Raw genomic sequence first — 938,703 nt, forward strand, 5'->3', positions numbered from 1 at the left:
TTCCTGCCTCACCTTACCTCTGAGGAGCAGGGCCCATGGGTGAGCCCTGGCTTTGAACCAGCAGATGTCAGTAACTGCGACAATAAGATGATGGGTAAGGTGCCCCCTGAGCCAAGAGAAAGGATCCTGGAGGAGGGGCAGGGACGTCCAGGGGGAGGCCTGGTGGTGTCAACTAGCGTGGCTTCGGGGGGGGGGGGCCATAGCTTCTCAGCTACTATTGTGGCTTCAAATGGGAGGTGGGAAGTGGTAGGAGCTCCGGTTGGCGGGATGCGGGGGGGGGGGGCAGGGTCACAGAGGACCTGGTGGCTGCGTGGAGCTGGGACACCAGGCTGAGGGGTGCCTGGTCAGATGTGCATTGTTGAAACCTAATAGCTGGATGGAGCCTGGACGTGCTGCAGACTGTTGGAACACTATCGCGATATTCCAGTTAGAAGTGAGGCGCTGGGCTAGAGCAGTGGTGACGTTGAAGAGGAGGGGGTTGGATTTGAGAGGTTCCACAGGCAGAGTTGAGGGCAGCCGTGGAAAGCTAGAATGCCTGGGTGGCTGTGGAGCCTGCCCTTGTTCAGGATGGAGCACAGGAGGAGGTGCAGACAGGGCAGGAGGGCAGAAGAGCAGAAGGTTAATTTGGGACATTTTGAGCTTGTACCTAAGGGACACCCAAGAGGCAATACACAGCAGGTCTGAAGCTGGGGGGAGGTGTGTGTGTGGGAGGTTACATTCCTGTTCAAGTCAGAGAAATGCTGGATACAGACAGAACTTCAGGAGCACTGTGTATGGAGGAAGATGCTCCTCAAAGGAGATCTAGACCACTCCCCAGCCCCACCACCTTGCAAGCTCCAGCCACCTTGCAAACGCTGCCTCAGTTGCTCCTGACACCTGAATCAATGTGGTTCTGAATTTTCTGGAACCTTCCCTGTGGAAGCCAGGCTGAGCTCTGTAGAAGTGAGATGTAGCCCTCTCCTCCTCAAGTGTCACCCGCCCCCCCTGTTCTTGGAAGCATACTGGTGTCTCATGTTCTCGGGACAGTTTTGATGTTTGTGACCTGTGGCTCATCTCTCTGAACTGTAGCCGTGAAACGGGAGGGCAGTGTGGGCTGGGAGAGAACGTGGCCCAGGGAGACCGCCTCTCCTTGTCCCTGAATCTGCCTCTGGAAGAAGTTCTCATTCGGGTGGCTCCCATGTTTGGGGCCCGCCCCATGCCTCTTCCAGGGTGCCTAGCAACCTCCAGCAGGTCTTGGCTGCTCATAGAAGCCAACAGCTGGTTTGATACACCCTGAGCCTTGTTACCTCAAATCTGCTCTTGGGGAAGTGGATTCACTCTGAGGAATGGGCGGTTTCTCAGCCTGTATGACCGCAGGTCAGACCCTGGTTATGGGAAGTGGAAGCGGTGACTGCCTCCCTGGGACAGTGTCTCCTGTGAGCTGCATCTCCAAACTTGATTTCCATACCCTCCACCGCATGAAGGGCGTTGGCTCCTCAGAGGTGACTGAAAGGCACCACTTAGATGTTCACTCCACAGACTCAGCAGACAGCTTTCTTACTGCCTGAAGGAGTGTAAGGTGACTGGGGTCCTCCTGTGCTGGAAAATGTAGCAGCAGGGACCCCTGGGTTCTCCCTGCCTGGTCCTGTTCTGGGGCCCACAGTGCAGATGGCTTCAGCCTGCAGAGAAGACTTTATTTTTGGTCAGTCTGTGGAGAAGAGTAATGCCTTTTGGGACCACGAGGTTTTGAAGTATGAATGTGGTGACATCTGGAAGGGGTATGGGTGGCAGATGGTCTCAAGCCACCCAGGCTGCCTTGGGTCTCTGTAGCCCAGCCTTGGGGCCCAGGCCTGCGTCTCCATTCACTCTGTTCCACCTGCATGTTGACACTGAGGCCCATGTCCACCCACTGCTGCCTTTTCTGGCCTCTTGGTCCACCACTCAGCATGGGCGATCACGCGCACGTGCGGGCTCACAGTAAGCTGCCTCCGCCCACCGCCAGCGCGGTGTGCACACCCAGAGGCACGCTGTCCCTTTTAAGGGCGTTTTCCAGTTGAGCTGTGTCTGCCAAGCGGCCTGGAAGTCTTTCTCTGAATGGGTTCAGAATGAATCATGTGGAACATCCCCTGACCTCAGTTTTGAGCCCATCCTCCCCTCTGGACGTGCCTTCGCCTCCCGCTCTTAGCAGCAGGTGCCCATCTTACGCCCCTGCTGCCGTCTGTCACAAGTGGTTAGTGCCGCCCGTAGTGGGAGGTTAGGAAGGCTTTGCAGGTTCGGTTCGGTTCGGTTCGGGTTGAGCCTTGAGGTCTTCTGCCCATGGCTGCTTCTCTGCACGTTCCCGACATCAGTATTAACTCCAGCTTACCTTTAGCACCATTTCCTCTCCCTCTGGTTTCAGGCAGGTCTGGAATTGCCTCCAAATGTGGTTTTCAGGGGGTCAGGTTTCTCATCTCTCCAGGGCTTCCCCCAGCCCACCCTGAGTCTGGACGAAGACCTCAGTGCCCCATGAGGCCTCGCTCCCCTGATCCCAGTTAGGAACCCTAGTGGCCCCCGCCTGTGCCGCTGGTGGCGGGGGAGAGGGCGGAGAGTGTGCGAGCCCCTGTTCTCAGCTGAGCTTAGGTTCCCACTTGTCAAGCTGAGAACCGCTTTGTTCTAGGAGCCCTTTGGTTAAGTCAAGGGCAGAATCCAATTACACCATTTTATGTAAATTGACCGGAATTACGATCCACCTAGATGCTGATTTTCTCATCGAGCCATAGCTAGTGGTTCTCTTTGCACGTGAAGATGATTCTGATCCTGTCTGCCATTACCTTGAACTTCTTTCTAAAGTCATGTTTATTTTGCACATTTTCACTGTGGGAAAATACTTCATAATCTGGCCATCCAGAGGGTAAGGGCCATGGGAGGGAAGGTGAAGAAAACCAGTCTGCTTCTAGGCTGGTTTTGGACCAGCGGTAGGAGTCCATCTGAGCTCCAGCAAGAGAGTTGCTGCGGGCAAAGGTGGATGCAGCTGTGGTCACCTACCTCTTGAGAGTCTGGGGCTCAGGGAGCCCTCCTTTGGTGCTGGGTGACCAGTATGTGCCTGGTGTCACACCCAGTGTGACAAAGAGGGGGAAGGGCTCCTCTCCTTCCTCCTACATAGGACACGGCTTGGCTTTAGTGCTTTGGGGAATTCGTAGACCAGAGTAACTTTGTGTTTAGAGGCGGCGGAGACCAGCAGGAGATGGGGTCATGGGGGTACCCTGGAGGGGTGGTAAGAGGCTCTGAAGGCAGGGGCCCAGGTCGGAGCACTCTCCATGGACAGCACCCAGAAAGGGCTGTTTAAGGATCACATGCAAAGTCCCCAACCCAACCCTACTTCTGAAGTTGCCTCGACATAGAGGGAGGAGGTGAGGTGACCTGAGCTGAAGGTCACGCTAAACCCATCTGGTATCCTTGGGGGAAGGGCAAACACACATGTTATCTCAGGGACCTTTCATGAACAACTAATTTCTTAGACATTGGTGAGACTGTAGCATTAAAATGGATTACATTTTGACCACTAGGAGGCTCAGAGATTAAGGTCCAAATCTAAAGACAACAGGCTCTTGCAATTTTCCATTTGCTACAATATTGTAAAATAATTGGCCTCCAATTAAAATAAATTAAAAAAATAAAAAATTTTCCATTTGTGCATCAAGCCCTGCTTTCATTTTATTTGACTTTGTTTTCTCTTCTCGATCCTTTATTATTTTCTTCTTGTTATGTACATCTCTTAAAATTAGTCAAATCCTATTTTAGGATGAAGTGACCCAATAAATTAATAAATTATATTAATTGAACCATGAGACATAAAAAAAAAAAAACTCATCTTGGGTTCTTCTGGCATCTTCCTGGCTACTTCTGGCATCCTCCTGGCTACATCAAAAGGATGGAGCAAAGGAGGAGAGGGGAAAACCAATGAGCTCGTCAGGGTGGATTGGGGCCTGAGTTCTCACATCCCTCGTGTTGGACGGGCATCTTCCTTTCACTGGTCACTATGGCTCTTTGGACGTGAGTAGCTGTAGCCACCCAGGAGTCATTGCCTTTTGTCCGTAACAGGTGGCTCCTTGGTCTGCTGGTCTTCACACGTCTACTATGTCCTCCGGCGTCTCTGTGCTGGGGAATCTGACGTATTGGGGACCTAAATAATCACAAGGTTGATGAAGGATAAGAAGAAAGGAAGGTGTTCCCATAGGGCTGAATCTTACCTAACTCTTATGTGTTTCCGAGTTCAGCACCGGAGCTGACACACTCCACACTTGAGAAGGAAGGGAGAGCTGGAGGGTCTTTCCGGGGATTCTTCCCCCTCCTTCCTGCACCCACTCCCTTCCTGGTCACATTCAGAAGACGTAGCTCAAGGTTGGGGATTCCTGTATAAACGTTTACTCTTTCATCCTGGTTGGATGGGGTATAAGCAATGCTTTGCCTTTTAGACTCTGTTATCCATGAATTCTGATTGTGAATTAGAGATCGGGGAGGAGTGATACCTCAGAGTTGGACACGACTTTGATCAGAATCCACAGGAAACCGTTCCTTCCTATAGGAGTCAGAATCTCAAGTGTGGGTTTAGTAGTGGTTGGAATGCACTGATGTTCTGTACATCTTGGGACAAAGATGAGATCTGGGAGAACGTGAGTCATTATTCCAGCTCTTATTTACATGTTTTCACAGAACTTCTTTCGAGCAGTTGCTCAAACAGTGACCAGAGACATAAGGCTGGGTTTCCTGGAGACAGGACAGAGACCGCAGACACTCCTCATTCCCTTGCTGTTGGCAGGGCCTTGAGGTCAGTTACAAATGTTGGGGTCCTCTAAGGCTGACCAGCCAGTCCAGGCAGGGACAGGAACTCCTTATTCATTTATCTGACCCCTGGCCAGGGTCAGCACAATGGAGGACGTAATACCTGAAGAGAAACGCTACCCGAGGGGATGCCTATGGACTGGGCTGGCCCTCTGTGGACCCCATGTCTACTGGCTCCTGGGTGCTCCTGTTGCCCAAAGGTCTGGGCTGGACCAGGAATCTGACTGGCAGGCACCTCGTCTCCAGTTAGACAGTAGGAATCACCAAGTGAGGTCTGGGCATCCTTGGGGTTGAGGTCTGAAGAGTGGACATGTTGGATCTGATGGTTACAGGGCTCAGAGAGCTCAAGGTCAAAGGCAGAACTGAGAACAGAGAGGGAGCAAATGGGGAAGGCTGGTGAGTACCTGGGGAGGGCAGAGAGAGAGAAAGGGACAGGAGCAAAGGGGGAGGTGGGAGAGGAAGCAGCCAAGATTGGGGAGAGGAAGGTTAAGAGTAGAAACGGGTTGGGTGGCCCGTGAGTGAGGGGGCAGGCAGAGCTGAAGAAGGGGGAGCAGGAGTTGGAGCAGGTGGAGGGGGAAGGAAGTGCAGAAACAGGAGCCGGTTTCTTCATGGTTCCCAAGTTAGAAATGGAGGGCTGGGCTTCTTGGGTCAGTAAGCTGTATCCTCCCATGTTTCATCCTCCTGCGATCCAGACTCCATGGTAACTGAGATCAAGCATTCTTGTCTGCACTGTCCGCTATGGTAGCTGCAAGCTAGCTACACGTGCTGTTGAGTCCTCCCAATGTGGCTAGTCTGAACTGAGAAGCACTGGGATGTATAATATATATACACCAGATTTGGAGTCCTTATATGAAAAAAATGCAAACTATCAGTAATTTTTATTTTGGTTACATCTTGATAATATTTAGGATATACTGGGTTAAATAAAATATATTATTAAGATTAATTTCACCTGTTTCTTTTTCCTTTTATAATAATATGGCTACTAGAAAAATTGAAAATGCTCACACAGCTTGCGTTATATTTCCTTTTTTTTTCCACTCTGTTGTTGGACATTTATTTCCAGGTTTTGGCTACTGCGGCTTACACTGTAAACATTCTTACGTGTCTTTTTGTGGACATAAGCCGATCACTTCTTCTGGGGGTGTATTCAACAGTGAAACTGCTGGACCGTAAATATACTGACTTAGCTTTAGGAAATCCTGCCCGTTAGTTTTCCGAAATGGTTGTTCCAGTTTATACTTCTATCATTACAGTGTGGACACCCCGCTTTGTCCATGTCTTCACCAGTACTTGACATTGTGGTGTTTTTAAAAAACGTTTAAGTCATTTTTGTGGGGGTTTGAGTGGCATCTCATCCTGTGTAGGTTTTTTGTGTGTGTGTGGCCGGCCACTTGGCTTGCAATATCTCAGTTCAGCAACCGGGGATCGAATTCGTGCCCTAGCAGTGAAAGCGCCATGTCCTAACCGCTGGAATACCAGGGAAGTCCCTCATGGTGGTTTTCTTAAAAAAATTATTTATTTTTCATTGGAGGATAATTGCTCTACAATATTGTGTTGTAAGATCTTTCTGTGTTGTTGGGTGTTGTCATTGTAGACATGCCTGATCCGGCTAAGTCTGCTCCTGCCCCTAAAAAGGGCTCTAAAAAAGCTGTGACCAAGGCCCAGAAGAAGGACGGCAAGAAGCGCAAGTGCAGCCGCAAGGAGAGCTACTCCGTGTACATGTACAAGGTGCTGAAGCAAGTCCACCTGGACACCGGCATCTCGTCCAAGGTCATGGGAATCAAGAACTCCTTCGTCAACGACATTTTCTAGCGCGTCGCTGGCGAGGCATTGCGCCTGGCACATTACAACAAGCGCTCGACTATCACATCCAGGGAGATCCAGACCGCCGTGCGCTTGCTGCTACCTGGGGAGCTGGCCAAGCACGCCGTGTCTGAGGGGACTAAGGCTGTCACCAAGTATACCAGCTCCAATAAATATAATATGCCTAGCCGCTGTTAACGGAGAAGGCAATGGCACCCCACTCCAGTACTCTTGCCTGGAAAATCCCATGGACGGAGGGCCTGGTGGGCTGTAGTCCATGGGGTCGCTAAGAGTCAGACACGACTGAGCGACTTCACTTTCACTTTTCACTTATTGTGTTGGTTTCTGCCATCTATCAACATGAATCAGCCATAGGTATGTTCCCTCCTTCTTGAACCTCCTTCCCACCTTCCACTCATCCCCCCGCCTAAGGTGGCATGGTTATAGGCCCTTTGGACTGGAAAAGAACCCTGAAAGCTTCATCTGATAGGTGAGGAGATTAAATCCCCGAGGCTCGTTCACGGTCACCAGGCAAATGCAGCACTTGGACTGGGAGCCCGGTCTGTGGATCCCTGTCACTGCGGGGCCTTCTCCATGAGGTCAAGCTGCTCAGACACAGCCAGGCCTGCGCACAGGCACGAGCCATCCCCAGGTGTCACGTGAGAAGCACGCGAGGCATACCTGTTGCCTGCCACCTGCCCCATCAACCTCTTTTACAAGCCCAGGGCCTTAAGTGGCTCCATTATCGCTCTTGTCAGGAAGGTCGCTGAATGACGGACTGTGTGCCCTGGCTGAAAGCAAGCCTGACCTCCTCAGTATGCTGTCACTGAGCATAGCTGAGTCCGGGAACCAGGAGTTCTGAAGCTGGAATAGTTTGAAGGAGAGAAGTCAAAGTCACATCTCAGGCTGCAGAATCTGTTCAGAGTTTATCCCATTGAAACCTACTCATGTGAAGAGTTCAAGGGAAGTTATGCCCATTTTCCAGGTAAGGAAACTAAGGCTTAGAATGGGAACTTGTCCAGAAGTCCCTGATCCGATGAATAAAGATAAGAATAGAGATATGTTTCAAGCAGGCTTCCTGACCCTGCCTTAGTGCAGCCAACAGCCAGGTGGCTGGAGTTCAGAGGACGGCACTGCTGGACACCTTTCCCGTGCTCTTGGCCCTAGTGAAGATAAAGACTCTTGGGACTTCCAGTAGGGACTTTCCAGTGTTGATTGGCTCTTGGTCTCTGCCGGATTCTAGGGTGTGGAGGGTAGATTTCACTGACTACCAAAGACACACAGGCAGAGTTCCCATCCTGTCTGGCCTGTGGACTGAGTTGGAGCCAAAGTCCATGCAATGCTGCCCATCCTAGAGCGCTGACTAACCTGACTCGGTTCTCTTGTTCTTCAGCCTCTGCTGTGTGGGCTTCCAAGGGGGCTACTGCTCCACACCCTCTCCTGGACCTCCTCTTGCTGTCCACAGAATGAGAAATAACCATAGCTGAATCTCTGAGACTGAAGTGCTGGGGTCAGGACCGTCTGTCCCAGACCACCTCACATCGCTGATTTTATTGACCAACCTCTCATATGCCCTGGGCGGCTGCTGTTTCCTTGAGTGGACCTCTTCAGACTCCTGCCCTCCCCACATCCCGTCCATCTAGCCCTTTAGAAATCCTGCTCCGCACTGGCCTAGAGCCTCCATCTCTTCACCTAACCCTTGCTGCACTGCCGACCTTGTGGAAGCCTGCCTTTCATGGAGGACTCTGCCTCCGCAGCCCTTTCAGACAGGCTGCTCACCTGCTCGCAGCCCCAGTTCCTCTTGGCAGGGGGCTGCAGTCCTCTTTGCTGCTGCCTCCAGATCATCGCTTCTGTTCCTTCTTTATAAAGAGGAGTCTGTGCTCAGTCCTGTCCGACTCTTTACGGCCTTGTGGACTGCAGCCCACCAGGCTCCTCTGCCCATGGGATTCACCAGGCACGAATACTGGAGCGGGTTGCCATGCCTTTCTCCAAGGAATCTTCCCGACCCAGGGATCAAACCCAGGTCTCTTGCAACTCCTGCACTGGCAGGCAGATTCTTTACCACTAGCACAACCTAGAAAGCTCTTGTGTGTATAACCATTTCCCCCTTATGCACGTGACCATTTTCCCCTTATGCACGTGACCAATCACTAAAAGCTAATACCTGTAAAAGATCAGATCTGTTCAGTAGCTGAGGGCCAGGCCCTGGGTTGAGAACGGTAGGTGATGTAGGAGATCATGTTGTTATCATGCCAAATTCACAACTTGCCTTGGGTCACACACAAAGCTAGGTAAGTGGGAAAGCCCAGAGTCTAAATCCAGTAGTTTGGCTCAAGAGCCTGTACTCTTTTAAAATAAAACAAACAAACAAACAAAAAACTTTGTTTTTTGGCCTCACCTTGTGGCAGGTGGGATCTTAGTTGCCCCACCAGGGATCGCACCCATGCCCTCTGCCTTGGCAGCCTGGAGTCTTAACCACTGGACTGCCAGGGAAGTCCCACGGGCTTGCGGTCCTAACCCTGAGGTCCTTTAATCTCATTCATCTGTGTGACCCAGTAGCCTCTCCCTGCCTGTGCCAGCCCCACCACCTGGACATACTCCTGCAGTTACTGAAGACTCCTTCCCCCGGCTGGCATCTTCCTCTGCACCCCAACTCTTGCCATCACCCTGGGTGACCCAGACATCCCCAGGAAGGCCATGCGGGCCTTGACTTCATGGGTGCCTCCTCCACTCCAGCTCAGTCACATTTGTCCTTGAACCCACCACCTCTGATGTCATCAATCTGACTATCAGTTTACTAAACTCTCTCCTGAGTTCCAGTTGAGCATAACACATTGCTTGGCCTCTCCTCTGGGCCAGTTTCCTCAGCTTGCTCCCCAGCCTTCCACCCATTTCATTTTCGTCCCAGGAAAGAGTATTGTCATCTGTCCAGTGGCTCAGGCCAGACATCCTAAGAGTCACCCTTGAATCTTCTCTCTCCTTTGCCTGTGTAACCTCAGTCCTCAAGTCCTGTGGGTAAATCTCCAAAAGAGATCTGGATGCACCCATTTCTCTCCATCCCATGGTTACTGCCCTCATCGTAGCTAGCATCACCCCGGCCTGGCCAACTACAGCTGCCTCCTGACTGGTATTCCCTCTTCTGCTCTTAGTGTTCTTCAACGCAAGCTCCAGAAGCTGCGTGTTTTTTCCTTACAATGTAAACCAGGTCACGTGATCCTGCTTCCCATTGCAGGTGTGTGGTTTGCCGTACCCCGTCCCACAGTGCTCCTCCTGCTTTCTCATACCTTAGCCGCTTTGGCCTCCCTTCTGTTCCTGCAGCAGGCAAGCCCTTTCCAACCTGTGTGCCTGCAGTCTCCACTTGTTGGATTTCTTTTCCCTGTATTCATCATGTGATTTCTAATTCCCACTCATCTTTCAGGTCTCAAAGAAGATCACAGAAAGGCAGTCCCTAACTCCTACCCCACATTTCCTCATGACCCTCATCCAAGTCTGTTGTTACATGTTTATTTCTCAGCGTCCGTGGCGGACACTGGGTTGCCTCCCCTTCCTGAAAGTACTGCAATTTTTGTTTAGATAACTAGTGCCTCCCATGAAGCCCACATACATCCAGGCTTCCCCAACTCCTACTTCCAGACTCAAGCCTGCTCTCTTCAAAGGTAATCCCATTTTCCATCAAGGAACACAATCAGCTAATCAGTGATGACATTCCCATGAGGCCAGGGAATGAATGGATGATCAGAAATGGATGATCCAATTTGTGGCAGTGAGATGAAATAGCAGGTTGCTGGGGGTGGGTAGAAAATTCATTTCTGAACTTTACTACCTTGGGTCCAGGCTACCTGGAGACACAGCCACACACACAGCCTAGCTGAAGGGACCCAAAAGAAATGGAGCTGCAGATGTTGGCTAAGCCGACCACAACTCAGCCGCCAGACTGTGACGGGAGCCAATAGTTTTTCTTGCGAAGTTAGTTTTGAGCAGGGTTTTCTCTTCCTCGCAGCTGAGAGAAATACACCTAAGGGCCTTTGGTCCCTAGTACTTTCTTTCCTTGATCCATCACCTCCTTGTTTTCATATTCTTTTCTACCCAGCTTAAGTGCTGTAAGTTTAGAATTTCAACTTACCCACAGCCTTGCATTTCTTCCTACTATCTTCTGTTGCCTCTGCTTGGCATCACCTCGGTTATCTAAGAATCCACTAGTGCAACCTCTTTATTACCTGCGTTCATGCCATTGACTTTCGCTGGAAGAAACTAAAAAATTATCAGAAAGATAGGTACCGTAATAGATTCATGGTCAATTAGGTCCTAAACAATTGTTCAACACTCATGCTATGAGGTTGTTCTTGGCAGCAGTATGATGATAAAACATTTTATAGTCAAAACATCCAATAAAGGGGAATGTGATACACATTATAGTAAGAGCAGGCAACAGAAAACCAAGCAGCCATTTACAATGTGAAGAAAAATACGCATACACAATGCATATAAAAGTGCCCACAATAGATTGTTAGCTGATAAGAGTAATATTACAAAAGTGTGGGCATGAAACCTGGTGAAGGATCTACAGAAAACTGTTCCCATGGTAATATCCAGGTGCTGGAATTAATAGATTTTTATGGTATTCTTTTGTGCTTTTTATGTAATATTCAGTGTTAATTTGTCATAGAACTTAAAATTATTTACAGGTTTTTGATCATCCAGATCAAAGATGATCTAGACTCCTTGCCAGGCTTCTAAAGTCCACTGTGCACTTCTTTTTGTTCTTAGACTGCTTCCCACTACAGGTGTATAGACGGGGTACTGCCACAGCTAATTTGAAATAGTTCTTTACCAATATTATATATTGTTAAGTTCATTCATTTCATCTGTTTTTCAATTTAGGAAATTTATTTTTTCCTAGTGTGAATTTGGGGACATTTCCTTCTTTTTCTATTCTCTGGAATAATTTAGGGCTTCACTTATGGCTCAGCTGGTAAAGAATCTGCCTGCAATGTGGGAGACCTGGCTTTGATCCCTAGGTTGAGAAGATCCCTGGAGAAGGCAAAGGCTACCCATTCCAGTATTCTGGCCTGGAGAATTCCATGGACTGTCCATGGGGTCGCAAAGAGTTGGACACCACTGATTTATATAAGGTTATTATGATTATCTATTCTTTGAAGATTTGGTGAAATTCCTCTGTAAAACAGTGTAGACTTGATATTTTTCTCCTGACTTTTTCTTTTGGGAAGTTTCTAACAGTTAATTTAAGATGCTGATAATGACATTGTCTAACTTAATCCACAGTCTTCGAGTGTTTCCTTGCTTTCTGTCATGATAAGATGTCTCAGCCTAGCTTGTGCTTAACTTGCCCCAGATGTGGAATCAATAACTTCTCAAAGCAGCCCTGGTTCCTTTGAGTGAAGCATGGTATTTAGAAACCAAGAGGTGGATGTTTAGTGTGCTCATTGCTACTTGAGTGTCATTGCTTTTGGACAGAGACAGGAAGCATATTCCTAGCCACTTCCTTCTCCAGGGGATCTTCCCCAACCCAAGGCCTGAACCCTTCTATGTCTCAGGCATTAGCAGGTGCCTTCTTTACCATCGAGACACCTGGGAAGCCCAGGAAATATACATGTATTTTCAATTTCATGAATTCATGTTAATATTTCCAATTCAAATTTTTTTATTATACAATTAAAAAAAACATTTAAAATTTTATTTATGTTTACTTTTTGGTTGCACTGGATCTTTGTTGCTGTGTGCGAGCTTTCTCTAGTTGCAGCGAGCAGGGGCTACTCTTTGTTGTGGTGTGTGGGCTTCTCACTGGGGTGTGGGCTTCTCATTGTGGTGTGGGCTTCTCACTGGGGTGTGGGCTTCTCACTGGGGTGTGGGCTTCTCACTGGGGTGGCTTCTTTTGTTGCGAGCACAGGCTCTAGGGTGTGTGGGCTTCCGTCCTTGCAGCACATGGGCTCAGTAGTGTGGCTCTCCAGCTTAGCTGCTACATGGCATGCGGAATCCTCCCAGACCAGGGATTGAAATTGTGTCCCCTGTATTGGCAAGCAGATTCCCATCCGCTGTGCTACCAGTTAAGTCCTACTATACAATTTTTATTAACCTATTTTATTACATATTTATATCTGTTTTACACATAACATCTTGGCATTAATTAACATTAGCATATCGTTTGCTTTATCATAAAAATACAGAAAATTATTTCAACATTCCAATACCAGTATTACTATTAACAATAAACAAAGTAACATTTTAAGATTCCTTTGCAGTCTTTCTTATGCTTAGAATAAAAATATCAACTGCATCAGAGTTCTGTGTTCAAAAGTGACTTTAAAATAGTTATTTTCTCTATGTGGTTGTGTTACCATTTTGAGAAACTATTAGGTCATTTGTTGCTATTTGTATTCAAGTTAAGGATTTTAAAAACTTTTGAATATTTGAGCTATAAGTTTACTTGGTATAAAAATTTGAAACTCTATAAAGGGCAATGTACAGAAGGCTTCTGCTTCTACTCCCACCATTCTCCATAAGGTAATAAGGGTTAATCCTTTCTGCCTTTTTTGGCAAGGAAAGAAAATGTATATATAAATTATTTGCCCTTTTTCTTTTATAAAAAAGGCTTTTTTTTTTTTTGCTATGGAGAAAATTAAGTATATACAAAAGTAGAAAATGCAGTTAATATTCAGTTTCAATAATGCTAAACTCATGACTGTTCTTGCTTTGTGTACACTGTGGGCTTCCCAGGCGGCGCTAGTGGTAAAGAACCTGCTTGCCAATGAAGGAGCTATAAGAGATGTGGACTGCATCCCTGGGTCGGGAAGATCCCCTGGAGAAGGGCACGACAGCCCACTCTAATATTCTTGCCTAGAGAATCCACAGGGTTGCAAAGAGTCAGACACGACTGAAGCAACTTAGCCTACGTGCACTCCAAAGGTCACTTGGAAGCAAATCCCAAATGTCATATCATTTCATTCATAAATATTTCTGTATATAGCTCCAAAGGATGATAATGCCTTTGACAATAAACATATCCACAATACTCTTATCACAGCTATAATTTAAAAATTATTTATTAATATCGTAACATATTCAGCTAGCGTTCACGTTTCATATGTTGTCTCAAAAATTTTAAGAATAATTTGTCAGAATCAGAATTTAGATAAGGTCAGTATATTGCAACTAGGTTTAGGATTAGATCACTTTTTCTGAGGAGTTTTTCAGACTCTATATATTGCTAGAGATGCCTAACAGTATACAGAGTCTGGACGTTTCTCTGTCATCTGTATCATCTGTAAACTGGTGTTTAGCTCTGGAGTTTGGAACAGATTCAGATTTAACTTTTGTGATTTTCTAGGAAAATCCCATGGATGGAGGAGCCTAGTGGGCTGCAGTCCATGGGGTCGCTAAGAGTTGGACACGACTGAGCGGCTTCACTTTCACTTTTCACTTTCATGCATTGGAGAAGGAAATGGCAACCAACTCCAATGTTCTTACCTGGAGAATCCCAGGGACGGGGGAGCCTGGTGGGCTGCCGTCTCTGGGGTCGCACAGAGTCGGACACGACTGAAGCGACTTAGCAGCAGCAGCAGCAGGCAAGAATACTTCTCAAGTGGAGTTAAGAAGACAGATAATGTCTAATTGCCTTACTTTTTGTGATATTAGCCATTATTGATGATCATTGCCAGGGTTTATTTTAATAGGGGTTTCAAAATAGTGATACTTAAATTCTATTTTTCTTCATTTTTTATAAAGAGAAACTTCCCCTCCTTAACTATGGGTTTACGCTGAAACACATTTTACACAAGAAAAGCAGGATAAATGCTTGGATTTATTCCCCTGGCATTTACTGGTTATTAAAATAATGAGTTGGCCCTTTAGTATTTTTTATAGGTGACCAATAAGTTTTAAAAAATGTTATTATGAACTCATGGATTCAAACACATTTACTATGCTTCCATTCATTGCCTTTATTGTTCTGTTATCATTGTTATTATTATTGATGTTCAGATTGCCCCAGATTTGTCCAGGGAAGGCTTTTGAAGTTGACTCTTGAATTCCCTTGACATGATACAAGTAGTCTTGGGTAGCTTTCTTGTTTTGGGGAGGATAAGATTTTCCATGTTCATTTTGTACATTTTCTGCCCCAGACCTGAAATCAGCTATCTCTCCAAAAAGCCTTTATTCCCTTTACTATAAAATAGTTTGGAGAAGGCAATGGCACCCCACTCCAGTACTCTTGCCTGGAAAATCCCATGGACAGAGGAGCCTGGTAGGCTGCAGTCCATGGGGTTGCGAAGAGTTGGACATGACTGAGCGACTTCACTTTCACTTTTCACTTTCATGCATTGGAGAAGGAAATGGCAACCTACTCCAGTGTTCTTGCCTGGAGAATCCCAGGGACGGCGGAGCCTGGTGGGCTGCTGTCTGTGGGGTCTCACAGAGTTGGACACGACTGAAGTGACTTAGTAATAGTAGTAGTAGAAAATATTTAGAGACCATAATCTGGAGGTTAGCATGCTCATTACAATTGGATTGTTCCTTGTTTCTAGGCCTTTTCAGTAGATAGAACTAGGAATACCTACATACACACATATATTTTAAAGATAAAATACATCATGAGATCATCGTGATATTTCCAATTCAGGGCTGATAGGTTTTACTTACCCTCATCTATCTTACGGAGAAGGCAATGGCAACCCACTCCAGTGTTCTTGCCTGGAGAATCCCAGGGACAGGGGAGCCTGGTGGGCTGCCGTCTGTGGGGTTGCACAGAGTCGGACATGACTGAAGCGACTTAGCAGCAGCAGTAGCAGCATCTATCTTAAACATGAATCTCCTTTCTTCCCTGAGAAAAATCCCAGTTTCCAGTAATACTAACAAAAATATTCATATACTTTCCCCCATAATACACAAAACAATACCAAAATAAAATACCAACATTATTAACATCAATGTGATTTCTGAAACAGTTAATTTTTTGCAGGTCTTTTTGTCTTTAGTTCTATCCTGCTAGGGATGTAGAGTTAATTTACTATATTTATAAAATCATCTGAAATAGTTCCTCTCTGGGGATCATTTCAACTCTGTAAGAAGGTGTGTTTATTTCATTTTGCTTTCAGTTTGTTAATTTAGTCTCCTTCTTCATATTTTATAATTTTATTTATTTATTTGTTTTTGACTCTGCTGGGTCTTCGTTGCTGCATGGGCCTCTAGTTGCAGTGCGCAGGCTTATCACTGCAGTGGCTTGTCTTGGTTCGAAACGCAGGCTCTAGGGAGTGAGGGCTTCCGTAGTTCAGCTCCCAGGCTCTAGAGCACAGGCTCAGTAGTTGCTGTGCACAGGCTTAGCTGTTCCGCAGGCACCGTGGCATGTGGGATATCTTTCTGGATCAGAGGTTGAACCCATGTCTCTTGTGTTGGCAGGTGGATTCTTTACCACTGAACCAGCAGGGAAGCCCTCTGGTCCTCTTCTTCCTATACAAAGAGTACCGAAATATACATTCGTCTGCCCTCAGTCTTCTTCGTGTAATATTTTATCTTGGGAGTGATTTCATGTAGCTCTTGACTAGCTTCCTCATTGTTTTCACTGTTGTATTATGCTTCATTGCGTGGATGTACCCTGGCTCACGCACTAGTGCCCTGCTGATAAACACTGAAATGGTTTCTAGTCTTCTGCTTTTATAAACAGTGCTGCTGTGAGTAAACTTGTGGATGTGTGGGTCTGTCTTTGAGGAGTGTATCTTCGGAAAAAAATTCCTACAAGTGGGATTGCTGGGTCAGAGCGTACATTATTATGAAATGTCGTTACGCACTGTCAAATTCTCCTCCCTAAGAGGTGGCCCAGCCACGTGCTGGAGAGTCTCCTGCACATCTTTGTAAGCACACGGCGTTATGCAGCTTTTACATGTTTGCAGATCTAACAGGTGAGAAACCATATCTCTGAGGAGTGAAACTGAGCATCTTTTCATATATTTGACAGCTTTGCTTATCTCTCTTTTCACTGTTTTTGACTATTTGCTTATGGTACTTTTAGTCTTTTTTTTTCTCAGTTATGAGGGATATGTGCATGAAGGTGTCACACCTGCTTTAAAAAGAACTATATTCTCTAATATTGGGCTGCACAATTTGACACATGTTTATTACTAACTCAGGTCCCTGGACTCTTTAATCAGTAGAACTTGATAAGAGGCCAGATTGGGAATCCAGGCAAGGCTTTACTGGGACTCATGTTGCAGTAGGAGGGAATGCAAACAAGTGAGAGGTTCCTTGCCCTAAGCAGCGTGAGTTGGTTCCTTACCTGTGCTTAGGGGAGGCGCAGATCAGTGGACCAGGCTGGGAGGGGGCTTAGTGGTCCTCCCGCGCCCTTGCTGGCGCTGCGTGTGGGGATCACGGGGAGTGCTCTGCTTTTGCTCCCAGCTCTCAGAAGTGGCAGCTGGTTTGTGACATTTTTGTATCTTTTTTGTAGTTTTGTTTTGTACTTGTTTTTCATAATTTGCCCCAACTGAGCGTGTGTGCAGTTATTTTTAGTCCTTTGTAGTTTCTTTCTATTCTGTTGTTCAAGAAGGCTTTGTTTGGGTGTAAGTGCTTCAGTAAAAGGTCCCAGGTGCCTGTCTCCTATTCACAAAAACTTCCTTATGGATTTTTTGTTTAGGTCTTTTACAAGCTTCCTTTTTTGTTACCTTGATCTATTGTGTTCTGAGAGTGATGAGTTAGAGCTCCTGTTGTTGGCGTGTTTCTGCTTCTCTTTGCATGTCTTAGTTACAACAACAACAAACCGAAGTGTCTGCTTCTTTGGTGAGTAGTTAATATCTGCTACATCTTCATTGTGAACTGTGTCCTTTAGCGTCATGAAGTGTCCTCGTCTCGTTTAATGCCTTCGGGCCTACGTTCAGTTGGCAGATACCAGATGCTGGTCCCTGGCTTCTTGCTCGCACTAGCTTGTTGTCCCTCCACCCATTCTTTTGCTATAATTGTAGATGACCATTCTTTCTTTTGAAAGACTAACGGCTGTAGCAGCTAGGTTTCCTTACGTTAGCCTCAAACCATGCCTCAGGTAATGCTGTGTCCTGAGCTCAGGGTGCCCATATCTGGCCCCAGAGTGTGGGTGTCGGAGCTCCCCCTCCCCGACTAAATGTACAAATGCCTTGGAGCATGCCGAAGCTATGCTTCTTCGTTTTTAGCTATTTTGCGTCACTTTGCTGCGGGTGTCTTTCTTGTGACAGCCCAGGACTGAGCTTTCCTTTGTGAGCTAATCTGAAGGTCTTCTTTTACAGGCAAATTAAACCTATTAAACATTTCATAATGTGAGGGCTATGCTTGTTTTCAGATCTGTCATATTGTTTTAAGCTGTATTTACTTCGTGTATTTGTCACATTTACTGATTTTTCACAATGAGATATTTTGGGTACTTTAAAAATACATGTATTGCTATTCAGCAACATATTTCTTATTTTGCTAAATTTTAATTTTGCCGATTTCCTTTACGCCAATGTATGTATGCAGTGTCCTTAGTCCTCTTTTTCTCTTCTTTCATCTTTGCTATTTTATCAACTTTGTATCAGTGGTTCTCAGTACAGGAAGTGTGTGTGTGTGTGTGTGTGTGTGTATGAGAGAGAGAGAGTGTGTGTGTGTCAGTTTTGCTTCCCAGAGGACACCTGGCGATGTCTGGAAACATTTTTGGTTGTTTCACAGCTTGGGGAGGGGAGTCATAAGCATCTAGTGGGTAGAGACCTGGGTCATTGCTAGGCATTGTATATTGCACAGGACAGCCAAGTCCTACAACAAAAAAGCATTCTGCCTAAAATGTCAGTATTTCCGAGTCTGAGAAATCCCTCTTTATATACCATCATTTGACTCCCACCTGTTATCCATGTTGTATTCAATGAGTTCATTGAACTTTCCCCTTCTCTCCCCTTTCGCTATAGGTTAAAAACTTTTAGTTCTAGAAAATTTTCTTAGAGTGTAATTATAAATATCATTTCTGTTCCATTTATTTATATTTCCTCCTTCAGGGATTCAGTACACATAAACTAGTTTGTCTTCTTACTTATCCCTTTATTTTTAATTTTAGTTTTTAAATTTAATCTTTATTTTCTATTGAAGTATAGTTGATTTACAATGTTGTGTTACTTCTGGGTGTATAGCAAAGCGAATCAGTTATGCAAATACATATACCTATTCTTTCTCAGATTCTTTTCCCATATAGGCGATTAAAGAATATTGAGGAGAGTTCCCTGTGCTATAAATAGGTCCTTGTTGATTATCTATTTTATATATAGTAGTGTGTATATGTTAACCCCAAACTCCTAATTTATCCCATCTCCTTTTCATTGATTTCTATCTTCTGAAGTGCTTTAAGTTCCTTTCTGTACCCTTCTCCTTTTCATTGATTTCTATCTTCTGAAGTGCTTTAAGTTCCTTTCTGTGTGCCTTTATTACACTGTCCTTCTGTGTCTATCATCCCTCGACGCTTTGCAACTTGGGCTTAATTTTTTAATGGCCTTTTCCCCATTTTATTTCTTTCTGTTACATGTCCATTTGTATTTCAAGTTTTTGAACTTATTTGTGTTGCACTGTAATATTTGCAATTGTCTGTTTAATTATATTTAATCAATATTGGAGTTTTCTTCCTACAACACAAGAGACGGCTCTACCCATGAACATCACCAGATGGTCAAAACTGAAATCAGATTGATTATATTCTTTGCAGCCAAAGATGGAGAAGCTCTATACAGTCAGCAAAAACAAGACCAGGAGCTAACTGTGGCTCAGACCATGAACTTTTTACTACAAAATTCAGACTTAAATTGAAGAAAGTAGGAAAAACCACTAGACCATTTATCTATGACCTAAATCAAATCCCTTATGATTATACAGTGGAAGTGAAAAATAGATTCAAGGGATTAGATCTGATAGACAGAGTGCCTGAAGCTCTATGGACAGAGGTTCATGACACTGTACAGGAGGCAGTGATTGAAACCATCCCTAGGAAAAAGAAATGTGAAAAGGCAAAATGGTTGTCTGAGGAGGGCTTACAAATAGCTGAGAAAAGAAGAGAATCGGAGAAAAGAAGAGAAGCAAAAGGCAAAGGAGAAAAGGAAAGATCTGCCCATCTGAATGCAGAGTTCCAAAGAATAGCAAGGAAGATAAAGCCTTCCTCAGTTATCAGTGCAAAGAAATAGAGGAAAACAATAGGATGGGAAAAACTAGAGATCCTCTCAAGAAAATTAGAGATACCAAGGGAACATCTCATGCAAAGATGGGCACAGTAAAGGACAGAAACAGTATGGACCTAACAGAAGCAGAAGATATTAAGAAGAGGTGGCAAGAATACATAGAAGAACTATACAAAAAAGATCTTCATGACCCAGATAATCATGATAGTGTGATCACTCACCTAGAACCAGACATCCTGGAGTGTGAAGTCAAGTGGGCCTTAGGAAGCATCACTACGAACAAAGCTAGTGGAGGTGATGGAATGCTAAATGAGCTATTTCAAATCCTAAAAGATGATGCAGTGAAAGTGCTGCACTCAATATGCCAGCAAAGTTGGAAAACTCAGCAGTGGTCACAGGGTTGGAAAAGGTCAGTTTTTGTTTCAATCCCAAAGAAAGGCAATGCCAAAGAATGCTCAAACTACTGCACAATTGTACTCATCTCACATGCTAGCAAAGTAATGCTCAGAATTCTCCAAGTGAGGCTTCAATAGTACATGAACCAAGGACTTCCAGATGTTCACGCTGGATTTATAAAAGGCAGAGAAACCAGAGATTAAATTGCCAACATCTACTGGATCATAGAATAAACAAGAGAATTCCAGAAAAACATCGACTTCTGCTTTATTGATCATGCCAAAGCCTTTGTGTGGATCACAACAAACTGTGGAAAATTCTTAAAGAGATGGGAATACCAGACCACCTGACCTGCCTCCTGAGAAATCTGTATGCAGGTCAAGAAGCAACAGTTAGAACTGGGCATGGAACAACAGACTGGTTCCAAATAAGGAAAGGAGTACGTCAAGGCTGTGTATTGTCACCTTGCTTATTTAACTTATTTGCAGAGTACATCATGCAAAATGCTGGGCTGGATGAAGCACAAGCTGGAATCAAGACTGCTTGGAGAAATATCAGTAACCTCAGATATGCAGATGACACCACCCTTATGGCAGAAAGTGAAGAGGAACTAAAGAGCCTCTTGTTCAAAGTGAAAGAAGAGAGTGAAAAAGCTGGCTTAAAATTCAACATTCAAAAAATGAAGATCATGGCATCTGGTCCCATCACTTCATGGCAAATAGATGGGGAAACAATGGAAACAGTGACAGACTTTATTTTCTTGGGCTCCAAAATCACTGCAGTTGGTGACTGCAGCCATGAAATTTATTATTTTTTTATTTTTTATTTTTTTTCTATCAAAAATATAAACCAGATATTTTTACTTAAGAATATTTCACCCAGTTTCATGGACCTTCCCCTTTCCCTCTTTGTTGACTGCTTGCTTTGCCCATGCGTTCGTTACCTACAGTTGAAAGGCAAATGTATTATCTCAGGGAGCTTCTGAGGCTGAAGCACTGGGGAGTGGTTGGGGGGCAGGTGGTATTCAGACCCGGGGTCTCTTCTGAATCAAGCTGTGGGGCAGGGGCTGCAGTCACCTGGTGGCTTGAGTAGGTGAGGATCTGGCTCTTGGCAAGAGGCTGTGGTTTCATGTCAGGTGGGCTCCTCAATGACAGGACAGCTGACTTTCCCCGGAAGTAAGTGGAGGGAGGGAGAGAGGCAGCGAGACTGTATTGGGTACTTATATTCTATATTGTAGAATAAATTACCCTCAAACTGCAAGCGACAGTCATTTTCTCACACTGCCTGTGGACCAGCAATCTGGGCAAGGCTTAGCTGGGGCTTCAGGCTCTGGGTCTCTAAAAAGGCTGCCATCGAGGTGTCATCTGGAGCTCATTTAAGATTGTTTTTTAGCAGTTTGTGATGAACCTTGTTGTGAGATAACACAAAAATACAGAACACTTCACAGATTTGTGTGCCATCTTCATACGGGGGCCATGCTAATCTCTGTTGCCATTCCAGTTTTAGGAGATGTGCTGCCGAAGTGAGCAGAGTCTGAGATTCTTAAGTCTCGCCTGGGTGATGCTCTTCCCACACACCCCTGTGGGTGTCAGTAGGACTCAGTTCCTCAGGCTGTTGGACTCAGGGCCTCAATTCTTCACTGGCTCTTGGCCGGAGGTCTCCCTCAGCTCCTTGTTACGAGGGCTTTTTGGGTGGGCAGTGTCCTTCATTAGAGCAAGCGAGCAAGAAGGCAAGAGAGTGTGCAGGCCAGATGGAAGCCACGGTCCTTGGTTTCTCATCCCTTTTGCCATATCCTGTTCCTTAGATTTGAGTCACTTGGTCCAGCCTACACTCCAGGAAAGGAGTTGTACACCAGGGCATGAATCCCAGGAGGTGGCAGGGATCCCAGGGCCATCTTAGGAAGCTACATGCCACAGCAACTAAAATCCAGACTGTTGTGCCTTTTCATAACCCAACCAACAAATGACATTTCATCATTTCTGCTGTATTTTAACTGGTCGCACAGACCAGCCCTACTACAATATGGGAGAAGACTACACAGGTGGTGAATTCCAGGGGGTAGAGGTAAGTGGGGGCCATCTTAGAGGCTGCCATCACAGCCCAACCAGAAGAATTTCTCCTCTTCATCCTGCACGGAGGCCGCAGAGGCTGGCTCATGTAGACACATCAACAGGCTCTCTGTCTTTTGGGTGGATGTAGCCAGTGGGGAGCACTGGCAGGGATGGGATGAGCTCGGGTACTTCCTGCTCCAGCTCCCTCATGGCAGGCTGGCTGCGCCTTCACCTGAAGGCCACAGACTGTCATCTGAACTGTCCTTCATGCACTGAGTGTCATCTGATCCATAAAATTGGATGCACACAGAGATATGCCAAAGAACAAACTGAAGTTTGTCAGTGCTCACAAGGGAATGAAGGAATTCAGTGAATGGCCTTGCTCTTCTCTCAGCCATGAAATTTAAAGATACTTGCTCCTTGGAAGAAAAGCTATGACAAACCTAGACAGCGTATTAAAAACCAGAGACATTACTTTGCCAACAAAGGTCCTTCTAGTCAAAGCTATGGTTTTCCCAGTAGTCAGGTATGGATGTGAGAGTTGGATGATAAAGCTAAGAACTGAAGAATTGATGCCTTTGAGATGTGGTGTTGGAGAAGACACTTGAGAGTCCCTTGGACTGCAAGGAGATCCAACCAGTCCATCCTAAAGGAAATCAGTCCAGAATATTCATTTGAAGGACTGATGCAGAAGCTGAAACTCCAGTACTTTGGCCAACCGATGCGAAGAGCTGACTCACTGGAAAAGACCTTTATGCTGGGAAAGACTGAAAGCCGGAGAAGAAGGGGATGACAGAGAATAAGATGGCTGGATGGCATCACTGACTCAATGGACATGAGTTTGAGCAAGCTCCGGGAGTTGGTGATGGACAGGGAAGCCTGGTATGCTACAGTCCATGGGGAGGCAAAGAATCTGACATGACTGAGCAACTGCACTGAACTGAATTTTGGAATTTAAAAAATTATTTTATTTATTTTCGGTTTTGCTGGGTCTTTGTTATGGTGTGTGGGCTTCTTATTGAGGTGGCTTATTTTGTTGGGAAGCAGTCTCCAGGGTGCTCAGGTAGTTACAGCACATGGACTCACAGGCCGTAGAGTGTGGGCTGAGTAATTGTGGCTCACCGGCTCAGCTGCCCCTTGACATGTGGAATCTTTCTGGACCAGTGATTGAGCTCGTATCCCCTATATTGGCAGACAGAGTCTTAACCATTTGACCATCAGGGAAGTCCCTGGAATGTGTGTTAAAGAAGATTCTTCTTTGTTTTTCAGGGGAGTATTTTCATGAACTAAAATATTTTCCTACTTATTTTGTTTTGTTCTTGTAGAAGCATTGTACACACGTTAGGTGTCCCTTTTCTGTTCATGATAAAATTAGCATATAGGGTTTTTCTAGACCAGGAATAACAGGTGATCTTATTGGAGAGAGGGATGGAGTGATTTGGGGTCTTGGTTCAATGGCACGCTCTTGTTCAGAGTTAGGTGATCTTATAGGAAGAGCATAGCTTGTCTCACAGGCATTGTCCCTTTACATCCTCAGGCTTATGAAATCCTGTCCACGCATGGTGTTTGGAAGTGTTCCTCATCCTAAAGCGTGTTTAGAAATTGTCTGCAATTTATCTAAGATAAATCCATGCTGGGTGAATGTGTACTTGAAACTTAGATGTAATACTTGCTCCTTTGCTCGCCCAGTTCCTAATCCAGCAGTTACCTGTGTGTTACAACAGTCCAATTCCTGACCCTGAGCCCCAGCCAAGCTACCCCACATCCCTGACGGGAGGGCTGGTTCCCTGTGGCCGGAAGATAAAAACAAGGCATTACATTCCAGATGAAATGCCATTTTTCAGACTGGGAAAGTTCATGTAAGTCAGGTTGCTGAGGTGACTGGGGGATGAAGGGAGCCAGGATAGTGGGCATTGGGAACTGAAGGTAGTCTGGATGTATTTTCCATGAAAATGGTGATGTGTAATACAGTAAACCCACTGCATACAAGTGCATTCTAAGAGCACGTTCGTAAGTTCAATTTGTTATGTCCAACAAAGCTAACCTAGCTACCCAACAATCACCTATATAGTACTGCACTGTAGTATGTTTATAATGCTTTTCACACAAATAACACATAAAAAACTAACAAACAGAAAAATAAAGCAAACGTTTTAAATCTTACAGTACATTAGAACTGCTGGAATATGGGGGCACGTTTGTATCTTCGGACGTTCGAAACATGAAGGTTCCATATGTGGGGGGCTTACTGTATGCATTTAGAGAAGGAGACTCCTAGTTTTGACTAGCCTTTACTTTCTTTCCTCACATCTCTTTGGGTGCCTTTTGCTCCTGGATGACCCTCCTGATTTGGCCTTTCTCTGCTACAGATTCCTGCTGCCTAAGCCACCTGCCTGTCTAAAGGACTGTGGTCCTTAGACCCTGGCCTCCTCAGTCCAGACTAAGCCCCATCCCTGAAGGGGAGCAGATTCTTTGTCCCCAGGATCCTGTCCTGAGCTGACCTGGGCATCACTATAATTAAAAACATTATTATTTATGTCACTGTTTATGTATGTGTATATATATATATATATATATATATATATAAAGGCAGTTTATGGAGCAGGAGAAAGTATTCGCAAATCATGTATCTGATAAGGGATTAATATCCAGAATATATAAAGAGTTACTACAACTCACCATCAAGGAGATGTGAGGAGATATACATATATGTATATATTTATATATACACATACACACACATTTTCTTTATCCATCAATGGGCACTTATTTTCATACCTTGGCTATTGTGAATAATACTGAAATTCATGGGAGTAAAGGTATCTTTTTGAGACAGTGATTTCATTTTCTTTGGACATACAGAAATGGAATTTTTGGATGATATGGTAGTTCAATTTTTAATTTTCTGAGGAAGTTCCACACTCTTTTCCATAGGGGCTGCACTGTTTTACATCTCACTAACAGAGCACAAGGATCCCAATTTCTCTACATTCTTACCAACACTTATTTTCTCTTTTTTCTTTTTGATAGTAATGCTAATGGCTGTGAGGTGGCTCTCACTGTGGCTCTGATTTGCATTTCCCTAATGATTAGTGATGCTGAACATCTTTTCATGTGCATATTGGCCATTTTACATCTTCTTTGGAAAAATGTCTGTCAGCTCATTTGTGTGTTAGTCACTCAGTCGTCTCCGACTCTTTGTGACCCCACGGACGGTAGCCTACTGGGATCCTCTGTTCATGGAATTCTCCAGGCAAGAATACTGGGGTGGGTTGCCATTCTATTCTCTAGATCTGCCTGGACCAGGGATTGAACCCAGGTCTCCGGCATTGCAGGCAGATTCTTTACCACCTGAGCCACCACGGAAGCCCCTGTCCAGTCATTTGCCCACTTTCAAATCAGGTTATTTGTTTTTGTTGTTGAGTTGTAGTAACTCTTTATATATTCTGGATATTAATCCCTTATCAGATACATGATTTGCAAATACTTTCTCCTGCTCCATAAATTGCCTTTATATTCTGCTGTGTCCTTTGATGTTCAGAAGTTTTAAATTTTTATGAAGTCCAATTCATCTGTTTTAGGTTGTTGCCTGTGGTTGTTTTTTGGCCATACCCTGCAGCTTGTGGGATCTCAGTTCCTAGACCAGGGATTGAACCTGGACCAAAACAGTGAAAGCCTGGCATCCCAATCACTAGGCCACCAGGGAACGCCCTTAAAATCTGTTGCCTGTACTTTTGGTGTCATATCCAATAAATCATTGCCAAGTCCAATGTCACAAAGCTTTCCCATGTTTTCTTGTAAATATCATATAGTTTTAGGTTTTACATTTAGGTATTTGATCTATTTTGGTTTAATTTTTTGCATATGGTGCCTCCACACTCACTTGTTCTGGATGTTCCCAACATATACCAGAGGCAACGCAAAGTCATTTAAGAAAGAGATTTCCATATTTTTCCCTCTTGGCTTTTAGTTTCACATATGTCTTTCCTCTCCTTCCCAAACACTTGCCCCTAAGCCATGAAAAAGTCCATAAAAATGTAAGAAAACCAATGCAAAAATTTATATTTTATTTGAATTCAAAAAATTTAAAATTGCTTTCAAATTCAGGAAAGTACCATAATGCAGGACCCCAGGGGGAAGCCTCATATACAGAGACAGATAAATTAAATGTATATACTGCAGACAAGCCAAGAAGATGTGTAGATTACATATTTACAGCACTTGATGTTTTCTGAAAACCGTATTTATACATTTTTATTACATTTACAAAAAAGGCTTCCACTACCATTTACCTACAATAATGAAAAAAAATTTACACCTTTTTTTTTCTTTCTTTTTTGGTACTGTACAAACTTTGTATAATAAAAATATATCTCTGTACAAAAGATTTTTTTTGTTTGTTTTTGTTTTACTTTTTTTTTTTTAACCTCATGGGATGGTGGTGGGTACATGGTGTGAATGGCGGGCGAAGGGCCGAGTCTGCCCTGGTTGCTTCCAAGCCTCTGGAGGTGGAGAAAAAATGCCAGAGGTGGAAAAGGGAATGCAGAGCAGAGTGCTGGGCGCCCCACCAGCACATGCTCCGTGGGCATCTCCTGGGGCTTCACAAGGGGAGGGGCGGAGGCAGGGCTGGAGGAGGAGTCCACTGGTTGGTTTCCCAGGAGTGTAAGAAGGGGGGAGGGAGCAGCCAAAGAGCTTCCTGCATTTGCTTCTAGAGAAAGAGAGAGGTGAGCGTATGGGGGTGTGTGTCTGAACTGGTCCTCTCTGGCCAAGCCCAGGGATGCTGTGATCCAAGAGCAGGTGCGGGCATCTGGGCTCCTGCCTTTGCCAGTTGTAGTCGCATCTTCAGCCCATTTACACGTGAGTCAGATCTCAGGGTTCTGACTCAGACTCTGCTTACAAGCCAGGCGTCCCTCCTATATGTTTCTGTCGTTCCTGGGTTCGGTCTGTGATCTGAACTTCTGAGGCCAGCAGGTCACACATGCACAGGGGCTTGAGCCCATGGGGTCCTTGCCGAGGACAGAGAAAGTGACTCTTAAGTGCCGCAGTTTGATTCCCAAACTCATTAGCTTCTCAGCAATACTTAAATATAATTCATCAATGACCCAAGCACGAGGAAACTCAAAGTAAATCAAACCTGCTTGCAAGGAGCTGGAGACGATGTGCCTCATTCACTCCATTCTTCTGATTTAGGAGCTTCTAGGGCTTCTGTCTGCTATGATGAGGGGCTGTAGGGAGCCAAGGGGCCAGCACCAGCTCCAGGAAGCCTGGGGTACCATCCTTGCCCTGATGCTGCCAAGACGGAGAGGATGGAATCCAGAGAGGACACACAGAGCCCCTGTCGGCCCACTGGCCCGGGCCACAGTTCCACTTGGAGATTCACCCACTCTTACCCCCGGGAGACCTGGGTTTCTGGCAGCTGGTATAGTGGACTTTGGAACCAGACGCACACTTACTAACCGTGTGGCTCACATCTCTTCACGTTCTGCCTTCTCATCCATCCAGAGTACTGTTTCCTACCCTCCCTGGTCACTGTACAGTCTAGAAACGATCTGCCTAAAGTGTCAGGCGCAGAGGATAAACTTGGTCCCTGGAAGCCATTATTTTTGAACCCTGGGCTAGGTCTGCTCTCCTGTCCCTTCCAGCACCAATCTGATGCCTGCAGACTTGCTGTCCCTGTGTGGGCTACGCTTGTTTCTCTTCTCTTTGTCAGTTACCAGCCAGACTTGACCTGGGGCTTCTGGCCGGCTTCCTGCCCTTACCTTCCCGTGACAAGCCCTACTTCTTCACCGTTGCCTTTGACCTAGGAGGACTTTTGAATTCACTGGGTTTAGAACTCAATAAAATTATGTTAAGAAAAAAAATACAAGAAACTGATTTCCAGACGATTTCTTCAGATCGTTTTCTGCCCTGGGGGTAATCCTTGCTGTCTTTCTGCAGTTGGTCTCCGGGTACCGACCGCCAGAGGATGCTAACATCTCCAGTGCATCGTCTTTCCTCTTCTCTGTGTTTGTGGGGGGAGCAGGGGCATCTTTCACACACAATTCACTTTTTGAAGCTTCTGTGGTCTCTTCCGTAGGACTCACATATAGGAGAGGGGTCTGTGTGCGTTCAGGCCCTACACACACGTACACACCCACAACATCCTTTGCTCTTTTCAATCCACAACTTCCTTCCTCCCGCGGTGGCCCTTCTTCCTTTAGGGCCCCCAGTCAGGGCAGAGTGGGCGTCCTCTCCAGGGTGGCAGGGGCAGATGGCGGCAGGGCGAGGGCCCAAGTCCCAGTGGTAGCAGACACGGGCAGAGAGACAGACGGAGATGGGCACTGGGCACTGTGCCAGGGGAGCTTACTTCCTGTCCCCTGGAGAACTGCGTGCAAACACGTGGCACCAGAGTTTGCAAAACAAGAGGGGCAGCGGGTGGGGGATGGCAGCAGAAAAAAGGCGGGAGGAGAGAGGCAAAGCAGAGAAGGAACAAAGGGGAGAGAAGGAAAACAATTAGTTGCCTTGATCTTTACCTTTGATTTTTAATCTTCCTGAACTGAGGGTGGGGATACAGGTAGGAAATGTACACAGAAGACTATGTATCTTCCTAATGTCACATTTTCCCCAGGCAGGGCCGACTTACCTGTCAGCCACAGGATCCCCTGTGCCTATGGGGCTACTACTCTTTTAGGGGCCCAGGAAGATGGTTTTAACTTCTTTCAAAATCAGAAGGAAAGAAGTAAATATAATAATAATGGCCATGTAATAATAAATTTATGGGCTTCCCTGATGTTTCAGATAGTAAAGTGTCTGCCTGCAATGTGGAAGACCTGGGTTCAATCCCTGGGTTGGGAAGATCCCCTGGAGAAGGGAACAGCTACCCACTCCAGTATTCTGGCCTGGAGAATTCCATGGACTGTATAGTCCATGAGTTTTCAAAGAGTTGGATATGACTGAACAACTTTCACTTCACTTATATATTCTGAAAATAATTTTTATTTCTTTATGTATAAGTTATCTTAATACCTACACTTTTTTTTTTTTTTTTAATACCTACACTTTTAAGCTTAGGCTTAAGCAACAGAAATGATCTAGAGGAAAAAAGTGGACCCAGAGAGGGATGGGGAGGGTCGAGGGCAGCTGGCAGAGAGCTTAAGGCAGGGAGGTTTGAGGGCGGCAGCCCTGACTGCGTGTGTGGTCTGGGCCTCTGGCTGAAGTGCTGAAAATCCTCAGGGAGCTGGTGTGAGGAGGCAGTCAGGGCGGGGTGGAGACTTCACAATCCCTCTCACTAGTCTAGCTGCCCTGGCATTTCCCAGCCCTGCCAGTCCTGTCAGCCTACACCCTTGCCCACGGTGCCTGCCCCCTCCAGGGACGGCCCATCGCAAATGCTGACGCAGATGGGGGCCTGGAAGGCAGAGCTGTCCCTGGCCTAGGCTCTGCTTGATGACCCCTGTGCCCTGTTGGAACCCCACCTCTCTGGAGCCCTGGGACGCTTCTCTCCAGAGCTGGGTGTGCTAAGGTTGGGGAGGCACCTGAGAGAGGGCCCGGCCTCCCAGAAAGCAATGTCTGCGGAAGACAACATGGCACACCTCATGGGGGCCCTTCCTGCAGGTTCTCAGCCCCCAGAGGAAGGGATATCAGTGAGAAGGGACACAGCGGGGAAAGAAGACACCTTCCAGATTCATCAGCTCCTCCTGGTCACACGTCTGTGTGTGTATGTGTGTGTGAGAAACAGCGTCCAGTGGACCCTTAGGAGCCTCCATGTGTGTGTCCTCCCCTCTGTCTATGTAACGGAGGCCCATCTGTCTTGCTTAATGCCAAATATGGTGTCGATCTGTCTATGATGTTCTAGGTGATGTAACTGTATATGCCAACCTGCCTAGGCTCGGGTCCAGCTGCTTGGTCAAACACCAGTCTAGCTGTTGCACTGAAGGAATTTTTTTTAGATATGATTAACATTTAAATCAGTAGACTTGGAATAAAACAGATTACCCTCCATAATCTAGGTGGGCCTCACCAATTAGTTGAAGGCCTTAAGAGAAAGGACTGTGGTCTCCTTTGAGAAGAAGGAATTCTGCCTCCAGACTGCCTTTCTCAAGATCACAACTTCAGCCCCTGATGCAATTTCCAGCCTGCTGACCTGCCATGTGGACTTGAGACTTGCTGGCCCCACAATCCTGTAAGTCAATTCCTGAAAATAAATTTCTCCTTCTTTCTCTGTATCTATGTATATAATACAAACACAATATGTGTGTGTGTATACATATATACACACACACATATCTTGAGAGTTTATATATATATATGGACATACATATGCATATATTGTGTATATATATGTCTCTTTCTCTCTGGAGGGTTCTGACTAATACACCTGCTTGGATATTTTGCTGAGCCCAGTGGCTAAGAGCACGGTCTTGGAGCCCCCTGCCTGGGATTGGATTCTGATCCTGCCATCCTACTTCTTGCTAGCTTTGTGATCTTGGCCAAGTTAATTCCTTTCTCTGTGCCTCAGTTTTCCCATCTGTAAAGGGGGTGACAAGGGTCCCTGTCCCAGGCGTAGGGAGGTGCCAGCCTTAGTGGCTGGCACAGGGCAGGAGCGGGCACTCCATCCCCCTCGCGCTGGACACGTCTACAGGGGTGCGGGGCTCACCGGCTGCCGGGGCGGGGCTCTCGGTGGCGGCGGCGATGGCAGCCAGGCCTGGGGGCTATACCGCTGTGCACACCGTGCTGACTGTGAACTCCGCCTCGGTGGCCATGATGTCTGTGGGCTGGATGTTGCGGTCGTACATCGGGTTCTCAAACGTGGCCCGAACATTCGTGTTCTCGTGGCCAGCGTAGCCATTGAACGGAACTTTGGGTCTTCTCCTGGGAGTGAGGTAGAGCATGAACAAGTTGTCAAGAAAGACTCAGGGCTCTAACGGGGAGAGGGAGGCTCTGGGGTGGGGTGGGGTGGGGGGTCAGGGTCCGGGGCGGGGCGGGGCACCTGCTGTGGGCCCTCTTGTCCCTGCCCCATACCTGTGCTTGTAGAGATAAAGCACGAAGCCGGCAATGATGAGGGCGATGAAAGGCACCAGGATGGCGGCTGCCACTGAGCTGCTGTTGGAAGCAAAGTGGCGGCCGATGGACTCCGGGTCTGACTCCAGCAGCCTGAGGTCTGCAAAGTCCCAGAGCAGAAACCTCAGGTCACAGACACAGTGGCCACTGCTGGGAATCGGGGTGCGGCTTGGGGTGCTGCCCAGGGCTGCCTTCCCCCCAAACTGGGCCATCCCCCGGAGATGTCCACACCTGCTGGTTAGGCCTGGGGAAGCCAGTCTGCTAGAGAATCTGAAACTGCGCCCCAGAGCCTTGAAAAAGCACAGTCCCTTGGACGTTTTCAAGCTTCTTTTGGCCATAGAAGCCTGTTATCATGTGAAACCTTCCGAGGAAGCCAATACATAAGGCAGATGCAGGTGGACCCACTCTGGAGGGTGGGAGAGTGGGGAGGGTGTGCTCAGGGCCTCCCCCTCCTCCCCGCTCCCCCTCTCTGACTAGGAGGCCTCAGAAGACCACTGTGCGAGTGCCCCACCGAATGAGGGGGCTGAGGCTCCCTCGGAGAAGGGAAGGGTCTGCTCCGGCTTCATCAGTGGTGCAGTCAGAGCGAGAACTCGGTCTCCTGGGTCTCTCCAGCATATGAGGGGTCTGGGGGACAACCCTCAAGTCTTCACAAGGCCGCAGTATAAAAGGCGAGAGCTTTCACTCCTGCAGCTAAGAGGGCAGAGCTCCTCCTCCAGGGGAGGAGCGGGGTGGAGTGGGAGCCACAGGGAAGCAGGTTTCCGCTGAAGACCAGGAGGAGCTCTCTGAAGATCAGAGCTGAAAACACTGCAGCACCTTGGCAGATAGGGGTCCCGGAGACTGGAGTGTCAGCATCCTGATGGGGTACAGAGCTGACCCTCAAGCACTGGGGGCTGCCTCCTGTCTCCCCCTGCACCGCTTCCCAGAAGCCAGGACCCCTTGCCCCACTAGAGGCTCTGGGTCTAGGCCAGTCTCTGGGGTGAGGATGCTTGACACTTATGACATGTGCTGCAGGGTAAAGATGCCGGGGAGGAAGCAGGGAAGGATGCCTCCTTGACACTCAATATTCTCATCTGTAAAACAGGGACAGGGAAACCACCCTTCCAGGGCTGAGATGCCCCTGTGAGCCCCACGTGGTCATAATGCTCGGGGTGGGCTCAGCAATGCTTCAGGGCTGGCCAGGTAGTGTTGAAGGGGGGGCACATCTGAGACCTGGTGTCCCTGAAGCTGGGGGCTCTCAACTCCAGGGCTGAGCAGGAAGTGGTTTGGCCATGGTTGCCTGAATCATGTACTGTGCTTGTTTCTGAGGAGATATATCACAGCTTTTATCAAAATCTCAGAGATATCCCTGACCCTAGAGAGGCTAAGAACCCCACCCCCTGGACTGCTAAACTTCACCCATCCCCTGCCGTCCATGCCAACACACACATTTCCCCACCACACGCTCGAGCTCACACTCCAGGGACAGATGGTAGTTACCAAGTCTTTGAAAGCCGAACTGCCCGAAGCCTTGGCCCTTGACAGAGCCTTGGTAGATGAAGGTGCCTCCAGAGGACTCCGAGGAGACCTGTGAGGGTGGGCGCAGAGAGGGTAATCCCGTTTATTAACACACATACGCACATTCGTGTGGCTCCTCACATTCCACCTACACAAACCCTGGAGGTGTGCCAGGAGCCAGAGCTCCTGCCAGCCAGGCTGGAGCTATGCCCACAGGTACCCGCTGCCAAACATGCTGGCTGGCGACACCCGCCCCTTGTCACCCCCGCGGACATCGGCTCTCTGCCTACACCCAGGTGAGGGCGAGGCGCTGGGGAGGGGGCAGGGCTCCAACTGATTGTAGGAAGGAGGGAGATATTTTTACTTCTACTGGTCCAATCACTGCATCTGTTGGTGCCTCAGTTTCTCATTTTAAAAAGGGAACAATAACAGTCCCTATGTCACAGGGTTGCTGTGAGATTGATATGAGTCAATATAGATAAAATGCTTAGAACACTTAACAGGCTCTGCTGCTGCTGCTGCTAAGTTGCTTCAGTCGTGTCCGACTCTGTGCGATCCCAGAGACGGCAGCCCACCAGCCTCCCCCATCCCTGGGATTTTCCAGGCAAGAACACTGGAGTGGGTTGCCATTTCCTTCTCCAATGCATGAAAGTGAAAAGGGAAAGTGAAGTCGCTCAGTCATGTCCGACTCTTTGCGACCCTATGGACTGCGGCCCACCAGGCTCCTAGGCTCTAGATGTGTGTTAACTATTTTATTGTGCAAAAAAAAAAAAAAAAGAGTTTTAGAACACTGTGGAACAAACCAAACCATGATGAAAACTTACTTAGCAGACTGAACATACTTTGGGGAGTTCATCCCTATTCTAATAAGCTATTAATTTTGGAGGTGGGTAGCTGGGGACATAACTGCTTCTGGCTCCCTCTGCACTTGCTTCTGTGAGGTTTGTGTCCCGGACACAGACATGCAAACTCTGAGGATGTTTGTCTTACTGGCGTCCCTTCTGACTCCCGCTCCATCCCCAGGTGCAGCCCTCTGTCCACTGCGCTCCAGGCTGACCTCCCCTCCTGTCCCCCAAGATACAGCCTGGGTGACACAGAAGTGGGTCCAGTGGTTGGCTGTCATCCCAGGCAGCTGCTCTGGTGGTTCCTGGCCCTCCAGAACACCCCTGACATCTAGTCCCTGGCCTGCACTCCAGCTTCCAAGTTTGACCCTTGTTCTCTTGCCTCTGGCTGCCCTCCTCGCAGTGTGGGGGAGTCTCTTGTCTTGGCACGGCAGCTGGACCGCTACTGTTAAAGCCAGCCAGGACAAGGATACCCAAGGGCATCCACTGAACACTCTCGAGAATCCCCAGGAACTACCCCTATGTGCCAGCTCCTGGAGAGGCCACTCGCTTCTCCTTTAGTGTTTATCAGCAAAGTCACTCGACCCTCAGCCCTCTACCAGCTGGTCTTGGCCATGAGGATGCCCCCTGACTCAGCTCTCTGTTTCTCTGGCCTCATGACCTCCTCCTCCTTCCCGCCCTTGCCCTTCTAGCTTCAGTAACCCAAGGCAGGGAAGCTGACGGAGTGACGGGTGACTGCTCCACACCCCTGCCTGTTAAACTGAAAGGTCTGGGCAGAGAAGTATCCCTGCAGACCTGGATTCCACCTGAAGAAGGCCTGTGCAAGAAACAAGTCTTTCCCATAAGGGGATTTGAGGAGCCGCCTCCTTTCCCCAGGTCCTGGTGACTCAAGCTGTGCTGAATCACCCTCAAGGGTGTGAAGATCCTTAAGTGTGCAAAGACGCTCAGTGTGTGCCTGGGACTCACCACCTTCTCCCAGCTCCCACCACCACCTCGTGACCTTCAACCTGCTTGACTTTACTCTTGGGCTGCCAACCTCCCATTTCTTCTGTTCTTTTCCTTTTTCATCTTTGGCCACTTTTTTAAACAAAAAAACTTATTTTGTATTGGGGTGTAGCCGATTAACAACGCTGCGATAGTTTCAGGTGGACAGCAAAGGGACTCAGCCAGACATATACATGCATCCATTCTGCCCCAAACTCCCCTCCCATCCAGGCTGCCACACAACATTGAGCAGAGTTCCCTGTGCTCTACAGTAGGTCCTTGTGGGTTATAATTCTGTTTTCTGCTCACACTTAAGAATCTACTGTGTCTCACTCAGATACACCAACCTCTAGACTCAGCCTCCTGGCCCTTTTTATGTTTTCCTGCGTTCACTTCACTAGCAGATGGGGACTCCCTTGGTCCCAGTCCTGGCCCCATAGAAGCCCTCCTCCCAAATCTCCATGTCGATCCTAAGAGTTTCCACCCACTTCGTCCCCCTGCTTCCGGCCAGTGACATGGGAATCAGTTACAGGGCAAGGACACAGGAAGGTCAAGGCCTGAGTGAGGTTCTGCTGAACTTACATGCCCATCTAAAGCCCAGTGATCATCTTTGAACTTATTCACAAAGATCTCCACAGGCCCTGTAATCTGGTAAACTTGAAGGAGGAGATGGAAATCTTCTTTCTTATAAATTCCTGGGAAAAGAAAGTGCAGAGGGTACACTTGAAAGATCTGGTAAATTTTCAAAACCCAAGTCTGTGGGTATGTGGGTGTGAGTGTCTGAGTAGAATTTTTAAAAATTTACTTATTTTTGGCCGTGCTGGGTTTTCGCTGCTTCTTGGGCTTTCCTCTAGTTGCTGTGAGTGGGGGCCACTCTCTGGTTGCTGAGCATGGGCTTCTCACTGCAGTGGCTTCTCTTGCAGCAGAGCATGGACTCTTGGTGCACAGGCTTCACCAAGCCTGTGGTTTGGTTCCCAGGCTCTAGAGCACAGGCTTAATAGTTGTGGCACATGGGCTTAATTGCTCTGCGGCATTTGAGACCTTCCTGGAGCAGGGATCAAAGGTGTGTTCCTGTGTTGGCAGGTGGATTCTTTACCACTGAGCCACCAGGGAAGCCCCTGAGCAGGATTTCATGTGTAGATTTTGCTGTAAACATCCCATGCATAACTGCAGTTAGGTAAGTGTAGTGTGGCCTGTGAGTCTGTGTAGGCTGAAATGTGAGGCTGTGCAAGAATGTGCGTATGTATGCTAATAAAGAACTGGATTACTGGTCTGTGGTTGTGTTCCTGTTTAGACAAGCATGCTTGAGAATACAGGGAATAGGGTTTTGTATATGTTAAGGGTCAGTTAACACATGGTGTGCTTATGATTCAGTGGGTGCAGGGAACACACGAGGGCACGTGTACCAGAGCATGTGGACGCGTTTAGGACTGTGTTTTAGAGCAGCTGAGTGAATATGAACATTAGTTGTGTTCGCGTGTGCACGCATGAGTGAGTGGTTGTAACCGCACGCAGGGCTGTGTATCCACATGTACTCATGCGTCCATCCATCTACCCCTCTATTCAACGAACGTTTGCTTTCCAAGATATTTAGTTTTTCTGATTGTATAAAATTTGAATATTGGGGAAATTTTGGCAAATGCAGAGATGCATGAAGAAAGAAAATTCATTCCTGGTCTCATTTCTGAGAAATAACCACTGTTAACACTTTGGTGTAATTACTTTCAATTTTCTTTCTTATGAATATATTTTTTTTCCTTTAAAAACTGGAGTCACATTTTAAATGCATTATAGTGGATGTACTTTCTCCCAAATTGGCATATTTTATCCAGCAGACATACTATAATTAATGTATCCATTTCTTTTGAGACAATTTTCTATTCCCAGGTGTTATGTTATGCAATTAGCCCATTTTTTTTTCAGAAATGTTTGATTCCCTCTATAACTATTTCTTATGATAAAAATTCTTAGCAGTGTAATTGACGGGTCTACTCATTTTCCTGGGTCTTGATACAAATTGCCAAATTATTTTGTTCAACGACACTATTTCATACTTTGACCAGAGTACTACCTTTACTGGACTAGCACCAATATTTATGGCTTAAAAAAAGTGGAATAAGCGGAAAGTGACATTTTCCACTTCTTTTGATTATTGCTAAAACTATTTTTCCGTTTGTTTATTAACTGTACTTTGGCTTCTGGGAGTTATCTGCCTCTTTTTGGTTCGGTTTTTAGGGATATCTGTCTCTTTTTTCTTTATTCGTAAGAGTTTTTTTTTTTTCCCTACTTTCCATTTACTAATGTTTGTCATCTAACCATTTCCCTGTAGTCGGTGGTGCTTTTACCATGTAAACAAAGATGAATAGACATTCCCTCTTCCCCTGCCTACCAGACCAATCTGAACCTTGCAGGACAGCACAAGGAAGTGGCATTTGAGCGTGTGCCCATCACCCTTACCATCTGGCAGGTTTTCCCGCGGGTGGCTTGCACCTTACCAGACAAGTGCAGCTCCACGCCGCTGTGGTCAACCATGGTGGCGTTGACCTTGCTGTTGGTGACCTGGAAGCCAGTCACCCTGAGCATGGCTGGCTGCTTCTTCCCCTGGTACTCATAGGCCCCTTTCCATAGGGAATTCTTGGCAAAAACATCCCCAGGAACTAGAGGAGTTAAGAAACAGACGTGAGAGGGACTTTCACACGTGCTGGCAGAACTGAAGCCACCTGATGACTGACCCCAGCTCACTCCCTTAGACTGTCTTCCCCAGTGTCTAACACGCGGCGGGCAGGGGGCTGGAGTGCTCTGAGCTCCTTGTGATGTTCTGTGTCTCAGAGCGGATGGATGGGTGGAGGGAAAGAGAGGGAGAGAGAAAGTGGATGGCGAAAAAGGAAAAAATCAAAGTGTGTGTGTGTGAGAGAGAGAGAGAGGAAGGGAGAGAGAAAGAGGGAGTGAATATACTAGAAGAGAGAAGGAGAAAAAACAAGAGGGAAGGGGTTGAAAAGATGGAGAAAGGGAAAAAGAGAGGAGAGAAAACCAACGTTAGTATTAAGCTGTAGATAGGAACATGGGCAGAGGCAGTCAGGCAGATATGGACTCTCACCTTGGCCTCTCCCCTATCGATTGTTTGACCATGTGCAAGAGCCTCCACTTCCTCACCTGTGCAGGCCACACCTGTAGTTCTGTAAATGGGGGCCATCCCACTTACCTCATCAGGGGTTAAATGATTGTTAAATCATAAAAGCATAAAATGAATGACAGCTCCTAAAACTGCTATTTATCCTTATAATAATTTTCTAAGGAGAGTATCATGAATCCTATTTTAACAAAAGGTCAACTGAAGCTCAAGAGGTGAAGGTTATTTGTCCAAGGACACAGCTGGTCAGTGACCAAAATGGAACTTGAATTGAGCTTGATGCCAAATCTAATCTTTTTTTTGTATAACACACACACTAATATGGTAAATAAAAGAATATGGTTCAAAAAAGGATATGATAAGTCTAGAATAATTCTGCATTAGTCAGGCCACACCTGTAGTTCCGTGCCCGTTCTGGACATCACACTTGGAAAGACACAATACCTGTCTTAAAAACATAGCCCTTTCCAGCAAGCTCCCTGAGCAGGACCTGTGTCTGTATGGCCACACACTGCCTGGACCTGTGCCAGGAGGGGTTGGGGCAGTCTGTGGCTCCAGAGCTTGATGCTCCGACATGTTTCTAGAAGGCTTTGGTCCTTCTTCTGGATGAGTTTTCTGTTTCCCGCAAGCTTACTTCCTCCTGAGGTCCGCCTGGGGCTGGGAGGTAGATGGGGAACTCTGCTGGGCCCTGCAGATTGTTTCCACGCCTTTCCACTGAGTACTCAGAAGCTCATGTGCATGTTCCTGGGTAACTAGATGAAGGAAGCAACACCAGTTTCTTGAGCCAAAGCTCTAGACTAGACATACCAGAAGCTTGGGTGAGTGGAGGCTCCCGGGCAGTGTTGATGGGTCTCCCACTGGGCCGGACCTCTGCTGGGGAAAGAGAAGGGAAGGAGACAGGTTCAGCCTCTGGTCTCTGCTCTATTAGAAAAGTAAAGGCCACCTCACCGACATTAGGTCAATGGGTTCTTTGAAATCTTGGACTTGTCCTCTCAGCCAGGTGGTGGACTACTTTGATGACGCTAGGGACCCCTCTCAGAATGATACGAAGCGTTGGGGGTTTCCCTGGTAGCCCACTGGTAAGACTCCACGCTTCCAATGTAGGAGGCCTGGGTTTGATCCCTGGCTGGGGAACTAGATTCCACATGCTGCAACCAAGAGTTCAGACGAATGAAGACCAGGAGGAGGGAGGTCTGGGACTTCTTGGTAACCCTGAGGGATAGGTGAGTGGGTGCTGTTTTATCAAGGTTATGATATGCATATATGCATAATGCACTATTCCAGTTTAGTGGAACACAGAGTTTTTCTCTGTCTGATGATTAAGTATAACCCTTAAGTAAGTAAGTGTTAGTCGCCCAGTCGTGCCCGACTCTTTGCAACCCAATAGACTGCAGCCCACCAGGCTCTTCTGTCCGTGAGATTTTCCAGGCAAGGATACTGGAGTGGGTTACCATTTCCTTCTCCAGGGGATCTTTCAGACCCAGGGATCGAACCCAGGTCTCCTGCACTGCAGGCAGATTCGTTACCGACTGAGCTACAAGGGAAGCTATACCTAACACCTGGGGGAGTGTTCAAGCTCAGGTAGAAAGATAAAACGGGGTGGCTTCACTATGAGCTCTTTAGATTGCTCTGGTTTCATCTCCTAGACTCCACATCTCAGAAAATCAGAAGCAGATTTTCCAGCCTCTGGAAATAACACTTCTTTCTTTGGCCCTCTCACTCCAGCTCAGCTGTCCCCTTTGGCCTCCCACCCTGGAGAGGTTCACCGAGGGGGCACACGCACCCAGGCAGATGGGTGGTTTGCCTGTCCAGCTGCCATCTGCTTTGCAGGTACGGTGCTCGGAGCCACCCTTGAGGGAGAAGCCTTCCTGGCAGGAATAGATGAGCGTGTAGCCCATGGAGGGCAGGTCCAGCGCCCCGACGTTGGCATGGCTTGGTGTCTCTGGCTGCTTGCAGTGGTGGGCTGGATAAGAGGGAAGACATTGCTGGGCAGGGGGAGATTGGGGTCTCCAGGAGGCCTCTCCCCCATGCCCCTGTTTCTCGATGGAACAGCCCCATCCTTTCCCTTATGGGCCCCTTTCATGGCCAGCATCCCCTCCCACACCCCACCCCAGCCTTGATGTCTATGCAAGTGGTCAAGACGGAGATGATGTGGATAATGACTCAGCTGACCCTGAGGGAATCTAGGCACTTTTCCTGAGGGAAAGGGAATAATTACAGTCAAAAGCCCGAAATTTCATCCTGAGGGTGGGCCTTGTCACTGTTGGTACCTACAGCCATGGGAAAGTTCTTTCTTTTTCTTTGCTAAGGCATAGGAATTGCCTTCGAATACCAGAAAGGCATTTGTGAAGAAATATCTTCTGGGGATGGGGGACCCAAGGGATAAGGACTACAAAGAGATCACTACAGTCCCAATGAGAAGCTGTGAGCTCCCTGTCACTCAGAGCATTCAAGCACATCCTGGAGGCCCAGGTCAGGGAGGTTATGAGCTGCTGAGAGGAGTTATCTGGGAGCACTCACGGACACAGTCGGGCGGGGTTCCGCTCCAGGTCAGGTTGGGGAGGCACGTCCTGGAGGTGGAGCCCTGGAGCAGGTAACCTTTCTGACAACGGAAAAGCACGGTGCTTCCAACCTGTGGTGGGATGGAGGGTCCCAGGATCACCTTCTATCCAGTGATGCTTCACACCCATCCCTCGACTGCTTACTTCCCCACCACCCTACTGCTACCCACCCTTCTGCTTCTCTGCCTGATTACATCTTACTTATCCCTTGAGGCAGCTTACATTATGCCTCTTCCACAAGGCTTCCCCCAACTCCCTGGGCCAGGTCAACGCTCTTGTGGGGTATAACTCAGTCTGCTACAATGGACCGAGTACCTGACTCAGAATCAGAAGACCCTGGCTGTGAGCTCTGGCGTCCACTGGCTGCACGAAACTCTCTACATCTCAGCCCCTCTGGAGCAGACTTGGGATGAACAGCCCCGCCACAACTATAGTGGAATGTTGTGACGCACAAATGTGGAGGTGGGTTTGGAAGCATTTTCTAACGTGAAGAACTGTAGGAAGTAGAATATTACTGTGCATGTCTCTTCCCTCCATGAATGTATACATTCTTTTCAGGACATGTCCCCTATAGAATCTAGAGCTGTGCTTTGTAACTATCTCATGAGCAGAATTGCCACCCTCCCTGTCATTTCTCCCCCTGCTTCACCCTCACCCTCCACTAGCCCCTCACTGTCTGACTTGATATTCCCTGCAACCACCAGCTCCATCTCTCATTTCCAACCCACGGGGCACAATGCTGCCAGCTCAGCTTCCTAAAGTGCATCTCGGACCACACTGCTTTCCAGCTCAAAACCCTCACATGTCTCTATGATGCCTGGGAGCAAATCAAACTCAAGGTGAAACTTAACTTCCACGGCCTGCCTCCGTGCCCGCTTTTGTATTTCATCACCTTATTCAACAAATGGCACCTCTCTACACCCAGCTGGGCAAATAAAAACCCTCGGGTCGTTGCTGACTCCTCCCTTTCCTTCAGCCCCTCCATCCAATCCATCAATAAGTCTTCTTGGCTCTACCGACAAAATGCCTCCTGATCCCTTTGACTCTCTCTAGGTCCACTATGCACTCTGTGTCCACTGTCGCTACCCCGCTCAGCTCAGTCCCACTCTCGTCATTCTCTCGAGACGCTGAAGTACTGTCCTTTCTAAGTTCTTCCGTTCCTAACCCCTAATACCTCAGGGTTCTGAGTGATAGTTCAAATGATGGATCACATTAAGTCCCTTTTAAATGGTTTCCCGTGACATGGAGAATAAAATCCAAAATGCTTATCATGGTCTCAAGGCCTGACCTGACCCAGTTCACGCCCTTCTCTTTTTAAAATTTATTAGGTGATATTTGGTGCGTAAGAAGAATATATGGCAAATATATAGACCTGAATCATCACAATAAAATGGACACTTTAAGTGGAGCCCGCTACTCAACTTACGGGCTAGAACAGCATCAATAAGGTTGTAACTATCTGCGTGTTCCTTCTCTGTCATGTTGCTCGGCTCCCTCAGTGATAACCAATCTCTTCAATTTTGTGTTTTTCATTTCCTTGCATCGTTAAAAAGTAATTCTATCACATATGTGCATGCGTGCATGCTAAGTTTCTTCAGTCGTGTCCAACACTGTGACCCCAAGGACCGTAGCCCACCAGGCTCCTCTGTCCACGGGATTCTCCCAGCAAGAAGACTGAAGCAGGTTGCCATGTCTTCCTCCAGGGGATCTTTCCAACCCAGGGATTGAACCCGTGTCTCTTGCCTCTCCTGCATCGGCAGGTGGGTTCTTTACCACTAGCACTATCTGGGAAGCCCGCTATCACACATGCGAACATATATATCTAAACAGAGTCAGTCTTTCTTGGTTTCAATATTCCTTGAAATAGTATCCTTTGACATTCAGTACTCTGTTTCTGAGATTCATCTGTGTTGTGTGGCAATATAGTTCCTTCCTTCTCACTGCTGAGATGAACCACCCTGTAGCCACATCACGATTTTCCTCATCTCCTGGTAACATGTATGAGAGTGTCTCCGGGGTTGGTTTCTATGACTGGGACCTCCGGGTCACAGGATGTGTGAATATTTAACTTCACAGGGCAGTGCCAAGTGAAGTGAAGGAGGTTTTCAGACCCAGGCTAGCACTTGGGCTTCACGTCCTTCTCCTCTCTCGTTAGCCTCTGGACCTGCTGGTGGGCCTGCTTTCTAGTCCTGCAACCTGCGCTGGCCGCCGACTCTGCCAGGTATGCCCATCCTTCTCACCAAGGGCACCACAGTCCAAGTTCAGGAAACCTCTCCCCTCACTATACTTCCTAAAACAGCATCCCCACTTCCCCGCCACAGCCCTGTGTATTGAGCCACGAGCAGTGCTGGCTGGTTGAAGAAATGATCTTGCTTATTTATCGTCACCAGCCCTTAGAGGCACTTGGCTTGTTTTGTTCTCACTGTATTCCTAGTGCCTAGAATAGTTTACGGCATGGACAAAGTCCATGTTGAACATGGACTAAGTGAATAAATGCCACTGCATGGCTAGATCCTGACCTGCCATTTCCGGTGTGGTCTCTCATATTCCCCTGGGCACATCGGGGGCTCCTGTTCATTGTCCTGCCTTGAACATACCCCCTCCTTTCCTGCTTCCTTCTGCTCAGAGGGGCCCATCCAGGTCCAAATCCTTTCCTTTTGAAGCTCCCTCTGAGAAGTGTCCCTGGAGCCTGTATCTGACAGGGATGGGTCTCCCACATGGCACCTGCTTGCTCCGACTGCTGGGTCTGGGCCCCATAGGGTATGGCTTCCCTGGGGACAGGAGGTTTACCTGTCTCACTGTAAATGCCCTGTGCCCATCACATGGGGCTACTGAGCAGTGTCTATGGAGCTACACGTGAATCCTGCTCTTCCACACCAGCTTCTCTGATTGGTGGAAACACCTGCCCATTTCTGTGGGTGGGCGGTGGGGAGAGGGGCTGCCATGCAGCATGGCTTAAAGAGACAGGCTGCTTTCTCTCTTCAGGTTCCCAGTCTCATCCCCCACCCCCCCACCCCCCCACCAGTGCTGTCCTGAGGAAGGCCCCTGGGTCCTCTGAGACTGACAGTGACCGGAAGGGACAGGAGGCACACAGACCTGAGCTTGGTGGACCTCGTTACCTGGTAGCCTTGGGAGTTGTTCTGTATCCCGAACTGCGGCACGCCGGGGTCCACACATGTGGTCAGTGTGGGGTCTGGATTGCAAAAACAAAGAAACAGACCATGGTCACAGAAACCTCTGTGGTCCCTGCACACCCTGAGAAACAGACATGAGAAAGGGGATGGAGGCATGTCCCAGTGGCCCTGCCTTTTGGACTCTCCCCTCGAGTCATCCCCTGGCTGACTGTGATTCCCGGCAGCCTGTGAACGCTGGCTACTTCACATCCTGTTTTAAGGAGCTTGGAGGAGCATTTGCTCTGTTTTGCAGATGAGATAGGGAAGAAAATCCATCATCTTGGGCCCTCAAGAAGGATGTCTGCCAGCAGGGACACCCTGCTCCCGGTCACCTCACCTATGCAGCTGGGCTGAGTGCCACTCCATGTCCCATCTGACTGGCAGAACCTCCGTGGAGAGCCCACCAGCACCAGAGGGGGCTGGCAGGAGAAGGAGACAGACGATCTGTAGGAGAATCCCCGGTCCTCTCTCCTGCCTCGGGCTGGGACGCCAGGGTCTCCGCAGAACACCGCTGGGGAGGTGGGGGAGAGAGGCAGGTCCAAGTCGCTGTCTAGAGCTCAGACTGCGCGCCCCCCTTTTCCGCCACCCACTCACTGGTCTTTGCACTGCTCTCCTCCTGGCTCCCCTTGAACTCTGGCTGTGGAGAAGCCCTGCATCAGCGCTGCACCTGCCTCAGTGCCGCTCTGGGGCTTTCTCTCCTTTCCAGATTCAAATGCTTATTAGTCATCATATCCACGTAAAGGAGTAACATTACAGGAAGTTCAGACCACCGAGTGAAAATAAACTATCACCGACTACCCAAAATGGTTTTGCATTTTTGTGCTCCTTCCCTTCTAGTGTCTGTCCAGCCGTATGGAAACACGTGTGTGCCTGCAAACCCAGTGTCCAGGTGCTGTTGACTTTGCTTTGTTCACTTGCTATTCTGTCAACATATCCTGTTTTTATGACATTATGATCACTTACCGGCTACATAAATCTGCAATGAGATGCTGTACAAAGTGATTATAGCTGATCGCAACTCTCTTCTTAGGCATTTTATATTATTATAAAGTTACATGTGGCTTTTGTTTAACTTGTATTATTTTCTTAGGAGAATTCTCTAGGAGTGAACTTATTATCTTTAAAGGTTTGAGTGTGTTTGCAGCTTTTGACCTGTATTGCCGAATGTCCTTCCAAAGACTGTGCACTCACCCTACAGTAAGCAGGGTCTAAGAGTGTCCATTTCATCTGGATCAGCAGAGAGGATCTTAAAAAACTGACTATGGAAGTCAAAGTTCTCTGTCAAAGTTCCCTAAGACATCACTTCAAGCCTGAGGAACATTCTTTGTGCTATGCGTGTGTGTGTATGTGTGTGTGGACACAGAGTCAAGAGGTTGGAAATCAGATGCAAAAATCAAATGGAAGCCTGGTCCTGGAATTTGGGGAGCCTGGATGGACCAATCAGAAGTCCATGAAAGGCTGAGCTGATCAAAAATCCCCACATTCAGGAAGTAGCAACTCTTGGATGACAAAGAAAGAGCAGCTCAGTTCTGCTAAGAAGCACTGTGATGCCAACTAAAATCTTAGCTTAGATACCTTAAAATCTTAGACATCTTTTAAAATTTCTCAGGTTGGTAAATATTAATAATATTGGCCAAATCAATTGTTTATGAGGGTGTGAGTCAAGAAATATTCTCATCAACTTCAGGTGGGAGTGTACATAGGAGTACTTTTTCTAGAAGACACTCTGGCAACATGTATCAAGAAGTGTAGTGTGCTGGGTGGCCCAGCATCCTCACTCCTAGGGCTTCACCGCAAGGGTAAAGAAATGTTCCTTTTGAAGCTGTTTATTGCAGAACTGTTTGTAACATGGTTAAACTGGAGAGATCCAAATTTATCACTGGTAGGTGAAGATTAAAATGGTGTGGCATCTATAATAGAGGAATTCTTTTTAAAACCATTAAAAAAGATGATGTATAGATTAGTACATATTGACAGAGCAAGGAGCTGATGGCCTGTCAGTGAATACAAGTTGTGAACAACATGATTTATAGAAAATTGTGTATATACTGCTATACATGCAAAAATGCTTAGTGATAGTGTGGAAGTGTAATGACAAGCCTAACTGGTTATCTTTGGGAAGTGAGGGTTCAGATGATTATTTCATTCTTCTTTATATCTTCAGATTTGGGACATTTTTAGAAATGATAACCATGATTCATTGTTTAAAAGCAATTCAGCTATTTCCCAAGAAAATGCAAGGTGTCCAGACTGAACCAGGAGACTTGCTATCCTCCTCATGTTTCCTGGAAGGAATGTCAAAGCCTAAAGGCTTAACCATAAACCTCATGCTGCCTTTCCTGGTCAAGTTTTACTGGCCTTCATCTCTGCTGCAATTTCCCAAACTGAAGTAAAGTTTCAGAGGTCCCCAAACAGTGTCGTGGGTTATGTCGACAGTTTTCTGCAGCATTAGATAAATGCCGAGCAGAAAGAAAAAATAGGTCCTACCATCTGTCCAAAGCATGGGCACGGAGAAAACCTTCCAGAGCCCAATTATGGGGTAAGACATGAATAAATGACCTGGAATCTCCTTCTCTGGGGGATGTGGTAAGAAATGAGCCCTGGAAAGGACTTGGGGCTCTTCAAGACATAATCAGGGCAGGTAGATAAGAAATGATCCTCTCACTGGAAAATCACAAGTGTCCCAGGGCAGGGTCTCATCCTTGAAGTCAGGCATGTTTCTAGCACTGCCCCACCTGCCCACCTCCGACTCCATCTTTGGGTTCTATCCCATCCAGTTAACAGCTTTTCCAGTTAAGAAGCATCTCCCGTATCTGGTTTAATTTCCCTCCGCTGTGACGCCACCCAGTGACCGAAGCCAGGGCTCAATGAAGATACTCTCACATTCTTCCTTTAAGATCCCTTCCTTTCTTAATGGTGGTCTTTGACAAAGCTCCCTGATTTGGAGAGGGGAGCCTCGTTCTAGGCCTTCCAGCAGCAGAGTTCTGAGCGGGGAAGGAGAGGAGCCAGCACATGGGTGCCCTGGAGGCCCCCTGTGAGTGACTTACGGAAACACTGAGGCAGCTCTCCGGTCCAGGACCCATTTCCCTCGCAGGTGAGCACTGCAGGCAGGGAGAGCTGGTACCCCTCCAGGCAGGCGTACGTCACGCTTGAGCCCCACATGAAGTCGGATCCCACCACTTTCCCGTTGGGGATGAGTTGAGGCGGCTTGCACATGATAGCTGGGGGAGACCAAGGTAGGCGGAGTGCTGGGGCTGCCCTGGGGAACCAGGGCTGCCGTCGGCACTGAGGCAACTGGGCTGCCGGGAGCCCGGGCTAAGTGAGAGCAATCAGGAGCCACCCCTCTTCCCTTGGGAGCTCGGTCTCGTTGCACCTTCCAACCACGCACTCTTTCCTGCATCCTGTCCTCCAGGTTCAAGGCCCAGGACCTTCCCACTGCCTCCCTGTAGATGTTCAGGGACCACTCCTCACCTCACACACCCCCAGATAAGACGTAAGGGCTCTGCTTCATCACCCCCTCCCTTCTGGGTATTCAAGGCTTTTGTACCTGCTCCAGCCCTGTGTCCACACATCTGTAGCCCTCAGACACACCTTTGCAGACCGGCTTGGTGCCATTCCACGTCCGGTCCTTGGTGCAGCTCAGCACGGACACCCTGTGCGACTCCATCGTGTAGCCAGGGACGCACTGGTAGGTGACAGTTCTGTTGTACCTGAAGTCACTGCCCAACCGGAGGCCGTTGGCTGGAACCCCAGGGTCGCCGCAGTTTATGACTAGGGGATGGAGACAGAGCCCCGTTCACTCCCAGCATAGACTCCTTCCTCCTTAGCATCCCAACACCATCCCGATCGCTCCCCACACGTTTGGGAAGGAAAACTGTCAGAGAAGGGATGTCGCATCTCCCCCCAGGTTCCCAGTTGGGGTGCCGTTCATTCTAACTCCCCGTAGCCAAGTCTCCCTGCAAAGGCTGTCCTACACCCCTGTCCTTGCCGCACCATCCTTACACACCCCAGCAACTTGGGCTGGGAAACCCGTCTTGTTCATGTAAGGCCCACTCCTCTAAGAGAAATATTCAGGGGGCTCCCTTCGTAAATGAGGCTGGGGACCAGAGGGAGGGAGGTTTCCAGGTTGAAGAGCCTAAGATGTGTTGATGGACCACATGGTGGACCTAAGGTGTGTTGATAAGACAATTTGTCTGCTGGGAAGGGCCTCTTACTGACTGCCCTTCTGCCCAGGAGGCCTCCGTGGGCTCAGTGGACTAGGAGCAGGGCCTTGTGACTGATGCAGTGGTTATTCCTGTGTTACGGTTTCAAGTGAGGGTGGGGACTGGTGAGCTCTGACCTCGGAACAACAGTGAAGCTGACAGGGGATTTCAGATGGAGCCTGGATGCACAGCTAGGACTCTGAAAGGGAGAATGTTGTATAGGATTCCCTTTTATAATCACTTCCTTCCATCTGGGCCCCATAGCGATTTGCTTTTCAAGGAAAAGGGTCTAGAGTTGCTTTTAAGAGAAGCAAGAAAGAGGAGCCAGGCTGGGGTGGGGATGGATTGAAGGGAGAAACGGAGCTAACAAAGATGACAGATGGCAGCAGCTTTAAGGTAGAAAGAGAATCAGGCTCAGCACTGGGGGTTTGCCCTAAAAGAGAAAAAGAAAGCCCCAGGAACTGCTAGAGCCTGGAAAATAGCAATGACATATTTTGAAGCTTTCTTGAGCCTCATCTGTCTCATATGGGAAAGTAGAGCTAATAGTGGCTCAGCTGGTAAAGAATCTGCTTGCAGTGTGGGAGACCTGGGTTCGATTCCTAGGTTGGGAAGATCCCCTGGAGAAAGGAAAGGCTACTCACTCCAGTATTCTGGCCTGGAGAATCCCATGGACTATGTAGTCCATGGGGTCGCAAAGAGTTGGACACGTCGGAGTGACTTTCACTTTCCTACTTTCACAGGGAGGGGATTGTGGTGAGCATCAAAAGATCCGAAAACAAAGCACTTTGCTCAGTGGCAGTCCCACAGAACGTGCTCAGTAAATGGAGGCGACTTGTATGATCCTCATTCAGGGTCAAGTCCCTCAACGCCAGCCAGTCTTCCCAATCTCTAGCAGACAGCCTTCTCCTCTGGCGTGGAGGAGCCCCACTGCCATGGAGCCCAGAGGCTCTCACCTGTGCACTCTGGATCACTGCCCGTCCAGGTGCCATTGACCGAGCAGTGCCGGCTAAGTAGGCCTGTGGCATAGTAGCCTTCCCGACACTCATAGACGATGGAGCTGGAGAAAACCAGGCCGTCACTGAACAGGACTCTGGCATTGCTTGGAGTCCCAGGATTCCCGCAAGAGATCACTAGGAAGCCAAAAGAACACATTACTCATCAGAACAAGGGCAGGCATCCCCCGGGGTTAGTCTAAGTCCTGCCCAGAGTGGAGGCCACAGGTTACATCAGGAGCCTGTGATTGAAAGCATCCCTCTTGGGATGCTCCCGTGTCTGATCATCTTACCCTCAGAAGGGGGGCAGAGACCTGGAGGGATTTTTTTTAAGATTTCTAAAAATTAAAGACCATGTCTGTTTTGTTATCACACCTAAAATTTTAAACGATTCCTTCATATCACCAAATAGCCAAGCAGTGCTTAGTTTTCCTCAAGACTCTGTCTGTATCTCTTTTTTAAGAGTTGATTTGTTTGAATCATGAAGGTCCATGCATGACATTTGATTGGCATGTCTCTAAGACTCTCTGAATCCAGAGGTTACTGGATTACCCTCTCCTATAATTTATCTGTCACAGAAATCAGGGCATTTAACTGGTAGAACTTCCCACTTCCTGGAGTTTACTAACGTGGAGAACGAGGCACTGTTCAGTATGCTCCTCTGTCATTACCACAGTCAAGTTCTACTTCTTGACAAAGGTACTTGGCACGTGGTTTTGTGTTTTTCTTATCACATCACATTAGAGGCACAGAATGTCTGGTTGCCTCCTTGTTAGTGATGCTGAGGATGCTCAGTGGGTCACGTCTGCCTGCCTTATCTGGCATTATTAAGCTCTTATTAGTTGCCATTTAATGGTTTCAATAGAAAGTAAATATAGTTGACCAGATTCATTAGGGGATAGAAATGGAAACTGGAGCCTATTATACAGAGTGAAGTAAGCCAGAAAGAAAAACACCAATACAGTATACTAATGCATATATATGGAATTTGGAAAGATGGTAATGATAACCCTGTATGCGAGACAGCAAAAGAGACACAGATATATAGAACAGTCTTTTGGACTCTGTGGCGAGGGGGGCGGGGATGATTTGGGAGAATGGCATTGAAACATGTATAATATCATATAAGAAACAAATCGCCAGTCCAGGTTCCATGCAGGATACAGGATGCTTGGGGCTGGTGCACTGGGATGACCCAGAGGGATGGTACGGGGAGGGAGGTGGGAGGGGGGTTCAGGATGGGAAACACATGTACACCCGTGGCAGATGCATGTTGATGTATGGCAAAACCAATACAATATTGTAAAGTAATTAGCCTCCAATTAAAATAAATAAATTTAAATTAAAAAAAAGAAATGGTATAATTTTAATTCTATAATTCTTTTTAAATTAAAAAATTTTAAATTATTTTTTTAACTTTTTATTTTATATTGGAGTATAGTTGATTGTCAATGTTGTGAGAGTTTCAGGTGTAAAGCACAGTTATTCAGTTATTTATACACATGTATCTATTCTTTTTCAAGTTTTTTCCCACTTAGGTTGCCACATAATATTGAGCAGAGTTTCCTGTGCTATACAGTAGATCCCTGTTGATCAATTCCACAATTCTTTCTGCTTTAGCTCGGGTTCTTTAATAAAGAACTTGCCCATCATCAAATATTTGCTTACCCTGAAATAGAGTTCACACAGGAAGGTTGGACTAATGCTTGATTTAAAAAAAAAAAAATCATATATGAGGCTAATTAGATGGTTCCCTAGCAAGCTCCAAAGGACAATCATTTAAATTCACAGATTTAAGTTTATTTGTTATGTTGCCTTCTGTTGTCACTTTTATTTTTATTGACATTCAAATTATTCCATCTCTGACTAATGGAAACCCTGTCAAGTTGGCTCCTGAGTTCCTCTGACATGACCCAGTTGTGTTTGGCAGATTCCTTGCTGGAGTGACAGAGTTTCCATGTTAATTTTGTGTGTTTCCTGCCCCAGTCCTGGAATCAGCCATTTCCCTAAACAGCTCTGGTTCCTTTTAATGGACAATGGGTTTAAAACCTACAGTCTGGGCATTAAGGGTACTCATTGCTATGGAGCTGGTCATTGATTCTAGACTTTTAGATTGGGAAAATAACTTTTCAAACTGAAAATACATTATGAGTTTATACTGATATTACAAAGCCAAGTTTAGAATTAAGAATTTTTCCTTAACTTTTTCATCTTTCATTTTAAAATCTTGGTTCTTAATGACAATAAATAATTTTAACTTGCTTTATCCATATAGAGTATGGTATTATATATGTAATAGTTTCAGAATTTTCACTCCAATTTGACCACCAGCAATATGATTGCTAAAACCATACAGTTTTAGAACCAGTTTAAGATTTCATTGCAGTTCTTTGTCCTTAGGATATATATACCATATTCAAATTTCATTTTTTCAAGTCAACTGAAATAATTCTCTGGGTTATTAAATCACCAGCTTGACACATAGTTAAGTTCATTTGTTTCCATTTTGATTTTTGATAGAGATTACTTGTTTCTAATTTTTCATTTAATTTTATTTTGTAAGTATTTATGACATTTACATGGTCCCAAAGTCCCAAAATTATCCCCAAATGACAAGAATCATTTTGTAGATCAGATAGGCCCTAATACCCATCCACTCAACAAGTATTTGTGCTCCCTAGGTACCAGAAATGCAGTGATGACCGAGCCATGACCCCTGCCTTTGAGAAGCCCAGTCTATCTTAAGAATCTACCTATAAACAGATGAATTAAAATATGATGTGACAAGTGCTACACTTGAAGGAAAAAAGCACTAAGAAGTGAGTGGCTTACTGCGGCTGGAGATAAGAATTTGAGTAGAACCTTGAAAGGTAACTGGGAGCTTATCAAGGGAAGTCAGTAAGAGTTGTGTACATGTTACACACACACACACACAACAGTCATTCAACAAATACTTGCTTCCAGGCTGAAACTCTTAGCCACCTACTTTCTGTTCCCTGAACCCTCCTGACATGGTGACTGACTCCATCCTGGGGTCTGGGTGGCAAGAAAGGGAACCTGGTCACAGTGGATATGTGAGAATATGGTAAATTCTTTCCTTGCCAATACACTCGTGACCACAAGCTTACTATGCCTCTTACCATGCCTATAAAATCCTGTAAAAACTAACTTTGCACCCCCAGAAAGGCAGGACTTTGGACAGACAAGTGGGAGAGGGCACTGACCCCACCTGTGTCATTTCCTGGGCAGGTGTCCCCGAACATGGGCCAGAGCATCTCCCCTGCAGGACCATGCTGCGATCTCAAGTCCATGCAGCCCATCCTCTAACCACTGCCGTTTATTTCTTTAGCTCACTCCCTCTGGAATTTGTTTCCTGGTGATTGGGACCTATAATTCAATGATCTTGTCACCTTTTCATAGCCTCTTACTCCACCATGAACCTATTCCCTCCTTCCCCAGCCTAGATGCTAACATCTGTGGCAATCACTGCTTTGTATCTACCCTTATCTCCCTTGCCACTTTCTTTATGCCTTAGTCACCTATGCTTAATTACTGGTTACCTAGTAAAACCCTAATTACACGTAATGCTTCACCTACCCTGTGTCTGAGACTATGTAGCAAAATGTGCTTGAACAAAAACCCAGACTAACGCTGACTGTCACTTTAAGTTAATGGCTCTTACCTTAATGAGCCCTTGGTGCTGCCGCCTGGTAATTATATATTTCCCTGTTTCTCTATTCCATTCCCACTTCCCCCTTGCTAGATGATGACTGTATAGTGTGTCTTTCCTCTTCCCCCACTGAGGCCATCCCAGGAACCATCATTAAGGGCTTATATTACTTTTAAAGTGATTTGTAAAATTGGATTTTGTATTTTTTTTTGGCACTTTGGATGTTTGTTTAATCTTAAACTGTAAGCTCCAGAGGGGAAGGTGTGTCTGGCTCGGCTACCATTGTGTCTCTAGTATCATTTGGCACATGGTTGTTGAATGAAGCTATATGGAAACAAGTGAACAAATCTGCAAAACTTGGTTTATCTTGGTATCTTCCCTTCTGAGGTTAGGGTGGGGAATATGTTTGCCCTTGGATTACTAATGAGATGAACGTGAACTCTCTGTTGATGTCCACTCTCCACCTGGCTAAGGGTTTAAATGGAGCCTTTGATTTTATCTGTGCGGGTGAGGGCAGGCAGTAGGGAGTAGGAAAACAGGGGAAGACCTTGGGGCAGGCAAAGGGGAGAAGCAGAATGGTCACATACATTACCTCCACACTCAGGCTGCACGCCGCTCCACGAGCCGTTGGCTTGGCAAGTTCGCTCTGAGGACCCTCGGAGCACGTGGCCAGCTTCACAGCTGAAGCGCATTAGGCTGCCCGGGGCAAAGCTGTCCCCCAGACGGATGCCGTGGGCTGGGATGCCAGGGTCACCACAGACTCCTATGCTGGCTCCTATGGACCAGAACCAAAAAACCCCATTGCTTTTAGCAGGGAAGGAAAGAGAGTGGCAGAGTGGGAGAAAGATGTTGGAGCTCTGTTATGGGGAAGCAGTGCGCCCTAAGAAAGAGGGCAGTGGAACCGTGTGTGTGCCTGAGTCACCGGAGCAGGCTCCTGTCTGAGTACTCAGTGGCCAAATGACACATAGATCTGAGGTCACGCTTGAGGCCCTGGGGCCCGAACCACACGGGGGGAAAGAAGGAAGAGGGAAGCCTTTGTGGAAGAAGTCCTGCCTCCATTCTTGGCTGGCGCCAGTGTGGTCCAAGCTGACCTTCTCCCCTTCACCTCTTCTCCACCATCTGCTGATCCGGTACCCTCTCCATTCCCTGTTCCACTGTCTTAGCTCAGATGCTCAACATCTCTTGCCTGAACTTTACTGCAGGAGCCTTGTAACTAATATCCCCTTCTCTTAAACTCTCCCTCTAATCCATCCTCACTTTCTCTTTAAATCTTAACAATGAACAACCACAACTATTTGATTTTTGTTCTCTCCTGTGGAAACACCTCCTCTGGCTTCCCACTGCCGAGAGAATAAAGTTCAAACTTCGAGCAGAGTTGTTGCTCAATAGTCAAGCTTGAATTTCGATCCTGGGCCTTTACCTGAGGCTTTCTTATTCACAGATTATGCTCTGGATTAAACATTTTCGATCTGTCATTTCATTCTTTCTTTGCCCTCTGCCTCCTGCCACATTTCTGCAGGTGAGCTCTGGATTAAACATTTTCGATCTCTCATTTCATTCTTTCTTTGCCCTCTGCCTCCTGCCACATTTCTGCATTTACCTGATTTGTGATCTTGTGCAAACCCACCCAAGAGAGTTTTAAAGACCCAAGAGATGAAGGAAGGTAGAGAACAGGAGATAAAGCTATCTACTATCTGTGGGAGCCAGCGCATCTCAGGATGCGGAGATTCATGGGAGACACCACTAGTTCAGACTTGGTCATGGTGAGCTTGAGGAAGGAGAAAGAAAATTGAGAGCTAAATGGCAACTGCATGAGAAGATAGTTTCCAAGTGATGTGGAGTGTATCTCCTCATGAATCCACATATGTAGGCATCAAAGAAACATCTGAATGACCAGTTTGGGGCTTCCCTGGTGGCTCAGCGGTAAAGAATCCGCTTGTCAATGCAGGAGACGTGGGTTCAACTTCTTGGTCAGGAAGATCCCCTAGAGAAAAGAATGGCAATCCATTCCAGTATTCTTGCCTGGGAAATCCGGAGGTGCCTGGTGGGTTACAGTCCACAGGGTTGCAATGAGTTAGACATGACTTAGTGACTAAAGAACAACTGCAAAGACCACATTTGGTTAGTTGGTATAAATAAATGCTTAAGCCATGTACCTCGTCATCTACTGTTGATGTATGTGCCTCTCAGTTTTGGGATTATTTCCTTTCCTAGTCTAGTTTCAGAATATAAGTATTCTCATAACCCCATGTTCCCCATTCTACTGCCTACCAAGGAAGGGGGATTCACTCAGCCTTTCAAAAATATGAGAAAAGAGAGCCCCTCATATTTGGCCAGGTTTTCTTATCTTTTGACATTTTCCAGATGTAGTTCATGCAACAGGCTGTACCGGGTCCGCTTGAAGGCAATCCTGACAGTGAATCGCTCTGACTCCCCCACTGGCTAGCTGGCCTCAGCTGGAGCCAGCTCTATGTACAACAGGCCCAGGGTGGATTCTCCAGTCCTGGGCATCATCTGACAGAACAGCCTCCTCTGAAGTGTTCAGCCTCTGTTTCAACAATATAAGGAAGTCTGGCATAGAATACTGCACTATGGGGGCAGGAGGCAACTGTTGACTCTTTACTGAAGAGGTACATCAGCAAGATGATGACGCTGCAGAGACGGGCAGTTAACTTCCTGCAGTGTGTCTCAGATGCCAGGAATCTCGGCAAGTCCTTGATGGCCCAGAGACTTACGACTTCTGTTTTGCATCATCTGGGTGCACTGACTGAACTGAATGAGGCTCAAAATTTTGACCTTGGAACTCCTGAATGTGTGTGTGTGTGTGTTTAGGACTGGCAGGAGATGCTGCTGCAAAAGGTATCTGTAAGTTTCAGGACTGGAAGAACTACAGTCTGCTCACTAGGGCACATCTAGCGTTACTTCCTTATCACCTATTCTTGTCATCTCTCACTTTCTTATCTAAGGTATTTAAGATTCATTCATTCCTCAGCCTCAGTACTTATAGAATAACTTCTAATCCTGTCCTCAGAGGTCTCCAGGAAAGAAAGGTCTGTCTGTGATTCTGGTCTCCTAAGAGTCTGTCATCCTTGAGGAAGACATGGGAAATGGAGATTGCAAACTGTTCTTCAGAATGTTCAGGATCAGAGATCAAACAGCTTCATGAAACACATTCCCCAATGAGTGGGGTTCGTGTTTTCTGAAGGTTCCTTTCTTGCTTCTTACTTTTTCATGTCCCCAGGTGTCAGCCTGTTTCCAGTGTCCCCTTGACCTGTGATGTGGCCAAGGAAAAGTCTCTTCTTCGACATGCAGGATGAGGACTTAGGAAGTCAAAAAATTATGAAATCTTAGGGTTGACAAGGCTTTTCAGAGGTTTTAAAGCTCAGTGATGTAGCTTTGACAAGAATTATTTTTGTTATATTTCTATAAGGTCATTTCCCAGCCTTTGCAAACACAACTTCAGAGAAGGATAATTACAAATTAGGAGAAAGGACTTTGGATTCTGTGCTTTGGGTCAGGAGACTTAACTGTGGTTAGTTACATATGCTAGTAAGTAGGAGATGCTGAAGGCTTTCTGGTTTCTTCTTCCCCTACCTCGTACTTCCTTTTCCCATGGAGAACAAAGATCCCTAAATAGATAATATAGACCCTAAGAACACCATTAGCCTTGTGTCCTGTAAAACTGTCTAGAGGGAGGAGCTTTATGCAAAACACCAAAGAGACTGGGGCAAATGCATGTTTGGTTGGGTATTTGGATGAAAAATGTATGCCTTTCCTTTTTGGAGCATTTCTTCCTCCTGGAATTTTCTCTGTGGATAACTCAGGAGGCCTCAATATACATGATCCTTGACTTCCCCATGCCAGCCTCCCAAGACACTTCCAACAGAGGTCCAAACACACAGAAGTCTGGGGCCTGGGTAACTGGCTAAGGGAGTCCCAATGGGTCCTACATAGACTTGCCAGTTCATGAACTGGGCAATTAATGAGATTAATAAGGGTGAGAGGCCAAAGTCTTGGGTCGTAACAGAGGGATGTGTCTGGGATTGTCCTGGGCAGCCCACAATCCTTTGAAACAAATTCCCAGTGCTTCAGGAATTTCTCCTTTCTTAGGAGACCTAACTAATATCTGGGGGGTATTCCGGTCCCATCATTTCATGGCAAATAGATGGGGAAACAATGGAAACAGTGACAGACTTTCTTTTTTGGGCTCCAAAATCACTGCCAATGGTGACTGCAGCCATGAAACTAAAAGATCCTTGCTCCTTGGAAGAAAAGCATATTAAAAAGTAGAGACATTACTTTGCCAACAAAGGTCCATATAGTCAAAACTATGGTTTTTCCAGTAGTCATGTATGGATGTGAGAGTTGGACCATAAAGAAGGCTGAAAGCAGAAGAATTGATGCTTTTGAACTGTGGTGTTGGAGAAGACTCTTGAGAGTCCCTTGGACTGCAAGGAGATCCAACCAGTCAACTCTAAAGGAAATCAACCCTGAGTATTCTTTGGAAGGACTGATGCTGAAGCTTCAATACTTTGGCCACCTGATGTGAAGAGCTGACTCATTGGAAAAGATCCTGATGCTGGGAAAGATTGAAGGCAGGAGGAAAAGGGGATGACAGAGGATGAGATGGTTGGATGGTATCATCAACTCAATGGACATGAGTTTGAGCAAGCTCTGGGAGATGGTGAAGGACAGGGAAGCCTGGCATGCTGCAGTTCATGGGGTTGCAAAGAATCGGACACGACTGAGCGACTGAACAACAAAATATGCTGGCAGTGCCCTAAATTTTGGAAGATAGGCTCATCTGGGAATCTCAAACTGCAGGAGCAGACGCATGTCTTATGGGTGAGGTCCCACTTCAAGGAGAAGCCGTCTATATTAGAAGGAGGTCACCAGTCAATCCTAAAAGAAATGAACCCTGAAATTCACTGGAAGCTCTGATGCTGAAGCTGAAGTTCCTATACTTTGGCCACCTAATGCAAACAGCTGACTCATTGGAAAAGACTCTGATGCTGGGAAAGATTGAGGGCAGGAGGAGAATGGGATGACAGAGGATGAGATGGTTGGATGGCATCATTGACTCAATGGACATGAGTTTAAGCAGGAGATAGTGAAGGACAGGGAAGCCTGGAATGCTGCAGTCCATTGGGTCACAAACAATCTGACATGACTTAGCAACTGAACAACAGGATCCTTATGTCTCGAGGGCATCTCCAGATGGGAAGGGGGAGGGGTTAATTTCAATGCCAAGGTGGGCTTCTTGAGAAGCGTCAAGCCACATGAACAGTTGCCCTCTTGGGGTGACATCCTATGTGAGATCCCTTCTTGAGGCCAGGCAAGCTCACCCCAAAGAAGAGAAAGCTGTGGAGTGCTGGGTTTTTGCCTTGGTGGTTTCTGTCATTAGTAGGAGAATTCAATTTCAAATATTTTTGTTCTTTTATGACATTACAGATGAGTATCTGGAAATATGGACTTGGGAGCTCTGTCAATTCCCTACATTTGCTGTGTTGATGACCTCTCTCCATGTCCCCACAGAGATTAACAAGAAAATAAATTCATTCATAGGAAAAGTCTGGGGACTGGTGTGTTAAAGCTGAAGAGGAGAACTGTATTCAGTGGGCCAGGAGGGACACAGAACAAACAGAAGAAGTGATGATACAGAAAGGGAAGCAGGCTGGGGTCCAGGAGTCCCACACAGGGAAGGAGAGAACACCAGAGTGGGTTTGGACCTGAGCCAACAACAGGAAGGCTTGGACTGTTCCTGGGACCTCATGGTAATAAGAGTCTGGAGAGGATTCTGGCCATGGTGACCATGGTGACCACCCATGACCACCCATGGTGGCCATGGGTGACTTCAGAAACCACATCTTCATTGATTCTGCAATCTCTTGGCTATCTCGGCTTGGCCAGAGTCTAAGGGCATGAAGCTGGGCTTGAACCACCAAGGGCTGAAGTCCTGTTGGGACCTCTGAGAGCCCTGCTCTCTGCCTGGGAGGGATGGGTTCAGTTCATTTCAGTTCAGCTATGCAGTTCAGCTGTGCTCTCTGCCTGGGAGGGATGGGATGAAGGTCCAAAAGCTCTGCTTCCCTCCCCTCTGTCTGTTTCACTCTCACCTCGGAGCTGCCCCCCTCCCACCAGCCACGTGTTCCGTTGGAACCCCTCCCCCACACCAGCCCCTTACCTGAGCAGTGGGGGAGGGAGCCAGTCCAGTGTCCGTCCAGCCCACACATGCGGGTGGCGTTTCCCACAAGGGTCCGCTTGCCGGTGCAGCTGTAACGCACGACTGCCCCCACTGTATAGCTGTCCCCGGACATCTGGGAATGGGGCGGGGAGCCTGGATGGCCACAGGACACCACTGTGGGGAAGAGTAGACGTCTCAGCAACTCTGCACCGGGATGGATCATCCTCACAGGACACGCACTAGGCTTTTCAAGACGATAAGAAGCTGGGGTGTCTACCGGAGCAAACCTCCTGCTGGCTCACCCACCCAGTATCAGCAAACACTGACTTCCCACCTCACTGTCCAGTTTCCATATCTGTGAACTGAAGAGCAATGTCTGTTGTTTTAAGAGCTGAATGAGATAATGTGAACGAAACCAATCGGCACATGGTAGGGACACAGTAATACCCATTTCTTCTCTTCCTTGTCTCTTGTGCATACTAAGATGTCTCTGGCAGAAAGGAGGGACATATAGTATACACAGTCAGACTGAGAAAGACAAATGGCTTATCATACTGCCTTTATGTGGAATCTAAAGAATGATACCAATGAACCTATTTACAAAACAGGAATTTCATCACAGATATAGAAAACAAATGTATGGTTACCAAGGGGGAAATTGGGGGAGGGCATAAGTTGGGAGATTGGCATGTACACATTCAGTTCAGTTCAGTTCAGTCACTCAGTTGTGTCTGACTCTTTGCAACCCCATGAATTGCAGCCAGCAGGCCTCCCTGTCCATCACCAACTCCCGGAGTTCACTCAGACTCACGTCCATCGAGTCAGTGATGCCATCCAGCCATCTCATCCTCTGGCGTCCCCTTCTCCTCCTGCCCCCAATCCCTCCCAGCATCAGGGTCTTTTCCAATGAGTCAACTCTTCGCATGAGGTGGCCAAAGTACTGGAGTTTCAGCTTGAGCATCATTCCTTCCAAAGAAATCCCAGGGCTGATCTCCATTACTATATATAAAATAGATCACTAGTAAGAGCCAAACAGGGAACTCTGTTTGGTGCTCTGTAATGACCTATATGGTAATGGAGTCTAGAAGAGAATGGATACATGCATATATACATGGCTGATTCACTCTGCTGTACACTTAAAGTAACACAACATTGTAAATCAACTACACTCCAATAAAAAATAATTAAAAACAAAGCGAATGGGTGAGCTCTCATCCTGGGACTGTTGGGACTGGCCACAGGGTCCAGAATAAGGGCCAGAGTTGCAGTCCTTTCTAACTGCATCTTACAACTGCCCACGACAGTTGTCTCTAACTTGTCCTCTTTAGTTGTGAGTTCTCTTTTTCTGAGACAGCAAACTATAAGTGGACACTAGTTATGAGGCTAGAGTGTTGAGGTGGACGGGCCAGGGCAGGACAATGCTGTCAATATTGCTGGGTTTGCCTTCCTGTTGTTCTCCCACGGGTTGATCCCAGACGCTTTCATTTACTCAACACATATGTATTGTGTGCCTGTTATTTGCGAGGCGCCTCTTTATGTGTCTGCGAGAACAAAGTCCAAGCTCTCATGGAGCTGATGTCTAGTGGGGAAGTGAAAGAAAGTTTTAGTTTTTCAGTCGTGTCTGACTGTTTGCGACCCCACAGACTGCAGCCTGCCAGGCTCCTCTGTCCATGGAATTCTCCAGGCAGAAATATTGGAGTGGGTAGCCATTCGGTTTTCCAGGGGATCTTTCTGATCTAGGGATTGAACCTGGGTCTCCTGCATTGCAGGCAGAGTCTTTCCTGTCTGAGCTACCAGGGAAGCCCTGTGGGGAAGAAAGACCATGAATAAGAAAATACTTGGGGTTGCTATGAAGGAAAATAAAGCTGCATGAGCAAAAGGATGCTCAGTGGGATGAGGGAACTGTTTATGAGTAGGGTGGTCAGGGAAGATCTCCCTGAGGAGGTGATATCTGAGCAGTGCACTGTCTGAGTGAAAAGACCAGCCATGTGAGATCTGGGGAAGAGTGTTCTGCGGGAAGGGACATCTAGTAGAAAAGCCCAGAGGATGAGCCTGGGGTGTCTGAAGAACAGCAGGAAAGCCAGGGTTGCTGGAACAGAACGAACAAGGAAAGAACAGAAGTGATATGGGTGGAGAGGCTGCTTGGAGCCACATCATGGCATAGATTTTGGGCTTTATTACAAGCACGATGGGACCCCTCCTGGAGTGATACGATCTGACTTACGTTTTAACAAGATCATCCTGGCAACTGTGTGGAGAATATTCTAGGGCAGGGCGAGAAAGAGGGGGCTGTTGCAGTAGTTCAAGAAGAGATGGTAGTGGTTTGGACGGACTAAACCTTGGGGTCTGGTATGTAAAGGGGAAGGATATGTACTGTGGTGGCCAAAGGGCTGACCGCCTGTGAACACGGCCCCCCTCAATTCTCTGCATCTTAGCCCAGGCCTGCCACTCCTCCCACTCCCAGAGGCAGGGTCTCTTATTTCCTCCCTCCTTGAATCTGGGCTGGCCTGTGATTTGCTCTCATCAACAGAATGTAGTGGCATGAGGTTTTAGGAATTCTGAACTCTGGCTTAAGAGATATTTTAACTTCTTTTTCTCTAGGAATTCAGCCTCCAAGTAACGAAGATCAAGTCAGCCTGCTGGAGAGATGCCCCTTGGAGAAGAGTCAGCAGCAAGTCCTCCAACAAGCTGTTGTCATTCAGTTGCTCAGTCGTGTCCGACTCTCTGCAACCCCATGGACTACAGCACGCCAGGCTTCCTTGTCCTTCATTGTCTCCTGGAGTTTGCACAAACAAACTAATGTCCATTGAGTCGGTGATGCCATCCAACCATCTCATCCTCTGTCATTCCCTTCTCCTCCTGCCCTCAATCTTTCCCAGCATCAGGGTCTTTTCCAATGAGTCAGGTTGGTGGGGCCACTGTGGACCCTCCAGTCCTAACTAAACCACAGTGGGCACAGTGAGCCAGCTCTGCAGTGATGGTTCACTGTATGTGTCAACTTGAGTAGGCCACAGGATGCCCAGATACTTGGTCCAACATTATTCTGGGAGTATCTGTGAGGTTTCTGAATGAGATTAACATTGAATTGGTAGACTGAATAAGGCAAATTGCCCTCCTCAATGTGGGTGGGCCTCATTCAGTCTCTTGAATGCCTGAATAGAACAAAAGGGTGGAGAAAGAGAAATCTCTCTGCCTCTGTCTTCAGTCTGGAATGTCAATATTCTCCTGCCTTTGGACTCAGACTTGGATGGGAATTTACATCATTGGCTCCACCTAACTTCTCAGGCCTTCAAACCAGACTGGAACTATGCCATCTGCTCTCTTGGATCCACAGCTTGCCCAGTGCAGATCTGGGGGTTTCACAGCCTTCAAATTTGTACAAGCCGATTCCTTATCATATATCTATATATTTTTATCTGTATCTATGTCTATAAGAAATTGGCTCATATGATTATAATATATATTACATATATATATTTAGAAATAGATATGTAGATAGCTCATGGTTTCTTTATATCTAGACACAGATAAATAGATATAAATCTTATATAACTATATCTATGATAGATATAAATCTTACTACATATCTATAAAATACACGTTAAAAAAAAAAAAAAATATATATATATATCCTATTGGTTATTGGTTCTTTTTCTCTGGAGAACCCAGACTAATGAGATTGCTAAGCCTCGCCTAAATTCCTGACCTTTACAATTGTGAGACAACAAAAACAAATGCTATTATAAGTTTTGAGATGGCTTATTACATAGTAATAGATAACTGATTCAGTGAGTTTCAAGGTTTATACCATCTGTTCCTTAAGACAACCTTATGAAGTAGGTACCATTTTTATTTATTTTTTATCTCCACCTTCCTGATGACACAAATGAGGCCTAGTAAGGCAAAGTAACTTACTGAAGGTCATAAACCTCATCAGTGGTAGAATTAGTTCTTAAAACCTGGCAGGTTGATTCCAGAGGCCACAGTCTTAAGCACTATAATCGACTCCCTTCTGCAGTGCTGTTTTGAGACTACCAGTGAATTCTATCCTTGTGGCAGGAATGGAATCCCTGATTATAATTTAAATGATTCTGTGACTTTATTAGAAATGTTTGGATTTTAAAATTGCCCAATTTAAACTCTCTAATGACATTTCAAATAAATTCTTTTTTAAATGGATATACAAAAACACAATAACTGTAAGTACAGAGCTTAATGAAGTGTCACAAAGTGAACACACTCATGTAGCTACTGCCAAGATTGAGAAAAGCCCCCACCAGGACCTCAGAAGCCCCACCTTGCCCCGTCCCTATTCCTACCTCTTTTCTTCCCTCCTCACATTAAACTACTCTCTTCGCTTTGTACATCATTAATTAGTTTGCCTGTTCTTGAATTTTATTTAAATGAAATCTTATAGTATATATTCTGCTGCACCAGCTCTTTTCACTTAACATTATGCCTGTGATATTTGTCTGTGCTCTTCTGTAGCAACAGTTCATTATCATTGCTATGTATCAGGGATTGGCAAATGTTTTACTAAAGGGTCCAGACAGTAATCATTTTAGGTCTCTGTTGCATATTCTTTTGTTTGTTTGTCTGGTTTTTTTTGTACAATATTTTAAAAAATATTTTAAAATCCTCCTAAGCTCAAGGGCATACAAAAATAGGACATAGGCTAGATTTGTCCCAGGAGCCAACATTTGCTGATCTCTGCTATATAGTACACCATGTGTGTTAGTTATCCTTTGCTGTGTAACAAACTGCCCCAAAGCCTAGATAACAATAAACATCTATTTTGATGATATGGGTCAGGAATTTGGGAGAGGCTTAGCAGGTGGTTCTGACTCAGAATCCCCCTGAGGTTATAGCCAGAGTGATGACTGCATTCATCTGAAGGCTCGACTGGCTTCCCCCAGAGTGGCTGATCCAGGAAAGCCAGGTGGAGATGGCATGTATTTTATAACCTAGCTTTGTAAATCACACCACCTCACACAGACTAACTCTGGGACAAGTTAGGAATATGCTACATAAAGGTATGAATACCAGGAGGTGGGGGGCATTGGGAACATCTTCAAGGTTGACTGTCACAGTGCTATGGAGATATATATCACATTTCACCAGCTATTTCTTATTGATGGATGTTTGGGTTATTTCTAGTTTTGTACTCTTATGAATAATGCTGATAAGAACATTTCTGTTCATGTCTATTGGTGTACATATGTACACATTTATATTGGCTATCCATAATGATTTCTGTAATTGCAACTGATTACTTTTTATGATGTTCTTGTTTGGTTTTAAAATGTTTCTTTGGGGAATTTGAGGATAGTGTCAAATTATGGTAATATTGAATAATCTCTGAAAAACCATATACAGTGCCTAAACTTATTTTTTCTTTGTTACTGGCTTGATCTAGGCTAGTTGAATGTCTGTAAAATTAGCAACTAGAGTATACTCTATTGTTTTATTCCTTTCCCACGATTTGCTCATTTAAAGGAGGAAGAAGTGAACAATAATAATGCTTGGAGAAAAGAAAAATTAATGCCAGTACGATTTGGCTGTTGTGGATAAGAAAAAAAAAGAAAAGGACATATGAGGATAACAATAAAGAGAAATGACTTTCATTCAATGTATGTTTGCACAAAAACTTAAGAGGTGAAGAACAAAGACAAGGGGAATAGATATTGCTGCATTTCTCAGTTTGTCAATATAAAAAAATTAATGTTTTCCATATTCATGCCATGTCCAAATGGGGTCTCTTTGGATCATTCCAGTTTCTGCAGTGGCTCTTTAGCTGCTTACTATGTATTAAGCTTAAATGTGTATATAAAAATAGGCAAGATAGATATTTGTCACTCCTAATAATAGCAGATTTCCCTGCATTACACAGAATAACAAGAGATTGATAAAATACAAAGTTGCAATTAAGCAAAAAGCAATAGTACAAACCAGCAGTTCATGCTTGGGTGTGGACTGTGCTGAGTCCCATGGCAAAATGAAAAGGATCCCCCACACTGGTTCTTAAACCCTAAGAATGAAAGTTGTATGAATGGCCAGCCACCTCCAGCTTCCACTTTTTCTAAAGCATTTTATCAGGGAAACAGCATATAACATAGACCCGGATCATGCATTTTGCTTGGTACCTGCATATCCACACCAATTAAAGCAGTTTGCTGTCACCTGGAAGGAACAGGTTGACTAGGGGATATGTATAGTCCTCCATAATTTGCCACAACCCTATTCACAGATAATTGGATCTTCTAGGAGAAGGCAATGGCACCCCACTCCAGTACTCTTGCCTGGAAAATCCCATGGATGGAGAAGCCTGGTAGGCTGCAGTCCATGGGGTCGCTAAGAGTCGGACACGACTGAGCAACTTCACTTTGACTTTTCACTTTCATGCACTGGAGAAGGAAATGGCAACCTGCTCCAGTGTTCTTGCCTGGAGAATCCCAGGGATGGTGGAGCCTGATGGGCCACCGTCTATGGGGTCGCACAGAGTTGGACACGACTGAAGCGACTTAGCAGCAGCAGCAGCAGGATTAGAAACGCAATTAGTCCACTAAAAAATGTTATGATGACCATGAGACATCAGTGAAAATGGTTTTACTGGGAATCACCTGGGATCTAGAGCCTTACAGTCAGTGGAAGTTCCTCAGGGCTTGTGTTTTTGAAATAGTCTTACAAAATCAGCAAGCTCCAGGAGACGGTGAAGGACAGGGAAGCCTGGCATGCTATAGTCCATGGGATCACAAAGAGTCAGACACGGCTGAGCGACTGAACAGCACCAAATCACAGGGAAGATGTCTAGATTTCCTCTCATCAACAACTGAATAGCCTAACTAGGTTCTGATGCTAGTATATCCCTTTACTGGGAATCTTGCTGAAGTTCATATTTAGACTAAGTAATACACATGGTTGTCTTTGAATGGGGCCTGCCTTGGAAAAACCTGCACCTGCTCCAAAAAGAACAGTCTGTCCCTTGGTTTCCATGTCCTTAATAACAATATAATGTGGCGGGCTTAGTAATTAGTGTAAGTAGAGTTTGCATGCTATTTATGCATGCTAAGCTGCTTCAGTCATCCTGACTCTTTGTGGCCCCATGGACTATAGACTGCCAGGCTCCTCTGTCCATGGGATTCTCCAGGCAAGAATATTGGAGTGGATTGTCACGTCCTCCTCCAGGGGATCTTCCCAACGCAGGGATTAAACCCATGTCTCTTGCATCTCCGGCATTGACAGGCAGGTTCTTTACCATTAGCGCCAGTTTAGCACCTTATAAATCCCAACAAGAAAAAGAAGGGACCACTGGCTTTCTGTAATAAAAAAAAAAAAATATATATATATATATATATATATATATATATATATCAGCAACTTCTGGGCATTAGCCATTTTTGTTTTGAGAGATCATGCCTAGCTGGTTTTTAGACTTTGGCTTCTGTCAGACTGAGACCCTGGTTCCTGATTCCCACAGATTAAGATCAGTCAAAAGATCACAATGTAAACATAATAAAACAAGGAGAAACAAGTCACCAAGAGTGAGAATCAGCAGAAATGACAATAGCAGAATCAGACTTGAAAAGATAATGATATTGGAAGTATCAGATATAGAATATATAATAAGTACATTTAATATGTTAAATATGAAAAAGGAACAAGTTAATATAGGAAAAATACACTATGGAGATAAGTAAGCAAATGTGAAAAAACAAATAATGCATTTATTTCTCAAATGCAAAATAAATAATTGGAAATGGGAACTCAGTTAAACCTCAGCTTAGACCTAGCTAAAAAGATAATCACTGAATGGTAAAAACAGACCTTGAGTAATTTATCAGAGATGGAAAATATGAATGAGAATTTCAAGGACAAAGAGAAAAGCACAAGAAGATCTAATGCTGGGGTTCAGAAATAGTAAAGGAGGAGAATGAAGCGGGAGACAATGTCTACTGAAATAGTAGCTAAGAATTCCCCAGATAGCAGAAAAATCCAGGAAGTCTAACGAATCTTAAGAATGGGAAACAAAATATTTAAACATAATGCAGGAAAATTCAGAATGCCAGCAAAAGAGAGAGAAGCTTGAAGTCAGTGAGGGAGAAAAAAATGGACTACCTAAAATAATTTAGACTTCAGAAGACTTATCACTAAAAATGAAAGTCGGCAATAGTGCCAAGAGAAAACGTGTCAGCCTAGACCTGTGATCCAGTAAACTTCCCATTTAATAAACAGGAAGAATTCCAAACACCAAAGACAGAGAAAGACCTTACAAAGGAGTGAATGACTGGCAGCTGGTTTTTCAACAGCAACAAAAGAGGTCAGAAGATATTAAATTCCTTTGCTGCTGCTGCTAAGTCGCTTCAGTTGTGTCCGACTCTGTGCGACCCCATAGACGGCAGCCCACCAGGCTCCCCCATCCCTGGGATTCTCCAGGCAAGAACACTGGAGTGGGTTGCCATTTCCTTCTCCAATGCATGAAAGTGAAAAGTGAAAGTGAAAGGTAAGTCGCTCAGTCGTGTCCGACTTCACGACCCCATGGACTGCAGCCTACCAGGCTCCTGCATCCATGGGATTTTCCAGGCAAGAACACTGGAGTGGGGTGCCATTGCCTTCTCCTTTAGTGGGCTAAAAAAAAATAACTGCCAACTTGAATTTCTAAACCTATCAAAAATATCTTAAAAAATGAGACAAATAAATGTATCACAAAAACTGAGAATGTTTGCTAACAGCAGATCTTCACTAAATAAAATTCTAAAAGACGGTCTTCAAACTGCAGGAAAATAATCTCATATGGAAGGTGAAGATATGAGAAGGGGAATGAAGAGCAAAGAAAGTGACAAATACGTGAGCAAATCTAAGTGAACAATAACTGCAGAGAACAACAACAACACATTGTGGGTTTTAAAAATAAAATAAAGAAATAAAAATAAACTAATAGGTAGAACAAACAGAAAACATAAAATAAGATGGTGGATTTAAAACCCATCAATTCAGTTCAGTTCAGTCGCTCACTCGTGTCTGAGTCTTTGAGACCCCATGGACTGCAGCATGCCAGGCCTTCCTGTCCATCACCAACTCTCAGAATTTACCCAAACTCATGTCCATTGAGTCAGTGATGCCATCCAACCACCTCATCCTCTCTTGTCCCCTTCTCCTCCCACCTTCAATCTTTCCCAGCATCAGGGTCTTTTCAAATGAGTCCGTTCTTCACATCAGGTGGTCAAAGTATTGGAGTTTCAGCACCCCACCCCCCATACACCAATAATCTGACCTATTTACAGTGATGAAAGAAAAGACTTTCAACCATGAACTCTATATCCAGCAAAACTATCATTCAAACATGAAAGGGAATTTAAAATATTTCCAGAAAAACACAAACTGAGAGACTGTGTCAGTAGCAAACCTAGAAAGAAATTCTAAATGATAAAGAAATTCTAAAGGAAGTCTTTTAGGCTTGAAATGAAAGAACTTGAAGCCATGTGAAGAAATAAAGAACACTGGAAAAGGTAACCACACAAGTAAATACACAGTATAGCATAAGCATACTTTTTGTCTGTAACTCTATTTTCTTCCTGCTTGAGAAACTGCATAAAGCAATAACTGGAAACCTTTGTTGATAAGCATACAATGTATAAAGATGTAATGTGTATAACAATAACAACACAAAGGATATAGAGGTAATGGAGCTATATAAGGACAATGTTTTTGTATACAATTGAAATTCAGTTGGTATTAATCCAAACTATGCTGCTATACTTTGCACCTCATGCGAAGAACTGACTCACTGGAAAAGACCCTGATGCTGGGAGAGATTGGGGGCAGGAGGAGAAGGGGACGACAGAGGATGAGATGGCTGGATGGCATCACCGACTTGATGGATGTGAGTCTGAGTGAACTCCGGGAGATGGTGATGGACAGGGAGGCCTGGCGTGCTGCAATTCATGGGGTCACAGAGAGTCAGACACGACTGAGTGACTGAACTGAACTGAACTGATGCTTCTATAAGTTAAGATGTTAATTGTAATTTCCAGAGTAACTATTCAGTTCAGTTCAGTTCAGTCTCTCAGTCGTGTCCGACTCTCTGTGACCCCATGAATCGCAGCATACCAGGCCTCCCTGTCCATCACCAACTCCCGGAGTCCAAATAATTTAAAAAACATACACAGTCAAAGAAACAACAATCATTTAAAATGGTACACTAAAAAAATCTATTTAATACAAAAGAAGCCAGCAAGAGAATAGAGGACCAATAAAAAAGACATGATACATAGGAAACAAATAGCAAAATGGAATATATAAAACCTACCTTATCAATCACCACATTAAATGTGGATTAAACATGTGAAAGGCAGATATTAGCAAAGTGGAAAAAAAACATGATTCAAGTATATTCTGTCTACAAATGATGCACTTCAGAGCCGATGACACAAACAGACTGAGAATAAAAAGGTGGCAAAAAGATATATTATGGATATAATAACCAAAACATAACTGGAGTGGTTATCCTAATTTCTAACATAGTAGCCTTTAAGACAAAAACTGTGACTAGGCACAAGAAGAACATTCTATAGTATAAAAAGACATTTTATCAAGAGGATACACAACTATAAACATACATGCATCTAATAACATAGCCCCAAAATATCTGAAGCAGAAACTAACAGAACTAAAGGGAGAAACAGACAAATCAGCAATAACAGCAGGAGTTCCCAACACCCCACTTTAAATCACGGTTAGAACAACCAGAATATACTATAAACCAACTAGACCTAACCATCATCTGCAGGGCACTCTGCCCTACAAGAGAAGAATAAACACTCTTCTCAAGTGCATACGAAACGTTATCTAGAAGAAAGTGAAAGTGCAAGTCGCCCAGTCGTGTCCGACTCTTTGTGACCCCATGGACTATACAGTCCGTGGAATTCTCCAGGCCGGAATACTGGAGTGGGTAGCCTTTCCCTTCTCCAGGAGACCTTCCCAACCCAGGGATTGAACCCAGGTCTCCTGCATTACAGGTGGATTCTTTACCAGCTGAGCTATGAGGGAAGCCTCATCTATTTAGGGTAGACCATATGTTAATCCATAAAATAAATCTCCATAAACTTTAAAAGACTGAAATCATATCAAGTGCATTCTGTAAGCAAAATGCTATGAAACAAGAAATCAACAAAAGAAGGAAATGTGAAAAATTCACGGGTATATGGAAATTAAATAACACTCTCCTAAATAATCAGTAAGTCAAAGAATAAATCAGGGGAGTGATTAAAAAATACTTTGAGGTGAAAAAAAATGAAAAAATAGCATACCAAAACTTAGGAGATACAGTGAAACAGTGCTGGAGGGAAATTTATAATTGTAAATGCCTACATTAAAAAGAAGAAAAATCTAAACTTCCCCTCTGATAAACTAGAAAAAGAGAGCAAAATATACCCAAAGCAAATAGAAGAAAAGAAATTAAAAAGGCTAATGCAGAGATCAACAAAATAGAGAAACAATAGAGAAAATAAACAAAATCAAAAGTTGGTCCTTTGACAAGATCAAGAAAATTGACAAATGTGTCTAGTCTGATGTGTGTGTGTATGTATGAGAGAGAGAGAGAAAGTGACAGAGAGGGAGGGGGAGAGAGAGAGAGAGAGAGATACAGCGATGGGAGAAGAATCAAATTCTAAAATCCGGAATTAAAGTGGAGATGTTACTACCAACTGAATTTACAAAAGCAAAAAGCATCATAGGAGAATATGATGAATATGAACGGTTATATACCAATAAATTAGATAAACTAAACAAAATGGAAAAATTCCTAGAAACACACAAACTGCCAAAACCAACTCAAGAAGAAATGGAATATCTGAAAAGAATTATATCAAATAAATAGAATCAGTCAATAACAAAAAACTTTTAACAAAGAAAAGTCCAGGGCCAGATGATTTTACTGATGAATTCTATGAAAATTTTGAAGAAGAAATAATACCAGGAATAGTTCTGAAACTATTCCTAAAAATAGAGGAAAAGGGAAAATTGCCAACTCATTCCATGAGGTCAGCATTGCCCTGACACCAAAGCCAAAGATATCATAAGGAAAGAAAACTACAGACCAATATTCCTTACGAATTCAGTTGCAAAAATCCTCAACAAAAATACTAGCAAACCAAATCCAGTAGCACATTAAAATGAATTTTACCGTGACCAAATGTGATTTGTTCGAAGAACACAAGAGTTGTTCAACACATGAAAATCAATCAATGTAATACACCATACTAATAGAATGAGGGGGGGAAAAGCACCACATGATCATCTCAATAGATGTAGAAAAATCATTTAAAAAATTCCAACAGCCTTTCATGGGAAAACTGTCCAACAAATTAGGAGTAGAAGGGAATTTCCTCAATCTGATAAAGGAAATCTGCAAAAATCCCACAGCTAACATCAGGCTTAATGGTGAAAGAGTGAAAGCTTTTCTCCAAAGGCTATTTTTATTTGTTTTCTCAAATACAAGAATCTCAGCTGCCACTGCTGCACACAGGTGGCGGTCCATTTCCAACCCCAGATGATTTTTCAGTCATGAATGGGGCTGCATGGCCAGGGTGGGGTCCTCAGACAAGGGAACTATGGGCAGGTGAGTAGGTGAACCAGCCTCCTATCATACCTAGAGGCACAGGGGCATAAGGAGATGGAGTCATTCCGACTGAGGGGCCAAAGTATGTATGAGCCACCACAGATAGGTGGACTGCAGAATGGCCCAACTCAATACGCATCAGCCCCTCTGGACTGCATCTTCACCTCTGCTGTTAGGAAGACAGGAGAGAGAGCAACCCCCGGGGCTCATGGTTAGTAACAAGATGCGGGAGCAGGGGCCTAAGGAACTGTTTTTTCTTCTGGATGTGAGGCTAGCAACCCGATGTCAGGATTCTTAGTGCCTCCCTCATCCTATTTTTCCCTACATGTTGGCCCTGTATTTTTCCCCAATATCTTTTAAAGCAGTTATTGTTTATTGAGCAGCGACTGAGTAGGCACTTTTAATGGGTGTTCTCATTTAATTCTCTAATAATCCTATGGAACAGGCATTAGCATCATTGATATAGACAAAGAAACGGAGGCTCTCAAATCACACAGCTTGTTTAGGGGCAGAGCCAGAATTCAAATCCAGGTCTGTCTGCCTCCAGGGTCTGTTGCATTTCTGCTTCAGTCCTTTAAAAAAGGGGGTTCATGTGATGTCTTTCTGGAAAATCAAGGAGGCAGTAAAATGGGAGACAGGTTTCCACTACGCAGCCAGGACCGCCAAAGGAAGGGAGCCTTGGAGACTGAAGGGGTTGCTGACAGCATTAGAGAGGAAAGGGAGTAAGCCTGTAGCCGGGAGAGAGACTGAGAATCGGTGGGGCATCTAACCCAACGTGTCAGATGCTCAGTCGTGTCAGCCTCTTTGCGACCCCATGGACCGTAGCCCACCAGGCTTATCTGTCCATGGAATTCTCCAGGCAAGCATACTGGAGTGGGTTGCCATTCTCTTCTCCAGGGGATCTTCCAGACTTAGTGATCAAACCCAGGTCTCCTGCATTGCAGGCAGATTCTTCACTGTCTGAGCCACCAGGGATGGAAAGAGTTGGACACCACTGAGCGCGCACACACACACGCGTGCACACACACACACGTGCACACACACATGCACACACACACACACACACGCACACACACAACTAACCAAGAGGAGCCCAAGATGGGCTCTGACATCCAGAGAGCAGTCTGAGTGACCATCACTGTGACCACACACACACACACACACACAGGAGGCTGTCCTCTGACATGGACCATCCTGCCAGTGTGCTCAGGTGATCACTGCGAGTAAATGACGTGTACTTACAGAGACACTGGGGGCGGGGGCGATCCCATGTGCCGTCTCCCTGGCAGCTGAGCACTGGGGTGCCCAGGAGGTAGAATCCGTGGGTGCACTGGTAAGACACAGTTGTGCCGTAGCTGAACCTGTGCGGGCCGCTGGCGTGGATCTGACGAACGCTGTTTTCTTGGTGCCCAGGATCTGTACAGTTGATGACTGCAATAGAACAGGATGATTAGACGCAGAGACCTGGATGTGAGGATTTTTTTTTTTTTATGCTTTTAAATGGGAATTCAGAAGTCCAAACAGGAATGTATTCCCAGTAGAGCAAAATTTCCAGACCAAGAGAGGCTACAGAAAGCAGATCCTCCTGGGAAGCTAAGCTGGTCCTCAGGCTGCTGTACTCCCCTCAACTTGGCCACCTGGATAAGGGATTCATCCTTCTGTGTCTAGCTAGACATCACCCCTCTGCAGAAGCCTCCCCACCTCCTCCCAGACTGGTTAACTCTCCCCCCTTGGTGGTCCTGGCATAAGCCTCATTGCTTGATGGTGTGTCAAAGTTCTATTGATATGAATCCCTTGAGGGCAGGAATGCCCCCCGTTGGTGAACCCATCCCCAGCACAGTGTGTCTCCCACAGCGGAGCTGTGGAAAGGGGATGGGCTTCTCTAGAAACTGTTTTAATCACTTTTATGAGTATTTCCAGGGGAGAGTAATCCTCGGGGATCAATTTGACTTTTAAATGCTGAAATGGTTCCAAAGCAGCTTATCAAAATCAGAGTGAGGTTTGAGAGTCATGACAATACTGTTTACAACCCATGATGTGAACTTGGACTTTCAAAACACTTTCATACCATTAACCCAAACCTCATATGAGTCGTATGAGGCAGGCAGGGTCAGTACTTGAAACTTTTGATAAGCCTTTAAAGTGTGAGCTATTTTTAACTTCTGAGGACCCTCTCTGAGGCTAAGAGAGGTTGCAGTCACAAAACAGGTAAGCTGCATTCATTCATTCATGCTGTTTACTGTGATATACTGAGTGTCAAGCATCGTGCTGGGCAGTAAGGATATGACAGAATTTACAGTCTGGAGTAGGGTTTCTCTGCCTTGGCACTGTGGATATTTTGGGCTGATAATTATTTATGGTGGGGGCAGTCCTGTAGGATGTAGGATGTTTAACAGTGTCTCTGGCCTCTGGCCACTAGATGCCAATAGGAACTCTCCAGTTGTGACAACCAAAGACATCTTTTGACATCTGTCCCCCGTGGGAATAGGGGAACAGGAAAATCATACCCAGTTAGGAACTGCTGGTCTAGAGAGAAAGGGACAAACCAGCAATGATACTGTTTGGTAAGTGCTCTGATGGGGCAGCAGAGAATGTTCTGGAAGCACAAAGCAGAGCCTCTAGCCCAGTGCATGGGGCAGGGCAAGAAAGTCTCCCCAGAAGGAGCAACCTTTAGGCTGGCTCTTGATGACTGGGTAGAAGTCACCCGGACAAAGAAATGGTGGGAGGGGACAGAGAAGAATGCATTTGAGGAAGCTGTGTCTGGGGCCCCGAGGGGCTTACAGGCACAGGGCACCTGTGAGGAAACAAAAGAGGCTCAGTGTGGCTGGGACCCAAGGCAGTGGTGAGGCTGGGGGCCAAGCAAGTGGTGAAGAATGAGGCTGGACTGGAGGCTGGGCCAGGTCCCATGGGCCCGTAAACCAGCCAAGGAGACTATTATTATCCTAAGGGCAATGGGAAGTCTTGGGAGGTGTTTCCAACAGGGAGTGACTTGATCAGATTTGTGTTTTTGGCAGGACATTCCGTCAGGAGAATGAGCTGGGGTGGGGGTGGGGAGCAGGACCAGAGGCCACGATTTCTAAGATTTTACCCCAGTCTTCTGTTTTCCAAGACCAGCACCCTGGGAAGGGGCTGGGGTTTGGGGAGCTGAAGTTACAGGACAGAACATGTCTGGGAGAGACAGCACAGTTCTTGAGGAGAGGGGATCATGGGATAAACATAGCCCAAAGCATCAGTCTCAACTCCCTCCTTCCTGGAGAGGTGATGGAAGCCGGGCACAACACAAGGTCATGGCAATTTCCCCTGCATTCCCTGGATTCTTCTCTCATTCACAATGGCACCTTGAAGTGTTGAGCGGTACGTTATTTTAAGGTTAGTTGTGAAGGTATCTTGATGGATTCTAAAGCATCATTTGAAAAATTTGGTCCTTTAATGTCAATTACAAATAAATTGTGACACACTGCACAGCCAATCGCCATGTACCCTCAACACTGGAGGAGGACCATCACCCAAGGGAGTCTAAGCCCTCACCCCTTACAGCAGGTCACAGGTCACACCAGGGCAGGGATTGCTCCTGTTCAGCCAGTCTGACCCTCCGTTCAAACCTCAGCGAGCTTGCCAGGCCACTCGCGGGCAGAGGCAGACGGCCCCAAGGCCCCTCATTGCTGGGTGTGTGCATGTGTGCTTCATTGCCAAGTTGTGTCCAATCTGGACTGCAGCCTGCCAGATTCCTTGGTCCATGGGATTCTCCAGACAAGAATACTGGAGTGGGTTGCCATTTCCTCCTCCAGGGAATCTTCCAGATCCAAAGAGCGAACCCGCATTTCCTGCATCTGCTGCTTTGGCAGGCAGATTCTTTACCACTGAGCCCCCTGGGAAGCCTTCATTGCAGTGAGAAGCCTGTAAAAGCTTCAGGAGCTATTTCCTGAAATAGTCTGGGTGGGACTGGAATATCCTCCATGTCAGGTCTGCCTCTTGAGTCTTTAGTTTCTTCTCTTCTCCTCCTCTTCATCCCAACCCCTAGATTCTGCTTTATGTCCCATTTCAACCCTTCCTTTTTTTTTTTTTTTTCATTAAGAATGGGGCTCTATATGATAATGATGAACCATCGGTTCTATGAAATGTAAACAAAAGACTGCTTTCCATTTCTGTTTTGAAAGATGAAACTTCCTTCGCTTTCTTTCTATAACCAGTGAAGAATTTTGACATGGCTCTATCTGGGGGGAGAGAAATGCTCCATCTGTGACCCTTCTCTGCCCCGAGTTTTCCCTATTTGAGTCAACGTAGCACCATGACAGAATCCCCTGACTTCCGCTCATGGGTCACAGACCACAGGTGGGAGCGGTACTGGGGGTCGGGTGTGGGGGGGGAGGAAGGGTGGCTCACTTCGACAGGTGGGCAGCACGTCACTCCACTGCCCGCTGGCCAGGCACTGGGATCGAGCAGCCCCCTCAGCCACATAGCCCGGGTTGCAAACAAACTTGACCACGTCGTTGAGGTTGAACTGGCTGCCCTGGGTGAGGCCGTTGATCGGGTTGCCTGGGTGTCCACAGGTAATTGCTGCAATCGAAACAGACGAGCGGTCAGCCCTCCTGTTGTTCCCCATCCCGTCTGTCCTCTCCTCACATGGCCTCTCTCAGGCCCAGCAGCGAAGCACAGCCCTAGGTCTGACTTTAGTTTCTTTTGCTACAAAACTCTGTTTTTGTCAAGTCAGCATGGGGACAGTCCCTTTTCCTTGAAGGCGTGTCCACAGCATGGACTGCTTGAGAGAAGTCATTCAAGGGCCCTAGGGCATTAGGGCGTATCATCCTTCTCCTTCGCCCAGGCAGCTGGTCCTGCCTCAGTTCCTCTCCCTGATCTCTTCAGCTACTCATCTCCATTCTTTGCCAGATACCCTGGTGACTACCCTTCCGAGGAGTCAGACCAGCCTAAGTTCCTGGGCCAGTCTTGATGGAGCCAGGGTCAGTACAAACCACGCCTGTGGGGAGGGACTGGTCACCCCAATAGACCAGCGGGCATCGGAGTTCTTAGGCGGGCACAGTCCCTCCCCTACTCCATGTGAAGGCAGTTCAGCTCACGGACTTCCTGGCCTCTCCCTGTGCTCTCTTCTCTATCCTGCCTGGGGTAATTGGAAGCGGCCCCTCTGTGCAGTTTGGGAAGGATGAAGGCTCAGCCCTGCCTTCCTCCTCTTGAGATGGGCAGCCTGCAGGCAACGAGGCTCCCCCCAGCCCTCCAGCAGAGGCAGGTTCTCCCCTGCCTTCCCCTCCCTCTACAATGGAGTCACGCCCAACCCAGGGCAGTGCTGCTCTGACTGTGTGTGAATCCACCCCTCCTGGGGTTTATTTAGCAAGTTCCATTTGGCTCTCACTTTAAGCTACGGCTCCAACTGAAACTTTATCAGGAATAAAGGTGGTATTTTGGTGTCCACCCATGACTCTGTTTCGCCGTGTAACTTGTCCAGCCCTGGGCAAGGAAGGGGGAGAACGCTTTGGTGCTTACTGGGCTCAGGCTCACCTCCTCCTCTCAGGAGTGGAGTTCACGCCACAGTGGCACTGGTCTCTTCGACTTTTCTTGAATGTACTAAACAAGGTCTTGCCCCAGAGCCTTGGACTAGCTTCCTCTTGGCTGAAACATTCCTTGGCCTCTGCCCTCATATCCTCAGGTCTCCCCTCAAATGCCACCATAGCAGCTAGACTTGCCATTACAGCCAGATAAATAGCCGCCCAGCACTGCCGAACCTTCTTGCCCGGCTTGCTTTTCTGTACAGCATTTTGCCCACTCTGAGCGCACTTCCTTACTCATTGCTAGTCTTTCTCCACCTGAACGGAAGCTCCCTGGGGCAGGGACTCTATCCCCCTCCTTGCTGTATCTTCTGTGTCTGGACCGGTGCCTGACATACAGGAAGTTGTTCAGCTGCTAAGTTGTGTCCAGCTCTTTTGTGAACCCATGGACTGTAGTTGTCCAGGCTCCAACTACATGGGATTTCCCAAGTAAGAATATTGCCAAGAAGTCCATGGGATTTCCCAGGCAAGAATATTGAAGTGGGTTGCCATTTCACTCTCCAGGGGATCTTCCAGACTCAGGGATCAAACTTGCGTCTCCTGCATTGGCAGGTGGATTCGTTACCACTGAGCCACCAGGGACATACAGGAAGACCTTGATAAGTAATTGCAGAGTGAAAAAAAAAATTGCAGAGTGGACTAACAAATGAGTGAGTCATGAATGGATAGATGTCTGGCTTTGGTTCTATTTACTACCTGCCTGGTACCTAGTCTCTTTGGGTTGAAATCCGACTTGATGCTTTTGAGGCCTCCCCCTTGGTTCTGGGTTTTCAGCTGTGAGAGGCTGAGGAACCATGAGGAATGCTTTCTTATCCCAACACTTGGATTTATGAGGACCCCACCCCAAACCCGGGGCTTCTCAGATGGCTTAGTGGTAAAGAATCCTTCTGCCAATGCAGGAGATGCATAAGATGCATGTTCGATCCCTGGGTCGGGAAGATCCCCTAGAGGAGGAAATGGCAACCCACTCCAGTATTCTTGCCTCAAAAACCCCTTGGACGTAGGAGTGTGGCAGGCTACAGTCCCTGGGGTCGCAAAGAGTTGGATACAGCTTAGCGACTAAACAACAACACCCCAAACCCAAATGGTATGGATGGAGGTCAGGGAACAAGAGTAAGTAGGACCCAGATCTTGCTGGTAGTAAGTAGGACCCAGACCTCTGCTGTTTCTCTGGGCCAGTTCTCTTTTATAAATCTCAACAGTAGTATCTTTGACTCTAGCAGAGTCTTGACTCTGGGCAGAGCAGGGGACAGGCTGTTAATGGGCTACAGGGGTTCAGTACAGCCTGGCATGGTGGGATGAGAATGGATGAGGAGGTCAGCAGACTAGATTTACAACTCAGCTGTGTCCTTTCCTTAGTTTGGACACCTCACTCTGAGCTTCAGTTCCTATATCTGTAAAGTAAGAATTTCAATATACATGGAACAGGGTGGCTTTGAAAACAGATCCATACTTTTGCACTTCATTAAATATTTACTGGATGCCTTCTAAGTGCAAGGCACACTAGTATGCATATTGATGAAACGCGAGGAGCTCAGGAGCTCATTTCTCAGCCTAGCAGGTGAGCAGGCAGGGGTGCAGACTGTCACATCACTGTGGCTGGTGCTGAAGCAGGCTTCCGGGATGGGCACCTACCCTCCACCCAGGAGGGAGTGGTTAAGGAGGGTCCCCAGAGAATGTGGCATACCCTCAGCTGGGTCTCAAGGCTGAGCAGGATTTTCCAAGTCAGTGAAGTGGTGAGAGAGTGGAGGGAAGCTAATTATATGCAAAATATGGGATGTTTCTGATCAGCTTGGGAGAAGATGCATTGTTCTCACCAGACTTACAAAGGGTCACGACCTGCCTCCCCAAAGGCTAAAATACCACTTGTATAAAGTTAGAGGAGAGGGCTGAGGGCTAAACCTTTGGGAGCAGTAACAGCTTTTGAATTGCAGCTTGACTGAAATGCCAGCACAGGACATAGAGGGGTGGTCAGCAAAATTCACAGGAGGTGGGAGTGTCACAGGCCCATGGGGACAGTTCATGACTTATCAGATGTCCCAGGGAGCTCTGTTTCTCTGGAGAGCCCTGATGGACTCAGACACAAGGGGAGAAGGGGAATACACCAATGGGAAAGAAAGGAGGGGTCCTGCTGGGCTGGGGCTCTTAACTAGACCTTGAACACATGCGCCAGCAGACCCAGATTTCCTGAGGGCCGAGATCAAGGCGCATTCAACTCATCTTTATGCACAACACCATACACGCGCCTGGCACAAAGTAGGTGCTAAGGAAAGGTCTGCTGGATTCGGTCTTACAGGCCAAGGTAAACTAACAGAAAAAGAAGGTGCGCAGTTCAGAGGAGAGAACTGAAAACAGACTAAGCTCATGAAGAAGGCAGAAGGGAAGGTGATCCAGAGACTCATGGAGTGATTAGCTTGGGCTTGGAGAGACTTCTCAATAGGAGGTAAGGGTCAAGGGTGAAGGTGGAGAAGGACAGATGGACATGTGGGAGGGGAAGCAGGAAGCGGAAGGGGTTATTGTCTGAGGGCTTCTGTTCTCTCTGCACAGTAGAAAGTGAGATTATATCATTAGCTAAAAATTATGGGGGTCTACATGCTTTATTGCACTTAATCCTTACAACCCCATGAGGTAGGCACCATCATTATCCTTTTAGGAAAAGAGAGGTTCAGAGGGGCCTGGGGACTTGTCCAAGGGGCACAGTTTCTAAGTGACTCATTTGAGTTCTGAACCTGGCTTCTCTGCTTTTAGGCCATCCTCACTATGTATTCTAACTATCTGCTGAAAATATAGCAAATGTGTCTCTGAGTAGGTGGACTATTGGTCTTCAGGAAGTAGGTGAGATTATGAAACAGCCGTGTGGGCAATAGACAAGGTCGCTGACTGAGGAAGTGGAGACAGGCAGCTAGAAAGTTCTGAGTCTGGTTGATATTGTAAACCTTGAATGCATAGGTGATGGCATCTAACGTGGTACCTGCCACCGAGCAATTGCTTGTAAGTATCCCCTTACTCTTGCTTTCCTACCCCAGGTACTTCTTAAATCTCTGTGCTTCAGGAGAGAATGGAACTTGGTACAAAAGATCTTGGATTCAGTGATGTAGCAGGGCGGTGGTACATCACCCACCACACCACCATCACCGTCCTCTTCACAATAGCAACAGCAGCATCTGACCATTTCACATGTATTCTCTTATTTAATCCTCGCAATAGTCTGTGAGGTACCTGCTTTTCATAAGTGAGGAAACAGACCTAGTGAGATAAACTACCTCATCTAACATCACGCAGCAACATGCTATGTCGTGGTAGACCTGGAACTGGAGCCCAGGCAAGCTAGGTCCAGGGTGCAAGTGTCCACCTGCTTGACTCTGCTGCCTTTCTGTATGGACCAGGCGTAAAATTAAGTATCTTAGGTTCGGCAGACATCTTCCATGAATTCAGAATCCAGCATTCTCTATTACTTGTAACTCAAACCTTTTCACATGTGTAATGTGCCAATTTCTTGAAGGCATCTGAATTTTCATTTCCTGGATAAAACCAAATATATTTTGTTCAGAGACATCTACAAAACTGATTAAATGTAATAGGTCTTGCTTTCTGTAAAGCTAGTACTTAAGAAGCTATTAAGACTAATTTTCATGCATTGTTTATTAAGTCTCACTATTTCATTACGCCATCTCATATAGGGAAAGCCAAGTGAAGAAGAATTAAAAACAAAAGCCTGCCTTACAAAAATTAAGACCAAAACACTGTACTTTACATAAAGGCTCACTTTATGGAACTTTAGAAAGTGAAAAATTTTCCAAATTACTTCCAGGCTAATTAGAATAACAGTGGCCATCTAAATCCAAAAATGCAGACTAGTAAGAAGAAATAAAACCATAGAAAGCCCAGGCCTGCAGCATAACTAGAAGACAGAGAATGCTATAAACTTTAAATTACATGTAAGTAGAAAAACAAACACTAAACCTGGGCAGAACTATTTCTCATGCTTCTGTTGCAAGGCTTAGCAGAGAGCAAGGCTGTATGGAAAAGAGATGAGAGAAGCAGAGGAATACTGATCCAAAGTCACTGCTAGAAAGAGAAAGCCCATCTTAAAGGTGAACATATTGAAAAATGACCCTGGTATGTCAGTGCACCAACTATAGGAAAGAACATAAATGTTTACAACCTTTTCTGAACACCAATACCAAAAGAAATGGAAAAAAGAGCAAAGCAAAGCAGAAAAAAAAAGCAGAGAAAAAATATTGTGTATGATATTTTATACATAATAATTAAACAAAATTAAAGCCAAACATATAAATAACAATATATGTGAATGAATTTGACTAACCTATTAAGAGAAAAGGGTTTTCAAATGGACTCAGAAGGCAAGGTCCAACTCTATGATATATATGAGAGGCCCATCTAATTTGAGTGATTCAGAAAGGCTAAAATAAAGGGACGGTTAAAGGCCTACCAGGGAAATGGGAGAAGGATGATAGTAAGGAGTGTAAGCCTAATGGTATTAGGTACAGTACAGTTCACACTAGAAAATATTAAAGTGATAATGAAGACATTTTTAAAGGCTAAACCCACAATTTTCAGTGTAACAGTTATGAATATCTATATGCCAAGTAACACGGCAATTATCCTTACATAACACAAACTATGGGAAATACAAGGAAAAGTAAATAGAAGAACACTAATATGAAGCCAGGCTTCAACAGTATGTGAACTATGGCTTCAATAGTACGTGAACTATGAACTTCCAGATGTTTAAGCTGGATTTAGAAAAGGCAGAGGAACCAGAGATCAAATTGCCAACATCTGTTGGATCATCAAAAAAGCAAGAGAGTTCCAGAAAAACATAGACTTCTGCTTTATTGACTATGCCAAACCTACTGTGTGGATCACAACAAACTGGAAAATTCTGAAAGAGATGGGAATACCAAACCACCTTACCTGCCTCCTGAGAAATCTGTATGCAGGTCAAGAAGCAACAGTTAAAACCAGACATGGAACAATAGACTGGTTCCAAATCAGAAAAGGAATACGTCAAGGAGTACGTGATATTGTCACCCTGCTTAATAAACTTGTATGCAGAGTACATCATGTGAAATGCTGGGCTAGATGAAGCACAAGCTGGGATCAAGACTTCTGGGAGAAATATCAATAACCTCGAATATGCAGATGATAACCACCCTTATGGCAGAAAGTGAAGAACTAAAGAGTCTCTTGACGAAAGTGAAAGATGGGAGTGAAAAAGTTGGCTTAAAACTCAACATTCAGAAACCTAAGATCATGGCATCCAGTCCCATCATTTCATGGCAAATAGATGGGGAAACAATGGGAACAGTGACAGACTTTATTTTTCTGGGCTCCAAAATCACTGCAGATGGTGATTGCAGCCATGAAACTTGCTTGCTCCTAGGAAGAAAAGCTATGACCAACCTAGATAGCATATTAAAAAGCAGAGACATTACTTTGCCAACAAAGGTCCACCTAGTCAGAGCTATGGTTTTTCCAGTGGTCATGTATGGATGTGAGAGCTGGACCATAAAAAAGCTGAAGAATTGATGCTTTCGAACTGTGGTGTTGGAGAAGACACTTGAGAGTCCCTTGGACTGCAAGAAGATCCAGTCAGTCCATCCTAAAGGAAATCAGTCCTAAATATTCATCTGAAGGACTGATGCTGAAGCTGAAACTCCAATACTTTGGCCACTCATTGGAAAAGACCCTGATGTTGGGAAAGATTGAAGGTGGGGAGGAGAAGGGGACGACAGAGGATGAGATAGTTGAATGGCATCTCCGACGCGATGGGCATGAGTTAGAGCAGGCTCTGGGAGTTGGTGATGGACAGGGAAGCCTGGCGTGCTGCAGTCCATGGGGTCACAAAGAGTCAGACACGACTGAGCGACTGAACTGACTGAATAACATGAAACTTTAAAACACACCTCTTAGAACAAAACAGGTCAAGTAGAAAAAAATAAGTAAGCAAACATTAAGACATGAACAACAAAATCAATAAGGCATATCTTATGATTATATATAAAACTTTACACACTAATGCACATGGAACAGTCATAACAATTGATCAGATATTAGGTCATAAAGGAAGCATCAGTAAATTCCATGAAGCAGAAATATTGTATACAGTGCAATAAATTAGAAATGAATACCAAAGTAAAAGTCAAAACACCCTTCCATCTGGAAATAAAAACCACACACTTTTATTTAAAGAAACTTCTAAGTGAAAGCGGAAATTAATATCAAAAGGAGAGAATTTCTGAGACATAATAAAACACTCATTTTTATAATCTGTGTGATATAATTAGAGCAGTGATCAGAAGAAATTTTATAGCCTTGCATACTTACATCCATAATAATCAATAAAAATAAAAGACTGAAAATAAACGAACAAGATTTCTAATTCACAAGCAAAAAAGTGAACCAAAAAGTTAATTGCAAGGAAGAAAATAATAGAGGTGGAAGTAATAATGATGCATAAAGCTGAAAACATAGATGTTAATGATTGTCTTTGAAAAACATGAACAAAATACAGAAAATCCTCCAGTTAACCTAATAGAGACAATGCAAGGGGAAGTCCATTTTGCACCTGAGCTGGTGACTAGGGAGAGTGGGTACCATACTTACGCACACAGAAAGGGGTCTTGCCCGACCAGTGATGATCCTGCTGGCAGATGCGCACGGACATGCCGATGAGGCGGAAGCCAGCATTGCACTGGTACACCACGCTGCCCCGGTAGCTGAAGTTCTCCCCGTTGATGTGCCCGTTGACGATGGGCTCAGGGGTCCCGCAGTGTCCGGCTTTGGTGAGATGTGGGAAGAGAGAGTAAATTGCACGGGAGCATACAGAAAATGAGGGGAGGCTTGGTCGGGGGAGGGGGAGTCAGGCACGATGGGGAAAAGGACCACGTTTTTCCCTCCTCCCCCTGACAGTGGCATCCAGGAGTGACTTCAGGAATCCTAGACATGATAGAAATAGTGTTGAAGATTAAAAGTGAAAAGTGAAAGTTGCTCAGTCGTGTCGGACTCTTTGCAACCCCATGGGCCATACAGTCCATGGCATTCTCCAGGCCAGAATACTGGAGCATTTTCCCTTTCTCTTCTCCAGGGGATCTTTCCAACCCAGGAATCAAACCCAGGTCTTTCACACTGCAGGCAGATTCTTTACCAGCTGAGCCACAAGGGAAGCCTAAGAATACTGGAGTGGGTAGCCTATCCCTTCTCCAGTGTATCTTCCTGCCCCAGGAATCGAACTGGGGTCTCCTGCACTGCAGGCAGATTCTTTACCAACTGAGCTACCAGGGAAGATTTGGCAATCTCACATCCCAAGTATGCATATAGCTGATTCACACTGTTGTACAGCAGAAAGACAATATTGTAAAGCAGTTATACTCCAATTAAAAAAAATTTTTTAAGCCCAGAAAAGAGCTGGACATTAAAAACAAATCCCAAGGTTGCACTCTAAATAGATGGCCATCTTGAACTTTAGTTACTAGGTCTGTTCATGGGTGAGAAATGATCACTCTTATGGCCCTGCCTCTGGGATCACCCCCTCTTTTTCTCATCAACCAGCATTTCTAGAGCATCTACTATACGGAGGGCACTATGGCCTACACTAAGGCACTCAAAGCTTGATTGTGTTGAAAATTACCAAGTGAGGACAGGTGGCTTGGTTAAATTCATCCTTCTTTCTCCTTGAGTGGCAAGGAACACAGACAATATAAACCTAGCTGAGTTATTTTCAGTAAATGGGATTTGGGTGGAGTATATTCCTAGTGTTTCCACTAGCGTTTGTTTGGTTCTGTGTAGACATAACTCATGCCTGTGTCTCTAACAGAGGCCTGAGATAGAGGGAGGGCGTTCACTTCACACAGAGCTGTTCACTTGAGAACAGACCATCCAATCTATGTTGCTGGGTCTGTGTAGCTGGGACCCTCCTTTGGCTTTGCAGGATCCAAGAAAGTAGTAAGAGAAGAGACAACTTGAGCATCTAAGGTTTAGGCAGGGAATGGATTGCCCATGGGAGAAATGGCAACTTTGACTTTTGTAAGCTGGGTAAGTTTTTATGCTTTTGTCCTACATTGACATATTTTTGTCATGAAATGAGCTAATGGCAAAAAATACTTATATATTATATAATATAGCACATATAATATTGTATTTTTGTAAAATATTTATATATGTAAAATTTGCTGTGCGTGTAGTTGCTCAGTCATGTCTGACTCTTTGTGACCCCGTGGATTGTAGTCCACCAGACTCCTCTGTCCATGGGATTCTCCTGGCAAGAATACTGGAGTGGGTTGCCATTTTCTTCTCCAAAAATTCGCTAATATATAATATAAATGGTATTTTAGATGTGTTGCAGGGATGTGTCTCTGTAAGTTTCCCTGGATGTAAAGACTGGAATTTCACCCATCATACAGAGCCTCTAAGTATCTTTTTTACTTAGATACTAAGGGAGTATCTTTTTTGATCAGAATGAAAGCCCCTCAGTGGTTTGTCTCATCAGACCTGAAGTTCTTCTCATTCTTTTGGATGCTCCAAGGGAAGCTAGTTCAACATTTTGGTTGTGGTAAATAGCATCTGAGTCATTTGAAAAGACCCTGATGCTGGAAAAGACTGAGGGCAGGAGGAGAAGGGGACGATAGAGGATGAGATGGTTGGATGGCATCACCAACTCAATGGACATGAGTTTGGATAGACTCTGGGAGGTGGCGATGGACAGGGAAGTCTGGCGTGCTGTGGTTCATGGGGTTGCAAAGAGTCAGACATGACTGAGTGACTGAACTGAACTGAAACACCCAATAGCTAGAGTTTAGAGTAAGCATTTTTTGACCATAGGTAAAATAGTACTGTTCAAAAATTGGGATTCAGCTTTGGAAAGATCTAACTTGTACTGGAGAGGGAAAAATGGACAGGAGAGGCCCCGGGGTGGTCACTTACCCAGGCAGCGGACTTCAGAGCCACTCCAGAGCCCGTTGGCCATGCACTCCCGCACCCTGGAGCCCACCAGCGTGTACCCGGAGTTGCAGGAGAAGATGGCTGTTGCCCCATAGACAGACAGGGTTCCGATGCGATGCCCATTGGGCGGGACGGGGAGCTCTCCACAGGAGATGACTACAAAGACCACAGAATGCTCAGGAAGCCAGTCCCGAGAGACGGGTCGTGTGCTGCGTCTCATTAGCAAGAATAGTGACAAAAGGAAGATGGGTTCAACCTACTCTAACGGGACTCATGACCAGAATGTGGGTCACCATGGTGACTGCTGTGCTGCACCCAAGATTCTCAACAGGGCTGTCACCAGAAGCACCCCCTGAGGAGCTTTTACAATGTCCAGATCTGTGGTGCGCTCCTCGGTGTCCAGCGCGGGCAGCGGGCGCTCCCCCTGTCCTCTCTGCTGAGCCGAGCAGCAGCCTCACAGTCCTGCTCCACAGAGCGCTGCAGACACCACTGGCTGCACTGAGACCTAAGCCCCTGCTTGTAATGAAGCCGGCCCGTGCTTGTGACCTCTACTCGGTCAGAGTACACGGCCGAGTCTGCGCTTGGGCGAACAAAGGCCACAGTGTCTCGTGTCATGGGTGTTGGGAAGATTCCACTCCTCACACCCAGTCTCAAAGATGCCCTTGAGCACTGACAGGTGATGTCCTTCCGTCCCTTCACAAAATTTACTTCCTCTAACACACCCTTCTGACTGAGTAAATAGCATCAGTATATCCCTATGGGTGGGCGCTGTGCTGACCCACTCAGAGCCCCCTTGAGGACTGAAGGGCTTCTTTCCCCAGATTGTAGCTGCTGGCAAACATCCATTTGTTGTGAGCCCTCTTCGGATGGCCTTGGTTAAAGAGTCCTCACATCTAAGGCCATGCTCTCTTCCTCGGGCAGCTGGAACCCAGGGTTTGATAAGTGTGGAGGTATAAAGTCCCCTGCCTTAACTTGTGGCAATTCTGAAGGGCTGCCCAGATTCAGAGCTCTTAGCTGGGTCAGCTGAAGCATCACCATCATCATCAGAGGCCACCTTCTCCATCTTCCCAGTCCTACTTCCTCCCCTCCCCTTCCCATTCCTTTCCTCTTCCCTCCTCGTCCTTCCCTCCCCTTCCCTTTCTCAGATGGTGATCCCAAGAGCACTGCCTAACAAATCTCCATCTTAGAGTCGCTTCCCAGAGACCGTGACCTCTGAAACTATCTCAAAGAACCAAAGCAAAGCAATGCACAATGGAGAAGGAGACACAGGCACACTTAGGCGGCCTGTCCCTTGCACTCTGTTCTTTCCCCCTACACACACTTCCATTATAGGTCTCTTCACACTTTGGTATCCTTGCTTCTTTATTTGTCTGCCTCTCCAGTAGACTCTAAGCTCCTGGTGGGCAGGAACCACAAGCTTTTATCCTCATACCTCTATACTACCTGGCATGAAGGTTGAATAAATGAATTAGTGGATGCTCACCTGGACAGAGGCAGCTTTTTAATAAGATGACAAGATGCTGAGAAGTGCTTCCTTAAAGGAGTAGGCCTCTCCCCAGCTCCTGGTTCTAGGTGAGTGTTCAAAAAGAGGTTCACTGCAATCCCTGGCTATACCCCACTCTTCCCCCTCCCCAATTCAGCCCATGTTATGAGACAGTTGGAGTTGGAGGCACTGTGCCAAACTTGCCCACCCTTTCCTCCTGGGCTTACTTTGGCAGGTGGGCATAGAGTTGTCAAGGCTCCATTTGCCATTGGCCTGGCAGTGGATGACCCTTTGGCCGGTGTAGTAGTAGCCAGGGTCGCAGATGAGCATCAGCTGGGCCTGGAACTGGTACTGTGTCTCGAAGATGAGCCTCCATCGACCATGTTCCACACTGACGCTGCTGATGTCAGGACAGGTCACAGCTGGGGAGGTACAAAGCAGAAAGGAGGATTCATTCATTAATTACGGATGACACTGGCGAGAGCCCAGCGTTGGGGAGTGGGGGACCATAATGCAGTCCCGATGACTCTCAGAACATTCAGTCCCCAGGCAGATGTGGTCTATGAATGAAGTGAGCTGGGTGGGGAATGTGGCACACGACTGGGGTGGCAGATCTGCCAAATTAAAAAAAAAAATAGGGGGGAGGTGGCACTGTGTTGGTTTTGATTGTGGATGTGAGACTGCAAATTCCGGGTGGTCAGATCTACCTTTTCCAAGGGAAGCTAGAAATAGGATTTTTGTGTAAAAGTCTTCTGACTTAAAAATGTTAGAAAGAAACTCAAACTATTTATTTTATTTTTAATCATAGGGTAATTGCAATATTGTGATGCTTTTCACCATACATCAACATGGATTGGCCATAAGGTTACAAAATATTTTTATAAAGCACTGCACAGGCCGAAAAGCCAAACCAAAACCAAAACAAAAAACCTTGTATCATCAGACTGGATATAGCCCATTAGGCTGCCCACTGGCCTTCAAATTGAACAGTACCTCTGTTGTTTTGGAGAAGGAAATGGCAACCCACTCCAATATTCTTGCCTGGAGAAGTCCATGGACAGAGGAGTCTGGCAGGCTACAGTCCATGGGGTCACAAAGAGTCGGACACGACTGAGTGACTATCACTCACTCGTTCTGTTGTTTTAGAGTCTTGTGATCAAAGGACATTCACGTTGATTTTCTAATACTTTTTACATCTAAGAGTAAGTGGACCAGTCATCCTGAGGTTCTGTGATGGTTTATGGATACATCTCAGAGAACAGTGGTCTATCAATGTTTTGAAGCAATTTCAAATGGGAACCCAAGTTGGTAGATGGAGATATCCACTTGTCTCAGATCTGAGGCCCAGCCTCTCAGGGCATGTTTTTCCTATTTCGCTCACTCCTTGCAGGAATCTTTTCAGCTGCTTACCCAGTCCCCCCAACATACCCGCCTCCCCTACCCAAAGGACTCACGGACACACTGGGGGGGTACATTGCGATTGCTCCACAGGCCTGTCTCCAGACACTCTGCTGTGGCTTCAGCACCTGCCTGGAGATGGTAGCCTTCACTGCAGCTGTATACAGCCTTGGTCCCCACTGTGTACTCTTTGCCAAACACCATTCCATTCTTGGGGGCCTCAGGAAGCCCACAGGAAAGAGCTGGCAGAGGAGAAAAATGTCATGAGCCTGTCTGCTTCAAGATGGTGTTCTGAGAACATATTTTTATTTTCCCTCTCCCTTGAGGCCCTAGTAGAATGATAGTAAAGACTAATAAAAGGGAAAAGCCTCATAACAAAGAAGAAATGGGAAGATAATCAGCAGAGGAGATGGAAAAAGAAACTTTGGAAGATGAAATGCAGATAGAAATGCGTCGATGGATTAAATGGAGTTGAGAAGCTGCAGCACAAAATATATACAGAAGGGAGCTATGAGGTGAGACCAATTTTCCATCCCTCCACACAAATACAGTGGAAAGGCAGCCAGGCAGCCATTTTCCAAACTGTGGCTCAGATGGTAAAGCGTTTTCCTACAATGCAGGAGACCCAGGTTTGATCCCTGGGTTGGGAAGATCCCCTGGAGAAGGAAATGGCAACCCACTCCAGTATTCTTGCCTGGAAAATCCCATGGACGGAGGAGCCTGGTAGGCTACAGTCCATGGGGCTGCGAAGAGTCGGACACGACTGAGCGACTTCACTTTCAAGAAAACAAAAAGAAAGGAAGGAAGGAAGAAAAAGAAAAGAACCCCTTTGAGAGAATTGGGGATGCTCAAGTAGGAGCAGGTATCCCAGAGTAAGCTCTTTTAATTCTTAGATATAAAGGCTCCCACCCTCAAGGCTGACCCTCTGCCTGCTTATCTCTGCCATATACTCAGTTTGATAGGGACAGAGTAAAGAGACATTGACTATGCTAAAAGCCTTTGACTGTGTGGATCACAACAAACTGTGGAAAATTCTTAGAGAGATGGGAATACCAGACCACCTCACCTGCTCCTGAGAAATCTACATGCGGGTCAAGAAGCAACAGTTAGAACCAGACATGGAACAATGCACTGTTTCAAAATTGGGAGAGGAATACAACTAGGCTCATATAGCCTATGACAAGGTATATTGTTACCCTACTTAATTAACTTATGTGCAGAGTATATCATGTGAAATGCTAGGCTGGATGACTCACAAGCTGGAATCAAGACTGCTGGGAGAAATATAAACAACCTCAGATGTGTAGATGATACTACTTTAATGACAGAAAACAGAGAGGAACTAGAAGCCTCTTGATGAGGGTGAAAGAAAAGAGTGAAAAGGCAGGCTTAAAACTCAACATTCAAAAAACTAAGATCATGGCATCTGGTCCCATCAACTCAATGGCAAATAGATGGGGAAAAAGTGGAAGTAGTGACAGATTATATGTCTTTATTTTCTGCAGACAGTGATTGTAGCCATGAAATTAAAATACGATTGCTCCTTGGGAGAAAAGCTATGACAAACATAGAGTATTGAAAAGTAGAAACATCACTTTGCTGACAAAGGTCCATATCGTCAAAGCTGTGGTTTTTCCAGCACTGCGTATGGATTGAGAGTTGGACCATAAAAGAGGCTGCGTACCAAAGAATCGATACTTTCAAACTGCGGCGCTGGAGAAGACTCTTGAGAGTCCCTAGGACTGCAAGGAGATTAAACCAGTCCATCCTAAAGGAAATCGACCCTGAATATTCACTGGAAGGACTGATGCTTAAGCTGAAACTCCTATAGTTTGGCCACCTGATGTGAAGAGCCAACTTACTGTAAAAGACCCTGAGGCTGAGAATGATTGAGGGCAGAAGGAGAAGGGGGCAACAGAGGATAAGATGGTTGGATGGCATCACTGACTGAATGGACCTGAGACTGAGTAAACTCCGGGAGATAGTGAAGGACAGGGAAGCCTGGCGTGCTGCAGTCCATGGGGTTGCAAAGACTCAGACACGGCTTAGCGACTGAACAACAGCAACAAAAGGGACTCAGTTCAGTTCAGTTCAGGGACTAAGTAGGTGATTAAACGGTTAATCCCACTGGAGGACTGTAAGTAAAGAAAAACACATGGGCGGCTCCTATAAGTTAGTGATCACTCGAGAAAGCAGGTTTGCTTATCCACAAAACCAAGTGGGCTTGCTTAGCAAAAAACCCATGCAACAGAAGCATAAGGCATGCCCCCAAATAATACAACTGGAGGCATGAGACCCACATCCTGCCCAGTGAGCTCAGGAAGTTAATGATTCCAAGACTATGCTCCTCTGGGCACACTAAAACAAAAATATAAAGAAAAGGCGGCATTTTACTACAGCCTGAGATGATTTACCATTTTTAGTATAGATGAGTGCCTTTTTGCTCCTTTCCATTGTGCCATGACAGTCCCGGCTTGAACATATAAGGACGAAAAAACTCCCCTGCTCACCACGGAGGAAGAGCTGATGATGGAAACGTGACATCTACTCAAGAATGAGGAAGAAGGTGATCTTCTCCCCCTCCCCACTTTCCCTTTCATTATAAAACTGTAGCTCACTAAGTTCTTGGGGCGTGGCATCCTCTCACCTGCCTGCTTGTAAGCCTCATGAGTGTGCTATTCTAATAAGTCACTTCTTATCTATCACTTTGCCTCTCACCAAATTCTGTCTGCAGAGACATGAAGAATCAGAGCTCCTTGGAGCCACCATGAAATGCCACCTAGTGCTTTCAATTCAACTTCTTACTCATGGGAGAGACCTAGCGGGCAAGGATGGCTGTATATAATAATAACAAAGGTAACCCACATCTTTGTCTGGAAAAATCAACCTTGCCTTTAAAATATGAGCAAAGACCACTATACGTATGAAGAAAACCAGCAGCGTGAAAGAGATAAACAAAGATAAGATTAATAATAGAAAAGGCTCCTTTAGGAAAGAGAGCTAACTCAGGTAACAGAAGACTTACAGTCTTTAAACCCCTGATTAGCAGGATCAGATGCTCTAGAGGGAGCTCAGGATGGAGAGCAATGGGCCGCCCCCTCAGCCACTGCAGCCTCCCCAGCAGTGCACCGTGAGGGGATCCATGATGGGAAAGAACAGGATGCTGGCCCTAGAGAGCTATTGAGAAAGTCAAGGTGACATACAATAAAATGAGAAGAGTGCTTTGAAAAGAGAACAAGCTGAAAGTGAGCAAGGAAGGGCCCTTTTAAGTTAAAAACACCATCAACAAAATAAGCATTAAAAAGGAGTGGCAACTGGAGACAAAGGTATGGCTGCCTGCCATATATCAGGAAACACAGGATGTTGCAGCCCTCAAGTCATCCACTCCTCCACCACTACAGTCACCCCCAGGGGTGGGCTCTGGGGAAAATCATGATGGAGACAAATAGGCTGACTCCTCTGCCCCTGCAGCCACCCCAGCAGTGCACCTTGAGGGGATTCAGGATGGGAAAGAAGAGGATGCTGGCCCTAGATAGCTAAGGTGCATATCAAAGGAATGACTTCAATGAGCCCTGACTTCTGCATCTTCCCATATATAGAAGGGCTTCCTCCACCTGCCAACGCAGGAGACACAAGAGGCAGGTGCAATCCCTGGGTCAGGGAGATACCCTGGAATAGGAAATGGCAACCCATTCATGTATTCTTGCTTGGAAAATTCCATGGACAGAGGAGTCTGGCAGGCTACAGTCCATGGGTCACAAAGAGTCAGACGCAACCGAGCATGCACATATATTAAAGAACGCTAAACTTATTAACCTGAGGTGCTTGGTTTTCTTTAATTAACAGTAATCTTTTGATGTTCTGACTACCTGGTTTTTATTGCAAAAACTCATATATATCCTGGCTCCTCCCTTGCCTCTTCAGAACAGTCCCTCAGAGCTATCTGAAAGGCTGTCTTCTGAGCCTAAGTCTGCCATATAAAACACAATTCTCAACTTTTAAGTTGTGAAATAAAATTCATATTTTATGACAAGAAAAACTTAAAAATTTTCTCAGCCCTTTGGCTTCCTCTCTCCCTCCCCATTAGCGTGCACAGTGATCCGCCCTATGCATCAGTGAAACCTCCCCTTTGCTCAATAAAGAGCAACATTCTCCTAGCATCAACAAGTTGTTGTTCAGTCACTAAATCGTGTCCTACTCTTTGTAACCCCATGGACGGCAGCACGCCAGGCTTCCTTGTCCTTCGTTATCTCCTGGAGTTTTCTGATTCATGTCCATTGAGTCAGTGATGCTATCTCATCATCTCATCCTCTGCTGCCCCCTTCTCCTTTTGCCTTCAATCTTTCCCAGTATCAGGGTCTTTCCTAATGAGTTGGCTCTTCATATCAGGTGGCCAAAGTATTGGGGCTTCAGCTTCAGTATCACTCCTTCCAATGAACATTCAGGGTTGATTTTCTGTAGGACTGACTGGTTTGATTTCCTTGGAGTCCAAGGGACTCTCAAGAGTCTTCTCCAACACCACAATTTGGAGGCACCAATTCTTCAGCACTCAGCCTTATTTATGGTCCGACTTTCATACCTGCACATGAGTACTTTGGTAAAGCATAGCTTTGGCTCTACAGACCTTTGTTGGTAAAGTAATGTCTCTGCTTTCTGGGAAAAATCAGAGACAAACATACGCTATATATGTTTGTCATAGCTTTCCTTCCAAGAAGCAAGCATCTTTTAATTTCATGGTTGCAATCACTGTCTGCAGTGATTTTGGAGCCCAGGAAAATAAAATATGTCACTACTTCCACCTTTTCCCCATCTATTTGCCATGAAGTGATGGGACTGTGAAGGTGACTGGTAAATTTTTTTCTTTCTTTCTTTTTTATAATGCAGTACACAATGCTGAGAATGTGAGAGGAGAGACAACATGCCGCAGTGGAATTATAAGAGAAGAAAAGCTTTCTGGGTAGCAAGGAGTGTCAAAAGCTGTAGACTTTATATAGGTATGATTCAATAATCTCATTTCTGGGAATTTATTTTAAAGAGATAAATATGGATGTCCCCAAGGACAGAATTATAAGGATTTAAGCAGAAGCACTGTTTATAGCAGCAAAAAATATGGAAGTTCAAATGACCAACAATAGGATGATACTTGAACAAGTGAGTTTTTCTACAGTGCTACAGATCATTGCAAATATTGATAACAAAGTGTATTTAATCATGTAATAAATGCTAACAAAATATGAGAGCTTTGTCCACCAATAATGCCATTTTTATCAATAATATATGAAAGCCCAAAGGAAATGTTAAAAGTGGTGATTTCAATTGATGGGGTTATAGGTCTTTTATACTTTTCTTTTGCATTATCTATAGTTTTTTTTCTTCAGATCTCTAGTATGAATGTATATTGCTTTAAGAAAAAGAAATTCCACCAATGACCGAAAGCAATGCATGTGAACTGCCTGGTGTGCATCAGGCGCTTGATCACTGCTGATTTCGCAGGTGGTGGTCAGTGTATCAGGCGCTTGATCACTGCTGATTTCGCAGGCGGTGGTCACTGTTCACTCTGCTCCCCCCGCAGCTCGTCTTCTTCTACCTGGCACGCTGCTTCAGACACCATCAGTTGTGTGGCCTATCTTGTGATCTCTCTTGTTGTCTGTGGCTTTGCAAATGCTCTTGCTGTTGCCTAGAAAGCTTTCCTTGCCAGTGCCTGGCTCTTGACTTCTCTTGTCCTATGAGCCCAAGTGACCCCTCTTGTGGGAATTCCCTAGCTGTCGAGGAGCAGGTAGGTCCCCTCTTACCCCTGGGCTCCCCCAACCCCGTTTGCACTCCTGATACAGCACTTCCTTCCTTCTTGCATTTCTGTGCTACATATCTATCTCCTTAAAGAAATCAGTCCTGAATATTCATTGGAAGGACGGATGCTGAAGGTGAAACTCCAATACTCTGGCCACTTGATGGGAAGAGCCGACTCACTGGAAAAGACCCTGATGCTGGGAAAGATTGAAGGTGGGAGGAGAAGGGGACGACGGAGGATGAGATGGTTAGAGAGCATCACTGACTCACTGGACATGAATCTGAGAAAACCCCAGGGAAGAATGAAGGACAGGGAAGCCTGGCATGCTGTAGTCCATGGGATCACAAAGAGGACAGGACTTATCAACTGCACAACAACAATCATCTCCTTCTCTGCTCCGAAAACACTGAGGCTTTGTTTTACACATGTGTATATCTCTAGGGCTTCAGACATTATGGATCCTCAGTACATGTTTGCTGAAAGAATGAATTAATCATCCATGAGTAATCCCACATTTGGAAGTGATTGGTCCTGGGACAAGCCCAAGTTGTGGGTAGGACCCAAGCACCCAGTCTCCTCTCTCCCACCAGCTTCTTACCTTGACAGAGAGGAATGGCCTCACTCCACAGGTGGTAGCCCTGGGGGTGCCGGGTACAAATGGCCATGCTGTGTCCCACCAAGCGGTAGCCGGCATTGCAGCCAAAGTGGATGGAGCCTCCGGGCTGGGTGCTGGTCTGGCCCAGAAGGAAGCCATGGAGGGGAGCCCTGGGCAGGCTGCAGTAGGGAGCTGCATGGCAAGATGAGGGTCAGGGACCGTGTGCAGCGGGAAGACAGAGGTGGTCCTTCTTCATGCAGTCCCCCACCCTCCACCCCCCGCATGGCTTCTCCCCCTCCTTCCCATCGTCACCACTGCCAGGTCGACTGCTAGTTAGGACGTCGATACTGAAAAGCAGTCAATCAATCTAGGACAGCCAAAGAAACGAAAAGAAAAGAAAGGAAAAGAGAAGGGAAGAGAAGGAAAAGAAAGGGGGAGAAGGAAAGGAACAACAAGAGAAGAAAGAAAAAAAGAAACCGTTTCTATGAAGCCCTGGGTCACCTTTGGGTCTGGAGGCAGCACAGGTTGTGCAGCTAAGTTCAGGCTCTCAAATCCTGCTAGCTCCCAAAAAGACACAGAAAACAATCTGATGTGCTTGGTTTCAGAAAGATGTGACTGCAGGGCTGAGGCCTCTGGAGTCAGGGCTGCACTTGAGTTCCACTGCCCAACTTTCCACAGGTCTGTGACGTGAGACAAATCTCTCAGGCTCTTTTAGCTCCACTTTCCTCACCTGAATGTTGGGATTGGCAATGCCTTCCTCATAGGTTTTGGGATAATTTAAATGGGATCTTGTCTGTAAAGCCCCTAGCCTGGTGCAGGGCACTCTGTGCTCCGTAAATGGTCCAAGTCCTGCTTTCTGTTGTGTAGGGGGCTGGAGGGGGAGAGGGAGTTGTGGCAATCCAGGACGTGAAACCCACAGTCCTCATTTCCCCTTGACATACAATTTCAATTTATTTCATTCATTTATCCAACAGACAGACATCAAGTGTCTCTTACATGTCAGGTGCTGTTCTAAGTGCTGGGAATACGACAGTGAAGAGAATAGACAAAGACCCCAGCCTCAGAGACCTTGCAACACAAAGCTCTGCCAGGGAGCCTCAGGGGGAAGTTCTGTGAGGCCAGGAAAGAGGGCTGACCAAAGGAGCACAAAGAAAAAGCCCGTTCATCTGCTTTCAGCATCCCTGGCGCGGGATAAGTCAGGACGTAGACGCCAGGACCCTTCCTGTGTCTGCTGGCCTCTTACGTGATTACATCCCTCAGCTGGTGAAACTGAAGTTGTCAAACCTCCCCTTCCGAGGCAGACGCCCTCCTTTGCTTCTGCTTTGCCGACTGCGTCCTGTTTATGTGGTATCCACAGGTCTACCTCAGTCCCCAGCAAGAATCTCAGTTATAAAATGTACTTAGTCACGGTGATAGAGGCATGGGCAAATTACAAGATTCTCCTGTGTTTCCATTAAGGACTCACTGTTTCACCATGTAATTAATTTACTTTCTGCAGTGGCATATGTATTATAAGTGACTCATTACCCACAAACATGTGATTAATCTTTAAAAACATCAAGCCAAGGGCAACTCCTTAATGACTCCTAGTTCAGGGGGTAGCAATCGGCACAGTGAAATGCTACTAAATTGCTTTATTTCTCTTTTGTGTTAGTAGCTGCTAGGAAATCAGCCTGAATCCCCCTGACAGTAGCTTAAGGTTTCTTTTCCACCAAGAAGAACTGAGACCTGAAGAGGCTGAGTGACTTGTTTAATAATCATTCAAGTAGCGGCTGATGCAGCCCAACTAGCTGAAGGGCGTGAAGCCACCCTCCCTCTCGTGTGTATGTGGGGGGAAAGGAATTGGGGTCTACTTTGCAGAGGAAATGGACTCTGAGAACGTAAAGCTCCTTCTCCTCCCAGGCTCCCTTCAGCTTTCCTGGTTGGCCCTCACCTGGAGCCATCCCTACTCAAGAGTTTCTTAAGATTTCTAGCTTTATATAGCAATAAAGCTAGACCAGCTAAGTTTGAGCTGGTCTTCCAAGTGGGCAGCCTGCGCAAAGAGATGGACTGAGACACAAGAGGCAACTCAGGCTACGTTTTGACATCCCTCTTAATCAATATTCTTTGAAAATTTGCTCAACATTTGTTTGGAACACAGGCCAAATGCAGCTTCCCTGATGGCTCAGATGGTAAAGAATCTACCTGCAATGTGGGAGACCCAGGTGTGATCCCTGGGTGGGGAAGATCCCCTGGAGGAAGAGGGCATGGCAAGCTACTCCAGTATTCTTGCCTGGAGAATCCCATGGACAGAGGAGCCTGATGGGCTACCGTCCATGGGGTCACAAAGAGTTGGACACGAATGAGCGACTTTCAGTTTCTTCCAGGCCAAATGCAGCCAGGGAAAGAGTGCTGTGAGAGGACTAGCCCCTGGTGGAACTGGCTATGGTCTTAGGTAATTCATTTCTGCTCCCAAGCTCACAGAACAGGCCAGCAGCTCAATGGACCCACTACCCTGCAACATGGGCAGCAGGCAGTTTTTCAAGTTTTCTTTCCAATGATAGACAGTAATCCCCAGATGGGAGTTCAGTTAACCTTGATTTTCTCTGCCTCATTACCTTTCTAAGGATAGTTTTGTGTCCTGGCAGATAGTTAGCTGGCGTGGCCCTCAATCTGACTCTGCCTATGAGACGTGGCTCACAGAGCACAAGAGAGGCTCCTGGACTGGGAATACAGCCCACTGTTTGCTGCTTGTCTAATATCTGCCAGTTGGAGACCCACATCTTTAGGATTTTCTGGTTTTAAGGGACTTTTATTAACATTTCAACAGTGTTAGGGACAGGACCACCTATAGGCATTATTAGCTCATATATGATAAACTTATCTAAAAACCACAGGTTGGCAGTAGGAGCAGCAAGAAGGAAAGGTTAAAAGTGGGGAGGTATAGAGAGAGGGGAGGTGGGATGTCAAGGATACTCTGTAGCTATAGGTGAGAGAGACTCAGTGGAGGAGAAAGGCTGCCGGTCTCCAGGCTCATGGAGAAGCTGCACCGCAGTCGAGAACGTGGCCCATGGCTTATTGTTTTGGGTGAGAAACTTAAGGGGCTCAGGGGCTGCGGCCCTTCCCATGAGTCCTTATGTTTCACTCACCTGAATACCGAATCTTAAAGCCCTTCCGGTTGTAGGCATGGTCAGACGACCAGCGCAGGTAGACGGAGTTGCTTGAGCTGGTGACAACCAGGGGGGCCGAGTAATTCCCACTGAGGGCTTTCAGCAGAGGACTCTGTCCCGAGGGCCCTGCGGGAAGATGGTGGACATGGGATCACAGACTATTGCGGTTACCAGAGATACTAACCTTGATGCCTTAAACGTAACCGCCTTCCATTTCCCCCTCCTCAAGTGAAGACGTGAAGATTTGAGACCGAAACTCAGCACCATCATTGGTCTGTCCACTCCTCTCTCGCATCCACAGGCCTTGCGCGAGGATATCTTCCTCCTGAACCCTAAAGCAGGGATCGAAGAAGTCCCTGCCAAAGCAGAGTGGTTGGCAGGTGAGATGACATCTATTTGCTATCCTGGGACCTGCCCAAGGTCAAGATGCTGGTTAATGGAAGAGCTGGTTTTCAACCTGGGAACTTTTTCTACCTCACCGTCTTACTTGTGCCTATTAAAAAACAGCTCAGGGCCGGCCAGGTAGGAAAAAAAAATATGAATGAATATATAGCAATAAAGCTAGAGGAAACATCAGGTCTCAGTGTCATAAATAACACAGCTCCCCAATATTCCTTCCCAGGGCTCTTCCAGAAGGGCCTCCCTCTTCTTTTTTTTTTTTCCACCTTAAATGCCTGGAAGTGCATTCCAAGAGGGCCGATTCAAGGGCTGCAGAGTACAAAGCTGGATAATGCAAAACACAGGATTTATTATCCTGCAAAGAGCCCTGAGTGATAGTTCTCATATGCGGCTGAGACAGCGCTTGGGAGCGTGGGAAAAGTGATGGACCGTATTACACACGGGAAAGTCATCAGAACTGCTGTGCCAGCTCTGACGGAAAGGGTCAGATGGCTCAGAGAAGTGGCATGCTGGGATGGGTCTGCTGTATTAGACCAGAACACCCACCAGCTGACTGTGACCTTCAGAAGGATCTGGGGGACACATCATTTCCTAAAGCAATAAGAAATGCACTGCGGAGCGGGTGAGGACCAGCATCATCAACAACCTGAGTAATAGCTATCCTCTGTAGGCAGAAACTGATGGGAGGAGATGCTGTCTCAGAGCTGGGCTTCCCTAAATGCAGAGGCCAGGTGGAAGCACTGAGCAGTCAGGAGAAAGGCTGGGGTGATTACTAAAATGGGCAGCAAAGTTGGGATGGCAACCAGGAGGGCCTGATCTATAGGCTCAATGGAGATGGATCACAGAACGTGATGTTCCATCAGGGCAAGATAGATGGAGAGCCAAAAACAAATGAACATATGAACGAAGCAGATCATGAATATATAACCAAAAGGGCATAGAAAGTTCCAATCACTGGAATAATTTGGAGACTTGAGCCAGAATACTTTGGCTGAAGGAGAGGCTGGGTCCTGATGACACAGGTCCTTGCAAAACAACACCCATGTATACAGTGCTGATTCCCCAAGTCTTTATCCCAAAAGACCTACCACTAGTAATTCAGATAACTGAATATTGGAGAAAAAGGAATGTCTGGATATTTAGAAGACTTCTGTATACAGAGCATGTGAATTCAATGCTGCTACCTGGAACCCAAAGGACTCTCAAGGCTCCTTTGTTACAACGGGGGTAAATATGGCTAGAATTGGTAAGAAATGGAGTCTTATTTCCGAAACTTAACCCCATGGAAGCCTCAACTGCAGTAGCTATGCCAGACACAGCAGCCTCATTAGAGTAGATTATCGTCGCCTTGGTTATATGGAATGCAGGTACTGATCTAGCAAGGAATTCTTTTCTATACCCACCAGAAAGGAGAATCGTAAGCAATTTGCATTTACATGAAATAAACAACAGTATACATCCGTGTCTTGCCCCAGAGCTATGTTAATTCTCCTGCTCTGTCATAATGTAGTAGGAAGATATGTGGACCATCTGGACTTCCTGCAGCATAGCTTATTGATTTACTATGTGGATGACATTATATTAACTGGATCTGATGTGCCAGAAGGAACCACCAGTACAGATGCCTTTGCAAGACACAGGTACTCCAGAGGGTGAGAGAGAAATCCTATAAAGAATCAGGTGAACTTTTTAGGGTCCTATGGCCCAGGGCATGCTGAGACATTTCCTCCAAATTAAAGAGCAGGTTATTGCACCTTTACCCTCCTACAACCAAGAAAGAAGCACAGTGTTTGGTAGACTTCTTTGGGTTTTGGAGGCTGCATACTCTTCACTATGACCCACTTACTGGCTAACATTCAAGGTGCCAGCTTTGTGTGGTGGCTAAATTTAAGGGAGGGTGTTATAGAAGGTCCAGGTTGCAATACCAGCAGCCCCATCGTTCGGATCATATAACTCATCAATTTTTATGGTACTGGAGTTTCTGTGGTAGAGAAAGACCTTGCGTGGAACATCTGGAAAGTCCCAACTGGAAGGCTGTGTCATAGATTCCTAGGGTTTAAGCCAGTCGGTACCGTCTGCAGCGGGGAACGATTTAATTTACTTACCATCAAAGATCTCAAACTCATCATACTGCTTCTCACTGAGAAAGTACTCCACTGTGATGGAGATGTTATATTCGGGCTCCACTCTCACCAGCCAAGAGCAGATCTGGAACTGGGGATAGCTGCCAGGGTAGCTCTGACTCAGGATCACACCTGTGGAATCCGTCAGAAGCTCATTCGTTGGGCAGTGCACTTGGAGAAAGAAAGAGAAATACCAGGTATGTGGGATGGAGGTGGAACGGATGCCAACACAATGGCTCGTCCCTGGGGTAGAGGACAACCACTGGAAAGCCAGCCGGCATTTGAGCACATCAAGCAAAATTCCGACACCCCTCCTTATACTGCTCCGTGGTGTGAGTTGGTCTCTGATTCTGTGTCAGTGCCACTGCATTGCTGAGACTCAGGCTTGGCCAGTTGGCTGGAGTCACTTGTTAACTCACATGTGGGGATGATACATACATACAGACAACGATAAGGCATCCTCAAACCCAAGAGTTAACTGGATTTGATTTGTACAGAGTATAGGGCAGAGGTAAGCACATGGGATTTTGAGTCTAGTCAAGGCTATGGTTGTTCCAATAGTCATGTATGGATGTGAGAGCTGGACTATAAAGAAAGCTGAGCACTGAATAATTGATGCTTTTGAACTGTAGTGTTGGAGAAGACTCTTGAGAGTCCCTTAGACAGCAAGGAGATCCAATCAGTACATCCTGAAGGAAATCAGTCCTGAATATTCATTGGAAGGACTGATGTGAAGCTGACGCTTCAATACTTTGGTCACCTGATGCAAAGAGCTGACTCATTTGAAAAGACTCTGATGCTGGGAAAGATTGAAGGCGGGAGGAGAAGGGGACGACAGAGGATGAGATGCCTGGATGGCATCAACGACTCAATGGACATGAGTTTGAGTAAACTCCGGGAATTGGTGATGGACAGGGAGGCCTGGCATCCTGCAGTCAATGGGGTCGCAAAGAGTCGGACACGACTGAGCGACTGAACTGAACACCTGGATTTAGAGTCCATCTCTGTCACTTACTGCCTATGTGATCTTGAACAAATTACTGCCTTTCTGTGCAAATGCTTCTCCATTGCCAGCCCAGAAAGATAACTTGTACCTTACAGTGCTGTTGTATTATAGCAAATGTCATATATACACATATATATGTTATGTTATGTAATTATATATTAAGATTATATATGATATGATATTATACATTATATGATACTGTGTTATTTCATTATATATTAAGATTATATTATATATACTATATATTATAGTATTAAACTAAATAATCTATGCAAAGCATGAAACATATAGCCTCCATAAATTGTAGCAATGATGACTATGATTATACTAGGAACAGAAGGAAACAGCCTAGCATGTGGGATCCAGTTTCCTGACCAGGGATGGAACCTGGGCCCCTTCACTGGGAGTGTGGAGTCTTAGACACTGGACCACCAGGGAAGTCCTATGAAGTTCTTTTTAAATTCAGATTCTTAGAGAAATAATTTACGTACAATAAAATGCACATTTTAGGTACACAATTTGCATTTAGGCAGATGTATACACCTGTGTAACCACTACCACAATCAGAATACAGATTATTTCCATTGCCCCGGAAAGTTCTCTCATGTCCCTTTGCAAACAGTATGATCTGCCCCAATGCTCCAGGGAATCAGTGGTGCTATTTCTATAAACACAGAGGAGTTTTGCTTGTAGCAGAGCTTCATGCGAATAGAATCACATATGTATTATTTTTTGGTCCGGTTTCTTTTGCTAAATGTCATTTTTGTAGGAGTCGACTGATGCTGATCTATGTATCACCAGTTCCTTTGTTTTTATTGCTCTCTAGCAATCATGGGACAATTTGCTTATTGATTCTACTGAGGAACATTGGGGTTGTTTCCAGTTTGGGATTATTACAAAATTAATATAAAAGTCTTATTATGGATATGGGTTTTCATTTCTCTTCAGTAAATAACTAGGAGTAGAATTGCTGGGTGATGGGGTAGATGCATTTATCTTCAGAAGAAAACTTCTATCAGTTTTCTAAAGTGACCATAAAGATTTTATATCTCAACCAGCAACATATGAAAATTCTAACTGCTCCACATTTTTTCTAACCCTCATACTGTTAGTCTTAAATTTAAGCTATTCTAGTGGGTGCACAGTAATATTTCATTATGGTTTAATTTGCATTTTCCTTGTGACTAATGATGTTGAGCATCTTTTCATATATTTACTGGCCGTTCATTATCTTCTTTTACAAAGTGTCTGTTCAAGTCTCTTGCATATATTTTCATTGGATTGTCTTATTACTCAGTTGTAAAAGTTCCTTACGTAGTCTACATTCAAGGCCTTTTTAAAAATATGCATACTCTGAATATCTTCTCTTATTCTGCAGTTTGTCTTTATTTTTTACATTCATTCCTCTTGGCTTTTCCTTCATGTGTTTTTAATTTGCTTTATCATCTGCATATATACTTATATATCTCTTTTAATGAAATTAGCCTATTTGTCATTTTGAAATATCTCTATTTTTAGTAATACTTCTTGCTTGCAGTATTATTTGAAATTTCTTTATGTTTCTTATGTTTACCATTTTTATGATGTATCTTTTTCTCTTCTTTCATATTTCATATCTATCTGGTATTTATATTTAAAGTGCAACTTTTGTAGCAAATAAATAATTACTCTTTAAAGCCTCTAAACTTTTGCATGGTGTTTTGCAACAAAAATTCATCAATATAACCGTATTATACAAATAATATGTTAATCGCTTATTCTTGGTCATTGACAGAGATGTTGAAATCTACCACCATAATTGTGAATTTGTCTCTTTCTCCCTGTAATTCTATGAATTTTTCCTTTATATATTTCAATACTATTGTTAGGTACCGAGACATTTATGACTCTTACATATTCTTGATAAATTGTGTTATCAGCATGAAATATTCCTCTTTATTCCCTTTAATGCTTTCTGCCTTAAATTCTATTTTGTCTAAGATTCGTTTTGCTACACCAGATTTTAGAGGTCAGTACTTGCTATCTATTTTTTTAAAAAATATTTTGTTTCAGATCAGGGATGAATGATACCCTAGAGAGGCAAATGAAGATATTCAATTCTAAGTTCATGGAAAGCCTATAACTAGACTTTGAAATTTTTACCAATCTAAAAATCTCTGATCTCTAATTAGCAGTTTGATTCAATTGTATTTATCATGGTTGCACATATATTTGCACTTAGTTTTGCTATCTTATTTTTTGCAATTTTTGTTAACCATGATTTAAAAAAAATTTCTCCTTTAATGTTTCCTATTGGATTAACCATAGGGCTTCCCAGGTGGCTCAGTGGTAAAGAATCTGCCTACCAATGCAGGAGCCACAGGAGTCACAGGTTCGATACCTGGGTCAGGAAGGTTCCCTGGAGGAGGAAATGGCAACCCACTCTGGTATTTGCCTGGGATAATCCCATGGACAGAGGAGCCTGGATGGCCATAGCCCACAGGGTTGCAAAAAGTTGGACATGACTGAATGACTGAGATGCAAGCATTGTATTAATCAAATTTTCTTTACTCTCATTATTTTCGATTATGGATTTAGAATGTATGCATACTGTGGCATACATAATTTAAGAAAACTATGTATAAGTTTAAACATTGTATTTAAATGTATATATTTTTAATAATGTACATGGTTAATCAATATTTATGATTTTCCTCAGCAAGAAAGGGTCCTTAACTCATTTTTTCTTTCTTCTAAATAAGTTCTCCAGTGTAATTTATTTGTCCAGTTGTCTTCTGATTTTTTATTTTCTACAGTCTACATAAACATATCTACTAATGTATTTTACTGATTTCTTGTTATTGCTGTTCAGTCGCTCAGTCGTGTCTGACTCTTTGTGACTGCATGACCTGCAGCAAGCAGTCCGTGCAGAAACACTGATTTCTTAGCTTATTGTTAGTTTTTATATCCGAATCATTCTACCTGTATTCATTTTCTTGCTGAACACCCAAAGAAAAAAATGTATAAATTGGACATCATCAAAATTAAAAACTTCTGTGCTTCAAGAACCCCATTAAGAAAGTGAAAAAACAATCCACAAAATGGGAAATAATTTTTGAAAATCACACATCTGATTCAGGACTTGCATTTAGAATATATAGATAAATCCTACCACTCAATAATTAAACAGATAGTTGCTAAATGTGGTAGATATTTCTGGGGTTTACCAATATCACATTTTCTTTTATTCCCTGAGCATATAAAAAACTTCACTTTCCATCTATGTGCCTATTTCTGGCCAATGAGATGTGAGTAGAACCATGAGTGTCACTTTGGGGCTGAGGAAGTGAAAAGCCCCTATGCGAATGTCCATTTCTGTCTTCCTTTGCTGCAACGGAGGTTGGAAGAGCGGGCCTAGTTTTCAGACAGCAGCACAAGAGTCAAGCAGCCTGGATCATGGAGTTAGCAGCTCTATAGAGTTATTTGGATTTCAGAAAATTTTTTGAAGAAGATATAAACTTTTGTTGTGTTAAACCACTGAGATGTGGGGATTGCTTGTTATTGAGTAATGTACTGAAGTGTATCCTTTAATTATGCTTTTAGTAGGGCAGTAACTACTTAGTCCTTGTGTATCTGAAGATTTCATTAATTCATTCTCACTCTTAACTGATAATTTAGCTGGGTTTATAATTTCAGTTTACAATTATATTTCCTGCTGCATTTTATCTTTTGGTAGGTATTATTTTTGATTCAATAGTGCTATGAGTCTGATTTAGCTTTTATCCATGAAAAGATAAATATATATTTAAATATAATGCTTTCTCTTTATCCTTGATATTCTATAATTACACTGTAGATTTTTTAGGTTTGAATTTCACCAAATTTTCTATGTTGCCATAGCAAGCCTTCAAGATAACAGAAAAATGTCTGATCCTTGTCAGAGAAGACTAGGACTTCATTGGAAAGGCATTATCTGAGGCAGAAAAGAGAAGAATAAGCCAAAAGATAAAAGAAAGTTATACAATGAAGTGGTTATGAATGGAAAATGATCTCTATTAAGGGACTGGAAGATAATATAGTTAAGATGGCAGTGAGACCCAGACTGGCCCATGGATTCAACTCAGTCTCTATAAAAATCTCAGTTCATTTCTTTGTAGATATTGACAAGTTGATTCTAAAATTCAGGAAATTCAGCAGACTCAGAATATCCAAAATAATCTTGAAAACGAAGAACAAAGTTGGAGAACTCACACTTTTTGATTTCAAAATGTATGACCAAGCTACAGTAATCAAGATGGTGGAGTACTTGCATAATGATAGATTCAAGAGAATAGAACTGAGGATCAGGAAATAAACCTTTCGATTTACTTTTCTGTGTCCCTGGGGCTAGCCTGGCATGGTGGATCAACTATACTCCAATAAAAATTGTCTTAAAACCCCAATTCATAGTCAATTGATTTTGACAGGGTGCCAAGACAATTCAATGGGGGAAGAACAGTCTTTCCAGCAAGTGACGCCAGGACAATTAGATGTCTATACACAAAATCACGAAGTTGGACTCCTACCTCACACTATATATAAAAATGAACTCAAAACAGATAAAGTCCTAAATGTTAGAGCTAAAACTATAAACTCTCAGAGGAAAACATAGACATAAATCTTCCTGACCTTGGATTAGGCAATAGTCTTAGATATGACACAAAAAGTACAAGCACCAAAAGAAAAAATACATAAATTGGACATCATCAAAATTAAAAACCTCTGTGCTTCTAAGAACACCATCAAGAAAGTAAAAAGACAACCCACAAAATGGGACATTTTTAAAAAAAAATCACACATCTGATAAAGGACTTGTATCTAGAATATATATAAAAACTCCTACAACTCAATAATCAAACAGATAAATAACAATCAAAGATGGGCAAAGGATCCGAATAGACTTTTCTTTGTGCAAATGAACAATAAGCACATGAAAAAATGCTGGAAATCTTAGCCATCGGAATATGCAAATCAAAACAATAATGAGGTACCCACTACACTCACTAGGATGGCTGTAATTAAAAAGACAGATAATAACTGAGAGGACATGGAAAGATTGAAACCCTCATACACTGCTGGTGGGAATGGAAGATGGTTCAGCCACTATGGAGGATACTCTGGCAGTTCCTTAAAAGCTTAAACATAGAGTTACCAATTACCATATGACTCAGCAATTCCACTCCTAGATACATACCTAGGAGAAACGAAAACGTATGTTTCACATAACTTGTACATGAATGCTCATAGCAGCATTATTCATAATAGCTACAAGTGGAAACAACTCAAATACCCATCATCAATGAGTGTATAAACGAAATGTGGTATGTGTACAATGGAATGTGTGCGTGCTAAGTCACTTCAGTCGTGTCCGACTCTGCGACCCTATGGATTGTAGCCCACCAAGCTCCTCTGTCTGTGGGATTTTCCAGACAAGAATACTACAGTGGGTTGTCATGCCCTCCTCCAGGGGATCTTCCCAACCCAAGGACTGAACCTGTGGCTCCTGCATTGCAGGCAGATTCTTTACCACTGAGTCATGGAGGAAGTCCACAATGGAATATTACTGGGCAAAAAAAAAGGAATGAAGTGCTGATACATGCTACAACATGAATGAACTTTTAGAACATTATACTACATGAAAGAAGGCAGTCACAAATGACCACACATTGTAGGAGTCCATTTATATTAACCTAGAATAGGCAAATTCAGAGACAGAAACTGGTTTGGTGATTGCCTGGATCTGAGGGGGCTGGAAAGAAATGGGAACTGACTGTTAACTGACTGCAAGACTTCTTTTTTGTGGGGGGGTGATTAAAATGTTCTAAAATGGATTGTGACAATGGTGGCAAAACCCTGAAGGTGCTAAAAACCATTGATGCATACACTTAAAGTGGATGGGCTGCATGCATATGAATTATACCCTGATAAAGCTGTTGTTACAAAAAGAGACTATGAAGGGTCATACTTTGGGAAGCCAGCATGACACCAAGTCCCAGAGGAAAGCATGAGGCTGAGAATGGGGAGTAAAGCAGGAAAACTGGAGCCACGTAGACATAGAAACAGAGCCAGAGATGATGAGAAACTAGGGCTGGAGCTAATCAACGATGAAGACTAAAGTTCACTGTAATTGGGGGCTGGTCATTTGGTATGTGGATGGGTCAGCTCGACTGAAATAGTATATCAGCAGCCTGACTCTGGGGCTTGTGGTCCCTCTCTTCCTCGCTAACAATCCATATTACAGATTCTCCCTACTCTTGTTTTCTTAGAGATGGAGGAGAAGCTGACCTGCTTCTCCATAGGCTACTAAATATCTGTTGGTGGCAACAGCACTAGAAGCAGTAGCAGAACTAGAAACTCTAATAAGAGGCCACACCAAACAGTGACTACGGGCCAGGCATAGTTCCAAAGTGCTTTACACTGCTGACTCATGTAATTCCTCATAACAAGGCCATGACATTAGTAATATCATTATCCTTATTTTGGAGAAGGAAATGGCAACCCACTCCAGTATTCTTGCCTGGAGAATCCCATGGACGGAGGAGCCTGGTGGGCTACAGTCCATGGGGTCGCAAAGAGTCGGACACGACTGAGCGAATAGTCTTATCCTTATTTTACCAATTAGGCACAGGACAGTTAGGTATCTTGCCCCAGGTCAGATGCCTCGTGAGTGGAAGGTATTGTTTTGGGGTGTTAGCTGGGGTAACTTGGTGAAGCGCATCCACCTTCAGTCAAGTCACTCCACTGGAATAAAGACAACTGTGGTCTCTTGGTTGCCTAGCTCAGCACACAGGGTTTTGGACACACCTGTACTCCAGTAAGGCAAGGTTTGTGTGTGAGCCTCAACTCCCACCAGAGGTCCCATGACCTCCTTCCATTTCCAGGGAGTGTCAGTTAGAAAAAAGGAAGGAATTTCCCTGATTAAGATTCTGCACTTCCAATGTAGGGGGTGTGGGTTCAATCCCTTGTCAGGGAACTAAGATCCCACCTACCTTCCAACAAGGCCAAGATTTTTTTTTTTTAAAGCAAAAAGAACAGAAATAAATAAGGCCTCTATGGCCAATTCAAAGCCCTGGATCTAGAAGCAGGGCAGAGAACCTACCTAGAACACTCACTCACTCATTCCAACATTTGCCAAGTGACCTCTTACTTTACGGGCAGGGGCTGGGAACACAGAGAAAGGAAAACAGGGGCTCTGTTTTGGAGAAACTCTAAAGCATGGTTCACTGCAATTACCTTCACATATTGGGGGCGGCCCTTCAAACTGCAGGTAAGTTCCAAGTTTGCAGGTCAGGATTTCATTCCCCACTAAGGTAAATCCAGGGAGGCACCGGTAGCGTACGATGTCACCTGTCAAGGAGAGACCAATATGGGGATTTCCTGGAGAAGACTGGGCAGGGCTGACTGGCACCCCTTAGTACCACTTGAACCCACTTCCAGGCAAGATGATCAGTGACGGGGTGTGTTCTGCTGAGTGAACAATTAGCTCATCTCCAATCGACTGACACAGATGACCACAGCTCCCCTCTCGCAGCTCAGCTGTGTTGAGCCTAAGAATGGTCCACGATCCAGGAACTTCTTATAGTGTCCTATATGGACTTATTTCAAAAGACATCCTGACTTGAATCATGGAAGAAAATCTCTTTTCTAGCTCCTCTGGCTATGCATGGCTAAAACAAAGAGTGACTGTATTTTGAGTGAACTTCAGTTGACAGAATATCAACCCGTTTGCGTTGAGTCTATTGTTTCTCTTCATGGACAGGAGAGAGAGCTGAGCCCCACTGGCCAGAACTGCCCCCCACCCCGTCCCTCCTCCCCAGCCCAGTCCTTGCTGGCGTGGGAGATGTTACCTATGTTGAATTCTTCATTCTCTGTGACAACTTCAGCGTTGGGGAGGATGGTGGGAGGAGGGCATTTGGTGAGTGGATAAGCTGAAAAGACAAGAGCAGACAAGTTGATGTAAGAGCATCACTCTTGGGACACGTGGTCATTCACTAGTTCAGCGCCTCATGTTTTCACTCCTCATCTATCCACACAGCAGATGTTAACGAGTATTTATCTGCACACAGGAGAAAGTCAGCCAAGTACTATCTTGCTTATCTGCTGCCATCTTTTTGTTGGTTTGTTTGCTTTTGATGCAAAAACCAGGAACCAAATATCAAGACTAATGATAAAGGAGAGAGGATATAAGAAGTTGGTGACAGGGCCCAGTGCTGAAGAGAGGGGAGAGAAGCTACTGTATGTCAGTATATTGTAGATCTGTATAGTCAAAGCTACAGTCTTTCCAGTAGTCATGTACAGATGTGAGAGTTGAACCATAAAGAAGGCTGAGTGCCGAAGAATTAATGCTTTTGAATTGTGATGCTGGAGAAGACTCTTGAGAGCCCCTTGGACTGCAAGGAGATTAAACCAGTCAATCCTAAAGGAAATCAACCCTGAAGATTCACTGGAAGGACTGATGCCGAAGCTCCAATACTTTGGCCACCTGATGAAGAGCTGACTTATTGAAAAGGACCCTGATGCTGGGAAAAACTGAGAACAAGAGAAGAAGTGGGTGGCAGAGGATGTGGTTAGCTAGTGTTACCAACTCAATGGACATGAACCTGAGCAAACTCCGGGAGATAATGAAGGACAGGGAAGCCTGGCGTGCTGCAGTCCACGGGGTCCCAAAGAGCTGGACACGACTTAGCGACGGAACAACAACTGTATCTCAGGCACTTTCATGCTTTGTCACCTTGAATTTTCACAATAGCAGATTCCCCTGTGAGGTGTTCTCACTTTACTTATGAGCAAGTTGAGATTGAGACAGGTTCAGTTACTTCTCTAGGGTCACACAGGAAGTAAGTGGCACAGGCAGGGTTTGAATCCAGGTCTGGCTGCTCTCATATCCCATGTTCTTTCCACTAGTCACCATCTAAATGCTCTGTGTGGTCTAGGTGAGGGCCAGCACGATTGCTAATTTCTCTTTTGACCTTGGGCCAAGTGCTGCAGCTTCAGTGGATTTTCTAAACCGACAAGCATCTCCCTCTGGGCAGAGACTGGCCTATGTGTGGAGGGTATCACTGAGGCCAAGTTCAATGTGGGCTCGTAACTAGGCTGCCTTTCATTACCTGGCACATGGTTGAGCACTGAGTGTTAGTCAGCTGCTATTGCCACCACTGTTGTTATTATCTCTGAAGACACTTCAACTCTTGCTGTTTCGAAAAATAGTACTCTCTTTTTTTTTGAAATTTACCGCTGGCAACACTTGCATGCTCAGTCACTCAGCTATGTTCGACTCTTTGCGACCCCATGGACTGTAGCCCATCAGGCTCTTCTGTCCCCGGGATTTATACTGCACCATAAACATTAAAGGCACAGAGGAAACTTTTCAGCTTGAGATTGAAACCCTATGCAGAAATACGGACTAAATATGAAAGATAGGGCAAGAAAGTGCTGGGGACAGTGCTAGGTGGTGGGGTACCCTTCACGGTGAACATCACTCTAGGATGATGTCACTTAGAGCCCGAGGCACGTGAAACACGAGTTCCAGATGCTCACGGGGCCTTCTGACATTCAATTCACCAATGCAGAAGTAAGCAGACAGTCCTTGCCTCACAGAACTTAGAGCCAGCAGAGGAAACAGTCACCAATTTTTGGTGGTCCCAGTGCAGGGCACACGGGTTCGATCCCTGGTCTGGGAAGATTCCACGTGCTTCGGAGCAACTGCTGCTGCTGCTGCTAAGTCACTTCAGTCGTGTCTGACTCTGTGCGACCCCATAGACGGCAGCCCACCAGGCTCCCCCATCCCTGGGATTCTCCAGGCAAGAACACTGGAGTGGGTTGCCATTTCCTTCTTCAATGCATGAAAGTGAAATGTGAAAGTGAAGTCGCTCAGTCGTCCCTGACTCTTAGCGACCCCATAGACTGCAGCCCACCAGGCTCCTCCGTCCATGGGATTTTCCAGGCAAGAGTACTGGAGTGGGGTGCCATTGCCTTCTCCGTGACAACTAGTTAGGCAATATTAATGGACTATTTGCATATTTATTTTTAACTCTCTGTTCATGTCCTTTGCTTCTATTTTTCCTACAAATTTGAAAAACTCTATGTATATTCAGGTTGGTCTTTGCCTATTAAGCATATTTCCCAATTTATCATTTGCTCCTGATTTGTTTATGGCACTCTTCTGGTGTGTACAAGCATTCAATTTTTATTTAGCCAGTTCTCAATGTTTTCCTTTGTAGAATTTTTTAAAAATTGATACCTTACATTCTCAGCCTCATGCTTACCTTTAAAACATACCTTCTAAAACTTTCTAAGACACATTTCACTTTCCCAGAAAAAAAAAATCGTTCAAAGAAATCTCTGCCTAAGCACAGCCTGGGTATTTTATAGTTTGTGGTTATAGTTTGATAGACGATCAATTTCCCGTTACATTTTAAAAATTAATTTTTTAAAATTAAAAATTTCTGCTCAATGCAGAAAGCTGGTGGAATACTTAAAAACAATAATTCTCCAAGTCCCACTACCTGGGTATAACTATTGCTAGCATTTTAGTGTATGACTTTGGATCTCTTACAGAAAACTCTCCTCTCCCCACAAACACACACTGGATCAGCCGTGTTATGACTACAGAACTCAAGGGCAGGGGTGCATTCAAAACTTCTCTGTTTCCTTTTGTCTGCATCCCCTTGTTCCCCTGGGGAGTGAAGCACTGAACAGCTTAGTCTCCAGTACATGTTAACATGCTAATAGGTGGGCAGAGCCCTCAGCTCCAGCAGTAGACACTATGCGTCATTCACTGCACATTGAATTCTTTGCCATTGACTCTCTTGCTACATTCCTCCTTGGGCTGAATTGGCCTTACCTCTGATACTTCTTGGGGTTTCCCAGGTGGCTCAGTGGTAAAGAATCAGCTTGCCAGTGCAGGAGACCCAAGAGACTTGGGTTTGATCCCTGGGTTGGGAAGACCCTGTGGAGTAGGAAGTGGCAACCCACTCCAGTATTCTTGCCTGGAAAATTCCGTGGACAGAGGAGCCTGCTGGACTACATACAGTCCAGGGGGTCACAAAGAGCTGGACACGACTGAGCAACTCAGCATGCACAGTGAAGCTTTTAAAGCCAAATTAGCTTAGGGAGAAACGTAGTTCATATGGTTCAGTTCAGTTTACCTGATGACTCTGGGCTCTGCACTTGGATTTGGGGTCCAAGCCCAGCTGATATTAAAATGCCTTCCCTTGCCATTGTTCCTTGTATATATCTCTTTCTCAAGAAACTCACAAAGATGCGGTGGCTATGATCCATGTTAGGGATCCGTAATCATTGCATCCTTTGGCTATATCATCATCTGAAAGTGTTAGGAAAGTGTCAGTTGTTCAGTCGTGTCTGATTTTTTGCAACCCCATGAACTGTAGTCCGCCAGGCTCTTCTGTCCATGGCATTCTCCAGGCAAGAATACTGGAGTGGGTTGCCATTCCCTTCTCCAGGGGATCTTCCTGACCCAGGAATTGAAACGCAGGTCTCCTGCATTGCAGGCAGATTCTTTACTACCCGAGCCACCAGGGAAGCCCACCATCATCTGAGCCTTCCCCCCGCCCCAAAAATCATATGCTTTTTAAAAATCAAGCAATAGAAAATAAACATTTCCCTTAATCAGTGATTGTATTCCACATGAATGACTTTTAATGGCTGTATTTTCCTCCATTTGCATGTATGTGTCAATCTGTATACCCAATCTCCTATTATTTCACATTTGGATTGTTTCTAATTTACCTGTTACAAATAGCACTTCAAGGAATATCTTTATACACAAATTTTTGCACAATTCTCTGAACTAGGATTGGTGGGTCCTGGATAATTGTTAATTAGGAACCCTGGGTGTAAGTAACACAAATCAGCTGAGGGTAGAAGAAGCTTCTCAAGAGAAAAGTGAACCCAAGGGTGGCTTTGTACCCAGACTTCATAAAGGCAGAGGACAAGCAACTGTAGGGCCACCAGGAATCCAGGAAACTTTCCTATGTGTCTGTCTCAGTGGTTCTTCTGTACGTAGGACTTCTCTATTTCTCAGTCTCTATGGACGATAGAAGACAGGCAATCCACTGCACTTGGATTTATACCTTCCCTCTTCAGGAGACAAGTCCAGGAAGAAACAGAATCTCTCAGGTTCAATCTCGAGTTCCCGAGAGAGAGCATCTGATTTATCTCTGCTGGAATCAGGGCAGGTGCCCATCTTTAGTTTCAGTTCCTGTTCCTGGGGTTGGGGACGCATGTGGAGGGGAGTCACGACGTACAAATACAGCCGACAGATGCCCACGTGAGTGGGGAAGTTAAGGAGAGCATTATGAGCTGTGTAGATACCTGAAAATGTCTTGACTGTGGCTAATCACATTGTGTTCATCTTTTGGTATGTATTCTCAGACTTCTCACCACTAAGTGGGCCACTCTCTGCAACCTTCACAATAGGATTATCATTTTTAAAGGATCATTACAGATTATTCTTTACTATGAAAGAATCCATTTTCTCTATTGAATGCTTTTGCTTTGAATCCTTTTCTTTGATTGTTATTGTTGTGGTTATAAAATACATCACCACCCAGCTTTTATTTTAAAGCTGTCACATTGTCTTAGTTTATTCCTGGTACAGAAAACCCTATTATAAAGTCTAGTTATAGTATATTTAGCCTAATATAAGAGTCTTTGTGTTTTTAATAGGGAGTTGGGCTTTAATAAATTTGTATTTGTCATAATAGTTGAACTTGTTTTACTTGTGCTTATTCTGTGTTTTCTATAGCTTTGTTTCTACACAGCTGCCTTTGTTTTCTTCTTTTTATCTGTGAATTATGCTTTGCTTCATTTTTTTTCTTTTAGCAATTTGGAAGTACTGTAGTTGAGTTTTAATTTATTGATGGCTAAAATATATACTTGGAATCCTTCTTTTTCTAATTATAAAATCAATAATTGAATAATATCTATTGATTTCTCTACCATGGAAGATGAAGACATTTAATTTTTCCTCTCTCTTCTAAAAATATCTGGGCATTTGTTAATATGAAATGATTACTTTTAAACTTCTAAGAATGAATTGTATTTGGATTGTTTTGAATCTATATTTTCAATTATTATTAGAGCTAAATCTGTGATTAGTCAATTCATCCCATTTTATCTTTTCTTTTATACAATTTCTCTATAGAGTTATTTATAGTTATCTCTATATTGAGTTATTTGTTCATCCTTTGTTGGGTAGCTACTTCCTCGAGTTAACAATTCAAACTGAGACTTTGGTTGACACTCATTTTAAGCTCTTGGATATCTCATTTTAAGTTCTTGGATATCTGCAAATGACTATCTCTTGCTGCATATGTGAAGCTCCCAACAATTTTTTTTTTCTTGAACAAGTCTAAAAATCCCTCCTTCATTTTCTGGAATCGAAAATTTCTGGAATTTTCACGTAATCTGAGAATTGTTGATTTTGGCTTCTTGTAGTTTGTTTTCTCAGCCTGGGTTCCAGTAGCTTTCTTCTGCCCTTCACCCTTATAAACTGGAAAACTTGCCAGGCTGGTTTTGATTTCTCCTGGTATACAGTGAACTCTTTATCCTATATACACAGATTTTCCCTTAATCTCAGAAGAGTTTTATTATTTCTATTCTATCCATCAGGTTCTTCTCCTCAGAAATACTTCTTATCAGTATGTTGGTTCTTTGGCTGCTGGGTCTCTTTATTTGCCATCTTCTCCTTTATCATTTTCAAGTCCTCGTCCTTTTTTCTCTTTATACGGAGCTTTTCCGGTTTGGCCGCCACATCTCTGAATTGTTTTTCTATAGCGTCAATTCTGCTCTTTGCTGGTTCATATGCCAATTTAAAGTGTGCAATTGCATTTCTTTAAAACTTTTGTTTTTTATAGCTGGCTCCCCTCATAAATAAAACTTTTAATTTGTAACAATCACAAAGGTGTAGGAGAAGTTGGAATTATAGTAACAAAACTTTCTCCATGAACCAATTGAAAGTTAAGTTGCCAACATGATATCCCACAACCACAGAATATTTCAGTGTGTAGTTCCTATAAATAAGCACATTCTCCCACACAATCACAATACAAGCACCAAAGGAGGAAATTAACACTGATACATTGCCATCTAATCCTTACATTCCATTCAATTTCTACCACTTGTCTCAATATAGTCCTTAATAGCTAACACATCCAGTTCAGAAACATGCATTGCATTTTGTTGTCGTATTTCTTAGTCTCCTTTAGACCATAACAGTTCTAAAGTCTTGCTTTGACCTTTCTTGACTTTTACACGTTTGAAAATGACACACCAGCTACCTTCTAGTATGTAACCTGTATCACATTACCCTCAGTTTAGGTCGGATTCCTCATGATTAGATTCAGGTCGTGCATCTTTACAAGGAAGCAATGCCGGGTTCTTCTCATTGTCTCCTAACAGGTGGGGTATGATTTCCCCTTCTATTAATCTTTCAGACAGATGACTCTTATTTGGAGTCCACATTACCTAGACTATTATGCTAGAAGTAGATGTTTTCTAAAATTTGCTTCTATTTCCCAAGCTGTGTGTTTCTAAGGGTATTTTTCTCTGTAATTCAAATCCTATTTTGTCACTTTTGAAAATACTGTAGCATATTGTCATAAGTCTCCTTAAGGTACTTTTCTTCTTTTTGGTTCTTCTATGAAAAGAAATTTATGTAGGGCTAAGGTTTGCCTATAAAAAGGCAAACATTATTTCCCCTACTCCATTCCCAATTTCTACTCTTTGCAAGTCTGGCTCCTTCCTTTTCTTTAGTTCTTGTCGCAAGTACCACCTCTTAAGACATGCTTCCCTCAATTATTCTATATGAAGTAGATTCTCTATGCTTTTGTTTGCTATCTTATCTGTTTCTTTCATAGCATGTATTACAAATCACAAAGATTTTGTCTAAACGTGTTTGTTCCCTCTCTTCTTGGGGAAAGAAAACTGTATGGGGAACAGACATTTCAGAGAGCAGGAAGCATGCACAGTCAGCGATGATAAGAAAGAACGCTTACCCTCGTCATCAACAGAAAAGTGAAATGCTATTCACCAGGTAGGCAAAAATTTAAAGTCCAGTAAAACCCAGTGTCTGCAAGAATGTAGTGCTATAGCAGCTCTATCTCCATGACGAGGAAGAGTGGGAGCTGTTAAAACTACTTTGTGAGACTGATTTGGCCTTAGCTAGTAAAACTGAGTCGGAGAAGGCAATGGCATCCCACTCCAGTACTCTTGCCTGGAAAATCCCATGGACGGAGGAGCCTGGTAGGCTGCAGTCCATGGGGTCATTAAGAGTCGGACATGACTGAGCGACTTCACTTTCACTTTTCACTTTCATGCATTGGAGAAGGAAATGGCAACCCACTCCAGTGTTCTTGCCTGGAGAATCCCAGGGATGGGGGAGCCTGGTGGGCTGCCGTCTATGGGGTCGCACAGAGTCGGACACGACTGAAGCGACTTAGCAGCAGCAGCAGCAGTAAAACTGAGTATGTGAATACTTACAACCTCTCAATTCCACATGGGCATGTACCCCAGAGAAATTCTTGTTCATGGGAAGGAATGTGCAACAATGCTCATATTGTTTGAAATAAAGTAATTTAAATGCCTATTAAGAGTAGACTAGATAAACCACTATTTTCACACAATGAGATACTAGACAGCATTGAAAAGTGAAACTAATCTAGTCACATGCATCAGCATGAATTTCTAAAGCTTAATTTTGAATGAAAAAAGCAGGTCACAGAAGAACACTTACTGAACCGTTCTACTTACATAACAGAAAAACCATGCTAAATGAAACAATATGTATTTTTGGAGACATACACCTATGGAGTAAAATCATCATGAAAAGCAATGAAAGATTAGCAGAAAATTTAGCAAAATTCATAACCCTGATTAACTCTGGGGGGTTGGGCAGGGGGCATATTGGAGGTGGTGCACGGGGCTTCAAGAGCACTGGTGGTCTTTTTTGCAGGCTCAGCTCTGGGTGTTCATCTTATTTTTCTTCTTTAAATACACACATGTATGTTACACACTTTTTACAAATTGCTAATATTCTACAATTTATCAAAAACCCAATGAGTGGGTGGAAGGTGCCTTCTTGTTCACTCGGCCTCTTACAAACAGTATCTCCCACCCAAACCTGCTGGTCTGCGTTGATCCTCTCACCCAGGCCCTTGCCTGCTCCTCTGGCCCGTGAGGCCTTGGTCTGAGCTGGCACTGGAGGGTCTCATGTCTCATCTGAGGGCATCAGGGGCACAGTGGCCAGGACACACAGAGGAGCAAGAGATGTCCTGGGCAGACTTACTCAGGAGAACTCGGGAACAAGGACAGCCCAGGGCAGTGCTGGGCCTCCTTCACCTATGCCTGGACCAGGTGGGGTTAAGACACAAGAGCAGGGATAAGAAACCTGGCTTTAGGAGGAGGTGACTTCATACAGATCCTTTTACTCTCCAAATACAATAATAATGATGATCATGACAATGATGATGATGATTATTAAAACTGCCACTTGTTGAGTAACTTTGCTTTAGTTACACAAATTTTATTTCTTAATTGAATTTTTTGAGATCATTGTAGATTCACATGCAATTGTAAGAAATAATACAAAGAGATCTCATGTATTGTTTACCCAGTGATTCCTAATAGAAAACATCTCGCAAAACTATGGTATAATATCACAGCTGGGGTATTGACCCTGATACCATCGAGATGCAGAACATTTCCATCACTGTAAGGGTCCCTCATGCCGCTCTTTTATAGTAAACACATCTACTTCCTTCCCATCCTGAACCCCTCCTTAGCCATGGCAACGATGAATCTGTCCTCTTTTTCTATAATTTTTCAAATTTCAAAAGTGTTGTCCAAAATTATATATGGCTCAAGAATCATAGAATGATGTTGCTGTTCAGTTGCCAAGTTGTGCTGCGACCCCATGGACTGCAGCACGCCAGGCTTCTCTGTCCTTCACCATCTCCTAGAGTTTGCCCAAGTCCATGTCCATTGAACTGTTGATGCCATCCAACTATCTCATCCTCTGTTGCCCTCTTCTCCTTCTGCCTTCAATCTTTCCTAGCATCAGGGTCTTTTCCAATGAGTCAACTATTTGCACCAGAGATCAAATTGTCAACAGTGAATGGAATTTAACAATAAAAAGGCACAAAGTCCTTACATGTAACCATCTCATGAGATGGTTAGATAGCATCACTGACTCAATGGACATGAATTTGTGTAAATTCCAAGAGATAATGAAGGATAGGGAAGCCTGGCATGCTACAGTCCATGGGGTCATAGAATTGGACACAACTTAGTGACTGAACAACAATTATTACATGCGATACCTTGGATTAATCTCCAGAATTATATTGAGTGAAGAAAAGTCTATCCCCAAACATTACACATTATTGAGTATCTTTAATACTTTCTGCCTAGAGCTAAGCATTCCCCTGCATGAGTTCATTTAACTCTGTGAGATTAGGCACTGATATAATTGCCATCTTGTGGGTAATGAAGTTGAGGCTCAGAAAAGTCAAATGACAGCCTCATGGTCACGCAGCTAATATATGGCATAGGTTTGAACCCAAGTCTACGATGCTGGAGTCCACACTCTGTCAGTCTGTGGGCCAGTCCTATAGAGTCAAAATAACAGAGCCTTCAAAACTAGGGTCCTGGGGCTTCCCTGGTGGTCTCGTGGTTAAGAATCCACCTGTCAATGTAGGGGACATGGGTTCAATCTGTGGTCTGGGAAGATCCCACATGCCGAGGAGCAACTGTTCATCACAACTACTGAGTCAGCAATGAAGACTAAGACAAAAACAAAACAAAAACAAAAACCTTAGGTTCTGTTCATCGGGTGAGAGGTGTGCCCAACCAGAGGGGTGTGGGTATGAAGGCAGAGCGAGGGCAGGGTCTCATCACCATGTCACGCTCACCTGGGCCAGCACTCCTGGGAACGGTGACTGGAGCCGCCCGTGCTCTCAACAGTGTTGTTTCAGTCTCTTTCTGCCTCAATATCACTGCCTCTCCCGAGGACTTGGGGCTGAATGCATTCAAATTTCGATAAATACATGTGTGAGGTGTTAGCACCACGTGGTCTCACCCCAACAGCCAGCGCAGAGCTGCAAGGGCTGGGTTCTCCTCCCAGTTCTAGCCGTGTGGTTCTGGGCAAGCCCTCCTGCCTTCCTTGGCCCTCATTTCCTCATTTATAAAGTGGGGGTAATAATAGCTGCCTTACTAACTCACAGGATCCTTAGAGGTCATGAACTCCAAGCCCTTTGTGCTGCAGGTGAAGAAACTGAGCTAGGGAGAGACCTACACAGGTCAGACACTTGGCCTGAGGTGGAGCCAGGAATAAAGTCAAGCCTTCCTGATTTCAGTTCATATAGATGTAACGTTCTGCAAATCATAAACATGGGGGCTTATTTCTTGGCTGGGCACAAGCCCATGGAGAACTTTCTATAAGTTTTCCTAAGCTGTGTCCACTGTAATAAAAATGAGGAAATACCTGGGACCATAATCTTGGACTTTTATGAGAAAATAGGTTGTTGGTAAGGACAGACACACCTTGCATTGTTCATGCTCCTGTTCTTGAATTTTCCCCAAGTTCCTTTGTGCACAGTACTTCCTGTGGGGTCAACAGAGGCTCTAGACACCTTTGGAGTGGGACCATTCTCTAGAATGTGCTGAGGGATGAGGTGGGGCACAGGTAAATGGATAAAACAACCAGGGAGCTGATATGTGAAAGATGAATAAGAAGACTCACCCTGCTGCCTCTGAACTTGAACTTGGCACCAAGGATCAGCCTTGTGGGCTTCTCCACCCTACCAGTGTGGCAGTGAAGGAAAACTCACATTTATGGAGCCCTGTGCTGGGAGCTCTCACATCGCTACAGCTGAATTCTCATAACCCTGAGGACACTGAAGGCTTTCCTGGTGGCTCAGACGGTAAAGAATCTGCCTGCAATGCAGGAGACCTGGATTCAGTCCCTGGGTTGGGAAGATTTCCCTGGGAGAAGGGAATGGCTACCCACTCCAGTATTCTTGCCTGGAGAATACCATGGACAGAGGAGCCTGGCGGGCTACAGTCTATGAAAGCAAAGAGTCAGAAACGACTGAGCGACTAACACTTTGTATCTTCTCAGGACACTGAGATGGAGAAGCTATGTCACTCGTCCCCAGACCCCAAACTGGCAAATGCAGGAGCCAGGAGGCAAGCCCAGCCTGGACTGAAAAGTCTGGCCCTCTCGTCCTTCCTGGACCAGGCTTTCATACTGACCAGAGAAAGCTATGGCGAAGATCCCGCCCATGGCTGACTCGTGGTGGAACTGGAGCAGGACCTGGTTGGATGAGCTGTACATTGTCTTCTTGGCAAAGCTCCGGCTGAAGGCTCCAAGCTGTGGGGCTGTCTTCTGTGGCCCATCCCTGCAAGAGGATAGAAGATCCTGCATGTCATGCGTCACCATGCCTGCCTGTTCTAACTGGTGCATCAGTGGCCTTCAGTGAGCAAAGAGACACACCCATGTTGCCTTCCTGGGCCCAAGGATTTCTTCCCTGGAATTTTATCTAGTCCCTTCCATCTGATCTCAGCCATTGTCTGGAAACTCAGTGAAAAATCCATTCAGGGCAGTCAGGTGACAGTTATCCAGCTCTGGGAATTCTGAGAACAGAATGCTACTATCTCCTGCTGATTCCCAGAAGCTCTAAACAAAGGAATTTTAAAAAGATATCTTTGTTCAGAGATTCAGAGGTTTGGAAAAAACTGTCGAGGAAACTGTACTAATCAACTAGTAATTCACATTCTCATTTTAAAATTAACACAAGAAACTCTAACTGTATAACTCAGAGCTGAGCCGTCCAACTTGGTAACCACTAGGCTACACGTGACTATTTCCATTTAAATTATTTAGAATTTAATCAATTTAAAAAATCAGCTCCTCAGTCACTCTAGTCACATTCGAGCGCTCGAGGGCCACATGTAGAGAGGGGCTATGATATCGGACCGCACAGATACGGAACGTCTCCATCACTGCAGACACTTCTGTGGTCAGCATTGGCTCAGCATGAGATGCCAGTGGGACTTCGTAAAAGTCCACTGCACAGCTCTTCCCTTAGTCTGGGTAGCTTATCCAGTAAACGCAGAATTTTGGTTTGGACTCTGGAAACACTGAGAAAAGTCTGCTCATGGATCCAGATTCCCACACCCATTGGTATTTTGACTGACCCCCAGCAGAATGCCAGGTGGGGAACACACTGCCCCGCTAGTCCTTTCCCATCGAGGAGTCAAAAGGGCTGATGGAAGCTGAGTTCTTAGGCCACTATGCTTGAGACCCAGGAGGCTGACAGCCATTAAAACTATCCAGCCCTTGGTTTTCTGGACTAACAGATGGGTGACCCAGCTGAGAGCCCAGCTCAAGCCCCTTTCCCTGCCGACACGGCAGCTGGCCCTACCAGACGGTGATGAAGTCTCCAGAGGGCTCTGTCTGCAGCAGGCTGAGGTTGAGGCGGACGCCATGACCAATGGGGACGGTGATCAGCCAGATGCAGTCCTGGGAGCTGGAGTAGGGACTGGGGAAGCCCGGGGAGTACACAGTGCCATTGAAGGAGGTGATGTTGCTGCCGCAGGGGACTGCCAGGGAGAGGACACAAACACAGGAGTGCTCAGATCACCTCCCCCGTGAGAATTCAGGTGATTTCCCAAAGCACGAACTGTCCTGCTCCAGGAGGCTGGGTGGGATGGGAAGACAAGGCCGGGCTGAGGATGGCTGGGCCTGGCTTTTCCTGCTGTTCCCAACATGTCACATCCTGAGAGGCCCCCGATCTTCAGCACAGGTGCCTCTGTGGGCCTGTCTCAGCCTCAAACCCTCTTTTCTCTTTCTCATTAAAGAGACCTGTCCAGGAGGAAGAACACACCAAAGCTACCACCTCTCCTTTCCTAGGAATGCTAGTCAGGGTTTCACTATATTTACTGGGAAGGGGTAGAAAATTATGATGGTATCTTTTTATCTTATTATTCTAGGATTCCGGAGAAGGCAATGGCACCCAACTCCAGTACTCTTGCCTGGAAAATCTCATGGACGGAGGAGCCTGGTAGGCTGCAGTCCATGGGGTCTCGAAGAGTCAGACACGACTGAGCAACTTCACTTTCACTTTTCACTCTCATGCATTGGAGAAGGAAATGGCAACCCATTCCAGTGTTCTTGCCTAGAGAATCCCAGGGATGGAGGAGCTTGATGGGCTGCCGTCTATGGGGTCTCACAGAGTCGGACACGACTGAACTGACTTAGCAGTAACAGTATTCTAAGATTCTTGGATTGGTACTTTGACCTTGACTTAAGAGTTGTGGATTCTTGGGACTTTCCTGGTGGCCAGTGGTTAAAAATCTGCCTTCCAATGCAGGGAACACAAGTTCGATCCCTGGTGGGGGAATTAAGATCCCACATGCCATGGGGCAACTAAGCCCGCATGCCGTATCTACTGAAGTCTGTGGTCTAGAGCCTGTGCTCCACAACAGGAGAAGTCACCCAATTAGAAGGGTGAACACACAACTAGAGACTCGTCCCTGCTCACCACAGCTAGAGAAAGCCCGTACACAGCAACAGAGACCCAGCACAGTCAAAATAAATAACTATTAAAAAAGCAATTGCAGATTTTTATAGTGAGGCTAAGGTTGGATTCGAATCATGGCTCAACCATTAACTTGACTAGATAGCTTCAGATTAGTAGGGTAGTCTCTCTATCTTCACCTATAAAACAGGACTAAGACCCCCTCCTCCTAGGATAGTGGTTGATCATCAGATGAACTCATGCATATAAGATGCTCAGCCAGTGTGAGCTCACAGAGAGGGCATCTGCTACACAGACATGCCCCTCTCCCCATCTTCCTATCTCCCCACAGCAACACCCACTCTTACACTCAGTCTGATCTAGGCTTTAGGTTGAGCTTCCCTGGTGTCTCAGATGGTAAAGACTCTGCCTGCAATGTGGGAGACCTGGGCTCGATCCCTGGGTTGGGAAGATCCCTTGGAGGAGGGCATGGCAACCCATTCCAGTACTCTTGCCTGGAGAATCCCCATGGACAGAGGAGCCTGGTGGGCTGAAGTCCACAGGGTTGCAAAGAGTTGGACAGGACTGAGTGACTAAGCACACACACAAGCACTTAAAGAGTCCTGGAATTCTCCATGCTATTTGGACTTGGTCACTGTGGAGGAAAATGAGAGATTCTGGGCAAAATCCCCCTGGTCCAGAACAATGAGCGTATTGGCTGGTATGGGTCATCAGTCAGACTCGTGGATGGGGGCAGACTGACCTGAGAAGAAAGCATCCCAACACCTCCAAGCAAAGGCCAGGGCTCTGGGCTCCGGCGAATGTGAGCACATCCTGAAAGTGGTGCGCATGGGCACGCCATCCCTCCTCCATGGACCAAACCACCACTCGCTGCCAGATGCAGCCAGGGGGAGCAAAGGACAGCAAGGATGCCACGGCATGTGATTCTGATCTGTGGCATCACAATCTCCCGGGACACGGTTGAGCGTACCGGTGTCTCCCGCCTAGGGTGGACCGTGCTGTCAACATGGAGTGTCGAGGGAACATTTGCAGGGGAGCTCCTTATCTGGTCCTGGGGAGGGGGAGGAAGTCCTGGCAGAATTCACTTTTAGACTCAGACCTGAGGGAGGACAAGGGCTATACAGGTAAGGCAGGAGAGAAGAGCAACGTTCTACGAGGAGGGACCAGCATGCGCTCAGAACCAGGGGCAAGAGGGGCAAAAATGGAAAGCATTTCAGCTGAGCTGGAGCGAACTGTGAGAGTGGAGAACACGGGGAGGTCAGCGGGGTCCAGGTCCTGAGGCATAGTGTGCGCTAGCTCCAGGGGGCTGGACAGTTACCCCAAGCGAGGTGGGAACAGCTTGCTAGCTTCTCAGCAGGGCCGTGTCTAGAGTACAGTAAGTCCCCTACATATGGATGAGTTCCATTCAGAGAGGGCATTTGTAAGTCCAATTTGTTCGTAAGTCCAACAAAGTTAGCCCAGGTACCCAACTAACACAATCGGCTATATTGCACTGCTCTGACTGCACTGTTCTGTAATAGGTTTATAATACTTTTCACACATAATACTCTAATACATTAAAAACAAACAAATACAAAAAATAAAGAAAACAAGATACTAGAGTATCTTGAAAAGTAAAAGAGTACAGTACAACAGCTGGCATACAGGGGCTGGTGTTGAGTGAACAGGCAAGAAGAATTACTGACGGGAGGAAGGAAGGGAGGAGGTGGGAGACGGTGGAGCTGAACGAGCGTCGGCCATAGGAGACGGAGGGCAAGCTGCAACGTCACTCATGCCGGCTGGTGATGGCACAGGTTCTGGTTCCTTGCTGGAACTAGATGTACTTTTGCATCTTTGAAAGTTTGCCACTGTACATGAATGGTTTCAAAGGCTCACCACCCTCCCCACACTGTGAAAAGTGGACTGAGGAACACAAGACTGAAGGCTGGGAGCCAGTGACAGGCCTCATCTAAGTGACCTGGATTAGGGTGGAAGCAATGCATACAGACAGGTGGATGTATTTGAAGGGCAATTAGGATGTAGAATTAGCAAGACTCAATGACTAGACAGGATAGGTGAGAGGCAGGCTGCCCAAACTGAGTACCAAGTAACCAGGGGACGAGAGGGGCCTTTCACTCTAGTGAGGATTTCAACGTAATGGCAGAAAGAGGATGGCTTCCACTTTAAACACATTAGGATTTAGGTGCTTCTGGATAAGTGAAGATATTTAGTGAGGAGTTGGATGTACAGGTGAAGAATTGGCAAAGAGATAAAGGTTGCAGACACAGAGAGCATTTGGAGATGTGAGGGAAAGAAGCGAAGAGAGTGTGGGAAATAACTTCAAAGAACAAAAACACTTAAGGGACAAAGAAAAAGATGACCAAAAAAGTTGGCACAGGCAGAAAGGTAATTGGAAATGCGAGAGAAAATGATGTCCTCGTCTAAGCTAAGGGAAGCACTGTCTTAGGAGGAAGAAGGGTTCACGGCTAAAGATGTCTGATGGGGGAAACACTGCTCTTCCATCTCCTGTGACACCATAAAAAGGAGCAAAAAGGAAACAAAAGTCCACAACGAAGCTTGTCATAGAGAGGGTGGCCAGCCAACAATTCCAGAATGGTAGACTGATTATGCACGGGTATGATTTTGAAAATTTGAAAATCTAACTGGGAATTTAATAGTTTTAGAGATTACGACCTTATATTCTAACACCAGAATAGATCAGTTGTGCAAGCAAGGTGTCTTTATCTATGGAGAGTTAATACTTTTCCAACTTGTGGATTTTGAATCAGTTACCGTGCTGGGCACTTTACACACGCCATCTTGGAATCCTCTCAGCTCTTACGAAGAGAAGCCCCATCATACCAAGGAAGAAACTGGAGGTCAGAGAGGTGAAGCAGTTCAGAGAGAAAGCCTAGGGTGATCTGATTCCAGAGCTGGGGCACTTTCTCCTGAATCATACTGTCCTCCTGCTAAACCTTGCCCTTTCAAGACAAATTCCAGCTTCTCCTCAAGGAAAAGGAAGGGAAAATTGAACGGAGATGTGTAGACATGGATAGGGACAGCATGAGCTCCTGGTCCTCCTCCACCCTGATTCTGGTTAATGAAGGCCCAGGAAAGTATCCCCTGTAGCTCTCTGATATCCTCAACTCAGATGTCTCTAGGTTCATGTAGGAGAAGGGGAATAAGTTGGGGGGGTATGAAGAGAGGAACAAAACTTTTCTAGAAAGATGCTTTCTTCTCTTCTCCCTTTAGGAAAGCACCATGATTGACCCTCTACCTCTCAGCATATCAGTGTCTTTGCTTCTGACTGGGACATCTGGCCCATGAGGTTGGCTGTTCCCAAGGGCTGAGAATGTATTCCTTTGGCTTTGACCTGTGTCTCCTCCAGGTCCTCCCTAGTGTTGGCCCAGAGCTCTGCGCCCAGTCTGGATAGGCTCAGTCCAGTCCATATGAAAACATGATGGACAATGTTTGCTAGGATCTCCTAGCATGGGTGATCCCACGGAGCAGGCACGTGCGTGAACCCTGTCCTGAAAAAGAATCACCAGGACTAACTGAGGAACATACCTTCACACCTGGGCAGGGGATGGTCCCAGTTCCGGTTGGTGCCATGTTGACATGTGAGGACAGGGTGGCCCATCAGTTGATACCCTGGGAGGCATTCGAAGGTCACTGACTGTCCAACATTGTAGCCAGCTCCCCGAACAATGCCGTTGGCAAAGGGCTCTGGGTCTGGACATTCTTGAAGTTCATACGCTGGGAAAGAATAAGAGAGAAGGTTTTTTTTTTACTCTCTCTGGGCATTTTCTCCTCACCCAGGTGTGCCAGGGAACTGGCAGGTGGCACTAGTGATAAAGAATCTGCCTGCCAGTGCAGGAGACAGAAGAGACGGGAGTTCTTATCCCTGAGTTGGGAAGATGTCCTGGAATAGGAAATGGCAACCAACTCCAGTATTCTTGCCTGGAATATTCCATGGACAGAGGAGCCTGGAAGGATACCGTCCACAGGGTTGCAAAGAGTCAGATACCACTGAGCACATGTACACACAGGGAGGTAGCAGAGAGCTGGAGAACCAAGGCATGGACTCAGAAGGGCTTTTGTCATTTTCTAGCTATTGGCTCTGGCCAAGTGATTTCAGTTCCCTATGCCTTTGTTTACTTACTTAGAAAACAGTTATTGTGAGACTCTGATAGGATGATACACGCACACAGCCCTTTGCACGGTCCTGGCACGTGGTAAGAATGCAGTAAACATGCTGTCTGTTATCGCTGCTTTCATGGGAAAGGGCGGCCCACGGAAGACAAGGTTAGATTGAACCATTATTCTTTGAGCACCTCGTTGGGGCTCAGCATTGACTTCGGCTCTTTTCTGTTGCTTCTTTCATTCAATCCCAATAACCACCAAGATCACAAACACAGGAAGCAGTCAGGTGAGCACTTGAGTGAGGTCCTTCTGACTCTGAGCAATTAGAACCTCTCAAGAAGGAAGAAACACGGGAGTAAGCCCAGTGTGGCAAGGAGAGAAACTTTTCCGAGGGAACAGCTGGGTTAGAAGGAATGTGTGGGGACACCCTGGGTGGTCCAGTGGTTAATAGTCTGCCTTCCAACGCAGGGCGTGTGGATTCAATCCCTGGTCAGGCAGTTGGGATCCTACATGCCTCGTGGCCAAAAACAAACAAAAAGCAAACAAACAAACAAATAAAAAAAACGCAGGACAGAAGCAATGTTATGACACATTCAACAAGAGACTTTAAAAATGGTCCACATCAAAAATAAAAAACTTAATAAAATAATAGGAATGTGTGATTTTCGTACACGGGAGTCCCTCCAAAGAACAAGAAAGTTGCTTCCCTGAGAATGGGTGTGCCTGCCTTGAAAGGAGAAGCCTTAATGGGAGCAGCTGAGCCAACAGGGAGAAGTCACTGAGGGATTTGCTGAGCACACGTCAGAGAGCCAGAGCCCTCAATTATTAATAATCGGATCCACAGGACAGTAATTAGACCCACTCAGCAGGAAATCAGCAGAGGGAGCGTTCCTACAGTGGAAATTCTCAGGGGGAGTGGTTGAGATCAGTGAATGCTCGATGCAAGTCGGTACCTCATCACTCGAAATAACAGTGCAAAGAATGGTGATCACGAAGCACTCCCTCCGTGTGATGTGTTTCCTCTCAGTGCCACGCATGGAGGTCTCTGTGGGCAGAACTGGGCAGATTTCACTGGGAAATCATCAAGGCAGGACTTCCCTGGGGGTCCAGTGGTTGAGAATCCTCCTGCCAATGCAGGTGACATGGGTTTGATCCCTGGTCCAGGAAGAATGCACATCCTGGGGAGGCAACTCAACCTGTGCACCGCAGCCACTGAGCCCGCACACCACAACTACTCAACCTCCGTGCCCTCAAGCCCGTGCTCTGCAACAGAGAAGCCACTGCAATGAGAAGCCCGCACACTGAAATGAAGAGTAGCCCCCACTCGATGCAACTAGAGAAAGCCCACGCAAAGCAACAAAGACCCATTGCAACCAAAAATAAACAAATAAAAATTTAAAAAATAAGCAAATTTTTTTTTTAAAGAAGAAATCATCAAGGTAGTTGGGTGTGTTGAAAAATCGAGCAGTCCTAGAGAGACTGGGTGGGCTGGGCAGCCAAAGGGGCGTGGCTCTGTCAGCAGCAACAGGTTTGGGCAATTTAGCAAATGAAGTCTTAGTAGAGACTTCTACTAAGGCACCCTACTCCAGTACTCTTGCCTGGAAAATCCCATGGACGGATGAGCCTGGTGGGCTGCAGTCCATGAGGTCGCTAAGAGTCGGACACGACTGAGTGACTTCACTTTCACTTTTCACTTTCACGCATTGGAGAAGGAAATGGCAACCCACTCCAGTGTTCTTGCCTGGAGAATCTCAGGGGCGGGGGAGCCTGGTGGGCTGCCGTCTACGGGGTCGCATAGAGTTGGACACGACTGAAGTGACTTAGCAGCAGCAGCAGCAGCAGTCTTAGTAGAAGTGAGGAGCCTGTAGGGAGGTGACTGAAGGATGAGTGGGGCCTTTAAAGAGAAGTCTCAGTAGGAAGAAAGGGACCCAACAATGTGGGCGAGCCTGAAGACTGAGGGCTGGTGAGAAGTCACGAGCAGCCTGGAGAAGAGTGGCTGGGTCCCTCTCACAGGAATCGTTTCCAGGGGAAGGAGCTGGCTTTTCACAAAGAGACATTGAAGTGACGACTCGGGACCGCTTTCACAGGGAGAGGAGTCTCAGAGTTTGTTCCACCAGAGGAAGCTTCAGAGGGAGAGGTTGGGCCTTGAGGGAAGACAGGACCCCTGAGGAGTGGAGTCATTAACTTCCCCAGAAAAGGGTTCCACGCAGAGAGGAGCAGTGGACGCTACAATGGGAGCAGACGCAGTTTCAAACAAAGAGACATATTTAAAAAATCAGTAATGATGAGGCCTAACATTTTGGAACAAGGTCATTTTGCTATGTTCTTAGAAACACAATCTCCTGAGAAATTTTAATGGAATATAGTAAGCCTATCAGGCTAGGAGACCTGGCAGGAGTAGCTTATGCTGCTACTAAAAACATTACGAGGATATTTACCTGAAGAAGAGAAAAGAAAACTCCAGGTTAGGAAGTTCAGAGTGTCTAACAGGAGGGATTTTGAGGAAAAGTAAGGAGTTATATTTCTTCCAGAGAAAGTCTGGGGACCACAAACAGCTGGGACTGCTGGATACAAATGGCCTGAGTGGTGATGTAGGTCTTTTCATAAAAGAAAAACCTAGGGCGAGGGGTCGGGTGAAATTCCACGGGGCCAAGAACATGGGCCTAGGGGGCAGGGAGAATTATCTGGGCCTGACACACGGCAGGGGCCTCAGTGGAAGCAGCTGGGCCGCCGGCACTGGAGATAACCTAGTCCGGAGGATGGGCCATCATGGAGAAGCCATAGTGGAAGTTTCAGAGGTCACGTCTGAGGTGGGGGCAGCCACCCTGACACCAAGGGTGGCTCCACAAGCCCTGTCTGGACTGTGGCAGCGGGCAGGCGCTGAGGAAGCAGCCGGGCCTGTGACCCAAGGGGAACATCTGGGCAAGTCCTGGTGGGGGAGCTGGCCCACCGCAGAGTGGGCATTGCTGGGGCTCTCATACACTTGGGGCAACTCAGGTCAAGGTGTTGGTCCTCTGAAGGTGAGCTTGGGACCCCTCCTTCCTGTTTCCACCCTTCGCTCCCGCCTCAGGTTCCTCAGAGAATCCAGCCTCCGAACACGTGGAGCCTCAGTGCGAGTGACGTTAATGCAGAGTGCTGGCTCATGTCTGGAAGCCTCAGGGAGGAGCCCGTGAGCCTCAGGTGAAGCTTCTCAGAGGAGAAGGCTTGGTGAGTCTGGGAGGGGCTGAGATCAGGGCTCCATGGGGGCTCCAGAGTGCTGGCTCATGTCTGGAAGCCTCAGGGAGGAGCCTGTGAACCTCAGGTGAAGTTCCTCAGAGAAGGCTTGGTGAGTCTGGGAGGGGCTGTGGTCAGGGCTCCCAACTACTACTTCTACAAGGAAGTGGGGCGTCTGAGGAGTCTGCAGGACTCAGAGGGGGCAGCTCTGACAAGGACAAAGTGGGCTTAACACACAGGAACGCAGGGAGCATGTCTGCTCTCACCACCTGAGCTGGACAGGGCTGTGCCCGTCACAGGGGTGAAGCCAGTGCATGGGAAGGCCCCAGAGCACTGTCCCCACCACAACGTCATCAGACCCTGCATTCATCCCAGACGAGGAGCTCAGGGAGAGCCCTTGGGCCCAACTGTGTTCGCCTCAAATTCATGTAGAAGTTCTAACCCCCTGCCCTTCCCCGCCTCCTCAGAACGTGATATTTGGAGACAGGATCTTCACCTACCTTTACCTAAATTAAAATGAGGTCTTTAGTTAGGTAGTCTTAGTCGTGTCTGACTCTTTGAGACCCCATGGACTACTCTGCCAGGCTCCTCTGTCCATGAATTCTCCAGGAAAGAATACTGGAGTGGGTAGCCATTCCCTTCTCCAGGGCATCTTCCCAAACCCAGGGATGGAACCCAGGTCTTCTGCTTTGCAGGCAGAGTCTTTACCGTCTCCACATTTCCCGTTTTGACAAGAACACCAGTGATATTGGATTAGGGCCCACCCTAATGACCTCAGACCGACAGGCAGAACGCCACGTGAAGATGAAGCCAGAGGTGGGGGTGATCGTTCCACAAGCCAAGAAATGCCGACGATCAGCAAACCGCCAGAAGCTGGGGGAAAGCAGGGAACATGTTCCTCCTTGCAGCCCTTGGAAGGAGCCAGCCCTGCCCACCCCCAATCTCAGGGATTCCAGGCTCCAAGACTGTGAGAGAGCAACTCTGCTCTTCAAGCCAGCAGTCTGCGGTATGCTGACAGAGCAGACCTAGGGCACCAATACACGCAAAGCCTGAGAGGTGTGTGTCTGTCCTAGAGAGGCACCCGACCTCGCATCTGGGCCTGAGTCTCTCCTGGGATAGACTGTGGCCTTGGGATGTATGGTGACCACTGGACAGGCCTCACTGCCCACCGAGGCTGTGTACCCTTCTTAGGCACAGGCTCGCCCAGGTAAGGCTGACCGTTGCCAGGAGCCCATCCACAGCCCTCTGGGTGCGCAGCTGCATTACCGCCAATGAAGTGGCATTTACTAGGAAAGAGGCTGGGGCTTCTCCCTGCTCCTCCCTTGGTGTGAAGGGCCCAGCTCCTTCTCCTGAGGTGTCCCAGGAGGGAGATGTTGGGCTGCCCCAGGGCCCTGGGGTACAGCTGCCCAGGTGGGCACAGCTACACAGGCACAGGAGAAGTCTGAGCTGGGGCAGATGGGGCTCGATCCAGGAGGAGTGGGCCAATCACGGGACTCCAGCTGAGGACGGGGGAGCTGCGGGGAGTCCAGCATCACACAGGGCAGCCCTCAGCGGGAGGAAAGGGTCCTGCTCCTGTCTCCGTGTGAAGGCTCAGCGGGTGCTCCAGGACTGTTACCAGAATCGTTACTGGAAACCTCCACCGCATCACAGGACGAGCTTTGCGGGGCGTAACTGACACACAGGGCAGGCCCCCAGGGAGGAAGTGAGCCTTTGGAGGCCCTGGGGCAGGGGGTAGGGGGTGGCTGGATGTTTGAGGGGGAACTGATGGGTCACTTGCTCTGAGGAAGCTGCTGACTGTTGGGTCTGGAGCCGAGACGGCGCTTTGTGCTGCTGCCCTGGGAAGCTCTTGTCCAGGGGGTTTGATAGCCTCTGCGGGGCCAGAGAGACATGTCACAGCGGTCAGGCCTGCCTTCCACTCCTTGGCCTTTGCTGGGTCCCCTCCTCCCCTACGTGGGAGGCTGGGAAGATAGGTGATGGTGGGTTAAGAGGCAGGGATGGATGGATCCTTCCTGTCCTCACCCTGATACTCCAGCTTGAATCCCGGCCGGTTCTGGGAGTGGTCGCTGTGGAAATAGACGGTGGTCTCGTGTGACGTGGAGAGCAGGGCGCTGGGAAGCTCACTCCCGCTGAATCTGCCCATCATGCGGCTGGTTTCGTAGGGGCCGTTCCGGATTTCTATGAAGTCGTGGTTGGGCTCGGTGGAGAAGTTCAGGAACTGGATGTGAGCTCCTGGGAGCAAAACAAAGGCAGACAGTGCCCAAGCAATAGAGTCTTGCTTCTGACGTGCTGACTCCTGAGAGCATCACCTGCCAGAGCCCATGTGTCCCCACCACGGACTACCCACCCAGTTAGGGGTCCCAGAACACACATGGGGAGTCACTGGTCAGCCCAGTCTCTTATCTTCAGGCAGGACTGAACTTAAAAGTGTATTATTCATTCAAAATGAAAGGCATCAGTCTTATCAGAGCTCCATCCCCACTCTATTTTATTTCATGGAAAATGAAGTTCAGGGTCAACACCTGACTTAATTTGGGATTCATATGTCTAGTATCAGTATAAGGGCAGCTTTGATAAAATAATGTTTTAACTGAAAAATACCACCACTTAAACATAACCACACTCGATCAAAAGACATGACCTTCAATACTAGTATTTTCTAGAACACTTACAATAATTCAGAAATTAGAAGACTACAACATCCCATTGGTTGTATTAAGATGCCAAGTGGAGTTTATACTTTGGGGTCTTATTAGATTAATCAAGATCTAACAACGCAACAGGTTAAATGGATTTCATTAGGATTTTAACTTACATATAAATACATTCTTTGAAGAATAAGTGTGGGACTATTGACATCAATTGATTGATAAGATTTCTCAAAATTAGATTACTATTAAAAACGATATTGAAAAAACATATTTCTGAGCATAGGAAAATGTCTGCAACGTTAACTGTAAAAATCTGACTGCAAAGTAGTGTGCAGCATACAATTCAAACTTTTGTATTAAAAAACTAGAAGACTATTCACTGACTCACTAACAACATTTATTGAGCATTTGCCATGCATCGGGGCTGTGCTAGGTGAGCATTACACAGGGAGGAACAGGTCTTTACAGGGCCCTTGTCTTCATGATGGTGAGGTCTAAGCTGTGAGTGATGATTTCTGCATGGTGGGACTACAGATGCATCGGAATTTTTATAGTTTTCTCATTTATACCTTCTAATTTGCTTAGAATAAGCACATGGGAGTGAACTTTTGGCATCTGATTACTTAAATAAAGACTTGACATATACTGTTGAAGACCCTTCATATCTCCTGCCCTCTCCCACTGCTCTTCTCTCTACAGAGGCAGTCACTCTCTTGAATTCAGAAGATATCCTTCCAGGTCATGTGTTTAGATTCCTAAACGTATATCTGATTTGTTTTAAACATCTGCATTTATTATTGTATTATATATATAGTTTTGCAAGCTTAAATTCAGCATGTGTTTTTCAAGGTCTTACCTTGTCAATGCAAAGATACAGTTCATTGATTTTTAACTACTATATTAATTAATTCCATTTAATGAATTACCCAACCACACTATTCACTCTTCTATTAACATGTAGATATTTTCCAAATTACAGATGACTTTACACGGAGCACCTCTGTACGTATCCGCGGAAGCTTCACTTTGCAGTCTACCTCCCCTGTGTCATCCCCACACAGGGGCTGCTGGTCCATTGAACGGGCTCTTTAAGCATGGGCTTCCCCCGTGGCTCAGCTGGATGCCAAATTTCTGAATTGCACTGCCTGACTGCCGCCATCTAGTGGTAGAAGTTTGTAAATGCGGTGGTTTTCAAACAGAGCAGGGGGCATTAGGGACTGTTTGGAATCCAAAGTAACTTGAAAGCAAGGGATCTGGTCTTCTGTGGCTGGTCCCTGCAGGAGGCTGACTGCCTGGAGGACTTAAAGATAGAGGTCTCTGGTGGCCGAACGTCAGGCCTTACAGAGAAAGTGATGCGCCTCCCACTTACACTTCTGTTTCCCTTTGGTTGTGGCCCTCCCTCCATCCTTCTATTATCTGAGGTTCTTCTGGTTCATGTCTGGATGCAGAGTTAGAGGGTCTCCCCGCTCCTCTTCCCTCAATATCTCAAAATCTGGAGTTCCCAAGGCTGCCAAAGTTATCATCACTTTGCAGCCTGATCATACCCCTCCAGTTTCCTTCAGAAGATGGTACTTAATATAACTCTTATCTTCTGAGGGTCATAACTTCTCCCCTCAGGGAAGATTTAGAGACATCCAAGTAGGTTGCTTTCTCTTGAAAGCCTCTTCTCCATCAGAAAACCCACTTTAGGATGAGTAATAAAGGACAAAAGAGGTGGTCTTGACTTCTGAGGTCACAGACTGGGGGATCACAGGTCTGTGCAGGAGTGACATTTCATTCCTAGGCGCAGAGCAATGACTTGGATGACCTATGTGTACAGCCTATAATTTCTGCGTCAACACAAATCCTTTGTCTCTTCAACAGAAACATTAGGGGTTAAATTATATTCCCAGTGCACAACATATGAACCTTCAGTAATTAAATTTTGTACCCAGATCAGTGTCCTCTACACCCCACCAACCCTGATGTCTACACACACACACGACATTTCCCAACCTCTAAGGCCAGCTAGAATGTGAGTATAAAGAACGCAAACTCAATTTCACATTGACCTTGGCTCAATTTAATTAGGATGAGAAATTGGATATTGGAGTTAAAAGCCCAGGTTGAAGTCTAGTCTCAGTAAAATAGATTGTCTTTTTCTTTTTTCAACCATCCCTGAGCAATTTTTCATTCCACATTCCTGGATTTTTGCTCACTGCTCTAATGATAAAAACAATAATGGTAATCCCTAAAGTTTTTTCCCTACTTTATGTTCCCAAAGCACGTTCATCTCTACCATTCCTAACTGATCCTCTGGACTGCACAGGAGCTCAACAGCTGAGGAAGCAGAGAGGCAGAGAGCTGAACTGACTCAGCCAAGGTTATGCTGAGTGATGGCAGCAGACAGTTGCTTTAAGCCCAGGGGCCTGGGCGTGAAGACTTACCAAAGCCCACGGGCAGTGCTATTTTCCAGGAGCAGTCCGTGTTGCTGGGGTAGTTGCCTGGGAAGCCGGGGCTCAGGATCACCCCCTCCATGTCTTCCACTGTTCCCCCACACTGCGCTGTGACCGTGAGACCAGACTGGGGGTTAGCACAGCAACGAGGCAAGAACAAGGCCATGCAGCGTTTGGACTTTCCTAAGTTAATTTCCCTTTGAGAATCCAAAGGGACCTTTAATTCATCTCCCTAAAAAACCGCACACAAGAGAAAACGGAGGATGTACATCCAGGAAGGGAAGAAGTATACCCTATGTCTGCCCTGCAGTCCACAAACCCAAGTTATGGATGCTTGACCTTGAGCATGCCCTTCAAAGGTCAGTTTCCTTAGTGAGGTCATGTAGCAAAAATGGTGTGCCCCAAGAGAAGTGTGACTGTCTCCTACACGATTCCCCAAATCTCCCTCTTTTCATTGTCCAATCAGCTCTTCCGGGACTGGAAAACAGGAGGAAGGAAGGGGACAGACAGTGACATGTTAAGTTCCTGCTCTGTTCCAGCGCCAGCCCAGGCTCTTATTCCACGGGGCTGGGCGGTCAGCAGAGGAGCCCCACCATGAGCCCACCCTCAGAATGCTGACACGCACCCTGAGCCAAAGTGACTATGAGCCAACCACAAGGGGCTGGGGCATCTGAATCTCCAATCGAAATGACTTCAGAGTCAGAGTTGCCTGAAGTTGCAGGGCTGGGGCACAGATGCAGCCTGGCCAGTTCATGTGGATTCTTTTTTTTGGGCTCAGATGGTAAAGCGTTTTCCTGCAATTCGGGAGACCAGGGTTCAATCCCTGCATCAGGAAGATCCCCTGGAGAAGGAAATAGCAACCTGCTCCAGTACTCTTGCCTGGAAAATTCCATGGACAGAGGAGCCTCATAGTCTACAGTCCATGGGGTTGCAAAGAGTCGGACATGACTGAGCAACTTTACTTTTCACTTTATTAGGAAAGGTTGTGTGTACAGAAAGGGGTTAGCCCATCACGAAAGGCCAGAAGAAGGAGCCGAGGGGAGGAGTATGTGCTGTGTCTATGTAGACCCCTTCTCAGGAGAGGGTGACTGAAGCACACAGATCTGAAGGGAACAGTGCTTGCATGCAAAGCAGGGGCTCCAGCACTGATTCCCCCCACCCCACCCCCGGTCACAGTCCCAGTGCCCCCACTTCCTGGGTGACTGGGGCCAGCTCTAAGTTCCCCCAGCCCAAACCTCCAGCCCTGGGTCCCTGCCCTTCCACAGCACTTGTGCCACAGGGTGGTTATAAGGTTACAACAGACAGGACTTCACTTCACTTGGGACAGGGCCTGGCATGCACAGTACACCCTCAGCCCAGGGCGGCTGCGGGGCTCTCAGTGGTTCCCTGGGCAAGGCCTTCGTCATACAGGATGAGGAAAACGGCGGACTGGTCCCATTGCTGACTGCTCTGCATACGAAGAGGCCCTGAACCCTGGAGAGAGCACAGAAGGGCAGGGCCATGTGCTCCAAGGACATGCCCTCGGCTCACCTTGCTTCCCACTCCAAGTTCAGCCTTGCACTTGCCAGTTGGCAGGGCATCAGGGAATCCTAGTTCCTCGCTCTGCCACTTTCTTTTGAATCCTAAAAACCTTAGTTTTCCTCTTTGCAAAACTGAGGGTGATGACCCCTGCCCTGAAGAGCTTCAGCAAGGAGACATATAACTCAGGGCCTGGCACGTGGCAGACCCTTGATAAACAGACGTTCCCCTTGCCCCAACCTGACTAGATGCTTCTGAGCATGGAGACTCTGTATTTCCTTGTACCCAGTGATCTCTTCATCACTACTCAGCACAGAAACCAAACCAAACCAAGTCCTCCTTCCACAGGGTACGCTCAGCCTTTCTCCATCAGTGTATTCCATCTGTCTGTCCTATGAAAAGTCACAGGGGGAAGCCCCAAAATGCCCAGAGGTTCCATATGGGGTTTGGGGTTATATGGAATCAGAATGGTCATCATCAGATTTTGGAATGGGCAAGCCACTGCTGTATTTCATTTGGTGGACAAAGGTTTCCAAAAGTCGTGAAAAGCCTGAGGTTAAAGCTTACAAAAAACCTCAGTCTAAAGATCCCACCTTCGAGCAGACCTGCAATACCAGCCTTCCTTTGGATTTGAACTTGATCCCAGTGAGATGTCCCTGAACTCAAAGCCCTGGTAGAAATGGATTTGAGTGGATTGGAGAAGTAGGTGTTCTCTTACCAATACAGAGAGGCGGAGGGTAGTTCCAGCGCCGCACGGTCCCGGGCATGCAGGAGATGTGGGCGTGGCCCTAGGGGAATCAGGAACAGGGTGGGCTGGCTGCCCGCACGGGCACAACTGCATGTACAACCTGGAGCAGGGGCTTGTTCTTAGGCTTTGGGTTAAGGAGCAAGATACATGGATCCACCGGGGGTTGGGGCGAGAGGTAGAGGGAGAGAGCTGGGGAAGGACACCTATTAACAGCCATTACTAAAGAAATCTCATTACTAAAGGTTCCTCATGAGACTCCTTTAATTACTAGATTCTTTCATCGCCTTCAAAGAGGAATTAAGTTTTCCTAGAGTCTAATCAAACCGAAACTTTGCAGGGACACATCTGAGGCTGGCTTGTGCCAAATGGCCAAAGTCAGCACTTTGTCTTTTGCAGGAACAGCTCCAGGAGGGGACAACAGTCCCTGAGGGATCTGGGGAGCTTCTCTCTGTTCTGTGGTGACTGCAGCTCTGCTGGGAGGAGGCTGGCTGATCCCAGCTCAGGGGATACCTTTCCAGTCCTGGGGGGTGGCCAACAGAAGGTACCTGGAGGGCATATCCTGGCTCACACTGGAAGGAGACCACATCGTTCACCAGGTAGCGCTCGCCAGTCTTCACCCCATTACTGGGCACAGCAGGTTCTGGACAACTGCTCAGGCCCACCGCTAGACCAGACAGAGACAGATGACAGGAGAATGGACAAGTCCGTCAGGCTGATGCACCAGCAGGCTGAAGGCAGTGCTGGCAGTGAGGAGGAGCTGCCTCCCGGCTGTGTCCCTCTCTGCTTTCTCTCCTCCCAGCCTCTAGGCCCGTGTTTCCCAAGCCTTTCACCTCCCAGCACGTGGGAAAAATCAGAATGTGTATATGGCCCAGAGGCCCAACAGATCAAAGCCTCCTGGAGCAGGTGGGCATCATCTGGGAGCTCTGACTGTGCCCCCAGGCTCAAAATGATACCACACTGCTGTCACCCCAAGAAGTTCCTTCATCTCTTCCCATGCAACTTCTGTCCTCTATGTGCTTTTAAGAAGTGGATGTGATGCCTGGAAATGAAAGCTGCTTGGGCCTGAATCCACAGATCTCAGCATCTGGGACAAAAGATTTCAAGGACAGTATTAAAACAATCATCAAAGTGAACTGGAAGTCCTTCATCTCAACTGTCACCTTGTCTTTTCTTTCTCCACTCTTTCCTGCCCTCCAAGTAAAAGGCAACTAGTCTTTACTGAGGTGCTCACGAGATAGTAACCTGAGACCTACTTACTGGAATGGAAGTGGTGGACAGAAGAAGGAGGAGGGGCAGAGAGAAAAAGAGAGACAGCAAGAGCAAAAAGTGTGGTAGGAGAAAGATGGGGTGGAGAGAAAGGTCGAGACAGAGAGAGAAAGCCAGAAGGACACAGACAAAGGTCCATTCTAATTTCTTTAATTGAAAGTCCATTCTAATTTCTTTACAGGGCAGTGGTGAATTTTATTTAAGCCAAGTTTACAACAAAGGAAGACTTTTTTAAAAAAATCATAAGAAATTTATTACTTTTGAAAGCAGATTGGTCATTTCCATTTCAATTAAATAAACATCAAATATGAGTCATAGCAATAGGCAGGACTTTTGTATCCTGCAAAACCATTTGCCTCTACAATAGCAGTTAACTCTCCCTTTCTGTACTCTCTTTGTAGATGATCTACAAAATGGAAATGTATCTACAGGGTCCTGGCTCCTAGGAATTTCAGTCTCCAAATACTAATGGAGACCTCTGATATCCCCTAGCTTCTTCCACTGTGAGAGGGCAGTGCACGATAAACCACCAGTCATCTTGAACAGCAACAGCAGAAAAAGAAAAAAAAAAACTCAAAGAGGTGAATTTTTCCTGGGAATGAGGCAGTAGAATAAAAAGGAGATTTAGGAAAGAAGTCTCTCTTTGGAACAAGAAAGAAAAGAGAACATTCTAGGGAACATTAAAGGACTCAATTTTAAATATTGGATAAAGAAACAAAACTGGAGAGAAGAGAGGAGAGAGGGTGAAAGGAAAACTGTAAATTATTCAAGAGCCTAGGATACTTGAGCCCACCAGGTGACTGTGGTCTGAGAGGTCCATGGGAGGAAGGTCTCAGAGGTCCCTGTCCTGTCCTCCACCCTGCAGGATCTTGGCTTCAAGCTGCCCTGCACTTTCTGACCAGCTGATCATTTCAGTTCTTTCAGGTCATGAGCATCCTAGGATCTAGCTAATCCTCGCTCCACACCTGGATGAGATGCATTTGTTCTGGTACCAGTTGGGTGATGCTGACACTAGCAGCAAGTGGGGCTTCCATCTGTCCATCCCATTCAGAGGGTCCAGTCAAATGCCCCTTCCCCCATTTCTTACTCCTCATCCCATACCTGACTCAGGTGCTCCTTCTGTAAAGTCTCACCTGGCCAGGGCAGGCGCCCCTCTTCTGTACTCTCTTAGCATATCAGGTTGCACTGCAGTGACTGTTTCCATGTCCCCCTCTCCCCCTAGACTCTGTGCTTTGTGCTTATTCATCTTTGTTCTGTGGGCGCCTACCCCAGGGCATGCCACCTGGCAGGGGTCCAGCGTTTCTTCATGACAGTCACCTCTCCTCCAGCTCCGGGGAGAACTGCTGCCCTTCCTGCTGACACCCCTGCGAGACCTGCAGTGCTGTCATGCCCTTCTCTGTCCACATGCCTGCCTCTCTCCCATGGACTCAGAAAGGACTCCTCTCTCTTGATCTTACGCAATCCTAGCAAAACCAGCATTGCACCTGGCACATTGTAAATATTCAATAAGTATTTGTTGAATGAATGGGTGACAGACCCTGCTGCCAGCCCATTCCTGTACCTCGTGTGGAGGGGATGGGCAGACAGTCTCAGGATGAAAGCAGCCACCCCAGCAACCTCTGTCTTTGTTGCCCCACAAGACACACCTGCCATCCTTTTTCTTTTTTAAAAATTAAAAAAATTAATACAATTTTTAAAGGTTACTTTTCACTTCCATACTGTTCATACTGTTCATGGGGTTCTCAAGGCAAGAATACTGAAGTGGTTTGCCATTCCCTTCTCCAGTGGACCACATTCTGTCAGATCTGAAGTTGAATGGTTCTATGAAGACCTTCAAGATCTTTTAGAACTAACACCCAAAAAAGATGTCCTTTTCATTATAGGGGACTGGAATGCAAAAGTAGGAAGTCAAGAAACACCTGGAGTAACAGGCAAATTTGGCCTTGGAATACGGAATGAAGCAGGGCAAAGACTAATAGAGTTTTGCCAAGAAAATGCACTGGTCATAACAAACACCCTCCTCCAACAACACAAGAGAAGACTCTATACATGGACATCACCAGATGGTCAACACCGAAATCAGATTGATTACATTCTTTGCAGCCAAAGATGGAGAAGCTCTATACAGTCAGCAAAAACAAGACCAGGAGCTGACTGTGGCTTAGACCATGAATTCCTTATTGCCAAATTCAGACTTAAATTGAAGAAAGTAGGGAAAACCAGTAGACCATTCAGGTATGACCTAAATCAAATCCATTATGATAATACAGTGGAAGTGAGAAATAGATTTAAGGGACTAGATCTGATAGATAGAGTGCCTGATGAGCTATGGAATGAGGTTCATGACATTGTACAGGAGACAGGGATCAAGACCATCCCCATGGAAAACAAATGCAAAAAAGCAAAATGGCTGTCGGGGGAGGCCTTACAAATAGCTGTGAAAAGAAGAGAAGCGAAAAGCAAAGGAGAAAAGGAAAGATATAAACATCTGAATGCAGAGTTCCAAAGAATAGCAAGAAGAGATAAGAAAGCCTTCCTCAGTGATCAATGCAAAGAAATAGAGGAAAACAACAGAATGGGAAAGACTAGAGATCTCTTCAAGAAAATCAGAGATACCAAAGGAACATTTCATGCAAAGATGGGCTCGATAAAGGACAGAAATGGTATGGACCTAAGAGAAGCAGAAGATATTAAGAAGAGATGGCAAGAATACACAGAAGAACTGTACAAAACAGATCTTCACGACCCATATAATCACGATGGTGTGATCACTGATCTAGAGCCAGACATCCTGGAATGTGAAGTCAAATGCTTAGAAAGCATCACTACAAACAAAGCTAGTGGAGGTGATGGGATTCCAGTTGAACTATTCCAAATCCTGAAAGATGATGCTGTGAAAGTGCTGCACTCAATACGCCAGCAAATTTGGAAAACTCAGCAGTGGCCACAGGACTGGAAAAGGTCAGTTTTCATTCCAATCCCAAAGAAAGGCAATGCCAAAGAATGCTCAAATAATTGCACAATTGTACTCATCTCACACGCTAGTAAAGTAATGCTTAAAATTCTCCAAGCCAGGCTTCAGCAATACGTGAACTGTGAACTTCCTGATGTTCAAGCTGGTTTTAGAAAAGGCAGAGGAACCAGAGACCAAATTGCCAACATCCTCTGGATCACGGAAAAAGCAAGAGAGTTTCAGAAAAACATCTATTTCTGCTTTATTGACTATGCCAAAGCCTCTGACTGTGTGGATCACAATAAACTGTGGGAAATTCTGAAAGAGATGGGAATACCAGACCACCTGACCTGCCTCTTGAGAAACCTGTATGCAGGTCAGGAAGCAACAGTTAGAACTGGACATGGAACAACAGACTGGTTCCAAATAGGAAAAGGAGTACGTCAAGGCTGTATATTGTCACCCTGTTTATTTAGCTTATATGCAGAGTACATCATGAGAAACGCTGGACTGGAAGAAACACAAGCTGGAATCAAGATTGCCTGGAGAATTATCAATAACCTAAAATATGCAGATGACGCCACCCTTATGGTAGAAAGTGAAGAGGAAGTAAAAAGCCTCTTGATGAAAGTGAAAGTGGAGAGTGAAAAGGTTGGCTTAAAGTTCAACATTCAGAAAACGAAGATCATGGCATCCGGTCCCACCACTTCATGGGAAATAGATGGGGAAACAGTGGAAACAGTGTCAGACTTTACTTTTCTGGGCTCCAAAATCACTGCAGATGGTGACTGCAGCCATGAAATTAAAAGACGCTTACTCCTTGGAAGAAAAGTTATGACCAACCTAGATAGCATATTCAAAAGCAGAGACATTACTTTGCCAACAAAGGTCGGTCTAGTCAAGGCTATGGTTTTTCCTGTGGTCATGTATGGATGTGAGATTTGGACTGTGAAGAAGGCTGAGTGCCGAAGAATTGATGCTTTTGAACTGTGGTGTTGGAGAAGACTTTTGAGAGTCCCTTGGACTGCAAGGAGATCCAACCAGTCCATTCTGAAGGAGATCAGCCCTGGGATTTCTTTGGAAGGAATGATGCTAAAGCTGAAACTCCAGTACTTTGGCCACCTCATGCAAAGAGTTGACTCATTGGAAAAGACTCTGATGCTGGGAGGGATTGGGGGCTGGAGGAGAAGGGGACGACGGAGGACGAGATGGCTGGATGGCATCACTGACTCAGTGGACGTGAGTCTCAGTGAACTCCGGGAGTTGGTGTTGGACAGGGAGGCCTGGCATGCTGCGATTCATGGGGTTGCAAAGAGTTGGACACGACTGAGCGACTGATCTGATCTTTCACTTCCAATTATTATAAAATATTGGCTCTATTCCCCGTGTTGTACAATACATCCTTGAGCCTATCTTATGCCCAATAGTTTGTACTTCTCTCTCTCCCTGTAACCCTTTTCTTCGAGGGCTTTTAGTTGTGATCGCTTGGGGATGCTGGAAGCCAGGATGTAAGGTTTTGAGGATAGAGGGAGAAATCTGATGGGAGAGGAGTAAAGTCTGCAACAAGAAGAGGAAATTCAAGGACAGCTGCATCACTGACCAGAGCTCAGAGAGGCCAGCTTTTAGACCAGAGCACCTTACACCTCCATTATTCTCTAAATAATATCCTGGGCCCCTTCCTGTTCCTGTGGGGACTCAGAGGGAGCACACAGGTTTCTGCATAACAGACCCTTGGGTGAGAACCCTGGCTTCACTGCTTCCTGGCTGTTTCTGACCTTCTCTGAGCTTGAGCATCCTCATTTAGGTCTGTGTGAGGCTTCAGCAGGGTAGAGAACACACAGCCCCAGAACAACCCCCGGTTCCTCATGGGGAACTCAGGCCCTGTCAGTTCCCACCCTGAACCCTGCACACTCTGAGACCCTGGATTCTCACTTTTGTACTCCAAGTGGAAGCCGGCTGCAGACACACTGATGTCTGAGTAGAAATGCAGGTAGAGCTGGTTGGAGGTGCTATTCAGTAGGGCAGGCACGGTTGTTCCTGGGCAAGGAAACAGGGACCAATCAGGCTTAGCCTCTCCCACCCCTGGGCACCACCCCTGTTGCAACCTGTTGGGGTTCTGATCCCGAGGTCTCCACGTGTCCCCAGCTATCAAGCCCACTGAATGACAAATTAGCTCCCCTCAGAGTGCGGGGTCTCTAATACCTACAGGAGGAGAGACTCTGAACCACTTCTAGCAAAAGAGCAGTGACCATGCCACATGCCAACAGCAGGTGACCTCCTTCGGGGGCCTATGAGTGTGGTCCCCTGCCAGGTGTCTTCAAAGTGATTCTGACATGAATAATTCTCTGGGCCATCCAGGCACTGTAGACAGTTTACCTGGGGCATGCGACTCACTCCTAGATCTTGGCAACAGGGAGTTCTGGGGCCTACGAGACGGAGATAAATTGCCCTGGCCTTTGGGCAAAATCATACACTATACTTAGAAGTCCACTGCTGGAATGGAAAATGGTGTGGCCAGTCTGCTGGCAGTCCCAAAACAATTATATACAGAATCACCATATGACCCAGGAATTCCACTCCTAGGTATACATATACCTAAGAGACTTGAAAACATGTTCCTGTGGAAACTTGTATGTGAATGTCCACAGCAACATTATTCATAATTAGCCAATGAGTGGAAACAACCAAATGTCCTTCAACTGATGAGTGGATGAATGAAATGTGGTCTGTCCACACAGTGAAGGGTCGACCCTTGAAAACATTACACTGAATGAAAGAAGCCAGACCTAGAAGGCCATAAATTGTAGGACTCCACTTAGATGAAATGTCTGAAACAAGCAAATCCAAAGAGACAGAAAGTATGTTAGTCGTTGCCAGGGGGTGGTGGTGAACAGGACAATGGTGAGTGTGTACAGATGGGTACCTGGTTTCTTTTGGGGCTGATGCCAATGTCCTGGAATTGGATAGTGGTGATGGTCGTAGAACCTTGTGAATATACTAAAACCCACTGAATTGTACACTTAAAAATGATAAATTTTACGGCATATGAATCCCATTTCAATAATGATAATAATAATTCTGCTGCTGCCCTGCGAGTCCAGGTCCCTGGGAGCCCGTCTCACCTGAGAAGCTCCCCAGCATGGTAACAGTGTTGTCTGCACCATCAAACACTTCCAGGGAGTCCCAGTTCTGCTCTGTGACAAAACTGACGACTTGGATCTGGGAAGGCAGGGGGAGTGAACTGTTAGGCAACCCTCTCTTTCCCACTCCCTTCCCCCTCCTCCTTTCATGTAGTTAATTCAATTACTGAGCACCTCATCCGGATCACACTGTGCTGGGAACTCTGATAAAAGGAAGACGCGATCCCTGTTCCCAAGGAGTTCATTGAGGGAGAGAGAGGTGGGATGGTTGCATGACAGTGGGGTGCTTTGTCAGGCAGAGAAGCAGGAAAGGACAGTCCAGGGTGTAGGGCTACTTTGGGGTGACTAGCCTCCTCCTCATCTCTCCAGTACTCCTTGAGTTTCCTCACTGTCCTGTCTCCAGACATCCTGCAGCTGTGAGCCAGTAACCCACCCCTGGGTGGACCTGTCCACCGGGAGTCCCTGTGGTTTCTCTCTGTCGGCCTTGCGGGCTGTCCCCCTCCTCCCAGGAGCAGCAGCCGTCCTGGGGCTCCTCCACCTGCTCGCATCCGCACGCACCAGTCTGGCCCCGATTCTGCTGCTGCCTCCGGCTGCGGGCACAACACCCCCGATGTGTGTGAGGGGGTGCCTGTCGGTTTGCGCCTTCCCCTCACCTGCAATGCCTCCTCTCCCAACTCCCAGAAAAATCTTAAGAACAGTACCCTTCACTTGAAAAACACCTCCTGTGACTCCTCCCAGGCTTCACACTCCACCTCCAGGCCCACCTCCTCCTCTCGGCGACTTCCCCGACGGCCCAGCCAGCTCCCACACCTCATTTTTCCTGAGCTGGGAGCTGTTGTGTTTTTCTGACTGTGGGCCTCCACTGCGTCCCTGCCCTGAGGGGCTGGAGACAGGCTGCGAAGTCTCCCCCTGGCTCCTACCTGGATGCCAGCGCCTTCCGGGACCATGATCTTCCACACACAGTTGAGGCTGTTGAGGTAGGGCTCAGGGAAGCCGGGGGACAGGATGGTGCCCCTGCGCTCCGTGAGGTTTCCGCCACAGGGCACTGGGAGAGAGGCAGCTTTCGTCTGGGTGGGTTCGCAGGGAGCAGGCCCTGCCTAGGGCTTCCAGCCTCGCTGTGACTCCGCCCCCTGCTGGCTCCGCCCACGGGCACAGCCCCGCCCCCCTCCCCTGGGTGGTCCCCCTACAACCCTTCCTCAGGGACCTGGACTCTGCCCTGCACCCCACCCCCCCCAACCCCTGCCCTCCCGCCTGATCAGCGGCTCCCACTGCCCCTTCATACCCACTCATGGGACACGGGTTGACCTGGAAGGGGCCACCCACTCTCTCAAGTTACCCTGGCAGGCAGAGCTCCTGTGTCTTGCTGGGTATTTGCTGGCCACCCTCTCCCCCAAGCCCTGGTTGTCCAGGACTCACCCACACACGTTGGTGCTGAGACATTCCACTGGGCCAAGGCCCCAGGAATGGGGAGGCACTCAATTTCTGGGGAGCCCTGCAGGGCATAGCCAGAGTTGCATTCGAAGCGGACGATGGCCCCCACGGAGAAGTCACTGCCCAGCCTCCGGCCGTAGCGGGGTTCTGGCACTGAGCTGCACTGCGTGGCGCTGGTTCGGGGCACCGCTGCAGGGAACAGGGGTGCTGAGGGGCAGGCCTCACCCCTCTAGAAACGGGTCTGGGAATGGACACATCGCGGGGCTGGAATGGGGTGGGACTCTGAGAGGCTCTGGGTGCTTTCCCTTAGGACGGGAGTAGGGGGCTTTCTAGGATGAAGCCCATCTTCCTGAAATACAGTCGGACATGCCAGGTAGCACAGCTTCTGTAAACTACGGAAAACAGTAAGAGCCACAGGCCGAGCCTTTAGGCTCAGTTGTGCTCTTCGCCTTCCCAATGAAGCCCCTTGCACAGTAGGGTCCGAGGAGCCCTAGGACCCTGCCCAGGGCCCTGCTCTCACAGACCTGAATTTCCCTTCCCCACCTACAGGGGGCGATAGGACCTTTGACCCCCAGGCCTAGGAAGGGTGTCTCCGGGGCAGGATTACCCCTACACAGGGCAGTGCAGCTCGTTCTGGGCAGTGGAATATACAGGACCTCACTTGGAACCCGAGCCCCAGGAGAGTGGACACTCTCCTTAGCAAAGAGAGGCTGGGGCCTGCAGGGGAAGGCTAGGCTGCTCCGAGACTTGGCCTTTCAGGGCCGTAAGGAGGGGAACAGACACTGATTACCCGCTTCGCACCAGCTACTCTGTGAGGTGACATGGTCACCCTGATTTTATAGGTGAGCAAACTGGGCCTCTGAGAGGGGGAGTAGCTGGTGCCCAGTTAGACAGTGCCAGGGCTGGGGTTCAAATCCATGTCCAGCTCACTTTAAAGCCCATGTTTTTCCTGGACCTTTACAGGCCTTGCAGACAAAGCCATACTCCATGGGAGAAGGTCTAGGTAAGAGGCCTGGACTGGTCCTCTCAATGCCATGAGGACTGTGACACACAATGGGGAGTGGGGGAGGGCACAAATTAGCTTCCCTTCTCTGATTTCTCCCTTTATCCAATATGGAGTTGGGTCCAAGAATTGTCTATATTGAATGTATAAAATTCAACTGAATTTCAGGGAATTGCTCCACAAACACCATAAGAATGAGGCTCAGACTGGGGGGAAGTCAAAGGTCCCTGTTCTCCTTGAACCCCGAAGATGGAGATTGCCTTCACACCTCCCACATCACATCCTGCATACCTTGGTAAACAAAGTGGAAGCCTCTGGCTGGTACTTGGCCTTTGGCACTGAACTTAACGAGGACTTGATTGGAGGTGGCCAAGGGCAGCGATTCTCCTGCCAAGATAAGGGATGAGGAGAAGAGGAAGATGGTGAGTCCAGCAGTCAGTCGGGCCTGGTAGGTAATATCCAGGGCAGGACAGAAGGGCTACCCACACCCCACATAGCAACCCCTTCCACCTCCCAGGTCTTCCTGAAATAAAACCTCACATTTATACTGTACTTTAAAGTTTACAGAAAGCTCTCACACCTATCGTCTTATGTTGACCTATATCAATGCAAGGTTAGCACTCAGTACCCACAGTCTATAGATCAAGAAAGAAAAGTTAAGAAGGATCAAATGACCTTCTTAGAAAGGAGAAAGCTTCTAAAGACATGTTGACCCACAGGGACGGGGAGATTGGCCATTACCAAAGTGACTGGTGGTTTACTTAGAAAACTGATGTCAATCTGATAACAACAAACAAGCAAAAAGGCCCCAAGTTCTGGGAAGGAGGGTGATGTAATCATCAGAGAGCATCCCAGGCTTTTCCCAGATGCCCTGTGAAATGACTGATAACCAGAGAGATCATATAATTTATTGCTCACACTAGGGCACTTCTGAGAGTCAAAGGGCATGTTATTAATAATTATTATTCTGAGACAACCAAATGAAAGCTGGGACTATACCAGGCAAAGCAGGGCGTATACACTGGGGAAAGTCTGCACAGGCACAGGAAGCTAAGGAAGCCCAACAGCCTTTATATCAGAAGAAAAATGTGTGTCTTCTGCTTGACGTGGTCCAGATGGACCTGCAACCGTGAGGTGGAGTCTTGCTCACCATCACCTTCCTGTGGAAGCTCTTGGAGAAAGTGGGGTGATGGGCAATGGCAAGACCACTCTGCATGCTGCCCCTCCACAACCTTAGGGACCCCTGGGAATGTCTGCTGACCCACCCTCAGAAGGGAAGCAGGGCTGTAAACAGAAAGCCGGGCTATATCTCTACTGCAGCAGGGTTTGACATTGGAACCAGCCAAGGAGGCTTTGGGAGGCACATTTAGGGCCCAGCAGTGCTTCCAGAAAGCCCATGTGATATTCTTGGTCATGGGGATTAGAGACCCTTTTTCACAACACATTTAGATTTACAGAGGTCTCAGATGGCTGAGCCTAGGAGTTACTTCCCCAGCTAACTTCTGGCTGCCAAAGCAAAAAGAAACTCTTGAAGAAAAGCTTTTCTTGATTTTCACCACCATCTCTAAGTTCCTCCTTTCAATAAATGTGAGCAGAACAAACTCAACTTTTCCATACTCCCAGCTGGATATATGTGGCGTGAAAGTGTTGTCGTTCAGTCATGTTCAACTCTTTGTGACCCTCTGGACTGTAGCCCACAAGTTTCCTCTGTCTATGAAATTCTCCAGGTAAGAATACTGGAGTGGGTAGCCACTTCCTTCTCCCGAGGATCTTCCTGACCCAGGGATTGAACCCGGGTCTCCTGCATGGCAGGTAGTTTCTTTACTGTCTGAGCCACCTGGTATATGTGGAGAAGGACCTCCATAATCTCTCCCTGATCCCGTTTCAACTTTCAGTCCTGGACATAGCAATCTCCATCTCCAGGGATAAGCTCACAGTAAAATCCCTGGACATAAGAAAAGATTCCAAAGGTTTAAGGGAAGAGAACTCACAGAAGTCAAAGCAAATATCTTTATGTGAACTACAACAAAGAACAGGTGAAAAATCTCAGAAGATTTTCAATCGCAGTTGTCACAAGATGAAATTCTAGCATTGTGTCTCTGAAAGTAGAGGAGGAAATGTGTCAAAGGTCAGATCTGAGATCAATAAAGGCCACAGAGAGATGACAGCAGCACCACATAGAACTAGATTCTGCAGAAATCAAACAGAAAAGTGGAGATTAAAGTTGGGAAATTCTTCCAGAATCCACAGAAAAAGGATGAGGGGATTAAACTAATGAGAGGAATGACAAGTTACATGGAAGAGATATGGGGGAAAAAAATCCGATATGCATATATTAGGAATTCTAGAGAGAGAAGATGAGAAACTGAAGGAGAAAAAATAATTTAAGAAGGAAGACAACATTCTAAGCTTAAGAAAGATTTGAGGTTTTAGGTGAAACTGCTCACAAAGGGCTGCATCTAAGTAATGAAAAGCGATTTCCACCACAACACGTCCTGCTAGCCTTTTCAATTTTAAAAATAAAGAGAAATATGAAAGGTTTTTAAAAGAGAAAAACATGGATTGCCTACAAGGACAAAGAATTAGACTGGACATCAACTCATCCATAACATTAACTATGGGAATAAAGAAACCACTGTGGTTTTGAAATAAGTTGCTGACCCATAATTTGATTTATAATCAAGTTGTCATTTATACAATACATCAAAGGAAAGACATTCTCATACATGCAAGGTGACAGAAAGTACTGCAGTCAGGAGCCTGACTTTTAAAAAAGGAACAAAAGTGGGGAAATCAAAAGGCATCAGGGACAAAGACAACTAGCAAAACGTAGTCCAACCCAATTAATTATTGTTAGGGAGGTAACAACACTAAATGCAAACGGAGAACCTTGTTCTTGGGAAAGAAGTCCATAATTAGAAAATAATTACTAATAACACTGATAAGGCATGGATATATCAACAAAATTTGGGAATGAGATATGGGTCAGGTATGAATGGAAGGGTGAAGAAGCAAAAGCAAAACAAAACAAACAAAACCCCAGAATGAACAAAACAAGGTTATCACACGCTTCACTGATAAAACAAGTAAACTTCCTTTTTAAAAGAAGAAGACTCTCAAAGAAAATGAGGAAAGATAAATGAGGCAAACATATACAAACACAAAAAAGACAGCAAGATAGCACAATTGTGGTAGCAGATACTTTCACACAATGTTCTCATTGACATATCAAGTAGAAAAACAAAATGAAGACCGCTGAGTAGCGGTCCTCAAGCTTTTCTTTTCCTCCCCTGACAGCCTTAGGGACAGGGACACAGTTCACTCCCATCATCACCAGTGGCTCCTCATCAGTTTTTCTCTACATAAGAGACAATCTGAGGATGTTGATATTAATATATATACGTCCTATAGTTCTATTAATCATGTATCTATCTATCCATCCATCCATCCATCCGTCTATCAATCATCTATGTCTAACTCTGTTTCTATTTCCATCGGTTATTTACATCTCTATCTATCTCTATTTCTATATCCATATTTGTCTATAGGCTCCATATGTATACCTATCTTTCTACCTGTACCTATAGTATACTTCCGGAAAAGGCAATGGCACCCCACTCCAGTACTCTTGCCTGGGAAATCCCATGGATGGAGGAGCCTGGTAGGCTGCAGTCCATGGGGTTGCAAAGAATCAGACATGACTGAGCGACTTCACTTTCACTTTTCACTTTCATGCATTGGAGAAGGAAATGGCAACCCACTCCAGTGTTCTTGCCTGGAGAATCCCAGGGACGGGGGAGCCTGGTGGGCTGCCATCTATGGGGTCGCACAGAGTTGGACACGGCTGAAGCGATTTAGCAGCAGCAGCATACTATACTTCTATATCTATGGTTATACTTTTATCTATCATGAGATTTTGAAAGCAATCCCGATTTACCTTCCAAATCCCTACCCTCCAAAATCCCAATTTACCTTCTTGGTTGAGTGTGTATGTGTGGGGTTGTTTCACTTCATTGAAAACCACTAATATATTGGGTTTGAACAATAAAACTGAGTATCTAATGGCGACTACATAGCTTATTTAATCCTAACAGTAACTCTAAGAGTAGAACATTTACTTTTTGCACTTCACACTTGAGGAAACTGATGCTCAGAGTGGCCAAGCACTATGACCGCAGGCACCGACCAAGCAAGTGGGAAAGCTGGGAATAGAGACCAGGCAGTGTGACCAAACCAGTCCATCCTAAAGGAAATCAGTCCTAAATATTCACTGGAAGGACTGATGCTGAAGATGAAGCTCCAATACTTTGGCTACCTGATGCGAAGAGCCAGTTCAGTGGAAAAGACCCTGATGCTGGGAAAGATTGAGGGCAGGAGAAGGGGACGACAGAGGATGAGATGGTTGGATGGCATCACCGACTAAACAGACATGAATTTGAACAAACTCTGGGTGATAGTAAAGGACAGGGAAGCCTGCTGTGCTTCAGTTGATGGGGTCTCAAAGAGTTGGACAGGACTGAGTGACTGAACAACAACAAAAGGGTGACCATAGAGCCTATGCTCACCTTTTCCCTCTATGTGGACTTTCTACATGACAAAGAACACACATTCTTCTCAGATACTTAGGGAATTAAAAAGAATGTCTTTGGCTACTGAGATGACCTCATTTAATCTCTAGAGTAGAAATGGTACAGACTGGCAATAAAAATAGAAATTAACACAAATGTTTAAATGTAAAAATAATAATATCCAAGTTCATGGGGGAAAAGAAGAGAGATATCCTTAAATAACTCTTGTGCAGAAAGAATAAATCATGATCACAGATTATTAGAGAGTAATGATGATGAAAACAGTACATATCAAAATTTATGGCATGGAGCCAAAACTATGTTTAAATGTGAATATATATGTTGTAACCTAGACAGCATATTAAAAAGCAGAGACATTACTTTGCCAGCAAAGGTCCGTATAGTCAAAGCAATAGTTTTTCCAGTAGTCATGTATGGATGTGAGAGTTGGACTATAAAGAAAGCTGAGCGCCAAAGAGTTGATGCTTTTGAACCGTGGTGTTGGAGTAGACTCTTGAGAGTACCTTGGACTGCAAGGAGATCCAACCAGTCCATCCTAACGGAAATCAGTCCTGAATATTCATTGGAAGGACTGATGCTGAAGCTGAAACTCCAATACTTTGGCCACCTGATGCAAAGAACTGACTCATTGGAAAAGACCCTGATGCTGGGGAAGATTGAAGGTGGGAGGAGAAGGGGACAACAGAGGATGAGATGGTTCGATGGCATCACCGACTCAATGGACATGAGTTTGAGTAAGCTCTGAGTGTTGGTGATGGACAGGGAATCCTGGCATGCTGCAGTCCAAGGGGTTGCAAAGATTCGGACACAACTGAATTGAAATGAACTGATATGCTGTAAACATGCTTCTTTACTACATGGAGAAAATAACAAACAAAACTCTCAATTCAGAGAGTTAGAACAAGAAGAACAAAATGAAGGAAAAAAAAGGAGAGACTTTATGAAACACGGGTCAATTAATTAGAAAACAATAAAGTCTACAGAAGAATTGACATATCATGAGAAACGCTGGGCTGGATGAAGCACAAGCTGGAATCAAGATTGCTGGGAGAAGTATCAATAACCTCAGATATGCAGATGGCACCACCCTTATGGCAGAAAAAGCAGAACTAAAAAGCCTCTTGATGAAAGTGAAAGAGGAGAGTGAAAAAGTTGGCTTAAAACTCAACATTCAGAAAATGAAGATCATGGCATCCGGTCCCATCACTTCATGGGAAATAGATGGGGAAACAGTGGAAACAGTGTCAGACTTTATTTTTTGGGGCTCCAAAATCACTGCAGATGGTGACTGCAGCCATGAAATTAAAAGATGCTTACTCCTTGGAAGAAAAGTTATGACCAACCTAGATAGCATATTCAAAAGCAGAGACATTACTTTGCCAACAAAGGTCTGTCTAGTCAAGGCTTTGGTTTTTCCTGTGGTCATGTATGGATGTGAGAGTTGGACTGTGAAGAAAGCTGAGCGCCGAAGAATTGATGCTTTTGAACTGTGGTATTGGAGAAGACTCTTGAGAGTCCCTTGGACTGCAAGGAGATCCAACCAGTCCATTCTAAAGGAGATCAGCCCTGGGATTTCTTTGGAAGGAATGATGCTAAACTTAAACTCCAGTACTTTGGCCACCTCATGCGAAGAGTTGACTCATTGGAAAAGACTCTGATGCTGGGAGGGATTGGGGGCAGGAAGAGAAGGGGACGACAGAGGATGAGATGGCTGGATGGCATCACTGACTCGATGGACGTGAGTCTGAGTGAACTCCGGGAGTTGGTGATGGACAGGGAGGCCTGGCGTGCTGCGATTTGTGGGGTTGCAAAGAGTTGGACATGACTGAGCGAATGAACTGAACTGAATAGAAGCAATAAAAAATCAAATGAGGCAAATAAAACAAAACAAACTAAACACTATAAAACCTCTGGTCCAGTTGAGAAAAAAGGGCAACAATGAATATAGCATTCAGTCTGTGGAGTTTGTTATTATTTTCCAATTAATTATCCTCTGCTTTTGTTTTATGATATCTCTCCCGTTTTTCTTCAGATTATTTTGTTGTTGTGTATAACCACTAATTCAAAGGAGACTAAACGTTATCATAGGATGTTATGTAAGCTATGGTGTTACATTTAAAATAATTACAAAATGGATTTTTTTTACTAACATAAAATATCAATGTTGATGTTAAGGTAATATACCTGATTAGACCAATAACCATGGGAGAAAAGAAAAGAAAAACCACTGAGAAGAGATAAAATAATGAGACAGATTTATTTGCAGATGATATTGCTTCTTGCCTAGAGGACCCAGGAGAATCGTTGGGTAGTGCTAGCATAATTATGGAGGGGTCAATGACTTTACAAGATGAATACACTCCAAATACCAGTCTTTTAATATACCAGCAAAGACTGGTTAGAAAATATAACAGCAGCGGGGGAAGGGGAAGACTCACTTATAGTAGCAACAGCAAATATTTCCTTGAAATTTCTAGGTATAAAGTTAAAAAAAAATGTATATTGCCAAAATGAAAATGATACCACCTTTCCAGAGGGTTTTTTTTTCTTTCAGAAAATAATAAATAGAGAGACATACCATATTCTTGATGGGAAATAGAGTTACTATTATGAAGATGTAAGTTCTCCTCCAATTAATCTATAAGTTTATTAGAATTCTGAGGAAAATTCTGATGCAATATTTCTAAAAGTTATTTGGAGGGAAAATTAAGTAAGAATAGGCAATAAAAATTCAAAACCAAGAATGATAACAGGAATTTACAGTACCATATGTTTAAAGTTATCATAGTGTTAAGCATTATTGTAATGTTATACTAATTAAAGATTTTTGATACTGATAGAATAAACAGACATAGTGGAAATATATAAAAAGTCTAGAAACATACCTTTAACTTTATAAAAATATATGTAAATCTGGCACTTTGAAAATTCCATTAGGGAAACTGATTAAATTTGCAAGAATGTTGGTTAAATAGTCCTTATTTCAAATAATAAATCGAAATAAATTCCAGAGGTATTAAAAGAAACAATGAAACTAAAAAAGAAGTAAAAGAAAACACAGAGGAATATTTATTTAGTCATCAGAAAGGTGAAGGAGAAACTTATAAAAGATGGATTGATCTTTGATCACTGATAGATTTAGACGGTAAATTTAGATTTTCTGACATTAAAACATGCCCTGAAGAAAAGTAAATGGCAAATGACAAACTGTAAGGGAAGGTTTTTATATCATATGCTATAGACAAGAGGTTTATATGGCATGTGATATATATAGCTTATAATAATATGGAACTTTACTAAATACTGAAAAAACAAATGCTAATAGAAAAATCAACAATAACTTACAAGTATATTCACAAATAAAAACCATATGGGCCAACAGTTACCTTATAAAAGGTTAACCTAACTAGTGATTTAAAAAGGGCAAACTAAAAAATGAGATACCAATTTTACTTTTCAAAATGATGTTTTCATTTTCTTAATTACCTAGTTTTTGTGAGAATAAAACATGCCTTATACGTTGGGGAACAAAGTGGCAATAACTTTAGAGAGCGATATTTAACAATCTTTATAAAGAGCCTTAAAGATCACACATTTCCTTTAACTTAGCAATTCCAACTCCAGATATTCTAAGGTAACAGAGATGTATACAAAAATATATGTATACTATATTGAATTACTATTCATGAGAGTGAAAAATAAGAAACAATCTAAATGTTGATTGAGAATTCATTACATAACTTCATTACATAACTTTTAAATAACTATGATAGACTATTATACAGGATTTAAAAATCCTATTATAGAGGAAAATAAAGAGGAATGCTCACAGTGAACATTTTAATAAAAGTATGTGTATTGTTATGTTCAATAAAAAATGTAAAAGATTAAGTAGATATAAAGACTGGAAGGAGATACACTCCGTCTTCTCAGTGGTTCTTTCTGGGTGGTTTTTATTTTAATCCTTTATGCAATTATCTTGCCTCTATAAGTTTTCCACAATGAAAATGCAACGTGTTTATAATTAGAAAAACATGTTCGGTCTCAATGTCAACCCACAGGGGAACGCTACACCACTTGGGGTGGGGTGTAGACACAGCCTGGGGTGAAGTTTACCCTCTGAAGCGCCTTTCTTTTTTTAAATTTTAATTGGAGGCTAATTACAATATTACAATATTGTGGTGGTTTTTGCCATACATTCACATGAATCAGCCATGGGTGTACGTGTGTTCCCCATCCTGAACCCCCCTCCCACCTCTCTCCCCATCCCATCCCTCAGGGTCATCCCAGGGCAACAGCCCTGAGCGCCCTGTCTCATGCATCGAACCTGGACTGGTGATCTATTTCATATATGGTAATATGCATGTTTCAATGCTGTACTCTCACATCATCCCACCCTCGCCTTCTCCCACAGAGTCCAAAAGTCTGTTCTTTACATCTGTGTCTCTTTTGCTGTCTGGTCATGTTACCGTCTTTCTAAATTCCATATATATGCGTTAATACTGGAGAAGGCAATGGCACCCGACTCCAGTAATTTTGCCTGGAAAATCCCATGGATGGAGGAGCCTGGTAGGCTGTGGTCCATGGAGTCGCTAAGAGTCGGACACGAGTGAGCGACTCATTTTCACTTTTCACTTTCATGCATTGGAGAAGGAAATGGCAACCCACTCCAGTGTTCTTGCCTGGAGAATCCCTGGGACGGCAGAGCCTGGTGGGCTGCCGTCTATGGGGTCGCACAGAGTTGGACACGACTGAAGCGACTTAGCAGCAGTAGCAGCAGCTGCATGCGTTAATACACTGTATTGGTGTTTTTCTTTCTGACTTACTTCGCTCTGTATAATAGGCTCCAGTTTCATCCACCTCATTAGAACTGATTCAAATGCATTCTTTTTAATGGCTGAGTAACTGAAGCTCTTTGCTACGTGGGGATATTAGCAGCCGCAGGCACAAAGGGGTGGTTCCCCTGTGGCCACGCCCCCTTCCCCTCCATGTCCCCGCCCCACCCTCACTGTCGGCCCAGCCCCGGTTACCTGTGTGGGAGCCCGAGAGGGAGCTGAGGAGCCTAGAGTGCTGGTTGTGGCCGTCGTGCACCTCCACTACGTCGTTGAGGGCCGTGTGGAAGAAGGCAAACTGTCCAAACACCACTGTGGAGCAGAGAGAGACGCGGTGTGCAGATCTCAGGGGGAAGACGGGGCGGCCGTGCTCACGGGTGGGGGAAGCCCCGGTGGGCTGGGGGCCCCGGACCAAGGGGCAGGGCCGCCTCAATGGAGCTTGTTGGTTCATGGGGGCTAACTGCTTGCTGAGCCTTTCCACTGGCTGATTGGACACGGGGCACAGGGACACGGGGAGGTGGGAAAGGCCCAACCAGAACTCTCCCACAGGGGTCAAGATGACATGGTGGGCTGCACCCAGCAGCCAGGCTAAACCCTATTCCTTCTCAGGTTGCAGCAGCAGCAGCTACTCTAGGACACGGAAGAGCTCTCCGTAACATCCCCGTATTCCATGTTGATCTCGGGACCCCATATTTTCCTTCATTTCTCCTGCAAAGATCTAGCCTTTGAGGGCATCCCCTGGCTACAAGATCCCCCACAGTTAATAGGAAAGCGTAGCAGCCCTCTCTGAGGAAGGAGCAACTGCATTGGTTAGGCAAACCTCTCTACCTCATTTCCCTCTGGCAGATCCAAGGGAAGAGGCAAAGTGACTTTTCTGAAGCTCCTACTGTGTGCCGGGTACCATGCTTGCAATGCATATGATCTTCTTGAATCCTGACTCTTCCAGATACCCGATTTTAAACAAAGAAACTGAAGCTCATAGGTTAAGCGAGTTCCACAAGGCCAGCTAGCTCATGGGAGGGGGCTGAAAAGCTGGTGGACCGTGGCCCTGAGGAGCCTTTTTTCAGGTAAGGCCTAAGGACTCTGCCATTTGATGGCTAATACAGGCTCTTTCCTCAACTGTCGAATCTCTGCCAGTCACTGCTGGAGGGGTGGGGTTGCTGACACTGTGGGGCCATGGGGGGCACAGCTCCATTTCAGACCCTGGTAAATTCTGCTGGCACTTATCTCCCAGTTGGCCAGGTGCATCTGAGAGCAAGTACCAGGGTGAGTCTTTCTCTATTTTGGTTCAAGCCTTGAGCATGTAGGAAGTCAGGTGTGCGTGCACATGTGTGTTTGTGTGTGTTGCATGTTGGAGCGGGGAGGGACTTGGGCCATGGAATTGACTTCCTGGGGGAAAGAAAGGCATTTGCAATGATGAGTATAGCGGTGAGTGGTGTTAGAGACTCTGAGCTCTCAACTCACGGGCAGAGGAGCAAGAGGGAAAGCCTGTTTCAGCATCCTGAAAATGGACACTGACCAAGGGATGATGGCAGAAGTATTTCCATGCTCTCTCCTATGGAGGTGAACCGGATGGGCAAGGTTCACACACTGCATTCTAGTGGGAAGAGGCAGTCAAAAATGAAAATAACAACACTTAAGCAAATAGATAAACAAGATAATTTCAGATAGCATTGAATTTTAGAGGAAATGGGGAAAAAATGACAGAGCAAGGCAAGCCACTTTAGATAGGGGATCAAAGAAGGACTCAGGCTTGGGACAAATATTTCAGACCCAAGATAAAAATCTGCACTTCATCCCTGGGCTTAGCATCACTAACAAAGAGAAGATGCTCAGGACAGGTCATGACCCTGCCGAGAACCAGCTCTTCAGGTACAGGTTTCAGCTCAGGGAGACTGCTCAGCCTGGGGCTGGGTGCCTACAAGGGCATGAGCTCTTTATTTCTGGAGAAATTCAAGTATACTCTGCATGCCCACCTGTTAGGGACTAGGCACTGGGTGGCAGGTGGGATTGGAGAACCTTCCAGTACTTTCCTAGCTCTGACTCTACAAGTCACAAGCTCTTGCCACACTAGTGTGTTGGGGAGCGGGTGTGCACACACACAAATGTGCAGGTGCTGGCGTGGAGCTGGTGGTGCCAGATGGTGGGAGCTGTGAGTAGATGAGGCTGTGAGTTTACAGAGGGCAGAAAACACATCTGTCTCAGCTCTGCAGCTCTGGTTCCCAGCAGAGTGTGAGGTCCCTAGGAGGTGTTAAATTAGTGTTTAGTGAATGATCAGCCTTGCCCCATGCTTACTCCATCCTGTCTCTTGGGAGTAAGCAGCCAGTTCTCTGCGGGCTGCCCCCTCTCTCTTGTAGATGGTCAGGACATACAGATGCCCTTTACCCTACCAATGCCAACCTTGTTTAGAAACAGTTGTTCCTCTTCCGACAAGCAGATTCAGGGAGAAAGCAGTCCAGCTGGTCACTGATTGCCCAGGTACAACCAGCTTGTGCCCCTCAAGAACTTCCTGAATCCTCCAGGGCTGTTGGACTCCTAACTAGCCCACTGCCAACCAGGTGACAAGCCTGGCTTCTTTCTGCCTGGGTCTCTTGGAATCTGGAGGCTCCTCTACCTTCCCAGGGCACTGACCCACTCCTCCATTTTTTTTCTTGCTCATCCTACCAATGATAACGTGGCACCCAGTTTCCTCCCCTGTACTTTCAAGCCCAGCTCCGTCCCACTCCTTCATTTCTCCCTGCCCTGCTGCCACTCTCTCCTGGGTTTCCAGGCAGCCTGGGGCTGCAGCGCCTCCATTCATACCCGGGCTGTGCTAGGGAGGCCTGGGTGTACCCCCCTTCTCTCTGTCTTGGCTGGTTCCTCTCTAATCACCCCACCCCTTGGTTCCAGTGGGTCTCACTACCCGCTTCAGACTGCTCCGTTCATTTCCCAATAGGAGCCATACAGTTGAGAGTGGGATTGGGATGCAATTGGGAAGCGCTTGAGAACTGGAAGCAGTTGGAAAACATAAACAAACACACAAAACAAATCCATACCATAGTCCTTGGGCACGGTGACAAAATACAGGCAGATCTGTCCACTGGTGTAGTTCTGAGGGTAGTTGGGGGACAGGACCACTCCATCTGAACCCACATACTGTCCCCCACAGGGGGCTGAAAGAGAAATCAGGTAGAGGCCAGGTGACCTTGGGGGCCTCTCACCAGCTGTCCGCCTCTGTTCTGCTCACTCCCAGCCTAAGCTTCTGGCCTGGTGGGGACGCTCTGTGGAGGAGCCACTAATGTGGAGGAGGGAGTTCTGGGAACATTTCCCGGTCCTACCCAAGCACATCCATCTCTGGCCTGGCACATGGCCTGAAACCCACCCTGATGCTATCAAGGGCCCTCCTGTGTGCCTGCCAGTCCTTGCCCTCTAACCAGTGATGCTGGCAATGGCCCCTGGAGGCCCAGCCTTGAGGAGCTCTTCAGGAACCTCTGCTGGTACCAGTGGGACCTGGACATGGTCTGCTGCCTCTCGGTTGACGTCTGGGTCTGGGCAGTCAGTGTCTGCATGGCTAAGGAGTGGAGGCTTCCCCGAAATAGCCAACTGGGGACAGACAGCTCACGTGACCCAGCCATGGTGCCCACTCCCACAAGGGGTGGACCGCAGAGCCAGCCCTTCTCACCTGGGTGAGGGGCCTTCTTATCGTTTCAATTTAAGTGGCTGCCATGCCCCCAACGTTCTGGCACTCCATCCGCTCCCTCTCATCAGGGTCCCATGGCTAACCCAGATGCCCATGGAATTAGCCCACCCCAGTGGCCTTAGTTCTAACCATATGAACTCGCAGGGGTTTTCCCTAGGACAGGGAACCATCTCAGGGTCATTTTTAAACTCCCCTTCCCTGGTGTCTCAGACAGTAAAGAATCTGCCTGCAATGCAGAAGAGCCGGGTTCAATCCCTGGGTTGGGAAGATCCCCTGGAGAAGGAAATGGCAATCTACTCCATTATTCTTGCCTGGGAAATCCTATGGATAGAGGAGCCTGGCAGGCTACAGTCCATGGGGTTGCAAAGACTTGGACACGAGTGAGCGACTAAGCACAGCACAAGGACACTGTGTGATCTGAGAGGGATGCCACGTCGACAGGGACTGGTACACCTGGTGAACTGCCAGCCTTTCTCATTCACAGTGAGCCCAGGGAGCCCTCCTGTGAGGACCATGTCCCGCCTGCCCTTCCCCTAGCCCCCGGCCCCTTCCGCCTCTCTGTGCGTCCTCGCTGCCTCTGCCCCAGCCCCACGTTCCTCCACCTGTGCACACTGGCCGGGGGTGGTTCCACACTGGCTTCCCATCAGGCCCCAGAATGCAGCTCAGGGTTGAGGAGCCCTCCACCTCGTAGCCCCCATGGCAGTAGTAGGTGATGGAGGAGCCCAGCTTCAGGTCGGACCCCACTCGCGTGCCGTTCTTGATGGAACCGGGATCGAAACAGGACTCTCGTGGGTTTTCTGGAAAAAAGAAAAATAAACACATATACGCAGAGAGCTGGCTCATCAGTGGCCTAATTCCAGGGCACAGCACCTGTGGGGAGACCCTGACACTGATTAGCTATGGAGGATATGGGGATTGGGGACTGACAGGTCTATTCAGATCTGGAAACCTCTCTAAATTTGGTTAAAAACTGGGACTGGAGAGTGAAATAATGCCATTTGCAGCAACATGTATAGACCTAGAGATGATCATACTAAGAAAAGTAATTCATACAAAGATAAAGACCACACATATCACTAAGGTGTCAAATCTAAAAAGTGATGCAAATACACTTATTTACAAAACAGACCCATAGACTATGAAAACAAATTTATGGTTACCAAAGGGGAGGAGTTGTGGGGGAGGGATAAATGAGGAGTTTGGGATAACAGATACCACTGCAACTAAAACAAGGGAATGGCAGCCCACTCCAGTGTTCTTGTCTGGAGAATCTCCATGGACACAGGAGCCTGGCGGGCTGCAGTCCATGGGGTCGTAGAGTTGGAAATGATGAACGACTAAGCACACTGCAGAGCACAGGGGACTCTACTCGATATTCTGTAATAACCTACAGGGGAAAAGAATCTGAGAAGAATGGGTGTATGTATATGCGTATCTATCAGTTTGCTGTTCATCTGAAACCAAGACATACTGTAAAATCAACAATGTGTACATGCTTAGTTGCTTCAGTCATGGATGATTCTTTGCAACCCTATGGATTGTAGCCCACCAGTCTCCTCCGTCCATGGGATTCTCCAGGCAAGAATACTGGAGTGGGTTGCCGTGCTCACCTCCAGGAGATCTTCCTGACCCAGGGATCAAACCCACATCTCTTATGTCTCCTGCATTGGCAGGTGGGTTCTTTACCATTAGCACCACCTGGGAAACCCATAATCAACTATATTCCAGTATAAAATAAAAATTAAATTAAAAATTAAAAAAAAGAAAGTAGGGCTAGACGTCCTTTTGAAGAGTGAAATCTCCCTTCTTCTCTCCACTTTCTTGCCCTGACCCTCCAAGGAGGGAGTTCCTGCTGCACTTTCGAGGCCCTCTCACCCCTGACTCACTGCTCTCAGGGGAGGCACACGCTGCTCTGACTGATGAGAACTGACACGCCGTGGTTTATATCTCAGTCGTGACCAGGTCACGATGGTGAAGGTCAGTACTTGGGCACAGTCCATCCCTTTGCTCAGCTTTGAGCCTTCACCCTCAGCATGGAGCCTCCTGGTTTCTAGAAGCTTGCATTTGTGCCCTGATGATGGGATGGCCCTGTTCATTGTCTCTGCCTAGAGCTTAGGGTGGAGCAGTTCCAGACACACTGCTAAGTTTAAACTCAAGTGGGATCCAGAAAATGGTCCCTTGCCTAACAGAGGACCCCTCATGTGCCCTGTGTTGTATCATCTTGACCCCCACATCAAATCTGTCCTTCCCCAAAGCTTAGCGTCTCTGGCCAGAATGCAACTGATACTGGGTGACCCATTTGTGAATTGCAAAGATACAGGGAAACATCACCAAGTCTTATACTTCATCTTTTCTTTTATAAATTCACAGTGGGTCAAATATTATTTGAAGTTCAGAAAACTTAAGTAACTTGGAACCAAGTTCACATAGCTCATATGAGGCAGAAAAAGCTGTGGCACCCAAAATTCATTCCTCCCACCTGATCCTTTTAAGTAACGGAACCCAGGGTTTATCCAGAATATCAAGGCACCAGCTAAGATCTATACCTTCCAGCCTCCCAGGCAGCTAGATCTGGTCAAAGAGTAGTAAACACAGTCAGGACAGATCACTGCCTTCCGAATCACTCAGAGTAAAAGCCCCAGTCCTTACAAGTCTCCAAGGTCCTGCACATCCTGCCCCAATCGGCCCTCTGTGACCCTGATCCCTACTGTCCCTTTGCTAACTTTGGTCCGATCACATTGGTCTCTGTGTGCATTCTCCCATCCTCATGGCTCCCTTGTCACTTCTTGCAGGACTTAGCTCAATATCGCCTTCTCAGTGACACTTCTCTGACCAACTCTTCTTTTTAATTTAAAAAAGTTTAAAAATTTTGTGGCTGCGCCACATGACATAAAGGTTTGAACCCACATCCCTTGCACTGGAAGCACAGAGTCTTAACCACTGGACTGCCAAGGAAGTCCCCTGGCCAGCTCTTTAAAATTGTGATATTCCTCTCCCCAGCACTCCCCATCACCCTTCACTGCTTTATTCTCTGCACTTCTCTGCTTTATTCTCAATACTATCTCATACACCATATAGTTACCTAATTTCTTTCTATCTCCCTCCACTAGAATGTAGGTTCCAGGAAGGCAGTTTTCCAGTTTTGTTCACTGCTGTAGTCCAGTGCCTGGCATATGATAGGCACTCAATAAATATTTCTTAAGTGGAGAAAACTCTTGAGAGTCCCTTGGACAGAAAGGAGATCAAATCAGTCAATCCTAAAGGAAATCAACCATGAATATTCATTGCAAGGACTGATGCTAAGCTGAAGCTCCAATACTTTGGCTACCTGATGTGAACAGCTGACTTTTTGGGAAAGACCCTGATGCTGGGAAAGACTGAGGGCAGGAGGAGAAGGGAGTGACAGAGGATGAGATGGTTGGATGGCATCACTGACTCAATAGACATGAGTTTGAGCATCTCTGGGAGATAATGAAGGACAGGGAAGCCTGGTGTGCTGCAGTCCATGGGGTCGCAAAGAGTTGGACATGACTTAGCAACTGAACAACAAAGTGGATACATGTGGGACTTCTGGAAAGACTGCTGAAGGGAAGGCGACTCAGCTGAGAGAATATTCATTGACCCTTCCTTTACTTCCATTCCTCCTTCCCACAGTTTGGAACTCAGATGTGGTGGATGGACCTCCAGTCGCCACCTTGGATCCTGAGATAACCTGGAGGACGGGAGCCACGTAGCCATGATACAGCAGAAAGACACAAGGAACCTAGATGGAGACACTTCAACAGCTTTGGGTGAAAATCTTCAGATTTCTTTCACAGAAGAATAGACTTCTAAACAACTGCGCTTCTGGGTAACTGCCACACTGGCATCCCCAGCTGGATATGACTGCCCAGAACATTACTCTACGTCAGAGAGTCCTTTCCTCCTTTCTGTGTGTGGCAAATTCCTACACTTTTCAATGTCATACTCTCCTGAGAAAATGTCCTGAATGTGGCCTTCTTTCTGGCAGAATTTCATTTTTCTTTTCTTGATTATCTTGGTAGGTCGGGTAAGTGCATTTCTTTCCAGTGGATTCTGAACTCCTAAAGGACAGGGATCTATCATCTATTCTTCTCATAACCCTGGCAACTAGCACAGAACTTGGCACTAGGGCTGACTCTATTTGGCATGTAATAGGGCTTAATAAATGGATGCTGAGTTGATTGGCTGAACACCTCTAGACTTAGAAAATCAACATCAGTGAGCCAACTACAGACTCTGTTCTATCACTGCTCACATGTCAGAGCAAGAAGAACTCATCATTCCAAGCACTGTCACATTAATAATAACGACAAGGCTAATGATAATGATGATAGCTTCTTACACAGGAATATCGTTTTGTAATTTTCAAAGCACTTTCCAATCTGTTATCCTGCTTGTACCTCACAATACCCTCTGCAGTAGGGAGGGTCAGGTATGCTTCTGTTCCGGTTATAGATGAGGAATGTGGTGATCAGAGAGGCTAAATGAGTTTTCCAAGCCATTCAACTATTAAGAGGTAGAGTTAATACCAAACTCAGGTCTTCAGGCTGCCAAACCAGAGCTCAGCTGTGAATGATAAAACTAAATGACTAAAACATCATGATGATAATAACAAATAAGCCCCAAGCCCTCCAAAATGAGAAAATTAAAAGAACCAGATTCTTTTTGTCCTAATAGATAAGGCCTGTTTCCAAATGCAGCAACAGCAAAATATTGAAAAATGACAACCCAAACAGTAAGGAATTGGTTTAACAAAGTTGGATTAGAGCCATCCACTGAAATGTAAGCAACCTTTGGAAAGAATAGCAATCACTTCTTGGCCTTTTGGCTAAGATCAAGTAGAAAGAATAGCAAAAGTCTTTGAATACTGATATGGAAGGGCGCCCAAGATCTATTGTTGGGCAAAACCCAAAACAAAGCTCAAAAAAGAAAACCCAATCCATATTACAGATTATATACAGTGTGATCCCCATTCATATAGACAGGGATCTGCAAACTGCAGTTCACTGACTCACTACTGCCTGTTTTTGTAAATAAAGTTTTATTGGAACACAGCCACGCCCATTTGTTTACATATTGTCTATGACTGTTTTAGCATTATAACAGCAGAACTGATAGTAGCAGAGACCATCTGGCATGCTAAACCTAAAATATTTACTCTCTGGTCCTTTACAGAAAAGTTTGCTGACCTCTGGTATAGAATTTATATTACTTTCTCTCTATATATATGTATATATATAAAATATCTGGAATGAGATAACAAGCCATTTATACTGGTACTTTAGGGAATGGAAGTATTGGGAGATGTTAAGTTTTTAGAGCATATCTTAAATGCTTCTGTATTAGTTGAATTTTTCTAATAAACATGTGTTACTTTTCTTATATATTTATTTTTGTAGAGCATCTTACTTTTATTGTTTTAATTCATTATCCTTTCCACCATAAAACTATACATCAATGTGTTCTTCTATTAGTCATAAAATGGCATTAAGGGCACATAATCCAGATAGAATCTCTGAAAAACAAAATTATTCTAATTTTAATGATTATTCCAAATAAGATTCTAAAAGAGAGCATACATTATTTTATTTTCCAGGAATATGACATTGCTGGATCAAAAAGTTAGAAGGAGAACATATTGTACACATGATGCCTCTCCTTTCTGACTTGGAAAAGGTATACAAATATTCAATGTATTAAAAACATCAATATTAGTTAATGATGATATGATAGTAGATTATCAGTGAGCTCTGATTCCAAAATCAGTAATTTCTGTCTTCTCTTTTAAATATTTTATTTGTCTTGCTATCCAGTGTTATAATAGTTATAAGGAATACTGTATTCATTATTTGAAAAATGTTTACACTTAGAAAAATCTGAAGAAAAACATGTGTTAAGTTGAAAGTAAGCATAAATGAAGAGATCTTGAATTTAGAAAGACTAGGGCAGAGCTGAGTGGGGGGAGCAGATACGGAAATCTGGTAGGAAAATTCAGGCTTAAAGTGTTACTTTTAAGGGCTTGAAAGAGAAAATAGGTACTTTTTAGTAAATTTTGGAAAAGTTGACTCATCCTGGCATTTCCTGAGTTATTTCAGGTTCTCTAACACTTGCTTTGAACTCTTCTTCCCTCTGTCTGAGACCCTCTCCACCCCTGCTCTTACACAGGGGGCTTCTCAACCTTTAGGTCTCTTCTCGGTGAGGCCCTCACCATTCTGAAGCGGGCTCCCCATTTCTCTTTCTTATGGTAGTTTGTTCTTCCCTCACTTCTTATGCTTCTCGCTTCTTGTTTGTCTCCTTATTTATTGTCTGTTCCCTCACCTTCACGTTTCCCTCAAGTTGGGACTGTGACCCTTTTGCTCACCGCTGTATCCTCTGCATACAGCACAGCGCATGTCATGAAGTAGGAGTTTAATAAGCATTTGTTGAGTGAATGAATGGTTTCTAGACATGTGCATGGATGTCCTAGCCTGTCCTGGCCCAAGAGGAAACCACCACACCTGCTGGAAGATGAGAATAAAGGTCCCTCCCAACCACCTTACTGGTTTTTCTGGTCTGGAAAAAGACACAAAACCTCCCTGGGACTCGTTTTTCAAAACTGTGTTCAAAAGACAGGATTCTCATTCCCTCTACATCCTTCTAGCAGATGGAGAAACTACCCAGGAGGCTGCATTCAGATAAGAAGTGCACCAGAGCATGGGGTAATAGAGATACACAGCTGACATGACTGCATTCAGAGTCATCTCTTAGAAGGGCTGCCCAGAGATGACCAAGACAGCACAGCCACCTTCCGGGAGCAACTGAACAGAGACACCTACGATCCCACCCCACCCACCCATCTTCACCTTAGATAGGTGGACCTCCAACGTTCCATTGTAGTAGAAATGCCTGTGAGCTTAGGATGTGAACTCCACGGGGCCTGGACTTTGCTTTGTTCCTTGCTCTGTTCTCAGCCTCTGTAGCAGTGTCTAGTACACAGTAGGTACTCAAAAAATACTCAGTGAGAAAATGAATCAAAATGCCTGATGGTCCCTTGCCCCTTATGCAAAAGTTTAATCCTATGATACCGCTCAGGGGACCGCTGACTTAAACTTGTCAATCTGGTGGTTCCTTTGGGATTGGGAGTTGGGATACAAATCGGGAAGTGATTCAAAGCCAAGAGGGAGGCAGCCGTGCTCTCCTAGGAGAATGGAGAAGCAAAGAAAACTAACCTACAAAGAAAAGTGAATGTGGCAAATACTCAGAAAGGAGCAGGGAGCAGGTCGAGTGGTTCTGGAGACGGAGGAGGACCATCCTCCCATTCAACCTCCGATTCTCCCACCTTGACTGTAATCCCCTTGGGACATCACGCTTCCTGCCCTTGGGGCTCTTATATTTTAAAAAATGTATTCCATTTTGATGCTAAGTGAGAGAGAGTTTTTGTCATCCATATTGTTAAAATACAGTGCTCTTTGGCTTAAATCAGTTCAGCTGTTAGTTTTCTTTTTATAATAAAGTCTTTCTGTCTCAAGTTGGTTTAAGTGTTTTTGTTTTTCACCTTTTTATAATAAATTACTCCTTTTTCTTCTTAATAGTTTCTTCATAGGAACTAAATCATCCCTCACTAAGATGGGACCAAATTGTTTTTGCTTTTCCCTTAGGAAGTTGGCAGGAAATAAGGAAAGACTCCTGGTCTGTTCACCCTGGATCAAAGAGGGGTTGACTTGGGTCAGAGAGTGGTTTTCACTACGTTAAGCCCAGCTGAGTTTGGCAACCTCTCTTGAGGTGGATCCTCACAGCTCCCAAAGCAGAACCATTGAAACCACAGCTCCATGGAGACCCAGATCCTTAGCATTAGTGGAGCCCTGGATGTCTCTAAAAGACAGGATTCTGCCTTTGGACAGAAGATGGCTTCTAGATAGATGTGGCCAACTATTCTTTTCCTAAAAATCCACACCTGCCTCAATGTGCAAGTCCTCTGTGGGCTACCAACTCAACCTAGGGTGTTCTACGGATTTGCAGAGTGTAGAGTATCTAAATTCTTTGCCAAGAATTGGAGAAGTATACAGGACACACACATGCACAAAACACAAATATTCATATATTTTAAATATATGTCCCATTCTACCAGGCTAGTTCAATGAACAAAGGTTCTATCTTCCAGACAAAGGCAGAACAAATGAAATATCTATCACACAGGAGGAGAAAGGCAATGGGATGGAAGAGCAAAGATCAAAGTGTGTGCCAACTACTGTCGAGCCCACTGCCAGGGGCTGTGCTGATTGACCAACCCTCACAACAACCTCTTCATGGAGTACCACTGTCCCTCTCTGACAGACAAGGAGGTGATTCTCAGAGAAGTTAAGTAACTTGTTTAAGGCCATAGTGGTGATAAGTGATGGTGATCTCCCTTATATAGATATTGAACGTGAGGGGATATCATCAAGTTCTTGGGATCCAGTAGCAGAGTAGACCCATTCTAGGAACCCAGGGATATGGAGAAGGAGACCATGGAATCTCCCTGGGTTCCACCAAATGGGCTACCTGTGAAGAGGGCTGGGACACAGTAGAGAGGTGATCCAAATTTGGAGGTGTGTAATCTGAGAAGGAAGGAAGGAAGGTCCAGGTCTCACCAGGTACCTCCCACCCCAAGTAGACACACCCACTTGGCACTTGCACCGTGGATCCTCATAAGGTGGCAGAAGGTGCACTGTGGGCTGTGTCTCTCCCCTTGCCCCTCCCCAGTAATTGGCCCCCTTTGGCTGCTTGGCAGGCTCGGGTGGCAGCTTGGAAGGCCCTATTCCCCAGAGCTTTGTTTTGTATCTGAGGACCCTTCCAGATATGGTCTTAGGCCAACAGCTGAACAGGGAAGGGGCTTCTTTGGGAATGAGGACCTAGAAGTGTGGGTGTAGCACGTGGATTTGTAGAGAAGACCTGGGGGAGAGGAGACCACAGCCAGGTTGTCATGACAAGGGGACCAGGGAGGAAGCTGAGGGAGTTTCTACCCTGTAGCCACTGAGCTCAGGGATGATGAAATGCAGTCATCTTATAAGAAGGTTAAAAATGGTGACATTTGGGGTAAAATTTTAGAATCCCTGCCATGTAGAAGACTCAGGTGGGACAAGCTAGATGTTACTCTGATTGTTGCGAAGGCCTGGCTGGGGTGGCTCCAAGTGCCACATTTGGGTGACTTCTAGCTGTGCTCAGCCACTTGACGGAATTTAATAAAAGGTGCAGTTGTGCAAGGTTTATGCGACTGAAGGATCAGGGAGCAGGAAAATTAAGGGTACTGATGAAAGTGTAATTAAAGAAATGAACAATAAAGAGTGAAGATGATGTCACGGCAGGGAGGATGGTGGTGGGCGGAGCAATGGGGGTCCTGGCTGAACCTAAGACATGCCTCCTGCTGGCGTTCCACAACTTGTGACTGCATTTGTTCTGACATCAGTATGTGGCGACTGAAGGCAGGAGGTTTACCAAATGGTGGTTATCGAGAGGAAGACAGGATGGAAGAGAATCCAGGCCAGTCCCATGAGGAAAGACGACCACAGGCAAAACTTTCTCTAACCTGTGCCCCAAGCATCTTTGAGAATTGTATCTGACACATAGCAGGCGACTGAGAGTCATGAGGATTTCGGTGAGTCAATGGACGCGAACTGCTCAGGACACTGCTGGCTGTTGGCAGACTACTAAGTTCACCACTATTATGATTCAGATTATTTGTGAGCGCGTGTGAACTATTCCCAGGAGTTGCCACAAATATTTAATGAAGGGACACTTTAAAAGGTTGCTGAGGTCCCACATTAAACAAGTGGGGGACGTGAGCCAGGAACTTTTTAAATTTTAACTGGTTCTGTGACCCCATTTGTACACACCGGCTCCGTTTGTACACACCGGCTGATGAGTCTGGCGGAACTTGGGTTACAGTAGCAATAACAAATTCCATCATCTCCAGAGAATCTACAGAGTACTTAGTCCATCCTGGGCACTATCTTCCTACATTTCATTTATATGTATAAAATATCTTTTAATTTAACCTTCTGCAACATAACTATTATGATCACCATTTTATAGCTGGAGAAATGGGTTCCAAGAGATAATATCTAACCAAGTTCACAAATCAAGCAAAAGATGGAGCTAGGATCTGGATAATGGCGCCTGGGATCATTAGAGAAAAAGAAAAGGTCAAACAGAATAATGGAGTAGAAGAAAGTGAAGTGCTCGAGAACCTGGGATATTTCTCCTGCTGCTGCTACAACTGGAATATTACAGAATGTTTGCAAGGTGCCAGGCCCCAGACCTGGGCTTTCATGCATGGATTCATCAAGTGCGTTTCTGTGCTGTAGAAATTATTCTACCATCATTTTGTAGATGCAGAAATAGAGTTTTGGAGAGGTTAAGTAACTTGCTCCAGGCCATACACACTATTGATCCGGGGATTTTTGCAGAAACAAACACCTGTGGCTGGTGATTTGCTATGTAAATGCTGGGAAGGATTGAGGGCAGGAGGAGAATGGGGTGACAAAGGATGAGATGGTTGGATGGCATCATCGACTGAGTGGACATGAGTTTGAGCAAACTCTGGGAGACAGTGAAGGACAGGGAAGACTGGCGTGCTGCAGTTCATGGGGTTGCAAAGGGTCGGACACAACTGAGCAACAGAAGAAGAACAACAAGAAGAAGTGAATATTGAAACACTCCAGTCAATAACATTTGGCTCACAAAAGACATTAATATGCCTCTGGTCAATAAGTCCTTAAGGAGTAAACATGAGCCCTGTACCCAGTTGATCTGATGTCAATGCTCTTGCCCAGGCAGGGACCGAGGCCTGCGTCAGTAAGCAGATTCTTATGCAAACACAGCCATGCCCATCCCTTTCTGATCCATCTTTGGCTGCTTTTGTGCCATAGTGGCATCAGTAGCACGGAGTAACTGTGATATAGACTGCATGGCTCACAAAGCTGAACTATTTACTGTCTGGCCCATCAAGAAAAAAATCTGCTGACCCCGGCTCGACCCCCATATCCTTCAGCTTGCTTTCATTAATCTGAAAGTGGAATGAGAACAAAAGGATGGGATAGCTGGAGGGATGAGAAAATGTGATCAAGGGATGTCATTCTGTACTGACCTACATGGGAGGAGAGTCTGACGGGACCCACATATACAGGTGGCTGAAGCACTTTGCTGGGCGCCTGATATTAACACAACACTGTAAATCAAGTGCACTCCAATATAAAATAAAAATTAGATGAAAAAAAGTGTCCGAAAGTGTCCTGTTTATGACAGGGTGCCAGAGGATGGCCAAGGAGTGCCCCTGGGACAGAGATCCAGGCACTGTGACCCCAGGACTCGGGTGGGCCCTGCATTTACCCAGGAGGGTGGGAGGCTTTGGGTAGAGACAGAGACTGAGCCTCACATCAGAACCCTCAGCAAATGCAGGGGCATGGCCTTGAAGACGCCAGCTGATCGCTTGGGCTGAAGTTATGAGACTGAAGAAGATCTAGATTTGACCTTTGTAGAAAAGGGTGTAAATGGGAGTCGTGATGTCAAAACAGAAACGAGGTGCAAGAAGAAAGCGAGGCCCCTTTTCTCCCGGGCCTGGGGCAGCTGGGTGCAAGGGCCCACTCCGAGGGCCACAGAGAGGCAGGGGCTCTGCAGGTGGCAGCAGGCTCCCCGTGACCCCGTCCAACCTTCTCCTCACCACACTACGCCTCCCCCATCCCTGGCCAGGTGTGGTTGGCCCTGCCCACGTCATCTCTGCCCGCCCCCCTGGCCCTTACCTGTGTAGTCGATGACAAAGCCGGTGTTGCTCACTGAAGCATCACTGCGGAAGGCGAGGAAGAGACTGTTGCTGCTGCTTTCGATGCGGCCGGGAAGCTGGGAGCCGTAGAAGCTTCCTATGAGGGGGCTGAGAGAGTCCCGTCCGTCGTAGATATGGAGGAAGTCGTAGCCAGGCTCCAAGTTAAAGCTGGGGAACAAACACATCCCGACCCCACCCCGCTGAGGTCACATAAAGGCTGGTACCCAGCCTCGGGCTCAACCAAAGGACAGGGCCCCCAACACAGCAAGTCCTCCAGCCCCCAGGCACCCAATCCCTGAGACCTCCTGGCCCCGCCCGACCTCCCAGTGAGAGAGAAGATGGACAAGGCAGGCTTGGACAGAGCGCCAGATTCTAGCATCAGGGTCCAGAAAGCTGGAGCCAAAAGCCTAACACCCTCTTTTTTTTTTTTTAAAAAAGAAGGTGTTTTAAAAAATTGAACTATATTTGACATGGCATATAAATTTGAGGGGTACAACATGCTGATTGACTACATTTATATATTGTTATATGATTTCCTTTGTAGTGATAATTAGCACCTCTGCCACATCATATAATTATCGTTTCTTTTTAGCGGTTGGAATAATTAAGATCTAGCCTATTACCAAGTTTGATGATTATAACAACACTGTTGTCTATATTCACTACACTGTGCACAGAAGGGAAAATCAGTTATCAGCTCTACACATCGAGTGGTCAGAACCCACAGAGCAGGCCCAGAAGCCAGGCCTCTTACCTGCCTCTACTATTCTTTACACTGTCCTAAGCTGCACCCGCTTCTCTGAGGGGTGAGAGCCACCCAGGGAGCCATTCACTGGCAGGAAAGGGCTCATTCTCATGAAGGACCCTCGCTTCATTCACTTCCCCCCTCCCCCAGCCAGTTTTCAGCTCACCCCATTCCTGGCTCCCCCACGGGTGTCTCTTTCTAAGAAATCCTGACCTTGGTCTACGAAAAAAAAACAACCCATTTTACAAACCTTCTTAGCTTAGCAAATTGAGCCTTAGAGTTCTTGAGTGTCTGAAATGGCTTGAATGAAAATGAGGGGAAATACCAAGGACCAGCAAGAATGTGGAGCCACTGGAACGCTCACCTCCTGCCGGCCGGGGTGTGAATTGGTTCAACCACTTGCGGAAACTGTCCTGCAGTATCTGCTGGACCTGAACCTATGCTTGCCCTATGCTGCCCCATGCCTGCCCCACAGTGCAGCACTTCCGCTCTTAGGTATACACCCAACAAAGGCGACTGGTGCCAACCAAGGGTGCCAAGATGGAAACCACAGAAGTAAATGGGTTTGCGGAGAACAGTGGTCTGATGCCAACTTGTTCACAACCCAGGGTTGGGATATTTAGATCCTCCACTTGGCTGGACTGAGAACCAAATGGTGCTTCTACCCTTTAAGACATGGCAGAGACAGGAGGCCTGTCTCTAGGACAGAGGTGGGGATAGAGCTGGCAGAGAGACAGGGGGTCTGGGAGGACTAGACGTGGAGTCACATACGCACTGGGCTCCCTGCTACACAGCGCCCTCTCACACTGCTGGCAGTGCAGGGTCACCCCCCACGGCTGGGTGGTATGGGCTTCTTGCCCCCGTAGTTCAGTTGCTCCACCTGCTCTTTCAAAGGTCACCAAGGGTTTGGGAGTGAGTCAGTTTGGATTCATTTCCAAAAGGCCTCCATCTGCCCTCGTGTCTCTGCAACCATGGGGTTTTATCTGAGCACTCGCAGTATGCCGGCCACTGTGCAAGATGCCCAGGACTCAGGCATGTCAGACACCATCCCTTTTTCAAGAAGGTTCTGGATTGGAAGGAAGTGAAGACATGAAGACAACAAAGTCTAAAGTCTGTGCAGGCTAGTGGGAACACAGCACCAGGTTCATCAGGGAGGATGGGAGTGAAGTTTGTGTTGGGGCATTAGAAGATCCTCAGGGATTGGACAAGGAGGAGAAAGGAAGTCACAGTGAGGGGATGAGCAGAAGCAAAGTCACGAAGTATGAAATAGTCTTGGCAACTGTGAGTAGTTCAGTCTGGCTGGAGCTCAGGGTTAGGACTGCGTTGGGGAACTGAGGGGAGAGGCAGGCCAGGGCCAGATGGTTTGAAATTAAACTCAAAAGACTGGACCAAAAAGAAAAACCCCAAACAAACAACTCCTCCCCACCCCCAAATTAAAACCCAAAACAATGTCTCCCTCTTATAGAAAAGAGGGAGACTTTGAAGTATTAAAAAAACTAGGGATATATCTGTTTCTTTCTTTGCTTTTAAACCGAGGTATAATTTATACATGCTGAAATGATCAGCACTTAAGGATACCACTCCTTCAGTTTTGACACGTGTCTATCAAGACCCAAGGTTTTCACCATCCCCCAAAGTTCCCGGTCGGGGGGGGGCCCTTCTCAGTTGATCTTCCCCACCCCCAGAAGATACCATTGAGCTGACTTTTTATCACTGTGGATCAGTTTTGCTGATTCTAAAATTTCATTTAAGTGGAATCATACATTATGTACTTATGTGTCTGTCTTCTGCTGCTCAGTGAGATATTTTGAGACTCATCCACGTTGCTGTATGTGTCAGTAGTTCATTTCCTTTTATTGCCGAGTAGTATATCATTGTGTGTTAAAATGGTAAATGAGGTGCATATTTCAGCGTTTTCCAGTGACAGCATCACTCCGACACCGAGCGAAAGATGAGACTGGCACAGAAGGCAAGATGGAGCAGAGGAACCAGTTAGGAGCCTGTAGCAGTAATCTAGACAGGAAGCAGTAAGGGCATCAACCAAGACAGTAGGTGGGAGGATGGAGAAGAGGGGAAAAGCTAAGGTTAACACAGCTGAAGCTCTATGCCTTGGCCACTAACAGAAGAAGCAGTGAAAATGGACAGTGCGGTCACCCCCGATTTTCAGAATAGAGATCATCTAGGGGGAGAAGCAAGGGGATTAGTTTTGTATGTGTTGTAATCACGAAGCCTGTAGGTATCAGATAGAGACCGTCCTATGGAGCCCGCAGCCCACAAGAGAGTCTGCGTGGGTGGCAGACTAGAGTTCCAGTTTACAAGACGTGAGTGAAGCGTCGGAGTGGATGAGCTTGTCCAGGGAAGAGGTGTGGCATGCAGACAGAGGGGCCTGTGATAGAGCCTGGCAGAGGGCGAGGGGCATGAGAAAGAATCCATGAACTCCCAGAAGAAGCTGGAGAGCCAGAGGGGGTAAGTCCAAAAAGCAAAGGGGAAAAGCAGGAGAAGGATGCAGGGAGGGATAAAGAGAGGCGGTTGGACAAAATGTGGAAAATGCAGTTTGGTTTGGCAGCCAGGAGTGCAGAGGAGTTACCAGTGGAAGCAAGGAGTCAGAAACTGGATGTCAGTGATTTGAGAGTGAACAAGAGGCGAGGAAAGGAGAGGGAACCAGAGACGATTCTTGTGAAGAGTTTGCTTCTAAAGGAAATCAAGGAGATAGTGTTGGAGCTTGGCGGGGGAGTGGCTAAGAGATTCCTGGGCTGTTCCTAAACTGGAGAGGGTGGTAAGAGAAGCTGGTGAGAGCAGAGGGGGAGAATTCAGAAGAGCAGGGGCAAAACGACCCTGAATTTCTGAATCTTGCCATCCTCAGAGGTTAAAAAAAAAAGGAGAGACAAACCAAGAATAATAGGTACTTTATAAATTATCATAAGGATTAAATAGGGCTTCCTAGCTGGCTCAGTGGTAAAGAATCTGCCTGTAATGCAGGAGACGTGGATTTGATCCCTGGATTGGGAAGATCCCCTGGAGGAGGAAATGGTAACCCAGTCCAGTACTCTTGCCTGGGAAATCCCATGCACAGAGGAGCCTGGAGGACTGCAGTCCTAAGGGTTTCAAAGAGTCAGACACGACTGAGTGACTGTGCACAGGGATCGCATACGAGGATACTAGGCATGAAGCCGCAGAGCACAGAGCCGGGCACAGGAGATGCTCAAGGAGTGCTGGTGTCTCTCCTCCTCTGGACTCCTTCACCTCCCCTGGAATAGAGTCCTGAGCACAGAGGCCGTATGTATGCTCACCCCGACCCAGGTCTGCACCCCTACCTGCGCTGAGCCCTCCTCCTCCCACCCGGGGGAAAGGTACATACATGTTAAATACCAGGGCGATGACATAGTCTGGCGAGACGGTCACCTTCCAGTCACACTCCTTGCCCGGCGGGTAGGGTTCTGGGTAGTTTGGTGACAGGATGACTCCTGATGGTCCCGTCAGGTCTCCCCCGCAGGGAGCTGAGGAGAGAGGAAGACAAGGGTGAGGCTGTCCCGACACCTGGTCACCTTTCCATCAGCGCTGGTAGAGGAGGGACTGTGTCTGATCGACCTAAGTTAGGACGTGGTTCCAGAGGCTCAGGGGAGGGTGGAGTGCCATGGGGGTGAGGTCTCACGTTAAAGTGATGGAGCTGTTTGGAACTGGAGAGAGGAAGGACTCGCACAACACTGTCAGTGCACTAAATGCCACCGAAATGTTCTTTTTTAATGGTTAATTTTATGTTATAGGGATTTCAGCTCGCTAAGCTATTAAACAACAAAAATAAAAATACCTGGCTCTGTCACTTCCTGGCTGTGTGACCTCAGGGAATTTATCTAACCTTTCTAGACCTCAGTGTCTCTCCTCTTTTGCAGAGGTAACACCTCTTTCATGGAGCGGTTGTAAAGATTTGGGAGATGTCTGTGAAAGCATGTGGCATACTGGACCTCGTCCATGTGTGAAGCCATTACTAGGCTTTCAGACATATGAAATACTCGGTCTCCTTTCAAGGCGTCAGATCCCATTTCTGGTTGAGCTTTATGGGTTATTTACCACTAATCCCAGCACACTTGATGTCAGGAGGAGCAGAAAACAACCACGTGTGTCTGCCAAGTGTGCCTGGGCTCCTATGCTGCCAGTGCTCTTGGCACCTGCGTGGGGCTGCAGATACCTTCCAATTTTCTCAAAGGCCTTTGTCCAAGAGAGCATGTGCTCCTCTGTTGTATGGAAATATTACAAATCCCCAATTAGTCCATGGTGGTCCCCCTCCCCTGAGATGACAGGCCTTTCCAGCAGGTGGGAGGGTGGGACGGTGGCTGGGAATATAGCAAGCTGCTCATCCGGAGCCCCTGGGGGGGCAAGTCCCAGATCCTGAATCTGGTTCTCCCCCAAAGGGCTGGGTTATTGGACCACAGCATGAGGGTCTGATAAAGTGAAGGTTGGGAGGTTGTATGGGGATGTTAACAGGAAAAGATGGCTGAGACTAGACATGGCTTGGTCTGAAAACCTCAGGGCACCACTGAAGGTTGGCGGTAGAGTGGGCAAGCAGTGAGCCTGCAGAAGGGCCAGGCCTGGACGTGGAGCTGGGAACTGAGGGTACATCCAGGACTGGACTTCAGAGCAGCCACTTGCTTGTCCCAGAACTAAGCTTTGCTTCCTCAGTGTAGCTTTTATGAGGGGTGAGCCTAAAGGGCTGGATCAATCCCCAACGGGGCCTCTTTAAAAAATGGTAGGTCTTCGGATGAGGCCATAAAAGCCCTAATGTGGCTGAACATAAAACCTGAGGGATCGTGAGTAGTGTGGGCTTTTTCTTGTGGGAAATATTTCTCAAGTCCCAGCTTGAGTACCAGATACACTCCAGTGGACACCTGTTAAAGGTCACACATGACATATGGCATTTTATATCCATATCTCATTTCTATCTTATAACAACTCGGTAAGCTATGGATTACCCTTCCTGACTCAGAAAAGTGGAAACTGAGACTCAGAGAGGTCAAGGAACTTGCCCAGAGTCACTCTGAGACTCAGACCCACATGTGTCTGGCCCCCAAGCCCATCACTTCCCCCATGCTCCTGTGCTACCTCGGAGCCACTGGCGGCAGTGGGAATGGGGGGTGCTGTCCCTCCCTGCAGGCCAGCGGGGGCAGGGTACCCAGGAGAAGAGCTTCTGGGAGTGAGGATGGTCCCTTGAGTTGAGTCTGTCTTGTATCTCACTCACTTCTTCTCCATTGATCCTTCTTCAGACAATATGGTTCGGTGGATGGGGCAGACGGGAGGCCTGTCTGATCAGGGTGAAACCTTGAACTTAACAAAGCAAGACCACACTGTCCTGTCCACTGAGTGTGGCCCTGCCCAGGCTGGCCTAGGAAACACAGTGGTACTGCCAGGAAGAGCAGAAAGCCCTGCTCAGGGCAGTGGTCCCAGCTCCTGGGGCATCTTCCCAGTGCTCCCTCTGTTCAGGCAAGGGCTACCAGGCTCTGCCTTCCTTCACAGGCCAGGGGTTCCTTCCCTTAAGTTTTCACAGATGGGGTGAATCTGTGTGTTTCAAAACTGGCCCCCCCTATTTTTCCACCAACCCCCCAATGCTCTCAGTCTGTTTGGGTTTGAGGCCCTGCTTTGGCCCAGCTCCCTGTGTGATGGCCCCCCAATATCAGGCAGTCAGGCATCTGCTTCCCATCCAGGACCCTGGTGTGGGCTTTGTCGCTCTTGGCCAGTTGTCCTCAAGGCTGTGGGTGGACTCCTGGGATGCTGCACCCGCAGGATGGTTGGGTCCTGCCACTCGGGTGGGGCTGGTTGACGGGCACAAAGTCCCCCTTCCCCTTCTAGCCCAGGTATTGGCCAGGAGGACATCTGAGCTGCTGGAGACTAAATGAGGCCTTGGTGACAAGCCAGTGGCACCCCATCCTGTCCGGTGGGTACTCAGGGCTGGGGTTGGGATGCCAAGCTGGACCCAGGAGCCAGGTCTCCCTTCCAATGGCCTCCACGCCCTCACTCTGGCCCTGTCCACTCCCCACTATGAGTTAGAGACGGAAGCCAGGCTCTGCCCTCAGATCTAGGCTTGATCTAACGAATCACCATGCCCAGGTGTGAGTCAGGGAGACAGGCACTGGTCATTCCAGGTGGCTAAAAAGTGGGCCAGCTGTATCAAGGGGTGAGAGCTGCAGAAAAGACCATTGATCTTGACATTATACAGTCCTGGGTTCAAATTTCGAATCTGGCCTCCTCCTAGTTGTGACTTTGGGCAAAGCTATCCCACGTCCCTGAGACCCTGTTTTCTTATCTATAAAATAAAATTAAAGAATAATGGCTATAAAGGCCTCTGACATACACAGTGTTTACTATGAACCAGGCACGGCTTTAAGCGCTTTATAGCATTAGCTTATTCAATCCTCCACACAACCCCAGGAGCTGGGTACTATTATCTTCCCTGCTTTACAGGGCAGGAAACTGAGGCATAGGGAGATGGTGTGGTTTGTCTAAGGTCACATAGCCTGTCCTCGTGAAGCTGACTTGAACCAGGCAGCTGGAATCCTAAAACTCACTGCACAGTGATTTCATTTGTGAAAATGTAGCCACATCCAGCCCAGCGCCTATGGTGGGGAGGATGCTCTCAAACGCTTGTTACCTTCCTTTGCTTCCTCCCTATAATGAAAGGGCATGAAGGCCAGCCAGACCTGTCCTGGCAGACGGCCAACGGAGCTGGAAATGAGGAGGGGCTTGTCATTTCCAGAAGAGGCAGACGCTCATTTAGTTGTGAGGAATATTTCCCCATGCCAAGCACAGGAGAATGGGTAATGAAAGCCAAATTAACCTCTCTGCCCTGCCGGCTACACATGCACTGCTCTTGCCGGCTCAGCTCGGGGCTTCCCCCTGCTCCAGCCGGGACAGCCTCGTGTCAGGACCCGCTTTTCCGTAAGACAAACTGAAGGAATCCCAGCCTGAGACAAGGCAGAATGAGAGGTCGTCTGACCCCCTCATCCCCCTCGCCTCACTAGAATTCCCTCCACCGGATGGAAGTCTGGTTCGGGGAAGGGAAGGGAGTCCAAAAAACGTGAAAGAAGGAAACAAACAAGGGAAGGAAGGAGAGCGGAATTTGAAGAAGGAGGAAGAAAGGACACAAGGAGAGAAGTGAATATTTCTTGAGGTCAGGGTTAGTGCTGGCTCACCCACAACGCCACGAGGGAAGTACATTTACCTTCACTTTACAGATGAGGAGACAGAGGGTCAGAGACTTGAAGCAATTTCCCCGCAGCCACTGAACTAGTAAACAGCAAATCTCTGAACCCCCCCGACCTGTCTTCTTCAATATCCTCTGCTCTCTTGGCGGATCGCAGCTGCGGTTGAAAAGCGAGAGGGCTCTGAAACCCAGGCCTCACCTTCCTGTCCACGGCACTTGCACTGAGCTCCTGCCACACACACCCATGTGAGTCCTCCCTGCCACCGAGGGCCAGCACTCAGTGCTCACCATCAACGCCAGGCTGCAGGGCACGGGCGGCAAAGGCCAGTCCTCAGCTGCCTGGACAGCACCTCCCACTGAGCCTGTGTGCAAAGAGGGGGCTGGGCGTCACCGGGGTGGGCACTGCTGGGGAGCATCTCAGGAAGTCCCTGGTGGGAGTCAGGAGCGTGAAAGGTGTCGCGTTCAGCCTGATGTGGGGGTGACTCTTGGCACTGCCGTATCCTGGCTCTGTGATTTGAGACAAGATACTCAAAGTTCCCAAATTTCAGTTTCCTCTACTGTAAGATGAGGCGATGGTGCTCATTACAGAGAGCTGCAGGGAAAGCTAAGTGAGGTTGGTGAGGAAACGTCCAGTCGGGGCTGCACGCAGTAAGGAGCCCAGGACTCCTGGTCTCTTCTACCATCCATTGCCGACACAGTACAGAGCTACTCTCTGTTTTGCCTGAGGAAAAGAGCCATGTGGCCCTGGAATGTCTGTTTCTATCCATTTCTCTTTCTTTCCTGTCCTCCTCTCAAGTTCCTTCCTCCTCCCAACCTTTAGGAGCCAGAGAGCAGGACTGATTACTCAGGGCCCAACCTGCACAAGCTTCGTGACCTTGGACACATTGCAGACCCTCCACTTCTTCATCTGTCAAGTAGGGAAATCCAAGGACTAAGGACAGAGCTGGAGAACCAAAAGCCGGGTAACCAATCATTTCCTTGTGAAGAAGAAGAGCAAAGGTCTTCCTTTTACAGCCAGGCCTGTGAGTGCCCTCCCAGTGCTTCCGGTAATAGAAGGGTCATTTCAGAACCTGGGGACCCTTGTTACCCGAGGTGACCCATGGTCCTCCTCCCAGTCTATAATATGGACTGGGCCAGGAGAAAAGGGACAAACAGAAAATTTGGGACCATTTTGAAGTGGAAAGAATTTGTAGTGTGTAGAGTGTGAGTGGGGTTTCCCACATGGTGCTAGTGGTAAAGAACCCGCCTGCAAATGCAGGAGACATAAGGTTTGATCCCTGGGTGGCGACGATACCCTGGAGGAGGGTACGGCAACCCATTCCAGTATCCTTGCCTGGAGAATCCCATGGGCAGAGGAGCCTGGCAGGCTGCAGTCCATAAGGTCACAAAGAGTTGGACCCAACTGAAGTGACTTAGCACCACAGCACACGCACAGACACAGAGTGTGAGTGTATGACTGTGAGTGTGTGTGTGTGTGTGTGTGTGTGTGTGTGTGTGTGTGGTGTGTGTCTGTACATATGCAGGCAAAGCAGAGTAAACGTGGAGGCTCCTGCACCTTTCAGCTATTCTGACTCTCCTGGACAGACTCCAAACGCAGCTGCCACTTAAGGGGCTGGGAGACCTGGAGTAGACCAGTGGTGGGACCAGGGATCGGGGGTCACACTGCAGTTGCTCCGTACCGATGCAGGTTGGCGGGCTGGGCTGCCAGAAGAATCTGTTCTCAATCTTCACGCAGCTGATCTCCGCGCTTCCCTGCAGCGCGTAGCCGGGGTCACACTGGAACACCGTGGAGTCGCCGGCTTCCCAACTGTCGCCACTCCGGCTCCCATTCTGGGGGACCCCTGGGTCATTGCAGGATGTTGCTGTGGACACTGGGGGAAGAAAACAGAGGAGAAAGCGGGGTTGCCTAGGTGTCTGCCAGAGAGCGAGGCTCCCAGCTCACCACGCTCACCGACGCCACCATTTCCATCCCCAAGGTCTCTGCCAGAATTTCCATCGCCTCCAGCCAGGATCAGCAGCTGCAGCAGCCGTGCCACCACCTCTGTTCTCACGCCCGTTCCTGCCACCTCCACCACTGCTCCTGCCCGTCACCTGTTCTACCCGGACCTTCACCATCACTATCATCCGTCTATCGTGAGACACTATACGAGTTAAGCATGACTGCCCTGTTATGACAGTAAAACTGAGTTCAATTTGATTTAACGACACAAGCCTTGTTATGGGGAGCTTTCCAATTTTGCAAAATGTCGCTAACATGATCCGTATGAGGGAGTGACAAGGTAATTAAGAATAAACTCTAATATGCAATCAGAAAGGTCTGCAAGGGAGTTTGGGAGTTGGGCTGCCTGCATGCTGAGTGGTGGTTGAGAAGATGCTGGAGTTACTAAGGTCAGATGAAGGTCGTATTCTCCCTTGCATGGCAACCAACCCATAACTCATCAGACTGAAACAGAGAAATCTGGTGTTTACAGCAAGTGGCATGGTAGAGTTCAAAATAAACATTACTAGCTGGGATGTTTTAAAAATTCAATAAACCTAGGAATTTGGGAGATATTTGTAGCCTAATATCAGACAGCATAATATAGAGAAGCCCGTTTATTTTAAAAGCAAACATCAAATAAATGATGGAAAGGAGGAACAAATGAATAAAAGCATGACTGAAGGAATAAATGGACAAAATGCAGGTGAGAAAACACACCAAAGGAAAGGGTATGAGAGGAAGTCCAGAGAAAGGATTCCGGGGCAGCTGCATCAACCCCTGCTCCTCCAGGGTCCCCGCCTTTGTCACGGGGCATAGACTGTGCTCAGCAGGCCCTGGGAATAGGAGACTCTGGGGCATACAGGATCAATACAGTCATTGGCTTGGAGGGTCAATTTTTCTCAGAAATTCTGGGAAAAATAACTTTTACATTAAAACAAATGAATTTATTATGGTATAAAATGTAAAATTCATAGTAGTTCTTTTTTTAAAGAAGATTTTTAAAATGTGGACCATTCTTTAAAGTCTTTATTGAATTTGTCACAATGCTGCTTCTGTTTTATGCTTTTCGGCCATGAGGCATGTGGGGTTTTAACTCTTGGATCAGGGATCGAACCCACACCCCCTGTATTGGTAGGCAAAGTCTGAACTAACCACTAGGTTGCCAGGATAGTTCCCACATCGATTGTTAAGCAAACCAGGAGGCCTTAGAGAGAGTTTATGCTTTCTACATCCTCCAGATCTCCTGGGATATGTATCCACTCTCTTCTGTTACTCAGTGTAAAAGCCCAGGGCACCTGTACACACTGATATCATTAATTATAAGATCTAGGATTGCATGGACAGGTCCTGGAGTTGGAGTATCTAAGAAAGTATACAACAAACTGAGTCCCACAGCCAAATCTGGCTGCGTGCCTGTTCTTGCAAACAAAGTTTTGCTGAAACACAGGGGTGCTCACTTGGAAACACATTGTTTATAGCTGGTTTCATGCTCTGATGACAGAGTTGAGTTGTTATGACAGAGATCACATGGTCCACAAAGCCTGAAACATTTACCACCTGGACTTATACAGAAACAGCTTGCCAACTCCTGGTTTATGGTACCTTAAAGTCTCCTCTTTTGAAAGCACATATTAAAACCTGTCCCTTGCTTTAATCCACCTTTAATCATTCACACCCTCAACGATCTGCTATCTCTGTGTTTCAGCCACAGCTGTAGAATCTCCCTGCAGCACAGCCAGCTCAGTGCTCTCTCTCCCAACACCCCTGCCCCCAGGGCCTTTGCATCTGCTGCCCCTTCTGCCTGGAACGCTCGTGCCATAGATCCTTCTATGCCAGCTCTGTCTTGTCACTCGGTTTTCAGCTCCAACATCCTCTCCTCAGACAGGCTTCTTTGATCACCTCCTTCTGGGCTTACCCTTTCACCCCTTTCATCAAATTTGTCACGTTTCCGTGTTGTGTTCCCTTCATAGCACAACCTGTAATCATCTTGCTAGTTCACGTGTTTTCCTCTTTATTGTAGCTCGCTTGTGCATTATGATGGGAACAGAGACCTTGGCTGTTCTGCTTCCAGCTGTATCTCCAGGGCCTAGAGTGGTCCCGGCACACAGTGGTGTTCAGTAAATATTTCTTGGGTGAATAAATAAATGAACAAACTGTCACCATCAGACACTTACTGAATTTATTTATAAAGCCAAACAAGAAGCAATCTTCTCCCTTCCCAATTAAAAACAGACTTAGCTTTCAACTCCAGCTTTACAGCATATACATGTAAATGATTCTCTGGAAGAAAAATAGCTCACTGTTCTGACCATACAGGGGAGGCAATGGAGTGCGATGATTAAGGGCCTAGGTTTGGGAATCAGACACAGGGGATTTGACCCAGGCTCTTCTACTTACTATCTAGATGACATTGCATGAGAAACCTCTCTGGTCCCCACAGTCCACATCTGCAACGTGGATTAATAATGATGCCCGTGCTTTATGGGTTTTGTGAAAATTATAAGAGATAATGTCGCAGAGAGTTTAGGGTGGTGCTGGCTCTATAGATGGCCGTGATTACTCGTGCCTGTCCTTCAGGGCTCCCTCTCACCTTTTCTTCATTTTCACTTTCTCCCTTTAATGCTCCTGAATGTGAGCTGCTCAGCAAAGCCCCCAGGGAGAGGCTGGATCCATGTGGTGCAGACAGGATGTTAGATGTTACACAGTCGTGTTTACTCAATAAAGCCAAGCCTGCACTAATCATCCCTGGCATTTCTGTACAATCCCCTGTCAAACACACACGATAACATTAACGTGGGGTTAGCCGTTCCCTCTTCCCTAGAGCAGTGCTGGTATTTGCTAAGTGATGACAGCAACAGGGAAGGTGACCTTTCCCAAACCGCGGGTATACCAGCACGCCAGGCCAGGTTGGCACAGCCTTCCTGGAGCCTAGGCCACGTAGTTCTGCCCACTCCTCTCTCTGTGGACCTAAGTGATACTCAGGGTGACTTGCCTAGGGAAACCCTGTGTTAAGAGAAAACCATCCACTTGTTCATGTCTTCATGTACTCAGTGGTCCATTGAGTAGTGAGTGGGCTCCTGCTGCAGGAGTCTGGTGGGGGGCACAAGGTGGCCCCCTACCCCCTAAGAGTTTCCTGTGGGCTGGCAAGTAGGTGGCCAGGTCCCCAGCAAGGCCGAGTGCCTAGAATTGGCAAAGTGCTGAAGAAACAGAAGTGCTGGGGGTCCAGTAGAGACAGCCATTTGTTCTGAATGGGGAGCTTAGGAAGAAGTGGCATCTGAGATGAACCTTGAAGGAGGAAGACAGCGTCTATGAGCTGAGCAGTGTGTGAGAAAGTAGCTGGGTGAAGGCATGGCTCACGGGAGCGCCCAGGGACTCTGGCCCACGTGGCAAGCCTGAAGACACGCTGGAGGTCAGATATCGCAAATCCGTGGGGGAAATCTGCCAGTACGATGATGGGCCTTTTGTAAAACCGTACCCATCAGCTTCAACACAGAGAAAATACATATCTGGCTTAATTATTCCTAATTCTCCTTTCCCCAGTGAAAGGACTGAGCTGTCTCTTTATCATTCCACTTGCCTTTCTGCTGGGAGAGCTTTGTATGGCGGATGCCAGCAATCTCCAAAAGTTTGTTTCATGAAATGCTAGTCTTTTGAGATAGCCTTGGAAAAAGTCACCCACGATAAAATATGTTTGAGAACTGTGACCTGCCCAACACCTTCCGAATTCATCTGCATTAGCAGAACAGATGTTCTCGGAGGCTCCAAATTACAGATAATCTCTTTAGGTCTGGCTCAACCTAAGCACCTTCCTGACATAATTTGATCAGGCAGACTTCCTTTTCTTGCAATACCAGTGAACTGCTCATGGACCTCATGGGGACAGATGTCAGGAAATGCGTAGCTAAAATGACCCTTGTGGCCCCACAGTGGGACTCTAACCTTAGGTCAGTTCAGTGTTACTGGGTGATCACCAGGGGCCCTCTCGCTGGGTAAGTGGGTACTGGCTTTCCAATACGAAGACTCCCAATGAATCCCACAAGGAGCTATTTCTCACGAGGCTGGCAGCTGGTGTGAATGTTAAGTGGGCAAGTTACTGAGTACATAAGAACATGGTCCTGGAGACCCTCATGTGTGCCAGCCCCCCACCCGACACTGCTAAATGCTGGTCTCCATGGGGAAGACAGATGCCTAAAACAGCTGGAAGTAGGCTCTGTAATGCCATTACAGCCTTACCGGTGCTGGAGATATACCCAACCACCCTTAGCTGATCTATATACCAGGTGAGAAAGTGGAGGCAAAGCCACAGCCCAGGTGCCACACAGCCTTGCTCTGGCCATCACCATGGAAACCACCCCCTCACACCCACCGTGGAGTAAGGAGATGGTAATGAGACAGCTGCTGTATACTAAACATGAGCGTAGACAGAGGCGGAGTGATCCGTGCAGGGAGATGAGTGATGGAAGAGGCACTTCAGAGGATGCGAGATGATGCATCGCAGGAGAGGCAGGACCATCACAGACGCGAGCTCATATCGGGACCTGGATGTCTGAGTACTGCCCATTTTTGGTAGCTCTCTGTGATGCTCCTCCACACTTGGCTACCACAGTACATAAGTAATTGAATGTAGATTACTCATATTTGGCTCCCAGTCCTTACTGAGATCTGCACTAAATTAAGAATCAGAGTGTGTGATGTGTCAGATCAGTTCTTCCGTGACTGTGCCCCAAACCACTGTCAGCTTATTCCTGCCCTGCCTCCCTCCACATACTCCAGGTTTCAGCCAAGGACAACCCTCTACATCTGGAGCCCATGATCTGCCTCTGCACTTCTTCATATGTCCTTCACACCCAAGATGCCCTTTTCTCTCTTACTTATCTGATAAGGACTCAGGAATCCTGCAAGTCCAAGTACATGGCAACTCTAAACCCACGTTATAATTGACCATACTCTCCTTGAAATACTGTCTATTCTTCCGTAACTTCTACTCATCGTTTGGGTCAGAGCTTGAGCATCGTCTTTCCTGGAACATCTTCCTTGATGTTCCAAGGTGACCATTGTAGTTCACACTTCTTTCTCCATATATTCATCGATTGGCATGTCAGTGTCTATTCGCCTGCCTGTCTTCCCCTTTAGAGTAAGCTTGGCATGAATGTTAAACCAGCATTGCCCATAAACCAGGCACAGAGCAGATGCTCAACAAACATCTTTACCCGAGTGGAGAGATGGTGGAAAGAGGGGACTTGAGGGAGGGGGACGGGAGGTCGAGGCAGGACTGATGGAGGCGGGTGGTGGAAGGTGGGCTCAGACCTGAGAACTGAATGGCGAAACCCTGCTTGCTGGTGAAGAAGTCGGTGCTGAACTGCAGAACGACGGAGTTGAAGGTGCTGTGCAGGTCCTTGGGCAGGGCCGGGCCACTGAGCTCCTTCAGCAGGACCCCACTCTCCACCGGCCCATCCCAGATGCGCAGAACGTCATGGACCTCCTCTGTGTCGAACACCAGGAAGTGGAGCCTGCGTAGAGAGAAGAGGCAGGTGGTCACGCAGGGCTCAGCCCCTACTTTCCAGTGGTTTCCGTTCAGGGCAAGTCATACACCGAAGAAAGACTCGCAGGAAGGAACAGGAAGCGACGTCCGGCAGTTATGCTCTCAACTTCCATCTAGACTGCTCTGCCCACCGGGGGTCACTAGAAACGGGGACAAGAGCAAGGGAGGCTAGATTTTGTGCATCTTGTTTATTATTATGGAGCTTCCTGTTGCTGTCTCCTCAACTCTACACAGCAGTCTCCAGACCTCACTCCTGAGTCTAGTCTGGAAAGGGATGCTGAGAACGCAAAGTCAGGGGAAAAAAAACAAACACTCCGTCAAAATCCCAGCAGGTTATTTGTAGATATTGACAAACTGACTCTAAAGTTTATATGGGGAGGCAAAAGGCCTGGGAGAGCCAACACAGTACTGAAGAACAGGTCTGGAGAACTGACACTACCAGACGTCAAGACTAGCAAGCTACATTAATCAAGACGGTGTGATGTCAGTGATACAAGAGACAAATAGATCAAAAGTCCAGAAACAGACCCACATTAATATAGTCAACTGATCCTTAACAAAGGAGCAAAGGCCATGCAATGCAGCAGAGAGGGCCTTTTCAACAAACGCTGCTGGAACTATTGGACGTCCCTGTGCGAAAATGAATCGACACACAGACTTTGCACCTTCCACAAAAATGAACTCAGATAGATTCCAGACCTAAATGTAAATGTAAAATTATAAAACTCGGAGAAGATCACATAGGAGAAAACTCGGATGACCTCGATTATAGTGATATAATATTAGATACAATACCAAAGACAAGATTCATGAAGAAAGCAAGGGATAAGGTAGACTTCATTAAAATTAAACATTGCTGTTCTGCAAAAGATAACAAGATGCTAAAATCCGAGGATGTTCAAGTTCTTCGTACAGGAAAGCCTAGTATTTGCGTAGAACATCCTCCTGTATGCTTTGAAAAACTTTTAGATTACTTGCAATACTTAATACAATGTAAATGCTATGTAAATAGTTGTAAATACAATGTAAATGCCATGTAAACAGTTGCCTGTGCAGGGCAAATTCAAGTTTGCATTTTGGAACTTTCTGGATTTTTTTTTTTTTTTTTACCATATTTTCCATTTGAGGTTGGTTGAATCTGTGGATCCTGAATATGTAGATATGGAGAGTCAAATGTATAAAACTTAACAGTAAGAAAACAAATAATATGATTAAAAATGCGCTAAACCTTACCAGATACCTCACCAAAAAAGATATATGAATAAAAATGGCAAATAAGCATATGAAAAGATGCTCTATATCATAAGTCATTGAAAAATGCAAATGAAAACAAAAGCAGTAAGATACCACTACACACCCATTAGAACGTCTAGAATCCAGAACACGGACAAACCCTGATGAGGGTGTGGGGCGATGGGGACTCTCACTGCTGGTGGCAAGACAAAGTGGTACAGCCTCTTGGGAAGGCAGTTTGGCAGTTCCTTACAAAACTAAGCATGCTCTTACCATATGATCTCTGGATTGTATTGTGCCCCTCAGTATTTACCCAAAGGAGTTGAAAATTGATTTCTACACAAAACCATACGCATACTGTTGTTGGAGCAGCTTTATTCATAACTGCCAAAACTTGGAAGCAACCAGGATGTCCTTCAGTAGGTGAATGGATAAATAAACTATGGTCATCCCGACAACAGAATATTTTTCAGCCTTAAAAAGATATGAGCTATTAATCCATGAAAAGACATAGAGGGACCTTATATGCTTATTACTAAGTGAAAGAAGCCATTCTGAAAAGGCTACATATTGTATGATTCCAAATATAGGATACTCTGTAAAAGGCAGAACTAAGGAAATAGCAAAAAGATCAGTGATTGCTGGAGGCTAGGTCAGGGAGAGGGGAAGAACTGGTGAGCACAGAGGATTTTTAGAGCAGTGGAAATACTCTTATGATAGTATAATAGTGGATACATGTCGTTACACGTTTGTTCAAACCTTTAGAATAATGGGTATAAAGAGTGACCCCTAATGTCAGCGATGGACTTTGGGTGATAATGATGTGTCAGTGTAGGTTCATCAGTTGTAACAAATGTGTTGCTCTGATGGGGGATACTGATAACGGGAGAAGCTGCCCATGTGTGTGGCAGAGGGTCAATGGGAATCTCTGCATCTTCCTCTCAGTTTTTCTGTGAACCTGGGCATGCTCAGTTGCTCAGTCGTGTCTGACTCTTTGCGGCCCCGTGGACTGCAGCCTACTAAGCTCTTCTGTCCGTGGGATTCTCTATGCAAGAATACTGCAGGGGGTGCCACTTCCTCCTCCATGGGATCTTCCCGACCCAGGGGTTGAACTCTCATCCCCTGTGGCTCTTGCATTGGCAGGGAGATTCTTTACCACTCAAGCTACCTGGAAGCCTAAACCTGCTCTAAAAATCTAAGTCTTAAAAAAAGTGTGTGGTTGGGAGCAAAGGTCATAGGTAACGTTAGCATCTTTGAGAAGCTGGTCCAGATGCAGTGGGGGCAAGGGTGAGCCTACATCTTTGTATCCCAGAGTAAAACTTGGATACCAGCCTGTCTCTCTGTTTCTCTCTCCTAATCATTAAAAAAAATTTTTTTTTTGAAATAATTTGAGATTTACAAAAAAGTTGCAAAGATAATACAGAGAATTCTTACAGACCCCTCACCAGCTCTGCCATTATTAACCTCTTACATTTCCCTGCGTACATTTGTCACAACTAAGAAACCAACACGGGTCCATTACTGTGATCTCAACTCCAGACTTGATCTGGACTTCACCAGTGTTGTCACTGATGTCCTTCTTCTGTTCCAGGATCCAATCCACTCATCACTGTTGGTGGTTTGCCTGCTAAGTTGTGTCTGACTCTTGCGATCCATGGGCTGTAGCCTGCCAGGCTCCTCTGTCCATGGGATTTTCCAGGCAAGAACACTGGCGTGGGTTGCTATTTCCTTTTCCAGAGGATCCAGAATTCCAGAGAATTCTCCTGGTAAAGAATCTCTGAATCACCAGAGATTCTCTCCACTTATCACTATATCTGTTTACAAATGTCTTTTAAAATTATAAAAATAAGACATGCTTGAGGCAGAAAAAGGCTAACAATATACAGATGTCCTGAATTTTAAAAGAGTCTCACATCAGCCAATCTGTTCTCTAGAACTTTCCACTTGATTTTAGGTTTGTGGCACATTCTTCCAGATTTTTTTCAATGTGGATACATCCCCCCAGCATGGGGACTATATTTTACATAGTTTCATGTAACTTTATTCACTTAATGCTATATAAGAGAGAGCTACATCTACTTGGCTATATTTCACTATTTCATATAATACTGCAAGGAACGGCTAAGGCTAAGTCACTTCAGTCGTGTCCGACTCTGTGCGACCCCATAGACAGAAGCCCACCAGGCTCCCCCATCCCTGGGATTCTGCAAGGAACATACCCATCTTTATGTAGTGTTTTTCATTGATGTTAAGATTTCGGTTGGATTGTAGGAATAATTTGGGGGTGAATGGGTATATATTTAAAATTATTAATAAAAAACCTGATAAATTATTCTCTTAAGTAATTGTGTCAACTTACATTCCCACTGAACAGTGTTCATACGACTCTTCTCTCTAAGCTTCCCCTTACAAACATCAGATATTACAATGTAAATATATTCTATATTAAAATACTTGCCCATCTGCTAAACTGAAATGGAATTGCACTAGAGTTTTAAATTTAGATAATTTAGTAAGGTTGCATATCTTTGCATATATTTATTGGTCATTTGTATATATTCACACCTCTTATCCATCTTAATTGAGTTATTTGTCTTTATAAATTCTATTCACACATTATAATTTTAAAATATTTATTATCCTTATATACATGTATTACTTTTTATATATTTGTTGCTAACATTTTTTCTAGCATCTGGTGTCCCTTTTCCTTTAAATTTTGCTTGTGGTGTCCTTTTTAGTATAGGAGTTACTCATTCTATGTAATCAAGTACGTTAATATTTTCCCTTAAGGATACTGAATGTCATGATAGGCTTGGGCAAACCCTCTTCTTCTCCCAATGATTAAAAAGCAAAACTTTAATATTTTCTCAGAAGTTGTATAGTTTAATTTTTTAAGGGTTATAGGTTCATGATTTTTCCCAAATGGGCTACCTACCCAAAGTAACCTCTTCCATATTCTATCTAAATGCTCAGCTTGCTTCCTTCTTAGTATTTGTTAACAAACAAAGGTCTGTCTAATCAAGGCTATGGTTTTTCCAGTGGTCATGTATGGATGTGAGAGTTGGACTGTGAAGAAAGCTGAGCACCGAAGAATTGATGCTTTTGAACTGTGGTGTTGGAGAAGACTCTTGAGAATCCCTTGGACTGCAAGGAGGTCCAACCAGTCCATCCTAAAGGAGATCAGTCCTGGGTGTTCATTGGAAGGACTGATGTGAAAGCTGAAACTCCAGTACTTTGGCCACCTCATGTGAAGAGTTGACTCATTGGAAAAGACTGAGATGCTGGGAGGGATTGGGGGTAGGAGGAGAAGGGGACGATAGAGGATGAGATGGCTGGATGGCATCACCGACTCGATAGACATGAGTTTGAGTAAACTCTGGGAGTTGGTGACGGACAGGGAGGCCTGGTGTGCTGCGATTCATGGGGTCACAAAGAGTCGGACACGACTGAGCGACTGAACTGAATTGAACTGAACCTTAGTTTATTGATTTGTTCACCACCCCTCTCCCCAACAAGAACATGACTTTCGTGTGTGGGGCCATGTCCTGTTCACCATGGTAGCCCCACTACCTGGGCTAGATCTGACCCTTCCAAGGATGCTCACAAGTACTTGAATGAAGAACACCTGTGACTGGGTATCCGGGCTCTCTCAGTGGGTTTGAAACCTTGACCATGGGATCTGAGTCTAGACTCTTCTCGATTCCTGGGCTCCCTCCTCGGCCGAAACAGAATTCAACTTGAGGTACCTGGAGCACAGCTACTTGACTGACTTCAGTTTTCAGTCTCATATTTTGATAATTCTTACAAGGCAAGCTCCCCTTCATATTTCCTCCCCTCTTCAAATTTCTTAGCTAATTTCCCAAATTTACCCTTTCAAGTTTCTCCCAATCCCATGGATACTATCATTGAAACTGCACACATTTATAGATGGATTTGGGCAATTTGATATCTTTACTTATTTTCCCCAGCTGAGAACACTGTAGGTGCCTTAACTTATTTAGGGCTTAGTTTATGTATTCTGGTCAGGTTTCATGGTTTTCCTCTTTGTACTCTTCCTCTTAAATTCATTTTTTTAGTTTTCAGCTCCATTGTGAGTGGAATTTAATTACCAGTTACGTATTTATTATTGGATATGTGTGTGTCTTTCTTGCTTTCAGTCACCAGTTAAGTTCCAGCAGGATTCAAGCTAATTCTTGGATTTCCGAGATAAACCCTTTTATAGGTACAAGTGGAGCCTCTTCAGTACCAGAGCTGTGGGGGTTTCTTTGATGGCCATGTTTTAGGCCCCCGGCAGGCCTCCCCTCCAAGGGCTTCTGACGGAGTGAAGACAGAGGGGCTTCTCTTCAAGGTATTTCACGGGCAACAGGTCGGGAGACTGGGGCCCCACACTTGACTGAACGGGAGAAGGAGCCCCCCAGCAGGCAGAGCAGACAAGTGTCCTCCCTGCTGTGCTAAGCTGCCCCTGGCTTCTCTGCTTCCTCCGTGGTCCGTGATGCACTGGGAAATCGACACCACCCACCGGGGCAGACCGTGCGGTAGCTGTGTGGCAGCCGTGTGGCACTGCCGCACGCACTCTCAGGGAAGGGAGGTTCTCATGGACCAGGCGTGTCAGGGGATGGAGGAGGAGATGAGGCTAGGAGTCTGGGTGGCATGAAAGGGAGGGTGTCTTCTTTGGATGTAGTAACACAAACAAGACCCGAGGGGAGGTTAGGGTGCCTGAGAAGAACGGGGACTCCCACACTGGACTTCCGGGGTGGGGTGAGGATGTTATGGGGACAGAGCTGGATTGAGAGGGACCTCAGGATTAGCTGGCAGAGTTTGGGTTTAATCCTTCTCTGGTTAGAGACCGACTGAGGTCCCTGAGGGTGAATAATGGAATGAATGAATGAGTAAATTGAAGAATCAATAAATGAAGCCTCAGGGGGCCAGATTGATGAGATGTGTGAAAACGGAGACTATGGAGACTAAGCAGAAATGAAAGAAAATATATTTATACAACAACCACCGTGTACAAGGCAGTTTCAGCTGATCCCATCTAGTTCTCATGGGTATCTTTACTTTGTAAAGATACATCACATCCTCTTTAAAAATGAGAATACTGAGGTTCTGAGAAATTAAGTAACTCGCTCAAGGTCAAGAGCTGGTCAGAGAGCAAGCCAGAACAACATTCTATAATTACAGTCCAGGTCAGACCTTGGCACTTCCTCTCTTTCCCCTGACAACACCGCCTACCCCTTCAGAAGGAAGAGGCTGTGCCGAGAGCCAGCCTGACCCCGTCGGTGATCAATAGTTTACATGTGAACCAGACATAAGGTTAAGGGGCTGATATGCAAGACCTGGAATTAAAAGCACTGGTTCATTGCATTCAGCTTCACTGGTCTGATAATCAGACAAAGTCAAAGGCTTGGCATTGATGAGGTCAACAGAGGTGAGAGGGGGAGACTCGAGGCGGAGGAGGACCCTGAGGTCCTCTGCAAGCAGAAGCCACGCTGCTTGGCAACAGAGAGGAGAGAAACTGAAGTTCCAGACCTCTTGCTGCCATTGTTTATGTAAACACCCCCTGGATGCCGGGTGCTGGAAGATAAAGGCGAAGAGGACAGACAGGGTGCCCTGTTCCAGTTGTCTCTGGAAATGGGCAATCCTCCCGCACACACACACAACCCCATCAGAATGGCTGATGGCACATGAAATGGAGGAAACAGCAGAGCACCGAGTTAGAGTCATCGGGTTAGACAGGCTGGCCAGGAAGACCTCTCCAAGGAAGTGACATTTAAGGAAGAGGAAAAGCTCAAAGGGAGGCAGCCACATGACGAGCTGGACAGGGCAAGAGGTGGGAGGACGCTTTCAGTGGATAAAGGGCAGTGTGGGCAAAGGCTCCGAAAGGGAAGCAGCTTGGAGCCTCAGAGCAGCAGAAAGGCCATCGAGGCTGTCCCTGGCCCAGGAGAGGCAGGCAGAGGCCAGGTCTGCTGGGGCCTGTGGGTCGGAGAAAATGTTAGATTTTATTCAATTGATGAAGGAATGTCCTGGAAGGATTTTAAGCTGAGGCCTTCCAAGGTCCCATTCTCATTTGAAGATCACTCCTGTGGCCAAATAAGAACAGCCTGGTAAGGGCAACATCGGAGGCAGGGAAATTAGCTCAGGGGCTACTCCGGGTGCTGGTGACCTCTTTCATGATACATCCTTGAAGCTAGTCAGGGGCTTTGCCAAGCCAACCACGTGTATTAAGACTCTTATTGAAGACATTTTTCATCCCATAGAAACCCAAGTCTAATAAAATGCTAATTAGAGGCTGTCATTGATAAGGGTACTTCTGGACCCAAGCAGACATTTGGGTTTGCCTAAGCAGCCCGCCTGCAGGTGACCATCCAGTCTCCTGGCTTCTTCCATACTGAAAATCGTCTGGGGATCCCATGCCCACCGAGGTGTGGGAAGGTGATCCTTCATCTTGACGCCTTGCCTGTTTGTGCACTCGTTTCTTTGGGCCTCAGACACAATGCCCAGCACGGAAGAGGGAGGGGCATGCACGTCATGCTCTGGGCCGAGAGCTGCCAAACGTGGAAGGCTGTGTCTTTGCCCTGGAGGCTGCCGCTGTTTATTGAAAGAGACACACACAACATAATAATACGTGCAGGAGGTGCTAAGTGCGTGGGATAAATGAAGTGCCATCGAAATAACCAGAGGAAGAAGAGAACTGATCCTGTGCTGGAAATCTACATGCCAAGTACTTTGTGCATATTGTCTGACGTGCTCGTGACAAGCCTATACGCTGGAGCCTATTTTTTGCCATCTTGCTGAGGCGGGAACTAGAGTCCCCAGGGGTTAACTGGGATGACTTGCTGGGGGCCAGGGGTGCATCAAACAGCTCATAGTGTCAGAGGTGGTATTCAAGCCACGTCTGTCTGGCACCAAAGGCCTTTTGTTGTCTTCTCCTAATTGAGAGAGGCAAGGAAAACTTCAAGGAGGAGATGTCTTTGAAGCAGTTTTGGAGAAAGAAAAGCAAAGCACAGGGAGAGTGAGACAGGAAGATGACTGGGAGAGAGAGAGAGAACGGTGTTACACAGGCAGACACAGACAAGCTAGTAATTGGCCTTCCTGCACCCAGACTCTTTGCTACCCTTTCAGTCCCCCTTTTCCCCCAGGGCTGGCCGATTTTTCTGAACTGCATATCTGGCCAGTCATTCGCCTTTGCCTATAGAGTATCGGCAGGCTTCCTAGGGGATAACTGCCTCCTCCTCTTCCTCTCAGTCTTCACCCATTTCTTTTCCTTCTCTGGCTCTGGGGACTTCCTTCTGCCCAGATGTTTCCAACACCTGCATGTGCCCTCACACCACCTGTAGTGGCTTGCATGGTCTCCCACCAAAAGACCTGTTCAAATCCTAATCCCCCGTCCCTGTTAATGTAACCTTATTTGGAAATAGAGTCTTTGTAAATGTCATGAAGTTAAGATCTGGAGTAGGCTGGGACCCGAGTCCAGTGCCTGATGCCTTTCTAAGAGAAAGGAGAGGGAGATCTGAAAACAGAGGCGTCGAGGAGACGCAGGGATGAACACCATGTGAAGATGGCGGCAGAGAGATGTGTCCACATGCCAAGGAAGGCCAAGGATTGCTGGCAGCTCACTACCAGGAGCTGGGAAATGACACAGATCCTTTTCTAGAGCTGTCAGAGGCAGCGTGACCCGGTGCACTCCTTGGTTTTGGACCTCTAGGCTCTAGAAGTGTTTGAAAATAAATTTCTGTTGTCGTTTAGTTTGTTACAGCAGCCCTAGTGAACTAATACACCATCTGACTACCATGTCTTGGTAGATACCCCACCTCCAGCTAGGGAGCTTTTCCACTGGCTTCTCCATATCCTCCCTGGAGCCCCAGTCTGGTGAGATGCTCCCTCTATGTGCTCCTGTGTGTCAGAGCCAGGCTGTCTTACTCACCTGTCTTGCTGAGTTCCTTAAAGGTTGTGTTTGTGTCTCCTTCACATCTGCATCCTTAGTACCCAGGACCAGGCCTAATCTACACTAAGCTTCTGGTTTGGTTGAACTGATGAATGAATGAATGAATGAATGGCTCATCAGCGTTCAGGGACACCCACAGTTCAGCCAAACTCACCCACAGTCCTTGCTGTGTGTATCACTTGACGAGCGGCAGCTTCAATCCGATATGCTAAAGAAGATACTTCTTATTTCACTACAGGTTCTGACATCTCCCTTTACCACTTACATCCAGCCCCCGGAATCTCACAGCTATATCTTTGGCATCCTATCACCACCAAAGAGACAGGACCAAGCTGCATGGACCCTGGGCCAGAGTCGACTTTGTTTAAAACCAGGAGACACATAGATGCTGCGGCCATGGTCTCTCACTCTCCAAGTACAGCTCTACAAGTCTCCTGACCGATATTCACACATCCAGTCAACAGATAGCAGGTACTGGGTGCATATACATGCCGAGGACTGGTGATACAGACAAGAACATGGCTTGTTTCTGCCCCTAAGTGTGGTGTGATAAGCACTGTGTTATAGATTGGCAAAGAGAAGGCCCCTACCTCAGGCCGAGGGGTGAGGCAAGGCCCCTGCAGGTGGGAACAACTAGGCTGAGTCTTGAGAGATGAAAAGGACGTAAACAGATGAAGGCGTTGTCAAGAAGGAAAGGGGATGGTCAGGCAGAGAAGAGAGGCTGCTCAAGGACATGGATGGGATGGGGAGATGGGCACGGCCGGGACACTACAAGTTCAACAGGAAGACAAGAGCATGCATGCAGGTGGGTGAGACCTGAAGCTATGGGTTAGGACAAACCCACCCAATGAGTAGGCAGTGTGAGCAGCACACAGGAAGGGAGTCCTGGAGATGCAGGGTGTTAAGGATGAACAGAGGAAGAGAAACCCATGAAGGTGACCCAGAATGAGGAGTGGAGGAGGTAGAAGGTAAACCAGAAAAAGGTGCATCCCGGGGAGTCAGGAGAGGAGACAGTCTCAGGGCAGGACAATGCTGTCTGAGCCGTGAAAGAAGGCAAGGTGGGCATGGCCCCTGGGGTCCTGGAGAGAGGAGTTTCCATGGTGCTGGGGTAGGGCTGGGGGTAGGGAGCTGGGAGCCCCTTTCCCACAAAGGAGGGCCTTTGGGCATGCAGCCTGGGCCATCTTGATAGCCGACAAGTACAACAGCTCAGCTCACTGACCCCGCGGGTCTTTTTCCCATTCCCCTGGGGGCTGCCTGGAAACTGCTTGCTTTCTCTTTGGGGCTCAATCTTCATTTCTGATTGGCTGACACTCTTTTTAACTCCAGGGTACCAGGACTGCAGGACCAATCCCGTTCTGGGGTTTCTTTCTACAGAGTCCCACTTTCCACCACAGGGTCCTGACAGCAGGTCCCCAGGTGAGGGGGTCCCCACCTGACCCTCACTCCCTTACCTCTGCCCACCAGTCTACCACTAAGACTCCCCCTGGGCTTTGTGGGTAAGGTTTATGACACTCAGCTTCAACCCCTGCCAGAACTTTCATCTCAAAAGCTAGGAGGGCATTGAATTGTCATTGTAGGAGGCTACACTCCTCAGATGCTGTCTGTAGGCAAACTCGAGTCTGATCTTCAGCTTTCAGTTTCTGAAGGAAACTTGAAACAGTGGGCATTTCTTGGGTGCTTCCCACGTCCATCATTTGTATCCATCACATATTAGAAAGATGCATAAACGAGAAAAGACTTAAAAAAAAATCATAGCATCTTTATGTTGATTTCACTTGCCTTCTGACTAGCCCCAGAATACAAAAAGGGTTTCGGGTGCTTTCAAGTCATCACCAGTGGGTGCTGTACCAAGAACAGTCGTAACAATGGATTATCAGGGGAAAACAGCATGAGAAAGAACAGCTGCTGCAGGGGGAAGGGGGTCAGAAATCACCCCTGTCCTCAAATGAGAATGCAGCTTAAATTATCCTCAGTGACATTGGAAATTACAAAAAGAAAATAATACTTGTTTTACAAAATGCCCCCCTCTGAGCTACGGCACTGCAAACCAACAATTAAACCATGATGATAATAGCAGACAATAATAATTAAAGCATCGTGCCATCCAAAGAGCAAACGCTGAGAAGACGGACCAAAGCCCAAAGCACACGTTGGTGTCTAGAGCAAAATCGGAGGCCCTCCTTTCCTGCTGCCAGCTGGTCTTCAGCAGACACAAAGATTCTTCTTTTGTTATTTTCTGAAGAGAAAGAACAGGGTTTAGGTCACTGAAGGAGCTGCAGTGACTGGCATTCTGGGAGCTCAGGGCTGCCCCAAACGCAGCACTTAAGCTGCTGCCGTGTCTCACTCTTCCTTGCCAAGTAACCTTGGACCACTTGTTCTCTCGTCATCATCACCCTGTAAATGAAAGCTCCCTGACTGCCCACCATTAACCAGAACCTGTCCTGGAGTCATCAGGGATTCTTTGAGGGCTGGAGTGTCTTTGTCCTTCTTGGAAGAAATGTTTCCCATGAAACGAAGCCCTGCTTTCTCAAGAGGCTCTAACAAAGTGGCTACAGAGTCAAAGACTTGGGTTCAGACATTTAATACTAGTACGTGATAGTTAATTGAGTGACCTGGCAGAGCCTCACTTTACTCCTCTGTAAAATGGCAGTAACATTATCATAAAGTACCTAGCACTGTCTGATATATAGCATAAAATCAAAAAATGGTAAAATCACCTAAAACAAATTCCAGTTTAGTTCTATTTATTTATTTGACTCCACTAAGAGAGATGCATTAAAGTCTTCTGTGATTGTCAATTTCTTCCTGTTTTTCTGACAGATATTGATTTATGTTTTCTTGTTAGGTTAAGTGAAAGTATTAGTCGCTCAGAAGTGTCTCACTCTTTGCGACCCCATGGACTGTAGCCCACCAGGCTCCTCTGTCTATGGGGTTTTCCAGGCAAGAATACTGGAGTGGGTTGTCATTTCCTTCTCCATCTTGTTAGGTTATTTGGTGCATAAAGATCCATGACTGTTGGCATACCTGTAGACTAAGCATTTTATCGCATTTAATTCTGTCTATGTGTGTGTGTGTGTGTGTCTCCTACATTAGCAGACAGATACTTTGCCACTGAGCTACTAGGAAAGCCCTATATGTAGGCAGCACCTGTCTGGGCTCCCCGTACTGTATAGCTACTTCTTTATTTACGTGTGTTTTCAGGCTATTCCTTTGCCTCAAATTTTACATATTTTATGTTTCTTCTGTTTAGCGGCATCTTTCTCCTTTACGTACCTTGAGAATCTTTTTCTTACAAGATGGAAGTTTAACTCGTGGGACCAGCTCATGGCTCCTTACAGTTCCCTCCCTGCCCACTGGCTGGTCAGCAAATGCTCCACGCGTAACTGTAGCGGCTTCCTTTTCCTGGGTACCCTCCCCTCGGGGCCTGCCTCTGGGACGCCCACATCAGTTTGCCCACTCCTTTTGCAGACTCATAGCTCAGCATCTCAATCTTACACCCTGCTCTCCCACCAGACCTTGCTTCTAGGCTGATCCTTCGATCGTTCCCCACTCTCTCCTCCCATGCCTGAGCTCCTGCAGCCTTGGCCTCTCCGGGGACCACCTCTTCTCTTCCCATCTCTCCTACCTCACACCGCGCAGTGGTCAGACAAAAGGGAATTCAGACTCATTATCAGAACCGATATGCTTGTTCTTCCAGCAGTGACGGTGTTCTGTGTCCATCAACTCGTGCTTCTTCTCCCTCCTGGGCACAGCCTCTCTGATAATTAGGTGAGCTGGGAAATGTGTTCTGGTTAATGGGAAATGGAGGAAGAGCTGACTCTTAAACAAATTTGTTCCACTCTCTAATGCTTTTTCTTCCCTTGCTCCGTCGGCCAGATATGAGGGTGCACTGGAGGATGGTGAGCCTCTCACATGGAAGGATCCTAGAGCCTTGAATTACTCTGTGGAGGAGGCATCCCTGCCCACACATACCCAGGGCCCTGCTCCCTGCATGGGATTGTGAAGTGAGTGAAAAATGAACCTTAATTGTGTTAAAACACTGAGATTTGGGGGTTGTTTGTTACATCAACTAATTATTGGGCTTCCGTGGTTACTCAGATGTTAAGAATCTGCTTGCAACGTGGGAGATCTGGGTTCGATCCTCAGGTCTGGAAGATCCCCTGGAGAAGGGCATGGTAACCCACTCCAGTATTTTTGCCTGGAGAATTCCATGGACAGAAGACTGGTGGAGCTCAGTCCAACACTGAGATTTGGGGGTTATTTGTTACATCAGCTAACTATTACTGCTGACTAATATAGCTTTATTTTCATCATTCTATTTTATGCTTTTTGTTTATTATGTTTTCTTGCTATTTCCTTTTTTCTTGGTAACATGTCTTGCTTTTCACACTTCCTTCAGTGATTTGCAAAATATACATTTTGTTTTTAATTCTACTTTAGGCATCTTTAAACATTTTCAAAACTATCCCTAAACTGGCATTTTCTCTAATTATCAAATTGAAGAAAAATAATACAATATTTCATTCTCCTTATGTAAGACAAAAAAGCTAAAAAGACTTTCCTTTCCTTTCTGATTTCCTCCAGCTATCAAACCACTAATAATATAAGCAGGGACTAGAGGCTCAAATTAAATATCGTCTTTCATTGTCTTCAATTCTTAGTATAGTTTATCTCTACACATCTCTGTAGGCCAAAAATTACATCTGCTTTAGTTTCTCCTGTGGCTGCTGAAACAAAGTACCATAAATGCGGTGACTTAATGAGAATTTGTTCTTTCACAGTTCTGGAGGCCAGAGGTCTGAAATCAGTACCACTATGCCGAAATCAAGGCTTCTCAGGTGGCAATGGCAAGCCACTTCAGTACTCTTGCCTAGAAAATCCCATGGATGGAGGAGCCTGGTAGGCTGCAGTCCATGGGGTCGCTACAAGTCGGTCGCAACTGAGCGACTTCACTTTCACTTTTCACTTTCATGCAATGGAGAAGGAAATGGCAACCCACTCCAGTGTTCTTGCCTGGAGAATCCCAGGGACAGCAGAGCCTGGTGGGCTGCTGTCTATGGGGTCGCATAGAGTCGGACACGACTGAAGCGACTTAGCAGCAGCAGCAGCAGGTATCGACAGTGGTAAAGAACCCACTTGCCAATGCAGGAGATACGAGACACAGGTTCGATTCCTGTGTTGGGAAGACCCCTGTAGTAAGGCATGGCAACTCACTCCAGTATTCTTGCCTGGAGAATCCCCATGGACAGAGGAGCCTGGCGGGCTACAGTCCATGGGGTCATGATCAAGGGACTTAGCACATATGCGAGCATGCTGAGATCAAGGTGTCAGCAGGGTTGCACTCCCTCCAGTCTCTGGGGGAGAACCTGCTCTTTGCTTTTTTCAATTTCTGGTGGGTGTCAGCATTCCTTGGCTCAAGGCTGCATCATTCCAATCTCTGTGTCTGTCTGTCTTCACACCACCTTCTCCTCTGTGCATATAAAATCTCTGCTCCCGTAGGTAATCAAGTGAAAATAGGAGGTCATCAAAACCGGGTCTCCTGCATTGCAGGCAGATTCTTTACCATCTGAGCCACCAGGGAAGCCCCCATATTGAATGAAGGCAAAGGGTGGGGGCTATGAAAGTGAAAGTGTTAAAAAAAAAAAAAATCTCTGCTCCCTTCTTATAAGATATATATGATTGCACCTAGGGCCCATCCAGATAACCCACGATAATCTCCTCATTTCAAAACCCTTGATTTAACTACATCTTGCACGGATCTTTTCCCCAGTGAGGTAACGTTTACAGGCTCCAGGATTTAGGACCTGTTAACTTTGGCGGTAGGTGTTGCGAGAGGGCATCAGAGGGCAGACACACACAGAAACTCACAGAAACTAGTCAGTCTAATCACACTAGGACCACAGCCTTGTCTAACTCAATGAAACTAAGCCATGCCCATGGGGCAACCCAAGACAAGTGGGTCATGGTGGAGAGATCTGACAGAATGTGGTCCACTGGAGAAGGGAATGGCAAACCACTTCAGTATTGTTGCCTTGAGAACCCCATGAACAGTATGAGAAGGCAAAATGATAGGATACTGAAAGAGGAACTCTCCAGGTCAGTAGGTGCCCAATATGCTACTGGAGATCAGTGGAGAAATAACTCCAGAAAGAATGAAGGGATGGAGCCAAAGCAAAAACAATACCCAGCTGTGGATGTGACTGGTGATAGAAGCAAGGTCCAATGCTGTAAAGAGTAATACTGCATAGGAACATGGAATGTCAGGTCCATGAATCAAGGCAAATTGGAAGTGGTCAAACAGGAGATGGCAAGAGTGAACATCGACATTCTAGGAATCAGCGAACTAAAATGGACTGGAATGGGTGAATTTAACTCAGATGACCATTGTATCTACTACTGCAGGCAGGAATCCCTCAGAAGAAATGGAGTAGCCATCATGGTGAACAAAAGAGTTCAAAATGCAGTAGTTGGATGCAATCTCAAAAATGACAGAATGATCTCTGTTCATTTCCAAGGCAAACCGTTCAATATCACAGTAATCCAGTTCTATGCCTCAACCAGTAATGCTGAAGAAGCTGAAGTTGAATGGTTCTATGAAGACCTACAAGACCTTTTAGAACTAACACCCAAAAAAGATGTCCTTTTCATTATAGGGGACTGGAATGCAAAAGTAGGAAGTCAAGAAACACCTGGAGTAACAGGCAAATTTGGCCTTGGAATACGGAATGAAGCAGGGCAAAGACTAATAGAGTTTTGCCAAGAAAATGCACTGGTCATAACAAACACCCTCTTCCAACAACAGAAGAGAAGACTCTACACATGGACATCACCAGATGGTCAACACTGAAATCAGACTGATTATATTCTTTGCAGCCAAAGATGGAGAAGCTCTATGCTGTCAACAAAAACAAGACCAGGATCTGACTGTGGCTCAGATCATGAACTCCTTATTGCCAAATTCAGACTGAAACTGAAGAAAGTAGGGAAAACCACTAGACCATTCAGGTATGACCTAAATCAAATCCCTTATGATAATACAGTGGAAGTGAGAAATAGATTTAAGGGCCTAGATCTTATAGATAGAGTGCCTGATGAACTATGGAATGAGGTTTGTGACATTGTACAAGAGACAGGGATCAAGACCATCCCCATGGAAAAGAAATGCAAAAAAGCAAAATGGCTGTCTGGGGAGGCCTTACAAATAGCTGTGAAAAGAAGGGAAGTGAAAAGCAAAGGAGAAAAGGAAAGATATAAGCACCTGAATGCAGAGTTCCAAAGAATAGCAAGAAAAGATAAGAAAGCCTTTCTCAGCAATCAATGCAAAGGAAAAGAGGAAAACAACAGAATGGGAAAGACTAGAGATCTCTTCAAGAAAATTAGAGATATCAAGGGAACATTTCATACAAAGATGGGCTCAATAAAGGATAGAAATAGTATGGATCTAACAGAAGCAGAAGATATTAAGATGAGGTGGCAAGAATACACAGAAGAACTGTACAAAACAGATCTTCACGACCCAGATAATCACAATGGTGTGATCACTGACCTAGAGCCAGACATCCTGGAATGTGAAGTCAAGTGGGCCTTGGAAAGCATCACTACGAACAAAGCTAGTGGAGGTGATGGAATTCCAGTGGAGCTATTTCAAATCCTGAAAGATGATGCTGTGAAAGTGCTGCACTCAATATGCCAGCAAATTTGGAAAACTCAGCAGTGGCCACAGGACTGGAAAAGGTCAGTTTTCATTCCAATCCCAAAGAAAGGCAATGCCAAAGAATGCTCAAACTACCGCACAATTGCACTCATCTCACACGCTAGTAAAGTAATGCTCAAAATTCTCCAAGCCAGGCTTCAGCAATACGTGAACCATGAAATTCCAGATGTTCAAGCTGGTTTTAGAAAAGGCAGAGGAACCAGAGACCAAATTGCCAACATCCGCTGGATCATCGAAAAAGCAAGAGAGTTCCAGAAAAACATCTATTTCTGCTTTATTGACTATGCCAAAGCCTTTGACTGTGTGGATCACAATAAACTGTGGAAAATTCTGAAAGAGATGGGAATACCAGACCACCTGACCTGCCTCTTGAGAAATCTGTATGCAGGTCAGAAAGCAACAGTTAGAATTGGACATGGAACAACAGACTGGTTCCAAATAGGAAAAGGAGTACATCAAGGCTGTATATTGTCACCCTGCTTATTTAACTTATATGCAGAGTACATCATGAGAAACGCTGGACTGGAAGAAACACAAGCTGGAATCAAGATTGCTGGGAGAAATATCAATAACCTCGGATATGCAGATGACACCACCCTTATGGCAGAAAGTGAAGAGGAACTCAAAAGTCTCTTGATGAAGGTGAAAGAGGAGAGTGAAAAAGTTGGCTTAAAGCTCAACATTCAGAAAATGAAGATCATGGCATCCGGTCCCATCACTTCATGGCAAATAGATGGGGAAACAGTGGAAACAGTGTCAGACTTTATTTTTCTGGGCTCCAAAATCAGTGCAGATGGTGACTGCAGCCATGAAATTAAAAGACGCTTACTCCTTGGAAGGAAAGTTATGATCAACCTAGACAGCATATTGAAAAGCAGAGACATTACTTTGCCAACAAAGGTCCGTCTAGTCAAGGCTATGGTTTTTCCAGTGGTCATGTATGGATGTGAGAGTTGGACTGTGAAGAAAGCTGAGCGCTGAAGAATTGATGCTTTTGAACTGTGGTGTTGGAGAAGACTCTTGAGAGTCCCTTGGACTGCAAGGAGATCCAACTAATCCATTCTGAAGGAGATCAGCCCTGGGATTTCTTTGGAAGGAATGATGCTAAGGCTGAAACTCCAGTACTTTGGCCACCTCATGCGAAGAGTTGACTCATTGGAAAAGACTCTGATGCTGGGAGGGATTGGGGGCAGTAGGAGAAGGGGACGACAGAGAATGAAATGGCTGGATAGCATCACTGACTCGATGGACGTGAGTCTGAGTGAACTCCGGGGGTTGGTGATAGACAGGGAGGCCTGGCGTGCTGTGATTCATGGGGTTGCAAAGAGTCGGACATGACTGAGCGACTGAACTGAACTGAACTTTGGCGGTCTGCTGCCTTGTCTTTACAAGTCTTTCAACAACTAGGGTGGGCAATTTTCTGTCGCTCTTGGTCATATTATATCCTGGCTGAATCAGTGATTCTTCAAAGGCTTTGGCCTTTGATGCTACAGAGAAGAAACTTCGAGAGGGCTGGAATAGTTTTGACTGTTTGTTGTAAATGGCTGCTTTATCGAATGAGGGCTGATTGCATACCTGTGTGGCTGTGTTTTGTCAAATGCTTGTAGCTATTTTTTTTTTTTAAATGGAACTGTTTCATTTTTCATCAAGTTGTATCTTACTCATTTTGCCTGGAACTCAGTGAGTCCTTTTGATTCACCAAGGATAAGAGGAGTTTGCTCTCGTGCTGTGTTTTATTGCACCTTTTTGTTAACAGATCCATTTGTTGATTATTCTTCATCTATGCTGCCTGGACTGGTGCTTTGTCTTCCACATTCAGCAACTTCTCTTTCATTACTTCCCCACCTTCACCCATTTTCTCTGCAGTTTCAGAGAGATTCTCCAGCTTGTCTCCTATTTCAATGCCTCTATTTCTTATAAGACAAATACTGTGATTACAAATTTTAATTTTTATTGTGTATTTAGTTTCTTTTCATTCTTCACTTGTCTTTTGTCACTGTCTTTGCAGCTCAGGAGCTTTCCTCCTCCATTTTGCCATTCATTTTCTGCTACTTCTCGTCCCTATTTCTGATGCTTAAACAAGAATATCATCTAGGACTTTCCTGGTGGCTCAGTGGTAAAGAATCCACCTGCCAATTCAGAAGATGTGGGTTCAATCCCTGATCGGGGAAGATCCCACATGCCGTGGAGCAACTAAGCCCACACACTAGAACAACTGAGCCTGTGCTTTAGAGCCTGGGAGCCACGACTGCCGAGCCCATGTGCCTAGAGCCTGTGCTCTGCAATAAGAGAGGCCACTGCAATGAGAAGCCCATGGACCAAAACTAGAAGGAAGCCCCTGCTTGCTACAATTACAGAAAAGTGCACACAGCAAGGGAGACTCAGCACAGCACCCCCCTCAGCCCTGCCCCCCCACCCCTGCCAAATAGAGCATTATCTATATACCCATTTAAAATTTCTTCTGCCTCCTACGGTAAAATCTTTTCAGTGGAAGATGGTTCTCTTTTTAAAAGAATGGTATGTTTTAAATGGCATCACAAGTTTTTAATTTAATTTAATTTTTGCTTATTTGTTTATTTTTTGAAAGGGAGAGATTTATACTGGTCCAACGTGGCACACCAACAAGGTTTGCATTTCTTTGGTTGAACTGTTTATTCTCTTCCTAAGAGATGCTGGAATTCATTTCTGGGCTTGTAAACTGGCAGTTAAATTGATGTATTCTGGCCAATTCAACTATTCAGTGAAGCTCAGCTGGATTATCATCTTTGGATAATTTGAAGTAGTTTGTGTTTCTTTTTCCAGAGGTAACCTATAAGAAGCTAAATTGCCAGAGAGCACCACCATTCTGAAAGCTGCATTTATACCTACCAGGTTACCTACATCCTTTCCTTCAAACACTTTGGAGCTCCTTTTGATTATTCCGTGGTTTGCTGAAACCGTAAATCTGACACAGCAATACCCCATTGTGTCTGTGCTTATCTGTTCAGTTCCTTCAGGAGGTCAGTTCTTGCAGTGTGAGTACATGGACCTTCTCTGTTTAAGGTCTGACTTACTGTCACCGCATGAAAATAAACCTTCTGGAAGCTGCTAAACCTGCAGCCACGATTCCGGGCAAAAGCTGTGAACAGAAGCTTGACTTCTCATGCCTCCGCCTCCTCAGGGCCAGCTGCCCGCTTGTTGGGTAAAGGGAAGCCATGCTGACCACAGTGGGGGATTGCTGCTCTCTGATTGATACGAAACTGCAGCGGGGGCATCTGGGCTTCAGGCACAGCCAGATGTTTCGTCTAGTCCGGCATCCTCCCAGGAAGACAAGCTCCACTGGGCAGCAGTAATGGGTAATCAAAACCATGGCCCCCTCTCTCAATAATCCTACTGCTTCATAACCAACAGCCAAGAACAGACTTTCCAGGTTGCCCTGGCATTAATCATTAAGAAGCCCATCCATAGTTAAAAATCAACAAACTAGGACTATTAGCCAAATATGAACTTTATAACTAAATGGGCATTAAGAGCAGAAATCAGAGCTTCCAGGAACAAGGAGTTCCTCCATCCTCCAAGTGCCCCAGATCTCTTTATGGAAAGCATACCAGCAAAGGACTGTGTCTTATCCCTGCGTGCCTTCCCTTCTTAGAGCCAGCCACACAGACCTCTCAGCTTCAACCTATACTCAGTTCTTCTGAGTGTAACCAGGACCCCTCGGATAGTTACACTCGATTCCTCCTTGGTTCTCCAGCTAATGCATCCTCCACATTGCTGCCACTGAACCTCCTGAAGTGGAGAGACTATCATGACCATCAGACGATGAGCTCTTTCAGAAGCAGCAGTGCACACCCACCCCTTCCTCTCTTTTACACGCCTGGAAGCACTTTACCTCCACGCTGCATGGTGAACTACTACTGTTCTGTAATGTGTGGCTAGAACAGCACCTCCTCCCTGTAACACCTTGGCCCAAGCTGCCACCTGGAATTATGGACTGACCTTGTAAAGGCTTTCTATTGTGTTTGTACCTTCTCCCTACTTTAGCACTTATTTCATTATACAAGAATCTAAGTAGGCACTATAGGTAGGCTTACATGTATTCCATTTCCAAACCTCTCATCTGTCTTTACTATTAAAACTGTAAAAGCAAAATGAAATAGATTTTTCACTTGCCCTGAGCAGGCATGGGACGTTCAGAGTAACGGAATGTAGGACGGCGCCTGTAGGTGGCGCAGAGGTAAAGAATCCACCTGCCGATGCAGGGGACGCCGCAGAGGAGGGTTTGACTCCTGGGTGGGGAAAATCCCCTGGGGTAGGGCAACCCACTCCAGTATTCTTGCCTGGAGAATTCCATGGACAAAGGAACCTCGTGGGCTACATACAGTCCAGGGGGTCGCGGAGTCAGACACGACTGAGCACGCATGCGCACGCACGCACGCACACAGAAGAAAGGTCGCTCCCTTTCCTCTTCCCTCTTCTTTTAGACTAGAATGCAGACACAGTTGCATCATCGATGGACATGAACCTGAGCAAACTGGGAGACAGTGAAGGACAGGGAAGCCTGGCATGCTGTAGTCCATGGGGTCGCAAAGAGTCGGATACGACTGAACGACTGAACAACAGCAGACACAATGGCTGGAGCCGCAGCGGCTGACTAGGTCACCATGAGAATGATCGCCTACGGATGCAAGGGCAAGAAGAAAAGCAATGGCGTCCTGAGCAACTGCAGTAGGGCTGTATGGGACCATCAGATGCTTTTTCCAGGAGAAAAGTGAACCCCCATCTGCTGAAGCCAGCTTTAGTCAGTTTTTCTATTTCCATTCTTAACAGAGAAATTTTCTATCTGTAAGATCGAGACCTTCAAGGGAAAAGACTGTTTCTTATTTATATTTATACCCTCAGCACCTGGCAGGATGCCCAGCACTGAGTAAATGTTCCAAGTTTCTAAATGAACTGAATGTTGTTACCGTCTTCAAAATATTCCAGTGGCTCCTCATTATACTGAGAAAGCCATTCAGAGTTCTCGTCTTGGCATTCAGGGTCCTGCAGAGAGCCCTCTTTACCCGCACAACTTTATCTCCCCACATCCATCCACATCAGTCGAGTGCCCTTTCCTCCTTTGTGGACATCCCCTATACTTTCCCCTAGGTTCACGCCTTCACTCCCCTTCCCCTCCATTGGAATGTTTGCCTCTCCGTGTCCAGGCAAGCTCTGCTTGTCTTTCTTTTCTCCGTTACTGAACTTGACTTGCAGTTAACTACAGCACCTGCCTTGTCTTGGAGGCACCTGCTTATTTGCCTGATTTCCCACTAGAATGTGAACCCCCGGCAGACAAGGATTGGCTGTTGTCTGGTCCTTGTGTTTCCCACTGCATGGCACACAGCCTGTGGCACAGAGAAGGTACTTAATGTCCTGGTGTGCTAAATGAACTAATCCAGGGTCAGAATGGTAGACCAGGGCCAGACAGAATGGGCTTGAAACCTATATCACTGGGTTACTGTGAGACATTCGTCACTCCTGGGCCTCAGTGATCCCATCTATAAAACAGTGGCAATCATAACTGATCCAGAACCTGGTGTGCTGTAGAGACTGGAGACACATTAGGTAGAGGGGAGGATCAGGAGTAAAAAGGCTTTGCCTTCCTATCCAGTTGTCATCTGAGCTGGTCCACTGATTATAAAAAGGAAAACTGGAACCCAACATTGCAATCTGAGAAGAGGTCCCACACACGTGGGCTGAAATTTCCACCTTCTAGGCACTGATGACACACTCAGGGGTGACATGAAGGTCGCAGCTCATAGGTCTGTTCTCCTGCTGTTAGCTGCCAGGCCTGGACAGAGCGCATCAGCCAGCCTATCCCGTTCTTGGCTCTCAGGGAGAAACACTTTGCCAAATGCCTCCCCCATCCTGTGTTCAAGGGCCGGGTATGACCACCACCAGCCCACTCTTGTGCACATCCAGGAAGGGCCCACTTTCCTGCTTGGGTCAGCCTGACCATGAATCCCTGCAGCCACCTACAGGGTGTAGTTCCTCCTGGGCACTCCCAGAAAGGGACTCTCTTCACCCAGCTTGCTGGGGTAAGGCGACCACAGATTCCTCCAGTCACTTCCAGCGCTTGGTCGAGGCAGGGGCAGGGTGAGGAGAGGCACCTCCAGGCCTCTGTCTGAGCCCCAGGGACAGTCTCATGGGCTGGCTGCATCCCCTCCCAGCTGGCACACCCAAGGGAAAACCTGCATGACACCTACCCCCACCAACAGCACAGCACCTGCCATCTGCGACTCTCAGCGGTGACCTACCACCTGTTGTGCTCTGGGATGCCACCTGGGTCAAAAGAACAACCCCCTACCAGCCCACGGAGGGGGATTCTCCACATTTGGGAGTTTCAGCCCAGGCACAATTCTAAGTGTTCAGACACATTAGCTCACTTCATTCCCAGAGGAGCCTTAGGTGGTAGGTGCTATTTTAATTGCCAAGTTACAGATAAGAGAACTGAAGCACAGGGTGCCTACCTGAAGACCTTCACAAGCTACAGCGCGAGTAGAGAGCGGTAGGTAGTGCGGTGGCCGAGTCTGGCTTTCCGCTGCAACTTGATACCGAATGCAAGACAACTGGGAGGACAACTGGGACATAAAAATAATCAGCTCTTCCAAGGAACGCAGCTGAATGATCAGCCCAGATGGCCCAACTGCAGAATGCAGCTGATGTAGGAAAAACAGGAGCCGTTGTAAAACAAAACATAAATAATGTTCTCAGAGAGATGCAAGATGACAATACACTGATAAAAACAAAAGTGGGCTGTCAAGAGCAATCTGAAAACAGAAAGTGCAGTTTTCTTGAAATAAAGATGGAAACAAAAACAAGATTTCCAAAATAAAGAGGCAGGAATAACAGAATAAATACTGTTGAAAACAGAATTAATGGAAACACAAGATCACTGGCAGAATGAAAATGGGATATAGATCTATCAAATCGCTAGAGGAGAAACAGAGCCAATTAAATCAAATCAGCTAACAACAGGAAGAGTTACAAATAAAAAGAAAACAATTAAAAAAAGCATTGCATATTTTATTTGAAAGAAAGCATAATGCATAGGATGTAAGAGAAATGTATAAAATCCTTTCTTTTAAAGGATTTCTTTCTTTTCCCTTTCTTCAAATATACACAGAACACAATTAAGAAAAAAATCCAAAAGTAACAAGGGCACAATGTAGTAAAAGTGGAATTGATTTACAAAACCATACAAAATGTGTTACTTCATAACTTTGAAACATTCTTAAATACTCAGGTTAAAAAGAAACCTAAACTAAAATTATAGACTAGACACAAACCCAGATGAATAGTCTATATGGAAAAAAAAAACTTCCTCAAAGAAAAATACACAAAGAACTTGAAGCAGCAAAAACAAGTAAGTACCATTTTGTCCATCACACAGGCAAACACTGTCAGGATCGACAGCAGCAAGTGACGCAGAGCGGGGAAGCAGGCTTCCGGAAGACGTGTGCATTACTGTAATAGCTGGAGGGAAATGTGAGGTCATGCATAAACATTTGCCTTTGAGAATCTACCCTAAGGAACTAATTGGACAACTGTCCAAAGATTCATGTGTAAGGGTGTTTACTGGAGTGAAAACGTGAAAATATCCACTTTATCAATAGGAAAGTAGTTAAATAAATCATGGTTGTACAGACAATAGAATTCCCTGTAACCATCAACCAGGATGGGGTCGATCTATATATACTGACATAATAAGATGATGATATGTGGGTAAATGGTAAAACAAAAAGCAAGCTACTGAGCCACTTGAAGAGGTGATCTTGTTTTAGCAAGCACAATTATTGCCTTTGCTCCCTGTACACAAAATACCTAAAAGAGGAAGTCAAACAAGTGGATCTCAATGGCTCTCTTATGAAGGGCGTACAGAGAACGGAGTAAGATGATGGGGACTTTTGATTTCTACTCTATAAACTTCTTTATAATTTTTAAAAATGAGTATTTTGGGACTTCCCTGGCTGTCCAGTGCTTAAGACTTTGCCTTCCAATGCAGGGGGTTCAGGTTCAATCCCAGGGTGTTGAGCTAAGACCCCACAAGCCTCATGGCCAGAAAACCAAGACATAAAACAGAAATAATGTAATAAACTCAATAAAGACTTTACAGAGTGGCCCAGATAAAAAAAATCTTAAAAAATAAAGTATCTCTTTTTTATATATAAAAATTTGGCAAAACTAATACAATATTGTAAAGTTTAAAAATAAAATGAAATTAAAAAAATTCTATACAGATATTTTCACTTAAAAAATAATAATGAAGCCTTGGGACTTCCCTGGTGGTCCAGTGGTTAAGAATTCACCTTCCAGTGCAGGGGACAGCATTCAATCCCTGGTCGAACTAAGATTCCACACACCGCAACTAAGCCCGTGCACCACAGCTACTGAGCCTGCACACTCCAAAGCCCATGCACCAAAACCAAGAGACATCCACATGCCACAATGAACACCCAGCACAGCTCCCCTAAAAGATAATAAGGAAGTCTTCCTCTGAATATGGCACAAACACCAAAGGGGCTGTTTGTGACCATCTAAAGGTGGTCTGGCTGTGAATTCCCTTAACTTGGCTGCTGGTGGTTCCAGGGAGGGGTGGCGGGGTGTGGGGGTCAGGGAAGGAGAGAGGAGGCGAGGGACTGAGACCAGGTGTGGGGACAGGTGTGGTGGATGCTGCAGACGCCTGGCTGGGATGGAAGGCTGGGCAGAGGGACCGCAGGAGGAAGGGAAAAGGGGACCGTTGCTCCGTCCCCATCTTTCAGCTGCTCTCAGTGCAGCTGGGAAGCCCTTCTCTTCTCTTCTCCTTTGAGGCTGTGAAGCACCAAGGAGCCTTTCCAATGGGGACTGAGGTCATGTTCATCCTTTCCCGGCCATTCCCCACCTTGGTGTCCTCACACACCCCCTCAGCAGGCCCCCTCTGAGTTCCTGCTGTCTTTGGAGAGATTATTTCCTGTTTATCTGGATTCTGTCTTTTGGAGAGCTAGGAGAGGATCCTCTGGTCTTCCCCTCAGCCCAGCTCACGCCGGCCATTCCTTTGAGTGACAACAGTTCTCACGTCTGCCCAGAAAGCCCATCACTGATTTCTGGCGCTCTCTTTGCCAGACACTCCGTGATCTCTCTGCTCTCCTTCCAGCCTCCTCCTAAACCTTAATACCTGGGAACTAACGCTGCATGTCCTGGGGATGCTGAGGTTATGGTATCATGGAGGAGATGCAAGCCCCAGTACTTAAGAAGTATCAGGATGTCTACAATTACCTTCGTGTGATTCAGCAAAAGCAAAAATGAGGATGGAAAGGAAAGAAAAAAGAGCAAATGTGGTGGAATATTCACAGCAGCTGAATCCAGGTGACAGGTATGGAGGTGCTCAGCATACTGTTCTTTCGACTTTTCTATTTTACATATTGTATGCTACACAACAAAAAGTGAGGAAACAGAAGAACCTGTTTCCATATTTCTTGAGGAGAGTGAGACTGGCTGGTGCAACTCCTTAATGAAGGTCCCCTGAACTTGTCCCTTCTTCTCCCCCATTGCCACTGGTGGGGTTCAGGCCTCCTCGCCCCAGTGACACTCTGGAGAGAGCCAGCCTCCTCCTCACTGGGCTCCCAGCCCCCATCTGCCCCCTCTTCCACAAGCTGCCAGAATGGGACCACGGATCACAGCACCCACGGACCTCCACACGTGGCCACGTGCAGCCCGCTCCACCAGCTTCATCCCCCTCTGCAGCCCACCCCTCCACCCAAGTCCTGGGTGATGCTCTGGCCATGTGGACCCGTGCCCAGCTCCTTGAGTCCACCCACCGTCCAGTCACCTCTTCTGCCTAGTAGGCCCTTCTGTCCTGCCAACCTTCCTCCTTGGCCATGGGACCACCTCCTCTCCACCCAACACGACTTACTCCAGTGTCACCATTTCCAGGACGGGACCATTTCCAGACTCTGGCCTCCCGTCCTGCTGTTCAATCCCCTGCCCCCTCCTTCCACCACCTTTCACCATGTACACACGCATCTCCTCTTTGGACTCCAATACGCAAATCCTACTAGGCATGGATGTGGAAAGGATGCTATATTTGAGGGAATACGTACAAAGTGCTGCACAGCATGCTGGGCTTCTGTAACTATTCCCTCCACAGTCCTAGAGCACAAGCATTTTTGTCGCCATTTTACAGATGTGAAAACTCAGATTGAGAAAGGGAAGCGATGTGGGGTGATACTGGAGTAGTGGGCAGACTCTTACTACCATCATAGAACCATGGCTAAATATTTACTATGTTCCAAGCACTGTGCTGAGTACATGGCCTACAATGGCTAATGTAGGTTTTCTATCCCAGAAGCCAGTATTATAGCCCATATACCCCAGAAGGAAAGGAGGAGAGACTTACCCAACGTCCTGCAAACGGTAAAGGGCAGAGCTGGGATTCAAGCCTGTGCCCTCAGCTACTGTGTGGTTGCAGTGTCACCACGGCCAGTGCCTCGTGTGAACTTGGATTGCAGCCCTGTGATGCTCAGGCTGGCCTTTTCAGGTTTCCCATGGGCTCTGGCCTGAGTCTGGGGTCATAGCGATGACTGTTGATCACCAGGGCCTTCAGGTGAGGTGGGCAGGGCCAGCCACTGGCTGGTGGACTGGTAAGGATGCTGGTGGTGAATCCCCTGAACAGCTGGCAGTGGTCAGTTTGCCGGCTCTGACACTTACCCAATGGTGCAGCCGGCATCAGCCTCGATGGTCCAGACGCAGTTGAGGTTGTGCTCGTAGGGAGCTGGATACCCAGGGGACAGCACCTGCCCCGACACCTCTCCTCTCACTGTCCCTCCACACTCGGCTGAAAGAAATCCCAGAAGGGTGAGTTTCAGGGGGCGACCTGCGTGCACAGGGGCACCCCCCTGGCTCCTCCTGCCTGTGTGCAGGGTCCCTCTTGTTCATCCCAGCTGGCTGAGCACAGCATAGAGGAAGGCCCTGGATGAGACTTGTATCTGGGATCTACAAAAGCCCCTACAAGTCAACAATGAAGAGACAAACTGCTTGGTTAAAAAATGGGCAAAGCCTTTGAACAGACATTTCTGCACAGAAAGTATACAAATGGCCTCTGAGCACATGAGAAGGTGTGTAACATCACAGTCATTGGGGAAATGCAAATCAAAACCACAATGAGGCCCCACCTCACAGTCTCTAGGAGGCTGTAACCAAAAAGACAGACTAACTAATGTGTAGGTGAGGATATGGAGACACTGGAACCCTCGGCTTCCAGCTTCCAGCTGGTGGGAGCACAAAACATTACGGCTGCTTTGGAAAACAGTTTCCTGTATACCTGCTCAAAATGTTAAACATAGCTACCCAGGGGAAAGTGAAAGTGTTAGTTGCTCAGGCATGTCTGACTCTTTGTGACCCCATGGACTGTAGCCCGCCAGGCTCTTCTGCCCATGGAATTCTCCAGCAAGAATATTGGAGTGGGTTGCCATTTCCTTCCACAGGGTATCTTCCCGACTCAGGGATTGAACCTGGGTCTCCTGCAGTACAGGCAGATTCTTTACAATCTGAGCCACCAGGAAAGCCCCAAAGCTACCTAATGACCCCAGCGGTTCTGCTGTTGCATATACACCCAAGAGAAGTGAAAATGTAAGTTCAAAGGAGAATTTGTACACAAATGACCATAGGATCATCATTCATAAAATCCACCCCCTCCCAAAAGGGAAAAAACCCAAATGTCCATCAACTGATGAATGGATTAACAAATAAGGTATATCCATAAAACAGAATATTATGTGTTCATAAAAAATAAAGAGGTACTGCCACACAATACATCATGGATGAACGGAATGTTGAAAATATTAGCTAAGTTAAAGAAGGCAGGCACAAAAGGCCACATACTGTGTGTTTCTATTTATATAAAATATCTGGAACAGAAAAATTTACGGAGACAGAGAGTACATTTGTGGTTGCCAAGGCCTGAAGAAGAGCAGGCAGCAGGGAGGGATTGTTAATGGGTTAGGGTTTCTTCTGGGGAGACAAGATATTCAGGAATTAGATTGTGGTGATGGCTGTACAACCCCATGAATATACTAAAAGGCAACTAAATGGGCCAACTCTATGGTATGTGAAGTCTATCTCATTAAAGTTATTTAAAAAAGGTCCCTGGGGGTTGGCCTGATGGCCCACTCTATGAGCAAACTCCTTGACGCTTCCTGGAGGATGTGTAGGAACTCAGTCCTGGTCATTGACAAGAACTGGTCATTGACAAGACATTGCATTCTTCCTCCCAGAGAACTTGTGGTCTAGAGGAGGAGATGGCCGCAGTGTATGCCTAGGGCACTGACCGAGCCATGTTCATGGCAAGTGGTAGCACAGAGGTGGAGGTGACCAGTTTCCTCGTGTGCAGGGTCGGGAGAGGTGGGGTGGGTGGGAAGAGTGGAATGGAGAGGCCCAGGAAGAGGACACTGCTGACAGGGAAGAGCACTGCAAACCTCCTGGGGCTGTGAGACAGCACGGCAGCTTGCGGGACAGCATATGGGATGGGGCGCGGTGGGGAGACGGGGCTGAGGAGCTGGGCGAGCATCCTACATGGAAGGGCGCTGCACACTCGGCTGTTGCCTATTTCCTGTGTTAGGAGAAGAAGTGCAGTGCTTATGCCCGTGAGTAGAGTCATCACTTTTACACACTTGCCCATTAGAGAGGACATGCTGGGAGCAGTGTGCAGGAGCACAGAGGGGTGGACCTGGAGGCGGGGGACCAGTGAAGAGGTCCATACTTGCCATCAGAGCAGCCCTCTGGGTCAGAAGCTGGTGATCCTCCTGGTCTTCTTCCTCCCCATCATCTAACCCACCTCTGAGCCCCTGGGCCTGAACCTCTGTGATTCTTTTCACACCTGACCCCCCGCCCCCATTGTTAAGAGTGGTGGCTCAGTCCCTTACCATTTCCAGGGGGGACAGAGTCCCCAGCCCCCAGCAGTGCCACCAGAAGGGTCCTTGTAAAATACAGACTGGCCACACCCTTGCTTAGGTTAAACCCTCCTCCCCAGGGTGAAGTCCATACTGCCTAGGGGAGCCCATTAAGCCCCCAGAGGGCTCCCTTTGGCCTTTTCTGGCCCTCTCCTGGCACCTCTTGGTCCAGTCAATTATGACGAACTCCACAAGCCCAGGCACTCTGGGCCTCTTCAGGCCTCTCCTTGGACTCACAGCCTGACAGCATCTTCCGCATGAGACTCTCCCTGCCCCACATGGAGCTGACATTGTCCTCTCTGGTGTCTCCATTATAACATGATCAGGATCTTATCATACCCTATATATTGTCACCCTGCTTATTTAACTTGTTTGAGTACATCATATGAAGTACATGGCTGGATGAGTCACAAGCTGGAATCAAGACTGCCGGGATAAATAACAGCAACCTCAGATATGCAGATGATACCACTGTAATGGCAGAAAGCAAAGAGGAACTAAAGAGCCTCTTGATGAAGGTGAAAGAGGAGAGTGCAAAAGCTGGCTTAAAACTTGACGTTCGAGAAACTAAGATCATGGCATCAGGTCCCATCAGTTTATAGCAATAGATGGAGAAAAAGTGGAAACAGTGACAGATATTATTATATTATTTTCTTGGGCCCCCAAATCACTGCAGATGGTGACTGCAGCCACAAAATGAAAAGATGCCTACTCCTTGGAAAGCTATGGCACACCTAGATAGCATATTAAAAAACAAAGACATCACTTTGGCCACCTGATGAGAAGAGCGCATTCCCTGGAAAAGACCCTGATGCTGGGAAAGATTGAGGGCAGGAGGAGAAGAGGGTGAGAGAGGATGAGAAGTTTGGATGGCATCACCAACTAAATAGACATGAGTTTGAGCAAACTTCAGGAGACGGTGAAAGACAGGGAAGCCTACTGTGCTGCAGTCTATGGGGTCACAGATACAACCTAGCAACCGAACAACAACAATCTCCTTTACAAGACTGTACACTCTCCGGCAGTAGGGATCTTGTATTACTTGTATGTGTACATTAAGTGCCCAGCATGGTGTTTGGCACATTATGTGCTCAGGTGGTCAGTCATGTCTGACTCTTTTTGTGACCCCATGGACTGTAGCCCGCCAGGCTACATGGAATTTTCTAGGCAAGAATCCTGGAGTGGGTTGCCATTTCTTTTTCCAGGGGATCTTCCCAAACCAGGGATTGAATCAGTGTCTCCTGCATTGTCAGGTGGGTTCTTTCCCACTAGTGCCACCTGGGAAGCCCTTGGCACCTTACAGATAATTTAACAAGTGTTTGTTGGATGAATACATGGGAAGATAGAAGATCAAATGAATTACAGGAGCTTATTGCTTTCCTGGCAAATGACGTTGAAGGGTCTAAATCAAGGGAGCATGAGTCAAAATGAAGAGGTGACTTGCTGCAAATCTTCTTAGGAAAGATCTGACTAAGCAAGACCTTAGAAGAGGTAAGAGAAGATAGGGTCAGGGCCACAAATGGGAGACTGACCTTCATCTGTTGCTACAAAAGACCCATGAAACATCTCTTGGGCCCCATGGCTTGACACGAGCCCACTAAGGCAGGGCAGGGGAAGGGTCCTTCTGCAGTGAGCCTGCTCATGAGACTGGACCCTTTCTTTCAGCATCACTACCCTCGTGATGATGTTGGGATGGGTTGTGCCAACCCAACTGAGAGATGCAGGGCTGAACAAGGCTGGAACAGGGAGTAAGGTGTGGGTGGGAGGATGAGCTCAAAGGAAGCCTGTCCGGCTTCACAGGTAGCTCAAAAGGTGTCAGGACATTATCCATGTTCTGGGCTGGAGCTTCCTTCCATATTCCAGATGGAGCAGCCCCTCCTGCATCCCAGAGCCAAATGTTTGGAGGCAGCGGCACCAGCAGCATTTTCTCATGGACACAACTACCTCTTTTCTCAAGGGTCACTTTTATCTGGGGACTTCAAGGGGGCAGGGGCTGAGCCTGGGGCCAGCATGAAGCAGATTCACCAACAAGACCCCAAGACTCTCATCTTTCTGATCTTCTCTCTTATCTCCATCCTAGAGCCCCAGCTGCTTTGTTTGGGCTGTAGCATCCACCATGGACAAATAAAACATGTGGGTGTTGCAGCTGTAGCAGTCATTGCTGATAGGCCATGATCAAGTCTACTACAATATGACATATGTAAAAATATGCACACACAACTCCAAACGCACAGCCTCCCTCCCCTACGTGGTGCCTGAGGGAGTCTCAGTGGGGCAGCCTGCTGGAGTTTCAAAGTATAAGTATTTTTTCCAGCACTGCTTGAGCGGATCCTCTAAGTTCCATCTGACTGGCAGATTAGATATTTAGAAGAATTTTATAGGGGAGCCTTTCTGCAAAGCAAATGATTGTTTTGCAGTGTGAATCATCACCTCCTTCACATTTCATTTGCTCTGGCTTGCCTATGGCCCCAGACAGTTGTCTGTTTATGCCTGTGTCTCCCTTGCTGGCCTGGGACCTGCTTTTCCCTGTATTCCCAGGGCCTGGCAGAGAGCCTGGCACATGAATAAAAGAAGGAGATAGAAACAGGGATGCAGGGAGAAAGGGACAAGGTGTGCCTGCACTTGAGCACAGAGAGAGGAAGACTCCAGAGGCCACTGTCCTGTCCATGGTCAGGTTTAAAATCCTTGCCTTGAGACCCTCTGTTGTGTAACAGTGTCAAGATCCTGTTAACACACAGTTGTCTGGGTGGTGGTGGGGAGAGTATCACCCTTACCGCCTCCCCCCCATGCTGGTTCACAGCTTCAGCTTCACACTGGCTCAGGCTGGAGTGTGCAACTCTTCTCCCCTCCCCTCTGGTGGGTGATGCTTACCCATCCTTTCAAGTCTCAATTAAAATATCACCTCCTAAGCACAACTTTCTCATATTCCCTCCACCCTCTGGCACCTACTCTTGTTACAGTGCTTATCTTGTATTATGATCTGTTTTGGGTCTATTCTCCTTGCCAGGGTGTGGGCTCTCCAAAGGCAGGAAGAATGCTTTATTCTTTCTTTTTTTCATTTCTCTGCTTCTGCACACACCCAAACATACACCTGCACCAGTTCTGCCACTTGGCATTCTTAGGTGCTTAAACGTCCTCCTGGTGGAGGTTTTGCTTTTATAAGATCAGCCAGAGCTGCACAGCCATGCTGAGGTTGTGGGCCATGGGACAGGGGATGGAATGAGGGAGAGGCCTGAGGATGCAGGACAAAGCAGCATGGTAGAGGACTCCTGCTCAGCAGGGAGGGTCATACACGCAGTGAGGCGGGTGGGCCAGACAGACAAAAGGATGAGCGTGAACTGTTCCCCACTTCTGCCTTGGACCAGGTTTCTCTTGTCCTGTGACACGTGGATGGAGCTTCCAGACAGCCTGTGTTGACATTCTGGAAGCACCACAGAGTTAAGAAGGTGCTAGTTCATCATCGCACTCTTAAGTGTGACATACATCTAGCTCATGATCTGAAACTTAAGGACAAGACAGATATTAATTCATCATCCTACTTTCTCTTTCTCAGCATGCCTCCAGAAAAGGGAGCATGAACCCCATTTTGTCTATGGGGAAACTGAGGCCCGGACTGAACTGGAGATTTATTTAGTCATGCTGTGGCAGGAACCCTTGGAACCAGGCAAAAAGTCCCTCTTCCTTTTAATTGACTCTCCCACCTCTCTGTTGTCACCAGGATTATGACTCTGAGAGCATGACTTGGCCCTGGTCCCACTCGCTAAACGTGTGACGGTGGCGAACACCGCCTGGGTGACTGCCGTGCAGGTGTGATGAGGTTGAGAGTGAGGGTGTGGGTGGCAGAGATGCAGGGCCAGCGATGACGCCCATGAATAGGAGGGTTCAGACAGCCCCAAGGCCCTGGAGAGTGGGGGCCAATGGGGGACGCTTAGTGAGCCCAGAGCTTGGAACTCCGCATTAGGGGACAACCAAAGTGGTAAAAAAAGAAAAGAAAAGAAAAGAAACCCGCCTGCCAGTGCAGGAGACATAAAAGATGTGAGTTTGATCCCTGGGTTGGGAAGATCCCCTGGAGGAGGGCATGGCAGCCCACTCCAGTATTCTTGCCTGGAGAATTCCCATGGACAGAGGAGCCTGGCAGGCTGCAGTCCATGGGGTCACAAAGAGTCGGACACGAAGGAAGCGGCTGAGTACACACGAGGGGTCACCTGCAGAGCAAGAGGCCTCCTACCGACACAAGTGGGCAGCGGCCGGTCCCAGGCCCTGCGCTCCCCGCTCAGACACAGCAGCTCCTCACTGCCCCGCAGGCTGTACCCGGGGTCACAGCTGAAGGACACGGAGCTCCCAGCGAAATGGCCTCCATCATGAACCTTGTAGCCAAACTGGGGGGTTCCTGGATCCTCACATTTGATGAGTTCAAAACCTGGGGAAAAGAGAAAAGAGTGAGCGTGATACGCCCGGCACAACCACATCCTGCAGCCCATCCCCCCATCCCAGAGCGTGCAGGTCCTTAAGAAAGCCACCAGCACGTGTCTCATGGAGCATTGCTTCGGGGCCACATGACTGTGCTCAGGTCAGGGTCTCTGTTTACAGAGTGTCCCCCCTTGCCTGTCACTGTACATAAACGACTTCACTTAATTCTTCCAGGACAGCTTTTAATAGTTTTCAGGTGTAGGGTCTGGATTTTCTGGGTGTTTTTGGTTTGTTTGTTTGAGCCTTAGCATTTTGCTAGCAGGAGCTGCTTTTCCCGTTTTGCTCACCGAGACATTCTGATAGGAAATATGGAAAAGTCACTTTGCATGCATGTTTCACAGCTCAGCTTCATCCTGCTGACGTATATACTCTATCAAATGAGCGTGGAGAAGGAGACCTCTGTGAGCTTACACAAAGCTCTTCAGGCACAGTGGTCATCTGGGTCAGCGCCTGTGTTTTATTCACAGGATTCCTTTAGGGACGAGGGACTATGCATTTCACAGCTGAGAATATTGACTGCGGAAGGTCACACAAATTGCTTCAAAGTCACCCAATCTCAGGTGATAGAAAAGGAATTGGAAGGCAACTCTACTTAATCCTCTTCCATCGACATGCCTGCAGTAACAGGCACAGACCCCGTGTCCAGGCAAGAGGCATTTTGGGTAGACTAACTGTGTGTTTTTTTTTTTTTAAACACTTTTATAGAGATATAACTTACATACCAAACACTTGTCCATCTACAGTGTACAATGCAGTGTCTTTTAGTCTATTCAGAGTTATGCGACTCTCAGCACAATCTACTTTTAGACACTTTCATCACCCCAAAAGGAAAATGAATTTTCCCCAACTACTTCATCCCCAGGCAACTAACAATTTTCCTTCTGTCTCTGTGGATTGGCCTATTCTAGACACTTCATATAAATGGATCATGCAATACATATGTCCACATGTACTGTGATGGGCTTCTTTCGCTTAACATCACGTATTCAAGGTTCAACCATGTTGTAGTATGGATCAAAACTGGATCCTTTTCTGTGGCCAAATAATACCCCATGGTATGGATGGATATATCACATTTTACTTACCCACTCATCAGTTGATGGATACTCACTGGATTTTAAAATAGCCTATAAAAAGCACATTTCTTTGTAGCTACTGGGCAAGTAGAAGCTCAAATCAATGAATAAAATAGCTGTGAAGCCAAAGAATGGAGATACCACCCTAAGTATTCTGTAGCTGTGGACAAACCACGGGTGTTTTCTCTTTTTGCAATCTCAGGAATAAGGGAGGGAGTTACAGTCAGGAAAAGAGGGAAAGAGTCAACACTTGACTCTTCAGGGAGTGGTAAAAAAAGAAAATAATTATCCATTGGTGCTTGCATTTTTTACATCTGACTGTAGCCGAACATTATTTTATAAATGTCATGATTAGGAAAGGCTATCTTTGGTTGATTTAATTAAAAGACTCAGTGCTTATTATTTTTAGTGAGTTAAAGGTGATGAGTGGGTAAAAGGTGCACTGTAACTCTGAGTTCAGTTAATCATGGGTGTAACCATGGAGCTGTACGCCAAGTGGGAGCTTATCCACATCACGGGCACAGGGTCTCAGGGGAAACAATCAGCTAAGTGTGCACCAGTCAGAAAAAATCAAACCCATTCATTGATGGGTGATGTCCCGGAGCCCAGCCTCCCAGTGTGCGGAACCAGGGAGAGCCCGATTTCATGGTCCATTCAGAAGTGAGAAAGACTTACTGGAAAAGTGCAGCTCAAAGCCCTTGCTGGTGTTCTCAGCATCAGTGATGAAATCAAGCCACAGACTGCTGGACGTGCTATTCAGTGTCACCCCCAGCAACTCGGTGCGGCTGAACACCCCGAGCAGACGGGCAGAGTTGTTATTGCCATCATAGACCTGGACACAGGAGAGACCCCAACCCCATGTTATCAGCATGACCTTATCTGGAACAAGAGCTCCCTAACCCACAGCCCACATTCCCAGAGTTCAGCACAGATAACAACTGTTAGAGGGGCACTGAGCCCCCGGATGCAAGGAAGACAGCAGAGTGGAGTTGGCCACCATGTGGGTTATCAATCTGTCTCGCCTCCACTTGGTACCAGTTTTGTGCTCGGCCTATCTTGGTGTGAATCTGATCTCTAGCAACTGCTTGCTGTTCTAACCTTTCCAGGAGAGTTCTGGTCTTGTTCCCCCAACCCCCATATGGCACCAGCTTACTCTTCAGCAGCTTGGGGAGGCCAGGTTGGGGCAACCTGACTACCCAAGCCATCTGTTTCTGCAGACCCATAGGCTGCAAGTAGAGACATTACTTTGCCAACAAAGGTCCATTTAGTCAAGGCTATGGTTTTTCCAGTGGTCATGCATGGATGTGAGAGTTGGACTGTGAAGAAAGCTGAGCGCTGAAGAATTGATGCTTTTGAACTGTGGTGTTGGAGTAGACTCTTGAGAGTCCCTTGGACTGCAAGGAGATCCAACCAGTCCATTCTAAAGGAGATCAGTCCTGAGTGTTCATTGGAAGGACTGATGCTAAAGCTGAAACTCCAGTACTTTGGCCACCTTATGCGAAGAGTTGACTCATTGGAAAAGATTCTGATGCTGGGAGGGATTGGGGGAAGGAGGAGAAGGGGATGACAGAGGATGAGATGGCTGGATGGCAGCACCAACTCGATGGACATGAGTTTGAGTAGGCTCCAGGAGTTGGTGATGGACAGGGAGGCCTGGCGTGCTGCGATTCATGGGGTCACAAAGAGTTGGACATGACTGAGCGACTGAAAACTGAGGCTGCAAGCATTTGGCATTTCTGCACTGCAAGATACCCTATCCTGTCCTTCCATGATCTGAGACACCCAGGAGATGAGATAGTTGTCCTCCTCCCTAATCCCACCTTGGTAGCTCAGTGGTAAAGAATCTGCCTGCCAATGCAGGAGACACAAGAGATGGGAGTTTGATCCCTGGGTTGGGAAGATCTCCTGGAGTAGGAAATGGCAACCCACTCCAGTAGTATTCTTACCTGAAAAATCCCATGGACAGAGGAGCCTGGTGGGCTACAGTCCCTGGGGCATCAAAGTCAGATGCAGCTGAGCACACTTGCACACTACCCCCATCCCACTGTGGCAGTGGCCTCGGTCTCACACTCTGCAGGTCCAGGGCCCTGGGATCCAGCAGGATGAAGTTAAAATGTCCAGGGTGTCAGATGTCACATATCTTCCCATTCCCCAAGCTCAGCCTCTGCCCCTTCCCTCCTAAAATGAGGGCTCCAGCCAGGGCCTGCTGGGCTAGCCAGGGGTGGAATCATGCAGGCATCTGGCTTCCCTGACTCCCATCTGTCCCCTGAACTTCTGAGCACCGGCAAAGACAACAATCATCAGAATAATGAACTGGCTCCCCAGGTTCCAAGGTTGCTGCTCCTTTCCAGATAATTGTGCAAATAACAACAGAAGTTGTGATTGAGCGAGGGACCCCCTGGTGCTTTGGTAAATATCAAAGATGGGATCTATGGGTGGGTGATGAATATTTGTGCATGGCACAGGATGTGGTGCCAGCTGCCAGCAAATTGGAACAATATTTCCATCCTACTCTTTATGAAGCAAAGCTTTCTAAAAGAAGTCATCCTTCAAGCTAACAGTGCTGTATATTACAGAGATTTGTTCAGGCCCCTGGGAGCCTCAAAAGTCTGTTTCCAGATCCTGTATGCAATTGTTTTATGTCATGAATAGACTGGGAGAATTCCAGAGCACCGACAGATATAGAGATGACACCAATTCAAAGAGTTTCGCTCACTGTTACATCCAGATTGCTATAAAAATATTTTTACCCATTAACACATATATTTTCTAATTGACTGATCAAGGGATTAGTCATCAACATTTGTCAGCATCACAATCAGAGAGACAACTAGTCACCATATGTTTCTTAATGGAAGACACCAATAACCATGGGGTCATTTTGTCAAAAGAAAAATTAAACCTGACTAAGATCAAGCCACTGTATCGAATTTCCAAGTTATAGGAAATATGGAGGACAGAGGAACACATGAAATGAATAAATTACAAATAAACAAACAAGTCACAAATAAATAACAAGTAAATTATTCCCAGGTGGCTCAGTGGTAAAGAGTCTGCCTGCCAATGCAGGAGATGTGGGTTTGAGCTTCCTGGGTCAGGAAGATCCCCTGGAGTAGGAAATGGCAACCCACTCCAGTATTCTTGCCTGGGAAATCCCATGGACAGAGGAGCCTGGCAGGCTACAGTCCATGGGGTCACAAAAGAGTTGGACATAACTTAGTGACTGAACAACAACAACAAAAAGAGAAGAGATGGAAGTAGAAACCTAAGCACAAAAAAATACTTGAGGCAACTCATCTAGTGTGTAGATTTTATTTGGATCCTGATTCAAATAAAGTGCAAAATTCAAAACTATTGATAATATGATAATATTTTAAAAATGTAAATATAATTATGAATTATATTTAAAAATATAATTGTTGGCATATCATTGTCCAGAATATGAGGAAAATGCCCTGGTACGTAAGAAGCACCTAATAAATGTATGAAAGAAGTGAAAGTGTTAGTCACTCCGTTTAGTTCAGTTCAGTAGCTCAGTCGTGTCCAACTCTTTGCGAGCCCATCAACCGCAGCACGCCAGGCCTCCCTATCTATCACCAACTCCTGGACTTCACCCAAACCCATATCCATAGAGTTGGTGATGCCATCCAACCATCTCATCCTCTGTCATCCCCTTCTCCTCCTGCCCTCAATCTTTCCCAGCATCAGGGTCTTTTCAAGTGAGTCAGCTCTTCGCATCAGGTGGCCAAAGTACTGGAGTGTCAGCTTCAACATCAATCCTTCCAATGTCACTCAGTTGTGTCCAACTCTTTGTGACTCCATGGACTGTAGCAGGCCAGGCTCCTCTGTTCATGGGATTTCCCAGGGAAGAATACTGGAGTGGGCTGCCATTTAAAATAAATAATACAATAGCTTCTTTTAGTAATTTTGCCTTTAAATCCACCTGGAATTTTGGCATATGGTAAAAGATAAGATGGGTTTTCCAGGTGGCACTAGTGGTAAAGAATCTGTCTGCCAGTGCAGGAGACCTAAGAGACACGGTTTGATCCCTGGATCAGGAAGATCCCCTGGAGAATGGCATGGTGACCCATTCCATTATTCTTGCCTAGAGAATCCCATGGACAGAGGAGCCTGGTGGGCTATAGTCCACAGGGTCACAAAGAGTTGGACACAACTAAAGAGACTTAGCATGCACAAAAGATAAGATACATTTTCTTCCTTGTTGATTAGCCATTTTTAACCAATTAACTCTGTAAATATTCCACCCATTATCAACTTTGCTGCTACTGCTAGCTGCTGCTAAGTTGCTTCAGTCGTGTCTGACTCTGTGCGACCGCATAGACAGCAGCCCACCAGGCTCCCCCGTCCCTGGGATTCTCCAGGCAAGAACACTGGAGTGGGTTGCCATTTCCTTCTCCAATGCGTGAAAGTGAAAAGTGAAAGTGAAGTTGCTCAGTCATGTCCGACTCTTCACAACCCCATGGACTGCAGCCCACCGGGCTCTTCCATCCATGGGATTTTCCAGGCAAGAGTACTGGAGTGGGGTGTCATCGCCTTCTCCGATTATCAACTTCAAAGCCACCTTTATTACATATATAGTTCAACAATTTTGGGGGTCAACTTTCTATGCTACCACAGTTATTCTTTTTGTCTATTCCTGCACATGAGCTGGACTTCTGAGGTGGTGCTAGTGGTAAAGAACCTACTTGCTAATGCAGGAGACATAGAGATACACGTTCAGTCCCTGGGTCAGGAAAATCCCCTGCATGAGGGTCTGACAAGCCATTCTAGTATTCTTGCCTGGAGAATCCCATGGACAGAGGAGCCTGTCAGGCTACAGCCCAGTCAGACATGACTCAAGCGACTTAACACGCTTGTACATGAGCTATACTGTTTTAATTATGGTAGCTTTGTAATATATTTAATATTTAGTAGGGCAAGTTCCCTCTCATTTGTCTTCTTTTAACTTAAGAAATTCTTCTCTCATATTTATTCTTTTAGATAAACTCAAGAATTTTCTCAAATTAAGAAAAACAACAATTCTCCGTACTCCCCTCAAAGACCCAAAATAATTTCTATAATTGTCACTGATTAACATTAAATATATGGATTGACAACAGAGAAAACATATATCTACATGATATTAAGTCTTCCTATGTGTATATATGACATCTGATTCCATTTAATAAAGTTGTCTTTTATATCTCTCAGTAAAAGTCTGTACTTATTCCTGGGCATTTTAATATTTTTTATTGATTTTGGCATTTGGGTCTTTGTATGCATTTATTTCCTAACAGAATATTGCTTGTCCATAAGAAAATGGCTGTGATGGTCCAGTTCATCATTATATATAGGTGATGGATTTATCCCTGACAAATCTGAGAGAATCTGCACACAGCCAGTACATCTAACCTTCTTTTTTCTCTATTAGATGCTTCCAGTTTTTTCAGCTTTATTGAGGTGTAATTGACAAATAAACTTGATTTTTAATGTGCATGAAGCCACTACATCTAATAAGACAGGTCAGCAAGATGGCTGCCTTCAAAATGAATATGTTAAGTGGATCGTGTTTAACACACAGTTACAATGTTACATTCCTATGAACACTGCCCCTGCATATCTGCTTACACAGTATTCAAGTTTCTCTAGGGCATACATGTAGAACTAGAATGGAGAAGCAGGTCACACAGGGAAGGTACATCTTCAACTTTGTTAGACATTGTCAGTTTGCTCTTCGAAGAGTAAACCAATTTAATCTCTCTACCAGCACCACAGACTGGTTCCAAATAGGAAAAGAAGTATGTCAAGGCTGTATATTGTCACCCTGCTTATTTAACTTCTATGCAGAGTACATCATGAGAAATGCTGGACTGGAAGAAACACAAGCTGGAATCAAGATTGCCGGGAGAAATCTCAATAACCTCAGATATGCAGATGACACCACCCTTATGGCAGAAAGTGAAGAGGAACTAAAAAGCCTCTTGATGAAAGTGAAAGTGGAGAGTGAAAAAGTTGGCTTAAAGCTCAACATTCAGAAAACGAAGATCATGGCATCAGGTCCCATCACTTCATGGGAACTAGATGGGGAAACAGTGGAAACAGTGTCAGACTTTATTTTTCTGAGCTCCAAAATCAGTGCAGATGGTGACTGCAGCCATGAAATTAAAAGATGCTTACTCCTTGGAAGGAAAGTTATGACCAACCTAGATAGCATATTCAAAAGCAGAGACATTACTTTGCCAACAAAGGTCCGTCTGGTCAAGGCTATGGTTTTTCCAGTGGTCATGTATGGATGTGAGAGTTGGACTGTGAAGAAAGCTGAGCGCTGAAGAATTGATGCTTTTGAACTGTGGTGTTGGAGAAGACTCTTGAGAGTCCCTTGGACTGCAAGGAGATCCAACTAGTCCATTCTGAAGGAGATCAGCCCTGGGATTTCTTTGGAAGGAATGATGCTGAAGCTGAAACTCCAGTACTTTGGCCACCTCATGCGAAGAGCTGACTCATTGGAAAAGACTCTGATGCTGGGAGGGATTGGGGGCAGGAGGAGAAGGGGATGACAGAGGATGAGATGGCTGGATGGCATCACTGACTCGATGGACGTGAGTCTGAGTGAACTCTGGGAGTTTGTGATGGACAGGGAGGCCTGGCGTGCTGCGATTCATGGGGTTGCAAAGATTCGGACACGACTGAGCGACTGAACTGAACTGAACTGAACTGAACTGAACCAGCAACGTATGACAGCTTTCATTCCTTTATATCTTAGCCAACACTTGCTATTTTCAGGAACTCTAAAATTTTCCAATATGATGAGTGTGAAATGGTTTCTTATTTTAATTTTTATGTCCCTGATTATCACCAAAGTGGAACATCTTTTTGTATGTTTATCAATTCTACTCTCCTCTTCTGTGAATTGCCTGTTCATAGACTTTATTCAGCCCTGAATATGAAACCTCTCTGCATTTATTTTAGTTTTATGTCCTTCAGAATAGAGTTTTATAATTTTCTCAGTAAATATTATACACATTTTTGTTAGGCTTATTCCTAGGTGTCTTAACAGTTTTTGTTTCTATAGGAGAACTCTTCCTTATTATGTAATAAGAACTTCCTTCCTTATGTAATAAGAACTCTCTCTTATTACATGTTTGAACTGGCTGTAGAAACATCAGTGGCTTTGCTAAATTGTCTTATTGGTTCTGATAAGTTTTTGGTCGGTTGTTTTGTATTTCCCAAATAAGAGACAATTAGGATCAGCTCAGATCAGTCGCTCAGTCGTGTCTGACTCTTTGCGACCCCATGAATCGCAGCATGCCAGGCCTCCCTGTCCATCACCAACTCCTGGAGTTCACTGAGACTCATGTCCATCGAGTCAGTGATGCCATCCAGCCATCTCATCCTCTGTCGTCCCCTTCTCCTCTTGCTCCCAATCCCTCCCAGCATCAGAGTCTTTTCCAATGATATTCCCTTCTAATTGTTACAGTTAATTTGTTCTTTTCTTTGTATAATTGTAGTGGCTTGGAAGTGAATACTATTGATGGTAGCAGAACAACTGATCTTGTTCCTGACTTTACTGGTAATCCTTAGGAAGTTTTGTCATTAAGTATAATGTTTGCTACAGGTGTTGGTAGAAATTTTTTTTTATCTAGTTGGGAAAGTTCTATCTGTAGCTTTATGACATATTTTTGAAAATCATGAATGAGTACTGACTTTCATCACATGTTTTGGGATATGTTGGCAGGATCTTATATTTTTCTCTCCTAATGTGTTTATCAGAGAAGGCAATGGCACCCCACTCCAGTACTCTTGCCTGGAAAATCCCATGGATGGAGGAGCCTGGTGGGCTGCAGTCCATGAGGTCGCTAAGAGTTGGACACGACTGAGCGACTTCACTTTCACTTTTCACTTTCATGCATTGGAGAAGGAAATGGCACCCCACTCCAGTATTCTTGCCTGGAGAGTCCCAGGGACGGGGGAGCCTGGTGGGCTACTGTCTATGGGGTCACACAGAGTTGGACACGACTGAGGCGACTCAGCAGCAGCAGCAGCAGCAGCAGTCTGTTTATGGGCTTCCCGGGTGGTGCCAGTGGTCAAGAACCCACCTGCCAACGTGGGAGACATAAGAGATGCACGCTTGCTCTCTGGTGCTGGGAAGATTCTCTGGAGGAGGGCTGGCAACTCACTCCAGTGTTCTTGCCTGGAGAATCCCATTGACAGAGGAGCCTGGTGGGGTATAGTCCATAGGGTTGCAAAGAGCTGGACACAACTGAAGCAACTTAGCATGCAAATCTGTTACTAGAATAAAATTGCTGATATTTGACAGCCCTTGACCTACTAAAAAGGTAATTTCACATGGGTTGCCTAGTAAATAAAATTAGGAACTATTCTAATATTGACACATTCTTATATTCCTGGAATCCATCCCATTTGGTCATTTTTGTTTTAATGTGCAGCTAGATTCAACATGATATTCTGTTAGGACTCCTGGTCTATGATCATAAGTGAAACTGGCCTAATACTTTATACTGTCCTTATTCAGTTTGATATAAGGTATTTTTACTTGTCCCATTTAAATGCGTGGGGAGATGAGTGCTAATTTTTCTCTTTTTGACACAGTTTGATTATTGTAGGGGTTAATCGTTCCATGAAGTTTTATGAGTTTATCTATAAGACAGTCTAGGCCTGTGCAGTTTGAGAGAGAATTCCCATGTTTTAAATGGCTATTGGTTTATTCCAATTAGTATTTTTTCCTGATATCAGTACTTTTTATCTATAAAATTTTTCCATCTCATTGAAGCTTTCATAATTTTGGCTTATGCTTTCCCTAAACATTTTCTAATTGTTTTCATAATCTGTATCTTATCTATGACTATGTTTCTTTTTCATTATTAAAATTATATATTTGTGGCTTCTTTATTCATTGACCAGTCCCACATATTCTGTCTAGAATTCTGTCTATTCTATTCTGTTATTTATTTTTTTCCTTTTTTCAGTCATTTTTCCTTTTATCTTTAAACGTATCTTTCTCCTACTTCCTTTGGATTCATTCTATTATTCAAGCTACCTAAATCCTTATTTATTTTTAATCTAGATGATATGCCAGAGAGTAACAGGGGTATATTAAATCTTCTACAATGACTGTGACTTTATTAAAATTTTTTACATTTCTAGCAATTTTTAATTTATTCATGCTATGTTATTTGGCACATAAAGTTTTACTGTGGATTGATTGTACATTTTATTAGTATAAAAGAACTGTTTTTCATTTCATTATGAGATGAGAGAAGAATTTTCAAATTTATCTTATAATAAAGTGATTTCATTTTTCTGTGGTTTACCATCTTCTGCTCATTGCCTCCATTCCATTTTTAATTGGGTGATCATGTTTTTCATCTCTGTTCAATCTTTCCTCATCTCAGATTGCTCTGTTTTCATTATTGCTTATTTTTGTGTCATAAATATAATATCCTCTCAAATCCTGCTAAGAATACAAATTAGAAGCTTTTAAAGTATTTTTTTTTCCTTTGTTGCTTACAGAGGGGGCAATTAAGTCTGACTTCTCAGACAGGTCCTGTCTTCTGATCTACTAAATATTTGTACATATCCAGTTCATTTTCCTGTTGGCAAATCACGACAGATAGAGAAGAATGGACAGTGGAAAGACTCAGTCATCTCTAAGGGGGGGAAGAAGAATTAAGCCAGAAGAGGCCACAACATAGTAGAAGCCTCTCCTGGTGCTAAAGTGAGTGTGTGTGAAGGAGTGTGCATGCGTGTGTGTGTGTGTGTGTGTGTGCGTGTGATTGTGGCCGCCTCTTCTCTAATAAGCCTGCCCACTCTTGTTAGGTGCCAGCCAAGGCATTGCTCTGCTTTATCCTGCTTGCCAATGACAGCCAAATAAAATTCAGAATGTTGTGCTGTGAGGGAGCTTAGCTCTGGGAGGTCTCGCTGACCAAGCGCAGTTTCCAGAAGCACTAGTGGGACTGAGACCTGGCTCCTGCCAACAGTCCCATGTCCTTGGCTCCAGGCCCTGCTGCTCTGTGTGGCCTCAGATGCATGTGTCCTTGAGGTTTCTAGCACTTAATCCACAGGAAAAACTTCACTTACGTGAAATACAATTTGATCAGAACCTTTCTCAATCTGGACCCTCTTTGTGGGGTATTCCATTTGGCAGAACTTTCTTTAAGTTGTATGTGAAAGGCACCCTTACCTAATTCCCCCTGCTTTCATGTCCCTTTAGTCATTTTCATGGGAACCTACATGTAGAGGACGTAGTTATATACATGGGCTTCGTGTGCCATCTTGAACTGAGAGTTGTCTTTTCACACTATGGCACTGAGAGGCCCTTCCTGTTTTGCGGATATCAGAGGTCAAGATTTTGGTGGGAACCTATATAGGATAAATCAGGTAGTTCTGGGAGACAAGCTGGAGTATGTGCAGGGTGAGGTCTAAGAAATATTCAGTTATTAATGGTAAGGAAAAGACCAGGAGAGGGGAGGGTCACAAGAGCCAGAAAACAGTCATTTCATAGGTTAGAAACACGAGAGCGTATGACAGGTTTGGAGAGTTGATCAGACGCATGTGTTCGGGAGATGATGGGTCTCCTTGGGCAGGAAGGAGTCCAGGTACATGTTGGGGCTTCTTGGGAGGGTCAGGTGTGTCCTCGGGACTGGAAGTACGCCGATGTTCTGGCAGATTACACAGGGCAAGGGCAGGATGCTTCTGGGGGTGACTTGAGGTGCTGCTTCCTTTGGGTCAAGGGAGTTGAGAGTGATATGGGTAAGCAGCCCTGCCGACGCAGCTGAGGGCGGCTGCAGGGGGAGGCTGCCACCAGGTGTTCCCTTTTGTTCCCGAACCGCTGTGTCCCAGGCTCTCCTTGGGAGGGCGAGGGCTCTGAGGTGAAGAGTTAGAACGGGAGACCACACGACCTCCCGGGGCCCTGCCCTCTGCCTTCCCCAGACCCCCTTCTCTGCGGAAGCTCTGGTGGATACAGGATCATGTGAATAGGTCAGAGCCACAGCCCAGTCTCCTAGGAGGACCCTACAGAGGCCTAGAAATGGGGGAAGAGGCTCTTCAGCAACAAGGTCAAGTCCAGTATTAGAAGGCTGGTGGCAGGGTCCCTGGACAGGAGGCTGCAGAGACCAAATCTGAAGTCTTGGGAAGATCTCTGCAAGAAGCACAGAAAATCAGCCCTTCTCTCCATAGCCCCGAAGAACCATCTGAGGTCCTGACACCTGCCTGAGCCCTCCCTGACCTCTGACCTGGGGATAATGCCCCAGGTCCCTCCCTTTTGACTCTGAGTGTGTTCAAATGTCTCCCTGTGGTCTATTAAGCCACACCACTTGACCCTCAGGCAGAACCCCGACAGTGCAGTGGGGTATGCACGCCTGCTGACCATGTCTTAAGTGCGCCTCTGAGTCCAGACCCTGGAGAGGATGCTCGGGCCCTGGTCACGCTCCACATGACCTCCACCCACAGAGGAAGGGACCCCTCTGCTGATCCTGGCAGGCCACATGCACAAACCTGCTGCTCACTTTCCCCTCAAAACCTGAAAATTACGTTATGCCTCAAAAATGCCTTCTTTTCCTCCCGGTGAACAACAGCTTTTCTCTAAGATGTTCTCCGTATTGTCCAGCTTTCATCAATTCTGTCTGGACTGCTAGAGCGAGGAAGTCACCTGACCTTGCTGTCCCTGGGTGTGTCCTCTGAGGCTCTGCTGTAGGTGATGAAGAAATGAACGGAGAGCACTGAGATCAGGGCGTGCCTGAAGACACCGCCCTTGGGAAGTACAGGGCCTGGGTATTGCTCACTTATGGGGAGAGGCACACTGCGTCTCTGTGTCTGGGGAGCTCAGAGGTTGAACAGCAGAGCTGAAGGGACTAATGATAGGGCCCCACTCCCTCCTGGGCCACTACCATATTCTGTTCTATTTCAGGCGTATCTGGTCCCAGCTGGTCATCGCATAGTATGGCCTCTTGGGTTTAAGAATAATTAGGTTAAGACTGAGAGAAACCTTCTGAACACACAGACACACACACACACAAACACATGCCCCAGATGGGAGGGTCAAGAGTATCATCTCTATATACAAAGCACAGTATACTCATTATATCTAGAGAGAGTCCTAAGGGGTGGGGATTGCTTAATGGTTTCTCTCTGGATTTTCTAGAGCCATGACCTTTGGTTGTTGCTAATGTCTCGACTTCTCTAGTTACAGGGAATAAAACTATTCTAGAATATGCAAAAAAACAAAAGTTCTTAGCCTAGGATGAAAATGAACCTACTCCATGTGAGATTTTCCTTATAGTCCCTTTTAATAAGGCAGCTCTTTGATAAATTCTCCAGAGTCAAGGCTTTGGTTACACACATACACACATCATGTATCATTGGAGGTACACAGTTAACCACACACACAGAAAGAAACACAAGTCATATATGTGTTCAGTGTCTTAACAAGGCGCTCTCTATAAGCCTCTCTTTAGTCCAAGTCCTTTCACCTCTTTCTCTTACGGAGACCCTGAATTCACCTTCTTTAACCCCACTGCCACCTGTAGACTGCCACCATGGTGCACGAAGCTGCTGAACAGCCAAACCATTTACTGAAACACAAACTCAAAACATACACAGATGCACCCACGCAAAACACAAATATGCATAGACACAGATCCCCCAAACCAAGTACACACACAGACACAGATGCACGCACATCGACAAATGTACATATAAACAGACGGTATCCACACGTATTTATGATTTCTTCCTTATCCAGGTTGATGGTCAGAGTTCATAATGGAAAACCTGATCCACTGACCTGCTACCCCAAATCCATCACATACATATTTGAGAGCAGTTGGCTCCTAAGCAAACTTTAAATCCACGTTCTTTAGAATACATGCATCTACCCTTCTCTCTTAGGTTCTCACTTCTCCCGGATGAGTGAGGACAATATCTTGGGACTCAGAGGGGAAGAAGAGAAGCTAAGTCCTTCGCCCAGAGATAAATGGGCATGGCGACCACACTTCTGCAGCCCGTGACGAGTGTACACTGTGACATCTCTCAGTGTTACCTTGAGGACATCGCCTTCAGAGAGTTCAAACGCCTTGGCTTTGAGCTGAATTCCCTTCCCTGGCTGGGTCTGGATGGAGTAGATGCACTCGTGGTTGTTATTGTAGTTCACAGGAAAGTTGGGGGACAGCAGAGTGCCCTGAGTGCCCGTGACCGAATTCCCACACTCAGCTGGAAACAGAATCACAATAATAACAGGTTAATACCAGCCAGCTACATCCGGGATGCAACACACAGCACTGGAGAACCCCAGAACACGATGAGCAGCTCGCCTCTCTACCTGCCGACACGCCTGCTCACCTGCCCATTTGTCTGCCTATCTATAGGACTGCTGATCAAAGTTTTTTTTTTTTTTAAACACCAGACTACCTGCAGTTCTGCTTCGTCCCTTTACTTCTCTCCTTCAGTTTGTCTGTCTTCTTCAGGGACAGAAACGAACCCACCAGTCACCCTCCACTTTTAAAGTGTCATGAAGCAGCTTCTCTCCCATCTGCCCATATAGTATCATAGCAACAAAAATGACCAAGGAGGGCATCAGCAGAAGCTGGGGGCCACTAAGTGAGGAGGGATGCAGCCTTTCCGTATCAAAGGATAGCAACCAAGAGGAGACACATTTGAATAATAATCACTAGCATCTCCCAAGCTTTACAAAAACGTTTCAGCCATTAATCACAACCTGATTATCATCCCTGTTTTGAAGATAAAGACTCTGGTACTTAGCACTTTAGATTGTCTGTCAATTCAAGAAGAGGAGGGGGCTGACAACTCAACCCTCTTGATCCTAGAATTTAGGGCCTCTGAGGCTCTGGAGAAAGGTTTGGCACAGACCCATGGAAACCCTGTTTTGTGCAACAGCTAATGAATTCACACTTTCCTCTCAAAATCTGTTTCTTCCTCCAGAATTAGTCATTCTTTCCCCATTGTTCCCATACCTTTATTTTTAGTACTTGACTTGTTTGTTAACATTTCTCTCTCCTCCACTTCACTGTGGATGCTTTCGGACTTGGTCGTATTTCTGCACCCTCAGCACCCACCCGTTCACTCGGTGCCTGGGCAGGACAGGCAGCAGTGATGAAAGGGGAGGTGTCGCAGGGCAGGCCGCGTGCTGAAAGACTCTGCAGTTGGCTCCCTAGGGGCTTCAATAATTAGGAAGCCACTTCCTAGGCTTCCCTGTGGCAGAGCATCTACCAGATTGCACCCTAATAGCTTGTTACTTGCCTGTACCCCCTACCCAAACTGTGAGTTACTTGAAGGTCAGGGTCATGCTTAATGAATCCATGAATTTACAAGGCTTGACCCAGATTGTCTGTAAAATAAATATTTGCCAAATGAATGAATGAATAAACATGGAGGACGCTGACCTCAGAGGATGGACAGCTCTAAAAATAATTAGATTCTGGAAGGATATAAATACACATCCAGATGGCAGGCCCATTATTTGTCTGGACATACGGGGAGTCTGGAGCAAGGCTTGAATCTCTGAAGTTGATGGTAGCAAGTCTGCTTTCTCCAAACTGCTCCTCAGCGTCCCTGTTCTAGGCACGGCTATTGGCTAGAAGGGCCCTGAAGTCAACCAAGGGGCTGCTGACCACACCTTCAACTCCGCTTGTCTAAGCCTGGAGTGTCCTAGGCCACAGCAGTGTGGAGGCAGCATGTGATGCAAGAAAACTCAGAGTGGAGCCTCTTGTGGGCTTAGCTGTACTTCTGTGTGTTCTCTTGTCCCCAGCGCTGCTCCTTAGACCCTTAAAGATAGGGATCATGTTCCGCCCACCAGTCCCTACTTTTTCATCCAGCCCTACTCCCTGGGTTCTTTTCATTTCAGGACCAGCTTCAGCTTCCTAAGACTTTACCTTAACCATTGCTGTGGACCGTGTGTTTGTGTCTCCCTGACAAATTCCTATGCTGAAGCCCAGATCCCCAGATATGATGAGCTGAGAGCCCTCAGGGTGGGGTCAGTGCCCTTAACAGCAGAGGAACTGAGCAGAGCCCAGGCTGTGGGACAACACAGCAAGAAGGCCGCTGTCTGGCAGCCAAGGGGAGGGCCTCCACCTCACACTGAACCTGCTGGCACCCTCATCTGGGACTTGCTAGCTTCCGGATCTGGGAGAAAGAAATGTGCATCGTTGAGGCCACCCACATGCTGCTATTATCTTACAGCAGCTCAAAATGAATAAGACAGCCATCATTTGTCTTGGAGGAGAAATCTCACTTTGCAGGACTTTCAACTCAGCCTGTTTGCAAAGTGTTCAAACATGCGTAATGCATGTCTTGGGCTGAGGCATAAAACTAAAGCAGGGTGGTAGACAGGAACCCTGGGGGCTGCTGATAGTTTAGGTGGATATTATTTCTAAAGTGTGGATATATTTTGGGTGCCCTCCGATGAAGGTGGGTATTTGGGCAGGGTGTGCTGAAGGATGTGCATGTTTAGACATGTATTATCCCTCAGTCCCATCACGTGGCCAGCCCTCTGAAGCAGCTCTCCATCATCTCTGGGGTCACACAGTATTCCCTTCTGTCTAGGGAATGGCATGTGGTGCAGTGGGATGAGCACAGACTTTAGACACAGACAGACCAGTTATATCAACTCTCTGAACCACTGTCTCTTCATCTGCCTCCAGCTGGACAATAACAGCATCCACATAAAGCTAGAGAGGATTCAGCTATGAAATTTTATGACGAAAAGGGTGACTATATGGGCTTCCCAGATGGTGCTAGTGGTAAAGAACCTGCCTGTCAATGCAGAAGACATAAGAGATGAGGGTTCGATCCCTGGGTTGGGAAGATCCCCTGAAGGAGGGCATGGCAATCCACTCCAGGATTCTTGCCTGGAGAATCTCATGGACAGAGGACTCTGGCGGGCTATGATTCATAGGGTCACAAAGAGTGGGACACAACTGAAGTGACTTAGCAGCAGCAGCAGATGAGTATATCGGAAGTGGTTTGCACCTGGCTGCAAATGTAACTGCAGCCTCGAAATTAGAAGACGAAAGCACTCCTTGGAAGGAAAGCTATAACAAACCTAGACCATGTATTGAAAAGCAGAGATGTTACTTTGCCAACAAAGGTCCTCATAGTCAAAGCTATGGTTTTTCCAATAGTCATGTATGGATGTGAGAGCTGGACCATAAAGAAGCCTGAACACCAAAGAATTGATGCTTTCGAATTGGGTTGCTGGAGAAGACGTCTGAGAGTCCCTTGGACTGCAAGATCAAACCAGCGAGTCCTAAAGGAAATCAACCCTGAATATTCATTGGAAGGACTGATGCTGAAGCTGAAGTGCCAATACTTTGGCTACCTGAGGCGAAGAATTAAGTCTTTGGAAAAGACCCTGACGCTAGGAAAGATTGAGGGCAGCAGGAGAAGGGGGTGACAGAAGATAAAATGATTAGGTAGCATCACCGACTCAATGTACATGAGTCTGAGCAAACTCCAGAAGATAGTGAAGGACAGGGAAGCCTGGTGTGCTTCAGTCCACGGGGTAGCAAAGAGTTGGACATGACTTAGCAACTGAATAACAACATAGCACCTAGTAGGCCCTCAACAAGTACCATTCCTTTCTCTTCCCATCTAACGCAGTGAATCTGCATAGCTTATCTGCTTTCATTTGGAGCCCCAACTGCCCGGGCTCTGGCTGTCAGGACGCCCATGAAGCTTCCTGGGGAGCAGGTGTTAGTTGCCCAACATTCACAGCGCCCTCACTGTTCCTGATGCCCCTTGCTCACCACCTAGTTTCCGAAAATTGGTTTGCGTTACACGTGGGCCTTGGTGTAGTTTGGCACTTCCTTTCTGCCCCTGGCTTGCTGCACAAGAGCTGGAGGCCATTTCTGCCCCAGCACGGCTCTCTCCTCTGTCCCACATGCCCAACTCCTCAATAAGGAGGGAAAGGGGGCCAACAACTTCAGATGGACCCCTCTGCCAAGGCCTTTTTCCAGGGCACCAGGGAGTGTCCAGGAGGTAGAGGGACATGGTGCTGGCTCCTGGGAGAGCTTCCAAAGCATTAGGGGAGGTGAGCAGATGCATTGAAAAGTCAAACACAAGCATAAATGAAAACAAATAAACATTCCAGAGAAACACACAGTCATCTGTGCTGGCAAGTACTGTGGCTGATTCAGGCATCTTTGACTTCTGCCACCCCATCAGAAGAGGTCTCATTATGCCATGTCCCTCAGTCTGGGGCACCCCCCGAGGTGGAGAGTTAGGGCTGCTCCATCACATGGGGCTCCCAAGGACAGGGTCATTCTGCAGAATGGGGTCCTCTGGGGTCAGGGCTGTCCTTTCCACATCCAGTTTAGGGGACCCTGAGGTCAGGGGCTGCTGTGTTGCCTGCCATATCATAAATTAGAGCCCAGAGCTGTTTATCTCCTTCTCAGCAGGGCATGTTCCTGGTAAGTCATCCAATTTACACCTCCAGTGCATATGGCAACCGGGAGCATCTCCCGAGTGGGCATTCCCATGATACCTCCAAGCCTGAGGCTCTGTTGTGGGGCTGGCGGTAATTAGAGGTGATTATAATTGCTATGCGGTATTAATACATACAAAACAGAAGACAAATGGAATAATGAAAATATTGTGAGGTGCCATGAACAAACAGTAATTGGAATAATAAGTTACAGAATGAATTTATGGAGCGAGATCGATGAGGTGAGAGCTTAGGGCATGAGCACATCTGCGGTCCTGGATAATCCCATTCAGGAAAAACTCCCCTCAGAACCACTGAGCTGAAGACATTTTTTCCAGAGAAGAAAAGAGCTGCTAGCAGCCAGGTTGAAACTGAATCTACGCAGTGGGAGCTACATGTGTGCCTGCTTGTATGCACAGGCCAGGGTGGCCACATGCTCTACGGCAGGGGTCCCCAGCCTCCAGGGTCTAAGGCCTGATGGGCCGAGGTGGAGCTGATGTAATAATAACAAAGTGAACAACAAATGTAATGCATTTAAATCATCCCGAAACCATCCCCTGCATGTCGGTCTGTGGAGAAACTTTCTTCCACAAAACCGGTCCCTGGTGCCAAAAAGGCTGGAGACTGCTGCTCTGGGGGGGATGATTATAGGAGAAAGAATAAAATTTGAGATCACTCAATTGATCAAAATGGGATTCTTCATCTATTTGTTTTAATGCTTCCCCTCTGAGGTCGTGCAAGGTTATTGGTTGTTGGTCATTAATAAATAATGATAAAAATGTTATTGGCCAAAGGATGATAATCATATGGCACTCTGCTGGTTTATGTAAACCATGCCTTCTAATCTGGAGTAAAACCTGTGAGCTGGGTATTGCCATCTCTGCTTTATAAATACAGAGAAGTTGGGGCCGATGGGATTGGGTGGCCTGCCCAAGATCCAGTGGCTGGTAAATGGCAGAGCAGAGAACTGACCTTGGGCCCATGTGATCAGCTGGCCCGAGCCCAGCCCATCTTGCCATCCTGTTTATGACTGTCCCCTACAGAGCCCCCAGGGCTGTGTGGCATCATCTCAGGCAAGGCTGACCTCATGGACCCTCAAGATGCCAACCCCTGTTTCAGTCAGGGAAGTGCTGTCTTGATCTGTTTGGTATTTTGGGGTTTTCTTTAACATTGAACATGAGTTCCTAGTGGCTAACAGTGAGCATGGTAAGTACTCCATTGAGCCAGCCTGTGTCCATCTACCCCATGGTGTGAATATCGAGCAAGCAGGGCATGAACTTTATACGTGTGGGACAGCCAGCAACTGTCCCAGCTCCCTGGAGTATCACCCCATTTCTCTGTACCCTCTGGGCCTGGGGCTCTGAAGAGTCTTCTCCAGCTCCTTGGCAACGAGGCCGGCAGGGCCTTGGGTCACAGGGCTCCTGGTCTCAACTGCATCAGCTACCTCTTTAACCTCATCATCTACTGTTTTTCCCATTGCTTACTCCAGGCTGGCCTCCAAGCTGTCCCTGAAGCAGTGAGCGTCCTCGTGGCTCAGGGCCTTGGCACTTGGCCCCCTCGTCTCCCGTGAATGCCTTGGGATCTCCTTGGATACCTTCAGATCTCTACTATATACTGTTAATCCATCAGAGAAGCCTTTCCTGATCACTTTTAATAAACACTTCCCACACTTTCTAGGCTGACTTACTCTTTCTCTCTAACCCTCAACACTGCCTGCCACACTACACACCCATGTGCTTGTAGCCCATCTCCCTCCACCAGAATGTGAGACCAGGGGTGGAAAGGCTCCCTCTATGATGTTCAGTTTTATATTCCCAGCGTCTAGAAGCATGTCTGATCTGCAATGGGTGCTCTAGAAATGAACTTAACTCTTGCTTCCCTCTGCCCTCTGTCCTCCCCAGTTGAATGGATGGAGTCTTTCTGGAAAGTCTCAAAAGCTAGCACCATCACTGAACTAGTAAAATCAGCCCTCTCTTCCACCATATGGGGCCTCTTCATGGGCAAAGGTCATACCTCCTTCCCACAGGTCCACCCACGCTCCACCCAGATTTCTCTGCAAGAGGCATCCAGAAGCCATGGGAACGTGCGTTAAGGGTGGGAGTTAATAGTATGGAAGTTGATTTCATCCGAGTGCCTCCTGTGGAGCTGCTTTGTAAAGGTCAGCTGAGGCTACCAAACAGCCCATGAGGCAGGAGTTGACTGCCATCCCTCCTGTACAGATAAGGAGGCTGGAGCGGAAGGAGGGTAGGCCACCCCCCTGAGGTCCCACTGCAGGTCACCATGTGCTAAGACTCTTCTCAAACCCAGTCCCATTGGCCTCTTGGCCCACGTGTGTTCCACCACCTTACAGCAATCAACTAAAGTTCGGCCAACCCCCTTAGTGAAGCAAAATGAAAGCACGTGACCACCTACCAACACACCTTGGCAGAGGCGAACTCCACAGGCGCCGTCTGCCCCCCAGGCACGTGATGCGGGCCGTGCCCTCCAGACGGTACCCGGGGAAGCAGGAGAAGGTCAAGGTGTCGCCTACGCCGAACTGCAAGCCCTTCCGGATGCTGTAGGCTGGGACCTCTGGCTCCTCGCAGGGCTCCAGGTCATACTCTGGAAGGGAGGCAAGAGAGCCAGGGTCAGAGACAGAGGAGGGGCACACAGACAAAGACGCCAGGGAGAAGAGGGCGAGAGAGGAGGACAGACAGAGGCACAGGATATGCAGGGATCCATGAAAGGCAAGGAGAGGAGAGATAACTTGAGAGGGACAGAAGCAGGGGAGAACAGGCAGGTTGTGCTCCGGGCGGTCTGAGTGCTTCCTAGCCAGGAGGAGTGGGAGAGGGTGCTGTGTTTCTGGAGGCTTGCTTCCCAGGGGGATTTATGAGGCAGACCTGTCCCTCCTCTAACCTTCATCTCCACATGAAGCCCAGCTTCAGGCTTGCAGACCCTCCTGCCTCTTTCTCCCTGGATACCGAGCCAATTCAATTCAATTCAGCCTGGTTCTAGAGGGGTCAGAAATGGAAGACCCAGCCTAGGGCAATTTACATTCGGAAAAAGAACCTAAGAGCTGAATTTGGTTAAAGCTGTGCCTCAGGAACACTGACACTTGAGGCAGATGGCAAGTGTGATGGAGTGGCATTGCCAGAACAGGGACCAGCCTCTAGTGACTTTATGTCTCTAACGATGACACAGAAGTACCTGTCTCCTGTCCTCATGGGCAATGCCCTTCTGGGACACTGTACCCCAGGGCTCTGTGTGGTTGGGAAAAACAGACGGGATAAGGCAGATGGGGGTGGCTCAGTGGTAACGAACCCTTCTACCAATGCAGGAGCCACAGGAGATGTGGGTTCTATCCCTGGATGGGGAAGATCCCCTGGAGGAGGAAATGGCAACCCATTCCAGCATTCTTGCTTGGAGAATCCCATGGACAGAGGAGCCTTGCAGACTGCAGTCCTTAGGGTTGCAAAGAGTTGGACATGACTGAAGTGACCTAGCATGCACGCAGGCACAAGGCAGGCTGGCTGGATATGTCCCATCAGCCAGCACATGGCAGGAGGCATCTGCTGGAGGGAGTTGCGGGGCTGAGCTGGGCCATGTCCCATTTCCTAGAGGTCAGATATCTCTTGTGCATCCCGGGAAAATCTACCTGCTACCTCTGCTCCTGGATGGGAAGGAGGGTGCTCTGGGAGCAAGTGAAATGAGCCGCAGAGGAGCAAAGGGCCCTCTTTCCTCCCTGAATGCAAACTGAAAAGCTTTCGTTTCAGGATTCCTAAACACAGTGAAAATTATCCATCACTACTAAATTAGCGTTGGTGAAGCAGTCTCCGAATGAGACTAAAACACTCCAACGTGTTAATTTCCATCTCCCTTCTTTTTCTTTGTTTTTGGAAATTGCTGTGGTTGTGAAGTAGTGGAAGTGGAATCAGAAGAAGGATCTGGACTTACTAGAGCTGGAAGGGACTTCTGTGAGGTCCTCTAGTTCCATCAGTTGGGCCGGTCACATTCAGAGAGAACCCTGAACACCTCCTTCCAACCCACTATAAGGAACGTTCGTCCTTGTATCTAAACCAACTACCTTCTGCCACAGCACTGAGGTTCCCCTCCTAGAGGCTGGGGAGCGGACCAGCGCCATCTGCTGGCTGATAGTGGGGGTGGGGTGGAGGCACAGAGTGCCCTCTTCGCCCGGGGGACCCTCAAGTGCTGTACCTGAGAACGTGATGTTGAAGCCTTCGTAGGACATAGAGAAATCGGAAATGAAGCGGACCTGGGCGGTGAAGTTGCCATAGAGACCGGCGCTGATGGGGGCCGGCAGCCGCGAGCCCGTCAGCTGGCGCAGGGGCTGGGTGAAGCTGCCGTTCTCCGTGATGAGGAGGTAGTCGTGGCCGCTCTCCAGGTGGAAGGTGTGGAAAGTGAAGAACACACCTGCCGGGAGCCAGAGGGTCAGGGGGCAACGGTGAGAGGGCTGAAGGAGCCCAGCTGCACGCCGGCGTCTGCCGAGCATTCCCCGTTTGTAAACATCTCTCGGTGTGCAGAAGTCCAACAGCAACACGCACAGGCCAACCTGAGCGAAGGGCCCAGGTGTGCCGGACACGCCCCTGCCCACAGGCCCACTCAGGGAGGAAGACTCTGCTTCAGGCTTGTCCCAGTTTGAAAGGGAGATTTATGGTTAGGTCATTCAGTCAACAGGTTTTCGTATATTGCTGGGTGTTTGCCAAGGGCTAGGATTCAGGGCTAGGTGGGTGCTAGGGGATAGAGCCACCGTGCAGAGTAACCAACACTGTCATCAATATAGAGCAGACTGCATTGGGGGACAGAAGGGAAAGAGGGAAAGGCAGGATGGCCTCACTAAAGAGTATTTGTTTGGGGTCTTAAAAGGAGGCAGGGGAAATAACCGGCTAAGAGGGGAGAGGGTGCCCCAGGCAGGGGACAGAGCTGCTGTGGATTCCAGGGCTTGGTGAGCCGGGCGGTGCTGCTGGACGTACTCAGCCGGGAATATCCAGAAGAGGAGCTGGACATGCAGGCTCTCTGGGGCCGGACTGGATATTTTTCGAGAGGTGTTGGGGGCCTATCCTATCCAGAGTGTACCAGATTTCAGATTAGCAAGATGTTGGTGGCTATGAGAAGGAGGAAGTGGAGTGAGGGGAAGCAGAGAGAACAGTTAGAAGGATACCAGCCATGCGCTGAGGGGGAGAGTGGATGGGGTCAGCCAAGGGAACAAGAGCAGGAAAGGGACGTGGGACACGGGAGGGGAGGTGGACACGGATCAGAGGCAACGGAGGCAAAGGAGGAGCCAAGGGGTGACGGGGGAGGGTCTTGACCTGAAGGACAGTGATGTCTTTCGTGATCCGGGGCTGGACACATAGGAAGAGGAGCAAGTGGTGGAAGGGCAATGACTTTGGCTTTGAACACTCTGCACGGTCAGCATTCAGGAAGCACAAGCCAGCAGGAGGGAAATGGACGTACAGACTTGGAGTTCAGGGTTAAGGTCGGACTACAGCAGTAGATCTGGGGGTCAGTGGCAAACAGGTGCTGCCTGAACCCCCAAACATGAAGAGGAAGGGAGGTGGGCAGGGCAGTCCTCAGAGAAGGGTAGACTGGAAGCCTGGGGGGAACTGGCATCACACAGAAGACAGGAGGAAGAGGAGCGGTCGAGAGGGGCCAGGCAGCCATCTGAGAGGGAGAAAGGGAGGGGACATCCACTGCGGGGGAGGGGCTGAGAGCACCCACTAATGAGAGGAAATTTCAGCCCTTGGTATGTGTGCATCACTGTTCTGAGTTGCCTGTAGTTGGCTCCTATCAATGGGAAGGGAAGATACAAAAACATTTCATCCTGCTACTAACCCTGCAACCTGGGTATGATTCTTCTCATCTCCACGTTACACCCGAGGAAACCAAGGCACAAAGCAATGAAATCATTTGTCCAAGGTCACCCAACCTGTAAGTGGGAAAGCTGGGTTCTGAACTGAGGCAATCTGGTGGCAGAGGCTGTGCAGTAAACCACCCCAGGATGCAGCTTCTCCTGCGATGAAAAGAGAGTCGAAGGTGGGGGGGGGGCAGGTGGTGGGAGGGTCCAGGAGGTGAGCAAGGTAATAGAGCAGCAAGATCTTAGCACCTAGAGCAACGCTTGAACTTGTCCAGATGGCAGCTGGGTTTGGGTGGACGGATGTACAATGCATGTCCGCCCACGAGCGAGTGTGCCTATGGGAATCCACCCCATGGATGTGCCAGGGCAGGGATGCGGGCAGGAAAGGAATGCTGTGCCCACTTGCTGTTCAAAGTCCACAGACCTCGGGATCCTGGGCATCGCCTGGGAGCTTGTTGGGAATGCAGAATCTCGGCCTCCACCTCAGACATCCTAAATCAGCATTCGCATGCTAACAAGATCCTCCAAGAGATGTGGAGGTACATACAAGTGTGAGGACTACTTCTCTAGATAATCACTGACATGTTCGGGATAAATGGTGGTTAGATGCAAGGTCTTCATGCTAAAGCATTTTAGATGTTTTCATTACTTTGCCTCTGTGTTGATAGAAACTGGCGATACAGAATACTGGGGATTCTACGGGCGGGGGTTGGGGGAACAGAACCCCATAGAGGTGGTGGGACCAGGGAAGCAGTTTGTAAATGTCCTGTGTTCAGGCAGCTGACATGCACCCATTTATCTATTTACTAACGAAATAGATCCTGGGCTTCCCTGGTGGTTCAGGGGTCAAGAATCTGCCTTGTAAGGCAAGGGAGGATAATTTGATTCCTGGTCCAGGAAGATCCCACATGCCGCACAGCAACTGAGCCCATGTACCACAGCTACTGAGCCAATGCTCCAGAGCCCGAGAGCTGCAACTACTGAGCCCATGTCCTACAGCTACTGAAGTGTGTTCACCTGGAGCCGGGCTCCACAACAAGAGAAGCTGCTGCAGTGAGAAGCCCACAGACCGTAACGAAGAGTAGCCCCTGCCTGCCAACAACTAGAGAAAGTCTGCATGCAGCAACGAAGACCCATTACGACCAATAAATAAATAAATCTTAAAGAAAGAGATAGATCTCGAGTGCCTGCTAAGTGCCAGATCTGTGCTAGGTACTGAGAAAGATCTCCCAGCCTGGTGGAGGAGACAGACACACCAGCAATGAGATCCAGAGCGGGGGCACAGAGGGAGGGTGGGTGACTGTGCCCTGGGGTTGGGAAGGCGTCACAGCGGTCACAGTCTGTGACATGAGGGGTGTAAGCACGCGTGGAGTCCCACGGGCACGTGAGCCTGCAGGTATCCTGTACTCCTGACACGTAAACACGTGTGCATACGAGAAGACCATTCTCCTTCTGCAGAGCTTGGCAAGAGGCTTGGTGGAGCAGAGGGCTGCGTGGAGGCTGGGTCAGACACAGTAGCGGGTGGAAACAAAGCTGAATTAAGCACTGTGCTTTCTGTTTTTTGAGCATGCAAATACAACCCCTCCAAAGGAGGAAACACTTGGCAGGCATCCTAAGGATGAGTAAACAGCGGAGATGAAACCCCTGGCTTTCCCAGCTGTGTTGACCGCTTGGGGCTCCTTCGGCCATTGTGTGAAAATGAAGACATTGTCACAGAAATAGAGAGGCAGTGTTGGAGTCTGAATCCAGATTTGGTGTGACAGATGCACACGCAAACAAGGACTCCACTGGAGTGAAGCGTGCAGAATCGTGTGAAGGACAGCGACCTCTCACTGGGGCAGAAAGAGCAGGGCGTTAGGAGAGGAGACGGTCTGGAGGAAGGCGGACCTGGACCCAGAGCTCATCTACTGGGGGAAAGGTCTGGGGTGCAAAAATGTGTGCCAATTAATATAATCTGATGTTTTTAAAAAGCAGTCTAATTTGAAAGTGTTAGATAATTATAATTATCCAATTTGAAGATATCTGTATATATACATACATAGGAAGTCTCAGTACTTTTTAGTATATTCTGTACTTTTCCTTAGACCTCATTGATAAAATCTGTCATCCTAATTAATTTATCAATAATAATAAAAAAGCAGAGACATCACTTTGCCGACGAAGGATGCAGATAAAGCTATGGTTTTTCCAGTAATCGTGTATGGATATGAGAGTTGGACCATAAAGAAGGCTGAATACCAAAGAATTGATGCTTTCAAACTGTGGTGCTGGAGAAGACTCTTGAGAGTCCCTTGGAGAGCAAGGACATCAAATTACTCGATCCTAAAGGAAATCAACCCTGAATATTCACTGGAAGGACTGATGCTAAAGCTGAAGCTCCAATACCTTGGCCACATGATGCAAACAGCTGACTCACTGGAAAAGACCCTGTTGCTGGCAAAGATTGAGAGCAGAGGAGAAGGGGCGACAGAGAATGAGATGGTTGGATGGCATCACCAACTCAATGGACATGAGCTTGAGCAACTCTGGGAGATGGTGAAGGACAGGGAAGCCTGGTATGCTATAGTCCAAGGAGTCATGAAGAGTCAGACATTATTTAGTGACTGAACAACAATGAAAATTTTAAAAAAGAAGGATCTGGGCCAACATTGCTCTGTACCTTCAGTTCAGTCGCTCAGTACCTTTAGGTGACATTCAATCCCTGGAGAGAGGAACCCTTGGGGCAGCATGTGCAAAGCCCATAGCACAGTGCCCAGCACAGAAGGCATTCTCCGTGCTCAGTTCATCTGACTTCCAGATAGTCTTGTGGGTTTAAAGATGTTAGTCCCGGGGTCTTAGCGAGGACATGTTATCTGGACTCCTGAACTGGCTCTTCCCTTGGGCTGGGCATGTGGCAAGTTGAACAATCCTGACTTTCACAGAGTTTTGAGTTCCCCAGTTGTACTTTTACTGGTGGGGAGCAATCAAGAGTCAGCAGCCTCACAGGTCTGTTAACTGGAGATACTGTTGCAGACAGAGCCTGAGGGGTGCCTGCCCTCTGGGAAGGGTCTGAGTTCAGTTTAATTCAATTCATAGAGCTATTTCTTGAGTTTCTTCTGTGCCAGCATCAATCCAGCAGCTGGGGAAACTGCAGGAAACAAGGCAGACGTGTCTCTGGAAGAGCTCAGAGTCAGTCTGGGAGATGGATGATGAAGATGCGAGTTCCGTACAGGCAGAGTGAAGACTGAAGTTGGAAAGTAAAGGATCACGTGGTGGCCCATGGGAGGGAGCCCCCCCTAGACCCAGGACTGGGGGCAGGGGGTCTGGAAGGCTCCTGAGAAGGATGAAGGAGCTGGCCACACGAGGGGAATGCTGGAGATGGTGCGGGGAGAGGAAATGTTACAGAAGAAAAGTACCCCATATGCAAAGCTCTAGAACAGCATCCCCCAACCTTTTTGGCACCAGGAACTGGTTTTGTGGTAGACAATTTTTCCACAGACCAGTGTGGGGATAGTTTCAGGCTGTTTCAAGTGCATTACATTTATTGTACATTTTATTTCTATTATTGTTTTATCAGCTTCACCTCGGAGCCTCAGGCATTAGATCCTGGAGGTTGGGGACCCCTGCTCTAGAGGACAATGAAAGCCTAGGTACTGAAAGAAGTTCCATGTAGCTAGATCTTAATTTTTTAGAGGGCTCACAAGGAGGCTGAGAAAGGTACAACCAGGGCCATGAGGGCCACACTAGCTATTTCACCATTTGGGGCTCAATGCTAAGGGTTTGGTGATGCTTTCCATGGTTCTAAGGAAGAAGTGACCTGGTTATACGCTAGTGACCTCTTGATGATCCTAGCTAATTCCTGTTCACCCTTGGAGACAGGCCTAAGTTTCAACTCCAGGACTCCTGCCTAACCCCTGGGCAAGCCTCCGACGCTTTCCTACTTCTGTCTGCTCTGTCCCAGCATTGGGCATGATCTATTGAGAGGTCTCTCAGGCTGGATCTCTGCCACTTAACCACAAGGCAGGCAATGCCACAGGGCTTGCTCCACTGAGTCTGTCTAGTACCCACAGTAAGCGCATTTGTTAAAAATTTGTTGAACTGTGTTGCTGCTGCTGCTAAGTTGCTTCAGTTGTGTCCGACTTTGTGCGACCCCATAGACGGCAGCCCACCAGGCTCCTTCCGTCCCTGGGATTCTCCAGGCAAGAACACTGGAGTGGGTTGCCATTTCCTTCTCCAATGCATGAAAGTGCATTACCCACAGTAAGTGCATTTGTTAAAAATTTGTAGGACTGTATTGCTGCTGCTGCTAAGTTGCACAGTTCAACAAATTTTTAACAAATGCGCTTACTGTGGGTACTAGACAGACACAGTGGAGCAAGCCCTGTGGCGTTGCCCGCCTTTTATTTATAAATATTTTATAAATATATTATTTTGGCAAACTTCTTTATTTAGTCAATAAATATTTAATTTTAAAATATTTTTTCACACCATTCCTTTAGCTGCATGGTAATTTTTCATTATTTGGCTATACCATACATTGACTTAATGTTTCCTTACTGATGAACATCTGAGTAGTTACTAGTTTTTCTTTCTTTTTTTTTTTTTAATGAATAAAGTGTTTTAGGGGACATCTTTGTAGCTAAATCTTGATATAAAGTTTATTTATTTTCTTGAGATAAATTCCAAGAAGTAGAACTGCTGGGTCCAGAGCACATACGTTCTTAAGGCTTTTGATTCACTGCTTAATCGTCCTCTGGGAAGTTTGAATGGTTTCACACAACATTGGCACCAAAGAAGAGCACGCCTGTCTCCGAATGGTCCCCACACTGTTATGATATTCTCTGCTGACTTGAAAAGAGACATGGCATTTGGTTACTGGGTGAAGATGCACTTTTAAAATTGTTGGTGGGGTTGAGGTCTTTTCATTTGTATTTCTTCTGTAATGAAGTGCTAGTTGATAGCTTTGCTATATCAATAACCTCAGATAGGCAGATGACACCACCCTTATGGAAGAAAGCAAAGAGGGACTAAACAGCCTCTTGATGAAGGTGAAAGAGGAGAGTGAAAAAGCTGGCTTAAAACTCAACATTCCAAAAGTGAAGGCATCCAGTCCCATCACTTCATGGCAAATACATGGGGAAACAATGGAAATAGTCACAGACTTTATTTTCTTGGGCTCCAAAATTGCTGTGTATGGTGACTGCAGCCATGAAATTACAAGATGCGTGCTCCTTGGAAGAAAGGCTATGACAAACCTGGACAGCATATTAAAAAGCAGAAATGTTGGTCCATACAGTTAAACTTATGGTTTTTCCAGTAGTCATGTATGGAAGTGAGAGTTGGGCCATAAAGAAGGCTGAGAGCCAAAGAATTGATACTTTTGAACTGCGGTGTTGGAAAAGACTCTTGAGAGTCCCTTGAACAGCAAGGAGATTAAACCAATCAATCCTAAAGGAAATCAACCCTGAATATTCATTGGAAGGACTGATGCTTAAGCTGAAGCTCTAATACTTTGGCCACCTGATGCGAAGAGCTGACTCATTTGAAAAGACCCTGATGCTGGGAAAGATTGAGGGCAGGAGGAGAAGGGGACGACAGAGGATGAGATGGTTGAATGGCATCACCAACTCAATGGACATGAGCTTGAGTAAACTCTGGGAGATGGTGAAGGACAGGGAAGCCTGGTGTGCTGCAGTCCATGGCGTCACGAAGAGTTGGACACAACTGAGCAAAAGAACAACAACAACAACCACCGACCTGTGGATCAGGTGTATTTTTTTTTTTAATGTTAAGAGCTCTTTTTATATCAGGCTAGCAGAGAAGGCAATGGCACCCCACTCCAGTACTCCTGCCTGGAAAATCCCATGGATGGAGGAGCCTGGTGGGCTGCAGTCCATGGGGTCGCTAAGAGTCGGACACGACTGAGCGACTTCACTTTCACTTTTCACTTTCATGCATTGGAGAAGGAAATGGCAACCCACTCCAGTGTTCTTGCCTGGAGAATCCCAGGGACGGGGAAGCGTGGTGGGCTGCTGTCTATGGGGTCACACAGAGTTGGACACAACTGAAGCGACTTAGCACCAGCAGCAGCAGTGGTTCTTAGATGATTACATAGGTTACAAATATTTTTGTTCATTAACTATTTAAATATTTTATATGAATATTTTAAATATTTATACACATTTTTTTTTAAAAACCCTAAATCCATTTAAAGTGTTATTGAATCAAACATAACAGTCTATGCCTTTATGGAGTCTACTTTTGCTGCTGTTCTTCAAGTATGTCCCACCTGAGGTTAGACTTTCATATCTTTCTATTACTAGAATTTGTGGTTAAATGTGTGAGGTATGATTTGGTTTTTTCTTTTTTCCAAATGGTTAAGCCCACTGTTTCAAAACCATTTATTAAAAAATCCATCCTCTCTTTAATGGATTGGAAATGACACATTAATCATACACTAAAAACTGTCTCTCTCTCACACATACACATTCACATACACACACACTTGCTCTCTCTCTCACACACACATGCACAAACACAGGGGAATCTATTTCTGGATCTTTATTCTCCCCCACTGATTTGTGTGTCCGTTCCTATATTTATACGGCATCATTAAAATTATTTGAGCCCATAATAACATTTTAATATTTGGAATAGTTACTCTTCTTTTTAAATTTTTTCTTGACTTTTCTACATTTAATTCTTCTAGATCAGAAGTTCTTATTTTTGGGCATGTATCACAGTTAGCAGTGAAGTGTCCTAAAACATAGATGCCTCGTTTCCACCTCCAAAGTAGAAAATCTAAACCTCTAGGGTAGGGTCTAGCATTAGAGTAGCTGCCAAACTGCAGAGAACCTCGGCTCATGAACTTCAGAGGACGCTTCTGAGGGCAGAAGTCATATCTGCCTGATTAGTGTATATTCCCAGCCCCAGCATCTACCACACAGGGGGCATTCAATCAGTATTTGCTGAATAGAGACTGGAATAATGTGTCTCCCAGCCAAGGAACACCATGGACTGCTGGCAGTCACCAGATCCTAGAGGAGAAGCAGGGGACAGTTTCTCACTTAGAAGCTCCGGGAGGAACCAGCTCCTTGATTTTGGATTTCTGGACTCCTGAACTGTGCAAAGAATAAATTTCTGTTGTTTTAAGCCCACCTCCCCCCCCCCAAAAAAATACTTGCTGAATAAAAGAGTATATTAATTAATGTTTATTTATAGCCAGCATCTTACTTTGGACTTGGGCTCCCAAGGGTCATTTATGTCAGGGAAGGTGGAGCAAGAGGCCTGACTGATGAAAAACATACACAAAAACACTCATCTGAGGAACAGTGTGAGTTCTGTGAGAGGAAGATGGCTCCAGACAGTATCTGAAGATTGGGTGTGAGGGGCAGGGAGCAGAAGCAGCCTATGTCCCGTCAGCACTTGGTATAAGGAACTCAGTCTCAGGTTATCAGGAGGGGTCAGGTCGATCAGAAAACGAGAACAGGAACCCCTGTGCTGAGTGGGCTGGCCACCTCTCTACCACCGGGGTGTTTACACAGAGGTGTGATGCCATCTTGTAGGGAGTAATATAGAGAAGATTCCCTCATTAAGTAGGTTTTGAGAGCTGGCATTCTCTAAGATCTCTTGCAGAATGGAGATTTTTAGGTTTGAAAAATATTTGCTAGAGGATGAGTTCTGTGCTTTGAAGAGATAGGAATGTTCGGAGAGTTTTCTGGTTGGTGAGAAAAATCCAGACTAAGCCCAGAGGTTACTATACAGGGACAGCCTCGTGGAGGCCATCTGGATATGGGGATCTTAGGGCCCTGACCACGTCGCAGCCCAATGCCTGCCATGGGCCTAAACACTCACCCTTGCCATGTGATGTTTCAATAATCCAGGTGCAGTTCAAGTTGTTGGGGTAGAAGTCAGGGAACCCTGGTGATAAGATGGTCCCACTGGAGCCTTGAATGAAGCCACCACAGAGAGCTGGAGAAGAGGGAAAAAGGACCCTGAAAGACTGAGGTGGCCCCGGGAGCTTTCCCCAGAATCCCCCTAGGATCCTAGCCCCGCTCTTGTTCAAACCTCCCACTCCTCACTGACAGGGGATCTTGGAGTCCGTGCCTAGGTTTTCACGGCAGAAAAGGCTCCTCTACTTTAGCGCCCCCTCCTGGTGAGGCTCACCTTCGCAGCTGGGCAGGGCCCGACTCCACTGGAAGTTGGGCTCACACTCCAGGGGCTCCCCGTCGCTCAGTGTGTAGCCCGAGTCGCAGCTGAAGGTCACCAGGGCACCCACGTAGAAGTCGTTCCCATGACGTTGCCCGTTGACAGGGATCCCTGGATCCAGACAGTGGTCCGACTGCAGTGTGATAGCTGGAAAAGAGAGCCCACGGCTGGAACAGACAGTTCCCTGCAACCACAGGGGGACCCCAGCTGACTCACAAAGGGAGGGAGAGAGAGTCCTGGCTGGGAGAAGGCTGGACTGTCATCTGCCTGCTCCTCAAATGTGGCTGTCGGTACTGGGTGAGGGTATCTGAAGACCCATCTGTCAGGGACAACCGGTTGGCTGCAATCATTCGTTCGTTCATCATCCATTCAGTAAACATCAGCGGAGTGACACACACGGCTTGGATTACAGATAGGATCACAGGTAAGAAAACAACCCTCTGCGCCTAGTGCTCTCCGCCATAACTTTCTGCAGTGGTCTGCAAAGAACTCAGTCAACAGTCTCTTTCAGAATGGATGTGTGTATACGCGTGACTGAGTCCCTTTGCTGTTCACCCAAGACTATCGCAACATTGTTAATCGGTTACATCCCCATGCAAAAGAAAAAAGTTTAAAAATATAAGATAAAATTGACTTTGTCCAATATTAATGCGGATATATCAGCTTTATCTTGACCAAAAAAAAAAAAAAAAAAAAAAAATCTCTTTCAATTGAGGCACCAGCAATGAATGCAGGCAATGGGAGAGGGTGAGGGAGTGTGAGATGACATCTCACTTCAACATCACCATCCGTCAAGCACTCTGTTCCCGGGGTGCCCAGCAGGCTGGCGCCCAATCATCTGCACGCAGAAGGGGACCTTTCATTCTTTCTGACGTTGAGCTCTGAGAGATGCTGAGAGCAAGGAGGACCTCCTGAGGAGCCCAGCCTAACTGAGAACTGCCCTGGGGACATGGCTGAGCGGGTCCCCCTGCCGGAGCTCAGCCCTGAGTCCTCCCCGGCACCCAGCCGGCCCCATCACCGCCACCCTGAGACTCACTCTCATAGCGGAGCTGGAAGCCGATGTCTGAGTGGCTCTTGTCGGTGGAGAAGAGGAGATAGAGGTGGTTGCTGGTGCTGATGAGGAACTGGGGGACCTGGGTGCCGTGGTAAACCCCAATCAAGGGCGCTGAGTACGTCCTTCCATCTCGCACTTCCAGGGTGTCGTAGTTGACCTCGGTTTTAAATCTGCCGAAGATGGAGACGAAGACTTCTTCAGAAACCCAAGGCTCATTAATTTGCAAATGACAAGAGACCCTGCTTGCATCAGAAGAACTGGGTTTTGGCAGGTTGGGGTATCTTAATATAGTCTGCACACATTCACTGGAGATACGGGAGAACCCTCCCTACTGTGTTGAACCTTCCTCCTTCTTCTCCTGTGGTTGGACGCAGCTCTCCCAATCTTCTCTGAGGCCCGGGCAGTGACCCATCTTCAGAGCTAGAGGCACAGTGACTTGCCTCATGGGAGTCAGAATGTTCCAGGCCAGGGGTCAGCCAACTACAGCCCCTGGGCCAAATCTGGTCTAGAGTCTGTTTTTGTATGGCCTAAGGGCCAAGAATGGTTTTTGCATTTATAAAGAAGTTGTTTTTTTTTTTTTTTTAAAGCAAAGACTATGCAACAGATATCTGCAAGTGTCCCATAAAACCTAAAATATTTCTTATGTGGCCCTTCACAGTAAAGTTTGCAACTGCTCTTCTGGGCCAAGGAAGCTTTGTCTAGATGAAGTTTACATTCATACTTGGGTGGCTGCTTTCCCCACCAGAGGGGCACAACCAGGCTGGGAGTAGAAGTGGGCCACATGAGCAGGATTTGGGTCAGAGGTGAGGAAGACCACCTTCCCACACCGAAAATGTCAGGGTGATGCTCCTCGGATGCTAACAGCCCCCTAAATGGCACAAACCCCACTTCTGAACCAAGGCCAAGAGCAAAGCCAGTGCAGCCTGTCCCTGCCCAGAGCATCTGCACCAGTGCCCTCTGACCTTGTTGACCTTGCAGCATCAGTGCTGGTCCCCCACCCATCCCAGCTTCCCTGCCACCCACAGCAGAGCTATTACCCCTCACCCCCACCGCCCAGGCTGTGGTTATAGGCACCTGTCGAAGGTGATTTTGATGGGGTAGCCTGGCTGGGCTTCGATCACCCAGGCACAGCTCAGGGCATCCTTGTAGAAGCCAGGCCAGCCAGGAGACAGGATGGTGCCACTGGGCGAAGTCAGATGACCGCCGCAGGGAGCTGGGGAAGAAGGGAGACAGGCAGTTTTCTTGGGGGAACAATGAATAAAGAAAAGTCTTTCTATAAAATGTGTCTGCCAGCAAGTATTTTTTTTTTATTAATGGAGAATTACATAAACCATCTAGACTGTGAGTTCTGTCTTTCGGGACTTTTATGGATATGTCCAGTTACATCACTTGGAATTTTATGAAGGGCTGGAGGGGAGGAATGAAAAGAATCCTTTAAACAAAGTCCTCTGCCATTCTAGAAGGGTTGAAGTACAGCTAATATTGGGTCATACTGGTTCTTTCTTTGTTCTTCACTCAATTATCAGGCCTCTGACAGAGGCATGAGCCTGGCTCCTGCCCTGCACACACAGCGCTGGCCCTGGACCACGGTCAGGGTCCCAAGCTCAGCTCAGAACCTTGCACAGTCCACTCCACTGTGAGTTCCCCAAGGGCAGGGGCAGTGTTATTTGTCCTGAACAACTCGGAGTCCCCGGCCCCTAGCCTTGTGCTTGGAACACGGGTGGAACACTGAGTGACCGCTGCTTGAATGAGTGAGTGGATGGAAGCATGCTCTCGGTCACGGCGGGTAAACCACAAGGCCCTCAGGGTCCAGGCACACTCCACAGCTGGCTCTGAGCTTGCAACCTGTCATCTCAGCCCCCAGTCTCTCTCCATCCGCCTTCCCACTCTCTCCCACCTTTTCCATCACTCCTGCCTTTTCCCGCAATCAGACCCTTGGCCCTGAGATGGTGATTAGAGCTAGTCCAGAGCTCTACCTTCAGGCCATGAAGGCTCCACCTTCAGACTTCATGGTCCACCCTTTGGGTTAGGCAAGGTCACGTGACCACCTTGACCAATCAATCGAGGGCAGAAATGATGTGTGTCATGTCCATGTGAGAACATGAAGAGCCAGAGTGTGATCTGCAGCTGGTGACTGTGAAAGTGAGGGTCTAGACGGAAGTCCCGTCAACTGGGCATCTAAGTGACCTTGAGGAGTAGAGTCCCATGACCCTGGTTACACGTGTAGCCTGAGTAGCCTGTCTTTAAGCCACTGAGATTCTGGGTTTATCTGGTAGCACAGTCTAACATCAACCACTCTGATAAGACATCTCCCTCCCTGAGACAGATGATGAGGGTGTTGATCACGACGAGCACCAAAGCTGCTCCCACTGTCACCATCACGGCGACGGACTGAATGTTACACGCTAAGCTTCAAGGCATTGCTCACTCCTCACAAAACACCAACCCTGAGAGGAGGGTGCTATTCTTGTCTCTATTTTACAGTTAAGAAAGCGGAGCCTTAAGGAGATTGAGTAACTAGGCTTTGCTAACTAACTAGGATTAGCAAGTGGTAGAGCTTGGATTCAGACCTAGGAAGACAGCATAAATCCAGAGACTTTACCCCAAACAGCCTCCTTGTTTTAAAAGAAACTCTGCTTCCTTAGGCTCCCCTTACCATGGTGCTACCAGCTGCCAAAATGTGCTGAACAAGACTGGAAAGGAAAGGGGATAAAGAGCTACACAACACTCCTATCTTTGCAAGTTTTTGCAGATTTCCCCAAGTAATCAGACTCATAAAATAATAGCCAAATGTACCACAACTTTCCTCTCTCAATTCTAGAACCCTTCTGAGAAATTTAAAATAATCATCAGGCATTCTTCATAGTAAATTACATTAGAAAGTTCACTTAAAAAGAAGATAAAGAAGAAGAATTATGAGGTTAATAGTAGACAACTCATACTGCTGATTTAGGATACTAACTGCTTTTATGTGTGTTATCTTATTTAAATGTGCACACCATTCATGAAATCACCCCCATTTTACAGAGGAAAAACTGAGGCTAAGAGAGTAGATCAAGAGCTAGTAGAGCAGGAAAGTGAAAGTCACTCAGTCATGTCCAACTCTTTGCAACCTCATGGACTGTAGTCTGCCAATTCTCCAGGCTGAAATACTGAAGTGGGTAGCTGTTCCCTTCTCCAGGGGATCTTCCCAACCCAGGAATCGAACCCAGGTCTCCCACATGGCAGGCAGATTCTTTACCAACTGAGCCACCAGTTAACTTCAAACGTGCTGTCTCCAAATTCCCCTGCAGCACATGACAGCATGGCAACCACAGCCAACTGGTATGAGCTCCCTGGAATTGAGTTTACTATGTGTTGGGCTTAATGTGGATTATCCTCCTGACAACTGCAACACTAAAAGGTAGATAACCATTATTATCCTGATTTTATAGGCAGGGATTATTATCCCATTACCAGGCAGTTGAGGCTTGGAGAAAACAAGAAATTACACAGCACCTCTATCAAATACTGAAAGAACAAACTGCCCATGGGTATTATTTCCTGGGTAACCCATTTTCAAAACCCATCCATTCATGTTGCTGAAATGACCAATGTTTTCCTCTGCTTTCCCAATTGACTTGTGAGACCCCTTGAGGGTGGGGAGGGGCCTGCCTACTGCTATATGCCTGGGTCCCCAGGCAGGTAATGAGTCTCAGGAGAGAGTGGGGACTCCCTCTTGGCTCCCATTCAGCACAGGCCCAGTGTCTTTGGTGGCTGGACTGTGATGTCTTCACTTTGCGGGAAGCCGTAGATCACAGAGCCCCTATTGCCTGCCCCGGCTACTCTCAATTCAGTGGTATACACAACAAAGCCCAACCTCAACTCACCAGAGAGGGAAGCTCAGACCTTTTCTTTGATGGTCACTATTTTGTTTTCTTTCTCTGCTATACTGTTTTATTACTTTGGCTACGACCTCTCTTCTCTGCTTTAGGTGCTTGGCAAACAATCTTTCCATTCATTCAGTCCTTCACTCTCTCTAGTTCATCTTCATATCCCAAGGTGGCAGTTGCTAGGCAGGGAGAGGGAGGGGAGGATTCCTAAGTACAGTGTCTCTTTAACATTTCAGAAGATTTAAACCTTGCTCTTACCAAGAAAATACAAATCAAAACTACACCAAGAAATTATTTCTCATCCTTCAAGTAGGGAAAATGCAAGGTCTGACAACACATGAAGTTGAGGGAAAGTAGGAATTCTAGTACTCTGCAGCTAGACACGCCAAAGGGCACACAATCCCAAAGCAGGGAAATTTGGTAGCATCTAGCACAACTCAGTCATTTATTCTCTCACCTAGCAACTCGACTTTTAGAACTCTATCTCAAAGATGTGTGTTTGTGTGTGTTAGTTTCTCAGTCAAGTCTGAATCTTTGCGACCCCACGGACTGTAGCCTGCCAGGCTCCTCCATCTATGGGATTTTCCAGGCAAGAATACTGGAGTGGATTGCCATTTCCTTCTCCAGGGGATCTTCCCGACCCAGGGATCGAACCTGGGTCTCCTACATTGCAGGCAGACTCTTTACTGTCTGAGCCACCATCCTAAAGATACACTGGCAAAAATATGAAAGGACATATATATATGCACCAGGCTATGTAAGGCAGCACTATTTATAATAGCCAAAGAATGGAAACAAGCTCAAATGTTCAGTGCTAGGGAGCTGACTGAATGAATTGGAGTAATCAACAAAATGGACTAGTTATGCAGCTATAAAACAAGAATGGGGAATATTCTGTGTAACATCACGGAGTAGTCCCCAGGACATTTTATTAAGCGAATAAAAGCAAGATACAGTGGTAAAAGCAGGGGTACCGTATGATTCCATTTGTCTAGGACAAGGGTAGGAGACACACACACCTTTACTCATATTAATGGTCAATGAAAGCGCAAAACCCAAAGACAAAAGATGACCTATGGATGGAGGGAGGGGGGTGGAGCAGAAAGGAAAGGGACTGAAGCTGGACTCTCTTAGAATAGGCCTCCTTTTAGAGGTTTAGCTTTGGAACTATGTCAATATTTTACATAAGTAAAAGAAGACATATGTGGAATCTGGAAAAACGGTGCTGATGAACCTATTTGCAGGACAGATAGAATAAAGATGCAGATGTAGAGAACAGATGTGCGGACAGGGGGTAGGAAGGGGAGGGGATGATTTGTGAGATAGAAACGGACATATGTACACTATCAGGTATAAAATAGCGGGAACCAGCAGTATAGCGCAGGGAGCTCAGCTTGGGGCTCTGTGCTGACCTAGATGGGTGGGATGGGGGCTTGGTAGGAGGAGGACTCAAGAAGGAGGGGATATATATATATATATATATATGTATACATACAACTGATTCACTTCTCTGTACAGCAGGAACTAACACAACTCTGTAAAGCAACTATACCACAATAAAAAGCTTTAATTTTGATAAGCAATTTCTTAAAACTTAAAAGCAGTGTAAAATCAATGAACAGAAAAAAATCAATGTCAGTCGGTAGCATAATTATACATAAAGAAACTAAAGAGATTTTTAAAACACAGTAATGTGATAGTTTATCCCTAGTAGGATGTAGAGACCAGAAGAATTGAAAGGAAAATCACGAAAACAATTTTCAATAATCATACAGCTGTCCGTGGCATTGGGATTACAATTCTGAGACTCTTGGGTGGATATTAGGGGACGGGAACTTGGATTACCAGCAAAAATGAAAGTAGACACAGCGATGATATCAGGGAAGTTCAGTGAAAAAGAAAAATGCACTTACATTTGAAATGAAACGAACCCATGATGCATTTTAGCTTTTAAAAAGTATTTCTTTTTTTTTTCTAATTTTATTTTTAAACTTTACATAATTGTATTAGTTTTGCCAAATATCAAAATGAATCCGCCACAGGTATACATGTGTTCCCCATCCCGAACTTAGCTCTGTTTGTTGAAACGGTTTAGAAACAAGGACCTACTCAATGGTAATAAGCACTGCCAGTACCCAGATTCTAAATATCATTTCTCACTAAAAGGAACCAGGACTCCTTGGAGAAATAGCTGATTGTAGGTCAGGGACAGAAAATGTACAAGATGAGTTTGGGCCAATTTCAAAGCGCTCCCTCTGGCCAATGGGATGGTTTGAGTGCTGAGCAGAGTAACAACCGCAGTGCATTTAAACGCATACAGTACGTTTAAATCCTTTGGATTGCAATGATATTAAATATTTTTCAACTTAGGAAGATGCTAGAGTCAACCCATTAAGATTAAAAGTGGTAAATAAAGGAAAATAATTAAGTATTTCTCCTGTCTTTCCTTTATCAACTATACCTCAGGGTAACCAAATAGTTGTTGGGGGCAAGTTTTCTGTGTTTCCACATATAAAAGAAGAGATAAAATGCTACTATTTTGTAATCTCTAGGCTATGATCGTTGATGGCTCCTATTAATAATATCACCCAAAGAGTAACAACTAGACATTACATGTCTCTGATGGAGGCCCAGAGCTCTGCTTATAAAACATTTTGGCCAAAAATCAGAACCTGAATCTGATTAGGCTTCTAGATCTTACTGCCAATTAAAGGAAATGTAAGCGAGAGAGAGAGGATCATGTTAAACAATCTCCTAGGGATGTAATCACCAGAATTCAGACTGCAGGAGACTCCTGGGGTAAACAACCTGCCTTCCTCAACAGAAATGCCGCGAGGGAGTGGGGCTGCCACCTACAGAGGACGCGGGGTGCATCCGCCAATGGTAATGCTTCAGCCTCACCAGGGTTCTGACTTAAAATGCTATGAAAGAAAGGATTAGATAGAGAATCAAGGAAACTTGATTGTGTTAAATAACTATCTTCATAATGTTAAAGACAGTAGTATTGAAGTTCTATTTTAGAGTGTTCTTTTCCTCTATTAGAGATACACACTAAAACGTTGATTACATATTATGCCTGAAATTTGCTTCACAATAATCCCAGAGGAGGGTAACGGTGGGAGATACTGGTAACGCTGGGGTATGAATGAAATGAAATAGGCCATGGGTTTATAATTGCTGCAGCTGGGTTATGGGCACATGGGGTTCACTATACTACTCTGTGTTTGAAAATTTCCATTAAAAATGTTAGGCTGATGACTTCCCTGATTTCCCAATGGTAAGGAATCCCCTGGGCAATGAGGGGACACGGGTTTGATCCCTGGCCGGGGAACTAAGATCCCACATGCTACATAGCAGTGAAACCCAGGCACTGCAGCTACCAAGCCTGAGGACCACAACTAGAGAGTCTGTGTGCCTCACGGAAAAGATCCTGTATTATGCAACCAAGATCCTGCGTGCTGTATCGAAGATTCAGCACAGCCAAATAAGTAAATAAAATAAAACTTAGAAAGAAGATATCCCTTCTTCCTTTTAACATAATGTTAGGCTGAAAAGAAGGATATGCACACAGGCACACACACATGCATACAGGGAAAAGACAAAAAAAAAAAAAAAAAAAAGGAGAGGGTTCTGCCTTGAACGGGGAGAAGGATTCAGCAATAAGAGGGACCCGGTGCCTTATCCCAGTGCCCAGTAGAGTAGGTGCTCAATAAATGCTTGATGGAAGGAATAAAATACTGCATTAGGACCCTGCAAAGTCATAGGCTGAAATCTTAACTCCCACATGACTGGTTTTGGAGAGGGGACTTGAAGGACACAATGACGGTGAAATGAGGTCACAAGGTTGGGCCCTAGTCCAAAAGGACTGCTGTCCTTAGAAGAAGAAGAGACATCAGGAGTGCACGTTCACAGAGAAAAAGGCCGCGTGAGGACACAGCAAGACGGCGGCCATCTGCTAGCTAAGGAGAGAGGAATTGGGAGAGAGCGGCCAGCCCTGCTGGCACCTTGATCTTGGACTTCCAGCAGCCAGAAACATGAGAAAACACATTTCTGTTGTTTACATCACCTGGCTTGTGGTATGTTGTCATGGCAGCACGAGATGGCTAACATGCTGGGCTTCTGACAAGGGGCTGGGGTCCCCCGGGAGGGAGGCCCCACCTCTCCTGACCTCAGATGCTCCAGGGTGAAGGGCATATGGGATGGGGATGGAGTAGAGTGACCCCAGAAACACAGGCTCACTGAGCTCTCACAGGGCGCCAGCCACCAATCGACGTGTGCTCTGCTCTTCCTGGGTGTTCACCCTCACAGCAGAATTCAGGGTAGGTGCCGGCCTCAGCCTCATTTCCAAGTTGAGGAAATGGGAACAGAGGGCCTAGGTAACTAGTCTAGAAACACACAGCAGAGAAGTGGCAGAGCCCGGATTTAAACCTGGGAAGTCTGGTTGGGTCTCCTTGTGAGTCCCTTGGACTGCAAGGAGATCCAACCAGTCCATCCTAAAGGAGACCAGTCCTGTGTATTCATTGGAAGGACTGATGCTGAGGCTGAAACTCCAATACTTTGGCCACTTCATGCGAAGAGTTGACTCATTGGAAAAGACCCTGATGCTGGGTGGGATTGGGGGCAGGAGGAGAAGGGGACGACAGAGGATGAGATGGCTGGATGGCATCACCGACTTGATGGACATGAGTTTGGGTGAACTCTGGGAGTTGGTGATGGACAGGGAGGCCTGGCGTGCTGCGATTCATGGGGTCGCAAAGAGTCAGACACGACTGAGCGACTGAACTGAACTCAACTCAACTGAGTCTGGCTCCAGAGCCTGCATTTCTAACCACTGCGGGTGGACACGAGAATGCCCACCCTGAGCACTGCCCTCACGGGGCTCTCCGTGTGACTGTCTAGAAGCCGTGGAAGCCTTTTCCTCGATTCCCTCCAACCACGCCTCCCCACAGCCCCTGAATCCCTCACAGCTCATCCTCCACCATTCTGTGGTCAAACAAAAGGAGCGTGAACTCTGGAGTCAAACAGACTGCATTTGGTGGTTCAAAGCGATCGCTCTGGTATCAAAATACCTGGACTTGGATGCTCATCCTCCCTTTCACTGAGCTGTGCGGCCTTGGGCAAGTTCCGCGCCCACTCTGTGCTTCAGTTTGCTCAGCTGTGAAGGATCCTAACAGTACCTCCCCCATGGTTGTCAGGAGGATGTAATAGAACAGTGTTTGTAGAGCACATGGCCTAGTATTTAGCACATAATAACTGCTCGATTATTACTAGCTGGGCGATCTCAGGCAAGTCAGTTCACCTTGCTGCTGTGCAGATTTCTCATGCATAGAGAGTGACATCTTTCTCAACAAGAGGGACCAGAAGATTTAATGAAACATTGTTAGAAACTCAATAACTACCCTCCTTCCTTAGAAGCCCAAATGACATCCCACCATCACTTAGTTCCCTCTTGTGGGAGTGGGGAGAACGGATTTTTCTTTTTTTATAAGAATTTTTTTTAAGTATAAAATTAACACATTAATTTTACATACAGATAGGAAAAAAAAATGTAGACGTGTCTACACAAAACAAATAGGCCATTTTGCTCTGGGATGTGGGCCTAGGAAATGAATATTTCCACTTTAACTTTATTGCACTCGTGTAGCATTTAAATTTTTTACAACCATCAAGTATGAGTTTAAACACGAAAATACATACTTACTGCAGATAATTTATCTTCTTTTCCCCCGTGTATTTCTTTTAAACAGCATAGTTTTGAAAACCCAGTTTGAGAGTCTTTGTCTCCTAATAGGGAGTTTAATTACCTTTATTATCGTAACTGATGTGTTTGTCCTGCTGCTGTCATCTTCTTTTATGCTGTCAATTTATGATGCTTCTGTGGGTCTTGTTTTCTTTGTCTTTTGCGATTGGCAATATGTTTCCTTTTGTTTTAATTTTCTACTGGGATATGGAAAGTGGAAAACCTGCTCTTCATCCTATTTGTAGACGCTTTTAAGTCTTTGACAAACAAGTTTGAAATCATATTCTCTCTAGTGATAGAATTCAAGGAAATTACAGTAACGGAGTAGCCAAGAACCTGGATGTGGATTCTGGTTCTGTCACTTACAAGCCGGAAGGACCCTGGGCAAGTGACTTGGCTTCTTTGTGCTTTAAATGGGACAATTACAACACCTACTTCCTAGACTGGTACATGGCCGATATGAGGTGACACCTTTAAACACCCATCATAGTGCTGTATGAATCGGTCCCTGCTTAAAAGACAGAGGAAGAGACGAGCGTGGGGGTGAGAACCACATGTTCCTTTGTAGCTGCTTCACTACTTGGAAGTCTTTGCTAGGAAATTCCTGATTTTAAATACACGGATCCCTTATGTCCTCTGTTCTGTAGATCAGGGGTCAGCAAATTACAGCCCAGGGACCAAAGCCGACCCCTTCATTTCTGTTTTGTCAAAGCTGCTTTCCCATAATGATGGCAGAGTTGAGCTGAGACCGTAGGGCCCTCAAAGCTGAAAACGCTTCCTAGCTGGCCCTTTAAGAAAAAGTTTGCTGACTGACTTCTGCTTTATATCAGCCAGATGATCATCCTTCTTTCTAAATTTAGGAGAAGAAGCCATTTTCTCCCTTGTCCTATTACAGCCTCTCAAAAGCTAAGAGGCTCTCAGAATATATTAAAAGACTTTTTAAAAGACCATTAGCTTCCACGTTTAATTGTCCACAAGGTGGGGATACTTAATCAAAAACAAAACTAGAAAAAATGGAAAGACAAAGATGCTGGTTACAAAGCAGGATTCTTCCAAGACTTGGCACAGGAGGGAAAAGGGCCAAGGAGGGCCAGATTCCAGGGGCTTCTTAACCAGTGTGCTCCACGGTTTCAAGTCCAGACTTGGGCAACCTAGGTGGTGTCCAGCTCTCACCCTGGCCCTCTGATCTGCTGCTCCCCAGGTCCCCGAAAACCATGGTGGCATCAAATGCCCATAATTCTAGGAAGACCGAGCAGACTTTCCCTGGTGCCAAGTCAGCCTCTTTCCACCAGAGTGCCCCTTATTTCTGGTTGCCCACTGTCCCCAACCCTAAGCGTTTCCCTCCCCAGGGACAGAATGAACAAGACAACTGTAATTTCAAAATTAAGACTCTGCCTATCAAACAGTAATCCTCTTTAAGGTCCACGAACGAAGGCCGAGTTCTCTTGGGCATTCACTCGTGGTCTGGAGTAGCTCACTGCTCCAGCAGAACTGTGGTCTAGGGGCAGCTGATTCAGGAGGGTGGGTGGTGGAGAGAAGGCTGCCTCTCAGGGGGGTCAGCCCCACTGGGACTGAGCCCCCACAGGCTCAGGGGTGCTGGGGTCTGGGCTTTTGCCCCAGAATTCCCACAGTCTTGGTGGGGAAAGAGGACCAAGCTCCAGGGAACTGGTAAAGAAAATGTACTCATGGTGAGGCCCAGTGTCTGATAGAGTTCTCTGCTGCTGGTTTAAGAGGAACAAGGGAACCAGGAGAAAAGAGAGACCAGGTGAGCAGGAGACAGCGGGGAAGATGTCCTGGGCGAGACGGACCGGAGGAAAATTCAAGAGAGGAGGTTGAGGAGCACGATGGAGAATGAGGGGCCTAGCCTAAAGGGAAGGTGAGACCCCAGACCAACAAGCCCCCAGACCCTGGACTCTGTCTCATCCCCAAAGACCACCATCAGACACTCGTGTTTACCCCACTGCTGACAGGGAGGGAGTTACCCAACCCATCAGGTCCACAGCTGGGCGGGGGCGAAGACGGGAGTTTCATGCTTCTCTGACACCAAAGCTTATGCTGTTTCCAGAAGAGCTCACTCGCTGGGTAAAATGGCAGAGGGGGCTGGGGGCTGTGAGGGCAGGACGGCACCTGTCTGCCACGAGCGGGACAGGCATCTGGAAGGATGAACCCACCATACGCTCCCCAAAGTGGACCGCTACTCTGCTGGGCCTGGTGAAGGAATGGTTAATATCAGGTGAACATCACGCTCGCTGCCAACACTGATGGGGCACTGCCTCTCTGCTCACGACCACCCTGGGAGAGGGCTCCCCTTCTTAATTGCACTTTACAGATGGAGCAATTGAGGCACAGAGAAGTCAAGTCACTTACCCCCCGGGGCGACTCAGTGGGTAAGTTTCAGGGAGAAGACACAAGGCAGTCTGATGAGAGTCAGGGCTCTGGAGGCCATTAGGGAGGCTCTAGCCTAGTTAAAAGGTCATTCATTCATTCATTCAGTGATTCATCAGCCAGTGTTGACTGAGCACCTAGCGGGTGTCAGACCATAAGCCAGCTGTGGGGATACAAGGCCGAGGAAGGTTCCCTAACCTCACGGAGCTTACCAACCAGCAAGAGCATGGCCAATACTTATACGAGGCGCTCCGCCTATGCTGGGAACCGCCCTTTACATGTGCATCTTATTATCTCCCCACTTTTTTTTCAGCTGAAAATAAACAACAGAGATTTAGAGGGAAAAGGCAGCTTGCCATGGTTCCAGCCCAGGTCCTTCTGACCTGAAGGCCCCACCTTGATGCCAGACCCTCTGCCACAGGCTCTGTACTCTTGGGAGTCTCCCTCCCCACCCTCACCTGTCAGCTCTTGGGGCTGTGCCCCCTTTAAGGCACGCCCCATTCTTTGGGCTCCTGACCTTCCCTCTTGCTGGCTGGGGTGCTCAGAGCTGGGTCTGGGGACTGGGTATGGAGAGGTCCCTTAGGTCTCACCCTCTGTCCATCATGGGAGATGAGAGGAGGAAGCTTTCTGGCTCCCAGAAGGAAGGAGCCACAGCCCCTGCCTCCTCCTTAGACACCATCACTGCCTTCAAGGAGTCCGTTGTTCACAAGTATTTATCAAGGGCCTGTTCTGTGCCAGGCATTGTGCTTGGTGCACACGTCTGACATAATTCCTGCCCTCAAGAAACTTTATTTGTGTGTTCCATAACTGAAGCTGGGTAGACCAGATGGCTGGTCCCTGAAATTGCGTTAAAACCTGTCTGCATGGCAAGGCAGCACTGAGGAGACACCACAACAATCTTGTGCCTGCTTCAAGCTGTGTGTTTTTTTTTCTGGCTGGTCTGCCCCTAGTCTCCTGGAGATTGACTGCAAGGATATCAAGGCAGTGTTTAACAGAGGCACCAAGGCCAAGCCTGGGAGATGTCCTAGGGAATTGAGGGAAATTAGCGTGTAGAGTCGGACACGACTGAAGTGACTTAGCAGCAGCAGCAGCAGCAGCGTGTGGAGACAAAGAGTGGAAGGCATTTTGAAAGACACGCAGACTCACAGCACTGCCAGGCTGCTTCAGGCTGATGGCGCTCCCTGAAGGAGCTGAGAGCAGGGCTCCTAACTGCTGTGGTATTGAGAGCATTCCCAGTTGAAAGAAGAGGTGTTTTTTGATGCCTGACAGTCTAGATCCAGCGTTTCTCCAGTTTAATCTCTGGTTATAACTCAATTTTCTGTGCAATGTTGTTCTATAAAGACTCGACCATTCCAGGGTGAGGGTGAGAGGGTGGTCCCCAGTCCCGGGAGAGGAGGACCACCGGGTTTCGGGCTGCTCGGTCCCCCTCCTCAGCGTCTCCGGCTGCCAGCTCCGCCCCCCGCCCGCCCGCAGGCACGCACCTTCGCACCGTAGCACCGCGCTGTTCCAGACCACACTGCCCTCCTTCAGGACACAGGTGATGGTCTCCGAGCCCTGAGTCCCGAGGAAGCCTTCGTCGCAGAGGAAAGAGATGGAGCTGCCCAGCTGGAGGCTGTCACCGAACCGCTTGCCATTCACTGGGACGCCAGGATCGGGGCACTCATTGTGTCGGAAGGCTGTGCGGAGGAAAGTCAAGGACGTGATTAGACACAGCTGGTGTGCAGATGGACTCCCAACCAAAAGAAGCTTCAGTATGGAGGCCAATCCTAGACTTCCCCCACTTTCCCAAGGGACCGGCATGCTGTGGGGAGAGCTGTCTGCCCTAAGCCACACTGAGTGTAAAGCAGGTCTTGTTGAACTCGATGTCCTTCTTCCCTGAGCATCTAGTCCAACCTCATTCTAAAGCACATTTATAGGTCAGGCAGCGGGCTGTTTGTCCTGTCAGCTCATCAATATCAAATATCGATTCTGTGAAATGGGTATTATCACCCCACTTTACAGATGAAGAAACTGAGGCTCAACATGGTAAAGGAGTAGATCTGTGTCCTCAATGTCAAATCCATTCTATGTGCCCCTAATTTCAGACAGGGGATCACTTACGTTGCAGGGGAGCTGGACTCTAAATCCTGTGACAGTAATAGACATCGGGTACCATAAAGCACGCGCCCTGGGATCAACCCTGTCTGAAGCCATTCCCTTCACTTTCTTGCCTCAGGCCGCCTCTCACTCCACCCACGTGGTTGATCATACAGTTGGCGGGTGGAGAGGAAAGAGTCAGAACACTTGTGGGTTTAATCAAGTTCTGCCTCTTATTAGTTACATGGTTCTGGGCAACTGATGTCATCTTTCTGAGCCTCTGTTTCCTGACCTATAAAATAGAGATCATACTTCACAGGTTGGGTCATTCTGAGATAGCAATAACATGAAAGTTGGTTTGAATTTGCAAGTGGAGAATGCTGGGTGCAGCACATGACAGGTGGTGAGTCCTCTTTAAGTCTGGGTTCCCTTCTTTCTTCCTGTTCCCCACCTTCCTCCATCAGGGGTGCCCAGTTCTCATAGTCAAGTCTGAGGCTACACCCTATTTGCATCCTGGCTGTTTTAAGGAGAGTGGCTTTCCAGTGAAGACCAGGCTCCACGGTTGCGTAGACATGGGCTATTTTAAAGAACTCAGTGTGGAGCCCTCTGAGATTCCCTAGTGACTGAAACAGTTGCACAGTCAGAAAGAGAAGCAGCCATGGAAGCTGTCAGATCATCTAGCTGGAGGCAAAGCTGGCGATCCTTCCTATTGCGGCTGGGCCGCAGGAGCATCTGACATGGAGATGACCATGAGATCCCTGCTGAGCCCCGATGCAGTCCCCTTCCCTCTGAAATGCAATTTAAGTCAACCTAGACTTCTGTCTCCCAAACTTTGCTTATCAGGAACTGTGACCATGAGCTTGCCCTGACATTTAGAAAAAAGGGCTGGGGAGAAAAGTGGTGCATGGGGCCCATAAGTCCAGACATTTGTCTACTCAGAACCCTATCAGTCACACACACACACACACACACACACACACGTTCACACTGCACAGGGATATGGAGCTATCTCCAATGTCTCAGAGCAAATGCTCTAAGTCAAAGATTTAAGTACTGCCCAGTTTTACCTGCGTCCTGTTTCAATCTCAGCTCCCTGGCAGGTGAAAGGGGATGGATCTTAACCTAGGAAGCTGATGTCGTGGGGCTGGGTGTGATGCCTGCAGGATGCTCAGTAAACATCAGTCACTGTCATCAGCGTTCAAAACTCTCCACGTGGAAGAAGAGTCAGTTTACTCTAAGGAGCTCTGGCGGTGGAAGCGGGATCTCTGAGCCTTGTTACAGGGACACGGATTTCATGTTAGCGTGTTAGCGTGAAGGGAAACCCGAGAGCTGTCCAGCTGTGGAGAGTGCTGTCTGGGGGTGAGGAGCTTCCTGACACTGGGCACATTCCAACTCTGCCCAGATGATCATTGGTTGGGACGTGGTCAAGGAGACGCACACGCTGTGGGGGAGACTATACCAGTTCGTGAACATTTGCCCACGACTGTGGTTGCACTAGCTGCAACAGAACCATCTCAGAAGCTTGTAAAAACTGTAGATTCTAGGGCCTCCTTCCTTAGACATTTTGACTCAGCAGGGCTAGAATGGGGCCCAGATTTTTCCCTTGGACAGTAAGGAAATCAAACCAGTCCATCCTAAACAAAACCAACCCTTAATATTCGTCGAAAGGACTGATGTTGAGGCTGAAACTCCAATACTTTGGCCACCTGATGTGAAAAGCCGACTCACTGGAAAAATGCCCTCATGCTGCGAAAGACTGAGGATGGGAGGAGAAGGGGACGACAGGATGAGATGGTTGGATGGCATCACCGACTCAATGGACATGAGTTTGAGCAAACTCTGGGAAATAGTGAAAGATAGGGAAGTCTGGTATGCTGCAGTCCATGGGGTCACAAAGAATCAGACACGACTCAGGGACTGAAAAACAACAATCCAGCTCTATCTGTGTAAATGCACAGAAAATTATCTGATGTTTGTAATAGTGTTCATCTCTGGCGGAGGGGGATCTGAGGTGGAGGTCAGCACTTCTTCCTTGAACTGGCCTGTTTTTGACTATTGACATATCGGATGTGTATCACTTTTACATGATGGAAGAATATTAGAGAGGAATGCAGGGTGAGAGTTTGATCCTCAGGTTAGGTTTGTGGCTTTCTGCCTCTTTCTCCCAAGAACTCAGCATTTGCTTCTCTCCTGGAAAGTGGGGACCTACTAGGATTTGGTTTTCCTTGGAGACTATGAGACTTTTTTTCCCCCCAGGTCCTCCATCAGTATACCCATACTGCTTTGAGCTTGTAGGGTCCTTGGTCCTCCCCATCCTGGATAAGCAGGCTTCCCTGGGATGGCTCTTACTCCTCTTCCCACTCCCACCAAGGGGAGGAAAGATCATTTAGCCATTCATGAATCTTTCCACTCAATAAACATTTACTGATCCTCATGACCTACCAGACCCTGCACTGGGCAGAAGGGAGAGAGAGATAAGTAATGCGTATCCCCATCTTTCCAGAGCTCATGATCTCATGGGAAAGTGGGGATGACGACAGATTGTCTAAAGCCAGTGCTGCAGCGCTAGACTGTGAAGACTGGGGAAGGCAGGACTGGGCTGCGTTTCCTCCTGCTCACAGGTGATGGGAAGAAGAGCGCCCTGGGAGAGGTGCCCTTGGGAAGACGGACTGTTTCTAATCCAGTCCAGTGTCCCGAGGAAGGTGTTGAGGGAAACATCAGAGAAGCATTCTAGCTTCAGTGGTCCCTTGGAATCTCGGGTCTCCAAAGACCCCCACTTGGCACCTGGGGTCTTCAGCTCAGCTAGACCCTGGGGACGGGTGGGACAAGGAAGCAAGACCTCTGTGCCAAGTGGGGCTGGGTGGAGATAAGTTCTATTAGGAAGTGCCAAAGGGACCAGCTCTGGGTGTCCTGTGTGCCTGGGGCAGGGCTTGCTTGGGGACTTGCATTTCATAAGCAACCTCTGTGAAAGGATCTGGTTAATTGCCCAGGGGGACCCAGCTTCAGCTCCTTCTGACAATTTTCCGTCGGCCAAGTTCATCGGGTCTGTAGCTGATTCTACCCTGCTCAGTGCCTCTTGCTACCTTTGGCAGCTTGCTGTTTCCAGCGTCCAAACTTCTGCCTTCACCCCTAACCCTCTCTACAACCCCCTGAGACACAGAAATGACAAGAATCACTGCTTCAGTTTGCTTCTAGAGAAGGGGCCCAGGGTTAAAACCAGAGGTGACAACTTTGGGACTGGGGCTGGGAGGAAATGACCCCAAAGCAGGCTCAAATGAGTCTCAGAGCCAAACAGAAACACTGTTCCAGACCCTTGTTTCTGATTTGACTGTAGGGATAGGAATTGGCAAAACAAAGTGTGAGCGGCCTCATGGGGGATACATGAAGTTGGCAGTGAGAAGGCATCCAAGGGCTTGGAAGAGCACAGCAGAGAGGCGTCAGTAACCAGAGGAGGACGGCAGGGCCCTTCCTGATTCTAGCTGGGCTTTCTAGGAGGGGGAGGGTGGGGAGGAGAAATGGGGCCCCAGGCTCCTTTCACATTACATGACGCATCTATTAGAAATAAAGGCTCAAAAATGAGTGAAGCCACAAAAAAGAGTGCCTTCTGTTTTTCCTGTCATGCTGGAGCCCCATGCCTGGCTCTGCAGTCCTTGAAACTGGTCCACCCACACCACCACTGGCCTGTGCCCTGCACTGGACATCCTCAGAGGGACAGTCAGTGGGGGCCACAGGGCAGACTCACTGGTAAAGGTGATGTTGAAGCCTCTCTTCCCCGTGGAGTGGTCAGTCTGGAACTCGAGACGGGCCACGTGGCCACTGCTGGTGATGGAAGAGGGGAGCTGGTTTCCCGAGAAGGTGCCCAGGACGGGGGCCTCAGCCGTGGCCCCATCCTTGATGACCAGGAAGTCAAACTGAGGCTCCACGTCGATGTCATTGAAGGCCAAGTGGATGCGGCTCTCGGGCCGGGCGAGGATGAGCCAGACGCAGTGGAGGTGGTTGCCATAGTCCTCTGGGTAGTTGGGCGACAGGACGATCCCAGAAGGGCTGGTGAAGTTGAAGAAGCAGGAAACTGCAAGAGAAGAGCCATGGAGGTCAGTGAGTGTCCCTGGCGCTGTGCCCAGGCCACTGAGGGCAGGCAGGGGGGCATGTCCTTAGTCTAAAAGCAATAGAGAGAAAAGGTGACTGGGGTTTGGCTGGACTGGCTGGGCTCTGAGCTCTAGGCAGCAGACGTGCTGGGTTTATGCTGCGTGTGGTGCTGGGAAGGGTCCCTCTGGCACACTGTGGGCAAGGCGGAGCTGCTCTCCTGGCCTTCCTGCCCTTGCGGTGAGCCTTTCCCAGGAGTGTCTGCTGCTCTCAGGCCCTCCTGTTGGGGAAAAACCACCATTTAAGCTGAAGTGGAGTCCCAGTGCCTGGTTCCTCTTAGCTGGTGGTGATCCCCCAGAGTGGTAACCAGGGTAGAGATAGTGCCACTCCATTTCTGTCCTTTAAACCTTCTCAGTGGGGAAATGATTGTGCCTTGAGGATTCTGGCAACTGGGAAGCTACAAAACTATGCTAAAGGAGATGACCAGTAGGCACCATCTTTCAGAGACCAGAGCTTTGGAAGAAACTGGCAGAGAGAGGGAACAGCACCTTATCTTGAAGCCCCACCTACTTTCCAAGGATCGACTCTTCTGAAAATCTTGATTTTAAACCCTTGTCATGCCCGTAACTAACAGACTCAGAGTAAGTCTGAGGCAAAAGAAAGTGTTATAAATGGAAAAACAAACACTAAACCAATATTAAAAAGGAAAATAATAGCATGAAAAAAATATTGCAACAAATATGCCAAAGAACAACTCTCAATACTGAAGTAGAGTTTTGTAATTTATGCAAGAACATCACCAAGATGAGCAAAGAATATGCTCAGAGGATTCATATGAGAGAAAATAGAATTAATGTGAAAAGGCAGTCCATTTGCCTAGGGGGAAAAACGAACAACTCATATTGCTGAGGCTTCATGGAAACTCATATGTATTTCTTGTCAGTTGCACAGTAAAGTTGATATAGTTCTGGAAGGGAGTGAATGAGCTCTTATCAACAGCCACAAAACTATTCAAATATTCTGACTCGGTAATCTCCAGGAATTAATTCAAAAGAAAGGAGCCACATGGACAAATATGTTTACAGTGACATAATTTTATTATAGAGGAAAAAATGTGAACAACCTACATGTCAGCCCAATAATGTGAGGTAAATTATAGCCTTTAATGTGGTGTGGTTTGAATGCAATCATTAAAGTGATAAATATGATCCTGTAGAAGGAACAATGTTAAACATTTTAAAGTCAAACAGTACATCATAAAATTATATGTACACTTTGGATTATAGCTAATAAATATTTACATATATGGGTAAAGACTGGACATGAGCCCCCGAATAAAAACTGTATTAGGGTGAAAGGTTTGGGGGTGATATTTTTCAATGTGAAAGCAATATTTGATTTTTCTGATTGCAAAAATGATATAGGGTCATTGAAACATTTTTTTAATATATAAAGTGTAAAGAAGATAAAAACTAATATGGACAAAAATTTAAATGCCTTTATAACATTTATAGTGATGTTGGATATTAATAATACTGAAATTAAAGTATGATATTGACTTATTAATTATAATGAAGTGAAAGTGAAAAATAATATTAAAACCATGTTTGCAAAAAAATAAAACAACACAAAACAAAGGAACTGGTGATTCTTTCTGTTGAGTTTCTCCTTCCTTTTCCTGAGTCTACCCACCTTTCCCTTTTCTGCACTGGGTGTTACTTTTCCAACCTGCTACTCAAAGCCCTCCCATCAAATTTAGCAAAGTGAAACTAGTCCCTAGGACACATTCAGTCTCATCCCTGTAATCTCTGTGTTTTATAGGTATGGAAAGTTCGAGCCAAGGGGAGAGAAGGCCATAACCCCATTTAAGATAAAAGACACTGCAGCTCACAGAGATTAGGTAACTTGCCAGGCTCACACAGTGAGTAGACGGTAGCAGGAAGTTCCAATCCATGCAAATCCTTGCTAGTTCAAATCCACCTGACTCCAGGGGCCAAGCCCTTAGCCCCCCAGCAACACCGCCTCCCAGTATGAGAACAGTATTGCTCACAAGTCTAACAGATGAATCCTTGGCGGTATTCTTAGAATCGGCTAAAGATCCATTGACCCCAAGCATTACATCAGCCCTGAACTAGAAGCTCTAGTCTGGGCACAGATATCCTCCAACACAGCTATCCCACCCATAGCTTTGTGGCAGTCCAGCTGGGAGCATAATACACATAATGAGGAATATGAAACCAACGGAGCCCACTACCTGAAGACAGAGAGAGGGTAAAAACCGCATGGCTTGCCTACTAGTAGAACAACATCAAGGTAGACCAAAAGCAAAGAAAAGCTCTACAATTTCAGAGGCACTGAAAGCCTGAGAACACATGCATTTGCTGCAGAGAATTTAATTAATGCCTGCTGAGTCCCCATCCCCACTCCATCACTCTATCACACATTTTCTTTATACCCTTTATCCAGAGTTGCCAAGTTGTAAATCTCAAGGGGCACCATTTTGAGCAGCTATATGTGGTAGCTCTTCCTATCACTCTTTAAAATTACCTTGTTCACTAGTTTCTTGATGGTTTGTCCTTCTCTCTCCCCAACACACACATATGTACTCCATGAGTGCAGAAATCTTGTCTGTTTGATTCCCCTGAATCCCCATGGCTGCCATAATGCCTGGTACATTATCTGTGCTCAATCAATATTTGCTGAATGAATCAACAAGTATTTAATGGTCGACATCATCTAAAAATGGGCTTCCTAGGTGGCTCAGTGGTATAGAATCCACCTGTCAAGCAGGAGATGCAGGCTTGATCCCTGCATTGGGAAAATCCCCTGGAGAAGAAAATGGCAACCCACTTCAGTATTCTTGCCTTGGAAACTCCATCGAGAGAGGAGCCTGGTGGGCTACAAGTCCATGGAGTCGCAAAAGAGTCAGACATGACTGAGCAATGAAACAACAACGATCTGAAAAGATAGTGACGTGAGTATACATGCCTCATATCCTGATCCTGTTCTAAGTCCCAACCAAAAGAACTGACCAAAGTCTGTAAAGCGGATACCTGTGTCAGCTCTGGAAACAAGGAAAAAACACTATGCCGTGATCCTCAACACATTTCTGTTAGACACAGTACAGATCTGTTCCTAAATAATTTAGAGTAGAAAAGGGTATGACCAAGCCAAACTGATAAACAGCAAAGACAACAGAAACTGCTTCCAGTATCAAAGACCTTGAAAAAAATATATTATCCATATAACATTAAAAAAACAGAAAACACTTAAAGATGTTTTCTACCCAACCAAGAGACGAATCAAAATGCAGAACTCAAGTATGGGAAAGTTATGGTTAATAGAAAATGAAAAAAAAAATGGCAATAAGCAAATAAACCATATAGTAAATAATCTAAATAATTGCTATAGACATAGTTAGAAAACAGAATGCAAGTGTAACAAATATTTGTTGGAAGAGAACATAAAAGATATTATTCCTGCCCAAACCCCAGGGTAAAGTAATGCAGATTAGTCTGATGTAAAGTATAAAGTTTGAAGCAAGGAGACATGCTAATTTTCTCATTTTGCAAGAAGTTCTGTTATATGGTTTCTGTGGTTAATTAGAGAAATATAGGTTAGAGCGTGTCTTTAAAGATGTTAAGTGTAATTAGTAATAGACTATAAAGTAGCTTATCTTCAAAATTACCAAAGGGGAAAAAGCAAAGCAGTTAATTTAGCAAAAAAATGGAATTCAAAGGAAACAACAAGGAATCATAAAGAGGAGAAATGTAAAATAAGATGCTAAAAAAGGGGGGAAGAGGCAAAACATCATTTATGATAATAAATGTATACAGGTTAATCTCTTAGAAAAATATAACCCTCATTTTGGGACAAGATATACTTTAAAGAGACTCAGAACAGTCAAAAATAAGGAAAAGGGCTAAGATAGCTCAGACTTCAGATTAGAAGAGTGTTACAATCTACCAATGCTCAGGCCCCAAGGAATCCTGTTTATTTGGTGATGTGAACCCAGTGCAACACAGGTTCTAAAGCTCCCTGGGTAATCCTAAGGTGCAGCTGGGGTTTGAGAACTACTGGTGAAGGAAAATGCAAACTATAAAAAATTAGTTTTAATAATAGTATTAGACCCTTGGGTGTTATAATATCATAACAGACTCTTAATGATCCCCCCCTTTTTGTTCAGGCCAAGAGACCCCTGAACAGCTCTCAGAACATTTCCTTTCACACCTAGAGAGACAGAGGTGATAAACTGGCAAATAGAGGTGACAAATAGGACAAAAACTTGGTCCTGTAAAGCTCAGTCTTCTATCCCAAGGGATAATTCAGGCTTGTTGCAATGAGGGCAGGAAAAAGGAGTGCGCAGTGTTCAACAAAGGTCTAATCTCTCTCACTCTGGAAAATTAGGTTTACATGTTACATCAGAAGGTTTCTCTTGGAGAACTTTCTTCTCAGTGTCCCAAATGAGGATTAAAAAAATGTATGGTGATTGGATCTCATCACTGTCAATCACCCAGGTAAAGGAGGGACGTGAACTGCCTTCTCCCTTTGGAAGTAGTTACCAGGTTGTGCTCAAGAATCTTGACCTTGAATAAGCCTTTAAAAGATTTGGACTTTTGAAAAATAATAAAGGTGGAAAACTCATTACCAAGTAGATGCATAATTTCTATGCTTAATATTGGATTATTATTTAATAGGACCTTGAGTAAGAAATAGAAGTTTTGTTGAAAAATGCTCTTTTACTCTCTTTTCTTTTGGTGTTGTCACTGCCAGTTTCAGGGCTTTCAAAATGGTAATTCAATTACTAGAGACCCAATGAGGCAAGACAAAAGCCAAAATCCAACGGTGACATTTAAAAAATGGATGATGTGCATATTCCAAAATGAAGATATGACAGTTATGATACATTTGGCCCAAAGTACTGAAACAGACAAAATAAACTATTTTAGAAAACATGAGAGTTGGATCAAAAATACTAACCTGATGTCAAAAGTAAATAAAGATAAAAAGGATCCATAGAATACTAGAAGTGGGTATATGTTGTATGAGACGTTGTAACCTGCAAACAAGGAACAGAACCTTCTTCACAAGTGCCTGTGGAATATTACAGAAATGGACTCTATACTGGACTGCAAAGAACTCTCTGTAAATGCCTCTAAAACGCAAAAAATGTTAGGACACATTTTCTATTCACAGTGCAAATAAACTAGAAATCAATAATAAAAGACTAAAGAAAAACTCCTAGTCAGCTTAAAATGTATAAAATCCTCTCCTAAGTAAGTTCTTAAGTTCAAAGAGGAAACAAAGGCTATCAATCCATATAGATTACTTATAATAATGATAATGATACTAGGCCAAAGCTGTGTTTAAGGGAAAATTAATAGCCTTATTCATTACTAAATAAAAAAGAAATACGTGAAACGAGAGCTCAAACTAAAAACATGCCAAAGAGAATAACCAAACGAGATTAAGGAGAGAAGGGAGAATAAACTTAATAAAGATAAAAGCAGAGAAAAGTTAATTGAAGAGACCAGTAAAAGAACTTCTCATTGGGGTCCTCAAGAAATAAAGAGGGAAGATATTTATACATAGAGACTGGATAATAAAATTAAGGAGATATGCCAATTATAAAAGAATAGTATGTACAACATACTAATAAAATTGAAATATTCACAAAACACAGAATTTCCCAGGAAATTTTAAATTACAAAAATTGTGCGAAGAGAAAAACCTGAGGAGACCAAAAAATATTTAGGGAGTAGGTAGTTTTAGGCCCAGAACTTTTAAATGTTAACCGAGCTGTAGTAGCCATGCTATTTAATTAATCTTGATACAAATATTCCCATAAGATAGCATGTGATATACATGTTCACACTCACCTACTCACACATCAATACATCCACAGTGTAAACATAATCCTATATGTAAAGTGCTATCAAATCAAATTCAGCCCTAAAACACTAAACAAACATGAGCTATAATCAACAAGTCTTTATTGATAGGCTGAAAAGAAAACTAAAAAATGAGACAAACTTTTTTTCTGGGTGATGACTTCATATTGTTAAAGTGTTAGTTGCTCAGTAGTGTCCAACTCTTTGTGACCCCATGGGCTATAGCCTGCCAGGCTCCTCTGCCAATGGGATTCTCCAAGCAAGTATACTGGAGTGGGTTGCCATTCCCTTCTCCAGAGGATCTTCGCAACCCAGGAATTGAACCCAGGTCTCCTGCACTGCAGGCAGACTCTTTACCATCTGAGCCACCAGGGAAGCCATGTTAAGATAAAAATTGTCTTCAAATCATTGTATAAATGTAACATAATTCCAGGCAAAATTTAATGCAATTCCAGGCAAGATCCACATTAATTTTTTTTCTGGAGTGATCAATCTGTTGGAATAAATAGGTAAAAAGATCCAATCACTCCTTGAGAGAGACAAGGAAAAAACAGCATATGAGGTGCTAGCTGGCATTCCAAGATGTCATATGTCTTGACCCACCAAGCCTCACAGTGGCCCTCTAAGATGAATATTATTATTATCCCCATTTTAGAGATGTAGAAGCCAAGTCTGGGTGTTCAAGTAATCTTCCCACTGTCACAAGACATGTAAGTGATGTGGCTGGGCTGAAAACCCAGGAAAGCTGGTTCTAGAGCCCAAGATTTCAACCATAATACCTATTTTTTTCCAGTGGCAGGGAGGTTTGTCAACTCAGATACTGAAACATACTATAAAGCTGCAATAACAACATCTGTATTGTTATCAGAAGAGAAATCAGTAAGAACCAAAAAAAAAAAAAAAAAAAAAAGAAAGTTCAGAAATGGACACAGACATCCAAAAATGTAGTATATGATAAAGGAGACTTTTTTAATTAGCAGGGTAAATGTTGCTTGATCAATAAGGGAGTCTTGGACAAATCGCTAACCAGTTGTCAAAAAAATAAATCCACATTTCACTCAGTATACAATAGAAATGCCAGAAGAAAATATAAGGAATATTTGCATAATCTCAGATGCGGGGCAGGAGTTTCTTAACATTATACCAAAGTTAGGAAATAGTATTTTAACTTACAGAAATGAAAGCTTTTTGGATTTCAAAAATCACCAGGCTTCCCAGGTGGTACAGTGGTGAAGAATCTGCCTGCCAAGGCAGGAGACACAGGAGACACGAGTTCAGTCCCTGGGTTGGGAAGATCCCCTCAGGGAAGGAGATGGCACCTCACTCCAGTATTCTCGCCTGGAGAATTCCATGGACAAACCAGTTTGGAGGGCCAGTCCATGGGCTCACAAAAGTTTAACAGTGAAGACCAAATGACAATCTCTTTAACAAGCGGTGCTGGGAAAACTGGTCAACCACTTGTAAAAGAATGAAACTAGAACACTTTTTTCTAATACCATACACAAAAATAAACTCAAAATGGATTAAAGATCTAAATGTAAGACCAGGAATTATAAAACTCCTAGAGGAAAACATAGGCCAAACACTCTCCAACATAAATCACAGCAGGATCCTCTATGACCCACCTCCCAGAGTAATGGAAATAAAAGCAAAAATAAACAAATGGGACCTAATTAAACTTAAAAGCTTTTGCACAATGAAGGAAACTATAAACAAGGTGAAAAGACAGCCTTTAGAATGGGAGAAAACAATAGCAAATGAAGCAACTGACAAAGAATTAATCTCAAAAACATACAAGTAGCTCCTGCAGCTCAATTCCAGAAAAATAAATGACCCAATCAAAAAATGGGCCAAAGAATTAAACAGACATTTCTCTAAAGAAGACATACAGATGGCTAACAAACACATGAAAAGATGCTCAACATCACTCATTATCAGAGAAATGCAAATCAAAACTACAATGAGGTACCATCTCATGCCGGTCAGAATGGCTGCGATCCAAAAGTCTACAAGCAATAAATGCTGGAGAGGGTGTGGAGAAAAGGGAACCCTCTTACACTGTTGGTGGGAATGCAAACTTGTACAGCCACTATGGAGAACAGTGTGGAGATTCCTTAAAAAAACTGGAAATAGAACTGCCATATGACCTAGCAATCCCACTGCTGGGTATACACACCAAGGAAACCAGAACTGAAAGAGACACGTGTACCCCAGTGTTCATCGCAGCACTGTTTATAATAGCCAGGACATGGAAGCAACCTAGATGTCCATCGGCAGACGAATGGATAAGAAAGCTGTGGTACATATACACAATGGAGTATTGGTCAGCCATTAAAAAGAATGCATTTGAATCAGTTTTAATGAGGTGGATGAAACTGGAGCCTATTATACAGAGTGAAGTAAGTCAGAAAGAAAAACACCAATACAGTATGCTAATGCATATATATGGAATTTAGAAAGCTGGCAACAATGACCCTATATGCGAGACAGCAAAAGAGACACGGATGTATAGAACAGCCTTTTGGACTCTGTGGGAGAAGGTGAGGGTGGGATGATTTGAGAGAATAGCACTGAAACATGTATATTATCATATGTGAAACAGATTGCCAGTCCAGGTTTGATGCATGAGACAGGGCGCTCAGGGCCAGAGCACTGGGATGACCCAGAGGGATGGGATGGGGGTTCAGGATGGGGAACACATGTACACCCATGGCTGATTCATGTCAATGTATAGCAAAAACCACTACAATATTGTAAAGTAATTAGCCTCCAATTAAAATAAATAAATTTAAAAAATTAAATAAGAAAAAAAGGAAATATTTGCAAGTGTGTATAATCAAGAATTTACTATGTTTAACATATGAGTGAGTGAAGTTGCTCAGTCGTGCCCAACTCCTAGCGACTCCATGGACTGTAGACTACCAGGCTCCTCCATTCATGGAATTTTCCAGGCAAGAATACTGGAGTGGGTTGCCATTTCCTTCTCCATGGGATCTTCTTGACCTGGCGATCGAACCTGGGTCTCCCGCATTGGACGCAGACACTTTACCATCTGAGCCACCAGGGAAGTCCTAACATATGAAGAACTACTAACACATTCAACACAAAGATAAATGCTCAAAATAGAATCATAAGCTAAGGAAATTAAAGAACAAGGTTATCAAGTTGGCAAAGAAAAAACAGACAGCATGGAACATTGCAAAGGCTGTCAATACAGATTACTTATAATAATGATAATGATACTAGGCCAAAGCTGTATTTAAGGGAAAATTAATAGCCTTATTCATTATTAAATAAAAAAGAAATACATGACATGAGCAGTTAAACTAAAAACATGACAAAGAGAATAACCAAACAAGATTAAGCAGAGAAGGGAGAATAAACTTAATAAAGATAAAAGCAGAGAAAAGTTATGGGCAGGGCAGATGGAGACAAAGCAGTTGAAGGTAGGAGGAAAAACACGAGAGTGGTTTCCAGAAGGAGGGAAAGGCTAGCTGTTCTGAAATAGAGTGGAGCCTCTGTGTAAAACCCATTGAATTTTAGCAACAGGAGGCTCATTAGTGACCTGGGTGAGAGCAGTTCCCAGGTGTGGTGGACACAGAGGTCAGAACATGTGCGGTAAGAAGGGACTGGCAAGTGAAGAGTGGCTACAGCAAGGGAACACATCCCGTCAAAGGATCTGGATGTGAAGGAAAATATTCGAGAATGGGCACGGACCTGTGGGGTGTTAAAGAACTTCACCTGTGAGAGAAGAGGGACCTGAAGACATTCACATGTTGATGGGAAGGATGTGGCAGAAGGGGAGAGGCTTCTGCCACATGGAATAAAGAGGATGGGACATGTCTGGTAGTCCAGTGGCTAAGACTCTCCACTCCCAGTGCAGGGGACCGAGGTTCGATCCCTGGCTGGGGAACTAGATCCCACATGGTGCAACCAAAGTGTTCACACACTGCAACTATGATTTGGGTCAGTTAAGTAAATAATAACTGAAATAAATATATATTTTTTTTAAAGAAGAAGAGGATGGATTACAAGAGGCATAGATTCCTGAGAAAGTGGGAGGTGAGGGGGAATCAATAGCAAAATTTTTGAAACAGTGGCTCATCATGAAAGCGATATGGTGGGTCATGATGCTAAAATAAAAGAAAAAAGGAAAAAACAAAAGGGAGAGAGTGGAAAATACCTGAGTGCATTACAGGGTTAAAGGTAAATACTGTTTGTGAATCTGTTTCAATTATGTCCCAGTGTGTGTGTGCGTGCATGTGTGTGAATGTATTCTGTACTGCATCTTACTGTTAGTTTAAAGGTGCTTGGAGCACCTTTAAAGGTCCCTGATCTAGATCCCTGATCTAAAGCCTAAATGGGAAGTATAAGCTACAGGCACATTGGTTTTTGATGGTAGAGAGGACCGAGCGTCTCTGTATAAGACGTGGGAAGATGAGAGGAAGGATGGGGATGGGACGGTGATGGGCTGCAGGTTTGGTGTCTTTGAAATTTGGATTTTGAGCATGTTGCCTGCCAGGCAGGAGACAAGATGATCATTCTCTAGGGTAAGGTGAGGAGGTGGGCTGTTCCCAGGACGGAGGCGGGTGGAGACGCCTTGGCAGAGCTTCCATGGGGAAGAATAGAACAGACTGACTTGAGAAACACAGATGGATGCTGGGCACTGTGCCGGCTTCATTGAGACTAGTGACCATGAATGTGTAGCTTTGCCAATTTGCCTGGTTGGGCGATTTCTCCAGCAGAGCTCACCCAAGCGGCAGAGGCCCAATTAGATGGTTCTTGCTTCACTGTGCGTCTCTGGACCAGTAAACTGAGGCATCCCTGCCGATGAACGCTAGAGCTGAGTGGGAGGCAGGGGCTTCACAAACCCACTAGTGAATTCCTTTCACCTCCTTCTGCTCAGAAGCTCAGGGTATGGTAGTTTTCATCAGAGTCATTTTAACATCTCTGGCACTGGAGCTGCTGAAAATTATTAACTTCCTTTGGCCCTAGGAAGCTGGGCGAGGTCTTCAAGGTCACACACATGAGGCTGAAACTGGCTACCCAGCTGGGCTCATCCTTATCACAAACAAGATGAAGTTAGTGCTTGGTTTTCTCTTTGAGAAGAATACTGAGAATGCTTTCTAGAAACTCACGTGAGCATGCATGAGTATGTGTGTGTTGTTTTAGTCGTGTCTCACTCTTTGTGACCGTATGGGCCGTAGCCCAGTAGGCTCCTCTGTCCATGGGATTCTCCAGACAAGAATACTGGAATGGGTTGCCATGTCCTCCTCCAAGGGATCTTTCTGACCCAGAGATTGAACTGGCAAGTGGATACTTTTCCACTAGAGCCACCTGGTCAGCTCCTTGGAAACTCATACATACACATTCCAAAAGGAGCATCAGACATAAAGGGATGACGCTGCCCACATATTTACTGAGCATGGAACATGTCCCCTTCGGTTAATATTTGACGTAAAGCCATGAATTGTGTTAAGTTTTGCATTTCTTTGTTTTTTTCCCATCCCCACCTCCTAGACAGGCATGAACACCAGCCCCCTGCACTAGGTGAGTAGGGCCTTTGACAGAGCTGAGCCCTCTCTTGTTCCTGAAATGCTTCCCCTCTGTCTTCAATCACACCCACCCCAGGCTTTCCACTCCAGCTCTGACAGCCCCTTTGAATGACCTTGGAATGTCCTTACCAAGCTGGCGTATTCACTGGGCATCTGCTGTGTGACAAAGACTAATTTAGACATGGTGGGGAGGGGGCGGGGCTGTTAACAAACCAGACAGATCGGCAAGTCCTCAGCCTCATGAAGTCTGCATTCTAAAAGGTAAGAAAGAACATAAGGTGGAATGAGGGGAAGAGTGAATGGAGGGGGATAGCTTGCTTTCAAGGCGGGGTCAGGGATGGCTCGTCTGAGGAAGCACCCTCTGAGACATGGCCTGATGATATGGAGTCAGCCGGCCTAAGGGAAGATTGCTCCAGGTGGAGGAGATTGCAAGTGCAAAGGCCCTGAGGTGGGCACAGACTTGGTGACTGTGAGGGAGAGAAGGGAGGCCAACAGAACAGGAGCAGAGTGAACCATGGAGCTAGGAACACGAGATGAGCTGGAGAGGATGACGGATCTTTTAGACCCAGGAGGAGGAGTCTGGATTTTATTAGAGCAGATTAAACTAAATATGGCCCAAACTGAACTCCTAGTCTTCTTTCCCCAGCCTGGTTTTCCTAGAATCTTGTGTCTGGAACATTCCTGGCATCAGGGAGTAATTCAGGCCTGCCCAGTTATGGGTTTTGCCTTGGCCGCATCTCACTCCACAACACCTTCCTCATGCTCTTGCCTCCTAAACGACACTGGTAGCCCAGACCCTCCTGCATATTCAGACTTGTTGTGTAACTGTCTGATATGCTTCCCTACTGCAGATCCCACCAGCACCTCGAATGCATGTGCAGAACTGATCTCTTTATCTGTTTTCCTAAGCCTCCTTCATTCCCTATCACCATGAATGACAACACCCAGTTGCCTAAGGAAAACATATCAACCCCTTTTCCCTGCTCCCAAATCCAGTCTGTAACTAACTTCTGCTGATTCTATCTCTTCAATGTCTCTTGTAGTTGTCACATCCTCATCATACACTATTGAGGGAAGGTCTTCTTCCTACTGCAGTAGCCTACCTGGTTTTCTGTCTATAAATCTCATTCTTTTTGAATTCATCCTACATATTGGCTCCAGAATGGATTTTTGTAAATCACAAATTCTCATGATGTTTCATCTTTGCTTGGAACTCTTGAAAGACTCCCTGTTGCACTGAGGATAAAGCCTGAACTTCTCTAAAGGGCACAAAAAGACCTCAAAGACCAAAGGCCCTTGGCAACCTCTTTTATCTTTATTTCCCCACCTCCCACTGCCCATGACATACTGGTCATATTGGACCACTGAAGTCCTGCAAATGTGCAAGTCTAATGCTAGGTCTTGCTCTGGCTCTTTTTTCTTTCTAGAGTGTTGTCTCCTCCTGTCCATCTGGAAAGCTCTGTTAAGCATCTTTTCTATAGAGTGGTGTGGGCTCCCTCATCCCATTTATCCTTGCTAGCTGCAGCCATAGAGTCTGTATGCCAGGATCATTCTGCTCAGAGCCCATTGAGGTCTGAATGTTTGAGTCCCCCCAGATTCGTACACTGAAATCCTAATGCCCATGGGTGATGGTAATAGCCAGCGAGGCCTTTGGGAGCCACTTCAATAGTGAGGATGGTGCTCTCACGAATGGATGGGGTCAATGATTTATAAAAGAGGCTCCAGAGAGATCCCTGGTCCCCGTCCATCACGTGAGGATATAAGGAGAAGACGGAGACCTGCAGGAGGGTCAGGAGGAGGACCCCGGCACCCTGGTCTCAGAATTCCAGCTTCCAGAACTGTGAGCAATACATTTTTGTGGTTTATAAGCTACCCAGTCTGTGGCATTTTATTATAGCAGCCCGAATGGACTAAGGCAGTACACAAGCCAACTTTGACTATTACCCCACTGGCCTGAGAGGTGTAGAATGAAACCCCACGTTAGGAGGCTCTGGCTGGCTAGGTGTCCTCCAAACCAAAGCCTACCATTTTGGCTTTGTCTTTATAATAACACTGATACTAACATGATTAGTAATAACTATAATAGGAAACCAGTACCTACCAAATATTTGCTATCTGATTGGTACTGTAGATACAATAGTGAATAAGACATATATTGTTGTAGGAAATTTACAGTGTAGTGAGGGCACAGGCAATCAACAGGTGAAAAAGCATTGCTTACTGTGCTCGAGTATATTCCCTGCCCTTCCTTGCTGCCTTTTAGGCAGAGCCCTCTTGCCTATGCCATCGACTTTGGCCTGGTGACTTTGTCCCACGGAAGGTGAGAGGGCATGACATAGGGATGCTCAAGCAGATACCCCCAGAATGAGAGGCTATGTAGGTTTCCCCTGAGCCCTGCAGAGCTGCACCTGACCTACAGCCCTCATGGGATGCAGGTGAGAAATTAATATTTGTTGTTGCAATTTGTTGAGATTTTTGCACAGTTGATGCCATAGCAAAAGTTGACTCATACACTTAGGACAAGGGATGGAGAAATGGGAAAGTGAAGGATGGCTCTTCTGGATGGGGTAGTCAGAGAAAGCCTCTCTGAGGAGGTGATGAGAAGGATCCAGCTTCCTGAGGAGCATTCCAGCACGGTGAACCTCAGGTCAAAGGCACTGAGGTGGGAAAGAGTTTAGAGTACCTAAAAGTCTGAAAGAGGGCCAGCGCATCTGGGAAAGGTGAGAGAGGGGAGGGGGCACGGATGACGGGAGGAGGAGGAAGAGTCCATCCCTGCACCTCTCAGATCTTTGGCTCAGAGATCACCCTCGGCATCCAGAGTGCTCAGCTGAGGCTCCATGCCTTTCTTGGCATGACGTCTGTTGGGTCATGGTTGGGGAGATCATAGAACATAATGCCCCAACTGGGACACTTTTGAGAACGAAAGATGAGACCACTCAGTAATTACCTTAGGACGGAAGATGTAAACTGGGATGGTCCCAAGCAAATATGGACGGATGGTCGTCCCCACACGCGGTCTTTTACTTTCCTTCCACAAAAGTATCTTTTATCCTGAGCAAGTAGTTCCTCATTCACAATCCAGTCCCCTTCTGGAAGAAAATCTTAAACCAAAACTCACCAGGAGGGCTCTGACAATTGCTAAATTCTTGTGTCCTGCGATTGGACCCTGACTGTACCCCCTTAGAGGCTGGCTAGGTTCTTGGTATAAAGTGACTGCTTATCAGCACCAGGCCAACCTGTGGGAATTTCCTGCTGTCTGAAACTACCCTGAGTCGTGATTGACTTTTGCCACACCTGTGGAAGAATGCCCACTCAAACCACTCCTGGAGCCTACCCTGGGCTTAGACCCTCTTTAGACCCACTCAGAGGTCCCTGCCAAGGCCAGGCTCTGAGCTGGGATCTCATCCTGAGCTGATGACTGAGGATCTCCTGTCACCAGCAGGCAGGACATCTCTGGTCCCTGCTGGTCCCATGTGTGAGGACAGTGCCTGCCCTGTACTCCTGGGAGTACAGGAGTACAGGAGCTCACTCTGCACTCCCCGGGCTCAGCTTTTACCCTGAAAACAGACCATACATTCTTAGGAAAGTATGTGTAGTCAGATCAAGCCACTGGGCCTCCCAATTTGGGTTTGTCTGGTGTTGTGGAGTGGGGGAAGTTTCTGTACCTCACTTTCTACTTCCACATGTAGCAAAATTAGACTAAGCACTCTGAAATCACACCTTGGTTGTGAAGATGCATTACGATAAAGCTTCTGAAAGGCAAGGTGTGCAGTCCCGAGCCTGGGCACCCGGGTATTATACCACACATCAATCTTCGCTGAACTGGAAACAATGGGCATGTCTCAGCGCTCCTGCTGGAGACCACACAACATCTCCACAAAGGCCTCTGCTCAGCGTACCTCTGAGTCTCAACCAGCCTGCGGGGGCGAGAGCGGGGTCTCCCCACCTCTCCCCAGCATAGCCCACTCCTCAACCAGGAAGGCGCCAGACCAAAAAGTTTGCACTCTGATCCTCAGTAGCTCTTCTCCATGGATGAGTGGGCGATTCTGACCAGACTCCTCCTGTGGGGGGATGACGGCCTGGCGGCTAAGACTCCATGTACCACCTTTTTTGGGAAGACTGACTTAGGCAAGGAGACGTGTTCTATCAGCTGCACGGAGGTGCCTGGGGCCGGACGGTGCTGACAGTAGTTGAGCGCTGACTGTTCTGTTGGACTAGAGTTCTGTCTGGGATTCCAAGGAGCCATGCCCTGTGGGGTGAGGCATGGGTGCCTTGATGACTGGTTTCTCCGTACGCCAAGCAAAGGCTTCTCAAAAGCGCTTTCACAGCTGTGAGGCCCCACAGATGCTCAGGCCAGCCCCTAGGATCCCTGAGTGATATTTGTGAAGACTCTTCTCCCCATGGGGCAGACCTCAGTCAGCCTCTGTGCCCCGTGTCGGGGTTTACTTCACCTATTCTTCATTAATGTCATCAGCCAGACACAGCTATGAGCTGGTGAGAAGTCTGTGGGCACGATGTAGCCCCAGAACCCAAGCCTTCCTATGAGTTCAGGGGAACTCAAGAAAGGGTATAATCTACATTCCCAACAGCTCACAAGGTGCTCCTGGGACCCTCTTGGAGAGCCCCACCAGCTTCTCCAGAGCATCTTCCCTCAGGGAGACTAGAGCTATCCACGGTCCTGGCCACTCTAAGCCCAGTCCTAACTGCAGACCAGCAGCCACTGCAAACTGGAAAGGCACACTCAGTGGAAGTCCCTGGATCATAAGAAGTATACTTGGATCTTCTTCCGGGTAATCCACAGTGATACAGGTGAGTTTATAGTTAGCCTGAGAGAGCTACCTTCAAGACCATAGTCAGAGCAGGTTGGGGCATGCCCTTGACCTGTTTCCCTGAGTAAGATGGGAGTTAACGAGGTAGCCGAGGGGAGTAGTCCTGTCACCGAGCCCATCTCCGGAGACCCCCAAGATTGCCTTTCTTCACAGGAAGGGAGGAAGGTCATTGTTCCCCCAAGAAGTGTAGCCCAAGGCTGTCCTTGAAATCCAGTCCCTACAAAAGGTGAGCAGTGTCTTCCCCAGAAACCTCAGAGCCCGAGAACACCCACAACACCTAGAGCTCGATGGGGATGTACTTCCAGGTGAGATGACAAGTTCGTCTAGAGGCTCACCGATGGGGGAGGGTATTGGGAGAGCTTCGAGCCCCAGGCCCTGAGTCAGCAGCTGTGAAAACAGACCCTGATTAGAGAGGCTCTGGGTCTCTCCCGTAGCTCTCTGAGCAGACATCACAGAGAACCGTGGAAAAGGCACAGTCTGTGCTGCTGCATGGGGAATGCACTTGGTGTACACAGAAATTCAAAAATTTTATAAAGGGAAAAGAACCTGTCTGCTCTGATCCCCAAAGCTGAAAGCTAAAGTGAGAAAAGCAGATATACCCATTTCTCCGGCCCCAACCCTCAAGGAGAGGTCACAATGCAGGATAAGACCCCTAAAATTTAGTCAGTTTTCCCAGCCCCCAGTCCACCCAGGTGACTGTGGTGCCCAGATACCTCGGCCCAGGACTCTTAGGTGTAGGAATATGGCCTTTGGTCTGGGTCTTGTTCTAAGCTGTTTTTGCAGTTTGGTTCTGGATAGATTCCTGGGTTTGACTGGGCTGAAATTTTGCCCATGATGCTCAGAAGAAATCTTCTGAGAATCTTCCAATTGGAATGAATTTTTCTTCCTTACATACTGGCAGCACTTTGTGGCCACATCTCTAAATTGCAGTAATTCAAAGATTGATTTATCATAAAAGAAGGTGCTTATCACACTCACTAGATCATGAGTTGCTGGAGGACAAGGACCACATGAGAATTATTGCCATCCCTGTCCTAGGGTCGAGCAGCACTGTGTCAGGTGTGGAGAGGACCTCCCCTCCACATTTTTTGCATTCATAGACGTGAAAGGCAGGTGATCAAAACACTGAGTTGTGATGTCACAATACTGAACTTTGCATCCCACTCCCCACCAGGATATCAACGTGGAGGTCAATACTCCTTGAACCCCAGAAGGCCACCACCATCAAAACTACCCACATTATGCCAGCCTCATAGCAACAACATATGATCACAACATATGACCACATAAATTCTAAACCCATGCCCCACGAGGCTGCCATCCTATCAGGGGACCAAGCCCCTCAGGAATGACCCCAAACACTCCTGCAAGCAATTGGCACACAGAGGGTATTCCTTATTAGTGGGGTTCACTAATCTGATACAGATCATCTAGGAAGATTTTAGAACAATAATTCCTGGCTCCCATCCCAGACCTGCTGAATCAGAATTTCTGGGGATGAGACCAAGATTCTCTGTTTTTAAAAGCCTATGAGTGATTCTAATAATTAGCTGGGTTGGGGTTCATTTTATATTGGTCAGGGCCACCAGAGATACCTCCTTCCCCCATAAAGTATCAATTTAAAAATAAAGGTAACAAGTGATGTTTGTGACCCACAGTAGCCTGGTGGGAAAAGTGTAGATTCTTCTTCCTTGGATGTGCTGGGAGCCTCCTTTGTGAGCCATCCCTGCCCATCCAGTCTTTGCCTGATGAGACCCTCCACCCCAACTCTCCAGTGCACTGAATACCTTGGTTCTACAGGCTCAGTTCTTACAGCCAGATCCTGAGCCAAGCCCAGCCAAGGCTGACAGTCACAGGAAGTCCCATCCCCTCAAACCAGTGGGGTGACAATGAGTATGGCTTCCCAGAGTCAGCATTTGGTGGGGTTGTGAGGAGCCTGGCACACCCACAGGCACGCAGAGCTTCCAGACCCTCCCCACCTGCCATCCCTGCCCTCCTATGTGTGCCCCAGCCCAGGGACTGGGCTGCTTTCCTGATTCTTGGTCTCTTCTCCAGTCCCTGCTGTGAGAGAAGCTCTTAATGAAAAGGCAGCCTCTTGCCGGGGATGGGATGGCCTGCCTGGGTAGACGCTCTTCCCCTGGTGAGGACCAGAGGCCACCTTCCCCCATCAAGTATCTGCCTATTTAAGAACAACGGTAACAAGCAATATAGGACCCACTCTAGTCTGGTGAGACAAGTGTTGAAGCTACTTCCTTGGATATTCTGATTGGAAATACTGGCAGGCCTCTTTATGAGCCATCTGTTCATCCAGGGTCAGTTCTCCCAGCCCCAGTCTCCCTCAACTCCAGGTTTCTCTTCCTAGGCTGCCCCTGTGGCCCCATCAGGCTTCACAGCCCTGACTTTAGTGCCCATTCCCCATTGCAGTAGCAGATACAGACGGTTCCCACCTCCTGTCACTGCCAGGACTTTCTTCTCTGGAAAACGAACCCTTTGAGTTACTGCAGACCGTTTACAGAGCAGGCACCCCCAGCTCCACCACAAGCTAGCACACGTCTTCAGTGTCCATGTGCTGGGGGACCAGGTAACAGAGGAAGGGGGCCTGAAACCATCTGGTTTCAACTTCTAGGAATTGACCTGAAATTGACAAAGTTGGACCAAAGCAATCTCCAGGTTCTCTGTTTCTCTTCCAGGGACCCATGTGGGTTTATGGGACCTTTATGGAAGCCCAGAGAAGTAAGGAGAACATTATATCAGCAGAGGGAGCTCACACTACCCTTATCACGACCCCCACCCCGATCACAAGCAATTACCAGGAATATTATCTGTCATACTGAGGCTGACGCTTTCAAACCCCAGCTGATCCCAGTTCTCTCTGAACGTTTGAAAGAGGCAGTTTCCAAGGACTCTAGTTATCGTGATCATGTTTTCTGGGATGAAGGAAAGGATGCTTGAAACTGTACTTGTCCTGGAAAACCTGGGGTTAAATATTTATGGGGAATGAGAGGATTCAGCCACGAAGAAGGAAAACTGGACATGCCTCACGTGTCAACAGGGCATTGCGGTTGAAGTGGGAGGGGAGTGGAAAAGCAGCTGCCTGTTTAAAAATACAGCTAGCAAGCGAAGTATGTGACCTATATGAAGAAAACCACAAAGCTGTTATATTTAGAAAAATGAAAGTAGACGGACAAAAGAGTGACACGTCGTGTTTCAGGATGGGAAGGCTGTGTAGTATAAAAATGCCTACTTTCCTGAAGTTAATTTATAGTTTAATAGGAGCACACATACAAAATCCCAATAGGATTTTTTTTTTTTTACTATGACAAAATGATTCTAAAATTAATCTTGAACAGCAAACAGATGAGAATAACAATGAATATTCTGAAAGAGAAAATAATTAACGGAGGAAGGAGTAGTTTCCAGCTCTGCCAGATATTAGAACATATTATAAAACAACAATTAAAATTATTCAATACCGGTGCTAAGATAGAAATGAGCAGCTGAACAAAGCGGTGAGTCAAGAAAGAGACTTAACTACATCCGAGGATTCAGAATGTGATAGAACAATTCATTTGCCTCAAATCAAAAGGGAAATGAATTACTTAATAAATTGTGTTGGAAAACTGTGTAATAGTTTGGACAATATCATACATTCATCTAAATAAACTCCAGATGGATTAACAAATTATATTAAAAAAAAAATCAAATTACTGACAAATAACCAAAAATAGAACAGACTGTTTTTTCAGATCGGTGGCAGAATGATAACTTTGTCAGCTTTGAAAAGAAATCACAAATATCGAGGGATTTGTCTGCATAAGTATGTAAAACAACTGTACAATGCAAACTAGCAAAACAGAAATAAAGAAAAAAGAAAGCTGGAGATTGGGGAAAATATGTATATCAAATGGAAAGAGCCTTCAAATTGAAAAGGAAAACACCAACGCAACACTCTCATAGATAGCCACGTGTCAGGATAGACAGTTGTTACCCAGGGGTTGCAAACAGCAGATGCTCCAAGTCCCTGCGGGGCAGGGCTGCGCCCAGGCCAGCTGGAGAAAGGCCAGGACCTGAGTCCTGTAATGGAAATCCTGACACCTCGTGCTCCAACAGGGACACGCGTCCAGCCACGCATACCCCGCAGTCTCTCTCTAGATCCTACTCCCATGGACCCTACCTCCCTTCTTTCATTCTCTCACTTTGGGAGCAGCCAACTCCTTTGGGAACCACTACACACCGAGTACTGAGAGACCGCGCGCGTGTGTGTGCACACTTGTGCATATGTGTGTCGATGTATCCAATGGACATCCTCCTTTTGCAGAGCCCCAGACCCCCTGGATTCTCTCAGAACCCATACGGCCATCAGAGTAGCTTTCTTCCCAGCAGGGCCCCCACTCCGTCCTCCCATCTTTGAGGCCCAACTGTTCTAGCAGCATTGATGAAAGTCTATGCTCTATGAACAGAAGGGTGGTTGCTCCCCTGTTACACACCTCCTGTGATACCTGCCACATCACTGGACCTCAATGAATATGTGTCAAATAAAAGAATGAACCTTCATGGGGCGGTTTCTAAACGCATCTGATTCACCAATGCTTCTAGATGAAAAAGTAAACTTTGAACCACAAGAGCCCACTTTAATTTACATAATTATGTCTATCTTCATGTGCAAGCGAGCTCATTGAGGTCAAGGGCTGTGCCCAATTCATCTCTAGATTCGCAGCACTTATCATAACATTTGGCACTTCATGGAAGTTGACAAGGGTGTGCTGGAGGGATGCATTCAATTTATACCTATTAAATTGGCAATTTTTAAAAGGCCGCACAAATCCTTGAGATTTGGTGATGCTGGTAAAGATTGCGAGAGATACATGTGACCCATATGAATAAAACTATAAAGTTGTTAACGTTTAGAAAAGTGGAAGCAGGTGAACACACAGAGAAATCTATGCCGTATTTCTGGACGGGAAGGACGTGTGTTATATGAATCTTAGTCTTAACCTTCAAGCTTTTGTTACTGACATTACGACCTGGCAGAACATTCTGGGGGAATGATATGAGTATTTTTAAATGTTCCTACTCTGGCCCAACAACCTCATTTCTGGAAATTTACCTCAAGGACAGAATTCAAGAAAAGATATAAAAAGGTCATATGCTTGAGGATGGGTTCCGGGTGGCTCAGCTGGTAAAGAATCTGCCTGCTAATGCAGAAGATGCAAAAGACGCAGGTTCTATCTCTGGATCAGGAAGATCCCCTGGAGAATGAATGGCAACCCACTCCTGTGTTCTTGCCTGGAAAATTCCATGACAGAGGAGCCTGGTGGGTTATAGTCCATGGGCTCACAGAGTCAGACATGACTGAGCACACGTGAGCATGCATGCTTGAGGATGTTAAAAGCTTATAAAAAAATAATTGAGCTATACTGCATTTCCCCCAGAGGATAATTGGCTAAGTCATGGTCCACTCACTAGACAGAATATTCCATAGATTTTAAGACTGGTAAAGTACGAAAGACATGTAGTAACATGACAAGATATGCAATATAATATGAACTTCAAAAGACAGAATGTAAGACGGTATGTTCACTTTGATTAAAACCATGAACTTCAAAAGACAGAATGCAAGACGGTATGTTCACTTTGATTAAAACCATATGAAATATGTGTGTGTGTGGGTAAGAATCAAAAAGGAATGGCCAAATTTGAAATTGGCTTTGGTTGAAAGAAGTGAAATTAGGAATATCTTATTTATTTAAAACTTTAAAATACTAGAGTATACCAAAAGTCTGTGCTGAGTAGAGGTCCTTGGACTCAAGACACTCCTTGAAAGAGTTACAGTACATTGTATGGACATGGCACTAAGATCTCTGCCCCTCAGCCTGAGCGGGATCATCCCCAGAGGTGTCCCAGTTTAGAATTTTACCAGGATTGGCCACACCTACTCATGCAGCTGATTTGGTACATAGTAGGTGCTCAATACATCAATATGGATGGATAAATGGATGGGTAGGTAGAAGGAATGAGAAAAAGTAAAGATGAAAAAAGTGACCTCAACAAAGGTATATTGCAACCTGAATACTCTTTGGAAGGACTGATGCTGAAGCTCTAATACTTTGGCCACCTGATGTGAACAGCTGAGTCATTGGAAAAGGCCCTGATGCTGGGAAAGACTGAGGGCAGGAGGAGAAGAGGGCGACAGAGGATGAGATGATTGGATGGTGTCACTGACTCAATGGACATGAACTCGGGCAGACTCTGGGAAGCAGTGAGGGACAGGGAAGCCTGGCGAGCTGCAGTCCATGGGGTCACTAGGAGTCGGACACGACTTGGTGACTGAACAACAAGAATAAATACTGGTGTAGTCCCAACAAGGGCCATGGGTCTAGCCCTCACGGATTTGTTTCACTCTTGTCAATTTCTGTTACTTCATGGGAGTAGCTAAGACCACTGTTTGTTTCTCAGTCTGGACTAATGTTGTCGTCCTAAGCTTTTGATGTCCTTACTGACCTCTTGAATTCTGGAAATCTGGGGCAATAGAGAGAGTGTACATTTGGAACAGAAGCCAACTCTGTCAGTTAACAGTTCAAATTCCAGCCCATCATCTAACGGTTCTATAACTTCTGACCCTAGTTGAGCTTTGTTTTCATCTGTAAAATAAGAGAATAAATATTCCATGATGCTGTAGGGAAGAGTCCTATCTTCCCAATGGCAAAACATCTAAGAAACACTGGCATCTCCCTTTACCTCATGCTTCCTCACTGTCACAATTCTATAGTTTCTAATCATGACCTAATTTAAAATGCAAATACACAGATTTCATCATATTTAGAATCTGACAAGACTAGCTTTTTCTATACTGGTGGTTCTCCATCCTGGGTGACTTCTTCCCCCAGAGGATACAGGCAATGTCTGGAGACATATTTGGTTGTCACAGTTAGTAGTGGAAGGGGTGTCTGTGCTTCTGGCTTCTAGTGGGTAGAAGACAGGAGGGATGCAGCTAACCCACCCTAAAATGCACAAGAGCACCCTCCACAAAAGAATTATCTGGCCCCAAATGTCAGTAGTGCTGAGGTTGAGAATCTCAATGACCTGAGGACTTAGTCCATTCCTCTGACCAGAAATCTGAGTGTGTGTGTGTGTGTGTGTCCATGTCCAGAGCGTGGAGAGGGAATGGTTGAGGGGAGTAACTCAGTGGAGAAAGGATGGGAGGGTGCTAGGAGAGGACCATATCCTGCAGCATCCCTGTATGGAGCACCCTCCTTTACCTCCCAACCCTCCAGTCCTGTATCCTCTGTGACACTTTCCCTGAGCCCCTGAGGACCCACGTCTCCCTTCCCTGGTCTCTCAAGGACCGCTTGCTGATTTGTAACTCACACTGCATGCATCCCTGTGTATTCTCATTTCACACCTATGCCATATACATTAGGAACTGAACAATTAGGATTCACGCCTTCTCCTGGTGGCTTACAAAATGGCCAAGGGAAGCTGGCATCTGTGAGGTCTTGGCATTTTCCTGGTGAAGGCTGTTTTGAAACTTCTTATGCAAGTGGCTGCTAATGGACTGATAATTGGTTTCCTGGCTTCCTTATGAAGTGTGAAGTGCTAGCCTGTCAACACAGCATCAAGTGTTGTGCAAACCACCATCGGTTATTTGTATCTTCCTTCTATTGTATCTCTTGTGGAGAAAGAAGGGGACAGGGTTATATGGGAGAGGCTCCCATATGGTGCTTTTGTAAGGAAGCCAGTGAAACAGGCAGAGTTTCTGGGAAGGTGAAGGGTGTTTGAAACCTGGGGGGCGCTCTCTCACCAGGACCCCGGGTTGAGCACCAGTTCTCCAGGTAGAGCCTGGCACAGGGTAAGAATGCAGTAAGAATACTGTTGAATGGATGGGAAGTGCCATTGTTGCCACCTGCTCTGGAGCAGCGATCCCTGGAGATGTGAATCAGCCAAGGAGGAGGAGAGAGGAAGAGAAAAGACGCCGGTTTCATCTTTTCTTTCAGAATGCTTCTCACGGTGAGGAACATCATCATCTTTAAAACCGAGATGAAAAGAAAGACCATCTACTGAGCATCTACTACTGCGAAGGCAGCTCGCAAGCCAACAAAATGATTCTGAAGTCCCTGCTCGCTGCAGAAAATGTTTTGGAACATGAAGGCAAGAGTGTACTTGTATCGTCTCGGCAGGGCCATTCCCGAGTAAGGAACTGTATTGAAGAAAATGTTGCAAGAGAACAATGCACTGCTGTGCACTTCTCTGGACAAGTGTTCAAAGAAATCTGAGCCTTCAAAACACCCCCCAACTTCAAGTCCTCTTCTAAACCCTCAGAAGGAAAGAATGACATTGTTTGCTAAATATGTGTTAATATTTATCGTGACTAATATTGAAACTTAGGGCACTTAAGCTGACATTTGCTAGAGGTGCTTTTCTACGTACATTTATGACCATATTATAAAACAGAGACTGACTGGACTATTCTATATTGTTATAAATGCTTACAGATATTGTCCTTTTTTCTACGGATCACACACTATTATAGGATCACACATCTATTATAGGATCACACACTATATTATATATTTGATCTGGGGTCAGGAGGAGAATGCCATGTTTTAACTTTATCCCTCGAAGAATGAGCTCTGTATAAATGACCCACTTTAGAAAGTGGTTTTCAAGTGTTCATGATGGAAAATGTGAGGACCATCCGTGTCATAGTTGTCTTTTCCTGTAAATATGATCACAAAGGCTTAGAATTGGGGAGTGCAACCCCATCAGATAGATCAGCAAAGCAAATTTCAGAGAGAAGCTGCCCTGGCTGGAGCCAGGAAACTGAGCTGAGACTAAGACACAGGTCTCCAGATGCTGAATCCCTAATTCTCTCAGGGCACCCAGATCGTCTTAGTACCATCTTTCACCATGAGTTAGACCAGGAGTTCCCTGAAGGCAAAGCCTGAGACCCAGGGATGCATCAGATTAGGGGTTGGGGTCTCAGTAGAGAGGAAGCTGACAGATGGCACTCACTTGCGACCTTGCTCATGGTGCAAAAGCCTGGGGCCAGCACATCCTCTCTGGCCTCCTCCACCAGAGGCAGCATCCCTGAGACTCCAGCCATGTTTGTTATACCGACATGATCAGAAATACCTGAGTGATGGCAGTACCTTGGGGATATCACCCCCCATCTCCCAGAATCATCTGGAAGAAGAAGTGCTTCCTCCCCCCTCCCCCCACCCCCGAGAAGAGTGCCTGCTTCACGGTTCTCATCAATAAGCCTCAGGCTCCTCTTCCTTGTTTTAAACCACAGAGAGCACCACCCGGTACCCGCCAGGACTCCTCTGCCCTCTGCTTCTTCTCAGCTGATTGTAAGCAGTGCTCAACATCCTGTCAGCTTTCCTCCTGGAAGCGGAGAGCCTGCTGAGCAGCACCGACTGAAGTTTTCAGAGATTTCCTGAAAGTACTTCTAAGAGCCAAAAGGGCAAATAAATTCCTGGAGGGCTTGAGTGACAGACCACCCCCCTCCGCCCCACCTCCCAGAGGCAGCATTCTGCTACCTGCATGTCTCAGTTTGTGGAGCAGGGAGCTTTATCCTGGTTCTAAGTCACCGGCTGGCTCTGAGGCACACTTCACTCCTGCCAGCTCTCTGCTCTAGAAGTCTGACCCTTTCAGTTCTCCCTGCCTTGTTTCTCCCAGATGGATTTCAGAGATGGAGCCCCCACGCTCCCTGGGACTCTTGCAGTTCAGACCTTTTGCGTTCTGAGGACCTGACTCTGACCCGCTCTGCAGGGCTCCATTCGACCCACCCATTCTGCCCTAGGCTCATCTCTGAACCTGCCCAGTCCTGCTCCCTGCTAACCTCCCCTGCCCCCTGCCCCCTACCCCCAGCTCCCAGGGTACACGTTGTCAGGCACTATATCCTAACCACATCGGGCCAGAGATCTGTGACTGATTCCATGCAATATATTTTTCAATAATTTGATTTGCTTAATGTACATCTAAGAGCGATTTGATCTTTAAACCTCTGCAAGAATTTTTACGTAAAACTCACAGGTCATCAAAACTGCATTGCCCACTACACAAAGTGATTTTTTTGGTTGTTCAAGACGTAGTCATTGTGGTATGACCTGGCTCAGCCACTTCCGAGCCAAACTCTCCATCATCACAGATATTCCTTATAGTCTCCCAGGTTACTCCTCTCCCTGCCACGAGGGGCCAACATTCTCTACGAGGCAGCACCTGAGAAACCCACTGAGAAGGGAGACGAGAAGTCAGGCTGTCGGCCCTTCCCTGGGGGAAGCAGATTGTAAGAGATGGAGGGTGGCGGGGGTGAGCGTTGGGAGAAAAAGAGACGACAGCCCAGAGAGGGAGAACCTTTGACGTCTGAACAAAGACCAAGCCTGCTCCTTTACACACTGCCCCCTCACGCTAGCTGATTTCCTTGGGAGCCAGGACTTAAAGTATTATTTGTGCCGGAAAGCAAAGTCAGACCATCCCAGAGGAGGGAAGAAAAGAATCCTTGTCGTCCCCAGAGAACAGAGCACTCAACTCCAACCCTTTCTCCCAAAGATCAACAATTCAAAGACAGCTGGATCCCAACCCCTCCCTACATCTGATGCAAGAGGAAGCAATCGGATGAAACCCGCGAGTCCCGGCACGGTCATGGTATCCCGCAGCACCCCCAGGCTGGCAGGGTGTCTAGAGCCTTACGAGCTTTGCCAGCACCTTCCACCCTGGTTCGACGGTGTGGTGTCACCAACAACTAGAAGGGTGAGGAGGAAACGTCTGGGTTTGACAGTGCTTGCGAGGGTCACCGGGGAGAGGAAGGCGCTGTTGAAGAAGCCCTGGATGTCAAGAGCAGTCACGCTCAGTGCTATACCGTTCACGTCACTGCCAGAAATGAGGACTCAGCCAGAGACGTTTCAAGAAAGAGAAGAAGCCAACCAGAGTGAAACTGTGGTTACGACCCTACGAGGTTCCCAAGGACGGGGCCCCCAGATAGGCTAGGACATGGGTCCCTGGCTTCTGCGTAGAAGCGACCCCCCTCCCCGCTCACTTACACACGCAGCCTGGCTTCTTAGCCGACCACTGGTTATTCTTTTGGCACGTGATTGCCTTCTGCCCCACCAGCTCAAAGGCAGGCTGGCACTCAAACTGGAGGGTGTCCCCGTGGCGGAACCGGGAGCCTTCCCGCCGGCCGTAGGCAGGTACACCGGGATCTCCACAGCTGCCCTGCTCGATTTCTGCAAGAGAGGAGAGGAGAGAACAGACACACGTGGTGACTCCACACCGCCCGAAGCCGGGGCGTGACGCTGCACCTCCGCCAGGAGGGCAGGGCTCAGACAGACCCCGTGGGCTTTTGATGAGAAGCCCTGGGAGGAACGGGCCCTCCGGCTCTGGGACTCCGCACCCATAAGGAATACTCCAGGTGCTTGGCTGTTTTTATTCAGGGAAGGTGGTTGTATGTTCCCTGTGAGACACTGTCCTAGGAATTCACAGGTTCACAGGGTTTGGAGCCTTCTTTACTGACTGGACTCTGCATTCAAATTATGCCTGTTCCCTGGTAGATTTGAGGCCCAGTCCCTTCCTGAGCAGTGAAGGTAAGAACAAAATGGGAGGGAGGCTGCCTTTGTGCTGCCTGCCTTTCCCCCACCCAGAGATGATGTGAGAGTCAATACCCACTGCCTTCTGACCTGGAAGCATTTTCACGAAGATATATTTTTAATTCTGTTTGAGACAGGAGCAGGTAAAATGAAAAAACACAGGACTCATTAAGTATGCTTTTAAAGTTCGTGGATCCAACAGTGGTGAGTCGCACAGGCAGTGGGTTCCCCCAGACAGCTCTGGAGGTCTGGACTCAGGGCGTGACGGGTGGAGGCCTGGTGGGAGAGTCAGTCAGGACTGAGACACCCCAGGGAAGTCCTCTGTCCCGGCCTCGGCCTTGGAGTTTCCTCCGGAGTCGCCCCCCACTTCTACGAGCTTGGTGCTATGAGAGATGAAGAGCAGGAGCGGAGGAGGGGAAGGAGTGGGGAGCAGGAGCTCGGTTCCCAGGGAGGAGGGCACCCTCAGGAAGGACTCCGAGTCATGAATGAAGTGACAGATGGTGAGGCGAGGACAGCAGGAGTCCTGTGATTCAGGGGGCTGGGATAGTGGGAGTTTTTGGACACCTTCCCAGGACTGTCAGGCCAAAGCGACACTGCCTCTTCCGTGGGCACCGTTATGGGCTGTCGGAGTCACAGTCCCTGAAGTTGGGGTGATTCTGCACAAAACTCTCTCACCACAGCTGTTGGGTCCTGGGTTCAGGTCTGGCGAGCCCCAGGCACTGCTGCCTTATCTGGACGGTGACCGTGGTCACCTTCGTGGTCCCCCTCCCTCAAGCCAGGGCCTCCAGCCCACTGCTGAGAGCAGGCAGAACAAGGTGTTCTTTGGCTGGGATTGAGTGAGTGTGTATGTGTGTGTGAGAGAGAGAGAGTGTGTGGATTTGTGTGTGCAAGAGAGAGTCAGAGTGTGTGTGTATATGTGAGAGAGAGTGTGTGTGTGTTAGAGAGAGTCAAAGTGTGTGTGTATGAGAAAGACAGAGAGACAGTGTGTATGAGAGAGAAAGTCATTGTGTGTGTGTGTGTGTGTGTGTGCGTGTGTGTGTGTGAGAGAGAGAGATCTAAGTCAGACAGCTCTTGCTGTCCCTCGTTTCGGGGAAAAGAGGGTCTGCGTGACCAGGCACGAGGCCTGAGGACTCCAGTGCGGGTCAGCTCACCCTCCTCTCATCTCAGGCATGCCCCTGATGGCTCCCTCTGCACACGCCTGAAAGCACAAGCCAACCCTCCTCTGAAGACAGCTCTCCTGCCAGGTCTGGGCAAGCGCAGCCATGGAGGCGCTCCCGGGAAGGTGGCCACTCTGCTGCAGGTCCCGGAGCCCCAGGAGACCTGAAGAAATGGAAGCAGGGTCCCCGAGACAAGTCAGCATGGAGAAGTGAGCAGCAAGGCCCTTCCCTGTGCTGTCCCCAAGCATGCTGTCTCAGGGACACAGGACCTGGGTGAAGACTTTCACTGTGGACCCTCTGAGAGCTGAAGGAAATTACCCACGTGTGAAGACAGAGCTGAACTCACTGTGTGGGAAGGGACCCAGGTGTAAGGCGTCCTGGGGAGGCCCAGGTATGCTGCAGAAGAGGTAAATGTGGGTCTACCTGCCTACACCCCAGACCATACCAGCTAGTCTGGGGGTGTGATCAGCGTGAGAGAACAAGCATCCTGAGGGGGAGGAGGGAAGTCACTCTGCTCTCTCCACTGGGAAGGCCTGGCCCCGTCCACACCCATTCCATTCTGCCTGCTGTCAGTATGATCAGAAGCATAGAATGAGCACCTACTGTGTGCCAGTCTCTGTGCCAGACACTTGGGACCTGGACGTGGGCTCTGGTCTCAAAGACTAAACAGTCCAGACCAGGAAGCTAGTGTTCATGACACAGGGTGCACACAGCTCACACTTGGAAGGTGGGGCTGGAGATGGGGTGTGGGTAGTGAGGCACTAACCTTGGGGGCGAAATTTTAGGGAGCAGCAGGCACTCAGCCAGCTAGACAAACATGATCTCAGTGCAGTGTCTTGATTTTTAGAAAATCAAAATTGATGCCTATAAATCAAATCCAACAGGAAGAGAGATACTAGAACTTTAATAAAAAGACCAGATCTGACTCAGCACTTGATGACTCACCTTGCTCGCCTCATCCTAGTCCTGGGCATCAGAGTCATTTTTGAAATTAAAAAAAAAATTTGGATATTTTACATTCATCTTGGTTTTTAATAACTAGAACAGTAAAATATTGGGCTGGCCAAAAATTTATTCACGCTTCTCCATAAGAGGTTATGGAAAAACCTACATGAATTTTTGGGCAATCCAATATTATTTATTGCTGAGTTCTTTGGTGCCCCCATGGCTCTCTCTTCTCAGCCCAGTCTCAGCCCAGGCATCAGGGGAGACTTCCTGGAGGAGGTGACATCTAAGCTGAGGCCTGAAGTCTGTGCGGGAGCCAATAGGTAAAAAGAACAAGTGGGATTCACTGCAGTAATATTCGCAACAGCCAAGACCTAGAAACAACCTACATGTCCACTGATGGATGAACAGACAAAGAAACTGCGGCATACATGCACACTGGGATGTTTTCAGCCACAAAGAAGGAAATTCTGCCATTTGTGACGTGGATGAACCTTGTGGGCATTATGCTAAGTGAAATAAGTCAGAGAGAGACAAATGCCAGATGATCTCACTTATAAGTGGAATCTAAAAAAATAAAATGAACTCACAGAAACAGAGTAGAATGGTGGTTGTGGGTGGGGGGGAGCAAGCGTGGGAGTGGGGGAACGGGTACAGGTGTTTGAAAGACATGAAATTCCAAATATAAGATGAACAAGTCAGGGGAGGTGCTGCACAGCATGGTGATTCTGGTTAATGACACTGTTGTTGTATTCTTGTAAGTTACTAAGAGAGTAGATCTTAAAAGTCTTCAACACACCACACACACGTTGTAAGGTGATGCGTGATGGGCGTATTAACTAACTTTCCTGTGGTAATCATTTCACAATATATGCACATATTTAATCAACGCGTTGTTCACCTCAAATTGACACAATGTTATGTGTTAATTACATCTCAATAAAGTTGGGAAAAAGAGAAAGGCATTAGTGGGAGGGAGACGAGAGGAAAGACCCTTCCTGTGCTGCAGGAGCCCGAGCAGAGGCACAGAGGTCAGGCTGTTGGCAGGACTGCAACCCCAGCAGGGACGGCAACTCATCACTGTGATCACAATGAATCAGTAGTTCTGACGATGTGCTGGCAGCCTCTCTGAGCATTTTACACATGGTTGACTCCTTTCTTCCTTACAATGCCACTGTGAGCTAGGTACTACCATTCCCATCTTAAAGGTGAGGAAACCAAGGCACAGAGAGGTCATGCAATTACCCAAGGTCATATAGCCTGGAAATGGTGGATCTAAGGTCCAGACCCAGTTTGTATGGTTCCAGGGCTCTTCACCACCACACCACATTGCCTTTCTATAAGCACGAGTACTTTCCACAAGGTGATGAGGCATGAGAGCGGAAGAGGCAGGCAGGGCCAACCCACAGAAGGGCCTGTGCGACCTGCTGATGAGCCTGGACTTCAGAGTGTAGGCAATGGCAGAGGGTGGGGACTCGGGAAAGGGTTTCATTTCACTAGGCATCTCATGATGTGGGTTTTAAACGGTCACCCTGACTGCTGCCTGGAGAATGATCTGGGGGTAGCGATTGTGGAGGCAGGGAGATCACTCACGCATTCAACAAGCATTGGCGCATCTACTTAGGGTGACCCTCGGCACGGGGCACTGGGGCTGGGCAGAGCGTGCAGAGCACAAGGCAGACACAGGTCCTGCTACCTGGAGCTCCCTTTCTAGAGGGAGGCTCCTGATCTCCGGGGGCTGTGTGGAAGTTTAGAAAGGAGTGGCCGCAGGGGAGTGGAAGGAGCTCACTGGTTACTGGCAGGAGGCCGAGTGTGATGACGGCGCCTGCACAGGGTGGGAGAAAGGGACGATGATCCACAAAGAGGAGATGACTCGTGAAGAAAGCATTTCTTCAAAGTGAACAAATAGAGATAAGTCAGGTGGCAACTTATGAGGATTGTAGACTCGAGGGGGCAGTGGAGCAGGGTTTTTAAGGTTGAATAAACTAGGCTGTAATTACATGATGGGGAAGGGGAGAGAGGGAGAGACAGAGATGGAGAATATGACTGAATGAGAGACACTGAATGGTCAGCTGAAATGGACAGTAACAGCGTGAGGTTCTGGAGCAGGCAGGAGGCCCGGGACCAGTGCACGCTGGGGGCTTGCCTTAGAGATCAGGAAGCTCCCCTTCCCTCGTGACGCCAGGAGGGCAGAGGTGACCACAGCGACCTTTCAGGAAGGACAGCAGGAGGCTGAAGGAGCTCTTGTGATGACACAGGCTCTACATTACAAGCGGAGGAGGATGGGTCATGATGTTTGCTGAAGGCGGGGGACCACTCGTGGGGAAAAGGAGGCAGCATTGAGCAGAATGTCTGCCACAATCCCCTGGAGAAGAGGAATCGTGGCTGGACACACAGCCATGGACCCCGGGTCCATGGAGGGGCTCAGCTCGTTTTCAGGGACACCCGTGAGCAGGGCTGTGTGGCTTGTCCCAGAGCCCCCGTATACTGGTTCACATGCACGTGGAGAGAAGGAAGGGCAGTGGGCAGGGAGGTGAGGCTATTGATCGAAGAACAGCTGACGGTTGATACTAGGGGCCGAGGTTGATGGGGGAAGGATGTGAACAGAGTAGGTGGGGGAGGGGATGAGGAATGGAGAAGCCAAGAGAAGGACATGAATGGAGTAGAGGGAGGAGGGGGTGGAGGAGCAGAAGGCACAAGAGGCCTCGGAGCAGCTGAGTGGAATCCAGGTTTCACAGGTGCGAGAGCAAGGTCCTCACCCACAGGAGGTGAGAAGGCTGAGAAACGGAAAAGCAAGTGGCGGCAAGACTCAGGATGGAGAGGAAGAGGCTGGCGACCTGGACGAGGAGGGAGTGAGCAGCAGAGGTGGAGACAGCCGAGGCAAAGCAGAAGGGTGTGCACGTAGGTGGAAGGCACTGGAGAGCAAGCACACGAACCCACCTCTCAAGTGTCAAGTTCACGGGGTCTGCAGACAGGAGCTGCCCGCTCTGGAGAGGGCTCCTAGGAACAGTGATCTCGGGGGAAGTCAGGTTTAAGGGTGCATTTGGTGAAGAGGTCCAAGATATTGAAGAGAGGGAGGTACAGACTACAGAATCAGGATTGGGTGGGGAGTCAGGAAGAACAGAGAGCGTGGCTCGAGAGTGCCTTTCGGAAGACTAGGAGGCTGGGGGCTGGCTTCTGGCCCTCAGACACCCTATGTCTTGATCTAGACTTTCCCTCCAAACCCACGGTCAACCCCGGCTGGAAACACATGGGAACCAAGGCCCCATTGCCCTCCTGCTGGAAAAGGCACGGGAACCTGACCCTCCGGGCAGATGCTGACCAAATCTGGGGTCAGAGCCCAGAACTGAATCCCTAAGTCAAATTCTGACTTGGAGAAGATCATGCATGCAGCTTCCTGTTCTCTGGCTTAATAGAATTCTATTTTATAAGTGTTTATCTGTCTCCCTCCCTCCTTCTGCCAACCAGAAGTGAGCTGGTGAACACCAGATGCGAGCTTCAAAGACCCTCAGAATTCCATCTCCACCTGCGTATTCACTTTCCTTCTTCTCTGCTGTTTTATCCCTGACGTCTGTGATCAACTGTACCATCTTCTCCCCAGGTTTTCCCATTTCTAATACCAAATTGAAATCATCTTTCATGGCAACATCTGTAGAAAAGGAGCTGCGTCTTGCGTCTCTATAAATTCACTACTTGATGAGCTCCAAGAAGGGAGCGCCACACAGAGGGAGAGGGGCGGTGAGTGTGAGCTAGGATTCATGGTCTTTCCAGTGGGGTGGGACGTCATTCATTCCTTCATTGATTCACTGTCCCCTCGGCCTGGGCTACAGTGTCCCCTCCTCCCTGATGTCCCAGGGCCCACTGCTCACGTGACAGACTTCAGCCTAAGATGTCACCTCTTCTGAGCTCTTTCCCTACCCAGGCTTCTGAGATGTCTCCCTTTCCCTTTGCTGTCTTGGCACTCTGGTCTTTTCCTTTGTGCACTGATTTGCAAGTATCTCTCTCTTCATTTCAGTAGTTACTTTTCCAGACACTGCACGTGTAGCAGTGAAAGAAAAAAGCAAAACCCTTCACTTTCCTGGAGCCTACTGTCTGTGGGGCATCAGGAACAAGCAGATTCACATCACAGCCCCTTGGTGCCCCGCTGGCCACCAGGTGGGCTCCTCGTTGCTCCTCTCCCCACCCACTGGAACGTAAGCCCTGCAGAGGCAGGCATGGGTTATGCATTGTTGATCACTTAGTACAGCACCTGGAGCAGAGAGCACGCTGCTCAGTGTGTGAGCACAGCTGATGTGTGTTGCACGGGAACTGTGCCAAATGCCAGGCTCAGTGCTAGCGATGCAGAACTGCCCGACCCACGGCCCCCTGCCCCTGCCCACTCACAGTCAGGTGGGGTTAGACATAGTTAGAGTGTACACGTGGGATGCACCTTATCACACCACCCCTGCAGGTGTAGTAAGGCAGCTCCGACCTCAGCCTGGGGCTGGGAGAAGCGGAAAGACTTCATGGAAGTTTCCCAGGCAGACAGGGGAATCAGCCCTTGCTGACCACTTCCTGTGGTTCCTCTTTGCACCGTCTGCTCTCCACCCCATCCCTCATTGCCTCAGCCCACTTCTCTTTAATTTCTCACCTGGGCATGTCATCAAGCAAAAACTGTTTCCCTGCCCCTCCCCTGGACTCCGTACTCTGCAGAGCAGTGCGAGATCGCTAGAAACAAACATCCGATCATTAGTGTGCCCTGCTCATTGATTCTTCCATGGCTTCCCATAATCCACAGAGGAAAACCCTAACTCCTTGGCACGGCAGGACCTTTGCCAACCCCTCCCACCCTGGCTTCATCTTTGCCATCTTCTACCTTGAGACTTAAACACCATAAAAAGGAACCACCTTCAGGGAGGCAAAATAACACCAGGATGACAAATGAGGGCTCTGAAGTCAGAAAGTCCTGGGTCTGTATCCTGGCTCTGACAGTAAGGAATAGACCTTGGGTACCCTTCCTATCCTCCGTGAGCCCTAGGTTTGTCACCTGTAATATGGAAATGGTAGTAATAACAGCCACCTTGCAGCATTGTTTTGAGGATTAAATGAGTATATGTATATCAGACAACTGTCAAAACGTCCAGCACGTGGCACATAACCAGTAACCAGGAGGGGTTTTCTCAAGGTCATTTCTGGCCTGCTGCTGGCAGATTCCAGCCGGCTCTCACAAGGCTCTAAGTTGGTGCCTGCTGTCCGCTCCTCCTTAATGAACACCCCCGCTTGTCCGTCAGACAAAGAATCTTCTTTCAGTGTCAGCTCAAGTGCTTCCCACTTGGGGATGTGCCCTTGAATCATCCAGGCAGACTTAGCTTGCCCTCCTGCTCTCTCTCTCTGTCACTCCCAGCCCCCCTTGGACAATTTATTTATTTCTTTATTTTGAAGAATGGAAGTTCAATGTGGCAGGAAATGAGGATGAAAAGAGATGAGCCTGGAGAGATGGACTGAGGAGACCATGAAGAGCCCAGATCAGCTCCTTAAAAATCCCACCCCTTCTGCTCTTTGTATCTTTGGAACCAAGCACAGTGCCTTATTCATCCTGAGGGCTCCAGACCCGTTGTTCAACCATAGACTCCTGACAGGTGACCAGGACACCTTAGGTGCTTTAGACGACCTCTGGGCATGCCTGGATCCCATGGGTTTCCTCGGAACCACGTCCTACTCTATGTTTCTCCTGATGATGGGAAGGTCACAAGCGGGCAAGAGGCGGAGCGCACCTGTCTGTGTGTCTCTGGGAATCTGTGCACCGTTCTCTGCACACAGGTGTCACGGATGGAATGGAGGTGTGGGTGGATGTGGTGCGTGACATTCATCCCTCCCACCCCTTCCTCCATCACACTGTCATGGATGTGTTCACAGGCTGAAGGACGTTGGGACACAGGGGTGAATATGGTGAATATGGGTGAAGATAAACATAAAGAATATCCAGATTGCCCCATACTGTTTGCATCAGCCCCAACTGGAGCTTGCCATCTGCAAAACCCCATATATTCAAGGAATATATTTCATTGGCAGACTGTTGTAGTTTAGTTGCTAAGTCATTTCTGACTCTTTGTGATCCCACGGACTGTAGCCCACCAGGCTCCTCTGTTTATGGGATTTCCCAGGGAAGAATACTGGAGTGGGTGGCCATTTCCTCCTCCAGGGGATCTTCCTGACCCAGGGATAGAACCCATGTCTCCTGCATTGGCAGGCAGGTTCTTTACAGGGGCGCCACCAGGGAAGCCTGTGCTGGCAGATTTTTTCCTGCCAAGTTTCAATGGGACAATGCCCTCTGCTGTTTACCACCCTTAGCAGACCTCTGGGTCTGGAGACTGAGGAAGCGTTAAGGGTGTCATGGAAACTCAGTGAGCATCTTAGGACTGTGACCGATGTCATTCCTTGTTGAAACTGGAAAGTCTGGGCCTTTGAACTTATTGGGGTAAAGCAAGAAGAGGGAGAGGTCCTGAAAGTTACAGACCTGGGACTGAAAATGGCCACGTGCTTGGCACTCTGAAAGGAGGAAAAGCGGGGTCCAGAAAGGAGCAGAGTCAAGAAGCTGGGCTGTCGCCCTCAGCCTTCCTTCAAGCTCAGCTCCAACACCATTTTTGCAGGGGCTCCCTGATGCCCCCGCCAGCATTCAGTTCTGGAGAAGGGGATGAAGGCATCGCCTGCAGAGGGCTAGACTTGACCACCTTCTCCCTGCTTGCTCTCAGACTTTATTCTGCGGAGGTTTTAGCTTCAACCCTAGGCTGTTAGCCTGCTAAGTTAGCCTGTTCTCCCTTGGGGATGTCAGATCAACTCCTTTCCACCCTACAAGCAAGTTTTAGTTTCAGACATCAGCTCCTCCAGGGAGCCTTCCCTGATGCCCTCGAGTATTGTTAGTGGCCCCTCCTTGCTACGTCCCATTTCCTCTGACTCTAGTGAAGACAGACTGTGACTTGGGTGAAGGCACAGCTTGTCTTTTTACCCTTGTATCCCCTTGCAGTCTGAACAGTGTCTGTAATATAATAGGTGCCTAGATGATGCTGAACACACAGGTGACCTTATTTCCAACGTGAGTCCCCTGGACTATTTGTCATCCTTCCTACATGATCGCTACCGCCCTGATCCTCCTTATCTCCAGGGTCAATGTCCCAGCTCCTTCCTCCTCTGGGCCAGTCTCCTAGATCCCCCATGAGGCCGCCAGATTCCAGGCTCCAAGTCAGGAAGCAAGGAGACTCCCAGATTGATGCTAAAACTTGTTAGCAAGTTGTATGTAATTTTATAATGTTTCTGGTAAGTGCTAATTGCCTGTTCCTTAAATATTTCTTGTTCTGCTGGGAAGCAGAGCAATTGCAACTGTGAATGTGCTTTCTACAGCTGGCTGCCCTCATGGAGGGGGCCTGAGTTTCCAAGATTCGAGGATGTGGATATCGATGGAGTTGGAGGCTCCTCCCCCACCCTGACCTGGGATTGTGACAAACAGAACAAGAAGAATTTCTGGGAAATAAATCCCTCAACTTTTTCCACCCAGGGGCTTGAACTTTTAATGGGAGGGGATGGTGATACTGTGGTACCACCTGCCTGCCCCAAAGAAGCTTCTCTCTACCTCAACTGGGGCACAAGGGGTATTGATGCTGATGGGGTCAGGTATGCCTGGGGGAGGGTTCTGCCCTCAAATGCCCCACGCCACCTGTGGGAACATTTGTATCCTGCCAACCTCCCATCCCTGGGCCAAGGTGTCCTGTCCTGTGTGGAATTTCCTAAGAGTTGGGATAAAAGGAGGCTAAGGTGGGGTTGGAGGTAATGCTGAAGCTTTGGGCCACGAGTATAGGTTGGAGGGAGAGCTGCAGGACTGGGGAGGCAGCAGAGGGGAGCAGGCTTTTAAGCTGAGTGTTTCCTAAATGCTAGGCCCTATGCTGGTGGCGCAGTGGTAAAGAATCTGCCTGCTGTTGCAGGAGGCGCAAGAGATGAGGGTTCGATTCCTGAGTCAGGAAGATCCCCTGGAGTAAGAAATGGAAACCCACTCCAGTGTTCTTGCCTGGAAAATTCCATGGGCAGAGGAGCCTGGCAGGTTACAGTCCAAGGGGATCGCAAAGAATCGGACATGAGTGGGCTACTGAACACACACACACACACACCCCACACAGGCCCTATGCTGGGGGAGTCCCTGTATGGAGTTCTCTCAAGACTCCTATGTGATGAATGCTTATCAGTCTTCTTCACAGATGAGAAAGCTCAGGCTCAGGGAAGCTGAGGGATTGGCTGAAGATCATACACACAGCCAGTGGCAGAACTCGACTGTAAATTGGGTTTGTCTGACCCCAGAGCCTATGGGGACAGTGGAGAATGTGGGCTCTTGGCACCTGAGTGCTGGGAGGTGGTAAAGCAGGCCAAAGGGAATTGAGTGGGTATAGGGGAAGGGTGCCTGACTGTGCCAGGCCCTGGGCTAGGCCCTGTAGGACTGGATACGTTAATAAACTGTTATCTGCCTAGAATGGGGTTTTATAGGAGCCAGCACTTGGAATTATCATCACAGAGGGCCTATGGATGCCATGTGAATGATTGTGCTTTATCCTGAAAGCAGTGAGAAGTTGTCATCTGGGACTTCCCTGGCAGTCCAGTGTTTAAGAATCTGTCTTGCAATGCAGGAGATGTGGGTTTGACCCTTGGTCAGGGAACTAAGATCCTACATGCCATGGAGCACCTAAGCCTGTGTTCTACAACTACAGAATCCTCAAAGTGCAACGAAAGATTCTGCATAATGCAATGAAGATGCCGTGTGCAGCAACTGAGACCTGATGGAGTCAAATAAGTAAATAAACATTTTTTTAAAAGGGTTTTTTTTTTTCTTTTTCTTTTTTAATGTAGCAGGAAGCATGCAGATTTGGATTCTAGGAAGATCACTGAGCTGCCTGAGGCAGATGGCTGGGGCAGAGGGAGAGGTGACGAAGGCCTCGGCCACATCAGTGACAGAGGAGCCAGGATGCTACAGGAGGAGAATTGGGAGAATCTGGGGACCGAGTCAGAGACGGGAGGAGGAAGTGGAAATGAGGCTGTGTGATGGCGTGGATGGTGGCGGTGGGTATGGAGATGGGGTGAAGGGGGCGTAGGGGTGCGGGTGGAGATGGAGGGCTTGGCTTTGGATGGTGCTAATGGACTGAAAGCTCGTGTCTCCCCAAATTCATATGTTGAAGTTCTAACCCCCAGTGAGGCTATATTTGGAGATGGGGCCTCTAAGGACATAGTAAAGGTTAGACAAGGTCAGAGGGTGGAGACCTGATCTGACAGGATTAGTGTCCTTATGAGAAGAGATAGCAGAGAACTTGCACTCTTCTTCCCAATCCATATGCACATATCCAGGAAAGGCCTTCTGAGGACACAGAGAGAAGGAGTCACCTGCAAGCCAGAAAGACATCTGCAGCCATCTGAAGCCAGCCCGGACCGGAGCCTGCATCGGCTGGTGCCCTGACCTTGAACTTCCAGCCTTCAGAATCGTGAGAAAATAGAGTTCTGTTATTTAGGCTCCCCAGTCTATGGGATTTTGTTACGGCAGCCAGAACAGACCTAAGCCAAGTGTTGGGCTTGAGCTATCCAAGGGGGAAGCTGTGTAAGATGTGTCACAGGTAGACTGATGTCTACTGGGGAGCAGATTTGAAAGTCCCCATTGTTCAGGCTAGGCTGAAGCCATGCGTGTAGATGTGGTCAATGGTGGAAGGTTCTAGAAAGAGGATGAAAGCTGAGGGCCTGAGAAGTGCCTGCCCTGAGGGAACCATGCAGGAGCTGAGAGGGAGCAGCCAGGGAGGAGGAGAGGACCCAGGAAGTTGCAGGCAGAGAGGCCCAAAGGAGATGGAGGGACCAGTCACACCGGGGTTCCAGGGAAGCCGGCCACCCACCTCTTCCACAAAGAAAGGATTGACTCATCATGAAGGTGTGAGACCCTCAAACACAAGGTCAAAGGTGGAAGGACAAGAAGGGAAAAGCAGGCTCATCCCAACATGTAATCCTTTCTGGGCTCTTCTTCCTGCTAGACAAGGTGCCAACTCTTTCTGAAACCTTGACTGAGGCCCTTGGAGACAAGGGTCTGCCTTCTGCCACTTCTGCCTCCACAAGCTTCACCACAGCCACCGTGAACAACTTCCTTCCCAGCTAGCCTAGGGAGTGCAGGGGAGGCAGGGACCCAGGCCCAGGGCTATCTGAGGAAGCACGGGCCTCGGGAGTGCGGGGGAGGCAGGGACCCAGGCCCAGGGCTATCTGAGGAAGCACGGGGCACCTGGGGACAGGCAGGAAGACTTGCATCCCTGTACAGGAGGATGTACCCCGGAGTGGAGGACAGTGGTCATCAGGGCCTCCAGGGCACAGCACCTCTGTGCTCCAGGCAATGTGCCAGGAGCCTTTTGTAATCTCATTTCATAACACTGCACAACAGTGTGATACGGTCGACATTATTGCCTCCATTTCACCAGTGGGGAACCTGAGGCTCAGAGAGACTGTATGACTTGCCTAAGGTCAAACATCTGGGGCTGTGCTGGGATTCACCAGCTCGGGTCCAAGTCCAGAGTCCGTTCTATCTCCACAGAACCTGCTGCCTCTGTACCCAGAACCCGGGTAGCTCCTGTGAGTTAGTGAGGTCTCTAGATGCCCAAACTCTCTTCTCTCTTCCTACTTTGTCATGGTTCTGAGGAGAAGTCCTCCGGCCCACACTTGGTTTGTGATCAGCAGTCACATAGCCTTATGTTTTTAGGTGAAGTCTATGTGCCCCTACTGTAACCTCAGCACCCAGCTTCATACAGGTCACATATCAATCAATACTGAGTGAAATGGACAAATGACCTCATCCAATCTCTACTAACAAGGAACCCAGGCTCACGATCTGTGGCCCACTAGATTAGGGCAGAACTTTGGTTTCCATAAAGATTTTGTAAGGAATTGAAATTCTGCAACTTTGGTATAAGAGGAAAATCATGGGCTTTGAAGCCAGAGAGACCGGGGTCGAATCTCGACTCTGCCAGATCCCACACTTCTGTATGACCCTGGGCAGGTCACTTACCCTCTGAGTCTCTGATTCCTCTTCTATAAAAGAGCAGTCATCATCACAGAGTTGCGATTATGAAATGAGATGAAGTGGTACTTTTCAAACTAGTGCTTAGCCACAAATCCACTTTTAAAAGAGGGCTTAGAGGAGGAGATGGAGGCAGGGTCAGAGGCCTCCCTGCTGGGCATCCCCATCCCAACACGTGAGTGGCCCCCAAGGGATCTCAAGTCTTTGCCTGACACTGTTTGTGCAATGAACATTCAAGGAGACAATGAATGTTCAGCTTCTGGTACATCATAGGCTCTCCACAAATGATGGGCCCCTTTCTTTTAAAATGAAATCACACCAAATGAGCCCAGTTCCCCTTTCTCACATAACAACCCTTCAAATATCTGGACACAGCTCTCAAGTCTCCCCTGAGTCCACTTTTCCCTGAATAAGCATTCAGGGGGCTGTTAACCTTTCTCACTGGGTTTGACTTGAAGTCCTCTCCTTATCCATCTCCAGCTGGGGTCTCCACATCTCTGCCCAATGCTCTGATGCCTGATCAGAATAGAATAAAGAATCACTCCCTGGGATAAATTCTAGTAGCCAATTTTTGAACATTCAAACAGGACTTGCTATTTCTCCCCATTTCATCTTATCCTGGTACTTTAGCCAACTGCTCTACCCTGTCGAGCTCTTTCTGCACGCTGTTTGCTGACTGTAGCGACCATCATCCATCTCAAACTCCTGTGACTTTGGTCTTATTCAAGCCATGAATAAGATATAGAAAGATCTGGGAGTAAGATGGAAAGATCTGGGAAAGTGGATGGTACAGAATCATTCCTCCCCACTTTTGGTAACTGCTAAACATCTACACAACTTCTGAAATGGGGAAACCTAGAAACTCTGAGTCTAAATCCACCCCCATGTCCAAAGAAGTGAGTGGTAGAGCTTGGGCCTGAATCACGGTCTCTTGATTTCTTGCCTGGGCCTCTTTCCTGCATATATAACTTTATGTGCCAGAAGAGCACATTCATTTAACTACGTCTGTACTCACTCTCTGCTGCTGCTGCTGCTGCTAAGTCACTTCAGTCATGTCCAACTCTGTGCGACCCCATAGATGGCAGCCCACCAGGCTCCCCTGTCCCTGGGATTCTCCAGGCAAGAACACTGGAGTGGGTTGCCATTTCCTTCTCCAATGCATGAAAGTGAAAAGTGAAAGTGAAGTCACTCAGTCATGTTTGACTCTTAACGACCCCTGGACTGCAGCCTACCAGGCTCCTCCATCCGTGGGATTTTCCAGGCAAGAGTACTGGACTGGGGAGCCATCGCCTTCTCCGACTCACTCACTAGTTACTCGCTAATCACCTTATAATTTGCAACACTGTCCCCAGTGGCTGTTATTATCTCCATTTCACAGATGAAGAAACAGAGCCCTGGAGAGGCTAGAAAGGGACAGAATCAGGACTTGAACTTACATGTCACCCAGTAGGTGTTCTCTGTCTGCCGGTCTATCTCACTCAGAGGTGTGCATCCTATGCTGAGGACAGTTCCTCTATCATCCTGACCCCGTGGGCATCAAGGTGTGACAGTGTTCCTGCAGGAAATAAGGACTAGCCTCCTGTTATGGGTTGAATCGTGTTCTCCAGAAAAGATGTGTTGAATCCTCACCCCCTGGTGCCTATGTATGTGACCTTCCTTGGAAATAGGGTCTTTGCAGAAGTAATCAAGTTAAGATGGTGAGTCCTCAATCCAGTATGTCTGATGTCCCATGGGAAGAGCAGAGAGACTCACGGGGACGTGCAACATGAGGGGCAGAGATTAGAATGATGCAGATACAAGCTAAGGATCGCTGGCCACCACCAGAAGCCAGGAAGAAGCAAGGAAGGGGTCTACCAGGAATCTCATGGGGAGCATGGCCCTCCTGACACCTTGAGTTCAGACTTCCAGCCTCTAGAACTATGACAGAATAAACTTCTGTTGTTGAAACCATCCAGTTGGTGGTGGTTTGTTAGGCAGCCCTTAGGGGATGAATATGCTCCCTGTGTACCAAGTTTGGTCACAGAGTCCAGTCCTCAGGAAGAGCCCTTAGTCCACAGGAGGTGTGAGGTACCCTGAGTGGAGTGAGAGATCTTTGGAGTTGCTGCCCCTACAGGGTCCTGTGTGGGCTTCTCAGGGGGCTCAGCAGGTAAAGAATCTGCCTGCAATGCAGGGGATGTGGGTTTGATCCCTGGGTTGGGAAGATCCCCTAGAGGAGGGCATGGCAACCTACTCCAGTATTCTTGCTTGGAGAATCCCAAGGACAAGGGGCCTGGCGGGCTATGGTCCGTGGGGTGGCCAAGAATTGGACACGACTGAAGCAACTTAGCATGCATGCACACACGCAGCTGCCCAGGGTCCCCTGGAGAAGGACACCATCTCTGAATGAGGCGGGGAAGGATGCCCCCCTCCCCCGCAACTGCCTCCTGTCTGGTAGCCACCTCGTCATTTTAGACTCACAACTCACTTTCTTGATAAAGCCTTTCCTGATACCCTAGAAAGGATAGCCACCCCTTCTCTGTGCTCCCACTGGCTCTGTTGGCCATGATGATCTTACTTTAATAATAGCTTACTTGTACAGGAAGCTCAGCTCAGTGCTCTGTGATAGCCTAGAGGGTGGGATGGGGGTGGGGTGGGAGGGAGGTTCAAGAGGGAAGGGGATATATGTGTGCATATGGCCGATTCACTTCATTGTACGGCAGAAACTAACACAACACCGTAAAGCAACCATACTGCAAAAAAAGAAAAGATAGCTCATTTGTTAGGTTCTTTACGGTGAAGGTCTCGATCTGCTGCATCTGCTCCCCGAGTGCTAGTCTAGGGTCGGATACCTAACAAGGCCTTCACAAAGACTTGGGGGTGTTGTGATGGGGCTCTTTCTGTGGGGATCTGTGTTGGCAGTCATCTGCATCAGGAGGTTTGACTGTATACAAAGATGAATGATGGCGACAGTATCTCTTGGAGCCCAGATTGCTGTTCCCTTAGTGCCTATTCCCACCAGGAGATGAAGGTCACCTTCGTCTGTACCTGCTCAGGTCACCAGTGGAGTGTGTCTGGCCCTAGCCCCGTGCATACAGTCACTCATCACCATGACAGCCAAATAGGCTAGCTTGGGAAGCTACTGTCTCCAGTCCAGAGATTTCAAAAAGTAAAGCAAGGCTCAGAAAGTTTATGAGGACTTGCAAAGGTCTACACAGGCCAGGTGTGAATCAGGGGTGGAACTGATGTTGTGCCTGGTGCTGTGAGCCAGCACTTTAAGTGACTGGCTCCAGATAACCCTCAAAACAGCCAAGGAGACCCACTGGACCAAGGAGGAGGCTGGAGCTCAGAGAAGTTGAATAACATGTCTAAGGAGAGGAACCTAGTACAAGGCAGAGCCAGGATTCGAACCCAGGGTTTGCTGACTCCAAGCAGACCCCAGGTGTCTGACTCATTGGCTCCCCCACGGCAGTCAGTTACCTTCATAAGAAGCCTTGAAGCCCAAGGAGCTGCCACTGCCATCTGTCTGGAAGAGGAGCCACATTTGATGGTTGGTGCTGACGATGAGATCTGGGACCGACGTACCTGTCAGACTGTCAGGAGAGAGAGATTTAGAGGTGTGAACCCACCGTGGACCCCAACAGAAAGACTGTGTGACGACGGCATCTAAAGGAACATCGAGGAGCCAGGGTCACTCAGGCAAATCCTGGGTCCCCGTGTTGCTGGCTCACGTGCTGGGAGACTCAGGACCGCTCCCCTCTGCACAGGCCGAGCTGCTTCTGCACCGAGACTCCCCTCCCCAGACCCCTGGGCTCAGGGGAGAGATCTGTGTCCTCACTTGCATAGGGAGGGATGGCTGGAGCCAGGTCCAATCAAGTGGGTGTCTACACTCCCGCAACCTCCCATCTTTCTTGTGAACAGGAATGTAGGGAAGACACGGACAGAAACCCATTTCCCCAATCAGAACCCAGCCACTCTTTTTAATGAGGCATCTCTTTCCACTCCAGCATGAGAAAGCGAGGCTTTAAGTGCAGCCCCGACCTTGGGCAACACTCCTTTCGAAAAAACAAGTTTAGACATGGAGAAGATTCTGATTGAACTCGCATTCACCAGGCACCTACCCAAGCCAGATCATTTCCCTTCCATTATCTCATTTAGTGTCCCCACAGCCCAGCGAGGTAGGGGACGTGTTACCCCCATTGTACAGATGAGAAGACGGAGGTACAGAATGGGCAGTGGCTTTCCCAAGGTCGGCCTGCTGGAGAATGGCAGAGTCAGAGTCCATTGCCTAGGCTGGGGTACTCAGAAGAAACCTGACTTCCTTCTTCTGCTGAGACCAGACAAATCTCCAGCACAGATGGGGTGTGGGAGGCTGGGGAGGGGTGGTTAGATGAATGAGCTCTAATCTCTGCTCCACCCTAGGGTTTCAAAGCTTGAGGGGGGCTGAGTTGGTTGCAGAGAGATGATCGGTACAACACAAATGCTGTGGGGATAAAGCAGGGAGAGACTGCCTAGGATACACTGGCCTGGCCCATGTGATATCCCTGGCCTGGGGACCCTGACATTCTGCAATGATGGGGACCTTGAGATTCTGTGTGAGTAAGGAATGACCCCAGGATAGTGGTGAGTAAGGGAGAAGACAGGCTTCTGCTTTTCTTCTGCGTGACCCAATGATGACAACAAAGGAATCATTTTGCATTGTTTCCCTGAAGGTTTTTTAAAAATTTATTTAATTGGAGGACAATCACTTCACAACACTGTGATGGCCCCTGCCACACATCGTTCCTGAAGTTTTGAACTTGACATTGGTCTAAAGAGATCTGAGGGTGGTGGGAGAGTCTCTGGGCTGCTACAGAACTTGCTGGGACCTCATTCAAGCTAGACTGGTGCAGAGACCCGGGTACAAGCCATGGATCTGACATTCGTTTGCTGTGGGACCCTGGGCAAGTGGCTGAGCCTCTCTGCACTTTTTCACTCCATATAAATGAGGGGTTGAATTGTGTGATCCCTCAGTCTTTTCAGCTCTGCTGTTCTAAGATTTTCTCTATGACAAAGCACAGGGGGGCATGAAGGAGACAGAGTGGGATCCTGGCCTCTGGGGTACACTGAGCTGATGTATCACACAGGTCAGCACACCAGGGCAGGTGAGTGGTGGGGACGCACTGAGAAGAGAGGAGGCGTTGAGTGTGAAGGGTAAACTATGTGACAACCTGATGGGGCCACAGAGAATCCAGATATCTGACCAAACACAATTCTGGATATTTCTGTGAGGGTGCTTCTGGATGAGATTAGCATTTAAAGTAGAACTGAGTAAAGCAGATTGCCCTCCCCAATGAAGGTGGGCCTCATCCAATCCGTTGAAGACCTGAATAGACCAAAAAGGTAGACTCTCTCCCAAGTGAAAGAGAATGCTTCTTGCCTGCCTGCATTTCAGCTAGGACACTGTTTGTTCCCGCTCTGCACTTGAACTGAACCTCAGGTTTTCCTGGGTCTTGAGCCTGCTGGCCTTTGCTCTAGAACTCCATCATCAGCTCTGCTGGGTCTCCAGCTTGCTGACTCAGCCTGCAGGTCTTGGGGCTTGTCGGTTCCCATTATCATATAATAAATCCTTTTCTTCATATGTATATCTTATTGGTTGTTTCTTTGGAGAAGCCTGAATCCTGTTGGCTGTTTCTTTGGAGAAGCCTGCTTACTACAGTGGAGAGCAGGCAGTGGGGAGGTTGCCCTTCAGGCTGACATCCCATTCCTTTCTCTCAAGAGATTCCAAATACCAGCCATGTCACCTAACATGCCAGGGGACCTCATTCAACTGCCCTAATAGGATCTTTCCCGGTAGACGTGGGGAAGGTATGAGAAGCACCCAGGACAGAACAGCTTCTGGACAAGCCAGATGTTACCTAATGGCCATTTCTTGCTCAGCATTATGACCAGAGGGTGTTGGCTAGGAGGGTGTATGGTAATAGCACGGGATGCTATCCTTGACCAAAATTGAAAGACACGAACTCAAGTGCTAGTCCTGCCGCCAACCACCTTTGCATCCCTTGGGCCTCAGTTTCTCCACCTGTTAAATGGGATAATAGCACCTTCCTCACAGGGCTCCTGTGGGAATTAAATGAGATAACTGATGTGTCTGGGCACACGGTAGGCACCAAATGTACGTGAAATCTCCCCTCCTTCTTGGCAGGGGAGGTGGACGAGGTCAAGTCTGTCTGTCTGACTCTGGGTCATACACACTGAATAGGAGCATACTCCTGCTTTCAAGTCGGGCTACTCATGGTGGACAGAGGAGTCAAATGGCCCACAATAGCTGAGACCTGGTGTAATGAAACCCAGGACAGCCTGACATTATCCTCTCCCTCGACTAGACCATGTCAACCTAACCTTTCTGGGCTCAGAATATGTGGTCACTATGTCCATGTGGTCCCAATTCCCGGAAACCATCCATCTCCCAGACAGTTCTGAGCATGCGGGGAAATTAGCAAAACACTTCCACTTCCTCTGTTTGCAGTCAGGCCGCCTCAGATGTACGTGGCCTTGAGGAGAAACTCCTGGTGGCAGGAGCAGGGTCTATGTAGACGCACACAGCCAAGTGCAGTCCAGGCATACACGCCAGATCTCTATCACCCTGGCTCCCCTAGAGCCAGGGTACACACCTTCCCTGATCTTTCCTCATGGGAAGTGCTCTGTTTTCCTTGGTAGGAGTAGAGAGAGATGGGAGGATTGCTGCTGAAACCAGCAGTGCTGCAGGACACCTGTCCTGGCCATAGCAAGGTGGCAGGGAGTGTGGCAGGAAGACTCAGCAGGACCATCCCCCTGCCCTCAGCCAAGGCACACGTGCTCCTGCCTTGCCCACCACATGCTCCGCATCACTCACATGTACAGCACCGTTTTCTGGTCCCCGTCCTGCCCGCCGTCCCCGACCGTCAGAGTGTCGTAACCCCTCTCCAGGTCAAACTCCTCGAAGGCCAGCTTGATCACCTGCGGAAGGAGCAGGGATTAGGCAGCAGGCAGGGGCCGCCGGGAGAGCCTTCCTTGGCCTTGAAGACAGCAGGAAGCTCCATGTCCCGCTGCTCAGAGCACCGTGACACCACCCCACGAAACCCTCCGTCCACACTTCCAGGCCACCTTTTAGAGTGGGAACTTGTTTTTCTTCTGGACCACACAGTCTCTGGGGTCCCCTGATGTTTTCCAAAGTGGATTATAGCACATCTGGCCAATTCTGGGGGCTGTCATGGCAACCCCAGGCACATCTGGCCAACTGTGAGATGATTAGACTCTGCCTTCACGCTTTAATGCACAGAAATCCCTGTGGAATTGGTGGCAAATTTTCAGGCCACATGTGGAAGCTCAGCTATGTGGTCCCCGGGGACCTGCAGAAGTTTCTCTCAGCCTCTCCTGTGCCCTCTTTTCTCCATGCACTTTGTCTATTTCTTGAATAAATGAATGTTCCAGGAAAGACATTTCGACAAGATTCTTCTCTCTTACTTGGTTTAGTCCTGCCTGCCACATATATATACTCAAGACCCACCACGTGCCAGCCTAGGAGACAGGGTTTCAGTGGTCAGCATGACATGAGCCCTGCCTTCGGTGAGGGGGGAGAGGGAAAAACAAACTGATAATCACAACCCCAGGTGACAGATGCTACTTGAAGCCTGCAGCTCACCCAGCCTGCGGGGAGGGGAGGAGGGGAGGCTGTTTGTGATGAGGGTGGGGTAGGTCCTGAGAGTTCTGACAGCTCTGGAAGACTGTCAGGTCAAAAGGGGATGCTGGGAGAGGCAGGGGTCAGGTGCAGAAGGCCTGAACTGTGGCTGAGATGGAACATTCCAGAACAAGCGCTCAGGGTCTATCAGTGCACATCTGGAAACTGAACACAGTGGCCGGCTGCCTCACTCCGGGGCACAATGTGATTGGGCCTTCAGTGCAAGGAGGTGACTCAGGAACGTCTGGAACTTGAGAAGGCTGCCTGCGGCCAGGTGCTCATAGTCTCCCCGGCCCGAGACAGCTGCATTCATCCTGAGGGAGCAGCGGCAGGAGAGCTGCCCACAGTGGGTGACGGGACACTAGGTGCTGGAGGAGAACATTGGGCTGGCGGCTTGTGTAGAAACTGACATAAGTGTCACGACCCGGCAGCAGTGACGCCCGGACGGTGAGGATGGTTCCAGGCTTCAGGGGCAGTGAGGTGAGTGATGCAGGAGGGTGATGCAGACGGAAGAGAGAGTCAGGTCCTGGAGTGTTTAGGGTTTTGTGATTGATGGATGTGGGGACTGAAGGAGGGGTGGTTTGGGATGACCTGCATATTCCCGGCTGGGGCAATTGGGGTGGTGGGTGGTGGTGCCATTCACGAAGACAGGACGCTCAGAGTCGCCTCGCCTAAGCATCTCAGCTGGTCCTCTTTCTCTCTGTTTCAGTCTGGTTTCAATCTGATGAAGATCTTCAGTCTCCCCGTAGGGAGGCTGAAAGTGCTTCTTTGTTTTCTCTTCTGCTACTCTAGGAGTAAAGAATTCCCATGGATAGATTTTCCTATGGCTGTGCAGGCTTCTGCTGTCCAAACCAAACAGCATGGCAGAGCCTCACCCCAGGGTGCTCTCAGGGTCCCAGGAAGGAAACCTCTGCTGTGCTTGTGTGTGAGCCCAGTACTGCCTGTGCAGGGCCCTCGGCACCGGGCTTGGGACCCACGGTGAGAAGCTGCAGACAGGACAGGGAGGAGGGGTGGCACTGTCTGGGAGGAGGCCACAGGAGGCTTCCTGAGGACATGAAGCCCAGGCCGAGTTTGGGAGGTGGACTGGAGGAGTCCAATAAATGGATAAGGAAGGGAAAGTGGTCCAAGCAGAGAGAGGAGCAGGCGCAGAGGTGTGGGGTGCATGACATGTCCAGAAACTCTGGGTGGATCTGGAGTTGTGTGGCTGAGAGGGAAGCAGAGGGTGGGGACACGAGACAAGCAGGAGGAGCCGGATGAGGAAGCGCTGGCTGTCGTATCACAGACTTGGGCTCTGTCCTCCAGGAAGAGAGGTAAGTGAAGGTGTGGGGTGAGCTTTTTGTTTTAGGAGAAACGGCATTGAGGGCTGGTGGAAAATGTCTGGGCTGCACAGAAGTGTGGGCCTGAAGCAGTGGTTGGGGGCTGTTAGAAAACAGGGGATGGAGGGACTAGAGGTACTGACCTAGAGCAGAGAGACTCGAGGGCAGAGGCGGGGGCAGCAGCAGCAACTCTGCCTGGCCCCATCCAAGGGCAGAAGGTGGAGACGAGAGGCACTGAAAACCAACTCTGTGACTGTCAGAACTGTCCCACAGTGAAAAGGACTGTGTTCAGAGGTAGTGAGCACCCCAATCATTGGTGATAAGTATCATGAGGAGGGGATTCCTGCTTGGGACTCTCAGATAGTTTCAACAAAAATGCTAGACCCTCCTGATAAAAACCCTGTTGGCTACATAGACTTGTATTCCGGTGAGCATCTACAGTGAGTGGGGAAGCCTTTGTTATCGTTGTTTAGTTACTAAGTTATGTCTGACTCTTCCGTGATCCCATGGACGGTAGCCCACAGGCTCCACTATCCATGGGATTCTCCAGGCAAGAATACTGGAGTCAGTTGCCATTTCCTTCTCTATGAGATCTTCCCTACCCAGGGCGCAAACCCACGACTCCTGCATTGGCAGGTGGATTCTTTACCACTGAGCCACCCGGGAAGCCCAGGGAGGAAGCCTTCATCCCTCTAGCTTTCTCACCAGGTAGGCAAGCTCATTTCCCATGTTCCCTGATGACCAGTCATCATTGGATCATCTAGTCAGGCTGGAACTGGCTTCCTATCTCTTACTGTCCCTAGTCCTGCCCCACAGAATGATGCCATTTCCTAGCCTGGTACGTAAGGAAGGACCCTTGGCTCCTGCTCCCTGCTGCCATCCCATCGTACTGCCTATGTAGCATTCTCTCATACCAGCCCATTCATGATCCTGGTTTGCACAGTCCCCTCCCTCGTCCCCGGCTCCCCTAGCAACATTTCCACATCCTTGAGCTCTCATCCAAGGGCTCCCTGATTGCCCGTCCTCTCTTCTCCGTGTAAGGACTTACCTGTTGTGCTGTGACTGAGCTCTTTACCTGGTCTCCCACTACTTCATGAACTTCCTGGAGGGCAGGGGCCTGGTCTCATGGCCTTTGACCTGCCAGAACCTGTTAGCGTGCCAGGCACATGACGCGCTCAGACCCTGCTGAATGGGAGAATACTTTCCAAACCTTTCCTGAGCCTCAAGCATGGACGGATCTCCAGGCTCTTGGATCTCTCACAGGAGATACCATCTAGAACAAAGGTCGGCAGACTGTTCCTGTCAAGGGCCAGGTAATAAGTATTTTCACCTGAGCATTTTATATGATATCTGTTGCAACGACCCCTCTTTGCTGCTGTAGCATGAACATAGCCATGGCTGCATATGTTCATGCAGCATGCACAGCCATGATCCACATACATTGATATGCATGCCAATGAGTGTGGCTGTGTCCCAATAAAATTTAGTTTACGAACATAAGCAATACACTAGATTTGGCTCAAAGGTGGTAGTTTGCCGACCCCTGGTCTGGGAGATTCTTTGAGGTACTTAATCAGTTTTTGACTATCTTCTCTTGAGAGACTTCATCACCACAAGAGCGACACCTATAATGTGTTTGGCTGTTCTGAGTATTTTACAAACATTAACTCACTAAAGACTCATGACAGCCACGGCCACTGTGAAGCCCTCCATTTTACAAATGGGAAAGGCCAAGCCTAAAGACGTTAGGCAGCTCCCCTAAGATCACACAGCTAAGCAGTAGACCTGGGACTCATCAGGCAGAGGCCAGGCCCCTACCACCCTGCTCTACTGTCTCACAGCATCCCAGGGAGGTCTCAGGTCCATACGATGGGGGCCGTGACTTACCCTCTCAACCTTCCCTAAGCTCTTTCTCTGGATCCCAGCTGCTCAGCCAACACTTGCTCATAAAATACTCTAAGGCTAGCTGTGCCTTCTGCAGACCCAGGGGCCTGGCCTCCGCAGGGAGAAGTCAGGGTCCTGCCTGTACATTCTTGCCACCGTCACCCCTTCCGGGAAGCCCCAGGTCACCAAGCCAGTGCCAAAAAAGGGAGTATGTGATTACTATGTCCATGATGGGAAAAGTTCGCTTTGCAGGCCAGAACCCAGAGCCATAAAATGTTTCACATCACCAAGTAGAGTACCATTGATGTGAGCTGCATTTTAGAGCATCTGACCCCAATGTGGGAGCTGATTACACCAAGCAGTCAGCACAAAACACTCAGTGTTGAAGCCTTGGGACGGGCCCCCGGTGCGCAGTGTGCTGGGGCTTTCATTTGTTCCCCTCTTCTCTCTGGCCTTTGTTTAAAGACACGATCCTGTAATGATTCATTAACTAACATGCAGATGAGTGAAGCTGGCAAAGTGTCTTTCTAAGGCAGGAGAGTGACAGCACATGAAACAGGCGTGATTAAAGAGGCACGTGTGTGCACAGTCAGACACCCAATTTGCACCCATTAGATAAATGAATAAAAGAACCCTTCGCTAGGATGTAATTACTGAGCACCCACCATGTGCCGAGCACTGAGCTAGCTGCAGTCTGTAAGTTATCTCACTTGTCTGACAATGTGGAGCAGAATCTAAATGCCAAAGGCATGGTACAGATGGAGAGTGCTGGAGGACAGCAGAGGAGGGAGAGATGAAAGGCGGCCACACAGAGGAGGTGGGCGTGCTGGGCCCTGCAGGCAGAGAAGGGTGTGGGCTCCATCCCAGAGATGCTTGGGGAACAAGGACCGGTGAGGGCAGCTGGGGGTGGTGAGGGGAGGAGACAGCAGCCTGGCTGAGTCTGCAGTTGGCTTTTGCCTGGCAGGCCAGAACAGGTAGCCTGGACTTGAGGGTGAAGATGGGGAGAGGCTGTCACTCAGCATGGAGGGAGGGGCTGGGGGCAGAGAGACCTGCCAGGAGGCCGGTCCAGGGTCCAGCAGCAGCAGGAGGGCTTCGGGGAGCCTGTGTTCACTGCAGGGTGGTGGAGGGAGTTGAGTCCTGGAGACTGCACCCCTCAGGACCTTGCTGCCTTTCCCAAGAACTGTGGCGGATGGGAGTAGGACCATGGAGGGTGCCCACCCTGGGCCTGGAGGACATTCCCTGCTTCCTGAGCATCATCCAGGACCAGCTAAAGACAGGAATCCCAGTCTTATCAGCCTGTGCCCAAGGTTTCAGTGTGGCTGCAGAGGATGTGACCGCTCTTAGGCATGTTTTGGGAAGCGCCAAGAGATCTAGACTGAGATTGTTTTGTCCAGTGACTGCATTTCTATAACTGTCTCCTAGCTAGGCTCCAGTCTGCTGCCCATCCTTCACTCTGAACCCCAAACTCTGTGCTGCACGACCCTTTTAGAGTGAGGGTTGGGTAACCATGGCTCTTGGGCCAAATCAGGCCTGAGGCTTGTTTTTGTTTGGCACCTTGAGCTAAGACGTATTCTTACATGTTTAAAGGGTTAGAAAATAAGTAAAGCACTACAAAGAAGGATGTGCAACAAAAGCCTCACATAGTCCTCAAAGTCTAAAATATTTATAATCTAACTCTTTGCAGAAAGTTTGCTGACCTCTGACCTAGAGCAGTGGTTTTCCAACATGGTTCTCAGGAACCCCAGGGTTCCATAAAGATACTAAAGGGGCACAAACAAAGGTGGGAAAAGACCAGAATGGCCTGGATCTTGCTCCAACCAAAGCAGTTCCTTTGGATCTAGTTCATGGTTGGGATTCTGTGGCAGACACAGATAATGGTTCACTCACTGTCCCTCCCACTGCTTACCATTCTTAATAGAATGCTGGCTGTTGAAATGTGGCAATGGACCTGGCTAAGCACAGAGATAAGGATAGGGAAGTGACAGGATTCTGGGCAGTGGGACATGAGCTAAGGAGTCCTCAGGGCGTTTTCTCACCTTTCTCCTTGCGTTCTTGGAATACAGATGTGAGGACAGAGGTGGAGCAGCCTTCTTGTGATCATGAGGATAAGAGCAAAGAAAGGCAGAGGGGAAAATAGGAGGTGCTCAAGACACTGAGAAAACTGCTAATCCAGCCCTGGAGTCTTCATTTCTGGACCCCTGGGATGTGGGAGAAATAATCTGTGTTTTGTATAAGCTTCTGTGGAGCTTTCTGCTACTCACAGCCAATCACAACCTAATGACTGTGGGTTCTGAAGAAAGGCTTTCATTACCATAGAAAAATTCATCAGCTCTTGACCCTCAGGATAAAGTTCAGTTTCTTGGCATGGAAACCCTAGACTTTTCATGACCTGCTTTTGGCCCTTCCCACCTAGTCAGAGCCCCTCTGCAATCCTCTGCTCCAGGACTGCTTCCCTATTCCTCCTCAGAGCACTGGCTCCTGAGGGGTGACCTTGGCTTCCCCAACCCTCCGCCTTGGGTTCCTAATGCCTGACTCTTAGCTCCAAGAAAGGAGGGGAATTCCCTTTCCCCTGGCATGGACTGCATGGTGACTCCTGCAGGGGTCTTGCTGAGGGCTCAGGGCGAGGCTGGAGAACTGGTTCTTGGCGGGGGAGAAGGGGAGGCCGGTGGAAGGGCTGGCTTGAACCCTTAAGAATTCAAGCAGAGAGGTCTTCAGCATCTTTGCGAAATGCTTTCGAGGAGTTTGGGTAAGAAAGCCCAAGGGCAAAGACTGAGAAGGTTCAGAGGTTGTGGAACTTTGGCCAGTACCTCAAGTTGAATTTTGGTGGCTCTGAGAGTAGTAAGCCCTTTCATGCATTCATTCACTCGTTGGTTGATGGATTTATTCAACTGTTAATATGCCCTTGCCAAGTGCTGGGCTTTGAAGAAGCAACGGAGCCAAGACAAATGTGAATACCACCCCAAGACCTCACAGCCTGGAAGAGGAGACACACAGGTCCACGGGGAACACACTGCAGGGTGGTGAATGCTGACGTCAGGGCAGCTGGGAATGCGGCAGGCGCGAAGGGCACAAAGTCCCATCCAGAGGAGGGAGCAGGCTTTGTCTTCACAGAGGAAGGCATGTGGGGACCCACAGCCAGCTCTAGGGGAAGGGGGATGCCAAGATATGCTGGGAAGTGAGGACAACTGTGGAAAGGAAAGGGATCTGGGTGAGGACCTGCAGGAGGCCCTGAAAAGGTCCCTCTAGAGCCGCCCACTCACGAGGAATGAGTTGCAGGGGCGATTAGGGAAAATCTCTCTGATCACCAGCCGGCATCTTGCACGGGGCCCAGCATAGAACACACAGGAGTAAATGTTTGCTGAATGAATGAGTGAGTGAACAAATGGGCCAGCACAGAGGTTCCTGACATTTGCACGAGAGAGTGACGGCTGCCTGGAGAGTTCTTTCTCAGTTTTCCGGGTCTACACAGGGAAGAGTGACACGGCTAATCCCCAAGGAGTGAGTAATCGAAACACTGTTCTCTTCGGCTTTGAAGTTCATGAAGTGCGCTCTCCCTCTCCCTCCCACCTTGCTCATTCTCTCCTGCCTGCCTGTTACTTCTTTTCTAGCACAGGTGGATTAATTTCCTGATCAAATGCGGTGAGGATCGTAGGCAAATTGCCTCACATGGCCTGATTTCATACCGAGAAGCTGTGAAAGGAAGGCAGGTGTATGCAGGTAGAGGGCACCGACTCAGGCCTGGGTTTCAGTTCCGACCATGAAAATTTCATCAGCCACGTCCTTTCGGAGGCTAAGCTGGAAGGTCCTAACAGGAGGAGGCTCTGGGGCCCAGTGTGGGCGGGGCCGTGCCTGAGGAGCTACCTGACCCAGGGACAGGTCTCCTCCAGCACTTGGTAATGTATCCAAACACCCGAGGATCTCCTCCTCTGTACTGGGGGCTGTGCTAACTGCGGGAGAGAGAAACAAACGCCGCCCCTGCTTTGGGGGGCTCTGCTGAGCTACGGGGGAAATAGATTCTAAACCCAGTGCAATGTCATATGCACAAAACAGAAGAGGCTGACGAAGTGCTGGAGGAACAGAGGCAGTGCTAAGACCTGCTGGGGTTTGGAAGGCTTCTCTGCAGAGCGGAAGTCTGAACTGTGTCTCAAAGGCGGATAGGAATTTGCATGGAGGAGAAGGGCAGATACACTGGGGGAGGATGTGCTGGACAGAGGTCTTAAAGGGCCAGCTGTGTCTATGAACCAGGAGCGCAGTGTGGCTGAAGCCAGGACTGCCTGGGGAGAGGCGGGCAGGAGGGCCCTGTGTGCTTTGCTGGGACAGGAAGGGGTTGTTTTCTATCATATAAGCTGAGCTGGTCAGAACCACAGGGATGCTCTTTAAAAGTGCAAGTTCCAGGTTCTTATCTCACCTCCACTAATCAGACCTTTGAGGAAAGGATTTTGGAATTTATGTCTTTAAACTCTCTCCAGGTATTTCTGATGATTGATCAAATTTGGGAAATATTATTGTGGGCAGAATGACTACAAATACTAAGATAGCCCAACCGGCCGAGGCAGGTCTCCCGTTTCTCCAGGCTGTCCCTCTCCAAGCGAGAAGGTGGAGCTGTGCACCCAGCAGAGCGGGCCGGCCTCACTTGCTCTGAGCAGCCATTCCTCTTCCCTGAATCTGCCCAACTTCTGGGAGGATGATGGGGTGGTGTTTGTTGTTTTATTCTTAGTTCACCGAGGAGAGACACACCCTTCACCGGCCTCTGCAATCAGACTGTCAATTCTTGTTCCCACAGGGTAGAGCTGCTCAGCCCATTGCGCTCAGTCGAGGCTGGCATCGTGACATAGGTTCTTGGCCATTCCCATGCCAGGTCATCGCTGGACCTTGTTTGGGGCTTCTGTTTACCCTTGGAAACCCCAGTCACCAGAACATTCCCAGCTCCCTCTCAAGCTCAAAGGAGATGAAATGGCCACACTTACACTCAGGCGCCAGGGATGTGTAACCATTCCCGGATTAAAAGGAGACCAAAGGGACATGTGTCATACTAAGTCAACCTTGAAAATGCATCCTAATATACAGTAGGTGCAGACAAATACTGCTTGATTCCATTTATGCGGGGTGCCTACAATAGCCAAATTAATAGAATCAGAAAGTACACGGGTAGATGTCAGGGGCTGGGCGTGGAGGGTGAGGAGCGGGAGTTGGAATGTAGAGTTTAATGGGGCTAGAGTTTCAGTTTAGCAAAGTGAAAAATTTGGGAGATGGATGATGGTAAGAGATGCACAATCATGTGAATGTACTTTCTGCCATTGAACTGTACAATATGATTAAATAATAATAAAACAAATATGATTAAAATAGTATGTTTTATATTGTGTGACTTTTGCCACAATAAAAAAATTTTTTTTAGAAGAGACACATGTCCTTTTCTACAGACACATATTCTACAGGCGAAACTCTCAGCCCCTTTTCACGACGGTATTTTTCCTCACCTGCTTCTTGTGAAAGGAGCTGCTGCATTCTCAGTCCAGTTTGCCTCTCACTGACTCCAGGTCCTTCACTCCCCAACCTCTAATCCTACATCTTCACTCTCTTCCTCTGTGCTTGCTTTGCCCTCAGTCTACAACCGCACTCAAAATCCCAATCTCCTAAACAACAAACATCCTAAGTAGCCCAGAGCTTTCTGTTCACCCAGCCTCCCTCACGTGCCCTTGCTCCTGCCCTCCCTTTACCACAAAGTTGTCCAAAGGGCTGTCCACATGCCTGGCCTCTATAGAACCCCCTCCCCATCCATGCACTCCCCACCCACTTCTGCTCAGTTCAGTTCAGTCGCTCAGTCATGTCAACTCTTTGCAACCTCATGGACTGCACGCCAGGCCTCCCTGTCCATCACCAACTCCCAGAGCTTACTCAAACCCATGTCCATTGAATTGGTGATGCCATCCAACCATCTCATCCTCTGTCATCCCCTTCTCCTCCTGCCTTCAATCTTTCCCAGCATCAGGGTCTTTTCCAATGAGTCAGTTCTTTACATCAGGTGGCCAAAGTATTGGAGTTTCAGCATCAGTCCTTCCAATGAACATTCAGTACTAATTTCCTTTAGGATTGACCGGTTGGATCTCCTTGGAGTCCAAGGGACTCTCAAGAGTCTTCTCCAACAGCACAGTTCAAAAGCATCAATTCTTCGATGCTCAGCTTCCTTTATGGACAACTCTCACATCCATACATGACCACTGGAAAAACCATAGCTTTGACTAGATGGACCTTTGTTGGCAAAGTAATGTCTCTGCCTTTTAATATGCTGCCCCACAAAGCAAAGCCGAAAGATCTTCTTCCAAGGCCAAAGCCAACAGTCTCTTTCCAGTCCTTTTCCAACAAGATGTTTTTCAGCATCACCACTGTCAGACATATCCTGATTGGAAACCTCTTGCTTTTGCAACTCGATTCTCCTATCAATGGCTCTTTCTCTGCTTCTTTCACTGGATCTCAGTCATCTGTAAGGATTGTGTTCCCAGACCCATTCTGAATCTTTTCAACCTCTTTGCTCTTTCCAAGAAGTGTTGTTCATCCCTTATGCTTGTTCCCAATTGTGTGTCGATGCAATGATACCCACATCTCTCTCCTGAACCCAGATTTATTCACTTTTCAACCAGTGTATCCAAATGTCATTGGATGAAACACAGGCACTTCAGAGGCACCATGTTTCCCTCTCGACTGCTGCCAAGCTTGTTCCTCCTCTTGTATTTCCTTTGAAAGCCTCCCATTAGTCCAAGTGAGAAAACATGGAGTTGTCATCTATTTGGTCATTGAACAAATGTTTCCTGAGTGTCTACTGTATGCCAGACACTATGGTGGTCACTTGGGACACAATGGTGAATGAGACCTCTCCTTTTCCCTCCATCACATATCCATCAGCCACCAAGTCCCATCTCGTTCTCTAATGAGTGTGAAAGTCACTCAGTCATGTCTGACTCTTTGAGACCCCATGCACTGTATAGTCCATGGAATTCTCCAGGCCAGAATACTGGAGTGGGTAGCCTTTCCCTTCTCCAGGGGAGTCTTTCCAACCCAGGGATCGAACCCAGGTCTCCCTCATTGCAGGTGGATTCTTTACCAGTTGAGCCACAAGGGAAGCCCTCATTCCCTAGATTTCTCTTAAATCTGTCTCCCTCTCCATGTTTCCTAAGCCTTCGTTGATGACCCCGTTTTTCTTACTTGGGTATCTGCTTCAGCTTCCTAACTGGTCTCACTCCCTTCAATATCCCTCTCTAATATCTCCACTGCTGCCACAGTAATCTTTAAAAAATCCTTTCTGCTATTGCTCTGGTACAGAAGAAAGAGTGGCCTTCATTCTTCCCAAGGCTTATCCCAGTGCTCCAAGTCCCAACCCCTCCCATCAATTCTGAGACCATGTTCTATCCAATGGCACAGCACATCTACTTAAGTTCATAGACAATGGACCCAGAAAGACTGGCTTTAAAGCCCAGTGCTGCCACTAAATACTGATTATGTGCTGTGACCAAGTTTCCTAACCTTTAACTTGTCCATGATTCAGGTTTTTCATCCACCAAATGGGTATTTTAAAACTTAATTATTTGTGCTATGAAGAGAATGAAATAAAGTCATTTACATAGAAGGCCTAGTTCAGTTCTTGGCATATAACAGGCATAGAATAAGAGATAGCTATTACTATTATCACAAATAGCCTGACACTTCTACTCTTAGAAATCTGTTTCAGAATAAAATCTAAGCCTCTATATCAAGCCTGTGGGTTCACCTTGATCTGGATCTTGCGGACTTTCCAGCCTCATCTTGATATAGGCATGTTGAGTTATTTTCAGTTCTAAGAGACTGTCCTAAGCCTCAGTGCCTCGGCACAGGTGTCTACTCTGATATCCTCATCCTTCAAGACCCTGTTCAAATGTCACTGCCTTTGTGCCAAGTTCCCTGGCCTTCCATTAGTGTCTCTTTTCTAGATTTTCCCGTCACACTCTGGACACAGCTCCATTAGCACTTGTCTGAACTCTAGCTTCACATTTCTACCCATCCTCCTCTCCTGTGTGCATGTTTCTCAAGGGCAGAGATCATACCAACAATCAATGAATGAATAAATGCTAAGCTCATGAAACATACTGTGAACGTGAAAAGGCTGTGATTTTTCCTGAAGGAGATGTCCCCAAGGTGACCAGACAGGCAGTCCTTGAATGCACTGAATCTCTCCTGTTGGCTGCTGAACAGTGGTAGGAATACACTGCAAACATTTTCTCTGCTGTTTGCAGGAAGGCAGCTCCTACCCTTCAGTCTCAGACTTTGAGTTTCTAGACTTATAATCTCCTTTCTGCATTGTATGCTCTTGGCTCTCCTCCTGGGTTGTGTCAGTGAGGAACCCCCTTCAGTCTTTCTGGGCTTCCCTAGCACTACCTGAAGCCCACTAAGAACCCATGAAGATCCCACGAAGAACATCCTTCTGTATAACCTAACTCTGAGGCAGTGCCTTTCAGAGGGACTGGCTTCAGAAACCCAGGCTGGAGTGACCTATTGCATGGCATGTGGGGTGGTGACTAACATGGGGCCATTGACCTCCACACACCAGCCAAGGTTAGGTCTTCTGAGGGCTAATCAGACCGTTTCTCAAAAAATTTTCAGGACTTTCCTACGCTTCACCCTCTACTCCATCTTCAGATTCAAAAGCAAACATAGATAAGCATCTGTAGTTCTTTAACAATGCCCATGATATAGCCCTCTAGTTAACAACTTAACAACTTCAAGGTCCTTCTTCTGGGTTAGCCTCCATTTCTACCCCTATGTGGCTGAAGCATCCTTCTCCACTGACTAGGTTCATCATCAAATGGTTTGATAAAATATGATTCTTTATTTGCAAAATGACTTGTAGAGGAAATCTGGGTCCAGTGTTCCAAGTATTGTGGTCCTAAGCACTTTGGAGCAAACAGTTTTAAAATGTTGAGTAAAATTTAAAAAGAAAAAGAAAGCTTTTTACAAGTTAATAAGTGTTATAAACTGAATTATATTGCCTAAAACTCATATGTTGAAGCCCAAACCCTCAATATGATGATATTTAGAGATGGGACCTTTAGGAAGGTGACTAAGGTTAAAAGAAGTCAAAGGATGGGGCCCTACCAGTGGGATTGGTGTCCTCAAAACAGGGGAGGAGACGCCAGAACGTTCCTCTCTGCATGTGCACAGAGAACACAGGAAGACACACTGAGAAGGAGGCCGTCTGTGGGGTCATCTGTGAGCTGGGAGTAGATCTCACCAGAAACCAAGTTTGCTGGCATCTTGATCATGGACCTCTAGCCTCTAGAACTGTGAGAAACTAAATGTCTCTTGTTAGAGCCACCCCATCTGTTATATTTTGTTATGGAAGCCCAAGAAGACTAGGATGGCAAGAGCTCTCAGAGTCTAACCCCCAGTGAATGTAGAGATGCAAAAAGTGATTTGGAGCATGAAGCACATTTTTTAAAACTGGTGAAGTAGAGCTTTGATTTTCAGGGCCTTGTGGAGAAGAGGGAGCAGGAGACAAAGGTCAGGGCCCCCCAGGTTGGGACCTTTCAGATGACATCCCTGAACAAGGCTGAACTGGTTAAAGTTGCACCCTTAGTGTGAGGTTGAGCTAGAAATAAGCCTACTTCCTTCTCATACAGCTCTGCTAACCTCTGGGTAGATGTGAAGGCTGATCGTTTATTTCAGATTTTGACACTGAATGAAAGCAAATAGAAAACTTCCTCTGAGACTCTCTCATGACAAATCTGTTTTCATATGGGTTTGCAGTCTTCAGATTACTTGGGTTGTTTGAAACCTTCATACTGAGAATTTAATCTGAAGAGGTTGCTGACTGCTAATGGCCCCAAGCACAGAGCAGTAACAAATACACCAGTTTCTACCCAAATCTCAAAGAATTCCCCCACAGTTTATGATTCTAACCACACAGTCAAAAATTATACAACAAAGAAAGAAACATGATTCTGAGGGCAAGGGGTGAGAAACAGCAGGCAACAGAGTGAACCTTGCAAAGGTTTCATATACTGAGATTAAGAGACACAGAATATAAAATAAATGTCCTCAATATATTTAAATGACTTAAATATATGTAAGGAGCCAGAGACTATAAAATAAACTCAAAAGCAATCAAAAAAACTAAATAAGCTTTCATAAATGCAAAATACTAATATTTGAAATTAAAATGAATCTTCAGAGAATGATCAACAGAGGTTAGACATAACTGAGAATTCTTGAACAGAATGGGAGAAAATGATAGAGGTTAAGAAAAGAAGATAGAATGAGACTCATTAACATGCCTTGTCAGACTTCCAGAAGCAGAAAAGAGAATAAAGGAGAGACAACAGTTGAAATAGCAATAGCTAAAAAATTTTCCAAACTGATGAAAGATGCCATCCATAGATTCAAGTTTAATGAAATCAAGTAGGATAAATACCAAAATATCCACAACTGTAAAACACTAAAAACAGGCAGTAGGATAGAAAGAGATGAAAAAGTCTAAGTCATTTTATGAGGCTAGCAATATCTTGGGCTTCCCTGGTGGCTCAGAGGGTAAAGGGTCTGCCTGCAATGCAGGAGACCTGGGTTTGATCCCTGAGTCAGGAAGATCCCCTGGAGAAGGGAATGGCAACCCACCCCAGTACTCTTGCCTGGAAAATCCCATGGACAGAGTAGCCTGGTAGACTACAGTCCATGGGATTGCAAAGAGTTGGACACGACTGAGCGACTTCACTTTCATTTTAGCAATATTTTGATATAGAAATCTGGCAAGAGTGTGTGTGTGTGTGTGATGTATATAGAATATATTTTATTTTGTTAAATCTGTAATACATAACAAAACAGAAGCAAAATGACTATGTAAAATGCTAGCAATTCAAATATAGGTATATTTAAAAAATGATAATACTAAATGACCAGATTGGGTTTATCCCAGGAATACAGAGTTGGCTTAACAACAGAAAAATTAAAGTGGAATTCACCACACAGGCGAATAAAGGAAAAAAATCATATGATTATATCAATAGATGTAGAAAGATGCTCAATAAAAGTCAACATCCATTCACAATATAAGCTTTTAGTAAACTAGGATTAGAAAGGAACTGTAAATTAAAACAAAGACTTCAGCAAACATCATACTTCATGGTGAAGAAGTAAAACAGTCTGTTTGACATTGAACAAAGGCAAAAGTGCCTACCATCCTCACAGTGATTTGACATTATACCGGAGATTCTAGGTAGAACACTGGGGCAGGAAAAAGGTTGATGAAAAGGTATAAGATTGAAAAAGAAGAAACAAAACCATCATTCTTTGCAGATTATGATTGTCTTCTGTAGAATATGCTAAAAATTCATAGATAAATTACCATGGGATAGCTGTAACATATAAAAATTAATTGCATTTCTAACCACTATGCAAGAAACAGGTAGAAAACTACATTTTAAAAGATACAATTTATAAAAGCAACAACTACAATATCTAGAAATAAATGTATTATGAAATGTACAAGATTTTTAATGAAAAAATTACACAAGTTTATCGAAAGTGATTAAAGAAGCTCTAAGGAAAGATATACCATATTAATAGACTGGAAGACTTGGAATCATAAAGGTACCAGTTCTTCTTCAATTTATCTGTATTTTTTGTATAATTAAAAATTCTAACAGGTTATTTTGTGGATCTTGGCAAGATACTTATCAAATTTATTAGCAAGCAAAGGGTACTTCACAGGAAAAAACACTAAATGAGAAAGATGCAAAAAAATGTACAGACCAGTACAAAATGAAACGTGGCAATACAGCAAAACCTTAAGGACCTAATTTTGAGTAAAGCTGATTAAGACTATATATCAATACAACATGATTACATTTCCATGAAGTTCAAGTACTGGGAAGCTAAACATTGCATTTGGAGGGATACATACTTATGTGCTAACTATAAAGAAAAGCAAAGAAATAATAAAGTACACAGTGGAGGTAATGGTGGCCTGAGGATTGGGGAATGGGATGAAGTTACGAGGGACAAGATCACTAAGATATCTGTGGGGCTTTTTGTTTTCCCTCGAGCTGGGAGATGGCTACACAGTAGTGTCTTATATTGATGTTCTTTATATCATATTTTACAAGTATGCTTTTGTATCAACTTGATACTTAATAAAAACAATTTTTAATAATTGTCTTCAGAAAATCTATGAGAACCAAGTTCTGGGTCTGAAATCCCCGGTAGAACAACTGTCTCCAATCCAGTCCTGCCCACAGGACACGACCCACGCTCCCTGCGAGCCTTACCTTGGCGGGGTTGAGTGCTGTGATGATCCACACACAGTGTGCGTTGTTGTCATACTGAATGGGGAAATTGGGGGAGGTGATGATGCCCGAGGGGCCTCGAAGGTGGGCATCACACATGCGGGCTGCAGAGAGGAGACGGAAGACAAGCATTTTAGTTTAGACGAGGACCAGTCCCCATCCCCACCTCCCAGTCCCGGCCCAGAAGAGCTTGAAGTCTGTACATCATATCCCAGATAAAACTTCTACTTCCTATTTCCCTCCTCCATAGCTCCTGGTGGGCTCAAGAGACGTTCCCAGAGCACTGGGGGCAGGGGTAGACCCCACATTCCCTGACCTGCCGCTCTCTAGGCAATGGCCCAGCTAAGCAAGTCCCCTTGTCCGGACTCCACTGTGACCCAGCACCACATCTCTACCAAGAGGGTGTGGGCTAGTACTCCTCACCTTGACCGCAAGCTAAGTGGACCCCAGACACCTTTTGACCTGCTAAGCTTTTTGCTCCTGCTCTGCTGACCTTTCCGCATTCTCCCAGGTGCCTTCATGTCTGCTGAAGGAGAATCTCAGGGTGTCCTGGTCAAGGCCACCCCGACTAGGTATCAGAATGTCTGTGCCCAAGAACTCTGCAAGCCCCCTGGCTTAGCCTGGTGCCAGGCACCTGGAATGATTTCAGGGACAGTGAAGTGCTTTCCCAACCCTTCCCCACACTTAGCATATGCCTGAAATAGGCTTTTGACTGGAAGCATAGAGATTCAAGGTGAATTAGAAGAAGTGCTCTCCTCAAGTAGATATAAAGTGTTATCAATCACAGCTTAATTTAATTAAGCTCTTTAAAATAGCTTCTAAACTAATTAGATTAAGTCGTGATTGATACCAGTTAAGGTACTACATTGTATCTAGGTGTTTGCCTTCCTTAAAAACGCGTTCTTTAGTCCCAGCCACTTCATTCTTCAATGTTAGCACTCAGCTATTTTAATAAAAAGTTCTATGAGCCTGTTCTGTTGCTGCCCACATGGCAATTTATCCTAATTGTAGGTAAACTGCCTGACAGTAAAGAAATAGTGAGCAAACTCAACAAGCTTAAGTATATAAAATGAAAGTGATGTCAAACCTGGTTTCCTCTGATGGGACAGCATATCCTACAACTGCTCTCTGTGTGCGGACAGGGCCCTGATAAACCTTCCCCAGGAAACCCTTCCTAGGAGGGCCTGGAAAGGAAGCTCCCCAGTTCCAGGATGTAATTCATCTCTTCTCATTTCACACACTCATTCCTGCGCTCATTCATTCCCACATATATTGAATGCCTATTACAGGCCAGGCTGAGTGCGGGAAGAGAGAAATGTCTAAGGCACACTCCCTCTTCTCTAAAGAGCCACTAGCAAGTGGAGAGAACAGATGTGAAAACGGTTACAACTGAGCAGAGTGAGTGTTGTTAGGGGGTTACTAGCAACAGACCCTCGGAGAAGGCAATGGCACCCCACTCCAGTACTCTTGCCTGGAAAATCCCATGGACAGAGGGGCCTGGTGGGCTGCCGTCTATGGGGTCGCACAAAGTCAGACACGACTGAAGTGACTTAGCAGCAGCAAGCAGCAGCAGCAAGAGACCCTGGGTCAGAACTGCCCTTTCTGTTCTACGAGCTCATGTACTCCAGTGAGGAAGTTCCTTCCGGTTCCTCATCCTAGTCCTGAACCTGAAGGATATTCTTCTTCATCCTGAGCTCAGATATTGTTTGAACCAAGTTCTAGGGGAATCCTCTCCCCTACTCCTCTCCTGAGCATCTGATTGCTGTGTAATTCTGTCCTGAGAAACACTGACATTCACCGACTAGCCTTGATACAACTGCACCAAAGGCAGATTGGCATGGTGAGGAGATAGGAGGCTATGCATCTGGGGCTTGGCATTTCGGGTTTTGTTGGTTAAGTCTGAAGTGAAAATTTAAGTGTTAGTCGCTCTGTTGTGTCTGACTCTTTGCGACCCCGTGGACTGTAGCCTACCAGGTTCCTATGTCCATGGAATTCTCCAGGCAAGAACACTGGAGTAGGGAGCAATTCCCTTCTCCAGGGGACCTTCCTGATCCAGGGATCAAACCCAGGTCTCCAGCATTACAGGCAGATTCTTTACCATCTGAGTCACCGGAGAAGCCCTGGTAAGTTAGAAAACCTCTCTGATTCTATTTCTTCATCTGTAAAATGGGACTAGTGATATTGCCCCACTGAAGCATGATGAGGGTGAAATTCTATGAGATCTTGGATATGAAGGCTCACCCAGGACCTGGGACCTTGTCAATATTTAACAAAGGGAAGCTGGGATGGTGGACTCAGATGCCATGTTCATTCCATCTCACTATCTCCAAGATTTCCCAAGGCCAGGGATCTTTTATTCTACCTTTTGTGAAGTTTCTTTATAGCATTTTTTTCCCCACAACCACATTTGAGACTGACATCATTACTAAACAAATTAGAACAAGATAATCAAAATCAAAACTCTAATGCTAGCCCACCATTGCAAAGCGGGCCTGAGGTGTCAGAATGCTAGCCCTTCAGGAGATCCTTACAAGCCTCTACTGGTACCACATTACACCTCTTCCAGAGATTCAGGTTTCGCTGCCAAAAGCCCTCAGCTTCAGACTTAATTTATCTTGCACTTTTTTCCAAAAATTAGGTGGTATTTGCAGTTTGTTGAAACGTGGTGAAGGTAATTAGGGAGAAGAGGTCAAAAAGCCATTTACCACTTTAAGGGCTTAGAGGGGTTTAATTAAAATATTATACTCGGCAGCTAGTTAGCATGGAGCTCCTAAAAATAGATTTGGGATGAAGAATCAGCTTCTTTTCTCCTCTGTTGTCTGGGTAAGGTCAGGAGGTCTGCGGACAGACAGACTTCCCTCTGAGCAGCCAGCCCCTGGGATCCCACCAACAGATGGATAGTTCATTGTTGCAGCCTACACGGGCTGGCAAAATTGTAGATGCTCAGACAGTGACTGAATAAATGAATAGACACCAGCTTATGCTTCTGTATTTGCCTTTTCCCATCAAGTAAATGCCCTGCTGGATAACTTTCAGGAGGTTTTTCAGGACCTTCCAAGCCCAAGCTCTGTAGCCAGTTCCATTGTTTCTCTGAACATCACTATACCATATAGCAGGGGCAGTGTTCCAGGGGACTTTAGGAAGAATACTTTAGACCCACAGCCATTGCTGGCATCAAAACAGCTTGGTACCAAAAAGAAAACTGCTCTAGATGCAAGTGCCTCTGGTCTTTTATCTTCTCCCCAAACCTTATTCCCACCCTGCTCCATGCTGGCTTCACTCACTTCTCCTACTATTGACCTTCCTCCTCATCCTTTCCACAGAATTCTCTCTAGAACCACCTCCTGACCACCAATCCCAGGGCAAACAAACTCTGAGTTGTAGCTGTAATGTCTTTAAGGACCACCTGCTTTAACTCCTGCCTGGATTGAAGCCCGTCTTCCCCTCGCAGGTCCACCACTTCCTCGGCAATGGAGAGTTTTCTCCTCCCTCTGGTGTTCCTTTCCACAAACAACCGCTAATCCCCTGGAGGACGTTTTCTTTGACCTTCATCTGTATCTCACTCCACTGACACCAACTTTCCACCATCAGCTCCCTGTCTTCTCTTCCCAACGTGGATCTCATGACCCACTGTTAGGATCATTTTCTTGCAAATCCACCTAAGTCCTTTAAATGGTTGCCCGGAAGATATCAATTGTGGATGAAACTCTCCACCTACATCCTCCAGCCCTTCCCCAACGCGGTCAAGCTTTGCTGGAGAAAAGTCACCTGAGTAGGAAGTTGTCACTATAAATTCATGATCGCTCACCTCAGAGAGTTGTGGATATTGTCCAGCAACTCTGCCCTTTAGCTCACTCTCCTACTCTGTTCAAAGCCCTTCCATGCCTCTTGCATGTCCCTTTGACCTCCTGCCCTTCCCCTCACCTCCCTTACACTCAAGTGATGACCTTGCTTCAGTTTTTGTGGGTGAAACAGAGAACATGTGGTAGGTGCGCCCTGTCTCTCATCCCTCAAGGCTGCAATCCCATCTGCTTGTGTTCTCTTCTTCCTTTTGGTTCCAATGGAAGAAAGGTTCCTTCACTTTTCAGAGGTCAGCTCCTCCTCCTGAGATCAGGTGCTTCTGCAGAAGATCAACCACGTTCCTACCATATCCGGAGCCTGCTGTTCTGGGACCCAGGAGAATCCATCTGTGAGATCTTAAACTCCATCACCTGGTCCCTTCTCCTGTTGCTTACTCATCCAGCAGAGTAACCTTGGTCTCAATGCACCCCCTGGTGTCCTAAATCCTTTGTCTCTCCAGACTCCTGGCTCCCTCATTTCTCCCCATCTCTCCAGCCCCTCCTGACCCTTCTCTCACTACTGAGTCTGGACAGCAAGACCCTCTCCAGCACCTCCCATCACACTCTCCTATCTGCCTTTGATGAATTCTATTGTCCATCTTTATTCCTAATCCTGGGTGCCATGGGGCTGCAGGAGAACCACCACAGATAGATCCATGATTTGCCATTGCCATGGAAGCTTTGGTTCAAGTCGGTCTTCTCCCTTGTCTTTGTCCTGCTTCCTTGACAGTTGCTTACAGGGCAACTTCAAGCACCCACCACTTAGTTGAGCCACTTAACCCCAGGGGCTGCCTTTCTAAAGTGTCTGACCCTACTGACTCTTCTCTCTCTGTGAAACTTACATTCATTGGCTCCCATGATGCCTCTGGCTCTTCTCCAGTACTCTGACTGATTCATCTTATCCAATAACTCCCTAAAAGTAGTTGTTTAAATCTGTGCAAAGAATATACAATATTTTGCATAGTTTTTCTGCAAATTTTCTGTGAGTTCACAATGAGATCAAAATGTGTGTTAGTTGCTCAGTTGTGTCCGACTCTTTGTGACCCCACAGACTGTAGCCCGCCAGGCTTCTATGTCCATGGGATTCTACAGGCAAGAATATTAGAGAGGATTGCCATTTCCTTATCCAGAAGATCTTCCTGATCCAGGGATTGAATCCTGGTCTCCTGCATGGCAGGCAGCTCCATTTGAGCTACAGGAAAGTCTCTGAGATCAAAATAAAGGTTACCAAAAAGTGTGTGTAGGGCCATTGTTCTATGCGATTCCATCTAGTGTGTTGACTCTGAATTGGTGTCAAGGTACATTTTTCAAGTAGAAGTATGGGCCTTTGGTCAGCAGTGGAATTCCAGTTCAGAAGATTAGCTTTGTGTCCTTGGGCAAGCTGGCAGACCATTCCAAGCTTGAACTAAACATAAAATATGCATATCGTCTCTTTCCTTGTAAAGAAATTATGAAAAATGCTTATTGTACTGCTTCATACAAGTATAAATAGCTTAATAAATGGAATTTTTAAACATTAGCATATATGTATGGGTCAGGGACTCAGGGAATAATGGGACATGTATTCTAGTGCAGTCAGTATATCACCCAGCAGAGAATAATGACAGAGGAGGGGTGACATGTGGGAGGGGAGAAGGAAGGGGGGAAGAGAGAGGAGGGAGGGGGATGAAGAAAGAATTCTGAACAACATTGACGTTTCAAGGGGAAGCCCAGGAAGCTGATCCAAGAAGAAAGATGATCACCTGTGATTTTCATACACTTAATTCTACGTGTACACACTGCTCTATTTAAAATGGATAACCAACAAGGACCTACTGTATAGCACAGGGAACTCTGCTCAATCTTACATGGCAGCCTGGATGGGAGGGGAGTTTGGGGGGAAATGGATACATGTATATATGTGGCTGAGTCCCTTCACTGTCCACCTGAAACAATCACAACATTGCCAATTGGTTATACTCCAACATAAAGTAAAAAGTTAAAGAAATCAATAAAATACTGGGTCCCATATGTAAAATAAGTTTGACAAGCCCTATATTATAATACCTGTCTCTGGGCCTGAACTGAATTAGTATAACGGTATAACATCATTTCATGTTGTCCTCAATCTCCTTTGGATGATCAAAATTTTCTAGTAGTCAACTAAGAAGCTTATTGCTTCTGGTCAGAGGGCAAGAAAAAAACAAGGCCTGTGAATTCTTAATTTCAAATTCCAAAATGAGGGCACAGTTCCACATTGTTCATTCATTTCAATCACTGATTCATTCAGGTTGTCCGCAAACATTTGCTGAGAACCTATCATTTTCTGAGCCCCATGTTTTAGTAGAATTAATTGTGTGGAAAATGAATGTTTAAAATCAAATCATATTTTAAATGCATTAGACAAAAAATAATATCACTATGTGTGGTGGTGAATCCTTTTCAGACTGTGGTCTTTTGGTAACCTGCTTATTAGTGGAGCTATCATGGAATTCTGAGTCTTGTCCCTTTCTATTTTTAAAGTGGGCTTCACTTAAACTCTCCATTAAAAAAAAATCACTGTAGAGTAGTGAAAGTCAAAGTTGCTCAGTTGTGTCCAACTCTTTGCAATCCCACAAGGGAAGTCCAAGAATACTGGAGTGGGTAGCCTATCCCTTCTCCAGCAGATCTTCCTGACCCAGGAATTGAACTGGGGTCTCCTGCATTGCAGGCAGATTCTTTACCAACTGAGCTAAAGTAGTTGTGACTAGTTAAAAATAAGAGATTTTAAAAGAAAAATGTTCAAAACTGCCAAAATTAAAGGACCCCTGAATTTAAGATCTATCTCAGCCTTTGGTTTTCAGGAAAGACCAGGACAGATTATCCAAGTCCAAACTTAGGAACCTCTGCTGCTTTCTTCCTCCCTCACAATGACCTTGGGAAGGAAAGAAAGAAGGAGAAAGTGACAGGAAGGTGAACGTGCTCTAGGAGCCCCTCTCCACTGCAGCTGGCGCTGGTTACTTTCTGTAAAATGGCTTATTTAAATCTCGCAAGCTCTAGGCAATGGAGGTTTTGTTTCCCCAGTTCCCAAATGAGGGCCCTGTGGCTTCAAGACATGTAGAAACCTGCCCAGAGTCAGCAAGCTAACAAGTGGCAGAGTAGGGCTCTAAGTCAAAGCCCAATGCTGTGGGCTTCCTTCGTGGCTCAGATGGTAAAGAACGCACCTGCAATGCGGGAGAGCTGGATTCGATCCTTGGGTTGGGAAAATCCCCTGGAGAAGGGAACGGCGACCCACTCCAGTATTCTGGCCTGGAGAATTCCATGGACTGAATAGTCCATGGGGTCGCAAAGAGTTGGACACAACCAAGTGACTTTCGATTCATGGGGTCGCAGAGTCAGACACGACTGAGCGACTTTCGCCTTCACTTTCACTTTCAAAGTCCGGTTGCCTCCCAAGGTGTGTGACTGGACAGGACGGTGAGAGATCTGGGACCCATAAGAGAGCTGGGGCCGCGAGAGGCTGCGGGTGCACTCCAAGGCATGGGGAAGCTATACCCCAAAACAAAAACTAAACACGCGTGCACACAGACTCACAGACCCGCTGGGTTCACTTCTAAATTAGGTCTTGCATGTCCACTGCCACAGTAATGCTGTAAAGCAGCGCTCTATAATCACTGCCTTTTATTTATTTTTCTAATTTTATCTTTAATTGGAGGATAATTGCTTTACAACATTGGTTTGGTTTCTGCCACACATCAACATGAGTTAGCCATAGGTGTACATATGCCCCCTTCCTCTTGAACCTCCCTCCCACCTCCCACCCTTTCCCACCCTTCCAGATTGTTACAGAGCCCTGGATTGAGTTCCCCGAGTCATACAGCAAATTTCCATTGCTATCTCTTTTACATGTTAGTGTACATGCTTCCATTAGCCACTGCCTTTTACCAGAGAAAAGAGATTCAGAGAGGCGAAGAGATGGGCCCAAGGACACCCACTTAAACAATGGTGATGACTGGATTTGCACCCAATTCTGTGGGGCTTTGTTTTCCGGGATTTCCCCCCACTTCCCAGGGATAGAGGATGGGATGGGAATGGATGTGAAAAAGCTCGGCCTGATGCTTAGTCAATAATGTGGCAGAGAATGCAGAATCCAGTGGGTCAAAATCACTGGAGGGGCTTGACTGGGACACTCAACACATCTGGAGAAAAAGATGAGCATGTTACTCGACTGTGAACTTTCTTCTGAAACACCAGCCCTCCCCCACCCTGGGCTTCTGGGTGTAAACACCCAGCATTGCTAAGAGAACAACCTGCCTCCAGTGAAAAGGTCCTGGGGAGAGATCAGATCCCACCACCGCCTGAAGGCATTGCTGTTCTGGCTCCTCAAAAGGAATTTGGAAATGACCGACTGGCAAAGCGTCCCTTGATCCTCAGACTTGATGATTCTGTGCCTGTCTACTCAGCGGGTGTCTCGGTTCCCTGGAAATGGAGTGTTGTGCTATTCAAATTTATTCAAGCATCCATTCAACACATGCTGCTGAGCACCTACTGTGTGCCCAGTCCTATCCCAGGCAGTGAACAAAACAGATGTCCTTGCCCTACAGAGGCATTGCTCGAGCACAAGGATATCTGTTTTCTTGTCCAGTACTTCCCAATTCATAAAGTGTTTCCATACCCACAGCTCCATTTGATCTTCACCTTAGTACAAGATGGGTCAGGTAGGAGCCATGAGCTACATTTACAAGTGAAAAAAAATAAGCCCAGGGAAAATAGGGGCTTTGCTGAACTGCCTGTGGCCAGCTGGTGGCAAAGCTGAGAGCAATAACCAAGAACTCTTCTTTGGTTTGAGTTTTTAGAAAAAAAATTAGCTAGGTGGAATTTTTGAAATAACTAAAACCAGTCAGGGTGCAAGGCACACTATTAACTGTGGATCACAGCAACCCCAAAGCTGAGTGACCACGAATACATCTAAGGCTTATTTGAGAGATTTTCATGACCTGCTTCCAGAGCTTGTTATCAACACAGCAAAAAAAAAAAAAAAAAAAAAAAGAGTGGGTCTCAGCTCCAACTTGCCCATTGCTCAGGGTAGCAGTGATCTAAGTTCTCATCCCAGACCCCATCTTACCCTGCATGGATTTCATTTTCATGCATGTGCCTGGAGAGAGGCAAAGGATCTCCTTCAACTGGAAGGATTAGGAATGTAGTTTGAGCAGGCAGCACACTTTCTCTTCCAAGGGGGTATACAAAGGAGCAACTGTTGTCCGTGTTCACAAACTCTAGAGTGATTCCTTACACCTGCACCCAGAACCCCTGAGTCCTGGTCATGTGTGCAAACAATGAATAAGAGAGATGCATGCAGTGTGGGAAAAGAAAAGCTGTCTAGTGGAGCCCTGGGGGAGGAGGCCAGGGGCTTCTCTACCCTAGAAGCAGCTTCTGTCCTGCCCCAAAGAAGAAATACACTCAGGCCTGCTATTTTAAGATCATGTTGGGGAGGGGGACTCAGCCAGCCCAGTTTTGGTGCTTGCAATTCCTGGGACGGCAAGACCCTTGAGAACAAGATGTTCAGGTGTGGGGCTTGAAGAATCCCACAGAGAGCAGCGTGAGGCCCTGGTGCGTGTTACTCCTGCAGAGATCGGAGGATTCTTTCAGAGGTGAAAGGTCTGCTTATTGCTGAGTATGTGAAAAGAAACAAAGGCACTGAAAGAGAGGTTCAGGATGGCTATGTGCTCTAATGGAGGGATTCCAGATGACATGATACACGCTGACTTCCCTTCGCATCTAGTGTAGCTGTAATGTCTTGGCACAGTGGGCCAGGAGCCTGCTCATGCATGACTGCCTAGACTGTTAGGTCCAGGCGAGGCAGGAACCACGCCTGTCTCCCCCATCTCTGTATCTCCTGCTCCTCTATAGGCCTATAGGGTACAACTGCTAAGTCACTTCAGTCGTGTCTGACTCTGTATAGACCCCATAGACAGCAGCCCACCAGGCTTCCCCGTCCCTGGGATTCTCCAGGCAAGAACACTGGAGTGGGTTGCCACTTCCTTCTCCAGTGCATGAAAGTGAAAAGTGAAAGTGAAGTCGCTCAGTCGTGCCCGGCTCGTAGCAACCCCATGGACTGCAGCCTACCAGGCTCTCCATCCATGGGATTTTCCAGGCAGGAGTACTGGAGTGGGGAGCCATTGCCTTCTCCGTCAGGGTACAAAGGAGGTGCTAAATAAATGTGTTGCTTTCATTGGTCAGTGGGTGCAGAACCTGGTCCTGGAGAGCAGCGAGAGGGAGGTAAGCCAGTCCAGATGACAGCCAGGACCCTGGTATCAGGAGCTGGGCTCCATCTCCCACGCCCCGCCCGGTTTGTTGGCCAGCCTCCCTTTCCGAGGACCTGCTTACCTCGGCAGACCGGCCTGTGGTCGCTCCAGGCTGCAAACATGTCGCTGACTTTCATACAGGTGATGCGCTTGGACCCTTGCAGGTCATAGCCCTCGTTGCAGGTGAACTGGACACTGGATCCTAACCTGGGAGACAAGGCATGTCCGTGAGCCCCACCCCTAGGCCTCCCAGGCCCATCCCTGAATCCTTCCTAGTTCCATAAAGAGCACCACGCCAAACTTTATTTCTCTCCTGGTCCTTAATCTCTGCTCCACCGTTTATCACTTAAAACCTTCATTAGAAGGAACACCTGCTCTTCATCTCTCTTTTTTTGGACCACTTGCTTTTAGGATTGAGTTAAAAGGTGACTTTGTGAGCAAAACAGCAGTCCTCTGAGATAAACATCAATTAGGACAGCTAGGCGTGGGTGGATGACACCCAGAAATTTTCACGAAACTGGACGATTATGAGAAGATGCGTTGTTAGTTAGAAACTTTACAAAAGGTACCATCTCAGCGCCCTAGGGTCTCTGAGATGATTGGCGGCGTGAGCTGCCTGCTGGCACATCATTACTGATGATGGTGGCCCTTTGTACCCTGGGTATAGGTCTGCCCAGTGACACTGGCAATCTACAGCCCAACCCTCTCCCTGAAGGTGCGGCAGTATTCCCAAGACTGGACAAGAGAGAATGTTAAAGGTCAAAGCTCTTCTCCAGGAAGTGAGCCTATCCACATGGTCCTCGCTAGTCCACCTCCAGGAAGGCCAGCTCCTGTCTGACCCCCAAGCCAGGCCATCCGCCCCCCTTTCTACAATTAGAACGTTTCCAAACAGATCTTACCTGAAATCCGAGCCTAGTCTTTTGCCCCTTTCAGGTATGCCAGGGTCTGGACACATATTATGCCCTTGGGACACACCAACCTGAGTTACTACAAGGCAAAAAAACAGCACATACAGAAATGGGTAATCACAGGAAGGCACCTGCTGGGGCCGTGTCTCAGGATGGGAGGTGGATGCAGAGACAGCAGTAGGGCTGGCTCTGCTCGGGCCTGTGGGGCTGCTGGGATCTACAGGGCTCGGGTTTCCTGAGTGTGCAGATGGGGAGCTGCTTTTGACAAATTCCTTTGGGAGCCAAGTCCAAGTGAAATTCATCAAGAGCATGTGGGCTCAGAGGCACCCCAACCCAACAACCACCCCATCCCCTTGCCCCAGACCAGCGACCAGAGGTGGACAGTCCACAGCCCCCGGTGACCTCCCCCATCCTTCCAACCTGCTGATGGTGACTCTAGATGAGATGAGTCCCCCAACCTTGCCCCCAATGGAGAAATGACTCAAAGAAAGTTAAATAAAAGGTGGATGCGTGGTCAGAAACGGCAAAGAATGTAAGAGAAAGCTGCAGTCTGAAGTTCAAAGCAGAGACTTGAGCTAAAACACGGGAGAGAAACCTGTTGAGAAACCTCTTCCCACCAGACAGTTCTTAACACAAAATGGTAACCAGAGCATTCCCGACCCAGAGCACTGAGGTCGCACCTGCGGCGGTTCTGGCAGGCACTGCGATGCCCTCACGGTTGCCAACATGTGCGTGCTCTAGGCTAAAAGAGAAGCTTGGTCAAAGGCGGCGGATGCATACAAAAATCAGTTTTCTCCTGTCTCCAGTGGAGAAGGTGGAAACTCTCAGGCCCCTGCAGTTCACTGTTCTTGAGATGCTGCGAGATGAGAACTCCCTTGCACCTCTGGAGTCCTGGCCTTGACAATGACCAGGAACTGGAGTTCCAATCAAGCCCTCACCAACCCCACGATCAACACAACCCCCTCTAGGGTGATGGGGAGTCTGGAGCAATGCTCTCTGAGTTGGTCCATTATCCTCCCACCCACTCAATATCCCATCATATGAGCAATGTGCTCCATCACTCACTCACCCGCTCACTCCTGCACATGGTACACAAGACACATTCAGTGAGCTCCTACTGTATACAAGACCCTTCTTGGATATGGTGGGAGATGTCAATGTCAGATATCAGATATGATCACTTCACTGTCTTCAAGGAGTTCCAAATCCAGTGAACATACGAACTATGGAAAGAAACTACGGAACCACAGTGGGGAGGCAATGAAAGATGCAGCTACAAGGAAGTTCAGAGAGAGGACCTACCTCATATTCCTGAGAGAAGCATGGAAGGCTGCCTGGAGGAGGTGACATTTATCTTCTGAGATAGTAGAATTTAGATACATGCTAACAAAGAAATGGCATTTCAGGCAAACAGATGGGCTTGGGGAGCAAGGTGGAGACACGGAAACAGAATCGCAAGTTGTTCGGTGTGCCAGAAAAGGAGGGAGGGTAGTGAATGGCCTGGAAGAGTGAAAGTGAGGTTACAGAGGTCAGACTTTGAAGGAACTTGAGTCTGATCCTAAAGAAGATGGGAAGAGACCTGAGTGGAGAAGGGCATTGTAAGAACTGGGTTGCTCAGGAGGAGGGCAGTTACTGAAAAATGAATTAGGAAGTTTTGTGTTTGTTCAGGTAAAGGACAGCAAGAACCTGATAGAGGGTTATGAAGTGATGGGAACGCTTGTGGCAAAGAGTCACCAGGGCTCCTGGCAGAGTGGGGCATGGGGAGAGGGGCCAGGGGACTTCCTGGCCTAGGAACCTGTGAGGAGGCACATGAGTGATGGAAGTGGGGCAGGGGCAGTTCCACTTCTGACTCATTTAATTTCATTTCAGGCCTGATTTTGAAGCTCATTTTTACAGTTAGAAACCTGTTCAAATCTCCAGGTAGCCCAGGGCATGGCTGGTCAAGGTAACCTTGGCGACTGGACAGACTGCTCAAGCCAGAGACCGGATACCCTCCTGGTTGTGGGTGATGAGCACAAGGCCTCCTGGGCAGCCTCCTTTTCTCCAACATTCCACACTGCCAGGTTAAAGCCAGTCACTCCCACTGGACGCTTGACCCCTGCTCCCATCCCCTTCCCCACCAAACCTCTACTTCCAAAGCTTTTACATCCTCAGCTGAGCTGCATCACCATCCCCTCAGACCAGGACCCTTCAGGCTGGGCTAATACCATGAAAGTGTCATCTCCAAAAGCTGAGCAAGCCCCTGCCTCCTGGAGTCTCCTGTTTTGCAATTAGGGGAAAGCCAAGAGAAAGGATCTTGGATCCCCAGGGGGCAGGAGAGACAGGGGAGCCCTGAGCAGTACTTGCTGGTTCATCTGCTGGCAAGCTGGCCTCACCACCTATCCATCCCTCCTGAGGGCTTCTGAGCTAAGTGCCCACATTCTTTACGCCTTGTCTCCTCCACCCTGCACACCAGTCATTCTCCTCCCAAAGTCCCTGCTGCCTAGGAATCACACTCTACCTTCCAGCACATTCCAAATGCACTACAGGTTCTTGCCTCCTTCTCACGCCCTCTCGTTCAGTACTGACACCACTCAGCGAGCAGAGTTGAGGCTGACAGATGAGGATGTGGCTGGACGGTAGAGCCGAGGTCATGGTGAAGCCCACCCATAACACCACAACCCCTGACATGTGAAGCGAACCCCCCTGCAACCCCTTTAATCAGCCAGCCTGAAATAAGGCTCAGGTGCCATGCGGGAAGTTGTGAGCCCAGCTGTGATCAGGGCCCTCCTTTCCCACTGCACCCTCGCCCCCAACCAGTGCTCACTCTCTTTCTGGGAGGACTGAGCAGGTGACAGCGTCCCTACATGAGCCTTCAAGGCTCCCCAGAAACAAGCAAACCCAAATCCCAGCCACCAGTTTACTGTCCAAATTACAGAGGCAAAAAGCTTTCTCCCTCTTTCCTGAGTTTCAGCCTCTCCTGCCTACTGAAAACCAGCCCCTAGTTCTTGTAGCATGAATTTGTTGTGAGCCACAGAGAGAAAAGATGGGAAGGTGGTCTGTGCCCCGGTCTCTATGATGAGGAAGAAGCCACAACACACTCAGAAAGACAATGCCTCCCACCAAAAGGGAAGGAAGGTGCAGACGCGTGGTGGTGAGAACCAGCGGCCGGGGTTCAGGGTGCCCACAGACTCTCCGATGAAGGCAGTGAGTAGGAGCTAGGAGATGCAGGTGTGGCCCACGCCTCCCCTGAAGTTCAGAACATCCGTCCACAGGGAATCTGGGCAGAACACAAAGGGCCAGAGCCCTGCACACACTTGGGGACCTGCATCCGTGGCAACTCAAGCCACACACCCATCCCTCTCTGAGAGAATCTCAGAAAGGAAAGCAGTACCTTGTTGAGAATAGTATTTTTTTTAAAGAGCTTTTGCATTATTTTATTAAAATAGTATTTCTTCATCTTTTGGAGGGAGTTTTGGGCACCTCTGAGAACTAATGAAAACCACAGACCCTTCCCTGCCATCCCCAAATGTACCCACAACATCATATGTGATTTCCTTGCGAGTTCATAGACCTCCTGAAGTCCTGGGTCAGGAAGGCCCATCTCAGATCTAACAGCATCCTTAGGCGGAAAGGAGGGTAAAGTTTTGCAGCCCCATTTTGCAGATGTGGAAACCAAGGCGCTAGTTTAGTACCTGGGGTAACACAGTTACCCAAGGACACAACTGGAATAAAAACTTGCTCCCCACATCAGAGCAATTTCCTTAAAGTTTGCCTGTGGACTCAAGGCCTGCCTTGGTTCCTCCGGTCCTCTGTGGCTGAAGAAAGAAAGGGCTTATGCAGGTCCAGCCTGTGTCTCGAGTCTTCCCTGCCAACTCTTGACCTGACCCTCTGTTCCACCCCTCAGGCCCCTAGTCAAGCACAGAAGCAGGGCCTCCTGTCTGCCCTCTGCCACCCAGTCCCCTTGTGGCAGGGTGACCGACACACTCATATCCAGGGGTGAGGAGTGGTGCCCATCTCCAATTGGAGGACTTGAAAGACTAGAGAAAAGTCAGTCAGGCTCGGTTTCGTCAGGACATTGGGACCAAACTGTCTCTCCCCCTGCTCTCTGCCACCAAAGCACGGAGCTCTGGAACCACCCACGGCCGCCCTTCGCCTCTCTCCAGCAAGTGCTTCTAGCATCACGGGAAAAATGAGCATGTGGAGGTGAAAGAGAAATGGAGGGGTTCAGTAGGGAGCAGAAGTAGAGAGAAAGAGAGGGGAATGCAGATTGGGTGAAGGGAGAGGAAGGTGGAAGGAAGGAGGACAGTGGAGGTGGAAAGTGAGGGAGAGAGAGAAAGGCATGAGACAAATAGGCAAAGAGAGGGAGGAGATAGACCAGAAGGCCAGGTTCTGAGGGCCCAAGGGAGGCTCCTCATCTCTACTTCCAGAATGAAAAAGAAGTGTTTCTTGGAAAAATCTGCTCTGCTTTCAAGTCCAGCCTCCTGGAGTGGCCCAGAATCTTCCAGAAAACCTTCTTATGCTCTAGATCAAAAGCCCCCTTAGCACAGGCTCTGATAGGGTTCTTCTGGGGCGACGACATTCCAGACCATTCCCCGGCATTGGACTTCACCCTTTGATCTTTCAAACACCAACGGCAGGAACACGTGCTCAAGGACAGAATCCACCTGGTGTCTAAGCAGAGAGCCCCCAGCACCGCCCCGTCAGCTCAAGACGCCAGACCCCCACCGTCTAGTCCATGCTTTGCCTAGCCAGGTCCACAGACCATGGTGGAAGGTTCTAGGAATTCCCCTCTCTCTCCTTCCCAATCTTGCCTTGGGAGCTGGAATCAGGGCCCTGAAGCCTCCAGTATCCCAGCTGGCATTCACTGACTCCTAGACAAGGAGCCAGAAAAAGGATTGTTTTAGCAGGTGGAAGTGATTCAAAAGGAAAAATAAAGAAAGAAATGTAGCAGTAATGACTCCCTGGACTGTAGTTAGAATGGGAAGTGAGGGAGAAAGAAGAGACGGGAGGGGATGGGAGGAGGAACTCAAGAAGACAAAGGGCAGGCCCCAGGGCTGCTCACTGGCCATGAGGTCAGTGTGCGCATGCGCAGACCAGGGCTGCGGGCAGAGGGGCTGAAGGAACACCGGTTGCAGCATCATCTGGCTTCCCCGAGGTCGCAGCGCCGGCGGGTTTGACCTCAAGCAAGAGGCTCAGCAAGGCGGACACTTACACACAGATGTCTTCTGGCTGTTGTCTTTGCTGGGCATCAGCTTCACGCCTCGAGACTTCAACTCAATTTGCTTCTTGACTAGAAAAGAGGTGAACGAAAGAAAAATCAGGTTAAGTTTTCATCTGGGACTGGGATAGGTCCTTCTAGAATGGTCCCTCTCTTAGCTTGGGACATTCCATGGTGGGTCACAGTCAGAAGCCTCTCTGTGCAGAGATATGCCAAGGGTAGGGTTCAAGTGCAGCAGGGTCTCAAACATGGAGGAAGAGGTGCTATAGAGGCTGGCACTCTATAGCACCCTGGAGGCAGCCAGGGTGATCTACCAGCAAGTTGGTAGTGAGCATCGACATGGGAGGCCCTGCAGCCTGCCCTCTGTAGCTCTGTTCACCTGATCCAGTCTGACCAATTTCTGAACCAGCCCTGGCCAGGTGTTACATTGGATTAGGTCCCCAAGTTGTCACTCTCGTATCCACACCCATTGCAATGTGACTTTAGTCCTTCCTGCTAAAGAGGTGGAGTGTATTTCATCACCCCGTGACTTTGGGTTTGGTCATTATGGAGGCCTTAACATGTCCAAAGGCTTGTAGGGTGCCTGACAGATTAGGCGTGCTGACTTGAATCTCAGCCATCACTGGGAGGAGACGTGGCTGGCCCCAGAAGGATGAGAACATGAGGAGCAGAGCCAATCTGCCTGGCCAAGCTCAGCCCATACCGGCCAACCTTGTGGACAGGAGAAGCTGAGCCTGGGAGGTCCCTGGGGATGGTTTCTGGCACAGGTGGTGGCCTGATGGATTGAATTGGTTTTGATCGAATACTGAGTCCAGTCCATAGCTCATCAGGACTTGACCAAATAGCACACAAATAGCCCCAGAGCCAGAACTCCACAATTTCAAAGGTCATTTCTCTGAATCCATTAATTTCCTTTGGGTCTCAGTATCCCTGTGGACCCAAGGCATTCTACTGGTTACCCAGGGCTTTATCCTGTCTCTGATTATATGGCTTGGTTTTCTGCTGAATCCCAGACAACCCCCGCCAGACGGCTCAGCTCTGCTGACTGGTACCAGCAGTGGTAACAACCGCAACTGTCACTTGCTACGTACAGGCCCTGGACTGAGGACCTTAGAACTTAAATCAGCATCACTGACCTCTCTTTCTCTTGTGCCCATACATGATCTATCAGCAAACTTCCAAATATATCCCCAATGCAGTCTGCACATCTATCTCCCTGGTTCAGATCTCTGAGACTTTTCCTCTTGTTGCCATGGTCCTCCATCATCCACGCTTGCCCCCGTCTAATCTATTCTCAACACGAGATCCAGAGGGATCTTGTTAAAACAGAAGTCAGACCAAATTACATCTCTGCTCAAAACTCTTTAGGGACAACCCAACTCTTCTACAGTAAAAGCCAAGTCTTTTAAAGGGCCTGCCTGGACTAATCGGCCCTCTCTGAGACCTCTCTGACCCCATCTTCCACCTCCATCACTCTTCTCCAGCTGCAAGCGCCCCTCTGATGTTCCAATAATACAACAGCTGCTCGCTCCAGCCTGCCAGTTCCCTGGAAGGCTCTTCCCCAGATATCTTCATAACTTGCTCCCTTTTCTCCTTGAAGCCTCTGAAGCAAACACTACTTTCTCCTGGAGGACTTCTTTGACCACTCACTCAAAACTATACCTCCAAACCCATCTTTCCCTATCCCCTTCCCTAAAGATAGGGACTTTATCCCTAACTTTCGATCATATGCATAATTTTCTTAGTGGTTTTTGTCATTCTATGTTGCAATGTAAGCTCCACGAAGGCAGAGATTTCTATCTGTTTTGTTCATTGCTGTGTCCTCAATGCCTAGAACAGCACCTTGTCCATACTGGGCCCTCAATAATCGTTTCATTTGGTCTTTATGTGTTTAACAACCCTGACTGGTAGTTATTATACATACTGGATCAATAATAAAATTGGGGTGCACAGTGACTTAAGTGACTTACTGTGGGTCACATGGCCAGGAGGCAGCTTTGCTCTTGGTGGGACCTTAGCATCTTCTTATGTGACATGTTCCCAAAGTTATCCCAAGGGCATGGTCAACCTTATTCAGCATCTGCCCCCTCCCCAGCTCAGCCCTTGGAGACTCAGGGATTCACTCTGTACCTGAGATAACATGGCAATACCGGAACTAAAGCCCACAGTGATCAGTGTGCAAAGGGGGCCATCTCCCCGCAGCCCCCATCCCCCTGCTCATCCCTGCTCTGTGTATATTAAAAAGCTCCCCAAAGGTTGGTATCCCAGCTAGCTGCTGTCTAAGCTGACTGCCTGATAAAATTCAGTTACTACCACGGAGTCACCACTTCTCAACATGCATTCAAATTCTTTTTATAAATGTGCATTACTCTCCATGTGTATCCAGCAGGAAAATTTCCAATGAACACTAACGTAGGTCCATTATCAAACAGAGCGTATTAGCAGGGAAACATGCATTATTCAAGCCTAGCTAATAACGGTGCAGCAGGGGAAAAATGTCCTCTGATTCAACATCCCTAAGAAAATAGGAGGGGCTCCCCAGGTGGTGCTAGTGGTAAAGAACCCGCCTGCCAACGCAGGAGATGTAGGAGGCACAGGTTTGATTCCTGGGTGGGGAATCCCCTGGAGGAGGGCATGGCAACCCACTCTAGTATTCTTGCCTGGAGAATCCCATGGACAGAGGAGCCTGGTGGGCTACAGTCCATGGGGGTCACAAAGAGTCGGACACGACTGAGTGACTTAGCGTGCATGCACACAGGAGAATAGAAGTGGTCCCAGCCCCGGGCAGAGGTGGGGAGAGGGGTCTTTACAACAAAGGGCAGCCCGTCTCAGGGCAGGTCTGCAGAGATGGCTCAGGGCATTTGGTGAAGGAGGAGGAGGCAAGTCAGTCCTCCCACACCCTTAGTTTCAGGGCCTAGTGTCCCCTGGAGGAGGGGGAGCAGAAGGGAGCCAGAGCCCCGAGGATGCCTTTCCCAGGGCAAACACTGCTTGCCTTGTAGTTTTTCTTGTAGCTGCTGAAGGGGGAGCTTGAGATGCAGGTGGACATGAGGGGTGTCAAAGGGGGAGCCTTCTTCCTCTCTTCTCCAGGTTGCATTGAGAAAGAGGCTCCTGCCCCTTCCCCACCTCCAGGCCCCAGAGGGCAACCTATGTCCATCCTCCCCACTGGTCCTCTCCAAGAAAGACTGTCTAACTTGATACATCAGTGACGCCATCACACCTTGTATCAGGAACTAACTCCACTCTTCCTCTCGTGTGTCTTGCTACTCGCCACAGGATGGAGTTTGTTAAAGTGATGGCAAGAACCTGTGAAGAGGAATCTGAAAAGCTGGAGGGAGCTCCTCATACAAACTTTGGGACCCTCTGCCCGTCTGAGCCAGGTCTGAGAGGCTGTGTCACTCACACAGTCGGTGGGCCTCCCACCTAAGCTTGGGAAATGCAGGGGCCACAGCTCTGTAGGCAGAGGTTCCTCACACCAACAATACAACCTCTCAGAAAAAGTATGTCCAGGCCCAGCTGGCCCTGGCCCAGACTCTGTGGAGATGGCGCCTACAGGTGGCCCAAGCCATCGCCAGAACTGATGAATGGGTCAGGAAAGTGACCTGGCCGGGGGATACCCCTCGACAAGATCCACGTCACCAGGGATCTTAGCCTCTAGAAACCACCTTCATATGGTGGGGTCACAGTTTTGGGACAAGCCAAGGGAAGCAGGTACACCCTGAATTATGGACAGCTAATCTATCTCAGCCTGACCAAGTGTGTGGTGGCTGACTGAATGAACTAGCTGGACAGACGAGGGCAGACCTAGTGTGAAGGATCAGAGAACAAGGTGCCCTTCTCTCTAGGTCTCCACTGCTGACGGACCAAATCAAAACCCAAAGGCCAAACAGCAAGGACCTGGAGAATTTCTGGGGTGCATTTGGTCTTGTTTGAACAGTCATTCATTATAGCGCCCACTAGTGTATCACCTATGACATTACATTGAAGCACTGGTCTCCAGAGGATTCTGTTATCATTGGTGAAACAGAGAGAAAGTGAGCCTGGGGCTGGCTCCTTGGTCCCAGCAACACTTGAATGCACAGCCCCAGTGCACATGTACATGCCACACATCCATGTATATCCGTCTACAACCAGCGTACCCATGAGAACACCTCTGTGCCCCTGTGTATGCATGGCTGCAAACATTCACATACAAATATAATTCACACTTATACCTGTGTTTGTACTGTAAGTGAACAGAGTCCGGACTCCCAGGAGTAAAGTGCTGGCTTTAACTGGTTGATGGAAATCTTAGTAGGTACATCCATCTCCTCTGAATGATAATGACTGCAGGAGACTGCCAGGCTGCTCCATTCATCCTTTATATTCTGCTTAATTACTAGACATTTTTCCCGCTGTTGTAAAGGTTAGCGGGACACATGGTACATATTTAGCTCGAAGAATCTGGCAATACAAATGCCTCTCTAGTCTGCAGCATCAGTTATTGGGCTGAACTAGAGGAAGACAAGGACCTGCTGGGGAAGGAGACAGGGGAGGGCGGCCTAATCTGCCACCATGGCTCTAGGAACCAAGAAGTACATGGAATATGTGGCTCCTCATTCCAGCGCACTCAGACTTCCCTGCACAACAGTGAGCCCCTGCACTCACCTGACCACTCGCCTTTCCCCAGCACCTGGCTGTCCTGCTGGCTGGCCCATCCCTTCATCCACACTAAATCCAGCCCATTCAACCTCAGAAAATCTCTCCAATGTGTAGCCTTCTATCTTCTAAGCCATTCCTGCCCTAAATACATCCTTTTCTGCTTGGTTTTTGTTCACTGAGTCACTGTCTCTAGCCCATCTTAAAAAAGGTTACTTAAAGATGGAAATCTGAGACTCCCCTGGTGGTCCAGTGGCTAAGACTTTGCGCTCTCAATGCAGGGGACCTGGGTTCGATTCCTAGTCGGGGAACTAGATCCCACATGCAACAACTAAGAGTTCCCACGCTTCAGCTAAAGCTCCTGTGTGCTGCAACTAAGAGCCAGCAGAGCCAAATAAATAAATAAACAAATATTAAAAAAAAAATGTGGCCTGCCGACAGGCCATAATTTAAAAAAAAAAAAAGGAAATCTGATCACCACTTCGGAAACTTGGGTGTGCATGCTGTGTTCGACCTCTCCCTTCTCATGGAGGGCCTGCCTCGCTGCCTGGCCACCAGTGCCCTGCAAAAATGCTTTCAGTACTCACTGTCCTTTGCTAGACAAAGCCAGGGTCTGGCACACTGGCTCTTCATCTCACGGAGATTCATGCCAAAGATACAAAATCCGGTGAAGATGCCTAAGGCCTAATGCTTCAAGGTGTAGACCTCCTAGCAGATGGGGAAATCCTTACTATGAAGAAGAGCAGGGGCAAGAAGAATGATTACAGAACAGGGCTGGGGACGCCTCAAAGTAACAAAAGATAAGGTATCTGTTGCCAGGTCAACTGACTTAAAGGATAAATATGAAACACATCACATCGCATCAGATGTGATCGGGATGCTGCCAACACACAAATGAAGAAGCTGGGGTGGCACCACCAGTGAGAGTGCATTGGCACGCTTGACTGCTGTGGAAGGCTTTGGGATTAGCAAAGGTGCCAGTCTGGTGGAAATCAGGAAAAGTGTGATGCTGCGTGTGGACACTGTAACTGTTGAGCTAAAGAAGCAGCCCAAACCCGTGATAAACCCTGCAGAGACTGCTCCATTTGCCACAATTTCTACAAATGGAGACAGAGACCAGCAGCAGGATTTCTGATGTAACCACAGAGGTTCAAAGGGTATGCTTACAATAGAGGACAGGAAAACACTGAATGCTGAATTAGGAATTGAAGGCACAAGAATTAAGATTACCTATCTCCTGACTTGACTAATACATCAAAAGCTAAGAGACAGGGCTTCCAGGATACTGGTGGTTTCCAATGTCCAGTCCATCATGTTCACTTTGGAAACTGCCAATGCCCAGTGAGTCTTTGGTTGTAATTACTGAAAATGCTCTTGGTACACTCATTTGAAATAGGATGAAAGTTGACTTTGGGGTTATAACAGCCCAAGCTCCGTGCTGGGCTGGCCATCAATGCCTTGCAGAAATGCTTTCAGTACTCACTGTCTTTTGCTAGACCAAGCCAGGGTCTGGCACATTGGCTCTTCATCTCACCAAGATTAATGCCAAAGATACAAAATTTGGTGAAGATGCAAGTGAACTCTTATTTGGTACATGTGGGATCTAGTTCCCTGACTAGGGATCGAACCCAGGCCCTCAGCATTGAGTGTAGAGTCTTAGCACTGGACCACCGGGGAGTACCAGATTTCCATTTTTAAGTAATGAAGATCATGGCATCCGGTCCCATCACTTCATGGCAAATAGATGAGGAAACAATGGAAACAGTGACAGACTTTATTTTCTTGAGCTCCAAAATCACTGCAGATGGTGACTGCAGCTGTGAAATTAAAAGCCACTTGCTTCTTGGAAGAAAAGCTATGACCAACCTAGACAGCATATTAAAAAGCAAGACATTACTTTGCCAACAAAGAAAGATCCATCTAGTCAAAGCTATGGTTTTTCCAGTAGCCATATATGGATGTGAGAGTTGGACCATAAAGAAAGCTGAGCACTGAAGAATTGATGCTTTTGAAATGTGGTGTTGAAGAAGACTCTTGTGAGTCCCTTGGATAGCAAGGAGATCAAACCAGTCAATCTTAAGGAATTCATCCTAAATATTCATTGGAAGGACTGATGCTGAAGCAGAAGCTCCAATACTTTGGCCACCCAATGTGAATAACTGACTCATTTGAAAAGACCCTGATGCTGGGAAAGATTGAAGGCAGGAGGAAAACAGAGGATGAGATGGTTGGATGGTATCATTGACTCAATGGGCATGAGTTTGAGCGAGCTCCAGAAGTTAGTGATGGATAGAGGGGTTGCTAAGAGTCGGACACAACTGAGCGACTTCACTTTCACTTTTCACTTGCATGTACTGGAGGAGGAAATGGCAACCCACTCCAGTGTTCTTTCCTGGAGAATCCCAGGGACCAGGAAGCCTGGTGGGCTGCCATCTATAGGGTCGCACGGAACTGGACACGACTGAAGCGACTTAGCAGCAGCAGCAGCAGGGTAGCCTGGCATGCTGCAGTCCATGGGGTCACAAAGAGTTGGACTTGACTGAGCGACTGAATTGAACTGAACCGAAGCTCCAAGGTTTGGTGTCATGGAATGAACCCAACAAAGCTGCTGCTACTGATGGTGCAGTATTTGGAAAAGTGAGCTGAACCCTCAGTCTTTAAGATGTTTTGCTTCATGACCTAGGAAAAGGTGGAGAGGTTATTGTGACCAAAGGTGATGCCACATTCTTGCAAGGAAAGGGTAGCAATATTCAAAATGAGAAACACATTTAAAGAGTCACTGCGCATTTAGAATGTTACTATTAGTGACCAGGAAAAAGAAAAACGAAGTGAACATCTGGCAAAACTTCAGATGGAGTAACTCTGCTGAAGATTGCTGGAACGAGTGACGTGGAAGAGGATGAAAATAGTCCCAGATGCTCTGATGCTGCAAGAGCTGCTGTTGACAAAGGCATCACCTGCGTGCTTTGCTTCAGTGTATTCCAGGTTTGGATTCACTGCTCCGGCTAAATGAAGAGCAAAAAACTGGTATCGAAATCATAAAAGATCCCTCACTGCTAAGAATGCAGGTGCTGAAGGATAATGGCTAGTTGAGAAATTTTTGCAGATTCCCTCCCAAGCTGGGTGATTTTTAAAATATGGTGGGAAAGGAATCATCAACCCAACTTAGATTGTAAGTAGTGCTCTGTTGGGAGCTGCCGGTTCAGTTCCTTGGTTAACACGCAAAACTCACCATGCTGCTGGAACTCCTAAAGTAGAGAAGAACTCTGGCATAGTAGAAGGGGGATGGCATCAGGGGTGGCCCATGGTTTATGGCTGGCAGTGTAAGAGGGGGCATGTTCTAATTCCTAGGGGAGTGCTTTGTTATTTTAAAAAATTTTTTATTTTATATTGGAGGATAATTAACAATGTTATATTAGTTTCAGGTGTACAGCAAACTGACTGTTACACACACACATGTCTAACCCTAACCCTAACCCTATTTTGTAGCACAGGGAACCCTGCTCAATACTCTATAATAAGATAAATGGGAAAAGAACTTGAAAAAGAATAGATAAATGGTTCGCTATTAATAATGGGCTGTGCAGCCATCTTCATGAGTAACTTCCCAGAAGTCAGCTGGAGGAGATGACCAGAAGACGGATGTTTAAGGGAATCACTATGGCCATGGGTTATCGCTTTTAGTCGCCTTTGTGATGCTGTCGTTTCTCCCTGGAACATCCGTTCTCCTCTTCCCTTCTTGGCTCCATCTTGCTCAGAGGTTACCTTCTCTCTGTCTCTGTGTCTCAGGGAGAAGTCAGTGGCCTCTCCAGGCTTCACTTGGACCTCTGCTGAAACCCTCATTACATGGCCCCATCAGATCTGGTTCTAGCAATTTGCTGCATGGGCTCCTATGTCTGCATCCTGCGGCAGACACAGAGCCAGGCACACAGAAGGTTTCCAAAGAGTTTGATGACTGAGTGGATGAATGACCCACTGTTAGCAGAATTTGTGCTTTGAATTCATTTCTGGAAAAAGGAAGTGGTGACACTTGAAGCCTGGTAAGGTGAGGGGGTGTCGCACGTGTGTTCACACTCACTTTTCAGTTTAGGCTCACTATTGATTGAACTCAGGAGCTTGGCCTTGTGAGTACTCAGCCCCTGGGATCCTGAGATTCATGCTGAGAACCCCAGAGGCCTAAACTTGGAAATGAGGCCGCTAAGGGTCCGGCAGCAGTTCAGAGGGCCGAAAAGAATAGAGCAAATAAGTCGGAGCTTGGACCATGGGGTGCCTGAGGCACTGGCCTGGGACTGTGGATCAGTCACAGGCAAAAACTCAATGTGTTCATGTGAAAATCAGAAGCTTCAGCTTGTTACCATAAAAAGCCTCCAGCATCTCAGTAAATGCCAATTGTTCTCAAATGGAAATGTTTCTTGGGCAGACAACTGAGACTCAGCACGGGCCTTCTAGAGAGCAGAAAATCTTCCAATCTCGAAGTCACTAGGGTGGACTTGAGAGAGGCAGTGGGAGGGGCAGCAGGGCCAGGCTAAGGTCTGGCTGCAGGGAGGGACAGTCACTTGAGGATTATCATCAGGTCAGAGCAGCAGCAAGGGGGACACGTGTGAAAGGAGCCAGAGCCGCCAGCTCGCTCTCATTGCTCGAGCGTTTCCCATAGAACAGGGGTCAAGGTGATGGATAGGGTAGGAAGCTTCAAGTTCCCATTTTAAGAGTGCCTGCCAAGTGTCAGACATTTTACCAGGATCTCCTTTAACTTCTAGTCGCCTTGTGGGGTTAAAATGACTGCTCCCTCTTCAGATGAGGAACACAACAGTGAAGGGGGTCACCTTCCCTCTAGGGTAGCCCCTCACCCCTTGTGATCAGTGGCCACTGGGGGCATTTAAGAAAGGCTCTTCTCACTGTCATTCCTTGTAGACTTAAAAAAATAAAACCAAAAACAAAACAACCAAGGAAACAATGAGAAGGACTGGAAATATTCTTCACCTGGAGACAGAGGGTTTGAAGACACAATCTCAGTGCTCTTCCAGAACAGGAAGGAATTTTATAGAACCTCAACTCTTGGGCTTTAGGTAGAGGAACTTATTCTAACCTGCTTAGGTACATGCCTGCTACAAATGGATCAAAGAGGGACTGCTCTAGGTGAAGTTGGGGTGGAAATTCCACCTGCTCAGCCCTTTGCAAAACAGCTGCTAACCCCATGGTATCCAAGGAACCCACTTGGAAAGCCCATTCTTTTGACCCACTTCTCTTCTGTTACATGCATGGGAGGACTCATGCCTTAAGATGGGATTGGTGACCTCAGCCTCTACTTTGCCTGGAAGCTTTTATATCTTTTTCTCTAGCCAAGACCCTTCTCTGAGCTACAGATTGACAGAAGAGACAACTGTCTATCAGATCATCCCCCAAACCCTGGCATCCCACACTACCTCAGAATCAATGCATCCCAAGCAAACTCCACCCCCATCTGCCTCTTCCAGGGACTGTCTTGGTTAATACTGTCATTTATTTTACTCACTTATTCAAGCTAAAAACCTAAGATTCATCTCTGACTCCCTTTCCCCCATCCCCTCTCAATCCCAAACCTGACACGTACTGAGTCCAGGGTGGTTGATCACAGAAGGATCTCTTCTGGTCTATGTCCCTTTCTCCATCTCCTACTGTTTTTGCCTAAACTCTGGATCTTCACTGTCATCATTAAAAACAATTTTTTTTGGCCATGCCATGAGGCACGCAGGATCTTAGTTCCCCTTTCAGGGTTTGAACTTGTTCCCCCTGCATTGGGAGTGCAGTCTTCACCACTGGACCACCAGGTAAGTCCTTGTCAACTTCTCATCCTCCAAAAACGCGTATCTGTCTCCCATTATTTTCATTCTAGAACAAAGATTTTTAGGAAATGAAAATGTGATCATGTCTCTGCTCTTGTTAAAACTTCTGATCAACCTCTCACCACTATGGGGAGCTTCCCCCCATAGAGGTAAAGAATCTGCCTGCCAATGTAGGAGATTCAAGAGAAGTGGGTTTGATCCCTGGGCCTGGAAGATACCCTGGAGAAGGAAACGGCAACCCACTCCAGTATTCTTGTCTGGAAAATCCCATGGATGGAGGAGCCTGGTGGGCTACAGTCCACGGGTTCGCACAGAGTTGTACACAACTGAACGCTGAGCACAGCACAAGCTCCACTCTGGGGTGAAGCCCAGCTTTACGGCAGCTTTTAATGCCATGATGTGACTGCCTACCTCACTTTCCAGCCTCATAACTCTAGCTGCCCATCGCAGCTCGTGACTGCAGACTTCACTCTGGGTCAGCAAATGTTTTCTGTAAAATGCCTCATCTCAGTTGCAAACTACCCGACTCCAGCAGGGCTCAAGCAGTCATAGAAAATTTGTCTATTAATGAGCGTAGCTGAGTTCCAATAACCTTTCATTTATGGATGCTAAAATTTGAATTTCATATAATTTTCATGTGTTATGAAATGTTCTTCAACTATTTAAAAATGTGAGCACTCCCCTGGTGGTCCAGTGGTTCCAATACATGCTTCCAATACATGCTCCATGCTTCCAAAACAGGGAGTGTGGGTTTGATCGCTGGGTCAGGGAACTAGGATCCTGTGTGCCATGTGGTATGGCCAGATTTAAAAAAAAAAAAAATTAAAATTAAAAGAAGTGTAAAACCCACTTTTCCCTTGAAGACCACATGAAAACAAGCAGAGAGCTGAGCCAGGCCTGCAGGCTGTAGTTCGCTGACCTGTGCTATAGACACACACAGGTATCTGTGGTTCCGTAGACTTAGCACTTTCGCGTTGTCTTGCTTGAGCTCTACCTGGAAGGCTTCTTCCCATTGTCTGTCTGGCCTCTTTTTGAGACTCACCCTGAAGTCTGGCTTTCCTTAAGTGTCTCCAACAACATGAATTGCTCCTTTATCCACTCCCAGAACCTTTCATCAGGCCTCGATTATAGCTCTTCTCTTACGGCACAGAAGTGACAGTCTCGTGTCTGCTCCTCTCTTTAACCTGCTCTCTTTGACAGCAGAGACTGGTCTGGTCATGTGGGTCTTTTGGGTAATATCAAAAGGGACACATTTCTCAAAAATGAAATACAACTGCCCACCTTCCGACAGTCAGCTCCAGGCAGCACCAGCCTAGAACTCAGACCCTCTGCTACCACATGGTTTTGGTCAGAATTGTTTGTGGCCATGAACAGCCCTAAATTCTAATGGGACTGAGACAAGAAGGAAATGCGCTGTGTTGTAGGTTCTATTCAGCCGCTCAGTCATGTCCGACTCTTTGCGACCCCAAACTGCAGCACACCAGGCCTCCCTGTCCATCACCAACTCCCAGAGTTCACACAAACTCATGTCCATTGAGTCGGTGCTGCCATCCAGCCATCTCATCCTCTGTCATCCCCTTCTCCTCCTGCCCCCAATCCCTCCCAGCATCAGAGTCTTTTCCAATGAGTAACTCTTCGCATGAGGTGGCCAAAGTACTGGAGTTTCAGCTTTAGCATCATTCCTTCCAAAGAACACCCAGGGCTGATCTCCTTTAGAATGGACTGGTTGGACCTCCTTGCAGTCCAAGGGACTCTCAAGAGTCTTCTCCAACACCACAGTTCAAAAGCATCAATTCTTCAGTTACATTTATTTATTTTAATTTTCTTGTTTGTTTCTCTGGGACAAAACCTCCACTGATAACAGGAGTTGGGAATTACTGGCTCTGAAGTGCCCTCCCTCCCTTGAGATTCCAAGGCCATAAAGCGGAGCACAGGTGAAGCTGGTCACGTGCGAATGACTCCCTAGGCGCATTCTCCTCTGCCCTGTCCTGTGACCCGGAGCTGGACCTCTGTGGACAGCTGGAGAACAAGGAAGCCTGCCAGTCCAACTGGCCCACCTCCTAGGGCACACAGCAGAACAGGGCAGGCCCTCTGTTCCCTTGTTCCTGGTTTCCTGTTGGGTTGGCAGATGGGAAGCACAGCAGATGTGCTGGAGAGAAGGGCAAGATCTGGTTAGTGATTCCTGGGGTCCCCTCCTGCATGGTTATAGATTCCCAGCACCCCTCCTGCCCTAGAGGTTGGCAGGGGTCAGCCTCCTCAGTTCTGCCAGGCAGCCCCTCTTCAATGGCTCCAGCTCCTGCTCCCCCTTCCCTGGCCCTTCCCCTAGTGTGGTAAAGGCCTCTCAGCTGCTTATTCCCTGGGACCTCATCATTGCTCTGGGTTCCTTTAATCTCACCCTCCTCTTTGTAGTTGGACCCGTCACTAAACCTTCTTCAGGTACAGCCACGCAGGAAGTACGCTCCTGTCTCCTCCTAGACCCCTGACCGAAACCTACCTCTGCTATTCTCTGGGACTGAATTTACAAGCAGCAAAACTTAGAATGTTCTTTAGTGGTTCCAAAGTTTTTGTCCCTTTAGAGCAGTGGTTCTCAACTGGGGGTGATTTTGTGCTCGGGGGACATTTGGCAGAGTCTAGAGACTTTATGGTTGTCATAACTCTGTGTGTGTGTGTGTGTGTGTGCGTTTGTGTATATACGCATACGTGTGGGTGCTGCTGGCATCTAGCATCTTGTGGGTAGAGGCCAGGGATGCTATACTGCCTGCAGTGTCTGAGGCAGCCCCTACCGGAGGGAATTATGCCGGCTACAGCGTCCACAGTGCAGAGGCTGAGAAACCCTGCTTTATAAAGTTGTCAGTTAAGTCTCCAAATGATTGCTGTGGACCCTTGCACTAGGTACTCACAGTCTGGAAAACACTAGAGAAAGCTCCCAGGGGAGAACCATGTATTAACACAAGTGGCACACACCACAGTCTATTCACATGCCAGATCCAGATGAGCTTGGCTGGCGTTCAGACCTGGGCACCAACACTCTGTGGCTGAGACCTAGAGCCACCACGGGACCCTCTCTGCAGCTCTCAGTACTCATCTGTAAGATGGGCTAATAGTACCTGCTTCACACAGCTGCTGTTGGAACTGAATGAACTAATATCTATGAATGCCAAGTCCTTGAAACACTGGTACACTGGTGCACACCAGCGTGCAAATCCTGTTCTGGGCTGTGCTGTGGGAGGATAAGGGAGGACAGAGAGAGGACAAGAAAGAGCTTACTTTTGAGAAGTTTGTAACTAACACCATTTTTCAGATTGTGGGTTGTTCCTTGCTACAGACTTGTGAAATCGATTTAAAAGTTGCAACTAATACTAAAAATTGGAAAAGAAATTTTCAGGGTGCATCATACTTACTAAGGGTAAATAGCACTTGGTGACATTTTCCTTTTAGGTCTACAGACATATATGTGTGTCCAGGTTGTAATGGAAAAAATGTATTTTTTTAATGGTGGGATGAGATTAACAAAACAAAGTTTAAAAGCTACCAGTCAAATAAGAAAAGTGAGGCAACCATAGCCCCAAAGGAGAAGGCCTTGTGATTTTGCAGAAAACCTCACATAGGCCTGTGAATGAATTTGAGCTTCATCACTGATATGCTAAAAAAAACAGAGACATCACTTTGCCGACAAAGGTCTGCATAGTCAAGGCTATGGTTTTTTCAATAGTCATGTATGGATGAGGGAGTTGGACCATCATGAAGGCTGAGTGCCCAAGAACTGATGCTTTTGAACTGTGGTGCTGGAGAAGACTCTTGAGAGTCCCTTGAACAGCAAGGAGATCAAGCCAGTCAATCCTAAAGGAAGTCAACCCTGAATATTCATTGGAAGGACTGATGCTGAAGCTGAAGCTCCAATACTTTGGCCACCTGATGTGAAGGGCTGACTCATTGCAAAAGACCCTGATGCTGGGGAAGACTGAGGGCAGGAAGAGAAGGGGATGACTGAGGATGAGATGGTTGGATGGCATCATTGACTCAATGGCCATGAGTTTGAGTAGGCTCCAGGAGTTGGTGAAGGACAGGGAAGCCTGGCATGCTGCGGGCCATGGGGTCACAGAAAGTCAGACACGACTGAGCGACTGAACAACAACAATTCATAGTCTGTGTAATCTGTGTGTGTTTGGCGATGTACACAAGCTCTCTGAGCCTCAGCTTCCTTCTGAGATACGGGAATTAAAAAACATATCCACGACTGTGCTGAGGGGAGGATTAAACCTCATACAGGGCCTGGTGCAGGCCTGGTGCATGGCAGGCGCGCAATGGATGTGTGACCCTGACCTTCTCGAGACTTCCTGATTGGTGTTCTCGTTGCCTGTTGTCTGGCAGCAAACCCCAATCTATGACCACAGCACATGGGCCCTCAGAAACTTGACTTATATAAGAAACACCTGTAACCTCTTTAATCAGATGAAACAATGACGTTCATTTCTGCTTCTCTGTTTTGGAAAACATGCCAGGAAGAGCCAAAGAGGTGCTTCACTCCCACAAAGGCCCAACCTCAGGTGCAGGAAAAAAAAATGTCTTGAAGAAAGTCCTCGGAGCCAGGGTTTGTGAAGCTTGTCAAAGTTGGTTTCCTGTTCATTTTTTAAAAATAATTTCAAGGGAGTCCTGCTACCCAAGGCTAAGGATGAAGCTGTGCATAAAAGATTCAGTTTCTAGAGGTCATGTTTCTGCTCCCAATGCTGCTTTTATCCCAGTTCCCAGCCGGAAAGCCTGGCCCTGGGGGCCCCCGTCCTGCCTGTGCCACGTCTGGGGGGGGCAGGGTGCTCAGTGTTCAGGCCGAAGCCTCAGAGCCTCCGAGGTGGGCATGGAAAGACAGGCTGCCCTGCTCCTCCCCAGGAGTTGGGGCCCTCTCCTAACGGTGGTGTGGCCTTCATCACAGCACCCTCTTCCGTCAGGCCTGTGTCCTATGCACGCTGATTGATACACGTACCCTCTCACTCCCAATACAGCCCACTCTTTATTCCCCAGGACCTCTCACAGGGCCTCTGCTTAATAGGTGGGCAATACAAATTCACCCTGAATCTATCAGAACCAACTTCCGTTTGTAATTGGTCATTTTTGTTGTTTAGTCAGTACGTTGTGTCCGACTCTCTTGGGACCCCTTGGACTGTAGCCCACCAGGCTCCTCTGTCCATGGGATTTCCCAGGCAAGAATACTGGAGTGGCTTGCCATTTCCCCCTTCGGGGGATCTTCCCTACCCAGGGACAGAACCTGCGACTCCTACACTGGCAGGCGGATTCCTTACCACTGAGCCACCAGTGTGCGTGCATGCTAAGCTGTTTTAGTAGTATCCCACTCTTTGCGACCCTGTGGACTGTAGCCTTCCAGGTTTCTCTGTCCTTGAGATTATCCAGGCAAGAATACTGGAGTGGGTTGTCATGCCCTCCTCCAGGGGATCTTCCCGATCCAGGGATCAAACTCGAGTCTGGGAAGCCCATAACTGGTGAGAGCAATGGGTTAATGAGCAAGTTTGAAACCAATCCTTACTGTTTGTCTCCATGGATAAATTCTCTGTACTTGGGACAAACTCAAGGTTGAAAAGGAAGGTTGTCATCTACACCTACCATCCACCAGACTTTGGGATCTCCTCCAGGTGTGGAGGACTCCCCACCTTAGGATTAATGCACTTCTTTTCATGGGCAGCTCTCCTCTTGGAGTTAGGAAATTCATCATGGATGGAGCAGAAATCTGCTCACCTGCAGTTTCCACCTGCCATTTTGGGTCTGATGTCTTGCCCCCAGACAGCTCTTCCCAGATTTGCGCATCTAAGCTGGAGAGCTCCCTAAAGTCTCACCTGTCGTTTGTCAAACATTTGTGTTCCACACGAAATGAATGAGAGGTCAGACATGGGCAGCTCTCCTACTTTACTCTAGCTAAACTCTGCCAGTAGGAGGGTGGGCTCTGGATTTGAGGGGCAGACGCTCAGATAGCCTTGGGAAACTGGCTTAATTTCTCTGAGCCTCAGCTCCCTTGTCCATCAAATGGAGATGGTGACAGTCTTTGCTTCACAGGGTAATGACAAAGATTAAGTGAGACGATGCTGACCAAGCGCCAAGCACAGTGCCCGGCTCTCAGGAGGCCCCTGGTATATACTATTAAGATTCCACTGGTCTGAGGAGGGGCAGCTCAGGGCACACAATTCTACACAATTCAAGAAATGTCCTCCCTTGGGCAACAGACCACAGTGGCAGATGCAGAGATGCTGAAACGCAGACCTCTGGGTCTGCAAATAAGAGCAGGACAACAGCGGCAAGTACACCCAGTCTGAGGACATCTCTGCCGCCCGGCCCTACCTACCTTGGTACTGGGCGCTGAAGCCACGCTGGCGGTGGTTGCCATCCGATGTGAAGTGCAGCCGTAGCCAGTTCTTGCTGCTGATGACGGGGGCTGGGAGGCTGGCTCCAGTGAACCTGTGGGGACAGGAAGTAGGGGAGGGGGATGTGAGGGACCACAGCTGGTTGAGACTGGGCACCCGGGAGTCTCTCCACTGCCCACGTGTGCTGGGGCCTCTGCCCCGGCAGAAGGGAGGGCCACGCTGCCCCAGCCGCCCTCCAGCAAGGAGCCTGGGACCTGGGTGTCTTGAGCTGGCTCCTCCTGGGGTTCTTTCCACTGCTGAGAGGCTGAGCACATCTGCTTTGTTGCTTAGTCATGTCTGACTCTTTGAGACCCCATGGACTGTAGCCCACCAGGCCCCTCTGTCCTTGGGATTTCCCAGGCAAGAATACTGGAGCAGGTAACCATTCCCTTCTCCAGGGGATTTTCCCAAGCCAGGGATCAAATCCTATCTCCTGCATTGCAGGCAGATTCTTTACCACCTGAGCCACCAGGGAGATGCTGAGAGGAGGGGGCCATGCTTCAGGGCAGGAGCAGAGGACTCTTTCTCCCAGTGAGGTCTGGCCACCCTGGAGAGAGACCCAGCCCTGCAAGCAGAGGCCCACTGCCCCTCTGCCCAGCAGATGCCCACACACCCACCTCCAGCAGAGCTCCAGATGCCCCACAAAGATCCAGCCCCGGACAGAGGACCAGCCCCAGCTCTCTAGCAGAGGTTCAGCCCCTGCCCCCACCATTCCCCCCGCACTCAGGGGCAGAGGTTCAGCCAACCCAAGCAAGCCCCTCGGGGCCTCAGAGAAGTCAGGAGAAAGGGCTCAGGCAGCCACTGTGTGCAGCACGCCATTCCCAGGTGTGAGGGCCCATTTCGGGGTCACTCACTAGGCCCTGGGTCTCCTCTGCCTCCCGTTCCATCCCTGCTGCCTCCACAAGAGGGCTGGCCCCTACCCCTCACTACCCTTCCTGCTTCTAGGCTGCCTCTCCTCCCTTAACTTAGCCTCCTCCGAGTTCTAGCCAGTCTGGCTCAGTGGGTCGACACCAGCATATGCCCCCCTGCCGCCAGTCACTGCCCTAGCCTTCTGCCCAGCTGCATCCTGGGCCAGCTTTTACATCAATCAGATCTTTCCTCCTAGAGTTGCTCAGAGCTCAAGAACCTTCTGTGGCTCCCCAGTGTCCACACAAGACTGGCCTTCCAAACTTCCTATCCTGTCTCCTTCTTGAAAGGGCTTCTGCTCACCACGGGAGGGTCCTCTCCCCTCGCCACACTCAGGCTAAGCCCCCAATGCCCCTCCTCTTTCTGCTCATCCCCCCCGCCACCCTGCACCCTGGGAGCACCCTCTTCTCTCCTGGACCCCACAGCCTCCAGCAGCCAAGAACCGGTATCTTCCTGCTCCTCCTCTCTGTGTCTGAATCAGGGACCAAACCTCCTGACGCGTCCCCTTTGGTACCATCCATCCTGCCCTGCCTGGACACCCTGATCACACCTAAGCATTCCAAGCTTTCTCCTTTCCCATGTCTTTGCTCTTTAAGTATTATTATTTATTTGGCTGTGTTGAGTCTCAGCTGCAGCATGCAAGACCTTCATTGAGTCATATGGGAACTTTACTTGTGGCATGTGTGGGTTTAGAGTTGCCCCGAGGCATGTGGGACCTTAGTTCCCTGACCAAGGAGGAACCCACGTCCCCTGCACTGGAAGGTGGATTCTTAACCACTGGACCAGCAGGGAATTCCCATGCATTTGCCTTTTCTGCCTGGAATATACCCACGAGTAACCCTCTCCCCTGCACCCACCGTGTCACCCGAGATGATTTTGCTGCTAAGTCGCTTCAGTCGTGTCCGACTCTGTGCGACCCCATAGACGGCAGCCCACCAGGCTCCCCCATCCCTGGAATTCTCTAGGCAAGAATACTGGAGTGGGTTGCCATTTCCTTCTCCAATTCATGAAAGTGAAAAGTCAGTGAAGTCGCTCAGTTGTATCCGACTCTTTGGGACACCTGCAAATATCACGTCCCCACCCAGGAAGGGCTCTCCTACTCTCCTGGGTTCTGAAACCACACAGATTTGGGTTCAGATCCAGGCTTCACCACTTCCAATCAGTGTGATCAGTTACTCCATCTTTCTGAAGATGGAATGATAACACCAGCCTGGAGAGTCCATGGGAATAAGTGAGGGGACTTCCGCGTATAGGACCTAGCCCAGTATCAGGCACGTATTAACTCAATAAACATAATTCCCTTTTCCCTCCTCTGTGATGCCACAGCAAGTTGCTCAGATTTTAATTCATTTATCCAGGTGTGTGTCTCCCTAGGAAGATGCCTCCAAGAGGGCAGTGAAGATAGGTGGGTGGGTGGGTAGAGCAGGGGGGCGGGGAGCTGGGGCTCTGGAGGGATCGGCTGTATTATCTTATGAAAATTACTTACATTCTCTGTGACTTTATCTGTAAAATGAGGATAATAATCCCTCCCTGAAAGGGTTGCGAGGACTGAATGAGATAATACACAAAAAAGACTAGCACCGTCTCTAGCAAATAGAAAGCTCTCGGTAAGTGGCAGCTGCTGTTTATTCTCCATCATCTTTGTTCTTCATCTTTGTCCTGAGCACCTAACAAAATGCCTGACACGAGCAGGTGTGTCAGGATTCCCGCAGAAAACAGGTGGCTCAGTCATCTGAGATAATTCTGGGTGAATGAATGTGCTCTTCACCATCGGGGATGGGGCAGGATTCTGAGGCTGGTAACAAGAGTATGGCTAACCCCTCACAGACCTGGACAGAAATGGTGAGCCCTGAAGCTTAGAAAGGACCCAGATCTTTGGTCAGCTGGGACTACAGCCAGTTTGCACAGATTCCCACCAGGACGGAGCAAGGAATGAATACCCGGAATTCACTCTCCTGCCTCCCCTCCTCCCATCTACTGCTGATGCTTCTGTTGATCTAGCCCATTGGAAGCCAGAGGGCAAGGAAGAATACTGGTGTAGTCTGACAAGTAAGTCTTCCTAAGCATGAAACAGGGCAGAAAAGGGAGGGGAGGTGGTCTGGAGGCGTGAAAGGGAGAGAGCTCCAGCATAATGGGTCTCCATAAATGCGTATTAGACAAAGGAACTAACCAAGGAGCCTCTCACCCTGAAAAACTGAGTTTTTACTATAATGAAAATGCTGACACACACCAAACTCCAGGAATACCATCCATACTGCTATAGTAAGAGCTATAACAGAAACCAATTACTGTATATTTTACCAGATCCCATTTAAAACAGTTTATTACAGGCAGAGTCATTCAAGTTTTCTAAGGAGCCACAAAAAGTATTGTGGGTTTTTCTTCCCCAGGCCAAATTCAATTCTATCTCAATGACAAAGCTTGGAGGCTATTTACATAAGGAAGTAGAAATAGGGAGAATTTACCTGAATAATTCAGAACCAAAGGCTGTTTATTGCAAAATGGAATGAGGGGAGAGTGCTGGGGTCCCAAGAGCAGGATGAGAGTAATGATCTGGGTTGTAACTGGAATTTAGGAAGTCAGTGACTCTTCTCCAGCCCTGGGATCAACTTTAACCCCCAACTGTACAGACAGGAGAAGCCTGAAGGGACATCACCCTCTCCCACACCTTCACCTGCTCCCAGCAATCTTATACCTGTTCATTCCCAAGGCTTCAACTCAGGGCCCTGTGCATCTTTACTCTGTTTCTGCTTCTGTCTCCTAGGACATACATGCACATTTGAGAGTTTTCTTGGTATCCATCAGAGAATTAGGGACTTAAATGCTGGAATTATCACATTAAACTTTGCCATTGCGATGATTTCATGCCTTACTCAAAACTCTAATAAAAAACAACTACTAACACTTACAACATGAAAGATGCTCAAAAGCATTATGCTGAATGATAGAAGAGTATATACTGTGTGATCTGTTTCTATGAAACTTTGGAAAAGACGAATCAACAGTGAGAGAAAGCACATCAGTGCATGCCTGAGTTGGAAGGAATACAGGGAACGTTCTGGGGTGCTGGAAATGGTCTTATATATAAGATGGTCTTGTCTTATATAATAAGACATGGTCTTATCTTATATAATAAGACATGGTCTTATCTTATAATAATAAGGTGGTGGATATACGGCATGCACAAATTTGTCAAAGCCCCCAGAACTGTACATTTAAGATGGGTCATTTTTTAATTGCCTCCTGTGAAACCTGTCTGCAGGTCAAGAAGTAGCAGTTAGAACTGGACATGGAACAATGGATTGGTTGCAAATTGGCAAAGGAGTATGTCAAGGCTGTATATTGTCACCCTGCTTATTTAACTTATATGCAGAGTACATCATGAGAAATGCCAGGTTGGAGGATGAAGCACAAGCTGGAATCAAGATTGCTGGGAGAAATATCAATAACTTCAGATATGCAGATGACACCACCATCATGGCAGAAAGCGAAGAGAAACTAAAGAGCCTCTTGATGAAGGTGAAAGTGGACAGTGAAAAAGCTGACTTAAAACTCAACATTCAAAAAATGAAGATCATGGCATCCAGTCCCATCACTTCATGGCAAATAGATGGGGAAACAATGGAAATAGTGTCAGACTTTATTTTCTTGGGCTCCAAAATTACTGCAGATGGTGACTGCAGCCCTGAAATTAAAAGATACTTGCTCCTTGGAAGACAGCATATTGAAAAGTAGAGATGTTACCATGCCAAGAAAGGTTCATATAGTCAAAGTTATGGTTTTTAGAGTAGTCATGTATGGATGTGAGAGTTGGACCATAAAGAAGGCTGAGCGTCAAAAAATTGATGTTTTTGAACTGTGGTGTTGGAGAAGACTCTTGAGAGTCCCTTGGACGGACTGCAAGGAGATCAAACCAGTCAATCCTAAAGGAAATCAACCCTGAATATTCATTGGAAGGACTGATGCTGAAGCTGAAACTCCAATATTTGACCACCTGATGCGAAGAGCCAACTCATTAGAAAAGACCCTTCTACTGGGAAAGATTGAAGGCAGGAGAGGAAGGGGACAACAGAGGACAAGATGGTTGGATGGCATCATTGACTCAATGGACATGGGTTTGAGCAAGCTCCAGGAGATGGTGCTGGACAGGGGTAGCTTGGTGTGCTGCAGTCCATGGGGTTGTAAAGAGTCAGACATGACTGAGCGACTGGACAACAATTTTTAATATAAATTACACATTTTTTGTTCTTCGATAACCAACTTGTGTCCAACTTGTCACAAACCCATGGATTGCAGCACGCCAGGCTTCCCTATGCATGTATTAAATTATGCATTAATATAGTTAATTAGGGCTTCCCTGGTGGCTCAGATGGTAAAGAAGCTGCCTGCCAATGCAGGAGGTATAAAAGACGTGGGTTCTTTCCCTGGGTCAGGAAGATCCCCTGGAGAAAGAAATGGCTACCCACTCCAGTATTCTTGCCTGGAGAATTCCATGGACAGAGGATCCTTGTGGGCTACAGTCCATGGGGTCACAAAGAGTTGTACATGACTGAGCGACTCACACTTTCGCTGTCAGAGTTAATTAAAATCAAATCTTCAGTGGCTCTAATTCTTACAGCCAAAGGCTTCACCAGAGTCTCCAAGTCTTAAAAAAGCCAGCGTGTCTTCAGCTCTCCTTTCCTTGTTCCTTATTCCTTATAAAAGCCAGTGTGTCTCCTCTTTTCCTTATTGTTTATGCTCTAGCCACAAGGGTCTCCAGGCTGCTCAAAACTGGCCACACCCACTCCTGCCTCAGGGCCTTTGCCCGTTGTAGTTTCTCTGCCTGCTGACTGGCTCTTCTCCCAGACTGCCATCTGGTTCACCCTCTCACTTCCTCAAAGTCTTGTATCAAATGTCACCTTCCCAGTGAAGTCTTCTTGGCCTGCCTTCCTTCTCTGAGTACATCACACAGACAGATGTAGACACACACACACACATAGACACACACACACACACACACACACACACATAGACACACACACACAGACACACATACACATAGACACACACACACCCACATAGACACACACACACACGGACACACACACAGACACACACACACATAGACACACACACACACACACATAGACACACACACACATCACTGTGCACTCAAACAGAAGACCTTATGTGCACTGCTTTTTTTGTGCCTCTGCCTTTGTACAGGCGGCACAGTGGTAAAGAAGCCACCTGCCAATGCAGGAGATGTGGGCTTGATCCCTGGGCCAGGAGGATCCTCTGGAGAAGGAAATGGTAACCCACTCAAGTATTCTTGCCTGGAAATTCGGGACAGAGGAGCCTGATGGGCTATAGTCCATGGCATGGCAAAGAGTTGGACACGACTGAGTATACATGCGTGTACCCAAGCCTTTGCACCTGCTGCTGTCTATGCCCCTTCCCGCTGCACCACCTGGCTGCACAGAGACGTTAAGAAACTTGCACAAGTTCACACAGCTAGTAAGCAGCAGAAGTGGAATTCAAACTCATCTCAGATAGAGCCTCTGTACTCAGGGAAGGCAGTGGAACTGTTGAAGCTGAATTCCATTCTGTTCCTTTACTTTCCCTCCCTCGTCCCCCCAGGATCCTCTTTAATTTTGCTCCCTGTTAGAATCATAATTAAAGGAGAGAACACACAAAAAGAGATTCCCCCCTTCAAATCTTTCTGTCCACATTAACTTCACTATGGGGGGCTTGGGGAATTCCAAGTTCACCCAGTAAATTGCTACCATAGTACAACATAAAATGTATTTAAGCAATTATGCTCAACTCTTTTTTTCTTTTTGGTAAATTGACTTCCGTTAAATGGGGCTTCATTAATGGAATCTGGCTTGGGGAGAATTAAAAAAAAAATCACTCCCTCTAATGCATGTAGTTGATTATGGAAAAAGTGGCTTTGAGTTCCTCAGCAGAAAGCTCTAAGTTGTGCTTCTGGTAATAGAGCTCAGAGCAAACTGCGTGGAAAGCATTTCTTAAGAAGCTTCTCATACAGTCCGCATGTGGGGTGCTGAGAGACACGCCCCACAAGATGACAACAGTAATCTGCAAGGAATTGCTGCCTAATTTTAAACTGAGAGGGAGGAAGATGAGGAGGTCTTGGTTTAAATCTCAGCATCCCTGAACATGGACAGCTTCAGGGGAACATTCACTCATTCATTCACTCACAAGCACGTACTGTGCACAAGGCTCCGTGCTTGCCGGAGGGCACCTCTTCCACCGCGGCTCCCTAGATACAGAAGTTCCTGCAAAGCCGGTTATCTACAAGGTTTGGCTTCACCATCTCCTTCTCCGTGCAGCCTCTGTTCCTCGGTCAATAGTCTCTGGCTTCTGTGCTCCCAGCACACCTTCTGTGGGCTTTATCTCTTACCCAAGCTATGTGCACAGCCTGGATCTGATTCAGGCTTGAAGAATCTTTCCAGGCCCTGCATAAACCACCCTTCTATTGCTCAGGCTGAGCAGGGAGAATGTGACATATGGGATGTGCTCGCCACCGCACTCCCAAGCCCTCTACCCTTCCCACTTGCTGTCTGCTCCCCTCCCTGGGGGATGGTGAGAACACCATGATGCAACCAGGGAAACCCTGGAACGTCCTGGCAGCGGCAAAGGGCACCAAGGCCCTTGTTGGAGGCTGCTTCCCACTCCCCGGCCCGAGCTCCCTCTCACCCTTGAAGCAGGCCTTTATTGACTCAGCCCTGACATCCAGTCTCATCACAAATGATTTCCATATTGGTTTTCCTTTAGGCAAAAGCCTAGGACTCTTGCTGTACTGAGAAAAAAAACCTTTTCCCAAGACAAATCCACGAAGTTACTAATTTTCCAGGAACTGGGTGAATGCCTGGGGTGAGTACAAGTCCTTTTGGCTGCTGGAGTCCCCCAGCTTCTAGACTTATCTTTGGACAGAGGCTGCTTGGCTTCCCCAGGCTCCGGGTCCCAGCAGCGCCTGTCCCACCGCGGGTGCCCAGGCAGTTCTGAGATGCCCGAGCTACCCCTATGAAGGTTCAACTCCTGCCTCCCTAACTATATGTTTGGGGGTCATTTACTGTGCTCTGAACAAACCAAAGCTTCCCCTCCCCCATCACTCGTGCTCCTCAGGGTTTCCTCTTTCGGTGGTCCACACCACTCTCCCAGCCACCACACCCTGGCACCATCCCAACTCCTTCCACTCCTTCGCTCCCGTGGCCAACTGTGGCCACGTCTTCTCCCCCTTGTGACTGCATCATTCCTCACCCTCACTACAGAGACAGCCTTCTGACGGGTCCTCTGCCTCCATCCATCTTCCATACTCTGTGAGGGCATCTGCTCAAGTCACTGCCTCACGGGAAAGCCAAGGTCCACCGGCTCCAGGACAAGGGTCAGTCGCTCAGTTGTGTCCGACTCTGCAATTCCATGGACCTGCTAGGCTCCTCTGTCCATAGAATTCTCCAGGCAAGAGTACTGAAGTGGGTTGCCATGCCTTTTCCAGGGGGCCTTCCTAACCTAGGGATCAAACCTGTGTCTTCTGCCTTGTGGGCAGATTCTTTACTGTTTGAGCCACCAGGGAAGCCTGGCTCCAGGAGCCTAATCTTTTTTATGTCTTCCTTTTCCCTTTTGTGACACCAACTTTGAGCTCCAGACACTTTCCAGCCTCCATGTCTTTGCATATGCTGTTCCCTCTGCCTAGAATGCTGTTCCCTGCTGCCCCATCTGACTACCTGGGAAAATCTCACTGATCTCATAAACCTAACCAAATGCCTCCTTTGCTCTCCTCCCCCTCTCCCTGCCCCCATGGGAGCAGCAGTGCCCTGCGCATTTCCCTCTGCACCTGGGACATGCCCCACTGTTGTTCTGAGCACAGCAAATAGTAATCATCTTCTGACTCGATGACCACCTCGCTCACTCAAAGGCGAGCTCCACAAGCACCAGAGCAGAATTTTCTGTCTCCATGTGTTTAGCAGCGCAGCAGAGTGCCTAGCACACAGAGCAAATCAGTCCCTGAGAACCGGGTTGATAAGCTACACTGAGCGGTCTCTTTTGTCAGTAGAGTTTCACTGGGTCACAAGTGAGCTCATTCATTTACATATTGTCTGCTTTCATGTTACAAAGGCAGTGCTGAGTTGTTGTGACAGCAACTAGAACCCACAATGCTAAAAATATTTATCTTGCCCTTTACAGAGTTTATGGACATTGACTGTTGAAGCCTTGCAAATGAAGCAGTTGGTTTGTAAAAAATAATTTCTAAGTGCATGCTAAGTCACTTCAGTCATGTCCAATTCTCTGCGACCCTGTGGACTGCAGCCCATCAGGCTCCTCTGTCCATGGGATTCTCCAGGCAAGAACACTGGAGTGGGTTGTCATGCCCTCCTCCAGGGGATCTTCCTGACCCAAGGATCAAACCCACGTCTCCTGTGTCTCCTGCACTGGCAGTTGGATTCTTTACCACTAGTGCCACCTGGGAAGTGGGGAATGATAAAAGCATACATTCATGGCTTAAACATTTCATTACAATATAAATATACTTGAAGGTACTTTTTTTTTTTTTTGGTGAGTCCATGCAACGCCAGAGCAAGGTCTTTCCTTTGACCATAGGTTTCTTCTCTGCATTGTCTATCTTATATAAACCCCACCCATAAGGCATCGCTCACTGGTTTCAATTTTGCCACCGCTCATCCAGTCTACACATATTTATAGGGCATCTGCGATGTGCCAGGCATTGTGCTAAGTACTGGGAATGCAGCAGCGGGCAAGACAGGCCTGGTCCCCACCCTGATGGAATCGGTTCAGCGGCATGCTGTTCTCTCCCTCATTCACACCTAATATTTAGGAAGCAGTTCTTTTCAGAGCATCTCCTTCATGGAACTATGCCAAAGCATTCAATTTAGTTTCTAGAGGCGCAACTCTACTTCCTTTCACACTCATATTTCATCAGTTTATGTGATGTTTAATTTAAGTCACATAATTAAAATAACAAGTATGACTGGCACCAAGAGAGCTGACAACGAACCTATCCGATTCTCAGAAAATCCCAGGCTCAGCTGGTGGGAGCGGCGGGTGCACAGGCGTTGGAGGTGGGGGTGGGAGACGGCCCACAGGCAGCGGGTGCTGAGAGCACCGTGGGGCCTCGAGCAGGAAGGTCTATCAAGCCTGAGAGTGCCAGCAACTCCAGGAGCTGCTTGGAGGGAGAGGATACAGGCACTTTTATGGCACAAGTTTGTGAATGATTGAATGAATGAGTGATCATGCAAATGGCAGTCTCTTGCTTTCCACAGTGTGGTATCTTCTTTTTTTAAAAAAACATTTGTTTGTTTTATTTATGTATTCGGCTGCACTGGGTCTTAGCTGTGGTATGCAGACTCTTAGATGCTCTAGTTCCCTGGCCAGGCCCCCTGCATTGGGAGTGTGGAATCTTAGCCCCTGCACCACTAGGGAAGTCCTGGGGCATCTTTCTGAATGCTGTCCCCTTTGTGATCAAGAGAATGGGGTCAGCTAGTCTTTCGTGTTTGTTTTTGGCCACATGGAGAGGCAGGTGGGATCTTCCCTGACCAGGGGTGGATCCTGGGCCTCCTGAAGTGGAAGCGTGGAGCCCTAACCAGTGGACGGCCAGGGAATTCCCTGGAAACAGCTAGCCTCAGAACTTGGAGAACTTCAGAGGCCTCCCAGGCCTGCTGCCTGGCAAGGCACAAATCCCAGCTCCAGCATTCTGGACACAGGGTCAGTCAAGGTCTGTTCTTAGTGTTTCTAAAGATCAAGAACTCACTTCCTGGCCAAACTCTCCCCACCCTTTTTCTAGCTACTTCCTTTTGAAACATCCAGGGTCATCTTATAGCCACTGGCTCCAGGAAGACTGGTGGGCTTCTCCTGAGTATCTCATTTTCTCTTGCAAAGAATCCTTGCACTTTCTCCATCAGAGCACTTGTCTCATCACACATCACACAAGAATCTGCTTCCCCACAAAGCTGGGAGCTCCCTAAAGACAGGAACTATTTCCTTCTCATTTAGTTCTTCTCTCAGTACTTCGTGAGTGCCTGACACACGGGAAGGGCTCAGGAAATGCTGCTCACAGGAAAAAGGAACGCTTGACTCAATGACTTTAAGAATGAATGAAGTCCTGCTGGAGGAAGCAGCGGGCACAGGTGGGGAAAGCAGAGGAAAAGGCAGACGAGCAGGGAAGCCTGGGGACATTGAAGAGTGGCTCGGGGCGCATGCAGGTTTCATCTTGGTCTCCCATGGAGATGTGCAGCCCCCTGTTCAGTCCCTCAGACCTCTCTGTGCTCCCCAGGCTCTTGGCAGCTGCTGTTACCTTTTGGGGAAGCTTTTCTCATGGTGACATGGCCCCAGTGCAGCAACAGTGGAGTTTGGTAATCAACGTGGGCAAATGTGCTCTCTTTCCCAGAAGCAAATCAATAAACTCGAAAAATTACCAGGGTTGTGAGCTCCAGGGACCCACACAAACTATAGCAGGGAAATGCACTTCCTCCAGATGCACCGCTCCCTGGAGGGTGTGTGGCTGAGCCGCCGAGGGCTGGGGGACAGGACCTCTGGCTGTGTTTGCTGCGGGGATGAGAGTGTCATCACGATGGGCTGTGAGATGAGCGAGGAGCACACTGAGAAGGTCTGGGGACTGGCTTGGGGTGTCAGTTCCTTCTACCCCTAGCTCAGCTGCCCACTGGGCATGGCTTCCTGGTGAGGGTTCCCCTGCCTCTGGGGAGAGGCTGTGCCCTTGAGGCTAACGTGAACAGAATGGGGTTGGATCTGGAGATGGGAACTTGTGCTGGGTACCGAGATCTGGGCATGAGGGCTTGTGGTGGATCCCCCACAACTTCTCAGAGGATGCTCAACTCTCTCTGTTTCTGTCTCCAGCTCTAAATCGGGCAGCTCTACTCTTTTCTGAGTAGAAGCTTTGACGATCAGTCTCCCTCCCTCGACCCACAGCTCCTGGAAGGGGCAGCCTCTTGGCCTTGGGCCATAGCTGGATGGATTGGGGGTGGCCATGTGACCCACACTGGACCGATCAGCTGATGGGACTCTACACACATGTTGATTACAGAAGGCCCCACAGGCTTGGCTCTCCTGGTAGAGACGGGAAAAGCGTGTTCCAGCATCATCTCTCCCACCTCTGTTGCTGCCTCTCCCACCTCATTGCATCACTCTTATAAGATGTCCTAAGCCTCGTACGTCTGCACGCCTCCATCCGCATGTGCTCTGGTCTGACTGGGATACAATCTAAGAGAAGTCTGGGCCCTGGTCAGCTGCCTGGCCCCCAGGTGACCACTCCCTGCCTCCAGCTCAAGTCTCTGTTGCTGCAGATAGACCTGAGATCCAGCTTGGAGACCCGATGGCCCCATACCCGAAGATGCTAAAGTCAGCTCCCACCAGGCGTGGCCCAGGAACAGGGCACCGGCTTCAGGAGCCTGGTGACCGAGGCGTGCTCACATGCTACCTAGACCCTCTCTCCTTCCTGGTTCTGGTCTCTGTCTCTCCCTGTATTTGAATCTGGGCTCAATGGTTAAGTAGCTGTGAAATGTAGGCATGTGCTCGCAGTTCTCTGAGCCTCAGTTTCTCCATCTGTGCAATGGGATACCTGTGCTCTTGCATATCATGTGTCCAGGACTACTGACACACAGTAGGCATCTTGCAAATGTCAACTATTTTACTCCCTTGCTTAGGTAGAGTCAGTGCCTTGAACCCGACACTCCAGAGAACGCAGGGATTAAGCAGACCCCAGCACAGCCTGGCCTCATCTCCCTGGGGAATAAGGATGCTGCATCTACTCTGGTGACAGCACGGTGCAGGGCCACTCCGGGGCCCCATGTCACCAGTACACTTGGCGGTCACCTCCCCTCCCCACCTCCGGCAGCCCCGGCCTGGCCTCCATCAGCTCTGCCTCCTTAGCCTTGCCCAGCTTCTGCCTGTCACTGCAGACAGGACTCGGAGAAGGGACCTGCCCTCATTCCAGGGAGGGTGGCAATGCCTGCCTTCTAGAGGCCTCTGGGGATTACATTTGGATAATACTTCTCATCCAGAGGCAATGTTTGCAGATGGCTGATCGAGGAGACTCCCACGCCAGCCTTTGCCTGCCACTCGACTGCCATTCTGAGTCTGAGCATCCTCAACGCTCCTTCTCCTCCTCCACGAGGCAGCTAGCCAGCCCTGCCTGATGGTTTAGCAGCTCTGAAGCCATAGCTGAGGGAGTGAGTCTCCCAGGTGGCTGGAGAATAGGTGGGCTAAACTGTCCTGGGGATTGCGATGCGAAGGTCAGTAAGGAAGCTATCCTAGAGTCAGATGAGCTAGATTCTGATCCTGCCACCACATCCATGGGCTTTGTGACCTAGAGGAGGTTGCTTTCCCTCTCTGAGCCTCTCTTTTCCCAGGGTGCATTTTACAGTGTGACTGCGGCGATTCAAGGCAACGCTCATAAACTCCTGCTGAGCCTCCAAGACACAGCAACCATCATTCGTGGCCGGGTCATAGCTCCGTGCAGCAAGGCAGACTTGTGGGCAAAGGAACTAAGATTTACTGAATCCAGTGCAGTTTGGGGCAGAGTTAAGCATGTGGGCCCTGGAAGGCACTTACCTGGGTTCAAGTCTCAGCTCTACACTTCCCAGCTGTCTAACTCCGGGCAAGGAACTGACCTGCTTTGCGTCTCAGTCTCCCCACGTATTTAATATGGATAACAGCACCCTACTCATAGAACTCTAGATGGTTTACGTGAGATAATGGGCTTACAAGCTCTCAGTACAGGATGTGGCACACACTAAGTGCTCAAGAAACATTCATGCTGATGGAGGGGCCAAGATGTGCCAACGCTGTCCATATACTCTCTGAACAACACACCAGAGACCCGGCCATTATGTAGAGCAGACACAAGCAGTGGGGAGAGGAAGGAGACAGGAAGGAAGACTTGGAAATGGGGGAGGGAAGGGTTCCTGGATTATATCACTCACCCCCATCACACCTAAGCTAATGCCTTATATTCATGGTTTCAAGTGGCCGAAGCCCAGACCAAATCAGAGTGGGGCAGAGAAGAAATTATCGGCTGCTGTCGTCACACCATAGCTGGCTCCAGGGATGACTAGATCCAATGACTCAGATGCCACAGGCCTGTCTTTCTGGGCCCATCTCTGCTGTGCTGTTTGCCAGCTTCTTCCACTCTGTTGCAGATGGCAGACTGGAGGCTGGGACTATGGCCACAGTTACCAGCTCCCTGATTTACCCTCCTAGCTTCACCTCCAGAGAGATGATCTCTTCCCTTGGGTCCAGTTAGAACCAGCTCACTGAGAGCCTCTGAGTAGTCTAGCTGGGGTTGTGCCCACTCCTGGGGCCCCGGGCATGGGCTCCTGCTGGAACCCCCAGGGCTGATTTTGGGGACCACTCTCCCAAAGAAGGAGTGTGCTTGAAAGAAGGGAGCTAGGCACTGTGGCTGAAAGAGGCAGGGGCTTGGATGGAAACATCAGGGGCCAGGCTTCTTCCTCTGGGTGTCAGGAAGGGCTTCTGCCAGCGAGAGGTACCCACAGCTGGCTGGGGGACTAACTCCCCAAACTTGGTCTTGTTCTAGATCTCATCGCCTCCCCCTTTGCTGCATCCTGCCAAAGGCGGACAGGTACGCCTGCCCCCTACCACGCTGACCCTATTCTTACACCTGATCATCTGTCCCATTTCCTGTCCACATAGTCCCCTGGGCTGGATGCTGACCCCGTACTTGGCTTTGGCCAGCCTCGGCCCAGGGAAGTGGATCCAGGCTCTGTGTGTACCTGCAGATGCTGGTAGGTTCAGCCATCTAGGTCAGTCCACCTGCTGGACTCAGGGCATGTGTCTGCAACAAGGATCCACCTGACGGGAAAAGTCTCCCTGAGCCCCGTAAGTGCTGAATGTAGACACCTTCTCTTTCCACCTGCCCTCCTCCTGCAATACTTGGCCTTGTTCCTTCCCAGCTCCGCCTTCTCCCTGGCCTCAAGGAAGTTCCTAGACCACCATCAGAGGCTAAACACACAGACTTCAAACAAACCTGAGTGTGAGAACTGACTCTTCCGCTCACTGCTGTGAAATGTGAATAGTTGCAAAGACAGTACAGAAATTTCCTGTACACCCCTCCCCCCAGCTTCCCCTAATATTAGCATCTTACATAACTACAATCCATGTATCAATCTAAGAAATCAGCATTATGAAGTCTGCATGTGCATAATCTCTCTGTAGGCTTTTGGAGCTGATCTACCTAAAGCATTATCATCATTTTTATTGAACTATCACAGTCACATCTGATTGAGTAACATTTCTTGGCATAAGGTCAGCACCAAAGAGCCTAGATCTACCTATGACCTTGCCTCCTTCGCCCATCTGGCTTCCAGGAAGTGGCAGATGCTTCTCTACCACCACCTTCCTTCCTGAAACATATCCATCCCTCAAACACTGCTTATTAACGGCCGTGAAAGCAGCAGTCACACTGCTCCAGCAACTCACAGCTACTGATTGAGGGTGTGTGTGTGTGTGTGTGTGTGTGTGTGTGTGCATGCATGTGTGTGCACATGAGTGGTGAGTGAATGAACTGAAAGACGGTAAGCGTGAATTAACTGGTAAGCCAATGAGTGAATTAGTGACTTAATGAGTCAGCCAGTGAGTGAAGAAGTGTGTAAAATTGAGTAGATCACGCTCCTTGCTCCCTCAACTAATCCAATCAGCAGTGGCATAAATTTCTCATCTTTATTAACACAAGCGGGGGTTAGGATAGCACCGGGATAGTTACAGACCACTAGCTGGATGCGAAAGATAACCGTGTTCATTTTCTAGTGCAGCTTTCACAAATCACTGCAGATTCAGTGGCTTGAAGCAACACAGATTTATTTTCTGACGATTCTGGAAGTCAAAGTGGGCATCACCGTGCCAAGGTCAAGGTGTCTGTGGGGTTGCACTCTCTCCGGAGGCTTTAGAGGTGAGATCTGTTGGCTTGCCTTTGCCAACTTCTAGTAAGTCACCTTCGTTTCTCCCCCTGCGGTCTCTTTCCATACCTTCAAAGCCACCAGTGTGGCCTCTTCAAGTCTCTCTGACCCTCTACGTCTGTTATCACATCTCAGTCTCTAACTCTGAAACTCCTGCTTTCCTCTTACAAGGACCCATGTGATTACATCAGGCCCATGCGGATAATCCAGGATAATCTTCCCATCCCCAAATCCTTAACATAATCATATCTGCGAAGTTCCCTTTGCCATGTAAGGTAATGTATTCACAGGCTTTGGGGCTTAGGACATGGACCTCTTTGTGGAGCCAGCTTTCCACGTGCCACAGGTGCCTTGCTCAGAGGGCAAGAGCAGCGACGATCCCCACCCCCCAGGAGGAACCGCAGCAGGGGAGGCAGGAGAGCGCATCACGGCAGTTACCACGTGCCTCTGCCAACTACTTTTTCGGGTTGCTGTTGTTGTGACCTGGGATTTTTAAAGTTCCCCAAAGTTGATGCTTGCCCCCAAATTTGAGAAACGCTGTGATGAGAAGATCTGCCAGCAGCATACAACTGCTGCAAGTGAGGGTAAAATGTGCCCCTAGGATTCCCAGAGAAGGATTAAGAACAGGGTGCCTCAACCCTGGGTACATATTCCTATCAGCTGGGGAGATGAAAAACAACTTATTTTGAAATGAGAACAGAATAGCAAAGACAGTACAGAAATTTCCTGTACACCCCTCCCCCAGCTTCCCCTAACATTAGCATCTTACATAAAACCATGGGCCATGTGGCAAAACCACCTTGGTGTAGTGCTATTGGGTCAGTGGAAGACTTCATTCTCATTTCCCCCAGGTTTCCCACTAAGGCCTCCTTTTGCTCCAGGATCCAGTCCAGTATTTCTTGGGCATGGAGTCATCACACCTACAGAATCTTCTCTAGGCTGTCAGTTTCTCAAGCTTTCCTTGTTTTCTCAAGATTTTGACACTTTTGTACTGATCAAGTATTTTGCAGCTGCTGCTACTGCTGCTGCTAAGTCGCCTCAGTCGTGTCCGACTCTGTGCGACCCCATAGACGGCAGCCCACCAGGCTCCCCCCTCCCTGGGATTCTCCAGGCAAGAACACTGGAGTGGGTTGCAGACTGGCGTTTAATTTGGCTTGGTCTGATATTTTCTCCTGATTACACCAGGATTATGGATTTGGGGGAAGAATACCACTGGGTGAGATGCTTTTATCATCACATTGTAGAAGGCGGGTGTCATATCAGTTGGTCTATTACCAATGGCCTTCAGGTGGATTCCTTGGTTGCTGTAGCATCTGCCCCCTTCCTCCACTATAGAGATGTCTCCTGTCCCTCTCCATACTCTACTCATTAGAAGTGAGTCCCAAGTCCTGCCCACACTGCAGGGGAGGGGCAGTGTCAGGCGCTTTACTCCCATCCTTTCAATTAATCCTCACCTTGATCATTTCACTCCACATCCAGCCAAGACTGTAACAAGCCAGACTTGCCAAAAGTCCCCCAGCTACTACGTGGCAAAGCTCGCATTGGAGCTCAGTGTCTGTCTGGCTCCAGAGGCCATGCTCTTTCCACTTCATGTTATCACTGCTGAGTGAAGAGGCTCTCACAACCTCTGAGGTGGGGGCTCCATCCCAGCCTACATAGACAAGTGTTTTTCAAATCTATCCCTGGATTGTGACCCATTCACAAGATCAGACTGTGGGGTGTGTTTTATTTGTATTTATTTATTTTTGGCCAGGCCACGTAGCATGCAGGATCTTAACTCCTGACCAGGGATCAAAGCTGTGTGCCCTGCGTCGGAAGGCACAATGTCTTAACCGCCCGACGGCCAGGGAAGTCCCAGGGGTGCATTTTAAAAAAGAAAATAAAGTACAGCAGATTAAAAGAGTATAGAATGGAAAAGAAAAGAGTACATCACACACATAACAAGTTTATTTTCATAAAACTTTTTTTTTCTGAAAACTTTATGTGCTCAGAGACTTTATGATGGGGGCAAAAATAGCACCCCTACGCCCACCTCCCACACAGGGTGGTCACAAGGATGAAATGAGACGATGCAGGTGATGTTCTTAGAACAGAGCACCCGCTAGCGGCACTGAAAGCATGTACATAAGTGGGTCATGGTACAGAATACACTGGGCTTCCCTGGTAGCTCAGTCGGCAAAGAATCTGCCTGTAGTGTAGGAGACCCGGGTTCGATCCCTGGGTTGGGAAGATCCCCTGGAGAAGGAAATGGCAACCCACTCCGGTATCCTTGCCTGGAAAATCTCATGGACAGAGGAGCCTGGTGGGCTGCAGTCCATGGGGTCGCAAAGAGTCGTGTACGACTGAGCGACTAACGCTTTCTTACTTATAGAATACATTTCCTATTGTAGACTGCAATCCAAAAGTTTGCAAATGCTGAACTCACATCTCTAGACTGGGGTGGTCAGGCTTATGACCCTCAGCCCACACTGCCTGTGTTTGTGATTTTTATCTGGGCACAGCCACTCATTCGTTTGGGTGTGGTCTCTGGCTCCTTCTGAGCTATGATGGCAGAGCTGAAAACTAACTTGCAACAGAAAATGTGTGGTCCATAAGCCTGCAGTATTCACTACCTGGCCTCCAGAGCAGCGCCCCTGTCTGGAGGTCATCTCATAATACAGAGGACATTAGACACTTCTTCCTAAGCCATGTGGCCTTGTCCTGCCTGCTCCTGGCTGGCACAGCAGCCCCTGCAGGCCCTTCTCCACCATGGTACCACCCAGCACACAGGCCTCCAGAAGCTCGACACCCTTCTACTTTGGAGGGATGCCCACACTTGCTTTATTTCTCCACCTCCATGGCTGTTTGCTGTCCATGTGGGAGGTTAGAAACATGGCATACAGGTCAGGGTCCCAGCAGGCAACAGATGGCCACTCAAATTAGGATAATTTGAGGAGTGTTTAACAAAGCGGCTATTTACCAAGGGAAAGGCAAGGTGTTAGAAAGCCACAGGGGACAGCAGAGGCCTCAGAGGCTAGTAAAGGTAGAGCTCTTACCCCCTCAGCTGGAGGGGACAGGACAGGGAAGCTGGAAGGAGAGAGTCATTTAGAGAGGATGCTTAAGAGGAGTCAGGACTTGCAGTCCAGAGATGAGGAGACAGCTCCAGGCAACCTTGCAGGGAAGGAGCCAGATCCCTCCCTCCGTGATCTCCTGTCAGGGTCCCCACTGGCCAAACTGAATGGAAGCCAGAGGGCACAGGAGCCACTGATATGGTCCATATGGGTCAGCTTCCCAGAACAAGCAGCAGGCATGAAAGATGGAAAGGAACAAACCTCAGATACCTGTGCACAAGGCATCAGTTGAGAAAGTCAGGTGCATTTATTCTTCCTGCAGCTCCACCAGATGAAGGAGTCCCCTGCTTCACCCTGCCAAGTTGGGAGTGTGGCCCCACCACCAAAGGCCATACTCTCTTCTCTTCCTAGATCTGCTAGGCTCTGGCAGATGGTTATCATGGGGCTGATGTTTCTAGATCTTATCATCCTGAGTTGGGGGGGGGATGGAAGGTTGTGAACGGAGACACAGATAAGGTGCTGGGGTCTTTTGTGCATCTGAGCTGAACCTGATGAACATGTATGCACATTAGACAAGTTCTTCCTCACAACCCATCCACTCAAGTCCAGCAAACAGATGATCCAACCTCTAGCCTTGGGAGAAAGAACCAGAGTGGGGAAAAAAGCTCCCTAGGCTAAGAAGTGTCCCCAGAGTAACCAGTTCCCACAGGCCAGACCTTTCTGCCCCCGTCGCTGGCCTGGATTGCTGGGGCTGGCATCTGATATCCTACAGCCCTCCCACTCCAGCCACAAACTTACAGCAAGTCACTGGGAGGGTGTTGCCTGGCCAGTAGAACATTGATTGCACATCGTTGATCCCACAGATAAGACATCACAGGCTTGGGAAGGGACTGGCTGAAGTAGCCCAACTACCGTGTTGCAATTTGGGGCTAGGAATTAGGCTTGAAGACTCTAGTCAATTTTATATAAGATGGAACTTGCAATCAGTCATGGAGTCCTGGGAAAAGTCTTGGCAAAAATTCACAATGTGCTCTAGGCACCTCCCTAATGATCCAGTGGTTAAGAATCTGCCTTCTAATGCAGGGACTCATGTTCAATCCCTGGCCAGGGAACTAAGATCCCACATGTTGTGGGGCAACTGAGCCCACACACCACAACTAGAGAAAGCCCACATGCTGCAACTAAGACCCGACACAGTCAAATAAATAAATAGAAATAATAAAAAAAAAATGTGGTGGTCTAGTCTGAGGCAAGTTTGTTAGGCTCAGCTGCTGAGGCCAGGCACTCAGACTCTAGGCCACCAAGGCTGCAGTATCTGTGCAGGTGGGATGCAGCACAGGCTTGAGTCGGGCTAATCGGATCAAATCCAGACTTCAACCTGTTAGTGGCTGTTCTACCTTAAATATGTTAATATTTATGTTAATGAGGCTCGGTGTTCTAGCCTGGTAAACTTGGTTCTATCAACAACCCCTGAGTTATAGCAACTCCAAGACCATTCAAGGAAGTACCCCACAGTGTCCAAAGGTCAAGAAACGGTACTCTTCGTTTCTTTTCCCTCCATTTGGAAGACTATTAGAATATTTGCAGCTTTTCCCCCCAAAAGCCCGAAGCCGACTTGTTTGAGTATAGTTGCTAGAGCTTTGCGCTCTAACCCCAAGAAACGGGGACCTCTGGGATGAGAACAGGGGGCCTCCTGTTAGGCCAAGGATTTTCTATCTCATTTTCATGGGCTCCGGTGTAATATTAGTAAAACCTTAAGGGTCTCCTCCCTTCTTCCCCAATCCCCACCCTCATCCCCACCCAATTCATTTCAGAGAAACGAAGAGTTCAGACTTAGAGGCCAAGCGCTTGGGTTTTATATTAGATAACTTTGTCCTGACAGGAAGCGAGTCACAGCTGTCATACTTGATTATTTTTAGAGTTACTACTAAACTCTTTGTATAGTAGGAGCTGCCCCTGTTCAAGGCAAACGGAAAGGCTTCACATTTCATCATGACAGCTCTGGAGCCATCCACCTCCTCATGTTCATTATTTCCAGGCTGTCTTTGGAAAGGTTGAGGAGGCATCTTGACAATCGTGTGGCGAGGAAGGCAGACCCTGTGGCTCGTTACTACATCCAAAGGATGGAGAGCTCCCCACCTGAGCCCAGCACTCTGCCTCCAGGAAGCCAGGGAGAAAGACTGCAGGGGGCACGGCTGCTCTAGAGCCTTCCCTGGATAACCCATCATCTTCCATGGGGAGCAAATTTGACCTCCAAGTAGCCAACCAATAAGAGCACCTGTATGCAAATGCCTCCAGCACTGGCCTGGAGTGGCTGGCCTGTGAGTGACGTCACAGTCCCCTCTGACCCAACAATGCCACCACCACTGAAAAGGCTGACCCTTGCCTACAGCTCAGACAGACAGAAAATTTCACCGCCAGCAGAGCATCTACTAATTGCTTCTGGAGTGTGGGGGACAAAGGTCTCTGCTGTCCAAATTACTGGGTCCAGAAAAGAAAATGAATTTATGAACATGGGAAAAAGAGACCAGCTAAAGCCTAAGGCAAATGTCTCTTCTTACATCCACTTTTTGCTGAATTACAGAAACAAGTTCAAGGAGCAGCAGCCCAATACCTACCTTGGCTTTAAAGAATTTTCTAGAAAGTGTTCAGAAAAATGGAGATCCATCTCAAAGCACGAAAAGGCCAAATATGAAGCCCTGGCCAAGCTCGACAAAGCCCGATACCAAGAAGAGATGATGAATTACTTCGGCAGGAGGAAGAAAAGGAGAAAGCGGGACCCCCACGCACCCAGACGGCCTCCATCATCCTTCCTACTCTTCTGCCAAGACCATTATGCCCAGCTCAAGAGTGAGAATCCAAGCTGGTCGGTGGTGCAGGTGGCCAAGGCCTCAGGGAAGATGTGGTCTGCAAAGACAGATGTGGACAAGCAGCCCTACGAACAAAGGGCAGCTCTCCTGAGAGCTAAGTACCGAGAGGAACTCAGTGTCTACCGTAATCAATTCAACGCCCGGAAGACATGCTTGCAAGAGTCAGCTACGAACCAGTGCAGAGAGTTCGAGCAAGCTGAGTCAGATACAACTGATGGATCCAACTAGAAATAAAGGGCCATTCCGTGGTATTCCTGTCTCTGGTCTTGTGTATGGCATTAGAGTGGCCATGGCTGCCACTTTGGGAAACAAGTGAGTGGCAAGGTGGAGTCGAGATCGGGGTTTGGGAACTGATCCTGGGAGGGGCTGGCTTTGGGAGAAGGAGCTACAGTGTCTGAAGAGGTGTGTGGCCAGTGTTTACTGTGCTTGGCTTGTGCAGGTGGGGTGGGGTGTGGGAGTCTCCAGGTGTAAAGAAGCTGGGAGTCCTAGGTGGGGGAGCATCTGGTCCCAAGCAGTTCTCTGGGGTGGAGGATCTGGCTCACAGAGTGCAGTGCCCAATGGCCAGACCTGCTGCCCTCCTGGGGAGGGCAAAGGGCCTGGAGTCCAGGCCAGGTTTCCAATTCAGGCCCTAGCAGAGGCTGGGAAACTGGAGTTTAGGTGGGCCTTAGGGGAATCAGTGTCTGCAGGGATTCCAGAACTGGTCCACCAACAAGTCTTAGATACTATTTGTGGGCCGGGATGAGACCTCAGGGGTGGTCCCCATTCTATTCACTAGGGTTAAGCTTGAGGTTGATTTTACAAAAATAGGTTATTTGACTCTGTCTGAGTACTGTAAGCTGAAGAAAACCCTTTTCTCGACATTTTGGTGGGCATCTACCCAGTGAATCTTCTGTGGACGCAAGCATAACGCACAGGGTGGACATGTGTTGCCTTTATGACCACTCAGAACCCATTTCTTTTCCTCCTGCTCACAGCACACCACCTCCATCCTGATCAAGACTGGATCAGATGGATTCCCCCTGGACACAGTGATTGGCTCACTGGTGGGCACATGAGCCGAGTTGTCCAATCAGAGCGGATCTCAGGACTTGTATAAGGAGTTCTAGGGGAGGATGCTGTCCTGGGGGCTGTAGGCAGTCATTTGTCTCATTCTCAGGCCAAAAGGTTAGTCCCTTTGGCTTCTTGGACTTTTGAGTGAAGATAAGCCCACATGTTTTAGTTTTTATCTAAGATGGTATGAGTTAGGTTTTCTGCCACTTAGAATGAGTCAAGACTGGTCCTTTGATACAAATGGGATCGCACTGTGTCTACTCTAACTGTATTTTCCAGGCGACAACACACTGATATGGGATGTTTTGAAATGGTCCTTGACTTCTGACAGCAAGGAGACTAGGAAAAAATGCAAAACTGCTTCTTTTGTCACCAGGTTCTGCACGCAACAGACTTCCCTAATCCCACCTCTCACCCTTATTCCACGAGGGATTCGTATCTTTGTAACCTGTTGTTCTTTAAACTTTTACTCAGGGAACAAAAGTAAAAATACATATTTTGGAATAGTCTTTTCAAACTGGGTCATTTCTCACCCTTTGGGGGTAAGAAGTAACATGGTGGAGTGACTTAGAAATTCAGGGTCGGGAATCAGGCCGAATTATTCATGAAGGGCTCACCTGGGCCAGACCCTGTGCTGGGGACCAGGAGGCCCAATGCAGTCTATTGTTGAGTTCCTGCCTTCATGGGAGGGCTGGACACAGGAGAGAAGAGACTGCACAAAGAGCTGAGGTTGGCGGGACTGAGGACCACTACCAAGGCAAGTGCTGAAGTCTGCTCAGAGGAAGCAGCTTTCTCCTCCTCAGCAGACTTGTACTCAGGCTGGCAAATTCTCCTATCCCCCCTTCCCATTCCCTAAGCTGCTGTTCCAACTTGGCTCTGCTCCCTCTCCAGCCCAGCCTCCAATCTCTCAGGAGACACCCTCATCTTCTGCTTCATTGGCAAAGTTGAGACTGTCAGTTTTCTTCTTTCTCAACTTGAAATCCACAGCTATTGTTCCTCCTGGTCTTAAGCCTCATAGCAAGAACCTTCTTGCTCGCCTCTTCCCCTCCCTCCCTTGGCCCTTGCTCCTCACTGTAAAGATGCTGACTCTCTAGCCTCTAGCTTTAGTGTCCTGACACAAGTGGTTTCAATCACTGGCAGGACCTTGGGCAAATAAGTTCTCTTCCTCCCGTCTCAGATTTCTCATCTGTGCAAAGGGGATGATGCCTGCCTTGCAGGCGGTTTTAGCAATTAAATGATGTAATGCATGCAAAAGCGTTTGGCATGGTCCTGAGCACACAATAGGTTCTGTGGCGGATCCTCTAGAGTGGCTACTCCTCCATGATTCCCCTCTCCTGGGATTCATACCCTGGTGTGACCCCTTCCCATTAAATGTGGGCAGAACCTATGACTTGCCTTTAACAAACAGAACCAGGGCAGAGGCCATGGGATGTGACTTCTGCGATTGTGCCATGGTGTGTAAAATTCTATCCTACGGGTTGATTTGCTCTAAAGATCCTCCTAGTTGGCTTGATGAAGTAAGTGGCCAAGCTGGGAAAGCCCATGTGGCAACAGGCTGTGGGGAATCTCTAGGAACTGAAGGTGCCACAGACCAGTAGCCAGCAAAAAAAATCAAGATTCAAGAAACTACTACAGCAAACTCATGAACAGGGAAGTGTGTCCTTCCCCAGGTGAGCCTCCAGAGGAGAACTCAGCCCTGGCTGACACCTCGAGAACTTGCTTGGCCTTGTGTGATGTCAAGCAGTGGACCCAGCTAAGCTATTAGGAGAGTCCGACCCACAGAAATGATGACAAAATAAATGTGGGTTTTTTTAAGGCAACAAGTTTGCGGTAATTGGCTACAGGGCAGTAGATAACTAACACAGTATTCATTAAATGAGAGCCTCCTTGCATTCTAAAAGGAACCATCTTTAACCTGCTTTCTCCTTCCAGCCTCCACCCTACTTGTTTAATTGCTTTTCCTTTGTTCCCAAACTCTTGAACAGGGAGGAGGGCCCCCCGGGCTAATTAGATCCTGACTTGCACCACTCTGTTGTGGTTCCAGTTAGGCTGTCTCGTTTCCAGCCTGGTTTGTGGCCTCTTGGTGGGCAGTGGCTGTGCGGCCCACCACGGTCTTTTCTGGGAAGAGGGCCCCCGCAGAGCTGGGCCCCAGCCCTCATGCTGCCCTCTTCTGCTTTCCTGTGTGATTAATTACGTGAATGAGGGTGGCCAAGTCAGAGTTTTGACAACGGCTTGCAGTACTCCTGCTGAAAACTAACTCTATTAACATTCCTCTATGAAAAAGCCGGCAGGAGGGTGTGAATCTGCTGGCTTCTAATGTTTGGAATGGAATGACAGTGTAGGGAGGGAGGGTAGAGGGGGAGAAGCAGCGGGAGCCTGCGTCTAAGATACGGGGGAGGGGAAAAGCAGGTGGAAAGCCTGTGGGGTGCTCGCACTCCCCTCAGACCCTCGCAACAGGGCTTAGGTGGCCCTGCCCTCTGCCCTCAGGAAGAAGGAGACCGAATCTTTGGGCCCATGGCTATCTGGATGCCTGAATCACACCACTCTGAACCTTCTCTCCCAGAGTATTTTCGTTCATTTATTCAGCAAATATTCACATACATCTTATGCCAGCGACATACCAGGAGCTATTCTAGTGCTAGGGAGGCAGCAGCATCCCTGATCTCTCATAAATATGTAAACAAGTCAACAAATAAACACACCAGGTCATTTTTTTGAGAGTGTCAAGTGCTCTGAAGAAAATAACCCAGGATAATGAGATAAATCATCACAAGTGGGGTTGCGGGCACTTTAAACGGGTGTTCAGAGAAGATGACATCTGGGTTTGAGAGAGGAGATATATATATATATATATATATATATATATATATTTATATACACACACACACAATTATGGCCGATTCGTGTTGCTGCCCAGCAGAAACCAATAAAAACAATGTAAAGCAATTATCTTCTAATTAAAAATTAAAAAATAAAGGACAAGAAGGAGCCAGGCTTGCCAGGGTCTTAGGGAAGAGCTATTCAAGGGGAAGGACAGCAAGTGCAAAGGTCCTGAGGCAGGAATGGGCTTGGCGTATTGGACAGAAGCGAGGCTAGAATGACTAGAGGGGTGAGTGAGTGGGCAGATGCGGTTGGAGAGGGACAGGCCTTGGCAAGGAGTCTATGGTGAAACTTCAGTGCAAAGAGGAGTCAGAGAGGCTTTCCTGCTTCCATTCCACTTCTGGCTAGGTCATTCTGGAGTCTACCAAGTCCCACTGTGGAGATGTTGGTCCCTCCAAGGTCTGCAAGAAAAGGAGGCAAGGCCAGCACATGCCAAATGCATGGCACTCCTCCCTTTCATGAAGTGAAAGTCACTCAGTCGTGTCCAACTCTTTGCAACCCCATGGACTATACAGTCCGTGGAATTCTCCAGGCCAGAACACTGGAGTGGGTAGCCGTTCCCTTCAGGAGCCTCCACCTGCTCCTCCTGGGAGATTTGTCAGCTAAAAACCAAATGTGGAAGCTATGAAACTTCTCTCCTATGATTCATTTCCCCAGAGATGGGAGGAAGGGCAGACGAGGATGGCAAAACATCCTAGGGGAACACTGCTTCCTAGGGCTCAGATTTTCAGGTGGTACAGCTCCCACTAGACCAGTGGTTCTCAGCTTTGAGCCTTCATCAGAATCACCTCAGACCTCATTCAGACACAGAATGCTGGGTCCCACCCCTAAAGTTTGAGTCAGTTTTTCTGGGAGTGGGGCCTAACGTGCATTTCTGTAAGTTCCCAGGTAATAGGATGCTGCTGGCCCCAGGATCATGGAGTTCTTTCCTCTCGTGCAGCCCTGGCATTTATGCTGATGAGGAGGCATCACTGACCTGCCAAGTGAGTCTTAGAGGAAGGGCTGACCTGCTCTCCTCTCTTCTCCCCCATCTCCCTGTCCCACCCCTTCAACCCTGGCTGCAAAGTTTACTCAGGTCTCCTCTCCAACGGGTTCATCAGTAATAAAGCTGAGAAGCTAATCCTCATCTGTCTGTCTTCTTCATCTGCCAACTGATTCTAAACTTGCAAAAGAATATATGTGGGCCTAGATGTGTACACAAATGTGTGGGCTTCTCTGGTGGTGCAGTGGTAAAGAATCCACCTGCAATGCAGGAGCTGCAGGAGACATGAATTTGATCCCTGGGTCGGGAAGATCCCCTGGAGGAGGCCATGGCAATCCATTCCAGTATGCTTTTTTAGAGAATTCCATGGGCACAGGAGCCTGGCAGGCTACAGTCCATAGGGTCGCAAAGAGTCAGACATGACTAAAGTGACTTAGCATGCATACACACACACACACACACATACAAATAGATCGGGCTCCCCTCAAACCACAACAGAGAAGTTGATCCCAGTTGCAAACAATGATCGATTAGCACCTGGGCCACACAGAAGTATTGGGATCTTAGCGTTAACTTCAGTCTTCACTAAAGCATCAGCTGTTTGGGGAACAAAAGGTCCAGTTTCTGGGCCTATAAGACTGAGGATCAAGTCCGTGGCCAGGGTGAGGTCATCAGAGTGAAGTCATAAAGCACTGGCACCCTTCTGTCCTGTCCGGCACCTCTAGTCACAAACCCACAATCACAAACCCACAAACAACACCTGCACCTCTAGTCACAAACCCACAAACAATCACAAACCCACAAACAACACCTGCACCTCTAGTCACAAACCCACAATCACAAACCCACAAACAACACCTGCACCTCTAGTCACAAACCCACAAACAATCACAAACCCACAAACAACACCTGCACCTCTAGTCACAAACCCACAATCACAAACCCACAAACAACACCTGCACCTCTAGTCACAAACCCACAAACAATCACAAACCCACAAACAATCACAAACCCACAAACAACACCTGCACCTCTAGTCACAAACCCACAATCACAAACCCACAAACAATCACAAACCCACAAACAGCATCTGCATCTCTATTCACAAACCCACAAACAATACCTAGAGAATAAATGATGTCTGGGACATCACGGTAAACGAAGCCTGGTATGTGACAAGTGCCCAATGGATGGGGTTGCCTGCCCTGGTCTCTAATGAATGGCTTAAAGAAGGAGAGAACAAAACACAAAAAAGCAGTTCAGGCAAGAGAAAGAGTTTGGCTAAAGGCCAAAAGGGGTCATGGGATCCTCCAAACTGGCCTTGGCCTCTGGGGTGGATCAGCAGCGCGCAGTGAGCGCTCTCGTGCGGCCACCCGCTTATAAGAGTTGCCTCGTGACAGCCCCCTCCTCTGCTGCCCTCTCCAGTGCCCCCACTGCTCCTCCGGCTGGGCGGTAGCTGGAGGGCGGGGTGTTGCGGCGGTTGGGCATCACGACGGGAGCTGACGTGGCATAATCAGGCCTCTGCTGCCTTGTTAGTGGCGCCCTCGCCCACATTCAGCTCCTGAAATTGTTCCCAGCGAGCCCTGCCTCCTCGCATTCACACCCTGTGTGATTCCTCCCTTTGAGTGTGGGCTGGACCTAGAGAGTCCCTTCTAATGAACAGAATGGGGCAAAAGGGACAGGATGCCGCTCCTCAGAAGGGACTAGGCGATAAAAGACTCTCCTGGTCTCTCCTCTCTCTCTCTCTCTCTCTCTCTCTCACTTACTCGAAGCAACTGACGTGCTGACAGCCACCCTGTAGAGAGGTCCACATGGCAAGGAATTCAGGGAGGCTTCTGGCCAGCATCCAGCAAGGAACTGAGGCCCTCAATCAACCAACCTGCAAGGACCTGAATCCCGCCAGTAACTGAGTGAGCTTGGAAGTGGATCACTCCCCAGCCGCCATGGATACCTTTATTGCAACTTTATGATTGGCCCAGCTAAGCTGTACCAGGGTCCTGACCCATAGAAATTGAGATAATGCATGTTGTTTTATGGCACTAAGGTTTGGAGTAAATTGTTACAAACTGAAATAGATAATGAACACAGATTTTACTATCAAGAGAGAAGCAGTGTCATGAAAAATATCTCAGAAAGTGAGATGGCTTTGGAACCAGATGGTGGGCAGAGGATGGGAGTATTCTGAGGAGCTTATTAGAGAAACCAGAACTTTGAGGATGCTGCTGGGAAAGGGTCAAAGGAAGTGAGGAACACCTCACTGGAAGCTGGAGGAAGGGGACCCTTGTTATGCAGTGAGGGAAATCTTGGCAATGATGTCATCTGCAGGGATATGGAAGGGCATGTGCCTGATCAACTTTGTGATCTGGCTAAAGAGATATCCAAGCAAAGGGTTGAAGGTACTAGCTGGTTTCTTCTTGCTGTTTATGGAAACAGTGGCAGATTTTATTTTCTTGGACTCCAAAATCACTGTGGATGGTTACCACAGTCATGAAATTAAAAAATGTTTGTTCCTTGGAAGAAAAGCTATGGCAAACCTAGACAGCGTATCAGAAAGCAGAGACATCACTTTGCCAACAAACGTCTAGTCAAAGTTATGGCTTTTCCAGGAGTTGTGTATGGATGTGAGTTGGACCGTAAAGAAAGCTGAGCACTAAAGAATTAATGTTTTCAAACTGTGGTTCTGGAGAAGATGCTTGGACAGAAAGGAGATCAAATCAGTCAATCCTAAAGGGAATCAACTCTGAACACTCATTGGAAGGACTGATGCTGAAGATCTAATACTTCGGCCACCTGATGTGAAGAGCCGACTCATTGAAAAAGACCCTGATGCTGGGAAAGATTGAGGGCAAGAGGAGAAGGGGTGACAGCAGATGAGATGGTTGGGTGGAATCACCAACTCAATGGACATGAGATTGAGCAAACTCCAGGAGACAGTGAAGGACAGGGAAGCCTGGTGTGCTGCAGTCCATGGAGCTGCAAAGAATCAGACATGACTAAGTGACTGAACAACAGGAATGTGAGAAGAGAAATAAAACGAGGGAAAGGTGGTGGGGGAGCAGCCAGATTTGACAGTTTGGAAAGCTCTCAGCTTCCCAAGACAGCAAAGGATGCTAAAATTAAGAGAAGGCTTTAAGCACTGTCAAGAAAAGGTGGTCTGGAGATAAAGCCAAGGGTGTGACTGTGCAACCTGTGGCTAAGACCTCAGGAAGATCAAAGGATTGCAGTATTATTCAGCTTCACAAAGGCCCTTTAAAGAGATCAGGGTGGGCTTTACAGATTCTCAAGATCAAACAGTAGGGCCTCTGGGGAGCGTATGAGCGTTGTCCCTTGGCCATCAAATGGACGCCCAAGGTAGAGAACTTCAGTTCAAAGAAATTTGCAGTTGTGGTTTTTGTTGTAATAGAGTGAATCTGAATGAAATTTACAGAAGACCCACGAAGTTTTGGAGCCACACTGTTATCAGAAGTATCACTGTCAGATTGGAACAGAAAGGACAGAGAGGGTACAAAATAAAAAGAGGTCATTGGGCTCCCCAAATTCTCAGCAGGAAGCAGGCTGAAGAAAAGTAAGCTTCAAACATACATTTCCTTTCATGAAGAAAACAGAAGGACGACTCAGAGGGAGAAACCAAGAGCTCCAAAGGTAGGGCTGAATATTCTCAGATTTTGAAACTAATCAAGAAACTTCCAATATGTTCATTGGTGGATTTCAGAATTGTTATGGGCCAGGGACTTTTCTCTGCCTCGCTTTCCCCCCTTTTGAGTAAGAATGTCTGAACCCATTGCCCTGTGCTTGTTCCACCTCTGTGTGCCCTGTGTGTGGGGACAGAGAACTTGTCTACCTGGTTTTGCAAAGCTATAGCTCCAGAGTAACAATATTCTAGGACCTGTACTTAAGGAACTACACCAAGTCCGTCCATACCTGAACTTGATTTACATGGTGTGATTCTGGACATTGAGCCAATGCTTTCATAGAATGAGGCTTTTGGGGGGCCTTGGGAAGGATTAACAGCATGTTGCATGTGGAAAAGCCATGAAATCATTGCAGGATGGGGGCAGCTTGCGGTAGGAAGCTTTCAGATCAGTTCAGTCGTTCAGTGTCAGACTCTTTGCGACCCCATGAATCGCAGCACGCCAGGCCTCCCTGTCCAACACCAACTCCCGGAGTTCACTCAAACTCATGTCCATCGAGTAGGTGATGCCATCCAGCCACCTCATCCTCTGTTGTCCCCTTCTCCTCCTGCCCCCAATCCCTCTCAGCATCAGAGTCTTTTCCAATGAGTCAACTCTTCGCATGAGGTGGCCAAAGAATTGGAGTTTCAGCTTTAGCATCAGACCTTCCAAAGAACACTCAGGGCTGATCTCCTTTAGAATGGACTGGTTGGATCTCCTTGCAGTCCAAGGGACTCTCAAGAATCTTCTCCAACACCACAGTTCAAAAGCATCAATTCTTTGGCGCTCAGCTTTCTTCACAGTCCAACTCTCACATCCATACATGACCACTGGAAAAAACCATAGCCTTGACTAGATGGACCTTTGTTGGCAAAGTAATGTCTCTGCTTTTGAATATGCCATCTACGTTGGTCATAACTTTCCTTCCAAGGAGCAATCGTCTTTTAATTTCATGGCAGAAATCACCATCTGCAGTGATTTTGGAGCCCCACAAAATAAAGACTGTCACTGTTTCCACTATTTCCCCATCTATTTGCCATGAAGTGATGGGACCGGATGCCATGAACTAGTTTTCTGAACATTGAGTTTTAAGCCAACATTTTCACTCTCCTCTTTCACTTTCATCAAGAGGCTTTTTAGTTCGTCTTCACTTTCTGCCATAAGGGTGGTGTCATCTGCATACCTGAGGTTATTGATATTTCTCCTGGCGATCTTGATTCCAGCTTGTGCTTCTTCCAGCCCAGCGTTTCTCATGATGTACTCTGCATATAAGTTAAGTAAGCTGGGTGACAATATACAGCCTTGACATACTCCTTTACCTATTTGGAACCAGTCTGTTGTTCCATGTCCAGTTCTTTAGAAATGACTAGATGATTTTTGTCTCCTGGCATTCACACCCTTGTATAACCCTCTCCCCCTTATGTCTATGTAGATTTCAGAGAAGACGGGGCTGGTCAATGAGAGGTACAGGTACACACCAGTTCTGTCCAAAGGAGGAGCCCAGTGCTTCTGATCAATAGAATACAGCAAAAGTGATGGGCTGCTGATTCTGAGATTAGGTTATAAATGACCATGACCTCTGTCTTTCTCTGTCTCGGACTCACTCTGATGAAGGCAACAGCTGTGTTGAAAGCTGCTCTGTGGAAAGGAACTGAGGCACTCTCTGGTCAACAGCACTGAGGACATCAAAATCCTTCAAACCACCCCGATAATAAGCTTGGAGCAAATCTTTACCCCCAGCAGAGCTCTGAGATGATCATCACCCAGGAAGGCTCCTTGATGGCATTGTTGTGAGAATCTGGCTGAACCACACCCGGGTTCCTACCACACAGACCAGGTGAGATAAGAAACATGGGTTCAAGCTGTAAGCGTTGGGGTAATTTGTTACACAGGAAAGAGATACTTAGTAGCCCCACCCCAAGGTCCTGTGCTACAACACTTCATCCAGAAACACTCTCACTCTCCTCAGGACCTTTGCACATGCTGCTCCAGGCTGAACTCCTCCTTCCTACCTTCGGGGTCTGGTAAATTTCCACTTGTCAGACAAGACTCAGCTCAAGCGTCCCTTCCTCCGGGAAGCCCTCTTGGACCCTTTCACCCTACTCGGTGCTCCCATATCACATCCTCATCTCATTCATATCACATCTAGTGTTTGTCTCAACTTGTGCAGGAGAGCAGGGGCCTTGCCTTATTCAGCCTAGTGCCCTTAAAAATCTCATAGTGCTTCACATGCAGGAAAATAATAATATAAAACTGTTATTTATGTACCTGTGCCATGCCTGGTAGTGTTTGAGGTCATTTACATGTAATGTGTGAGTGTGTGCTCAGTCGCTTCAGTCATGTCCAACTCATTGTGACCCCACAGACTGTAGCCCACCAGGTTCCTCTGTCCATGGGATTCTCCGGGCAAGAATACTGGAGTGGGTAGCCGTTCCCTTCTCCAGGGGATCTTTCCAACCCTGGGACTGAACCCAGGTCTCCTGTGTCTCCTGCATTGCAGGCCAATTCTTTACCCACTGAGCCACCTGAAAAACCCTTACATGTAACAATCTTACTTAATAATAAACTCAATCAGGCAGAAACTTTAAACATCCCCATTTTGTAGATGAGGAACTGAGGCTCTAGGTGAGGTGCTCAGTGCCAGAAAATGAGCAATGGAATCCTGAAAGGTTCCTCCTTCCCGGGCCTGCTGAGAGTCACCTCCTCTTTTTGGAGCTGGACACACAGCAGACTTGGGCCAGGAGGCCTCCTGAGACAACACCCTGTGCTTGACTGGTTACATAATTTGGCATTTCCAGAGAAACACCAGGATCTTTCCCTTGGTGCCTCCTCGGAAGGGCTTGGCTCTCACCCAGAGAATTTGTTGGGCACCACAAATCACACCTCCAGCTCTCTGCTCACAGCTGCGCCTCTGGCCCGCAGGCAGAATGAGCGTGTTCCTCCCCTCACACCCTGTCATTATGAACCACGTAAATTCCTCGATACCCGTGTTGAAATGAACAGATGCAGCTCTGTATTTTTAATGCATTATCTGCAATTAGCGGCAGTGGGCATGAAAGAACTCTGTGGTCCCTGGGGCTGCCCCTGGCGGATGCAGCTGTGAGTACATTTGTGCTGAAGGATCCAGCCCGGCTCCTCTGGCCCACACAGCTCTGGTGAGTGGGCGAGAGAGCCTCCATTTGCATGGCATCTGCCCGGGAAGGAAGCAGAAGGGGGCTGTTGACGACTGATGGTGACTCCACTGCCAACCTGGCCCCTCGCCATCCCTCCTAGGCTGTCTAAATACCCTGAGAGGAGGTCCTCCACCCAGATGTTACAGGTGATAAAAGTTTTCACAGGATTGGGGTCTGTGAGAAGGGGTCTGTACAAAGAGGGTGTGCTGCAGTGTCTGGAACAAACCTAAGGGGCTGTCTGCAGATTTCCGCGAAGACAGGGCTGGTCAATGAGATGTACAGATGCACACCAGTTCTGTCCAAAGGAGGAGGACATTTTGGGTCATAAATACAATGCTAATGTGGAGGAGGGCATGGCAACTCACTCCAGTATTCTTGCCTGGAGAATCCCCATGGACAGAGGAGCCTGGTGGGCTGCAGTCCATGGGGTCACAGAGTCGGACATGACTGGCGACTAAGCACAGCACAGCACAGCATACTATGGTCTTAGCACTCTCCAGGCATCATCAGAAGGCAGTGTCAATTCCTCACCCCACCACTGCCCCCAACCACAAAGCACAGCTGAAGACCACCAGGAGTCCACCCATAGTTGAACGAAGTTGGGATTATTGACTCTTGGCCATGAGGGAGAACGCACAGCCCTGGGAACTGTCAGGCATCTCAGTGGCTAAGTGGAGGGCTTTTCTGGTGGCTCAGATGGTGAAGAATCTGCTTGCAATGCAAGAGACCCGGGTTCGATCCCTGCATCGGAAAGATTCCCTGGAGGAGGGCATGGCAACCCACTCCAGTATTCTTGCCTGGAGAATCCCATGGACAGAGGAGCCTGAGGTTGCAAAGAACTCACTGGAGGAGTTAGGCTTTTTGTTAGGTGATATGGGGGAGGGTTCAAAGCAGTGGAGCTTTGCTGTGGACTGGTTGCTAACAGGAAGTAAATATACTTCTATGATTGGGTACTTAATTTTATCTAGAAGGTGGGAGGAATGAAGCAAGACTAAAGTTGTAACTGGTAAATAAGCAGCTGTTGAGAGCTCCCTGGTGGTCCAGTGGTTAAGAATCCGCCTTGTAATGCAGGGAATGCAGTATCCATCCCTCATCAGGGAACTAAAATCCTACATACTACAGGGGAACTAGGCCCTTACACCGGAACTACTGAGCCCATGCGCCACAAATAGAGAGACCTCACACTGCAACAAAAGATCCCACATGATGCTATGAACACCAGACGCAGCCAAATAAATAAATAAACTATTTTTTTTTACAAAAGAAGCAGCTGTCACTCGTGTTAGCCAAGATGCAAAGGGAGGGGGAGGTGGGGTCATTGCTGTCTTTTGGTGATATCCTCATTTGTGTCTGAGTTCAGATGTGATTATGAAGCGGCCTTGTTTTTGTCTTGCTCCATTGCAGTCACGGAGCTCTAACAAGAGGACGCCAAAGTCTAGGTGTGGGGGGGCCAACCCAGCTCCCACCACTCAGTCCGTCTCTGGCCCTCAGCGGGCTGCTATTGTGCCAGCTTTTAGAAACAGAGAAACGCAAACTCAGAGAGCTGCCAAAGCTGAGGAGTGGAGCTGTGAGTCCACCATCACCGGAACTGGAGTAGATGCCGAGGGATTCGGAGGACAGGGGTGGAACAGGTAAGATTATGGAAGCCAGGCTGACCACGAAGGGGACTGGCCATGATGGTGAATCAGAGAGAACACAGGATTTGGAGCGAGAGCTCTCCACTTGAGAAATCTGTCCCTGCCACTTACTAGCTATTCGGCCTTGGGTAATTCACTGAACATCTTAGATTCAATTTCTTCTTTTGCATAATGGGGATACAGAAATCTGTTTCCCACAATTATTGTGAGAAAAAAATGAACAGACTCAGTATAAGGCACCTATGCAACTTCCAGGAACAGAAGAGTCCCCTCTGAGCACTTCCTGTCTGCCAGCCACTGTTCTGGGTATCTCACCTGTACCGACTCATCTAATACAGCACCCCCTCCAGGCAGATTCTATTGTTAGAGTCCCTGGTCTGCAGGAGAGGCGATGGAGGCACAGAGAGGTTAAGCAACTTCTCCAAGGTCACACAGCTGTCCAGGAGCAGAACTCAGGCAAGCTGGCTCCAGCACCTTCACCCTCTGCCTCCTCGTGGCTGCTAGGTCACTGTTCCTCCCATTTCCTAGGGCTTCCCTGGTGGCTCAGATGGGAAAGAATTTGCCTGCCGTGCAGGAGACCTGGGTTCAATTCCTGGGTCAGGAAGATCCTCTGGAGAAGGGAATGGCAACCCACTCCAGTGTTCTTGCCTGAAGAGTCCCATGGACGGAGGAGCCGAGGAGGCTACAGTGCATGGGATTGCCAAGAGTCGGACACGACTAAGCGAATAAAACACACACCCCTTTCCTGCTTCAAGGACTTCAACCTCAACAGCTCTAGTCACATTTCAACGGTGACTGCAAGCTCTGGAACTCCCCGGGTCCTAGACTTTTGCTTGTGGAAGGGTCCAAGCTGCTTTCTTGGCTCTGGTTTGGAGAGCACTTGTTTCCTTTTAGAAACACTCTCAGCACGACAGATGATATAGGCTCAGGTCACTGCGGTGGAGAGATCAAATAAAACGTAGTATTGCCTTGTTGATATTTCTGTGCCTTTCAGTAAGTCTTGAAGGCAGAGAAATGAGTAAAAACGAAAAGGGCTGGAGGTGGCGTGGGAGGAACGACTCAGTGCTGCAGCCAAAGCCCTCCTGTGCCAAGGCTGATGGGTGGCAGAGGCTGCCTGAGAGGAAAAGGGCCAGAAGTGACCATGTGGTCCCCTTCCACACCACAGCAGCAGGAAGCTCGTCAGTGGCCACAGCATCACGGGCCAAGGCCGAGTCAGTGCTGGCTAGTTCTAACTGCTTGAGTAGGTGTAGAGGTTGTGTGTTTGTTCTAGGAGACTGGGGGCGAGGACTCCTGAACCCAGGGGTGCCAGTGACCAAGGTCCTTCCTGCCACTGACCCCCCTCCAGGCAGTGTTCTGCCACCACTTGGGGGAGATGAAGTCCTAGAACTCCCGTCAACATTCCTTCTGCAGTTTCATGCAACCCCAGATCATAGTCATCAACCTTCTTGAGGCTCATCTGTTCTTAATTATATCTCTCAATCCCAAGGCATTACAACTGTGTGAATTGGGGAAATTTAGCTGCTTAGAGGATTCACAATAATCACAGTAATCTCTGGTATTTACAGAGCTTCCTTTTGTAGACTGTGAGAGCCAGACAGACAACACTGTAGTGGTGAAGACACCCTGAAATTGCTCTCAAGTTCTCTTCGCAGAGTGCCAAGCCCTCACTTGGTCTTATTTTACTTTGCTCAAGGAGGGACATGAGAAAAGTAGTTTTCTCCATCACTTCCTGAAGGAGACCAAAGAGAAGATGGGAAGGTGGACCTCATGGAGAAGATGCACCTCAGGTTGCATGCTCAGCCTGCGCCCTCTTCTCCACCCACCTTGGGAGGGGTGGGCTCCTTCCTGCAGTTATGTTGTTCCAGTTGAGCACCTCTTTCCTTGGTAGCAGCTGACTGGACAAAGAGCTAAACTCGACTAAGGAGCGGAGCCAACCAGATTCCCTTTTTCTTTTTGTGGGGTTGGGGGAAAGAATTCACCTGCCATGCAGGAGATGTAGGAGATGGGGGTTTAATCCCTGGGTTGGGAAGATCCCCTGGAGGAGGAAATGACAACCCACCTCAGTATTCTTGCCTGAAAAATCCCATGGACAGAGGAGTCTGCTGGGTTACAGTTCAAAGGGTTGAAAAGAGCTGGACAGGACTGAGCGACTGGGAATACAAACACAGCTTAATTCCAAAGAATTTCTACCTGTAATTCTGGAAGTCACATAAATTTAAATTATATGTAATTCATTTATGTGTGTGTACATAGATGAATTTCTGAAAAAAATTTTAGTGCTAATTCAAGACAAGAGATGTAGAAACTTGGAGTCAGTCAGTTGGTTCCTAAAGCAAGAAGGTCAGGCAGACTCAGGGAGTGGAGGGACCATCGGGGACTGTGTGCCGACTCACAAGCAGAGAGAAGGGGAGGAGACCGTGAGACTGGAGAGGACTGCTCTCCAGCACTGTGTGTCCCATGTATTTATGCAACAAGCCCTTTGGATTCCTAAGCCAGGAGCGGCCCCTATGAGGCCGTTACTGCACGAAGGGGAGGCACTGGAAACCACCCGAGACTCCTGCACTGCTTCTCTGATGCTCATGCCTTCCCTTCAGCTTCAGCAGAAGACGGGGCCAGGTCCTGTGGGTACATTAGATGGAGTAGCCACACTTCTTCCCTAGTGGGGACACCACAGGGGGGTGGGGGCCAGATCAGGGTCCATCCCAGAGACCCCTGCTGATCCTTATCAGAAACCAACATGGGCCTCCCCGGAGTGCTGGGGTGTGGGGCACAGCTGACCCTGACCTCCACAGCTTGACAGAGAAGGATACGAGAAGTCCCTGCAAAGAAGCCGTTGTCATGACACAGCACAGCCATCTGGTCCCCTCATTGATCTGACAGCAGCAGCAGGGGCAGAAGGAAGTACACACGGAGGCCCCAGGAGCACAATCCTATGGAGAGGGGCATTGATTTGTGTACCTGCCCGATGACTGGCCAGACTCTCGGTGTTTAAAAGACATTCACGCAAGGTCAGGGCTGGAAGGGCACCTTAGGGAGGCCCCCAGGACAGTCCAGAATCGTCACAAATGGGAAAAGCAAGCCCCAAAGACACTACTGAGATGTGACCTTTCCATTTCAATCAAGAGAGTCCAAATAGCTTCCACTGTTTATTGGGCAGTTCTGTGGGCAAAGGGGGATATTGTTGTGCTTTGTAGCCCTATGTAGTCTTCCCAGAGGGAGAAAAGCAAAGAGAATATATATTTATGTGGAGTCTATAGGACTGAATCATAAGCACTTGGACTAAAAAACAACAAAAAACAAACAGCAAAAAAAGCACAGTTACTGCCCAGGTAAACAATGGGTGGTCACTAATTCAGAAGCCCCGTCCCATCACTCACCCCTACTCCAAAGGACATGGACAAGCAAACCTGAGATTTATCCCGGCTGGAGGCTCTGAGTATGTGGAACAGTGGCCCCTGTGACACCAGCATTTGCCCAGCCTTTGCTCAGCCACAGAGTCAGTTTCAACCTGCCCCGCCCCAGGGCCAGTGAGTCTCTAGAAGAAATCCATCCTGAGCTCCTGTCCTCAAGTCAGGTAGATTCTGGAAATAGTCTGCTGCCCTCCCGCAGACCACCCCACCACCCCCAACCCAGGATGTCACGGGCTCTGTGGAACTCAGCCCCTGGGGCCTCTCCAGCTTTCATATTTAACTATACAACCGACCTGTGGGCTGGCTGCCCGACTGGTCTGCACTAGTCTGTGGTTCCCACTCCCACTCCCTCGTAGTTCTGGCACGTCTAGGGTTTGGCCCCATTCTCCTGAGGGTTGGGATTCGTCCTTCCCTTCTCCACTCACCCACAAGCGCTCCTGACCTAAGAGTCACACAAGCGCCTGCTCCACGTGTCCACCCCTCTCTCTCGGAATTTGCCTTTCTAAAGCTTCAGGCCCAGGTGAGGGTTGAATTTGCCTTTTTCCCTTGATTGTCAACTCTGGAGGAGGAAACGGCAACCCACACCACTATTCTTGCCTGAAAAACCCCACGGACAGAGGAGCCTGGCAGGCCACAGTCCAAGGGGTCGCAAAGAGTCAGACATGACTGATGGACAAAGCTCACATGCACTCGGTTGTCAAGATGGATAATCCATCTGTTTTCAAGGCTGGCTTTAAGTGGCATCGTCACAGTTGTGAATGTTGGCTCTCAAGTGAAAAGAGCTGAATTCTGTTCACACTACTAACCAATTTGGGCAAGTTATCAGACTCCATTCCCTCACCTGTGTAAAGTGGATGTTAAAACCTATTCCACACGACTGGTACAGAGTAAATGAGAGTGTAAATGAAATAATGGATAGAAAGAACTTAGCACAGTTTAACATACATACTACTAACATGTAACATTCATTGAGAGCTTAGATAAGTTAAATTCTGGGCAAAGTGCTTTACAAGCATTACCTTAGTTAATTTACACAGTAATCTTTTGAGATCCTATTTTCCCAAAATTTTAAATGAGAGATCTAAGCCTTGAGTAAATTTCCCAAGGTCAACAGTTGGGTAGTAGCTGAGCAAGCACCAATTCTGATCTTGAGGAGACCAAAGGTTATGATTGATCTCACTTAATGTTCTAGTACAATGCCTAGTGGGCTTCCCAGGTGGCTCAGTGGTGAAGAACCCACCTGTAGCAGGATACAGGATGCTTGAGGCTGGTGCACTGGGATGACCCAGAGGGATGGTATGGGGAGGGAGGCAGGAGGGGGGTTCAGGATGGGGAACACATGTACACCGTGGCAGATTCATGTTGATGTATGGCAAAACCAATACAATATTGTAAAGTAATTAGCCTCCAATTAAAAAAAAAAAAAAAAAAGAATCCACCTGTAGTGCAGGAGACAAGGGTTTGATCCTGGGTTGGGAAGATTCCCTGGAGAAGGAAATGGCAATCCACTCCAGTATTCCTGTCTGGGAAATCCTGTGGACAGGGGACCCTGGAGGGCTATGGTTCATGGGGTCACAAAAGACTTAGCAACTGCACAACAACAACAACAACGCCTAGTATGTGGTGGTGATGTGGTGGTTTAGTTGCTAAGTTGTGTCCAGTTCTTTGCAGCCCCGTGAAGAATAGCCCACCGGCCTCCTCTGTTCATGGGATTTTCCAGGGCAAGCTAGTGGAGTGGGTTGCCATTTCCTTCTCCAGGGGATCTTCCCCACCCAGGGATCGAACCTGGGTCTCCTGCATTGCAGGCAGATTCTTTACCAACTAAACCACCAGGGAAGCCTGCCTAGTATACAGTAGGCACTTAAAAAATGTGTTAACTTAATGCATGGCTCCCAAGTCAGTGCTCCTTTGCACAACTGGATTGAGAACTCATCTTTATCAACTTATTTTTTTTGTTTCTGTCTTTTTTATTTTTGCAGTGGGGGACAGAAAGCTATTCATTTATGTTTTAATACATTCAAACCTTCTATCTGAATGGACACATAATTTCCATACCACCTACTCTTTAATCAGAGGGTACTCACAGGTTCAGCACTTTGGACAGAGCTAGGATTTTTTAGCTAATGTGCAATCAGGATTGTATTTGCATTTAAAAAGTATTTACAATAAGTGTGTGACCCACATATGAGAAAATACTGCATTCCCCACTTCTTGCTCAGTGGTTCTGGCTTCTTCTTCCTTTGCACAGTCTATCAGATGAGAAAAGATTGCCATAAAGATTTTATGAGTCCAAGAGAAACATTACTCAAACAGGATTTACTTCAAAGGCATCATTCTGAAACTGTGGCATGTTGTCTAAAACAGAATCAAAGCTCATTTTGGTGGGATTTTTATACTCATATGAACTCCAAATGTTGCAGAAGATCCCCTTAATGCCTACCAACTGAGCAACTTCTTCAATTTGGTTCAATTCAGCAGACAATTTATAGAGTATGTATTTTCAGCATCTCTGGGCCCACACTTGAAACCAGTGATAAGAGACAAGAATATGATCTTTGCCCATTTGCACTCAGATAAGGAGAAAGGTAATTATGGGATCGGTACTTTCAGACCTTCCCACTCTGGGACAAAAATATTTTTGTGATGCCCAGTATGTGTCAGGCACTCTGGTGAACACTGCAAGGGAAACGAGGTGCAGTTTCTACGCTCAGGGACCTACTGTCTGGCTGGGGAGACACACATACCCCAAGGCAGCGCACTGTGCAGTGAGATAAGGGTTATGCTGGAAATAACTATAAGAGCTTGCCAGCAGGGAGCTTGCTCTAGAATCGTGTGAGATGTCCACTGTTCTTTGTCTAGTTGACAAACCCCCATTCGTTCTTCAAGAAGCCAAATCAAATGTCTTCTCCTCTGAATGCCTTCCTTACCCTTCAAGAAAGAATTGGCCTTCCCTCCTTGGGGTTCCCACAAAATCTTGAATAAAGGGAAAGTGGGGGTGACGGATGCTGTATAAGTATTAAAAAAATACACTCACACATTTCTGCAGGAGTAGAGAGCAGGAAATAATTAACTGTCAAGGAAGGGGTGGGGATAGTTGAATTGATTCTTGAAAGGTGTGGAGAAGGTCATTACAGATGGAGAATGCAGGAAGGCATGACAGGATGCATGGTTACGATGTATTTATAGAATGGCAAGTAGCTGGAGTGGCTGAAGCAAGGCACAGGGGAATGGTGTGGGGAGCCGGTGACAATGCGGAGAGGCGGCAGGAGACTGCATTAAGGATGCGGTCAGATTATGAAAATCCTCTCGTAAGAAGTTTGCTCCTCATCCTGCAGGTGGTAGGAGCTATCAAAAGGCATTTTAACTTTTATTGATTTTTCTGCACCCAGGAAGTAATATGTGCTTGTTATAAAAGTTTAAGAGAATACAAAAGAACATAAAAAATGCATTAGCATCCCATCCTAAGCTCATATGTTAATATTTTTTTCCTGTCTTCTTTTTTTAATGACTACTATGTATATATGTGGAGAAGGCAATGGCACCCCACTCCAGTACTCTTGCCTGGAAAATCCCGTGGGCGGAGGGCCTGGTGGGCTGCAGTCCATGGGGTCGCTTAAGAGTCAGATACAACTGAGTGACTTCACTTTCACTTCTCACTTTCATGCATTGGAGAAGGAAATGGCAACCCACTCCAGTGTTCTTGCCTGGAGAATCCCAGGGACGGGGGAGCCTGGTGGGCTGCCATCTATGGGGTTGCACAGAGTCGGACACGACTGAAGCCATTTAGCAGCAGCAGCATATATATATGTATGTAAAATTTTTAGTTCATACCATATATATTTAGTTTTGTAGGTTGACTTTTTCACTTCATATCATATTAAGGGATTTTCCCATTTCCGTGAACATCCTTTGAAGTTAACTGTTCCATAGTTTATCAGCCACATGTACCACAGTTTATGGAACCATTAATTCTGGACACACACAGTTTCCTTTCCCCCACTGTAATAAATGTTACTGCAAGGAACATCCTTGTATATCCCATTTAACAAAGACCTCTTGCTATTTCCTCAAGATAAATTCCTAAAAGTGGCACACACTCTTTACATTTTAATCACTATATACTGTCAAATTATGTTCCCAAAAGGTTGTGCCAATTTATAAAACCACCAACAGGGCATGAGGCTCAAAGAGGTTACATGACTTGCCTAAGATTAAACAGCTGGGGAATGGAGGGCTGGAAGTCAAATGTGGGCACTGGTATCCACAGGGCTATGACAGAACTTTGGTGGGAGATGGGAAATGGGGTGGCCAGAGGTAACTGAGTCTGGAGCACTGAAGCTAACTTGGGTGAAGATGGATGGTCTAATGAGACAACTTCAAAAGGCAGGCTGTTCAGTGGATAACACTTGCCATTTCATACTCTGTATAAAGCTGCCAAGGTCATGACTCTTCCCATTTGAGAGTGTTCAGAGCAAAGAGAAATGAAACACATCTCCCTTTCTCTTGACTGCTATTTCTTTGTAGACTCAGCCCTTGGCTGGATTTAGTGAGCGTGGCACGTGTGAAAACTTGCCTGGTCACCTGAAGTGTGATTCCAGGAGGATTCCTCATTCATGCCCTGAGTTCACTGAACACGTCCATGCTAGGTATATCCTTCCATCAACCATAACGAAGTCAGAGGCATCCATCTCGCTGGGGACACAGTATATCTTCTCAGTTGTTGCATAACTAAGAAGTGGCTAGATGAGGGATAAAAGAATCAAGGTCCTGGCTCTTTCAATCCACGTATTTTGATCTCCTAGCTGACTTCTTTCCCGACTCCCTCCCACTCTTTCCCTTCAAGGCCACAAATGCAATAACATAATTCTAGGCAGAACATGAGGACCAAACTCAGAGTCATCTCATCAAAGCACTGTAGGTTAGACATTACAGGCTTGTGAGGGATTCAGAGTTGCACAGCAGCTGACTCCATCAATCCCCACTAGGACAGCTCCAGCTAGTGTTTGTCCAGGATCCACTTAACTCCAAGAGTCCTCTTGCAAGAAGCTGTCCTCAGCTAACTACTAGATCTTACGCAGAGTGAAGGTTTGACTCTTGCAACTACCCGCTGTTTCAGTTTCTGTCGATGATCTAAACTTTCTTCCATATGACGGACACTGAATTATCTGAAACCAGGTGCCATTTTCCCTGTCGTAGGTGAGGTGCTGAATCGTAAGAGTTTTAGGCTTTGGAGTCAGACAGACCTGGGGCTCCACCTCTGACTCTAGTAAGCAGCTGTTCTTCTTCGGGAAAATTGCTGAATATCTCTGATGGTGAACATCATCTTAGTCTCAAATTATTTCCTGGACCAAAAATAATGATGATCACTGGAGACTGGTGGGGACTTAATAAATAAAATGTCAATAGTATGGCAAGTGGTGGGTGGTTGATAGGTGTTGAATCCCCTCACAACTGTCTCTTTCGAAGCCAGTATTTCTCAAAGGCATTCTCTGACCTGTTGCATCGAGACGGCCGAGGGTGGGTATTTAAAATGTAGATGTCTCGGTCATAGCCCTAATCTATGAGTCATAATCAGTGAGAGTGCAGCCTGGAAATGTAGTTTTTAGTTCAGAGCAGTATCCATATGCCAAGAGGTTGGAAGGATTAAAACCTAGGGGAACTCTCCAAAGTTGCCCAGGGGTGCACATTCAGAGGCCGGTCTGTCTGACCCCTGGGTAAGATGCTCCACTGAGGACACGTGCCTCCCAACTGGGAATCAAGGCCTCGTTTTCAGGGAGTCTTACTCTTTTGCTCAGTCTCAGAGAGAAGCCTTCCTCCCTCTGTATTCTGGAACCTGGAATGTGGAAGTGACAGGGGACTGGTAAAGATGTTGCCATGTGTAGATAAGGAGTTTAAACTATTGTCAGTCCGTTCAGTCGCTCGGTCTTGTCCGACTCTTTGTGACCTCATGGACTGCAGCACGCCAGGCTTCCTTGTCCATCATCAACTCCCGGAGCTTGCTCAAACTCATGTTTATTGAGTTGGTGACGCCATCCAACCATCAACTATTGTGATAATCTTCATATTACCAGAGGGAGAGGATCAGCCCTAGGGAAGAGGAGAAGCAGGGCAGGGGCCCAGGGGCCAGCCAAGCAGATTGATACTGAGGGCGCACTCCAGGCCAGCAGGGGAACTCGAGGACCTCTGTGACCACAGCAGACACAAAGTGGATGATAGAGTGCCCTGTCCTTTCCCAGACGTTACATATCCTAGCAACCAACTCCAGACCCGCCCTCCAGTGGACAGCCCCAAGCGAGTCCTCACACCTGTAAGAGTTCATGTATTTATCCTCACATGCCTGCTCATCAGGCTTCCCAGGTGGCTCCATGGTAAGGAATCTGCATGCCAATGCAGGAGACACAGGAGATATGGGTTCGATCCCTGGGTTGGGAAGATCCCCTGGAGGAGGGCAGGACCACCCATTCCAGTATTCTTGCCTGGAGAATCCCATGACCAGAGAAGCCTGGCAGACTACAGTTCTTGGGGTCCCAGAGTCCGTCATGACTGAGCACCCACACGCATGCACCACTCATCATCTCGCTCCACTCTCTTCCTGCTGCTTCCCTCGTGCAGGTTCTCTACACTGTGCCCAGTTTTGGGCTGATGACTCCCTGAAGTCTATTTACAACCCACATCCCTCCTGCAAACTTCAGATCCTTACACCCATCTTACCTTTGATGCCCTGTAGGCATCTGAACCTTAGCATGCCAGCACTTCCTTTGCCACCTCCTGTCATCCACTAGCCATGCAAAGTAAGAGTGGGGGCCACCTCTTCTCCTCCTCTGTCCCTCAGGTTCACATGATCTCTAAGCAAGTGATGTTGTGTGTACCATCCTCCAGACTACAATCCACCCCTCCACTCAGTTTCTACTGTTACCATCTATGTTCATTCGGATCTTACCATGGGCTACTGCACCTCCAATGGGCAGCCCGAGCCTGGGCCTGCATCCATGCCTGCATCCTTCTCTCCATCCATGTCTGCATCCTTCCCTCCATCCTGCTCTCCAGCAGCAACCAGAGTGATCTTTCAAAAATGCAATGCTGATCGTGTCATTCGCCTGCTATGAACCTTTCAGTGTCTCCCTATTGTCCCCAGAATACCATACAAATAATCTGGCTTCCACCTACCTCTTTAGGCTCATCCTCTCTCCATTTTTCCATATCCTTCAGCTACATTTCCAGGCATGGAACCTGGGAACTCCCGCCTCCTTCCAGAGCTCCTAGGCTGACCTGTCCTCCCTGAAGACCAGGCTTCTGATTACCTGCTCTGCCCTTTCTTTGCAGTCACTGCCCTCAGTCCACCTCACTATTTGGCTCAGCACACACAAGAGAGATGGGGAGAGAAGAACAGCTATTATAATTATTATCAAAACCTGTGAGCTCTTCGTATGCAGCACTGTGGATACAGTGAATGCTTGACATGCAATTTCTCGTTGTAATCCTCACCATATGCCGAAGGGACAGAGACACACGAGGAACCAGAGAGGTTAAGTAACTTGCCCAAGGCTGTGCATCAATACAAGTGGTGCAGATGATCCTTCAGCCCCGGGTGTCTGACTTCTGAGCCATATCAGAAAACGGCATCAGAGGACACAGCTCAGATCTATTTCCAATGGTCTGTGCGGAAAAATTTACCCTGCCTGAACACAGACCCCTTAAGATATACTATCCTCAAAAACCTAAGTGCTTAGCCTGGCTTACAGAGGAGGCCGTGTTATCTACCACAAGATGATTCGGCAACAATGAACTTAAATCCCAGCCACTGCTGGAGAATATCTGCTTCTGAATTCAATTTGGTTCAATTCGATCCAATTTAATTCAGTGCAGTTATCGAGTGCTCACTATTCACCCAGTAAGGGCTGGCTACGGAAGGCCCAGAGAGAAAGGCAGAGATTCCTTTTATTTAGTTATGGGAAATCATAACTACTTGAGGCGTAGGGCATTACACGAGGACAGGGGAGCTGGGGTGTTGGAAGCAGGGTTGAATGTAGAGAAGATTCTACCAGTTTAGTCTAATAGGAAGTCTCAGGCATAATACATATGAAAGAAATTGGGATTAATGAGTGCTTGAGGGCAAGACTCCAGTGACTGAGAACCTGGCTCTATTACTTCCTAGTGGAGTCACCTAGGGCAGCTTATTTAGCTTTCTGAGCCTCAGTTTCCTCGTCTGTAAGAGGGTAATGAAAATAATACCTGTCTCATAGATGGAAAGGGTTAAGAGAGATGACTCATATCAAGTGCTTAGCACAGCACCAGGTGCCTGGAAAGAGTGTAAAAAGTGTTAGCCCATACAATTCTCGTTCTGGGCTAGGTATCTTGAAACAAATCATAATTATAATTCCAATGCCTGGCCTAGTCCCTGATACATAATAATGGCTCTTAAATAAGCAGAGGCATGAATGGAATGCACATCTCAGGAGTGCAAGGCAGCTGGAAGGGCCCTGGATGCTATGCTCAGAGTTAGAACTATACTCTGTGGAGAACAGTAACCCCTGAAGGTTTGCAGCAGGGAGATGGTGCGGCCAGCCAGGACCACACTGGCCACAAGAGAGGGTGGATGGAAGGAGGGGAGATACTGGCGACTGGTGGGAGGCCGTCTCAGCGTCCCAGGTGTGAGAGCACCTGAGCGAGGTGGGGATCTTGGTATTGCACTGAAAAGGACACACTGGAAAGACATTTGGGAGGTAGAATTGGAAGGATTTGGCCACCATGAGATGTCAGCCGATGACAGCTGCCCTGCTGCAGAGCGGGTTCATTGCCCATGAAAGAGATGATCCGGTTAGTAACTCGAGGAGAAGCAATGTCCTCCCTGGAAGCCCCCTGGCCACTGTTCCCACTGGGAATGCTGGCCTTGTTGCCCTTTCTCATCTGCAGGATCATGAGGGGCCCATTCACAGAGTGGGCATGGTGGGCAGTCCACAGGAAGTCCTCTTACAAGAGAGGCTTGGGATTTCTGGTGGGGGCCAGAGGCCTGCAGCAGGAAAGGACTGCCCTCTTGGCAGATGGGAAGGGACAGAAGTCACTCTAATTGCAGCCCGTTTGGCCAGGGATGTCTCCAAAGCTGGTAAGGAAAAGAAAAACCTCTCAAAATAGTCCAGAGAAAAGGAGAAGCACGCTGTCATGTTTATAGCTCCTTTGTGCAAGCACCATCACCTATTTCTTCCCATGCAGCCTTCAGCGCGGCTGCAGAAAGGATTAGCTGCCTATTTTACAGGGAGAAAAACCGAGGCTCACAGGGCTTTTCCTATATTGTACACCTGTAATTTATATATTGATAATATTGTACATCAACTATACTTCAATAAAAACATCAGTCAAAACAAAAAAGGTAGCAAGTATATAAAAAAAAACTCTGACCTAGTTTGTCAATGGAGGAACTAGGATTCAAACCCAGCTCTCTGACTCCAAATCCCATTCTATTTCCTCCATGACAATTTCATAATCTTTAAAAGTCCCATTCCTTCAGACATTCACATACTGCCGACAGCAGTGCAAAATGATCGAATGCTTTTAGAAAGCAATTTGGCAATAAGAATCAAGAGTTTTTTTAAAAAAATATTCATTCTGGGAATTGCTCCTAAAGAAGTCATCATAAATTCAGAGGGGGAAAAAAAGGCTTTACACACTACAGTGTTCTTCAAAGCAGTATTTATAACATGAACAACTGGAGATGATCTAAATATCCGTGGAAGGAAGAATGGTTAAGTAAGATGTGATATATTCATTTAATGGAATATATGGGGGCTTATATTAGGGTTGCTGGTGGCTCAGATGTTAAAGTGTCTACAAGCAATGTGGGAAACCCAGGTTTGATTCCTGGGTTGGGAAGATCCCCTGGAGAAGGAAATGGCAACTCACTCCAGTACTCCTGCCTGGAAAATTCCATGGATGGAGGAGCCTGGTAGGCTATAGTCCACGGGGTTGCAAAGAGTCAGACACAACCGAGTGACTTCACTTCACTTTCTACATTAGGGTTTATATTAATAAGGGAAATACCAATGTTACAATAGGAAAATAATCAGGATGCAAATTACACAGAGCATCATCTAATGAGGGTGCGGAGAGCCATGTGAGGTTCCTTTATTGGCACCTCCCCCTCCAATCTCCATTGGCCCCTTCTGAATCACTCTAGATTTTAAAAATTAATAACATTATCTGACATGGACAATGCACGATTGTCCCACTCTGCATAATGAATCTTATACAGAGTGGAAATATAATCATCTTTAGAAATTTTGCTATTTGTGTTGATCTGTAATTCAAAATTTAGAAAAAACCATGCTTGCCTTTAAGCCTCCTCAATGCAGAAATCATGGGGCTGCCAACCCTATCATTTTTCTTTAATACAGTTCTGGAGGCACTGGGCATATAAGAAGCCAGGGGAACAAAAAGCAAACATATTGGAAAGGAAGAAGCAAAATCACATTACTTGCAGCTAATATGATTGTCTAACCTAGAAAATCTGAAATAATCAACTTTAAAACTATTAGGGCTAATGTGAGAGTTCAAAAAGATGGTCGATTACAAAAGAAATGTATAAAAATCAATGGGATTTTTATTTACAAGCAATAAACTATTAGAAAATGCAATGGAAAAATGACACTATAACAATAAAAGCTATAAAACTACCTGGAATAAACCTAACAAGAAATTTACTAGGCCTAAATGATGAAAACTATAAAATTTTATTAATGAATGTAAACAGATCTGAAAAATGAAAGTCATACCATGGTCCTGTACAGGATTATTCACTATTGCAAAAATGTCAGTTCTTTTCAAATTCACCTAAAAGTTCAGTGAAATTCTAACCAAAATGACAATGGAATTTCTTAGGAGAAAACTGAAAATATTATTCTAAAATTTATGTGGAAAAGTAAATGCACACAAATTGCCAATAAAATGTTTTTAAACTAACAGTAAGGAAGGATTTTTCCTACTAGAAAACCAAAATTACTATATAACTATGGCAATTGAAACTATGTGATTTTGGCACATAAATAGAAAAATAGATAAATGAAACAGAAGAAAAAATCCAGACACAGAACCATGAATAGATATGAACTTAGTCTACGATAAAAGGGCCCTTTAATGTCAGAAAGGACAGGCTTGGGAACAATTCATCAGTCTTCTGAAACTCAAATTATATCTATATCTCACATCTGGCACAAAATATATATTTCAGGCAGATTAAGGGGCTACCTACAAAATATAAAACTTGGAGAGTTCTAGAAGAAATATAGAAGACTCTATTTGTAATCTCCAAGTGGGGAAGTATTCCCAGCCCAGACGTAAAACCCAGGAGTCACAAAGAGAAAGGACTGATTTGATCATAGAAATGTAAAATGTCTACTCTGAGGAAAAACAAAACAAAGCTGAAAGACAAGCTACGCAATGATAGAAAAGTTTTACAACACGTCGAACAGACTGGTGTGACTATGTGTTCGTGTCTCCCCAGATTCATGTATTGAAACCTAACCTCCAATAATATTTGGAGCTGGGTCTTTGAGGGTTCATAAGGTCATGAGGGTTGACCCCTCACAAATGGGATCAGTAGTCTTATAAGAGAGGCCTTGGAGAGCTCCCTTGCCCCTTCTGTGATGTGAGGACCCAGCAAGGAGATGGCCAGTTATGAACCCGGAGGCAAGCTTTCAACAGACGCAACATCTGCAGGCACCTTAATCTTGGACTTTTCAGCCTCTAGAACTGTAAGAAATAAATTCCTGTTGTTTATAGGTCACCAGCCTGTGGTATTTTTGTAATAGTGCCTGGACAGACTAAGACATAGTATTAATATCCAAAATATACAAAGAGCTCCTAAGAATCAACAGAAAAACACACACAAGCCAATAGAAAAACAGATAAAGAAAATAGATAATTCAAAAAATGAAATGAAAATGAAAAGATTATCAACTACTAATAATTGAAGTGAAGTGAAGTGAATTGAGCTCGTTCAGTCGTGTCCAACTCTTTGCAACCCCATAGACTGTAGCCCACCAGGCTCCTCCATCCATGGGATTCTCCAGGCAAGAATACTGGAGTGGGTTGCCATTTCCTTCTCCAAGGGAACTTTCCAACCCAGGGATTGAACTGGGGTCTCCTGCTTTACCCTCTGAGCCACCGGGGGGAGCACTAATAATTACAGGAATAGAAATCAAAAGAAGAATGAAGTGTTATTTTTTACCCATCAAGATGTATAAAAATAACAGTTTTAATTTGAGAAGATGTAGGGAAATATCCAGTCTCATATAGAGTTGATGGAAATGTCAAATTGGCACAGCTTTTGGGGGAGTATACTTAGGCAGAATCTAAATGAAAAAGACATACACTTTGGCCCAGAAATCCTACTTTAAGGAAGTTATCCTAGAAATGCTCCAAGATGTGAACCAAGATATATACATGAAGGTGATAACCACAGCACTGTTTGAAATGATGAAAATGATAATTATTAGGCAATTGTTTAAAAAATAATGATTCAGATATGAAATGGCAACCCACTCCAGTGTTCTTGCCTGGAGAATCCCAGGGATGGGGGAGCCTGGTGGGCTGCCATCTATGGGGTCACACAGAGTCGGACATGACTGAAGCGACTTAGCAGCAGCAGCAGCAGCAGCAGAGGCAGATATAGGCACTGACATGGAAAAATATATAATATGTGCCCTCAAGAGGGTAGAAACAAAGGCAGGATGACGTGTTTAACTCCCTGTGCAGAGTGTGTGTGTTGTGTGTGTGTGTGTGTGTGTGTGTGTGTAAATGCATAAAGACAGGTCTTCAAAGCTACGGAACTCGTTAACAGTGTTTGCCTCTGGGGAAGAGAGGAGACTTCAGGTAGGGGTTGACAAACAAGATGTGAACATTTTATTTTGCACCCTTGGGTATGTTTTGCATTTTCCAGAATGAGCATGGATTGCTTTGGTAAATAACAAAAAAGGATAGATATATAAACCCCCAGAACACGACTCTTTAAGTGAAAAACAAAGCCAAGCCTAGAAAAAACAGAAGGAAATACATCAAAATGTTCACACGTAAGTTAATTTATCAAGTTTTCCTAAATTTTCTTTACTGACTTTGTATTGTGTTTATAGTAGAAACAAACAAAAATGAATGCTCTGTAATTTTGGAAGTCATTTTCCTCTTTCTGGAAAACAGTTCAGTAAAACAAGTGTGATTTCACTCTTATCCTCTGAGGCTGGTCAGGTGATCTGACCAGACACTGGGAATTTGGAATTGCTGGGCCCCATGCACGGGCTTGGGAACACTTGGTGAATGACCACATGCAGACAGGAGTCAGAGCAATTGCGATAGTGAGAGCGCTTATGCCATCCCCTTAAAAATGATTAATGGCGTGTTCCTTCTATACTAGTGGGTGTGCAATAAGTTAGTGAGTCTGTATTACGATGTGAATGGACCATCACACTACCCAGCCAGCCACCCCCCACATCAATAGAAACACCTGGATCATGTCTCTGTCTGGTACAAGGTGGTTGGCCAAGGTAGGAAGAACATGAATTAAAGCAAAGAGAGAACTAAAGTTACTTATAAGGAAGGAAGTGGGTGAAAAGTAGCACTCACTGAGCATCTACCATGTTCCACTTGTCTCTTGAGCATCATTTTTGGCTGTTTTACGCCCACTTTGCAGAAGGGAACATTGGGAGATTAGTCCTGCCCAAGGTTGCCCAGGAGAACTCTGTTTAACTGATTCCAGGTCCTGGCTCTGCCCACCAGCCCCCCAGGCAGAGAGGGTTGGAGGGGAGGATGGCTGGAGAAGTGAAGTGGGAAGAAGCTTTTGCCCACAGACTAGAGAAGAGGAAACACATGGGTCATGGATGTGTTTGAACTCTGAGCCCTTTTTCTACTCCCTAGGCTGAGTTCTGAAACTTCTCATGGTAGTTCCAGAAATGATGCTGTGAACACTGGGGCACGTCTAAATAAAGCCCCCATGTGGGCGTCCCTGCTCAACTATGCATGAGCTCTCTGTGACTTCACCCCCAGCGCCTCCAACTTGTGGAATGAGCACAACTTCACTCAATGCACAACCAGGAAAAGCAAAACTTTCCAAAAATACTTGAATGTTGAGAGGAGAGTCTTGCATCCCAGGGAATAATTGGTTTGTGTCAACGTGTCTGTGTATGGATGTAACCTAAATTCACAGAACTTACAATTCTGTAACTACAAAACAGGTTTCATGGTCCCAGTTTTCCAAATCTCAATGGCTAACTGCCAAGCTAGCAGGCAGCCTAACCTTTCCCAGGACCCTCAGGTGGTTGGTACTGGTCCCCAAAAGGGTCTTCTCGCTTGCTGGCTGCAGCCTGCAGAAAGGGCAGACCCTGATGTTGGGTCTACCCCGCCTCCTGTCCTGGGAGGTCTCCATCACTGTTGTCTGACAGATGTCACACAAGTGGGACCACCTGCATAATGGGGTCCTGCTGTCCCCTGGACTTGCTCACCAGAGCCTCTGCCTCCTCTGCAGACTCCTCTGTGTTCGCAAAAGTCTCAGTGGTTTCTCATGGTTTAATGGAAGATGTTCCTTCCCCAAGGTCATGCCCAGTGAGCTGGGTCCCACCACAAAGCTACCTAAGCCTCAAGTGTTACAGTTCTTTCAGTTCACCCCCACGTTACCCTGGGATACCTTTAAACCAATAGCAGGTGCTGCCCTCTGGCCAATTATCCTGGGTCTTTCAGAGTGGGCCAGTTGAGTGCCAACTGCCTGAACAGTACTCCTACACCCAAGGGCATTTTCCCCATGGAAGGCCACTCTGCCCATGCGCACAACAGGCAGGAAGGACCAAGCACTACTCATTGCCCAGGAGCGGCCCTCATTCAGTGACTTTTGGGAACTGGTGTATAAATACCCCGGCTCCCTTTTCTTTGGGTGGGATAATTCTAAGACCTGCGTTCTACAGATCTGGGTTTCCCAGAGTGTCCCTGTGGGATTATGCCCCAGGTCCTCACTGTGACGACTGATGTGATCATACGCCCTTTACCGGCTACTGTCCCTTCCTGTATTACATCTACCTCCTCAACTGGTGTTACCTACATCTCGCAGAAAACCACCTGCCCTTGAACATCTGTCTCAGGTCTGCTTTTGGGAAAAACCAAATTAGGTTAAGACCGTCATACCAGGGGCATCAGAATCCCTGCATCAGACACAGATGTGCCAAGAAGCAGCCCTCCTCTGCAGGGACCACCATCTTGATGGGTGGTCCAGGTCACTGACCAGGTCCCCATCGGCTGCAAGGCAGGTCTCCTCTTGGGATCTCCCATTTTCTGCAGGGTCCCAAATCCTTTTCTTCCTGAGGCTCAAGGTACTTCTGTGGAGAAGAGGTGCTGGCTTGCTCCCCTCAACTGCATCCCAATCACAGCATCTTTGAGCTTTCCATTTCTCCATCAGGAAAGTGGGCACGCCTGTCCACCTCAGTCAGTGGCTATGAGAATGAATAGCAGTAACAGCTACTGCCCAGGTGAGTGCTAGCTGCACGCCAGACCTGCTTCTTAGTGCCTTAAGCAGTGTCAACGATTATTGCTGACAGCTCTATTTTAAAACTAAAGAATCAGAGGCTGAGAGAGGTGAACTTCCTTTCCCAGATCCTGGAGCTAAGGTGTGAATGCACCTCTGACTCTAGAGCCCTCTATGACTGAAGTCCGAGGCACCTGGAAGGAGACCCTATGGGGTGTGGGTGCGCCTATGGGTTTGTGGGTTAGGGAGGAAGGGGGTGGAGAGGGGCAGGCCAGCCCTCCCTGGGGCTATGAGGCACTGACTGAGTCCAAGGAAGCATGAGCAAAATTGGTACAGTCTGGGCCCCCAGCAGAATCTGAAGGGGGAGGGACAGGATACATGGTAAGCAGGGCAAAGCAGGCTGGGGGTAGGATCTTAAGTTGAAGGCATCTCAGAAATGACAAGAGAGGAGCCGCAGCAGGGCCGGCTCCAGGGGCCGGAGCTGTGGAAGGGAGGCTCAAGGCTGCTGGGGGAGCCTGAGCCTCTCCTCTGCAGAGGGGTGGGGACTTGGTGCAGGGACCAGGTTTCAATGGCCTTGGCTGGGAGGTGGCTGGACACACAGGCTCTCTCTACAGAAAGGCTCAGAAGGGGGCTGCTGTGTCTCCCACAGGGTCCCAGACATGGGGGCAGACTCTCCCCAGCCCCTAGGAGTCTGTGGTGTCGTGAATAACGGACAGCTTTGCATCCAGGGCTTTCAGGTTGATGAGGCCACAGGTTGGAGGCTGCAGCACTGTGCATCCTGGGGCCTGACCCTGAGCAACCAGCACCCTCTCAGCGGAGGTGCCTCCTGGCACCTTGACCCAGTCTGCAACGAGCAACTTGCAGCATCTCTGCACTCTCCAGAACCTCCGAGGCTGGGAGCCACGTGGGTCCCTAAAAACCAAGCTGGATTTTCTCTTGTTAAGTCACAGGATAAAGCACTTTACATATTAATCAGGTTAGGAATCTGAGAGCACATATCAGGGGATTGAAATATGTAGATTTTGATGATGAATTCATGCTCATCAGAAAACCAATGAATCATCCTAACTTCATTATCAGGAATTATTTGATGGGGGAATCGCCAGGGGGGCTGGGGGAGCGAGGAGGGAAGTGCCAAGGGGGAGAGGATTTCTTGGTTCTCAGCCCAGACTGTGTTCTCTTCTAGAAACAGGCTTCTGCAGTAGGGCCACGTGTCTCCAGGATGGGTGTCCTGAACAGGGCTGCCTCCGGGAGGCCTCAGCGAGGTTCAGGGCATCGCCTACTGAAGGGCAGCAGGACCACGTGTCTCCAGGATGGGTGTCCTGAACAGGGCTGCCCCCGGGAGGCCTCAGCGAGGTTCAGGGCATCGCCTACTGAAGGGCAGCAGGACCACGTGTCTCCAGGATGGGTGTCCTGTGCAGGGCTGCCTCCGGGAGGCCTCAGCGAGGTTCAAGGGCATCGCCTCCTGAAGGCAGACCCTGAGGACCCAGGCGAAGTATGCAGACAGACACAAATAATCCTGAGAACACAACTGCCTGTACAGTTGCTTTAAGAGACCGGCACAGCCACTTCTGTGACACTGACCCCCTCAGGGACCTGGGGTAAGGTCTGTTTCCAGAGATGGAACCAAGGACTGAAACCCCCAAAGTCCAGGCCTCTTTTAGGTGTGGGAATCCAGCTGAGAAAAATACAGACGTTTTAAAGAGGAGAAAGAAGCACTCATATTTTTAAATAGGGGGTCAGGAAGTCCTCACCGAGAATGTGACCTTAGAGGTGACACCTGAGGGACATGGAGGAGTGGGGTGACATCTGGGAGGAAGAGCGTTCAGGTGGAAAGGACAGTATGTGCAAAGGTCCTGAGGTGGGAGGAGCCCGCCTGGTGTCCAGGCAACAGCAAGGAAGCCAGTGCGGCTGCAGGACTAGATGAGGGAGATAAGGTCAGAGGGGTCATGGGGAAGGGAGTAGGGCAGAGGGTGCAGGGACATTAAAGTGGGGTATGGACGGACTTAGAGAATGAACTTCTGGTTACCAGTGGGGGAAGGATGGGAGGAAGGGACAGCTAGGGAGTTTGGGATCAACATGTACCCGCTGCTGTATTTAAAATGGATCACCTACAAGGTCCTACTGTATAGCACAGGGAACTCTGCTCGATATTATGTGGAAGCCTGGACGGGAGGGGGTTTTGGGAGAGAAATGGATACATGTATGAATATGTATGGCTGGTCTCCTTTACTATCTATCTGAAACTATCACAACATTGTTAATCGGCTATACTCCAATACAAAATTAAAAGTTAAAAAAATAAAATGGAGTGCTGAGATCAAAAGAATATTAAGGAAAGGTGAGACGAGGACCCAGCAGATAAAGGGCCTCCTCTATGGGGTAAACTGAGGCACTGAGTGCCACACAAGCAAAGGGGGAGTCGGGACAGACAGTCGGGAGAGGAGCGTGCTGTGAAGCGGGGTTTGTGTGGACACACGTCTTACAAAAGATGACGCTGCTGTGACTGTCTCACATGAAGGCTGGCACACGCTGGTCCAGGGGTAGGCGGCCTGGAAATACCACGGTGATGAAACAGGGCTGCTTGGAGAGCCTGCCTCCACCCTGGCTCTGGCACGTGCCTGCTGAGTGATGCTGGGGCTCGGGGTCATTACCCGAGGAATGAAGCAGGAAACAACAGCACGCTTCTTCCGAGCTTTCTGGAAGCCTCAGATTCTGGTGCTCCTCCTGGCCTGCTCTTCCCTAGAATCCACAGGCTGTGGCTGCTATCCTGAACAATGCAAATAAAATATCTTTGGGACTTACACCAAGCGTGTCTATATGGTTGGGTGGACTTTGGGCATGGGGGCCCAAGCTCGGGGGGTGGGGAGCAGGATGACCTCTGAGGTCGAGAGGTGACTCCTCCCCTCTCTGGACTGCTTCCTTTGAGAGCCACAGAGTTTCAGCCCCGGTGTACTTTAGAAGCACTCAGGGAACTTAACATCCATGCCCCACTCAGGACAAAACGAACGTCCTTTTCTCGGGGTGGGGGGTTGGGAGCAGGAACAGCTCTCTCCAGGGATCCTCGTGGGGCTTCTTCAAGAGAAATACAAAGTGGGTTGATTCCAGTTTGACAAACACATATTAAGTGCCCTCCATGAGCAAGGTGCTTTCACCTGTTCTCATTTCCCAGTGCCATGGAGGAGGGAATTCTCTCCCGTTTTGCAGATGAGAAAACCAAGGCTCAGAGAGGTGACCTGGTCAAAGGACTCCGGCTGGTCTATGTTGATGTCAGGCCTTTGCAGTCAAAAGCCGGTTCTCAGTCACTTTATTATATTGCACCAATTGACTCCTAATTCTCTCCCTGGCCCTGGGAGGTAGATTTAGAGAGGAGGAGATTGAAGATCAGAGAGGTTAAGCATCTGGCCCAAGGTCACAGGGACAGAATATGGCAGAGCTGGCATTTCCTGCCAGCCCATAAATCAGGCTGCTGAAAAACACTGCTTCTCTTGCAGCCTCCTAACCAAACGTCCCACTCCCCAAATACCCATCTGGGGCTGTGGTTCTTACTAAAGGGATATAGTGGAGTCATTACCAGACTCTGAAGAGATAAAGCATTGCAAATTGAATGAGAAAATCTATTTTCACATCCTGATGAAGACATAACTGACACTGAGTGAATTGTTCTAGAGGAAAACACAGCCCCTGGTTTTCTTTAAAAAAAAAAAAAAACGTGGAGTTATGGCTTTAGAAAAATAGGAGCAGCTGACTATCACAGATAAAAATGCCCTTTTGCCTAATTGGATCTTTAATAAGGAATCCTAATTAATTCCCCTGAATGGAGAACTTTTACACTGGTGTTATCTCAGCCCTGAGCTGATGGGCCTGGTTATTTCCAGATATGGAATAATGAATCTTTCCCAGCCGGACTAGGAGTCGCCAGAGATTTGTCAGGTTCCCTGTGAAAGCAATTACTTGCCAAGGCACCGGGGGGAGGTAGAGCTGGGGGAGGGGTTGGGGGAGGGTAACTACAAGCAGAGGGATTGGGGGGGATGTAGGGGAGCTTAAGAGGGCATTGTGGGGCAAGGGTTGGGAGAAGACGGGCAACCGCGAAGGAACCTGCTGGTGGAAGGATGGGGGCCACGTCAGCTTCTGGGGTGCCGCCTCCAGCTCCGAGCGCAGCCCTAAGGGACATTTGCCTTCATGCGGAAAACATCACTTGATGGAGCTTGACAGATCCGGATGACTGTGAGAGCTGGACGGGCAGCGCGCGGACGTCAGGAAGCAGGTCTGCCTGCGTCTCCTCTTGGCCAGGGCAATGGCTGGGCTGTCACTGCCCGGGGACCTTCGTGGCATCCGCCAAGACAGCATCCAATGAAAAGAGTTATCTGGACAACTCAGGCCACAGACCAGTGATGGGGAGAATGTGGCTGAGTGACACGGGCCATTTGTCTACGGTGACAGGACTCTCCTGCAGGAGAAGTCTGCGGGCAATCTGTCCCGTGCTCCCGGGGCATCTGCTGGGCTGGCCGCACGTGGCAGTCGAGGTCTGGGCAAGCTGGAAAGCCAGTCTGAAGCTTCTGCCAAGCGCAGCTCAAAGGACAAGAGCCACACCAGGGGAAGGAGTAGGAGCCAGGGCTGGAGGCTCGGGGGCCCCCTTCAGTCTCCTTCCAGCTGGAATTCCCACCCCAATCCAGGGGCACGGGGTGGGGGGCACAAAGACCAAGAGGCTGGAAGGAAAGGGTGCTGGCTCAGCCTGCCACTTGCCAGCTCTGTGCCCTGGCCGGGTGACCTTGCTCAGTCTCCGTTTCTCACAGTCACTTGAAGATGCACAGGAAGCAATGAGTGGAGATGCCTGGCACGTAGCTGATGCTCTACCAAGAATGCTTGTCTTTTCTTCAGACCCTCCCAATGCCAGAAAAATCACCGCCGGGGCGGCTCTTGCTTGAGGGGAGTCTGTGGTGCTGTGTTCACACGTGAAGAGTTAGGAAGTCTCTGTGTGCAAGGCTGGGGTAGGGGAGGGAGAGGGTGAGGGGAGACTCACCACCCGTCTGATAAAACTGAGGCCGCTGAAGTTCAGAAAGCTGAGCGCCCTGCTCAGAGCGAGGGTCAAAGCCCTGTTGTTCATCCCTGTCTGTCTCTGCGCGCCCTTGAGGTTACTGCCAAATGGCCTTGGGACCTCAGAGCTGCCTGGCCCAGAGGGTCATGACGACCTCCTGCTGTGGTCTCCCGCTGGGAGCCAGTCTGCAGCTGCCGCCTGACGGATCAGCTGCGGAGGCTGAGACCCACAGCACCTGAAGGGAGTTGTGCAGCTGTCTGCGTGGAGCACCTGCTGGGAGGCTCCGGGAGTGGGAGGGTGGTGGGGGGAGAAGGGAGGGGGGCCCTTCCAGGTGCTCAGCCATACAAGGTCAGAGGAAGGACACAAGCAGGATTTAACAGCTGGGAAGCTGGTCCCCTTCAAAGTCTTTCTTGCCACATGTTTCTTGTAACTCTCTGCAAGGCCCTGAGAGGGTAAGTAAGTTAACTGAGGTCACCCGGCAAGTTGACAGCAGAGCTGGTATCTGAAACCAACATGGACTTCTAAATCCATGCTCTTTCTCTTATTCAACTCTGCCTTTCTTGAGGTTCAGGGGTGAGCAGGGAACCCTGGCGATCTTTCCCGGGATGATGAAGGGGAGACCCTGCTGTGTGGTCCCTCTCTCAGCAAAGCAGACCTGGGCTCGGAGCCCTTGCTACCTCCTGACTTGGGTCATGAACACCTAGAGCTGAGACTTCCTGGGGAACAGCCAACAGCACCCAAGTAGGAGGATCAAGCCTACTGGGGACCCAGCACGGTGCTGGGGGTGCTCAGCACCAGCTTGGGAGTTAGCAACCCAGATGCCCCTTGGACAAACATTCTCCAGGTTTGCCAGGCACAAACATCCTTCAAGGAGGTCTCACATCATAGTGGAGCTGGCAGAAAAGACTGCAGGAGGGGAACTGAGAGAAGGGAGAAACGTGGGGGCAGAAGCCACATTACCCCAACTCTCCACATGGGAAGCAGCCCGTGAGCCTCAATATCCTGTTGCAGCAACAGAGCCCTGGGATTCCCTGCTGGTTCAGTTGGTAAAGAATCTGTCTGCAGTGCAGGAGACCTTCGTTCGAGCCCTGGGTTGGGAAAATCCCCTGGAGAAGGAAATGGCAACCCAATCCAGTATTCTTGCCTGGAAAAATCCCATGGACAGAGGAGCCTGGCAGGCTGCAGTCCGCGGGGTCGAAAGAGCTGGACATGACTTAGCAACTAAACCAAAAAAAAAGAGAAAGGAATAGAGCCAGTTCAGTTCAATTCAGTCGCTCAGTCATGTCCAACTTTTTGCGACCCCATGGACTGCAGCACGCCAGGCCTCCCTGTCCATCACCAACTCCCAGAGCTTGCTCAAACTCAAGTCCATTGAGTCGGTGATGCCATCCAACCATCTCATCCTCTGTCATCCCCTTCTTTTCGTGCCTTCGATCTTTCCTAGCATCAGGGCTTTTCCAATGAGTCAGTTCGCATCAGGTGGCCAAAGTATTGGAGTTTCAGCTTCAGCATCAGTCCTTCCAATGAATATTCAGGACTGACTTCTTTTAGGATGCCAGACTCCAGTATAATTCTAGGCAAAACTGAATGCTTAATTCAAGAGCCAGGGACTTGCTGCAACGGGGACTGTCCTGGGACATGAGAATGGGGTGAGAGATGCAGTCCTGGAGGATCAGTGGTGCACAGTGGGCAGGGGCCGCCCTCTGCTGGCTGGGACACAGGACTGACTCTCTACAGACCCTCGGAGAAAGGACAGAGAGGACCCAAGACTCAAGAAGAGCGAGCCAAAAAGCCACTTGAATGATGCAGTCAGGGCAGAAAATGAATCAGAGCTCAAGTAACAGAAGAGAAGGGGGAGACCAGAACTCAGAGTCTGGCGGGGACAGTGTCCAATTCCTGGCTCAAATGCTTGCTAGCTGTATGACTTTTCACAGGTGTCTTTACCTTGTGGAGTCTTTTAAGTTTTTCCACCTAAAAAATAGGGATGATGGTATATAATTTACAAGAGTTTTGTAGGGAATGAATGAGATAATGCATGTGAGACCCTTGGCACAGTGCCTGACAGCCCCTAGCACATAAAGATCATTCTACCCCTGAAGGTATATTCAGGCAGGAAGGAGAAGTTAATCAGAGACTCCAAGAGGCCAGACAGAACACACGAGAGCCTGCTCCAAAGGCAAGGAACACTCCCAGGAGTGGTGGCCTAGGGCATGCACAGGGAATGGATCGGGCAGAACCCAGATGCAGAGGACAGGGTGCAGTGGGGAGGATGCTGAGCCTCTGAGGTTCAGTGTCTTCTTCTACAAGTTATGATTCCACACTCATAGATGCTGGTGAAGGTTAAGTGAGGTAGTAAGTGCAATGACATTCAATTTGCCTGCAATGCAGAGACCCGGGTTCCATCCCTGATCCGGGAAGATCCCACATACCCTGAAGCAACTAAGCCGGTGCACCCCAGCTTCTAGAGCCTGTGCTCCTGAGCCTGGGAGCCACAACTACGAAAGCCCAGGCACCCTAGAGCCTGTGCACCAAAACAAGAGAAGCCACTGCAACGAGATGATCATGCACCACAGCTAGAGAGTAGTCCCCACTCGCCACAACGGGAGAAGAGCTCTCGCAACAGCGAAGACCCAGCACAGCCACAAAGTTATAAGTAAATAATGGTAAGTTAAAACAACTAACGGTGATGTCATTCAGCCCAGGAAATAGCTGGCTCACAGAGGCAACCAACATATCTGGCTGCTAATTTATCCTGATATCTGTCCCCTTGCCAAAGGGCTCTGAGGCGAGGCGAGGTGGGATGAGGTGCCGCCTGCCTTCCTTCCTGGTGGTGGTGAGGTGGGGTGGTGAGGAAGGTGCTGAGACTCTAAGGTGTCAGAGGCTCCAGGTATTTAACAAACCATCAGCAAACGTTGATGCCTGCCTGTTGCCAGGACTTTGGCTGAGCCCTGAGGATTCGGGGATGCTGGACTCAGTGGATGCTCTTCAAGCGTTCATGGTGGGAGAAGGATGCTAGAGAAGCCATGGCAGGTGCCGGCTCAGCAGGACCTGGGCGGTGAAGGGGCAGTGCAGGGAGCTGGAGGAGGGGAGGCAGAGATGCTACCACAACTCACAGTTTCAGAAAGGAGACCGCCTTCGCGTGGGCCTCCACCAGGAGACAAGGAGAGAGGCTAGCCTTAAAAGTCCCAGGGTTGAGACTTTCTAGTTCATCATTGTAACCACAGGGCATATCACAGAGCAGGATAAGAACCTGGCACAGAGCAGGCAGGCAAAAAACCCTTGTTAAATAAATTCATAAAGTCCGTTAGGAGTCAGCGAGCTTTGTTTTAGGAAACAGATGTGCTTGTCCGGCCTTGTGCCTAAACCAAAACCAAACATGTAAGTCAAATATAATCTGGGAACTTCTGTGCCAAGAAATCTAATAATGGAGCCATTCATAAGATCATCGAGCATTTCTTAATGGGCAAAAATCCACCCCTTCCCTATTATTGCCCTGGCAGGAATTTTGTTGAGGCCGAGTGTGGCTCTCAAACTTGCATCTATTTCAGAACACCTGAGAGAATAGTTACACTGAATTTGGGCCCAATCGTCAGAAATTTTGGAGCTAGTCCTCTAGGGTAGGATTGAATCTGCATTCCCTACTGCCTTCAAGGCAAGTCTTTTGATTCAGGGAATTGGGTAGTGCATCACAATTTGGGAAACAAGGGCTGCATTCTAGAGGGTGTTCTTTTCAGTTTTTTAAAAAATTTATTAGGCTGCACCAGGTCCAAGCTGTAGCACACGGGATCTTTAGTTACAACAGTGCAGACTCTACGCTGCATTTGGGTCTAGTTCCCTGATCAGGACTGAAGCCAGGCCCCTTGCATTAGAAGCACAAAGTCTTAGCGACTGGACCACCAGGGAAGTCTCTAGAGGGTATTTTTTTTTAAATCAGGGGTAGAAGTGAGAGAGATCAGGGGTTTAGGGGCTCCTGGAAGCTGCCATTCTGACCACCGCTTCCCCCCTCACCCTGCCCATCACAAGACAGATGTTCTCAGTTTCTGGGGAAGACAGTCAACTTCTGAGAAGCCCACGTCCCACTTCACTGTTTGATGGCCTTCATCATCTCTTTCCCCCAAGCCACCCACCCTCCACCAGTTTGTGGTCCTCCACTTTAGGGCACACGGGGACCCCATGGGAGCTTTACAAACACTGATGCCTGGCTCCCACCTCTGGGTGTTCTGACTTAACGGATCTGGGTGTTGGTTCTAACGGGCATCGAGGTTGCACTAACTGCTCTACATCCTATATCCCTGGCTTCCCTCTGGCCCAGAGATCAACATCAGTGGATCACTCTGAATCTCCCCCTTGGCCATGTCACCAGTGACCAGAAGAGGGATCTGGAGGAGAAAGATGAAGCCATATGGAGGACCAGACTTGGAGGATGGAGGTTGCAGACTGAGGACAGAAAAGAGGGTTCCTGGAGGTCACAGAGTTCACGCCTACAGTGGGGGCCCATTCATCACCCTGATTGCCTTTTTCCCTGTCTCCCTGGGGTTGGTAGGCAGGAGGTAAAGAGGACTAGAAGGACTCCTGGTGGGACAGGTTGCTGGCAAATTGATTCTGCCCCAACCCTGGGGCAGGCGGAGTGAGCAGCACTCATCAAACCTCTCGCCTTCTTCCTGCCAGGCCCAGTGTGCTGCTGCTCAGAGGAAGGAAGGGGAGGCTGAAACTGACGTGGCTGCAGAAATTGACATCAGGTGCCAGACAGGCATTTGCTTAACAAACTGGCTAATTTTAACCTCTGTCTCCCAGACCAAAACTCTTTTGAAGGGAGAAGGAACAAAAAAGAGAGTGATATTTAACGCATTTCTATTTCTGTGCTACATAATGTCTCTCTGAGGTGGCAAGTTTGAGCCTAATTGATTTCTTAGTCAAAAGGGAAAAAAAAAAAAGGCAAAAAGGAAAAACAACAACTGAGAAACCTAACCTCACGTTGCAATCAAACCTCTCCAAGTCTGCCGACTGCTGAGCTTTTTTATTTTTTTAAGACTGGCCAAGTGACTTGCATAATTTAAGATCCTTTCTAGCACTGATCAGCCTGCTCTGGCCAAGCAGTTTGCTGATTAATTATTAATCAGACTGAGTTTAGGATGAGTAATCAGCAAGAGTCAGGGCTAATTTGCAAATGTCCCCCAGGAAGGTTACTACTTAAAATACTTGGTGGAGAGGCTCCATGTTAACCTTTGCAATTAGCCACAGGACATTGTTACTGGTGAGGCACCAGTAGGCTTCTCCTCCCAACAAACCACTCTTGGGCACCTACTAAGTGCCAAGTCCTGCCTTTGTAGCTTTCCAGGTTCTGTATGCAGTGGCGGGGAAGGGAGAGGATAGAAAAGAGACAAATACAAAAGCCAGAAAACACCAGAGCTTCACAAATACCTCAAATAAAACAAGATGTCATGATAGAGTGAGGGGTTCCTTTAGGTTGCATGGGCAGAGAAAGTCTTATTTTAAGGAGGGGAAATTTAAATTGAACTCTGCATTTCAAAACTGCAGAGGTCTTTGTGTGTGTGTGTTTCTTTGTTCTTTTAACTATGAAGAAAGAGGGTCTCAAACTCTGGAAACAACTAGTGCAGAGACCCTAGAAGGGAATCTGCTTGGCCCATCCAAGGGACAGGAGGAAGGTGAGTGTATCTGAGGCACAGTGAGTGGGCGTGGGTGATTGGATGGAAGTCAAAGAGGTGGGCAGGAACCCAATAGTGTAGATCTTGTAGGATTTGGTTCTAAGTGTGACGGAAAGCTGTGCTAAGTCGCTTCAGTCATGTCTGACTCTGTGTGACCTCATAGACGGCAGTCCACCAGGCTCCCCGTCCCTGGGATTCTCCAGGCATGAACATTGGAGTGGGTTGCCATTTCCTTCTCCAATCATGAAAGTGAAAAGTGAAAGTGAAGTCACTCAGTTGTATCCGACTCGACGGAAAGCTCCCCCCTTAAATAGGGGGGAGATAATGTGATGTGTAAACATCAGCTCCTACAGTTGCTGTATGAAGAGTGGATTACAGAAGGGGTAGAAGCTGGGAAGCAAAGCCCTTGAGCAGACAGATGCTGGTGGCACAGAAGGAGCAGAGCAGATTCCTCTGGAGATTAAATAGAGGTGGAGAAGGCTGGGAGAGGACATAGTGGCAGGAAGGAAATGTCCTATGTCCATAGACAGATGAGTAAGTAAATAAACAAAATGTGCTACATACAGACCATGGAATATTATTCAGCCTTAAAAGGGAATGGAATTCTGATACATGCTATAATAGGGATGAGCCTTGAAAACATTATGCTAACACAAAATGTATGGATGTGAGAGTTGGACTATGAAGAAAGCTGAGCGCTGAAGAATTGATGCTTTTGAACTGTGGTGTTGGAGAAGACTCTTGAGGGTCCCTTGGACTGCAAGGAGATCCAACCAGTCATCATAAAGGAGATCAGTCCTGGGTGTTCATTGGAAGGACTGATGTTGAGGCTGAAACTCCAATCCTTTGGCCACCTAATGCGAAGTAGCTGACTCATTTGAAAAGACTCTGATGCTGGGAAAGATTGAAGGCAGGAAGAGAAGGGGACAACAGAGGATGAGATGGTTGGATGGCATCACAGAGTCAATGAACATGAGTTTGGGTAAACTCCGGGAGTTGGTGATGGAGAGAGAGGCCTGGCGTGCTGCGGTTCATGGGGTCACAAAGAGTCGGACACAACTGAGTGACTGAACTGAACTGAACACAAAAAGAATATTGTATGATTCCTCTTGTAGGAAGTACCTAGAGTAGCTGAATCCATAGAGATAGAAAGTAGAAGGTGGTTACCAGAGAATGGGAGGGGAAGGGGAGTTACGTTTAATGGGTTCAGAGTTTGGCTTTGGGAAGGTGAGGGAAGTTCTGTAGATGGACAGTGGGGCTCTTTGCATAACAATGCCAATGTACTTTGTGACACTGAATCATACACTTAAACATGATTAAAATGGCCAGTTTAACATTATTTTACCACAATTAAAAAAGTCTGCTTTGAAGTGTTCATTTTGAGATTCCATTAAGAGTTTGAGATTCCTGTTCATATATATGGATCCCAAAAAGGTCCCTCAGGGCTGAACATTTACATTGAGAGTCATTGGTGTGTAGGTCATATTGAAAGTCAACCTGTGATTCATCGAGATTACCTGGGAAAGAGGGTGAATGGAGAAGAAGAGGGTCCCAGGACCCCCTGCACAGTCCACATATAAAGGGTGGACAGAGGCTGAACCATGCAGAAGACAGCAGAGGGGACAGAGAAGGAACGGCCATAGGCAGCTAGCTATGGGTTGAAGGCAGCCAAGAGAAGGAACTAGCTTAAGGGTAGATGGCCCGTGTTGCATGTTGCCAAGAAGCCACGTCACATGAAGATGGGGCAGTGACACTGGTCACTTTCCAAGGTCAGCTTCAGTGGCAGGTGGGGCAGAAGGTCAGCTTCAGTGGCAGGTGGGGCAGAAGGTCAGCTTCAGTGGCAGGTGGGGCAGAAGGTCAGCTTTAGTGGCAAGTGGGGCAGAAGGTCAGCTTTAGTGGCAGGTGAGGCAGAAGGTCAGCTTCAGTGGCAGGTGGGGCAGAAGGTCAGCTTTCGTGGCAGGTGGGGCAGAAGGTCAGCTTCAGTGGCAGGTGGGGCAGAAGGTCAGCTTTCGTGGCAGGTGGGGCAGAAGGTCAGCTTCAGTGGCAGGTGGGGCAGATACTGAGAAAGGGATCTGTCTCAGCAAGTGTGGTAGCACGGTGGAGCTGAGTGATGGGGGAGTTTGGGGCGTGCTGTTTTTGACTTCAGATGGTAGATACAGAACACGTCTCTATGTTCTTAAACATTAAACAATGTTTGATAGGGAAGAAAAAAAATGATGAGTGCAAAAAAAAAAAAAAGATGATTCCAGCAGGGAAATCTTTAGAGAAGAACAGATCTGCAGCATAAAGGAGAGGCTGTTCTTTGACAAGAGCTAGGGCATTTGTCTACTGAAATTTGAAGTGTGGCAGACAGACGCGCTCACCAGTCATTTCATCTGCTATCATGTTCCCAGGCTCCCTTATGGTTAGGTTGAACCATGTGAATATTTCTTTTTTTTTTAACTTTTTATTTTGTATTGGAGTATAACTGATTAAAAATGTTGTGACAGTTTCAGGTGGACAGCAAAGGACTCAGCCATACATATACATGTATCCATTCTCCCCCAAACTCCCCTCCCATGCAGGTGTCACCATGTCTAGAGCAGAGTTTTCTGTTCTATACAGTGGGACCTTGTTGGTTATTCATTTTAAATATATCAGTGTGTACATGTCCATCCCAAACTCCCCAGCTATCCCTTTCCCCGCTCCTTGCCCTCTGGCAACTAAGTCTGTGAGTCTGTTTCCGTTTTGTATAATAAATAAGTTCATTCATATCTTTTCTTCTTAGATTCCTCATATAAGGGATGTCATGCTGTGTTTCTCCTTCTCGGTCTGACTTACTCCATATGACTATTTATGGCCAATGAAATGTGAGTGAGAGTGATATGTATTGCATCTGGGCTGAGGCAGTGAAAAGCCCATGCTAGATTCGCCACTCTCTTTGCCTGCTATACCATTGGACAAGGCCAACATACTCCAGATAGTGGATCTACAAGATTCTAGATCCTGGATACTCCTGGGTATGACTACGTGGATTAGAGAGACTCCCAGAACAGACGTGTAGCATGAGCAGGAAATAAACCTTTGTGGTGTGATACTATTGAGTGTCAGGGTTAATGGAGTTCAAAGAAGGAAGTGGCAAGGGATGAGGCTGGGGTGGCAGGCAAGGGCTGGATCAAGAAGGGCCTATCAAGGGCTGGGATTTTATTCTGTAGACAATGGAAGATGATTGAAAGCTTTTGCCTGGGGCTTAGCATGTCAGATCTGCATTTTAATTAAACCATTCTGGTAGCAGTGGGGAGGATGAATTGGAGAGTGCCAAGAAGCTGAGTGATCAGCAAGGAGGCTATTATAACCCACAAAGAAGAAAAGACGACGGGCTGAACTGGGGGAGTGGTAGTCAAGACTGTAAAGATATGCACAGGAGGTTCATTGGGGGGAACTTAGCAATTAACTGAATGTGACTGGTGAGAGACAGGGATTAGACAGGGATGATTCCCAGAGCTGTGGTTGACTAGGTAGAGGGTAGTGCCATAAACCAAGAAAGGAAACAAACCCTGCCCACTTTAATCATCAGTTATAAATGAAGTTGGGACCTGTTGAATTGGAGGCATTGGTGAGACATGAAGGGAGAGTTGTCCAATAAGTACTTGGCTCCAAAGCCTGATACTCAGTGGGGAGGACAGGCTAGGGAGCCACATTTGAGACCTGTAAACAGACAGGTGGCTTATCTGAAGCCACGGGAGCAGATAAGCTAACCCAGGAAGAACATGGGGGGATGGGCAGAGCAGTTAGGTGAGAACAGAATCTTGTGGTCATTGAAGAAGACAGAGAAGGAATGGTCAGAGAGGTCTAGAAAAATCATAGCGAGCAGCCTCAGAAAGAAAAAAAGAGAAAAGGAAAGTTCTGGAAGGAGCAGTAAGCAACAGTGTAAAGGAATGCAGAAGTATCCAGTAGGGCGACACCTGAAGATGAGCTTTTGGCTTTGGCATCGGAAGTGGTAGTGTTTGGGGCCGGGGGCTGGTTCTCTGATGATGATCTTAATGGGAATAGTTTCAGGGGGAGGCTGGGGTAGAAGCCATGGTGAAGTAGGTAGAAGTTACTGGGGACAGAACACTTAGAGGCAGCCAGGACAGACTGCTCTTCCAAGAACTTAGATGAGAATTTCCCAGAGACGCTGGAGTTCTACTATCCCACGAAGTCTCTCCATTTTGTTCAAACCAAGCCTGCCTTCTCCCTTCCCAAATGACAAAGTCCATTGAGTCTAACGCCATTTGCCACTTCATCAGATTATCAAATGCTAGTTTTCCGCTTGCATCTTGCTTCTCTGGTGAGTTGTGGGTGTCGCACATCAGCGACTGGATGAGGAGAAACTGGGATTACAAGACGTATAAGCTCAGGGACAGAACTAGGTCAGTCTTAGGGAGCCGGGAGAAGTTGTAAAAGCAAGGGACAGGCAAAAACCAGAGTGAAACACGGGCTAGGTAATGCCAAGAGCACGTAGAACAAACATCCGTGGCCAAGTGGGAAGGAGACCAGGACTGGGGCCTCGAACATTCTGAATGAACTAACATCATTCTGGAAGGCGGATCATGCCAGGACGAGGGGCCTCTGGAAGGGCCCAGAACAGCACCTTCCATCTGTCTTCACGGCTCCATCGGGCATCTGGCAGCTCCTCCAGAGAGGTCGACAAGAGCATCTCACTGTCTGGTGCCCTTCACGGTCCTGGCACGGGCCGCCACGCAGACGCCGTGCTTATTACCAACCTGTTGCACGCAGTCGGACCCACGGGGCGCAGGCCAGCTGCCCGACTTCGGCTTCCCACACACAGAACTTGGCCAAGTCGCCGACTCTAGAGGAGACGCTATGCCGACAGCGGACGACCCCGGCTCGCTTCCTGCCCCGTCCAGCTGCAGCTCGTGTTCTCTTTCTGAGAACAAGTTCTCAGCGACGCAAACAAGAAAGTCATGTGGTGCGTGCAGAAGCCCCAGCCTTGCGCTCCAGATCTCCGGGCCCGGGCTGCCAGCAGCATGCCAGGGCTCTAATCCTTTCCCACTGCTCAGCTGCAGAGCCCGTAATGCCACTTCCAACTCCGAGAGATACGGGAGATGAGATTTTAAAGGGCTGGTTATTTATGGACTTGCTCCTGATGGAAAGAACAGATGTAATTTCATGGGCTCCATCAGAAGAGAACAGCTTCTCGGGCTGGTTTAAAGCATTGTGATGTGGCAGGAAAGGAGAGGGAAGTGAGGTTGTCACAGACCCACAGGGAGGCAGGAGGTTCTGAGTCTCGGCTGGAACAGGCCCATCCCCTTGCCAGTTCCGGGTGCCACTGGGCTTAACAGCCTCAGGCATACACCATCTCTGCCAGCCTAAGACCTTGACCCTGCCTTGCTCCTGATATTCAAATAGACTGAAACTCCAGAGAACAGGCATAGACCTTACACCACTTGCCTGTATGAAGTTCAAAGGAAAATAGGGCACTGTGACATGGGTCTTTACACGTGTAATTCCCGCTGCCTGAAATGCTGATCCTGAGTGCCTCCCACGGTGGCTCCTTCTCAAGTCTTAATCTTAGATCCTGTCCCCCAAGAGAGGCCGGCCCAACCCCTTTTACTTAAGGTCTCCAGAGCTATTATTCCCCATCCTGTTCATTTCCTTCGTGGTACTCATCACAGCTGTATTTTACATATATTCTGTGATTCTTTTTTTCATAGCAGTCTCCCCAGAGTAAACCAGAAGTCCTGCAAAAACAGAGACTTCATTTGTTTTCTCCACCCCTGTATTCCCAATGCCAGGCTCACTGTCAGACAATGGAAGGGCTTAAGTAGTTTGAATGAATGAATAATGACAGAAAGATGCTGGCAGGGAAGATGGAGGTGGTAAGGCTGACTGAGATGTTGAAAGGAGACACTGCTGATAATGCTGCTGGTGCTGATCCTGAGGATGGCTTCTCAAGGCCCTGCCAGAATACATACTTAAACACCAAACTTTTCAGCCATAGTTATTCCTGTCCCATGACCATCTCCACTAGTCTCATCGCAAACAGTGTGTATCAATAACCAAGGGCAACTGTGTCCCCGTATCTTCTTCCTTGCTGTGGCCTTAACTTCCCTCTCTGTGCCCATTTCATGCTGGGGAGGCCAGCAAGCATGACCACCCCCTGGCCCTGCTCCTTCCCCTGTGTTCCTCTGCTGAATGACCCTACCACAGCCATCAAGCCAGAAACGGGATTCACCCCAGACTCCTCCTCTGCCTTCATTCCTCCTTTCCAATGACGCCCCCAAAGCAGCTGGCTCTGTGTCTGAGGTGTTTTCTGAGATCACTGTCTCTGCTCCATCCCTTTACAACTACCATAATTCAAGGCTGGATGATCTCTTGGCTGAGTGGTCACCGAGTTTTACAGCTGGCTTCTGAACCTTCTATGAACCCAATTAAGATTCAGGGTGATCATGTTCCTTCTCTGCTTAAAATACTTCAATAGCTTTCTTTAGTCTACGGAATCCTCTCCCCGTATATGAACGTGGGGACGAAGTTCTTTACGACCCATGCTCTTCCTGTGCTCGTCTCAGACCTCGTCTCCTGCCCTTGCTTTCTTGCACCCTGCACTCCACTTGCAACGCTGCAAACACACCAGGGCTCTTTCTGGCTCCACGTCGGTGATAAACTTTTGCTCACCCTTCAGTTCAACTCCAAAGTCATACCATCTGGGGCTCATTCATCTGAGTCCTCCCAGTAGCCCCTCTACTGTGATGGAAGACTGAGTTCTTTTAGGAGGACATTTTTTGTTTCTGTCTTCCGAGTGACCTGGTATTCCTTTGGTGAACCACTTCTTTTCCACTTCCAGTCAGAGGTTTGGGTAGGACAGATAGCTATGTGACCTGGGCCTGGCCAGTAAGAATATCATCTAGCTGTATATTGATGTTGAGAGCAGAGCACATGATTCAATTCTGGTCCAGTCAAGGACCATCTGAGGGCTTTTGTGGGAACCATTAGGAAAGACACACTTTCTTTCTGCTGCTGCTGCTGCTGCTAAGTCGCTTCAGTTGTGTCCGACTCTGTGCAACCCCATAGACGGCAGCCCACCAGGCTCCCCTGTCCCTGGGATTCTCCAGGCAAGAACACTGGAGTGGGTTGTCATTTCCTTCTCCAATGCATGAAAGTGAAAAGTGAAAGTGAAGTCGCTCAGTTGTGTCCGAATCCTAGCGACCCCATGGACTGCAGCCCACCAGGCCCCTCCGCCCATGGGATTTTCCAGGCAAGAGTACTGGAGTGGGGTGCCATTCTTTCTGCTAGGACTGCCAAATCAGTAGGATGGGGAAAGCTGAGGTTGGTGAGCTCTGCTACCTCATGGGCAAAGTTTGCCCAATAGTGAAGCCAAGATCTAGGAAGACAAAGCTGTGGGAGGGGGAGAAGCAACTACAGATGACCTTATCTACATGCCTTGATCCAGCAGTGCCTGAAGCCAGTCTGGACTTCTCAGTTATAGAAGACAACATATTCCCTTTCTAGCTTGAATCAGCTGGAGATGGGTTTCTACATCTTGAAAAAAAAAAAAAAAAGAATCGTAGCTATTACATTTCTTTTTTAGCCCCAGGGGAACTTCTGTATACCTCTAAGAAAAGTACCTAACACATGCTATTGTAAAGCACTTAATTATATGCTTAATTATATGCCTCTCTGCCCTGATTGTGAGCTCCAGGGTCCTGTACAATGCATGGCTATTATATAAACATCTGTGGAGTAAATAAATATCTCCCTGGGGATGGGACTGTGTTTTTGTCTCCCTGCACCTAGCAGAGCCTAGTTCATAGAAGGCTCTCAATAAATGATTACTGAAAATAAAGAGGGAAAAAGTAACAAAGAATGAAAATGATCTAAACCAATGGTTTGACAAAATATATATGAATGAATAAATAAGTGAATAGTTATTAACAAATCCCCATTGGCATGCTGTTTTCATTCTAATTATATCTGAATCTAATGACTCTTGAATGAAATATCTAGTTAAAAGTCGCTGAGATCAAATGGTTCTAGTTGGCTCAAATTCCATGGGCAAAATGCTTAATAATTAAAACTCAGTGTTTCAAAAGGAGAAATTGTTACTAGCAAAATTTCAAACTGAATGTCTGTATATTAGATGGGAGTTTTTGTATCCCCACCTATAAACATAAAAGCAAACCAATGAAGGGAAACAAAGTAAAGAAAAATCCTCAAAGTTGAATCCAGAGAGTAGGTTGAACCTGCTTTCCAGGGAAATTCTCTTTTCAAAAACAGCTGAAGGGACTTTCCTGGTGGTTAAGACTCCACACGTCCATTACAGGGGACACAGGTCTGATGTATGGTTGGGAATTAAGATCCCACATGCCTTGGAGTATCAGTTCAGTTCAGTTGCTCAGTTGTGTCCAACTATTTGCGACCCCATGAATCACAGCATGCCAGGCCTCCCTGTCCATCACCAACTCCCGGACTTCACCCAAACTCATAAGCATCGAGTCAGTGATGCCATCCAGCCATCTCATCCTCTGTCATCCCCTTCTCCTCCTGCTCCCAATCCCTCCCAGCATCAGAGTCGTTTCCAAAGAGTCAACTCGTTGCATGAGGTGGCCAAAGTACTGGAGTTTCAGCTTTAGCATCATTCCTTCCAAAGAAATCCCAGGGCTGATCTCCTTCAGGATGGACTGGTTGGATCTCCTTGCAGTCCAAGGGACTCTCAAGAGTCTTCTCCAACACCACAGTTCAAAAGCATCAATTCTTCAGCGCTCAGCTTTCTTCACAGTCCAACTCTCACATCCATACATGACCACTGGAAAAACCATAGCCTTGACTAGATGGACCTTTGTTGGCAAAGTCATGTCTCTGCTTTTGAATATGCTATCTAGGTTGGTCATAACTTTCCTTCCAAGGAGTAAGCGTCTTTTAATTTCATGGCTGCAGTCACCATCTGCAGTGATTTTGGAGCCCCCAAAAATAAAGTCTGACACTGTTTCCACTGTTTCCCCATCTATATCCTATGAAGTGATGGGACCAGATGTCATGATCTGAGTTTTATGAATGTTGAGCTTTAAGCCAACTTTTTCAGTCTCCTCTTTCACTTTCACCAAGAGGCTTTTTAGTTCCTCTTCACTTTCTGCCATAAGGGTGGTGTCATCTGCATATCTGAGTAACCTTAGATATTTCTCCCGGCAATCTTGATTCCAGCTTGTGCTTCTTCCAGCCCAGCGTTTCTCGTGATGTACTCTGCATAGAAGTTAAATAAGCAGGGTGACAATATACAGCCTTGATGTACTCCTTTTCCTATTTGGAACCAGTCTGTTGTTCCATGTCCAGTTCTAACTATTGCTTCCTGACCTGCATATAGGTTTCTCAAGAGGCAGGTCACGTGGACTGGTATTCCCATCTCTTTCAGAATTTCCCACAGTTTACTGTGATCCACACAGTCAAAGGCTTTGGCATAGTCAATAAAGCAGAAATAGATGTTTTTTCTGGAACTCTCTTGCTTTTTGGATGATCCAGCTCTTGCCTTTGAGTATAGCAATAAACAAAAACCAAACAACTCCCCCGCCCCCCCCCCCCCCCGAAAAAAAAACAACAGCTGAAGTCTATTGGGCCGCCCTGGGGGCAGGACCTGGGAACACTAGGCACTGGAGTCGACTTTCTCCTCTTTTTTCCCAGGTGGAAGGGGCTACTGAGGCTCAGAGGTGGATGGCAGAGTCTCCAATCTCCAGGGTGGGTGCATGGTGAAGAGAATCCTCCCTAGAGAATCCCTGGGACCAGTTCCTGGGCCTGTGTCTCCTGCCCCAGGACAGCATCCTCCTCTAAAACCCTGCAGCGTGTTCTCCTCCCTTTTCTTATTTCGAATGTTCAGTGGAGGCAAGGTTGTCACAAAGAGGCCTGTGGGGGGCTAGACTTGAGGGCACAGAGGGAATGGGATGCTGCTGCTAAGTCGCTTCAGTCATGTCCGACTCTGTGCGACCCCAGAGATGACAGCCCACCAGGCTCCCCCGTCCCTGGGATTCTCCAGGCAAGAACACTGGAGTGGGTTGCCATTTCCTTCTCCAATGCATGAGAGTGAAAAGTGAAAGTGAAGTCGCTCAGTCGTGTCCGACTCTTAGCAACCCCAGGGACTGCAGCCTACCAGGCTCCTCTGTCCATGGGATTTTCCAGGCAAGAGTACTGGAGTGGGGTGCCATTGCCTTCTCCAGAGGGAATGGGCAGCAGATCCCAAATGACTGTAGTGAAACGAAGAATGAAATCCCAGTAGACTGAAGAAAGCAAAGAAGAGAGGCTGAGGGGCCATGACTCCAGGTACAGACGGATCCACAGAAGATGGGAGAGTGGTCCTGAGTCTACACAGAAATCCCAGACGCAGGAAGGAGCTTTGAACTCCCTCTACCATACACACCCCCATGAACACACCCTTGTGGCTGGCACTTTAGCTGGCCCCAGAGAAAGGGTGGCTTCCACCTTGAGTGCAGGTCAGGCCTTGCCTGCCCTCCCCGTCACAGGAAGAAGCAGCCATAGGGGTGGAAAAGGAGCCAAGGAGGGAGCAAGGCCAACAGATTCTCCATCCTCATCAATCCGAGACAGTGATGGGGCTGTGCCTCCCCCTTCTCTGCAGGATGTCTTCTCCACACTCTGCCCCTTCTTCCCAAGCCTGCAGACCCCCTAGGGTCGCCGGGGCACTGCCCCTGCCCCAGGCCGGCCCAGAGCAGCCATCAGCAGCTGAATGAGTTGAACTAGCCAGCCCGGGGCCTGGGTGCAGGCAGAGAAGAGGTGCTGCTGCTCACAATGCACTCACAACGTGCAGCTCTGGGAAGACCGTTGCAACCAAGTCACCCCCACCTGCTGACTCTGCACGGGTGTCCTCCTGTCTGACCCAGGGGCTCTCTGCCAGTTCCCCTCACCTGGTGCCCCTCACCTGGTAACTCCCCAGAGCTGGATCAGGCAAGTGTCACTCTGCCTGGTGAGATGCCACTGGGCTTGCAGGCTGGGCCATGGCCGTGGTGGGGTCACCAAGAATCGGGTGACGCTCGGTGTGGACTCATCGTACCCTTTTTCCCTCAAGAGAGAGAGCACCTTGCTTCTAGCCCCATCCCAGGACTAAGTTAGGCAGCAGTTTACATGTTGATCCCTTCCAACATGCCTTGTAGGTTGGTATAATGAGCCCCATTTTTCAGATGTGGAAACTGAGGCTCAGAGAGATTAGTAAATATCCCAAGATTACACAGCAATGAAGAGGTGGATCTGGGTTTTGAGCTCATGTCTGTCTGAGTCCCAAGTCTGCTGTCTCCTCAGATGCCAAGGTGCAGGCTCGACACCTAAGGTTGGAGACACTACGCAGACCTCGCCCCTGTTCTCGGAGGGGTGTCTGGCTTTCTCTCCTCTCATACAGCCCAGGGGAAGCTCCTGCTGAGATGCCAGTGGACAGAGTTCAGCATGAGGCAAAGGGGAGAGATTCTGGGTGGATTTTAACTCACAGATTTTCTCCAAGATGGAGAGGCTGCCTCTGTAATGGCCTGGCAATTACTTCTCCTCATTATGATAACATGATCCTAATTCCCTCCTGGGACCCAGAAGCCCAGGCTTTAAAAGAATCTTCTGCATCCCTTAGTCCCAGCCCTCTGAAAAGTCCAGGGGCCCATGAGGAACTGGAGCCGTGCTGAGCGTATTTTCATAGAATTGGAGAGGAAGGAATAGGGCTCCCTGAAGATCACTGCCAACAGATGGGGTCAGAGCAGAACAAAGACCACTATCCACCCCTGAGAAGGATCAGTGAGCAAAAATTGGTCCCTAAATTGAGTTCAGTGAACTAGAAGTATGTATGTGTCAGGGGGGTTGACTTGCTGATGTGTATATGGCAATGACTTGGAGGAGCGTGTGTCCTTTGGCTGTGTGAGTGTGTGTGGGGGTGGGGGTAGGGGAGTAATACCAAATCTGCTACGTGGATTGTAACTCTCAAGTCAATTCAAGCCCAATTTGGCTCCTGGTTAATCACACACACAAAAAGACAATTAACTTTAGGGAGAGCAAGTCTGAGACACTTGGGACCCCCTCAGCATGACAGAGTTGCAGGGTTCAGTGCTCACCACAGTAACAACCTTTTCCCACTCAAAACATGTATGGTCGGATTCCCAGAGGCCAGGGATGGACAAGCACAACAGGAAGCGGTAGTCCACCGATTGACGCATATACATCACAGGACTTTACAGTTATGGCAGACACCATTATTATGTACACCCCCCACCCCCATCTTTCATTATGTCAGTGCCATTGATTATATCCTGCCACTTTTTGGCTTTGAATTGTCCTTTGTTTTATGAAATCATGTTCTGAAGAGTTGGCAGGATTTTTTTTTGTTGTTCTCTAATATCCTTGGAAGAAAAGTTATGACCAACCTAGATAGCATATTCAAAAGCAGAGACATTACTTTGCCAACAAAGGTCCGTCTAGTCAAGGCTATGGTTTTTCCAGTGGTCATGTATGGATGTGAGAGTTGGACTGTGAAGAAAGCTGAGTGCCGAAGAATTGATGCTTTTGAACTGTGGTGTTGGAGAAGACTCTTGAGAGTCCCTTGGACTGCAAGGAGATCCAACCAGTCCATCCTGAAGGAGATCAGCCCCGGGTGTTCTTTGGAAGGAATGATGCTAAAGCTGAAACTCCAGTACTTTGGCCACCTCATGCGAAGAGTTGACTCATTGGAAAAGACTCTGATGCTGGGAGGGATTGGGGGCAGGAGGAGAAGGGGACAACAGAGGCTGAGATGGCTGGATGGCATCACTGACTCAATGGACGTGAGTTTGAGTGAACTCCGGGATATGGTGATGGACAAGGAGGCCTGGCGTGCTGTGATTCATGGGGTCGCAAAGAGTTGGACACGACTGAGTGAACTGAATATCCTTATTTGGAAAAATAAAAAATTATCAAGCCTATGTTTTCCCAATCATTTGGAACTTGAAGTCCATGAAGTCCAAACCCTAATTTAAAGTCTCCTGCTTACATCCTCTTTGAAGGGGAGGAGAGTGTAGGAACTGAGTCAGGGACAGTCCATGCCACCATCCTCTTCTGAATCATCACAAATCTGCTACCTGATAGAGGAGGTGTGATTTAGTCACTAAGTCGGGTTTAATGCTGCGAACCCATGGACAGGGGCCCATCAGGCTCCTCTGTCCATTGGATTTTCCAGGCAAGAACACTGGCATGGGTGTCATTTCCTTCTCCAGATAAAGGAGATAGTGTTGTTTTTTTTTTTTTCCCCCTCTAAAAGGTGTATCTGTTTTCTCAACAGATGAAGGGATGTCTAGTTGCTCAAATTCACCTTTCCAGATGTTGTCTTTCTCTGCTTGGTGAAGAACTCAAGAGAACATCCTAAAGTCCTATTGCTTTGATCTGGTGATAAAAGCAATACACTCATAAAGCAGGAGCATCCCATTTTCACATGAGTCCAGGGATCCATAAAGGAGAGGGGCTGGGGAGGGAGCGGGTTCTTTGCACAGACGTCCTGAGCCTGCAGCTTTGTTCATCCATAACTGCTACGCAGGTATAAATTAGAACAACAAATGCATCCTGCCTGGCAAGGGTGACACAGACCCTGTAAATGATTATAATTTAATCTTACAGCAGAGTTCTGAATGACTCCCCTAACAATTTCCTCTGCTTAATTCCTTTCCCACTGAGTGACTTAATAGGAAAAGGAATACTCTTTCCCGTTTGTTTCCCTCCAGAAGTTTGGACAACCGGGTAGACTCACATCCGGCAGGGGGCAGGGGCGGGGGGGCGGGTGGAGGCTGTGGGAGGCCATTTGGCCCACGGATAAACAAGTGCATTAGTGCATTGCAGAGGCCTTGGGGCTGGAAGAGAGAGAACCAGCAAGGATATCCATCTCCGTATCTGTTTGCAGAAGTGCAAGCTTGGCTACAATCCATCAAGAGACCTGATGGAGGGAATTGTGTCAGTCTCACAAGGGAACGCACTGCCACCGCGACAGCCCTCCTCAAACACCGTGTGACGCAGTGCGCCGGCGTGACCAAGAAGATGGGCTTTCAAGTCCAGCTAACCTGGGGGTGAATCCCAGCTCTGCTCCTTACTACTGTGTGACTTCCAGCCAGTGACCTAACCACACTGGGCCTCGTTTTCCTCATCTGCAAAAGGAGGAAGATCATGCTACCTACTTCATAGAAGTCTAAATGAAATTACACCTGTAAGAGCTTAGAATCAGCCTGCCATATAAAAGCTCAACAAATACTGTTTATTTACTAAATAAATTCTAGTCTCACACCAATTACATTTCGGAGACATGTGTAATGATATAGGAAAAATTTTCATGATATAATGTTAAAATGTATAGTGACTGACATATTTTCAGATCTTAATTTTTTAATATTAAACATATATAAAAATGCCAGCTAGCTTGATCTAGGCAAAGCAAAAAGGCCAAAGGGGAATACATCAAAACGTTAATACTTGTGGGGCTTCCCTGGTGGTCCTGTGGTTAAGAATCTGCCTTGCAGCCTAAAAGAGGGGGGAGTTTGGGGGAGAACAGATACATATATATGTATGGCTGAGCCTCTTTGCTGTCCACCTGAAACTGTCACAACACTGTTTACGGGCTGTACCCCAATACAAAATAAAAAGGTTTTAAAAAAATGAATCTGCCTTGCAATGCAAGGGACTTGGGTTCGATCCCTTATTGCAGAACGAAGGTCCACATGTTGCTGGGCATCTAAGCCCACAAACTGCAACTATTGAAGCCCGAGTGCTCTGGACCCTCAGTGCCACAACTAGGGAGCCTGGGAGCCACAGGGAATGATCTCGAATTCTGCAACCAAGACCCAACGCAACCAAATACAGAAAACGTTAATACTTGTTATTATTCATTTCCCTATACCTTTTAATATTGTCCATGTTTTCTATACGGAGCATATGTATGACATAAATGATCAGAAAAATAAGTATTTTACAAAAAGAGGGCAGGGAGACAGAAGGTCTTTGGACTGGGCAGGTCACTAGGAGTGCGGTTTGGTGGACAGTCATCTAGACTTTCATCCCAACTCCAAGCACCAAATGTCCAGTCCCTGCCCCCGGACCAAGCTCCATACAACAATCAGCCGTCAGCTCGTGTCCGCCTGTCTCAACACCCCATCCGGGGTAGTAAATGACCTGACTTGGCCAAGTTTTTGCAACACGCCTATGACACCAAAGTCTTCTGACCCCCAGGTCAGAACACCTTCTACCACAACATGAAATCTGAGTTTCCTGGTCCCTGAAGCTCCAAGTCCATATTTGGCAGGAGTCCGTTCCCACTTGTTCCCTCTCAAATAGTCATGCTTGGGGCCTGTGGTGGATTTGTCTGTTTTCCTCACTCTCAAAGGGCCATGTCTTACTCAACTGGCCTTCCTACAACAAAACCTGGTATAAAAGAAATGTTCAACATCAGCCGCTCTTGTTCTTCCTCTCCCACCCTTCCTCCCCTTCCCCGCCCATGCCTCTAGCCTGCTGACCACTGTGTCTGTCTTCCCAAGGGACTATCCATCCCTGACGCTTGCAGCTGCCACCTTCTGCTTCACTCAGGCCCCTCAGTGACACCTCCTCCTTCTCAGTCCCAGGCAGCGAGCCCCACCTTCCCCGGCACCACGCAGCAATCAAGACTGCAAAGAAGCACACCTGAGTGCATCCTTCTGTTGGCTCCCCATGTGCTGACCCAGGTCCCCCTGCTGCCCTCGTCCTGATAACAGAACCACCAGAATACAAGAGCACATTATGAATGTCGCGCCACCATTCTTGAGGCTTGTCACCCAAACAGAAAGCACGTCACTCTCTAAGCCAGCCCCAGCTAGGGCCCACCCCATGGGTCCAAGCCTGGGAGACCACAAACAACCAAGGCCGGTAAGCCTTCATCATCCATCTCCTCCCAAACCTGCCGACACCAGAGTCTCCATGGCAGCAGAGCACAGCTCATAAAAGCCCTGCTTTGTGGTGAAGGCAAACAATAGGAAGTAGGTTAGCCCTTCCCGCAGGAACCAAGGCGTGACAATGCCTCTCCCGGCTCGGAACCCTGGGCATGGGAAAAGCAACTGCCACTCAACGTTCTAGTCCCTTTGCTGGATGCTTCCAGCAATGGGACAATATTTCAAGTCATTTCACTGAGACCCTATCCATGTCCTGAGACCACTGTTAGTCTTAATGCAAGTTCCTTGACCAAATCCCATCCTGATATTCTTCAGCGAGGACATGCTTCAAATCAGGTACCAAAATCACTGTGAAAATTGACCCCAGCTCTGAAAATACGCAGTGACTTCTCATTATGAGGAAAGGAAACTTTCCAGTAGGGGGTAGAACAGGTGGCAAAGGGACCTCTGGCTGCAGGTCTAGGCGCCAAGGGGACCACATCCCTGGAAGCCACAGTTGCAGGGGACAGGGGAGGGGGAGGGGAGGGAAGGCGTGCTTACCAAAGGGAGGAGCCTTCGGTCCCCGTGACTTCCAGGAAGTCGTAACCGTCCTCCAGCTGGAAGTCAATAAAGACCAGGGCGATGGTGTCCCCCAGCTCGGCCAGGATGGTCCAGGTGCAGTCGGCGTTGTTGTGGTACTCCGAGGGGAAGTGCGGGCTGGAGATGATGCCGCTCTGGCCCCGCAGGGTCCCGCCGCATGCATCGTCCGCTGTGGGCAGACACAAGAGGCTCATGTGAGTCCAGGTCCTGGTACTTAATCGTGTAATGCTTGCATGAGAGGCAGAGAGGACCCTGGGACATGACCTGCAGAGAGCATGTGCCACAAACTTCCAGAGCCCTGATTGTTCACCAGACCCTGTTCTGAGAATTTTAGTTCTTCTTCTTCTCATTGAACAGATGAGGAAACCAAGGCACAGGGAGGTAAAGCAACCTGCCTGAGGTCACACAGCCAATGAGCTAGGTCAGTGAGCTGGGTGAACTCTGCCTATTGGAGCACGTTTCTAGCTACTACACCACACTGTTGCGCAATGACCAAGAAAAAAGGAGAAAGCAGTTATCACACTTATTTCCACGGTCATGACTATGGTGACCAGGATGTTTTTCCCTACCAGATCCTAGGAAACTTCGGATGTGGAAGTGAAAGTGTTAGTCGCTCAGTCACGTCCGACTCTTTGGGACCCCATGGATGGTAGACTGCCAGGCTGCTCAGTCCATGGAATTAACCAGGCAGGAATACTGGAGTGGGTTGCTATTTCCTTCTCCAGGGGAATCTTGCCAACCCAGGGATCGAACCTGGGTCTCCTGCATCTCAGGCAGACTCTTTACTGCCTGAGCTACCAGGGAAGCTCTTGGATGTAATGGAACTAACTAAATGAAAGCTCATCACAGTACCCTGAGGGCAAAACTCAAAGGGCATTCACAGCCTGGCCAGACCTCTGCAATGTTCCCTCCTGCTCCTCGGGCCCAGGTCAGCTCGGTTCGAGTGCTGGGCGTGGTCACACCTCCTGGGCTTTGCTCACACCGCACCATCTGTCTAGGGTACCCCTGGTCCAGAGGAAGTCTTCCGATGCTTTGAGATCCAGCTGCAGTGCCACTTCTCAGGAAAGCCTCATCCCCCATGCTTTTAATAGCTGCTCCCTTCTCTGTGCTCCTGCAGCAGAGTGTGTGACTTCAGACATCGTACTTGGCACTGTGTGAGTGACCTGTCACATGTCTGTCTGCCACTCTAGGTTCTGAACTTGCTGGAAATCCCAAGGGTGGGGACCATGTCTTCCTCATCCGCACAGCACATCCTGATGGAATCACTGCTCCAGCCCACATCGCAGCTGAGACTTGATATGCAGAAACAATGATCCCAAGACCATGCTCTGATATATAATAGTTAAGAACACCGGCTTTCCAGTTTTTGCACAGCTCAGTGTGCACCCCTCCCCTGCAGCTTATAGCTGGGTGGCTTAGTGGAAGTTAACCAGATTTCCTAAGCCTGCCCTCCTGGAGCTTGTATGCAAGTGGTGGGGGTGATTTAGTCGCTATGTCCAACTCTCGTGACCCCATGAACTGTAGCCCACCAGGTCCCTCGTCCATGGGATTTCCCAGGCAATAATACTGGAGTGGGTTGCCATTTCATTCTCCAAGGGATCTTCCCCACCCAGGGATCAAAACTGCATGTCCTGTATTGCAGGCAGATTCTTCACCACTGAGTCACCAGGGAAGCCCCTTGTGTGCAAGTAAGGGATAGTAATCCACTTAGCAAAAGCTGTATTAGAGATGTGGACTAAATTATAAAGAAAGGAAAAATGTAATATCAGGATTCAAATGTGTATCAGAGGCAGCAGAGTAACAGTAACCAAAATTACTATTTATTAAGCACTTACACGGTGCCATGTGCTACGCTAACTACTCTACATATTTCATGACTCTATGAAATAACATTCCCATTTTACAGGTAAAGAAACCAAGGCACAGAGAGTTTCAGTTATTTGCCAAAGGTACAGCTTATAGTAATTAAAGGAGCTGGGATTTTTAAGCCCAACAGACTAATTTCAGGGCCAATGCTCTTAACCAACACTCCCTTATCTCGCAGGAGTACAATTCACACTTTGAGGACAGAGATAAAGTAGCACATTACTTTGCTTGGGTGAGTCAGTTTGGGAAAGCTTAACAGAGGCAGTACTGTTAGGGCAGGGTTTTGAAGAATGAACCGGAGTTCACTACATAGAGAAGAAATGGAAGGGCATTGAACAGAAAAGAGAACCAGAGGTCATAACCATGGAAGCACCCAGCCACAAGGCAGATCTAAGATGAGTCGATCGAGATGGTCTATCTAGAACAGAGTGAACAGAGAGGAATGATGGCATATGGCGGAGGAGCCATATGACAGAGAACACTGGGCTCCAAAAGATTGGAAGCAGTGGGCTGTATTGGAAAGAAACTGGATTTTAGGGTCAGGAAGGTCTAGACTTGAATTTGGGTTTCACAGTTCGCCAGCCCATGGGACCTTGGGTGATTTATTTCTCTAAGCTTCATTCTGCTTCTCTGCAGAACGGTTTCTTGTGACAGCTGAATGGGATAGTGAATATGACAGTACCTAGCATCAGCCAGTGACAGGCATGTGCTAGATGCCCAACTAAAGGCAAATCCTCCCTTTCCTTCAACTTCATCTTGTGGATCAAAGACAGTGAGGAAACAGGATTAAATCTGCATCTTAGAAAGACTACTGTGGCATAGACGAGGTCTGAGCTGGGGCAGTGGGCAGGATGCTCTCAGTAGCACAGTCACCAGTCAAGGTAAGGCCAGATGAGATCTGAGCTAAAGGACCTGAGGAGGGTGGGAGTTGGACCTGCTTGACAGCTAGTGAAGAAGCAGAATCTACAGGACTAGCAGTCGGGGGGCATGAATGAACCCCAAGCTTCAGGCATGAGCATCTGGAGGGACAAAAGATGCCACTTCCTGCGTCAGGGGACCCAGGAGGAGGGGGGCGCCTTGTGGTGTGGGAGGCAGGCAGTTTTGGACACCACGGGGTAGAGTGTGTGCAGGGGGCATCCCAGCGGAGAGAGGGAGCTGACAGCTGGATACACAGAAGCTGTGTGGGATGGAGATAAAAGTGGGTTTATTCAGAAGTCCTGAACTATCCTTACTAATGTCATTCTACAGGGTTAAGGTCTATTCAAGACAATGAGCCCATTTCTTCTTTCTTTTTTATATTTTTGGCCATGCCACGCAGCATGTGGGATTCTAGTCCACTGACCAGGGATCAGACCTGTTCCTCCTGCAGTGGAAGTGTAGAGTCTCAACCTCTGGGCCGCCAGGGAAGTCCTAAGAATGAGCCCATTCTTAAACGTTCAGCTCCTTGGTATGTATGAGCACAGAAATGAAGGCGTCTCACTCAGTAGGTACTCAGCAAAGTTTCCCTCCCACACTCACTAGGTGGGCAGCTACTGTGTGCTAGACACTGGGCCAGGACCAGCGCTACATCATGAAAAGCATGATCTTATCCCTGCCCGGAGAGCTTCTCTGAGTGGGGGTAGCCAGGCAAACCCGCAGTGGCTCCTAGGACTGTTATAACCAAGGCGTCAGAGCACAGTGACAGCTGAGGGGACTTAAGAAGGCTTCACGCAAGAGGCAACATTTGTGTTGAGATATCCATTCATTCATTCAATAAACATTTACTGAGTATCTATATGTGTCAGGCACTGTTCTAGGTACAAAGGATTCATCTGCAAATAAAATTCCTACCCTCGTGAAGCTGACATTCCAGTCGGAAGAAAACAGACAATACTCAAGATAAATAAGTAAACTTCTTCCCTAAGTAAACTTCTTTCCCAGCAGTAAAGAATCCACCTGCCAATGCAGGAGATGAGGCTTCAATCACGGGTTTGATCCCTGGGTCAGAAGATTTCCCTGGAGAAGGAAATTGCAACCCACTCCAGTATTTTTGCCTGGGAAAGCCCATGGACAGAGGAGCCTGGTGGGATGGCAAAAGGGTCGGACACGGCTGAGCGACTAAGCAACAGACAATGGTAAGTGAAGTGGTGATCAATGCAGAAGGAGGATGGGAGGACCTTGCACTAGAAGTGGGGGTGTGGACATTGCATAAAAGGGGTCAGAGAAGGCCTCACTGAGAAGCTGACATTTAAACCAAGACCTGGGGGAGGCAGATGGGAAGCCCGGTGATTATCTAGAGGAACAGCATTCGAGATAGAACAGCAAATGCAAAGGCTCTGGTGTGCAGAGGCCTGGCACTGTTGAAGAGCATCAAGAAACCCAAGGGATGGCACTCTGGGAGTAAGGAGGGGAGGGGCAGGGATGGGGCCCCATGGGGGACCTTTGAGGCCACTGCTAGGTCTTGGGGTTTTATTGGAATGAGATGAGAAGTCAGTGGCAGGTTCTGAGCAGAAGACCTCATCTGACTGGTGTATTAACAGGATCCCTTGAGCTGCTGTGTAGACAACAGACCAAAGAGGAAGAGGGCAGAAGCAAGGGGCTTGTAGAGGCTACTTCAGTGATTTAGGAAAGAGATGTTGTTGGCTTGGGCCAGGTGGTACTGGGGAGATGGAGTCAATGTCTGGCTGCGTTTTGAATGCTGAGCTGGTGGGATTGAGGGCTGACTGCCTGGTAGGATCAGGCCAAAGGGTGTCCTAGGCAGAGGAAAGGCAGAAGCAAGGCAGCTGCAGAGGCACATGTGGCATTTAGAGGCATAGTTAGGATTGTCGGAACTCAAAGGGCAACACAGAGATGGCAGAGCTGGGTGGGTGGTTAGGAAGGGCTGCCTGGTGAAGGGCCTCGGATGCCACGTGAAGGCCTGCGGTTCTGTTCTCCTCATTTCCTCCCTTTTTTTCCTGCTGCCTCCAATCCAGGTGACCCGCCCCCATAAAGGAGGGTGGGAGGAAATGTAGACACATTTGCTTTGCTCGGTTTTAAATTGAGTTTTCCTGGTGCTGTTTGTTGTATCCAGTTGCACAGTATTTCCTGGGTATCACTCTGGCAGAAGCCTGTGAAGTCTGACATCCAAGGCAGAGTTTGTCTCCTTAACTTCACCATGACCAGCACCAGGGAGATAAGCCCCAGGAGCCAGCCAGCAAGCGGGACATTTGTCAGCGTTGCTCCCAGCAAGCGCGGGGCCTGTGGGCTGCAAGAGTCCCACACTGGCCCTGTCTACCCCAGGTGTGAGTGTCTACACCCTTAGCCACAGTGGCTTCATCTTGACTCCACTGAAGGTTAGGAAAATCATGGTCAAAGAAGAAACACTTAGCCTGGACCTTGAAAAAGGAATAGGCAAGTGTGGAGGGAGAGAAAAGAAAGGGCTTCCCCGCAGAGGAAACAGGGCATTTGAGGGCAAGGCGGGCCCTAATGGGCTTGGTGCACTTGGGAAGTGGGCCACTTTCCCTCCAGGTGAAGGTGTAGGATGCATGAGATGAACGGTGGGGTGGACGTGGAAAGGGAGGTGGAGGTCCACTCGGAAAGGCCTCAGAGGGCTTGCTAAAGGGAGGGATTCTACCCTGCTGGTGCTGGGGAGACTTGCAGGAGTGTCAGCAGGGAGTGAAAGCCAGGTCTGCTTTAGAAAGTGACTCTGCATGATGGATGGATGCTGTGGTTTGGGGGGTGGCAAGGATGGTAGGTGGGGAGAAGTAGTGAAGAGAACGCTGAAGAGGCCACTCCCATCATCAGAGCCTGAACTCTGGGCCACGGGAAAGAGAAAGAGCAGAAGAGATTCAAGAACGAGTCTGGGGGAAAAACAAGAGGATGCGGCCTCCACCCTGGAGTGGACCGCAAAGGTGAGGAGGAGGGAAAGCGGACCGGGGGTCTGTAGTGGGCCAACAGCGCTGATGATGGCAGCGATGGGGATGGTGGGGGGAGGGCGCTTCCCCACTCCCACGCCGAGGGTGAGTGCAGAAGAGGCTGAAAAGTGGCCATGCACGTGGGCTGGGGGCACCCTGGAGAGGACCCGGAGCCTGGAGCCCAAGAGGCTGGGAGTGGCCAGTCTCCACGGGAGCGGAGAAGGCCGGGAAGAGAAGCAATACTTCATAGGCAGCAGACAGAAGCAGAGACTCATGAAAGGAGGCAGAGAAGGAGCAATTGGGTGGATGTTAGAGGGGAAACCCGCAGGTGGAAAGGTGAGGGAGCGGGCAGGAGCACAGGGACCTTGAGCTGGCCCCAGGGGTGTGTGGTCTCCAGCCTCCCTCCTGTCTCCAAGCATCCCTACTGCTCTTGCCCACCCATTCCTCACACAGAGGCCAGTTCAGTTCAGTTCAGTCCAGTCGCTCAGTCGTGTCCGACTCTTTACGACCCCATGGGCTGCAGCACACCAGGCCTCCCTGTCCATCACCAACTCCCGGAGTTCACTTAAACTCATGTCCATTGAGTTGGTGATGCCATCCAATCATCTCATCCTCTGTCGTCCCCTTCTCCTCCTGCCTTTAATCTTTCCCAGCATCAGGGTCTTTTCAAATGAGTCAGCTCCTCACACCAGGTGGCCAAAGTATTGGAGTTTCAGCTTCAGCATCAGTCCTTCCAATGAATATTCAGGACTGATTTCCTTTATGATGACTGATTGGATCTCCTTGCAGTCCAAGGGACTCTCAAGAGTCTTCTCCAACACCACAGTTCAAAAGCATCAATTCTTCGGTGCTCAGCTTTCTTCACAGTCCAACTCTCTAGTGATCCCAGTAAGAACAGACCTGATGACACCGCGCCCCTCCACAGGAACCTTCGGCAATGCCACTGGCATTCAGGAGAAAGCAGAATCTCCAGGGGCTGACAAGGACCTCACAGGGCCTCCCCTTACCAGCCGCTCCCCCACCTACTTCCCATAACCAGACTGGCCTCCTCCCAGCTCTTCTGCTGCACCAAGCATCTCCCTGCCCAAGAACCTGTGAAAAGGCTGTTCTCTTTTTCTGGAACCTTCTTCCCTACCTCCTTGGGCCTGGTTGTCCCCTCCTTAGCCTTTAGGTCCCAATCTAAGAGTCATTTCCTCAAGGATGTTTCCAGAAACAGCATACCCCCTCTCCCCATCATATATTTTCAGAGTACCACATACTTTATCATAATTAATTGATCAACTGAGTAATGTATTTAATGTCTAGACAGTAAAATCTGTGAGTGCAGGGTCCATGTCTGTTCTGTCCCCAGCATCTACCACACTTCCTAGTATATAGGAGGCACCCAGTAAATATGTGTTGAACAAATAAATGAAACAGTAAACTGAAGCTCAGAAAGATTCAGCAACTTTCAGAAGGTCATACAGCAGGTGACCAAGTTGGGATTCCAGCCGAGTCTCTCTGGCACCCAGACTATGGTCTCCTCTACTGGGGAAGCTGGTAAAGAATCCGCCTGCTATGTGGGAGACCTGGGTTCAATCCCTGGGTTGGGAAGATCCCCTGGAGAAGGGAAAGGCTACCCACTCCAGTATTCTGGCCTGGAGAATTCCATGGACTATACAGTCCATGGGGTTGCAAAGAGTCGGACACAACTGAGCGACTTTCACTTCAATTCACTTCACTACATCACACCTCCTGAAACTGAGCAGGACCCTGCAGGATCTTTTCAGGGACAGAGCCTCCCCTCTACCCTCCCCCTGACCCTTGGTATCCCCTTCCTTTTGTTTCCTTAGCCTCCTAGGTCTTCTTCCAATTCCAAAGAGTAAATTTAATTAGAAAAGTGAGAAAATGCAGAAACAAAGGAAAAGAGTCAAGGCAGACAAATAATACATCTACATCTGTGTCTCCATTTCTTCTCTGTGAATAGGTTCAGTTCAGTTCAGTCGCTCAGTCGTGTCTGGCTCTTTGCGACCCCAAGAATTGCAGCATGCCAGGCCTTCCTGCCCATCACCATCTCCCGGAGCTCACTCAAACTCACGTCCATCAAGTTGGTGATTCCATCCAGCCATCTCATTCTCTGTCGTCCCCTTCTCCTCCCACCCCCAATCCCTCCCAGCATCAGAGTCTTTTCCAATGAGTCAACTCTTCGCATGAGGTGGCCAAAGTACTGGAGTTTCAGCTTTAGCATCATTCCTTCCAAACTAATTTTCTAGATTCCATATATATGCATTAATATACGATATTTTCCTCTTTCTGATTTACTTCACTCTGTGTAACAGGCTCTAGGTTCATCCACCTTACTTCTACTGACTCAAATTCATCCCCAAATTTCCCAGTTTTAGTCAATGACTTCTAGACTGTGCTGAACTGAAGACTCGGGAATTTGAGACCCTCTGGCTAGAGGCACAAGTCTTCTCTGACGATGGCATCTTTGCTGTTGGCATCTTCCCTGCCTCTTAGGCTCCTCTGACACTCTTGATCCTGCAACATCCAGTTTTGATTGAAGATGCTGTAAAAGTTGTTTGGAGATTTTCTCACACTTTAAACAAGGCATCATATTTCATGGTTACAACCTCAGGTTGTAAAATATAACCTTCCGCTGACACCACACTCCTAAAATATTAATTTACACCTCCTCCTGCTCTGGTGATGGGCATTCTCCATCGCCATTAAGTCATGTCTATTCTAGGGCGCAGGTGTGTTATGCTGATAGTTGCCTTTCCAAGTTTATGAGTTTATTTATGATCGTCTTTAAGTTCCACTGAAATTTCCTCAATTAACTATAATTTTACAGAACTCTCTCTCAGCCCCCTTTGACGTCTGCTAACTCTCTGGTGACTCACAAATTTCAGGCAGGGATGGAGAAGCTTGTGTCACGCCCCTCCCCACCCTCCACCATCTGAAGCCAACTCCAGAGCACTATCTTGCATGCCTAGAAGCTGTGAGGTCTTCAGCACTGGAGTTCTGTCCATGTCTTCCCTGCTCAGGGCTACTCAGCTTCTGAGAAAAGGAAAATTTCAACTGGTCCCTCTTGGAGAGAAGCTGCCATCTGACAACCCAAGTGCAAGGCTGAGAGAGCCAGGGCATGAGAGCCCCAAAGTCACCAGCAGCGCCCCCCACCCCTTTCCTTCTACTGCGGAGCTCAGTGTCCCTCATCAGCTCCCTCTTCTGGAGGCTCAGAATTCTGCCCTTTTTGTTGTTGTTGTCCAGTGGCTCAGTTATGTCCAACTCTTTGTGACCCCATGGACTGCAGCACGCCAGGCTCCTGTGTCCTCCATCTCCTAGAGTTTGCTCAAATTCATGTCTGTTGAGTCAGTGATGCCATCCAACCATCTCATCCTCTGTCACCCCCTTCTCCTTTTTGCCTTCAATCTTTGCCAGCATCAGGGCCTCTTCCAATGGGTCAGCTCTTCACATCAGGTGCCCCTTTATCCTTGGCTTTATCAAGGACACCCCTTCTTTTTATTTAGTGGGAGTATAACTGCTTTACAATGTTGAGTCAGTCTCCGCTGTACAAGTGTGAACCAGCTGCCCTCTTGCCTGCCCCCCCTGCCCCCCCCACCCCCGGCCTCTAGATCAGCAGGGAGCACCGAGTTGAGCTCCCTGTGCTGGGCAGCAGCTTCCCTCTAGCTAGCCATTGTATACACGGTAGTGGACCTATGTCGATGCTTCCCTCTCAATTCATCCCCCAAGGACACCTCTTTCTAAATGAAGAAACTGCCAACTGCCCAAGAGCATCGCTGTTTCTGCCACCCCCAGACTCCTTCCATAGACACTACCCGCGAGGTGCCGTTCCGAGAGGATGATGTAGAGGGGACACGGTACTCAGTGATGTGCCGCTTCTTTGCTGCACTTTCATTACAGGCCAGATGTCACGGCAGATGCTCCCCTGCATCTGCATTTTCTCATTTTCTTCTCTAACTGCTCAAAGAGACAGGTGTTATGTTATCCACACTTTACAGAGGAGAAAACTGTGGCTCAGAGAGTTTTAAAAACTGGCCAATGGTCACATGGCTACTAAATGTTGGGTCCAGGATTCGAATCCAGGATGCTCAGACTCCATGCTGTTATCCACCTCTTTCTCTGCCACTTGGGTCTCGGCCCCTGCGATGCCAGTCCTGACACAGGCTCCTGGAAGCCCCAGACCCCCGAGGGGGTTTTGCGGGTGGGAGAAGCCTCCTCCTGCTCTCCTTCTCTTCTCCTGAGGGGCCTGAGGCAGGGGCTGTGTGCTATCTCCACAGGGAGGGCCCCACCACCCATGCTCAGGTGGAGCTGGGTGAGTTCTTGGGTCAGGTTTCTTCATAGGAAACCCTGGTCCCTCAGACCCTGGCCCCCACCCTTAAGCATCAATGCCCAGCAGAACCACCTTAGGCCCTTCCCTGAGGTTTCTCCTAAGGAGCTTCTGGGACAAGTTCAAGAGGAAGGTCAAAGGGAAACCACAGGAGACGGGGCAGCCCCTGGCCTGGCAGACCCGGGTAGGGGATGTACCTCAGCAGGGACCAGGGTCTTGGGCTCTGACCAAGCTGCAGCGGCTCTGGAAGGAGCAATGCCACCATGAGTCTCCTGACATGAGTCATAAGCCCCTGTCCTCGTCTGCAGTAGACAGGGGTGGCCAAGATCATGGCTAGTCGGCACACAGACTTGGGTGGAATCACCTTCCAGCTGTGTGACCACCAGCAACCTCTCCAACCTCAATTGCCTCACTGTAATATCTTAATCTCCTGGGTTTTTTTTGTGTGTGTGAGGATTAGATAACGTGGGGTCTGGCACCCAGTTTGTGCTTGATACATGCTGGCCAGTGGTGGCCATGGCTATCAGAATCATGACAGCTAGCTGTCACTGAGCCATTACTGTGAACAGGGCCCTCTGCTGCATGCGGAGTGTTTATCAGCTTGAGCCTCCCTTCGCCTTACCAGTTAAGTACGGCTCTTCTTATCATCCACAGGTGAGAAGGCTGGGGCACAGGAAGTTGAGGAGCTAGCCCAGAGTCACTCAGACAGGATTGGAATCCAGGTGATTGGACTCCAGGGCCCACGTTCTGAGTGGTTTTGCTACAGTAACAGTAGTGTTGGCAATAAGTGAAGTGAGAGTGTTAGTCGCTCAGTCATGTCTGACTCTTAGCAAAACCATGGACTGTAGCCCTCCAGGCTCCTCTGTCCATGGACTTCTCCAGGCAAGAATACTGGAGTGGGTAGCCATCCCCTTCTCCATGGGATCTTCCCTACCCAGGATAGAACCCAGGTCTCCTGCACTGCAGGCAGATTCTTTATGGTCTGAGGCACCAGTGATGGCAAAGATGACAGAAGTAGGACCAGCGATCCCAGGGGCAGTGGAGGGACACTGTAGTTAGGAATGTTCTCAGGGAGCCACGGTCCCTGCCAAGGCCGCATGGTCAGAAACACTCAATGTTCATACTACCTGCCGTGGCATTTGGTGCCTGCTGTATGTCGTATAATTGGCTCAGCACAAGGGGGCCCAGCATGCAGTGTCCAGGCCCTCTACGCTATCTCCATCACCATGTTGGCTCTTATCCGTCTCCTGATCTTTCTAGCTCTGAACTGCCTCTAGCCATAGAACTGATACCCTCTACTTGGAGATATCATAGGCATTTCAAACTTGACCTAGACAAAATGAGCTCTCTTGACTGTCTTTAGGGTACACACTTCCTGCTCCCTGCCCCAGTCACCCCCATTTTGGTTACTGGCATCCCCACCCTGCCAGCACTCCAGAAAGAGCCTAGGAGTCAACCTTGACCCCACCAGCACCTGCATTCATTTCATCACAAGGCTGCTGGCTGTGCTCTACACCACAGACCCAGCCTGCCCCCTTCCCTCCATCTCTACCACAGCCACCCTTGACTGAGCTGCATCAGCTCCAGCCCGCACACCACAGCAGCTGCCTCCTAACTGGCATCCCAGTTTGGCCTCTTGCCAACTAAAAGCTCTCTCCCTTGTATCATCCAATTTTTTTAAAAATCAGTTCAATTGTGCCACTCCTCTGCAGAAAGCTCTTCCCTGGCGACCTCCTGAACTTTGAATCAAACCCAAACTTCTTGTCCCAAACTTGTCCACAGCCCCATCCACTCCCCTCGTCTCCTCCCCTGACTCTACACTGCCCCATGGACTGGTTTTCTCTTCTTCTAACATGTCAAGCTCTCTCCCACCTGAGGGTCTTGCATCTGCAATTCCTTTCCCCAGGTCTTCACACAATAGGCTCCTTCTTGTCATTCAGGCATGCTAAGTCACTTCAGCCAAGTCCGACGCTATGCAACCATATAGACTACAGACTGCCAGGCTCCTCTGTCCATGGGATTCTCCAGGCAAGAATACTGGAGTGGATTGGTACACCCTCCTCCAGCGGATCTTTCCAACCGAGGGATTGAACCCACTTCTCTTGATATCTCCTGCACTGGCAGGCAGGTTCTTTACCACTAGCACCATCTGGGAAGCCCTGTCTTACAGGACACAGTTCAAATGTCACCTCCCAAGAGTCCTCTCCTGACAGCTCCCTTCCTTGTCACTGGCTATTTCATCTCCCTCATAGTTCCAGTGGTAATCTGAAAACTGTTTCTTTGACTTTTGTCTGTTTCTGCCCCCCAGATGCTAAAGGGTATCCAAGTCTATGCCCCAACCAGTAACGCTGAAGAAGCTGAAGTTGAATGGTTCTATGAAGACCTACAAGAACTTTTAGAACTAACACCCCAAAAAAGATGTCCTTTTCATTATAAGGGACTGGAATGCAAAAGTAGGAAGTCAAGAAACGCCTGGAGTAACAGGCAAATTTGGCCTTGGAATACGGAATGAAGCAGGGCAAAGACTAATAGAGTTTTGCCAAGAAAATGCACTGGTCATAACAAACACCCTCTTCCAACAACACAAGAGAAGATTCTACACATGGACATCACCAGATGGTCAATACCGAAATCAGACTGATTATATTCTTTGCAGCCAAAGATGGAGAAGCTCTATACAGTCAGCAAAAATAAGACCAGGAGCTGACTGTGGCTCAGATCATGAACTCCTTATTGCCAAATTCAGACTTAAATTGAAGAAAGTAGGGAAAACCACTAAACCATTCAGGTATGACCTAAATCAAATCCCTTATGATTATACAGTGGAAGTGAGAAATAGATTTAAGGGCCTAGATCTGATAAATAGAGTGCCTGATGAACTATGGAATGAGGTTCGTGACATTGTACAGGAGACAGGGATCAAGACCATCCCCATGGAAAAGAAATGCAAAAAGCAAAATGGCTGTCTGGGGAGGCCTTACAAATAACTGTGAAAAGAAGAGAAGTGAAAAGCAAAGGAGAAAAGGAAAGACATAAGCATCTGAATGCAGAGTTCCAAAGAATAGCAAGAAGAGATAAGAAAGCCTTCTTCAGCGATCAATGCAAAGAAATAGAGGAAAACAACAGAATGGGAAAGACTAGAGATCTCTTCAAGAAAATCAGAGATACCAAAGGAACATTTCATGTAAAGATGCACTCAATAAAGGACAGAAATGGTATGGACCTAACAGAAGCAGAAAATATTAAGAAGAGATGGCAAGAATACACAGAAGAACTGTACAAAAAAGAGCTTCATGACCCAGATAATCACGATGGTGTGATCACTCACCTAGAGCCAGATATCCTGGAATGTGAAGTCAAGTGGGCCTTAGAAAGCATCACTACGAACAAAGCTAGTGGAGGTGATGGAAATCCAGTTGAGCTATTTCAAATCCTGAAGGATGATGCTGTGAAAGTGCTGCACTCAATATGCCAGCAAATTTGGAAATCTCAGCAGTGGCCACAGGACTGGAAAAGGTCAGTTTTCATTCCAATCCCAAGAAAGGCAATGCCAAAGAATGCTCAAACTACTGCACAATTGCACTCATCTCACATGCTAGTAAAGTAATGCTCAAAATTCTCCAAGCCAGGCTTCAGCAATATGTGAACCGTGAACTTCCTGATGTTCAAGCTGGTTTTAGAAAAGGCAGAGGAACCAGAGATCAAATTGCCAACATCTGCTGGATCATGGAAAAAGCAAGAGAGTTCCAGAAAAACATGTATTTCTGCTTTACTGACTATGCCAAAGCCTTTGACTGTGTGGATCACAATAAACTGTGGAAAATTCTGAAAGAGATGGGACTACCAGACCACCTGACCTGCCTCTTGAGAAATTTGTATGCAGGTCAGGAAGCAACAGTTAGAACTGGACATGGAACAACAGACTGGTTCCAAATAGGAAAAGGAGTACGTCAAGGCTGTATATTGTCACCCTGCTTATTTAATTTCTATGCAGAGTACATCATGATAAATGCTGGACTGGAAGAAACACAAGCTGGAATCAAGATTGCTGGGAGAAATATCAATAACCTCAGATATGCAGATGACACCACCCTTATGGCAGAAAGTGAAGAGGAACTAAAAAGCCCCTTGATGAAAGTAAAAGAGGAGACTGAAAAAGTTGGCTTAAAGCTCAACAGTCAGAAAACGAAGATCATGGCATCCAGTCCCATCACTTCATGGAAAATAGATGGAGAAACAGTGGAAACAGTGTCAGACTTTATTTTTGGGGGCTCCAAAATCACTGCAGATGGTGACTGCAGCCATGAAATTAAAAGACGCTTACTCCTTGGAAGGAAAGTTATGACCAACCTAGATAGCATATTGAAAAGCAGAGACATTACTTTGCCAACAAAGGTCTATCTAGTCAAGGTTATGGTTTTTCCAGTGGTTATGTATGGATGTGAGAGTTGGACTGTGAAGAAGGCTGAGCACCAAAGACTTGATGCTTTTGAACTGTGGTGTTGGAGAAGACTCTTGAGAGTCCCTTGGACTGCAAGGAGATCCAACCAGTCCATTCTGAAGGAGATCAGCTCTGGGTGTTCTTTGGAAGCAATGATGCTAAAGCTGAAACTCCAGTACTGTGGCCACCTCATGCGAAGAGTTGACTCATTGGAAAAGACTGATGCTGGGAGAGATTGGGGGCCAGAGGAGAAGGGGATGACAGAGGATGAGATGGCTGGATGGCATCACTGACTTGATGGACGTGAGTCTGGGTGAACTCTGGGAGTTGGTGATGGACAGGGAGGCCTGGCGTGCTGCGATTCATGGGGTCGCAAAAAGTCGGACACGACTGAGTGACTGAACTGAACTAAACTGAACTGAAACTCTATGAGCTCATGGAACTTGGTCTGACTTCTTCATCACTGCAGTTCTCTGCATCTAGAACAGTATCTGGCACTTAACAAGAATTTAATAAATAAAGATTGAGTCAGTGACTGGCTAGCACAGAGTAGGTACTCAATCAAAAGTTAAATTAATCCTGGGACTTCCTTGGAGGTCCACTGGTTAAGACTTTGTCTTCCAACACAGGGGGTGTGGGTTCGATGTCTGAATGAGAAGCTAAGGTTCCACATGCCTCATGGCTAAAAAATCAAAACATAAAACAGAAGCAATTTTATAACAAATTCAATAAAGACTTTAAAAAAAAGGTCCATGTCAAAAAAAGTCTTTTAAAAAAGTTGTTAAATGCTGAGTGAATGAATGTGTACACAATCACCCTTTAAGGCTACTATTCATGTCCTGGCTTTAAGATTTAGGCTTGGCGGCAGGCCAGTGACCCACAGCTCTGAGCTGGCATGGCTAGAGTTGAATGTAGGTTTGAATCCATGCTCTCTATTCCTGACATTCTGCTTCTGTCTCATATTTTGCAGGTTCCTCTCCCTGGATCCAGAACATTTGGAATACAGTGGGGCACTAGCCACCCAGGCTGCTGTAGACCAAATGCCAACTCCCTGGGTTTGGGGGCAGCCTGGACTCGGACCTCAGAGACCAAGTCTTTCTTGTTCAGGCTGCTTTCTTTCCGCCATCTGCCTCTCAGCCCCCAGGGCATATGAACCCCTTTCTTTCCCCCATGCAGCCCTTTTTGATCCAGGGCCGATGCACCTCACAAGTCAGAGGCCCATTGTTGAGATCCACATAGTCTTCCTTGTGAATCAGAAAGGTTCAACAAGGTTTAGGGCTCCCAAGGACATCTGCCTTTGAAAAGATGCTCCCAAATAACACAAATTGAAGGGAAATCTTGCCTCCTTCCCTTTGCCAGCTGGGCCAAGCCTTGATGGCTAGTAGCCTTGGGATGGGCCTCCTGAGAGGTCAGACTCACATCTGCTCTGCCCCCAGGCCCCAGTTGGTCCCTGTTCCCTCTTGGTCTGGGCTGTGTCTCCAAGTCTTTCTTTCAGCTAGGTGGGTGGCATATACTGTTTGAGGCAGAGGTACACCACCCTTCAACATGCTCTGTGAAGCTTTGGACCCAAAGAGCTCATGTCACTCCAAGCTGCTGGGCAGGTGGGCTAACCCAGGCCAGTAATTTCTCCTTTGGGTTCGTAGGCCTACATAATCCTGATGGTGAATTAGACCCATCCAGTCATCCATTCATGCAGCAAGTATTTACGGACCACTGCCCAGTGGATGAAGTTAATCCACTCACAGATGCCATCCCCAGAGAGTTCTATGAGAGAGGAAGAAAGGTCAAAAGGCTTTAATCCTCCCCAAGTCTGAATCCATGAACTCTGGCAAGACTGTGGCTTCCGGCGTCCAGCACACATGAGAAGCACCCTTCTCTGTTCCTTTTGGTTTGGCCTCCTAAGAAAATCACTTGGTTTGGAAAATCACTTACAGAAAATCATGGACATTATTGGGAATGCTTCTTAGCTCTTCATGTACCATGTAGTGAAATAGAATAATGGACCCCCAAAGCATAGGGAATGGGGGGCTCTGGGGGCTCCGAGAATGGGACAGTGTTTTGTTCCCCCCGCCCCAGTTTTGAACAGAGCCTCGTCTCAGCCCCCTTGGGCCCTCAGGAATCTCCGAGGCTCGAAGCCCTCCTGAAAGTAAGATTTCACATGCTTGGCTGACTTCCCTAGACTGTGTGTTCTGGAAGGGAGCATTTCTGATGTGGCTAATTGCAAGCTACTTAGAAATGACTTAGAAAGATCGGTCTGGGACTCCTTCCAGAAGGGTCTTGTGCTCCATGCTAAGGAATCTGAACTTGACCCTGTCAGTGATAAAGAGCCACTGGCAGAAATCTAAGCATGAAGTGATGCTGTCAGATCTGTGTCTTAGGAAGTTCACTCCTGCAGTGGAGAATGAATTGGGATGTGTGCGGTGAGAGGGCTGGAGGGCTGGAGATCCTCTGCAGTGAGACGGTGAGAGCTGAGAGAGCCTGGACCATCAGCAGCGGGTCCCCTGAAAAGCAGCAGAGGTGTGGAGGGGAAGGTCAGCGCAGAGAAGGATTTGTCAGGACTAAGGATGTTGGGAGCAAAAAGGGTGAGGAGTGTTAGATGCCCCTGGCACGTCTGCTTTGGCCACCTTGAATGGTGACATTCATCACCGAGTTGGGGAGTGCAAAAAAAAAAGAGTAGGTTCAGGAAAATAGGAAGTGTTAGGTTGGGAAATGCTTCATTTGAAGGGAGGGGTTCAGGAGAGTTTGATATAATTGTGGGCCAGACGCTTAGGACAGAGGGAGGGTTGGAGATCAAAGTGTCACTTCAAGCAACAGCCCTAGTGGGCTTCCTCAATGGCTCAGTGGGTAAAGAATCCACCTGCAGTGCAGGAGACACAGGAGATGCAGGTTCGATCCCTGGGTTAGGAAGATCCTTTGAAGAAGGAAATGGCAACCCACTCCAGTATTCCTGCTTAGGAAACCCCATTGACAGAGGAGCCTGGTGGGCTATAGTCCATGGGGTCACAAAGAGTCAGACATGACTGAGCGACTAAGCACACACAGCACAGTGGATGAAAAACTCCAAGAGATGCAATAAGTTCCCCGTGAGGAGGCCATTTAAGGGGAAGATAGGGAGAAAAGCCAATGGAAAAGAAAGAGGGGAAGAATTATCATCATCTGAGAGGCTGAACAGGAGTCAGGAGTGAGCTGGGGTGAGTTGTGCCCCCTAAAGGCTCTGCACACCCATGAATTACTGCTGTGATGTGAGCACTTGGGGAGAACCATGACCCCAGCCCACTCCATCCACGGGAAGACCAGCCAAGAGTTGGCCATGACTGAGCACCCGCACACACACACATAGGTAGAATCTAAAAAGAGTGATATAAATGAATTCATTAAAACAAAACAAAACAGACTGACAGATGAAGCAAACAGATTTATGGTTACCAAAGGGGAAGCCAGGGGTGGGGGAGGATAAATTTGGAGTTTAGGATTAATAGGCATATACTATTACTTATAAAATAGATAAATAACTAGGTCTTACTCTATAGCACAGGGAACTATTAATACGTTCAACACCGTGTAATAACCTATAATGAAAAATAATCTGAAAAGGAATATATATAGATATATGTACATCTGAATCACTTTGAAAATGACAGTCGCTCAGTCGTGTCTTACTCTTTGTGACCCCATGGACTACACAGTCATGGAATTCTCCAGGCCAGAATACTGGAGTGGGTAGCCTACCCCTTCTCCAGTGGATCTTCCTGACCCAGGAATCGAACCGGGGTATCCTGCATTGCAGGCTGATTCTTTACCAACTGAGCTGTCAGAGAAGCCTGGATCACTTTGTTGTACACCTAAACCTAACACGACATTGTAAGTCAGCTAGTCTTCCATTAAAAAAAAAAAAAAAACAGGAAGAATATGGGAAGGGAATATTTGAAAATCATGGTGAAAACAGGCAAATTTTGTTTCTTTAGTCTTTTCTGTATTTGCTAAGATCACTTAAAATGATCATGTGCTATTTTTGTCATCAGATAAGAGGCATGAGAAATTATCTTAGAAATAAGCTTGATTATTGTGGGGAGAGGGAGAAATAGGCTGAGAAAAGAGTGATCAACTGTCTCAGATTGCCTGGAACTGAGGGGGGGGCTGTCCATGATGCAGGATTCTGGGAGCTAAGAAATGGGAATGTGCTGGGGAAACCAGGACAAGCTGGTCATCCCAGCCAGGAGGCTGAGGTCAACGTAGTGCTGAAGGGAGGTGGGGCTTCTTGGGGGGCAGTGTTGGGGTAAAGAGGTTCTGAGCATATTTGAAGGCTGAGAGGAGGATACCATAAAACAGAGAGAGGGGCTGAATTTAAAGAAAAGAGAGAAGAACTGCCAGGGTGAGGTCAGGGGGAAAGCAGCTGGGAGAGAGCCATTCATGGGAGACAGGCCGGTAACAGGAAGGGAAACGATGTCTCTTCTAAGACAGGAGGGCATGAGAGGAGGGCAGACCAGCTAAAAATAAATTTGCTGACGTGGAGGAAGGAGGTTGAGAGAGTACACACTTGAGGGCTAGGAGGTCTGATGAAGCCTAAAAGCCCCCAGAATACGTGGGACCCCTGAGGACTCTGGGTGGCTCTAAGACACATGCTTCCCGTAGTGGGGACCCCACCTTCCGCTGGAGCAGATGGAGACTGGCTCCCACTGGAAGGTCCAGCAGGCCTCCCAGGGGCCATCCATCCCTTAGACCCACCCTGGCCACCTACCTCGGCAGGAGGGCAGCGGGAAGTCCCACGTGGCACTGTTCTCAGAGCCAGCGTGGCAGGTGAGCACAGCGTGGCCCTCCAGGAAGAAGCCGGGGTTGCAGCTGTAGCGGACCTTGTCACCGAGGTTGAAGGTAGAGCCCTGCTGGACGCCGTTGGGCAGCCGCCCGGGGTTCCCACACGTGTGGCTGGGGAGCACTGTGAGCAGAAAGAGAGATGCAGCCCGTGAACGGGGCTCCAGCCCTGAACCCTGCCTCCGAGCGCCACCTCCGGTGGTGACCCTCCTCCGACCCTCCTCCCTAAGCCTCCTCTGTTCCCTAGGACAGGACCGCCACCCTCCCGGCTGCCGGGGCCCTGAGTACTCACAGGGGTCATGTGTTCAAAAGGAGCCCCAAGTGCAATTTATTCCCAGACATCCAGGTTTCCTGCCCTTTCTCATGAGCAGCCCTGGGTGTGAAGTATGTTTGAAGCTGTGGGTCAGTTCAATCAGTTACAGCTCTATCCTGCCTTCACCACTCAGTGTCATTTTATCTGTTGCTATAAAAGGTTTTCATGTCCTCCTCCAAGGAACAGAGAACCCAAACAACAAATGCTTGCCTGAATTGTTTTCCAGGAATTTGTGTCTGGTTGAGCTGATTAAGACTAAATAACACCACCCACTTTCTCACTGGGCATGTGTGAGTGAACACTCGGTGACCATTTGATGTCAGAGGGCTGAAAAACTCTACCCTCAGAGGGTGCTAAGTGCCCTCAAAACATGCAGAGGCCTGTAGCTTAGTTACACGTGTGCAGAAGGATGATCACTGCACCTTTAGCCAATCACCTTTCCCCATGCTCCCCAAGCCTCAGACCACCTTGCTTCTTTAGTCTCTATCCCACAAATATCCTGAGGCCTTTGCCTTTGAATTAAAAGACACTTACTCCTTGGAAGAAAAGTTATGACCAAGCTAGACAGCATATTAAAAAGCAGAGACATTACTTTGTCAACAAAGGTCTGTCTAGTCAAGGCTATGGTTTTTCCAGTAGTCATGTATGGATGTGAGCGATGGACTATAAAGAAAGCTGAGCATAGAAGAATTGATGCTTTTGAACTGCAGTGTTGGAGAAGACTCTTGAGAGTCCCTTGGACAGCAAGGAGATCCAACCAGTCCATCTTAAAGGAAATCAGTCCTGAATATTTATTGGAAGGACTGATGCTGAGGCTGAAACTCCAATACTTCGGCCACCTTATGTGAAGAGCTGACTCATTGGAAAAGACCCTGATGCTGGGAAAGATGGAAGGCAGGAGAAGAAGGGGATGACAGAGGATGACATGGTTTGATGGTATCACTGACTCAATGGACACGAGTTTGAGTAAACTCTGGGAGTTGGTGATGGACAGAGAAGCCTGGTGTACTGCAGTCTATGGGGCTGCAAAGAGTCGGACATGACTGAGCGACTGAACCGAACTGAAATGAACTTCCCTTTGGGAAGGCAGATTCGAGACTTGTTCTCCCATCTCCTTGCTTGGATGCTTTGTGAATAAACCCTCTCTTTGCTGCAAACCTTGGCATCTCAGCACTGTGGCTTGCTGTGCATTGGGCAAAACGATCCTGGTTCAGTAACAAGTCTATCCCATCTTTTGAGATGTCCCAGGGAAATCATTTTAATCTCTTGGGTTTTATTGCTCTGATCTCAGACTCTACAGTCCTTCCCACTAAACACCGTGGAAGGGACACAGACGGTGGCACGGAGTAGGTGCTCATTAAACCTGATGTCCTTTCTTCCATGCGTATCTGCCCTGGCAGCCAGAAGAGGAGTTTGGCCCAGTGGGATTAGGGAAGTTGAAGGGGTAATTAGTGCTGGAAAGAGGCAGTGAGGTAGGGAGACAAGAACCTGAGTTCTGATTGGACTGACCCGTTTCAAGGGGAAAATGGGGAGCCAGAGAATACCACATACAGTGACACCTGAGCCAGAGCAGTAACGGCCAGCTGCCAGCGTTTGTTCATTGTGCAGAGGAAACAGTCTTGCTGAGGCTGCTAGAGCATCATGACCGCCAATCAGGAGGGAGAAAGGGTGCGTGCATCACCTCTGTGCCTAAGTCACACGTTCACCCTGACTCAGCTCCCCCTACCCTGTGCCTTTCTTCCTCAAGTTGGAACTGCCTGTGCCCAGAAGGTCCCACCTCTCACCACTCCACACCTCCCCACAAGGTGAAGACAAGTGGTCACAGCTGCGTCCAGACTGCCATCCAAGTGCATGCATGCATGCTCAGTTGCTAAGCCATGCCCAACTCTTTGCAATCCCATGGGTTGTAGCCCTCCAGGCTCCCCCGTCCATGGGATTTTCCAGGCAAGAATACTGGAGTGGGTTGCCATTTCCTCCTCCAGGGAATCTTCCCAACCCAAGGATCTAACCCACGTTTCCTGCATCTCCTGCATTAGCAGGAGGATTCTTTAGCACTGCACCACCTGGAAAACTTGCCATAAAACTTCCCCATTACTTCATCTGATGATGGTTTATGCACACCAGCCCTGAGAGGCCATAGAGTAAGACTGTGCAAAGTACAGGCCTAACAGCCTCAGTGCTTGGGTTCACATCCCACCCTGGTGGCTTACTGCCTGTGGGACCCTAAGAAAGTCTCTTCACCTATCTGGGCCTCAGTTTCCTCCATTGTAAGAGGCAGTTCACAACAGTACCTTCCTCTGGAGTTGTTGTGACAATTAAATAAGTGGAGGTATATAACGCGCTTAGAGCATGGATACAGAGAGTACCACACAAGAGAATCTGAGTTCCCAGTCCAGTGGGACATGCATATGTTTAAAGGTATACTAAGAGCTATTTCAAATCCTGAAAGATGATGCTGTGAAAGTGCTGCACTCAATGTGCCAGCAAATTTGGAAATCTCAGCAGTGGCCACAGGACTGGAAAAGGTCAGTTTTCATTCCAATCCCAAAGAAAGGCAATGCCAAAGAATGCTCAAACTACCGCACAATTGCACTCATCTCACACACTAGTAAAGTAATGCTCAAAATTCTCCAAGCCAGGCTTCAGCAATACATGAACCGTGAACTTTCAGATGTTCAAGCTGGTTTTAGAAAAGGCAGAGGAACCAGAGATCAAATTGCCAACATCCTCTGGATCATGGAAAAAGCAAGAGAGTTCCAGAAAAACGTCTATTTCTGCTGTATTGACTATGCCAAAGCCTTTGACTGCGTGGATCACAATAAGCTGTGGAAAATTCTGAAAGAGATGGGAAGACCAGACCACCTGACCTGCCTCTTGAGAAACCTATATGCAGGTCAGGAAGCAACAGTTAGAACTGGACATGGCACAACAGACTGGTTCCAAATAGGAAAAGGAGTACGTCAAGGCTGTATATTGTCATCCTGATTATTTAACTTACATGCAGAGTACATCATGAGAAATGGGCTGGAAGAAGCACAAACTGGAATCAAGATTGCCAGGAGAAATATCAATAACCTCAGATATGCAGATGACACCACCCTTATGGCAGAAAGTGAAGAGGAACTCAAAAGCCTCTTGATGAAAGTGAAAGTGGAGAGTGAAAAAGTTGGCTTAAAGCTCAGCATTCAGAAAACGAAGATCATGGCATCTGGTCCCATCACTTCATGGGAAATAGATGGGGAAACAGTGGAAACAGTATTAGATTTTATTTTGGGGGGCTCCAGAATCTCTGCAGATGGTGACTGCAGCCATGAAATTAAAAGACGCTTATTCCTTGGAAGGAAAGTTATGATCAACCTGGATAGCATATTCAAAAGCAGAGACATTACTTTGCCAACAAAGGTCCGTCTAGTCAAGGCTATGGTTTTTCCAGTGGTCATATATGGATGTGAGAGTTGGACTGTGAAGAAAGCTGAGTGCCGAAGAACTGATGCTTTTGAACTGTGGTGCTGGAGAAGACTCTTGAGAGTCCCTCGGACCGCAAGGAGATCCAACCAGTCCATCCTAAAGGAGATCAGTCCTGGGTGTTCACTGGAAGGACAGATTCTGAGGCTGAAACTCCAATACTTTGGCCACATCATGCGAAGAGTTGATTCATTGGAAAAGACCCTGATGCTGGGAGGGATTGGGGGCAGGAGGAGAAGGGGGCGACAGAGGATGGCTGGATGGCATCACCAACTCGATGCACACGAGTTTGGGTGAACTCCAGGAGCTGGTGATGGACAAGGATGGCGTGCTGCAATTCGTGGGGTGGCAAAGAGTCGGACATGACTCAGCGACTGAACTGAACTAAACTGAAGTCCTTTATAGTTAAATAGGAACCAGGCAGGGGACCAAACCTAGTCAGGGGTTAGTCAGGGCCAGCTTCCTGGAAGAGATGTCTATGCTGAACCTTGCGAGGTTAGTAATAATTAGCTAGGTCTAAGAGTGTTCCAGGCAGAGGAAATACCATGTGGAAAGACCTTGAGGCCAGAGACAACCTAAGAGTTCAGGGAGCCTGCAGTAAGAGGGGAAGGGTGGCAATGATGAGAAATAAAGAAATGGAGATAACCAGCCTGGATTCTAGAAAGCTTCCCTGGTCCTTGATGTATGCTCTTCCAGCCCGTATTACTATTTTTCAGGACCATCTCAGCCATCCACACTGATCTCAGAGCCCTCAGAAAGGAGGCTTTCCCTCTGCCTTCTCCTCTCCTCCCTTCTTGTGGAAGGAAAGGGCAGACTTTGGTACTAGCTTAATCTGGCCTGAAGCAAGGGGCTGTCAGTGTCTTATTCCCTGGCCTTGAGTCATGTGACCTCACTGAGCCTTACTTTCCTCAACTGAAAAAGGACAGTAATATCTAGGGGTTTACCAGGTTACTGATCATAACCGATGCATGGCTGGCACAGTGCCCAGCACAGAGTAGGTGCTCAAGAATGGCAGATGTTGTCCTTCCATTGTGCTGTTGGGCCATGCAGTCCCTGCGAGCCTAACACAGTGTCTGGCACTTGTAGGGATATATTTGAGTGTTCATTAATTAGTTGTTTGGAAGAATTCCTCACTGAGGCATTAACTCCTTCAGGCAATGAAAATGTATTGTGGGCCTGCTGCACTCTATGCTGGTAATAGAGCAGTTAACTGGACAAAAGGGTCTCTGACCTTAAATGGCTTATGTTTCTGTGAGAACTATCTTAAGGGCTAAAGAGCTCTTCCCTGCCTATTTTCTACCTCTGACAAGTGAGATGACCCAGACAAAAGGACTGACCTCATCACCCTATTAGCCTAGCTAAGAATGTAGTCTTTGGGCTGCTGGATACCTTAGCATTTCCCATGATCCCATGCTGCTGGCTTCCTTGGCATTTCCCATAATCCCTTGCTGCCGGCTTCCTTTGGCATTTCCCATAATCCCTTGCTGCCGGCTTCCTTGGCATTTCCCACAGTCCCAAGCTGCTGGCTACAGCAGAGGCAGAGACTGTGATGTGAGTGTGAGTGTTGGAGTTGCAAGGGGTGGGTCAGGTAAACATTTGGAGAAGAAAGCAAGCTAAGATGAGGGGAGGGAGCCAACCTGGGGAAATGGGCTAAGAACTGGTGTAGAACTAACGTTTCATTTTCCGCAACGAGACGCAAAAATCCAGTTTAATTAAATTACTAATGTCAAATTTTTAATGAACCTACTTCTGCTTTGGGTTTTCTTCCTTTGAAATTAATGACTGGAACATCACTATAAATAAAATCCGATTCTTTTTAAAAAGTCACTCTCAAATGCTCACTGCTCTTTACTTAATGAGCTGTTCATAATCAGACCACTCTGACCTGGCACCTCCACTGGGACTTGGGTGTGATGAGTGGGGAGCTCATTTTCAGCCCTACCTCCTTTTTTAACTTGAGCTTTGCTCCTGAGAGGCCGCACAGGGCATGGAGAGTGGGCAGATGTTGGCCTCAGAGAGGCCTGGATTCAAATCTCAGCTCATCCACCTCTAGCGGAGTGATCTTGAGCCATAAACTATACCTCTCTGGCTTCATCATTCAGTTATTCATCTGAAAATGAGGATACTTTATTTTTCTTCCTCTAGAGTGAAGGGGTGGGTTGTATTAGCTTCCCAGGGCTGCTGCAACAAAGTGTCACAAACTGGGTGGCTTAAAACAACAGATACTTACTGTCTCACAGCTGCAGAGGCTAGAAGTCCAAAATCAAGGTGTCGGCAGGGTCATGATCCCTCTAAAACTTGTAGGGGACTCCTCTTAGCTTCTGGTCATTATCTAGAAAACTTTACTGTTCCTTGACTTGTCCATGCTTCCATCCAACCCTTCACCTTCACTGGGCATTTTCCCTTTGTTTCCCTGGGTCCAAATTTCACCTTGTTAAAAGGACATCAACCATACTGGATTAGGACACACTCCAATGGCCTCATCTCAACTCCATCATCTGCAAAGGCCCTATCTCCAAAGAGGGTCATATACACAGGTCCTGGGGTTAGGTCTTCAGCATCCCTTTGAAGTGAGTGTGAAAGTCACTCAGTTGTGTCTGACTCTTTGTGACCCCATGGACTACACAGTCCATGGAATTCTCCAGCCAGAATACTGGAGTGGGTAGCCTTTCCCCTCTCCAGGGGATCTTCCCGACCCAGGGATTGAACCCAGGTCTCCTGCATTGCAGGTGGATTCTTTACCAGCTGAGCCACAAGGGAAGCCCAAGAATACTGAAGTGGGTAGCCTATTCCTTTTCCAGGGAATCTTCCCGAACCAGGAATTGAACCAGGGTCTCCTGCGTTGCAGTCGGATTCCTTACCAACTGAGCTATCAGGGAAGCCCCTAATCTCTTTTGGGGGGACACAATTCAACTCATAACAGGGCTGATGTACAGATGAAATAAAGCTAGGTTTATAATACCCACCATTGAGTTCCGTCTAGTCAAGGCTATGGTTTTTCCAGTGGTCATGTATGGACGCGAGAGTTGGACTGTGAAGAAAGCTGAGCACTGAAGAACTGATGCTTTTGAACTGTGGTGTTGAAGTCTTGAGAGTCCCTTGGACTGCAAAGAGATCCAACCAGTCCATTCTGAAGGAGATCAGCCCTGGGTGTTCTTTGGAAGGAATGATGCTGAAGCTGAAGCTTCAGTACTTTGGCCACCTCATGCGAAGAGCTGACTCATTGGAAAAGACTCTGATGCTGGGAGGGATTGGGGGCATGAGGAAAAGGGGACAACAGAGGATGAGATGGCTGGATGGCATCACCGACTTGATGGATGTGAGTTTGGGTGAACTCCGGAGTTGGTAATGGACAGGGAGGCCTGGCGTGCTGTGATTCATGGGGTCACAAAGAGCTGGACACGACTGAGTGACTGAACTGACTGAACTGAGTTCCTGGCATGTGTTGGGCCCAAGGCTACAAATTTATTTTACTTAATCCTCAAAACAATCATGTGCGATACTTATTATCCTTATTTTACAGATGAAAAAATAAAACAAAAAGAAACTGAGACACAGAGAGCTTAAGCAACTTCCCTTAATGCCACAGAGCTGGAAACTGGCAGAGCTAGGCTGTGAATCTAGGTCTTTCTTGCTCCGTCATTCAACACCCTTCATTTTGGAATACAGAGACAGTGCCCAGTACACAGTGGGTGCTTAATGACCAAGAGTTCCCTTCCTCCCTTCATTATTCTAGACCCTGAGACAAAATGAAGGGTGATTACCTGACTGTCCAGATTTAATTGTCTGTCTTTTCTTCTCTAGTCTGATTTGCCTTTCTTGTACTTTTTAATAATGTCAAGGGCAACATTTAAAGTGTGGTCTTTTGTAATGTGTCTGACGCACAACTTGCTGGACAGACAGAGATTGGAGATAAGCCACAAAGCCAGACTTTCTAAGGCACAGTGTTCTTTGATTTTTGGATTTTGTCTGTGTGTTTTTTTTGGGCACAGATATTATAACTGTTCATGCTCTCCTGTCTATAAAACTTCCCTTTGATTGCTTACAAAATGAAGAGTGGGATATTTACATCCAAGGCAGCCGAGAACAGTATTATTAAAGCTGTGCCTGACATTGAACAATTCCATTGTAGATTAGCTGTGGGGAATTTTGTCCCTTCTACAAAGCCAGGCTCTTGCCAATCAACATGATATTCTCAGTGATTGTATGACAATGAATCTCCTTTGTGGTTGGAGTGCAGCAAAAGCTACATCATGCCTTCTTTTATTTTTAATTTGAGACTTTAGTTGCCATATTATAATGAAGAGTCGTTTATGCTCTCTGGACAAGCACCCTCCATATGTTTGATTCCTTATCTTCCATCAAGTAACTTGTTTGATCTCCATGGCCATACGGTTGATACAAACTGACAGGATGGCTGGGGGAAAAGATGCAGGAAGGATTGCTTCTTTCCCAGCCCTCAGCATGGACAGGGGAGATGGTGTTGGGTGTGTGTGCCTGTGTTTGATTTGAAGGGTAGTGGGTATGGACAGGGAAGATGGTGGTGTGTGTGTGTGTGTGTGTGTGTGTGTGACAGAGAGACTTGAGGGGCAGTGGGCATGGTCAGGGGAGGAAAGAATAAGACCCATTACCTTTTGAGTGCCTATGCTAGGCTAGGCACTTCCTCATCTCACATTATATCTTAGTTAACCTTTACAACCCCCTTGCTTTCAGCTGTTTGGCTTATTAACACAACTGCACACTTACTATGTGGCATGCTCACTGTCAAGTGCTCTCTATATATGTCCATCCCAGAGAATGATCCATACCTGTCTGCACTTCCTCTCCTCCCATCTGCATCTGATCCAGTATGCAGCTGATGCATTGTTTATTGTTTGCCTCACTCTGCTACAATATAAGCTCCATGAAGACAGGCATCTTTTTAATCTCTTTTATTCCCTTTTGTATCCTAGTTCCTTGAACAGCACCTGATGTATAATGATACCTTGATCAAAGTTTATTGAGTGACTTAATGCTCTTATTGAATCCTCCCAATAAACCACTGCGAGAAGGGCTATTATCCCTTGTTGAGATGAGTATGATGGCCAGAGAGGCGGGAGCACATTACCCGAGACCCCATAGCACACTGGGGGTGCAGCTGGGTGTCCACAGCAATGCCTGGCTGCTGAGCCCATGTGCTTTGACCTGTGCTAGGCCGTGCTTGCACTGATCATTCCACATAGAGCTCATGGTACCTGGTGTGCCTTGAAACGTCCTCATAGGAGACTCACACTCATTCTCCTCATGGGAATGACTTGGGGTGAAAACCAGGCAAGTCAAACCCTAGTTCAGTGTTAGTCACTCATTCATGTCCGACTCTTTTGCGACCCCAAGGATGCAGGCTCCGCTGTCCATGGAATTCTCCAAGCAAGAATAGTGGAGTGGGTGGCCATTCTCTTCTCCAGGGGAGCCTCCGGTCCAGGGATCGACATTGGGTCTCCTGCATTGCAGGTGGATCCTTTACTGTCTGAACCACCAGGGAGCCTGGTCCTGTACATTTCCTGCTACCTGTCAATCAAACGAAGGCAGGGGTGCCAGGACCTCAGACCGGGTATGCCACTCACGAGTCCACAGGGCCTGTCCTCCCAAGTCTCTTCCTGCCCAGCATCTGGCATAAACTCTCCACTGTGAGCCTTTCTCTTGGCTCATGTTTGCAATTTTGCAACCTTCGGCATCAGGAGCACGTGGGAAATTTTATAAAAATCCCACGCCTAGGCCTGTCCCCATACCTATTGAATTGGAATTTCAGAGGAAGAGCCCAAGCTCCTCTGGGTGACTGGAGAGCAGAGCTGAAAGTGAGAACCACTCGCGGTAGCCTATTCATGTAGGTTATTCCATTAGCCCGGTTGGGTTATCTCTCTGAGCTGTGAACTGTTCAATTTCCAGCGCCTTTCTTGTTACTGAGCTTTGACTTCTGGGAGCAGCAAGCCTGGCTTCTCCCTGGGACATCGCTGTCCTCCATAAATCACACTTGCCCTCTCCCTCCTTCTCATTTGAGGATCCTCATCATCTCTCCCCTGGACTTCTGCACCCAACTCTGATCACCCTGCTGCTAGCCATTCCCCCTCCAATGCATTGTCTGCACTGATGCTGCAGTAAGCTTTCTAGAATGGCAACTTCACCATGGCCCTGCCCTGTTCTCCCTTTCGGAACACGTGTGCCCAAGGTGGGTTTCCTACCACCAAGAGACACAGGCAAATGCAGGTCCTCTAGTCTTTTGCGTGATGAATGTACGAATAAATAATAATTTGAAAATATCAAAATTAATAAAAGGAAAGAGAAAAGAAAACCACGAGAACCCTCCTATTGCTGTCAGAATAAATCAAATCTTAGGCTCAGGCAGCCCCCTCCTTCTATAATCTGACCCCTGCTGACATTTTCTACCTTACCTTCTGCTCCTCTAATCTTGCCCCCCTCCACTTCCTCTGTGAAGCCCTCATTGATACCCTAGGGTCTTGTCTAAACTTGGAAACCCCAGGAAAAGACATCCTGATAGAATGTAAATTCAGGTTTAATGTCATTGGCAACCAGCTCCCAGAATCCTGGAACTCCCAGCCCATTAACTACATAGGCTCGTTTTGGTCATTTGGTTAATTTTGCAATCTCACCGGCCCACATTTTACATGATTGGATTTTTTGGACCCACTTGCAGAATTAAGTTGGGGTTTTACTTGCACTTCAATTCCTGCACTTGTCGTACGACATTACAATTCAATCATTCATTAATTTACAACACCCTGGCTTCCAAACGGGAGCTAAGCCTGCCTGTAATTGTTTGTTTAGGTGTCTATTTTCATCTCTGGACTTCCCCGAGGGGCAGGAATGATGCATTCTTTATTTATCTAGTGTTTGATTTAATGCCTGGCAGGAAGGGAGTACCCTAATGGAATGTATTGAATATATATATATGTAATGTATACTCTGTGCATATAAAATGTGCATTATACATAGGGAGCAACAAAGCAAAGCAAAGCAAAGGGTTGGCACTTTTTCTGCAATGAACCAAGGAGTAAATACTTCTGGCCTTGCCTAATGGTCTCTGACCCAGTGATTCAGCTTTTTTCACTGTGCTACAAAAGCAGCCGTAGACAGTACCCAAGCCAGCCCAGCTTTACTTATACAACAGGCCCCCAGCCCACGGGCCACAGTCGGGTACCCGTGAACTCGTGTTTATTCAGTTACAGTCGCAGGAACCTCCTCTCATCTCCCACAACTGAGAAGGAAAACTAAGAAAAGCTCAGTTTTGCTGGGAGTCCAGGATGGGAAGGGGCTGTGAGGGGAGCGGGCTGTAGGTGAGAGACCTTGTCAGAGGTGACTGGCAGGAGGAGGGCAGAGAGAAGACAGAATAGGCAGTTTGCACCTGAGGACTGAGACCAAAATCACATTTCCTTTCTCCATCAGTGTGGCACTGGGCAAAGCGGGCATTGTGTTGGCTATGGGATAAGGCTTGTGTGTGTGTGTTCAGTCACCGCTCTTTCCCATTAAAATAGAATTTATGTTAGTGCTCAGAGCTACTCTTTAGATTGGTATTATGAACCTGATTTTACCCTAAAGAGCTCAGTTTAGAGAGCTGAAGGGTCACGCAGCTAGTTGCAATAATAATAAGTCACCTTTTGGGTGTTTAATATGAGCTGGGCACTCTGCTCAGTACTTTACCTGGCTCTTCTATGTCATCTTACCTGTTGCGAGGGGCTCTGACTGTTCCCTTTGGGGGGACAGGGGAATGAGGAACAATGGGGCTATTCTGACTCAGTGTCACGCGGCTGGTTGGCATCAGGGCGGGGGGTTGACACTTGAGCCCTTTGACCTCAGCGTGTGTGTGTGTGTGTGTGTGTGTGTGTGTACTAAATCACTTCAGTCGTGTCTGACTCTTTGTGATCCTATGAACTGTAGCTGGTCATGCTTCTCTATCCACGGTATTCTCCAGGCAAGCATACTGGACTGAGTTGCCACGCCCTCCTCCAGGGGATCTTCCCAACCCAGGGATCGAACCCATGTCTCTTATGTCTACCGGCACTGGCAGGCAGGTTCTCCACCACCAGCACCACCTGGGAAGTCCTTGTCCTCAGCACCTGTGTCCTAATCAGGCTGCGACCTTGATCTTCAAGACCCGTGTTTGTTTCACTGCGTCTCCAGCATGGAGGCAGTGCTCTGGACACCTGCACAGTTATTTTCCTTGCCAGGCCTAGAACATGCCTGACCTGCACCCAGTCAGACCCCTCAGCGGCCCCACCCCACCACCATCACTACCTGGGGCTTCACAGACATCCCTCATCCCACCAGCAGGGGGTGCAGAGGGGCTGTCAGTGGGAATTCTCCCTGACGCTTCATAACCATGGGGCCCCATGGCCTCCTGTTTCACCTGAGATTCTTTAGAAGCAACACCAAAAAGGTTACATCCTAGGCCCCAGAATAGAGCTGCCAGTTAAAATCCAGGACACCCAGTTAAATTTGAATTTCAGAGAAACACACAAATCTTTTTTTTTTTTAAAGTATAAGTATATCCCATGCAACATGTGGGATATACTTATATTAGAAGCTATTTGAAATTCAAATTTAACTGGGCATCCTGGGTTGTAATGTGCCAGTTTTATCAACTCTGCCCCAGAGGTGAGTCTTCTCTCCATCAATGACTTCAGCTTCCTAAGGAACTGGGGGTTTCTCTGGAGAAAAGGGGATGAGGACAGGAGAGGGAGAGCCTGGCTTTAAGGAACTCGATATTGAACCAGAAGAGGGGTTTCAGGGGCAAGTTCAGAGACCCCCAGGGTGGGACCTGTGGAGGTTTAGGTACAGCAGGATTACAAGGGAGGAGTGAGCTGTGTGGCTTTCCTCCTTCCCCTAATCACTCTCTAAGAGAAGCTCTGAGTCTTATTCTGTACCCACTTGTACCTCTCTTGTTTCAGGAGACTATGGCATGCCTTAGCCTCTCTGATGAACAGCTTTAGGCTGGCACAAGGTCCCCTGTGATGCTGCCGGAACCCCGTTGTTCCCTCTTCAGCCCGCCCTGCCCCATCACACTCCAGCACCAGGATGCTCCACCTTGTCTAGACAGAGCAACACACGCAGCATCAGCGGTACCCTATGGGGAAACATGGCAAAATACTATCCATGTTAGGCTTGGAATAGCCAACTATGCAGTTTGGGGTCAAATTTGGTTAATTGCAGAATGATGCCTAGAAATGTTTCCCCAAGTATGTTCCATAAAACACAGGCCGAGAAATAAATTCCATGAGAAGAGCATTCAACTTTTAAAAATGCTACAGGAATTCTCTCCTCTGGAAGAAACCAATACTTATGCATTTATCTCAGAGGTACTGCAGGAGAGAAACCTTGCTTTAACCAGAATCTCCACAAATTTGACGACAGAATCTCTCCTCTCTTCCTTTTCTTTTTCTCTCAGAAATACCTGTTAGCTTCTGAATTGTTCTATGGAATACACTTTGAGAATTGCTAGGTTCTAGGTGAGATAAACCTGAGTTGCTTTGTTTTCCTTATTCATCATTATCATCACAGAGCAACGGCAATGATACGTGATATTTAGGCAGCCCTTTCCCACACGCACAGCTTTTACAAACACAACCTCCCATCGACACCTCCAAACTTACACTTTCTGTGGGATAGGATGGTCACTAGCTTTGGGGATTGGGATCAATTCTTACCAAAGAAGCCACCATCGCTTCCAGTTGAGAGCAGCTTATGATCGTGTGTGCGTGCTCAGTCACTAAGTCGTGTCAGACTCTTGCAATGCTATGGACTGTAGCCCGTCAGGCTCCTCTGTCCATGGGATTCTCCAAGCAAGCATACTGGAGTGGGTTGCCATTTCCTTCTCCAAGAGATTTTCCTGACCCAGGGATCGAACCATGTCTCCTGCACTGGCAGGCGGATTCTTTACCCCTGAGCCACCTGGGAAGTACACAGCCTATGTTACAGAAGCGCCAAGGCATAGGTTCTTCCTTTTCATCTGACAACTTTTATAGCAGGGCATGGTCTGCTTGGCTGGGGAAGAATGACCCCTGACCTGCTGGGACCAGACTTCCAGAGGTTTGTGGCCAGGGCCAGCCAAGTTTGGTCTTCATCCGTGCCCAGCTACAGACAGGAAATCATGAATGCTGAACCAATCCTAGCAAGGGGGCTAGAAGAGAATGCAGTGACCTAGTTCACCGGGGGGTCCTGAGGTGAGGCTGGGACTTCTAACCCTGGTTGAGGCGGCCCATACGAAAGGTTACCCTGTCTCAGGCTGGGGCTGCCCCTGGCTCCATAACTGGCTTTGCTTTCTCCTTAACTTCCCCCAGACTCTACAGCTCCCTCCAAGTCTGGGCCTTAGCCCCCTGTATCCTACCAGCCAGCAGGGAAGTGCTATGCATCCTGTGGGATGCCCATGGTGATATCCTCCCTGCCAACTCCAGCCCTGTAGAATCCTGGAGCCCTGTCCAGGGCCAGGAAGCCCCAGCATACCTTGCATCCCATGGGAAGAAGCACAATATTCCAAAGGCTCCAGACCCCTCAGCTTCCCACTCTCTAAGAAGAACTAGACAGAGGGGCCTGAGGAGGAGCTGGGATGTGATGGGGGAGTTGGTGACTACAAAGGACCCTGAGTAAAAGCTGCCTCTGAGTCCCAGTGGGATCACTGTAAATCTTCATCATCAGCACCATCACTTACTGACTGCTTGCATGGACTAACTCTATGTTGAACCCTGTCTCATTCAATCCCCATTACAACACTGTGAAGCGGGTACTACCCCCCGTTTTACAGATAACAAAATGAGGCTCAGAGAAGGTAAGGCGCTCCACTCACACGACTAGAACTGGGGGAGCTAGGGTGTCCACCCAGTGGACTGACTCGTGCACCTTCTTTCTTAGCTACTGCATTCCAGCGAAGAGGCCAACGAAGGGCTGGTGAGACTGAGAAACTGGCTTCGAGGCTCCATTTCCTGCAGGTTCATCAATGGGGCCAAGTAAGGTGCCTGGGGAACATTTTGCAGATTGAGAACCAGGAGTGGGGTGGGGAAGGAAGACTTGTTTGTCTGTTTGTCTCTTCTTGTTTGTCTGTTTATTCTTATTCATCTCTGAAGCCCAACGACTTCTCCAAAGGCTTCATGAAGGCGCCCGTGCAGGTAGGGACCCTCAGTCCATGTCCTCCAGGGTCAGGAGGCGGGAGGGCGGAGAGGGTCTTCCCGGGGGCAGCTCCTTACCTGGGGGGGCGCCATACTCTCTCACATGGAAACAGACTTCACAGCCCAAGGGCACAAATCCCTCCATTCAGATACTCACCTTTCCACACACACGTCCACACGTGTACACATAAGAGTACATTCTCATACACAGACATGCACGTCTAAAACCAGACCTCCAGAATGCGCCTGCATGAGCTCTTGTGTTCACACGTATGACAGCAGACACAAGGCCTTCTCCCCCACACACACCAGTGAACAACCTGTTTCTTTAGCAAAATAATGATCCCCTTCTGATTAGCCTCTTCTGGGCTAAAGACCCTCTGTCTCCCATGTCCCCTTCTACACCCAGAGCTCCTCTCAGAAGCCTGGGTCACCCTCCCTCCTGCTCGGGGGCCTGCCTGGCCCCTGTTTAAGCTCTGCTCATCCTGGGCACAGCATGGAGCGTGGGGCTGGGGTGGGTGCAGATCTCACCCTGCAGGCGCTTCAGGCAGCTGTCGGCTGAGGCTGTGGTCTAGGAGGGGGCCTGTCAGGGTCTGGGAGGCACCGAGCGTCGTGGCTCAGAGAAGGGCTCTGGCGTCCCGCAGACATGGGTTTGCCTGTGCCCCGCCTAGAAGGGGGTTAGAGGTTGTGACGGAGGAGACAGCAAGGTGCACTTGGTTAGCAGAGGGGACTCCGGAGACAGATGGCCTGTGTTCAAACCCCAGCTCTGTTGTCTCACAAGCAAGTTACTTCACTCTTGCACCTCAGTTTCCTCACCATTAGAATGGGGGTCATAACAGCACCCAGTTCAGAGAGCTGTTGAGAGGCTGAAGTAAGATCAACCAGCAGAGGGCTTACCTCAGTGTCTGCCACATAGTACACGTTGGATACATTTGGGAAAGTCATTATATATACGTGGACTTCTGTGGTGGTTCAGATGGTAAAGAATCTGCCTGCCACACAGGAGACCCGGGTTTGAATCCTGGGTCGGGAAGATCTCCTAGAGAAGGAATACCACTCCAGTATTCTTGCCTGCAAAACCCCGTGGACAGAGGTGCCTGGAATGCTGCAGTCCATGGGGTCGCAAAGAGTAGGACACAACTGAGCGAATAATACAATATATAAATACCTAGAGCCCCCTGGGGGAAGACGCCAGGGAGATAAGAAAGAGAAGAAGCTGGAGAGAGCGGAAGGGCCCCAGAGCTGGAACACAGGAAGCCAAGCAGGGGCCTGCTGCTTCCAGTCCAAAAGGCCTGCTTTAATCCTAATAAGACTTCAGGGGACTTCTCTGGTGGCCCAGCAGTTGGGGTTTCACCTTCCGATGCAGGGGGCATGGGTTTGATCCCTAGTTGGGGAGCTAAGATCCCACATGCCTTGTGGCCAAAAAAATCCCAAACGCAAAACAGAAAAAAATATTGTAAAAAATTCAATAAAAACTTTAAAAATGGTCCACATCAAAAAAAAATATTTAAAAACAAACAAACAAAAGAGAATTCGTGAATGGTCCTGCTCAGCCCCAAAGCAATGAGAGAGATGCAGACGACACAGAGGCCCAGGAGTGGACTGATACCAGCCCAGGACCCTGCCCCACTCATCCTGACGCTGGGCCACCCTGCCCGCCTGTGGCACCCAGCCTCAGAGATGATGGGAAGGAGTAACTCAGAGCTGTTTCCTGGAAGAGGCATTTGGGGTGGTCTTGGCAGGGAAGGGAGGGTGTTCCAGGTACTGAGGCTGGCATGGGTCCAGAAGCACCAGCCCCCGTGTGTGTTTCAGGATCTTGTCCCTCGTGTGACTGATTCCTAAATCCGTCTCCGTCAGAGTCCCAGCCTAGACTCTCCTCCACACCACGGATCCGAGTCTCCACGCCTCTGGGGGCTTCCCATGGAAGGCTGACTCATGTCTCCAGCCCTCTGCAGCCCACCTGAACTCTTGGTCTCACCACCCAGCCTCCTGTGCCCTGGTGCCTGCAGCCCGGCCCTGGCCTGGGGTCCATCCAGTCCCACTCAATCTCTTGAGTCCACATCCTTTCATCTCTCCTATCTGACCCCCTCTCCAGCCCTGCTGCTAATGCCCAGGGCCACCCCCCTCCCATCTCACCTTCTGCTTGGGGACTTGGAGACAGACCCCTCCTCACTGTTCTGTCTGTAGACTTGCCCCAGTCCAATCCATTCTCCTGGGGCCATGGCGCTTCTCTCTGAAGGCCCTGTGGTGACTCCTGTCTCTTATAGGTGGGGTTCAAATCCCTGGGATGTCGCTCAAGTCCTCCACAAGCTGACCAGGCCCCTGCCTCCATCCTTAGTCCCACCGTCTCCCCTCACACCTTGCATTCCCACAGCTCTGAACTCCTTAGGTTTCCTCCAGCTCACTGTCTGTGGTGTGTGTGCATCAATCGAGGTGTGTGTGAGTCAATCGAGGTGTGTGTGACTACAGCTGAGCTATTGTGTTGGTGTTACACGTGCCTATGTTATATGCTGCATGTGTGCCTATGTATACGTGTGCACATGCATGTACATGTGCATGTATCTCCATGTATTTATGTGTCACGCATGCACTTATATGGAAGAGCCTGTTGAGGATGGGGACCAAGGGAGACAGAGTAGGGAAGCCAGTGTTTGGTACAACTAGTGGGCGAGACTAGGCATTTACAGCAGAGATGGGCTACTGACAGCCTCAGGGAAGGAGTTCCCAGCCCCCACCCTTCCCAAGTGAAATCAACAGAGCTGCGCGTCCTCCAGACCTGGCCTGGGGCGCAGGGCATGAGCGTGGAGCCAGATGGTCCTTGTGTAGCATCCAACAAGGACGAAGGCCAGAGTCCCCAGGGCGCCTGCTGTGACTGCTCCCCAAAGATGGACAAGCTCTTAATTCTGGATCCAGCCTCTTAGTGCTTGGGGTCACAGCTTCACCCAGAGTCTCCAGGAATTTTCTAGACACCAGAGGACTCCAATGGCTCCTTCTCCTTTGTCCTTTGTCTGAACTTGACCCACGGTCACTCCTGCTTGCCTCAGGAGGGAAGGATTTCTGACCTTCCCACCCCCTTTTCCTTAAGTCAATCAGATAGGGCTGGAGGAGAGTTCTGGAAACAGGGCTAATTCTCTGCCCAGCAGAGCAAAGGGACAAGAATCTGTCCAAATGCCAGGGTCACTGTCACTCCACACTGCCATCTCCCAGGAGGCCCACTGGCTTACATAAGAACTTTTCATTCATTCATTCTACCAATGTCTTCACGCACAGGTGGCATGCTAGGGGTCCCGCTGATGAGCACCCTCCCCGCCCTCATTATGCTTACACTCTGAAGATGCTGGACTTCTATTTAAGAAACTACCAGAGCCCACCCCAGGCTGCAGCCCCCACAGGGAGGTGAGGCAACGGCACGTGAGGGTCTGCTCTGAGTCAGGCATTATGCTACGCCTCACATACCTGACACCCAAGAAGAATGGTTCTCATTCCAGGCGTGCTCTGCCAACCCACCCAATCTCCACTGCAGGTGCCCCGCCACCCTCAACCTCTCTCCAGTCTCCACACTGCTTTCACCATCACCTGCTTCCAGGCACCATCCTTAAGCTTTCTGTGGCTCCTTGAGGCTGGTGGAGCACACTGGCAACTTCTCAGCAAAACATTCAGGGCTCTCCCTCATCAGGACTCAGCCATCTGCCTAGGCTTTGCTCCCATGAGTTCCATCCCTCCCCCACCCTCAGTCATGCACACCCATCCCTTTGGAATGGTCACCTCTCCTTCCCTGTCCTCGCCTTTAGGGCTCTTCATGCTCCTGGCCTCTGTGTTTGCCATCCCCTCCCTCTGCAGTGTCTTCCATCCTTTCTATCTGGCAACATCCTAGTCTACCTTTTCAGACTCAGTTCGAAGGTGACTTATTCTCAAATGTCCCCTTCTCCTTTGTGTAGGCAGATAGTCCTGCAAGCTTGGCACTGACCTCTGTGAAGACATGCAGCACAAGAAGCTGGTTGGGGGTGGGGGGGGGGGTGGAGCCACGGCAGCAAAGGCAGAGAGGACAAGAAATTTGTACAAACGGGAATGGGTGGGCCAAGGGGACCGTGGTGCCTAGAGGATCTTGAGAATCATCTTGGCTAGCAAAGCATGAAGTGCCACTGACAGCTCAAGGCAAAAGGAGAATGAACAGAGCCCTTGAATTTGGTGGCCCAGTTACAGAAGCATTCAACAGAAGAGGAGCAGTGGAGCGTAGAGTCAGAGGGCTGAATAAGCATGATTGAGGCGGTAGTGGATGGTTCTTAACTACATTGAGCTCTTTTCTGCCCCCGGACCTTTGCACAGCTTTCCCTGGCCCATAGGTGCTCTGGTCTCTGCTCTTTGCATGGCTTATCCATGCTTATCAGTCAGATCTCAGTTCAAAGTTCACCTCCTTGGAGAGACCTGCCCTGACCCCTAAACCAGCCTCAATTATCCTCTGGGTGACCTTCAGAGCACTGACTGCAATGTGTAATCATTTTATGTGTTCTTAATTGTTTCTGATGTTATTTTTCCTCCCCATTTCCTCATAGAAGTGCTGTAAGAACTGGGACCTTATCTGGCATTTTCCACTTCTGTATCCTAGCACACAGCACAGTGACCGAGACAGAGCAGACACTCAGAAACTCTGCTTTGAATGAATGACTCTACGAATGAGTGGATGAATAAATGAGTGGACTGTTGGCAACCTCCACGTCCCCAGTTTTCTGTGCCCTTATCATGCACCCCTTTTGACTGAGCTTGCTCCAGTAGGCTTCTGTTCTTTAAAGACTTCCTAAGGCAACAGGCATCAGAAAACGGTTATCAAATTGGCTGCCTTTGACAAAAAAAAAAAAAAAGCTAGCTGTCCACAAAAACTCATTGTCCCTTCTCTGGAAATATGGTACTTCCCAGACTTCCTTGCAGTGGGGTTCTCTCTGGTGGAATGTGGGCAAACGTGATATATACCACTCCTAGGCTTGGCCCATAAAAACCTCCACCGCCTCCTCTGGGCTCTTCCACATCGGTTGGATGTGGGTGACCAGACCACACTGGGGAGCCTTCTCCAAAGCAGAAGGAGGCTTCATCCTTTAACTACCACATGAAAAAAGCTACCCCACCAAACTGAACACCTACCCAGGACTGATAATCGGGGTAAGAAATGAACTTCTCTATTTGCTGGCCATGGAAATCTGACTGTTTCTTAAGTACCATGGTCTCATCTACCACCCTCAGAGCCCTGACCTGGTCATCCTTATAATCAGACTAGCTTCTCCCACACGACCTGAGTCCTGACTAGTTCCGTCTGTCCTGTATCCATGACCTGTGCTGACTGCCCGTGTTTCCATGACGACTACAGCCTGGCTGACCCAGGAGCTTTCCCCCTCTCTGAGCTTTCTGCATAACATCACCTCTGCTGCTCACAAACCTTAGACCCTGTTGACCCTTCTGGGATCCATGGGCTGAGAACCCAAGGGGATCTCCACCACTCTGGAATCAGGAACTTTTTGAGAAATGATGAAACACATGGGTCCTCCCCTTCCCAGGATCACAGGACTCACAGGTCCCTGAGATCAGGGATAGATCTCCAGGGCTTTTGCTCAGCATGGCAGACCTATCAGCCTGAGTTCAAGTTCAAAATGTTCAAACCAAACAACAGTGTTGCCCAATAAAGCCAACTCTGCTGCCTAGAGGAGATGAGTTGATTCCATCAAACCAGGAGCCAGTCATGGCTGTGTCCATGATTCGTCAGACTGGACCTCGTTTGCTGGCCACTTCCTGTGGACTAGACCCTGTGCTAGAGGCCTTCCATGTAGAGGAGGCAGGGTAAGGTATTAGACAAGAGTGTGAGTCCAGTGCTCAGAAATCCCAGCATCATCACTAACTGGCAAGGGCTTCATCTTTCTGAGGCTCAGTTTCTTCATCTAGAAAGGAGATAATTTGCAGATAAAGTTATATGAACTTTAATTAAGGGGATAACTGCTGCATAGGGTAGTTATGGGGGCAGATAATTCATGCAAAGCACTAACACGATGCCTGGCCAGTACCACCTTCTCTTAGCTGTGAGGCAGGTACTACTATGCTTCCAGCTCTATAGGTGAAGAAACTGAGACCACAGACGTAAAGAACTTGCCTGAGGTCACCAACCTGGTAAGTGACAAGCCGAGACTCAAATCACTCCAGCTGACTGCCTTTCACAGATGATTGACACAGGGTTGCTATGGAAACCTGTAGCACCGGGGGTGAGATCTGGTGAGGGCAGCTGACGGGTGTGTGGGGGCACGGTGCAGGGTAGCAGTTCCTGGGGGGGACACTGATGTAACCTGGTCACCTCAGTACCCTGAAGACACACAGTTATGATCAAGCCTGGGGTGGGGAGGCAGGAGGCAAGTTCACAGAAGGATTCTCCCAGCAGCCAAAAGGCAGAAATAACTTGAGTGTCCATCAGTGGACGAATGGATAAACCAAACGTGGTATACCCATACAATGGAATCCTATTCAGCCTTAAAAAGATAGGGAACTCTATAACACGCCCTAACATGGATGAACCTTGAGGACATCATGCTAAGTGAAATAAGCTAGTAACAAAAAGGTGTATGGTGCACATTCTGTTGACATGCGGTCCCTGGAGAAGTCAAATTCACAGATAAAGAAGGTAGAAGGGGAGTTGCCAGAGGTTGCAGGAGTGAGCAGTGGGCATTAGGATTTTATGGATATAGTTTCAGTTGGGGAGATGAGCAAATTCTGGATATGGAACGCGGTGATGCTTGGAGAACAATGGGAATACACTTGATGCTCCTGCTCTGCACCCTTGAAAATGGAGCGCTTTGCTATGTCTATAACATAGTTTAAAAACTATGTTTCACATGGTTTAAAAAAATGATTTTTTAGAGGAGGAGGCAAAGGTGCCTGCTCACCCACCAGGGACCCTAACTCCCTGGCTGCTCCAAGAAGAAGAGAGGGTGATCCCAAGTGGAAACGGTCTGCCGAGTCACTCTGCTCAGATCACCATGAGCCTCCCTCCTGCCTCATTTCCAATTCTAGAACTATTTATCATCAAGGAGCTGCTGGAGATGGAATGCGAATTAGGAGCTCAGTGTGATTTTGTTTTATCTTGTTTCTCCCATGAGGTACTGCCTGAGCGGGGCAGGGCGGGAGTGCGCCCATCCCTGTTGTGACTTGTTGCCAAGCAAAGGCGGTGTTGACTTCCACGTGGGAGGCTGGGCGTGGAGGATCCTGGAGTCCAGGCAGAAGATGCTCGTTACAGGAAATAATTGCTCTGTGTCCCTTCAGGTTGGCCCCAAAAAATAGAACTCTGAGAAGCAGCATGGATATAACCTTCTTAATTAGTCTCCTCATTTAACCTGGGCTATTACTAGAACAGCATCTGGAGACAGACAGGCCATACTTTACAATTCACTCCTGCTGTCTGGTAGGCGGCTTTGGGTGAGTCTCTGAATGTCATTTGTCCTCAGTCTCCCCATCTGTAGAATGGGGATAACATAAGTGCGTGCATTAGGTCACGGGGAGGGCGTGGCACACATGTCCACGTGTGGGAACTGACGTTTCCATCGTTTGTTATGTCATCATCACCCTGACAACCACTAGCATCATTCCTAAAGGGTGCATTGGAAAAAAAAATAGGCAGACAAACACAAGCACAGCATTAGACAAAATGAAGTCCGCTTTCTGCTGTTCCCTCTCCATTCAAATGTCCCACAAGAGGCATCAAACCACCCACACACAGGGCTCCCATCCTCCCCTGGTGCCCACACAACGTGTGGCGACTATCACCTGGGTGCTGGGGAGGTGGGTGAGCTCGCACACAGGCTGGGGCCCTGTGTTCCTGGAGGCAGTTCAACACACCAGATGTGGAGTTTGCTGGGCCCAGTTCAAAACCTGGTTTGACCTCTTTCCGACAATGTGATCCTTGGCCTGCTTTCCTTTTTTTTTTTTTTTACAAATTGTGAAAAAACATGCATAGCACAAAATTTACTGTCTTTACCCTTTCTGAGGCACAGTTCAGCAGTGTTCAGAATGCTCATGTTGTACTATCCTCAGCAGCATCCATCCACCACATTCTTCATCTTGTGAAACGAAGACTCCATAACCGTTAAACACTAACCTTATCCCCTGCCCTACCCACCCCTGGCAACTGCCACTCTCTCCCTCTATGACGTGACTACTTGTTATCACTTAGCACAAAGTCTTCGTGGGCCATCCACATTGTGGCTGATGTCAAGTGACCATGGGCCTGCTTTTGTAACTTATGAAATGCAGATAACAGGCCACCTTAGAGTTCTTCAAGGATGGAATCTACCCTGCTGCTCGGTCCAAATTCCTAGGAATATTCCAGACTCCTCTTCTCCACCTCCATATCCAAATTATCAGCCATCCCTGCTAATGACACCTGAATGCATGCCCTGCCCTCCAGCTGTGGTGCTGCCTCCATGGCCCAAGCCACCAGCATCCTTCCCCTAGTCCCCACAGATGTCTACTAACTGGACCCCTGACTCTACTCTTGTCCTCACCCAGCCATTCTTCATGGAGCAACCAGAAGGATATCTTAAAACATAAGTTAGAGCATGTGCCTGCCTTAGTGAAAACAGGCATGTAAAAACCATGCTCCTCACCCAGACCTGCAGTCTCCTTGGTCAACCTCCACTCCCACCCTCTCGGCCTCACTTGCTGTCCTCCAGACACGCTGGCCTTTCCTTCTGTTTCTCAGGCTCACCAAGCCAGCTCCTCCTGCCCCAGGACCTAGGTATCAGCTGTATCTTTTCCCTGGCACAGCCTTGTATTCTGATGTCTGCTTAATTCCCACCTCCTCAGAGAGGCCCCCGCTCACCACACAAGTGAAGGAAGCCCCCGAGTCCTCCCTCCAGCTGTTCTAATTTACTTACTTATTTTTTAACCTTTCACCTCATTTCATTTAAGGCTGCACTGCACGGCATGCAGGCATTTAGTTCCCCAACCAGGGATCAAACCCCTGCCCCCTGCAGTGGAAGCGTCAAGTCCTAACCACTGGACCACCAGGGAATTTCCAAAACTGTTCCATTTTAATTCTTTGTGAGGCACTTACCACAATGGGTCATTTCCCCCCTTTCGTTTATTGTCTGTCTCCCCAGACTAGAATGTAAGCTCCACGTCTAATCACTTCACACATGTAGACCCAGAGCCTGGAACAGTCATCACACAATAAATATTTGTTGAATGAATTGACAAATGAGCAATTAGACACAATGGATACAAAGACCCACTTTGCGTAGGGCCTGGCGAGAAGTCACACTAGATGGCAGTCATTATGAATATCACTGTCAACATAGTTACTACTCTGGACCTACAGTCTCCTAGATCTACGGGGACAGCCCTTGCTTCAAGATTTGGGAAGAGACAAGTTAGTTTCCAGGGCTTTCTGTATCCCAGTGGGAGCTGAACTCATCCCAGGGGCTTAGTGAGCAGCAGGTTTAGAACCTTCCTGAGTCCTTTCGGCTTGAATTCTATGAATGCTACACTGGCCTAACTTTCTCTCTGCTTGATCTATGGCAGCAAGACAGCTGCTATGAGAAGGCCCAGGAAGGGCGTGGCCTGGATAGAACCAGGAATGAGGTCTGGTGGAAGCAGAGAAGGGAGAAACTGGGAGCCAGTTCCCTCTGGGCCCCTAGTCAAAGCTAACAGAACCCAAATAGTCCCCTGGATCTGAGTTTCCTGAAGCAGAGGCACAGACCAGCCCCAACTGTGCCAGTGAACATCATCCTTTATCAACTGACCTTCCAGAACTCCTGCCATGTACCTGCAGCTTGACCCACGAACTCAACCATGGTGTGTGTGTGTGTGTGTGTGTGTGTGTGTTGGTGCTGCTGCCTATGTGCTTGCAGACGCCACCCTGAAAAAAAAAATCAAATAGCTCTTTAAGTGATGCTTCATGCAGGGTTTCTATGGCAATGCTTTATGAAACAGCAACAGGAACTTTGGCGGGTTCCCTTCCCCTCCTCCTTCCCTGACTGCCACAGGCCCCTGGCTCCAGGAGACTGTGCTTTGCTCAAGCACCGGCTCCTCCTAGTTGACCTCAGACTTCTTACTCTCTCTTAGCCTCAGTTTGTTTACTTGTAAAGCGGGGACAATAGCAGTATCCATCTCATAGGATTGTTTGGAGAATTAAGTGAGCTGATGTGTGTAAAGCACTTCTCAGGTGGCTAGTATGGGAAGCAGAATTCTAAGAGTCCCACCCTCATAATGCCCTCCCCTTGGTGTGGGTAGGACCCTGAATATGATGGGGGGTCACATCAGCAGATGTAATTAAAGTCCAACTCAGTTGTCTTTGAGTTAGGCAAGCAGGAAATTCTTCTGGGTGGGCCTGACCAGATCAGGGGAGCCTGAGGGTTTGGTGGTCTGAGACTGAAGGCCGCAGAGATTCTTCTGTTGATCTTGAAGATGCAAGCAGCTGTGGCTCTGGAGCTGCAGGGAATTGAACGCTTCCCTCACTCACGTGAGCTTGAGAGAGTACCCCGAGCCTCTGATAAGACGCCAGACTCAGCTGACACCTTTGTGAGACCCTGAATAGAGAGCCCAGTGGAGCCGTGCCCAGCCTTCTGACCCAGGGAGCTGTGAGATGCTGGCCGTGTTCTAAGCGGCCATGTCTGTGGCGGTGCGTGGCATGGCAGCAGGAAGGAGGCACGGTGAATGCTTCAGAGACCATCCCCGTTGCTGGTGTGACAGCGCCCTGCCCACACGGCCCTCACCAGGCTGCCCTGGGTGTCCCCCCGTCTCTGTCTCCTGGCTGCCCTGTTACCTTCCAACTAAGGTGTTCAAAGGGAAACGGGGTGCAATTTCTCAGGTGATCTGGGCTGCAGCATGAGATCAGATAGCATGCCGTCCCTTCCCTGTCATGATGAAATGTCTGGAAATGGTGTCCCGGCGATCCGGATGGGAAAGGAGGACGCCTGCTCTGCTGGCTACAGCGGAGCCTTTTCCTTTGTTTACCTCCAGCCTGGCTGGAAATGCGGAGGAGAAAATGCACGGTGACAGTGGCTGCATTCCCGGCATAAGAAACCACAGGAGCTCACAATCCACGAAGGCAGGGCCACTGTGTGCCTTCCACCCCTGCTCGCGGCCAGCACAGCCCCAGCCGCAGAGGAAGGCTCAGAGACACTTGGCACGTCAAAAGGGAGTTGCTGTCTTCCGTCCCCATCAGATACAGAATAAAGCCCCAACTGCTCTGTATAGCTCCAGAGGTGGCCCCACGTGTTCCGGCCCCGTCCTCCTCTCTATTCCGCCCACCTCTAGGTGACCAGCTCGGTCCAGTTTGCCTGGGCCCAGGTTTAGTACAGAGAGTCCCATGTCCCGGGAAAGCGGGGTTCAGGACACAGCCGTCCAATGGGTCTCCTGCCTCCTCTCTTCCCATCGAGCCCCTGACGTGGGCCGTTCAAGTCTTCTGGCATTTCCTCAAACGTGTGCAACTCACAGCCACCAAAGCAGATGCGTTGGCATCCTTCAGGTGTCTGCCCAAGGGCCAACTCCTCGCAGAAGCCCTTTCAGACTGGCCTGTTCAGAATAATTCAACTCGCCACTCTCTTCCCCTGGCCCTGTTTCTGTGTGCTGCTTATCCCAATCTGAAATTCAATTATTTACCTGTTGACCTGCATCCACACTGGAAATCCACCTCCATAAGGGAGACACTGTCTTCTCCTGCTAGGTCCTAGCGCCGAGCATGCATGTCGAATGAATGAACAAAGGCTTATCTTCTAATAGGGCTTCCGGCCCCCCTCCAAATACTGACTGCCATAAGTCAGCAGCCCTCTGGGCCTCAGGGTCCTCCTGCCCCGCCCCTGCCCCATTTTGTGGTCCTGGTGCTCCCAGCGCCAGGCTACCCTGTCCCCTTCCTCCCTCTGAAGCCGTGCCCCTCCCCCTCCCCTTTCCTCCAGATGAACCCCTCAGGGAGAGTCTTGACCTCACCCCATCCCCTCTGTATTGAAACTGTCTTTTATTTGTTAGGTCTGAGAAATCTCACATCAGCTCTGCCTCTGGCCTCCCTTGCTCAATTATTCAACACACAGAATCCGCGGGAGCCTGTTGCATTCACAGAGACATTATCAGACCACTGGCTCGGAACCTTGGTGCTCTCCAGCAGCCGCTTCTTCCTAATTATTCATTAATTCATTTCATAACTCTATGGAGAAGCCCGTGCCAAGCATCGGAGACAGGACCATGGTTCAGACTCAGACCCTGCCTTCCAGGGGCTCATGGCTTCATGGGGGAGACAGATGTATAAGCAAATAATTACAGGAAGAGGAAAGGGGGGCTGGAGCACAAGCCTGCCCCAGTGCTGGGGGTGACTGGGGGCCACAATCACTTCCCATGGAAATGGAAACTCATCTGCCCACGTTGTGAGCTCAAGAATCAGACACTTCCTCTTCTAGCTAACACTCTCTGAAGGATGAGAGTTTTGAGGTCCTTTTCTTGTGTTTTGAAGAATCTCTGCATTGGTGTTTAGAAATCACCCTCTCATTGGGGACAAATCTGATTTGAAGATGACTCTGAAATTAGTAAAGGGCTTTCCTGATGGCTCAGACAGTAAAGAATCCACCGGGATTAGTAAGGTATTGAGAGGCAGCACTCCAGGGTGCATACCCACTGGGAATAGGGTCTGGAGGAGGCCATATCGCCCATCCTTTCTCTGATCTCTGTGGTAGCCCAGACAGTCCTGGGTCAGGGTTTCTACCTTCATCTCCTGTCCTTCTCTCCCATTCTCAGCAAGCACTGGACCTTGAAATAAATCCAGTCTACCAATGTGACAGAGAGCATTGCTGTCTGCCAACCCGTCTCTGGCCAGCTGAAGCCCTACTTTCAAAGGATAGTACCCAGAATTCCCTGGCTTGAGGCAGCCCTCTGCCTGATCTCACCCACTGTATCAGACCCTGCAGATGGAACAGGGAGGCTTTGGGGCTCTGCAGTGATGCCGCTGGGCACCTTCATTCATTATGATCAGCACTGTGGTCGCTTTCCCCAGTTCAAGCTTAGCCTGGCCCCCAAACTCACCCCTTTCCCACAGCTTGCCACCCATGTCCTGTTATGCCATGGACGGCTATGCTCACTGAGAATAGGGTCTCCTGGCCTGGTGTGCCCTCTCCTGTTTGGAAAACAGTGGCTTCCAATGTTTCAGTGGCGGCTGGGAAAGGGTGGCAATGTCCCTGGGGCAATGTCAACCTGAAGCAGGGTTCTGGAGTCGAGGCTCCAGTTGAGCTGTGTGACTTTGAGAAATCCACTGCACCTCTCTCATCCTCGGGTGCCTCATATGGGAAAGAGGAGCTATTAAGACTCAGAGGTGTTGAGAGAATTAAATGAGAGTTCATATAATGCACTTATTGGCGATCCTGGTACATAGTAAGTGCTCAGTAAATGTTATGCAGCTGTTCAGGCTAAGATGGAAAACTTTCAGCAAATGCAGGCGGGCTGGGCTAGAGAGGGAACGTGCAGGCTCCTTTGTTAGGAGCTCTGACCACAGTGCCTAGCAGCCTCATGCTCACCATTCCCATCTTCTTTGCATCTTTCCTCCCCTCTTTGCCGGCTTCATACACTTCTAATGAGGGTGAGCGGAACCTGGAAGCAGTCCAGGGGAAAGAGCGGGTGCTGTAAGTGGGCAGTGTTGCTATTTGAGGGGCTGGTTCTCTCGTTCAGGGGGATTGGCGGGGACATAAAGATTTCAGTTGGTAAAAGCAGGTCTCTGTAAATGCAACTGTTCAGTGGGAATCAGCTACCTGCAAGCAAGGAACGTTAGGTCAGCCTGGTTCTCACAGGGGACTTGAAGCTGGATTCAGCTGATTTCCAAACAACCCTGCAGCAATAGATTTATTGCCACTCCTCTGCTTGAATACTCCAACAGCTTCCCCTCTCAGAGTAAATACCAGAGTCCTTGCAGAGGTCCCAGACACTCTCCCTCCTCTACCCCTCCCCCACTCCCCAGCCTCAGGGCCTTTGCACTTGCGGTTCCCTCAGCCTGGAACCATCTTCCTCCCAAAGATCAGATGGTTCACTCCCTCACCTCCATCCGCTGTTTCCTCAAAGGTCAACTTCTCAGTGAGATCTTTCCTGACCATCCTGTTCAAAATCGCAAGCCCCACCCCTCATCTGACCTCTTCCCAACTAATACATCCTGTAGTCATTTAAATTCATCATTTATATTCTCTAGAATGTGAGCTCCTTGGGGGCAGAGGTTTCTGGTTTGTTCATTCTTGTCCTTAGAACAGTGCCTGGCACATAGCTGGTGATCAGTATCTGCTGAATGAATGAATGAATGAATAAGTGATGGAAGGAAAAAAGGGCAAGTACCACTTGCCCAGATCCTGCCATCATGGGGTGAGGGCTCCCCACCTCCAGCCTTCCTCACCATGGCTCCCAGAGTGATCTCTCAAATGCACCCCTGACCATATCCCTCTCTTCCTTAAAGTCCTTTATTGAACCCCTCACCCAATCCATGCTACGCCCAAGCTTTCCCAAGAGAGAGAGAGTGAAGTCTGGGATGCACTTCTGCCCTCGTCCATCAAGGAGACCTTCAAGATAAAGGCCAAACTCCTCTGCAGGGCCCATGCCCAGCCTCTGTGGCCTTCTCTGCATTCTTTGCTTTATACACCCAAGCTGTAGGCAATGAGCCACCCGGATGGGTGTTCCTGCTCAAAGGCTGTTCTCTCCATCCTCTGTGCCTTTGACCCTGGGGCTGCCCATTCTGTCTGGACCACCCTTCCTGGCCTCCTTCACCCACCCTACCCTTGAAAACTCCTGTTCAGGCTTCTAAAGGCCATTGCCTCGTTCATAATCAGCTGTCACCTGGCTAAGACATTTTCCCTGACTGCACCCATTGCATGGGTGTGTCTGTAGCTTGGCAGCCCACTGGATTCTTTGGGGAACTTTAAAAACACCCATGTCTGGGTTCTACTGACAGAGACTGATTGACTTGCTCTGAGATCAGGTCTGAGCATGTGTGTTTTTGTGTTCTGTCTTTTTTACAGCTTTGCTGAGGTATGATGGACACACGATAAATGGCATATATTTGAAGCACACACTTAGATCAATCTTAACCTGTCTTACAGGTTAAGACCTGTAACCTGCTAAATCATCACCACTGGGATAAGGAAGATATCAACAAGCTGTGACAGTTTCCCTGGAACTCCCTAAGTCTCCCCACCGTTCTCTATCCACCCCTCCCTTCAGGCAACCATTAATCTGCTTTCCCTCCCTCTAAATTGATTTATAATTTCTAGAATTTAATGTAATGAATTTAATGATTCCATGTAAAGGTAATCACACGGTACACACTGCTTAAAAAAAATTTTTTTTAACTGTGACAAAAGTCACATAACATAAACATACTATTTGAACTATATTTAATGGTACAGTTCAGTGGCACCAAGCACATTCACATTGTTGTACAAATCTCACTATCATCCATCTCTCAAATTTTTCACTTTCTAAACTACATTCTTTTTCTCAGCGTCTTCCACTCAGGACAATTCATCTGCAATATGTACAAGTTGTGTCTCTCTGTCTTGGATTGTCTATCGGACGCGTGCATGCTCAGTCATGTCTGACTCTTTGTGACCCCATGGACTGTAGCCCACCAGGCTCCTCTGTCCATGGGATTATCCCAGCAAGAACACTGGAGTGGATTGCCATTTCCTACTCCAGGAGATCTTCCCAACCCAGACTGAACCCGTGTCTCCTGCATCTTCCGCAGTGCAGGCATTCTTCACTGCTGGGGCACCAGGGAAGCCTGTGTCTCTCTGTAGTTCACCACTTACTGCTGAGTAGTGTCCCGTGAGATGGATATACCAAAGGCTGTTTAGTCATTGGATCCAACAGGCGTGTTGATAGACATTTGTATCATTTCCAGTTTTCAGTTCTTACAAGTAAGGCTGCTAAACATTTGACTATAAGTCTATGTGTAAATATAAGCTGTATTTTTTGAGGGGGTAACACCTGGGAGTCAAATGGCTGAGTCCAAGGGTAGGTGTATGCTTAACCTTTTAAGAAATTGCCCTGCAAATAGCTTCTCAGTACCCCTTTTCTAGATTACATATATACACGTTGATAAACGATATTTGGTTTTCTCTTTCTGACTTACTTCACTCTGTACGACAGACTCTAGGTCTACCCACACCACTGTAAATGACGCACTTTCATTCCTCTTTATGGCTGAGTAATATTCCACTGTATATATGTACAGCAGAACTAACAGCATTGTAAAGCGACTCCTTCCTGGAGAATCCCATGGACGGAGGAGCCTGGTGGGCTGCAGTCCATAGGGTCACGAAGAGTCGGACACGACTGAGCGACTTCCCTTTCACTTTTCACTTTCATGCATTGGAGAAGGAAACGGCAACCCACTCCAGTGTTCTTGCCTGGTGAATCCCAGGGACAGGGGAGCCTGGTGGGCTGCCGTCTATGGGATCGCACAGAGTCGGACACGACTGAAGTGACTTAGCACCAGCAGCAAGAAAATAAAAAAGAAATTTCCCAACTTTTTTCCATAGTGATTAAACCATTTTTGTGTCCTCATCCACGGTGTAGGACAGTCTTAGAGTGCATGGGGTTTTTACAAACTTCCTGCTGCTGCTGCTTCTATTTTGTCCCTAAGTTGTGTCTGACTCTTTGCGGCCCCATGGACTGTAGCCCATTGGGCTCCTCTGTCTGTGGGACTTCCCAGGCAAGAATACTGGAGTGGGTTGCCATTTGCTTCTCCAGGAGATCTTCCCGACCCAGGGATTGAATGGTGGCTCTTGCTGCATCTCCTGAATTGCAGGTGGATTCTTTACTGCTGAACCACTGGGGAAGCCCCCGAATTCCCTAGGTACTGCTAATGTACAACTGGGGCTCTAAACAGATCAAAATGCTCTTTGAGATCGAAGTGCTGCCATGCAGGGATTGAGAGGAGGCTCTAAAGTAAGATCCCCATGAGTTCAAATCCCAGCTCTGCCACTTACTCCTTATAACACTCACCCTCTCTATGCCCCAATGTGTTCATTTATAAAGTAAGGATGATGAATAACAGCACTTGTCTCAGAGAGCTACTGTGAGGATGTACATAAAATGTATTTACAATAGGCCCTGGGGTGTGGTCAGCACCTTCCAAATATTTACAATTATCTTTTAATCTCTGCACTTCTGGTGCCGAGTAAAACTTGCCCAGCCTGTATTGGGCTCTCTGGAAATGTCTGCAGGATGGACAATTAAACAACTGGAGTGAGGCAATGGCAAAGGTTCTAGAATCCTCCAGGTGCTCACGTTCCAGGCTCCCAAGGCCCTCTGAGGTAACTGTGGGTCTCCCGGCTCCCATTCCCACCAAGACTTCTGTTTCTATTCCTGACTGGGGAACCAAGTCTCCTCCCTCCTCGGGTCCTGCCCAGGAAGACTGATGCACAGCCCTTTCCCCTCCTATGAAAGGCCCTCCTCTGCACCCAAGGCCACTGAGACACAGCAGGGGCTTCCTGGCCCCTGGTCAGGGGGGGCCATTGAATTGCAGCACCAGATAAGTCTGGTTTACATCCTTGTTCTGCACCCAACTAGCTGGGTGACTGTGCGCAGGTAATCAGATCTCTCCGGGATCCGTTTCCTCATTTAGAAAACAGTGACACTCCCAACACCTCCCACAAAGGATTGCGGAGAGCGAATCAGAACTGGTACTTTTTCACATAAACATTCAGCACTGTGACAAGTGTCACATGGAAAGTGTTCAGGAAACTATTATTCTTTAACCTCCAAGAGGCAGAAGAGGAGGGCAGCTTGGTCTGGACACCTGCTGTCTCTGCCCTCTTGCTCACCCCTATTTAGTGAGCATCCCCTTGGTCAATCTCATGAACTTGAATCAAAGTGGCCAGGATGGAGGTAGAATTCTTCTCCCCACTTATCCTCTTCCCTTGACCCTGGAGCTGAGGCGCCCTTGCTCCCCATTTCCTCCATGAGCCTTCTTGGGACAAAGCTTGATAGAGCTCCAACTTATGGTGAGGTGTCCCAACTGATTTTTGAGGCCTCATCAGAGCCTGTCATCCCTGGCTTTCCATCATCTGGCTTTGAAATGATGCCAGAGGACAAATGCCTTCCAGGACCTCCCTGGTGGCCTGGTGGCTAAGACTCCAAGCTCCTAATGCAGGGGCCCAAGTTCGATCCTGGATCCCACATGCCACAACTAAAGATCTCCTATGCCACAATGAAGGTCCTGCGTACCCCAGCAAGACGTGGTGCAACCAAACAAATAAATGCATGTATCACCCTCCCTCCCTCCCCCCCCCACACACAAAAAGAAATGCCTTCCATGCTTAGTGCCATGAACACTCTTTAGAAGCAGGTCCAGGGTTACCATTATAGAGTCTCCTTGGGTGCAGGGAACGCTCTCCTCATTTTAACTTGCCCCAGCCAAAGCCAGGGGGTAAAGACCATGGTACAGATGCCCCTGTGCCTAGGCCAGTGCTGGGTGCTGTCAGAAAGTTCGGGATAACTGTGGTCCCTCGACCTGAGGGATTCTCATCTAATGTCTAGGCCTAGACTGAACCTCCAAAATCACTTTCTGGTCACCAGTGCATTACGCATGCAGAAACAGCTGCATAATTTGCAAAGCCCAGTGCAAAATACAGAGCCCTTTGTTCAAAACATGGTTAAAAATTGCAAGAGGGCATGAAACCAGGCATGGGGCCCTGGTGCCCTACATGACTGCAGAGGCCTTATACCCCTGAAATGAAGTGAAGTGGCTCAGTGGTGTCCGACTCTTTGTGACCCCACGAACTGTAGCCTACTGGGCTCCTCCATCCATGGGATTTTCCAGGCAAGAATACTGGAGTGGGTTGCCATTTCCTTCTCCAGGGGAACTTCCCGACCCAGGGATCGAACCCAGTTTCCCACATTGTAGGCAGACGCTTTACCACCTGAGCCACAAGGGAAGCTGTGGCTATACCCCTGAGGGTGGTCCTAAATGTAGGGGGCTAAAAAAATGGCACATCCCCTCCATGAGCCATGGAACAGCAGGATGAAGGTCAGGCTGAGGAGGATGAGAAGACAGTCCGGACCTTCAGGAGTTCAGTCTCATGGCAGATGCAGAGAGAAGTCAGTAGGTAAGCCTAGCACTGAGCCACAAGCCCAATGGCAGAGGCATGACGGGAGTGGAATGAACTTATGGGAGGCAGCTTTCCTGCTGTGTTGAGGTCAGAGATGACTTCTAGGAAAAAATTATTCAAGATCTGGATTTTATAGGATAGGAAGCCTACAAGGGTTCCTGAACTCCCAGGGATTCCCTGGTTCATTAAGTTACACTTTGGATCTCTCATCTTGACCCCAGACTCCAGCCAGTCTGCTAGCCATGAAACCTTCTAGATCTCAACTCCAGGCCAACCTTGGTCCCACCTGCACATCTCAACCACAGTCATGGGAGCTGACTGTCCTTATGGCTGCAAATCCTCGAAGACTCAGTCTCCATAAAGTGAACTTTGATTTGGGCCATCATTCCTAATGATGCCGAGGCTTAGATTTGAATTGCATGGAAGGGAGACACTCAGCTAGTGAGCAAATCTAGATGACCACTGGACATCTCTGGCTCTCTGGGGTTCTCTTCTTGGGTTTATGCAGCAATTCCTTTGAAGTGATGAAAATCTTTATTTTATTGTGAAAAAGCATTTCCCAAAATAGAGCCAACTGCCCAGGGTGGTAAGGGAAGTAAAAAGTAAGTGAGGAGTCTAAGGAAGTAATGGGTTTTAGCTAGAAAATAGAAGCCGTGGGTGAATTAAGGAATGGATGTTGAATTTGATGGTGGCTTTGATTCGTGAGTGTTTGAAAACAAGGAAAAGATGATTTATGAAATCATTTCAGCAAGTGTTTCAGCCAGGGCAAAAATTGCTCATTGAGTGGGAATGAATACTTTGGTGACAGCTCAAAAGGCAGTTGAGTGTTGTAAGAATTTGCCCAGGGAACCCACGATTCTCCATGAAAATGCTCTTGGAATACAGCTGGGAGCCCCATCAACATTTCCATAAAAGCGCCGGGTGGTAGAGGCAGTTCTGTACCAGTCGGCTGACCTCTGAGCACAGGAAAGTCTTCAATGCTCTACGAAGTGTTTTCCCTTTGCTGCAGAAGTTAATAGGGGTGTGGCATTGTCATTCATCATGATGCCATTTCTGCTCAGAAGCTTTGCTGAAGCTCCACACGAATGCTGGTCGAGTAATGATATGAGGCAATGGAAAGAGAAGTTTATTTTAGTGGAGAATTAATTTTAATGTTTTATAAATGGCTCTGGTCTTTAGTTATGGAATCATTAAAGATCTGAAGAGGACATCAAAATACCTTTTTTAAAAGTACGAACTCTACTAATTTAACGGAGGAAATGTCCCCAGCTATTGGAGGACTTGGGAATGTCAAGTTCTCAGAATATACCCTGCCGGAATTTCAAGGATCTACCAACAGAGGGATGCTTGCTCACCCTAGTGAGAACATATCTGGGCAGTGTGTGGATGTGTAATTCAGTCATTCAGTCATGTCCAACTCTTCGTGACTCTACAGACCGTAGCCCATCAGGTTCCTCTGTCCACCGGCTTTTTGGGGCAAGAATACTGGAGTGGGTTGCCATTTCCTTCTCCAGGAAATCTTCCCATCCCAGGGATGGAATCTGCATCTCCTGCATTAGCAGGCGGATTCTTTACATTGAGCCACCTGAGAAACCCTTGAACACATCCAGCTACATTTATTCTTGCTTAATGACCGAGCACATCTGCACTCACAGAGGACCTCGGGTTCAAGTGTCCATACCCCCTTTCCCCTTACATCACATAGGCATCTCTACAGACTTCTTTCTCTTTCTATGTGATGCCACTTCCTCCTCTCACCACTTCTCAGGTCAGATCCTAGCCAAAGGTACATAAAAGCCACTCAGTAGGTGTTCCAGAGGTATCACAAGGAAAATGCATGAGCCTCTTGTGACCACCCCCACCCGCCCCCGCCACACACACACAGGTGCTAGCCCTGAAGTCAAGACTTCCATATGGGGAAGAAACATCCCAAAGGGCCTGCCCAGGGAGACTGGGCCCAACTGGCTTAGAGTAACCTGATCAAATGCCTTATTCAGGGCAGCGGGTGTCTCAGAAAATCCTAGGTCACACTCTGCTTCGTTCCTATTATATTTCCAGACCTCTGAGCTGTGAAAAAGAGCCTTGGAGCAGAACACTCTTGAGACAGAGGGAAGAGGGCTGATTTGAAGGACTCCATTCTCTGGGATGACAGAAACTCAGGGGAGACCAAGTCTTCCTTGGGCAGTGTTCCGCAAGGAAGTCAGAAACCACAGGTGAGAGACCACTCCGTGGGAGCATCCCTGGATGCGAAAGCCTGGGAACTGTGCACACCTGCTGTCGTTCCAACCCCTGACCAATCGTCACACGCAGGGTAAATGTGATGGGACATATTCTGAGTCCACCCATGCGGGTTCAGCACCTAGATGCTCTCCAGCTATGACATTAACAGCCTGCTCAACTTTCTCTTAGGTGGACATAAGGCATAGCCACAGATATAGGTTAGAGGAAGGCTGAGCTGCTCTGCACTGCTCTTCATCCTGCGGCCAGCATGGGGGATTAGACGGAGAAGTGGAAAACCTGGCTTCAAGGGCCAGTCATGCAGCAATCAGCAGAGTCACGTGACTGCTCAGACCTTCAGCTTTCTCATTTCCAAAATGGGCATGCTAGCTCCTGTCTTGACTGTTGTTATCAAGATCCAGTGAGTCAGTGGCCATGAGTGTTCAGGAGACTACAAACTCCACTGCACAGGTGAGAGCTTATTATCTATTATTATGTAGCAGTGGGCATGGCACTTCCTGCTTCAACATAATTGTCAATTCCTTTTACGTTTATTGAGGGCAGGTCCTTACCTCTTTTCTAAAGAGGAGGGGACATATCTGGCTTCTTTCCCTACTCTCTCATTTCTTCCTTTTCAAGAAAAGAGGAGTACAACTGATTACTTACAGCCCAATATTTATCAGGCCATATTTTCAAGAGCAAAAGGGCTGACTGTTGTGTTTTGCTCTGATTTAATCTGCCTTCTAGAAGAAAGCACCGTTCTGTCCTCATCCACCCTTTCCGTGTGTGACTGGGTGGGTAAATCTGGTCAACCTTGCCCCTTGCGACTGCCAATCTTTTCTTTGAGAGGAAGATGGGCAGTTCCATCTTATCCCCCAGTCTAGCCCTATCTAAGTCCCCCACCCTGGGGAGCTTGTCAAATAAGAAGTTAATAAAGCTGGCTCTCTGACTCCTGTTTTGGCAAGTGATCTTTGCAATACTTATTTCTTAGACTTAAAACTTAAATGGGAAGAGGAATGTCTTAAGCCACCTGAAGTCTTGTTACTCATCTCTACAGTGTTTTACAAATCCCAGGTGGCAGACGGACCCCAAGGTGATCCCCTCAAATTCCCCACCTTCTGCTGTTCCTACCTTTGTGTAATACCATGCCCTGAAGTGTGGGTGAAGCCTATAATTTGTTTCTGACAATAGAACATGGAAAAGCTGACAGGATGTCACTCTCATGATAATGTCGTATTAGAAGAGTGGATATAGAGACTCCCCTTGCAGTTTCATGAACTCAAATGCCTTGCTGGAGAAGCCCATGTGACAAGGAACTGAAGTGACCTCTAGGAACTAGGACCGAGGGCTTCCTCTGGAACACAGCGTGGTACCCAACGTTCTGACAGAAAGCTGGGACTCCTCAGTAGTAGAGCTTCAAAGACACAAAGTCTTCCAGTAACCAGAATGAGCTTGGAAGGGGATTCCTCCTCAGTCAAGCCTCCAGATGAGAACGCAGCCCAGCTAAGACTTGACTGCATCCTGTAAGACCCTGAGCAGAGGATTCCGTTAACCCATGCCCAGCCTCCTGACCCATATAATTGTGTTAGTATTATTAACTGTGAGATAACAAGTGTGTGTTGTTTTAGGCTGCTGTGGCAACACTATACTTGTGATAATCTCTACTTGTGATCACGGATTATTGTGATGATAACTACTGCATTCGTTTTCTGTTAGGACTTTACCTTCTGGAGGCTACGTTCTCAGGCCTCTGCTGACCCTCACTCTTGTTGGTTGCATGCCTCTCTTGGCGAGGTCTGTGCACATCCTGTCTATTCCCTGGAGAAGGCCCCGTAAGGCTCTCCCATCATCCTTCACTTAGAGGTGATAAACGAAACTGTGGGGATCAGTGAGATCATAGGAGAAAGAACTGGGAAGGGAAGAACAGAACAAGGACCAAACCCTGGGGAATGTTCCCATTTACAGGTGACTGATCCACATTGAGATGTGTTATAAATATAAAATACATGCCCAATCTTAGAGACTTAGTATGAAAGGAAATATGAAAATACATCCATGTGAAATACACCATTAATATTTTTTACAATGATTACTTATTTAAAGAGTAATATTTTGATTGTGATAGCTTAAATAAAATACACGATTAGATTTAATTCATGTGTTTCTTTTTACCATTTCAATATGACTGTTAGAAATTTAAAATTACTTACATGGCCCTTCCTGAGGTTTACATTGTATTTCTATTAGATCTGTCACGAGGTATTTTGGAGTTATTTTCTGGTGCCAGGTACTGTGCTAGAGATTTATGACACTATGTCATCTGATCCTCATGGCAACCCTCTACCATTTCTATTTTACAAATAAGAAAGCTGAGGTTTGGAGAACTTAAGTGACTTTCCCAAGATCGCACTAGACATTCATCAAGAGACAGAAGTTCAAATCAAGTCGTTGGACTCAGAATCCCTTGCTGGTAACCACTATGCTCTGCTGACTCCTTAGGTAGATGAATGAGGGAAGGAGTGAATGAATGTGTATGTTTCTGGTGGCGATGAGAGGTGGAATGATTCCAGCTCTTGCTATCAGACTCCGCAGGCAAAGGCAAGCCCTGTTGCAGACACGGCACCCCAGGCTTCCTCCCTCCCACCTCCCCCATGTAAAACTGCCACACAGCCTCCCTGGGGAATCCCTGTGTCTGCAGTCCCTGATCTGACGATCATTCCAAATCTCCCCCCAACCCGACCTCTGCTCCCATAAAGTGAGCCCAGCTTTGCAGAACTACAAGGTGACATCGGATGGCATCTGACATTGAGCTCAGGCTTGGGAGATACTTGGGAGAGGGTACTACATGGGAGAGGGTAGTTCTATAGATGCTCCCGTGGCACATACTCCCACTCCTTGCCCTGCCCGGCAGGGGAGAGCAGATGCCCACTGCACAGAGCAGCCATGCCTGCCAGTCCCAGCCTTCCCAGGGGAGGCAGCTTCCTGTAAGCCTGCAGGGATGCTACTCACACGTGTGGGTGCAGGGCTGAACCCCTGGGAAGATGGACTGATTCGTGCCCACCCACTTTCTCCCGCCTCCCTGAAATCCAGAGCCAGGAAATGACTTTCCAGATCCCTTAACTGATGAGTGGCAAACTCTGGATTCTAATCTGTATCTGTTTAACTGCAAAACGTATGTTATGTTTTCCATAACCCATGCTGCCCACCATGTGCCTCATCCACGGCTTACTTCTCTAAGCCTCAGTTTCCTCGTCAGTAAATTGGGATGGTAATAACTGGACTGCTGAGAGGATTCATTGGGAAAATGCATGTCAGGAGCTCAGCACAGGCCCTGGCATAGCACAGACACTCTCGAAACCAGGGCAATTATCATCATCAGGATCACCGCTGTCACTATGGCAGCCCCTCCCCCGGTGTCTGCAGGGACACTGGGGACACCACTGGCAGTTGAGAGGATCTCCTTCAAGGCTTCTGGTATAGTCCAAGGACGGCTTTCTGGACAGCATGACTCAAGATTAACACGCAGGGGATGAGCACAGTGTACGTCCTCCCTGGAGGCCCTGCTGGGGCCACATCAGCCTTGACCTCCCGAGTTCCCCCAGGCCCTGAGACCATGGGTGAGGTGGCATCAGCGGCCTTGTGGACACTCATGACTGATGCTCCTCCAGCCCCGTGGATGCGGTGGCCAGACAGTCTGCCTCAGTGGGGCTGCTCCAGGACAGGGGCGGTCTGCAGACCCCTGGAAGCAGGCTCCTCCAGCTCTGTGGATGCAGAGGCCAGCCAGCCTGCCTCAGTGGGGCTGCTCCAGGACAGGGGCCTCTGCAGACCCCTGGAAGCAGGCTCCTCCAGCTCTGTGGATGCGGAGGCCAGCCAGCCTGCCTCAATGGGGCTGCTCCAGGACAGGGGCCTCTGCAGACCCCTGGAAGCAGGCTCCTCCAGCCCTGTGGATGCGGTCGCCACCCAGCCTGCCTCAGTGGGGCTGCTCCAGGACAGAGGGGTCTGCAGACCCCTGGAAGCAGTCCGCCTGTCTTGGGCTTTTCTCTTGACCCCATCGCTTCAGCTTTTGAGTGATGCCACACATCTGATGTCCTGTCTATCATGTGCATGGGTGGGGGCAGGGCCGCCAGCTTCCAGCAGCTCCGGGAGCTGCTGGTGTGAAATGTGGTGTGAAAGCGGGGAGAATGATTGCTCCTCTGCCTTTTCCAGAAGCTTCAGGCAGGCCAAGTGGGACGTGCACGTGCCCTCAGCAGGATAGCTAGGCTTTACTCTGGGGGCTGAGCGAGGAAGCCTGTCTCCAAGATCTCAACGCCAATCCTCCTCACTTCCCTGCCCAGCTCCTCCTGGGCCCCGGGGAGCCCTCAAGGGCTGGTGCTAAGACCTGATCCTGGAAGTCCTCCAAAGAGGGGAGTCTACTGTTCACAGAGATGCTGAGGACTCTTTTCCAGAGGATTTGGATGGGTTGGAGGCAGATAGCACAATTCGCCAAATAAATCAGAACTTGATACTTCTATCAGCCCAGGAGACAAATATTTATACTATTTATATCACTGGCAATCCCTAGGGAAGCTGATCTGTATAGAACCACATGCTGCTTAGGAGGTAAAAAACATTTTGAAGTTCCTGAGGGTCACTTTCATGGTTTAGCAATGCTTTGGCTTCCCCAGTCAGGGATGGGGGTGGGGGTAGGAAGGTGGGTGGGAAGAACGGGGATGGGTGGAGCATGGATGCAGAGATGGACTCCCTGGGGACTTTCGAATGGTAAACTGTGCAATGAGAAGTGACCCAGCTTGAGAAAAAGGTGGGGGAATGTGGCCCAGCTTTCGCTGGCCCCCGTTAGACCTCTCACAGCACAGAGAGGGTAAAGCATCCAAGGTTGCACAGCTCTAAGTCAGTCTTGGCACCTGATTCCACATCTTAGCTCCCAGGCACCCATCCTGACCCAGGCCTTGTCTGCCTCTCTCTCCTCAACCAGACTCCAGGCCAGGCCCCACTCTGGTCACGCTGACTGCCTCCAGATGCTCTGGGCCTGCTGCCTGGCCCCCTGGCGTGGCCCCAGGCTTCACTGCCAATGGCACCAATGTGTCTGCTGCAGGAAGGTCTCTCAAGCCAGTCAGGAAGTGGACCCAAAGGAGGGAGCAGAGAAGCCAGCCAGCAGGGGGCCGTCCCTTCCCCCTGGGACGCTGGCCAAGGGGGCTGCAGGGCAAAGGAGATGGGGTCTGAAATGCTTTGAGGGGTCAGCAAGGAGGCTGAAGAAGAGACTCATTATTCACACATTCATTCAGGCCTTCTTGCACCCCACCAATACCAACTGAGATCAAACCAGTCAATCCGAAAGGACATCAACCCTGAATATTCATTGGAAGGACTGATGCTGTAGCTGAAGCTCCAATACTTTGGCCACCTGATGTGAAGAGCCGGCTCACTGGAAAAGACCCTGATGCTGGGAAAGACTGAAGGCAGGAGAAGGGGGCAACAGAAGATAAGATGGTTGAATGGCATCACTGACTCGATGGACATGAGTTTGAACAAACTCTGGGAGATAGTGAAGGACAGGGAAGCCTGGCATGCAGCAGTCCATGGGGTCACAAAGAGTTGGACTTAGCGACTGAACAACTGCCCCAGGCCCTGAGTGGGGTCAGGTTGAATGAGACAACTCCCTGCCCCAGGGCTCCCAGGTCAGTAGAGAAGGCAGCTGTGAGAAATGCAGTGAGGAAGTGAGGAAAGGTTTGGCTGCCTGAAGACAGTTCCCCTCTGTCCTCAGCTGGCTGTTGCATGCAGTTAACTGCGCTCCAGGGAGCTGGAGGGAAGGCCTAGAGGAACGGTCATGCTCCCTGCCCTCGGGGACTCGGGACCTGGCTGGGGAGACAGGATTTCTGCTTTGGAAGAACCTGAGCTCCCAGGATGTTGGAGCCCAGGGCAGATGCTCCAGTCAGAGGCACAAAGAGTAAGTTCCTCTCTAGCTCAGGGAAGGGGAGTGACAGGGGCAGACCTCAAGGAAAAGGCTGGGTCTTTTACAGGAGAAAAACTTAGACCAGCCTAGAGGAGCAAAGAGAGAAGGGATGGCTTAGAAATAGGGGCTACTGCAGTTTTAGCAGGAACTGCCCCCTACCTGCCCATGGCCTCTGGTCCCCTTCCTCTGCCCTGCCCCCTGCAGAGCTGACAGCCCTGAGCACAGGCTGGGATACTGTAAACACACATCATTCATTTGCCTACCTTAAAGGAGGATTGTAAGTCTTTCTCTGTGTGTGGGTTTTCATCAAGAAGTAATCTTTACAACCACAAAAAAACGTCCAATAACATTTCTCTCCTTTGGCAAACATCTCCCCGTATATCAAAGGCTCAAATACACAGTGTGGAGGCTCACGGGGACAGGAGCTGGAGAGAGCTTTACAGCAGCCTGCAGGAGCCATCTGAGGGTCACGTGGGCTCACCCAACTCTCACGTGGCTCCCGGAACTGATAACCGGCCCGCAGAAGAGATTCCTCCCACATGTGTTCATTCTGCCTCTCTTTTGGAAACACTTCTCTGGGGCCAGGCACTGGGCTGGGCACAGGAGACACAGACATCACCAGGTCACGCTGCTTGTCCCCGAGGAGGTGGTTTTGCCTGCTATTTTAAGTGCTTTGTATATTGTAACTCGTTTAACCCTTGCAAAAGCCCCTGAAGGTACTCTGACTCTCCCCATTTTACAGATGAGGAAACTGAGCCCCAAGGTAGTTTAAGTAACTTGACCAAGGTCACACGGCTGGTCAGTGGCAGAGCCGCTTTGCTTGTATGTTTCATTTATTGGACTGTGAGCATCTCAAGGTCAGGGCTGAGGGTTGTTCATCTCGGCACAGGCCTCAGCATAAAGGAGTTCTCGGGAAAAAGCTGGCAAATGTATGAGCATGAACATGAAAGCCAGAAGGGAACACAGGCCCACCTTAGAATCTAACTTCTACCTTGCACAGTGAAGCCACCAAACCCCAGAGAGCAGAGGAGCTTCTCTAAGGAGCGACCTTCTTAGGATCAGTCTCCTGGCCCCTTGCACACCTGCGTGCTTGGCTGTTTGCACACTTTCTATCTGTGAGTGCCCCAGAGGAGGAGGCATTCTATGGATAAAGCAGCCATTGTGAGCCGGATAAGGCATCAGCTACTCGATGTGTCCACCCAGCTCACCTCTCCAGGAAGGAGGGGGCTGGACTGACCCAGCTCAGGGAACTCTGAGCCCGGGTGCTTTCCGCTGTGCAGAGCCCCACTCAGCCTGCCTCTTGCTGGGCAAGCTTCACCCCTCCCTTCAGGAGCCTGGCACAAATCTAGGTGCAGGAAGGAAGCGCCAAGAGGTCCACCCCCATCACCAGAGGACGTGGCTTACAAAGACAACTGGCTCACACCAACACCTGTTCTGCAAGAGGCAGTAGACCCAGGGACGCACTTCACATGGACTAGAATCGCCTTACTGTCTCCATCAAGGGCTCCTGATGGCCTGGGGGTCACTCACGCAATAGCACTATAGTCTATCCCTCTGCATTTTCCTTACTAGCTCTATTCTTCATTACACAAAGACCCATCAAATATGGTACTGATGTGCTTGTCATGTATTTGTTCTATTCTCTTAGATTTATTTATATTTTATATAAATTTACGTTTTATACTCCTGGATTAGAACGGCAACACACTATTCACTGCCATATTCTAAATGCCTACAACAATGCCAGGTTCAAAAAATTTTTTTAAATAAATGAAAGACAACAAAAGAAAACACAAGACATCAACAAAAGACAAAACCACACGATCATCTCAATAGCTGCAGAAAAAGCATTAGATGGAATTCAACATCGATTCACGTTAAAAAATCTTACCAAAGTGGGTATAGAGGGAACAGATCTCAACATAATAAAAGCTATTTATGACAAACTCATGTCAACATAATACTCAACAGTGAAAAGCTGAAAGCCTTCCTGATAAAATCTTGAACAAGACAAGGATACCCTCTCTTAACCACTTCCCATCAATATAGTATTGGAAGTCAATTAGATAAGAAAAAGAAGTGAACACTTTCCAAGCTGGAAGGGAGGAGGTAAAACTGTCATTATGTGCAGATGTGTGTGCATCAGTGCAATTCAGTCGCTCAGTTGTGTCCAACTCTTTGCGATCCCATGAACCCCAGCACACCAGGCCTCCCTGTTCATCACCAAATCCCGGAGTCCACCAAACCCACGTCCATCGAGTCAGTGATGCCATCCAACCATCTCATCCTCTGTGGTCTCCTTCTCCTCCTGCCCTCAATCTTTCCCAGCATGAGGGTATTTTCTGATGAGTCAGCTCTTTGCATCAGGTGGCCAAAGTATAGGAGTTTCAGCTTCAACATCATTCCTTCCAATGAACACCCAGCACTGATCTCCTTTAGGATGGACTGGTTGGATCTCCTTGCAGTCCAAGGGACTCTCAAGAGTCTTCTCCAACACCACGGTTCAAAAGAATAATTCTTTGGCGCTCAGCTTTCTTCACAGTCCAACTCTCACATCCATATATGACCACTGGAAAAACCGTAGCTTTGACTAGACGAACCTTTGTTGGCAAAGTAATGTCTCTGCTTTTTAATATGCTGTCTAGGTTGGTCATAACTTTGCTTCCAAGGAGTAAGTGTCTTTTATTTTCATGGCTGCAATCACCATCTGCAGTGATTTTGGAGCCCAGAAAAATAAAGTCAGCCACTGTTTCCCCATCTATTTGCCATGAAGTGATGGGACTGGATGCCATGATCTTCATTTTCTGAATGTTGAGCTTTAAGCCAACTTTTTCACTCTCCTCTTTCATTTTCATCAAGAGGCTCTTTAGTTCCTCTTCACTTTCTGCCATAAGAGTGGTGTCATCTGCATATCTGAGGTTATTGATATATCTCCCGGCAATCTTGATTCCAGCTTGTGCTTCTTCCAGCCCAGCGTTTCTCATGATGTACTCTGCATATAAGTTACATAAGCAGGCTGACAATACACAGCCTTGACGTACGCCTTTTCCTACTTGGAACCAGTCTGTTGTTCCATGTCCAGTTCTAACTGTTGCTTCCTGCATGCATGCATTCTAAGTCCCTTTAGTCGTGTCTGACTCTGTGTGACACTATGGACTATAGACCGCAAGGCTCTTCTATCCATGGGATTCTCCAGGCAAGAATACTGGAGTGGGTTGCCGTGCTCTCCTCCAAGGGATCTTCCTGACCCAGGGGTCGAGCCCATGTCTCTTATGTCTCATGCACTGGTGGGCAGCTTCTTTACCACTAGTGCCACCTGGGAAGCCCATATGCAGACGACATGATACTATATAGAGAAAAACCTTGGAAACTCCACATCAGAACTACAAGAACTGATAAAGAATTCATCAAAGTAGTAGGATGTAAGATTAACATACAGAAATGTATTGCATTTCTTTGCACTAACAATGAAATATCAGAAAGGGAAAATACAAAAAAAAAAAGTCCCTTCTAAAATTGCATCAAAAAAGTAAAATACTTAGGAAGAAACCCAACAAAGATGGTGAAAGACTTATATGCTGATAAAGGAAACTGAAGGTGATTACAAGGAATAGAAAGATATCCCATCCTCCTGGATTGGAAGAATTAATATGGTTAAAATAGCCATACTACCCAAATCAATCTACAGATTTAATGTGATCCCTTCCAAATTATTGTTTGGGGTGGTTGTTAAAATGAGTGTATAGAATTGTCAAAAACTCACTGAATTGAACACGTAAGACCTGTTCATTCTATTGTAAAAATTATACTTCAGTTAAAAGAGAAATAAAAGTTATGAAAAAAAAAAGAATGAACCCCTTTTCAATTGATCTGTGGATCCTCCCTCTCCCAGGAGTACACACACACACACACACACACACACAGGTGCATAAGTATCTAAGGGCCATGGGTTACAGAATTCGCCACAAGGTCTGGTCATCTGGGTTCCTCCCCAGTAAAATTCCTGGCAGCCAAAATCTGATTTACTCTAAGCAGAAACAATCCCACACAGGTGCCATCTTTAAAGGAGCCAGCTGGGGGCCTCCTCTCCCAGTGGGACAAGGACATTGTGAAGCCATATGGATCTCCTTCTGATGCTCCACCATGGCCCCTGGGGACGTCCTCTCCATGCCTAGCCATGGCCCTGTGTAGTGGATGCTGAAATGAGTCTGAGCTTTGCTTCCCTCCTCATAGGGAAAAATTCAGCTGGTGGAGCCCATTTACTCTCCACTGGCCCTGCCGCTGCCTCTAAGCATGGCTAATGAGTACGCTTGACCTCACATGCTCACCCCAGCAGCTCCGCAAATGTCACTCAAGATCCCGCCTGACATCCAAATGCAGAGGGCACAGTATTTTAAATTAAAAGTTATATCCTCACACGTTCCATTTCTCTACTCTTCCTAAAACAACTTGTTGATCATTCTGGGCCCTTTGATGCCAAGCCAAGGGAGCAGGGTCGGTTGCTCACCTGAGTAGAATGTACTAATTTAACTTTCAGAGGAAGCTCAGGCTGTTAATGGCCCAGGGTTTCTGCTGGCCATGGTGAAGCGCAGAACAAAAGCATACCCATCCTGATCAAGGGGGGCTTCCCAGGTGGTGCCAGCAGTAAAGAATCCACCTGCCAATGCAGGAGACTTGAGAGACTAGAGAAAAGGGTTTCATCCCTGGGTTGGGAAGATCCCCTGGAGAAGGGCATAGCAACCCACTCCAGTATTCTTGCCTGAAGAATCCCATGGACAGAGAGGCCTGGCACACTACAGTCCATAGGGTTGCAAAGAGTTGGACATGACTGAAGCGACTTAGCACGGATGCACGCACATGATCAAGGGCTGTGACTGAGGTGTGGAGACATGACTAGGAGCTAGGGCAGGAGATGACTGAGGACACGGTGACATGGATCCAAATGGAGGGGCTGCTACAGGGGGATCTCAGGAGCTGTCAGGGCATCCCTGGCATAAAGGTGCAGCCTTAGCCCCATGCTGCATCTCTGGGGTCCTGGCCGCTGGCCTCATTGCTACTCTGGCTCCAACACCACCTTCACAGCTCTGCCTAAGTCAAATGTTCATCCTGTCTGGGGTACCCTCTAACCCAGGGGAGCTGATGGTCTACCCCGGGTTCAGACCAGGCCTGCCCTGACCCAAAACAGCAAGAGAGGCATCACAGCTTGGGTGTGATCTTGTGAGTGATCTGGGAAGGTCTCCCTGCTCCAAAAGCTCTCTCCACTGTCCCGTTATGAAGCCCGAAGTTCCACCACTATAGACATTTTCTTTGGATGAAGCCTCTGGCTCAGCCATAACGAGACACTGGGCAGCTCTGAACTGCTCTGACTCTCACTGATAAGACAGAGACATGCATATCTGCCTCCTTGAGTTGACTTGACAATTAAATGGAGTAATCCATGTAAAGTTTCTAGTGTGGTTCTTGGCAGATAAAATTGATGTTGGTTCTTTACACTCTTCTTCTTTACCTTCCTGAGTGTGTCTGGGTTCAGAACTTTTTCAACAAAAAGGTGGCAGGAGATGGGATGAGAGGAGACGGGGAGGGGAAACAGGAGAGAAATAAGTTCATAGTCCAAGCCATTAATCAAGGAAAGAGGTAAAAAGGGAAGAAGGATAGTAAGGATGTGAGTTAGGAGGAAAGAAGCTAGGAAGTTGGAGGAAGGAAGGAAGGAAATACCTTGACTTCCTCTGGGCCAGGCTCTGTCCAGGGTGCTGAGGGAAAGAGGCAGTAATGATCTGCCCTTGGCATTATCTATCTAGTGTTAGTGGACTTTTTGATGATAGCCATTCTGACTGGTGTGAGGTGATATCTCACTGTAGTTTTGATTTGCATTTCTCTAATAACTAGAGATGTTAAACATCTTTTCATGTGCCTGTTGGCCATATGTATGTTCTCTTTGGAGAAATGTCTATTCAGGTCTCCTGCCCATTTCTGGAGTGGGCTGTTTGTTTTGATGCTGTTTGGGAATTTTGGAGACTAATCCCTTATTGGTCACATCATTTGCAAACATTTTCTTCAATCTGTGGGTTGTCTTTTGATTTTGTTTATTGTTTCCTTTGCTATGAAAAAGTTTTTGAGTTTAAATAGGTCCCATTTGTTTATTTTGCTTTTTATTTCCATTATTCTGGGAGGTGGATCAAAAAAGATGTTGCTGTGATTTATGTCAGAGAGTGTTCTGCCCATGTCTTCCTCTAGGAGTTGTATATGTCTAGCCTCACATTTAGTTTTTAACCCATTTGGAGCTAATTTTTTTTGTGTATGGAGTTAAAGAATGATCTTGCTGTTGTTCAGTCGCTCAGTCATGTCCATCTTTTTGTGACCCCATGGGCTGCAGCATTCCAGGTTTCCCTGTCCAACTCCTGGCTCATGTCCATAAACCCAGTGATGCCATCCAACTATCTCATCCTCTGTCACCCCCTTCTCCTCCTGCCTTCAATCTTTCCCAGCATCAGGGTCTTTTCTAATGAGTCAGCTCTTCACATAAAGTGGCCAAAGTATTGAAGTTTCAGCTTCAGCATCAGTCTTTCCAACGAATATTCAGGGTTGATTTCCTTCAGGATTAACTGGCTTGATCTCCTTGCGGTCCAAGGAACTCTCAAGAGTCTTCTCCAACACTACAGTTCAAAAGCATCAATTCTTCAGTGCTCAGGCTTCTTTATGGTTCAACTCTCTTACCCAAACATGACTACTGGAAAAACCAAAGCTTAGATGGATCTTTGTAGTAATGTCTCTGCTTTTTAATACACTATCTAGGTTGGTCATAGCTTTTTTTTCAAGGAGTAAATGTTTTTAATTTCATGGCAGCAGTCACTGTCCATAGTGATTTTGGAGCCCATAAAGTTTATCACTGTTTCTTTTGTTTCCCCATCTGTTTGCCATGACGTGATGGGACAGAATGCCATGATCTTCGTTTTTTGAATGTTGAGCTTTAAGCCAGTTTTTTCAGTCTCCTCTTTCATCTGCATCAAGAGGCTCTGTAGTTTCTCTTTGCTTTCTGCCATAAGAGTGCTGTCATCTGAATATTTAATGTTACTGATATTTCTCCCAGAAATCTTGATTCCAGCTTGTGCTTTATCCAGCCTGGCATTTCGTATGATGTGCTCAGCATATAAGTTAAGTAAACAGAGTGACAGTATACAGCCTTGAAATACTCCTTTCCCAGTTTTGAACCAGTTCATTGTTCCATGTCCAGTTCTAACTGTTGCTTCTTGGCCTGCATACAGGTTTCGCAGGAGGCAGGTAAAGTAGTCTGGTATTCCTGTCTCTTTAAGAATTATCCACAAATTGTTCTGATCCACACAGTCAAAGGCTTTAGCATAGTCAATGAAGCAGAAGCAGATGTTTTTATGGAATTCTCTTGCTTTTTCTATGATCCAGTGGATGTTTTTGATCTCTGATTCCTCTGCCTTTTTAAAATCCAGCTTGTATATCTGGAAATTCTCGGTTCATGTACAGTTGAAGCCTAACTTGGAGGGTTTTGAGCATGACCTTGCTTGCATGTGAATGAGTACAATTGTGAAGTAGTTTGAACACTCTTTGGCATTGCTTTTCTTTGGGATTGGAATGAAACTGACCTTTTCCAGTCCTGTGGGCACTGCTGAGTTTTCCAAATTTGCTGGCACACTGAATGCAGCACTGTCACAGCATCATCTTTTAGGATTTGAAATAGCTCAACTGGAATTCCATCACCTCCACTAGCTTTGTTTGTAATGATGCTTCCTAAGGCCCACTTGACTTCAGGCTCCAGGATGTCTGGCCATAGGTGAACGGTCATACCATTGTGGTGATCTGGGTCATTAAGATCTTTTCTGTATAGTCCTTTTATGTATTCTTGCCATCACTTCTTAATATCTTCTGCTTCTGTTAGGCCCATAACCATTTCTGTCCTTTATTGTGCCCATCTTTGCATGAAATGCTCCCTTGGTAGCTCTAATTTTCTTGAAGAGACCCCTAGTGTTTCCCATTCTATTATTTTCCTCTATTTCTTTGTATTATTCACTGAGGAAGGCTTTCTTATCTCTCCTTGCTATTCTTTGAAACTCTGCATTCAGATGGATATATCCTTCCTTTTCTCCTTTGCCTTTTGTTTCTCTTCTTTCCTCAGCTATGTGTAAGGTCTTCTCAGACAACCATCATGCCTTTTTCCATTTCTTTTTCTTGGGGATGGTTTTGATCACTGAGTCTTGTACAATGTCAGGAATCTCTGTCCATAGTTCTTCAGGTACTCTATCAGATCTAATCCCTTGAATCTATTTGCTATATCTACTGTATAATTGTAAGGGATATGATTTAGGTCATACCTGAGTGGCCTAGTGGTTTTCCCTACTTTCTTCAATTTAAGTTTGAATTTTGCAATAAGGATTTAGAATGACCTAATTTTCTTTTTAAAATATGTGGCTATCCAGTTTTCCCAGCACCATTTGTTGAAGAGACTGTCTTCCCAACATTGTGTAGTCTTGCCTCCTTTGTCACAGATTATTTGATGATAGGTGAATGGGCTTATTTCTGGTTTTATATCCCATTCCATTGATCCATATTTCTATTTTTGCCCCAGTAACATACTGTTCCAATGACTGTAGCTTTGTAGTATAGTTTGAAGTCAGCAAGTCTGATTCCTCCAGCTTCACTTTTCTTTTTCAAGATGGTTTTGGCTGTTCAGGGTCTTTTGTATCTCCATACAAATTTTGAATTCTTTTTTCATTCTAGTTATGTAAAAAATGCTATTGGTAATTTGATAGGAATTGCATTGAATCTGTAGATTGCCCTGAGAAGTACAGTCATTTTGACAATATTGATTCTCCCAATCCAGGAACATGGTATATCTTTCCATCTGTTTATGTTTTCTTCCATTTTTTTCATCAGTATCTTGTAGTTTTCACAGTACAGGTCTTTTGTCTCCTGAGGTAGGTTTATTCCTATCTTCATTTTATTCTTTTTGATGTGATGGTAAATGGAATTACTTCTTGACTTTCTCTTTCTGATCATTTGTTGTTACGGTATAGGAATGCAACAGATTTTGGTATATTAATTTTGTGACCTACAACTGGACCAAATTCATTGATGAGTTCTAGTAGTTTTCTGGTGGCATCTTTAGGATCTTCTATGTGTAGTGTCATGAGTGCTGGAGAGGGTATAGAGAGAAGGGAACCCTCCTACACTGTTGGTGGGAATGTAAATTGGTATAGCCCCTATGGAGAACAGTAGGGGGCTCCTTAAAAGACTAAAAATAGAGCTACCATATGACCCTGCAATTTCACTCCTGGGCATATATCCGGAGAAAAGCATGATTTGAAAGCACACACGCACCCCAATGTTCACTGCAGCACTATTTACAATAGCCAAGACATGGAAGCAGTCTAAACATCAACTGACAAAGGAATGGATAAAGAGAATGTGGTACATATACACAATGGAATATTACTCAGCCATTACAAAGAACGAAATCTTGCCATTTGCTGCAATATGGATGGACCTAGAGAGTATCACACTGAGTGAAGTAAGTCAGACAGAGAAGGAGAAACATTGTATGACACCCCTTATATGTGGAATCTAAAAAGAAATGATACAGATGAACTTACTTACAAAACAGAAGGAGACTCACAGACTTAGAAAAGGAACTTATGGTTGTCGGAATGGAAGGAATAGTTAGAGACTTTGGGGAGGGCATATACACACTGCTATATTCAAAATGGATAACCAACAAGGACCTATTGTATAGCACACAGAACTCTGCTTAATGTTATGTGCCAGCCAGGATGGGAGGGCGGTTTGGGGCAGAATGGATACATGTATATTCACTTCACAGTTTAACTGTAGCTACCATAACAATGATAATCGGCTATACCTGAACAAAAAATAAAAATTTTAAAGTCCGAAAAAAAGAAATCAGGGCCCCCACAGGTGACCTCATGACGACTCCCCTCAGAAAAAGAACTACCTGTCTGTTAAGAGGGCTGGGTGGGGAGTTGCCAAGTAGCAGACAGGACGAGTTAGTGTGGAACAGGGAGTGATGACTAGGGAAGCAGGAGACTCAACTGGGTTGCTCAAAGACAACCCCGGTATCACCCAGAAAACTCTCTTCTCTGGCTCCCTCCATCAGGGTGATCACAGGGACTGCCCTGCTTAGTCTTCCTATGGCATTCCCAATCCTCACCATGACCCACCGTAATCCACTCTACTGGGTCCCCATCCACCTCTCAGCCCCTCCTCCTGCTCCCCTGGCAGCAACAGGACCACTGAGCTGTGGATCCCACTCACACACTTCCCAGGTTTTAATCCTCTACTGGCTCTTGTGCCTGAAACACCCTTCCCCAACCCAACCCCCCCAACATGCTGACCCTATGGAAGAAGAGTTCAAGAAACAGAACCTATTGTTGTGGGCATGGAAGTCTCAGCTCAGATACTCCCTCCTCCCCATGGCCTTCTCTGCTGTTTCCTCTGCTGTGCTCCCCCAGCACCCCAATCACCTGCCATTAATCCCATATCTCACTCACCATTGAATCCACCGCAACCACCTCCATGCCTAGTAGTTCCTAGCAGGGTCGCAAGGAAAGTGTGTTGATGATGAGCACTGGCTGGGCTCTGGGATGAGTAAGCAGATCAGGCCTTTCCCTCAGGGGGAGTCCCATGAAGTTCAGTGGATAGACATGGCAATCAAATAAAAATGCTAATTAATTAATGGCCTGCCAGGCTCCTCTGTCCATGGAATTCTCCTGGCAAGAATACTGGAGTGGGTAGCCATTCCCTTCTCCAGGGGATCTTTTCAACTCAGGGATCAAACCTGGGTCTCCTGCACTGCAGGCAGATTCTTCACCACCTGAGCGGCCGTGGAGGCCCCAGTTAATAATTATAAGCAATGGTAAAGTTGATGGAGAACAGACACTGGGAACCATGGGAATGGGCATCAGGGAAACTGTGTCTAGTCTTGGGGGTCTTGAGGGAGTCTCTGAGGATGTGACCTTTGAGCTTGCAGCAGGATAAGAGGAGATGAAAGAGGAGGGGGTGACAGAGACACAGCATTCCAGGAGGAGGGAGCAGCATTGCCAAGTCCCTGAGGAGGAAGGGGGCATTCCGGAAGCTTAAGGAAGGTCAGTGCGGCTGGGACACAGAGATCAAAGGGAGCAAGTCAGGAGTGGGGGCTGAGAACTGAGCACAGACCCTAGGTCTTTGGGACCTTGACAGCCATGTTGGCTCTTGGGTCCTGATTCTGAGTTCGAACCTTGGTGGGTGCGGCTTTCAGGCAGGTCTGGCCCTTCATGGGAGCTGGTGCTGCTTCCAGATCTGACCTGGGGAGGCATTCATGCCCGATTTGGGGGCAGTATGGGGTGGAAAGGTTGCCAGATTTATGCCAGAGGAGACCAAGATAGCAGTTGAAGGAATGGAGAAAAGATCTAGCCCGGTGGAGGGGCTGGTGAGAGCTACAGGAAGGGGCTGGTGAGAGCTACTGGGACCCAGACAAGCAAGCTAAAGTTTGGAGGAGACAGTTAGCCTCAGCTAGAAACCAGCTGAATCAGGAAGTCCAGGAACAGACTGAAGTCACATGGCGTGGGGGTTGGGGGCGGCGGCAGGAGGCAGGGAAAGGGATCGCATGGCTCACCCCTCCTTCCAAGACACACAGAAGCCAGCATTTGTTCACAAGGCATCCAGCTGAGGACAGCCTGGCCAGTCCACAACCTGGTAGCCTTGGGCCTTCTTAGCTAGTCTGAGATGCCTGAATGGGGCTGTCCTGGGCCCTGGGGGGGCTGGGGACTGGACTTCATCAGAAGCAGCAAGCCCAGCCACCTGGATGGGGCCCAGCAAGCTTTGTCCCACTGTGCTATGCTAAGTCGATTCAGTCGTGTTTGACTCTGTGCAACCCTATGGACTGTCGCCCACCAAGCTCCTCTGTCCATAGGATTCTCCAAGCAAAAATACTGGAAGGGTTGCCATTTCCTGCTCCAGGGGATCTTCCTGATCCTGGGGATCAAACCTGCGTCTCTCGTGTCTCCTGCATTGGCAGGCAGGTGCTTTAACACTAGCGTCCAGGGCTCAAATTTGAGATCCTGCCCGCTTTAACCAACATGGCTTTCATCTCTTTTTTGAACCTTATACATTTTCTTGTTTGCTTTTGGTTTGGACATAAAAGGATACCAACATTGAATTAGGAAAACCACAGCAGCTTCCACAACCTACTAAAACAGTCAACAAAAGAGGGAAAGGGGCCCACATGGGGAAGACACGATTCCCCACATGGGCTCGATTCCCCATGTGGGCTGGGGGTGTTGGGTGCAACGTGTCCAAGATGACTAACTCTGAGCTTACTCAGAGCTCATTCTGGGCCAGCCCCATTCCAAGTAATTTTAGTAGACTGGTTTGTTCATCTTGCCAACAACTCTTCTTATTAATGGTCTGTGGATAAGGCACTTGAGGAAGAGAAAGGTTACGTGACTTTCCCAAGGTCACTCGGCTTCTAAAGGAAGGACAAATTGGAGTCCACAGCCTCTGCTCTTGACCACGTCACACTCAGCATCTCAGTGTGTCTTCAAGCTGCTAAGAGACGTGCCGATTTGGTCTTTGAGAGCACTCAGGTTTGATGGGACAAGATCTGACTCGAGTGGTTCTTCCATGCAGTTCCAATATACTCATTTAGCACTCACTGTAGGAACGAATCTGGAGAAGAACCAGGGAAGAGTGCTTAGGTGGAGGGAACAGCGTATGCAAAGGCCAAGAGAGGGCAGCAGGTCATTTAAGGAAGAGCAGGAACTCGGGGTGGCTGGGGTGATACAGGGATGCTCAGAGCCAGCCTTGCCTGGGCACCGTACCTTCTATCACTCTTTCCCTGAATCCTGCATCTATCCCCATATCTATCCCTCTTTCCCTGAAAACTGCATCTATCCCTGCTTCTATCCCTCTTTTCCCAGCTGCATCCTCATCATCATCCATATTATCATAATAGGAGCTAACATCCATTGCTTGTTGAGGACATGCCATTTAAGCTCTTCACAAGATGATCGCATTAAATCCTCTCCACAACCCTTAGGGGTGAGGACTATGGCCACCTCTATGTCACAGGAGAGGGAACTAATGCACAGAGTTAAGTAAGTTGCCCAAAGCCAAACGGCCAATCAGTAGAGGAGGCAGGATGCGCAGCAGTCTCCCCCACCCTCCCGTCTTCACTGGCTGCACCCTTGTGACAGGTGCAGTCTCCCCCACCCTCCCGTCTTCACTGGCTGCACCCTTGTGACAGGTGCAGTCTTCCCCACCCTCCCGTCTTCACTGGCTGCACCCTTGTGACAGGTGCAGTCTCCCCCACCCTCCCGTCTTCACTGGCTGCACCCTTGTGACAGGTGCAGTCTCCCCCACCCTCCCGTCTTCACTGGCTGCACCCTTGTGACAGGTGCAGTCTCCCCCACCCTCCCGTCTTCACTGGCTGCACCCCTTGTGACAGGTACGTACCTGCTCTAGAAGCACCTTTCCCTCATCCTCACATTCCCATCACTCTGTGCACCTGTCTGCCACGCTCCCATCCCTTTCTCTGGTTCGCTCTGCCCCTTCTCAGTCCTGCTCAGGTTCCCCCTGCCCACGCCCTGCACCCCCTGCCAGGCCCTGCAGGTCAGACACTTTGCCTGGCAAGACCCATGCATCTCCCAGCCCCCTGGTTTCCTCCCTTGCTGGGTCTGATGCAGGGTAGAGGAAGCAGCGGTGGGCGGTGCAGAGAGCCAGAAGACCTATTGTGTTTTTTTCCTAACAGGTTTCCTAGGCATCTTTGAGTTAATGGGACAGAGATAAAGGAGGCATTTCGGCTACTATCCAAAGCAGCAGTCAAGCCAGGTCAGGGACTGGCTGAGAAATAGCTCTGCCCCTTCCCCTCCCCCACCGTGGGTACCTGTATCCAAGCGAGCTGCAGCCTTGGCGCTTTCCGAGCCTCACTTCCAGCCTGGCTGGCAGAGACACCAGGGAAGCCAATCCATCTGAGATAGGAGCCTCCTGGTAACGAGGGTCTCTTTCTGGCTTTGTGCAGAGCTGCCAGCCAGCAGAGCCCCAGTATGCTTCAGAAGAGGAGAGAGGAAGCAGGTGGGAGCCATTTTGTTGGCTTCCCTGAAAAAGCCTGTGTGTGTTTCATGTGTGTTTGTGTGTGTGTGTGTGTGTACTTTCCCCTGGTGGCTCAGAGGTTAAAGTGTCTGCCTGCAATGCAGAAGACCTGGGTTCGATCCCTGGCTCATGAAGATCCCCTGGAGAAGGAAATGGCAACCCACTCCAGTATTCTTGCCTGGAGAATCCCATGGACAGAGGAGCCTGGTGGGCTACAGTCCACGGGGTCACAAAGAGTTGGATACGACTGAGTGACTTCACTTGTCACTTGTGTCTGGCAGTGGGTGTGTCTGGGTGTCTCAGACTATGATGCAGGGATCAAGAGTAAGAGCTCTGGAGCTCACCTGCCTCAGTCCAAAGCCCAGCCCTGTTACTTACAACTGTGTGACCTTGAGCAACTTCCATAGCCTCTCTGAGCTTCCAATGAGAGCATCTTGCCAGTGTTTTACCAGTTGAGTACTATAATTATTTTTCCAGTAGTCATGTATGGATGTGAGAGTTGGACCATAAATAAGGCTGAGAGCCAAAGAATTGATGCTTTTAAACTGTGGTGTTGGAGAAGACTCTTGAGAGTCCCTTGGACTGCAAGGAGATCCAACCAGTCCATCGTAAAGGAAATCAGTCCTGAATATTCATTGGAAGGACTGATGCTGAAACTGAAGCTCCAATACTTTGGCCACCTGATGCAAAGAGCTAACTCATTAGAAAAGACCCTGATGCTGGAAAAATTGAAGGCAAGAGGAGAAGGGGACAACAGAGGATGAGATGATTGGATGGCATCACCAACTCGATGGACTTGAGTTTGAGTAAACTCCAGGAGGGGTGAAGGACAGGGAAGCCTGGCGAGCTGCAGTCCATGGGGTCGCAAAGACTCAGACATGACTGGGCGACTGAACAACAACAAAGTATAGTTATTTAGGGTCTCTTACTGGGCTTTTGTGCCTGAATCTGGGCTCTGTACCTGATATGCAGATCTGTGGGATTCTTGCAAGCAACACAGTGGCTAGAACCTGTGGCCTGGAGCCAGGAAAGCTTTCACGGCAGACCCTTTCCAGGCTGAGGTCATGGGCATTGATGGCCAGACTCTTTCTTGGGAAGGCCTGGCTGGTTCTAGGATGAACATGCAGGGGGCTCTCAGAGAAATCAGTCCCCAGTTCAGACTACCACAGCTGGCATGGTCCTCAGGGATCACCCAGGAGTCCAAATCCCTCTCTTAATGATGGGAAACTGAGGCACGGGGTCCTGGGTTCCTTCCTTGTTGTGTCTGAAGAAGGGTGAAGGGTGGTCAGTGCAGAGAGTCGTGGACTTATTTTGTTCTTTCCCAGTGGATTTCCTACCAGGCCAGGTCTTCAGTGAAGCAGTGGCTGAGTCAGGGTGGGGATCAAGGGCTTCTGCCGCCTGGAAGAAACACACAAGCATCTTCCGCACTAACGAGAAGGGGACAACTTCTGCCAGAGCCAGGTATACCCCAGGCACTCCATAAGTAGCTGTATCTTTTTGCCCCCAACTTCATGGAATTCTCTGTCCCCTCTCAGTAATCACTTCAGTCCCTCCATCCATCCCTGTACCCATCTCAGAGTTAAGAGCACCTACTGTGTGCCAGGTTCCAGGGCTGGGTGGGGAACACAGTCATGCTCTCTGGAAAGGCTTACAGCCCAGCAGGGGAGACGGGCATGAATTAGAGCAGCTCACAAGTCTATGCAGATGAAGGAAGGGCAATTACGATTCTCACTACGGAGGAAGAAGAGAGGAAGACGCAAGAGGAGAGCCCAATCTCATCCTTCCGATAAAATGACACAGGAACTCGGATCTGAAGGATGGGCTGGGCACCGGACCAGCACCTGCCAAGTGACTGAGAGTGGATGGCTTGCCTGGGACACAAGAAGGGTGGGAAGAAAGAAGTCACCCAGGAGATCAGATGTGCACCAGATTTGTATCCTCACAAGGGACGCCTGTGGAGTCTCAACCCACTCTGCATGGAGAGAGGAGGATGTGTGTGTGTGTGGCGGGGCGGGGCTAGGGCTACTGGCAGAAGGAGTCTGGCTGGTGTGGGAGAGCAGGCCACCCCCGACACACACACGCAGGCGCATCTGTCCACCTGCTGTTCTGTTCCCCAGTTATCTGCAGCCTCCCTTCCGTTTGTTTGCAGCCTTTGCTCCCAGGTGTTTGCAATTCAACACTCCAGCTGTTTGCAGTCGCTACCCGCTTATTTGCAGACCGTATCCTCAGGGGTGTGCAATTACCACCCCAGCTGTTCACAGCCAGCACCCTTAGACAGTTGCAGTCACTACCCCAGCTGTTCAGTCACCTTCCCAGCTGTTTGCAGCTACCACCTACAACTCTTGGCTGGTAATCCCTCTCTAGCTGTTCACAGCCGACACCCCAGGGATCTGCAATTTCCACGCCCCGTGCCACCCACCCCCCCGGCTTTGGGCATCAGGTAAGGCTTGCTCAAGATGAGTTCTAACAACAGAAATTACTATTAGCTAGTAATTGAGCACTTGTTTTAGGCGAGGGAGAGTACCATGTGCTTTTACATGCTTTCTCCAGTCTGATCTCACAGCAACCCTGTCATTCATTCATGGAATATTTCTGAATATTTCTGGCGTGTCTACTAAACATTGGGCACTGCCAGGTGCTAGGCACAAAGTGAAGAGCAGAACTAGCAAGCTCCTCCAGGAGCTTTAGGCCTCATGAAGGAGACAGGTGTTAATAAAGTAATGACACTCCTAAGTGTGTAATCACAAAGTGAGACAGTTCCACGTGGCAAGCAGAGGTATTTGAGCTCAACAGGCGATCCGAAGAAGTTCTCTGGGTGATGAATCTTGAGCTGGGAGCTGAAGAATGGGCGCAATTAGATGAGGTGCAGGTAGGGTGGAGGCGGGGTGAGGGATGAGCAGAGCCCCCAGGCAGACGGGGTGACACGTGCAGATGCCCAGGAGCAGGGCTGACAGATGGGCAGGTGGTGGGGGCACAGGCAGTGAGGGCAGCACGCGAGGCTGATGGGAGCCCCATTGCAGTGACCTGGAGTGAGACTGGCTGTGAACTGGTTGCTCTCGGTAACGAATGACGTGTAGGACTCAAGACTGAAAGAAGCAGTAGTCTAGGTGAGAGACGAGGCAACCTTGGACGAGGAGGCAGCAGGGACTGGAGAGAGATTTTAGGAGGCGACAGGCAGGACCGGGTGATGGGAGGGCAGAAGTCAAGACACAGCTTCCAGGTTTCCTATCTGGGCTACTGGATGCCCAGCGTACTGGATGCCTATCTGTGCTGGGAGTAGGGAAGAGGACTGGGCAGGGAAGGGGCCGCAGGAGAATGGGGGGTGAGGAGCTTCATGCCCTTAAGAAAAGGCCTTGGCAACAGGGCTGCCCAATGGCAGATGCCTATACCTGGGTTCCAAGTCAGACTCTGCATTCCAACCCCAGACTTCCCACCTCTAGTTGTTTATCCCGAGCAGGTCCTTGGACCAGTCTTGCAACTGCTTCCTCATCAGTGACATGCAGGGAGCGGGTGAGGAGAGATTATCCTGAAGCCTACTGGTCTGTGGCTGCTTCAATTGTTCTCATTTACACCCGACTCTAGCTTGGTGCACGGAGGGGTAGGAACTCACTGATTTCCTGCTGAATAACTGAATGAATGACGGGACAGTGAGGTGGGTCCTGGGGTGAGTTGTATTAGGAGACCTGCTGGTGGGTGGGGGAAAGGATATCACTGGAAGAAGGAATAGCCGGCGCGCAGGCAGAGACACATGAGAGGCAGAGGCAGGGCACGGTGAACTCAGAGCAGGAGACAGAAAGTTTTCTAGGTGGAGCCTAAGACACCTAAGACACCTGGGGGACAGGCAGACTCAGGCTGGGGAAGCAGGCAGGTCCTAGGGAAGTCCTGCAGAGGCGTCTGAACTGATCGTGAGAGTTCCAGGGAGCCCAAGAGGACTCAAGCAGGGAATGGCAAGGCCTGGGAGCCCTAGGAAAGATGCATTAAAGCAGGAGAGACCAGGGGTTGAGGGCTCACTGGGAGTCTTCTACAACCATCCAGGGATTTTAAAATATTCGTTAGTGTTTCTGTGTACTTCTGTTGTCGTTCGGTTGCCGAGTCGTGTCCAGCTCTTCACGACCTGATGAACTGTAGCCCACCAGGCTTCCCTGTCCCTCACCGTCGCTCAGGGCTTCACCCTCCAGCATGTGGATAATCCAGTTTGTCTGATCACCTGTCTCTCCCTTCCCTCCCACCTCCGCTAGGACATCATCTCTCTCCTTAGGAGCACTTTTCCCTGTGGGAGGATCAGAACAGGACAGGAAGAGCAGGAAAGAACCTTGGTGAGTGGGTTATGGAGAATGTGATTCAGAAGAGTCTGTGGACCTGGTCCGAGACCACAGCTGCTCCTCTTGGGGACAGGCCTGGTCCCCAGAGTGTCCACGGTCAGTCCTTCTTTCTCTGCTGCTGAAGAACGTCTCCACGGTCAAGGCCAAAGGGGAGAACATGTGAAGCTATGGGTCGCAGGTGAGTTTTTCCCCAGGCTGAGCTTGAAGAGGCTGTCACCCATTCCCCAGGGGTCAAGGACCTCAAGGGAGGAAAGAAAGGAGCTTCACAGGAAAGATTGTTTCTCTGTATTTGCTCACCCACCAGCCTGCCTTCATGATGCAATTAGCGGAGTGTGAACAGTACCATCTCTGGGAGCAGACAGAGGGCACCATGGCTGGGATGCTCTGAAACACCTAGATTGCTTGGGCCTTGCCCTACTTCTGAATTAGAATCTCATGAAGCCAGGCCTTTCACAAAGGCAATCTCATGAGTCTGCCTTTCACAGGCTCCCCCCGGTTAGTGGTGTATGCTAAGGCAGTGCTTCTCAAATAGCAGAGAACTCGCCTATGGATTTTCTAAAGCACAGGTTCTGATCTGCTTGGTCTGGGATAGTGCCTGAGATTCTGCATTTTAACAAGCTCCCAGGTGAGGTCCATGCACCACACCCTGAGTACCAAGGCTGAAGCTTCTGATTTCCCAGCTTTTTTCTTTTCAGGGAACAAACCCCACTCAAAGAAAACCTTGCATGGAATTTCAATATATGAAACAGATGACATTAATATGAAAGTATTATACACATACAAATGTGTGAAGCTTGCTTATTACAAAACCTGTCAGTGAAAACAAGGCAGTTTGGATGAAGACAGAAGTCTGCTGTTGAAGATTTCAACTGCTGTTTCACACAGAGCTCATCATCCTTCATATTCATCCCAAGTATGTGCAGCAGTCCCAGAGCCACGGCATCGAGACTGCACCGGCAGGTGATGGAGGGGAGGCTGGCCTGGCACCCTCTCTCAGTGTGGGGACTCAAGGCTTCAGACCTTGCCTTCCCTCCCATCTCTAGCCAGCCCACCCCTCCCTACCAAGTAGCCGCTGCTAAATATAGCCTGCAGTGGCCAGGCTTTCTCGGGGAGGTGTGATTGGAGGTAAGCTGCAAGAACCATCGCAAGCACGCACTGGAGTCTGTGATGCCAGGCCCACTAATGAGTGGTTTGGCAGCTGGGGAGGACAGGAAGGACTGGGTTGGGCCAGTCCCTGCGGCTGCCTGTCATCCTCTGGTGGGAGGCAGGACGACGCAGCCTCCTCTGCAGGGCTTGGCAGAGGCGTGGGAGTGGCCCATCTGCTGGGAAGGCACGAGGCTGGCAGGAGGGGGCATGTGGGAAAGATTCGGTTGGCGGAGCCGGAAGGACCCCAGTGGGAAGCCTGGTGGTGCCACTGCATAGCTCTAGGCAAATTGCTTGACCTCTCTGGGCTTTGGATAAAAAGGGGATATGTTAGGGGATCCTCTGTACATTCAGGACATGGGGGATAAAGTGGGATGTTTGTGAAAGACTCTGCTCCCCATAGATCTTGGACTCTTATGTTTCCCCAGGTGGAGGTCAAGGTTCTCAGGTCACCACCCAGCTCAGTCCTGCTGGCACAAACCCACGCATGCTCTCTTCTCAGCATTGATCCACTGACCCTTACTGAGACACAGGGGTCTCAGTCCATCTGCAGGTGGCCAGGCCACAGCAACCAACACATTGATGGAAGCACCAGACAGAACCAATCTGCTTTCTCCTGAGCTCTGTGGCCCTGGCCCAATCCCTTGCTCATTACCTAACACCTTGGTTGGAGATGCCCCATTACTTCATCTTATCACCAGGAAGCTCCTTGAGGGCAGAGGTGGCACCTCATTCACCCTGGCACCACCCAAGTCCAGCCCCAGGCCAAGTCTACAGCTGGCGTCGTTGAGGATTTATAAGCTGGCAGTAGCTGGTTCCTTCCCTCTTTATGTGTGGATGGCTATTAACCCCTCCAGTCACAGCAGCCTTTACACTGCTAATGCCAGGGCTGCAAGGCCCGCATCAGGAACAATACAGTCTTCCTCTGCTCTCCCAACTCACAAGCTTCCTTGTCTTCAAAATACTGCTGAAGGCTTGCCCTTGGCAGGATGTCTCCCTTCCCTGGAGAGGCAGGTGCGAGGGAAGGGAAACCTACCAGGACCTCCCATGGCGCTGCACAGAGTTCTCACAGCAACCCTGGGAGGGCCGTACCAGAGTCATACCTGTTTTACAGTTGAGGAAACTGAGGCTCACAGAGGTCAGGCACCCTGTGATAGAGCCTGTAAGGGCTGGCTGTCTTCCTGTTCCCCACTGGGCCATGACTCAGCCGGCTCCTTAACCCTGGCTCTTGTCAGAACCCTTGGCTTCTATTTGTGCTTTATTTGCTAATAGCTCCAAGTCCTTCCAAGTCTGCTCTCTTGGCCGCAGCCCCAGGCTGCCACACTCTCTCAGCCAGGGCCCCTGACAAGCTCTCTTCTCCAAATGGGCACCCGGAGCAGAATGCTGGCCACTGGGCATGGAGAACAGACTTTCTGCAGCGCTGACACAGAGGCTCCTCTGTCCTGCCATCCTGAGACTGAGGGAGGGGCCACACAGCATCTGACTCAGACACCGCACCAGGTACAAGAGGAACGTCATGCCCTGAAGTGTCAAAGGTTGGCCATGTGCGCACAAGTCCCCAGTGAGTGGGCTGGGCCGCCAGAGCTAAGGCTGCCCAGAGAAGGGGTGCTCCTGGGAACTGGAGTGGCCAGGGCAGGCTTCCTGGGAGATAGGGGGGATCTGGATTCTAAAGAGTAAGGGCAACTGGAGAAGGCAGGAAAGACAAGCCTACTCACGTGTGCAGAAGGCCCGCAGACTGGTCTGCTGGGTGGGCTGGCCCCAGGCTGGGGGTGGGAAGAAGCTGATGGCACAGTGGGGCCGAGGGCTCAGCCAAGTGTCAGAAATCCTCTGCCCAGATTGTCTTGCTCCTGTTCAGTTGTATCCGACTCTTTGTGACCCTGTGGACTGTAGCCCACCAGGTTCCTCTGTCCATGGGATTCTACAGGCAAGAATACTGGAGTGGTTAGCCAGTCCCTTCTCTGGGGATCTTCCTGACCCAGGGATCGAACCCACATCACGTGTGTCTCCTGCATTGGCAGGCAGATTCTTTACCACTGAGCCAACTGGGAAGCGCCCCTCTGCCCAGAGGGGCTGAGTTATTCAGAAGGTCAAGGAATGCCCAGGCCTTGGTCCATCATGGGAGTCAGGTTTGCATGGTAGACCCTACGGCCAGGCAGACCTGATTTCATATCCTTGTTCTTTCACTTCCTGATTCTATGACCTTGGGCATGAACCTGTCAGACCCTGGATCCCCCTATCTGTAACACAGGGAATGATAAGTCCTATTTAATAGGTGTCTTGTGAAAATTAAAGGGCATTATGGAGAAGGAAAAGGCAACCCGCTCCAGTATTCTTGCCCGGAGAATCCCAAGGACAGAGGAACCTGTCGGGCTACAGTCCATAGGGTCACAAAGAGTTGGACTCGACTGAAGCAACTTAGCATTAGAGATATCAAGGGAACATTTCATGCAAAGATGGGCTCAATAAAGGATAGAAACAGTAGGGACTTAACAGAAGCATCACTTTTCACTTTCATGCATTGGAGAAGGAAATGGCAACCCACTCCAGTGTTCTTGCCTGGAGAATCCCAGGGACAGGGGAGCCTGGTGAGCTGCCGTCTATGGGGTCGCACAGAGTCGGACACGACTGAAGTGACTTAGCAGCAGCAACAGAAGCAGAAGATATTAAGAAGAGGTGTCAAGAATACACAGAATTGTACAAAAAAGATCTTCATGACCCAGATAATCATGATGGTATGATCACTCACCTAGAGCCAGACATTCTGGAATGTGAAGTCAAATGGGCCTCAGGAAGCATCACTACAAACAAAGTTAGTAGAGGTGATGGAATTCCAGTTGAGCTATTTCAAATCCTGAAAGATCATGCTGTGAAAGTGCTGCACTCAATATGCCAGCAAATTTGGAAAACTCAGCAGTGGCCACAGGACTGGAAAAGGTCAGTTTTCCTTCCAATCCCAAAGAAAGGCAATGCCAAAGAATTTTCAAACTATTGCACAATTGCACTCATCTCACATACTAGCAAAGTAATGCTCAAAATTCTCCAAGCCAGGCTTCAACAATACATGAACCATGAACTTCCAGATGTTCAAGCTGGATTTAGAAAAGGCAGAGGAACCAGAGATCAAATTGCCAATATCCATTAGATCATTGAGAAAGCAAGAGAATTCCAGAAAAAAAACATCTACTTCTGCTTTATTGACTATGCCAAAGCCTTTGACTGTGTGGATCACAACAAACTGTGGAACATTTTTAAAGAAATGGGAACACCAGACCACATGATCTGCCTTTTGAGAAATCTGTACGCAGGTCAAGAAGCAACAGTTAGAACTGGACATGGGACAATAGACTGGTTCCAAATATGGAAAGGAGTACATCAAGGTTGTATAGTGTCACCCTGCTTACTTAAATTACATACAGAGTATATCATGCAAAATGCCGGGCTGGATGAAGCACAAGCTGGAATCAAGATTGCCAGGAGAAATATCAATAACCTCAAATATGCAGATGACACCACCCTTATGGCAGAAAGTGAAGAACTAAAGAGCCTCTTGATGAAAGTGAAAAAGGAGAGTGAAAAAGTTGGCTTAAAACTCAACATTCAGAAAAGTAAGATCATGGCATCTGGTCCCATCACTTCATGGCAAATAGATGGGGAAACAGTGGAAACAGTAACAGACTTTATTTTTTTCAGCTCCAAAATGACTGCAGATGGTGACTGTAGCCATGAAATTAAAAGACACTCGCTCCTTGGAATAAAAGCTATGACCAAGCTAGACAGCATATTGAAAAGCAGAGACATTACTTTGCCAACAAAGGTCCATCTAGTCAAAGCTATGGTTTTTCCAGACATCATGTATGGATGTGAGAGTTGGACTATAAAGAAAGCTGAGTGCCAAAGAATTGATGCTTTTGAACTGTGGTGTTAGAGAAGACTCTTGAGAGTCCCTTGGACTGCAAGGAGATCCAACCAGTCCATCCTAAAGGAGATCAGTCCTGAATATTCAGTGGAAGGACTGACTCTGAAAATGAAACACCAATACTTTGGCCACCTGTTGCAAAGAACTGACTCATTGGAAAAGACCCTGATGCTGGGAAAGATTGAAGGCAGGAGGACAAGGGGACAACAGAGGATGAGATGGTTGGATGGCATCACCGACTCGATACACATGAGTTTGAGCAAGTTTCAGGAGTTGGTGATGGATAGGGAAGCCTGGTGTGCTGCAGTCCATGGGGTGGCAAAGAGTCAGACATGACTGAGTGACTGAACTGAACTGAAATACTCCCACGGTGTAAATTTATTATTACTACTCTTCTGTAGCCAAGAAGCAGAGGTGTAGAGAGGGGAAGGGAGTTGGTGGTGATTGGAAAGGCTGAGGTATTAACAAAAGGAGTTGAGTGTCAGAACCAGATGTGTTAACCTCTATACATTTAGGAATGTGCTGGATGCTGAGGCTGACACCGAGTAAGTAACTATACAGATTCCTCCTGGAACAATCTCATCCGCTTCTGGCATCAACCATGATCTCCATGTGGATGGCTCAAAAGACTTGACCTCCAGCCCAGACCTCCATCTTGAGTGTTAGACCTTCAAGTGCAGTGACACTCTAGACATTTCTACCAGATGTGCCTTACTCCCAGCAGCCCCAAAACGAGCTCCTCTAAATGAGTGCCTCCTCACCCCAGCCACCCATTCCAAACCCAGTCTTCCTCCTGTGTTGCCTAACCAATCTCTGGTACCGTCAGGCCCCTCCATTCAAGTCAGAAACCTGGAGTCTTTCTCCCCTCCTCCCCACCGCCACTACTTTAGTTCATACCTACAGCCTGGCCCACCTGGCCTATGGACCACCTCCCAGGCTCAGCCCTACTCGTCCCCCATTCCCTCCACCTCCCCAAACCCCAAATCTGATAGCCACACAGCAGCAAGAACAGTCACGGCCTCAGCCATTTCACGGAGCTCCCCTGCCTCCAGGGGACAGACCCAACGTCCGCACATTTAAGACTCTTGTTCAGCTGGTTCTTGCTGAAGCCGTGACTTGGGCCCCTTCTCCAGCCTTCTCCCCTTTATCCATTCATCTCTGTCTCCCCAGCGCCAAGCACAGTTACCAGCTCACTTAGTGTGCTTCAGACATGGCCTTTGGTTACAGAAATGCATGAAGGAGTGCAAGCTGCTAAGGTCATTGCCAGCAGACTGGGCAGCAAAGTCATTGCTTTAAGATGCAGCTTTGCGAGAAGTGGCTGAGCTGGCACTAGCGGGGGAGTGGTGTTTGCAGTGAGGCTTTTCTCTCTTTGACTCTCTTCAAATATTTATTTATTTGGCTGTGCTTGGTCTTAGTTGTGTCATGCAAACTCTTAGTTGGTGGCACGTGGGATCTGTTTTTCCCAACCAGGCAACAAACCCAGGTCCCCTGCAACGGGAGCGTGCATCTTGGCCACTGGACCACCAGGGAAGTCCTGAGGCTTTTCTCGTAAATGCCCATCTGCAGAGAGCCTAGGCCTGCTCCTCCCACCCCTCTCACTCCAGCACGTCCTGCTGCTTTCTGCTCCTGGACCCTATTTTCTTTTTCTTTCTAGTCCTTGGTTGACTATTACTATTGTTGGTTAAACGGTTGATTATCTGACTCCTTCCTCTAGACTGAGACTTCCATGAGATCAGCATTTACTGCTGATGCTCAGCACTTAGAACAATGTAAAATATGTGATAGAAACTCAACAGATGTTTGTTGATTGAAAAAAAAAAGGTAAAAAATTAAAGGCCTCATAAGGATTTAATCTGGGCTTCCCGGGTAGCTCAGTGGGCAAAGAATCTGCCTGCAATGCAGGAGACACAGTTTCTATCCCTGGGTCGGGAAGACTCCCTGGAGGAGAGCATGGCAACCCACTCTAGCATTCTAGCCTGGAGAATCCCATGGACAGAAGAGCCTGGTGGGCTACAGTCCATGGGGTTGTGTGGAGTTGGACACAACTGAAGCAACTGAGAATGCACACAGGGAATTCATTATGTTGCATCTTAATAAAAAAAGATTTAAAATAGTCTTTTCAACCAATGGTGCTAGAAAAACTATATATATATTTAGATATATTTATTACATATTATGTGTATTTATTGTATATTTATATACACACATGTATATTTTATATGTATTACGAATATGTATAAAAGTTTTATAACTCACTCATAAGATAAACAACTCAACAATTCAATTAAAACATGAGCAGAAGACAGAAGACTTGAACAGATGATATTCAAATGGCCAATAAACACATGAGAAGAAGTTTGCCACCACTGGCCACTGGGGAAGTGCAAATCAAAGCCCCAGTGAGATACACACTTATTAGAATGGTTAAAATTCACAGACAGAGAATATCAAGTTTTAGCAAGGGTGTGTCCACCACATGTGGCTGATGGGAATGTAAAATAGTAAAACTGCTTTGGGAAATCATTGAGCAATTTTTTCTTTTTTTTTTTTTTGGTTGCACTGCTGGGCATGCAGTATCTTTGTTCCCTAACCAGGGGTGGAAACTGTAGCCCCTGTGTTGAGAGTGCAGAGTAGTAACCGTTAGACCGCCAGGGAAGACCCTGAGCAATTTTTTAATGAAGCTAAACATACCCTTCCCATGTGACCTGGCAAGTTCATTCCTAGGTATCTACCCAAGAGGAATGAAAACATGCAAAGGCTTCTATACAGATGTTCATCCACAGTTATTTATGAAAGCTCAAAACTGGAAGTAAACCAAATTTCCATGAAAAGGTGAATGGATAAATAAATTGTGGTATGATAACACAACTGAATATTATTTGGCAGTAAAAATGAATGAACTGCCAATACACGTAGCAACAGGGATTAATTTCAAAATCACTGCACTGAAAGAAACCAGACACAGAAGAGTACATATGTTGTATGATTATACTGTCTCATATTACATGAAACTCCATTAAGACAAAGCTAATCTGAAGTGGCAGCAGATCAGAAAACTGGGTTGGGAGAGGGAGGAGAATGACTGAAGAAGGGACATAGAGGACCTTCTCCTGGTGATGGAAACATCTGTGTCCTGACCATAGTGGTTAGTGAGGCAGATGTACAAACTTGTCCAACTGTACACTGAAGATTACTGCATTTCACTGTATGTTAATTATACCTAATGCTGGGCTGGAAGAAGCACAAGCTGGAATTGAGATTGCTGGGAGAAATATCAATAACCTCAGATATGCAGATGAAACCACCCTTATGGCAGAAAGTGAAGAGGAACTCAAGAGCCTCTTGATGAAAGTGAAAGTGGAGAGTGAAAAAGTTGGCTTAAAGCTCAACATTCAGAAAATGAAGATCATGGCATCCAGTCCCATCACTTCATGGGAAATAGAAGGGGAAACAGTGGAAACAGTGTCAGACTTTATTTTGGGGGGCTCCAAGATCACTGCAGATGGTGACTGCAGCCATGAAATTAAAAGACACTTGCTCCTTGGAAGAAAAGTTATGACCAACCTAGATAGCATATTCAAAAGCAGAGACATTACTTTGCCAACAAAGGTTCGTCTAGTCAAGGCTATGGTTTTTCCAGTCGTCATGTATGGATGTGAGAATTGGACTGTGAAGAAAGCTGAGTGCTGAAGAATTGATGCTTTTGAACTGTGGTGTTGGAGAAGACGCTTGAGAGTCCCTTGGACTGCAAGGAGATCCAACCAGTCCATTCTGAAGGAGATCAGCCCTGGGATTTCTTTAGAAGGAATGATGTTAAAGCTGAAACTCCAGGACTTTGGCCACCTCATGCGAAGAGTTGACTCATTGGAAAAGACTCTGATGCTGGGAGGGATTGGGGGCAGGAGGAAGGGACGACAGAGGATGAGATGGCTGGATGGCATCACTGACTCGATGGACATGGGTCTGAGTGAACTCTGGGAGTTGGTGATGGACAGAGAGGCCTGGCGTGCTGCGATTCATGGGGTCGCGGAGAGTCGGACACGACTGAGTGACTGAACTGAACTGAACTGAACTGAAAGATAATTTGGGGCTTCTCAGATGGTGCTAGTGATAAAGAATCCACCTGCCGATGCAGGAGACATAAGAGATTCAGATTCCATCCCTGAGTTGGAAAGATCCCCTGGAGGAGGAAATAGAAACCCACTCCAGTATTCTTGCCTGAGAAATCACATGGACAGAGGAGCCTGGTGGGCTACAGGCTGTGGGCTTACAAAGATTCAGACATGACTGAACGTCTGAGCACAAAGGTGGTTTCAAAAAAATTTATAAAAAGTATATAAAATAAAATAAAATAAATAAAATTAAACCACAAGACTAGCCTACTAAATTGCTTTTACTTCAGAGAAATAAATTATCATGTTTAAAAAAAAATAAAAGAGTGGAAAATATATAAAATTCAGAGGCCCAGAGATGCATACATGCGCTGTGAACTCACTCCAGGAAATGGAGTCAGAGTCAATTAAATACTTACTTAATTTGAATTAATGCAGATTCACTCCATTTAAGGTGATAAGAGTCTTGAAGAAAACACACATTACTCTCTCTCCATCAGTCCCCTCTGTATTTTAACTACTCTGTCTCCTCACATCCTTTTCTACTACTGAACCTTCTCTTGTCCTGCATGGTGAGAGGCCATAAAAAGGGGGCTTGCACTCCCCCAATTCAGTGCACGTGGGAAAAGTCCTGGGTTCTTGCCTTGGAAACATCTGATCAAAATCTCAGCTCTGCCACGTCATTTGATTTCTTTGTACCTTAAATTTCTAAATCCAAAAGTCAAAGGCACTTAAAGTGTCACCTTTTGAAAAATATTCTCTGACATAATTGTACCAATGTTTTCTTAGTTCAGGGTCCCAAAGCAATAGAAACAACAGAAAAAAATAAACAAACGGGACCTAATCAAATTTATAAGCTTTTGCACAGCAAAGAAAACCATAACCAAAATGAAAAGACAACCTATAGAATGGGAGAAAATATTTGCAAATGATGCTACCAACAAGGGATTAATTTCCAAAATATACAAATAGCTCACACAACTTAGTAATAAAAAATGCAATCCAAAAATGAGCAGAAGACCTAAACAGACATTTCTCCAAAGAAAAACATACATATGGCCAATAGGGACATGAAATAGGCTCCACGTAGCTAATTATTAGAGAAATGCAAATCAAAACTACAAACCACCTCACACCGATCAGAATGGCCATCATTAAAACGTTTACAAATAAGAAATGCTGGAGAGAGAGTGGAGAAAGGGCACCCTTCTACATTGTTGGTAGGAAGGTAAGTAGGTGCAGCCACTATGCAAAATAATATTGAGGTTCCCAAAAAAACTAAAAATAGAGTTGCAATATGATCCAGCAACACCAGTCATGGGCATATGTCCAGAGAAAATTATCATTTGAAGAGATACATGCACCCTTATGCTCATAGCAGCATTGTTTATAATAGCCCAGATATAGATGGAACCTAAATGTCCATCCATAGATGAGTGGATAAAGAAGATGTGATATAGAGAATATGTAGTCAGTTCAGTTCAGTCGCTCACTTATGTCCGATTCTTTGCCACCCCATGGACTGAAGCACACCAGGCTTCCCTGTCCATCACCAACTCCCAGAGCTTGCTCAAACTCATGTCCATCAAGTTGGTGATGCCATCCAACCATCTCATCCTCTGTCATTCCCTTCTCCTCCTGCCTTCAATCTTTCCCAGCATCAGGGTCTTTTCTAATGAGTCAGTTCTTCCCATTAGGTGGCCAAAGTACTAGAGTTTCAGCTTCAGCATCAGTCCTTCCAATGAATATTCAGGACTGATTTCCTTTAGGATGGACTGGTGGGATCTCTTTGCAGTTCAAGGGAGATGAATATTAATAAAGAATTATTACTCATCCATAAAAGAATGAAATAATGCCATCTGCAGCTACAAGGATGGACCTAGTGATTATCATACTAAGCGAAGTCAGTCAGAAAGAGAAAGACAAATACCACATGCTATCACTTAAATGTGGAATCTAAAATATAACACAGATGAACTCTCCTACAAAACAAACAGACTCACAGACATAGAAAACACGGAGGTATTTGCCAAAGGGCAGTGGGGTAGGGGAGGGATGGATTAGGATTTTGGGACTAGAAAACTATTGCCTCTAGAATGGATAGACAAGGTCCTACTGCAGAGCACAGGGAACTATGTTCAGTATCCTGTAATGAAACACAATGGAAAGATGCTACTCATTGCTTGAGCCTGGGGGGTAGAGAAGGGATCCTGAGCCTCCTCAGGGGTCCGACCTTACCCGCCTCTTCCAGGTGAGGTCTGCCACAGAAAACACATGTCCCAGGTAAGTGTGATTTCAGATCAAAAGTGAAAGGACTTATGGTATAAGTAAATATTGCATGGGGCATTACAAATACTAGGATATCACAGGGAATGGGACATATAATAAAAAAAACACGTTGTGTATATGAAATTCATATTTCAGATGAACTGTTATTTTTATTGTAAAATCTGGCGGCCCTATTCCAGGTGGCACTGGTACCCTAACCTCGAGCCTGTTGGGCTCCAGCAGGTCCCAAGCCAACAGGAGCTGTGGGTTGGTAAATCTTTGAAATTCTTCTATTGGAATTTAGAAGGGAGATGGAGGAGGTGGAGCGGACCTGAGCAGGGGCCACCAGCATGTGTCTCCCTGCCTCACCCAGTTCTGAAACTCGATAACACTGTGTGTTCAACTTTACAAATCTCCCCAAACAGGGGCCAGGAGGACACAGCCTTGAATGCTGGGAATCCGAATAGGTCTGGGTAAGTCATTTAAAATGTCTCTCTCTGACTCAATTTCTTCATCTCTAAAATGGGCTTTGGGAATTCCCTGGTGGTCCAGTGGTTAGTTCTCCATGCTCTCCCTGTCGAGGGCCCGGGTTCAAGCCCTTTTTGGGGAACTAAAACTCCATAAGCTGCATGGCACTGTCAAAAAAATAAATAAAAGTAGAAATCTAAAAAATAAATAAAATGGGACTGAAAAAAAGTTAAAATACAAGTTATGGAAAAGTAGCAGAAACAGGTCACAATGTGTATAAAGGACAAAATAGTTTTGCCCAGAATATATTAAGAGCTCCACAAGATAAGAAAAAAGTAAATGTCCCAACATGAAAAAAAAAAAAAAAAATGGGCAGGAGATACAAGCAGGTAATTTACTGGGGAAAAAGTACAAATGGAGGATAAGCATATGAAAAGAGGCACCTGATTAATAACCAGGAAAATGCAAATCAGAACTACAATGAGATAGCACTATTTGACAATCAGATGGGCAGAAATGAAAAAGCCTGATAAAATCTGGTGAGGGGAAAGGGTAGAGAAATCAACTTAGGTCACTGGTGGGAATGTAAATTAGAATGGCTCTGGGGAAGACAATTAGAGATATAAAAGTGATAGGCTGCCTACTCTTTGACCAGGCAATTCTGCTTCTAGCTGTGCATCCAACAGACATTCTTACACACACACACAAATCCACGTGGGCAACAGCCCTCCCTGCAGCATTGCTTCTCCCGGACGTCACTGCAGCAACGTCAATGTCCATCAGTAAAATAGATAACTCATGGCACAGAAATCCCTAGAGCCGCCACGAAGAATGAATATGAATATAGAAACAGGTCTAAAGACATATGACATCTGAAAAAAATAGCAAAGTTTCAGCAGAGTACATTTTGTAATACCCCACTTACACAAAAAAATACAACTATATCTGTGTCTATATATCTGTACCTATGTGGACATATAGAGCTTCATCCAGCTATATGTCCAATGGCATAAGTGTTTAGAAAAGATGTAGAAGATTGCAGATCAAACTGAGAAAATCGTCGAGAGGCAAATGGGGGAGAGTTGGTAAAGGGGGAGACTTCTGCACTGTTTGAAAAATTTACAGCAAGATATTATATCCACACATTTACATGGATCATTTACGAGCTTTGTTTGCAGAATTGGGCAGGGTTGTCTCTCCCTCCCTCTGTCTCATATGTGGCTGACTTCTGCTCATCTCCTGTCTCAGAAAAAGCCTCATTATCCAGGGTGAAACACTGGCCTTGGGGCTGGCAGCCCATCTTGGCCACCTCTGTCCATTCTGCTTCTTCTGAGCCCTTCCCTAGCAGACACTCATGCATCCTTAGCATCCCCACCACCACTTCTTTCCCTCACTACTTCTGCTTCATCCAGCTGCCACCTGGCTTGCTCCTCTTTCAGATCAGACCTCTGAAAGAGGACTCCCTCCCCTTGACTCCCAGTTGCACAGGATCTAGTTCTTATTCCTGCCAAAGAAGGAAACACTGCTCTGGACATTTCCCAAAGTTGCCTTCTCTTGAGCTCCATGCCCCCGGAGCCTCTCAGCAGTGTTTAACATCTCTCTTTGTCCTCAATGGCCTCCTCCATCCACCACTGACAGCCAGGAAACCCAGCCCCTTCTCCCAAGTAAGTCCCGTGGTCTCCTCAGTGTCTGGTTCATAACCACCTCTCAACAGTCAACTGAATAACGAATGTGTTCTGCGAAGAAGGCTTTTGACAATAAAGGGAGGCAAATCCCTGCTTCTAGGATGTGTGAATGAATGAAGGGAGAGCCTGGAGGACAGTACGTCAAGGAAGGCATCCTTAGAAGAAATTGGAGGAGAGGTGTAAAGATAACTATATTGTGGGGGGAGCAGATGAAAAGGGAGTTAGATTGGAGGGACTGTTGGAAGGCAGGGTAAACATGATGTATGGCCAGCTAGACACAACAGGCATGCTTTGGGTTAAGAGAGTGAGGAGGTGAGGAGGAGGAAGGGGAGTGAGTGATGGGAGGGTGTCATCATGGAGCTGGGAATGCCTGCCCACCCTGGCTGAACCCCACGTCCCTCCAGCTGCAGGCTCAGCCATCCCCACCTCACCTCCAGGCCTCCTGCTCTAAGCCCCTGGGCTCTGCCTGTGTGTCCTTTCCACAGCTGTCATGGACATGTGTTTATGAGTTCCTTGTTTAATTTCTGCTGTAAGATCCACCCAGAGAAGGACTGCACCTCTTTTTGTCTTTCATTATATCTCCAGAACCCCACCCAAAAACCAACCTGCCAGGCTCCTCCATCCATGGAATTTTCCAGGCAAGAGTACGGGGATGGGTTGCCATTTCCTTTCTCCAGGGGATCTTCCTGACCCAGGGGTCGAACCCGGGTCTCCCACATTGCAGGCAGATGCTTTACCATGTGAGCCACCAGGGAAGCCCCCGATAACCAACAGATGGTAGATATTCCATAAAGAGTCAGTAAAAGAAGTGAATTTAGTCAGTGGCTAGTTCACACTCCCTTTATCCTGGAACTTCTTCCTCAAACCACTTTCATGTCTCACACACTGATGCCATCAGGAATTTCACCTTATGGACCCGATACTCAACCAGCTGGTTTAGGCACTTAAGATATACCTCCCAGAGCTCCCATCAGTCCTGAACTGATAATTGTATTTCCTGATGATGAAAAGAAAGAGACAAAAAATTCTCTGGTATGGCAAGTTCATCATAGATTCAGGTAGACTCCTTCAAAATTCACACTTGGACTCCTCTGTGCTGTCCTGGCTTCTCACAGAACCAGCACTCCAAGCCGTATACACACAGCAGGGGTGGGGGTGGTCTTGACGTTACCAAGGCTGGAGTCATGCATCTTAAGCTCACATCCTCAGGACTGCTATGCGGTCACTATCAGAGGCTGCCAAGTAGCTGATTCAGGCAGAGCTGGTGGCCTCAGGGCTGGGCTCCAGGACATCACCCCTGGTCCTTTAGGATGTCACTCCTTACTAACCCAGCAATCTAGGACCAGAAACCACTTCCCACCTCCTGCTGTGGGATTTTGCTTCTACAATCGGCCTCTTGATCAAGATCTCAGACCCATGTAGAATCTTCATGTCCCCAAGAACCAGATGTCAAGCTTAGCTCTCAGGAAGTAGGAAAATGTGGTAGCTCTCTCGCCAGCACCCCTTGCCTCGATTATTTTCTAGTGATTTTGTTCCCACTTGGTTCTCAATTACAACAGGATGGAGAGAGCTCACTTTGTCTCTACTCGCTTGACACCAGAGAAAGAAACTGACTTTTTTCCAAACAGGAAAATCAGTGCTTTAGAAATTCCACATATCATTGGAAAGCAACTATACTCCAAAAAGAAATTAGTGAAAAATAAAAATTCCAAAGCTCCTATTTGGTCATTTGGAGCAGCAGTTAATTTAGATTTTCCTGTTGATGTACACTTGACAGTTCTTATTCCCACATGGGACCCCAACTGTTCACAGGTGCATCTGTGCCCGCCCTGGGGCTGGTGCATGCCTTACTGAGATCCTTGGAGTGATGTGTGTGGTGAAAGACACAACTGACCAAGTCAGGATGAGCAGCCAGCTGGAAAAAAACATGCAAGATGTACATAACAAAAAAAAAATGAATGCCTGAATATTATTAAGAGCTCCTGCAAATTACTGAAAAGGGAAAAGAAATTCAAATGACCCAAGAAAACAGGCAAAGGAAATGCACAGAAAATTCACAGGAAATGTATTACAAGTGGCCAGTAAACACAGACAGATGCTCAGGATCAGTGAAATCAGAGCAGCATGTAAGGACCACATCCTCTGGCTAGATGACCACCCTCCCCACCCACCCCGAGCCAGGCACATACTGTTCTCTGAAACAAAATGAGGCACAGAGGATGAAAACATGTCTACTAATAACAAGAAGCTACATTCTGTCAAGCTTTGAGTCCCTCTCTCCTAGCTGGTAGTTTTTCCACAACAATCTCTTTGCCCACAGATCCTGGCACAGGTGTGAGGGTTCTGTACATATCAGCTGTCAGGGCACAAAACACAGGGAGCAAACACAACCTCTTGGAAGTGGGTCCTCAGAGTCCTGCCGTTACTGAGAGCTGGGTGGACAAGAGGGTTGAGCCAAGCACACATGCCTCCATGAGAAAGGGGACAGAGAAGCTTGCAAAGGGTGTTAGTAAAAGGGGTACCACCCTCGGGGCAGCTCCAGGCAGGCAGTTTCTGAAAGGCACTCTCTCTGAGTAGGATTGATTTGTGCACCTCCCCTGGATGATCAAATTAGAGAAATCATGCAGTTATTTTTATGAATCAACTTAGAAAACTGAAATCGATTCCATGAATCAGGAAAGAAAAAGGAAGGAAGGAAATCATAGCTAATATTTACGGCATCTGACACTATGCTTTGCATGTATTATCTCATTTAATCCACAGAACCACCTTTGGAAGAAGTTATCCTTAACCCCTGCAGAAACCGAAGTTCAAAGCAATCGAGTCACTCTCCCAAGGTCATGCAGTGGGCCTGGGAGAGCACCAGCTTATCAGACTCTGGGTCTTGCACTCTGGATCATCCCAGATCACCCTGCATCTCTCTGAAGCCTGGCCTGCGTGCAGCACTCAGCCCTAAGCATTAAGGAGACAGTGAAGAAATCAGAGTCAGATTTCCTGCTCATTGGTGGCTTGGAAACTGCCTGAGCAGGCCAGGCCCAGTGGAAAGGCAAAGCAGGGATCAATTGATGGATTTGGACCAGGCTGAATGGCTGGTTCATGACCCACTGCCCAAAGATGATTTCCAGTCCAAGTCCAGTTCCTGTGCATCCCTGCGGGTGCCCCTGTGTCCTTAGTAACGGCATTATTATTCTCCTCTTTCTGAGTCTAGTCTGATTAATCTAATTTGCACATGTGAACGAGAAACTGCTCTGATCCATTTAATATGTTGGGACTGCATCCCAGCTCATTTGCATGGTGGGTCTGGCCAACAGAGGTATCTCCTGTTCCCTGCCTTCCTCCCTTCCCTCCTCCCGGCCTCCCACCAGGCAAATTCTTGCTGAGCAGGCAAATGGTGATCCTTGCTGTTGCTTTTAAGTCTTAAAACCCATTAGGAGTGTATTAGCAGACGTGCTGAGAGCTCATTTGAGTAATAAAAATCTTTTTTTTCTGTGCAGCTAATAAAACAGAAGAAAGAAAAGAGAGAAGGGGAGAGACTTGGACAGGGAGTGAGAGGGAGGCTGTCTTCCAGGCCGTTAGGTAGGAATTCTGGGATCTATCTGCACAATTATTAAAACTGGCTCCTTTGCTTTGGTGATGCTACTGGTGATGGGAGAAAAGCGAGGGAAAACTCAATGAACAACTTCTCTCCTAGCAGCCTCCTTCAGCAGGCTGTGGTCCTGGCAGGAAGAATAGGCATCTCGTCTGCCCTGCTGGTGCAGCCCTGAGACACGCCCCACCGCAGTGCTGCTCTTTGCAATATGACCAATGGCAGCTACCGGGCCAGAGATGCTCACCTTGCCCAGGTATTCCTCCATCTGCACAGCTGTATTAGCCTCCCTTCAGTTCAGTTCAGTTCAGTCACTCAGTCGTGTCCGACCCTTTGCAACCCCATGAATTGCAGCACGCCAGGCCTCCCTGTCCATCACCAACTCCCGGAGTTCACTCAGACTCATGTCCATCGAGTCCATGATGCCATCCAGCCATCTCATCCTCTGTCGTCCCCTTCTCTTCCTGTCCCCGATCCCTCCCAGCATCAGAGTCTTTTCCAATGAGTCAACTCTTCGCATGAGGTGGACAAAGTATTAGAGTTTCAGCTTCAGCATCAGTCCTTCCAGAGAACACCCAGGACTGATCTCCTTTAGGATGGACTGGTTGGATCTCCTTGCAGTCCAAGGGACTCTCAAGAATCTTCTTCAACATCACAGTTCAAAATAATCAATTCTTCAGTGCTCAGCTTTCTTCACAGTCCAACTCTCACATCCATACATGACCACTGGAAAAACCATAGCCTTGACTAGATAGACCTTTGTTGGCAAAGTAATGTCTCTGCTTTTGAATATGCTATCTAGGTTGGTCATAACTTTCCTTGCAAGGAGTAAGCGTCTTTTAATTTCATGGCTGCAGTCACCATCTGCAGTGATTTTGGAGCCCCAAAAAATAAAGTCTGACACTGTTTCCACTGTTTCCCCATCTATTTCCCATGAAGTGATGGGACCAGATGCCATAATCTTGGTTTTCTGAATGTTAGCCTCCCTACTGCTCTCAATACCAGGTCACCTGGACTGCGCCTGCAGGATTTGAAGACTCCCAGCCCCGCAGCTCTCAGATTCAGGTCTCTGCTGCTTTCTACAACAGCCTACCCAGGTGCAAGAGCTCGGTACAGTATCTGGCACATGAACGACCAACTACAGATCAGTGTCCAGTGCAAAGTGAAAATATCGGGTCCCTTGTTCAAACATGATTAATAATTTCAAGCAGGCAACAGCAGAGTATTCAACCAGGCTAGAACCTTTCTAAGGGCAGTGCCCGCTGCAATGGACAGGTGGCATGCCTGTGAAGCTGACCCTGGGTGCCTGTTAGCTACTCAGTTACTTGTCATCCATGTGTGAATGCCCACCAAAGAGTTTATCCTCAGTTGAAAGTGAAAGTGTTAGTTGTTCAGTCATGTCTGACTCTCTGTGACCCTGTGGACTATAGCCCTCCAGGCTCCTCTGTCCATGGAATTCTCTGGGCAAGAATAGTGGAGTGGGTAGCCACTCCTTCTCCAGGGGATCTTCCTGACCCAGGGATCAAACCTGGATCTCCGGCCTTGTGGCCAAATTCTTTTCTGTCTGAGCCACCAGGGAAACCCATCCTCAGTTTAAGAAAGTCCAAATATGAGGATCACACAAATTAGCCTAGACTCCTGGAATCTGGTCTTTCAAGAGGAGATTGAAGAAGAGGCTTTGGAAGGCTCTTCTCGAGCAAGTCCCAGGCTCCCTGACTCCTCCCTCTGGTTAGAGTTGGCCCCAGATGCTCCAGTCTCCCCTAAAGGCCCATTAAGGCCCCGTAAGCCAAGACTTATCTAAGTCCTTTTGTGTGAATCCAGGAGAAAAGCTGCACAGAAATCCTCTTACAGTTAATCCCTCTGAGAACAGGGGTTAAGTCTACAAGACTGTGGAGCCAGAGGAGGAGACAGTGAAATGCGAGAAGGCAGGCAGTGGGAAGGGTCTTTGCTGGACGAACAGAGATGCAGACTTGCAGTGGGTGGACAGCTTCAAATGGGTTCTCACAGGTCCCACTAGGAACCAGATATTTGATCTTGGGTAAACCTGTTAGCCTCTCTGAGGTGTCCCCACAGTTCTTTACAACGGGATGAGGCAAGTAGACAGATATCCAAGGATATTCATTGTGACTTTGTTTATATCAAAGAAACAAGATGAAAAGGCATTATAAATGGTCTCCAACCAAGAATTTTAGTAAATTAAATGTTGCTAATTGGCAGATTGGAATTCTATGCAACCATTCAATGCTGCCACAGAAAATTTCTTTTTAAAGATGTCAAGCAAAGGCACTTACACTTTTTATTTCTCTTGAAATCCACTGACAACAGAAAGAACAAAACTAGAGGAGAATAAAACCTGCATCTTCAGCAAAGATGGTCTCAGCACAAGCCATTAGCATATTGGCCAAATACTGCAGAATTTGGATCTAAATGAGGGGGGAATGTTGACAGCATCCTCAGACCTTCAGCCAAATGCAGATTTCCCTAAAATCAACCATCTCAGCTCCCTAAAAGCTTCAATGAACTTTTGATGAGAATGACAAGGTGTTGGAAAGCGAACCGGCCAGGGAGTGTCCTGCAGAGACCCCATCAACATATGAGGCAGGAAAGGAGGTGAGGAAACTGAGAACTAGCCCCTGCTGCCTTTCTTAACAACCTAGAGCCCCACCCCTGTCTTAGAGAAGCTACAGAGTAAGGCAGCAAATGAGCAAGGCATCCATCTCTAGACCATCACACAGAGAAGTTTTGGCTCAAAGTCGGTAGAAATACTGAGAGGATATCTGAGCCACAAAACCTGACCTGTGATGCAAAAGCCATCAGTTCACAATCCCTCCTTCCCCCAGCCCCAGAGTTCAGCACACTATTCTTCAGCAAATATTTGATCGTATTCAAAAAACAGAGATAATTAGTAGGGGACCAGCCTGAGGAGTACAAGTAGAAATTTTAAAAAAATGAACAAAATAAGGAAGGAAGGAATTAATGGAGGGAAAGGTTATGGAAAACATATACTTCCGTAGGAATTACCAAAAGAAACAATAGGGGCTCAGAAAACCAGGGTTCTGTAATCTCAGAGAAATTATAGATTAAAAAAATAGATTCAAAGAAGAGTTTTAAGAATCTAAAAGGGAAATTATAAGATGACCAAAAGACAGGGAAGTGAGCTTGTCAGTCAGTTCAGTTCAGTCGCTCAGTCGTGTCCGACTCTTTGCGACCCCATGAATCACAGCACGCCAGGCCTCCGTGTCCATCACCAACTCCCAGAGTTCACGCAAACTCATGTCCATCGAGTCGGTGATACATCCATCCATCTCATCCTCTGTCGTCCCCTTCTCCTCCTGCCCTCAATCCCTCCCAGCATCAGAGTCTTTTCCAATGAGTCAGCTCTTTGCATGAGGTGGACAAAAGTATTGGAGTTTCAGCTTCAACATCAGTCCTTCCAAAGAACAACCAGGACTGATCTCCTTTAGGATGGACTGGTTGGATCTCCTTGCAGTCCAAGGGACCCTCAAGAGTCTTCTCCAACACCACAGTTCAAAAGAATCAATTCTTCAGCGCTTAGTTTTCTTCACAGTCCAACTCTCACATCCATACATGACCACTGGAAAAACCATAGCCTTGACTAGATGGACCTTTGTTGGCAAAATAATGTCTCTGCTTTTGAATATGCTATCTAGGTTGGTCATAACTTTCCTTCCAAGGAGTAAGTGTCTTTTAATTTCATGGTTGCAATCACCATCTGCAGTGATTTTGGAGCCCCCCAAAATAAAGTCTGACACTGTTTCCACTGTTTCCCCATCTATTTCCCATGAAGTGATGAGACCAGATGCCATGATCTTCGTTTTCTGAATGTTGAGCTTTAAGCCAACTTTTTCACTCTCCTCTTTCACTTTCAAAATGGGGTAAAGAGAATGAAAGATTGCCATGAAAACAATTGAAGAGGAAGGAGGGGGAGGGGCAAGGAGAGAGGAGCCTGAAGGGAAGAGGGAAGGAAGAAGAGTGAATCAAGCATGTCTGGAAACCCAAACCAGAAAGTTGGCAGACAAGTCTGAGAAAAGTAAATAAATAAATGACAGCAAAGGAAACCATAAACAAAACCAAAAGACAAATTACAGAATGGGAAAAAATATTTGCAAATGATGTGGTCAACAAGGGACTATTTCCAAAATATACAAACAGCTCATACAACTCAACAACAAAAACAAACAAACAATTCAATCAAAAAATGTGCAGAAGACCTAAATAGACGTTTCTGCAAAAAAGATACAGATGGCCAATAAGCACATGAAAAGTTGCTCATCATCTCTACTATAATCTCTAATTATCCAAGTCAAAACTACAATGAGGTACCGCCTTACACCAGTCAGAACGGTCATCATTAAAAAGTCTACAAATCACAAATGTTGGAGGAGAAAAGAGAACCCTCCTATACTGTTGGTAGGAATATAAATTGGTACAGCCACTATGGAAAACAGTATGGAGGTTCCTCAAAAACTTAAAGTTGCTATATAATCCTGTAATCCTACTCCTGGGCATAGGTCTGGAGAAAATGCTAATTTGAAAAGACATGCGCGCGCCAATGTTCAGAGCGGCACTACTCACAACAGCCAAGGCATGGAAACAGTCTAAATGCCCATCAGTAAGTGAATGGATACAGACTATGTAGTACATATGTTCAATGCAACACTACTCAGCCATAAAAAAAAAAATCCACAAAATAATGCCATTTTCAGAAACTTGAACGGAACTAGAGGTTGTCATACTAAGTGAGTAAGTCTGAAAGAGAAAGACAAATATCACCAGCTATACTTTTATATGGGCTTCCCTGGTAGCTCAGCTGGTAAAGAATCTGCCTGCAAGGCAGCAGACCCTGGTTCAATTCCTGGGTCAGGAAGATTCCCCTGGAGGAGGGATGGGCGACCCACCCCAGTATTCTTGGGCTTCCCTGGTGGCTCAGATGGTAAAGACTCTGCCTGCAATGCAGGAGAACTGGGTTTGATCCTTGGGTTGGGAAGATTCCCTGGAGGAGGGAATGGCAACCCACTCCAGTATTCCTGCCTGGAGAATCCCCACGGACAGAGGAGCCCGGTGAACTAAAGCCCATGGGGTCACTAACGGTCAGACATGACTGAGCAACTAAGCACAGCAGAGCATACTTACATATGAAACCTAAAACGTTACACAGATGAACCTATCTGTGAAATGAAGTAAACTCACACACAGAGGAAAACTTGTGGTTGCTGAGGGGGGAGGTGGGGGAGGACTGTCCTAGGAGACTGGGGTTAGCAGATGCAAGCTATTACGTATAAAGTGCATAAACAAGTTCTTACTATAATCAATACCCTGAGATAACTCATAATGGAAAAGAATATTAAAAAGACTGCATCTGTGTATGTATAACTGCATCACTTTACTGTACAGCAGAAATAACACCTTGGAAATCAACTGTGTTTAAATAAATAAATGGAAAAAATCCACCATGTTAACATGATTATACAGATCACAGATATGAAATATTGACAAAAGTGATCCAACATATCCATAGGGGAAACATCCAAAGATATAATCAGTGAAAACACCCTGAAATAGAAAGAGTTGAATCTGAAGATCAAAGGGTACATGATGTGTCCAAGACTCCTACAGATAGTAACCGTCTGATGTGGGCAATTTCAAGGAAAGAAGTATGAATCGTAAGGACTGTGTCACGTTGTGCCAAGTTGCTCGGTGGTGTCTGACTCTGTGTGACCCCATGGACTGTCGCCTGCCAGGCTCCTCTGTCCATGGGGTTCTTCAGGCAAGAATACTGGAGTAACTTGCCATGCCCTCCTCGAGGGGATCTTCCTGACTCAGGGATCAAAACCGCATCTCTTAAGTTTCCTGCATTGGCAGGCAGCTTTTTTTTTTTTTTTTTTTTTACCATTAGTGCCACATGGGAAGCCCCAAATCAAGTGGACATCCAAGCTAAAAACCAAGCCAAACAATAGAAAAGGAAGTCTGGTTAGCCTTATGGCAATTTATAATTGAATTAGAAGGAGAGTGATGGCTTAAGAATTGTATCCACAGTGACGTTATCATCTAAGTATTTAGGCGACAGGCCGACGTTCTTGAGCGTGTAGGAATTCAGAGACTACAGCACCCTTGAGCCCTTCTTGAAAAAGGAATGTGATAGGGGACTTCAGCAAACCAAGCCAGCAATCAGAACACAGAGCTCTGGGATCTATAATAGGTGGTCAGAAGATTCGTGGTGAGTGTTAAATCCATTTATAAATACAGACTTTTAATGAAGGTTTTGTTTAAAATCACACACTTCTGAGAGTGACTGTACAGAAAAGAATATAAATGTTACAGACCTTGCCAGGTAAAATAATTTTTAAAGAAAACTTACCCAGGAGGTTGAGGAAAAAAGAACAAGAACAAATGCACTAACCTCCTTATCTTTCAAGGCAGGAGGTTAACAAATATTGCAAAAGAATAAGACAAACAATAAATGCTGGAGAGGGTATGGAGAAGAGGGGACCCTCCCACACTGCTGGTGGGAACATAAATTGGTGCAGCCACTATGGAAAACCGGATGGAGTTTCCTTAAAAAAACTAAAAATAGTGTTGCCACATGACCTACTCCTGAGCATATATCTGAAGAAAACTCTAATTTTAAAAGATATATGCACCCCAGTGTTCACTGCAGCACTAATTACGACAGCCAGGACATGGAAGCAACCTGAGTGTCCACTGACAGATGAATGGATAAAGAAGATGTGGTACATATATAAAATGATGTGACTCATAAAAAGGAATGAAATTGGGTCATTTGTGGATGAGAGATGTGGATGGACCTAGAGTCTGTCGTACAGAGTGAAGTCAGAAAGAGAAACACAAATATTGTATATTAACACATCAAAGTGGAGTCTAGAAGAGTGATAAAGATGACCTTACGTGCACAACAGGAATAGAGACGCAGACAAGGGAACAAACGTATGGACACCACCTGGGGAGAGGGGGGAGGTGGGTCGTGTTAGGAGGTTGGGGTTGACATATACACGCTATTGACATGAGGCCTGACATAGATGACTAATGAGGACAACTGGATGGCTCAGAGGACTCGACTCACTGCCCCTTCCCTCAACGGGGAGGAGACCCAAAACAGAGGGGCTATGTCTATACGTATGAACAACTCACTCTGCTGCAAGGTAGAAACGAACACAGCATTGTAAAGCAACAATACTCCAATAAAAATTAATTAAAAAAGAATAATATAAAAAATAACAGCAACAATGACTGCACATCTCAGTGTGTCCCTCAATCTCTGTTCTTTAAGCAGTATCTTTTAGAAACTAACGTCCATTTACCTGAAATTTAACAATTCCTTTCAGTTTTAATTTTTTCTCATCTGTTAAATTCCAGTAAATTTTTCAAAAAGTAAAAAGAAAATGGAGAGCAGGCAGCAATTTTATTTTCCTGTAAAATTCTTTCTTTCCAGCAGTCTCATTAGCTGCTTTTCACCCCAGGTGGCTGGATGTTCAGGATGATGCCCTCAAAATGTTAACAATGCTGTACTTTCGGGTTGCCGGAATTGTGTGCAATTACAAAACGCACAGTTGATATGTGTTTATAAAGCTGCTGTATCTCTTGGATGTTCATAAGAGGCATGAATCATTTAAAAGGAATAAAATCATGGTTCCTTGTTACATGCTGATGAGGTGTCTCCACACCTGTTCCCCATTTCAGGGCAGTGGCGGGCACCAGCTCTGAAGTCAGACTATCTGGTTTCAACAATCTGCCAACCTGTTAATCTCTTGGTGCCTCAGTTTCTTCACCAGCAAAATGGGGCACTAATAATGTATAGCACTTAGACGATAATGGTCTGTAGTTTGGAGAGGCCAGTAAGATAATGATCATAAAGTACCAGGCAATGTAAGCGCTTAATATTAATAAATGTTCTATTCACAGCAGCCCCACAGTCTCCCTTGTATGCTAATAAGAGGTGATTTGTATGCTTCCTTCTATTCTCCACATAAATTTAAAATGTCCCTATGTTCTATGGGGAGCAGTGGCTGTCTTTAGGTCTTCAACTGTTGTTCGGCAGAGCTGTTATTAAGCAAATAATTAGCAAAGGACCTAATCTGACGCGTGGGGACTCTGTAGCCGCTTGGAATTGCTATGTGGGTACTGCCACGTCAATGTGTTCTTGCCAGCTCTGTTAACTGAAAATATAATGATTTACAAAATCGTTTTAAATAGTTCTAAAACAGTGTATGTCGCTAGATGGCAACAGGTAATGGGTCACAATTTTGTCAAATAGGTCCCAAGTCATCAGTCTACAGGGGGCAAAGTGAGGCAGCTGAAGGCAGGGGTGGCTAGGGAGGGGAGGAAAAGGAAGAGGAGTGGGCAGGGTGGTTTTGCCTTCCTAAATCAAAAGGACTGGATTCCCATGGACATCATATCTGGTCTTTGCCTTGAGTCTGTAAAGGTAGAAAAGTTGGAGTCAGTCCTAAGTGGTCTCCAAGGGGACACTTCTGCCTCTGCACACCAATGCCCTCTTGATTCTCCAACTTCCATTCTCTCCAATCTTCAGCCTCCAACACACACACACACACACACACACACACACATGCATATACACACATGCTCCCAGGTACCTAGGGGCTGGAGGAGAATTATCCTAAAAGCAGCAATGAGATCTGTGGGAATTATATCCCCTCCTTCCCCTGGAGGTCTTAACAGAGGAGCTGGATTTAATCTCTGAGAGTACTCTTGCTTCCTAGTGGAAAAAACAGCAGCTTTTGATTTCCATGAGATAAGATCCTTCTGTGGTAACATAGTTTTGTGCTTTTCTGTCATTGCTTTTTATAAGGTGACTAACAAATAATCCCCATTACACAAACCCAGCCTGCATCCATCAGGCCCAGGCTGCAGGCGCCGAGGGATGATCTCTAATGGGTAATAATAATAGCTGACATTTATTGATTGGGCACTGGGTGCCAGGCACAGGGCTAAGTATCCCAATTCATTATCTTCATGGAAGATGCAGTCTCCCCTCTGCCTCTTCCTTCCTATAGACTCAGCTTAGGCGGCCCTAAGCCTCTCCAGCTATTTTGCTTCTCAATAGACACTCCCTATAGACACTTTTCTTGGGCTCAAAAATCACTGCAGATGGTGACTGCAGCCATGAAATTAAGACGTGTGCTCCTTGGAAGAAAAGTGATGACCAACCTAGACAGCATATTAAAAAGCAGAGATATTACTTTGCTGACAAATGTCCATCTAGTCAAAGCTATAGTTTTTCCAGTAGTCATGTATGGATGTGAGAGTTGAACTATAAAGAAAGCTGAAAACTGAAGAATTGATACTTTAGAACTGTGGTGTTGGAGAAGACTCTTGAGAGTCCCTTGGACTACAAGGAGATCAAACCAGTCAATCCTAAAGGAAATTAGTCCTGAATATTCATTGGAAGCACTGACAGTGAAGCTGAAACTCCAATATCTGGGCCACTTGATGAGAACTGATTCATTGGAAAAGACCCCAATGCTGGGAAAGATTGAAGGCAGGAGGAGAAGGGGACAACAGAGGATGAGATGGTTGGATGGCACCACTGACTTGATGGACATGAGTTTGAGCAAGCTCCAGGAGCTGGCAGTGGACAGGGAAGCCTGAGGTGCTGCAGTCCATGGGGTCGCAAAGAGTCAGACATGACTGAGCGACTGAACTGATAGACACTCATGTCCCCTCTGTGGGGACATGCCCAGTGGGAGCTCTGACCTGGGAGGACACCAAAGCAATGCCACCCTCTGCCTCCTCCTCTCTGTGTCCTCTGTGGGCTATGGGCCCACTCTGATGGGCTATGCCAGACAGGACTTTCCTTGACCAGAGGTGCTAAGAGTCAAGTCTCAGATGAAACTTCGGTGGAAGAATTCTGGTTCTAGGCCCTCAGGCTGACCCAAGAGTGGACAGTTATACCTTTTATCTCTCTTGTCCAGCATCTCTCTCTTCCCTTTGAGGAAGAGATCTGCTTCCATCCCAGGTGGCTCTCTGCAGATTGTCAGTCAAATCACAATACCCTGCCTGACTTCTGGCCACATGTGGTTCACCACTATGGCATCTCATCTCCATTCTACTGTGATTTCTCTTGAAGGTGGTAATGACCCAGGCATGGCCAGCAACTGTTTTTCTGTATAGATTCTATATGGATGTTGGGAGAAATGGGATTTCTGTCTTTCTCCAGTATCTTTTAAGGCCAAAGCTCCCAGAAGCCATTCTGTTGCCACATAATAGACATAAAGCAGAGCCGAAAGATGAACAGAGTCCCAGTAACTGGATCCAGCTCTTCCTGAAGTCATTCATCCTTCAGACTTCTTTGGAACCCAATAGATTCCCTTCTGTCTTCAAGTTTCTCCGACTTGGCTTTCTCTCATGGACCACCAAAAGAATCATGGAAATAAGCTAAAGACAGCTTCACTGGAATCCAGTCAGCTCACAAGAGCATGTGGAACCACAGCTTTATCCAGTAACCAAGGGTTCGTTTGCCAGCTTCATTCTTTGTATACATACCATAGTTCCTTGATTCAAGCCTGCCATCAGTAATGACATGTGCTGTCAATTGAATTATAGCTTTTTTTTTTTTTTTTTGAAAAAGAAAAATACAACATGAACTGCATGTGTTGATTGTTTCAAGGTTTGTTTCGATTTCAGAAGGATTAAACTGTTGGGTGGAGTGTAGATGCGGAGGAAGTATAGCTTAGAATCAAGGAGAGAGAGAGAGCTTTCCTAGAGGATTTTTTAGGAAGGGGTGGTCTAAGGTAGATTCCAGGTAGTCCTGTGACCTAGGCAAGCACCATCTTAATTCCATTCAATTCTATTATTTCCAACTCTCTCCTAGACCTGGCAGCGTGGTATCATCCCGAGGTGGGATTCCGTCTGACTCTGGATCCTACTCACTAATTCTCACTCTCCCCCCCTCTTCTACAGCAGACATGTCCGCTTCCATCCCTTCTGGGCCAGGCAGGGGTCCTGCTGCTATTGGTCATTCACCAATTACCACTGAAGACAGGGCACGTGGTGAGGCTGCCGAGGGAACACAATCACCTACCACTTCCCGTCAATGGCTCTTCCCACTGACACGGGAGACCCATGAGCCGAATCCCCATTTAGGGAAAACCACCTCTCAATAGGGAAGCTAATCAGATCTGAGATGGAGAAATTTTTCCAGAGAAATACAACATGCTCAGACACGCTCAGACAGAAGCACTTTTGGCTAGGGGTGACCTCTCTGCCTCGGCCAAGGGGCAGAGGGAGAGGGAGAGATCCACTTCTTGGACAGAGATAGGTCACGTGCTCATTTCTGGTGTGGACATTCTACGGGACCACCTCTGATGGTGGAAATGTAGGTGGTCCTTGGGATACAGGAGAGGATTTCCTTGGGGAAGAAAAGGAGACTTTTTTTCTTCTTTTTAAAAAAATATTCTATTTTTTTTTAAATTAGAGGATAATTACTTTACAATATTGTGATGGTTTTTGCCATACATCAATATGAATCAGCACTGGGTATACATAAGTCCATTCCCTCCTGAACCCCCCTCCCACCTCTCTCCCATCCCACCCCTCTAGGTCGTCAGAGAGCACCGCCTTTGGGTTCCCTGTGTCATAGTCATACCCTGAACTCCCACTGTGTATCTATTTTACATATGGTAATGTACATGTTTCAAGGCTATTCTCTCACTATCATCCTACCCTCTTCTTCCCCCACTGTGTCCAAAATGTCTCTGTTGAAAAGCAGACTTTTAAATGCTCCTAAAACCTCACTTGCCAGAACTACTCCTAATTCCCCCAAATATGGCTGATCCATGACATGTCTGTGATTAGATGAAATCCATGCAGCCCCAGTGGGTTCAGTCTCACCCAAGTCCTGATTTGGTTCTGAATAGGGCAGGGAGATCATTAGAAAGTAGAGTCCACAGGCCCACCATCATAAGCCAAGGGAAGCCTGTGGACTGGACCCTTCCCTGCCCTCGCCAGATTGGCCTGGCACATATGACTGGGCTCCTGCCTCAGTTTCCCTGGTGTTTCAGCTCCCTTAAGACTGGAACCTTATCTGAATCTGATCACCAAGCCCAGGACCCTGATGCTCTGCTAAACCCAGACAATCTTTCTTCCATGGACGGCTCCTGCTCCTCTGCCACCTCTGATTTGTATTTCTGTGGGGCCAATGCAAGCTCCTCCCCAGGAACTAATATAAATCATGACACTGTTCTCTTTGCCATCCAGAAATAGCTTCCATGAGTGCCTGAGATCAGGGATGACAAAAATAGCATACACGCCACCTTCCTCCCATCCATTCCCATTCAGACATCACTAGTTGATCTCCACACTCTTCTCAGCGAATCCAGATGTGGCCCCAATCATGGTCCTTGACAGTCACCACCAATTTATTGATACTGCCATTCAAGGTGAGACCCATCTGCCCTCCCTGCCAGACTCTCCTATCAGCCCATATGTGGCCCTCTCTTTTAGGCTCCCACTCATCTTGGTTCATCACTAAGCCCATCCTGATTCCCAGGCAAATCAGACATGTAGGGGCAGTTCTCCCAGGTCCCTAACTCAGAGGCTAATACCCTGCCTCCTAGGAGGGAAGCCTCCACAGCACACCTGGGGAATTCTGTGGCCTCCAGACCCGACTCAGACATCTCTTAAATTCCAGGAGCTTCGACCAAGGGTTGCCAACAGGTCAATTGCTCATACCTGACTCATCCCACTCCGGTCCTCATTACCTGACTCTGGTTTGCCATCCCACACTGGCTTCCAGAGGAATGCTATTTTCTAAGTGCAAATAGCAGGTGAAAAAGATAGGCGAGTAGCTGAGCCTCCAAAACCTCAGGAGGTTTTGGGCTCTGGGCTCACCATTCATGCCTGTGTTTCTTATTGCTGGCTATGGACTTGTCTGTCTGTCTTGATTGTGAGCTCCTAGGGGCACCAAAGGACCTGGTCTTTGAAAATCCTTCAGAGAAAAATCTTCATTTGTCTCCTACTCTCAGCTCGAGGGATGGATAAATGAATGCTCCCCAGTTCATTCATGGGTACCAATTCAAGAAGTTTCCATTCTCTGCCTCTGCTTCTCCCTTGGGCCTCCAGCCACATCCACGGTGGATACATGACCATTAGTCAGTGCAGCAGGGCACTGCCCCAGCTGTGGGAGAGTGGAAGCCCCCAAGGAATAACAAGAAAGCACCGAGGAGGAGGAGGAGGAGGAGGAGGGTGAGCCTCCTCCAGGGAACCAGCCGGCCAGACTCTCTCCAGCAGAGGCACTCTGAACACTCTGCAAGCTCGCTGCCTCCAGAAGGTCTGCTTCTAGTCTGGAAAGGGGCATGCTCTGTGAACAATAGAGCCTGCTGGAGTGTGGATGGGGCCACAAAGACCATCACAGCATGTGAGTCCAGAAGTACATTCAAGAAGACATGCAGGGCATCACCCCTCTCCCTCCTGGCGTGCTCTCTCTCGCTCTCTCTCTTTCTCTCCCCACTCTAGGACTCAGACACCCCTGTGCCCTGTGACCCTGTCAGGCCTGACCTCAGCCTCTCTAGAGCGTCCCACTCTGGGGCAAATGCAGAGATACACTGGCTCGGTCCTCAGTGAATGAGGGGCAGGCCCAGAGGTCCAGGAAGTGGCCGTGAAACTGCAAGCTCCTGAAAAAACAGGGGCTCCTCTGTGATTCCTCTAGCTGCTGGATTATAGGTGACCCCTCAGGACCGGCCTCTTCTGACCTCCTGTTGGTGAACCAGCTTCTACCTGTCAGACTGGCAAATCATTGTTTAAACATGTTAATACTCAAGTGTCGGGGAGGGTGTGAGGAAAGGGGTATACACTGCTGGCAAGAATATAAATCTTTCTGGAAAGCAATTTGAAACTGTCTACCAAAAGTCTTTGAAATGGCCATGCCCTTATGGATTTATTCTAAGAAGATAATCAGATGCACCCAATGATTTATGTATAAACATTTTTCACTGCAGCATTATCTACCATGGGGAAAAAGTAGAAACAAATTAACTTTTAAATACAGGGGTTAGTTAAATAATTATACCAATATAGATATATATATTAAAAATTCTAATTTTGTACTCACATATACACACAATGCCTGGAAGAATAAACACCAACATATTAATTATGGTCCTATCCCAAGCGTCAGATCATAGAGTTGCCTGTAATTTTCTTTGTGCTTTTTGCGCATTCTCCCATCTTCTCCCATGAACATATAATACTCTATGATCTGTAGAAGCAAGACATGTGCTCTTGCAAAAAAGACGAGCATCTCCAAATCTGGCTGTCAAGCTGTAGTTTGAGTATAAATTGTTTGACTCTTTGAAAAAGCTTAGAGATCTCGCTTAAACTAACAAATGCTCATGCTTTATAAAACATGCAAAACCGAATCAGAGCTCTGAAGTGTGCAGGCAGTTCTCTGCACTTAACTTAGTCAGTGGCTCAGACTCCAAGCAGGCACAGGAGAGAAATAAAACCCACAGCTCGATGTTTTACCAGGTACCGTCCAACAGGTTCTCCATTTAACCTTCCCCAATACTGTATCAAAGTCTTGGCAGGTATTAGCCCTAACCCCATCTTTATAGAGGAGGAAATGCAGGTCCTGCAAGGTTAACTGTCTCATTCAAACGTGTCACTCTAGCAAGGAGCCAGGCTGGGGCTTTCACCCAGGCTTCCTGCCTCCAGCTCCCAGACTCGGCTGAGCAGATGCCTCTTGGCATCCGGAACACAGTGGATGGGCAGACATTGCTGTGAGGAAAGATGGAGAAATATCACACTTCAGTACTAGGAAATTGACCTAGATTTAGTCAGATGACTTTCATCCATCTGAAGGCAGTCTGGTGGTCTGCCACGAGACCTGGTGGCAGATCTGTTCAACAGGAGAGCTAAGTAGAACAACAGGTTTATTAGGTACCCCCCCCCCAAAAAAAAAATCTTTCTCAACTAACCAGGATTTTGTCATCCCTCTCTCTCCTTTCCAGCAAGTCTCAGTTTTCAAGCCCACTCTTGTCTCTCCTATAATAAAATCAGAGACAAACAAACCCAGAACCTTGCTTGGCCTGACATCTCGCCTTATCATTCAAACATCTCTAAAGAGGTGCCAAGACCTGTCTCTCCTTCCTCACCGCCTCTTCTCGTCTCAGCTCTCTGCACTAAGGGTGAGGGAGTCCTGCACAGCTAACTCCACTCAGCCTGGAGGAGTGTCCCCAGAGCCAAGTCCAGCAGACACTGGGTAATCTCCATCTTCCTGGATACCTGGCTGTACTAACCACTACTGCTCCCCCTTCTCCTGGAAGGCCCTGACCCCTGGAATCCATGCACCTGCCTCTCAGCTCTCCCAGGGCCTCAGTGATGGCCCTTCCATGTAAACCTCTCCTCTGCATACCCAGGCTACCTCCCAGGCTCCCAGCTCTGCCTCCTGCCCTCCCCACTGTGACTGCCGCCCCTGGTGATCTCACGCTCTTTCGTGATGCTGACGACCACGTTACAATGATTAACTTTATGTGTCAATTTGGCCGCGGAGGTGCCCAGATTAAACATTATTTCTGGGTGTGTCCCTGAGGGCACTTCTGGAGGAGATTCGCATTTGAGTTAGAGGGCTCAGTAAAGCTGATTGCTCCTCCCCAGTGTGGGAGGCCTGACTACACCAAAAATACAGAGGAAGAAGGAAGGCAAGCTTTTTCTTGCCTCACTGTTTGAGCTGGAACATGATCGGACTGGCACTGATATCATCAGTCCCCCTGGTTCTCAGGCCTTCGGACTCAGACCGCCTCACCCCACAGTCTTTCCTGGGTCTCCAGCTTAAGATGGCAGATTCTGGGGTTCTCAGTCTCCAAAATCACATGGGCCAGTTTCTCATAAGAAATATACATCTGTCTCCTATTGGTTCAGTTTCTCTGGACAACTCTGACTGTGCACCCACTGTGAGCCAGATTTAAGGCGGGTAGGTTAGAGAAGGTCTCCTACAGGAAGCAGAGACCCAAAGGGTAAGAAGACAGACAATATCAGGCCTTCCCAAGGTAGAGGGAGACTTGTAAACAAGTCAATAAGAGCCATGTGGCAGGCTCTGGCGGTTTAAATGCATACGGCACAGCCCTAGTCACTGTGGGATTACTGGTCCATCCCTGAGCAATATGCTGCTGCTGCTGCTAAGCCGCTTCAGTCGTGTCCAACTCTGTGCAACCCCATAGACAATATGAGGTTCAGGCAAAGATTGCTTTGGGTTACTGGTGAATTCCTACTGCCTTGCACTATGCCAGCGATTCCTGATCAAATTACTACAGACTTTACTTCTTGTCCCACTGGAGGCTGAGCCCTAGTTAATAACTCCATCTAATAACTTCTAGATATAAAGGTGGGTGGAGATGAACTTGAGTCAAAACTGTCAAGAGTCCAGAAATCAGTCTGGGAAATGGGACATCGGAAGTCCCCATTTCCATCTGCTCTGGGGTGATGTTTTTCAATGCTTTCGTCAGCATGGGACGGATAAGCAGTCAATGAGCACCTTCTCATGAGAGTCCGTCCTTTCCCTACCCTTGTTCTCTGGATCTCTCCATCAGTTCTGCATGTCGTTCATTTCCGCTCGTGAGCACAATGTCTATAAATGTTTTCTAAATGATGAAGTGAGTTGAATGAAAAGGAATAATCTGGATGTCAGGGAACCTGAGTGTGAGATCAGCTCAGCTCCTGAAAGCGAAACTATGGACAAACCACTTTGCCTGCTTGGTGTCAGTTTCCTCATCTGAAAAACTGGGAATTTAGGTGGAATGGCTCAAAGTTTTCTTCTAGTTGCAAAACAGTCTATCAGGGTCTGTGTCATCCATGGCCTGTCTGATTCTGCCTCCTATTCATCTCTTGCCCACTTACCCCCTCCAGCCACCCTTGACCCCCTGCTGTTCCCTGAACATCTCAGGCCCACCCCAGGGCCTTTGCACTTGATATTCCTGCTGCCTGGAACACTCTGTCCAGATATCCCCCTTGCTTACTCCCTCCCCTCTTTCAGATTTTCACGCAGTGATCACCTTCTCCAGAGGTTTCCTGGGCTACCCAGGACCTTCCCACCTGGACCTGTCTTGTCCTCTTTCCCTTTTTAGTTTGCTTTGCACTCATCAACATCTATATAATTCTATATATTTTACTCATTTATTTTGCCCATTATTTGTTCCATATTCTATAATGTAAGCTCCATAAGGGCACTTCTTTTGCTCACTGCTTTAAGACCAAAATTTCAGATGGTGCCTGGCACAGAGTAGGTGCTCAGTGTGTGTTTGTTGAATGAATAAGTGATTCTCTGTCAAAAATGCACAGTCCCATCAATGAAGCCAGCGAATCATTGCCGAATCCCAAACGGCTCTTTCATCACAGCTGTCAGGCTTCTGGAATAAAGGTGACACATCTGCCTCTCCTGAGCTCGTGTGCATTTCACTGTAACCAGGACCAGCCATCACTTTCCTGGGGCCGGACCTGTGAGGTGTCCCCAAGGCCTCATTTCTGCAAGCCAATGTTTAGCCTTGAGAAAAAGTCCAACGCCCAGCCCCAGTTTCATTAATTGTTCTCGGCAGGCTCACACCAGCAAGCCGGCTGAGCATTTGGGGACATCTCTAAAGGCACAGCTCTAGAAGCCAGGCTCAGATTGGCATTCTGGGGACTGAGGCTTTGAAAGCCGGCGTGGCGGATTTCCTTTCAAGTATTATCACTCACTGTCACACCCGTGATGGATTTTTCAATCCAAAGTTCCCCAGGCAGCAGGTGCCGCCAGGCAGGGATGAGCTTTGGCTCCCTGTGCTGCAGGCGATCCTCTGTCTGCACTGCCCCAGCCGCCCAGCACCCACACAGCCTGCCTTGCTGCTCTGAGGGGCATCTTCTCAGCACCACGGCATCCTCTCTGGACCTGGAGGCAGAACCCACCAGCTCTTCCACTCTCCCAAGATCCTGTATCTGTCTGCTCAGCCAGATTCCTGAGCGCCTGCTGGATGCTGGGCACTGCCTCCAGAAGAGATGGAGGGAGCTGGTAAGCCCTCGGGGTGGAGACCAGCTGTCGTCTGCCAAGGCCAACACTGCCCTTGGTCCACAGTCCTCTGCAAGCTGCCCTGCCCTCTCCCAGATCTCTGGGAGGAACTGAAGTGACAGCCACTGAGAGAACCAGGAAACAGACATAACTGGTTCCCACAGGCATGCCTGGGGAAAAGGGGTGATGGGCCCTCTCTAAGTATCCTGGACAAATGCAGTTTGGGGAGTAAAACAAATCTCTTTTCTCTCTCTACCCCTTCTCAAAGTCATCTACCTCATAGCTTTATGTGGGCAGAGGCTCCAACTTATACCCACAGACAGGCTCTCTCCATTCAACTGCCTAAACACCAGGTCTTCCTGATGCCACGCAAGCATCTCCCACCAATAGTTCCAACAGAGCTCCCTATCTCTGCACCCCAAGCCTGTCCACCCACAGGCTCCCTGTCTCAGTTAAGGGCAGCTCCACACTTGCCAGCTGCTCTGGCCAAAACCCCAAAGCTACCTTGATTTCTCCCTAACACCCACATCCAATCCACCAGCCAACTCTGCGGGCTCCACCTTCAAAATCTACCTGGAACTGGCCCCCTCGTCACGCCCTTCCCTGCTACTGCAATTGTCTAGGGCCCCTCATCTGTCACCTGCATCGCTGCAGCCAACTCCCACCAGTCTCCCTGCCCACACCCTCGCCCTCCTTTGCAGATCAGATCAGGCCATCCTCGGCTCAGAACCTGCCAGGGAGCCCCATCACGCTCAGAGTAAAAGCTGAGTCTTTCCCATCATGCAGAACCCATGTCTGATCTGGTCCCTTCTTCTCTCTGACTTCATTAACTCTTACTTCTCCCCACCACCGCTCTACTCTGGACACACGGCCTTATCTGTGTTCTTCAAGCGCACCAGGCAAACTCTCGCCTTGGGGTTTGCAGGTGGAGGGTGCTGGTGACTCAGCCTGGTGGTCAGCCAGTAGGTCCCTGGTGGCTCAGACAGTAAAGAATCCGCCTGTAATGCAGAAGACCTGGGTTTGATCCCTGGGTCGGGAAGATCCCCTGGAGAAGGGACTGTCAACCCACTCCTGTATCTTGGAGAATTGTCTTGTCCTGGAGAATTCCATGGACAGAGGAGCCTGTGGGGGCTATAGTCCATAGGGTTGCAAAGAGTGGGACATGACTGAGCGACTAAGCGCAAGCACAAGGTTGTATGGAACCCGCCTAGAACCTAAGCAAGCAACCACCGTGCCCCAGGTCCACAATTCTCAGGCAGTGATCACACCACACTGCATCACAGCTGTGTGATTTCTTATCCGTATCCCCAACTAGATCATGGTTGTCCAAGGTCAAGGATTGGGTCTTGTCCACTTGTGTTTCCCAGGCCCCATTCAGAGTACGTATTCAAGGCATGTTTCTGGTTGGATAAATTTGGCTTTGGAGTATAGAATGAACCCAGATAATCACGATGGTGTGATCACTCACCTAGAGCCAGACATCCTGGAATGTGAAGTCAAGTGGGCCTTAGGAAGCATCACTACAAACAAAGCTAGTGGAGGTGATGGAATTCCAGTTGAGCTATTTCAAATCCTAAAAGATAATGCTGTGGAAGTGCTGCACTCAATATGCCAGCAAATTTGGAAAACTCAGCAGTCGTCACAGGACTGGGAAAGGTCAATTTTCATTCCAATCCCAAAGAAAGGCAATGCCAAAGAAGGCTCAAACTACCGCACAATTGCACTCATCTCACACGCTAGTAAAGTAATGCTCAAAATTCTCCAAGCCAGGCTTCAATAATACGTGAACTGTGAACTTCCAGATGCTCAAGCTGGTTTTAGAAAAGGCAGAGGAACCAGAGATCAAATTGCCAACATCCGCTGGATCACCAAAAAAGCAAGAGAGTGCCAGAAAAATATCTATTTCTGCTTTATTGACTATGCCAAAGCCTTTGACTGTGTGGATCACAATAAACCGTGGAAAATTCTGAAAGAGATGGGAATACCAGACCACCTGACCTGCCTCTTGAGACATCAGGAAGGAAGCAACAGTTAGAACTGGACATGAACAATGGACTGGTTCAAATAGGAAAAGGAGTACCTCAAGGCTGTATATTGTCACTCTGCTTATTTAACTTATATGCAGAGTACATCATGAGAAATGCTGGGCTGGAGGAAGCACAAGCTGGAATCAAGATTGCTGGGAGAAATATTGATAACCTCAGATACGCAGATGACACCACCCTTATGGCAAAAAGTGAAGAACTAAAGAGCCTCTTGATGAAAGTGAAAGAGGAGAATGAAAAATCTGGCTTAAAACTCAACATTCATAAAACTAAGATCATGGCATCTGGTCCCATCACTTCATGGCAAATAGATGGGGAAACAGACTACATTTTTGGGGGCTCCAAAATGACTGCAGATGGTGACTGCATCCATGAAATTAAAAGATGCTTACTCCTTGGAAGGAAAGTTATGACCAACCTAGACAGCATATTAAAAAGCAGAGACATTACTTTGTCAACAAAGGTCCGTCTAGTCAAGGCTATGGTTTTTCCAGTAGTCATGTATGGATGTGAGAGTTGGACTATAAAGAAAGCTGAGCACCAAAGAATTGACACTTTTGAACTGTGGTGTTGGAGAAGACTCTTGAGAGTTCCTTGGACTACAAGGAGATCAAACCAGTCCATCCTTAAGGAAATCAGTTCTGAATATTCATTGGAAGGACTGATGTTGAAGCTGAAACTCCAATACTTTGGCCACCTGATGTAAAGAACTGACTCATTTGAAAAGATCCTGATGCTTGGAAAGATTGAAGGCAGGAGGAGAAGGGAATGACAGAGGATGAGATGGTTTGATCACATCACCGACTCAATGGACATGAGTTTCGGTAAACTCTGGGAGTTGGTGATGGACAGGGAGGCCTGGCATGCTGCAGTCCATGGGGTCGCAAAGAGTTGGACATGACTGAGCGACTGAGCTGAGCTGAACTATGGTTGGATGGATGGATGGATGGATGAATGAACCAAAAGGCTAGGTTTTCCATAACTTTACACCAGTTGGGACATTTTCGTCTGTTTCTACTTGACTAGACAGTGAGATACCACGAAATCTACTCTGTGTCCCAAGAAGCCTCAGGCAGAAGCCAACCAGTTCACGTGCTGCCTCATAGCAGAGTCCATGCTGATCTCCAAGACAGCTGAGTACGCTGCATAGAAAAGAGAATGCTCTTCCCAGCTCTCGAAGGGTGGAGCTGCTGCAACCACAGCCTCCCAGACATATCTCCCAAGGCAGGAAGTGAATCGTCCCACATCTCATCCTCCATTTGAGATGGACAAGGAAGCCTTAGAAGACTTGCATGTGGTCATGGGGTCCCAGAGCAAGAAGGGGCCTTGGAGGAGGAGCACACTTGACTGCATTTGAGCTTAGCTATGGATGAGCACAGGCGTTCTCTCACTGTGCTCATATATTAACTCCATTCTACAGATGAGAGAACTGAGGCTCTGAGATATTATAAAGCATTCCCTAGATGACACGTGCTGCATGGCAGATTGACCCAAGAACTATTTGGTTGCAAAATGCAAGCTCATTCCACTGGCCTGGAAGCTTTCTGTTTTCCTCTGTCTCCAGAAGAGGGTGGGAAACTGGCAAAGTGAAAGGTGCTGGGTCTAGGCTTACCTATGCCTGAGCAAGGCTGATGCTCCAGGTGAGGCCACCCTGCCTTGCCTTCTCAAGCCCTTTGCAGCCTCTGAGATCACACAAGACTGCCACACTTCCACGGGTGCTGGAATGTGGGTCAGGAGAGGGTTGTGGGATAGGGGTGCCAGGCGTGTGCCTGTATCACTGCTGTCTCAGAGTCAATGGGACTTGATTGGCAGGATCCAGGCCAATACCAGAGATTAGAAAATGCTTTGCAATCAAAGTCAATTGAATTAATAGATAGTGAATTGAGGATTTAAAGCAGTGAGTTACAGAACCACAGAGCCATTGAATTAGCAACTCTTAGATTTGTCAAGAGTTTTAGAAGGCATTTAGGGAAACACACTAGCCAATTCAGCCAAGCTGCTCACACCAAAATATCTCCATTAGGAAAAGAACATGTGTGCACGCATCTGGGGACTAGGTGCTGAAGCTAGCTAGTGTGTAGGCCACCAGCAGGACCTGCCTCTGAAGTTTCCTGGTTTTTAAAAACATCCATTCACATTTGACTCACTCTGCCCCCCTTGTGTGTGTAAATGCACAGGCATAAGGGTATTTTTTCTTTCTCAGTGGTACATAAAATAATAGTGTATCTTACCACTGATGGGATATTAAGATCAAATCCAATGCACACTCTACTTTGAGAAGTATGCTAATAGCATCTCTGGCAGATCTTCATAAATAAAACCCTTGTTTGATTACCTCCAGAGATGAGGAACTCATTCCGTCACAAGGCAGCCTAATCAAGATTATGATAATTAAGGCAACGTAAAATTTCTTCTTGATTCTTGGCTGAAATTCACTTACCTCTAACATCTATGCATTGGGCATTACTTGGCTTTTTGGAGCAATCCAGAAAAAAACAAAAAAAAAATATTGTCTTTTCTGTGGCTAGTTCTCAAGTCACAACCAGGCCTTCTCTTTAATCATTCTTTGTGGGATCATTACTCCTCTCATTCATTCCTCTGAAACACCTACTGTGTGCTGGGTATTATGGGACTTACAGTCCCAGACCCTCAAAAACACCTCATCCTGATCACTGCTTTATTATGCAGGGAGTCCATATCTCTATCCATCCAGCCATGTGATATTTGGCTCACCTCATTCCCAGCCAGCTGAAACCTCTATGTCGTTTTCACATAAACCAGGACTTCACTGCTGTTGATTTTGGTTTACTCTTTGATTTTGGATTTTCTCCCATTTGTTCTTTATCACACAATCACACTAGAGCAGCCACAAAGAGGTGACTTTTAAAAAAACTCACCCACAATCTCACTGCACTCCCATATCAATTCTTTCCTTTTTAACCTCCATCTAGTTCCTGTCCACAGAAGACCTACTTTCCACAGTTGTAATAAATATGGGGAAACATTTTTGCATTCTGCTTTTTTTCACTGAAAAATAATACCATAAACATCTTTCTAGATTACTAAATAATGCTATTATAATTGTAAATGGCTGCATGAATCCATTAGGTAGATAGACCATAATTTTCCTAGTTGTTCCCCTATTGTTGGACGTTTTTACAGTTTCCAATTTTTCCTCATTATAAATAATGCTGAAATCAACACTTTCATGCATATAACGTTCCTCTTCTGCTGAATTATTTCTGTAGGATATAATCCCAGGAGGAGAATTACTGTGTCAAAAGACATGAGTACTTTATGACTGTTGACACATGTTGTCAAGTTGGATCCCCAGAGGACTCATTTCCATCGCCACCAGCAACGTGTGAGCATGCCCACTTCTCTGCAAACACCCCAGCACTGTATCATGTCCTCGCAAGGCTTTTTGAGCTAATTGCCTAGGGATAAGGGCTTCCCCTGTGGCTCAGATGGGAAAGACTCCGCCTGCAATGTGGAAGACCTGGGTTCGATCCCTGGGTTGGGAAGATCCCCTGGAGAAGGGAAACGCTACCCACGCCAGTATTCTGGCCTGGAGGATCTCATGGACTGTATAGTCCATGGGGTTGCAAAGAGTGGGACACGACTGAGCGACGTTCACTTTCTTCAAGGTGTTGTCTCATTGTTTTAACAAGTTTGACCTGATTTTCATTACTAGAGAGACAAAATCACTTTCCTGTATTGAGTTGCTGGCTCGATTCCCTCTGAGATGAACTCCACATATCTTTCTTACCACTCTGGACAGGCTGGTTATATAATATTGAGATGAACCCTTTCCTGCTATAGCTGGCATAATATTATTCAACAGTCAACTGTGCCTCTTTCCATTTTTTGATTTTTTTTTTTTTCTTTTGGCTGCACCGGGTCTTCGTTGCCACCTGCAGGCTTTCTCTACTTTTGAGCGTGGGCTTCAGTCTAGTTGTGGGGTCTGGGTTTCTCACTGTGGTGACTGCTCATGTTGCAGAGCTTGGGCTCAGTCTTTGTAGCACACAGGCTTAGTTGCCTGGCGGCGTGTGGCATCTCTCAACACCAGGGATCGAGCCTGGGTCTCCTTCATTGGCAGGTAGATTCTTAACCACTTGGGCCACTAGGGAAGTCCCTATTTATATATATACACTTTTCATTGTACAGAACTATTAACATTTGGATATAGTCAAATTAGTGCATCGTTTTCTTTTTGTTAGGTTCTCTAAAGTACAAGGGCTTCCCAGGTGGCTTAGTGGTAAAGAGCCCATCTGAGAATGTAGGAGCTGCAGGAGACACGGGTTTGATCCCTAGGTTGGGAAGATCCCCTGGAGAAGGAAATAGCAACCCACTCCAGTATTCTTGCCTGGAAAATCCCATGGACAGAGGAGCCTGGCGGGCTACAGCCCATGGGATTACAAAAAGTTGGATGTGAATGAACACACACACTAAAGTACAAACCTTGGCACTGCTCTCTACAGTAGTGGGATATTTTACTTTGATTCAATAATCTCAATTGTGTGAAATTATCTTATTCTTTTTTGCAGGCTGATGGCCAAATGCCTGGGGTCAAGCCCACATTCTACCTCTTAAGTAGCTGTGTGACCTCAAGCAAGTTACTTAAGTTTTCTGTGCCTCAGCAAAACGGGGATAATAATGGTGCATGCCTCGGGATTGCTGTAAGGATTAAAGGCTAAAATGTAAGGCACTTATAAGAGTCTGGCACCTGGTAAGAGCTGAAGCAATGTTAGCATTCGCTGTCATCCTTATAATCCTCATCGTCCAGTGCATTTGCTTGGAATCATCTGTCAAATTTCCAAGTATGATCTCAAGAACTTCATCCACATCACTCATCACTAGAAAACCCCACCCTTGAACATTCATCTCTTCACTGGGACTCTTAAGGTGAGCTTGTTCAATGACCTACAGGCACATCAAGAATGTCTGTAGGACAGACAAGAATATAAATGTTTTTGTTTAAGCTACTGGGGAAGCCAAACTGCTCCATCTGTGGGTCATTCCTTCTGTTATAGCCAGCTTAGGTGCCCACCCACAGGGAATGTGGCCAGTGTGATGTGAGCCCTGCTGGCTCCCTCTCTGTCCTGGTAGCCTCTCCGGGGCTGACAACGGTCCAGGCATGTTCTGTGCTGGACAAAGGTCCCCGCCTGCGACTGGCTTCCTCGCCTCCAGTCATCCCCTACCCTCCTCACCATCTCTAAAGCAGGTATCTCACGACATCACCTCCCTGCCTAAAACTCTTTGGTGGGGACTTCCCTGGTGGTCCAGTGGTTAAGAATTTGCCTGCCAACTCAGGGGACATGGGTTTGATCCCTAGTCCAGGAAGATTCCACATGCCTCAGGACAACTACTGAACTTGCGCCCTCTAGAGCCCATGTTCCACCGGAGAGGCCACTGCAGTGAGAAGCCCACGTCCTGCAACAAAGAGAAGCCCCTGAAAGCCTTCATGCAACATTGAAGACCCAGCACAGCCAAAAATAGAATACACTTTGGTGAAGAGCTGGCTGTCTCTGTGAATTAAGCCCAAACTCCTTCTGGCACCTCTCAGGTCCTGCATGAACTGACCCCTGACCCACATCCAGCTGCTGCTCTAGCTTTTCATCCTTTATTAATACCTTTCCACTCATTAGGATTTCTTGCAGGAAATCAAACACACACATTCTTTCTTTCTTCTGGCCTTCGATTTCATTCATTCACCAAATATTTATTAAGCACCTAATATGCATCAGAACCTGTTCTAGTCACTGAAGGTTCATCAAAGACCAGCAACAGCAATGCAGAAGAGACAAAGACCCTGGCCCCAGGGAACTCACATTCTGGTAGCAGAGACAGACAGACAGCAAATAGGCAGATAATTGTATTATATGTTGAGGCGCGGGTGACTGGGAGTGGTGGAGTGGGGGCAGCTGTGTTATATAGTGTCATCAGGAAAGGCCTCTTTGATATGGGATGTTTGACCAGAGAACTGAACACGAGGACAGGCAGAGCCATAAGGTCTCTGGAGTGCGGCAGTACAGGCAAGGAAACAGTGTGCGGGGGCCCTGAGGCTGGAAAGGGCTTGGCTTGCCCGTCCCTCTGCACCCCTTCACATCACAAGGCCAACTCCTGGTAATTTAACAAATGATCAAGCCTGATCTGCATCACTCCTAATCTGGGGCTGGATACAGGTCTTGTGGGAGGGGCAGGACGTAAAGAGCTGGAAGGGAGGTGAAGAGCATGGAAGTGAAGCCATCCCCCACAGGACAGGGTCCCTTGGTAGCTGCAGGGTCCTCAGCAAGGCCCAGCTGAGGACAGTCGGCCCTGGAGGTGCTTCAGTGTCATGGGCCAGCCACCCCGCCCCCCTCTCTATGGCCCCTCCTTTCTCTGGGGTCAGGAGACATGGGTGGGATAGACTCAGAGAACTATATGGCAGCGGTTCCCAACCTATTTGGCTCCAGGGACCTGTTTCATGGACCAGGGAGGAGGGGATGGCTTTGAGATGACTCAAGCAATTACATTTGTGCTATGCTTAGCCGCTCAGTTGTGTCCGACTCTGTGACACCATGGACTGTAGCCTGTCAGGCTCCTCTATCCATGGGGATTCTCCAGGCAAGAATATAGGAGTGGATAGCCATTCTATTCTCCAGGGGATCTTCCCTACCAGGGATTGAACCCAGGTCTCCTGCATTGCAGGTGGATTCTTTACCATCTGAGCCACCAGGGTCTCAAGATATTCCACCTTGACTTTTGGGTTAGGACTCAAGTTCCTATGAGAATCTAATTCTGCTGCCAATCCAGCAGGAGGCAGAGCTCAGATGGTAAGGCAGGTGATGGGGATCAGCTATAAATACAGATGAAGCTGCTCACCTCCTGTTGTGCATCCTGGTTCCTAACAGGGAGTTGGGGACCCCTGCTGTATATGGGGCTTATCTGGGGAGGCAGCATCAAGTAGAAAGAGGTGGGCTTTGGAAACAAACCGATTTTCAAACTGTGCATGACCAGTTCAGTTCAGTCGCTCAGTCGTGTCCGACTCTCTGTGACCCCATGAACTGCAGCACGCCAGGCTTTCCTGTCCATCACCAACTCCTGGAGCCTACTCAAACTCATGTCCATCACGTCGCTGATGCCATGCAACCATCTCATCCTCTGTCATTCCCTTCTCCTCCTGCCTTCAATACAGCATGACCTTTAGGTGCTATATAACCTCAGGCAAGGTAACTAACCTCTCTGTACCTTCTTCCCTCTGTATACAGTGGGAATTCCTAAGGTCTTGCTTGCCAGTGGTGTAGCAATGCCTTCAAAGCTCCCATTGCATATCTGAACCTGTCATGTTGAGGGCGCTCAAGAGCTGGTCCCTTCGTTTTCTTCATCTCAGCGGTTGGCCCTGGGCTCAGAGATCCAGAGCACATACAAGGAAACAACACCCACCATTCCACAGGGTGGAAAGGGGAAGGAGAGAGGTCATCTGCCCACCACCAAATCTCCAGATCAGAGCCCTAAGTGCTTCTCTCTCTTGCTGCTCAATGAAATAGCAGCAGGTCCAAACCTCAGTTATCCACACTAATGAAGGGTAAGGCTGGAAAGAAGGAGTCAAATCAGTGGCTAATCACACCCAGATTATCAATTAATAGAAAGCCATGGGATGGGAATATTCAATCCTGATACTTCTATTTAGAAGTGTTCTCTCCCTGCTGATGACTGACTCACGAGTGGGTAATAGGTTCCCACAAGCAAGAGACAGTGGAAGGACATGTGTCCCCTGGCCTCCAGGACAGAAGGTCAGTGGAGGAAGCTCTGATAGGGTCACCTGACCCAAGTCCACAGGAAGGAGACAGGTGAATATATCCAGCTACAGTCACAGCCAGAGGAGCAGCTGAAGGCTGACACTCTCACCTCCCATCCAAGCGGGAGCAATCACATTCAGGTCCCCATCCAATGGTATTCCTGGTGCCTTGGGAGCCCTTATGGGAGGGGCTGGCAGGGGGCTGGCAGTGGTCCTGAGGGACCAATGTTTGGGTTCCATGGGTTCCCCTGTCTTCAGCACAGATACGAAAAACAGGATCAAGACTGAGGCATCCCACTGCCTCCCACAAGAAGGTCATTTATCAGCTCAAGACCTGTGCTAATAGGTGTTAAATAGAGTTCAATGCAGAAAATTGAGAAGTAATGAGACTTGGAGCTGAGAGAATGAATTAAGAGGTGATCACATGTCCAGCGAGAGCCATCACCTGAATGTTGAAAAGGAGGAGCCTGATGGTTGGAGAGCTGTGGGTCGGAGAAGAGGTCAGAGTGATGAGTCCACCCCAAATGGGGTGAAGGGTGGTCAAAAGCAATTAAGCCGTTATCATCCTTCATCAATTCCAGGGAGTACAATTTTCCATATTTTAATATTTTTGAAATTAGGATGTATCTTAAAATCGATGGCATGTCATACTTCAGTCGGGAGCATTTTTTTTTTCTTTCTGAGTGGTACATACAACAAAACTGAATCTTTTACTGAAGACATCTTGAATTCAATGGGACACAGTCCCAGGTGGATGGACAGATGGTGTGCACGTTCAGTCATGTCCAACTCTTGTGACCCCATGGACTGTAGCCCGCCAGGCTCCTCTGTCCATGGAATTTTCCAGGCAAGAATACTGGAGTGGGTTGCCATTTCCTACTTCAGGGGATCTTCCTGACAGTCCAGGGTACCCTAAGCAAATCTCTTTCTGTTACACTGGGTGAAATGACCCCTGTCCACTCATTTATTCCATCATTATTTACTGAGCATCTACCAGATGTCAGATCCTGGGCTAGGTGCAGCTGTGAACAGTGATCGTAAGAGCCCACACGTCTGCCTTCTCAGTGTTTATCCCACACCAGGCACGTCAGGAACCCTTGACATGTGTTGTCTCATTTGTTCCCAGCAATGATCCAACAGAGTAGGGATTACTATTATTATTGTCCCTGTGACAGTGGAGGTCAGAGGAGGTTAAGTGAGCTGCTCAAAGTCCCACACTAGCTCCTAACTGGCTGAGCCGAGAGCGGATATTTCCTCTGGACCCTGAGCTTTTGTCTCAGTTCTCTCCACTGTCAAGGAACATACACCAGAGGGGAGAAGGCACACATGGAACAGGAAATACACAAGGATGCTGGTGACCAGAGGAGACGCATGGGAGCAAAGAAGGAAAGTAAGGGAGTACTGGGCACCAGGGGCAGTCTCTGGATTTGGTTTAAACAGACTGGAAGGAAACAAAGAGGCAGAGAAGAGTGGCTGGGTGGGTGGGGAAGGTTCAGTAGAGGGACTCAGCATGTCTGGAGGGTGGGTGGGGAGACAGAGCATGGTGTATCCGAAGACCAACAAAGCTAGTGTGGCTGGAAGAGGAAGGGGATGGAGGTGCAGCTGATGCCAGGTTTTGAGGGCCAGGTAAGGAGTTCGCACTCTCCATCTGGGAAGTAATTAGAGCGTTTTAAGTGAAAGCTCCCTGAGATCCTTGCACCCTGCCTCTAATGACTCTTTGAATCTGCTGTTGGACAGTGGGTAACTGTAGACTCCTAAGAGGAGAGCCTTGGAGCAAGGGCACCATGTACAACTACTCAGGTTGAGTACTGCCAAACAGTGCCCAGGCAGAGGGGCGATGAGAACTGAAACTCAGCCTCTAGTCCGCCCACAAAGCTGTACACTCACATGACCCCTCAGGGTGGCCAGTTATGCTAGTTTGCACAAAAGCCTGATATGGACTAGCAGAAACTCAGGTTAGGACAGGCAAGCAGTGGCTAGTATTGCAACACCCCTACTGTGTGCCAAGCCCCAGACTAAGGCTTTGCAGTGACAGAAGAAATAAAAAAAAAATAGGAGACATTCCTTGCTCTTGGAGACCCACAAAGCTTGACAAAAGATTTTGTCACAGGAAATAATTTTTTTTTCATCCCTACAAAACACACCAGGCCCTATGATAAGAGCGTCCTTTGATGTGGCACCTACTCTGTGCCAAATGTCATGCTAGGTGCTTTCTGTACCTTACCACAAATGCTCACTCCCTCCTTGAAAGGAAGAGAGAATGATCCCATGTCCCATAGAAGGGAGCTGAGGGGCTCAGAGCCTCGTTCAAGGTCACACAAGAGGGACACAGCAGGACGCAGACTTGATACCCAAACAGCCAACCAGGCATGAGAGCAGTGTCCTCCACTTGGGCAAGGAATGCATGCTTCTTGGCTAGAGACTGTACTGGACACTTTCCAGCCATTAACCTTTCCTTTTCCCAGGGTATAGTTGCTTTATAATGTGGTGTTAGTTTCTGCTGTACAGCAAAGTGTATCAGCTATATGTATATATACAGCCCCTCTTTTTTGTATTTCCTTACCATTTAGGTCACTACAGAGCATTAAGTAGAGTTCCCTGTACTATACATCAGGTTCTCATTAGTTATTTTATATATATATATATATATACATATATATATACATATATATACATATGAACTTGTTTGTAAGGCAGTTACACATATAAGTGTATGGGTTTCCCAGGTGACTCAGTGGTAAAGAATCCACCTGCCAATGCAGGACATGCAGGAGACGCAGGTTCAATCTCTGGGTCAGGAAGATCCTCTGGAGTAGAAAATGGCAACCCACTCCAGTATTCCTGCCTGGGAAAATTTCATAGACGGAGGAGCCTGGTGGACTACAGTCCATGGGGTCACAAAGAGTCAAACACTGCTGAGTGACTGAGCACACACATGTGTATTAGTGTCTATATACATAATACACATACATGTATATATCTATATATGCATACACACACACACACACACACACACACATATATATATATATATATAGATCCCAGTCTCCCAATTCATTCCACCCTTTCTTTCTCCCCTTAGTGTCCATATTTTTGATCTCTACATCTGTGTCGGAGAAGGCAATGGCAACCCACTCCAGTACTCTTGCCTGGAAAATCCCATGGACGGAGGAGCCTGGTAGGCTGCAGTCCATGGGGTCACGAAGAGTCGGACACTTACTGAACGACTTCACTTTCACTTTCACTTTCATGCATTGGAGAAGGAAATGGCACCCCACTCCAGTGCTCTTACCTGGAGAATCCCAGGGACGGTGGAGCCTGGTGGGCTGCCATCTGTGGGGTCTCACAGAGTCAGACACGACTGAAGCGACTTAGCAGCAGCAGGACATCTGTGTCTCTATTTCTGCCTTGCAAACAAGTTCATCTCTACCATTTTTCTAGATTCCACATTTTTACATGAATATACAATATTTGTTTTTTTCTTGTTGACTTACAACTCCTATGGCCCTCATTACAAATCATTGAAGTGGACACTGCAATTTCTCTTTTGCAAGAAACCAGCTCAGGGAGGTTGGGAGATGCACAGGTGTCAGAGCTGGCCAGGGTTGAAGCTACCTCTTCCTGGATTCCCTTCCTCTGCTCTTACTCACTGTAGGTCTCAGAGCTCCTTGAAGATGAGGGCCACTTATTATTCACTCATATTGCTCAAAGTCTACCTTACAACCTGGCATAAAGCAAGTGTACAGTATATATTTGTTGAAATAAAGAATGAATGGACAGGGCCAGAGAAGTAAAGTGGATGCACCTGTTACCTGCAAGTCATCTGGCCACCTGAAAACGCATCTTCTCCTTCATCAAGCTGTCTTCTGACACCTTGACACAAGAAGGGTCAGGGCACTAGAATCTGGTATGATGTCATCTTCAAGCTATGTTAACCAAAATATCACTATGCATGATGAACTGTTTGTGGGATTATTGAGGACGTGATATGAAATTCATCCTGACTCCCCACTTACGGAGAAGTGCTGCCCAATTTGTCTCAAATGTCACATCTCTGTGTATTAATTTGCTACTCCACTGTATTGATTAAAAAGAATGTTCTCCAACTCCCAAGCCAGAGCCCTTGGAAATGGAGCAAGTTCACTCAGGAAGCACACACCATCCCCTCCCGGGCAGAGGAAATGGATATTCTCCGCCTCCCTGCAACCACCCGATGGCCCAAATGGTACAAGTTGCGTATTCAGTGTATGTACGCATACGGTCAAATAGCTTCCATTAGTCCGATTTTGAGACGTCTGCAGAATGCCCCCAAATTGGGGAACTCTTTCAAAACGAGCAAATTGCCAGAAAGGCCAGGAGAGGGGAGTCAGCAGGTCTAATTACAGGAGTGTATAAAACCAGGAAGGGTCCTTTTCTCTGGACCTCAATTTCCTGGTGTGCAAAGTGACATGATCACCTCCACCCCACTCCCCCTCCAAAACCCAGGAAAGAACACTCTGTCCCAACCTGCTTCTCTTGGTAGAGCAACAACAGGGAGCTCCATTTCTATCCATCTGTCCCTCGCAGATGTGTCTATTTGACCCAGTTCCATGATGCTGTGGTCCTTATGGGCCCTCCTTGGTGACTCAAATGGCAGAGAATCTGCCTGCAACGCAGGCAGAGGTGACATAACAGGCTTGCACTGGGAGCAAAGCTCACTAAGAAGCGGCACTAAATTGAGCTCCTCCCTGCTCGCTTCCCTTTGTGCAGGCGGGTGGGTAGGGGTGGCAGGGGTAAATCATGGCAGTGAGCATGGTGCTTAGCTGAAACACTGGGCATTGCACACAGTAGCACTCAATATACATCAGCTCGATGAGTGCAAGAATCTCTACCATCCACCTTATGTGTTATGTCAGCCTCTCTGGGCTGTTTTTCAGGTGAACCAATGGTTCACAGATGGGCTGCAGGGCATCTGAATTATATGAAAAATATATGGGAAAGTGTCTTGTGTTTGTGTGTGTCTGGAGACAGTCACCACTTTCAGGTCCACGATCCCCAAAGTCTCAGGTCTGCTGGATGTGTCATTAGTGTCATGAGCCCTAAAGCCCACATCTCTGACACAAAGAGAAGAGGCCACGAAAAGACTAAGTTGCTGGCATTGGCCCTATTAGCTCCAATCCACCAGGGGACAGGGCCCGCAACCTCATCCCTGTGAGGTGGGTGGTTTCTCCAGCAGCGCTGGAGCTCACGGATATGGAGGCGCCTCTGCTCCTCCCCACAGAAGCCAACGTCTGTTCCTCAGCCCAGACACACCATGAACAACTGGGCTGAGGATTTTATGCAAACACAGGGTCAGGGCGCTGGGGTGGGGCTGGGACTGTGACTTATAGAGTGAGCATCTCCTGAAATAATCTCAGTCCAGTGAGGTTAGGGGGAGGGTGGCTTCACTCAATAGCTGATATTTATCAAACACTGACAATCTGCCAGTCCCTGTGCTGAGCACATTATGTGATTTGTGTGTTTTCTTTTTAATCTTCACAACTTTATGAAGTAATATCCTTATGCTGATTTTACAGAGGCAATGAGCTCAAAGAAATGAAATAACTGGCCCAAGGTCACACAGCAAGTGAGTGGCCGAGATGGGGTTTGATTCCAGATAACGCTGGAACTCAGAACCTGAAGTCTTAATCACTGTATTATGCAGCCTCTCCCTTATGGCAACCAGCGATTTGCAAAAATAAGTGTTCCTCTTCCTCCTAGATTCCATGTGAGGATAATAAGTGATTTTGATTTTTAAGGAAGCCTCTTGTATTTTTGAGAGGAAGAACCCAAGATGATAGATTTAACAAAACAGAAATACCCGTTTTTAGATGTAGATGATTTAATGTTAAATTAAATTTAACATCTGTTAGATGTTAAATCTAACAGACTGAGAACCAGTGGTCAGAGATGGGCTGTCTTGCACCAAAGTGTCAAAGTGACTGCTTATGAATGATGCTGCTAAAATGCAAAAGGCGCCATCAGGATTAAGCATCAAAACCTGCAGAGACTCTAATTGACATTTCTGATCTGCTTATAACTCTTGTCTGTCTGTTGATCAGCCTGTGAGAGACAGAAGCAATGCCTTACATCTCTGAGAGTCATTTGTGGGAAAGGTGTGAAGCCCACGGGCTCAGCTGGGAGAAGCAACGTCTAAAGGGCAATAAGACTAAAGTGTCAGGGAGAGACACCCCGGGGGCTGGGGAGGAGGGAGGCACATCAGGGAAGCAAGAGGCTTCCACACGTTGAAAGACAGACAGAAGGACACGGAGAACATTGGAGAATCAGAGACAGACTCCCTGAAACCAGGACAAACACAGCTGAATTCCAGAGGGACTTAGAAGTAAAATGGAAAAATAAAATGCTGAAAGAATCGGAGGACTATCTAAATGACGATTTAGCTGCTCTTGGCATGGAAAGGGCCTTTCTAAGCATAACACCAAAGGTAGATTATCAAAGAGAAATTAAAAATTTAAAAATTGGTGACATAAAAATTAAAACTGCTGCACATCAAAAGGAAACCCATAAAACTCACAGCCTTAATATGCAAAACCACTTACAAAAAGGAAAAGAAAAAAATACTAACACCCGAAAAGAAAAGTAGGCAGAGACAGGGACAGGCAATTTACAAAATGATCTACAAAAGGCCGGAAAGTGATGACAGGTGCTCAGCCTTCCGTATCATCAGAGAGACCCAAATTATAACCACAAATGTAATTTCATCACATCTATTTTAATCAATGAAACTAACTTAAAACTCCCCAATGTGCAATGTAGGTAAAGAGCAGGGATGGGCCCTCTTATATCCCGGTAAGATCTTCCTACAGATACCATGGGATTATGTATTAAAATGGAAGACTGACACACTCTTTGACCCAGCCATTGCACTTCAAAGAATTTATCCTAAGATAATTAGATGAGGGTTTAAGTTGTATGTACAAGGATGTTCTTCACTTAAATGTCCCCAGAAGATGACTGGTTAAATAGCTGGGGTACAGGCAAACCACAATGGCTCCTTCACTGATATTCATTAGAAAGAACAAAGCGGGGCTGCTTTATTATCACAGAAAAGTGTCAGCCTCATTAACCAGACTACAGAACTACACACACAGTGTAACCCCAAGTGCACATGGATCCGCATCTGTGCGCACACGTGCGAAGGTGCAGAGAGCTGTCAAATGAACACTCACAAGAAGGGAGGAAGGGAAGCTACATCCTCTGCAGTAAGTGGGCGGCCCGTACTGGGCAGAGGGGAACGTGGGCAGGTCTGGGCAGGCAGAGGAGGGGGAGGAGGAGATGAGTCGGGTTAAAACTCCTGGGGATCAGTGCTGGGAATGAGGCAGCCAGATAGCAGATAAAAATACAGGACACTGGGCACTTCCCTGGTGGTCCAGTGGTTAAGGATGCACCTCGCAGGGCAAGGGCTTCCCTGGTGGCTCAGAGGTTAAAGCATCTGCCCGCAATGTGGGAGACCCGGGTTCAATCCTTGGGTCAGGAAGATCCCCCGGAGAAGGAAATGGCAACCCACTCCAGTACTCTTGCCTGGAGAATCCCATGGAGGGAGGAGCCTGGTAGGCTACAGTCCATGGGGTCGCAAAGAGTCAGTCAGACACGACTGAGTGACTTCACTTTTGCAGTGCAAGGGACACAGGGTCAATCCCCAGTCAGGAAACTAGGACCCCACGTGTCTCAGGGTTACTGAGCCCGAGTGCCACAACAAAAGGTACTAGAGCCCACAGCTAAGGCCCGATGCAGCCAAAACAAATAATTTTAGACAAAGAATATGCAACTTTTTAGTATAAGTATGTTCCATGACCTGGTGCTCTGTGACAACTTAGAGGGGTGGAATGGGATGGGAGGTGGCAGGGACGTTCAAGAGGGAGGGGACATATTAATATGTATACTTATGGTTGATTCATGTTGATGTATGGCAGAAACTAACACAATACTGTAAAGCAATTATCCATCAATTTAAAAACAGTATGTCCCATGAAATACTTGGGATATCAGTCAGTTCAGTTCAGTTGCTCAGTTGTGTCTGACTCTTTGCGACCCCATGAATCGCAGCACGCCAGGCCTCCCTGTCCATCACCAACTCCTGGAGTTCACTCAAACTCACATCCATCGAGTCAGTGATGCCATCCAGCCATCTCATCCTCTGTTGTCCCCTTCTTCTCCTGCCCCCAATCCCTCCCAGCATCAGAGTCTTTTCCAATGAGTCAACCCTTCGCATGAGGTGGCCAAAGTACTGGAGTTTCAGCTTTAGCATCATTCCTTCCAAAGAACACCCAGGGATGATCTTCAGAATGGACTGGTTGGATCTCCTTGGAGTCCAAGGGACTCTCAAGAGTCTTCTCCAACACCACAGTTCAAAAGCATCAATTCTTCGGGGCTCAGCTTTCTTCAAAGTCCAACTCTCACATCCATGCATGACCACTGGAAAAACCATAGCCTTGACTAGATGGACCTTTGTTGGCAAAGTAATGTCTCTGCTTTCGAATATGCTATCTAGATTGGTCATAACTTTCCTTCCAAGGAGTAAGCATCTTGGGGATATACTTATGCTAAAAAAATTTTTCAAAATTTAAAAATTTGAATAATATAAAATACAGATTAATTAGGCATCTTGTATTTTATCTGAAACTTTAGCTGAGTCTGGACATATCTCTTATTGCCTCTCTGAGATGACCCAAGCCAGACATCAGGAAGCTGAATCCAAGGCAGGCTTCCTGTGTCCACCCTGCTTCTGACTTAGTTCCAATCCACTTGCCCATAAGAGAGAGTCACCCATCTCTGCTTTCCTTCAGGAGTTTTGTGGGGAGTACAGAGTAGGAGATGAGCATAGTCTTTAGAGCCAGAGAAGTTACTTTGAAACTCCTGGTCATCAAGTAGCCTTAATCGGAACACAAAACTCCTGAGTCCCAGCTCCAACATCTGTAAGATGGAGATAGCGAGGTCTGTCAGTGGGGCTATCTCGGGGATTAAATGAGATAATGTATGTAAAGTGCCTGGCATACAGTCAGCGCTTAACACAAGTTGATCCTCTTCCCTCCTGTCCGTGGCCACAGCCCACACTCTTGCCCCCAGGGATTACGAATCAAGCATCTCCTGTCATCTCGGGCTTTGATGATTGGCCTTTTTGATCTTTTCCTTGAAGCAGCAGCAGCTCTGAGCTGACACCCTTCACCTGACTTCACCTTTCTCCCAAATCCCTAGCAACAGTTCAGTTCCTTATCTGTACTTTTCACTCTCCCGAGGAGGGTGGAGGAGGATGAGACTGCTTTTGATAGCAGACTTTCAGGGATGTCAGCCAGCGGAGCTACGAGAGTGGGGCCCTGATGGCATTTAGAAAGGGCCAGCGATGTCCAAAAGGGTGCAAGTGAGGAGGCTGCCTGGGCTGGGGGCAGCCTGGGCTGATGCGGGGAAGGTGAGGGGGTCTCTAGAGCCAGTCTGCCTGTCTGCTTGTTGTCTAGCACAAACGACTAAGGTGGGCTCTGAGTGGAGGGGAGGGCTCACTTCTTCCTCGGAGAGCCAAATCTTCAATATCTTTTGGATCACTGGATCACCCCCTCCCTCCAACGAGGCTCGGAGAGTTTAAAAATCTGCCCAGCATCACCCAGTTACTCACTTCCAGGGCCAAGCTACTAGTATTAATCAGCAAGTCCCTAAACAGGGGCTTGTCTTATGCCTTGTTGAGAAGTCCAGTGATAGAGTGGACCCCTGACCACTGTGGATGCAACATGTCACATGGTTCATCCGCAGCTGTGGCTGCCCCTGCTGGTCTCTGCCACCTGCCCTCCTGACCCCTCCACTTTGGATATCTCAAAAGTCAGTGCAACTCACACTTTCCCGGAGGCACAAATTGCCCCATGGTCCAGTCCCGAGCCAGATCAGTGAGATCAAGCCACAGCCTCGGCTTTCCTGCTCTTGCCTCTCCTGTTAGCACAGATGCCTGCATGCGAGTCACTCTGCCAGGCACAAAGACAGAGCCACACAGACCGTGGAGTTGGCGGAAACCCTGCGCAGGTGACTGCAGAGAGTCACTCAACCACAGCAACCTGTTTGCACTGTCCAGGGTCTGCCCAGGCCTCACCTGGAAGCTTTGTCTTCTCAATGCCAATGACTTAGCGATCTGGTGTCATTACGCAAGGGCTTCCCTGCTGGCTCAGTGGTTAAGAATCTGCCTGCAATGCAGGAGCCACAGGAGATAAGGGTTTAATCCTGGGGTTCAGAAGATCCCCTGGAGGAGGGCATGGCAACTCACTCCAGCATTCTTGCCTGGAGAATCCCCATGGATAGAGGAGCCTGGCAGGGTACATACAGTCCATGGGGCTGCAAAGAGTTGGACAGGACTGAAGTGACCTAGCACAGCATAACACAGTACCATTATGCAGCTGAGATAGGGCAGGCCCTTCCTTCTGCACCATTGATCCTTCATGTGTCTGGGCTGCTACCTGCCACGCCAGGCAGGTGGGAGGAGGGACTTACTGGCCTCCACTTTATCTTAAAGTGTAATCTCATTGAATCACAGACCCTTTGTGAGTCGATGGAAGTCCGGCTCGCTTTGTCTAGGAATCTAGAAGCATTCTCTGCAGCGATACAAACGTTCTCATATTGCCCGGTATGGGAGCCACAAGCCACACGTGGCTACCCAACACTTGAGAGGAGGCTGGTGCAACTGGGAAAAGGAATTTAAGTTTTATTAAAGTTTTATTCATGTAAATATGAAAGTGGCAAGTGGTTAACGGCTACTGTACAGGATAGCACAATTCTAGACCAGGGGTCATCAAACATTTGGGGTAAAGGGCCAGATAGCAAATATTTTCAGTTTTGCAAGCCATGTGGTCTCTGTGGCAATAACTCAAGTTTGGAGTTGTAGTACATACAGACAGTCATAGACAACAACAGCAAAAGGGCTTGGCTGAGTTCTAATAAAACTTTATTTACAAAGACAAGCCAGAAGCTGGATTTAGCCAGGTGGGCCATAGTTTATTGATCCCTCTTCTGGACACTTTCAAGAAAAAAAAAAATGCACATGCCCTTATATTTTGATTATGTGGCTTCTAATTATAAGGGGTTTTCACACCTTTGATGCCCCTCTAGACCTTCCCATGAATTCCTGGCTAGAACCTCTGATTTTAAAGGGCTCTGGGAATGTGCCTTCAGCTCTGCTCTGGCTGATGGAGAAGCACTTGGCTTTGTTTCCCAAAGCAGGTAGTGTGGTCAGGGATCAATAGGACACTTTTTCCCTAAAACCTCATGAAAGCCCAGGTGTCAGACACAGATCCACAAACATTGCTAAAGGAGGACATCTCACACAAGGTCACCTAGTGTGCCCGCCCCTCCTGGGATCGCTGCAGCCACCAGCTCTAGTGTCTGTGACTCACTCCCTGCACCATCCCCAGGCCCCGCCAGCCTCCCCACAGCTGAAAGACTGTGGAAGAAGCTTCTGAAGACGTCTCTCTTCATCAGGAGATTAACTGAGACTCAAGAGACTTAGTTTGGGTTAACAGCCAAAGGATCCAGCTGAGGACACAACCAGGATGACCAAGATCACAGTCTTGCTTTGGGGAGGAACCGAGTCTTTGTTTCAAAGAATTGGGATATCCCAGGACACTTCACTTTAAAGACAGGTAGGTCTTTTCAGGAGCTCTCTGTTAAAGCAATCTGGAGTTCTGTCAGAAGCCCTCAATTAAAGGCATGTGAAACTTTCTCTGGAGCCTTCTTAGTATCGTTAGTTAAAAATAACTGATACCCCTCCTCAGGTTCCTTCTCAGGAGCCCTAAATCACTTAGGATAAAGCACCAAACTGCATCCCCTCCACCCAATACCAACAGGCATGAATTTTGCCAAGGGAGGTAGGATTTGCCCTCTTTCTGTCATGTATTCCTAGCCAAGACAAAGGTGGTATCTATTTCTATATTCCTATAATTCCATTCAAGAAAGCATCACTTATTAAGTTCTTAGAGGCAAGAGGAGGAAAGCCTTCACATAACTGGCATGCTTTACTAGGGTGTTATGTCATTGCTGTTATTAATTATCATTAACAGTCTTAAAATATGCCTATTAATGATCTCAACACAAAATAGCAGTGTGGGTCTTAGCCAAGAGCAGCATAATTACCTATTAATGAGATGTAAATTTCACAGGGAAATGACAGCGATCTCGATGTACCACCTTCTGAACTAATATAATAAAGTTAATAATAATAATAGTGTATAATCTGAGGATATTAGTGTTAATTTGAATGCTAACACCATAGTTAAACAGGCTGAGAGAAATGGAAATTATTTGCATAACTCAAACCAAGAAACCCTAATCTCTGCTATTAAAGAAAAATTGATTGTTCTCCTCTGAATGATATAAAGCTGACTCCTTGCAGTCACCATAGTGAGCAAAAAAAAATTTCAAGCTACTTCTTTTATGTCTTCTACTTAGGGTTTATATCTCCCTTATTTCCAAAACCAAGTTGAGGTACTTGGTAATACAGTGAAGCCCAGGAGAAAACAGAATTTAAAAAAATAGAAACACAACAAAACCCAGTTAAGGGGAGAGAGCAGATGTTACCAGACCCTCAAGATAAACGATTGCAGCTGAGGTCTGATTTCAAGTCTCAGCTTCCTAGAAACACGGCAGGAGCAATTTAAGTAACTGAGTTACTGGTTAGCAAGCAGCCTCCTTAGGACACGCACAAGCTTTGAATCTGAAGAAGCCCTTCTCGGCAGCTGAGAACCACGCAACCCTGCCTGTGGCTATTCGAACCTCACACCCCAGGCTCCCGCAGGCCAGGCCGAGACACCTACCCTCATAGCTGGCGTGGAATCCCTGTGCGCTGACCGCGTAGTCACTGATGAGGCGCAGAGAGAGGGTGGTGGCCGCACTGACGATGGTGGCTGGCAGCTGAAAGCCTGTGAGCCTGAAAGACAAAGAGGTGAGCTGGAGGGAGGATGAATCCGCCGGGAACTGCACATCCGGTACACATTTATTGAGCACATGCTGGATGCATGATGCTGATTTAGGCACAGGGAAGGATATGAAAGAAGCTGAACACCAGGCACATGCAAGGTGTTCCAAGATAAAGTAATTCCCAGCAAAAGTGATGGAGACCAGTCACAGAAATATGGGCCTACTCTCCCAAGCCATGGGCTACCCCTAATCTGCAGGTCTGCCTCATTTATGTCTCTTCTCTTTCTCCTCCTCTAGTTTCTTCTCCTGATGTACCCAAATAGGATCCTATGTGCCCTTCCTAGAACAGACTCCCTCCACCCATGTCCTCCACCTGCATCTTATCTATAGATAAACTGTAGCCTCCTCCTGCTGCTGCTGCTAAGCCGCTTCAGTTGTGTCCGACTCTGTGTGACCCCATAGACGGCAGCCCACCAGGCTCCCCCGTCCCTGGGATTCTCCAGGCAAGAACACTGGAGTGGGTTGCCATTTCCTTCTCCAATGCATGAAAGTGAAAAGTGAAAGTGAAGTCGCTCAGTTGTGTCCGACCCTCAATGACCCCTTGGACTGCAGCCTTCCAGGCTCCTCCATCCATGGGATTTTCCAGGCAAGAGAAGTGGAGTGGGTTGCCATTCCTTCTCCAATGCATATATGCATGCATGCTAAGTCGCTTCAGTTGTGTCCAACTCTGTGTGACCCCATGGACAGCAGCCCACCAGGCTCCTCTGTCCACGGGATTCTCCAGGCAAGAATAGTGGAGTGGGTTGCCATTTCCTTCTCCAAAATAATATTCTGAGCCATGTCCTTCGAGCTCTTTTTGCAGATACTGAAATACCCGCCAGGTGGAAGAAGTTAACTGTATGCAGCCTACGGCACATAGATCCCCAGACTGATTGGAAACAGAAGCTTGATGATGCTGAGTCCCAGTGACCTCACCACCAACCAATCAGAAGAATGTTCACTGATCATTTACTCACAACCTGCCTCCATCACCCTATCTTTAAAAGCCTTTTGCCGAAAGCCTTTGGGGGGTTGGGGCTTTTTACGCACTAGCAGCCTGGGCTCCTTGCTTGGTGTCCTACAACAAACCACAGCCTGGTGTCAGTGGTATTACTACACATGGGCACCAGATGCAAGTTTGCTTCAGTAACACTGAACTTTCAGTAACTCCTCCCTTTCTGGCTGGGGTCCTTTGAGGCTCTGAGTAGACTTTGCCACAAATTTACAATGAATGATCACCAACAGACAGTATTTATTTATTCACATACAGAGGAAAATATATCCAACTCTAAGTAGCAGAATGTGGATCCTTCTTACCCTAGACTTTATCCTTTAAAAGGAATAGGTCTACTGCTTTTATAGAAATGATAAGTGCTTATTATTTTTAAAAGATGAAAGCAAAAAATAAAAACCCAATGCAATCTAGAAATAATCATTCTTGACAGTTGACACACAAAGAGATGGAAGGATCAGTAGTTCAGATCATATTCAATGAAATAATTTCATACAAATGGGATCATATTGTACATGCTTTTAAAATTAAAATGCGTAATTTCCCCCCCACTAGTTAAGTGAAGAAAAAGAAATAGAGGTGAAACGAAAGGAATGGTTGAATCTGAATAGCATGCTTTCAGCACAAGAGAGTCATCTTTGAAAGATTCTTCTAACGTTAAAAAGATAAAACAATGAAGCCTTCACTGAACATTTGGGGACATATTTTAGGGAAGAAGTCTGCTTCCAGGCATCCACACAGGTTGGCCCCCACAGGTGATGAGATTGTGCACAAAGGTGGCGGTGGGGTGGCCAGGCTCCTGTCCACCTTCGTCTTTTATTCTCTGCCTGAGGCTCACCTGCACACCCAGAAGGGCTCAGGGAGGAATTGAAGGCATAGCTTTACCTCCATTTTCAAGTAGTAAGGGATATCTGTCGTGCCCCCTGGTTCAGCTCTGTTCCTCCCATTTTTATAATATCTGGACACCCAGATGTCCCCTGAAAGGCATGGGTATTGAGTTCAACCAAATTAAATCAGATGTTTGTAACACCCACCATGAAAAGCCCCATGCAGGGTGAATCCCTTGTATTTCCCACCATCCTAATCTTATAGGATTCAGGTTAACACAGAATAAATTGAAGGAAAAGAGAAGGCAAAGTCATCAAACTAAAATGGGAGACCAAATACGTTTCAAGGTCATCTTCTTTTCAGGTATACAAACACCCAGCAAAGAGTCTCTCCATCATCCCATATTCTCTCCCCATCCCTGCCCCTGTCTTTCTGTCTCTATGTCCCCCATTTTCTCAAAGGCAAAAAAATTCATATGTCAAATAATGAAGCCATACACATTAGAAGAAAACAATTGTTTAATCTGCTTACTGAGGAAGGTCTTTCTGAGTATGGTTAGAGAACTCCATTGGCTTCTACCCACCCATCATTCTTTGAGAGAGCTGTCAGTGCATTGGGTTCCCACAGGTACCCTACCCACTCACTAGCCACAGAACTGGGCAAATGACCAATCACGGCAAATCCTTCATCTTTATGGAGTGGTTCAAGGCATAGGGAAGAAAGAGGAGGGCACCTAACCCAAGCAGAGTCGTTCTGAGTCCTTCCATGGGATGTGATATACAGACTTCAAGTGTCCTTTATCTGGGGGTTCTAAATCATTAGATTGTCAGCTCAAGACTGTCATCAGTTCTTTGCGTCATTACACAGGCACTATCTGCTGTAGAGAAAATTATGTCTCATGCAGATGTAGACAAAGCAGAACAGAGAGAAGAGGGACAGAGTCCTGATGATGCATCGTGGAGACCCTTCACGCAGCCGTGCAGAATGACCCCCTTCTACATGAACCAACACTCTTTATTCGTTCCTTTTCTTTTTCCTTTTTCTTTCTTTCTTCTTTTTTTTTTGTTCAAGTTAGTTTGATTTGGGTTCTATCTCTTGAAATTGATTGAATACTGCTGGATATAGCATGAAACCTCACATGCCTTAAAGGAAAATACTGATTGATTTAATTACATGAAAATTCAAAGCATGCATGTGAAGCAAAAAAAAAAAACTGTAAAAAAAACATAAGTGCAAATTTGGAAGACTGCATATAATATATATAACAGGAATTGGTTTAGTATTCATAATCGATAAAGAATACTAACAAATCAATATGAAAAAGAAATAGGGAAGGAAGGAAAGAGCAAAGGATATACACAGAAAGAGAAAGATGCTCCACCTAAATAATATAAAAAATAAGAAAACTCAATCAAAAAGCCTCATTTTTCATCTATCATGTTGGCAAATGTTGAGGAAACGGAGCCTATAGTTATCAAAATGATAATAAGAAAATACCACAAATTACACACATACATTTGACAAATTGGATGAAATGGACCAGTTCCTTGAAAAGCACAAACTACCACAGCTTTTCAACATGAAATAAATCATTTGAATAGCCCTATGGCTATAAAGGAAATTGAATTAGTCATTTAAAAATTCCCCCAAAGGAAATACCCAGACCCAGAAGGTTTCAATAGAGAACTCTACCAAATGCATCAAGAACTTACACCAATTCTATACCATGTCTTCCAGAAAAGAGAAAGAAGGAGCACTTCCAAACTCATTTTATGAGGCAAATATTACCCTGATACCAAAACCAAAGGTAGTGCAAATAAAGAAGGCTAAAGACTAATATCCCACAGAATATAAACACAAAATGCCTTAACAAAACATTAGCAAAGAGAATTCAGCAACACACAAAATAATTATACACTGTAACCAAGTGGGGTTTAATTCCAAGGACACGAGGCTGGTTCAATTTCTGAAAATCAATGCAATTCACTATATTAACAGGCCAAAAGTAGAAAAATCACATGATCATATCAACAATGAAGAGAAAGCACTTGGCAAAATTCAACACTCATCCATAGTTTTAAAAAAATCTTTTACAGACTCACAGAGTACAGTCATGTGGTTGCCAAGGGGAGAAGGTATAAATTCAGAGGTTGGGGTTAACATATACACACTACTATATGTAAAATAGATAATCAACAAGGACCTAGTGTATAGCACACAGAACTCTACTCAATGCTCTGAATAACCTATATGGGAAAAGAATATGAAAAAGGATAGATACATGAATGGTGGTGGTGGTTTAGTCACTAAGTGGTGTCGGACTTTTGAGATCACATGGACTGTAGTCTACTAGGCACCTCTGTCCATGGGATTTCATAGACAAGAATACTGAAGTGAGTTGCCATTTCCTTCTCCAAGGATCTTCTCAACCCAATGATTGAACCCAGGTCTCCTGCATTGCAGACAGATTCTTTACCACTGAGCCATAAGGGAAGCCCTCAGACACGTAAGTATGTATAACTAAATCACTTCCTGTATACCTGAAACTAACACAACACTGCGAATCAATTATTCAGTTCAGTTCAGTTCAGTCACTCAGTCATGCCCAACTCCTTGTGACCCCATGGACTGCAGCACACCAGGCCTCCCTGTCCATCACCAACTCCCGGAGTTTACTCAAACTGGTCCATTGAGTTGGTGATGCCATCCAACCGTCTCATCCTCTGTCATCCCCTTCTCCTCCCACTTTTAATCATTCCTAGCATCAGGGTCTTTTCCAGTGAGTCAGTTCTTTGCATCAGGTGGCCAAAGTATTGGAGTTTCAGCTTCAACATCAGTCCTTCCAATGAATATTCAGGACTGATTTCCTTTAGGATGGACTGGTTGGATCTCCTTGCAGTCCAAGGGACTCTCAAGAGTCTTCTCCAACACCACAGTTTAAAACCATCAATTCTTTGGCACTTAGCTTTCTTTACAGTCCAACTCTCACATCCATACATGACCACTGGAAAAACCATAGTCTTGACTAGACCTTTGTTGGCAAAGTAATGTCTTTGCTTTTTAATATGCTGTCCAGGTTGGTCATAACTTATCTTCCAAGGACTAAGCGTCTTTTAATTTCATGGCTGCAGTCACCACCTGCAGTGATTTTGGAGCCCAAAAATATAAAGCCTGTCACTATTTGCCCATCTATCTGCCATGAAGTGATGGGACCAGATGCCATGATCTTTGTTTTCTGAATGTTGAGTTTTAAGCCAACTTTTTTACTTTCCTCTTTCACCTTCATCAAGAGGCTCTTTAGTTCTTCGCTTTCTGCCATAAGGGTGGTGTCATCTGCATATCTGAGGTTATTGATATTTCTTCCGGCAATCTTGATTCCAGCTTGTGCTTCATCCAACCCAGTATTTCTTATAATGTACTCTGCATAAGAGTTAAATAAGCAGGGTGACAATATACAGCCTTGACGTACTCCTTTTCCTATTTGGAACCAGTCGGTTGTTCCATGTCCAGTTCTAACTGTTGCTTCCTGACCTGCATACAGATTTCTCAAGAGGCAGGTCAGGTGGTCTAGTATTCCCATCTCTTAAGAATTTTCCACAGTTTGTGGTGATCCACACAGTCAAAGGCGTTGGCATAGTCATTCCAATATAAAATTAAAAAAAAAAGAAACTTTCATAAAACTATGGATAGAAGGAAACTTTCTGACTTGATAAACAGCATCTCCAAAAACCCTATAGCTAAAGTCACACTTAATGGTGAAAGACTGAACATTTTTCTCCTAAGACTGAGAGCTAGGCAAGGATCTAACAATCCAATTGGAAAATTGGCAAAAGACATGAAAAGACATTTCACTAAGAGAGGATACATGGATGGGAAATAAGCACGTGAAAAATGTTCAACATCATTAGCCATTGCTAAGTCGCTTCAGTCGTGTCCGACTCTGTGTGACCCCATAGACACGGCAGCCCGCCAGGCTCCCCCGTCCCTGGGGTTCTCCAGGCAAGAACACTGGAGTGGGGTGCCATTGCCTTCTCCAATGCCTGAAAGTGAAAAGTGAAAGTGAAGTAGCTCAGTCATGTCTGACTCTTAGTGACCCCATGGACTGCAGCCTACCAGGCTCCTCCATCTATGGGATTTTCCAGGCAAGAGTACTGCAGTGGGGTGCCACTGCCTTCTCCCATTAGCCATTAGGGAAAGGGAAATCAAGACCATGATGAGAGATTACTACACACCATTAGAACAGATAAAAATAAGGACAGTGACAACACCAAAGGTTAACAACGATGCAAAGCAACTGGGTCTCTCGTACACTGCTGCCAGGATGTAAAATGGTGCTAATATTCTGGAAAATAGACAGTTTCTGTTTTAAAACTACTACACATATACTAGTCATACAACTCAGCAATCACAACCGTGGGCATTTATCCCAGAGAAATGAAAACTGGTATCCACACGAAAACCTGCATATGATTATTCAGAGCAGTTTGCTTGTTTGTTTTTGTAATAGCCCCCAACAGAAAACAACCAAAAACGTCCCATGAAGTGAAAGTGAGGTCATTCAGTTGTATCCAACTCTGAAACTCCATGGACTGTAGTCTGCCAGGCTCTTCCATACATGGGATTTTCCAGGCAAGGATACTGGAGTGGGTTGCCATTTCCTTCTCCAGGGAATCTTCCCAACCCAGGGATTGAACCAGGTCTCCTGTACCGCAGGCAGACTTTACCACCTGAGCCACCAGGGAAGCCCAAAAATGTCCTATAATAGGCGAATAATTAAACCAACTTCAGTACATCCATGCCATAGAATACTTGTTGTTCAGTCACTCAGGCATGTCCAACTCTTTGTGACCCCAGGGACTGCAGCACGCCAGGCTTCCCTGTCCCTCACTATGTCCTAGAGTTTGCCCAAGTTCATGTCCACTGAATCAGTGATGCTATCAAACCATGGAATGCTACTCACTGATAAAAACAAATGGACTGTTTATGCATATGACTGGGGTGGATCTCTGGGGCATTATGCTTATTGAAAGAAGAAAAGCTTATCTCACAAGATGATGCAGCAGATGATTCCACTTATATCAACATAACATTTTGGAAATGACAACATTAAAGATATGGAAAATGGGTGAGTGGTTGCCAGGGGTTAGGGATGGGGAGCGGGGTGGTTATAAAGGAGTAGCACGAGGGAGATCGTTGTGGCAACAATTCTGCATCTTGATTGCACTGGTGGTGACGAGCGTGATAACATGACACACAAGTACACACACACATTGCACCAACATCTGCTTCCCAGTTTTGAGATTGTAGTACCCCCACTTTAGATGTGCCCATTGGGAGAACCTGGGAGAAGCGTCCATGGAACATCTCTGTATCATCTTTGCAACTTCCTGTGAATCTATAATTACCTCAAAATTAAAAGTTTTTAAAAATCAGATATGTAGCTCACACCATATTTTTATTGGCCAGTCTACTTAGTTGGCCAATAAAACCTTGACCTGCTACTTGGTCCTCAGTGGGATCCTCCCTTCAGCTACCTCCTGTTCATTCCAACCCCTACACTGTCCCTGCCCACCCCCGCCCACCAGCAAACATACTCACCTGCACCTCTGGCTGGGTCCTCGCTGGAAACGGGCTGACCACCAGAAGCACAGCCCTCTGGCCCCCCAGGCTGCCACTCTCTCATTCACTGGCTTCCCACGGACTTGCCCACGCACCTTCTCCACCCCCCGATGTTTGTAAATGATGTTGCCAGACTGCTGCTCCCAAAAGACCCTGCTATCAAAACACCAAAACATCTCCAAAGAGGTCAGACCTCTGTCTGGATCTGACCCTCAGGCCTCATCTCGAGAGCTGGCCCTCTTTATCTCTGCCTCCAAGTGGGCCCAGTTCACAGCACCTGCAACTTGCCTCCCATCATATGTACCAGAATTATGCCTCAGGTGCTCTTCTCAGACCCTCGACGACACTCAGCTTCACGGAGAAGTCTCACATCTCACCACGGCTTCTCCCCTGAAGTCATCTCTGGAAATGACATCCTCCCCACCGAGCAGAACATGTTGATTTTACTCCCCTGGCTCGTTCCATGTTTTTGAGCTGCCGTTAAAGATGCCTAGACCCTAGTTTCTTATACTATATTGACACAAGCTGCGGAGAGCTAACGTACACTGTCAACAAACAATTACAGTTTTATCACTTGCAATATATGGAATTGAACCTTCTAGGCATTTTCTCTAATCAGATATTTACCACTGTTCTGCTCTTTCCCAGGCTTGGGAGATAAATTCTAAGATGGAGAGTTCCTCCGTGGCACTAAAGCTGGAGGGGGTGGGAACTCAAGTCTCCCCACCTGGAGACCTGAATCATCATGCTTCTGCCCCACCGCCTGCTTCTCCCTCACCTGCTTCTTATCATTGAATCGATTTCAGACGAGCTGGCGACCCCGTAAGTCAGGAGGAGTTATCACGTTGCATGTCGGAATAAGCAAATAAAACTTTCAGACTTGCGCATCTTTTATCTGACAAGTCTAAATACTATATTGAAAGGAGTGAGGTATTGTTCAATAGTCCAATCCAGACTTATTAGAGAAATGGGGTACAGTGATGGCAAGAAGGGCAACAGGCTCCTACTGCTATTGAGTATCTTCTTGTTGACTATCGAATGTGCAGAGAACAGCTTTTGCAAACAGGTGGCATGGCCATAGATGTAAACTAATACTCCTGTTTCACTTTATCAAGGCTTCTTGTCTTTCCCACTTCTTCATGAACCTTCTCTGGGCTTTTTTCTCCCTGCTCAGAGGAATCCAGAGTCTTGGAGACTGGTGACGCCATGACCCCAAATTTCTCACTGTCACAATTCAGAATCCATCAATGGCTTCCAACTGTCTTTACAACTAAGACTTCCATAAGGAGGCCCACAAGGCCTGTACCACTCAGTCCCTGCCCACTCTGCCTTATATCCTGCCTGGCTCCAGTCTACTTTGGTCAAGGGGAGGGGCAGCCGTACACAGAGGACAGGCAATAAAGGGTACATTTCGTGTTCAGAACTTGAAAACAATAATAAAGCAGACTTGAAAAGCCCATTTACTATCCCATGAGTCTGCATTCCCATGTCAGTGATAAGATCCTTTTCCACCCCTCTCTGCCTGATACACTGCTGGCTTCCATCCCATCATATTGGCCAACCCATCATCTTTAGGGCCAGGCTGCAGTCCATGGGGTCGCTAAGAGTCGGACACAACTGAGCGACTTCACTCTCACTTTTCACTTTCATGCATTGGAGAAGGCAATGGCAACCCACTCCAGTGTTCTTGCCTGGAGAATCCCAGGGACAGGGGAGTCTGGTGGGCTGCTGTCTATAGGGTCCCACAGAGTCGGACACGACTGGAGCGACTTAGCAGCAGCAGCAGCAGCAGCGCATGTTATTTCCTTTTTAGAACACTTTCTCACACCTCCTCCACCTATTTGTCTGATTAACCCCACTGGTGTCGCCACAGATGCGTGGGTAGCAGCGGAGTGTGCTGTTTCATGGAAAGAGTCTGGAGGAACCTGGGTTCCTTTGGGCAAGTTCCCCTTCCTTTTTCCCCTGCTGCAGTGAACTTGGGTCCCAGTCAGCCAGGGTCTCTGAGTGACTCCCCAAGCAGGGAGCCCCTGCAAATTTTTTTTGCGTGCATTGTGTTGGCCAAAAAGTTCATTCCAATTTTGTCATAAGAGCTTGTGGAAGGAATGAACTTTTTGGCCAACCCAATAGAAGAGCAAGAAAGAAACTTTTAGTGAGTTAAGCCTTTGAGATTTCAGGGTTGTTTGTTACCCTCAATGTTTCCAAATGTAGAGTTTTATTACTCTTCAGATACGGTGAGGGCAAAACTGTGGTGTTGGAGAAGACTCTTGAGAGTCCCTTGGACTGCAAGGAGATCCAACCAGTCCATTCTGAAGGAGATCAGCCCTGGGTGTTCTTTGGAAGGAATGATGCTAAAGCTGAAACTCCAGTACTTTGGCCACCTCATGCGAAGAGTTGACTCACTGGAAAAGACTCTGATGCTGGGAGGGATTGGGGGCAGGAGGAGAAGGGGACAACAGAGGATGAGATGGCTGGATGGCATCACTGACACGATGGATGTGAGTCTAGGTGAACTCCAGGAGATGTTGAGGACAGGGAGGCCTGGCGTGCTGCGATTCATGGGGTCGCGAAGAGTCGGACACGACTGAGCGACTGAACTGAACTGAACTGAACAAATGAGGAGGCAATTGTCACTGGAAAGTTAGTTTGTTACAGTTCCCAAAGTTGGGGGAGGAAGCATGCCTTTTGCAACATAGGGCCATACCAGGAAGTGCCAGGGTGGGTGGGGATGTAGAAGGGACAGGAGCAAATCGTGAGCAAGGGCTTTTATCAAGGTTTTCGTGGGGGAAGAAATGGGTGAGGCAGGGCGAGTGGGTGGCTGCTCTTAGTTGTCTGACACGTGACTCTGGGGTGATTAGCACACAGGATGGTGACTTAACATGGTGGCTTAACGGGTGAGAGCCTAGTAGAGCATGTGGGTGGGCTCTGGATTGGTTGATTTGCACATAAAAGGCTCACTCCCAGAAGAATAGTTCTCTACATCTTAGAATTAGCTAACCCCAAGAGGGGCCACCTCTCTTGGGTCAACAAAGCCCCAAGATGTCAAAGCATCAAAAATATAAAAAATATTTGTATTATTTGTGTGATTAATACACATAGCCATACATGGTCCATGCTGACTATTACCTTTTTTATTTTCTTTGCTAGCATTCATCACAGTTCCAGGATTTCCCAGGTGGCGTAATTGGTAAAGAATCCACCTGCCATTGCAGGAGATGCAAGAGACATGGGTTGGATCCGTGGGTCAGGAAGATCCCCTGGATTACAAAATGGCAACCCATTCCAGTATTCCTGCCTGGAAAATTCCATGGAGAGAGGGGCTGGTGGGCTACAGTCCACGGGGTTGCAAAGAGTCAGATACCACTGAGCGCATGCACAGCACCCAGCACGGTGCTGTCATTAAAAAGGAGTTTCTAAGTAGATTTTATCAAGGCAGATGTTTTTTATTTTTTTGTGTGTGATTATTCTGTTCAGATCTCCAAGAAGACAGTGGCTATGTTTGCTTTGCCCATCCATGTCCAATCCCCTGCATATTTATTTTTGAATGAGTGAACGGAGGGTTATCTGTCACTTCCAGGGGAACCACATGGTGTCATAGCTCATCCTGCCACTGCCAGGACAGACAGCAGGACCGGGAGATGATAGGACATAGTTAAGAAACACTTACTGACTTTGGTGACCTCCCTACATATCCACAAACTGGAGTGAGACACAAGGAGAAACCAGCCTATTCTGAACATCTTCAGGAAGCAGGGAGGCTTTTAAAGGGGCTGTCAGTAAGAGGGGACAAAGGAAAGTACGGGGAGGGTGGAGAGGAAGCAGTGAGCCCGGTGGGAGGTGAGACCCCCGCTTGGACCCACACCCTCTGCACCCTGTGGCAGCTGAGGAGGGGGTAGATCCTGAGAAGGGAATGGCTCCATGGGGTACCGAGCAAGGCTGGACTGCCCACCAAAGGGCTGGTACTCCCCTATGCAGGTCAGCACGGATTCAGCTGAGGGGTGCTGTCCACCTGCAAGAAGCTCGGAGCAGATCAGCAGTGGCAAGTACGGTCTGAAGACCAGGGGGCCCTTGTGGAATACTGGGATCTGTGCATGACTTTGTGGTAACCCCAACATGGCTTAAATGGAACTTTTCACCTTCCTGAGTGGGGACTCTAGGTCAATTTTTTTTTTTTTTAATGCAATGATGTGACACTTGTTTCACCCAAGGGAAGCATTTGCATACTCCTTTCTGTAAAAATAAATGATAATCTTCTAACTCCAGAAGGTGGTACCTGTGTTTGAGAAGGCTCTTAGCTAACTGACTACCAACTACTTAGGCTAGAGCCTCTGGGCCCTGAAATGCAAAGGTTGGAATAAGACCATAAAGGGAACCCTGTCAGGTGAGGAACAGTTGAAGGAAGTGCGCATGAAAAGTGAAAGAGAACTGGTCAGAATGAGAATAGTCTTCAAATCCTGGAAAGGCCATGCCTGACACATCACGTCCTCATGAAACGATGAGCCAGAACCAGAACCAGAACCAGAACCACCAGGACAGAGGCTCGGGGGTGGGGGCGACTTGGTCCACAAACAGAAGAACATGGGCAATCACGTATGCTTGGGGAGGAAATGGGCTGCCTCTCAAGGTTAATCCAATTTTAATTTCTCAGTTACTTACTCAGTGCCAATGGGTCTCAGATGCTGAACGTCAGAGGCGGGCCAGAGCCGTGGGCCAGAGCCGTAGGCCAAGCTCACCAGGATATGGCTTTGCTTCTAGTGGTCGGAGGACCCATGGGGAAGATCAGAATGAAATTCTTATCTTCACGAACTCCAGGCTAAAGCCTTGGAATCCATTATTACAGAGAAGTGACTCCATTACTGGCATATATGTAAATCCCAATCCCCAATGTCTAGAGAAACAGGTCAATCCTAAAGGAAATCAACCTTGAATACTCATTAGAAGGACTGATGTTGAAGCTGAAGCTCCAATATTTTGGCCACCTGATGCGAAGAGCTGACTCACTGAAAAAGACCCTGATGCTGGGAAATATTGAGGACAGGAAGAGAAGGGGGCAACAGAGGATGAGATGGTGGGAGGGCATCATCAGCTCAATGGACATGAGTCTGAGCAAACTCTGGGAGATAGTGAAGGTCAGGGAAGCCTGGCGTGCTGCAGACCATGGGGTCACAAAGAATTGGGAAATGACTTAGCGACTGAATGACAAGAGAAACAGGAGGATGGGAGAGATGAAGAGTAAGGATTTGTGCAAATGTCTTCCAAGCACACGGTGGCCTTCTGAGGATAGGGGACAATACAAGGAGTTGCCCCTGATGCGTATTGCTGTGTCTGGACCTCTAAACCTCGAGTGAAACCAGAGATCTGGTTAGCTCCCAGGGCATGATGACTGAGAGTGAGAGAGACAGACCATCCTTGGGTGATGGAGCTCAAGGCTTTGCCTTTGTAGTACTCTGTCTGCATCCACACGGGCCGTTACACTTCCCTTAAATGTGCCCCAGGGCCTTTGCATGCACTGCCCTTAGGGCTGTGACACTGCTCTCCCCCTGAGCCACTCAGGTCCACCACCTGACCTATCCATCTACCACTAACTGCTGGGGTCTCTGTTTGAATGTTAGTTTCTCTAGGAAAGAGTTTTGGAACCTCTGATAAATGTTCTCCAAGAACAGAGTACTTCTTTATAATATGCATTCCAATCATAATGAATTGATTTTCTTATTGAGTTACTTAAGATGTATCTGTCTTTCCTTCTTGATAGGAAATGCCTTCCTAACTTCTCTGCATTACTAGCACAAATAAGGTGAACTATGCCCCTCCCAAATTCATATGTTGAAACCTAACCACCTGTAGGTAACATGATGATATCAGTTCGTGGGGCCTTTGGGAGGTAATTAGGAATCAAAGAGGTTGGGAGGGTGGACTCCTCTTGAATGGAATTAGTGCCCTTACGGGAGTCACAAGAAAGCTTGCCTCCTCTCTCTTCTCTCCATCCACCACGTGAGGATATGATGAGAAGGTGGAAGTCTGTAACCCAGAAGAGGGTTCCTCATTGGAGGGTCTGCAATATCAGATCTTTGTTGTGCTGGCAGCACCCAAGCATGGGAAATAAATCTCTGTTGTTTATAAGCCACCCAGTCTAAGGAGTTTTTGTTCTAGCAACCTGAGGTGATTAAGACAAATATGTAAAGAATGAATGAATGAATAACCATCAGAGAGTAGACAGAAAAGCCTTGACTGTTGTCCTGTGAAAGGCCAATCTACAAGGTTGGCCCTTGGCTGGGGTCTGGGAACATGGATTTCAGGAGGGTCCCCATCTTTCTCAGAACTGATAAAAGTGTCCTAAACTTTCTGTACAAACACAGTGGTTTCTACTGAACACCTGTTTTCCCTCTGAATCTGGAACTTCGACACATGCCAGGCAGAGGGTGCCCATGCAATCTGCCCCCAGTAAAAACTCTGGGCACTGAGTCTCCAACTGAGCTTCAGTCTGTGTGTTTCCACTGGGAGAGGACCCTTGGAAGATTGTGCCTGGTTTCTCCCCCCAACCTTCATCCCATGAACAGTTTTCCTTTGCTGTTTTGCTCTGCATCCTTTCACTATAATAAATCATAGGCAGGAGTGTGACTATATGCTGAGTCCTCTGAGCCGTCCTAGTCAAACATTGAACCTAAGCTAAAAGAAGTGGTCTTAGGGACGCCCAACACAGGGAGTGCTGAATGAACACAACCCAATTCTCCTGCAAAGTACAAAAACTAGATTATTCTCCAAAGGATATTCCAGGTGTTCAGTGGTTAAATAGAAATGGGAAATGCAGGATTAAACAAAGTGAAGCAAGAATTTTTCAGAAAATAGAAAAAAAAAAGGTTTATGGGGGCTTTTAATAAGCTAATAGCTAACTTCCAAGGCAGGAACAGATTATAGAACAGTTGCCCAATACATTCGATCATAAACCCTTTCATTGTTTTTTCTTAAAGAATTAATTTGAATTCTTTTTAAAATTAATTTAGCTACATCGGGTCTTAGTTGCAGCATGCAGGATCATATTTGCATCATGTGGAATCTTTCCGATGCCACGCATGGGCTCTCTAGTTGTGCCACATGGGCTCAGTAATTGTGCGGGTGATCCATGCACGTCTCTTCCTTGCAATCTTAAAGAGCCCAACTAATATAGAATTATTGGGGAATAAACAGTAAAGTAGCAAATTGGGCCTTTATTAAGTGGCTCTCATTTAAGGCACTTAGCACATCAAACAATGATATTTTAAAAAAGACATGGCAATTGACCTTGGGAATAAAAGAGTAAATGTAAGCAACATTTGTCACACTGACAGGCTTGGCAAACAGTGTTTTGATTTGCCAGCAGCCCTACTCCAGACAGCAGCCACTAGTTAGATACATAAACCATTAAGCTAAAAACAGAACTATCATTACAGGCATCATCCAGTAATTTTCAGGTAATTGATGGACATTAGTCATAATCACACTTAATACACAGACACACACAGACACCCCTACTGAAACATGTTCTCACTGATACCTTCTATTTGCATTTCATCAAGAGCTCCTAAAACTAGCAAACTTGGAAAAATTGGGCCTTCTCTGCTTTTAAGTATATGTGTGTGCTAAGTTGCTTCAGTCATTTCCAACTCTTTGTGGACCCTATGGTCTGTAGCCCTCCAGGCTCCTCTGTCCATGGGATTCTCCAGGCAAGAATACTGAAGTGGGTTGCTGTGCCCTCCTCCAGGGCATCTTCTCGACCCAGGAATCAAACCTGTGTCTCTTATGTCTCCTGCATCGGCTGGCAGGTTCTTTACCACTAGTGCTACCCGGGAAGCCCACATACATGTGTATGTGTATGTATATGTATATACAAACACACATTTTTTTCTGAGTATCCTGTAGGTTGGGATTCCATGAAGCCTTCTGGGATATGAAATGCCCAGGGCAGCAGGTCATAGAGATCATGTTGCTGCTACACTGGATATAAGAGCACTGACTCTCCTGGTCTCAGAAGTCCTGACACCCACAGTAACCAAAATTCTGTAGAGATGGTTCTTGTGCTGCCAAGATCTGGGGATCTTTGTAATAAACTCCCATTTCTGGGAGTGACCCAGCAGTCGTCAGATAGCTGTTGGAAAAGCCTAGCTTGAGTCCAAAGGCTCTTCTCTCAAGTGTTTCAGTCTCTCCAGAGAACATCCACTGGCTGTACAAACCTCTGTTTTCAGCTGCCCATGTCCATTTATTTTTGGAGGCCAGAATATCTGTCTTAAGTACATGGTTGGGTGGGAACAATGCTAGGCTTCTACATCTTCATATATACTTTCTAGGAGGCATGCAGGCTGTAGAAGCAAGGTCTGGAGTCTTAACAGGCCCTCCTGCTGAGGTCTAAAATTAGGCTAGCAGCACGCTATATTGGAAATGCAAATCCTCTCAGTACAAATACTCGGTCAACACCCAGGAGCATTTCCCATAGGATTGTAGCTTCTGGTTCTGCAGCAGGGAATTCTGGGTATTCTCTTCCAGCTCTCTCCCAACAGTTCCCCAGTACAATCCATGGAATACTATCCTGTGTTATATTAATAGGTTTGTCTGCTGCTAAGATGCTTCAGTCGTGTCCGACTCTGTGCGACCCCATAGACGGCAGCCCACCAGGCTCCCCGTCCCTGGGGTTCTCCAGGCAAGGACACTGGAGTGGGTTGCCATTTCCTTCTCCAATGCATGAAAGTGAAAAGTCAAAGTGAAGTCGCTCAGTTGTGTCCAACTCTTCGTGACCCCATGGACTGCCGCTCACCAGGCTCCTCCGTCCATGGGATTTTTCCAGGCAAGAGTACTGGAGTGGGGTGCCATCACCTTCTCCGAGGTTTGCCTGAGACATGTGCAAATAATTTTGGGAAATGCTACACTCAAAGCAGCACCATAGTGTGCCAAGGTACCCTGGGGTGCTGCAGGGGATTTACAGGCACACTGAGGGATATTTTAAATTTTCCAGGGACACTGTGATCCTCAGTATCTGTTGGACACACAAAGGATTAGCTGAAAGTAGTTACAGTTTCAACATGAAGCTACATTCAATTAAATGATATCATTTTTTTGCAGATGGGTGTTTGATGGTTGCTGTGATAGAAAGTAGGTACCGTGTGACAAACAGTATGGAATAGGGTGAGCTAGTGTCCAGTCTCTTTTTTCTTAATTCATTTGGCTGCACCAGGTCTTAGTTGTAGCACGTGGGATCTAGTTCCCTGACCAGGGATTGAACCTGGGTCCCCTGCAGTGGGAGCATACAGTCTTAACCACTGGACCACCAGAGGAGTCCTGATGGTGTCCAATTGAGAAGTTCTGTAGAGACCAAGAAGTACACACAGTCCATTAATTACTTGCAGTTTTTTAAGGATGAAATAAAAGTATAATTTTTTTCTTTCAATTTATACTGATTATTTTTCAAAGAGCTACAGAGTCGTTAGGGTGTAAGTACTTATTCAGCTAGTCAGACCTTGCTACTTAACAGGTGGAGCTGATAGGTATTTCTTCTAGCCATGGAGCACAGTGGAAAAATTACTGAAGCATTTAATGGCTCCTCAAACTAAGAAGTGTTGGGATTCTGAGCATTACTGTAATAAAGGCTCTGAGAAGTCCTGCAGCAAGAAAAATAGAGTTGGCGCCCCACACTTCTCAGTCTAGCACACCAACGAATGGCCTTCTTTACAACATTAGCTTAGGAAATCTAGGTGGATATTACCTGAGATCATGATTGTATAAGTTCAAAAGAGAGACCAGAGTTTGACTTATTCCCACCATTAACACTGAAAAAGTATTTCTCCTCAATCATTCATTTAACAAACATTCACTGTGTGCCCTATTACATATCATGTACTATGCTTGGTTCTGAGGATAGATATTTATAAGACCTGGACCTGGCCCTCAAGCATTCACATTAATTTATCTGCAAGTTCAGCCACGCTCATCACCTTCATTACAGTCATCCATCCTGTGTATGGATGGGCACATATGCCTCTTGCCCCATTATTGCAAGAACCTCCTAACTGGTCTCCCCATTTCCCCCTTGTCCTCCTACAGATTATTCTCAACAGAGCAGCCAGCATGATTAAATCCAACCGTGTCCCTTCTCTGCTTAGAATTCTAAAAGTGTCCTAGTCTCACAACAACCTACAAGCCCTGGGCAGTCCTCTGCTACCACTCCCCACTCCCACCCCATTACTTCTCTCTTTATCTCCAACTCGTCTCCCTCTGCTCAGCCTCTCTGGCCTAATGGGTCCTTACTGTTTCTCGAACACACTCTGGCAAAGTTTCTCAGGGCCTTTGCACATGTTGCTCCTGTAACTTTCTCCAGCTATCCCATCTCTTCCCCCAACATGTGCAAGGCTGGTTTCCTCATCTTTTTCAAGTTTTTGTTCACTTTTACACTGAGGTTTGCAATGAACAAGCCATTTAAAATTGCAACCCTCCCCACCACCACTTCCTGGTTTCTGATGTCTGTGCTGTATTTTCTCTGCACAACACAAATCACCATCTGACACATATTTGATGAATCCTTGTTTATTAAATCCATCTTTCCACAACAGCATGTGAATTCCATGATGGCAGGGATTTTTATTCATTGGATTCCCTGGACTATACCCAGCATTAGAGAACAGCGCCATGTACTCAATAGGAGTTAATAACTAAGTTTATTGTTGCCGAAGACACGATGATAATGCAACACAGTAAGTGCAGCAATAGAGATGTGCCAGGGGATTTTGACACCACCAGCCTGAGCTGATGGAAAAGATAAATTATTAGCCAATCATGCAAAGGACATGGATGGTAGTGAGAGGACAGGAAGGTCATTGGAAGCAAAGAGGATGGCATGAGCGGAGGAAAAGATAACACCCAACTTCATGAGTAATTTATGAAATTGTTCTCCAACCAGTGCCAGAACAAACAGAGACAACCAGCTGTTCCTCCTTCACATCTTTGCCATGACTGCTTAATTACCAGTCTCCCCAAGAGAGGGGGTTTTTCTAGAGGCTGCTCAGGCACAGACTTTATTTGCTTCTATGGGATTCTGGAAAACCCTGACCCAGCCTGATCCTCCATGGCAGAGGTTGAAACATCCAACTTCAGGAGGTGGGTCAGGAGGGCATGGTGGGATGGATATAGGGAAGGGGACTTTGAGGAAGAGGGGCCATTGTGTTCCAGAAGACTTCTGCCTCTGTAGCCACCTCCTCCAAATTGGGCCAGGGACATCTTCTCTTTGGGAAGGGGAGCCATTCTCTTTCCATCAAGGCTGCTGCCCTCCAAGTCTGAATGGCCTCAAGGGGCTCCATGGAGCAACTGAGATCTACCTAGTGCCTGAGATAGCACCATCTGAGAATAGGCATTATCTGCAAGTTCTATGCATTTCCTGTTCCTTGCACACCAGGGAGATGCAAACAATGGCTATTCAAATATAAGTGACCAGCCCAAGTGTCTCTCCCTGGAGATTCTCCATTCTGGGGACTTGTGCCTGCCTAGCCTCTGGTGGATGCTGAGGCCAGCTTGGGAAGAAAGCAGGCAGGGTCTTTGTGAGCTCTGGGTGTGTTGAGATGCTGAAAATATCTGCAAGAGGGCAGGGAGGTTGCACTGAGAGAATGGGTGGCCCGCCTGACCTGCTCCTGCACCACCGTGCTCTTCCTGTTGGCCACCAGAGCCGGCTCTGCGCCTGGCGCCTGGTCTGCAGGGCCGGGATCTCCATATTAGAGACAGAACTTCCAGGGTGCCGCACCTGTGCCAGGAAGGACAACTATCATCATTACCAGCTGCTGCACACCCACCTCCAGCAGGTGACGGATAAGACCCTCTCCATCCCTGTGACTGACCTGGGCACTAAGGCCCCTTGGACATGGTGGAAGGCAGGGCCAGGCCCAGGCCACAGGGCCACAGCTGCTGTTTTCCCATGGTCCAGGTAACCAGGTGCACAGAAGCCTCCAGAACCATGGCCTTTGAAACGCAGTGCACAGACTCCCTTCCAAGCCAAAGGAGTGACAGGGCCTCTGCTCAGGCTGGGTCCCCAGGCCCGGCTGGACTGTGGAAACAAGGCAAGCAGGGCCCATAGCTGTGCCCCATGAAGCACAGCACTGAAGACCAGGTCACAGGTGATGGGTGATGGTGGCAGTGAACAGCAGGGGAGATTGTAGTTGATAGCAGAACGTCCTTCCCTGTGTCCTCACCTGGGGAGACCCTAGAGGAAGGAGCCACAGGGGCAGTGAGCTTGGTCACCCGGAATTTTTTGCAGGGGGTTTGGGGCTCTGCCAGTATCTGTATGATTCTCTAACTCTATCTGCTTCCCAGGGCCACCCTGGGGCACAACTCCTAGGGGTGCCATTCATATGACACTCCACAGCCCTGGATTCAGAACTGCGTCCTTAACCCTGAATTCTGTCTCCTTATCTAGAGCATTAGACTCGGTCAACTGGCAGCTTGAACTTGGAACTAGGTTTTACCCCCCTGGATGCCATCTTTTTGGTCATCTTTGGTGCCACAATTTGCAAAGTGAAGATTGATCCAGAGAAATCCCTTAGTCCCCAAGATCCTGCCCAGGTCTATGGAGAGTGAGATGATACACAGGAAGTTGTAGGAACCTGGGGACAGCAGTAGGATGTAAGGGACTGGCGTGTGAAAGGGATGGAGGTGCCATGTCCAGAGAGGCTCCCGTCGGCCTCACCTCCCGTGTGATCACACCTTGTCATTATCCTTCATCCGCCACTCACTCTATTTTATCATACGCCTCAACGGCTTCTTGATATGTATTTATTTGTTGATTGCCTAACTTCCTCTGCTTGAATGTAAGTTGGAGTAGGACTTTGTCCATCTTGGTTGACTTTATGTGTTCAGGGCCCACCAGCACACAGCAGATGCTCAGTGAACACGTACAAAATGGAACAAACAGGTGAGGAGTTGCTGGTGTCAGACAAGCTAGAAAAAGTAAGTGACTCAGGACAATGAGGTGAATGGCAGCAAACACTTTTGACAGGTCTGGTGAGGGAGGGTCAGAGTTGTCAAAGGATTGGCAAACAGTGCTGTGGTGGCTTTTCCCAGAGCAGTATGGTGGAGTGGTCAAACTGAAACTGGGTTACAGTGGGGAAGCCATTACTAGCAAGGAAGAGGAGACACTGAGCCTAGACGGCTCTCTCAAGAAGAGGGATTGAAAGGAAGAAAGCTATTTTTAAACAAGAACTTTTTTTTTACCCCCTAATCAGAAGATGCTCATTTCCACCTTCCTCTCCTGCCCATCCCTTCCTGTGGCTCCTCTCAGGACACACACCATTAATCATCTCTCATTACTTTATTTTTTAATAGAATAAGCAAGTTCATGGGCCTTTGTTTCAGTCTAATAGTCATTCTCTTGGCAGGATAATAATTGATACCTTAAGTGACCTCATTAATCAGCAGGGACAATTAGAACAATGTAAGGGAAGACAAGTTGCCATGTCGCCTGCCTAGGAAAGATGGAAAGGTCCCCACTATCTCTAGGTCAGAATGGGACACCTCCATGGGTGACTAACTCCTCATTGCTCTACCTTCCTGGGTCCCTCCGAGCAAAGCAGAAACAAGAAATCACCAAGGAAGGTACACGGAGGCTCACAGTGGGTCCCTTTCATTGCTGGGCTCTGCCATCCTTGAAATCCTCTTCCTGTCTTTCTTCCTTGGGGAAAACAGGTCTGCTCTGCTCTAGAGATTTCTGAAAAGGCCAATGAAAAATAAATCTTTCATAGATTAACTTCTAAAAACGTGGCAAGAAAGCATGCCACTTCAAGGCAACGTCTAAGGAACTTTTTGATCCAGTGGTATTCTCTCTCCAAGAGTACCCTCATTACCTTCATTCCCATCTCAAAAGAGTTACCAGTTGGGAAAATCAGGAAAATGTCGCAGGTATGGAGTACCCAGGTTTCAGTGAGGTATAAATGCACAAGAAGAGGAAAGGTGGGCTCGACAGAACCACAATACCGGCTCAACGACAGTGCTCAGATGTCAACTGGAAATAGGGCTTTACCTTAGAGCCCAAGCCTCAGTCCTATAATGTCCACCAGGACTTTTAAATAAAGACATTATTTTGGAATAATTTGAGGTTTATAGAAAAGTTGCAGAGATAGTACAGAGGGTTCTTGCACACCTTTCATTCAATATCTTCTAACGCTGACATTGTCCATATCCACGGAATTGGCCAAAATGAAGAGCTGAACAATGGCATTTCACTCCAAATTTCACCAGTCTTCTGTTACAAGACCCAATCCATGACACTACACTGCATTTAGCAGCATCATTTTCAAAAGCTGTTTATTACTTGGCCGCGTTGGGTCTTAGTTGTGGCACAAGCAGTCTTCAGCACGGCATGCAGGGCCTTTCCTGGCAGTGCGCGGGTTGTCTAGAGCCCATGGGCTCAGTAGTTGTGCACAGGGCTTAGCTGCCCTGCAGCATGTAGGATTTTAGTTCCCCAACACAGGGGTTGAACCCGAGTAACCTGCATCGCAAGGCAGAATCTTAACCACTGGGCCACCAGGGAAGTCCTTAGTACCATCATTTTTAATGTCCTGGACGGGAACATAGATGGTACCCTGGTCAATTTATAACTGGTGTGACAGAGACCCAAATCCAAAAGTCCCCTTGAGGCTTAATTTAGAAGACTTGAAGATAGGCAAATTTTTGTCTTTGGGTCCAGACCCAAACTGTAAAAGTAGTTGCCAAACATTCCTAGAGCTCAAAGTTGACTCTGATTGTGTGTCCTGGTGCCAGGAAAGCTGATGAGACTTTGGGATACTTTTGCAGGGCTAGAGTGTCCGTGGGACGAGAGTAAAGAGTCTGGTCTATCCAGGTGGGTTGTTTACTTCCTAATTTCTTATATGTTTTTAAATCCTTTTTATTTTTTTTTCCATCAGAATGGACAGTTTTAATATATCTCTCTCAACAGTTGATAGGTCACGCAGACCAAAAAAATCTATAAGGACAACGGAATTAACAAGCTCAACTGAACATATATAATCCTGAAAACTAATAAATAACAAAGGGGATATTTTAAGTTAATATAAGATATATGTAAGAGAGAGACATTATTTCTAACTTCCAACATTATCTTCTATACAAAATCTTTTAAAAGATTATCCTTTAAATGATCATCCATGCCTTGCTTACAAGATGTGAAGAAATCCAAGACTCCTAGAGAATTCTCTCCCAACAGTGATCCTACTGAAAGATGGCCGTTTCAGGTTGTTTTAAACTCACAGCATCAAATATAATGTACCTTGCCAGCCACAATCTTTCCCAGCATCAGGGTCTTTTCCAATGAGTCAGCTCTTTACATCAGGTGGCCAAAGTACTGGAGCTTCAGCTTCAGCATCAAATCTTACAATGATATTCAGGGTTGATTTCCTTTAGGATTGACTGGTTTGGTCTCCTTGTTTTCCAAGGGACTCTCAAGAGTCTTTTCGAGCACCACAATTCAAAAGCATCAATTCCTTGGCACTCAGACTTCTTTATGGTCTGACTGTCACATCCATACATGACTATTGGAAAAAACCATAGTCCAAAGACTAGACAGACCTTTGTTGGTAGAGTGATGTCTCTGCTTTTTAATATGCTGTCTAGGTTTGTCACAGCTTTTCTTCCAAGGAACAAGCATCTTTTAATTTCATGGCTGCAGTCACTGTCTGCAGTGATTTTGGAGCCCAAGAAAATAAGTCTGCCACTGTTTCCACTTTTCCCCATCTATTTTTCATGAAGTGATGGGACCAGATGCCATGATGTTAGTTTTCTGAATGTTGACCTTTAAGCCAGCTTTTTCACTCTCCTCTTTCACCCTCATCGAGAGGTGTGTTAGCTCTTCACTTTCTACCATTAGAGTTGTATCTAATGGAATCTGACATTTTAGAACTGTATGAAAAATATTTTTTTTGGTTAATAGTTTTTTTTTTAATTTTATTTTATTTTTAAACTTTACATAATTGTATTAGTTTTGCCAAATATCAAAATGAATCCGGATTTTCTTATGCCCTAGACCACTGAACATCCGAAATATTTATTTAGATGCAGATTCCTGAGTCTTCATGGGAATTAGCTCCTATGTTGCTCCAAATAAGGGATTTTTCAGAAAATTTTCTCCCAAGCTGGGTGTGACTTTCAGTACTCAAATCTGGTTCCATACTTTGATGCTGTGTGACACGTCTTTGCTGCAGTCATATGCATAACATATGTGAACTAAAACCTGTGTCTGAACTGTAGCTCTCTAAGCAGGAAAACTAAATTCCAACCTCAAGACCCCTAGGTAAAAGGGGAAATTTACTAACACTATCTGTTAAAAATGAAGCTTTATAAATTGCTAATCCAGTTCCTGGGTGATTGCTTCAAGTTCTACAATGAAAATCTTCTAATCTTCCAATTTATAGTAGAAACATTTTGTTTCTAAGCTGTCTTCATGTACCCCTTTATTTTAAAAAATTTTATTACAAGAATATTTCCAGGAGGGAATATTAGTACCTCCTTTTTACATATAAAGAACAATGAAGTATCAAATTATAAACTGATAAGAAGAGTAACATGTTAAAGTAAAAATTTTTTTGTAGTTTTGGCTACAGCAATCAGAGCAGAAAAAGAAATAAAAGGAATCCAAATTGGAAAAGAAGAAGTAAAACTCTCACTATTTGCAGATGACATGATCCTCTACATAGAAAACCCTAAAGACTCCACCAGAAAATTACTAGAACTAATCAATGATTATAGTAAAGTTGCAGGATATAAAATCAACACACAGAAATCCCTTGCATTCCTATACACTAATAATGAGAAAACAGAAAGAGAAATTAAGGAAACAATTCCATTCACCATTGCAACGAAAAGAATAAAATACTTAGGAATATATCTACCTAAAGAAACTAAAGACCTATGTATAGAAAACTATAAAACACTGGTGAAAGAAATCAAAGAGGACACTAATAGATGGAGAAATATACCATGTTCATGGATTGGAAGAATCAATATAGTGAAAATGAGTTTACTACCCAAAGCAATTTATAGATTCAATGCAATCCCTACCAAGCTACCAACAGTATTCTTCACAGAGCTAGAACAAATAATTTCACAATTTGTATGGAAATACAAAAAACCTCGAATAGCCAAAGCGATCTTGAGAAAGAAAAATGGAACTGGAGGAATCAACCTACCTGACTTCAGGCTCTACTACAAAGCCACAGTTATCAAGACAGTATGGTACTGGCACAAAGACAGAAATATAGATCAATGGAACAAAATAGAAAGCCCAGAGATAAATCCACGCACATATGGACACCTTATCTTTGACAAAGGAGGCAAGAATATACAGTGGATTAAAGACAATCTCTTTAACAAGTGGTGCTGGGAAATCTGGTCAACCACTTGTAAAAGAATGAAACTAGAACACTTTCTAACACCATATACAAAAATAAACTCAAAATGGATTAAAGATCTCAACGTAAGACCAGAAACTATAAAACTCCTAGAGGAGAACATAGGCAAAACACTCTCTGACATACATCACAGCAGGATCCTCTATGACCCACCTCCCAGAATATTGGAAATAAAAGCAAAAATAAACAAATGGGACCTAATTAAACTTAAAAGCTTCTGCACATCAAAGGAAACTATTAGCAAGGTGAAAAGACAGCCTTCAGAATGGGAGAAAATAATAGCAAATGAAGCAACCGACAAACAACTAATCTCAAAAATATACAAGCAACTCCTACAGCTCAACTCCAGAAAAATAAATGACCCAATCAAAAAATGGGCCAAAGATCTAAATAGACATTTCTCCAAAGAAGACATACAGATGGCTAACAAACACATGAAAAGATGCTCAACATCACTCATTATCAGAGAAATGCAAATCAAAACCACTATGAGGTACCATTTCACACCAGTCAGAATGGCTGCGATCCAAAAGTCTACAAATAATAAATGCTGGAGAGGGTGTGGAGAAAAGGGAACCCTCTTACACTGTTGGTGGGAATGCAAACTAGTACAGCCACTATGGAGAACAGTGTGGAGATTCCTTAAAAAACTGGAAATAGAACTGCCTTATGATCCAGCAATCCCACTGCTGGGCATACACACTGAGGAAACCAGAAGGGAAAGAGACACGTATACCCCAATGTTCATCGCAGCACTGTTTATAATAGCCAGGACATGGAAGCAACCTAGATGTCCATCAGCAGATGAATGGATAAGAAAGCTGTGGTACATATACACAATGGAGTATTACTCAGCCATTAAAAAGAATACATTTGAATCAGTTCTAATGAGGTGGATGAAACTGGAGCCTATTATACAGAGTGAAGTAAGCCAGAAGGAAAAACATAAATACAGTATACTAACGCATATATATGGAATTTAGAAAGATGGTAACGATAACCCTGTATACGAGACAGCAAAAGAGACACTGATGTATAGAACAGTCTTATGGACTCTGTGGGAGAGGGAGAGGGTGGGAAGATTTGGGAGAATGGCATTGAAACATGTGAAATGTCATGTATGAAACGAGATGCCAGTCCAGGTTCAGTGCACGATGCTGGATGCTTGGGGCTGGTGCGCTGGGACGGCCCAGGGGGATGGTATGGGGAGGGGGGAGGGAGGAGGGTTCAGGATGGGGAGCATGTGTATAAGAAATTTATTAAAATTAAAAAAAAAAGAATATTTCCAGGAGGGAATATTAGTACCTCCTTTTTACATATAAAGAACAATGAAGTATCAAATTATAAACTGATAAGAAGAGTAACATGTTAAAGTAAAAATTTTTTTCTTTTTTTTTTAATTTATTTTTTACAGTGTTGTGTTGGTTTCTGCCATACAACAATGCAAATCAGCTATAATTATACATATATCATCTCCCTTCTAAATCATTTTTTTAAGTAGGAATCTTTCAGTAATATAAGAAAGGCCAGAGAAGAATAAAATATAATGAGCAGCCTTGTGTTCAACACCCACTAAAAAAATGAAGCATGGCAAACACGGTCAGAGCCCCGGGGAGCTCTCTCTCCCTTGGCATGGCAAAAGGACCCTCCATAATCTAATTTCTGCCTCTTCTCCCATCAGTCACCAGTACCCACCTTGAACAACAATAACAATAAACAAAGAAGCCAAAAAACCAACTCACTCCTGCGCTCCAGCCATACAGAATACAATCATGGTGGACACTGGTCCCTTTAAACCCACTGTTTCCTCTGCCTGGACTCTTCCCACACATTCGTCCCCTGCCATCTTCCAGTTCCAACTTCTCCTTTAAGACTGGACTCAAGTGGCACCTCCTTAGTCGTGCCTTCCTGATTCCTCTAGGTGCTCTGCCTCTAAACTCTCCTTGCTCTGGACACACCTCTCAAAACTGCATTGACTTGTCTATTTCTTGTATGTTTCTATTTTGACCTCCCCAAGGTTACAGCCCTTGTCTAATTCACCTCTAGATCCCAACATACAAACACAAGGCCTGAAATAAAGAGGTACTCAGGGAATATCCGAAAGGCCTGTAATTTAGTGTGATGATTAAACTGGGGTTTCCCCAGTGGTTCAGCAGTAAATAATCCACCTGCAATGCAGGAGCTTCAGGAGATGAGGGTTCAATCCCTGGGTCAGGATTCCCTGGAGGAAGGCATGGCAACCCACTCCAGTATTCTTGCCTGGAGAATCCCATGGACAGAGGAGGCTGGCAGGCTATAGCCCCTAGGGTCTTAAAGAGTCAGACACAACTGAAGTGACTTGGCACACATGCATGATTAAGAAACTAGTCTCTAAAGTAAGCAATGCTCTTGGCTCTGCTACTTGCTAGCTGTGTGACCATCGTCGGGTTCCTTAACATCTCTGTGTCTCTGTTTCCCCTTTGTTAAATAAGGATTAATAATGGTATCACCCCTATAGAGTGTTGAGATGATTCAATGAAATCACACTCATAGATTGCTGAGATGACTCAATGAGTTAATCCAGGTAAAATGTTTAGAATGGTGCTTGGCACATTGTAAGTGCTCAGTCAGTTCAGTTCAGTCGCTCAGTCGTGTCCAACTCTGCGACCCCATGGACTGCAGCACCTCCAGGCCTCCCTGTCCATCACCAACTCCTGGAGTTTACTCAAACTCATGTCCATTGAGTCGGTGATGCCATCCAACCTTCTCATCCTCGTGTCCCCTTCTCCTCTTGCCTTCAATCTTTCCCAGCATCAGGGTCTTTTCAAATGAGTCAGTTCTTCGTATTGGAGTTTCAGCTTCAGCATCAGTCCTTCCAATGAATATTCAGGACTGATTTCCTTTAGGATGGACTGGTTGGATCTCCTTGCAGTCCAAGGGACTCTCAAGAGTCTTCTCCAACACCAGAGTTCAAAAGTGCTCGATAGCTATTACTATAATCATTTCTATCAAAGTTTTTAGCACCTGGTAGCCTGTAATCACCCAAGTTGGATTTCCACAAAAGCAAGACCTGCTTTAAGGGTTCAAGTGCAAGTGAGTTGATCCCAGGAAGCACAGTGAAGGAGAAGGGACATGAGTTGGAAAAGAAACGCACCCCCTAAAGGGGTCCTAGTCACACAAGGTGCCACGGTGAACCCCGCTGGGGGATCCCGCTGCAGGTATGGAACAGGCAATGTCAGGTAGTCACACTTGCAGGGAGAGGAAGCTGGGGATTGACCAACCACCCTCCTTTGCTAGTTGCTGGTTGCTCCCAGGGACCGGGCTCTAATCAGTGACCCAGTCAGGGCATGCACCGGGTCTGTTGCATCTCCTCCACTCCCACTGGGTACTTGAGTGCTGGATCTGTGTGGAGGGTGAGGGTCAGATGCCCAACAGGACTTCCGATTGTGCCCCTGGCTGCCTGCCTTCCTGCTCTGCTCTGGTCGGTGGGGTGCCGCTGGCCCCCTGCCCATCTCTTCCCTTGATTCCATCCTGCCTACACCTTCTCAAGGGCTGCCACTGCAGAAACACAACAGCACTGGAAACGAACAGGTTAACCTCCCAGCAAGCCAGGCCATCCTCAGCACCCTGCTGACGACCAGCAGAAAACATCCCTCTCCCTCTCCTGAGCCCCGCATCCCTGGGCTTCCCTCGCCAGCCTCATCCTGACTTTTTTTTTTTTTCCTGCAGCTTTAGTAGCAGCAGCTCCTGGCACTCTGGCAGGACACACAGCAACACGTACAGCCCATTATGGTGATTTGTGGCTGGGTCCCCACCCTCCCAGCAGGTGGCTCAGAGGCTGGGCCTGAGAGAGGGGGGCTGAGACAGGACCAGCTGCCCACCTCTGCCCTCCGCCCCCTCCACCACCTCCTGTCTGGCTGCTGGCTTCCTGTGACTCCCTTCCACAGCCCCCTCTCTTGTTTGTCCCTGGTGCCTGCTAATTAGGCTGTGTTTATTAAACCATGGGCTCTGGCTCTGATCACCCGCACTCTGCTTACCGTAGATTTTCCTACGAGGACTGCAGAGATCGTAAAAACAACAACCCACCTTGTCTCTCTGGCTTATTTACTAACTTGGCCATAAATAATCAGGGTGATTTGCATATTACTACTTGGCTTTTTATAGCATCACACATCTGAGCACTGGCAGGCAAGCTAGGGGCTGGGGAGAGGAGGGGAGCAGTGCTCTAGACTGGCAGTGACATTGGTCGGAGCAGTTTCGGACTTCCTCCTTTAATCTCGACTGTCTGGGAGCCCTGGCTTCTCCTGGCCTGAAAGCAGAGGGGGACCCAGTGTAGGAGTGGGCGGGGGAAGCCAGGTAGAGCCACTTGATCAGGGGCAGAGGTGGGCACAGAAAAAAGTGGGAGGTGAGAATTCTGAGAGGCCCCTTTGCAAAGGATGGCCTTTGTGTTGAGGGCAGAAAGGCCCCCTCCCCAGGACCCTCCATCCCACAGGAGCTGGTCCAAGCCCAGCGCTTGCACACTTGAATCAGATCCCGGCTCTGTCGTTTACTCCCTGTGTGACCCGAGGCAGGTCGCTTCCCCTCTCTGATCCTCATTTCCTCACCCGCAGAACAGAAAGAATGATGGAGCCCTCCTCGGAAGAGCTTTGTGATGACTCAGTGAGTTAATATAGGGAAGGTGCTTAGCACGATGCTGGCAGCGAGTAAGTGGTCGATATGACGATGATAATAATATAAAAACAAATCCTCTACATTCCTACAGCCATAGAACACAATTTATGGAGAAAAATAAACCAAGATGTACTCTCAGGAAAGAGAAAGAATTAGCTGTCAGGCCACAGTCTGCAAGGCTGTGGATCAAGACGGAAATACGTGAAGGGCCCAGAGTAGCAGAGGGACTCTGGACTCACCAAGGCCGACGGGACAGGGAGAGGCCGGGTTTAGAGCGATAACTGCTGCCTAGGTTTGCTGTCTGGGGGCCGGTGGGTGTCAGCCCTGAGGGGCCTCACATGCCCATGGACCACCCTGCCCTGGTTCCCTACACAAACCTGACTTTCAGTCCTGCTCATCCGGCCTCACTAAGCTCTGATCAGCCCTCTTCCCCTGAAAGATGGGACTCTGCTCCCTACACCCTAGCCCTGAGAGGGATTCTTACTCCACCCTCTGCCAGATGGGAAACATCTCACAAACTGGATGCTATGCCCTTAGATCCCAACTTGTTTTGAACCTTAGGGTGGGGGGACCCCAGCCTGGACCAGCTTTAGAACCGTCTACCTCTTGGACACTGGTCAGTGAACATCCCAGGCAATGAAACCCAACCCTCCACCCCAGCTTCCACCTGGTTCCGTATTTGAGGTCCCTGCACATCCCAAGACTGGGGTCCTGGCTCCTCCCATGGAGGTCAGGCATGACACAAAGAAATGAGCACCTACCAGAGAACTGCATGGCTGAAGTGCTCAGTAACAGTGTGGACACCCAGTCAGGTCGCTGCTACACACATGTCAAAGGATGAAGCTATCAATACACTAGGAGCCAAGGTGATTTCAGCAACCACGATGGCTATGCCCCAAAGGCTGGGGCAAGAGGGGCCTTCCTTCTGGGCCTTTTGCCACATGTGCCTCTGCCTGAGCCCCTCTCCCCTCTGCTCTGCCCACCCTACCCTTCAGATCCCTTCTGGGAAAATCACAACCACGCTGCCCCTCCCTTGTCCCACACTCGCTCTTCTAGCACCCTATTTTTGGCCACCAGAAAGCTTACTGAAAGCTGTGATCGCTTTGTTATTTGTCTCTTTGTTTGCTTAATAATCTCTCCAACCACAGGCTAAATTTGGGCAAGATGGGGATCTGTGTGCTTTGTTTCCCCACTGTTTTCCCAGTGCCTCGCTCGCCCCTGCAGGGTGACCACATGGTCCAGCATAATTAACACATTACCTGGCGCCCTTGGTGCCTGGCCCTGATAGGTGCTCCACGACTGGGGAGTGGATGAACGGATGAGAGAAGACAGGCAGTGGAAGCCACTACAGTGGTTACGGCAGCTCACCCATGGTCTTTGTGGGGGATGGGGTGGCTCTTGCTTTCCCAATGCTCCTACCCCACAGTCCTGCCGTGTGACTCCTTGTCAACCACCACTCCTGGGACTCTTACCCGGCTGGTCCCACGTCTTCTGTGTCAGTTCACACATCCAGCCTTCCAGCCCCCCACCATGCTGGACCATCAGGCATCTTTTCATCTTCACCCCTGGGTGAAGCCACAAGCATGGCTGGAATAGACCCCTTGGGTTTCGCCACATCTGTGAGATGGAAGGGAGGGAGAGAGGAAAGGCAGAGAGGGGTGCCAGGAGCTGAGGGTGAGGACCAGCAGGAAGACTCAACAGACGTGATGCCTCAGAGGGCAGGGAGAGTGGGCTAAGAAAAGACCCCTGCGTCAGGGGTTTGAATATCTGCAAAGAGGATGTGCAGATGGGGGGAGGGTGCGGGGCTCAGAAATAAGACTTCAGGAGATGACACTGACATGGACAAAGAGAACAGAGATTTCCTAGGGGACTGTTTAGAAGTGGAGGGAGGAAAGAAAGAGGGCATTGGGGAAGGAAAGGGCAGGTAGCTGTGCAAGAAATGGATTTTTTAATTTGCCTTTGAAGAATGGCAATAACCTAGCCTCTGTGTAGGAAATGAAGGAGGAAGACAGTGAATGAGAGCACAGAGAGACAGTCAGTAGGGAGCAGTCCAAGTGGGCCTGGCCCAAGAGCCAGGGAGAAGGGTGGCCTCAGAGGAAGAGGGACAGATGGGAACCTGCTGGGTCTCCAAGGCAATGAGGCCTCTAAGACAACCTTCGTAAAATGAGAAGTGAGGCCTTCTGCTGAGTGAAGGACCAGCCACATAATGCATAGGGCCCCAAGCAAAATGAAAACATAGGCCCTGGTTCAAAAATTCTTAGGAATTTCAAGACAGTGACAACATCAACCAAGTGTGGGTTCTTTCTAAGCTCAGGACTCCATGTGACCACCCAGATCACCCACCATGAAGTGGGCACTGGCTGTGCACCAAGATGAGAAGGGTAGAGGTGTCAGGAAGCCAGAAGAGGCTTTGAGAGGCCAGCTAAGATACGTGATCCTGGATGCAGGATAAGATAACCCAGACAGTCTAGACCACAGGGAGGATGCAGGTAGCCAGTGCAAGGAAATGGAGGTGCCCAGGCCATGGCTACAGCTCCAAGGATGCGGAGAGCAGATGGTGGGAATTATCCAGGAACTGTTCATCCTCACTGTGGTCGGCAGGACAGAGAGCTTGTTTTATGGAAGCTCTGAATCTCGCTTCTCAAGATCCTTGCAAACCTACCTGGGCTGCCCCCACCCCAGTCATTGCTCACACCGCACCCCCTCCCTGGCAGGCCCTCCCCTATCCCATCCTTCCAACCAAATCATAGTGATTCTTCAAAGAATCAATCCATCAATCATTCAAGCTTGGGTCCCTCCAGGAAGTCTTCAAAGATAAGACCCCGCCTTGTGGCCACACTCGGGCCATCAGTGGTGCTGTGTCCCTCCCCCGCCTGAGAGGGCTCCGGGAAGTTAGGGTGGTGCTGGGGGGCTCCGGTCCTCACTCATGTCTGCCCCCACAACACTGAGTGCCAGGGAGTTCCTGGTTGATGGGATGAATGGCTGGGGGACCCCAGAAAGGCTGGATTCCTCCCATTCGTCTAGGACAAATTAAATGGGGAAAAAAGAAAGCTGTCATAAAATAGGATATACAGTATGATCTAATTTTGGTAAACTCAATGCCTAGGCATATGGGGGCGGTATTAGTGGTTCTTTGGGGGTGGCAACATTACAGCTGACTTTTAAAAAGTTCTCCTTTATAATAATCTGCATTTTCCAGTTTTCTATAATTAGAATATATTTATATAATGAAAGCCTATTTATCAAAGGAAGAGAAGGAGAAGGATGAGGAGGCAGAGGGTGGAAAGGCCCTGGAGAAGGGGAGGCAGGGAGGCCTGAAGGGAGCTCTGAAGGGTGGAGCCTGTCCCCTGCTCCCCAGTGTACAGAGCCCACCCCTGGGCATCTTGGAATTCCTTCTCATGGGATGCCACGCTGCTCAGCTCCCAGGCAACAAAAGTAGGGTCTGTGAAAGTCAGGGGGCTCCCTGTTTCTATTTTTTTCCCTCTCTATTTCTTTTTGTATTTTGTAAGAATCTAATTTTAAACTCACTAGATGCCATATTTTTGATCATTTCAATTGATTCTTTACAGAAATGGAGTAACAGAAGTGCCATGCATCTGGCTAATAGAACAGGAGAAGAAGGGGTGAAGGCTTGGGAGGTAGTCACTGCCTACTGTCCATCTTAACCAGGCTTCACCTTCGTGCCCTTAATCCACTTCTGCCTCAAAGCTGAGATCCACAGAGGCACCCCCAACCTGCATCCCCAGGGACCAGAAAAGCCGGCTTCTGGCTACAGATGCAGTCAGTTGCATGAGAGACCATAGAAAGTGAAAGTGAAGTCACTCAGTCGTGTCTGACTCTCTGCGACCCCATGGACCATAGCCTACGAGGCTCCTCCATCCATGGGATTTTCCAGGCAAGATACTGGAGTGGGTTGTCATTTCCTTCCTGAGAGACCATAACCCACAGGTATAGAAGAGACCTTGAGACAGAAAGAGGACTCATTCTCTCTGACCCCTAGACTGGCGGGCCTCAGTTAGGGGTAATTTTGCCCTCTTCAAAGCAATTTGGCAATGTCAAATTGGATATATTTTGGAGATATATATATATATTATATATAGTCTTATCTAATGGGGAAAATAATAAACTGTGGAAAATTCTGAAGGAGATGGGAATACCAGACCACCTGACCTGCCTCTTGAGAAACCTGTATGCAGGTCAGGAAGCAACAGTTAGAACTGGACATGGAACAACAGACTGGTTCCAAATAGGAAAAGGAGTACGTCAAGGCTGTATATTGTCACCTTGCTTATTTAACTTATATGCAGAGTACATCATGAGAAATGCTGGACCGGAGGAGACACAAGCTAGAATCAAGATTGCCAGGAGAAGTATCAACAGCTTCAGATATGCAGATGATACCACCCTTACGGCAGAAAGTGAAGAAGAACTAAAGAGCCTCTTGATGAAAATGAAAGAGGAGACTGAAAAAGTTGGCTTAAAACTCAATATTCAGAAAACTAAGATCATGGCATCTGGTCCCATCACTTCATGGCAAATAGATGGAGAAACAGTGGAAACAGTGTCAGACTTTATTTTTGGGGGCTCCAAAATCACTGCAGATGGTGACTGCAGCCATGAAATTAAAAGACGTTTACTCCCTGGAAGGAAAGTTATGACCAACTTAGAGAGCCTATTAAAAAGCAGAGACATTACTTTGTCAACAAAGGTCCGTCTAGTCAAGGGTATGGTTTTTCCAGTAGTCATGTATGGATGTGAGAGTTGGACTATAAGGAAAGCTGAATGCAGAAGAATTGATGCTTTTGAAGTGTGGTGTTGCAGAAGAGTCCTGAGGGTCCCTTGGACTGCAAAGAGATCCAACCAGTCCATCCTAAAGGAGATCAGTCCTGGGTGTTCATTGGAAGGACTGATGTTGAAGCTGAAACTCCAATACTTTGGCCACCTGATGCGAAGAGCTGACTCATTTGAAAAGACCCTGATGCTGGCAAAGATTGAGGGCAGAAAGGAGAAGGGGACGACAAAGGATGAGATGGTTGGATGGCATCACCTACACCTAATGGACATGGGTTTGGGTGGACTCCGGCAATTGGTGATGGACACAGAGGCCTGGCATGCTGTGGTTCATGGGGTCACAAAAAGTCGAACACGACTGAGCAACTGAACTGAACTGAATGGGGAAAAGGGTGCTACTGACAGGACTTCCTTTGCTCCTCTGGCTTAGTCACTCAGTCGTGTCCTACTCTTTGTGACCCCATGGACTATAGCCCTCCAGGCTCCTCTGTCCATAGGGATTCTCCAGGCAAGAACACTGGAGTGGGTTGCCATGCCCTCCTGCAGGGGATCTTCCCAACCCAGGGATCAAACCCAGGTCTCCCACATTACAGGCAGATTCTTTACCATCTGAGCCACCAGGGAAGCCCATGAATACTGGAGTGGGTAGCCCATCCCTTCTCCAGATGATCTTCCCAATCCAGGAATCGAAATGGGGTCTCCTACATTACAGGTGGATTCCTTACTAGCTGAGCTACCAAGGAAGCCCCTATATATTGTCTTCTAATGGGGAAAAGGGTGCTACTGGCAGGACTCAGTTCAGTTCAGTTCAGCCGCTCAGTCGTGTCCAACTCTTTGTGACCCCATGAATTGCAGCACACCAGGCCTCCCTGTCCATCACCAACTCCTGGAGTTCACTCAAACTCATGTCCATATGCACAAGTATTATCCTCATTTTCCCAATAGGAGATGATTGGCTCCGTTGGGTGAGGGGACTTACTCCCAGCCTCTGCATATCTGGCTGTGGGATCTCTACAGCAGGGATCAGGGGCCAGGATGAGACAAGACCCACTTCTGGAAAATCTGCTGGCCTCCTCTCCAGTGGAGGGGCTTCCCAGGTGGCGCTAGGGATAAAGAACCCGCCTGCCAATGCAGGAGATGTAAGAGACATGATTTCAATCCCTGGGTGGGGAAGATCCCCTGGAGGAGAAAATGGCAACCCACTCTGGTATTCTTGCCTGTAAAATTCCATGGATAGAGGGGCCTGGTGGGCTACAGTCCATAGGGTCGCAATGAGTCAGATATGACTGGTGATTGAGCATGCACGCACACAATTCCAGTGGGGAGTCAACCAGGAAATATGCAGCTCTTAGGACCTTCAACTCCTGACCTTGATGAATCTGAAATCAACCAGAGCACCTTCTAGCATGCCCTCTGACCTCACCAGGACCTAGGAGCTGGCCACGCCTCAGGACTTGACCCAGAAAACATCCACCAGGCCCTCCGAGACTCTGCAGTGGCATTTTCAGGCATTGACATTTAGACTCAGCCTAAAAATACACCCTAAAACTTTCAGTTATTTTTATTAGCAAGTAATAACTGTCATTGGCATCTACCAAGGGTGTCTATGGCACACATGCCTGGTTACAAAAGAGTGGCCTGGACATTCTGTCAATGTCACTTTACTGTGGATGTTTTAAAATGGCCATGCCAGGAAGTCCTGCTGGGGCCATGTTTCAGGATACACATCTGAGCTGGCCTGAGCTAGCCACGTGGAAGACAGGGGATGCAGAAGACTGGGAAGGTGGACAAGAAAACAGAGGGAGGGGGTGGTGGGAGCATGACCAAGAGCATGAGAACAGAGAATCAGGACCCTTCCAGAGGTCAGGGCAGCAGCCAAGGGCAACCTTCAAACTTCTGCCTTTGAACCTCGCCCCAGTGTGGCCTGTCCTGCCTCATGGTCCCCAGCCCCACCCTTGCTTCTGCTGGCTTTTAAGACCATTCTCTGACTCCACAACTCACAGTCACTGGAGAAAGAAAGCTGGCAGCAGAAACCAATGCCCCAGCCCCGCCCTGCCAGCACACAAAACCCTTCCCTTGCCCACGGCCCTCCTCGTTCCTCCTTCCTGATGTTCTATCCTCTGACAGCGTCCTCTTGATTTCCCGGAACAAACCTTCCTCCTCTCTCCCATGCCCAGTTCTGTCTTGGGGTCTCCCAATTCTTACCATCTTTTCCTCCTACCATATTCCTATTCTCAAGGATGGAGCGAATTCTGCAGGATATGTGCAGAACCCACAGGGCCCATCAGGCCTGGGTTGGGGTCAAAATATTCGAGAATCACTTGTTAGAGATCATCCCTCCAAACCTCCATGTCTCTCCTGTGGGTCTAGGTCAGGTGGGGTACAAGGGCACGGCCCAGTACCCTACAAGGTGCCTTCAGGGCACATGGGCCCCAGTCAAGAGACTTGGATTTAAGTCCATCTCTGGGGCTTACTAGCTGTTAGAGCTTAGGGTGGTGATTTGATCTCTCTAAATCTCAGTTTTCTTTCCTGCATAATGGGGGTGATAATTCCTTCTGGAATTACTATGGAGAGTAAAGGAGAGAATTCCCAGAAATCCTTAGCACTGTGCCCAAAACATAGTAAATGCTCTCAAAGTATCTATTTCTGTTACTATTACCATTCATGTGCACAGCTTCTTAAAGCAAGAGTTGTGAACCCAGGGCTCAAAGATGGGGCCCAAGGGGTTTGTGTCCATCCATGAAATTAAATGCACATCGTTAAATGATCATGTGTGCACATCTAGCAGGAGAGTAGAGTTCATAGCTACCATCAAGAGTTCAGAGGGGTTCATGATCCCCATCCTCCCAAACTAGGAACTTGGGACAGTATCGCACAACATTGCATAGCAGCTTTGGCTCTGTCTCTTCATTCTATCTGGAGTTATTTCTCCACTGATCTCCAATAGCATATTGGGCACCTACCCACCTGGGAAGTTCATCTTTCAGTGTCCTATCTTTTTGCCTTTTCATACTGTTCATGGGGTTCTCAAAGTAAAAATATTGAAGTGGTTTGCCATTCCCTTCTCCAATGAACCACATTTTGTCAGAACTCTTCACCATGACCAGTCCATCTTGGGTGGCCCTACACCACATGGCTCATAGTTTCATTAAATTAGACAAGGCTGTGGTCCATGTGATCAGATTGGTTACTTTTCTGTGATTGTGGTTTTCAGTCTGTCTGCCCTCTAATGGAGAAGGATAAGAGGCTTATGGAAGCTTCCTGATGGGAGAGATTGACTAGGGGGAAACTGGGTCTTGTCCTGATGGGTGGGACCATGCTCAGTAAGTCTTTAATCCCAGTTTTCTGTTCATGGGTAAGGCTGTGTTTCCTCCCAGTTATTTACCTGGGGAGGAGGTAATGAAGATAATGGCGACCGCCTTCAAAAGGTCCCATGCAGGCACTGCTACATGAGAGACGGAACCAAAGCAAAAACAACACCCAGTTGTGGATATGACTGGTGATGGAAGCAAAGTCCAATGCTGTAAAGAGCAATATTGCATAGCAACCTGGAATGTTAGGTCCATGAATCAAGGCAAATTGGAAGTGGTCAAACAGGAGATGGCAAGAGTGAACGTCAACATTTTAGGAATCAGCAAACTAAAATAGACTGGAATGGTTAAATTTAACTCAGATGACCATTATATCTACTACTGTGGGCAAGAATCCCTTAGAAGAAATGGAGTAGCCATCATAGTCAACAAAAGAGTCTGAGATGAAGTACTTGGAAGCAATCTCAAAAATGACAGAATGATTTCTATTCGTTTCCAAGGCAAACCATTCAGTATCACAGTAATCCAAGTCTATGCCCCTACAACTAATGCTGAAGAAGCTGAAGTTGAATGGTTCAATGAAGACCTACAAGACCTTCTAGAATTAACACCCCAAAAAGATGTCTTTTTCATTATAGGGGACTGGAACACAAAAGTAGGAAGTCAAGAAACACCTGGAATAAGAGGCAAATTTGGCCTTGGAGTTCAGAATGAAGCAGGGCAAAAGCTAATAGAATTTTGCCAAGAGAACACACTGGTCATAACAAACACATTCTTCCAACAACACAAAAGAGGACTCTACACATGGACATCACCAGATGGTCAATACCAAAATCAGATTGATTATATTCTTTGCAATCAAAGATGGAGATGCTCTCTACAGTCAGCAAAATCAAAACAAGGAGCTGACTGTGGCTCAGGTCATGAACTCCTTATTGCCAAATGCAGACTTAAATTCACGAAAGTAGGAAAAACCACTACACCATTCAGGTATGACCTAAATCAAATCCCTTACGATTATACAGTGGAAGTGACAAATATATTCAAGGGATTTAGATCTGATAGACAGAGTGCCTGAAGAAATATGGATGGAGGTTCATGACACTGTGCAGGAGGCAGTGATCAAGACCATTCCCAAGAAAAAGAAATGCAAAAAGGCAAAATGGTTGTCTGAGGAAGGCTTAGAAATGGCTGTGAAAAGAAGAGAAGTGAAAGGCAAAGGAGAAATGGAAAGATATACCCATTTGAATGCAGAGTTCCAAAGAATAGCAAGGAGAGATAAGAAAGCCTTCCTCAGTGATCAATGAAAAGAAATAGAGGAAAACAATAGAAACAGAAAGACTAGAGATCTCTTTAACAAAATTAGAGATACCAAGGGAACATTTCATGCAAAGATGGGCTTGATAAATGACACAAATGGTATGGACATAACAGAAGCAGAAGATAAGAAGAGGTGGCAAGAATACACAGGAGAACTGTACAAAAAAGATCTTCACAACCCAGATAATTACAGTGGTATGATCACTCACCTTGAGCCAGACATCCTGAAATGCAAAATCAAGTGGGCCTTAGGAAGCATCACTATGAACAAAGCTAGTGGAGGTGATGGAATTCCAGTTGAGCTATTTCAAATCCTAAAAGGTGATGCTATGAAAGTGCTGCACTCAATATGCCAGCAAATTTGGAAAACTCAGCAGTAGCCACAGGACTGGGAAAGTTCAGTTTTCATTCCAATCCCAAGAAAGGCAATGTCAAAGAATGCTCAAACTACTGCACAATTGCACTCAGCTCACACGCTAGCAAAGTAATGCTCAAAATTCTCCAAGCCAGGCTTCAACAGTACGTGAACCATGAACTTCCAGATGTTCAAGCTGGATTTAGAAAAGTCAGGGGAACCAGAGACCAAATTGGCAACATCCGCTGGATCATCAAAAAAGCAAGAGAGTTCCAGAAAAACATCTACTTCTGTTTTATTGATTATGCCAAAGCCTTTGACTGTGTGGATCACAACAAACTGTGGGAAATTCTGAAAGAGATGGGAATACCAGACCACCTGACCTGCCTCCTGAAAAACTTGTATGCAGGTCAGGAAGTAACAGTTAGGACTGGACATGGAAAAACAGACTGGTTCCAAATAGGGAAAGGAGTACGTAAAGGCTGTATATTGTCACCCTGATTATTTAACTTATATGCAGAGTACATCATGAGAAACGCTGAGCTGGAAGAAGCACAAGCTGGAATCAAGATTGCCAGGAGAAATATCAAAAACCTCAGATACGCAGATGACACCACCCTTATGGCAGAAAGTGAAGAAGAACTAAAGAGCCTCTTGATGAAAGTGAAAGAGGAGAGTGAAAAAGTTGGTTTAAAACTCAATATTCAGAAAACTAAGATCATGGCATCCAGTCCCATCACTTCATGGCAAAGAGATGGGGAAACAGTGGAAACAGTGTCAGACTTTATTTTGGGGGGCTCCAAAATGACTACAGATATACTGTAGCCAAGAAATTAAAAGACACTTGCTCCTTGGAAGAAAAGTTATGACCAACCTAGACAGTACATTAAAAAGCAGAGACATTATTTGGCCAACAAAGGTTCGTCTACTCAAGGGTATGGTTTTTCCAGTAGTCATGTATGGAGGTAATAGTTAAGTCTATAAAGAAAGCTAAGAGCCAAGGAATTGATGCTTTTGAACTGTGGTGTTGGAGAAGATTCTTGAGAGTCCCTTGGACTACAAGGAGATCCAAGCAGTCCATCCTAAAAGAAATCATTCCTGAATATTCATTGGAAGGACTGATGTTGAAGCTGAAACTCCAATACTTTGGCCACCTGATGCGAAGAACTGACTCATTTGAAAAGACCCTGATGCTGGGCAAGATTGAAGGCAGGAGAAGAAGGGGACGACAGCAGATGAGCTGGTTGGATGGCATCACCAACTCAATGGACATGAGTTTGAGTAAATTCCGGGAGTTGGTGAAGGACAGGGAAGCCTGGTGTACTGCAGTATATGGGGTTGCAAAGAGTCAGACATGAGTGAGAGACTGAACAGAACTGAACTGATTGCATAGCAGTGAAGACTCTGAGCTCTGAAGTTGATCACCTGGGTCTAAATCCTGGCTCTGCCACTTACAAGCTACATGACCTACTCCACTACTGCTCATTCCAGTCCCCATCCATAATACAGGATAGTAATAATAATTCCCTCCTCGAGGAGCTGTTGAGAGCACCAAATGACATGCTCCATGTCAAGCTTGGAAGAATGCCAGGTACATTATGTCTGTGATATGTGTGTGCAGTTGATACAAAATTATACATATATAATTTTATTGCTATTTTTTATTATCAGAAAGCACTGTCCCAATGCCTGCTTTTGTTTTTTTTTAAATATAAATTTATTTATTTTAATTGGAGGCTAATTACTTTAACATATTTTAGTGGTTTGCCATACATTGACATGAATCTGCTACAGGTGTACATGTGTTCTCCATCTTGAACCCCCCTCCCATCCCATCCCTCTGGGTCATCCCAGTGCACTAGCCCTGAGCACTCTGTATCATGCATCAAACCTGGACTGGAGATTCGTTTCACATATGATAATATACATGTTTCAATGCCATTCTCCCAAATCATCCCTCCCTCACCCTCTCCCACATAGTCCAAAAGACTGTTCTATACATCTGTGTCTCTTTTGCTGTCTCGCATATAGGGTTATCATTACCATCTTTCTAAATTCCATACATATGCATTAATATACTGTATTGGTGCTTTTCTTTCTGACTTACTTTGCTCTGTATAATAGGCTCCAGTTTCATCCACCTCATTAGAACTGATTCAAATGTATTCTTTTTAATGACTGAGTAGTATTCCATTGTGTATATGTACCACATCTTTCCTATCCATTTGTCTAGGTTGATGGACATCTAGGTTGCTTCCATGTCCTGGCTATTATAAACAGTGCTGTAATGAACACTGGAGTACACGTGTCTCTTTCAATTCTGGTTTCCTCGGTGTATATGCCCAGCAGTGGGATTGCTGGGTCATATGGCAGTTCTATTTCCAGTTTTTTAAGGAATCTCCACACTGTTCTCCATAGTGGCTGTACTAGTTTGCATTCCCACCAATGGTGTAAGAGGGTTCCCTTTTCTCCGCACCCTCTCCAGCATTTATTGCTTGTAGACTTTTGGATAGCAGCCATTCTGACTGGCATGAGATGGTACCTCATTGCAGTTTTGATTTGCATTTCTCTGATAATGAGTGATGTTGAGCATCTTTTCATGTGTTTGTTAGCCATCTGTATGTCTTCTTTGGAGAAATGTCTGTTTAGTTCTTTGGCCCATTTTTTGATTGGGTCATTTATTTTTCTGGAATTGAGCTGCAGGAGTTGCTTGTATATTTTTGAGGTTAATTCTTTGTCAGTTGCTTCATTTGCTACTATTTTCTCCCATTCTGAAGGCTGTCTTTTCACCTTGCTTATAGTTTCCTTTGTTGTGCAAAAGCTTTTAATTTTAATTAGGTTCCATTTGTTTATTTTTGCTTTTCTTTCCAATACTCTGGGAGGTGGGTCATAGAGGATCCTGCTGTGATTTATGTCAAAGAGTGTTTTGCCTATGTTTTCCTCTAGGAGTTTTATAGTTTCTGGTCTTACGTTTAGATCTTTAATCCACTTTGAGTTTATTTTTGTGTATGGTGTTAGAAAGTATTCTAGTTTCATTCTTTTACAAGTGGTTGACCAGTTTTCCCAGCACCACTTGTTAAAGAGATTGTCTTTTCTCCATTGTATATTCTTGCCTCCTTTGTCTAAGATAAGGTGTCCATAGGTGTGTGGATTTATCTCTGGGCTTTCTATTTTGTTCCATTGATCTATATTTCTGTCTTTGTGCTAGTACCATATTGTCTTGATGACTGTGGCTTTGTAGTAGAGACTGAAGTCAGGCAGGTTGATTCTTCCAGTTCCATTCTTCTCTCTCAAGATTGCTTTGGCTATTCGAGATTTTTTGTATTTCCATACAAATTGTGAAATTATTTGTTCTAGTTCTGTGAAAAATACTGTTGGTAGCCTGATAGAGATTGTATTGAATCTATAGATGGCTTTGGGTAGTATACTCATTTTCACTATATTGATTCTTCCAATCCATGAACATGGTATATTTCTCCATCTATTTGTGTCCTCTTTGATTTCTTTCATCAGTGTTTTATAGTTTTCTATATATAGGTCTTTTGTTTCTTTAGGTAGATATATTCCTAAGTATTTTATTCTTTTCGTTGCAATGGTGAATGGGCTTGTTTCCTTAATTTCTCTTTCTGTTTTCTCATTGTTAGTGTATAGGAATGCAAAGGATTTCTGTGTGCTAATTTTATATCCTGCAACTTTACTATATTCATTGATTGCCTCTAGTAATTTTCTGGTGGAGTCTTTAGGGTTTTCTATGTAGAGGATCATGTCATCTGCAAACAGTGAGAGTTTTACTTCTTCTTTTCCAATCTGGATTCATTTTATTTTTCTGCTCTGATTGCTGTGGCCAAAACTTTCAAAACTATGTTGAGTAGTAGTGGTGAGATTGGGCACCCTTGTCTTGTTCCTGACTTTAGAGGAAATGCTTTCAATTTTTCACCATTGAGGATAATGTTTGCTGTGGGTTTGTCATGTATAGCTTTTATTATGTTGAGGTATGTTCCTTCTATTCCTGTTTTCTGGAGGGTTTTTATCATAAATGGATGTTGAATTTTGTCAAAGGCCGTCTCTGCATCTATTGAGACAATCATATGGTTTTTATCTTTCAATTTGTTAATGTGGTGTATTACGTTGATTGATTTGTGGATGTTGAAGAATTCTTGCATTCCTGGGATAAAGCCCACTTGGTCATGATGTATGATCTTTTTAATATGTTGTTGGATTCTGTTTGCTAGAATTTTGTTAAGGATTTTTGCATCTATGTTCATCAGTGATATTGGCCTGTAGTTTTCTTTTTTTGTGGCATCTTTGTCTGGTTTTGGTATTAGGGTGATGGTGGCCTCATACAATGAGTTTGGGAGTTTACCTTCCTCTGCAATTTTCTGGAAGAGTTTGAGTAGGATAGGTGTTAGCTCTTATCTAAATTTTTGGTAGAATTCAGCTGTGAAGCCATCTGGTCCTGAGCTTTTGTTTGCTGGAAGATTTCTGATTACAGTTTCAATTTCCTTGCTTGTGATGGGTCTGTTAAGATTTTCTATTTCTTCCTGGTTCAGTTTTGGAAAGTTGTACTTTTCTAAGATTTGTCCATTTCTTCCAAGTTGTCCATTTTATTGGCATATAGTTGCTGAGAGTAGTCTCTTACTATCCTTTGTATTTCCGTGCTGTCTGTTGTGATCTCTCCATTTTCATTTCTAATTTTGTTGGTTTAATTCTTATCCTTTTGTTTCTTGATGAGTCTGGCTAATGGTTTGTCAATTTTATTTATCTTCTCAAAAAACCAGCTTTTGGCTTTGTTGATTTTTGCTATGCCTGCTTTTGATTTCTCAGCCTCTTCCTCACCTGTTTCCTCCTGCATCCCAGTCTCTACCTTGCAATTGCATCTCCCTCTGCATTCCCTGCTTGTTGGCATCAAAAAATACCCCCTAAATTGGCATTGGGAAGGGGCAGAAGATGGAGGTGGGGGGACGGAATCAAAGCTTGAGGTTCAGCAACCAGCCTGGGGGAAGGGGGAGGGAAGGGCGGCTGGTGGCTGGAGGCCTGGGTGCTGGCAGGGCCCTGGGGACCCTGTCCTACATGGAATCAGGAGTCAGGACCAGAGTCCAGCCTCTGGGAGAAGTGGGTTAGCAACTGTCAAGTGGAGTCGAGCTCCTGGCTTATGGAGCCAGGGCTCAGGGCAGACTGAGGCCCAGCAGGTAGGGACCAGCCAGGGGGCTTGAGGCACCACAGCCCAGCAGGTACCAGAGTGTCCAGGATGCTCAGCCTTAAGTCACCCGCCAGGAAGGATGGAGGCCTCTCCACAGTCAGACTGGGCAGGATGGGTTGGGGTGTGGGCACCAGCACTGTCTGCAGCTGAGCAGGCATGAGGACAGCAGATAATGATACTAAATAATCAAATTAGAAACATCACAAATTCCTGGAAACAGAGTGAAACGACTCTGCTCTGAGGGACCAGAGATCGATGCTATTGGCAGGTCCATCGAGCCCGGCTGGATTCATGGGGGAAGCCACACTGACTGTATCTGCCAGCAGCACAGGCACTCTGGATGGCGAGCAGGCTCGCCCCCACGGGGTCCTGGTGGGCAGCCAACGGAGGCTGGCACGAGGGGATGGTCTCCAGAAAGCATCTCGTTCCCTCACACACGATTTCTTTCAATGACTCACAGCCCTGGGTAGCGATTAGAGCAGAAGATATTGAGAAATATATGTTTACTCAAATTCTACACTGGATCAGAATGAAACACACATCATTAGCCATAAAAGCAGGATTAAGACAACAGAGCATTATTTGCAAATGATCAGCAGCCATGGGCACAGACATAAACATGTGCCGAAGATGTAAATCTAAGCAATGAATGCCTAGTTCTATTGCTACTAGAACACATTTCTTATATCCTGCCCAGATTCATTCACGCCTGGGTCTTCATTCTTATTTGGTTCCTCTCCATTTAACAGACTCTATAAAGGATGGACCAAGGACTCGTACATAAGCAACCAACATTCTGCTTTTCTAGGGAGCCACGGCCCCTGGAGTTGCTGGGAAGGGTTCAGAGACCCTCCGGAACAGACCACGAGCCAGCAGCACTGGTTTATCGCCTGGATCCTCACTGGGAGAGGCAGAGTCTTTCCCCGCCCCGCCCCCAGACCGGCAGAATCTGAATTTGCACTTTCCTCAAAAACCCAGATGACTTGCATGCACATTAAAGTTTGTGAAGCACCCATCTACACTACAGTATGTCAATCTTCTGAAACCCTGGGGCCCCTGGTGATCCACATAAAACGATCACTTCCTTTTTCATGTGGTTTAAAATTTCAAAATAAAGTGAATACAAATAAATCAAAGGACTGGTTATTCTAAAGATGCTTTTTAAGTTGCATGTATACCTCCCCTGCGGCTCTTTTCTAGAACATCAGATGCAATAACCACTCCTCACCATCCAAGGGTCAGGGTTGGGGAAGGCACATCGCCACGTGGAGCATCACTGATCTACATGCAGAGCAACAGCCCCCTCAGTTCAGGAGTGGAGGCAACTGTGGCTCTGAGAGGGGCAGTGCTAGAAGTGCCAAATTCTGCATGGATTCTTCCAGAAGCCAGAAGTTCAGTGCCTCTTGGGGCTGGGAGTCCCTTCCATGTCACAACCTGAGTGCCATCATCTAATGTCAGGTTTTGAGTCCTTTCCCCAGGCCTTGACAACTGCCATCATTTCCCCTAAGGGTCTCCTTCCTCCAAGTAAACACCCCCGAGTCCTTCAACGTCCATCCTGTAACATGAACAGGCATGGGGTCGCAAAGAGTCGGACACTACTGAGCGACTGATCTGATCTGATCTGATGGCTGATTCATGTTGAGGTTTGACAGAAAACAGCAAAATTCTGTAAAGCAATTATCCTCCAATAAAAAATAAATTAAAAATAAAAGAAGAAAGGAGGACAGTTTCTCCTGCCGATGATTCCAATGGCAGCCCCAACCTCACGCTTCATACTGTGTCCAATGGGGACCAAGTCCCTTCAAAGTTTCATGAATGGAGCCTCTCTGCTACTCTGTCCCAGTGTCACCTATTTGGCGGGGGGGGGGGGGGGGGGGACCTAAATGCATAGGGTATTCGTTCATTTATTTGTCCACTGAACAAACCCATATACATGCAATGCACCAGGGGCTATTTTGCAGTGGAGAGCAAGATGATTCTGGTCTCCTGAGTTCATGGAGCTTCCGTGGTGGTACCTCAAAGAGGTGACAGAGCACAGGAAGAGAGAGGAACTGACATTTGGTGCAAACCCATTGCAGCCGGGCACTAGATATGCATTCATCGGCTCATCTGTTGTCAACAACTGTCCCGTTTTACAGATGAGGGAAAAAAAGGTGGGGCTTGGCCAAAATCACAGGCTAGATTCAAACCCAGGGACTGTCTGACTTCAAAACTCCTTCTGATATCCCTAAATTCACACTGAGAGGCTGCCGTTCTCTCCTGACCTTCCATGGGTTCCTGCAATCTCCTAAGGCCATTAGAAGCCACTCCCAGTCCTGTGCTTCAGTTATTTCACAAAACGGAATATTGTCTGATCTTGGCGGTGTGATTACATTTTTAGAAAGGAAGGGAAAGGGAACTTTTCTACAGAACCACATCAGCCAGGAGCACAATTTAGACGAAAGTGTAATTTAGGGACCTTATTTTTCAGCCAACCAGCTAGCAAACATTTGTGCAATTTAAACCTTTTCACAATCCACTTTGACAACCAAGTATCCAGGGGTCGACTCAGTCTGCTGCTTATCGCCACCAGACTGAAAATTCTACTTCCCCCTTCATAATTACTCTAGGCAATCAGCACCAACTGATCAATCAAACAAAGAAAATTGCAGGTTTGAAGCTTTAATTAAATCTATCTGGCACTATCTAATTAAAGAAAATCTTTACACTTCTGCATACTCCAAAATAGTAAGAATTCGTTCCTTTGAGGTTCTACAAATAATTCACCATGTCGAGGTCTTCACCTAGTTTATGTTGGAGGAAGACCACAGCAGAGAAAAGACACTCATTCCATCTTCCTGTTCTTTTGGCCCAAGTTCAGGTAAATTCTAATATCAGTGGTGGGGTGGGAGCTATGGGAGAGGAATCAATCACATCTCTGGTCATTTCTCTCTCATCCACTGAAGCCCATGAGGACAGATGACTCTGTGTTCAGGCTGCCTTTCTCCCATCCCCCACTGCACTAGTCACCTAGGCAGCTGAAGGACACTAAAAAAGAACAAGGATAAAAAGCTGGGAACTTGGCTACCTCTTGGGCCACCTCTTGTTAACACAGGACTTATTTGCCATTTGGAACCTCAGCTTTCTCCTCTGTAAAACGGGGCCAAAAAAAGACACTTTGGAAATTGTTGAGAGAAGCAGACTAACACAATGTGTCTGGGAAGCTTAAGCAGCCAGAACTAGGAGGAGCAATACTCGTCACTCAAAGTGGATGATTCCAAACCTTGCCTTAGATTGCAATAACTCCTCTGGCATTTATTCCTCCACCTACCAAGGGCTTTGACAGCCTTCTTGCTTTCTGCAATTATCTGTGGACAGTGATGAATTCTTGTTATGACTGAAATAGAGCTAGACTCCTGGAGCCAGGATCTGTCACCTTTCCCCTTTGCTGGGTAGGGGTTATGTAAGCCTAAGATACACTTATCTGTGATGTGTTGCTGCAGGGCTTTGGAAAAGAGGGAAGTTGAATGTGCCTCTATCAACTGACCAGGGGATCACGAAGCCCCCAGACCACTCATCAAGAGCACTTTGAGACAAAATAATCATATTGGAAAGGTGGAGTCAAAGGTATACACTTCCTTCCTTGATTAGACTGTTTGATAAGATTGCCACTGCCTGTTAAGGGATGAGAGTTGCCATGGTGATAGGGAAGACTAAATCAGGAGGGGACAGGGAAGACCTCCCAAGGTGCAGAGGAGAATGCTGATATAAACTGATGGGCAGGATTTAAGACACTGCCCTGCCAGTCTCCAAGATGCTCAAGGACAACATGAGGGTCTATGACTTCACCAGCCAGAAACAGTCTACACTGACTTCACTGCCTTCATCGTATTATCCTGGGAGCCTGGGTCAGTGCAGCTCTGGGGGACAGGTGCCATAAACATGTGCCTATGTGTCTATCATGTCACTTGAAGCTACCAATGAATATGTTTCCTCTCCCTCGAATTTCCATAATAAAGTCTGCTAGGTCCTGAGAAAGGAAATACATGTTAAGAAACACAGTGTAACAGAACAGGTACCATGGAGCCACCTAACGATAGGTGGAGACACCAAACTCATTTCAGGTTTTCACTAAAAGTCACCTTCTTAGTGCGACACCTTCCTTGGCCACCCTATTAAAATCTCACCACCTGCACTTCACATGCTTTCTCTGATGTGCATTTCCTTCATGTGCTTATCTAAGTAACTTTCCAGATGAGTGGAATCTGTAAGGCTAAAGGCAAAAACAACTGCACATGATTACTGTACTCTAGCTGAAACATTGTTTCCCATGGAATACAAGTTAACAATTCTGATATCACTCTACCTCCTGGAATTGAACAATTCAGTCAATGGATGATGGATGGTGGGAACCAAGTGTCTCACTGTTGGAGTGGACGTTCCAGATAAGCAAAGGGAGGAGGCTAGAATGATCCATGTGGTACTAGAGTTGGAGACTTCAGTATGAACTCTCATTTAGCTGAACACAGATATAGATGATACATATAAAAATATTTATAGATATGTGCATACACATGAGTTAGGCTGCATACACATATTCCCTTGCTCTGTCAGCTGAGAGGGCCTAGAAGCAATGATACCTCAACAGTAATGAGCACATCTAGCACCAGATCTTGGTTTCTAACACCAAGGATGCAAAGCTCATTTCTTCAAAGAGATTCAGTGAAACAATAACAGCAACAACAACATCAACGGCAAAAGCTCTCAATGATGGGGAAATGCCAAAGGAAACAAGAGGCGTCAACTGAAAGAGTCCCCCCATGGCCAAAAACTTTCCAGTTTGAGCAAACAAAATAAATAAACTAGTATTGGATGATAACCCAATGTAAAAAAGTAAATATCCATACATCCATCTGATATAAATAAATTAAGAAGTGTAGGAAAATAGATTTCTCCTGCAGAAGAATTCCAAATAATTTATGCAGCTACTCTGCCCTCAAGATGAAGCTGGCTCTCAACTCTGTCAGCGTGGGTTGCACACAGGGACTTCCTTCCAAAGAGGACAGCACTTCACAGTGGAGAAGACTGACAACCTGAACTCAACCAGGTGGTCAAGGCCAACATCAACATAGGTGAGCCATGTTGACGGTATGTATCCTTGAGATGATGTGAGGAAAAGGGAGCCCTCCTGCCAACAACACATTCCTCCAGTCTGATCATGAGAACATCAGACAAATCCCAACCGAAGGACACTCTACACAGCACCTGACCAGTATTCCTCAAAGCTGTCGATCATCAAAAACAAGGAAAGGGGGCAAAACTGTCATGGCCAAGAAAGCCTAAGGAGACACAAAGACTAAACCTCATGTGGTTTCCTTGGATGCCATCCTCGAACAGAACAAAGATGTTAGGTTAAAAACTAGTAAAGCTAAAGCATTAATCGCTCAGTCGTGTCTGACTCTTTGTGACCCCATCGACTGTAGCACAGCAGGCCTCTCTGTCCATGGGATTCTCCAGGCAAGAATACTGGAGTGGGTTGCCATTCCCTTCTCCTGGCTCTTCCTGACCCAGGGATCAAACCCGAGTCTCTTGCATTGCAGGCAGATTGTTTACCATCTGAGTAACCAGGGAAGTGATCCCTGGGTCGGGAAGATCCCCTGGAGAAGGGAATGACAACCCACTCCAATATTCTTATTGGAGAATCCCATGGACAGAGGAGCCTGGTGGGCTACAGTCCATGGGGTCGTACAGAGTTGGACACGACTGAGTGACTAACACACCCTTCACTCAGATTCCCTTATTATTTAGACAGAGACTCCTGAGAAATCTGTATGCAAGTCAAGAAGCAACAGTTAGAACCAGACATGGAACAACGGACTGGTTCCAAATTGGGAAAGGGGTATGTCAAGGCTGTATACTGCCACCCTACTTATTTAACTTATATACAGAGTACAAAATGTGAAATGCCAGACTGGATGAAGCACAAGCTGGAATCAAGACTGCAGGGAGAAATATCAATAACCTCAGATATGCAGATGACACCACCCTTACGGCAGAAAGCAAAGAGGAACTAAAAAGCATCTTGATGAAAGTGAAAGAGGAGAGTGAAAAAGCTGGCCTAAAACTCAGTATTCAAAAACTAAGATCATGGCATTCGGTCCCATCACTTAATGTCAAATAGATGGGGAAACAATGGAAACAGTGACAGCCTTTACTTTCTTGGGCTCCAAAATCCTTGCAGATGGTGACTGCAGCCATGAAATTAAAAGACACTTGCTCCTTGGAAGAAAAGCTATGACCAACCTAGATAGTATTTTAAAAAGCAGAGACATTACTTTATCAACAAAGGTCCATCTTGTCAAAGCTATGTTTTTTTCCAGCAGTCATGTATGGATGTGAGAGTTGGACCATAAAGAAAGCTGAGCACCTAAGAACTGATGCTTTTGAACTGTGGTGTTGGAGAAGACTCTTGAGAGTCCCTTGGACTGCAAGGAAATCAAACCAGTCAGTCCTAAAGGAAATCAACCCTGAATATTCATTGGAAGGCCTGATGCTGGAGCTGAAACTCCAATTCTTTGGCCACCTGATGCAAAGAACTAACTTGTTGGAAAAGACCCTGATGCTGGGCAAGACTGAAGGCAGGAGAAGCGGATGACAGAAAATGAGATGGTTGGATGGCATCACCAACTCAATGGACGTGAGTTTGAGCAAACTCCAGGAGATGGTGAAGGACAGGGAAGCCTGGCTTGCTGCAGTCCATGGAGTTGTAAAGAGTCAGACATGACTGAGCAACTGAAAGACAACTTCAAAGAGCAGGAAGACTGGGAAGGAGGCTGTTGTGACAATCAATGCAAAAGATAATGGTAGCCTGTATCACTGTGATGGCAGTGGAGGGAGTTGGAAGGGATGGGCTTTGAAGAGGACTAACATTTACCCGATGCTGAATATGTGTCCAGCATCTTCTGCACACTTTATGCCTGTAGGGTAGTTGAATCTTCACAACTTCCCTAAGGGTAGGTACTACTCTAATCCCAACTTTGTTGATATAGAAACTGAGACTCAGAGAGAAGTGTCTCAGCATCTCGCCACCATTAAGAGGCAGAACTGGGACTCGAACCCAGGCAGGCCAGCTTCAAAGCCCCTTTCCTAACCACCACCCTACACATGCATGCTCAACTGGGGCTACAGGCAATAGGAGAGAGAGGACTACAGCCAGAACCACATTTGGTGCCAAGAAGAGTCCACCAAAAGTCAAGAGCACAAACAAAGTTGCTTAAAAAATACTGTATTTTATCAGTCAATGACCTAACTTTTAGGCACAAAGGCCAGGCCACCAGGAGCTTCATTTCCCTGAAAGCAAGTATCAAGTCTGGAAAGCTAATGGACACTGCTATCTAGAATCCTCACCTACCTCTAGGTTCTAACATAAATTCCAAAATGCCAAGACTCAGAATTTGCAATGGCCAAGAAAGCACTGGCTACAATGATAACCCTGGACTCCAAGTGTGTACAAATTTATGTCTCACTTATGTAAAATCCAGTCAATCAGCAGTCAAGGGAGGGGGTGGGTCCTACTTCATAAGACCCACCAGGTATCCAGGCTTCCTACATCTGTTTCCAGGGAAAGAGAGCAGATTACAAGGGAGCTTCTCTGGGCCATGCTGGGGTGGGGGTACCATTACTTCATCCACTTTCTACTGCCACTAAGGTGTACAGCTCCACCTCGATGCAAAGAGGCTGAAAAATACTGACCCAGTCTGGCAGCTGTTTCCCACAGACAGCACTACCCTGTGGAAGAGAAGTAAGAATGATGGCAGACGGTTAGCCTCCTCTGCCACCCTGCTTAACAGGCCACTGGAAAATAAACCCTTATGCCAAAGACAAATGGCGCAACTGTTGAAAAGCCAAGAGCAGTACCTGAATACGGCAGAAATAATCCAAGAAGATCAGGAGTATTTTACAGCCCTTCCACATACATCTCTAGTATCACTCAATCACACAATTTCAGCGCTGGGAGAAGCTTCAGAGTTCTCTTGGACTTGAGTCCTCAATTTATAAGTCAGGAAAATGCAGCTGGTCCTGAGAAGGGATGGGACTTGGCGAAGGTCACAAGCATACCAGTGGCTGTGCTGGGCCAGACCCCATGTCTCCTCGCCCCAATTCTCACTGACAGTGGCTCTCTGCTCACTTAAGAGACTAAGAATTGGTTTTCTTTTATGTTTACTTTACATGCATGAGGAGCTCAGCGCTTCGGAGATGCTTACTTGGGTACCATTTCTGCTGACCAATGGAGTACATGCTAAAATTACCAAACCTTCCTCTCCCTGAGGACATCATCCCCGGGTTACCAGGGAGCCTTGTACCTTGATTTCTGCTGTCCCAAAGGTTCAGGGAATGAGCTGAGGATACAGAAGGGATACACTCCTATCTCAGCAACACCCTGATTGGCCACCACTTGCAAGAGACAGGCAAAGGAGGGTCAAAGGGAAACCGACTCCATTCTGGGTAAACTCACATCTTTGACAACGCCTGGTAACACTGTGGGCAGGACTGATCATGGCGAGGGAGGCAGGCAACACAGCCTTTTGGTCCAAGACTTGAGCTGCATGGGGCCTTACATTCTGGCTGCTATTAAACAGCAGACTTGGCGAATGAACGAGGCAAGGCTTTGCCACAAAAATTCACTTTGACCTTGAACCACAGGGCTCTACTGTGAAGGGAGAGATTGCTCAGGACCCCGACACTGCTGCGCACCTGGCTTTGTATATCTCCCGCTGCCAACCCCTCCCCCACCACGTCTGCCCAAACCCACCCTCTGGCATTAGGTGATGGAGCACACGGCTGCCCACGGGTCACTGCACTTGCAGACCCTGCTCGCTCCTCTCTGCAGCCCCCTTCAGCCTTGGTGTGGTTGTGCAGACCTGTGTGAATATGTGCTTTAAAAAGATTCTTTTTTTAATTGAAGTGTAATTGCTTTACAAGGTTGCGTTAGTTTCTACTATACAGCAAAGTGAATCAGCTATACATATACACAGATCCCCTCTCTTTTGGATACTCTTCCCATCTAGGTCACCACAGAGCACTGAGTCCCCTGAGCTATACTGTAGGTTCTCGTTAGTTATCTATTATATGCATAGTATCTCTATAGATAATATGAGCTTTTGAATACATCTCCCCCAAGGCACATAGCCTCTTTGAGACTCGGCTTACTTAGAATGGAAAAAAAATGGATAAGAAAAAATGGAAAAATGGATAAAAATGGAAGTGATAATTCTTACCTGTGGGAAAATTGTGAAGACTGAATGAGCTGTGGGACTTCAAGCACTTGACACACAACAAGTAAATGTTCCAACCACTCTGATCCTCCTCTGTGTCCATCTAAGTCATCAGAGCTCATCGTCCAGGAGATAGAATGCTTCCCCTAATGTTCTATGGTGTTTCTTGGGCCAGTATTGTTCCCCAGCTGTCTGGGCCCATAAGAGGGGTCAGTGCTATCACTCGGGGCCTTAGCAGGTCCTCCCCAAAGCTGGCCTGGGGAAAGGCATGTGCCAAACTAACTGTGGTGACCCAGAAAGACAGGCGGCTGCCCTCTTCCAGGCAGCCCCGTCCAGTAGCATTCGGAGGCCTTGGCCTCTGCACCCTTCAGCTGACTCCATATTAATCAGAAATAACTTCATCGATTAAATGTGAAGCTCCTACCAACAGGTTTGCCTCTGGATGGCAAATTTACCCGCATTTAGGATAAATCAGACATATTTACTTTTCAGATGTTAGGGGTTTGATAAAATCCATAATGCCTTTGGCCTCAAGCCCTCTTCCTATTAATTATTAAACCCTTGTGTGTTTCGAGGGTAATTGAATCCATGTTTCTAATTAGTTTACACTTAATTCATCAGAACAATTTTTAAGGGGCTGATGGATGTCCCAATAAGCCTCATGGGCAGTTTAATGAATCTTTATTTAAAAAGAAATTGGACACACACCAAACTGCTAACAGCAGTGACCTCAAGGGAGCAGGGCTGGGACAGGGCCTGGGGAAGGAGGCGCTCGTCTGTTTTCATTGTACACTGCTGTGCAGCTTACTTTTTTTTTTCCAAGTACTGAGTTCCTGTTACTTTTACTATTTTAAAGAAACTGCTTAAAAAAGGAAAACAGGATGAATTTTTTAAAGGGAAGCGGAGTGAATGCAAATGAGTTGCAAGCAGTCAGAAGGCTTTTGGACATGGAAAAGGAAGCCTGGCTTCTGGTTCCAGAAGACTTGTGGTCCCTTCCTCCACTAGCCACTCAGTATCTAAGAGACCTTAGCCACATACACTTACTTAACCTCGGCAAAGAGAATGCACACTACTCCTCTCACGGGGGTGTTGTTGGATTATTACATATGATGTGTAATGACTGTTTAGGACCTTTAGGCGTGTCCCCACTTCCATCCCGTGAGCTCCCCAGCATGCACACAGGGCCGCTGGTGATCCGGCCTGGCCACACCCCAACCTCCCACAACACCCCACCCCTAGTGAATTCTCTGCACCTTGCCTTTCTCTTGATTTTGCCTTGACTTGAGCACATATTATTCTCTTGACTTCAAACAGTCTCCCCACTCCTCCTTCGATGCCTTATTAGGGGATCCCTTTCTCCAAAGGCCATTCAGTCATTCACTTCATAAGTATTTGCTGAGTGCCTCCTATGGGTCAGGCCCCGGAGATGCAGGGGAGAATAAGACCAGTCTCTCTAGTCAAGGAGCCTACAATCTTTCGAGGGAAATGAGCAGAAATCTAAGAATCACACAGCATGCACATGTAAAGCCGTGAAGGACAGACACACAGTAATCTGAGGGATATCACAGGAGGGTTGGATCGGATTGAGAAGTAGGGGTGTCACAGAGGATTCGCCAGGTGAGAAAGTGACAAATGAGCTGAGATAGGAAAAATGAGTGAGCGCTAACTCAGCAAAGGGGTAGAAGCAGAGCTTGCATCCCAGGCCCACAGATCAGGACCTGCAAGTATCTCCCCATGACTACGCACACCAGGTTCCCCAGCCATGGCCTCCTGGACTACCTTCGCTGCTTATTTATCTGTTTCCTCGGAGACTGTACGTTGCTTGAAAGCAGAGGCTGCCTTGTTAGCTGCTGTATCTCTGACACCTGGTATTCCTGGTAGGCATGCAATAAATGTTGAAGAAATGACAAGTGAATGCACGTGTCTAGCATGGTTGCTGGCCCACAAGAGGTACGCGGTGTCCTCGCTTCTGCTTTCTCCTTCCCAGCATCCTTCCTCTGCTTTAATCTTAAACAGGAATGCTCCCTCATCCCCATGGGTCCTCCCAGCCACCTCCTGACCACAAGAACACATTCTCAAGGCATTCTGGGGAGAGGATCCTCCAAGGACAGCTGTATTGGTGTGTAGGCACACTGTTTAAGAAATCCAGTAGGCAAGTCCTTTAGGGGGCCTCTGCTGCAATACACAGTCATAAGAAGACAGTAAATCTGGCAAATTTGTGGATTTTTTACAACTTCCAAACAGGTGTCTAATGCCAGTTGAGTGAAATCTGCAACAAGCCCCAGACGACTAAAACTGCATTCCACCTTAGGCGGATGACAGAATGTGTATTGCCAGCAACGGAGGGAACCAGTTGCAGTGTTTCCCATAACCTGAGCCCAAATATCTAAATTAAGGGATGCTTAGCTGTGCTTAACCGGTGCAGTCATCACCAGTGCCCTATAAACCCTCCAATACACAGTGATGTCGTTTATTAGCAGCAGCTCCATAGATTATGTTTGCTCATGTTCCATTAGAAAACTTCATCCCACATTAAAATGCAATGCAATAGGATGTTTGCCAGCACAGAAAGGCCACCTAATTTTGCAAAAGCAGAGATGTGGGCATTGTTTCAGTAATTCATCCAGGCAGGGCTGACACTGCATTGTCTGGGCGGCTCTTGGTTCTTTTCTTGCTAATTTCTAAACTCCTACAGGCTCCTCAGACTTCAGGACCAGTTCCCACTCCCATTTCCCACCCTGCTCCATTATAAGAATCTGATCAGCTTCTATTGTAAATTTAATTTCAAGCAGCCAGACGCTGCCTTCTGGCACCCTGGGATGCTGCTTGTGAATAGCTCTAGATGAAATGTGAGATGCTTTCAAGAAGATGGCTGTGAACTCCTGGTGGAGAAAGGGAGTGGTTGGGAGATGAATGGCATCTGCATATAGAGCAAGCAGTGTGTGGTGTGCCTACTGGCACCTCTTCATTAGCGATGCTAGGTGCAGCCGTCAGTGAATAGCATCACTTTAGAGTTCCCCATTTTGCAGACGAGGAAACTGAGGCCCAGATGGGCTGACTTACTTGCCCAACATCACTGACACAGAAAGAGGATTCGCACCCACATACATCTGATGTTAAAAGTCTTAACTCCTCCTTAAACGCCTACCTTGGGATTTCTCAACCTCAACACCACCGGCCTTTGCGGCTGTCTTGTGTGGTAGCACTTAACAGCATCCCTGGCCTTGACCCACTCGATGGCCCCTCTCCAGCTTGTGACAACCAAAGATGTGTCCAGACATTGCCAAATGTTCCCTGGGGGTCCAAATCACCTTCAGTTGAGAATCACTGTGCTACGTCGCGTCTTATACATTTATTGGGTTTGCGTGTGTGTGTGTGTTTGCTTAGTTGTATTTTCTAATTTTTTTCTACCAACATACAACTATTTCTTTTGTTTACATCTCATCACAATTTAAAGCAGTTTACACACATTATTTAATGAAATCCTTATCAACCAAGCTACAAAGTAGAAAATGATACACTCACTTCGTGGATGAGAATACTGAGGATAAGAGTCAAAGTGACCTGTCTATGCCAAGTAGCTAGCAAGGAGCTGGAATTCACTTCTTGCTTGTGCAAGATGTATATTTTACTGCATGGCTTGGCCACAGCCAAACGTGGTAGGAGGCTTGATTCCCAGCCTCCAAGAACTTGACTCTAACCAGGAAGGAAGTTTGCTGCTCACAATACAACCCATGAGCTAGCAGCTAGAGAAAGACGAGTATAAAGAGGATTCAGAATTGGGGTGGGAAGGTGACTCCAGCCTTTTGCTGGAATGCATCCATAAACAGAGTGAAAAGGATTGAGAGAAAGTAAGGGAAGAAAAGAGAAATGCATTAAAATGCACAAAGGGCAGAATTGGGCTGCAGTCCATGGGATGGCTAAGAGTCAGACATGACTGAGCGACTTCACTTTCACTTTTCACTTTCCTGCATTGGAGAAGGAATGGCAACCCACTCCAGTGTTCTTGCCTGGAGAATCCCAGGGACGAGGGAGCCTGGTGGGCTGCCATCTATGGGGTCGCACAGAGTCGGACACGACTGAAGCAACTTAGCAGCAGCAGCAGCAGCAGCAGCATGCCTGTCAAATCTGAGACAGAAAACCCCAAGCAGTGCAGAGAGAACCATGCTGTAGGCTTCTTGCCAGTCCCCCAGGCCCACTGCCGGGCCACGGTGGGATCAGCAATGCCGTCCGCAACAAGTGACTTCCCTTGAGCCCAGTCTCTCCTTCAGTGTTCGTCCTCCACATCTGCAGCCCCCCAGTGTAAACAGTCTAATGGGTGGGCCACAGAGGAACTGTCAGGACAGGCACCGAAATGCTCTAGTGCAGTCTGAGTTCCTAAGAGAAGGATGCGAATAATGTGTGTGGGCACTAAGAGGTCTACAGCAGGTGACTCTCACACAACGCCCCTGTGAGGTGGGTCAGTGTCACCACTGTTTTGTAGGTGAGGCTCAGAGAAGCCAACCTGGCACAAGTCATGGCACAAATAAATGTAGAGGCCAGCTGGGTGTAAATCTGGGCCTGTCACCACTGTACCCTCTGTCTCCCAGGAAAATGCAGTGAGAGAGGTGACCTAACTGCTCTGCTAGATGAATGAAGACAGACAGTGCATAGAATATCCTCACATCTCCCAGGATGCCACGAGAACACATTTTCATGGAGCCTGGATTTCACATTAGGCTGATCTGGCTTGCTTTCTGCGTCCGAGCCAAACACTGCAGAGACATCCTCTACCCCTTCCTTTTTCATACTCCCACCATACAATCCCTACAAACCCACCCTTAACTCCGAGGACCACGCTTTTCTGTAGCATCATACAAACCCGTGCCTTCTTTTCTATTCATTATTCTAGCTCAGGTTACCATCGTCTCTTGCCCGACCTGGATGTCACCAGTCTGGCCCCCAAACCAATGCATTTTCCGTACTGAAGCCAGACCATGCCAAAATCCTCCATTAAAGACCTTCATTTGAAGGGCATCTACCAAATACCTACAGCCAATATCACACTTAAAAGGTGAATGGTAGACTATTTTAAGATGAAGAACAAGGTAGGGATGTCCACCCTCACCACTTCTATGCAATATTGTATTGAATACTGGATGTGTTCAACATTCTATCCAATGCAATTAAGCATAAATAAATAAATAGCATCCAGATTGAAAAGGAAGAACTAAAACTGTTTTTATCCACAATTATTAAAAAAAAAAACTATCAGCAAGTTCACAGGATATAAGATCAATATACAAACATCAATTGTATTTCTAAACAATGAATCATCCAAAAAGAAAATAATTCTATTCACAACAGCAAATCAAAAAGAATAAAAATCTTAGAGATTTCCAGTTCAAGATGGAGAGCCAAGACAATATGTTAAACTCTTCTTCAGTCTGACCTCCTAAATTGTCAAGAAAATAGTCCAAGGTATATGAAAAGAAAGACTATATACATCCACGTGGAAACGAGGAAAAAGAGACAGACACCTACGTGCTACAAACTCTAAGGAATTTCTACAAGATGTAGTGCCGGTAAGACCTGACTAAGAAAAAGGCTCTCTAGCTCACTAGACAAGATGGTGACAGAGAAATACAGCTTAAAATGTGTTCTCAAGAAGTTCCTTTAACCATCAGTGGAATAAAAATCAGAGACGAGGCAAAGAAAACTTGTGCTTAAAGATGGAGAAATGGAAAAAATAGTAAGGAAGCTTAAAAACAGAAAATATTAGATATTATACAAGAACAAATAAAACAGTTATCATCAAAAAGTGTGAGTGGATTAAACCTTTCTGTTACAGAATAAAAATTCTTATGAAAGATTTTTAAAAACAAAAATCTAGATGATACATGAAACAATGATATAGAAATATTAAAATAGAGGAATTGGCAGATGGTTGATAAATGCAAACCCAAAATAAAACAAAAGTGACGATACTTGTATCACAGTAGAATTTAAGGCAAAAAGGAGGGGATAAATATAACTTTTATATTGGGAAAATTATAATTGACTGAATATCTGCTACTTAAAAATACTGACATGCTAAAGAGTATACATCAAAATATATAAAATAAAAACTTAGAAATTAAAGGGAGAAATTGATTTAAAAAATAGTGAAAATGTGAAGACAATCACTTGCACTTAGGCAACAAATAAGAAATCAGGAAAATTAAGCAATATTAACATGAATTTCTTCAGCCTTCCACCATAGAATATATGTTTCTTTCAAATACTCAGAATGTTTACCAAAATGATCTTATACTGAGAGAAAAAAAAGTCAAAAAATTCTCTAAAATAGAAATCATAATCTGAACATAAAGCAGTACAATTTGATAATAACTTAAGTATAAAAATATTACTTGGCAATTTTGATGGGAAAAAAAAAACCCTGAGAGTCAAGGAAGAAACAATACTGCAATTAGAGGCTATTTCTGAAATAACAACTATCCATCAAAATTTATGGGATACGGTCAAAGTTGTGCTTAGGGAAAAGTGTCTCCTAATGTTCTGAATATCAGACAAGAAGTAATGGAACTAATTCAGTGCATGAAAACAGCAAACGAGCAGCAGCAGCCTAAGGTAAGTGGGAGAGAGAGACAAAGGAAGGAAGAAGCAGAACTCAGGAAGCTAGGCAACAGGAAAGGAATAACATTGATAGCTCTGGAGTTGGAACTTTAAAAAGACCAGTAAAATAGGCAAAGTTCTGGCAAGACTGATTGAGTAAAAAGAGAAGAAAATGCAAATGCACAAACCAGATGCAAGAAAGGGGGTGTGATCCCATAGAGTGTGGAGGTAGAAAAGTTGTCTAGGAAAACTATATGCAGCGAAAATGAACCAAAGCAAGCACACGAAGATGACCACAGGGATGAGGGGCCAGGGCAGGGATGACCTCATGAAGGTACCAACCCCAGCAGCCTCCTCCTCAACCACGCTGGTTGGTCAGAATCCAGGGTGCCCCCCTTGCCAGGACCGCCTCCCTAGCTCCTGGAAACCCCCACCCTTCCCTGCCAGAGTCATCCCCACCTCTGGGGGTCTTCTACACTTCACTCGCAGAGCCAGAGAACCCAAATGTCAGCAAAGAGAGCTTCGATCACCCGTGTGTGCACCCTGCTTTAAGAGTAAAGAAAGCTGGAAGAATTTCAGGAGGCAGATCTGCCTCCAGCGCACCCCAACCAGCCACCCCACTGGCCTGACCTGATTTTCTTTTCTTTAAATATTTGTTTTCATTTATTTGTTTGGCTGCACTGGGTCTTAGTTGCAGCAGGCAGGATCTCCAGTTGTGGCACGTGGGATCTTGGTCCCCGACCAGGGATCAAACCCAGATCTCCTGCGTTGGGAGTGCAGAGTCTTAGCCACTGAACTGCCAGGGGAGTTCCCGATCTGACCATCTTTCAAACCTTCCCCAAGAGGCTATGTGTGTGCCCCACCGATGGGATCACCTGAACTCAATACCCGATAGTCCAGGCTCCTGGTTTTCAGCTCCGGCCAGTCCCAGTCTCCTAATTCTATATCTCTAGCCCCACCCGATGTCCTTGAACTCTACACTCACATATTCAAGTCCAGGCCTACCTACCCTTTGCCCCCCACCCCTGTGATCAGCATGTAACCTCCACAAAAACAGTGGCTTTGTTTTGCCCACAGCTGTGTCCCCAGCACTCGGACCAGTGTCTGGAACGTAGTAGATGCTCATGAAATACCTGTGGAATAAATGAGTGGAGAGGACTCCAGTCTCTTCACCCAAGTTCAGTGAAAACCTACTGTGTGCTAATCCCTGTGGAATGTCAAGAGCGGATGGACAAGCCTGGTCTTGTCAGGAAGGACACTGAGTCAGGGGAGCCCCAGAGGCCCACCCCTGTGGCAGGCGTGGTGGCCTCACCTCTGCACTGCCCTGAGAGGGCTGGGAGTGAGCAAGAGGGCTGGCACTGTCCTGGGGGTGCTGTCTGTGACTCCTCTCCAAGAGCATCTTAAACAAAACCTTGAGGTTAAGGACTTGGAGGGAACCTCTCATCCATGCACTTCCAATTAGCATCCTGACCTCCCCACGGCTTGGCTGGCATGCCATTGATTCTCTTTCTCCCTGGGAGCCCAAAGTCCTTTGGGCAGAACCAGGAGGAGTCTTGCAAGGGAGCACAGCAGGCCAACACGTCAACAAAACCTGGAAAGCTATGACTCTGGGGCCTTGACCTTTGTCCCACTAAAGTCTGCTCTTTCTGCAGAGGTGGTACCCTCCCTCCCTGTCTTCCTCCTTGATGTGAACTCTCCCCTCGGGAACCAGTTCAGGAGTACCAGAAAGCAGTCTCGTCCTCTCCAAGGTTTTCTCTTCCATCACCTGTGCTGGGGTCTAAAAAACTGGGGACTTCTTAACTTTTCAATTCTACACACAGAGCCAAAGCCACGCAAAGGCAAGGCCATTTGCAACAAAGTATTGATGGTTTTCAAACACAGGATGCAAGACACAGTCGCTACTAGCCTTCAACTCATATCTGCTGCGTGCAAGGGATGTATGTCTTGCATATGCATGCAAAATCAGTTTCAACAGAAAGACTTGAATTGCTCTGTACGTTTTCTATCTAGTCTTCCCAAATGCCCTACTCATCCATCCTGCCTACTGGGAACCTCTAAGTGGGAGAAAGAGCTTTATAAAAAGAGCTTTATAAAGAAAGAGCAATTGAGGGCAGGCCTCATAAAGACAGAGGTCTTTGTTGACTATTGTTCACCCTGCCTGGTTCTTCCTCCCAGTCAGCTTGGCTCAGGCCCAGCTGTTGGCCACGGGCAGGAGGGGGTGGTACCTGGTTCGCAGGTTCTCTGGCTGGGGTGGCCCATCAAACACCGACAGGACGTCAAAGTCCTCCTCCAGGGCAAAGGACTGGAACACGAGCTGGATCCGGTGCTGGTCCTCTGCGGTGATGGTCCACGTGCAGTTGGCGTAATTGGGGTAGCCATACGGGAACCCTGGGCTCTCAACGGTGCCATTGGGACCCTGCAGTTGGAAGGTGCAGTTCTGGCCTGGGAGAGAGAAAGGGAGCCGTTCATTATGGCCAGAAGGACTCTGAGACTCTGCCAGAGGGATGGGCGCGACGTGTTAGATGATCGTGAAGCCCCTTTTCCAGGTGCCCCCTCTCGCCACAGAGGGAGGGGAGCGCGGTGACTGAGCCCAAGTGCAAGCTAGCTTGTGCTGTGCCCTGTCCAGCTGATAAAATGAGCATGGCTGGACTCAAGCCCCAGGACGATTCTGTGAGGTAGGAAACAAGGCGCAGAGAGTCTGAACCAAAAGCCAGCAGACCGGGCAGAACTTCCTCTTTACAACACTAGATGCCAGAATGCTGTTTGCAATTGTTCTCCATTTTCCATGGCCCCTTGACCCTCCAGTCCCTCCGCTCAGCTCCCACCCTCTCTTCCCATCTCCACAGAAAATAAAAGCCATCAATGGGGACCCCGTTGTCTTCCCAATTCCACCCCACCCGTCCAGCCCACCCCACTTGGTCTTCCTGCCTCCTACAGATGAACCCACCCTCCTTCCATCTAAAGACATTTCTCCCACATGCCCGTTGCATCCTATTCCTCCCTAATCTTCATGAATCTTATGCATGTTTCTCTCTCAAGTATATTACATGTTGTCTCCTCTCCACTGAACTTCCCTGTTTTAAATGTGCTCAAGAATCTACGGCTAAGAAAGCAACGCCACATTCCACTCCTCTTCTCCCTCCAGCCTTGTCTCTCTCTTCTCCTTCACAGCCTAATTTTCAGAAAACACAATCTGTCTGTTCTTTCTGTCTCCATTTGCTTCCCATCTTCTGATCCTATTGATCTACCCGAACAGATCCACTAAGGTCACCGATGGGTCCAGCGGATACTGTTTAGTCCTCATTTCAACAGACCTCTCTCTCAGCGGCCTCTAGCACTGCTGCTCACCCCTCCCATCTGGAAATGCCCCTCTCACACCAAAGCATCTCAGACTACACTGAGCACGAGCACCGCGTGGGGGCCTGGCTCACGTAGATTTGGATGAACAGCACCTGGGTGGGGAACTCATCTACCTGTAGCCCTGGAGATGCAACGACGCTTTGAACAGCGTGGTCTCCAGCTTCTGCCCACATCACTCACTTTCCATCTTTCCCCCCACTGAGCTTTCTCCAGCTCCTTTCCAGGGTCCGTGTTGGGGTCTCTCCTCCTTTCTGTCTATTCTAGAGAATTTTCCCACTTGTGCACTGATGACTCACAACTTCACACTCCATGTCAGACCTCCCTCTGAGCTCCAGACCTGACATCTCCTTTGTGAGACGCAGGCTTGGAATGTTCTCCACCCACCCTTCCTGACGCTTTCCTCTTCTTCACAGCCCCATGGACAACCTATCACCCTGTCTCTATCTCCACTTCCCTTGACCCCACAGCATCTCTCCCCTAAACCACCATAATAACCACCTCCTAACTGGTCAACCACATGTACCCTGGTCCAACCACATTTACACTACAGCTGGGGATGTCTTTTCAAAAGAGAAATCAAATCAGGTCACCTCCCCTTCCCCTCACCAACATCAAACCTCCCATAGCTCATCACTGCTCTTCAGCAAGGAAAAATTACTTGTAGACTTATGAGGGTCTCTGCACGGTTTGACTCTTAATGACCTCTTAGCCTTGTGTCCAGTAGCTTTCCAGCCAAACCCCACCCCTTTAACAAACTTGAATAGATATTTCTCCAAAGAAGATATGCATACAGAAGGCCAACAGGTACTTGAAAAGATGCTCAACATCACCAGTCATTAAGGAAATGCAAATTGAAACCACAATGAGGTATCACTTCGTACCTGTTAGAATGACCATCCTCAAAAAGATAAGAGATGACAGATACTGGCAGGGACACAGAGAAAAGAAAATCTGTGTGCACTGTTGGTGGGAATGTAAACTGGTACAGCCACTACAGAAAGCAGTACGAAGGATCCTCAAAAAATTAAGATTAGAACTACCAGATAATGCAGCAATCCCACTTCTGGGAATACATCCAAATGTAACAAACACACTAACTCAAGAAGATATCTGCACCTCCATGTTCATAGAAGCATTATTTACAATAAACAAGACATGGAAACAATCTAAGTGTCCATCGATGGGTGAATGGATAAATTACTTGCAAGATATATGCAGAAGAATATTCAGTTCAGTTCAGTCACTCAGTCATGTCCGACTCTTTGCAACCCCGTGAACCACAGTACGCCAGGCCTCCCTGTCCATCACCAACTCCCAGAGTCTACCCAAACTCATATCCATTGCGTTGGTGATGCCATCCAACCATCTCATCCTCTATAGAGGAATATTACTCAGCCATTAAAATAAGGAAATGCTAACATCTTCAACAACATGAATGGACCTTGAAGGCATTATGCTAAATGAAATAAGTCAGAGAGAAAAAGATAAATACTGTATGCTATTACTAATATGTGAAATCTAAACAAACAAACAAACAAACCCCCCAAAAAACAAATTCATAGAAAAACAGATTAGACTTGTGGTTATCAGAGGCGGGGGGTGGGGAAGGGGAATTGTAGGAAGGTGGTCAAAAGGTATAAACTTCTGCTTATAAAATAAATAACTACAAGGGAACTAATGTACAACAGGAAGACTATTGCTGACACTGCTGTATGATACACAGGTAAGTTGTTAAGAGAGTAGATCCTAAGGGTTCTCAGTACAAAGAGAACAGCTTTTTGTTTTCCCTTTCTTCTTTTCTTCTTATTGTTTCTGTATGAGAAAATGGACATTAGCTGAACTTACGTGGTAATCATTTCACAACATACATCAATCAAATCATCATGCTATATGCCTTACATTTGCTTGGAGGTATGTGTCAATTATATTCTCAATACATCTGGCAGAAAACAAACACCCCACCCTTCTCAGTCCTCTGTACTGACCACACTCTCACTCCTCAGCCACAGGAGCTTTGCATATGCTGTTCTCTCTTCCTAGAATACTCTTCCCCTCCTTCCTGGCACATTTTCTTTCAGCTCCCAGTCAAGGGTCTTTCCTTGACTAGTTCAAACCCTTTGTTATATGCTTTCCTGAAACCATCACTTCTCCCGGGCAGTGCTTATCACAGAAGCATATGTCCATGCTTCCAGATGACACATCCATAAGTATCTGTCTTCTTGCCAGGCTGTAAGCTTCATAAGACAGACCATACTTGAGTTTTCCCATATTTGAATCCATACCCCAAGCTCAGTACCAGACACACGGTAGGTTCTCAATAGTCTAATATGATGCTGTATTTAGTGAGTGCTTGGTTAGACACTCCTCTAAGAACTTTACATATATTAACTTGTTTAATCCTCACAACAGCCCTAGAAGGCAGATTCTGTACATATCATCTCCATTTTACAGATGAAGAACTAAAGCAAAGAGAAATGAAGGAAGGGAGCCCGAGTCTCTCCATTACTCAGAGATGGGATTTAAATGTCAGCACTCCACTTCCGGTCCACTCTCTCAAATACTGAGTTGATGAAAAAGTTCATTCGGGTTTTTCTATAATATGAAAAAGCCAAACAAACTTTTTGGCCAGTCCAATATAATGCTGATAAATTGACTCAACACTAATTTTTTTAAAGCCCACTTTAAGGATTAACTAACAAAGGGCAGTTAATCTCTAAAATGACTTTAATATTGAAAAATCTCTTTTAATACAAAAGAGGGATAACACAAAGTATCCCATTTTAAAAGGGGAAAAAAGCTAAAGTTTTCTGAATAAATGCTAAATGAACATTTAATAAAATTAGACATGTAACCCTGATTCAAGTAAGCATTTGGAAGCAGGAGAAAGACTACTTCCTTAGCATGACAGAGCATCCATTTTAAAATAATAACCTACATCCTACTTACAGTGAAACATCTGATTAAGATCAGGAATGAGATACAAATGCTACTATCACCTCTGAGATTTCATTTCTTATTAGAAGAGCTAATCCATATGAGGCAAGAAAAAGAAATGAAAAAAGAACAAGCAAAAACATGGCTTGCAGATGATGTATTAATATACCCAGAAAACCCAGGAGAATCCATTAGAAAGCGATTAGAACTAATAAAAAATTTCAATAAAGTAGCCAAACACTAAATAAGTAAATGAAATCAATGATATTTCCATATGTCAGTGACAGATAAAAAATAAAGAAGCAAGGTCTTATTTATGATAACTACAAAATGCATATAATGAATGGAAATAAACAATGGGCTGTCACTGTACAAAAATAACTTTAAGAGAAGGATAAAAAATTTTTGAATAATTGGAGAGACATATGTAATCTTGAGTGGAAGACTAACTTCCGAAAGGTTAATTTGGAATATTAACCTTTTGAAAAGTTATTGAAAAGTTAATTTATAAGCTTAATGCAATTCTGATCAAAAGCCCAATGACCTGCTTTAAATTTAGTAAAAAGGATACCTAAGTTTAACTGGAAGAAATAGACAGTCACAGAAAATGGATAGTTTTTGAAAAGGTATAAAAAAGTAGCATTCTCATTCTACAAGACACTAAATAGAATCACCAAATGATGCTTATGACAATAGCATGAAGGTGGCCCAAGAGTGGACAGGCAGAACATGAAATGGATTAGAGGAAGAGCCTTAAAGAGACACAAAAATTAAAATATGTACAAGACAGCGTTAAAAATCAATGAGAAAAGAAAATCATTTTACAAGGTCAACTAATTAACTGTTTGAGAAAAGAATTAAGTTATCTCAATTCACACCATATAGCAAACTAAGTTTTTTTTAAAAAAAAGTCAAAAAATAATTAGAAGAAAATAATGCACAAATAATTATCTGACTGAGTTTTCTGAATGTAAAAGCTGTGGAAGATACTACAAGATTGCCAGTTTATACAAAAAGTATGTACAGGTCAAAAATAGAAACAAAAGCAAAAGCCACAGAAAAAGATAAAAAAGTAATATATTTAATACAAAAAGAACTATTACCAACCAGCAGGAAAACAGCAAGCAGGATAGTTGAAAAGCTGGATAGGGTCTTGAATAAGTTATTTCACAAGGAAGACATAAGCTGCCCAGAAACCAGAAAAATATTCAGCTCCAATAATAATGAAATAAAGCTCCTAGCTCCACAACTTTCCCTTGGTTCACGTTCCTGAATTTCACCCCACGGGCACCAGATCTACTCAGCTCACCCCTCTAAAACCTGTCTGTCGTGTCATTGCACGGCACTCATTCATTCATTCCTCTAGGTTAGACCCTGTGATGGGTCTTGGGACCCGGATCACAGACAAACATAAGCAAATACTTTCACACGGCAGTACTGTGCTACAAGGGTGCACAGAACAATCCTCGAGTATAGACCCCACAGGGGTCACGCGTTGAGGACCGCCCTCATTCGTGTCCCATACATCCACTGGAGCCATCCTTCACCACCCTCCCCAGCATCCCACTCAGACCTGTGTGGGTCTACAGTTTCTAGTTCAGAATTTGCGTATGAACAGTGCTTCCTGTGGCAGAGAAAGAAATTGGGGGTTGGTAGGGGTGGAGAAGGTGATGGCACCCCACTCCAGTACTCAGGCAATGGCAACCCACTCCAGTACTCTTGCCTGGAAAATCCCATGGATGGAGGAGGCTGATAGGCTGCAGTCCATGGGGTCGCTAGAGTCGGACACGACTAAAGCGATTTAGCAGCAGCAGCAGGGGGAGGTTCAGAACACAGCCCGTGGGAACACTCTCCGTGCATGGGGACACGAGAGGTGATAGGAGGCAGCGAGGCAGACAGAACGGTGGATGAGAACCGGAGGGCAGGCCTGGATAGGAGAAGGTGACTCAGTGCACTGAGCATCGCAGAGAAACTGAGGTGAGGGTCTGGGAGGAGGTCACTCAGTTTGATGTCTAAATGGTCCCTCCGGAAGGAAGGATGCTGAGAGTGGGCGCTCTGTCTTGGTTTCTGCTGCACCCCTAGTGCCTAGAATTCAGTAAGCATTTGCTGAATGGATACATGAATTTCAGCAAAGACAGGTGGCAGGTGGCACAGGGGACAGAGGCCAGACTATAATAAGTAAAGGCAAGATTGGCTGGTGAGAGGCCATTATATTTTAAACAATAATGTATAATAACGTGTGTACCTGTTAGTTGCTCAGTCATCTCTGACTCTTTGCGACCCCATAGACCATAGCCCACCAGATTCCTCTGTCCATAGAATTCTCTAGGCAAGAACATTGGAGTGGGGAGCCATTCCCTTCTCCAGAGCATCTTCCACCCACCAGAGATCGAACTCAGGTCCCCTGCACTGCAGGCAGATTCTTTACTGTCTGAGCCACCAGGGAAGCCCCATACCTTTTGATCATTATAGAAAACTTGGAAAATATAGACAGGAATTTAAAAAGAGGAAACATCACCATTTCACCTTCCTCTCAGAGGCAACTGTTATTAATATTTTCTTCTTTTTTTTTGCTAGATTTTTCCATACATATTTCAGATCATTGAGATAGTACTGTATATTTAGTTTTGTGGGCTATTTTTTTCAGTAAACTATTCTTCAGTCTTTAGTTACAGAAGGCAGTGTCACTTGTAATATGCATGGCTATGCATAAATGCAACATCAAGATGTATGAAGACAAAAAGGTCCCCAATCTCTCTCCTTTCTACCCACCCCAAAGCTACCAAAGTTAACAGGCAGGTAACTCTCTCCTGTACAACCTCCTCATCCCTCATGCAAACAAATGGACACATTCCAAGAGAATTTTTATTATTTTGTTTTAAAAATGAAATCGTAGTTGTGTTCAATTCTCCACAACCTGCTTTCTCATTTAACAATACACTGGGGACACCTTCCAGGTCAGTAGATCCATATCTAACTGATTTTTTATATAAATGTGTAATATTCCACGGCCTGGATGTATCTCAGTGTATTCAACCACTCCCCTGCTGATGGGCATTCAGGTCATTTCTTGGTTTTCTTTTGCAACAATTCAGTAAACATTATAACATGAGCTTTTCCCCCAAGATATTGAATCCGTTCACCAACAGCATTTTAAATGGATGTGCCACATTCCAGTATATGGTTATACTAGAATTTACTCAACCATTCTCCTACTCTCAAACACTGAAATTGTTTCTGGATAATTTTTTCCGTTATAAATAAGACCTGGCCTCTTAGTAAAATCTGGTGACAGCATGCTGGTCAGTGCAGTGGAAAATGCTTTTCCATGGCCAGAGTCCCAGAACGAATGTTCACTTATGCGGTAACTGCGTCCAGCTTTGGTTTCGGGGGTGGGGGTCACCATCCACAGGAGACTGGCTGACTTCTGTGGCAGGTGCTGTTGGAGCTTGTTAGACAGGGCTGGAAGCTGGACTCATTTGGAAGTTTCCCTGGAGTTAAATGTTGGTTAGTGAGTTGACAAAGTTATAACCCACAGTGGCCACTCCAGACTGACAGGCTAGTAGAGTGGGAGGGCATGGCAAAAGGGCCCAATATTCCTTCACATCTAGAAGGTGCTGAATTTCACCCAAGGAAAGGACTACCTGTTCTTCACTTCCGGGGACCAGCTCTAGAGACAGGAACACTGCTATCGACTTTCATCCGAGGAAATCATGCTTCTCTTTCTCAGGAAGAAGCGTGGGTTGCCTTCTCCCACCCCTCCCTCCTTCTAGTCAACGCAGCTACCGGACATAGCCAAGACCTGCTTGGGCTTCAAGAACAATCCTGGAGAACATGCATCTGTTTTTGGACAACTTCCCTAGATAGATGCAGAGACTGCCAAAAGTGTAGCTTCCCGGGTCAAAGGGTAGGAATATTTCTGCTGCTTTAGCTCTGGATCACAACACTTTCGCGAAAGTGTCCACCAATTATGTTTTGTTTTTTTTTAATTAAAGTATTTATTTATATTATCACAAATAACAAGCTCTGTTAAATTCAACCCTTTCATTCTTATTTTTGGCCACACTAGACAGCATGTGGGGGCTTCCCAGGCGGCGCTAGTGGTAAAGCATCTGCCTGTCAATGCAGGAGACCCAAGAGATGCGGCTTCAATCCCTGGGTCTGAAAGATCCCCTGGAGAAGGAAATGGCAACCCTCTCCCATATTCTTGCCTGGGAAATTCCATGGATAGAGGAGCATGGCAGGCTACAGTCCATGGGGCCACAAAGAGTCAAACACGACTGACCACTCACACACACACACACACAGACAGCATGTGGGATTAGTTCCCAGGCCAAGGATCCAACCCTTGTCCCCCGCATTGGAAGCACAGAGACAACCGCTGGGCTACCAAGAAAGCCCCTACAATGATGTTTTTAACAGCCATGTCTAGGCATGCCTATCTTAATGTGTGTTTACCAACACTGTGTATTATCTTCTCGAAAAGTTTTTGCCTACTTGATAGGTGCCAAAAGATGCTCTCTCGTCCTATTTAGCATCTATCTCCTTATCATTCAGATTCAACGTCTTCTCAACTTTCCTCAGTAAATTTAGCTCCTCCCTTGAGGGATTAAAGCGCCTGTGGTGTGCTTTTCTGCTTCGTTTAGATTTTTCACGTAGAATAAAATGTTTCGTTTCTATGAGCAGTCACATTTATCTGTCTTTTCCTTGGTAATGTGTTTTTCTTTATTGACATTTAGAAAGATATCTCTCTGGCTTCTCCTTCTACACAGCATAAAAGCCAAATTCCTTGCCACAACTCAAAAGCCCTACCTGAAGGGCCACCTCGTTACCCCTTGACCTTCCCTCCCATCTCTCACCCCTTTATGCTGGTGATCAGCCATGCTGCCTAAGCCCATGCCATGCCACCCTGGGACCCTGCATCTGCTTGACCTTCAGCCCAGGAAGCTTTTCCCCAAGAGCCATGTGACCCGCTCACTCACTTCCTCAGTCAAGTGTTACCTCCCAGACCCACCCCTCCTCCTCTCGAATGAGTGCTCTGGGTTCCTGCTTTATTTTTTCCCATAGCACTGAGCATCCTCTGGCATCTAATTTCCTGTTTATTTTCAGTAACCCCTCACCCCAACAAAACACCACCTTTATTAGAGAGCAGAGCGACTTTGTTCCTACTGTCTCTTTCGGGCTCCCAGACCTGTTCCTGGCACACAGCTGATGCTCAAAGAAGAGCTGTTGATTGAATGACCAATTCATGCAAATTAATTGTCCACCCAGCTCTCTGTGCTTGGAATGCTCTCTGTCTACTTCTCTCACCCAGCTGACTCCAGGCACTTTAAGACTCATTACCTCCTCCAGGAGGCCCTCTTGGAGCTCTCAAGATAATGGCAAGCATTCTTCCTTTGGTTGCTTACCCTTAGTGAATGAATCAGAACAACAGTGTCCAACCTTTTTGGCACCAGGGGCTGGTTTCATGGAAGATAATTTTTCCACAGACCAAGGTGGGAGATGGTTTCGGGCCGACTCAAGTGCATTACATTTATTGTGCCGCCACTGATCTGACAAGAGGTGGAGCTCAGGTGGTAATGAGAGAGAAGGGAGCTGCTGTAAATACAGAGAAAGCTTCCTTCTCTCACCTGTTGCTCACCTCCTGCTGTGCATCCCGGTTCCTAACAGGCCACAGCCCTGTACCAGTCTGTGACCTGGGTGTTGGGGATCTCTGAGTTAGTGAATATCACTGCCTTCTCTAATGGTGATATAATAATATGTAAATGTGGCTTCTCCAGCCATAGACTCCTCAAGGTCTTATTCACACTTTTGTCGCTAGGACCTAGCTCAATACTTGCCCCTAGAAGACCTTCATATTTTTTTTGAATGAATGGATGAGTAAAACGGATTAATCTTTTGTAACACCCAGACAACACCTACCAACCTACCATTCGTGATGCATGGTGTATTCTGAAGGTGGCTTCGTGAAAAGGTCAAAAGCTTGGGTTTTGGAAACAAAAAGCCTGGGGTTCAAATTTCAGTTTTGTCACTTAATACTTTGTATTAATACTTAATTGTCACTTAATACTTAAGTGGCAATTTATGTAGACTCTTTAAACCCTAATTTGGCATCTTTAAAATGAATACCCACTTCTAGGGTAGCTGTATAGATTAATGTGATAATATCTGCTAACTTGCTAAATACTCAGTACAATGCCTGACACACTATAAGTGATCCAAAAATATCAGCTAATCTTTCACTAAAGGTTTCTAGTTTTCTTTATATAGGTCTTAGTCACATCGTAAGGTTATTCCTAGACATTCTATGCACTTTTTCTTGGTTTAGTAAATGACATTTTTTCCCTTTTTTTTTTTCTAGCTGGTTATTACTGATAAACAGAAAACCTATTGATTTTTATATATTCATCTGGTATCCAACTGGGTTTTTGAACTCTTATTAATTCTAAAGATTTCTCAGTTGATTCCCTTGGGTGTTTTAGGTACACAATCATGTTGTCTACAAATAATGATAATGTTGAGGAGATAACTCTTTCGAGAAGTTTGGCAGGGAAATTCAATTGAATTCTGTAAATATTTATTGGCTGATAAGGTCAATTTTGGACAAATTTAGTTGCAGAAGCCAGTGGGACATCCAGAGATGGCCAGAAGGCAATTAGGGCAGTAGACTGGACTCTAGGAGTGCAATCTGGGCTGGAGATATGGATTTGTGGAAGCCATGCAATTAATGAGACTGCCCACAGAGGAAAAACAGAGGAGCGTTGCAGATGCAGCTAAATCATATCCACTGAAGACGTCTCACCTGCACACGGGGAGTGCATTGTACACCTCACATCGAGGATGGCACTCTGGACCATCTCTGTGCCTGCCTTCTGCAGGACCACCTTGTCTGGACAGATGGGAGAAGCAGGGGCCAAACAGTATCTCTGGACTCTTCAATCATCCTTTAGTTGCAAACAAGAGGCCAGGGTCATAGAGATGCTGGCACTGGGCCTCACCTTAGTCCCTCTTCCATGCACATTTTATGCTTGTCACACTAAATAGCTCATCATCTACAAACACCCCAGGACCTTTCAGGCCTGTGTGATGCTTGGCCCATTGCCTGGGATGCCTTTCCCCTACCTCCTCGACCTAGCAAACCTTACTCTCTGTTTCAAATTCAGCTTATACAGCACCTCCTCTGAAGAGCCTCTCCTGGTTTCCCGGGCAGTTAGTAAGTTTCCTCTCTCTCACACACATACACTCACGCATACACACACACTCACACACACACACACACTCACACACACACACACACTCACACACACACACTCACACACTCACATACACACACACTCACACACACACACACTCACACACACACACTCACACACTCACATACACACACACTCACACACACACACACACATACACACAGCAATAGCCATCCACCAAATTCCATGCCTCTTCCCTCCCAATCTATCCCTTTCAAAAAAAAAAAAAAAAGAAACAACAACAAAAACTTGGCCTGGCACTTTTGCTTAAAACCCTTCAATGGCTCCTCTGGGAAAAGCCCACAGTCCTAAATATAGCACACAAGATGCGCCCTAAGCCAGCCCTGCTCGCCCCCAGCTTCTCCTCTTGCCACTCTTTCCCTTAAGTGGCACGCCAGGCTCTCTCTGCTTGGTTCCTTTGATGCTCTGTGTTCTTTTTCCCTCTATCTTCAAACTTGCTGCTATCTCTGATTGAAGCATCCTTCCCACTTTCCCTGGTCTGGCCAACTCCTATTCCTCTTTCAGGCCTCAGATGAAACTTCAGCACCCCCAGGAGACCTTACTTACCACTGCACTAAGGTGTGATCCCCACACCCAACACACACCCAAGCACAGGTTCCGCTGCCTGTCCCGTGATCTCTGTCATCACTCCCAGCACACGTCATGGCACCATTTAGCATCTGTGTTCCCTGAGATGTGTGGATTCCATAGGGAAGAGACTGATCGGTCACATTCACACAGATCCGTAGCACCCAGCACGGTGCCTGAACAACAGGCACCCCATAGAGATCCACATAATAGCTGCACCTCGCACAAAACTCTCCTGGGTCACACGTCCTACTGAACAGCAGACCCGGAGCTTTTCCAGGGTCGTACTCCTCCCTGTAATCTTCGTGCCCGATGCCTGGTATATACCGTAGATGCACATTCGATGTTGGATGAGAGAATTATCACAGATCTTTCTAATGAAGTTGTGCATTGATTTCTTTCCCTAGAAGTCTTAATAATCTGAGCTACTTCCATCCACGTATGCTCATCCAGTCCAAGGTTTCTCAACCTCAGTACTGTTGACATTTGGGGAGGGACAGTTCTTTGTTGGGAGGGCTGTGCTATGGATGCAGGATGTTTAGGAGCATCCTAGGCCTCTACCCTCTGGATGCAAAGCCGCATCTCCCAGTTGTGACAACCAAAACTGGGTGACCCCATGGACTGCATAGCCTGCCAGGCTCCTCTGTCCATGGAATTCTCTAGGCAAGAATACTGGAGTGGGTTGCCATTTCCTTCTCCAGGGGATCTTCCTGACTCAGGGATCAAACCCCAGTCTCTTGCATTGCATGCACATTCTTTACTGCTTGAGCCACCAGGGAAGCCCAAAACTGTCTCCAGACATTGCCAAAAGTCCGCTATGGGAGGAAAGTCACATATACATAAGAACCTAGCCTCCCACTTCTTTTCATTCATTTTAAGGGATTTTCAGGCCAAAGAAGCCCATTCATGGACTTCATAGACCAGAGGCTCTTCACCTTTCCCATGCCGTGGCCACCTCTGGCAGCCTGGTGAGGTCGTCTCAAATTTTATTTATAAATGCATACAACAAAATACACAGAATTACGAAAGAAACAAATTATACCGAGATATAGTTTTCAAAATATTTCAAAAATTTGTCATGAAGTAATATAGGTGTCCCTTCATTAATGCATTATTAACAAGATCCAGCAGTGGGCCTGAGAAATATTGTAGTTCAAAGCATAAATGATCTTTCTAGATACCTGCAACTACTGTAGTGTTCTTGTGAAAATACCTGTGATCTTATCAGTGACAAATTCACAGATACTGCTAATACTGCTGTGCTTTGTTGCCTACATTCGTGATCAATAGAAATGCTGGGTTCCAGTAGGAAATTAATGAAAATAAAGATGCAACTTTCTCCATCTAAGTTAGAAATGCCCTGGATTCTATCCAGAACCCCAGAGGTCCACGCCAAATTCAAGCTTTCATTCAGCAAGTCTGGGGAGGTCAGGCTGTACATGTGTGTGGGAGTCTCAGGGGGTGGGGGTGAGGAAATGGGAGGGATGGATCGTGTATAATATGATCCATGCCCTCAAGGAGTTCACAGGGGAGTATGGAAAGACAGATCCATCTTACTAAGCACGACTTCACTTGACTGTTGAATCCCAGGGGAATAGCAGAGCGCACGCGCACACACACGCAAACACACCCTGAAACACCTTTGTGGGGTGCTTTTGCACAGGTCTAAGCAAAGAGTTGGACACGACTGAGTGACTGAGCATGCACGTGTGCAAAGAAGGGCACTAACATTATCCGCATGCTTCCCCTAAGATGATCTCCCTAACATCAGCAGCGACTCTGAAGATGGCTGTCGTGCCCCAACCCTCACCACTTTACAGGTGAAGAACCGAAGCTCCTCAAGGCTTAAGAACATGCTCAAGGTCAAACAGGTAGCAGTGGAAGGGCCGGGGTTCACACCCAGATCTGTGTGAAAGCAAAGTTCAGGCCCCTCCCTCTGTCAGGCTGCAAAGATTCACACATCATCTGGGGACACACTTCCAAAGCACCGGTCCTGTTTCCACTCTGCCCCCAGCTCTCCCGGAAAAGCCTGGGATTTATTGAAAAGAGCTTAGTGCAGTTGCTGTGCCGCAGGGACATGGAAACAAAGCAGGGTCTCCTTCTTCCTCTCAAGCTGGGGAAGCATGCAGCAAAGGCACGAAACAATGCGTGGCAGACGGGCTCAGGCAGCAAGCCTGTCCCTGGACCACATCCAATCGCTCTGTGGGAATAATCCCATGCCGTTCAGCTTCCTAACTCTAACTCCAGGCTCTCTGATTCTCCAGGACATGCTGAACACAGAAGCCACCACAGTGGACCAAATATGATTTTCCTTGCCTGGCGATACACATGTAGCTCGTTTGTCATCATTTTCAGGCAATACCGGCCAGGGGTTGTTTATTATGTTGACAGGGAATCCTGGACCAGCAGACGTACCTCTGCATTGCTGACGCAGAGCCTCTCATTCTCAGGATGTGCTACATCCCTAGATCATCACCAAGAGAAAGGACCCGGTGGAGCTGGGGACAGACGCCTATTCTGGGCTAGTACTACTCCTTCTGGGTGTTTCAGAGCGAACACAGGGAGCTACCACTCAGTCCTGTCAGCTGAGAACACCCTTGAGCTGTGGCTCTGGATCAAGAGACAGTGGCTGAGCACAGGGCTAACACACAGAAGTTCAGGTCTTAGCAAATCCATTAATTTACTTAGAAACCAGGACTGAGGGGCTTCCCTGGTGGGCCAGTGATTGAGAATCCACCTAATGCAGGGGACACAGGTTCACAGCCCTGGTGTGGGAAGATCCCACATACTGCAGAGCACTAAGCCCATACGCCACAACTATTAATGCTCTAGACCCCAAGAGACGTAACTACTTACGTCCGAACACCTACAGCCTGTGCCCCGCAACAAGAAAAGCCACTGCAGTGAGAAGCCTGCGCACTGCAATGAGGAGTAGCCCCTGCTCGCTGCAACTACAGAAAGCTCACCAGCAGCAACAAAGACCCAGTACAGCCAAAAATAAATAAAGAAATTAAAAATAAAGAAAAACTAAAATGAAACAAACAAACAAATGGTATTGAGCACTCACTGTGTCCCAGGCACTATCCTTGCCCTCATGGAGCTTAGTCTAATAAGATCACTAAACACTTTTCCATGCAAAGGGCTGTTTTATGCACTTGACATCTAATAACTCATTCTATCCTTACAACTGTATTAGATAAGTACTATTCAGTTCAGTTCAGTTCAGTCACTCAGTCATGTCCGACTCTTTGCGACCCCATGAATCGCAGCATGCCAGGCCTCCCTGTCCATCCCCAACTCCCGGAGTTCACCCAGACTCACGTCCATCGAGTTGGTGATGCCATCCAGCCATCTCATCCTCTGTTGTCCCCTTCTCCTCCTGACCCCAATCCCTCCCAGCATCAGAGTCTTTTCCAATGAGTCAACTCTTCGCATGAGGTGGCCAAAGTACTGGAGTTTCAGCTTTAGCATCATTCCTTCCAAAGAAATCCCAGGGCCGATCTCCTTCAGAATGGACTGGTTGGATCTCCTTGCAGTCCAAGGGACTCTCAAGAGTCTTCTCAAACACCACAGTTCAAAAGCATCAATTCTTCGGCACTCAGCTTTCTTCACAGTCCAACTCTCACATCCATACGTGACCACTGGAAAAACCATAGCCTTGACTAGATGAACCTTTGTTGGCAAAGTAATGTCTCTGCTTTTCAATATTCTATCTAGGTTGGTATTATAATTCCTTTTTCACAGGCAAGGCAACTGAGGCTCAGGAAGGTTAAGTATTATAACCTGCCCAAGGTCAGACAGCTGATAAATGGTAGAAACAAGATTCAGCTCCAGGCATCTGGTGACAAATCGTGCCTTCTTAACCACTACTCCATGGATGGGTCGATGGATTGGGGGTCAGGGGGTGACCTATTTTGGCCAAGGTAATAAGCCATATCTCTTTCTAGAGCACTCTGATAGACAAAGAATTTTGCCTTGGGATGCTCCTTTCCTAAGTGTCAATCATCTCAGCTCAAACTCCTAGGTTTTCGCCCTGTTGCCTGCCTTTTGGAGGCACCACTATGGTGAGTCTCAGTGTAGCATCAGAAGGGAGGTCACATGCTGAATTCTTCATACACTGGGCTTCCCAGTAGGAAAAAAAAAATAGCTTGAAAAATGGGAGTGATGCTCAAAACTAAGCTTGTTCTGAGAGACTGTAAAACCAAGGTTACATCTCTGTGTCTCCCACCAGCCTGAGTGCCTCATGATGGCAAGGACCACATCTGATTTACTATTAAATCCCCAGCACAGAATTTGGCATTTCACAGACACTCGGTTAATACTCGTTGAGTAAACAGACTAACATGTCCAGTTGTCATTTGTGCTTCTTTGTTTTGTTTTGCGTTTCATTTGTTCCTTTATCCATCAAAAGCTCATGGCTGCTATTTTTTATACTACTCATACTCATGGTAGACCTGGCCTCATCTCCAAGGGAGAGGCAACTTCAAATCCTTTGGTCTCAAGTAACACATATTTGAAAATTAATTAAAAGTGGTGGTGGCGGGGGAACCTAACATGGTGCAATGGAAAGAATCTGAAATCCGAGGTTCTCAGTTTTTTCTGTCACTTCATAGCAAAGAATATGGTCAAGCCCCTTAGTCACTAAGGTCCCCCACCCCTCCTTATAAAAGGGGTCTCAAGGTCACCTTCATGTAGATGTCCTGAGTCAGCTGACCCAAATGAATGATTGGTGCTGAGTGAAGCAAAAGAGCCCTATCCATGGTCCTGAACCATTACTGCTCTCAGAAACTGTAAACTGTTTTTTCTCCTGACTCTGGACCACTGAGGTGCCTGTCCAGCCTTTCCCAGGATTTCGGCTCAAGGTGAGAAAGGAAGAAGGGAGTTGGCAAAATGGAGAACCAGAGGGAGAGAGGAAGAGCTGGGGTAAGGGGCCGATAGCACAGAGGTGAGGGCAGAGAGCCCTGGAGCACCACTCAAGTCCTGAGTGCCTGACACAACATCCTCCAGCCTTAAGCCAGAGAGAGCTAGATGCCACACTAGAGATGGTCTGCTACAGGTTGCCTGGGGTGAGGTGGCGTGGTCCCTTAGGAGTATATTCCTGAGATGTTCCTAACACTGAATCCTCAGCAACCAATAAGGAGTAGGACAAGTAGCCCTCTGGAGATGAAGGGCAGGAAGGCTTGAGCTACAGAGCAAGAAAGAAAATCAGACCAGACAAATGCCAGAGTACGGGAAGATGTGCTGTGTGGTCACTGGCAGCTGAGTGCAGGCTCTTCTTCCTCCTCTGTAGATGGCCTACCCTCCTCATTCCTCCAGCAGCTTCAGACCAGACATCTATCAGGGATCCAAAAGGCTCCTTCATGGAGATTTTCACAGCAGTGACAGGGTAAGTTCATTCCAGACTTTTCTTTAAATTAGGCACTCACAGGTCATCTGTAATTTCATTCTGTTTTCCCCACTCTTCAGCAGATGTGCTGTTCTTTATACACACTAAGGAAAGGCCATTGTGGTTTGATGCCCCCAACTGCACATTTGAATTTTATATGAGCTCTGTTTGTGATTTGAAAATTATTCCTATCAGAGAGTTTACGTCAGCCCTCTTTGTTCAAAAAAAAACTAGTGATGGGTTAGTTCTGGCCTGGCCCGGCTCAGACCAGCCTAGATGCCAGTAAAAATCCATTCAACCAATACTCACTGTACCCGTACCACCTGCCAGACACAGGGTAGACAACGTCTCTGTTCTCATAGAGATTCCCTGTCTGGTTCATCCCTCCCCAGCCACGTTTGTCTCCCTCCTGTTCCTCCCACAAAGTTGGCATGCTCTTGTGTCACGACCTTTGCATTTACTTTTCCTTCTTGCAAAGTTCTTTACCCCAGATAAGGCAAACCTCTTCTCTTCCTTTAAGTCTTTGCTCGACATTCCCTTCTCAATGAGTCTACCCTGACTACTCTTCAGAAGATCACATCCCACTTCCCCACCTCCACCTCGGCACCTCCAAGCTCCCTCATCTGTTCGTACTGCCTTCCTCCCGTAGCATGCATCACTCCACAGCATCCTATGAGTTTACTTATATACTGTGTTTATTGTCCACTTCTTCCTGCTAGAACATTCATCACGTCACAAGAGCAAAATCCCTGTTTTATTCATTGATGGTCCTAAGTACCTGGAACAATGCCTGGCGCAAAGTAGGGCAATAAATGTTCAGTGAATGAATCGATGACCTTCCAGGACACTCACAAATGCACAGCTCATACAAACCCCATTCCCCTAAAGGCTCAGGAAGTCAAACCAGCTGGTGTGGCTCTGTCTTAAAGCAGTTAGGGGTGAAAGAGCCTACAGATCCAGCCCAAGGTGGAATTAGAACTGGGGAGGGAATGCCGTTGCCCCCCCAGGCCCCCCACCAGGGGCCATTGCCCACTGCTTCCATGGCCACCTCCCCACCTGACTGAGCTGCTTGAGGGTTGAGAACATAGTCTGCCTTTTTCACCAATACATCCTTGAAGACCCAGCCCAGAGCTGCGAGTAAGTAAATGTTAGTAACCACAAGGTTGAAGGAATTTCAGTCATCATTGATCAAGCACTGACTACATAGCCCACACAATACTGAGCTCCTTACTCACATTACTTCTTACAAACCTCAACATAGACCAAAGAGGTAGGTATTCTTTTTTTAACCCTGTTTAACAAATGAGGTTTAGACTAAGTAACTCACCCAAGTTCACATATACAGTAATAGATGGCAAAACAGATTTTCAAACACAGGCTTGTCTGACTCCTGAGGTTAAGATCTGAAAGTATATGTTCTACCACTGTATTGGGATGAAAAAGTGGAAGGGAGGGAAATAGAGAGAAGAGAGAGAATGAGGAAGGGAGAAAGGGATGGAAGGAGGAAGAAGGAACGATGTGGACAGGCCATATGCCAGATGTATCATGGCAGTCTAAAAGAGCTGACCAGAGTTAAGGAACTTTCCGTCTTGGCTGGACATGACTCCTCTACAGCCCTGTCCCCCATCACCATACCCAGAGAAAACAGAGATGACACATCTGTCCTAGAAGAGACTTCATTTTAATTAATTCTTTTATATCCTCTCTCTCTGTCTCTCTGAACTTAAATAAACTGAAGGGTAAATATATCTTAGTGGGAGACAGATAATCTAAAAATTGTGTTAGGGAGTAACAGAGAAATGTACTTCCTCTTAGAATCTCTATAAAAGGAAGTCACAGCTACATTGTTGCTCCTCACCCATACATATGCAAGCAACGATGAAGGGCATGATGAGGCTGGGCTGGTGATCTCAGACTTCTGCTTGGAAGACATGCCTGTAGCTGTTCTCCCAGATGCCCAGTGTTGACCTTAGAGGTCTTTGCTCACCCTGGGCCTCCTCCGACCTGGTCACCCACAGCCCTGGCCTATACACCTGCCTGCAGTCCCAGGAGGATCCACAAACACTCAGCACCCAAGGTCTCTCAAAGGGCTTCCCAAAGGACTTCTCTGCAGAGTTTTATGGATGAGAATCCTGGAAACACAGTAGGGCCTCCAGAAATGCTGCCAGTGTGGCTCCCTTCTCCTATAGGCACACAAAATAGTGTTAGGAATTCCCAGGGCCATCTACTTAGTGGCCTTGAGAAAATCAAGGCCAAAATTCAACAAAGTATATGTTGAATAAATGGAGAGTCTAGTAGGGGTCTTACAAATCTACTTGGCCCCAGTGCTGGGGATATGTGGGAGGAAACACACTGGCTGGGGCTATGGAAGGAACAGAATTCAAGCCCAATTCAGTGGATATTTACTAGGGCCTTCTACAAAGCAGTCCGATCCTTCCTTGACAACACTCTTGGTTGAGCAGCAGCTGACAAGCAGATGTTTAACAGGGAAAGATGGAGAATTTGCAGAAAGGAGAAAGAGATGGACGTGGAGGGAGAGGTAGGAGCCAGCTTCACCCTCACTGCTGTGAGCTAAGCTCTGCTCTGGCAGGGCCACCCCTGCGCTCCAGTCTCTTCACATAGGTTGGGAACCTGCTTTGTCCTTGTTTCCTAAGCCCTCTTGGTGGACACTTCCCATGTGGATTCTTAGGATCTAGAGGTATCCATCTCCTGTGCCTCCCAAGAGGGAAGTGTGGGTCTGATCATGTGTGACTAGAGAGAATCCAGAAGTGTCACATGTGCCAGGGGAGGCAGAGCTGATGATGCCTAGGACCTCTGACTCCAGACAGATCCCACAAATACAGCATCCTCTCAAAACACATCTGTCCCTGAAATGGCTAAGAGCACATGTTCACCTGCAGCATGAAGACTGTGCAGAGTGCACTTGATCAGACAAAGCAGAAATACACTTGTATTCAACATCACATGCCTCGTGGTCAATTGTTGGATGGGAGAATGTTTACTGCGGCTCAGCAAAGACTTTCCCCTTTTACAGGGGAAAGTCTGTGGTGTCCCCACATGCTTTATAGTCCAGTAGCCTCTGCTGAGGGACAGTGAGGAAGGTTGCCTGGACGAGGTGCCCTTAAGAAAAGGCTTGAGGAATGACATTAGCCAGATGGCAAAATAAGAAGCTCTGACCTCATCTCCCCACAGAGATGCCAAGTTAACAATATATGGCCCCAAGAGTCTTTATGAGAACTCCAGGAGCCTACTAAGAAGTCACAGTAGCCCAAGCAAGTTCAAACTCAAGAAGAGTCACATTGAAACAGGTGAGGAAAGCCATTTCACGCCAACCACAATAGCTCCAACCCAGCAAACCTCAGCAAGACTAAGACGAATAGCCCAACTAGCAGCTTCTCTCTTGGGAGGAAAGAGAAGAACGGAGCATAAGTCCAGTGTTCCAGGCTTTCAGAGACCTGCCCAAGGAACTGGTTTCTATCTTGTTGAATCTGAAGTGCAAGCAGGGAATCAGCATACTTTAGATGCCTGAGAGCCACAGAGAGCAAAAGAGAGCTCAGTGCTTGAAGTACCAGGGAACCTGCAGTGACACAGACAGACACCAGAGGGCGCAAGAAACTATACGCTCTTGGAAAAGGAAACGCAAACTTCTCTAAGAAAGCATATGCACAAGCCCAGAGGAGACGTATCCTTGGAAAAGGTTTGAGTTGCCTCCAGAGGATATAGCCAGACTAACTGATGGTCTTCCCCTATATGAAACCAATCCATAAAGATGAGAAGGAGTAGCTATTTTTTCAAATGAACAAATCATAGCAAAAAATAAACAGGTACATGGAGAAATAGGGAAATATGGTTCAAAGGGTCAAAATAAATCTCCAAAAACTGGACTTAAAGAAATGGAGATCCATTTTCTACTAATAGGGAATTCAAAATAATCATGTTAAAGAAGTTCAGTGCACTATAAGAGAACACAGACAACTAAATGAACTCAGGAAAACAATGAATGAATCAAATGATAATATTGGCAAAGAGACAGAAAGTATTAAATAAAATTTCTGTTGTAAAGGCTAAAGGATACAATAAATCAATTGAAAAATTCACTAGAGGGGTCCAGCATCAGACTTGATCAAGCAGAAGAAATAATCAGTGAACTTGATAAGTCATTTGAAATTATCAAGTCAGAGGAACAAAAAAGAATAAAATGAAGAAAACCTAGGGGACTTAAGGGATGTTATCAACTGGACCAATATATACATCATAAGAGTCCCAGAAGGAGAAGAGAGAAAGGGGGCATACAGCTTATCTTAAGAAATAATGACCAAAAGTTTCCAAATCTGAGGAAGGAGATGGACATCCAAATTCAAGAAGCTCAAAAGATTCCAGCTAGAATGAACCCAAAAAAGCCCACACAAAGATAATGATCCAGCTGTCAAAAGTCAAAGAAGGAAACAATCTTGAAAGCAACAACACAAAAATCAACTTGTTACATACAATGGAGTTCATTAGATTATCAGTATTCATAAGATTATCAGCAGATTTCTCAGCAGAAATGTTGCAGGCCAGAAGGGAGTGGAAAGATATAATTTAAAGTGCTGAAAGAAAAAAAACTTGCCAAAAAAAAACACAAAAACTTGCCAACCAAGACATTTCTGGCAAAACTGTCCTTCAAAAATGAAAGAGAAGTAAGAACCATCCCAGATAAACAAAGGCTGAAAGAGATCATCTTCACAGCTTTATAAGAATTGCTAAAGGGAGCCCTTAAAATTGAATGAAAAGGCACTCCACACACACACGCAAAAGGACAGTAGAAAGCAATGCTACACAGAGGTACAAAATTATAAGGCTCCCCAGTAAAGGTAAATATATACAAAATAAAGAATACTGTAATATAAAGAAAATAAAGAATCCTGCATTACCATAACGGCAGTATTAAAAAATAAGTTTTAATTCTGGTATAGAATTTAAAAGATAAACATAAAAATAACTATGACTATAAAAATGAGTTAATGGATACAAAATATAAATAAATATAATTTGAGACATTGATGATGAAGTTGGGAGGAGAGATGTAAAGGAGTAGAGTTTTGTGTGTGATTGAGGTTTATCAATTTAAAATAGACTGTGTTAACTATAAGATATTTTGTTATCCCTACTGTAACTACAGAAGATTAACAAAATAAAATGAGAAAGGAATGAAAATATGTCACTACAAACAAATCAATGAAAAACAAGACAGTGAGAAAAGAAAAGGACAAAGTAACTGCAGGCACACACAGAAAACAATTTAAAAAATGGCAATAGCAAGCCATTCCCCTATCAGCAATTACTTTAAATGTAAATGGATTAAATTCCCTAGTTGAAAGATAGAAAGTGGCTGAATAGAAAAAACAACAATATCCAACTATATGCTGTCTAGGAGATGCATTTGAGATATAAGGACATATATATGCTAAAAGCATGGGAAAATATATTCTATGCAAATGGTAACCAAGAAGATCAGGGATGACCATACTTATACAGACAGAATAAACCTCAAGTCAAAAACCATCACAAGACACACACAAAAATGACATTATGTAATGATACAGGGGTCAATTCACCAGGAAGATATATAATAATTAAATATATACATAATATGTACCTACCAGCAGAGCACTCAAATATATGAAGCAAACATTGAAAGAACTGAAGAGAGAAACAGACAATAATACAGTAATAGTAGGAGATTTCAATACTCACTTTCAATAGTGGATAGATCAACCAGAAAGAAGTCCAACCAAGAAAGTATTCAATTACAATGCTATAGATGAATTAAGCCTGGGAAACATATACAGAACACCCTACCCAACAAAAGCAGAATATATATTCTTCACAAGCACACACAGATCATTTTCCAGGATAGATCACATGTTGGGCACAAAGCAAGTCTTAACAAATTTAAGAAACCTGAAATCATACTGAGTATCTTTTCTGACCACAGTGAAATGAAATTAGAAATCAACAGCAAATGGAAACTGAAAAATTCACAAATGTGTGGAAATTAAATAATATACCACCGAACAACCAACAGGTCAAATAAGAATCACAAGGGAAATTATAAAGCATCCTGAAATAAATGAGAATGAAAACACAACATACCAAAGCTGTGGGATGCAGCAAAAGCAGCACTAAGAGGGAAGTTTTGAGGAGGAAATGCCTACAGTGAAAAAGAAGATTTCAAATCAACAACATAACTTTATACCAGAAGGCAACAGAAAAAGAAGAACATGTTAAACCAAAGGTTAGCAGAAGGAGGAAATAATGAAGATTAAAAGGTAATTAAAGAAAATAGAGAATAGAAAAACAATAGAAGAAATTGACAAAACAGACTAAGAAAATAGGGAGAAGACTCATATAAAAATCCAAAGTGAAAGAGGAGACCTCACAACTGATGACACAGAAATAAAAAAGGATTAAAGAGACTTCTATTAATAATTATATGTCAGCAAACTGGATAGCTTAGAAAAGAGGAATGATTTCTAGAAATATACAGCTACCAAGACTGAATCATAAATTAAAAAACCTAAACAGACCTATAACTAGTAAGGAGGTTGAATCAGTAATCAGCAGATGTTTCATCAAAGAAAAGCCCACAACCCAGCAGCTTCACTGGAGAATTCTATCAAACATTTAAATAAGAAGTAACATTAATCCTACTCAAATTCTAACAAAAAACTGAAGAAGGAACTCTTACAAACTCATTTTATGAGGACCCACTATGATTTTGATTTGATGTCAAAATCAGATAAATATACTATAGGAGGACTATAGACCAATCTTCTTGCCAAGTACTGATGCAAAAAATGCTCAAAAAAATACTAGCAAGCTGAGTGAACAACACAGTAAAATGATCATATTCCATGACCAAGTGGAATTTATTCCTAGAGCACAAATATGGCTCATACAAAAAAATGATCACTGTAAAAACATACAAAAAATGACCACATAATGCACCACATCAACAGAACAAAGGTTTTAAAAAAACTGATAATCTAAGTTACTGCAGAAAAATCATTGACAAAATTCAAAATTTCATAAGAAAAACACACAGATAACTAGGAATATAAGGAAATTACATCAACATAATAAAAAGCATGTGCAAAATTGACAGTAACATTATATTCAATGAAGAAAAATTGAAAGCTTTCCTCCAAGATCAGGAACAAGGCAAGAATGGCCTCTCTCACCGCTTCTGTCCAACATAGTACTGAAAATCCCAGCCAGTGAAATTAGGCAAGGAAGTAAATAAAAGACATCCAAACTGAAAGGGAAGAAATAAAATTATCTCTGTTCACAGACGACATAGCCTTTTATGTACCAAAGCCCAGAGATTACGAACACATACACACACACATACAGATACACACACACACAAAGACACACACACACACACCTGTTACAGCAAATAAACAAACTCAGCAAAGTTGCAGGATCCAGAATCAACACACAAAAGTTGTTTTTATACATTAACAATTACAATCCAAAAAAAGAAATTAAGAAAACAATCTCATTTACAATAGGACCAAAAAGAATAAAATACTTAGGAAGAGGCAAAAAAATAAACTTACACACTGGAAACTATAAAACATTGCTGAAAGAAATTAAACACAATAAACAGAAAGACATTCTATTTTCATGAATTAGAAGACTCAATATTATTAAAAATGGCCACACTACTCAAAGTGATCCACTGATTCAATTCAATACTTTATTTTTCTTCAGAGAGCTTATCCCTACCCAACATGATGGTATACATTTACTTAACTTCTCTGTTTATTGCCTGCAAATAACCAGACATGCAAGGCACCGGGCAGGAATTTTTTTCTTTCTTTCTTGTTTATCACTGGATCTTCAGAGTCTAGAAGAGTGTGTGGTCCACAGGTAAACGAGTACTTGATGGATGAACGAGTGAATGACTGTGGAGATGGGGGCCACCGAGATGGGGCATCTGAAGCCTGGGGCATCTGCCCTGCATCTGTCAGTCTTCTTGGTAACGAGAGAAAAGAAGAAGAAGGAAGACAAGAACAGACTAGGATGACCAGAAGCTTTTTGGTTAGGCTTGTGGGGACGACCAGACCAGCGTCCAGTGTATGAGGGATCGGGAAGACCTATCCACTAGAGGGTCTCTGCCCTGGTCCCTTCTGGTTTATGAAAGAATAGAGACTATGTCCACTAGCTCTTGCCAGTTTGATGTAACTGTTTTTCCTAAAGGGTGCTGAATCAACAGACGCTACCAGCCAGACTGAAAAGTTCTCAGTTCTCCACTTTTCACATCCTCCATCACTGCTTCTCAGACTTTCATGTATGTACAAACCACCAGGGCTGTGTGTGGCCTGAGAATCTGCATCTCTAACAAGCTGCCGGGTGATATTGATGCAAAGCCTAGATTACGGTGGCTGGTTCTCAACTTCATGGTACTTGAGGAGCTTTGTGGACTTCCAGTCAATGCCCAGACCCGACCCCCGCAACCCAGACCGTGTAAATCAGAACTCCGGAAGTGGGACCCCAGCAGTGGCTCAGCCCAGGCTGAGAATCAGGGCTCCAAGGACTCTCCAAGGGTGCTAACTCACAGAGAAGCAGAGCCGCTGCTCTCACCCAGCCGCAGTGCCTCCCTTGACTGTCTCTGGGCCACTGAAACTTCACTGCTGCTGCCGAGAGTCTGCTGAGAGCCACGTGTTGACACTGACCCACCCTTCTCTGGGATGTGCGAGAGCGTGAACGCTCCTAGACAGCTGGAAGGAACCTTCCTGTTTTTCCCCACCTCCTGATTTCCCTTCTCACTTCTCTTTGCAACTGGGAGAGAGCTGTCATCCTCTTCAGGTCTAGTAGAACAATGATTCTCAGCTGTGGGAGGCTTTGCCTCCCAGGAGACATTGACAAAGTCTGGATATGTATATGATAGTCCTTGATTCAAAACCCCTGCTTTCTCTTGACTCTCAAGCTATGGAGCCCTGTCTGGCCCCTTACTCATTCAAGGTAAATTTTCTCTCTGGTGCCACTTTATCTCACCCAGCACTTTAATACTCATGAAGGTCCCCCCACCCCCTGGACTGGGGTCTACATATATCTAAACCCCATCTGTGCTCAGGATTCAAGTTCTTCCTCATGAAATTACTAAACCCGTGCAAACCAGGATGTGGCGAGGAACTCCCCAAATTCCATGAGATGTAAGGAGACATCTGAGCAGGGGACAGAATGCCCTATTAGAAAGGGTGTAGCCTGGCTGCTAAATACTTTTGTGTCTGAATCTCAGCTATGATTCAGCCAAGATGCTCTGTCACACATGACCTGGGCACCTGCTATATGCGGGTTCCTGCTTTAGATACGTTGTTTCATATAATCCTCCCAACAGCCCTGAGAAGTAGGCAGCACTGTCACTCCATGTACAGGTTCATAGACTGATATACGGAGACTAAGTAGCCCAAAGTCACACAGCTAGGAAGTAGTCGAGTAAGAATGTGAACCCAGGCACTTTGAGTCCAGAGTCCATGCGTTTAACTACTCCATACTATATGGCCCCTCGTGCATTTCACCTCAACAACAATGCAGGCAGGCTTGGATTCTGTTCTTGATACTATAGATGGAAACTAGTTTCTCAAAAGAACCTTCAAAAATCACTCAGCTAGTCAGTGGGGGACCTCGGATTCAAATCTAAGATAGACTCAACAGTCCATGCTGAGGTCAGGGAAGAAAACAACAGGCTACAGAAGACAGACCATTCATTCATTCACCCATTCATCATGCACTCAGCACACAGGCACTGATGCTTCTTGAGGTCACAGGTTGCATGTTAAGGATCCACAGAGAAATCAGTCATGATCCCTCTGTTCGAAAGCTCACATCAAGCTTGGAAGACGTGCTGCAGACTTGTGGGTGGACTGGGGAGGATGGAGAGGACACAGAAGGGCAGGGGAGTCCTCTAGAAGACTAGGCAGCTGTGGGGAGGAGGTATGGGGACGTCTAGGTGGGCACTGCTTCTGTCCTCCGATGCCACCTGGTCAGGCGATCCAGGTGACACCCCTCTCCCAGCACAGTCACCCACACACACTCACATGTCTGCATGGCCTCCCCATCCTTCCTCCCTGGGCTTGTTCAGGACTCCAAATTCATAAGCACACCAGAGGGAGAAACCCAAAGGGGCTATATGCTCCCCCCACGGATCAATGCAGGCTTGGCATCCCACTTATCATCTTGAGGTCCCAGAGAGAAACCAGACTGTAACTGTCAGGAACACAACAGAACCGTCAAAAGCAGACAGAATCAGCCCCGTAAACTGTGAAACCGAAGTCACGGTTCTATTTGTTCTGCGAGAGTGAACACCTCACATTTTTTTGTCAAGATGGAAAATAAAAACAAAGACTAGGAGCCCAGCAAGTGTTTCATCTTTGTGGGAAAACCTACCACCACCAGCTCTCGGTTCCCAGCCACAGCCCCCTCCTCATAAGCCTAAGTCTACTTCCTTTCAGTAAATACTCAGGGAGCCTTGTTATGGGAGTAGACGGGTACGTCATCAGAAATGCTTATGACTGAGTCCCTGCCTTTAAATGAATGGGCTTCCTTGGTGGCTCAGTGGTAAAGCATCCACCTGCCAATACAGGAGATGCAGGTTCGATCCCTGGGTCGGGAAGATCCCCTGGAGAAGGAAATGCCAACCTACTCCACTATTCCTGCCTGGGAAATCCCATGAACAGAGAAGCCTGGTGGGTACAGTCCACGGGATCACAAACGAGTCAGACGCGGCCTAGCAACTAAACAACAGCAAGTTGCTCAAAAGACAAACCCATCTCCAGCTAACAAAATTAGAACAGAGTGCCAAACCAGAACAAAGCAGAACAACTCAGCGGGCGATTAATGGCGCTATGTTGGAATCAGAGATGGCGTCTTGGAAGAGGTAACAGCAACACTGAGCCTTAAGAGATGAACACAGTTCCACCAACTCCACCTGGAGGAAAAGGGAGGGAAGGAGACTCCAGAGGCAAGGGAAGGAAGCTGTGAATGCACAGAGGCTGGAACAAGGTGGAGAAAGGGACAGAGAACCAGGCAGTCCTTTGGAAGCCTCTCCACTCTGTGACGAGGCTAGGAAGAGTCACTCCTGCCAGGGATGCTGGGCCATTGGGCATCCAGGGTGCCCTGCTCTGGCAAGCGGGGACAGCCCTCCCGGCTGCTCCCAGGCTCATGCACAAAGGCTGTGCACAGGCATGTGTGCACAGGTGCACACATACTTCCCATCAGCCCCCAGCCATGCACGCGTGTGTGTGCGTGTGTGTGTATATGTGATGGTGGCGATCTGGCAGGCCATGCTGCAGAAGCCCTGCAGCACCGCTGCTGCTCACCAAAATAGCATCGAGCAATTTAGGTCAGGAAGTAAGGACTGTGTTATTATTACTAGTTACGGGTGAAGTTATTTAATAAGAATGTCACATCCAATTGAGACCATGGTGGGAACTGTCAGCAGGAAGAATGTAATTACACTAACTGGAGGCACTCCAGGCCCCTGCTGTTTGCACACCTCCACAGAGCCACACGGAGATGGGCTTTCTCCCAGCCCCACTGATGCCTGGAGGGCACTGCCTCCGGCGGGAGCGGGACACACCATGCCAGGTCCCGGAACAGCCAGACCTACGCTGCTCCCGTCCAGACCCCAGGAGAGGCTCTTGAGGGGGCATCTCGGGACCCACTGGGCCCCTTGGCATCACACCATCTATGGCCAATACCCCAGGGGAAGGTAGTAAGACAGAAAGACAAAGAGAAAACCAGAGACTCAAAGGGAAAATGGGCAGAAGAGAGATGGGCAGATAGAAACACACACACACACACACACACACACAGACACACACATACACATACACACACAACAGGCAGTCCTGGTGAGAGAGCTCAAGAGAGGCAGACAGAAGAGAAGGAAAGAGACAAAAAGGGACGGCAGGGACAGAGGCAGACACGCGAACAGAGACCAGCTCAGCGGCAGGAAAGGCACCAATAAAGAGAGGGACGTGGCCTGGGAGCCTAGAGGAGCCACGCGTGCCCAGCCTCGTGACGAAGGCTGTCGGTGTCACTATCACCCAGGCCCCGCGCAAGTTAACTGGGAAGAACTGGAGACTGAGTGTGGCTATTGGGAGCAGCTCAGACTTAAATGGAAGAAGGAGAGGGCAGGAGCCAGAGGAGTTCAAGAGCCCCTTTTTTGTTTGGAACACAGTTTAAAGAGTAAAGTCAGTGGAGAAGAAAAAGAACATGGGAGCAGTGGAGGGGAGAGAAGAACCGACTCTGTGGGTGACAGAGAGAGGCAGGGCGGGATCAGAGGCCTGGGAACTGGGACCCCCGGAGTGACCCCCGTCTGCTCCCCCAGGGAGCAGGGGGAGGGGAGGAGTGGCTGCCGAGGCAGGTGACAGGCAGGAAGGGCGGCAGGACTTGGGAGAGGCCCATTCTTGGCATCTGGATGTTCTCAGTAGGGTTCCGGTTGGGTCATCAATGTGACACACCTGGGAATTTGTGTCTTGGAATGGCCACTCAGGATGAAGTCAGGGGCTGACCTGGCAGTCGAAAGGATAGTAAAGGTGGGCAGGGCTCAGGCCGCAGTGGCCGCAGGATTTACAGCCCAAGAAAGGAAGTGGGCAGCTCCCCCTGGGCCGACTGTGGGGAGCTGGGGCAGCAGAGGACTAAAGGTGGAGGGTCCCGGGGGGCAGTCATTCAAGGGGTGGACCCAGAAGGAAGGGGCTGCTGGAATGGGAAGTCTCCAGTTTCTAAAGAGGACTCGCCTGGCTGGGCATTGCTATTGCTCCACCATCAGCCTCCTCCACCTTCTGGTTCCCAGGCTCTCCTCTGCTGGCACTGGCCAGCCATGACCTCAGCTTGCCCTTGGCTGCGTTCTTGATTCGTCTCTCTGGAGAAACAGCGTGTCCCACCACCTCCTCAGCTGCTGCCTGGCTCCACGTTTGCTCCACACCAGGGCACGGACAACCTTTCTCCCAACTTCTCTTTGGACTTGGAGCTCAGTCTAGACTGGCTCAAGGGCTTCTCTGCTCGAGATTCAGCAGTGATAACTCAGAGGCAGAAATAAAGTCCAGGCAGCAGACCCCTGCCAGAAGCTCTGGAAGCTTCTGAGAGTGAAGAATCTGAGGCCTGAAAAGCTTTTGAGGCTCATGAAAACTAGGGCATCATGTCCTCTGAAGCCTGGACCCACAGGCAGGGCTGCTTTGCGGGGGTCTGAGGGTATTCCCTGCCCCCTCCTCCCCCAGAAAGCACCCACAGTGTGGGCTCCAAGCCAGCAGGTTAGGCAGGGGCTCCACTGAAAAGCCAAAGCTCTGGTGTTTCCAGTAGTCATGTATAGATGTGAGAACTGGACCATAAAGAAGGCTGAGTGCCACAGAATTGATGCTTTTAACTGAGGTGTTGGAGAAGACTCTTAAGAGTCTCTTGGATTGCAAGGAGATCAAATCAGTCAGTCCTAAAGGAAATCAGTCCTGAATATTCACTGGAAGGACTGATGCTGAACTGAAGCTCCAATTCTTTGGCCACCTGATGTGAAGAGCCAACTCACTGGAAAAGGCCCTGACTCTGGGAAAGATTGAGGGCAGGAGGAGAAGGTGGTGACAGAGGATGAGATGGTTGGATGGCATCACCGACTCAATGGACATGAGTTTGAGCATATTCTGGGAGATAGGGAAGGACACGGAAGCCTGGCGTCCTGCAGTCCATGGGGTCACAAAGAGTCACACAACTTAGCGACTGAACAACCACCACCACCACTGAGAGGTCACATGTTCCAGGAGGGCTGAACCTCGAGCAGAGGCACACAGACCCGGTTCTGCTGAGCTCGGTGCACCAGGCCCCCACTGCTCCGAAGTACCCAGGCAGCCCAGTGGGCTCTGTGCAGTAGCTGGCCTGGTCGGGCCCCAGCTATTGCGAGGCATGGTTGCCACACACACAGACTCCCATCCTGGGTCACTGGATAGCTACCTGGAGGTGGGACAAAAGCCCTCAAGAGTGTCTGGGAGGGCAACTTCAAGGTCAATGCTTGACCCATTGCTAGAACTGGGAGCTGGGAGCTGGGACCCAAGCTATGCAAGATCCTCTGGACACAGAATTCACACGCACAACTGCCATCTCCAGACACAGATGTCCATGTCCACTACATACATGCACACATTCCCCCGCCCCCATACATACACTTGCTCACATGGTTCTACCACATGCATAGTTCTTTGGTACAGGGGTGCATGCCCTGCACTCCCAGGCTGTCCCTCCGCCATCCCAGATGGAGGGCTCTGTGGGCTGCCTCCCTCCATCAAGGCCCTCACGGTCTCTTGGAAGAATCAATGCAAGGCTCTGAGTGTCTCTTCTACCTGGTGCAATGTTTGTGAGTGGCAGACTATTGTGTGTGTCTGGTGAAACTCTGCTTACATACGGGGCTGAGAATCCACAGAAGGATGCATGTCAGTATAGGGGAACTTAGAAGAGCCCACGAGAGCTACAAAGAGCTGACTCACTGGAAAAGGCCCTGACTCTGGGAAAGATTGAGGGCAGGAGGATAAGGTGGTGACAGAGGATGAGATGGTTGGATGGCATCACCGACTCAATGGACATGAGTTTGGGTGGACTCCAGGAGATAGAGAAGGACAGGGAAGTCTGGAGTGCTACAGCTTAAGGGGTCGCAGAGAGTCGGATGCAACTTAGTCACAGAACAACTAGAGCTATGATGTAATTTGCACTGCCCCACTCCGACCACTGCAGACACACCGTTTCCAGGGCCACTCAGACCCACTCCCTCTTCCCAGCACACAGACACCAAGCATCCCGTAGCACAGGGGTGAGGACAAGCTCAGCCCAGGAAGTCAAAAAGACCTGAATTCACTACCCACCCTACCACTTGCTGGCTGTGGGACACTGGGCACTTTTGCTTACCCTCTCTGAGCCTCAGCTCCCTCATCTGTAAGGAAGGATAATAATAGCTCCCTCACAGGCCTGCTGCGAAGGTGAAATGAGATTATAGATGTACAACACCAGGCACAAGGGACTCAATAAACATCAATCACCTCTCACTCTTTCCCTTCCATTCACCCTTGTGCCTTTCATTCACGCAGTGGCTAAGTATTTACTAAGCACTGTGAGGCAAGTCTGCTGTAGGCACTGGCCGTGCAAACTGCCTATGACATCCTCACACAGCTCGTTTTCTAGTGCTGGGACAGATGGAGACAAGTAAACGATAAGCAAATGATGGAGGGAGCGTGATCAGAGTTAGGAAGAAGGTGACGGGGCGGAGCTTCATCTGGAGTGCTCCACCTCCGAGGGCATCACTCCAGAGCAGAGACCTAATCGGCGAGTAAGAGTCAGCCATGGCACATCTCGGGGGAGAGCATTCCAGGCAGGGAGAAGAACAGGCTTTGTCCTTTAAACCAGGAATCTAGTGCTGTGGATTCACAGAGGTGGGGCCCAGGGAGGGTCTGGGAGACCCTCCCAGGAGAAATGCCTGGAGACAGGAACAAGCTTGTTGTTTTTCAAGGTAACAGCAAGAAGGCCAGCACTCCTGGTGGAGAGAAGCCATCCAGAGCGGTGGGAGACGAGCTGGGGTAGATCTCGTCTACCAGATCAAATTGGGATGGTTTGAACTGTGTGCGAGTGGGGGGAGGGGTGACCTCGTCTGATCGGATCTGCATATTTCGGGCTCTCTCTCTGGGTGCTGCGTGAAGAAGGAACACTGGTGAGCACAGGGGAGAAGTTGGCAGAGTAACCAGGGAGCTGTCTGCACCAAGGAGAGACAAAGAGGGTTTTAAGGACTCACCCTGCTCCACCTCTACCCTAAAGCCCTCTCTGCTGTCTAACTACCTCCTACCCCTCACCCATCCATGGAATCCTCTCTCAAGAAGCCTTCTCTGATGACTCCAGACTACAGAGGCCACGTTTCAACTCTTTGTGAGCAATGTTTCCGAAGGCCACCGCCCCAGGAGACCCTCCCTGGGCCCCACCTCTGTGAAACCACAGCACTAGATTCCTGGTTTAAAGGACAAAGCATCCTACCTAAGACTCAAGAACCGGTGTGGTTTGATTCTCCTTTAGGTAGCTACCCACTAGATATAGCACATAGTAGGTGTTCAATAAATGTATACCTGAAAGATGGCGCCTGTCCCTTTCTGCCCAGTTTTGCACCCCTTGCCCCGTGTCTCCCTACCTCTGACATCACCAATGGATGCTTCATGTTAGCAAACATTTTAAGCCTTTGGATGTGCTAAGTCTTTCCAAGCACATGTTTTCGTTTCACCTTCCTGACCATCTTATGACACAAGGGCTGTTATAACCCCACTTTACAGATGAGGAAACTGAGATGCAGAAAGTCAGTAACTTGCCCCAGGTGGCACAGCCAGCTAGTGGCAAGACCGGATGAGAGCCAAGTTGTACTTGTGCGTGTGTTCAGTCGCTTCAGTCGTGTCCAACTCTTTGTGACCCCATGGACTGTAGCCCTTCAGGCTCCTCTGTCCATGGGATTCTCCAGGCAAGAATACTGGAGTGGGTTGCCTTGCCCTCCTCCAGGGGATCTTCCCGACCCAGGGATCGAACCCCTGTCTCCCGTGTCTCCTGCACTGCAAGCATATTCTTCACCACTGAGCCACCGGAGGAGGAAGCCCACAGTTGTACTTGCCCTTCTCTACCTGCTCCACTGGGGCAGGGGAGTGGTGGAGAGCATGTCTTAAACTTTCAAATAAACGAATGGGTGAATACATCTTGCAAGGTATTTACACAGGCCAACCTGGCCTGGGGTTGTCTCCATCCTGTCTTCTTTGAAACTGAGTATAGACTAGACAGAGCCTCAGCATCCTGAACCTTCTCCCTCAACTCCACCCCAGCATCCAGCTGCCCACCTCCAGGAATGGCAGAAAGTGAAGAGCAGGTTGAAATGGCAGACTCACCCTGCTCCTACTCATAGCTGTCCAGCCCAGGCCTCCTTGTGAGTGAGCACAGAGTGGGGAAAGATGTCCTCAGAGAGCCCACCGTCACCAAGCTGCTCATTCCCTTTCAGTCCTAAAACATCCTTCTGAGTTTTAGATGGGCCAGGGTGCACTTCTCAGTCTTTGTACAAGCTCATCTCTCAGTCTACAGTACCTTTCACCAATATGACACAAGCATCAAGATTTTCGGGGCTTCCCAACTGCAGCTAGTGGTACAGAACCCGCCTGTCAATGCAGGAGACATAAGAGACACGGGTTCAATCCCTGGGTCGGGAAGATCCCCTGGAGGAGGGCACTGCAACCCACTCCACTATAGAATCCCAAGGATAGAGGATCCTGTCCACAAAGAGTAGGACATGATTGAAGAGACTTAGCACACATGCATGCATCAGGACTTTCTGACAATAGCTCTGGGTGCTCATTCAAGGTCCTCTGAACCATGAGCTAGCAGGGGCCAGAAGCACACAAGCTCGGCTTCCCAAGGGACAAGGGACACTCCAACTTCCCATGGGCTGCAAATTCCCCAGGTATGGGACAGTTGACCTTCCCAGACAAATCTTATAAACAGCCCACTCCCAAGCAGCTTGTCCCTTCACTGAAAAGGCGGCTCATGTGCTTGGCCTGTAAGAAAGAAGAGAAACAGACAGGGGTGCCCCACTTCTGGAATACAGACCCCAATTGATGTCAGACACAGCACCAAAATTAGACACGGCCCCTCTTGCTGACCCTGACTTTGTTCTCTTTCCCCAATACAGTCTACACGTTCACCCCTGCCAAGTGACATTATGGAATTCATCCTGAGCCCCAGTGAGCAGTGGGTGACACCCACAGAGACTCACCTTGCTTATTGCCCACTTTTTTCTGTAATACTTCTTTCTGTTAAGACTCAAATATCTCTTCCTCTTTTACCTCCCTGAGCTCCAGTACTTGCTCCCTCCTCTTCTCCCTCAAATTCACTCATTCAATCATCAGACATTGTTTGAGCCCCTACATGTCAGGTTCTGTGTGCTAGGTCCTGGAACAGAATGATAGATATGACGCGGTCCTTGCTCTTTACAGCCTAGCATCTTCCTTTAGCACCTCTCTCCCTTTATACACGTACCACTCGTGACCATATCAAGCTGTCCACTAGACTGACAGTTCCTCTGAAGCTGGTACAATGGCTGGTTTAAGGATGCTGTCTCAGCATCCAGGACCTTGCTCCAAAACCCTGTGCATGAAGTGGAATAATAGAAAAGGCCAGCCTTTCAAAATCATAATGGCTCCATTAATTCAGTCAGCCCACGTTTATCGATGCATACTTTATTACAGGTTGTATAAAAAGGCTGCTTCAGTATTCCTCATTCCCAGCCCTCTTTTCCAATGGGAAGCGGATCAGTGGAAGACGGCATGTCCAGGGGCGTGAGTGGGCACAGGAAGCCTGGGTAGCTCTGGCAGCCAGATGCCAGTTCGGGAGGGAGATGTGCTCGCTCTGGTGCCTCATGCCTGTGGCCTCTACAGTTCTCCCTGTACCTCCCTCACTTTGGAAGCATCTGTTTGTCTGAAAACAGCCTACACATGCTGCCCTCAAACTTCAAACTCTTTTTTTTTTTTTAATCTCAACTCATCACAGCAATAGCCTGAAGAGGAGGAAATCATCAAATGGGAGTTTCTCTTCCCTCTTACAGACCCAAGGGATGAAGAGGCTGAAAAGATCCCTTCAGGTTAATTCAGAAATGTGAAGACTTCACATTTTCATTTTCAATTAAGTAATTACTACACTGCCATAGTCGCACTTGCTGCCCTATTTTAGATTAGAAGTAAAAAAAAAAAACCAAACATTAACACATACTCATTGTTAACTTCTACATAATTTTGAGTGGGAAAGATCTTTCTCTAAGTATAACACAAAATTAGAAGGCAAAACAAATTGACAAATCTGATTGCATTAAAATGTAGAACCTCTGTATGTACAAGGAAAGAAAGGAAGGAAGGAAGGGGTGGGGAAGTAGGGAGGGAGGAAGGAAGGAATCACAGAGCTTAAAGACAAACTCCGAACTGAGAAAAAGATTTGGCATACCACTACAAATAAAGAGCCAATGTCCTTTATATGCAAAAAGTTCTTATACATTAAAAAAAAAAATACAAACAATGCCATAAAAAACAAGCAAGATGAGTAAAGTTCGTGAACAGACAATTTGAATGAGAAGAGATAAAGTAACTAAGAAACATGAAAAATGATCAATTTCATTTATAATTAATGTTATAATGAGATACCTGATATACATCAGAATGGCAATTTTTAAAAAGTTGTTGAAAAGGTATACAGCAGTAGTTCTTGGACCAGCACACTAGCCTCACCTGTGAACTTGTTAGAAATGCAAATTCTCTATCCTGTACCAGACATACTCCATCTTAGATCTACTGAATCAGAAAACTCCTGGACCCAGAAATCCGTACTTTTACAAGCCCTCTAGGTGATTCTGGTGCACTCTAATCTGTAGAGAAACTAAAACCTCTCCAGTACTATTGGTAGCTTTAATGTCATCTGGCACTTTTATGAGCATAAATTTATATATCTGTTGAGGCCCAAACCCATTCTATATAGACTAGTTCATTCATTTTGAAACCACTTTCTCTCCTGCACACACACACAACTACTTTACCGTGGTATAATTTGGGGGAGCCAAAAGCTAGAAAAAGCCCAAGTAATATGGGACTGATGGAGTCATTTCTGGTAATTTGTGAAAAGCTATGCAATGATTAATAAGAATGAGATGAATCAATACATGCCTACCTAAACAGATGTATAAAGAGATACCGTCAAGAGAAAAAACATACTACAGGATAGTGTACTTGATACACAGAATGATCCCATGAATTTGAAAATCCCTAGAATAAGTGGGACTGGGGACCCACAGTGGGCAGAAGACCTTTCTCACCAGCTGCCTTTCTATGTTGTTTGAGTTTCTGCCCTGAGGATATACCACTTTCATAGTAATTGAAAGTAGTTATAACTAATTAAATTACGGCAAACAGAGCGAGTAAGCAGACTGGTTGAGAGAAGAAAAAATGTAGACCACCCGAGTAACTGTATCCTGGGGACTACTCAATCCCCACGTGAGATCCCAGGAGGTGTCTTCTGGGTTTTATCTTCAGCCCCCCAGGTTGCTTTGATAAAGAACAACTAAAAACTCTGTTGCACTGAACTGGTGGCCCTCAAAATAAACTACTCATTTAATAAAGGACAAAACCCCACATCCAGTGAACAAGGCAAGGGTCCCTGGGCCACTTGATCTTCCTTCCCGCTGGTCCATCCCACCCAGCTGGGTGTGCTGTGGACATTAGTCACTGAATCTCATTCAGCTTCTGGCAGAGAACAAACAGACCATCTCCATTACAAATTACAAAGCAGTGTAAACCCCAGTGTGGACATATCTCGTATTTGTATGTCAGAGTCAATACAGACTCTGTGTCTTTAGAAGAGACACAGAGGCATGTGAAGTGGTCAGTATCGGTGTCTAGACCTGACATAGAGTTTTCACGAAGGACATCATGGGAATTGACAAAGAGAATGATGCAGAGGAGACCAGGTTCCTATCCCCAGACACTCCCTCTAAGAAGCCAAGATATTTGATTCTCCCCATTCAGCCTGTATCTCCATTTCTGACCACACAGTCTCCACATGGGTTTGCTTGAACAGTAAATTACAAAAACCCTGATCCATCCATTATCTAATCATCCTTCTATCCATACATCCTTGGGTGCGCTCTTGTATCCATTCATCTATCCAAACACTCTTGATTTAGTCACTTAGTTGTGTCCAACTTTTGCGACCCCATGGACTGTAGCTAGCCAGGCTCCTGCGCCCATGGGATTCTCCAGGCAAGAAGACTGGAGTGGGTTGCCATTTCCTTCTCCAATCCAAACACTCTTAAATCTACCATTTGACAAATCTCCTCATCACCAAATCCCTCAGTCTTTTCATTCAACCATCACACTTCATCTGTATAATCTACCAAGTCAATCCTTCCATTTATTCAACCATCTTTCCATTTATTCATCCAGTCCATTCACCCACCCTATCTGCCCCATCTCTCCTTCCACTTTACCAGTCTAGCAAACAATCCCCATCTTTCTATCCTAGCCATCTGTGCATTCATCACTACTGCCATATAATAGCCCATCCCTCTGTTCATCCATCCCAAATGCCTACCCATCCCATCTAGCTTTCCATCTCACCCACCCATCCACCAACCATCACCTACTATCCTATTCACCCATCCTCTCATCCACTCATCAATTGTATCTCTTCATCCCACTCCACAGCCTGGACCCATTTATACCTCTGGAAGTAGAGACACTGGGGCAACCAAGGTCAAATGACTTTATAAGAAAAAAAAGTGATGAAACCATGCTACTTTCCTCAAGGCCTGCTAAGCTCCTTTCACCTGGGAGGTATCTGAGCATTCTCAACAGCAAGTCTTTATCCAAACCTCACATCTCTCCTTTTTATCTTTCATGCCCAGACTCTCTTACTGGTCTTTTATCAGCTATGACCTCTAGGTACCACCAAAATCAAAACATCAGCCTCAAAACCTGCCTGCAATCTTCAGTGCCCAACCTGGGCCCACATTCCTTTGCCAGCCACCCTACATGGCACTTCAAATTCTAACATGGGGTGAGGTCCCAGCCATGATGTCTGTACCCCAGCCCAGTTTACAGCTTGGTCTGGCCTGGTCCAACCTGGCCTAAAACCACTCACCAAATAGTGCCACTCAGCAAGGTTTCAACTGAAGAATATGCCTTCCAACTGGAAAGGCAAGCACCCAACACTTAATAAATACCTTCTGCAACACAAGAACCATGTTAAGCGCTTGTCACTTGACATCTAGCTTCATCTTCACTGCAATGCTCCGACTCAGGCAAAGAGGCCCAGAGGAGAAACCGAGGCTCAGAGAGAGGATAATAATTTATCTGAAATCACATAGCTGCTGAGAGGCAATACCAGAATTCAAACTCAGATCTGACTCCAAAGCTTTGGCTCTTTATGCTCCCATATGCTGCCACTAAGAGGGCAATTTCCAAGCTAACCCAGAGAGAAGATATTGGAATGACAAAGAAGAAAAAGACCTAATTTTCTAACTGCTTCTCTAACTAAGTAAAAATGATGATGTGAATTACAAGCTATAATTTATTGTGAGTGCTAACTCTGTGCCATCAGGTGCTGGCTTAAGGCTTCCTGTATATTATTTTGTTAAAAAGAAAGTGAAATCATTGTGATGATCCTTCAGGGGCCCCTCCACTCTCTGTGGTTCATCAGGTCCCAACTCAAGGTGTCAAGGGTTCGGAGCATGCACTGTCCAACTTCCTCCAGAAGAAGAATTTGAACAGCAGATATGCACCCTGTTGGCAAGTATACCCATAAGGCAGGAACTCTCACGTTTTTGCGAGTGCATAGCGGTTCGAATCCTGCTGCACCACTTACTGGTGAGGTGACTATGGCCAACTTGCTTCCTCTTCTTTTTTTTTAAAATATCTTTATTTTATTTCTTTATTTGGGTCTTAGTTGCAGCACACGGGTTCTTCAATCGTAGTTGCAGCATGCGAGATCTCTAGTTGTGGCATGTGGGATCTATCAACAGTGCCCTGACTGTGGATCGAACTCAGGCCACTGCACTGCCGGTGCAGAGCCTTAGCCACTGGACCACCAGTGAAGTCCCTGCCTTCCGTTTTAAGCTTCTGCTTCCTCCATCTGTAAAATGGAGACGCTAGGAGTCATCCTGTCTACAGAACTGTCATGAGGCTGCAATTTAGTTTTTGATATAATGTTTTGTTTCACTTCTCTCTTATTGCTGGCTATTTAGTTTATCCCCATTTTCCCCTCTGTTATCAAGAATGCTATGCATCTTATACATAAATGGTTGACTGCAACTCTGGTTGTTTCTTCAGGGTAAATTCTTTGAAGTGAGTATTTGAGTCCAAACACATGAATATTTTTAAGGCTGTTGATAATGTATTGCCGAGTTGCTTTCCAGAGAGTTTGTAACAATTTACACTCCCACCGGCAGTTTACAAAAGTGCCCATCACACTGCACCCTTGCCAGCATCTAGTACTTTTTCCTGGAACAATTTTTAAATTTCCTTTTACATACACATTCATATACCATCTTGCATGAATATGTAAAGTACAATCTTATTATGCATGCCGAGTTTTAAAGTGCAATTTTACTTTCTACTTTCCCCCTTTTCACTTGCCTTTATTCTCCTTCACTTTACCACCTCACCTACTCAAACTTCCCACTAGCTGACACACACCCCTAGGTAACCCATATTAACAATCTAATTTATATCTTTCCATATCTTTATTCTTGCTCATAAACCATATGTAAACATAAAATTATATACTCCCAGAAATATCAATAACCTCAGATATGCAGATGACACCACCCTTATGGCAGAAAGTGAAGAGGAACTAAAAAGCCTCTTGATGAAAGTGAAAGAGGAGAGTGAAAAAGTTGGCTTAAAACTCAACATTTAGAAAACGAAGATCATGGCATCTGGTCCCATCACTTCATGGGAAATAGATGGGGAAACAGTGGAAACAGTGGCAGACTTCATTTTGGGGGCCTCCAAAATCACTACAGATGGTCACTGCAGCCATGAAATTAAAAGACGCTTATTCCTTGGAAGGAAAGTTATGACCAACCTAGATAGCATATTCAAAAGCAGAGACATTACTTTGCCAACAAAGGTCCGTCTAGTCAAGGTTATGGTTTTTCCAGTAGTCATGTATGGATGTGAGAGTTGGACTGTGAAGAAAGCTGAGCGCCAAAGAATTGATGCTTTTGAACTGTGGTGTTGGAGAAGACTCTTGAGTGTCCCTTGGCCTGCAAGGAGATCCAACCAGTCCATTCTGAAGGGATCAGCCCTGGGATTTCTTTGGAAGGAATGATGCTAAAGCTGAAACTCCAGTACTTTGGCCACCTCATGCAAAGAGCTGACTCATTGGAAAAGACTCTGATGCTGGGAGGGATTGGGGGCAGGAGGAGAAGGGGACAACAGAGGATGAGATGGCTGGATGGCATCACTGACTCGATGGACATGAGTCTGAGTGAACTCTGGGAGTTGGTGATGGACAGGGAGGCCTGGCGTGCTGCGATTCATGGGGTCACCAAGAGTTGGACACAACTGAGTGACTGAACTGAACTGAACTGATACATACGCATTTACATATAGAGTGGGGGGTTGACATTGTTTATCTTTTTTAAATTGGATTATATTATACACATTTCTCGGCATCTTGCTTTTCTCACTCAATAATAATGACGTTTCAATTAAATGAAGTAATGTCTACATAGTACTTAGCATAGCAACTAGAGCACTGAGTATGTGTTATTTATTGTTGCTGTTGCTGTTGTAAATTTAAAAAGAACTGGCATCCCTCCTAATGCTGTGAGGGTCACAGTTAAGGCGCCTCTCTCAGTCTTCCCAGTCTTGTTTGAGGAGAGATAGGATAAGAATAAGAAAAGGTCACTACGGTTGTATATGTCTCCTCTACCTTCACTGAGTCATTCTTCCTATGAATAGAGACCTTGCTATTTGCCAGGGACTCTGCAGTCCAGAGACAAGGCAGACGCAGTCCCTATCCTCCTGAAGCTTACAATCTATAAGGAGAGCTATAATAATAAGTTAATGACTATGATTGATGCACAGCCATTACCTGAGATAAGCTAAGGTTTCCCAGGTGGCTCAGTGGTAAAGAATCTGCCTGCCAATGCAGGAGAACCCAATGCAGGAGATGTGCGTTCAATCCCTGGGTCAGGAAGATCCCCTGGAGGAAATGGCAACCCACTCCAGTATTTATTGCCTGGAAAATCCCGTAGACAGAAGAGCCTGGCAGGCTACCATCCATGGGGTCACAAAGAGTAAGACAGGGCTGAGCAACTAAGCACACACACATGAGATAAACTATTCAAGGTCAAGGAACACACTTGTTTGAAAATGATCTAGAGGGAGGGTCCAGAAGGAGGAAGTGAACCTTGAGCCAGGATGAGTCTCAGTTAATGAGGTGAAAAGAGGCAGGAATAGTCCAGACAGAGGAGTTGATATGTGCAAAGGCCCAGAGGCAGGAGGGGGCATGGCCCTCTAAGGACCTAAAGGAAGGAGCCAGCTGGAGGAAGAGTCTCTGAGCAGAGGCATGGGTCCTGGCAGGCCAGCAGATGTCTGGAGAACCCCTGCGGCCCGCCAAGAGCTTAAAGAGCAAGTTCCTTCCCAACCCTCCTGATGCCACTGGATTCAGCAGGCTCGTTGCCTTGACAACCATGACCGAGTACCAGGCCAGACCTAGGTAAGTGCTTCACGTACATCATCTCACCACATAGTTACAAAGACATTGTGAATTAGGGATTATTGTTCTCATTTTAGAGATGGGAACTGAAGCCAAAAGAGATTATGTCTTATGCAGGCTGGGACCCGGGAGGACCAGGATTGAAGCCCGAGTCTCTCTGGAGCGCCAACTTGTATTCTGAAAACACCCCCACACCATGCTCTGAGGTCCTGTGTGATGGTTTTACAGCACCTCGAATGGTGCTGTCAGGGCTGGGATGTGAACCCAGCTGGGCTGGCTCCAGAGTCCAGGCTCATAATCGCTTCACAGGGAGCGGCCCGCTCTCCCCCTCCGCCACCACCTGCTTCTCTCCCAGCTCCCAGCTCCCAGTCACAGCACAGGGCACTCTCCCTCCGCACAGAATTTCTCCTCCACTGCCATCAAAAGTGGGCCCCTGAAGGTCTAGGTGCTCTTCCTGGGACTACATTCCCTCTTTCTTCCCCTGAAAACTGCCTGTTCCTCCTGTATGTCCCACTTCCCATGTCACCTGACCCATTAACCCTTACCTCCCGACCCAGTGACCCCTTCCTCACCCACTCGCACGTGGAGCTGTTGGCTCCATCTTTCCATCAGCCTTGGTTCTCTCTATATATCCATTCACTCAATGACCAGGAGTCACCGAGTCCTGACAATGTTAAGACATTATTCTTTGTTGTTGTCAGTCGCCAAGTCATCCCCAACTCTTTTCATCCCCCTGGACTGCAGCCCACCAGGCTCCTCTGTCCATGGGATTTCCCAGGCAGGAATACTTGGATGTGGATTGCCATTTCCTTCTCCAGGGGATCTTCCTGACTCAGGGATTGAACGCATATCTCCTGCACAGGCAGGTGGATTCTTTACCACTGAGCCACTAGGGAAGCCCAAAACCCTATTCTAGAGTTGGGCAAAACCAACACGTTCCTTGATCTCCTGGAACTTACTTGAGGAGGCAGACAGTGAATGGGGGAAAATGCACACACAATACGCCAGGCAATTGAAAGGACGATGAAGAATCCTGAGCCAGCATAAGCAAAGGAGGGTGTAACTGTGGATAAAGGATTCGGGGAGGCCTCTCCAAGGAGGTGACATCTGAGCAGGATTGATGAAAGTGATGAACTGAGCCCTGTGGCTATTCTGGGAATGTTGAGCCCAAGACCACTGACCCACAGCCTGTTTGTCTAACAAACAGCAGGGGAGCTGCTGGCCAGAGTAAAGTAAGCCAGGCAATTCTCAGGGGAGATGAGGTCAGTGAAGAAGCCAGCAGCAAGAACGAGGAAAGAACTTTGACTTATTTGTGAGTGTAATGGGCACCACTGGAGGGTTCCGTGCAGAGGAATGAATGATCTGATGGCTGCTCATAGGGCTCCCTCCAGCTGCTGGGCTGGCAAGAGTGGGAGGAGGGAACCTGCAGAGGGGCGTCTGCAGGAGCCAGGGCAAAGGGGATGGCCGGCTGGAACTCCAGGCGGTGATGGAGATGGGAAGAGGGGGTGGATCTGGAATGTATTTTGAAGGTTGAGAGTGGCAAAGTAAGGAAAGGAGAAAGGGAAGTATGCTCCATTCACACCTCCCTATGGCGATGTGAGCTCCTCAAGGCAGGAACGGCATCTGGTCACCTCAGGGACGCTGAGAGGAGCCAGGTCCACTGGCGTGAGCCCTGAAGCATCCCCAAGAAGCCTCTCTGCCCCTTCCGGGACTGCCCTGGCCTTTGGGGAAGAGCCAGGGGTCATCCTGTCACACCTCCCCCGTCTGCCTCTGAAGACGCTCTAATCCTCCCGCACTGGGTGTCCACATCCAAGAAACGATGCATCTGAATGATCAGATCAGACAGATCAATCAGACGACTCATCCCTGGAGCCGAGGCCCACAGTGGCTCATCTCCAATCCCTCAGTCTCTTCCCAGACAGACACCCAGCCCTGGGAAGATGTTCAGTTCACTCAGTCGTGTTTGACTGTTTGCGACCCCAAGGACTGCAGCACGCCAGGCCTCCCTGAGATGAGAGCCCTGAATTTCAGCCACAAGTGTCTTACGAGCCCAGTGATATTGGCCTTTACAAGGCCCTGGTGAGCCTGCCACCATCTCTGTTCAAGGCAGGCAGGAGTGACTGGGCCCTTAATACAGATGAGAAAACTGAGGCTTAGAAAGTAGCAGGAACATGTGCAGGGTGTGAACAAGAAAAGAACAGCCCCTTCCCTCCATTCATGTGTGAAATCATAGAGGAGGAAGGGAATAATGAGCTGCTTAGCACCATGAGCTCTGGGGTCCTGTAGCTTCACATTTCCATCTAGTTCTGAACCTCAGTTTGCCCACCTTCAAAATGGGGGTAATAATGCCATCTGTCTTACAAGCCAGTTGTTAGACTTCTATTAAATGGTGAATATAAAATGTTTGGCACAGTGCGTGCTCAGTCACTTTAGTCGTGTCCGACTCTTTGCGATCCCATGGACTGTAGCCCGCCAGGCTCCTCTGTCCATGGAATTCTCCAGGCAAGAATACTGGAGTGAGTTGCCATTTCCTTCTCCAGGGGATTTTCCCAACCCAGGGATCGAACCCAAGTCTTTTATGTCTCCTGCATTGGCAGGCAGGTTCTTTACCACTAGCGCCACCTGGGAAGCTCTGGCACAATGGCTCAAAGTAGAAACTGAAGACATAAAGATAATATCATCATCATCATTATTATAAAAACAGTTTGTAATTAGTGCCCATCCGGACTCTCTCTAGGGATCATAAGTTGTGTGCCAGGGTGGAAACAGCTGTAGAAACAGTGTCAAGAGACTCTGTGTGGGTGGTAACATGTGGTAGCAACAGTCCCAGCCCCATAGTACCTGCTATGTGATTTTTGAACAAGCAATTTCATTCCTCCAAGCCTCAGTCTCTATTTCTATAAAACAGGAATAACTATATGACTTAGCTCAGTGGGGCCTTGTGGCCCAGTGACTGGGTGCAGTGATGTGCCCAACACAGAGTCAGAATCACACAAGGGTCCCACCCCAGCTACATACATTCACCCCAAGAAGTGTCCTCCCGCCCATCACCAGCAGAGCTACCAGCTCAAGAAGCCACGGGTTACGCTTCTCTGTCTTCCCTAGACTGATCCCCACTGGGCCCTATTGGGTCTACCTTCAAACTCTATCCAGGAAGTCATTCCTGGTGGCCCCTGGCTGAATTTCTGCCCTTCCTCTGTGCTCCCATAACTCCCATCCCTGTCCCATGCTAAACTCTATTTCGGAACGCATCATGTGCATTTAAGTTATGTTTAGTTATGTGTCCACCCCAGTGGTGATACAGTACAGAGAATGAAAGTTTAGTGGGTGGGACTGGGGAGAAAAAGTCACGCATGCCATCACCTCTAGGTACCAGACTCGTACACAGAGTCCACTCAGCACAGGGTGCGAGTTCAACACAACATGGTTGAATGGATGCACAGATGGCTGGACACCTGGAAGGAAGGAAAACAAAGAAAGAAGGCAGGGAAGGAAGGTGGAAGGAGGGGATATGCAAACAGGAAAAAGTCTTGGCATTGCTACTGTTAGGCTAGGAAATTGTCCCATCATCCCCCACCTGCTCTTCTTGCCTTGCCTTGTGATTCCAGTCAATTGTGGTTCTTCATCTGCAAAGCAAACGTATGGTGCCCGGCCCTAATCTGACATCAGTTCCTATCAAGGAGTTAACCAAGGAGAATCAGGTCTGACTCCAAAGCACTGGCATTTTAAACAGCAGCCTTATTTCCTAACAATTCACTTGAATGAAGCACATTCTCCATCTACTCTTCCAGGGGACAATGAAGGGAAAAGAAAAATGAACAATTTATTTCTTATTTAATGTATCACAGAGATAAGCAGGCCAGACGATCAATGTCTTAGTCAACACCTCCTCTGGGTCTGGGGAAGGGCTTTGAAAAGTCTCCAGGGCTGGCTGGCATCCACAGCTGCTGCCGAGGTGGGTGGGGCTCTGACCATCCCTCCCTGCTTGGGGGAGGGTATAGGTCACACCTGCTCCCTTCAACTGCAGGTGATGCTGACTGGCTCTGACCCAGATCCACCTCGGCCAGGAAGGAGAACATGGGCTGGCCCCGCCCCCATCTCCAGAGAAGGGAGAGCATTCACACTCCATGCCCCAGAGGACAAAGTACTGCAGACACGTGTATTCCTCTGGTTTCCCTGACCCCTCACCCTCTCCCCATGCAGGAGGGGAATGACTTGTCTAAATAGTGAGTTTGAAGGGAGAACTTGGCAAGACCAGCTCAGCCTTACCCACCCTGCAGCTCCCTAAATTTAGTCCAACAGGCCTGGCCCCGATGAGGGAGGCTCCAGGTTGTCCCTTTGTGCTCCTGAATGGGTGGGTAAGTTTCTCCCACTCAAGAATGATATATTAAAAAGCCGATCTGGCCACCTATCTGAAGTCACATTCTCCAGCCAGCTCCATCAGTAATGTGCCAACATTTTGATCTCTCCATTTGACTCCTCTTGTGTTTTTCACTCATTTGGTTCCAAACTTGAAAAGGAAAGAAAGGTGTGGCAAGGAGCACGCAGAGGGGGAATTGGACAAGATCAGGGCCCTGCCGGGGTTCTCAGACCCCTACGAGTCTTCAAAGGCACTAATGAGAGTTTGTGAGCTATTTTCAATACTTCAAAGGGCCTAAAAGAAACTGCACTTATCCACAATCAAAATGCACAAGCAAATAAATGCCAAGTGTCTGCCTGAGGCTGGAACTAGTCCCACTCAGTGAGGTCACAGTGCCCTTTGTCCATCCTGATTGGTGAGATGGAGCTGAGGCACTCATGGGGCCCCAGAGGCTTGACAATTAAGGGATGTTGGTTTTCCCAGCCCCTCTGCTTGCTGCATAAGAAACATTAGCTCCTTGGCAGGGCTGTCTGCTGCTTTGAAAGGGAAAATACAATGAGGTGCATTTGGGAATGAATGGAAGCACCTCAACCTTGGATAAAGGAATAAGAGTGAGTTCCCAAAAGGATACCTTTTCCCAAGGGGGAAGATCAGAACAGCCCAAGTCAGGAAAGTGAATATTAAACGAATGGCCTGCACTCGGAGAATCAGAAACAAGGCAGATCAAGGCCAGAGAAGGTGGGAAGGGGATGGGGCCCTGGAACACAGAAAGGAAGAAAGGCTCTCAAGAGATTGGCAGCGGCTTTGCTTGCCTTTGTCCGGGGGGCAGATCTGAAGGGAACTGGGATCTTGAGTGAATTTTTTCCCACCACTTGGCACAGTCTCCCCATAACGGTTTCCAGGCAGGTGAGATGTGGGGAGAACGTTGATCAGGGCCAATAGACCTGAGATGAGATGGTTGGATGGCATCACCCATTCAATGGACATGAACTTGGGAAAACTCTCAGAGATTGTGAGGGACAGGGAAGCCTGGGGGTCAGAAAGAGTCGGACACGACTTGGCGACTGAACAACAAGAAAACAGACCTGGAACAGCCACCAGTTACATGTCTTTTAGGAATAAAAATGGGAAAGCGAATCCATGCTCCTTTGGATAAATGCAGACGGGCGGAACACCTTGAGATACAAGTTTCTTGGGAGGATCTCAGAGAATGGGAGTGTCCCCAGTCATAACATAGTTGGGCTGTGCTGAGGGAGGGAGACATTTAGGAGCCTCTCCTGCCTTCCACCACTCAGCTTCAGCCCACAGAGAAGGGGAGATCTCCCTACCTCCCTCTGCCACCTGCCCGCTCCTTCCTTGTCCCCTGATGGACCATGATTTACCCGTGGGCAGGGGCACTGGACTGAAGGCAAAGCGTGTCCACCAGGTGCCCCCCATCCCTCCTAAAGCCGTGGGTAGAGCATGTCTGTCGCTCTCACGCTGAGAGCCGGCTGGGAAAGGGGGCACAGAGTGCACCCTGTAGACCCAGTCCTGGTCCCAATTCTGCAGACAATCCTGAGTCCTCAGCTCCCAGGACTCACCCTCACAGCGGCACGTCTGGGCTCAGGCTGGAGCCATGCTCTTCAACACGATGGACCCAAAGCCTGTGCCCCGGCGGGTGTCAGGCACGTGGCCAGTCTGTCCTAAAGGAATTGCAACTTTCCCGTCCTCTCAACTGGCATTCTCTGTCCTTCCAGCCCATGAATCCGAGCCCCAGGAGGAGGGGGTGACAGGATCAGGTATCCATGGCACATCAGCTTCAACTCCTCCCCAGGCTCCCTCTTATCCAAGAGCCTCAAAGCCTCTGCCACTGCTTCAAGGGAATGCCAACTTCTCACTGACCTTTGTCTTGCCTTCCCCTTCCATCCAGAGAGGAAAGCCGCTCTCCTGTATCTCTCTGACCAAACCACACACCATCAGTTGCAGGAAGATGAGAATGGCTTTGAGAGACCACACAGTTGCCACTGCTGAGGCCAGAATGCTAGGTCTCAAGTGTCCAGGAGCAAAGGGTAAATAAAGCCTAAGTTTCAGCCATACTAGTGAGACTGTGGGGAGGCTGGAGAGTTGTTTGGGAGGCAGAAACCACAAGATCTGATGACTGAAAGGGTGTGGGTGGGGGTGGAATTCAAGGATGGTTCCTAGATTTCTGGCACAGGAAGATGCATGGAGATGGGACACAAAAAAATTATGGGATGGTGAGACTGCTGGGGGTAAGGGGTGTGACACTGGTAACAACAGAAAGGAAGAATTCGGTAGATTTCCTGCTGAGCGTGAGGCCATGGACCAGAGCGTAGCCTTGGAGTTCAAAAGCAAGGTCTTCCTCTAAACGTGGGATGAGGGGATTACCAGCATTTGGAAAGTAGCATAAAGCTGCAGGGAGAAATGAATGTAGAATAAAGAGAACTCAGCTAAGGCCTGGGAGCACCAGTTCAGTTCAGTTCATTTCAGTCGCTCCAATACAAGAGCAAATTTTATGCGGGAGGGAGTGATGAGCAGCGTCAGATGCTGAGGAAGGGAGAAGGCAGATGGAAGGGTGAGAGGCAGGCGGTGGCCAGTCTGAGAAAGGTCTAGAAGCCAAAAGAGAGGCTTGGCTTTGGAAAATAGGAAGTCATGTGGCGCCCGGGGCTGGAGCATTCACCCGGAGTGGGGAGGGTGGAAGGCGGATGACAGGGGCTGAGAAATACGTTGGCAGACACTCTCCCAGGAAGCAAGAGAAGGGAAGGAGAGAGACCGGGTGACAGCCAGAAGCGGGTGCAGAGTCAAGAAGGGGTGTTGTTTGCTGTGTTTTTAAGATGAAAACAAAGTGTGTTTCTGGGCTGATGGAAAGGAAGCAGCACAGGGAGGGGTTGGAGAAATGGGGACTGGAGTCTCCAATTAGCCCGTCACAATAGCAACATTCCCGGGTAGCAGGGCACGGCACCCTTGGGGCTTTCTACCCCAAGTTCGGCAGCAAGGTTCATGAAGCTGTTTCCTTTCATGTCCACATTCTGTGATGTAGGAAACAAGGGTGTTTGGGAGAACAAGTGGGTGAAGCTGCCCTAGAGATGAGAACAGTCCCAAGATAGAGCCTGTGGTTCAGAGTGACATAGAGCCGGAAGCAGGATACGCCAGGACTAAGGTGAGTGAGAGAGGCCAACAAGAACCAGATCAAGAGCAAAGAGAGGAACGAGGTTGGGTCAGATTACCTTCTAGGTTCCAGACTTCTGTGATGGTTAAGACTCTGTCTGCCAGGGCACGGGACATGGGTTTGGGGACAGGAGGATTCCACACGCCGCAGGGCAGCTGCACACCCCGTATGCCACACCCACTGAACTTGTGTGCCCTAGGGCCCGTGCTCTGCAACAAGAGGAGCCACCACAATGAACGGCCTGTGCTCTGCAACTAGAGAGCAGCCCCTGCTAACCGCAACCAGAGAAAGCCCATGTGCAGCAACAGACCCAGCGCAGCCAAAAATAAACAAAATCTACTAGCTACAGCCTTAAAAACAAAAAAAAATGTGAGTTAAGAACAAGCCAATTCAGTTAAAAAAAAAAAAAACACAACAACTTCTAGTTCAAAATCTGAGGCCTGGGGACATTGGGTGAGTCCAGATACTCACAAATTTACCCTTTACCACCCCATATGACCCTAATCACTCCAGACTGATCAGTTCTTTTTTTTTCTTCTTCTTCTTTTTTACTAAGGTGTTAATGGCTAACAGTTCTCAAAATACTGAATTTTTAATAATGCCTTCCAACTCAAATATTCCAGCAACACGAGGATCTTCCTGAAACACAAGCTGACCCAGAGCAGCTGTTCCATTGCTCTGCATCGAAAATTCCCACCACCCCCTTGCCCACCTCTCAGCAGTGCTTCACCTGAGGAAATGGGCTGTATCTGGTGCAGCAACAGCAAACAAAAAGGAAATCCACACAGTGTCTCTGCTGCTCAGAAAGCGGCTTCCAGGGGGGTTCAGTTGGACCTGGCCACCACCTGGTGAGCATTCATTCATCCAGGTAGTACTGACTGAGCATCTACCAGGCTCCAGGCACTGTCCTAGGTGCTGGGGACACAGCGGTGAATAAAGGAACCCAAACCTTGTCAGTGGGGCACAGCTTTATGTGGACACAAGGCAGGAAAGCTGCATGCTGAGAGTTGGGCAATCACAGACCTCTGCAGGCAAGACAGTGAAGCTGCAATTCTAGGAAGCTTCCTGGCAAAGCCTTGGGCCACACATCGGAAATCAGGGACCTCGTATTTCCCAAACAACTGATTATGAAGTCTTTTTCTCCCAGGGCACTCATTTAATAGTCCCTACCCCACTTCCTGAAACTCTAGAAACCCTTGGCTAAATGAATGATGCTTCCCCACCTCCCAGAGAACTTCCTGTCTTAGCATCCCTATTTGCATAACTGGCCCTCTGCCTTGGTTTCCCTGCGGAGTCCCTGACAGCTCAGAGGGACCCACAGACTTCCTAAATGCCCCTCCACTGGGTTAAGGCCCCTCCCCCTGGCAGCTGGGTCTACTCCACCCAGAAACAAATCTGGATACCTTGGCCCCACCTTTGGGAGCTTCCTCTTCAGTGTGCCCTGACCCTGATCCTGACCGCACCTGGCTGCCTGCCTTAGCCTACCTGCCCTGCCTCTGTCTTAAATTGAAGCTGCTTTCCACCAACAGGCCCCAGGACAAAGGCATTTAGGTGTTTTGTGTCCGCTCTTCAAATCAGGAATAATAGGAGTTAGCACAGGAGGAAGTCAAGGATAAGACTCCCCTGAGTGTCCTGCTTTCTCACCTAACAGATCAGGGGCTGGTAGAAGGACATGGTGAATCAGGAGCTCAGAGCTGCCAGGCCCGTCCTGACCAGCAGGCCTTTTGTCAAGCGCACTAAGCAGTTTAGGAATGGAATGCAGGCCTGTGGGGCTGGGATGCTTTCCCAGTCCCCTAGTGGGGCCGCTGAAGCGCAACAGCACTAATCTGGTCACGTCTGGGGTCCCTGCTCCATCAGGGCTCAGCTGAAAGGAAAGGAGTGGGGAGAGGGAGCAGGAAGCCCTTCCTCTGTTGATTCTTGGGCGAGGTCAAGGTCAGGATCATTGCAGAGGAGTGGATGGTTGAAGGCCCATCTCCTCTGGGTTCCACCTTCAGGCTGGGGAGCTGCATGTTTTAGAGGTTCCTAGGGGTCACTAGGAGTCGGACGCAACTGAGCGACTTCACTTTCACTCTTCACTTTCATGCATTGGAGAAGGAAATGGCAACCCACTCCAGTGTTCTTGCCTGGAGAATCCCAGGGACGGGGGAACCTGGTGGGCTGCTGTCTATGGGGTTGCACAGAGTTGGACATGACTGAAGTGACTTAGCAGCAGCAGCAGCAGCCAACAGACTTCATGTGCATAATAACAATAGGAACTTGTTTAAGATGCAGCTTCCACACCATGCTCCAAGGTACTATGATTCAGAAGATTCGGGGAGGACCTGAGAATCTACATTTGTAACTAAGCAACCTGGGCTTCGCTTACAATTCAGCAGATAAAGGATCTGCCTGCAATGTAGGCGACTCAGGTTCAATCCCTGGAGCGGGAAGATCCTCTGGAGGAGGAAATGGCAACCCACTCTGGTATTCTTGATTGGAGAATTCCATGGACAGAGGAGCTTGCTGGGCTACAGTCCAAAGGATTGCAGAGGGTTGGACACAACTGAGCAACTATCACACACATTCGTTCACTCATTCATTTGACCTGGGTACAGCAATGGTTAAGCCTGTGGGCTCCTGAATCAGACTACTTGAAATCCAGGCTCTCTTCCTTCCTAGCTATAGGATCTTGGGGAAATAACTTGATCTCTTTATATCTGTTTTCTCAACTGCAAAATGAGTGCTTTCTTTGAAGGGCCACGAGGTTTAGGGAGGGGAGAGTGCCGCTCTCAGCATCTCCCGAGTGCTCCTTAAAGGACCACTTCCAGCTTCCAGGAAGGTGGTGCTGATGGACAGGATGATGATGCAAACTCGACATCCCCCAGTCACAGCTTTCTGCCTCAAGCTTTAGAGTAGGCTACTCCCTCTGCTTAGGACCCCCTACCCTCATATGGGAAGAAAGTGAAAGTCGGACATCTGCTTACTCTTGGAGAGCCTGCTTGTTCTCCTGGGTGGAGCCTGTCCTGCCATCTGTCCCCCTCCTATATTCTCTTAGAGTTCCCTGGGCCTTTGGGAACATGTCATTGTCCTTGGGAAAGGCACTTTGTTGTAAATGCTATTTGTATCCCTGACTCCTGGGCCAGGGCCACTACACTAAGGGCCCAGTGAAAGTTCCAGTGACCCAGTCCACAGGTCCTAAGCAGATGGGAGCAGCTAAAGGCCTTGAAAATCCTCCCTGTTGACAGAGCTGCTGGGCCAAAGTCTGGCTAAAGGAAAGGCCATGGAGATGGCAGGTCCTAGGTGAGAAGGGGGTAGAGATCAAAGGTCAACCCTTTGAAGGGATAGAGGCAACAAGGTCAAACGTCAGGATGAGGCTCAAACTGATGGTGAGGCTGGGAGTGTGGAGGAGGATGACCCTACAATGAGAATGAAGAGTCTTGGTGTCAGGAAAGTAACAGGGCTGGGAAAAAAGGAGGGAGCAGGAAAGGAAACGGGCAGGAGATAACTGGAGAGTTTGGAAGCGGAGTCGGGAGGGAACAGAGGAGGCAGAATGATGAAAATGCGCGGGGCACGCACGACTTGGACAAGGCGGAATACAGCAGGTGTCTCCAGGAGACGGAACGTTTCAGTGGCCTGCGATGCCATCCCCAAGCAGGTGGACGAGCTATTCTTATTTCCTTTCTTGAAGAAAGCTGTGGGATGTTCTCACTGGGGCAGGATCAACAGAACTGTGATTCACGATCCACAATGTATTACACGGGCTTCGTGGACTTTAGACAGGTCTAGCAAAGGTTTTACCCTCTCTGGGCAGGCGGGGAACAGGGTAGAAAAAATGAGGAAGGCAGAGGGTGCCCTCGTCTCCTCCTTGCTGACCTCTCCCTGTGGGGCACCAGGACCTGCCTTCCCCAGCAGCGCCCTGGTACCATATGCTCCCTTGTCATCACCACCTTCCTTCAAGACCCGAGCCAGCCCGCCTAGCCGACAGTGCCACTCCCGCTCCAGACTCCCCACTCGGTTAGCCGACCTCCACGTCGCACTGAGCCTCTTCCAGACCTTGAACATGCCTCACGTCCGCCCAACCAAGAGCTCGTGCTGGTACGTTTCCATGCTGGAATCCTTTCCCCTTCTCTTCGTTTGCTCTCTGCTCTCTATCCTGCAAGTCTCAGCCTACACATCGCTTATTCTAGGAGCTGCCCTTACCCCTTGAGTCTGGATAGTGGTTCCTCTTTTTTGTGTGTGGCAAAATACATATAATATAAAAGTTACTATATTAACCATTTTTAAATGTACAATTCAGGAGTGTTGAGGGCATCCACATTGTGTGTAACCATCACCACCATCCATCTCCAGAATTCTTCTCATCTTGCAAAACTGAAGCTCTGTTTATTAAACAATACCCGCCCCCATTCCACTCAATCTCTGAACCCTTAGTTCCAGTGACCACCATTCTACTTTCTGTCTATATGGATGTGACTTCTCTGGATACTTCATATTAACTGGAATCATACAGGATTTATTCTTTTGTGACTGGATAATTCCTTGGTGGCTCAGCTGGTAAAGAATCCACCTGCAATGCGGGAGACCTGGGTTCGATCCCTGGGTCGGGAAGATTACCTGGAGGAGTGCATGGCAACCCACTCCAGTATTCTTGCCTAGAGAATACTTCCATCTGTCCATAGAGAATCTCTATGGACAGAGGAGCCTGGCGGGCTATAGTCCATGCAGTTGCAAAGAGTCGGATACGATTGAGGGACTAAGTACAATTTCACTTAACATAATATCTTCAAGGCTCATCCAAGTTGTAGAATATAGAGTCTCTTCTCTTAAGGCTGAATAATATTCCACTGTATGTAGATGCCACATTTTGTCTACCCATTCATCCATTAATAGATACGGGTTATCTCTACCTTTTGGATATCGTGAGCAATGCTGCTGTGAACAATGGATAGTTGTCCCTCTTATGTTCCCTTATCTTTGAAACTTGTCTGTAGCCCCCAATGCATTCAAAAGCTGAGGCCAGCACACATGCTTCATAGACACCCCCTGAAGGACTGAGTGAAGCTTCACATTCTCTAAGTGTGGTACACATCAAGTAATCAATTTGTACTTTAACTGGCACCTTCCAAAACACAGGGCTCTGAGCCAAGAGAAAGACCTCCCATAGATTTGAGAGCCCAGTGTGGACAGGAAGACTCTAGGATTCCTCAAGCCCTCCATACAGAGCACCAGCCCTGTAGGAGGATGGACCCAGGTGGGCTCATCAGCGCCCCCATATGTCCCAACTTCTGCCTTCCACAAAACACTGATGGATCTGACTACCTCACAACGAAGCCTCTCTGTCCAAAGAGAAACATCATAAACAAAACAGACAAATGGAAGGCTGGGAGACGTTATTTGGAATCTATAAAACTGACAAAGGGCAATATCTGGAATATAAAAGAAACTCCTGCAAATCAAACCCAGGTTTTTTTAAATTAAGACAGGAAGTCTAACTAAAAGAATAGGCAAAGGATATGACTAGGCAATTCACAAAAAGAGAAGCTCAAACAACTAACAAGCATATAAGAGATATTCACATTTGTCATAAGAGAAATGCAAAATAAAACAGTGAGCTGGCACTTTAAACTCATCAGAATGGCAAAAATTAGAAAGGTGGACAGTATTAAGTATTGGTGATGATATGGGAAGACAGAAACTCTTGTGCACTCTTGGTGAAAGTGAGCCCTAGCTCAGCCATTCTGTAAAACATTATGACAGAACAGAGAAAATTAATATGCTAACTCAGGGATCCCAATTCTCCACTTTGTATAGCCCAGAGTTATTCTCATGCAGGGTCCCAAGAGAGCATGTAGGAAGATGCTCTTCAGAACTGCAAGTGTAGCCAGGAGGAGCTACAGGCAAGCCAAGGGTCTATTCCCAGGCGAGTTGATACAGGAAATGTGATGGATGCACAATTCATAACACAGTCAGGACTAGACACATACAAGGAGCAGGGCTAGATCTGTAAAATTACAGTACTAAGTAAATAAATCAAGAAACTGGAGGAAATTTACAGTTCACTATATTTATATAAATTTACATATGCACACAAAACAATCCTACATATTTTATAAGGATCCATGCATATTTCAAGATATATATAAAATATATTGGGCTTTCCTTGTGGCTCAGCTGGTAAAGAATCCATCTGCAATGCGGGAGACCTGTGTTCAATCCCTGGGTAGAAGGGAAAGGCTATCCACTCCAGTATTTTGGCCTGGAGAATTCCTGAAGAAGTCCATGCGGTCACAAAGAGTCAGACATGACTGAGAGACTTTCACTTTCACAATATATCAGAGTTGGTACTGACGGAGGAAGGCAACAAAAGCCTTGGGATCAGGGATAAATGAAGGAAAAATTTTAAAAAAATAAAACCAGACAGGAGCCTTTCATAGACAGATGATCACAAAGTGTCATGATCTGAGGGTAGGTCAATTCCATGTTATGCTCAAAAAAAAAAAGGAAAAAAGCAGGAAGCAAAAACCCCCCAGCTGTTCCTTCCACATGACCAGGAAAACTATCCTTGTAAGCATTTTCCCTCTTTCCATGTTTCTAGGAACAAAGTGTCACAGGAGATGCGGGTCCCAGTGGTTGTCGAACACAGGGAGTTTTTCTTGCAGAATTAAAAGGCCTCGGGGTAAATCTTGTCCCTTGGATGGATGTGTTAGTGAAAATGAAGCCCTAGCAGTCACCTCTGCCAGACTGAGCTCAGGAAAGCTGCCCCAAGGTGGGTGGGTAGGTCGGGAGGAGACTGCAGTAGATTATCTGAGGAGCAGTGCACGGGAAGTCCTGTGTCTTCTCTTTCACTTTCTCAGGATCAGGGCCAGGAAGCTGAGCGAGTCTGCCCTTCCTCACCCCCTGCCCCTACCCCCTGACACACAGCCAGGCAGGCCACCTGCAGAGACAGGGAGACCGCATTCTCAGCAGGGTCTCCCACTGGGCGAGGGTTACACAGTGACCTGTTCAAAAATCTCTGGATCTTTCTTGTTTTGTTGATTAAATAGCTTCCAAGACCAGCATTACACAGACATGGGGGGTATTAACATTCTTCTTTTACAGACAAGGAAATCAGGCCTAAGAAAGAGAAGTGAGATGTAGAGGAATACCCAAAGCTGAAAAACTAGTTTCCTGACTCTCAGGCCAAATTTCAAGAAACATATCAAATATTAATATACCAGAACATCTTCCTTCCAGCTGTGAACCTCCCATAGGTCAGCACTTCACAAATGACCAGGTCAGGAAGACAGGGCCACACAGGTCCCCGGCAGGAGGGAGGCCACCTTTGAGGTGGCAGTTTTCATGCTAGGGACATTCTATTTTCTTTTTTAATTTTTATTTTATATTGGAGTTGAGTTGATTAACAATGTTGTGTTAGTTACAGGTGTACAGCAAAGGGACTCAGTTATCCACAGACATGTATCTATTCTTTTCCAAGTTCTTTTCCCATTTAGGTTATTATAGAATACTAAGCATAGTTCCCTGTGCTATACAGTAGGTCCTTGTCGGTCATGGATTGAAAATAAATCATTAAACTTTCACCTCCTTTTTGTTGCTGAGTAATGATTCCCAGGTGGCTCAATGGTAAAAAAAAAAAAAAAAAAACCCGCCTATCAATGCAGGAGATGTAGAGGATGCGGGTTCAATCTCTGGGTCAGGGAGATCCCCTGGAGTAGGAAATGGCAATCCACTCCAGTATTCTTGCCTGGAAAATTTCCTGGACAGAGGGGCCTGGCGGGCTACAGCCCATGGGGTCACAAGGAGTCGGACACGACTGAGGATCCAAGCGCACGACGGGCCAGAGCCCACACCCCATCACCAAGCCTCACCCAGTCCCTGAGCCTCTCTCCACCCCAGACTCCCACCCCTGACACGGCAGTGGGGAAGCAATGAGGGCCAGGAGGTGGTGAGACTCAAGCTGAGAGTCAGGTAGCAACCCACATACAAACCTCCTGGGCCCTGAGTCGACTCTACCACACTAGCTCATCTCAGAAAGGACCATCAATCATTCCACACAAAATGCCTGCACATCCTCTGATAATTCACTTGTATCTCAAATGGTCTAACTTTCAAAGTCTCTGCTTTCTCTCTTTCAAGTTACAACTGTCACACTTGCTTTCTTTCAATCAATAAATAGATGTAGCTACTTAATAATGGGCCTTATTCTATTTCCTATTTGAAAGCCAAGAAGATGGACACATAATTTTTTGAGGTTTCTAGATTATAATTGCACTTAATTGAGTATAAATGAGACATGGGCAGGGAGCAAGGCTAGTTGTGCCGTAATATGAACCCTTATTTTCTGCTCCAGACCACACGGAAGATTCTCAAATAAGTTTCTGGTGCTCTCAGTAATTTAAAACTATACATACATTATTTTTAGCATCATAAGAGTTCCTTATAATGATGATTTTCAAGGATAAAATTGACATCCCCTGAAAGACCAATCCAGTTTTAAAATTTTCCAACAATAAGACACAAATAGGGAGAAAGTGAAAGGCAGTTTCCCGGGTGGAGGGACCTCTCAAAAGAGGACATCAGAGAGATGACCCCCTACGGCACCCAGAGTTTTGTTTTCTGTGGGTATAGCCACCCCACTACCTCTGTGGTGAGCACAGTACCTTTCTCTGATGCTGGGTTTGACATGAGCTGCACTGGGGCTCTGGAGAAGGCAATGGCACCCCACTCCAGTACTCTTGCCTGGAAAATTCCATAGGTGGAGGAGCCTGGTAGGCTGCAGTCCATGAGGTCGCTAAGAGTCAGACACGACTGAGCAACTTCACTTTGACTTTTCACTTTCATGCATTGGAGAAGGAAATGGCAACCCACTCCAGTGTTCTTGCCTGGAGAATCCCAGGGACGGGGGAACCTGGTGGGCTGCCATCTATGGGGTCGCACAGAGTCGGACACGACTGAAACAACTTAGCAGCAGCAGCAGCACTGGGGCTTCTGCCATGTGCTAGCACATTTCTCTGATAGAGTTCATGGTGGTGGCTACACAGGACCCCCAATATCTCCCTTAATATTGACCCCCTAATAGTAGACAGTGGGGTCAGCACCCTTTTAGGATCTACACCAAGGTGGAACCAAGGGCTAATGGGGACTTTCTATCTGCTAGAAATTTCAGGGTTCAGGCACATGAGGAACTGAGGAGTTCTGGGAAGGAAGATGAAGATGCTACAATAATGGGAAGCAGGTTAGGTTGTTTCTGGTCCCCTCCTTAATTTCCCATTTCCTCATAATGCCCACCCAGTTGGCTATATACTCCCATTACATCTCTCAGTCCTTCCTTCCCATTCACCCAACCCAAGCCACTCCAATACACCCTAACTCCCCCATCTCACTCCATCCCACCGTAACACATTCACTCCACTCTGCCACATTTTGATTGTCCCACTACACCCCAGTCCAACTCCTCCATCCCACCTTATCCCATCCCATCCTAGTCCCTTCTGATTCAATCTTTCCCACTCCACTCTATTCGACCCCAGTCAATTTCCTGAACACTCTATATCTCACCCACTCAATTCCACTTCAAACCATCATATTTTACTCAATCTTATTCCATTTCATTCCACCACCCATCCCAGTCCATCCCAATTCTTTCGCTCTATCCCATTCCAACACATCCCAGTTTACTCTTGATCCTACCACAACTCACTCCTTCTTACTTCACCTCAGTCCATCTCAAATCCTCCTGTTTCTTCAGTCCCACCCCCATGATATTCCATTCCATCTACTCCCCTCCCGTCTCCCGCTTGGCCAAAGTTCTCATTTCTTAATGCGCACAGGGCATGACCATTCTTCATGTCATGTGAAACTAAGAGAAAAGCCAAAGGGCCCCGGAGATCTAAAAGTTAAATGTATATTGGGATAGAGGAGGGGAAAAAGATATAGAATCTCATCCTTATTTTTTTCAAACAACTTCCAAAATGCCTACTCTATTGATAAGGAATCAAAAGCATGCTCTTATTATGTCTTGAATTTGTACAGGCATAAAAAAAGCATCTCATCTTTAAAGGTGGGGTATGAAAAGGGAGTTGAGTTCCTGAGCCCAGAAAGGAAATAAGTATGAGCTTCATGTTTCCTTTAACTTACAAGAACCAGGGAAGAGCTTTAAGAAACACACCATCATTTCCTAGTTGAGAATTCCGCATACTGTAGAGCCTACCGTTTGCTTTCTGTGGGCCCAAGGGGAAGCCAAATTCCATTCAAAGTCACTGAATTCTGAGACAGTGTCTCTGTGAGGTGGAAAACTCTGAGATAACCCTGCATTTGCAGGTTCACCCAGATGTCCCCCTGTTGTCATGGAAAATCTCTGTAGCAGGTAAAGAAGAGAGATTGGGAAGCCATATCCCAGGTGGCTCTAGTAGTAAAGAAACCGCCTGCCAATGCTGGAGATATTAAGAGACGCAGGTTCATTGCTGGGTGGGAAGATGCTCTGGAGAGCATGGCAACCCACTTCAGTACTTTTGACTGGAGAATCCCCATGGGCAGAGGAGCCTGGTGGACTACAGTCCACAGGGTCACAAAGAGTCGGATAGGACTGAAGCGAGACAGCACTCACACCACTAAGAGGGAAACCAAAGGAAGGCAATGTCAGTGATGCTCTCCAACCTCTAGTAGGCGCTAGAGAGCCTTCCCTTTTCAGCCCTCTAGGGATGGCGGAGCCTGGTGGGCTGCTGTCTATGGGGTCGCACAGAGTCGGACACGACTGAAGCGACTTAGCAGCAGCAGCAGCAGGGGTGGCAAAGCGTCAGACGCCACTGAGCGACTAAGCACAATACAGCACAGGAAGAGATATGATGACCTGGGCTGATGGGTGGATGAGAAGGCCAGGTTCTAATGAGCGTGCTTTCAGTGGGAGGAAGGAGAAGAAAGACTCTTGCTGACGCATCTAATGGCATCTTAGAGTGCTACAGAATCAGACCTGTTTCTCAGAATTCTAAGAGGCTGGTGCAGAAAGCAAAAAGACAGTAGTCGCCGCAGCAGAGGTAGTGGCAGCGTCTAACATGTAAAACACTGAATGTTAACCGCAGGTCCCGCACTGTGACAGACGCCTTCCATGAGTTAAAAGGGTGAGTCCTAGAGTCAAGGTAGCTCTGAGGTTCAATCTTATTTCCTCTCCTATCTGCTCTATAACCTTGGCCAAATTGCTTAATTTCTGAGTCTCAGTCTCTTCAAACATGATATTATAGCACCTGAATTGTTGTGAGAATTGAATAGTAATGTCTGTAAAGCACTTAGCCAGCACTCAGTAAAAGAGAGTTATTATTAGTAATATGCAGAAGGACCTCGCGCTGTCTCCCACACAGGGATACACCTTCAATGCTTCCCACTCCTCCAAGCCCCTTGCCTTGGAAAAGTCCAAGAGTGCAGTCAGAGAGAAAGAGGGAAACTTGGGCTCCAGAGAGCCTGCCTCTGATCCTTTCAACAAGTGTTGACTGAGTGTCTGCTCTGTGCTGTGTGTTCACAGAGCCTTAGGGAATAAAGGCGGACATTGTCTCATTAAACAGGAAATTCCAATATGTCCTGATGAGTTTTACGATACGAAGGGTTTTACAACCTGGGGAGTTGTGAGAGCTCACTGCAGAGTTCAGTGGAAAGGAACTGAGCTCTGGGACTAGAAGCAAATCAAGGATGACTTTGCAGTCATCCCCGAGGAGCTGTGAGGGAGATGGACGGACTATAGCTGCTTGAGAGGCTGGAAGTTTGGGACCCGGGCCTCAGGTGCCAAAGCAGCACAGCATCACTGATGCACAAGCCCAGAGGGAAAGGCAGGACAGAGACAGGCCACCTGTGTGGAAGGCTTCCCGGGCTGTAGCACTTCTCCTTAGACCTCAGATAACAGCGTGGTTGCCAGTGAAGGATTCTGGATCAGGCAGACCTGTGTTCAATCCCTGGTTGACTGGTTATGTGCATAAGTTATGTGTCCTCTCTGGACCTATTTCTTCATGGATAATAGAGGGAGACTGATATTGCCAGCCTCACTGGGTCACTGTGAGGGTCAAGTTAATACACGCCAAGTGATTGGGTTGCCATCAGGACTCAGTGGACATTGGCTGTTAGTGTCACTCCCCTGGGTACCCAGACAGTTTTCTGAGCAGGGTGAGTGGAGGAGAACACACAGACTCCCTAGCAGAGTCTTTTGTCCTCGGTGTTCTTGTTCCAGGCCCATCTTCCCCTCCATGGGCACAATCCATATGTATGTGCTGAGTCTGTTTCATCTCTGGTTTTTCTAATCCTTTCCAAAGTGCAGTGATAACTTGGCCCTTTTGCAGGTGGGCAGCCTGCAAAAGGTCTGAAGGGGAGGTCTGAAGATCAGCTACTTCTCTAGCAAGGAACGTGTGGCTCTGCTGAGCCCTCAGAGTCCCTTAATCCTGCTGGTATGACAATGAAGATAAAACAGAGGCAGGTGAGACACCTGAGGCAAGGTGACGTCACTGAAGCCACCTGCTGGACTCTTCTAGACACACCCAAACCTTGCAGTATCCAAGCTCCAGCAATCTAGTTCTCCAATGCCGTTCCACACCACCTTAAACAATGCTCACCTTGATCAAAACTACACTGTCACCAGCCCAAGATATGGTCACCTCTCTCTGCTGTGGTCAGCTTAGTTTTTAAAACCATAAACCCACAGCTTAATCACAAATGGAAATTCAAACCCACACATCACTGCCTTTCCTGGGTGGGGTGGGCAGGGTGTATGCTCAGGGCATGTCCCTGTGTTGGTTCTAGAACCTAAGGAGATGTCTTATCAATCTGTGACATTGGTTCTGGGGGGAAAGCAACTGAGAACAGGTCTTTGTCATCTCATCACCTCTGCAAACCAGCTGGTGATTCTTTGATCCCTAAAACTCTTGATTTAGCCTTATCAGACCCTAGAAAACTGTCCACAAGAGAAATATTTTTAAAAATCATCAGCCAATTTAACAACCATCTATCAAGCACCAGTTCTATGCCAGGTCCTGAGCTGGGTGCTGGGGATGCCAGGAGAAATAAAGCACTGGCCCTGCCCTCAGGGAGCTCACAGTTCCACACAAGAGGCAGATAAATAACTACTTTGAATATGATTCCACGGGTATGGCCAGCGCTCCAGTTTTCAAGAGGCAAAGCAGGGAAAATTCTCTTTTCTTTTCTTTTTTTAATAACTTGATGTTTGATTTCTTTCAAAGCAGCGAAGTGGTTAGCATGGGAAAAATCAGAACTTTGTAGGCATGTCTCATATTTACGGTTTAACATTGCCTTTATTTTAAATTACTTAAGGAAATGGGAAGCACAACAGTCTTTTCAGTGCTCAGAGCTGCTTAATCCAGAGAAAAGTAGCTAGGTTTGAGAACAACTGAGAGAATGAAACTGACAGAAAGTGATGGTCACCTGATAAGGATGATTTGAGGATAATCCTAAGGTTCCTGGCTGGGTAACTGGGAGGCTACAGGTACCAGCAGCCTCCATGGGGGATACTGGAGGTTGGGTGCAGAGCTAATGAGTTTCCTTTGGAAAAGAAACATCCAGGTGAAGATGTCCAAGAGTCAGCCGGATATACAGGCTGTCTAGATCCAGAGCTTCCGTGGGCTTGGAAGCCAACAGACATATATCGGGAGAAGCATCTTGGCAGGGGAAATCTGTCTGGAAGCTTCAGAGTGTGGCAGAGGAAGAAATGGGCCTGGATGAGCTCACCCAGGGAGGAGTGAGAGGAAATGAGGAAAAGCATAAGAAATGGAACACCGCAGGAAGCCAGATTTTCAGGAGGGGCATAAGCGCTACTATTAGAAACTGGGAAGGAACAGCCAAGAGGTAGGAGAAAAACCAGCCAAGCACGGTGTCCCGGAAGCCCAAGGAAGAGAAATTTTCAAAGGAGTAATCCAGAGTTCACAGTCACAGACAGGTAAAGGAAAAGAAAGGAAAAGTTCATGGGTTTGGCAGTTGGGGTGGTCGGCGGTGATCTTTCCTAGAGAAATCCAGTCCTGGGGACAGAAGCCAGACAGCAGGGAGTGAACAGTGGCACAGAAAGTGAGCTCAAGACCGATTCTAAGAGAGTTGACTTGTAAATCAGAAAGAAAGATGGGACAGGAGCTGAAAGGTCAACAGGACCGAGAAGCCAGGTTGGCTTGTTTTCTGTTAAATTGTTCAAGGGAAACAAAAGGCAGGAGAGTGACTGATCTATTATAGGGAGAGGGAAAGCAAGGGTTGAAGGGTCTCTAGGGAGGCTGGGGGTGGGGAAAGTGTGGAGGCACGGCTGGAAAGGGTCAGGGTCCAGGTTAAAGGCAGATAAGGAGGTTCCCCCTTTTAAATCCCATACTCATTTTATCCAGTCACTGGGCCAAGGAAGGGAGACAGCCCAGTCCTGAGCGTCTTTTAAAGTCAACAGTGTGAAGAGAACACAAAATAAATGTGCTTCCCTCTAATGTGCCAAATCCTGCCATCATTTGTCACCGAGTCGGTTTCCAAATCTCTGCTGCTCACAAGGCCAACAGCACATCTAAATGCGGGAAGGGTTTAAAAAGAAATGCATTTGGAAGCAGGGGAAGCCAGAGCAGGCCGGCCAGAGAGCAAGCAGCCCCTCCCCCAAGCCATTCAACACCCCCACCCCCAACTTCTCTGGCGACCCAAGAGCTGCACGCCAACAGTTCTCCAGCACAGCCCAAGAGTGCAAGCTCCGGTGAGTTGACCTTTTTCTTTCCCTGGGGGCATGGCATGCCCAAAGGGCAGGGACAAATCTAGCTGGAAAAACAGCTGGATCCTATGAAGGGTCATCTCAGGTCTGCCAAGCCAGAGCCGGGGCTGCCCCTGGACACACTTCTGAGAGGCCTGACAGCCAGGTAGCAGCCCAGCCATAGCCCCACCGCTCATGTGGCAAGTCTGGGCAACCAGCGGCGTCGTTGTGAACCGCGCAGCCACCCAGTGGGTGTGGGTGTGCACGAGGGCTGAGCTCCTAGGCGCGCGCACCGCGGGCGCCCCTCTCTGGGTGTCGGCGGCTATGACTCTTCGGAGAAACTGACAAAGTCCGGTCAAGTAGGGATGCGAGAGCTAGGGCTGGCTCAGGGCGCCTTTCCTCACCAGCAACCCTATCATTCCGTGCTAAGGAGCTGGCAACACGGTCTGTGGGGACCGGCTCACCAGATGCTGGAGCCCAGCGTGGACTAGAGAGCTCCCCGGGGAAGGGTCGCACTTTTCAAAAAGGGAGAAGAATCTGGAGGTTCGGATGGCCGAAGTCAAGCTCTCAAAGGTTCAATCGGTGGTTTAAAAAATAAATAGAAAACCAACACGGCTCCAGGCCGTAGGGGCCCTCAGTCAAAGCCTGGGCAGCAGGTGTTACGGGTTCCCCCCACCACACACACACACCGTGGGTGTCAGCCTCCGGGCTAAATGAAAATGAGGCCCCAGGTATCGCCGGTTGGACCCGTCCCCACCCGGGGACGCAGAACTTTCTAGGCTGTGGCTAGAGCTGAGCCTCAGAGGGGACCGGGGGGGGGGGGGGAGGGAAGTGGGACGGCATTAGTTGAGGCCAGTGACTGGGTTCTCTCGAATGTACGCTTGCCCTCCCAGTCCGCAAGCCTCAACCAGATATCGGCGAAGTTCCGGGACTCGCCGCGCCCGCCAGGTCGGTCCCCCTCCCCGACTCGGTGGCCAGGAGCAGGTCCCGCCGCCCGCGCCGCCGCTGCCGCAGCCCCGGCACTGGGCTGCAGCAGGGCGCGGGAAAGGGCACTTTGGCGCGGAGTGGGAACCGCGGGGAAGGTGGCGGCGCGGAGCCTGGCGGCGACACTCCCTCCCCCGCCCCCGGGCACAGCCCCCGCCCGCGTCTCTCAGCACCCTCTAGCCCCCACCTGAGTCCTCAGGCTCGGCGAGCTCGGGACCCCCGCCCACCTGACCCCCCGCTCCCAGCGCAGAGCGCCGAGGAAGGGGGACACTTGGGGAAGGGGGAAGGCGGCCACAGTCTCTGGGCGGCTTCGGCGGGGGCGCGGGCTTCCGTGGCCAGAAAATGGGCGGGGGCAGGGAAGGGCAGACCCTGCAGACGCGCGAATGGGGAGGGGGCGCGCCGTTCCTCTCCAGCCCCCCAGGACGGGTGTGCCAACCAGGATCGGGAGGCAGGGAGGGCTCCAGGAAAGTTTATCGGGGAAAAGCCTGGCGCCTTGGGGGCTGGGAGGCTGAAGAAACTGAAGCCACGGTCCGGGTGCCCCGCAACGCCGGGAGGGGATGTCTGTCTCCCAAGGCCCCCCACACCGGCCGGATCCGGTCAAGTTGCGGCTGGGCTTGGGGGTAGCAGGGAGGGGTGAGGGTAGCGCGGAGGACCGCTGAGGATGGGGGTGAACGGGGGGCGACCGAGGCCAGGCTGAGCAGGAGGGTGGGCGTTGAGGGAGGCGGGAGGTTAAGGGGGAGGGCGGAGGAAGGGACAGGGACCGGGTAGGGGATGGGTGGGCTCAGGGCTCGGGTGGGGTGCGTGGCCGGACTTACCCGCGGCGGCCGAGGCGCTGAGCAGCCCCCAGCCCAGCAGCAGCAGCAGAGGCGGCGGCGTCAGCGGCGGCGGCGGCTGGCGGCCCCAGCGGCTCCCGGCGCCCGGCACGAGCGCCGAAATCTCGGCTTCGGCGCGAGCCCTCCCCGCCGGGCAGCCGCAGCGCCTCAGCTCTCGTCCCCGCGAGCGCGGCATGGCGCGGCCGGCAGCGCCGAGGGAGAGGCTCCGCTCGCAGCCGAGGAGAAAGGAGGTCAGGAGAGCTCTGGAGCTTTTTTTTTTCTGCTCGGAAAAAATCCCGGTACGAGGGAGCCCTGAGCTTCTGCGGCTGGAATGAACCAAGTGTCCGCCCGGCCGGGGAGAGGCGCGCTGCGCTCTCGGAAATGACTCGCTCCAATCCCGCTTCGCGGGGTTCGCGCCGGGGGGCGGGGTGGGGGGGGTGAATTATCCCCGGATTAATCACTCCGGAGCCGCTTCTCCGCCGCTCCAAATGCTGGGGGTGGAGGCGCAGCAAAGGAGAAAATATTGGGGGGGTGGGTGTTCCTGTTCAGCGCCACCTCCACCTCCAGACAAACCACAAATTACATCTAAAGGGTTGTTTATTCCTGTTTGTTTTACAATTGACCAGTTTCTTTTAAGTTCAGTTCTTTCGTCTCCATTTATAAGATCACCCATTAATAACCCCCCCCCCATACACACACGCGCGCACACACACGGTGATACTGACACACGGGCACTCACACACTGGCGCGAGCGCGCGCGCACACACACACGCCTCTTCCACGTTTGGAAATTAGAATACTGTCTGGGAAAAGGTAACCAAAGAAGGACGCAGTTCCCCAAGTCACAGCTCTTACGAGCTGATCTTGGGTGGCGGCTTTGAACTTGAAATCTGGGGCGGGGGGCGATGCTTAGCAGCCCCATTGGCAGCAGCCTGCTACCCCATCCCAGGAGAAGGTGTGTGTGCATAGACCCAGGATTAAGAATTGGGGGGCGGCTGGGGCGGGGGCGGGGGTGGGGGGACCTGTGCGTTCGGCTCCCTACGGTCCTTCCCCTACCCTAAGGCAAAAATCTCGGGCTGAAGGGAAGACTGAGTTTGTCTGCTGGGGTGGGGATGGGGGTGGGGGTGCAGGTGAGCTTGGTAGAAAGACGGTGCAAGAGTTACTTGTACAATTTATTCTCAAATTAAATAAAAGGACCCGGCTTCTTCTCGTTCTTACCCTCCCCCTCCCAGCCTTGGCCCCAGACCAGACGAGTTTCTCCCAATGGCGTGAGCCCCTCCCCACCTCCTCTCCGCCGCCGCGGCCGCCAGGCCCCAAGGGCTCAGCGCCGGTCCCCACCCCATCCCCCACCCCCACTCGGTCGCCGTCTCCGTCTCGTCTCTCCGAGGCTCCTCAGTCAGTCACGATGGCTCCTTTGCTGTCTACGCCAAACTCTCAGCGAAAGGGAACAGACGCTGGTGGCTTGGGAGTGGGGGGTGGGGGCGGGGACCAGGAAGAGCAGAGCCTGGGGAGGAGGCCCCCGCCGGCTCGCCAGGTGAAAAGGCACGAGCTGCTGAGCACCCACCTCCTTTGCCCGAGGCCCCCGGGAGAGGCTGCGCTAGCTCTAGCGGGTGGCTAGCCTGAGCTCTAGCATCTGCGAGCCCGGGGGTCTGTGGCCCGCGGTCGGTGGGAATTTCCTGGGAAAGAACGTGGAAAGGGCTTCGGGGCTGACGAGCCGAGTGGGGAAAGCGGCCGGCAGGGCCGGAGGAGTGGATACTGGCCCTTGTCCCCCACGCAAAACTTGCTCCCCAGAGCCACGACCTCCCAGCTCCCTCGATGCCCGGCTCCCTCCTCCACCCCGCGTCGTTCCGGCTTCCAGTATGAGGTCATCCCGCAGCTGGGGAGCCAGCCCCAGGGGCCCCGGTCCGGTGAGAGTCCTCAGAATCGCCTGGCCCCTTCCCCACCCCCCAAACACGCTGGCTTTCTCGCCCCTCCCGACGCCGCCTCGCTGGGTGCCAAGAACCGACCGAACTCCACAGTGAAAGGCTTGCTTTATGTCCCGGGAACGGCGGGGCGGGGGGGCTTGTCGCTTCCCATTGTCCAGGCCCAGCCCCGCAAAGAGAGGGCTCAACTCAACCAGCCAAGCTTTGGCCTTCCAGCCTGCGCCAGCGCTGGAGGGAAGGGAGGGACTGGCTGGGCCTTAAGTGGGGGTGCTGCTGGTGGGCTCTTCCCTGGGGTGGGGCGGGGAAGGGGGGAGCCCTGGCTCCTAAACTTGGGCCTTCTCTCCTGCGGGAGGAGTCCGCTTCCAAAAAAAAAATAGGGGCTGGCAGAATCCACCCGGCATCCCACAGCTGGTCAGGAGAGAGTCTGGACTGTTCTACAATTCTGGGGCTCCAGGCCAGTAGGCTTCCCCCACCCCCTTTTCAGCCCCAGAACTCTGCTGCAACCCACAGCTGATGTTTACCCCAGAAGCCTCCTTGGCAACGGGACATTTGTCATCCTTCTCGCTGGGGGCAGGAGCACCCTTTTAATCCCTGACACCCGCCCAGCTACCAACTTCCTCTGCCATTCCTCCCTCTCTCTGATCTATCTGCATCCACACACATTTCCTGAGGCCTCCTGAGCCCTGGGCCCTGTGCCAGCCTGCACTGTGGGCAGTGCAGAGATGCACAGTGTGTGGTCCTGCCTGGGAAGATGTGGGGCAGAGATGGAAACCCCCACCAGCCCGTACAGTGGGGGCAGTGCTGATTGCCAGGACCGAAAAATCTCGTTCCAGGTTACAGATAGTAACAAAGACACATCAAGACAATCAGCTTTTCTTGGACTTAAGGGATCATAAGGCTAATTTAAGGAGGGAAGTAGGATCTGGGCTGAACCCCGAGGCCTGGATAGAGACTTGGACAAGGTAAAGATTGATTTCCTCAACAATATTAATTGCGTGTCATTCCATGCCAGACACTGTGCTATAAACACCGGGAGTGAACTGTCCTGGGCTTGATGAAGGCAGATGATAAATAAACAATTATAAACAAAGTTACTAATTAAAGATGCTATTTTAAAAAAGGTCATAGTTGCTGTGAAAAAGAATACACAGGGTATACCTTAATAGATAGATGGTCTGGGAAGGCCTCTCTGAGGTGGTGACCTTCAAGATGAGTTTGGAAATTAGGCAAAATAGCCATGCAAAGAGTTGGGAAATGGAAGGGCAAGGCCCTGAGCAGGGAGGGGAACCGGGGAAGGGGGCTGGGTCTGGGTCAAGGTAAAAAACAGGGACACCTGTTATTCAGAGATGAGGGGAGGATGAAGCCAGAACCAGATCCTGAAGAATGTCGCAGCGGGTGGTGAGAAGACTGGAGTTCAGTCTTAGGCAGGGGGAAGCACAAGGTGAATTCGTTTGCTAGGGCTGCTGCCATCATAAAGCAGTGCACACAATGTGGCCGGAACAACAGAAATGTATTGTCTCAAAGTTCTGGAGGCTAGAAGTCAGAGATCAAGGTGTTGACAAGGTTGGCTTCTTCTGAGTCCTCTCTCCTCAACTCATAGACAGCTGTCTTTCCCCTACATCTTTATATTGTCTTCCCACTATACATGTGTGTGCATGCTAAGTCGCTTCAGTAGCGTCTGACTCTGTGCGACTCCTTGAACTGGTGCCTGCAAGGCTCCTCCATGAGATTTTCCAGGCAAGAATACTGAAGTGGGTTGCCATGCCCTCTTCCAGGGGATCTTCCCGACCTAGGGATCGAACCCACATCTCTTATGTCTCCTGCATTGGCAAGCAGATTCTTTACCACTAGCACCACCTGGAAGCCCTCTGTACATGTCTATGTCCAAATTTCTTCTTCTTACAAGGACAGCAGTCATACTGGGTTAGGCCCCGCCTCATAGATTTAGTTTTAACTTAATTACCTCTTTAAAGCCCTGTCTCCAAATAGAATCACATTCTGAGGTCCTGGGGGTTACAGTTTCAACATAGGAAGGGACACAATTCAGCACATCACAGGAGGGGAGGACTTTTCAGGTGGAGGGAAGAGAGAAAAGGAATGCAAAACAGTCAGAAAACATATTTAAAGAGAGGTCCATTAGGTTGCATGGACTGCTTTATCAAGGAGTCTGCAAAGGTGGATGCCTCTGAAGACCAAAGATGGGGACCCTGGGAATATTTGCAGTCCAAGGGAGATGCAGGGGTCCAAGACATGATAAGAGATGGGGTCCAAGATATAACTCCTTCTAGCCTAGGAGAATGTGACTCTCAGCCCAGCCCCCAGGGTTGGCTGGCTGCCCACCCCTTCCAGTCTCTCCAGGAGCCAGAGGCAGCCATGGGTCAGGGTCTCTCCACAACATCAGGTAGTACAAAAAAAGCCCCATGTGTGTGGTGACTCGTCAAGATAAGTCTCATTCCCGGATAAGATCAGAGTTTGTTTCAGAAAGGAAACAAGACCCGGTGCTCTGGAGAACTCAGCCTGACTCAAGTATAGGGGCTGCACCCTTAATGCCCTGCAAGTTTCATTCTGACCTAAGAAGAGGATAAAAGGCCCTTCTGAAGCCAAAAGACAGAAAACGAACAGACAAATGGATGCCGTAGTAATGAAGGCAGAAATGGAGGCTGAGGGGGAGGCAGGATGGCAGAGATGGGCTGCAGAGCCAAGACCAGCTCAGAGGAAAAGTTTGGGGTCTGAGTGGAGGGTGGGAGTTTTTCAGTGAGTAGCACACTCACACAGAAGCTAGTATTTCCCAAGAGTAAAGCTGTCACCGTAGAGATGACAGCTTCCCAAGGAGAGGTGACAGGGTTCAGAAAGAAAGAGCCCAGAACAAACCAGGGGGAGGCTGTGGGCCCCTTGCAACTAGGAGGGAAATGTGAAAAGGGCCCATAGTCTGGGCCATTCCTCCAGTTCTAGCAAATGCTGGGGCCACCGAATTTTGGCATTTCTCGCAGAAAATCCGCAGTGAAACAAAGAAAGGGACAGAACTTGAGTTAGTGGCAGAAGTCCAAGTTCCCTCTGCTTGTCAGAGGCCATAATCCACAGGAGAGGGGCTATGCTAGGCTCTCATCTCTACTTGAAGTCCCTCCCATCAGCTACCTTATCATAGCCCCCAGACTTTCACTCAAGCTGGTTTCTCTGACTGCAATACCGTTCTTTGTCTCACTGTGCAGAGTAGACGATTCCCAATCACTCAGCTCAAGTGTCACCTCCTTCAGGTAGCTTCTCCTAACTAGCACCCACCCCCACCAACACACACACCCTCTGCTTCCTTAGAGGACCCTTGCTGCGTGGCCAGCTAGCAGAAGATCAAAACTGAATGCCTCCCGTTCTATGATATAGAGCAGTGGTTCTCCACTCACGAGGGTGATTTGGCCCCAGGGGTCACTGGACAGTGTCTGCAGATATTTTTGGTTGTTACCACTGGAGGATGCTACAGGGTAGAGATGATGGCCTCTAGGGGGTAGACATGATGCTAAACATCTACCACCCAGGAATGCTTTCCTCCACCCCAAAGGATTATCTGGCCAAAAATGTCAATAGTGCTGAATTATCACTGAAAAGTGGCTGCCCAGCCAGGACTACATTTTCTAGTCCCCTTTGCAGTTGAGTGCAGTCATAAGACAAGGTTCTAGTCCAAGGAATTTAAGCAGTTGTGTGTGTGTGTGTGTGTGTGTGTGTGTGTGTGTGTGACTTCAAGGCTTATCCCATAAAATCCTCCAACCCTTATTCCTCCATTTGCTGGCTGGACACAGAGCATCTGGAGGTACCTAAGGGATGGCAGAACCATGCGATGGGAGAAACCTGGATCCCAAACCACCATGTAGAGGAAAATCACCCACCAGTTCAGGACATCTGAATTGGACTGTTAGGTGGGAAATGACCTTGAACAGCAAAAAGCCACCAAAACTTTGCAGTGTGTTACAGCAGCTAGCAACAACCTCATACACTCCACCATGTTTTTGCTGTAGAATCATATGCAATCATTTGCTTACTCCTCACTCATACCTTCATTTGTGCCAGCTACAGACGTTATCTGCATGCCAGACCCCAGAGCTAGATGCGGAGAGGATAAGACATCACCAGTGGTCCTTGCTCTCAAGGGATGGATAGTTTATTAAGAAAAGAGTTAAACAGTAAAGTATAATGTCTCTGGGAGAACTGCAGGATGTTACGGAAAAGAGAAGGGCTTCTAGCTCAGCCTGGGGAGAGGGTGAGAAGTGGCACCTTCCAGAAAGAAAGCAGTGTGGGCAGTTGTGGGGAGGAAGATGTGTCATGTGAAGAATCTGCATGCTCACAGCCATCCAGGGTGTTGGGGAGAGGGTGGTAGGAGACCTCTGTTCTGCAGCTCCCCAGTCTCTCTGTACTTGATGGCTTGATGGCTTTCTCATTTGCCACACCCTAGTGAAGACAATGGCAATCCACTCCAGTACTCTTGCCTGGAAAATCTCGTGGGTGGAGGAGCCTGGTGGGCTGCCGTCCATGGGGCCGCACAGAGTCGGACACGACTGAGCGACTTAGCAGCAGCAGCAGTGGACTAGGAGCTCCCTTTGGCAGAAATCTCCTGGAGGTCTCCTGAGTCTTAGTGCCCGTGTAGTGTCTGGTCTTCTCTGCAGGAGGATCTGCCTCAGCCTGCTCACAACCAAACTCACCCGCTTCTAACCCCAACCCACACCCTGCCCCTCTGCTCACTCCCGGCTTTGACATCCACCCAGTTCCTGAGCCAGAAACCCGGGGGTCACTCTGGACTCCCCTCTCACTCAGCCCCCACGTCCAGACAGCTCCCAAGCCCTCTAAATTCCGCCTCCTTAAAATCTCTCAGGTCCTAGCCAGGCCCCCACCTCCTCTCTTCCAGATTTCTTAGAGCAGCCTCCTAACAGGTGCCTCCAACCCCTCTCTTGTTCCATTCAACATACCTTCCTCTTTTCCATTGGTTATCTTTTAAAACTCTAACCTGATTTCACAGCTTTCCTGCCTTCCCTGGATGTTTCTCCAGGGCCTGCAGAGTGAAACCCAAGCTCTCTGCCAGACCTTCCCTACCTGCCCCTGCCTGCCCTCATTCTGTGCCTCCTGTCTCCCTGCTCGGCACCCACCACACTCGCTGCAGCCATTCTGAGGCCCTTGCACTCCTGAAATGAGTGACGCTTTCTCTCTCCCTTCCCTCTAGGCCTTTATGCACCCTGCTCCCTCTGCCTTCTATGTCTGGCATTCTCCTATTTGTCCTTCAAAACTCACTCCAGGCGTCAGCTCTTACAAGCAATCTTTACCAATGCCCTTCAGAGTGCTTGGTACATGGTGGGCATTCAGTAGATCTTGGATGGATGGATGGATGGATGGATGAGTAGGTGCTCAGTAATGTTTATGGAATGGACCCAAAGGTATCTCTCCTAGACTCCATTATCTGAATTCCTTAAAGCAATGCCTTCTCTGACTTATGATTTAATGTTATGCTCTCTGTCTTCAGAGAACCCTGATGTGAGAAACTGACCAACTTGATGGCATTTCTGTCTTTATGAAAACAGAATTGAATATATTGCCCACTATGTCACTCCGTGTCCTTTGTACAAGGACTCATGATAAATTCATGCTTGGGGTTATTTCCAGGAAACACTTTGTCTCTGCAGATGAAGATGTGTATTTTCTGCTGTCAGAAAATAAAAACTCTGCCTTCCGACGTGTTTCCATTTTTGCTTTAGCTGACAAATAGGGATACCAGTTTTATTACCTGATTACCTCCATGCATTCTGACCAATTCAGGGACCTGAAGGTAGCAACTCTTTTCTGCTTTTTTTAGATGGAGTCAGTCCTCGTTTTATTCTTTGATGCTGTGATTTTTACTTTTTAATCTGAACACTGCCTCAAATCATCTCAGCAGAAAACTGCCTCAAATCATCTCAGCAGAAAACTAGTATAAATCTTAAATGAATGCATACGGGTCAGTGTCCAGGCCTGGAAGTTAGGGGAAGCAGGGCAGAACCCCAAGCTTCTAGTTGGGAAGGAGCCCATACAGAGCCTCCCCAGGGATTCTTAGGGCTCATGTCAGGACAGGAGTCTAGCAGGAAGGCCAAAGCAGAAGTGAGAGACCAATTGTATGCTGACCCTGTTGTCATCTTACGGGCCACTGCTGACAAGATATATTCTTTTGCTCCACCAACTATGGCCTTCCTCCCCTCGCTTTAAATGGAGATCTATTTGGCTGCCATTTTTACATTAATAGCTAATAACAACAATAATAGACGATATCACTCTAATGGCAGAAAATGAAGAGGAACTAAAAAACTCTCTTAATGAGGTGAGTTGGTCCAAAAAGAAGGTTGAGCACTGAAGAATTGATGCTTTGAATTGTGGTGCTGAAAAGACTCTTGAGAGTCCCTTGGACTGCAAGGAGATCAAAGCAGTCAGTCCTAAAGGAAATCAACCTTGAATATTCACTGGAAGGACTGTTGCTGAAGCTGAAACCCCAATCCTTTGGCCACCTGACGTGAAGAGCTAACTCACTGGAAAAGACCCTGATGCTGGGAAAGATTGAAGGCAGGAGGAGAAGGGGATGACAGAGGATGAGATGGTTAAATAGCATCAAATTCAATGGACATGAATTTGAGCAAACTCTGGGAGATAGTGGAGGACAGAGGAGTCTGGCATGCTGCAACCGATGGGGTCACAAAGAGTCAGACACAACTTAGCAAAGTATCTTTTATGGAGGTTGCAACCATGTGCCAGGCACTGTGCTGAGAACACTCATGGATGTCCCTGTTTGAATCTCTCCCCCTTCAGAGTGTTTCCTTGCATTTGCAGATGATGAAATGCCAGAGAAGTTGAGCGTGTGCAAAGCCACCCTTCAGTAAGTAGCAGAGCAAGAATTCAAATTCAAGTTGTGTCTGCTGCCACCGTCCAAGCTGTTACCAATCTCCTCACAAATGGGCAAGAGTTGGAGGCAATAATAAGGAATGAAACACCCAGGGAAGTGGTAGGCAGGGATTGCTGATGGTACTGCCAGGAGAGAGGAGCCCCTGAGTCACAGCTTTGCTTCTAGAATCCTCCAGTGTCCTTTACAAAGTCGTGGAAAGGGCTAGCTACTCTGTTTTTTGTTTGTTTTTCTTTTTTGGCCGTGCAACTTGTGGGGATATTAGTTTCCCGACCATAGATTGAACCTAGGCTCTAGTAGTGAAAGCCCAGGATCCTAAGCACTGGTCCACCAGGGAATTTCCCAGGGTTGGATCCTCTGAAGTCAGGTTCAGTTGGAAGAAAACATCCAGGGGAGGGCCATTCACCCGACAAATAGCTGCACTCTCCTCTCAATCCTGTTCTGATGGTTTGTTGCTTAAGAGGCCTGCCTGCAGTCTGTCTAAGCATGGGGTCCCCCTCTGACCCTTTAGGCATAATCTGCTGTAGGCATCACGCCTCTGCAGTTTTCAGGGTCCTGCGAAAAGTTTCAGGCCTGGAAGTGTTATTAGCTCCATGATACAAAGAAGAAAACCACAACACTGAATCAGTAAATATTAAATTAAATGTAAAATGCACCATTATGTCAACTTCATTAACTGTTGAATTTAGTAGTCATAAAAATTTCATTACATCTGATAACAGTCTGTAGGTTAGAGTTTTCTCACTGCACAAGATCTCCCAAGTAGGCACCAAGATTGGTGAGAAATCATAGCCAAACGTAAATTAAATAAATTACTCATGGCCAAAATTTTGCAAAAGCAAAATGACAAAAAAAAAAATTTCAATTTTCTTGTACAGCCAAAAAGTTCTATTTATGGTGAGAGGTGGGTGTGTTGAAAATATGTTAGCAGAGGAATAGGGCTTCCATGAGGAAGCTATGAGTCGAGAAAGAACATAGGCTGGGCCCACCTTTCCGAGTTCTCCATCCTGGCCATCTTTGTGTCTGCCATGGAAGCAGGTGAGGGCAGAATTTGGCTTGAGAACAGGTAAGGAGAGTTGCCTCCTCCTGAGGATTTCCTGGTTTCAAATAGAAAAACAAACATCCCAGAATTGTAAATAATTATAGTTAACATTCCTCGGGTACATAGCATGTGCCAGACTCACCATTATAAGCACAGCTCGTGTCTTATCTCAGTTGCCACAAAGCAACTCTAGGAGGTCAGTATCTTATTATCCCTATTTCACAGATGAGCAAACTGAGGCATCAAGAGGTGAAACAACCTGCTCAGGGTAATAGGGGTAGTAGTGGGTACCCTTTACTCACAAATTGAACCCACTGTTCAAGGTATTGAAGATACAATAGTGAAGCCTGTGTATGTGCGTGCTAAGTCACTTCAGTCGTGTCCAACTCTTTGCAACTCTATGGACCGAAGTCTGCCAGTCTCCTATGTCCATGGCATTCTCCAGGCAAAAATACGTGAGTGGGTTGCCATGCCCTCCTCCAAGGGATCTTCCCAACCCAGGGATTGAACTCACATCTCTTACATCTCCTGTACCACTAGTGCCACCTGGTAAGCCCAGTGAAGCCTAGTCCTGCCTTTTTTAGAGCTTGAAGTGAAGCAGTCAATGGTCTTGGACACCATTTCACGTGCTGGGCACATAGATATTTATCAAGTTTCTCCCACACCTGCTGTGTAGCAGGCACTTCTGGAAGGCTTTGCTCGCTTCATCAGCCTGTGACAATGTGTAGACTAGAGGTTGTATTCATCTCCTAGCCCAGCTCTGTACCTTGCACAATCAAGAAAAGCTTAGTTGATGATTCGAGTCCATTCCTCCACCACAAAGCAATCTCTCCAGTACAGCTAAAGCTCTCCCTCTTTACACGTAGCACAGAAGCTGTTATTGAGAAACTCCAGTGGCATGCCCTTCAGTGTAATCTACAAGGAAACTGATACGCAGCACTTTTATGTGTCTCTTATGTGCCAGGCATTGTTTTAGGGACTTCTGTGTATTAAGGAATTACTTAGTAATAGAACGTGTACAGTGGTTCTACAAAATAGGTGTTCTTTATTGTCATCCTATTTTACAGATGAAGAGATCAAGTGTTATGAGCTGAATGGTCTCCCTCCAAACTCAAGCGTTGAAGTCTTAATCCCTAGAGCCTCAGAATGTGAGGTATTATTTGGAGATAGGAAGTTTAAAGAGTGGATAAGGTAAAGTCAAGTCTTTATGGTGAGTCCTAATCCAATATGACTGGTGTTCCTATAAGAGGAGGAGATTAGGACATAGACACAGAAGGAAGACCATATGAAGACATGGGAAGAGGATAACTGTATGTGAGGTGACGAGAGAGCATCAGGAGGAACCAACTCTGTCCACACCTTGATCCTGGACTTTTAGCCTCCAGAACTATGAGGAAATAGATTTCTGTTTTCTAAGCCACCCAGTGTGTGATAGTTCATTGTGGCAGCCCCAGCAAGTGAACACACCAAGGCATAGAGTCCTACCTACAGATACATTGCCAGAAAACCTGAACTCATAATTTGAATCCAAGTAGAGTCGGACACGACTGAGCGACTTCACTTTCACTTTTCACTTTCATGCACTGGAGAAGGAAATGGCAACCCACTCCAGTGTTCTTGCCTGGAGAATCCCAGGGACGGGGGAGCCTGGTGGGCTGCCATCTCTGGGGTCGCACAGAGTCGGACACAACTGAATCGACTTAGCAGCAGCAGCAGCAGACTATAAAGAAAGCTGAGCACTGAAGAATTGATGCTTTTGAACTGTGGTGTTGGAGAAGACTCTTGAGAGTCCCTTGGACTACAAGGAGATCCAACCAGTCCATCCTAAAGGAAATCAATCCTGTGTGTTCATTGGAAGGACTGATGTTGAAGCTGAAACTCCAATATTTTGGCCACCTGATGTGAAGAGCTGACTCATTTGAAAAGACCCTGATGTTGGGAAAGATTGAGGGCAGGAGAAGGAAACAACATAGGATGAGGTGGTTGGATGGCATCACTGACTCAATGGACATCACTGAGAGTTTGAGCAAACTCTAAGAGAAAGTGGAGGACAGGGAAGCCCAGTGCACTTCAGTCCATGGTGTCACAAAGAGCCAGACATGACTTAGTGACTGAGCAACAACAACAAAATTAAAATAGCCACAGGAGGCTAGTGACTACCAAACTGGACATAGCTTTCTTTTCACTGGTTCTAAGTATTCCACTTAAGTTTTTTTTTTAATTGAAGTACAATTGATGTACAATATTGTATAAGTTACATGGATACAATATAGTGATTCATAATTTTTAAAGCTTATACTCTTTATTGTTTTTGTTGTTGTTGTTATTTATTGTTGTTCAGTCACTTAGTCTGACTCTGCACAACCCCATGGACAGCAGCATGCCAGGCCTCCCATCGCCCAAAGTTTGCCCAAGTACATGTCCATTGCATCAGTGATGCCACCCAACCATCTTATCCTCTGATGCCCTCTTCTCCTTCTGCCCTCAATCTTTCCCAGCATCAGGGTCTTTTCCAGTGAGTCAGCTCTCTGCATCAGGTGACCAAAATATTGGAGCTTCAGCTTCAACATCAATCCTTCCAGTGAGTATTCAGGGTTGATTTCCTTTAAGATTGACTGGTTTGATCTCCTTGCTGTCCAAGGGATTCTCAAGAGTCTTCTCCAGCACCACGGTTCAAGGGCATCAATTCTTTGGCGTTCTGCCTTCTTTACAGTCCAGCTCTCACAACCATGCATGACCACTGGGAAAACCATAACCTTGACTGTACAGACCTATGTTGGCAAAGTGATGTCTTTGCTTTTCAACACGATGTCTAGGTTTGTCATAGCTTTCCTACCAAGAAGCAGTTGTTCTTATCTCATGGCTACAGTCACCATCTACAGTGATTTTAGAGCCCAAGAAGAGGAAATCTGTCACTGCTTCCACATTTTCTCCTTAGGTTTGCCATGAAATGATGGGGCCGGATGCCATGATCTTAGTTTTTTTTAATATTTAGTTTTAAGCTGTTTTTTTCACTCTCCTCCTTCACCTTCATCAAGAGGTTCTTTAGTTTCTCTTCACTTTCTGCATTAGAGTGGTATCATCCACATACCTGAGGTTGTTGATGTTTCTCCCACCAGTCTTGAGTCCAGCTTGTAACTTATCCAGCCCGGAATTCCTTATTTCTTATGATGTGCTCAGCATATAAGTTAAATAAAGAGCTTCATAACAAACAGCCTTGTCGTACTCCTTTCTCAATCCTATTCTGTATAGGGTTCTCACTGTTGCTTCTTGAGCCTCATACAGGTTTCTCAGGAGACAGGTAAGATGGTCTGATATTCCTATCTCTTTAAATACTTCATTTATAGTTACTATAAAATGTTTGCTCTATTCCCTATGTTGTATAATATATCCTAGTGGCTTATTTTATACCTACCAGTTTGTTTCTCTTAATCACCTACTCCTTTATGGCACCTCCTGGCTTGCCTCTCCTCACTAGTAACAGCTCTTTTGTTCTCTGTATCTGTGAGTCTGCTTCTTCTTTCTTATATTCACTAGTTTGTTGTTTTTGTATTTCTTAGATTCAAATGTAAGTGCTATCATACGGTATTTTTCCTTCTCTTTCTGACTTATTTCACTTAGCATAATGCCTGCTGCAAGTGGCAAAATTTCATTCTTTTTTTATGGCTGAGTATTCCATTGTAGCGGAGAAGGCAATGGCACCCCACTCCAGTACTCTTGCCTGGAAAATCCCATGGACGGAGGAGCCTGGTGGGCTGCAGTCCATGGGGTCGCTAAGAGTCGGACACGACTGAGCGACTTCACTTTCACTTTTCACTTTCATGCATTGGAGAAGGAAATGGCAACCCACTCCAGTGTTCTTGCCTGGAGAATCCCAGGGACTGGGGAGCCTGGTGGGCTGTGATCTATGGGGTCACACAGAGTCGGACACGACTGAAGCGACTTAGCAGCAGCAGCAGTATCCCATTGTAGATATGTGTATGTTGTGTATGTGTCTCAATCTTCTTTATCCATTCATGCACTGATGGGCATTTAGGTCACTTCATATCTTGGCAATTATAAATAATGCTGTTATGAACATTGAGGGTACATGTATCTTTTTAAATTAGTGTTTTGGGTATTTTTTGGATGTATACCCAGGAATGGAATTGTTCAGTCATATGGTAGTTCCATTTTTAGTTTTTGAGAAACCTCCATACTGTTTGCTACTTAAGTTTTTTGCAGACTCTTCTAGGCACCTCAGCTGTGTGTTTCAAGAAACAAGCCCCTGTCTTTGTTCCCTGTCCCTGTTGTATGGCTTTTTTTTTGCAATTTTTTTTTTTTTTTTTTTTTGCAATCCTTGGCCCCTGCTGCCTGGTCTCCTGCTGAAAGGGAGAGAGAATAGAAGGAATGAGTGAGCTGGCTAACTTTCCAGAACCCGGCAGCCTGGGCAGTGCAGAGTTGACAGTGTTCTGCTCTAAGCACAGGTGTTAGCCAACCAAATACCAAGCAGCACAAACACTGAATGACATTTTCAGAACTATTAATATTTCATCAGAAATGATCACTTTCCCTTCAAATACACTGTCCTGAAAGGTTTTCTACATTCTTAACTATAATTTTATTCAGTCTAGGTCCTTGGAATTTTCCCCAAAGGAACGCATCTTCAATTTTATAATGAAAATCAAAAGGGAATCAAGCTTGAATTTCAAAATTTAGAGTCAATATTTCCAGGAACTCAGGCCCTCTGTAAAGAGCAAGACTGTGTATTGGGCACCTACGGTATGCCAGGCACTTCATAGAGTATCCCATAACTTCATCCAACACATATTTATGAAATACCTACAGTGTGGTGGAAATGTGATCTTCCTAATAATTTTTAACACCATTTACAAAAAAAGGACCCTTTCTCCATCCTTCTGTTTCATCTCCAGTGTTACCTTATCTATTCAAAGAGGTCTGCTTGGACTGTCATCTGAGGCTGCCACCCCTCTTCTCTCCAGTGCCTCACTTTGTTGGCTAGTTCCCATCAGAGCCCTTATTTCATCTATAATTATTACTTATTTATTTGCTCTGCTAGTTGGTGATCTGTTTCCCTCCACTAGAATACAGGCTTCATGAAAGCAAGGAATGTGCCAGCTTTTTCATCTTCATCCTTCTCCAGTGTCCAGCAACTCACCAGCAAAGAGGAGGGCTCCAGTAATATCTGGGGAATGAATGAAGGAGGGGAGAAGTGGAGAAAGTTGTTAGGGTCACACAGCTAGGAAGGAGCAGTGTCAGGATTCAACCCTATACGTTTTTGGCTGCCATCTCAATTCAAGCCCATGCCTCTTTCTTCTTTTGAGGGCTCTTCATCATCCTTTATTGTGGAAACACTGGAGGAACAATTATAGACTCCTGGGTGCAGAGAGCCCTGTCGGTTGCTTAAGGAAGCTTCTCCAGTGAGGGGAGGAGCCCACCCACCTGCAAACAGCTTAGCTCCTCTCTGCACCTCCGCCCACCCCGGGGACCACTGAGCCCTGCGCTAGGGCAACCAGTCTTTCTCAGTAGCCTGGGGTACCTGGGTTTGAACCCCAGTTCCCCGCTTCTGGGTGGGCCTTGGATACACTCCTTAGAGACTCAGTTTCCTCAAATGTAGAAGGAGAGGACATAATGGTACTAATTTCATGAGGTTGTTCGGAGTGAATAGGACACAGAAACAGCCCAGCGCCAGGCACATGGTAAGCCCCCCGATCAAATGGCAATGAGGGGCGAAATCAGCGACTCAGGGGCAGCACCCAGGTGGGTGCGGAGGAGCGGCGGGCCAGGCGGGGGCGCGATGCCCTGGACTTCTAACGGGGGCAAGCGCCCTGGGGTCCTCCGGGCCCCGCCCCCACCCCACCGGAGGGCCAGGGGCACCGACCGAACCCTGGGCGTCCCGCGCACCTAGCCGTTGCATTTGAAACCCACCAAGGAATTCCAGCGCTGGACGGGAAGGGTCCACAGGCAGGGAGCCACAGGCAGGCAATTTGGCCCAGCCGCCCCCTGGAGACAGTGCCCGTTTAAGGCTTAGGGACCCTTCCCCGACAACCCCAAAGCCCGGCGAGGCGGGGAGGAGGGCCGTGGCTGGTGTCTGCTGGGGACAGCGGGCGGGCTCTGGGCACTCGGGGACTGTTCCTGCGGGCGGGCGGCTGAGCGGCCGGGAGAGGGAGACCAGAGGGGCAGGTGGGGCGAGCAAAGCGGGGCTCAGCCGGGCGAGGGGCTTGGGAAGACCCTCCCGGGAGAACCCGATGGCGGGCTCCCAGCCCCCGGTGCCTCGCACGGTGCCAGGCCCTCACCCCCGCACCCCCCAGGCTTAGCGTACGCTGATGGACTGAGCCTAGGGTCGTGTGGCAACGGGAGAGGGCCAGGGCCTGTGGGGAGACTCAGCCCTCCCCCTCCAGCTGTTCCCAGATGTCATTCTGCCCGCCCAGGCGCCTGGTTCCTGAGCTCAGGGGGATTCCACGGTTACTAAGCTACTGGTTTTTGTTGACTTTTAAATATTTTCTTCTACGGGAGAGGGGGAGGGGGGCAAAAGTCAGGAAAGAGCAACTAAAAACAGATCAAAATAAGCTCCCCCTCCCCGCAAGAAAGCTGTCCTCCATTCACCTTTCAAACACAAACCAAGGGCCTCTGAACAGTCACCTTTCTGGACCAGCAGTCAGACAGAACTGACCTCCTTCCTCCCCATCCTCACTGCCCTTTCTGGTGAATGAGGGGTGGTGGTGGATGGTCATCCTGTCTTCGAGCCCTGGGTGAACAAAGGGGCTTCCGGAAAGAGAGGAAGAGGATGGCCAGTGGCAATGGGCTAGCTTCGTCCTCCGCCCTGGTGGCCAAGCGCCCCTCCGCCCTAGGCCCGTTCCCCAGATACATCTGGATCCACCAGGACACACCCCAGGACAGCTTAGACAAGACTTGCCATGAAATCTGGAAGAGAGTTCAGGGCCTGCCAGAGGCCCTGCAGCCCAGGACCTCCAAGGAGCAGCTCTCTGCCCCCGTGACTGGCACTCCAAGAGACAACGGGCTCAGCTTCCAAGAAGAGTGAGTGTGCCCTTACTTCACGCAAGGGAGGAAGGAGGAGATGAGGTCTGACTTTCGGGGCCTGGGGGGAGTGTTTTGACCTGTTGTTCTGCCTGGCTAAATCCTAAAGGCTGTGTGTTTTCCCCCACCCACCACGGCCCTTTGACAATCTTTACAGGAACAAAATGGTTGGGGTCCTGAAGTTACCTGGGTGAAGGGCCAGAACAGGACTGTATTTCTGCTGCTGTACCAGCCCACTTCGAGGACATTTCTTGTGCAAAGGCATAGGCAATACCAAGGTAGATCCAAAGACCTTGAAAAACCACTCTAGCAAGGGAGAAGGTTCGATGTCTGTGGCTTTCCCCAGAGGCAACTAGAATATGCTTCTCCCCTCCCGCCCTGTAGAGCTAGGCATTGGCACAGATGAATTTGGTGGTTTTAAACCACATCTGGAATTCCCTAATACAGGGAGCAGCTGTCCCATTCAGCCTCCACAGAAGCCGCTGCAAGAGCGCACATCAAAATATTTACTGGGAAGGCATTGACATATTCAGAGGACATAATAGAAAATTAAAGTGCGGGAAGATGGCTGTAAATAGCCCGTTTCCTGGATGGGAAATCCTGTATCTGGGAAACACAGAGCTAAATGTTTCTCCACCAGGGCAAAGTTGGGCAGATATTGTTGGGGATGGATATATTAGAAAGGAGAGGGAGGAGCAGAGAAGAAGAAAGGACCTCGTTAGGAAAAGCAAATAAATCCACCGAGTTATTTATGTCACCTTCGAGCACTTGTTCACTGCTTTGCATCTTCAAAGTGGGCTGTAAACATTAATTAATCCTCCCAGAGTCCCAATGAGGCAGGTATTCGTGTCCCCATTTTACAGATGGATTAAGTGTTAATAATTAAGTGGTCATTAAAGACTAAGTGATAATTAAGTGTTGCCTGTTAAAACACATGCTCCGGCTCAGCTCAGAAATGCTCTGAAGTGGGGGAACCCTTTGGGCAATTATCAACTGTTTCTGGTTTCAGAGATTTCTACACAAGAGCTAGAAAAGGCAAAGTGTAACTGCTTCCCAGTTCACACTCCCTGAAGTCTGGCCCTTTTGGGGCTCATTCACTTACTACACATAAGGGTAGAAGGCACTTTGGCTATTGCTGCCTCTCTGCCCCTGCTCAGCAGGACATGGCTGGGATGGGAATGGCCTGTCTATAGCCAGACTCCTGCTATCTGGCCCCCCGGTGGCACTGAGACCCACTGCCATTTGCTCTGGGACAAGGACTGGGCAGGGGGCCTGTGGGGCTGTGCTCAGCTCTCAATGGCCAAAGAGCTGACTGTCCACTTTGTGACCCAAGGGTCAGTGGCTGTTTCCAGTAGCTGGCACCCTCTCTGCCAGGACTCACGGAGTTAGTGGAGACAGACTCTACTTCCAGTCTGCACTTGGCTGGAAAGTGAACCTGGCAAACCTTTGGCCAGTCCGCTTGGCCTTGATGTTCTCATCTGCAAATGGAGGGTGATATGCCCTGCCCTGTCCACATCGAGTTGATAATGAGGATCAAATGTGATGGGGACAGGAAACGATCAGCTGCACTATCCCAGTGAGGCTATCCCTAAATGCAGTTCTCTGGGCTTGGAGGTGTGGGTTGTTTTTGTTGCCTTCGATGATGCTGATAAATGCTAGAGTACTTCGGAGGCCACCTTCAAGTTGAGTGGCCTGATTTCTGGGTCCCAATCCCCACCTCAGCCAGAGCTGTTCAGCTTTTATGGCTTTTGCTTACTGGAGTTCAAGAGTAAAGTCGCCAGTCCAGGTTCGATGCATGAGACAGGGTGCTCAGGGCTGGTGCACTGGGATGACCCAGAGGGATGAGATGGGGGTTCAGGATGGGGAACACATGTACATCCATGGCTGATTCATGTCAGTGTATGCCAAAACCACTACAATATTGTAAAGTAATTAGCCTCCAGTTAAAATTTTTTTTAAATCCTTAAAAAAAAAAAAAGTAAAGTAAAGGCTGCGGTGAAATAAAAGATTCTGCTATAAGAAAAGAGCTAGGAAACCATTGCCTTAGATGAATAAACGATATCATAATTGTGCAGACATCAACCAAGTAGAACACAATGAACTATTCTTGAAATAAAGGCAGCTGTGATGGTGGAGTCAGATAGCTCTGGTTTCAGATCTCTTTTCAGCCCTGTGCCAGCTGCAGGATTTGTTTAATTTATGTGAGCTTCAGTTTCCTCATCTGCCAAATGGAGATGATTACTATGCATTTCATGGGGTTGTTGGGATGATTAAATGGGATATTTAAACATTCCCGGTAATAACTAGGATTTGTAAAAATTCCTTATAATGATGATGGTGATTTCTTTAAGCCCTACAATTATTACATGAACTGGGGACTATTTTTAAACTCCCCTTCTTTTTACTTTTTGTTATGCAAATGCTCAAACATGTAAAAGAGAATGGTATAGTGAATGTCTGTCAATCAACTTCATTAATTATTAACTTTGGTCCATTCTTGTTTCAATTCTTCCTCCCCTATTTTTCAATCAAATCCTTTTTACAGATGAAATAACTGGTTTGGAGGGCTTCATTTCTTGGCCTGAGGTCCTACAGTTAGGAAGTGGTGGAGTTTCTGACAACCAACCCAGGACCACCTTACCCACTCCCCCTAGGAACTGAGACATCCTTTTGGAAGGTCAAAATATTTGGCAGTCTCATGTTCTGGGTGGGCAAACATAGCTAACAGAGTTCACATCCAGGGAGCTGTCCAGCATATTTGTCAGACGGCTTCAGGCCCACAAGATAACCTCTCAGCCTCTCAGCTAATCTGTCTAGTGTTTCATTCGTAAACCCAGTTTGGGTTTTGGTAATGTTAATTGCTATCAAGGCAGCTAGACAAGTAAGTTCTTGAACTCTTATTAGCCAGAATTTTTTTTATTTTGTCCCCATTTATCATGGAAACCCAGACATCTCAAGTTTGCAAGAGAACTTGGAGACCGTTTTCTGTTGCTTGAATCCTTTCCTTGCCATCCTTGCTAGATGGTTATCCACTCATACACTTTCTTAGATGAGAAGCTCACTACTTCCTAAGGTAGCCTTCCCTCTCTATGAAGCCTGACTGTCAAAAGATCATTTTCTTTTAGTGCTGAAATCTGTCTCTATCAAACCCGTCGACCTGGATTCTGCCCTTAGGGCTCCAAACCCAACCTATCCCCCCTTCTTCTCAGTGGCCCTTTTAGTTACTGAAAGATGATAACAACATCTTCCCTAGGATTTCATGTCTTTGTAAGCTGAGTGTCTTTGTTTTTCTGCGCTTCCCTTCATGTTTGGTTCGTTTCCTGCCCACACTGCTGGTTCTTAGGGCAGTGCAGGAACCAGAACCAAGCACAACAACCCAGGTATGACCCAATCTGAGCAGACTGGCTTCTCCTCCTCTGTATTCTATATTCCTGTTCACGGCAATTAACACCACATTCACTTTTCTCCCCGAGCTGACTTCAGCCTACGAACACACTTCGAGTTCATTCATTCAATTATTCATTCAACACATATTTATTAAGCAGTCTACTGTGTGCCTGGCACTGTGCTGAGAGCTAGTGAAACAGAGCTGTAAACCAGACAAGGTCCTCCTTTCCTAGAGCTTGCGTTCAAGTAGGGGAGAGAAGCACAAAGTAAGTAAATAAAAGAATATAACTTTAGGATGGAAGAAGGACTGGTGTTCTAGTTGGAAGAAACCGATCGTAAGCACATTAAAATTAAACCAATAATTTCAGCTAGGGAGGAGTGAGCTTATGGAAATAAAACTGACAAAGTACTAAGGGGACCTCCTTTAGATGGAGTGGTCAGGGAAGAACTCTGAGGAGAGGCAGTCCTTTGAGCCAAGACCTGGATGCCAAGAAGGAGCCAGTCGGGTGAAAATCTAAGGAAGGATGTCCAGGTAGAAAGGAAAGAAACCACAGACTCTGTGGTGTAGGTGGGCTTGGAGAGGGACAACAGGGCTGGGGTGTGGTGAGTGATGCAGTGTGGCCCAAGGTGGTATCAGAGACAGGCAGGCAAGGTCTCAGAGGCCTGGAGGACCTAGTGGGGAGTTCAGATTTGATTCTCCATGATGTGGGTTACGGGACTCCTTTGGAGGATTTTAGGAAGTGGGTGTAACACGATTGCACGGACTAGTTTTTAAGGATGCCTCTAGCTGCTGTGTGGAAATGGGACAGGTGAGAGAGCAAGCTGGGAGGCCTCTGGAAAGATGCTACAGGAGCCCAGGGAGCACAGTGGTGATGCTGACCGGACCAGAGTGAGGGCAGTGACGATGGACAGAGAGGGGGATTTGGCTCATATTTTGAGGGGAGCCAAAGGAGCCTGCTGATGGTTTGGGGCACACAGACAGAGACATCAAGGCTGAATTGAGGTTTTTGGCTTGAGCACTGGTTGGACAATTTACTGAGGAAGAAATGGAGAGAAATGGGCTGTGAGGGAGGAATCTGTAGTTCCATCTAATGTCAGTTTAACTCCACAATCTCATTCAGTCATCTTTTAATTAGTCTTAAATCTGGGCCGAAAGAATTGTGGAAAGTCACTTACTGACTCACATTCTAGGATTCCCTATTCATTCAGTTTCCCTGTTATTAACACTGCACAGCCTCATGATGGGGGTCTGGGGTTTGCTGTTGACTCTGTTGGCTGGCCTGTGAAATGGCATTTGCTCATGCCTTCATTTATGGAGTCATTCAACACACACTCACAGTCGCCTTCTGGGTGCCAGGCCCTGTGCCGGGTCCCTGGGATACACACATGACGAGGACAGAAAGCCATCTCTCTGAGAGCTGCCAGTCCAGGGGGTGGGATGGACACAGATTCCTGTGGCAGCAAGGGCATTCAACAGGTATTTGTTGTGGGGCTACTGCTTGCCTGGTGGCTCAGCTGGTAAAGAATCCACCTGCAATGCGGGAGACCTGGGTTCGATTCCTGGGTTGGGAAGATCCCCTGGAGAAGGGAAAGGCTGCTGGAATACTCCAGTATTCTGGCCTGGAGAATTCCATGGACTGTATAGTCCCTGGGGTCACAAAGAGTCCGACACGACTGAGCGACTTTCACTTCATTTACTGCTTGCCTGACAAAGTGTGAAAGGAATACAATGGCGAAAAAGATGGGGACAATCTACGAACTCCTACAGGGATCTTCAGTGTCTTCAGAAAGGCAGATCACAACATAATAGAGTAAAGGTCCTGGTGAAGTGCCAGTTCCATGGGTGACCAGGGCTTGGGGTTCAGGGAAGGCTTCCTGGAGGAAGCTGGGGGAGATGAGCTGGAAGGTCATCCTGAGCCAGACCCAAATAGGAGGATAAGGCTACAGAAAGAAAGGAAATCCATTTAAGCATCTAAAAAACAAATGATTTCCTGGTTGGCAGACTTCAGAGGTATCTGTTGCAAGAAGAAATAGGGCTGTTTGGCACTTGCTGTAGTAAATCTTCACTGTTTGCACCCATCGGCCAGACCTCCAGGTGGGAGAGCCACTGGGACTTGGAACCCAAGGCACTGCCCCCTTTGAACTGCACTCTCAACAAACCGGCCCTTTGTTGCTGCATGCGTGCATGCTCAGTCGCTCAGTCATGTCCTACCTTTGCCTCCCTACGGACTGTAGCCTGCCAGGCTCCTCTGTTCATGGGATTTTCCCAGCAAGAGACTGGAGAGGCTTGCCATTTCCTCCTCCTGGGGAATCTTCTCAACTCAGAGATCGAACCCACGTCTCCTGCGTCTCCTGCATTGCAGACAGATTCTTTACTGCTGAACCATTGGGAAGCCCCGTCCCTTGTTGCTACTTTTATTTAAACAGTAAGACAGCCACCTTTCCACTCCCATTCCCACACAATTTCCCATTATCCCTGGAGAACTCCCCATTTTTCCTTGCGCTTACAGGACTCTTTTTGGACACTTTCTTCTCAAGACCCAGCTCAGGAAGAAATGGGATGAATCTTACTTTTCTATAACAGTTGTTTGGAATATATCCCCACTTTTATTTATAAATTTTCTTAAAAAAAAAAGCTTGAAAACTAGTGATGGTAGTGATGAGGACAAGACTTGCACATGAGAACTCAGACTGTTGCCCTAGAGGCAGTTCTGCTCCTGGGTAGCATTCTCTTCCCTTGAAGAGGTCAGACTCCTCTTTGAAAGTCTGAGGGAAGCTGCCATACACCATTTGGCTTGAAACACATCCTCAAATCCCTTGACATTTTGGAAGGTGAGAGAACCCCCACTCCCCAAGTTGGAATCCTTTTCTCATGGACACTTGAGGGTCCCCTCCCTTAAGCGTCCCAGGGCTGGGTCTCAGCCACTGCTGTGATCCCCATCCCACTGACATCGATGCATCCTCCAGCCTGGTTGTCAGTGAATTAGTGCACATCGGTGCTGCAGACAGAGGTTCAAGGGCCTCAGCCCTTCCCTCCTCCAACCTCCTTACGCACCTGTGGGTCACCTTCGTGACAGTTTTTGATTCCTTGCCTCCCTGCAGACCTCTCTTCCCCCATTTTCAGACCATCTTGTCTTACTGCTCCTGGTTCCTCTCCCTCTTGGATGTCCTTCACCCTTTGCCAACTTCATCTTCCTGAAACACATCAACAGCACTACTCAGGCATCCCCATGTATTCCTCCTTGTCCTGAACTGCCTGACCTGGTCTTGAAGAGTCTCTGTAGTTGGCCCTGCCTACTTCTCTAGGTGTAGCCCTGAATGCTCTTCTCCAAACTCCCTGTAAACCAAGATGTGCCATGAGCAGGCGCATAACTCCCTTGCTGTCAAATTATTCCTCTACCAGGAATGCCTTTCTTCCCTATTTCTGTCTACTGAAATCTTACCCATCCTTAAAGACCTGGAATTAGTGTATCATCCTTTAAAATTCTCACTGCTGACCCCATTTAACATTTTTCCTTTCTCCCTCTTCTTTGTTCCTTTTTTTAAAAAAAATTAAGTAAGCAATTATATCCCCTCTCTTTCCTAAGAGTTTAAAGGTGGCTCAGATAACCATAAAATAAGGACACAGGTGGATTTAGAATCCCAGTATACTTCCCAGCTGTTGTCAAGTTGCTCAAAATTTCTGTGCCCCATTTTCCTCATCTGAAAGATAGAAAAAGTCATAGTGACCACACTAAAGGACTGTTTTGGAGGTTAATGAAAGAAAGTATGCAAAGTTTGCACAGCACTTGGCAGAAAATAGTGATTCCAAATTCACCATCTTCGTTGTCACTCTGTTATCATGAGTATCAAGGATAAAATGACAGGGGTTAAGTAATCAACAATAGTGTGGGAGGAGGAGACTTATATACCAGAGAACCTAAGCCAAGGGGAAGTGCTCAGTGGAGGCCAGCATGTCGGTCTGAGACTCTAGGCAGGTGGAGCCAACAGTTGGTTTCTGTAACTCATATCATCTAATAGGAGAAAGCAGGACAGACAAGTGCTGCCTTGGCTCTGAGGACCGAATGGCAGAGGTCGTTAGATGAGGGTGATGGGACGGAAGAGTCAATTTAGAACCAGCTCTTGGGTTGACTGTTGGCCAGAGGGGAGGACACAGGGCCACAGTGAGAAGTGTCAGCCTCATTCCGGAGCAGGGTTTCTGATGAGGTGGTCCTCTGGCAAGTACTGTACTCTGCCGGTGGCAACAGTCTCCCTTCCCCCACTTGACCATGGCTCCTTAAGGGCAAGGGCTGTGTCTTACTCATCATTGTCTCCCCAGTGCCCAGCCGAGTTCCTGGCACTCGGTGGCAATGCAGTGTGTATGAATGAATGAGTAAGTGAATGATGGATGAGCCATAAAAATGCCACTGCAAGGAGAATGAGGCCCAGAGGTGGCCAGGGGCCAAGTGAGAGGTCACAGTCCTCAGAGGAAGCTTTGAGTGATGTGGGGACAGGATGTCAGGAAGCCAAGACATTGCAAGCTCTTTTCTTCCTTCTGCCTTAAGCCTAAGAAGGGAACTGACGTTTTCATGAGCAACTGATAAGTGCCAAGCTCTGTTGTTTCCATTTTCTGTTTATCTCATTGTCTTAGCAACCCTTCTCCATCGATGGTTAATATTATTCCCGTTTTACAGGTGGGGAAGCCAAGGCTCAGAGAAGTTAGGCAACTTGCCCAGAGTCATCCAGCTCGCAGGGAGCAGAACAGGGATAGGAACCTGGTGAAGCTTCAAGGCCAGAGCTGTTTCCTGGCACCAGGGGCCCTTCAGAATAGCCCTTGCATGTCTGCTTAGTACTGGGAGCCATGAGCGGTGAAGGCCAAGACGAATCATGATTAACATCCCACGTCCCGTGTCCCCCTTTTTAATTTAATTTTAGGGTTTCAGGAGCCGTGTCGCAGGTTCTGGGAGCCTGCAGAGATGGGCCACCAGTGGTTTGGTTTAATCCCCTTTTTAATATCTTTGTTGCAACGTTCTTTCCAATTCAGCTCCCAAGTCACATTAAAAAAATACCTCTTCCTTAGGGTAAGCCTCCTCTTATTAAACAGATTCAAATGAAAAGTTTTAAAGATAATTTGAACAATAAGAATCACTCTGTAGCTCCCAGCCGAAGCTCCTTTATTGCTGTATTTATTCCCCAGTATTTCTTTTCTCATTCCCCAGCTCACCGAATCCTTCACTCCCCACCCCGCCACACACCCTAACCCTTCCAGTCCAAGGCCCAACTTCTGCCTGCTGGTCTCTTCCTCTCTTCTCCCTTCTTTCACCTCCAGGGCAAGGCGGGTCAGGTTGAGGGCAGGGTGGGAGGTCTCACTTATACCAGCCAATCTGCCTTCTAAGACTGTCACACCTGCCCTGAGGGACGGGGAGGGTGGAGATGGGGGAGCTGAAGTGTCTGGAGGGAAATTCATATCTGTCTGCGGGTCCTATTGCATTGTTGCTGTCGTTCAGTCACTCAGTCACGTCCGACTCTTTGCAGCTCCATGGACTGCAGCTCGCCAAGCCTCCCTGTCCATCACCAACTCCCGGAGCTTGCTCAAACTCATGTCCACTGAGTCAGTGATGCCATCCAACCGTTTCATCCTCTGTCGTCCACTTCTCCTCCTGCCTTCAATCTTTGCCAGCATCAGGGTCTTTTCCAATGAGTCAGTTCTTCCCATCAGGTGGCCAAAGTATTGGCGTTTCAGCTTCAGCATCAGTCCTTCCAATGAATATTCAGGACTGATTTCCTTTAGGATGGACTGGTTGGATCTCCTTGCAGTTCAAGGGACTCTCAAGAGTCTTCTCCAACACCACAGTTCAAAAGCATCAATTCTTTGGCTCTTAGCTTTCTTTATAGTCCAACTCTCCCATTCATACACGACTACTGGAAAAACCATAACTTTGACTAGATGAACCTTTGTCAGCAAAGTAATGTCTCTGCTATTTAATATGCTGTCTAGGTTGGTCATAGCTTTTCTTCCAAGGAGCAAGCGTCTTTTAATTCTGTGGCTACAGTCACCATTTGCAGTGATTTTGGAGCCTAAGAAAATTAAGTCTGTCACTGTTTCCATTTTTCCCCCATCTATTTGCCATATAGTGATGGGATTCTTGATGAAAGTGAAAGAGGAGAGTGAAACAGTTGGCTTAAAGCTCAACATTCAGAAAACTAAGATCATGGCGTCCAGTCCCATCACTTCATGGGAAATAGACAGGAAAACAGTGGCTGACTTTATTTTTCTGGGCTCCAAAATCACTGCAGATGGTGACTGCAGTCATGAAATTAAAAGACACTTACTCTTTGGAAGGAAAGTTATGACCAACATGGATAGCATATTCAAAAGCAGAGATATTACTTTGTCAACAAAGGTCCGTCTAGTCAAGGCTATGGTTTTTCCAGTGGTCATGCATGGATGTGAGAGTTGGACTATGAAGAAAGCTGAGCGCTGAAGAATTGATGCTTTTGAACTGTGGTGTTTAAGAAGACTCTTGAGAGTCCCTTGGACTGCAAGGAGATGCAACCAGTCCATCCTTAAGGAGATCAGTCCTGGGTGTTCATTGGAAGGACTGATGGTGAAGCTGAAACTCCAATACTTTGGCCACCTCATGCGAAGAACTGACTCATTGGAAAAGACCCTGATGCTGGGAAAGTTTGAGGGCAGGAGGAGAAGGGGACAACAGAGGATGAAATGGTTGGATGGCATCACTGACTCAATGGACCTGGGTTTGGGTGGACTCTGGGAGTTGGTGATGGACAGGGAGGCCTGGCATGCTGCGGTTCATGGGGTCGCAAAGAGTTGGACACGACTGAGCAACTGAGCTGAACTGAACTGAACTGATGGGACTGGATGCCATGATCTTAGTTTTTTTAATGTTGAGTTTTAAGCCAGCTTTTTCACTCTCCTCTTTCACCTTTATCCAGAGGCTCTTTAGTTCCTCTTTGCTTTCTGCCATAAGGGTGGTGTCATCTGCATATCTGATGTTATTGATATTTCTCCCAGCAATCTTGATTCCAGCTTGTGCTTCATCCAGTTTGGCATTTCTCATGATGTACTCTGCATGTAAGTTAAATAAGCAGAGTGGCGGTATACAGCCTTGAGGTACTCCATTCCTAATTTGAATTAGTCTGTTGTTCCATGTCTGGTTCTAACTGTTGCTTCTTAACTTGCATACAGGTTTTGCAGGAGGCAGATAAGGCGGTCTGGTATTCCCATCTCTTGAAGAAATTTCCAGTTCGTTGTGACCCACACAGTCAAAGGCTTTAGCATAGTCAGTGAAGCAGAACTAGATGTTTTTCTGGAATTCTCTTGTTTTTTCTATGATCCATCTGCATCCAAACCAAGGCCTGGAGGCAGAGGGTGGAGGGAGGGAATCCTGGCTCAGAATGCAGATGCCTGGGCCCCATTCTGGACCAACTGAACTGCCATTTCTGCAGGGGTGCCCAGGAATCTGCATTTGAAACAAGCAGCCCAGGGGACTCCTGTGCATATCTGTAGAAAGTTCTCTGATACTTTGAGGGTCAAAGATGAGGGAACCTCAGGCTTCAAAAGGACACAACTTTGAGAAAGAGGTATTCCAAAGAAAAGCTTGAAGGAAGGAGATTGACTTTTTTTGCCTTCTAAGCGGATGCCAGGGATACTGTAGAAAAGGGACTCTCCCCTGTGTGAAGACCTTTGTTGAGAAATGAGATAAACATGGAGTCCAGGCTCGGGCAGCGGAGGAATTCCAGAGTGCCACCACCCTTAACCCCGGGTGGTGTCACCACCCCCACGGGACAGATGACCAAGATTTCTGTGACTTCCTACCCCAGCCAGCCTGGACCCTGGGCTGTGAAGGGTCAGCAGACCGCTCCCCGCGCTGCGGGTCTAGAGGTCTGAGCTGCTAACATTTGCATAGTGCCCGTTACAGTTTACCGAGTGCTTTCACATTCCTCATCTCACTTAATCCTCAGGCAGCCTGGAGCGTGGAGGAGGGGCGGGAGTCAGAGTTTTCTGCAAGCCTGCTGCCCACTCTGCCCCCCTCACTAGGGAGGGCCCAGGGGATGCAGCTCTGGGTTTCCAGGTACCTTTGGGGTGCAGGTGCATGGGCCCTGGGGTGGCAATGGAGTCTGTAGCTTCTCTCCACTCCCCTCTTCACCCCCCAAACTGAAAAAAATCGGCCCAGTCCTCTCGGCTTGTAAGAGGGGGAGCCTGCCCTCCTTCCCCCTTTCTTCCTTCTGGGTTTCTATAAGCTACAGCAGTGTTGTGTGCACGTGTACATGGGTGTGTCTACGTGTGTACAGGGGTGTATGTGCACATGTCTGTGCTGTGTTTACCTGTGTAGGTATGTGTACATCTGTGGTGTGTGTGTGTGCATGGCTGTGGTGTGCATGGCTGTATGTGTGCACACAGCTGTGTGTGGTTGTAGCATGTCTGTGTGCCTGGGTGTGTGTGCATGCACTGGTGTGTGTGCGTGTGCATGGTTATGCTTCGTGTATGTGTACATAAGGGTTAGTATGTATGTGAGCATGACTGTGGTGTATGGGTGTGTGCGTAGATGTGGGGGGAGGTGGTGGCATGTGTGTTTGCACGTGTGGCTTGGGAAATGTGCGTGTGCACATATGTAATGCTGTGTGGACAATCATAGGCTGGTGTGTGTGTGTGTGCATGGTGTGGTGTGTGTATGGGAGGGGGACTCGGCAGATTGGTGAATCCTAGGTCTGGGGAGAGGAGAGGTGAGGACACAGGTAGCTTTGACAGGGGCGGCCGTGTCCCCTCTGTCCACACTGGACAGACGCCACCTTTGGTGCTGTGACGTAGGCTCCAGGGGAACAGAAGGTGGATCCCTGCTCCCCAGGCAGACGAGAAGACCAGAGTGTCCAAGAGCCTTGGTCAAGTCACGGTGGGGGCCACGTGGGGAATGGGGCCCTTAACCTCTTCATTTAGAAACTGGATAATTGGATCTCCGTGGGCTTTTGATAAACCGTCGTTCTCCCTCTCCCTCATTTGCACATAATCTACACACACCTTCTGGTGTACTTGAAATCATCTCTTGATTACTTACAATACCCAGTACAATGTGAATACTATGTAAGTAATTGTACAACATAAAAGCTATGTAAGTAGTTGCCAGTGTGCAGCAAATTCAAGTTTTGCTTTTTGGAATTTTCTGGAATTTTTTTTCAAGTATTTTTCATCCATAGTTGGTTGAAGCCACAGATGTGGAACCTGTGAATATGGAGGGCTGACTATGTAACAAGCTACCTCAAACTTCAGCGCCTCTAAACCACAACTTCCTACTCAGCTCTCCCCAGTTGAGCAATCCAGTAGGCTGGGTTCTGCCAGTTGGTTCTTCTGGGTGGGGCTGGGCATGGCTTGGCAGGACCTGGCTCATCCTTACCCACAGGTCTGTGGTCATCCAGGCCTGGCTAGTCAGCTGAGGATCTTGGGGTTTTCCTCCATGGGATGTGTTATCCTCCTGGGCTTGCTCATGGGGAGGTCGCCAAACCCCCAAGAAACCAGAGGTTAAGCCCTAATGCCCAAGCGCTCGCCACATCTCTGCTTCTTTACTGAACCAAGCCAAGCAGGCGCTACCACAGGGTCAAAGCTATAACCGGTCTTCATCCCACCCCATTGCAGTTGTTGTGAGGATTCAAATAAGAGTTTTTCATGGCCCGTGTTCAGCACTGTGCCTCGCTGGTTAGTTCATCCTCCGTAAGTACTCACTCTTCTGATTTTGTGAACTGGAACTGGAGGCTTAGACATATTCGACAGCTTGCTGGAGGTCTGGCCTCCATGCAGCCGTGGAATTTGAACTCAGCTCCTGCCTCCTTCCAGGCAGTGAGCTCTTAGCCACTCTGCTGCTCTACCCATGCAGACATGCGGAGGAGTCGGTCTCATCTGCCGCCACAAGGTCGGTCAATCTCTGGATGGAGCCTGAGCCCTTCGCTTGCTTCCGTCTTCAGTCAGCCATGTTCCCCGGGCACCAGGCCTGGGTAACGTGTTTTGTCATCGATCTGAAATGCCATGGTGGGAAGAAAATATTTGTTTTGGTGTCCTCTTCCAGCACTAACAATTTTCTGCTTGCATTTTTCTGTTGTTTGGCTCAGATGAATAGCAGTTTTCATCTTTGCTCTGTGTTATCATGTACACAGAACTGCTGTCGGGGAGCTAACAGCATGCTTGCTTAGTCATTATTCTGGGAAGGGGTGCCAGCCAGTCAATAGCCTTTATTTTTATACGACTCTGTACACTGCAAATGCCGAAATGTCGTGCAGCGCCTGCGTACAGAGTCACCATCAGACACCTATCATTTCTGGAGGTGGGCGGAATGGAAGTGGTGGCTGCCACTGGGGCCGGGCACCAATTCTGACTGGCTTCCTCTGTCAGCACCTGGGAGCTGGGTTAACCACCCTGAATGATACACTGTGATAGAGTCTGTGGCAGATTTTATGGTTTTTACCCACTCAAAGGAGAAAGCAAATAGCACCAAAGAGATGCCAGCCTCGGCAAAACTTCTTAAGGAGAGAGCAAGAAAGATAGATGCAGGCAGGCAGTCTTGGTGTGGGACCTAGCACCGTCGTGGGGAGAGGGAAGAATCTTTCTGGGAGCCCCACTGTGGGCTCTAAGAGTTGGGCAGGATCTTTGTGGGGTCTGCGGTGGGACTGCCTTACCGGGGTTGGGAGTTCTTAGGACGAGGTCAAACAGGCTGGTCGTTGTCATCCTGTCAGCTCACAGGGGTGGCAGGCCCACAGTAAGGACATGAGATGGAAGGCCAGAAAAATGGAATAAAAACCAGGGAGTCTGCAACCAGTAAAAGGAGCTGGGTGGTTTTTGGCAACACAGCTTTTGATTTCCAGAGTTCCAAGAAATGGACAAGGATAAAGACAAATTCACAAGCCAGTTTATTTATTTATTCAATAAATACCTATTTAGCTTGGAAGTGGTGCCCAGCACAGCTCAAAGTCTTGAGGCTTCCGTGGTGGACACGATACAATTCCTGCCCTCAGGGAAGATGTGTTGTTGTCAGAAATAAAGACATTAAAAAAATATACTTTGCCAGGGTGACGAATACTAGGAAGGAAATAAACAGATTGACGGAGCACAGAGTGCTCCTTAAGAGTTAGTCCTAGGATGGACTAGAGTCCAGGAGGTGCAAAGGCCCCGGGGTTAGAGTGAACTCAATATGCAAAGGAATATTTCTAAGATGAGAGGGGCTGGAAGAAGAGGAATCTCAAAGCAGGAGGGCATAACTAGGCCACTTAGTGGGGTGCCCTGGGGGTCAGAAAGGGGTCTGGATTTTTATTGTGTGAAGTAAGAACCCACATAAGGGTTTAAGCGGGGAAATGGTTTGATCTAAGTTCTGAGGATGTCTTTCCTCGGCTGGCATGCAGTTTTCTAAGGAACAAATGAATCATATTTTCTTGGGAGTGGGAAGGGCAGGAAGGGGAGACCCTCGCTTAGGGACTTGTACCTGTGCTGAATCTTGATTGCAGCAGGTGTTTGATAGAGGCTGTCTAGGAGAAATGGAGATGCAGTGATAGTGACTGGATTGATTTATTCCCCCAAAGTGTTGATCCAGGATTACTGTCAGGCTGGGGGTGGAGGGGAGGGTTTCCAGCAATGTCCCTAAGGCTCTGGACTCTGGACTCTCTCGCCTTCAACATTTCTATCCATAAATTGGCGGGGGACCCAGGAGGCAGACTCATCAGACATGCAGCTGACACAGAGCTGTCAGGGACAGCTAAGGCCACGGATGGCAGGCTCAGGACTCACTATGATGATCCTCCACAGGCTGGAGTGATGGGATGAGCCCAGCAAGATGCTTGATTGCATTCAGACTGGGAAACAAAGCCCAGCCTTGGAGCAGGGAGACCTTGCTGGAGAACTTTCCCTGAAAAGGAAGCTGGGGTGGGGCAGGAAGAGGTCAGAAAGTCAGCTGGATCCTGGAGCATCCCCACAACAGCCTCTTCACTTCTTTGGTGACAGAGTCCTTAGCCTCTTAGAAGTTCACTTTTCTCATCTGTAAGGAGAGAATGATTTTGTCAATTGCCCAGAGGCATGGAGAAGATTAAACAGAAGCATATATGTGGATGCCTGGCTTCCAGTCTGGCCTTCCAGATTCATAGCAGATGCAAAGGAAATAGGAGTTTGTAGAGACTGTCCCAGGGAGGGTTGGGTGCCCTGGGCCAGTCTTTCAGAGGGATGCAGGGGACCTGCAGTCCAGATGAGCCCCTCTGTTCTTGGCACAGACTCTTCTGGGATTGCAAGCTTCTTAAGAGGCCCATTGATCCCCATGATGTTCCAGAAAAGAATGGCTGAGGAATATGAGGAGTTTACACTCAGCTCCTTCTGGATCCTCTCCATCAGCCTGGCTCTGGGGTGTGGGAGAGGTAGGAGTGTCCTCTCAGGTGCTGAGGAGGGACCACCTGCAGGGTGGATTTGGTACAGAGACCTCAGGCCTCGTGGGTCTTTTAAAAGCTGCTTTGACTTCTCCTTGGAGCTGGTGCTTTGAAGGATACCGTGCCGAGACTTGTGTGTCCGTCTATTGTAGAACTTTTTTATTTTAGGAAAAAAAAAAAAAAAAATGAGAAGCCAAACAGACAAAAATAGAGCTAATAGTACTTGGTGAACCCATGTACCTCTCACTAAGCCTTAGACCTGGTCAACATAAGCCCAATCTTGCTTTATCTACTCCCCAACCCCCATCTTTTCCCTCCCCCTGCTAGATTAAGTTTAAAGCTAACCCCAGATGTAATGTTATCTGTAAAGACTTTAGCATGTATCTCTAAGAGATAACATTTTTATTGTTTAAGTATAACCACAGTACCATTATTCTGACTTTTAAAAATTAACATAATTGTGATGTCTTTCTAATTCAGAAGATCTATCTGTATACAGCTTGCTTTGCAAGTTTTGGAGGGGGCTGCTGCTGCTGCTAAGTCGCTTCAGTCGTGTCTGACTCTGTGCGACCCCAAAGACGGCAGCCCACCAGGCTCCCTCATCCCTGGGATTCTCCAGGCAAGAACACTGGAGTGGGTTGCCATTTCCGTCTCCAAGGCATGAAAGTGAAAAGTGAAAGTGAAGTCTCGCAGTCATGTCCGACTCTTTGCGACCCCATGGACTGCAGCCTACCAGGCTCCTCCATCCATGGGATTTTCCAGGCAAGAGTACTGGAGTGGGGTGCCATTTTGGAGGAGAACAGAGAGGCAAAAACTGGTCTTTCTAATGTCTGATTTCTCTGACTAGAGTTTCCCCTGTTCTCTTTGAGGGTGATGATGAAGAAGATGGGGGATCAATAACTTGGGACCATGGATTGGCAGCCTCTTTATTCCAAGTATTCCCAGGGACACAGCAGAAAAGTGAAGTGAAAGTGTTAGTCGCTCAGTTGTGTTGGACTCTTTGCAAACCTGTGGACTGTAGCCCATGAGGCTCCTCTGTCCATGGAATTCTCCAGGCAAGAATACTGGAGTAGGTAGCCATTCCTTTCTCCAGGGGATCTTCCTGACCCAGGGATTGAGCACGGGTCTCCTGCATTGCAAGCATGCTCCCAGGGACACAATTGATAGACTGAGTCTAGATGTGGGGAGGAGGAAAAATGGGAGTAAGGAGAGAGAGCCAGGAAGAGGGGAAGAACCAAGTGAATGGCCTTGCCCCTTCCATGGCGTCGATGGCCAGCGTCCAGCACCAGCCCGCTCCTGCTGCCAGCCACCGCGTGCCCAGTGCTCCTGTGTGTGTGTGTCTGTGCCAAGGCTGCACAGGGGTTACTTCACCAAGTTCTCATCCCACCCAGGGGCTGGGTGCTTGTAGTGTCATAGGTGTCATGCGTTGTCACAGGGGAGTCCCCAAGGTTCCGGGATGTGGTAGGAAGTGAGCAGTAGTGCCTGATTCTGTTCTCAGTCTGTTTGACTGGAGCCTGCTTTTTCCTGGCATGGCTCCCAGCCTCCAGGCCTGGGGAGACCACATGCGGGGCTGGTGTTCAGGAGGCGGTGGCTGTCGCCATCATTAGAATAGTGACAAGCTCCCACGTTTTAAACTCTTCCCTAGGCCTCCCAAGTGCCCTGGCCAGCAGTGACCTTTACCAGGACCCCTTGGGACTCATCAGTAGCCATCAACTATGGGATTAATGCCGGCACAGTAGGAGCATCTGGGACTGTAGCCTGTGCCCACTCTGACTGGTTGTCAGATACAGAGACCATCCTCTGGTTTTGTGTGTGATGACTGTGAGTCATTTTATGCCTGCACTGCACCTGTGTGTGTGTGTGTGTGTGTGTGTCCGTGTGCATGTGTTCATATACAGAGCATTACCAGGAAGGAACATCCTTGCTGGGAGCATTTGCTAGTCATTATTTTCGGGGCTCACCGAATCCATAGAATGGGCTGTCAGGGCAGGAGTATACTCTGAGCCTGCCCAAAGCTCCATTCACAGGATGCTTTAATTTTCCCCTCTGCTTCTTTTTTCACCATTTTCACCAGCACTAGAACTCTGAGCAGTTTCTAGAATGCTCTATGCAGGCCAGCTTATCCACCCTTCCTGGGAACCCACCCAGGAGGAAGAGCAGGGTGGGCTGCCACAGTCCTCCTGGGAGTACCAGGGAGGAAGGTTCCCCCTTATCAAGGATGCTGGTGGGCCAGTGTGGGCCCAAACCAGTCCGGCAGGATTGCTACCCTCTCCCACACCTGGAGACAGCCAGCATCTAGGAGCTTAGAGTCCATGGGACCATCAGGCCTCATTAGGATGGTGCCGGCCACCAAGGGTGCAGTTGGAGGTCCCAGGTCTCAGGTGCAGGTAGAGGCCAGTGTTTAGATACAGGAAGACTCTTGTGAATCAGTGCAGGGATCAAGCAATTGCTGGTGCTCCCAGGCAGCCCAGTCTGTGATCTGGTCAGAAGGCCATGCCAGCCAAGGTGGACACGGGTATCTATGGAGCCATGTGCAGATTTCAGGATCCAAAGGCCCAGCCCGGCTGACAGAGGTGTCTATAGACTGGCTGTCCCTTTAACTGCCCTTACCGTGCCAGACATGGTCTGGAGTGTCTCTGTAATACTCCACTTCATCAGGAAGGAAGACAGTGGTACCATGATGCTGAGCAAGGGACCCAGGATCACATGGCTGGGATGTGACCGAGCCAGGCTGTGAGCTCCAGCTGCCACCTTGCTGTCCCTGCTCTCACTCAGACCATCCTGCAGTGCATGGGGCCCCGGCACCCTGGACGCCATGTCCAGAGCTGTTGACTCAGTCCTGTTCCCTTTGCTACTGGTCTTTTAGTGCTTTTGGTCCTGAGCACCACCAAACAGGGAGCGATGGACAAAAATGCAGACTCAGCCCACTCAGCAAGATGGAGCACTGGGAGAGGACCCAGGGGTCCCGATTCCCAGAACCAAGCTCTTAGGACTCTTGCCTGTTGGTATGGTATAAAAACCCCTTGGGGGTCCATGTATGGCCCAGTTTCTCTCGTGAAGAGCAATAGGCTTCTCACCTTGGGAAACATGTTTTCTCTAGCCCCTTTTCCTGGGGTCTGTGCCCCACTGCAGAGCCACCCTCAGGGAGCGGGCCCTAAACCCATCTCTCTTTCTGACCTGTTTGCAGGGCTCTGGAGCTCACCAGTGGCAAAGACGAGATCTCCTTGTTGGTGGAGCAGGAGTTCTTGAGCCTCACCAAAGAGCACCTCATCCTGGTCACCAAGAGCTCGGGGGATCTGGAGGCACCCGGAAGCAACCCTGAGGGGCCCAGACAGCCAGCCCCTCGCCTTCTCATGCCTTCGCTGGTGGCCAGCAGCAGTGAGCACCCAGGAGCCTCCATCATGGCCGGTGACAAACTCCTGGAGCCGAAGGTGGCCGTGTCGGTCGTCAGCAGCCGGCCAGACTGTGATTCTGCCACGTCTATGGTCACGGGCATTCTGCGTGCTGCCAAGGTCAAGAGTGCCAGGGGGACAGAGGACAGGAGCCGCAGCCTGGGGGCCTCCAGCTCGGAGATCAGCAAGCTCCTGGCTCAATTCCCACTGAAGTCCACAGAAACGTCCAAGGGCCCCGACAACAAGATGGTGTTGGAGGAGACCCGGGTCATCAAGGACTTCCTGCAGAGCAGCATGTTCAGTGGCCCTGGACCCAGAGAGCCCACGGGGCTGGGCCCGTTCCTGCTGCTGCCTCCCCCACCTCCGCCTGTGCTTCCCAACAAACTCCCTGAGCTCCCTGCTCAGAAGAAGCAGCTTCCAGTGTTTGCCAAGATCTGCTCCAAGCCCGAGGCTGACCCCATCATGGAGGGGTACCAACTGATAGGTGAGTGGGGCTGGGAGCAAGGCTAGGAAGCACGCTTGCTGGGAGGAGAAACTTAGCAGAAAGCCACATGGGCTGCATTAGGAACATGAAGCATCGCTGTGCAAAGTAGGGTGAGGTGGCCTTGCTGACGAGCATGGTCCAGGGTGCAGGCTGTTTTCAGCCCCCACAGCCCTCCTCTGCCGGATGCTCGTATACAAGGCACGTCTCATGTCGCCAAACATGGTGGCCGTGAATCCAACACACTTTGGGAAGCGGGAGAGGCCCGTTTTGTAACCGACTGGGTTTTTAAATCCATAGGCACCCCGAGGACATGGAAGGAAGCATTTACCCTTGCTGGGTCCAGGGTGAAAGTGCAGCCAGGGGACCCTGAGCTGAATAGGAGGGAAATTTAACTGGCTTCTGATGGAGGCTCCTGTCCTGACCGTGGTGCCTGGTCCCCTCTCTCAGGGATCGGGGGTGAATGTGTAAGCTCTCCAGGTGCGGGCAGACTGCTGGCCCTGGGTTTGTTCCCAGGGACCCCAGGGCTTTAGAAAAGTGCATTCCCACTCCTAAATCGAGGAGTCCACATCCTCCCTGGGATTGCCAGCCACCTCCCAAGCCTCCCCAAGTTCCAGGATTCTGCATTTTGTGTCTGTTCTGATCCAGCTACTCAGACTGGATGGTTCCAAGAGGGAAGACTGGTGGCAGTGACACTTGCCTGCCATCAGCAGTCGCTGGGAGGAAACGGGAAGAAAAACTGCCCCCAGGTTGTGAGAGATGGGTAAAGGAGAGATGCCTATATTGGGAGGGCCCAGATCCATCTTCCTAAGAAAACAGGGACACAGTCACCCTAGAGAACATTCTGTGGGAGCATTTTAGGAAGCCAAGGACTCCAAACTGTGGACGGCATGCTGGACTCTGGGTCCTGGGCAGGCCTCCACAGGTCAAGGAACTCGGGACAATCAGCTGTGTATGTGAGATGATGGGACATACCCGGGGGAGGAGACGTGCCTCCCACCTCCTTCTCCACCAGGGAGTTGTGGATGTTTCTCTGTCAAACAGGGCTGCTGGTTTGGAGAGAGTTCTGTCCCACACACCTTCCCACCATTTGCGTGTGTGTGTGTGTACAGGTGTATGAGTGAAGGTGTGCTGAGAGGAACTTTGCAGATGTGAGCGTATTAGAGGCAATGCAGTGTGGGCACATCTGAGTGTAACCCTTCTGCGTGTGTAGTTGTGTATGTGTGTGAGCGAGCGAAGGGAATGGCAGGAAGGGATGTGTATGTGTGTGTGTCTGTGTATACAGCCTTTAGAAGAGGGAGCTTTGGAGATGAGTGAGTAGCAAGTGTGTTTCAGGTGACTGGGGGGTGGTGTGATGGCAGGTGTGTGGGCCTCTGGGGAGAGGGTTATTATTAGTGGGTACTGTTATCTCAGCACTGGCTGGGGGCCACACTCTGCAACCAGAGAAGCTCTAGGAAAAGACACCAGGGACATGTTTGCTAAAAATGTCATTTTCTTCTGGCTCAGGCTAGAGCAGCTTTCTCCTTTGCTGGGATGGCAGTAAGAGGGCAGGCCCCATCCTGTCCAGACTCAGCCTCAAGGCCATGGGCTAGTGGGACTAAGAGTTGGTGGGATCGTGTCTACTCCCAACAGGTAATTCTGGGCGCAAGTCCTCTGATCCCATTGCTCCCAGCATGATCCACTGCGCCCGCCATGTGTCCAGTGCCATTTCCCAGCCAAGCTCCACGGAGACCAGGACCTCCAGGCTGGGAAAAACAGGAAGGTGCTGAGAGCAAGGCCCTCTTCCCTGCTTCAGTCAAGCAGTGCCTTAAAAATTTTATATATGTGTATATATTATATGCTTCCCTGGTGGCTCAGCGGTAAAGAATTGGCCTGCAATACAGGAGACCCAGATGATTTGGGTTCAGTCCCTGGATCGGGAGGATCCCCTGAAGGGGGCATGGCAACCCACTCCAGTATTCTTGCTGGGGAAATCCCATGGACAGAGGAGCCTGGCAGGCTACAGTCCGTAGGGTCACAAAGAGTCGGACATAACTGAGCATGCACGAACCATGTATTTATGGGTGCAGTATGGTGCATTCCCCCGCCATGCTTAATTTTGTTGGAAGAGAGAGTTCCATTGCTCAAAAGGAAAATTGGGTGAAAAACCACTGTTGTAGGGGATCCCTGGTGGTCCAGGCAGTGTCCTTGCACCAGGGAGACTTGGGCTATTTGGAGAGAGAGCTGAGCCTGGCCCCGACACATCCAGTGGCTCACTGGTGCCTCTGTGCCTTTGCCCACGGTCACCCATGGCTCTGGGTGTAAGGCCTCGCTGGAGGCCCTCCTCCTCCTGGAACCCCTCCCACCTCTCAGACAGAAGCTGCCTCAGCCACCCTCTTCCTCCGCTATGTCCCTCTGTCACCTCACGGTCCCCATCTGCCTTGTCCCGGAGCTATTTCTGGGCCTGTCTCGCTCTTCCTCCTCGTTGTGAGTTCCTGCCGGGCCAAGTCTGGCTCTGACTCATCCAAGTGTCCCCAGGACTCAGGTCAGAGCCTGGCACTGATGAGTGTGCTGAATCGCCACGACGACTTAGCAAGAGGAGAGTCTATGACAAGGGAGCAGCTGCATGTTGTGTGGGAATGTGTGTGCCCCCAGCTAAGCTAACTGTGCTCCCTGAAGACAGGAACTATCCGGACTCTTTGTGATCCAACCTACAGATGGTTAGCAGGAAGGAAGGGAGGAAAAAAGAGGGAGAAAGGAAAGGCAAAAGATAGAAAGGAAGGAAAAGAGGGAAGAAAGGAGGAAGTGGCAGGGAGGAAAGGAGGAAGGAAGAAAAGAAAGAAAAGGTAAGAAAAGAGAGGGAACTAGAAGGGAGGAAGTTTGGAAGGAGGAGAGAATGGGATAAGGGAAGGGAGGATGGATGAGTGGATGGAAGGAAGGAAAGATGGATGGGTGAATAAAAGGATGGATGGGTGGGTGGACAGACGGAAGAAAACAAGAATGGATGAATTCATGCATGCATGCAGGGGTGTGAGACCATCATGGGTGCTGGTCCATGAAGGCTTCAGGGACTGGACTTGGATTGAACTTGGTTGAGAGAGAGCCCAGAGTGGTGGGAGTCTCAGGTGTGCCATGGAGGATCCATGACTTTGTCCACAAGACCATGCTGCCCCCATCCAGCACGTGGTCTTCCAGAGTCACTGACTCAGCTTCTCTCCTGCTCTAGAACGGAACCCAAATGCCAAGGAGCTGACCAGGGGCCGAGAGAGCCTCTTTCTCAGCCAGTGGTCCCCGAGCCGGAAGGACACCTGTGGTGAGGAGGGTGGCAGTGACCCCATGGGTTCCATGACCATGGCTCTGCCGGCCAAGAAGCCTGCCTGGCAGGCCAAGAAGAACCTGCTCTATGAGTTCCTTGGGGCCACCAAGAACCCAAGCGGGCAGCTGAAACTTCGTGGCAAAGTGGAGGTGGACAGGCTGGAGCTGAAACGTAAGCTGACCCTGCCCAGAGAGAGTCTATGCAGGAAGGGATTTCAGAAACCCTCATAGACCCCTGGAGTAGCTCTGTCATCAAACAGCTGTCTCATCCATGGGCAAGTCACTGTTTTTCCCAGGTCCTGTAAATGGGGGAAATGGCTTTCTTCCTGTGTCATCCCCTACAGGGAAGAGCTCAAGAAATCTAGCTGACTTTCAGGGGTCACATGGGCATTATTGGTGGTTAATTTGAATATAGCCCTGACTCAGCATGTCTTATGTCCCCTCAAGTTGCCTGAGCCAAAGAAAATCCCATGCTTTAAGATTATTTCTACATTGCGATTATTCACGTCTCAGCTTTCTCTCCCTTGTACATCTACAACTGTTTAAGTGCAACATTCTCCCCCCAACAAAAGGTGCTAAAAAGGGGACACTGATACGCCATCTCTAACTCTTAAGCCCACAGGGCATATTATAGAAGGAAAGAATCCAGGATTCATATCCTGAAACAACTCCATCAAATTTCATTCATTCAGACTAATTTGGGGTCTTGCCAAAGGGAATTATATAATATTTTAAAATATTAAAAAAAAATGACGCCAGCATAGATGCAACACCTACACAAGGTCCTCGCTGTTGCCAAGTACACGTCCCCAGCGGGGTGCTTTAATAATTTGATAAAAATGAGTTCCCACAGTGTAGCAATTGTTTGTATCAAACTGGATTTTTCCGAAGCACTTGAAGGAATATAGTTTTGTACGTAGGTGAGACAAGCTGGTTGATTGTATCTCTTGCTAAACTGCCTCCTTACTTGTGAGTCATGAAGGAGATGCTCCATGCCAGACCATGCTGGGACTCTCACCCCTTCCACGTTGGCAAGGTGTGAACTAACAGTGTTTTCCTTGATCTTTGAAGAACCCTCTGGGAGCTTTTCAAATACCTGACCTGTGAGAACATTAACCCCGGGGGCAGTCATGGAGCTGGGACAGGCTGACCTCTCCCTTCCTCAATCACGAAATGCTCTACCTCTCCTGTGACTTACAGTTAACCCACCTGTGACAGGGGCCGACAAGAACAACCTCAAGTACACGGGGAACGTGTTCACCCCACGCTTTGCCACCGCTTTGACCTCAGCAACCCTAAACCAGCCCCTCTGGCTCAACCTGAACTACGCACCTCCGCCTGTGTTCACAAACCCCTCCACCTTCCCCCAGTACCAGGTGAGTGAGGAGGTCCGGGCCCAGTTATCCGGGGGTGGCTGTTCAGGGAGGAGCTGTGGCTCACAAGGAGCCTCATTCACAAAGAGCCGTGGACTCGTTAGTTAATTTCTTCATAGGGGCCCCATCAGACCAACTGCCGGATACACATGCGCAGGCATGCACACACACACACACGTGTGCATATTTCTTATTTTCCTTTGAATGGATTCCAGTTCACTCTGTGCTGTGTCTTTCAGAGCCACCTGGCTAATCCTGGGCTGTGAAGTACTTGAGCTCCTAGGGAAGACTGACCGACGACACAGTCCTTGTTTCCCACCAGCTCCTGGGACTCGCTTTGTAGTCGGATGACATGTGTCCTAGATTACCTGGGACAGTCCCCATTTCGGTCTTTTGTTCCAGCACAGTTATTCATTGTACTCCCTTTCACTCTCGAGCATCCCGCTGCAGATGACAAATTATGCGGCTGTTTCATTTCAGCTACAACCTAGCAATCTTAGCTTCTACCGGCCGAGGTGGCTTGGCACACAGTCTTGGTCTTGGACTCAGAGCTAAGAGGCGTCAGACACAAAGGGGTGGGGGAAATACTTGCAAGGCTGGCAGTTTTACTCACACAACTTATTTACTCTGGGAAAATGTAGTTCCTTTAGTTCGTCTATTTAACTTAATCTCCTGTAAGAGCTGCCACCCACTGGGTAGAGAGATGCAAAAAAAATCAAATAAATGTCCATTCTGATTTAAACCATAGTCCGAACCAAGAGCTTAAATAGTCCCTCTAGGTAGTGCTCCATTGCTCCAGGACAGGTGCTCAGTGCCTAAGATTTCTCAGTCTTCTCGCCCCTCCCTGGCTGCTTGCCAGAATGGCGTGCAGGTGTACAGAAGGGCCAGGCCCCTGGGAGCCTGCTGCCCCAGCCCGGCCTAGCCGAGCCCAGGGAGGGCAAAGAGAGAAGGAAAACCAACCTGAAGATCTTCTAGTCCTGCCCCGTGCCCTTCCCCCTTCCACTGCCCCGGGGCTCCCAGTGGTATTTCCTTCTCCTCGACAGCAGCAGGCTTAACATCCTGCATGAGAGGTGGGTCTTCTCTACTCCATGTGAAGCCCCTCTGAGCTGGCCCGCTGGACTTAGCCCCTGATTCTTAAAACAGGAACTGAAGTAAAGGGGTTTAGCACGGTCTCTCTCTTTCTCTCCAAAGTTTTGGTTTCAAGTCTTCTTTTGGTTTGCTAAAGAGAGCCAGTGGCCACCCTCTTTCTCAAGCCCCACCTTTGAGGTGAGACGGTGTAAGGAAGCGTGATCCATGGGAAAACCCCAGGTGCATCCATCCTGAATCTACGATGTGCTTTCCTGGAGAAATACCCTGTTCACATGCTCATTGGTTCACCAGCTCCTTCACTGAAGTTCCTCCACCCTTGCACACTCATCACTGAGTCATTTATCACCTACTCCCTGATGTACTCATTTGTATTTATTTATTTTCTCATTTAAATAATTAAAAAAAAAAAAACTCCTTGCTTCACACTGACTGCAGGCTGGGGATTCCAAGGTGACTAGGAAGCTCGGAGTCCAGTATGAGTCAGGGACAAATCCAAGGCCAGCATGGTGTGCCCCCACCTCTGAGAGAGAAACAACTGCATAATTTTATTTAGTGTAAATTGATTCACTCTCAAATGCACTCACTCAAGGGGCTCGCCATGTAGAGCTAATTTGCAGTGGTTTGTTTTGTAAAGAGGGGACAGTCTCTCTCTCTATGTTAACTTCTTCTGACTTGACTTTTGGCGTGGGTGAGATCTGGAAGTATTCTTCTAGCATGAATGTCCTTTGTCTTCAGAGATGCTGGTGTTTGCATCACAGGGCTGACTCTGAGCTTCCTGGGCCTCTGGGCAGAAAGGCCCTGGCTGGTAGGGTCCCTTGCTTCCATGCAGCAGTTCAGGCACTGACTGAGCCCAACCGAAGTCACCTGCACACGCCGACCCTCCCAAGGGGCAACAACAGACAGCGTGACTTACCTTTTCCCAGCTTCTCATGATTTCATGATACCAACCAGCTTCAAGACAGCTGATCAAGGGGTCTGATGTGGTAAAAAGAAGGCAGGTTTTAGAATCATCAGAATTGGATTTAAGGAAATTGTGCTACTTTTGAGCTGTGTGGCCTTGGGCAAGTTAGCCAAATGTTCTGAGCCCTGGTCTCCTCACCTATGAAATGGCCTCATAATAATTACAGCGGCAGCAAATACTTGAGTCAAGTGTAAGGTTAATTGAGTCCATGGATAGGAAAGGGCTTTGTAAAATCTCAAGTATGATACAGATGTTGGTTCTTATTGTTATTCAGCCCTGGTCTTCCTGGTACAGGGGGTCAGGGAGGTCTGCAGACCTTGAGGAGGCACACAGGAGAGACAGGGAACAGTCCATCCCAGTCTCTTTTTCCTGCTTGACGTTAGGAATAAAGATGAGGTCCCGAATCCAGTTTACTCAGAGCTTTGCAGTGCACGGACGAAGAGCTGTGGAAGACTAAGTCCCCAGCACCCACGACTCCACAGAGAATCCCAGCTGCTTGGCACAAGGAACTCTGCTCCCAATTAAGGAGGGCGGGCACATGCAAAGAGGTCACAGCCTCAATTAAAGAAGAATGGATGTGTATTTCCCTTTGCTTGTGATTTCACAGAATTGCAATTTGAACAACTAGAAATCCCCTTCAAGTCATTGAGGGCGGCTCATGCTGATGAATACGGCATCATCTCCTGAAAACCCACCCCACGATGGAGCAGGGATGAGCGGCTCACATATCCTAAGGGTCGCCTCGTCCAGGGAGGTGTGGGGAGGATGGCGGCCCAGGAGAGTTGGCTGTGGAAAGCAGAGCGCTGATGGGGAGGTGGTAAAACAGAAGAGAGGCGCTTAGAATGTGGCCTTGGAGCCCACTGAGGCCTGGCCACAGGCAGGGCAGCCCCATCGGCTGACTTCCCTGTCCCAGTTCAGACCATGCCCGGGCTCACAGGCTGGTTGTGGGGGTAAGTGGGGCTGCCCTGGGCCTTAGAGCTTGAAGAAAAGGCAAGCCCGTGCACTGGATTCAAGCGATGGAGGGATTGGTGGATGTGGGGGAGGCCCGACCACGGTCAAGCACAGGTGCATGGGAGCAGAGAGCAAGGAAGGCCCTGAGAGGATGTGCACCCTAGGAGAGCTGGGGCGGGGGCCTTCCCCAGAACCCCACATCAGGGATTTGGAGCCTTTTATGAGCAGTCCAGGGGCTCCGAGGAAGTCATCAAGGGCAGGTCAGCCATCAGCGCTTTCATGACTGGCTCAGCTGAGTGCATGATGGAGGCAGCATCTCTGGTGTGGAATCTTCTGGAAAGACATATTCTGGTCTGAGGGGTGCTTTGGGTTTTGAGCCGCATCTTATGGATTAACTCTGGATTGGCAGGTAGGGGCAGCCTGGGCCTGGATGAGTCATGAGCCGACCCCACCCACAGCAGCAGTTCTGCTCTGTGTGTGTATGTGTGTGTGTGTGTGTGTGTGTGTGTGCACGCACGCGCACGCACAGGGACACCCTAGGCCACTCTGGACAGAGTTGTGAATAAAATTTCTACTTATGGCTGGGCTGAGCTGCCAGGCAGCTTCTTCAAGTGGCGGGAGCAGTGGGGATGGGGGGAGACAGTGAGAGATGGTAAGAGTACCTAGCACTGGCAGAATCCTTACTACATGCTGGGTGCTATTCTGGGCCCTTTAGATGGATTAGCTCATGTATCTTCACAACAGTCTTTATCATCAGGTACAGACACAGGTATACATGTGTGCAGGTAGACACCCAGCAACAGAGACCCAGACTAACACATTGGGTTCACAGTCACACGTTTGTACACAGAAACACATGGCTGCAGACACAGATGGAAGCACACGCCAGTGTGTTTAAATAAACATGAGGCAACCTAGCACACTCGACACAGATGGCCTCAGGCACCTCACGCCTTGGGGCAGGAATGGGGTTTGGCGAAGGGCACTTAGAAAAGGGGCATAGACACCAACAGAGATAATCTGGCTGCCTTCACAGGCTTTGCAGGCTTAAACACACATAATTTCAGAGACAAGGGGAAAGAGGCTCAGAGAGGTGAAGTGATTTGCCCAAGGTCACACAGTCTAAGGAGCAGATCTGGATTTCAAAAGACAGCAGGTCCCTAAAGCTCATGTCTTACATATTCAATCAAAAGGCTGTGAATCCTGCTAACCAGGAGCTCCCTGTGTGGTGTGAGGCATGCCAGCTCAACCTGACTCCAGCTGGACTAAGCAACTGGGGGGTGTGGTGGGGGGGGGGCGGGGCAGGGGGTCTGGCCAGCAGTGTGGTGGGATGGACTCTTCTATGTCTGGAGATCCAGGCGAGGGAGCTGGAAGCTGAGTTAAGTGGCTGCCATTCTCTGGCAGGGAGCCTATCACCCCATGGCACTGAGTCCCTCCTTTCTCTCCCTAGGGCCTGTACCCTCAGCGGGCAGCCAGGATGCCCTACCAGCAGACCCTGCACCCCCAGCTGGGGTGTTACTCCAGACAGGTGAGTCGATGACCTCCTCACCTCTGTCCCAGCCCATGGAGGCCTTCAGGTCAGAAGGATGTCTGTCCCCCTGTCTTTGTCCAGCTGGTCACCAGCCACGCTTTGACCCCAGAGTACAGATACAAGTATCAAAATGCATGGTCCCCAGGAGACAATGCTGGCTGGCACTTACAGCGCCCTTACTGTGCGCCAGGCCCTTCTCTACGGGTCTTATCTGCATTCGTTTAATCCTCAGAACCACCCTACGAGGTAGAGTCAAGATGAGGAAATGGAGACACAGAAAGATGAAATAATTTGCCTGAGGTTATGAAGTTAACACCTAAGTTAGCTTTTGCTGTGGCAACAAACAGCCTCAATGTCTCAGAGGCTTTAAGCAATGCAATGTTTAATTTTTACCCAAAGGTCTACAGGTTGACTGAGTGGCACCAGGGTTGGGTTCAAGCTTTTTTAATTGTCACACTCTGGGCCCAGGCTGAAGATTGCTTTTGCGCTTGCCATGATGGATGGGGGGAGTGTGGGAGGGCTCAGAGCTGGGATGTGGTCATGTTTGCCCACCATCTGTCAGAGCAGATCACACGGCCTGGCCCAGCCTCACTTGGGCTGGGAGTCATAGCCCTCCCATGGTTTCCTCAGTTAAAATACAAGACACTTCAGTTCAGTTCAGTCGCTCAGTCGTGTCCGACTCTTTGCAACCGCATGAATTGCAGCACACCAGGCCCCCCTGTCCAAAACTCCCGGAGTTCACTCAAACTCACGTCCATTGAGTCAGTGATGCCACTCAGCCATCTTATCCTCTGTTGTCCCCTTCTCCTCCTGCCCCCAATCCCTCCCAGCATCAGGGTCTTTTCCAATGAGTCAACTCTTCGCATGAGGTGGCCAAAGTACTGGAGTTTCAGCTTTAGCATCATTCCTTCCAATAAACACCCAGGGCTGATCTCCTTTAGAATGGACTGGTTGGATCTCCTTGCAGTCCAAGGGACTCTCAAGAGTCTTCTCCAACACCACAGTTCAAAAGCATCAATTCTTCGGCACTCAGCTTTCTTCACAGTCCAACTCTCACATCCATACATGACCACAGGAAAAACCATAGCCTTGACTAGACAGACCTTTGTTGGCAAAGTAATGTCTCTGCTTTTGAATATGCTATCTAGGTTGGTCATAACTTTCCTTCCAAGGAGTAAGCGTCTTTTAATTTCATGGCTGCAATCACCATCTGCAGTGATTTGGGAGCCCCCAAAAATAAAGTCTGACACTGTTTCCACTTTTTTCCCAATCTATTTCCCATGAAGTGATGGGACCAGATGCCATGATCTTCGTTTTCTGTATGTTAGCTTTAAGCCAACTTTTTCACTCTCCTCTTTCACTTTCATCAAGAGGCTCTTTAGTTCTTCTTCACTTTCTGCCATAAGGGTGGTGTCATCTGCATATCTGAGGTTATTGATATTTCTCCCGGAAATCTTGATTTCCGCTTGTGCTTCTTCCAGCCCAGCGTTTCTCATGATGTACTCTGCATATAAGTTAAATAAGCAGGGTGACAATATATAGCCTTGACATACTCCTTTTCCTATTTGGAACCAGTCTGTTATTCCATGTCCAGTTCAAACTGTTGCTTCCTGACCTGCATATAGGTTTCTCAAGAGGCAGGTCAGGTGGTCTGGTATTCCCATCTCTTTCAGAATTTTCCACAGCTTATTGTGATCCACACAGTCAAAGGCTTTGGCATAGTCAATAAAGCAGAAATAGATGTTTTTCTGGAACTCTCTTGCTTTTTCCATGGTCCAGCGGATGTTAGCAATTTGATCTCTGGTTCCTCTGCCTTTTCTAAAACCAGCTTGAACATCTGGAAGTTCATGGTTCATGTATTGCTGAAGCCTGGCTTGGAGAATTGTAAGCATTACTTTACTACCGTGTGAGATGAGTGCAATTGTGTGGTAGTTTGAGCATTCTTTGAAATTGCCTTTCTTTGGGAGTAGAATGAAAACTGACCTTTTCCAGTCCTGTGGCCACTGCTGAGTTTTCCAAATTTGCTGGCATATTGAGTGCAGCACTTTCACAGCATCATCTTTCAGGATTTGAAATAGCTCCACTGGAATTCCATCACCTCCACCAGCTTTGTTCGTAGTGATGCTTTCTAAGGCCCACTTGACTTTACATTCCAGGATGTCTGGCTCTAGGTGAGTGATCACACCATCGTGATTATCTGGGTCATGAAGATCTTTTTTGAATAGTTCTGTGTATTCATGACACCTCTTCTTAATATCTTCTGCTTCTGTTAGGTCCATACCATTTCTGTCCTTTATCGAGCCCATCTTTGCATGAAATGTTCCCTTGGTATCTCTAATTTTCTTGAAGAGATCTCTAGTCTTTCCCATTCTGTTGTTTTCCTCTATTTCTTTGCATTGATTGCTGAAGAAGGCTTTCTTATCTCTCCTTGCTATTCTTTGGAACTCTGCATTCAGATGCTTATATCTTTCCTTTTGTCCTTTGCTTTCCACTTCTCTTCTTTTCACAGCTATTTGTAAAGGCCTCCTCAGACAGCCATTTTGCTTTTTTACATTTCTTTTTCTTGGGGATGGTCTTGATCCCTGTCTCCTGTACAATGTCAGGAACCTCTGTCCATAGTTCATCAGGCACTCTATCAGATCTAGTCCCTTAAATATATTTCTCCTTTCCACTGTATAATCATAAGGGATTTGATTTAGGTCATACCTGAATGGTCTAGTGCTTTAGTTAAATTTAAATCCAGGTAAATGGTGAATAAAATTTTAGTAGAGTTGTGTCCCAAATACTGCATGGACCATACTTAAACTAAAAATATTTTACTGTTATCTTAAATTCAAATTTAACTGGGTGTTACCTATTTTTGTTAGCTAAATCTGAACCCCCTACTCCCATGGGTAGGTTAGGGGTCGACATCTGCTTGACAGTAACACAATGGCAGGTTGGGGTTTGACCTTGAGCCAGCTGGCTTCAGGGCCCATGTTCCCAGTAACTGTGGCTTACTGCCTCTTGTACACAGATTCATAAAAATATAGTATCAAAGTAAACAGCAGAGGGACTTCCCTGGCAATCTGGTGGTTAAGACTTCATCTTCCAATGCAGGGGATGTGGGTTCAATTCCCGGTCCGGGAGCTAAGATTTCATGTGCCTTGTGGCCAAAAAAAAAAAACAAACAAAACACAAACAGACACAATATGGTAACAAAATCAATAAAGACTTTTAAAATGGCCCACATCAAAAAGATCTTTTAAAAAATCAAGCATCAGAAATGAAAATACAAACACACACCCAGACACAAATAAAGATGTGTTTATATACATACATGCCACTGGGCTGGATGTGCGTGGGCCTGAGCACACACAGGCAACACAAAAGAGCACTTCCAGAGAGTCTGAGTATCTTGGATGAGGGTGGGGTGTGAGGAGAAGAGCTGAGAACAGGCTACATTCTCAGTCTGGCTTGCACACTGCCCCCCGCAGCACACACACCCAGGTGAACAGAGCCCACCCTCAAACCCACCGACTCCTCGGCCTCTCCTCTCTCCCCAGGTAGCCCTACCCTTTCTCTTCAAGCTGCACCTCTGCCCTGAAGGATGTTAGAATGTTCTAGAAGATAGAGAAGGGACTATAAGTATGGGTCCCTTTATCACGTGGGCCAGGGCTGCTCTTTCAGCAGTAGGAGCTTTGCATCCTCAGATGAAGTCACGAGGGGAGGCAGTCAGGCTCACAGAATCCCCATCTCATCCCCTCCACCCCACGAGCAGTGATTCTGTCCACCTAGCTCCTCAGCAAATGCTTTTAGACAAAGTTATGTATGTGCATATATCTGAACCAGTAACGTTAGAAATCTGGTATAAGATTTTCATCACCTTAGAGGCACTCACTGTGACTGGTTTCTTAGGTGTCCTTCTGGTGATATCTGTCTGTATAGGCATTTTTATATGAATGTGGCATGCTGGGCACACTGCTGTATCATTGCTTTTGTCAGCAAAGAGTGTGTCTTGGAAATGGTTCCCGAGCCCTCTACACAGCTCTGGTTTATGGTTTTTATCAGTGACATGTAGCTAGGGTACGGTTTTGAGTGAAGCTTGTGTCAGCTCTAAGACCCACATCTTCTTTTTCATGTCTGTTTCCTCTCAAGTCCAGATCTGGGACTCCCACCCCCTACATTGGAAAAACCAGTTTTGTTTTGTTTTTTTCTGCCGCGCCGACCCTTGGGCGTCTGTCCTGGGAGGTCCCTTCCTGGGTTCTCTCTGTGAGCTCTTAGCACTTTATGACCTTCAGCTCATCCTCTTGGGGGCTTGGCACCCACATCCAGCGTCACTGGATCCTATCTGTTCACTGGGGGAAGGATGGGGAGGGCCAGGAAGGATGGGCCCAGACTTCTAGAAGGAGCGAGTATAGTGGTGGAGTCGAGGGACTCGGGGACTCTGACAAAACTCGGACACTTGAAACACTTACTAAGCAAGTTACTTAATTTCTCTGAGCTTCGGTTTCCTCGTACCTAAAATGGGAATCCTAATGGTCCTACCTCACGGGGGCTGTTCGGAGTTTAAATGAGAGAATCCACATGAAGGGCCTGGCACACCTTTATTATCACTTAATGACCACTAGGCTTTATCATCTTTTTAAATTGGATAAGGGTGTGCAGGGTGAGAGCAGGCAGTCAGTATGCTGAACAGATGAGCAGCTTGGACCCCACTCTGGCTGTGAAAGTGGAAATCCAAGAATTTCCCTGGTTTTGACCAAAACGCTCAGGAAGATGGATATCAGCTCCACATAAGACATTTGGAGCTGTCAGTGGTAGAATACAGTGCTCGCAGTGTAAAGAGCTCCCCATCATTTTAGGTATTCAAGTGGACATTGGTCTTTTCTTTCCTCCATCCACCTCCTCTTTCCTTCTTTACTTTTTTTACTTATTCACTTAACACATGTTTATTGAGCAGCTGCTATGTGACAGGCACAGGCTTAGGGCTGAGGATAAATCAGTAAATGAGACAGATGGGGCCCCTGCCTTGCCAAGAAGACAGTGGGAGCCCTGCTTCTTGGTGAGTCTGATCCTGGTGGTCTCAGGAACCCAGTGAGTTCCTACTTTTCTCTAGGGTTTGAGCTGAATCCCATTTTCCCTCTTTGGCATTTCTCTTGCACTCACACTGTCCACTAATGTAACCAGCAGCCATGTGTGGCTATTTACGTTGAACCCAACTAAAATTAACTAACATTTAAAATTCAGCCCCACTAGCCCCATTTCAAGTGCTCAGTAGCCACATTTATGTCTGCTGGGTACCATATTGGGTTGTACCCAGTGGAGACCCAGAAGATTTCCATCATCCATCATGAGAATTTCCACTGGGCAGGGCTGTCTCAGGCTTGGGGGTCTGTTGAGATCCTGAGCTAGAAGCCAGGGATGTGCACATCTCCACAGCCTTGACTGAGATTGTAAACGACAAGGAACCAGGGGCTTCTGAGATGTTATTGACTCAGGGAAAGTTAGGAGACAGGGGAGAGAAACAATAATGGAAATGATATTCATTGGTTATGCGCCAGTCTCTCTACTTATATCAACTGACTCAGTCCCCATACTAATGGACATAGTGTTTGCCCATTTTATGGATCAGGAAACTGAGGCTCGGATAAATTAAATACCTTGCTGGTCTCCCATAAAGAAGCTGAGCCCTGTGCTTTTCCCAGTCTAACACAGTGTCTTCTGTGTGCCCCACAGTGACTGAGGGGCCACAGGGGCTGAGGGGTGGGACCTGGGGTTTGGGTCAGGGCTGGGGGACTGTGATGTTTAGAGGCAGCAGGCTCTGCTGCACTCAGCGCCTCTCTCCTCTCGGCCCTGCAGGTGACGCCATACAACCCCCAGCAGATGGGACAACAGATTTTCCGCTCTTCCTACACCCCCCTGATGAGCTACATCCCCTTCGTCCAGCCCAACTATCCGTACCCTCAGAGGACACCTCAGAAGCTGGCCAGCAACCCCCGAGACCCTTCCCCCATGGCAGGAGATGGGCCGCAGTACCTCTTCCCCCCGGCATACGGGTGAGTCCTCAGCCCGTGCCGGAAGCCCACCTGCCTTCCCGAAAGCTGCTGGAGAGGGGAGGTGGCGCTCTGGGCCCCACTGGGCTTCCTTGTTACGTATGTTCCCTGGCGGGGAGGAGGGGAGACCCCAGGCCTGTGTTCAGAGGCTGTGTGTGTGCTGGACGGAGCAGGTGTGGAGGTGAGCCTGGTGGGCCCCCTTTGGGGCCCAGGCTGGGGCCGGAGTCCTCAGTCTGGTGCAGAAAGGCAGCTGTGTCTCCACAGCAGGCGGCAGGCACTGGAACTGGACGCATATGCCCTTCCCCATTTGCCTGGTGTCCAGCAGGCTATGGCCAGGTAATCTCCTTACAGCTCTTTCCCCCACTTACCGCGTCAGGAACTGCTTGGCAGGCTCATCTCTCCAACAGCCCGTGAGTTCGCAAGTGGCCCTGTTGAAGCTTCTCCCATAGCTTATCGGACTGCTCTCACTTTCCCCCCAAACTACCCCAAACAGCAGAGGAGAGGGTCTTAGCAGCCAAGAGCCAACACAAACTCAACCTTTTTCTCTGACAATTCCACAGAAACTACATGCCAGTCAGTATGAAATTTGTGTTTGTTGTTTTAACACAACACAGCTGCTCATTTCCGCCCACCAAACCTTCACTTCCGTGAGGCAGGTGGGCCCAGGTCAGTCCTGAGACTCCAGTCCTGGGCGCCCCCCGGAGAACGTGCATCCCCGTGTGCAGGGAATCTGTGCCCCACTTTAAGAACTTCCCTTTACGGAGTTGGGGCCAGACTCCCCAGCCTGACAAGGATTCCCTTCCTCCCCCTCCCTGTCAGGTCAACGGGTGTTTCCCGGACTCTGATGCTTTCAATCAGTGTTCCCCCTGAACTCTTGTTGTAGAGGATAAATCCTGGAAAGAGGTTTCCATAGTCACATCTGTTTGGAATAAGAAAGGTAGAAACAAAGATAAAAAGATTTCTCAACTGCTGGAATTCACAGATTACTTAATTTACCAGGGTGCATGGAGAACATTCAAAAAGGTGATGGTCAATAGTGCCAGTTGAACATGAAACCCATGACTGTGACCTCTTCTTTCTTCTTATTCTTCCCCTCCGCCCTCCCCTCCCCTCTGGCCTCCCTCCCTTCTCTCCCTCCCTTCCTTCCATCCTTCCATCCCTTTTCTCCTCCCCTTTTCTCATTTCACGGTGTGTTCCACCATCACACCTGGGGAAGCGCTGTGTCGGTCGACGCACGTAGTGATGATGAACTTAGCCTGTGGGGCCCCGTCGATGAATAGGACATGGCTCGTTCCTTCAGAGATGAGAATGGACGAGGAGGGGGCACAGTGATGTTAGTGCCATGACAAAGTGCCATCAAAGTGGCCCAGGGACAGAGGGAAGGTCCCTGCTGGGTGGGCAGTGAGGGCTGGAGGATGGGCAGGGGGCAGCAACCTGGAGACTCAGGCCCTCGCGTGGGAGGTCGCATGGCAGACTTGAGACCTGGGGAATAAAGGCACCCGGTTGAGGTATGAGATTTACCCCTTGCATGAGATGGAAAATAAGAAAAGGAAGGCCAGACTTGGATTATTAAAAGCTCTGACTGGTAGGCCTGGGGGTCCGATGCAGAGCTGTGAATGCTGGAATGAATTGATGGGCCAGAGGGGAGAGAGATGGGGGATGAGAGGTGACTACAGGGTCTGTAAGAGAGGTGAGAGTAGATGAGATTGAAGAGGGCAGACAGCCCACCTGTAGGCTGGCAGATGCCCCTTCCGTGCTGTAACTCTGGGCTCAGGGGAAGAGAGACTTGCTGCAGAACCGGCCATGCTGAAGGGTAGCGTGGTCCCACGGTCTCGTTGGTCAGCTCTTGGGAAGCACTGGTGGGGAGCAGAAAGAGGGAGGGTGGAGCCCTGGTCTCGAGCTGTCTTCAGAGAGACAGGAAAGGGAGGAGACTGAGGAAGGAGCAGCCTTAGAAGCGGGCAGGAGCTGGGGGCCAGCTGGGGACATTGTGGGCAAAGGAGAGAAAAGGGAGGTACAGCGGTCAGCAGGCTGGAGGGGTGGCTGAGAGGTGGGCTGGAAAGAAAGTGGGGTCAGAAAGGTGAGGCGAGGAGTGCAGGCCTACATCCCTCAAAGGGATGGTTCATTTATTCAAAAAACTATCTGTGGCCTCCTGCGTGTGCCTGGCTGGCTCTAGGCATGGGTTACTGCAGTGAACAAGACCAGCGAGTTTCCTTCTGTCATTCCAGGAAGATCAATAGACAATGCAGAAATAAACAAGCATCATACATGCCAGGTGCAGGGAAAAGGGGGAGATCTGAGTGAAACGAGAGAATGAACCATGTGCATATATAGTTGATAAGCACTCTGGGCAGAAAGGATAGAAAGTGCAGTGGCCATGAGATGGGAAATGCAGCTGGAGCACACTTGGTGGGGGAGAGAGGGGGGCGGATTTGAAATCAGAGTAGGGGCTGGCCCAGACTAGAGAGGGTCTGCGAGGCCAGGTAGGAAAGAGATGTGGGTGGCCACGAGTGCTCTAATTCTCTGTGTAAGAAGATGACATGGGCCAGTGTACAAAGAGAGGGCTGTGGAGTAAGAGCTGATGGAGGGGACCAGGCTGGGCGCCTTTATAGCTGCCCAAGCAAGAGGTGCTGGAGGCGTAGATGAGGCAGTAACCCTGGAAAGGAGGCGAGAAAAATCTGAAATGTTTATTTTCTTGGTAGAATTGATGGGACTTGATGGTTGGATGTAGAATAAGGAAGAGAGAAGTCAAGTGTGATTCCTAGTTCTGTTTGTTTTAACTGTGCTATTTTATTTATTTTTAATTGGTGGAAAATTGCTTTACAATTTTGTGTTGGTTTCCGCTGTATAACAACACGAATCAGTCATACTTATATATATATGTGTCTTTATATATATATATATGTCTACATATGTATATATATCTACATCCCTTCCCTCCCTCTCTTCCCTCTCCTTCCCTCATCTCACCCCTCTAGGTCATCACAGAGCTCCAGGCTGGGCTCCCTTTGTTATTTAGCAACTTCCCACTATTTCTTTTACACATGATAGTGAGCAAGTAGCATTGATTTGTAGGTTTTTGACTTGAGTGTCTGGATAAGTGGCAGTACCAAAGTCCAGATGATGAGAGCACGGGCCCCTTGATCAAGAATTTGGTTTTTGCATATGTGAAATTTTTAAAAATAGTTTTATTTATGTATGTCTTTGTTTTTGGCTGTGCTGGGTCTTCACTGCTGCGTGGGCTTTTTCTCTGGTTGCGGCGAGCAGGGCTACTGTCTGTTGTGGTGCACAGGTTTCTCATTGTGGGAGCTTCTCTTGTTGCACAGCACAGACTCTAAGTGCACGGGCTTCAGTAGTTCACAGCCAGTGGCTCCACTGAACCACCAGGGAAGCTCTGCTTATGTGAAATTTGAGATGCCCATTAGATACAGGAGTGGAGCTGTCGATGGGCAGGTGGGTGTCTGAGTCTGAGGCTCAGGGGAGAAGTGGTGGCTGATAATATAAATTTGGGGATCATTAGCATATAGATGATGTTTAGACACATGGGGTGGGACAAGATCGCCCAGGAGCACATGTACAGAGAGAAGAAGAGAAGCCCAAGGACCGAACCCTGGGCCTCCCAACATGTAGAGAGGTTGTGGAGATGGGAAGGCACAAGCAAAGGATCTAAGAGACGGGAGGAAAACAGGAGAGTGTGAAGTGGAGGGAGCCAGAGGAAGAGATGGAGGGATGACCGTATGGCAAGAAAACCTGGGCACCACAGGGTGGGGCAGAGGGAGCCCTGGGCTCAGGGGTGGTGTTGGGGGTTACTAGTCGTGCTGGATGGAATAAGGTCCAGAAGACGCTGTCCTGGGCAGGGAGGGGTACAAGGGCCTAGGTGGAGAGAGTTTAGTTTGGGAGCAAGGAGGGTCAGTGTTTCCTCTGATTCAGGAGCAAAGAAGAGACCAAGAGACCAAACTATATATGATGGGATAGGAAGGAGCAGGTGGCCTCAGTGTTCTCAGGGAAGGAGGAGGGGAGCCCTTCCTGACCTCTGCTAAGTCCAGGATCACCATACAATATATCTTTCAAGCAGTAATAAGCTTAAGAGTCAAAAGAATGCAAATAATAATTGCACTGGGAATACCAGTGGAGAAACTGTCCCAGGCAAACCAAGACCTTTCAACCGTGCTCGAGAGGCAGTTCAAGCTCCTCCCCTTCCTCCAGCAAGCACTCCTGAATAACTATAGTCCACATGGATTAGCCCTTTTCCGGGCTCTCTAGGGTACGTCCTGTCCAGAGCATGCCCTTGGCCGCTGACCCCATCAGAGCTTTTCAACCGGAAGGTCTCAGATGTGTGGGGTGTGGCAACAGATACGAGGTGTGTTATAACTAATTTATTGCTGGTAATTATTAAATACTCAAATATGGGTTATGGCCTTTATTTTACAAACCAGAGTGGAATTCAGAGTATCCTTATAGTAGCATCACTTCCAATAATTTCTTTTCCAATATGATTTTTGAAAAAGAGAAAAAGAAACGAGGTTACGCTTATCCGGCACCCTACCTCGTGCCAGATCCTTGACTGAGTGCTGAGTGTAGAATGTGTAGACAGTGTCTATTTTAGTGAGAAGAGATGCGGAGAAGAGATGCGGATACCCCAAATCCTCGGTTGCCCACGGCTGCTCGCTGTGAGCGACGGATACCGGCGCCAGCTGAGGCGTTACAGATTAATGCGCCGGTTTGCCCCCGTCGCTTCTCTCCTCTTCTGCCCCACCCCCACCCCCGCCCCCGCTCCTTTTTTGATTCATCAGTTCATGGGAGGGCGTCATGAACGTCATGAGCATCTTCTGTAATATGCATCTGCCCAGCTGAAAAGCGACTGAGAATCCCTGGATTAGACTAAATCTAGCCATTTGCTCTGCTGTGATTTGTCTTGAGCTCTGTTCCATTCATTCAAAGTATCCTAGCAGATGGGGAAAGAAATTGCAATAGGATACCAGAAGTGTGAGTAAATGATTCCATCTGGAGAGGTCAGCGAAGGCTTCACAGAGAAGATGGCTTTCGAACTCTCTTCCAAAGTATGACTAGCAGTGTGCCAGGGAGAAAAGGCAGAAGAGTATGTATTTCTGTTCTTGGAGGTCGAGGGTCAGGTCTTCTCGGCTCTTCCTTCCCTGAGGGTCTAGCAACGCTGCGGGCAGTCAGGGGTGCCTCCGTGCTTTCTTGCCAGATTGGGGTTGAAATGCAGGGCCTGATTGAACCTGGTGCTGAGAAGGGGATCAGGAGCCCTGGGGTGGTCGGATTCTGAAATCTCACCCTGGGACGTGGGTCTGAGTTCTCTGATGTTGTGAAATTTCTTGAGGGACACACAAGATCCTCTAAGGCAGGTAAAGGGGCTATAGGCCCACAGGAAAGGTGCGCCAATCCAGAGAGGCTTCCTAGTCTGTGGACCTGGATACGGAGAGAGCATAGGCTGGACAGAGTCCCTACAGGCTGCCAGGGCCTTCCTGACCTAAGGGAGTGGCAGAAGGAGCTCTTTGTTGTCTTCCAATAATATCATTTCAATATTTTATTTTCTCAGAGCCAAAGCTTTTTGTATTACTGCTAAAGCTTTCAGTTTCTAAGCCTGTCATGATCTTCCCAGTCTTTGACAGCCCCCACATTAACATATTACTTTGCCTAATATCACCACCAACATCAGGAATTCTGTCACAATGCCTTTTTTCTCTTCTGAGTTTTTAAAAATGTATTTGGCCGCGCTGGGTCTTAGTTGCGACACGCAGGCAGAATCTTCATTGCCACACGTAGGCTCCTTAGTTGTGGCATGGAAACTTAGTGGCGGCACGTGTGCTCTGGCTCCTTGGCCAGGGATTGAACCCGAGCCCCTTCACTGGGAGGGTGTCTTAACCACTGGACCACCAGGGAAGTCCCATCACGATGTCCTTTTCTTCCTCCTCCAGGTTCGGCTCAACGTCCGGTGGGTCCCTGATGAACAGCCCCTACTTTTCCTCCAGTGGGAATGGCATAAATTTTTAGATCTCCTCCTTACCTCCCTCCTCCCACCTTAGCCCCTGGAGCAGGGCTAATGGCTCTGGAATTCTGGATTCTGCAGCAGCTTGGTATGAAGTTTGGAAAGCCAAGGTTCCGACCAGGTCACAGACAGAAAACAGCAAGGCCAGATGCATCTATGGACCAACACTCATACACGCACACAGTCCGCCCTCACGCAAACTGCGGACCACACGCTCCCCCCTGGGATTCATACTCACTTGCTCATCCACGCATGCATCTGTATTTAGCTAACATGAGTGATTTTTGTTTTTGTTGTTGTTGGTAAAATAGAAGTAAGACACTTAATTTTAGAAAGTTTGTATTTTCTGATAAAAGTATGAGCTGCTTGACATAGAGTGTGCCTGTTTATTTTCTGTAATGCTCCGTGTAATTATCACTGCTCCTTCCCCTGCCACCCACCCCGGGAGACTCAAAGTTTACTGAGGACACGGGCTACCATCCTCCAAATGCTTCTCTGTAAATGAGGGACCCCAGGGACCGTACACTTGAGGGCTTACCTATTCTTTTGTGTGTGATCCACTCACTTCTCAACAGCCCAGTTTAAGCATCTCAGGAATGGATGAAGAAGAAGGGCATCTTGCTGTGCCCTGTCCAGGTGACTACTTACAGAAAAGGCTCTCTTGGATACGAGATGGGAAAATGTGTCCTGAAAATCAGTTCTAAAAGTAATCCTGAATATCGTGATAGACAAGATGATATCTGATGATTGTAGATCAATGCTGAACTAGAGGTCAGTCTCAGAACTGCCCCTCATGGCAATGTCCCTGGATCATTCTCAATGAGCTGTTATCAGTGACTTGGATAGGAACGCTGAAAGCATATGGATCACGTGGATGGAAGGCACAAATCTGAGAAGAGGAGGGGTCCTGAGTCAGTGACACGCATATACTTTAACTCTCCTATTCTATACCCTTGGCAGGTACCATTAGGCTGTTCCTCTGAGCCTGGACAAAGCCACAGGACCATTCTCCCTGTGGTGGTCCAGGCAGCCATCACTGATCAGGGATGGTCTATGAAATGAACTATTCTTTGGCAAACCATCATAAGATGAAATTAAATAGAGGGTTAATGTAAGGACCTCCACCTCTTGGGTTCAAAAATTGATCCACGTACATGCAGATGGACCAACATTGTCAGTCCTAAGTTGCCCTGTTACCAGTCCTAATACTCACCCGAGAGCTTGGCCTCTCCTTGGCTGAGGTCAGTGAGGCCAGGTCTGGGGGACGTTAGGAGCCCAGTCCCGATTGCAGTGAGAGGCTAAGGATATGCAAGTCACCAATGTCTCAGGATGGGCTGAAGTCCAGGATTCACAAGAGCATTTCTCTTGCCTTCACTGTGTGATACAGCTGACCTTCCTTCCTGGGTTCCTGGAAGTCAATTTCTTTTCCAGGCACCACTCAGCGACTAAATAACAGTAATAACAAGGAGACTAAGAACATTTATACCAACTCCATTCTCAATGAAACAAAGAGAAGCCAGCAATTGTATCTGCTATGTGCAGAGGCAGAAGTAGGGTAGAGTAATGGTGAATGCCTTAGCGGAGAAGCGAAAGATCCAATCAACAAGAAGCAAACCATTTCCCGCTGCTGAGCCTGAACAGAGATGAAAGCAAGGGGCTGATACATAATAAGAGGTATCTCCTATCCTGGCCCCACAAAGCCAGGGGCCACAGACAGTTCTATAGGAGACAGGAGGCACTTTTTCTGGAGAAACATACAGAGCATGCATAAGGATTGTGGAGATGAGAGCACAGATAGAAGATGGGCATTAGGTGAAAGACATAGCCACAGCCAAAGCCAGCAGCTGCACTTTACCCAAGAGGCAGGGGTTTGGAGACTTCTCTGGAGAAACTGAAATGCCCCATAGGCACTTAGAGGTACCAGTGAAAATTACCCTGTGATTATGCTCTTTCACAAAGAGCTTCCAATCAACTTTTAAGGTCTTTATGTTTAATAGAAACAAATAATCTCCACCAAGAAAGACAAAGGTAAGGGAGTTCCCTGGTTGCCTAGTGGTTAGAATTCTGGGATTTCACTGCCATGGCCCTGGTTCAGTCCCTCGTCAGGGGACTCAGACCCCACAAGCTACCCCTCACCAAAAAATGTAAAAAGAACTAAAAGGAAAAAGCATAGCATTCTCGGGGAGATAAGAGAAGACAGTATATTTTAAAAATAAGACAATATGCCATATGATTATTTTTAAAAATCGGAACAAGAAAGTGCTTCTGAAATTAAAACAGTGATAGCTGATTTAATTTTTTCAGTGGAAAGGGTTGGAAGCTAGCATGAAAGAGATCTTCCGGAAAGGAGAATTTTTAAAACATACAGTGACGGATTATAGGAGATAAAAGGTAAGAAAATGAGAAGCCCAGTCCAGGAGACCAAGTACCTGGCTAACAGGAGTTCTAGGCAGACCAATGTAAAGAGAGGGGAGGGAAGTACCAATAGGAATACAAAAGAAAATTCCCCAGATTGAATCGCCCAGACTTGTGCTCAGCAAAATGAATGAAAAAGATCTACATCAAGCCACATCATTGTGAAATTTCAGCCTATCAAGGATAAAGACAAAAATCCTAGGGTTTTCAGAAAATCCTACTCACATACAAATGTTCATAAATGAGAATGGCCTCATATTTCTCAGCAGTAACATTCTGCTAGGAACCTAGAAGAGCCTGGGACAGAGCTGTCACCACTTTGATTTTCTTTTCTTTTTTTTTGTCACTGAATTTTACACTTTAAAAAATATTGGAGTCGAATTGCTTCACAATGTTGTATCAGTTTCTGCTGTACGACAAAGTGAATCAGCTATATGTATACATATATCCCCTCCCCTTAAGCCTCCCTCCTACTCACCCCACCAAGTCCCACCCCTCTGGGTCATCACAGAGGCCAAGCTGAGCTCCCTGTGTTACACGGCAGCTTCCCACTCGCCATTCTGCACATACGGTGTGTACACGCCAACACTGCTCTCTCAGTGCGTCCCGCCCTCTCCTTCGCCCCCCCGTGTCCACACGTCCACTCTCACTTGGAAATGACTTCTAATGGAAAACTAGACTCTCATCCGTGGAGGTAGAATGACGGTGTCTTCAGATATGCAGAACCTCAAAACCTTGAACCTTTGTCAGGACCTCCTTGAACCTTTGCCAGGAAGCCATGTGCCCCATAAGACAAGTGGGTCAACCAGGACAGAAGACGTGGCCCTCAGTGGGAGGGAGGCTGAGGAAATTCCTGGGAGGATGAAAGAAGAAGATCTTAGCTCAAGAACCATGAAGCAAAACCTGGAAAGCCACACCATTGCCAGCCCAGATTAGAGCAGGGAATTAGAGGCCTCAGATAAGAGGTGTGTTGGTGGTGGTGGCAGGGGTGGGTGCCGTGAGGGGCTGGAGAAGAAGAAAATGACTGATCATTCTGGCAGAGTTGACTGTGTGGAAAATTGTATTGAGAACTGTTTTATAGCGGTTTGTAGGGGAGGGAAGATTTAGCTATAAATTCAAATAAGAAATGAAACAATTGTTATTAACTCAGCAGTGAACAATATTTACCTGATCATCATAATAAAAAACCCAAATATGGATTTAACCAAAATTAGTGTGATAACTATAGTGGGAGGATGGAGGTGAAGAAGGGGGTGTGAAAAGAGCTGCATCTTTTTGTCATCGTATGAAATCAGTAGGTAATATCCCAAACGGATGACTTGAGAGATAGTGGAATTCCCATAATTCTCTGGAAATCTGGAAGCAAACTCCAGAATAAAGAAAGCTCCAGGAACGTTGAGTTACCTATGAGCAGCAGTTACGTATGGATGGTGGTGTGGGGATCACGGCCTTGTTTATGATTCTTTGAACACTATTTGTCTTTTTTTTTTTTTGTATTGAAGTATAGTTGGGGCGATTCCCTGGTGGCTCAGACAGTAAAGAATCTGCCTGCAATGCGGAAGACCCCTGGGTCAGGAGGATCCCCTGGAGAAGAGAATGGCTATCTCCTCCAGTATTCTTGCCTGCAGAATGCTATGGATGAGGAGCTTGGCAGGCTATAGTCTATGGGGTCACAAAGAGATGGACACGACTGAGCACTAACACACAGTGATTTGCAACATTATGCTGATCTCTGTAGTACAGCAAAGTGACTCAGTTATACACATTTAGACGTTCCTTTTTAATATTCTTTTCCATTATGGTTCATCACAGAATATTGAACATAGTTCCCTGTGTTATTCAGTAGGGCCTTGTTGTTTATCCATCCTACGTATAATTGTTTTTGTCTGCTAATCCCAAACTTGCAATACTTTCTTCCCCCACCTACCTCCTCTGCTGGCGACCACAAGTCTGATTTCTATGTCTGTGAGTCTGTTTCTGCTTCCTAGATAGGTTCATTTGCGCCATACCTCAGACTCCACACATAAATGATATCATCTAGTATTTGTCTTTCTCTTTCTGACTTGTTTCACTTAGTATGATAATCTCTGGTTGCATCCAGGTAGACACAAATGGCATTATTTTGATCTTTTCCATGGCTGATATGCCTCTGTGCGCATGTGCTACGTCTTCTTTGCCCACTCATCTGGCGATGCACATTCAGGTTGTCTCCGTGTTTTGGCTGTTGTGAATAGCATTATCTGGCTTTTAAAATGGGTGTGTTTAACTTTAATGAAAATAAGTATTCATTTTTAAAAAAGGGAAAAATGCATGCAGAACAGCATCTGGTGTGGTGCCTGGCACACGGTGCTTATCAAAAACACTTGTTAAGTTGTATTGAGCTGCATTGCGACACAGCTAGAGCCACTGCCCCAGTCCCCATCCTGGCATGTCTAAGAATCAGATTCTCATAAGCCTCTGTGGATTTTTTTTTCCCTAAGAAATTCTTTAGGAGGAAACTTAAGGGAGGGCTGGAGCCAAAGCCCAGAGTCTTTCCAACACATTGTACTTCCTGACTCTGCTCATCTCTCGGAGAATTCCAGAAATGGCTGCAGAGTGGTGGCAACTGGGACTCAAGAATTGGGATCCTGAAGTCTGGGAAGGGACTGAAGATCCCACGTCTTCCAACCAACTCTCCCCTCCATTCAGCATACAATCACAGAATCTTATTCTTAAGGATACATCAGTGAGGAAGACAGACACGGCACCTCCCCCATGCATTTTGCATGTAGACATTAACTCATAGTTACAATGAAAGAGTTTATTAACAGGATATATGAGAGCAAGATAGCCACCTCAGTTCAGAACATCAGATAAGTGACATCTGACATTTTACATCCCTGGACTCTGCAACTAATTCTCATCTGATACATTTTCAAGTCACAACCCCCTCAGACTCTTTCCTCAGAACATTCTGTATTTGCAAATTTAAAAACTAATGATAGTCCATGTGTGGTTTAAGTGAGGAGTAGCAAAATTGTGGGTTCCTGAAATACTTAATAAAATAAAAACAAAAGGCACTTGCTCCTTGGAAGTAAAGCTATGACAAACCTAGACAGTGTATTCGAAAGCAGAGACCTCACTTTGCAGACAAAAATCCATACAGTCAAAGCTATGGTTTTTCCAGTAGTCATGTACAGATGGGAGAGTTGGCTATAAAGAAGGCTGAGCACCAAAGAACTGATGCTTTCGAACTGTGGTGGTGGAGATGACTCTTGAGAGTCCCTTGGACAGCAAGGAAGTCAAACTAGTCCATCCTAAAGGAAATCAACCCTGAATACTCACTGGAAGGACTGATGCTGAAGCTGAAACTCCAATATTTTGGCCACCTGATTCAAAGAGCTGACTCATTGGAAAAGACCCTCATGTTGGGAAAGATTGAAGACAGGAGGAGAAGGGGACGACAGAGGATGAACAGTTGGATGGCATCACCGACTCAATGGACATGAGCTTGAGCAAACTCTGGGAGATGGTGAAGGACAGGGAAGCCTGGTGTGCTGCAGCCCATGGGGCTGCAAAGAGTTATACACGACTTAGGGATGGAACAACAGCAACAACTAATCATTTAGTGCTTATGCTGGAACAGACACAACCCTGTATACATCACATTTATTATCAAATGTCACTCACAATAACCTGTGGTAAATAGAGCTGCTACAACTGTAGAAATTAAGGTTCAGTGTGATTAAGGACCTTATTTAAGGTCATGTGGTAAGTGACTCAAATCAATATTCTTACCCCCTTTTCCTGTCACTTCCCTGTTTCTAGTAACATGGCCCAGAGTGAATGAACTTTGCCGGCACAGATATCACATGGTTAATGGCTGTTAAGCTTTCAGGCAGCTAAGGCCAAAAGATCTTCTTTCAGTATTAAGCCACGGATGGAGAAGTGGGAGGCAGGAACTGAAGACTTGGGGTAAGCAGCCCTACAGAAAGTGGAGTTCATCTGGAGCAACTCCTCCTGGACTTCAAGTTCTCTTGTCTCCTTCCGTTGGGAGGGCATCCTCAGTTCTGTGTTATCCATCCCTCCCTAAGACAGGAATTTCCAGTTGGTATCAAATATATATTTCCTCCTTCCCCTCTTTGTAATAGAACTCCCCTTTTCAGATTGGCACATGACCACCCAAAAAATGTGACTTAGTTCTGGTGGATGAGATGAAATGTAGGCAGAAGTGTTATGTGTGATTTCTGGAAATCAGAGATATATTATGAAGTTGCTGGAGCAACAAGAGAGAAGACTGAGTCTCCAAAGACTGTCGTGGTGCCAGGCCAGCACGCAAGTGCCTGTCCCTGGACTTTGCTTACATGAAAAGAAAACGAACGCTTTTGAAGAGCCACTATTATTTTGAGTTTCTTTCACATGTGTGCATATGTGCTCAGTCACTTCACTCGTATCCAACTCTTTGCGATGCTATGGACAGTAGCCCGCCAGGCTCCTCTGTCTGTGGATTCTCCAGGCAAGAATATTGGAGTGGGTTGCCATGCCCTCCTCAAGGGGATCTTCCTGATCCAGAGATTGAACCCGCGTCTTCTGCATTGCAGGTGGATTCTTTACCCACTGAGCCACCTGGGAAGCACTTCTTTCACACATAACCAAAGCTAATCCTATATGACATGCTCAAAAATGAAATAACTCCATTCCTTCAAAAAGACTTCTTTCTACTACTAGATATTCTCAAGATAACATCATCTTTCCATCTACCAATCCATTTATCCATCCATCTTTCAATTTATTCATCACTTAGTAGACATTTATTGAATGCCCCCCTTACACCAGACATTGGGTTAAGTCCTGAGCTACATAATTGGACAATCTTATTCTCTGCCCTCACAGAGCTAACTATAAAGAAAAACTTTTGAACAAGGAAGGTTTTCCTTGCCACAACCATACTTCCCAGCTGCCACTAAAAGAAAAGGAAAATATTGGCTTAGTGGGATCAGTTTCACCCATGAAACATTTACCCTTTGCTTCTCTTAACAGGGAGAGAAACAGGCCTAGAGAAAGTGAGAGTGGCCTATCTATATTTTGGGGGATTGCGTCTTTCTGTCAAGTCCCCATTCTCAGTCACTAGAAGACAGAACCATGTTAGTTATTTTAACAGAAGGAAATATTAATATAAATAATTTTTAACTCTACATTGAAAACCTGAAAAGAAAAAGAAATTCCAAGGGTGACACAGAAGTAGCAACTGCAAAACAGCTGCCATCCAAAGAGAAGGCAGGCTTACTCAGATGTAGAGGCCTAGAGGAGGAGCGGAGAAGCAATGGCACCCACTCCAGTACTCTTGCCTGGAAAACCCCATGGATGGAGGAGCCTGGTAGGCTGCAGTCCATGGGGTTGCTAAGAGTCGGACACGACTGAGCGACTTCACTTTCACTTTCCACTTTCATGCATTGGAGAAGGAAATGGCAACCCACTCCGGTGTTCTTGCCTGGAGAATCCCAGGGACGGGGGAGCCTGGTGGGCTGCTGTCTATGGGGTTGCACAGAGTTGGACACGACTGAAGTGACTTAGCAGCAGCAGATGCAGCAGAGGAGGAGACGTGAGGAACTGAAGCTCAGACATGTGAATCTGGGGATCAGAAAATGTCTGGGTGGTGCTAGTGTCTCTGAACTCAGAAAAGGCTACCTGGAATAGGAACCCATATCTTTAAGGAAGAGGCATCAGATTACTTGTGTTAATGTTCTAAGAAGCCTCAGTGACACTGGTTCTGCAAGTACTGGAAAAATAGTAGTTCATAGTTCAGTCTCTCAGTCGTGTCCGATTCTTTGTGACCCCATGAATCGCAGCACGCCAGGCCTCCCTGTCCATCCCCAACTCCCAGAGTTCACTCAAATTCATGTCCATTGAGTCGGTGATGCCATCCAGCCATCTCATCCTCTGTCATCCCCTTCTCCTCCTGCCCTCAATCCCTCCTAGCATCAGAGTCTTTTCCAATGAGTTAACTCTTCGCATGAGGTGGCCAAAGTACTGGAGTTTCAGCTTTAGCATTATTCCTTCCAAAGAACACCCAGGGCTGATCTCCTTCAAAATGGACTGGTTGGATCTCCTTGCAGTCCAAGGGACTCTCAAGAGTCTTCTCCAACACCACAGTTCAAAAGTATCAATTCTTTGGCGCTCAGCTTTCTTCACAGTCCAACTCTCACATCTATACATGACCACTGGAAAAAACCATAGCCTGGACTAGATGGATCTTTGTTGGCAAAGTAATGTCTCTGCTTTTGAATATGCTATCTAAGTTGGTCATAACTTTCCTTCCAAGGAGTAAACGTCTTTTAATTTCATGGCTGCAATCACCATCTACAGTGATTTTGGAGCCCCCCAAAATGAAGTCTGCCACTGTTTCCACTGTTTCCCCATCTATTTCCCATGAAGTCATGGGGCCAGATGGCATGATCTTCGTTTTCTGAATGTTGAGCTTTAAGCCAACTTTTTCATTCTCCTCTTTCACTTTCATCAAGAGGCTTTTTAGTTCCTCTTCACTTTCTGCCATAAGGGTGGTGTCATCTGCGTGTCTGAGGTTATTGATATTTCTCCTGGCAATCTTGATTCCAGCTTGTGCTTCTTCCAGCCCAACATTTCTCATGATGTACTCTGCATATAAATTAAATAAAAAGGGTGACAATATACAGCCTTGATGTACTTCTTTTCCTATTTGGAACCAGTCTGTTCCATGTCCAGTTCTAACTCTTGCTTCCTGACTTGCATATAGGTTTCTCAAGAGGCAGGTCAGGTGGTCTGGTATTCCCATCTCTTTCAGAATTTTCCACAGTTTATTGTGATCCACACAGTCAAAGGCTTTGGCATAGTCAATTAAGCAGAAATAGATGTTTTTCTGGAACTCTCTTGCTTTTTCCATGATCCAGCAGATGTTTGCAATTTAATCTCTGGTTCCTCTGCCTTTTCTAAAACCAGCTTGAACATCTGGAAGTTCACGGTTCACGTACTGCTGAAGTACGTGAAGTATTATGGAAAAATAGTAAGCTGACTGCAGATGCTGCTACTGAGCAAAGTTGTCATTGTTAGAGTGATGCTGATCAGAATAGGAGCCAAACAGGAATGATCAAGTCCCTTCTTCCTCTTCTAGCCTGGGGTCTCCCTTGAGGGCCCCTGCTTCACAGAGCCTAACAGATCCATCAGACAAAGTAGAAATGTGGTTTGCAGAGTTTCAGGATTATTAGGCAATGAAGGCCTAATAACTGATATATGGCTACCCACTCCAGTAATTTTTTCTTGGAGAATTCCAAGGACAGAGGAGCCTAGGAGGCTACAGTCCATGGGGTGGCAAAGAGTCTGACGTGACTGAAACACTAACACTTTTTCAAGCTCTATTATGGACTGAATGTCCATGTAACCACCAAATCCATATGTTGAATCCCTAGTCCTCAATATGAAAGTATTTGGAAATGAAGGCTTTGGGAAGTCAAGAGGATGGGGCCCTCAAGATGGGATCAATGCCTTTAAAAGAAGAGACATTATAGAGCTTGCTGTTCTCCACAAACACACAAAGAAGAGGTCATGTGAGCACATGGCCAGATGGTGGCCCCCTCAAGCCAGGAGAAGAGGCCTTAAAATGAAACCTATCTGGCTGGCACCTTGACCTTGGACATTCTTGACTCTAGAACTAAAAGAAATAAATTTCCGTTGTTTAAGTCACTTGCTGTTGTTCAGTCACCTAGTCGTGTCCAGCTCTTTGCAACTCCATGGACTGCAGCACGCCAGGTCTCCCTGTCCCTCTCCTGAAGTTTGTCCAAGTTCATGTCTCTTGCATTGGTGATGCCACCCAACCATCTCATCCTCTGTCCCCCGTTCTCCTCCTGTCCTCAATCTTTTCAGGCATCAGGATCTTTTCCAGTGAGTCAGCTCTTCATATCAGGTGCCCAAAATACTGGAGCTTCAGCTTCAGCATCAGTCCTTCCATTGAGTATTCAGGGTTGATTTCCTTTAAGGTTGACTGGTTTGATCTCCTTGCTGTCCAAGGCACTCTCAAAAATTTTCTCCAGCATCACAGTTTGAAAGCATCAGTTCTTCAGTGCTTGAGCTTCTTTAGGATCCCCCTCTCACACCCCTACAAGCCAGGAGAAAAGGCCTCAGAATGAAACCTATCTGGCTGGCACCTTGACCTTGGATGTTCTTGACTCTAGAACTAAGAGAAATAAATTCCTGCTGTTTAAGTCACATAGTTTATGGGGTTTTTTTTGTTGTTGTTATGGAAGCCCTAGCAGAATAAGACATTCCACAATGACCTTGGTGTAGAAGCTTTTCAAGGTTGGTGAGGTGCTCTGAAGTTGTCAAATATGGAAGTGACCACATCAAAAGATATTTTCTGAAACTCACCTCAATCACTTCTCCAGAACCTCAAGAAGAGTGAGTGTGTGGGTCATCGTGGAAATTAAGCTTCCCAGGACAAGACATTTTTACAATGTTTCTCCAAATCTTCATTCTTCACAACTCCCCCATTGTCCTTCAGGAATCACCCCCAGGAAGCAGGGGAGTGGTTGGGGGACGATCAGAAACTATTAATCAACAGCCAAGTTGTCTTCTTTCTGCTTCATAAAGTCTCAAGGCTTAGCTTCAGCAGTTTATTAAATTACCAGAACGCCAAGAAAAATAGCTTTAATAACACATTTCTGCCTATCTATTATTTTTTTATAACCCAGAGTGGAGAATTAAAAGGCTCCCTACCATTTAAAATAGCATTTTTGAAATTAAAATGAACATGTTAGAGGGATCTTTTTTTTTAACTCAAAAAATAAGCCATTGATTCAGGATGTGATTACTCCAAGCCGAAATTTTATAGCTAAATCTTTGTTTGGTGTAAAGGAAGGAGGAGAAATGGTTTTTCCCAAGCAGCTTCAAAGTATATTAATTAGAACAGGTGGATGGGCAGGTCACTTTGTCCTCTCATGTGGTTTAGTGTTACAAACACTAGTTTCAAGAATTATGATGTTAAAGGAGTTGAGATGAAATTGCCGTCTAGGGGACCAGCTGGCCACCCAGATGGGACCTCACAGGGGGCAGAGCTATGGTGAATGAACAGCCCACAGTTCAAACTCTGTTTCTGAACTTGCAAATTCAAGAACATTATCAGGGCCCTTAGATATGACCAAAGTCCTAGGTTGATGTATAAACTCAACTACAATTTATTTCTAATGAGGGACCCCTAGATAATTTTTGACAATCAAAAATTGACATGAGAGAGGCACCACGCTATGAAGCCTAGATAAAATGGTAAACTAATTATATACATTTTATTATATAAATATATTATATAAATTATTATAATATATAAATATATCCATATATAAACTAACTAATACAGAGGGTTGTAGTATTCCTTTCCTATGGTAATGTTCCTGTGACAAATCATTCCAACATGTAGTGACTTAAAACAACCTAGAGATTGTCATTCTGAGTGAAGTAAGTCAGACAGAGAAAGACAAATACCATATGATATTGCTTATTTGTGGAATCCTTAAAAAAAAAAAGCACAAATGAACTAACCTATAAAACAGAAATACAGGTGTAGAAAACAAGCTTATGGCTCTCAGGGGTTAGAGATGAGAGGATAAATTAGGAAGTTGGGACTGCCATATACACACGGCATTGTGCTGTGCTTAGTTACTCAGTCATGTCCGACTCTTTGCAATACCATGGACTGTAGCCCACCAGGCTCCTCTGTCCATGGGGATTCTCCAGGCAAGAATACTGGAGTGGGCAACTATTTTCTTCTTCAGGGCATCTTCCCAACTCAGGGATTCAACCAAGTCTCCCACATCTCAGGCAGATTCTTTACCATCTGAGCCACTAGGGAAGCCCAAGAATGCTGGAGTGGGTTGCCATGCCCTCCTCATATACACACTACTGTATATAAAATAGATAACTCATAAGGACGACTGTATAGCACAGGGAACTCTACCCAATATTCTGTAATAGATTATATAGGAAAATAATCTTAAAAAGAGTGGCTATCTGGGTAGAACTGATTCACTTAGAAGCTAAGTGTATTAGAAGCTAATACAATATTGTAAATCAACTATATTCCAATACGAATTAAAACACAAAGAAGCAAAAACACTTATGACCTCATAGTTTCTGTGGTCAGGAACTTGGGCGTGGCTTAGCTGAGTCCTCGCTTCAGCATCTCTGTAGGAGTCGCTGTAGGGCTGTAACCCAAGTGTCTGCCATGGCTGCAGTCTCATCAGAAGGCTTAACTGGGGAGGATCCATTCCCAAAGCGAGTACGCATGTGTTTGTTGGTGAGGTACAGTTCCTTGCAGGGGCCTCCCTCGGTTTCTTTCCACGTGGACCTTTGCATACAGCATTTCACAAAGACAGGAAGCAAGCAAGAAGGAAAGAAAGAGTGCCAGCAAGGGTCCACTGGCAAGATGGAAGTCACAGTTATCCTGTAACTAACCTAACCATGGAAGCAGTGAGTGAAAGTCACTCAGTCATGTCCAGCTCTTTGCGACCCCATGGGCTATAGCCTGTCAGGCTCCTCTGTCCATGGAATTCTCCAGGCTAGAATACTGGAGTGGGTAGCTATTTTCTTCTTCAGGGGATCTTCCCAACCCAGGGATTCAACGCAAGTCTCCCACATTGCAGGCAGATTCTTTACCATTTGAGCCACCAGGGAAACCCAAGAATACTGGAGAGGGTAGCCTATCCCTTCTCCAGCAGATCTTCCTGACCCAGAAATTGAACAGGGGTCTCTTGCATTGCAGAGGGATTCTTTGCCAACTGAGCTACCAGGGAAGCCCAATCATGGAAATGGCATTCCATATTTTTGTCATATTCTATTCATTAGAAGTGAGTTACAAGGTTGAGCCCACACTCAAGAGGAGAGGAGTACACAAATGCCAGGGGGTTCCTGAAACAATGAAGCCAGAAAGCAGAGCATTAGAAGCAGGTCTAGAATCATTTGGCCTGAATTTAAAGCCTGGATCTCCAAAATGGACGTGTTTTATTCAGCACATGTTTATAGAATACCTACCATGTGCCAAGTCCTGTTGAAAGATATGAGGATTGGCAGTGAATAAAACCAAGTCCCTGCTCTGATGGGGTTTGCAGTCCAGTGAAGGAAGGAATGGATCTTACTAAGGGGTCATGAAGAAAAGTTAAAATAGAGTGAGGGATGAAAAGTGGGTAAGTAATCTATTCTTACTCTGTTTTCTTTTCTTTTGGCAAATTTTATTTTAAAATTATTTCAAATATGCAAAAGTTGCAAGAATAGTTGACAAGGAGCTTCAGCATACTTTCCCCTCAGTGTTGCTAATTGTGAACACTTTACCATTTTATTATTTATTTTCAGAGCCATTTGACAATAAATAGTGGATACGAAGCCCCCTTTTCCCCTAAATACTTCAACATATATTTTCCCCTAAATACTTCAACATATATTTTCTAACAGCAAGCACATTTTCTTCACACATTCACAACTACCAAAATCAGGAAATTAACTTAATACTATTATCTATTCTGCAGACCTTATTACATTTTTAGCAGTTGTACCAATCATGTCCCTTATACTATATATTTTAAAAAGCTCTTTATTCTGGTCCAGAATTCAATCCAAGATGACATATTCCATTTGGTTGTCATTTCTCTTTAGTCTCCCTTAATCAGGAATAGCTGCTCAGCTTTTTCTTTGTCTTGACATTTTGTAGGAGTCCAGGCTAGGGATCCTGAAATTTGGGCCTTTCATGTAAGATAGGAAAACCATAGAAATAGCATGTCCTTCTTAGCACATCATGGAGAAGGCAATGGCACCCCACCCCAGTACTCTTGCTTGGAAAATCCCATGGACGGAGGAGCCTGGTAGGCTGCAGTCCATGGGGTCGCTAAGAGTCAGACACGACTGAACAACTTCACTTTCAGCTTTCACTTTCATGCATTGGAGAAGGAAATGGCAACCCACTCCAGTGTTCTTGCCTGGAGAATCCCAGGGATGGCGGAGCCTGGCAGGCTGCCGTCTATGGGGTTGCACAGAGTCGGACACGACTGAAGTGACTTAGCAGCAGTAGCAGCAGCACATCATACTAGGAGGCACATGAAGTAGCTTTATCTCTTTACTGGTGATACTAACTCTGATCATTAGTTAAAATGGTGTTTATAAGCTTTCTCCATCACAAGGGCTTTATTTTTCCTTTGTACTTAATAAATATTTTGTGAGGGGATACTCTGAGCTTGTATGAGCTATACTGTTCTTCATCAAAATTTTACCCACTAATTTTGGCTCCACTGATGATTCTTGCCTTCATCAATTACTAATATGATGGTTGCCAGATGGTGATTTTCTAAGTCCATCGTTACTTCTCTATTTATTAGTTGGTAGCCTACCATGAACTATTTTTAGGTAGAGTCATCAGGGAAGGCATCTCTGAGGAGGTGATGCTTGAATGGAGACCAGGAAGAAGTAAAGAATGAACATGAAGTTTATCTGGTAGAGTGTCAGGCAGAGGGAACTCTAAGTGCAGAGAATAAAAGCAATATATACTTCATATGGCTGTTGTGAAAAGTCAATACAAAATCATATGTACAGGATGGTGCTCAGTGCTCAGTCGTGTTCTACTCTTTGCTACCTCATGGACAGTAGCCTACCAGGCTCTGCTGTCCATAGAATTTTCCAGGCAAGAATGCTGGAGTACCACTGTGCCAACTGGGAGGCCTCATAAAAGGGTAGTGCACAGACTTTAGAAATAATTCCATAAAAGAAACTACTATTGTTATTAGTGACATCTAATGTAATCGATCTAAAATGTAAGGGGGCTCGTGTGGTGAAATGGAAGGGGAGTGGGGCAAGTCTGATTGTGATGAGAAGAATTTTAAGATGATCCCCAAAGAGCCCCATCCTTGTATAATCCCCTCTATCGTGAAGTGGGAGGAACCTGTGGATAGGGTGGGATATTGCTTCCGTGATTAGGTTATGTCACATGGCACAGTTGACTGAGAACATGAGATTATCCTCATGGAGCTTGACCTCATCACAAGAGCCCTTCGAAGGGACAAGTTCCTTCTTGGAGAAAAAAATCAAAGTTGGAGAGATTTGAAGCAGGAGGCAGATTTGCTGTGTGAGAAGTTCTCCATTGCTGACTTTGAAGATGGAGTTGCCCATGTGACAAGGACAGGAGAGCGGCCTCTTGGAGCTGAGTGTGACACCCTGGGTGCATAGTCAGCAAGGAGCTGAGCTCTGATAACCATCTGAATGAGCTTGGAAGAAGACCCCAGACCTCTGATGAGAATGCAGCCCACTGACACTGGATTTCAGATCCATGAGAACTTGAGCAGTGGGCCCAGGCATGATGTGCCTGGACTTCTGACCTACAAAAGTCAGGAGATGATAAACAGATGTAATCTTAATTTGCCACGTGTATGGTAATCTGTGGTGCACTGATAGAACATCAGCCCACTTAGGGAACAAAGGTAAGGAAGATCCCAAGGAGAAAGAGCATGAGACCCCTGGGGAAAGGAAATAGCTCAGCACAGTCAAAGCGCAGTGGTGGAAAAGGAGCGGGCTGTAGAGGTAGGCAGCCCAGGTGTTCACATGACTCCGGGTCCACATCTACTGAGGAGCTCAGTGTCAGGTCCTGTGCTGAGAAAGACTGGAGACCCGGAGACAAATAACACACAGTGATGCTGTCAAGGTGCTCATGGTCTGGTGGAGAAATAATCTCAGTGGAGCATCAGAGGCATGACGAATGGCATTTCTCACAGAGATTTTATTCACTCAGGTAACTCAGTGCCTAGAACCGTGCCTTGCACATAGCGGGTGATAATAACCCTTCACAGAGTTGAATGAAATTGAAGTGATATTTCATCTCAGCCAGTGGCTTTCAACCAGGAGCAAATTTACCTACCAGGGGCAATGTCTCCAGACATTTTTCTTTGCCACACTAAGGAGGTGCTGTAGGCATCTAGTGGGAAGAGGTCAGGAATGCTGCTAAACATTTCACCATGCACAGAAAAGCCTCCCTCCCCCAACCAAGAACTATCTGGTTCAAAATAGTGCTAAGGTTGAGAAGCCATGATTAGACAATGGTGAGATCTGATGAAACCTTCTTTGCCCTTCACTCAGAAAACAGTTCTCTAATGCTTGTTATTCTAATGCCCGTGTCCTCGCACTTGAGCAAGATTGGATAAACAGTGAAATTCCCCTTTTCTGGATCCTCTCAGGACGTTGTGAAGTTCAGCTTCCTTCCATCGGCCTTCCTTGCAATATGATCAGTGTCACTGATTAGAACCCAGTGCCCTCTTTTGCTCTTATTCTCAGTCCCCTGCTTTGGCCTGGAAGGTATTAATTGGTGGGCTGGTCAATGTTTAACAACCAGCTCTCAAAAAAATATGCATATACAATGCATATGTACATATATATATTTAATATTCTACTGATATAAAAGATGTTTCACACAATTTGCAGACAGTTTAACATACGACATTAATTATCATAAATCCCATATAGACAACTGATCCTCATAGGATGTTTTCATCAGTTTTTGCTGAACACTTGTATATATAGCCAACCTAAAGAAGCATTGGTGAATGGGTGTAGTTCCGACATGAATGTTGACTGCTATTTTCTTTTGTATTAACAAGTGAGATGAAAGTGAAACCAGAAAGGCATGCTGGAATGCCATTCGTTCGTCAATGATGTATCTGCTTTGTTGAACCAGATAATTGTTTTCAAGTAATTGAAGAATATTTTCTCAATTTTTGTGCCATTAGCAATGCAACATTTACAGACAGGACAGGCTTTTAAATTTAATCTGCATTATTAACATTTTTTCCATCACTTTCTTAAGTACAGACAATCAACAGAACAATACATCGAGTCCTGACTTGTAGCATTTTTTGATTCCCTTGGTGTAAATACTCCTACCTTGGCAAATGTCAAACCACCAGTGTGATGTCTCTGAACACTGAGTTAGGAACAGATGGTTGTCACACATCTTTATATGGTATTTCCACCATACAGGTGTAATAGAAATAAGTAACTTCCAAGAGAATAGATGATAGTAAAATGCTAAATAATGGGGAAGTATGAGTTCTGAGTATTTGTTATCTTTGCTTTTAGTAAAAAATGTATTTAATTGTAGGTTTGGAGACTGAATTTTAAACAATGTCAATGCTTATCAACTGGTTTACAAAATTTCAGAAAATTTAAAAATTGACTCTCGAAAGCTGGCATGTATTGGTGCTAGCACACCCCTGCTTTACCTAGTTAGTGCCTTGTGCTGACAATCAAGCTTACTCTCTAGTTAACACTTTAAACAGATACACTCATAGAGAGTTACCTTACAGCTGAGTTCTGGGGGATCATACACTGACTACGCACACATAGCGTGAATATAGGGATCACCTAGGAAATCATCTTGTCTTCATTTCATGTCTGCTGGCCCTGTTGCTCTTATTAGCATAATAGGAAAAAGATTTTGTTGTTGTTCAGTCGTTAAGTTGTGTCTGACTCTTTGCGACCCCGTAGACTGCAGCATGCCAGGCCTTCACTGTCTCCCGGAGTTTGCTCATGTCCATTGAGTTGGTGATGCTATCTAACCATCTCAACCTCTGTTGCCCCCTTCTCCTTTGGCCTTCAATTTTTCCTAGCATCAGGGTCTTTTCCAATGAGTTGGCTCTTGGAATCAGGTGGCCAAAGTATTGGAGTTTCAGCTTCAGCACCAGCCCCTCCAATGAATATTTAGCATTGATTTCCTTTAGGATTGATCAGATCAATGGGAAAAAGATACCTGACTTTTAAAATCTGGTGGAGACTATTGATATTTCCTTGCCCTGCTTCCTGAGGGATTCTCTTCTAGGTAGCAGTAATGGTGAGTGGGACAGAGGAGGAAATGTGACTTCACAAATCCTTAATAGACAAACACTGGCTGCCTCATGCTTGGAGGAGAAACATGCGAGAAAATACCTCCTCAAGAGCCAGACATCCCGCCTAGAAAGGCCAGACAGGCCAGACAGGCCATCCTGGCTAGACAGCCAGACCCTAGAGCCAGATATCCTGGAATGTGAAATCAAGTGGGCCTTAGGAAGCGTCACTATGAACAAAGCTAGTGGAGGTGATGGAATTCCAGTTGAGCTATTTAAAATCCTAAAAGATGATGCTGTGAAAGTGCTGCACTCAATATGCCAGCAAATTTGGAAAACTCAGCAGTGGCCACAGGACTAGAAAAGGTGGATTTTCATTCCAATCCCAAAGAAAGGCTATTTCAAAGAATGTTCAAACTACCACACAATTTTACTCACCTCACAATCTAGCAAAGTAATGCTCAAAATTCTCCAATCCAGGCTTCAACAGTATGTGAAGTGTGAGCTGGATTTAGAAAAGGCAGAGGAACCAGAGATCAAACATCCAAAATCCACTGGATCATTAAAAAGCCAAGAGAGTTCCAGAAGAACATCTTCTTCTGCTTTACTGACTATGCCAAAGCCTTTGACTGTGTGGATCACAACAAACTGTGGAAAATTCTTCAAGAGATGGGAATACCAGACCATCTCACCTGCCTCCTGAGAAATCTGTATGCAGGTCAAGAAGTAAGAGTTAGAACTGGACTTGGGACAACAGTCTGGTTCCAAATTGGGAAAGGAGTACATCAAGGCTGTATATTGTCACCCTGCTTATTTAACTTATATGCAGAGTACATCATACGAAATGCTGGACTGGAAGAAGCACAAGCTGGAATCAAGATTGTTGGGAAAAATATCAATAACCTCAGATATGCAGATGACACCACCCATATGGCAGAAAACAAAGAAGAACTAAAGAGCCTCTTGACGAAAGTGAAAGAGGAGAATGAAAAATCTAGCTTAAAACTCAACATTCAGAAAACTGAGATCATGGCATCTGGTCCCATCACTTCATGGCAAACAGATATGGAAACAGTGAGAGACTTTATTTTGTGGGGCTCCAAAATCACTGTAGATGGTGACTGCAGCCATGAAATTAAAGATGCTTGCTCCCTGGAAGAAAAGCTATGACCAACCTAGACAGTATAAAAAGCAGACATTACTGTGCCAACAAAGGTCAATCTAGTCAAAGCTATGGTTTTTCCAGAGGTCATGTATGGATGTGAGAGTTAGACTATAAAGAAAGCTGAGTGCTGAAGAATTGATGCTTTTGAACTGTGGTATTGGAGAAGACTCTTGAGAGTCCCTTGGACTGCAAGGAGATCCAACCAGTTCATCCTAAAGGAAATCAGTCCTGAATATTCACTGGAAGGACAGATGCTGAAGCTAAAGCTCCAATACTTTGGCCACCTGATGCGAAGAACTGACTCATTTGAAGAGACCCTCATGCTGGGAAAGATTGAAGGTAGGAGAAGGGGACAACAGAGGATGAGATGGTTGGATGGCATCCCCAACTCTATGGACATGAGTTTGAGCAAGCTCCAGGAGTTGGTGAAGGACAGGGGAGCCTGGCATGTGCAGTCCATGGTGTCACAAAAAGTCGGACATGACTGAGCAAGTGAACTGAACTGACCTCCTCTAGACAATCTCAAGCATACATGCTCAGTATATTCTTTTATTCATCATGCCTCAGTGTCACCTGATATGAAGAACATTGGAATATATCCGGATGCTGGGAAAGATTGAAGGTAGGAGGAGAAGGGGGCAACAGGAAGAGATGGTTGGATGGCCTCACCGGCTCAAGGGATGTGAGTCTGAGCAAACTCTGGGAGATAGTGAAGGAAAGGAGGCCTAGTGTGCTGCAGTCTATGGGGTCACCAAGAGTCAGACACGACTAGCAACTAAGCCACAACAACCAGAACCTCAGAGTCATCCCCATATTATCTTATGTTTTATTCTCACTCTCAACCCCTCTTATTTCCATGCAAATTCCTCTTTGGGGTGGAGCTAAAAACTTGACTTCTTGTTGAACCATTTGAAGGATTTTTCCCATTCTGATATAAATAGCAAGAGGAGCAGGGCAAGTGGCCACAGTATAGAACCTTTGCTTTAAGGTCCTCTTTTCTGCTTATTTGGAATCCAGCCATGTCCATGGCTCACTTCACTCCTGTGGCCTCGAGGAGACAAACACAGCATCCTCTGAATTATCCTGCTTGATTTGTCCATGGCCTTGGCTAACTCTTCATGTTTTCTTGAATTTCCCATCTTAACAGATTTTAAAATTTTCCACCAGCTAAACACAAAACACAATCAATCCTAAACATTTTAGCCACATAATTATACCTTCTCCACTACCAAATCTCTTACCAAATGTATTCAGCACACTTAATGCATAACCTACAAAATCTCTTCTTCTAATGCAATGCATTTCCCTCTTAGCCAATTTTAGACATTAAGGACATTATTTGCTTTATGAGAAGTATTTATTTATGCTTTTTAACAAACACGAATGAGTGCCGGGCTCTGGGCTAATTATGGGGGATGTATCAGTGAATAAGAAAGACAGACCTGCTCCCTCCTCTTGGGGAGCTTTTAGTCTGATGGAGGAGAATGACATTAAGCAAACACACATGCAAATATGAATTCATGGTTAAAAAGGTGAAAAGTGCTATAAGGACAAAGAATGGAATCCTATGATGAGGGGATACAGTTTGTCCTGGGGGCCAGAGAAGGCTTTCCTGAAGGATTTAAAAGAACCAGCCAGAGGAGAGATCAGGGCAGAGAATGGGGAAGAGGCCCCGAGGGACAGGGAGCCACTTCATTCAGGACCCTAAGAGAAAGAAGGAATCTCCAAATCAGGGATGGAGGAGATGAGGAGAGTGACATGAGCAGTGAGGTAGACTCAGGTCCAGATGATAGCCAGGTAAGCCTTGCAATAGCTTTTATTCAAACCTCAATAAGGCATTCAAGTCTTAACACAGGGGAGTGTTCCAATTCACTTTCTAAAAAGATCCCTCTAGATAACACATAGAAAGTGAATTGGGGGACACCTCCCTGTTGGTCCAGGGCTAAGACTCCACACTCCCAATGCAGGGGCCCGGGTTTGATCCCTGGTCAGAGAATGAGATCTCACATGCTGCACCTAAAAAAAAAAAAACCCATGGACTGCAACTAAGATCTGGCACAATCAAATAAATTTTTTTTTTTTTTTAAGAAAGTGGGTTGGGGAATTAGGGCAAAAGGAGAAATAGAATGATAGCCAAGAGGCAGCTATAGCAATCCAGAATGGAGATAATGATGGTGTGAACTATGGTGATTGGAGTGGGAGGAACAGAAATGGACACATTGGAGAAAAACTTCAAGAGATGGAAATGACTGCATATGCTGGGGAAACTGACATGGTGAAGGGGATGAGTGGAAGAGAGGTGTCAAGGATGGAGGCTGTCAGAAAGAGGGATCATTCACTGAAAGGATGGTGTAAGCACCAGCCCAGGACCGTGTCCGACACATAGGAAGGGCAGGTCTGCAGGAAGCAAGGAGAGAAACAAAATGACTTGAGCTAATTCCTTTTCTGTTTCATCAGACAAAGAGGTGATTTTCTGTTGATAAAATGTGCTGCCTGTTTTTCCTCCCAACTCCCTCACTAGCCAACTAGCCCTCAATCTCTCTCTTTGGCCATCCACTCGAAAATTTTGACCAGGTTCAAATACTCCAAAACAGTAGTCCTCAAAGTGTCAGGCCAGGCGTCGCTGGGGTTTACCAGACGGTTGCAACTGGCATGCAGAATGACTTTTCAATGCTATGTGGATATGGCAACCCATCACATTGAATCAGAGTGTGAGAAAGTAATTTCCTTTTCAATTCTTTCTTAGGCGTTTTGATTACATCAGGGAGAAAGGCTCAGTTTGGTGTTAGTATGTCTTTACACCTCTCTAACACTTGATAATCTCTCTTTTTAACAAAGAGAGAACAAGGCCGCAATCTCAAAGCGTTTTAGCAGGCCACAGTCTCTTTTCGGAATTTAGTAACATTGTTTTGTTTTTCACTGTCAAAAAAGTTTGAGATTACCTCCTATTTATGGCAAGTAATATTGATTTTTCATTTGCAGCAGTGATATAAATAAATGTATTTAAAAATAAGGGTGTGAGTACAGAAAGGGAGTGGTGGTAATGCAAATTAAGTCATAGTGCACGTGATGCATGAAAATGGCAAGTGTCACCCCGGAGCGCAGTGATCAAAGTCTGGAAAACAGAGCATGACAGCGAAATGGGTGTTTGTTATTCTTGCATCTGCTCCTCTGACTTGGGGCAACATTTCCTGATTTGCTTTGGTGAATCATCTCTCCCCTACTCTCAGACCACCATGCTGTCTGTAAAGCTGATCTTACTCCTGGGTCCCAGGGGGCAGCGCTGGGTGTTCCACCACCTGGGCCAGTGATTGGCTTATTGATGGACACACCTGATCAAACCAGGCCAATCAGGCCCAGAGCTGGGATTTGAACCCATAGTTTGGTGCAGGGACCATGACCCAAACCACTGCACTCGCCCTCTTTCCCGCATACTGTGCCTTTTGAACTGAGAACTGAAGGATGAGAAGCAGAATTAAGATAGCAGACGAGGCAGGAGGGAGCAATGTGATGAGGCTACAGATGTCCTCAGGACCAAACCGCAGATGCCTTGTAGACTTGGGTAAGAACCCCATTTTGAACTCCATCCTAAGAGCAATGCAGACTTTCCCAGGTAGTACAGCGGTAAAGAAGCCACCTGCCAGCGCAGGAAACAGAAGGGACATGGATTCCATCCCTGGGTTGGGAAAATCCCCTGGAGAAAGAAATGGCAACTTGCTCCAGTATTCTTGCCCAGATAATTCCGTGGACTAAGGAATCTTGCAGGCTACATACGGTTCGTGGGGTCTCAAAGAGTGAGATATGACTGAGCGCGCGCACACACACACACACACACACACACACACTAAGAGCAATGGGAAACCCTTGTTTGTTTTCCTGCAAGAGGGTGGCAGGCCTAGATTTGTATGTTTAAAAACTGCTGTGGTTTTTGTACAGCATTTAGCATTGTAAACCATTTAGCGGTTTTTGTACAGCATTTGTACAGTTACCAGCACCTAGTAACTGTGAATATTAAATTGGAGAATGCCCAGTATTTGCAGCAGGTACAGAACTGGGGCTCAGTAAATGTTCATCTCTACCTCTTTTGCCCTCTGCTTGTTCCTGAGGCTGCTTCTTTAAGAAAGAGCCTCCAGGGAAAGTGGAGTCTTAAGTAGGACGTAGCCTTGCCCAAGGGCACTGACATTTAGATGGAGCCCGTTAGATGAGGCCAAAGGCAGAAAGCAAAGTTGTGTGCTCTGGGTACTTTTAAACCTTCGCAGTCACTGAGTCGGACACGACTGAAGCGACTTAGCAGCAGCAGTCACTGAGTTTCTACAGTTAAAAAGTGGGAGCATGGAGTGAAGAGTTAATGAGGCAAATAGGAATTTAAAAAAAGAAAGAGGAAGCAAACCCAGTGACTGATGGTTAAGAGAGGAGGTCTGACTTAAACACAGGTTACTAGACTCGGGAGCGCTCCTTTTCTGGGTCATGGCCAACAGGCGGACAACATGCTTGGCCTACAGGAAGCAAGGCTTGTCAGCTTGCCGTCCCTGTCTGCATGTGGGAAGGAATCCACAGCTACAGGAGGAAGATGAGACTGTAATTTGGAGACAGAAGTAGTCAAAGGAATTCAACTGAGAAATAACATCCTGGCACAAACTTAAGACATAAAAATAAAATCAATTTCACAAGACCCAGAAAGCCTGATTCTTGTGAAGTGTCCTCATGGAATCTCAACAAGCTTAGGCATCTGCAGTCTCCGAACCCCTCCCAAAATGGCACCTTTGCTCCAGCCCCTGTGGAAATTTGTAGCCTCTCCATCCCTCACCTGCCTTTGTCCAGACCAGGCTGGGGCCATCGATCCTGCTTATGTACCCTCCCCATCCCAGGCCCCCTGAGTCCAGGGGTCCACCAGGCCTACCTCACTGAGCAAAAGCACCTCCCGTGTGCCATCCCACCCTCCTGGCCTCTGACTGCCTGGAACTTGGACTAGCACCACTATCTTCCTGACACCTGCACTCCCTCCCATGTCGGGACAGTATGGCTCAGTAGTTAAGCACAATGTCTCAATCAGTGTCTGGAGTTGGATAGACCTGGGGCCTTGAGTAGTGGCCAACAGAGCAAGTTCTGGTGTCATGTTGCAGGGTCTAATCCATAGCTTCCCCCACTGACCATGTGTGCTCTCTTGGATAGGTTATCTAACTTCTGTGGGCCTCAGTTTTCTCATCTGTATAATGGGGATAAAATATTACCTGCCTCAAGGAGCTAAGAGTTTATTTACACAAAGAATTCATATGTGTTGTGAATTGAGAACAGTTTTTGACACGACTGCAAGGAGATCCAACCAGTCCATTCTAAAGGAGATCAGTCCTGCGTGTTAATTGGAAGGAATGATGCTAAAGCTGAAACTCCAATACTTTAGCCACCTCATGTGAAAAGCTGACTCATTGGAAAAGACTCTGATACTGGGAGGGATTGGGGGCAGGAGGAGAAGGGGACGACAGAGGATGAGATGGCTGGATGGCATCACTGACTCGATGGACATGAGTCTGAGTGAACTCCGGGAGATGGTGATGGACAAGGAGGCCTGGCGTGCTGCGATTCATGGGGTCACAAAGAGTTGGACATGACTGAGGGACCGAAATGAACTGAACTGAACTGAAGTGTTTCATGCGTGTTACATACTAGTATTTGAGTCCTCTCCCTGCCAGCTGGGAAAACTCATGAGCGTGGTTTAATCTAAGCCTCAGAGTCAATACTTCCCTACTTGTTCCCCTGCAGCCCTGCAAACAAGCGTTTCACTCCGACGAGCAAACAGAAGTGGTTAACAGACAAGTCCTGTTCTCTAGGCCCAGAATGTTTTCTTTTGGTTGGGCCAATGACCCAGATAATGACCACACCTGTATTTAGTAACATTATTGTTATTCAGTTATTCAGTAATTCAGTAATGTTATTCAGTCTCTTCTCTCCCTAAAGAATTCATTAGTAGCTACACTTTTTTTTTATTTCACTCCTTTTTGCCTCCTTTTGTCTCCGACATTTGGTCAAGTTTTCATGCTTGTTTTTGTTTTTTTTTCAATGCAGAGTTCAGTGATTTCCAAATGCACAGCCCAGGCCATCTCAACAATGAGGTTAATCATAAGATTACCAGAGATATTGCAGGTAGCCTGGAGATACGGCCTCAGCAGCTATGAGAGCTTCAAACCTGGAGCCATCCGGGACTCCTTCTCCTTCACCTCTGACATCCCATCAGTCACCGAGTTCCATCAATTCTTTTTTTTAACATAGCTTTTTTTTGATATGGACTTAAAAAAAAATCTGTATTGAATTTGTTACAATATTGCCTCTGTTTTTTTATATTTTGGTTTTTTGGCCACGAGTAATGTGGTATTTTACCTTTGCAACCAGGGATCAAGCCTGTATCCCCTCCATTGGAAGGCAAAGTCTTGACCACTGGACCCAGTAGAAAAGTCCCTCCATCAATTCTGACTTTTAAATATTTGTAATTTTTGAAGATAATTTTCAAGAGCAGTTTTCAGTTCACAGCAAAACTGAGAGGAAAAGACAAAGATTTCCCATGTCTCCTCTACCCACTCCTCATGATTGTCTCCCACTAGAGTGGTACATTTGTTACAATTGATGAACCTACATTGACAAATTATAATCACCCGAAGTTCATAGTTTACATTAGGGTTCAGTCTTCTGGGTGTACGTTCGATGGGTTTGGATGGGTATTGAATAACATATAGCCATCACTATGGTGTCATTCAGAGTATTTTTATTACCCTAAAAGTCCCTAGTGGTGCTCTCCAGCTGTTCATCCCTCCTCCAACTCATCTGACATTTGAAACCCTCTTCCACATGCCTCTCTCTGCCATCTTCAACACCGTCTGCCTGGTTCAGGCCACCTGTATCTCTCACTGTATTACTGCAAGAGTCCCCAAATGATGGCTCTGTTTCCAGTGGGGCTTCCTCTCTGCAATCCATCCTGCCTCCTTGGTGGTCAACATGACCTTTCCAAAACAGAAACCCGACTCTGTCCCTACCCGACTTAAAACTGTCTGATTTCTCCTCATTGCCTCAAAGGATACAGATTTCAATGAGGAGGATCTTTCACATTGAAAATGTCTCTAGACACTTCCCAGCACCTCAACCCATGACAGAGGCTGTACTTCTAGTCACTGTCAAATGGGAAGATGCATAATGCCAAAACATACTATGACTATTAAGTGCATACAAATTTTAAATGTTACGGCGATATTTATTTGCATTTAAAAATAGTATCAATAGCATATGTATTTACTCCATACATTCAACACGCAATGTCTGGTGTGCATAAGAATTTAATCATTCCTTCCACATAAATTTATGACCCCCTAAAATTCTCTGGCAGCTCACAGGATAAAAATAATTGGTCTAGAACTTAAACTCTAAACTCTTTTTCCCTCCTGCTCTCCTTAAAGTCCTCTATGTACACTACCTCCCCAAGTACAGTCAAGTTCCAGCTGTGGGAATCTCATTGTTTCTTCAGTGTACCCCACAACCTTCCACACTTTCTCAAAGGACCTCTGTGCCCATCCTTTCTCTATGGCAAATCCCAACCCCTTTAAATGGGATTTAAATGTCATGTCCACTTAAAATGTCATGTTCTCCAATGAGCCCAGGAGTTTGCTACTTTTTCCTCTGTACAAAACTCAGTTAGCATCAAGCTTAGTCTGTTGGAATCACGTGTTGATGTATTTTTTTCTCTCCTTATAAACTTTTTATGAGAAGATCTCTTGTCTGTCTCATTGTCCTTGCACCTCATCCACTGTCACAGCTCCTACAACTGGTAGGTGCTTAATAAATGTTGGGCTAATGATGAGTGGAGGGAGGAAGAGTCTCTAAAGAGATTTGATTTCATCGGAGCAGATGTGCTAACGGAAGAGAGCCAAGCAGGCTGTCCAAGGTAAAGGGTATGCATTTTGATACAGTCCTAGAGGAGTAACAGATAATGGGTCTCTCATGCCAACTAGCAGGGTAGGTGGCCCAAGGAAACAGTCTTTTCCAGAGAGACTCGTGAGCCCTCTCTTTTATCAGAGGTGATTTTCTGACTGTGGCTACTGAAGGGAGGGATCCCAGTGGTCAGCTCCTCATCTCTTGGAGAGCTTGCACCCGAGATCCCAGCTGCCTCAGGATAAAATGAACATTTTGAAGTGCTGGTACCCAGCAGCTTCAGTGTCCAATACTTTCTCTAGGAAGGAGAAAAATCCCCATGCATCAGGGATTTAACCTGTGTAGGATCTAATCTATTTTCTAACGTCACAGGAGATATTTGATGGAGAGAAGAGGCAGATGATATTAACAATATCCATGGATGCTGGGAATTACTGCATTACTGCAGTGCTTGCCTCCTCCAAAATTCAACTTCAGCCTAGAAGCAGGATGATAAAATCTACTCTGCTCAGTGTCCGTAGAGTCAGAGGTTTAGGTTCAAGTCCCAGTTCTGCCACTGAAAGGCTATGTGATTTAAAATTTTTATATTCATAAATATACTTGTACAAAAGAATAGCTCAGGCAGATTCTTTACCAGCAGAGCCACAAGGGAAGCCCACAAATACTGGAGTGGGTAGCCTATCCCTTCTCCAGCGGATCTTCCAGACCCAAGAATCAAACTGGGGTCTCCTTCATAGAAGTGGATTCTTTACCAACTGAGCTATCAGGGAAACCCTAAAGAATAGTTATAATGTGTCTAAAGAAGAGGAAGAAAAATCTATGCTACCACCATTCAGCAAAAGAGAGAAAATATTGCCAACATCACTGACTTTTTCTTCATGCCTCACTGTAGACCCATATTCCTCCCTAACCCTCCCAGAGGTAATCAGTCTATTGCATTTTGCATTTATCATTCTCTTGCTTTTCCTTATAGTTCTCCTACATTCATAAGCATGTAGGTGATATATATGTTTGTGCACTTCATATGTGGACTCTAATCTGTGCCTTAAATTTTCTTTTCTATTTGACTGCAGCAAGTCTTACTTGTGGCACGTGAAATCTTTAATCTTAGTTGAGGTGTGTGGGATTTTTAGTTGTGGCATGTAGGATCCAGTTCCCTGACCAGGGATTGAACCCAGGTCCCCTGCTTTGGGAGTGTGGCGTCTTAGCCACTGGACCACTAGGGAGTCCTTTGTCCCCCAACTGATGTTATTCATTTATGTTGATGCCTTTAATACTTATTCATTCATACTGATGTATGAATATACTACAATTTTCCTGAAGTTGGGTCTTTGCGATGTTCCTAACCAGGGCTACTGGGGGCCTTCCCAGGTGGTGCTAATAGTAAAGAACTCGCCAATGCAGGAGACATAAGAGAGGCAGGTTTGATCCCCGGGTCGGGAAGATCCCCTGGAGGAGGAAATGGCAATCCACTCCAGTCCCATGGACAGAGGAGCCTGGCAGCCTGCGGTCCGTGGGGTCACAAAGAGTTACACGTGACTGAAGTGACTTAGCATGCACACACACGCACATGAATAAAGCTGCTATGAACTTTTAAGTGTCAGCCTTTGTGCAGACAAATGTATTCATGTCTCTTAGATAAATACATAGAAGTGGAATTGCAAGTTTATGAAAAATGTAGGTAGGTTTAACATTATAAGAATCTTCCAAACTGTTTTCCACAATGGTTGTACCATTTTACATTCCTGCCAGGAATCCGCAAGAGTTCTGTTGCTGCGTTTCCTTGTCAACACTCAGCATTATCAGTCTTGTTAGTTTTAGCCATTCTAAAATTGATGTCTAGAGGTTATGATATTCATTTTATTTTCCTAGTGACTAATGGTTTTTCCAGTGGTCATGTATAGATGCGAGAGTTGGACTGTGAAGACAGCTGAGCACCAAAGAATTGATGCTTTTGAACTGTGGTGTTGGAGAAGACTCTTGAGAGTCCCTTGGACTGCAAGGAGATCCAACCAGTCCATTCTGAAGGAGATCAGCCCTGGGATTTCTTTGGAAGGAATGATGCTAAAGCTGAAACTCCAGTACTTTGGCTACCTCATGCAAAGAGTTGACTCATTGGAAAATACTCTGATGCTGGGAGGGAATGGGGGCAGGTGGAGAAGGGTCTGACAGAGAATGAGATGGCTGGATGGCATCACTGACTTGATGGACATGAGTCTTAGTGAACTCCGGGAGTTGGTGATGGACAAGGAGGCCTGGCGTGCTGCAATTCATGGGGTCGCAGAGAGTCGGACACGACTGAGCAACTGAACTGAACTGAACTGAATGATCAACATATTTTTATGCACCTATTTTTCATTCATATATCTTATTTGGAGAAGTGTCTATTCAAACCATTTGTCTCTTTTTTAAACAGAATTTTTTGTCTTTATGTTATTGAGTTGTAAGAATTATTTATATACTCTGTACACAAACCTTCTGTCAGATACAAACATGTGAATATTTTCTTCTAGTCTGATACTTGATTTTAATTTTTCAATAGCATCTTTGGAAGATCAGAGATTTTTAATATTGATACAGACCGACTTGTTTTTTAATAGTTTGAATCTTTCGTGTCCTAGGAAGTCTTTGCCACCCTTTAGATTATAAAGATTTTCCTCTAAATTTTTTATAGTTACGATTTTTATTTTTAGATATATGATCTTTTTCAAGATAATATTTGTGGGTGAAATAAGGTAATGGTCAAGGTTCTTTTTTCTTTATGGATATCCAATTGCACCAGCATCATATTTTGAAAAGACTACCTTTGCACCATATAATTACCTTGGCATCTATGAAATAATAATGCCCCTCCCCATAAAAGAAATTCATGTCCTAACCTAACACAGGAATATGTTAGGTGACATAGCAAAGAGAAATTAAGGTTACAAATGCCATTATATTTACTAATAGAATGACCTTAAAATAGGGAGGCAGAGGGCAGCAGAGGGTGAGATGGTTGGATAGCATCACTGATTCAATGGACATAAGCTTGGGCAAACTCTAGGAGATAGTGAAGGACAGGGAGGCCTGGTGTGTTGCAGTCCATGGGGTCATGAAGAGTCAGACACGACTTAGCTACCGAACAACAGCAATATAGGAAGATTATCCCAGATTGCTTGGGTTGACTCAGTGTAATCACAGAGGTCCTTAAAAATGGAGAAAGGGAGCAGAATAAAAGTTAGAGTCAGGCAATGTGAAAAGTACTTGAACCACCACTGCTGAGGTCGAAGATGGAGGAAGACACCACGAGTGAAGGATTGAGGACAGCCTTTAGTAGCTGGAAAAGGCAAGGAAACATTCTCCTCCAGACGCTCTAGAAGGAACATAGCCTTGCTGACACTGTGACTTTTGCCCAGTGAGACCTGTGCTAGAATTCTAATTTACAGAACTGTAAAATAATAAATGTGTATTGTTTTGAGTCACTAAGTTAGTGGTGCTATTGTTGTAGCAGCAATGAAAAATTAATATAGCGCCATTAGTTGACCATATATTTATATTTATTGCCATACGATTTCACTGATCAATACCTCTCTCTGTCTTGCTTACTGTACCTTTATATTCAACTTTATAGAAAATCTTGAAATCAGATAGTGTGTCTTAAAAATATAGTCTTTGATATTCCAATTCCTTTGCATTTTCATATAAATTTTAGAATCCCCTTTCCAATTTCTATATAAAAGCATACTAGAGTTTTTTATTTGGATTGCACTGAAACTATAGACCAGTTTGGGGAAAACTGACAAATGTCATAACAATTTTAAAAACTGATTTTGTAAACATGATATATTTTCATTATTTAGTCTTCTTTACTTTCTGTCTTTGCTTTGTAGTTTTCAGTGTATAGGTCTGAACACATTTTATTAAATTTATCCCTAAGTACTTCATGTTTTGTGATATAACTATAAATGGCATGATTTGCTTATTCCAAATTCCAGTTGAATGCTTGCAGTGAAAGTGAAAGAGGAGAGTGAAAAGTTTGGCTTAAAACTCACCATTCAGAAAACTAAGATCATGGCATCTGGTCCCATCACTTCATAGCAATAGATGGGGAAACAATGGAAACAGTGACAGACTTGATTTTGGGGGGCTCCAAAATCACTGCAGATGGTGACTGCAGCCATGAAATTAAAAGACTCTTGCTCCTTGGAAGAAAAGCTATGACCAACCTAAACAGCATATTAAAAAGCAGAGACATTACTTTGCCGACAAGGGTCTGTCTAGTCAAAGCTATGGTTTTGTCCAATAGTCATGTATGGATGTGAGAGTTGGACTGTAAAGAAAGTTAAGCACTGAAGAATTGATGGTTTTGAACTGTGGTGTTGGAGAAGACTCTTGAGAGTCCCTTGGACTGCAAGGAGATCAAATCAGTCAGTTCTAAAGGAAATCGGTCCTGAATACTTATTGGAAGGACTGGTGCTGAAGCTGAAACTCCAATACTTTGGCCACCTGATGCGAAGAACTGACTCACTGGAAAAGATCCCGATGCTGGGAAAGATTGAAGGCAAGAAGAGAAGGGAACAACAGAAGATTAGATGGTTGGATGGCATCATGATGGACATGAGTTTGAGCAAGCTCTAAGGAGTTGGTGATGGACAGGGAAGCCTGGTGTGCTGCAGTCCGTGGGGTCCCAGAGTGGAACACAACTGAGCGACTGAACTGAATTGAGTATAAAGAAGTACAATGTAATTTGCATATTGACCTTGCTAAACTTGCTTAATAGTCCTGGTGACTTTTTTGGGTACATTGCTTAGAATTTTCTACTTAGAGCCTTATAAAATCTTCCTGTCATTTTGTACTGCCTAGGACTGTTGAATAGAAATGGTGATAGTAGACATTTCTGTCTTTTTCCCAATTTAGAAGCTAAAGCATTTAGTCTTTCACTACTAAGTTTGATGTAGGGAGTTTTTCTCCTGTAGGGTTTTTTGCAGATGTCCTTTTTCAGGTTGGGAAAATTCCTGTTTAGTCCTAGTTTGCTGAGAGATTGAATGGGTCTTGAAATGCTTTTTTTCTGTTGGGGTGATAATAAAGTTTTTCTTTTGTTCTGTTAATATGCTCAATTACATTGATTGATTTTTTAATGTTACCCAATAATGCCTTCCTGGAATGAACCTCAATTAGTCAAGATGTATTATTTTTTTTGCTGGAGAAGGGAATGGCTACCCACTCCAATATTCTTGCCTGGAGAATTCCTTGGACAGAGGAGCCTGGTGGGCTATAGTCCATGGGGTCACAAAGAATCAGACACGACTGATTGACTAACACAACAGCAATTATCTTTTTGTATACTGCAGGATTAAATTTGCTAATGTTTGTTAAGGATTTTGTGTCTATGTTCATAAAGGATTTGTTAGCATAAAGTTGTTAACAATATTCCCTACATGAGATATTGTGATGGTCCCTCTTTTATTCCTGATTTTGATAATCTTCTGTATTTCTTGATCAATCTCACTATGGTTTTATATATATATATATATAAATTTTTTATATTATATATAAATATATATTATATATGTATTTTTTTTTTTTTGCCTTTCCGTACTGTTCATGGGGTTTTCAGGGCAGGAACACTGAAGTGGTTTGCCATTCATTTTACTATTTTCTCAATTTTCTGTCTGCTTCCTATTTCAGTTTTCTGTTCTCATCTTAATTGTTTCTTTCCTTCTACTTGCTTTGTTCTTAATGTATTATTCTTTTTGTATTTTCTTAAGATGAAAGCTTAGGTAACTGATTTTAGACTTTTCTTCTTTTCTAATGTAAGCATATAAATTATACATTTTTTATTGAAGTGCTCTTTTAGTTTCATTTCACAGATTTTGATATGTTTCATTTTTGTTTTCATCCAACTCAAAATATTTTCTGATTCCTCTTACAATTTCCTCCTTGATATGGATTATTTAGAAATGTTGCTTCAATTTTCAAATATCTATCAATTTTCCAGGTATATTTTACTAACATGCTTAATTCCCTTATATTCAGAGGATATCCTTTATATGATTTCAATTATTTTAAATTTGTTAAAATTTACTTTGTGGTCTAACACATGGCTTAGACTTGGTGAAAGATCCATGTATACTTGAAAGAATGTGTGGTCTGCTGTTGTTGCAAAGAGTGTTCGCTCTTTAATAAATGTCAATTATTTCCAGCTTTGTGATAGTATTCGTCAAGTATTCCATATCCTTTTCGCTTTTCTATTTGTTTATCAGTTACTAAGAAAGTAACTGGTGCTTGCTCCATTGCCGATTAGTACTGTGCATTTGTCTGTTTCTCTCTTCTGTCCTGTCAGTTTTTGGGTCGCGTATTCTGAAGCTGTTATTGTGTGCATGCACACTGAAGATTGCTATGGCTCCTTGTTTAATGTTCCCTTTATCTTTATGAAATGATCCTTTTTATTTCTGGTGATATTTTTTGTGTCATGCCTACTTTGTCTGATAGTATTTACATGGTGTTCCCTTTTCTGTCATTTTATTTTTAACCTATTTTTATATTTAAATTGTGTGAGTGGTATATGTGCGTGGTCTCCAGCTCTGCTGACAGCAGGGGCTTTGAAGCGCACAGAGGGAGGAGGGTCCACCACTCGCCAGATTGAAGGCCAGAGGCAACTTGATGTTCAGTTAGTCAACATCTTCCCTCCCCAGTCCCCTTCTCTTTTAGACCTATTCACTCTCGAATGGCCTCTCAAGGCTGAAGGATCTGTTGCCTTAGGCAGGCAGAGAGCGTAACTCCCAGTTTCTACACCAATCTCAACCCTGTGGTTCCTCGGTATCTATTGTGTGGGCTACTGACATGACCTCTTCCTCCCTCTGGCTGAAAGCTCACCCAGCATTTTTGAATTATAGAATTCTTATCTCCTGCCTTGATACTTTGGGAATTTTGAATTTCTTTGCTTTTGTTTTTAAGAAGTAATCTAAAATTTCCTACAACACTAAAATGGTACTACCTTTCAAAAATAAATAAATAATTTTTCTTAAAGACAGCATATGACTGTGCTTTTTATTTTTAATAATTTTCCACTTCTAAACACCACTTTATCAAAGAACAATTGATATTCAAAATGCCATACATGTTTAATAAATGTAACTTGATGAGTTTGGAAGTAAGTATATTTATTAAACCATCTTTACAATCTATGCTGTAAACACATCCATCACCTCTAGAAGTTTCCTCTTTGTTATTGCTATTATTTTCTTTTTGTGATAAGAACATTTAGCTTACACTCAAAATTTTGAGTGTTTATACTTTATTGTTAACTCTAGGCTCTATGCTATATGGTAGATTTCTAGGACTTATTTTTTTTGCATAACTGAAACCACACCCTCTGACTAGTATCCCCCTGCCCCGTTTCCCTTCTTTGCAGCCCTGATGTCCACCATTCTACGTTCTGCTTCTGAGTTTCACTATTTTAGAGTTCTCATACAAGTGGCATCATGTAGTATTTATACTTCTGTATCTGACTTATTCACTTGGCATAATGTCCTTCATCCATGTTGCAAATGGCATGGTTTTCTTCTTTTCTAAAGGCTGAGTGATATTCCATTATAGGTATACATCATTATTCTTTCCATTTGTCTGTCAACAAACATTTAGATTGCTTCCAAATCTTGACTATTGTGAACAATGCTGCAGTGAACGTGGAAGTGAAGAGATAGCTCTTTCAGATCCTGATTCCAATTTCTTTGGGTTTTTTTTTTCAACTTTTTTATTTTATTTTATATTGGAGTATAGTGATTTACAATGCTGTGGTACTTTCAGGCATGTAGCAAAGTGATTCAGTTATACATAGCTATGTGTATCTATTCTTTTTCAAATTATTTTCCCATTTAGGTCATTACAGTATACTGAGCTGGAGAAGGCAATGGCACCCCACTCCAGTACTCTTGCCTGGAAAATCCCATGGATGGAGGAGCCTGGTGGGCTGCAGTCCATGGGGTCGCTAAGAGTCGGACATGACTGAACGACTTTTGAATATTAACTCTTTATCAGATATATAGTTTGCAAATATTTTTTCCCATTTCACAGCTTGCCTTTTCATTTTGTTGACTGTTTCCATTGCTGTACAGAAGCATTTTAATTTGATATAGTCCCATTTATCTATTTTTGCTTTTGTTGCCTATTACTGTTAGTGTCATTACCAAGACATCATTGACAAGACCAATATCAAGAAACTTTTTTGCTGTTTTCTCCTTTAAATCTTATGGTTTCAGGTTTACAATTAAGTACTTAATCCATTTTTGAATTAATTTCTGTGTTTGATGTAAGATAAGGATCACATTTCATTCTTTTGCTTGTGGATATCCCGTTTTCCCAGCATTATTTATTGAAAGACTCTTCTCTCCCGGTTGTGTATTCTTGATGCCCTTGTCAAAGACCAGGTGCACGTGCCTGGGTTTGCTTCTGGGCTTGCTGCTGTGCTTCTTCATGTCCATGTCTGCTTTACTGCCAGTACCACAGTGTTTGGGTCACTGTACGTCTGTAACATTTTGACATCAGGAAATGCAGTGGTCCCGACTCTGTTCTCCCTCAAAATTGCTTTGGCTATTCAGGGTCTTTTGTGGTTCTATATGAGTTTTAGGATTGTTTTTTCTATTCCTGTAAAAAATGCCAATAAGATTTTGATAGAGGTTTCAATGAATATGTTGATCACTTCAGACAGTACAAATACTTTAACAATATTAATTCATGAACACGGTAGAACTTCTTTCCATGTATTTGGGTCTGTTTTAATCTCTTTCATTAGTTTTAGTTTCTTCCAGTTTTATTGAGACATAATTCACATACAGCATTGTATACATTTAAGGTGTAAAGCATAGTCATTTGACTTTTGTACATCATGTAATGATTATCACAATAAGTTTAGTGAGCAACCATCATCTCATATAGATACAAAATTAAAGAAATAAAAGAAAAATTTTCCTTATGATGAGAACTCTTAGGATATACTCTCTTTACAATTTTCATATATAGCATACAGCAGTGTTAATGATATTTATCATACTGACATTACATATCTAGTACTTATTATCTTATAGCTGGAAGTTTGTATCTTTAAACTGCCTTTATCCAATTCTCCCTTGTCCCATCACCTACCTTCAGTAACCACAAATCCAATCTCCTTTTCTATGAGTTTGTTTTTGAAGTATAGGTTTAAACCTTTGTATTTCTGTAGTGTCAATTTAAGTTCTCCTTTCATTTCTGATTTTATTTATTTGAGTGTTCTCTCTTTCTTAGGTTTGTTGATTTTGTCTTTTCAAAACACAGCTCTCAGTTTTGTCAATTTTTCTATTGTTTTTCTATTTTCTATTTCATTTATTTATGCACTAATCTTAATTATTCCCTTCTTGTGATATTTTGGACTTACTTTGTTTTTATTTTTATAGTTGCTTGCTGTATAAAGTTAGATTGCTGATTTGAGATCTTTCTTCTTTGTGAATATAGGTTTTTATTACTATAAATATTCTTAGCACTCCTTTTTTGTATCCTACAAGTTTTGGTATATTGTGTTTTCATTTTTGTTTGTCTCAAGATATTTTTCTAATTTTCTTTCTGACTTCTCATTAGCACAATGGTTGCTCAATAGTTTGTTATTTACTTTTCATGTATCTGTGAGTTTTTTCATTTTTTGTTTGTTATTGATTTCTAGTTTTATACCATCGTGGTTATGAAAGATGTTTAGAATGCTCTCAGTCTTCCTAAATTTGTTAAGCCTTCTTTTGTGACATAGCATGTAATCGATCCTGTAGAATATTCCGTATGCTCTTGAGCAGAATGTGTATTAACACAATACCTTTTCCACCCTGTGAGGAAAAAAAAAAAGACAGTTTTGCTGAGTTGAGCCTTCTGGTTTTGCAAATTTTTCTTTTAACACAATACATCATCCTATTTTTTTCTGATCTGGAAAGTTTCTTCTGAGAAATATGCTAATTGTCTTATGGAGCGGAGCCCTCTGTCTATGATAAGTTGCTTTTCTCTTGCTGCATTCAAAGTTCTCCCTTTAATTTCGACTGTTGACATTTCAATTATAATACATCTCAGTGTAGACTTCTTTAGGTTCAACCTATTTGGAGTCGTTTAGGTTTCATGGGCCTGGATGTCCATTTCCCTCCCCAGATTTGGAGAGCTTTCAGCCACTGTTTCTCTAAATAAGCTTTCTTTTTTTTTGAAAGTTCCATCTTTTTTTTTTCTCTCTTTTTCTTTCTTTTTTACTTTACAGTATTGTATTGGTTTTGTCTTACATTGACATGAATCCACCACTAACCCTCTATTTTTCTCTTTTCCTTCTGGGACTTTCACAATGCATACATTGGTTTTCTTGATGGTGTCCTCATAGGCTTTCTTCACTCTTTTTCATTCGTTTTGTTCTTCTCACTGGATAATTTCAAATGACTTGTTTTGAAATTCACTGATTCTTTCTTCTACTTGATTAAGTATATTGTTGAAACTCTTGATTGAACTTCAGTTTAGTCATTATATTCTTCAGAAATCAAAATTCCTGTTTCCTTTCTGTAGTGATTTCTGTCTCCTTTTTGAACTTCTCATTTTGTTCGTGTATTGCTCTCCTAGTTTTGCTTAGTTGTCTGTGTTTCCTGTAGTTCATTGAGCTTCAAGATAATTACTTTGAATTCATTATCGGTCAGTGATAGATATCCATTTCTTTAGGGTCAATTACTGATGCTTTACTTTTCCCCTTTGGTGGCGTCATGGTTCCCTGATTTTCATGATTCCTGTGTCTTCTGTTGGATTTTGCACATTTGAAGATGCAGCAGTCTTTCAGTCTTTACAGAATGGTGTCAGCAGGGAAAGCTGTTCAGCAGTCAGCATAGCCAGAGATTCTGGGTGGGCCAGGTGACAGAGCCCACAGGGAAGGTGGGCCCATAAATGGGGTCTATCGGTAGGTAAGACAGCACAGGGCTCCACATGTGACTTGCTACCTATTTTCCCCACGGGAGGACTCTTGAGTCAAGGGGATCTCTTGGTGCTTCTCTGTATGAGGTTGGGGGAGAGGTGATGTGGGTGAAGTGAAATCGTTCTTACCCTTTTCAATCATCTTTTCTCATTTTGTGCTTCACAGGGGTGCTATAATCGCTCATCTGGATTCCAAAGCTCTCATAAAGGTATTTTCACCTGTGGATGGCTAATTAAATTGGCATTTCTGTGGAGAGACAAGGGCTGGGACCTCCTACTCCTCCATTTTGCTGATGTCACTCTAAAATTTGCTTTCTAAATCCAGTCTGACACTTTCTGTCTTATAATTGGAGTGACTAGACTATTCACACTTAATTTAATTATTGGTATAGTGGGGTTTAAATTTACCATCTTGCAATTTGTTTTGTATTTGTCCCATCTGTTGTTTATTTCTTTCTCCCCTTTTCCTACTTTCTTTTACATTGAGTTTTTAGAAAACTGTTCCACTTTGACTTATTAACTATACGTCTATGTTTTTATTTATTTTTTAGTGGATGCCCTGGAATTTGCAATTTACTTCTTCAACTTATTACATCTGATTCAAGTAGTATATAGCACAAGACCTTGTGGGCTGATTGACTTAAGGAGACTGTATAGATAGATAGATAGATAGATTCTCGTGAGAGCTCAGAAAGAAAAGAGGTAAGCTGAAGAGAAAGAATCTATTGTCTTAAAGAGTACATATAGCATCACAAATAGAATTTTGCTAGACATATGAATGTTAAAGATGCTTTTGGTAAAGTCTAAAACAGAAATGAGGGTCATATTATTGAATATTAGAGGAAAGGTACAGAATTTGGCTAAATTATGCCTTGTTGGATGGAACAAAGCACTTCTAAGTAATAAACCTGAATATTTAGCTGAAGTGATTTCTAAGCCAAGTGCAGAAGGTGCAGCAGGATGTCTCCTTGCTATTCGAGGAGAGAAATAAATTGAATAAATAGCTAATAGGCAACAATAAACCAGCACGTGACAGTTGGGAAGAATCCCAGCCTATCCAGATAACATGCTCTGGAAATGAAGATAAGGGTGTGGCTGGACAACCACTGGCAAAAGAGACTAGACATGTGACTCATGGATCCGATCTTTCATCTCATCAGAACCCAGGAATGCAGTTATTCAGGAAGGATATGTGAAGTCCGTTAGTCTAATTATTTGATAATTCATGGATTTCATGTGAGACCAACACAAGTTCTGAGAATTTTACATCAATGGAAACACTGCCAGCCTGGTCTGAAAGGGACAAGTGATGGGATGAAATGAAAGATTTATTCCAAGGGCAGATCCACACATGCTGAGACTGGTGAGGGTGCCACTGTTCTCATCTAAGGCTCAAGGCTGAACAGAGCTGCCACCCAGGATTGAGGTTGGGTCTGAAGGGCAAAGCACCAGGCCAAACAGGACGGTTGACTAGTCTCAAGTTATGAAATTTAATGTAATTTTCCCTACTGGGGTTCAGACTTGATTGGGACCCATGATCCTATGTTTTTCCTTTCAATTTTACACTTTTGGAATGAAAATGTCTAGCTGATGTCTGTGCCTCCATTGTAGTTTGGAACCAGCTGCTCGGACACAAGTGAAGGACCAAACGGCAGCAGTAGCAGGTAAGTTCACAGATGGGGAGGAATTGTGTACCAGCATGAATTAAATCCTAAGTTTCACCCACAACTGATTTAGATGATATTTAGATGAGAGCTTAGATTTAGATGGTGGAATGGGATAAAACTTTTGGGAATACGGTGAATGTATTTTGTATGTGCTCAGTTCAATTCAGTGACTCAGTCGTGTCCGACTCTTTGTGACCCCATGGACTGCAGTACACCAGGCTTCCCTGTCCATCACCAACTCCTGGAGTTTACCCAAACTCATGTCCATTGAGTTGGTGTTGTCATCCAACCATCTTATCCTTTGTTGTCCCCTTCTCCTCCTGCCCTCAATCTTTCCTAGCATCAGGGACTTTTCAAATGAGTCAGCTCTTTGCATCAGGTAGCCAAAGCATTGGAGTTTCAGCTTCAGCATCAGTCTTTCCAATGAACACTCAGGACTGATCTCCTTTAGGATGGACTGGTTGGATCTCCTTACAGTTCAAGGGACTCTCAAGAGTCTTCTCCAACACCACAGTTCAAAACCGTCAATTCTTCAGCGCTCAGCTTTCTTTATAGTCCAACTCTCACATCCGTACATGACCACTGGAAAAACCATAGCTTTGACTAGACAGACCTTTGTTGACAAAGTAATGTCTCTGCTTTTTAATATGCTGTCTAGGTTGGTTATAGCTTTCCTTCCAAGGAGTAAGTGTCTTTTAATTTCATGGCTGCAGTCACCATCTGCAGTGACTTTGAAGCCCAGAAAAATAAAGTCAGCCACTGTTTCCACTGTTTCCCCATCTATTTCCCATGAAGTCATGGGACCAGATGCCATGATCTTCATTTTCTGAATGTTGAGCTTTAAGCCAACTCTTTCACTCCCTTCTTTCACTTTCATCAAGAGGCTCTTTAGTTCTTCACTTTCTGCCATAAGGGTGGTGTCATCTGTATATCTGAGGCTATTGAGATTTCTCCCAGCAATCTTGATTTCAGCTTGTGCTTCTTCCAGCCCAGCATTTCTCATTATGTATTCTGCATATAAGTTAAATAAGCAGGGTGACAATATACAGCCTTGACGTACTCCTTTTCCTATTTGGAACCAGTCTGTTGTTCCATGTCCAGTTCGAACTGTTGCTTCCTGACCTGCATACAGATTTCTCAAGAGGCAGGTCAGGTGGTCTGGTATTCCCATCTCTTTCAGAATTTTCCACAGTTTATTGTGATCCACACAGTCAAAGGCTTTGGCATATCAATAAAGCAGAAATAGATGTTTTTCTGGAATTCTCTTGCTTTTTTGATGATCCAGTGGATGTTGGCAATTCGATCTCTTGTTCCTCTGCTTTTTCTAAAACCAGCTTGAACATCTGGAAGTACATGGTTCACGTATTGGTGAAGCATGGGTTGGAGAATTTTGAGCGGCGGCCACGTGCCATGGAGTGGCACGTGGCCGAGAGGAGATACCCCACATCCAAGGCAAAAGAAATTCAGGTAGGTGCTGAAAGAGGGCATCAGAGGGCAGACAGACTGAAACCACAATCATAGAAAACTAACCAATCTAAACACATGGACCGCAGCCTTGTCTCACTCAATGAAACTAAGCAATGCCGTGTAGGGGCACCCAAGATGGGCGGGTCATGGTGAGGAGTTCTGACAAAATGTGGTCCACTGGAGAAGGGAATGGCAAACCACTTCAGTATTCTTGCCTTGAGAACCCATGAACAATATGAAAAGGTAAAAAGATAGGACACTGAAAGATGAACTCCCCAGGTCAGTTGGTGCCCAATATGCTACTGGAGATCAGTGGATAAATAACTCCAGAAAGAATTAAGAGACGGAGCCAAAGCAAAAACAACACCCAGTTGTGTATGTAACTGGTGATAGAAGCAAGGTCCGATGCTGTAAAGAGCAATATTGCATAGGAACCTGGAATGTCAGGTCCATGAATCAAGGCAAACTGGAAGTGCACAAACAGGAGATGGCAAGAGTGAATGTTGACATTCTAGGAATCAGCGACCTAAAATGGACTGGAATGGGTGAATTTAACTCAGATGACCATTGTATCTACTACTGTGGGCAAGAATCCCTTAGAAGAAATGGAGTAGCCATCATGGTCAACAAAAGAGTCCACAATGCAGTACTTGGATGCCATCTCAAAAACTACAGAATGATCTCTGTTCATTTCCAAGGCAAACCATTCAACATCATTGTAATCCAAGTCTATGCCCCGACCAGTAACGCTGAAGAAGCTGAAGTTCAATGGTTCTATGAAGACCTTTTAGAACTAACACCCCCCAAAAGATATCCTTTTCATTATAGGGTACTGGAATGCAAAAGTACGAAGTCAAGAAACACCTGGCTGCTAAGTCGCTTCAGTTGTGTCCAACTCTGTGTGACCCCCGTGATGGCAGCCCACCAGGCTCCCCCGTCCCTGGGATTCTCCAGGCAAGAACACTGGAGTGGGTTGCCATTTCCTTCTCCAATGCACGAAAGTGAAAAGTGAAAGTGAAGTCGCTCAGTCGTGTCCGACTCCTAGCGACCCCATGGACTGCAGCCTTCCAGGCTCCTCCATCCATGGGATTTTCCAGGCAAGAGTACTGGAGTGGGGTGCCATTGCCTTCTCCAGAAACACCTGGAATAACAGGCAAATTTGGCCTTGAAATACAGAATGAAGCAGGGCAAAGACTAATAGAGTTTTGCCAAGAGAATGCACTGGTCATAGCAAACACCCTCTTCCAACAACACAAGAGAAGACTCTACACATGGACATCACCAGATGGCCAACACTGAAATCAGATTGATTATATTCTTTGCAGCCAAAGATGGAGAAGCTCTATACAGTCAGCAAAAATAAGACTGGGAGCTAACTGTGGCTCAGATCATGAACTTCTTATTGCCAAATTCAGACTTAAATTGAAGAAAGTAGGGAAAACAACTAGACCATTCAGGTATGACCTAAATCAAGTCCCTTACAACTATATAGTGGAAGTGAGAAATAGATTTAAGGGACTAGATCTGACAGAGTGCCTGATGAACTATGGATGGAGGTTCATGACGTTGTACAAGAGGCAGGGATCAAGACCATCCCCAAGAAAAAGAAATGTAAACAAGCAAAATGGCTGTCTGAGGAGGGCTTACAAATAGCTGAGAAAAGAAGAGAAATGAAAAACAAAGGAGAAAAGGAAAGATATACCCATTTGAATGCAGAGTTCCAAAGAATAGCAAGGAGAGATAAGAAAGCCTTCCTCAGTGATCAATGAAAAGAAATAGAAGAAAACTATAGAATGGGAAAGACTACAGATCTTTTCAAGAAAATTAGATACCAAGGGAACATTTCATGCAAAGATGGGCTCAATAAAGACAGAAGTGGTATGGACCTAACAGAAGGACAAGATATTAAGAAGAGGTGGCAAGAATACACAGAACTGTGCAAAACAGATCTTCACAACCAAGATGATCATGATTGTGTGATCACTCACCTAGAGCCAGACACCCTGGAATGTGAAATCAAGTGGGCTTTAGGAAGCATAATTATGAACAAAGCTAGTGGAGGTGATGGAATTCCAGTTGAGCTATTTCAACTAAAGTAGTTGAAATAACTCCAGTTGAAATAACTCCTAAAAGATGATGCTGTGAAAGTGCTGTACTCAATATGCCAGCAAATTTGGAAAACTCAGCAGTGGCCACAGGACTGGAAAAGGTCAGTTTTCATTCCAATCCCAAAGAAAGGCAATGCCAAAGAATGCTGAAACTACAGTACAATTGCACTCATCTCACACGCTAGTAAAGTAATGCTCAAAATTTTGCATGTGAGAAGGATGCAAATTTGAGGGCAGAGAGTCATGGATTGAATTGCACACTTCTCCTTATATTCATAGGTTGAAGCCCTAGTTCTAGTACCTCAGCATGTGATCTTATTTGGATATAGTGTTGTTGCAGGTATAATTAGGATGAGGTCATACTGGAGTACAGTGGCTCCCTAATCTAGTATGACCAGTGTGGGAAATTTGGACATAGTCATTTACACACCCAGGAAGGACAACAAGTAAAGATGAAAGCGTAGATCGGAGTAATGCTCCTACAAGCCACGAACGGCTAAGAAGGAAACCACCAGAAGCAAGGAGGAAAGCATGGAAGGGATTCTCCCTCACAGCATTCAGAAAGAACCAATCCTGCAGCAGTTTTATCTTGGACTTCTAGTCTCCAGAACAGTGAGAAGGGGACTTCCCTGGTGGTCCAGTGGCTAGGATTTTGTCCTCCCAATGAGGGGGCCCAGGTTTGATCCCTGGATAGGGGACTAGATCCCACATGCCGCAACCAAGAGCCTGCCCGCCTCAACTGAAGATCCTGAACACGGCAATGAAGATCAAAATCCTGCATGCCACAACTAAGACCCAACACAGCCAAATAAACAAATAAATATTAAAAAATAAGAACTGTGAGACAATACATTTCTGTTGTTTAAGCCACCTAGAAGCCCTCGCAAACAAATATAAACAGTATGTTTTTTTTTCTTTCCCATTTTTATGCTATTTATGGCACACATTTCATGTCTATGGGATTAAAAATCCCATAGTGTGTTGTTATTAACTTTAATTTAAAGAGTTAATTATCTTTTAAATAAATTAGCCTCACTTTGTGAAAGCCTTAATGGCGTAAAATAAGAATTTTTTTGATTCTTTATGACACTGAGCATCTGCTTTTTCAGGTTGGTCATTTAGTTTCCAAATCTGTCAAGTAACTGACTCTTCATGGCTTTGCTTATTTTTTTATGATGGTTTTCTGCTTTTAACTTTTTCTTATTGATTTATGGAACTGCTTTAAATGTGTGTGTTAGTTGCTCAGTTGTGTCCGACTCTTTGTGATCCCATGGACTACAGCCCGCCAGCCTCCTCTGTCCATGGAATTCTCCAGGCAAGAATACTGGAGTGGATTGCCATTCCCTCCTCCAGAAGATCTTCCCAACCCAGGGATTGAACCCAGGTCTCCTGTGTTGCAGACAAATTCTTTACCTTTTGAGGTACAGGGAAGGCCTTTAGCACTTACATATGTGTATTAGTCGCTTAGTCGTATCTGACTCTTTGCGACCCCATGGACTATAGCCCATCAGTCTCCTTTATCCTTGAAATTCTCCGGGCAAGAACACTGGACTGGGTTGCCACTCCCTTCTCCAGGGAATCTTCCCAACCCAGGGATTGAACCTGGGTCTCCTGCATTGCAGGTAGATTCTTTACCATCAGAGCCTCCAGGGAAGCTTCACTTTATATATGCTGAATACTAATCCTTTGAGGCTTTCCCAACTGGTGATTTGTTTTCTTTATGGACTCTCAGATTAAAAAGGCTTAATTTCAGTGAACTGAATTTATCAATATTTTCCTTTATGATTTCTGCTTTTGGAGTCATAGAAATATTTTGCAACCTGAGGTCTTAAAGATATTTTCTATTGTTTTTCTAGAGGTTTTATAGGTTCTCCTTTCATACAAAATATTTTATATATCTAGAATTGATTGTTGTGTGTTATTTGAGGCAAGATTACAATTTTTCTGCAGGACTGTTGATTCTCCCAAAATGATTCAAGGAAATGACCCTCCTTTTCCTACTTATCTGCAATTCCAGTTCTTATATATTAAGTTTCCAGGTATTTGTGGATCTCTTTTGGGGTCTCCCATGTGTTCCATTGGCCTGTTCAATTTGTTTGTCCTGCAATAAAAAGACATAATTATGATAATTTCACAATACATTTTTTATCTGTTAAAATAAGCACCCCATACTAATTTTCCTTTTCAGGATGGTCCTTTGATTTTTCATACAATTTTTAGAATCAACTTTTCAAGTTTCATGAGAAACCCAACTGGGATTGCAATAGGAATAGTATTGCATTGATATTATAGTTCTGATTCCTCCTATCTTTGGATAGGATATATTTCTCCAGTTAATTAGATATTATTTAGACCCATTAACTTAGATCTTATTTACTATATTTTGGAACACCACTGTATAATTTTCTCTTATGTCTTGTATACATTTTTAGATTAACTTTACCTTTTTATTGAAATTTAATCTTGGGTATAGACATAAAATTTTCAACATATATATACATATATTGATTTTTCTACCTAGCAATTTTATTAAATTATCTTAATTTGAATAATCTGCAGATTCTTTGGGGTATTATTCATAGATAATCATAAAACTTATGAATAATTACGATTTTCTTTACACTTTTCCAATCTTTATGACTTCTATTTTTTTTCTTGTATTGCTCAACTGATTAGAACTAGAAGGTAATGTTGAATACAAGTAGTGACAGGAAGCACGTCGACTTGGTCTTAATTTTGAAGAGAATTTTTAAAAATGTAAACTATTCAGTATACCGTTTGCTATAATGTTGTTGTAAATACCTTATGTCAGCTTAAGGAAGTTTACTTCTATTCTTAGTCTGCAATGGTATGTTTTTTTAAAAAACTCAATGGATGTTAAATTTTACTGTATGCTTTTCTTCATCTCTTGAGATGGTAGATTTATCAAGGTATACCAGCCTTATAAAATGAGTTGGGAAGCATTCCCTCTTTCCATAGTATCTGAAAGAATGTCTGTGATATTGCAATCATCTGTTTTTTAATGTTTGGTAGAACTTATGAGTAAAATCTTCTGGCTTTTTATTTCTGTATTGGACAATTTTAAGCTAGTGATGGTTTCTTTAAATATTTTAGAACTCTTCATGGCATCCTTTTTGTTTTTAATAATCTTCAGCATGTATCCTAGGTATTTCTTTATTTTAACTATGTTATCTAGTTTACAGTAAACTCATTCATAATAATTTTATTACCTTTTAATTCTGTGTTATATCTTTATTAGGTGCCATCTTATATATCTCATAATTTTAACTTCCCTAAGACTCTAGCTAGATCTGATGGACAGAGTGCCTGATGAATTATGGACGGAGGTTCGTGACATTGTACAGGAGGCAGGGATCAAGACCATCCGCATGGAAAAGAAATGCAAAAAAGCAAAATGGCTGTCTGAGGAGGCCTTACAAATAGCTGTGAAAAGAAGAGAAGCAAAAAGCAAAGGAGAAAAGGAAAGACATAAGCATCTGAATGCAGATGTTCCAAAGAATAGCAAGGTGAGATAAGAAAGCCTTCCTCAGTGATCAATGCAAAGAAATAGAGGAAAACAACAGAATGAGAAAGACTAGAGATCTCTTCAAGAAAATCAGAGATACCAAAGGAACATTTCATGCAAAGATGGGCTCAATAAAGGACAGAAATGGTATGGACCTAATAGAAGGAGAAGATATTAAGAAGAGGTGGCAAGAATACACAGAAGAACTATACAAAAAAGATCTTCATGACCCAGATAATCATGATGGTGTGATCACTCACCTAGAGCCAGACATCCTGGAATGTGAAGTCAAGTGGGCCTTAGAAAGCATCACTACAAACAAAGCTAGTGGAGGCGATGGAATTCCAGTTGAGCTATTTCAAATCCTGAAAGATGATGCTGTGAAAGTGCTGCACTCAATATGCCAGCAAATTTGGAAAACTCAGCAGTGTCCACAGGACTGGAAAAGGTCAGTTTTCATTCCAATCCCAAAGAAAGGCAATGTCAAAGAATGTTCAAATTACTGCACAATTGCACTCATCTCACACACTAGTAAAGTAATGCTCAAAATTCTGCAAGCCAGGCTTCAGCAGTACGTGAACCATGAACTTCCAGATGTTCAAGCTGGTTTTAGAAAAGGCAGAGGAACCAGAGACCAAATTGCCAACATCCATTGGATCATTGAAAAAGCAAGAGAATTCCATAAAAACATCTATTTCTGCTTTATTGACTATGCCAAAACCTTTGATTCTGTGGACCACAATAAACTATGGAAAATTCTGAAAGAGATGGGAATACCAGACCACCTGACCTGCCTCTTGAGAAATCTGTATGCAGGTCAGGAAGCAACAGTTTGAACTGGACATGGAACAACAGACTGGTTCCAAATAGGAAAAGGAGTACATCAAGGCTGTATACTGTCACCCTGCTTATTTAACTTCTATGCAGAGTACATCATGAGAAACGCTGGGCTGGAAGAAGCACAAGCTGGAATCAAGATTGGTGGGAGAAATATCAATGATGTGCAGATGACACCACCCTTATGGCAGAAAGTGAAGAGGAACTAAAGAGCCTCTTGATGAAAGTGAAAGAGGAGAGTGAAAAAGTTGGCTTAAAGCTAACATACAGAAAACGAAGATCATGGCATCTGGTCCCATCACTTCATGGGAAATAGATGGAGAGACAGTGGAAACAGTGGCTGCCTTTATTTTTCTGGGCTCCAAAATCACTGCAGATGGTGATTGTAGCCATGAAATTAAAAGACGCTTACTCCTTGGAAGGAAAGTTATGACCAACCTAGATAGCATATTGAAAAACAGAGATATTACTTTGCCAACAAATGTCCATTTAGTCAAGGCCATGGTTTTTCCATTGGTCATGTATGGATGTGAGAGTTGGACTGTGAAGAAAGCTGAGTGCTGAAGAATTGATGCTTTTGAACTGTGTTGTTGGAGAAGACTCTTGAGAGTACCTTGGACAGCAAGGAGATCCAACCAGTCAATTCTAAAGGAGATCAGTCATGGGTGTTCATTGGAAGAAATTATGCTAAAACTGAAACTCCAGTACTTTGGCCACCTGATGTGAAGAGTTGACGCATTGGAAAAGACTCAGATGCTGGGAAAGATTGAAGGCAGGAAGAGAAGGCGTTGACAGAGCATGAGATGGCTGGATGGCATCACCGACTCGATGGACATGAGTTTGGGTGAACTCCAGGAGTTGGTGACAGACGGGGAGGCCTGTTGTGCTGCGGTTCATGGGGTCTCAAAGAGTCGGATATGACTGAGTGACTGAACTGAACTGAATTGAACTGAATATTCCTCTGCAGAGGATGAGATGGTTGGATGCCATCACCGACACAATGGACGTGTGTTTGGGTAAGTCCGGGAGTTGGTGATGGACAGTGAGGCCTGGCATGCTGCGGTTCATGGGGGACACGACTGAGAGACTGGACTGAACTGAACAGAACTGAATATTCCTCTGCAGAGGATGAGATGGCTGGATGGCATCACCGACTCGATGGACATGAGTTTGTGTGAACTCCAGGAGTTGGGGATGGACAGGGAGGCCTGGTGTGCTGTGATTCATGGGGTGCCAAATAGTTGGACACCACTGAGTGACTGAACTGAACTGAAGAACCCTAGCAGATATTTGACCATTTTAGTTATTTTAGTCTTTTTTAAGCATTTACTTTTGACTCTCCTGATTATCTCTAGTGCACATATTTCTAATTTTAGTAACTTTGCTATTCTCATTATTTCCTCCTTTTTACTGTCTTTCAGTTTATTCTAATTAACAAAGTTGGAGAAAGCATAGTTCATAATTTTCAACCTTTATGAATATAAGCATTTTAGTATACGGATTTTCCTATAAGTACCATTTTTGCTGCATCCCACAAGTTTTTATATGTTATATTTTCAATATTATTCAGTTCTAAGTGTTTTCTAATTCCCATTATGTTCTACTTTTGATATATGAGTTATTTAGATGTGTGATTTTTGGTATTCAAATGGATTTTTCTAGTTACGCATTTGTTACTGCTATCTAACTTAATTGCATTTTGGTCACTAAACATAGTCTACACAATACAAATTGTTTGAAATTCATTCAGATTTTGTTTGATGTTCTTTATTTATAAGGGAAGATTATTATTCTCCAACAGTTGATACAGATTTCAATTATACCAAACTTTTAGATTTCACATTTACATCTCCTATTTCCTTACTGAATTTTTTCTTGCTTTGGACATTTGTTACTACGATACAAGAATACTTTAAAATATCCCATTATGAAGACATTTATCAGCCGTCCTTGTGGTTCCACTGGTTCTTGTTTCATTTATTTTAAAGTAATATCATTATACTACATGCAAATTTAAAATAGTTAAATCTCCCTAGTGAATTGAATTTTTACCAATATGTAGTGACTCCTATGATGTCTAGTAATACTTTTTACTTTAAAGTCTATTTAATTAGATAATGCTAATAGAGCATGAGCACTCTTTTATTTAGTATTTAAATAATGTACCTTTCCCCATCTTTACGGTTTAATCTTTGTTTACCTCTATATACTTTTTGTCTTAACTACAGTATATAAGGCATTATTTTTTCTGGTAACCTTTTATTACTCTGGTAACATTTTAAAAATTCTGGTGACTTTTTAATTTTAACTGGAAGATTCAGTCCTTTTATATTTGGATCACAGGTAGAGCTGGACTTATTTTACCGTTTTGTACTTTACGTTGGTCTTGTCGTTTTGTTTTCTCCCACTCAGTTATGCTTTTTTGCCTTCTTTTGGATTGAAACTGATTTGAAAATTGAAGGACAGGGAAGCCTGGTGTGCTGTAGTCCATGGATTCACAGAGTCAGACATGACTTAGTGACGGAATGATAAAGTATGGAGTTTACACATATTATTTTTGTTCTTTTAGTGTTATGTTAGAAATTATATTGTGCATCTTTAATGGACTAAATTAAATATATGCTTTCCACCAAAATGATTCAAAAATTGTAACAACATTTCGTTTTAACTATAATTAATCCCTTAACTAAAAGCTACTGTTGTTCAGTGTTTTTTAACACCCCAAATTAGACTTTATGATAACTATTTGTACAGCCAATATTTACTTGGGTTTACCCACATGTTAATATGTTTCTTTATAATTCTTGGAAATTCTAAATTCCTATTACTTTGAATATTGCCACTCTTCAATTCTGCTATGAAGAAAGGCCAGAGGCGGAAAACCCATAGAATAGGTGCAGTGTATATTGTAGGGTCTTCTCCCTGGCATTCTATTCCCATAGGTAGGAAAGAACCTCACAATCCAGGAGAGAGGCTCAGCCTTGGCCTATGGGAGCTGATAAGTTCAAAGGACAAGGGGTAGGGTTGGGGTGGTGGTCATTTTGGGCTGACTGCAAGCTGAATCTCAGAGAGAGAAAGAAATGAGAGGGACTATGAGACTGCTGAGAGAAAGAGCAAGCTTGGTCTTCAACTGGCCAGTTTCTGTCCCTGCAAGGATGAGCTGAACTCGGGGGCCAGGACTCTCCAGTCCACTAGATTGTCTAACCAGAGCTAGCTTGAGTGGTTTTGACTTTTTAAACCATGAGTCCTAGAACCAGAACACCTGAGCCTTACCTTTCTGTATCTGTAAAATGGGACAACATCTGCCCAATCAGCTTCATAAAACAAAGTACAATAGTAAGAAATAAAAACACAAACAGTAAATAAGAAAACATCTTCACAGCCCAGATAGGACTAGACTGTCCACAGGAAGCCACACCACAGGGCACAGTGGCCATTGGCAACAGTACATCCCTTCCCTAAAACAGAGGAACCTAACTAGTTTTCCATTATCTCTTTGAGAGACTACTGCCACTCATATCTGTTAGCTAATAGTCTCTCTGTATAATTATTACATGTACCCAGTATTCATGTTCTGTGAGACTGTAAAGTATATAGGACTTTGAAAGGAAGTTAAAACTTATTGACTATTTTATAATGCCTGGCCTGCTTTTTTACATACATAATTTAATCTATTCCATCCTCATAGCAACCCATCAAAATCAAATTAATATACCCATTTTACAAATGAGGAAACAGGCTTAGAGAATTGTATGACTTCTAGCTAGAATTTGAGTCCAGGTCAATTATATCAATGGCCTAAACAAAACTATTCACTGGACTTTAGGGATACCAGTCACTCTGGTCCCAAAATCTTTATGTGACCCTCTCAGCACTGAATTGAGTAGGAAATTTGGAAAAGAGGGGTCATTCTTTTGCATTGTTCATGAGGAAAGTCAATGAACCAGGAGAATAGTTTTTATAACAGTCCTTCATTCACAGTAAGTGAAAGTGAAAGTGAAGTCGCTCAGCCGTGTCCTGCTCTTTGCAACCCCATGGACTGTAGTCTGTAGATTGTAACCAGGCTCCTCAGTCCATGGGATTTTCCAGGCAAGAACACTGGGGTGGGTTGCCATTTCCTTCTGCAGGAGATCTTCCCAATCCAGGGATTGAACCCGGGTCTTCCACATTGTAGGCAGACGCTTTACCTTCTGAGCCACCAGGGAAGTTCATTCACAGTAGACACTTTTAATAATAAACAGGGGCTTCCCAGGTGGCTCTAGTGATAAAGAACCCAATTGCCAATGCAGGAGACATAAGAGATGCCTGTTTGATCCCTGGGTTGGGAAGATTCCCCAGAAGAGGGCATGGCAACTCACTCCAGTGTTCTTGCATGGAGAGTCTCATGGACAGAGGAGCCTGGAGAGTTGAAAACTACAGGAACCCATAGATGCCATATGTACATGAGTAAAGCAGGCTGGAATGTGTGGGTAGGTACACATTCAGATGCTGGGGGGTTATTCTGTCCATCTGGAGAACACAGCTTATGTCCCAGTTAACAAGGGCAGCCATCACTCAGCTGCACCATTACTCAGTGCTATCGAACCATTGCCAAGTGAAAAAGCAGGCTAACCTTGCTTCATCTTCCAATCTTTCTAGGCTCCAGACATCTGGAAATTTGAGTTACATCATCAGTTTTTTTATTGTTGCCTATCATACTAGGGGTATGGCATAAGCTCTCGTGGAGGAGGTTGCCATTAACCCCATCATAGAGCCACCAGAACTTACATGGGACTGGGGAAACAGGACTTCAGAGGGCACAAACAGAACCTTGTGCACACCAGAACCCAGGAGAAAAGAGCAGTGACCCCACAAGAGACCGACCCAGACTTGCCAGTGAGTGGTCAGGAATCTCTGGCAGAGGCATGGGTCGGTGGTGGCCTGCTACAGGCTTAGGGGTACTGAGTGCAGTAGTGCATGCATGGGACCTTTTGAAGGAGGTCGACAGTATCTTCATTACCTCCACCATAGTTTGGCCTCAGGTCAAACAACAGGGAGGGAATACAGCCCCGCCTATCAACAGAAAATTGGGTCAAAGATTTACTGAGCACGGTCTTGACCATCAGAACAACACCCAGTTTCCCCCTCAGTCAGTCTCACCCATCATGAAGGTTCCATAAGCCTCTTATCCTTCTCCATCAGAGGGCAGGCAGAATGAAAACCACGATGACAGAAAACTAACGAATCTGATCACATGGATGACAGCCTCATCTAACTCACTGAAACAATGAGCCATGCCATGTAGGGCCACCCAAGACAGACGAGTCATGGTGGAGAGTTCTGACAAAACGTGGTCCAGTGGAGAAGGGAATGGCAAACCACTTCAGTATTCTTGCCTTGAGAACCTCATGAACAGTATGAAAAGGCCAAAAAGATGGGTCACTGAAAGATGAACTCCCCAGGTTGGTAGGTGCCCAATATGCTACGAGATCAGTGGAGAAATAACTCCAGGAAGAATGAAGAGACAGAGCCAAAGAAAAAACAACACCCATTGTGGATGTGACTGGTGATGGAAGTAAAGTCCAATGCTGTAAAGAGCAATATTGCATAGGAGCCTGGAATGTTAGGTCCATTAAGTTCAGTTCAGTTCAGTTCATTTCAGTCACTCTGTTGTGTCTGACTATTTGCAACCCCATGGACTGCAGCACACCAGGCCTCCCTGTCCATCACCAACTCCCGAAATTTACTCAAACTCATTCGAGTCGGTGATGTCATCCAACCATCTCATCGTCTGTCGTCCCCTTCTCATCCCGCCTTCAATCTTTCCCAGCATCAAGGTCTTTTCAAATAAGTCAGTTCTTCACATCGGGTGGCCAAAGTATTGGAGTTTCAGCTTCAGCATCAGTCCTTCCAATGAATATTCAGGACTGATTTCCTTTAGGATGGACCGTTTGGATCTTCTTGCAGTCCAAGGGACTCTCAAGAGTCTTCTCCAACACCACAGTTCAAAACCATCAATTCTTTGGTGCTCAGCTTTCTTTATAGTCCAACACTCACATCTATACATGACCACTGGAAAAACCATAGCCTTGACTAGATGGACCTTTATTGGCAAAGTAATGTCTTTGCTTTTTAATATGCTGTCTAGGTTGGTCATAACTTTTATTCCATGAAGTAAGCATCTTTTAATTTCATGGCTGCAATCACTATCTGCAGTGATTTTGGAGCCCCCAAAATAAAGTCTGTCACTGTTTCCACTGTTTGCCCATCTATTTGCCATGAAGTGATGGGACCAGATGCCATGATCTTCGTTTTCTGAATGTTGAGCTTTAAGCCAACTTTTTCACTCTCCTCTTTCACTTAAATCAAGAGTCTCTTTAGTTCTTCTTCACTTTCTGCCATCAGGGTGGTGTCATCTGCATATCTGAAGTTATTGATATTTCTCCTGGAAATCTTGATTCTAGCTTGTGTTTCATCCAGCCCAGTGTTTCTCATGATGTACTCTACTGCTGCTGCTGCTAAGTCGCTTCAGTCGTGTCCGACTCTGTGCGACCCCATAGACGGCAGCCTGCCAGGTTCAGCCATCCCTGGGATTCTCCAGGCAAGAACACTGGAGTGGGTTGCCATTTCCTTCTCCAATGCATGAAAGTGAAAAGTGAAAGTGAAGTCGCTCAGTCGTGTCTGACTCTTAACAACCCCATGGATTGCAGCCTACCAGGCTCCTCTGTTCATGGGATTTTCCAAGCAAGAGTACTGGAGTGGGGTGCCATTGCCTTCTCCGGATGTACTCTGCATGTAAGTTAAATAAGCAGGGTGATGATATACAGCCTTGACATACTCCTTTCCTTATTTGGAACCAGTCTGTTGTTCCATGTCCATTTCTAACTGTTGCTTCCTGACCTGCATACAGATTTCTCAAGAGGCAGGTCAGGTGGTCTGGTATTCCCATCTCTTTCAGAATTGCCCACAGTTTGTTATGATCCACACAAAGTCTTTGGCATAGTCAATAAAGCAGAAGTAGATGTTTTTCTAGAACTCATTTGCTTTTTCGATGATCCAGCAGATGTTGGCAGTTTGATCTCTGGTTCCTCTGCCTTTTCTAAAATTAGCTTGAACATCTAGAAGTTCACAGTTCAAGTATTGCTAAAGCCTGGCTTGGAAAATTTTGAGCATTACTTTACTAATGTGTGAGATGAGTGCAATTGTGTGGTAGTTTGAACATTCTTTGGCATTACCTTTCTTTGGGATTGGAATGAAAACTGACCTTTTCCAGTCCTGTGGCCACTGCTGAGTTTTCCAAATTTGCTGGCATATTGAGTACAGCATTTTCACAGCATCATCTTTTAGGACTTGAGATAATTCAACCAGAGTTGTATCACCTAGCTTTGTTCACAGAGATGCTTCCTAAAGCCCACTTGACTTCACATCCAGGATGTCTGGCTCTAGGTGAGTGATCACACCATCGTGATTATCTGGGTCATGAAGATCTTTTTTGTACAGTTCTTCTGTGTATTCTTGCCAAACTCTTCTTAATATTTTCTCCTTCTGTTAGGTCCGTACCATTTCTGTCCTTTATTGAGCCCATCTTTGCATGAAATGTTCCCTTGGTATCTCTAATTTTCTTGAAAAGATCTGTAGTCTTTCCCATTCTATTGTTTTCTTCTATTTCTTTTCATTGATCACTGAGGAAGGCTTTCTTATCTCTCCTTGCTATTCTTTGGAACTCTGCATTCAAATGGGTATATCTTTCCTTTTCTCCTTTGCTTTTCACTTCTCTTCTTTTCTCAGCTATTTGTAAGGCCTCCTCAGACAGTCATTTTGCTTTTTTGCATTTCTTTTTCTTGGGGATGGTCTTGATCCCTGCCTCCTGTACAATGTCATGAACCTCCATCCCTAGTTAATCTGGCACTGTGTCTATCAGATCTAGTCCCTTAAATCTATTTCTCACTTCCACTGCATAATCGTAAGGGATTTGATTTAGGTCATACCTGAATGGTCTAGTTGTTTTCCCTACTTTCTTCAATATAAGTCTGAATTTGGCAATAAGGAGTTCATGATCTGAGCACAGTCGGCTCCCAGTCTTGTTTTTGCTGACTGTATAGAGCTTCTCCATCTTTGGCTGCAAAGAATATAATCAATCTGATTTTGGTATTGACCATCTGGTGATGTCCATGTGTAGAGTCTTCTCTTGTGTTGTTGGAAGAGGGTGTTTGCTATGATCAGTGCATTCTCTTGGCAAAACTCTAATAGCCTTTGCCCTGCTTCATTCTGTACTCCAAGGCCAAATTTGCTTGTTGCTCCAGGTGTTTCTTGACTTCCTACCTTTGCATTCCAGTCCCCTATAATGAAAAGGACATCTTTTGGGGGTGTTAGTTCTAGAAAAGACCCTGATGCTGGGCAAAATTGAAGGCAGGAGAAGAAGGGGATTACCGAGGATGAGATGGTTGGATGGCATCACCGACTCTATGGACATGAGTTTGAGTAAGCTCTGGGAGTTGGTGATGGGCAGAGAAGAATGGCGTGATGCAGTCCATAGGGTCACAAAGAGTCGAACACGACTGAGTGACTGAACTGAACTGATCACTAATCAGAGTCTAGTTTGCAAACAAGCATTAGTCCTTCTGTCACTTTCTTCTTTTCCCCAGCTCCTTGGGAGATCAAAAAGTCACCCAGATACCACAGGGGCTATGAACAAGGAGGACATTGAGACAAGAGGGAAAATCAGGCCCATATTCCTGAGATGTGTCATCTCTCCATTGGGAAATAGTTTCATAATCTTGGCTTGAATTGTAGGTCCTCACTCAGTACAGCTCTTTCTGATATTGCTTTAGATTTGAGGCTCATAAATGTAGACTTGGGAATAGATGAGCTTATGTTGCATGTGTTTCCTCTTATTTCTATAAGCATTGTGTTTTAAGGACATGATTCTCAGAGGAGTAAGAAAATGTATGATTCCATGAAACGAGAGGATTGCAAAAGTGAACTCAGTTATGAAGTTTTGATCTTACTTGGGCCATGATGGTGTAAATATCGCCAATTTTTCATCAAGATGGAAAACAAAAATAGCTTTTTCATAAAGATGTCATGAGGATTCTTTTATATGTTTCCTTCTCTATATCTGGATCCCTCACTTTCCTTATTTTCTAAGGGTTAAGCCTAGGGAGGGGTCTTCTAAGCTAGAAGGCAGGTACAAAGCAAAGACAGGTCACTTAGGAGTCACGTAGTCCTGGTGCGGTAGACCATTTCATTCCACTTAAAGATTCCCTGAAAGAGAGCTGGATATCTCCCCCATCCACCTACTTTGGGCTTTGCCATTGTTTTGGCCAATGTAATATAAGCAAACTTGACATATAATATGCCTGAGCAAAAGCTCTAAGCTTGTGGTTCATGTCAACCTCTTGCTCATCACTTCTGCACTGAGAATGAGTGTGGCCCACACAGAGGAGGCTTCTTTCACTTGGGTCCCAGAATAAGTGGATCCATAGAGCAGACACACAGCTGTCTTGCAGCTGCTGACATGCAACGTGATTGTAAAGTAAATGGATGTTGTTTTATCCTGGAAATAGGGAGTTTGTTATACTTCCAAGTTAACCCGTATACCTGGCTGTGTCACTTCTCAGATGTGTGAGCAGCAGAAAGTTGCTTCCTTTTTTCAATCACCCCCCGCCCTCCCACCACCAGTTCACTGATTCTTGTGTGATCAGTCTTGTTTTAGACCCAGGAGATCAAAGAGGAATAAGACAAGTCCCCGCCACGGGGGAGCTCAGTGTAAAGTGGGAGATAGTGAGTTAAGGGCTGTAGAAGGGGCCAGCATGAGAGTCAGGGGAAGGACCCCTGACTCTGTGAAATTAGGTAACCATGCAAAATCTTGAGGAATAAATAAGCCAAAGAGGGGGGGCGGTGGGAAAGAAGGGTTGGGGAAGTTTTCCTTGCAGAAGAAACATCATGGGCAGAAGTTGGTGACTTCATACGTGAACCTCACTGAGAAAATGCAGACTCACCTCCCAAGTCGGTGTGGTCCCTGATTTGTGCCTGGGGCTATGTCCAGACGTGGAGATGGCTCCTGTGGAACATGAATCGCTTCGCGTCGGGAACTGGCTGAGGAGAGTGGCAGTTCTGGGAATTGAACAATTTTGGAGTGGCCCCAATACTAGGCGCCAGGCACCAGGGCAGGAGGAGGAGAGGCTGGAGCCCTGGCTATTGCAGTCTCACCACAGTGACAAAGAGTGACTGATTCCGAGTGAATAATTTACTTGTGTTTCCACATTCATCAGCCCAAATGAAGAGTTCTCTCATCTGAACAGAACAGATTCCCCAAGTTAATCCCAGAGTCTGTCTGAGGGAAGTGAAGCATGGTAGAAAAGTAATATGGAAGGCTTGCTGCTGGGAAATATATTGAGTCTGAACAGGAGAGAGATGAGAGAGGGGCGAAGTAACAGTCCAGAAGAACAAGGCTCCTAAGTGCTAAATCCTGTATTAGCTCCAAACAAGTTCAAGCTATTTCATTTCAGTCCTGACTATACTCAGTTACACCTTTTTCTTTTTTTCTTTTGTTATAACTGAGAGCAAAGGATTTCAGCAGTATTAACCCAGACTGCTTTGTTTTCTCTCTCTCATTTTTGACTAATAACAAGTAACAACACTTGGGTTTCACTGGCTACTTCACCTGGGTTTTGAGTGCCTACGAAGTGCCAGTCACCATTCTAGGCACTGGGCAGACAGCAAGGATAAGACCAAGTTTCTGCTCCACGGAGCTTGCACCCTTCTAGACAGTCTTTGTCCTTTGAAGTGACATCGGTCAACATGCCCACCAAGACAGCATCTGAAAACTCTGTCCCTGCTCCAAGACTGTAGAGTTTCTCTGTACCAAGTCAGCTTCAAGAATGTTCTCTCATTTGATCCTGACAATACCTCTGCAAGGTGGCTGTTACTGATCCCATCTCAGATCAAGAACACCAAGACTCAAGGTCAAGGAATTTCCTTAGAGTAAAGGATATAAAAGGCTGATGTAACTGGCATTGCTGTGGACATAGCCCCAGGCATTGCTGCTCTGAGCTCCTGTGCCTCTCACATATCCTCACTTTTTGTTTTCTTTTCCATTATAGTTTATTACAAGATATTGAATACAGTCTCCGATGCTGTACAGTAACTCCTGTTGTTTATCTATTTTATATACAATTGTGTGTATATGTTAATCCCAAACTCCTAATTTATCCCTCACGACCCTTTCCCTTTGGTAACCATAAGTGTGTTTTCTATGTCTGTGAGTGTTTCTATTTTTCTAAATAAGTTCATTTGTATCTTTTTTTTAGATTCCACATATAAGTAATACTATACTTGTCTTTCTCTGACTTACTTCACTTAGTATGATAATCTCTAGGTCCATCCATGTAGCTGCAAATGGCATTATTTCATCCTTTTTCATGACTGAGTAATATTCCATTGTCTATATAACCACATCATCTTTATCCATTCATCTGTCGATGGACACTTAGGTTGCTTTCATGCTTGGCTATTGTAAGCAATGCTTCTGTAAATACTGAGATGGATGTATCTTTTCAAATTAGAATTTTCTCTATATCTTCCCAGGAGTGGGCTTGCTGGAATCCTTACTTTTCTAACTCCCGCTGCTCTTGGCTGTGAAGTAAAGTCTACATGGGTCCGCACACTCCAAAAAGTCCCTTCATAAATGGGACAGTATGGGTGAACTTTGAGAACATTATGCTAAGTAAATACAACAGTCACAGAGGAATAAATACTGTGTGATTCTACTTATGTGAGATATCTACAATAGTCAAACTCAGGATGCAAGAAGTGGAATGGTGGTTGCAAGGGCTGAGAGGGAAGGGGAATTGCTGTTCAAAGGGTATGAAGTCTCGGGTATGAAGTAACTTATAGTTAACAATACTGTCCTGTACAATAAAGATGTGTTAAGCGGGTAGATCTCCTATTATCTGTTCTTACGAGATACACTTCCCTTGTGGCTCAGCTGGTAAAGAATCCGCCTGCAATGCGGGAGACCTGGGTTTGATCCCTGGGTTGGGAAGATCCCCTGGAGAAGGGAAAGGCTACCCACTCCAGTATTCTGGCCTGGAGAATGCCATGGACTGTATAGCCCATGGGGTCGCAAAGAGTCAGACATGACTGAGCAACTTTCACTTCACCACATACACACAGACACACAAAAGAATACATTCTATCATCCTGTGAGCTGGAAATGTGAGCCGAGTAATTAAGACCCAGAGTCTTGAGTGAGTGGGGAGAAGGCAACGAAGAAGAGGGCCACTGGCTTCTCCCCTCATATGTTATTACTTATTCAATCAACCAGTAACTACTGAACACAGACTCTGTGCCAAGTACAGAAGCAACAGCAGAGCAGACCGACAAAATTCCTGTTTCCCTGGAAATTAGATGCTACTGAGAAAGGCAACTGTGAGCAAGTAAACAAACATCCAAAAAGATGATTTCAGACCAAGATAAGGGCCCAGAAGGAAACAGGGCGGTACGGCTGTAACTGGAGCTGGCTTGCAGATATGGTGGCCTCTGTGAGCACGTGCATTTGAACAGAGACCTGAGGGGTAAGAATAAATCAGTCATGCAAAGAACAAAGAATCCAGGCAAGAACATTCCAAGTAAGGGAACAGCAAGTGTAGCCTCTAGGGGTTGGGGAGGCCCATTGTATTCAAAGAAAAGAAAGGGGCAAAGCATGGAAAGGGGCCTTGTGAGCAAGGAGAGTGTTGCAGGATTGGGCTGGAGAAGTGAGCTGGAGTCAGGTTATTCCAGGACCATGTGTTGCATCAGCACTCTGGGCTTTACGCGAAAAGCTACAGGAAGCTAAGGGACGATTTGAGCAGAGGGCTGAGGGATAAATCATGAGCCCATCTCCCTCTTTTAAAAAAAATATCACTCTAGCTGATGAATGGAGAGTGGGCCGTAAGGGGGAGAAGGAGAACTGAAGAGAATACTTTGGAAGCTATTGCAAGGGACAATGGTCAGACTTGAGCTCTGGAAGTGGGATTGGGGAGGGAGGCAGGAGAAAAGACTTGAGATACATTTTGGAGGTGGAACTGATCAGACTTGCCCCTAGATTGGATATACGAGGTAAAGGAGGACAAGGATTCCTCAGATTTAGGTCTGAGCCATTGAGTAATTGAAGGTAATGTTTTAATGCTGTGGAAAACTGGGGGAAGAACAGAGTGAGGACCCATGGGGAGTGGAAATCAAGAGATGTTGATTGAAACCCCACTTGCAGACCATCATCTATGTGTCCCCGGAGCTGAGGCCAAAGGCTTTGACCCTGTGGTGTGTCTGGGAGAGATGATCAGTATAGAAGTGGTTGGGCATTGTTAGACATCTACCTTTCCTTGGGGAAAAGGATTTATTTCAGGATGGGTAGTCAGAAGTAGGTTTCTTATTCTCACAGATAGTGGTTTTTGTTTTGTTTTGTTTTTTCTTGAACAGTCACCATCTCCCCTCACCTTTGGAAGCTGGTTTTTTTTCCACCAAAGGCAGAGGACCTGTTAGGAGAGGCAAGGCTCTGGACCCAGGCCCCTTGTCATCCCTGAATCCCCTCATTACCAGGCTGTCCCTGGGATCCCCAGAGCTGCAAAAGACTTAGAGACCACACAGCAGAGGAAGAAAGCGACATTAGCTAGAGACCACGGCCCCGACTCTCCCCAGCTGACCCCTCCACCACCATCTTCAGTGCTTGCGTGTAGGAAAGGCATTCAGTGAGCTGCGGGCACAGTCTCCTTGAGCTGCCTAAGGGCACGTCACCATCAGGTTAAGGGACCTGATGTCCCAACCCAGAGGTCAGCAGACTGTAGCCCACGGGCCCCATCCAGCCTGCGCCTATTGTTATGAGTGACGTTTTCTCAGCTCACGGTCATATCCATTCGATCACACATTGCTGATGACTGATTTTAAGCTGAATCATTGTGACAGACTGTTTGGCCCTCACAGCTGCAAATATTTACTATATGGCCCTTCATAAAGAACATGTGTCAGCACCTGGCCTGGCTGATTAGACCGGGAAGCGTATCTGTAGAACTTGGTGCTCATTTCCCTCCTCTGTGGGCTTCCCTGATGGCTCAGTCGGTAAACAATCCGCCTGCAACGCAGGAGACCCCAATTCAATTCCCGGGTTGGGAAGATCCGCTGGAGAAGGGATAGGCTACCCACTTCAGTATTCTTGGGCTTCCCTTGTGGCTCAGCTGGTAAAGAATCCACCTGCAATGTGGGAGACCTGGGTTCAATCCCTGGGTTGGGAAGATCCTCTGGAGAAGGGAACGGCTACCCACTCCACTATTCTGGCCTGGAGAATTCTGGCCTGTATAGTCCTTGCGGTTGCAAAGAAGCGGACACGACTAAGCGACTTTCCCTCCTCTGCAGCTTTGGCATCCCTGTCCTAGAGCAGCTGCCTGGGCAAAGCTTCTTGTCCTTCCAGCAGACCCTAGGTTATAGGAATGACCCTAGGAAACACCTCCAGACAAGGTACCCTAGGACCAGCCACATGGCCTCACAGCTTCTAGACTGGACAATAATTTGGGGGTTGGAAGATCCTCTAGGATCCAACGCTGCTTATGTGCATGCTGTATGCTAAGTCGCTTCAGTCATGTCCAACTCTTTGTGACCCTATGGACTGCAGTCCACCAGGATCCTTTGTCCATAGGATTCTCCAGACAAAAATACCAGAGTGGGTTACTCTGACCTCCTCCAGGGGATCTTCCCAACCCAGGGATCAAACCCGTGTCTTTTACATCTCCTGCCTTGGCAGGTGGGTTCTTTACCACTAGTACCATCTGGGAAGCCCCCAGTCCTGCTTAACCACCAATCGTTTTAGTCTTACCCATGTGTCCTCAGAAATAGAGTGTGTCCAGTGCTTCACCATAATGGTGACAGGACACACTCTCATCTCAGCTCTCCCTTCGTGTCCTCCTGCTTCCACAGTTGCTACCCACTGTCTAATCTCTGCCTTGTTTTACTCCCCCCCACTACAGAGAGTTGAGTTTGACTTGTAAGATGACATTTTCCTTTGAGTAGAGCTTTCTGGCTAGACCGAGTCAGAGGCTAGCTCATCTACCCCTTGGCTTAGGTGCTCGTCTATGCTGGCATCTGTGGGGGTTGGGTAAGCATGGTTGCATAATACCAGCATGACAATTTTTGTAGAAAGAATCCAGAGTCATGGGCTAATGGGACTGCCTGTTTGGAGACTGCATCTGCTCTGTATTTTGAGGAATATTGACATAGGTATTATTTCCTTCAGGTGGATTGGAACAGTCCTCAGAGCCTCCCATGTTCAGAGGTAGGGGTCCACAGGACCTGGCTGGACAGTATACCTGCCCCATAAACCCAACATCCATCACCAGTAAACTCTCTGCTCCCCAGGAGCAATGTTTCTCACGGGGACCTAAGGTAGACATAGAGGTGGCGGACCAGTGCAACATCTTTCATCTGACTTGCTTGGGAGCCTGTTTTCATTCCCTCTCATACTTTTCCTCAGTAGGGCATTTCTCTCATTCTTTCCCACAGACTTTCTACCCAAGACAGCTTCTCCACGAAGCTCACAAGCTATTCAGAGAAATCTGAACTCCCCATTCCTCAAAGTCTTCAGTGAAGCATGCAGAATTCAGTCATTTGGCTCATTCAGACTTTCCAGATGTCTGATATTGGACAAGAGACGCATACCGCTGATGGATGGCAGTTTTTTACCTTCTACCCACGTGTTTGACATGGTGCAGATGTAGGCATTTGAGAAAGAAGATTGATTTACTTTATTAATGAAAAGGTGATGAAATAACACAGGGGAAAGTTTTGACAAGCCACGCCTAATCCCACTGTTCTAACACAACCACCATTTCCACTTCTGCACATTTCTTTCCTGGTTTGGTTCATCTCAGATGCGTGTAGAAATAATTGCAAGCACAGTGGTCCCACTGTTTGGTGATCTGCTTCTTTCCTTCATCATTTCATCATATATATTCTCACCCTCTGTTTTCACATTATCTGTGAAATTGTTGATCTTGACTTCATAATAGTCCTTTGGAGTAGATATACCATTTCCTTAGTGTAATGATTAATGGTCTTTGGGTTAGCCTTCTTCATCCAAAACCGTGCTCTGTGATCTTGGGAAAATAAGCAATTTAACCTCTCTGAGCCTCAATTTTTACATCTGTAATGTGAAATCAACATTAATCTTTGAAGGACATTGTCAGGGTTAAAATGAGACAATGTGTGTGTATCCGTCAGCATAAGCTGTATATTGTGTTAACAAACAACCCCAAGTCTCAGTGGTTTAAGAAACAAAGGTTTGGGACTTGCCTGATGGTCTAGTGGTTAAGATTCTGTGCTTCCAATGCAGGGGGTGCATGCTCCATCCCTGGTCGGTTAGCTAAGACCTTACATGCCTCATGGCCAAAGAAACAAAACATAAAACAGAAGCAACATTCAAATAAAGACTTTAAAAGTGGTCCACATCAAAAAAAAGAATCTTAAAAAAAAAAGTTTATTTCTTCTTCAGGTTAATTGGTGGTGGGAGGGGTTGGTGGTGGCGTGGTTCTGCTCAATGCAGTTACTGCAGGACTCAGAATGACCGGGTAATCATGTGTCTGCTGTTGATAACTCTCCCGACAGAATTATATGGCACCAGCTACCAACAAAAAGGATCAGAATGATAATCTTACCTTGTTTGAAAGGGAAGAAACTGGAAGCATTTGATAATTTCCACAACAAATGACCGTGGGATTATATGTTCTTATGCTTATTTCCACAGCATGTAATTAAAATGGAAACATACATGTAAGGTTCTCAGCACTGTATCCTAGGAGCAAAGGGAGCACTTTTATAGTTGTTGCTGTGCTTGTCAACTTTCTTTGCAATCATAGGTAGTATTTTGATGAATATCCTTATGCAGAAGTTCTTTGCTCCTACTGAATAGCTACCTAAGAATGAATCATCAAAAGTAGTATTAAATGACTAAGCTTTGGGGTCAGGCAGAGGAGAAGTCAAATTCTGGCTCTAAAACTTAACCATACGGGGAACCAACACCAGAAGGTATGTGAAATCAGTGGGAACTAAACCACTGCTTCGGTTTCCTTGCATAATCTGATTTAGATTTTTTACCCTTAACATAATATCTCCCATTGGTGTGTAAAATTTTCTAATTTATAGTCCTCGGTAATAGCCAGAGCTAATGAACTTTTTCTGTTCTGTATAGTGTGCCACCCTCTCTACAACTCTAGTTTAATTTCTGTCCTGTGATGCTAGTGTATGGAGGCTGCTTTGTGCACCTCCTGAGGGTGAGCTCGGCCTTGCTGAATTCTTATTGGTTGAATGTACTTGAGGTCTGCCAGCCGGTGATGTCATTCACAAGACCTGAGTTTAAAGAACTTCTTTCGTGGAAACAAGAGTGATGTGTACACTTAAAAAAGAAGCGTATCCTTATTTTCTGCGTTGGATCTTAGTCGTGGCACATGGGCTCTTCATTGCGTCGTGTGGGCTCTCTAGCTATGGGACACGGACTCTCTAGTTGTGACATGCAGGCTTAGCTGCTCTGCAGCATATGGGATCTTAGTTCCCTGACCAGGGATTGAACACATGGCCCCTCATTCCAAGATGGATTCTTAACAACTGGACCACCAGGAACATCCCCAACAGGCACATTTTACATGGCGTGTGTTGCCATGGTCTAGCCCAGACACAGGGTCTAGCCTGAGGCCCCAGGTTATGACCTGCTCTTAGAGTCTGCCTTATGGTGGGTGAAAAATTTGCTTCTGACTTTGAACAAGCTGCTTAACAAAGATGTGCCTTCATTGAATCCTTGGTAAAATAGACACAGTAACATGTTGGCATCTAATATTAATAGATGCAATGAACCTGATTTCCCTCCTCCTGCACAGAAACAAAATATCTTTGTGGCTTTTGCGAAGCACATTCATACTGGAAAAAGGATGTTTGTGGATTTGTTTATTAAATATTTAGATCAGTGGTTCAGAAACCTCAACTTCTATCAGAATCACCTGGATGAACTTAAAAACACTAATGCCTGTCCCTCCCCTGGAGACATTCTGATTTAATTGGGCTGGAGTGTGGCCTGGCCATTGGGAGTTTTAAAAGCTCCCCAGGTGATTCTAATATTCAGCGAAGTTTGAGAACTGTTGACTGGACCAGTGGTTCTCAAACTTGAACATGCTGCAGAATTCCCCAGAGGGCTTATTAAAACCCATATTGCAGGGACCCACCTCCAGAATTTCTGATTCAGTGTTTAGTAGATATGAGGTGGAGCCTGGGAGTTTGATCTCTAACAAGTTCCCGGGGAATGCTGATGTTGCTGGTCCAGGGTCCACTCACTGACAGGCATTGATGGATGATACCATTTGCTCTCTGTGCATTTCTCTCCTGTGAAGGGCTTTGAAAGGGAAAACGGGGGCAGGAAAAATGGACAGAATGTCCTCTCTGCATCTACCCCAGACCTGAGGACTGTGGGACTCTTTCCTGAGATGCTGTCACGACAGGCAGCCTGGTCCGCTGCTTTTTTCTTTTAGAAACTAGCAGCTGGCTGAAGAGCTCAGCCCACTTGGCTCAGCCAGCCTGAGCCACCAGCCCTCATGTGAACTAAAGACATCAGTCTCCCTCCTTCCATTACCTCCATTAGCACGGTTATTTGTAGCAATTCCTCTTCCTGGCTGCCTGGGATATAAAATGCTGACTGTGAAGCCACGCTTGCTGTATGAAGCTTCCAGGATGGAAAGGAGGGATAGGATGGTCTCTGACCCAGGGGACCAGAGTGGCATGAGGCAGAGGCGAGGGGAACAGGATGCAGTTGTAGCCCCTGATCTGGGGGTGGAGGGGGGGACTGCAGGCAGAAGAGGAACCTGGGCAGAGTCACTCTGAGGCCAAAATATTCCCAGATTAGCTGGCCTTAAGATACTTGGGCAATTTGAGGATAGAGCAGGGGATTTATTTCTCTATCATTCTCCAGATAGTTGTGAGAAAATGGTGTGAGAGCATGTCTTGGGGGTGGGGGCTAAAATGTGGGGAAATAGTGGAGAAAAGATAAGGATGGATATATGATATTTTTGCATATTATCTGAGTGATGAGTGTGTACATTCTGTGGCATAGCTAAGGCATAACTTAAATCATCCTCAGTTTACAGAGGGAAGACGCTCAGTCCTACAAGCCCGCTGCTTTGGCAGACAGAAGCATCTCCAAATGAACAATAGCAAAGCAATAGTAATAGCTACACTTACGCAGCACTGTCTCTGTGCTGGGGACTATGCTGAGCGCCTTCCGTGCGTTAACTCGTTTCACCCTCACATCAACCCTAGGAGGTAGCGACTCTTATGATTCCTATTGTATAAATGAAGAAAGTGAAGCACAGGGAGATGAACTGATTTGCTCAAGGTCACACAGCTAATACGGACTTGGTCCCAGAGTCCCGGTTCTTGGTCCTGGAGTGGCTGCTTGTGAGGGATTCCAGCACCTGTAGGGATGTCCCCTGTGAGTTTCATTTGAAATATGTGGTCAGTTTCTGTGGACTGGGAGAAAGAACCCAGCTCCTTTCTGGCCACATCACTATTAAATCAAGTGTGTAGGCTGAATTTCACTTCTTTCTAAGGTTGCTTCTTTTCCTGAAGTTTCCTCCTGCCACGTGGTGCCTGGAGTAGCTTAGGCAAGAGACTGGAGCTTCTGTGTGAGCAGGCAAAGTTACCCGATTACCTCCTCTTTCTGTGTCCCATTGCTCCTCCTCTGGGTGCCCTCAGGATGCCCCAAACCCCTATCATCTCATCTCCCCAGACATCCCTCCCACAACCCTTCTCAAAGCAGCCTCTCCTTACTGTCTTCCAGAGGCCTCATAATACCCTCAAATAAGTCCAAAGCATCTGTCACTAGAGGGAGAAAACAGTCATACATTTTCCCTCCCAAATTCTAACCACCTCAAGCACAAACCCACTCTGCCTGTCATCTTTCATGCTCCCTTTTTCACTCTTCCATCCTCTTGTCATCGCTCTTTTCTACTTGGAAGATACAGAAGAGAAAAAATGGGTAGTTGATCAAGCCAAGGTCTGGTCCAGCTCTGACATTTATCAACCATGAAACTGATGACAAGTCCCACAGTACGGTTACAAGCAGTGACTACAGCATCAGACATAGGCTCAAACTCTGGCTCTGTCATTTGGGGCCTGGGGTAGTGACCGAATCTCTCTGTTTCTCTGGTCCCTGGTCTGCACGGTGGGGCCAATAACTCTGATCATGTGGGATACAGGGAGAAACAAATGCCTACCCACCGTGGAGTGCTCAGAGCAGCGCCTGGCACGGAGCACAAGCTTTCAATTAACAGTAATTATAAGAGCTGTTAAAATGATTACTCTCTCCCTGGCCTCAGTTTCCTCAGGGTTGGACTGCTTGATTTCCCAGGGCCCTCCCAGCTCCGGCATCCTCTGACTCATTGGCATCCTTCTTGTTTCGGGTTTTTTATTAGATTTCTCCAACTGACTCATCTTTTTCCATCTCTCTCCCTTATCATCACCCTCCATGAAAAAATGAACCTTCCTTCCTTTTGTGTGCAAGCTACTGCCCCATCATCTCTGCCCAGGGGAGGGGTATGGGGTCGAATTATCCAAGCCAGCCAGCCCCCTGGGCACCACCACTGCTTTGAGTCAGATTCCTCTGGATTTATAAGGCACCGGAGGAGTAGGTAGTCGATATGAATAACCATTACTTTGGGGAGGGCTTTTTCTTCTCCCTCTGACTGATGACAGCTAAATTACTGCTAAATATAGGCCCTGAATTTGCATGAATCTGCAGCTTGCCACAGCCAGGCTGGGGGTTTTATTGACAGCCAAGGCGCTGGAGGCAGGCAGGCACCTGCTCTAACACACCTCTTCCAGAGGAAGAGTGGAGTCAGGCGGAGCACCCTCCCTCACCTCCTCTCCAAGACTCGAACTCTTCTCTCCTAGCCTCTGGGCCTCTTGGTTCTCAGGGAAGAGCCTGGGCTTTGGGTTTGAATCCTAGATGTGCCCTCTAGCCAAATGTGATACTGAGCAGATGACTTAACCACTCCTCACTACCCCTCTGGGGCTTCCCAGGCGGCGCTAGTGGTAAAGAATCCTCCTGCTAATGCAGGAGGCTCAAGAGACTCGGGTTCGATCCCTGAGTCAGGAAATTCCTATGGCAACCCACTCCAGTATTCTTGCCTGGGGAATGCCATGCACAGAGGAGCCTTGCAGGCCCCAGTCCACGGGGTCTCACAAGAGTCGTTCACAACTAAAGCAGCTGAGCACGCACACACACACACCCCTCCCCTCGCCTCAGTTTCCTCACTGGCACAATGAGTTAATTATAGCATAGAATGGCTAGTCCTTATCTCAGATACCTAGTTTCCTGATCCTGGTGGCTCAGATGGTAAAGAGTCTGCCTGCAATGCGGGAGGCCTGGCTGCAATCCCTGGGTCTGGAAGATCCGATGGAGAAGGAGATGTAAATCCACTCCAGTATTCTTGCCTACAGAATCCCATGGATGGAGGAGCCTGGTGGGCTATAGTCCGCAGGGTCACAAATAGTTGGACACGACTGAGTGACCAGTACTTTACTAAATCACATTAAGAGAAGTTTGGAACTAGGCTGTTCTAAGTTTCTGTCTCACAGGTGTACCAGTGCATTTGTGTTTTTTAGGTTACTGTTTCAAAATTCCAATGGAACTTCCCAGGTGGTCCAGTTGTTAAGGCTTTGCCTCCCAATGCAGGGGACTCAGGTTCAATCCCTGGTTGAGGGGCTAAGATCCCGCTTGCCTAGAGGCCAAAAAGTCCAGAACATAAACAACAGAAGCACTACTGTAACAAACAGAGACTTGAAATCAAACCAGTCAGTCCTAAAGGAAACCAACCCTGAATGTTCATTGGAAGGATTGATGTCAAAACTGAAGTACCAATACTCTGGCCACCTATTGCAAAGAGCTGACTCTTTGGGGAAAAAAACTCTGATGCTGGGAAAAATTGAAGGCAGGAGGGGAAGGGGCGACAGAGGATGAGATAATTGGATAGCATCACCGACTCAACGGACATGAGTTTGAGCAAACTCCAGGAGACAGTGAAGGACAGGGAAGCCTGGCGTGCTGTGTCCATGGGATGGCAAAGAGTCAGACATGACTTAGTGACTGAGCAGCAATATAGACTTTAAAAATAAAGATTTTTTTTTAAAGTCCATATTTTAAAAATCTAAAAAAAAAAAAAAAATCCCAGCATGGTAGCTCCAGGTATCAAATCTTATCACAATCAAATTCAAAGCAGAAAAAAGGCAGCTGCTTTCCTTGTCACCTCCCTTTTCATCAAGGAGCATAGTCTTGCATAGAAACTCCCAGAAGACTTCCCTGTTGTAGCTCATGGCAACCACAACAATAATAAGCATCATAATAATAGTTACATTGATGGAGCACTTGGGCACCTTCTAAATACTTGCCTGGGTTAACTTGAAAGTAAAAGCATTAGTCACTCAGTTATGTCCAACTCTTTGTGACCCTATGGGTTAGCTTACTTAGGAAAATAATTCCAAGAAATAGGTGCTATTTCTAAGATGCAGAGAGGTTTAAAAATCTTGCCCAAAGCTATTCAGCAGATAATTGTCAGAGGTGAAATTTAAACCTAGGGAGATTATCTATAGAGCCCAGGCTCTGTCACTGGGGTTGAGTGAAGGTCTTGTCCAATTGTTCAGTCTTTGACTCTGACTGGTGAAAGCTGAGATGCTGGAATGGAGAAGGAAACTACTTCCCTGAGCACATTAGACTTGCCAAATACAGAGGCCAAATAAGGGTTCTATAAGCTAAGAATGAAGTGGGAAATGGTTTGGTGTACCTACCTTCCTAGCAGAATGTCCCTGTTTTAGTCTGCTCAGGCTGCCATAACAAGGTACCCTAGACTGGGTGACTAAAAAAAAAAACATTTATTGCTCATGGTATTGGAATTTTGCTAAGTCCAAGGTCAAAGTGCCAGCAAGGTAAGTTTCTCCTCTTGAGCGGTAAGCAGCTGCCAGCTTGTTGTGAGCTCACGAGGTGTTTTTCTTTGTGTGTATACCCAGGGGGAGAGAGTGAAAGAGAGAGCGAGAGAGCTCCCTGGTGTTGCTTTGTGTTAATATAAGGGCACTAATGCCATTATAATAATGGGGGTGGGGCCCCCATGACCTTATCTAACCCTAATTACCTCTCCAAGGTTTCATCCACAAATACCATCACACTGGGGTTTAGGGCTTCAACATGTGAATTTGAGAGGGAACCCTATTCAGTCCATGGCAGACCTTTAGTACCTTTCTCAAAGTTGATGTCCAGCAAGAAAGAATTTCCCTCTCTTATTCCTCCAATCATTGATTCAATTTGTTATTTTGAAGACATAGTCTGAGACCAACATGAAGCCACCACAGTTTAGTTGGACAGAGAAGATAAGCAATGAAGTCACCACTCATGAAGGTATCAGTGTAAGGGCTGAATGCCTGGGCTTGTTCAGAGATGTGCCAGATGGAGCAGCTGGTCCAGCTTTTCCTGTTGACCACAGTGGCCAATCTACTGAATGTCCAGATCTATCCTGAGCTGAGATGCAGCAGAGCAGACCTCAGTTAACTCAGAGACAGATTTCTGGACATCTCGGTCTAGACCATTTGGAGATACAGAATCTCAGCTGCCAGACAAGAGTTTTGGAGAAAGATGATTTTCTATGGAAGAGAAAGCTGAATTAAATGTGGGTGAAGCTCTGGCTTATGACTCTGACATCATCAGAAGGTATTTATGGAGGGATCACAATGAAGGGGACACAGAGTGAAATGGGGTCAGGTCCAGCCAGCCTGCCTGTTGTGTCTCAGCTGGCAGGGCTGCGGGTGGGCTGATACTCAAGTGAGGAGCAGGCAGCACAGTAGTGTTGCTGTGAAGTTTGGAAAAAACATCACTGAAGGAGGAGCATTTGAATTAAGGGTCCACAGCATAGAGGTGCCAGTTGTCAGGTGGAAGAAGCCAGAGCAGGAGTGGAAATGCTGGGGTGCCAGCTGCCTGGAGCTACTGCTGCCATCTGAGGGAGAAAGCCAGAGACCTGACCATCCAGAGGCGGAGTCCAAATCCTCATAAAGAGTGTGGTTGCTGTATTTATCAAAATGCCAGAGTATGAAAGACCATGAAACAACATGCCCCTAGGGCATCGATGGAAGGGCCAGGCCAGGACAAGTGATGGGGGCATGGGTGCCCAGTGGTGCAGCTCCAAGACTGAGTGGGTCTGAATCCCGGCTCCACCGTGATTCACTTGTGGTCTTAGATTATGACTGAAACCCTTCACCTGGCTCATAAAGATGATGATAGTCAAGGATTATGGGAGAGGTGTGTGCAAAGTGGTCAGAAGCATCTGGCATTTAGCAGAAGGGACACTCTGGGCTCTGTCTTTTTGAAGCTGATGGAAAGGTGGATGGAGACAGCTTGTCTCCATCCTATGGGCCTTTCTGCCAGTGAGAACAGCCACCCCTGGCTTTCATGATGAAAGACCGGTGCTGGAACAACATCACCCAGGGAGAAGCGCTTTGAACCCCTTCTTTATGGAAGATGAATCAGTGGTCAGCTTCACATTGGAGGCAGACCCTCTAATCTCAACTTCTCATCTAGTTTTCTGCCGCCTCCATGGCCTCCTCAGGGAAGGTCTCAGCCCCTTTGTTCTGCAGGGTCTCAGCCCTCTTTTCCCTGCCATGGCCTGGACTAACCCTGGAGCTTGGATCCTGGTGGCATTTCTGAGGGCTCCAGGCAGCATCATCCATTCAAGTTGCACCCCTCTGGAGCCGTGGCCAGCCCTGACCACCCATGGTGCCCAAACAGCAGGAAATTTTGTCCTGGAAACAGCAGTGAGTTAGAAATAGTTTTGACTGCTCTTTGCAGAGCAAAAACAGAGAAATCCCTGTGGGAGACTGGAGTCGCTGCCTGGCTCTTCTCTGACCAGATCCTATAGATATTTCTACCCCCTTCATCTAATCCTTCAAAGCACTGGTGGGCGACTGAGGGTGCTCTGCTCTCTGCCTGTGTCTTTACCTTTCCCCTCTGCCATAATGAGCCTGGTTTGGTTTTACTTCTGGAATCCCAAGAAAGCCTCAACTCTGCATCTGCCTCTCCCTTAGTCCTTACCCTGTACCTCAGAAACATCTTTTACTGCTCATCTTGCCAGGAGCATTCATTTCTCTTGGACCCTGATCTGCTGGAGCAGGGCTGCTTAGGCCCTCCTAGCTCTTGGATTCTGTTGCCCTGGCAGGCTTCCCTGCTCACCAGTTCAGTCCGCAGTTGCTCTGCATACCTGCTATCTCTATATTCTTGTCCCCGGATGTGTCTGCCGTCTTCCCAGCATGGCCAGCAGCCGGCCAATCCCTACTCAGCTCGAGTGGGCCTGGGAGCTAGGAGGTTGGAAACATGGACCCTAGGACACCATCTCTCACTCCCCTGTGGACTGCAGATTTGGATATAAAATATTGTGCCAGTGTGCATAACCCAAGGTTTCTTTGAGTGGTACATGACCCACTAAGAAGTTAAAGCTCAGTGAATGAGAGTTCTTCTGAGTACCTCTGATGTCACAATGCACCTTTGCAGTCAAAGGTAGGGCTGTGTCTTATTCATCTTTGCATCAGTTGTTCCCAGTTCAGTGTCTGACACATACAGGTGCTCATAAAATAAATGGTCAGTGAATGAATGGACTAAGATGTGGTACATCTTGAACCCCTTGGAGAAAGAAGGAGCTTCCTTTCCAAGGCCCCTTTAGATCAACATGCATTTCTGCAAAGACACATCCAGCTGCAGGGAGCTCCCTCTTTCCCAAGTTAACTCTTTGCATTGCTTTCCTCTACAGAGCTGGGTTCTGTCCTTCTTCAACTTTTCCTCTCGGTTCATGCTTTGGCCTGAGAGGCTGCCCAGGATTCATTCCACCTTTGGGGCCCTTTAAAGGATCATCACATCAGAAGTGCAGGCATCACCTTCTTAGCCTCTGCCAATGGATGTTACTGATGTTTGCTGTACCCAACCAGTCCCCTCCCAAACAAGCAAAGGGGTAGTTCCCACCCTCTGGGAGGTGTCAGCCTCAGACAGATCAATCCATGACAAGTCTCTGTTCCCAGATAGAACATAATTCTCTTGATACAACAAAGAGGGTCAGAACAAAGGAGAGCTTTTGAGCTCATATCAACTAATCACCTTAATATACAGACAAGAAGACTGATGTCATCAGAAGGGAAATGATGTTCCGTGGCTCACGTGTCTGGAACCAGGGCCAGTTCCCCTGGCTCCCAGCCCTGTGTTCCTCTTTCTGTGTTCTGCAGCCTCCTTCCTGCAGCACAGAGGAGTGACCGGAATCTTGCACTTTCTGATCGTTTCCAAATATATGTTCCTATTGGATTGCCGAATTTTCCTGGATCTCCCAGAGTCTGGGCACCTTCTTGCTTTACTGAAGTGAAGAAGGTCTTGGGGGTTAATCTTCAGTTGTTTGTGGATGTATTCATGGCTGCCAACTTCAGATACAGTTGACAGTAGTGTTTACAACATAGTCTCAGGGGACTTCCCTGGTGGTCTGGTGGTTAAGACTTCATCTTCCAATGCAGGGAGTGTGGGTTTGATCCCTGGTCAGGGAGCGAAGATCCCACATGTCTTGCAATCAAAAAATCGAAACATGAAACAGAAGCAATATTCTAACAAATTCAATGAAGACTTTTAAAGAAGACATAGCCTCTGGAACAGACTTTCTGGGGTTTAATCCTGACTCTGTCACCTGGTCCTTCCTAGCTTTGTGATCTTGGGCAAATTGTTTGATGTGCCTGCACCTCATCTATAAAATGGGGTAAATTTTCACTCATAGGGCCATTTGGCCCATAAATGAGAAGGAAGGGTTTAACTCAGCACTGGCTAAGTGCCAGCTGGTGAGTCCTGATTTCCCTGCATTCGCTGGAGCCAGTTTACCTATACAAAGGCCTGATCTTACAGTGACCCCCTTCTGTGCCACCAAGAATGGCTCCAGGCATATTTGAAGTGGAGCTCTGCAGTGTTGCCGGTCTCCAAAGGAACTTGGTTTGCAGGGTTGCTTCTAACAGACCCACCTGAGGAGGCTGCTTCGCTAGGCAGTGGAGTATGGGGTTTAGAGCCAAAAATGGCTCTGAACCCAGCTGCCTGGGTTTCAGCCCCACCACTTTTGAGACATCAGACCCTGGCCAGGTTACTTTGCTTCTTTTTGACTCAGTTTTCTTATCTGCAGAGGGGGGGTGACCATGCCTCTGAGCACTAGATGAGAATTAAGTAACACATGCGAAGGACAGTGTTTGATATTCAGTAGATCATTGTTAGTAGTGATATTGGCTAATATTTATTGAGCATTTAGAGTGTGCCAGGCACCATTTTAAGTGCTCTTAGATAGATTAATTCATTTAATCTTCGCAACAACCCTATGAAATAATATGAGTTTTATCCTATTTTGCCAGTGGAAAAAAGTAAGTCATGGAGAATTAAAGCAACTTGTTTGTGAGTGAGATTTCTAGCCAGGTGCTCTGGCTTTGGTACTCACCCACTGAGTTACCCCTGAACTCCATGGGGTGGGAGTACCACACACAGCAGCTGTGGCTACAGAACTTTCCACTTGGCATTATAATTTGTGATGTATCCCATTCAGGACTGAGTCTACCTGGAGCCATCTTTCTCCAGAAAGCCTGGGTCGGCATTGGTATCCAGATTAGCATGGGGAAGGAGTGGGAGAGAAAATGACCCCTGGCAGAGAATGACTACTAAATTTACTGTGTACTAAGCATTGACCACGTGCCTAGGTTGGCAACCCCGGGGCAAACCAGCTGCTGATGCCATCTCCTAGGGTGCACCTGGCAAAATCTGCCATGATGATTTGGAACAGTTTAATTACAACTGTGACCTAAACTGTTGTTGGAGGAAGGGGTGGACAGGGCAGGGGCCAAGGTGGGGGAAAGACAGGGTCTTGGATATTACGACAAGCTTAGACTCCCCACTCTGCAACCTATAGGACACTCACGGGTTTCTCTGACCCACACTGGAACCAACTCCCCACGTCTTGGTCTCCAATCTATCAGCATTCACAACCAATCTCAGATCTTCTGGCTTCTCCTGAAATGAAGTCAATTCATCTTTCTAACCTCAGCTTTCTGGGAGCTTGGCCAGCCAAGATCTACATCCTGGTTGTTAAACTCACTCTGAGCAGCTCAGAAAGCTGCCAGACCACCTTGCACGCATTTAAGTGAGATCTGGTCAAGAAAGCTGATCCTGTCCTTTGCCGTTGCTGCCAATCCTTTAAGGTTCCCACCGTACTCAGCACATGGTCAGTACCAAGTTACCACTGTGCCCTGCACATAGTAGGTGTTCAATAAATATGTTACTGCAGCTGCAGGGTAGAGGTACCCTGGGGAAGATGCTGAACAGGAAGTCAGATGGCAGGAAGAAACATAATCTGGTCTGCAGCAGTAGTGGCTCATGATGAGGTGGTAGGGGTGGCGGTGGGGATCCCTCCCAGTTTCCAGACACAGTGATCACATCTCTAAGAGACAGTGCTCAAAACCCTCAGCACGCTTGACCCTGAGGTCCATGCATGTAGTACTCAGCCCTCGGGAGCCCTGCTCAGCTTCTCAGCAGCAAGTGCTCAGGACTGAAGCATCCTGAACTTCAGGCAAGCAGCCCTCTGTGATCTAGACAGAGGGCCACCAGCAGTCCAGGCAGAGAACTCAGGACCCCTGGACGCAGCACTGGGCATGGCAGACATCTGCTGGGGCTGACGAATCTAGAAGCTGATGCCTAGCTTACTTGAGTGCAGAGTCCAGCACTCCAGGAAGCAGTGTCCGGCACTCCAGATGCAGCTGCAAATATTCCAAGGGGGCAGCTTTCATGCAGGAGGCATTACTTAGGACTCTAAGAGCTGTGCTGGATATTCCATGCAGACTGCACTCCACACATCAGGGCAATTGGCAATGGAGACAAGTATCCTGGGAATGGGTTTCTGCCTCAAGGCTGTGAGTTAGGATTGCTGCACCTGCCCCATGCAGCTCCTTGCATCCATCCTTGCTGGGGACCTGGTTCGTCACGCAGATTTGGGATGACAACTAGACCGTCCATTTTCTAGGTAGGGTTGGCCTGCAGGGGATCAGAATGATCCTTTTTATTGTGTACTTTTGGTCCTGGCAATTTTTCTTCTAGATATATTCCATGCATATATAGATTTTTTGCATCAGTGGTAGAACATTCAGTATCTTGCTCTAAAAAATTGATATATTTTGGATGCATCTTTATCAACCGCCTCAGTCTTTTTCATTACTGCCTGATTTCCCGTGGCATGATGACCTATAATCCAACTAATTCTCTATCTATTGATATTTAAAATATTTCTGTCTTTTGCTAGTCCTATCAGCCTTATACTCATGCGCATCCTTAGCACATATGTGAGCATATCTAAAAGAAAAATTCCTAAGACAGGATACTGGCTTAAAATGCACATTTCTTTGGGGAATGCTATAAGATTCCCTATGTAAAGACTAGTGGAAATATTCAAAGAAAATATGGTGGATGTTTGGTTCAGCTTACACACGGTGGAGAGATCAGTTCCATGTTCACCCTGTTCTTTGATGGATAACGAGGACCCATCAAGTAATGGGCCTCAGAATTTGTGATTCCTTGGGATCATTCGGGTTAACAGTCTGCCTGTGCAATTCCTTTTAAAAGCAGAGTCACAGTCTTGTTCAAGTGAAATGCACACTCCCTTGCACTCCATCCCACTCTCATTCGCCGCGGGCTGCTTTCTGAAGGAGGATGGACACGTTGTAGCTCCTGCAGTGCTTTTGGCTTCTAAGCGTGTTCCCTCCCATAATAGGATTCAAGAAGAAACTCTTTGGCAGAGTTCTCTAAAGCCACTTCATCCTCGTCCATCTGGTAAACCATGGACGGTAAAGGCAGGAAGCGCAGAGCTCCAGGTTGGTCTAGGGTGGAGGGAGGTCTCCCAGTGCTCATGGTCATTCAGGGGGATATGAGGTCCTGGCAGGTGGCTGAGGAGAGGTGGCCTTGGGGACCCTGAGGGACTGGCCAGGGTTTGGCTCAACCATTGCTGAACTAGGAATCTGCATTGACTGAACCTCTGATCCATGATTTTCATTTTGATAGATGTCACCAAATTCCCCAGCAGAAGCCTGCACCAATTTAGTTTCTCCCAACAAGAGTGAGAGTGTCTCTTTCCCCACCCCCTGCTATCTTATCAAATTTCTGAATTTTGCCCATTGAAAAGTGAAAAACAATTTAAAATGTGCCTTTCTTTCATTATGAAAGATGCTATAAACATTTTTAAAATAGATTATTAGTGACCTGTAGGTCTTTTTTCCTATGTTGTCTGCTTTTGGTTTGGGTTTAGGTTTTGAACACTTTCCCCGCCCACCCCCCCCCCACCCCCGCTGGGTTGTTGCTTTCTTATTCATCTACAAGAACTTTTGATATATTAAGTCAGCCAGGCCTTTGTATATAAGTTACAGATATTTTTTCCCAGTCTGTTTGAAGACTTTTGAGTTTACTTACAATACTTTTTGAAGTTCTGAAAATTTGATTTTTCTATTCAAATGAACCCATTCTTTACTTTTTCTCTTCAGAGCTGGTGTCTTGCTGAGAAAGACTGTCTCCATTCCATAGTCATAAAATGTCTTCCGCATTCCTTTCTAGTATTTTTTATGAGTTTATTTTTTCTGTAGAAATCCTTGTTCCATCTGGAATTTGTTTGGATGTGAAAAGTGAAGACAAGATCCAATTTTACTTTTTTTCCCAGATGGCAAGCTAGTATTTTCAACACCCCTTGTTGAATAATCCTTTTTTGCCTAACTGATTTGAAATGCCATATTCATTATGTACAAAATTCCTGTGTGATTTTGGATTTTTATCTGGATTTTATCTTCCTTTATTTGACTGGTTTATCTGACTCTCAAACACTTTAAAATATTAATTATTTTTATTATTTTTAGTAACTTATAAGATTTGTCATTTTCTTTGGTTCTTTTTTTAAAATTTCAGAATCTTTCTCGCCAGTATCACACATTTATTTCTCCAGGTTAACTTTAAATCAGTTCCTCTGTTCCTCCTCTGTCTCCAAGTCTCACAGATCTATTCACTGGGTTTACATTGCCTCATGAGTATCTCCCTTTCCCAAAGAGAGAGAAAACTCTTTGGGCCAAGGAGGAGGGGAAGGTCTGACTCAAGCCAGCCTCAGGGGAAACCAGTGTCATCAGTCTAGCTTGTTGGCAGAGACCCCCAACTTTTCCCACATCTAATGTTCTCAGGTGCTATAGGGGAAGGTTTAACAATTAAACAAGGTTGACCAGGGATAAGGGAGGGGGAAGGACAAAATTGGGAGATGGGGATTAACATACACATACTAATATATATAAAATAGACTACTAATAAGAATCTGCTGTATAGCACAGGGAACTCTACTCAATACTCTGTGATGGCCTATACAGGAAAAGAATCCAAAAAAAAGTGGATATATGTATAAGTGACTCACTTGGCTGTACATCTGAAGCTAACGTAGCACTGTAAACCAAATATACTCCAATAAAAATTTTAGAACATATTAAAAAACAGCTAAATAAATTTGGAAAAACTTGGATTGAATAAAGTTAAACAGTTTTTTCTCAATCATCTGTTTAGCAGATATTAACGGATACTTGCCATGTACCAAGTGCTGGGCCCAGAGCCAGGAATGCCACGGAGAAGATATTGGACACGTCCTGCCTGCCATGGAGCTATGGTCTAGTTGAAGAAAAAGACATTAAACAAAAAACAAACTCCAATATTCATTGCAGCATTGTTTACAATAGTCGAGACATGGAAGCAAGATAAATGTCCTTTGACACATGAATGGATATGGAAGATGTAGTGTACATCCATGCAAGGGAATATTACTCAGCCATGAAAAGGAACGAAGTGCCATTTGCAGCAACAAGGATGGCCTAGAGATTATCACGCTAAGTGAGGTAAGTCAGTGAAAGGCACACATGATACCACTCATATGTGGAATCCAAAAATGATTCATTTCGATATTTGGCAAAACGAATACAATATTGTAAAGTTTAAAAATAAAATAAAAAAAAGAAAAAAAATGATACAAATGAACTTGTTTACAAAACAGATTCACAAACATAGAAAACAAATTTATGTTTTGGGGTTTGAGAAAAGGAAAGGTGCAGTGGGGGAGGAGGGATAAATCAGGAATTTGGGACTAACAATATACACATTACTATATGTAAAATAGATAATCAACAAAAACCTACTGGATAGCATAGGGAACTCTACTCAATATTCTGTAATAACCTACATGGAAAAGTAGCCTGAAGAAGAATAGATATGTGTATACATATAACTGATCACTTTGCTGTACAGCAGCAACTAATACAATATTGTACGTCAACTATACTCCAATATAAAATAAAAGTTAAAAAAAAAACTCCAAATACACATTTACTGGGGCTTGAGATTTTAAGTGTGAAGGAGGGAAGTAGGGAAGGTACAGTGAGAAGGAACAGCTGGGCTGAGGGTGAGCACAGGTCTTGCTGAGGAAGTGAAGGTTAGGTGGGTTTCATTGAGCTTCATCACGTATGCTGGCAGAGAGGACCTTCAAAGCAGGGCCCCAGCTTTTTGACTGTGGGATTCTATTTGGTGGGCCTTTCTGGATGCGTCTTGGCAGGTGCTCTTTGGAAAACGGTAACCTTTTGCTTCTCAGGATCTACAACCCAGATCTGTCTCATCCGAGGCAGATGTCCTTAGAGAAGTTGTTCACCCTCTCTGAGCCTCCTTTTTCTCATCTGTAAAATAGTGTAATAGAGAGAAAAGTAAATATTGTATATTAATGCATATATGTGAAATCTAGAAAAATGGTACAGATGAACCTGTCTGCAAAGGAGACACAGAGACACAGACGTAGAGAACAAACTTATGGATACCAAGGGCAGAAGGGGAGGTGGGATGAACTGGGAGATTGGAATTGACATCTATACACTACTATGCATAAAATAGGTAACTAATGAGAACCTACTGTATAAGCACAGGGAACTCTACTCAAACGCTACTCAAATATATCCACAGTGACAAAGAGTGGATACACGTCATGCACAACTGATTCACTTTGATGTGAAAATTACACAACACTGTGAATAAACTCCAATTAAGAAATTACTGCAAACTTGGTGCTTTAAAACAGCAATAACTTATTCTCTCGTAGTATGACGAGGCCAGAGAGTAAAATCTAGGTGTTAGCAGGGCTATTCCTCCTCTGAAGTTTCTAGGGGGTGGATCCTCCATCCCCTCTTTCAGTTTCCAGTGGCTCCCAGAATTCCTTAACTCTGGAAACATCACTCCAATCTCTGCCTTCATCATCACATGGCCTTCTCCACCGAGTCAGCTTCTTCTCTCCTGTCTCTTATAAGGACACTTGGCACTCAATTTAGGGCCCGTCTGATAATCCAAGAAGACCTCATCTCAAGACCCTTAACTCAATTAAACCTGCAAAAACCCTTTTTTCCCCCAAATAAGATCACAGTGACAGTTTATAAGACATACCTGTTAGGGGACCACAATTTAACCCACCACAAATGGGAATCAGAGAACTTGTCTCAGAGAATTGTTTTTGTGGTTTGATAAGACAAGGTCCGTGAAGCTGCCTGCCTCAGAGTGGGCTGGATGATGTCACTAGTTGCTCCTCACTTCTCCATTTTCAAGTGTCTCTGTCCTCAGGAGGGTTCAGTTCAGTTCAGTTCAGTCACTCAGTCGTATCCGACTCTTTGCGACCCCATGGACTGCAGCACACCAGGCCTCCCTGTCCATCACTAACTCCTGGAGTTCACTCAAACTCATGTCCATCGAGTCGGTGATGCCATTAAACCATCTCATCCTCTGTCATCCCCTTCTCCTCCTGCCTTCAGTCTTTCCCAGCATCAGGGTCTTTCCAATGAGTCAGTTCTTCACATCAGGTGGCCAAAGTATTGGAGTTTCAGCTTTAGCATCGGTCCTTCCAATGAATATTCAGGATTGATTTCCTTTAGGATTGACTGGTTAGATCCCCTTGCAATCCAAGTGACTCTCAAAAGTCTTCTCCAACACCACAGTTCAAAAGCATCAATTCTCCAGCACTCAGCTTTCTTTAGAGTCTAACTCTCACATCTGTACATGACTCCTAGAAAAACCATAGCTTTGACTAGATGGACCTTTGTTGGCAAAGTAATGTCTCTGCTTTTTAATAAGCTGTCTAGGTTGGTCATAGCTTTTCTTCCAAGAAGCACGTGTCTTTTAATTTCATGGCAGTCACTATCTGCAGTGATTTTGAAGCCCAAGAAAATCAAGTCTGTCACTGTTTCCATTGTTTCCCCATCTATCTGCCATGAAGTGATGGGACAGGATACCATGATCTTCATTTTTTGAATGTTGAGTTCAAAAGAGTTGAACACGACTGATTCACAATGAAACAGGAGAGGCCGTGGAGTTTCTTAACCCGCCCACCTCCATTGGAGGGAATTTTCCCTTCAAATGAGGAGTCAGGGGGAGGAAAACTCCTTCTCTTCTTTTTCTCTGAGCTTCCCCTTTCTGAATTCTGAGTCCCTGCAGGAGTCATTTATTATCTTTCCTCCCAGGGGGTCCCTGCCAGCTGCTCCTCTGCAGTCCTGCTCGTCTCCAACCTGGACTTAGCCTTATCAAGACATCTCTCAACAAGACATTTCTTCTTATCAAGACATCACTCCTTATCAAGTCGTCAGCGCAGATGTTTCTGGAGCTGAGGGTGGGGGAGCCAGCAGACCCTGCCTGAGCCATTTCCCACTTCTCTGACAGCTCCCAGGAGACTCCCATTTTCAAAGAGCCCCTCAAGGCTTTTCTTCCTCATCTCCTGGGTTTTCACTGCAAAGCAAAGACTACCTCTCTGACCTCTTCCTTATTCTGACTTGCCATGTTGAGATGTGCTTGTCAAGCTGATGTTCAGCGTGAGCCAGATCCTGTTCAGGGGGAGAGAAACAAACGTGCCAGGAAGCAGTTTAAAGGCTTCCGTGCCTGTGGGATGTGTTAATGGCCTTTCGCTGCATTCCTGTTCTTCCAGGGACACTGACGTCTCCAAGCAGCCTGCCTCCACAGAGGCAGCCCTGTACTCCTTGGTGCTTGGGTTCTTCCGTCCCTGGGCTCTTCTGCACCTCTGTCTCGGCTCCACGCCCTTTCTTCCATACTCCCCTCGTACTGACAAATCGATGGTAATTGCTTAAGTGCAGCTGTTCAATCCTTGGACTGTTGAGAGAGAACTTAATGTCCAAAGAAGTCCCCAAGGAGCCACATGCTGCTTAAATTATGTAAAGGTGAGCAGAAAAGGGTGAATTTCATATGCAGAAATCCTTTTCAACATTAAAGTTTCATGGGAAAAACTGAACCCTCGGACTAGTATTTCTGGCCAAAGCTTATCTTCTTTCATTCTGTACATATTTGTCGGTCTCTTGTTATGTACAAGGCCACACAGTCTAGGTAGTATAGGAGGAAAAAAGAGATTAATTAATCAATCTCAGATCTTTCCTTTGGGATCCCTTACTGCCACACGAAATACCTTCTAACAAGCTAGGGTATCATATCATCCATCTGTATATCCGTCCATGCCACCACCCATCCTTCCATCTATTTACTCACCCGGCAAGTATTTACTGAGGGCCTGCTAAGAGCCAGGTTCTGTGACAGGCGGCAGAAGCACCCAGCTAGGTGAGAGGCAAGACATCTGTTAAAAGGCAGAAGTGATGAAGGTATTAGGGATGGGCCTATAAAAGAGCTGCTGTTTAAGCTGGATTTTGAAGGGCAAGTACAATTTGGGCAGAATGCTTATGTCCATGCCTGTAAAATACGAGCAAGGTCAAGCCTCTCGTCTCATTTCCTTTCTTCCCCAGAATTTATGTGCATTCTCAAAGTTTATGTTCACTCTCAAGGTCAGTTCCTGCTCCCTCAGGAAACTCAGCCCCACAGGCTTTTCCTACCTGGGGCTCTGCTCTCTCTCTGCTTCACATGGACCCCAACATGGCGTCAACCTCTTGCTCTCAATTTCCACAAGAGTCACCAACACAAAAGCACCTGTGTGCAGGTAGCAGTGGGTCCCTCAGACGTTCCTGGCTTATTCAACCTCCAACCCAACTTGCACATCCAATGAGAGGTAGGAGTACCATCACTGTCTCATCCTCAGCGGATCTCAGCGAGACAGCTGAGATTCACCTTCCTGTCGACAGAAATGCAAGCCTCCCAAGGGTGGGGAGTTGGCCTTTTCTGCTCACTGCTAATATTCCCAGCATCGGGGTCTTTTCCAGTCAGTCAGCTCTTTGTATAAGGAGACCAAAGTATTGGAGCTTCAGCTTCAACACCAGTCCTTTCAATAAATATTCAGGGTTGATTTCTATTTAGGATTGACCAGTTTGATCTCCTTTCTCTGATGCTGGGAAATACTGAAGGCAAAAGGAGAAGAGGATGGCAGAAGATGAGATGGTTAGATAGCATCACCAACTCAATGGACATGGATTTGAGCAAACTCTGGGAAATAGTGGAGGACAAAGGAGCCTGGTGTGCTGTAGTCCATGGAGTTGCAAAGAGTTGGACATGACTTGATGACTGAACAACAGCAATATTCCCAGAACCTAGACTGGAGCCTAGAATAGTGCCTGGTACATGGTAGGCACTCAAGATACGTATGTTGAGTTTGTTGAATGAATTATTCCTGCCCCAATCCCCTTAAAACACTTAAACGGGAGACTACACAGAGGCGCAGCTGCAGCAGCAGCAATGGCCATGGCACAAAGCATGCCAGCGTTATCCCATCACCTTTGGAATAAAACCCAGAGGCCTCCGAGTGACCTAGATACTCTTCTTGGGGCACTCCGCTCGCTCCAGCAGCACAAGGTCTTCATGTGTCTCCCTTGACCACACTGAGCATACCACTGCTCCAAAACCTGCTACAGAGGCCGTTTCTATACCCACATTGCACTTCTCCATTAACCATAAGGCTCACTCCCGCACCTCCTTCAGGTCTCAGCTCAAACTTCACCTCCTGCCTGAATTTCTCCATTGCATGCGTTCAGTTCAGTTCAGTTCAGTTGCTCAGTTGTGTCCAACTCTTTGCGACCCCTGTGGACTGCAGCACTCCGGGCCTCCCTGTCCATCACCAACTCCCAGAGCTTACTCAAACTCATGTCCATCGAGTCGGTGATGCCATCCAACCATCTCATCCTGTCATCCCCTTCTCCCACCTTCAATCTTTCCCAGCATCAGGGTCTTTTCCAATGAGTCAGTTCTTCACATCAGGTGGCCAAAATGTTGCTGTCTGCTATTATCTTGTATATTATTTTTGGATCACCTCTTCCCTTTGAGAATGTTAGCTCCATAAGAGCTGGGGCCGTATTTTGCTCACTACTGTATTCTCAGAGTCTGGGACCATGCCTGGCATACAGTGCACACCACATAAACATCTGCTGTTGTTGAGTGAATGAATGTAATGAGCGAACATGACCCTTACCATCAAGCTAGGGATACAGGTGGGGCCCGGTAGTGGCCTGGAAGAGGAGTCAAAGAGGTCAGAACCTGAAAGGGAAGACAAAGTGTAGAGGAAAAAAGCTTGACAACTAGATGGAGCCCTGTAAGTTCAGTTCAGTTCAGTCTCTCAGTTGTGTCCAACTCTTTGTGACCACATGACCTGCAGCACTCCAGGCTTCCCTGTCCATCACCAACTCCTGGAGTCCACCCAAACTCATGTCCATCGAGTCGATGATGCCATCCAACCATCTCATCCTCTGTCGTCCCCTTCTCCTCCTGCTCTCAATCTTTCCCAGCATCAGGGTCTTTTCCAATGAGTCAGCTCTTTGCTTCAGGTGGCCAAAGGATTGGAGTTTCAACTTCAACATCAGTCTTTCCAATGAACACCCAGGACTGATCTCATTTAGGATGGACTGGTTGGATCTCCTTGCAGTCCAAGGGACTCTCAAGAGTCTTCTCCAATACCACAGTTCAAAAGCGTCAATTCTTCGGAGCCCTGTAAAGGTAGATGGATTAGCCCAAGAGCAGTTGTCCAGGATGGTGGGAAGTTCAAGACCTCTGTGGGCCCATGTGATGCCCTGGTGTAAATGAGAGAAATGATGTCCCTTCCTCTAGGTGGATGTAGCCTTGGGCAGGGGGCACTTGCATAGTGAGTGCAGCACAGACCAGATTTCAGGTGATACCCACCCCCATGTTAGGCACAAATGTGAGTGTCCACCATGGCATTTATCTGTTGTCAGGTTTGGGAAGAAAAAAGTAACCAACACCCTGAATTTGAGCTCTGTGAAGATTGGCACAAAGTCACACAGTGCTAAAGGGCCGAACTGTGACCTGGGAGCCTTCCATCCAGCCAGCTCGGTGTGTCGAGTTGCATTGCCCTCTTGCTATTCAGAGTGCACCCCAAGGACCAGGTGTGTTGGCATCACCTGGGAGTTTTACAGAAGTGCAGAATTTCAGGCTCTGCCCCAGATCTGCAGACCAGAATCTGCCTTATTACAAGCTCCTCAGGTGATTTTTGTAGGTGGTGAAGTTTGGGGAATACTATACTGCTCCCGGATCTCTGGCTTACATCTCTCTTATCTTTCTGATTCACTTGAGGCTGGGTCACCTTACTTCATCTGTCTGGCCTGCCACTGGATGTTATCCACAGGGCCAGCCAGCCTGGAGTTTTAGAAAGAGCCCTGAGCATTTAGTTGTGTTTCAAAGGCTGTGTGATGTTGGACAGATATTTCACTCCTAGGAGCACAGTCTCCCTAACCTGAAGAAAGGGGTGGGGGTATGTGTGTGGATAATGATCCAGCACTTTTATGGAGCTCAAATGACATGACAGATGTGAGTGCCCTTGTCAACTGTAAAATTCTATCCAAACACCCAGTATCACTGCTCCCATATAATATAATATGAAGGCCCCCAGCAGAGACCTCTCATTCTAGAATGCTACTTCAACAAACTAGAGGGAGGGAGAAAATGAATGGTCTGGGGTCAGTAGCCTCTAACTAGCAGACTGGGATAGACACAGGAGCCCACAGTTTCATTTAGCTTACAGGGATGACTAACCGACGCCTGGGAGTTTCACACAGGGCTTTGGTCATAGGCTTAGCTCTAGTCCAGGGAAATGATGAAGGTGGGTAAAAGTTAGGTGGGGTATTTTCCAGAGCGGGAGACTTGTAGGGGTGCTGTGTGTGGTGAGTGACTGAGAGGGGAGAAAGACTCCTGCAGATAAACTGCCTACTCCCCAGCATGACCAGGGGACACCTTATCAATTCAATGATCGACCACTGTCTGAGTATCACACTTTTCACGCTGCGTCTAGATGGAAGTGCCATGTGGAAGTGGTCAGTAACATTGCAGCCACTTAACTGCTTATGAGCTTGGGGAATGCCATTCGTTAGGGGAAAATCACTTAGACCACGGTGGTGCTCTTGGGATCCTTGAGAGAGATGGCTGGCTTCCCACTTGTGTCAAAAGACTGGACACTGTGAGTTGTCAGTAATTTCTCAATGAATGAAGAAATGGAAACCTTCGCCTTTAGGAAGCTTTCTCAGTCTCAGTGAGACCTCCTTTAACCATTCTGTTTTAAACTTCAGCTCAGCCATCCATGCAGTTCTCCAGCCCCTAATCCTACTTTATCGTTTTGTTTGTTTTTATCCATAGCACTTATTCACTCTTAACATACTATATACTTTGCTTATTCATTATTCCCTATCTTTTCCCCACTTTTTAGAATGGAAATCCACTAGAGCATGGCTATTCATCTCTTTGAATTCATTAATACATCCCTAAAACAGTGCTCAGCACAGCATAATATATGCTCAACAAATATTTGTTGAATCAAACTGAATTAAGTGAATTATACAGAGGGGCCATGTCAGAATTAAATTCTTGTCTGGTTCTGCCACCGAATTATTGTCTAACAAAGGGGCATGCTTTTTGCTTCCTGAGCCCCAGTTTCCATACCTGTACCATGAAGGGGTTCGGGTCTATCTCTGAGGACACTTACGGCTCTAATTCACTTGCCTTTCAGGATGGCTTTGGAAGATTATTTGCATGAAGTGGTGAAGAGAGTTCTATAAAGGAAATGAACAGACCTCGGTGGGAGTTCTGCTCTGACACTTCTGAAGTCCTGCGACTTTGGGTGAGACATTGACTTCTCTTCCGTATATGCTGCTCCTAGCGCTGTCTCTGGCATGTCTTAGAAACTGACTAAACGTAAGCTTCTGCCTTCTTCTCCCATCTGGGCCCAAGTGTCTTGTTGCCAAGTGAGTCTCAGCTCACAGAGTCTTGTAACAGGGGGCTAAAAGGACTTTGCAAACTGTAAAGTCTTCCTCAAGTGTAAAGGGTTATGACGGTCACATACACACCCAAGCCTTGACCTTCCTCCACACAGATGAGACAGAGACCATCATTGCTATTTATACCCAAGCCACCTCATGATTCACTGGCCTCACTGCCATCAGAAATGTTTCACCTGATGAGATCAAATTCACATTGGGTTTATCAAAGTCTAATTAAAACTTGATCATCATGTCTCACATGTTGCCTTATTATGTTGGCTTAATTAGAGTGATGAGAGGAGGCTGAAAGCAGCAATTCCAGCCGTGTTCTGATGCAACATCTGGAGAGGAATGGGCCTCAGCCAGATAAGCAATTAAGTAGAGCTATACACGTAGCAAGGATCTTTGCATCTGACAGCTGCCTGGCCAGCCCCTCCTCAGTACAGGGTTTGTGAAAGATAGACCCAGGTGGTCTTCTCCACCTTGCTCAAGTATCAGGATCTAGTCAGACCCTTTGGAGAATGTGGTGGAAAAGCCACCACTGAGGGGAAGGTTCCACTGTCGTGGTTTTTAGTCACTGGGGGAAGGAAAAGGGGAGCATCTGGCAGCTAGGAGAAACGAATTCACCATTTGGCCTTGGATCTGGCCCGCCATGGTCATGATGCTGCTGTGAATCATGCCAGGTGAACTCAGTCCTCTTTGAAATGCCATCACTCATCTATTCAGTTTTGAAAAACCTGAAATTGGGCATTTCTGCCCCTACTCCCAGGAATAGGCAGGAAGTATGGGTAAAATGTTCAGTATTCTGTAATAATTTAGGAAAAGAATCTGAAAAAGAATATATATGTATGTTTGTATGTGTACCATTGAACCACTTTACTGTACTCCTGAAACTAATGCAACGTTGTAAGTCAACTGTAGTCCAATAAAAGTTAAATTTCGAAGGTCTACTACTTTAATCATTTTAAGGATATAATTCAGTGGCATTCAGTACACTCACATTTTTGTGTGCCCATCACCACCATCCATCTCTAGGGCTGCTTCATTTTGCAAAATTGATGGACAGGAATTTTAAAGAGCCAGGCCTGGAAGTAGCACACATCATCTCCTCTCATGTATCAAGGGCTGGTATGTGGTCTCATCATTTCAGTTCAATTCAGTCACTCAGTCACGTCTGACTCCTTGTGACTCCATGGATTGCAGCATGCCAGACTTCCCTGTCCATCACCAACTCCCAGAGCTTGCTCAAACTCACATCCATCAAGTCAGCAATGCCATCCAACCATCTCATCCTCTGTCGCCCCTTCTCCTCCTGCCTTCAATCTTTCCCAGCATGAGGGTCTTTTCCAATGAGTCAATTCTTTGCATCAGGTGGCCAAAGTATTGGAGTTTCAGCTTCAGCATTAGTCCTTCCAATGAATATTCGGGACTGATTTCCTTTAGGATGGACTGGTTGGATCTCCTTGCAGTCCAAGGGACTCTCAAGAGTCTTCTCCAACACCACAGTTCAAAACCATCAATTCTTTGGCACTCAGCTTTCTTTATAGTCCAATTCTCACATTCATACAGGACTACTGGAAAAACCATAGCTTTGACTAGACAGACCTTTGTCGGTAAAGTAATGTCTCTGCTTTTTAATATGCTGTCTAGGTTGGTCACAGTTTTCTTCCAAGGAGCAAGTGTCTTTTAATTTCATGGCTGCAGTCACCATCTGCAGTGATTTGGGAGCCCAAGAAAATCAAGTCTGTCACTGTTTCCATTGTTTCCCCATCTATTTGCCATGAAGTGATGGGACCAGATGCCATGATCTTAGTTTTTTGAATGTTGAGTTTTAAATCAGCTTTTTCACTCTCCTCTTTCACTTTCATCAAGAGGCTTTAGTTCCTCTTCCCTTTCTGCCATAAGGGTGGTGTCATCTGCATATCTGAGGTTATTGATATTTCTCCCTGCAATCTTGATTCCAGCTTGTGCTTCTTCCAGCCCAGCGTTTCTCATGATGTACTCTGCATATAAGTTAAATAAGCAAGGTGGCAATATATAGCCTTGACATACTCCTTTCCCGATTTGGAACCAGTCCGTTGTTCCATGTCCAGTTCTAACTGTTGCTTCTTGACTTGAAAACAGATTTCTCAGGAGGCAGATAAGGTAGTCTGGTATTCCCATCTCTTGAAGAATTTTCCATAGTTTGTTGTGATCCACACAAAGGCTTTAGCATAGTCAATAAAGCAGAAGTAGATGTTTTTCTGGAATTCTCTTGCTCTTTCTATGAGCCAACAGATGTAGCCACACCTAACTGCGAGGGAGACTATAAAATGTAGTTTATCTGCGCATCCAAGAGGAGAGGAAACCATGGGGTTGTGGTGAGGAAGTGTGTGCCTGTGTACAACGGTATTTACATTCCAAAATAACACCAAGCCATTACTAAAATGCACACACCGCCAACTCAAGGACAAACTAACCCCAGCCCACTGGCTCCACAGTCCCTTACTGATGTGCGCATCATTTCGTTTTTTTTTTTTAATAGTTTTGTTTTATTTTGGCTGTGCCGGGTCTTCGTTGCTGTGTGCCCTTATGTCTTGTTGTGGGGAGTGGGGGCTACTCTGTAGCTGTAGTGTGTGGGTTTCTAATTGCAGGGCCTTCTCTTGTCGAGGGGCACAGTTTCTAGGGTGTGTGGGCTTCAATAGTTGTGGCTCCTGGGCTCTAGAAAGGGAAAGTGTTAGTCGCTCAGTTGTGTCCGACTCTTTGGGACCCCATGGACTGTAGCCCACCAGGCTCCTCTGTCCATAGAATTCTCCAGGCGAGAATACTGAAGAGGGTAGCCATTCTCTTCTCCAGGGGATCTTCCCAACCCAGGATCAGACCTGGGTCTCCTGTATTGCAGATGGATTCTTTACCATCTGAGCCACCAGGGATGTCCCCCAGGCTCAAGAGCACAGGCTTAGGTTGCTCTGCAGCACGTGGAATCTTCCCCAACCAGGGACCAAACCTATGTCTCCTGCATTGGTAGGCAGGTTCTTTGCCACTGAGCCACCAGGGGAAGCTCTGCACTTAATTTTAGAATCAAAGGTTTTTAGGAGGAGGCTATAAAAAGGTAGGTGGCAGAAAATTCCTAAGTGTTTCTCTGAGAAACTTTGCAAAATGTATTCTAGACCTGTTATAGCACCTTATCACTGTTCACACCCTGCACACTTCCAGATGGTTTTTTTAATTGCTTGGGACACATACTAGAACCCAGGATTTTGTTCTCGAAAGACTCTCCTTTCCTGAAGGCAGCATTTTTCATCACTGTCTCATCACATCAAAGTTGTCTGAAATGGAGTTGATGGCCCTGCACCATATGATGCCTTCCCTTCCCCAGCAGGATGATAACAGCCTCTGAAATGGGGCTCTGGGGAAGCCTCGCCCATCTAGAGAGGGTTTTCTTTCGCTGTCAAAAGCGAAGTGCCCTTTTGGGGCCATTTGAATTTTGCATTGCCTGAGATATGGCCAGAGAGATGGATTCCATTCCTTAAATCTCTCATTTCTAGCGCCTTTTAGAGTCTGTTTTCCTGAAAAAGTGTCAAGCAATGAAATAAAGAGGAAAGAGCAAGAACTCTATAATCTCTTGCAGTTTCTCTTCAAGCCCACGTATTAGAGGTTGGGGTGAGTGACTTTGCAAATTCCCTGTCTGTGAAAAGTTCATTTTTAGGGCCCATTGCCTTAGAAATTGCCAAATGGACTGAAATTTCCATTTCTGGATGAATAGCTGGCATTTTGATCAGTTTTAGGTATTCCGGTTCTACTTATCTCACTTTGGGTAGTGCCATGGTGATATATTTTGGTGTATAATGGCTTTGGTGCCTGGCTGGGTGAACTGAACCTTGCACCCACTGACCCCATTCCTGGGGCCAGAGTCCCTGTCTGCAGGAGTTTGCAGTCTATGGAGAGACATAGTTTCAATATAATGCAGTACATAGAAGTTTTCAGGGGATACTGTGGTGGCAGAGAGGAGGGTCATCTAATCCATTCTGGGGGAAGAAGGGAAAGTCAGAGAAACTTCCTAAGAAGGTACTGTTCAATCAGGCTTCTAAAGGATATGTAGGAGTCAGCCAAGAAGAGCAGAAGGAGGGAATGGGTAAGGAAGAAAAGTCAACGTCAGTAAAGTTAGAGACGTGAGAGTGTAGAACGGACTTGGAACAGCAAGCAGTGAGGAAAGGCACCGGAGTGGTGGATGCAAATCCTTAATCTACCAATCACTGCTCTGCGATTATGTAACGTCACTAACTTCTCTTTGTCTAGGTTTTCTGATTTGTAAGATGGGGTAATGGGAAAATCCACCAAATAGGTTGAGAGAATAAAGAGAAAGGTGTGTGTGGCATCTGGACCACACAAAAAGCAGGATAAGTGCTGTTGTCTAGTAGCATAGTGTGCCTGCTCAGTCGTGTCTGACTCTCTGTGACCCCCTGCACTCTAGCCCACCAGACTCCCCTGTCCATGGGATTCTAGGCAAGTATAGTTGTGAGTCTGGCCTTAAGATGGTGTATCTATGCAATAGCATCTAGCAAATGACCAACACAGAGATGACCATTGCGACATGAGAGGCAAGTGGAACTCTACCAGTTACCTTTTGCTGTATTGCAAATTATCCCTGAATTTAGTGACTTCCATGAGTTTGTAAGTTATATCATCTTGGCCAGACTTGACTGATCTCAGATGGGCTTGTTCACGTGTCCGTGGTCAGCTAGGGGGTTGGCTCAGGCTGATCTCAGACAGCCTCGCTTACCAGCTACTTGATTGGTTACTGGCCGAGGTGACTAAGCGATAGGCTCTCATCATCCAGGAGGCTAGCCCGGGCTAGAATCTGGTACAGTTTTGCTGTGTCATATTCTATGGGCCAAAATAAGTCAAGGCCAGTCCAGATTCAAGAGGTAGAAAAACAAATTCTACCTCTTGAAAGGAGGAGTAGCAAAGTTACATTAAAAAGAACATAGATACAGGGAAGGGTAGAAAATTGGGATCATTTTGCAAATAATCTCGGATGCATGGAATGCATCCAAGATTAAAGTACAGAGGGAAAAGAGAAGAAAGCCCAGCACAGAACTCTGTCATTCAAGGTCAAGAAGAGGAAGACTAAGTGATACCCTAAGTATTCATACAAAGACCAGGAGAGTGGGCCGAAGGGAGGAGAGGGTTTCCAGGAGGAAGAAGTGGCCCACAGCGTCAGGTTGCTAAGAATCCAAGGTGCACAGTGATTGAAAGGTGACAACCAGGATTTTGAATGGAGGTCATTTCAAGCAGGGAACAATGATGAGGGCAGGCTCACGATGAAAGCTAGATTATGGCAGTTTGTGAGAGAGTGCTCAGTAAGAATTGGTGATACATACAGTGTTGACAGTATTTTCAGAAAGTTTTAATAAGAAAAAAGGAGAGGGGAACTTTCCTGGTGGCCCAGTGGTTAAGATGCTGCCCTCCAATGCAGGGGGTGTGGGTTTGGTTGGGGAATTAAGATCTCCCATGCCTCGTGACCCAAAAACCAAAACATAAAACAGAAGAAATATTGTAACAAATTCAATAAAGGGTTTAAAAATGGTCCACATTAAAAAAATATCTTAAAAAAAAAAGGCAGAGAGATCTGGCAGTCACTAGTTAGGGGAAGAAGATGAGGTTCTTTAAAGAATTTTTAAAGATGAGGGGTGACCTGACAAGTTTCAGTGCAGTTGGGAAGGAGCTGGTAAAGGAATGGTGAATAATATGGGGAATAGAGGGGATAAAGAAAGATTCCTGAAAATAAAAGGGAATGAGACCCAAGCGGAAGCATTATTTTTACACAGAAGAGACTTGTAACTGGAGAGAGGTAAGAGAGAATAGTTTTAAACTTAAGTGAGGTTGCTAGAAGGCTGAGGCAGTTCTCCTTTTTGACACCTTGTATATTCTCTGTGAGGCAGTTGTGAATTAAGCTGCTCAGAGAGAAGGGAATGTGGGGTCTAAGCGAGGGTTAAAATCTGCAATGGCCACTGTGGAGAATGAGAGCTGGCAAGGGAAATAGAGAGGGATTGCCAGGCAGCATTGAGGGTCCATGTGAAGTCGAAGACCATAAATTCAGAGCAGCTTCAATGATTTATAGTAACACCGATCGGTATGGATTTCCAGCAGTGCTTAGCAACCAGAGATGAGTGATAATTGGATTCATCCAAAGTTGATGCTTTGCCAGAAGTTCCACTGGGGGAACACTGGGGCAAGGGTATTGGCAAGAGGATGATAAGAAATAGTATCTATGCTGGGTAGGGAAGGAAGGAAAGGAAGAGGGGCTGGTATACAGAGAGGAGTGAATGCGCATGTTATGGTCCAGCAAGGCTTAACACTTCAAATTCATCTCTAGGGGGTGATTTTTACAATGCTTTCTATAGGCCATGCCCCTCAATCTTCTCTATACTTTGGCATCTTGCAGTTTGCTCCTGATCAAGCACTCTACACCCCAATTACTTTAGCAACTCACATCCCATAAAGAGCTGGAAGGGCAGGTGGTCAGTAAAGATAGGACAATGTGCCTCCATATCTGAGCCTTCCACGGGCTTTCAGTAAATGAAAGCAGCACCCACTCAAATTGCTCGTCAGAATCTTAGGAGTCATTCTCAATTCCTTCATTTCTCTCACTCTCTGTCACCGAATCCATGACCAAATTCTATTGGTTCCAGCCCCCACTGTATCTCTACATGTCTATTTCTTTCCATCTATAGTGCCGTAACCTGGGTGCAAGTCACCATTATTTCTTACCTGAATCTCAGAAATCTCCTTCCCATTGGTCTCTGCTTCACCCACTGCCCTCATCTATTTACTATTCACACAGTAGTCAGGGTGTCGTTTTAGGAATGTTTCAGATCATATGCAGTCACTTTCATGCCTAGAAATCCTTCAGCAATTTCCCATTGCTCTTAAAATGAAATCAAATTCCTTACCAGTGAATTTAGGCCAAGGAATCACGTGAAAATTTCTCATGATGAGTGGGTAATACGGGGTACTGTAAGGCCAATGTGGGTGAGAGAGGAAGGTATCAGAAAATGAGGGATGCTCCATGAGGCAGGAGAGTTAGAAGCTGGAACCCTGGAGCTGTGGAGGTGGTGGTAGCAAGAAGCTGGAGGAGTCACAGTCTGAAAAAGCTATTCAAAAAACCTATTCAGTCTGCAGTGTGGAGACCAGATAGATAGGAGGCAAGAATGAGCACAGGTAGACCAGTTATGAGGACATTACAATATCCAGGCAGGACCGATGGCAGCTTGGAGCAGCTGGTGTTGAAGATGGAGAAAAGCAAATGTCTTAGAGATAGTTTAGGAGGAAAAAATGAAAGTCTGGGAACCCCATCCTATGCCCTGTTCCTGCACCTGCTGCTCAGTGCCTACTCATTGTTCTGAGGTCAGCTTCCACATTCTCAGTGGGTCTTTTCCTGACATGCCAGACAAGGTTATACAGAAGCCAAATAAATGTCTATGGAACTGACATGATGGAGAATATTCCTGTAAAGATGAAGGAGACCTGAGCATTATATGGACTCATGGAAAAGATCTGGTAGAGAGGGAAAGAGTAAAAATATCAAAGAGGAGAGGTAATTGGTGGGGTGAGGTCCCCAAGAAGGAGAGGGGTGTGGAATCTAGAATCCAGGTGAAGGGTTAGCTTTGGACCAGAGTCCACTTGCAGTGAGCTGGGATGGCACTGGGAAACAATGATGCCATGCTGGTGACTAGACCTGTGGTGACCAGCTCTTCCTTATTTTAAGTTCCTTTTGAACTTCAACATACTTCCTGGATTCCCAAATGCAGCTATACTTTTAATATCCATTGATTGGGAAAATACATAATGGCAGGAAGCTACATGAGTTCAGAAAATCTTTTAAATGAGCTTTCTTTCTGTTGGTCACAATTTTATCCACTCTCCTTTAAAATAGCACCTACATATGTGAAATGGCTTTTTGTAGAAAATGCCTAGTGCAATAAAACTTTGCCGATCTGAATGCCCTCTGCCCCAGGCTCCTGAGTCTGCAGGTTGGGAATCAGAATCTAGTCTAGCCCATGTTCTAATGGCCCTGATGCCATCTGTGACTCTGTCTTCACCCCTCAACTGGGAGATCTTTAGGGAGAGGAATCCCGTCTTTCTCAATTTCCCAGGAACTAGCATTAGACATGAGACAAAATAGGTTTTTTAAATTTATAGTTAAAGAAATGAAAATAGAATTATCTCCATAACGATTTTATCATTATTTAAAATGAGCTGCCCAGATATTCTCCTATATTCTATTTCTTTCTTTTTTTTTTAAGTCTTGATTTCTTTCCTCCTAGTGATTAAAATCATTCAAATTCAACCCACCTCCTTTAGGTCCTCGTTCTGAGATTCCTGTCTATTTAAGCTGAGGGAGCCCGCCCTGGTTCAGGTTCATTCTTGTTTTTCGAGTCTTCAGCAGTGCATCATCTTACTAAAGTGCCTGGCTCATTCCACGGAGTAAAATGTACTAAATGTGCAGGCACAGCCTGTCCTTTAGATGTTCCAGCTCAAAACTCAAATGCCTGCATTTGCACATGCTTATTTGGCCAAATGTATCTTGTGGAATTAGTTTAAGCCACGGTACAAGCTGACTTTTTATTTTGAACATTAAAGTACAAATCTGAAGGGAGCAATCACCTGACCTCACGTGAATGAAATAAAAAGGCATTTCAGCCTTTGGCACTTTAATTGGATCTTTTTGATGAGAAAGACCAACAGAGACGCCAAATCCCAGGATATGATTCTTCAGCTTCAGGCTGTCTTTGGAATAATGGAGAGAAAGTGGGTTGCGTGTGCTCTTGGGGGTACTTCTCACCAGGAACAAATTGACACATGGATTTGAAATTTCAATCGAAGAGTCACCTGCCATTTCATAAGTGGCCCAGTCTTACCACTGAGTAACTTGGTTCTTCCAACCACCAGTTTAAAGTGGTGAAAAGGTCTCACAAGGATAGTAGACAATGAGAAGTACTGCTTTGGTGGTGGGGCAGCCTGAATAGTGGCTTTGATAGAGATGGAACTTGCACACCAGCATACACACATGCAGAGATGCTGTAGGGATGGGGCCCAGACACCGCTCGTGTAGACTCCTGCTCTGGTGGGGAAACTCCCCAGAATCCTCAGCTGCTTCTCCCAATATCCCATCTACCTCCTGCCCTTGTGGGAACATGGCTGGCCCCTGACACTATCACAGCTCAGACAGCCTCTCAGGAGGAAACTGCATCTTCGGGTTTGTATTTCCAAATGCCACCGAACCAGGGATGGAGGCCTGGTTGTTCTCCGTACTCCTCATGGCTGCTTCCCAACTATCTCACCCTTTTCAAAAGCCGCTGTCCCTCCGAGACGCAGCTCCCCTCATACATGCACCTCCATTGCTGTCGCCTTTAGCCTGGTCAGGCCTCCATTCACCGACCGCTTAGTCCCTGGTCTCTGGCTTCCTTTAGGGCTGACTTGCTGAGTACCCTCAAGTCCTCAAACAACCTATCTAATTCCCCATTGCCACCAGGTGAACTGTGCCCCTCCAGCTCACTTGTTGAAGTCCTAACCTCTAGGACCTCAGATCAAAAACAAAACCAGCAAACAAAAAGAACATGGCTGTACTTGAAGACTGTTAAGAACTTACTCATGACACTTGTTAAAGAACACCAGGGCACACTGTTCAGCAGACCATCGCAGTAGGTACAGGGACGCCCCAGCTGGAGTTCTGTGATAGAGGAGAGACTGGGCTCAACTCCAGATACGATAAGGAAAAGTGGGGGGTTTTATAGCCAAGGAGCCAGGCAGGAGGTCGATGGATAGAATATTACTAAGGTGAAGCCTCAGGGATAAAGGGGGTCTCTAGTTATATTGATGTAATGAGATTCTCACTTAAGGCAGGTCAAGGTGATCAGACATCAGCTGGGGCATGCGGAAGGATGAGGAATCTCATCAGATATTGAGGAGATTTGGGTTAAATGACTTAGCAGGATTCTTACTAAAACTGAGACATGCATGAAAAGCCAAAAGTCAGGACCGATGTAAGAAGAGAGTTCAGAGGATCCTGACTAGAGTTTGGTCAAAGAGAGCATCTTTGTCAAGTCAGTGCCTTTAATGAGGAAATTAAGGTAGAATGAGTACATGCGGGTGGGCCCTAATGCAATATGACTGGCATCCAAGGACAAAAAGGAGAGATTAGGTGCACACAGGAGTGAGGGGCCGTTCTCTGAGCACACAGCGAGAGGACAGCCATCTAAATGCCAAAGAGAGAGTTCAGACAAAATGAAACCAAGCCATCAAATGTTTGGACTTCCGGCCTCCAGAATGCTGAGAAAATAAATTTCTGCCAAGTAACCCAATCTATGGTACTTTGTTATGGAAGCCCAAGAAAACTAATACATCCCCCCTTTTTCCGTATCTTAGGCACAATTTATTCTCATTAGCAGCCCAAAACAGATGGAAGTCATTTGATCTTGTTCATTACACACATTTAAAACCATTCTACTTACAGCGATATAATAGACTTACAGAACTAAAACCCAAGGACCTTAATTTCAAATATTGTCAAAATGACTGAATATGTTTATCTTTTTTTCCCCTTTGCTATAATACCCCCATCTTTTAGGTTTAGTACTTCCGCATCTCCAAGGACACTTTTCTTCCACTCAAAAATGATGCCCAAGGCTTTCCTCTGGACTCTAAAATACCACCCCAAATGGTACCGCTAGCTCCAAAATTGTAACTCCAGCACCTTGCCCTCCGACTACAACTTATCCATACATTCAGTTTTTCAAGTATACCCACATTGTATTCTGAAATACAGTACAAAATTGATTCTCATCTCCCCCAACACATATACTTTCCCACCCTCATCAGCTCCCCTTTGGCATCAATTCCCTTCTTTTATCACTGAGATTCTGAGGTCCATTGCTATAACCATTCCCTTGCAAAGAGCCTCAGCCCCCTTGCTCATCTCTTCATTTATCAGTTCTTCTGAAAAACTCCAGCTGTGGATAGACTCAATCATTTGTCTCCTCCGTGCTTGCATCCAAGCAGGTTAAAGACATCACATATCCAAGCAGATCAGCTTCTCTTTGTGTCATTTTTTAATGTAACTCCTTTCTTCACCAAGACCTACACTAAGAAATATCGTACTGAATGCACATGAAAATTACCTGTCCGTAGGAGGACCCTCATCCCTGGTCAGCAATCCCTCTTTCTAAAAAGTCTACATCATGCTTTCCCTCTCAAAAACCTTCTTCTACAGACCAGTTCTCTTGAGTCCCTTCATAGCAAATATTCTAGAAGGGGAGGGTCACACCTACACTATCCTTGCTTGGCTTCCAGGTTGGATTGTATTCAGTACAGTCTGGACTTAGCTTCCACTGCTCAAGCTTCCAGGTCGCACTAGTGGTAAAGAATCCACCTGCCAAAGCAGATGTAAGAGACACAGGCTAGATCTCTGGATCAGGAAGACCCTCAGGAGGAAGTCATGGCAACCCAACTCCAGTATTTTTGCCTGGAGAACCCCATGGATAGAGAAGCCTGGCAGGCTACAGTCTATGGGGTCACAAAGTCAGACACAACTGAAACGACTTAGCGAGCATGCACACTCAATCTGTAAACGATTGGTCAAAAGTGAAAGTGAAAGTCACTCAGTCATGTCCGACTCTTTGTGACCCTATGGACTATACCATCCAAGGAATTCTCTAGGCCAGAATACTAAAGTGGGTAGCCTTTCCCTTCTCCAGGGGAACTTCCCAACCCAGGTCTCCTGCATTGCCAGTGGATTCTTTACCAGCTGAGCCACAAGGGAAGCCCAAGAATACTGGAGTGGGTAGCCTATCCCTTCTCCAATGGATCTTCCTGAGCCAGGACTCGAACCAGAGTCTCCTGCATTGGGGACAGATTCTTTACCAACTGAGCTATCAGGGAAGCCCTTTACTGCCTCACTTTACTCTTACATGATCTCTCAGCTTCTTTCAATAGAGTTGACTCAACACTTTTGACACAGGTGAGCCTCTCCTCCAAGCACTGGCATGGCATCCCTGTCTCCTGTTGCTCCCGGTCCTCAGGCTACTTCTGTCTTCCCACAGGGTCTTCTGTGTCCAGCAGCCCTGCGCTGGACTTCTGTGTGGTCTTCTCTATGTTCCCTGGGGACTCCTGGGGACTTTTGCTCTCCCTTCGTCCTCATCCATTTCCAGAACCTTGCATGGCATCACAGGTTGATGACTCCTGAATCCACATCCCCAGATGAAACTCTCTTCTGACCATTACACACTCTGTCACTGACCTCTCCATTTGATTCTCAGATTTAACGTGTCCAGATGTCCTCAGGCTCCTCTCTCTCCCCACACAGGAATTTCTCCTAATCTTTCCCGCCTTTGTGAATGGCACCACCTTCTACACAATTTCTCAAGTCAGAAACTGGGATGCGATACTTGTTTCTCCCTACCCCTTAATCCCTTCCTCCATATTCAATCCATTTCAAGTTCAATTATTTCCATCTCCTATAGCTTGAAACAAGATACTTTCCTCTCTCTACTATTGCTAACTCCAAGTCCCAGTAACTTTCATTTCTTGCCAAGACAACTGCACTGGCCTCTTCTAGATTGGCTCTTCGATGCTCCAATTTACTCCCCACATGATGGCAAGAGTAAAACCTGGTTCAAAATGTTTCCCTGCTTAAAACTCCCAATAGCTTTCCATTACACTTTTAATATGCCAGCAAATTTGGACAACTCAGCAGTGGCCACAGGACTGGAAAGGGTCAGTTTTCATTCCAATCCCAAAGAAAGGCAATGCCAAAGAATGCTCAAACTACTGCACAATTGCACTCATCTCACATGCTAGTAAAGTAATGCCTAAAATTATCCAAGCCAGGCTTTAGCAATACGAGAACTGTGAACTTCCAGATGTTTAAGCTGGTTTTAGAAAAGGCAGAGGAACCAGAGATCAAATTGCCAACATCTGCTGGATCATCGAAAAAGCAAGAGAGTTCCAGAAAAACATCTATTTCTGCTTTATTGATATGCCAAAGCCTTTGACTGTGTGGATCACAATAAACTGTGGAAAATTCTGAAAGGGATGGGAATACCAGACAACATGACCTGCCTCTTGAGAAACCTATATGCAGGTCAGGAAGCAACAGTTAAAACTGGACATGGAACAACAGACTGGTTCCAAATAGGAAAAGAAGTACATCAAGGCTGTATATTGTCACCTTGCTTATTTAACTTCTGTGCAGAGTATATCATGAGAAACGCTGGGCTGGAAGAAGCACAAGCTGGAATCAAGATTTCTGGGAGAAATATCAATAACCTCAGATATGCAGATGACACCACCCTTATGGCAGAAAGTGAAGAGGAACTAAAAAGCCTCTTAATGAAGATGAAAGAGGAGAGTGAAAAAGTTGGCCTAAAGCTCAACATTCAGAAAACGAAGATCATGGCATCTGGTCCCATCACTTCATGGGAAATAGATGGGGAAACAGTGGAAACGGTGTCAGACTTTATTTTTGGGGGCTCCAAAATCACTGCAGATGGTGACTGCAGCCATGAAATTAAAAGACGCTTACTCCTTGGAAGGAAAGTTATGACCAACCTAGATAGCATATTCAAAAGCAGAGACATTACTTTGCCAACAAAGGTTCGTCTAGTCAAGGCTATGGTTTTTCCAGTGATCATGTATGGATGTGAGAGTTGGACTGTGAAGAAAGCTGAGCGCCGAAGAATTGATGCTTTTGATTGTGGAGCTGTGGTGTTGGAGAAGAGTCTTGAGAGTCCCTTGGACTGCAAGGAGATCCAACCAGTCCATTCTGAAGGAGATCAGCCCTGGGATTTCTTTGGAAGGAATGATGCTAAAGCTGAAACTCCAGTACTTTGGCCACCGCATGTGAAGAGTTGCCTCATTGGAACAGACCCTGATGCTGGGAGGGATTGGGGGCCCGAGGAGAAGGGGACGACAGAGGATGAGATGGCTGGATGGCATCACTGAGTAGATGGACGTGAGTCTGAGTGAACTCTGGGAGTTGGTGATGGACAGGGAGGCCTGGCGTGCTGCAATTCATGGGGTCGCAAAGAGTCAGACATGACTGAGCAACTGAACTGAACTGAACTGATATGTTAAAACAAATATGAGCTGTATAGTTTTGAGCTGTTTTTTTAACTTTTTAATTTGCGTTGAAGTAGAGCTGATTAACAATGTTGTGATATAAACAGCAAAGGGACTCAGCCATGCATATGCAAGTATCCGTCCTCCCCCACACTCCCCTCCCATCCAGGCTGCCACATAACACTGAGCAGAGTTCCATGTGCTGTACACTAGGTCCTTGTTGGTTATCCATTTTAACTATATCAGTGTGTACATGTCCATCCCTGTACTATCCCTGGACAATCTCTTCCGCCATCCTTCCCATGGCAACCAAAAGTTCATTCTCTAAGTCTGTGAGCCTGTTTCTGTTTTGTAAATAAGCTCATTTGTATCATTTCCTTTTTAGATTCCACATAAAAGGGATGTCCTGTGATATTTCTCCTTCTCTGACTTACTTCACTCTGTATGGCAATCTCTAGGTGTATCCATGCTGCTGCAAATGGCATTATTTCATTCCTTTTTAAAGGTTTAGTAATATTCTATGGTATAGATGAGCCATATCTTCCTTGTCCATTCCTCTGTCAATGGACATCTAGGTTGCTGTCACGTCTTGGCTATGTAAACAGTACTGCAGTGAACATCGGGACGCCCGTGTCCTTTCAGACCACGTTTTTCTCTGGATGTATGCCCGAAGTGGGATTGCAAGGGGTCCTATAGTAAACCGTAAAGTTTTGACAAACAGGTACATCTTTGATACATCTTGGCTATCCACATCTCTATCAAAAAACTCCTTCATGTCTTCTCCAAGTCAATTCACATCCACAACCCAAAGGCAAACCTCTGTTCTGACTTTTTTCACCATTGGTTGTGTGTAACACTATAATATGAAAATTTTTGTGTCTGGCTTCTTATGCTCAATGTAATACCTATGATATTTAACCATGTGGTATGAATCAATGACACACCTTTTTTTTTGGATCAATATTCCATTGTATGAATATATCATAATTTTAGAAGCCCACTCTCATACTGATACACATTTAGTTGCTTTTGGTTTTGGCTTTTAGGACTTAAACTGCCATGAACAATTGTGATTGGACACTTGCTTTTATTTCTCTTGGGTAAACACCTAGTTCTGTAATTAGTGAGTCACGGGGTAGCTGTAGGCTTAACTTTATAAAAACCACCAGAATGTCTCCCAAAGTAGATGTGCTATTGGTAATATAGGAGAGCTCTGGTTTCTCCTCATCCTTGGTGATACTTTGTTGTCCATCTTTTGAATTTCTACTGTTCTGATGAGGCTGTTGTTGCACGTATCAGATATTAGATATTTTGTTATTGTCCTACAGGTTTCCAGGGCACTCTCCATTATTTTTAAACTCCGTCCCTTCTGTTGTTTGGATTAAATCATCTCTTTATTGATCTATCCTCAAATTTCTTTTTCCCTCTGTTGTCTCCATTGTACTGTTGAGCCCTTCCATTGAATCTTTTTATTTTGATTACTGTGTTTTTCAGCTCAATTTTTTTGCTGAGATTTTTCATTTTGCCATTTGTTTCAGGAGTGTTTACACTGCTTGTTGAAGCATTTTAATAAGAGCTACTTTTAGTCTTGTCATAATCTGAACATCTGTGCCATCTTGATTTTGGCATCTGTTGACTGAGGAATAAAAGTTGAGCTTTTCCTGCTTCATTGTATGGTGAATAATTTCTGAATTGTATTCTGGACATTTTGAATATTATGTTATGAGACTGAGTCTTGTTTAAATCCTATGCAGATGTTGATATTATTGTTTTAACAGGCAACCAACCAAGTTAGCAACAGAATTCAAGGTCAGCCCTTCTGTGGATTGTGGTTGCAACGATGGTTCAACTTTCAAAAGATTCTCAGTGCAATTTTAACCTTTCCCACATGCATGCTACCTAGAGAATAGACTTGGGTTTGGATGTTGGGCTACCTGTTAGTTTAATTCTCAACTTCTTTGATATGTTGATTAGGATTGAAATCGTACATGTGCAGCTTGAGGGTGAGCCCAGAAGTTCAAAACAACCTTATGAAATTGCTCTATTTAATTCCTCCAAATACTAGTCTTTTGCTTGGTGTGTGTTTTGCAAATATTTTTTTCAGTCTTGTATTTTCATATTTTTCATCTGCCCTCTCACAGAACAAAAGGTTTAAATTTTGATGAGATTCAATTCCTCATGTTTTTCCTTTTAGAAATCATGATTTTGGTGTCAAGTGTTAAGACTTCTTTGTCTGACTCCTATTCCTAAGCATTTTCTCCTATTTTTTTTTTTTTTTTGTCTTAGCTATTCTAGGTCTTTTGCCTCTCCACAGCAGATTTAGAATCAGTTTCTCTACATATATAAAATAATTTGATGTGATATTGATTGGCATTGCACTGACTCTATACATCAGGTTGAGAAGAACTGACATTTTGACAATATTGAGTTTTCCTTTTCCTCTATGTGAATATCTCTCCACTTACTTAGATCTCCTTTTATTTCTTTACTCTAGTTTTATCATTTTCCTCTTGTAGGTCTGACACATATTTTGTTAGGTTTACATTAAAGTATTTCACTTTTGGGGGCTTCCCTGCTGGCTCAGATGGTAAAGAATCTGCCTGAAGTGCAGGAGACACTGGTTTGATCCCTGGGTCAGGTAGATCCCCTGGAGAAGGGAATGGTTACCAACTCCAGTATTCTTGCCTGGAGAATTCCATGAACAGAGCAGTCTGACAGGCTACAGTCCATGAGGTTGCAAAGAGTTGGACATGACAGCCACTAACATTTTCACTGGTGATAATGTAAATTATACCAGTTTTAAATTTCATATTACAATTTTCATTGCTTGTCTTTATAAAAGCAATTAACTTTTGTATGTTAACCTTGTAACCTGAAACTTTGCTATAATTACTTATTAGTTACAGGCATTTTTATTGTTAGTTCTCTGATTTTCATGAGTCAGTCAGTCAGTTCAGTCGCTCACTCACGTCCGACTCTCTGCGACCCCATGAATCACAGGATGCCAGGCCTCCCTATCCATCACCAACTCCTTGAGTTTACCCAAACTCATGTCCATTGAGTCGGTGATGCCATCCAACCATCTGATTCTCTGTTGTCCCCTTCCCCTCCTGCCTCCAATCCCTCCCAGCATCAGGGTCTTTTCCAATGAGTCAACTCTTCCCATGAGGTGGCCAAAGTATTGGAGTCTCAGCTTCAGCATCAATCCTTCCAATGAACACCAAGGACTGATCTCCTTTAGGATGGACTGGTTGGATCTCCTTACAGTTCAAGGGACTCTCAAGAGTCTTCTCCAACATCACAGTTCAAAATCATCAATTCTTTGGTGTTCAGCTTTCTTCACAGTCCAACTCTCAAATCCATACATGACTACTGGAAAAACCATAGCCTTGACTAGACGGACCTTTGTTGGCAAAGTAATGTCTCTGCTTTTTAATATGCTGTCTAGGTTGGTCATAACTTTCCTTCCAAAGAGTAAGCATCTTTTAATTTCATGGCTGCAATCACCATTTGCAGTGATTTTGGAGCCCCCAAAAATGAAGTCTGACACTGTTTCCACTGTTTCCCCATCTAGTTCCCATGAAGTGATGGGACCAGATGCCATGATCTTAGTTTTCTGAATGTTGAGCTTTAAGCCAACTTTTTCACTCTCCTCATTGACTTTCATAAACAGGCTCTTCAGTTCCTCTTCACTTTCTGCCATAAGGGTGGTGTCATCTGCATATCTGAGATTATTGATATTTCTCCCGGCAATCTTGATTCCAGCTTGTGCTTCCTCTAGCCCAGTGTTTCTCATGATATACTCTGCATATAAGTTAAATAATCAGCCTTGACAATATACAGCCTTGACGTACTCCTTTTCCTATTTGGAACCAGTCAGTTGTTCCATGTCCAGTTCTAACTGTTGCTTTCTGACCTGCATACAGGTTTCTCAAGAGGCAGGTCAGGTGGTCTGGTATTCCCATCTCTTTCAGAATTTTCCACAGTTTATTGTGATCCAAACAAAGGCTTTGGCATAGTCCATAGAGCAGAAATAGATGTTTTTCTGGAACTCTCTTGCTTTTTTGATGATCCAGTGAATGTTGGTAATTTGATCTCTGGTTCCTCTGCCTTTTCTAAAACCAGCTTGAACATCTGATTTTATCTACATAAAAAAATAATATCATCTGTGAACAAACACGGTTTTTTAACCTTCCTTCCCAGTGTGTATACATTTTTAGATAGAACTTCCAGTATGATGTTGAAAATGAGGAGCAAGAGAGGGAATTCTTTCTTTGTTCCTGATGTTAGCAGAAAAGTATCTAGTTTCTCACCATTAAGTATGATGTTAGCTATAGGTTTTTGTAAACATTCTTTATCAAGTTGAGGGAGTTTCCCTGTGTTTATAGCTTTCTAAGAGTATTTACTGTGAATGGATTTTGGATTTTGTCAAATGTTTTTACTGCATCTACTACTTTTTAAAAACTTTTTATCTTTTTAAGTTGCTTGTTCATTTTTGGCGTGGCTGGATCTTTGTTGCTGCACACGGACTTTCTCCAGATGGGCTTTGTAGGCTTCTCACTGCAGCAGCTTCTCTCGTTGCAGAGCCTGGGCCCGAGGGTACCTGGGCTCAGTGGTTGCGGTGCGTGGGCTTTGTTGTCCTGAGGCGTTGGAGTCATCCCAGAGCAGGGATTGAACTTGTGTCCCCTACACTGGCAGGTGGATTCTTAGCCACTGGACCGCTAGGGAAGTCCTTTTCTGCATCTGTTGATATGATCATATGATTATCATTCTTTAGCCTGTTGCTGTGATGAAAGTGAAAGGGAACTAGCTCAGTCATGTCCAACTCTTTGTGACACCTGTGGACTGTAGCCCACCAGGCTTCTCCGTCTATGGGATTCTCCAGGCAAGGATACTGGAGTGGGTTGCCATCTCTTTCTCCAGGAATCTTCCCAACCCAGGGATCGAACCTGGGTCTCCCGCATTGCAGGCAGACGTTTTACCATCTGAGCCACCAGGGAAGCTGTTGCTGTGATAAACAACATCAATTAATTTTCTTCCTGACAGTTTTTAAAATTAATTTATTTATCTTAAATGAAACAAAGATGAATATTTTTAATGATGAAAGGTATGATCTACAAAGAAGATAGACATCATAAACCATTAGATACCTTAACTTACAAAGATACATTAAGCAAAAAACAGAAGGAATATAAGGGAAAAAAATGTATAATCTTAGTGAGACATATTAACATTTCTCTGAGAATATTTTATCAAGTGTAAAAAAAATAATAGGAGCATCTTGAATCATGTCACTAATAATTTAAATATAATAGATTTATAATTAATTTACATTAATCATATCCTACATAAGTATATTTAAAAATTTGTATCTCATACATTGTTATTAGACATCCATAAGACATTTAGAAAAACTGGCAAAAAGATAAACATTACCAAATTTCAAAAAGTAGAATTTTTTTTGTGTGTGTGTGTGACTCAGTTATACATATACACATATATTACAGATAGTTTTAATAGCATTTATCACTAGTTGAACACGCACACTTTCGTGTTCTTTTTTTTTAATTCTCTGTTATCTCCAACAAACTGTAAACTTGAGCACTTAGTTTATTATATATTCAATAAGTGTTAGTTGGTGAATGAATGACTCCCACTTTTATTTATATACATCGATGGAGAAGCTATGGGGAGGATGGCAGTGCACTGGACTCCAGGTGCAGAATAGAGATGAAAAAACAACTGAGGGAAGAGATGCCATGATATCTGCTCCTCCCTAGCTCCAGATGCTAAGTTTAAGCCTCACTGGTTAAAGGGCTAAAGCCAAAAGCTGATTGAGTTGTTTTGTTAAGAGATATCATGGACTCGAGGAACAAGCAGAAGTGCTTTGGGCCCAGGAGACAGAGTGTGACAGAGTTGTAAAGACGACTATGATCATGTTTTATAAATGTTGTAATCCAGCAGGTGGGAGCTTGGCGTTATGGTAATTCAAGCATTAAAAGTGACCTCCTTTGCATCTGCAGTCTGCATCTGAGGTATATACAATGCACAAAAGAATCAGAGCTCTGTTAGATATGCCTTAAAATATGTCTAGATTTTTTTTTTTAATCCAACCTGTTTCCCTTCAGAGAAACTCATCTTTCTCAGTTCTATAGTCCCTGCTGCTGCTACTGCCATAAGTCACTTCAGTTGCGTCCAACTCTGTGCAACCTCATAGATGGCAGCCCACCAGGCTCCTCCACCCCTGGGATTCTCCAGGCAAGAATATTGGAGTGGGTTGTCATTTCCTTCTCCAATGCATGCATGCATGGTAAGCTGCTTCAGTCGTGTCCGACTCTGTGTGACCCCAGAGATGGCAGCTTACCAGGCTCCTCTGTCCACAGGATTTTCCAGGCAAGAATACTGGAATGGGTTGCTGTGTCCTTCTCCACCTATAGTCCCTAGAAACCTTAGTTCCATTTGGCTGGTTTCACAGTTTCAGATGTATCAGCCAGAAGCTTCCAACTGTCTAGAAGATCCCGTTCCTGAATCCTATGTTCAGAAGACCTGAACTCCTACACCCCAGAGCCCTTGCAATCCACAAGGAGTTCTCCAAAAAGCCTGTTTTCTTCCTCTCTACTCATAATTTGGCCAATTTCACAAAATTCATCATCTAGACCCTTTCTGCTTGTAACAACTTTTACTCTTTGTTTTTAGAAAATCTTCAACTTGTAGGCTGGAAGCATTCTTGTTCTGATTCTTGTTCCATGTTTCTACCCACAGCTGCCTGTAGTGAACACCTGTGGGCTTCTCCACCCTCCACCCCCAATATCTACGGGGCTTCCCAGGTGGCGCTAGTGGTAAAGAACCCGCCTGCCAATGCAGAAGACATTAAGAGATGTGGGTTCGATCCCTGGGTCAGGACGATCCCCTGGAGGAGGAAATGGTAACCCACACCAGTATTCTTGCCTGGAGAGTGCCCTGGACAGAGGATCCTGGTATGCTAAAGTCCACGGGGTCGCAAAGAGTTGGATATGACTGAAGCCTTAGCATGCAGTATCTATTGACTCATCTTCTGATTAAACAAAAAGAATCTTGGGTTTCCTTTGGGGAGTTACTTTTTCTCTACTAAGTTCTAAGAGTTTGGGAGGAGCTGAGCCTCACCAGCTCTCAGGGTAAGCTCTAATCACTTTAAACCAATCAGTGTATTGTATAATTTTAGGCACTGGGATTTATCAAGTATGATCAAATGGCCTAACTGGACCAAAAGGAATCAGACCCTGGACTTGGTATACACTGTTGAAAGAGGAGCTCTCTCTTCCTTCCAGGTTTACATTGCAGCAGATGAAAGATCTGATGCAATTGTAGCTTCTCATGCCTGGAAGGAGAAACCTGTCAATGACAACATCAAGGAGAGCCAGGCTGAGCTGAGACGCTGAGCAAACTGGGTCCTGGTGACACTGTCGCTGCCTAAAGCCATGCCTTAATCCTACTCCATGAATTTTCAGTGTTGTGATCCACTAAATTCCCTTTCAGATTAACGCATGCTAGAAGGGGATTTTCTGTGATTTGCAACCCTCAAAATCCTGAACACACCATTCACATTGTTTTTAAGCATTTTCGGAAAAAGAGTTCCTACTTGCTTTATTCTCTGTTGTGTGCTGGCATTGGTGCTGACCACGGGCGTGTGGTCCTTGACTCTGATTTTCCCACTGACCTTAAATTTATAGCCCTTTGATGGGCTCGATTTTGGTGTCCTTTCGTGGAAATGCCTGGTATTAATTCCACAATCCCACAGCCCACCCACAACACTGTCTCCTGGGTTACCGACACTATCTTAAGCCATACTCCAGATTTTGGTTTCCAACCTGGTACAGCCTACATTCCTTTTCTGGAACAAATTTCATTCAGGTTATTAAAATTCTTTCAGAACTATGCCCAGGAATAATTTCACTCCATTCAACACTTATACTGATTTCTGTGTGGTCAGAGGAGGCAAACGACCCCAAGCAACCTTTTCCAGAAGGACCCCAAGAGAAAAGAAGAGAGGACCAGCGTGCATGTTCCAATAGGATGCTTGGACTTCGTTTAGGAGATGTGATGGGGATTGCCCGGGAGTCACTTTCATCAGTTTCATCTCAACTTCTAATATTAGCTGAAAATCTGTATGTTCACATATGCTGATAAACTCAATGAATTATCACAAAGCCAGCATCTCGTGGTGTCTGTTCCTGCTGCATAGACTCTCAAGTTCTTGAAAGTATCTGGAAGCAGAGGTGCCACTGAGGAACTAGCACTTCATCCTTTTGGATTATCCTGTAAGACAGAAAGAACAGTGACATATTTCTTGCTTTATAGATGAAAGTAGCAGAGGCTGAGAATCATGAGAGTACAGTACATGTCAGAGCCTGAAGGGCCTAAAATTAGCTAAGCGTGCTTTTTCAATATACAGATCAAGGATCCAAGGTCCAGAGACTTGCCCACAGTCACACAATCACACAGTCAGTTGGTGACAGAGTCAGGATGAAGATTTGCTTCCAAAGCAGTGCTCTTTTGGTCATGGGCTTCCCTCATAGCTCAGTTGCTAAAGAATCTGCCTGCAGTGCAGGAGACCGTGGTTCAATTGCTGGGTCAGGAAGATCCACTGGAGAAGAGACAGGCTACCCACGCCAGTATTCTTGGGCTTCCCTGTGGCTAAGCTGCTAAAGAATCCACCTGCAAGGTGGGAGACCTGGGTTTGATCCCTGGGCTGGGAAAATCCCCTGAAGAAGGGAAAGGCTACCCACTCCAGTATTCCGGCAGGAAGAATTGCAAGGTCTGTATAGTCCATGGGGTCACAAAGTGACGGACACGACTGAGCGACCTTCACTTTCACTTTTGGTCATATCCCTCTGTGTGCTTTATAATTAGCAGTGGAATTGAAGGCAGGAGGAGAGGGGGACGACAGAGGACGAGATGGTTGGATGGCATCACTGACTCGATGGACATGAGTTTGAGCAAGCTTCAGGAGTTGGTGATGGTCAGGGAAGCCTGGAGTGCTGCAGTCCATGGGGTCACAAAGAGTCAGACACAACTGAGTGACTGAACTGAACTGAGAATTTCTTCAGGGTCCTGCATGGACATCTGACTTCTAAGGACATATTGCTTTCAGGAGAAGTTCAAATTTAGTCCTTCATAAGGAAGTACATCTGTTAGCTATTTTAAGGTAAAAAACTACCTTAAACTTAGTGACTTTAAACAGCAGTCATTTGTTGTTATTCACAAGCCCATTAATTGGCTAGACAACTCTCCTGATCTGGGCTGGGTCAGGCTGCTTGCTACAGTATTCCCTGATGTATCTGCTGTCTGGTGGGGACTGACCTGTCTAGAAGGGGCTCAGCTAGCATGGCTTATCTCTGCCTTCTATGGTCTTTGATTCTTCATCAAGAAAACCTGAGCTTTCTTGATGCTGGGCAAGTTTTTAAGAGAAAGAATGGGAGTGTTCAAGGCTTCCTGAGATGTAGGCTTGGAACTGGTACTTTCTCACTTTCATCCCATTCTGTTGGCTAAAGCAATTCATAAGACCAGCCCAGATTCCTGGGATGAGGAAAGAGACTCTACTTCTAGATGGGAAAAGTGCAAACTCACATTTCAATAGGCAAGGGCATAAGAAGGAAAATAATTGTGGATTTTCAAACAGCCTACCCCAGGAGATATGATTGCCTTTTCTTTCCAAAAAAGGACCTAAACCATCCTAGTTCTTGGCATAAATACTGCAGGAGTTTGATGCATACATATTTTGCCACCTCACTATTCATGAGAGTATGTGTGATGAGCTTATGATGTATGTGTGTCTCTAGGGCAATGTATGTGCGTGTACCTGTGAATTTGTGTTCTTTTGGGCCTTTTGAGATGCAGCAACAGCAAGGACACATTGCAAAGACAGTTCATTTCAGGACCAAGGAGAGCAGCCTAAACTGAGTGTGCAGATGATGGCAGGCCCCCAGCAGAGCCCATCTCAAGTGTCAGAACATAAATCAGACTTTGTTTCCGGTAGCAACAGCACACTGGGTGATACCGTTTTCATTTTGTGACACCAGAAAACACTCATTTCAGGATGGTTGAGGCATTCAGAAGGGTTGAGGCAAGAATAAAAGAGGTTACTGGCAGTACACACACACACACACACACACAGACATGAACACACGTGCGCACTTCCTCAAAAACCAGAAAACCTTCTCAAACACACTAGGGAAGGAAGATCGCTTCATGTGCAGCCACCTTCAAGAAGTCTTGACCCTCAGGAATAAAACCCTTTCAGCCCCACCCCATAGGTTCTGAGGGATCATGGCTACCACCACTCTCAACATTCCAGTAAGTTATAACTTATTCTAGCTTTATGGTCTTAGGGTGGACAAAGTTCATGTCTTCTAGCTCAGTGACACTGAGGTTACAGGCTTTCCCACAACTAACATCTTGAGGGTCTTCCAGGTGGCTCAGTGGTAAAGAACCCACCTGCCAATTCAGGAGACGCAGGAGAAATGGGTTCGAATCTTGGGTTGAGAAGATCCCCTGGAGTAAGAAATTGCAACCCACTCCAGTATTCTTGCCTGGAAAATTCCATGGACAGATGAGACTGCCGGGCTGTAGTCCATAGGGTCCCAGAGACTGAGCACACACAATATTTACCAAATAGCCACTTGAGTACCAGGCACTTGTCTAGGTGATGGGTATATAAAGTAAAAATAACAGTCATGGCACCTGCCCTTAAGTTCTCATGGTATAGTAGCAAAGTAGACAATAAACAAGAAAATGTCCCAATAAATAAATAAATATGCAAGATTGCAATAAGTGATATGAAGGGAAACAGCAGGAGAAAATAAGAAGGGTGACGCTGCAGCTGAGAGCTAGATAGTGAAAAGGGTCCAGCGATGTGTAGGGAGGAGGAGAGGGCCTTTCTAAGCAGAGGAAGCAGCAGGTGCAGAGGTCCTGAGGCAAGAAAAGCGGTGGTGCGTAAGCACCTGAAAGCAGTTCAGTGGAACTGAAGTCTAGTGAGTAGACGAGAGGAACTCAAGAAGAGTGTAGAAACAGCAGAGGTCAAACTGTACACATCTAGTAGGCTATGTTGTGAAGTTGGTAAGAACAATAGTAAAATAATGAAGTGTTTTCTCAGATCTTAGGAAATTCAGACATGTCCACCTTCATCTCCTGTTGGGAATTCCTGGGTTAAGAAATGCTGTAGGAAACCAAGAGGGAAACACCTCCAGTCCATATCTTGTGCCCTAAGTGAACAGCTTTGCAGGTCAACTTCCTTATCCTCTGGGCCACCCAGACACAGGTCCACAGGACCCAGTCTTCATGGACCATGCTCCACAACCTTGAACTGCATGTTGCTCCCCTTCCAGGCCTGGGGGGCTCTTTTTCTCTCCTGAGACTTCTATTCTTCTCATGCACTGATAGCACAGAATGTGCTGCTCTGCCCTACCACAGCCTTAGCCAGTCCTGTGCATGTTCTCACGTATTCCTGCCTGGTTCCTAGAGTATATTCTGGATTGTTCCCACTCCCTTACTTGGAGGCAGAGTTTAGTTCTCTGCCCTTGAACCTGGCAGTCCTGTGACTCATTTGTAATCAATAGAGTACAGTGGAAGTGACAATGATTTCTGAGCCTCTACCTTAGAAAGCGGTGTAGCTTTTTCTTTTTAGCTGACACTGTTTTGAAGCTCTGAATTGCTGGAGAGGCCATTGTAAGCACTCCGAGGAGCAGTCCCGCTGTGTCCGTAGCCAACAGCCAGCACTGACTACCAGCCACGGGGCAAGCATCATGGATGTCCAGCTCTGTTGAGAATTCAGTGGCCCCAGATGACATCTGGCTGTGATCAAAGGAGAGCCTTCAGACAGATCTGCTCAACCTTGCTTTCCCACAAATTCAAAAGCGATTGTTTTAAACTGATACACTTGGGATAGTTTGTTACAAACCAACAGTAATCAAAGCAACAGATACTGGTATGGCCCTGATCTACAGTTGAGGAGTCTGAAATCAAGGTCAAAGAGCTGACAAGGACTGGAATCTTGGGTCCATCACACCACTTGGCCTGTGCGGTCAAGCTGTGTGCTATCATTGTCCATCTATTAAGCAATTATCTGTGCAACCTGGTTATAAGGATGCTTACCAAGTTTCCTAACTTGTGGACCCATTCAGGGACGGATTCCAAGGCTAAGAGCTCCTGTTCTGGGCACATATTGAATATTAACTTTGGGGATTGCCCTCTGGCCCCCAAAGTGGACCCACATGCCATGGATGGTCTATGTACTATACCCAACCTCTCCTGTAACTAGCAGGGCTGGTCTCTTCTCCTTTCAGAAGGCAGCATGAACTGCTGGCTAAGAAAATGGACTGGTTCTGCCATTAATTGTTGTATGACCCTAGAATGAACACTTTCCCCACCTCTCTGAGACCCAGGTTTCTCAGCCAGAAAATGGAATGATGATATTGTTAATTATTAGAGAAAGGCAGATCAAAACTATATGAGTGAGAAGTATCACTTCTCACCAGTCAGAATGGCCATCATTAAAAAAGTCTAAAAATAACAAATGCTAAGGAGGATTTGGAGAAAGGGAACTCTTTCGAACTGTTAATGGGAATGTAAATTGCAACCACTATGGAGAACAGTATGGAGGTCCTTAAAAAAACTAAAAATAGAGTTACCATATGATCCAGTAATCCTATTTCTGGGCATATATCCAGAGAAAACTCTAATTAAAAAGATACATGTACCCCAATGTTCATAACAGCACTATTTCATAGCCAAGACATGGAAGCAACCTAAATGCCCATTGACAGATGAATGGATAAAGAAGATGTGGTATATGTATTACTCAGCCATAAAACAGGATGAAATAATGACATCTGCAGCAACATGAATGGACCTACAGATTATCAAACTAAGTGAAGTAAGTCAGACAGAGAAAGACAAATGTCATATGATATCACTTATTTGTATGATCTTTTAAAAAGTGATACAAATGAACTTATTTACAAAACAGAAAGACTCGCAGACATAGAAAACACACTTATGGTTACCAAAAGTAACAGCGAAGGGAGCGGGGTTGAAGAGATAAATTAGGAGTCTGGGATGAACATATACACACTACTATACATGAGATCGGAGAAGGCAATGGCACCCCACTCCAGTACTCCTGCCTGGAAAATCCCATGGACAGAGGAGCCTGGTGGACTGCAGTCCATGAGGTCACTAAGAGTCGGACACGACTGAGCACCTTCACTTTCACTTTTCACTTTCATGCATTGGAGAAGGAAATGGCAACCCACTCCAGTGTTCTTGCCTGGAGAATCCCAGGGACCGGGGAGCCTGATGGGCAGCCATCTATGGGTCACACAGAGTCAGACACGACTGAAGCGACTTAGCAGCAGCAGCATACATAAGATTGGTAAACAACAAGGGCCTACTGTATAGCACAGGGAACCATATTCAATATTTTCTAACAGCCTATATTGGAAAAGAATCTGATAAGTCATATATCTGAATCCCTTTGCTGTGCCCTTGAAACTAACACAACATTGTAAATTAACTTATACTTCAATCAAAGAATAAAAAGAAAATGAACAGATAGATAGGATCTGATTCATAAAGGATGCTTGAAGTGTTAAATGAAATAGTGTATATACCTGTCACATTTCTTGGGATTTGATATGCTTCGTTTAAATATTCCTCCAGGCTAGAGACAGATACCCATTGAGCATGGTGGAAAAAACAAGCCCCCCTCCCCACTCCTACTACTTCATGGAGCCTCTCTAACAGTACTTAATTCACCCTGTTGTCCTCACAAAAGCAGTGATTAAAAGTATAGCATCTTCCCCAAGTGGTAAAAAAAAACACCCAGAGTGAAGGAAGGGTCTTGGCACAGGGTCCCACCTCCTTATTTCTTCACCTGAACACAGGATTGCCTTAACCGAATGATTGAGAATTTGGGTACCCAACTTCCCTGGCTCTCAGTCTCCTCAGATAAAGGATGGAAATGATACTGATGACCTCATGGCGGATGTGAGCAGTCAATGAGATGATGAACGTCTGGCACCTGGAGCACAGAGCTTGGAGAAGAATAATATTCCTCACCCTCCCTCTCTACTCTTCCTGGGCCACTGTCTAAAGCTCAGCCAAGTATGACACCTCTCACTCCTTTCTCTCACTGTTGCCAGAAAACTGCAGGCTTGTGGCAAGGGCTTCGAGGGGCTGAATTCTTTCTATAGAAACTCAAGCTAAGCTGGGGGCACTCTCCTGCTTCATCCTTTCTGAGGTACTCAGAGAGCCCCCTTCCCCTGGGGGACAGGAAGATCAGCATGTGGACATGGACTTTGGGAAGTGCATGAGAAAGGAAATGGATGGGAGCACCTTGCGTTCATGGGAAGAGCTACTGTCTTTGAGAGTCTTTCCTTTTTTATCCATCTCTCCTTGGCAATGGCACCGAACTTCAGTTTCTTCATCTGTAAAAATGGAGACTATAGCATACCTGTCTTGCCAGTACTGCAAGCTTATTGTGAGGCTTGCAAAAAAGAAGCGAGTATGACAGTCTCTGCTGATGCCCATTATTGCTGTTAGTCTCGGGCAGGAAGCTAGTCTGCTTATATGAAACTAAGACAGCATCTGCAGGAGTCCTCAGAGAGACACTTAGTTCTGTGCACTGGGTACCACTTCCATTTTCCTAGAGGGGAGTAGACTTTTTGGAGGATTCTCAAATTTCTTGCCTCTGGGAATGGCAGCATCCTAGCCAGCTCTGTAGAAGCGAGTTGAGACTCACCTTCTAGCTCACTGTCCACCTGCAATCATCACAGGTCTAGTGGATTAAATGAGAATAATCAGTAATTACAGAGCATTTGCAATGTACCAGCGGTGGTTCAAGTGCTTTACATGGATGAACTCATTTCATTCATATAACAACTACAATGAGGTAATTGCTTTTATTATCCTTTGCTTACAGATGAAGAAAGTCAGGTGCAGGGAAGTTAAGTAACTTGTCCAGGATCACACAGCTGGTAAGGAATCTAGGCAGGCTTTGAATCCCGGAGGTTGATTCCAAAGCCTTTGCACGTAACCACCGCACTAATGCTCTCCCCCCATACCTGCTATTATCTTGCCAAGGTCCCTGCAGCATCTCTTAGGTGGTATAACTGCTCTGGTCTTCCCCATCTGTAAACCATCCCCACATAGCTACCAAAGAACTCTTTCCAAAAGACAGTTCTGATCACATCACACTTGGCCAGAGCCTTTCAAGGACTCCCCCTTTCTCCACTGGATGGAGTCCAGGCTTCCCCAGCAGGCCCATAAATCCCTGCATGGTCTGGCTCCCAACTGCTTAGCTTCAGCTTGCTTCTCACTGAACCCTGTTCATCCTATACTCAGGGACACCGGAGTACTCTCTGCTTTCTCATCCTGCAACATTGTGGTGTACTCATTCCTTATTCCTCCTGAAATGCCTCATCATCCCCGGAAAACTCCTACTCATCCAACCCATATACGAAGCCCTCCCTCCCAGAGCGCTCACCTCTGCTCTCTGCACATTCTGGGCTTGTTCCCATAGTGTCGTTGCCTTGGAGTGCAACAATTTGTCTGCAGCTCTATCTGTCCCAACAGCCCTTGAGTTCCTGGAGACAGGATCCTCATCAGCTCCTCCACACCTCCCACAAGGCCAGTACAATAAGGCATTAACAAACAAGTGTTAAAAAGTACTTTTAGGTGTGAAAAAGTGTTATTATGCTGGCATAATACAAGTAACAATGACCTCAGGACTTCAGCCTAACACCTTGGCTTCCTACAAGAACACAGCAGCCTCGGCAACACTGATTGCGTCTATCTGCTCTTCCTAGGTAACACCAAACCCCAGAAATGCGTGGGTGTCAGCATCCAGAAACATCCTCACTTCATCTTTTCATCTGTCTTTCTCTTCTCACTATCCCAGGCCGCAGGCTCTTTTCAATCCTGGAAAAGAGAGTTTGCTGCTTCCATTACCAACCCAGGACAGGCAGGGTCCACCTTTAGGACCTCTTGCTTTCTCACGAGGTTTAGTCAAAACAGGAAACAGTGTTTGCAAGAGAGGTGTTTAAGGGAATTCCGTGGTGGTGCAGTGCTTAGGACTCCACGCTTCCACTGCGGGGTGTGTGTGTTCCATCCCTGGCCAGGGAACTAAGAGCCCATACTCCACCTGGTGCAGCCAAAGACATAAAAATAAAAAGAGAGAGAGATGCATTTAGAACTAATGAGAGTTAATTGATTAGTTGCATCTGTCTCTTTGCAACCCCATGGACTGTAGCTCACCAGGCTCCTCTGTCCATGGAATTCTCCAGGCAAGAATATCAGAGTGGGTTGCCACTTCCTCTTCTAGGGAATCTTCTTGACCCAGGGATTGAACCTGAGTCTCCCACACTGGAGGCAGATTCTTTTCCATCTGAGCAACCAGGGAAACTTAAGTCCTAGGTGGCGCTAGTGGTAAAGAATCCACCTGCTAAAGGTTGCCCACCTTCGCAGGTTATTTGGCTCAGTGCTCTTATCAGGACCCTGCTAAGAACAGCCCTGCTGGCCCCATGTGGGAGGGTCACTGGAAAGCACTTTGCACGCCCTGCAAGAAGATGCAAGAGACGCAGTTTCGATCCCTGAGTCAGGAAGATCCCCTGGAGGAGGGAATGGCAACCCACTCCAGTATTCTTTCCTGGAAAATTCCATGGACAGAGGAGCCTGGCAAACTATAGTCCATGGGGCTGCAAAGAGTCAGACATGACTAAGTGACTGGGCACAATCACTTGTCATGAGAAGTCTTGGTCAAAAGGAGGCTGGAGTAACACAACCCTGATTAAATCTTAAGTAAGGTTTGGGAGACAGAGAAGGCAATGGCACCCCACTCCAGTACTCTTGCCTGGAAAATCCCATGGATGGAGGAGCCTGGTAGGCTGCAGTCCATGGGGTCGCTAAGAGTCAGACACGACGGAGCGACTTCACTTTCATTTTCACTTTCATGCATTGGAGAAGGAAACGGCAACCCACTCCAGTGTTCTTGCCTGGAGAATCCCAGGGATGGAGAAGCCTGGTGGGCTGCCGTCTATGGGTTGCACAGAGTCTAACATGACTGAAGTGACTTAGCAGGAGCAGCAGCAAGGTTTGGGAGAAGAAATACAAGGAAGTCATTCAATCTCAAGCACCTCCTTGTATCTATTTTAAAATATATTAATTATCTTGTACTATCTTATTCCATTATCACCATTACTTTAATAAAGGGGAAACAAAGAGATGTTTTTATTGAGCAACAAGGGAAAGTAAAGAAGAAAGAAGTGGCTAGAAAAGGTAGGGTTTTGTGGACCCCAGGCTTCTGCTTGTGTCTGCCCTTCACACCAGGCTCTGAACTTCTCCAGGGCATCTTAGAACCATGGGGGATATTTGTGGAGTGAGTGAGTCAATGAATGACTTGTTTGCTTGTCCATCTTGGCAGATTATTCAGCCCTGTTGGGTCTCATGTGTGAGGGTTGCTGGAAATCACTTTGCACTCCCTGCAAGATTGTTCTTTCTGGACTTCCCAGGGCACAGGATGCTTCAGAGCCATCCCAGTCAGGGAGAGGAGAAGTTGGAGAAACAGCAACATTTTCCCATGGCCCCAGATGGGGATTCCTGCTCTACCATTTGAGAGATCAACATCCAGTGTCTTCCCGCTCCAGGCCTCAGGGTAGACCCACGATAGGCAGTCAGGGAACCTGCCAGGTGCTTTCTTTTTCTCATCAGCGTATAAATGACATCTCGCTGCCTTTTCGGCCAGAGGGAGGCTTCTACTTAATTCAGGCTCCAGAGAGACATGGCATCCTGCAGCCCCAGAGGGGAGGTTTATCTAATTGTACATGCAGGCCCACCTCCATGTTCTGCTTCAGGAGTCTCTTGCTCTTTATTGCACACCCCACAATGCGCGAGCTGTCACCTCCTCTGTGAAGTCTTCCCAGCCACGTGGCTCAAGGCACCCACTGGAGCCCCCCCCACCCCCACCCCAGACTGCATCACCCGCACAGAACCCATTCAGGCACCCATTGGAGAAGGAAATGGCAACCCACTCCAGTATTCTTGCCTGGAGAACCCCAGGGACAGAGGAGCCTAGTGGGCTGCTGTCTATGGGGTCGCACAGAGTCGGACACGACTGAAGTGACTTAGCAGTAGCAGTCTTTGCTATGTAACAGCCAGCCCACAACCTGTGGGCTGAAAACGCTAAATGTCATGAGCTCACAACTGGATGGGTGGTTACGATGGACTCCTATATTTTTGGTCACTTGCCAGGCAGCTAGGTTCTGTGGGCTGGGGATGGAGCCACTGAGTCCAATATCTCTCATCCTCCAGGGGGCTAACCTGAGCTTGTTCACATAAGCAAGGTTCCCAGATGAGGGATCTCTCAAGACCTAAGGGTGGAACTGTTGCAACACGCCTTCTGCCCCATTTTAATGGTTAAAGCAAACCACGATGGCCGGTGCTGATTCCAGGGTAAGGGAAACACATTCTACTCTCAAAGGGAAGAGAAGAAGAGTTTCGAATCCCCATCACACAGAGGTGTGCATATTAGGGAGGAAAACAGAATCTGCCTTCAGAGGTCTATTACTACTGTTCCATTATTTCAACTTGAACCTGAACAAGGTCTGAGGTTGAAATCCTGGAACATGAAGCTGGTGTAACTTTCAAGAGAAAATCTAATGTTTAGCCTAGACCTTGTTTTGGGGAGTCTTTAGATGGCTGTTTGAATTCTGTCTGCCACATACCTACAGTGTGACCTTGGGCAAGTCACATGTGCCCTTTTTGAGCTTCCATTCCCTTCTCAGCAAAATAATTGTTGTTCAGTCACTAAGTCGTGTCAGACTCTTTGCAACCCTACAGACTGTAGCCTGCCAGGCTCCTCTGTCCATGGGGCTTCCCCGGCAAGAATACTGGAGTGAGGATATTAATTACATGAGTCTCACAGAACTAGTGTGTAAAGCCCTTAGCACAGTGCCTGGCACAAAGCATATGCTTAATGTAAGTGGCTTTTATTATCAGTATTTTCATTAAAAACAACTGGAATCACTTTTTCCCCCTGCCATAAATGAAAGTGATGGTATCTCTGTCCCAGTTTTTTATACTGCGAATTCCTCAAGGGCATGGATGGTGTGCACAAAAATATTCACTGTAGCTTTGTTTATAACAGGAACAGATTTGAAAGCAACATAAATAGCCAACAACATGGGCTTGGTTAAATGAATTTTAGAATATTGACCCAAAGGATTGTGGTGTAGTCATTAAAAATTATGTAGAGCTGGGTGTGCTGACACTGAAAGCTGAACATGAAGTATTGTCAAGTGGAAAAGAAGGTTACAGAATAATACACATAGTACAAAACCATCTTTGTAAAATATATTTGTGTGTAGATAAACACATGGAAACCTTGGTGAAAAGGTAAATGTTAATGTGTCTCTCTGATGGGAGTGGGAATGTAGGATGTTTTTCCCCTTTTAACCCTAGTTTTTCTAATTGTTCTGTAACGGAATGTGTTACTTCACTAAACTTGTAAAAAAAAAATAAAATAAAAACTGCAACAGGAGAGCCGCTCTGGGTCACCATGAAGGCAGGCTGTAGAACCACAGCCACGTGCCAGGCTTTGAACTTGGCACCGGGGGTTTCTGAGCCTCTTGGTGTCAGGCCCTGTGCTGGGGGCCTGGAAGGATGAAGCTGGTGACTCTGTGAGACTCTAAGGTGTGTTCGCCAGGAGCTCCTCAAGGGCCACAGAGTTCACGCCTGACCCTCTGAGCGGGGCTTTTTCTGGGCACCTACAGATGCTAACTCCTCTTTTTGCTCCTTGCAACTTCACAGTGCCTGTGAAGTTAGTGTTGGGGGAGAGGTGCTGTGCTTTCCTCAGGGGCTGCCCCCTCCCCATCCAAGCAGCCTGGGACTGGAGGGAGGAGGGCTGGACTCAGGTGCCCAAGTTTGCAGCCCAGGCTGTGGCGGTGGATGGGAGCTGGAGGGCTTAGAACACATGGGCAGAAGCCGCCAGATCCCTGCCCTGCCTTCACGGCCGATTAAGAGCAGCACTACCCACCCCACAGGTCTGAAAGGAAGCGCGAGACAGCACTTGCCACTGTGCAGAGAAGGGCTGAGCTATTTAAAAATCACGATGTCCATTAGCCATTATTTCATCAGGAGAGCCCTCAGGCCCTCGGGGAAATGAGTGGTCCACCCTGGCAATGGTCCACTCTCTCCCAGTCTCACCTAAATCCCCTGCTGACTCTGTGCCCCAGTTCTGTGCACTCTCCTGGGCCCCGAAGCATCCCCCTTAGTTCTTTCTTTTACCGACAGACCTTGCTTCTCCTGGAAGAGCCTTGTGGGTCAGTTTGTCCTCTTTAGAGTTTGCTGAAAGCAAAACTAACAATTCCGACCACTGCTACAAAAGAAAACCGGATGCTTTTTACCATAAAGCTATTTGTCACATCGGGAACACACACACACACATGTCAGTAAATGGTGGATTACCTTGATGGAACAGCTGTGGCTGGATTCTGGCAGCCGAGAAAGACTGAAACAGCTGCTGAAATGGCAAAATGATTGGGGGCTCGAGGGGCATGGGAATGAAGGGATTAAGATGATCAAAGAGAACAGAGTTTAGGGCAAGAATACACTGACATTTAGAACATTTAGCTAAGGCACTTACTGAAAATCTCTGGGTAGATCAAGATGTCCATTTCCCTGGTTAGTCACCAGGAAGCCTGGCGGATGTGGCATCCACCCTTGGAGTGCCAAAATGCAGACATTTGTGGGCGTGTGTGGATGTGCTGTTGAGTCACAATATTGTTAATTATGAGGAAGTTTAGGAATTGAGGCAAACTTTCTCCCACCCCCATTTGCTGACAATTAAGGCAGGCTGGCTGTGAATTACCAGCCATCATTCTTTCCATTTCCAACTCCCGTAATTGGATTAGAACGCCTATGTGAAACAAGCATGCCTCCAGAACTTGAGCTAAGTTAGAGCCCTTTATAAATTAGGCAATAAATTGGAGTATGTTTCCCCATCTGGTACCCAGACATAGGAAATCTGCGATGTAGCACGAGACACCAGGATCTACAACAAAGCCCTGTGGTGTTTACGTTTTTGGGTGGTGTAGAGGCGTGGTAGAAACTCTGGGGTTCATAGTAACTGCCAAGATGCCACTTCCCACCCTGCCATTTATTACCTACATCACCTTGGACAAGGGTTTTAAATCTCTCTGTGTGTCTCAGTATTTTCATCAGCAAAATGGGACTAATAAGAGCACCTGCTTCATAAGGTTCTCGCAAAGTTTAATAAGATCATCCGTGTTGAGTGCTTAGGATGCCATCTGGCAGACAGGCAAACGTTAACAAGCTCTACTGCTACAATTAAAGTTCATAAAATTCCAAGAGCACAGAGGCATCCTGGAGACCTTTCGAACAACGCAAGGCAAATGCGGCATCAGTCAGCTCTTTCTCAGACAAGGTGGCCACCCTGTCACAAGCGTCCACCCTAACCAGCTCAGGTGAAACCCGACCTTCTGCCCAGTTTCATGGCTGTACCCTTAGAGCTGGATGAGTCTGGAGGAAAACCCCACACCGTCCTGACTGTTCCTTCTCTCAGTGTCTGCCACCCAACCTCAGACAAGCCTTTTGTGCAACCTGGTAATTATCCTGCATGCTCTGGGCTCACTTCCTTCCCCCTCTTCTAGAAAACTGTTTCTGTTTCACGCCACCTCCCTCCTCTTCAACCTTGGCTGTAATCTCGCTTCCTAGTTCCTTCAGAAAATGGAAACACTCGGAGAATAACTCACAGGTTTCCAGCACCTCAGCTAACAGCTAGATTGATACCTGTGTCTGCCCATGAGAGCTACCTGTCCTCCTGCTGACCTGCACATGCTCCTGTCTCCGGCCACCCTCCCACCACTCATGTACTGAGTCTCATCCCTTTCTTGCCTCTGAAGAATGTCTGTCAATGTGAAAATATCTCCTCTGTTTTCCTCATATCAATTTCCTTTTTCTTTTGGATCATTCTCATAAGCATCCAAACATTGACTTTTTAAAGAAAAAAAAACTCTTGATTACAAGTGCGTGGGCCTAGATACTGCCCCATTCCTCCACCCTCCTAGGTCAGCATAGCTTTTCAGAAGCATTTCCTGTTCTGGCTGTATCCATGGCCTTTCCTTCTGTTCTCCTCGAACCCACTTGAATTTGGTGTTCCTATGGCTCCACCAAACACCTCCACCGAACAGTGGGCATCAGTGGCTTCATGCTGCCTGATCCTAGGTGGGGTCTCAGCAGTCATTGGCTCAGCTGATCGTTCCCTCCTTCCTGAAATGCTTTCTGCTCTCCGGTTCTGATTCTTCTCTTGCCTTCTTGGGCAGGAAGTCTTCTCATCCTCCTTTGCTGGCTTGTTCTCAGCTCTCTTGCCTTTCAGTGTGGAAATACAGCGTAACTCAGTCTCAGACTTTCTCTCTTCTCTGAACTAGGCTGTCTTATCATGTCCTGTGACTTTGAATTGATCATCGCCACTTGAATATCTAATGGACATCTCCAACCTAAAGCAACCAAAACTTGAACTCTTGATAGCTAACCCCACACCAGCTTCTCTTGAGGTCTTTCCCATCTCAGAAAATGGCAACTATATTCTTCCAGTTGTACAAGCCCCAAGTCTTAAAACTATCCCCACCTCTCTCTCTCTCCCTTCCATATTCAGTTTGCCAGTCCATTCTTTCAAAACTTCTACCACCACTGATGCTATTACCCTGGCAAAAGACTTCATCATCTCTTACCTGGATTGTTTCAATAGCCTTTTCTATAGACTGAATATATGTTCCTGCAATGTGTGACGCTGTAATAGCAGGAAGACTGCATGGGGCCTTTGGTGGAGTCAGGGGAGAAGGCCTTTCCCCATATCCTCCGCTTTAGCTCCTTTTTGAGGTCTCTTGCATGCATGTTCAATCGTGTCTGACACTTGGTGACCCCATGGACTATAACCTGTCAGGCTCCTCTGTCCGTGGGATTTTCCAGGCAAGAATATTGGGATGGGTTGCCATTTCCTCCTCCAGGGGATCTTCCCAACCCAGGTATTAAACCCACTTCTCCTGAGTCTCCTGAATTGCAAGCAGAATCTTTACCACTTGAGCAACTGGAAAGTATCTAGACAATAGTATTTGATGCACATTTCCTGAGTTGCTTTGCAGATGTTAGAAAACCTCCCCCCCTCCAACAAATGAAAGATGTTAACTACTTAATGACCATGAGCACATAGCCCCAGGCCTCCTGGAGCCTAAGGACAGATAATGTTCATCCCTGTGACACCACCCTGCTCCCTCACCATTAGCCAATCAGAGAATTGTGTACAAGCTGACCACAGACCCTGGGACCCCACCTCCCCTTCACTTGGTTTTTAAAAGTGCTTTACTGAAACCCTTTAGGGAGTTTCAGGGTCTTTTTAGTAGGGCATGAACCACCTGTCTCCTTGCATGGTCTTGCAATGAACATTTTTCTGCTCCAAACTACAATGTTTCAGTTTGTTTGGCCCCACTGTGCATTGGGCACATGAACTTGCAAACTGGTGTTAAAACAAATGCCCAAAGTGATGGTAGCAAGACATGGGGCCTTGGGGAGGTGATTAGGTCATAAGGGTGGAGTCTTCATGAATGGGATTAGTGCCCTCATAAGAGGCTTCTTCCATCATGTTAGGACACAGTGAGAAGATAGTTGTCTATGAACAAGTAAGTGGGCCCTCACCAGTCGCTGAATCTCTCAGTGTCTTGACCTTGGGCTTCCCAGCCTCTAGACAATAAATAAATGTTTATTGTTTATAAGCCATCGAGTTTATGGGCTTCATTTATTTATTTTTTTGGTCGTAGTAGCCTTTTTTTTATCAGTCCTCTGGTTTCTATCATCACACTCCTACGTGTATTCTCAACATAGCAGCTCAGTAGATTTTTGATCCTTTAAAATGTACATCAGACCACATCACTTCTCGGCTACAAACTCTCCCTTAACTTCTATTTCACCTGGAGAAAAAGCCAAAGGCCTTGCGATGGCCTATAAGGGCCAAATGTACCCACTGTCCTTAAGACGTCAGCTCCTGTGACTTTTGTCAGCATTGACTATTCTTTTTCTCTTAAAGTTGATTTACAATGTTGTGCTAAATTTTTCTACACAGCAATGTGATCCAGTTACACATATATAGATAGATACATTTTTAAAGTATTCTTTTCCATTATGGTTTATCATAGGATATTGAATATAGTTCCCTGTGCTATACAGTCGGACCTTGTTGTTTATCCATTCTATATATACCAGTTTTCATCTGCTAATCCCAACCTCACACTCCATCCATCCCCCAACCTCTTTCTCCTTGGCAACCGCATTCTGTTCTGTGTCCATAATTCTGTTTCTGTTTCATAGACAGATTCATTTGTGTCATATTATAGATTCCAGTAACATGAATGCAGCTAGAGATTATCATACTAAGTGAAGTAAGCCAGAAATATAAGTATCAAATGATATCACTTATGTGTAGAATCTAAAATATGACACTAACAAACCTATCTGTGAAACAGAGACAGAATCACGGACTATTCTCTCCATTCTGCCCTCTTTGTTGTTCCTTGAATGCACCCAGCAAGCAGGAGTCCACAAGGACGCTCAGAACTTTTGCACTTACTTGTTCTTCTCTCTCTCCTGGAACCAGAGGACACAGAGGAAGAGCTTTCTTTCTCTGGATGCCCATGACTTACCTCATTCAAGTCTTTGTGCAAATTTCATCTCCCCAGAGAGAACTTCTCTGACCTCTCCGCCCCTGTTCTCATCACCACTGTCCACATTACTTCTTCAATAGCAAGGCTTCTAATCTGTTTTGTTCATTGATATAGCCCCAGAACCCAGCACATTTAGTCATTCTCAGTGAATTTTTGCTTAATGGATGGATAAATGAACCTACCCTCCAACCCCTTGTCATGGGTGTCCAGAAGTTACAGTGTTAGGCTGGAGGCATGATAGGGTAAATGGGAAGGAGCTGGGAGGTGCGTACAATTTTTTAGCTTGTACATTATTTATGACAACCTCTCTCACAGGGTACAGTTTGGCCTGGGACATGGAGACAACCAAGTCTTCCAAGATTCTACAATTCCAACATTTCTGTCTTGATTTACATAATTCCTGGGCCATCATGGCTGAGATTGGAGAGGATCCATGAATGGTGTATGTACCAAGCATTTGCTACAGGTCTCCAGACCACCATGGAATGTCACTCTGCGGGCATGTTATGTGTCTTTTAGAAACTCCTCGTGGACAGGGAGGGATGCTTCCTCTTTGTGTTGTCCTCCCCTGAATCCTAGGGTTCTGACATGAATTGGGCATATAGTAAAGGATTATTGAAAAAACGATTGCTCTAAAATGTAGGATCTATGAAAGGCTGAGAGATGTTCTGTCATGGGGTTTACCATCTGACTCTGTAACTAGCACTGGAACTAACTGATTGCCCTTTGCAATTATGGTGAGCCTGCGTACCTATGTTCTTGTCCCAGCAGAGATGTGTCAGTAAGTATCACCCCCAAATCTCAGCAGCTTAAAAAAATAAAGCTTATTTTTCACCCATGAAAAGTCCAATCAAGTGTTTAGACAGTGGCCTTCCATGAAGCAATTCTGTGACCCAGATCTGTACATCTTGTGGTTGTACCGCCTTTTAGGGTCTAGGGGTCCTCTGTTAGACCCTCTGCTGTCAGGCAGGGAAAGGGAACATCAAGAATGGGAGGAGTGTATGAGTCAGGCTTAGACATGTGAACATGCTCGCTCTCATTCCATTGCCCACAACTTAGATCACATCTAGCTCCAAGGGAATCTGGGAGAGACTCTCTAGCCATGTGGCCTAGAGAGCAAGGAAATGGTTTTGATGAATAGCAGTTTAGTCACCGTCACAAAAGGAAAATTGAAGGTCAACATTAGCCTGCCCCAGGCCACATACTGAAAATTCTGTTTCTTGGATAACCTTGGCTAGTTAAATTCACTATGCTTCACTTTTTTCTCTCCAAAATATCCTCTTCCCCCATTCCCTTTTCTCCTAATCCTATACCTTCCATGAAGGTAAAGATTTTATTATTTATTTGACCACTACTTGGCTGTTTTTCAGCTTTTAAGGTTCTTCTGGCTGGCCTATTTCACAACCCAAGCTGATAATTGAGATCTGGTACATGGAAGAAATGTCCATCTTGTGACACTACTGTTTTGTTATTGAGAGTGTCCTACGCAGAAGCTTCCTCCAGCCCAGCGTTTCTCATGATGTACTCTGCACATAAGTTAAATAAGCAGGGTGGCAATATACAGCCTTGACATACTCCTTTTCCTATTTGGAACCAGTCTGTTGTTCCATGTCCAGTTCTAACTGTTGCTTCCTGACCTGCATACAGGTTTCTCAAGAGGCAGGTCAGGTGGTCTGGTATTCCTATCTCTTTCAGAATTTCCCACAGTTTATTGTGATCCACACAGTCAAAGGCTTTGGCATAGTCAATAAAGCAGAAATAAATGTTTTTCTGGAACTCTCTTGCTTTTTGGATGATCCAGCAGATGTTGGCAATTTGATCTCTGGTTCCTCTGCCTTTTCTAAAAGCAGCCTGAACATCTGGAAGTTCATGGTTCATGTATTGCTGAAGCCTTGCTTGGAGAATTGTAAGCATTACTTTACTAGCGTGTGAGATGAGTGCAATTGTGCAGTAGTTTGAGCATCCTTTGGCATTGCCTTTCTTTGGGATTGGAATGAAAACTGACATTTTCCAGTCCTGTGGCCACTGCTGGGCTGGAGGAAGCACAAGCTGGAATCAAGATTGCCAGGAGAAATATAGATAACCTCAGATATGCAGATAACACTACCTTTATGGCAGAAAGTGAAGAAAAACTAGAGCCTCTTGATAAAAGTGAAAGAGGAGAGTGAAAACATTGGCTTAAAGCTCAACATTCAGAAAACTAAGATCATGGCATCTGGTCCCATCACCTCATGGAAAATAAATGGGGAAACAGTGGAAACAGTGGCTGCCTTTATTTCTCTGGGCTTCAAAATCTCTGCAGATGGTGACTGCAGCCATGAAATTAAAAGATGCTTTCTCCTTGGAAGGAAAGTTATGACCAACCTAGACAGCATATTGAAAAGCAGAGACATTACTTTGTCAACAAAGGTCTGTCTAGTTAAGGCTATGGTTTTTCCAATGGTCATGTATGGATGTGAGAGTTGGACTGTGAAGAAAGCTGAGTGCTGAAGAATTGATGCTTTTGAACTGTGGTGTTGGAGAAGACTCTTAAGAGTCCCTTGGACTTCAAGGAGAGCCAACCAGTAGATCCTAAAGGAGGTCAGTCCTGGATGTTCATTGGAAGGACTGATGTTGAAGCTAAACTCCAATACTTTGGCCACTTCATGCGAAGAGTTGACTCATTGGAAAAGACCCTGATGCTGGGAGGGATTGGGGCAGGAGGAAAAGGGGACAACAGAGGATGAGATGGTTGGATGGCATCACCAATTCAATGGACATGAGTTTGGGTGGACTCCAGGAGTTGGTGATGGACAGGGAGGCCTGGCGTGCTGCGGTTCATAGAGTCGCAAAGAGTCAGACATGACTCAGGGACTGAACTGAACTGAACTAGGCAGAAGCAACAACATATGCAAAGGCCTTGAGATGGGGAAGGCTCAGGGTGGCTGAAGAGCCTCTCGTGAGGGCTCCCGTATCAGTCAGCCCTGGAGTCTAGCATTCAGTTAGCTGAGTGAACTTAGACAGGTTATATGATATCCAGGACTGTTTTCATTTTTGTAAACTAGGATAATATTGGCATTGATTTCATAAGTGTATTATGAGAAGTGAGTGAGATGACACAGTCAGAGCACTTAGGGTGGTGTCTGGCATGTTAGCCGTCATTATAGTTATTATAGGAGCACTGTGTGTATGTGTGTGCTCAGTCATGTCTGACTCTTTGTGGCCTCAGGAACTGTAAGCCCACCAGGCTCCTCTGCCCATGGACCTTTCCAGGCAAGACTACTAGAGAGGGATGCCATTTCCTACTCCAGGGGATCTTCCCAACCTAGGGATCAAACGTCTCTTGAGTCTCCTGCATTGGCAGGCAAACTCTTTACCACTGGTGCCTCCTTGGAAGCCCAGTATTTTATCATAATTAACAGTCATTCTTTGTCTGGATTCTTGGTTCAGAGAACTATTCCTCCCAGGCAGTTTCTACCTTTCTAATCCAGTGCCCAAATGGCATAACTACAGCTCCCTGAGGCAGATTGCATTTTTATTACAGATGCTGCTGCTCAACTGAAATCTAAGCTCTAGCTTTGTGACCTTACTTTTCAGGTAGCATGTGTCCTGAGTGCTTGAACTTTGATCAGCATAAGATTCATCTGTCTACTCCTGCCCTGCTTTTCCATAATTGCATTTGCTTTGTACAGCTTGGGTCAGAGTTACATTCACTGGATTGGCCATTCTAGAAATCCTGACTTTGCCAGGGATTTCATGTTCATCTGTGCTGCAACTGTGTTGAAATTTCAACTCAGAGTCAGAGCCAGTAGTGTCTCTGAAGCCTGTCAGATTCAAACCCTTGTGAATGAGAAGAGTGTGGCCAGGCTCTCTGATGTTCCCTGTTGACCCTCCTCCCCAGGCACCCTCCCCTGCTCCTTGAGGGCTAGCTTCAGACAGACAGGGTTCAATAGGATTGCCAGAAAGTCTGCTAGGTCAGGCCCTCTGGAAACAAGAAATCTCTGTACAACCAAGGGAATTTCTAGCCCCCTATCTAATGGCCTTTCATTCCAAGCAACATGCAACAAACAGACATTCCAACAGGACAAAGGGATTCTGACAGCTTGTGGAGTTCATTGTGGTGAGGCTCCAAGCTTAAGAGAACTCCTTTGCTACTGACATTGTCTACAGCATTCGCCTACACACACGCACACACACACACACACCAGTGAGGTTTAACCCTTCATGGAGACTCTCTAATTTAGCTTAGGAAGAATTTGATTAACATGTATTATGTTGGCAAGTACTAAGATCAGCATTAAGAACATGAATATAAATAAGGCTGCTGCTTTCCTTGAGGAATCTGTAGTCTAAATACACAACAGATTACATAACAGTATACAAAATGCTGCAGTAAGAGTGAGCTTTACGTATGATGAGAACACTTAAGAGAAAGGGGACACATTTTTTTCCTGCCAGAGGAGGGTGAGTCAGACGCATCTTCATGGAAAAAGGGACAGAGCAGACTTGAAGAGAAAGACAGAAAATCAGGAAACTGTTGAATGAGGTTATTTTGGTTGCAAGTAACAAAAATGAACTAGTTAGTTAAAATAAAAGTGGGTTATTGAACGAGTCCTAATTTTTTCAAAGAATCCAAGGGGGAGAGGAGCAAGTAAATTTCAAAAATGGCAAGAACCCAGAAGTTTGGGAGACCATGGCAGCAAGAATCTATGCTCTACCTTTCTAGAAGAGTGTACCTAAACATAACTGTCGTCCATCAGCTCCTAGCTTCTTGGTGTCTTAGTCCAAAATTTCGATTCTTAGATGAATCTGATTGGCCCAGCTTGAGTCGCAGGTTGATTCTTGGTTTATTTACCTGAAACCTGAGATCTCATAGTAGAGACCCAAACATTGTATCCAGGGCACTTCCCAAGGAGGGGTCATCATATGGGCTTAATGTCCACCCCTGGAGATGGCTATATCAAGGAGAGAGAATGTTTGCTTGGAGAGGGCAGTGTCAACAAACTCATTCAGGCATGGAGGTAAAAAGGTATATGGTGTGATTGTGGCAAAACAGTGATTTTGTTGCTATTTCTTTGTGCCATCTCTGTGACACGACATGTACACTGAACATCCATTGATCATATCACAATTTGTATGCACAAAAGGAACCTGCTATTTACAGTCCTTTCAATTGAGGTTTGTGGGCTAACTTAAAAGGGCACTTATTAGAAGCCTATTAGGGGTGAATGGGTTGCAAATGGAAAGGAAAGTGATGAAAAAAAGTCACACTTTAAATCAGCAGCGTCTGGACACCTCTTTGCAGCCAAAGATGGAGAAGCTCTATACAGTCAGCAAAAACAAGACCAGGAGCTGACTGTGGCTCAGATCATGAACTCCTTATTGCCAAATTCAGACTTAAATTCAAGAAAGTAAGGAAAACCACTACACCATTCAGGTATGACCTAAATCAAATCCCTTATGATTATACAGTGGAAGTGAAAAATAGATTTAAGGGCCTAGATCTGATAGAGTGCCTGATGAACTATGGACGGAGGTTAGTGACATTGTACAGGAGGCAGGGATCAAGACTATCCCCATGGAAAAGAAATGCAAAAAAGCAAAATGGCTGTCTGGGGAAGCCTTACAAATAGCTGTGAAAAGAAGAGAAGCAAAAAGCAAAGGAGAAAAGGAAAGATATAAGCACTTGAATGCAGAGCCCCAAAGAATAGCAAGGAGAGATAAGAAAGCCTTCCTCAGTGATCAATGCAAAGAAATAGAGGAAAACAACAGAATGGGACAGACTAGAGAACTCTTTAAGAAAATTAGAGATATGAAGGGAACATTTCATGTGAAGATGGGCTAGATAAAGGACAGAAATGGTATGGACCTAACAGAAGCAGAAGATATTAAGGTGGCAAGAATACACAGGAGAACTGTACAAAAAAGAGCTTCGTGAGCCAAAAAATCATGATGGTATGATCACTCAGCTAGAGCCAGACATCCTAGAATGTGAAGTCAAGTGGGCCTTAGAAAGCATTACTACGAACAAAGCTAGTGGAGGTGATGGAATTCCAGTTGAGCTATTTCAAATCCTGAAAGATGATGCTGTGAAAGTGCTACACTCAATATGCCAGCAAATTTGGAAAACTCAGCAGTGTCCACAGGACTGGAAAAGGCCAGTTTTCATTCCAATCCCAAAGAAAGGCAATGCCAAAGGATGCTCAAACTACCACACAATTGCACTCATCTCACACACTAGTAAAGTAATGCTTAAAATTCTCCAAGCAAGGTTTCAGCAATACATGAACCATGAACTTCCAGATGTTCAGGCTGCTTTTAGAAAAGGCAAGAGGAACCAGAGATCAAAGTGCCAACATCCGCTGGATCATCAAAAAAGAAAGAGAGTTCCAAAAAACATCTATTTCTGCTTTATTGACTATGCCAAAGCCTTTGACTATGTGGATTACAATAAAGTGTGGAAAATTCTTCAAGAGATGGGAATACCAGACCACCTGACCTGCCTCTTGAGAAACCTGTATGCAGGTCAGGAAGCAACAGTTAGAACTGGACATGGAACAACAGACTGGTTCCAAATAGGAAAAGGAGTATGTTAAGGTTGTATATTGTCACCCTGCTTATTTAACTTCTATGCAGAGCAGTACATCATGAGAAATGCTAGGCTGGAAGAAGCACAAGCTGGAATCAAGATTGCTGGGAGAAATATAAATAACCTCAGATATGCAGATGACACCACCCTTATGGCAGAAAGTGAAGAGGAACTAAAAAGTCTCTTGATGAAAGTGAAAGAGAAGAGTGAAAAAGTTGGCTTAAAGCTCAACATTCAGAAAACGAAGATCAAGGCATCTGGTCCCATCATTTCATGGGAAATAGATGCGGAAACAGTGGAAACAGTGTCAGACTTCATTTTTTTTTTGGTCTCCAAAATCACTGCAGATGGTGACTGCAGCCATGACATTAAAAGACATTTACTCCTTGGAAGGAAAATTATGAACAACCTAGATAGCATATTAAAAAGCAGAGATATTACTTTGCCAGCAAAGGTCCATCTAGTCAAGGCTATGGTTTTTCCAGTGGTAATGTATGGATGTGAGAGTTGGACTGTGAAGAAAGCTGAGTGCCAAATAATTGATGGTTTTGAACTGTGGTGTTGGAGAAGACTCTTGAGAGTCCCTTGGACTGCAAGGAGATCCAACCAGTCCATCCTAAAGGAGATCAGTCCTGGGTGTTCATCGGAAGGACTGATGCTAAAGCTGAAACTCCAATACTTTGCCCACCTCATGTGAGGAGTTGACTCATTGGAAAAGACTCTGATGCTGGGAGGGATTGGGGCAGGAGGAGAAGGGGATGACAGAGGATGAGATGGCTGGATGGTATCACTGACTTGGTGGACATAAGTTTGAGTGAACTCCTGGAGTTGGTGATGGACAGGGAGGCCTGGTGTGCTGCAATTCATGGGGTCACAAAGAGTCGGACACAACTGAGTGACTGAACTGAACTGAACTGAACTAGACACCTCTAGGAAATCTTAGTGGCAGACACCTCCCCCGCCTTCCTCTGATCACCTCTGCTGGAATGAATGAAGTTGAACCATGTACAGTGTATGTAATAAGGCTTCTGGGGAGTTGGCAAATTGAGGTTCTGTCATGACTTAGAGGATGAACATGAAAGAGTGAGTCATATGTCTCTGTATATGACACCTCCCCACCCCTCTCTCTTCCTTGCCTAGCATTCATTGCCCTTTTCTAACACATTCTCAATTTTTTAAGTTTTATTTATTTATTATTATTTTTTTTTTTTAGTATTATCTCCTTCTGGTGGATCTTTCCCCTCAGGGCTTTGGTGCAGTCAAAAGTAAACCTGTGAATAAAACTTACTTCTTCAGACTCTGTCTCCCTGAACTTTGAATTGTGAGCAAGAGCACAAGGTAGAACACACTGTTCTTGGTGAGATGTTGAGTCCAGGTGTCAGTGATGCAGCAGAGAAACTGAGAAGAGTCCCAGGGGAATGTGGCTGTGGCCAGTCTTCCTCTCTCTGCCCTGGTTCAGCCAAGGGCAGGCCCAAGACTGGGACTCCATGTTCAGATCCCTTGTCTCCGTCTTTATTGGGAGCCTGTATTAGGGAAAGAGGGAGGCAGAAAATTACCCTCACTCAGCAAAGCAGGTGTCTGTTCTTACTGACTACAGTAAAGAAATTAACTGGAGCATTTTACAGTTTGAAGAGAAAGGGGCAAAGCAAAATTGTTTTGGAGTTCATGCTAGCCAGTCTCTACTTCTAACACCACTGTGAGAGTTATCGGGAGAACCCAAGGGTGTTGTTTGGTAGGTCTGTTTGGGCAGTCATCCATTCTTATTGGACGGGAGCTCTGTTCTGATGGATCAGTGCATCTGCTGTGATTGGCCAATGCAACATGCTGATTGGTTGGCAGGAGTGTCATGTGTACATGTGTGCTAGCTAAGTTGCTTCAGTTGCGTCCAACTCTTTGCAACCCTGTGGACCATAGCCCACCAGGCTCTTCTGTCCATGGGATTCTCCAGACAAGCGTACTGGAGTGGGTTGCCATGCCCTCCTCCAGGGCAGGAGTGTCTTCAGTTCAGTTCAGTCGCTCAGTCGTGTCTGACTCTTTGCGACTCCATGGACTGCAGCACGCCAGGCCTCCCTGTCCATCACCAACTCCTGGAGTTTACTCAAACTCATGTCCATCGAGTCTGTGATGCCATCCAACCATCTCATCCTCTGTTGTCCCCTTCTCCTCCCGCCTTCAATCTTTCCCAGCATCAGGGTCTTTTCAAATGAGTCTGCTCTCCTCATGAGGTGGCCAAAGTACTGGAGTTTCAGCTTCAACATCAGTCCATCCAATGAACACCCAGGACTTATCAGCTGGTAAATATGTTGGATCTCATCTGTATTTACTATGTGTAAGGCACTCTGCCCAGTGTTTTACAGACATCATCTCTGTACAAATCTCATCATCTGTACATCATCAAATCTTTACAGATTTCATTAAACATTTATTAGGTATGGGCCTTATTTTGTGAGTTTTATTGATTCCCATTTCATAGATGAGAAAACAGAGATTCAGAGAGGCTGTTTCCTTGTCCCTTAGTAGAACAACTAGTGAGTAGTGAGCTGGGGACTTGAACCAGAGCCCACACTCTTCACTCCTTAGTTATCCCACCCCAGTTACCCAAGATTACTCACTTCTGCATAACAGTCTCCTCTCTGAACTTACGGCTCTTTGAGCCATGTCTTGAAGTATTATTACCTTGACTTTCATTTATCAGATTGGCAAATGTTGGGAACACAGGTGCAGGGGTAATTTGAGACTATTAGAGAAAATGGCCTGTTCTGGATATTTTCAACCTTTATTGTTAATCAGCAGGACATGCTGTCCAAACATGATCTCATATGGAAACTCGATGCTGAGAGCCCAGGGACCCTGGCTGAAGAGGAGCTCAGGATTGCATTGTGAGAAACACTTGTCCTAAAGCCCATTGAAATCCTCCTGGCTGGGATGCCCTCTGAAGTGAGGGAAGCCCAGGTGGCATGTACACATGCCACTCTTCTTGTACACACTGGTTGGCAAGAACTCAGACAGGTTCTGTTGTCACAGACTTAGCACTACACAGCCCTGCATGCCCTGACCCAGGCTACAGAGGCTCTGGGCACCTCAGCCACCAGGAGGTATGGCCTGGAATTAGTTTTCTTTCTGGAGAGCTGCAGACCCCATGGGAACCACAGCCACAGTGGCCCAGTAGAACTTTGGCACCTACAGTACTGTCCCTATTCCTCTCCTCGAGCTTTTGCCTCCATTTACTTCTTTCCTCCACAGCTACCTCTGTGCCAGAGCCCTGTCCTAAATCCCAGCCTACTTGGTGGGGCCTCAAGGTACTCCTCAGGCATTTGTGGGACCCAGTCTTCACTTCTTTCTTATATGCTCCTCTGAACAGACTACTTGAATCACACTACAGGATGGGAGGTTGCATCCTCCAGAAGAAAGTGAAAGTGAAGTGAAGTCACTCAGTCGTGTCTGACTCTTTGCGACCCCATGGACACCAGGCTCCTCCGTCCATGGGATTTTCTAGGCAAGAGTACTGGAGTGGGTTGCCATTTCCTTCTCCAGGGAACTTCCCGACCCAGAGATCAAACCCAGGTCTCCCACATGATAGACAGACACTTTACTGTCTGAGCCACCAAATATTGATATGAAAGTGATTCATTTTGAGCAGTTTTCAGTTGGGGAGTAGGGGAGTGGGACAAGTGATGGAAGAAGGTAGGCAAGGTGTGCTCTTGAGCTAAATCCTTCATAGGGTAACTTGGCCTTAATTCCATTAGGGAGCTTTGAAGACAATCCAAGTCACACTTCAGAGTTGTTCCTATCAGAGGCAAAGGAGGCCCCTGGCTCTATGTGAGCACAAGCAAAGTGAGCTCCTATAGTCCATGGCTACCCTCCAACAAAGGGACACAGGATCCGTGGATGGAGTGAAAGCATGCTGGAAGCTGGATGCACAAAATGAATTAAGAGTGCAGGGAGGTGAAGCAGAGCTGTGATGGCATGTGTCTTGCACACTGGGTTTGGGGTGCAGCCCCTCATTGGCCATCCATACATCCAGAGAAGAGTGTAGCTCCTCTGCTGCCATCCACACTCCCAATGGTTGACTTTCTTGGATTTGAAGGTGGGCACACTCTGTTAATTGCCTACTCAACATCCATTCCCTCCTTCTTCCTTGCCCACTGACCCCTGATTTTGTTCAGTTCAGCAATGCGCCCAGCCTTTGGAGATGAGCCATGATTAATCTTTAACCTGAACATAACAACAATAGCCCTTGATTTTCTGGCAATTAAAGCTAAACTTTTGACATTTGGGGGCTATGAAATTATATATATATATATATATATATATATATATATATATATATATATATTCCCATTTCCTGTGATAGAGTTTTTAAATCACTTGGAATTTCCTGGGTGATAAGAGTGTCTTTTGTTTTAATGAGGTGAATTTTTGTGGACCCCTGGATAGCTTCAGGATGGGGGCTGGTCGCCAGAAAGACTCTCATCCTCTAGGATGGGCAGAGCAGCTGGAGATTAAGCAAATGATTGATCATGTCTATGTGGTGGAGTCTTCATAAAAAGTTTGGGGTTTGGAGAGCTTCCAGGTTGAAGAACACATTCATGTGCTGGGAAAGTGATGTGCCCCAAATCCAAGTAGACAGAAGCTCCTGCATTCAGGATACTTCCAGACTTCACCCAGCATATCTGTTCATCTGTATCCTTTATCATATCCTTTATTAGATAAAATCAGTAAATAGGAATAAGCATTTCCCTGAGTTCTGTGAATCGTTCTAGTGAATTACCAAACCTAAGGCTTCCCTAAATCATGGAAGCCTGATTTATAGTTGGTTAGAAGTACAGATGACAACCTAGAACTTGTGGTCAACATCTGAAGTGGAGGAGGACAGCCTTGGGGCGCTGAACCTGTGGGATCTGGTGCTATCTTCACGTGGATAGAGGCAGAACTGAGTTAAATTGTCAGACACAAGGCTGGTGTTGGAGAATTGCTTAATGTATTGGGGGTGGGGAGTACATTTGATGACCATAGGTGAAGTGTGGTAGTAGGTGAGACTAAAGAGGAAACACAGGAGTGGATTTTTCATATACATTGGCCAATTGTACCTGCATGGAAATCTTCTGAATGATTCTGGGAAGGCTCTACTACCTTGATTAAAAGGGGAGGAAGGCAGTGTTGGAGCAGGCTCTCCATTTCCCCTATTTCTGTTTTTTCCTGCCTTGAGCATGTGTGCCATGTCCAGAGCTGTTAGCAACCATCTTGTGACCAAGAAGCAAAATGCAAAGATAAAGTCCAAGAGCACGTCAAAGGCCAAGTGCATCTCAGAGGTGCCAACTCTGGCATCGTTCAGTTGCTGAGCCATTTCCAGAAGCCTCCTGCCTCTAGGCTCCTTGTGGTGTGAGAAAAACAATTCCATCTTTGTTTAAACCAGTTCTAGCCAATTTTCCTGTTAATTGAAGCTGAGTATATTCCTAAGCAATACAGAAGCCTGTGGGAGTCCAGTCTGACCTCTCCATGCCCCTATGAACACTACATACAGGATGGATGGCAACCTCTCTGGGAGGCCAGCCCCAGAGTACAGCCACCTGCTCAGTCCTGGTCCCATCTGGTCCTGTCTCCTTCCAACTCCGGGTGGATCATAAAAATGCAAATCTCTTGTGATCAATCATACATAAGGAACAGGCAAGTTGGACCAGCAGAATCAGGAAGCAGAGCTTGGGAAGGTTCCCAGAGGAATAGTGAGAGAAACCTTTTTATGGCGTGTTTGTTTTTAGGCCCATAGGCAAAGAGAGAACCAGCATAGACACTTCTAGGCATGACAGTAATACTGATGTAAAAATACAACTGTAAATGCCACTGGCATTTATTGAGCATCCACTATATGCTTGGTGCTTCATCAGTTCAGTTCAGTCGCTCAGTCATGTCCAACCTCATGGACTGCAGCATGCCAGCTTCCCTGCCCATCACCAATACCTGGAGCTTGCTGAAACTCATGTCCATCGAGTCAGTGATGCCATCCAACCATCTCATCCTCTGTCGTCCCCTTATCCTTCTGCCTTCAGTCTTGCCCAGCATCAGGGTCTTTTCCAGTAAGTCAGTTATTCGCATCATGTGGCCAAAGTATTGGAGCTTCCACTTCAGCATCAGTCCTCAGCATCAGCATCAGAATATTCAGGACTGATTTCCTTTAGGATTGACTGGCTTGATCTCCTTGCAGTGCAAGGGACTCTCAAGAGTCTCCTCCAACATCACAGTTCAAAAGCATCAATTCTTCAGAGCTCAACTTTCTTTATGGATGTGGTCCAAATCTCACATCCGTACACGACTATTAAAAAAACCCTACCTTTGACTAGATGGACCTTTGTCAGCAAAGTAATGTCTCTGTTTTTTTAATATGCTGTCTACGTTGGTCATAGCTTTTCTTCCAAGGAGCAAGTGATGCTTCATACTTGTCATCTTTGCACAACTACTCAATGATACAATTTCTGTTGCATCCATGTTTCAGATGAGAGTAATGAGGCTTAGAGAGGTGAGGTCATTCACCTACAGTTGATCAGTTAGAAAGGGGCAGAGTCTGAATGCATGCCCAGACTGCCAAAGTCCAGCACCCATGGATTTAACCTCAATGGAACAGGCCAACAGTAGGTGTGAGGTGAAACACGGGTAGGGCAGGAAAGGGGATGCCCAACCCAATATTGTCTGCAGTTCACTGCACACTCTCCAAGCTCTGTAGGGCTCTTGGCTCTCCCTCAACTGGCCTGAAGCAGTGACCTGTCCCAGTGATAGTCTGTCTAGATACTCTACATCAGTATAAGCCTTTTGGTGCTTAGAACAGACACTCTTCCATAAAACAAATGTTTCTCTAATATTTGCCCAAGCCAGGCCTTGGCAAGCTATTCACCTGAAGAAATCTGAGTCTTTCTACCTACCATCATTTTTGAGGTTCTGCTGTAGAGCAATGTTTATGGGAATGAGAGAATTCTTCTCCCCCACCCCACCCCCATCCCCACTGCTTCCTTGTCTGTCTAACTTGCATGCCTCTGGAGGCATCCTCATTAGGTTGCTCCAAGCATCTCTTGAGAGAAAAGTCAGTTTGGACCACCAAAGACCAGGACCATGGACAGTTCCTTCCTGACTTGTAGCCGTTTCAGATCTCCCAGATCCCTTTACTTCTCCCTGAGCTGCTGCAAGTGTTGTGGCTAATTAATGACTTACGGCTGTGACCTTCTGTGGAGAGCTGGCTACTAGGAATGGCCCTCCCCAAGCCTGAGAAGCCAAGGAAGTTGCATTCCCTCCCCCAAGAGCATCCAGTGCCTGGCCGACATGAAGGGACAATCACCTGCCCCTTTGTCTCACTAAGCGGCCACTCCACAGTATGACTTACACCCTGGAGCATCCCTTGGGTGAGACAACACTAGGCTCTACCATAGCCTTGCTTGACTCTCCCCTTTCTTATTCTGCTACCCTCCTTCCTTTACAGGTTTTCCTCAAGAGCCCTCCCTCAACAATCCACATGGATCCAATTCCTCAGACTCCGTTTCTAAGGAATCAGACCTAAGACAAACTCTGTACTGCATCCAATTTTTGAAAATGTCATTAAACCTTGGGTACCATTCAAGGACTATTGCCTGAGATCCATTTGAACTGTGTAGCCAGACAATTTCCCATCTTTGCAGCCTTGTCATGTATGACTGTCCACCTTTCAGATGACAGACCCTCTCTCACCTCCTATCTCTGTTTTCTCCTGCCCTCTATTTCCCAGGCTGCTTTCTGCTCCCTCAATCCTGATCCTGTCTCATATTTCCCACTTTTCCAGTCCTTCCCAACCAGATTCCCAACCAGATTTGCCTATATGCTCAGACTTTTCTCAGAACACTCCTTGCACTCCTGCCTTAAGTGAGAATGAGATTCCTCCACCCCCCACCACCACTCCCAGAGGACACTGCTGTCCCTGAGATTTTCTCAAGCACAGGCTGCTCATTCTGCCAAGGTACAAAAGGTCAGCATTCTCCTTGCTCCTCAAGAGAACTTTCTAAAGTCATTATGCCTCCACCCTCATATTAAAATACATCTCCTTTGTTTCTCATGCCATCTGGCAATATCATTTAAATCGACCAATTGCATATCCTTTGACACAGCAATTTCTCTTTATACAAAAATATTAGTGTGAAGTGAAAAGATATATGCAAGAACACTTGTAATGGCATTCCCCACAACAATAAAAAAACAAGTAATCTAAACATCCATCAACAGGAATCTGACAGAAAATTGTAGAGCAACTGCACAGTAGGCCACTACACCCCTCCCAGAAGGAAGTGGTAGACTTTTTTGTAGTGACATGGGGAGATATGCACATGATATGTAATTATGTCCAGCAGAAAAACTGCTTGTGGACACATATAATATCATCTCATCTTAATAAAGAAAAAACAACAGAAACATGCATGTTTCTGTAAGATTAGGAAGATTGTCCTAGGCTGAATGATCCTTAGATAGAGATGACCTTCCCATTGCTGCTACAGTTGTGGTTATGGTTATAGAAGTTCTTGGAAGTGCCACACAATCTTCAAAGCCCATAAAATGAGACTGGAAAACATCATGCTCTTGTTACAATATGCTGATGATTGCTTTGTCCTCCTGGCAGGGGTTTACCAGGTCATAGTGATATTTAATGGCTCTGAAAGCCCCATGCTTAAAACGCTTTTAAATATACTGTGAAGTTGTGTATACAATGGAGTCCCCATCTCATTCTTCCAGACAGGAGAGATCCAGGGGAGGATAACAATTCTGAGTGCCAAAAAATTGTTATGAAATTCAAGCTTTATTGTCTTCTCTTCCTGTAACAACAGCAACCCCCCAAATAATAAGCAAGTCAGTCTAGTATTGTCACCTCCCCTCCTACTTCTTGTCAGTAGGGCACTCACGGAAGCATGTGGAGCAGAGACACCCATAAGGATGAATATAAAGATGGGGGAACTTGGGCAATGTTTGCATTTGCTACTAGAGTATATCTCATCTTTTAGTAATAAATAAAGATTAAAATTAAATTTTAAAATACCACTTGATCTATCATACCATCATATACTTACTGAGGAGAAATCTCTGATAGAGTCCCATCAAGTACAGGGGTAAAGAACAGGAAATCTAGAACTACATTTCCTTGGTTATAAGGGTTGCAACCTTGGATAAGTTACTTAACCTCTCTGCAGGCTGACCGTATGGGCTTTGCTGGTGGCTCAGGCAGTAACGAATCTGCCTGCAATGCGGGAGACCCTGGGTTGGGAAGATCCCCTGGAGGAGGGCATGGCAACCCACTTCAGTATACTTGCCTGGGGAATTCCCATGGGCAGAGGAGCCTGGTGGGCTATAGCCCATGTGGTCGCACATGAAATCAGACATTAAGCACAGCACAGCAAAGGGTGACTGTACAGTTTGTGCCCTGTGTACCTGCAGGGGGCACCATGTGCATAGACCAAGTGAGAATGGCAGGCATCCTTGGAGTTGTGTTATGTGGCACAGCAAAGCCCTGAACCTCTGTGGTTTCAGCTTCCTCACCTGTAAGATAAGGATGATAACAGTCCCCACCTCTTACATTTATTCTGGGCATTTGGTGAATTAATCCATAAAACTGTACCTGGTACATTGTAAATATGCAATAAATGTTAGCTATCATAATTACTACCATCTCCATCACTACCATCAACATCATCATCATCAAGATAAGTCCAGGGAAGGGCCCCATGTCCTCATGGACCAATCTGATCTCTTGAGCACGAACTCCAAGCCAACCGTTAACTCTATGGAGAAGAAACACCTTTGCATTTTATTAGAAATGAAGACCTTGATGTGTACTTTCTCTGCTAGAGGACTCTTCTCCAGAGAGGCTGATGGCCTGAAGGCAATGGTCCTGCAGGAAGCGGAGCTGATCTCGAAAGCTCCCTGAAAGTACTACAAAGTGGGAAGGAGCTCTCCATGGTCCTGGATTTAAGAACTCAAACTTTGCTGTCTCCACCCCTCTGTGTTCTGACTATTGGCTTTGCCACTGGCAACCTCACCAAGAAACTTCCCCCTTTAAAGCTTTGCCTCAGCTCTGGTAATGTATTATCCGTATTTATTAGAAATATTTGCACTTTAAAGGATTCTTATTTCAAATTAAAATATCTTCTATGGTGGAATTTGTAGATCTTTAATAGACAAAAGGAAGTATTTTGGACTGAAGGGGCTTCCTAAAAGTTCATCCCACAGGTGGTTATCTCCAGTTAACCCTGAGAAACATGCATTCCTGTTATCCTTACAAAGGTCTTTCTGTGGTCCCATGTCACCCTGAGTCAAATATTCAGGAGCAGAGAGGAAGGAGATGTGTACAGGTGCAGAATCTGTGCAGAGAAGCTGTTCGTATTGGATGACACTCAGTGTGTTCTGTTCCAGAGTGCTGCTCATGGGAATAATAGACAGGATCCTAGTCTCACAGGACTAAAGGATACAAGGGGAGGAAGTAGTAGGTTGTGGGGGGACTTGGAGTTGTCCCAGCTAAGGCTTATCTCTGCCACAGTGACTTAAGGATCTGGTTGGTTACAAAGAAGACTTAGAGGAAACATCAGAAGACTAAGTTGCAGACTGTCCTTACATCTCAGGCTAGGAAGTGGACATAAACTTTGGATTATCTTGATCATGGTCAGAAGTGGTGGTGGTATGGTACAGAGAAAGCTGTCCCATATCCTGTCAGGTCCTAGCCCTGCAGCAGCTTCAACTCACAGCCTGACAGATTCATCTCCCCGGGGATGAGCTGGCATGTTTCACATCACCTCCTTCCCACCCTGTCACTCACCCTCTCCCTCACTTACTTACCCATACTCCTCCAATGCCTATGAGTTCACTGGTCACACTTCTTCTATCCCATGCTCCAACTGGCAGACTTCTGGATCACCACCCACCCCTCCCACATACCTTCCTAGTACTGGCAGCAAATAAATAGACACATTTAGGTTGTTTTCTGGAGACTTCTCTATCATCTTCCATAACACCGATGTGCCTGGAATTATCCCATGCCTTGCTTAGTAGCTGGGTTTAGTCTTCATAGCAAATCAGGGAAGCTTCTTATTGCGCCCATTTTAAGGCTAAAGAAATGGAGGCCCAACACTCTTCATCTGTAAGATGGGGAAACTAAGATCTACCTTGTTTGGCTACTGTGAAGTCTGGAGATAATGCTAAATGATGTGCACAGCACAGGATAAGTTGCTCCACACTTTACCATTGCACCATATCCAATTCCCTTTCTAGGCTATAAGCTCCTCAAGATTTGGAACAATGTTTTTTTTTTTTTTTTTTTTAGTTTTGAACTATTTATTTAAAAGAGATTTTGCTTCTGAATAGGGTCCCTAATAAGCTGCAGGTGAAGATAAACAATTCATAGAATAAGTCTCTTTTGAGATAATTGCCTTGTTATGGTCCCCCACATCAATGTGCCAACTTATTGGGGTAGAATAATCATCATAATCATCACCATCATAATTATTATTATTTATTGAGCATCAACTATAGACGTAGGACTGTGTTTTGCATTTTAAAAACACGGTGGTATTTAATTCAAGCAATGTAGAAGTCAGCCCAATTTCAAGGTTGCAGAATAAGTAGGTTACATCTGCATACCCCTAACCCCTTCCTCTGGCACCCCACTCCAGTACTTTTGCCTGGAAAATCCCTTGGACGGAGGAGCCTGGTAGGCTGCAGTCCATGGGGTCGCTAGAGTCAGACACGACTGAACGACTTCACTTTCACTTTTCACTTTCATGCATTGGAGAAGGAAAGGGCAACCCGCTCCAGTGTTCTTGCCTGGAGAATCCCAGGGACAGGGGAGCCTGGTGGGCTGCAGTCTATGGAGTCCCACAGAGTTGGACATGACTGAAGCGACTTAGCAGCAGCAGCAGCAACCCCTTCCTCATATTCAGAGGTTTATCCACCCCTACCTCGAGGCCCCATTACTCTTGAGGTGCATGCCTGAAATATTCTCACTATTCTGGCTTTTTTGGCAGCTTAATTGCCCAGCAACTTATTTGGAGCCTGGAGAAAATCAAGGTCTCAAAATGCTTCTGCTTCCCCTCCTTCCTCTCCTAGCATCTCTAGCATTGAATCTGAAACACACTATCAAACTCTTAATTATCAAGTCAATCAAGATATTGACTTCTAGAAATCAGTAGTAGTACTAAAAGTGTTACTGTTTATTGAGCCTTTACTACATTAGTGCATTTGGCACCATAACTACTCTGAGTTGTTACTATTATAATTCCCATTTCACAGATGTGCAAATTAGAGGTTATGTCATTTAATTAAGGTCACCAGAATAAAAAAAGGCAGAGTCAACTGTTGAACTTTTATGCCCCTCGCTTTATAATCTAAGCTCTTTCCTATTGCAGTTGAACCATTCTACCCTTAATGTATGTCTCAATATTGCTGCCCCAACAAGAGTAGACATGCATGGAGGACATGGATGTTTCCATGGGGGTAGTCTAATATTCAGGAAAAGATGTGAGTTTTCCTTTTGGAAATAGTCATGGACTTGGAAGATGCCCTGGAGAAGGAAAGGACAGGCTACTCACTTCAGTATTCTTGGGCTTCCCTGGTGCCTCAGAAGGTAAAGAATCTGCCTGTAATGAGGGAGACTTGGGCTTAATCCCTGGGTTGGGAAGATCTCCTGGAGAAGGGAATGGTTACCCACTCCAGTATTCTTGCCTGGAGAATTCCATGAATAGAGGAGCCTGGCAGGCTACAGTCCATGGGTTGCAAAGAGTCAGACTTGACTGAGCAACTTTCACTTTCATGGGCCTGAATCAGTTTTCAAGTTACTGGCTGAGAAATATGTCTAATGAAGACAGAGGGGTAGATTGTGAATTAAGGTTGCATTAAAGAAATAACGATGAGATATAAGAAGGTGGGCTATGACAAGTTGAAACTTCGGGGCCCCAGGTAAAAATGTTTATAAATAACTCCCCTGTTCAGAGGCTGAAGCATTGTAGCAGACATTAATAGAACTTATAAATATCTGGTTCTTTTTTTCTTGCCGGGTATTTTTTAAGTTGGGTGGTGAAAAGTGAAGTGAAATGTTAGTCACTCAGTTGTGTCCAACTCTTAGCAACCCTGTGGCTTGTAGCCCACCAGGCTCCTCTTTCCATGGGATTCTGCAGGCAAGATTACTTGAGTGGGTTTTCATTTCCTTCTCCAGGGGATCTTCCCAATCCAGAAATCAAACCTGGATCTCCCTGACTGGAGGCAGATTCTTTGCCATCTGAGCTACCAGAGAAGCCCAAGTTAGGTGGTACAATGTTACTAATTCTAGCCAAGACTGTGAGCAGAAGTAATGTATAGCATTTGGGGGATCAATACATTAGAAAGGTCCTAAATGGCTCTCCACCACTCTCCCCTACCACAGCAAACAAGTGTTAAGAGACTAGAGTCACAAGATGGAAGCTCACCAAATCCCTAAATCACTGCTTAGAAGGGAACTGCCTGGGAGAGCCACTGAACCTGCTTCAGACTTTGTACATATAGGAAACAAATCTTCATTGTGTTAAGTGACTCACTGGTAAAGAATCTGCCTGCCAGTGCAGGAGATACAGGTTCAATCCCTGGGTCAGGAAGATCCCCTGGAGAAAGAAATGGCAACACGCTCCAGTATTCTTTCCTGGGAAAATCCCATGGAGAGAGGAGCCTGGTGGGCTACAGTCTATGGGGCTGCAGTCTATGGGGCTGCAGAAGAGTCTGACATGAAGAGGTGGCAAGAATACACAGAAGAACTACACAAAAAAGATCTTCATGACCCAGGTAATCACAATGGTGTGATCACAGACCTACAGCCAGACATCCTGGAGTGCAAAGTCAAGTGGGCCTTAGGAAGCATCACTATGAACAAAGCTAGTGGAGGTGATGGAATTCCAGTTAGGCTATTCCAAATCCTGAAAGATGATGCTGTGAAAGTGCTACACTCAATATGCCAGCAAATTTGAAAAACTCAGCAGTGGCCACAGGACTGGAAAAGGTCAGTTTTCATTCCAATCCCAAAGAAAGGCAATGCCAAAGAATGCTCAAACTACCGCACAATTGCACTCATCTCACACACTAGTAAAGTAATGCTCAAAATTCTCCAAGCAAGGCTTCAACAGTACATGAACCGTGAACTTCCAGATGTTCAAGCTGGTTTTAGAAAACGCAGAGGAACCAGAGATCAAATTGCCAACATCTGCTGGATCATCAAAAAAGTGAGAGAGTTCCAGAAAAACATCTACTTCTGCTTTATTGACTATGCCAAAGCCTTTGACTGTGTGGATCACAACAAACTATGGAAAATTCTGAAAGAGATGGGAATACCAGACCACCTGACCTACCTCCTGAGAAATCTGTGTGCAGGTCAAGAAGCAACAGTTAGAACTGGACACGGAAAAACTGACTGGTTCCAAATCAAGAAAGGAGTACATCAAGGCTGTATATTGTCATCATGCTTATTTAACTTATATGCAGAGTACATCATAGAAATGCTGGGCTGGATGAAGCACAAGCTGAAATCAAGATTGCTGGGAGAAATATCAATGAACTCAGACACACAGATGATACCACCCTTATGGCAGAAAGTGAATAGGAACGAAAGAGTCTCTTGATGAAAGTGAAAGAGGAAAGTGAAAAAGTTGGCTTAAAACTCAACATTAAGAAAACTAAGATCATGGCATCCAGTCCCACCACTTCATTGCAAATAGATGGGGAAACAATGGAAACAGTGACAGACTTTATTTTGGGGGGCTCCAAAATCATTGCAGATGGTGACTACAGCCATGAAATTAAAAGACACTTGATCCTTGGAAGAAAAGCTGTGACCAACCTAAACAGTGTATTAAAAAGCAGAGACATTACTTTGCCAACAAAGGTCCATCTAGTCAAAGCTATGGTTTTTCCAGTAGTCATGTACAGATGTGAGAGTTGGACTACAAAGAAGGCTGAGCACTGAAGAATGGATGCTTTTGAACTGTGGTGTTGGAGAAGACTCTTGAGAGTCCCTTGGACTGCAAGGAGATCCAACTAGTCAAACGTAAGAGAAATCAGTCTTGAATATTCATTGGAAAGACTGATGCTGAAGCTGAAATCCCAATACTTTGGCCACCTGATGTGAAGAACTGACTCATTGGAAAAGACCTTGATTCTGGGAAAGACTGAAGGCAGGAGGAGAAGGGGATTATAGAGGATGAGATGGTTGGATGGCATTACCTACATGATGGACATGAGTTTGAGTAAACTCTGGGTGTTGGTGATGGACAGGGAAGCCTGGCACACTGCAGTCCCTGGGGTCACAAAGAGTCGAACACGTCTGAGCGACTGAACTGAACTGATGTGTGTGTGTGTGTGTGTGTGTGCGTGTGCGTGCGCGCGCGCACGTGCATGCTTAGTTGCTGAGTCGTGTCCAACTCTTCTGTGACCCCATAGACTGTAGGTCACCAGGCACCTCTGTCCAAGGGGATTCTCCAGACAAGAATACTGGAATGGGTTTCCATGCCCTCCTCTGGGGGATCTTTCTAAACCAGGGATCAAACCCAGTTCTCTTGCTTTGCAGGTGGATTCTTTACCATCTGAGCCAGTAGAGAAGCCTGGATACTGGAGTGGTTAGCCCCTTTCTCCAGGGGATCTTCCTGACCCAGGAATCGAACCAGGGTCTCCTGCATTGCAGGTAGGTTCTTCATCAGATGAGCTACTAGGGAAGCCCTAAGTCATTGATATTAGGGGGTTATTTGTTATTTCAGCATAACCTAATCTATCTTGACTGATGCCTCAGAATGCCTTATAGAACTCACCTGGGATGATGACTAGAAGGTTGGGGGAAGAACTGTCTGGTGAAAATCAGTAACTGGGCTGAGATGGAAACATAGGGTGTAGTCAGATTCCAAGAATGGAGACTAAGCAAGCTCAAATGCCTCTTGAGGAAGGAAAGGAAATTTGAGAGTGAACACCAAGGATGAGTGCTAGATTTACCCAAAAGCCAAAACCATAGGCAGATCACCAAGGATGAGAGTTGATTTTTCATACATCCCATTCCCCATGTAAGGTCCTATGCAAGCAGATGCAATTGCTATAGTAACTGGCTTTTCTATTTGTAGTGAGCTTCTGGGAGAAAGGCCCCACCTCTTGTCCTGATTGGAGGTCCCCTCAGTGCTTTGCTCTCTGCATTGTACATCTTGTGTTGGGTGGATCAGAAAAGCTTGCTGAGTTAACAAAGGAAAGCTGAGTCTTGCTTGATCCAATTCTGATTTCTGCCCTGAGATTCATTCCTTGGTCCTTACGGTTGACATTTTTCACAGTAAAAATGTTTTCTCTATGAGACTATTTGGTTAATATCTATTAAACTCACATTTAACTCCACCAAACCAGGGCCCATGTCCTGAATATTTCTAAATTCCACAATGGGATCTTCAGGAAAGGTGATGAATGAATGATGGATGCCTGATTTGTGAACTTACATGGAACATTTCTGCTTCTTGCCAGGTGGATCTGTCTCCTGGGCCTTCTGTTTCCAGTCGTGTTCTTTGCCAGGTCTTCAAAAGAGGTCATCCAATTCTGACCCTCTTTGTCTCTGGTCTACTGACTTCATTGACTTATGAAGAGAGATCTTCATCTGAAAATTCTCTGGCTTTTCAAGACAGGAGCAGTGAGAAATGGGCCCTTCACTTAGTTGATTGAACCAACAAAAGGGAAGTTTGAGACAGAAAATGAATATAGATCTAGCTGCAGCAATTAGAGGGGAAATCGATAGAACATCATCAACAGCGTCAGACCCGTGTAAGTTGGCGTCTCCAGGGATGGAGTGGCAAAGCACTGCTCATTTCATTTTTGTTTTCCTAACTTAATCCTCAGCAAGTGAAGAGGGACAGGTGTGGCGGACGAGGTGGCAGAGGAGAGGAAACAGGTAAGATGAGATGGAAGAGAAGCGCAGCATTCCTTCTCACACCACTGCCGCTGACCATGGTACCAAGAATGTGATAGGAAGTCATCCCTCACAGAAGACCAGTTTGAGATTCAAACAGGCCTGGGTTTGAATCTCAAGCCCCTGTGGTGCTAGTATGTAAGTGTCTACAGACAAATGATGGAGCCTCACTGAGCCACACTTTACTCAGCTGTAAAATGCGGATTTTGAGGCTGTTCCACACATTTCTCATGACGAGGAAATGAAAAACATATGCAGAGCCCTGAGAGCAAGTGCTGTTGAGCCACAGTAGATACCATTTTTTCTAATGCTCCTTTACCTGTACTTTGACCCAATAAAGCTATTTTCCTTTTTTTGCGGGGGCGGGGGGGGGGCGCTTCTTCTTGGGTGAAGTTTTATAGTCTTTGTTAGGTCATAAGTATTTTTGAGACTTTAATAATCAAACATGAAGTTTTGAGATTCACAAAGATCTGGCTTTAAACATCAGTTCCACCTCTTGCTGGCTGTGTGATCTTGAGTATACTACTCAATCTCTCAATGCTGTCATTTCTTCATGAATAAAATGAAATTAACAATAGTGCCTGCCTTGTAGGATTATCACCTATAGTGATAAGGATTAAAACAGTTAATATATGCAAATGCATCAGTGATTAGAACAGTGTCTGGTACATAATAAGTTTGAGTAAATGTTTGCTATAATTAATAAAAGTCATAGAAATGCCTCTATTAAAATGCACACAGGCACACATATGCATACAATCTCGTGAAAGTAATCTCCAATCCTTGTTTAGTGATTCTTTCAGGGTGGAGTCCAGATGCTAGCCTGGCATTGCTACTGTGCATTTTCTGGCTCCAGTCTCCAGAATTGGGTCTGTAAATTTACGGAGGCCCCACTTATGCCATTGTAACAGGACACCTCCAAACTATCCCACTGGAAATCAATTGCACAGCTTTCAGCTCTGTCCACTTAGAAGTCTAGATGGGGCATCTGCCAGGCAGTGATTTAGGGCCGAGGCTACTCAGGCTTGAGAGAGGGTCCAGCAGTCTAAATTCCAAAGTTCAACCAGTGAACTTTGTCTGATCTTGGCCAAGATCGATACCTAAAGTATTGCTCTCAGAAGCAGGAAAAAGGCAACCATAGGTGGCCCTGATTATCTCAGGCTGATAATATACTGTAGGAGCCTGTAGGCAGAAGTATCAAGGCCAGTCTGCAGAGAGGCATGGAGGAGTCTTAGCAGATGTGAGGCAAGGCCCCAGTCAAAACAAGCTGCTATAATTCAAGAGTTTAGAAATGAAGGGAAAACCAGGGGCTGGGTCAGAAGCCTGTCAGTAGGGCAGAGCACACATCCAGAATAGGGAGACTGTGCTGTGAGACTTGCAGGACCCCTCTCAGCTCGTGTGGCAGGCACGACTCTCTTGCTCGTGGGCCAGGAACCTCTGATCCCAAAAGGTCCTGCTCCACCAGTGGAAACCGAAGCCAAAAGGCTGACCCGTCTTCTTCAGAAGTCCTGGAGACAGTGTTCAGGGCTGCTGCGCCTCCAAACCGGAGAGAGCTGGGAAATGACGTGGCGGTTGGTGAAGTCAGGAGGACTTGCAGAACAGCATTAACCTCTCAGATGTAGCTGTGAGTGGTAGATGAGCTGGAAAAATCAGGCTCAGATGATAGAGCTGCCATTGTCCTCTCCCAGAATAGGCAGGCAAGCCAGACACTGGGGTGGGCCATCCTTGGGGACCTTTAGCCTGGATTGGTTATATCTAGAGGTGCGATGGAGAAGTAGGCAGGGTCAGCATTGTTTGGGAGGCCCTACCCCACAGTGGGCACCAGAGAGGTGGTTCCAGCACAAGATAGAATCAGCCACCTCGTTAACTACAGGTCCAGTGTCTTTCTGTGGAGATAGTGGAGTGGGAAAAGGAAAGTATTTGAGCATCAGTTAGTCCTGGCTTTAAATCCCAGCTCTGCCCCTGGTTAGCTGTGTGACTTTGAACAAGTGACTTAACTTCTCTGGGCCTCATTTTTTAAAATCTGTAAAATGAAGGAGAATCATACCAGTCTAACTATTAAGGATGCAGACTTGAGTCTATGAAATCCAGATATATGTGGAAGGGGGCTCACCAGAAACTATTTGGCATAAGAACTGATTTAGTATTTTATCCGATTAACTAACCAATCATTTAACAGGTATTTATTGAAGGCCCACTCTCAGCCAGTTAGGAGAAACTGCTGAGAAAGGAGAATCAGACATACAGGACTTGTCCCTGTGAAACAGTCTTTGGGTTGAGTTTGTGGAGTAGAGGGAAGAAGGAGAAAGAGAAAAAGAGAGGGCAGGGAGGTGTGCTGCTTGAGCTCAGCATGGTTTCTGCTGCTTGTACCTTTTTCCCAGCCTAGTTCCCACTGGTTTCATACCAGCGTCCAGTGGTTAAGGTGTGTATGATGGGTACACAATTCAGTCTCTGTATTGTGTCTGTGCATGCGTGCTAAGTTGCTTCAGTTGTGTCTGACTCTTTGCAGCCCTATGGATTGTAGCCTGCCAGGCTCCTCTGTCCATGGGATTCTCCAGGCAAGAATACTGCAGTGGGTTGCCATGCCCTCCCCCAGGGGATCTTCCTGATCCTGGGGTCAAACCAACTTCTCTTATGTCTCCTGCATTGGCAGGCGGGTTCTTTACCACTAGCGCCACCCGGGAAGCCCGCTGTATTGTATATCAGGGCACAAACAGATCTGCTCTAGGGCCCCACTAACAGTACATGGCAGAGCAGAGAGGAGGGGAGAGGCGTCATCTCCAGATTTGCCACCATGCAGTGGCAGGAAACACAGTGCCTCATGGCTCAGTGGCAAGGACCTGGGTGCAACAGAATGGAGCCCATGGAAATCTTGGCAGAGCCTGTGAGCCCATATTAGATGGGAACCTACAGATACATTGGTAGGGAGTGGAAGATTATGCCCCAGAATTTGCGGGCAACAAGTCTGTGAAATTTGAGTGGTTGTTAGTAAAGTGATCCCATCTGGATATAGAGGTGGGCAGAGACTATGGTGGGCTCAATTACACTATACTGCAAAGCTACTGTGCAGACATGTGGTGATGCAGTTAAAGGGTTTGGTGCATTGTAGACCTTTAAAGTGGAAGTTGCTATAATAGTGACTGTTATTGTTGTTAGTGGGATCGTTATTACTGCACAGATCTGGGCAATAATGTCAGTGACCACCAGTTCTGGCTGGCTGAGCAAAATCCATGCTGGGAAGAAGAGGAAAAAAAATCCCAAATCACAGTTTTCTAGGTTTGCATCAATTTCAAACATGTATGGCCCAGAGCTCTGGAATGAGGAGGAGTGGGCTGACCTGCTGACAGCTGCCAGGACCACATGAAGGAGGCACAGGAAATCTGGGGGAAGGGCTGGTAGATGAAACTCAGGGACACAGAGCCCCTGCTGGGCTACTGAAGTCTTGGAGGGCTTCCATGACAAGCTCACACTGTGTTCTCTGTTGGGATGGGGTCCTGGAAGTAGCAAGTATTGATGGCAACTATGTGCCAGATGGTGAAGAAGACATGGTCTGCCATGGGCATCTGTCCCTTGTGCAAATCAGCATCCTCACCCTTCTTCTAAGATACCCAGCTTCTCTCTGGGCAAAGACCTCTTTCCCAGTCTAAACGTAAGCCAATCAGAAAGCTCTGCCATCATCTGGCCACAGTGATTGGCTCAGGAATAAGCACAAGGTCCAATCAGAACCTGAGGATGAAATAAGGCTCAGGGGGTTAGGGGAGGGAGAGCTGATTCTAGAATATTTCCTTGTCTGAGCTTAGAGCAGAGAGGATGTGGTTGCTGGAGCTGATGCAGCTCTTTTGCTGCACAAAGGAAATGTCTGTCTGAGAACAGAGCCAACCTGAAAGAAAGAAGCACAGAAATGGAGAGAGAAACCAGGTATTCCTTGGTGAAATTGCCTGAACCCCTGGACCAAACTACACCTGAAACCAGTCCTATCCTCTGGTTCATAACAGTTGTAAGAGACATAAATTGTCTTGTGCTCAATCCAGTTAGGACTGGGCTTTCTCTAACCTGCCCCCCGAAAGATAACTGAATCAAAAACCACTGTCTTCAGAGGATGCCCTGTCTAGAAGGGGAGGCAGATAAGCAAATAGACAGGACACACAGGGGCAGCTTCTCTGTGGATACAAAAGAGGGCAGTGAGAGCTCCAGGCGCTGTGGTTGGGGTGGAGTGTCCCTCGTTCCTGAAGAAAGAGGGAGGGCTAACAGTGGACATCAGGGAAGGTAAGGATGAATGGAGAGCACCTCAGTTCTCATTTGTCAATATTCCCAGTCACTTCCAGCCTTACCCTACTTTCCAGTTTCTACCTTTTCTACTCCCTGCTTTTAGCTAAGTGTGACCTGATATCCATCCATCCATTTGTTCATCCATCCACCTGCCCCCGCACCCAAGCTTAGCTACAGTTTCACCATCTATTCCAGTAGTAAAGCTGAGTCATACAGTCTGTACTGGGGGCCCTCAGGAGTTTCATGCATCTGTACCTGGGGTCCAAGGTTAATACTAAACCTCTTTGTGTAGAGCAGACAACTGTCTCTATAGTGAAAGATGCAGAAAGCCCCTGGAGAATTAGGCAAGAGTGGGAGGGAGGGACAGACATGGGGAACAGAACTGGAGTGGAAAGTGGCCTCCATCCTGGCTCAACCTCTGCTCAGAATCAGGGTGTCTTGGTGAAAAGAACACTGTGTTTCCCACAGGAGCAAGGAACAAGCTTTTTTATGCAGTAAACTTCTTCACGAGAGAGGAGGAGTAGAAGGCAGGTTTACTAATTGTGCCAGTCTTTCATACCTTCCTTCAGCTCATCACCTGTTCTGGTCACAGAGATGCTCAGGAATCATCCTTGCAATCAAGCCACCTTTGGTCTTATACCATCAGTTACTTCACACTGGGCATCTTTCGTGGAATTCAGGTGAGCTTCGCTCTGGCTGTCAATCCTTAGCTTCAAAAGTGAGACAGGTCCAGGTCTAACCCACCTTGGCGTCAGGGGTCCATTCCTGATACTCATAAAACTATCAACTACGTTATTTTTACTAATTTAACCAAATTCAATTATTTTGTTCTTGACATTTTATTTCCTAAATGCAAAAGTAGTTCTTTACTAATTCAGAAAATTTGGACAACTCACAGAGAAACACAAGGGAAATAAAGACTGGTAATCTACCACCAAGTGAAAAGTAAATATTTAGAAAATAAATATTTCTAGGTACACACACACAAACACACACACAGTTATGGTGTTATCTATATTATTCTGTAGCCTGTTTTTTCCACTTACTACTATATTACAAACATGTCAGCAAATAATCTGTAACTTCATTTTAATGGTTCCATAACCTCCCAAAGTATGGATATTCCATAAATTAACCAATCGCTTATGGATACGCAGATTATTTCCAGGTTTCACCAACATAAATAATTCTTTATGGAATATACTGATCCACATATAAATAGTTGCACATATACTTACTTCGATCATTTAAATTCCTAGAAATAAAACTGCTGAGTCAAAGATCTGCATTGCAATGTTTTTAAGACTTTTGATAAATATTGCCAAATTGCCCTCTAAAAAGGTTGCACCAATTTGCACGCCCTCCAGCAGGGTATAAGAATGCCCAATTCCCCACACTCGTTGATTTAATTTGCATATCTTTTGTTTCCAGTGAGGCTGAACGTTTTCTCATATGTTTATTGTCTGCTTGTAATTTTTCTTTAGTGAATTGCCTACTTATGTCAATTCCCTGTTTTTTGGGGGGTGGTTATCTTTTTCGTTTTAACTTCTGAAAGTTCTTCATATACATTAACCTTTTGTTTATAATGTGTGTTTATTATATTTCCCCCAGTGTGCCATTTGCCTTTCAGTTTTGCTTATGGTGGTTTTTTAGGTGCAGTGAAAAATTTCTTTTTAAGTAATCAAATTCATCAATCTTTTTCTTTACTGTTTTTGCTTAGAAATGCTTGAATGCTTAGTGACAGTGATACCTATCTAAGGCCTAACCAACCCCAAGTTTATATCAGCATTCTTCTAGAATGCTCCTCTAATGTTTTTATGATTTTAATTCCGTTATATCTAATGCTTGAACCACCTGAATTTTATTTTGTTGTATGCTATGCAGTAATGCTTTAACTTCCCCCTCACTCCCTCCCCAAAGAGTTGACAAACACTCCCAGCCAGCGCGGTGGCTTCCCTGATTTGAAGCAGATCTGTGCCATTTAAACCAGGTCTGACAGCTCTGGAGGTAACAGCGATCTCTCTGAATGGGGAAGTAGTTTTCAAAAGAGGATAAAGCATGATGTTTTCATTCTTGCCCCCAGTTGGTCCTGCATGTCCATCATCATTTAGCCAGCAATATTTACAAAGTACCTACAATGTGCAATCTGGGAGCTGCTGGGAATAGGAGTAAGACAGCATTTCTGCTCAGCACTTTCCAATATCCACATCAGATGTGCAGTGAACGCTGTGGCGTGCCACACAGAGCCCTCCTGCAGGACTAAGGCATTTACTCCCCAGGTGGTCAGGAATGTTGCTGCTGACAGCCCCAGGTTACCTCCCTGGGAGTTGCCCTCCTTCCTTCAGAGGTTGCTGCCCTGCCAAGTTATATGCCTTCCCAAGGGACAGCCCACACCCCTAGTCTATGAGTAAGTTCAAAGGCCCAGTCCCCTTATTTTAATTCAGTGCAACTCTGAAAGGCCACCCCAGTTCCAGAGCTCCTTGTGGGATCTGCTAAGAGCTGTCAAAACTACTACATCTAAGCTCAATCTCTCTCTCTGCCTGACCCTGTCTCTTTCATTCATTCCCTTCCAGGGGCCCCTGAGAGCCCCCCTCACTGCCCCCACCATACCCCACTCTGGGACAATTAATTTCTTGTATGCAAATCTCTCTCTCTGGAGAAAGATGCAGGACTCTAGCTTCTGCTTTCCTGAAAACTATGGATAGATGCAAAGGTGACTCCTGGGACCCCAGCAGGCTGGCATGGGCAGGGCTCAATTCAGCAGGCTTGGCACCATCTTCCTCATAAGAACTTTATACATCAGATATTTTGTATCTCTTGAAATATCTCTTGAATTACAAAATGAGCTCTGAACAGAAGGACCATTTAGCATCAAAATTACGAGTTTCAGTTTTAGCAGCAGAATCATGGTTGCCAAAGCCCTCTTGTAGAAAACTTGCACCAATTAGTCCCTAAGCTCAAGGACAAGATACTAATAAATGCCACAATTTAATTGGCTTGTTCTCACACAGTCCCACCTGGTGGTGCTTCATTTCCCTGATCTGAACAAAACTGGGCCCTTGTTCTTGGACTTTAAACATAACTAGGTTCTTCTCATAAGAATATTCACATAATTACCTTCATTTCTTGGCTGATGTTGACATGTGTCTGTGTGAGTAGCATGAAGCACATGGGGGTGTGTGTGTGTGTTTACAGGAGGCATAGTGCCTGACACTGAGGCCCGGATTTCTCTTTAGATCAATTACCATAAAGGAGACAGGAGCACCGCAGCCCCTCCTGAGACATCTACATCTATTCATGCATTTTGCTTTTTCCTTTGTGGCTGCAGCAAATGCAACTCAACATCTCCAGACAATGGGAAGATTTATTAGCTCATGTTACAACCAGTCCAGAGGTAGGGCAGCTCCCGGGTTGATTAATTCAGTGGGCCATAGATGTCATCAAGGATTCAGCCTCCTTTTATATTTTCTCTCTGCCACCTAAAACATCTTAGCTTTGTCCTAAGTCTGGTTCTTCCCATAGCTGTGACCATTTCCAGCACCACATCAACACACTGAGGAAAAGACAATGCCTTCTTTACCAAGGATCTGTTTTCAAGAGCAAGTTAATCCCTCTCAGAAACTCCCCTGCAGGCATTCCTCATGTTATTGTCCAGAATTGAGGTCCAGTTTTCCGTGGTGCAAATAGGAATAACCAAGGATGGTTTAGATTCAGGAGGCACCTAAAGGCTGTGTCCACTCCTCCCAAGGCTCAGGGCACGATGAGAAAAGTTAATAGTCAACAAAATAGGGCTCCTCTGGGAAGGGGAAAGTCTGGGGTGGGAATGGAGGTTGGGAGTGGGCAACCACGATGCCTGCCACACTTAACCAGCTCATCAGGCAAATAGGGAGGAAGGATGCTTTGCTTCGAGGCAGTGCAGGGGAGAGGAACACGGCAGCATAGGGGACAGGTAAGACGAGGGGATGAGCCTCACACTTCACAGGTGTGTGGGCACCTCGATGCCCTTGTGCCCAGTGAGCTGCAATCCCCTTGTTCCCAGAGCTCTCCCATCCCCCTCTCTAGCTGGGATCCAAGCCCTGGTGTGTTTCACATCAAACACTGAACGCATTCCCATCTGCTTCCATTCTTAAAGATTCTCCTATAGTCAAGTGATGGCAGAAGAAGGGGCTGGCAGGAAATGAGATAAAGGGGGCCCTCCACAGCGGGATTCTCTGTGAGCTGCCCACAGATCTTCAAAGGCCTTAGGGCTATCACACACGGCCCCCAGTCCTTTGGACAGATCTTTAGCATAATCTTTAGACTTGTAAAGGTTAGAGCAAATATTAGTAGGGATAAAAGACTTCCGAAAGAAGAGGAAGAGGTCACTACAATCAAACACTGAGTTACTATGCTTGTCCCTTGCCTCTTGGCCCAGACGATTGACATGCTAGGGTATTTAAAAACACTTGCAAAGGCAATTGCCCAAGCACAATTTGTTGACCCTTGAGGGGCTGTGCAAGTCTGGTTGGGACTGCAAGTCTGGAAACAGCCAAGTGTCATTTATATTTTCAAAGCCTTGGAGAGAATAAGTCTCTGAAGCCATTGTCTGCACCCAGGAAAGCACTCAGGGTCTGAAGGGGCTGGACACTGAGTGCCCAGACGTGGACTCAGGCGCGTTGTCTGGCTGCACAGGCACGTTTAGAGCAGGTCGTGTCAGACTGACCTGGTTTCTGCCTCTGTCAGGACACTCGAGACTGAGGGCAGGGACCCACTGAGATCACTCTGAGAGCAGAGTGGTAGACACGAGGTCAGGCACTGTAGGCCCCAGCTCTGCCCAGTTGCACGAAATGGAAAGTCTCAAGTCCCTCAAGCCAGGCTCACTCGATCTGGGCAGTGACTTAGGTGCTGCGTCTGTCTGGGTCACCTGTTTGTCTCCTGCTGGGATATCCTAGCCCTATTCACTGAGGTCTGCAAACAAGACAGAGTTCAGAGGTCAGTAGTCATCCATTCACTCATTCACATGCTCAGTTACTCTTTCATGCATCTCTCTGCTGATTATGAGTGCTCACTATGCGGTAGGCAGGATGCCAAGAACTAAGGATACAGTAGAGAATAAAACAGACACAGTCCCTGCCTGCATGGCACATACAGTCCAGTGAGACCTCAGGGGAGGGTTGTGGAATCCCTCCCTGGCATTTAGATAACAGGTGAAGTGAAGTGAAAATCTCTCAGTTGTGTCTGACTCTTTGTTACCCCCTGGACTGTAGCTTCCCACTTTCCTCTGTCCATGGGATTCTCCAGGCAAGAATACTGGAGTGGGTTGCCATTTCCCATCTTCAGGGGATCTTCCCAACCCAGGGTTCAAACCTGGATCTCCTGCATTGCAGGCGGATTCTTTACCAGCTGAGTTGCCAGGGAAGCTTTAGATAACAAGAGTGCTTCTCAAACTGTAATGTACATAGAAATCACCTGGGGGGTCTTATTAAAATACAGATTCTGATATAGTAGATTTGGGACAGACCTGGGATTCTAAATATCTGATAAACATCAGGGCTGAAGCTCATGCTGTTCCTCCCGGGACCACGCTTTGAGTAACTAGAAACTACAAATGCCTCATGTGACGAGATGCTCATTCTCTTTCCTAAAAAGATAAATGTGAGCCATCTTGGCAGCAGCCTTGTATCAGTAACCGTCTACTGGTGAGCCCCACCCTCCTGGATGTCCAGAATTTCTTCCTATCGCTGACCTCAATCTGGGGAATGATTTCATTCCAATCAGCATAATGCTAGTTTCCTGGAGGCTCCTTTGCATAGATGTAGAATCACAGCTCCAAGGACAGTGAAGGGAAGATGATCCAGAAGTAATCAATTCAACCAATCCCCGTCTCACTTCCCTCCCTGAAGCTGCCCACATCACCATCATCACCATCATCCATCAGTCTCACGATAGCAAACACTTACACTGCACTTACTGTAAGCCAGGCATTGTTCTTAGCATATTAACAAGGTTATTGACACATTTTAACTCACCAACAAGCCTATGGAGTAGGTCCTATAATAGGTAGGTACTTAGTACTTCTGTTTTGCTATCCCTTGGAGAAGGAAATGGCAACCCACTCCAGCGTTCTTGCCTGGAGAATCCCAGGGACAGGGGAGCCTGGTGGGCTGCCGTCTATGGGGTCGCACAGAGTCGGACACGACTGAGCAACTTAGCAGCAGCAGCAGCAGGAACCTAGGCACAGAGAGGTTAAGTAACTTGCTCGGGTTCACACAGCACAAAATCCAGGTTTCCAACCTCCAGAGCTCATGCTCTTAGCCAGACTATGCAATATATCAGAAACACGGAAGACTTTGCATTCCTCCATTATGAGTTCCAGTGGGAGGTGCCAGAGCCAAATGCGGGAGAGCCTTG

At 46.7% G+C, this 938,703-nt stretch overlaps 3 protein-coding genes, 1 long non-coding RNA gene and 1 other non-coding gene across 6 annotated transcripts; 3 read left to right on the forward strand and 2 right to left on the reverse strand.

Moving 5' to 3' along the window:
- Positions 1 to 21,590: 21,590 nt before the first annotated feature.
- On the reverse strand, positions 21,591 to 21,695 carry LOC147374952 (U6 spliceosomal RNA). Its single transcript, XR_015161696.1, has one exon. It is a non-coding gene; the product is annotated as a U6 spliceosomal RNA (small nuclear RNA).
- A 4,559-nt stretch (positions 21,696 to 26,254) lies between these two features.
- On the reverse strand, positions 26,255 to 719,993 carry CSMD2 (CUB and Sushi multiple domains 2). 2 transcript variants are annotated; one of them, XM_086378081.1, is made up of 71 exons: positions 719,672 to 719,993; positions 653,075 to 653,291; positions 590,372 to 590,484; positions 471,820 to 472,014; positions 452,534 to 452,741; positions 371,278 to 371,390; positions 354,469 to 354,546; positions 349,266 to 349,353; positions 348,449 to 348,573; positions 338,247 to 338,368; positions 321,932 to 322,035; positions 318,538 to 318,650; positions 301,378 to 301,560; positions 273,720 to 274,046; positions 269,383 to 269,577; positions 256,979 to 257,117; positions 255,887 to 256,074; positions 254,809 to 254,997; positions 254,497 to 254,613; positions 245,007 to 245,222; positions 243,225 to 243,413; positions 236,415 to 236,584; positions 224,033 to 224,189; positions 222,040 to 222,231; positions 215,572 to 215,698; positions 187,738 to 187,940; positions 182,129 to 182,320; positions 176,616 to 176,754; positions 172,493 to 172,680; positions 161,318 to 161,512; positions 160,072 to 160,188; positions 157,235 to 157,348; positions 147,907 to 148,002; positions 146,598 to 146,801; positions 146,102 to 146,226; positions 145,164 to 145,260; positions 143,974 to 144,078; positions 138,368 to 138,486; positions 137,793 to 137,862; positions 135,548 to 135,664; positions 132,493 to 132,702; positions 126,685 to 126,873; positions 122,023 to 122,200; positions 120,851 to 120,996; positions 109,426 to 109,506; positions 108,812 to 108,925; positions 100,537 to 100,725; positions 98,012 to 98,158; positions 94,887 to 95,075; positions 88,557 to 88,742; positions 87,330 to 87,524; positions 85,602 to 85,775; positions 83,286 to 83,459; positions 75,481 to 75,654; positions 72,340 to 72,528; positions 58,482 to 58,655; positions 52,893 to 53,075; positions 48,592 to 48,768; positions 47,028 to 47,207; positions 46,484 to 46,657; positions 43,774 to 43,947; positions 43,383 to 43,456; positions 40,223 to 40,334; positions 39,486 to 39,665; positions 38,510 to 38,572; positions 37,068 to 37,229; positions 35,155 to 35,267; positions 32,729 to 32,816; positions 31,214 to 31,352; positions 30,849 to 31,063; positions 26,255 to 28,580 (listed from the first exon to the last, which is right to left on the reverse strand). In XM_086378081.1, exons 1-70 carry the CDS (start codon positions 719,862 to 719,864, stop codon positions 30,904 to 30,906), a joined length of 10,827 nt encoding a protein of 3,608 aa, XP_086234207.1. In that variant the 5' UTR covers positions 719,865 to 719,993; the 3' UTR covers positions 26,255 to 28,580; positions 30,849 to 30,903. The 2 variants fall into 2 exon arrangements, with proteins under 2 accessions (XP_086234207.1, XP_086234204.1); XM_086378078.1 differs by having other exon boundaries at positions 38,510 to 38,575.
- HMGB4 (high mobility group box 4) lies at positions 392,632 to 393,357 on the forward strand. Its single transcript, XM_086378088.1, has one exon. The coding sequence runs from the start codon at positions 392,744 to 392,746 to the stop codon at positions 393,332 to 393,334; it is 591 nt and encodes a 196-aa protein (XP_086234214.1). The 5' UTR covers positions 392,632 to 392,743; the 3' UTR covers positions 393,335 to 393,357.
- Positions 590,360 to 592,362, forward strand: LOC147374955 (uncharacterized). Its single transcript, XR_015155444.1, has 2 exons — positions 590,360 to 590,499; positions 591,325 to 592,362. It is a non-coding gene; the product is annotated as an uncharacterized LOC147374955 (long non-coding RNA).
- A 16,249-nt stretch (positions 719,994 to 736,242) lies between the features above and the next one.
- Positions 736,243 to 777,835, forward strand: C3H1orf94 (chromosome 3 C1orf94 homolog). Its single transcript, XM_086378104.1, has 7 exons — positions 736,243 to 736,571; positions 755,539 to 756,227; positions 759,430 to 759,690; positions 760,719 to 760,894; positions 765,343 to 765,420; positions 771,265 to 771,461; positions 777,395 to 777,835. The coding sequence occupies exons 1-7, from the start codon at positions 736,243 to 736,245 to the stop codon at positions 777,468 to 777,470; spliced, it is 1,806 nt and encodes a 601-aa protein (XP_086234230.1). The 3' UTR covers positions 777,471 to 777,835.
- Positions 777,836 to 938,703: the final 160,868 nt, after the last annotated feature.

Source organism: Bos grunniens, chromosome 3 (genome assembly GCF_055505025.1).
Source record: "Bos grunniens cultivar Pamir isolate PY7600 chromosome 3, Bosgru_T2T1.0, whole genome shotgun sequence".
Classification (NCBI taxonomy): Eukaryota; Metazoa; Chordata; class Mammalia; order Artiodactyla; family Bovidae; genus Bos; species Bos grunniens.

Bases quoted from the DNA above. Each gene is read 5' to 3' on its own strand.
- CSMD2 (XM_086378078.1), bottom strand. From the start codon at position 719,864: ATGCCGCGCTCGCGGGGACGAGAGCTGAGGCGCTGCGGCTGCCCGGCG. The intron at 172,681-176,615 runs GTATGTACCTTT...TTTGTTCCCCAG, and splicing joins ATCGCCCTGGTATTTAACAT to CTTTAACTTGGAGCCTGGCT. The intron at 120,997-122,022 runs GTAGGGCCAGCT...ATCCTCTTGCAG, and splicing joins GGAGACTTCATCACCGTCTG to GGATGGGCCACAGAAGACAG.
- HMGB4 (XM_086378088.1), top strand. From the start codon at position 392,744: ATGAACATGGGAAAAAGAGACCAGCTAAAGCCTAAGGCAAATGTCTCT.
- C3H1orf94 (XM_086378104.1), top strand. From the start codon at position 736,243: ATGAGGGGTGGTGGTGGATGGTCATCCTGTCTTCGAGCCCTGGGTGAA. The intron at 756,228-759,429 runs GTGAGTGGGGCT...CTCCTGCTCTAG, and splicing joins GGAGGGGTACCAACTGATAG to AACGGAACCCAAATGCCAAG. The intron at 765,421-771,264 runs GTGAGTCGATGA...TCGGCCCTGCAG, and splicing joins TGGGGTGTTACTCCAGACAG to GTGACGCCATACAACCCCCA.